Source organism: Choloepus didactylus, chromosome 17 (genome assembly GCF_015220235.1).
Source record: "Choloepus didactylus isolate mChoDid1 chromosome 17, mChoDid1.pri, whole genome shotgun sequence".
In the NCBI taxonomy this organism is placed as follows: Eukaryota; Metazoa; Chordata; class Mammalia; order Pilosa; family Megalonychidae; genus Choloepus; species Choloepus didactylus.
This window is the reverse complement of record NC_051323.1, coordinates 19,092,089-20,245,521: the sequence shown is the minus strand read 5'-3', so window position 1 is coordinate 20,245,521 and position 1,153,433 is coordinate 19,092,089. Positions and strand designations below refer to the sequence as shown.

Here is a 1,153,433-nt window from a genome sequence, read left to right as displayed (position 1 = left end):
TCCTCAGATTGTTCATTACTAGTGTAAAGAAGCATTACTGATTTTTGCATGTTGATCTTGTACCCCACTACTTTGCCAAATTTGTTTATTAGCTCTCATGCCTTTACTGTGTATTTTTCAGGATTTTCTATGTTTGAATCATGTCATCTGCAAATAGGGAATGTTTTACATCTTCTTTTCCAGTTTGGATGCCCTTCCTTCCTTCCTTCTTTCCTTTTTGTCTAATTGCTTAGGTTAGGACTTCCAGTACAGTTTTGAATAACAGTAGTGACAGTGGGCATTTTTGTAGTGTTCCTGATTCTATTGGTTTTGTTGGTTAAATCAATTACAAGGCCATCCCCAATTTAGGGGGATAAAATAGTCTCTACTTCTTGATGGGAGGAGTGGCGTATGCTTACAGGCTCAGGAGGAATTGTTGGCAGGCATCTTTGCAGGCAACCCACATGGGAATTGTAATTTCAAAGGAAGGATGAAACTTAAAGAAACTTAAAGAATTAATATCCACACCAAATTAGGTAAAGAGCAGAAATGACATGATGGAAAATTGGAATAATCATTTGGAAGACAAACATGAGCAGTTCTTCCAGAATGTAGAAATGAATAGAAAAGTGAAAATAATGAGCTGGGAAATGGAGGGCAGAGAAACAAGGTCATAGTGGAACGCCCTTTCTAAGCTTGTAGCATTCCCCATGTTAAGTGTCTTAGTGGGTGGCAGAAACTGCCTCAGACATAGTGAAAAGGCCAGAATCCCACTTTCTCAGGCTGCTTGCTAGGAGGTACCAGCCTGTGACCTATACCAGCCAATTGGCACACCCATCTGGGACTTTGAAAAGGAGGCTTGTGACACAAAGGTGAAGGGACAGAGGAGAATTCATGTCAAGGCTGGCAGCATCAGGTCTGGGGCAGCAGTATTTGCAGTGCAAGCTGCAGTGTCCAGGGCCAAGTGCTAGCAGCCTTGTGTGGGGTCAGTGGTAGCATCCCTGGTGTCCTCACCAGGCTCATTTTGTGGGGTGACTTGTCTGTCTTCTGGTTGCTGTTGAGCCTCCTTCTGTGCCTACTTATTTTCTGAGTCTGGCTCTCCAGTGTTCCTGGTATTTTTGTAAGGCTTCCAATATCCTTTTAATAAATTCTTTCACTAGTAAGGCATTTACTAGTTTGGGTTGCTTGGAGCTGAGATCCTTGACTTGTACAAGGATATGAACAAAGAGTTATAGGTGTAGCTGTGGGAAGAAAACCAGGATAATTGGAACAGAGGCAGTAGTCAGTCAAAATAAAAAAATTTTGAGCTCCTTGGAAGCCAAAAAGTAATCCAAGGATGCATCAGAAGTGCTTTGCTATATTCTGGGCAAAATAATAAAAAGATATATTACCTAGACAGATCAAGGGAAAATTATATTTAATAGGAATAAAAAAATATTCTATAGGAATCAAGAAGTGTAAAAATGGATTATTTACAAATTAGGATAACTTCAGGCTTCTCGTCTCCAACATTACATACCACATAAACGTATAGCAGTATTTCCATTTTTCATTCTTGTAAGTAAAAGTCTGTCATTCACATTATTAAAAAAAATTACTTGAAATATTCAGCATGGAGCTAAGTGAATGATTTCCATACACTTCATTCCTCTCTCTCAAGATTGTTTTAGCTATTCTAGGGACTTAGTCTTTCTACACAAACTTTAGAATAAGCTTGTCTATGTCTATAAAAAATCCTGCTGGGATTTAGATAGGAATTGTAGTAAACTTATAAATAAATTTGAAAGGAACTGACATCTTCACTATGTTGAGTCATCTAATCCATGAACACAGTATGTCTCTACATTTATTTAGGTTAGCTTTGATTTTTTTCATCAGCATTTTGTAATTTCCTGCACACAGATCATGTACAATTATTGGTAAGTGTTTACCTAAGTATTTAATTTTCTTTGAAGTGATAATAAATGGTATTTTGTTTTTAAATTTGGTTTTCATGTATTCATTGTAGGTATATAGACATGTATGCATTAATCTTGCATCCTGTGCCAAACTCGCTTATAGTTTTTTGTATATTTCTTAAAATTTTCTGTGTAAACAATCATGTCATCTGAAAACACTAACAGTTTTATTTCTTTCTTCCCATTATATATGCCTTTTATTCCTTTTTCTTGCCTTATTGCAATGGCTAGAACTTCCAGTGCCCTGTTAAATAAAAGTGGTAAGAGTAGAATTCTTGCCTTGTTCTTGATCTTAGGAGGAAAGTGTTCCATCTTTCATCATTAAATACGATGTTATTTGTCAGTTTTTTTATAGATGCTCTTTATCAAGTTGAGGTAATTCCCCTCTATTCCTAACTTGGTGAGAATTTTTTTTATCATGAATGGATGCTGATTTTGTCAAATGCTTTTCTACATCAGTTGATATGATTGTATTATTTTTCTTTAGCCTGTTGATATGGTGAATGACACTAATTGATTTTTAAATATTGAACCAGCCTTGAAATACTTTAAATAAATCCCTCTTAGATTATTATCTAATAATTTTCAGTTTTCCATTATGTATATTTCTTAGTCCTAATTCAAAATGTTTTCCTTTGGCATTTCATTCCTTAGTTTGTTTTTATATTTTATCATTTACAGTATGCCTCATAAATAAACAGTTATACAGATATCATTTATCCTTTCATGGTTGCAAGTTACAGAAACCCAAAAAACTACTTGGGGACAAAAGGAAAAATTGATTGCACAGCCTACAAAAGTTTGGAGAGGACCAGTATAAAGCTGGGCCTAAGAGACACCTGGAAATAGAGCCTTTAGCATGTTGACTCTGTCCTTCAAGACTAAGTTCCTTCACAGGTCAGGTGTGCAGCCATCTGCAGCTACTATGCCCCACACACCTTTCTTTGCCCCCAAATCGGGAATGAGTCTCTTTTCCCAACTTCTCTTTGAAAAATCCTGGGACACTTTGTCACTGGTCTAATCTGAGTATTGTGCTCATCAGATCCATCACCTGTCTCAAAGAGGGAGAGGTCATATGACTCGCAAACCCTGTCAGAACAATATGGTCTGGTGAGGACTGTTTCCTTTTTCCCAAAGTTGGACCAACTGTCTTTTTACTTCCAGCACACACACTCTTTCCCCATCAAGTCTAGCTGTGTCTCCTTACAGGTAATAAAGACTGTGTGGTATTGGTGGAGGGATAGACACACAGATCAGTGGAAATGAATAGCAACTCCAGAAATAGACCTCCACAAATATGCCCAACTGTTCCTTGACAAAGGTGCAAAAGCAATTCAATGGAGGAAGGATAGCCTTTTTAACAAATGATACCGGAGCAATTGTACATCATAGGCGAAAAACTGGACCTTGACCTAACCTTCATCTCTTATACAAAAATTAACTCAAAATGGATCATGGACTTAAATGTAAAACATAAAACTGTAAACTTTTAGAAAAAAAAACCTCAGGATTTAGGACTAGGCAAAGAGTTTTTAGACTTGGCACCAAAAGCAGGATCCATAAAATGAAAAAAAAAAAAAAAAAAAAAAGATAAATTGGGCCTCCTCAAAATTAAAATCCTTTGCTCTGTGAAAGCCCATGTGAAGAGGATGAAAAGACAACTGAAAGAAAATATGTGCAAACCACATATTTGACAAAGACTAGTGTCTAGAACCTAATAAGAACTCTCAAAACTCAACAGTAGAATAAAATCCAATTAGAAAATGAGCAAAACATTTCACTGAAGGAGGATCTACAGGGAGCAAATAAGCACTTGAAAAGATGTTCAACATGATTAGCCGTTAGGGAAATGCAAATTAAAATCACAACGGATTATTACCACGTACCTATTAGAAGAGCTAAAGTAAAAATTATTGACAAAAGCAAATGCGAAGGAAGATGCAGAGACACTGGATCTCCCATACATTGCTGGTGGGAATGGAAAGTGGTACAACCACTCTGGAAAATGGGAAGTTTCTTTATATAACTAAACAAGCAACTACCATGCAACCCGGCAACTGCACTCTTGGGCGTTTATTCCAGGGAAGTGAAAATTTACTTTCACACAAAAACCCATAAATGAATGCTCTTAGCTGCTTTATTCCTACCATGGGATACTCTCAGCAATAAAAGGAACACGCTATTGACACACTCAACAACCTGGATGAATTGCCAGGAAATTATGGTGAGTGAAAAAGTCAATCTCCAAACTTTGCCCACTATATGATTCCATTTATGTACCATTCTTGAAATGACCTGGTTATAGAAATGGAGAACAGATTAGTGACTGCCACGGGTTGGGGGGCAGGGGTAGGGGTGTGAGGGAGGGCGGGCATGTGGCTTTAGAAGGGCAGCCCGAGGGGTCCTTGTAGTGATGAAACTGTTCTGTATCTTGGCTATGTACAAACCTACGCATATGATAAAATTGCATAGAACTAAACACACACATATGAGTACAAGCAAAAATAGGAAAATCTGAATAAGATTGGTGATTTATATCACTAACATCCATATCCTGGTGGTGATACTGTGCTATAGTTTTGCAAGATGTAACTTGTGGGGAAACTGGGTAATGGCTCTATGGGCTCCCTGTACTGTTTCTTACAACCGCAACTGAATCTATGATTACCTCAAAGTTAAAAGTTTAATTAAAGGATGAAACATTAGAGACATTGACGTTAATGTCAGATGCTAGACAAAGATGTTCACCATAACCATTATTTGTTGATATTGTTCTAGAAGTTTTAGCTAATGCAATTATTTAAGAATCAGAAAGAAGAAACTAAGAAACAGAAAATGAAATTATGATTTGCAGATAATAAAATTTTCCACCTTGAAAGTCTTAGGGAAGCAGCAGGAAAAAAGTTTACAAGGAACCAGTTACAAAAGAAATTCAGTTAACAAAGTCAAGAGACTTCTTACAAAGTAGTAATAACTAGTTAGAAAAAAAGAATATTTCCTTAGCATAAACTATTGAAAAATGTGCAGGGCCCATAGGAATAAAACTATAAAACATTACAGAAAGAAATAAAAAAGGACTTAAATAAGCAGAGGGACATGCTCCTTTTTTTTTTTTTTCCCATTTTTATTGAGATTGTTCAGATACCATACAATTATCCAAAGATCCAAAGTGTACAATCACTTGCCCCTGGGTACCCTCATACAGCTGTGCATCCATCACACTTAATTTTTGTTCAATTTTAGAAACTCTTCATCACTCCAGACAAGAAATAAAGTGAAAGATGAAAAAAGAAAAAAAGAAAAGGAAACTCTAAACCTCCCCTATCCCTAACCAACCCCCTTCAATTGTTGACTCCTAGTATTGATATAGTACGTTTGTTACTGTTTATGAAAAAATGTTGAAATACTACTAACTGTAGTATATAGTTTGTAATAGGTTTATAGTTCTTCCCTATATGCCCCTCTATTATTAACTTCTAATTGTATTGTCATACATTTGTTCTGGTTCATGAAGTGATTTCTAGTATTTGTACAGTTGATCATGGACATTGCCCACCATAGGATTCAGTTTTATACATTCCCATCTTTTGACCTCCAACTTTCCTTCTGGTGACATGTATGACTCTGAGCTTCCCCTTTCCACCTCATTCACACACCATTCGGTGCTGTTAGTTATTCTCACATCTTGCTACCAACACCCCTGTTCATTTCCAAACATTTAAGTTCATCCTAATTGAACATTCTGCTCATACTAAGCAAGAGCATCTACATTTCTTCCACAAGGCAGGAGGGAGAGTCAAAGAAGGTAGAGAGGCAAAAGAAAGAGGAAACAAACAAAAAAAAATGACAGCTAGGAAGCAGCAAAAGGAAAAATAACCTTAAATCAAAGTAGAATAAAGAATCAGACAATACCACCAATGTCAAGTGTCTAACATGCCTCCCCTATTCCCCCTCTTATCTGCATTCACCTTGGTATATCACCTTTGTTACATTAAAGGAAGCATAATACAATGATTCTATTAGTTACAGTCTCTAGTTTATGCTGATTGCATCCCTCCTCCAATGCCTCCCCATTTTTAACACCTTGCAAGGTTGACATTTGCTTGTTCTCCCTCGTAAAAGAACATATTTGTACCTTTTATCACAATTGTTGAATACTCTAGATTTCACCAAGTTACACAGTCCCAGTTGTTATCTTTCCTCCTTTCTTGTGGTGTCTCACATGCTCCCCATCTTTCTCTCTCAACCGTATTCATAGTTACCTTTGTTCAGTGTACTTACATTGTTGTGCTACCATCTCCCCAAATTGTGTTCCAAACCACACACTCCTGTCTTCTATCACCCTGTAGTGCTCCCTTTAGTATTTCCTGTAGGGCAGGTGTCTTGTTCACAAAGTCTCTCATTGTCTGTTTGTCAGAAAATATTTTGAGCTCTCCCTCATATTTGAAGGACAGCTTTGCTGGATACAGGATTCTTGGTTGGTGGTTTTTCTCTTTCAGTATCTTAAATATATAACACCACTTCCTTCTTGCCTCCATGGTTTCTGCTGAGAGATCCACACATAGTCTTATTAAGCTTCCTTTGTATGTAATGGATTGCTTTTCTCTTGCTGCTTTCAGGATTCTCTCTTTGTCTTTGACATTTGATAATCTGATTATTAAGTGTCTTGGCGTAGGCCTCTTCATATCTCTTCTGTTTGGAGTATGCTGCGCTTCTTGGATCTGTAATTTTATGTCTTTCATAAGAGATGGGAAATTTTCATTAATTATTTCCTCTATTATTGCTTCTGCCCCCTTTCCCTTCTCTTCTCCTTCTGGGACACCAATGATACGTACATTATTGTATTTTGTTTCATCCTTGAGTTCCCGGAGACGTTGCTCATATTTTTTCATTCTTTTCTCCATCTGCTCCTTTGCGTGTAGGCTTTCAGGTGTTTTGTTCTCCAGTTCCTGAGTGTTTTCTTCTGCCTCTTGAGATCTGCTCTTGTATGTTTCCATTGTATCTTTCATCTCTTGTGTTGTGCCTTTCATTTCCATAGATTCTACTAGTAGGTTTTTTGAACTTTTGATTTCTGCCGTATACATGTCCAGTTCTTCCTTTACAGCCTCTATCTCTTTTGCAATATCTTCTCTAAACTTTTTGAATTGATTTAGCATTAGTTGTTTAAATTCCTGTATCTCAGTTGAAGTGTACGTTTGTTCCTTTGACTGGGCCATAACTTTGTTTTTCTTAGTGTAGGTTGTAATTTTCCGTTGTCTAGGCATGGTTTCCTTGGTTATCCAAATCGGGTTTTCTCAGACCAGAACAGGCTCAGGTCCCAGAGGGAAGAAATATTCAGTATCTGGTTTCCCTGCAGGTGTGTCTTAGAAAATTGCTCCACCCTTTGATGCCTCAGGTCACTGTGCTTTTCTGCCCAGCAGGTGACGCCTGTTAGCCTATAATTCTTGACTGGTGTGAGGTGGTGTGGCCGTGTTCCCCCAGGCTCTGGGGTCTGGTTCTGTATTGAAAGGGCCCCACCCCTTTCCTCCTAGAGAAGACAGAGCCCCCAGGTGGAGGTCATTAGCATTTCAGTGGTCTCTCTCTCTGCTTGTGCTGTCTCCACCCTTCTCCGCTTCACAGCCCTGGAAACTGAAAATGACTGGGGCTTTCTCCACTGAGCCGAAAAAGAAACAGATAGTCCCCTTCAGACCCAGTCCAAGGCTCTCCAAGGTCAGTCGTCACCCAAAGCCTCTGTCTGTTTTTTGGGGATGCGTACCTGTAGTGAGCAGTTCACACTCGCTACTTAAAACCCCAGTTGGAGCTCAGCTGAGCTATATTTGCTTGCTGGGAGAGAGCTTCTCTCTGGCACCACGAGGCTTTGCAGCTCGGGCTATGGGGGAGGGGGTCTCCCGACCTGGTTCCGCAGGTTTTACTTACAGATTTTATGCTGTGTTCTCGGGCATTCCTCCCAATTCAGGTTGGTGTATGATGAATGGATGGTCTCGTTTGTCCCCCCGCAGTTATTCTGGATTATTTACTAGTTGTTTCTGGTGTTTTGTAGTTGTTCCAGGGGGACTACTTAGCTTCCACTCCTCTCTATGCCGCCATCTTGCCCGAAAAGCAGACATGCTCCTTTTGGGGAAGATTCAATATGTAAAAATGTCACTTCACCACAAATTAATTTATGCTTTTAATAGAAGTCTGATAAATGTCCCCACAGGAATTTTTCAGAACTTGAAGAGAATACAAAGTTCATTTGGAAAAATAAAGAAGTGCTTTATTATTAAATAAAAATTAAGTGTTCAAATCAAGAAACTTAAAAAAGAACAAAATATGCTAAAGGAAATAAGGAGAGAAAAGTAATAAAACAATGCAATGTAAAAAGGAAAACAGTAGAATTGATAAATCCATCCAATAACTCTTTCTTTGAAAAATGTAATAAAATAAACAATTTCTCCCTTTACACTGTGCATCACAAAAAATCATTAAAGTATAAGAAAAAATAAATCTGTAATTTAATTTTTATGTTAGGGTTGAAATAGGAATACAGATTCTTTCCTATTCACTTGTCCAATTGAACACTGTTTTAATTTTGCTAGCTTTGTAATGTGTTTAATTACATAGTAGTTAAACTCTAAGCTTTGAAGTAATAACAAGTTTTGGGTTCAAATACAGCCTCCTGACATGAAGTACTTCTTGATATTGGCAAACTTTTTTTAGCATCTCTAACTGCAGGTAATTATATTTCCTGGAGTTGTTGCTAGTGTAAATACAATCCACAATGCATGTAAAACACAGCTGTTCTGGTTTGCTAATACTGCCTCTTCGCGCAACATCAGAAATGGATCGGCTTTTATAAAGGGGTTTTATTTGCTTACAAAGTTACAGCCTGTAGGCCATAAAGTGTCCAAGATAAGGCGTTAACAATCAGGTACCTTCACTGGAGGATGGCCAATGGTGTCCAAAAAACCTCTGTTAACTGGGAAGACATGTGGCTGGTATCTGCTCCAGAGTTCTGGTTTCAAAATGGCCTTCTCCCAGGACATTCCTCTCTAGGCTGCAGTTCCTCAAAAATGTCACTCTTAGTTGCTCTTTGGGTGTTTTCTCCTCTCTTAGCTTCTCCGGAGTAAGAGTCTGCTTTTAACTGCTGTCTTCAAACTGTCTCTCATTGTGAGCTACTCTCTCAGCAACTGTGCATTCTTCAAAGTGTCCCTCCTGGCTGTAGCAAGCTCGCGCCTTCTGTCTGAGCTTATATAGTTCTCTAGTAAACTCATCAAGGCCCATGCTGAATGGGTGGGCACTCACCTCCATGGAAATTATCTAATCAGAGTTATCACCTGTAGGTGGGTGGGTCACATCTCCATGGAAACACTCAAAGAATCACAGTCTAATCAACACTAACACATCTACCTACACAAGACTGCATCAAAGATAATGGTGTTTTGGGGGACATAGAACATTCAAACTGGCACAACAGCTTAGTGCTAACTTAAGTGTAAGCACCTGATATAGGTTATCAGTAGCTGTTTTTAAGCTATTATCAGGTAGGTAACATCTCAATTTTTCTTTACAGAAATTTCCTGGGTGTTCTTGCACATTAATTCTTCCAACTAAAAGAATTGACAATTGTATTTTGTCAGGTTTTAAAAACAGTCCTGTTGGGATTGCACTAAATTTTTAGATTTATTTAGAACAAATGAACATTTTTACAATATGCATCTTCTTACCTGGAACAGTGTATGTCTCTTTTCTTATTCAAGTCTCCTTTTATGTCCCCAGTAGAGTACTCTACATTTCTTCAATAGCTGCACGTCACTATGTTGAGTCCTCTAGGTACTTTGTATATAGTCTTTTGTTGATGTGCTGGTTTGAATGTATTATGTCCCCCAAAACTCCATTATCTTTGATGTAATCTTGTATGGGCAGAGGTATCAGTGTTGATTAGATTGTAATTCTTGAAGTGTTTCCATGGAGATGTGCCCCACCCCACTGTGGGTGATGACTCTGATTGGATAATTTCCATGGAGGTGTTAACCCACCCATTCAGGGTGAGTCTAAATTAAATCGCTGGAGCCATATAAATGAGCTGACAAACAGAAGGAACTCAGTGCAGCTGTGAGTGACATTTTGAAGAGGAGCTACAGGCAAAAGAGACACTTTGAAGAATGCACTGGAACTGAGAGAGGAGCTTCAGCTTACAGAGACATTTTGGAGACGTCCTTTGAAAGCAGACTTTTGCTCCAGAGAAGCTAAGAGAGGACAAATGCCCCAAGAGCAACTAACAGAGACATTTTTGAGGAGCTGAAGCCTAGAGATGAACATCCTGGGAGAAAGCCATTTTGAAACCAGAACTTGGAGCAGATGCCGGCCATGTGCCTTCCCAGCTAACAGAGGTTTTACGGACGCCATTGGCCATCCTACAGTGAAGGTACCCAATTGTTGATGCGTTACCTTGGACACTTTATGGCCTTAAGACTGTAACTGTGTTACCAAATAAACCCCCTTTTATAAGAGCCAATCCATTTCTGGTGTTTTGCATTCTGGCAGCATTAGCAAACTAGAACAGTTGATATTCTAATTTTTTTTCTCCTCTGGTTTTTCAAGCTGATTATTGTTGATTTATGGAAAAGATACTGATTTTAAAATATTTATTTTACAATGGACAGTTATGAAAAACAGTTTTGCTGCTTTCTTTCCAGCATTTATTCTTTTTTGGGTTCTGATTTATTGACTTCCATGAATAACCCTGTCTGCTTTAAACTTGACTTGGATTTTCTTACTTATAACCAAAAATGTACCAACTTTTACATCTGGAAATAGTCTGAATTTTAAAAAAAATTCACTTGATATCACCTGCTATGCCCATTAATATGAAGTGAAGGGATTTCCTAAATTTGACCTATCCCTGCATTCCTGGAGTTAAATCTCCTTGGGCATGCATTACTCTTGAAATATATTGCTGAATTCAGCTTGATATTTTTTATGTAGAGTTTTTATTTCTTTAGTCAGGTTTTGGTATAAGGGTTTTGCTGGATTTGTAGAATGAATTCAGATACTGCCTACTTCTTTCTCTGGCTCTGGGAACAGTTTAAATAGTGTAGGAATTATCTGCTCCGTGAGCATCTGAAAGACTTTGCTTGGATTATATTCTTGGCCTCACATCTTTCGGTGGGGAAATTTCTAATGATTTCTCATTATCTTTCAAACTTATTTCTGTATTTAATTTTTTTCTATTTAAAAAAAAATCAATTTCTATATTCTAAAAAATTGCTTGCCTCCCAGCTTCCCTGTCTTTTCCTCCCTCCCTCCCTGAATAATTCTTCCAAAAGCCATTGGGTGGGACCAAACAAGGGAGGGTGTGCTGGTTTGGATACATTATGTCCCCCAAAACACCATGTTCTTTGATGCAACCTTGTGGGGGCTGACTTATTAGTGTTGATTAGGTTGGAATCCTTTGATTGTTTCCATGGAGAGATGACTCAATCAGCCATGGGTGAGACCTTTGATTGGATAATTGCCATGGAGGTGTGGCCCGCCCATTCAGTGTGGGTCTTGATTAGTTTACCTAAGCCCTATAGAGCTCAGACAGAAGGAACTCAGAGCTGCTGCATCCGAGAGAGGCATTTTGAAGATGGCTGTTGAAAGCTGACACTTTGGAGAATGCCATATTGAAATGAAACCTGGGAGCAAGCAGACACCAGTCACATGCCTCCCCAGCTAACAGAGATTTTCTGGTTGCCAATGGCCTTTCTCCAGTGAAGGTACCCTGTTGTTGATGACTTACCTTGGACATTTTCATGGCCTTCAGACTGGAACTTTGTAACCAAATAAACCCCCTTTATAAAAGCCAATCTATTTCTGGTATTTTGCATAATGGCAGCATTAGCAAACCTGAACAGAGGGGTTCACAAAGCGTGGGTGGTGTACATGGCTCTAAGCTGAGGGGTCAGCATCTGAGCAGGGTGAAGAGGAAGTCTGCCTGGAGAAGGGGATGACAGCAGTTTCAGGAAAGTATAAAAAATGGGTGTGTGTGGAGGGGGGAAGTGATCCAATCAGTTAAGTATTAAGGATAATTAGAGCCAGGTTTCTTACTGTCAGAGAAGGAGTTAAAACATGGAACAAAAGAAGACTAGAATTAACCCTGTGAATGGAATCGGAGGTATGTGGATGGATGGATGGATGGATGGATATGTCTATCTCTACACACACACAGAGAACACATACTGTATAGTTAGTTTTCTATTGCTGTGTAACAAATTACCCCCAAACCTGGTGGCTTAGAACACCAGTACCTATTTAATATCCCGTCATTCCTGTGGGTCAGGAGTGGCTTAGCTAGGTGCCTGTACCTCAAGGTCTCTTGACAAGGCCGCAGTCAAACTGTCAGGATTGTGCTCTCATCTGTAGCCTTTATTAAGGGAGGACCTGCTTCCAAGCTCACAGATGTGGGTGTTGACAGGATTCACTTCCTCGCTGGCTGTTGGCTGAAAAGGTGCCCTCAGTTCCTTGCCATGTGGGCCTTTCCATAAGGCAGCTCACAACTTGGCAGCTGGCTTCCCTCAGAGCCAGAGAAGGAGACTGGGGCAGAGGGAAGGCCCGAGATGGAAGTGACAGTCTTTTTCAACCTAAACCTGAAAGTGTCATCCCATCCCTTTCGCCATGTTCTGTTTGTTAAAAGTGAGTGACTAGGTCCAGTCCACACTTGAGGGGAGGGAATTACGTGAGGAATTCTAGGAAATGTGAGTGACTGGGGGCAATCTTGAGGCTACCTGCAACAGATAGATAGATGATTGCTAGACAGATGATAGATAGATAGATGACAGATGATAGATAGATAGATATAGATAGATGATAGATATTCTTAGCTCTGTACACTAAAATACACACCCAGTGCCCAGATCTTTGTTTTTAAGTGCCTTTCTCCACTAAAAGGAACCAGGGCTTTTTGAAGAAATGACTGATTCCAGGTCTGGGGCAGAAAAAGTATAAGATGAGCCTGGAACATCCTGTTGTGCTAGAAAGTAAGGAAGTGCTCAAAGAATGATGGATACAGGTAAAAAAGACACAAAAACCAGGTTGAAGGGGCTCCCACTAGCCAAATCTGGGACAATATGACAAACATGCATAGTAACAGATTTTTACCATTGAATAAAACAGGAATCCATGAATCCACCTGGATATAAAGAAATAAATGAAAATATAAATAGGAAGGAAAAAAACTTTCCTTAAGATTAGAATTCCTACCAATGTAGAAGGGGTGATGGGATTAGAAAATCACCCTTTGACATCTGTCATCATAATAACTGATTGAACCAAGAAACGTCAGTGGATGCTAACACTAGAGGGTGAAATTTCAGATGAGGAATGGGCCCTCCCCACAAAATACTTGTTGATTACAAAGACGAGAGTCATTTAAGAGTAGAAGACCCTCCCTCCCCTAATTAAGTGATAGAAGTCAAATTGAAATCATGTGTCCCCTGATAGATGCAATAAGGAGGCACAGCATGTGCTGTTCCTGTTCCAAATGCATAACCTCTATTCAATAATGAGGAAACCAAAGTTGAAGGACATTCAACAAAAAAGCTGGCCTATATCCCCAAAAGTATCAAGGTCAAGGAAGTTAAGAAAATACCTAAGAATTGTTCCTGATTGAAGGAGACTAACGAGCCATCAAAACTAAATGCAAAGTGTGATTCTGGGTTGGATCCACTTACTTATGGACATTATTGAGACAATTGGTGAGTGAAACTTGAGTGGGGTCTGTGGATTAGATGGTAGTCATGTATTGATATTTTCTTGATTTAGATGATATATTGTGATTATGTGCAAAGATGTCCTTATTTTAAGGGAATACACACTCAAGTATTGGGGGAATAGGGAGCATCATATCAGCAAATTACTCTCAAGTGGTTTGGGTGAAAAAGGTCTTTGTACTGTTCTCGCAACTTTTCTGTAAATTTGAAATTCTACATAAAAAAGAGAAAAAAAAAGAACACAAAACTGGATGAAGTGTATAGTCCCAACTATATCAAACCAAAAGAAAGTGTTGATGAAGAAAAAGAGAGAGAGACAAATAGTTATCCTATTCATTGAGTTGGATGTAGTATTTTCCCCTAATTTTAAATTCTCTGTAGTGGCTGCAGGCCTCTGTCATTCCCATGTTGTGTTTCTGTGGCCGCCATGTCTTTCCTTCTTGATGGGGCTGCTAGAGGCAGTTGCATGATGACTTAAAACATGGATTCTGGGGGTGGACAGACCTGGGACATAGCACTGAATTCCCAAAGCTTCAGTTTTCCCATCTCTAAAATGGGGCTATCTATACTTCCCAACTTGTGGGGCAATTGTGAGACTTAAATGTAGCAATTAATTACAAGTGCCTAGCTAGTATGTACCTGGCTCTTAGTGGAATGTCCAATAAATGTTTGTTATTATTATCATAATTCTAGTCTTTTCAAAGATCCAGCGCTTGGATTTCTCAGATCTATGTCTTTTATTATTTTTAATTTATCTTCTAGTTCATCATCTTCAAATTCTTCATCTAACTGTCTACAGGTTTACTTTGTTCCCCTTTTACTTGCTTTTTGAGTTGAATGCTTAGTTCATTTAATTTCTTTTTTCTGTTTAATGAGAAAACATACAAAACTATATTTTCTGCTCTTTAGAGCTTTGCATTTTCTCTTTGCTATAACTCTCCATTGTTTCTTAAACAATCATCAATTTTAGTTTTCATTTCCTCTTTGACTCAAGGACTATAAAGACAAGTTCTTTTTTCTTCCTGAGTGGCTTCATTTTATTTGTTTCTTTGTTTTTCCTTTCGTTATTATCTTCTAGTTTTGTTGCATTCTGGTTTAAGTTTGTGCTTTGTGCTATTTCTGCTTTTTACATTTTAATGAGATTTTCCCTGTGGCCTAAGATATGATCACATTTTGTAACTATTCCTTGGCCATTTGAAATGAGTATATATTCTCTGCTTCTTGGAAACACATTTTGATATAGATCTACTAAGTCAAAATGTTAATAGTAATTTTCAAACCCTCTATATTCGTATTTGATTTCTGTCTACTTAATCTCTCAGAAATGGCGAGGCATGCTAAACCTTCTGTTATGACTGTGTTTTGTGCAGTTTCTCCTTAATTTCTAACCATTTTGACCTTGTACCTTTGATGCTATAATATGCAGTGCATACAGGTTCATCGTTCTTTTATTCTCATTTAGTTTGTACCATTTACCAATTCAGGATAACCCTTTCTCTTTTAATGCTTTTCGCTTTGAATTCTACTTTGATATTAATATTGCTTTCTTTTTGTTTGTCCTTAGATAATGGAGTCACCCACTAGATTGTCTGCCCCCTTCCCAGAAGGTGGACTACCTTACAGAGGGCCTGTAAGAGCCTGCCCCCAGCCACTTTTATTTGCTCTGAGGTGGGCATCAGACCCACTCTGGACCAATCAGGATCCTCTCCAAGTACTGGGAATCAGGATGAAGAGAATTCACTTAGACTTGCTGCTCTCTTAGTCTAAGGGGATACACACTTGGTGGCTGCCTGAACTGCAGCCATCTTTCCTACAGGTAGACTGGAGAGCAGAGGACTCAGATTGCTGAAAATGAGGAAAATGAAGTAGACCAAGAGAGAGACACAGAGTCCTAACAGCATGGAGTTCCCAGGGCCACCCTCGTGCTGAGGCTCTGGAGTCAGTAATTTAATTGTTCAGCTCATTATGATAATAACCCTCCCTGCTCTTTATGCTTTCTTTCACTTTCCCTTCCATTTTCCTATTTGCTCAAGTTTGCCTTGTTGTTATTTTTTTTTATATATTTAGAACTTAGGAGGTCATGTTTTCTATTTTTAGTCTACTGCTCATGCCTTTAAATACGTGCACATTATATGTCTCTATATATAGCATATATATACATAAATGCTTATATATATACCATTTCTTTGCCAACCTCAAAAAGAAAATAGTGTAGATTTATTTTCCTTGTGAGAGATGATTTCAGGTTTTTTTGATTTCCTTCCCATTTGGACCGTTAAACTTTTCTTAATACTTAGATTAGACACTTTAGTTTAAGATTTTTACTGTAAATGTGTTTTTTGTATTTATGTACCTTCTCTTTCAGTATTTATTTTGGGTATTTTTATTATCTTTTAAATCATGCTAATATCAATTTTTAATAAATTAACTCTAAGTTTTACTAATTTTCTTGGTCATAGCCATTCATTTTAAACCAAGTCTTCTCCCTTTCTTCAGCTCTTTATTCCTATTTGTTTCTTGCTCAGCTGGATAATTTCTCTGCATAAATTTTTCAGGAAGGTTGAGTGAGTGATACACATTCTGAATGCTACATGTTTGAGAAATGCCTATTCAAGGTCATCACAAATGAATCGTAATAGCTTTCTTTGGTATAGAATTTTTAGATGCAGTCTTTTCCTTTGTAACTTTGTAGCTATTATTATATTTATTACTTTTTTTGGTATTTTGAGTTGTAGAGAACACTGATTCCAATTTGATCCTCCCTATTGGGGCATGTAATCTTTTTTCCTCCTAAATGCTTAAAGAATTTTAAAGTTGATTCCTGACATCCTAAAATTTCACCAGGAGATATTTAGATATATTTCCTCTTTCATTAATAATGCTTGGTCCTCCATGGGACCTTTTCTTCTTATGATTAAAGATATTGTCCAGCTCTCACATTTCCCCCTTGATCCATCCACACTCTGCTTTCTTTTTCTGGAATGGTTGTGGGGAAGTAGCTACTGGAAGCCCCAGTTCTGTAACTCTTCTACTTATGTAGTTATGTCTGCTTGAGTGTTTCTAATAATGAAGGTGATGATGGTGATAATGATGATGATGATTGTAATCAAGTCTCCTTTCTTTATCTTCCCAGCCTTACCAGAGGTTTGTCTATTTCATCAGTTTCTTAAAAAAACAAACAAACAAATTTTTATTTCATTGTTCTTTTCTATTTTATTTTTATTTTATTATTTTTGGCTTTTATCTGTGTTATTCCCTTTTTTCAACTTCCATTTGATTTGCTCATATTTCTGTTTTCAACTTTTGACTAGAATCAATTTCTCTTAATTTTTGATAAATATATTTAGGTCTAGGCATTTCTCTCTAAGGACAGCTTTATAAATTTGGATATACCATGCTCTCATGATTGTTTTTATAAAATGTTAATTTTTTTGTGATTTCCTCTTAAACCCATATATTATTTAGCAATGGAATTATTTTTTCGTTTTTGTTTCCAAATATATGGGGCTTTTTGGGGAGGACCCTCTCTCAATGGTTTATTTGAGTTTTATTGTATGGTAGTTAGAACATGTGGTCTTTATCATACTTAATCTTTGGAATTTGATAAAACATTATTTAACATTCAGTTCAAGGTCAAATATTGTAAGTGACCTATGTGTACTTGAAGGGAATGTGTATTTTCTATTCAATGTGTGCAAAGTGCCACATGGATCTATTATATCTTCTATAATTTTATTATTCAAATGGTTTTATTCAAATCTTTTATAACCATAAATATTTTTGACTATGTGATCTAGTCAATTCAGAGAGTGTGGCCTATGGTGATTGTGGATTTGCCAGCTTCTCCTTTCAATATTGTCAATTACATATTTTGAGTCTATGTTGTTGGTTGTATACAAGGCATTATTTTATATCATTTTAATGGATAATTATTGAGACTATGAAATAAATATTCTTTTTGTTTCTCTTACATTAATGTTTTCTGCTATTAATTGATATTTCCCCAATTCCCTTTTGGGTAGTGTTTTACTAGTGTGGGTATATGTGTGCCTATGTGTTTGTGTCTTTCATATAACTTTATTCCCAATAAAGTTATCAATTCTGCATCTCAGTTTTAGATGTTCCTTTCATAAATAGTATATAGATGAGCTGAAGGGCAAAAAAGCCAAGGTAAAATTCTCTGTTTTTTAATAAAGATCTAGCTAACTCATTCCTATTCATTTATTATGAATATCCATATATTTGAACTTTCTTCTGCAATATCATTTTTGCTTCTGTCTACCATGAGTTTCCTTTGCTTGTTATTTCCCCTCCACTCCTGTTTTCTGTTGAATTGATTTTGTTCCTTTTTTTCCTCTACAACTTTGGAAATTATACATTCTGTTTCTATTCTTTCGGTGGATAATCTTGTTTGAGAGGGCATCTTTCATGGGGGTGATTTCCCAAATGCTCATCCCCATGGGGCAGTTTTGTGGTCACCTTAGCCCCAGCACCCAGAGTTCAGAGACATAAACAAGTGTTTCATGAGCAACCTTGTCTTGGGGTCCATTCCACGTGGTTGCAGTAGTTCCGGGCTTCGTGCCTACACAGGCAGCAGGGCGGGACCCCGTGTCTTTCTTGTGTCTCTGTCTGGCCATGGGTAAGCAGCCTATTTCCAGACATGCTGACGTCTGGGAGCAGAAGCCATGCAGCCTCCCTGGGTGGGGTGCCCGGGGCTCCCCAGCTTTGTGGAGGATGCCAGTATGGTTGGCATCGCAACCCTATACCCAGCAACCCTCTCTGTTCCCAGCTCTTGGCTGCACTTCAGCTCCTGCTTACGTCTTTGGTTTCCTTTCCCACTGTTGCCCTGCAGAGATCTTCCTTTCAGTATTCCTTTTGGCAAAGTTGTATAAATATATTCACAAGTAGCAAACATATCTGTCATTCTTATACGTTAGGAAGGCAGGGGGAGGTTTTGGCACATGCTTTCTCTGACACCTTGACCTGAAAGTCTCATATGAATCACTCATATATAAATTAGGCTGGAGCTAAATGACTGACACATATTGGCAGATTTTCTGCTAAAATTCTCCCTCTGAGATCTTCCAGGAAGGAGGGGCCCTCTCCTCTTCAGGCAGCCCTAAATGCTGCATCATCGTCTTGGTTCATTCTGGGCCCTCCCAAGTCTGTCTGACTCATAGACTGGACATGGCCATCCCATGGGCCCTGCTTCCCATCCGCACTGGCCTGGAAGGGGAGCCCTGATGGCTCCTCCTGCAACATCCTCAAGCAACTTGGAAGTCAAAAAAGGCAACAAAACAAAACCATAGTAGAAACAAAAGAGCAATGACAGAGATGGATGGGGTTTGTAAAAGCTAAGGAAGAGATTTTCCCAGGGCTGGTTCCCGAGCTGGTATGGACACTGAACAAATGTGCTCAGATGTTCGCCTGAGGTAGCACTGGGCTGGCTCCACAGCTGCTGGCTGGGAGGACACCCAGGCCTTCGAGCTGCCTCCCTGTCAGCGGAGTCTGGCATCAGGGTGCCCAGTACTTGGGTGCTGCCACTGGCCAGGTTCCCAGGGTCCTTCCCAGGCCCTTGCATGCTTCGCTTCCCCAATCCGCTGCCTGCCTTTTGGAGCCAAAGCAAATTCACTGACTGCCTGATTCTCTGCTTCTTACCCACTCAGGACAGCACAGTGATACTAAATATCATTTATTACATACTTACTTATGCTGTGCCAGACAGAATCTGTGCTTTTATATGGGTGCTGTCATGTGGGGCCTAAAATTATCACCATTGTACAGGCTAGGAAACTGAGACTTAAAGCATGTAAGCTCCACACCCAAGTTCATACCTGGTGTGTGGCAAAGTTGGGACCCAAAGATTTGTCTGACCTCAAAGTCTCTGCTACTACCTCTGTACTCTTCTGCTGATTGACAGAATAGGAGTCTGAGGTGATGTCAGTGTTTACTTCTAAGGTAACGTCAAAATGACTAGTCTTGGCTAAGGGAAAAGGGTTAGAGGGGACTCTTCTACCCACTGCTTCTCCAAGGAAATGACACTGCACTTCCAGAGTCTTCTGAAGAAACTCCATGCCCTGCAAAGGAAGGGTGATGAGCTGTTTCATGCAGACCTTGGGGGGATGGTGAAGAAGGAATGAGGGCTGGCCCTGAGTGGAGGGAAAGAGGAGAGCATGGGAAGAGGTTTAGGGGTCACCTGTGCCTTGAGGCATAACTCCACTCACACCGCTGGGGCAGCTGCCATGCAAGGGAAAACTCTCTCTATCCACTTCCCCCACCTCCTCACAGATCCACCTCTGAGCACCAGCTTCCAGGATCTCTCCCAGTTCAAATCCATGCTCAGAACTACCTTAAAAGGAGGGCCTGTTTTAGAGTCTAACCGCCTTCCCTCTAGCTGTCTTTTAGAAATGTGGGATGGGAGTAAGTAGAAATCTGTTATGCTGGAGGAGGGTAGGAGATAGCCTAAGAGGTAGTTAAATGGCCCATCTTTTCAACAGGAGACTCCTTCCACCATCCTCTGCAGCCCAGTCCCTGCTGCAGCATTTTGTGTGCCCAGAGCTCTAGCCCACCGAGGACCCTGTACACGGCACACAGTAGCTGCCTGGGGAAAGGAGTCTGCACTCAGGGGTCTGGGACACCAGTGTCCTGGGCCTGTCTGCCAAGGTGCCCATCTGCAGCTGCTTTGAGAGGCCCAGCTGGTGCCAGGCCTGGGGGAAATCCAGTCCCTCCCCGGGCAGAGGTCTGACTCCAGTTGCCTGCGGCCAGAGCAGCTCCAGGCTCTGGCAGGTCTGGGCTGGGTAAGAGAGGACTTGGCTGACTCAGCCCCCACCCCGGCCTCCAATTGGCCAGATGACCCTCCTGCCCTCTGAAAGCCCTTTCTGGCTCAGGGCCCCTGGGGCCCTTATCTGCCCTAGGCCCATTTCTCTCTACTCTGCTTGACTTCTCTGAAACCTAGTGGCATAACTGATAAAAAGGGGGTGTCCCGGCCCACGGGACGATCAATGGAGGCTCCAAATCCTGTGAGGGAAGAATGGTATGGGACAAGAGACACAAAGAACGACAGCAAGACAAATATTCTGATCAAGCTGCAAATCTTTATTGAGGAGGCAGAGCATATATACTCTAGGAGAGGGGGGAGTAGCTAGCAAGGGCTGGTGGCGGTCTAGGATTGGTGGCTGCTGTTGCTAGGGTGGATGGCAGATGTAAGGTTAGCACTTTTGGCGCGATCTTTTGGCGCGACCTACTTCTGTAAAGAAGGCTGAGGACAACCCAAGCTGTTGTTGCATCAGCCCTGGCGGCCATGTTGCACGTTTCTGGTATTGCTGAAGGTGGACTTTATATATGCTACCTTAATCGCCCTCAACAAGGGGGCTCCTTGTCCTTTCCCTTTGCTAAACACTCCCAGAAGGGGAAGAGTATCAGTCAGGATTGGATGTTGTGCTGCAATAACAAATAGCCTCAACTCTCAGTGGCTTGAAACACATCCCTCCTGTCCATCGTGGGTAGGCAGGGGCCTGCTCCAGGTTGGCCTCATCGGGATCCTGGCTGATGGAACAGCCGCTTTGAAGCATGGCTGGTTGCTGTGGCCGAGGAACAGAAAGCTCTGGAGGGCTTCACATTGACAGTTAAATGCTCTTGCCTGGAAGTGACACACATTACATGGGCCACCAACCACAAAGGGACCAGGCTGGGGGTTCAGAAATTGGAACGCTGGAAATATAAACCATGGGATTGGTAGTATAGCTAAGCAAGGACATGTTTCTGGAAGTGAGAGGGGCTGGGATTTTGGGTGGTTGATCAGAGGTCAGCATGCACATGGGGAGATTTATCCCCCCAGTTGCTGCTTCATTCAATACTTACAGACTTTGGAGCTGGACCTGGTTTTATTTTGAATTTTGCTATGAGCTAGATGTGTGACTTTGAGCAAATTGCTTAGTTACTCTAAGTCTCAGTTTTCTCATCCATAAAATGGGGGCAATACCAGCCAGTAAGTGCTAGAGCCCAGATTCCCAGCCTTCTAGGTCTGGGTCCTCAGCCATGCTTCTGTCAAAGCCCAGTCTCTTGACTGGTAAAAAGGTCTGCACCCACATGGCATAAGTGGCAGCATGACCCCTCCCTTGTCCCAGGCCATTTGCCCATTCTTCTCCCACATACACTCCAGACCCCAAATTTCTCCCCAATAGCCCTGGACTCTCTAGACCCTCTTTTCAATTTCAGCTCCATTCTGGCTGGAGCACACAGTTTGCTCCCAGCTCCTCTACAGTCATTTGCTAGGAACTGATGAAAGATTAGTATGAGACTCTATCAGCCCAGGTTCACCTCCACTCCATAGACTGGGGCTTGGTCTCCTCTGCTAGGGATCCAGCCTCCATGCTCTGACAGATTCCAGCCCCGCGCAGCACATGGAGTGACTCCCAGCACACCTGGAGACCCCGGGCCTCAGGTGCACTTAACGGGGTGCTGGGGAGTCCATGCTGCAGAAAGGAGAGAAGGGTTACAGAATCACTCTAAACAAGGCATAGTAAAGCCACTTATCTTGGGGCATTAGTCACTGAGCAGCTCACTCAGGAAAACATGCTATACTCTTGGCAATCGCCATTTACATTAAAACAGGATGATTTGTGGAGTTGGAGGCCCAGGACCCTTCCAGACTTCCCCACCCACCTCAGTCTGTCCCTAAGAGTGCCAGAGGCTGGAGCTGGGGACTCTTCCTTGGGGGAGGGGGGGAGGATGGGAGGGAGGCTGGCCTTGGCCTGGACATAACCGGCACCCAAGGTACCAGCCCTGGTTGGCTGAGGGACAATAGGTACTTGCCTCTGCCTCCCAGGACCATGCTCACTATAGCTGTCTCTCAGGCAAGACTGGGGTCAGGGTTGGCCTCACATCTTACGTGTGGTCTTTTCTTCTTGGTTTTGACTGGTTAGTGTTCAGAAGGAATGGCTTTAAATCCCCAACGTTTCCTAAATTTCAAAGGAAGATGAGAACAACAGTGAAGACTATTTATGTACGTGGTCTCTCTCCCTCCTTCCCTCCCCCCCTCACAAACACACACACTCACACACACACACAATTGCTCCATTTAGGGATGAAATTTGCATAGCTGAGAGTTGATGCTCTCTCTTGCCAGCCTTAGATAATATGGAATAGATAAACCAGGAGAGAAAGGAGACTTGGGAGAAGATGGTGGCTCTGTTTAGAGGCAAATCCCAGGCGACCCTCTCACCCACATCCTGTATGAGACAGTGCCCTGGCCATCTGTTGCTCTGCAGCCTGCATCTGCCCTGAGTGCCCCTGAGGTGGTGCCCTTCACACACCCCCACCCCAGCCTGCACACGCAAGGGCAGAGCATGCTGCAAGAGTCTCTGGTCTCAGTGATTGGTTCAGTGATGGATGTTTGGTGCAGTCAGAGCCAATGAGCCTTGAGAAAATGGTAGTTGAAATATCTGAGAAAGTGAAACTCCAGCAAGAAAGAGAGGGGTGTGAGTGTGTTATTGGCATAGAGTTCATCTTCTGGTGGGCAAGGTGGTATCAGGTGGGAGGTCTGGCACTGCTGCCAGAGGGAAGAGCTGGAAAGTGCTAGAGGGCACAGTCAATGGAGAGTTCAGAGATAGACCCTCCTATCTATGGCCAGTTGATATTTGACAAGGCTGCCAAGTCCACCCAACTGGGACAGAATGTCTCCTCAACAAGTGGTGCTGGGAAGACCGGATATCCACTACCAAAAGAATGAAAGAGGATCCCTACCTCATGCCTTATACAAAAATTAGCTCCAAATGGATCGAAAACCTAAATATAAGAACCAGGACCATAAAACTCCTAGAAGATAATATAGGGAAGCATCTTCAAGATCTTGGTTTCTTAGACTTTGGTTTCTTAGATTTATACCCAAAGCACAAGCAGTGACAGAAAAAATAGATACATGGGATGCCCTCAAAATAAAAAATTTCTGTGCTTCAAAGGACTTTTTCAAGGAAATGAAAAGGCAGCCTATGCAATGGGAGAAATATTGGGAGACCACATATCTGATAAGGGTTTAATATCTAGAATACATAAAGAAATCCTACAACTCAACAATAAAAAGACAAACAAACCAATTAAAAATGGTCTAAAAACTTGAACAGACATTTTTCCAAAGAGGAAATACAAATGACCAAAAAGCACATGAAAAGATGCTCAACATCACTAGCTATTAGGGAAATGCAAATCAAAACCACAATGAGCTATCATTTCACACCTACTAGAATGGCCACTATTAAAAAAACAAAACTACAAGTGTTGGAGAGGATTGAAGAGATACGAACACTCATTCACTGCTGGTGGGAATGTAAAATGGTGTAGCTGCTTTGGAAGACAGTTTGGTGGTTCCTCAGGAAGCAAAGTGTAGAACAGCCATATGTGGCAATCCCACTACTAGTTATATACCCAGAAGAACTGAAAACAAGGACATGAACATATATTTGCACACTGATGTTCATAGTGGCATTATTCACAATTGCCAAAAGATGGAAACAACCCAAATGTCTATCAACACATGAATGGATAAACAAAATGTGGCATGTACATACGATGGAATATTATTCAGCTGTAAGAAGGAATGAAGTCCCAATGCATGCGACAACATGGATGAACCCTGGAGGACATTGTGTTGAGTGAAATAAACCAGACACAAATGGACAAATATTGGTTGATCTCACTAATATGACCTAAGTGTAATAAGCAAACTCATGAAGTTAGAATCTAGAATATAGGTCACCAGGAGATAGAATGGGGGTAGAGAATGGGGGGCTGATGCTTTATTTGTGCAGAATTTCTATTTAGGTTGATTGTAAATGTTTGGTGATGGATGGTGGCGATGGTAGCATATTACTGTGAGTATAAGTAACAGGGCAGAGGCAGAAGCTGGGGTGGAGGGGCCCTGCCTACCTGGGGAAGGAGTCAAGCCCTAGGCTGCCCCCCCACTTCTACCTCCATCCCACCCAGCAGTGGCTCCCTGAAACTCCAGCCCGAACACTTGGTCCCCACCCCCCATCCAAGGGATAAATCCAGCACAGGTTAGGTCTTCCACCCACCCAGGGGTGGGCTCTAGACTAGTCATGGGGCCCCTGGTGAGCAGCTCAGGTTCATGAGCCGAACCTCTGGCTCCTCACAGAGCCACCGCACTGTAGTCCTCTGGCTCACACCCACTGCATGAGATCATAACCCCTGTTCTCAGCCATCTTCACTTCCGCTGCCTGCCCAGCTCTCTGCCGTGCTGCCCCTCACTTGAGCCCGCGCCTCTTTTTCCTCTGCCCCATCCCTTCCCACCAGCACAGCCCTGCAGAGCTGGGGCACAGTTGCCAGCAGGCCCTCTGAGCCTGCCCAGACCTCCCTGTGGCCTCCCCCTCCCCCAGGCTGGCCCCTGCAATGTTAGCATGGAGCCCCATGGACTGAGAAGGAGTGGGGCGAGGGGAGATAACCAGAGTAGGGCTTCTCTCTCCGGCTCCCCTTGGGCCTGCTGATCCCTCCTATTCCTTTCTGTTCACCTGGAGGGCTGAGGTCACGTGGGTGATCAGAACAAAATTAACAGAACAGAGTTGCATGTGAGAGCTCAGCTAGAGCAGTAAATCAGAAGAAAGATGGGGTTTGGGAATGGACAGTGCTGTCTGAATCTCCCCTCCATTGCTCATCAGCTGTGTGACTGGGGCAAGTAACTGAACCTTGCTGTGCCTCCATCTTACCTGTAAATGGGGGATGTAACATCTACTTTTGTTTAGAGTAAATGAGATAATGTAAACATATCTACACAGTACCGGGCATTGGGGCTACTTTTAATCTATTCAGTGTCTTTGCCTGAATTAGGGAAAGGTGCCTGTTTTCCCTGGGTTGATGTAGCCCCAGACCTGGAACTGTCTGCTGTGGTCCCCTAGACAAGGAGCCTCAAGCAGTGCACGAATTGCTCGTTATTTGCAGCCCTTTTGTTTGGCCCACAAGTTCTCACCTTAAGTGTGCTGAACAAATAAAGTAGAAAGGAAGGGTAGATGTCTCTGTCAGAGGAGCCCTGTGTGATTCTCTCCGGGAAGCTTTACTCACTCTGGTGATCTCCCCTATCCCCCTCCACCTGCTCCCTCGGGCCTGTGAGGCCTTGGGCACCCATCTCCCACTCAAATCCAGCAGAAAGAAATGCCTTTGGAGTTTGGTGTCCATATTGAATGACAGAATCCTGCTTAAATTCAGGGTCTGGTTCTGGGAAATAATTCAGTGTCACAGAGATGTGCTCGAGACAGTAGCATTTATGGAACTGGATTTGATCTTTGGGGGCAGCCAGCAAGAGGCACAAAATGTTTGGGGGCCCTGGGAAAAATGGCTAGAGCTCATGGTTTACAGGAGAGGAGGTGCTAAGGAGCTGGAGACACATTGTCAGGAGCTTTGCATGGTTTGAAATGTCACTGGGTTTTGGAGGTGAAGCCTTTGGCCAGGGAAGCATCTCTTTAGAAGACAGAAGTGTTTTCCTTGACTCTCTGTGGCACACAAATACAGAAGGGCAGGACAGATTTGCCCACCACAAACAAGAGAAGCAGCCTCCGCTTAAAACACACAACTCAGTAGATGAACAAACAACTCAATGGAACCAGGCTTTTTGACTTAGGTGTTTACATCCTCAAAAAGGATCCTTTCTTTTTCAGGGGGACTTTTAGCCCGACTCCTTTAATTATGAGAACAGGCCAGGCAAACTTTATTTATGGGAGAGGTCCTGCTCAGAGGCTGGGGTGGGGATGGGGAGGCAAGCGCCTTAGAGCTGGTGGGTGAGCAGCCCCCTATAACCATGGCCGGTGGAGAATTTCACCTCTGATCTGATGTCCCTGGTGTGGGCAACAGACGAATCACTTCTGAGACACTGTCAGTCGCGGGAGAAAGTAGGGTCACCTTTTCAGGTAACCCAGCAAACTTGGGAATTCAGCATCTGTTTTGAGTTTTGTGTGCTGCTCTGAAAGGAGGACACAGCAAGCACCTTTCAGCCAGGAGAAGAGGAGGGAGAACACTTCCATTGCTGCCAATAATTGATCAAAAGGTACAGTTTCTTCCCTTTCCGGCATAAGGGAGTGAGGTTAGAATTGAGGGAGAACTTCTGATCAGCAAAGCAAACCCAGGACAGCTGGAAAGAGTTGGCCAGACACAACCAGGCCCCACGGAGAAAGGGTGACAGTAGGACGAACCGCAATTGCTAGCCCTGAAAGGACAGCTGTGGCCAAGGGCCGGGAAGGGGTCAGGCTGGGAACGCCCCCTCCAACCCCGCGTCCGCCGTGTCCCCTCCACCCATCCCGGGGAAGAATCGCAGGCTGCGGAGCGCGGCGTCCTCCGCGGAGTCAGCGCGGGCTCTGAAGGGGAAGGTCACCTTCCGCGGCGCCCCCGCTCCCTAGCCTGCCTGCCTGCCGCTGGGCTGGGGAAGCCGGAGCCGTAAATCCTGCCTCCTCCCTGTCCCGCGGCGCTTGCCTGCGCGGCCGCCGGGAAGACGCTCCCGGGCTGTAAATCACCGGCCTCCACGCCGCGGGCTGCCTGCCCTTCATCACGGTGCTTTACGGCGCTGACACCGGCCAGGATTTAGTGGGCCCGGCGAGGCCGAGGCCTGCCTCATTGAAATGCCCCCTACTACCCGGCCCGCCTCCTCCCCTTGGAAGTGAGGCCACCCATAAATCCCGGAGATGCCAATTTGCATAACTATCTGCATACATTTGCCCCTCAAATTGCCTGCCTGGAAACTTAGGGAGTTGCAGCTGGCTGGGGCCCGGAGGCTCTGTGGTCCCAACTCTTGTTGGAGAAGGGGAAACTGAGGCTGGGAGGGGTAGGCACCTGCCCAGAGCACAGTGGAAGGCAGGGCAGAGTGGGGGTTAGGCCCTGGCGGGATTTGCATAGAAGTAGAAGTGTGTTTTATATGGCCGAGAGGTGAGGCAGATTCCTGTTTCTCTCTCCACCTGGGCTGCGAGGCCAGTGAGGCAGCCATGGGGAGAGGGCCTGGGGAGCGGGCGAGGGGCACCTGTCAGGAAGGTTCCAGAGAGGTGGGAGCAGCCGAGGAGATCAAAGGCCAGTCCCCGAGGGAAGGACTGACTGAGTGTGCTTGCTAGGGCCTTCTGGAGCCCAGAGGGGAAGAGGGGGAGGGAGAGGGCACCGTTTGTGGACGGGGCCCAGGGAATCCCCCTCAAGGCAGACCCAGGGCAGAGGCTGCTAACCTATAAACCAGGGGCCCCTCTGCTTCCTTCTACTTCAGGCTGGCACTAGTCACCACCAGGCCCTACTGGGAAGGTTTGGGACTTGGTGGAAGCAGATGATGTGGCCAGATTCTCCTACTCTGAATGAGCCCTCCAGAGCCCACCATTAGCACCTCACTCATAGGTTGAGAGATGGCCTCTCTGGGCTTCTGGTCAGGCCTTGACCGAAGGAAGGTGAGTGCTCAATGAGCGCCTCCCCCAGCTCCCTTCAGAGTAGAGCTCAGAGCTTTCCATGCTCTCAGAGAGAGACAGGGCTGTGGGCAGGGCCAGTGAACCTCGAACCCGGGCCCTGGCCAGTCTTCCAAGGAGAAGCCCTGTGGCTGGGACCCAGTGATCCCAGCTGGGTCCAGGGCTGCCCAAGACAGGCAAGGGAGTGCAGGGAGAGCCGTTGTCTCCTTGCTCTGTGGGTCCACTGCCCCTGCTTCCCCCTGCTGCTCTTTCTCTCACTCTGAGGTGGGAGCTTCATGTGTTTCTGACTGACTCAGGCCTGTGTTGCAAGAGGCTGGGGAGGGGCAGGCTTCAGTGGTGGGGGGAACCCGCTGCTGCTTCTGAGACCCAGAGTTCTGATGGGGTTCCACCTTGAGTCAGACCAGCCCAGTACAGTAACCAGGCCTGGGGGCTCCCTCCCTCCACCTTCCAAGACTGGGAAGGTTGGTGAGCACATTCCAGTCGGGACAGAAAAGAGTAGGGGCCCTGCCACTGATGTCTCATCCTGGGCTCTCTTGGAGCCCTCCTGGGCTTTGTCCTTGGCAGCTCAGAGGAGGCAAGCTGCCCCAGGTCAGGGCCACGTGACCTGACACCCTGGCCCAGGGAGGGGTAGATGGTGGGGAGAGAGGCCTGGAGCCAGGATGGTCAGACGGAAAGAGGCAGGAGGGACCACATCCCTAAGCATGGGTCTCACCTGCTTTCCCTTGAAAAGAACACCCTAGAAGGAAGGGGGAAGGGTGGGCACCCACCTAGCAGCAAGCCTGGCTGCATGCCCTGGGGAGAAGACCCCCGGCCCCGACATCCCTGTCCTTTCCACTAGGAAGCCTTGTTTTCTGCTCTCCTGCTCCACCGTAAATGCTCCCTTCTCTCTTGAAGTTCTGATGGCCTCCTCTAGTTTTGAGAGAAATTCCTTCCCTCCACCCCTCTGCCTTCAGGACAAACCAGCCCAGCTGAAGGGACAAAGGGGACACTGAAGGGGACAGAAGGGACACTGAAAGCCTCAGCGAGCGTCTTAGGGGACGGAAGAGCATCAAAGATGAGCTAAAATTGTCTCTGCAGCCTTTTCATAAAATAGTAATATAATAATACAAGATGGTGTGCTGGTTTATATATATATTATGTCCCCCAGAAAAAGCCATATTCTTTGATGCAATCTTCTGGGGGCAGATTTATTAGTATTGATTAGATTGGAATACTTTGAGTGTTTCCATGGAGATATGACTCAATCAACTGTGGGCGAGACTTTTGATTGGATAATTTCCATGGAGGTATTACCTCACCCATTCAGGTGGGTGTTAATTGGATCACAGACGGAAGGAACCAAGAGCTAGCTGCAGCTGAGAGACACGGTTTGAAGATGGCTGTTGGAAGCTGACACTGAAATTTTGGAGAATGCCATTTTGAAACGTAACCTGGGAGCAAGCAGACACCAGCCATGTGCCTTCCCAGCTAACAGAGGTTTTCCAGATGCGATAGCCTTTCTCCAGTGAAGGAACCCGATTGTTGATGTCTTACTCCGGACACTTTATGGCCTTAAGACTGTAACTTTGTAACCAAATAAACCCCCTTTATAAATGCCAATCCATTTCTGGTGTTTTGCAAAAGAGCAGTATTAGCAAACCAGAACAGATGGGATATGGCCTCCCTTTAGCTTGGGGATCGTGGGTTTCACAGAGGCAGGGGAATGGCTCAGAAGAGCTTCCCCCGAGCCTCCCTGGCGAACATGTGTTGGGATTCTTAGAAAGCGCTGCACAGACATCGTGGCGGCGGCGGCAGCAGGCCTGGGCAGAAGGGCCCCCCATCTGGAAGCCTTTAAGTTCTCCCTCCCCCTCTTCTCCAAATAGCTTGTTCCCAGAAAACAGGAGGAGAAGTTACCCAACAACAAGCTGGGGCTTCCTGTGGGGTTGGCGGCCCCTCCCCTGCCTCTGGCGCAGCGCAGCCGGCCCCACCGGCCACACGTTGCAGAGGTTGCAGAGTCGCTGAGTTGGTTCCCTTCACCTCCGCCCAGATCAGGGTGCACACTCGCCTCCCCGAGGAGGCCTTCCAGAATGGCCTCTCTGCACTCTGGTAACCCTGCTCTAGAGTCTTTTGTGGACACACATCCTTACCTTTGGGTCCTCCCTTAATTCTGTTCCAAAAACAGTAGAGGGTCTGATGGTCCATCTGCAATTGTTCTCACTTGCACCCCCTCTGAGCCAAAGGGTATTTAGGGGTTGGGGAGCTCCCCAACTTATTTTGCATAATGGAAAATGGAGGCCCAAAGAGGCCAAATGATTTGCCTACAAGCAAACAGCTAGAACTACAGTCCAGCTTTCCTTCCTCACAGTCCAGGGCTCTGGTGACCTCGCACTGTGTGCATTTGGTTGAGCCTGTCTTCATCGTGGTAAAGGCCCGAAGAGTCCCCAAGCCTGGGTTTGCTGACCCAGTGTGGGGATTGGTACAGCCAAGGGGCTGCCTGGATACAGCAGCTGACAGAAACTACGGGGCACAGGTCTTGGGGAGGTGACGGGACTGACTGGTGGCCAGAGGAGGCGTGGTTTTCAGAGGCCAGGGTTAAGTTCCCCAATGCTGTCCCCACCGGGAGGGCCCTGGCTGCCTGGCCTGTACCCTGCCCTGCTCACCTGGCTCCTCACCTGCTCACCTGGCATCTCAGCACACCTGCTTTGGGGCGGCTTGGAAACACCAAAGGCTGCAACTGAAAGAGGTTTTTCACCTTTAGATAACCAGAGAATTCAGTTTTAGATGTCACTTTAGTCCCTGCAAGATCTGACCGTAAATATGGTGACTGTACTGGGTCTCAGTTTCCTCCTTTTTAAAATGGGGAGAAAAGCCCCTAGGCTTCATGGGGAATATGGACATGGGCTCTGAAGAATGAGAAGGAAGAGGAAGGAGAGGCTTCTAGAGCCAAGCATGAGTAGAGATTCAGAGGGGCATGTGGGCACCAACTGAGGCGCTGGCTGGTTGGAAATTAGGGCGTGGGCAGCTCGGGCTGCGGGCTGACTTGTGGCCAGGGGCCTTTGAGCTGAGGAGAGAGGTTTGGACTGGGTTGGGGTGGGCAGGAGGGAGGGAATCATGGGGCAGAGGGCAGCCTTTCCGTACCTTGCCTCTGGAACTGGACCACCGGGGTTTGAGTCTCAGCTCTGTCCCCGTCGCCAGCTCACTTGGCTTTTGGTGCCCCAGTTCCCTGTCTGTGTGTTGGGGATTATAACAGCACCTTCCTCACGGGGTTAAGTGAGGCTATATTCGTCAAGTTCTTAGAACAGCGCTCGACACACAGTACATGGCACGTGAGAGGCGTATATATTTATTTCTTATTTAATAAAATGTCATCTTTGTACTATCCATTTTAATTCCTTTGAACAACACGAGATGGCATTTTCTCAGGCTTGTGACTCCCAGCTGCTTGGCTCGAGGGCCACTGTCTTTCAGGGAGGGAGGTCCCTGGGACACTGAATTCTGTGCAGGGCTGTGGGGGGAGGTTTTCTGTCCCCCTGGGGTAGTGAGGGGCTTGGCTCCCAGGGTGGGGTCTGTCATTGCCACCTGGGTCTCAGCTTCCTGGCGCCACTGGGTCCACTGTGACAGGAGCAGGTTCCCAAGTAGGAGGCTGCTCTCTCGGGCCACCCAAGCCTGCCCCGGCGATAGAGACCCCACGGGTCCTTGCCTCTGGGGGCCGCCTAAGAAGAAGGGGGTAGGGTGGTGGGAAGGGGCATGTGTGACCAAGGATTGCAGCTCCAAGTGAGAAATAAGCAGGAGCAGATGGAGCCCAGAGCACAAAGTTCCTGTTTTCATGCAAATGTCTGGGACAATAAAAGTCAGGGGGGAAGCTGGGTTTGTGTGTGTGTGTGTGTTGGGGGAGGTGGGGGGTGGGAATGGAAGGAGAACACAGTCAGAAAAGGGTGTGTGTGTAGGGGGTTGTGGGAAAATGCCATGTCAGCAGAATTAGCTCTTGTTAAAATAGTTTCCATCGAATTGCTTGGGGAGGGGTGGACTTTCCAGGCCCCTGCCCAGCGCCCTTGGCCTTGCCTGCCTGCTAGGGCCTGGCCTGGCCTGAGGAGGGCGGGGAGGGTCCGAGCCTGGTGTTGCCTGCTGGGGACATCCAGACAGCAAGTCCTTCTCAGAGCTGATGGCATTTCCTGGCCTTTGATGCCCGAGATCAAAGCAGGGCCAGGCCTCCCCAGCCTCTGGCGCTTTGGCAGCTCCTCTCTGCCTTCAGGGTCCAGGCCGAGTGGTCTGGGTGGCTGGAGAGGGCAGGGCAGCCTGGCACCCCGGTAGGCCCATGGTGAGCAAGAGGGGTCAATGGGTGGGGCTGCCATCCTTTCCTGCTCGGGCTGCCAGGGGCCGCGCTGCTGGTGCAGCCCACATCCGCTGTCCATGAGTGTCTATTTGTCATGCTGGCTCTGCGGCCTCAGACACCCAGGGGTTGGACATGGAAGTCACTGATGACCAGGCTGTAGGGGCTGGGGCTGGGCCCCATGGAGCCTGGATCAACTGCAGGAACCTCTTGGGATGGCCGAGGGTCCCTCTTGCTGTCACAGGAAGGAGCTATAACATTAGCCATGCAACTGCCTTTCCTGGGGTCCCAGCTGAGAGGGCTTCAGGGCTAGTTTGGAACAGGGGCCCCCTAAACAGGCCCTCCTCCAGAGGACCCCAAGAACCGCCCTCACTGACCCTCATGGCCCATCCTGGGGGACCATCCAGTCCCCTGTGCTTGTTTCCACCTGGCCTGAGCTTCCCAGGGCATGCGCCCCATGGTCATTTATTGATGAGATTAGGGCCACTTGGGGCCCTGCTCTGAGCACCCAGGGATGTGGGTGGGCTCCTCCTGATGCCCTACATGAATTTGTAGGACTGGATCCTAGGCAGCTTTTCCTGGGATGCCCTTGGGAGGGTTTCAGGTTCAGGTGGCAGCCTCAGCTCAGGGCACACTGCTTCTTGCCTGGTTCCTCCCACCCACATGTCCCTCAGTGGGCCCTGACTCAGTTTTCCTTTGTCCTGAAGCAGGCAAGGGGGTTCCAAGCAGAAGGCAGGATGGGGGTAGGAGGTGGGCAGTCACATACCTGCAGGTCCTGGGCAGAGGGACGTCCGAGCTCTCACTGGCCTGCGTGCCTGTGGGGAGGCCCTGGCCGCTCCGTGGTGCTCGCCCATGTGGAGAGGATTAGGGCCCGGAAAGACACGTTTCCCCCCTCTTCCTTCTTGGAAAGAGGATCAAGGGGACCTGGTGACAGCCCAGAGATTCTGGGCATGTGGACAGGCCGCTTCCCTTCCCGTCCACTTCCCAGGCAGCCTGGATGCTGCACACCATCTGCAGGCAAATTCCAGGCCTTGAGCCCCCAGCCGGCCCCGAAAAGGGGAAGCTGGCAGGACCTGCCTTTCCATTTCTCAAGCCCCTGCCTGAGAGAGGGACTGTGGGAAATTGGGCTGAGGGCTTCATGGAAATAAGGCAGCGGGTATCATGAAGCTTAACTGACTCAAGAAAAAGTTGGCAGGAGCTGCAAAGACTCAGCTTGCCTTGATCTCCCTGTGCTCCACGAGACCCAGGAATCCAGACTGGTTCAGTGGGAGAATTTAAAGGACCTAATGGCCCCCGAGGTGGGGCTGGGGCTTGGGAGCCTGGAGCTGGGGAGGGGTCTGGGGTCCAACTCTTATCTGTGTTTGTGCATGGGGAGTGGAGTGGTGGGGTGCAGTGGGGGTTAGTTTAGGCCTCTCTCCTGCCCAAAGCCAAGCAACAAGGGGAGTCTAGCCCAAGGATTCAGAGCCCTGGGAGCCAGCAACCTCCATGAGGGACCAGGCCAGGTTGCTACCCTTGACTCTGGAGTAGTATTACAGCCGGAAGGGCAGCTGAGCAGTAGCCCCAGGGCTCCCTGGAGCACACAGGGTAGCTGGGAGAAAGGACATGTTGTCCCCCTCCCAGGCTCACTCCCTTTCTAGGCTCTTCCGCACTGCCCGGCTCAGTGGAGTTGTGCTCCTGGCCTCAGGGCTGGGGTCAGGTGCTCCAGCAAGGACCACCTGACTGGGACCAGGCTACCTCTCCCTCCCATTGCCCCCTCCCACCCAGCTCCCCTTACCAGCCACAGGCTGCTGTTTGAGGGGCAGGTGTGGGTGTGGGGAGGGTGATGTGCTTGGCAGTGGGAAAAATGGCCAAACTTGTCTTGATTTGGGGGCCAGTGACGGGTCCTGAACAGGAAACCCATTTCCTAAACCAGATGCACACACACATGCATACACAGGCACACCCTTCTAGGAGTGTCTAGCACAGGGCTTTCCTGTTGTAGGTACTCAGCAAATACTTGATGAATGAATGGAGAAATTAGTCAGCATACATCCTCCTTGATGGTTCCTTCCTGTGTACTCAGAGGCTTATTTTGGGAAGCTATTTCATTCAATTCATTATTCCCTGCTGGTGACACGGGTGGGGTTATCTGGTATGGTTACTTTCAACTTGCTGGTTGTCTTCTAATTATTATTATTATTATTATTATTATTATTATTATTATTATTATTTGCAATGTAAATGTTGCTTTTTAATTTACATCAACTTTATGGTTCTTAGGATTCTCTAATTCTTATTATGGACTTAAGTTGTGGCTTCCTGGGGGTAGGAGCTCCGGTTTCATCCCCACAGAGGTCCTCTAGTCCTGGGCTTGGTCCACAGCCAGTCCCTGCCACTGATTTCTTGGGACATCTGAGGGCTCATCTCAGGGCTGGGCACAGAGATGGAAATAATGGCTCCAATGCAAGCTGGGCCCTTGTGGGCACTGCTGGCAGGGAGAAGGGCAGTGATCGGGGTGTGGCGTGGGCTTCAGGTGTCGAGGAAAGATCCAGGACTCAGGGACGAAGCAGGATTAGGTCTGGGGATCTCTAACATGGGGATAAGTGGGAGGCCCGTGTACCTCACTCCCTCCTGCTCTGGGTGATAGGTATGGATGTGTGTGTGACATTGCTCGTGAGCACATGCAGGAATGAAATTGAAACTATTTTCTACTGGCCCAGCATGGGAATGGAGCAATCTGAATGGATAGCAGGCCTGGGCAGCTACAGGTCAGCCCTATGGAGCCTCTGTTTGTTTCTGCCTGATTCTTTCTCGCTCCCCCTCTCCCCACCCTTTTCCTTCTCTCTCTTCTTTCCTCTCCCCCTTGGGTGCCTCAGATGGGGTGGTACCAGTGTCCTTCCACTGCTGGGCCTGTGAATAAGGGCCTAGAAACTGCCCTGCTGGGCCTGTACCCCACCTGGCATGAGGGTTGTGTCTCCTCTGTCTCCTGTGACTCTTCAGCACAGCTGGATGGGGGGTCTGGACACCCATGGGAGGAGGGGACAGAGACCAAGGGAGACCACTGACCATTGGCCAACGTGGTTTGGAGAAGGACACCCATGGGAGAAGGTGATGGAGACCAATGGAGACCATTGAGCATTGGCTAACCTTGGTGTTTGGAGAAGGACACCTGTTGAAAGAGCGGGTAGAGACTAACGGAGACCACTGACATTGGCCAACTATGGGGTTTGGAGAAGGGCTCTGAACTTGCTTTTCATACTATTCCTTCTTTTTGGAAGTGACCCAGACCACTCTGCCACCTGCCCTACAGGATCCTGAAGGACTCCTGTTCCTGAGCCCTGAGTCCCAGGGGCCTGCCCACATGGTCTCTCAGTGGCATGGGATGAGGGAAGTGGCTGAGACCTGCCCCATGGCAGGACCTTGTGACTGGCACCTTTGGCAGAGCCTTGCTGGGATTCTGGGTGAATGGGTAGGCACACATATGCATGTTTTCATGTATGCTCATGAGTCAGCCTATGTGGACAAGCATGTGTGTGTAGACATGTGTGCAACAAGTCAGTGTGGGAATAATATGCTTATGCGTACGCGTGTGCATGGATCACGTGCATGTGTACATGTATGCATGTGAGGACTGGGTGCCTGTGCGTGCTCACCAATGAAAGGCTTGGCTGGGAAACCCAACCCTCCCCTCCCAGGCCTCAGCCCCTGCTCCCTTGGGGCCCTGCTGGAGGAGAACAGAGAGTCCCCAAATCCTCAATTTGAGATGGCGGCTTCTGTTGGATATCCCCGCCCCCCCCCGTCCCCCGTCCTTCTTTCTTGACACAAATAGACTGTGGAACAAAGGGAGCTGGGGATTTGGATTATTTATATAGTCAACATTAAGCAACTTGTGGTCTATTTAAATTCCTCTTTATTAGGCCGGGAAATTCCATGGCACACACGCAGGCAGAAAGGAAACCTCCAACACGGCAGCTCCCATCTCCCGCCATCTCCTCTCCACTTCTCTGCTCTCAGCTCCCTGACCCCTGTAACCCCCTGATGTCATGTCCAGTCCCCTCTTTCCCCACCATGTGCTCTCCAGACTCCCCTCCATCCCCTCCAACCACTGGCTCAAATTTCATTTCTTCACCCTCCATTTCCTCTACCTCTGCTTCTTAAACCTCCACCCCAGACCCACTACCTCACACTGTTCATTGCCTCCTTTGACTTGAGAAAGGCAGCTGAACACCCAGCCTTACATTTCAGAGCCAATTCTGCAGGCACAGCATGGGGAGAGGGGGAAGGGAAATAGTGCTTGGGAAGAGATTGGGGAGGGGGCAGGTTGTGCCCTTCCTGTGCTATTAAACCATGGGCATGTGCCCAGGAGGCGCAGAGAACGTCGGATCTCTGGGGATGGCTCTGTCAGTGCGAGTGGGGAAAGAAAGGGTCTTATCGACCGGAAGAGCTACCTGGGTGCTCTAAGTCTCCAGCTAATTCTAGTCAGAGACAACCAGAGACAAGTTGAAGGATTTGATGCTTCTCCGGAAGATGGGGAACTCGGCTGTCCCGTGGGCTGACACTCGGAGCCCTGTGATTCTGGGCTGCAGCCAGAGTTGTCTGGGCCATAGTGAGGGAGTTGTGAAGCATAAGGTGTGGGACCCGGGGAATTAGGAATGGGGGATAGAGGGTGCAGATAGGGTATGGCTGGTGGGAGGTCCCTGAGGCAGCAGGGCTCAGGGGGCCAAGGCTTCTGGGAAGGGGTCTGCAGGGCAGCCTGATCCCAAGGCAGCTGGAGCCACATTAGCTACGTGCTTCGGTATTTTCTCTATGAGCTCCCAGAGCCTGGAACTGGAACCCAAGGCTGGAAGATTCAAGAAGGCTGATTCTGATTCACGCAGAGCAGGGGAGCTCCTTCTCTCCCTCAGAGCTATCAGGATGCGGCTTCCAGATGGCTTCGCAGGGGGCTGTTTGTGCCCCTGGAAGCACTCCAGCAGAAGCCGGATATCTCTGTGTGGGAATGCCCAGAGGGGCTCCTGGCATGGGTGCTATTGGGCCAGATGGCCTTCCAGATCCCTCCCATCTGCTGGCTTCTGCGATTACACCTCAGGCCGGACAGGGCCTGGGGCAGAGAAGGGGCTGAGGGTGGGGGAGCTCAGGCAACTGTGAGGCCCCTTCCAAGAGAGACCCCTGGGGCTGGTAGTCAGCAGGGCCTAGGGGTGGTCTTGCCTGGAGGCAGACATGGCAGAGAGTAGGAGGGAAGCTTGGAAGAAGGGCAGGGGGAGTGTGAAATGAGACCCAGAAGAGCTGCCTGGGGTCCTGGAGGATCAGAGTGGGCAGCTCCTGCCTCCCATTCCTGGGTGGGGTGCCCCTTTCCCCAGCCCTCAGCTCCTGGGGGCTCCTGGCGGCTGTCTTGTCACTGCACTTACCTCTACTGAAATTGCCTCTTTTTTTCTTTCTCTTTCCAACTACACTGTGAACTTCTTGAGGACAGAGAATGCCAACACTTCACCTCATGGCCCAGTGCCTGGCATGCGGGTAATAGCAGGAGCTTGATAAAGGCTGGAGGAGCTCAGTTGAACAGCAGGAGCCTCAGCCCAGCCCAGTCCTTCACCTTTCTTTGCATAATCTCAGTCCCAGGACCCCTTCCCTTTTATCTCATTCTCAGAGAGCCAGCCTGCACCCAGATGGCCCTCAGGAGAAGGAGGGAGCCCAGTGGTTTCCTTCCCACTGAGGGCTGGAAGGCTGACCTCAGCACCTCGCCAGGTGGCAGGCTGTGCTGGCAGAAGGGACAGAGGCCCCAAGAGTGCTGGGAGGGCTGTCACCTGGGAGGGGGACTCCAGAAGTGCAGGTGACCACAGCAGGCACCATCCTCTGGAGAAGATGCCAAGGCCTCAGCTGCGGTTTGAGCGGCTATTAGTGTCACCGATGGACAATGCACCCAGTTCCAGCAGCCAGGCAGGGGGAGACCCACCGGCCCCTTGCAGATTGCAGTGTGACAACCCCTGTCTCCAAACAGCAGCCGGAGAGGGAGGGGTGAGGGACCGAGAGCTCGCTGCCAGTTATCACCTTGCTGTCGGCCCTGCCCTCTGGGTCTGTCCCAGCTGCCACCTCTGGGCCTGTGTTTCTGATTAGTGGGCCCCAGCTGTGCAGCATTAGTTGCATTTTTCCAGGATGAATCTTGGTTGTGACTTCCTGCCACGGGTCTGAACCAGTGCCTGCCTTTGCTGGCTGCTTCTCATCCCGGTCCCCTGGGCTGCCCCAAATGCCCTGGCTCCCAGGGGTCTCCTCCCCCAGGGGGCAGGGAGGCTGCTCCAGTCTCACGGGCTTGGTCTCCTGGGGTGGGAAAGATGGCCCTCGGCCTGCCAGGGGCCAGCTCAGGGCAGAGCTGATGCTCACCATGCAGAATCCATTCAGTGTCTCAGACGTGGGCTCTCCTGAGTGGGTGAGGTGGACCCAGCCCTGGGCATGGGTGCCGGCAGCCAGTGGACAAGGACAGAGCAGGTTAGGGCCTGGGAGCTCCTCGGGCAGAGGAAGTTGCTCATGGAAGTCTCCAAAGGAGAGCAGCATCTTCTGGCTTCCCAGGGCCTCTCCTCTGCCCAGTCATGGTCTTGGTTTTGATGGAGACACAGACTCCAACTGTAGCCTTGTGCTGCTGACTCAGCCCCCCTTCTTTATCTGGGTTTCCAGTGGGCTTCTGGCAAGCTACTTGAAAAGACACCAACTCAGTAGATTCAGCAGTCTCCTGAGAGGTAGTGAGCTCCCCATCCTGCAGGTGTCTAAGGGGAGCTGGAGATTAAAAGCTCCCACCTTCAGAGCAGCCTTTAAGATCTTTATCTTTGCCTCACCTACTGGGGGACCCAGTAGGGGTTAGTATCTTTAAAATTTTCAGAGGAGGAAACTGAGGCTCACAGAGAGCAAAGAAGTGAGGGCTGGTCTGGGCTGGCACCCAGCGGTGAGTGGAGGGCTGATGGGCCGTGCGGCCTCCGTGACATCAGCCGATCCCAGAGCCCAGCCTGGCAGCTGGTGGGTCCTCTCTCCCTGCCCCCCAGCTTCCTGGCTGGTGCCCCCCAAACAACCTGTCAGTTTCATCTCATACAGGCCTGATTCTGACTGGCCCTTCCTCTCACCAGGGAACACCTCTCCCGACACCCCTGCCCTAAGCTGTAACCTTTGTGACTGGGACAGGTCTCTGGAAGACAAAGCCCTAAGAGGCAGCCTGAGGCTGCCAACAGCCTGGGTCCATGTCACCTCTACTTATAGCCAGGGCAGGGCTGGCACCCGGTAGAACTCAGGCTGGTGTGAGGGAGCAGCTGGAAGAAATTGAGCAGAGACTGGGGAGTGGCTGCAGTTGGCTTTGGGGACCACAGGTGGCCAGGGAGACCTCCCTTGCTCCAGAAAGAAGGCAGAGGCTAGAGGTGGGTGGCACGAGCTCTCCCTGGTCCCTGGGGCGACAGGAGTCCATGTCCAAGAAGCATCAGGCCCTTGAAACTGCAGAGCAGAGTGGGGCTGGCAGCAGCACCCAGTGCCAGACACTCAGGATGGGATAAGGTTCTGCTCGTGGCCGTAGGGTCCTGCCATGGGTCAGGGCTGCTGGGAAGGGACAAGATGCTGCTGTTTTTCTCCTGGGCCGTTTTTGGGGTGCAGTGTTCCAGCTCCTACTCCCTCCCAGAAGGCCCAGTTCACAACCGGGCCCCAGAGATGGGCACATCAGCTCTCCCCACTGTCCTCAGACAATTTCCAGGCTCAGTTCATGGGGTGGGGTGGGGCAGGGGATAGAGACCCTGCACTGGGGGCACCTCTCCCCCAGTGTGGGGAGGTGATGTCTCTGCCCTCAGAGTAGTCCCTCTTTGGCTTATGATCTGTACACCCCCCAGGTCTCCTTTGTCCTGGGACTAATGGTTTTATTCCTTCAAATCTTTAGTTATTTTAGGCGAGTTATCTTTAATTATCTGCATAGAATTGCTAAGCTAAATTGAGACTAGGAACAAACTTGTATCTGTCTCTGTTGGTTTCCCTTGGTTGTCGCCATTCCTGCCCCCAGGGCTGGTGGCTGAGGGCTGTGTGTGGCGGTTAGCTAATGGGGACAAAGTGGCAGTTTGCCTGGGCCGCATCCCAGGCTCTTGGAGACCAGTGGCACCATGTCAACCTTCTCTGCATGGCCAAGAAAACCCCATGTTGGAAGACAGCACTCCAGCCTCCACCACATGCCTACTGCGATGGGGAGCTCAGAATCTGCCAGTCGATCAGAGGTTCTCTCATCTGTTTCAGGTCCACAGGCAGGCGGGGGGTCACTGCAGGCTCTCCTCCAGAGGCAGCTGCCAGGGGCCACCTGAGCCCCCTGGTGGACACGAAGACTCTGTGCAGCTCTTCCCGGGGCTCTCTCCCAGTCCTCGAGTGGACAAAGGGAGCTTCTTACCTCGGCAGAGGCTCATCTGTGCCCGGCCCTGAGGTTGGAGTTCCTTTATGACTCCCATCAGGCATAAGGTCAAGGGTTTGGGTCAAGGCCTACCCCCTTCTCTCAGCAGAGACCCTCTCTGGGCACCTCCCCCTGGGCACCATGCCCCCTACCCCTGTCAACACACATAGAACCAGCCCACACGGAGCTCGGGGTACTCCTGAGATTTCCTGTGCTGGAAGGCTCCACCTGCTCACAGAGGCCCGGCTCTCCCTGCAGGGAAGAAGGAGGGACCAGGAACTGGGGAAATACAGTGGGAAGCAGGTGATGCTGTCGCCCCTGGCATCAGGCCGGGGGCCCTTCCCACCACCATCCAGATGGCCCAACTTGGGAGCACACCTGCCCTGGGCTGAAGCGTCTCGATCACCTTTATCATGGATGAGAAACCAAGGGAGGGGGTGCCACTCCCCTCTGAGTCTAGGCTTTGAGCATAGCTGCCTACCTGCACCCCGGCGATGGGGTCTCTGAAGGAAGACCCTCCATCTCCCCCATTACCTGCCACACCACCGTGACCACCTTTGCCTCCTTTCCAACAGAGGCCTTTCAAAGCCTTGGTAGGAGGAGCAGAAGGGGCTCTATATACAAACAGTAGAGTCTAGACGAACTTTATTCACTGAGTGTTTGGGGATAACGGAAGGGAAGTGAAGGGGCCAGTGGCATGCGGGGCAGCTCTTGGGCCAGTTCCATGAGCCAAGGACACCCTACCTGAGCACCTGGTGCCATCCCAGCACCCCTAGGCCTGGGAGCACAGGAACGGCCCCAAGACCCCAGGCTTTAAGGTGATGTCCTGTTCCCCCCACAGACAACTGGCAGTATGGGTTTTTCTCGTGGCCCTCAAATGCAACAACTCTATGTTGATTCAATTTAGGCCTTTCATTCTTAAATAACACCCCAGTAGCAAGACTGTGGTCCTGTCCAGTTACTTTGCTCATCCTCCCTCTGCCTGATCTGAAACCCACGCCTGCAAGTCTTTCCTGCAGTTCTCCAGCAAACAACTATTTCAACAAAAACCGCCACCGCTCTCCAAGAACTTGCCGTAATTCATAGGCATGAGGCAGCCCAAATCTACGTGGAGAAAAGTTATAGTCCTCCCTGGAAGCCACTTAGGCAGCTGAGAGAAATTCTGCTAAAAGATGCAGCTATTCAGAAAGTAGGGCCCTTGTAGCTTCTCAGTCTGAGGTTCACTTCAGTTTTCTCCAAGGACAACGGGGGCCTGAGGACAAAGGATGGCTGCTAGTTTTATTTGCCCAAAAGTGGTTTTTGCAGACCAAAGGGGCAATTTTTCCCCAAAGGTAAATTCAAGCCACCTCCTTTACAGAAGCCTTTACAAAAGGCTTCCAACTTTTAAAGTTTTCCCGGTATCTACACCCATTATGTAATTTAACTTTTCTAGTAAATTGGAAAGATGAGGTATTATTATCCCCATTTTATGAAGGAAGAAACTGAAGCTCACAGAGGTTAAGCCACTTCCACTCTAATGAGATTACAGGATGTAGAGGTGGAGGTGGGGGCACCCCAGAATTTAGAGGACATCCGGTCGAGAGAACTCATGGCTCTGGGATGAGAGGGGTTAAGTTCCACAGTCTGGAGGCAAAGTCAGTTCCACACCACCCCCTCCCCACTTTCCCTCTTCCTTTTCCACTGAGGTGACCTTTAAATTATGGCATCAGCTGCCGTGCCAGACGCGCTGCGATTTCCCCTACTCCATCTGCCCAGCCTTTCTCCTGGCGCAGGTTCTCTCTTCCCTCTTCCCGCCCTCTCCTCTGTGTCCCATTCACAAAATGCCACCATCGCTGCCATTCCCACTGGGATGCATCTCCCCACCTGCCCTCCTGGCTGCGGGGACACCAGGGCCAGGAGAATCCCCCCTGCCCAGCCCTGCTCCTTCTCCACCCCTGCTGCCTGCAAACCTCCGCTGCCCTGTCCCAGGCCCTTTCTGCCCGCCCCCCATCTACCTCCAACCTCACCCCTCCCCACAGCCTTGCAAGGATGCACCCTCTGCTTAATGTTCATTTGCATTTGGCCCAAGGCCTAAACTATATATTTTTTTGCCACGACTGGAGAACATAGCAGACATTAAATCTTATCGGTTTAATTTTCTTCCAGATAATAGTACGGCCTTTGATTTTTTTTTTTTTAAACTATGGAAAAAGTGTCAAAGAAAAGTGGAACATTAATCAAGGAACTTTGATGAAAGGAATGAAAGTGTTTTCCTAAGAGCCCAACATGTGGTGCAGCTGCTGGTGGATATTTAAATGACATTTTTCATATGTTGCTGTAAAAAAAAAAAAATCTCTTTGAGTCGATTCTGGAAATATATTCCAATTTGCTACAATGCCAGTGGTTTTAAAATTATTTAGAAATAAAATGTGTTTATGATTTCTGCTCTACTTTGTATATTTGTCTGCTTCAGGCCTCTTTCCTTTGAGAAAGGCCTGGTTTGTCCCCTCCAGAAGCTGAGGGGCTCTTTAGGACATGAGCCATCATACTGGGGGCCCCCCAAAATAAGACTCGTGTTAGCGTCTTCTGTGACCTTTGGGCCCCACACATAATTCTGCCCCCAGAGGTTTAAACTGTAGCAAGAGAAATTTAGGTGAGAAAGAAAGAGAAGGTGATGGGGAACGTCATTATGCATTAGGAAGGTCTGGGGAAACCTTTTTAGAAGGTGTGATTTCTCCTGAAAATGAGAAAGGAATGAATTCATTCAACTCTTGGGGCCTCTTACAGGCCTGACCATCTGAGTGAGGAAAATCGAGAGGCTGGAAAACCCTGGCCTCTAGGCTCTCAGGGTTGAGGCTCTCCCAGGAGTGAAGGGGGCCCCAACTCCATTTGGGATGGGGGAAGACCCAAATTTTAGCCTCGTTTTTTTGGAGGCTGCCAGGCTGGGAAATCCTCGGGACTGTGCTCCCCTCCCACCCTGCGTGGGTCCCTTCCTCTGAAGACCATTTGGGGCTCTCCAAGCTCCTGCCCTCCGAAGGCCCCACCTCTCCCTCCGCAGCCTGCCACCCTAGGGAACTCCGTGACCTTAAGGTCAGGGAGAGGAGAGAGACCCCAAGAGGCCCTCGTTGGAATGTGTGGGGTCCCTGAGCTCAGGGGCAAGGCCTTAGCAGCGTCCAGCTACGTTCCAGAGCCAGAGAGGCCCCACAGACCCTCCCCAGGGCCAGGCAGTTGGTGTCGGGGGGCTTGCTGCCCCCCTCAGAGGCTGAGAATCCTGAAGCCTCTCCAGCCTGGCCCTGGGCCCTGTGTCACCGTCCGTCCTATCCCTGCTGACCAGTGGGGGTCACACTCTCCCTAGTTTTCCTGTCTCCACTGTGTTGTCCTTTGGATTTGGAGGAATGTGCGGGGGTGCTTGTGCTTCCTCCCCTGCCCGGGGGCTTCCTGGGGGGCCAGACTGGGGCAGGGACGAGCCCTGCTCCTTCACTGTCTATCCAGGGCCAGCTCCAGACTAGAAGCTGCTCTTTTCTCCTCTACTGGCCTCTAGTCCAGTCCATTCCCCGCCTCCCTCCTCACAGGGTGTCTGACAGAGAAGAGCTTTTAGGGGGGAATATGGGGTTGGGAGGAGGGAAAACATGCTACCCAGACACAGGGTTGAGATGAGTGCTGTAGATTTCTTTGACTGTGAGCTCAAGCCCAAACCTGAGCCTTCTCTCTTTCCAATCTGCATCTACCTCCCCTCCTCATCTCCCCGCCTCCTCCTCCCTTAGCCCCCACAGTCCACACTGTCCCACGCGTCCCCCCGAGCCCTGCTTCTGGGTCTGTGCTGCAGCGATTTGCTCCACCAACTGAAATGCCCTCTTCTAGACCCAGCCGGAGACTCAGCTTCTCCCTAGGGCCTTCCCTGTCTAACTCCAGAGATCTTAGGGCTGGATCTTTGGACTGTGAGCCCCTGAGGCAGGATGCTGGTTGTGTGGGCTTCCTTTGTTTTCACATTAAACTACTTGGGGCAGAAGTAAGGTAGAGGTTTGAGGGACAGAGTGGTGTTCCAGTTTTCTCATGCTGCCGGAACGCAAAACACCAGAAATGGATCGGCTTTTATAAAGGGGGGTTTATGTGGTTACACAGTTACAGTCTTAAGGCCATAAAGTGTCTAAGGTAACACATCAGCAATCAGGTACCTTCACTGTAGGATGGTCAACAGTGTCCAGAAAACCTCTGTTAGCTGGGAAGGCACATGGCTGGCATCTGCTCCGGAGTTCTGGTTTCAAAATGGTTTTCTCCCAGGATGTTCCTCTCTAGGCTGCAGCTTCCCTTCATAATGTCACTCTCAGTTGTTCTTAGGGCGTTTGTCCTCTCTTAGCTTCTCTGGAGCAAGAGTCTGCTTTCAGTGGCCATCTTCAAACTGTCTCTCATCTGTAGCTTCTCTCTCAGCTCCTGTGCATTCTTCAAAGTGTCCCTCTTGGCTGTAGCAAGCTCACTCCTTCTGTCTGAGCTTGTATAGTGCTCTAGTAAACTAATCAAGGCCCATGCTGAATGGGTGGGGCCACACCTCCATGGAAATCATCCAATCAGAGTTATCACCTACAGGTGAGTGGGTCACATCTCCATGGAAACATTCAAAGAATTATAGTCTAATCAACACTAATATGTCTGCCCACACAAGATTGCATCAGAGATAATGGCATTTTGGGGGACACAATACATTCAAACTGGCACAAGTAGGGATTGTGGGGACAGGGTGCAGAGCACAGAGTAGATGTCCCTTGATGGACATGGAGCAGCCTCTTAGAGGAAGCCCCCTGTGCTAACAGAGCTGACACCGAGCTGGTGGGTCTAACTAACTCAATCACGGTAATCCACAACTCTGATCATTGAATCTGGTTGCAGATGGGGTGTCATGTTATTTAGGCTAAAAGCAGCCTTCCCTGGTCAGTGAGGGTTGGAGTGATGCCAGGGGAAGCTGCCCAACACCAGAGACCTTTCCATGACTGCCTTCTTCCTCCTTCCAGAAGGAAGAAAGAGGTCTGAGGTTTGTCTGAGACCACCTCTGAGACCAAGTGAGGATCACCAGACTACTCTATTGGGTCACTGGGGACACTTGCTCATTAAATGGGCCTTCCCCTTGTTGTCCTGCTTGCAAAGACAGAGTCTCTTTATATCTTCCTTGTTGCACACCGAAGATGGACATCTGGATCGGAAGAGGGAATGGAGGACTAGAGGGAAGGAATCCTGGCATCTGCCCTCTCCCAAAGCAATCAGATGCCAGCAGTTTTCAGCAGGGTTAGGCATGCAGAGCCTCACTGGCTCCTGAGCACTGTATTTTATGACTTAATATCATCATGAGAAAGACAGCAGAGGAGGGGCCATCTCCAAACATGAGTCTGCTTTCAATGGCCGTCTTCAAACTGTCTCTTCCAGATGTGCTGCTCAACCTTAGGCAGGGTCCCCAGCAGCCTGTGCCATGATCCCTTGGAATCATCCATGAGAACATTGGCAACAAAGGGCCTGGCCATGCCTGGTGAGAGCTTTCCAAGCAGTGTCAAATTCAGGACCCGGCCTCATCCGACCTGGTGCTCTTGGACTTCTGCACATTAAGTAGCACTCAAAGTTAACCAGAGCTGAACCCTGGGGCCTGGTGCTGTACATATTGCTGTACCTCGCGATGCAGAGCAAGCAAATACAGCAAGGCAGCCTGGCTCCCACTTTCACTATGAACTGGCAGCTAGAGACATTGGCTTGAACTACATCCAGCTGGAGGGTTTGGGTGAGCTGCAGAAGACCTCCTGAGAAAGCAGTTGGGCTGCTAGAAGGGGGTGGCCAGTAACATTTTCTTGCATTCTGTTTCAGACCCACGTGTGTTGAATGGCAAGAGAGCTACTGAGGAGGCAGGTTTGGAGCGGTGCTGTCCTAAGTTAGAGGCTGGAGCTAGCGACCTCCTGCCCCACTCCAGGCCTGAAAGGTAAGGACCGATGTGTTGTGTGAACCTGACTCGGTTTGCTGGGAATTTCAGGAAGCCCAGTGCAAAGTGATCGGGTGGGGGCGAGGCCTTCAATGTCTCCAAATGGAAATATTGTCCCACTATATATATTCTTCTTTGGGTTACTTGCTAGTGCTTTTCCACCTCCCCACCATGTTGAAAATTAGGTCATTCAGTTTCATGAGCACGCACAGAAGGGCGAAAGGGGTTATTATTCTATGGATGTGACTCATCCCCTGGTGGGGAGGAGGCTGAGGGAGGACCGTGAGCTCTCTGGTGAGAGCTGGCGGCAATCGGGGTGGGGTGGGGCATTGCTTGGGGGAGGACTCTCAAGGAAATGGCGATTGAGAATGTATCCAGAAATGAGAGAGGAGCAGACAACATGTCCACCTCATCCCCATGGTCAAGGCTGGCTACTCATGACCCACTTGACTTATTCCTGGGCTGGATTTTAAGGGGAGACACATATATTTACTGTCCTTGGAAACCCTAGCCTGATGAGGGAGTCAAAATCCTCGTTGCCAGTGTGATGGGCAGGCAGTCTCAGGGCTTGGGGGGTTCCATCTCCATTGATTCAGATACAAGACAGAGATGTGAGGGTAAGAGAGTAGTTCTAATGCTCAGCACAACCACAGATCTCTGGGCCTGGGTCTGAGCACTGTGGTGAGCCAAGGGAAATAAGTGAGGTCCGTTTCTCAGGGAGCTGCAACCACAGGGACTTGAGTTCCTGGACCCTCAGCCCCAAGCCCTGGCCTCCTAGAAATGGAATACTGGCCTTTCTGCAGGTTGTGGATGTCCCACCACCCTTACCCCTACCAACACCACACACAAAAAAATCTCAATTCTAGAGCATTCTTTTGTTAAAAGGCACAGTCACTTGGTCCCTTGATATCCTTGGCTTCCTCCTAAGACTCCCCTGGCTGGGAACTCAGCTGATGTCTTAGTTTGGGTTCCCTAGAAAGCAGAGCCTGAGGCAAGCCTCATGTGTAATGCTTTTTTTGGGAAGTGCAATCCCAGGGCAGCAAGTGTGAGGCAAAATGAGACAGTGAAAGAGAGGAAACAAAGCAAGATGCCATGCAATTGCACTGGCCATGGTATCCTGACAGGATGCAGCTGATCTGTGTGCAGGGAGGGGCATCCACTCAGCCAGGAGAACCTCTCTGGATGGGCCGTACAGAGAAAGCCTGCCTCGGAAGAGTCCATTGGAACAGGAAAGGAGAGCATTGTATCTGAAGTTCCTCCCATCTTCTCTCTTCCAAAATTATTTCATAGGGAGCTAACAAACCTGAACTTCCTGATGGTATCACTCAGCCCTTTCAGCAGCTGCTTAGTGTTATCAGGAGGCAGAGTCTATTTCCCACCTCCTGAATCTGTGTTTTCCAGATGACGGACTTAAGACATTGGGACATTAGCAAACAGAATGCAAGTAGAGGTTTGAAAAGCACCCATGTGCATGAGGGCTGGCCCTTATGCCAAGTTTAGAATGAACCCTGAGATGACTGTGTGAATGTGCCTGAGCTAGCCTGCTGGAGCATGAAAAGTCATGCAAAGGCAAACTGAGGTGCCACATCACATATGTGGAACCATCCTACTTCCTCTAATTGCTGGCTGAGCATTTGACTGACCACAGCCATATGAGAAAACCCAATGGAGAGCAGCTGAGTTAGCCTGGACCAGAAGATCTGCTCAGCTGACACAAGAAGCATGAGCTAAATAAAGTGACAGCTGCTTTAAGCCCCTAGGTTTTGGGGTTGTTTGTTATGCAGCAAAAGCTAACTAATTCAACCAGCATAACTCATGATGGGTGGAACTCATAGAATGTTTAGTAAATATTTTCAGAAGACAGCTGAGTTTTGTAGAATCCATGACAGAGAAGACAACTGAATGAAGATGGTAATAAATGAGGATGGGAACGGTAGTGATGAATGGTGGTGATGGATGTTGGTACTGTTTTGGGATTGGAGGTTGTGGGATTGCTGGTGACAGTAGCGGTGATGGGGATGATGTAATGGTGTTTGTGAAGGTGATGCCAATGATGTAATGGTTGTGGTGTTGATGGTAATACTAGCGTTGAGGGTGATGATGGAAGTTGATGATGACGTTTATGATACTATACTGATGGTGACAAGGATTGTGGTGGAGACGTCAATAACAGCAGTGATAACGGGGGGTGATTGTGGTGGTGGTGGTGGTGACTGTCAGTGACAGTGATGATGGTCATGATGGAGACAATGAGATGATGAAGATGGAGGTGAAGGTGAGAGTGCTGATGTTTATTAGATGGTGGCAGTGGTGGTAATGGTTGTGATGACCACAGTGAGGGTGGTGAGATCATGGCAATGAAAATGATTATTTAGATGGTTTTAAGTTGATGTTGCTGGCTACAGATAAGCCCAGGTCTTTACAGCAAGCCTGCTCCTTGGCCTGGATTTCTCCTTCCCTTTATAACCCAACCCAAGGGAGCAAATTATTATATGATCTAGGATGACTCGAACTCCTGGCTCCAGTTCCTTTTTTTTTTTTTCCACAAGAACAAATGAACTGGAGCCAGGATAGAAGTGGAAGAAGAATGAGGGGCCTGTGCCATCAGCCCTGGCTGCCTCTTTGAAGGCAGAATGAAAGGAAAGCCATGCAGGCGCACACAGAAGGACTGGTCAGCTGGGTTGGGGGTGGGGGAATGCAAAGCTCACACCATCCCAAACCAGAACCCCAGATTTGGGACTCCAGGAGCTCCAAGAGCTTGCTCTTTCTCCCTTGGCAGATAGACAGGCACCATGAGGTTGTCCACAAGCCTCCAAACTAAGCATATATGTGGGGGAAGGCCTCAATCAACCAAAGGTTCAGCCTTGACTGGACTTGGAGTGCCTGTCACCTGCCACTTGAGGTGGGAGGAACCCACCACAAGCTTTGCTTTCCCCAGACACTCTTGGAGTGTGAGCTGCAGAGCATACTGAGAGCTGGAGGATGGGGAGAGTGAAATGAGAGGCTGACGACAGGCTGCTGGCATGGGGGACAGTGTGATCCACGGGGGCATGTGGAGGTCAGACATCGGGAGGACAGGGAAGGCCAGAGCTGTCCCAGCTGCAGAGCAGCTGTTCACTGACCGGTCATCCAGACCTTGCTGAGAACTGGGAAAGCTGCAGTGGTTTTATCACCCAGTGCAGGCCCTCCTGCAGGTCAGCTGGATGTCGTCTTTGCTTCTCAGCTCATCCCCAGGACCCTCTCTGGGAAAGCACACCCCTTCTCTATCTGGCATCACTAAATCCAGAGCTGTAGCCAGGAGCCTGGTGGAGTGTGCAGGCCTGGGGATGCCTTGTCCACAGGGCAGAGCTCCTTCTTCAAACATGATTCTGAGCAGGGCCCATGACAGGTATCAGCAGAAGGAAGGAGGGAGTGGGGGATGGCGAGTCATGGATGATTTGGGAAGAACTAAGGAAGGGGGACGTGGGCAGAGCTTGTAGGAGGCCCTGAGATGTCTGCAGAACCAGACTAGGAAACAAATCTCTCAGAGAGGTGACAAAGGCCCTACGGGAGAATGGGGAGTGCCACTTCTTGAACCCTGGTGTTGAAAAAGCTGCTGTTTCAGATCTGGCTTGGAAATTAGCTCATTTCTGTACCTGGCTGTTAATCAGGGCACGTCCTGTGAAAAGGTCCTTGCCCGAGGGGTGAGTTGAGCCGAAACATAGCCAGGCTAGACTCCACTCACCCAGGCCTGCACCCTGGAATAGGGCTGCACCCACCCAGAAAAGGAGGTACTTGTTCCTAATCCCACAAAAGTGCTGTAGAGGCTAGCGGGAGCCTGGTCTGCATGAGCTTGGGGTGTCACCTCTGCATCTCTAGGCCTCATCCCTGCTGCTCCGATCCTGTACACAGCCTTCAGCCGGTCAGCCACAGGGGAATGGGACAGTGTTCTCTGAGCTCCTCCCCACAAAAGCCGGGAGTTTGTTGAGTCAGCCCAACAGACAGGGTCCCTGCCCCCGAGGAAGTCATTATGGTCAAGGGAAGGAGACCGTGGTTCCATATGTGATTATTTAAATCTCATGATGCTGAGGGCAGTGATGAGAGCACATGCCAGGTGCTAACTGCTCAAAGGTCAGGTAAGATGCCCCTGAGAAGTGACACTTCCACTGAAATGTGAATGATGCGTAGGAGTTGGCAAGAAGAAGAGAGTGGGGAGGGGGAAAGTGTGGTAGGAATGGGGAATAGCAAGTGTGGGGGTCACCGGGGAGAAAGGACTTTGGTCCCTGAAGGGTCCTGAAAAGAGCCAGTGTGGCTGGAGACGGGGCAGGAGAGCAGTCAGGGGGGCAGCGATTTGGGTAATGGTGAAGGAGGCTGACCTTGACCCAAGAGCCTTGGAAAGCCTTTGGAGGATTTTAAGCAGGACAGTGACGTTACTAGATTTGTGTTCTGAAAACCCTCCCTGGCTGTTGAGTGGGAATGGATTGGGGGTGGGGAAGGGAGGCCGGTTGATGGGGGCTTGGTTAGAGAGGTCACAGCCAGGGGGTGAGAGGGAAATGCCTAGTTGTCTAACCCAAAGGGGGCTCTTGGAATGTAATGTCCACTCTGTGCCCCAGATTCCATGCCCCAACTAAATCTGGGCCGGACCAGTTTTATCCTTGGACTGAGGTCCTTCACTCTACCTTATAATCATTTTCTTTTTAAATGAAGAAAGAAGACAGATAGAGCCCAGCATTCTGTCCACTATTGGGTCTCAATCAACATTTGGCAAATGAAGGGACTGGAGGAGAAATAGAAAACAGGGTTAGTGAAAACAGCAACAGATGCCCCATCTTTCTGCAGTTTAATAAAGGTCTGTAAAGGTCGGGGGTAGCGAGATGAAGTCAATATGGAGAAGGGGAAGAAGGAGGAGGAAAAAGGAGAAAGGGGAGAAGGAAAACCGCAATAGGGAACTGGTCCTAGGCAATGTTTTCAGAAAGGCCATTCTTCTCTGACCTGCCTCACATCCCCTCTGCCTCCTTCTTTGGCCAGCCCAGGGGCCCACTGCTCTCCCATCCCCAGTTCTTACTCCCAAAGGTCCACTGCCCCTCCTGTCCCCTCATTCCTCCCACCTCTCAGCCAGGAGTGAAGGATCTCCGGGGCGTGCATGAGAGGGTAGCTTTGTCTTTGTAGAAGTGCTGGCATTTGTAAAGTAAAATGATAATTATTCAAACAAATCCATAAAAGGGACTCTTTTAGGCAGCTGAGGGAAGGGAAGGGAAAGAGGTAGGGGATGGGAAGGCAGGGATCATCTTCCCCAGTGCCCCTGGCCACAGGAGCCTTGGGTCCCCTGCCCCAGTGCCCACCCCCCACCTCCTGATGGACACTGTGGCTTCCTCTCCAGTGTCCACAGTCATGCTGCAGAGGGGAAAGCCGGGTGGGTGGGAATAGGGGGCACCCAGGGCTGGGTTGGCAATTCTGGAGTTGGCATCTGCCTGGAACACCCCCTTTACCCTCTGAGGCCCCTCTTTGGACTCATCCCTCCAGTATCCAACTCATCCAGAGGGTTTAGCACACAGAGTTTCAGAAGCCCATATGGCCTCTAAGGTCAAGATGAGTGTGAAAGAGGTGACTGCCACATTTAAAAGAGACTCGGGGTGCTGGAGGGGATCCAGGACACCCCAGGAGAGCTAACAGTAGCAAATTCCTGAGAGTAGCCTAAGAAAGAAGCCCAGCTGCAGGTCCCTGGAAGGGATCGGGTTTGGGTAAAAGAGGCTGGGCGTTGAGAGCCCAGTGGATGGACAGGGTTGGTGACTGAGAGCACTATAAATACTACATCACCCTCCATATCCTTGGCGATGGTGGGGCTGCCGTCTTGTGCCTTGGGGCTGTCAATGAGAATGGGCCCAGTTTCCAACCGGGAAGAAGTGGAACTGTCTCCAAGGGCACCTACTACCAACAGCCTCATGCCTAAACTTCAGACAAGCCCAGGGCGGCCCAAGGTGAGAGCAGGACTCTCCGGCCAGGGAGTCCTTCCTGAGGACAGAAGAGTTTCCACGAGGCATTGAATCCTGGGAGGCCAGCCCCTTCTCCCCCAAGCTGGCCTCTGAGGGTGGGCTCCAGAAGCCTCAGACAACTGGTCTCCCAAGTGTCCCATATGCTTAAGATAACTGGAGCATCTTGAGGTCTGGGTGAGGGGACGGTTGGGATGGGATGAAGACCAGAGCTAGGAATCAATCTGTGATCAGGGCAGGGCAATCTGAGCCCAGGCTTAGGGGCCTAGCCTGAGGGATGGTTAGGAGTTAGTCTCTGGCTAAAGTGTGTCTCAGTTTCTATCTGGTTTTGGAATCTGTCTGTGCTTGGAGTAGAAGTCAAAGTGCAGAGGAGATGCTCCTTAAGTGGGGTCACAAGTTGGGGCTCCAGCTTTACTACAGCATTGCTAAAAGCTCTGAGATGCTCCTTAAGTGGGGTCACAAGTTGGGGCTCCAGCTTTACTACAGCATTGCTAAAAGCTCTGAGCCAGCAGGGTACTTTATGGCAGGGAAGGGCAGTTGCAGGAGGATGAAGAGCCTCTTGGGTGGCTGAGGGGACTTGGGCTGGCTGGGGAGGAAGAGGATGAAGTGGTCTTGGGAGGAGGTGGAAGGAGGGGTTGTAGAGATTTGGGCCAAGAGTCCTGCAGGCAACTAAGACCTAGAAAGCTTGAGGGTGGTGGGAGGTCAGAATGGAGCTTAGGGGGTGGGTGGGGAGGAGTCAGGCTGTTCCTGGGAGCCCAGAGCACCTTGGTGGCCTCCCAGACACTCCCCCATAACTGTTCCTGGAATGGAGTGAGGAACACAAGGTCCTGGCCTCTCCTGGGGCCTGGAGTCCAGGGATATGAGATAACAGCCTCCTTGTGTTCTGGATGGTGGCAGCAGAAGTGGCCTTGAGTCTGAAACCCCTGGGGAGACACCCTGGGAAGACAGCAAGTGGACGGGGTTGCTGAGGATGTGGAGAGGGGCAGGGCAGCAGATCTATATTGTATACTAGAGGGAGGCTGGAGAAACCCAGTTCCTCAATAGCATTCAATATTTGGGGACTTGGGTTCAGACAGGCTTCCCCTACCCTGGACCACCCTCAAGACAGGTGAGCCGTGAGCACCCACACCCCAGGCAGGGAGGAAGGAACTGCCAGACTGAGACTATGACTGGTGAGCCTGAATTTTGAAGCATCAGGGGATCATCTTAAAGGCTGCAACCAACACTGAACACCAAGAAAGAGAAGACGAGGCCAGAGGGTTCACTCAGGCAATGGGGAGCTACAGGACTTGGGCTGGTGAAGGGAGGTAGCTTGAGAGAGACATGAAGCTGCAAACTGTGGAGAGGGGCAAGGGTGGAAATCCTGCAGGTGCTCACCCCACGGTGTCTTCTCCTGTCTGTTTTCCATCAATACATGGGCTCCATTTTCCCATCAATCATTTTGTGGTGGGTCAGGCCTCTGCACATTCATTCATTCATTTATCCATTCAACAAATGTTGAGTGTCTCCCTTGTGCCAGCACTGCTTGAGGCGTTTGGCATACATCAGTGAACAAGAGACACCAAGACCTCTGCCTTGGAGTCTTGGGCCCCTGGGAGGAGAAGCAAGGGCCAGACCCAGGCCTGGGCTTCAAAATGAACAGGATGCTAAGAGGTTCTCAAGGCAGAGCTTCAGACTTGAGGACCAGCGTTTTGGGTGAGTCCTGGGATTTGGGTGCAAGGCAGAACCCATTTTTCAGACCCCAAGGTCACGGCTGTCGGAGACTGGACAACCTGGTACTGCCCATGCCCCTCCCTCCTCTGACCCAACTGAGGGGCAAGAACAGACGGGCCCATGCTGGGGGCAGTGCGCTGAGCTGGTTCTTGCTCTGTTGAATGCAGGCAGACATTTGATCTTGGTGGGTCTCAGCCATCCCCTCCCTACCCTGTGAAGTTGGACCAGCTCAGCTCTGACAGTCTAACCTCAGGCTGGTGGTAAATTCAACATTTTCAGCAGGAGCAGCTCTTCTCCTGGAGTATTTAAAATGGTTTTATTTTGCTTCCTGAGTGCTCTGGCATCCCACTGTGCCTGTGAGGTGAGGGGTCTGAATTTGTCTCCTTGTTTTATCAGTGGGCAAACCGAGTCCATGTGAGCCCAATGTGACACACAGAGCTACTGGTAGAACAGGATTGGGTACCAGCTCTGTAGACTCCCAGCCCAGCTTTCCCCACCCTGCTGGGATCCAGGGCACTTTAGATGCTCTCACATGGGCAGAGGAACAAGGAGTAGGTAGGACCAGAGCCCTGTGATCTCAAGGTGTTGACTGTGGTTTGGGAGACTGTAAATGCCCAGTTGGGGAGAGGAAGGAGAATGCGTAAGGAAATCCCACATCTTCCCCTTACCTCCTGCTCCCCTGGTTCCTGGGGGGAGCTAAGAGCGAGGCCTGGGCTCAGGGCTGCCTGGTGGCCCATGGCTTAGAGGTGAGGGGGGGACACGCCATGTGCCTCCTGGTCAAGGCTCTTGAAACAGCAGTGCTGTGGCTCATGTGGCCAGTTCGGGGCCCACCAGAGGCCTTCCCATCTGCCAGAAGGCTGAGCCTGCCTAGTGTAGCCTTGAGTGTCTCCCCATTGGACCCTCTCTCCAACCTCTGTTTCTCAGCTTGCATCTGTTTCTCCTCCCTGGGACTGTCTCATTTCTGTGTCACTACTTCTGACCTTCTGTTCTTCCTAATTAGGATTTTCCTGGTCAATCAGTGGCCAATCTGTGGGATTATCACTGCATCTATACCACAAAACTGGCCTCCAGAGAACATCTCTTTAGATCGTAAGTGGCCCTGCTGAGATGCACTGTCTTTCTATGCTGTGGGACCCTCCCAGCTTTGCAGTTCAGCTCACTCTGGGTGGCTCATTGCCCTTTCTTGGGGATGCAAGTGGCAGTGGATCCCCTTAACCCTGGCCCCATCCCTCTGGCTCAGTATCCCCCACCCTCAGCCTGCACCCCTCCCTTGTCAGGCAGCCTCCTGGCTGACTTCACTCCCTGTCACAATGCTGGCTGTGAAAGGGACCTCTTCCAGGGCTCTGGGGAGATGACATGGGTTTGTTTGTTTTTATCCTGTCTCCACTTCAAGGGATCCACTGGCAAAAACAATGCCTTGATGATTTCCAGCTCTTCTCCTCTTTTGCCCTGAACATGGGAAAGACAGCCCGCACTCTCAGACGTGTGAGCTGAGGAAAGAGGAGCAGAGAGGCAGTCTTTGGTCAGTCACCTGTTCCCACTGCCCTTTTGTGGGTCACCAGGCATCCACAAAACTCCCCGTGTGTGCCCGGCCCCAGGAAGACCACTGTTTAAATAGAAGTGTCTGGGGGTAGACAAGTCCCAATCTAAAGCAACAAATCTAATGGGCAAACATTAAAGCAGATTTGAGGATAACAAAGTTTTCCTACACTTCTCATACAACACATAAGCCTCCTCATAGAGATGGTATGTGTCCCTGTTGAGGTGAACTTACAGAGCCTTTAAAATGGTGATTATAAGAGACTACTCTCTAATGGAAGAGGGGTCATCCAGAACCAATAAGAAGGGACTTCACATGAAATACAGGATATGTTCATCCTCCAGTTTCCAAAGTTGAGCTACTGAGGACCAGCCTCTCAGAGGCCAAAGGGTGCAGCTGCAGTTCTCTGGAAAGGATGGAGTTTGGGTAAAAGAGGCTGGTGTTGAGAGCCCAGTGGAAGGAAGGGATGAATGACTGAGGACATTGTAAATACTACATCACCCACCACAAGCTTGGCAATGATGGGGCCGCCATCTTGGGCCTTGGGGCTATGGATGAGAACAGGCCCAGATTCTAGTGGGGAAGAAGTGGAAACGTCTCCAAGGGCAGAGAAGAACTTTATTACCACCAGCCTGGTGCATAAACTCCAGACAAAACCCAGGGGCCACAGAGAGATGGGCCCAGAATGAGAATGGATCTTTAAGATCCAGGGCCAAAGAGTCCCTCCCTATGGCAGAGCATCTTTTTGAAGCAAGGAATTCAGGGATAGCTCTAAGGTCAATTAGTGACCTTTGGAGAGCCAAACCAGAGTTATAGGCCTGCCCTGTCCATCTCCCAGAAAGAAGCATGGACTCTCAGAGAGCCAAGGAGAGCTGATGAAGGAAACAGGAACAACTGGGCAGAGGAGGAGGGTAAACTCAGCTTCTTCAAATCCACAAAGCTCAGACACGTGCCCCTTGTTTTGCCCAGAGCCCTGCTGCTTGCCCTGAGGAGAGACTGCTGCATAAAATTCACTTGAGGTTGTGGAGAAGGAGCAGTGTCATCTTCAGCTTCCTCAAGTATCTGCTTTGTGTCTGCCATGGTAGACAAAACTCAGTTTGGTGAGGCCTTGTAGCCCTTCCCTTATGAGCTCTTTTCCTGGTGAGCAAATGGGCACTGGCTTTTGGGGAGGACCTATGTATCTTGAACAGAAAAATATAGCTCCTGACCTGGGGAGGCCAGGTCTTTTGGAGCCTCACCCTTGGGGATCTGTTAGGCAGCTCAGTGGAGCCATGGACGTAAACATATGCCCTGGGCAGTTACCCCACTGCGGCATGGAGCTCCTGCAACCAGTGCTGGGGGATGCTGACAAAGCTATGGAAAGTGAGGACATCTGTGGTTGGCTGTGAGGGCCTGCTCAGGGGTCTATAAGGACCATGGGGGCATGGATTGGCAGAGAAGTGAAAAGAAGTGTCATTGAGGGGAGACTGGTTGGAATAGGCAACTCTATGTGGCCATACACCAACACCATGGCGCCATTGGAAGGCACCGGCATCAGCATTCTAGTGTCTCAAGACGGTGAAAGACCATCCTGCCCCACACGGAGTTGTCCCCTCTGCCTTTCTCCTGCATCATATTTTCTCCTGGTCCCTCTCTTTGGGACATGCTTCCTACAGGCTGACTATAATCCCCTTGACATGTGGCATCCAGAACTCGTTCTCTCCCGACTGCCTCAGTCTATTTATTTAGCATTTTCTGTGTTCTGGATACTATGCTGGGTGCCAGGGACACAAAGATGGATAAGACCCAATGATGGAAATGTTCTCAATCTGTGCTGTCCAATATGTTGGCTGTTAGCCACATACGGCTATTGCACACCTGAAATGTATGTGGCTACTGCAACTGAGGGACTGAGTTTTAAATTTAATTTAATTTTAATTAATTTTAATTTAAATGCCTCATTTGGCTAATGGCAACGTTATTGGACTGCACAGGTCTAATGGTAAAAAGAGTCGAATGAGTTGACCATTACGTTTCAGTACAGACAGCACTGCGACTGTGGTCTGGTCAAGGAAGCAGAGGGAAGGAAGTGACTGGATCTGCCTGGGAATTAGGAAGCCTTCCCAGAAGAGGTGACCTTTGAGCTAAATCTGGGATGATGAGCAGGACGTGCATGATGATGGGGGGCGTGAGATGTGTGGTTGGAAAGCTCAAACTAGTAATTCCTGAGTGATTCCTGATTCCTTCCCAGCTGGGCTCCTCCATAGATTAGCCAGCAGAGCTGGGCTTGAGCAAAGAGCACAGATGTGTTCGGCCCACTGGCCTAGCTCCCTGCCCTCCTCAGTCTCCAGGGGGATGGGTGATGACAGATGGAATTATGACACCCCCTAGAATGAAGGATCCAAGGGGCTGAACTGACCCTGGGAATGATAACTGCACCCAGGGGAGTGGGTGCGGGCTATCTGGAGACCATCTGGAGAGCTGGGAAGCATTTAGGGGAAGAGAATTGACGCAGCAGGGAGGAGATTGCTGGGAGCCAGTTCCCCAGTGGAGGCCAGGAGACACTCCCAGGGTCACCCCCATCCTCCTGTCCAGAAGAAATTGGGGGTGGGTGGGAAGTAACTTGGGCTCTTCCCTGTAGGGCAGTTGGAGAACAGTCATTGTGGGGCAATTGGGGAACAGTCAAAGGGTGGGTAATGAGGTCTAGAGTCCTTGGTGGTTGGCTGGTGGGGCCCACACTACCCCCATTAGCCTAGGGTCTCCCCAGGGGTGAACCCCAGAGTGTGGCCCTAGAGAAGAGGGAATTTGAACATGTAGATACTTGTTTTCTACATGCCTGAAATAGTACCCTTGATTTATCTTGATTTATCCTTTCAAGACTCACCCCTCTCTCATGCGTTCCCATCTCCAGATGGCATCACCATCCAACAAGTTGTTTTGTCCAGAAACCTGGGAGTAATTGTGGATTCCCCTCTTCTTCCTTATTCCCCACGTTGTTTCCATCAGCAGGTTCTGTTGATTCTCCCTCCAAAATGTATCTCTAGTCCATTTACTTCTTTCCGTTCTGGTCTAAGCTTCTATCATTTCTCATCTGAGAATTTGCCTTTAACTGGTTTCCCTGTTTCCCACATTGCCCCTTCCTGTCTACTGTACACATAGAAGAGTCATTTTTTTTCACCTTTTATTTTAAAATAGTTTCAAACTTACAGGACTGTTATGAAAATAATACAAGCCCCATACAGAGAACTCCAACACACTCCCCTCCCAGCTACCCAGATCCACCACTGCGGATATTTTGCCACATTTTCTGTCTCATTTTATTTATCCCTCTATCAGTCCATCTGTCTGTCTGTCCATCTATCTATTTTCTGAACACTGAGTGTAGGTTGCATACATCATGCTCCTTGAACACTTAACACTGCCGTGTACATTTCCTAAAAACAAGGCTATTCACTTGTTTAACCACTTTAAGAGCAGTTATCAAGTTCAGACAATTTAATATTGATATAAAGCATATAATCGATACTCCAATTTTTTCATATGTCCCAGTAATATCCCTTTGAGCCTTTTCTTTTCTCTCGCTAGATCCCATCCAGGATCATGTATTGCATTTTAATTGTCATTGTCTCTTTAGTTGCTCTTTTTATTAAAAAAAAATTGCACGAACATGTATATAACATAAACTCTCCCATCTGAACCCCTCCCAAGCCTGCCATTCAGTGGGATTAATAATATTCACAATACTGTTGTACTCTCTTTACTTTCCACTACTAAAACATTCCCATCTCCCCAAACAGAACCCTACACCCATCATGCATCAACTCCCCATTCCACCTGCCCCTGGCAACCTGTACTCTGTGAACTTGCATGTTCAATATTTTCTTTGCAGTGACCATGGGGCTTAAATTTTAGCATCCTAAATCTGTAACAATCTCATTTGCTTTCATACCAACTTAACCTCAATAGTATATACAAACTATGTTCCTCTACCCCTCTGTCCTCCCATCTTTACATAGTTCTTGTCACAAATTACATATTTATATTTTATAGGGCCCAGCCCCCTGATGTATCCTTTTCATGCTTTCACCTTAAAAAAAAAAAAAAAAAAAGCAGATTATTTTATTTGCCTGCCTAAAACGCTTTCAATCTCTTCACTTTTTACTTGGAATGAAGTCCGCATTCCTTAACATAGCCAAAGAGGACCTGCATGATTTAGCCCTGATCCCTCTTCCCTGTTATCTCACATGAATCTCCCCCAGCACGTGATGCTCCTGCTACACATGTCTTCTGAGCCCTGGGATCAGCTGAGTCCTTTCCTACCACCAAGACTTAGTCATGTTGTGGTTTCCTCTGTCTTCACTCGAAGATTCTTCTCACTCATGGCACCCCTGTGTGTGTACTCCCTCACCTCCTCTCCCATACCACACTCTTATTTTCTTTCAAAGCTGAATCTGAAATTTGTTTTCCTGTTGGTTGTCCATCTCTTTCATTAGATGGTAAACTCTGTCAAAGCAGGGGCCATGTCTGCTATGCTTACCACTGTATGTCCAGCAGCTGGCCAGCTGCCTCATGCACAGAAGAAACTAGGTAAGTATTCATGAAAAACATGAATGAATGGATCACCCCCCGTGGTCCTACAGAATCAATGCTGTTCTCGGTAGGAAGAGTTGGCTAACCCCAAGGGCTTCCCACTGTCTTAGATTATTATTGAGGTTTGGCTCACAGTTTACCACTCTCCCTCCATTGTGTTTAAGACAAGCCAGACTTTTCAGGGGTTACAGAAGCCCTGTGAGTTTCCAAGGAACCCTGATTCCATTCATTTTGATGTCCATCCCAGCTTTTCTGAACAAGAGCTGTTAGTTGTGTTAATATTGTGAGGGGACCATTCCTTTCCTAGTCTAGGTCTAGCTGGAATTTTCATAAACTTTTCCTTTCGCTACAAATGCTCCTTCTCTAGAAAAATGCGTATGGTGTGAGAATAGGAGGTCTTGATCTTTGAAAACACTTTTGGAGGGGACCAGGCAGAGGAGTCAGACCCAGCCTGGGACAAGGGGGATGGGTCCCTCTTTTCCTGCACTTTCAATTCCAAGTTATTTATAGTGCTCATTCTGGGCAGTACAGACTAGCCTCCAGAGTAAGTCTAATGGTGAGGCCAAGTGTTCGGGCTTTGGAGGCAGGCCGCCCGGGCTCCAATCCTGTATAACAGTAGGCAAGACACTGTCTCTTGGCCTCAGTGATCTCATTGCCTTCTGAGTGCCTCTTCCCCCAACATGAGATCTTGATCCTGTCTGTTACACCCACAGCCATCCCTAACAGAGGTCACGTGGAGGGAGCAGCAGGTGGGTTGGGCTATCCCGGGTCTCTGCTTATATCTGCCCTCCACTTGGGTCTACACCAAACCCAGACCATACAACCCCTCTCTCCCCTAACCAGGAACTCACCTGAAGTAGAAAAATGCCACAATTAACATGGTGCCTCTTATAAGGAAACTGTTTTTCTATTCCATTATTATAAAAGCAGTTCACGGAAATGCAGAAACCACACAAGGCTAAGAAAAGTATTCATGTAATTCATTGCATAAATAAAGGAGATAAAATGCATGATCATAGCAATAGACATTTAACACAATTCAGCATTCATTAGGGATTAAAAATAAATTTTGGCCAGCTGGGCCTGGAGTGGTATTTTCTTATTTGGTAAAAAGTACCAAGCTGTATCCAAATCACTTTATCCAAAATGATAAGATCTTAGAGGCATCCCTGTTAAAGGCAGGGAATATTATTGCTACTATTTTTCAACATAGTTCTGGACATCCTAGATGATATAACAAGAAAAGAAAAATTGAGTGATATAAATATTGGAAAGGAAGAGGTAAGACCATTATTTTCAGATTGTCTCTGTATTGACTGTCTACTGTTGACTTCTCCACCATCTTTTGCCTTTTCTTTCACTTGAGGATCCACTCCTGCCTTGGCCCATGTGATCCGGGTGGAGCTCCTCCTTCAGCTCCAGGAATCAAGCATGTGGCCAAGGCCGTGCCAATTCAAGCACGTCTTGCCCCTGGAAACCAGAGTTGTTTGGCAGTGATGACACAGCCAACCACGGGGTGCCTGAGAGTGCATCTGACACTCCATAGGCCAAGGAGAGAGATGGGAACTAACCCGGTCCTCCTTGTGTCACTCTTTCCCCTTGACTTTCTGTTCTGAGAACAAATGAATTCCCTGTTTTTTTTGCTTAAAGCAGATATGCTGTATTTTATTTTTCTCTTAAAATTTAAAAAGTCTTAGCTGATACATCTCTACCTAAAAAATACAAAAGGATCAACTGAAAAGCTGTATAATACCTGAGTGCCCTAAGGTATTAGTATCATTAGATATAAGTATATAAGAATTGGTAGCTTTCCTATATGTTGTCAACAACCGATGGAAAAGAAACAAAATTGTCTCTCATTGGTAATAGTAACAAAAGCCATAAACTTCTTGATAAGTGTTCAATATCTATAAAGAAAACCAAAGACCTCGCTGAAGGATGCAAATAAAAACCTATCTCAATGGAAACATAGGTTCAATATTGTAAAGATGGCAGTGCACCCCCAAGTCAATCAATAAATTCAATGTAATTTCAATCAAATCCCAATTTTATTTCCTTTGGGAGGGAGATGTGACTTGTCAGATTGAGTGTAGGATTCATTTCGAAGAGTAAATGAATGAGAATGACTTCGAATATTTTATATGAGAAAACTTGTCAAGCCAGACACCAGACTATTCTATAAAGCTGGTTAGGGGAGAGAGGGGTTGTATGGTCTGGATTTGGTGTAGACCCAAGTGGAGGGCAGATATAAGCAGAGACCCAGAATAAATAGATAAGGAAACAGAATACAGGGCATAGAAACAGAACTGTGGACATTTGAGAATTTACTGTATGATAGACAACATTTTCATTTCAAGGCATTGCCAAATGGATTATTTATGCAATAAATGAAGTTGGGACTAATAACTATTTGAAAAAAAATTTCTTCCTTACATCCTACACAAAACATTAATTATACTTGGTTTAAAGATTCCTAGAGCAAACTCCTTAAAAATTAGAATACAGTTTAAAAAAAAAACAGCTTTATTGCGATGTGATTCACACAGCAACAACTCACCTGTTAAAGTGTACAATTCACTGGTTTTTAGTATATACACAGAGTTGTGAAGCATCACCACAATTAATTTTAGAACATTTTCATCCCTCCCCCCAAACACCTTACTCATAAACTGTCACTCCCCTTTTCCTTCTACCACCACCTCTCCCTGACCCTAGACAACCACTAATCTTTGTCTCTATAGATTTGCCTATTCTGGATATTTCATTATAATGACATGATATAATATGTGGTCTTTTGTAACTAACTTCTTTTACTTAACATAATGTTTTTAAGGTTCATCCTTGTAGCATGTACCAGTTCTTCATTCCTTTTAATTACCAAATAATATTCCATTGTATGGATATAAACCACATTTTGTTTATCCATTCATTTGTCGATGGACACTTTGGTTGTTTCCACCTTTTAGGCATTGTGAATAAAGCTGCTAAGAACATTCAGGTGTAAGTGGACTTACATTATCATTTTTCTTGGGTGTATATCTAGGAGTGGAATTACTGGCTCATATGGTAATTCTGTGTTTAATCTTTTGAGTATCTGACAGCTGGTTTTCCAAAAAGGCTGCACTATTTTACATTCCCACCAGCAATGTATATGGTTCCAATTTCTCTTGTTTTTTTTTTTTTTTTTTGCAATCATTCAAGTGAGTGTTACATGCTATCTTTTCACGTGTTTATTGGCCATTTGCATATCTGCTTTGGAGAAACATCAACTTAAATCATCTGGAGTTTTTTTTTTCTTTTTAATTGAGATTGTTCACATACCATACAATTATCCAAAGATCCAAAGTATACAATCAATTGACCATGGTACCATCATACAGCTGTGCATCCATCACCACAATTAAATTTTTGAATTTTCAGAACATTTTCATGACTCCAGAAAAGAAATAAAGACAAAAAAAAAAAGGAAACCCAAATCTTCCCATACCCCTAACCACCCCCCCTCCATTATTGACTCATAGTATTGGTATAGTACATTTGTTACTGTTGTTGAAAGAATGTTAAAATACTACTAATTGTAGTACATAGTTTGCAATAGGTATATTTTTCCCTATATGCCCGTCTATTATTAACTTCTAGTTATAGTGTCATACATTTGTTCTAGTTCATGAAAGAGATATCTAACATTTGTACAGTTAATCATGAACATTGCCCACTACAGGATTCACTGTTTCATACATTCCCATCTTTTAACCTCCAACTTTCCTTCTGGTGACATACGTGACTCTAAGCTTCCCCTTTCCACCACATTCACACACCATTCAGCACTGTTAGTTATTCTCACAATGTGCTACTGCCCCTCTGTCCATTTCCAAACACCTAAGTTCACCCTAGTTGAACATGCTGCTCATAATAAGGAACCACTCCCCATTCTTTAGCCTCGTTCTATATCCTGGTAGCTTATATTTCATGTCTATGAGTTTACATATTATAATTAGTTCATATCAGTGAGACTATGCAATATTATTTGTCCTTATGTATCTGACTTACTTCACTCAATATAGTGTCCTCAAGGTTTTTTCATCAACTCATTTTTAAGACAATTTTGTTCACACACCATACATTCCCTCCTAAGTAAACAATCAGTGATTCCCTGTGTAGTTACATATTTATGTATTCACCACTATCACCACTATTTATATAAGGACATCTCCATTTCTTCCACAGAGGAGGAAGAGTCAAAGAATTAGAGAGACAAAAGAAAAAGAAAAAGGAAAGAAAAAAATCAAACAAACATGACAGCTGAAAAGCAACAAAAGGAAAGATAGCATTAAACTAAAGTAGAATAAAGAGTAAGACAACATCACCAATGCCAAGAGTCCCTTATGTCCCCTGCTTATATGCATTTAGCTTTGGTATATTGCTTTTGTTACATTAAAGGAAGCGTAATACAATGTTTCTGTTAACTATAGTCTCTAGTTTGCATTGATTGTATTTTTCCCCGAATATCACTCTGTTTTTAACACCTTGCAAGGCTGACATTCATTTGTTCTCCCTCATGTAAAAACATATTTGTACCCAGGGGAGTGAATCTCCCTGGCAACGTGGAATATGACTCCCGGGGAGGAATGTAGACCCGGCATCGTGGGACGGAGAACATCTTCTTGACCAAAAGGGGGATGTAAAAGGAAATGAAATAAGCTTCAGTGGCAGAGAGATTCCAAAACGAGCCGAGAGATCACTCTGGTGGGCACTCTTATGCACACTTTAGACAACCTTTTTTAGGTTCTAAAGAATTGGGGTAGCTGGTGGTGGATACCTGAAAGTATTAAACTACAACCCAGAACCCATGAATCTCGAAGACAGTTGTATAAAAATGTAGCTTATGAGGGGTGACAGTGGGATTGGGAATGCCATAAGGACCAAACTCCACTTTGTCTAGTTTATGGATGGATGAGTAGAAAAATAGGGGAAGGAAACAAACAGACAAAGGTACCCAGTGTTCTTTTTTACTTCAATTGCTCTTTTTCACTCTAATTATTATTCTTGTTATTTTTGTGTGTGTGCTAATGAAGGTGTCAGGGATTGATTTAGGTGATGAATGTACAACTATGTAATGGTACTGTAAACAATCGAAAGTACAATTTGTTTTGTATGACTGCGTGGTATGTGAATATATCTCAATAAAATGATGATTAAAAAAAAAAAAAAACATATTTGTACATTTATCACAACTGTTGAGCATTCTAGGTTTCACTGAGTTATACAGTCCCAGACTTTATCTTTCCTTTTTTCTTCTGGTGCCCCACATGCTCTTAACCTTCCTCTTTCAACCATACTCACAGTCATCTTTGTTCAATGTACTTACATTGCTGTGCTACCATCACCCAAATTGTGTTCCAAACCTCTCACTCCTTTCTTTTACTATCTGTCTGTAGTGATCCCTTTAGTATTTCCTGTAGAGCAGGTATCTTGTTCACAAACTCTCTCATTGTCTGTCAGAGAATATTTTAAACTCTCCCTAATATTTGAAGGACAGTTTTGCCAGATATAGGATTCTTGGTTTGTGGTTTTTCTGTTTCAGTATCTTAAATATATCATACCACTTCCTTCTTGCCTCCATGGTTTCTGCTGAGAAATCCGCACATAGTCTTATCAGGCTTCCCTTGTATGCGATGGATCGCTTTTCTCTTGCTGCTTTCAGGATTCTCTCTTTGTCTTTGATGTTTAATAATCTGAGTATTAAGTGTCTTGGCATAGGCCTATTCAGATCTATTCTGTTTGGGGTATGCTGTGCTTCTTGGATCTGTAATTTCATGTCTTTTATAAGAGATGGGAAAATTTCATTGATTATTTCCTCTTTTATTGCTTTTGCCCCTTTTCCTTTCTCTTCTTCTTCTGGGACACCCACCATGACACATACATTCAATTCCCTGAGACATTGCTCATATTTTTCCATTCTTTTCCCTATCTGTTTTTTGTGTGTAGGATTTCAGGTGTGTTGTTCTCCAGTTCCTGAGTGTTTTCTTCTGCCTCTTGAGATCTGCTATTTTATGTCTCCATTGTGTCTTTCATCTCTTGTGTTGTGCCTTTCATTTCCATAGATTCTGCCAGTTGTTTTTTTGAAGTTTCAATTTCTACCTTATGTTCGTCCAGTGTTTTCATTATACGCTTCATCTCTTTTGCCATATCTTCCCTAAACTTTTTGAATTGATTTAGCATTAGTTGTTTCAATTCCTGTATCTCAGTTGAAGTGTAAATTTCTTCCTTTGACTGGGCCATAACTTCGTTTTTCTTAGTGTAGGTTGTAGTTTTCTGTTGTCTAGGCATCTAGTTTCCTTGGTTACCCCAATCAGATTTTCCTATGACAGAATGGGCTCAGATCTCAGAAGGGGGCAATATTCAGTATCAGGTTTCCCTGAGGGTGTGTCTTAGAAGACTGACACACCCTGTGAGACCTCTAACTCCTGTGCATTTCCTAACCTGCCCAGCAGGTGGTGTCTGTCGGCCTGTTGCTCCTGACTGGTTTAAGGAGGTGTGGCCTGCTTAGTTTCTGTTTTGGCTGTTTTCCCCCTGCCTCTGGGGTCTGGTTCTGAATGGAAGGGTGGCAGTAAGGCTGGACACTACCTCCTTCCTCATAGGGAAGATACACAGCCTAGGGAGTGATCATCAGCATTTAAATGGGTTCTTTGTCTCTCTGACTCTGCTATCTCCACCTTTGTCTGGGTCAGAGCACTGTGAGCTGAAAATGGCTGCGGCTTTCTCCACTGAGCCACCCAGGCTGAGAGAGAGAAAAAAGGACAGAAAGCCCCCCTTCAGGGACAGTCCACAGTCCCCCCAGCATTACCTGCTAGCCAGAGAAGGCACCTGGTCCTCTGGGCTTCCCCTCCTGGTACAGAGAAGTACTCCAGCTATTTAAGGTCAGTTATCACTAAAAGCCTCTTTCTGCTTGTTAAGGATTTGTAGCTTGTATTGAGCAGTCCACGTTTGTTAATCAAAACCCCAGTTGGAGCTGGACTGAGGTATATTCACTTGTTCAGAGCATGCTGCTCTCTATCACAGTGAGGTTTTGAAGTTCGGTCTGCTATAGGGGGAAGGGGCTTCCAGCTCAGGTCTGCAGTTTTTACTTACAGATTTTATGCTGCGATCTCAGGTATTCCTCCCAATCCAGGTTGGTGTATGATGTGTGGACAGTCATGCTTGTTCCCCAGCAGTTATTCCAGATCATTTACTAGTTCCTGATTGTTTATTAGTTGTTCCGGGGGGACTAACTAACTTCCACTCTTCTCTATGCCACCATCTTCTTCTGTCTCTTGATAAGTTTTTAACTCAACATTTTCTTTCGGACTCCAATGACTAGGTCCCCAGATAGCCGATGGCCCTCCAAAGCATGTTGCAGTCACCTCCTTTTTGTTTTTTTATAATTTTCAGGTACAGAAGACCTTGTAGGCAATGAACAAAACTCAGAAGTCTTAAAGGAAAATACTGAAAGATGATTCAATCACATAAAATTTTAAGCATCTGCATTCTCAAAGACAACATAAACACAGTTAATAAAAATCATCATCCCTCTACTTTAGAGGAGAAAATATCTGAAGCACATATATCAATGGTTAATATTAACAATCTATAAAAAAAAGTCCTTCAAGTCTGTCAGAAAAAAAAAAAAAATCCCAAAACAAAACAACACCCCCCCCCCAAAAAAAAACCCATACAGCTCAAAAGAAAACTGAGTATAGAGTAAGAATGAACATTTCACAAAGGTACCGGCAGCCAGTAAATGTATGAAACAATGCCCAGCCATCCTGCAGATCTTGTATTACAAATTAAATCAATGAGAAAATACATTTCTTCACCATCAGTGTGGAAAAGAATTTATAAAATTGATAATATTAGCATTAGTAATGGGTGTCAGAAAATAGGTAGTCTCAAACACCTGACTTCTGTACTGCTACAACCCTCTCAGAGACATGGCAGGATCTATCCAATTGTACTATTAACAGGAGAGAGTTTGGGGGGTGCGAGTGCAGATGGCTTTGACTGTGCTTTTGTGTGTTTTCCAAGCATTCTGCATTAAGTTTGTTTTAGTTTTGTAGATGGGATGGGGAAATGTTATTTAAAAATAACAGAGGACCCAGAGATAATCTGTTTTTCAGGAATGCTCAGATAGAAGGATGGTAAGAGTCTAGACAAAGAATTGGTGAAGATGAGGGTTTCTGTTTCAGGCCAAGATATGAATATTCATGGGCATATTAGCAGCCCTGGAGAACCTATAGAGGGAAACACAGAATCCAAGAAACCACCACCACCACCGCAACAACAAAATGAGAAATGCCCAGGGAGACTGAAGGCTGCTTTGAACTGGTATGTTGGGTGTGGGTGGCAAAGGCCAGTTTGGAATGTGGCTGATGGTGATGGGATAAGTTAAATTAGAGAAAAGTGGTTTAACATCTGCTCTTGCCTTGGTCCTACGTTGCACTCAGACAGGTGTTGTGTGCTTATACAGATTTTGGAGGCAATCTTCTAGGAGTTTGGGCAGGTGTCCATGGGGGTAGCATCAGGGAGTGCCCAGGCCCCCTGGAGGGAGTAGTTGGGGTAAACAGGTCAGACTGGCTCAGCTGTGCATCCTTTTCTCCATCTCTCTCAGCCCAGGCTGGTGGATTACATCCAGGGATATTGTTTCCTTCCTAGCCTGAGGTGTTGCTTTGGGGTATGATGGTAAACAGGTGTCTAGTATACAGGTGCCTTCTGCCCTATGCCAGGGGTCTATTCTCCCCAAAACATATTCTCAGACAGTAGCTGAGACCCGTGGAGAATATTAGCCCAAATCACTAAACCTTTGAGTAAGTGCCACCATCTCAACAGGAAAACCACAATTGAACTACACATTCCTTCTAAAGCAGAAGTTTTGGGAAAACCATTTTATCTATAGTCAAATTGCTAAATACACTTAGGGTAATAGGGCACATATATGCAATATGAAAAAAAGGAAAAAAGTCTTAAAAAGTACCAAGTGGAGCTATTAGATAAGAAAAAATATAATAGTTGAAATAAAGAATATGGCAGATGGATAAATACCAGGATGAATACAGCTGAAGGACAAATTACTAAATTAGAAGATCAGATTGTGGATGTTTCCAAGGGATAGCAGGAAAGGACAAAAAAATTGAACACATACAAGGAAAGTTAAGGAATATGGAAGTAAGACTAGAATATGGAAATAACATCTAGGTAACAGGAGTCCCAGAAGAAGATAAAAATATAAATAGGGAGGAGAAAATATTTGATGAAATAATTGAAAGTTATATTTCCCAGAGTTCAAAAAATAATCTCAGATTAAAAGAAGAAAATGCAAATAGAAGAGAGAAGGAAAATTCCACTCCTAGACATATCAGAGTAAAATTTAAGATTATCAAAGACACAGAGAACTTTCAGAAAGCTTCCAGAGACATAGAATTGAGCAACTAAAAAGGAACAAGAATCATATTAACATCAGACTTCTGAAAAGCACCATCAGAGGCAAAAAGACAATGGGGTAATATTTTTAAAGTATTGAAGGAGAACCTTTGAACCAAGACTTTTATATATAGTTAAATTGTCATTTGAATGACAGAGCATCATAAAAATATTCTTAGGTACACATGGACTCAGATGACCAGCCGCAAAGGACCCAAACTGAGAACGCTTGCAGACATATCTTTTAAGAGAACTAAATTTAAGAGATGCTGCAAGATATATCAGTTGCAAAGATTATCAAATAGCTTAGTAAATTTGTTTTTAACGATAAGATCAAAGAAAAAGACAAATACAACAATGTGGATGAATCTTGGTAACATAATTATGAGTGAAATGAAGAAATCTCGGAAGGTTCTGGCCTTCAGCCATAACCCACCAAGTTTGAAAACAAGTAAAGCAAAGAACCATTATTTTTAGACATAAGTATGTAAGTGATAAAACCACATTTGTAAAAAAGCAAGGGAATGACAAACCCCAAATTCCACATGTGGTTACCCCCTGGGGAGGGGTCAAGGAGCAGGATAGAGGAGAAGCACGGGTAGTTGCAAGTTCTTTGTAAGGTTCTATTTCTTGATTTGGGTGGTGATCTGTGGGTGTTCATTTTCTTAGAAATAAACAAATGCATAAATAAAAAATAGAGGGCCATGTATGAAACAGTGGTGTCAATGTGCCATGAAGTAGAATTGGTATCACTATAACTTTGTGCACCTGGGGTCCATAAGAAAAACAAGTTAAGGAAATGCAAAGCAAGACCCAGTCATTCATCTTCTTGAAGTTGTGAGCTGTTTCACAGCCAGGGTCAGGAGCTTCTGCACAGAGCTGGCCTGAGTCAGAAATGGGCCCCCAGGTTCACATGTGCCCTCCTACCATGTCAGCTTCCTGGTGCCACAAGGAGGAGTAAGGATACTGGTCAAAGAGGGGCAGGGTGAGTGTGATTAATAAACAGGTTTGGGGTTCAGAGAGCCTGGTTTCAACTCCCAGCCTTGCCACTTTCCAGAGGAGAGACTATGGGCAAATCATTTAACCCCTCTGAGCCTGATAAAATAATATAATGTACATCACATTGCAAGGTGCTTGGCACATGGCACGTGCTCGAAAGTATCAGCAAAAAATAACAGGAATGAGGATTAGAATACTAAAAATGAAATGAGCACTTCCCCCAAAACAAAAACAAAAAGAATCCCGGGATGTGATTTTACTGTAAACCATTGATTGTATACTTTGGATGGATTGTATGATGTGTGAATATATCTCAATAAAATTGCATTATAAAAGAACCCCAGGGTGCTTGTGTTGGGTCTTTTGAGCTGAGGTTGCCTATGGATTCTGGGATTCTGCAGAAGTTCCTCAAACTCAGTCACTTGCCTTCAGTCTTGCTTTGTTTGTTTCTTAGTTTCCTAGTAAACATTTTGAAAAAAATCCAACCTTTTTTTTTTTTTTTTGGCTGAATGAAAGGAGAAAGGGACTTGGCTAGAAGAGCAAGGAGGAAGCTCTTGCATTCTTGGTGACGATTGCCACCCAGGCCCTGTAGGAGGTAAGCCAGGCACAGTGAGTCAGGGAAGCAGGGTTGGGTTGGGGGACAGTAAATGCAACTCATATTTGTTGAGTGCATTCAGAGCTGAGAGTGCTTTTGCAAAGGTCAGGCCAAGGTTGGGTAATGTTGCATCCGGTTCTAACATGCCAAGATTCTATACAAGTTGAAGTCAAGATGTCCTAGGCATAAGTGAGCAAAGGGAACTCAGAGAAGCCCAATTCTAGTTGTTGGCAAGTCCATTCTCCATCTCCTCATTCAAAGAGGGTTTGAATAGTAGTCCTCTTGCAGGTCATCCAGCAGGAGGGTTCATACCTACCCAGCCTGGTCCCAGCAGGCTCCCTCCAGGTTCCCACTTCCTGCAGGTCTGAGCTGAGCCTCTCACCCCCATTGCCTCTTCTGAGTTGCCAGGGAGGACAAGAGGTGCAGGGACGGGTGCTATCAACTTCCCTGGCTTCTGGGAGCCAGTGGACTCTGAGCCTTCTGGAGGTCATGGAGGCCCCTGTGGTGTACCCAGGCTTTCTCTGAAGCTTATGCTGGGGTTTCTGGGAGTTTCCCAGATCGTCTCCAGTTTGCCTGTAATGCAGCCTCTTCCTCTCCATCCTGCTGCCCCTCCAGCTCCCTTCCGGCAAACGCTTGGGAAGGTGCCAGGGTTCCCTCTCCCAGCATGCAAACGCTTGGAGACCTGAGGGCCCTGGGCCCTGCCTGGCAGCTGGCACTGGGCATACAGACTGCCCAACAGTGGGGTTAGTCATAGACAGCCATCATGGCCCCACGTTGACTCCTCGGTGACATCTGCGCCTTCGTCGTGTTCGACACGTCATCTTTTGTCTTCTGCTTTCCTGAAATAAGGAATGACAAACAATCCCAGAACCAGAGCCACATGTCCCCAAATGCGTGTGGCTCAGTGTTGGTCATGTTTTTCCAATTATCTCTTGTTCTGAATGCCACAGCTAATATGCGCGTGCACACTCACACACATACCCAGGACAATTTTTAGCCAGACATCCAGGCTCCTCTGTTCCCAGAACCCCATGGCCCTTCAGGACCTTGACACACCCAGTCCCTCCAGCCCAGCTCCACACCCCCCTCAGCCCCCTGCCCCAGGACTCACCCCCAGCTCTGGGAAGTCCACTTTCTCAAGACAGGATGTACTTATTTCTGTTTTGTCCGGAACACCCTCCCACCCGCTTTGGGATTTTAAATCCTGCCCTTCCTCAAGACCCAGCGCAAGGCTCCTCCATGATGGCATCCCAATGCCCCATGCCCGTACAAATCTCGCTCAAGTCTGAATTCTTACAGCATGCAAAGATCCAAATGAGTGCTCCCCAGCATTTCTTGAATCTAAGAATACTTATTACAAAGTTTAAGAAAATAATATTTTGGGCTTGTAACAAAAGGAAAATACAGGTAAACAAAATAAAGAAAATAAAAATCACCCCATTCCTTCTGCCTAGAGGTAAGTACCATGCACATCTTCCCGACAGTCTGAAAAGAAGGCCTTTTCCTGTGTACACATGCATGCATCTTTTTAAAGAAAAAAGAATTGGAGTCATACTTATATATGGCTTTATAGCTACTTTTTTTTCGCTCAACAATGTATTGTGAGCGGCTTTGCACAAAGAACCCGTTTTTGAATGTCAAAAGATTCCATGTATGACCACATAAGAATATTTATACTTTAATTAAAAAGATTCATTGTGGAAAATTGCAAACATGGAAAGTAAAGACAACAGAATTATATCCCCCCCATGTACTCATCATCCAGCTTCAATAATTATTAACATTCTCTTGTTCTAGTTTTATCCACTCCCTGCCTTCTTTCCCTTGAATCTTTTAAAGAGAAGCCCAGATATTTTACTTCACCTGTAAACAGCAGTTGTCTTTGTGACATCTGTTGTTTGAGAAAATAGGCATTTACCAATAGACGGTCTGCAGTTAGCACCACTTCTGGATCAATCTGTTTTGTCCATGATGGCAGCATTGATGATTTGAAAAATAGTCACACATCTATGAGCAATTGTATTATTTATTTGGCCTGTGGTCGGGGCTTGTAGGGCACTTGGATGTACAGATCCCTGGCAGGAGTCCCAGCCCACAACCAAACACTGCTGCTCTGATCCACTAACTCAGACAGGCAATCAAACCCAGTCATGCTTTTTTCTCCAGTTGGTTCACACATGTGAGTTTTCCAACTCTACCACTGCAGTTCATTCAGGCCTGAGATGAAGTCAGTTTCTGTCCCGCACACAAGGCTGTGAATGAAACTGCTCACTTACCATGGGCCCTTGGGGGTCCTCTGGGCCAATCTGCACACTTTGCAGGTGAGGAAACCCGGACCATGTTGGAGAAGGGATTTCCTCAGCATCAGAGCTGGTAGGAACACTCAGGTCTCCTACCTCCTACCCTGTTCTCTCCATCTTATTGCACCACCTTGTAGGCAGAATCTTATGGAATGGATACGGAGAGGGTGACCTTGCATCTTTGCTGAGTTTCTGCTGGGGTGACTTCTTGTTAGGGGTTCCAGGGAGTTTGGGGCCTGAATCCTACTGCACAGCTTCCCTCCTTCCAGGTTTCTTTCCGGAAACATAAGGATAAAAGCCAAAAGGGAAACAAAGTACTAGCCGACTAACCTCTGGACGAGTGCCCAGGGCTTCTCTCATAAGCTGAGCTGGCACAGGAGGCCCTTGCCCGGAAGCTCAAGGAGAGGTCTCTGCTCCCGTGTCCCTAGTATCTTGGTGGGACAGTGCATGCAGAAGACTTTGAATCCATTTCCACAACCAGCTGTAGGCCAGACATGCCTCCTCTACTCAACCACAGGCTGCCTCTACCTCTGGATGCCATGTTACAACACAGGAAGTGACACAGGCTGGAGAGGCTGAGTCTCCCAGGAAGTGAAAGAAAGAGCATGGCACCTGAGTGAGCCCACCCAGCCCTGACCAGATGGGCAACTCCTCTTGCAAGGGGCAGAAAGGAGGGAGATGAGAAGGGCCAAGGTTGTTCTCTCGGGCAATCCCTTGATTGGGGAGAAGCTGGGGTGGACACCCCTCTTCTGTGAGTCAGAGCTGAATCTTGTCCCCATCCCCACAATATCCAAAAGTTTAATGTTTAATTTTTGTTGCAATATAATCACTTTGTGAAAAATTGAGATGGCTGGTGCTTTTGTGAGCCACTGCTGTTTGTGTATTGTAGCTACACTAAATTGATTGTATTATTATTATTTTTTGGTTATTTATCCTTTTTCTTTTTATCTTTGTATTCTCAGTGTTAGCAGTGTCTCTGGTGTTTAACAAACATTTGATTAAATAGTAAAGTGAAAGAACCTGCCATTTAGCTGAGTTGTACCCCACTGTGATCATATGCTCTGGGTTGAACGTATGGATCTAGAAACAGCACAGCCTAGAATAGGACATACAACTGGGTCAGGCTCAGTGTGATCTCAGACAAGCCTGGCTAAAACAGGTGGGGGTGGTGGGAGTTACACTTCCATAAAGGAAAGAGAGGGAATTCACTGGATGGTTTCATCTGACGATCCAGTGTCAATGTTCTGCAATGAAGGGACAATTCCCCAAATGAGACAGTTGGGCCCTGGTACAGACCCTCCCGTTTCTGTTGAAGTCGAGGATGGTTGCCATGTCCTCATTGTTCAGTTTGAAGGCAAAGATATGGGAGTTCTCAGCTATGCCTTCAGGTGTCAGTCTTAGGGATCACAGTACATTCCTCTGGATCTGGAAACTGCATTCAAACCCGGGCTGGGGGTTTTGTTTGTTGGTTGGTTTTGGGCTTTGCGGCAATCTCCTTAGTCTTGGAATCTTCCATAGTGAAGGGTCCTCTGGGTTGGCCCAAGGTCTATCCAGAGAGCTCAGGGGCTATGGGTATGGACGGTGATGATGCCCCTGGAGTGGCAAACCTGGATCCATTTCTGCTGTGTGTGGTCTGGGTGGCACTAGATCTGGTTAGTTACTGGTTTATGTCTCATTCCAGGTTATTCAAGAGATTTTCAGTCTGGAGGTGGTTGACACTGGCTACCCCAATGATTTTCACCTGTCCTTTGTCCACCAGGCACACAAGAATGTTATTTTACTGGTGGGAACATTGTTTTTATCTGCTTTGGGGGAAATAAGTCTTTCCCCAGATTGTAATCCCTGTGACCAGTAAATAAAATAGGTGTCCAGACAGTACATACCTTTTCAGATCCTTGAGGGTCTTCTGACAGCCTTCCTTCACTGGGGGTCTCTCAAAGCAGATGGGCCATAACTTAAGGATGGTATGGTCCTCCCGCGTTTAACAACCTTCTCTTGGAGCTTTCCTTGGATGCTTCCCCCACCTCATTCTCATTCCGAGAGGCACAGGCACAGTTAATGGGGAGCTATCCCACATCAGTTGCTACCTTGCCAGCCTCTGTGAGCGTGCCTGGGGGAGACTTCCACGTGCCCTGGTCCAAAACAGGCAACTTGGCTTTGATACTGAACTCCACGAAGGTGGCCGTGGGTGGTGCAGTAACAGTTATGAGTGAGCAGAGACATGTCTTGTGTCCTTGATTTGGTTAATTCTTATGCTACAGAGTATTTATTCCTTACTTTTTTCTTTCCTATCCTCTGGTAAAGTTTTAGATGTGAAAACAAGTTTTCTTTCTTCCTCCCTGCATTTGTAGGACACTCCACCTACAACTTTCAGAGACCTACCATGGGTCAGCTACTGTGCTAGCTCTGGAGGAATTAAACAGGGCTTCTGTAGTTCAGAGTCTCCCAAATTAGAAGTGAGTTGGTTGTGAGAGGCGGTGAGAATGAGAAGGTGCAGGGGAAGAGCAAAGGCTCAATTGTAAAGAAACAGCCATGAGACACACCTTTGACTCCACGTGTCCTCACCCAAAGCCTCTGGTGTGGAATCCCACCAGCAGAGCTCCCTGGGCTCCGGCAAAGTCCAAGCATTTGCAGCACAAAAGATGGAGGCACTGGCTGTTTTGAGAACCCCAGAAGTTGCTCAAGAATCCCTGATGGTCTCTCTCTTTTCCTTTGGCTTAGTACTCAGTCTCCCATGCCTGTTGTACATGAAGGCACGCACACACATGCACACACACACACACACACACGTTGGGGGTGAATGCTCCCCAGCCTTCTTCTACCATGCTACAAAACCTCTCTGCACCCCTCCCACCCTCCCTTCCCTATCCCTTAGAAGTTGAGTACATTCAAATGAACTAAGTTATTCTTTCAATTGACTACAAGGAACACTTATTAAGCACTTACTATGTGCCCAATTTTAGCCTGGGATCTTTAGGAGACAGAAGAAAAGGAAAAAATACAGTGTCCCCCTGCCCCACTGAGGAGGTTCTATCATGGTCATAATATAAGTCTAACCTTCAGCAATTGAGGAAAAAGATAGACCATCCAATGGTGGGTTGTGTGGCTCACATTCTTGGTCTAGAGGCACTCAGAAGTGGCAAGATCAGTTCAGGCATGGGCGCCCTCGGGGACTTCCTGGACGGGGTTGGAGGGGATCTGTGTGACGAGTCCTGGACAAATTACGGATAAGCCAAGAGGGGAAAGGAGGGTGCATCAGGCGGAGGGAAGGACGTTTGCAAAGCCTGGGGGTTAGGAATGAACCCAGCCGGCCCCAGGGACGGAGAGGAGCCAGGCCTGGGTGGAGGGAGGCTGCAGATGCCAGAGAAGAGCGTGATGAAAAGGCTGGTGAGGAAACAGCCGATGGCTGGGGCCTGCGTCAGACATATTTGTAGGACACTCTGCCTGGAATTTTTCCGGAGAGGTAGAGAATTTGGGTCTGCATGTATTTTTAGCTTCGTCTTTTCCGCCCTCTTCTAAGCAACGATTCTAAGAGCTGAGCTTTCTGCCTGAGGTCATCTGTTTTCCTGGTCCCAGTTCCAGGGGAGCAGATGCCAGCACCACCACCTCACACGGAGGCAGCTGCCCCAGAGCTGACCCCAGGAGAGCGATGTGTCTGTTAGACCACAGGAGCAGCCTGTGGGAGGCCTCCCCGTGGCAGGGAGAACAGCGTCGGGCTTAGCCGGCATGTCACCCCTCTCTGCTGCCACGACCCTTGAGGATGGCTTCTCTGAGGTCTCTGGGAAGCCCCCTCCGGGCAAACTCGGGTGTAGACACAGCATTCGGGATTGCAAATGGCCAGATCCCTGGTTATAGGAATGTCTGCCCTTCCTATCTTGCTACCTCCCTGCTCCCTGCCTCCCTACTGCCAGTTCTACTCCATCCTTTCTTGCCACCACCGTGGGTAACTTCCAAAGACTTGCTTTCTCCATTGCAATGTCCATACCTTCAGTCACCCTCGGAGGAGAGTTCGTCTGCTCCTGTGCCTTCTAAACCCATATCCCAATCTAAAGTCTCTTTCCTGAGCTTTTCCAAGGGTACATGTTTCCAAGTCCCTGGTGGACATGACTACTAGAAAAATATGACCCAAACTAAATCCATCCTCTTTCCTCCAGAATTTAGTAGCTCCTTTCAGCCATCTTGTTCCTCTCAGAGGCATCACCAGTCTTCTCCCCAGACTCCAAACTCCTGAGGTGCCTTGCCTCCTCTTTAGGTCTCATGTCCTAGTGGACAAGACTGATCTGTTTTGTCTCAACTCATTTTTTACATTGATGCTGTGTCTACCATTTCATTCCTAGTTCTCATAGACCCCAGCAACCCCCAAATGGCCTCTTCCCTGCAATACTTCCTTTCCCTGCCATTCTCTAATGCCAGTCCCTCCCATTCAACAGTCTTCTGGCACCTCTTTTTTTGTTTCATCAAATCTCAGGTGCTCTCCCTGACTTCAAAGTACTTACCTAGTTCCCTCCTCCTGCTCAGCTATAGCTTCTCCTCTTCCCCTCTTCCTCTCTTCCACTCTAGCTATTTCAGGTTCTTGACCATCCCTTGAAAATAGCAGACTTATTCCTGCCTCACAATTTTTGGCCTGTGGTTCTCCCACCTTCTTCCATTCTCCCCAGTATATTTCAAGATTTTAGTGAGGAATTTCACCTCATTTCTCAAAGCATGTAAAACATTCCCATCTGGAATTGTCCTCAGAGACCATTTATAAGCCATAGAAGAAAATCAGTTTTATTCTTTTAATGTTTTTTCTATTATTTATATCAGAGTAGTAATTATTCAGCATGACTACCCGCATTTATTAGTTTGGATCTTCTGAAAGCATCTGCTAAGACATGAGTAGACATGAAAGAGATTTATCCTGTGAAGGATAAAGAAGAGGGAGCTGGAGAAGGTGAGGAGAGCCTTCAGATGGCAATGCAGGTCTGACCCCTCTGAAAGAGGGGAAAGGAAGGAGGGTGGAGGGGAAAGAGCCTGAGATTCCAGCCGAGTTCTAAGAAAGCTTCAGCCAGGCCGGTGGGGAGTCCCTGAGCCAAAGTTGCCTGGTTGAGGAGTCCTGCATCTCTAGGAATGGGCCAGCCCTAGTGTTCCTGCTGTGCTGGGTCATTGGCTGGAGGAGCCCATGGAAGCATGGCCTTGGCACAAACAGCGGCCATCTGACAGCATGTCCACCACAGCTGGGGTTCTGAGCCGTGCATTTTCATGGCCGCTACTACAGTCTTGCTGTCTGCCGCTGAATGAAGATGTGTATGAGGACTCACTCAGACGCTGAGTCATTCCAAAGTTGAAGAATTAGAGCCGAAATTATGGGAATAAGTTCTGCATTCCCAAAGAGAATCCCTTGAGAGGTGAAAATTCTTCATTATCCCTTCAAGGCATCATCATACTTACCACCATCGTATTTACCTCCATCATCACCACCATCTCCACTGCCATGGCCACCATCATCACCTGTTACTACCTTAACTCCATCACCACCATCTCCACTGCCAACACCACCATCCTTACCAGCCTCATCACCACCATCAAAATCACATTCACCTTTATGAACATTGCTACCACCACCATCATCACATTCATAATCACCTCCATCACCTCCATCACCACCACCATCACCACCATCACTGTCTTCACCATTATGAAGTCAGAGTTTGCTGCAGTCAGGGGAGGGGGAGGGGAAGGCAGGGAGATGAATGTGGATCACAAGGCCCAGCACCTGGTGGGGGCCCTGTCTCTGCCACTGGTTTGCTGTGTGACCTTTGGCAACTCTCTCCATCTCTCTGGATCTACATCTCATTTTTCCATTCAGCAAATACTCACAGTGCATTGACTCTGAGCCAGGCCCTCCTGTGTGAAGCAGAGAGTAGGCTGAGATTATTGTAGGTCTGACCGACAGCCAATTCTGAGGCCAAAGAGCCAGTTTTGTTGCCTGGATGATGGACCACACCCAAGGTTCCATGAAAACAGTGGTCATGGTAGCTGCAGAATGGTATGTGACCTTGCCCTGTTTAGAATGCCTGAGGGCAATAAAATAGGTTTTATATCATATCCAGTTCCTGTGGATACTAACTACTAAAATCAAGGACCTCAGAAATGAGGAGAAAATTCAGTATACCATTTAAGCCTCAAACTCATACCTACTGAGGCCCAGGGAAGGCAAAGCCTCCCCTTCTGATGGTACAGTATAGCATGGCTGAGCGGGGCCTGTGATTCTCAGCTACCAAGTGTTTTCTGGAGTTGCTGGAAGAGGATGGTGGCTGGGGTGGGGCCTGTCTGGGATGGGGACAGGAATGTTGCTAGAGTACAGCTCAAGGGTGAAATGAAGGCCATAGGCCCCGGGTGATGACAGAGGCAGCTGCCACAAGCCAGAGTTTCAGCCACATCTGGGCTGCCGATTGCACAACCCAGCTGTCGGCTGGGCCTTCTGACTCCCCAGTGGGATGGGCTGGCTGGGGGACCAGAGAAGGGTGGGCTGGAGGTCTTGGGAAAATTCAGCACCTACAGATGGGGTTGGCAAGCCCCTCCTTCCAAAGGATGCCCTGGTTGAGGATGAAAGTGGGGGCAGGAAGCCGAGGGGTCCTTCGCAGTGCTCAGTATTCCCTTTGACTCCAACACCCTCTGCTCCCTTGATCACCCCCATGCTCCTAAAAAGGGAATTTCCAAAGTTCCCTTCCCACTCGTCCTGGGGACTGGACAGAAAGGGGTGAGGCAAGGGGCAAAGGAGAGATGGAAACTCCCTTAAAGTTGGCAGTGGTAGGGGGTGCCATGTGTAGGATTGAAACTACTAATCTGTAGCTTCAAGTCCATTCCAGGAAGGGCTCATTTGCTAAATCCCCCTTGTCCAGAACCCCTCTGCACCCAAGGGCTCTCTGTTTCCTGGAATGCGAGAGAGGTCCTGACTATGCTTGGGCTGTCCACCCTCCCATAATCCGTGTCCCTCATCTGACCCCTCTTCATGCAGATGTTAAGGCTGGAACCCAGTAAGAGGAAGGCAGAGCCTTGAGCCATCCCTGAGGTCAAGAGCCTGGTCTCACTTTGGGAAACGAGTTCCCAGGGTAGGGGCCATGCCCCCAGCAGGACTGGGGTCCCTGAGGGGTTGGGTGCAGAGTCCTCCAGGAAGGGAGGAGGAGCTGGGGCAGGGGACTCCACAAACAGGAGGAGCTAGGCTTGCTGATGAATGGAAGGCTCCTGTTCATTTTGGTGTCCTATTTTATTTTGTTTTATTGTTCCTGAGAACTGACAAAAGAGCCCAGAAAACACTGCATTTCCTCAATTCTAAAACTATCGATTGGAGAGGCACTTTTGATGTAAGATCAGGATCTTTTGGTTTTGCTTTGTTGTTTAGTAACTGGAGGTGAGAGAGGCAAGAACAGGAGGTCCTCTCCTTTATCAGCAGAACTTTGGGCTTTCCCAGAGGGGGCCAGGATTCTAACTGTCCAGGTTTCTCTCTGCACTTGGAGCTGGGGTGGAGGTGGGAGGGGCTGGATGAGTAAGTGGAGTCCTCCCTCTCTTTCCATGACCCCATATCCAACTCACTTCCCATTCAAAGAACACAGTCGCTGAGGGCCAGCAGGGATCTTAGAAGACAACTCTAAGCTATGCTCAGGTATCTCAAGGGCAGAAATCCCAGGATACCCCCACCCAAACAAATCCACTCCATCTCAGCACCATCAAGAGTTAATGATTTTTTTCTTTATGTGGAATTGAAATAGATCTGAGCCCCTTGGTTTGAGTTCTACCCGTAGGAGCCCACATATAATAAGTCGTATCCTTTAAGAAAATGGCATATTTTCTCAGATTTTCTCTTCTTTTGGTGAAATTTTCATACCCAGTTCCTTCCTTTTTAAGCATGGACTCCAAATCCCTCTCCATCCTGAGATCCCTTTGGTTTGTCAGCATCTTTTAAAATGTTGAACCTGCAACTGAACACCATACATCAAGGACAGTGACTGAACACCATACATCATGGGGCCCAGCAGGACCTTCTTCAAGGATGATGTGGCACTTCTGCTTCTCTAGTCCAAGACCAAGCATTTTTTTGTGTGCCCTTCTTCATATTTGTTTCCTGTTGAACTTGGTAGTCAATTAAAATTCTTAGACCTTTTACACATTAATCTCCCATATCCTGACAATTGGGATTTGGTTGGATTTTATTTTTTTTTATTTCAGTATAGGATTTTGCATTAAACCTATATTTTTAAATATTTTATTTTGTTACACTCACCTTGTCATTGTGCCAGTGTATTAATTTCCTATTGCTATTGTAACAAATTAGCACAAACTCAGTGAATTAAAAAAAAAAAACACATAAATTATTATCTTTGAGTTCAAGAGGTCAGAAGTCCAAAATGGGTTCCATTGGGCTAAAATCAAGATGTGAGCAAGGCTATGTTCCTTCTGGAGGCTCTGGGGAAGAACCCATTTCCTTGCTTTTTCTAGCTTCTAGAATCCACCTGCACTCCTTGGCTGATGGCCCCTTCTTTTATCTTCAAAACGAACAGCATGGCATCTTCCAACTTCCCTCTGACTCTGCTTCCATTATCATGTCTCCTTGAACTCCTCTAAAGACTCTAGTGATTACAGTAGACCCACCCAGATAATCCAGGATAATCTCCCCATCTCAAAACCCTAAAATTAATCACATCTGCAAAGTCTCTTTTGCCATGTAAGGTAATATATTTACAGATTTCAGGCATTAGGACATGGACATCTTGGAGGCCATTATTCTACTTACCACAGCCAGTCAAGACATTTTTGGCACCTCATTCTATCACCTACTATATTAGTTATGCTTGTTGATAGTTCTAGCATCTGCCAAATTGATTCACATCATCTAATTATTAATGAAAATGTTGAGGCAGATGAGGGCCAGTATAGACTGAACACTAAAATCCTTCAGGCTGACAGTGATTCATTAATCAAACCTCTTTGATTATGAGCATTCAGATATCAGTCAAGAATCTACAGACAACCTTCCTTTCTCTGTCCCTCCCTCCCTTCCTTTTCTCCCACTTTTCCCCTCACCTTTCCCTTCTTTTCAATACAATTTGTGCAAGCACTGCACCAAGCTCCAGAAAATAACAATGGACAAGATAAAAATTGTCCCTTCCCTACAGGATCTTATCATATATTGGTGGAAAAATATAGTCAAATAATTCTACCTGTTAAGATTAGATATGGCTCTGCCTATTAGAGGTCCAACTTTGATGGCTTAAACAAAAAAGGGGTTTATTTTACCCCATTAGAGATGCCTAAAGGTAGGCAGCCCAGTGCTGGTAGAGCAGTTGCATAAAGTCACCAGATATCTAGATTCCTTTTACCTTTCTGCTCCCCTACCTGGCTTCCATCCTCAAGGCCACCTCAAAGTACAAGATAGATGCTAATGCACCAGTCATTTAATACTCATTTTAGGAAGGAACAGCAAAGATAAAGAGAAGACTCCTCTCTTTTAAAGAGTCTTCCTTGAAGTCCCATCCAATATTTCTCTTTATAAATTATTGGCTAGAATGTATTCATTTTGCCCAGTGTTGGTAAAGCAGTTGCATGAAGTCACTGGAAATCACCAGAAGTCACCAGAAATCCAGATTCAGTACATATTTTTTAATTCCATTTATATCTAAAGCTCAAAACAGTCAAAACTAACAAGATAGAAATCAGAGCAGTGATTGGTTCTGGAGTAGGAGTGGGGGGGACTACCTGGAAAGTGAATAAAAGGTGATGGGAACATTTTGTTTCATGACTGAGGTGTGTATACATTTGTCAAAACTTATCAGACCTAAGATTTGTGCGCTTAAAAATACATAAAATCTACCTCAATAAAAGCTAAAATGTCAGATTTACAAATACAACATTGGGAAAGTATGGCTTAATAATAATCCATATGGAAAAAGATACATGGTTTTGAATTACCCATAACTGAAGTAAAAAGCCCTTCACACAAATAAAGGTTGTATATCCAGATCAGGGTGGAAAAAATAGCTATACCACCATTCTTTAAGTTAATATTTTCCTAGTATTTAAAAAATCTATTTGCTCTTAAACTTCCTCTCTTCTTATATTTATGTGTATTTTTTTTTTAAGTTTAGCTGTATTCTTAAAAATCCAATATGAAATGATGAAAACCTTTCCCTTTAAACTGGCAAGTTTAGTGCATTTACATTTATTGTGATTACTAATGCAACTGGGTTCAGGGAGATGAGGAAATAGCAGTTAAATGAAAAGGCTTCAGAGATGACCAAGACGTAAGCTTGTGGTGTGTCCTTTAGGTCAGGAAGAGGTTGCTGGACTTTCACCACCGGCTCTTCGTGTGGGGGTGGAGGCTATTGAAGCCATGTGAGCAGAACACTCAGAGGAGACAGACCGGAGGAAGTGGAGCTTGCAGTGGTTTGGGAGCTGGCCTGGGATGGTACAGATGGAGATAAGTGAGAGGAAATGGTTCTGAAATCTGAGCTGAGGCAGGCAATTTGAGAGTCAAGATTGGAGAATAGGAAGTTTTAAAAAGAGCAAGTGATGAGCTAGAACCTTGAGGAATATTTCCACAGCCTGAGCTTGGCAACCCCACCTTCTGTCCTAGATAGGCCCCCACTCACTGCTAAAGCTCACCAGGTTTCTGTAGGACAGAAGCACTCAGAACCCTGTGCCTTGGACACGTGCCTGCCCATCAGCTCCTATTCTTGGTGGGCTGGTGGTCCTCCTGTGAGCCTAGCGCCCCTCCAGAATCCAGGTAGTGGGGCCCAGCCTCCTCAGTGCCTGGAGCCCTGGATCAGGCCCTTCCCAAATTTCTGGTCTGGTATTGGCCAGTCTTCACCTCTGAGTTGTCCCTAAGTCACTCTGTTCCTTTCCCCTCTGTCCCTCCAGGATGGGTCTGGGAACAGCTTTGGGTGGGGACAAGCCCGCCATGATGACCTTCACCCTCCTGCAGCCTGGGATTGTACAAACAGCACACTCCTTCCTATAAATACCCCAAACCCACCCACAGGCCCTTCAGTCCCAACTGCCTCTGGAGCAGGATAGTGACAAGTCAGAACTTACCAAGGGGGTGGGAGCAAGGCCAGGATACCCTTGGGGCCAGCATCTGGCTGGGATGACTCCTGCCCACCCCGGAGACAGGGACCCCAGGCAGCTTTTGCCCAGCTAGCCCAAGGGAGGAAATGGGATTTCTGAAAATAGGTTAAAGAGAACATTGTGGCTCTGTAAAGACAAGCAATGTCAGCGGGAGGGAAGCGTGTCAGGTGTTTGAAGAGTTGTCTTTGGCAACTCTGCTGACTAAACCCAGAATTTTAAACTGGGTAAGGACTGTATAGATTCAGGCTAGACACCAAGAAAGGACATTATTGAAAATCACTTAACAAGGTAGTACTGTCACCTGCTCAGAGGCCAGCTCCTGCTGGGCCCCTTGTGAGAGACACAAGGGAAGAAGACATCCTTACCTGCAAATATCTTCTCCTGCCCCCCTCGACGCATCCCCTCTAGAACTGCCTGCCCCCCATCCCCGGGGTCAGAGGCTGAGGAGACCCTTTTCCTGGCAAGGGTCAATCTCTCCTCCAGTGTTCTTGACCAAGGTCACTCTGGTTCCTTCCCTTTCCTCAGGTCTGCTCCAATGCCATCTCCTCACAGGGACCCTGGGTCTAAAGCAGTCCCTTCCCAATACCTCTCTGTCCCCTTATTACCCTCAGAAATTACATGGTTTAATTGCTTATTCGTTTATTGGTTGTCTGCCCCCACTAGACTCTAAGTTCCATCCATGTAAAGATGTCTTGTTCTCTGTGAGATCCCAGGAAGCCAGAAAGTGCCTAGAGCACAGCAGGGAACATCTGGCAGGTACAGAGGGATAGCCCCTGTCCTTGGAACCCCACAGGCTTTAGGGGAGGGAGAGGTCTACATTCATGAAGGGGCTAGTGCACAACTTAGCCTTAGGAGAGACTACTGTGGGCCTTGGCAATTGAAGAAGGCTTCCTGGAGTAGGTGAGCTTTCCACAGTATCTAGAAGGGTGGCAAAAGTTGGGGTGGTGAAGAGGTGGGGGGGGCATGCCACTTGGGGGAGCCCTTCCACAAAGGCTCATTGGTGGTGATGGGAGGAATTGGGGGTGCAGGGAGGAGCCTGGGAAGGCTGGGGCAGCGGGAAGACATGGTGGCCACATAGGGTAGCAGACGTGCCTCTGTGGCCTCTCCCCCACCTATGCCCCCACCATCCTTGGAAACCAGCATCTTGGTCAGTGACAGCAAAGGTGGCGAAAACGATATTGTGGTATTGGGGGAGAGAACAGGAGACGTTAAGGAGAACTGAGTTCTAGTCTTAGCCTTGTCATCCACACACTGTGCCTCTGACCCTGTTTGCCCGTCATAATGGCAATGATTTATTTGTCTACCAAATATTGATTGAGCACTTATTTAGGTGCCAAGCACTGTCCGAGGCTCTGGTTTTACAATCATTACTTAACCAGACGTGATCCCTTCTTATTGGAGCTTGCAGTCTAGTGGGAAAGCCAAGTATTAAACAATCTCACCTACAAGTGTATCGTTTCCTAATTCAGGACTGTTATGAAGGACAGGGTGAGGTGCTATGTGAGGAAATAGCAAGAAGACCTGATTTAGATTGAGAATCCGGGAGAGCCTTTTGAGGAGGTGACATTTCATCTGAGATCTGAAGGGTAAGGAGGCATTAACCAGGGGACAAATGGAGGAAATAGCATTCTAGCCAAGGACATGACAAGACAGAAGCGTCCGCGCTCCATCCCACGTAGAGACATCTACAGGACTGTCTGGGGCACAGAATTGTGTTCTGAGCACCAGAGAACACTGGAGAGTCAAGGCATGTGGTATTCAAAGCCAAGAGGTGAGACGGCCATTCCTTGGCATCCCAGTAAAAGTAAAGAGGTCACGGATGAGAGAGGGGCTCCGCCAGACTCATGGCATCAGCAGGAGTGACGACAAAGGGCCACAGGCAGCCGGTCAGAGAAGTGGCATCTACTCTTTCCTTGTTTTATCTGAGGCATTAGGGTAGTGGACTCCAAGTGAGTTTGCTCCTTGTGTGGGGGGAGTTCATTCCCTGAGGAGTGGCTGGGAAGAGTCCACTGGGCATCCTGAGAGCGAGCTTGGGAGCAGCAGGGAGAGTGGAGGCAGTGCTGATGAGGGTAGAAGCAAGGGGCAGCTGGTTCAAATATCCAGGCAGGTGATCCTTAAGGGGCCCCAGGGAAAAGGCCATATCAAGATATTTAGCCTATCTTGGCCTTATTGGGGGGCTTAGGCCCTTTTCCTCTCCTCTCTTTTTTAAATTTATTTTTAAACCAGGGATCAAGTCTTCTCTCTCTGGCCCTGCCACCAGTTGCACCTCAGGAACTCTGACTACAGGGTTTGGCCAAGAAAGCCAGAGAAGAAGAGGCACCACTGAGTGCAGGAAAACAGTCTGCGTGGGGGTGAAGGGGAGGGAGGGGGCAGAGGCTGGGAAGGGCCAAAGTGGAGGTGGAGCGGTGACATGTGACTCGGCCCAGAAAACCATCTCCTTCTAGTCCCTTTGCCCTGGGGCATCCCCGCAGCGGTGCAAGGTTTGAATGAGAGACCCCCAGGGGAAAAGCTTCCAGCCCCAGGCCCCAACCCCATAGACGGGAGTTGAAAACCGCTGGCCTGAGAGAAGTTAGAAAAAGTGTTCCCTGATGGTGAGTGTGAAGCTGCGATTACTCAGGGCTCCTGGCAAAGTTCCTGGCAGAAATCCTAGGCAGTGGATGATATGTGAGAGTGACTAAGATGTCCACGTCCCGTGTGCAGATCCAGGGTGGGGTTATTCTCATTGTTTTGTTTGTCCTCTCCTCAGCCACAGACCAAACCGCAACCAGCCTCTGCAGACCTGAGTTTGACCCTAATGCTGGTGTGGTGACTATCACTTCTGTTACCCAGTATCTGGATCTTCTCTCCTTCTAGGTCCATGGAGGACTGTGTTTACCCACCCCCTAAAAATCAGGACTTGCTTTGTGACTCGCATGGGACTTACTTTGACCAGTGAAATGTAAACAGAAGTGATGTGCACCATTTCTGGGTGGAAAAATTTAATTGACCATGCACAACTCTCCACCTTTCTCTCTTCCCGTGTTGTGGCAGCTGCAGAAGAACCTGTAAATATGCAGGTGCAACATTAAGAAATTACATGGAAGATCCTGTCCTTCATTAAGCCACAGATACTTGAGGGCTGTTTGTTGCTGTATCATAACCTGGCCTATCCTGACTGTTTCCAAGCTGACCACAATGTGTCTCTGTGAGGCAGAGATGGAAAGTGCATACAGGAGAGGTGTCATCTTCCAGGCAGTATATAAAGCAACTAGGGGAAATGAAATACTCTTTTGGACTTAATTCTGATCAGCAAGAAGAAATTAATCAGAAAAGTGAGAGTGAGAGGAACCCTGATGAATAGTGATCATCATATAGCTGGGGAGATTTCCAAAAACTCAGAAAAATATTCATTCATTAATTCAGGCATTCAATGAATCCATCTCCATTCATTGCACAGTTATTTACTGAGTACCAGGCACCATGCTACAACAGGGGACACCGAGTTAAAACATAAGGCCACTGTCCTTGAGAAGGTGACAGCCTAAGAGAGGGCAGGGACCCTTACAGCTCCAGAGTCCTATGAGAAATGCCAGCAGGGAAATCTTGAATGGTCATGATGAGGAAAGGAAAGAGAAGAAGCCTAAGCTTAGATGTGGTGGCACAGAGTCAGGTTGAGAAAGCTCAATGTGACATCACAGTCACCAGTCCCACAGAATTCCACAGTCATTGGTCATCTCCTACGGGCAGTGTTAAACCAAGGTTAACCAATGCTAAACCAATATTGCCTATCATAGGAATGCGTAATGAGGCTGACAATGAAGATGTTAACGGGGAGTAAGTGATTCTGCCTAAACATTTTGGAAAGGCATCTCAGGAGAGTGAAGGCTGAATAGGAGCCCACCATTCATTCATTCATCCACTCATCCATTCATTCATTCATCCACTCATCCATTCATTCATTCATCCACTCATCCATCCATTCATTCATCCACTCTTCCATTCATTCATTCATCCACTCATCTATCCATTCATTCATCTAACCCCACTACGAGCCCTGGTTTACCGGGAAGGAGGCTGCCTGGGAGGGGCCATGCCAGATGCAAGGGCCCAGGGCGAGGCTAAATCATGCCAGGCATTTCTCTCGGCATCTGGCAGTGCCATGGTCACAGGAATCCTGCATCCTGGCTACAGAGAGAAGCCACCAGCCCAAGCTGAGAGACAAGAGACGAGGTGAGGACTTTGGGAGAAGACATGTAACAATGCCAAACTCTGAAAAGACTGGGATCAGGTCAGAAAGGGGAAGAAAGGGGGCTTAAGGTAGCTTTAGTGTGGAGACTGAACCCTTTCCCAAATTTTCATGTGACTGGTGCTGGCTGCATAAGGGGGTTTGGCTGGGGGTTGCTGAAGCACAATGAGCTGGACCAATTTAGACAAAGGGAATTTTGTTAAATTTTGAATCACAAAAAGGGACCTGTTTTTGCTGAGAAGGAGGGTCAGATCCTTCTCCAGAATGGGCAGAGATACTTACCTGGGCTTTGGACAGGACCAGGGAGCATCTCCCCACAATGCCTTGCAAATGATAAGTGATGGGCTGTGTCTGTGTCTCCAGGTGGGAAGCCAGGCTTCAGATCACTGGGTCAGGATGGTTAGCGGGCAGCCCCCAAACTGAGCTTCCCCAGCCAGGGCCACCAGACCACCTGGCCCACACCTTGGAACCCCATCCCCCAAAGACCTTCTGAAATTGCTGCAAAGTTGCCCCCATGGACCCAGCTTCTGGGGGCCCCAGAACCCTGGGCCCAGCCTGCCCTTCTCTTAGGTCAGGACTCCAGGCCATAAATGGCACTTTTTACATGTGTGTGTGATTTCTTGGTTTCTGTTGGTCTTTTTCTGTCTTTAATTAAATTCCTTTTGAAAAATCCATCTCCACAGAACGAAGGGATTAAAAGTTTTCATTGCTTTGTTTTTGATTTTTGTATTTATCCCATGTGTGCCATGGCTTGGGGCCCTGGCCGGTTTTCATGGTAGGAGAAAGCGGACACCTGATGGAACAGAGAGCTGGGAAGCTGCTGAGTGAGGTGACAACTTGAAGCCAGACAGGTGGCAAAGTCAACTAAAATTTCCTCCCCTTAGGCTGACACCCACCAACCCTAAACACCCACCCTCAGGGAGCTTCCCAAGGGATCAGAGCCCCGGACAGCCCGGCTGTCCCTTTGGCCCCCTCTCTGTCCTGGGCAGCCCCTCTCCTCCCGGTCCCAGCCTGGACATTCCATCATCAGAGGGAGAAGACAAAGGCTGTTTGTTGCTCCGTATTTATCCCGGGAGTGCGTGCTGCTAGGAGAGCCTCCTGGCCTCCGAGCCCAAGAATAGCACCGAATCCACACAGCCAGCCTGCTTGCCCAGCCAGACCTTCTGAATTGCTTGTTTTTATTAAAATTCTTGTGCACGCGCAACCCTGGATGGTGTGTGGATCTTGGATGAGGCAGCGTGGGGGACCCAGGGAGAGGAAGGCCTCGGGCTCATTTGCCTGCTGTTTATTTGGTCTGCCTTCCCAGAGTAGTAGAGAATGGAAGTCAATAAAATGACCCAAGATTGGTGCCCCAGAGCTCTGTGGGGTGTGAGACAAGGGCCATGGCAGACCTCAGGCTGGGCTCTGGGCTACCAGCCCCCAGACGGTTCAGGAAACACTCTGGGGAGCTGCGGGGGTGGAAAAACGACAAGCCCAGCACTTTGGTCAAAGCTTATGAAAACTGTTCCCTCTGGGCTTTTACCTGCAGGCTCCAGCAGGGCGACCTCCTGCTTGGCAACCCTCCCCTAGCCACGGCTGGCATCTTGAAGCAGGCAGGGGCCGCCCGGGACAGCTTCAGCAGTATAGGAACTGCCAGGAGCAGGCTCAACTTTTCCAGGTTCCAAACCCAGTGCTCGCCAGGGCTCTGTGTGCCACCTTCCCGGGCCCAGACATTTCTCAGCATTCTGCCATCTGGTCACAGCGGGTGGCAATGGCCCCAAATTCCATTGTAAAATGTGTTCTGTGGAGTTGGACTCACACACACAAATTCTGTTCCCATCATTCAGTCCAATTTACCTGAAGACTGATTTCATTCCTGCCCCCCACCCCGGATCCCTATTTTCTGGGCCTTTAAGCCCACCATCCACCTGGGAGGCCCTGGGTGAGACGGGCAGAGGATGGCGTGGGAGCTTGCAGCCAGCCCCAGACAGTGTACTTTTCAAGGGCAGGGTGGAAGGCCCGGGCTTGGGCTCCCGGCAGCCTGCGTCTCCAGGCCTTTGCTGAGGCGACCACCCTAAGACTCACAGGGACGTGGTGGAGGGCGAAAGGGTGGGGGAGCAGTTTTCAAGGCAGGAAATTGCAAAAGTTCCAGTGTCCGCAGCCAACGGCTCGGTGTGGAAAATTTCAGGCTCCAAGCAGGGTTCCTGGAGAGGAGGGAAGGAGCCACGGGGCCGAGAGGCTTGTCCCCAGCCTCCCAGACCTGCCTCCTGCCACAGGAGGTATGCCAAGGGCAGGAAACCGTAGACCGTCCCGGAGCGCTGGGAACACACGTCTTCCCTGCCCATGAGGGGCTTCTGGACTGAGGGAGAAAAAATGTACAAAATGGCTTTATCACCCCAGCCTCTTGGTGTTCAGAGGGAAACTGAGGCTTGAGGAGAGAAGGAATTTGCTCTAATTAGGAGCAAAGATTCAATGTGGGAGACTGCATCCCCACCCCTCACATAAGCATTCTAGAATACTATAGAAAAGGAGGTACCATCATAGGGAAATATTCAGGGTGCAAGTTATTTTCTGGGCTCTGGGGAGCCTTCCCCTCCCCTTGGATTTATTCTGGGGCCTTCCTCTAGGAAGAGCTGAAGCTCAGGGTAGCCAGGATGGAATGAAATGGAGGTGGGGGTGCCTGGGGTGGAGGCCCAGAGCGCCTGAGCAGCGCCCGGGAGCTGCCAGCCAAGCCCTCCTTCCCGCCGGCCGCGGGCCAGGGGCCTGCCGTGTCCCCCACCCCCCTGCAAGGGGCTGCCGCTCGGCGGACGCGCTCCAAGTGGCAGGGCTCCCACCTGTCATCAGGAATCACCAGGGCCCCACGGGCACCCCGCTGACCCCGCGTCCGGGCCGGGACCGTTTGACCGGGCCTGGGGGGGTGGGGAGTGGGCAGCCGCCCGCCCGCCGCCACCAGCATCTCCGCCGCCTCCTCGGGCCTCCTGGAGCCGGGCCGAGAGCGTGCAGCCCGCCGGCTTGCGGCTGGGGATTTCACTCGGAGCCGCTACATTTGGAACCTATTATTTAATCATTAATTTCCTCCTCTCGTCGACCCCTTCCACCCCGCCTCAGCTCGGCGCCCCCGCCCCAGATTAGATCTCCACGTGGTGCTTTGCAGTGATCCCTGACGGAGCTTCTGTGCTGGGGCCGGGGCGGCGGGGAGGAGGGGCGCGGCGGGGCTGTCCCGGGTCGGGAGAGGAGGTGGGGCCGCCCAGGGCCTGGATCTGCGGGACTGGAGGGTGTGAAGTGTCCAGACCCTGGCCCCAGGAACTCGGGTCCAGCCGTGCCTGGCTGGGGGTGGCCGAACAGGGGGACCCCCCCTCCCAGAGGCTCAGGTGGACCAGCCCACCCAGCCCTGGAGCCTTAGAGCCAAGGGCGCCTGAAGCTCCCCGGGGTCTCTATGGCTGTATGAGCCACAGTGGCCTTCCTACACGGAGCTCCCTGCCCCCTGCTCCCTTGGGGGTTCAGGAGGTAGAGAGGAGGAGAGTGGGGGAGGGAGACCCACTCTGGGCAAGGCCATGCTCATTGCCGGCCATTGTCCTGAGGTCCGTCCTCCACCTCCCACCCCCGGCCCAGCCAGGGAGCCCCCAGCGTGCTGGAGGAGCAGACCCACCCCGGACGGAGTTAGACGCCAGCAGGGTGACTGGAGCACTGGCCCAGTCACAGAGGAGACTGGGGAGAGCTAAGGCTGAATGAGGGAAGGGGAACCCCTACTGGGCTTTGCAGGACACAAGGCAGGCGAGGAAGAGGGTGCTAGCCTTCGTCTGTGTCTGCCCCTCACCACATACCCTTAATTACATGCTCAGGGATCTGAGGTGGCCATAGCAGGCCCATTTCCTGGGTAGGGGCAACTCGGGGGATACTGGGCACCTGAAGCAGAAATCAGGGGAAGGGGAGGGACAGACATTTATTGGATGCCTGCTAGGTAACTGCCTGCATGCCAGCTGCTTTGTTTTATCAGCATCCTCCTCGACGTTGGCATCACCGCCAACCCGGACATAGGGCTTCTATGGGCTGGACAGTGCTCTAAGCACTTTGCATCTATTACCTCATCATAATCCTCCCAGTGGACCTCGGAGGCAGGTGTTGTTATGTTACTTTAGAGACTGAGGCTCAAGGATGTGAAGTAGCTTGTGCCAAGTTGGCAGTGGCAGAGCCCAGGATGAAGTCCATGCTCTTCCCAACATCTCGAGGGTTTGCAGAGACAAACTTCACGGTTAGCCGGGCTCGGGTCTGACCACAGCCCACCCCTCTCCTCCCTGGTCCCCCATCCCCAGGGAAAGCTGGCCAGCCCAGGGGTCCCTGGCATCTCTCAGTGGGAAATGCGAGAAGGACCGAGAACTCCCCTTATCCACAACCCCACTCACAGCAAAAATCCCTCTGTCATCCCCCCATCCTGAAATGCTCACCTTCTTCCAAGACCCAGCTCCATGCCAAGCCCCCAGGACAGTGCCAATCCCTTCTGCAAGTCCTTATAGCACTTACACATGCCCTCTGCTGTTCTCCAGGCATCCCCTGTGAGTGAGACTTTTCTCATCAGTGCTTGAGGGCAGAAAGAGTATCAGCCTTCTGCTGAGTATCAACTCTCCCCGTGGCAGCAGTGAGGAACCAGAGACCAGGACACTTGACCTCCAGCTCTGTATCTCAGTGCCTCACTGCCTCCCACTCCCTGCAAGGCTGTGTGAATTGGGGGTGAGAATCCACAGGCAGGCCTCCCTTTCCAGTGTATGGGAAATCCCTAATTGAGTGTTGGTGCAAGACAGATCCCATCTGCCACTACAGATGCTGAAGCCAGGTACTCACTTTTCATCCCCTGTGCAGTTGGGACCTGGGCATCACCCAAGCTGGGTCCATTGGAAGCCCCCTGCCTGGACTGTAAATCCAGGACAGTGGAGAATTAATTCTGGTGGTGGCTGCAGCAGCAGCAGCCAGTTTTGAGGGGCAGCAGCAGTGGCAGTGTCAGCTGTGGCATCCACCATGCAGGGCCAGTGTGTCCTCTGTAGCAGGCTTTTTTTGGGGTTGCACTCTGGCTCTTCCACCTTCCCTGCTCCCACCTGTTTCCTGAACCTATCTTTCCTCCCTTCTGGGAAATACTAGGGCACATCAAATAGCCATTTTCTTAAATTCCATTTCTGCTTAAATCAGCCAGACTAACTTTCTGTTGCTTGCAACTGACATGGTCTGGATTCTCAACTTCCACTCAAACCTTAGAATCTACGTGGCAACAGATATGCAGTGACAAGACACCAAGCTGACATTCTATCCAGTGCTGGTTTCCCAAGTCAGATGCCTGCTCTTTCCCAGAGAGTCCTGGGAAAAAAGTAAGGAGGTGCAGGATACATTACGTGGTGGTTAAGGATGGGCTTTGGAACGGTCAGAACCAAGGCTGAATCCCAGCCCAACCCTTTCACAACCAATAAAGTCCTTAACCTCTTTTGAGTCATAGTTGTTGTTTTTTTAAAATCTACAAAGTGAATGTAACTATACCTGCTTTCTTATCAGTTGTTGCAAAGATTAAATGAGATGATTAATGAATGTAAAGCACCTAAAATGGTGCCTAGCATAAATAGGCACTCAACCTTTATTCAGCAAGCATTTGATAGTTATTGGCCCCCAGTTCTTCACTCTTCCCTATGTATGTATCCTTTGCCATGTTAATTTTCATTTTCTCCCACTAGAGGTAGAGTATACTCCCCCAATCCTCAGCTGTGTAGGCTCGGCTATGTGCTTTATTTTAGCTAATGGGGTGTTAGCAGATATGATGCAAACAGAGAGTAAAAATGTGCTTGTGCAGTTGAGCTTGCCCTCTTGTGCATTTGTTATCGCCATGGAAGAACATGCCCTGGGTAGGCAAGTGCTAGTCCTAAGAGGATAAGAGACATGTGGAAAAGACCTAGACCCAACCTGTAGCCTGGAGCAAAGCCCAGTTGGCTCTCAGATGCATGTGTGAAAATAAGTGATGGTTTTTTTAAAAACAATTAAGTCTGGGGGTGATTTGTTATGCAGCTTTGTTAAGGCAATTGCTATCTGATGCACTCACTGCCAAGAATTCCAAAGATAGTCAACCTAGGGATAGCACAGTGCCTCCAGAATGCCACTGGAGACTCATGCTCTTTCTAACATTCTGCTTTGCTATCCTTAGTGTGTGAAATTGGTCCTCATCATTGCGAGCTGGTTGTTTTACCTCTGAACATGATGTCCATGTTCCAGGCAAGAAGAGAAGTGAAAGATGTGAAGGATGAAGCAGCCAAGGAGCATGCTAGCTGAGTCTGCCCCTTTAGCAAGCTTTCCCAGAAGCCCCACCCACTATATTTTATTTCACGATATTGTCCAGAACACTGTCCTAATGCCACCCTAGCTGCAAGGGAGTCTAGGAAATAGAATACCTTTAATGAATCACATTACTTCCCTGAACAGAGCTGGAGAGGGGAGAGTATCTGCCTCAGATTTATCTAGAACCTCTGCTGTGCCAGGAAGTGTGCTAAGAGCTGGGGAGGGCCTGGCCCAGAGCATCTGGCTTAGCATGGAAGAGAGATGAGTGTAACTGGGATGGGCATTCTTCACTGCCGTCCTGCATGGAGGGACATCTCAAGTGGGCTTTGTTCTGTCTCACCAAGTGTGAAGTATGAAATGGGTGGGTGCTGCTTTTCCTTCCCTATCATCCCATCCCCACCCTCCCCTTCAGAGCCCTACATCCTGGGATATTGCAGTGGTGGTGGTGATCCAACCCCGATGAGCTGATGGGGATTGAGTGGACATGGAGCACTTTCTCTGGATGGTCAACAGGCAGCATTTTGGCTATTGCCTATGGCAGGTGCCACCCGGATATCAGAGAGGACATCCTAGCGGCCCACTGAAATGGAGAGCAGGGAGTCCAGTTGTACCCATTGGAACCCACATGGCTGTCTGGTGTTGGTAATGAATGTCACCTACTAGAGAAGGGGTCGGGCATTCCTGGGTGCTGACCCCATTCCTAGATGCACAGTTCCTCTGGGTATAGAAACCCCTTTCTTTCAGGCCCTATTCCTCTCTTCACACCTCCTTTCTCTCCCTTAACTTGAATCTGGGCATCTTTTCCAGATTCATCTTCCATCTCCTCTGGTCCATGTGTTGAACTCTCTGAAATCCATTTCTGCCTTCACACTGAAACAGCCCTCTCCTGAAGCATGCATGCCTCACCATCTAGCTTGAATGAAGAAGCCCATCGGGTGAAAAAAAAAATACTGGGATGAAAAAGTACATCAGTGAAGATACTAAAATATTACTATCTACCTAAAGGATCAGGCTGTTTCAGTATGATGAGCTAGGAGCCCCTAACCCAGCTGGAGGTGTCTTACCCAGCCTGGGGAAGAGGCAGGAAGGGTAGAGTCTGCCTCATGAAGTCATCATTATTTATGGCGCATCTTCTCTGTGCCAGGCGCTGTCCTTGGTGCTGGGATGGGAGGCATTAACCAGGTGCATGGCGGAGGGTCCTGTCCTGGAAGATGGAGCAGCCAGTGTGGGGACTGGCAGAGCGCAGAACACTTGGGGGAACTAATGGGTGGTGCAAAGTGGGCACAAGAAAGTGTGTAAGGTGGGATGTCACAACACATTGTTGAGTGACTTGAGGCAGCCTGATCAGGCAGGACCCTGGGGCCATATTTGGAAACTTGGATTCTACCCTGAGAGTTGAAGAAATACATTGGTGGGTTTTAATGAGGGATAAGGGGTAGTATTTGAAGGGATAAAGGGAAAAGGGAGAAAGGGAGATAGAAGACTCTGGCTTGTGATGGGGGAATGGGTCTGAGGGGGCCTGGAGAGCATACAGCAAGATTGGGTGGGGGCTTCGCCTTTGTGGCATTTCAGAGCTCCACCCCAAGCCAGAAGCAGTGGGTGGGAGAGAAAGGGATGGATGTGAGGGACATTTAAGGGCACAGAGGCAGCAGGATGTGTGTCTTCTCCCACTTCTCAGAGTCAACAAGAGCAGTCACTGCTCCTTCCCCCTCTCTACTGCCATATTTTCCTTCTTGGCACCCAGGCCTAATGCTCCTCAGGGGGAAATTCAGCCAGGCATGGAAGTCAGGAGTGAGGGGAGGTAAGGCAAAGGAGCTGAGGGCCAATGTGAGCTCTAGGCTAGAATGAACAGGGCCTGGTTCAAGCACTGAATGGCCCCTCTTCCCCTCTTCCCACCAAACCAGTCCACCACCCTTTCCCTTCTCCTTCCCCCCAAAGTCGGACATCTCCCTGCTCTCTGTGAGCCCCTCAGGAGCCCTCAGAAAGCTCCATCAAGGAATGGTTACCCGTGTTCTAGCTGACCATGTCTGGATACATTCCCTGCTGACGATCCCGCAGCAGCCCACTATGGGGAGACCCACCCCCGACTTGCTGTCAGCCCTCTGCTCTGAGGCCAGACAGGCCCCCTTTCTTGGCCCCTTAGTCCAGGGCCTCCTGCAGCTCCCTGCCCACGGTCTCCATCTGGCCCTCAAGGCATCACTTCATTTTCTTTGGCTGTTGCTTTTTCCTCTTTCCACGTACCTGGTTGGCTTCCAGGATCAGCCAAGGCTCAGACTTGGCTACATGGAAATAGAGATAGACACAGTCCCTTTATTATTTAATTTAATGGGGGAAAAAAAAAAGGAAAGAAGAATTCTTGGCTGAGATGGTACCTCTTAAACCAGTAGACCACACTGAAGACCCTTGCAGCCTGGACAGGAAGTGGCCAGCAAGGGTCTCCCAAGCTCAAATGACCTGCCCATCCCCCACTCAGGTCTCCTGCTCTGGCAGGCTCCAGGCCTCCCCTCCATCTCCCACCTCCCAGGCGCTCCCCTGCTCCTCACCCCCCGGGGCTGCAGGCCCTGCCAAGCCCTGGCAGTGACACAGTGCTCAGCCCTGCCTGGGGCCCTCCCAGCTCCAGCGACCTCTGGATGCCCCCCAGGCCCACCGCATACTTCAGGCTGTTCCAGCCGAAATTCCCTTGCACTGTGGAAAGAGGAAATGAGAGCAGGGGTAGGGGCAAAAGATAGCGGAAAAAATAAAATGAGATGGAACCAAGTCCTGGAAGGAGAGAGAGACCTGAAGGGAGAAGGAGGTGAGGATTTGATGGCTTGGCTGGGGGCTGCTTTGGGGCTGTGGCAGTGGGTCTTGTCAGGTTATACTCAGAGGGAGCTTAGCCCACCCCTCCCTGTGACAATGTCTAGAGACAGCTCTTGCCCTGGCCCAGGTTTGGGCAAATCTTCTGCTCTTCCTCCCCTTGAGTGGGGCTTGTTGTCCATCAGAGCTGGCCAAAGTAGCCAGGAGCATCTGAGCCCCTTAAGGAAGTAGGGGAAATGTCTGGCATGGCTGGCTCCAGAGCTGGGGTTGCCCTACAGGAGAGTATCCTCATTAGAATGTCCCAGTAGGCTTGGTGACCCCACTCCCTGATCCCCGATTCCCAGCTCCCCACTCCCAAAGCCTTCACATTCCACTACCATCACCATATCCCAAAAGGAGCTTTCCTTTCTCTAATTTTCACAACACTTTGTCCTTTTGTACTCCTGTTACCCCATTCTGCAAATTGCATCATGGTTATTGGGTAGCTACTTTGTTGCCTCTACAAAACTTCAGCTCTCTGGGGACAGACTCCAAATACCTGTCTCTGTACCTGCATATGGTAGAAACAGTGACAAATATTTGCTTAGTGGATTAACTGAATTTATGAAAGCAGTGTATTAAATAAATCCACATCAAGGTATAAATGACTAAGAACCTCATTATTCTCCCCAAAGGAAGATGCTCCTATCTATGATAAAATGTGCAACAAATTGGGAAGAGAGGGGAACTTCCTCAACCCAATAACCCAGCTGGGGTGATGAAAGTGCTCTAAAATTGGATTGTAGTGATGGTTGCACAATCCATGAATTTACAAAATAATTGAATACATTTATGAGTGAATTTTGTGGCATGTAAATGATACCTCAATAAAGTTGTAGAAAAACCGAAAAGATGATGCTTGTTCAGCTAACAGTATCTTCTCCTGGAGCACCCTCTGCCCATGCTGTGAAGGTACAGGAGCACATGAGAATGAACCGATCTGATTGGTGGGGCTGGTGAGCACCTGATGTCCACCTGTTCCCTTAACAACGGGTCAGGTCACTGCACTGAAAAAAGGTCACGTCATCCTCCCACTGCTCTGCCTCGTGGTAGGAGGTGGAATGTCCTGCTCTGTTCCCTGATCCAGCTGCATCAGGGAATTCCTCACTTGGGAATTATTGGGATTCTGATCCTGTGCTTTGATCTGCATTTGACTCTCAATTGTTTAGAAACACAGAGTACACGTGCATGAGTGTGCGTGTGAAACTGTGTGAGAGCGTGCATTTGTGTGTGAGACTGAGTGCATATAAGAGTATGTGCCTAGGTGTGATTTCATGTAGGTATATGTGAAGGTGAACGAGTGTCTGTGAGTGTGTATGAGTGTGAATGTGTGTGAGTGCTTGTGATCTGTACCCCAAACTTCCATCAGTGTCTCTCCACCCTGGGGGGAGAGGGGTCCCAGCAGATGAAACAGCAGATCAGGAAGACTGGACTGCAGGGATGGGTGACTAAGGGCAGATAGCCTGAAGCCAGCTTGGGAGAAAAGGATGGCCTAAGATTCCTTTCCCTGCCCCAAACACCATCCCATTTACACACCACACTTGCACACACCATGTCTGTATATTGAAACTGCAATCACTGTTAGGGCCGCAGCTAACTCTGGACCTTCAGAGACTAAGGAGTGGATCCTAAATTCTCCCTTTGTCTCTCCCAAGCCACCACAATTTCTTGAAGGAGAGAAAGAGGAGGGAGTAGCAAGCATGTGGTTCTCAAATCTTTCAACTTTGATTAAAAGGTACACTTTTCACCCAGCATGGGGTAGAGAAAGAGGGGTGTACAAGCCATCCTTTGTGGGTCTTAGCCAGAAACACCCACTCCCATTCCCATCCTATTAGAACATGGATAACAAGGTCAAGACCCCCTTTCAACCATCCATCCATCCATCCTGCATCCCTTCTTCATCCATCCATCCATCCATCCCTCCATCCATCCATCCATCTCTCCATCCATCCATCCTCCATCCGTCCATCCATCCATCCATCCACCTGTCCTCTATCCATCCACCCATCTATACATCCTGCATCCCTTCTCCATCCATCCATCCCTTCTCCATCCATCCATCCATCCCTTCTCCATCCATCCATCCATCCCTTCATCCATCCATCCCTGCATCCATCCATCCTCCATCCTTCCTCCATCCCTCCATCCATCCATTCATCCATCCATCCATCCACCTGTCCTTCATCCATCCACCCATCTATACATCCTGCATCCCTTCTCCATCCATCCATCCACCCAGTCATTCATTCAACGAACATTTACTGGTCACCTACCCTGGGGACACAGTGATGGAAGAGCCCAGATTGCCACCCTCAAAGGGACTGCCTTAGGGAAGTCTGTAGAAGAAGGAAGGGATAAAATGCCTGTAAAATCACAGAGGTTGAGTGTGTGTAGAAGTGGGTGTCTGTGCAGTGAGAGAGATGGGTACAGTGTCCTTTGGGGGCATAGAACAAGGTCACCCAGCAGCTTCAAAGAAGGGAAGCTGGTTGAGAAAGGTGATGCTTAGACTGAGTCTTGACTGGTAAGTGGGAGTCAAGGCAGACAAGGGGAAAAGGTATGTTAGCAAGAGGCGAGGCAGATCTTGACTTGTACTCGGGACTGCAGGCAGGAGAGGAGGATGGATGGGGTCCACAGGCTCCTTGACATACTGGTGGAAGAGGACGGGATTTGGGCTCAGCACCGAGGCAGCAGTGTCACACAGTTACCAGACTCCTTGGCTCTTGCTGCAGATGCTGGGAGCCCCTGGATGTGTTTCAGTTCATAAGGTTTAGGAGGTAAGAAACGTGGAGGAGGAAAAATTGTTCAGACCAGTAAAAATGTGCCCTGGCCCCTTGCCTGTGTGAGGACTGGTGGTTGGGAAAGGCTGGGCCAGAGGATCTCTAACATTCCATGCAGCTAATGTTCCAGCTTTCCTGGTCTGGGAGCTGCAATGCAAAATCCTTTTCTCCAAAATGTCAGGGAGCTGTGGGGGAAACCATGCCAATGAGTGTGGGAGAAACCAGACCACATGCCTCCTGGGGAGGGTGGGGGGCAGCCAATAGAGACACGGTCCCGGCCCTTGGGGCACTTCCCTCTGATGGGGAGGTGAGGGCTTGTCTTGGTTCCTCAAAAGCAGCCAAGAAGACACGAAGGGTGGGGGGCGTCCCCACCTCTGAAGTAGTGAGGTCCTGGCCTTCCAGCAGCCCTGAAGAAAGGGGCTGGGCTGAGGCCAGAGGCACCCACAGAGCTCCACACTCAGCCACCACCATGGTCACAAGATGTTTCGAAACTTTTAATCCCATCAAGTGTGTTGCCAAAAATTTCAGTTTTTAAAAGTTTTCTTGAACCTAACAACATCTAAAGAGTGCTGTGAAGAATAGGAAAAATAGTGATGATATTTGAAAGCAAATGAGAATGTGGGGGATGTTAGCCCCCCCCACCCCTGCTTTGCAGATGTCTTTGAGAAGACGAGAAGGTAGGGTGATGAAGCCCTATACTTGATGAGAGCTTAGCCTTACCCAGAAGCAGCAGAATCCAAACATTTGGCCTTTCCAGTCAGATGAAAGCACAGACCTCAGCTCTTTTCAAAATGCGTGCAGTGAGTGTTGCATACTCCCAAGTCTCAGCTGGAGTGCCTTACCCTCTTCTCTACCAATCCACTCTTCAAAGACCAGCTCTTGTCCTATTTCCTCCAACCTCCCGAGGCCCCAGTATGGCTCTTAGCACTGTGTGCTGTTTCTTGCAATTTATTAGGCTCTTGGGAAGTGTGTAGCATCAGACCTGGTACTCCATATAATCATGGCTCTGTGTTTATTAAATATATGATATTTTCCAAAGTTTGACACACTCTGGGTCTCATTTTCCTCTTCAGTAAAAACGGGTATTAATTCCTACTTCATAGGCATTGGGAATATAAAATGAGGACACAGAAAAAGGTCCCAGCTCCTAACAGGCATGCAACCTAATTTTACCCAGAGACAAACATTGCTAATATTTTGATGTGTTATTATTTCCATCTTTTTGCCATGGCATTTTAAAAAAATACATAATTGTGCTCATATGTTATTTGTAAAGTTGGCTATATCGACTTTCTCATTGTCATTATTTCCTAAATAATCTGTAATTACAGCACTTATTTCCTCTTTATACCAAGAGTTATTCAGGAGACTGTATGTAAATTCAGTAGTTTCAATTTTTTGTCTAGACTTTTGTTATGAGTATCTAGTTCCACTGCAATGTGATCAGAGAAAATGGCCTTTACCATTTCTGCTTGGAGGATTTTACTGAGGCCTAAAACATGATCATTTAGAAAGTATTATGAATGCTTGAAAAGGAGAGGTATTCTCTGTCTGAAGGATGTGAAGTTGAATAAGCATATTAATTTTTCTTTATTAATATGTTATCCAAATGCTCTATGCACTTGTTCTTGTAATTACTCCACTGGTCACATGGTGCAACAAGCATGTTAAAGTCTCCCACAATGCCTTGCTCCTGCTGACTTGTCCCTGCATGCTTAGGAGATTTTGTTCTATACAGTTCAGCACTGTTAATCGGTGCATAAAGGTTTATAGTCAGAGAAGCAAATGTATCCTTAAGCATTTTCAAGTGACCTTTGTCCAGTCAGAGTATTTTGTTTGATATGACTGTGAGTTCCTCTCTCTTTTACTTTTTACTCCTTTGCCTGGCATACGTTTTACACATCCTTTTCCTTCTAAGTCATGCCTGTCTTTTGTAATAGGCATATAGTTGTATTTGCTTTCATATTTTTGTTCTCCTAGGGCTGTTGTAACAAGGTACCACAAACAGTTGGCTTCAAACAACAGAAATGTATTATCTCATGGTCCTGGAGGCTAGAAGTTAGAAGTCAAGGTGTCTGCCAGGCCATGCTTCCTTCAAAGTCTGCAGGGAAGGATCTGTTCCGTGTCACTCTTCTGGTTTCTGGCAGTGTCCTGCCAGCAACCCAGGGCCTTCTTCTCTGTGTCCGTCTGTCTGTTCTCCTAGGGACATCAGTCATATAGGATTAAGGCCCACCTTACTTCATTTCAGTTTGTCGAATTCCATCTGAAACAACCCTATTTCCGTGTAAGTTCACATTCCGAGATACTGGGGATTAGGACTTAAACATATCTTTTGGGGGGACATAATTCAATACGTAATAGGTAGGTAGATAGATAGACGACGTACAGACAGACAGATGATAGATGATAGATAGAAAGAGAGATGACAGATGATATAGATAGATGATAGTTAGCCATAGCTCAGTTGTGTGTTTATAATTCCACTTGGGGCTTCTGTTCCATGCTCTTCATAGCATTTGTTTGCTGCATGCACTATGTTTCCTTTCTTTATTCCCAAGTTGGCTTCAAACTGGCATGGAAAGGGAAGAGAGGCTTTACATGAAGAGCTCCTATCTGGGGTATATTTTGGAGGTTTGCCCAGATTTTTTAAAGCTAAGGGCAATACCCAGATGTGGCACAAATTAAATCATCATCCTGGGGTGTGGACCCAGGAGTGTGTCCTCACCACAGAAGACACACTTGTGGACATATGGTGCCTGGAGGAGCGACTAGCCCAGTGTGAGCTGCTGAGAGCCCTCGAATCCATTTCACAGTCAGAGGGAAGCCAGGGAAAGCAACCTGAGCTTGATTTACAACCCTTGGGGGTGGCTCCTCCAATACTGGATGGCTCAGGCGGAGAACCAAGGTCAAGCAGGGTTATGTCAACTCAGTAAAGTAAGTCTAAGAGATTCCCTGGTGAAAACAGCAGGCCTTGGTAGATAAATGATTTCTTTAAAAATTAGAGTCTCTCCTGGAAGGGAAAAGAAGAGCTCTGCCAGATTTCCTTTAGCTGTTTCTAGTCCACAACCCTGATTCACCTGCAGACGCGCTTCCCTGACCTTGGCTGTGTGGGGATGGACGAAGGAGCTGTAGCTGGGGCCTTTCAGAAAGCCAGGGCCCCCACTGTGTCTTTCCTGACCCTTAGGACCTTTTACCTGGTTGGACCCTTTCCTCCATAAAATATATATATACACATATATACATATACATATATATATAAAATATTTTGTAACTACATTGGTATAAAGATAAATAAAGTTCAATTATTGTGTTATTCTTATTATATTCATTTCTTCTTCTGATTTTGAAAGTATCTGCAGTTAAAACATGTTCTCGGGCCCCTGGAAGTCTTGTGCGCTCTAGGCACTGTGTGTCCTGTACTTACTGGACAAGTTGGCCCTGCAGAAGCCAGGGCCACGGGGCAAGATGGCCCAGCCCCGAGAAAAGGCAGGACCACGTGCTGTGTTTATAATTTAGGGGCGCTCGCTTCGGAGGCAAAGAGCTCAGACTGTGAGAAAGTTTGGTAGGTCAGACAGAAGGAGCAAAATTGGTCTCTAAGCCACAAACGCCTCTCCATCTGCAGCGGGCACGAGGCCTGCCAGCCCTCGAATGGGCATGTGGTGATGTGGGAAGGTGCCGGAATGTCCTTAAGGTCTCTGACCACAACCAACAAGAAAGAGAAAAAGCCTCCACACATATGCTCGGACAAGAGAGATTTTGTTATGAGCCACACAGTCAGGTGCTGAGGGAAGGAGTTTGCAAAATCAGACCCACTTAGAGCAAGTTATTGCCAGAAGGAATTAAAGTGAAGTCTTCCACGTTTTTGGTGCTTGTCTTTTTCAAGGGTGACCCCATTCTCTGAGTGAGGTCTAATTCTAATTATTTTAAAACAGAAGCGCTGAACCTCAGCACTATTGCATTTCATGTTGGGTAATTCCCACGGGGAAGGGGGCTGTCCTGTGCCTTGCAGGTTGTTTAGTGGCATCCCTGGCCTCTATCCACGAGATGCTGGGAACATCCTCCACCCAAGTGTGACAAGCAAAATGTCACAGACATTCTCAAAAGTTCTCTGAGGGCAAAATCAGCAACCCCCAATCCCCCAGTGGAGAATCCCTGTTTTAAGATAAGCAATAGGAAATTCCACAGTGCCAGAACCTAAAGACGAGTCATCGATTACCTTATTGTCCCTCCAAATGTTACATAGCATTTAGATATCGCCACAGCCACCTCTTGCAAGCTTGTCTAAATCCCTTCCTTCCTTCCTTCCTTCCTTCTGTCCATCTTTCTTTCCTCTCTCTCTTTCAAATAAGGTCTAAATTGATCCTCCCTCAACTTTTGGGGGGAAACTGGTTGAATATAGGAGGTTTTATGCACAACTGGTCATTTGTTTCAAGGAGGGGAAGTGCTCCCACACCTTTCATAACTACTTTTGGGGCTGAAATTATCGACCATAACTCTAAGGCCTGGTTTGAGGCTAACAGGTAAATCCCTCTGTGTTCTTTTGTAACAACATTTAACAGACAGGCACAATTTGGGGATAGAGTAATTTCTCACAAGGATTCTGTCAGTCTTAGACGTTTTGTTTGTCACAATTTGTACGATTCACCTTTGAAGAAAGGTGCACACCAATTCTAGTGTCACTTACTTCTTTAAAACAGGAAGCCATTAAAATGGATTAATACCATTTATTCCTTGAAAGAGACTTGATTAATTAATTCTATGATAAGAATTATGAGGCTCTAGACCTGTCAAGGGGAAATGAACACTTGAAAAGCTTCCAGTTTGTGAGAATAAAAGTCTCTCTTCAGTTCTTGCAATTGGTGTCATCCATTCTGGAAGAGAAAGAGAGGGTAGAGATGTTGGCTGCCCTTCGGGGAAGGTGGCATAGAGCAGACCCAGGGAACTGGCTTCGCACAGGCTTGTGGGGAGTGGGAGTGGCTGCAGCCCACTGCAGGTCAGCGGGTTCCCTAAGGAGCCCAGGGCTTCTGGGGTGACTGTGCCCATTTATGTGCTTCCCCCATTAGGGTGCCTGGTCACAAAACAGGACAGGGGTGGCCAACTGTAGGCCCAGCTCCTAGCACCCAGCAGGCTCCAGTATACATGGGGTCGATTTAGGAAAAGATAGGGGACTTCCCAGGAGTCTAGAGAGGTAAGAGTCATCCACTTGTTTCTGGCCATTGTGGCAAGGAAGTGAATCAGGCAAGAAAAGAACTTGACAGCAGTCTTCTCTAACTCTAGATGGAGGCAGAGGCCTGGGGGACAGAGTTATGGCAGGCAGGGTTGCCAGCGCTAACCCATAGGGTTGTGCAGGTTTTATGCTGCAGGGACATTGTGTCATCATAGCCATCAGAGAATTGTAGATTTATCACTACATTTTTTAACAGGTCTAATTCACACAAAGATGTCATATGGATAAAGGGTAGCCCTTCTCAATTGTGGGTGTTCCAGGGCATTTGATAGAAGTGGATTGTTTTTGTTTCTTTTTTTTTTTTTCATTTTATCTATTTTTCATTGAGGTATAACTCACACAGTAAAAGACACAAATCTTAAGTGCACAGCTTGATGAATTTTGGCATATGGATACATGCACACTCATCAAAGCATTCATCAAAGAATTAATGACTTCATAATAGAAGCTGCACATAGAAACAGCCACCTCGGTCCCAGGTCTCTTCTCTTCAAATTTTGACAACTGCAGTCATTTTTCTCTAAACCATATTAAGCACAATTAGTCAGATCCAAGTCTGTATTTAACAGATTTCAGTGTTCACTGCCAGTCTTTCTACATTAAACCCTCCTCTTTCTTGATTTCTTTATTGGCTGAATTATGTCTTCAAATCTGTGTGTGTGTGTGTGTGTGTGTGTGTGTGTGTACACACAGTCTTCTAGGAAGAGTACATGGATGCAATACTCCTGAGTCCCTATGTGACAGCAGCCCTTACACATGGCAACTTGGCCGGTTTGGGTTTCAGGTCACAAACTTGAGCACCACAAACCTTACTCCATTATTATTATTTTTTTGCATTAAACAGAAACTAAATACAAGGTTGGCTTTTCCCCTTTTTCATCATGGATGTTCTTCATCTTTGAAATTTGGAAATTTCAATAGGTGTTCATCCAGGTGTTGATTCCTTTTCTGATCCTTTTTCAACTCAGGAAAGTTGCATTTCTGTTTTGGTGCTGTGTTTCCTTGGTTTTGATTTCTTCTTCAGGAATACCAACTACCTTCCACAATACCATGTTCTCTTCTAATCATTTTATCTCCTTGGCATTCTTTTCCTTGGCATTCTGAGAAAGGGTCTCAAATATCCTTCACATCATGAGTCTATTTTCTGCTGTGTCAAAATCCTCTTTCCATTTCTAATGAAGGTTTCAGTTCTGCTCTGGCATTTCTAGTTTCCTTACTCTCATTCCCCATCACCAAGCTCCTCTTTCCTCTCAAACTCTTAGCCATCACCCTTTTCATCTCAAACTACTGTTTCATTTGTTCATCTCATCTTTTATCTCTTTTTTATAGAGCTCATATTTTCTTGAATTGTTTGAGAAGAAAAAGCAGATAATCCCTCTGTTTCCTGTATTGAATATTTGATAAAAGCCTATTTTTACCTGGATTGTTGTCCTTTATTGTGCAGAATCTCTTTGGTCCATGTTGGATTTTCTGGCTTAGTCCTAAAGACAGATTGATAAGACCTGATATTTACCGAAACAGTGCAACTAATGAGTGGCTTTTCCTTAGTTCCCTTCACATCTTCTTGCTTGCTGCACAAATCATCCTGGCAGACCTGAAGCTGGAGAGGTGGCTGGTGATAATTTGCACAGTCAGTTGGGAGTGGGAAGGGAGCAGTCCTAGCATGGAGCTGTCTCTGGGATGCTGCTCAGCGTTTGGGGAAGCTGCTTTCTACCTCAAGTTTTCCTGCTGGGTCCAGTCTTCATACCAGGTACAAACCACAGCTGGACTTAGCCTCTCTGCATGGATCACTGCCCGCTACACCAGGGGCAAACTCGACTTGCCTTGGGCTTTCTGAGGGATGTCACTGCCACATCTAAGAGGCTCCCAGAGCCTGTTAGACCTTCTGCTGCTCTGTCCTGTGGGAGGAAGCCACGTGGTTTGCTCCTCATCTGCTCCCCAGTCCATCCTCTCCCCTAACCCTCATTCCTCAAATTAGAGAGTGGTGGTGGGACCTGCAGATTGTCTTCTGCTCACTCCCCTCCAGGGTGGCCACTGCAGATTGCCTTGCAATCTCTCTTGATGTTCTGGGTGTGAGTGGAACTGTTCCTTACTTTTAGTGAGTCTGCACATTTCCTATTTCCACCTATCTAATAAATCGGTCATTTCAATGAGAATATCTGGGTAGTATGAGTGGGTGAGACACCTGTGTTCACATCACTGTCTTACTCAGAACTCAGTTGGTCTGTTCATCCATCCACCCATCTATTTAGCTGACCAGGAGAGTCAGAGCTTGAAAAGTTTGGACCAAATTCACCATTCTGTTTGCTTCCAGCTCAGCTCACTTGGTCTCAACCTCTCTTTCCTGTATTGGGAAATTGACCTCATAGCACTAGACCTGTTTCATGTGTCTAAGGATCATCTGATATTATATTCCTACATCACTGGCCAGTCCATAGTGACTAAACAAAATTCAGTAGTGATAGGTGGACAAGAGAGGAAAAGACATGGCATTGGTGGGGGTGGAGGATGGTCTGGCTTCTAGCTCTATCTCCAACACCCTTCCTTTTTGGGGATCTCTATTTTCCTCCTTTGTTAAAAGGGGCAATGACTCTCCCAAGCATCCCTTCCTCTGGTGTTTTGGGATTTTGCAGCAGCCCAGGCTCTGCTGTGGAAGAGACAAGGGAAGTGCAGCTCAGATCTCTGATTAAAGAGGCAAGACTTCTAGCTGCCACAGCTTGAGAAGTCAGGAGGAGCTAAACTTCCCAAACAAGTATGGGGGTGCATAAGACTTTGCTGTGGAAAGAAGAAGGAGGGCTGAAAGAGGAAGACAGAGAAAGTGGATGAGAACAAAAGAGAGTGACGGTGTGAAAAAGGTAGAGAAAGGCTAAAAATAAAATACAAGCGAGAAGGAGAATGAGAGTGAGCGCGATGATGTGGAATGAAAGGCAGGGAGGAGCAGGGGGAGGAGAGGCACGTGGAAGTCAGGGGCTGCCTCGTGGTGGGGTGTCGTTTCTTCTGGTTACTGTCTGAAGTGACAAACAGGAGCTCCAAAGGCCTGGCGTGTCCCACTGGCTGCCTCCCACGCGCACCACCACCTCCCGGCCCCGCCTGAGCGCGCAGTGCCGTCCGGGCCCCACTAGGCGGCCGCGGCCCGCCCTGCCCCTGCCGGCGCCGCTGCGAACCCCTGCGCTGCAACCGGAGTCCAGTCCCCAGCTCCTCTGTTCCCCGGGGAGGTGGAGTGCAGCTGTGACGAAAGGGATTCTAGATGGAATAAAGGAAACACACTCACACGCTCTCTCTTCGTGGAAGCTGAAAACTGACCGCGGCAGAGGGGCGGAGGCTGCCACGATGGCCTGCCTGGTTTCCCTTAGCGCCCAGGGGCTTTTCCCTGAAAGCCGGCGGGGAGGATTGGGGGGCGCGTTAGAGGCAGGGTTAGGCCCCATTTTTCGTTAGGGTCGAGTCCGTCTGTGGTCAGGGTTGGAGTAAAGAAGAGGTCAAGGCCAAGGCTCTGCTTGGGGTCAGAGTTGGAGTCACCGTGTAGCTGGATGATGGAATGACTGTTCACTCTCGTGAGAAATGTACCCATATTTTGAGCTCTATGCTGGAAGGAAGAAAACCAGGGGTGATTTCCTGGAGGGGATGAGCCTCAAATGGGATTTTTTTTTAATTCAGTTTTATTGAGATATATTCACATGCCATACAATCATCCGAAGTGTACAATCAGTTCACAAAACTATCATATAGTTGTGCATTCATCACCCCAATCTATCCTTTGAACATTTTCCTTGTACCAGGAAAAGTGAAAATAATAATAAAAAATAGAAGTAAAGAAGAACACCCTAAAACACCCCCCTACCCTATTTTTCATTTAGTTTTTTGTCCCCATTTGTCTACTCATCCAACCACACACTGGATAAAGGGAGTGTGATCCACAAGGCTTTCACAGTCACACTGTCACCCCTTGTAAGCTGCATTGTAATACAATTGTCTTCAAGAGTCAAGGCTACGGGGTTGCAGTTCAACAGTTTCAGGCATTTACTTCTAGCTATTCCAATGCATTAAAACCTAAAAAAGGTTATCTATATAGTGCATATGAATGCCCACCAGAGTGACCTCTCGACTGCATTTGAAATCCCTCAGCCACTGAAACTTTATTTCATTTCATTTCACATCCCCCTTTTGGTCAAGAAGATGTTCTCAATCCCATGATGTCAGGCCTAGATTCATCCCAGGGAGTCACATCCCATGTTGCTAGGGAGATCAAATGGGATTTTGAAAGAGAAATCTGGCAAGACAGAATGAAACCTTAAGGGACTGGAAAGAACCGCTGGACACAATTGGATGTTATAAAAGTGAAAGATGAGCTGGGAGTCCCAAAATGAGGGTGCTCTGGTCAGGGTGCAGCTCATGGTCAGACACAAGGTAGAAGGAAGACACCTGCGCTCCTGGTCATTCCTCCTTGCCCTTGGGGGAGGAGGCGGCTCCGCTGGGTTTGGCCAAGGGTCCCTCTCCACACATTCCTGGCCCTCTGGGCCCCTGGGCCCCGTGTCTGCTCTTGGGGCTGCCAGGGCTGGTGCCGGGGGGGGGGGGGGTGGTGGATACAACCTGGAAATAGGGAGCAGCTGTGGAAACAATGTGAGCCTGGCACTCACCGGCCGACCACTCCCAAGCTGGAGGTGTGTCACTAGAGAAGCAGGAGCCCTGGGACGGAGAGCTGCAAGGGGCCCACTCAGCCCAAAGCTGCCTTCTCTGAAGGCCTCACCACAGAGGCCACCCCCATTTGGTAGCCGCAGAAGACATGAGGCCCATCCACTTTTTGTTTTTTTTTTAACATTTTAAAAAATATTTTTAATATTGAATTTTTGAAATATTAAATTTTTTTTAATCTTTGAGACAGTTTTAGGTTTACCGAAAAATTGCACAAAAAGCACAGAGTCCCCATATACTCCTTCTCACCCTGCACACACAGTTTCCCCTTTTATTAACATCTTGCATTAGTGTGGTTCATGTGTCACATTGATGAAGCGATATCAATACATTATTATTAACTAAAGTCCCTACTTGACATTAGGGTTCACTCTCTGTGTATACAGTTCTATGAGTTTTGACAAATGCATGATGTCATATATCCACCATTAGTATAGATACTGCCCTAAAAATGTCCTGTTCTCCACCTTTTCATCCCTTCTTGCCTCCCTTCCCCCAGCCCCTGGCAATCATTGATTTTTTTTTTTTAATGTCTCTATAGTATTGTCTTTTCCAGAAAGGCACATAGTTGAAATTATACAGTATGTAGCTTTTCAGACTGGCTTCTCTCACTTAACAATTTGCATTTAAGATTCCTCCATGTCTTTTCATGGTTCAATGGTTGATTTCTTTTTATCGCTGAATGATATTCCATTGTATAGATGTACCAGTTCATCCATTCACCTACTGAAGGACAGCTTGGTTGCTTCCAAATTTTGGAAATTATGAATGAAGCTGTTATAAACATTAATGTGCAGGTTTGTGTGTGGACATAAGTTTTCAACTCATTTGGGCAAATACCTAGGAGTAAAATTGCTATATGGTATGATAAGCCTGTGTTTAGCTTTGTAAGAAACTGCCAGCTTGTCTTCCAAAGTGGCTGTGCCATTTTTCATTCCCACCAGCAATAAGCCAGAGCTCCTGTTGCTCCCAATCCTCACCAGCATTTGGTGTTGCCAGTGTTTTGGATTAGTCATTCTAATCAGTACACAGTGGTTTCTCCACGTTGTTCTAATTTGCAATTCCCTAATTATATACTTTGTAGTCTTGTCTATGATATGCATATTCACTCGACTTTCTCACATGATAGCCTCTTTAAAGCATCTCCCTTCTCTCCCTGTCCCTTTCCTTAGGACATTCTAACATCTGTCAGCAGTCTCAGACTTCCAAGAGGAGATGGCCCTCACCCAACAGTCAAAGGGTTCCCCAAAGAGATTTTGCCTTAGGCAGAAGGTAGCTCTTTGAAAATGCTCTCTTAGTCATCAGTATGGGGAAGGAACTTGCTGAGGAAATGCCTTCCCCAGCGATCTGGGAATCCCTAAGGAAATACCATACCTCCCTCGTCAGTCTGGGGACTCTCTGATGGGTTGCCTCTCGCATCAGTCTAGGGGATCTCTAAGAGGGTTCCTCCCCCGGCCGGTCTGCATCACTGTGGCTTATCAATGAAGGGACCTTCTGCAGTGTGAAGCCCCCTGGGGGTAATGAAGGTAGTGGTGATACCGTGGAGGGGGGCAGTGGTGTTGTGATGGAGATGGGAACCTTGGTAGAGGCGATACTGCCGGGTATTGTGTAGATGTTGGTAGTGGCAGCGATGGTGATGAAATTACAGTGATGGTGGCTCCTGCAGCGATGATGGTGGCGATGAAGACCAGGTGGGGGTGTGAGGCGGGTGGCACTGGTGGTGGTGGTGGTTGCCGTGGGGATGATCACAGTGATGGCGGCTGGCTTTGGTAGTGGAGGCAGTGGCTGTTGCAAACCCATCACCACCCGCTGGAGGGTGGCCCTCAGGGGAAAGAGTCCTGTGGCAATGGAGGGGCTGGTAGAGAGTTGGGGAGCAAAGGGGAATATTTATCTAGCATATATGGAAGGAGAATCTAAATCATAGTCAATAGGGGAAACAGAAGCTATATTTAAAAATGGCTCAAGTTAGACAAGAAACAGGAACACCAACCGCAGGGTTTGAAGTTGTGGGATTTACAAGCATTTCAAGGTGCGAGTGAGAAGCAAGTGGAGGCACACGGCACACAACCAAGGCTCAGCAAGGGTGGGTGGGTGGCCTGGAAGCCCGACAGCGAGGAAGATGTGCCCCTGGGACCTCCATGCCCCTAATTGTCACAGATGAGGCTGGAGTCTCTGGGGCTGTCCCTGGCTGGATAGAGAAGGGCCCACGGCCACATCCGTGAGCCTCTCCTTTTTCCTCCTCCTCCTTGTTTTCAACTCAGGGGGAAGGTGGGGCTATGGGAAGGGCGTCAGAATTGACTGAGGAACATTAAAAATATAAACATACCTCCCCGCAACATGGCCTGGGTATTCTGACTCAGTTTGTCTGGGGTGGAGCCTGGGCATGTGTATTTTTAATAAACTCCAAGGTCATTCTGATATAAACACATGCACGCACAGGCTTTTGAGATTCACCAGTAGATGCTATATTCAGCCACCCTCACCTCTGCCACTGGGCCTGGGGATATTTTTAGCAGAAGGGAATTGTATTTCCATATCAGCACATCTTCACCTTCCCCACCCAAAGGGTATTAGGTATAGGTGACTGAGAGATTTGAGAAGTTAAGAGGTGAGGCGCAGGGCTGCAACAGGAGCACGGGATGTTCCTTTCCCAATAAAGACCTGATGCCATGCCCCAAAGAGGAAAGGGAAAGCGTTGGTGCCCAGGCCAGACTCCACCCTGATCCTGCGTGCCCGAGGGAGGGGACCTTGGGTGGGTTGGGGAGGGGAAGGTTGGGGAAGGATGTGAATCAAAGCTGAATGAAGAGAGAAAATTGAGTCTAGGGGTGATGATGGGAAGGAGATAAGCAGGCTGAGCCCAGGCCCAGCCCGGTGTCCTTTGCTAGGCTCACAGCCTGGGTGTGCTTAGACACACCCAGTTCTTGGATTTTACATGTTCTAGCAGGTTTTTGTAGTGCTCTCGCAGCTGGCTCCCCACCCGCCGACCCCGTCCCCAGCTGACCTGCAAATCCCTGTCTTTCGATGTCCCACAGCTACCGAAAGCAGGGAGGAGTGTTGATTCAAGTGGGCTGACTTGGTTTGAGCACCAGCAGATCGTCAGGGCCCTTAGGCTCTATCCCTCCAATGCGCCTTTTGCAGCGTCTGGGGATCCAGGCTGATGGGATAGACTCCTCTCTCTTCACCTGGCCCTGGTGATGCTGTGTCCCTGGTTCTCGGACAGCAGCAGCCTGAGCCCACCAGCGGCAGAAAGATAAACCCACCCCCTGCCTCAGTGCCTGGTGCAGGGAACGGCGGCCGTTGCTGACTGCAGGTGGAGAGGGGCACCCAGAGGCCGCCTTCGAGAGGCTGACAGTCCCCTTCCCTCCTCACCTCAGGATGCAAGCCCAGTGAAAAAGGAGGAAGGTTGGTAAATCAGACAGAGGGAGTGTGAGCCGATCAAAGGAATCTTCTCAGAGGGGGAGGAAAGTGCAAAAGTCCTTGGGAAGGGGGCCCAAGGACATAAATAGGTCACTTTGAAAGATGGGGAGGCCCTGAGGGGAAGAAAAGGGGAGGCCCGTGGCAGGGTGAACTGGGGGAGGGAGGGTTTGAAGGCGGGCTTGGCCATGTGGGCTGCCCAAGGTGGGGAAAGTGTAGGGAGGGCCGATGGGGGGCTCGAGGACCTGAAGGATTGCTGGGCCTGGGGCAGAGGGAGGGACCGGGACTAAGGGATTAAAAACTGCTCTGATCGCAAGAGGGTTTTCAAACTCCCGGATGTCTCAGCTGCCCCTGCAGCCAGTGGCCAGCAGTCCCTTGAGGCCAGGCCGGAGCAGCTCCCTTGCAGGTGAGGCTGTAGTCCTTGCGGCAGGCTCCACACTCCCTGCCAGGAAGTCCGTCTTGAGGGCCTCAGGGACTTCCTACCTTCCAGGCCCTCAGCCCCCCAGCTCCTACTCCCTCTTTTTCCCTGGGAGCAGCAGAGGATTCGAACGTGTGTGTTGGTGCAGATGCGTATGCACTTAGGCATGTAGGTGCAGCGTGTGGGTAGGAGGGAGCTGCCTGTCCTCCGCCCCGACGGGAATAGAATGGTCCCGGTGGCTGCCGCTCCATTCTAAACAGGTGAGTCTAGAAGCCTCGAGAACTTTTTTTACATGAGAAGCCAGGTGTGGAGACAGAGTCTGGTGACGTCCAGTGGGGAGTCCCTGTGGGGTGTGCGGGCTGTAGGAAAGCAGGCCCCTCTCGGGAAGCCGGTCCATCCTCTCCACTGCTCCTGGTGACCTGTGGCCGGGCCGTAGCCCAGGCAGGCTGGTGTGGCCCATCCCAGCTCCTCCCCACCCTCTTGGGTTGTCCTCCATCTCACTCCCGGAAGAGTGCATGAAGAGTGTGACGAGAGAAGTAATAAGGGAGATGAAAGCAGATGTCCACACCAAACTGGTGCAAAAAATTATAAACAGATGTTAAGCGGTTTTGCTTGTAATAGCCCCACACTGGAAACAATCCAAATCTCCATCAGCAGGTGAATAAACAAATGCTGGTATAGCCGAACAATGGAACACTAGTCAGCAATAAAAAGGAACGAACTATTGATTCATGAAGCAAATGGGTGAATCTCAGAATAATTATGCCGAGTGAAAGAAATTGGGAAAAAAAAAATAGAACACATGGCATGATTCCATTTATATAAAACTCTAGAAAATGCAAACCCATCTATAGTGACAGAAAGTAGAGAAGAGGTTGCCTGGGGACAGGGAGGAGCAGGAGGGGGGATGACAAAGGGGCTCGAGGAAACTTCTGGAGATGATGGATATGATTATTGTCATGATTGTGGAAATGGTTTCACAGAGGTACACATGTCAGAAATTATAAAAGTGTGCACCTTAAATATGCATGCAGTTTATTGCACATTGATTATATCTCAATAAGGCTGTTTTTAGAAAAGGTGGCAAAGCAAAAAGGTGGAGATGATGGTCATGATGCAGGTGATAAAGCAGAAGCAAAAGTTTCTGTCAGGCCAACCACAGAAGTGAATGAGGCCACCGTTTTCTAATAATTTAGGCCGGACAGTGCCTCATTGACTGCCCCAGCATGGAGTTCACAATGTGACAGGCTTGCAGTAAATACTTCATTGTTCATCTCGGCATGGACAACACAGTGTGATAAAATACTACAATAAGAAACCCATGGGGCCGTGGGGACACAGAGGAAAGTCAGGTAACACAAACTTTGTGGGACAAACAGTTCAACAAGGCTTCCTGGAAGAAGTAATATCTGAGCTGAGACTGGATGGGTGAGTAGAAGGTAACCAAACAAAAAGGACTTGGATGGGGGAGGCAGGCCCCAAGGATAGGAAACAGCTTGTGTCAAGGTCTTGAAGCTTCACGGAACAGAAAATATCAAGGAAGTTCAGTGTGGCTGGAGCCAGAGTAGGAAAAGGAAAGAGTGGGCAATAGGATGTCAGATGAGTTCATGGATGGATGGATGGATGGATGGATGGATGGATGGATGAATGAGTGGGTGGAAGGATGGGTGAGTGGATGAATGGAAGGATGGATGGATGGATGGAAGGATGGATGGATGGATGGATGGATGGATGAGTGGGTGGAAGGATGAATGGATGGATGGAAGGATGGATGGATGGATGGATGGATGGATGGATGGATGGGTGAGTGGGTGGAAGGATGGGTAAGTGGATGAATGGAAGGATGGATAGATGGATGGATGGATGGATAGATGGACAAGGGGGTGGATGGATGGAAGGATGGATGGATGGATGAATAAATGAGTTAGGTATGTCTACAAAGGCATGGGGAGACCCTACTGTAGAGTGGGTACAGGGAGGCTACCACTGGAATGTGACAGTGATATCTCACAGATGTGAGGGAGCCCTCTGCCATTGCAATTGTCCCTCTGGTGCAGTGTCCACGTGCCCACCCTGGTACTAGTCCACCAAAAGCAGAGCAAGGATGCTTGGGTTTGTAAAGACACTCCCCCACCAGCCATCCCCCTCACTGGAGGAGGGAGAGTCTGTGGCTCTGGGAGGGAGCTGAGGGGTGGGCTTCCTCTAAGCAATGTTATGAGGTCCCCCTCAAACATCTACCTGGCATTCTCTGATGGTCGGTTCTGAAGCGAAGGCAGTGGTGTAAACACGGCCAATATGGTGGGGGGATGTTTGCAGAGGGATGTCAGCTGGAATGACCTGAGCTGGCCCCTCCAGTCCCTGGGGACAATAGGAATGAAGAGGGGAGGATGCAGAGTGTGCTGGGTTCTTCCAGGCAGGCCAGCTGTGTTCCCCACACCCAGGGTGGCCTTGGGTGGCCCAGCCAGACCTGCCCTGCAGGCCTGGGGCAGGCCAGAGAGGCAACCTCCTGCCCTGGCTGGGGCCCACGCCGTGTGTGGCCACTGCTTCCCCAACACGCGATCCGCCTTGAGCCCTGGCTCAGCCTGGCTTTTAGGGTGCAGCCACCCACCAGGCCTGGACTCAGCCACCCACCCTGAGGATGCGGGATCCTCTGCACTCAGTGACTGGGGTCGATGGAGACCAACAGGACACAGCCCTGTCCTTGGACAAGGGTTCCTAGTTGAGTGGACTTGTCCTGTAGAAAGGCAGGGTGCTAGGGCAGATCAAGGCAAATCTCCCAGCTCAGTCCCGAGCAGTGGCCGCCAGCCCAGCTCTGCATGATCAGAATCCTAGCCCATCTGGAGCATCTGCTCATACTTTCTTTGTCTTTTTAAACTGTGTCCTGCTGTGTCCATTAGGGCTGCCACATCCTAAAGGGATACTGTCCCTCTTTTCCTCTAGTGCTAGTTGTTGTGTTTAATTAGCTTTTGGGCTCCAGCGAGGTGGTTCTGGGACTCTCTAGTTACTGTGATGGCCCTCAGCTCTTAGTGGCCTCTAACCAGCTTCGCCCGAGGCCAGGCAAGGGGCAGGAGCACTAGCCATTCCTCCCTGCCCAGGCCTACCCCTGGTCTCCCCAGGCACCCCCCCTCCCCACCTCACTGGAGGAACAGCATGGAAGAAAGTCCCACTTCCTGATGGCCCCATCACTTCTCCAGTCCTGGGGAGGGAGAGCGCCTTGCCTTTCCCATGGCAGCTCCACTGATGGCCACCCATCAGCATGTTCCAGGCCCCAGGTCCTTCCTACAAGGATTATTCCATTCAAGATGCACAGCTCCATGAGGGTCATGCCCCAGCCATGTTCTTTATGAAGAAGATGAGAGAAGGAAAAGGGAACGCCATGTGTTACTGCTGCACCCCCTGTTCCAGAAGCTCTGAAGTCTTTGGCTAGAGAACCCACCTGAATCCAAAGCTAGCAGTGATCAGAGGTGAGCAGAGCGAGGGGATCAGTCGCTGACTGGCTGTTGGCAGAAACCACACTGGTTTCACCGGAAATTGCTTCTCCCTTGCCCTGCTTCTCCCCCAGCCCCCTGGAGAGATCAGCAGTGACCAGGGATGCACTAGCAGCCTTTGCTGCCCCTTCACAGATGCCCTCCAGAATGCAGAACCCCAGATTGCAGACCAGGAAAGGGAGTTTAGAAATCTGATGAATATCTATTTCAGATCCAAGCAAAGGCCTGTGTCTGACAAAAAAAAAGTGGGACATAGAAGGCAATGTATTTGAAAAGTAGACAGCCCTGGGAGATCTGGTGTGGCATGTAGAGTTGAGACACTTACAGGCCATCGAGCCTGAACCCCATCTCACAGGGGAAATAGGGTTTTGCTGGTCCTGAGATCCCTGTGGGACATCAAGGCCTAGGCTGGGGCCCTTTCCCTGCCATCCCCTGCCCCTCACAGCTAACCCATGGGTGCTGACCCCTCCTTGGCTTTAAGATTGTGAGTGACGAGACACGTGAACAGCACATCCCTTACACTTGCAGTGGTACCATCAGACCTCAAAGGGTCAGTGAAACCCAAGGAGTCACAGCAAGGCATAGACAGACTCTGGTTGCACCTTGGCTACCTGCTGACCTGGGGTTTTCCCTCGGTAGCAGAGAAGGTGAACTTAAGCCCTTTGGTTCATTGTTGGGGAGATGGGGAGGATGGATTAAAAAAGAGAAAGTTTGGGGAACCTTGGAGTGGGCCCTGAAGAAGGGAATCTCCAAACCCCAATCAGCTACCTAGTGCCTCTGATAGCCCAGGCCCCACCCTGCAGTGCCCAGTCATTCAAAGCAGAAGGTCTTGGACCCATCTTTTTTTCCACTGGTGAATCAGAGGACAGTGGTGATGGGAGCCAGACTGGCCCGACCCTAGCCACCTCTGTGAGTCATAGCTGAAGTCCCTGAGCTAATCTTAACCTCATAGCGGACTTGTTGGGACTTGTCCCCAAGTCTTGACCACCAAAATACCCTCAGAGCTGACGTGGCCCCAGGAAGACCTGGCCTCTTAGGGCAGAGGACAAGGAATGGAGCCAGGATGGAGAGGGGCTGGGCTGGGGGTCCAGCTCTGCCCCAGCTCACCCTTGACCTTGAGCAGGTCACTATGAGTTGTTCGGTAAGATGAGGTCCCTCCCGGCTCAGACGTTGTCCCAGACCAGGTCTAAGCTAGGGTCCCAGAGGGAGAGGATCCGAGCCAGGGTCAGCATGAAGCCTACAGCCGGGTCCGGCCTGCCCATGTCATGGCACTTGCTCAGCAAGGACTTGGCCCCTAAGGGTGGTCCTGAGGCAAATGATGACAGCCTGGGTCCTGGGAGCAGCTGCACCCCAAATGTGCTGTGTGATTTTGGATGACTTGCTTCCCAAATCCCTTTCCTAAACTGGAAGCAGTGCAGCTTGTGTTTTTAAGTCATTGGTCTTTGAAGTCAGACAAAACTGGATTGGAATCTTGGTTCTAACAGATAGTAGCTGGGTGTTTGGGGCAAGTCATCGACCCTCACCAACCCTCAGTTTTCTTGTCCATGAAATGGGGATAATAATGGTACTTTTCTTAGGGAGTGTGAGGATTTTTTAGGAAATATATGTAAAATACTCAGTGCAAGGTCTGGCACTTAGGAAATGCACAGGAAATCTTATCTACTCTCACGACTGGCAATTAGATCTGCCATAAAAAGAGAAGATGGCAAGAATGATTTCTAGGTCCCTTTGTCTAGCTGTCCTTCTCTCTAATCAGCTCCTCAATCCTGAGCAATCCCTTCAGGCACTGGCGCCTATAGTGAATGAGAAAGTGATGAGCTGTGGAAACAGCTCCAGGGCTATAGAGAAAGTACTTGAGATGCCACAGGGAGTTTGCAGTTAAACCTGGAAAGGTTTGGTGGGAGCAGAAACCCAGCAAGGCCTGAGCTGCAGGGACAGGGACACCAGAGGTGGGCCTGGGGGTGCAGGGGCTGGAGCCCTCCGTTGCTGGAGAACCTGCCCAGGAAAAAGGCACCACCCTGTGACCACCTTTTCCTCCACGGCCAGGCTGACAACTCAGGTGTCCACTGCATTCTCAGCAGAAGGGTCTTGGTTTCACGGTTTCCCCTGGTGATGTTTTCGTCATGGTCTATCATATCTTAGTGACCACTGTGCCATATTGTTACCTTAAGGATGGTAGGAATGCCACCATTAGAGGGGGTGGGGGGTGGAGATTCCCTCTTTTTCTCCTAGCATGTTCCGTGTGTGTGTGTGTGTGTGTGTGTGTGTGTGTGTGTGTGTGTGTGTGTTTGAGAGAGAGAGAGAGATTGGATCCATCTGAACAGACAAACAGACAGAGAATGGCATCCTTGCTGTCAACCACGGATGCTAAAGTGAAAACACAGAGGCCCAGAAGGGTTGGACCAACATTTCCAAACTCCGACAGAGGCCAGCAAGGGGCTGTGTTCCTTTAATAGGTACCCCAGGCCCTGCGCCCCAGCAGCTCCCAGTGGGGGTCGGGAGGGAACAGAGGCCGTCTTCTCCCCTGGGGGAGAGGACTGGGGGGCCTCACTGCTTGAGGGGGCCCGGGGCCAGGGCAGGAGGAATTGGAGGTAATTCTCCCTCGGGAGATGAGGCCCCATGGGGACCCTAAAAGGAACACAGTGTCTGGGATGGAGAAGGTATTGACTCTGATCAAATAGATCAGCCTGTCTCCTCCCACTCGGAAGGACTCTGGCGCGCTTGGAGGGCCTGGGGACCTGGTGGGGGGACACAAGCCCTCAGAATCTGGGCAGCAGGGGGCTGGGGGTGCAGTGAAGACGCACGGGCATCTTTTATGATGGTGCCGAAGGCAGGAGTCCACAGAGGCTGCTGAGGAGTGGGCAATGGAGGGGGAAACTCCAACTAAAAGGCAGACCCCGGACCCTGGTAGGAAGGCAGGGGCTGGGCAGGGAGCTGGGGAGGGGACAGGGCAATCCCTGCACAGAGCGAGCTCTGACTCGGGGGTCAGGGGCACAGCTGTGGGAGCCACAGGCCCGTCTGGCGGGTGGAGACAGATAGTGGGGCCTGTGTTTACCGCCCGGCCGAGGAGGTGTTGCCACAGCAAGAGCCTGGGGGAGGCAGTGGCAGCTCAGGCGGAAACAGTTTATCTGGAGCACGAGGAATAGCTGGGGAGGGAGGCCAGCACCTCGGCCCGCTTCCCAAGGCCAAGTGGGATGTGAGGAAGGGATGCCCAGCGCCAAGGCAGCCAGCAGTGCCTATCTCCCGCCCCCAGCCGCCCGCTGCTGCAGCAGCTTCCCCTGGCCTGGAAGCCTGCCCGGCTGCCTGCACCCAGAGCAGAACCTGTCAGCCAGCCTTCCACACGCCTCGTCCCTACCCAGTGGGGCACCCCATCAGACTGCGGGTTTTGTAGGACACCCCAGGCAGGGTGGGTGCCGGCTGTGTGCCCTGGGGTGCCAGGTGTGTCCACAAAGTAAGGGCTGTGGAAGGAACTCGAACCCAAGCCTGTCTTGCTTTCTCCTAGGACCACTCAGATACCCCTGGGGCCTGTGGAGGTGGGCTCTGGGCCTGCCTGGGCCCTGGGATAGCCTTTCTCTCCTCAGCCTACCTCTCCCTCCTCAGCCTCCCCTCTATCCAACCCACAGCCCACCCCCTGAGAGATCTGCAGCCCCCACAAGGACCCGAGAGCCCCTCCCCCAACCCCTCCTGCAGGGGAATGATCAGCCCGGGCTGTTCACCACCACACCTAAGTGGACACGTGGACGTGTGGACACAAGGACAGACTCAGAGAGGTGTCATGAGCACAATCACGTAAGAGGACCCAGCGCTGGCAGAACACTCCTGGGACACTCCCGGAACACTCCCTCACCTCTCGGGAAGGGTTTCCAGAATGGCATGTAAGCCGGGGACAGTCATGAGCCATTGTCCCCACCCTGAAGGAGGTCAGGAGAAGGTGAGAGGGCGAAAGAGCCAAGTGGCCACGGATTAGGAAGACCTTCAGATTTATGCCCATTTTTGAGATGGGATAGAAGAGGCCTGGGGAGCTCTGCCAAAGCAGGAAGGGCAATTTTCACTTCAACCCTGCTTTTAAAACACACCAGCGAAAAGGCTAGAATGGAGGCTCCAGCGCCAACCCCCCCCCCCCCCAATTCTGCTGATTCTCAGGGAACGTCATTCTCCTGCCTGGAGGTGTCACACATCTCTGAGACAGAGACCACCTCAAGGTCATTGTCTTTGCCTCCCACCTCTTTGCATCTCACTCTTGGAAAGGGAAGTGAAATAAACAACAGGGAACACCTAGTATGGTCCCAAAATGGACTAAGCACTGCCACATTTACTCCTCGAAACAATCCTATGAAGTAGGTATGTTCACTCCTGCTTTTCAGATGAAGAAACTGAGGGTCAGAGAGGAAGGAACTGACCCAAACTCATAGAACCCGTCGGTAGCTATAATTTAAATGGATGCATATTGAGCACATGCTGTGTGCCTGTGTATTAGTAAAGATAATCAAAGTTATGCTGCAGTAACAAACTTCCCCCAAATCTTAACAAGGGTTTATATATTTTTTTCTCACTCAAACTCTGCAACTATATTTTTCAGAGCAACCATCTTCCACTGTTTATTGGGGCTGCTTTGCTCTGGGGCTCGGTCTCTCATCAGAAGAAATCTCACTCATGGGGCAGGTGACAAGACAGTTCACTAACTAATTGGTCAGAGCCAGCCATGTGGTCCCAGTTACCCGCAAGGAGACGGGATATGTGGGGGAGCATGTGGGATATTGGCAGGCCCCTCAGTCTCTGCCATGCACGATGCTAGGCTCTGGGTCCAGCAACTCAGAGCCCTAAACAAATGCCTGAGCCTCCTGGCCAGTGCTCTTGCCATGAACAACCTTCAAGTTCCCTACGATCCACAACAAGCCCTGCCCAGACTGAGCCCTTCAGCTAGTGTGAGCTTAGGGTTCAGCCTCAGTTGATCCGGAAGAAGAGCCCTGTGATGTAATTCAGACTAGACCAAGACAACTTTGAAGCCATACTTCCTTAGCTGCCGCTCCTCTAGGTCACGTTCTGTGGTCACCACCCACAGGGATTGCTTCCAAAGTCCGTGGTGAAAGCTCTTTCCCTTTTCTGTCTCCTCTAATCCCTTCTCTACAGCATCCCAGGCAGCAGCTTCCTCTTTCTTTGGCAACTGAGTATAAAGAGAGACCCCAGGGTAATTAAAACTCCAGCCCACTGCCCCAAGCAAGAGGGGAACTCAGCTGTCACTCTTCCCTTCCTGGATCCATCTTTGCTCTCCCCCTTGGCCTAGCACCACAGCTCTTTCTCTGATTCCCAAATTCCTGGGGAAGCACAGTCCTCTGCATCCAGGCTCTAGGTCTCCTCCATGTGTCTAGGGCTGAGCTGTTCCCCCTGGCACCCCACCCCTAACCTTGACCCCCAACCTCTCCCTTTTTCTGCCTCCAGAATTTCACTAAATCAGCTCTGCTGTTCCATGCTCAGGAGCCAGGCACAAGAGAGGCAACCCTGACTCGCCCATCCAGAGTGGCAGATGGGGAGGGACTTCACAGGAGCGCTGGGCTTCCCAGAGATCTTTTCCATCCACTCCACAGAAGAGCAAAACCCAAAGCACATGGGTTCAAAGAAGCACAGGGCTTCAAGTTATCTGGGGTCCCCATAGGGTATTCGGAGGATTAATGAGATAATTATATAATGTGCTTGGCACAGCACTTAGCAAATATTGGAAAAACATACATGCCTTTAAAATCTCCAGGTTGGAACTGTCCTTGGTGTCAGACCTGCATATATGACTGTCTGCTTGATGATTTATCTGGATGCTCCACAGGTAGAACTGATTGGTGCTTCCCCAAAGCGGTCCTTCCCTCAGTACCCTTTTTACTCTTTGTCAAATCCAGCTTCCCATCCAGGGCTGTAAAGACTACCTGGTCTCCCTCGTGGATAGGACACGGGAATGGGATCCCATCCTGACCAGTGGACCTAGGGACTTCTGGGAAAGTTTTCTTCTCTATCAAAAGAGACTCGTAGATGGGAATTCTGTTCTTCTTTGGCCAGAAATTAGTATCTGGAGGTGGTACCTGGACCTCCACAGCCATTTTGTGACCATGACTGGACAAACCCAAGTACCAAACCAATGTGCCAAGGACGACAGAGCAAAAGTATGGAAAAATCCTGGAAAGTTGATTATGTGATTGAACCAATGAACTGACCCAGGAGACTGTTCACTTGTTGCTTCTTAAGATAGGTGTCTTTATTCTAAGCCACTCCCAGTTGGGCATTCCATTTACCTGTAGCTGAGATAATTCTGAATAGTGCACACTTTATACTCAACAAATCCAAAAACAAACTGATCAGCTCTCTCCAAAATCAGTCTTCCTCCAGAGTTCCTCATCTCTGCAAATGAGTTTCTTTCACCTAAAATTCTGCAGCCATCCCTCCTCCCTTCTCCCTCACTTCTCTCATTCCAGCTGTCACCAGCCACCTTGACTTGCTTCCAGAGCCACTTCTGTTGCTTGCCCCTGCCAGGATGACCATGACCGTCTCCTGCTGGTGTTCTCTGACTCTGATTTCTCCCCTGCAGTCGGTTCTCCACAGTCTACCGGAGCACGGCGAGTGCAGCGTCTCTCTGTTGTCTGGACGAACCACGCTCAGTCTCGCCTCTGTGCTCCCACACTTGCTGTCTCTTCTGTGAGAGTGGCTTCCTCACTCCCTTCTCACAGAGCTTCGGTTCACCCTAAGAGACCAGCCCGAAGTGTTGCTTATGACCCCTTTATGGACTCGCCCAATCAGACCTAGTTAACTTGCTTTTGTATTCCACCCATAGCTCTATTTTAGCAGTCTGCAGAGTGCAAGCATCTCGTGGCCCATAGGTCTTCCCTACCAGACCACAAGCTTCTCGAGGTAAGGGACTGTGTCTTAGTCACCTCTAAACTTCCAAGACCCAACAATGCCAGGCAGCAGCTACTCAGAAATTCTCAACGTGGTGAATGACCAGCTGTGTGGAATAAGTTGACTTCCTCTTGACTACAGATACCTGCTCTGGTTATCTATTGCTGTGGAGCAAACTATGCCAAAGGGTAGTGGCTTAAAACAAAAGTGACATTTATTTTGCTCACAGATCTGAAAGTTGGGCAGGACTTGGTGGGGACAGCTTGTCTCTGCTCCACCTGACATTAGCTGGGCTGGGAGGCAGACTGGAGTCCAGAATCTTCTAAAGGCTTGCTCAGCCCCACGACTGCCAGTCCCATGCCGGCTGCTGGCCGATGCCTCGGCTGAGACTGTCAGCTGGGACCCTCCTGCGTGGCCTCTCCACGTGCAGGGTTCCCCGCGAGGTGGTGCTGGGTTCCAAGGATGAGCACTCAGGACAGCCAGGCAGAAGTGGTACCCACTTTTATGACCTTGCCTCAAAAGTCAGACAGCACCACTTTAGCCACATTCTCTTCATCAAGACAGTCACAGAGTCCCATTCAGGTTAGGGGGATGGGAAACAGACGCCATTTCTTTCCAGGGGAAGAGCATGTGGGACCAGAACTACTGCTGTGGCTATTTTGGAAGGGGCAGTCTCCTTAAATGCCTCCTTAAGTGTCTGCAGTCAACTTTTTGTCTGCCTCCTTGCCCCCCGAGAGGTCTTTAATCTTTTTTGGCTGTTCCTTATGAGACATCGTGTTCCGACCTCTCTGGCCCTCTTCTTGGAATGTGCTTCTCTGAATGCGAGCAGATTGCAGGCTGTTAGGAGATGTTGGCCACCCATTCCGATTCTGTGAATTTGGACAAGTCCTCTAAAGTCCCTGGGTCTCACTATCACCCTCGTTGAAAAATAAGCTGACGGTACCTGTCCTGTCTACCTTATAGGGCTAGGCTGAAGGCTACAGGAGGGCATGGCCAGGCAGGCAGGTGTGTCAGGCAGGGTTTGGTTGTAGGAAATAGAAGGTGCTGAAGCTATGTAAAGCAGAAAGGAGTTAATACAGGTAATTAGGTGATTGCAAAATTATTGGAAAGGCTGGTTCCTGAGCATGACCAGGGGAGCTTGTATCTCTGCCACAACCGGGATGGTGAGGAGTCAGGAAGCTGCCGTGGGTTGGCACCAGCATGCTCCCATCACCGCCACCCCACACCTGCTCCTGGATGTTCAGGAAACTGATGACTGGTGTGGAGGTCATTAGACGGTTCACCAAATATTTCCAGTTCTCCAGCCACGTGGTGGGATTAGCTTTCCCTGCCGCCTTGGAGTTCAGTGACCATGTGACTCAATGAAATCAGTGTCATTTCCTAGTGTTGCCTTTAAGTGCCATTGCATAATTTGTTGTATTCATTCTTTCCCTCTGTCACAGTGACTGGCAATGCTCCACAGGCTGGCTGCTCCGCCAGTCGGGTCTCCAAGTGGGGGAAACCGATCAGAACCTTCAGTCACCCATGTGATGTGGGGATTGCTTGTTGCCTCAGCAGAGTGTAGCCCAGCCTGACTGATGCCACTGGGCACTGGAACCTGCTGGCCCTAATTGTGCTTGCCCAAAACAAGAGGCAAAGCAGTGGGAAGGTGGCCCTCACTGCAATCACACCTTTCAAATCCCACATTCAGTGGGCAAAACCTAATCTGCATCCAGAATCATAGCTTCAGGGGAGTCTAGGAAATGTTTAGCTTTCCAGCCTATACAACACAGGAAGGCACTCAAAAAAGGGCTGATGCTGACAGCCAATCTAGCACCCCACAGCACCCACAGACAGCCACCACAGCAAACACGTACTGGGATTCTAAGGGGGCTCCAGCTCACAGCCAGGGTGAGAAGAAGCTGCAACCTGATCACTGGGCCAAACAGGGCTGGAGAAGGGACTCAAGCTACAAAGCCCCGTGAGATGGGCTCGGGAGGGCAGGTGGAGGACAGGGAGCCTGGATTAACTTCCCACTTGAAATGAAGAACACAAAAGTAGTGTGCATGTGTGTGTGTGTGCGCACGCATACGCATGCGAATTATCCATGTAGTGCTTGGGAACATTTGGTGAATCCTAAGGATTCTAAGCACAGCCGAAAGCATGTACTTCGCTTTATAAGTATTGCTTTATGAATTATTAAATGCTATGTGAAATACGGTACCCCTTTTCTTTCCACTAGATGGTGAGCTCTGTATGGGCAGGGCGTGTGACTTGTTTGCCTGTGTATCCGTAGCCTCTGGCTCAGGGTTGGGCATATAGTAGATGCTCAATAAATGCTTTATGAAGGAGTAAATTTGTCGATGCTCCCCTGAGAAACCAACTTGGGTAACTAGACCCGCTGTTCCCAGTGTGGTCTGACTAATCAGAGCCTGGTGGGAACGCCCCCTCCCCTGGTACAATATTATACTTCTCTTAATGCAGCCCAAGATTATATTAGTCTCCTTGGCAGCCGCACGGCACAGATGATTCATATTGAGCTTGAGGTCAACTGTAGTCTCTGGGTCTGTTTCACATGAGCAGCTATTAAGGAAGGCAGGGCTCCCCCATCCTGGAACTCAACGCCTTATGTAACGCTTTATCCTGCTGCCCTGAAGTCCATCCTCCCAACCTCTTGAGATCCTTCAAATTTTAAGACTTTTAACTGGGTGTATTCTTAGTCCCTCTGAGAGGTGCTGCGTACACGTTTGTGACACCAAGGCAGTTGCATGTTCATCCATGTTCATGACAAAAAATGTGGAACAAGGCAGGCCCCAGAGACCTCCCTGTGTGTGGAGGTCAACCTGGTGATCAATATCAATGGGAATGACCGTTTAGCCGCCCGTGATTCTATCTGTGTCCTCACCCATTTTGCCCACAGAATGGGTCCAGAGACTGTCACAAAGTGTGCAGGGTCCCCTGCTCCCCACCACCCACTCGGAAGGGGAAATGTGCTTGGACAGAGAGTGCTTGCTCTTTGCAAAGCGCTGCTGGCTCCCAGAGATCTTCACTGCCTCTTTTGGGCTGTCAACAACATTTCTTTATTTTGTCCATATGTATTGAGAACCATAAATTGCTCAAATTCTTAGACCTAGTAACTCCACGACAATGTTAACTGCAGAAGCAGGCAAATGGCAAAGTCAATTATGGCACATCCTCTCCGTGGAATAGCATGCACCCCATTAAAGCAGTAATTATTTTTTTAAAAAACTATGTGATAATGGGGGAAAATCAGATATGATGTGAACCCAAAAAAGCCAGTAGCAAAATTATGTACCCCCTGAGGAGAAATATGTAAAACAAGTGGGTACAGGAGGGGGTTCAAGTATCATAGGAGGTGGTTAGGGAGACAGGGTTATGAGTGATTGAGCCTCACTATTTGCCAAACTTTATGTAACTCTGGAGAAGGTGGCGTCTGAGACTAAGATTAAGTGAAGGCAGTTTATTGGGGAGTGTGATCCAGGGAGCAGGAGGGGCAGACAGGGCTTGGGGGAGGGAGGGATGGAGAGGGGAGCTGACTTCCGCTGTAGATGACATCAGCTGCTGGACCCCACGGCCATCGGAAACACACTTCAGGGTGGGCTGTGTGGGGGGACAGTGGGTGGCGTTGATCAGTCCCCACTTGGCACTGGTCAGAGGATCCCCCGCAGCACATGAACTCTTCTGCCTTTCAGGTTGAGCATGTGGGGGCATCTAGAGGGTTCCTAGGGAGCCCCCACTGCCACTTGGGCAGAGAAGCCCCAGGTGGGAAGTGGGAGGCTCCTGGGTGGCCAGGCCTATGGTGGTGCCGCCAGGCAGTGCCCACGTGAGGTTAGGCGGTGGGCCCTGGGCAGCTCTGGTGGCTGCAGCAGGACCTGGTGAGACTGAGAGAAGCCAACGTGCTGCCCAGGAGGGGCCTGACCCAGTCCACCCATGGTGTGGAATTAGAAAACTCTGCTCCGTTCTATTGCTGGAGATCGGCTTACCTGTCCGTAGCTTCCTAGAGCCATCTTGAGAATAAGAACCTTTTTCCGTCTCTGGTTTTCATCTGTCCTCTTCCTATCTAAGGAAGTGTCATCAGCAATTTCTCCCAGACCCTGAAACCCAACTCAGGTCAGCCTGTGAGAGACACCTGAACCCTCCCGGACCTCCCCCAGGTGTCAGGCAGCCCCCCCCCCTCACCCCCATAAGCAGATGGTTCCCAGGGACTCCCACCCTCCAAGGAAGATGGGAGCCTCTTTAGGAGGTGAGGGTTCAGCCATCCCTGCCATCCGAGGCCTTGACACCTTCTGGCTGGGTTGTCCTGACACACTTGGTACCATCTGATCTGTGGAACTTATTTGGGGGGTTTGTTCTTGGCTATGTGCTGAACCCCATCCTCTCACCACCTTATTCCTTGGTGGCCGTGGTAGTAGTTTTGTTCTTTTTTGTTTGCTTGCTTGGAGTTTGTTTTGTTCTTTGTGTTCATTTTCATGGGGCCACACTGATCTTTTGAGTCATCTCTGAGCCACTAGAGTTTCTCTAAGACCAACCCCCACAACTGGTCTCGCCCACCACTCCCTTCCTGTGACTTGGGCAGGCCAGGATGATAAGGTCCTCTTCTTCCCAGGCCCCTATCACTTGCATTTTTATCACCGCACGCCTCTTAGCTGATCAGAATTTGGTTTATCCTGCCGGTTCCGCTTGTTGCTTTTTGAGGGATTAAATTATCAGCCAGAAAAGAAAGCAGCAGGCGTCCTGGCTTCAGCAGATGTCCTTGTAACTGGAGTCCCATCCCTCCAGCCAGGGCCTTGCTCCTGCCAGTTTCAAGGCTGTGAGCTTGGACTTGGAGAAATGCGTCCTCTCACCCTCCACAAGAGGGCAGGGAGCCCTCTCGGGCGGAGGAGGGTTCTGGGAGAGGAGGGTTCGTAAACACCTAAACACGGCAGGCTCCCCAGGGCAGGGGTGGGGTCCTTCAGAGGCAGAGAGGAGGGGATGGCAAGATTGGAGTCTCCACACCACCACTCAGGAGCTGTGTGACTTTGGGCAAGTTAGTAAGTTTCTCTGGGCCTCTGGTTTCCAAATCCATAGATGCCAGAGCTTTCTTGATCTTACCAGAGGGTATCAGAGGAAGGTTTTCCACACTCAGCCACCATGAGTGTTGTCTGGCTGTGATGGTGAGTGGCCGTCAACAGGATTCTGATTTCAGAGGCTGAAGTGTGAAAACAATGCGCATCCTGGAATCGATGAAACAGGAGTATTTAAATGCTCCTAGGGTGGCTGGGAGCATTACCTGATTTAAAATATGCAAAGCCCCAAGGGCGGTGGCTGGCACACAGCCCCATGTGGGTGCTAGCATCTGGGTGAGGAGGAGGATGGTGAGGAGGAAGGCCCCCTCAGGGTGTGCTTGGGTGACAGAGATGGGTCACTCTCCACTGTCCCTCTCTTCTGGGAATCAACTGTCCAGTGAGGCCCTGTGCCCAGCTCCCATTTCCTCCGAAAGTCTCACCAATGGTTGGGATCATGTCTCAGCTAAGGTGTTTCAAGTGGGGGTGTGCCTTCTCCATACTCTACCCGAAGGCTGGATATGGGGAGAGGCCTCTGAGGCCGTGGAGGATGCTGTGGCCGCAAGAAGCCGGGGTCCTCAAATCACCACATGGAGGAACATCACAAACCCTTCAGGGCACCCCTAGAAGTATCCACTTGAATTAAGCCACTGGGATTTTTAGGGGTTAATTCATGACAGTGCCTAGCTTCACCCTCACTAAACACAAAGCCATTGTTGGAGGCAATAGGGGAGCAGGGCAGCTGGGGAGGAAGCTTGGAAAATGGAAGAGGGTGTCAGAATTGCAAAAGGCCACAAAAGCAAGGCCTGGGGAAACAGTTGACAGCCTCCAACCCTCCAGTAGCTTCCCCCACACAGAATGATTTTAGATGGAAGTTCTTGTCCATGGGCCATTCATTCAACCCGCGGTGCATCTCTGCGGTGCGTCTCTGCCACGTGTCGGCACAGGGTCCCTGCTTGACGGGCTCTGCTGGGGTGGTCCCAGCGTGGACCCTCCCCCCACCCTGCCCTATCCCGTGCTCAGGCCCACTCCCCGCAGCCCCCCATACATCATCCTGTCACCGGGAGGAGACCCCATTAATCACAGCACCTCATTTGCTAATGTGACTTCCTTCAGCAGCACTCTGCTAGCCAGGGAGCCCCAGCCGCCCCGCGGTGGGTGGGAGGTGTCGGGGACAGCAGCCTGCACCCCACGGATCCACAGCACGGCTTCCAGGCCCCAGGCCCGGATCTGAGGGACAGACCTCCAAGAGCTTCAGCCTGTGACAGGGTCGCCACGGCTGAGCTGCAAGCTTTGCTCCAGGAAGCTGTCAGGAGGCCAGAGACCATTCGCGCACCACCTGGAAGGCTGCAAAACCCCAGTGCCATTACCTGAAGTGAGCTCTGCATTTTCTTTCTTTCTTGTTTTAAAAGAAAACACACAGGCATGCAAACGGTTCGTCTGCATTTTCGTTCAGTACATTGGTATCAAGATTCAATAGAGTGTGGCTGTTCCCCAGTTAACCTCTCAGATCATAAAACCTCTGAAGTGACTGAAAGCAGGAGTCCATCAAGTGGCTTTCTTTCTCTCCTCTGTCCCCCCAGGGCTAGTTACAAGGAATCCAAGTTACAAAGTGCAGGCGTCCCGCAGCTCGGCCCCACGCGGCCTCAGAGGTCCCCCGGCCTGGGATGAGGTTCTTATAATCCCCGGCCCACGATTGGGTGTGACAGGTTGACCCAGGTTGACCCAGGTTTCCCGGGGTCCCCCCCCCACCTCAGACTCCCGGGCTGGCAGCTGCGGAGCAGCTCTGCCCCCTGCCCCATCCTCTGCCCAGTCCAGTGGGTGGGTGGCGGCCACAGGAAAAACCATCCAGAAGAGACCAGGCCCCTGCCCGGGAGCCCCGGCCCCACTGAGCCCCCCGCTGTCAATCATTTACAGCGTTTAGGGCCAGTGAGCTTTTCACCCATCAACATGTTGAGATCCCAGGAAAATTAAGTTGCTCCGAAATTCAAAGGAGCGAAATTGGAAACAATAAATAGTTAATGGACATGTATTCAAACGTCATTAATTGTTCAATTTGGCACTTGTTACAATTTCCTTCCATTGCAAAACAATTTGTACCTTAGATTTTCTCGCCTTGTGCAAATTCCTGAGGACGCATGATGATTGCTGGGAAATCAGAGCCTGTCGTAAACTAAATGAGTAAACTTCTGCCAAATAATTTCAAAAGCAAAATTATAAAAACTCTTTCCAAGTGTTTTATAGTAAAATAATTCTATTTAATGTGGGAAGTGGGTGCATTTTAATGCTTTTATATACTCTGGGGTGGGACCTACAAAAGTAAGGCTGCCCGTACACGGGAAGCTCTCGAAAGGGTCCTGCTTTCTCTCCCCCCTTTCCTTTCCCTCCCTCTCTTTTGCTCATTGCTCTTTTCTTTTCAAATCCCTTCTCCTTTGCGGTTTCAAGAAAGCATCAACAGAGTCTCCTGCTAAAAATATTAATTTGTATAAAGATACTGACTTTTTTAATTTTGGAGGCCTTTCCCTGAGGGTGGTAAACCCCACTGAAAGGGACTGCTGTTTTGGTCTCCTCTACTCCCTAACTGTTCCTAAGCTCCACTCACTCTGCTGACACGAGCACTTCTTCACAGCAGGGGAACTGAACGAACCCGGCACCCAGCTCTCCGGTGGGTGTTTTGGCCCCCGTCGTCCTGGCTGGTGGCCGTTGTGGTCCATGGATTCTGAATCAGCCTAAAGGTTCAGCCAGCAACGAATGGATGCTGCAAACTGTGGTTTAGCCAAAAGATCCCCTTTCAAACAGATGGGCTGGTCACCCAGCAGCCTGGCACCTTCTGGCCAAAATGCTCCACCCCCTCAGGTTCACAGCCTCCCTTCTCCTGGGAGACCCTGCCTTGAACATCTGGGTGACTCATGGGGTGGAGGTGTGGCCCCAGGACTCTCAGCTGAGGGCTGGGGACTCGTGCAGGGCTGGCCATTGGCAGAACACAACAGGATGCCCAGGGAGCTCCTGGGTGAGAGAGACTCCAAGGACAGCCCCTGGAAGCCCGCCTGGAACCCTCTCAAACAACACTGGGGCACTTCAGTTGGCTTTGCCTGGGGAAACAAGTTCCAAAATGACCTCTGAAGCCCTTTCAAAATGGCCTAGTCACATCTAGCTCTGCAGCTTCTCTCCTTCCACACTGATCTCCAAATGGCAGCTCTCGAGGAGCCTCTGCCCAGCTGCACCGGCCCTAAGTCTCTGTCCATGCAGCCCCCCTGCTGGACTGCCTATGGCCCCCAGTCTGCTCCTGACTCCCTACTTCCTTCATGACTCAGCTAAGGTACCCCCCTCTTCCAGGAAGCCTTCCTTGATAACTCTCCACTCCACCAGCCAGCCTCAGGCTAAGCTGTGTTCACCATGTCTACATATATTTCATTTCTCCCCCATCAGACTGGGAGGGCACAAACAGGCCTCATTCCTTACTATGTCCACCCCTCCTCCTAGCACAGAGCAGGACATGCGGCAGTGCTTACTGAATGAATGGATGGATGAGGGCAAAGCTAGCTTGGGAGAGCAGGAAGTGGAAACAGATATCCAAGGATCTAGAATTGACCACCAGCCGCTGCTGTCTCCATCTCCTGGACAGTGTAGGATCAGGTGAGGCTCAGGGACTAGGATTAGAGGCCAGCTTATTTCTGATTTTTCTCTGCCCCTCTTCCATCGTCTGTGGGTCCTAAGTGTGGGTGTGCTGTCATCCTGCCTGGAAGATGAGGACACTAACCACTGCCAGGCCAGAGCAAGCTCTGATCTTCCTCCCCAGCAGCAGGAATAGCATGCAGAGGGCACGTCACAGAGGTGAGGTGCAAGCCTCTGGTGCTAAAGCACTTGAGCAAAAACCCAGCTCTCTCTTCCACTGTGTAATTTGAGGCAAGTTATTCAGCTTCATTGGGTCTCAACTGATAGTAGTACCCACCTTGCTGAGGTGTATGGATTTAAATAAGTTAATACATATAAATTATGTATTAGAACTACCAGTACGCAATAAGGGAGGTTGTAAGTGTTAGCGCTAGTCACGCCGAGCCAGCTCCCCAGTCACCAGCCTGAAGTCAGGGTCAACGGTGGATCTGAGGTCACCTGGGTCATCTGGAATTCAGGGTCAGCATGTGGCTGCGGTTCCACCTTATGTTCTTTGGGGTCTCCTGAGACAGGCTCAGCACTTTCCTCACTAAGCCGCGAACCCCCCACGAGTCCCCTCTGGCGGAAGGAGGATGTACTGAGGGAACCCAGCCCATGGGGCTGCCCCTTGGGGTGTCCAGGAGAAAGTGGTGGCCTCCCCTCCTCACAGCCTGGCTTCCTCATGCTACTCCGTCCCAGACTCATCCTCATGCCCAGCTCCCCTGCACATGAACACTGAGCATTGTCAAGGCGGGCTGGCCCCGTCGTTACAGTGCGTGGGAAACACTGTGCATATTGTCACATTCCCACCCCGGTGCCAAGGCCAAAAACAACAGGGCACCACCCCAAGCCAAGCACCCGCTGCCCGCCTGCCGGGGAGGAAGCCGTGTGCAGGGCGAGCTGGCGGGGAAGAAAGCCACATTCTGTTCTGGAAATGCCAGCTGCCTCCCTGTCCCCTCTGCACTGTGGGGTACAGACCTCTGCCTCCAGGTCCCTAAAAATAGGTCCTGGGGCCTAATCAGAAACACTGCCTACTTCCTCCAACTTCCCTCCACCCAGTGTGGCCAGAGCTGCTGGGTGTCACAGAGAGGCCCAAGGAAGCAAGGACATGGTGACACAGCGAGGCGTGCTTTCCAAAGCTTGCTTTTCAGGAATCTGGGGGTGTGGGAGGGTGGGAATAAAAGAGCTATTCTGTCCATATGTAAAATCTGGTAGTACTTCATAGCCCAGTTTGGCCCCCTCCTCCAGAAAGCCTTCCCTGACTGTGCCTCCCCACAATCCTTTTCTTTTCTCAATTCTTTCTACAGCTGTTCTAAGCAGGATTGTTTGACTAGGCTGGTGGCCAGGCCCAGGGTGGGCCTGAGGGGTGGGGAGCAGACCCCCTCGGCGGTCTAACGCTGCTCTCTGAGGGTGACTGCAGTTGAGCCTGGGCCTCCCCTCCTCTCCTACCCTGTCCATAGCACGCTCCAGGGCAGGACAGGAAGCAGCTGGCTGCTGAACCTGGCTGGGGTCGCACATAAGAGTCTTCCCAAGCAGCGGACTCGGGGGTGGGGGAAGGGGCTTGGGAGCCCCTGGCTGATCTGCCAGGACACCCCGAATCTGCAGCTGCTCTTTCCTCTGGTTGCCCAGAGGGGAGCCCTGGAGGCTGTGGGCTCAAAAGGGCCAGGGGAGGTGCATCTGCGGCTCCCTGCCTCCTGCACATGGGACCACGGGAGCTGGTGGGTCTTTTCTGGAGGCTGCCTGGGCTGTTCACCCACCATCCATTCCACAGGCAGCAAATGGGATCTGACTTCCGTCTCCATTTCCTCGGGTCCCACTCTCCAAGGCGGTGGAGAGCAGTTGTCCTGCCTCACAGAGCCCGGGCCGGGTGCTGTGCTGGTCTCCGCTCGTTCCCTCTCGCCGCTGAATCTTCTCCCCAGGTCCAACCCTCTTCCCCACCCCCACCTCATCTGTGACCCACTCTCCCCAGCCAGGCCAGGGGCCTTTTTTCAGGTCCTGGCTTTGCTGCCCCAGAGGACTCTGCTGGGGCCTGAAAGCCTTTCCCCACCTCCCAGGGCAGAAGCAAAGGCCTGAACACAAAGTGGGGGGCAGCTGCCCCCCCTCTTCATGGGGCAGCCAGCAGCCTCCTAGGGCTTCCCGTTCTCTCCAAAGACCCTGCAGGAGGCTTGCCCTTGGGCTCGGTTCTGGTGAGCCCCTCTCCATCTCCCCCTAGCCCCTCTCCATCTCCCTCTCTGCCTGTCTTTGCTCCTTCCATGGCCCTCCCACCCCCTTCTCCCATCTGTGAGGTCAAGAATAAGGGCTCCACCAAAACCCTAGAGCTCCCCGAGGGGAGGAATGGAGAGCACCGTGACTCCTCCACAGTGGTTTCCACACCTTAGATGGGTTCAGAAGCAGCCCCTTACAAGGGGCACCAGGCCCAGGCATTCTGATCCAGGGGTCTCGAGGGGGCCCTGGGACTCTGACTTTTTAACCAGCAGCCCAGGTGGCATCCCTCTCACCCACGAGCCCTGTGTTCAGCTGTGCTGCAGGGAACAGAGAAAAGGGATGAGGCCCCAACCCCCAGGGAGTCCACCTGCTCCCCTGGAGCACACGGCACATACATGAAGCAACCAAGAACCATCAGGCAGCACCTGACACTAAATCTTCCAGTGCCATGCATTGCTGACTGCGAGCTTTCTGTGCCCTCGAGGACAGGCAAGTTCAGGGAAGTATTTGAAGGTAGCTTCTTTGACGAAGCAGGACGTGGCTGGACATGAGGGCAAAGTTTGAATCAATAGAGAGGAGGGCAGAGGGGACTTGAGTGACAGTAAGATGGCCCCATGGGAGAAAGTGCTAACGTGTGGCAGGCTGACGGTGGACCATCCACACTGTTTATCAGCATCAGCCTTTTGGGGGATTAGCACAAGGGGAGGAAACAGAAGAAAGGAACAGAGAAGGAGAAAGAGTAGATCCCAAGAAAGGTTGGAGCTAAATGTTTCAAGTCTCTAGGTAAGCCCTGAATTCGGAGTGGTGGTGCCGTGTTTCTTTGGGTTGGAGTGTAAGTGAAGCCAGCCCTGGGGAGAGGAGCACAGCCAGGAGGGGTCCTGGGCCAGGACAAGGCACCCCCTGTAGCCCCAGGCCCCCCATCCGTGGCGCCCACCCAGATGTCGGCCTGCCTGGCCAGGACTGCAACCTCCCACCACACATGCCTGCATCTTGTAGACCTGCTGTTTCCAGGGTTTGGGACTCTACCTGCTGCCCACTTCCCTGACCAGGGTCTGGCTCCTGGGCCTGACTTTGGCTCCATGATGAATGAGCCCCTTCACCTCCCGCTCATGGTTCGTGCTCATTGTGGTTACTCCTCTCGGCTTGTTGAAGAGCCTCCTTCCCTGCACAGGCTCAGTGAGTGCCTGACCAGGGATGGAAGGATGGAGGGAGAGACAAGGAGGAGAGTGTCCGAGACTCCTAGGAGCGAGAGCCCTGGGTTCCGGGCTTGACTCTGTCTTGTGGTCTTGGGCTGGCCGTTTTTCCTCTCTGGGCCCCAGCAGTTGTTTCTGTAAAATGAAGGGGTTGAAATCACAAGTCTTGCCTTGCTCCAGGAGAATTTTCGAGTCAATTTGTTAAGTTCTCTGCCTCTCTAAATTTCAGTGAGATTTTGATTGGAATGTGTGGCAGATTGAATTATGTACCACAGGCAAACACGTTCTTGATCCTAATCCATTTCTGTAGGCGTGAACCCTTGAAAACAGGACCTTTGGATTAGGTTGTTTTTAAGGGGTAGCCAAAGAATCAGTGTGGGCCTTAATCCCATTACCAGAGGCCTTATAGAGAGACCACAGTGAGAAAGGGCCACAGAAGGAGCTGGAAGTCAACTGGAGAAAGGAGGAAACACTGCCACATGACAGAAAAGCCTAGGATCACCAGCAGCCAGCCCCACCTGCCCAATTTGGGGCATCTCCTGCCCTCAAAGCCATGAGCCAATAAATCCCTTTGTTTAAAACCCATTGTTTGGTATTTGTTTTAGCAGCTAGGAAACTAAGACAGGATGTGTAAAATGTGTCAATGTCAGTCAGTTCTTCTAAAATATCTTTATAATATTAAAGCTCCCATCAAAGAACAAGGCATAACTATTGATTAAAATCTCTTTTGAAAGTTCTTGTGGAAGTCCTTTATGGGTATGGCTGTGTGTGGGGGGTGGGTTATGAGGGAAGGCCTATGGGGTGTGGGTGTGTGTACGGACGTGTGTGAGAAGGTTATGTGTACGTAGGGTGTGCGTTTGTTTGTTTTCATATTGGCCCCATATTTCATATTATTAAATTTATTCCTAGATATGTGATAGTTTTTATTGCTATTGGTGATATAATTTTCCCCACTATGTTTCCTACTTGGTGGAGAAGCCATCAGGATCTGTATATTTATTTTTTAACAAACCACTGTCCACTCTGTTTCTAATACTTTTCTAATTGATTCGCTTTGGTTTTCTTAGGTAAACAGTAATATCATCTGCAAATAATGATACTTCCTCCTCCTCTCCAACAAGGAGAGCACATTTTTGCTTTGTGCTAGTTTTGTTTCCTTTTATTACACAAGTAATACACGAGCATAGTAAAATGTTAGAAATTTTTTTAAATATTAAAATCTAACCACCTATCTTAACTCTTTGATGTATTTTCTTTTTAAACTCTTTTCTATACCAATATATGTCTATATATGTATATATATAACTATATATGAGTTTAAGATATACAAATACACTATTTTTAATGTGCATTTTTATCTTACTATATTGTGAAAGGGCTTTCAGGAAAATAAACTTGTATCTACATCATAATTTTGTACTGTTTTATGTCTTTGTACAATAATTTATTTTATCAAGTTTCTGTTTAGGGTCCTTTAAGTTGTCTCTACTTTTGGATACTCTAAATAGTCTTGAAATGAGCATCCTTCTTAGAACATTCTGATTTCCCACCACCACCACTCCATTTAGGATGAATTCCTAGAAATGGAACTAGTGAGACAAATGATACATGTTCTTAAAAAACATTTGATTTATGCAGCATCATCCTACCAAAAGTTACAAGGGGATTTATAACCCTGCTCATTTCATTGGTGAGTTACTCGTCTTCACTTTTACCAACACTGATTTTATCATTCCTTTTCATCTTTACCAATCATAAAGAGAAAGAGAGGAATCTCATTTAAATATGAATTTTAGGGGATTACTAGGGAGGTTGAATACTTTTTCCATATGTTTACTGGAAATTATATCACTTTAAGAGCTGCCTATATGCATAGTTTTTTTAAATTTAGATTTGGGGAGGGGTGATTGTATAATTCTATTATTGAATTCCAAGCATTCCTTTTATATAAATAATGTTAACCCCTTTTTCACATATATTGCAAACATTTTTCACAGTTTGCATGATGGCATATAGAAAGCCATAGAAAACCCTACAGCAAATACCTGTGTGTTCTATCACATATTTATGAAATATTAATAAATTTGTCAATTTGCCTCAGAATTTTTAAAGCAATGAAACACTTCTGTTGAAATTGATGTATGCCCCCTCCTTCTCTCTCCAAATCTAATCGTTATCCTAAATTTGTTGACCATTACTCCCATGCATGTTTTCATAGCAATACTAGTGTCCAATAAATGGTCTATGGTGTATATATAATATTGTTTTGCATATTTCAGGTTTTTAGACTTTACATAAATAGAATCATACTGTAGGTGTCCTCCTACAACTCGCTTTTGCTCAACATTATGTTTTGGAAATGTATCCATATTGAAATATATGGTTGTAATTCATTCATTTTAATGAAGTTATAGTTTTCTATTTTATAAATCCAACATAATTTATCCATTTTCCTGTTGGTGGGGACTTAAGTTTTTTTTTTCCTTCCGAATTTTCATTATAAGAACAATGCTGCCATGAACATAATATTGGACATGACCCTTTGTGTGCAAGTGCAAGATTTTCTCTGGGTCTGGCAACAGGTGTGCACATTTTCAGACTTCCAGGATGGTGACAAAGTGTCTTTCCAACTAGTGGTACCATTTAGCTCTCATATTTCCCTATTCCAAGTTACGGTGTTATAGACTTTAATTTTTTGTCAATATACTGGATAAAATGTGGCATCACACTTTTATTTTAACATTTTCCTAATCCCAAGTGAACTCGGTTATCTTTTCACACATTTATTGGCATTGGGGTTCCCTCACATACTTTGCTCATCCTTGTATGTTTTAGTAATTGGATTGTAGTAGTCCTTTGTCGTTACATATATTGCAGGGTTTTTATTTTTCACAGTCTGTGGTTTGCTTAATAAATACTCAAGGTATTTTTTTGGTTGAGAAATATCTTAAACTTTAATGTAATCTCACTTATCCATCTTTATCTTTAGGGTTTGGGCTGTGTGTGTGTGTGTGTGTGTGTGTGTGTGTGTGTGTGTTTAATGCATCTTTCCCCACACAAAGATCATAAATATAGTCTCCTATATATTTTCTAAAAGTTAAAATTTTTGTTTTCCATATTTAGCTCTTTAATTTACCTGGAGTTTTTGTGTGGTGTGAGTAGGGATCTAATTTTATTTATCCCAGCACCATTTTTAAATAGTTCATCCCTTCGCCACTGGTTTCCTATGCTCCTTCTGTCATATCAGCCTCCTACATGTGAGTAGGTCTATTTCTGGGCTCCTTGTTCTGTTCTGTTCCTCTGGTCTCCTTGTTAGTCCCTTCACCAACAATGCATTATATTAATTTTACTTTATAATGCCTTGATATATGATCTAAAAGCCCCTTATCAGATTTTTCCCAGAGTTATTTTTTTAAACACAATCAGATATGACATTTTCCCCTTTATATTTATCTTTGTATTTGGAAAGGTATGCCCCTCCCTAAATGTCAGAGATGATGTGTACATATTTGATAACTTCCCTACTCCCTCCATTCTAAAGAATATTCTGTGTCTGTCTGCTTAGATCCCTTGTTGTTGTTGCTTACAAAGAATGTGTAGAAAGGGCAGCAGAATCAGAAAGCTCTAAAAAGGATCTAGGAGACTTTTGCATAGGAAAGAGAAATAATTCTAGCAAGAGAAAAAAGAACGTCCAGAGCAGAAGGGAAGAGGGGGGTGTTGAGCTATCCCATCTCAGTTTCAGAATGAGTTTTGGTTGGGAGTTTAAGTGTGAAATAAAGACAGAATTTCGTGGCTGCCAGCTGCTGTCCATGTGGAGGACATGGCAAACGGCAGAGATGGGGAAGAAGTTGTTTAAATGTTTTGTGGTTCATTAAGAATGTACGTCTCTCACACATGCCCCCACTGTCGCTACGCCCATTGCTGTTTACTTGAGGGAGTGAATAAAGATTTAAACCTCTTTCAATTGTATTTTTCTGTCTGGATTCTGCTTGACTGTTGTTCCCTGTTAAGACTGGACTATTAAGCTGCTCCTCTGGTTTCACTTGCATCAAAAATTCACATGATTTTTCTAATACTTTCATAATTTTATTTACAATTTATTTTAATAGGCAACAAATGCACCTGATACAAAGTAATGTCCCGCACATATCGGTTCCCATCTCCAACTTGTCTTCTCCAGATGCAAATTGTGTGATCAGTTTCTTAGGTAATTTCTAGAGCTATTCCATGCATAAACTATATATGTATTTTACACTCCCTCCCTGTTTTTTTCATATAATTAGTGCACTGCATAAAGTATTCTGTATATTGCTTTTATCCCCAGTGAATACTTTATTTGGAGACATTCTTATCAGTGCATAAAGCTCTTCCTCATTATTTTTAACAGCAGCATGACATTTTATTATATGGCCACAGAAGAGTATTTGTTCAATCCTTTTTTGGTGGGACTTTAAGTTTTCCCAGGGTTTTACTATTTATTATAGCTAGTGTGTTGATCAAGTGTGACTCATGACATAATCAAAATAAAACTTTACTTTTTTCCTCTCACCATCCCTTTAAAGTGTTTCTTTAGGGTAATACTTCCTGCCTTTGTCTGAAAATATGGGACTTTCTCATGAGTTTTCACTTTTGGTTAAAAACACAGCCTCAATTCAGAGAATATAGCATCTACCCCCATGTAATAAACCAAACCCCTGAACTTGACTTAACGTTCTGTTATCTTCTCCCCTCCCCCAGCTCTGGCCTGCCCCCAGCTGAAAGCCCTCCGTGGGGAGGGTCCCCCGTCCACCTGCCTCTGAGCCTCTCTACCTATTACCACCCCCCACCTCACGGCTGTTTCTCTCTCCCATGAGAGTTGAGATCTGTGTTGTGTATGTGGGTGGTAAAGGTAAAGCATGAGTGGTTATTATTTGGCTGGGTGAGTCTGAGCTCTCTGCTCCTGACAGACGGTTCATGCTACCTTCTCTTGGGCAGCTTTACAGGTTTTTGGATGTTACCTAGACAACTGCTCTTTCCTTGCTATTCTCCTGACCTGGTCTCAATAATCCCTTGTGACTCCTTCCTTAGCATGAGCACAGGGAGGTTAACTCCAGCCTTGTTCTACCAAGTTCTGGTTGGCCCTCCAGACAGCTCTACGGACCCAGACCCAGGGAAGCCCCATGTTGGCCCTCTCTTTCCTGCAGAGCCCAAACCTGGTCTGCGCAAACTTTCATGTGTCCCTTGATCCAACAACTCCTGATCCCCACACAGCAGCAGTTGCAGGGTTCTACCACCAAAGCCCTGAAGCTGCCTTTCTCTGTCTTCTGGATTTCTCACGTGAGTCAGCCCTGACCCCCAGAACCCTTCAGCATCCTCAGTCCTGAAGCAGGCATCAGTCTTCTGTATTTACCACTGCTGGAAACTTTTCTTGAGACTCTCCAGGAGGTTCCTTGAAACCCCCTTCCTAGCCAGTCACCTCTCCTGCTGCTCTGTTAGTCCAGAAAGGCAACAGTTCTCTAAAGAATTCTCTTCCCTGATCCCCTTCCCCTTGCAGCCTCAGACCTTGACCTGGCTGAGCGGTCCAAGAATCACTGAACAGGTTCTAGGCCAAATTCCTTTGTAAATCAGTGGGGAGGGAGGGTCTATTGAGCCAAGAAGAGTCCTGTTCCAACATTTTGTTACATTGTGATAAATAAGGCTGCCATTCATATGCTTGTCCAAAGATATTTATTGGTACATATGGACCAGTATATCTACATGAATTACCAGATGAATTAACAGAAGAGGAATTGTGGGATGAAGGTGTATGAACATTCTTTTATTTTCATAGATATTGCCAAATTGCCCTATGAAGAGTTATACAAATTTACACTCCACCAAAATGGATCAGAGTGCCTGCTTCCCACTTTCCAACTACCTACACATTTTAAGTTTACATCTATCTGAAATCATTCTGGTATGAAATGTGAACGATTGCTTTAACTCCTTGCATCCCCTACCCCTAAATATATTATTAAATTCAAATATATTGAATAAATTAATTATTTTCCTGCTGATTTGAAGTATCACTTTTATCTTGCAATGAATCTTGTTCTGGGCTTTGTCTTTTGTTCCAGTGATCAGTTTTGTCTATTCTTGCACCAGTTCCACAAAATTGTGATTATTGTAGCTTTGTTACACATTTTAATATCTGATAGGGAAACACCCATTTCATTACTTTCCTTTTTCAAAAATTCCCTGGATATGCTCAAATTTTACTTGTTCTGTGATTTTTAGAATCATTTTATCTAGTTCTAAAAAATAAAGGCTTTGATTAGGATTACAAATAATTTATAGTTTGATTTGTAGGAAATGGACAATTTATCATCTCAGACCATTCCCAAATGAGAACACAATATTCTCACTGGTTATTTTTAGAATTGTCATTAAAGTGAGATTTGTAATTTTCTTCATGCAATTTATTTCTATATATTTTCATAAACTTAATTATACTTATATGTGGCATTGCATATATTTTTGTTGCTATGGTAATTAAGATCTTTCCCATTATATTTTCTAATTAGTTAATATTGGCATTACAACACCATTCCTAGAATTCTGCTCTTTATTTTTATTTTATTTGTTTGTAATTCCCCAGGCTTCCCCCATCCACTTACTAATTTAAACTTATAAATCCCATATCTATGAGTGTTACCTAATGTGGAACAAAATTGTGGTGACACATGGCAAGATGTTAACAGTAGTTATTTTCTTTGTTACAACTTCTGTATTTTGGTAATATTTACAGTGAACATCAGGAAAATGATCAAAATTCATTTTAACACTTTCTTTAAGCCTATATTTCTATAACTAGACAAGTCAAGATCTACTCTTCCATTTCCAGTGATGATGGACTAAAAGGGATAGGACTTACCCTCCCCTAAACAACTAGAAACTGGAAAAAATAGAAGAACTGTTTTCAGACATTGGACTACAGCCAGCTCAGGACTGTGGTCCCTGAGAGAAGGAAAACAAATGAGGAGTACCCTATAACTGCACTAGCTCTCTGTCTGGAGAAACTTCTGGACCTCAGAGCAGGGAGGGACACCTCAAGCTGTGAAGGGTAGGCTCAGTTGAGAAAACAGAGATTGGAGTTCAGGGAGTCTGAGATACCTGAATATCCCAAGTGGTATGAGCCACCTAGCAAAAGAGCTTTGGAAGTTTGCATAGGTATCTTCTTGAGTCTTTGATGAATACTAAGACGGTTATGTGTAGAGTGAAATTCCATGAGACTCAGCAAAGAATAATCAGGGAACCACGAGCTGAACAACTTTAAGAGAACATATAGGCTGGGAATAAGTGGAGCGTCCAGTAGAGAGCCTAGAAGGATCACACCTTAGCAGTAAGACTAAATTAGAACAACCAGAACAATGTTTAAAAGCAAACCCTGAAAGGATCAAACTGAACCTAAATGTTGACTAAAACAAAGCCCAGTGCTCTTTAAAGGAAAATGACAGAATGGACTAGTTAGGGATAAACTTAAAACATATCCACAAAATGCTGTTGAGACAAATTGTAGAAAACCTAATTAAATGGAGAGAGGGATCCTGTTCATGAATCAGAGGGTTCGATATTTTCAAGATGTATATTCTGTCCCAATCAATCTATAGATTAAATGCAAGTGTAGTCAAAATACCAGCAAGATTTTTTTAATAGAAATTGACAAGCTGATTCTAAAGTTTATATGGAAAAGCAAAGGAACTATGCTAGCCAACATAATTTTGAAAGAGGGAACAAAATTAGAGGACTTACAGTACTTGATTTCAAAACTTACTATAAAGTTACAATATATAAGACATAAGTATAGACACATAGATACATCATAGAACAGCATAAAGATACCAGATAGAGACCTAAGCATAAATTACCAACTGATTTCCAACAAAAATACCAAGGTTATTTAATAGAGAAAGAATAGTCTTTTTGAAAAATCATGCTGGAAAAATGTATATCCATATTGACAGAAGAAATGAACCTCAACCCGTATCTTACACCATATACAAAAATTAACTCAAAATGGATTACTGGCCTAAACAAAAAAAGCTAAAACTATAGAACTTCCAGAAGAAAATATGAGAGAAAATCTTTGTGACCATGGGATAGGCAAAGATTTTGTAGGTAGTAAACAAAAAGCATGCCCCCCCCCTCTCAAAAAAAGAAAAAAATGACAAAATGGACTTTATTTAAATTTAAAACTTCTGCTCTTCAAAAGACCCAGTAAAGGAAATGAAATGGTGAGCCACAGACTGGGAAAAAGCATCCACAATACATATATCTGAAAAAGGAATTGTTTCCAGACTGTTTAAAGAGCTTTTACAATTAAATAATAAGCAGACAAACAACCCAATTTAAAAATGGATAAAAAATGTTGAGGCATTTCATAAAAGAAGATATACAAATAGTTGAGAAATACTTGAAAATGTGCTCAATTTCATCTGTCGGTGAAATTCAAATTACAACCACAATGAGAATCCACCATACATCCTCTCAAATGGCTAAAATTCAAAATGCTTCCCATATATTCACTCAAATGGTGAAGATACAGAAGAACTGGAACTCTAACACATTGCTGATAGGAATGTAAAATGGCATAATCACTTTGGGAAAACACTATGGCAGTTTCTTATACAGTTAAACATACACTTTAAACATACCAGCAATTCTACCTATTTATTTACTCAAGAAAAATGAAAATATATGTCCAAATAAACACTTGACTATTAATGTTCATAGCAGCTTTATTCATAATCATCCCAAAATGGAATATCCATCTACTGGTGAGTGGGTAACAAAACTGTGGTACATCCATAGGATGAATACTACTCATCAGTAAAAAGCAACAAATTACTGTTAAACACACAGTATGAATGAATTTTGAAAACATGCTGAGCAAAAGAAAGCAGGCACAAAAGAGTAAATACTGTATGAGTCCATTTATATTAAACTCTGAGAAAAAGAATATAGAGAGATAGAAAACGGATTAGTGGTTTCTGAGGACAGGGATGGTGGTACAAAGTGAGGGATTAACTGGGGAGAAGCACAAGTGACCCTTTGGGCCGATTAAAATGTTTATATCTTGATTGTGGCGGTGGTTAGATAGTTGTTTACATTTGTCAAACATCATTGACCCATAAACTTAAAATGCATGCATTATTGCATAAATTTTACCCCCAATAGAATTTATCTTAAAAAGAGTATCTACAGAGATACACACATAAAAGATAAAGAACTGGTAAATGTTTACTTCCTTATACTTCCCCCAAACTCATCCTCTCAATTTTTGTCAAAACAATTTTATATTTTTAATCTCAGTTTTATTATGGTCAAATCATCATTGGTTTTACATTTTTATCTTTTTTTAAAAAAATACAGCTAAGAAAGTAGTCCGCTCCAAAACAATAGTGATAATAATTTAGACTTGGTTCTGTGTTTATATTACTTTGATAATCATCACAGATTCTTTTATTCTATGACTTTCCAATCTGAGAACACTCCGCTTTATCTCCTGTTGGCTGGAGTATATATTTATATATATATATATAAATATATATATATATATATATATCAGTATATATAATATATATATAAGTATATATTTAAGTAAACTTTTTTCAGAAAAGATAAATATGTGGTATTTTTTTCTGAAAAATATATACACATATACATATACACATATGTGTATATATATACATATACACATATATATATGTATATATAACTAAGAATTTCCTTCAGTTAACTTAACACACAAATGGCACCTTACCTTGCATATGGAATTCTTGGGCCACTACTCTTTCCCTTCAAAATTCTGAAGCTAGATCTCTGTTTTCTTCCACTATCTAAAGTTGCAAAGAAACTTGATTGCAGCTTGATTACTTTCCATCTCCCCTTGGTTTTCATGATCCTGCACTCTTCTGCTGTCCCCCTACTTCTCTGGGTGCTCACTAGACACCTTTGTTACACCTCTACCTCCTCTGCTCTTGAAGTTGATGCTCCTTAAGGTTCTGTCTGGGCTCTCTTTTCTTCTCCTGCAATGCCAGGGATTACAAACTCAGTCAAATCTACACAACACTCAGTGAAGGAATTGTTTTCTTGGAAAACACGAATTGCTGCAATGGGTTCATAAAGTATAGAAGCTTAAAAGACCAAATATTATGGAAGAAATAGAGAAGATAGAAACAGAACTACCTCCCCAAATTACTACCTCTCAAAATGACAGTTTTATCACTCAAATGTTCATGGAAATGAGGATTTCCATGCTAAATAAATAGATAAATCACAGTTGATTTTATACTCATGATTCAAAAACCCAAGAAGGATGGTAACAAAACAAAATATAACTAGACCAATACTAGAAAATTAAATCCAGCACTACAGTAAAAGAATAATACAACAGGAGGCAATAGACATTAGTACAATATAAATATGGTCTAATAGGAAATCTCTTAATATAGTTCACTGCATCCTTAGGTCAAAAGTGAAAACCTTATGATCATCTGGATAGATGAAAAGGCAAGAAAAATCTGCTTCCTCTTAAGATGTAGAAAAATATAAGGGAAGCTATTCCTTCCCATCACAATGGAGAAAAAAGCCAGATAATCTACAAAATTATGATGTTTCCTGAACACATCAGAGAGCTGATGTCCCAAGGCAACCAGGTGAACTGGATTTCAAAGAGGGACAAAGCCACTTGAGGAGAAATGAAACACACAGACTGTTTCATCTTGGGAAAACACAGACAAAAGAGGTGGCCACATAATGTAGCAGCAGCCCACTGAGGGAGAAATTTGAAGGCTGTGATATGGTGAAGGTAACTATAGCAACAATAAACTCAAAATCAGTTCAACCATTCAATAGATTAACTCACCACCACCACAACTGCACACACACCAATGGGCTCACAGAAGAAGAGGCATGCCCATCCTAGGACAAAAGTACTTTTATTTCAGTCTCTGCTCTTCTTCTAGGCATAATAGCCAACATTCAATAAAAATTATGATACATAAAAAAGCAATAATATATCAATGTCAAGAGATAAAGTAGTCAACAGAACCAGACCCAGAGAGGATCCAGATATTGGAACTATCATCTAGGAACCTTAAAGTAACTAATAAATATTTTAAAGGATATAGTGGAAAAGGTAGGCAGCATGTTCAAACAGATAGGGAATTTAAGCAGAAAGATGGAAACTATAAATAAAGAGTCAGTAGAAATGCTAGAAAAAACACATATAGAGAAGAATTCCTTGACAGTGTTATTAGCAGACTAAACACAGAAAAGAATCATTGAATCTGAAAATAAGTCAATAGACATTATCCAAACTGAATAACAAAGAGAAAAAAAAGAGTTAAAAATAAAAAGATCTAAAAGCTATAGGGTAGTATCAAACTGGAGTCACAAAGGAGAAATATTTGAAGAGATAGTGGCTGAGAAATTTTCCAAGATTATTGAAGGACAACAAAGAACAGGTCCAAGAGGCTCAGAGGAAAAAATATAAAATCAGAAACAAAGCAAAATCTAGACATATTATAGTCAAACTAATAAAAGCCAAACATTTCCCCCAAACTGATCTATAGTTTCAATGCAAATCCAATCAAAATCAAAATCCCCCTGGACTTTTTGTTGAAATTGACAAGATAATCCCAAAATTCATATGGGAAAGCAAAGGAAATAGAATAGCCAAAATAATTATGAAAAAGAACAAAGTTGAAAGACTCATATAACCTGGTTTCAAACTTACTATAAACCTGCAGTAATCAAGACAGTGTGGTATTGGTGAAATGATGGATACTTAGATCAATAGAACTGAATACATTACAGAAATAGACCTTCACATATATGGTTAATTGATTTTTTACAAAGGGTCAAAGAAAATTCATTAGACAAAAGATAGTCTTTTCAACAAACAGTGCTGAAAAAAATTGGACATCACATTCAAAAAATTAACTTCAACTCATATCTCATGCCATAAAAAAATTATCCAAAAAGTAGATTATAAACCTAAATGTAAATCCTAAAACTATAAGAGTTTTAGATTGGGTGGACAAAGATTTCTCAGCTATAACCTAAAAAGTGTAAACCATGAAAAAAAGATAAATTGGGCTTCATCAAAATTAAAACTTCTGCTCTTCAAAAGACATAGTTAGTTCTGGTGAACACAGAAAGGGAAGGGCGGAGATCAGGCCTTGAGGCGCATATGCAAATCCTGAAGAAAAGCTGATCTCTCTGCCCTGTGGACCTTTCCTTAATGGCCCTGGTTGCTTTGTCTATTAGCATTTCAATAACCCATTAGATCTCTGAGGACGGCCCTTTTTTTTTTTTTTTTTTTTTAATCCTTTTTTCTTTTTCTAAAATAATTACTCTAAGAAGCCCAATACAGAAAGCTTCAAAGAATTGCAATTTGGGCATGTCAAGTCAAGAGCAGAACTAAGAGAGCCCTGAGACAAAAGGCAATAATCCAGTGGCTGAGAAAATTCACTAAACACCACAACTTCCCAAGAAAAGGGGGGTGTCTGCTCACAGCCACCATCCTGGTGGACAGGAAACACTCCTGCCCATCGCCAGCCCCATAGCCCAGAGCTGCCCCAGACAACCCAGTGTGGACGGAAGGGCTTCAAATAACAGGCACACACCACAAAGCTGGGCGTGGACATTAGCCTTCCCTGCAACCTCAGTGATTGTCCCAGAGCTGGGAAGTGGAGCAGTGTGAATTAACAAAGCCCCATTCAGCCATCATTTCAGCAGACTGGGAGCCTCCCTACACAGCCCAGAAGCCCAGAACTGCCCTGGGGAGACGGCACTCACCTGTGACATAGCACAGTCATCCCTCAACAGAGGACCCGGGGGGCACAGCCTGGAAGAGGGGCCCACTTGCAAGTCTCAGGAGCCATACGCCAATACCAAAGACTTGTGGGTCAGTGGCAGAGACAAACTGTGGCAGGACAACTGAAGGATTAGACTATTGCAGCAGCTTTAAAACTCTAGGATCATCAGGGAGATTTGATTGTTAGGGCCACCACCCCTCCCCGACGGCCCAGAAACACGCCCCACATACAGGGCAGGCAACACCAACTACACACGTAAGCTTGGTACACCAATTGAGCCCCACAAGACTCACTCCCCCACTCACCAAAAAGGCTAAGCAGGAAGGAAATGAAGACAAGCCACAGACTTGGAGAGAATATTGCAAAAACATGTACATAATACAGAACTTCTATTCAGAATTTATAAAGAACTCTTACAACTTCATAATGAGACAATTAGCCAAATTTAAAATTTTATAATGGTTTAAACAGACACTTAACCAGAGAAGATATATAGATAACAAATAAGCACATGAAAAGATGCTCAATATCATTAATCATTAGAGAAATGCAAATTAAAGTCACAATGTGCTATCACTACCCCCTATTAGAAAGGCTAAAATTTAAAAACTGACAATACCAAGCACTGCTGGGGAATGCAGTTGGAACTCTAATACATTACTGGGGGGAATGAAAAATAGTACAGACTCTTTGGAAACAATTTGGCATTTTCTTATAAGGTTAAATCTACATATATATGTCAGCATTCCTATTCCTAGGAATTTACCAAAGAAGAATGAAAACATACGCACACCCAATGACTAGTATGTGAACATTTTTAAGAGCTTTATTGATAAAAGCCCCAAATTGTAAACAACCAAAAAGCTTATCAACTAGTGAGTGGATAAACAGATTATGTTACATTCATATAGTGGAATATTACACAGAAATAAAAAGGAATGCAGTACTGACACAGGCAAGAGAATGAATCTCAAAAGCATTATGCAAAGTAAACACAGAAAGGCACACGAAAGGCTAAATACTATACGATTCCATTTACTTGACATTTGGGAAAAGGCAAAACTATAAAGATAGAAATCCCCCTTTTCCCCTCCAAGTTCATATGCATAAATATTCTCCAGATTAATTCTCCCCACGCAAATCAACTTATGCCAAATAAACTTGTGTGGGACAAAATTCAGACTCAAGCTGTTGTCTTACATGCAGAAGGAATTTCACGACAGTGTCATTTATAACAGACATTTAAAGTAAAAGTCTGGATGAATAACCCACAACAGGAATGCAACCATTCAAAACCACGTTATAGAGAATATTAACGACATGGGGAGACGTCATTAAGAGAAAAAGACAGGATACAAAGTAGAAATACCAATAGCTAAAAAATTGTTGAGTGGTTGCTGTGTCACTAGTGTTCTCTCTTTCCATCCTGGCAACTACCAAATCATCACCATCGTCGTCATCAGTTTGAGATGAGGGATGTGAGGCATAGGAAATGGATGTCATATGCCAGTAAGAGGCACGGCTGGGATTTGAACCCAGGGCCTCTTCTCTAGACTCGGGACTCTATTCACTCCACTGCACTGTCTGGACCCTCCACGCAATATAAGCCTGGGAGCAGCTATGTCAAAATGTTAACAAAGTTACATGGCATGAGGGTTATAGGTAGCTTTTATTTTCTTAATTTGCTCCTCTGTGGTTTTAAGACTTGTACCAAAAAAAAAAAAAGGAGCAGGATGTTTATAATGAATAATGAAGGAATAAAATAATACATGTGATTTAAATAGATGAAGACACAGTGGTGCCTGAAAAGTTGCCTCTTGGTGAGACACTGCATTCTAAGACTGGGGTCTAGACCCTATCGACCCAAGTGTGCCACCCAGAGGGGGCCTCACACCCTCCCTGGCTCTGCCCTCCCCGCCCCGGGCTGCCCCAACTCACCCGTCTAGGACGGGCAGAGAGGCACCATCTCCAAAAGAAAGCCTTCCAGCCGCCTGGGCCAGGCATCCTGGACGGCAGCCGGGGGGGAACGGGAACTTCCAGCTCCCCCAGAGCCTGACGCCGGCAAGGCTGGCCCTGGGTGCTCAGCCAGGCACAGGCAGCACAGATGAGTGTCCGACTCCCGGGCACAGGGTGGGGGGACAGCAGAACTGAGGGTCGTGCAGCCATGGTGGCCAGGCTAACAGAAAAAAAAAAAAAAAAAGGAAAGGCCTATTTGATTAAGCCACGTCTTCCCTCCCCAGACCCCTCATCCCTCCCTGGGCTGTATTCAAACCCCACTGCATTTGGAGGGAAATCCAACCCATGTGTTTCTGATTCATTTACACTTAACTCATCAAAATCCTGTTTTGAAAGAGGCCATTGGATGGTCTACAAAGTCTGAGCAAAGTTCCCCGCTGTGGGCTGGTTGTGGATTCACCAAATACCCCTTGTAATCCCCCAGGCCTGTGGGCAGGCCCCGCACCATGGTGAAGGTGCTCTAAACGTCTGCTTCTCAGTCTCGGCCGCCTTCTACCTCTTCGGGTCCTTCGGAATGACTGTGAGGGACTGGGAAACTCACAGCCCCAAGGGAGGGGCACAAGACGTGCCACCTTTCCTGGGGCCAGGCCGGGCTTGGAGATGGACTTGTTGAGGAGAACACCAAACCCAAAGGAGGGACACCAAAGTGGGATCTCAGGCATGGGGGCATGTTTTAGGGCAAAGGAGCCTGCAGGGGACCTGAGAGTGGGTGCTGCCTCTTCTCAGAGGTCAGCGGTGTGCCTTGTTGTCTCTCCCCCCAGGGTCCGAATCTGAATTATCTCTCAGCCTCGGACCTTCTTGGATTAGATTTGAATGGAAGAGCCAGTCTTCTAGAAAGAGATATCTATCACCTTGGAGGCCCCGTACGTTTTCTTGATGTGAGGCTCCGCTACTGGTGCAAAAGCCACTTCTCCCAAGCAGACATTTGGAAGCCATTAAGTCAAAGAAGGGTTGACTCAGACACAAAGCGTGCCAGAGCTAGAAAAGACCTTAGAGAACTTTGTGGCCCCACCCCCACATTTACAGATCATTCCCCACGAGAGCCCCCCTCCAGGAGGATTTGGAACAAGCCAAGCTCCTCCAGCTTACTGCTTTGGGAGAGCACAGGGTGTGGTGAGGAGACAAGGCAGGCTGAGCCTCCTCCAGGCAAGGCCTGAGATGAAACACATGGAGAGCAGGAATGTAGCTAGAAAGTGGGGACTTGGGTCTTTTTGTGTGACCATCAAAATGGACTTTAATCTTTGGGATAACCCTCTTCCCTGCCTGCGTGTTGTTCTCTTTTCCCTGTGGTTACTGCTGGGAACGTTCTTCAGAACCTGCCAAGAGAGTGTGGGCTCTCGGGGACCAGAGGGCAAGCAACACCCCACTGGGAGCTGCAAGGGAGAAAAGCAGTGGGGGGATGCCAGGGATTGGGCCAGACAAGGGGACAGGAGATTAATAACAGTAGCTCCATTTATTGCATTTATTGTGAGCGAGGGCTTCCCTTCAACAAGGTAGCTCAGAGAAATTCCATAATTTGCCCTGTGTCACACAGCTAGCAAGTGTGGACACCAGGGTCCAAATCCACACCTTCCTGGGTCCAAAATCCTCTGTGTAGCCAAAGAAATAGTTAGGAGACGGGAGGAAGTTGGGGAACACTAGAGGTGACTCTGGGCTCACCAGAGTGCCGGGTTGGTAATGAAGGAAGCTCGCAGCAGGAGGTGCTGTTGTGCAGAATTTGGAAAGAAGGAGGAGCATGGCTGAGAGTGGAGCTGGAGCAGTGGATGGTCCAAATCACAGGAGCCGGGTGGTGCAAATGCAATGTGGTGGCTGCACCCAGAGCCTACCAGCAGGTGGCAGTATTTTAGAACAGGAAGAGACTCCAGCCCCTGTGATAAAAAGGTCACGGGGCTCTTGTTTGGTGCCAGGCATCCTTATAAATGCTGTAATAGAGCTCATTTCACTTAACCCTTGCAACAACTCTCAGGCATGCACTATTCTTATCCTCATTTCACACAGAGCCTCGAAGTACTAGGACCAAGAGTCCCACTCAGGCAGTTTAACTCTAGACCTAAACTTTGTATAGATGTACGGTCTCACCTCAATCCACAGCATTTACTGAATTTCCACCATGCAGTGAGATTGTGCTGATGCCAGAGACTGCAAGCGAAGTAGGCAGCTTTCCAGCCTGCAGGAGCCCCGCCCTCTGATGGAGAAAAATTGACAAACAGCTTACAAACGGATGTCCTTTTTTTGGGGTGATGGGAGAGCTCTGGTGATGGATGGTGGTGAGGGTAGCCCAAGATTGTGGATGTGATTAATCCCACTGAATGGTTTGCTTGGGAGGGATTGGGATGGGAAAGTTTATGCTGTATGCATGTTATGTTGTATACATGTTATATTGTATACTAAATGCAATACATGATCCTGGACTGGATCTAATAATGCAGGAGAAAGTGCCCACAAGGACACTAGTGGGACATATGAAAAAATTGCAATATAGACTGTAAGCTTTATATCAATGTTAAGTTTCCTGAACTTGAAAACTGCACTTAAGGTGGATACATAAGTGAATATCCTTGTTCTTTGGAAATATACTTGGAAGGATTAAATGTTCAATGAGCATGATGGATGGAACCTACTCTTAAATGTTTAGAAGATATAGGTAGATAGATGATAGATGGATAGAAGATAGATAAGACAGATGATGAATTGATATGGGTAAATAATAGAATGATACAACAAATATGGCAAAATGTTAAAATTCGGTAAATATGAGTATCTGGATGGGGGTATATTAGAGTTCTCTGTATTGGTTTTGTGTTATTTTTGCAATTCTCCTATAAGTTTGAAATTCTCTCACAATAAAAAGTTAAAAACAAAACAAAATAACCACAGTCATGACGGTCGAGTCCACGAAGCTGGGCTTAAGTCTGGCTCCTCCACTCACTGCCTGGGTGGCCTTGGCTAAGTGCATAGAAGTCTCAGGGTCTCAGTGTTTTCCTCTCTGTATAAATGGGTATACTATTGATATCCTGATGGCTAAATGAGAGAATACTTGTAAAGAAGCAGGTGCGGAATAAGTCATGTGCTTTACCGATATGACAGAAGATATCAAAACAAAGCACGATGGGATCCCAGTGGTGGGGCTGTTGACATGAGTTTCCAAGGCTGAGCAGCTTGGCTCACAGAGGAGGGTGAGCGTAAGAGGGTAACATTTCCAAGGCATGGAGCTGTGACAGGCCCGAGAAAGCACGGGGAGAGGAGAGAAAAGCTCAGTGGCATCCCTCACTTCACAGGAACACACTGGGCACTGGGTGTAGAAGAGCACTGGGGATTCCATCCCTGGAGGGTTACCAAACGAGCTACATTTGAACCAGGAGCCAGACGACAAGCATCTTGTGGGCCTTCTGAGTGCCACAGCCCCTTCTTGAGTTTGACTCAGCCTGAGCCTTTCTTTCTGAGCTGTAGGCATGTCCCTGAGATGCTCAAACCCCCATCTTGCCCTCTATTAGATCAAGCCCACTCAAGCCCTTCACCACCAGCCCCGCCCGGGCCCACCCCATGGCTCTGCACACCTTCTCCGTGAGCAACCTGGCTTTGGCAGAAGTTCCCTACTGCGTGATTTCACCAGTCTCACCCCCTGGGGGAGAAGAGGTATCCCACCAGAGCAGGAGATGGTGAGCCAGGAGATGGTGGTTGAGTCAAAGATGATGCACACATGCCCCGGGGCATTGTAGGAAGTGAGGGACAGCCGGGTATGGGGGCAGAGGTGAGCCCCGAGCACCTGCCAGCGCAGCTCACGGGAGGGCACCTGAGCTGGCAGCACTGGAGCAGTGCTCCAGCAGGCCCCATACCTGCCTCTGCCTCGGCTCCTGGACTTTTCAGTCTTTGGAAGCAGCAGTTAGGCCACCCCCCCCCCCCCCCGCTCTGCTGAAACACCATCAGACCTTCCCATCCATGCCTCCCCGGCTTCTAGCTTTCCTTCTCCAGATCTGTCAGGGACAAAGGCTAATGGCTCTTTGGGATGGGTGGGAGTTGAAGGGAGTGCATGTCTGGCTGTAGCATTATCTCCACAGAGGCACATTCCTTCCCTGAACACAACACCCCCCTCACCCAGAAACACCATCCTTCATTCCATCATCTGCAAAGCTGGGAGTGGGGGTGGCCAGGACAGGTGGGCCAGCAGGGGAAGCTGGGATAGAGCACCACAGCCTTCTCCCCATCCTCCAAACAAGACAGATATGTCCCCTCTGAACGTGCCGGGGGAGATTATTTTAACAAGCACTTTTGTACCAGGAAATCAGTGTGTTTAACCTAACAAGCAAAGAACAGCCCAGTGGGACCCATAAATCTAGTTCCCACCTATTAATTTTACGGCCTACATAAAGCAGTGTTGAAGTCCAAAGTATACGTGACCTAAAAAGGCATTGCTCATTCTGACACATATACGACGTGGCCAGGACTCGAACTCTGACCCTGACCCTCACTCCAGGAAGCCAGCTCCCAAGCCGCACAGGGTGCAGGGACTTACACTGCAGAAACCTGCCCGGTCTCCTCTAGAAAGCACAAGATGGCTGGAAGAGATGGCTGGGGAGGGGGCTGGAGGAGGTGGGCACTGCCGAGGCTGTGTCGGTGAGCCCCCAGAGATCCCGACCACTCCCAGGGCTGCTGTGTGCAGTTGTGCAGGTTGATCATTGCCCAAGTACACCCAGGTGGGAAGATGAGTGAGGGCTGAAGCGCAGCCTGTCCCCTGTTCGACGTGCCTGGCACCCTGGGCAGGGCTGCATCTCCCCCAGAAGAAGGGCCTTTTTAGAATCCACACAAGGGCACCATGTGGGTTGGCAGCAGCCCTAACAGCCCCCTTGGATACAACCTGATCCCTGTCCGCCCCCATTGCTTCAAATATTACCCCCCAATTCCAACAACTCACTATGCCCCTAAACCAATTACACAGACCACTACCAGGAAACACTGACCACCCAACACGGACAACTGTTGATTCCTAAAACCGGGTACATGCTGGTTCTCCTCAACCCCAAGCGTGCTTTCATTTTTCCCACCCACCCCATGACCATGCCTGGGCCACACTGGTCACCACCCAGTAGCTGCATATTGATCCCCACAAAGTCATCAGGATATGAACCACCCCAATGCAACTGAACCCTAAAAGCCAAGCCACCTTGATCACACACTGACTTTACACTCTAAGAAAACACCCGATGAACTCAACCCAACAGCACACTCACCGCACCCCTGCCAAGGCCAACGCCCTTGCACAAGCCGGCAGCTGTGCTCAGATCCCTCCGTTTGTCCCTCCACATTCACGCTCCACCCCCTGCACCCTGCCTCTGCTGACCCCCAGGAACTGCATCCTGCCTCCCTGACCCGCTGGCTTCCCACTGGGTTTGGGCAAAGGCAAGTTCAGGCAGGAAACTGGGGGGTGGGAGGAAAGTGGGGGTGTATATTTGCCCAGCTCCCTCCCTGCTGGGCCTACACCCAGAGCCGCTACTCTCTTTGGGTCCTGATAACCACCTCTTCTCCTTGTCCCTCCAGCCTAGGGGTGGTGGCAGCTCCCAGGAGACTGTCCCTTTGTTAAACTCCCCTCAGTTACCATTTGAATTTGCCCTCTGCTTTGTGCCAGGCCTCTGACCCATAAAGCGCCAAACTGCCTGACTCCCCTTTGACACACTTGCTAGGCACCGAGCCCCAGAACTGCACACGTCTCAGCCCCCCGCCCCAGCGGCACCCTGACCCACATACCCAAGCAGGCTCTCGCAGCCCCAGCCCCGAGTACACTCTGACCCTCTGTCTCAGCCACCCTCCGCCCCATCCAGAACTACAGAGACCCCTAACCACACTGCTAGAATCTTCTCAAACTAGAGCCCCGGCCTGCAGGGGAGCCAAGGGCATACCCTGCTAGAGGCATATGCTCCCCATCAATTTTTTTTGCTTTATTTTGAAAGTTCATGTGGAATTCCTGCTCTATAATATATCTTTGCTAGGTTTATTATAAAAGTGTTGCCTGTAGGCTGGGTTCCTGGGAGCAGACCCTGAGACCAGCATGTGAGGGCCAGTCATTTACCTGGAAGGTGATCCCTGAGCCGGGAAGGGAGGGTGAGAAGGGAAGGAATCCCACGCATGGATGCTTAACGAGCCAGGGAAGTGGGAAGTGGACGCAGTTCCACTGGGGACCCTGTGACATTAGTTGGCTGCGGCCGAGGCATTGGCTTCAGGTGTTGCTCGCCTGCCCCATGCACACTGAGCTCCCCACAGCCAGGGAAGACCCTCGGGCCGGTTGCCGGTGCCACAGCAGAAAGATGTCAGCATATAAGGGGCGGTGAGGGCCCAGGGAGAATGGGGAGGGAGTGTGCACAGGTATGCTAGTTTGGATGTTTTATGTCCCCTCAAAATCCATGTTGTTTGATGCAATCTTGTGGGGACAGACGTATTTAGTCTTGATTAGGTTGGAACCTATTGATTGAGTGTTTCCATAGAGATGTGACTCAATCAACTGTGGGTGACACCTTTCATTGGATAATTTCCACGGAGTTGTTACTCCACCCATTCAGGGTGGATCTTAATTTAATCTCTGGAGCCCATAAAAAAGCTGACAAATAGAAGGAACTCAGAGCAGCTTAGAGAGACATTTTGAAGATGGCCATTGAAAGCTGACTTTTGCTCTGGAGAAGCTAAGACAGAACAAAATGCCCCAAGAGCAACATTTTGAAGAACATACAGGAGCTGAGAGAGAAGCTGGAACATAACTTGGGGTCAGCAGACACCAGCCACGTGCCTTCCCATCTAACAGAGGTTTTCCAGACGCCAATGGCCTTTCTCCAGTGAAGGTACCCTATTTTGACGCCTTACCTTGGATACTTTATGTCCTTAAGACTGTAACTTTGTAACTAAATAAACCCCCTGTATAAAAGCCAATCCATTTCTGGTATTTTGCATAATGACAGCATTAGCAAACTGGAACAACAGGGCAACAATAGCATTTGCTAGTGTTTTTGCCCAAATATTTATATAAACTTGACCCTGGAATCTCCCTGACTTCTGAGTCAGACGTCTTTTCCTGTGTCCCATTCTCTCCCTCACGGTCCCACACTGACCTCTAAACCACCCCCTGACGTGGGACCCGCAGCCCACTCACTGGCTAATTCCAACTCAGCCTCAAGTCTCCGCAGCCGAGGCTCTCTTCCTCTGGGAGCCTTCCCCCAGAGACCACTTGTTCATCCCTATCCCCAACTTCAGCTACACCCCAAACCCTCAACTGGACCTCATAATGACCGACTGATCCCCAAACTCACACTGACTACCCCAAACCTGGCCTCACCAGACCCTCAAACCAAGTAACACAATGAGCAAACAGCCACACACAAGTCCAACTGTACCCCAAGTCCTCAACCACAAGGACCCCACAGCACACCGAACCCCCAACTCCAGCGACACAATGATGCCTCGTTTCCATCCCGAGAGCCACACGGACCCACAGGCACAACTGCAGGGGGATATTCAGCGTAGCCTCACACCAGTCTCTGAGCTCAGCCACACGTGCTGATGCCCCAACCCCAATACACACTGACTCCCCAGTTCCAAAGAGCGTGCACTGATCTCTCAGTGCTCGGATCCACCAGCTCTCCAGTGGTGCTGGCCATCGGCTTTCCCACCACATGCCAGCCCCTAATCCCGTCACTGCCTGTCACTCCCATCTTAACCTAACCTGGATCCTCAGCACCCAATTAGAGCCACACGCACTGGCTCCCCCAGCTACATACTCACCCCATGAACCTCAACCACACCGTGACCTCAATCCCAGCCACAGACAGATTCCCCCAAGACCAGGCACTCGGACCCCCAAACAAGGCTACAGCCTGACCCTGAACTTCACCCCACTCTCAGCCCCAACCAAAGATTGAGCCTCCAAACAACCTCCGAGTGACCCTGTCTGAGCCATATACTGACGCTCAAACCGCATCCATGCCCTCACGCCCTGCCCAAGCCCACCCAACAGAAACATGCTGGCTCCAAAGCCAAACCCCACACTGGCCCCCACTCTAGGAACACCCCATGCCGAACCTCACTGCCACCACCCCCTACCCTCCCACTCAGGGAGGGAGCTCCCTGATGCAGTCCCAAGACCACACACTGCCCACTGATCTCCCAGCCACATTAAACCATGTCTCCGTTGGCCCTTCAATCCTGGACATGCACTTGCAACACACCAACCCCCCACCAGAGATTCCCAACCCACCCTCCCCCTGTGCCCGTCACACCTGGAGGCATCTCCAATTCCATCCTCACAGAGAATGCCCAAGTTCAACTGCACCCTCTTCCCTAAACACAACCTCACTCCCCAGGACCCCGCAATCCCATGCAAGCCAGCAGGGGTGGTTTCCAATGGGGGAGCATCTCCAGACTCAGTGCTGGCTGCAGGGCCTCTACCTGGGTCCTCGATACTCTCCTTTATGTCCTAACGCCACAACTCAGGGGAAGCCACCAGAAGTCACACCCAGCAACGGTAGGAGGCCCAGCTACCTTCCTCCTGTTGTTTGTACCTCTCTCTTCACTATGTCTCAAATGCTTCTGCAACTTTGAACACATTGACCTCTCCGAGGGGTACAATTCCCTTGTGCCAAGTGTAGGTCTCCAGGAACGCTCTCGGTTGGCTCAACTGAGTTGGGTCAATCCCAGCAGGGCAGGGGGTCCGGAGCCTGGGAGAGGGTCCTGCTTGGTTCCCAACCGGCAGCTTGTCTCATGGCTCATCCTTTGATCTTGTGCATCAAGGGTCAGCAAACTACTGCCCACGGGTCAAGTCCGGCCACTCCCACTCGTTCACCCATTGTCCATGGTGGCTTTGGCGCTAAGGCCATGTTGGCAGAGTTGAGTAGCTGCAACAGAGACCGTGTGACTCTTGAAACCAAAAACATTTACTATCCGGTCTTTTCCAGAAAAAGTTAGGGGAACCCTGCTTCCCTCCCTTCCTCTCATGTGATGCTCGGATACAGGATCCCTCCCTGCCTTCTCTTGGCTTCTCCAGAAAGATGCTCCTTAGTGATGTGGTGATTGTTCATCAAGATGATAATAAAACTGCTGCTTGCCTGTCCTTTGCCCCCCAGACTGTGGAGCAGGGGCTAAAGTGAGATCAAGGGGTCAAAGAAGGGCCTTCAACAGCCACACTGGGATGCCCCCGTCCCTCTGTTTACTGTGGAGGTTCTTTCAACATTATGGCTCTTGTTTATGGAAACCCAGCCCCCATGGCGCTCACCACCCTTGGCAGTGGGCCCAGCCTGCCAGTCCTGGCCAGGAGGCCTGGGGGGTGGAGGGAGCCCTGGCCAGGCCCCGCTCCAGGAGCCCTGCCTGCTCACGGCCTGAGGCACACAGCCCCCTCCTGAACGTCTTGCTTACAAGACAGCATTTGGAGACAATTTCTCATCAGACCTTCTTGTAAACATCCTCCTGGATGAAGCAAGCCCGAAGGGGCTCTTATTAGAAACACCTGCGCCAGACTGCAGGCCTGGTGAATGACAGCTTGCAGAGCCACGGCCAGCCCCCCTGCCAGTCCCAGGGCTGGTGAAATGGGTGGGATGGGAGATGGAGAGGAGGGTCCGGGTGGGAGCCATCTCTTTCCTCCCTCCAGCCTCCTCCCTAAGCTTGCCACCGGGCCATGCTGCTGAGATGGTGCCCTTCTCATTATGGTGGGAGATGGGTGTCAGGAAGGCCTGGGGCACATCTTCCCTCAGCTGATTCTGGTGGCACCCCCAAATTCCCTCCATTACTCACCTCTTGGAGTTAAGCATTGCTCTCTTCAGGTTCTCTAATGAAATGCCAGCCACACTTCTTTCTCATGCATACTCCCCCAGGAGTGTCAACATCCTGATTTTCTTACCATTTTAAATGAATGAGAATATTTTGGACTTTCAGCACCGTCCAAGTTTGAAGGCAGATTCCTGCGGAGAGGCAGATAGAAGAATCCCCACGTGGAATTCCCAGGCTGGAAGTGACCTTGACATGACAGCACAGAGACAGAAGAAAGCCAAGCCACCTAGTCAAAGGCTGCGTCTTCCCTACAGGTCAGTTTCAAGCCGTCTCCCCAGCTCTAACCTATCATTTTAGCGGGTGCTGACCCCAGTGCCCTTCTGCTAAGAGAGAGCAGTAGGAGGAAGGAAAGGGGAAAAGCAAGAGGAGCTGTATAAACTGGACCCTGAGCCACTAAGAAATCATCAATTCTTGTGCCATGTGCATTCTGCCAGTGGTCTTCAATGGAACCTTCTAGGACCCCTGCACTCTGCCCTTCTCCCCCCTCACCTGGACCCCTGGCCAAGTACCCAAAGGCACGGCCTCAACCCCCCTTTCCCACTCCTTGGCCCCTGGGCCTCCTCCTATAATCCTGTTTGCAAAATCTCCCTACCGCTGTCCTGAGACCAGCCAAGGCCAAACCCTGCTCTGGGTCGTCCCTCGGCCCTGGCAAAGGACAGTGTCCTGCTTCTGTGTCTGGGACTGGACATCCCGTTGTAGCCCCCTTTCTCAGGTGGCCTGGAGGACTCTAGAGGAACAGAGGTGCAAGGGTCTCTGAGGGCCAGACCAAGACAGTGGCATGCCACCCCCATGCCCACCTCCAAGCAGGCCACGGAGCTCTGTGAGGAACTGGGGTGCAGGAGACCCCAAAAGGGTGGCTGGAAAGAAACCTGCCTCCAGTGAGTTGGGCAGAAAGAGGAAGTGCCAGGCTCCGTGAAATAAATTAGTGAAATCTCAATTCCGATAAATCCAGTTTAGAAAAACACACACACACAGCAACTGGTAGGGAAAAGAAAATGTAATTTATGCCCATTGAAAGGAGGCCAGGTTTAAATTGATGAAGTCTCCTGTTTATGTTATAAATCCATTTCCATTCATGTCACCTATATATTTATCCACACATCCTGGTCCAAGTCAAATCTTCATTATTTTATTATTCAACAGGGGGCAAGAGGGGAGGGCAAGGGAACAGAGTTCTGTGTCGAATTAATAAAGTCTCACTCTCTCCTCCAGATCCCTCCTTGCACAGGGACAATTTATTCCTGAGGAGGAGGCAGAAGAACTGGATGCAATTTATGTGCTTTGAAAAAGACCCAAACGTAATTAGGCAAAGTCTCAAGTTCGCTGAGAAATAAATCCCAGAGAAAGTAGCCCGGGGTAAAATTTACGTTCCCTGGAAGTCTGAGAGCCTCTCCCACTGGCCGCCCCTCCCCCAGGCTCCTGCAGGCCACCGCGCTGGGCTCCAGAAGCCCCGGAGGCCCCAGAAGTTCTCTCCAGCACCCCCACCCCCACCCCACTTCCCAGGGGGTCCCAAAGGCCCACGTGGCAGCTCCTCAGCCTGCCTGTCCCCAAATCACTGTCCTCAGGAAGCGGTCTGGTTAAGTCCCTTTACTCTCAGGTGCCAATAGTGGCAGTTGGTAAGATTGGTGGGGATCTTATCCTGCAGGGCTATTTGCCGTCAGATGTCCCGGCCCGCGGGACGATCAACGGAAGCTCCAAGTCCTGAGAGGGAAGAATGCTACGGGTCAAGAGACACGAACAACGACAGCAAGACAGGTTTCTGATCAAGCTGCAAAATTTTATTGAAGAGGCAGGGTATATATACTCTAAGGGTGGAGGGAGTGGCTAGTAAGGACGGGTGGCGACCTAGGATTGGCTGCTGCTGTTGCTAGGGTGGAAGGCAGATGTAGGGGGATTGGCGGTTGCTGTTGCTGGGGGTCTGGGATTGGTGGTAGCTGTTGCTGGGGTGGATGGCCAATGGGCGGCTACTGTTTAGGCGCGAACTAGCTACTGCTTAGGCGGGAACTACTGCTACTTCCTAGAAGAAGGCTAATTATAGCTTAGGCTGTTCTTGCATCAGCCCTGGCGGCCATGTTGTATGTTACCGGTATCGCTGAAGGTGAATATTATATATGCTACCTTAATTGTCCCCAACAGTCAGAGAAATAAAGTTCCTGGGGTTCCTTTGCCTCAAGTCAGGGGGCTCTGTTTGGAGCAAGGCATTTCCTCAAGATAAACCACAGCAGGCAGCCCTTCCTCAGGGCACAGGAGAGTCTCAGGTTGGACCTGCCTTGTGCCCACTGTCCCAAAGTACAAGAAGGGGTGTGCCCTTCTCCCCGGAAATGGGGCCGTTGGTAGTTGGGCGAGGTGGCTCCGGATCCCTAAGACCGTCTGTTTGGAGTTGGGAGAATACAGAGTGGCTCAGCCTCCTGTGGCTGATCAAGGGGGGCAGGGCTGCTAAGGGGACCTCTTTGGAGGGGAGGGGTAGCCTTGAGGGGCCGTGGGAGAGAAGACGCCCCCAGGGCTGAGTGGGCACAGGACAGTGGCCCTGAGCGCGGGGTCAGGCCACGCCAGACACTCTGAAGGGCTTAACCCACATCCCACTTCCCTCCGGGTCCTCCTGGCGAGGGACGTGGCTCACGGAGGCCCCCAGCCCTGGCCTTCCTCTCCCTCCACGGGCAGGCATCCTGCTCTAGAGGTAGAAGCTGTCCGGGAGAGGGCTGGACGTCAAGGTGAGGTCTGGCCACAGAGAAGGGGCAGACACCCTTAATATGTGGGAAAGACCAACAGGACTTGGAGCCACAAAGGGTAAGGAGTTGGGGCCTCTCCCAGGCTTCTGGCTTAAGCCACCAAATGCCTGGGGTTGCCACTTCCTGAGATGGGCGTGTGGGGGGAGAAGAAGCAGGTTGATGCAGAAGATGATGCACTTACCTGAGGGGAGCAGATCTGGAGGGAAAGCAGCGAGCAGATGGATTCTGTTTGGGGCCAGCGAGTCGGCTAGCGGAGATATTCTGGGGGAGATTCCGGAAGGAACACAACCAGGGGCGCAGGAGAGGGATGCAAAGGGATGGAGATGGCACAGCCAGAGGGAGGGGGAGCAGAGAGAAGGTGACATCGCAGTATCAGGAGCAGAGAGAGGACGAATGTGAGGTTGGGCTGCCTCTGCCACTTGGCAGAGAAGGATCCCAAGGAGCTTGGTGAGAGCCCTTTCGGGGAGCGAGGAGTTGGGGCAGAGGGCGACACTTAGCAGGGAGGCTGGAATCTCCTGTGCATCAGGGGGTGAGAAGGCAGAGCTGAGAGCGGGGATCCGGCCCCAGGCGCTTACAGGTGGAAGGGATGGAGCGGTGCAGAAGGGACCACAACCAACGCAGGACAGCGGAGGTTTGGAGAAGGCACACGAGGGGTGGCTCCCAGAGCAGAAAGGAGCTATGGCCTCATCTGACATGGGAAGGACAGTAGCTTCGGACATGAAAAGAGGAAATTTGCTTTCCTGGGTGAGGACAGGGGCTGGGCAGAGTGGGCAGCATTCTCTTATACCATGGGGGAGCTGCTGGTGGAGACCCAGGCCCAGCCCCTTCTTTGTAAGAACCCCGGACTTTGGCTTTTGCAGGTCCCTGCCCTGCTGGAGGCTGCCGTGCCGCCCCTGGAGGACATCAGAACCAATTCAGCGTCTGCGTGCCTCCGCGGTGCTCAGGGGAGGCTCCTCAGGCCTTGTGAGTTTCTCATATCCAGCATCATCCAGTGATGTGACAAGCACTCGCTGCTGGGAATCCTTTGCCTTCCTCAGGTTGGCCCCGGCCGAGTCCGTGGGAGACCGCTTCCCGTGGGCTGCACCTCTGGGACAGTCATCCTGACGGAGGGGGCATCTGATCCAGCTTACACGTCATTGCTCAACAGCAGCCCATGGCATACGCTGACGGGAAACGGGCTCGCAGCTCAGCCAAGGGGCTGGGGTTCGTGATGATGCAACAATCGCCCATCTGCGACACGGGCATTCCAGAGGCTCAGAAGGGGGGCCCTTCCGCCAATCTACTCCCTTTGCCTAGAGACACCTTCGGGGGGACTCTGGGTGACCCCGACAGGGGCTGGTGAAGATGGCAGGGGGTGAGGGCCACCTCGCAGTCGGGGGTCTTTGGTGCCACTGCCTCTCCTGTGGTGCTTTCCCTGTGGTCACATGTCACTGACGGGGTCTAGCTGGTCTCAGTCTGACTTGCCTCAACTGGGTAGCAGAGACTCTGGTAAGCCAGAACTCCCCTGGCAGGCCTACCAGGGCAGCCACGAGTTGCCAGAAGAAGCCCTGTTTCCAGTATGCACTGCCTCTCAGTCACTCGATGAGCAACTCATGTCTCAGAGGCCACAATACCCAGCAGGTTGTCGGAGGTCTCAGGGGAGGCCCTGGGCTTCGTCCTGAAGGGCTGACAATGAGCGAAGGCCGGGACCCTGCTGCCCTTGACCCAGGCACAGGGTGAGGAACGGGAGCCGGAGGACACGAGGTCAGTGCAGGCCCCAATGCAGAACATTCCCTAACCCCAAAGCCCTGTGTCTCCTTCTCCATTTGACAGCAGACCCAGAGACTCCCAGCCCCCCACCCTGCTGTCTCCCAGAAGCACTTGGAGAAGACAATTCATGGGCAAGCGATTTATCCAGGAGAGACCAGGGGGGAGTGGGGGAAGCAGGACAGGGTCAGGGAAGAAGCCAAGCCAGGGTGTGATTTCAGGTGAAGCCCCAGCCTCTGCCTGATCCTGCAGGGAGCTCTGGAGGATAAATCACAGTGCAGAGCTTATCCCCTTGCAGACAAGGAAACTGGGCTGTCACACTCCCGCAGCTGCCAGGCATGAGCTGCCATCCTCCCAGTGCGGGGATATAACTCTCAGCACTTCCAGTTCTCCAGAAGCCTGGGTGAAGCGACTCCAGTGGGCCAAGAGCAGGACTCCAAAGGCACAAATTCATAGGCACAAAGTTCACAGAAGCTGGGGAATCTGCACGCACAACTGGCAATGTCATGGATGAAAGAACGCATCTCAGAGCTGAGAAAAGCTACCCCAGGCCTCTCTGCTCCCAGAGCACTTTAGCATTTGCCCTAAATGGTAGCCTGCATTACTGCAAACTGTCTATTCTATTTCTCGGTGGGCACCTGCAGGGTGCACCCAAAGCCAGGTTTCTGGTCCCCACTGAAGGGTGCCCCTCCTCTGCTCTGTAAACACCAGGAAGCGGTGGCAGCTTCTTCTGTAAGCTGCAAATTTACAATGATGGTGCAGATCTGGAGTGATGGTAGCCCCCACCAGTGATCGCTGTCACACCAATCCCCCCAGCAGCGGCAGCTGTTGGAAACCATCCCCCTTCTTCCTCGTGTGTATCAGGCTGTCCCAGCCTTTGATTCCCAGGCAAGAACCACATCTGGGCCAATTGTTTGGTTTTAGAATCCCTCAGAGGTGTCCTGAGGACCGCGACAGCCACCCCACCACCTTGGGCCTCACAGGAATAACCAGGGAAAGGGAGAGTCCCTGTTGTAAATGGAATAAAGAAGGACTGATTTCTAGGCCCCTCTTTTCAATCTGGGACTTGAGCTTTTGCCATAATCGCTGACCACCAGGAAGTGGGCCATGGGATGTGACAAGTACTCCTTCAGCTGCTCCAAGACTTTGCCTTGCGCTTTACCATGGACCTTTCAGAAAGAAGAGGGGTCAATGTGCCACACGAACTCTCTCAGAGGAGCAATGCACAACAGAGCGCCACGGACAGTCCCCCACCCCCAGGTTTTTAATATAGCGTATACAGAGGTCATTGTCCATTTTTCTTTGGGCTCCAAGGAAGCTCCTATCAAAATGTTGTTATCAGGAACCAACCCTAGCTTGCCTCTGCACTGTGCTTGCTGCTATAATTTTCCTTTGCTTCACGTAAACTCCCTCCACACCGGGGGCCCTGTAACCAGGCACTGTTCCCGATGAGGGCTCCTTCACTTCCATGAAAAGACAGCCAGCTTCTTGCCTATGTGATCAGCATGGCTCATGGCAGTGCCATAAATCGACAGCAAAGGGTATTTTCTCTCCGATTGCATGCCTGGGATTCTGACCTGAACTCTGCTATTTGTCTCTGCTCAAAAACTTGGGTTGGAGAAATAATCATGGGGAAGACAGGGTAGTTCCTTGGACCTATTAAAGAGTTACGCAGGACCATCCTAAGACGTCTGAGAGATTTGGCCATCCTAGACTTGCTGTTACTGGTCGGCCTTGCATTTCTTCCCTATAAACAATAGTAAGTTTCATATAATCATGTATATGGCTCGGAACTTAGTAAGTTGTTAGAAACTTAGTATTTATTATGGGGATGTTGCCTAAGATCTTGTTTATTAAAGTCCATATTGCTACCAGGAGCAATTCACAGGAATATTTTCTCTGACATTGCGGCCAAGTAGACAGAGCTTCTGTTCTACCGTTTGCTGTCATGTGGGCATTAAGAGTCTTCTGCACCTCTTAGCTTCAGCTGCGGAGAAGCTCAGAGCCAAATCAGCAGCGGGTGTGTGTGGGCTGTGATCGTCTCTTATGGACTAGCTGGGTGGAGGGAATGGTCAGCCTCAACTTTACTAGATATTATCAAACTGTTCTCCAAGAAGGTTGTAGCAATTTACAACCCCATCAAGGAATCTACAGACGTTCCTGTATCTTCTTATCATCTCCTGTGCTGGGTTTTGTCACAATTTAATTTTTGCAAGCTGAGGGGTATGAAGCCGTACCTCATTGTTTCTTTAATTTTAATTTCCCTACTTATAGTCAGTGGCATCTTTTCATAGCCTTGGAGTTAACTCAGTTGCAAGCTACCTTTTCAGAGCCTTTGTCCCTTTCTATTGGAATATTGTCCTTTTTCTTATTGATTTCTGTGAGAGTTGCAAGACTTTTCTGTTTACTCCCTGTTACCCTGACCTCATCTTATCTCCCTAAACTGTTTTGCCCCAGCTTGATTCCTTTAGCTATGTATTTATGTTCTTACTGGATATACCCAAGTAAGCTACAGAAATCCTCTTGGGGTTGTATTATCAAGGTAGGTTAGGTGTGATACTAATCCCCACATTTAAATGGCTGAACCCAGTAGGAGTTCACGTCTCTCTCCCACAGCCATCCGATGCAGGTTTGGCTGATTCGTGGCTCTCCTCTAACTGATTCAGGGACCTGAGATCTGCCAATCCCGTGGGTCCCAGAGGTCTCTGCTGGACTCTGCACGTCCCAAGAGGGTGGCATCATGTGGGGGAGGTTCTCAGGGCCAGGCCTCGAATGACAAACATCACTTCTGGTCTATCCCACTGGCCAGAACATAGTCTCCTGGTCCCACTCCCTGCAGGGGAGGCTGGGAAGTGCCTTGCCCAGGAGGCAGATATGGGAATTGGAGAACACATCACTGTCTGCCATTATAGGGATTTACACACATATTTTAATTTTGTATTTCAACCTGTATTGATGGTCCAGTTTTATTGTGTTTACTTTCATGATGTCATCTCAGATCTCTATATTTGGCAGCAGCAAAGCCCAAGTACCTGCGACGTGGTGGAAGGATGGCTGGGCGGAAGGTCATGGGGAGAGAGTCCAGCTCTGCATAGGTGACACCTGTCTCAGAACTGCCTAGAATTGGAATCACCTTGAAGCAATATGAAGGTTAGAGAAATAGAGTGGCCAGAGGAAGGAACAAACCCAGGGAAAGTGGTGACACAGACATCACAAAAGAAATCCACTTCTAGAAAAAGGAAGTGGCCTGCAGTACCCAGTGTAGAGAGTCAGGGAAATGAATAGCCACTGGGGTCAGAGGTGGCCCAGCAAAGAGCAGGGAAGCTGGTCAGTGTGGCCAGGGCTGCAAAGGAAGAGGCAGCCAGGGTCAGAGGAACAGCGTCTGGGGACTGCCGAGAGCCCTAACGGTGTCCCCTCCTGAGCCAGGGAGGAACGGAGCCCGAGCCTTCGGGGAGCTCACCGTCCGGAAGGGCAGACGTCCCTCATACGCCTGATGACACGAGTCAGGCTGCTGGAGACCACACAGCAGAGCTGTTAGCAAGCTGCCAGGAGAATAGACATGGGGCAATTAATTCTGCCAGGAGGGTTGAGAAGGCATTTAAATTGGGCTTTAAAAGATGAGAAGAGTGTGTGACGGGTGGAAAAGGGAAAACAGCGGGGACTTTGCAGACAGTAACGCTCACCAGCATTAAGGGGTCTGCTTACTATTCACACGGAGCATACAGCGGCTCACTCAACCCTCCCGACCAGCCTGTGTTCCCACAAGCCCTGCTGGCTGAGGAGGAAATGGTGTGGAAATATGTGAAGAGATTTGCCCACTGTCCCTCTGCCCATGCCCTCCCTGGGCACCTGCAGCCCCTGTGGGGGTGGGAGGCCACTTCAGATGCCAGCAGGGTGACAGAAAGAACAGAGGCTCAGGAGTCAGACAAGCAGGGGCTCAAAATCTGGTTCTGCTCGTAACACCTGTGCCTCAGGCCGTAGGGGGATAAAATAAAAGAACTCAATGTAGACGTCCCTTGCTGTCACCTGCAGGTAGGGGCTTGGAGATGGGCTTGTGGAATCTGAATGAGCTGTGTCATTTCTGGACAGAGGGGTCTCCCCAGGCCCCTCCTGATGCCCCTAGTTAGCAATTCTGACCTTCAGAGGGGCCTCCACCTCTGGCCTTCCACCCTCTTTTTTTTAACCCTCTGCACCGTGGAGAGCCCTCCCAGGTCTCCACCTAGAGAACTTCCGGGCTCCGACTCTTCTCCTTTCAGGGGCTGGGATCAATGCACACTCTTGCTCACACCCTGCTCTGACACCCTCCTGGAGCAGAAAGCCTGCCCAGTCTGTCCCCTGACCACGTCTCCACACTGTCCCCTTCTCTCCAACAGGGACCCTGGCTCTCCCCTCCCAGCCTCCCCACCAATGCTAATGCTTTTATCTCTGCCTGGAAGGACCAGCCCCCCACCCCCCCCCCCCAAGCCAAATGCTGACCCTTCAAGGCCCGGAGCAACTCCCACTTCCTGCATGCAGCCTTCCCCGGGGTCCCTCCCCGCCCTCTTCTTCCTGGGCACTCGCCTCCCCCCACCTCTTGCACTCTTGCTTCGCTTTGGCTCACTAGAGATTTCCAATCACATTGGGCACCCAGCCGAAGGGGCTAAGTGGAGGCTCCTCTTGCCAAGAGATGGGCCCTGGGTGGCGACGTGTCTGCTTAGAGGACAAGTTGCCTTTTTTGAACGTGCACTAAGGCATGATATGGGGGAGCAGCAGCCCCCACCCTGCGCTGGGACTGGGAATGTTCAGCAAGGGGGTGGGACAGGGCAGTCCCGGGGGCTTGGTGTCCCGTGCTGAGATGGTTCTGGCCAGAGCGAATGAGTGAGTTGGCAGGCCTATCACCGGGTGTCCTGCCCCCTGTGCCCCTCACCTAGGCCTTCCTTTATGGGTGCTGCTGGACGATGAGGCCTAAACCTCGGGGAACACCCGAAGGGGCTCTGCCAGGCTGCAGTCCACTGCTGTATCCACCAGGCCATGCTGCTTCCCTGCCCCGCGGGCACCGGCTTCCTGGATGAGGTTGGATGGCACCCAGCCAGCCTGCAGGGAGGAGGGGAAGCAGAGGAGAAGAGGACACAGGGGAGGGCAAGGGAGAAGAAGGGCTGCAGAGGGTGCCACGGAGGCCGTCTAGGTCGGGGGGCCTCAGAGTCTTGCAGGTGTTCATTCTACAAAGGGGCTCTTCCGGGAGATGAGTAAGAACCAAATCTATCACCCTTTCCATGTTTTCTGCCCGGGACTGTGTTCCCAAGGGAGGGGTGCCCAGAGGCAGAACGAACCCTTCTCTCAGGATGCCACAGGATTTAGTCCCCTTGTACTATCTGCCAGACCCAGAGCCCCCTGCCCCTCTTTCTGCTCTAACCCAGGATGGAGGGAGGGGTGCTTCATGGAAGGAGGACCCCAGAGGTCACTCTCCCAACGGGGCAAGGTGGCCTGGGTCCTGGCTTTCTGTGGACCCCTTGGCCAGCTCCTGAGGGTCTGGTCTGCAGATGGCGTCCCCCTCCCTCTGCCCACCCAGCACCCACTTCCTCTTCTCTCCCACCCCAGTTTGGCTTAACCAGATATCCCCACTGCCTGGCGCCAGTCCCCACTGGGAACCTGGCCCAACCAACCAAAGCTAGAAGGATGAACAAGACACCCTGGACCACCTCTGCCTCCCACCATGGAGCCCACATCTCCTCACGGCCAGAGCACTGGGCAGGAAGGGGCAGCGGCCAGCAGCAGGGCCATCGCTATCCTCCCACAACCCCAGGGCCGGGGCATTCCTCTGCCAAGAGCCAGGGGAGTCCAATTCCACGGGCACCTCCCTTGAAGCTCATTTGGCCCAACCCTCTCGTTTTGTTGGGGGAACTGTGGCCCAGAAAGGGGCAGTGGCTGCCCAGGGTCTTCAACAGCCCTGCAGCTCTCACCAGGCCCGAGGTTACCCCTGATTGCTGCAAGGAAGCCCATCTCCCCTCTTCAGCAGGGAGAAAAGATGCAGGTGGCCGTGTGCTCTTTGTCATCAACTCTATTTGAAAATGGTGAATGGATCTGAGCTGCTTGGGAAAGGCAGAAGGAGGCCGGGAATGGTTTAGTTGTAACAAAATAAAATTTTATGTTCCTTAAATACACAAAGTCACCCCGAGCGACTGTTAACAAAGTACGGCCGAGGAAAGATGCCGGCTGCTTCCGAGATGGGGTCAGAGTTCACTTGTGATTGGCATCCTAGCCACTCTCGCAATCGTGTTGCCTCTGCCATCTGGAACACAACCCGCGCTCGGGAGCCGGTAGCTCCCGTTACTATTATTATCTTGTTTCCAGTAGGAATTTGTTGAGCCCATGTTCCCATCAGCAGGGTCCAATTCCTCCCTGCCTTGTGAAAGCATCACAAATTCTAAATTAGAGGTGTCTGCGCTAAGAACGGCCTCTCTCTACTCTTCTTAAGTTTCTTCCATTGTGTGTCTCTCATCCCTCCAGCTAGATCCTCAATTCCAGGGAGACTGGGACCAGGTCTTCTGTTTCAGCCGTTCAACAAGTATTGATTGACCACCTGCCATGGCTTACACCAGGTGCTTTGGGGAATACAAAACACAGGAAAGACGTGGGCTCCGCCTCCAACAAAGACGTGATGACTGGTAGCGTGATCGCTGCCTTATTTTATGTGGCCGTTGATGGTTTTAATGCTATTTTAGACACTAGCTCATTCGCTACCCACAAGGTCCTATGGGGGAGGCAGAGTTAGTATTGTGGCTATTGGTTGGGTGAGTAAACTGAGGCCCAGAGAGGGTAATTCACTATCCCAGAGCCACACAGAGTATTGATGATGGAGCTGGAGCTGGGGCAAGAGAGCCCTTGGTTCTCCGTTCTTGCCAACCTGCCCGTGGGTCGTTAAACACACATTGTTCACACGCAGCCTCCTCACCAGCTCATCTGAGGGAACTGCAGTGTGCTCCCTCTCTCACCTGGCCCAGTGAACACCACCGCCCCCCATCCTGAACCAAGTTTGTACAGCTTAAGCAAAGATGGATTCATGAAAGTAGAGTCCGTGCTTCCTCACTGGGGGCAAAAACAAGAAAATGATCGAAGCAAGGAAAAAAATCTTTATGGAAAAATTTAATGTTTAGCCAAATGTTCAAAGGAAAAGAGGGCCCTAACTGATAGGAAGCACCCCTCCCCACCTTGCACACATGCACACACACACACACACACACACACACACTTGATGCCTTCCACAGGGTTCTGCCCATCATGAAGAAGGTACCCGTTCAGTGGGAGGATCTTGTTTATAGTTTTGAAGGAAACCTAGAGGCCCCTAGTTGGATACAATGCTGTCCTACCAGCTCTCTGGGGACAACGGAGCTGCCCCGTCCCAGGAGGCAGACAACTGAGTGTGCACCTGACAGGCACGCCTGGCCTTTTATCTCTAACCCAAAGGGACCAGACAGGAGTGTGCGGGTGGCTTGGTTCTGCCTGTCTCTGCTGCTTGGGACAGGGCTCTGGGGTAAAAACTGGAGCCAGATGAACTAAACTGGGTTGGGGGCATTGGGGTGTCACCCCTTTCTTTGCACCAACCAACCATTTATTCAGCCTCCTGGGAACGTTCTGTGGTGATGGCGCTGGCTCCGAGGAGGGCACTAAGTGGATGTGGACAGCCAGGCTGGGGTGGGAGGGCGAGAGGGAGGCAGATGCTGCCACCTGGTCTCCACTCCCACAGCCCCGGGTAGGGGCGGAAGTGGGCAATAAACTTAAAGAGCTAAGGAGTCAGTGCGGGCGGAAATGACTTGTGGGGAGGAGGCAGGGTTCGACCCTGGAGGGCCTGCGTAGGAGCTTCCTCTCAGAGGGAGCAGCAGAAGAGAAACATCTCCGCAATCTGGAAGCTTGGTCCCAGGCAGCAATGTGTCCAACTTGGCTGCATCGGAATCACCAGGAGGGTGTGTTAAAACCCAGGTAGCAGGAGCTCAGCAGCAGGTGTAGGGTGCATTTCTAACAAGTTCCCACGGGAGGCTGATGCTGCTGGCCCGGGGCCCACCCTTTGAGAACCCCTGAAGCTTTCTAGAGAATGGAGAAGCTGACCTGCTATTGGGGAGGTTCCGAGCTTCCCCAATAGATAAGCAGGAAACAAGCAAATCGCTGTCTTCAAAGACCTCTCAGCTGGCTCCTTGGTGGTGGTGCGGGGTGGTAAGGCAAGAAAATGGACAAAATGACCTCTCAGCCTTCTTCCTTTTACCTTATCAGGGCAGAGGCAGCCTTCTAACCTTAGAAGGCTGAGGTTAGGATGGGGCCTCCCAGAAGTGGAATCTGAACGGCACGTGCACATATCCGGGTGTGTGTTGGGGAGATGGAGCTGGCTTTCCCTGCTTCAGGCAAGCAGAGCTGGCTCTGCTTTCGATTCCCACTGTCTGACCTCAGCTTTCTAGCCCTTTTTTTCCACCATGAAAGTAACTTCATGGGGAATCCCTCCCCACCCTAGTCCCGTTTCTCCTCTGCCCAATTCATTCTCATCCTTCTTGCCCAAGCCAAGCCCCCACCTCTTCCAAGACAGCTCACTTGGCTGCTCAGGCCCCTCTCTGTGTCCCTGGCTGTCCCCACACCACAGAGGCTGGGCCACATGTGCTCTTTCTCCTATTTAGCCCACAATGGCCGTCACGTGGCTGGACCACAGCAGGCACTCAATAAATAATACCGGGCTGAATTTGATTTAGAGCAGAGCTAAGAGAACCAAGAGTGGGAGGCAAGGAATGGCAAGGCCATGGGTTCCCAACTGCTGAGCTAAAAGTGGAAAGTACAATCGCAGCCGCAGAGCCTTGGCCTTCTTCCTTCTCTCACCATCTGCTTTACAAGGAAGGGAGCAGAGAGAGGCCACAGCACATGTTACTCACTTGCTGCAGTCACGGATCGAAGAAGTCAGGGGCAGGAGAGTTAGGGAAAGAGCCTTCCATCCCAGTGACTGGCCCTTCCGGCTACCCCATGGCTCAGGCCCCAAACTTAGGGCCCTCCCAAGCCCTCTTCCCCACATCCAATCCCTCAAGTCCAATCAAACCTTCCTCCAACACGTACTCACATCCATCTACTTCTCTCCATTGAACTGGCACTGCCCTGACCAGGCCACCATTGTCTCCCACCTGGATCTCCCCTCCACCCGCCCCGATGCTCTGCTCTGACTCCTGTTCCCTCTAATCCACTGGAGCCAGATGATATTTCAAACATGTAAATGAGCCCATCACTTCCTTGTGTAAAGCCTTTCAAAGACTCCCCCTGACTCTTAGAATAAAATCCTGACTCCTTGCCATGGCCTTCCGGATCTTTCTGAGCCGGTCCCTGCTGGGACCCCATAACTCCCAATTTCCCTGCTGCTGTCCTCCCTGCTGCCTGTGCTGTGGCCACATCAGCCCCCCACCCTATCCCACCTCAGGCACTGCAGGCCCATTCCCCATCCAGCCTCTCTGCAGGAATGCCCTTCCCGCCTTCTTGGAGCAGGCTCAGTAGCCAGGTCAGGGGCACACGCTGGGCACTGGCCACCTGCCGGTTGGAGGATTGGCTGGTTGTTTGTTGGAGACGATGATAATCCAAAGAGAGTTGAGGAAAGGAAGGGTTTCCAGCCCTGTGGCAGGCCAGAGAGGGACAGATGTCAGAGTAAGTGGAGCCCAATCGTTCGCCTGCCTGGGAGTGGGCACAGACTGAGGCTAAAACAAGCAAGGCAGCCTCGCCAGGCCCTGAGGGGTCCTGCCCCCTGCCTGGGTGGGCATCAGGAAGGCGCAGTGGGGAGGTCAGGCCATCACATATCACAGTCCACGTGAATGGTGCCCCTCAGAGCAACCTGCAGAGCCCTGGGGAAGTTACTGTTAGAATCCGGCTCTCAGGGGAACTTGGAAAAAGATGATAATACCTTTTCTTGGGTGAAAGGGGTCACCAAAGCTCTTGCCTCCCAGGAGACCAGGGAATAAAACATCCACCTTCGTGTTTTCACACTATCGTTTTGCAGGGTGAGTAACAGGCAATGTTGAGCAAAGTGGAGGCCACTTCCAGTTCAATATCTCAAGAGATCTAGCTGATCCCCTAAGGTCAGCTTTATTCAGTGCTTCTGTTGCTTCAAGGTCTCTGGTTGAGACATTAAATCCTAAGTGATCAGTAAGAAGCAAGATGATATCTCATCCCCACCTCCTCAGCCTCATCTGCCATCCTGCACCCCCTCCGTACAGAATATCCAACAGATAGATCAACACAGCCCCCCTGGGTTGTTGGGACAGCTCCATAATGTAACAGCTGTAAAGCACCTCGTACAGCGTCTGTCACAAGCATCATTATTATCGTGTGATCTGCTGCTGGGTGGGGATTTTGGAACCAGGAGCACTTCCTGGCACCTCTACAACCATACCCCAAAGAGAAAGAGTTGGAAGAAAGTAGAGAAGGAAGAAACGACACGATTGCTTCTCAATATGCTTCTAATTTGGAGATACTGGCAGAGGTCGCTGCAGAAGGACAGCGTGGCAGGGGGAAGCAGCCCTGACCCCGAGCCAGGAGGCCTGGGGTCCAGCAGCCACCGGGCTCCCTCTGCCTCCACTTCCCCGCTGCACACGAGGGGGCAAGAGGAGCGACCCCACCCCCAGCCCGGCGCCCCCCCCAGCGCCCGCGGAGTCTGGGATTCTATTTAAGAGCCCGCGGCCCATCTGGTTCCCATTGAGGAGGCTGCGTTTCTTCAAGCGCTGCCTCCCCCACCCCCTGCAACCCAGATTCCCACCACGTGACCCCATCTTCTCCCAGCGGTGCTCTGTTTTATGGCTTGTTGTTCTGTGTGCGTGATTTGAGTTTGGGGACTTTTTTCTCCACACACAGATTTCCCTCCCTCTTCCAGAAAATGTGGAGCTGGAACTTTTGACTGCCCGAAATCCTCAGGGGGGCGGCGACGGGGAGGGGGGACGGGAGGTCCCGGATGCCTCCACCTGCCTCCTTCTGCCTCGTTTTCTCGGCTGCTTCGTTCGTTTCTTCTCTGAAGCGCTTCGGTTCAACAGTTCAGCCGGCGGTTATTGAGCCGCCCGGGCCTGCGCGGAAGGAGGCACGCGCTGGAGGGGTGCGGTGTGGCCGCAAATAACTCGGTTCCTGGACGAGAGCTGCGATCAGGCTGTCCAGGGGGCCCCGAGAGAGAACAGAGGAAGATCATGGATTCCATCGTGGCCGGGGAAGGGAGCACGGAGGGCTTCCTGGAAGAGGTGGCACCCATGCATTTTTCATTCATTCGTTCATTCACTCCATAATTGTTTATTAGGTCCCACTTAGGTGCCAGGCCTGTGCTGGGCGAGGCACTGTGAATAGAGGGGTGAATAAATCAAACACGATCCCTGTACTCACAGAGGGCATCTGCAGGAAGAGAAAGATGTCAGACAGACAATGACATCTTGTATATAATAATTTATATATATGAAGTGTGAAAAAATGCTAAGAGCAGTTATAAAGGGGGTCTCCTTTAAATTAGCCCCTCCTTAAGGAAGTAACATTTAAGCAGGATTGAAAGGAAGAGTTAATAGAGGGAAGAGTTTTCCTGGCAGGGAGGGGCTCACTAAGGTGCAGAAACCTGGAAGAGTTTTCACCTTCCGGCAATGACAAGAAGGGCAGTGGGGCCAGAAACGGGGAGGCCGGGGGAGTGGAGCCCAAGATGTCAGGAGAGGCAGGCAGGAGCAGGTCAGCCATCAGCCTGGGGTCGGGGTCAGGGGTCACTATGAGGTCAAGTTGAGGGGTTAGCCTGAAGCTAGGCTTGGTGCTCAGGCTGCAGCCAGGATTAGGTCTTTGATGCCAGAATCAAGGGTTGGTCAGAGGCCAAGGTTAGAGTCAGTCTGAATTCAGGGCCAGAGTCATCCTGAGGTCAAGTTTAGGGGTCAATTGTTCATGCAATACCCACTGAGCATCTCCCAGTTCGCTTCCCCAGGGCTATCATGATGGGCTGATATTGTCCCTGCCCTCCTGGCACTTCCAGTTGAATGGGACAAAGAGCAATTAACAAGCAATTGCCTGGCAGGCATGAGTGCTATGGAGGAAAATGCTAGATGCCACATGACCTCAGAGTAGGGCAATGTCCCATTTACTATGGCTGAGTAGCCAATTACCCCACAGCCATTATGATGTCCACACATTCTGTGGGTCAGTAATTAGAAGGGGCATGGAGGGGGTAGCTGGTCTGTGCTATACACTGCCTGGTGCTTCAGCCCAGGAGGCTGCAGGGGGGAGGGTCGAGGAGCTCCAGGGCTGGGGCTGGAATCATCCGAGGGCTCCCCCTCCCCAACCTGGCACCTGGGCCATCACTGGCCACGAGACCACCTCCACGGCCTCTCCACGTGGCTCGGCCTCCTCACAGCATGGCAGCCTTGGGCGTTTGGGCATCTTGCATGGCTCCTAGGCCTCCAAGCACATGTGTTACAGGACCAGCCTCAGAAGTCCACACGTTATCACGGCATCACTGCTGTACTCTACGGTCTGAGCAACCACAGCCCACAGCGGGAGGGGAGCTGGACTCCACCCCTGTGGGGGGCATGGCAAGGTTACCTTGGGGAAGAGAATGCGGGCTAGGAGATATTTGGAAATCTTGGTTAAATACCATCTGGCACAGATACGAGCAGAGGCAGGGGTCCAACCCAGAACAGAAGTAGAAAGAGGGGAAGAGCATTTTCAGGAATGCATGCCGGCCTGGGTGGGATCTCACCACTCAGCTAAGTAGCCCCAAGCCCACTGCACACTGGGGGCAGAGGGGGCGAATTCAGGATCGAAGGAGCTCGGCAGCTGACCAGGTTCTAAACACTCCTGCCCCTCACCCCCAGACTCATTTCCCAGGTCTGGACTCCAGCTCCTTCCTCCAGCCACAGTTTTCCTTTTATCAAATGGGGGTTCCGTTCTCCTGGTCTGGGCAGATTGGAGGCCAGTGTACTCCAAACTGATCTGGGGTTCCCGAGAGCTTGAGGAGTCTACAGGTGGGCCTAACTTTAATGGGTTGCCATATTTTGAAAACCTTCGGTGCCTTACAGATGGTAGTTGTTAATAATATTTTGCTGATTAAATTAGAAGTTTTGTGAATCAGATTCCAAATGAAATACATCAGGGAACGCCTTGCCTTAATGAAACCCCATGGGTTAAGTCTTTGGTAAAATGGAAAACGTTTTTGGACAGTTAAGAATTTCTCCACCTGACCTTTTTTTAAAATACAGATTTATGATTACCTGGTTTGTGGAAAGCAGAGACTCCCTCCCCAGGCTCTATGCCCAGGTAAAACATGTCCTCTGCTCGGGTCGGCTTTTCTCTGCCATTGGAGCTTTGTCTTCTGTCCTGGGGGGATGAGAAGAAAAGAAATGGGTTCCAACAGCAGCAAGGATTTAAATCAGAAGGGGGTGGGGTCTGAGTTATGTGGGTCTTTAGGAAAAATAAAAACAGCTGGACCAGGCATCAACCTCGAGACTGTGAGGATGAAATTGGGCCACGCTGGTCCTGCCTTGAAGGACCCCTGAGTGTTGGGAGCTGAAAAGGCCTTGTACCGGAGCCTCGGGCACTGGTCACAGTTTGGTCACCAACTCCCTGTGTGATCTGGGGCCTCTCCCTGGACCTCACAGCGCCCCCGGCCAAGTTGCCTCCGAGGTCCCCTCCACAGCAAACTGGCCCCTGACCCAGAGAGCACACACCCCCAAACCCCGCCTCCCCCTCTTTGCAATGGCAGGAGCTCCGCAGCCGCCCAGGGCATGACCCCTTCCTCAATGACCCTGGGAAACTCCCTGAAGCTGGCCCAGGGGCCGAGGTCAGGCAGGAAGTGTGGCCCAGATGACCTCATGCTAGGTTTTTGCCCTGCTGCTCATCCAGCCTCGGTGACTCACCTTGTGCCGGCCAGAGCCAAGGCCATTGGAAAACCAAAAGCCCTGTGAGGGCCCTTCCCTTCCAAGAGCTTTGGCAGCTCTCGGCTCTTCCCTTCCCAGGGACCCAGAATGGAAAGCTCGACATTTCCCAAGCTGGGTTGCTCTTTCTCCAGGAACAGGTAGAGCTGTCTTCCCTCTTCTTGCTTTGCTGAGAGCCAGGACACCAGGACTCTAAGCCCAGCCTCTAAGCCTGGCCTGGCTGTGTGGCAATGAACAGGCTCCTTGCCCTCTCTGGGCCTGTTTGTGCATCTGTAATCTATGATCCCTCCACTACATCTCAGCCCATTCCTCCCCATTCTTTCCATCCAACACCTCTCAATCTGCCCTTTTCACTGCCCGCCCCCCCTCCCCGATCTCATGCATCTTATTCAGGAAGGTTTGACTCTATTTAGAAGAGTCCTGTGGCTGGCAAAGCTGATTCTTGATCTCTGAATATTCCTGTGCTCCCCCACATTTTTGCAGCCCCCTGGAGCCAGGTGACTGCTTGTGACCAAAGATTACTCCTTGGCTGAGCAGAGCAAAGCAACTGAGAATTCTGCACACACTCTCTTCCCTTAACATCTGGGCATGAACCTGGAGACCTCATGAAACAGTTTGGTAGCCGCTAGCCTCTCCTGGCCAATTTAAATTCAATTAACTAAAATTAAATGAAATTTAAAATCCTGTTGCTTAGTCACACTAGTCACATTTCAAGGCCCCAATAGCCACTCATGGCTAAGAGCTGATATGTTGGCCAGTGCAGATACAGACCCCTTCCGTCATTACAGAAAGTTCTACCGGATGGCGCATTCCAGATGATGAAGCTCTAAGCTTCCAGGTTCCCATCGGCCTGGGTGCTCAAGCCACTGTAAGAAGCAGAGCCTCCTGCCACCCCACAGTGGACAGACATGTGGCATAAGCAAGATGCAACCTGGAATTGTGTGAAGCCACTGAGATTTCAGAGTGAATCTGTTACTACTGCAGAGTCTCACCCATCCTGACTGACGCAGCCTACAAGCATGAAATAAACAGGGAGCAACAAAAACAGAAGGAAACCAATTTCTCACTTGTTGGGCAAATGCTGTATATAACACAAACCGTCCATGTAATACAGAGTCAATACCATCCGAGCCTGGTGTGGGGAGCTGGCTAAAGCATCATCATGGGAGAATCCTGGGGGAGGTGAAACTTAGGTTGCACCTTGGAAAATGAACAGGGTTTGCATAGGCTTGTGGTTTTCACCCTACAAGAGTTTTTGGCTGCCCACCTGGGAAAGTTGAGATGAGCCAAGTGGGAAGGGCTGGCATTCCAGAGGAAGCACCAGAATGGGCAAAAGACATGAGCAAAAGTGTCGGTGAGAACATAGAAGGACATGACCTCGCAATTTTCTTTGGGGTTGTGAGGCAGCCTTAGGGCAGCTTAGAAGATAAGTCCAACGGGAACGGAGAGGTGAGTTTCTCTGTACATCTCCACCCCGAGTTGGCCAAGAGCAGGGGGTAGAACCTGTGGAAGATGAAGGATGAACTGATGTTGTCATTAGCGATAGCCAAGGGTGGGGCCAACCTCAGGAATGTCGAGCCAGAATTCGAAGACTGGAGTTGTGGAGTTTGACTAGGAAGTGTGGGAATTCACAGAGGCAGCATTTTGGAATGATTGGCTAATTGGTGATTAATTCACACTAGAAGCTAGTTAACCCCAGAGCCCCTCCCTTCCGAGCTCCAGGCGCGACTTTCCAATACCCTCCTTGGCTTCCCCAGCTGAGTGTCCTCTCGGCACCTCCGCCTCTGCCTGGCCAAGTGTCCACACCCCCCACCTGACGCCAGTGTGTCAGGGTGAGCCAAGCTCTCGGCCTTAGAGTCCTCTGGGATTCATTAGCCACCCTGCCTCCCCTCAACACACACACACACACACACACACACACACACACACACACAGCTCATTGTTCAACAAGTCCCACTGAGGTCTCTGCTCCTCCCCCACAATCACACCTGACTTTTCTCTCCTGCCCACAGAGGCCTCAGAACCGGGCCCTGCCTCCTCTCCCTCCTCTACCTCCAACCCATCCTGCCTTCCAGCCCCAAACAAGATTCCCAGTATGCACCTGGGTGACGCCTCTGCTCGAAAGCCTTCCCAGAATCTCCAAAGAAATCAAACCTCTTCAGCCTGATGTTCAGAACCTTCCATTTGCTTGCTCCAATGCACTCTCAGCCTGATCTCTTATTGCTTTCTTTGCACGAACCCCACCCCTGCCAAATAGATCACATCACCCCTGTCGGACTCCCCCTGCCCCATGAAGCCCTCGTTGGCAGTTCTCTTCTCTCGCAATCTCACTTTTCTCCTACTCCCACTGTGAAGAAGTTCAAAACGGCAGACATTGGGTCTCAAGGCTGGGGTCAGTGTCTCCACTTACTGGCTGTGTGACCTTAGGCAAGTCACTTCACTTCTCTGAACCTCAGTCTTCCCATCCCTGGAGTGAAGATAGAAAGTACACACTTCTCATAGTAACTGATTCTGGAAATGTGCTTTGTGAACCTCACAGGAATACATAGATGAGAGGGACCGTGATACACTTTTGATCCTCTTTTCAAGCATGCATCTTGCTTACTTTTTCCCCTTCTGCAGCATCTAGTTCACATCAAGGTCTCACCAGAGACAGCCAATGTGAGGCATTTGAGGCCTCTGGAATGAAGTTTTTCTAGCAGCAAAAATGCTCTGTGACAGTCACATCTGTTCCTGAGTTGTAATGGTTATCTCTAAATTCTGAGATGCTGAGCTCTTTGTGTATAACCTGGTTGGTCCCTGGAACTTCTGGTATCTGTGTGACACCTGAGACTCAGAGATAGAGTTCCACAGCTATGAATGTCAGCATTACCCCATACAGCAACAGTTTAAAAAGCTGAAAAAGAGTTCAGACCTCAGTTAGAGATATGAATGAAACTGATCTGGTTAGGACTAAGGCAAATCAGACAAAAGGGTAAAGAACGATATTGACAGTGTTATAAAACTTCAACTTCTGTGCGAGACATTCTCTTCCAAAGGAAGAGATGTTTTGGGGAGCAAAAATCTATATTTTCTCTAGCACACTATGTAATTTAACTTGTATGGTCAGTTTATTCAAACACCATAATTACATGGAATTTTGAATAGGGAGTGAGATCTGATTCATTTGTAAAGGTTAGTGTGAAGCCCAGATACATCTCAAAGTAATTTGGGCAGAGAATAAATATATATTTGCAAAGTCCCTTTGAGGGACTGGGGGAAAATGTGGAAATATTAAACCTCCCCACCTGGGGAATTACTGATATTCTCACAAGCACTGGGGACTACCAGTTTAGAAGGACGAGCCCTCGATCTTGGGGCTTGCCCTTATGAAGCTTGTTACTGCAAAGGAGAGGCTAAGTCTACTTATAATTATGCCTAAGTGTCACCCCCAAGGAACCTCTTTTGTTGCTCAAATATGGCCTCTCTCTCTAAGCCAACTCTGCAGGGAAACTCACTGCCCTTCCCACTAAGTTGGACATGACTCCCAGGCATGTAAATCCCCCTGGCAACACAAGCTATGACTCCTGGGTATGAGTCTGGGCCTGGCATAGTAGGGTCTTCTTGACCAAGAGGGGAAGAGAGATGAAACAAAATAAAGGTTCAGTGGCTGAGAGATTTCAAATGGAGTCGAGAGGTCATTCTGGAGGTTATTCTTATGCATTATACAGATATACCTTTTCAGTTTTTATTGTATTAGAATAGCTAGAAGGAGATACCTGAAACTGTTAAACTGTGACCCAGTAGCCTTGATTCTTAAAAACTATTGTATAACTCTGTAGCTGACACAGTGTGGCTGTGTGATTGTGAAAACCTTGTGGCTCACACTCCCTTTATCCAGTGTATGGGTGGATGCGTAGAAAAATGGGGACAAAAATTAAATGAATAATAGGGGGAGATGGGATGTTTTGGATGTTCTTTTTTACTTTTATTCTTATTTTTATGTTTTTATTTTTTGGAGTAATGAAAATGTTCAGAAATTGATTGTGGTGATGAATGCACAACTATATGATGGTACTGTGAACAACTGATTGTATGCCATGGATGATTGTATGGTATGTGAATATATCTCAATAAAACGGAATAAAAAACTGAGGAAAATTTTAAAATATTTTATAGCTCTCACAGATGGAGGGTTATAAAAATAAATCTAAAATTATTTTTTATCATCCATTTCCTTCTGATATTAAAAATGCTTTCATTAAAAAAAAAGTAATATCACAGTTTCAAAATAAAGGTTTCAAATTTAAAAAAAAAGCTCTGTGGGAGCTGGGGAGCTCTGTTCTTCCTCTTGCCTATCTGTGAATTTTTACAACAAGTCAAACAAGAGGGTGGGACTAGGGGGTCCCTGAGTGCCCCTCCAAGGAGGACAGCCCCGCTGCTGCACCCGTGTCCTCCTGCAGCCCATGGGCTCTGGACAGTGGGCCCTGTGGTCAAGGCTGAGAGCCAGAGCAGGAGACACCAGGGTGGTTCAGTTTCAAGCTGTCTCTGGGAAGCGTTCCTGGGAGGAGGGAAATAAAGTGAGAAGGGGCCTGGGAGTGCGTGGCGTTGGGCTTGTTTCCTTAGAGCACCACCCTTAGAATTGCCAGGAGGGAGTGGGCACGTCCAAATCTCTGCAGTCCACTGAACGGCAGCCAAGGGCTTCCAATTTTCACTCTGAATAAAGTCTGCACCCCTTGCCGCCGCCAACAAGGCCCTGTGTGGTCTGGCCCTGGCGAACCTCCCTAACGTCTTCTGCCCTCATTCTCAGTGTCCAGCTACTCTGACTTCCCTGCTTCCTCCTGTGGGTTCTGTGTCCCAGGACCTCAGGACTTTTGTACATGCTCTTCTCTCAACCTAGAATCCTACACTCCCCTGGTTAGTGTCACTCATCCTTGAGGTCCCAGATAAAAGGCAACTCCCCCAGGACCCCGACAACCACTGCGTAACCACCACAACATCCCCTACCCCTCCCTAGCCCCCCCCGTAGGTCAGAGTTCCCCGTTATACGCTCTCCTGGCTTCCTGGCCTTTCTCTCCATATCTCCTTCAGTTCATCATTACATGTTGGCACAATGACTTGTCTAATGTGTGTCTCCCCTACTGGAATGTTCCACAAGAGCTGGGACAAGTCCTGTTTCACTCACTATTTAATACCCAGCAATGAGCCTGGTGTAGGGAGGTGCTTAATAAAGATTTTGGCAACGAATGAATGAATGGGAAAGATGAGAGAATTTTTCAATCAAGTGGAAGAATCTTAGCAGCACCTGGGCTGACCAGCTCTCTGGTTTCCTCACCCCATAATCCCCTCCACACACCCCTTCCTCACCCTCCACCATCCTCTGCCCACACCCTGCTCATCCTTACCAGACTCAGGGGAACAGTCCCCTCCGCCTGGCAGCTGCTGGCCCAGACCTCACACTGAGCCAGGCTGGCTCTGGGTCTGTGGAGATAAACAGTTCTAATCCCAGTGGGCCTTGCCTTGGCTAATAACTGGGTTTAGACACACAGAGTTGTGTCAATCTGAATTCCCCAGACCCAGGGCCCTTCCCTGAGTTGCAGCTCATACCCCTCCCCCACCCACCTCCCCGATGGGGCCTCTGAGCCTGAGCCAGGACAATGCCAGCCTCGGGGTCTTCGCCTCCCACAGTTCTCAGGTCCCCCAGCTCATAATCTCTCCTCCAAGATGTAAAAATAAGTTTCAAAGCACTAACTAGGGAGCTCATTACTTCAAGAACCCTCTTGGCATATTCTTTTATGGACCCCAGTTTAAAAAGCCAGAGTCTTCCTATAATGGGGCTTCTTAAAGCGGGGCCCACCTGTGCAAACACAGCCCTCTCCAGGGGCTGAGCTGGGCAGGGAAGGGCTCGGCCCCTCCCCAGCTCCCAGAGGAGGCTGGGAAGAGCTGAAGAAATGGCCTCTTCCTAAAGAGAGGGAAACTCCCCCTGGCCAAGAACTCCAGGTAGGAATTAGAGCTCTTGGGGTGTAGTCCCAGGCTGGCTCTAAGCCTCCCCCCTCCCGCTGGGTTCCTTCCCCAATGACAGTCACACAGGCAGCATCTCCTCCTGCTTCTCGGGGACATCCGTCTTGCAATTAGCACCCCCTACACACACTATTTGCCATCCAGGCTGCATTTTGTGATGCTCAGATGTCCACCGTGTTATGCCCTACCGCCCACAGCTGCTGCCCTGGCTCCCCCTCCCACTCGCAGCCAACTCCTTGGAAGCTCGCTCTCTGCAGTCCCTCCTTCCTCTCCCTACTGACTCCCCAGCCCGTGGGAGCGTGGCTCTGTCCCCACCACTTTCCTGAAACTGCTCTCTCCAAGTGCCCCCATGGCCTTACTGAAAAATCCAATTTCAGCAGCATGTGGCCCCATCTCTCCATCTTGAAATGGTCCTTTCCTTGCCCTTCACGGCACTGTGCTCCCAGTTGGCTCCTGCCCCTCCGGCTGCACCTGCTCGGTGTGCACTGTGGGTCTTCTTTGGGATCCTGTCATTGACTCTCCTCTTTCCCTCTTCTCTCCTCACTTTAGACTCCCCTGGGTGATCTCATCCACTCCTGTGGCTGCGTAACTCTAGGATCTCTCTCCTGAGCTTTGGACCTATGCATTCATTCCTTCACTCATTCACTCATTTAAGTACCCACTCATCAGATGATTCCATGTGGTGGAAAGGGCTAAAGGGGTGGTGGGGCGGGGTGACTGGGGGCTGAGGAGACACCACTGGACAGAGCCACTCTGAGTATTGTGAAATAGGGAGTTATTACAAAGCCATATGGAAATCTAAGGAAGCAAAGGTCCTAAAGGGGGAGTCGGGGGGTCAGAGGACAGTCACCAACCAGACTCCCGGAAGCCAGGCACGCTCAGCCATAGTGGGGCCGTGAGGAGAGAGAGGGAGAATCTACCGAAGACTGTTTCTTCTGCAGCTGGAGTCGGGGCGCTTGAACATGAAGCAGGGGAAAGCAAGGGCAAGCTGGAATCCCCCAGCACCTCTGTCTCTTGTCACATGTAACCACAATTACATGCAGACAGCAAAGGCTGCTACCTCACCTCTGCTTTCCAAATTTTGTGCAAATTGTCTTTTTCCTTTGTTATGTATTTTTGGCTCACCCTACCCAGAAGCATGCGTTGAAGGGAATTGTAGGAACTGGGGTTCCAGCTTAGCAAGTTGACACAGTACACAACCACCACGGAGGCTCTATTAATTATCTCTGAGGAGATAATGTTTGAATTTAATTTGAATGCTGAGAAGAGACACCATACCCGGAACTGAAGAAAGAGCTTTCCAGGGAGATGGAAGAGCAAGTCTAAAGGCCCTTGGTGGGAAAAGGCTTTGCCTGCTCAAGGGACAGGAAGAAGGCCTGTGTGTCTGGGGGGCCTGGGTGGGCTGCGGCAGGCAGAAATGGCGTGGGCAGGGCCAGATCCTGGGGGGCCTCTTGGTCTAACCAGGGATCAGCAAACTTTTTTCTGTAACGGGCCAGAGAATAAAAAATTTTAAGCCTTGGTTTTGTCACTTTGATCTCTAAACTAGTTAATTTTGCCATTGTAGTGCAAAAGTGTCTGAAGTAAATGGCAGTGGCCGTGATTCAATAAAACTTGATTTTACAGAAACAGGCAGTGGGCTAGATTTGGCCTGTGGGCCACAGTTTGCCAGCCCTTGGTCTACACCCTCGTCGGATGTTTGGATATCACTCTCAGTGGAGTAGGAAACCACCAGACGGTTCTACTCAAAAGGGTAATATGTATGGATTTAATGGTTTAAACATTCACTCTGGCTGCTTGCTGGGGTATGAATTGTTGGAGTAAGTGATTATGGTAGCCTAAAGCCCGGTGGTGGAAATAAGGTTGGAGAGAGGTAGACAGAGTTGAAATGTATTTTGGAGGTTGAGCTGGAAGGACTTACGGATTAGGCGTGGAGAAGGAACAATGGAGACAGCTATCTACTGAGAGCAGGAAAACTGGGAGTTAGATTTAGAGAGATAGAAGGTGGGAACTAAGAGTTTTATTTTGGACGAATTAAATCTGAGTTGCCCGTTGGAGACATCCTAACGGAAATGACAAGGAGGCAGTTGTATACATAAGTCTGGAGCGCAGGGAAGAGGGTCAGGCTGGAGATGTACAGTTAAGTGCCTTCTGCTGACATAAAGCCCCAGGGCTGGATGAGCTCCCCAAGGGCAAGTGTGCTTAAGGAGAGAAAAACAGGGCCCAAGCTAGAGCCTAAAGCCCCAGTCGTTGAAGGGAGGCAAAGGAAGGCAAGTCAGCTAAGGAGATGTTCTAGTTTGCTAATGCTGCAGAATGCAAAACACCAGAGATGGATAGGCTTTTATAAAACGGGGGTTTATTTCGCTACACAGTTACAGTCTTAAGGCCACAAAGCGTCCAAGGTAACACCTCAGCAATCGGGTACCTTCACTGGAGGATGGCCAATGGCGTCTGGAAAACCTCTGTTAGCTAGGAAGGCAGCTGGCGTCTGCTCCAAAGCTCCGGCCTCAAAATGGCTTTCTCCCAGGACGTTCCTCTCTAGCAAGCTTGCTTCTCTTCAAAACATCACTCCCAGCTGCACTCCGTTCCCTCTCTCTGAGTCAGCTCATTTATATAGCTCCACTGATCAAGGCCCACGCTGAATGGGCGGGGCCACGCCTCCATGGGAACATCTCATCAGAATCATCACTCACAGCTGGGTGGGGCACATTCTAAGCAAATCTAACCAGCACCAAAACGTCTGCCCCACAAGACCACAAAGATAATGGCATTTGGGGGACACAATACATTCAAACCGGCACAGGAGACATGGAAGGAGTGGTCCATGTGGTACAAAGACCACCTGGGGTGGGGAGGAAGGATCACAGTTGCCAAGAGAAGATAGTGTTCCAAGAAGAAATTGCCTACTGGGCATGTCCAATCAGCTGCCCCCAGCATCTTTAGCTCAATTTGTCCAAAGCAGAGCACATCTTCTCTCCCTTCCTGAGCTTCCCATGTTCTCTAGCACGGGAATCACCAATTCTTATTGTTACAAATTCCTAAAAAGCTGTTGAATCCACAGGCTTCTCTCCATCCCCACTGCCATCTCCCTGGCTCAGAGATCATCCAGCACTCCCCAGGATCACTACAGAGTTTCCTAATGGTCTCCCTGATGCTATTCCTATCCCCTCCCAATTTGTCCTTCACAATGTAGCCTAAGCAATCTTTCTGAAATGCAGAATAATCATGTTACTCCCTTTCTTAAAACTCTTCTGGGGGTCTTTAGTTCTCTTTCCCATCTCAGAAGATGGTGGGTGAAAAGGCTGAAAAGCCAGCAACTATGGAGAAGAAACCTGAGGCCAAGAAGGCTGATGCCAGTGGCAATGTTAAGAAGACTAGCCTCAAAACCAAAAAGCCCAAAAAAGGGAAGCCTCACTGCAGTCAAAACCCAGTTCTCGTCAGAGGAATTGGCAGATATTCGCGATCTGCAATGTATTCCAGAAAGGCCATGTACAAGAGGAAGTATTCAGCAGCTAAATCCAGGATTGAAAAGAAAAAGAAGGAGAAGGTTCTTGCCACTGTCACAAAACCTGTTGGTGGTGACAAAAACGGAGGTACCAGAGTGGTTAAACGGTGCAAAATGCCTAGATATTATCCTACTGAAGATGTGCCTCGGAAGCTGTTGAGCCATGGCAGAAAACCCTTCAGTCAGCATGTGAGAAAGCTGCGATCCAGCATCACTCCCGGGACCATTCTGATCATCCTCACTGGTCGCCACAGGGGCAAGAGAGTGGTTTTTCTGAAGCAGCTGGGCAGTGGCTTGCTACTTGTGACTGGACCCCTGGTCCTCAACTGAGTACCGCTGCGTAGGGCACACCAGAAATTTGTCATTGCCACCTCCACCAAAGTTGACATAAGTAGTGTGAAAATCCCAAAACATCTCACTGATGCTTACTTCAAGAAGAAGAAGCTGCGTAAGCCCAGACACCAGGAAGGTGAGATCTTCGACACAGAGAAAGAGAAATATGAGCTTACAGAGCAGCGCAAGGTTGATCAGAAAACTGTGGACTCACAACTTATGCCAAAAATCAAAGCTGTTCCTCAGCTCCAAGGCTATCTGCGTTCTGTGTTCTCTCTCACAAATGGAGTTTATCCTCACAAATTGGTGTTCTAAACTTTTTGCAAAGAACCTAATTAAATAACTGATACATTAAAAAAAAAAAAAAAAAAACCTCTTCTGTACTCCCCATCACCCTCAAGATACTTTTCCGACACCTCAGCACCACCCATAAGTCTGAGGGGCCCATCGCAACCCAGCCCCCATCTACTGCACCAACCTCAGCTCATGCTTCCCTTTCTTATCCAGCCTGCTCCCACCCAGGCTCACCCCCAGCCCTCTAGATACTTCCTGGATAAGATTCCATTTAACTTCTCATGCTTTTGCTTTCTTCCAGTCCCTAGGACATTCTTCCTCGGGCTCTTTTCCTGCCCAGTTGTCACTCCCTCTGTTGGATTCAGCTCCTCCACAGCACCCACCCCACACCCATCAGGGAGGGCCCTTCCTGTGGGCTCCCCCAGACCCCACACGTTCTCTCTTTGCCCTTATCACACCTGACTGCCAACACTGTGAGGAAATAGGCTTCCCCATGACCGGACCTCGTCTGGAGCATCATAAGTGCTCAACAAATGTTTGTCAAATTAGCAAAGGTTTACATGCTGTGCCAGTTTGGATGTATTATGTCCCCCAAGACACCATGTTCTTTAACGCAACCTTGTAGGGGCAGACATATTAGTGTTGATTAGGTTGGAATCTTTGGGTAATTTGTTTCCTTGGGGATGTGACCCACCCAACTATAGGTGATAACCCTGACTGAATTATTTCCATGGAGACGTGGTCCTGCCCTTTCAGCCTGGGTCTTGATTTAATTGCTGGAGTCCTATAAAAGAGCTTACAGACAAAAGAAGCTTGCTGCAGCAGCTAAGAGAGACATTTTGGAGACAGCCATCGAAAGCAGACTTTTCTTGACACTTTGGAGATACTATCTCAGAGTTTGCCCTGAGAAGCTAAGCCTAGAGACATTTTGGAGAATGCCATTTTGAAAGGCAACCTGGGATCAGCAGATGCCAGCCACATGCCTTCCCAGCTAACAGAGGTTTTCTGGACACTATTGGCCTTCCTTCGGTGAAGGTACACTTGTGTTGATGCCTTAATTTGGACATTTTTATGGCCTTCAAACTGTAAATCTGTAACCAAATAAACCCCCTTTATAAAAGCCATTCCATTTCTGGTATTTTGCATAACGGCAGCATCAGCAAACAAGAACACATGCTAAAGTAAAAAGCAGAATACAAAAAGTCACATATATTAAGACTTCCACTTGTAAAAGAAATAGAGGATGCATGCCCAGTATAAATAAAAAGGGGTGGGGGGTGAAAGGAACTAGACACAATTGTTAATAAAAGTTGATCTTTGGATGGTGAGACTGTAACCGACTCCTTTACTTTCTTCATTTGGCTTCAAAGTGTTCTTTACATTTAAAGTTTAAAAAAAAACTCCCATTAAAATTTATTTTTTCAAAAGCAGTAAGTTGCTCTTTTACCACCCAGTCCTATTTTTATGCCTAAATTCCTGCCTCGCCACATTTGTCCTATACTTCCAAGAATAGAGATCACTGTCTTGGACAGAGAAAGCCGATTTTTTTTTTTTCCTTTTAGTGGGAGTTAACTGACCTGTCTTCTCTCTGTCATCTGTTCCCAGATACCATCTGCCAGAAAACGTACTCCTATTGCTTCCTTATTTTTCTTGCTTTGTAGGACTAAAATCAATCCTGGGCGTTTCAGTTGTGGCAGGATGCCGTGCTGATGGTGCTCATAATTAAAGACGTAGATGGCCCAGGTGTGGGCTCCAAGTCCTGCTTTCAACACAAGCCTTCTCCAGAGTCCCCATAGGAGATACAAGCTCAGTGACAAAACAACGCAAAGGAGTCCTTTGTTGCCAGCCAGGACTTCGCCCCGAACCCCAGTGCAGAGCTGGGCCAAGTCTCTCCAGGCCCGTGCTGGGTGACCTCCTCCTCTCCAGTGAGCCCAGCCCAGACCCAGGGACCCCACCATGTGGGGAAGGGCTATCCTGAGCCCCCCAGCCCAGCCAGGGGAGAAGAGGGGGTTGTGCAATGCAGAGGGTGTTTTGCCAGAGCAGCACTGATGCTGAAGGCCCACCACAGTGGGAGCATCCTCCAGGCTTAGCTGACAGGTCAGCCCAGGAAAAGTAAACCTAGAAGAGAGGAGAGAATAGGAGAGGGGGGTCCTGGTCCTCTTGCTAGAGACCAATACTCAAGTTGATTTGTTCCCCCCTTTTTTTTTTTGCAAGCCTCAGCTCATTCTGAAATCTGGTTTTCTTTTGATGCACCACTCTCCGTCTTTGCTTATGTCTTGCTATGTCTTCACTTGGGAGCTTAATAAGAAATGATTTGAAATAATTTCTGAATACCTCCTATAGCTCTTAGAATACCTTCTTTTGGTGTTAAGATATTTGGGCTTCATCCCATAGGTAAAGGGTGGGCCTTGGAAGTTGCCAAGTAGCAAATGGCCTTGGTTGGTTTAGTGACCGTGAAGCACTCAGCATGAAAGCAAAGAGGGGGTGGGGGGAGGGATGTGGGGCAGGGAGAGTAGTGAAGGGGCCATTTCAGTGGTTCAGATGAAACCTAACAAGAACCTGAACTAGAGCAATTTTTGTACCTTAGGTAGGTACAAGGAAGAGGAAGGAAGTTTGAGAGCTGTTTCTGAGGTAGACTTGATGGGCTTAAAGGGGAATGGTTAGGGCAGAAGAGTTGAGGTTATGTCCAAGGTTTATAGGTTGGGAAATGGCGTGTACAGTGATAACTCTTCTCACGATGGCTCACGCACAAGGAGGGGAGGATAAAGAACAGGCATTTGAGGAAAGGATAAAGAATTTGACATGCTGAGAGGCATCCAGGTAGAAATGTTCCATATATATTTGAAGATATGGGCCTGGAACTTGGGATAGAGATTGGAGATATGTATGATGGATATAGATATATAAAGACAGAGACAGAGAGATGTAGACGTATAAGAGAAATAAATATTGAGATAGATCTAGATATACTTTTATTTTTTTATTTTTTCTTAGAGAAGTTGTAGGTTTTCAGAAAAATGCAGAAGATGTGGAGTTCCCATATACCTCGCCTCCTTATTAACACCTTTCATTAGTGTGGTACCTCTGTTAAAATTGATGAAACAATATTATTATAATTGTACTCTTAACTATAGCCCAGGATTTACTCAAAAGTTCACTGTTTGTCTTGTCCAGTCCTATGTTTTTTTTTAATTTTCATTCTAGTAACACAGATACAACCTAAAATTACCCCTTCTAACCACACTCAAATATATAATTCAGTGTTGTTAATTACATTTACAATGTTGTGCTACCATCACAATCATCCAACACCAAAATTTCTTCTTCACCCCAAATAGAAACTCTGTACAATTTAAGCATTAACTCCCCATTCCCTACCCCACCCAGCCCCTGGTAATATCTATTCTAGTTTCTGACTCTATGAATTTGCTTGTTCTAATTATTTCATATCAGCAACATCATACAATATTTGTCCTTTTGTGTCTGGATTATTTCACTCAACATGATGTCCTCAATGTTTATACATGTTGTCACATTTATCAGAACTTCATTCCTTTTTATGGCAGAATAATATTCCATTGTATGTATATACCACATTTTATTTATCGGTCAGTTCATGGACTCTTTGGTTGCTTCCCTCTTTTGGAAATTGTAAATAATGCCATAATGAACATAAGTCTTTATTTCTTTATGCTGCTTTGAACCACTGTCTAGTGTCCTTTCTTTTTAGCCTGAAGAACTCCCTTTAGCAGTGCTTGTAGGGCAGGTCTAGTGGTAATGAACTCTCTCAGTTTTTGTTATCTGAAAATGTCTTAATCTTTCCTTCATTTTTGAAAGAAAGTCTTGCCGGATATAAAATTCTTGGTTGGCAGTTGTTTTCTCTCAGCACCTTAAATATTTCATGCCACTGCTTTCTCGCCTCCAGGGTTTCTGATGAGAAATCGGCACTTGATCTAATAAGGACTCCCTTGTACATAACCCATTGTTTTCTCTTGCAGCTTTCAGAACTCTCTCCTTGCCCTTGGCATTGGACAGTTTTATTACTACATGCCCGGACATGGTTCTCTTTGAGTTTATCCTGTTTGGGGTTCATTTGATTCTTGAATGTGTGTCTTTTGTTAAATTTAGGAAGTTTTTTGCCATTATTTATTTAAATATTCCTTCTGCCCCGTTCTCTTTTTTTTGTCCTCTGGGACTCCCATCATGCAAATATTGGTATGCTTGATGGTGTCCCACTGGCCTCTTAGGCTTTGTTCACTCTATTTTATTCTTTTTTCTTTCTCCTCTAAGCCTGAATCATTTCTATTGTCTTGTCTTTGAGATCACTGGTTCTTTCTTCTGCCAGCTCCAATCTGCTGTTGAAATCCTCTAGGGAAATTTTCATGTTAGTTACTGTGGTCTTTAACTCCAGTAATTCTGTGTCATTCCTACTGAGAATCTCAAAGAGATTCCCATTTTGTTCATTCATTGCTTTCTTCATATCGTTTAGTTCTTTTTCTGTGTTTTCCTTTATCTCCTTGAGCATACTGAGGATCATTTTTTAAAAGTCTTTGTCCAGTATGTCCAAAGTCTGGTCCTCTTCATTGATGGTTTTTACAGCTTTTACCTTGTTCCTTTGGATGGGCCCTCATTTCCTGTCTGTTTGTTTTATAACATTTTGTTGCATACTGTACATTCTAATATTTTAAAGTATTAACTCTAGGATTTAGTCTCTGAGATGTCTGTTCCTTAAGTTTGTGTCCAGTTAGTGATAGGACAGATTTTCTTGATTGCCAGGAGCTAGCCAAAACAAATAAACTAAAGCAAGAAGCTCCTTTCACAGTCTTTGCCAATTGGCTCCTCTTTGGCTGGTGGCATCCTTCAGCGCTTAGCAAAGTACAGGGTCCTCTGTCATACCTGAGACTGCATGGAGTCGTGTAGACTGCTTCTTTTCCTGGGCTAGTATTTGCTGGTGGCCTTGGGAATTCCCCTATTTACAGTTTATAGGAGTTCTAATGCCCCCTCTACTCTCTTTGAAACAGACTTTCGCCCCCTCCTAGGTGGTCTTTGTGTGACTTAATACAGGTGGTTCCTTGCCCCAGGCCACTTAGACTTAATTGTTTATTGCACTACTTCAGCTGTCTGCAATCTGCTTCTCTGCCTTCAGGACAAATTCTGGGACAGTGAGCCTGAGACACGTTTCCTGGTTCAGTGCTTTAGACTTCCACCGGATAGATGGGTGCCAACACACAGGCACCCTAGTGTGTGCTCGGGGCTACTCTGCTCCCTCTGGAACAGGGCCAGGGCCCACACTGGGAGTGCCGGCTGACTCCACACCGCATTGGGGAAGGGTAAGGAAGGGACCAGTAAGAGCCATGGGAGCTTCTCCTATGAGAAGAAACCGTGTGTTCTGGATTCAGCACTCCCCTGTGACTGGAGCCCTTTAACTGCTTCCATAGTTTTGCAGAAGGATCCTGTCTTTAGGATTCTTCTGCCACTTTTGCCTGAGGGTGGTTAGAACAGTGGCTGCCCCCAGAGCTGGCCCCTAGTGATCTGAAGTGGCTGATCAAAAGCAATGATCAGCAATCAAACCACATACCCCTAGAGTTTGGAGGAGTAGGTCTTTACATCCCATCCTTGCACCAGCAAGCTGCACCAGGAGCTCCCACTGCTGCCTGCCACAAGGGTGGAACTCACTGGTATTTACCATGATTTACCAGCCTCTTCCTCCAGCTCTTCCTTGGATGCTGCATAGACTCTGGAGTTTCAAAATATTTTATTCAGACAGTTCCTGCCTGTTTAATCCATTTAATAGTTGTTCTGGTGGAGGGACTGATTCCCAGGGATTTCTACTCCACAATCCTCAACTAGATATATCTTAAGAAAGTCCAAACCAGGACTGACTGCAAGACTTTTTCAAGGAAGAATTAATGGTAAGCAGTGACCACTTAAGTATACATGATAAGAGCATTTAAGCAGTTAAAAATGATTCCAAATATTTGGGTCTTGGTGTAAGAGAGAGCAGTGGTCCCACTGGCAGAAACAAAGCCCAGGCTGCAGGGGAGAAAATGATGACTGCTTTCAGAGTTGTTGAGTTTGAGTTAATGATGGGCCTTGCAACTGGAAATGCAAAGCAGAGAGATACAGAACCAGAACTCTGAGGTAGTCAGCCTGCAGGTGTAGAATTTGGATTCGTAAAGTCATAAAGTGTTTGAGCAGTAAGGAATTTTAGAACCTATCTAAGTCAATGCCCTCCTTTTATAATTGAGAGAATCAAGACCCAGCTGGTTAAATGTCTTATGAACCGTGGTGGTTTGTTCAGGTATGAGGATGTGATTCAAGCTGGCCAGTCAGAGCCCCTCCTTGGGCAAGTCCATTTCCCTCTTGGGCCAAGTGCTGTAAGAAGAGTTAGAAAATTGGAACCAGCAGCCCCTCTAATAACAAAAACTTTGAAACCAGACCAGAAAGCTTGAGCATCAAGGGATAAACAGCATGAGAGAGTTGAATGAGGGAAGGCTCAGTTCACCAGTTAGGTGATTTGTAAATTGAGAGTCTGGAGACCCAAGGAGATATTTCTGCAAAGGATGAGGTAGGAGGGAGGGGGCACTAGGAAAGGATTAGGTGAGTGGAGCATAGGAAAAGAGGAGACAAAGAAGATAAAATTAGCACTTCAAGTACTACTTGGAAAGAAGGTCACACTAATCCAGGAGCTGTACCTGGAGAAGAGCCAGAAATGGCTGTTTTCTCAAGGGTGAGAGATCTAGAGGGACCAGGGCTGGCCGGGGGGGGGGGGGGGGGGGGGGTGCAGGTCAGAAAGGCTGGGCGAGCTAGTGAGGGCAGCCAGAAGAGAGCCCCTAGATTCAGTTCTATAGGAAATAAGCTGGTCCCCTTAGGACCCATAAAAACATGGATCATTCCTTGATAGGGTTACTAGGCCAGTTGATCTGGGAAATGAAAAAAATATAGAAGTGCAAAAAGAAAAATAACCACTAATCATAATTCCCAGAGGTAACATTATTGAATGTCAAACATTACATAAAAGCATTTTTTAATAAAACTTGAATCTTACTGTACATATTCTTTTATAACTGCCTTTTCACTTAATATAATGTGGAATCTCCTCATCTCATATATTTCTATAACAACATTTTTATTGGCCACATATAATTCTATTGTATGACTATATTATCATTTATTTAACCAATTCCCTATTGGGAGTCATTTAGGCAATATCCAGTTTCTTGCAGTTTTCTATAGCTAGATCTTCCTGAGCGTGAGCTCCAATTTAGAACTTAGAATAAACTCTTGGAAATGGAATTTCTGAGAAAAGAGTGTGCATACTATAACTCCCAAACTGCCATTCAGAAAGGCTCGTACCAATTTACATTCTCATCAGTGATAAATAAGCGTCTTAGTTTGCCAGGCTGCTATGACAAATATCGTACACCGGTTAGCTTAAGAACAGGAATTTATTGTCTTGTGGTTTCGGAGACTAGAAACCACAAATCAAGGCATTGGCAAGACCATGTTTCTCCCCAAAGTCCGCAGGGACTGACGCTGGCTTGCCGCAATCCTTGGGCTTCCTTGGCTTGCACCTCTGCTCCTATCAAATGGCGGGCACTTTCTCCCCCTCTCTCTCTCTCCCCTCTTGTGTCTGCTCTTCCGGTTTCTGCTGACTTCCGGCTTCTGGCTCCTCTCTGTGGCTTTCTCTGTCTTCTCTTTTCAAGGCCTCTAGTAGCATGGGTTAAGACCCACCCTGATTCAGTTTGCCCACACCTTAACTAATAATAATATTTTCAAAAGGTCCTACTTACAAAAAAATTCAAACCCAGAGGAATGTGGATTAAGAACATGTTTTTCACTGGGGAACATAATTCCACCTACCACAATAAGTGTACCTATTTCTTTGTTCTTTTGCTACCGGTATTCCTTTCCAGCTAAAACTGTTAACAATAATATGTTAGGCCAGCATTGGAAATAAATTATAAGAGTCCCTGTTCATATTTGGAAGTCAGATGGGAGGAAAGGAAAAAGATGATCTTTTGTAGGTTTTTATTGGGTTGTTTTTCTTATTATTAATAGGTTCTAGGAGTTCTTTATATATCCTAGATACAAAGTCCTTTGTCAGATATATGTATTGCAAACATTTTTTCCCCAGTCTGTAGTTTATCTTTTCATTTTCTTAATGTTATTTTTTGAAAGAGCAAAAGGTTTTCGTTTTCATGAATTTTATTAAATTTTTCTTTTATGGTTCATTCCTTCTGTGTTCCCAACTAAGAAATATCTGCTCACCCCAAAGTCATGAAGATTATTTCTTATGATTTCTTCTAGACACTTTATTGTTTTAAGTTTTACAAGTAGGTCTCTGATCCATTTTCCATAAATTTTTGGGTATGGCTTGAGGAAAGGGTTGAGGTTCACTTTTATCCCTTGTGGATAACCAGTAGATCCAGTACCTTTTGTTTAAAAGACCATCCTTTCTCCCACTGAATTAACTTGTCCCCTTTGTTGCAAATCAGTTAATTGGTCATATGTGTATGGCTCTGTTTCTGAACTCTCTATTCCATTACATTGATATATATGTCTCCTCTTATGCCAATATCACACTGTCTTAAATACTGTTACTTTAATGTCTTGAAATCACTACCTATTAATTTTTAACATCTTTAATGGAAAGATTTTTTGAAATTCATTTTTAGTTTTTCTTGTTTAACAATGGAAGCATTTAGGATTACAAATTTGTCTCTAAGTAAACTTTGGGTGCATTTTTATCATATAGGATGAACTTATACTATTTCTAATCAATATTTTCTCTGTGAAATGATGGTTTTATCTTTTCCTTTCCATTCTCTATGTCTCACTTATTTTTTCTTCTTCTAATGAAATGACTTAGCTCTCCAGGAAAATAATGAGTTGTGTTGGTGGTACCAAATATCCTTGTCTTGTTCTGAACTTTAGCATATTTTTTCCCTGGTGTCTCACCATTAATTGTAATGCTTCCAAGAGTTTTTGTTAAATTTCTTTTGTCAAATTAAAGATATGGATTGCTACTCTATTATTTCTGTTGGCCAAAGGTGTTTTGTTTTACTCATGACAGCTAGGGTTGCCAGATTTAGTAAACAGAAATACAAAACATACAGTTCAATTTGAATATCAGGTAAACAATGACTCTGAGGCATACGTATACTAAAGAATATTGGTTTTCTGAAATTCAAATGTAACTGGGAATCTTGTGTTTTATCTGATAACCCTATGGACAGATGATTTTGCAACAGAAATAATGCAATCTAGAAGACAATAGAGCAGCATCTTTAAAGTGCTAAAAGAAAGAACTATCAGCTTTGAAGCCTAAATGGATATCCTTCAAATTAAATTTCCTTCAACATGAAAACAAAATAAAGAGTTTTTCAGACAAACAGAAACTAAGAGAATTCATCACCAGCAGAACCATGCTAAAAGAAAAACTAAAACAAGTTCTTCAGGAGGAAGGAAAATGATTCCTGGGAGAAACACAGAAATGCAAGAAGGAGTAAATAACAACAGAAAAGATAAATATAGGGATTAATCTAATCAAATATTACTTTATAACATTCATAATAAAATCTTGCAGGGGTATAAAACATATGTGAAATTAGAACACATGGAAACAATAACAAAAAAGCCTGAGGTGGAGGTCTTTTGGATCTTAATATTGCCTGAACTAGATCAATAATACATGTGTTAATCTCTGATAAGAGTAATAAAAGAATATATACCTTGAGCTAATAAAATGAAAGTTGAATAAATATAAAAAAAGACAATAAAGTTGAGTAAATAAGAGGAGACCAAAAGGGATTAACAGAAAACAAATAGTAACATGGTGGATATACCCCAATATATCAGTAATTATATTAAATGTAACTTAACTGAAAGCTCTAATCAAAAGTCAAATATTGTAAGACTAAATTCAAACAACTACAGCAGCACCAACTATACATGTTTACAAAAGACAGAACCCAGTTTTAGAATGGTACGTTAAAGGTGAAAGGATGGAAAATGATACACCATGCATGATAACCAAATGCAAGATTGTGTGGCTATTTAATAACATAAAAAATCAACTCTAAATCACCAAGCATTACTAGAGAGACATTTCACATTGATTAAACTGTTGATAAAACAAGAGGATATAACAATTCTAAATTTGCAAATATCTAGTAATTAGTCTCAAAATATATAAGGCAGAAATGACAAAACCAAAATGAGAAATAAAAAACTCCAGCTGTGAGCTGAAAATTTTAACATACCCCTCTCAGTAACTGATAGAATAGCAGGCAAAAATCAGTAAGTTAAAATTTGGATAATGTGATTAACAAATTTGGCCTAATTGATGTATTCAGCTCATTGTGCCAAACAAATTTCAGAAATCACATTTTTTAAAAGTCATATGGGATATGGGCCATAAAGCAAGTACCAACAAACATAAAGGATGGAATAAAACAGAGTATGTTCTTGACTGTAGTGGAGTTAGGTTAACAATCAGTAACAAACAGATAAACAGAGATCTACCAAATGTTGGTAAATTAACACTTGTGCATATAAATAACTCATGGATCAAAAAATAATTAACAATGAAAATTAGGGAAAAATTTAACTGTGTAATGAAAATATAAAATGTCAGAAACTGGGGACTGGAACTAAAACTGTGCTTCAAGAAAAATTGATACTATCAAACACATATGTTAAAAAGAAAAAAGGCTGAAAATTAAGTGACTAAGAACCCAGCTCAATAATTTAGAAAAAAAAAGAAAAGTAAATTAAATACAAAAAAGTAAACGGGGAGGAGAAACAAAGATGGGGGCTAGGAGAGACAGGGCAAAAAAACACCTCCATGAAAAATACTAGATAAAAGCCAGAAAGTGACCCAAAACACCAGTTCCAGTGATGCACCAGCTGGACAAGTTCTGCTAAATCCACAGGAACCATGCACTTGGTGAAACCAGGAGTCTGCAATCTGAAATGAGTGAGTAAACCTGCTGAATATCCAGCAGCCACGCTGCAGTGTGGGGAAACTGTGGGTTGGCATTTGAAGTCAGACTGGTTCTTTTTTAAAAAAACCCCAAAGTGGCTGCAGATACGGCAACGAGAACCACACAGTGAAGCACAGCAGGAATGGGCTATGTGAATGCCTCAATATCTGGCATGGATAATAGCCTTTCGCACACCCACTGCTAGTTGTCTGGGAGTGAGGAAGGCAGAGGTGAGCCAAAAGGGGAAAAAAACACGCCCCTTGCAGCCATCTTCCCGGTGGGCTGGGAATGCTCCTGCCTGGCACAGGCGCCACAGCCTAGGGCCATGCCAAAAAACCCAGTGTGACAGGAAGTGATTCCAGCAACACACACACATGCCACAATATGGGGCATGGACAAGAGCCTTTTGTGCACCCACAGCTAATTGTCCCCGAGCTGGGAAGGTGGAGCTGTGTGAAAAGGGGGAAATTAACATGCCCCATTCAGTCATCCTTACAGGAGGCTGGGAATGCCCCTACATGGCCCAGCAGCCCAGAACTTCCCTTGAGTGTTGGCATGCACTTGTGACATAGCACAGCCTTCCCTCAGCAGAGGCCCTAGAAGGACACGGCTTGGAAGAAGAACCCACTTGGAAATCCCAGGGACCATACACCAATACCAAAGACTTGTGGGTCAGCGGAAGAGACAATCTGTGGTGAGACTGAAATGAAGGTTTAGACTCTTGAAACAGCCTTAAATCTCCAGGAACACCTGGGAGGTTGATTATTAAAGCTGCCCTCCCTCCCTAACCGCTCAGACACATGCCCCACATTCACTGTGGACAGCACCAACAACATACCCAAACTTGGTGCACCAATTGGACCCCACAAGAATCAGACCCCCACACACCACAAAGACAAAGTTGGGGAGAACTGACTTGAGGGGAAAGGTGACTCGTGGGTGCCATCTGCTGCTTAGAGAAAGTGTATGCCACAAAGCTGTAGATCTGACAAATTAAAGATTAGTCTTTGAATAATCCTACATATCCTAAAAGAACCCTATCAAGTATAGCAAATGCCAAGAGGCCAAAAACAACAGAAAATTTTAAAAAATGTGATAAAACCGGGTGATATGGATAACCCAAACCCAGACACCCAAATCAAAAGATCAGAGGAGATGCAATACTTGGAGTAATTAATCAAAGAACTAAAGACAAACAATGAGAGCATGACACAGGATATAAAGGACATGAAGAAGACCCTAGAAGAGCATAAAGAAGAAATCACAGGAGTAAATAAAAAAGTAGAAGATCTTATGGAAATAAAAGAAACTGTTGACCAAATTAAAAAGATTCTGGATGCTCATAGTACAAGACTAGAGGAAGCTGAACAATAAATCAGTGACCTCGAGGGCCACAGAACAGAAAATGAAAGAATAAAAGAAAGAATGGGGACAAAAAAAGAAAAAATAGAAATGGACCTCAGGGATATGATAGATAAAATAAAACATCCAAATATAAGACTCATTGGTGTCCCAGAAGGGGAAGAGAAGGGTAAAGGTCTAGAAAAAGTATTCAAAAAAATTGTTGGGGAAAACTTCCCAAACCTTCTACACAATATAAATACACAAAGCATAAATGCCCAGTGAACTCCAAATAGAATAAATCCAAATAAACCCACTCCAAGACATGTTCTGATCAGACTGTCAAATACTGAAGAGAAGGAGCAAGTTCTGAAAGCAGCAAGAGAAAAGCAATTCACCACTTACAAAGGAAACAACATAAGACTAAGTTGTGACTACTCAGCAGCCACCATACAGGTGAGAAGGCAGTGGCATGACATATTTAAAATTCTGAGAGAGAAAAATTTCCAACCAAGAATACTTTATCCAGCAAAGCTCTCCTTCAAATTTGAGAGAGAGCTTAAATTTTTCACAGACAAACAAATGCTGAGATATTTTGCTAATAAAAGACCTGTCCTACTTCAGATACTAAAGGGAGCCCTACTGACAGAGAAAGAAAGGAGAGAGAGATATAGAGAAAGATTCAGCACTAAAGAGATTCAATATTGATTCATTAAAGGACAATAAGAGAGAGAAGGAAAAAATATATCTGACAAACATAAACAAAGGGTAGGATGGCTGATTCAAGAAACACCTTCACAGTAATAACAGTGAATGTAAATGGATTAAATTCCCCAATTAAAAGATATAGACTGGCAGAATGGATCAAAAAATATGAACCATCAATATGTTGCATGCAAGAGACTCATCGTAGACACAGGGACACAAAGAAATTGAAAGTGAAAGGATGGAAAAAATGTTTCATGCAAGCTACAGCCAAAAGAAAGCAGGAGTAGCAATGTTAATCTCAGTTAAAATAGACTTTAAATGCAAGGATGTTATGAGAGTCAAAGAAGGCCACTACATACTAATAAAAGGGGCAATTCAACAAGAAGAAATAGCAATCATAAACGTTTATGCACCCAATCTTGGTGCCACAAAATACATGAGACAAACACTGGCAAAACTAAAGGAAGCAATGGATGGTTCCACAATAATTGTGGGAGACTTCAACACATCACTTGCTCCTATAGATAGATCAACCAGACAGAAGACCAGTAAGGAAACTGATAACCTAAACAATCTGATAAATGAATTGGATTTAACAGACATGTATAGAGCATTACATCCCAAATCACCTTCTTCTATAGTGATCATGGAACTTTCTCCAGAATAGACCACATGCTGGGACATAAAACAAGCCTCAATAAATTTAAAAAAAAAATGAAATTATTCAAAGCACATTCTCTGACCACAATGGAATAAAATTAGAAGTCAATAACCATCAGAGACTTAGAAAATTCACCAACACCTGGAGGTTAAAAATGAGGGGGAGTTGAAAACATTCCTGGATAATCAAAAGCTGAGGGACTTCATCACCAGTAGATCAGTCCTATGAGAAATGCTAAAGGGAATTGTGCAGGCTGAAAGGAAGGGACACTAAATAATTGACTGAAACCATAGGAAGAAATAAAGATTTCTAGTAAAGATCCCTTGGTAAATATAAATATCAATACTACTGTATTTTTGATTTGTAACTCCACTATTTACTTCTTACAGGAACTAAAATACATGAAGTGTAATGATAAATCAGTGGTTTTGGACTCAATGTAAAATATGTAATTTTTGACAAGAACTACATAAAGGTGGGGGAATGGAGGATTATAGGAACATAATTTTTGTGCCCTATTGAAGTTAAGTTGGTATCAAAGAAAACAAGATTGTTATAGATTTAGGATGTTAAATTTAAGCCCCACAGTAAACACAAAGAAAGTATCAGAGAATATGATCATAGAGATGAAAAGTAGAGTATGGGTTATGAGAAGTGGGGGAAGGGGCAATGGGGAGTTAATAAGAAATGAGTGTAGGGTTCTGTTTCGGGTGAAGGGAAATTTCTAGCAATGGATTGTGGGAATTTGATGGCATTGCAACATTGTGAATGTGATTAATCCCACTAAATAGAATGCTTGGGAGGGGTTGGAATGGGAAGATTTATGCTGTATATATGTTTCCACAATTGAAAAGAAAAGACAGTCTAAATAGATAATGACAATTAAATGCCATAGATAATCCTGGTTGAGATCAAAGAATAGAGGGGAAAAGGCTCAAAAGGTCACAGCTGGGACATAAGAAAAAAATGAAATGTAGAATGTAAGCTTTATATCAATGTTAAATTTCTTGAATTTCTTAACTACACTTAATGTGATTACATAAATGAGTATTCTTGTTCATAGGAAATGTATGTGAATTACATTATTGGTTCTAGGATGTGTGCAGCTTGCTCTCATATGTTCAGAAGACAGAGCAATAGATGATGGATGATAGACAGGGAGGGATGGAGGGAGGGAAAGAAAGAAATGGTAAAGTGACAAAATATTAAAGTTGGTAGACCTGGGTATCAGTGGAGGGGGGTTGCGGTAGGCTGGAGTTCTGTGTATGCGGTTTGTATTATTTTTGCAACTGTCCTGTAAGTTTGAATTTATTTCAAAATAAAAAGCAAAAAAAAAAAAAGTAAAAGGAAGGAAATAAGAAAGACGAGCAGAAATCAATGAAACATAAAGTGAACATACAATAAAGAAAATAAACTAGAGTTGGTTCTTTGAAAGTCTATTTAAAATTGATAAACCCCTAGCAAGACTTATTTAGAAAAGAGTGAGGAACACAAATTACAAATTCAGAAATTAAAAGGGGACTTTATTACAGTTCCAACAGTCATTGAAAAGGCAAGACTATATTATGAACAACTTTACACCAAAAAATTTTAATTTCAGTTAAACAGGCAAATTGCTTGAAACTATACTACAAAATGGATGCAAGAAAAAAATAGTATCATATGTGTTCAAAAATTTGAATCTGTAATTTGAAATCTTCTCACAAAGAAAACTCTAGTCCAGAAGTCTTCACCAAGCATTTAAGGAAGAAACAACACCAGTGCTACGCACATGGCTCCAAAGAATGAAAAAAGAGTCAGCATTTCTCAGCTTGTTTTATGAGACTAACATCACCTGGATACCGAAACCTGATAAGAATATTACACACGTGAGCACGTGTACACACTCACACACACACACACAGTTACAGGCCAAGGTCACTCGGAGATAGATGAAAAGACAAATAAACAAACAAAATATGAGCAAAGTGAGTCCTATGACATCTATAAAGAACCAGTTTGGTTTATTCCAAGAATGTAAGGTGAAAACTTAGTTTAATATTCAAAGTATAATCTACTACATTAATTGCAATTGAGGAGAAAAAGCATATGATCATTTCACTGGATGCAGAAAAAATAAAACTCAATACACATTCATGATTAAAAAAACCTGTTAGCTAACTATAAATAGTTATGAATAGAAGAAAGCTTCCTTAACCTGATAAATAGTATCTACAAAAAACTTATGGCAACATCATACTTAAGGATGATTTATTGAAAGATTTCCCCTGTGATCAGGAATAAGACAAAGGTATCTGCTATCACGACTTCTATTCAATGTTTTTTAGATATCCTAGCCAATATGTTAAGGCAGGAAAATAAAAATAAATAAAAAGTAGAAAATTAGAAAAGAAGAAAGAGAAATGTCATTATTCACAGATGACACGATAGTGCTCATAAAAAATCCAGAAGAATTTAGGTAAACTGTTGTAATTAATAAGTGGATTTAGCAAAGTAATAGGTAACAAAATCAATATAGAGAAATCAGTTGCATCTCTTTATAGCAGTGGCATATAATCAAAGAATAAAAGTTATAAATGATATCACTTACAATAGATTTCAAAAAATCAAATACCCAGGATTTAATCTAATAAAATATGTATAAGATCTCTGCAAGGATACCAATACCAATGAAATTTTAAAAGACGTAAATTAATGGAAGTAAATACTATGTTCAAGAATTAGCTCAATAATATAAAGGTATCAGGTCTCTCCCAACTGATCTATAGATTAAGTTCAGTCCCAATCTATATCCCAGGAGGTTGTTTTGTAGAAATTGACATTGCTTTTTCTAAAGTGTGTATGGAAATACAAAGGCTCAAGCACAGTTACGAAGGACTTGAAGAAGAACAGAGCTGGAGGACTCAAATTACGCAGTATCAAAACTTATTATAAGTCACAGTAATTAAGACAGCGGCACACAGTAGACAAATAGATAAGTGGAACAGAACGGCAAGACCAGGGAGAGACCATGCAATCATGTGATTTAGACAAAGGTGACCCCACGGTGCAGTGGAGAAAGGATGGCCTTTTCAGTAAACAATATACTGGGTAAGTTGGAAATCCATGTGGAATTTTAAAAAAAGAAGTCTTGACCTCTACCTCAATCATAGCAAAAAAATAATCCGTCCATCATAGGTGATAACACAAAAAAAGGTTGAGAAACTCTGACCTAGAGTAGAGGACAGGAGAATGTCTTCATAGCCTTGGGAGGAGGCAAAAAATTTCCTCAACCATACACAAAAATCACTAATCACAACGGGAAAAAAACTTAAAGCAGGCTACATTAAAATTAAGAATTTATTTTCTGAAGAGGCAAACAGCAGAGTAGCAAGAGACATTTCCAAGACATACATGCGACAAAGGGAGTGTCTCCAGAATAGAGAACTCTTATGAATCATAAAAAAGACAGATACCCCAATAGAGAAATGAGAAAATACTTGACTAGGCATATCACAAATGAGGGTATCTATATGGTCAATGAATATATGAAAAGGTGTTCTACTTCATTTGTCATCCATGAAATGCAAATTTAAAACACAGTGAGATACACCACACACCCAGCAGGACAGCTCAAATGATAAAGAGGAAAATGCCAAGTGTTGCAAGGATATAGAACCCTTGGAACTCTCAAGCACTTCTGAGAAAGTGTACGTTGGACACTCTGTCAGTATCTGTTGAAGATGAATGTTTGAATACCCCCACGACCTAGCAGTCCCACAGCTGGGTGAAAACTCACCAGGTGTGCATACCCGTGCAAAATCTAAGACGTGTACAAAAAAGCTCATAGCAGCGCTACTCATATAGTACAAACTGGAAGCAACCCAAATGTTCAACAAGTGAACAGATAAATGCTAATACTTTTATGTAATGTAAATCTGTATAGCAATGAGAGTGAAAGGATTACTGTCTCATGCAACAACACAGATAAATCTCCCAAATTAATATTGGGCAAAAGAGCACAGACTCTGTGATTTCATTTATAGGGAATAGGCAAAACTAATTTATGGTGATAGAAGTCAGAGTATCCTTGGGAAGGGCTAGTGACTGGAAAGGGTCTTGAAAGGGCTTCTGTGGTGCTGGTAGTTTTCTCTTCCTCGATCTGTGTGCTGGTTGTAGGGCTGTGTTCACCAATCTCTACACATAAGATCTGTGCATGTTCCTGCATATACGTTATCCTATATAAGTATCTTCATCGAATTGCTAAAATTCATTATAAAATCTAAATCACTATTAGACAGGGAAATGCAGATTAAGTAATAATGAAATGTCACTTCATTCAATAACACCTATTCCTAGAAGAGATGCGGAGAGAAAGAAACTCTAACATACTGTTGGTGGCAATATGAAATGGTACAGCTTTTATGAAAAGCAACCTGCAAGTGCCTATAAAATTAAACTATGTATATACCTACAACCTAATAATTTCCCTGCTGGGAATGCAGCCACAGCATCAAAAGCACAAGTCTATAAGGATATATGTTCAAGGACATTTATTGCAGCATTGTTATTGTGGCCAAAAACCGGAAGCAAAATTAAAGCCTATAAATTGGGGAATGGCTGAAAAAAATATGGTTCAGCCATTCCATGGAATATTATGCAGCTGTTGTGTGTGTGAATTTTTTTTAATGAGACTAGAAATATACCTTTTGCCTTGGAGGACTTTCAGTGTGGGAAAGGGTAAAGAATAGTCTCTCTATATATTTTTATGAAAAATGGCAAATACAAAATTCTCCCTATGAATATAAATATATGTGTGTGTAGGTGTGTGCACACACACATTTAAATGATCACATTAGCTTGGAGAAAAACACATAAGGTCACACACAAGTTCATTAACATGGTTAGAGTGCCATTATAGAGGGAGAGGAGATGAGAAGAGGAAAGAGAAGCTGAATTAAAAAGTAAAACAAACACATGTGTGCCTTTCTGGAAGACTACCTGAATATATGCCTAAAGGAAATAAATAATTTTAAAAGACCAAGAACATTGCTAGTCATTGTAGTCATTTTATGAAAGATTAAACAATTTAGTTCTTTAGCATCTTCCATCTTTCTGACCATTTCAGACATTAAGGAAAAAGAAAACTATCCAGGGTTATAAACATTATTTTTTGCTTCTAAAATGTAATTGAGCTGTTTTCCTTCCTTTTGTTTTTTATTTAGTATTTACAAGACTTAGAATTGTTTTTACTAAAGATGCCTCTAAAATGCTTGGTGCAATAACTACAGGTTGCCCTAGCTTTATTTTCTGGATTGTTCCATCTGCCCTTTCCCCTCCTGCTTGCCGGGGCAGGGGCTGTAACTACTGCCCACTCTTGTGTCCCCAAAGGCTTCAGGGGACCCTGGCACACAGTTGTTGCTCAATCCGTGTTTGAATGAATTTGTGAATGAATACATAGTCTATCTTGACTTCTCCCTTCTTGAGTTCATTTCACTTACTCATGAATGTATTTAGGACTTGTTCAAAGAATGCTTACTATGACGGAAACAGGAATAAACAGTGAGCTAGAAATAGGAATAAACAAAGGAAGAAAACACAGCCCATTTCTCCCCCAAACCACATGAGTCCCAGTGAGAAAAGACCAGAAACTCAGTGATTTTAGAGAGTGTTATGACACTTCACTCTGAACTCAGTCTGTTTGGGGGTGCAGGGAAGCTTCCAGAAAGCACTAACCCACGAGGGAAGGCAGAGAGGCTGGGCAGGGAACCCAGGGATGGGACAGGAGCTGGAGCGGGGGCAGGAAGGAAGGCTGGGAATGGCTTCAGGGCAGTGTGAAGCGTGGGGTCACGCTGTCCCAGTGCATGCACGGCTGTTTACTGAGGGAACCAAATGGAATTATAGTAAAATCCCATCCTGTTGCCTCGGCCAAAACTCAGCTTGATACTGAATCCTCGGCACCCATGTCTGGTGGAGTGCGCCAGGTCAGGCCTCTCCTTCGAATCATCTCTGGGCCTCTGCAAATGGATTTTTGTCAACGCCAAGATCATGTGGTGCTGCCAGAGACCCCAACACTGTTGGTCTGCAGGGGGCCAGGCACCCCGAGAGCTTCCCAAGGACCCATTGAGACCTCAGATTCACAGGTCAGGACGTTTCTGAGTCTGATGGGCTAAAAATTCCTCTTCTTTACGCAGCTGTCCTATCTACACACCTTGTGTGAATTCTCCTGGCAATTAGTTGTCTTTTTATTCCCCCTTAATAGACTAATGCCTCTTTCCCAGCGCTCCTGAGATTAGTAATAATAATATAAACAACTACTATTTGCTGAGCAATTGCAGCAGCCCTTTTAGTGTTCACGACAATCTCATGAGTCAGTCATCACTGCTATCATCCCCATTTCCCAGATGGAGAAACAGACTTGGAAGCATAATGAGCACAAAGCCAAACAGCCGGAAGGTGACACAGCCCCATACCCTCATATCCCAGGCTTCTCGAACCTGGGGACCACACTTCCCTTTAATCCCATGTCACTCAAGTCTGACTCCCGCCATGTCTAGACTTCCCGGGAAATATTGTGTGTTCACCAAATGCCTCCTGTTCTCGCCAGCCCCGAGCACCTGGCTCTGGAACGCTGCCTGCTCTTCGGAGTGTTGCCTTTGGTTGGCTCCTGATCCTCCTCTCTCCAGAAGTCCCAGCTCTCCCTGGACCGGCTCTTCCCAAGTGTGGGACCTCAGCAGCCCTGCCATCCCTCTGATGGCACCAAGCCTGGGATGCAGCACTGAACACAACCTGACAACCATGCAGGGATCTCACACTGACTGTTAGGCTGGCTGCCCCACGGCTGCCCCCCAGTTTCCCTGCATTCTGGCCTGCTTCACTGAGGGAGACGTCTATCGCCTGTCACAAGGAAATCTCCTCGAGCATGACAGACCAACCCAAGATTCAGTTGGGTGATTCCAAGGCCTACAGACAGGAGGCAGTTTGGCTCACTTCATTCTGAGGCCCGCCTTCCAAGTTCTCATTTTCCAGCCCCACGACTGACCTCTTGCCAGCATGCTTGGCAGAAGGAAATCAGCTTCCTCAGTGAAACCCCAGCCCCACCCGCAGGAGTTACAGCCTTGCCCTTTGGCCCTTACAGGATACCTGAGCCCAAAGTTACAAATCAACACACTTCCCCAAGTCTAGCTTATTTAGTCTTGAAAACTACCATCTGTGAGCCATCCACAGACCATCCAAGCCAGCACAATTCCTGTTCCGTCTTTCCTCCAGCAGCAGGGTTGGCCAGACCTGCACAGGCTTTCTGTCATCTTCAGGGTCTCTTCCAAGATGTTGAAGAGTAACATAGAAACACCTCCCAAGAACAAGCAATAAGATACCAAGTAAAACAGCCTAATCCAGTAGTTGTGAAAGAGGCACTTCTTTAAAGGAATGCCTCCCCACCCCCACCACTCTCATTCAAGATGACCTGTTACACTACCATGCAGGGACATTCTGCTCTTTGGAAATCCACAGCCTTTGCTTTGCCTAATCAGAAGGTCCATTGCCCAAGAATGAATCTATGAACCCATCTCTAACAACAAAGAAAATCACTAGAACCTTTGATATCTCGGTTCTTCCTCACCAGGACCTGCAATTCCTGGTTTGGTACAATTCCTGGTTTGGAGGCTCAAGGTCAGAATGCCTTAGACTTCTCTTCCCTCAACAGCCTCTGCAAGAAGAAGTTTCTGGAAGCCAGTAGTTCAGAGTGCTAAGACCATGCCAGGCGCCTTACCAAGCACTCTGTGCATATTCTCTCATTTTTCCCTTAGGAAAGTGAAACACAGAGGTTAAGTAATTTGCCCAAGGTCCCATAGCTAATAAGTGGGAGAGCCACTGTTTGAACCCAATCAGTTTGGCTCCAGCCCCCGTAACTGCAACCTTTACTGTCTTCCAGGCTGGGAATGAGACTCCAACCCAGGGACGCAAGCAACTGCAGATCCATTCCCCACCCACAGCAGACCCGGGACACTGAGGCATTCCCCTCCATGGAACATGTACCCAACCTTCAGCAAATAGACACTAAAACGTCTTGATCAGCCTCAACCTGCAAAACCCCTCCCCTGCCTCCACCCAAAACCTGGAGGAGAATGCTGCTCTCTGGTTCGGCCTCCGTTTCCCACTCTCAAGGAGAACCACCCGCTGTGGTTACTTTGGTCCTCCGTTCAGCATTGTTATTTCTGCTTGCTTTGGCTCATCTCCCTGGGGCTGGCGGCTCCTGCAGAGGCTGATGTCCAACGATTCAGTGGGCCCTGCCATCACTGAGGGCTCCTTACCATGGTTCCTTATCAACCAAGTTTCTCCGACTGGAGATTGGAGGAGTAAATCCAGGGAAGACATTGGTCAAGGGGAAGTAAGAATGGAACTCAACCCTGACTCAGTGGGGGTCCCAGCTTCTTAGCTCACCTCTCTATTTTTCCCTTTCAACAGAGGCAAGAGGTCTCTCCAGAGGTTCTCCTTCCCCCTTAGTTCCCTCTTCATTTGCCAAATGTCTGGACTATTTGTCTTGGATCCAGAAGTGGAGCCTGACAGCTGTTTATGGTATTTCTTGATCCAGGCCCATCAGCAACCCCTGTTTAGTAAATACTCCTTTAGGTCTGTGGTCTTTAATTCAGTAAGTGTGCAGGCCCTTTGTTTATATTCTCTTACACAAGAGGTAGCTTTACATGACCTCAAGTCTTGAATGAATAAAGTCTCATAGCACCAAAAATCACTGCAAATGTGATTACCGAACCATTGTTGATAACGTTCAAAAGGTCACAGAGAACTAGAGAAGGACCACAAAACAGATCAACAAATGTTGACTATTTTGCACATAGGCCATGCAGATGGCATGTGGAAATTGTAGACTGATGAGTGTACCATCTTTCAGCAGTGAGCTGCTAGAATGTATTAATAAGCAGATGGTTTTTGCACACTAAATCTCCATGCGTAGACATGGGGCCACAAGGAGGAACTCAGGCTGGATGACCTCATCTCTTTCCACTTGGTTATTTGGCCTGTGGATCACAGGCCTGGCTCCTCCGGACTTTAGTGAGCCATTTGACAAAGCCTTTCTTGAAATATTAATAGATAAGGCAAGGAAATGTGAATTGGTTGCTAGTACATTAGGTGAATTTCTAACTGGCTGAACAACTATACCCAGAGGTTGTTGATGCATTTTTAAATCAACAACTCAGACAAAAGTATTTATGACATGCTTATCAGATTTACAAACCATGCCAACTGGAGGGACAACTAATAATTTAGATGACAAAACTGGATTTCCAAAGTCTCTTGATAGACTGGAACTTGGGCTGAAACTGACAATAACAAAGTGGATGGGGACAATAAGGTTTTTAAAATTTAGCTTAAAAAATGCAACTGTATAAAGCACAGGAAGAGTAGATGTGAGTTAGCAGTAATTCCTTGTATTCAGTGGGGATGGTTTGGGCTGCAAGTAACAAAACCAACTAATTCAAGACGGATAAGGCAATCTATCATCTCCTATAAAATGGAGACAGGAGAAAAGCAGCTGCAGGTGAGGAAGCTTCACTTTTCTGAAATAATCTAGGCTATAGGCTGTCATCTGGAGGAGAGGTTTTACCCTCAGAGGACACCGGGCAATTTCTGTAGACATTTTGGTTATCTACCCATACTGGCATTTAGTGGGCAAAGAGAAGCCAGAAATGCTGCCAACATCTTACAATGCACGGAACATCCTCTGGCCCCCTGACAGAGAATTATCCTGCCCAAGATATCAATAGTGCTGAAACTGAAAAACCCTCATTTAGAGTTAATCCAGATCTACTCCCAGAGAGGTAAAGGACCACCTTCCCCAAAGTCACATGGCAGACCCCCATCGTCAGACACTTTACTGCCATCTGCTGAAAATTATTGTAATAAATATGTAAATCTATGATTTGGTGTAAACAGAACCCCCTAGAGTTGTGCAGTGCAAAACCTCACAATAATTCCGAGCGTCTCTGCTGTGAGACTAATGTGACCCAGTTATATAAAATGGCTGTCAAAGAAGTGGCCTAAGCCTGCAGAAAGGAAAGTTTCCCCTGAAGAAGGAAAGTTGAAATCTCACTGTATCCTACATTGGTCAGCTCACAGGTAGAATTATGGATTCCATAGTTTAAGATAAAAGAGTAACCAAAGAAAGTTGGACTAGAGGAGGAAGAGTCAAGAAGGCATATTATATGAGAGTTGGTTTGAAAAAAAAAGGAACTGGTGATATGGAACCTGAAGAAGAAACCACTAGAAGTGAACTGGAGGGTTCTCTCCAAATATCAGAAGAGTGTCAAGCGAAAGAGAGACCAAGCTAAATCTGTGTTTCTCTGAAGGTCAACTCTAGGTCCAATGGATGCAACCACAGAATCAGATCTCAAGACTAGAATGACCTTGATAATCAAGTAAACAAACCCCATAGGCAACACCTCCATTTCTTCTACAGTACCTCCCAAGTCGTCATCATGCTAGGGCAACTTCGGTGAAAGGGTAAGCCAGTCGTCTTTAGGCAATCCTAAAGTTTTCCCCATTACATGGAACTCTGCCTCACAGCCAACATTTCCTGTCTACTCAGCTGCTCTTGTATGACGAGTAGGTTTCAGAGTCAGAACTTGGCTTTATCTAATGAAGAAGGTTTTATGACCAGAGTTTCCAGCTTGGGGCTTCTAAAATAGATGGACAACCATTGTCAGGGATCAGATTCCTTACATGTAAAATGAAAGAGTTAACTTAGAAGATCTCCACATTCTTTTCTACTATAAAAGTGGAGAATAGCATCTGGACTATAAAATTAGGAGTGTGATGGTCAGAGACAGAACTAACCATGTCGACTGCCCAGATTTTTCCTCTTAAGTCCTCATTCTCCTTGTACACATTTGCACAATTTGGTATTTAAATTTTAGCGTAGTTAATTTAATCAATTCCCAGTCAATGGACCTACAGGTTGTTTCCAATTTTTCACTATTATAGATCATACTTTAATGAACATCCTTATTTATAACTTTTGGACACTTGGCAAATATTTTTATAGGATAAAATTCCAAGAATGGAATTCCTGAGAATAAAGGATAGACAGACATTGCCAACTTATTCTAATGATTTGCTTCAATTTATACTTTCATCCACACCAATACAGACAGTTACATGCTTAATCATCACCATCAACCTGACAAATTTGTATTTCAATCTGAACTTCTTTGATTATTAGTGAGGATAAGCGTTTTAATTTCTTTATTTGTGAGGTTGAGCATCTTGTTTTTTTTATGAATTGTTCTTTGTAATATTTGCCCATTTTTCTATGAGTTACCAATAAAAATTCTTTATATATTGTGGATATGAAGGATATTTTTCTAGTATACATGTTACAAATAATATTTACAGGTTTGCATTTGTCTTTTTAAAATCTCTTTAGGTCTTTTGCTGAACACAACTTTTTAACAAAATCGGATTTAATAAAATCTGACAATGCTTTATTTTATAACTCTCAGGATTTAAGTTATACTTAGAAAGATGTTCCAAATGCAAAGATTATGCAAACATTCTCCAATACTTTTATAAGATATTTTACATTTAGTTATTAATCTGCCTGAAATTAATTTTTGTATATGGTATCATGTAGCTACTGAACTTAATTTCTTTCAAATGAATGATCTGGTTTAGCTTCCCCACTGCTAAAACAAATACTGTACAATAGGTTGGCTTACCAAAAGGAATTTATTGGTTCCCAGTTTCAGAGGCTACAAGGCTTACTTCCTGCCAGGTTGGTGTCTCCTGTCTGTCTGGCAATCTTTGGGGTTCCTGGCTTTTCTATCACATGGTAATGCACACAGGGGTATCTTCTCCTTTCTCTTCTGTGTTCTGTTGACTTCATACTCCTGGCTGCTCCCAGGGGCTTCTCTTTCCCTGCATCCTTTGCTTATCAGGACTTCAGCCATATTGGATTGAGACCCACCCTAATTCAGAGTGGGCACACCTTAACTAAGAACATCTTCACAAGCTCTACTTGCAAGGACCAGGGGTGGGGAGCTGGGCATGCCTTTTATGGGGGACATGATTCAATGCCCAACAGTATTCAAATATTCTGAAGTCACTTATTAAAAAAATTATTTCTCAATAGATACGTTTACCACCTTTTCCCATACTTAGTCCCCATTTGTACACATCTATTTTTATACTCTCTGTTCTGTTCCTTGTATCAATTTTTCTTTTCCTGTACCTCTATTCATACAATTTTTACTAGTATGGCCACATAAACTTTTTGAAAGTTGGTAGAACAAATTCTCCTTTTTTATTCTTCTTTTACAAAATTAGAATTGGGTTGACATGTTCAAATGTTTAAAACCATTGGGATTTTTATTAGAATTAAGTTGAATTAACGAGAGCGATTTGGGAAGTACTGACATTCTTATGCAATTAAATCTACCCATCAAGGAACATGTATCTCTCCATTTACAAATTCAAATATTCTTCTGTGTCTTTTAAGAAAATTACGTAATATTTTTCATATAAATCTTAAACATTTCTTATTAAATTTGTTACTAGTTATTTTGTAGTTAAGCATACTGTTATGAATGAGATTTTTTTTACATTCTATTTTCTAACAAGTTATTGTTGCTATAGGCAACCTATTGATTTTTGCATTTTTTTATGTAGGTTTAATCTGGCCACCTCACAAAACTATTAATTGTCTAGGTACTTTCAGGTTGACTCTGTTGGTTCAGTTACTCACATCATCCATACTGGACAATTTCTCCCTTTCTTTTTATTTTATGTAGTTCTTTTATTGGCATTCTTATTTCATTGTGTTGGCTAGAAACTTCAGAACAATGATAAATAATTGCAGTGATGCTGTGCATCTGTGTCTTGTTCTTGATTTGTATGGTTATAGATGCCCCTCATACTTCACCATTGAGGACAATGGTTAGTGTTTTATGACAAATCATTTTTATCAAGTTAATCAACTTTCCTTATTTCTCTGGCTTACTAGGAGTTTTCATCAAGGATGGAATTTGAATTCTGTCAAATAACATTTTGGCATCTATTGATATGGTTATATATTTTTTCTGTAACCTATTAATAAAATAGATAAATGGGTCGTCTAATATGGAACCAGCCTTGAATTTATGGAATCTTGGTCATGGTATTTCTTATCTTTTAACAAATTACTGCATGGAACTTTCCAATAATTTATTTAGAATTTTTACACTACCACATATTAGTTTATATTTTCGTGCTTTGTCAGAGTTTGGTATCAGGGCTACAAGAGTCCCATAAAATTATCTAAAAGGAATTTGTCTCTCAGTGACATAAAAGTATTTGTCCTTTGCAGATCTGAAGGAAGTCAGTGATAAAACCATCTAGCCTGAAGATCTTTTGGGTGTTAAACAATATGTTGCTTTTGCCCTTTTTTCTGTAGCTATTGATCTTTTTTAGATCTCCTGCCTCTTCTTGAATTTTATGTGTATTTTTCATGAAATGTGTCCATTTCATCTAGAATTTCAAATTTACTGACATGAATCTATACATGATTTTAAATTTTTAAAATTTCCCTCCGTATCTGTAGTTATATCCTCTTTCTTATTTGTAAAATTGTGTATTTTTATTTTTTCACTCTTTTCTTTTCCTTGCCAGTCATGAAAGGCATTTGACTATTTTTAAAAATCTTTTCAAAGAAGCTCAGCTCCCCAAGCACAAGGATCACATCTGCCATGTTATTCTCTGCATGCCCAGTGGCTTTGTGCAGTATTTGGTACATATTAGGCACTAGATAAATATTTACTGAAAAGGTAAACCAATAGAGCATTGTTTTCAATTCTATCGTTTTCTCTTTATTACGCATCAATTTCTTCTTCCTACTTTCTCATGATGTTTTGCCGTTTCTTTTATAGTTTCTGGAATAAAACTCTTAGCCAGTACTTCTTGATCTTTTATTTCTATTTTAGAAAAATTAAAACAATGAATTCTACTCTGAGTGCAGCTTTGGCTTCAGTCCATAAATTTTTATATATTCTGTGTTCTTTGCTGTTAACTTTTAAGTAAAAAATATTTTTTAAAAGTTGTTTCCGTTTTTATTTATTATTTCTAGTTTTATTGAACTGTGGTCATTTGGGGAAATTTATTGAGAAGTTGTTCACATACTTGCACATGATCAATTTTGGCAAATAATTCACAAGTATTACCATATATAAAAAAGGGTATATAGATATTTTGACTTGTGGGTCCTTGAAATGTCTTTCTTTGTCTGACTATGAACAACAGGTGGCAGTTACTGAGTTTTAGGGTCACTGTCACTTCCTCTAGAAAAGATAAAGTAATGGCTGCCAGGCTCCCAGGGTGGGGTCAGCCTGGGGTGGGTGGAGATTGGGTGCGAACAGACTGACCTGGGGGCTTCCTTGGAGGATGGGAGGACTGGGAAGAGATCAGAAGGCCAGAGTTATCAGTGAAAAGGCTTGTGGCTGCGAGGATTTGTGGCCTCATCCTCAACTGGTGCGAACTCTCCCCTGCGCGGTGGCTGAAGGGACCCAGAGCACTTTAGCCAACAGCTGGAGTGAGGGACTCTGGGCAAGCCTGGGAGACCACTGGATTGTTCCCTGCTGTTGGCTTCTTGACCTCAGCTAGAGGTGCCTCTAGCAGAGTCATTGATGTCAACAGGAAGGAGGAAAGGAGTTGCCACGAGTGCCAGGGAGATTTCACCACCCCAGGGATTCCTTCAATTCTCCGTGTTTGTCATAACGCTCAGGGTTAGTGGGGCACTGCCCACACCCCACTTCATTCTTCAGTCCGCATTGCAAGTCGGAAAGGAACGCACACAAAATGAACCTGCGACTCAGCGTGGGGAAGTGACCCAGTTTCTAGTTCACGTTCTTTCAGTTTGACAACTGAGACTGTCCCACTGCACATCCTCATTAGCAGTTCCTGTTGCTACAAGCAGTGGGTCCTTTAGGGTTTTGCTGGGACGGTGCCTGCCCCCACTTTCGGGGGCATCCTCTCACGTTCGTTGCATGGCTAGCTGCGTGCCAAACGGCTCTTCCGGCAACCTGAACCTATCTGCTTCCTTTCTTCCAGAAGTTTCTACAAATTTCTTCTTTCACGGCAGCCTCCCCTGTTTGTCAGTGCTGCTATAGACTTTTTCTAACTTTTGTCCTTATTTGTCATTTTAGTGGATTTTCAGGGGGCTGAAGAGACTCAAATTACTACCTTGAATCTGGACAGCCCAGGCTGGGTACCCCAAAGGTCCAGAAGGAGTGTGGCCTGGACAGGGAGTCGGGGGACAGGGGGGGCACCCAGGCCGAGAGAACATGATATAGAAAGGCAAGCAGTATGGAAGTGCTTGGCCTATGAGGATGGAGACAAAGATAGCTGGACCAATGGCATCGTCTGCAAGGAGGAAGGGATGTGGCCTGGGTGAGGGCCGGGAGAGGCTCGCAGGCAAGGGTCAGATCAGGAAGAGCTGGCATGCAGTGTCAGAGTTTGACCTTTGTTCTGCAGGCTTTGGGAGTCATAGAAATGGGAGTGAGGTCATTGGGTTTTGTGTTTTAGAAACATCACTCCAGTGACAGGGTGGAGGAGGGTGGGTGGGTACTGGGGAAACCAGAGTTGGGGAGAAGGAGAAAACTCCCCAAAGGAAGCAGGAGCTGCTGGGCACCTGAACTAGGGTAGTGGCCAGGGATCCTGGAGATCTGTTGGATATGGGGGGGCAAGGCAGGGAGGGAAGAGCCAGGGATGACTCAGGTTTCTGGTTTGGGCAACTCCGAGGATTATGTTGCCATTTATCAAGATAGAGAATACAGGAGGAGAAGCAGGTTTGGGGGGGAAGAGAATGAGTTCAGTCTTGAGTATATTGCTTTTAAGTTGTCTGCAAAACAGCAATATCACCAGGTAGTTGGGACTGGGGCTCCAGAAAGAAGATGCATTTGGAAATCCTTAGTGTGTGTGTGGAAGTTAATGACAGCACAGATGAGATTGTCCTGGAAGCATGTAGAGTGAGCAAAGCCAGCTTTATGGGTGTGCGACATGTGTAGTCACACTGAACCCCGTGCTTAGAAGGGCTCCATTCTTGGTTGAATGCTCTGTTGTCGCCATTTGAAATTCTTCATAATTTTTGAACAAGGGGCTCTGCATTTTCATTTTGGGCTGGGCCCCACAGATTATGTAGCCAGTTCTGAAAATAAGAAGACAAAGACAAGATGCTCTAAAATACCAAGTTGAAAGGGATAGGTAATGCAAGAGAAGCCTGGTTAGGCTACGATGGAGTCCTGGGCCAGGTGAAGAGGGTGTAGGGTAGGGATGGGGGTGTCACAGAAGTGAAAGAGGTGAGGGTCCCATGAGCACCAGGTCACACAGAGAAGTTGTTGATGGCCTTTGAAGGTGCAGATGAAGAAATAGGAGCAGGAGCCAGGTTGTACTGTTTGAGGTGTCAACAGGAGGAGGACATGGAAAGAAGAGATTGGATCCGGAATCCAATCAGTTCTTACCTCCCCAGCTGAAGCTATCGGAGTTCAACCCCTCATCAGCTCTCATCTGGGCTACTGCAGTATCCTGCTAACTGGTCCCCAAGCTCAGTGTTGGCAGAAGCAGTGATGATGTTGAAACTTCAGTCAGACCATGTCACACATCTGCCCAAAACCCACTCAAGGGGCTTTCCATCTCAGAAGAACACCAAGTCTTCACCATGGTCTACAAGGCCCTACAGGATCTGCTCCCTCTCTAACTTCCTCTCCCACCACTCTCATCTTCAATCACTCAGCTCCAGCACACCAGCCTCCTGGAGGTCCTCTGACATCCCAAACTTACCCCAAAGCCTTGCCCCTGCCAGCGCCCTTCCAGCACAGATGCCCTGACCCAGCCCTGCTCTTCCTACAGGGCTCTGTTCAAATATCACCTCTCAGCGAGGTCGTCCTGACCAGCCCTTGTCCCCCTCCCCTCCTTACCCTGCTTTATTTTCATTACAGCCCATAACAGCACCTGGCTTATTTGCTTTTTTCTCCCCACCCCTTTTTCAATGTTTATCCATTTGGTCTTGCAGGAGAACAGTGGCTCTGGGGACGTCAGAAGCTATATGGACCATATTTCCCAAGCCAAAAATGATGATTTGTAGTCTAGGGATGGGACAGAATATTCATTTGTTTGTTTGTGTATATACCTCTTTTTTGCAAAAAAAAAAAAAAGGATCTAAGGCAGCTTATGAGGATGCATAAAATTCAGCAAGAAGCCATAAATTAGAAGCAGGTGAGAAGGAACAATGCAAAAACCAGGGTAGAGCCATAAAACGGAGCCAAAGATGGGACTAATACAAAATAAACATACCGTAAACTTTGATCCATTTGCTAGGGGTGGGCCACAAATTTGGCTCTAGAGTTTCTAACAGCCAGTGCCAAGATGAAACACGAGCAGCTACACAATTCCCAGGAGCCTCAAGATGAAAGCAAACCACTCAATGAAGAGAAGCACAGGCATTCCTAGTGTCCCAGAGAATGGCGAGAAACGTCTGCTTCACTCCTCACAAAGAAGGCAACATCTAGAACAAGGAGCTGAGCTTGTCGTAGTTCCTCAGCGAGGCTTATGGGAATCTGACCAAGGGGAAAGGCAGACAGACATTCATTTGGAGACCCGGATGTGAGGTTCCGTGCAGCTGCCTGAGTGCTGATGGACTTTGTCCAGAGGTGGACATTAGAGGAAACGGTGGGGCACGCACAGTGCACACCCCTCAGGTACTCCTTTGTGCAGCCACACTTCAGGCAGATGTTGGGGGACAGTAGGTTCTCTTGACTGGCACCTTGGCTCAGGCCATTCTAAGTGGTAAAGTTTTGCATGACACCCCATGGCCCACCAGATGTCAACTGGGGGAAAGCTTTGACATCCTCTTGTGAAAATCAGGGAAGCCTCACGAGAGCTTGTCCCACCTGTCTCAGAGATGACTGCACAGGACCAAGGTTCTTCTCCAGAAGTAATGACAGACCCAGCAGAATATATCACAAGGGTCGTTAGCCTGGGAATGTTTTTTTTCTTTAAATACAGTTTTATTGAAATATATTCACACACCCTACAGTCATCCACAGTGTACAATCAATTGTTCACAGCACTGTCATACATAGCCTGGGAACATTTTAGAACCGATCCTGACAAACACCTCCCTGTTTTGTTTTTTTTTTAAGTGTCATTACATCTCCTGGGATGCCTGGCTTTGAGCAGCCTCCTTCCCTGCTGTAACTTCCAAAATAAACCATTTGTGAAATGCACCCCAAGGTAACTGTGAGGGTACCTTCTGCGTGGGATGATTAACTGCCGTTAAAAGCTGAGGGACAGCTCCCCAAAATAATGACTTCACTGATAGAGCATTTGATCTGAAGTCTTCCTTTCAGGCAATCGTTAAATAGCAGGGCCAGCTGTCTCCTGGGACCAAATACTGAATTCGAGCTGCCCCAGAAAATCCAGACTGCAAGCTGGCGGGCAGAGCAGAGCAAGATCGGCCCTTCCCCAGCCTGGGTCCCCGCCCTGATAAAGATCCCAGCCACCTCCCTGCCTCCTCAGGGTGTTGAAAGGCTCCAAGATAACAAAGTGCCCCACCCTCAGTTCCTGGGAAGGAAGGCGCTAGGCAAATAAAAACCATGGCATGGGACAAATGCACCAGGAAGACCTGGATGGCCTGGCAGTCTTGGCCCCACGGTTCCCTGAAAGTCGTTCTCTCGGCTAGGAGACCAAGTCAAAGAAATGGGTTGGCGGCCCACCGGGGAATCTTCCCTAAATTCTTCTTGGTGCAGATTAAGACATCTCATGAAATGCACAAATATTACTGGGCACATTCAATGACCAAGGCACAGTGTGTCTAAAGCCCTCAAAAGTCCCCTGCTTTACTAGCAGAAACCTATCAACTTCTTTGCTCTGCCAGAGTGGTTTTTGACCTCCCACCCAGCTCCTGCTTCTTTTCTCAAGCTGCCCCACAGCAGAATCACCACCACCAGCACCGCCAGAGTGGTACAAACCAACCTCTCTCAGTGATATCCTCTAGCTTCCATGGTCTTCTGAGCGTTTGTCCAGCTTCACTCTCTCCAAGGTCTCACCCCCTCACTCCCTCCTTGGGGTCAGTCATGTCACCCTCACATTAGCAGGAGGAGAGGTCTCCTGAGACTGCACAATCACCGTGAGGGGTTGGGAAGTTGGAGACTAGTTGTTATAACAACTTTACAAAGAATCTTTCCATGGTTTTCCCACAGCCAGGCCACAAGTGAGTATCCAGGCAGGGAGCAGAACTCAAATCTCAGGCCCCCAAGCTATAACTCACCATGCCTGCCCCATCCCCACAACCAGCCAAAGGAGGAGAAGAGCTGAGGGCAAGCCTGTAGCGAGGGGGGCAGGAGGCAGAGGGATGGAGGGGGTTCTCTGGAAGGTCACTGCCACCACATCTCTTGCTTCACAGTACCAGGGAATGACCCAACCAGAAGGAACCCAAGAGTCTCCTCATGCCAAACCGTCACTTTACAGATGGGGAAACTGAGACTCAGAGAGAGGCAGAGGATACGAGTTTAATGTTCCTCTGTAGATTGCCCACTGCATGATCAGAGCTGGGCAAACCACAGGACTCAGTGAGGATTTGGGGTTGATTGAGGGTTGGGGTCCTATTCTTACTTGCCCCCACACACCCCTTCCCACATCTCCCTCTCCCACTCCTGTACACCTAAGACAGTCAATACAAGGCACAGCCTCATCGTCTTCTGGAAAGAACATGGAATTGGCCATCAACAGCTCTTCATTCCAGGCTCAGTTTGGCAGGTGACCATCTGGTTTGTCTTGGGCCTGTCCCTTAAACTTTTTTTTTTTTTAATTCATTTTTCTTGAGATATATTCACATACCATGCAGTCATGCAAAGCATATATTCAATTGTTCACAGTACCATTATATAGCTGTACATTCATCACCAAAATTAATTTTTGAACATTTTCATTACCACACACACAAAAATAATAAGAATGAAAATTAAAGTGAAAAAAAACAATTAAAGTAAAAACACTGGATGCCTTTTTTTATTGGCCCACATTTTTCTGCTCATCCATCCATTAACTAGACAAAGGGGAGTGTGGTCTTTATGGCTTTCCCAATCACATTGTCACCCCTCATAAGCTACATTTTTATACAATCGTCTTCAAGATTCATGGGTTCTGGGTTGTAGTTTGATAGTTTCAGGTATCTACTGCTAGCTATTCCAATTCACTAGAACCTAAAAACGGTTGTCTATATTGTGTGTAAGAGTGCCCACCAGAGTGACCTCTCGGCTCCTTTTGGAATCTCTCCGCCACTGTAGCTTATTTCATTTCCTTTCACATCCCCCTTTTGGTCAAGAAGATGTTCTCCGTCCCACGATGCCGGGTCTACATTCCTCCCCGGGAGTCATATTCCACGTTGCCAGGGAGATTCACTCCCCTGGGTGTCGGTTCCCACATCGGGGGAGTGTCCCCTAACCTTTGAGAGTCTGTTCTCAGCCTCCACGGCAAGGAGTTAGCCTGAAGGAGTCCCCAGGTCCTTCTGGCCTCAATGTTCATTCTCAGATTCTAGGACTTCCTTCAAGAAAGTAGTAGTCTCCCGGAGATACCAGGTGCGGTTGAGTGAGGTGGGAAACCACGGAAGGTCAGAATTAACAGGCAGCAATTGTGGGATTGCGGTTGGGGCTGGGGCAGGAGGGCTGCCTTGAGGAAGGGGTGGAATAGAGCTGGCAGGAGGAGGCAGGACACTGAGGAGGAAGAGCAGGATGGCCCAGGCCAGGGTGAACCCAAGATCACATCAAGTCAAGGCCTCTTGGGGGCACCACAATCTTCAATATGAGGCTGCAACGGAGCCAAAGGACCTGAAGTCCTGGAATGTGCAATCCCCCCTTCCTGCAGATGGCAAAGCCAACGCCCACCTTTAACTTGAATCAACCTTCAATGACTCTTGCCAAACACTTACATGCAGTCTCATTGCCACTTCACAACCCACAGGTGCAATTACAATTAATATCCCCATTTTGCAGAGAAGAAAACTGAGGCCAGAGAGGCAAGGTCAAGGCAGAACCAAGAAGAAGCAGGGACTGGAGAGCCTGAACCAGAACTCTCCCTTCTGTGTGCCCTTTGGCCCTAACATACTCCACAATTGTGACCAGATGCCCACATCTCTGAACTGATGAATTCAAACACCTGGCTCATGAAGATAGGCTCAGAATCTAAGCCCGGTTCTGGTCTGGGAATCAGAAGTGTCCTACCCCAAAGATCAATATTTTGCGTTCATTACTAAACTCACCCGTCTGCTAATTCTTGTATTCATTTCACTCATTAAGCAAACATTCATTGAGTCCCTTTTGTGTTACACTGCGCTACCCAGTCATTTTATAGTCAGTTCAGGGTACAAGCTTTCGAATTCTTTTGCATGTTATTTTCATGCTGCACTTGAGCATTGCTAGAATGTCCCATTGAGCATTGCTAGAACATTCTGCCTGCACCCCCAAAGCCCTCCTGTAAAGCTGTATCCTCTGACCATCTCTATCCGTGAGAAGTGGAGACTGTGGGAGTCGAGGAGGAGGAGGTAGAGAGAAAGAGCCTGGGAGAGCTGTAAAAGCGAGGAGGTAATCGCCAATGAAGCTTCTCTCCATCATTAAAGAGGATCTTAATTAAGGTCCCTGAAATAGATACTCAAAACAAGCAGCCACTGTGGGAACCAGATCTGGCCGGGATAGCACAGCCGCCCAGAGGTGCTGGGTGTTAGCTGGCCAGCCCCTCGCCTGTCATTAGGGAGTGGGAAATCGCCCCACATCAAAGCCAGCTGGGGAAGAATGCGACAAATGCCATTCATCTTAAAAATGGTGATGAAAATCAATGCCAAAGTCTGCCAACCATTGTGTGCGAAAGCTCCTCGGGCAGGAGCACGGTCCCCAGGGAGAAAGAGTCAAGGTGTGTCTGGCCAGGAAGGAGATGCTGGACCGGGGAACAGAGCCCTCCCTCGGCTGTGGCCGGCTCTTTCTGGACACACCCCTACCTTCCCGGACCTCTGGCCTTCCCTTACCTGGGGAGAGGCCCAGGTGATCCTGGGAGAGGCAGAAAACCCTGGGGAGCGTCTTCCTCCCGCTGTCCCACCGATTACCTAATGTGGTTCCTTCACCCCCTGTGGCCACTGCAAGGTCAGTCTTGTCATGCGAGGCAGGGTCAGCGGCCACCCCTGGCCCGGGCTCTGCCACCCCACACCGAGCACAGTCTTTTCCTATCCTAGGAACTCTGACTTCCATCTTCTGGGGGCAGTACCCAGTGTGAGCCTGCCTCAAGACCAAAGCAGGGAAATAGTGGCAGAGAGACCATAGTGGCAGAGAGACCAAGGGACCGAAGGGCAAAGAGGACCTGGAGAGAATCGGGCAGGTGGGGTGGGGGCACACCAGCCACTGAGTGGTCTTATTGGGACACTGCCATTCGCCAAGTAGATTCCTCTTGGTGATTGACTTCCAAATCCAACACTGAGAGAGGCTGCAAGCATCCAGTGGCAAGTTCAAAGTGAGGTCCAAGAACTCTTCCCATCCTTCCCTAAGCCAAGTGTGGCCAATGCTCCATCTCAAGGGAGGATCCTGAGTTCCCTACGGGCAGCAAAGTAGGTCTGTTTCCTGGTCCCTGAAGAGACCTCATCCTGCTCTGTCACCTCACTATGACCTCAGACTTCAGGCATCACAGGGGGATGGGATGGGAGGGCAGGAAAGACCCTAACCAAGCTTTGGCCCACTTCATACACCCAGGGCTAGAGGGATTCACACAGGGAGGCAGCAGTGTCGGCTGAAGGGATCAGAGGGCTTCCTGGTGGAGGTGGCACATGAGCTGAGCTTTGAAGGATAGATAGGAGTTGGCCCAGAGGAAAGAGGGCACCCTTTGCATGGAATGAATTGGTGGTTGGGGGACACACATCCCTTGAGCCATAGTTGACAGGATGAAAGCCATGTTGGAGAATCATCTGTATGGCCCTGGCAGTCAGGGGCAGCTCAGGAGTGGGGGTGGGTTCAATGGAGATTTGCTCACAAAGTCTTTGGGGTGCTCCTTTTGGGGTTTCAAGTGCCTGCTCTCATTCTAAGGGGCTGGGTCCAAGGAATCAGGACCACAGGTGTGTGGCTGGGGCTAGCAGGCTGGCACGCCCAGGGATGGCCTTGGCACAGTCCCCATTTTTTGGGCTCTGGTCTCTGGGGTGCCTTCTACCCTGGGAAACCAAGCCATCTTCTTCCTCTGCATTAAGCATAAGGGAGATGCAGAGGTGTGATTTGGCTGCAGCATGCAGGCTAGAAGTCTGACCTGAAGGGGAACTTCCTGAGAGAGAAAGTTTCAAGCTCCCACAAAGGATTGTCTTGGAATCCTTTGCCCCAGAGGTTTTTTACTCTGTCTGTCCATGGAAACCTGGACTCTTGGGAATGGAAGTTGGAAAGGCTGGAGTTTAGTCCCTCTGCCACTTTCACAGGCACTGTTTTAAATGCTTCGCACCAATTAACTCATTTGATCATCATGCAAGATTATCCCATTCTTGAGCAGAAGGAGCCAAGGAACAAAGACAACTAACTTACCCAAAATTGCACGGCAAGTGAGTGGCAGGGCTGGATGTTAAGGCCGTGTTCCTAAGCTCTCTACCAACCTGCCCATCTTCAAATATCCTTCCCCCTGGTCTCAGCAGCGTCTCCCAGGAGCCCTTTTTGCCCCTGTTCTGTGGAAACAGAATAGAACGTAGCCTGAAAAATGACTGAAGAAAGACGTCTGCAGTGATTTCATGAACATATGAGGTGCTGCACGGCATCTACATAGGTGGGGAAGTTTAGCGTGGAATAAAATCAAGGGGCCAGTCTGCCAAGTCCCAAATGCGGGCCCCACATGGGACAAAGGGTTGAACTCTGGACGCCGGGACCGACAGGAAAGCCCGGGGCTTGTGGTTTCCACTGGGCTCACAGGGAAGGCTGTGGATGCTCAGCAGGAGCAGGAGGCTGGGGACCGGAGACCCCAGAGGCAGCTTTGTGAGGGGTGAGGAGGGGGGCCTGGCCACATCTGAGGGCTGAGAGAAGGGGGCTGGCTATAGGCCAGGCAGCAGGAGCAGAGCAGAGGGGAACATTCTGGTCTCCCAAACCAGATGACCTGAAAGAGGAAACCTCCTCTGCGGGAGGATTGGCAGGGCGAAGGGGGCAGCGTGGCTAGTCTAAGGCTGACACGCCAGCCCTTGCCTTGGTGACTTCACCAGCTCAGCCCACCTTGAGCCCGGCCTTCACCTGCTGGCCCTGTCAGGTGCTCACTGTTAGAGCCAAGCACAAAGAGACGTGAGAGTTGTGTTAACTTTTCGATCTTTAAGACACAACTGTTGACTTTTTAAGCATCGACGCATTTGAAGAGGAGAATAAAATAAATCGGCATGCATTTCTCAATCACTCACCCAACAAATACATCCCTAAATGCACCGCAAACTACAAGTTTGGGTGCAGGGCAAGGAAGGGAGCCTCTGTCAATACATCCGGACAGGCTTCCTGGCAGAAGATTCTAGAACCTACTTGACAAGCGGCATTTCCACTCCCATCCTGGGAGAGTGGCACACACAGACAGGATTAGCTCACCTTGTTTTAACCATCCTGAAGCTTTCCCAACTCAGAAATAACAGCTGGGCAAATCCCCAGCTGGGTGAGGATGACCGAGAGGGCATTTGGCGGAGGGTGGAGGCCCTGTCCTTTCTCCGGTCGAGAAAGCCATGTATGACCTCACAGGATGAAAGGAAACAACCCAGACCCGCCGAGCTGTTATTATAACAATTATCAAGACCTATTGCCTCCCTTTGGGAAATGTTCTCTTTAAAGTCTCAGTGCCCTCGTGTACCCTGGCTCACAGACACACATGATCATTAGCGGCTGCCCAGGGCAAATGATGCTTTCTTTCCAACTCGGACAGAAGGACAGGATTCTGTTTAAAGGGCTGCAGCTTTGCAAGGCCTTGTTAAAGCTGCTGCACAGTGGAGGTGAGGGAACGTGTACACAGTGGCCGGGCAAGGGCTGCAGCTTTCACGGCCAGCAGCGGCCTTGCCCCCAGCTCGCCCGGGTGACTCAAAATGTCAGCGTCGGGGGGTGTGTCCGGGCTTTGATCCTGCTCACCTCCCTGCTCATGAGTGCCAGGAAGAAAAAGGGAGGAGGACAAGAGGAATGCTTTCCCAATTCTTTTCCCTGCTGGGTGACTCACCCCCACTGCACCCCAGCGGCAGAAGTCTCCAAACATTTGAGTTCGGGGTACTGGGGCATGCCCGGACCCTGTTTCCTTTTAGGAGTTAACTCGAGGTCAGAACTTTCCTACCTGGGTCTCTTTTCCCAGGATCCCAGACCCCTTGGGAGAAGGAGGTCTAGTCTCTCCCTCAGCCCCCACTCCTGCCCCACTGCCCCATGGCTGTAGACCAGTGACACTGGATTCTCGAGGAAATGATGTCAAACCTGCAGGATCTTTGGTAACATCAACTACATGGTATCTCCTTCTCTTACAGAGGGACGTTGAGGCTCACGGGGGTAGACACCTTGCCCCAGGGCACACAGTGGGCAAGCAGCAGAGACAAAGAGGAACCCTGTGTGCCCATCTTCTGGGATACCAACCTGGGGCTGGATTCCGGTGTAACCACTAAGGAGGCTGTTCACTCTGTCCCCAAAAATGGTCTTGAAATGGAATGCATTTTGGGAATGTCCTTTTTGTGAAGCTGCCGTGTACTGGGTCCTTTTGGATGTAGTCATTCAAGCCACACACTAATGCTAGGAAATTGGTTTACACGTCATCCCCATTTTAAAGATGGGAAGGCCAAGCTCCAGAGAGGCACGTGTTCAGGGCTACACAGCTAGAAAGTGGTGGGGCCAGAATTCAAACCCAGTGGGCCCCAGGCCTGCTCCCCACATCCTGACTCTGTGGCTCCCAATTCTTCCTGTCCCAGCCACAGATGACTCTTCCAAGGAGCCCTCCTACATTGCAATCCCCAAGGGGAATTAAACTGTTCTCCCCCATCTTCCGAAGCCTCTTTGTAACCCTCCAGGTGTCCGGGCATCCTGGCCCCTGGCCCAAGCTGCTGGAGGACCCGAGGGCTGGCCATGACACTCGACCCGCCCGAGCCTGGCCGGGCACGTTGCACATCGTGACCCTTGGCAGGTGTTTATGGAGCAGGGTGAGCTGGGCTGAGACCCAAAAGGCAGGGTCCTGCCTCATCGCCATGCCCATTCCCAAGCCCTAAATTGTCCTTTCTAAGTCACCTCACACATTCTCTGGCTCACAATGACGTTGGGCTTTTGTTTTTAAAGGTCAGTTCTTTCCTCAAAGAGGGAGCAAGAAGGGAGAGTTGCTTTCAGAGGACACACCCAAGAAAGTGTGCTGGGCTCACCTGGCTTCTCTGGACAGTCAGGACCAGCAGCTGCTGACCTGCCTGCCCCAGGCCCTCAGCTGCCTCCTGTGTGGAGTCTAGAAGCTTCTGGCTCTTGCAGGTGCAGAGGCTGCCCCAGGTCAGGGCTGCAGTGGGGGTCCAGGACAGGGGCTAAGGGCTGTTGGAGAGAGGAGAGAAGGAGACAGCCACCCAGAGCCCGGCTTCGGAGAAGGAGTGTGAAGCCAGGAGAGAAGCTAGGAGGCCGTCGGCTGGTGGGGCAGGAACCAGAGATGGAGAGAGAGGATCAGGGCTGGGGGGAAGGCGTTCATAACTCCTTCCAGTAGATGGTCTAGGATAGGAAGGCAGGAAGAGAAAGGAGGAGATAGGGCATAAGGAAGAGAAGGAAGGAAAAGAGCAGGCAAGGGAAAGGAGACAAGCCGAAGGGGGTGGCCTGAGGTCCGGGGAGGGGACAAGGTTGTACAGGGGCTGGGGTGGGACAGGTTTCCTGTACCCTGGGGCTGCCAGGGATGCCCTTGATAAAGGCTTCCCCAGCAAGGCTGTAAGACAGAGAGTGGGTAAGGAGGGATGGAGGTGTTGGGAGACACCCCTCCATCCCTGGGAAGAGGGGGAAGCAGGAGGAAGGGGGGAAAGGAGAGCGCCCAAGAGGCCAGTGTGGGTGAAGAGGAGACGCCCACTCCAGGATGGCCCCCTCGTGCCCATCCCCAGCCCTGCCTGTTTGAAAGGGCCCTCCCTTCATCCCAGCCAGCACAGGATCCCCTGGCAGACTCAACCCCTCCTTCCATCACAACCCAGGAGGAAGCGAGGCTGCGTCCAAGGGCCAAGGAATGTGGGCACAAAGCTTTGGGATATCATGATCGAGCGACCCTGTGGCTGCCTCCCAGCGTCCCATAGGGCACTTCCCAAATGGGCGCCAGGATTGTCAAACCACTTGGGAGATAGGCGGGGCAGGGATTTTTCTACCCATTGTATGGGTGGAGAAACTGAGGCTTGGAGAGGTGAGTCCCTTGCCTATCAGTGGCAATGTGCTTGGAACAGGGCCTGGGCACGCAGTCAGGGCTCAGCCAGCATCAGCTGTGGTGGGGGTCACCGCAAAGCCAGTCTGCTCCGCGTCATGGAAAGGAAACTTTGTCCTCCCTCTGGCTGTGCCACCTGCACATTCTCCTGGGACCCACTTCCTGGCTCTCGCTCCAGGGGAATGGACAGCTGAGAACACCCACCGGGTCCCGAAAAGCAGGAGGGCAGATGGTGGGCCCAAGCTGTCCCTGAGCAGAGCCTGCCAGTGGCACCAGCACCCTGGGGTCTCAGTGCAGGCTTCTGAGGGGCAGACTCTCTGGAAGGGGAATGGAGCAGGGGCAGTCTTCTGGTCAAGCCCTAAAACACACACATACCTGGCCGGGCCAGGTCCTTGGCACCTGGGAAATCACAGAGCAGGGGGAAGAAGGCTGGGGGCCTCAAGAGGCAGCCCTCGGTGCTGTTCCTCCCTGATGGAGACGCTGACACGGACACTTGGGAGCCAGGAGCAGGAGGGCCACCAGCCAGGACCTGTTCCCCCTTCTCTTGGGGAGGTGGGCATGATGAGGTGGAAAACGCACGGGCTTGGGGTACAGACCCAGTTCTCCACCCTCATGCTGGCCAGGTGAGCTTGGGTGAAGTAATTAATACAAGTCTGGGTTCATCACCCATTAAATAGAGATGCCAATATGTTTCTGGAGGAGTTAAAGGGGGAGCCAAGACATCAGCACCTGGCACCTGTGGGCTCCTTCCCCCTTCCTGAAGGGGTCCCTGGGCCTCTCTCTGCCCAGGTGACTGTGTTGATCACCGATGCCACTAAAAGGCTGTGTTGAGGCCCAGCCACCCATGCAAGAAGCTCAGTTAGGCTTGGGGCACCCAGAGGTGCCAGGACTAGCTACCACAGGCAGCAAGCTTGACCCTGCCCAGAGGCAGCTGGTACTGCAGTGATGACACGCACACAGCCTGGGAGACTGTCCAGGACCCCAGCGTCAGCACATGACAGGCGACAGGGATGTGGCTGGGGCAGAGGACGACCGGGCTTGCTTTGCTCCCCACTGTCCCCCAGTGCCCAGCACAGTGCCCAGGCTGAGGCAGGCAGTGCACACAGGCCTGTGCGCTGGAGTGGACAAGGCAGGGTTTGAGCACAGGCCTCCCTTGAAGTACAAGTTGTGAAATGTCAACATAATTATGAAGATGCAAACACAGGAACATTTGCTCATGGGAGCTAATGGTTTTTAATGAAGGTAATCAGATAAATCAAATTATTAGCTTCTGCAATAGGAACTTAATGAATCTGTTGATTGCTCTCTCCTGCTAAGAAGACATTATAGTGCTGCTTGTAGCGTGAGTACACTTATTTGAGCTCCCTCCCTTTGCTTGGGCAATACCCCACCACAAACACACACACACACACACACAGTCACACAGACACATCCACACACAGACACACATATACTGGGAGCTCCCCAAGGTACAGAGTGTGTCTCTCCCATCAGCTCAGAGGATCTCAAAGGGCAGGGCCCTTGTGCTTTGTCTCCTTGTGTTTTGGGTTGTGCTGCTGCCCAGGAGACGGGCCTGGGGACCCAGGGTAGAGGGGACAGAGACAGAAAGAGGATGGAAAAATGTTGAGTGGTGTGTACCAGTCCTTCTGCACCCATGCTCTTTAATCCCACAGGGAATTCTCTTATTCCCATTTTATGGAGTGGGTCCCTAGGCTCAGTGGGGGAGGGGTGGGGGTAAATGACTCCCCGAGTTTGCACAGCTGGTGGTAGAGGGGCAGCCGGGCTTGGGAAAAGTTCTGACTGATGCCAGAGAGAGGCCCTCATCAGCTGGAGGGAGCAGAGAGGAAATGATCCAGAGTGAGGAGGTGGGGGCCCACTGGGGCAGAAGACGGCATTGGGGGAGCCAGTCAGGAATGGGGGGCCAGGCTGAAGACCCATTGCCAGGTTTTTCATGAGCCAGAAGAGGGCCAGGGTGGGGTGGTGTCTGCCTTCCAACCTCCCCTGTCCTGAGATACACTGATGGCCACACTGCCCCCCAATGCTTCCACTTAGGAAAGCAACAGAGGAGAAAAGCTGAGGGCTAGTTCAGGAGGGGTGCTCTCTGTACCCCTCTCTCCTGAAACACACACCCACACCAGTATCCAACAGGAGGGAGGCTCCCGCAGTGCTGGGGTCGGGGGTGCTGATCCTACGGTTCTGTGAATAATGCAGAGCCGGGGCAGGGGCTGGGGTGGGGGCCTGGTGGGAGCTGAGGTAAACAACAAGCTGACACTCCCAAGAAACAGCTCACCCAAACACCCGCCGAGATACCATCAGGCAGTTACACCGCAGAGACAGCCTCTGGTTGGGGCAGCAGCAGGAGACGCTGCCATCTCTCACCTGGGCTCACGGATGGGAACATTAGTCAGACAAAGGGAGGGAGGGACTGTGAGCTGAAACCACCTCGGGCCTTGGCCAGAGTCTCCTGGTAAACAGACCAGCCTGAAGAGACTCTATGGTTTCATTCGTGGTCTGGAGCTGGGGAGAGGCAGAGTTTGAGGTCCTGGCCCCTGCCCCAGGCTTATGGAGGAGACACGGCCCCTGCCATATGACTTCTGAGCCCATGGAAAAGACACTCCACTGTCCAACCATCTTGGGGAGCCAGGTCTTATTTGGGGAACCACACTTCCGGCACTCGGACTCTTGGAGCCCACGGTTAGAGACGCACAATGTTCCCCATGAGGATACTGTGGTTGGGAGTCATTACTAAGAGACAGAAAGGGAGGGCCAAGAGGTGGCAAGAGGTGAGTAGCAGAGCAGAAGGGTGTAAGAGGAGCTTCTGGCCCACTGCCCTGACCCCAAGTAAGGGGGAGTGGAGATAGCCCCACCCAGGGGACAGAGAGCTATATCCATGGGTCTTGCCACCTCCAGCAAATGGCGTGGGCTGGACACTGTCCACAACTCCCCAAAAGAGTCTTCGTGAGGAAGACAGCCTGTCTCCAGAGAACTTGGCCATGACCTCGGGGTGCCTGGGCAGGCATAGTAGAACTCTTTGGTAACTCCAGAATTCCTTCCCAGAAGGAACAGGTCTTTTTCCAAGTTGAACCTGGTGATTTAGAAGCAGGAAACTGAAAAACAAGCATATCGAGGACCCAGCCCTGGGACAGGGGTTGCCACCAGGGCAGAAGAGTCAGACCTGAGGAAGAAGAGCATGGCCTCCTTCCCGGTCCCTGGCCCCAGCCAGGAAGGGTTCCACCCTCTCTGGAACTCACATCACATATCATACATTCCTCTACTGGCACAGTGTTCAGTAGGTAAATACGCACCTCCTGCACTACATAATGGTGTGTCTGACTCAGAGCGCGTGCCCAGAATTTGTTGTGGAGATGGATGGAAGGATGGATGGATGGATGGATGGGTGGGTGGGTGGATACCACACCCACATACACCAGCACATCAGGGGCCACAGTATGGTTTGCCTTATTCTTCCACTGGAGTTGTATCAGCTTTTTCATTGTAGCTCCAAGCTGCTGATCCAAACTTCCATATAGGTATCCTCACCCTGCAAAATTCCCTTCTCAGAAGTGAGATAGACCAGTCCCTGAGCCTGCCCTCCCCCAGTGGGCCAGGTGCTGTCTGCCCACAATTCCAGACTCATTGTTGCTCCAGATTCTTTCAGGCCTGCGCATCTGTTGTTTTAACACTCTTCAAGGTTAGAGAAAGAGGAGGAACTTGCTCAGAATCATTGCAGGACAGGACAAGGGGGAGAAATCTCAACATGGAAAAATTGTACAATGATATAAAACCTGAAAAACAAGGAAAGATGGAAAATGAAAAACAGACCCAGGATGAGGGAAAGCCAGAAGTAGCTCTTACTCTGGAAGACAAGGAAATATTAGAAAACGAGGGAAAGACAGAAAATAGGAAAAAGAAGATAAAGAAATGCTAAAGAACAAGGAAAATCAAGAGAAGGAAGGAAAGTGAGAGAACACGGGAAAGCCCAAAGGAGGAAATCCAGAAAGCAAAAGAAGGGCTACAGGAAAACACCCAGCTGCAATGATGTACCCAGAAAAGCAAAAAGAAAAACCAAAAAAGGGCAGGCTGAGTACCTCAAGGAATATATAAGGGGGCCTTACCGATATGCACTTGGGCAATGAGGAGATGATAAGAGAATTTGATGAGATGACTAAGTTGACGATAAGGTGCAAAAAAACAAACAGAAATTGGTGGGGGGGGGGGGGTGGTGATTGTGGAGGCAAAAAGTTTACAGAACCCTTTCTACCCAAGAAGCCCAAGGGAGCTCAGGGGTGGCTGTAGGGTCTCACGAAGGCACTTTGAAGACATTCCTTGCGTGTGGTGCCTTTGGACTTCACTTATGTTTTGACTGATTAGAGCATGGCCAACTCTGCTTTCTTCTTCCTTGCAATTCCCAGGCAGTCATTGACCAGGCTTTAACCTTCTGCTGATACTTTGCCTTTAGGTGTCCCTCCCATTATCAGCGGCCTTTTGACCCAACTGCAGAAGTCTGTTTCAGTAGGGGATTTGCATCCATTGGATGGAAAAAATGTCACTGTGCATCTCCAGAGAGGGGGAGAGAGAGGCCTTTCCAAGGGAAGGGTCAGTGCTTCAAAGTTCCCAGCACTCCCCATAGCCAGACCCCCTCTAACCATGAGGCAGAACCTCCAGTCATGGGTGGAAGCACGAACTAGAGTTACCCCAAAGCTAACCTAGAACCAACCCCAGTAACAATAGATTAGCAAACACTTTCATAGCAATTATGTGCCAGGCACTGGTCCAAGTGCTTGACTTATATTAATTCATTTAAACCTCACAACAACTCTATGAGCTAAGGCCTCTTGTTATCCTCATTTTACAAACAAGGATGCTAAGGCACAAAGAGGTTGTAGAACTTGTTCAAGGTCACACAGCTAATGAGTGGTAGAACTGTGATTTGAACTCAGAAAACCTGGATCCCCAGTCTTTGCTCTTAGCCACTAAATCATGCTGTCAAATGCAGCTGTGCTCTGGGTTCAAACCCAACCCAACCCTAACATCACCCTCCTTCATCTAGTCCTAACTCCATCCACAACTCACCCCTCTAACTCACCTGAATGTCCTGACCCCACCAGTAACAGAATCCTCTAGAGAGAACTCCCATTGCCAGGAATTATATGGGATAGAGGAATAAAGCAAATGATGCCAGAAGGAGGCAAACCAACAAATCTGGAATGTGGGACATTGCACAGGATGACAGGCCTGGTTCTTGCAACAAGTCAATGGCATGAAAAAGAAATAAACAGAAAAAGGGGGAGGGAGAGATGTTCCAGATTCAGAAATTTAAGAATTATCCCGAGCAAATGTGATGTGTGGCGCCTATCTGGATCTTGCCTGGTTGAATAAATCAACTATAAAAAGACATTTTTTGAGGTTGTTTGATAATGGGCCGCGTGTTCAATGACACCTATAAGGAACTGGTGTTAATTCATCGGGTGGGATAATGGCATTGTGGTCGGGTAAAGAATGTTCCCAACACTGAAGTAGTCAGGAGTGAAATGGCACAGCGTCTGAGATTTGCTTTAAATCACTTCAGCAGAGAGAGAGAGAGAGAGAAAGAATGAGGAGAGGATAGAAGTAGCAAATGGCAAATGGGGGGAAACACTGAGAATTGGTTTTAGATGATGGGTGCACTGTCTGCGAGTCCTCGTCCTCCAAACGGCAGACACGGGGCTGGTTTAGAGACACAAGGGTTTTGTTGGAGGAAACACCTGTGAGAAAGGAGCTAGAGAAGGAGCAGACAGGCTGGGAGAGGCGTCAGCCTAATGCCAGGAGGGGAGAAGGTGCAGCCCCAGGAGTTCAGGGAGAAGCTGCCGGGAAGTCCTCAAGTTCAGCCGGCAGTGTCCCAGTCTCCCCTCCACCCCCACCAGCCTGCCTCAGTGTCCCCACATCCCCGGGAGCCCACAGTTGGGGCCCAAGGGCATCTACTTGGGAGGATGTTTGACATTTTTCTCTACGAAAATTAAAAGAAAAAGGAAATTTAGGTGTTCTTTTTTTACTTTCATTTTTTGTTCTTATTTTTACTTTTGCTGGTACAAGGAAAATGCTCAAAAAATAGATTGGGGTGATGAATAAACAACTATATGATGGTACTGTGAACAGTTGATTGTACACTGTGGATGACTGTATGGTGTGTGAATATATCTCAATAAAACTGAATTTGAAAAAAAAAAAATGGAGAGATCAGGAAAGCCTAGGGAAGAAGAAAAGCATAACCATTCCTAGCAACGCAAAGACGAGCCCAGCTCAGACCGCCAGGCAGCCGCAGTCGGGGCACAACCCTCCCCATTTTCTGCTTCGGGTTTGCACAGGAGCGCGGCGCGGGCTCGGCTCACTTCCGCTCCTCGGAGGTGAACGCGCACACCCGTTCCGGAGGTGCGGGGGCGGGGCCGCGGGCGCCGTTGTGCGTGTGCGGAACTGCTTCCGCCTGCCCGACCTCGCGTTGATGAGGAGACTTCCCGCAGTCTTCCAGCCGCCCGGGTCAGGGGAGCGGCTGCGCTCGCTTCCCGGTTCCGGGGCTTTCCATGGCCCTTCCGCGCCCCCACTTCAGCCGTGATGGCTCAGGCTGGGAGCTGGGTCCCTCCGACCGCCACGGAGCCGCCCGCACCGCAGCGCCAACGCAACCGGGGAGGGAAGAGGGCTTGATCTGTAAGAGGATGGGTGGGGATCAAAGGTCAGCAGGTGGAGGGGACGAGTTACAGCTCTGAGGTCAGCACAGGGTCGCCCTGAGGTCAGGGGGAAGGGACTGGCCTGGACTCACTCCTAACCCCTCTGGCCAGCCCCTCAGGGGAGGGGGGGGGCCCGGGTCTGCAGCACAGGCGCCTGGAGTGCGACCCTCCGGCCCTTTTACCTAGGAGACTCACTTGGGATGGATTCCTCGGGACGATTTCATAAGCCTCCTGCGGGGGTTCGAGCCGATTGACAGCAGAAACACCCCCCCCACACACACACACACCCATTGCTACAGACTTAATTACAGAGCCCTGCAGCGGCAATGGCCACCTTCCGCCCACATGTGGGGCCAGGAGCCGGGCAGGTTTGTGCCCCACGAGCAGGTGTCTGAGAGAATGCAGCCTGGGAGGCCGTCGGCTACAGTCGAAACCCACCAGGAGGCTCCGTTTTCTCAGACTGCCCCTCCCGTCCCTTGTTGTCCGCCCTCACCTCATTCAGCAGTGTTCTCCCCAGCACCACCACACACCCATCCCCTCATTCCCCTGAAAGGGGAGGTCTGAACGTCCTGCCATTCTGTGAAAGGAATCCGGAGGGGGCAATGCTTAACCCCAAGATGCGGCCAACCAACGTGGAGCCTAGTTCTGACCACGGGGTCCTCCTAGTGCCCCAAATAAGAAAGGTTGGGCCAAACTAGGGCAGGGGCTCGATCTCACTCTGCTTTTGTATTTCAGAGCCTGGCCAAGGCAAGTGCTCGGGGTGCTGCTGAATCGGCCGCAGGGACTGCACTTCCCCACCCATGCTGTCCACGGGGCCCTCTCCCTCATCCTCCCCACCCCCGTTCACCAGCCCCGGAAAAGCCTGGCACACCCAGCCTGCCTCTCCACCACCCGGCCCTCCTCTCTCTCCTAGGCCTGGCGGTTGCTGCCCAGATGGACACCAGGCCTCAAGGGGTCATCCCCACACAAGTCTAAGGGGGCTGGCAGACTGCGACTGGCAGGCCAAATGCTGCCCCTGTGGTTTTCCTTAGGCCCCACAATCTGGGAACCGTTTTGGTTTTTTTTTAATTTTCCAAATACATGTTTACTTTCATTACAAGTTTATTAAAACCAACAAAACAAAGCACAAAAACAACACAGTCACCTGGGATGCTTCTTGGGAGGGGCCAGGGGAAGGACAGCTACTGGGCATCAGAGTCACTGGGCAGTCTGCTTGGCTGGGGGATGAGGGCTGGCACTGTGCCTGGCATACAGCAGGTGCTCAATAAACACTTCTGAATGGAAGAGAGAAGGGATGCATGGGAGAACGGTTTTTACAAGTGAACATTTGCAATCAATTTTATGACGGGGACCACTGACCTTGGACCCTAATCAAGCAAAACCTTATCCACCCCCACCCCCCATTCCTTTCTTTGCCATAGTAGACCCATATTATTATTTTAAAATCGACTATATTTCATAGTACAATTATAATATTCATCAATTGTAACAAATGTACCACATTAATTCAAGGTGTTAATGGGGGAGGGGACATATAAAAGAACTCTTTTCTACATGATTTTTCTGTAAACCTACAACTCCTCTAATTTTAAAAAAAACTACCAAGATCATTTTCATAACTGTTTTATTTAATCTTTAAAGGATATATAACTTCAAGTTTCTTAAACAATTCCAGACCATAGAAAAATGTGGTAAACTTCTCAATTTATTTTATGAAGCCAGAATAACTATAGTATAAAAGCAAATAAACATAGTACAAATAAACCTATAAACCATCTCTCATTTATGACCATAGATGCAAAATTCTAAATAAAATGATAACAAACATAATTTAGCAAATATTCAAGACAGAACAAAACACTTTAACCAAGAAGGGTATGTTCCAGGAATGCAAAAGTGATTTGACATTAGGAAATGGTAGCATAATTCATTTCATCAAAATATTAAAAGAGGAACAAATTTAAGAAGTGCTGAAATTAATTTGTTAAAATACAGCAGTTATTCTCAATAAAAAGTCTAAATGAAATAGTCGTAGAAGAAAACAAACAAAGAAAAGGCACTCAATATTATTATTCTATTTTAAATTTCATCAATAAAAATGTGTGGAAATTTATTTTCTCTCTTGTTTTATAAGTACCTGTAATGTCCTCAATTTTTCCTCTTGGCCTGAAAGTCTAAAATATTTACTGTTTTGCTCTTTACAGAAAATTTGCAGACTTCTGATCTAAACTGCTGATTTAAAGGGCATTCAAGCCCCTTGGCCATAAGCTCCCTCTGCCTACCCCCAACCCAGCCAGATTACCCAGGTTCAAATCCTAGTCCTTCCATTTGCCACCTTGGATAAGGTGGTAGACCCTCAGTTTCCTCATCTGTAAAACAAGGATAATAATAGTTCCCTCCGCAATATTATGAGAATTCAATGAGCTAATACTTATAAGGCACTTAAAAATAGTGCCTGGCACATGATAAAGGTACATGTTTGATAAATAAATAAAGCCTCTTCCAGTTCAGTGCAACCTAGAACACTCCATTATAAAATCGTCTCCTGCAGGTGGCTTCCTTCTCCTTTCACTGAACCCTATCTGTGTATCTTATCTCTGGAACACAATAAGAGCCATGACAACACATGCTTTGTATTCTTTCGGCTCTGTTCCCTGCAAGCTCCTTGAGGGCAGGGATAATGTCATCTCTTCCTTATTTCTCAGATGATTACAGAGCTGAATGTAAAATTAAACTTCACAAACACACAAAGAGAGAAAAGAGAAGTGATCTTCAACAACTACTTGAATTGAGAAGACCTTTAACTTAAAAGTGAGGACAGTCTTCATAAAGGAAAATATTTCAAATTTGGTTGCTCAGAGTGTGTCTTCTTTCTCTATGTCAAAAAATAGCATAAGCAGAATATATAATTAAACAGAAAACCTGGAAACAATGTTTGAAACAAATGTGACCAATAAAGGGAAGGTTAATATCCTAAATATACAAAGAGTTTTTGCAAATCAATAAGGAAAAAAAAACTAGTACCAAACAGGTAAATGGGAAAGAGATTTAAATAGAAAAAGTAGACATATAAATGGCAACAAACAAGTCAAAATGTTAATAATCATTAATATTCCACAAATGCAAATCAAACGAATAAAAAAAGACAGGTTGGCACATTAAATTAATAAATAGTTTTTGCAATAAGAGTTTCCAGGCTTGGCAAGGAAACAGGAAAATTTACACTGCTGGCAAGAGTGTAAATTGATCATCTCAGTGAATTTGGCAATATGTATCAAAGGCCTTTTTTTAAAATGCTTACTTTTGACCCAGTAGTATGACTTCTGGGAATTTACCCCAAGGAAATCATCTGCTAGGTGGATAAAGATTTGTACACAGTGTTGTGGAGAATTGGAAACAACTTACATATCCAACAGTGAGGGATTGGTTTAATAAATCATGGTCCACCAATACACCCAGAGATTATGTAATCATTGAAAATAATGTTTTCAAAAATATTTTGAAATATGGACACAGGATACAAAATTGTACAAACAGTTCCATTTCAAGTATGTTTAAGTGCCTAGAAAAGAGACTGGAAGGAAATATTTGTGAGTCCCCACCTTCCGGGACATTCAGGGAACTGAGCTGAGCCTATCCTGCCTTTGGGTGGTGAGCTCTGTGCCTAGGTGTTCTCTGGGGCCAGGTGAGAGCCGTGGTCATGTGGGGGAACGTCTGCCTTTGTGGATATGGGTGTGAAAGTGCATGCCTGGGTATGTTCTGAATGTGTGCATGTCTGTCTCACGTAGGAGTCTCTGTGCTTAAGTGAAGCAGTTAGCAAAGGACGCAGACGTTGCTCAGCCTGCACCTCATTCCCATACTCTGACCACACGTGTCCAGCACACTCGGTCCCCAAGCTGACCCTCCCCAAGCACCACCACACCCAATCGAGGGGCCAGCAGCTCTCAGGGGACCATGACTGCAGCTGGTCCAGGCCTAGCCGGGACTGATGAGAGGTGATTTGGGGGACCCCAAAGGCCTAGAAGGAGGCACAGTAATTCCCCACGGGCCCAGAAAGCCAGGGTCTCCACGGCCGAGGACTGGCCCCTCAGCTCACCCAGACCTGGTTGGAGCACTACCCGTGTGCAGGACACACAGAGAGAAAGCCCACCTGCTTCCCCAGTCTGAGGAGCTGGCTACTTCTGCAGGGCCACACGTTGAGTCACAGCATCGGCCCTGGCTCCCTTGGCCTGAGGCCCTTTCTATTCCCATTCCCACGAAGGGGCTGTGAGGTGCAGGGATTTTCCACTGAGGAGAGCCTGCGTGACTGCCACCTCTACCAGAGCAGGGCTGGTTCCGCCCGCTGGCCTGGTTGGCAATAAGTGGGCCCCACCTGCTCCCCTCGCCCAGAAGCACATGAGGGCAGGCCACGGGGGATGTGCCATATCCTATCTGGGGCACCCAGCCCAGAACAGGGGGTGTGGAACTCTCCAGACACCCACCACCTACCCCCAAGCCAGGGCCCTGCCACCCAATCCAGAATTGAACCCCGACCTCCAGCCCCTGGCCTTTCTCTTCCCTCTCTAAGGCCCACCCTTCCACAACCAGGTCATCTTGTCCATCCCTCTGCCTCCAAGCTTGGCTGATATTCAATGTGGCACACATTTCTTGAGCACCTACTTGGTCCCCGGGGAGCTCCCTTGGAGGCAGGCCCAGTCACCGCAGGTCCTGAGCCACCGGCAGCTGTCCTGCAAAACGAGGCAGGGATGCCATAGCCGGTGCAGCCGAGGGTGTCCAGAGCCTCAGGAGACTGGGAGGCAGGGAGAGAGGATGCAGGAGCCGTAGGAGAAGAGAGAAATTGCACGTTCCATCCACAGCGACTATTGGGCCCTTACTGCGTACCTGGAACATGACCACACCATTGCCTTCCCAGAACCTGTAGTTTAGATGGGAAGATGATGTCCATGAAAGAAAAGTACCTGTGTCAAGGGCTTTAAGCCAAAGGCCATGGTGCCAGGAGAGCCCACACGGGTGTCTTCCTCTCCATGTGGGGAGCTGCTGCCTCCCCTACGCCAACAGCCCCCCCACGTCAAGGGCCCGTGGACCCAGCTTCCCGGCACGGTGCCTTCACTTCCCCTTCCCGGTTGTCCGAAGCCCCTGGAGTCACCACAAGCCTCGAGGCAGAGTTCTCCCAGCGCTGGCAGGATGTTCGTGGGGTGCCCCCAGGTCCCCTCTGTAGCACTGAAGGACGTCCACCCATCCACAATGTCAGAGACAAAATACAGGTGATAAGGAAACAGTGCTGAGTGAGGAGGGGCAGCTGCAGAGCGGAGGGGCAGTTCCTGGGTCAGGAGGGGAGGGACGCCTGAGTGAGAGCAGCTGGGACACGGGCTGCTGAGCCGGGGAGCGGGCGCCAGGCAGAGGGGACAGCAAGGGGAAGGCAGTGGGGGGTGGGCACATGGAGCAAGACGGGACACGAAGCGGCAGGGATACGGGGCGGGGTAGGGGAACATGGGAGGCCTCTTGCCCCTATGCAAAGCTTGCTGGGAAGCCCTGAAGGAATTTGGGCAGAGGGTGATGTGGTGAGAACCTTGTGGAGAACCGTGGGAGGCCTTTGGGGCTCTGGCCGGAGTCCAGTGAGAGGCCCTGAGGCCCTGACCAGGAGGGCAGTGGAAGCCCATGGGGGCGGCAGAACAGGAAGCCAGGAGGAAGCGGCCAGCCACGGGGGAGTGTGGAGAGTCAGGGCGCCCATACAGACAAGACGTGAGCACTGAGGGACAGACCCACCCGGGGGGAATTCGTCCCCAAAGCCTCCCTGTGGGTCAAGATTGAGTGAAGTTTTGGAGGCTGAGACCCTCCACCCGGGGCCCCTCAACCCCTTGGGAATCCATGAACAGGTAGTAGAGGGCTTTCAATAGCCCCTAACTGTGTTTCCTTTTAATGGCAAATGTTAACAAGAAACCACAGAAGCACACAAAAGTACCTTTGACTTCGTCACCAATAGGAATCAGATATTTTCATATTCCATTACAGTTGGGAAGATACCCCAAAGTATCATAAATACTTATCACTACACTGAAATGATGGTAATTACTAGACCTGCGGCTAAACCTTGTTAATTAAAGTACTAACAAGAAGCATATATACTACTGTTAGCACAATTCTGGGGCTGCATCATTCCCACCCGATGCCTTAGTGGTCCCACAACAAACAACTTCCATCCCACCAGCCAGTCTCACCGGAGAAGAGCAAGGCATCTGGTCAACCCAAGAAGGCTAATTCATAATTTTGTGTCTCAGTAAACCATTAAAATTTTTTTTTGCATTTTATTTAATGGAAATGGGGAGAAACAGATTTTTAACTAGTATAAATTGCATAACTTTTTCTTTATGTTCAAAATAAAGAATTAGCTACTTACAGTAAATGTAACATTATTTTAAATTACCTAGAATTGACTTTAATTCATAATTTTCCCATTATTTCTAACTGGCCACTGTTGGTAACCCCCTTTCGCTTACAGGCCTATCATACTGAGCCTTATTTGTGATAGATTTTTAAAATGTTTTTATACTGCCTCATTGTTATAGACTGCCCCCGTTTCTCCAGTTCTTGGTCTTTGTTTTCCTAAACTGGACCTGTTTTTCAGAGTCAGGTCAGAGAGTTTGAATTTTATGTAAGAAAATAGATCACTCCACCAGATAAAGAGTACCCCTCATACCATGCCCAGTTAGGTTGTGGGATTTCAGCTGATTGCAGTTTTTGACTTGGGGTCTATGGTAACAGATGTGACATATAATTGCTTCATGCAAGGGGCACATGCTTATGGCAGAAATAATCAAGATAGATTGGCACAATGTTTTTTAATGCCACTTGAGGGCATGATTTTAGTGGGAGCAGGGCTAATTTGCATTGTGCCAGTTATGTAAGGGATCATAGGTGGAAACCTGCATTATGCGGTGCCATATTTCCAGCTGGAATCTTTTTATACCTCTTATAGGCTGGCTACCTGACAGGTGTCCAGGTTGGCTTTTTTATTTTCCAGTTCTTCTTGCCAAGGGGAATTGAGCACCAAAACTCCCTTTCACAGTCCCCCAAAATCAGCTCCTACATTCCCTATACAGGGAAGCCCAAGACCCATCAGGAGTCTTACTAATAGAGGGCAGGAATTGACCTGTTGGGACATCATCAAAACAGGGGAATGGATCATGGTGAAGCCTTCAAATGGCCACTGTCCTCACACAGCACAGGTGTGAAGGGACCTGAGGTGCCCTTGGGGTTCTCAAGCAACCCTCTTCTTCTCTGCTCCCCCATTCTGCCACCTCATGCACAGGGAGCAAAGTGTTTGATTACCTCATTCACAGTGAATGGGTTTCTAGAATCAGGGGATTTGCCATAGAACGGAAGGGTGAATCAACACAGCTACAGTTCCTGGCACCAAAAATTAGGGTCAGGGGATATTTGGGGAGACTTTCTTATATGTCTCGAGACACACCCACCCCACCTGTCCATGGGGTTGGCCCTCATTCTGAGCCCTTTCCCCCCTGGGAAAGTCTCTGGGCTTCCTGACATCCCACAGTCTCTATGAGTAGCATGGCCATCCCAGGCTGCCCCATGCCCGGTCCCTGGGAGAGACGGCATGACCCAGGAAGTCGCATGCTTTCCTTCTGAAGTACAGGCTGCACCAGGGAGGGAGAGCTGGCAGGGGCTGAGGAACCAGTGCAGTTAGCTCAGGAAGACTTCCTGGAAGAAGAGGCAGCAATCATCGGTTCCTCACTAGCATGGCCCAGAATATTCCATCGGCGTACAGAAACATCTAGAATTTGACCATTCCTCTCCACCCTAGACACATACCCTGTATTTCTGGCCCTCAAATACAAATTCATTCCATTCCTCTGGCTATTTCCCTGCCCAGAAATCCTTCTTATCCAGCTTGCTTCTTCTCTGAAATCCTTTGGTTGGCTTCCACATACGTGTTGCTAAGCACCCAATCCACCTGAGACTTCTGTGGCATGTCTCCAGACCTTTCTGCACAGTCCCCCACTGTGAGATGTCCCACATCTCCTCCTCCTTCCATCACCCACAGTATAAGGCAAAAGGACAGATTTCCCCCAAGGTCACAACTTGCTTCCCTGGAGCAGAGAATAGGAACCAAGGCTTGAAAAATGTCCAAGTGAGGGGTCAGGTCAGCCAAGCTGGCTTTACACCCTGGCTCTCCAATATACCAGCTGGACATTCTTGAACCAGCCCTTTCCTCCATCCGAGACTTGGTTTTCTCATCTGCAAAATAGGACTATTTGATGGCCACAGAATGCCATGCCCTTACCAAAAGTAGTCCCCAGATACCTAGGTCCCTACCTGACAATCTATAAAATATTCACTCGCTAAGTTTTATCTCTCAGAAATTTAAATCCACCAGAGTGTTCCTGTGCCAGACAGGTCCTAAAACCCAGAGGCAACAGCCTCTTTAAGAACAACAGTCAGATGCAGCCCCTTCCTCATACTGTTGACACCCCCTTTCAATATGAACAAGTTAGGGTGCTCACTGCCTAGACAGCCCTGAAGATGGAGAAAGAGATTAAGTGAGAGGAAGGGGTAGCAACAAACAAGACAGGATTTAACAAAGGTCTATGAATACTGACACTTTATATAAATATATATACATATAAATATATATATATTTAGATGCTGGGGTGTTGGAATAGCTGGAAGGAGGGAAATGACATGGTGGAACTGTAACCTATAAAATCCTTTGAAATTTGCTCTACAGCTACTCGTTGAATTGTGCTTTGAAAGTCTTCGCCCTTCTGTATATAACCTATATTGCATAATAAGGAAAGAACTGAGGCTGTGGAACTGTAACCCATAACAATTTTTGAAAATACCTATATAACTGCTTGTTGAGCTGTATATCGAGAGTTGACACCTCTCTGTATGTGTGTTATATTTTACAATAATGGAAATAGCTGAAGTTGTGGAACTGTGACCCATGATATTCTTTGAAATTTGCTCTCTAACTGCTTGTTAAATCGTACTTTGAAAGCTATCACTGTTAGGTATGTATGTTAAACTTCACAATAAAAAATGCATTTAAATAAAAGGACTATGTGAAAGTGCTTTGTAAGCTGCAAACCACTGAACACCTGATTGGAGATCATTACTCAGGAATTGCCGGCTGGATGGATAGAGAGACAAGTGAGCGAATTCTAGGCCAGGGCAGGGATCTGGGGCAGGTGTGGGTGGTAGCCTGCCTCACCTATGCACAGACCCGGCCCTGGGCCAGAGTCCCCGTCCCTCCCCCCAGACCAGGGATTTGCCAAACAGGCAGCTCTCACCTGGAAAGAAAGTGACTCAGGCCTCCAGGAGAGCTGGAATGAATCAGGGAGGCAGGGACTGTGTGTAAGGCCCCCACCCAGGGGCCTGGGGCTCTCCCAGCGGGAAGAGCGTGCACCATCCCTGGTGCTCACTGGGTGAGAGGGCAATCCTGCAGAAATGCACCCTGGCCAGCCAGAGGAGCAAAATGACAATCACCTCCACACTCGCTGCCACATTCCAGACCTGTCAGGCTGCTTTCACAAGTGCCATCTTGTCTTGCACAAATCTCTGAACCCCGAGTCTGGGAGGCCTGGGCTCTAGCTCAGCTGCTTGCGCTCGGCGTGGCTCCAGGCAAGTCCCGTGGGCCTCTGTTGACTTCTCGGTTCGAGGGCTGGTGGATTCGGGCAGCCCTGAGGCCCTTCCTGTCCCAGCTATCGGTGGGAGACAGTGGACACAGGACACAGGGGCACCTCGGGACCCCTGCAGGGTTCGAGTCCCAGCCCTGTCATTTGCAACTGTGTGGCCTGACCTCTCCCTGCTCCTCTTCCTCAGCAATCCCTGCGGGTCCTTCCTGCACTTACAGTTAGTGGGATGCTCTGATTTAAATCCCCAGCCTGGACCTGGGCTCCAGACTCCTACGTCCAGCTGCTGCCTCAACAGCTGTCCCCGGGATGCACAATGGGCAGCTCACACTCCATATGCCCAAGACTGAAATCTGATCATCCCCACCTCCCCCCCAAAACCCCCTCCAGCCGGGATCTCGGTAAATGGCTACTCCCTCCTTTCCGTTCCTTGTCCAGGCCCAAACCTTTGACTCCTCTGTTTCTCTCCCACCCCACGTCCAACCCTTCAGCAAATCCTGTCTTTACCTTCAAGGCAGATCCAGAATCCCACCCCTCCTCACGGCTGCCTCTTCTCCCTCCATGTTCTGGACCCCTCTTCTCCCTCCGCCTCACCCTTGCGCTCCTTCTCAGTGGTCAGAGGGGTCCTTCCGGAACAGGTCAGATCAGGTCCCTCCTTGCTCCAAACCCTCCCTGTTAGTCTCAGAGCAAAAGCCAGAGCCCGACAATGCAGCCATCCTCCTATTCTTAAATGAAAACAATTTGGTTTGGGGGAAGAAGCAAAATCCTTGCAATGGCCGGCAGAGCCTCCTGTCCTGGCCTCGGTTACCTGTCTGCCGTCCTGCCCTGCTCCTCCGGCTGCTTCCGCCACTCCAGCCACACTCAGCCTCTGCGCTGTCCTTAGATGTGGGCCTGACGTGGGCCTCCCCCAGGTCTTCACACGGCTTCCTCCCTCGCCTGCTGCAAGTCCTGGCTGAAATGAGGCCTTCTTTGTCACCACAGCCACCCACCACCACCACCACCTGCCCCAGTTAAATTGCAACACCCACCCCCACTCCTAGCATCCCCAATCTGTTTTATGCTCCTTTATTTTCTCCCTCACCACTTACCACCTTCTAACATACCATATAATTTATTATCGATTATGTTTGCTGTCTGCCGTCTTTCTCTCCCTCTAGCATGCCAGCTCCAGGTGGGCCACGATTTCAATCTGTTCCGCTCCTTGGTGCACCCTGAACGACTGGCCCGAGTGCACTCTCCACCACACATACGGAACGAATGGGAGCCGATGGATCGTAATGGTGACGAGAACTCTGGTAATCAGCTGAGGTTGAAATCCCAGCCCTGCCATTTCCTAACTGTATGACACAACTCTTTGTGCCTCAGTTTCCTCATGTGTAAAATATAAACTAATAATGGAATCTGACTCATGGGGTTACTGTGAGGATTAAATAAGACAAAACGTGTGAGGCGCTTCGCTCCATGGGTGGCCCGTGACATGTGCTCAGTGCGTGCCGGCCGTGACCTGCACAGCCTCATTGTGTGTGTGTGTGGGGGGGGGGGCTCCAGAGCCCTAAGCCCAGATCGTCCTGGAAAGCTGCTCCCCTCAGCTCCCTGGGGCTCCTCTTGCTGCCTGTAGCTGAGAAGCAGGCTCCCTGGATCATCACGGGAGGGAGCCAGCCCCCGGGAAGCTGGGAGTGCAACAGGGAGGAGCTCAGGCCAGAGGGCAGGCAGTGGCTCCAAGCCGGAGGGTGCCAGACCTCAGATAAGGGGTGCGTCTCCCCGGGGCCAGGGAGCAGCCACCTTTGCAATACACAGATTCCCCTAAAGAGCTGGGAGCAGGGGCCTTCCCAGGCCCCGAGTCCGAGCAAACCTTTCCAATTCCTTCTCTGAGTAGCAAGAGCAAAATGTAAACCAGATGTGTTCAGGTAAGTCATTAAAAACCACCCATTAGCTCAGGAGACCCCGGGGGGCACAGTCTGGCCCCCCTTGTACCCATTTAGCACCCAGGTAAGCAGAGGCCCACTGAGCCAAGAGGATCTTCCCAGAGCCACACTGCCAGGGAGGGGTGGACCCGGGCCAGCACTGGGCACTTGTGGTTCTAACCCCAGGTCCTTTGCCCCCCTCAGAGAGCTGTGGTTTGGGCCTAGGGCCTGTTACTTCTATTTCCCCCAACCAGAGGCAGCAGCAGCAGTTTACTTCCAGATCTTCAGGTCCCAGAAGATTCCACATCCCACAGCTTGAATTTAACTCCAACCAAAAGAAAAAGATATATGATGTTCCCATGAATCTCCCTTGATGGCCCATGAGCTCCTCTGAACTATACTACTGGATTTATGATTTATGTTCTACCTACTTACACACCAACAATAGGTGGCTGATAATAAACTATGCATCTAATGCTACTACTAGCAAAAAATAATAATAAATTAAAATTCAAGAGGAGAAAGACACAAACATGCCAACCATAGGGGCTGACATGCACAATTGTGGATAAGGATTAAATTCATATCTGAGTTCCCCAGCAGCCAAGGAAAAAAAGGGTGTCTCCAGGAGTTATATAACCATCTCCTCATCCTCACCCACCTCCTGACATCTGGAAACCCTTGAAGAATGCTTGTAGGCTGACTGAAAAGATGGGTGCCCCATCTCCTAGGCAGCCTGAGCTTACACCATATCCTTGTTCTCGGTCTCTCCCTGGAGGTCAGTCCTGGGGCATGCATGGAGGTGCCTACTCCTGCTCGTCTCTTTCTCCTAGGAAATGGTCTGTGGGCAGGATCCCCCAGCCCACCCATGGGAAGGGTGTTCCCGGCTCATGAAGTCACAGCTGATCTTGCTTGGCACCTGTCCTGTCTTAATGAACCAGGTTTCATTAAGGGGAAAACTCCAAGTAGCCAAATGGAGTGACTCAAAACAACTTAATTGATTTACTTATAATATAAAGGACAGGAAAAGGAACCAAACTCTTGCAAGGGCAGTTTGGGCACCTGCCAGGGTCAGGGGTGTGTGGTGATGTCCTCCAGCACAGTGGCTCTGGTTCTCCTCCCTCTTCCAGGGCCCCACCCTAGGGTCCATGGTGGGCAAGGCTGGGCAGGCCCTGGATCCTTCCAGAGAATCCAGCCGCCAAAGATCACAGCCAGGACCAGCCCTGGCCTTTGTGAAAAACTTTGAAAGCCAGGCCCTGTCAGCCGTCAACCAAGGACGCTTCCTAGAGAGGGGAGGGTGGTGTGGGCCGCCCCGAGGGATGGGTGCACGGAGGCAGGTGGAACTAGGGAGCAGGCCTTCTGAGGGTGGAGGCGAGAGAGGAGCTCTGGACACGTCCTGCACGCCCAGATTCCCGAGGAGCCACACGGAGGCCAGGGCAGGAAGGCGCCTTAGCTCCCACCATCCCATCCTTCTCCAGTGAGAAAAGACTGGGCTTAGATCTCTGCCTCGATGAGCCCCCCTGCCCTTGTGGAACACCCGATGTGATGGGGATAGAATATCCATGGCCACCAAAATCTGCGGAGTACTTACAAATGCTTCCCGGGGCTTTTCCTGTTCAATCCTCACAACTCTATGAGCTAAGGAATGACACTGCCCCCATTTTACAGGTGAGGAAGCTGAGCTCAAAGAGGTTAACAGGTGATGAAGGCACAACTATATGATGGTATTATGAACAGCTGATTGTACACCATGGATGATTGTATGGTATGTGAATATATCTCAATAAAACTGGATTTAATTAAAAAAAATATGCTCAGATGGGGGTGATGGGGGATGGGGTGTTTTAGGTGTTCTTTTTTCCTTTTATTTATTTTTTTTGAGTAATTGAAATGTTCAAAAATTGATTGTGGTGATGAATGCACAACTATATGATGATATGTGAACAAATGACTGTACAGTTTGGATGATTGTACGGTAGGTGAATATTTCTCAATAAAATTGAATTTAAAAAAAAAAGAGGTTAAGAGACTGGCCCAAGTACATACAGCTTGTAAGTGGTGGAGCCAAGGTTTGAATCCAAGTTTGTCCAACTCGAGTACCCAAGCTACTCTTATCCCCTGCCTTGGGGCCCCCACGGATAATTGAGATGCAACTTTTGCCCTCGAGAATCCCCTAGTCCTTTCCATCTGGGAGCCGTGGTCAGAAGGGACAGGAGAAGGAAGCCGGAAGTGAGAGCCAGCAGACGCCATCAGCGTCTCCTCCTCTATGGCCTAGGAGACCACTGCCATCACTCCCACCCACCCTTAGGGGTCAGGCAGCCAGGCAGACAGAGCGCTCCAGCCCAGGGCTGAGGGAGCAGGAGGGGGGAATCAGTGGTACTAGGATTGGAACATGAGCCAAGAGCCCCCCAAGAACCTGACACATCTGTAGCCAGGGTCAGAGGCCAGAACTGGGACTCCCTCTGAGGCCATGGGTCAGTGTGTGGCCAGGGTCAGAGGGTCAGTCAAATGTCAGAGTCATAACATCAGTCAGAGGCCAGCTTGGGACCTGGCTAGAAGTGAGGGTTAATGGTGCATCTGAGACTGGATTTGGGGTCAGTCTTTGAGCAGTGGGCCACAGAGCGGGGGTCGGGGGCAGGAGGGCCCGTGCACTGGGTCTTGGATCAAGAGGCCACAGTGAGCCACCAGGGTGACCCCTGGAGTCCTGCTGCCTGTAGGTTTTCTGCCAGGGAGGTGGGGCATAGAAGGCCCCAGGGGTAGGCAGGGGCCCTCACCCAGCCCTATAGACTCCGTGCCCCTCATTCCTCCTGGCTGAGGTCATGCCATGGGCCCAGCCACCCCAGGCCTGGGAGGGGAGCAGAGGTCCCTGAGTCATGATCCCTAGAATTGCAGCTGTCGGGCTTGGCAGAGGATGGGGGTACCCAGCAGCAGGCCGTTCCCAGTCCCGGAATCCCACGGGTCAACACTTGGGAGTCAGCTAATGGCTAAATCCTACTGACCACTTGCTATGTGCCAGGCACGGTCCTAAAGCTTTATATCCCCTGTGTCTGTTAGTCCAACAATGTGTCATTACCTCCATTTTATAGATGAGGACATTGAGGCACGGAGTGATGAACCATGTGGCTCTAGCAATTAAATCCAGGCACTGCATTGAAGCCGAGGCAGTTTGTCTTCCTCTTAACCACTATATTACTTAAGAGCAAGACTGAGACCAGCCCCCCACCACACAGCAAGCCGTGGCATTGAAAAAGCTGTCCCTACTGCCTCCCTCCTACCCCCTTTCTCCTGGAAGAAGTGAAAGTCAGGTTCTAAGCACTGGGGACAGAATTCCAGCTGGCAGCCAGGCAGATCTTTTGAGCAGAGTGGACTAGAGGCAGCACTTGCATCATCTTTTCTTGAGAACTTAAATCTCTCTATCTGCATTTGCTTCTTTCCTATTGGACACAGGGGTCTGTCAGCAGACAACTGGCCCTTGATATGCTGGCATCCCAGGAAAGTGGGTTAAGAGGCCCCACACCTGGTGAGGCTGGGGGATGTTTTGGCCACTACATTGCTATTTGGTGTTATTGGCATTCGTGAATCTGGGTTAAATACAGGATTGTCAGGACGCAGGTTTCTACAGGCACGGACAGAGAAGGACACAGACTGCTAAAGGCACACAGGACCACCAGGGAACCACAGGAAACTCTGCACCCCATTTGAGCAAAACTTTACCCCTCTCCAGGCAACTTGTGGGTTCATTAGAGTCCCACAGGACAAGAAGTGGCCAGAGCCTGTCTCACAAATGAGCAAGCCGGGGCCCCAAAGGGTAAGTCTAGCAGGCGCATCAGTGGCCTCCCAGGAGACGTTCCATCCCTACCCCCTTCTCTGTTGCTGGGAGCTCCCAATTTTGTCCAGAAGTTGAGCCATCCTGCCAGGTACTCAAGGAAGATGTCCCTTTCTCAGCCCTGGGCAACCCTCTTGGCCTCAGAGGCTGTCTCGACTCACTCCCTCCTCTTGAGAGCAAGTACTCGGAGCCACTCTCTTTGCTCTCCTGAAATGAAATTCATAGGTAACATAATTTCAAAGGAAAAACAACAGAAGGCCATAATTAACATAGAAGAGGATTAAGAGAAAAGTAATTTATGATACAATAAATTTTGATATGACCAAGCAGGACCATACCAGAGGACACTCGGAGAACATGGCACGTGGCACCCAGGGCAGCCCGAGGTGCCACTGCCCCTCAGGCCCTGGGAGCCCCACTGCCGAGGCTTTGGGGTCTTCAGAAGTGGTGGGAGGCCCTCAGCCGCAGTCCACAGCAAACCAAGGAGAATCTTCTTTCAGCGTGCCAGGTAAATCTCAGACAAGGACACTTCTGGGAAGTGGAATTGGGTCCTAGGCATGGGGGATGCAGGGCTGTCCGTGCATTGGAGGACATGCAGCACCCCCAGAAGCCACAGCAACCCCATCACGGGGCAGCCACAATGCGCCCACTTTGTTCAAACCGACACCAGCCCTCTGAGACCCAGTATGTGGCCCCTCACAGGGCCTGGCACCCCTCACCCACTCGGGTCTCCAGGCTTGGTCAGTGGGAGCTAGGGGCTTAGGGGAAAGATGTTCTCGCTATTGAAAGGCAAGGGGATCACCTCTTTTGCTCACCAGTCATCATTTTAGCATTCACCACCATGAGGAAGGGACATTGTTAACTGCCGCGTTTGGCAGAGGAAGGAAAAAGATCCTGGGTCCCAGAGGGCTGAGGAGGTCGCCAGCCTGCTCAGTCCCTCGGCCCTGGCATGGCCCTCCACCTGGGCTCTAGCTAGGTGAGAAGACACGACCTGCTTGTCTAAGCTGCTTGGAGGTGGACTTTCCCTCACTGGTGGCCACAGGTGTCCAGACACAAGTCGGGACTTGCCCAGACCCCACGGCCACGGTGGAAACCTGAGCCCCTCAGATGGGGGTGAGGGCGGTAGGCACCCCGGGGCCAGGAAGGGCGCAGGCCGGGAGCCCCCGCTGGCTGTCCCTCCCCGGCTCCTCCTCTGACTCAAGCCGGGAGATTAGCAGCCGCATTCCTCCCCGGTGTCATCCTTTCTGCTCTCGAGCGCTTTCTCCACAGGCGTCAATCAGCAGCCAAGCGCCGCGCCGCGGGGTTGCGGGAGGAGCCAGCGCTCCCTGGGGGTGACGCGGCGGTGACGCGGGGGCGGGACAAACCCTCCCAGGCCCTGCTCTGGGCGGCCCCCAGCGCAGCCCGCAGGGCGGGAAGGAGAGCGAGGGGGTGGGGAGGTGGTCAAAGCGGGCCGAGAAGACCCCGAGGTGGGGAGACCCAGCAGGGCTGAGGGTCCCGCGGGAGTGAGGGCGGGGCCGGCGGAGCGAGGGCCGCAAAGCTGCCAGGGACGCCAGGGATGGGGGTTGGGGACCTCCGCGCACATTCCCGGGTCAGAGAAGCCGCTGAAGGGGTTTTAAGCACAGCGACTAGACCAAAGCGAGGCCTCCTTTCCCTGATGGCCCTGGGCATCTGCCCCCCGCGGTCCTCATCCCCGCGGGCCTCCCCCTGCTGACAGATGCTGTGGCCTTGAATTTGGTCTTCACGCCCACCTTCTTGCATGGACCTGGGCAATATCCCTCCTCCAAGTCCACTGGGTGCTTGAGTGTGGAAGGAGGAAGCAAGATGCACACTGCAACCTGGAGATGCTTCCTGTGCATTGCTTGTAACCCACCATTCCCATGCTCAAGAAGCTGCCTTGGCTCCCTAGTGCCCATCGTCAAGTCCAAGTCTACCATCAGGGGCTCTAGTGGCCACTCAACCTTCTCCCATTTGCTCACAAACACCAACACCCAAGTACTTGCAGGCTAACCTCCTTGCAGGATCCTGGCTCCAGGCCCCCTGCTCCCACGGGCCTGGAATGTCACCTGCACCCCACTCCTCACGTGCACTCACTGCATCTACAAACCTCACTCTCTCTCAACAGCTGGCTGTCCCTTCTCAAACACTGAACTCTGTAAAGATTTGCTCAGCTCCCCCAGCCCAAGTGACTCCCCAGTCCTCAAAACAGGTGGGGGAGATTTGGCTGCACACTCCATTCTTGCCTTGAACTGTTATTCTCACCTCACATAGTTATTCACCTCTCCCGGGTTTGCCTTCTTGCCCACACCGCATCCCCCCACCCACCCCACCCCACCCACCTCTCTCTATTGTAAGCTCCTGGAGGATGGAGACTGGTCTTACTCACACCTTCCCAGCACCCGGCACTGTGCTGGCGCCTGCCTGGTAGGAACTCGGAGAACGTTTTGTGGTTTTGAATTGCCTTAGCTCCAAGCGGTGACTCGGTGATGAAATGTTTTATATAAGGATAATTGGGTGGGGAGAAGTGGAGGGAAGGTTCCCTCCCTCAAATTATTATCCTCATCAACGGATATTTGTTGTACTTCTTTGTGGCAAAGTAACTGGGGAGGAGTCTCCCCCACCACCCAGCCTGTGATGGTGGAGTGAGAGCTCTGCAAGTGACAACAGGTGCAGACAAAAAAAAGAGTGATGCAGCCAGCCATGGGTTGGAGACTGGGCAGTGATGGAGGCAGGGGGACAGACAGCCACAGGGATAGACAGAAACAAGACCAGGGAAAGAGGAGGAGAGAGGCTGTCGGAGAAAAGGACTGGCCAGCATGGGTGGGGTGGGGACACTGGGACCTTGAGAGACAAGCAAATATGGAGGACGCAGCGCGACAGGAAGCCCAAAAAGGCTGAGTGGCAGCCGGGCAGCCCGAGAGAGTTGGGGCTGCCGGCGCTGGCTCTCCCTCCCTGCTGCCTGTCTGCCAGCTGGGCTGGGCATCCTCAGAGCCGCCCCTGGAGCTCCTACAGGTCGGAGCAGGAAGGCCGGGAGGAAAGTGGCCAACTTGGAAGGCGGCCGAGGATGAGCCGTCAGGGAGGCGTGCGCCCGGGGAGGTGGCCGAGCCCAGCTGGGTGGGGAACCCTTCCCCAAGACTTGGCTGGAGGGGCTGCTGGGGACAGGGAAGGTGAGTGGCTCAACTGATACCACAGTGGCTGGGGATGGGGAGAGGGATTCGGGAATGAAAGGAAAGCTGGGATTAAAGTTTCAGTGACCTGCCTTGAAAGCACCCAAGCATTGTGTGGGTGTAGATTCCTGAGTCAGGCGGCCATCCGAGCGGGCAGGAGAAGAATGTGAGGTAGGCAAGGACCCCAGTCTCCTCCCACCATGGGACCAGGCACTCACTGCCTAAGGGCTCAGACCCTAGCTAATAAGAATGGGGCAAGGGGGTAGGGTCGGGACTTAGGGAAGGCCTACAAAGGGTGCCTGTGAGCTTGGCAGGTGGGGAGAGGAAGCTGAGAAATTAGGGACCAAAAACAGGCAGAGGCTGAGGGATTTGGGAAGACTGGCTGGCCAAAGTTTGCAATGCATTTGTGCACTTAAGCAGTATTTATTGACATAGGAAAAAAAGGTGTGTGTGTGGGGGGGGGGGTTGGGGAGATTCAATCAGAAACCAGCATCTGCAAGCAAACCTTCACCCTTAACCTGGCCTCAGACTGAACTTTAACCCCTGCCACAGACTCACCACTAAACCTGTCCTCAGACTCACCCCTAATCCCAGCCGCTCCTGATACACTGAGATTAATTTTGGCTACGGGCCCCTGCAAAACTCTGTGTTTTGATCTCAAAAGACACAGGAAAAGAGCAGGGAGAAGTTTCTGGAGAGCCCCACTACCGCCACAAAGCAGCAGCGGAAGAGCTTGGTTTAATAACATTTGACTGCACATTGGAAACCACAGCAACCGCTGAGAACCCTTGAGTGTTGCCCTCAAAGCCCTCTGCACTTTGGTTTCTTCTCCCCCCACCATTCCCTCTCTGCACCTGCCAGAGTTTTTCCACTCTCTCCTGACCCCAGGGTCCTGATCTCCTAGGAGTCCTTGCTAACCCCTTGCCCCAGCCTCAGAGGCCCCTAAACCCAGTCTCACCAGCCAAGCACAACCGCGGCCTTCTATGCCAAGCCAGCCCTAGCCAGAGGCTCTCCCTCCTCTGAACTGCTGCAAAGTGAGTTGATCCATCCGGCTGTTAATCAAAAAACATACCTTCTGTTGTCTTCTTAAACTTAGGTTCATTTGTAGAATGATTGCATGTAAGATGTACACTCTAATTATCTCCCCAAGTAATTTTCCCATTGTCATAAACAGTGCTACAGTGAACCTCCTTATACTGCTTTCTTATGCACTTGTACACTGGTATACTTGAAAAACATTTTCTTAACCAGAGTAATACATAAACATAACTCTAAAAGTCAAATAGTCTACAAAGCTCAAGAAGAAAATTAGCAGTGTCCTGCCCACCCCCACCCCCACCACTCCTCCCCAGAGACCCACTTCTCAGAGGTAACCACTTCTGATACTTTTAGCAATTTTTTTTCTGGGTATTTAGCAGCATAATCTAAATAATTTGCTTATCTTATGCTTTCTTAATTAATCAAATTTCAGCATCATCTATTGACTTCCTACTATGGAAGATTAAAACGTAGCACTCTTAGACTGCCATATGCAAACATTTCTCCTTTCCCTGCTCTTCCCATAGAGTTACAGTGCAACTTTTCCATATCTGAGCCAAGCAGTATACTGTGATTACATTATCTTTAACTGTATAATTTTCACTTCTTCCTGGAGTTAATAACTGCCTCATTTTAAAATTTTACCTAGCTTTCTAGATATACTTGTTAATTCTTCCCCAACTCTCAGAACTCTAAAATCTCTCTAAAAAAGGCCAACATCTCAAGCCATCTTCCATTTTTTTTGTGAAAATTTGCTTCTGTACCCATTTCCCCTGCCACTCCATCTGGCCTGGCTCTCTAGCCCTCCACACCACTGTTCTTCTAGTGCTTCTTTCTCCATCATCATGTGAATTCTCTTTACCTCTCTCTCACATTGGCGATCCTATTTTCTGGCTTCCCTGTTTCCATTTTCTTGGCTTATTCCCTTATTTTTTTGGAGTACAAGCTCCAGTAGTTTCCTGAGAAACAATGTCTGGGGGCTACACAGTTTGAGATATCTTTTTAGTCTACCCTCAAGATTGATGCTTCAGAAAGGTATAAAATTCTGAATTTATTTTAAAGGACCCGTCCTAAAATATAACAAACACCTAGAAAAATTACTTTAAATACAATTTCCAATTTATAACCATGTTCACAAAATATTAGGGAAATAAAGATAACAAAGTCAGAAAATTAGTCTTCCCTTACTGAGATCTATAATTTAGGCCAGGAGTTCTCAACACTGGGTTTGCATTAGACCTACCTGTATAGCTTTAAAAATAACTGATATTAAGACCCTACTTTCAGAATCTGATTTAATTGGTCTGCAATGGGGATGGCACCGATATTGTTTAACTCAACAAAAAGACGAGGGACAAAGCAAAGAGCCCATGTCCTTTGATTTACCTTTGAATTCATTTTGTCTGCCAAGTCATTCAACTGAAAACCTCAAAACAACTTTATTAGTTGCTTTACACATGCTAATCAATGGGGATTTATAATTACTTTTCCTTATACTATTTATCAATGAAAAATCCACAGGTCATTCACTCCTAATTGAGGCTATGTGTCAGAGTCTGCTGAGAGGTTTTGTTTTTGTCTTATACTAATACAAAATCCAATTCATCCCATTCCTAAAAGACACTGAATCATAATTTCCAGGGATTTAAAAATACAATGAAATCTCTCTCTAGTTTAAAAAAACAAAAACAAAAACCCAAAAGCTGTTGGGGTTCATCAAGAATTGCAAAATTGATTTAGCATTTGAAAATCAGTCAATTAGTTCATGATTTGTTTTCCATATATCATTGGAACTCGAGTGCATAAATTGGATTAGTCATCGCCATTGTTTCATGACCCACTCTGGCCACTGGTTCACGGGTGACCTGCTTTTACGTTCTCATTTACCTATTAGGTAGGTGGCATGGTAGCTCATCTCCAAGATGGTGGCCACCAGTTCCTCCCTTCCCTGCAGTGCCTGCCTCTCCCCCTTTGAGAGGTGGCATCTATTTTTCCCCTTGCCTTGAATCTGCAGCAGAAGCAATTTTCTGGGCCTTCTGAGGCCTTACAGCTTCCACCTGGGGCTCTCAGTGCACTCAATCTTAGAGCCCTGAGCCACCAAGCAAGATGTCCAACTACCCTGAGGCCACCATACGGTGAGAAAGCTTCAGCCACATGCAGAGAAAGAGAGAGAAATGCCAGACAAGCCCCTGTTGTTCCAAACCCTTGGCTATTGGACTCATCCCAACTGAGATCTCAGACATCATGGAGCAGACAAGCCCCTCTGCTCTCTATCTGAATTCTTGACCCATAGAATCATGTGGTACAATAATAATATATGTTATTTTAAGCCATTAAGCTTGGGGTGACTTGTTATGCAATAATAAATACTTGAAACAGTGAGTGAGTGTGTGAGTAGTTTTAACAATTGTGTAAGCATCTGTGAACCCACTGCCCAAAACAAAAGCTTGGATTTTCACAAGAACCTGCATCTAACTATATGATCTCCCTCTGTCCATTCCCTGGCCTGCCCCAACTCAATTTCATCATCTACCATAATTCTACATTCATCATTTTCTTGCTTTCCTTTTTGTATAATTTTATGACATATATATATATAGTATGTGCATATTTTTATTGTATTTTTGTTTAGTTGTTTTTAACTTTATAAATGCTTAAAAAATACTAACATGCTGATGAATGCAATTGGGGGCTGTGTATTTTTCACTTACTGTTATATTGCTAATATTATTTTTAATATTATATTACTCTGATTCATTATAAAGTCAACTTTATTTGATATTAATATAGCTACAGCAATGGGCTCTAGAAGAGTAATTGCTGATACATCCTTTCATTCCTTTTACCTCTAACCTTTGCTTGTATTTAGCTTGAAGTATGTCTTGTAAAATAGCATATATCAGGATTTTTAAATCCAATCTGTCAGTCTTTGCCTTTTAACTTGGGAGTTAAAATGTCTATTCACATTTATTCTAATTAGTTTTTATTTTATTATAATTAGTTATATATATTTGGACTAGTTTCTACCATCTTAATTGTTCAGTTGTCCTACTTTTTGTATGTTTCTTTGCAACCCCTTCACCTCTCAATTGTTGAGAATTTAACACTCTCTCAAGTTGCCTTAATCTTCCCTCCATCCGTAGCCCCTCATGTTAATGTTATCTAGGCCAGAGATTCTCCAATTGTCAAAGTGCCCGGGCTCTGGGTAACGGGCAGATGCTAATTCTGCGTGTTTAGGTGGGGCCTGGGAGTCTGCATTTCTGACAAGCTCCCAGGTGCTGCTGCTGCTAATCCAAACACCACACTTTGATTAGCAAGGATCTAGATCCTGCTATCCAGTGTGGTAGCCAAATTGTGATTTGTGTCTCTTCTTTACATACTTCAAACAAAACCGTTTTCAGCGTGTCTCTTTTGTTGACAGGCCTTCTGAAGCTTTCTAGGATTAAGAATATTTTTATCATGCCCTCATATTTGAATGACGTTTGAGCTAAATATAAAATTCTAGAGTCTAACTCCTTTCCTTCTCATATTTTTAAAATAACACTCTACAGACTTCCTACATCCAGTGCTTGTTGGAAAAAGTTGAGTCAAACTGATCTTGTTCCTTTGTGTGTGAATTATTCTCTCTGGAAGTTTTTAGAATTTTCTCTTAGACTTGGCAATTCTTAAATTTCAAATTCCTATTTTACTTTCCCTGTCTATTCTCTGCAGCCTCTTTCGATCTAAAACCTTTCTTCTCTTTCACCTTCTCCTTTCTTTTCTCTTTTTTTTTCCCCTCTCCTTCCTCCTGACTCTTCACCTCCCCATCCACTTCCCCTAACTCTGGGAAATGTATCACCATTATTTCTTCACCATTTTTAAATTTTTCTCTCTTTCTGGAACTCCTATTATCTGGATGTTAGCACTTTGACTTATATCTTCCAAGTGTCTTGGCTTTTCTTTTACATTTTCTATTTCCTTGTCCTTTCCTTTCTCCTTAAGGAAGGTGTTCTCACTCTGGTCTTCCAGATCACTAATTCATTCCCCAGCTAGATCCAGTTTGCTATTTATCCTATCTACTGCATTTTTTAACCACTGTATTTTTGACACCTAATATTTCTGCTTGATTTTGCTATATATTTGTATTTCTTGATCTTGTTTCATATTGCTAAAGTCTTCCCTTATCTCTTTTAGTTGATAACTCTAATTTTAAATTGTTGACCTGTCTGTTCTATTATATCTCCTTCTGATGGAATCTGTACTCTGGTTATTATATGGTTTTTGTTTTGTTTTTGCTTGTTTGTTTGAAATAGCTATAATTCTAAAATGTCTTGTTTGCCCTGAATCCATTTTCCCCAGGAGATACTGACTTCTCTGTCCGTCAGTGCAATGGGTAGACGGCCAGAGCCCCATCTCTGAGAGTCCCAGTGAGCCCAGGGGTGGGGTTGGAAAAGTCCTTGGTGGAGAGTCCAGTTGTCAGAAACCCATGTCAATCACTCCTCACCCCACAAAACACCTCTTTGGAGTTGAGCTTTGCTCATTCTTTGCACCCCAGAAAGAAGCAGCACTGTGAGGGGAGCGCCCCTGGAAACACTGTTCACCAGCCCTGGGGAACTGGAGAGAGGTGATGAAGCAAATTCCAAAGTTAAGTCATCTCTACCTGTGTTTCTTAGTTCCTAACCAGATCTTGCATTTCTGGAATGAGTCCTACTTTAGTAGAGTGTGCTACTCTTTTCATATATGAATGCACTTGATTTGCTAATGTTTTATTGGGGAGTTTTGTATATATGTTCATAAGCATATTATTATTCAGTAGTTTTCTATTATGTGCTGTTTTATCAACTTTTTGTATTAGGATTAAATAAATTTCATTAAATGAACTGAAAATATTTTCTTCTTTTATCTATGTATTAGAACAATTTAAATTGCATAGAAATTCTTTCAGGTTTGAAATAAATCACCCACAAGCCCATCTCCCTTCTGTGTTTATGGTGTAATTTGAAGAAGATGGTGAGAGGGGCAAACTTGTTCAAAAATTTTTCAATTTATTCCAAATTTATTGGTCTCTTCAGACTTCTGTTTCTTCTGGACTTTATTTCCTTAAAACTAACTGATTCACTTAAGATTTTCGAATTTCTTAGCTTTGTGGTCTTTTTTTTCCTTATAAAAAAGGGCCTTGTTTAAGTATAATTTATATTAAAAATTCATTTGTTTTAATTTAACAAATTAATGCATTTGGGTAACCTCCACCAAAAATATAGTTTCTGTCAAGTTGAAAATTTCTCTCTTGCCCCTTTGTAATCAACAGCCTCTTCCCATCCCTGTTCCAGGCAACCACTGGTCTGTTTTACATCAAAATAGATGTGCCTTTTCTAGAATCTCACATGAAGGAAATCAGGAAGAATCGGTCTTTTGCATTTGGCTTCTCTTGCTCAGCAGAATACTTTTTGAGACTCATCATGCACATGCCGGTAATTTGTTCCTTTTTATTGCTGAGTAATATTCTATTGTTTGGATATCCCAGAATTTGTTTAACCACTCACCAGTTGATAAACATTTGGATTATTTCCAGTTTGGGTCTGTGGTAGGCTGAAAAATACCCCCTCCCCCCAAAAAAAGAGAAAATCCCCTACCCCCCCCCCAAAAAAAAACAATTCCTGGTGTCAGTGTTACTTTATACAGAAAAACTGTCCTTGCAAATGTGATCAAATTAAGGATGTTGAGATGAGGTGATTATCCTGGATTATCGGGGAGGGCCCTGAATACAATCACGTGTCCTTATAAGAGCGAGGCAGAGGCAGACCTGACGCACTCAGGGAGGAGAAGGCAACGTGGAGGTGGAGCAGAGTGGATACCGGCGAGACCCATCCAGAGGCAAGGAACGCCAGACAACTTCACCAGGCCGGTAAAGGGCTCGCCCCTAAAGCCTCGGGAGGGAGTGCTGCAGACTCCTTTACTTCAGCCCAGTGACACTGATTTCGGACTTCAGGCTCCAGAACTGTGAGAAATACATTTGTGTTATTTTAAGCCACTTAATTTGTGATAGTTTACTACAGTAGCTATAGGAAACTAATACAAGGACTTTTACCAGTAAAGCTGCTATGAATATTTGTGGACAAGTCTCCGTGTAGACATACAGTTCATTTCTTTGGACTGTTGGGATATGTGTTGAAATTTATGAGAAATTGGCTCTTTTTCAAAGGGGCTGTACCATTTTACATTCCCATCAGTAATGTATGAGAGTTCTAGCTGGTCCACATCCTCAAAGATACTTGGCATGATAAGTTTTGCTTTTTTAATTTATCCATTCAAGTATGTGCATAGTGAGATCTCATTGTGGTTTTAATTTGCAAATACCTGATATCCTAATGATGTTAAATATCTTTCCATGGGCTTTTTTGTCATTCTTACGTCATCTTTGGTGAAATGTTTATTTGACTCTTTCACCCATTTTTAAATCAGTTGTTTGCCTTCTTATTGGTAGGTTGTGAGAATTCTTTATGTATCAGTTATGTTGGCAAATATTTTCTGCCCATTTGTAGCAAGTCTTTTCAATTTCTTAACATCATCTTTCAAGAAGCAAAATCTTGATGGAGTCCAATTTAATTTGTTTCTTTTACACTTTGTGCTTTTTGCAGTGTAGCCAAGAAATCCTTGCTTGCTCTGATGTCGCAGGGATTTTCTTCTTTATTTTCTCCTAGAAGCTTTATAGTTTTAGCTCTTACATTTAAGTCTATGTCCCATTCCATATTAATATTTTATGGTGTGAGGTAAGGATCAAGGTTCATTTTGTTGCATATGGATATCCAATTGCTCCAGTTGCATATATTAAAAGAGAATCTTATCAATTGAATTACCTCGGCACCTTTGTCAAAAATCAACTGACTATATTTGTTCCATTGATCTGTATATCTATCCTCATGCCAATTCCACACTGTCTTGATTTCTGTAGCTTTACAGTCATGAAATGAGATGGTATATGTCTTCTAACTTTGTGCATTTTTTTTAAATTGTCTTTTGCATTTCCAAATAAATTTTGGAATCAATTTGCCCCAGCTTGAACCTGCTGGGATCTGGATTTGGATTGTTTGGGATCTATAGGCCATTTGGGGGAAGTTTGCAATCTTAACAAAGTTGACTCTTCCAATTCATGAACATAGTATGTCTGTTTATTTCAACTGTATTTAATTTCTCACAGCAGTATTTTGTAATTTTCAGTGTACATGCCTTGTACATAATTTGTTATAATTATCCTTCTTTAAGGTTTTAATGGTCTCATAAATGGGATTTTAAATTGCAATGTCCAATTGTTTATTGTTCTTTTTCAGCAATAAAAGAGAAATTTGTAGGATTTTGTGCTATTTCTCATTCATAATATTTTGTGTGTTCTTTTTTGTTTTATTAGCACTACTAAAGGTTTTCATATTTTGTTAGCCTCTATACACATAAACACTTTGGTTTGTATCTTGCTAAAACTAATACCATGTAATGGCTTGGCTTAAACAATGAGAATTTAGTGGCTCATGGTTTTGAGGCTAGTGAATGTCCAAAATTGAAGCATCAGCAAGATGATGCTTCCTCCCCAAAAACTGAGGCATTCTGGGGTTGGCTGGCAGCAATCCTTGGTCCCTGGCTTTTCTGTCACATGGCAATGCACGTGCTGGCATCTTCTCCTTACTCTTCTAGTTCCGTTGACTTCCAGCTTCTGGTTGCTCCCTGTGGCTTCTCCTCCTGTGTCCAATTTCCTTTGCTTATAAAGACTTCAGCCATATGGGATGAAGGCCCATCCTCATTCAGCTTGTGAAGGCCCTTAGTAAACTGACGGGGACTGCAGCCACATTAATTGTTATGAATCTTTTCCCTTTATATGTTTTAACTAGGTGTTTCTCTCTGCAATTACTAGTTTTCCTGCTAGTTTCCTTTTCCCTCTTCTTTCCCTCCCCTCCTGATTGGAGCCTAATGATTGAGGACAATATTGCTAACTTTCATTATCTCATTTAATTTTTGCAAAAGTGCAATAAGGTAGGTTCTATTTCCTGTTATATCTTTAATAAAAGGAGCCTGAAGTTCAGGGAGATTCAGTAACTTCTCTCAGCTGCATAATAGTCAAATGGTGGATCAGTGATTTGAACGCAGGCTTGGTGACCGCAGAACCTGTGCATGGACATTTTGTGACGTATGCTTCCCTGTTACAGAAGTCGGTGGGAAAGCAGAAGCTTCAGTCTGATGGCCACCTCCAAACCTACAGGAACCACACCAGGGAACCACCATCGACAAGACAGCTTGCTTCCTGCCCACTCTGACCAGGTGGTTGTCACCTTGCCTGCCTGGGGCCCCCCATTCCTGCTCCCTAATGAGTTGGGATTTCACCATCCTGTGCTTGTATCCGTAGCCTGAGGACATCCATGGGTAACATGTGATGCTTGACCTAAGAAACCCCTGTCCCAGCTCCTGGGGCCCCTCCTGCTGTTTATGTGAAGTGTCTGCTGGGTATAACATCTGCCTGCAGGACCTGACAGAGACCTCCCTCTTCTCCTCTAGGAAAGTGCCCAGCCTAGTTTGGAGAGCCAAGACCATCAAGGACCTAGAAAAGAGTTACAAAGTAACAACACATCTGCAAAGGCAAGATGAGAGGCCTCTGCTCAAGACTTTGAAAGAAGGTGGGGTAAATTAAAGATGGCTTGAAATCATTTGCTGTCCTTCCCATTTAGAGTGGTATCGGATTCCCGCCCCCCTCCCCGAATGGGCAGGCTCACCTGGGGCTGTCAGCCTACTTTTGAGACCCCCGTGCTAGAGAGACCACCTGAGGGTGCTCTGGTTGACAGTCCCGGCTGAGCTTATAGCCTTGCAGCTTCCATTCAGGCGGCCTGGAACACTCGCTCTGGGGCAAGTCAGCAGAGAGCATCAGATGTATGAGTGAAACCACCTTAGAGCCCCCAAAGCGGCCCTTCCCCCAGCCCAGTGCCACTGAAAGTGGCTTTAATCCACATCATGAAGAGCAGATGAACCTGTGCAAATTCCTGACCCATACAGCTGTTAGATATAATAAAATGGTGGTTGTTTTAAGTCTCTAAAGTTTGGGGATGGTTTGTTACAGAGCAACAGATAACCAAGACATTTCTCTAAGGGCTGGGATAAATGCAAAAAGGCATCAAGGAAGAGAGGAAATGGAGATATGGTTTGTGTGGATATTTGTGGAGCATGATGAATTTGCATGGGAGGAGGTACAGAGCAAATGTTTCTGATTTTGAGGGGAAGAAAATGGGGTAAGGAAGAAGGGGAGCTGAATCGGGGGAAAATGAACACTAGGGTTGATGAAAGAGGGAGAGGGATAAGGAGGGCGGTTAGTAGAGGAATCTGGAAGGCCTTGGGCTGGTGACATATCCCTCAATGACGGTATGAGGGGCAGGGAGTTTCGGGAAGAGAAAGCAGTGAGGAGGAGGCAGGAGGGGGACACCAGCCCCCCAAGCCCCCATGGGATTCTGGGTGCAGGCTGGGTGCCTAAGTCGGGCACGGAAGGAGACGTGCCGTCTTGATTTCCCAGGGAAAGCCCCCAGGACCAAGCACCGCCCTCAAGGGGACCCTGTGGCCCCCCTCAGAGCTCCTCTGCCCCCCAGAGGTCTCTGGGGAGGAAAGGAAGGGTAGCAAGGCTCCTGCATGTGAGAAAACCAACAACTGCCCCGGGCCGGGGCCACTCAACCAGCCTGAGGGAGGCGCCGGGATGCCAGCGCTCTGGATTCCCACTTCTGTCCCTTCCACAGACTGCACCTGAGAAACTGCCTCGGAGGCAGGGAGGGAGGGAAAGGGGAGGTGAGGTGGTTCACATCTCAGCTCAAAGCTGGTTTTCAGGCAGAACCATCATCATTCACAATTCAGGGAGGGAACTTAACCCACATTATCACTGTGTGTGTGCACGTGCATCCAGCCGTCTGACTGAAAGGAGCCACAAATCACACACCATGTTCTGCTCTGTGGAAACATGGCTCTGAAGAACCTTCCAGAAAGTTCTGTGAGAATCAGACGCAGGCAGGCAGACTGCACCCACAGTCCCCCTGACCCTTCACGATCAAGGCTGATGCCTGAGAGGAAAGGAGTCAGTGCCCGGTTGGATTTCTGACAGTGAGGACCTATCCTGGTGGTAAGGAAAATAAAATGGCCGCCTGCATTGGGCATTGCTGGGAGGGACCATTTTCCAAAAAAGGATTTTCCACAAGACGAAAACAATTAACCTGCAGGGGCTGTCCAAGAAAATAGAACAACACCTAGTGATTAACCAGTTTTGGTCCAGTAGAGACAGCTTGTCAGCGTGCAGGAGCAAACTGTTCTAATCAATGTATATGTGCTCCCCACTTTGTAAGACACCCCTAAATTAAAAAGAAACTTAAAGTCAGCCAATCAGAACATTTCCTTGCTTGCTTCTACATATCCCCTGCAGAAGCTCCTGTTTTCCACTCCTTCAGCAGAGCTCCCTTCTATTTTCTGAATGGGGTACTGCCTGATTCATGAATCACTCAATAAAGCTGTGAGATCCTAAACAGCATAACAAGTTTTTCTTTTCACAGTTTTGGCAATGAGGATGGGATCCAAAGATGACTGCTGACAACTCTGGAGATGAGGAAGAACCCTTTGGGTTCTCTGTCCTCCCCACCACCTCCAAGGGGCATGAGGGAGCTCCTCTCAGATCTGAGCTCCACTCTGTGATCGATCATTGATCTCACAGGCTTTTAGCCCAAAGGTTAGTGGGTCAATCTTGTTTGACTAGAAGTCAAATTTTGACCCGAGTCTCTTAGCCTTCTGGTTGAGTCCACATTTCATTTTTGCTACTGCTGGTTTCTTTGTCCTGGATGCAAGGTAAGAAACAACAAGATTAAGATGGTACCCTCAAACTCTGGGCACTTCAATTCTCCACCCTCTGGCACCCTGGCTTATTACATGTTCAAAAATTACGGGACCAGAAGCTGTGCCTATCTAACAAAATGGCAAAATCTCACCAAGGACAACCTTGAGTTGCAATGGCCATTGTGGTGAATGCTCCAATTAGACAAACTTACTCATCTCACAGGTGCACTGGAGAAAAAGGACTCTTCCCCCAAAATAGGCCAAATGGGATGCCTGTTTTAATTGGACTCAGAGTCTGCTAAGAAATTGTGAGACTCAAAAATACCTTACGTAAACTAAGGAGTTTTGTATTTCTATGTTTTTTATGTTTCTGGGTTTATGTCTGACTCATGGCTAAGAAAATTTTAATTGAAGCTATAAGCTCTCTATTTGTGTCTGTCTGTATATTTGATGTGTGATATCTTTCTACCTCTGGATGGTCTTACCAAGTTAATTCATAAAACTCCTTAAAAGAGCTCTATTCAAGTTGGCTTAAAGATAATTAATTGGTTATATGTAAATTAATACTCCTAAAGTCCCAGAAAATAAGGAAACCAAACTTGTAATATTTCCAATGGGGGGGAGGGGGTGTGTGCAACTAAACCTAAATGTTTATTTAAAAAATAATTTCAAGTTCACCTAATTTAGGCAAACTTTGTAAACAAGTCTAGTTAAATATTGTTAGTTAAATAAAAAACAGCTATTCTTCTGAGCTATCTATTAAGTACAAAACATGCATAAAATTTTATTCTACTTGGATATGAACATACTTGGGTATGTTCTTCCTAAATTTACACAAGTTTACTGATCAAATAAACTAACATTATATTTATTAGATGTTTAAGAATATGAAAAATGTAAATTTGTGTTTAACCAAATTTATTTCGACAGTAATTGTGTTTTGTAGGATGTTGACTTGAAGACAGTTTCCAAGATCGTTTTGGTAACTTAAATATATAAAGTATGCAGGATGTGTTTTTGTTAAGGAAACAGAGAGTAGTTTTGTCCTAAAGTAAAATGACTGGTTATTGCAAAATGAGAAACAAGAATGTGTTTGGCAAAACCTGAATGGACTTAGAAAGTTGTAGGTTTGTAGAAAAGAAACTTTATTTGTCATGATCAGGATTGGCTAAGATTTGATAGGTTTATATGATTTTTAAGAGTTTTCTTATCAGACAGTATCTTCATACAAAACTAGAATTTGGTTTTCTTGCTGTTAAAATGACAAAGTTTTCGTGGATTATTGGTCTGCTGGTAGTAAGAGGTTGTAAAAGGTTTATCTCAACCATCTGACTAATCTGCCTAGAAGGCAAAGGTTCTGTAATCTTATCAGAATAATCTCCTGTGCCTTATGTTGACCTTCTCATCCATTGTTGTTATAAAGAATGTCTTCTCACTTTCGAAAGAACTAAGATTTGTGTGTGTGTGTGTGTTTTTTTTTCAATCATGCTAACCCCTTCACTTACTTTAAAAATCTTTTATTGTCACCTTGGTTAAACAGGGAACCAAGTATTGTTTCACAGTGACCCGTGATCCTATTTAACAAAATGTTCAAACCTGACAACTTTTGACACTTCAACTCCCCCTTCCCCCCCCAATCAAGCCCTAAAATGAGTCTGTTGATCTCCACCTATCTTTGGGATTTTCAAGAGAGCCCCTAGAAAATCACAAAGGATTTTTTTTTATGAAAAGAGAGGTCCTAAAAATAGGTTTATTTGATATGTCAAAAGTTGTATGGGAAGAGTTGTCAAATTAAAAAGGATTTTCTAACCTTTTGTTGGTTCAGTTTGTATGGGATAAAATGTTATTAATGCAGACATTTCAGAAATTGTATAAAGTTCCTAGAGATTTGTCAACATCCTCACTGTCCATGAGCGGTCCTGGGACTGATGTGCCTGTTAGTCACAACAGTATAGTGTCATTGGTCGTTTTCAGTTATTCTTTAAAAAAAAAAATGTTTAATGAACTCTCTTCAGAACTTTTACTTTCATAAAACAGTAATAAGTTAACCACAACCATTGTAAGTCTTTTGTCGTCTACAGATAGCTTTTATATTGCTGCTTCCCTGAAAACGCTTGCAATCAGTCACAGGCCAGAGTGTTTTGTCTTCAACAAAAAGGACCATCTCAGAAACCCCTGGAAAGGATTATATGCCGGGTACACGGGGCACAAGCTTCTAATGACATTGCTTAAATACCACTGAGGCCACACCACTGGACTGAGTCAAGATTCCCAAAATTCTAGTGAAGAAGCCGATGGTTTCATGAGATTGCTAAAACAAGGTCCAATGGAACCGGGATTAATTACCTAGGACTGAATGAACTGATAGTGGTTGTTCATTTTGTTTGGGTTATTGCTGATGTTTTAATGTTCTATTTTCTAGATACAAGGAATCCCTTACTTTTTTTCCTTAAGCTATCCATAATTCATAAACATGTTCCTCTTTTTTTTCTTGCCCGACCTCTCCAGAATTCAGAAACTTTTATTGAATAGTCTTAGTTTTATGGCAATATAACCATTTGCATAAGTCACCGGAATCTGTCTTCCTTTTTAACTGGACGTAATTGGAGACACTGGTTCTATAACCAAGGCTTTCACTGGAATGTCATGCTCGAGAAGGAAGCTCATTTAATCAGATGTGGCCAGAGACTTTTAAGGAAATGAGGTTGACTTTATGGAGCCAAGGCTTACAAAACCCTCTTGGAAAAACTGGTCTGTCACCTGGCTCCAGAGTTTCCAGCCATACAGGTCAGTGAAGAAGGTTACCTGCTGGCAAGCATAGGAACCATATGCTACTTCGGGAACCTCAAGAAAAATGAATTCACCTGCAGGTGAAGTCTGGTATCGAGTTCTTGGCTTGGCTTCCTAATCTCTAGAGGCTTTTAAAAGTCCAATCAGAGGTTCTTTATGAAAACTACCAGCAAGGCAAATTTTAAAAGGCCTATATCGTAAATCAGCATTCTGTCTGCACCTATGTAAATAATTGGGCCAAATCTAAGAACCAGCCTTATTTTATAATCAAGAATAATCTTTTGGGGATTCTTTGATCAAAAGAAGAGTGACTGTAGAGAGAAATTTAATGTTGCAATAGAAACTATAACACACTCATGTGGGTTATCAGATTCTGCTTCTGTTCATATAGTTATTTTGCATCCCCTCTGTAAACTGCAGATAAATGCATGGTTTCATTATTGGACTGGCTCCTATATGTAATCTTGCCTGTATTTTCTACCCTTTTTTGCCAGTCAGAAAGCTAACTTAAGATGTTTTGTACATCCGGCCTCAAACTGACAAAAAAAGGATAATACCCCCAATCCCTTGACCTACCATAATTCAGAGATCCACTCTCATGTGCACGATCATACCTGCCCTAGAAACGTATGATCTGGAGCAAGCAGTTATAAATCCGTCTAAGGTTATGAAACAGTTTCACCACCACCCTCAGTGCCCTCCAGGCTGAAGTCGACAGCTTAGCATCAGTGTACTTGCGAAACAGATGGGCTCTAGAAACCCCTAACTGCCCGTGAGCAATGCTGCTTCTCTGATAATAAATCTGGCACAGTGATCACCTAAATATTTTTAAAGACCCAGTTAAGGTGTTTCCTGTTATCAGTCAGGCTCAAACATTTCAATGAACAGACCTATTTCCCAGCCTAGGTTCTCGGTTTAATGGAATATGGGAGAAAACAAGTATGCTTTGGATTTATGCATTTAATTGTGATTATCAGTCTGTATGTCTTTGTTTCTCATAGTAAGTGAAATATATGTTTCTTGCTTTTGTTCAAATTCCTTGACACTCTTAAGACAGATGGTAGCTCTTAAGATAGCTAATCACAAGGAAAATGAGATAGAAGTGGGACTATATCTAGGGATCCAAGACCAAAAATAAAAATAATAGACACTCTGACTTGGAGAGAGGGGTGTATCCATAATCCACTCAACCGAATAAATAACCCCATACCAAGGATCTTGAATGTAACTGAACAGCCACCCAACAAATCTCACTGCAATCAAGAAAGGAAACACGTAAAGGGGAAAGGAAAAATGGAACAAAATGATGGATCAAACCTTCTCTACTGCCTTACAAGAAAAGAAATCAATGGTGGTAACCGGAGTGCTTGGATCAAGTTTCCAATGAGATCATTGGAAAAATGACCCAAAGGGCAGCCTGTTAAGTAAAATGAAATGGCCGCCTGCTTTGGGCCCTGCCGGGAGGGACCCCTTTCCAAAAAAAGATTTTCCAGAACACGAAAACAATTGACCTGCAGGGGCTTTTTGAGAAAGTGGAATGCACCCGAGAGAACTGCAGATAAGCAGCACCTGGTGATAAACCAGTTTCCATCCAGTAGAGAGAGTTTATCAGAATGGACAAGCACACTGTACTAATCAATGTCTATCTGCTCCCCACTTTATTAGACGCCCACCCTGTAAAATGGAAACTTAATGTCAGCCAATCAGAGCATTTCCTGGCTTGCTTCCTGGTTCCTCCTCTAGGAGGTTTTCTTTCCACCCCTCAGTGGAGCTCCCTTCTTTCTGAATGGGATGCTGCCGATTCATGAATCACTCAATAACACCGTGAGCTCCTAAATTGCACAAAAAGGTTCTTTTGTATTTTTGTTAAACACTAGTGTCCCTAGTGCAGGTCACTCTGTGGAGGGGACAAGTTTGAGCAGGTGCCAAGGTGCTGCAGCCCCGCGGCCTGCGGACTGCACACACCAGCGCTCACACACGAGCTCCTGGGCCTCTGAGGTTTGTGGGGCTTTTCACTCGCCTGCAAACCCCGGTGAGTCAGAGCTTGCGGGGTTTCCAGATCTTGCTCCCCATAGCTGAAATGACAGAGCTGAGTAATCAGAGGGGCTTGCAAGGGACACAGCCTGACCGGTTTCCTGACCCCCGGGCTTCTCTCTGCAGGGAAGCGGAGACCCTTTGGGGGCTTCTTTCTTCAGGGCCCCCAGGCCTGACCCAGCCACCACTGTTAACCCAGAGCCTAGACAGAGCGTCTCAGTCCCACCTCTTGCCTTGCCTGCCTCCCCCACCCGTCTGGTCTCCATCTTGGCAAGCTGGCCTGCCCCCACCCGATAGAATTCTGGGAAAGGCAACGAGGGGAATGAACAATGGCCTAAAATTAGAACCCACAACAGAGGCTTGGAGCTTTTGAGTCATGCATTGTTCTTTTCCTGCTGCTCCAAATGCTACCCGTAACCCCAGCGGTTCTGGCCCTGACAGAGTGCTGACAACAGGATTAAAGCTGGGTCTTGGGTCGAGGGCCCGCAGGGAGTGATGGACCTCGGGCCTGGGCTACTGGATGTTAGAAGCTGGAGGGAGGACAGAAGGCCGCTGGCCGGGGTCGGCCCCACTGGGCATGGAGCTGGAGGCCTAAGCCAGGCCACCTTCACAGGCTCCACTTCTACCTGTCAGCCCAGCTTCCCTTCAGCACTTAGGAACAGCAGACAGTGTGGAAGCCCTCTTTTCACCGGAGCACCCCAGGAATCGGTTTGGGGGTGGGGGTACAGCTGACCTGGCTGCAGAGTTGGGCAGGTATCCCTGTCCTCCTTCCTGAGGCCACGAGCTTGTCACCTTCTCAGGAAAAAGTGTTCTCCGGCTTGGGCCTGGCTGTCAGGGACTAGTGGCCCCAGGGTGGGGACAGCCTCCTTTTCCCATCAGGTTGAGGGCTTCCCAAGGGTAGGGGCCCCAGCACAAGGCCTCACCCCAGAGACCTCTTGCCCACCTTCTTGCCTTACAGACACCTTTTAATGAAGGAAACGTGTTTTGGCATTTGTTTGCTCCTGCGAGCTGCCCCCCACTTTCACCCCTCAAGGAAGTACCCCATCCTGCAGGAAGGCCCGGCCTGCCCTGCTGCTGGGGGGCCTGACCTGGAACATGGATTTCCTCCAGCTCCGGTTTGGGCTGGGCAGTGTGGGAGGGGTGAAGACAATAGACAGTCCCCACCACCCCCTCAGTCGCCACAGTGTGCCCCAGGGCTCCTCAAAAGTCAGCAAGAGCCAGAATCCCTCAGGGCAGCTGGTTTAAGAGCTAACTCCCTATCCCAGAAAGCCTTACTCTATGGCCTGGGGACAGGGGTGGGAGGCTGCAGTCTGCCTTTCTGACAAGTTTCCCAGGAGATTCAGTGCCAATGGTGGAAGGAGACCCCACACCGAGAAATGCAGGCTGAGGCCTGGGGCCTGCACATAGACAGACGCCCAAGCAGTAAGTGCAGAGTCGTGCCCAGAGACGGGCTGTTTGGGGGTGCTGGACAGAGGAGCATGTGAGTTGAGCTCGAAAGGTTGGTAGGATATGAGGAGGCAAGAATTAGAAGTTAAAATCAGAAAGATCTTGAAGAGCCTTGAACATCCTTCCAAAGAACCTGTCTTTCACCCACTTGTCACGGGGAGTCGGTGAAGACAGGCCCTTGGCCGAGCCATTTGGAGAAGGGAGCTGGCAGCATGTGCAGAGGCCTGGGAGGCGGGGAAAGAGCCAAGGGGCACAGGCACTGGTCCAGTGTGCCCCAAGGGCAGGACCATGGCTTACTTGAGGTTGCAACCCCGGATACTGCGCAGTAGGGTCCAATCAATGTTTGTGGATCTAGTGGATCACTGACTGGGAAGGTTACTGTAGTTGCATGAGGAGGAGGGCCTGAGCCAGGGCAGGCAAGTGAGGAAGGGGGTGGGGACATGTGGCACCTGCCCTGAAGGAGGCCTCTGGAGCCCTGGACTGGGGAGGGCTCCCGGGGAATCCGCAGGGGTGACCCATGTGCGGCCCACGAGGATGGAAGTAAGTCGGCGCCATGAAACAGGATTGGAGAACTCGATTCAGGAGCTGAGGAGGGTAGGAAGAAAGTGAGAACATTTCTTTTCCACGATGACCTCTGTGTCATCCAAGGCAGGGTAGGAGCGGGAATCCTAGACCGCGCTGAGAAGTTGGTCACACGTGCCAGCAGCACTGCTTCACCGAGGTCCTCCAGGCCTCGCCTGCCCGACCCAACACGCCCACCCATAGGCGCACGTGTCCCGGGACCGGGGGGAACGTGTCTGCTAAACTCAGTCCCCCCGCAAAGGGGAGGGGATACACCGACTCCCCTCGCTGTGGCCTGGCATCGCAAGAGAAGCTGCTGGCAGAGGGAAGAGGTTCCCACAACCGGAGAGTCCCGGCACGTGGCCGGCTGTGGGTGAGCGAGAGCAGAGCGTCTACGGCCTCCAGCGCCCCGAGGCAGAGGCAGGTCTCGGGGGGACGGGAGGGAGGGGGTTCTGTTTAGATAGAAAGTAAGTCATCAGAAAACCCAGAGCTCCAATTCCAGTTCAGACCAGATGATTGGTTTGTTCTCTTTTTAAGGCTCTGTCTTTGTTTACAAAGAGTATTTATATTTGTTTCCATTTGGGATTCAGCAGATGAGGGTAGTGAATTCCAGGCTTTGCTTCACGGATCATCTCCACTTGAACACACACACATTCCACCCTCAGAGAGGGGAGAATCCAGGGATGGCTGTCTCCTGTCTGTCTGCTCTCAACAGCCCCAGGAGGGAGGGGGGCCTGAGCAGACAGGCGGTAGGGGCTGCCCCTGCCAGGCAGGTGTTAAAATAATGCAGCCGACCACAAACAGAGACTTCCAATGTGCCTGGTATGTGGATACTCTCATTTAAATCCTTATAACCACCCCATGTAAAATGTACTATTATGAGTCCCATTTTACAGATGGAAAACTGGAGTTTAGAGAGGTGGGAAAGCCTGCCCATGGTTGATCCAGCACACAGCAGAGCTGGGATTTGAACCAGGAACCCAAGCGTCTGGCTCCAGGGCCACCTCCAACCATCAGGCAGAATTCTTTCTGTGCATGGGCAAGGGGACAAGGAGGTGGAAGGGGGCAGCAGTGCCAAGAAATGGCTTGCCTGCAGCTGCCCCCTCGCCTGGGTGGGTGCCTGAGAGTCTGGAGCAGCCAGGGCCGTGAGGAAGTAGCTTCTAGTTTTCCCCAGGCCAGCACAGCTACAGAGGAGTGGGGTTCAGCCTTCAGAGGCAGAAGGCAGGACTCAGGAGCCCCCAGTCCCAGGAAGGTTGTCTCACCCACCTGCAGCCTCCCCTCCGACCCTCCCTCATGAGGAGTCCAGTAACCCACAGGAGACTGACCACCCCACTCTTCCTCAGCCCCACCTCCTGCCCAGGGTGTGCCTTAGGAGGGAGGAGGGAGCAAGCCACGCTCAGCCTTGGAGGAGGAAGCCGTCTTCATGGACAGACACTCACCTGCTCCGGAGACGCCAAGGTCAGAGAGAGGAACAAGAGCCATCGAGAAACGGGATGACCTAAGGCAGCCAGGACAAGTGCTGGGAAGCAGGACTGGAGTCAACCAAGGAGGTGGCTGCTGGGCAGAAGCAGCCTCTCAGTGCCGCCGGCTGTGCTCGGCAGCCCCGGGCTCCATCTCCAGAGTCCTCCAGCTCCCCCAGCACGCCGGGGGCCGGCTGGCCGCCACACAGCTCTGCAGCCCAGGCAGGAAGACGGAGCTCAGCTGGGGAGGAGGTGCACGGCTCCCGAACCTTCAGTCCTGAAACCCCCGCCCTGATCACAGCCTCACTCCCATTCTGCTCTTTACCCAGCAGCGGGCCTTACCGAATGCAAAGAGAAACGGGGCCTGGAGCCCGACACCCGGCTCCCCTGCCGCCCGCGGGGCCAGGCTCCTTCTAGAAGGAGAGGGCAGGGCAGACGGTGCTCCAAACAGGCGGCCTCTCACGGCTGCCTTGGGCTGGGGCCTGGCGGTCATACCTTCTCTTCCCTCCACTTTCCACCTCGCCCCTGCCCCCGCCCCAGCCGGAAAACAAACATGCTCAAAATTCCTTCTTCTAAAAAACATTCCCTCCTCCCAGAGACCCCTCCAGTCTACCTGGAATCTCTCTACTTCCTTTCAAGCATCTTGAGAGAACAGTCTACACCCAGTCCCTTGTTTGCCCTCACTTCCCAGCCAGCCTCGGCCTCAGACACCCCCACCCTCCCTCCCTTGCGCTGCTCTGCAGCACCACGGGCCTCTCGATTGCCCCTCCCGTCTTGACCCTGTCCCGCCCCCACCTCATAGCTGCCCCACCCCCAGTCCACGATGCCACTCCTTTCTCCCCTGACTCTTGGACACTTCTCAATGCCCTGCTCTGGTGCCCGTCCCCTCCTCAGCGATCCTTGGAGGCTGACTGCTTCCTGGGGCCCCATTGTTGGTCCACTCTCCTCTTCGTCCTCACCCGGGCCCTGGGTCACCGTGCCTAACTGCCCACCTTGAGCCCCCTGCCTGTGTCCACAGTTCCCAGCCCCAGAGCACCACAAGAGTGTCCAAGGGCCTGCTGGGCCCCCGGTGCCAGCTGACAACGCCAAGGGAGCTCCCCACCCCACATGTCCCAAAGCAGACACATCTTTCCCCCACCCCGAAACGCATACCTTTCCTATCTTGGCCACATATTCAAGAATTGTCCTTTACCCCTTCTACTCCCTCACCTCTCATACCCAACAGGGCACTGAGGCTGATCCTCCCTCTTAAATGTCCCTTCAATCCATCCCTTCCCGTGAGTTCAGGGCCCTATCCGCTCTTTCCTAGACAACAACAGAAGCCTCCTCATCAGTCGGGATGCTATCCGCTGTCAGTCACAGGGTGGCCAGCTAACAGAGGCTTCCACAAATCAGATGTTGAGTGCTGGTTCTTTCACTGACTAGCTGTGTGAATTTGGGTATTCTCGGTGCCCAAGGCACTTTGGATCCATTTCCTTGTCTGTTAGGTATAGTTAAAGACATACCCACCTCAGAAAGTTATTCATAGTAGTACAAGAATCTGTTTTGGTTTGCTAAAGCTGCCAAAATGCAATATACCAGAAATGGGTTGGCTTTTACAAAGGGGGCTTATTAGCTTACAATTTTATAATTCTCATTCCATGAAAATGTCCAAATTAAGGCATCAACAAGAGGATATCTTCTCTGAAGAAAGGCTGCTGGTTTCCACGGTTCCTCTGTCAAATGGCAAGGCACATGGCCAGCGAATTGTGGTCCCTCACTCCTGGCTTTCATTGTTTTCAGCTTCTGATTCCAGTGGCTTTCTCTCAGAGCATCTGTGGGTTCTCTCTTAGCATCTCTGGCGTGTTTCTCCCTCTAAGCTCTCCAAATGTCTCTGCCTTTCATCCTCTCACAAAGGACTCTAGTAAAGGATTAAGACTCAGCTTGAATGTGCTGGGTCACATCTCCATGGAAACAACCTAATCAAAAGGTCCCACTCACAAAGTTCTGCTCCCACAGGGATGGATTAAAAGAACAAGTGTTTTCTAGGGTACTTAACAGCTCCAAACCAGCACAGAATCAATACATGTCAAATTCTTGGAGCAACACTCCATAAATATTAGCCAAGACTACTCTAAATAGGCAGCTAGGAGGTAAGGAGCCCCAGGTTCCCCATCTCATCAAGGAAAGGATCAGCCCCTCCTTGATTCTCTTGGCTTTCCCTGAAGTGTGCAACACAACCACCATAGATCCCAACATCACATTCTCACAAGGCAGTCCAAAGGCAGGAAAGAAGACATTTTCCTCCTCAATTGTCTCTTTTTATCAGGGAGACTCTCTTAACCCAGAAGCCCCACTCCCACCTCCACCCCAGCAGGATTTCTGCAAATTCCATTGGCCAATTCTGGTCACATGCCCAAAACCTAGCTGCAAAGGAGTCTGGGAAAGCCAGTATCAGACAATTTCAGCCCTTTACATGAGAGCAGTTTCTGCCAGCAAGGAAGAGGGAGGCTGCCATTCAAGCTAACTCGATTACCTGCCCTTGACCTTTTTCCTCTCCAGTCTATCCTCCATTCTGCCTCCATAGTGATCTAACCTCAGGCTTGATTGTGTTGGTCCCTGCTGAAAAACTTTTGAGAATTGACCTCAGGATAAAGGCCAAAGTCCTTGGCACAGAGGCAGTGGCTTCTGCTGTGTGACCAAACTACTCCCCATCTCCCCAACCTCCAGTCAGTTCAAACTTGCCACCGTTTCCTCCAACCACTATGCCTTCCCCCTGTCCCCCTGTTTAGTTTGACAGAACTAAACTCCTTCTCATTTCTCAAGACACGGGCTTCTCTGTAAAACAACTTGGCCTCCCCCTCCCTGTCAGGCAAATACCTACTGTGGTATCAGACCAGAAGGGCTCAATCAGCAGTGAAGGGAAGGAGGGAGGGAAAAGGGGAGAGAGGAAGGAAGACCTAAGAAAGAAAAGAATTGGCAAAAAATGAGCAGGTGACAGCAAGGTGGCAAATAATCCAGTGAGGAATGAACATGCTGCGAATGGTAAGGAAATGGAACTGCCTGCAATCGGTCACTGAGAAGACCCTGGGTTAGAAAGGTGGAGGCAAAATTGAAGCTGTCTTGGGGTTGGGGGTTTCTGGTGTCAGAGCTTACCATCTCTCTCACATCCTGGGATCCTCAGCTCCTTGGCCAGTCCCAGCCATGGGCCCCACCATGGTCTCACGCCCCTGAGAAGCTGGTTTCCTGGGCCAGGCCCAAAGGAGATTCTGGCAGAGGCAGCATGGCTCCTGGGTGGGTTTTCTCCCTGGTGAGCCGGCCAGGCCCCTGAGAACCACTCAGTCCTGTTAGCTCAGTTGCTCCAGCAGGAGTGGGGTGGGCCCTGCAGCCCTCCAGGCTCAGCCCCTGAGCCCGAGTCCAGCCTCTGTGGCTCTCACCATGTCACCCCTTTTGTCCTGGGCAGCTCACGCCAGCTTCTTTTCCCAAAGTTCAACCCAGCCCTGAGTCACGCCTTCATTTGATAAGCATGTCATCTCTGTCCTCATCTCCTTAGCTAACAGAATCACGGAACAGGGCAAGATGTTCTACTGAAACCTCCATCTGACCTTCATTTTTTCCTCAGCGTCAACACCCTCTGGGTGTGGTCAGCCACCCCTGGAGAGCTGGGCCCCCTCTGGGTAGGAACAAAGCCTTGTTCAGGGTAACTTCAGGAGATGGGAAGTGAGGAAAAATGAAACCTGCCCTAGCAGGGGCCCAGCCAGGCCTGGTGGACTAAACTGATATCCAGATCCCCAGGAAGCCTCAATATCCCAGCAGAGCAGTGGCTTTCCCATCTCAGAAGGAGGTGTCCCTCCTGCCCCTTCCTCTGCTCCTCCTTTTTACTGGCTGTCCTTTCTGAGTTATCTCACTTTCAAAATCCCCTAAGAGAGAAGATCTGAATGGGCCACCTGGCCACCATCCAATACGGAGCTCCCTCTATTGGGCAAAATCCTACCGGCAGCATGGCTCCTGGGCAGCTCATCCACCCTGTGTCCAGCCAATAGACGGCTTCCTGGGGCCCAAGTGCTGATTCCCCGGCAAAGCATTGTGGCCAGAGGGGAGCAGGGTCCCAGACCACAACACCCAGCAATTCGCTTGCAAGGAGCTGCCCAAGACTGTTTTCCTCAGAAGGGAGCATTGGGGGTGGCAGGTACTTAGGGTCCCATGGGCTAGTGCTTCTGGCACCCAGTTGAGAAAGCAGCTGTTTGCTTGGGTCACACCCGGCTGTCATCAGAGACCGGAAGGGCAATTGAGCCAATAGAAAGAGAGGAGACTAGCAAGTGCTACTTCCCAGGCAGGGCCAGCCTTGGAGAGGCCCAGCAAAAGGGGACCAGAAAGGGGGATGTAGAGCTACAGATGTCTGTGGGCACACGGGCAGGCCAGGCTGCAGAGGCACAGCCCAAGGGGTTCACTGGGAAGCGGGAAAGGCAGAGGACTGGTAAGAACAAGACACAGACCCTACAGTTGGAGGACTGGAGTTCTCAAAAGGCCCCAGGACCAAGATACGGAGCCAGGGAACAAGGTCAGATCCCAAATTGAACTGGGTTCCAGGCAAGCCCTAGACGCTGGATCTGGAGTACTTGTCAGAGCAAGGCTGAAAATGAGACAACTAGGCTACCTTATCCTTACATTTTCCCCCCACCCTGGCTGGGATTTATTCCTGAGTCTACCTTTGGGGTACTGTCCCACATCCATCTGGCCTCAGCTGTAGGGAGAGGAAACAGAGCAGAGAAGGCCCGGGGGCATTCCAGCCTGGGGGATCCCACCCGGCCCCCCCAGGGAGACTTGAGGGACTTTGTCAAATGTCTGACTGAAACTGCACGCACTCAGCCCCCTATCCCTCCCATCTCCTGATCTGTAAGCCCTCAGAACTGACCACCAAGGAATCGCATAGATCTTCTGAGCAGAGCGGGCTCAGTTCCTGGAGATGACCACTTCCTTTCTTCTCTACAGATGTGCAAACCGTATTTTACCCCTTGAGTCAAGGAGCCCACTCTGGCTTGACAACCTCCGCCATAACCCATCTTCTCTCCATTTTTAAAATTCAAGATGATCTTTGCCCAGGTTTCTCTTTCCTTTCCCATTCCCCACGTGAATTTGACTTGGAATTGTGCAAGTGCACCGTTCTCTCCCGGCCTGCAGGTCATGACCCGCAATTTACCCCTGGGGATATCACACCATGGATGGGTCACCCCGGGGTGATGGCTGGGTATTGTCTGAGTAATCGGGTTCAAAAGCCAGGGATGGAATTGAACTTGTGCAGTGGTTCTGGGTCGTTGGCCTAAGGGAAGGGAAAATGAGGCCCAGGGACAGCGGGCGGGGCCCTGGTTGGAAGGACTCCTGGTGAGCAAAGGGGCCAGGTTCTCATTCATGTTGCAAGATCAAGTCCCAACTCCTCGGCCCATAGGAGGAAATGACCCTTCACTGTAGGCAGCAGTTTTTCAATGAGTTGCTGCAGTGCATATTAAAACACTGATAAGACTCCAAAAAGTTATTACACTTGAAAGGCATGAGGGAGGCCTTGGGGCGGTGGAGAGGTGACCTTCCTCAGCGGGTAAGGCCTTGCTCATTCTTGGGTCTTAGTCATCTCTTCCCTCCAAGTGTGCTGGAAACTGGAGACATCCCCATGGCTGGAAACAGGAGGAGACACCGGCCAACGCATTCTCTCTCGGTCCTTCCTCTTGGCCCCTCCCCTAACTCTTTCCCTCAACATGAAAGTCCCAACTGTCTTAATAAGCAAAACAAGAAGAACTTCACCCATATGGATCGGGTGAAATAAATTATAAAATGTCCATACGATATAATTTTACCTCAGCTATCCAAATTAGAATTTTAAGTAACATGTTTGACTTTTATAGTAAGAGAATATCACCATTATACGAAACAAAAGCCTAAAATACCTCTTTAAAGGGCTTGAGCTTTTTAAAGTCCTTATTAACGCTCACTTTTTCCATTCAATGGAAGTCCTTTATTAATTCAACTGATTAGCTCACTGTGTGTTAACAGTTTGGTTTTTAAACCTAGTAACAGTGACTTGCCGATTTTTCTGAATCTTTTCCTCTCCAGTTTTTCTTTCCTCCTTTCCTCCTCTCTTTGTCTTCCCTTCCCAGTCAAGCTTCTTCCGGGGGGCTTTGGACTGGCTGCCCCATCTGCTGCTCACCCCCACCCCTCCCCGATGCTTTCCGCAGCCTCAGCCTGGCCTCGTTCTACTGCTCCCAGAAACCATTCTTCAAGGTCACCGTTAGCTTCCTGTTGCTAAATTCAATAGACCCTTTTCAGGCCTTATCATATGTGATTTCTCAGTGGTGTTTGATACTTGACAACTCCTACTTCTCTCAAGCCTCTCTCCCTTCAGCTCCCACATACCCTGGCTCTGATTTCCTCCTAGCCCTGCTCGGGCTCTCTCTTCCTTAGCCTGTTGGCGTTCTCCTAGGTTCTCTCCTGAGCTTCCTTTTGTTTCCCCCCTGCGTGCAGATCCCCTCCCATGGATTCAATTCCATTGTGCTTGGAGGGCCTTCGTGAGCTCCAGATCCAAGCCTCACATGCACCTCACCCCAACCCTCAAAAACCAAACCTATTCTCTCCCTCACCACCACCACCTCCTCTGTGTTCATCTGTGTTTGGTAGGTCCGCCATCCAATTAGTCCTTCCAGCCAGATACACAAGCAGTAGCCTTGACTCCTCCCTGTCCCGTACCTCCCTCATTCAACCCATCATCAAATCCCATAACTGCATCCTCCTTAGTGGCTCTCAGATCCATTTCCTTCTTTCCACCTCCTTCTTAGTCTGAGCCAGGACACTGCCATAATTTCCTAAGTGATCCTCTGCTTGATGGCCTTGCCCCCTGCCCACCCCCACCTCCACCCTCACTCCACGCACAGTGATTATTATAAAATGCAAATCTGATGAAGTCATTCCCCTTTTAAAATCCTTCAAGGGATCCTATCACCGCGGGGCTGTGGGGAGCTCCCCACCCCCCGCCCGCCCTGCAGCCTGGCCTTCTGAAGCTGCTCCTTCCCCAGCACCAACCTCACCCCATCCTCACCACCTCGAGTGTCCTTTAGTTCCTCAAACAGGCAATGGCACCCAAAGCCTCCAGGCCTTATTCTGAAATCCTACAATTGTGTAACCCAGGTTGGCCAAGTCCCCACTAGCCTCTTGGAACAAATGAGGTCACCCTACGAATATTAACCCAGATTTCTCTGGTCCATGTCATGCGGGAATCTGGTGTCTTGCAACGGCTCCACTCCAGGTATTTCTGAGAGTCCCCAGGAGTGTCTCACCCATGTCCACACACAAGTCCACTTGCCACCTTGTGGTCTTCTAGGCACTCACCAAAGATGTTATTTTGTCCACGTTGCTCCACTGTGTAGCAGGTGTGCAGTTTGAGGTTCTGACCCCACCTCAGCCCTAAGGGGAGCTCCCCACTTGTCTAAGCCAGGATTTCTCAACCAAGGCGCTATTGACATATAGGACCAGTAATTCTTTGCTGTGGGGGCTGTCCTGTTACTTATAGGATGTTTAGCAGAATTGCTCGCCTTTACCCACTAAATGCCAGTAGCAATCGACACCTCCCCACCCCCTATGATGACAAAATGTCTCCAGACTTTGCCACATATCCCCTAGGCAGCACAATTGCCCCTGGCTGAGACCTTCTGATCTAAACCAATTACATAATCTTATTCCCTTCCACAGTACTGGTTAGGTTTGGATATATGAGCTAAGTTTGTTCAATTAGAATGAAGTTCAAAAACCGTGTTCAGTGGTTTTGCTTTCTAACCCTGCTTGATGGCAAGATCTGGGAATTAGAAGCAGCCATCTTGCAAACACAAAGGTAGCTAGCTCTGGGATAAAACTGACACCATGGAAACAAAACAGAGAAATGAAAAGAAATCAAGACCTGAGTGGCATGCTTGAAACTCTAGATCAAACTGCCTTAAGCTCACTGCATTCCTAGACATTTCCATATACTGAGCCAATAAATTCCCTTTATTCCTTACATTGTTTATAATCCTGTTACTTGCAACGTAAACCCACCTTTGTTACATCTCTCTGTTCAAGCCAGATCCACAGTCTAAGACAAGCCCCTGCACAGCCACTGATTACTGCTGTCATTTCCTACTGTGCTCTGACATCCCGCTTCCCACAGGGCACTGCCTGTGTTGTCCAGGTGCAGAGCCATCCGGGGATCCAGGGCAAAGTGAGACAGAATCTCCTACAGTTTGAGTGACGTTGATATTTCGCATTGAGCTCCCTCTCTCCCAAGGACAAAACATGAGTTCATAGGACGTGGCCCAGGACATTTGTAAGTAATAGACGGCATGTATATTAGCTTCCCTTAGCCTCTTTGAGGCCAACCATGCCACACATGGATCTTTCTAACCCTAGAACATATTCTTTCCCCAAAGACGACTCAGTCTTTCACGCAAACAAACTTCTGGTTTATTAGACCTATATTGGTGTATCAGTCAGCTCGTGCTACTTTAGGCTGCAGTAACAAACAATCCCCACATCTCAGTGGCTTAGAACAAGGGTTTTTATGTTGTCAATATTATGTTTACAATTAAACATAAAGGTTGTATGTGTAAATTTTTTCAGGGTTCATCGCCAGCCCTTTACTGGAATGGTTTCTCCATTCCAGAGTTCTTTATTTAGATTCATCTCTTGATTAACTGGATTCCATCAGCAGGTAGTAGTTCAAGAAATACTTATGGGTGTAGCAGTCCATGCATATTTGCATGTTTGTGACTCAATATTGCCTTTAGACTTAAGTGACAACTTGGCTGAGTGAAAACACATTTGGTTGGTCATACTTCTCTCAGAACTCTGTAGACAATGCTCCACTATCTTTTAGTATTGAATGTCACCGAGGATAAGCCCAGGGCCAGCTTGATATTATTTTTTCCCTTGTGAATGACTTGCCTTTCCTGCCTGGATGCTTATATGATTCTTTCCATAGCTTTAATACTTAATTACTGTTCTAGAATGTCTTCTTTCTGGAACACTCAGGTCTTCCTTTATAAGACAGTTTTATTCTACTTTGTTTTTGAGGTTTTTTTTCTATTGCATTTATTCTGTCACTTCCAGAGAAAAACAACTGCATATTATTTGCTGGAGTTCCATTGTCCATCTTGAACCCCTACCTATTTTTTTTCTATCTTTGCTCTTCTCCATTTCATTTTATGAGATTTTCCTCCTGTTTTTCCATCAGGCTTTCATTATTGTGATTGCCAATAAGGCTTTTGTTTTTTTAACACATTTATTATTATCTTACATTTCTGTTTTTTTAGCTCCATCAGCTTTTTATCTCTATCCATTATCTTAATGTTACTTCATTAATTTCTTACGTCTCTGAGCTCTTCTTTTTCCCGTGAAGAGTTCATATTCTCATTAGTTCTCCGAGATCATAGAGAAGGGATTTTTCTGAAGAGGTCCTCTGTTTCCAGAAGTAATTCTTCATCTGCTGTGCATTCTTGAGCAGCTTTTTACTTGCTATGTGCCTTTTCTCCTTTCTCTGTTGTAACAGTTTTCCTGATGATTCCTTTATGTATATTACTCATCTTCAAAAGGGGAAGGTTCTGTCTAGACCAGCATTTTTCTTAAGAGTTACGTTAGGGAAGTACAGGGGAGGGGCCAGGTAACTGACAGCTTCACCTCAGGCACTGTGTTGTCTGTCTAGGGGCACAATATCCTCTCAGGTTCTGGCGATTCTCTCCCATCTTGAGGATGAACAGGAAATCTTTTTGCAGTTCCTTCTTCATTGGACATTCTTCCTATTATTTTTCTACATTTTTTATTCATTAATTTAAAGCTGTAATGAGGTACAATTTATATACATAGAATTCACCTATTTTAAGTATACAGTTTGTTGAGTTTGGGGAATTGTATATAGTTATGTAACCCCTACTACAACCAAGCTATAGTTTCCATCATCCTTAAAAGTTACCCTGTATGTGTCAATACCCTCCTCCAACCCTAGCCCCAAGTAACCACTGATCTGTTTTCTGTCACTATAGTTTTGCCTTCTCTAGAATTTCACGTATGTGGAATCATATACTTTGTAGTCTTTTATGTTTTGCTTCTTTAGCTTAGCATAATGTTTTTGAGCTTGAGTCATGTTTTCTGCATGTAACAATGCCTTGTTCCTTTTTATTCCATGGAAATTGTAGAATTTGTTTATCCATTTGCTAGCTAATGACATTTGGATTGTTTCCAGTTTAAGCCAATTATGAATAAAGCTGCTATATCCACTTCGAGTGGACAAATATTTTCATATCTTGGGAAATGAAAAGAGTGGGATTGTTGGGTTTATGGTAAGTGTGAGCCATACTGCTTTCCAAAGTGGGTGTACCATTTTACATTCCCAAGCAGTGTATCAGCATTCTAGTTGATTGTACTCAACAATGTGGTATTGTCAATCTTTTAAACTTAATTCTAGTAGGTATATAGTGGTATTTCATTGATTTCAATTTATATTTTACTGAAGACTAATGATGGCAAGCATCTTTTCATATGCCTATTGTTCATTCATATATCTTTTTAGAGAAGTGTCTCTACAAATATACTGCTTATTTTCAAATTGAGTTGTTTGTCCCCTTCTTCTTAAGTTGCAAGAGTTACTTAAATATTCTGGATACAAGCCCTTTGCCAGATGCATGTTTAGCAAGTATATGGTTTGCCTTTTCATTTTCTTAAAGGTGTCTTTTGAAGAGAAAAACTTTTTAATTTGGATGAAGTTTATTAATTTTTTTTTCTTTTCTGGCTCTTGCTTGTTGTGTCTTATGTAAGAAGCCTTTGCCTAAGCTAATGTCACAAAGATTTTCTCTAAGTTTTCTCCTGGAAGCTTTATGGTTCCCTCTTACATTTAAGTCCATAATCTGTTTAGAGCTAATTTTTATATGGAACAATAGATGGGGTTCAGGATTTATTCTCTTCATATCCATAGCCAATTTTTCCAGCACCTCCACTTGTCCTCGAATAACTTCAAAAATTTAAGTAAGCAGGTCTGGTTGAGACCAGGGCAAGCCAGGCCAAAGGGTAAAGGTTGAAACTGACTGTGTTCTAAAACTTCAACTTTCATATGAGACCAAGGGAATAGATATCTATTTGGTACAGGATCTAAATTTCCTAAACGGTACAACTCTGCAGTCGATTTGTTCAAACACCACAATTGCATGGAACTTTGAATAGGAAGTGGGATACGGTAGGTTAGTATAAGCTGGAGTGAAATAGTGACACATCCCAGAGTAATTTGGGCAGATAATAAAAAATATATTTACAGCCTCCCCCTCCCCAGCCCCGAGGATCTGGGGGAAGGTGTGGATGTGTTGGATATCCTCACCGACTGGTGTTGATGTTGTCACAAACATTGGGACTGGCGGTTTGATGTGCTGAGCCCTCGAGCATGGGACTTGCCTTTATGAAGCTCATTACCACAAAGGAGAGTCTAAACTTGTATGTAATGGTGCCTAAGAGTCTCCCCCTGAGTACCTCTTTGTTGCTCAGATGTGGCCCTCTCTCTCTCTAACTGAGCCATCTCGACAGGTGAACTCGCTGCCCGCCCCCCCCTACGTGGGACCCGACTCCCAGGGGTGTAAATCTCCCTGGCAATGCAGAATACGACTCCCGGGGATGAATGTGGACCCGGCATCGTGGGACTGAGAGTATCTTCTTGACCAAAAGGGGGATGCAAAATGAGACAAAATAGTTTCAGTGGCTGAGAGATTTCAAATGGAGTCGAGAGGTCACTCTGGTGGACATTCTTATGCACTATATAGATAACACCTCTTAGGTTTTAATGTATTGGAATAGCTAGAAGTAAATACCTGAAACTACCAAACTCCAACCCAGCAGTCTGGACTCCTGAAGACAATTATATAATAATGTAGATTACAAGGGGTGACAGTGTGATTGTGAAGACCTTGTGGATCACACCCCCTTTATCTAGTGTATGGATGAGTGGAGGAATGGGGATAAAAACTAAAGGACAAATGGGGTGGGATGGGGGGATGATTTGGGTGTTCTTTTTTCACTTTTATTTTTTATTCTTGTTCTGGTTCTTTCTGATGTAAGGAAAATGTTCAGCGATAGACTGTGGTGATGAACGCATAACTATATTATCATACTGTGGACAGTGGATTGTATATCATGGATGATTGTATGGTGTGTGAATGTATTTCAATAAAACTGAATTTAATAAAAAAAAAGAATAAAAAAAAATTTAAGTAACACGTGTTCACTGTAGAAAATTCAAAAATTCATATTAGAAAAAAAGAAAGAAAATGCCAACCATAATCTTACTACCAAGAATTTAATACCCTCACCAATAGTTTCCAAGGCTCCATTTCAGACAGCCCCACTAACACTGGATAGTCTCACTGCTCAAGTTTTTACCAATCTGATGAGTGAAACTTACCTTTATTATTTTTTTTAGCTTGCATTTATTTGATTCATGTTAAGATTTTCATATGTTTACTGGTCATATTTCTACTTTGGCAAATCTTTATGTTCATATCTTTACCTGATTTTCTCTTGGTATGTTCATAATTTTCTTGATGTTACTGACTCTTTATAGATTAAGGATTTTTGTTGTAAATGAATTTAAATATTTCTCTAGTTTATCATTTGCTCTGTATTCATCCATTAGACAAACAATTGTTGAGCACCTAGTACATGCCAGGTACTCTGTTAGATAAAGAAAAATCATCAATGAATAAAATAAGATGTAAAAACCACACCCTTATGGAGCTTATACTCTTAAGTAGGGGCCTGCAAGCTTTTTCTGTAATGGGCCACATAATAAATATTTTAGGCCAAAAGGCAAATTCAAGGTGGGTACCTATATAACAAGAGAGAAAACCTGTCCTTTCCACCATACCCTAGTCCCTGGGTGCTGGGCACGATTTGTGCCAGTGGCTGCTCACTGCAGACATTTTTGGGAGCAAGGGCAACTGTCCCATGGGGAGTCGGGTTGCCGAGCAGTGGGGGGTAGGGGGCTGCAGCTACAATGGTCAGTTTCACTCTCTGCCCCAGGGACAACCAAAACACAGCACACTTCTCTCCTTTGGGAGAGCCTGGCCCTCTCCGCTTGGGCAGCTACCCAGAGGGAAGGCGACTGGTTAAGTAGCCAACTCCTGGATGGAGACTCCAGCACTCAGTGCCTGGTGGTTGCAAACAGCAGTGACCCCAGAACATAGCTGAAGACCAGAGGGTCTTGGGCAGCTGGGGGGTGCGACAAGGGAGGCAGGCACTGGGAGTCAGGGTGGGGGGTGGTTGTGGGGAAGAGGGATGGAAGGGACACACCCACAGTGCTGGCCTGCCAGAGCACTGCCCTCAGGCCCTATGAAAACAGGCAGCAGGCCAGATTTGGGCCCATGCTGTTGTTTGCCAACACCTGCTCTAGAGGAGTCAGACCTACAGTAAATAACTAAACTATGTAATAAGTTTCATTATTGAGGTGTTATAGAAAAAAAATAAAGCAAGGCTTGCTGGTAGGGAGACGGAGATTGTAAGATCCATCAGGGAGCCAGAGAAAGCCTCAACTGAGCAAGATTTGAGAAAAGAGAGGGAGCCAGCCATTCAGATGTCGGAGGGAAGAGGTTCTAGGCAGGGAAGAGAGCACGTGCAAAGGCCCTGGGTGGGAGCATGCCTGGAGTGCTGCAACACAGGGAGCGGGGAGAAGGAAAAGATCACATAGATGAGCATAAAGAGGCACTGGGGCAGACTGTGCTGGGCAGAGGTTCTCCATTGCATGCATTAGGACCCCCTGGGAATTTCCTTCCACTCCCAAGGCCCAAGTCCCACCCCCAGAGATTCCTATCCAGTTGGCCAAGCCCAGGTGACTCTACTTCTTTTAAAGTTTTCCAGATGATTCTAACATGTGGCCAGGGTTAAGAAACACTGGTATTGGGCCAAGGAGGCTGTATAAGGACCTGGGCTTCTTCTCTGTGAGAGTGGAAGCCACGAGGATTAGGACTGAGGAATGGTGGGATCTGATTCCACTGGTTGCTGAGTGGTGACCAGAACGTAATGGGGCCGGGAGACCAGTGGGTGATGAGAACTGGTCAAATTCTGGATATATTTTGAACATAAAGCTGATAGGATTTGTATGGATTGATCTGTTTATATGGATGTGAGAAAGAGAATGCAAGCAAGATTGACTCCAAATTTTTTGGCCTGAGCATCTGGAAAGATGGAGTTGCTATTACTCCATGACATCCTTTTTCTTTTTTCTTAATCAGTTTTATTGAGTTATATTCACATACCATACAATCATCCAAAGTGTACAATCAACTGTCCACAGTACTGTCATATAGTTGTTCATTCATCACTGCAATCTATTTTTTTGAACATTTTCCTTGTACTAGAAAAAGTAAAAATAAGAATAAAAAATAAAAGTAAAAAAAAACACCCAAATCATCCCCCCTCCCACCCTATTTTTCATTTGTTTTTTTGTCCTCATTTTTCTACTCATCCATCCATACACTGGATAAAGGGAGTGCGATCCACAAGGCTTTCACAATCACACTGTCACCCCTTGTAAGCTACATTGTTATACAATCGTCTTCAAGAGTCAAGGCTACTGGGTTGCAGTTTGATAGTTTCAGATATTTACTTCTAGCTATTCCAGTGCATTAAAACCTAAAAAGGATTATCTATATAGTGAATAAGAATGCCCAGCAGAGTGACTCTTGACTCCATTTGAAATCTCTCAGCCACTGAAACTTTATTTCATTTCATTTTCACATTCCCCTTTTCGTCAAGAAAATGTTCTCAATACCATGATGCCAGGTCCAGATTCATCCCCGGGAGTCATATCCTGCTTTGCCAGGGAGCAGAGGGTGGGAGGAGTAAGTTGAGGAGGGGGAGAGGATTTGAGATGCAGAGCGGACATCCAAGTGGAGATGCTGGGCAGGTCAATACTTAAGTCTGGAGTTCAGGAGCGAGATCCAGGCCGGAAATGTAAATTAGCCAGTCTCAGTCTCTAGAGCCACCACACTGGATGAAAGCACCAAGTGGGGGGTAGGGGTGGGGTTGGATACAAGGAGTGAGTCCTGGGACCTCTTACCATCTTATTTGATGGTTTTGACTTAAAGAAGCTCCTAAATTTGTATATAGCTAAAGATAAGGGTTTTGCCTTGGATATTTTAAAGTCCTTTCTTACCCCAAGATTATATAACTCATCTATGGTTCTTTTAAGATTTATCTTTTTTATATTTAAATTATGCTTAGATCTTTATTTCTCAATATCATTTCCCAGTCAAAGGAACCAGAGTTCCTTAGAGAAATGGCTGGTTCCAAGATTGGGGCAGGGAAAGTACAAAATGAGCCTGGAACATTTTGTTGTGCCAGAAATAAAGAAATGCTAAAAAAAAAAAAATGAGGGGAGGGGAACATGTGAAAGGAGCACAGGACCCATAGGCCAAATCTGGGACAACTTGAATATCAAAATGAGTAATGACAGTAATGGATGATGGCCCGTTGAATGATATAATGACAGGGAAGGGACGGAGGGAGGAAGGAAAACTTACAATGAAATGCCTCTTAATAAACACAGAAAGAAAGGCAGAGTGGGGAATCACCACCTTACAACAATCCTAGTAATCACTGATTCAGGAAAAATGGGTAGCAGGAATTGTACACAGCCTCAAAGTATCTCCCCACAGATTTTGTTTTAATCATAAAGGAAGATAGAGTAACCTCACAGTGGGGAAATCTGTCAAACGCTGCTTAGGCAAGTGATCAGTTAAGATCACCAATAATGTAATAAACCTACCTCATGTGCCTCCCAAAGGGATGCACTGAGAAGGGCACAACATGTCCGTACAATATTCCTGCCCAAAATCTATAACCTGATTCTCATTATGAAGAAATACCAGATAAACACAAATGGAGGGAGATTCTTCAGAACAAAATATACCTGTGACACAAAAGACAAAGATGGAAAGAAACAAAAGACACAACAACAAAATGCAATGAATGATCCTAGATTGGATCCTGGGTTGGGGAGGGAAGCTTCCTATAAAGGATATTATTGGGAAACTTGACAAAATTTGAATGTGGAGTAAGCATCAGATAATAGTATTGTCTCAATGTCAAAGTTTTTTAATTTGGTAGTACTATTTAGGTTACATAAGAGAATGCCCTTGTTCTTTGGAGAATCTCACTGAAATATTTAAGTGATATTTAATTATTCATGATAAAGGATAGAGGTAGTCTGCACCTTTCAAATGTTTCAGGAAAAAAAATATATATATGAAAAAGAGACAGAGAGCAATAATTGTAAAGTATTAACAATTGATGAATCTTTGTGAAGGACATGATGGAATTCATTGGCATACTGCTACAACTTTTCTGTAATTTTGAAATATTTGCAAAGTAAAAAGTTAAAAATGAAAATTATGCATGATTAAAACCTGAAATTTGTTTTTATATGATTTTGAAGAAGGACTAACTGAGCTGTTGTTCATGGGCTAGTCATTTCCCCACACTATGAAATGCCTCCATTTATTATTGATTATAATAATTACTCACACACCCTGGATCTGCCCCTGCCTTCCTAGGCTGTCCCATGAATGCCTCTGTCTGTTTTTCTGTACCATTAAATCTGTTTTAATTGTTGTAGCCTTTAATTATATTTACTATCTGGTAGGGCAAGTCCATCCACTTTGCTCCTCTTCAAAATGCCCCTGTCCACACTTTTATCCTTCCAGAGAAGCTTTACAATAAGTTTGTCAAGACTTCCTTAAGAAAAAAAAAAATCTCATTTAGATTTTGACTGGAATTGGGTCATTCATAGATTGAAGAAGACCCTTGGAATCATAAATTACTGAATCTTCTAGAAAAGAGTGTTTTTATTTCTCCTTTTGTTCACGTTTCATTGTGAGTTCCTCTGCAAAGTCTTTTCATTTCCTTCCATAAATCTTGAACATTTCTTGTTAATTCCCACGAATGTTGTTGCTGTTGTAAATGCAATATATTTCCCCGATGTGTACTGAGTCTTGCTCATTATCATAGGAAAGGTACTGGTCTTTATATCCATATTTCTATATTTTGTGACTTCTACCATACTAATCTCGTTTGTTAGTTCTAGGCATTTTTCAGTTGATTTTTTTTTTTTTTTTTGAGATGTTCAAATTACAAAACAACATCCCCTGAAAACTATGGTGACAATATTTCCTCCTTGAGGATATTTATGAGCTTTATTGTTTATCTTCTTGTTTAATTCCATTGGGCAGACCATCCAGAACATTGATAAGTAATAGTGGAGATAAGGTATCCTTATCTTGGTCCTGAATTTAATTGGGAAGTTACTAATGTTTTCAAAGTTAATGATGATATTACTTTGGTTTGAGAGAGATTATCTTTGTAAGAGAAAAGGAGTATTCTTCAAGTCTTGTTTTATTAACAAAAATATCACCATAAATGGATGGTGGTGCCTTGACATTTTTCTAAAACGATCACTTAACGAGCTCTGAATACATACCCAACTCTGTACTGAGTTATATATTCATCATTTGATTTAATCTCCACGTGTCCCTGATCATCATTATTTTCCAAATTTTAGAGATGGGGAAACTGATCAGGAAGTGAAAACAGGCAGGATTTGAACTCAGGCATACTGTCTTCAAAGCCAAGCTCTTGGGGCTACAAATGAGATTGTGGTTTCTCACTTTGATCTGTTAGCCTGATTGAACACATTATGAGATTTCTTAATAACGAACAGCATTTGCATTCCTGGAATCAGCCCTGCTTGTACATAGTGTATTGTTATTTTAAACATATGGTTGAGTGCAATTTTCTAATATTTTGTTTCTGTTTTTGTGAAAATCAGGCTGCAGTTTCTCCTTTGCCCATCTGGCTGATTGGCTTTGTGTCTGGGCAATGCAAGCTTTGGAAAATGACACGGGATGCTGCCCATCTTTTTTCCTTGCATTAACCCTATTTAAACAGCACAGAGATTACCTGTTCCTGGATGTTTGAAAGGACTCACCTCTAAAACAGTCTGGGTTTCATGCTTTTTTTTTTTTTTTGGTAGGATAGTTGACAACTTTTTCAACTTCTTTTAGGATTATTAGTCTATTCAGGTTTTCTACTACTTCTTGAGTCCTTTTTGGCAATTTATGTTTTACTAGAAAACTATCCATTTCACTGGGATTTTCAAGTTTATTAGCATAAAGTTATAAAATCTATTCCTTTATATTTTTCATTTACTATATATCATTTCTCATTTCTCTATGTTTACATTTTCTCTTTTTCCTGATTATGCTTGCCAATGGTTTCTCTAATGTATCGGTTTTTTTAAAGAGCTAGATCTCAGATTTATTTATCAATTTACTTTTCCCATTTTCTAACCCATTAATTTCTGGGAGTGGGGGAGATTAACTTCTCATTTCCTTAGGTTTTGGGTGCTGGTTGTTGTGGTGGCTGTTTGTGTTTCTCTTTTTCTGGCATCTGGAAATAAATGTCTTGCTCATTTACTTTTGGGTTGTCATCATTATCATTATATTCTAGACAGTCTGTTTTTGAAGTTTTCATTTCCTCTTAGATCCAAGAGTTACTTACAAAAGTCATTTTTAATTTCCCAAGTGATTCACTGTTTTTGTTCCTTGCTTATCCTTTGGTTTTTAATTTCTAGTTTTCTAGAATTCTGGTCCAAAAAAATGTATGACCTGCACAATTTGCACATTTGAGAGGTTATTGATAATTCTCTGTGACCTGGGGTAAGAATAATTTTTGAAAATGCTCCAGCAATGATTGAAGAGAATGTGCATCCTCTGTTCAGTTCTCTCTCAGATGCTCCCTGAGCAAGCTGACAGAATGGAAAACAACCTGTCTTTACACCACCCTCACAGGCCAGCAAATCCAGCTCTGCTGATGTCAGACAGAAGAAAATTCTAGAAAATTCTAGAAAAGAGATTGGCATGTGGGGTTCCATGGACAGCAAAGGTCCCCTGGGAAATGGCACCGATGACCCCCTGCCCAGTCCTCCTGCCCCTGTCTTGAGGCAGGACCCGAGGGTGGCCTGCAAGCTTTGCCTTGGGAAGCTGCAGCAGGCAGGTGGCGGGGGGGGGGGGTGGCTGGGGACCCCTCTAGGAACATCGTTTGACTGCTGGGGGTCCCAATTTTGTCTGTTTATTGAACAGGGAAAGGCAAAGGGGTCAAGGAGGGTCTTAGAGAGTCATCTGAAGAAGCCAGACTTGCCCCAGCCCCCTCAGCCCCCTCTGCGGAGAATGAACTGCTCCTTGCTGCCCCTTCTTCCCCCAGGGCCAGGGGGAGTGGACGGGGGAGGGGGTGGGGGATACTTAATTCTGACAGAGATGCAGAGAAAAGAGAACTAACTGCTATTGGCTCACCTGCCTTGTCTTGCTTAGGAAAAGACAAAGTGCAAGAGCACGGTACTAGAAATCAAAGCCGTTTTCGTGAGACCAGCACTAGGTTCTCCCTGGAAATTCTCAGCAGCATGTCCCAAACTATTCCAAAGGGTGGCACCCGCGTCACTCAGGCCTGCTGTCGGGGTCTCTCTGGGACCAGCCTCCTGTCCTTCCTCCCTCTTCCCTCTTCCCTCTCCTGCTCTTTCTCTCATTTATCTCTTGAAACAGGAGGATGGAAGGTTTCCATTTCTGACTTACGCAGAGGACTGGAGCTCTCTGTAGCAAAGCCTCCCCTTTCCAGACTGTGTCCTGAGCCTCTCTTTTGTAGCCTGTACATTGACTAAGCAGGACTCCCGGGATGTCATCAGACATCATTATTTTGTCTCCCATCATCCCTTCAAACTTCATCTTGTGGGAGTCATTAGTTCCCAACCCTTGGGTTGAAAATCGGAGCACTGCATTTTTTGGGTGTGTGCTCAGTTTCAGATAATAAAAGTTGCTTGAAATCCAAAATTACTGACTCAATTCAGTAATTAAAAGTATGCAGGCCCATGGGATAGTAGGAAACCTCATACCTGATTTTGATTTTCTCCTCTACCTCAGTAAGGTGTGGCTGGGAGCTGGCCACCTGGAGCGGGGAGAGGGTGGCATTGGGCCTGTCTTCTCTCTTTTCCGGCCGCATTCCTCTGCCTCCCCCAGCTCTCTAACTGCCCCCGCCGGGGCTGGGGGCTTGTGACAGGGAAGAGGGAGAAGCAGTAAGGGGAGAGGAGGGCTCTCACCCAACCAGTGCCACCATAACACGACTCGGTGCTCTGTGATTTAAAGTGCATTTTCTTACAGTGCATTTTTGTGGGTTCTTCAGAAACCACCCAGGGAACATCTCACTCCATCTGCCATGAAGGGGGAGATGCAGTTCCTTCCACCAGCTCTTTTCCCTTTTCCATGCTGACTGCCACTGGCAGGGCCCTCACAGTCCTTCCAGGAGGTCCCCTTGGGCAGTTCTCTGTCCACACAGCAACCCCCAACTCTGGTCCATGAGAAACAGGTGCATCCACTCTGGCCATCCGGGAAGTGGCTCCTGGGGTGGGCATCCATGGTTGCCCTCCGTCCACTGTGCCCTAGAACTCTCAGGGATGCAGGTCAGGCACCCCCAGGGGCCTTCTCACCTGACTTGAGGTGAGGAGACCGAGACCAGCTTGCAGGAACCCTCTCCCCAGAAGTTCTCCATCCCTCTAACCCTGACCCCCTGAGCCTCTCATAACTGTTCATACTCTCAGTGTGGGCCAAGGACCCAAGGATCATGAAACCAGTTTTTTACCAACTCTGTTGTGACTTTGGCACGTGGCCTAAAACAGCGGTTCACAACGTTGATGTTACTTGAGGTGTTCTTAAAAATGCTAATATCTGAATCCCACCTCACCCCACCCCCAGATTCTAATTTAATTTGTCAGGGTGTGACCTGGGCACTAAGGCTTTTTAAAACTCCTTCCTGTGCTTCCAGTGTGCAGCCAGGGATGAGAACCATGATGTGATCGTAAACATGTCTCAAACATGATGTGCTCATGAAGCACCTGGGGACGTCACCAAACTGCAGGTGCTTGTTCTGCAGGTCTGGGATGGGGTCAAGAGGCTGCATTTCTGACAAGCTCCCAGGTGGTACCGAGGCTTCTGATGCAAGGGCCACACTTTACTAAAGAGCTAGAAATCTGTGTGCCTTGGCAAAACTTTCATTAATATCTTATTAAATATTTATAGTTTTAAAAATCCTAAGATGATGTCTTCCTAAACAAAGAAGGCAATCAATCATGATTCTATCACAGAGTTTCCAAACCTTGTCACTGTTGACATTTTGGGCAGGATAATTCTTTGTCGTTGGGGGCTGACCTGTGCATTCTAGGATGTTTTGCAGCATCCCTGGCTCCTACCCACTACATGCCAGTAGCAAACTGTCCCCCTCAGTTGTGATAATCAAAAATGTCTCCAGGTATTGCCTATATTATCCCCAGGAGGGAACCACTGATCTTAGCTCGACAGGCTGCTGTGACAAATACTACACGATGGGTTGGCTTGAACAAGGGGAGTGTATGTCCCACAGTTCAGAGGCTAGAAGACTTGCTCCCTCCCAGGGTTGGCCTGGCTGGCAGTCCCTGGGGCCGCTGGCTTTTCTGCCATGTTGCTTCTGGGTTCCCTCTGACTTCTGCTTCGAGCTCCTCCTCATGGCTTTCTCTTACTCTGGCTTCCAGTTTCTTTCTTTTCATAAGGCCTCCAGTAATCCAGAATAAGTCTCAGCCTCATTCTGTCAGGCTTCGCCTTAACTTAAAATAACATCTTCAAGAGATCCTATTTACAATGGGGTCACAGGACCATCCCACAGGAATATGAATTAAGATTAAGAATATGTCTAATATGGGGTGCATAATTCAACCTACCATGTAGAACAAAATGAAGAACTTATAGAAGTTTAAAAATATTCATATTTAAAATTTCTTCCATTTAGGAATTATATTTTATGTTCCAAGAACAGTTCTAGAACTGGGAAAATAGAAATGAACAAACCAAATGCTTATATAATGATATGTCATTCAATTCTTCTCCATCTATTTTTTAGTTTCCTTGATCTGTGAAATTCAGGATATATATGTTTTAAATCCCTAGATTAGACTGTGGGTTAGTGAATTGTGTCCTTTGTTCATAATAGTGTTTGCTTTATGTGTTGTTAAAAAGATATTATTTGGTTCATAAAATTTTATGACATATCTTTATTGTGCATTATCTTTGTGATCAATATAAAATAATTCTCTTATCTACATTTTGCTTGAATTCCACCACATATACCTATATTTCTTCTGCTGCTTTAATGTTGATATTATTTTCCAATTTCTTGTTTTTTCACATTTGCATATCATTGTCTATTTCTGATAAACAGTAAACACTTTGCCTTTTTTTTATACAATCTAAAAGTTTTTGTAGGAGAATCTCATACATTCTTATTTGTTGTGAAACTTGTGTTTGGCATCATTTCTATAATATTATTTTGTGCTTTTTAAAACGTTTCCTTGCTGTTTTTTTTAATCTGAATTTTGCTTAATTGGTTGATTTTTCTTGGCTCCCTTATCTGTGTAATTGCTATGCATCTCTAGAATAAAAAAAAAAAATTTTTAAAGCAACATTTTCCTACAATTTCAAGAATTAAATAATTTCTGTTACTGCTCTGAAGTAAGATGAGAATTTAGGACACTTTTTCCCTTCCTTGCCTTTCCATCATCTTAAATTCCTTCCTCTTACATTTTTGTCATAATAATTATATATTTGAGATTTACATTTCTTTCAAGAATTATTTCTGACATTTGCATTTAGCTCCATAAGTATGTTCCAAACAATGATTTAAATGTTGACGATTCGTAATTGGCTTACTTACTCGTGGTTGTTTCTTTTGTATCACTTCTTCCCATTCTTAGGTTCTTTATTTTGACTCATTTCTCAGGTAATTGGTGAACTTTGGGGGCATTGTTTATTGTGTGGATTACATGAGTCTTTACATGTCTGGAAATATTTTTCTTGACCCACATAGGAATAACATCATAGCTATGTATAGAATTCTTCATATTTGTTGCCCCTCAAAATTGACAGATGTTGTTACATTGTCTTCTGGAATTCAGAGTTGCAAAAGTAAAGTCTGGGACGAGCTGATTTTGTTTGTATGTGTGGGTAGCCTGTTTCTTTCCTGCCTTAAAAATGTTAAAAAAAATTTTTAATGGTTTCCCTTTATTCTTGATATTTTACGTGTGTGTGTGTGTGTGTGTGTGCGCACGCACGCGCGCACCCCTTTTCATTCCTTTTGCCTGGGTCCCATAAATCTGATGGCTCACGCTTTTTTTCACATCAGGGAGATTTCTTTGTTATTTCTTTGATTATAACAGGCAATTAAATAGAAACTTCAAAAGAGTAGATAAAAGTTCCATCAGTGGCTGTCTCATAACAGGCCCAATAAACATGTAGAATGGATGGATGAACAAATTAACGAATGAATCACTTTTCTATTTCTCTTTTCACCTTCCTATTTTACAAGTGTTGTGTCACCTGGATTCTCTGTGCTTCTGATGTTTTCCCTCATTTTATTTCTCTTTAGCCTTTAATTTAATTTGGTTTTTGCCATTCATGGCTTAATGCTTTTTAAATTTTAAATAGTGCTTTTCCCTATTTTTTGTAATCTCAGGTCATTCCTTTCTCAAAGGTAGAATGACCATTTGAAATTTGTAGAGACTATAAATAGAGGTGTAATACTTTACTTCATTTCGTTTTGTTTTGTTTTCTCTTGTTTCTTTCCATAACTCTTTTCCACAGGGGAATGTATGCTCAGCTTCCTCGGACTGGTTCTCACTGTAGCCGGCCTCCAAGATGCCCCCTAAAGGTCCCCACCCCCAGGATTTCCCGCCCTTCGGGTTTCCCCTCCCACAGCAAACCAGGGCTGACCTGTGGGTCCAGTAGAGTCTCTCCATTACCGCAGAAGGAATGGTGAGTTCTGAGGTTATGTCATAAAAGGCACCACGGCTTCCTCCCCAGGCTCTGGGGAAGCCCATCATCGTGAGGGTACTCAAGCGGCCGTATGGAGACGCCCACCCGGGGAGGAGGCCAGGCCTCCCGCCAACAGCTGGTGAGTGAGCCACCCTGGAATGGGTCCTCCAAACGGGCACCACTTCCGACAGCTGCAGCCCCAGCCGACCCGCTGGACCACCGTGGCCTCATGAGGGTCCCCGAGCCAGAGCCAAATTCCTCACCCACAGAAACTGTGAGAGATAATAAATGTGTATTATTGTGGTAGGACGCAAGCTTTTGTGGTAATTTCCTAGGAGCAGCAGATAACTACAGCTCCCTTCTTTTGAACTACTTGGTCATTTCAATAAAGGCTACTTTTCCAGAAAGGACATCTGTTTACCCAGGATTGGGATTTGAGATAGGTTCTGTCAGAGATTGTGTGGGTTTCTGTTTGAATCTTTCATTCCTAAGGGAGGGAGAAGAGAAAAGTTGAGCTGTGCTGCAGCCTTACTTTACCTTTCCAGAAACCTCTGGAACAAAGAGTGTTCTATGGCTGGAGAAAGCCTCGTGCCAGGTGCTTCACCACTGGGTGGAAAGGTTTTCTTTACAGGTATGTTTGAATGCCAGTGGTGGCAGGGGCTTCTCCCAGCCCCCAACCAAAGGTTTCAAGCATCATTACGGCCTGAGAGCGCCACAGACCTGTCTTTTCTCCGTCTCTGCCGGCCAGAGGCAGCCTTCTGTCTTGCTTGCTTTGGTGTCCTTGGCACCATCTGGTTGCGATGCTCTGGGGCTGCTGCAAGATCCTGTGATTTCACATGGTAAAGCGTTCAACAGCCAAATGCCTGCTTTCCCCCACCAAAAACCATCAAGCACCATCAAATTAACTCTCTGAACCACAAAACTTAGACTGTGTTCTTGACTGAAGTACTGGGCAATTTCAGGAGTGAATAACCACCTGGAAAGAACAAACTTTGGGAAATGGTTTGGCATCATTTCGTACAGTTGACCACTTACATATCCTACAACCTACTTCTAAAGACACTCTGACACCCGTTCATCAGGGCACGGGAATGTTTACAACAGCACTGTTTAAGTAGGAAAAAGCTTGGAAGCAAACAAGTGTTTATCAAGAGCAGAATGGATAAATAAGTCAAGATAAGTTTATTGTATATAATGGAATATTATACAGGGGTGAAAACAATGAGTCCCAGCCCCCAGACATCAACATGGAGGAATCTCAAAATTCATGATGTCACGCAAAAGAAGCAAGTGAAAGAAGAATTGTTCCATTTATATAAATTTCCAAACAGGCAACACTAAATGGTATTTTGTTTAGGGATGCATTCCAAGGCGGGAATGGAATGATGACACAAAGTTGGGGAGGGAGGAGGCTGAGCTTGGGCCTGGACCAAGGTGTCGGCAGAGCTCATTTCCTCATCTGGAGAGCTGCTTCCATGGATGTTGGCTTTACTGTTACTCTTTAAGGTGTACCCATATTGTTTACGTACTCTTCAGTCTGTAAGGAATATTTCATGATGTAACGAACCGGAAAAAAATTATAAAGGTTCCAACCAGCTTCGTAACTCAGGTTTTCACAATAAGATTGCTCCTCTAGACGCAGCGCTCTCTCCACTTCATCCCCTGAGCCTCTTGCCTCTTTGAGTCTTTCAGGAGGAGCTATGGTAACTGATCTTCCCAGAGTCCTCAGTCACAAGACGCCTCCGTGTCCAGTCAAGTGCTTCACCTCCCAGGCCTGAGGTCGGCTCCTCCTTGGACCGCCGAGAATTGAGATAATAAATTCCTTTTTGTGCATCAGCTAGTTTGAGGGGGGATTCTTGTGTCTTGCATCTAAAGAACCTTGAACAACACATAAGGATTTGTCAGACATGTGCAAGAGGCCTGGAGATTTTTACCTACATCCTTCTTCAAAGCAGGAATTATTGACCAAATGCAATCAATGGGCTCAGGGCAGCACGGGCAAGAGGGCAGGGCCCTGGCCTGAGAGACAAGAAGCCCAGGTTCTGTGCTTGGTTCTGGCTCTAATGGGCTGGCCGGTTACTGGCAAGTCACTCTCCCTCCCTAGGCCTTAGTTGCTTCATCTGTCGGGTGGAAAGATAGGCCCAAAGGAAGCGAGCATCTCTCTTAACGTCACAGCCCTTGCATTTACGGAGTGTGGGGTTGCTGATGGAGTGGTTGAGGGGCTCTGTGCCCCTTGAGAAAACGGGGCTACACGCCATTAGAGAGCAGCATAAGGGAGTCGAATCAAGGCCAGGTTCCCCAGTACTGATGCACCACGCGTGGGCCCCGAGAGAAGCAGCCAGGTGACGGCTGGACATGGGGTGGGACAGACGGTCTCCCTGAGAGTGGGGGACTCTGGACCTTCGGGGCAGAGAGGTGGGTAAAGCGAGCCAGCTGTCTGCAGTGGGCACTGGGTCCACTCCTCGGGCGTGAGGCCTGTCGCGGGATGTTGGAGCTAAGAATCACCATCAGATACTCCCCAGTGGCTAAATGTTCTGCCTGTAAAGCAGATCTTAGGGATGTTCTAACTATAGGCCTCCGTGCCTCCTCCCCAGCAGATGTGCTAGGTTTGACCCCAGCCAGTGACAGAGCCTGTGTCAGGGGATCCCCTCATCATCCTTGTTCCCAGAGGGGTGTTTTAAGACAGCTGGTGGCAGGATCAGCTGGTTGGTGTCTGGACCAAGGGAGGAGGCTGAGTGTCCAGCCTGCCAGCCTCTCTGACAGATTTTGTCCAGGTCTGATCCCTTGTAGCCTGGCTTCCCAGAGAGCGAGTGGGCTTCCCGAAGGGCTCCCCTGAAACCAGCCCTAGCCCAGCGCTCACGGCCATCAGTCCTGGTGCAGGTGGATGGGTAGGGCCAGCCTGCCATGTTGAAAAGCCACATCACCAAGGCTCTACTCCGGCCCTCTGTCCCACCAGGGGTTAGACGGTGTCTCCTAGTCTTGCAGCTCCAACGTCCCATGGCCCTGGGGTCCTTCTCCCTGAGCCCAACGTCCAGCCCAGCTGGATCCCTGTGAGCTGCCGTGGATTGAGACAGGCAAGCAGGACCCACAAGCACCTGCTGCTGTCTCTGGAAGTTCCCTGCAGTCGACCCTCCTAGAGAGGCCCCAGGGATGTGTGGGACCTGATCACGTGTCTTTCTTTGCTTGACACAAGGGGGAAAGAAGTTTCCCTGTGTGCAGCTGTCAGGTCTGGATTGGACTGAAATGCTCTTTGTTGCTGAGACACCGTTCTGCTGACAGTCCTCCCACCACAGTGCACTCGGGTTTACTCCCCCCAAACCTCCTGAGCCCCTGAGAGCAGGCTGAGCAGGGGAAGCCAGCCCCCGTTTGTCCATGGGCAGACATGTCAGGGCTTGGTCACATGACTAGAAAGAGCCAGGGATGCAACCAGAGCTGTCAGTGGTCACGTGAGCCATAGGTGAAGCATCCCAGCAGGGTGGTGGGGAGGCCCTGCCCAGCACACTTTCCCACCCTCTTCTTGGTCACTTGGAAAGCTCCTCTCTCAGTCCAGGTACTCATGGCGGGAATGACAATCATGTGTTCCCATCCCCCACCTGCCATAGGATGGGATGACTCAGCCGTCCAATCAAATATTCCAGTCCCTGGCCACAGCCAATCAGAGTCTTCCCTGGGATTGTTACATGTGCGATGGAAGAGAGTTCTTTCTTCTGGGGTTGCACCCATAGCCATCCAACCCATTCCCTTTCCCCCTCAGAATGGAGCCAGACAGACCATCAGAGCCAAGAGGTAAAGCAGGAGAGAGCACCCAAGGGCTCCTAGGAACCCACAGTGCCTGAAGCCAGAGCCCCTTCTGGACTTTGCAGCTCAGTGAGCCAGTGGGACGTGTTTCTTGTTGTTTGCAAATGGAGGAGTCTTTATTTACAGAAACCCAAACACAGGATCTGTGTGCTGCCTGGGCCTTTGCTGCCCACAGCTGCCCCCGTGGCAGGCCAGCCCCTCTGCCTCGCCCTCCGCAGTCCACCTCACGGCACCCTGTGAGGGCCTCGGCCCCAGGTGGCCAGTCCTGAGCTCAGGAGCAGAGGCACAGAGAGTGGCTGCAGTGCCTCCCATTCCCAGGCAGTGGGCTGCGTTTGGGCACCGCGGCCTGGCACCGGCCTGGGGCATGGACCCCTCCGCTATCTGATGCTGGCAATGTGGGAATGTAGATTTCTGCGAAGAGTCGTTTCGGAGCAGATGGACTCAGAGGCCTCACTCCCTGCCCGAATCCGTCCTCTGATGAAATGGTCAAGCACTGTTCTCCTGGGACATTACTGGGCATTGTGGCTCCTTAGCTCAAAAGTCTGTGTGTTTTTCTCATCCAATAAAAGGTCAAATCAGAGCTAATGGTGGACATAAGTGGCATGTTAGGAAAATGCCTTTTTGAGCCATGGTACAAAACTTAGCATAGCATTTCCAACCTTCCCAGAAGCCGGGAACCCACACTGCTCTGCAGGCCTGGGGTGGGCTGGGGCGTAATTTTGAGCCCGCAGGGTGGAGGGAATTCACTCATTTGGTCCCCACGTTTTTACTGAGCACATACTTAGCTCATGGTGGGCTCGGGCGGGGGGAGAAGCCCATGTCAGGGGGACCCTGAGGGCAGTTTGAGGCACAGTTGCAGGGACAGCCTGTCCAGGACAGAGGCCAAGGTGCCCCTTGCTAGGGAGAAAGAGGCCCGTGCGTCCTGGCAGCCCGCAGCCCCTCGGCATGTTGCAACAGGGAGGAGCCAGGCCGGGGAAACCAGTCAGCCATTCTCTGTGAGTCAGGCCTTTGGCAGGCAGCCCCCTGCCCCAGGGCATCAGTGACTCAGCCTGCTGACTGACAGACAGGGACTGGGACTAACAGACAGGAGGCAGCGAAAGTGTCGGGAATGGGTGGCACTGAGGGCAGACCAAGTGTTCAGCTTCCCCAGAGAGCCTGTGTTAGATGCCTCTGAGGCCCTGTGGCACCCTCTAGGTGCCGAGGCCCCTGCCTGGCCTCGTCTCTCGTCTTCCTCTCACATCCCTCCTCAGCTGGAACGTATGAGTGGACCCTGAGGGATAAAGCGAGTGGCCCAGTGGCCCCCAGCCTCCAGGGCAGACATCACCCTGACTTCAAAAGACAGGACACTCCGGTGAGGGTGGGGCTGGTTCTGAGGGCTGAGGAAAGATCACTTCCTGGCCCTCAACCCTTCCACACCCTGTAATGGGCCCCACCCCACAGCCAGTTCTCCCCAAACACCACTGGTTGCCGGCTTGGGGCCACCCCTGACCCCCAGGTCGTTTTCTTAAGCATGTGTGCCTCATCGGCTTCCCCCACCCTGTATTAGTGAGGCTGGTTTGGCCCCTCAGGACACACCTTACACTCATTTCTCTGGTTTGAGCCTGCACATGCCCTGACTCTTCTCTATGCTTACGTTACTCCTTCCATCCTTCCAGGCACAGCTCCCAACCTGCCACTGCCAAGAAGCCCCCTAGGATCACCGCCAGCCCCAGAGCTCCTTAAAGGCCACAGAAGGGACTTCAAGGAACTGTTCTTTCTCTGGCTATCTCGGGGCGGTAGGAGAGCCTGCTCTGTGCCCTCATCCAGGCCCTTCTCTGCCTGCCCTACAGGAGGAAAGAGAGGAGGCCACGCCCTATGCTTTCTGCCCCATTTTGGCATTTCTGCCCTGGTGCCCCAGGCCCCTCGGGCAGCCGTCTCGCCCTCTCTTCCCGACTGTGCGCGAAGCTGGGAGAGGCCCGGGCCTTCCTGCGAGCTGCTCACTGGGCCCTTCTCCAGCTCTCCGCACTTGGGGAGAACATCCCAAGAGAGAGTGCCTCTGATTGAGGACCCCAGCTTTCTAGCAGTGGGATCCTGGGCAAGTCCCTTAGTGCGCTGAGTTTCAGTCTCCTCTTCCGTCTGAAAGAATAATCAAGCCTGGGACATACCAGAAAATAGATAAAGATGATCTCTTGCTATTTTATTCCTACTAACCCAAAACGGAGAGCACTAGAGATGCCTGGACTCCTTTAGAAAGCTCTGGAAACTGTGAACTCTCTCCTCCATACAGGCACAGACGCAAAACATTTCAAATACAGTACAGGGTTAAGGGTGTAAAGGCCACCTGAAGCCATCCAGGGACCCAGGCTAAAGACCCCTGTTCCACAAATGCCGACTGGGGCCCGGCTCAGGCTCTGTCCGAGGCCGACATCGGTGGTTGCTCTAGGGCTGCATCAACACGACTTTCTCCAAGGAAACGGTCTCAGCACCTCCTCCGCCTGCCAGGGCTCCATGCGGGCACTTGTCTAGCAGTGGTGCTCTCGGGTTTGGACAAGGGGAGGAGGTGTTTCCATGGGGCTCCTGGGATAGGAGGTGGCGGCAGCTCCGCTGGCAGAGTCCCGGGAGGGCTGGGGTGGGCGGCTGCCCCCTCACCCCCAGGCTGCCCTCCAACCCCAGCACGTTGTCACGGGCACCTCTGGGCAGCTGGAATGAGGGCCCCATGTCCGGCGCCACCTCGGAGGGAAGCGGTCCCACACGACAATCCCCACCTCTCTCGTCTCTCCTCCCAGGACAAATCCCATGTCTTTTTAATTTTTAAGCTTTATTTACATTGTGAAATATAACACACCTATGGAAAAGGTGTACAAATGTAAATGCATAGTATAAAAAGCATTTGTAAAGTGAACACTAGTCTAACCAACACCCACAGTCCTCAGGCCAAAAAAGATAACACTCCCCCTATTTAGAGGGAACTGGCCCTCAAGTGATCATTTCTTTACTCTTCATTTTAGTTTTACCCACACATAAGTATGCATCCCTTATAATATCTTTAATTTTCCTTGTTTTACACACACATATCCCAAATATCTGGCATCTTTTGATCAACATCTTATTTGTGAGATGACTCTATCCAGTTTGCACAGCTGTAGCTTGCTTGTTCGCAATGCTATATGGTCCTGCAGGCAGAATTCTCTGATGACACCCATGACTCCCACTCCCTGGTATAATCGTCTCCCCTTGAATGGGGGTGGGGCTTATGAATATGATGGGATTTAACTCCCATGATTAAGTTATGTCCTATGGCAAAGGCTAAAGGGGTTTTTCATATGTGACTAAAGTCCCTAATCAGTTGACTTTAAGTTAATCAAAACGAGATGATCCTAGGTGGGCCTGACCTAATCAGGCGAGCCCATTAGAAGAAGAGCTAGAGGTCAGAGATGAAGCAGTAGCAGAGATGCCCTCCTGTTGGCCTTGAAGAAGCAAATTGCTGTGTTGCAGAGAGGTACAGAGTCAGGGAATGGTGAGTGGCATCAAGGGGCAAGGGCCTCAGTTCAACAGCCACAAGGAACCGAATTCTGCCAACAGCCCATGAGCTTGGTGAGGGCCCTAAGTGCCAGTTAAAAATGCAGCATTGTGGGATCTTGGGCAGAGAGCGTAGCTAAGTGAGGCCCTGAGCCCTGACCCATGGAAACTGAAATGCTAAGTGGGTATTGTTTTAAGCCACCATGGTTATGATGCTTTACACAGACATAGAAAACTACACAATGGACTTGCATTTTATGAATCCACCACAATTTATTTACCTGTTTTCCTGCTGGCGGTCTTCTGGCTGTTTTGAGTTTTGGGGACATAGTGAATGATTTGTGTCTGTGTCCCAGGGCCCACATGAGGAGTGGCCTGGAATGATCCTTCAGCCTGATGAGCTTCTGCCAAGCCATTCTCCAGGGCAGTTCTCCTAGTTTGCAATCTTGTCATCAGCATGCGAGTATTCCCATCACTATGCTTTCTCACCAACACTTGGCATTGCACACTTTTAACTTTTCCCCTCTTGTGCATTCCCAGGCTCTTTTTGCAGGGGGCAGGCTTGAACCCATAGCCCCGAGGCAGTGGACAGGAGTCCTCCCAGATGAAGAGGGTGGGCACCTTGCCAGCTCCTTGAGACTTTCATCTAGAGTTAACCACTGTCCAAGGAGGACCTGCTTGCGGGTAGACACTTTTTACTTACATTGTCTCATTTAACCCCATTCTGTCTCATTTAATACTGATACGATTCTCCTGTTTGTAGATAAGAAAACTGAGACAGAGATACACCAAGTTCTTTGCTTAATGGAGGAAATGAGCTTGACATTACACCACACCCAGAGTACATCCCTGCAACAAGAGAGTCTAGGACTACCACTTCTTGGCAGAATATTCAAGAACAAGAAGGATTGGGGTGACTTGCAGACATAAGGGCTGGTGGTCTTTCAGACAGGCCGGGTATGTGACATGGAAAACAGAACACCCTGTGCACCTTCCTGCAGGAAGCCTTCCCTGATTTACTCCACCCACATCAGTAATTTCTCTGCTTCACTTTTTCTATGGTTACACCCTCCCTTAGACTCAGTTCATTGTGAAACCATTTGGATGGAGCTTTATAAATATGGATACTTGGGGGGACCCTTGGGGCATTATCTACCACTCAGCTGCCCCCTTTATGGTGGGTCACTGTGCCTCCCTGGACAGAGGTGGACACAAACTGGACCATCAGACTCTCTCTGCTCGGAAATGAACTGTTAGACTAGGACACCTACTGCCAGGAAGCTGCTGGAGTTGAACCTCAATCTCTGATGAGAGGGCATGCCCCCAACTTCCCACTGCTGGGGTCTCCCAAGCAACCCCACCCCTGCTCTGCCTGTGGCTGGGGTCCAGGTGCTCCCTGGAGTTCATGAGATCATTCAGTGTCCTCCCAATGAATCCCCCCTGGCTGAAGCTTGTTCTATTTAGTCTCTGTTACTTACAATCAGAAGAATCCAAACTGATCGAAATTTGGAGCAGGAGGAAAGTGCAATGAGCACCCAACACATCACTTTTCAGATGCAAGAACTGAGACCCCAGGAGAAGAGTCCACTGGCCCAGCATCTCACAGGGAGAGGTGGTGAGTCATCCCCCCGCCCTCAGTCCAGCATCCACGGTGTCACCTCTGAGAATCACAGCAGGGCAGTGAGCTCCCAACGCCTGCTCTCCCCTCCCCAACTCACACAGTAGGAGGCTCTCAGTGGGTGTCCAGTGAGGGACACAATGGGTGGGAGACCTGGAGAAGAGCCTGATAACCACGCAGCCTTGAGTACATATCTGTACTTAGAAATCTGCAGTGCTCTTTATAACCATGCTTGCCCTAATGGGGGTATCAAGTTATTCACAAATTGTAGCAGTCAATCAAGACTTGAATTATGAAATTAATAAAGGGGAGACAAAATTAAAGGAGACATTAACGAATAACACAAACATGTGTGGCCTGTGTCTCGAGTCCATGCCTCAAGTTTGGCACGTGCTCATGTGAACCACCCTTGGGAGGGTCCCCAGGTGCCAGCCCACAGGTAAGGCTTAGTGCACCTGCCCACTCCCAAGCAGGGGTGCACACAGCACAGGCAGGTTGGAAATTGAGGATGAATATTCACTCTTGTTCCCAGCTTCAAGGAACATCCCGATTTTTTGGTTTAACTGGGGTTTGGCTTGATGGAGTTGGGCTGATGGTGCCTTTGGGTGGGATGTGGTTGTCTGGAAGTTTTGCTGGGGTGGAAGGCAGTGACGGGATTGAGTGATTCCTGCTGAGCCTTCTGAATCTCTGCTCTCCTCATCCATTTGACAGGGTGAAAAACTGGTTCTGAGTCCTGGAGTGGAGTAGGAAGGAGTGAGTGTGAGAAAGAGAAAGTATCTGTGAAAGCAACTTGTAAACTCTTCCCATGGAGAAGGCTGATGTTGTCTCCTTGAGATGAGGAGAACAGATGAGGGCTTCTGCACAAGCCACATACACTCATCGGCTTTTTCTTCCCTAATAGAAATCACTCTGCTACATCTAACTTAAGTTTTCTCTCATTCTCCACTCACTTTTCAAACTATTGAGGACCTTTGGGAAAATTTCCAATTCTGGTGGTCCTTAGAGCAAAATGGAAGGAAACCACAGATGTCCCCTAAAGTTCTTTGCCCTCAAGACGTAGGTAAAAAAGACTCCACACCTGCGGTTCCAGAGCCTATACAAGTGACTTTGGACCCTGGAAAATGGTCCCCCGATTCTGTGCATCCTGACACCTCTGTCTATCTGCAGGGACCCAGATGTGAAACTCGGCCGAGCTCTGATTTTTAAAAATACACACACACACACACAGTCACACAAAGTCCTTGGGAGCATAGTTCAGTTTATTTGATGGAGTAGGGTTTGGCAGCATGGTAATGCAAACAAATTCACGTGGAGCAGCAGTAGCTTCAATTTAGAGTGTCTCCACTCCTAAAATGTCATTTACTTGTCCCCACTTCCCCTCCCACCCCCACCCCCCAGTGCTACCTTGCTAGACCCTTTCCTTCATCTATGGTAACTTTGGTTTCCATCTGTCCCCAACCCCATGTCCTCCTTATCTGAATTTGGGCTGCCAAAATATCAATTATCCCTCAATTGATACATAGGTTTAACACAATTCCCATCAAAATCCCAGCAAGAATTTTTGTAAATATAAACAAGAATATTCTAACATTTATATGTCAAAGGCAAAGGTATTAAAATAGCTAAAACAATATTAAAATGAAGAATGGAACCAACATGGCAAGGTGCCAGTCCCCCACAAAATTTTGAAAAAACTAGCAAAAACTGTCAGCGCCATCTTCCTCAAAACTCTGGAAAACTGTTAAAGGGTTGCAGTAACTGAGTGCCAAGCAAGAACACACAGTCTCCAAAACAGTAGAAGAAGCTCATGGCACCCTTGTTGGTCCCTCCCAAACATCCTTCTCGGCGAGGGGTGGAGCCAGGCTGAGCTCCCATTGTGGGTCTCTGGCCCTGTTCCAGAGAGAGCAGAGTCACCCCTACCACATACTTGGGTGCCTGTATGTCAGTGCTAGTTTAGCAGGTAGCAGATTAAAGCCTGAACCAGGAAACTCATCTCAACTCACCCTCCCAGAATTTGCCCTGAAGGCAGAAGCAGCTTGCAGGCAGCTAGAGCAGTTTAAGAAGCAATTAAGTCAAAGGAACCTGGGGCAAAGGATTACCTGATTTAAGTCATACAATAGACACCCAGAGTGAGGAGGAGGGCTCAACTCCATAGGGACTAGAAGGGGCATTCAAATTCCTGTAATCAGGGGAATTGTTAGGGCCACAAACAAGCACAAGCCCAGGCCAAGAAACAGCCTTAGAAAAGATGAAGAGACCCTGTACTTCGTATTCACCTTAGCCTGATCTTGATAGGAGGGCTAAACTCTGAAGGAGAGTACCAGCCAACACAGAGCCAATCTGCAAAGGCTATGAAAGGTGGTTTTTTTGTGTGTCTTTCTTTTGTTTGGTTTGCCTCCTGGAACTCAAGGAAATCTCTGTCATATCATTAGCTGGATACAAAATAAGCAATAGACAACTCAGGGACTAAAAATCAGAGTTAACACTTTAAAATATTAAAATGTACAGTGTGCAACATGATTATAAGACGAACAAAGAAACAGGGAATGACAGTCCATCCAAATAAAACAAAAATCCAGAAACCATCAATGAAATGAAGAATATCAGACTTTGGATATACTGGACAAAGACTTTTAAAAAATGATCCTCATTATGCTCAGGGAGATAAAGGGAAACATATGGAAAGAAGGAAAGGGTATCAGGAAAACAATGAATGAACAGTATGAGGGTCTCAGTAAAGAGATAGAAATGTTAAAAATGAGCCAAACAGAAATACTGGAGTTGAAGATCACAATAACTGAAATGAAAAAGTCCTTAGAGGGTTTCAACAGCAGATTGGAGCTGGCAAAAGAAAGAATCAGTGAACTAGAAGACAAAGTGATTGAAATGATTCAGGCTGAGGAACAGAAAGAAAAAAGAATTTTAAAAATAGTGAACAGAGCCTAAAAGACCTGTGGACACAATCAAGTTTACCAATATATGCATTCTGGGAGTCCCAGAAGGAGAAGAAAGAGAGAAAGAAGCCAAGCAAAATTCAAAGAAATGATGGCAGATCACTTCCCAAATTCAACAAAAGACAGGAGTATGCGCATTCAAGGTGGCTAATGAACCACAAAAAGGATAAACTAAAATAGAATCATGGCCAGACACATCGTAGTCAACTGTCAAATGCCAAGACAAGAACGCATTCTGAAAGCTGTAAGAGAAAAGCAATGGTTGATGTACAAGGGAGTCCCAAAAGCATTGTGCCAATTTCTCATCAGAAACCATGAAGGCAAGAAGGCAAGGGATGAAATACTTAAAGTGCTAAAAGAAAACAATTGCCAAAAAATATAAAAATAAAAATAATAAAAAAATTGCCAACCAAGAATTTTATATCTGGCAAGAGTGTCTTTCGAAAATGAGGGAGAGGAGGATTGTGGGGAGATGGTGCAGTAAAAAGCTCAAGGAATCAGTCCCTCCACTGAAACAACTATTGAACTGGCAGAAACCGTCTGAATGAACTATTTTGAAACTTTGGAGTCTATTGGAACACTGAACAGCATCCAAGGAAGAGTTGGCAGAAAAGGCTGGTAAATTGAGGTAAATACCAGTGAATTTTACCCTCCCTGCAGTGGCTATGATCCCCTATCCCCCAGCCTCATTGTAGGCAGCAGGGGGACAGCTTGCAGCTTGCAGGTGCCAGGGTGGGATATGAAGACCTTGTCCTCCAAACTCCAGGGGTGTGTGGACTGATCACTGATCACTGCTGTTCATCAGCTATGTTAGATTGCTGGGGACCAGCTCTGAGGGCAGCCATTGAGCCATTGTTCCAACCCCCCTCAGATCAAAGCAGCCAAGGACTATTAAAGATAGTATTCTTCAAAAGATGGAAAACAGTTAAAGGGCTGCAGTAACTGGGTAAGTGCCAAATAAAGAAAACACAACTTCAAAAGCCATAGGAGAAGCTCCTGGCACCCTTACTGCCCCCTCTTCCCCAACATGGGATGGAGCCAACCTGAGACCCCATTTGGATCCCTGGGTCTGTTCTGCAGGGATCAGAGTAACCCCTATGTGCAGATTGGGGTGCCTTGTGCCAGTGCCAATCAATCTGGTGGAAGTCGGAAAGACTGAACCAGAAACCTGTCTCGGGCTCACCCTTCCAGAATCTGTCCTGAATGTACAGAAGCTGCATGCTGCTAAAGCAGTGTAAGAAACAATTAAGTTGAAGCAGGCTGGGGCAAAGGGCTACGGCATTAAGTCACAAAGTACAGCACCCAGGAAGGGGCAAGAGTATCCCAAAGGGAGTAGAGGAGGCCTTCGAACTCCTATAAAACATAAATGGGGAATTCCTAAGGTCACTGGAAAGCACAAGCCCAGGAAAAGAAGCAGGATCAGTGGCTCCATGAGGCTCAGATAAGACAGAGAGGCCCCTGCACTTTGAAATTGCCTTGGACTAATCTTCTTGATAGGAGGGCTAAGCTCCAGAAGGAGACCACTAGCCAAAGCAGAGACTGGAGTTAAAAAACAGAGCCTCAGGGACCTAAGAGCCCATAACAATTGATCCAACGTTCATATAATAGGAGTCCTAGAAGGAGAGGAGATGGGGGGGGTTAAAAAAGTACTCAACAAAATAATAGCAGAAAACTTCCCAAATTGGGCAAAAGAAATAAACCCACAGATTCAAGAAACTGGATGAAATGCAAACAGGATAAACCCAAAGAAATCCAAGAAAACCAAGACATGGTATGATACGGAAACTTGTGAAAACTAAAGATAAGGGGAAAATCTTGAAAGGTGCCAGAGGGAAATGACACATTAACTATAAGAGAACACCACTTTAAATGACAGCAGATTTCTAATCTGAAACAAGAAAGAAGTGGCACATTTTTCAAGTGCTAGAAAAAAAGAACCATCAATAGTGAATTCTGCATTGTGTGAAACTATCCTTCAGGAATGAAGGGGAAATAGGAATTATCAGATGAAGAAAAACTAAAAGAATTTGTGGATAGCAGACCTACTTAAAGAATGGCTAAAGGAAGTTCTTCAAACTGAAAGGGAAAGAAAAGAAGGAATCTTGGAGCATCGAGCAGGAAGATAAAAGAAAGAAAAATATGGGTGAGACAATCAACTATTCTCCTCATGAGTGTTTTAAGTCATATTTGATGACAGAAACAAAAATTATAACACCATCTGAAACTCAAGACAATATTTAAACATGGGCAAGGTAAAAAGATCTAAACAGAATTAGGCACACGACACTCAAAGTGGTAAAACGTTGATATCAGTAGGCTAAGTGACATGTGCATAGTGTAACACCCAGAACAAACACTAAGTAAAAGTACCAAGAGATACACTCAGAAACACTATCAATAAATCAGGACAGAATCCTTTAGAAATATCCTGGCCAACCCATAGGAAGACAGGAAAAGGAAAATAAAGGAATGAGAAGCAGAGGAAACAAACAGAAAGCAAGCAACAAAATGGCCAACTCAAGCCCTAACATAGCAATAATTACCTTAAATGTAAATAATCTAAATACACCAATTAAACAGTCAGAGTTTAGCAAAGTGAGTAAAAAACACAGTCCAACAGCAGTCTATTCCTATTATTTGTGGTAGTTATGTTATGTAAAGTCAGTGCACACAACGAATTAGCAAATACCAAACCACAGCCCCTAGGGGAAGTATAGTATTCAGTTTTCAGGCCTTTGCTCACAACATTTTCATCAACAGATCAATACATAACCTTGTTTTATATGTGTTTCTGTTTAAAGACACCTTATTTACCATATATTATTGATTCATTAACATTGAACTCATGGCCGACAGCACTGTACCTCACGCCTGATGAAGTTTATCTAAAACACGTATTTTCTCCATAAACAACACCACAGCCTTCTTGTGCTTAGGAGCACGGGCAGCACTTCAGCTTTATGCTTGGGTGTCAGTTGAGCGAAGTCATCAACTGAAAGCACAAAAATGAGAAAAACATGGCAGTATATACACCTGGAAAGGACACTTGTTTTCTGTATGAAACCAGAAACAAGTCAGAGTGTTGCCTTGTTCAATCAGCTGGGAACATGCATGTTGGATGACTCAAATATTTCATGGCTCTGCTCATGTACACAAATGACCACAAAAGCACCTGGGGCACTGATTCTGGGTCTACAATTCAATTTTAGGGAGTAGGCAAATTTGCAAATACACAATCCATGATCAACTGTATATATTGTTTACAGGAAATTCACTTCAAATTCAAAGACATAGGTTGAAAGTAAAAGGATTGAAAAAAAAAAAACCATACAAACATTAACCTTTTTAAAAAGCAGGAGTAACTATATTACCTAAGAATAAGCAAAAGTACAAGAAACAAAAAGGAACATTACAAAACGACAAAAGGATCAATACACAGAAACCATATGTTCCAATCCAGATTAGCCTCAAGACCAAAGAACACGCCTGGTATGGAGTTATCCATGAGTTTAATTAGGGACTTACAAAACAGGAGACAATTTTTCCTGATGGTGGAGGGTCAGGAGAGGGAAGTTGGTGTTCCACCATTCCTGAGAGAGAGAGGAGTGCCAAGGCGGGGGAGCTTATAAAGATTTGTGACAACGGCGTTCCTTGTGAGATTTGGTTGCTAGCAGTGATTAGAGGAGGAAAGTTTCAATACCTTCCCCCCTGGGGTGGGAGCCTGTTGCCTGGTCATGTAGGTGGCTGCGTGTGTCTCATAATGGAGGACAGGACAGGGCCCCAGACCCTGGGTCCTCACACCGTGGTAATCCTAAATGTGTGTGCACCAAAAAACAGAGTCTCAAAATTCATGAAGCAAAAACTGACAGAGCTGAAATGAAGACAAATCCATGATTCTATTTGGAGACTTCAATAACCCCTCTCAGCAACTTACAGAACTACTACACAGAAAACCAGTAAGGATATAGAAGATCAGGAAAACACAATTAATCAAGTTCTAATTGAGATATATAGAATACTCCACCCAAAAACAGAATGCATATATTTTTTTAAGTGCCCATGGAACATTCACCAAAATAGACCATATCCTGGACCATAAAACAAACCTCAACAAATTTAAGATCATTGAAATCAGAGCATGTTCTTTGACCACAATTGATTCAAGCTAGAAATCAATAATAGAAAGACAGTAGGAAAGTCTCCACTTGGTAACTAAACAACCCACTTCTAAATAATTCATGGGTCAAAGAGAAAGTCTCAAAGGGAGTAAAGAAAACAACATAGAATGGAATAAACATGAAACTAAACATATGAAAATACATGGGATGTGACTAAAGCTGTACTGAGAGGGAAAATCATGCCACTAAATGCCTTATTAAAAAAAGAGGGAAAATCTTAAATCAAAAATCTAAATTCCAACCTCAAGAAAGTAGATAAAGAAGAGCAAAATAAACCCAAAGCAAGCAGAAGGAAGTAAATAACAAAGAACAGAAATCAATGAAATAAAAAACAGGAAACAAAAAGCTGCTTCTTTGGAAAAAATCAAGAAAATGAAAACTTTTCTAGCAAGACTGACAAGTAAAAAAAAAAAAGGATGACGCAAATCACCAATTTCTGTGCTGAAATAGGAGATATTATTATAAGTCCTGCAACCAGGCAAAGATAATAAGGGAATACTGTAGACAACTTTACACTCACAAATTCATCAACACAAAGGAAATACACCAATTCCTCAAAAAACACAAACTAACAAAACTCAACTAAGATTAAATAGACAATCTAAAATTGTCCTGCAATCATTAAAGAAATTGAATTTGTTATTTAAAACCTCCCCAAAGAGAAATCTCCAGGCCCAGATGGTTTCACAAGAGAGTTCTACCAAACATTTAAAGAAGAATTCACTCTAATTTTACACAATCTCTTCCAAACAGAAGAGGAGGGAACACCTCATTTTATGAGGCTAGTATTATCCTGATACCAAAGCCAGAGAAGACCCTACAAAAACAAACAAACCAAACAACAACTACAGAGTAATCTCTCTCAGAAACAGAGATGCAAAAATCCTCTACAAAATGTTAGTAAACCCAAATTAACAAACTTGTGAACAAATTATACACCATGACCAAGTGGAATTTATTTCAGGTCTGCCAGGCTGATTCAACATTCAAAAATCAATCAATGTAATATCAATTGACACAGGAAGAAAGCGTTTTACAAAATCCAATACCCATTCATGAATAAAAACTCTCAGCCAGTTAGTAATGGGGGGGACTACCTTTTATAAGGAGCATCTATAAAAAAACCTTACAGTTAACATTATATTTAATGGCAAAAGACTGAATGCTTTTTCTCTAAAATTGGGAACAAAGCAAGGATGTGTGCCCTCTCCACTCTTATTCAATGTAATGCTGAAAGTTTTATCCACTACAATAGGCAAGAAAAAGGAAATAAAAGGCAGACAGTTTGGATAGAAAGAAATAAAACCATCCATATTTGCAGATGACATGATTGTCTATGTAGAAATCCCCAAGGAATCTCCCCAAACTCCTAATACTGCTAAGTGAGTTTAGCAAGGTTGCAGGTTATGAGATCAGTACACAAAAACTAATCACATTTCTATATACTAACAATGAACACACGGAAACTGAAATTAAAGCACATACCATTTACAATCATTCCAAAGAAAATGACATACTAAAGTATAAACTTAACAGAATACATACAAGACCTATACACTGGAAATTGCAAAATGCTGATGAAAGAAATCAATGAAGACTGAATAAATGGCTAAACATACCATGTTCATGGATCAGAAGACCTGACATAGTAAAGATGTCAATTCCTACTAAACTGGCGCATAGGTTTAATGAAATTCCTATCAAAATCCCAGCAAATTTCTGCTGACCTGGAAAAGCTTAGCCTAAACTTTATATGGAAAGTTGCAGGCCCTTGAATAGCTAAAACAATCTTGGAAAAGTACTTAGTGGTAGGAATCGCTTTATCTGATATCAAGGCTTACTACATAGCTACAGTCATCAAGACTGTGTGGTGCTGGCAGAGGAACAGACACATAGATCAATGGAACAGAAGGAAATCAGAACTAGACCCACACAAATATTCCCAACTAAATTTGAAAATGTGCAAAAGCAACTCAATGGAGGAAGGAGGGCAGCCTTTAAACCAAATAGTTCTGGAGTGATTGAATATCTATAGGCAAAAAAATGAACTTGGACCTTAAACCTCACACCTTATTTAAAAAAATTAACTCAAAATGGATCACAGACTCAAATGTCAAACATAAAACTTTGAGAGAAAAACATAGGAGAAAATCTGTAGGGTCTAGGGCTAGGCAGAGTTCTCAAACATGAACCCAAAAGCATGATCCACAAAAGGAAAAATTGATAAATTTGACCTCATCAAATCCCCTATTAAGAAGGTAAAAACTCAAGCTATGAAGTGGGAACCACATATCTGATTAAGAAATAATTTCTAGAAAATATAAAGAAGTCTCAAAGTTCAGTAGTACAAAAACAAACAATTCAGTTAGACAATGAGCAAGAGCAAGAACACCGTTTTCTCCAAAGAGTGTATATAGCTAACATAATTGCACATGAAAAGATGTACAACATCATTAGCCATTAGGGAAATTAAAACCACAGTGAAATACCACTACACACCTTTCAGAATGCCTAAAAAATGTATCGATAACACCAAATGCTGGTGAGGATGCAAAGAAATTGAATCTCTCCTACCTTGCTGGTGGGAATGTAAAATGGTACAGCCACTGTGGAAAACAGCTCGGCAGTTGTTATAAAACTATGCATGCAACTACCAAACAACCCAGTAATTGCACTCTTGGACGTTTATCCCAGGGAAATGAAAACTTGGATCCACACAAAAACCTGTCCACAAATGTCCGTAACAGCTTTGTTTGTAATAGCCCCAAACTGGAAACTACCCAACGTCCTTCAATGGGGAAACCGTTAAAGAAACCATGGTGCATTCACACCACACACTAGTCAGCGATAAAAAGGAATCAACTAGTGATACACGCAACCTCCTGGACGGATCTCCAGGGCATTGTGCTGTGTGGGGGGTGGGGTGGGGTGGGGTGGGGGTGGAGCCAATCCCCACCAATCACATACTATGTAAGTCCAGGTATACAGTGGTTGCCAGGGTTTTGGAGGGTGGAGGGGCAGAGGAAGAGGGCAGAGGTACACTAAAGGGGTCACTGAGGGAGATCTTGTGGGGATGGAAAAGTTCCGTGTCTTGATTGCAGTGGTGGTTACAGGAATCTACACGTGCCATACAGTGTCGTGAAACTATACACACGTGGTGCAATGTCAATTTCCTGAATTTGATATTGTAAGACACCATTGGGGGAAACTGGGTGAAGAGTACTTTTCTTGTACTATCTTTGCAAACTTCCTGGGAATCTATAATGATTTCAAAATAAAAAATTCACACACACACAGACACGCATATTGTCACACAAAACCCTTGAGAGCACAGCAGACTTTGTTTTGATGGAGGAGTTGACACCGTAATCATGCAAACCACCTCACATGAAGCAGCAGCAGGCTTCCACTTAGAGGGTCTCTCCTCCTATAATGTCATTACTCGCCCCCCGCCCCAGCTCCCAGGCCCCGTACTGCTCTCTTGACCCTGTCATCTCAGTGCCCTAGCCTCCTCCTCCCTCCTGGCAGTGCCCTGGGGTAACTTTGGTTCCCGTCTGTCCCCTCCCACCCCTTGGACTGGCAATCATACACCACCCCAGGGCAGCCAATCAGAGGAAGCCATCCTCCTGGCCTGGAGGGCATGTGACTCAAGTTGGGCCAATCAGAGTCCTTGCAAGGAGTTGCTCTCGGGCCAACGCAGTTCTGGGCTCCGAGCGAGCCATTCCTGCTGCACACCTCCAGGGGGCGCCTCTCCTAATCTGTTCTCCGTGCCTTTTGGCTAAGAGGGAATCAAAGTCTGGTTTTCAGAGGAGGAGGCTTTAGGAAGGAGGCACGGGCAAAAATGGCAAGTCTACACCAGGCAAGGCAAGAAGGGCTTCTGGGGGTGTGGTCAAGCCAGGCAGGAGGGGGGCGTAGCCAAGCAGGTGGGCACCGCCCAGGCACACCTGCCTCCGGCCACTCGCCTTCCTTCCAGGCAACCTGCTACCCTCAGGTGGGCGGGCAACCTGGCCACATGGCTACCAGGGCCGGCTGAGTGCCTCAGCCTCAAGGACAGACCCAGCTCCCTTCAGGGGCAGGATCACAGCTCCGTGCTCCCGCGGAAGCCACTCTGGGCTCACCTGCCGCTCACCTGCTGAGCAGGATCCTTAGAGCACCAGAGCGTGGAGGTGGAGGTGGGAGGCTGCAGGGCTGGAAACAGGGTCTCCTGGGAGGCCAGAGACCCTGGGGACAGACCAGCCTCTTCGGTGCAATTCGGGAAGTCGGGCGGGAGGTGGAGAGGCTGAACTGAAGTCCCAGCCGGCTGTCTCTCCATCTCAGAGCCTTGACCAGGAGCGGAGCCAGGCCAGCTCAGACTGAAAACGCTGAAGCAAGTGAGGTTTGTTTTTCCTTTGGTCCCCAACACAGACACACACAGCCGTACACACAGGCTCTCTTGCTCGCTCACTCTCACCTGTCCAGGACATCCAGGCTGAGCAGGGCAGGCTCTGGCAGAGTGGCCCTTCTGCCCCCACCTGGTTGCCTCACCCCACTGGCCCCGGGGCCGTGCTTTCCCTGCCCTGTTCCTGGATCCTGGCCCCAGGCGCCCCCAGACAGCCAGGCCCAGCCAAGGCAGGGCTGTTTTGGAAAAGTGCTGGGAGGTGGCAGCATGTGCGGTCTGTGTGTTCCCTCCAAACCGGTGCCCCAATCCCTGGACAAACAGCGTCCGTGTTTGCCCATCCATGGTGGCCTGTGTTCTCCTTCCAGGGCAGGGGATCCCTGGGGGCAGGTGGCTGTGGGGCCCTCTCTCTCGACCCACCCCACGGTGGGACAGTCAGACCCAGGCAGCCCAGAAGCACGCTGCCCTCACCTCGGCTGCCATACAGGACATTCCACCAGCAGAGATGGTATTTACACTTCAGAAAAATACTCCCTTTCCCTGGCAGGTTTTCCTGCAGGAGCTGGGGCTTTCCACTGCTGCTCCTTCCTGACCCTGGCGAGTCAGAGGGAGGCTCTCAGCATGTGCTGGGTGGGGGCAGGTGACTCCGGTTCCAGCGCAGGTACTACCTTTTGCTTCTGTGAGGCCTTGGGTGAGTCACCACCACACTGGGACTCGACTGTATCTTACGGAAAGCAGAGGGAACACCCCTGCTCTCGCTCAGTCCTTGGAACCGCCCCAGACACTCTTAGTCACATCACTGGAAGCCACGACAGGATCCTTTGAACCGTCCTCACCTCTGGGCCTTTGTGACAGAGTTGGGCTGTGGAGAAGGTTCCACAGAACAGGATAATTGGCAGAGGAGGGAAAGGTTTCAGTCATCAAATAGGCTTGGGGACTGCTGCAACCTGTGGCTGCCCCAATGCCACACAGCCCCTTAGAAAATCACAGAGCAACTCTGCGGCTCAAGGCTCTGATAAGTCCTGCAGCAAGGAACCTGTTTAACTTTATCCCATTTCCTAAACTTAGTTGATCATGGCATCTATTTGCTCATGCAGTACTCAAGAGACAGGCTTTGAGAAATGTTGGCATGGGGCACGAGGCTGGAAGTCAGAACTGAATCCTGCTCCCCAGTTTGCCACATGGCTTTGGATGTCAGTGTTCTAGCTCAGTTGAACAAGATGGGCTCTGAGGACAGGCCCTTTGAGCTCTGGGTCGGCATGTCCAGCACTGAGATTCCTGGTACAGCCACGCTTGGCCAGTGGGAGCCGCCTCTCTGTGGGTTCCCACCCCTCAACAGGCTTCTCTGTGGGGTGACCGACCAGTTACACCCTTGCCCTCCCCAGGGGAACCCGCTCCTCTCAGGACACTGCCACAGACATCTCTGTGCCGACACAAGAAGCTGTGGGCTGGCCTCACAGAGCAAAGGCTTTAGGGAACAACTTCCTGACGGGCCCCACTGGGTGATGCTGAAGCAAGTGCTGGTGGCAGAGAGGGGACCCCTTCGGTGAGGCCGAGAAGGCAGACACCAGAGAGACAAACGAGGGCGAGTCCCCACGCTTTATTATGGAAGCCTATAAAAAAGCCACATTGAGTATTTCCAAAATCACAAAATGCACAACATTCATTTTTTTTTTAATATGCAACATGGAATATTATATACAGATTAAAAACCACATGACAGCAAACACGGCACCAGTTTCATATATCAAAACAAAATGCACAAATGCTTTTTCAATATTAAAACAACTGTGATAAAAACATATTATTTTGAACCAAGTTTACAATAAAGAAAACAAATCCATATTTTACTAAATAACAAATATTTAACAGCAGAAACTTTATACTAAATATCTATTTTGAATTATAACAAAAATAGTACTTATAATAGTTTATAAAGACAGACACAAAATTATAACATTTATGAAAAAAAAAAAGTCTTGTGTATAAAATAATATTACAGCCATCTGGGCAGGGGCAGGGTGGGTGCCCAGAACACAAACGCCAGCGCCCAACATCAAAAGTGCTTCAATCTGGAAGCTCGTGGTGGAAAAGTTTTGTGGGGTTTTCCTTTTTTTAATTAGTCAAGTTACAATAGTTAGGAATGGTAAGTGAGAAGACGTCACCCATCTAACGCTACCTCTATGAAACACACACAGATGCGCACACAGACACGATGTCGCGATAGCTATCTAGGGGGGTGGGGGTGCAGTGCAACGTGGGGCTCCTCTGTCAGCCAGTCAAGAGCTTTCCTCGGTTCTCTTCTCTTTCTTTGCCTTCGAGACCGAGTGGGGCAAATGCCCCTCCCTTCCCCCCTCACAGGGATTCGCCCTCTGCTTCCCTCCTCCGCCCCCTCCCAGGCTGGCCCCCCCAGGCCCCCACGCCCTGCCAGGGCCAGGCCAGGTGACTTCCTGTCTGGGGTCTCCTTCACTCCACTCCCAGATACCCGGTCACCAACCACTGGGTCGGCTTAAAGGAGAATAAACCCTCCAGACACGGGCTTCTTTGTAAGTCACAAGTTCTGGTGCTTCGTGGAGCTCTTTTGCAAGCTTTGGTGAGCCTTCCCACATTTTTGTCTGTCTTCCAGAATTTGGAGGGGATTGGGGGAATTTCACTCATTTTTTTTTTTTTAAGTTTCAAATTCTTTTGATCAATAAGGTCTGTCCAGCGCTGACTTTTAATAGTGAAAAAGTAGGGAACAAGCATGAGAATCCGCATCAGTGGCCGCCCGGAGGGGCCCGCGGAGCTGCAAGCAGGAGGGTCAGCGCAGACTTTTCTCTCATTCCGGGTGTTTCTGATTTTCTTCTAAAGAGAAGTCATTACTCTTAGACCATCCCAAACCAACAGGGAACAAGGAAAGCAGATACAAACCTGAAAACAGACAAAACTGCCTAGAGACTCAGCAAAGGCCCCCAAACCATCCCCGGGAGGCGCCCCAAATTGCCAACACTCCAAATGCCAGTGACAGGAGGACTCCTCCCCCCCTCCCTGGGTCATCCCCTGACTGGCCAGTTTTCAAACAAATCACTTCTGACCCAACTACACATACCCTCCTCCTCCCTGGCCGGCGCAGCCTCCCCTGCAGCTGCTGGAGGGAGGGCCGCCTTCCGCGCTCACCTCCCCCTGGCTTTCATCTCATCCCCACTCCCACCCCACCCCCGCTCGGGGCTAAGCAGACAGTGGCACCGAGGTGGGAAGGGACTTCAAGGACACCTTTCAAAGGGCTAAGGGCAAAGGACGAGGGTTGAGGAAGGGAAGATGGGGCCCTCACTCCCCGTCAGAACACAGAACCCGTATCCTTCCCCAGACTCACTGGCTGGAGCGGGGGCGGGGGAGGGGGGCACTGGGGTGAGCAGTGGCCAAGCAGGAAACCATGGCAGCCTCCACAAGATTCTCTGGTTTTTAACAGAAGGGGGAGGGAGGCAATGGGCCATTTCCCCATCGCTGCCAGGGGAAAAGACACGGAGGCTCCGATTTCAACCTGGGAGTGAGGCTGTGAGGTTAGACCCAAATCACTCTGGACCCTGGGAAAGCGGTTCAGCCCTGGCCCAGGGACCACTTCCAGGCAGAGCGGTGACGTCTTCCTCTTTACTCACTCAAGTTCTGCCTGGGACAGCTGGGACAGAGGTTGGGGTACAGGGGAGATGCTTGCTCCAGACCCCAGTAATGCTAAGATATGGTCACACCAGTGAATAAATATGGGGAGAGTGGACAGTAGCCCATGAGCCCAGGGCATGACTCCAGGCCCCGGGGGGGAGGAGGATATCAGTGCCTGGGCCCCAGGGCCTCCAAGAGGTTGCTGGGCGGACAGGGCCTGGGGCTCCTGGCCCCAAGGTCAGGAAGAGAAAAAGTAGCAGCAATAGGTAATTTCAAATGTCCAAACTGGCTGCAGCCTCCCGGCCCCTGCCAAGACTGACTTGCCTTCTATTAGCCCGAAGCTGTTTTGGGGATTGGGGGAGACCACGCTGAAGAAGGGGCCCAAGTGGGCACACCCTGTTTCCCTTCCCTCCCCCATCCTAACCATTTGACCTCAAAAAGGGAGGGAAACGACCAATTGAGAACATCACAGGCAAACACTGCAGCACAAGCAGACTGACACTAAGTAACACTGTCACTGGCGGCCGGCTGTGCCCTCTCCCAGGAGCTAAGCTGCGGGAACTGCGGAGAGGCTGGAAGAAGCGGAGCCAGGAGGGGAGCCCCCGTCTCCGGGAAGGGTTGCCTGAGACAGGGGAAAAAGGAGGGCAAGGAATAGGGGGGCCGCTCCTCCTCCTCCTCCAGGCTCCGGCCCCCTCCCCACACAGGTTTCTACCTTCCACCCGCCCACCCCGGCCCCCCAACACCTCAGCCTGCGGGGGCGAGGCGGCGGGGGCGGCAGCTTAGACCGTGGCGCTCAGCATGGCCTCCGTCTCCGGCAGGATCTTGTTCTGGTTGGAGTCCAGGCCAAAGAACTTGACGCTGAGGCCGTCCACGGGGTGCAGGACGGGGACCAGCGTGATGCGGGGGAAGGTCCGCGTGGCCAGCTCGAAGCGGCTGGTGCTGGCCAGCTCCACCGCCAGCACCTTCAGGAAGAGCTTGGCCAGGTGCTTGCCCAGGCAGGTCCGGACGCCGCCGCCGAACGGCAGGTAGTGGAAGCGGCCGTCCTTGTCCTCGCTCCGCCCCTGGCTGAAGCGCTCGGGGTCGAACAGGCTCACGTCTTTGAACACCGGCGCCGTGTCATGCGTGTCGCGGATGCTGTACATGACGCTCCAGCCCTTGGGGATCTGGAAGCCCTGGAGGCGAGAGGGGGTGGGGGTGGTGAGAGCCGGGCCGGCCGCCCCTCCCCCCCCAGCACGTTAATCCAGGCTCTTGTTTATGGTTGTCACCATAGCAACCGCACACACGAAGCCCAGGGGTCACCACGACCCCAGAAGACCCGGTATTTGGGGCGGTCTCTCCTAGCAGGCTGAACACACCTTCGAAAGCAAGCACTGCCCCCCCCAGACCAACAGGCGGGTCTGTCTGTCCCGCCCACGCCCCCGCCCCCGGCCTCACGTCGAGCTCGAAGGTCTGCAGCACCGTGCGGTAGCCGCCGGAGATGGGCGTGAAGAGCCGCAGGACCTCCTTGATGACGCAGTCCAGGTAGCGCAGCCCGCGGAGCGTGTCGAGGCGCAGCGCGCCCTCGCAGGGGCAGCCCCCGCTGTGCAGGATGCCCTGGGCGCGCAGCTCCTCCCGCAGCTTCTCCAGCACGGCCGGGTGCTTCAGCAGCTGCATGATGAGCGAGGTGCTGGCGCTGGCCGTGGTGGCGTAGGCTGCGAAGATCAGCTCCAGGGTCCCGTCCTGCCGCGGCAGAGGGAGGGAGGCCCGTCAGTCACCCTGGGACAGCTCTGCTCTGCTCGTGTCCCCTGCCCCCGCCCCCCCCCCCCGTGACAACTGCTTGCATCCATCCGGCTGTGAATCCTGCTTCCTCTGAGCTCATGTTGTGGGGGCGTTTGGGACACATGGACCCGGGGGTCGCAGGGCAGGTCCCCTGGGGGTGGGCAGGAGGCACAACTGCTGCAGCCTCCAACGGAGCCCTGGGAGTGCCTTGGGAAAGGGCCACTTCTCACTCCCTGTTGGGTTCAGCTGAAGCTGGCCTGATCAGTGTGAGTGAGCTGCAGAAGGAAAGAACAAATCCTCTGGGGCTCAGGAGGCTGGACACTGTGGGTGCGGGGGGAGGGGACGCAGGGTCTAAGACCCAGGCCTTCTGGCTCCCAACCCCAGCTCCTTCCCCCACTCCCCAGAAGGAAGTCTGGGAGGTGGTCTGGGGAGCAGGCAGGGTCTGGGAGGCCACGTCCATGAGGGCCTGGGGTGGATGGCAGTGAGAATTCTGGGGAGAGGGGCTTCTGGGGTTCTCTGGAGAGTCGGACACCAGGGCCAGGGGGGGTGGGGCCCAATGGAAAGGCCCCAGAGGGGCTGCTCCCTCAAAGCCCTGCATTTTGTGGACACTGGGTCCAGAGTGGGGAGCGAAAGAACCTGGGTCTCTTACGGCCATAGCACCATTTATAAGTCACAAAACTTCTTGTGAAATGGGAATGCAGCCCACTTCCTGGCTCACCAGAAAAAGCTGGAGCTCGAACAAGGACAAGCAAAGACAATGGGATGGCGAGTCTCCAGTGAGTCCCCAAGAATGGGCCAGCAGGCGTGTGGATGCGCAGACTCTAGGGGGGCTGAGCTAAGGAACCCCCCTCACCTGGCTCAGCCAGCCACCAGCACCTGGACAAGTACCAGGCTTGGGGAGTGTGTGATGTGCGGCCAACTTGGAAACGCTGGTGGGGTGGGGGGAGGAGACCCAGTTAGGTCCAGATCTTCCCTGCTCTGCCCCAGGAGTGTGGCCGGCCTCCAGCAAGCCCCTTCCCCTTCGAGCCTGTGACTCCCGAGGTGACCCAGGGCTGATGGCAGCAGGAAATGGACTGAGAGAGCAAATACTGGGTATGGGAATCAGGGAGGGGGTCCACCAATGCCACTGACCCCAAGTTTGTGCAGAGGTTTCTGAGGGCTGATTTTTGCCTAGGAGTGAGGTCAGAGCAGAGAGCAGGGACCCAGGTGCTGTGGGAACCCATTCACCCCAAGACTGTGGTGGGCACTGCCTGGCCCTCAGCTGCGGCGTCTATCCGCGGGCTCCTTGTCCTGCTCACCAACAGGTGTACAGCAGGGACGGGGACCACATTTCCTGCGTCGGGCCCCACTCCCAACCCGGAATGGAACTGGGATGGGCAAAAGCGGTGCCTTTCCCCCCAAGCCGGGGAGGCCCCAGGATGGCCCTGTGGCTGCCCACCCTCACCTTCAGCTCCTGCATGCTCATCTCCTTGCCGTGCTCCTTGCTGCTCTCGATGAGGATGTCCAGTGCGTCTGAGTAGTCCTTGCCCTGGGTGCAGTGCAGCTTCTCCCGGATAGCCTTCTCCAGCCCCTTCTGGAGGATCTGCCGGGCCTGGATGCCCTGTGGACAGAAGGGGCCGTCACCCAAAGGAAAGAGGGGCCCACTGAGTGCCTCCTCCCCAGGCCAGGCAGCGGGTGGCAAGGGAGGCTCCCATCGGAGCCTCGGAGCCTCTAGGGAAAGGCACCGCCCCATCCCTGCCCCTCTGCTGTCTGTGTGTCCTGTGTCTTGGCAGCCAGCCACCCCCCTCCCTGAGCGGGGCCTGTAGACAGTCCCACTGTCTCCCCTCCCAGAGCCTGGGTGCTCACCCGCCGGTAGCCGCTAAAGGGCAAGTCGACAGGCAGGGAGAAGACGTTCTCCATGAACTGCTGGAAAACCTCGAAGAGGTGTCCGAGGTCCTCCTCGGGGATGCTGAAGCCCAGGAGCACTCGGATGGCCATGCGGAAGGTGAGCTTCTGTGCCTCCTGGTACACGTTGATGGCCTCGGGGTGGCTGCTCCAGGCTCGCAGAGTGTCCTGGATCACCAGCTGGATCTTGGGCAGGTAACTCTCCAGGGCCTCGTGGCTGAAGATCTTGGAGAAGACCTGGAGGGGCATGGGCTGGTCAGCAGAGCCCTGGCCGGGCTGCCCCACTGCAGCCACGTGGCCCTGCCTGGCAAGGCCCGGCCCCCACCGCTGCCATCAGAGAAAACGCCAGGGCCTCACTCCCCCCTCCCCCCGGCTACCCCCAGAGGAAGCCCTTCAGACTCAGTCCCCTCGCTGGGTTCCCAGCTCTGAACCCCCATCCTATGTCCTGTGTCTTGGGAAAGCAGGAGAAGAACGGAATTAAAACACAGGCCATAAGGATTTTTATTCAAACTCCAGACCTTTCACCTAACTCAAAGGGTGACCTGAGCTGTCATCATCTTCCTTGACCCCAAGAAAAGTAAGTACCCCAATAAGAAAGTCTTGGGCACTGAACAGTCCAGCCGCCAGTAAGTCTGAGGCATGTTGTGGCTGTGCCAGCTGTGGGGAGCCACAGAAGAGGGGGTGCAGCGGGGCTGAGGAGGGGAGGGGGCCCTATTCCAGGCTGTGATCTTCATGGGTGCCCTGGACACAGGGGAGATGTGCCCGGGTGACAGGGCTGGACAGGGAAGAGGCAGGAAGACAGGAGGCAGCTCTTCTCCACTGATGGGAGAACGAGAATCAGAGGCCAGACTGCAAGCAGGACTTCCTGAGGATCAAAACTGTTCTGGTTCCTGGGTTAACAACTACTGTGTGGAGATTATAAACAGCTGTGCCATTGAAAAGTCTTCAGTATGGCTGGGTCTGGAGGCAGGAGGATGGTGGCTACGGCTTTCCACCCCGAAGGATCACAAAGCCCAACAGGAGTCCTTTGAATTCCCTGCCTCTTCCGTGTAAGTAGCGCAGAGTCCCTGCTTCTGTCTCCCTTGCATTCTCCCTCCTGATTGGCTCAGGACACCCCCCACACCGCCCCCCATCCCACCCAGATCCCCCAGCCCGCGTTTTCCAAGCTGCTGCCCAGGGTGTGTAGGAGAGGGGAGGATGTTGGTTTATTTACTGACGGCCTCTGGGCCTCACTTGTAACCCAACCACCTCCATCCCCCCAGAGTCCAGGGCAGGAGCGGGGGCCCGGAGAGGAGCACCCCCCTTCCCGTGCCAAGGGAAAGGTCATGGGGGAAGGCATCGTGGGGGGGGACGTCAATATTCTCCCCCCGCCCCCACCCCATGCAAACCACACACACACACACACACACACACGCACGCACGCACGCACGCACGCGCGCGCCCGCCCTCCCCCCAAACACACCACTGCAGAAACTGTAAATGTGAGAATTTCCCCTGCAGTCAGCTCAAGCAGGAAAAGGTAACATTTTCCTGGCCTGGGCCCTGCATGGCTAATGGGAGGGCTGGTTTGCAGAAATAACAGTGCAGGCCCTTCAGCGGCCCAGCCGGGCCCTCACAATAGCACTTTCATTCTGAAATTCCCAAATTCCCGGTGGGCAGGGGAGGGAGGGAAGGAGCCCACAGGGGCCGGGGAGGCCGGCACTGTTTGGGGCCGTGGGGCCGTGCCTGCTACAGAGGGACAGCTGGAAGGCAGGCGCGGGCAGCCCAGGCCTGGGGGAGGCATCGCACCTGGCCCCGGGCGGGGCTGGGGTGGGGGGCGTCCCAGGGAGTTTCGGGGGGGGTGTCAGCTGCCGCCCCCTTCAGAGGGGGACAGGGGCAGTGCTACCTGCCTCAGCCTCCCCCCCCCCCACGTACCCTCAGAATTCCGAGGTTCAGCCCCGTGGTCAAAGGGTCTTAGTGGAGGCAGGAGTGGGGACCCCAGAGGCTGACACTGGGTGAGGTGCAGGGGTGAGGAGAAAACCATGACTGGGGGCAGAGCAGACTCATCGGGAAAGGAGTCGGAAGCAGAAAGATAACTGCTGCCACCAGGCAGTGGGGGCAGGGGTTCTAGGTCCTGGCCCAGGCAGACTTGGGGTACGGGGCTAGCCAGGAACCCCGGCCCACAGGAGACCCGGGGCCCCGAAATGGGCTTGTAGAGGGGGGATAGTCCCGGGGACACCCCCACCAGGGACCACCAAAGTCAAAGGTGGCCTGTCTCTAAGAGGTGGTGGGGTGGGGGAAAGACAGGCTGGGTGCCCAGAAACTTCAGCTTTCACGGCTGGGTCACCCAGCAGCTAACCGTGTGACCAGGGCCTGGTCACTCCCCGCTCTGAGCCAAAGTCTCCTCATCTATAAAATGGGGGGCTGAGCCAGGTGCCCCCGGGGTCCTCTCAACCCATGGAGCACACATGCTGACGTCCCCCATGCTGTCCCGCAGAGAAGCCCTGAAGCTGGCAGTGACCAGCCGTGTCCTGGCCAGCGCTGCCCCAGCCTCACACATGCCTACCTGGGCTACAGTGGCCCGGGAGGGACCATCCCACGGCTCCCCAAAGGGGCGCCCTGAGAACCCCCACCGCACCCCAAGTTGTGGCCGACAGGGCCCACTGGCAAGCCCGGCTGCCCGGCCCGTGGGCCACATTCCCTGCGCCCTCTAGTGATGGCCGACCGAAGTGCTCCTTCTCAGGCCCGGGGCCGAGGAGAGCAGGGAGCACCCAGGGGACCAGGGCAAGGGTCCACACCTGTCCTCAAGGCGGGAAGGGGTCCTGGGCAAGGCCAGGAACTGGAGTGACCCCAGAAGCCCACGGCACCCTGAACCTGCAGGCCAGGGCCTCTGAGGAGAGAGCTGAAGCCAGGACCCAGAGCTTTTTTCTTGACCCAGCCTCAGACTTGGCAAGTGACCGCTGACAGGCTGTGACCCTCCCTGGGGCTTGGTGTCCCCAGTGGTTTCGTGAGGGGTCCAAATGGACATTCTGAGGTCCCAGGATTCAGAGACCAAAAAGCCTTCTGAGGTGTGCTTCCTGAGCCCCTAAGGTGGGAAAACTACCCCACTGAGAAGCCAGGCAAAGGTGGGCGGTGGGCACTCCGGGCCCCAGGGCTTTCCTCGGTCGCGGAGTCCAGGCTCCTGCCTCCAGCCGGTGACTCCACAGGCCCCTGGACCTCCCAGGGGCCAGGGAAACGTCAGGGCCTCATCCCTGGGCTGGTGCCCAGGGTCAGCAAGGGCACTTCCCAAAGTCTGGGCAGCCCAGAAACCACCGCCCACCACAAAGGACAGGCGGGGGCGGAGGCGCCGGCCCGGGCAGAGGGGGGCCCGGGCTGCATCGGGACGAGGTGGGTCCGGGGCAGCCACCCACCTGGGTCAGCACTTGGGCACCCTGGGAAGGTGTCCGCCGGAGTGGCCCCGAGTGAAGGGAAGAAGGGTTCCCGGCGTCCAGAGCCGACCACAGCTGTCTAACAGAAGCCAAGGCTGCTTTGTTTCCCTCTGGGTCTTCCCTCGGAATTCCCAAAAGTGAGCCAAGAATGTCGGACAGAGGTCATTGGGAACCAGCCCCGGCCCAGGCAAAGCCCTGCTGAGGGAGCAGCAGGTATGACTTCCACCTGGGTGGGCACCTGGGGAGGGCTGGGCGGAGGGTCCCGGGGAGACCTGAGGACTCCCCAGCACTAGGCTACTGGAGCCCCAGATGCACGGGCCAGATGGAGTCTGGCCTTGAGGGAGGTCCTTGGACAAATGCCTCCTGGGCCTCAGTTTCCCCAACAATGCAACAGGTTTTAAGAGCCCACCCCCCTGGTTCTCTCTCTCTGGAATGGGGCCAATTCCACAATGAGTGTCTTGGGGGGATGACCAGGGGGCTTGTCAAGGCTCAAATTCCCTATAATTGTTTCTACTAATCCCTTTTCTACCAGCCAGGCCTCCCTCACCCTTCCAGCCCCTCTCTCCACAGCTCCAGGTACGGAGCCCACTGGCCAGATAACTCCCCCTTCTCTGCTGGTGGCTGCAGATGGACAAATGGACAGGCAGCCACGGGGTGCGGGGAGAGCCAGCGAGGGGACCCACTCCCTGGGACGGTTTCTCAGACTGGGAGGAATGGAGGCGGCTGCCTGGGAGGGGCAGAGGCCCCGGCAGGCCACCCGGCCAAACCACCGGGGCCGAAGCCTGCGGAGTGGAAAGAATAACACAGGGCAGGCAGCCGCCAGGCAGCCGTCCACACGGGTGACGCCAAGGTGTGTACTTTATGCTCAAGGAAGGAGGGGGCCCAAGAGAGGACGTCATTTTCCCAGCCGCCTGGCATTTCCACTGGGCCTTGACTTCACCCTGGCTGCCTCCTGAGCCGCCTCAGGACACCCCGGCCCTGTCCGGGCCTCTTCTGGGTTCCCAGTCCTCGGCATCTGTAGGGACGGACCGCCTGTCCCCACTCGGGTCCAGCTCTGATCGTCTCACCCCAAGCCCTGTGCGTCCAACTCTCCTAACTTGTCCACACCCAGCAAAATCTGAGCACGTGGTGCTGAGCCACAGAAACTGAAAAGCTTTGCTCAGGTGCTCTTCCCCCATCCAGCCGTAGCAGAACCCCCTCAGAAAGCCAAGTCCAGAGCGGGAAGGCCCTCCCAGGGTCACTCGGTGCAGAACCCGAGGGCCACACCTACCCAAGGTCCCCGGGCCCCCTCCTCCCACCTCTCCAAACCACAGCAGGACGCCCTCCACCAGCCCTGAAGAGGAACCTTCTCCAAGGCCAGCTGTCCCATCACTCTGGTATGTTCTCAGAGTTTCTCAGGCCCCTGGAGACTCACCCCTAGCCCACTCCCAGTCAGGCCTGGGGAGCCAGGGCGGAGACACAGGGCCTGAGCAGACCCCTGCCACCTGTCATCACTCCCCGCCAAGGCCACGTTGGTCTCCCCAGGCTGGCAAGACCGAGCAAGCACATCAGCCTGACAACCTTGTACCCCTCCCAGCTCTGGGAGAAGGACACGGCAAGGAGGAAAAAAGGGAGGGGGTGGCCCCCACGCCCCAGCCTGCCCACCCGCCGCCTGCCTGGCACAAGGGCAAGTGGAGGGAGGTGTCCACTCCCAGGCCCTGGGTGGCCGGCTATGGGCTCCCTCCCCTGCTGACCTTCAGAGAGATCCGCTCAGGCCACCCGCCCCCTCAGCGGCCCCTGCGCCCATCTGCTGGGTGCTACAGTAACTTTTGGGTGAAGGACTGTGGCTGGCAGAACAAAGGCTCTGTGCCTATGCCAGAGCTCCCAGCAGGGCTGCTGGGCCGAGCTTCCTGCTTCACATCTGATGCTGGGTGGAGCCTCTGCCCCAAGCTGAGCCTGGTGGATGGGACTGTGCAGCCAGCAGGGGTGCACAGGCCCCAAGGGACCCAGAGCCCCCACCCCTCCAGGACCCTGCAACCGTGGGCCCCTCCTGGCCTCTCCATCCGACACCAACCCCAAGATGCATGAGGCTTCTGGGAGGAATGCAGTGCACCTGGCCTGACTCCACTCCCACCCCAGGACGGGGCCCAGAGGCCAGGTCAGTGAGGGGAGGTGGGTGGGCAAGCTGCTCCCCCACCTCAGCCATGGGCACAGAACCCCTGTAGCCAGGACTCTGAGTTGAGGGAGCATGAAAACCACTCCTGGGGTCACCCAAGTCCAGGCTCCAAGGCTAAGAGCAGCCCCTGGGATGTTCTCTGGGTTCCCACTGTCTGGAGTGCCCTAAAGCCACTAGCCATTTAAGAAGAGGACTGGTTTGATCTCGTAAGGCAAAGAAGAAATGCCCAATCCTGGTGTGGGGGGCTGAGCTGGAGCAGAAAGGAGAAGCTGGGGAAGGGGGGAGATGGCCTCCTGGGGATAGCAGGCAGGGACAGAACCACGCACTGGCAGAGAGTGAACTTTGGGCATCGGAGTTTTCCAGAACTAGCCCGACTCCATCTCCATGTCTCTGACAACCCTTTCCCTCCCCCCTCAGCCTCGATTCACACAAAGAGAGAGTCTTCTCTTCTCCCCAGCAATCCCAAGCAGCTGAACAGGTGGGCCCCAGGTTCCAGGGGTGGGGGAGGAAGACTGCCAGGGAGGGGGAGGGTGTCCGAGGCCCTGGCCACACAGACCCAGGCCTGGCTTCCGGGGATGAGCCTGTTGGGCTGGATGAGAGTTTCTGGGCCTTGTTGCTGGCAACCCCAGCCCTCCTGGCCCTAGACCACCAGGGCAGACACCTGGAGTGCAGCTATGGCGGTTAGAAGCCCCCTCCCGGCACATCTGGTCAGACCTCCCAGAGAAGGGGTGGGCCACCAGCCCCAATGGAAACAGTGACGCTCCTAGTTCCCCGCACTGGGCCCCACTTCCTGCACGGACATCCTAACCAGGCCAGGGTTTGGCCCAGCAGCCAGCTCTCCAACAGGGTGTGGGCTCGATATGGCAGCGTGAAAGGTACAGGGCAGCCCCCACCCTGGCCAGGCTGGAGCCACTGGGTGGGGGTCAAGCAGACTGGCCATTCTCTGCAGGACGAACATGCATATTTGCAGACGGTGCCCTGAATATATTTTCTTATCTTTCCAGGTAGCCTCTAAACCCCTTGAGAGCAAGGACCAAGTTTCCCACGTCTATGTTGGTGCCTTACCCAAGGCCTTCTGTGTAGTTCAGTAAAATTAAGTTTATGAAAATTAAATTAGGGAGATTTGGGGAGAAGGATCCTTTTGTCCAGCTGACGACCCATGTACCATACAACCCAGATACGGCCCACACAGCAAGCGCATGGCCAGTATACCGAGACGGCCCCCCACATTTGGGTCCCAAGGCCCCGTCAGGAGGCTTCTGGCTAGCTTCTGGCTCGTCCCCACCCCAAGGAGCTAGAGGATGAGGGTGCTATGAAATGAAGACCACCCCATGCCTCCCCCTTGGTCCTGGGTTTCTGCCCCTACCCACCTCTTCCTCCTCCCCGTGTAATCCTCCTGCACGGTTCATCTGTGCCATCTCCTTCCTCTTCCCTTCCCCTCACAAAGGACAATCTAGGTCAAAACCTTGGGGCTTTCCAGGCAGGCCCTACTCAGCCTGTCCCTGCAGTCAGGCCTGGATGAGTGTTGGTGGGAACCACAGGTGACAAGCCTCCCCCTTGGGGTCTGACACTTGGATCTGGCCCGAGCCGCCTTCTTCCTCCTGGGCCCCACCTACCCTAGCTTTTGGCAACCCCCGGTAGGTGGGCAGCCCAGAGCTCAGTCTGCTAGGTGGCCAAGAACCAGCTCTTCCCCTGGCGGCTTGTCCCGCCTGCCCTGTCTGTCTTGTCTTTGCTTCCTGAGCTGGTTCAAATCACTTGATCTCTCTAACCCTCAGCGATGAGGGTGTGATAAGGGTTCCTTTCCTGCCCAAGCTTCTATAAGGAAGAAACGAGGAAGCAGCCACAGCCTTTGGCACTGGGATGCTGAGTCTTGGGCCCATGCTGGATTTCTCACTCTTTGTAATAGGCTTTTGTGGGAGTAACAAAGACTAAGAAAAAAAGAATTGTCTCCCACGTTTGAAAAGCCCCCGTTTTAGAGCGGACTGCCCCTTCAGACCATTCCCTCCAACACCTCCCCCATTTGCCCTCAAGAGCAGCAACTGCTTCCTGCTCTGAGCCAAGCAAATGAAAGAGATGACTTTGGGAGCCAGAAATGTGCGTTTTACCGGGGAAGGGGGACGGCTGTGGGTACGGGCAGACAAATCCCCTCCCTTTGATTTTTTCCTTCTTTTTGTCTGCCACGGAGAACCACCCCTCACAGGTAGCTCAGAAGGTATCAAACACTATACGAGGCGTTGGCGAGTTGCACAATTCCCTACATACTCACCAAGACCACCGCACACTCAGACTGCTGGCAGAAGGGGTCTCCCCACCGTCGCCCCCTCCCCTCTCCCGGTGCTCAAGCCACTATTCGGGGAGATCAGGGGCTGCCTCTCCTTTTCTTTTAGGTGAGTCCTCTGACCCAATGGAAAAAATTGGAGGGAGAGGAGGTCGCGTCGCCCCGCTTCTGGCCGCTGGAAGCCGGGAGGCCCGCGCCCCGCCCGCCGCCGCCGGCTCAGCTTTCGGGTTACTGCAGTTCAAACAGCACGTGCGGCCCGCGCGCAGGAGACGCGGCGGCGGGAGGGGGCGGGGAGGCTGGCTCGGAGCGCGCCGGCTCGCCTTCTCCGCGCTTCTTCCAGTCGCTCGGGAAATCCACAGGATAAACACCCACTTTCTCTTCCTCTTTATGGGGGGAAGGGTCCCCTTTGATCCCCCGCCCGCGCCTCGGCTGCTCGCCCACCCACCTCCCTTCCCCCACGGTCCAGGCCGGTGCGCGCAGTGGCCCGGGTTTCTCCCACCCCTCCCAGGCCAGGCCGACCAGCCTCTGGTCGCCAGGTACCCTCGGGCCTCCACGCCCGCCCGCGTCGGCCTTTGAAGTCGCCTAAAACCATCTGTGGCGCGAAGGCCAGGTCTGACTTTAGAATTATTTTTCTCCAGTCCTGAGAATTCCCGGGGGAAACGTGGCGACAAGGAGGACGCTGGCCACCGGCCCGCTACCGACTTTTTCCAAACCCAGCTCTGTCTAGCGCAGCGAGGACAAGCATTGGCCGTCCAGACCCCGGACGTCCGGGCCCTGGGAGATCCGCCCCCCACCCCCAGAAGCCCCCGGGAGAAGGCCTGTGCAGGCTCCATATCCGAGCTCGAAGCCGTCTGAGCACGGTACTGCGGGGTCCTCGAGCATGGAGGACTTGGGGAGCGGATTCGGGTGGCGCCGTCCCCGGGGCTGCGCGAGCTCCTGGACGCCGAGCCCTTACCTTGCGTTTGTTACGGTGGATGTCGCCGATGGAGTTGGCCACCGTGTTGGGACCCAGCAGCATGCGCGTGCTGCGCGGCCACTCGGTGCTCACGAGATGGTGCTCGCCCATCAGGATCTTGCGCACGTTCTCCGCGCCCGTCACCCGGATCAGCGGCCGCCCCAACAAGTGCGTCTTGAACACGTTGCCATACTTCTCTCTCCGCGACGACTGGAAGCCGGAACCCTGCGGAAGTCAAAGGCGAGACCTCCCTCAGGTCGCACATCGCCACAGGGAACGACGCCGGAGGTCAGGCTCCAGGCCCCGCGGGGAACCCCTCGCTCACCTGCCTCCCCCTCCAACCCCCACGCACGCGCGCGCGCACGCCAAGTTTTATTTTTCATAGCGCGCTCCAGACCTGGGAGGTATGGCCTGGAGGATAATAAATACTGCAAGGAGGCTGGAAACCCAGGGGCACCCCGCGGGACGCTGTTTTTTTTGTAACGACTTGCTGGAAGGAAAGGAGATCCCGGGCAGCTGAACCAAAAGCTACAGCCTCCATCCCACTCCTCCTCCCAGCCCCCTCCCCCAGCCTCGCGCGCCGGAGCCTCTCGGAATAACTATTTCCAGGCTCCGGGCCACGGGCTGGCGAGACCCCGCGGGGTGGAAGCAGGCCAAAGATTATTTATAGCGGCGAGCGGTGTGTGCCCCGGAGGCGGCCACTACAGGATGGGGGCTGGGGGTTTCCTCGGGTCTCCGGTGTGGGCCGCAGAGGGCTCCGCAGGGCAGGGTCATGGGCCGAGAGCGGCGGTTTTCCTAACGCCTTGGGCCCTGGAAATAAGGAGCACTTTCGTCGCCGCCCTGGAGTTTGGAACCGGAGCGCGGAGGAAGGCGCTCCCAGCGGGGCGGGGCCGGGCGGGGCGGGAGGCGCAGGTAACCGGATACCCCGCGGTGGCGCGAGCGGAGGCTGGCGAGGCCCCGGCCCGGCCCCGGCGCTCGCAGGAGCTGGTGGAGCTGGCCCAGCGCAGGGACCGGAAACCGAGGGGACCTCCGAGGGGCGGAGGCAGGGGCGTTCCGTTCACTTTTGACGTCGGCGCCCGCCACCCCACCCCACGTTAACCCTTCTCCTGCCAGGGTAGCAGCGGCGGAAAGAGGGGGCGCCACCTGTCCGGCCGCCCCCGCTTCCTGCACGCGAATCGACGTGCGGACGCGGGCCCCAGACCTCCGGGCTCACGCACCTCCGAGGGGACAACTCGACTCCCGTCTTTCCCGGGCTGATCCCCTTCCTCCCCTTCCTTCCTTCCTCGGAAAACTGTTCTCCGGCTAGATGTGTACACACCCCGGCACTGCCGAAAAGTGACTCTGCAGAAGCCAGATCCCTAATCACTTTTCCACATGCGCCTCCGACCCAGGCGCGCGACAGGCAGCGAGCCGGGAGCGCCCGCGACGCCAGGAGGGGGGCCTGGCCCGCGGAGAGGTGGTGGTGGCGGGGAGGCGCCCCACTACTCGGCTGACGGGTCAAGGCGAACTCCCCCACTGGGCCGGCTTTCTAGACGGCGTCTACCCCTTTAAGAGAAATCAAGGCGGGAGGGGGTGCGACAGAAGGGGGTTGAGGAGCGGGGTTCCCTCCCTCCGTCTGCTGCTACCCGTCTCTCTCGCCCCGTCTGCCTCTCCGTCTCTCCTCTCCTTCTTTTTCTCTGTTTTTCTTTTCTTTAGACACAAAAGTTGGGTTGTGAATTTTGCGAGGTCGCCGCCGCCTCGGCCCACCCCCCCCCCAACCCCGCCTGTGATCTGCCTAAGTATAATTAAAGTGCGTTTTTTGTGGCATTAATAAAGAGTTATTTGTCCGCCGTTTCCACGGTCTTCACAAAGAGGACTTTCATAGGGGCGGCCGCTCGGGCCGCGAGTCCAATTTATACAAAAATGTTGTATTTTTAGCCCTGGGCTCTGTTTAGATGGCGCTCGGTGGAAACGGAGAGCCCTTGGAGGTCTCCCCGTAAAATCTGATAAATGACTCCAAAAAAATAAAGCTGGGATTCAGTGGGCTCCCATTAACCCTTTCTGCACTCCTCTACACAGGCACAGACATTTCCCTCCCACCGCGGAGTCTAGGGCTGCGGGGAGGATGGGTGGGGAACCCTCTGCAACTTCTGGGCCAGGTGGACGTGGAGCCCCGGGGGCCTTGTGGGTTTCGAAGAAAAGGTCAGGGAGACATTGGGCAGGCAGGGAAAGGTCAGGGAACGGGGGTGGGAGGGGCGGTGACAGACCGCGGATTCCGCAGATTGGTTCTAACAAGGCGGGAACCGTTGCCCTTGTGAGTTATTTTATTTCCTAAATTCTCGGCCAAAAGCCTAGACCACCGCCGCAGTTAACCCTTTAAGTGTGGTGGCATGGAAGAGGCTCGAGGGATTCCTTTGCCGATGGGTAGACGTGACCCCCAACCCCTTGCGCCGACTACCCTGAAAAGAGATGGACCGACTCCAGGACTTGGGAGGACCAGAGGGCAGAGGAACCTCGAGCCCCCCGCCCCGTCCCCGCTCCTCTGTCACTTGGCCCGCGGCGAGGCGGGGCGGGATGCGTGTGCGCGCGGATTGCACGCGTCTGTTAATTTCAAGCCAAGCTTTCGCTCATCTAAACCCACTGCTCCCCGCGGATGCTCACACATTCCGCCCCACCCCTCCCGCGCCTGGGTTGGCTGTTACGGGACAGCCATCCTTTTACTAACCCCCATCAGCATCCGCCGGACAGACAGGCGTGCACATGCACACACAAACACCGCTCCCGCGGTTACCCCAGAGGCGTCCCACCACTAGCAATCTACCCCCCCCCAAAGAAAAAAGCTGGTGTGCATCAAATTGCAAAAGCGATTGTCTAGCACTTGACGAGGTTAATTCCAGGTTAATCTCCCCATTCCCTACCTGGGTCTGGTCCCCTACGCGCCCCAGCCCCATTATCACCAGCAGTGCGGGGTTTTGCGGCGTCTATCAACAAACACGCCCGCATTCTCTCTCTGTATCTCACACTCACCTCTCCCAAACTAAACTCCCCGGCTAAGCTGCCCCCACCCGGTAAGTAAATAGACCCTTTTCCCCGAAAGCCAAATGCTCGCAGGTCTCTGGTTTCTCATTTTCCTTGAGTTACCTCCTACCCCCCCCACCATAAAACACACACACACACACACACACACACATACACACACGCGCGCGCGCGCGCGCGCTTGGTGGGAGGACCAGGACAGTTTTACCTGGCGCAGCCGACTACGCCGCGGGAACGCAGCCCAGGCTGCCGCTGGCTCCCCAACTCAGTTCCGGGCTCCCAGCAACACCGCAACACCGCTAAAGCCGAGGGCCGACGGCGACTGGGGCCTGGAGCGGGGAGGGGAGCAAGAGCGCCCCACGGACTGGACGCTCCCTCGAGCTCGCGCTGCACCTGGAGCCCCCATGGCGGTCCATACACCCTGCTCGGTCGCCCGCGGCCGAGGAAAGTCACTCTTGGGAGCCCCCTCCCGTCCGGAAATCTCTCCTATCGGTCCCCAGTACCTGCGCACCCCGCGCCAGCGGGCTCCGAACCACGCCACAGGCGGGCCAGGGATGCCCCGGCGGAGAGGGTAGAGAGGAGGGAAGGGGCGGGGCGGGGAGCAGTGCCTTAGGGTTTCCGGCATCCCCGCGCGGGTCTCCGCGGCTCGGTCAGCCCGGCGCCGGCAGCTAGCGGACCCCGAGAGCCGCGGAGCGAGCGCGCCCTTACCTGTAGCAGCCAGTGGCCGGTCTCTCCGATGAGCGGGAAGCCCATGGAGCCCTTGGGGATGGGCAGTTTGCAGCTCTTGTCGCGGGTGGCAGCCCAGCGTAGCTGCCACAGCTGCTGCGACACGGCCAGCAGCAGCGTCACCGACACCAGGCACGCGGCGAGGGTGGCCAGCGCCGACACCAGCTCCAAGCCCTCAAAGAGCATGTTGGCGGCTGCTCGGGGGATTGGCTGTGCCCGCCGCGGCGGGGGAGGGGAGGGCTGGCGGGAGGGGACCGGAGCGGCGGGGGAGGGGAGGTTGCGGCCGGGGGTCCTGGCACCTCAAGCCGAAACCGAGGAGGAGAAAGGGTCCGAGGGAAGGGGAGTGGAGGCTGCGAGGGGAGCAGAGAGAGGGAGGGGGTAAAAATGCCTAAAAGAAGAAAAAGGAGACACAAGGCGACTCGGAGTGTAACTTTGTTTGTTTGTTTGTTTGTTTGTTCCTTTATAGCGGGCTTAGGGGCTGTTCTAGGGATGGGGAGATGAAGCCGTGAATCAAGCTGGGGGATGAGGTCTCCCTGCAACCATCACACTCGGAGAACTTTGGAAAACTTTGCCCAGCGGGAGCCTCTCTCCTAAGCCCCTTCCCTGCTAGGAAAAAAAAAAAAAAAAAAAAAAAAAGAAGAAGAAAAAGGAGGGGGGCAGAGAGCTAGCGGAGAAAAAGTGCAATCGGTTTATCAAAAGCTTTCCCCCAGATTCCTAGGTGGAAAAAAAAAATAAGGAAAAAAATCCTAAGTCCCCAAATTGCAACGAACCCAGAAACTTTGGGGGCGAGGGAAGAAGGCTCTCCAGCGGAGGCGATGGAGAGGCTGGAGCCCAGCGTCCCCGGGCGGCCACGGGCGGCGCGCCGGAGCCCCGGAGCCGCCGCTGCACCCCCGAGGCGGGCGCGGCGGGCGAGGCGGCGAGGCGGGCGCGGCGGCCCGAGTGCGGGTGCGGAGCCGGCGAGCCGCGGCCGGGAAGGGACGCAGCCGGTGACAGAGCCCCAGGCAGGCGCTGGGGAGGCGGCGGTGGCGGCGGCGGGCGGCGGGCGGGAGGGGCGAGGCGGGGTGGGGTTGGGGGAGGAGATGGAAAACCCGAGCCGGGCTATTGTATCAATTAAGGCAAGGCAAGCAGTCTCGGGACGCAGGATCTCGTCTCTGGAGTTGCCGCTGGGGGAAGAAAATGGGGAAGGGGGGGGAAAAAAAGGAAGGCAAAAGGAATGGAAGAGAGGGAAAAAGCAGGAGGCCAGGTTTCAGGGATGGTGGTTTTAAAAGCTCTCAATGAGAATTCGAGTAAAAGGAGGCGATGCGTGTGTTTATATAGAGGCGGGAGGCTGTGCCGTGGGCGCTCTGCCAAATCCCCCTCCCGCGCGCACAAAGCTGGAGGCGTGGTGAGAGGCCGGGCCCGCGGCCGGAGCGTGTGAGCGCTGCCGGCCTCCCGCCCCGCCCGCTGCCCGCCGCCCGCCGCCCGCCCGGGACCCACTTGTAGCCGCCGCCGCAGGATCAAACTCAGTTCACCTCTCGCCTCCTCTTCCTTCTCGCCGGCGTCTCGCTGCGCCCTGCACCTACAGACGGACGAGATGAGACACGGCGCGCGCACACACACACACACTCACGCACACACACGGGTGCGCACTAGCACAGTGCCCGGTTGGCTGCTAGGCTACCTTCTTCCCACTTTGCCTCCGTCTCGGTTCCCCGGTCCCGTCCTCGCGCTCCGGGCGGTCCCGCGAGGCCCGTCGCTCCCGCGGTGGAGGTCCCGGCGAAAGCCCCCGAACCTTTGTCTAGGGTCCCGAAGTCCCATCCCGGGGGACCCTGCCGGCTGCGATCTCCCTCGATCCTCTTATTCGCCACTCTCAGTCCCCCGCAGCCTGAGTCCTCCATCCCTGGTCTCTGCACCTCAAAACCCCGGGATGCCTAGGTAGCGCGTCCACCTCCTCCCGGAGGTCTCACCCTACAAGATCCCGAGGTTCCTTCCCCCTCCCAGTAAGGCGTCCAGGGCCGCTGACGCTGCAGCCGCTTCGCTCGGGCACTCGAACCTCCCCCCACCCCCACCCCGCCCTACCCCACCCCCCAACTTTGGAGCCTCTGTCCGCCCCCGGCAGCGTCGGAGGACCCCGAAGCTGGTCCCAGCGCGTGTGCCGCGCCAGGGACAAATGCCGCGGCCCTGGTACCCGGAGACGAGACGAGTTGGGCACAAACGTTCTCGACAAACATTTGTCTCGGATACAAATGAGTAAATAAACACGCCGGGCGAGCGCGGCCACCTTCTCAGCGCGCGCCGCAGAGGGCCCGGCGCGCGTGCCTGTGCGAGGTGTGCGTGTGGCCCGGGGCCGCACCTGTGTGTGCGCGCCTGGGTCTGCCCGACGTCCTTGGAGCTGTGTGGTGTGTCTGCGGGTTTGTGCGTTGTCCCTGGAGCTGTATGTCTGTGCGTCCATGTGTCCGTATGTCATCTGAAGAGCCCTGTGTGTCTGTAATACACGCAGCTATGCATTCCAGTCCTGACCTCTGTCTAGCAGGGCCTGGCGCGCCCCCTCCCTCTGTCCTTCCCCCCCATTCCCCTTGTCTGTTTTTCACCCTCACACTCCCAGAGCAGAAGACTGATTGATATCCCACCTTCACTTTAGTGTGGCGTGTGTGTAAACGAAACTAGATTCTCCTTTTAACACCTCCCCTACACCGTATACGATTTATATCTTAGAGTTCACTAGAAGGGAATGTGTGTACGCGTCTAAAGTGCGCGCATATGTGCTGCCCTCCCTGAGCGAGCGCTTGCGAGGTTGATGTGGCGGGTGAAGATTTAAAGGTTGGTCTCTGGCTCCAAGCGCTGGGGCCTTTCGCCTCTCTCTCTCTGCCCTGGAACCCCACCTGGTGGGCAGTTGTGGTACTACAGATTCAGGGGGAAACAATCTCTGGCAACCCCTTCTCCTGATTCCTGTTCTAGACAGAAATTGGCTTCAAAGGGCCTGTTTTCAGGCTCCCAAGGAGTTCCACTCCTGCCTCAGTGCCCTCAGACTGCTGCCCCAGGTGGCTTAGGGTCCAGACGCTCATGAAGTTCCTGTCAGGACCACTGTGGCCCCAGAAATAGAAAACTGGGGAGCACCCTCACAGCCAGGAGGTTTCACAGGACCATCAGTGTGGACTGGGTGCCCAGGAGTGATGAGGCCAGCCCCTTCCCTCTCCCCAGCTGGGGGAAGGGGGGACTGGGAGAGGATGGGACCCCGGGAGGTTGTTGAAACCCTGCTGTTTTGAAGAGCCCTACAAACCTAGTCTGAACCCCTCACCCATCCCCCAACACAGCCCTGGCTCTGAGGTGGTAAAATGGTCAAGATGACCCTGGGGAACCCACCTGTGAAGAGATAAATCTCTGAAAGGATGGACGCGCACACATGCACACACGTGCACACACACGCAGCCTTCTAGAGATGCAGCTGGATGCACGGGCAGATACCAGGCATGTACACACAAAGATACATGCACGTGGTCAGAGAGTCACTGCAGACAGATTCATGCAACACTTGCCTCCCAGCCACCAACCTGGGGTCCATAGGAGGTGTCAACTCTGCAGAGATCAAAGCCCCAGAAATCCCTCCTCCCCCCAATTGCCATCCCTACCCCACCCCCTTGCTCCCCAGGGATGACCTGTGGCCCACTTTCTTCCTCCATCTCCCAGCCTCTCCTCCTGTTCAGGTGGAGGGTGGGGGTTGGGAGGAGGCACAGGGATGAAATTCTGAGACTCTCTCATTGCCCAGCTGCCAAGTGGGGTCCTGGGGAATGTCCATGGGGACAGCACAGCCCTACAGCACTAGTTCCTGGATTTCCTAATTGGAACCATCCCTCTGCTCAAGCCCCAAAGAGTTACTTAGAAAGGAAGGCAAGCCGTGGAGGGTGGAAGGCTGGGGCTGCGGGGCAGGCTGGTCAGGAGGACGGACTAGGACAGGGAGTGGTCAACAACCATCTTCGCCAGTCTGATTCCAGGAGAGGAAATTCTTTCATCTGCCCCAGGTGGACTTCAGACCCTGGCACCAGACTGAGGCATGATCCAGACTTCAGTCTGACCCGTAACCCTGACCTAAAAGAGACCCCTAAACCTAATCCCAGACTGCCCTTTAATTCTGGTCACAGACTGACCCAGTCCCTGATGCTAGACTGAGCCCTGATCATACCAAGTATCACCCAACCCCACACTAGGCCCCAAAGCTGGGGCACGCCTCAGGGCTTCAGCTATTCCTGCAGTGCTCTGAAGCCAGGGCTCAGGGTTTGCCTCATCCGTCCCTCTGGCCCTTCAGGCACTTTGAAATCAGTCAGAGCAGACTGGGGGGCGGGGGCTTCAGTCTTGAGGTCCCTGGTTCTGCCCCGGAGTTCTGCCTAGGTGAGCTTTGCTATGCTTGGCAGAAGGGGAAGGGAGAACACAAAGAGCAGGCCTCAGGTCCTCGTGGAATATGCAGATGATAGGCAAAGGTCCACCCGCCACCCTTTCTTCCCTTGCTCAGAAAACGCCCATCTGCACAGGCAGGGCCACCTCAAGTCCTGTCCTCACAAAGCACAAAGCTCCCCAGGAGCGCGTTCTCCTGAGCTTTCTGTGCCCAAAGGATTGAAGACATCGCACCTTACATGTGTGCAGTCCTGTATAGGCTACAAATCTCTCCCTGCGGCTATTGTTTTATTTGATCTCTAAAACAGCCCCTGAGATAACACTATTTTTAGATATTAAATTTACATATTGCTATTTGTGATGATGAGAAAACTGAATCCTGGAGTCCCCACCACTCCTCCACCACTGTATTGTCCTCTTCCACTCTGCCACAAAACACACATCCCCACGAGACACGAGCTCCTGTCCCATGTGGCAGCTCCCCTTTGGCTTAAAGTCCCTGCTTCTAATGATTAAACCTGACAACAGAGGGAGTTGTCGATTTTATACTCAATTTTATATAGTTTTCACCCTGAATTTTTAAAACGGATCCTTAGATACTTTCTTTTCCTTAAACCCCTTTGCTTTCTTCAACCAGAGCCAAGAGGAGAGACAAAAGCCCAAGATAAAGATAGAGTGGGCCTTTGATCTCCTCGCCAGAGTGTCCAGGGAGCAGAGACCAAGAGATGGAGGTCAGGAAGCAGGGGGCTCTCAGGGACCCCCAGAGCAGGCTCAGGGCTTCCCGGCTCCCATCTGGGCTTTGGGCAGTCTAGCCTGATGGACAAAGCTCGAGGTTTCTCTTCAGAGGGCCGTCTGCTCTCAGGCCTGTCCTGCCTTGCTGGCACTGAGGGGCCCCTGGGAAACACAGCGCTCGGCTCCTCATTGTCTCCAGGACCGGAGGCTGCTCCCCGCGTCAGCCCCAGGCCTCTCAGTACACTGACCGGGGCTGGTGCCTACAGAATTACAAGTTCAGTGGGGACGTGTGCTCTTTCCTTCTGAGGAGCTCTGAGGAGAAGGCCCAATGTGGGCCAGCAGCTCCTCATCAGACATGCTCCAGCACCCTTTTTCTCCAGCTTTGGAGCAGAAACTGCTACTCTGGCTGAGAAAGAGAAGCCCTTGGGCCCCCATCCCTGCCCGTGGCCCAGATCTGCCTCCTGAGGCCCCTGTGCCCACCCCCACCCCCCCTCCAGAACAAGAGCTGCAGGGCCGGCAGTGCCCCTCCAGCCCCCAATCCTCAAGGACGGTTTAGAGGATGCCCCCCGACTGTGCCGTGGCTATTCCGGCAGGGACTGGGACCCCTGCTGCCCTGGTGGGGGGGTGCTGTGGGGGACTTAACCCCACTGGCTTGGCTTGGAAATCACCACAGAGCCATTAATTCTGTCTATCTAGAACTCACAGGGGTAAAACTCTCCTCCTTCCCCTCCCTCCTTGCGGCATTGGGGGCTGTTGAAAGTATTTACTGACCCCTTCAAAACCACCACCTGAGAGAAACCCACCCAGTCCACCCACCTCTTTGGAGACGCCATCCTGCTATGTGCGACGCTGCCGAGGCAGAGCAAGATTCCGGATTCTATGTATTGATTCTTTACAGGTTTCCTCCTTCTTTGCCCCTTAGTGTGACTTGCTCCCACCCCACCCCCAGGTGTCCTCTCGTCATTGGCTCTTCAGATACATGTATATATATATTTAGTTTTGTTTTATAGATACCAGCCCTTGTCCAAGCGTCTCTACCTGGCAGTGCCAGATGTGGGCACAGCCTGACTCCCCACTCCCAGCCTCTCAGAGACAAGCGGCCAGGAGAGAGCCCTCACCCGCCCCCTGCAATCCTCTGGGAAGGGGGTGGCCCTTGACAAAGAACTTTGCCACATTCTCCTTTGCCTAAATGTGGAACAAATCTCACCCCAGACCTCAGCTGAGAAATCCCAGCTTCAGAGATTTGCCCCAGAAGGAATTTTTAGAAAGAAGCGGAAACACCCCCATCCTCCCTGGCCATGGCCATCACCCCCAGTCCTTTTCCTCCCACCCCACAGCCAACCCAGACGAGACAATCCAAAAAGGAACTTGCCGATGGAGAACCCAGGATAGGCAGGAGGGAATGCAGCTGAGCGGCTGTGTCCGAATCGGCACTGCGTGAGAAGGAGTAGCCGGCCTGGTGGCGAGGGGACCCCGTCCGTGCCCCTGGCTGGCTGTGGCTGGCAGGGACACTGCCGCAGCGATGGCGTTCCCTCAGGCCCGGCAACTAGGGGAGTCCTTTATAGCCTGAAACCTGCCCTGGCACCGCCCCCTGGGCGGTTGCAACCAGGCCCTGCAACTAGGGGAGTCGCTGGGAGCTGGGAGGGTGTCTGTCCCGGGACCCCAGGGCCAGGCCCCCGCGCCCAAGGATCTGGGATGCAACCTCCTCCCACCCCGACATCTCTCTGTCCTGGGATGTGTGTGAGACAGCGCCTGTGTGTGTGCGTGTGCGTGTGCTCGTGCTTAAACTTCCATTCAAAGACCTCAGATCTCTTTCCCTCATCCTCTTTCTCTGGCAGTAACAGTCTTTGAAAGGATGGGGAGAGCAGTGTGTTTCTGCTCAGTTTATCAAATTACACTCAGTGACAAAGGACTGAAGTGCATTTTCTTGAAGGCTTGACAATTGGGATCCAGGGAGAAAAAAGAAAGGCATGACAGAGAACCCAGAGCTTTTGTCAAAGGTAGAACACTGATATGAAAGGCAGGGGATGTGGTTGGGTGGTTCTAAGTGAATTTGCCTTCGTGTTGTTGGGTGTTAAAAACGGCGTCCCCCACCCTTGACCCAAAGCTGCAAAATTCCCACAGATCCCAAAAATGGCAAGCTTGTTGATTTTGAAAAGGAACACTGTTCATTTTCACAAGGGCTGGGTCAGGCAAGCGGAGGGACTGCCTCCTCTCCCCAGGGCTGGGGGGCTCCCAGGTCCCCTTCTCAGCCACCCACGTCAGGCAAGCCTCCTCAGGAGGGGCTCACAGAGGACAGCTCCCTCCATACCCCTCTAACTCAGCCAGCTTCTCTTTAGGGGTAAGTCAGGGCAGGGATGGGGCTGGATTTCTCCTTGCCAACCAAAGCTCCGTCCTACCCCTGAACTCCAAGGATGGCTAGATGGAGGAAGAAGGCCTGGCAGGGCAGTTTGGGGCCTGAAGCAGAGTACACGGGGCAATAGGCAGTTTGTCCCCAAAGTTTCCATTCTTTGGGGGCAGAGAGAGAGGGCAGTGCCCTAAGTCACCAGCCTCAGAAGCAGAAGATCAAGTCTGGGGACTGGAGGGAAGGGGGTGGGATCTTCCTTTATCTAGAGCCTGGAGACAATGTCTGACCCAAGTCCTCTCCTGCCCTGCCTATCCGCCCCCAGCTGGCTTTCATTTGGAAGCCGCCTGGCAGGCAGGCTGACTGACTGGCAGCGTTGCCCAGAGATCTCGGAGAGCAGAGCTAACCTGAGAACCTAGTTGGCAGAGCTCCCCACCCCCGAGGCCAAAATGCTACCATCACTTCCTCTTGCATGAGCCACGGCTCCTTCTGATCCCTCTTGGAAGGAGGAGGTGGGAAAGCAGAGCAGCCAGGCTGGGTGGTAGCTACCTGAACATCCCCCATCTTTCTTTTTCACTCCTCCACCTCTGCCCCAGCCCCAAGCTAACCTGGGTGCCTCATGCTGTAGCTTCAGCTATTTTCCACCCCCAACCCTGATGTGAGTGGTCAAAGGTAAGAGGGATGATTCTCAGTAAGAGTCCCCTATTTCAGCCTGTTCTGCTGGCTCAGCCTATTCTAGCACATTCCTGGGATCTCTCCAGGATTTTACCTGGTTCCCGCTGCCTGGGCTTGATCAGTCTGGAGGCATCAAGAGGTTCTTGGGAGGATTTTATCCCCCCTAATATATCCTCTCCATCAGGATTCCCCATCACCATGAACAAACACCCACCGGTGGCTAAGTTCACACGCTACGCTTCCTCTTCAAACCCAGCTTCAATCCAAGCCCCCTGGCCTCCCACTCTGTGCAGCCAGATCACCAGCCTAAAACCCCTTCTACAGGGAAAATCTGGAGCTCTTCTGTCTCTCTCTTAATTTTTCCCTCCATTGGTTTCATTCCTTGTCACTTTCCTGCTATTCCAAATCCATTAATTCTTCAGGCTTGTAGATAGGTGGAGCAAGTGACTTAGTAGCTAACAACGAGGGTTCTGCGGTCTATTAGACCTAGGCTCAAAACCTTGCTGCCTTTTAAGGGGTTAATCTGGGCATCTTATATTTGTATATAAAACATCTATTGCACTGAAGTTTTCCACCACATTATAGAGTGACATGTACACTTTTAGGGGTATCTATTGAATGCGTGTGGGTCTTGTCATCCCCAGACTGAGAATATGTCCAGGCTGCGTCCCCTTCATCAGGCTAGAGCTCCCATATTTAACTATGTCTCCCATCAGCCTGCTAGTTCCTGGAGACAACAACCTGGCTCTGTGGGCTTCTTCTGCTCTAGGCTCAGAGCTGAGTCAAGAAGGGGAGTGGGGGGGGGGGTGTTAAGACCCAGTGAGGTCAGGGGGAGGGACCAAAACCCAATAAATGGAGTGGTCACAAATAAACCCCATGTGGGAATGGGAAATGGAGAAAGCATGGGGAGAAAACCAGGCAATGAACTGAGAGAAGTAGAACCCCCTGCCCATCTGCTGTCTTGGCCCACTGTGTGAGAGCCCACGTGGTGATGGGGGAGGCAAAGGTGCGAGGAGTATTTGCAAGTGGAGGGCAGTTGGCCTGGATGGGCCTGGGCCTGGGGAAGGCAGGGAGAGAAGGGCAGGGGCTAGGTGAGGGAGTGGTGGAGGTGGAATGGGCAGGGAGGAGGTTAGGCAATGCCTCTACCTGATCACGCCAGTTATTACAGCCCCAGCTCACCAAATCTTCAGCAAAGTCTTTGTGGACAGCCCTGGGCCAGGAATACTCCCCAAGGGGAGATGAGGCCTTGCCCCCAAGGGCAAGTAGCAGCTGTGGATAAGATACCTGGCAAAACTAACAAATGGGGACCAAATGAGCCAGGGAAAGTTCCCAGTGCTTCCTCTACTGGGTGTGAGCACAGATTCTGAGTCTCCTGATATCCTACAGCACTCACACATGCTCACGGAGGTTCACACATTCTCCAATCCATGCTACACATGCCCACCCCTCTACCCGTTCTCCACGAGCTGGTTCGTGGTCCTGCAGCCTCCTGCCTGGCAGAAGGAAGGGCACCCACCATTCTTAGCACTCTTGGTACTTGGGAGAGCAGTGGTTGGCTCGGCCTGCTGTGAGGGCCAGCACACAAGAGCTTCTGTGGAGTGAGGACAATCTGCTGGGTTGGAGACGGGTCAGGATTCCCAGAGGCTATGCCAATAGGAAAAATGACCCTGCATGGCCCTCGGCCTGGGTCCCAGACATGGGCTTCCAACTCTGCTCAGCACCTGAACACTCCCCGCCAAGACCCAGCTCAGATGGGGCCCTGGTCGGTTTGGGAGAAGCAAGATGAACTATTGTAGGGCAGGGGCAGCTCCAAGCCCAGAGCACCAAACCCTGACCCTGCAGAGCTCTGTGTAACAGGGATTTTCTCCATCCTTCATATCCCTGTTTCTGCTTCTGCCTCTCGGGCATCCCGTGGCAGCTGCAGATAGAGGGGACTCCCTGTCCACAGCTTGAGGGGAGTCAGCAGAGGGGGCATTTGGGTCTGAGGCCCTCCTAGCCCACCCCATAACCAGCCAAATCAGTGCAGGTCAAGAGGCAGTGGAATGAGCACAGGCCGTGGAGAGAGACCTTGTTTGGCCACTTATCATCTGTATGGTCTTGGCCAAGTCACTTCATCTCTCTGAGATTCGATTTTCTTGTAAAAATGGGGAGAATAATTCAGGATGGACCAGGCAATTGTAAGGATTTTGTTTTTTTAAAATGCATGCACAACACTTGGCACCATGCCAGATACATGGGCCGGACAGATTTATGGTGAAACTGATGAGGCTAAAGCTTCAGGGCCCTCTCACTTGTACAGGCTCCTGCTAAATCCCTGGGAGGGAACCTAGCAATTCCTATTTCACATTTCCTTGAAGAGGGTCCCCCCAGTCATATAAGCTTTAGATTCCACAGATTCTGGGGCCCAAAAGGTAATTTTCTTCCCACTTTCACCCCACCCCATCCTCAAGCCTCTCCAAATCTCTTCCATGCACAGAGGGAGAACTCCCCAGCCTGGCCAGGCAGAGCGGAAATGAGCCCTCACCAGGCCTCGGCAAAGATGCAGGACTTGGGTGAGGTCACCTGCCACAGAAAGGTGGCCCTAGGACTGGGCTCATTCCTGAACTGGGCTTGGTGCCTTCTGCTCGCCACCCTCTGCTTAGAGCAGTTAACCCTGCCCAGGAACCAGTGACATGCGTTCACTCCCTGGGATTCTCAGAAGCTGGGGCAGACCATGGGCACTGTGTTCCAGTCGTGGCAGGCTGCTGCTCCAAGAAGTCTGAACTCCCAGAGAAGCCAGTTCTAGGCCTGTGCTAGGCATCCTGGGCTCAGGCCTGGGCCTTCAGGAAAACAAAGGCAACTTGGCTGGCTTCACGATTAGCACCCGTTTCCCTAAGGAGCCTCAGAGGGAGTGGGGACACAGGGCTCCCTCCTTGGTGTCTGGGAGATGGATGGGGCTGATTTTTTCCACGATTCCTCCCCATAAATCTGATTTGGCCCCTCATCTGTCTGGGCCAGTCTCCACGGAGGTGTGGTGTGGTGATGAATGGGCTGCCTGACTAATGTGACGGAGGTGGCAGGGGCTTGGGGAGGGGCTCTGCCCTGATGGATGAGCCTCAGGAGGGCATATTGCATTAGACACCCATAATACAATCAGCATAGCCATTCCCAGACCAATTTGTTGCTCCTTCTCACCAGGGTGGGGCAGTGGAGCCGGAAGATTGAGGAGAATGTCAGGACTTTGGAGACACCTGGGGGGATTTCGGGAGGGGGCCAGATTTCCCTGTTGGTGGCTATTACTAGGGAGATAATAAGGAGCCAAAGAAAGTGCAAGCTGGCAAGGGAAGCAAGAGGAAGCAAGGCCCAGAGATGGCCTGTGGTCACTTCCGGAATTAGAACTTGAGTCTCCTGCTTCCTGTGTGAGGGTGGCCAGCGATGGAGGAGGGCCTGGCACTGGGAGGGGACAGACACCTTCACTCCGACCTCTCACGTTGCTGGAAGTCCCCACACCCTTCAAGAAATCGATGGAGATGGGTGATGCCAGTGACTGTTTCTAGTCCAAAAGGAGGTGGCCTTCTGTGGAGTCCTGCACTGGCCCCGATGGCATCCACTCCAGACCACCCACAGTTTGGCTGCCCCACTCACCTTGGATCTTTCACCTAAAATTGAAAAGTCTCCGAAACACTACACTGTTTCCAGTCTTTCCTTATCCTCTAGGTCACCAGAAGGATCTTTTAAAACAAAATCTTCTTTCCCACCTGAAAGCTGTCAGCAGTGACCTACTGCCCCTGCTGTCCCTGGGATCAGGGGCCAGCCCGTTGACTCCGGCCTCTCTCCCGGCTTCTCTGGGGCTCCCTTCCAACCCCCCCAGCCTCCTGTGGTCACAGCGCACCCTGCACCTTTATACTTCTAGGTCCTTACTTGGGCCTTGGGGGCAGGACATTAATAATCAGACCCTTCAGTTCATCGAAATTTCAGTCTGTGCAGGCTCCGCTTGTTTCCTTTTCCCCTTCGATCCCCACCCCTGCCCTCAGCCCTCCTTCACCCCAGACCCCCACTCCTCTGTGCTGGTATATGCCCCTGGTGATGTAAACATATCTTTGAAAAGAACACTGTCTTGTCTGTATGTATATATGTCTGTCTGTACATATGTATGTGTGTATTTTTAATTTATACAGATGATGTCATAACTATAGATCTCATTTGTTTTGGATTTTTTTTTTTTTACTTAACAGTGTGTCTGAGAGCTGTTTATGCTGCCTTGCATACTTCTGACTGCTGCAAAATATTCCCAGCTATGTGCCTACCACTTTTTCCCCTGTTAACAGATGCCCAGGCTGTCACTAGGAACAGTGAGCAATGCACATTGCTGTGTATGTCCCTACGTGTGAGCCCCCTGAGTGTTTGACCAAGAGTGAGATTACAGGGTCTCAGGGCACGCGCCTTTTTAAACTAAGTTCTGCTGGGGACTCCCCACAGAGGCTGCACGAGGCCACACTCAGTGCAGTGCCCAAGGAGCCGGGCCTTCTCTCACCCTCACCCAAAGTGCATTATTCCACTTTCTAATTTTGCCAGTTTGACAGGTGGAAAGTGACCTAAGCCTTTACGCATACCGGTTACCACTGACTTCAATATCTTGCCTTTTAAAATTCCCTTTACTATCCTTCTGCTTTAAATATCCTCTGTTCACTTCCTGGTAAACTCCTACTTACCTTTCAAACCCAGTTCAAATGGCATATTCTTTTTTGAAGTTCCCCAGTTTGTCACCCTTTCCTTGATGTTCCAGAGCAGTCTCTACATACCACCCTAACCTTTATCGTTCACTGTAATTCCTTCTTTGTTTCTCATTCATACACTACCACCTACTGTGGCAATTAAGCACAGTGTAGTCCCTGCCTCGTGGAACCACGTGGGAGAGGAAGGGGGAGTGGGAGGAAGTGGAAGGGGATGTAGAGGTGGTAGCTTGAAAGTCAGGCAATTAATAATACGCTCCTTTCTCTTGATGGATTAAAAGGATTTCAAATATAGAAACTGCATATTCGTCATGGTCCTTGTCTGCGCTCACGATAAGTAATCTGAATAAATCCTCTCTTATATACTCTAAAACCTCATCCACTTCTATCTCAAGCAACTTCAATATTGCCATTTCTAAGTGTTTCTTCCCTTCTGCTTATAACCAAGCCAGTGTTTCCCCTTTGCCTAAAAAACACTTTACCTTAAGGCTGTTGAATCTCTGGGCTGACATCTCACAAAGGATGGGATGCAAAGGAAAGAGCATGATAGAGCGAATGAACAGATCTTGGGGGAACTCACTCTTTCTGGGCCTTGGTTTTCTCATCTGTGTATTGGAGGTGGGCTAGTTGTGAGGATGGTAGTAAACCTCGTTCTGTGTCCAGTCTCTCTCTGTCCCTTTCTTCCTCAAGCCTCTGAAGGATAACTTCCACACATGTCGCAAACTGAATTCCTCATCATCTCTCAAACAGGCCCCTTTCTGGATGTTTTTCTTTCTAGCAAACCTGTAGTTTTCCCAGTAAACCAAGGAGACACTAACTTGACACCTCCCGCCTCCCTGGAATCCTTAATCTGATTAATTAACCAAAGTCTGTTAATGCCCCTTCCATGTTAATTCATAAGCCTGTCCCTCATCTCCATCCCCATTTCCACAGTTCTCAGAGTAGAGGAATCAGGTTAGGTAAGAGTTTATTTAAAGACAATATATACAAATTAAGTCTGCTAGTGACCCGTTTTCTTAGCTTGCTTTCCACCCTAACCCCCTTCCCCACTGAAGCACATATCTGATGGTTTATGGGAATCACAAACCATCAGTAGCCAGCCCTTAGCTACCTCCCCATTTTCCAGATGAAATTAGTTTTACACCTTGTGTCAAGGTACAGCTAATTTTTGATACACCAAGACAAAGAGAAAAAGTCTAAGGTTTCTCACTTCCTCCTGCATAGCAAAACAAACTATTTTAAAGCCAGCAGAAAACAGTTAAGTACAGACAAATCTTACTTAGGAATATTTATGCAAAAATCCTTAATCAAATACTATCGAAGTCCAGAAGTTCATCAAAATAATAAAACAGTATGACCAAGTGGGGTTGAACCCATAAATGAACCAAATGATATTTCAACATTAGGGACTTTACTATAATAATGGGTAAAGGGAAAAAAAATTGATTCTTCTAATTGATACTGAGAAAAGGTATTTGATAAAATTCAACACTAATTTCTTATAAAAACTTACAATAAGCTAGGAATAGAAGAAAACTCCAACTTTATAACCTAAAGCAAATATCATAATTAATAATTAAATATTAGAAACACTTCAATTTAAGTAAGGAAAGAGACAAATTCTTACCGTTATCACTATCGTTCAACATTGTCTGGTTGTTCTAGCCATGCAAAGACATAAAAAAGAATTGGAAATGTAAGAAAAATAAATATTACAGTAATAAATATTAGAGATAGCCCTTTGACAACTTTCTCAACTTCTTCCATGATCATTGATATTTTTGGGCTTTCTCACTCTTCCTGGGTAAAAATTTACCAAAATTGGTAATACATATTTTTCCATTTTTCTTTAGGTTTACAGAATTATTTCCATAAAATTATACAAAATATCTCCAACATTATTTATATTTAAATTATTATTTTAAATTATTTGTTTGAATTATTATTTACATTCCCTCAGGTCTGTGCTTATTTACATTTTCTGATTCCTAGTTTTATTTAGGAATCTGAAAAATGCACTGTTCTACATTGTTTTTCCTTGATGAGGTTTGCCTAATGATTCATCTAAATAACCCCCTTCCTAACAACTAGCTCTTCCATTTAGAAAGGACTAGGAAATTGTTATTTGCAGATATAACTGTCTACAATAGAAAATCCCAGGGAATCAGCTATTATACCTGATAAAATGTTGCAGTAACTTGTTCAGATCCACAACAAATACATAATCAATTTATTTCCTATATGTTAGCAATATAAATTTGAGAATGTTATTTAAAATATATAATATAGTTATGAATAATGTGCAAGACTTTTGGGAAGAAAACAAAAAACTTTATGAAAGACATAAAAGAAGACCTAAATAGAGACTGACCATATTGGGATGCCAATTTCTCCCAAATTGAATAAATTCAAAGAAATCTCAATCAAAATACCCATGGAATTTTTAAAATGAAACTCCACAGAAAGCTACAAGATAGAAACCGGTACTATATAACTTGGCAAAACCTAGAGTGGACAGTGATGGTGGTTAATTGTAAAAATATAAGAAAGTTCTTACACGAACTAGAACAAATGTACGTCACTATTACAAGGTGTTAATAATAGGGTGTAATACGGGAAAAATACAATTAATGTAAACTAAAGTCTATAGTTAACAGTAACATTGTAATGTTCTTTCATTGATTGTGACAAAGGCACTATACCAAAGCTAAATGTCAATAACAGGAATATAAGGGGCATGGGACTTTTTTCTTTGGAGGAAATGAGAATGTTCTCATATTGACTGTAGAGGTGAATATAAAACTATACGATTAAACCAAGGGCCACTGATTGTACACTAGGATGGACTATATAGTGTGTGAAAAAAACTATTAAAAAAAGAAACTTCACAAACTTTTTCTAAAACTCATCTATAAGAATAAACAGACAAAGAGAGTTAAGACAATTTTTAAAAAGATTAATGGTGGAAAAATTTCCTTCTAGATAGCAGAACATATTTTAAGGTTACAAAACTTAGAATAGTCTCAAATTGACAAGAAATAGACAAATAGACCAGTGGAATAGAGAGTCTAGAAATAGACCCATGCATTGCAAATCAGTGAGGAAAGGACTGACAAATAATAATGTGTATTCAGGACCTTCAGATACCATTTAAGACTAAAAAATAAAAGGTTAGATCTGCATATTTTAAAGTTCAATAATACAATTCAGATAGGTTGAGTATCTAAATATGAAACAAAGCCAACATATTTTCATAATATAGGGATGAGGTGGGTGGGAAAGTATTTCTAGGCAAGATACAAAACTCGGGAGCTTACAGGAATAGACTGACAGATATAACTACATTAAGTTTCAAAATGCTGTATAATGAAAGCCACCATAAACAAAGATTAAAAAGAGGTGAAAATGGGGGTATGAGTTAACAATTCTGAAACTATATACTGGGGTTAAACAAATAAGTAAATGACTGGTAGATGGTGGAACCAGATATCTCACCATCAGAGAAGGAATTATAGGTAATAAAGACTAGAATGATCCTCGTAGAGCTTTATTGGAGTTGGAGACATCATGTGTAAATTCATGTTTGTACATACATTCATACACGTGTGTTCATATACACATAGATACACATATCCAGAAACTATTATATATATGTGTGTATACATGGGTTAGTAGACGTAATATATTATCTAGCTTTGCCTGCTGAGAGGTCCTTAAAGCAATGGCACCCTAGTAGCAATGAGCACATCCAGAACCCAGATCTTGATTTCTAAATACCATTCACCAAAAAAGGAAACCAGGGATCCATGGAAAAATGACTAACCCTAGTGTTGGGACAGGAAAGGACAAGATAAGCCTGGAGCATCTAGTAGTACCAAAAAACAAAGAAATGTTCAAAAAACAAAAGGATGAGGGCATGTCAAAGGCACATAGGAGCCAACCTGGAAGAACTCCCAATGGTCGAACATAATTTGAGTAACAAAGTAAATAAATAATGTAGTATTGCATTATAGCCCAGCATATAAAATATCCAAAGGATAGACATAGATAAAAAGAATAGATCTGAAAGTCCAGAAATAAACCCATGCAGGTGTGGTCAATTGATTTTCAACAAAGGCTCTAAGACCATTCAATGGGGCAAAGAATAATCTTTTTCAAGAAATGATGTTGGGACAACTGGATAGCCACGTGGAAAAGAATGAATTTGGACCCCTAACTCATACCATATACAAAAATTAACTCAAAATGGATCAAAGACCTAAATATAAGAGCTAAAACTATAAAACTCTGAAAAGAAAACAAAGGTATGAGTCTTTGTGACCTTGGATTAGGCAACAGTTTCTTAGATATGATACCAAAAGCAAAATTTGGACTTCATAAAAATTAAAAACTTTTGTACTCAAAAGACACTGTCAAGAATGGAAGAAAATATTTGCATCACTAGACCCTGGTAAGGGTCTGGTATTCAGACTATATTTAGAAACTATTACAATTCAACTATAAAAAGGCAAATGGCCCAATTTAAAAATGGGTAAAGTATTTGAATAGACATTTCTCCAAAGAAGATATACAAATAGCCAATAAAAACATGAAAAGATGCTGTACAATATTAGTCATTTGGTAGATGCAAATTAAAATCACAAGGGCTCTGCCCCATCAAGATTTTGGAGTGAGATGCTTCAGGGCTCCACCCCCCACTCCCCAAATAGAAGCTTTGAACAACCAGCAAGAAGTGGCAGAAATATCTTTCTCAGGGTTCCAGAAAATGGTTAAAGGATTACAGCAACAAGGCAAGTGCTGAATCAAGGAAAAAGCTTCTTAAAAGCAGTGGGACATAGGACAGTATAACACAAACACTGAACCCTAATGCAAACCATGGACTATAGTTAATAGTACAATTCTAGTAATATTCTTTCATCAATTACAACAAATGTACCACACTAATGAAAGGCACTAATAATGGGGGAGGGGGTTAATATGGGAACTGTATTTTCTGCATGCTTTTTCTGTAAACTTACAACTTCTCTAATGAAAAAAAATATGGTAGGATCCCATGTTGCTACTTTTCTACCCCTCACCAGGGGGAACAGAGCCAGCCTGTGCTTCCAGTGAAGACCCCTGGTCCTAGCTCCAGAGGGAGCAGAATAACCCTTGTGCAAACACTGGGAGAATGTATCTCTGGTGGTGGCCTGAAGGACTCACCATCCAAGTACTTGCCCTGCAGGTAGAAGGCAGCTCAGAGAACTCTCCTACAGTGAACTGTGGGAGAGCAGTTAAGTTGTGCTGCCTGGGGCAAGGGATTGCTGGTTGTAGGACATAGGGTGCAGTGCCCAGAACCATAAGGAAACTGTTTCCTAGGGAAGAGGGGGAATTTGTAACTGTGTAAACGGGGATTTCTAGGGTCACAGGCATATGCCCCAGACAAGAAACAGGTATAGAAAGCATCAGGGAGGCCCCTACACTTTGGTTAGGAGATATTCTCATACACCCCATTGTGTGGATAAGCCTTGAAGAAAAACACTTGGTCAGGTCAATCTGCAATGACTGAGAAAGGTTTTTGTTTTCTTTTTTAGCTCCTAGTATTCAAGAAAAACTCAGACATAGGCTAGATACAAACTTAAAGAACAGATGCTGCAGAGTCTAAACTTCAGCAATGACATATTAAAATATGAAAATGTCCAGGTTTCAACAAAATGTTACAAAACATATCAAGAAACAGGAAGCAATGGCACAGACAAAGGAGAAGATTAAAGCATTAGAAACCATCAACAAAGAGGACCAGAGCTGGGACATACCAGAAAAAGGCCTTAAAAATGGTCCTAAATATGCTCAAAAAGCTAAAGGAAAATATGGACAAGGAACTAAAGGATGCTAGGAAAATGACAGATGAACACAAACAGAATAGCAATAGAGAGATGGAAATTATGAACAAGGACCAAACAGAGCCAAAGACTACAGTACCAGAAATTAAAAACAAACAAACAAACAAACAAAAAAACCCTAGAGGGGTTTGACAGGAGATGGGAGTTAGCAGAAGAAAGAATCAGTGAACTTGAAGACAAGACAATTGAAATCATTCGGTCTAAGGAACAGAAAAAAAAAAAAAAAACCACAAAGAAAAGTGAAAAGCCTGGGAACTGTGGGACACTATCAAGCACACCAAGATATACATTGTGGGAGTTCCAGAAGGAGCAGAAAGACAGTAAGGAGAAGAGCGAATATTCCAGGAAATAATTACTAAAATTCCTAAATTTAACAAAAGACATGAATATACATATCCAAGATGCTCAAAGAACTCCAAACAAGATAACCCACACCAGGGCATATTATAAGCAAACTGTCAAATGCCAAAGATAGAGAATTCTGAAAGCTACAACAGAGAAGCAACATGTCACATACCAGGGAGCCTCAATCAGATTAAATTCCAATCTCTTACTGGAAACCAGGAAGCCAGTGAGATGATGTATTAAAAGTGCTGAAAGCAAAGAAACTGCCAACCAACAATTCTATATCTGGTAAAACTCTCTTTCAGAAATGAGGGAGAGATTAAGACATTCCTAAATAAACAAAAGATGAAAGAGTTTGCCACCACTAGATTAGTCCTACAAGAGATGCTAAAGAGAGTTCTGCAGGTTGAAAGGAAAGGACGATAGACAATAGATCAAAGCTGTACAAAGAAATAAAGATCTCCAGTGAGGCAATGACATTCATAAATATTAAAGGACAGTAGTAGTGCATTCTTGGTTTGTAACTCCACTTTTTACTTCTTACAGGACCTAAAAAGCAAGTGCATAAAGTGTAATGAAAACTCGGTGGCTTTGGACTCCTAATGTATAAACATGTAATTTGTGAACAAGAAAGAAGGCAGAGGGATAAAGGGGTATAGGAACATAGTTCATGTATACTATTGAAATTAAGTTGGTATCAAAGCAAATGAGGTTGCTATAGATTAAGGATATTGAATTCAAGCCCCATGGTAATATCAGAGAATATGCAAGCTCATAGACAGAAATTAGAGTACAGGTTGTCAATGGCAAGGGCCAGGCAGGAATGGGTAGTTAATGCAATATGGGTGTAGGGTTTCTGTTTGGGGAGATGGGAAGGTTTTAGTAATGGATTTTGATGAGGGTACTGGAATATTGTGAATGTGATTAAGCCCAGCGAATAGTGTGCTTGGGAGTGGTCGAGATGGGAAAGTTTATATTGTATGTATGTTCCCACAATTTAAAAAGAAAGAAAGAACAACTAATGAGACAATGACAATTAAAGGCAATACATGATTCTGTATGGGATCTTGAAAGGGAGGAGAAAAGACCCAAAGGAGCATTACTGGGACATATGAAAAAATTAGAATATAGACTGTAAACTTTGTATCAATGTTAAATTTCTGGACCGTGATAACTGTACTTAAGGTGGTTACATAAGAAATATCCTTTTTCTTAGGAAGCATTATGGGTTCAAGTAGCCTGATGTATACAACCTACACTCAAGTGTTCAGAAAATGGAAAGATAGTCAGAAAGATAGAATAATATGACAAATGTGGCAAAATGTTAAATTGGTGGATCTGGGGATCTGGGCTATAGGGGTATGTTGGAGTTCTCTGTATGGGCTTTGTGTTATTTTTGCAACTGTCTTGTAAGTTTGTATTTCAAAATAAAAAGTTAAAAAATCACATAAAATACCACTTCACACTAGGATGGCTAAAATTTTTTTAAAAAGGAAAATAACAAGTGTTGCTGAGGATGTGGAGAAACTGAAACTCCATTAGGTTGTTAGTAGGACTTAAAAATGATGCATCAGCTTTGGAAAACAGCTTTGCAGTTCCTCAAAATGATAAACATAGAGTTATCATATAATCCAGCAATTCCTATATATATAGTCAAGAGGATCAAACATGTTCATACAAAAACTTGTACCTGGATGCCCTGTGACAGAGGAGTCCAGGTTGCTGGTAGCTAGTCTCCAGGGAGAAAGCATTGCCTAACGATGCCTTGATTTGGATATGTTTCTCAGCCTCAAAACTTGTTGAAGGCTGATCATTTTGTCTTAAGTGCTTTGCCTGAAAAAAGATTAGACTACTGTTCTAGTTTGCTAATGCTGCAGAATGCAAAACACCAGCGATGGATAGGCTTTTATAAAACGGGGGTTTATTTCACTACACAGTTACAGTCTTAAGGCCACAAAGCGTCCAAGGTAACACATCAGCAATCGGGTACCCTCACCGGAGGATGGCCAATGGCCTCCGGAAAACCTCTGTTAGCTAGGAAGGCAGCTGGCATCTGCTCCAAAGCTCCAGCCTCAAAACGGCTTTCTCCCAGGACGTTCCTCTCTAGCAAGCTTGCTCCTCTTCAAAACATCACTCCCAGCTGCACTCTCTTTCCTCTTTGAGTCAGCTCATTTATATAGCTCCACCGATCAAGGCCCACCCTGAATGGGTGGGGCCATGCCTCCATGGGAACATCTCATCAAAATTATCACCGACAGCTGGGTGGGGCGCACTCCAAGCAAATCCAACCAGCACCCAAGGGTCTGCCCCACACAAGACCACAAAGATAATGGCATTTGGGGGACACAATACATTCAAACTGGCACAACTACTTTCGGGAGGAAACTTCCAGGGAACACAGTGTAGTAGGGAGCTCCAGGACTCACAAACAGCTAGTGAACAGGCATAAATTGTCTGAAACAACTGTACCGGGGCTCCAGAGGCCAGGGAAACACTGTGTGGCATTTAGGGAAGAGTGGATGAAGAGGCTGAGAAACTGCAATAAAGAGTTGTGAGTAACTTGTTCCAAGGCAGTTGCTGACACCCATCCCCCATTCTTGAGGTGAGCTGCCGCAGGTCTGGTCCCTGGCTGGTTGCTGCAGACAGAGAGGGATGTGGAAGCCCTTGTCTCCAAGAATGGATGGGGAGGGGTGGGGCATGGCCGAGTACAGATCACAACTTTTGATTGGTGAATTTAGATCACTTGTCCCAGCTCTGAATTGCTGTTTTAGCCTGCCCCCAACAGGGACTACCATGACCATTGTTTCAATCTTTCCCTGACAGGGGTGAAGGCAGTGGAGGTTCAAGGACACAGGACATTAGGGCTGCAGGGAACAGTTTTATGAATAGCACCATCTGTTGGGCACACCAGGAAAGCACAGCTTTGGGAGCCATCAAAAACGCTTTTTAGTATTCCTGACCCCCTCCTCAGAGCTCTTTGAAACTGGTCTGCATCTGCTTCGTGGGTCCCTGGCTCTGTTTTGTCTAGGAAATATTGGCTTGGGAATGTCCTTTCTGGGGTGACCCTCCTCCCAGAATTTGCTCTCTAGGCAAAAGCAGCTAGAGGCAATGAAAGGAGTTGTTGTTGTTGTTGTTGTTTTTTAAAGCTATAGAAACAAAAATAAACAGAACAGATAAAGATTCCCAGAGAAGGAACACAGGGAAGGAAGTTTTCTCCTGTGGATGAAACAATTGCACAAATAAGTGCAATCTTAAAAATTGTACTGCATACCCAGGGCAAGATTCAGATGAAGAAGAGCTGAAAAAATCTAATCAGTTAAATACAGGAAATTCTAAAGGTCTAGAATAAGTTGAACCAAATGCCAAAGAAGAGCCTAAACACAAAGCCAGTCAATAATAAAACCTTAGGCAAGAGAAAGAAACTGACCTTCAGAGCAAACTCATCAAGATAATCAGATGTCTAGACATCAGCAAAAAATTACAAGCTACAATAAGAAACAGGAAGATATGGCCCAGTCAAAGGAACAAATTAAAATTTTGGAGGAGACACAGATTTGGAAAAACTAATCCAAGATGTACAAACAAGTTTCCTAAATCAATTCAAGGAGAAGGAAAATATGGCTAAAGAGATAAAGGATATTAAGAAGACACTGGGTGAGCATAAAGAAGAATTTGAAAGTAAGAAAAGAAACATAACAGAATTTATGGGAATGAAAGTCATAATAGAAGAGATTATAAATCCATTAGAAGCATAAAACAGCATATTTGAAAAGGCAGAAGAAAGAATCCATGAACTAGAAGATAGGACAATCAAAATCTTACAGACAGAAGAACAGAGAGAGAAAAGAATGGAAAAAATTGAGCAGATTCTCAGGGAACTGATTGACAGTAGGAAGAACACAAACATATGCATCATGGTGTCTCAGAAGGAGAAGAAAAGGAAAAAGGAGCTGAAAGAATATTTGAGGGAATAATGGCCAAAATTTCTCAATTCTTATGAAAGAAATAAATATACATGCCCAAGAAATGCAACATTCTCCAAACAGTATAAATCCTAACAGAACTACTCCAGGACACATACTAATCAGAAAGTCATATGCCAACAAAAAAGAGTGAATCCTGAAAGAAGAAAGAGAAAAGTGACTAGTCACATACAAGGGAACAGCAATAAGATTAAGTGCAAATTTTTCATCAGAAATCATAAAGGCGAGAAGGAAGTGGTATGATATATTTAAGGTACTAAAAGAGAAAAACTGCCAGCCAAGAATTCTTTATCCAGCAAAACTGTCCTTCAAAAAATTGTCCTTCACATATAAGCAGAAACTGAGAGAGTTTATCAACAAGAGACCTGCCCTACGGGAAATACCAAAGGGAGTTCTGCAGGCTGAAAGGAAGAGAGAGTAGAGGGATGCTTGGAGGAGAGTGTAGAAATGAAGGTTATCAGTAGGGTAACTAAAAGGGTAAAAAGAGAGACAAAAATAAGATATGACATATAAAAAACAAAGGATAAAATTGTTGAAGTAAGTACTGTCGTTAGAGTAATAACATTGAATGTTAATGTATTAAACTCCCCAAATCAAAAGACACAGATTGGTAGAATGGATAAAAAGTATGCTCCATCTATACGCTGTCTACAAAAGACTCACCTGAGACCCAAGGGCACAAATAGGTTGCAAGTGAAAGGTTGCAAAACGATATTCCATGCAAACAGTAAACAAAAAAAGAGTTGGAGTAGCTATATTAGGATAAAATAGACTTTAAATGAAAAACTGTTATAAAAGACACAGAAGGGCACTATATATTATTAAAGGGGAAATCCACCAAGAAGAAATAAGAATCATAAGTATTTATGCACCCTACCAGGGTGCACCCAAAATACATGAGGCAAACACTGGCAAAACTGAAGGGAGGAATAGACATCTCTACAATAATAGCTGGAGATTTCAATACACCACTCTTATCAATAGAACATCTAAACAGAGAACTTGAATAATATGATAAATGTTCTAGACCTAACAGACATATACTGAACATGGCACCCCAAAGAGCAGGATATACATTCTTCTCAAGTGCCCATGGATCATTCTCCAGAATAGACCAAATGTTGGGCCACAAAACAAATGTCAATAAATTAAAAAAGATTGAAATTATGCAAAGCACTTTCCCTGATCATCATGGAATGAAGCTTGAAACCAATAACGGGGAGAACTGGAACATTTACAAATAGATGGACGTTAAACAATATGCTCTTCAATAGTCAAAGAAGAAATTGCAAGAGAAATCAGTAAATATTTTTAAATGAATGAAAATGAGAACACAATATATCAAAACTTATGGTATGCAGTGAAGGCAGTGCTGAGAGGGAAATTTATAGCTGAGGGCTATACATCTTTATTAAAAAAGAAGAAAGAGCTATAATCAAAGACCTAACTGCACACCTGGAGGAACTAGAAAAAGAACAGCAAACTAATCCCAAATCAAGCAGAAGGAAAGAAATGATACAGATTAGAGCAGAAATAAATGAAATTGAGAGTAAAAAACAATAGAGAGAATTAACAAAACCAAAATTTGGTTCAGTGCAAGGATCAATAAAATTAACAAATCCTTAGCTAGACTGACACAGAAAAAGAGAGAAGATGCAAATAAATAAAACCAGAAATGAGATGGGGGGGGGGTCAATACCACTGACCCCACAGAAATAAAAAGGATCATAAGAGGATACTAAGAACAACTGTGTGCCAACAAATTAGACAACCTGGATGTAATGGACACATTCCTAGAAACACAAAACAACCTACACTGACTCTAGAAGGAATAGAAGACATTAACAGACCAATTACAAGTAAGAGATTGAGTCAGTCATCAAAAACCTCCCAACAAAGAAAAGCCCAGGATCAGATGGCTTCACAGGTGAATTCTACCAATAATTTCAATTAGAATTAATACCAATCCTGCTCAAACTCTTCCAAAAAAACTGAAGAGGAGGGACATCTACCTAACTCATTCTATGAAGCCTACAGTACCCTAATACCAAAGCCAGTTAAAGGTACTACAAGGAAATAAAATTACAGACCAATTTCTCCATGAATATAGACAGAAAAAGCCTCAACTAATACTTGCAAATCAATTCCAACAGTACATTAAAAGAATTATACAGTATGATAAAGTGGGTTTTATCCCTGGTATGCAAGGGTGATTCAATGCAAGAAAATCATTAATGTAACAACCACATTAACAAATCGATGGGGAAAAAAACCACTTGATCATCTCAATTGATGAAGAAAAGGCATTTGACAAAATCCAGCATCCTTTCTTGATAAAAACACTTCAAAAGGTAGGAATCAAAGGAAACTGCCTCAACATGATAAAGGGCATATACAAAAAACCCAAAGCTAATATTGTACTTAACTGAAAACTTTCCTTCTAAGATTGGGGACAAGACATGGATGCCCACTGTCACCACTTTTATTCAGCATTGTGCTAGAAGTTCCAGTTAGAGCAGTTAGGCAAGAAAAGGCACCCAAATTGGAAAGTAAGAAGTAAAACTTTCACTATTTGCAGATAACATGATCCTATATACAGAAAGTCCTAAAGAATTGATAAGAAAACTACAAGAGCTAATAAATGAGTTCAGCAAAGTGTGGGATTCAACATCAATGTGCAAAAATCAGTAGTGTTCCTATACACTAGTAATGAGCAATCTGAGGAGGAAATCAAGGAAAAAAAATTCAATTTACAATAGCACTTAAAATAATCAAATATTTAGGAATAAATTTAACCAAGAATGTAAAGGATTTGCACACAGAAAAACTATAAAACATTGTTAAAAGAAATCAAAGAAGACCTAAATAAATGGAAGGACATTCCACGTTCATTGATTAGAAGACTAAATATTGTTAAGATGCCAATTCTACTAAAATTGATTTTCAGGTTCAATGCAATCCCAATCAAAATCCTAACAGCCTACTTTGCAGAAATGGAAAAGTGAACTATCAAATTTATTTGGAAGGGTAAGGGGCCCTGAAAAGCCAAAAACATCTTGAAAAAGAATGAAGTTGGAGAATTCAAACTTTCTGACTTTAAAGCATTCTACAAAACTACAGTGGTCAAAACAGCATGGTACTAGAATAAAGATAGATATATTGGCCAATGGAATCAAACTGAGAGTCCAGAAACAGACCTTCAGATCTATGACCAATTGATATTTGACAAGGCTGCCAACTCCACTCAACTGGCATAGAATAGTCTTGTCAACAAATGGTGCTGGGAAAACTGGATATTCGTGTGCAAAAGAATGAAAGATGACTCCTATCTCACACCTCATACAAAAATGAACTCAAAATGGATCAAAGACCTAAATATAAGAGCCAGGACCATAAAACGCCTAGAAGAAAGTGTAGGGAATCATCTTCAAGATCTTGTGGCAGAAAATGGTTTCTTAGACTTTATAAAGCACAAGCAGTGAGAGAAAAAATAGATAAATGGAACCTCCTCAAAATTAGAAACTTTTGCGCTTCAAAGTCTTTAACAAGAAAATGAAAAGATAGCCTATTCAATGGAAGAAAATATTTGGAAAGAACATATCTGATAGGTTTTAATATCCAGTATATATAAAGAAATTCTAAAACTCAACAATAAGAAGACAAAGAACCTAATTTAAAAACAGGCAAAAGATGTGAATAGACATTTTTCCAAAAAGGAAATATAAATAGCCTAAAAGCACATGAAAAGATGCTCAACATCACATTTTAGGAAAATGCAAATCAAAACCACAATGAGATATCATTTCACACCTACTAGATTGGCCACTATTACAAAAACAGAAGACTACAAGTTTTGGAGAGGATGTGGAGAAATAGGAACACTCATTCACTGCTGATGGGAATGTAAAATGGTGCAGCTGCTGTGGAAGACAGGTTGGCGGTTCCTCAGGAAGCTAAGTATAGAATTGTCATATGATCTGGCAATCCTGTTACTAGGTATGTACCCAGGAGAAGTGAAAGCAAGGACTCAAACAGATATTTGCACACCAATGTTCATAGTGGCTTTATTCACAACTGCCAAAAAATGGAAGCAACACAAGTGTCCATCAACTGATAAATGAATAAACAAAATGTGGTATATACATACAATGGAATATTATTCAGCTGTAAGAAGGAATGAGGTCCTGATGTATGTGACAACACGGATAAACCTTGAGGACATTATTTTGATTGAAATAAGCCAGACACAAAAGGACAAATATTGTATGATCTCACTGACATGAATTAATTATAATAAGCAAACTCATAGAATTAGAATTTTAGAACACAGGTTATAGGAGACAGAATGGGGATAGAGAATGGGGATCTGATGCTTAATTTGTGCAGAATTTCTATTTAGGTTGATTATAAATGTTTGGAAATTGATAATGGTGATGGAAGCACATTAGCGCTGAATTATGTTTGTGAACATAGTTGAAAGGGGATGTTTTGGGTTGTGCATGTTAGTAGAAGGAAAGCTAGAGGATAAAACATGGGACTGTATAACACAGTGAACCCTGTTATGGACAATTACTGTGGTTAAAGTAAAAATATAAGAATGTTTTTTCATGAATTATAACAAATACATGTCACTATTACAAGGTGTTGATAATAGAGTGGTCTATGGGAAAAATATACCTAATGCAAACTATCGACTGTAGTTAACAGAAATATTTTAACATTCATTCATCAACTGTAACAAAGGCACCAAACTAATGCAAAGTGTCAACAACAGGGGGATATATGGGAACGTTGCATTTTTTACATGACTTTTTGTAAACCTACAACTTCTCTAATTAAAAGAAAAAAATAACAATTTTAAAACAAATGTTACAATAAGTGAAAGAAACCAGACACAAAGTACTGCATATGGTATGATTCCATTTGTATAAAATGTAAATATAGATAAATCTATAGAGACAGAATTAGGATTAGTGGTTATGTAGGGCTGGGGAAGGAAAGAGAGATTGAGAGGTAACTGCTAAGGGATATGGAGTTTTTCTTTTTGGAGTAATGAAAATGTTCTAAAATTCATTGTGGTGATGAGTGCACAACTCTGATATACTAAAAGCCATTGATTGTACTCTTTGGATTTTTTGTATGGTATGTGAATATATCACAATAAAACTGCTTTTAAAAAAGAAATAAAAAAGAAAACTTATACATGAATGTTCATAGAAGCATTTATAATAGCAAAAAAGTGGAAACAACCCAAAGGTCCACCAAGTTGATGAATGAAGAAACAAAATGTGGTATATCCAAACAATAGAATATTATTCAGCCATAAAAAGGAATGAAGTATTCATACATGTTACAACATGGATAAACCTTGAAACATGCCGCTAAGTAAAAGCAGCCAGACATGAAATGCTATATATAACATGATTCTATTTATACAAAAATGTCCAGAATAGGCAAATCCATAGAGACAGAAAGTAGATTAGTATTGTCTGGGGATGGGGGAAGGAATTAGAAGTGACAGTGTTTTTTGTTGTTGTTTTTCTTTCTTTCTTTCTTTCTTTTTGAGGTGGTGGGAATGTTCTGGAATTAGAAAGTGTGACAGTTGGATTTCATTGTGACTATACTAAAAACCACTGAATTATATACTTTAAAATGGTGAGTTTTATGTTGTGTGAATTATATCTCAATTAAAAATTCCCCCCAAAAGGAAGACAATAGCAAAAATACATGCAAAAATACATGAGTCCATACTGATAGAAATGATTAAATAAGTTGATAGATAGACAGACAGACAAGTAGATAAATGGGCAAGAAAAGCCAAATCTTCCTTACAGAATTCCAAATAATTTAGGTAGCTATCCTTTCCAGGAGGTGAAGCTTAACTCCTTACCCCCATCCCTGCCACACTGGAACTGTGCACTGCACTCAGGGATTTGCTTCTAACAAATACAGTATAGAAAGGGGAAAATAGTAACTTCTCAGTGGAGGAAATCTGGAAACACTCCCTTAGCTAAGTGATCAAGGACATCAGATGATGGTGATGTCATGTGGGTATCATGTAACATTAATATATAATGAGGAGGGCACTTCATCGCTCTGCTATTTTTTCAAATAAACTCATAATCTTGGTCTATGCATGAGAAAAGTATCAGACAAACCCAAATTGAGGGACATTCTACAAAACACCTGACCAGTATTCCCTCAAAACTGTCAAGGTCATGCAAAACAAAGAAAGACTCAAAAGTTGTCACAGACCTGAAGAGACTGAGAAGACCAAACAACTAAGTGCAGTGTGATATCCCAGATTGGATCGTGGAACAAAAAAGAGGATATTAATGGAAAAGCTGTGGAAATCCGAATGAAGCCCAAGTTTAGTTAATAGTTATGTGCCAACGCTGCTTTTTAAAAATTTCGCAAATATACATGTACAAATGTAACAGAAGATGTTAACAGTAGGGGAAAGTAAGTGAGGGGTATCTGTGAACTCTGTATTTACTATATTTGCAACTTTTTTGTAAACCTAAAATAATTCTAAAATAAAAAGTTTATTTAAAAAAATAAATGAAATACTGGGAGACGATATTTGGTTAGATGTAACAAACGAATGTGCAATTTATAATGAATAGGAGAATGGCACAAGGACACGTGACAGACCCCAGCATTCATTTGCTCATGATGTCCCTGCTGATTGGACCCAGACTGGCTCAAATAGTGGTGCAGATCCCTTGATCTCCTGCCCCTACCTCAGTTCCATTTATTTTTTCATTCGTACATAGTCAGTTCATTCAATGAAATTTATTGAGTATATTCTATGTGGCAGGAACGCTTCTAGACACTGAGGATGAAGCAGTGAAGAAAAAACTCTGCTTTCGGAGGCGGGGCAAGATGGCAGAGCTGTAAGTTTTAGTTACTCCTCCAGGAAAGTAGGTAAAAAGCCAGGAACTGCGTGGACTGGACACCACAGAGCAATCTGTCTTTGGGCATACTTCATACAACACTCATGAAAACGTGGAACTGCTGAGATCAGCGAAATCTGTAAGTTTTTGCGGCCAGGGGACCCGCGCCCCTCCCTGCCAGGCTCAGTCCCGGGGGAGGAGGGGCTGTCAGCTCCGGGAAGGAGAAGGGAGAACTGCAGTGGCTGCTCTTATCGGAAACTCATTCTACTGATTCAAACTCCAACCATAGATAGACTGAGACCAGACACCAGAGACTCTGAGAGCAGCCAGCCCAGCAGAGAGGAGACAGGCATAGAAAAAAAACAACACAAAAAACTCCAAAATAAAAGCAGAGGATTTTTGGAGTTCTGGTGAACACAGAAAGGGGAAGGGCGGAGCTCAGGCCTTGAGGCGCATATGCAAATCCCGAAGAAAAGCTGATCTCTCTGCCCTGTGGACCTTTCCTTAATGGCCCTGGTTGCTTTGTCTATTAGCATTTCAATAACCCATTAGATCTCTGAGGAGGGCCGTTTTTTTTTTTTTTTTTTTTTTTTTTAAAATCCTTTTTTCTTTTTCTAAAACAATTACTCTAAGAAGCCCAATACAGAAAGCTTCAAAGAATTGCAATTTGGGCACATCAAGTCAAGAGCAGAACTAAGAGAGCTCTGAGACAAAAGGCAATAATCCAGTGGCTGAGAAAATTCACTAAACAACACAACTTCCCAAGAAAAGGGGGGTGTCCGCTCACAGCCACCATCCTGGTGGACAGGAAACACTCCTGCCCATCACCAGCCCCATAGCCCAGAGCTGCCCCAGACAACCCAGTGTGACGGAAGTGCTTCAAATAACAGGCACACACCACAAAACTGGGAGTGGACATTAGCCTTCCCTGCAACCTCAGCTGAATGTCCCAGAGCTGGGAAGGTGGAGCAGTGTGAATTAACAAAGCCCCATTCAGCCATCATTTGAGCAGACTGGGAGCCTCCCTACACAGCCCAGCAGCCCAGAACTGCCCTGGGGGGACGGCACTCACCTGTGACATAGCACAGTCATCCCTCAACAGAGGACCCGGGGTGCACAGCCTGGAAGAGGGGCCCACTTGCAAGTCTCAGGAGCCATACGCCAATACCAAGGACTTGTGGGTCAGTGGCAGAGACAAACTGTGGCAGGACTGAACTGAAGGATTAGACTATTGCAGCAGCTTTAAAACTCTAGGATCATCAGGGAGATTTGATTGTTAGGGCCACCGCCCTTCCCCGACTGCCCAGAAACACGCCCCACATACAGGGCAGGCAACACCAACTACACACGCAAGCTTGGTACACCAATTGGGCCCCACAAGACTCACTCCCCCACTCACCAAAAAGGCTAAGCAGGGGAGAACTGGCTTGTGGAGAACAGGTGGCTCGTGGACACCACCTGCTGGTTAGTTAGAGAAAGTGTACTCCACGAAGCTGTAGATCTGATAAATTAGAGATAAGGACTTCAATAGGTCTACAAACCCTAAAAGAACCCTATCAAGTTCAGCAAATGCCACGAGGCCAAAAACAACAGAAAATTATAAAGCATATGAAAAAACCAGACGATATGGATAACCCAAGCCCAAGCACCCAAATCAAAAGACCAGAAGAGACACAGCACCTAGAGCAGCTACTCAAAGAACTAAAGATGAACAATGAGACCATAGTACGGGATATGAAGGAAATCAAGAAGACCCTAGAAGAGCATAAAGAAGACATTGCAAGACTAAATAAAAAAATGGATGCTCTTATGGAAATTAAAGAAACTGTTGACCAAATTAAAAAGATTCTGGACACTCATAGTACAAGACTAGAGGAAGCTGAACAACGAATCAGTGACCTGGAAGATGACAGAATGGAAAATGAAAGCATAAAAGAAAGAATGGGGAAAAAAATTGAAAAAATTGAAATGGACCTCAGGGATATGATAGATAATATGAAACGTCCAAATATAAGACTCATTGGTGTCCCAGAAGGGGAAGAAAAGGGTAAAGGTCTAGGAAGAGTATTCAAAGAAATTGTTGGGGAAAACTTCCCAAATCTTCTAAACAACATAAATACACAAATCATAAATGCTCAGCGAACTCCAAATAGAATAAATCCAAAAAAACCCACTCCGAGACATATACTGATCACACTGTCAAACATAGAAGAGAAGGAGCAAGTTCTGAAAGCAGCAAGAGAAAAGCAATTCACCACATACAAAGGAAACAGCATAAGACTAAGTAGTGACTACTCAGCAGCCACCATGGAGGTGAGAAGGCAGTAGCACGATATATTTAAAATTCTGAGTGAGAGGAATTTCCAGCCAAGAATACTTTATCCAGCAAAGCTCTCCTTCAAATTTGAGGGAGAGCTTAAATTTTTCACAGACAAAGAAATGCTGAGAGAATTTGCTAACAAGAGACCTGCCCTACTGGAAATACTAAAGGGAGCCCTACAGACAGAGAAACAAAGACAGGACAGAGAGACTTGGAGAAAGGTTCAGTACTAAAGAGATTCGGTATGGGTACAATAAAGGATATTAATAGAGAGAGGGAAAAATATGGCAAACATAAACCAAAGGATAAGATGGCTGATTCAAGAAATGCCTTCACGGTTTTAACGTTGAATGTAAATGGATTAAACTCCCCAATTAAAAGATATAGATTCGCAGAATGGATCAAAAAAAATGAACCATCAATATGTTGCATACAAGAGACTCATCTTAGACACAGGGACACAAAGAAACTGAAAGTGAAAGGATGGAAAAAAATATTTCATGCAAGCTACAGCCAAAAGAAAGCAGGTGTAGCAATATTAATCTCAGATAAAATAGACTTCAAATGCAGGGATGTTTTGAGAGACAAAGAAGGCCACTACATACTAATAAAAGGGGCAATTCAGCAAGAAGAAATAACAATCGTAAATGTCTATGCACCCAATCAAGGTGCCACAAAATACATGAGAGAAACACTGGCAAAACTAAAGGAAGCAATTGATGTTTCCACAATAATTGTGGGAGACTTCAACACATCACTCTCTCCTATAGATAGATCAACCAGACAGAAGACCAATAAGGAAATTGAAAACCTAAACAATCTGATAAATGAATTAGATTTAACAGACATCTACAGGACATTACATCCCAAATCACCAGGATACACATACTTTTCTAGTGCTCACGGAACTTTCTCCAGAATAGATCATATGCTGGGACATAAAACAAGCCTGAATAAATTTAAAAAGATTGAAATTATTCAAAGCACATTCTCTGACCACAATGGAATACAATTAGAAGTCAATAACCATCAGAGACTTAGAAAATTCACAAATACCTGGAGGTTAAACAACACACTCCTAAACAATCAGTGGGTTAAAGAAGAAATAGCAAGAGAAATTGCTAAATATATAGAGATGATTGAAAATGAGAACACAACATACCAAAACCTATGGGATGCAGCAAAAGCAGTGCTAAGGGGGAAATTTATAGCACTAAACGCATATATTAAAAAGGAAGAAAGAGCCAAAATCAAAGAACTAATGGATCAACTGAAGAAGCTAGAAAATGAACAGCAAACCAATCCCAAACCAAGTACAAGAAAAGAAATAACAAGGATTAAAGCAGAAATAAATGACATAGAGAACAAAAAAAACAATAGAGAGGATAAATATCACCAAAAGTTGGTTCTTTGAGAAGATCAACAAGATTGACAAGCCCCTAGCTAGACTGACAAAATCAAAAAGAGAGAAGACCCATATAAACAAAATAATGAATGAAAAAGGTGACATAACTGCAGATCCTGAAGAAATTAAAAAAATTATAAGAGGATATTATGAACAACTGTATGGCAACAAACTGGATAACGTAGAAGAAATGGACAATTTCCTGGAAACATATGAACAACCTAGACTGACCAGAGAAGAAATAGAGGACCTCAACCAACCCATCACAAGCAAAGAGATCCAATCAGTCATCAAAAATCTTCCCACAAATAAATGCCCAGGGCCAGATGGCTTCACAGGGGAATTCTACCAAACTTTCCAGAAAGAACTGACACCAATCTTACTCAAACTCTTTCAAAACATTGAAAAAAATGGAACACTACCTAACTCATTTTATGAAGCTAACATCAATCTAATACCAAAACCAGGCAAAGATGCTACAAAAAAGGAAAACTACCGGCCAATCTCCCTAATGAATATAGATGCAAAAATCCTCAACAAAATACTTGCAAATCGAATCCAAAGACACATTAAAAAAATCATACACCATGACCAAGTGGGGTTCATTCCAGGCATGCAAGGATGGTTCAACATAAGAAAAACAATCAATGTATTACAACACATTAAAAACTCTAAAGGGAAAAATCAATTGATCATCTCAATAGATGCTGAAAAAGCATTTGACAAAATCCAACATCCGTTTTTGATAAAAACACTTCAAAAGGTAGGAATTGAAGGAAACTTCCTCAACATGATAAAGAGCATATATGAAAAACCCACAGCCAGCATAGTACTCAATGGTGAGAGACTGAAAGCCTTCCCTCTAAGATCAGGAACAAGACAAGGATGCCCGCTGTCACCACTGTTATTCAACATTGTGCTGGAAGTGCTAGCCAGGGCAATCCGGCAAGACAAAGAAATAAAAGGCATCCAAATTGGAAAAGAAGAAGTAAAACTGTCATTGTTTGCAGATGATATGATCTTATATCTAGAAAACCCTGAGAAATCAACGATACACCTACTAGAGCTAATAAACAAATTTAGCAAAGTAGCGGGATACAAGATTAATGCACATAAGTCAGTAATGTTTCTATATGCTAGAAATGAACAAACGGAAGTGACACTCAAGAAAAAGATACCATTTTCAATAGCAACTAAAAAAATCAAGTACCTAGGAATAAACTTAACCAAAGATGTAAAAGACCTATACAAAGAAAACTACATAACTCTACTAAAAGAAATAGAAGGGGACCTTAAAAGATGGAAAAATATTCCATGGTCATGGATAGGAAGGCTAAATGTCATTAAGATGTCAATTCTACCCAAACTCATCTACAGATTCAATGCAATCCCAATCAAAATTCCAACAACCTACTTTGCAGACTTGGAAAAGCTAGTTATCAAATTTATTTGGAAAGGGAAGATGCCTCGAATTGCTAAAGACACTCTAAAAAAGAAAAACCAAGTGGGAGGACTTACACTCCCTGACTTTGAAGCTTATTATAAAGCCACAGTTGCCAAAACAGCATGGTACTGGCACAAAGATAGACATATAGATCAATGGAATCGAATTGAGAATTCAGAGATAGACCCTCAGATCTATGGCCGACTGATCTTTGATAAGGCCCCCAAAGTCACTGAACTGAGCCATAATGGTCTTTTCAACAAATGGGGCTGGGAGAGTTGGATATCCATATCCAAAAGAATGAAAGAGGACCCCTACCTCACCCCCTACACAAAAATTCACTCAAAATGGACCAAAGATCTCAATATAAAAGAAAGTACCATAGAACTCCTAGAAGATAATGTAGGAAAACATCTTCAAGACCTTGTATTAGGAGGCCACTTCCTAGACTTTACACCCAAAGCACAAGCAACAAAAGAGAAAATAGATAAATGGGAACTCCTCAAGCTTAGAAGTTTCTGCACCTCAAAGGAATTTCTCAAAAAGGTAAAGAGGCAGCCAACTCAATGGGAAAAAATTTTTGGAAACCATGTATCTGACAAAAGACTGATATCTTGCATATACAAAGAAATCCTACAACTCAATGACAATAGTACAGACAGCCCAATTATAAAATGGGCAAAAGATATGAAAAGACAGTTCTCTGAAGAGGAAATACAAATGGCCAAGAAACACATGAAAAAATGTTCAGCTTCACTAGCTATTAGAGAGATGCAAATTAAGACCACAATGAGATATCATCTAACACCGGTTAGAGTGGCTGCCATTAAACAAACAGGAAGCTACAAATGCTGGAGGGGATGTGGAGAAATTGGAACACTTATTCATTGTTGGTGGGACTGTATAATGGTTCAGCCACTCTGGAAGTCAGTCTGGCAGTTCCTTAGAAAACTAGATATAGAGCTACCATTTGATCCAGCGATTGCACTTCTCGGTGTATACCCGGAAGATCGGAAAGCAGTGACACGAACAGATATCTGCACGCCAATGTTCATAGCAGCATTATTCACAATTGCCAAGAGATGGAAACAACCCAAATGTCCTTCAACAGATGAGTGGATAAATAAAATGTGGTATATACACACGATGGAATACTACGCGGCAGTAAGAAGGAACGATCTGGTGAAACATATGACAACATGGATGAACCTTGAAGACATAATGCTGAGCGAAATAAGCCAGGCACAAAAAGAGAAATATTATATGCTACCACTAATGTGAACTTTGAAAAATGTAAAACAAATGGTTTATAATGTAGAATGTAGGGGAACTAGCAGTAGAGAGCAATTAAGGAAGGGGGAACAATAATCCAAGAAGAACAGATAAGCTATTTAACGTTCTGGGGATGCCCAGAAATGACTATGGTCTGTTAATTTCTGATGGATGTAGTAGGAACAAGTTCACTGAAATGTTGCTATATTATGTAACTTTCTTGGGGTAAAGTAGGAACATGTTGGAAGTTAAGCAGTTATCTTAGGTTAGTTGTCTTTTTCTTACTCCCTTGTTATGGTCTCTTTGAAATGTTCTTTTATTGTATGTTTGTTTTCTTTTTAACTTTTTTTTTCATACAGTTGATTTAAAAAAGAAGGGAAAGTTAAAAAAAAAAAAAAAGAAAGAAAAAAGACAAACAAGTTAAAAAAAAAAAAGATGTAGTGCCCCCTTGAGGAGCCTGTATTCGCCTACCCTACCTCCATGGTTGCTAACATGACCACAGACATAGGGGACTGGTGGTTTGATGGGTTGAGCCCTCTACCATAAGTTTTACCCTTGGGAAGACGGTTGCTGCAAAGGAGAGGCTAGGCCTCCCTATATTTGTGCCTAAGAGTCTCCTCCTGAATGCCTCTTTGTTGCTCAGATGTGGCCCTCTCTCTCTGGCTAAGCCAACTTGAAAGGTGAAATCACTGCCTTCCCCCCTACGTGGGACCAGACACCCAGGGGAGTGAATCTCCCTGGCAACGTGGAATATGACTCCCGGAGAGGAATGTAGACCCGGCATCGTGGGATGGAGAACATCTTCTTGACCAAAAGGGGGATGTGAAAGGAAATGAAATAAGCTTCAGTGGCAGAGAGATTCCAAAACGAGCCGAGAGATCACTGGTGGGCACTCTTACGCACACTTTAGACAACCTTTTTTAGGTTCTAAAGAATTGGGGTAGCTGGTGGTGGATACCTGAAACTATTAAACTACAACCCAGAACCCATGAATCTCGAAGACAGTTGTATAAAAATGTAGCTTATGAGGGGTGACAATGGGATTGGGAAAGCCATAAGGACCACACTCCACTTTGTCTAGTTTATGGATGGATGTGTAGAAAAGTAGGGGAAGGAAACAAACAGACAAAGGTACCCAGTGTTCTTTTTTACTTCAATTGCTCTTTTTCACTCTAATTATTATTCTTGTTATTTTTGTGTGTGTGCTAATGAAGGTGTCAGGGATTGATTTAGGTGATGAATGTACAACTATGTAATGGTACTGTAAACAATCGAAAGTACAATGTTTTGTATGACTGCGTGGTATGTGAATATATCTCAATAAAATGATGATTAAAAAAAACAAAAAACAAACAAACAAAAAAAAAACAAAAAAAAAAACTCTGCTTTCATGGAGCTTACAGGGAATAAACCAGGGAACAGAGTTTACAGGGAACTCTTGGTCTAAACCAGGCATGATTATCTCACTCCCTTTGGTCTTGATTGGTTTGGGGGGTGGCCACGTGATCCAGTTCTGGACAGAAAGATATAAAAGGAGTAACACAAAGAGATAATTTAAAATAACAATTGAAATTTAAATAATTTTGAGGAACCTTTACACAACTTTAAAGAAATAGATCTGTAAATCTAAAGAAAGATGGAAATCATGGGCTTCTAAGAAAAGGGAAGATTCTGCCTACACAGACTTTGATCTTTTGCTCTTTCTCCTTCTTTCTGCCTGGAAAGCAGATGTGCTGTCTGGAGACAAAGCAGCCATCCTGTGACTATGAAATGACAAACATCCTAAGGATGGCAGAACAGAGAACGAGAGAAAGTGCCTGGGTCCCTGGTGACACTACTGAGCAGCTGCTCTTATGTAAACACACACACACACACACACACACACACACACACCAAACAACCTACCCTATTCTTTATGGTATCCATAGTCTGTTTTCAGATACTTGTGGCTGAATACATTTCTGACAGGAAATTGACAGAATAATTATAATGGCTAATGATATATGAAAAGATGATTCAGCCTATGAGAAATCAGCAATTGCAAATTAATATGCCATTTCTCCTCACTTCAGTCTGACAGTGTTATTGTGGGTGTGAGGAAATGGGCAGTCTCCTATGTTTTGGGGGAAGGGTATAACCTGTTACAACCTTTTTGAAGGAAATTAGCACTAGCCATCAACATGTAAAATGCATACCCTTTATCAAGTAACTCCACTTCTGGGAATTACCAAGAATCCTAAAGAAGTATTTTACATATGCAAAAAATATCAGAGATTTCACTTCAGAAGTTTTCCTAATAATTAGAAATAAGAAATAAGTTAAACAATGAGGAAATGGTTAATTTAGGGAAAACCAGGCTGCCATTAAAAAGATTGAGAATAATACAAACCTATTTGTAAAAACAACTCAATGTTTTGCCATATTCATTTCATATTTAATATATGTATATTAGACTTTTTATATATAAAGTAAAAATAACCTACTGTGTGCCCCCCAGGGACCTCATTTTTCCCCTTCCTATGCAGAGGTAACTACTGAATTTGGTGTTTATCATCCTCATGCATGTTTCTAAATTGCATTGTACTATTACCTATCATTCTTCAACTTGCTTTTTTTTTAAAATTCAACAACTTTTTTAGATTTATTCATGTTGACACATGTAGCTATAGTTCATTTTAACTGCTATATAGTATTCTGTTACATGAATATATCACAAGTTACCTATCTAAATGCCCATTCACGGGCATTTAGGATATTTCTAGTTTTTCATCATTGTAAACAATGTTAAAATAAACATTCTTATACATGTCTCCTCATGCACATGTGGATACGTTTCTAGGGCATATCCTTAGAAGTGGAATTGCTAAATCTTAGGGTATGAACATGTTTAACCTTACTAAATGCAAATCCACCATATATTGCTCAAACCCCTTGGTCCAGATGTTTTTAGAATAAGATTTTTTTTTTTTTTTAATTTTAGAAAGGCAATGTGGTAAATCTGCCATATATAATATGCTAAGCAGGGCTTGGGGAATTATCCCATAATCAAATATATTACTATTTCTGTGGTGAAAAATATAAATATCCACAAAAAGATGATAAGTAGTTTCACATCAGGTCATGTTTTGCCAAGAAATGAGTTAAAAAAACCTTTCAATTTTCAGAACTTTTTGGATTTCTGAATTGCATATAAGGGATTTGGATCTGCACCACCAAATTGCTCTTTATGTAGTTATATTAATTTTTTTTAAGTTGTATTAATTTATCTATCCACCACTATGAGATCTGTTTCTCCATTTGCTCACAAATGTTTGGTAATATAAGACTTCAAGGTTTTTGCTAATCTGATAGGGATTGCTTCTGCAATTAAAACCAAAAAGAAAGCATAGACCATAGGAGAGGTCTCATTAACAACAGTAATGAAACATAAAACATCCACAATTGTGCTAAACAAGAAATGTGAAGAATTCAAATGCAGAAAACTATAAAACTTTCTAAGGAATATAAATGCAGTGAATAAATAGAGATTTTTCATCATTGTACTGGCAGGCTTTGGGTTAAAAAGATGTCACTTATCTGTATATAATTTCATAAATTCAATGCAATAACAATTATAATCACAATAGAACTTCTGAAATGTGATAAAAATAATTACAAAATTACATGGAAGAATAAGTGTGAATATTCAGGAAAGTTCTGAAAGAGAAAAGTAGTTTGAAGGAATGAATCTAATCAATATTAAAACAAATTACAAAGACATGGTAATTAAAGCATCATGGTTATGACTCAGAAACAGAAAGATCATGAAACAGAAGAGAAAGTCCAGAAACAGACCCAAGGATTAATGGGAATTTAATAAGCGATAAAGATGACATTTAAAAATGAATGAATGATGTCGTGGGACAACTGTTTAGCCATTTGGAAAAAAAGGATCCCTGCCACATTTTTCACTTCAAAGTAAATTTCAAATTGATAAATGATCAATATTTTAAAAATGAAAAAAAAACCCCAGAAGAAAAGAATATTTTTATAATTTTGAAGAGGAGATTTTTTGAAGTATGACATGAGATCTAAACATGATAAAGGAAAAGTCTGATAAATTGACATTTCAAAAATGAAAATCCTATGTGGTAAAAAAACACATGTAGTGGATACAGTGGCTTGTCTCCTCGATATTTCTCCCACCATTTCTCCACTGTGTAACTGCCATGAAGTTTATTTGGAGGTGAGAAGTGATACCTCTCTATCTCAGACTCCAGCGTGGTGACCTGACTGCTTTAACCTACCAGGGTAACTCGTTGTTGTTGCCCATGGCTGCAACTGACCAAAGAAAATGTCATGTACTGCAGGTTAGGGCTCTAAATGCTTGTCAGAAGCTTATGGGACAGAAGGTGCCTCCGTCTTCCAAGAGGGCCAGTGGAAGCTGGTTACTGCACAGTGTGTTGTGGTGATGTGAAGTCTGGAAAACCTGTAACCATCTAGTCACCATGAAGGAAGTGAGATTTAGGATGGCCTGGATGCCATAAAAGCCAGAGTAGAGGGAAAGAAAGAAACCAGGACCTTGACATCTTTTAGTCATGGAATCAAACCAACTCTGAAGTCCACACATACTATCTTTGGACTTTCAGCCAATAAGTCTCCTTTTCTGAGTTTTTGTTACTTGCAACATAAAGAGTTTCAACAAACTCAAAAGACAAACAGAAAGATATTTGCAATGTAAATGATAAATAGTTAAAAATCCCTAATATACAAAGAATGTATCAATATGAAAAAGGAAACAACCTATTTTTTAAAAGGCAGATCTGATTAGCCAGTTCATACAAGAGGAAATACAAATTACTAACAAACACTTAAACAGATATTTAAGCCCATTAGAAATTAAAGAAATGTAAGTTAAAACAAAGGGAAATCAGTTTTTATCTATAAGATTGGCAAGAAAGAAAACATTGATATTAATTAGGGCTGAGGGCATGGAGAGAAACAGGCACTCTCATACACCATTGGAAGGAGTATAAATTTTTGCTTTTCCAAAGAGCATCTGTGCAATTTATATTAACATTTAAAATATTTACAGCCTTCAACCAATCAATTCCACTCCTGGAATTTTATGCTGTGGAAACACCTGAGCAAGGAGGTAAAGACAAATGTGAATGCCTTATAGTATTACTTATAATAGTGAAATATTGGAAACATCCCAAATATTCATCAATTCAGAATTGGTGAAATAAACTCATGATACAACCAGGCAGGGGAAATACTGGGCTTCAATTAAGCATGGAGAAAATCTATATTGCTATAAAAATGTTTAAGATACATTAAGTGAAAAAAATTGTAATATAATACACTATAATTTTATTTTTGTGTGAAAAACAAGTCAGTGTGTGTGTGTGTATATATATGTATATATGTATGTGTGTGTGTGTGTGAACACCAGCATACTACTAGCAGCGATTATATGGAGGGAATGGGATTAGGGTTCAGTGGGGAAGCCTCGATTCTGTCAGACACCCCCCCCCCCCACACACACACATACATTCATCACCACTACCACAACCACATCCTGCTCATCAGTTATTAAACTGCTACCTGGGTTTCTCACCTGACTGGTAATCTTAACCTGTTTTCAACCTTTTCTGTACTCCATGGCACACCGAGAGTGGGGTGGTACATGTCTGTAGAGAATTTAAAACCATCATAAAATTGACTAAAAGTTGGTCTGTTTTTTATTTATCAGGGACAAAATATTCCTCCCAGGAGGAGAACTGCTTTCACAACCCACCCCCTTCCCACCCCGACCCCCCCCCTTGGCAAGCCATTGCCCACTATATGTGTGATTCATTTGGTCAACAGTGTCCGTGTGCCATTTACTGGGCTAGGTGTTGCAGGGGATCCAGAGATGAGTATGATGTGGCTTCTGCCTTTGAAGAGCTCATTATTGAGCAGAAGCATCAGACAAGTACACAGCTAACTGGAAATCATGTCTCTGCAGCTCAACTCACTGCCTGCAGCCCTGGCCTCCCCATAGCTGCCTGCCTTCCAGTTGTCCCTGGATGGACTCTGTCCTCTTCCCTCCTACTTTGCTGCCCTTATCCTACCCTGGACCTAAGGCCTTACTCTTTTAACTCACCCTGGCAAAAGCAAACCAAAACAAAAGCACAACTCTGTCTTTTGAACTTTTTCCCATGCCCCTCTTTGCCCCTCTTTGCCTAGCCTAGTGTTCAGATAACCACTTAACCCTCCACTTTGTCTCTAGGAGTGTTATCTGAAAACCCTTTCTCCCCTGGCATCTTCCCCAAAACCTTGGAAACATATGTGGGGAAGAGAAAGTGAAATGGTTGATCAGAACTAGCTACCTGAAAAGTTCTGGGCCCCATTCCTTTGCCTACAGAGGTGGTGTTTCCCCAGCAGGCTTCTCTGGAGAAGGAGCTCATGGGGAGGGCAGAGCCTTACTCCATCAGCTTTAAAAATAAGCACTCCATGGAATAGAATGAAAAAAAAAAAGCCATCCACCCAGCTTAACCTGAGCCTTGTAACAGAGAGGGGAGTGTGTGGGGAGAACAAGAGGGAGATCCAATTAATTACCCTTCGAAGCAAGGGTAAAAATTGAAGATTACGAGCCCCATTTAGAGGAGGAAATAGACCCATCATGAGCCTAGAGAATGGAAGGATTGTTTAGGGCCAGAAAAGCCTCTCAATGTTCAGATTCCATTCCTTTTCTGGAGCTTTGGGGAGAGGAAGGTCACAGCTTGGGCTTGGAAGGTACACTTCGCAGTGGGTTCAGATCGGGAGGGGGGCTGTTGTTTGGGGTCCAGTTCTGGCCCCATAGACCGCCCCAACAATGAGGGAATAAGAGCTGCACTCCTCTCTGGGAGCTGATGTGGGCTGGCTGATGAAGGGATGGCCCCTGTGAGAGAGGCGCCTCTATTTCCATCACAACAGACCCCACAAAGCAGCTGGGGCCCCAAATGCAGGGTAACCCTAACCCCACCAGTGATTGAAACAGATAGAGGGGTAGCTCTCCCACACAAAGCCTGAGCCCTCTCTCTCCTCTCCTCCTCCTCCTAGCACTTCCTCAAGAGCCTTTGTCTTCCGGTCCCTTGGGCTTGGAGGCTCTCTCATTCCCGGTAAATTAAATTCCATTAAATTCAAAACAAAGCCTCTGGGGAAGGGGTCTGGCACTTTCGCTCCCTTCCTCCCCTTCTCTCCCCCTGGCTTGTCCCCACCCTCACCTGCAGGGAGAGCAGATGAGAAGCCCAGCTGTAAGAAAGGGGCCAGCACGTGACTGCTTCACATTTGTTCCTGGTTTTTCTTTTTAAATTTTTTCCCCTCTCAGAGCATCCCACAAGGGCTGTTGCTCCCACTTCAGGTAAGGCCTTGGGCCACAGTTAGCAGAAGCTGTGGGAAATGTTGGGTGAGTCTGGTTCAGTTGGACTTTGATAGCCAAAGCCTCTGTACTGGACCCTCTTGCTTATGATTTCCCCCACCAGCCGGAAACTGCTCTGGGTTCTCAGAAGTGCAAGGTCTTTGTGGCACCCGCTGTACACCAACTTGATTTAGGGAGAAAAAGCTAGGGGGAGTGTAGTAGCTATATTAGAATTTAGGCATGACATGGGGTTCAGGTGGGGGCTCCCGGAAAAGGGGGATGGCAGAGCGCAGGTCTTGAAAATTCCTGCCAGAACTGTATGAGGTGGGGAGGGAAAACTCATTCATACTAGGGGGTAACTGCTCAGGGCTTCTGGCTTTCCCTCATAGGGAGATCTGCATTTCCAAAGGGATTTTGTTATTATTCAGTTATTTGGTCACAAATCTTTCTTCAACATTGATGGAAGCCATGAACCTTTTTTCTAGAAAAATGGGTGGATGGATGCACACAGACACACACATTTTAAGGATTCATGGATCCCTGGTTAAGAACTGGATTCTAGAGGGAGGTATAGGTTTTGGCACCAAAATGAAAGCAGAGAACGTGCTGGCAGAGAATGTGATGTTGAAGGCAGATGCTACCTGAAGGACTAGCTCTACTCTGAGCCTGGAAGCTGGCTGGCTGATTCGAAGGGCCTGTTCCTCTGTTTATGTGGGTGCTGGAGGGGCACCATTACCACCAACCGTGTACTGGGCTTGGGGAGGGGGAAACCAACAGGCAGAGAAGCTCAGGAGCTTCTACTCACTGCTGAGCCAGGAGGTATGCTGTGGAATTGGAGGGGAGGCAGGGAAGGCCTTAAATAGAATATATGCTATTTAATTCTGCTACTCAGTATATACCCAGAAGATCTGAAAGCAGGGACACGAACAGACATTTGCACACCAATGTTCATAGCAGCACTGTTCACAATTGCCAAAAGATGGAAACAATCCAAATGCCCATCAAAAGATGAATGGATAAACAAAATGTGGTATATACGTACAATGGAATACTATGCAGCAGCAAGAAGAAATGAGGTCCTGAAGCAGGCAACAACATGGATAAGTCTTGAGGACATAATGCTGAGTGTAATAAGTCCAACACAAAAGGACAGATATTGTATGATTTCACTAATATGAACTAAGTAGAATACGTAAACTCAGTCTTAAAATGTAGAATATAGGATACCTAGAAATAGAAGCTAGATATAGAGGGGGGAGTGGTAACCTAATATGATCAGAATGCATAATGAGGTTGAATTTAAAATGTCTGGAAACAGCTATGGGGTGAGGGTGGCTCGTTAGTGGGAACATAAGGAATAGTGCTGTCCTGTAGGGGAATTTGGTTGAAAGGGGTTGTTTAGAGTCATGTATGTCACTGATTAACACTGCAAACTTAAATACGTTCTTGCATGAACTGGTATAAATGTACGGCAGTGGTACAAAGAGTTAATTACAGAGTGGTACGTGGGGAAAAATACCTATTGCAAGCTATGGACTACTGGTAATGGTAATACCTTAAAATTCTTTCATCAACAGTAACTGATGTACCACACCAATACTACGGGTCAATAACGGGAAGATAAGGGATATGGGGGTGTTTTGGGTTTTCTTTTTTAGTTCCTATCTGATAATTTTATTTTGGAGTAATGAAAATGGTCTAAAATTGAGTGTGATGATGATGATTGTACAATTAAGTGATGATACTGTGAGATATTGATTGTATAATTTGGATGAAATATATGATAAATGAATATAACTCAAAAAAAGAAAAAAAAGTAAAAAGGAAAAAAAATAATAGAGCATGTGCATGGCCAGGTACTGGCTAGGTATTTTGACCATCCATAGCTCATTGTAAATTAAGGAGTGTCATCTTTCTTTTATTGATGAGAATTATGAGATTTAGGGAGGTTAAGTAATTGCTCAAGGCCCTCCAGCTAGTAATGGCACAGCAGGGATTCAAACCCAGGTCTCTTAGGCATCAAAGCCCAGCTACGGTAGTCAGACTTGTTACTGAAGAAATTCTTTCCAAGCCCTTCCCATGGCTTCTGTGCCCACCTGGGGGGCAAGCAGGCTGAGTGTTGTTACCTGATGTTTCTGGCCTTACCCACCATGGTTCCAGCTGTGCCCAGCAGGTTCTTCACACACCAGGCTCATGCCAACTTTTGCTCTAACGCGATCTGCACCAAAAATACTCCCATAGTTTAATGAAATTCAAATTTAATTCCTTTAAGGCCTGGTTAACTCCCATCCTGCCTCCCCTGTGCTATCTTCCCTGGCCAAACTCCTTCCCATGCCAGGCTACACTGAGCTCTAAAATAGGCTCATCTCTCCCCTCCCCTAGCCTGGCTTTGTTCTGGGTAATACTGCATGGCTCCAACGTGACTGGAGGCCTTTCCAGGGCAGGGTCAGTGTTCAAACACATGGGGCCCCATGTTGTCTAGCATGGTATAAATCAGGCATTTAAAAAGTTATTCTTCTTGATGACAATGATGATGATGCCAGTGTTACCTAAATAGATGGGAAAACCTAACCCATCTATTCAGTGAATAGGAACTAGTCAGGTCTTTGAGCTCCTTGCCTTGAACAGAAGGCAGGTTTTCTCCTCCCCACTGAGTCCAGGTGATTGGGGATGCAATGTCTGTCATCCAGCTCACAGACCATAGCTACACTGTGCAAAAGGAATGGAAGAACAAAAAAATAAACATGAGACAATAGTATGGCTTTTTAAATGGGTACATAGACTCTCTTGTTTAATAGCAGTTAAAAGAGGAAAATATACAGGGGAAATAAACATGCTCTTTCCACACAGGTTTTCCACTAACCATGCAGCCCATCTGCATCAGTAGCTTTACTAGTGAGTTTTAAAGAAAAATTTCCCTTTAGAGTTAAAAATGGACTTTCCTAAACTTCCTCCATATATGTGCAACATTTGTGCAAAATAAAAAGGCCTTTTTCCAACACATTAGTGAAAAATAATTGTGAAAATAGGCAAAAGAGAGAGACAGAGATAGATATAGATAGATAGATAGAGGGAGAGAGAGAATCAAAGCAGCCAGGAGCAGCGTCCTGGGAGAAGGGAGGCCAAGGTGGGGGGATTTTTGCAGCAGGCCCCAAGGAGTGTGCTCAGAGGCCTTAGGAGGGAGGTCATGGCCAATGACAGTCTTGGGGAACAAAGGTGCTTGAGAAAGCACTTGTCAAGTATGCAGTGAAGCTAGGCTGACTCTGAGGCCTGGGAGGCTGTTAGGCTTGGTGTGCAATGAAAACACTGGTGAGCACTCCCTGAAAACTGTCCATTCCTTTTGCCAACAGGGACTCTCTACTAGTTCTAACCTCCAGGTTCTGTTCTTCTCCCCCCACAACAGCTTCTTTTACAGTCTGCTCAAAGAGATTTTCCTTTGAATGTTAAAACTCTGCAGGATGCCCATGTTACTACTGAAACCTGCTAGGGTCCCAAACCAGACTGTCCCTCCACGAACATGGGCCTAGTTTCTGTAGGAACTCGTCTGAGGATTCATAGTAGCCAGGTGGCAGGTAGGCATCTAGCCACTCTCACCTCCTTGCTGACATCCTCCAGGGTACTTTTACATCTCCGGACATGTGAGGCCAGATCTCAGGAGTCTGAGGGGCCTGGGCACACAAGCTTTGAAAAAGTCCTCTCAAGGGCTGGTCCAGCTACAAGGTTATAGACAGAGGACTTTAAAAAGTCCCAACTCACAACTTAACTTTGACATTGCAGGTCCCTGTTTTTACTTTCCCCTTGCCCACCAAGAGTGTCTTTGCCTACAAATGGGTAGCAGCTTGTTGTTTTCTGTTAGAGAAGAGAGAAGGCAGACTGAAAGAGAAGAGGAGATACACCAAAGGGTCCATCTTTGAATCTTGAGTTTGAATAAGCTCTTCCTTTAGAGGAATTTTCATGTTCCAGAATATAGAGTACTCTGTGCAGAGCAACCCCCATTCTTCTACCCTGCTCACTTTTTCCTCTACAGCATACTTCTTCCAGACGAGCAATGACGACTGTCTAAAAAGACTAAAACTGTGACATGCTTAAGGTTCTTTTCATTCCCACTTCAATGTCTCACTCAAAGCTGAAGAGATCCTGCCCCAAACTGGGGACTAATGAATGAGGGGGTTTGGCCCTTCTCAAGCATAGGACTTCCGGTTGGAATAGCATTTCTCACTCCTTTCAACAATGTCCAGGGCTTGGGAGATGATATCTTGGATCTTCCTTCCATGGTCCTCAGCCTTTCCTTGGCTTATGGAGCTCTGGGTGGCAGCTCTCAACCCTGATCCCCATCCTAGGACCCTGGGCCAACTGTCTAGCCTTCAGGATGAGCCTCAGCAGGTCTCTGCAAAGCTCTGATTCAGCCTGGTCTCTCCAGCTTCAAGGAGGACTCTATGTCTGTGTGCATCTTCTCTTCCCCATGGTTTTCAAGTTGGTAGAGGACATGGAGGGGAATGGGGTGGGGAATGAAAGAGGAAGCACTGCCCTTCCCAGAAGCAACTCGGTAGCTGGTAAAGGTAGTGAAGAATTCTGTTTATTCTGTTTGATGAGTCTCTCCTCCCACTAATCCAAGCTGGAAATGCCAGTGTGGCTTATTTGTCACTGTTTGGTGATGCACAATTATAATCTTGCCAGCAGCCACTGCAGCATCTTTCTGAAGTATTTTAAAGCACAGGTTCCTCTGCCTGGCCTCTCAGCAAAGCCCTTGCATTAAGTCTCAGGAGTCCATCTGGGACAGTGAACACACCCTCCAAGCTAAGCTGGTCCAGGCTCCCTGTGCAAACTCCAGAGTTGGGGGTTCTAGGGCTACAAACAATCTTTCTCAGCCGAGGCCAAAAGATGGCTCTGGGGACCTACCTCATGAGGGGATGGATACCTTGGGCTTGAGCAAGAAGAGCTTCATATCCAGGGCATGATTTAGTGAGAGATGGCTGGGCCAGAGGCAACAGAGCACCAGCCACGGTTGGTCCTGCCTACTTCATGGTGAGTGGCTCCATCCCTAGAGGCATCCAGTCCAGTTGTGGCTGCCCCTACACTGCAGAGCTGGTGACCTTTCCTTTAAAGATGGTGGCCAGAGAGCTGGTTTTAAAAAATGAAGAAATACTCTTAAATGATCCTCAGCTCTAAGGGTAAAGCAAGGGCCATTTTTAGGCTTCAGGGATCTGACCTATCCCAATGGCATTGCTGGAAGAGGCCAAATCTGGGACTCTTTGAGGACCTATGGAAATAACTGCTAACCTATGTCCTGATCCAAGTCCCCTGACCCTGAAAGAAGAAAATGAGATGAATGGAGAAGGGACTGAAGCTTGGATTCCATTAACACTAGCTTTCAAGATCCAGTAAAACTCCTTAGGCTGAGACACAACACTCCTGGTATGGGGGCAACCTGGAATCAGTCAGAGGGCCCAAATATTCCTACTGCCTAAGAAAAATTAACAGTAAAAGCCCTGGGTCAGTTGTAGGCTAAGCAAACTACCATCCTTTGGGGACTGGAGTGAAGCTATCATCTTGCCACATGCCATGCTTGTTCACCAGCCAATGAAATTCAGTGCACTGAGGAGATGAACCCCCAGAACTGGGTTGTTGGTCTTTAGTGTACTAAATAAAAATATTTGCCAGGTCTTCCTGTCCTTGCTTTAAATGGTAAATGAGAGTAAGAAGGGTATCCTTCGTTATCCTTTTGCAACTCACCTTACCTCCCAGTGGCAAGGACCCACTTTGTCTGGTAGTTTCCGAGCCGCAGACCTAAGCACTGGAGATGTGGAGGAAAGGTGGCTCATCACACTGGGATCACTGATGCCACCACCCCTACCATAATACAGTGTAGTAATTACTTTCCCTGTGCCCCAGCCTAGCAACGTTTCATGTACTTGCTTATTCTATAGCTTTTACTATAGGGAAAGGTTATATGAATACTGTACAGGGGTTAATAAAAAAATACATATGCTCTCTTTGAGGAAGAATGCACAAATGCCGGGCCAGCCAGGACTGGGTCCTGGACTCGGGCACTTCAGTGAGCAGCCTCCATGGGCCCGAGGCTGCCTTCACGAGTGGTGGCTGCTGATGAGTCCCCGGAGCTGCTTGGCCACAGTGTCAATCAGTTTCTGCTTGTCTCGCTCATTTTTCCGAAACTGTGCAAACATGTTGTTCTTGCGGCTAGTGTCCTTCATCCTAAACAGAGAAGGAAAGAAAGAGGGCAAAGTGCTTGAGGAGACAAGGATGGAAGGAGGACTCTCAGGAGGTAGGAAGGGCCTCAGGCCTCTTACCCACCACCCAGAATAGGAGAGGACAGAATCTCTGCTGTCAGGCCCACACTCACCTGCTGATCAGGAAGGTGCCCCCCTGATGTCCACAGCCCTCCCAAGTTCAGTCTCCTTTGAGAAATAGTCAAACCCTACTTCTTAATGCCTGTAGCCTACCTTACCCAATTTATCTGATTTATTCTTTTCTCTCCCCAGGTGTGTACCTATGATAGGTGGAGGGGACATGCTACAGCCCTGCTGGCCAACAGGCTCTTAGGGAATGTCTAGAATCCACTCACCACCCCATGAGCCCACTAAATTAGGAAATCTGCTGGGACCATAGCTGGGATTTGAAAGGTAAAGTAGAAAAATGCTCTTAACTAGCAGTTCCAACAGAACACGAATAACCAGAAACCACTGTGTATTTCTAAACCTCACTCTAGCTGGTTACTGTATCTCATCCCTAACAACACTAAAGGCTTGACTAATCTTTTTTTTCCTTTTGTCTCAGGGTAAGGGCCTATATGCAGTGAGGTGGCTGAGAGGGCCTAGTGCTGTGGAGAGCAGATGCCAAAGGGCTGGGCCATCCAGCTATGTCATCAACCAGGGCTTTGGGCAAGAGGAGCCCCCAGTTCTCAATGGCTGTCTATATCCTCACATCTTTGACCTTTGGAGAATTTTCTATTACTGGGTCATGCTAAAGTTCCATAGTTGGCATATTCCTAGGCAAAGCATGTGGAATTCTGGCCATTGTTCTGTTAGATAGAGAGCCCTACCTGGGAAGCAAGAGTAAATAAAGTCAAGGCTAGGATGAGGCTGTCACAGAAACCTCCCAATCTGACTAAACCACTGTGCCCTCAAATCTCAGTCACTGTGATAGAATCCAGGGATTGGCTCTTCCCTAGAGACAGCCCACAATCTCCTGGCATCTGGTGGTGACTGTTAACCCTGGTCCCAGCCTCTGCACACTGGACATCCCATCCCACAGCTAGTTCTAGTGTTAGAGAATTAAGAACAGTCCTCAGACCTATTGCTCCGCAGTGGGTTCACCACTGCTCCCTGGGATGCATGGAGTCAGGTTAGAAGAGGGAGGGAAGGAGTAAACTACCCCCAGGTAGGCTTCTCAGGGCCCTCTGGCCAAGCCTGCTCCATTTCTTTCTGTGGGTGACCCTTTGCAGAGGGGCTTGGGAGGCCAGTGAATCCTACAAGGGCTTTGATATCCATGGGGAGAGGCGGTTCTGGTGAGCTGTGTGACTCTGGCTGACAGCGATGGCCACAAACTAATTGGGACTTCTCTCCCTGCTCTAAGGTTGAGGGCCTTCAGGCTGGCTCTATTCATTAAGCAAGCTCAGAACACTGAATATACAGTATCCACATGTGGAGGCCTGTGCTTGCAGGGGAGGAAGGAGACATGACAGGGATCTGTTGAAAAGAAAGCACAAGGGTCCTCAAGGCTGTGACAGTCACTGTATTTAGTCCCTCCCATACTAATTGCATAATTATGCTTGTGGAACTGGTCTGGTTTTAGATTATTTATTCCAGAGAAGGATTGCCTTCCCTTTGCTGGGAATGCTATAAATCTTAACAACAACAAAACAAATTAAAACAAAAAAAGAAAAAAGGAGGAAAAACACTTTCTATATTCCTAGTACATTTAATTTCATGTCCTATATGATGACGAATGACACCTTGAGGCAACTCAGGAACAGGCGGGCAGGGCTGGCATTAGGCTCCCACAGGGAAGCTCCTGCAATCAAGTAGGAGAAAGGGAAGAAGGAAACAAGAAAGTAGTCTCTGAGCCCCAGAGAATAGATTTTTTGGTCATTTTTCTCTGATAAGGCCTGGATTTGTGATTAGGTGCTTGTAAAGATAAACTCAGCACTCTGAGGGCTGATGGTGACACTCTGGTTTGTATCCTTGGAATGCTCCCAATCCAAAGGTGAGAGCTTCCCACCTCCCCTCCCATAAGTAAGCCCAGGATCCACTTCAGTCCTGGCCACCTCTCCCTGACATGAGCCCCAGAGGCCTCTTCTCTTTTCTGAATGTCCTCAGCAGGTCTTTGGGTCTTTCCATGTTTCACCCTGCTAAGAAGGGCCAGATTGAGAAAGAGAGACCATGAAACTCTGGTGGTTTAGTTAGCTGTGGGGAAAGCAGGAAAGGGTCAGGTAAAGGGACTAATTCCTGTGAGGCTGGGAGATGGGGATTTCAAAGATCTGGGCAGACTTGGGCCCTACTGAGTTTGTAAGGAAGCTTTTAAGCACTGTTGATCGCTAGGGTTACGCATAAGGGCTTATGGGCAAAGGCCTCTAGAATGCTAGAGAGGGGCTAATTACTTCAGCCTGCTGTTGATCCACAGGAAGCGGAATAGCCAGTACTTTCTGGATTTAGAGATTCTCAGGAACAGAGGGCAGTAGAGAGGTAAGTGATTGAAGGGAATCCCAGAGTCCTTTTAGACACATAATTAATATGACCATCTAAAGACATAATATGACCATCTAAACACCAATTCAAAGGCCAAAATGTTCCCTGTTTCAGCTGGGTTCCAAGAACTCTGGGATTAGGCCTTGGGCTGAAGATGCTCCTAAAGAAGAGCCTTCTGTGGGACAGGTAGTTCCAGATTCTAAAGCCACAGGCCTCACAACCAGGAGGTAGGGGAGACTGCTGAGAAGAAGCTCCCTTCTATTAGGGCTGAGTTTCAGGCCCTATGCTAGTAAGAGTATTAAGTATGCCAGGAAGCTGAGTGGGAACTACCCTTTATCTGGCACTGACTAGGAAAAATCCCTGCCACCACTCCCAGCCCCAAAGGAACTGTAAGCCAAGGGTCACTCTAAGAACCAAGGATAGAGGAGGCGGCCAGCCAACTGGCACCAGACCAGTTTAATAGATTAGTATGTCAGGGCAGGGACAACTCACAGGGAAGGGATTTTAGTGCAGTCATTAGTGTCAATGAGGAAACCAGAAGGACTTGCCTCAAAGTAATGGAAAAGGCCCAAATGAATAAAATACTTACTCTCTAGATATCCTAGTGAGGAAGGTCATTGGGAGAGAGAACCATGGGAAACAAAGTTAAAATGGAAACATCAGTCCTTGTCTTGGTCAGGAGAAAGTTGCATTCAGGGCCCTTAGTCTCTTGGTTACAAACACACATCTCTGCATCCTGCTCGTGCTTACTCTCCATCTTTTCCCCTTTTCTTCTCACATCATATTGCACAATAAGACGCATATGCCTTAGCCTCTCCTGCTTATCAGCTACTCTGACCTTCTAGACTCTGGGCCTTGCCTTCCTAGGATTTGAGACCTGCTTGACTGGCCACATTTGTAGACTTGCTGCACCGCCCAGATGCAGGACACTCAGGATGCCTTGGTGATGCCCCAAGGACATTTCTGTCTGTGGATATACCCTCTAAGCAGCTTCTAAGCAGCTGCGGGTCAACTAGTTGGTCTGATTGCAGAGAAAGGTGGGCCTTTACATGGTTGTGGTCTCTGGCCTGCCAGCTCTTAACCAGGTTAGCGAAAGCCAGAGCATCTGGGTGACGTACTGGTTAGCTGTGAAATGTCTGGAAGCTGGCTAACCCAATTTTAGTGGTAGAACCTCTGCTTCAGAGAGGGCACAGCTCTGTGGCAGGGTAAATTTGCTGGCTAGTGATTGCTGAAGGCAAGAATTAGAAACCTTCTCCAACAGAGCTTTCTGGGGACAGCCAGCATAATAAAGCTAGATCTGAGGTGGAGGTAGAAAGGGGAGAAGAAGATTTCAGTAATTCCTGGGCTTCTCTGCTAGGAACCAGAGAAACCACCTGTTCTTTGGTGCTGCCCTATCCATCATTACACCCCAGAAGATTGAGGCCGACCTCACTCTGTTCACCAAGCTGGCCTGAGACCTTTTAAACTGTGGAACCTACCTTTCTTCTATTGTTATCCCTAAAGACATGTCACCCCCATTAAGCTTCCAGTGGATGTCAGAATCCAATTCTGATAAACTTGGCCTAACTTGTTGGGGTCAGGAATTAATAGGCTACAAGATGAAGACTATCTTCCAAATCCACTGAGGGAGACTGGTGGTAGCACCTACAGACAACTTCAAGAACACGACTACTATGCTGTCTTTTCAAGGTACTGGCAAAGGGAAAATTATCCTCTGTACAGTCTGCCACCCCCTTCCCTCCGCCTCCCACCACAAGCCATTGGCCTGGATACTCACTTCTCAAGCAGGGTCAGAGCTGTCACTGGGTTTACCCGCAGGTACTTGCAGTTGGGTTGGCCATAGTCTGCAAGGTAGGTCGACCAATCCCACTGGATGAAGAGATCCAAAAGCTGTAAAATATCCAAACCCCACCCAGGGATTAGTTAGACAGACAAGGCAAACCAGGATCTCGGACACTCTATCATCCTTCACTAGCAGCCAATAGTAGATTTGAACACTATAAATAAAAATATACTAAGAGAAGGCAGAGCATTTATGCCATGAGCAAAATATTGTTACTAAGACTACATGCTGATAGTTGGCCGTCAGTGGTAGGCCTGTAAAGAAATGAACATTGGACTGTATCAACACATAAGATATAATAATCACTCACTCATTCATTTAATAAATGCTTATTGAATGCCTTCTACGTGTGTGGCAGTGGTTTGAAGCAGTATGTACCCCAGAAAAACATGTTCCTAAATCTAATCTATTCCTGTGGGTGTAAACAGCATCTTTTGATGAGGATACTTCAGTTAAGGTGTGACCCACCTCATTCAGGATGGGACTTAATCCTATTACTGGAGTTCTTTATAAACAGAATGGAGAGAGAGAAAGAGAGGAGAGAGCCATGGAAGCAAGAAGCTGAAAGCAATAAAGCTGTAGGAGAAGGGAGAGAGCAGGAGACACACCATGTGCCTTGCCATGTAACAGAGGAGCCAAGAATGGCTGGCAGCCAGACTTCGGGAAGAAAGCATCACCTTGATGATGCCTTGATTTGGCATCTTCTCAGCCTCAAACTATAAGCTAATACATTCCCATTGTTTAAGCTATGCCATTTCATGGTATCTGCTTTGAGCAGCCTGGAAAACTAAGATGTGACAAGCTCAGAATTCAACAATGAACAAACAAAAGTGAATCTAGCTTTGAAGTTAAAAGGTCTGGGTTCAGGTACCAGTTTTGTGACTTGCTGCACTGACTCTGCCCAAGTTACCCAGTTAATACAGACACATGAACATGCCCATGCGCCAACAGGCCACAGACACCACAGAAACACCGAACCAAGGTATCCGTGGATCACATAGCATTGACGTGAGGCAGTATATTCACACCTGTGGGGACACAGGCTGAACAGGTGGCAACCAGAGCCATGGTGGGTCAAGACTGAGAAATAGGCTTAGCCTAAGATTGAGGATACAAGTCTAGAATGGGGGCAGGGTGTGAATGTTAAAGAGGAGTGCCAAGAACTGGAAGTACATTCATAACAAGACTATGGGAGATTTTTGAGGGTAAGTTGAGTTCTGAAATTAGGGTTATATATATATTTTTTTAACTTGGAAAAACTAAATACATTTTGTCAAAAGTTTTCTTTCCTAGCCACACTTTTAGCCTCAGGCATCACTCTAACAAATATTCAAAAATTGTAACTCAGAAAGTTAAAAAAAAAATCTGTGCATTTCAAAGGTGGAGGTGGTGAAAGGAAAGCTGCTAGCTCTACCCTACAAGCTAACAGGCTCACTCTACACAGCTTCAGGGTCACATCACTGCCCAGAAGTATGTCCTCCAAGAAGCCTTCCAGCTTCTTGACTCAGACATCTCCCTACCTCTCCCATTCTAATGCAGACAAGTAGATGGCTCTCTCTCTGTGAAGATCAAGGGCTAAAAGGCTGGGAATACTGGTCAAATCCAATGCCAGGGCCTGGGTTCCAGGCACACCCTTGCCTGTCTGTCTTCACTGGGCAAGCTGGGCAAACAGGCAGTGTGGGCCTTGCCCTGCTTGGCCAAGCCTCCACTCCCATCCATTCTCTCAGAATAGCTGTTGTGAACTTCCTCAAGTAGCCTGGGAATTGGCTGAAGTTCCAAACTTAAAACTGAGAAAAGCCCCTACACCCTCAGCCAAGAAACGATGTTAAAGATGAGAAGAGGAGGGAGGGAAAGAGACAGACAGACATGTTGGTTAGTCTGGGCCAGCACGGCCCCACTGGGCCCTCCTCGGCCTCTTTTAGGTCATGCCTATTTTAGTTGGCAAGTAAAAGGGCTTCTACCACTTCCTTTGGCTGCCCCAAAGCCTCACAGAGCTCTCCTTTAGAAGAGAATTCTCCCTGACTTCCTACTCTAACTTTGGTATTTCTGTCTGATAGTGTCCAAAGACCACTGAAGACAGTTCCTCTTGACGTGCTCCTAGGGAACCCTGCCAATCACTGGAGTGTCTCTTGCTCTAAAGTTCTTCCAGTACTGTGGTTTGCAAATCTGATTATGCTTTTCCTCCAAATCCCAGGAAAATATATGATAAAGGAGAGCAATTTTCTCAATTTTTTTCCTCTCATGATTTCTTCTAAAACCTTGGGGAGTCTGTTACTATTTGCCCACAGGAGAGCTAATAAAAAAGTGAGTTAATAACAAATGAGTCTAACGGGAAAAACTTGAAAACTTTATTTCTTAAAACTGATTTAGGTGTTATTTTTCAGGTGTAGACACACCCATGCATGTGGTAAAACTACGTTCCCTGCTAATGAATTCCTAATTTCTGTGATGGAATTAATGGTATCACTATTTTGGGATCTATTGCAAAAAACACCATGTATTTCTGGTTGGTGAAACCTGGGTAAATCGCTAATGGAAAGTGGAGGGCTTAGAGCTCAGTCTAAGGATATCTATTTTTATGTTCCTGCCAAAGTCTCTCAATGCCAATGCTGAGCCCAAGAGCTCTGGGACAAAAAGCTACCTAATTTATGTCACTCGAGGCATGGAAGCTGCCCAATTCTATTAATCTCAACCAGGAGGAGCCTGTAGATCACACTCAGGATCCATGTTGCTTTCCTCAGTACTCTAGGGTGGTCTACACCTAGATCTCATGGCCTCCTCTGAGAGAGATGGACATGGAATGGAATCTGGGGACTAAGTCAGCTGCCTGGGAGTACAGTTCTACAGGAGTCCACAGAGCAATGTTAGAATAAGAGGCCAAGAAAACCAGCAAGCCTGTTTATCAACACAGCACTCTGATTTCCAGACTGTAATTTTCAAAGGTGAATCAGGCCCTTCCAGGCACCATCTAGGTTCTCCACATGCAAGAGCCTTGCAGATCTCAATAAACTCTCACCCAAGGAGGAGAACACTGGATCGTTACTAATGATTGCCTTCCTTTTTTAAAAACTTTCATTTGGAAATAATTTCCAACTTATCAGAAATTTGCAAGAATAAGAATGGTACAAAGAACAACATATACTCTACACCCAGATCCACCGTCAACATTTTACCCTGCATGCTCCATCCGTGTTCTCTTTCTATACACACTCATGCTTGCACGTGCACACATGATTTTTTTTTGAGTTGAGAGTAAACTGCACATATCACGGCCGTTTATCCCCAGGCACTTCAGTGTTCTTTAGAATAGGGATATTTTCTTACATGATCACCCAAAGTACAGTTATCAACTTCAGTAATACTGATAATATCCATATTCTAATTTTGTCAATTGACTAATTAATGACCTTTTATAGTCTTTTTTTTTCCTCCAGTTATTATATTTATTGGTCATATCTCTTCAGTTTCTTTTAATTTGGAATATTTCCACAGCCTTTATTTTTCTTTTATGTACTGACATTTTGAAGACTATAGACTCCCCCAACACCCACCCCCATTCTTTTTTCCCCATTTTGGTTTTTTCTAACATGAAGACATGTATAACTGACCAGAATATTACATAAGTGATACTGTCTTCCTCAGGGTGTCACATCTGAGGCATACAACATTCATTTGCCCCTCACTGTTAATTTTGATCACCCAGTCAAAGATGATTTCTGATTTCTCCACTGTCTAGTTATTATATTTTCCTTTGCAATGAATAACCAAATTGTGGGGAGAACATTTAAGACTATGCAAATATCCTGCTCCTCATTAAAATCTCCCATTAGATTTAGTATCCACTGATGATTCTTGCCTGATAGTCTTTACTGATAACGGCAAACGGATGACATTCCAACTCCATCCTTCTGTCCACTGTTATCAAGTTGCTGAGCCTTACGCTATAAGCAAGTGTTCTCCCTTCTCTCCCATTTTATTTATCTATTTATTACTGGTATAGACTCATGGGTTCCCATTTTTCCAATGGCTTATATTCATTTCCATACCTAATTATTTTGGTGCTCAAATTGTCCCAGATTTGGCCAGGGTGAGCCTCTTTATGCTGGAGACTGTGTCCCTGTGATATGCCCCACATTTTTTTTTCCGAACACTTCCTTACTTTCTGGCATAGTAAGATGCTGTAGGCTCATCTTTTTCCTAACCTGTCCCAACTCTGGAATCAGCCATTTCTCTGAGAAGCCCTGGTTTCTTTCATGGAGAATGGTATTAGAAATCAAGATCTGGGTGCTAGGTATGCTCTTTGCTACTAGAGTGCCTTTTTTCATTGCGATGGGGAATAAACTGGCGGAAACCAAGCCCTTTCAGCAGACCCATGCATAATATACATACACACATACAAATGTACTTATATTCGTATACACATACATCTTTTAGAAATCCTGAGTTCACACTGATACCTCCAATTCTAATCCATTGTCACATTCTTTCTTGCCTTCTCCCATTTCATATATGTATATGCTTTCTTCCACAGTGAGAACCCTGGCTCCTAACATCATCATCACATTTACTAATTTTCTCAATCTTATAGTACCTCTAAAATAATTTCAGAATTGCTTGTACATACCACTACAGAACAACAACAATAACAAACCACCAAGCCTATTAAGAAAGTGTTTAGGATTTGTTTGCAATTCTCCCTTTCAACCCAAGACTGAGTGTGTAAATCAAATACTGTGTTCATAAGTCACTAAGATTAGCTTTTTTCCCTGCTTCAGTTAGTTATGGTATTCACCTAAATGCAATTGGGTTCATTTGATTCCACTGCTTTCACTTTTAGCTTCCTCCCTTTCATTATTATTAAATCTATTTAACTTTTTGAATGTGTAGGACATTAATATGCTTCCAAAAGTCAAAACTATAAAAAAAGATTAACTTAGAGAAGTGTCACTCCTTCCATTATTGTATGCCTTCAACCCCAATCCTTCCCACCCCTTATAGATAATGAACTCCATTCTTTTCAGGTTTGTTTTTCCTGTTTCTTTTTGTAAAGGTAAGCAGATATATGTATGTTTTCTTATTTCCTCTTCTTTCTTTCAGAGCAAGTAGCCTACTGTGTGCTCTTTCAGGCATTATATTTCTTGACATTTATAAGTAGGTGGTAGATGAAGGAGAAAGAGGAGGGTCAGCAGCAGGAGACTGAAAAATTAAGATCACTATTCGGTAAACTGATGATCACCTTCATGATTTTTACCATATCCTCTTGCTACCTGTGTTATTATTTACTTAATTTTTTCTTTGTATTGATTCATGTTTTGAACATCAGAAAAATTCAAAAAACATTCATCACTATCATAAATGGGAAACCATTATTACTTGCCAAAATGGAAGACAACTCAAATACGAGTACCATAACGAGACATTCTCTTTGCCACCTCACAGTGTGATTCAATTGGGTACTCTCTAAGCCCATCTTGAGTATCACTTGACATGGTCTTCTATAGCTCTGGTATTCCACAAACTGTATGTTTTGGGATTAGTTTGTGACTTAAGCCAACAGTTGACTGATGACTGTGTGCCTGGAATAGACTTAGGTGATCTATGTGTACAAAGAAGCAATTCTAGAAGAAGTTCTCATCCAAGCATCAGTCTCATTATGAGAAAATATTGGTACACACATGGGTCCTATGTCCTGGGCTTGTCAGGCTGGTCCATAACCAAGGTCTGGTTTGGCTGATGAGGCCTGCAGGACCTGCATGGGCTGGACAGCTTGCCAACACAATTACAAGTATAGTTTATACAGGGAAAACAAATTAGTCCTTGTGGCCTCATTCTTCTTACGACTTGGTTTCCCCATTAGTTATCAGGTTTTCTCAAACTTGATTTTTGATCTTCATCTGTGGGTCACAACATTGCTAAGATTGTTGATTCTGCATATGATGACTTCTGATAGAATTTACAGAACCACTCTTTGGGCCTGCAATATGTTCATTCTATTTACATTTTTTTAAGAGGTGCAAAAAATTGTAACTGTCTGAAGTTTGAAAATTCAAGTGAAGTAATTTCTTCTAGCATTTACTCTTACAGGATTTGAAGTATGGATAGTAAAACATGTTTGCAGTTATAGGTTTTCTTAATGAAGATGGCAAACCCATAGAATTCAGTAAATGTCTTTAAAGCATTTAATAAGTGCAAGAAACTGGGATGGGGCTTTCAGGTGATATGAAAATAAGAGGTCTCCTCTTACATAGGAGAATAAAATAAAAACATGAATAACTATAATCCAAGCCAAATGAGTTAAATGCTGTTAAGTGACATAGTTACCAAGCCGTATTCCTTCTTTGTTAACCATCAATTGAACATTTTGAAGTTTTTCATTTATAACAATTTAAAAAGCAAATATGCATGTGGTACAGAATACATACACATACATATACACACACTCTGGGTGTACTTTAAGTTTAATCTTATTATTGGATAGTGACTTAAAGTTGATGGGATCATCTCAGCAACATCAAATACCAGTTATGCTTATATGCTTTGTCATGGAGTTCAATATGAAAAATTTGCCTAATTTATTGACATCGGTAGCAGATTTAAAAAAAATTCTTTATTTTGAAATAATTTTAGACATATAAAAGTTGTCATTCCTCTATACCCTTCACCAGTTTATTTAATGTTAACATCTTACATTACCACAATGCAATATTCAGGATGAGAAAATTAACATTGGTATGAGGAACTAAACTACAGGCTTTATTGCAGTTTCACTAGATTTTCCTCAAATGTCTCTTCTCTGTTGCAGGATCCAATCTAGTATCCCATATTGCATTTTGTCATCAGGTCACCTTAGTCTCCTCCAACCTGTAATGGTTCTTCAGTCTTATCTTTCAAGACCTTAATGTTTTAGATGAGTTTCTTTTTGGTCATTTATTTTGTAATATATTGCTCAATTTGGGTTTGTCTGCTGTTTTCTCCTGGTTAGATTTTTGCCTCCAAGGGGACATTTGGCAATGTCTGGAGACATTTTTGGTTGTCACAAGGCTGGGGGAGGGGGTGTGCTATGGCATCCAGAGGGAAGAGGGTGCACAGGGCACCCTTCCACAGCAAAGAACCACCCAACCCAAAAGGTCCATGGTGCTATGGCTGAGAAACCTTGGATTGAGGTTATGCATTTTTGGTAAAAATACCACAGAAGTGATGTTGTGCTCTTCTTAGTGCAGCATATTAGGGAGGTACATGATATCCACATGTCTTATTACTGATGACATTAACCTTGATGATTTGGTTAAGGTAGTGTGTGATGGGGTTTTCCACTGTAAAGTTATAATTTTTTCCTTTTGTGATAAATACATTTTTTTGGGAAAGATATACTTTGAGATGATGCAAATATCCTGTTTCTCTTCAAACGTTTATTCACTATTTTAGCATCCTTTGATGTATCTTGCCCATGACAATTTCTACTGCGATGTTTGACTAATGGTATTTTTCTACTTCCCTCATTCTTTCTCTAGTTATTAATTGGATTTCTTTTATGAGGAAGCATGGTCCCTTCTCGACCCCATATATCTATTTATTCAAGTATTTATCTGTATAACTTCAAGGGTATCTATTTTATTTTAAGGGTTATAAGCCAATACTATCGCTATTTATTTTGTTCAAATTGTCCCATCTTTGGCCACTGGGAGCTCTTTTACAAGGGCATGCCTATGTACTTTCAATATGCCCCCAACCGTTTTTGAGCAGTTCCTTGCTTTCTGGTGCTACAAAATGCTCCAAATTCATCTTGAATTTTTTCCTGTCCCAACCCTAGGATCAACCACATCTCCAAAGAGGCTGGTTCCTTTTATTGGAGAATGGTTATTTAGAAACCAAGATTTGGGTAACTTAGTATTCTCACTGCTACTAGGATACCATTGGTTCTAGAAACCCTCAGCAGACAGGGCTAGGAAATATATGTATGTACAGTAACCCATAAATCACACACATCTCTCTTTATTTCTGCATCTGTGTGTGTATAATATACATATATTAAAATCATGAGGTCATATTGATGTCTCTGATTCCAATCTAACACACAGGGTTTGTTCCAGCTTCCCTCTTCCCTTACTTATCATTTCTTTCTCAGACATTGAGAAACCTGTCTCTCTTTATGTACAATATATTTTACTTATTCATTCAATCCTAGCATAAAGGAATTTAAAATTCCTAACCCACAGTGTTGGGAAAAACAAATTTACTAACTTGAATAAAGTATTTGTATTCAGTTTCTTTTGTCTTTTTCTTACAGTAACCAGTCAAAATAGGTATTTTAAAGCTACTCAGGTTAGTTATTTTCTTTCTCACCCTTTTCAATGTGGTTATGTCATTCTTTTGTAATTCAGTTAGGTTCCCTTTTCCACTCTTTGTGTTCCATTTTGGATTCACCTCACATTCTGGTTGATTTTAATTATTTATCTTGGAGTATGTGAAACAATACTACGGTTCTAAGAACCACTGCTATACTCAGGGGTATACTCAGAAGTATAGCTCCCTCCTTACCACTGTTAACTGGTTCCAGTTCTGCCCCCTTCTTTCTACATCTTTCCCACCCACCCCTGTATATAACCCTGCTAGTTTTTGGTTTATCTTTTGTTTATTTCTTTCACACAAATGAGCAGATACATGTATGTTTTTCTTATATCCTCTTCTTTCTCAGCTGAATAGTGACATAATACAGGTAATTTTTGTACTTTGCTTTTTCACTTAACTGTATAACCTGAAACTTACTTGCTATATGTTCATTCCTCACTAACGATGAAATTCTTTATTTATTCATACAAATATTATTTTTGTAAACTAAATCAGAGAAAATACTTTCAAGGCACAGGCATTACATTTTGGGCCATTTCATCTTAAAACTGATGAAAAAGGAAAGTGTTAGATATTTACAGAGTGGGACATACTGATAAATCTTAGGGCTAATTCAATCAAATGCAATCTCAACCAATCATTAGCAATGCTCTGCTCTCAAATGCAGAGTTATCTGTGTACCATACTTATCAGAATAGTGAATGAAACTAGAGTAGCGGTTGATGTGACACCTCATAAGCTACACAGATCAATTAAAATGTCAATAATATGATTACAGGTCATTATACAAAAATGTGTTCAAGTGGGAAGGAATATAGCATGGGAAGACATTTTGAATCAGGTTATAGTAAGTAGGCTACCTTGATAGAATACTTTTTTTTTTGGTCTAATGTAAAATTTTTCTCTATGTGACTTTTAACTAGGGCTTTGGCTGCTCTAAAGCCGCCTCTGCTAAATTTTTTGTTATGTCGTAACATCCCTGTGGCTTAATCGAACTCAAAATATAATTCAGATTTTATGGGGTGGGGGTGGGGGAACTAAGACCCAGAAAAGAAAAGCAACTTGATGAAAATCACAAAGTAGACAAGTGGTAGAGCTGGCTTGCTGACTCTCACTCCCCAAAATTCCTTAACTATTAATCTCTAAAGAAAAAAGAGAAGTCCTTACTGATTCTGTCTCTGCTTAAGGTACTCACATGAGGCAGGGCTGAAATTACGAGCAGACTTTCTGTGTTGCAATGGTAGCTGAGAGAGACTAGAAAAATCCAAATGAGTCGAAGTGTAAACTAGTCCAAGGCCACACAGTGAGTTAACTGGACAGAGAACAAATAGGATTAGAAGAGCAGAACAAGATGTAAAGTTCAAGACCTGTAGAATGAGATACTAATAAGACAAAGTAGGACTCTGTGGATTCTTGTTAGTACATACCAACATACTCACTTCTCCAACAGAAGATGTAGAAGTAAGTTGAATGGATGATTTGTTCACGGGTAAAGGAGTAGAAATCTTCAAGTACGAATTACAGGCTAATAGTCGAGCAAATGATCCTGAGGGTGCCCTTGTGTTCTCTCAGACAGAAAAGATTACCCAAAGAACTCAACAAGTGAAAATGAAGAGCCTGATGAAGAATTCTCTGCTTGTTCCCACTATTGGACTAGTGTTTGTTACCAATCCAGATCATGCCTGCTCACAGGGAACTATTTTATATATCCTGCCTTGATTGCTAATTCCTGGGATATGAGACTCATTTCCCATATACACTGGGAGCTCCTCAAGGATGAGGATCTTGTTTTGTCCTTCTGACTCCTCCACAGCATGAACCAGCAGAGGATAGGGCTAGATTCCTAACAGGTGGACAGCAAAGACATGTCAAATGGACTTTAAAATAGACATTAAAGTAGATGAACTAACATTGCTATAGGAATGATACTGGCCAGATGGTGAGACAGACTTTTAATTTTGGTCCTCCAGACTAGGACTAGAAGGAAGGTTGGAAAGAATGTAGCATCAAACAGGAGAAATGAAACCCATGACAGGTGAGTGAGAATCCAGCCCTAGATGTTTGATTTCAAGGTTTCAAGGGATGATACCTATGAAAGGTGACTGGGAAGTCAGTAGATGTTTGGTTCCAAGGTGACATCTGGACTGGCTCCTACTGGACATCACGGGGCCTATCTCATGCTAGAAAAAGCCTCCTTTTCCCAAAATGCCTGCAAAGATTTCATGGAGAGCAAAGGACCGTAGGAGCTAAGGCAGGCACAGAGACGGACATAGATAAAAAGACACACTAACAAAATCACAGCCCCTCTTCCCCTTCGGATGATTTTCTTTACATATTTTCCCTTGAACAGGTATACTGAGTGCTGTAGAGAAGTGTGCTCCCAAAGCAGGTGTGTTCTTGAAGTAAATTTGATATGCAGGAAAACCTGAATTTGTACTTTATATACATTCCAGAAGAATTCTTCATGTTAAACAGGATAGACTACAAAATGATTTCAAATAACGTCTTCCTCTGGGACACTTAACATACAATCTAACTGACAAAATTCTAAATATGCTATCTCTTTGGAACGTGGCTACTGTATGAAGTGGATTCCACCTACTCAAGAGAGCAGTAAGATAAAGAACACTAATCTGGGAGAAGTCTCTTTTGTCTACTCTGCCTTTGACCAGATGAAACCAATTGTATTATTATAAAGGATTTTCCATAGTCACTGATCCACAGGTGCCTTTTGGGGAGGCAGGATAGCACAGCTGAATGAGACCCGGGGCAGGAGTGTGACCGTGGGTGGGTCACCAAATCTGTTTTTCTGGTTCAGATATGGAATCAAAACAGCTCCTATCAGCAGCTGAGCGTGGACCAAGAGAATGACCAAGAAAAGTCCATTGAAAAGCATAGAGTTGACCGATGATCCATTAACATTTATTGTCCAAAATCTCCCCTAATGCCTTGTCCCTGGTGCTGGGTCTCTCTGATTCAAATAAGAGCATCTTCTTGCCTCCCACAAAACCTCAGGAGTATTTCCTGACACAGAAATCTGGACAAATGCAGCAAACGAAAAGCAGGACTTATTTTAACAAACATTAAGCTGAATATCAGCAACGTATCAGGTACTCTTCTAAGCACTGCACATTAAAAAATTAGTAAGACAATGTCTGCAGTCTTGAGGAACTCAGTCTGGTAAGTAAATAGATGCAGAATGATGTGAATTCTCAAGAAGTATGAACAGGGTTGTGTGCCAGTTTGGATAGATTATGCTCCCCCCCAATATATATATACTGCAATCTTGTGGGATATTTGAATTAGGTTGTTTCCATGGAGATGTGACTTACTCAACTGAAGGTGATAACTCTGATTGAATTATTTCCATGAAGGTGTGGCCCTGCCCATTCAACATGGGTCTTGATTAGTTTACTGGAGTCCTTTAAAAAGAGCCACACAGGCCCAGATACTTGCTGACACTTAGAGATGCTTGAAGAATGCCATTTTGAAATGCAACCTGGGAGCAAAGGAATAGCAGATGCCAGCCACATGCCTCCCCAGCTGACAGAGGTTTTCTGGATGCCAATGGCCATTCTTCAGTGAAGGCATCATCTTATTGATGCCTTAGTTTGGACACTCTTATGGTGTTTGGACTATAAATTTGTAACATAATAAATCTCCTTTATAAAAGCCAATCCATTTCTGGTATCTTGTATAACAGCAGCATTGCAAACTGGAACAGGGTGCACAGAAAGTTCAAAGAAAGGGCATGTAGGCCTGAGCCAGGTCGGTGGGGATTGGGGGCGGAGTTACGGGATTTTGTCAGGCAAGGAATTGACACGGATGGATCTCTCAGGAGTGCCTTGGGAATAACCGGGACAAATGAGGCAAGTGATAAAAGGCATCATATACTAAGCTAAGGAGATTGAATTTTATCCTGGAAGGTTCTTTACTTGTTTTCATCAAGGCTATCTGTTTTCTTCTAAATCAGGGGACAGAAAACTACAGCCACCACCTGCTTTCGCAAATAAAGTTTTATTGGAATATAGCCATGCTGGTTGGTTTATAAATTGTCTATGGCTGCTTTTATGCTGTAAAAGCAGAGTTAAGCAGTTGTGACAGAAACCATATGGCCTGGAAAGCCTAAAATATTTACTCTCTGGTCTTTGATAGAAAAAAGTTTGTCTCTAGATCCAGGCGGGGAGGGCAGTGTGCTCTGAAATTGCCTCAGTTGTAAGATGTCTAATATCTACTCAACTCAAGAAAGGAAGGAAAGAAAATGACTTTGGGGAGACCCTTCTAATTGTAATGAGGTAACAAAAACTTCATTATCTTAACAGGTGGCACTGGAATTCTTTTAGAGGAGAGAAACATGTTTTGGGGAAATATCCTGTTTGGTGAGACCCCAAGGTGCTGAGACATCTAGTAGAGAAGGGAGAAGGAAGGAATTTATTATTCTGATTCTTGAGAGGCAGGGAGCTGACCTGAAGAGAAGAGACTTAATATTATGTGAGAACATCTAAGAAGGAAATTCCGTATGGTCTTGTTTGTGGCCTCAAACAACTCTGGAGGCCTGAGATGTCTAATGAGCGACTTTTCCAAAGTTGCTTGCTGTGCAGTGTATGATATAAATCTCCCCTACAAACCCACCCCCTCAATCACAATCTGCAGACAAATCTACTCGGCTTCCAATTGCTTGGGTGAGTGGTTCTGAGTTTCTCTGGATCTCTACGGGTTAAGAGGATCCTAGCATATACTTGACCTTTGCAGCAATGGCCACTCACAATGCTGCCTCCTGAATCTCCCAGGAAGGTCTGCCCTCCTCTTCTTGTGTGCCCTGGCTGGGTAAGGACGAGGAGAGAAGCAGGGGATGGGGCTGGTAGTGGCTATGCAGCTCCCTGCTTTCCCGCCAGTCCAGCTGCCAGGTGGATGGAGACTTCATTAAGCTCTTTATCAGAAACCAACTGTACATCAGCAGCTTCCCTTGAAAGGGGACGTCACACTAAGAAATATTTATTTGCCTCATAAATGTGGGTTTATAGGTTTGCTGTCTAAACTTTTCACCTCGGAGACTACCTTCCTCAGGAGAAAAGAGAAAAAAAGCAAGACAGGGAGGCTGAAGGTTCTCTCACTGTCACCAGCTGGTGCCTGGGGGAAGGCTCCCAAATAAAATATGCCAACCCCAAACATTCCTTCAAGTCAGAGGCTGTTCTGTAAGGCCATTTCTCACTGGTAACAGCATCTACGCTCCTTCAGGGAGCAGAAGGAAAACCTATAATCACAGTGGGCGATAATAAAACCACATATACATGTTCAAGGGGAGGATGGAGGCCCCTGCCATGGGCTGACTAAGCCACCCCTTGTTGGGTTGGGGCAGGCAGGCAGGAGAGGGTTTTTGGATGGAGCTGCTGGCACGGATGTGGTGGGAGAAAGAGGTAGGAACCTTGGGTCAGTGTTGATTTTCTTTCAGTATGTTGTGATTTGTTAAAGGTTTCCCAGGTAAGTGGATTAGGGACTATGCTATTGAGTTGTTAACAAAAACTAACCCTTCCTCTCTGGTGTGAAAATGAGTAAGTGGTTTAAAAACACCCCTGTGAAGAAACCATGAATTAAAGATAACATTAACAATGTAAGTGTAAGTAAACATCAAGAATATGGCAGAACTCATAAGTCTTTTAATCATAGTACAAGCTCTTTCTCATCTACATTATAAAGTAAACACAGTGAAGAGCTAATCAGATTTGATGTCAGTCTCCCAAATTTGAAACTATCAAAAAGGCTATTTAAAATATGATTTGTATCGACTATTGTGAATAACGAGCCTTACCCAACCTAAACACATATTGTGCCCTGAAATATTCATTGATAATAGTATGTGTGTATGTGTACACACATGCATACACACACACAAGCCGACTTTCAAAGGTAATAATAATACTCCGTCTTAAACTACAGTGGGGAGGAGGGTGTGTGTGAAACTATCTTTATAGCTATTCAATACCTAATTATGATTTATTAATAGATTTCTATACATACAAGTATACTGGGGTGAGGACTCAATTTTTTTTTTTAATCAACAGTGGTGGTCAATTAAAAAAGCTTGGAGACACTGGCTAGATGACCTGCAGGAAAATCTATGACAAATTCGTAATGAAAGTGGTTTGGGCTCTCTTGTATAAGAATATAAAATTAAGAAGCATATTGCAGAAAATTATTTCTTGCCTTATATTTAAGAGTCATTATTACATATTACCATGTAGGTACCTTATGACAGGCATTTGCCTTACATATAAGAGTCATTATTACATATTACTGTGTAGGTACCTTATGACAGGCGTAAGAAAAAGATCTAACCTTAAAGGATAGTAAAGCAGGAATGTCTTTATGTTCTGGACAAGTTTAGAATAAGCTAGAATCTCAATGGCTTTGGGAAATAACGCTTGAGTCTGGTCAAAAGGCTCGGTACTACACAACTAACTTCTTAAGGCTCTAAGAACAATCAGATCTGCACTTAAAATCTATTTTGTTTGCTTGGGTTTGAGAGGGTGGTGATGGAATGAATTTGGAACTTACCAGCAGAGAAATTAAAGAGGTATTAAATTATAAGTGGTTCTCAACCACCAAGTGATTCTTCTTTTGTTTTCCCTCTGCAGACTCCAAATTTCAAAAGGATTCTGCTTCCCAAAGAATGGTTAAATAAACATTAGTTCATAGGAAGGCCATACTCTTAGCCCTGTGGTGTCAGTATATTTGTATTTCCTTTTCCATTAAATTTCTTTTCTTCCTTTCAGTTCTATTGTATGTATCATTTTAATGATCCACCTCAAGTCCATTTTGGAAACAGGTGGTATATAAACAAATCTGATAAAATGTGCTAACAAGCATGGCAGCTGCCCTTGAGAACTAAAGGAGAGGCTCAAGCAGTGAGTACTGTCGAGTTCAGAGCAAGGAAATATCAGAGAGGCCCAAAAGATTTAAAATTCCACTCTGCCAAAAAGATGGGCACGATTTAAATAAACAGAAACTACAATGGAGGGAATTCTAAGTAAAGAGACTAGTGGAAACCAAGGTACAGAAACAGGAGCAGCTAAGATGTGGTCAAGGGAAGAAGAAATGACATTTCTTGAACAGCCTCCATGTGGCAGACACTGGACTAGGCATTTTACTTATATTATTTCATTTAATTCCCAGGAAAATCAACAGCATAAGTGGTAGGTGTTTCCATTTTATAGATCAAGAAATGAAGGTCTGAAAAGGTTAATAGAATGGGCCCAAAGGAACAAATGCAAAAAGTGATAAAGTCAGGGCTTTGGACCCAGGATAGTCTGACTCCCAAGCTTGGGATTTTCCTTTCATTCCCTTTTGGGCCCCTCTCAAGGGTCAGGTGGGATACAAGGTGAATGAAAGCAGAGGCGCATACGAAGGAATAGTAGTGGAAAGGTTGAATAGGGGTTAGACTGCGGAGAGCCTTCATTACCAGGCTAAGGATTTATTTTTCTTTATTTTATATGCCATGAGAGTGGTTAACATTTCAGTAGTAGTATATTTAGTAAGATAAATTTGGCAGCAGCATACAAGATGAATTTGAGGGTAAAATTTCCAGGCAGGAAGATCTGAATAAATGAGGATCTGGACTAGGATGGTGGCAACAGAATGAGAGGAATGAACGGCCACTGTCTCAGGTCCACCTGAAAGGCTTAAAAGCTGACAGACTGTTGCTGGGGGACAGAGAAGACTAAAAAATGATCGTAAGGCAGGGTTTTCAAACAGTTGCCTCTAGAAAATGGGCAAGCAGTACAAATGAATGAATCAGGCAGGCGTAACAGTAGGGAATGGTGGGGACTATGGAAAACTGGAGAGTACATAACCCTTTTAAAGACATTCAAATTCAGATGTTTTCAAAACATTGTGACAGTCACTTCTTGGGCCATCAGTTTGCAACTTTGGCATAGGGTTTTCAAGCTAGATGAGACATAGGGCAGGCCAAAGAGAAGACTGTTGGGGAGTGCCAGATGATCTGTGCACCTCTCATGTTTCCACCTTTATCTCCTCCTTCCTTTAGCAGGCTGTGACCAAGTTAATTAGGGTCATTAACAGGCCTCCCTTCTACCCATCAGCTGGCTAACATGCCAGTCTCACAAAGATGTAATAAGGCCTATGTGAAAACAAAATTATTTCATGCTCAAGCCAATGCTGTCAAGGCTGCTTGAAACACCATGCCTTGGGATAAGCTAAACTGACGGCCTTCAGGAGAACAGGCAGCTCCCAAACAAGCTGTTGCCTCCAAGGAAAACCAACATGACATCCACATTCTGCTCTCTCACAGAGCAAGCCTGCTTCCTTTCATATCTTACTCCCTTTCCCTAATAGCTGGGTCCATTTTAAGGACTTCTCAGATCAGGTCAAATCATGAGGTGGAGGGGAAAGAAGGTTAGAAGTATTTATTGAAAATCTACCAAATGCTAAGGTTCAGTGGTATATATTTTACATAGATAATCCTATTGGATCCTCTATAACAACTCCGTGAGATTGGTATTATTGGCCCAGTTTTATAGATGTGAGGAAGAGAGATTTAAGAGTCTTCCCCAACTTCACAAAGTTAGTAAATAGGAGGGCTTGGATTTGAATTTAAGTCTCTTTAACTCCAAAGTGATGCTCTTCTAGTAGTCCAAGTTATTTCTCAAAGAGAAGAGATGTCAAAGGCTCAGGTCTCCCTGCTCCCCATAACTGTTTTCATTCCAAACAAAAGCAGATGGAACAGTAAGTTCTGAGTTCTCATACCTGCCTTAAGCTATGTCCAGTACTTATATAACTCAACAGGAAACACTGAAATCAGATTACTACAAATCTGGGCTCTCTGAGCCAGGAAAATTCAAACTGGAGGCCATATTTAAACCCTGGTATGGGGCAACTATGAGAACATGACAAGAGCTGGACAAATAGTTGCCTGAATTCCTAGCCCTTACTAATGAGCTAGACTTTTAAAGTTGGGATGAATCTTCAGGAAGAGCAGAGCAGGAAACTCACTGAGATTCCAAGAAGCATCAGAATTCACTTAAGAGAACCATATGAAAAGAGAATGGTGCTACAAGTTTAAGTATCAGACTGGAGAATGAAGAGTTGCTTTTACTGATGACCAGATGATAGCTAATGTTCCTTCCAACTCTAAGAGTCTAAGTCTACAGAATTCCTAGTTCTCTTCACTTAGTAGGAATGAAGCTGCAAAAATGGTAGATTGTAAGCAATCACAGAGAATAGCACAATTCTTTCATCTCATAGAGGAGGAAATTGAGGTCTAGAAAGATTCATCGTTATATGCAAAACTACCATAAATGGGGCTGAGGCATAGCTCTTGACTTCTAGTCCAGTTTTCTTTCTACTACATGGTACAATTTAGTCAGTTGGTTGAGAACTGAAATCTATGAGAATAGAATAAATAGAAAAAAATTCCTAGAGAGGTGAAGGAGGAGAAGGAGGTTGTATTTTAAATAAAAAAATATAAAAGTAAAAATAAAAATATAAAATCCATTTACCTCTCACCTCTAGTGAACAAGTGTTAAAATTTGTCTAATTTGCTTCAGATTCCCCCTTGTTTTAAAGAAATAAAATATTCTAAATAAAGGTGAAATCCCTCTCCTTTCTCCATCCCTTCTGCCTTCTTAGAGGCGACTGTTATGATTTTGTTACATATCTGTTACTTGCTTTTATGCTTTTAATACATAAACAATATATAGCAATGTTTTGTTTTAATTTACCTATATAATATTGTACATTCCTTCAATTTGTTTTTTCATTCAATATTAAGCCTTCAAGATCTATCCAATTGAACCATCTGCATGTAGTTCATTCATTTTAACTGCTAAATAGAATTCACCACTGTATAAATACACTTTAATATTTGTATGATTTATTAATTCATTCACTGAAATTTGCACAGTTGTGTTTCTGGCTGACAGGGGAATGAGGCAGTTGCCGGCACCCAGGGAGCAGGTGGCATGCTGGGTAAGCATGGTAAACGGGGGTAATCAGTCAATCTCTCCCACCATACATACCTGAATGATATAAAAATGCCAGGCCACTTAGTAGGCCAACTTAAATACCCCTCAATTTTAAACTACAGCAAGTGGCACAGAGAAAACTCAGATTAGTCCAGGCCAAGAGACAACGAAAGGAAATTCATCTCTCTTTCAGAGAGAACACACAAGAGATTAAAGAGAAAGAAGTACAGAAAAGGAATTATATATTTGAATGTGTTTTAAAGGGGGAAATTTTATATGTATATGTTACTAGAATTAAAAATAAAACAAACACGAGCAGCGAACCATGGACTATAGGTGATAGCACAATTATAAAAATGTTCTTTCATCTATTGTAGCAACTGTACCATACTAATGCAAGGTGTTAATAACAGGGTAGAATATGGGAACTCAGTATTTTAGGCATGATTTTTCTGTAAACCTGTAACTTCTCTTTAAAAAAACAAAAAGGACATTAAAGCTGATGTCATTAAGCCTTTTCTGACCAGAATTAAAATAAACCCAAAATATTCCTTCTCTGAAAAGTAATGACAGGAAGTTTCATTTCCATCCCTGAGCCTTTGGGAATGGATGAGGAAGTCTCTATGCATCTTTCAAAGGTATCTGAAGTTGACCTGGGATGGTAGAGAGGGGCAAGCTCTGCTTCCGGCTATTATCCTGGATTCCAAGCTTACATTTTCCTTGAACTTTAATAGACTGTTTACTCTGAAATTCCACACAAAGCATCTAAGTGTCCATCAGCTAATGGAGCTGAGTGGGAAGGAGATGTTAGGAGAAGAAAGATGCCAACTTACGGGGAGAACTTGGAATCATCCTCACTGATTCTAGAATGGAAAGATTTCTTCTCTTATTCTGCAAAGACAAGTTCAAACTTCTAATTTCTTGTGTGGCCAGAGAATGGCACACAAGATAGCATGGGATCCTTTATCTGCCATTAAGTCTTGTGTTTGTTATCTTCAGATTACAGAATATCTTCTCAAACAAATTATTACAGATTTATGACTCAGTTTCTCAATCACTTAGATGAATTTGATAAAACTGCTCCAATTCATTGCATAAGGGTATGAAAAGAGATATAGTAAGTGAAAGCACTTGAAAATTTCACATTGTTATTATAGTTTGTAATACTATTACCACAAGGTATCATTATTATTCAGAGAGATTTTTAAAAAGCAACTAAACATGGTCCTTCATGAACTTTAAAGCAGCCAGAATTGTCTGACTTTTGCTTCATTGTAATGTAGACTGCAGTCCCTGGCTTTCATCCAAGTTACAACTCCCTTCTCCTGATCTCAGGGCCATTATGTCCATATTCTCTGTGAGCCAGGGACAGATGGACATTCTCCAGATTAGCATTTGTCCATGTGTCCTGTTCCCTGGGAGCAGAGCTCCTTCAAGGACCTTAACAAGGACCAGATCATCAGCAGTGGTTTTTTGGAGGGGACTACCCACAGTTCATAAATACCATGAACAAGCTGTGGGAAAGAAAACCTATTCGTCTACTTGAGACTCTTCCCATGTCTGCAAGAAAATCACCCCAAAGTAGATACCAAGTGCCACTGGAAAACCAACACCACCTTGTTTTATTTATCCAGCCCCCTTGACTTGTCCTTTCCATCTGGTGACAAGTCACATTCCTGACTAGAAGTCTTTTTCTTTAGCAACTAAATTCTCTTGATACCTTCCTAGGAAGGAAGGTGCAGTCAGTTCAGGATTCTTATTTCTAACTTATGTTCCCTTGGGCAAGTTATTAATTTCTCTTTAAAGTGGAAATAATAATATGTACCTTGGTAAAGTACTTAGCATGGTGCCTGCACATAGTAAATGCTCAGTAAATATTAGCTCTTATGATGCTGCTGCTGCTGCTGAAGAGGATGATGAAAGTAAAAATGAAGATGACAAACCCATTCTTGGCTTTGCAATTTCGCTCGGGTTGTTCTCTGATTTAGAATGTCTCTCCTTTTCTCTTTTTCCATCCAGATGCTTCCCAATCTTGAGACCCTCAAGAAGCCTTCTTCAATCGCTTCCAGGAACAACATCTCACTTCGTAGCATCATACCCTATCTTAAACTACTAATTGTTTATTTCGTCTTATTTCCCCAGAGAGATTATAATCTCCTTAAGGGCAAGATCTATCTTTTTCTCTGCTTCTGGGTCTAGGTTAGCTATGAAATACTTACCACCAAGTGCATAGACAAGGGAATTTTGATTTCCTGGTCACAGAGCAGTACCTAGCATAGTTCAAAGGGAATTTCACAGCTGAAGGCTGTGTCTTCTTGGTGGCTCAATACCTCTGGACTTTCTTTACCAACCCATACAATCAAAATGGTCTTAGGTTGGGTGAAGGTTGGGGGAAGCCCCCATTCCCTGAATATCCCTCATATGAGTAAGGGGTTCTAGAAGCTTGAGATTTAAAAATACTTACTACATACAATTCACTAGGCAATTATTCCTGCTCCAGATATCGGAGTACTAATTATACTCCAACATTCCCAAGGGAGCTGCTGAGGTGCAGCCGAGGTATGTTTCCCCAGCATGTCTGTACTGGCCCAGAGGCCCTGGACTGCCACAGAACTGGGTTTCAGACAAACAAGAGTTGGCCATATTTCATTAAGTGAGCACAGCTCTTCTGTAAACTGTTGGTGCTCAGGCTACGAACCCTACAGTACAGGCTTCTGGAATTCTCTGGCCTGGAGGCATCTCTGCAAATGAGCTGGAAACTACAGAATAACCCTACAGTGGAGGGAACGTCTGACAGGGCTCTACCCAGAGGTTGTCTTCAGCCTTTGGATGCCAGCAAAGTCCCTCCACTTCATTCTCCTACCTCTAAGTCCAGATCATTCGGCCTGTAAGCACATTAAGGGCTTCCCCATCTTTGCCTCCTTAGTGTTTAGCACTGTGGGGTGGGACAAAGAAGGTGCCCAATGAATGTGTGCTGACTGCTGTGAGAACGTACTGCAGGAGGACAGCGTCCTGGCAAGGCCCTGAGTGTGTCTTAGCAAACACCTCTGCCTGAGATCTTCTCAAAGGCCTCCCCCTGGGCTCCTTGAGGTTCTCTGGGGCACCCATGCTTGGCTCCACAAGGTGCTGGTCTGCTTTCTGTTGGCGTTTCTTCATGCTCTCCACAAGGCGGAGAATGGGTGGAAAGGCTCGGCTACAGGATATTGGACTGTTTACAGTTGGCCAGGCCAAGATTAGCGTGAGCACAACATATGCCAAGTTCATTGGAAGTTACATTTTTCCTTTGTTTACACATTAAAGGGGAGAAGACCAGAAGGAAAAAAAGCAGGTGACCTCCTGTTAACCTCACCCGACTGCAAGAGGCTGCTGCCCTCACCTCTGAATGAACTTTCAGATTATCTCAGACGAGATTCACCTTGCGCTGAACTTGTATGCCTGCTCTGAAGCCCCCAGTCACGTAGCTGTGATTAAACATTACAGAGTGGCCATAAATTTACAGAAGTATTATTGTGGCTTGCTTTCCTTTTTCTTCTTTGGGAGAGGAAGAGAGCAATGGGTTTGGGGTGGGGGGAGTAAAGAAAAGGGAAACCCGTAGTCAAACAAACAGTTCCTTTTCACAGCTCTAGACAAAGAGAAAACATTGCAGAAGTGTCCCAGGAAGAAGGGGAGAGATTTGGCCATGTGAGAGAACTTAAACCTCCAGAAGACTTCAAAGGCCCCAAATGCAACAGAATAACTGAGATGCTCCCGGTCCCATTTCCAATCTGAAAGTTCTCAGGTGAAACACAAACCTGTCTGCCCTTACTCCTGACTTCTCTTGAAGGGGATCCCTGAAGAAATACTTCTGCCTGAAAGGCAAAGAGAGGCTCTCCTGTGGGCTTGCTACACACTATGGGGTAGCAGGCAGGGGAAGGAAGGCTGTAGGAAAACACAGTTTGTTTTATTCTTTGAGCTGCTATGAGAGATGAGGAAGCTCCAACATCTGGGACATTTAAAGAGAGACTGGACAAAGACTAGACCGTGTTCTAAAGGAAACACCCTGTAGCTGTACCCAGGAGACTGACCAGATGACTTAGGAACATTTATTTCTATGATTCACTGTTTTAAGTTTAAAGTAGAAAAAAAAATGGATATTCCACTGAAGTTTGCTAAACTCTCTAGGATTCCAAAGCCAAGAGACGCCTGCAAAAGGCCTGTCCTGACTGTTAAACAATGAGATCTCTATAACCAGAAAGGGCCAGGGAGTGCTCTTTTTGCTCCAAAAGAATTGTAAAAAGTGGTCAGGAAGCCCAGACTGAGGTGATAGGCTCTGGCCAGCTAAGTATCCTCTGGAAAGGAGTTGTTCTGTCTCTGGTTACCCTATGGCAGTGGCAGGGGTGCTAAAGAGCTCGTTGTTCCTACAGCTGGCAAGGCCTTGTTCATAAAAGCAGCAAAGCCCAGGGTCTATCCAAAGGAGGAAAGCAGCTGATGGCTTAGTTCTGGTTCCTGCTTTCGGCAAGATCTGTTGCTGCTTGTGAGAATCATCCGGGGACTCAGAAAACAGGCCTTTGCAAAAGCTCAGGCATCACCTCTAACACACAGAGTTGAGTCGGGAAGTGAAATGGCTATGGAGCCAGGATGGTTTTGGGGGATATTTAAGTTTGGCATGGTAGTTCTGAAGACAACCTTTGGTCCCATGGGCAATCTGGGTCTAAAACTCTGGTCTGGACTTGGAGAAGAAAGAGAATGGGTTCCTGCCTCTCAGAGTGAGTTTTGTTGCAAGTTCTGTGTTTGGTAGTGAGTCTAGGAGTCTAAACATATGGAGGCTGGAATATGAGAATTATGGGAAGACTGAGAGAGCAAGCAGGTGGCTATATTGAAACTGACAGCCTGAAATCAAGCAAATAATCACACAACATACAGGTACCAGCCAAGGGCAATGAGACAGATTCAACAGGAGAGGTAGGAACCAGGAGGGCAAGTCAGTGCCAAGAGCTAGAAAATGTGAGAGGAGACTGTTGGGTGGAAACATGAGGGAAAGAGCACAATAAAAGTTAACTTTTGGTGAAAGCTGAAAGTGGGTCAGGCACTATATTAAATGCTTTATTGGAACTGTCTCATTTAATTCAATTCTAAGAGGTTGATACTATTATCAAGTCCATTTTACAGATGAGGAAATGGAGGCACAGAGAAATTAAGCAACTGCTCAAAATCACACCACTCACTAAGCACTTAGAAGTCAGAATCTGACCCCATGTCTACCTGATTCAATGCATCTCTAAATATGAGAGTAGAATCTTAGAACCACAAAATTAAGGAAATCTATAAAAGTTCCTGCTGGTCAGACTGAATGGAATGCCCTCCTTCTTTTCTTACCATTCTTCAAGACTCTGCTTAAATCCTCATCTCCTCAAGGAAACCCTGTTGAAAACTACTATCAGCTTCTTAGACTTATCCCTTCTTGGAACTCCATTTGTGCTTATTGTTTATGGTGCACAGGAAGCACTTTATCACATATTTTTCTATTCTTCCAACTGTTTGTCCCTCACAACTGAATAGCTGATTATGCCAGTAAACCAGATGTCGATATAGAGTGAAACCTAAGTGTTTTATGTTTCGATCTCCCTGGAAAGAAAAGTCAATTCTTTGAAGTCTGGGACCCACACAGTGGGACCTCAATACATTTGTGACTAAGCCCCCCAAACTAATAAAAAGCTCTTGATGTACAAAATAAGGACAAATTTTATAATAGAGTTGTTCATTAGCAAAATGTATTGGAACACAGGGTAAAAGGGTTACTATATGAAAGTAAAAGGATTTCTAATTCTTTTATGTATAACCTTTTCCTAAAATGATGTGATTTAATTATGTCTCTCTTTATAAAAATAATATATGCTCTTAAAAAATTCAGGAAAAACTTCTTTAACTCAAAAAAGCATATTGGGGAAAAGGATAAATCTCACCTCCTAGAGTCAACAATTTAATATTTGGCCTTCAAGATGTTTTCCTCACCAAAAATTAGAGTAAATTATACATACTTTTCCAAAAGCTGATTTTTTCCACTTAATATAGCAGATATCTTTTACATGTAAATACGTCAAGATGAACTTAAATCTTTTTAAAGACTCCATAGCACCAATTTTTAATGACCTTATAACATATACATAGAACAAATCCCTTATTGATGGACATTTTGCTTTTTTCTATCTTTTCCTATAATACCCAATAACTTAATGAAGATTCTTGAGTATCTGTATCTATATCAATTTCTTCAGTCATTCCCTTCAGAAATACCAGAAGTTACAGTATAGCACAGTGGTTAAGAGTGTGACTCTGCAGCTAGATAGACAGCCTAAGTTAGAATCCTGCCTTGTCCGCTTACCAGCTTTCTGACTTTGGACAAGTTATCTAACTTTTCTATAATCCAGTTTAATCATCTGTATAATGAGGATAATAAAGGTACATACATCACCGAGTTGCTATGTGGATTAAATGAGTTAATTCCTATAAAGCACTTAGAACCGTGCCTTTCACAAAGTAAATGCTCAAAAATGTTAGAGAAGATGATGATGATAAATTCCTGAAAGCAGAATCCTAGTTCAAAACTTTTGATATCCATTGATAAACTGCCCTCCAGAATGGTAGATCAGAGTGTTTTTGAATAGAAATACCTGAACAGAGTCTAGATGACCATTGTCAGAAACACCCTCAGGGACTTTCTTCTGAACAAAAGCTTTAGGTTTATGATCTTGATGATCCCTTCTTACCAGAAAATCCCATGCTTACTTGCTCTATTCCTAAATCACATAGATGTTATGAAAATCATGAGGACAAGTGGAAAATATCTGGAACATTTTGAAAGGAAAATGCTAACTTGCATTCAGATGATGCTTTAGAGTTTTCAAGAAGTTTTCAAATGTATTCTTATTTTTTGATACAAACACCACCGAATTTGTTGGCTATGCAAATTCAGGCTTTCAAAATGGGAGTAAATGAGGGATGATTAGATTACAAATTACCAGAGGGATAACAGGTCTCATCTTAATTCTTTTGTAAGTGCTAAGACCCAGCCACATGCCTCAGAATGAAAAAGGCCCAGGATGCACCCTTCACCCCGACACTCTCAGATCAGAAGCTCTCAAGGGTTCTCTGTCCAGAAACTTTCCACTGGCACTATCTAAGCATTCAGAAGCTTCTTTGCTTTGGATTTTAATTTTGCAACCACAGCTATTTCTCTTTATTCTTTAGTAATTCTTGTGTCAAGTGAACACAAGGCAAGGAGTTACAGATACAATCTTGTTACCTGAATTACTGTGAAATATTTTAGTTACTTAATTGTCTCATTTCACCAAAAGCAAGCTTCACTAGAATTTAGTTAGTAAAAGTTTCGTAGTTGTTTCTACCCTGCTTCTCCCCACTCTGATACAACTTTTTTCTTAATTTTTCAGGTTTCTAAAGAGGCAAAACTTGGTCTGGTGTCTTCAGGAGCTCCCTAAAATTCTCCAGCTTAGCAATCTACCCTCTAGTATGAAGTGTGAGTATCCCACACTATTAGAAGCTATATTTGCTTCAGCCAAGTACATGCAGACATATGCTCAAAGCAGGAAAGGACAAGTGGCTCATTTAAAACTGGGCTTCTAGTTACATTTCTGATCTTTATAGCATTTGCTGAAGTAAAGCCTTATGTACACATCAGAGAATTAGTGCTGTAACCTGTGCCATAAGTGTTAAAATCAAGGTTAATGCACTGAAAAGACAACTGTGGGTATTTGATTACACTTTTACTTATCTAATTAAGATAATTAAGTGATAATTAAGGCAATATCTTTTTGTTAAAATATGTGGTATTTAATTTTGTTTTTCAGTGATGAAGTTTCTATATTGTTGCACTTCACATTCAAATATAATGCACCTAATGATGCTGCTATGCATGGATTTTACAGATATACATTTAAAAAAAAAAACCATTGTAAATAGGGAAGCTTTCTTCTGAGTGGTATCTGTAGCTGCTAGCTCAGGGCATCCTGTTCCATTGGGTTCTAAACTTATACTTGCTCTCAGCCTCCTCCCTACTTCTCTCTGTGTCTTCAGATAATAATTTTTGGGCATTTAATCAATCACCTTTATTGAGTATTTTCTTTGCATTTAGCATCATGTGAAATGCTATGAAGAATACAAAATAAGAAGACTACTTCTACCCTTAAGGAGTCAACAACCTAGCTGAGGAGCCAGAAAGACATATTTAATTAAACCAAAACTCTATTTTTATGGATGGCATATCGTTAACTTTCCATTAATGCTAAATAAAATGAGCATACCAGTGTGAAGTAAGGTAGGGATCATCACAGAAGGCTTAGAAGGAAGAGCAGTGGACAACGACAATATTTTATTCATACTGGATACCCATTTCTTAGCACAGTGCCTACACATAATCCAATACAAATCTAATACATATTTATAGAATGAATTCCTCCTTGTCTGACCTGCCATCCACAGCAAAGCAAAGGGACCAGGTGTTTTCCAGGACACATCTACTCTCCCCAAAGGGCCCCTGAGTCATTACAATTTCCATAAGGTTGTGCAGTTTTCTGGCAGCCATCCCAGAGGGGGCCATGCCTCATCTAACAAGTCAGTGTGTGCCTCCTCCCTGGGGACAGTGCCCATGGGAGCTTGGTTTGCACTTCTAATGAGACTTTTTTATTTTTATTTTTTTTTTGGTGGGTGGTGGGAAGCAGCAAAGCCGTAATACAGGTATTCAGTGGCTAAGCAGAAGCCCCGGAATCTTTGTCCTTGTTTCCTCAGCAAAGCATTCATAGATCCCTGATGTATATCCCATGGCTCTTACCACTATCAAAAGTTTGCTGCTTAGCAAAGGGCATTTAGCTGTGCAATCTTTAATACTATGGCTGGCTTACACTTGTTTACAAAGGCATTTTCTCAAAGGGTTTTCACTTAGCATTTTTTTGGAGGATGCTGATTCAGAAAAGAGAGCCAGGGGCAGAGTCACATAGTATTTAGAAGGCTAAACACCATTTCCTGCCCTCCCCTGGCAGCCACACCTTCCTTTTACCAAACCTGAACCAGGAAAGTGTTAGTTTTACTCTCCTCCCTCTCCATCTGGAATGCACCCCCTTCACACCAACTGCCTGGGCACCTGCGACCTTTAAGACCCATTCTTCAGCGGATCACATTACAAGTTCCCTTACAGAGATGTATTGACAGGTAACCCTGGAAAAAGTAATAATATTTCTGGCCTCAATTTCCCATCTATAAAATGAAGTTTTGGGACTAAATAATTCCTAAGGTCCCTTTTTCTAGCTCTGAAACAATCTCTAAATGTGCCATATTCCTAATGTGAGGTTGCGATGGGAAAATGAGCTCTCCTTTTCTGCCACAGCTGTTCCGTCAGGGAATGGAAAACTTTTGGAAAGTTCTGGTACAAGTTCAGGACTAAGGCTGGGCACAGTTACTTCTGTACATGCATTCATTTGCTCACTTACTCACCATTTAATGAATGCCTACAATGAAGGCCCACCGTGTGTCAAAAACAGTACAGAGTCAACAGAAACAAGAGCTTTGTCCAGGCTTAAGATGGAACATTACACCACACCTACCACATGCCAGGTTTTATGGAGATTTTACATGAGGCACCATGCATGTCAAGTTTGTTAGGAAGTGAAGTGCAGAATTATGAATGGTTTTTATCGTATGTCTCCCCACCTCCCACTGTAAATTTGGTATGTGGTCAGGGAGCATAATCTGGATTACTTTGAAACCATTGTAATTTTGAAGAAAACTGTTTTGTTTTGTCAATCTCAGAGGTTGTGTGAAGGATTTAGTAAGTTGCATATCAGTTTGGTCTGCCTGATCCTTTGGCTTGGCTTTCTCTGCCATCTTAGTTACCTTATACTGTTTAAAGTTTTAGCCCAGTGATTCTCAGTGGTGGACTTTTTCCAAACTGCAGAGCCCTCCCCAGGACTCACTGCCCTAATGAGCTTCCACCAGCTGATAGGGGTGTGTGGAATCCCTCAGGTGTGTTGAGGTGGAAAAAATAAAAGAGGCTCCACTGTTTTGGAATATGTGAAGTGCATTTCTCCCTTTGGCCCAAGAACGCTGTGTCAAAATGAGGGCTTGTTTCAAAGGCGGTTGAAAGGGTTTGGCCTCAGCCTATATGGATGCCTCTCTCCGTGTAGGAAGATGGCATCTTTGCCCTCAGGGGACCTGAAGCCTGTCTAGATGTAGGAAGAAAAACAGTGTTTTCAAAGGGTATAAAGGTGACAATGAACTACCAACATAGCTTTTTACCTCTGATTCAGTTCTTAATCCTCTCCATCGGTCCAGTTCCTTGCGGTGGTGGTGGGGGGGAGGGGTAGGGCTGGCTGTTTTATGACATGTTGTAGAGACTTGCTTTAATCACTAACATATCGCAGAGATAAACCTGTGTCTCCAACACACACAGGAACAGTATAGACCTAGAAAATAACAGCCCTATAAAAGAAGTCTTGGAGTTACTGGTACTGAGAAGGGATAGAAGAACAGAGCAATAAAAAAGTTAAATGTCAGTATTGAGCATATTAACTGAATTGAAAATCCCTGTGTGGATAATAAAACATCTTCGACTTAATAATAATAAAAACACGTTTGACTTAGATAATAATGAGGGAGATGGACCAAGAATTTGTATCCTGTTTCCCTTTAGGTTTTTCCTCATAACTTCTTATCTTACTTAAGAGAAGCATAGTTCAAGCCTATTGAATAATCAGCCCTTCAGGGATATATGATGGTTCCCATGTTCTCCATCACCACTGTAAAGTGAACAAAAAGATAGGAAAGGCAAATGCATACATAGATAGAAAACAGTTCTTATCAGAGCAGAATAAGAGGCTCTGGAAGGAGAGCCTAAGGGGGTATAATTAGATTGTGTTTCTAAAGATGGCTGCAACAATATCTCCTGTCTTATGGGTGCTTTTGCAAAGTGGCCTTGCCCACTCTCCCATTAAGAGGCAGGATTGGATTTGGGCTAGCCCTAGGACTTGTTTTGATCAATAGAATGTGGGGAAAGTGACACTAAATAACTGCAGAGGCCAATAAAAAGGCTGTTCATTAAAACCACTAAGTTTGGTGATTTCTTGTTAATGTAACAAAAGATGGTCAAAACTGGTAGAATCTCCCTCCTAGATAAATCCTAGGAACTGATTAGTTAGCCGTCTGTTTGGGAACTCAGGCAGGGACAATTTGAGGCCTCAAATTTACCATTCTGGTTCTAACAGTCCACTGGACATGGGGCAAGAGGAGGAATGAATTCCCTTAGAGTCTCTATAGTGATTTCTTCTTGAAACTTCTGGATGGGACTTCCTGATTGGAAGCCTTCAAAGGAAAGTTGATTTTCCTATGTAGGCCAGTAGCTCTTGGAACAGAAACTCTTCATTCTCACTCAAAAAGGGGATGATGCTCTTTTGCCTTCTGACCCCTAGAGCCCCTTCCTTTGTGGAAAACTTAAGTCAAGAATGAGTCCTTTCGGTTCATACTGTCATTTCATATTATTGAGAATTGTTACTGGTGCCTGGGGCACAGGGCATGCTTTAAGTACCCTTCCTGATGACCATCTGTTACACACTCTACTGGCCTCTTTGCACTGTCTGCTTTCAGTTAGGATTCTCCAGCAAATCAACCCTTCTTTTATGGGGTCATCTCTTCTATTTCCTTCCTGTGTCTCCCTCCTCTACTTCCTTCCTGCATCCCTCTCTTCTATTTCCTTCCTGCTAGCCATACTTTCTGCTCACCAGCTGATCTGCAGTTAGAATGTATCAGGCATGTGGTGAGGTGGCTGCTTGCAGGCTTCGTTCTTTAAGACCACATTAATGCCACTGATGGGAGGTTCTCACCTGGCACAAAAGGCTTGATTTGATTTAATGAATAGGAGCACAGGCTGAGAGCTCAGGAGACGCTTTTCTAAGGCTTGGCTGAAGCTAAGTTTTTGCATGTGAAAATTTTGCTTTGGGGTTGTGAACTCTTTAAAACAAACAGTTGAGGTCATTGTTAATGGGAGAAAGGATGACTCGCATAGCTTCTGTCAAGACTGACTGCTTTTAGAGAGGAAAAGCAGCAAACAGGGTTGGGTCTTTTCACAATGATCCATCGTTCAAAAGCATAAGTGAATGCCCTATCTCATTAATCATAAGAGTCTGGCTTACATTGGAAATGGGGAGCAAGAGCTATTCATGAGGCCATCACATGTCTCCTCTTGCTGAATAGTGAAAGAGGGCCAAATAATCTCATCTTCTTTCCACCCTCCTACTGACTAACATCTCTCTGGGAAGGCTGGGTACAGAAAGAAAGAGGGATGGACTTTCAAATTTGTGAGTCTTATGGTTTCATGGCTCTCCTCTGAGATAGGATGTTGGGGGTGATAAATCATGTTTTATTTTGGGATTGCCCTGGAATAGGCAAAGTTTCCCTCATGTCCCTCCAATTCATTACCCTACCATCACCCAGTAACCAAAGAGGCCAAAGCAGAAGCATCTTCTGGGAACAACAGACACTACAGAAATTTGTGCCCATTTGGAGACTCTGCCTGATAGACCTCACTGAGGGCTCACAAGAAAGATTGGGACAGGGCAGGAGACCAGAGAAGGCCTCCTTTGTGGTGGAGCCCTAGGGCAGATGAGTAGTAGCCACTGCAGTAAAGGAAGGAAGCCTTGCCCTTGATGCTTTTACTATTTTTCTAGTATAAGAAAAAAAGTCTTAAACTGCTGGGGAAACGGCAGCAAGCCCTGCTGCCTTTAGGCCCAGGAGAAGACCCAGTGCAGCTGAAGGAAGGGAAAAGAAAAAACACCCTCTATCCCTGAGGGAGAAGCAGGAAAAGGAATGGGGTGCAGGTCACTAAAGATCACTACTGCTGAGGAAGAGACAGTATCACTGAGAACAGAAAATGTGACCACTTTCAACCTTCGTCACCAGACTAATGAGCAATGAATAACTAATGATAGTAGTAAACTGCTGGGGGAAGAGACCCTCTGAGATGCAGCACAAAGGGAAAACCAAAAGCAAAATCACAGTGGAAGTTCTAGGCAATGCAATAAGGTAAGAAAAAATAGGCTTACACCTGGAAAGGAAGGAATAGCACTATGCACATATGATATGTTTATCTATATAGAAATCCCTCCAAAACTACCAAAAAAGCTACTAATAAAATATGTAAGTTTACTAAAATCACAGGATATAAGGCCACCATACAAAAAAATCCATCCTAATTCTATGTACTAGCAATAAACAATTGGAAATAGAAATTTCAAAAAAACCACCATTAATAGCAGCAACAAAAAGCACAAAGTACCCAAGTACAAATTAACAAAACATGTGCCAGAGCTTATGTTGAAAAACTATAAAATGGTGATGAAAGAAACCAAAGAAGACCTAAACAAATGGAGAGATATACTATGTTCATGGACTGGAAGACTCAAGATCATTAAGATGTCAAATTCTCCCAAACTAATCTATAAATTCAACACAATTCCAATTAAATTCCAGCAGGATTTTGTTGTTGGTTTTTTTTTTTTCTTCTGTAAAAACTGACAAGCTGATTCTAAAAAGAGAAGAACAAAGAAACTAGAAAAGCCAAAGCAATTTTAAAAAAAGTAGAACAGACTTCTGGAAGATGGCGGTTAGGAGAGACAAGGCAAAAAAACACCTCCATGAAAAATACTAGATAAAAACCAGAAAGTGACCGAGAACACCAGTTCCAGCGATGCACCAGCTGGACAAGGTATGCTAAATCCACAGGGACCGTGCACTTGGTGAAATCGGGAGTCTGAGTTCTGAAACAAGTAAGCCTGCTGAATATCCAGCAGCCACACTGTGGTGTGGGGAAACTGTGGGCTGGCATTTGGAATTGGACTAGTTCTTTTTTAAAAACTGAAAAGTGGCTGTGGATACGGCAGTGAGAACCACACAGGGAAGTGCAGCAGGAACAGCGTCTCCACAACCTGGGAGTACGCCTCAATATCTGGTGTGGATGATAGCCTTCCATGCACCCACTGCTAATTGTCTTGGGGCCAGGAAGGCAGAGGTTAGCCAAAAGGGGAAAAAAGCCATGCCCTTACATCCATCTTCCTGGAAGGCTGGGAACGCTTCTGACCGGCGCCAGTGCCACAGCCCAGAGCTGTGCCAAAAAACCCAGTGTGACAGGAAGTGTTTACAGCAACGCGCGCACACACCATAGTATCTGGTGTGGACATTAGCCTTTCGTGCACCCAAAACTAATTGTCCCAGAGCTAGGAAGGCAGAGCAGTGCAAAAAGGGGAAAATTAACACGCCCCATTCAGCTATCCTTTCAGCAGGCTGGGAATGCCCCTACACGGCCTGGCAGCCCAGAACTTCCCTTGAGGGTCAGTGCACACTTGTGATGTAGTACAGCCTTCACTCAGCAGAGGCCCTAGAAGGGCATGGCTTGGAAGAGGGACCCACTCAGAAATCCCAGGGACCATAAGCCAATACCAAGGACTTGTGGGTCAACGGCAGAGACAATCTGTGGTGAGACTGAACTGAAGGTTTAGACTCTTGAAACAGCCTTAAATCTCCAGGAACACCTAGGAGGTTTGATTGTTAAAGCTGCCCTTGCTCCCTAACTGCTCAGACACACACCCCACATTCAGGGCGGACAGCATTAACTACACACGCAAAACTGGTGCACCAATTGGACCCCACAAGAATCAGATCCCCACACACCACAAAGACAAAGTTGGGGAGAACTGGCTTGAGGGGAATAGGTGGCTCGCAGATGCCACCTGTTGGTTAGTTAGAGAAACTGTACACCACCAAGCTGTAGATCTGACAAATTAGAGAGAAGTCTTTGAATTAGCATACATATCCTAAAAGATCCCTATCAAGTTAAGCAAATACCAAGAGGCCAAAAACAACAGAAAATTTTAAAGCATATTAAAAAGCCAGATGATATGCATCACCCAAACCCAAACACCCAAATCAAAAGATCAGAGGAGATGCAGTACTTGGAGCAATTAATCAAAGAACTAAAGACAAACAATGAGACCATGGCACAGGATACAAAGGACATGAAGAAGAGCATGGCACAGGATATAAAAGACATGAAGAAGAGCCTAGAAGAGCATAAAAAAGAAATTGCAAGAGTAAATTAAAAAAAAATAGGTGATCTTATGGAAATAAAAGAAACTGTTGACCAAATTAAAAAGATTCTGGATATTCATAGTACAAGACTAGAGGAAGCTGACCAACGAATCAGTGACCTGGAGTATGACAAAAAGGAAAATGAAAGAACAGAAGAAAGAATGGGAAAAAAAATTGAAAAAATCGAAATGGACCTCAGGGATATGATAGATAATATAAAGCATCCAAATATAAGACTCATTGGTGTCTCAAAAGGGGAAGAGAAGGGTAAAGGTCTAGAAAGAATATTCAAAGAAATTGTTGGGGAAAATTTCCCAAACCTTCTACACAACATAAACACAGGAAGCATAAATGGCCAGTGAACTTCAAATAGAATAAATCCAAATAAACCCACTCCGACTGTCAAATACTGAAGAGAAGGAGCAAATTCTGAAAGCAGCAAGAGAAAAGCAATTCGCCACATACAAAGGAAAAAACATAAGACTAAGTAGTGACTACTCTGCAGCCACCATGGAGGTGAGAAGGCAGTGGCATGACATATTTAAAATTTTGAGAGAGAAAATTGCCAACGAAGAATTTGAAGAGAGCAAAGCTCTCCTTCAAATTTGAGGGAGAGCTTAAAGTTTTCACAGACAAACAAATGCTGAGAGATTTTGCTAATAAAAGACCTGCCGTACTTGAGATACTAAAGGGAGCCCTACTGACAGAGAAACAAAGAAAGGAGAGAGAGATATGGAGAAAGGTTCCATAATATTAGATGAAGATGCATTTTTTAAGCCATATAGTGACCACTGAATATAAGTTTGGCTTTATTATCATCATCGTCATCATAAGACAGAACCCTATATTAAATTATTTTTAATTCTATATTTCAGAGAGGAATAAACAGACATTACAGAATGGTGACATTATGAAGGAGAAAACATACTTGGTATCACATCCTATTCCATGTTACCATTTCTTTCACTCTATTTCAAATGGATAACTCAGGTTTATGGTACGGCATTCTTTCTGAAACACTAGAAGTCAGAAGATGAAGATACTTGCCTCACTTTTATGACTTTTTTTCCTAATTGATAAAACAGGAATTAGACTAAGAAAAATTAAAAACTATAAAATTAAAGTCTGAAAATATAGACTTCTTTTGAAAATCCAAAGGAATACTCTCACACTTTTTGAAAGCATTGAAAAATGTGTATTCTCAATTATGTTTTATTGGTTGGTGTAGATTAGATGCCATTGTCTGGAGATAGGCATGGGATATATAGAGCAAAGGCATATAAGAAGCAGTGTTGGTGAAAATGTCTATTTATATATGGAGAGACATCTGTTATTGTAGTCATTGAACCACTAAATTTAAGCGACAATTATTAACTTCTACTTCATACACTGAAACAAAAGAACATTAATTGTGGACCCAAGATTTGCTATTTATTACATAGTTAATGGAAAATACTGAACCATTTTAGCTTCTGAGTTCAGATAGATGGTTTGGCAAAAGAAATATATATATATTTACTCTCTGATCCCTAAGCTTGTATAGTTTACAGTGAGAATTCCTATAAACAAAACAAAATTATCTCAATGCATTTAGTTTCTTGGTTCAGATAAAAATAATTTGAATAGCAAGGGTTATGTGTAGGCATGTTTGTAAATATACAAAGGAGGAAGAAGGGGAAGTATTAATCTGTATTCAGATTTATTCTGCAACCTATGTATGGTGAGAATAGTGCAACAATATCATCATCTGTAAAATTTATAACACGGCCACTATTTTGTAATATCAAATAAGATGACTATAAATATCTGAAAATTAAATACTACTCTGAAACTTTAAAAAAAATAATAGAGGGGCATATAGGGAAAAATATACCTATTGCAAACTAACTACAGTTAGTATTTTAACATTCTTTCATCAACAGTAACAAATGTACTATAACAATACTATGAGTCAACTATGGAAGGGGGTAGTTAGGGGCATGGGAGGATTTGAGTTTCCTTTTTTTGGTCTGTATTTCTTTTCTGGAGTAATGAAAATGTTCTAAAAATTGAAAAAAAATTAATTGTGATGGATGCACAGCTGTATGATGGTACTGGGGGCAACTGATTGTACACTTTGGATCTTTAGATAATTGTATGGTATGTGAACAATCTCAATAAATAAAAAAATTAAAAAAAAAAGCAGTGGGAAAAAAAAGAACAAAGTTGGAGGAGTCATACTATTTGATCTCAAAACTTAATATAAAGGCTCAATAATATAGATCCATACATATGTGGTCAACTGGTTTCTAACAAAGGTGCAAAGACAATTCAGTGGAGAATGGAGAGCCTTTTCAATAAGCGGTGCTAGAAGAATTAGACAGCCATTGTATTTAGTTTCCTGTGGCTACCGCAGCACATGACCACAAATGGTGTGGCTTAAAATAACAGGAATTTATTCCCTTACAGTTTTTGGAGGCCAGAAGGCCAAAATCAAGGTGTTGGCAGGGCTGCACTCCTTCTGAAGGTTGTAGGGGAGAATTTGTTTCTTGCCTCTGCTAGCCTCTTGTCTCCTCCTGCCTCTTGGCGGCTCCAGGCATTCCTTGCTTGGTGGGTGCAGCACCCCAATCTCTGCCTCCATGGTCACATTGCCCAACCCCCACCCCCCTTCTGACTGTCTTAAAACTCCCTCTGCCTCTCTCTTACAAAGATACATGTGATTGCATTTAGAACTCACCTAAAAAATCCAGGATAAACACCTCCTCTAGGATCCTTAACTTCATCACACCTTCTGCCATATAAAGTACTATTAACAGGTTCTGGGGATTAGGACATGGACATATGTTTTGGGGGGCCACCATTCTGCCTACTACAGTACTACAAAAAAGAATTCTAATCTATAACTTGTACTATACACAAAAATTAACTAAAAAATGGGTCATATATCTAAATATAAAATCTAAAACCATAAAATTTCTAGAAGAAAATCTTTGTGATCTTGGGTTAGGCAAATATTTCTTTGAAACAATGCAAAATGCATAATCCATTTTAAAAATGATAAACTTAGATTTCATCAAAAGTAAGAACCTCTGCTCTTTGAAAGGGAATGAAAACTACAGATTGGGAGAAAATATTTGGAAATCACATATATGATAAAAGACTTTTATCCAGAATACAAAAAGAACTTTCAAAATTCAGTAAAAAGAAAACAAACATCACAATTTTAAAAATAAAAAGTTTTTGGAGAGATGCTTCACCAAAGAAGGTATAAGATGGAAAATAAGCACATGTAAAGACACTCGACATCATTAGTCATTAGGCAATGCAAATTGAAGTGACAATAAGCTACCACTACATACCTATTAAATTGTACAAAAACAAAGTAAAACAAAATCTGATCCCTCAGGTGCCAGTGAATAGTGGTTGGAATGTTCACACATTGCAAAATGGTAAATCCATTTTGGAAAACAGTCTGGCAGTTTCTCATAAAGTTAAGCATACATTTAACATACAACCCAGCACCCACTTCTAATTATTTACAAAAGCTAAATGAAAACATTTTCACACAAAACCTGTATGCTAATACTTAAAATGGCTTTATTTGAAATTACAATACCTGGAAACAACCCAGAGGTCCTTTGGTAAATGAATAAACAAACAATAGCACATCCATACAGTGGAAGACTACCTAGCGATTAAAAAAAAAACAAAACAATGAACTATAGGTGTATACTATGATATGGATGAATTTCAAATGCTTTATCCAAAGTGAAAGAAACCAGATTCGAAAGGCTCGATACTGTAGGATTCCAATTATGTAACATTCTGGAAGAGATACAAATGAGGACAGAAAATAGATCATTGATTTCTGGGGGCTGGGGATGGGGTAAGGGGTTGACTACAAAGGGCAGGAGGGAATATTTAGGGTGATGAAACTGTTCTATGTCTTGATTATGATGGTAGTTACATGACTGTATGAACTTGTCAGAACCTTTGTACAATAAAGGGTGAATTTTACCGTATGTAAATTATATCTTAATTGAAAAAACAACAACAAAAGGCTGTGCCAATTTACATCCCATGCAGCAGTGAATGTGAAGGTCAGTCTCACTGTATTTGTTTTCAGTATTGAATATTATCTGTCTTGTAAGAAATATTTGCTAATTTTATATATAGAAAATATTATCTTGCTTTTATTTTTACTTCCTTGATTACAAGAATCCTCATAATGTCTTTTGAATTTCTTCTTTTGTCAATTTTCTCTTCAGATTCATTGCCCACTTTCCTTGTATTGCCTTTTTCCTATTGATGGGTGGGAGTTTTTTATATATATTCTGGATACTAGTCTTTTGTCAGTTATAGACACTAACATATTTTCTTCCAATATGGCACTTGTATTTTAATTCTGCTTAATGAATTCTCATCAGACCTCAATTACTTTTCAATTTATTCTTCTGTTTTCTTAGCAATTATATAATTTATGATCAGTAACAATTTTTCCTCTTCCTTACCTTCTTGTCTTATCCATTAACCAGAGTATACAACACCATAATACTGATGACGGGGGAATTCATGTTTAATTCTTTTATTTTCACAATTTTTCTATTTTGATCTACTGATAACAAGAAATAGCCTCAGTTTCTCAGATAAATCCTACTTGGTCAAAATAGTTTATTATTTTAATATGCTGTTGAATTCATTCACAACTATTTTGTTTGGGATATGAAAATCTACGTTCTAATTCAGAATGATCTATAGTTTTCTTTCACATGCTTTTGGAAGTATGACTTCCAGAATTACATTAATTTCATAAAGTTAACTTAGCAAATGTTCTAGCTTTTCTTAAGTTCTAGTAAAATTTAAATAGTATTATCCAAGAACATATTAAACAGGATTATTCAATAAAAATGTGTATGTGTTTGTGAAACCCATCAGAGCACTCTTCAGCCCTCAAGCCTCTTTTACTTATTTTAATTTGTATCTCTTTTCTCTCATAGGAAAATTCTTTGTTCCTAATAGCATTAATATATTTCTTTGTTTACCTATAATATATACATAATTAATTCAAAGTATAATACCTATATTACCAACTATAAAGAACATACTGTGTAAAATTTAAAATTTCTTTTCAGTTCTTTTCATCCCCGAAGAATGTACAGTTAGAGAACTATTTTCAAAAAGTAGTATGAAATTAATATTTGCTCTGCATGGTTATTTTATCAATATAATATATATGTTTGCATGCAACTTTTGAGTTTGCTTTTTTATTCTTTTGATTTAATTACTTTTTTTTAAAATTTTGGAATAACCACAAACTTCTAGAAAAATTGGAAGTGCAGTACTGTGCTGGTTTGAATCTATTACATCCCCCACAAAAGCCATGTTCTTTAATGCAATCTTGTGGGGACAGACTAATTAGTCTTTGATTAGGGTGGAACCTTTTGAGTGAATGTTTTCATGAAGATGTGACCCACTCAACTGTGAGTGAGACCTTCTGAGAAGATCATTTTCATGGAGGTGTGACCCTGCCCATTCTGGGTGGGTCTCAATTAGATCACTGGAGTCCTTAAGAAAGCTGAGAGCCCACACAGACCCAGATGCTTGGAGACACTGGGAGATGCAGACAGAAGGAGGTTTGGAAATGCTAAGCTAAGACAAGAAGCCCAGGATTTGCCCTGGGGAAGCTAAGAGAGGATTCCCAGATGCTTAAAGAGAAACGTCTCAGGAGAACCAAGAAGAGAGCTGAGAGAAGCTAAGAGAATCAGAAGCCCAGAGATATTTTGGAGAAGGCCAATTTGAAACCAAAACCTGGGAGCAAAGGACCAGCAGATGCCAGCCACACGATTTCCCAGCTGACAGAGGTGTTCTTGACACCATGGGCCTTTCTTTAGTGAGGGTATCCTCTTGCTGATGCCTTAGTTTGGACACTTTTATGGCTGTAGAACTATACATTTGTAACCTAATAAATCCCCTTTATAAAAGCCAATCCATTTATGGTATTTTGCATAATGGCAGCTTTCGCAAACTGGAACAAGTAAAGAGAACTTTTTTAATATTCCTGAACCATCTGAGAGTAAATTGCCAAACTGATGCCCTATCACTAGCCAATACTTCAGTGTACTTTTCCTAAAACAAGGACATTGTTCTACATACGCACAACATAACTATCAAAATTAGGAAATTAACCTTGGTAGATATTTACTACTATCTAATTCTCAAACCCTATCCAAGTATCACCAATTGTCCCACTATTAGGAGCAAAAGGATCCAGCTGAGATTCATGAGTTGCATTTAGTTGTCATGTCTCCTTAGTCTCCTTCAATTTGGAACAGTTCCTCAGTCTTTCCTTGATTTTGATGACCTTGACACTTTTGAAGATTACAGACCATCTATTTTATAAATGTCTCTCAATTTGGATTTGTCTGATTTTTCCGTTTGATTAGATTCAGATGCCTCATTTTTGGCAGGAACATTATCAAGTGATAATCAGGTGATGCAAGATTACAGATTGTCCTGTTACTGATGATGTTCACTTTGATCCCTTGATTAAGGTGGTGTCTACACTATTACATTTTTTCCTTTATAATTATTAAGTATTTTGTGGTGAGGTACTTTGAAATTATGTAAATGTCCCACTCCTCATCAAACAATGTATTCAGTTATTTATTTATATCTGTATGGAGTCATTATTTGTTTTTATTTTTTAAATATAATTTGTTTATTAATTTATCTTGATGCTCAAATTATTCCTGATGTGGCCAGTGGGAGCCCCTTCAAGCTGGCTTCAGTATATTTTGAACTGCACCCATCATTCTTGGAGCACTTCCTTGCTTTTTGGCACAAAAAGATACTCCAGGCTCATCCTGTACTGTCCCAGGAAACAGTCATTTCCAAAACACCCTGGTTCCTTTTAGAGGAAAATGATATTTAGAAACCAAGATATAACACTAGACATACTCATATCATTGGGGTGTTGCTGCTTCCATGGCCTCTTGGTGGACAAATCTAGGGAGTATATGTATTACATACACATCTACACATGTATATACATGTGTGTATATATAATACATATATATCACATTTACACACATTTACCTTGGTACTTATTTCTATATTTATCTATAATAAAAACTGTGACTTCACATCCCAGGTTCATTTTAGTTTTCTCCCTGTCTGTATCTGTAACTCTCTGGCAGTTAGAAACTGGCTTCTGGCACCTTAATATAGTCACTTACTTAAGCAATCTTCCCACATATAGGAACCTCCTATCTCCATTGCCACCTTCTTCCACATCTGGATGCTCTCCTTGTCCTGCTCCAACTCTGACTTCCCTTTCTGGACACCCCTCCCATGTGGAAGCCATCCTTGCACTACCTGTGCCCTGATTCTTTTCACCCCCACTGTGTGCAGGCCCCTGCTTGGGCTCTGATACCTTGTGCCAGACTGCACATGCACGGATGCCTGCCTCACACTGCTCAGGCTCCGACACCCCATGCCAGGGCCCCGAGGCCTCATGCCAGGCCACTGTCACCATGTAGATGCCCTTCTTATCTGCTCAGACTCTGGCATCCCATGTCAAGCCATTCCTCTGCAGAGATACCTCCTGACTCTTAATTTTATTTGGTGAATATATAAACGTTCATATGATTCAAAAGACAAAACCATATAAAAAGATATTCTTAGACAAGTATATCCACAGTACTTAATGCTGTACTTACTTGACAGGTAAAGTATACACAGTAATTATCTGCACAGTTTATTTTATTTCAAAGCACTAGAACTGAGAGATGAGATTGGTGAATTTTAAGGACTACTGGAAAATAAGAAAAATGATAGAAGCTTAGAGATGATGAAATGTTGCCTCGATTTTCAAAAAAAAGGGAATAAAAAGGATGCTGAAAACTAACATTAGACATCTCATAAACTCTCACTGATATTGTTTAACACAGTAATTTTATTCCTAATGGTCTATACTGAATCATCTGACATGCTAAAAAAAGTCATGAAAATTTTAATAATGTTTGTAAAAATATAGGATAAAATGTTTTTAAAATAGCATAAAAAATTAGGATACAAAATGGAAAATACTGTATGAGCTAACTATGCAAAAATATATATTAAGTGATGAAAGGAACTACATCTTTTTTTTTTTAATCTTCATTTTATTGAGATATATTCACTTACCACGCAGTCATACAAAACAAATCGTACATTCGATTGAGGAACTACATCTTACAGTGATTTGTTGCTGGGTGGTAGGACAATGGCTAATTTTTTTCTGTCTGAATTGCACTTCTTATCTTTTTGAAATTTATTTAATGAGCATGCATTAGTTTTAAAATGGGGAAAATAAAGTTTAACACATTAATTGGCATCTATTTTCACAGTAATATAAGGAATACAAAGTTAAGTAAGGGTAGATCTTGCTTTTAATGAGCTAAAACTGGAGCAGCTACTCATAGGCCCATGACCAAAAAATGAGTCTCTTCTTTATGGAAAGGTCATCACCTTAGAAGCAAGCACAGAACCTCGGGAATCATGAGGAAGGACAAGCCATCTGACTAATAGTACTACTAGTGGTAGTTGTAGTAGCAGCAGCAGCTAACATTTATTAAGTACTAACTAAATGCCAGGTACTGTTCATGTGTCATCTAATTTAATCTTCACAGTACCTCTATGAGATTCTATTATTATTTTCTTTTTATAATTTAGAAAACTGAGGCACTGACAGGTTAACTTACCCATGATCAGACATGGGTGTGTCTGCATGTGACAGAGCTAGGATTTGAATACAGGCAATTGATTCTACAGACTATAGTATAGACTGGACAGTTTATAAAATAAATGATACCTGATAATTAGAGGGGTGGAAGATATTGCAGTACAGTGACCTTGCATCCTCCTAATCTGGGGGTGGCATAGTTAGGATATATACACACAGTTTTACAAGATAGAAGGCACTAAAGGTCATCAATGGAGTTATGGTTATGGGATCTTTGAGAAGGGAGAGCTGACTTCCATCTGACAGCAGCATGGAGGATGATTCGGTGGACAAGACTGGCAGCAGAGAGACAAATTAAGAGAAGTTGTAGTAAAGGAGGTGAGAGAAGAAGGTGGCCTGAACCATGGTATCTCTCTCTTCTCCTATAGGTCTCCTTTGTGGATTAAAGGTTTACATGTGTGCTGCTTATAAAATTCCACTATTATGCTTTATTTTCCCATTCCAGATCCCCCTAGATAATACCAATACTTGCAAGTCAGGAGAAATCGGGGACTAAAAAGCATTATGTAATTCTGGTATCTAAACTTCATATTCCCTCCCACTTAGCTACTTTCTTTCCATTTTAATCAAATTAGAATTTGAAGAAGGGCAAGGAAGTAGGGTTTCCTGAGTTGGTATGGTATGGATACCCAAGTTAGACTTCCAAATGCCAGTGCTCTCCTTTCTACTGATTTATTCCACGGCACAGAATGAGGGTGTTAACCACCTCTGCTATAAATCATCCCTCAGCTACAAAAAGGAGTTGGTATAAAAGGAGCAGGCACATATGAAGCACTAACTATATGCAAGACCTGATCACGTGTCGGATGGCAGAGGAAGCAAAGGTGCCCTAAGTGGGAAGCTTCTGGTCTAGTGGTTGAAACACAGTTTCAACCCAGGGGCACTCCCTGTTCAAGGTAGGAGAGAAAAAACTTGCCTTCAATGGGCCAGTCATAAGGATGGAGGTCAGTGAAAAGGATATAAGCCAATCGGCAGGGTGACAATGGATGCCTGAGTGCTTTGGCATATCGGGGTCTACTTTAAGGGATTGCTGTTTGGCATTTTTAGTTAGGAACTTCCAGGAATTGAAGAAATGAGCATCTTAAAGGCTCCTTGATGATGCTTCATTTTCTTTGTTCCCCAAATGCCTTGAACAGGACCTGGCACAAAATAGGCAATCAGTAAATAATAAGAGCTAATATGGTTACTATGTGCCTGTAATTGTGCTAGTAAGCATTTTTACATATTTTGTTTATCCTCAAAAAATCCTTTGGGATAGGATTTATTAATAACCCCATTTTATAGTTTAAGAGAATGAAGTTAGGGAGGTTAGGTAACTTGTTCCAAATTTCTGAAGGACTTTTCGGAAAAAGGACAAAGCATGGTATTAGGGGAATTGAAAGCAGAAGATTTTTACCTGTTTATAATCAGTTGTATCAAGAGGAAAAAATATCCTTGCCTTTTGTCAACCAAGAGAATACCTCATAAACACATTATTTGTGGATGTGTGCAATAAGGTGTATAAACTGGCTATTTAGTGTACAACTCATCAACAAGGTGAATTTTTCAGGTTGCTTCTTGCTCTAGTAGCAGAGATTAAACTTTAATCCTAAACACTGAGACATCTTACAGGTTAGCATTTATGCATACACATCAATTCTTTCATCCTGCCTTAATTTCTAGGAATTTATACTAGAATAAGGCAGCCATCCAACAAGGGTCCCAGAACAGAGTGTGGATGTGTGTCTTTATGTACATATTTCTATCTGCAACGATTACTAACAGCTCTAATTAACCGAATGAACCTGATCAGTAATGATTTCTCTCTCCACTGTCCTGCCACACTGTTCCTCACCTTGCTGAGTCTTCATCCTGTACCCAGGACCTCTTTTTTTTGCCTTTATCCCTCATTGCTTGCTCTGGTTTTTCTATCTCCTTGATCTTTCAATTCTACCTTTATATGTTTGACTTAAAAAAAAAAAAAAAAAGAATGAAGAAAATAACTAGAGAGAATGTAGAAGAACCAATGTTCTAGTAACTTGATTGTACCTTTAATTTTTGTGTCTGGGGCAACAAGAGGCCCTGCTATTCACCGGGAATACTATTGACAGAAAGGGCTGGTCCGGCATTCCTAAGGCCAGAGAAGGGAAGGCGGAAAGCAATGGCAGCTGCAAACGTCAGTGGCCAGCCAGCGGATGGATAATGCCAACCAAGTTACTGGGCCTTGGTTAGGTCTTGGCTTAGGCGGTGGCAGGGGGGAGTAGGGAGAGGGGACAGGGAGTGAGTGCAGGGCTACATGATCCTGAAAGATAATGATCAGATCCGGGACACAGAACGATGATTTGGAAGGCACAGCCTAGCTACCAAAGTCTCCACTACTCTGAATTTCAAGCCTTTGGCTCCATGCTGCAATATTGGCTTCAGTTCAAACAAGGACTCTTATGCCAAGATTAACAGTTTATAACATTGTTGCTACTGGTACCAAAGACTCAGTTTACCGCATTCATTTTTCTCCTATCATTCCCCTTTTAATCTTTACTTTAAAAATATACTTTACTCTTTTAATTTACTCTTATAATTTAATTAATTTGACCTTTAATCTTAAGTATAATCTCTTCATTTTCCCTCTCCTTCTTCCTCAAACTTAAGCTGAGTCAAAGGGAAAAGGGATTTGGTTTGTTAGAGGGTCAGCCACAGATCGTCTTTCTCTTCATTTCTTTGGCCCCAAACAAATAGCACTCCTACGTACGAAATGATGAGGTTTGCAGCTTCCTCCTGCCTTAATCCACTTACCTGATTACAGCTAACATTATAACTAGCATTAGCACTTTCAGTTTGCCTCATTTTATTTTCACAATAACCATTTGGGATAGGTAGGACAAAAATCATTAGTATCCCATATATAGATGGAAAACCTAAGGCTCAGAGAGGTTAAGAGATTAGAATACTTACAGACTTTGGAGTTACTGCAGACCTGACTCATGGCATAGCCTTGGGAAAACCACTTAACCCATTTGTGTCTAATCTCTAAAATGGGGATCAAAGAACCAACTTGGTTCTCAAGGAAGCTGCAGAGACTAATTAGCCAATAAAGAATTGCAAAGGGATTTGGAAATTCCAAATGTTACATAAATGTTTTAATAAGCTTTTAATGTTAATGTTCCATTAGGTACCCATGGGTGGAAATTAGGTGAATTTATCTATGAGTGTTCATATTTTCCAGGGTCTGGAGAGTACATAAACTGGATTGAGCTGGTTTAGGGAACATGCCAGCTCTTTCGAAACTGTTCCTCAGGGGTTAGCCCTGCTACTTTGCATGTCCCATCTCTGCTGGCCCTCCCCAACTTGAACCGAAACAGTCGGATGCTCCCTCTTTAGCTGAGGCGACACGAAAACACCAGAAGGACGGCAGGCTTCTACTGTTAGCCCTATAGACCTTCCAGATGAGTACCGGGACCTCCAAGGAAACATCCCAAATAATTTTCAGAGTGTTCAAAGCATGTACAGTGTGGCAGTGGCCACTAAGAAATGACCTAGACCTATAGCTAGGCTCTAGTTTCCCTCCATTGAAATTCATTTAACTACCTTATAACAAGTTTAAGTATGCTATATTGTTCAGGAAAATTTGTGATAATTTAACACCATATCAAAGAAAATATCCAAAATCAATTTACTTTGCAAGAAAATAAACCTCTAAGGCCTCATGAAGACGAGTTGTGCCTAACACACTAACATAGTGTTAACCTAAAAAACTTGCCTGATTGATGCTGCTTAGTTCTAAGATTCTAAGGAAGTTAGCTACCTTTCCCTTTCTGTCTCTTACTTCTCCCAATCTATAAAACAAATGCAATGGACTCTGCTGACAATCTGCCTAAGCTGAAAGTCAGTTTAAATCAGGGCTAATATTCAGCCGAACATCCAGTTTCTTCATCTGAAAAACAAAGATAATGTCATCTACACCAAAGGTAAATCTAAAATTGAAGAGCTTGTAAGCTTTAAATGAAAAAATAATGGTCTCCTGTCATCTGGAATGTTGTTTTTGTCTATAAAGATAAACACTTCGCTAATTATCTCATTTCCCTCAAGTCATTGCTCAAATCTCACTTCAATGAGGCCTACCCTATCTCATTTAATACTGACACCCGTGCCCCCCAATACCCACATTGCAACCCCCTTCTCTGTTCTACTTTCTTTCCATAGCACTTATCAGTTTCCTACAACTATATAGTTTATTAATTATGCTTATTATTTATTGTCCATTGTCTATTTCCTCACCCCTCCATCCTAGATTGTAGGGCAGGAATCTTGGTCTCTTTTGTCCACTGATATATCTCAAGCGCTTAGACTAGGTTAGGCACATAGCAGATGCTCAGTAAATATTGTTTGACTGAAGGAATGAATGCACCTGTAAGAATCCTTAACTTTTAAGTTATCTGGAGGCAGAAGCTAACTGCTTTTGATTGGTCACTATATCCCTCTCAAGGATTAGGCCCAGAAGATATTTAAAAATACTTTCTATTTGATTGATAGATGTATCTGAAAACCATAAATATTTTGGGGCTGTTTTCTTTTATCTTTTGCCTTGATTTTGAGAAACCCTTATAAATTAACCAGCCAAGTAAGAGAGTCAAGCTAGGGAGGTGAAGCTGAGTGGAGGGAAGGGATTTGAAAGAAAAGGTGAAAGAAAAGGTGAGGAGCAGTCAGTGTACTCAGTCATAAGTCATTAAGAGCTCCACAGAATCTGGAAGACTCACTCATGGAATACCTAGAGAAGATAGAACCTCTATTAAACATATATATCATCTGTCCCTTTCTTGGCTGGACCCCATTACCTGGAGTGTTTTAGCCACTTGACAGTGAATCCTATCATACATAAGGAATACTCTGACTGCCACTGAGAAACAGAATCAGATCTTAAAAAAGAGAGACAATGCCTCATCAAACTGATCCACACCTACACACTCCAGTAGACAAATGGTACGTGTGGGGAAAGTTCATAGGGTCATCTATGTATCTGGAATTCATCAGAGAGGACTTTCTACAGGACAGTGGGTCTTAAAATATGGAAGGAAATATTTTTGTGTAGACATAAGAACAAAAATATGTAATAATTATTTTTATAGGCAGGACTGAAAGCACTTTTTAAAAGGTTCATTCAAGAAGCTTCCTAATCATTTTTTTCTATCCAATTTTCTCAACATTTGAGAGTAGGTTGTATACATCAAGCTCTTATAGCACTTAACAATTAATGCACATTTCCTAAGAACAAGGACTCTCACTTATATACCCCTTCCTAATAGTTTTTAAATATAAAAATTTTATTGTATATTCAAGTGTCACTGTACCTAGTTATGGATAGTCTTTAAAATAAAAGCCCTGGGCTAGAAGCTATGCTGATTATCAGCTAGGGAGAGCACCCAGCCTTTCTTCTTGTGATATAGATAGTATTTTACAATTGGGTCCTTGTGGGGGCACCAGTACCTCTTTCAGGAAATATCTGATACTGGCCTGTGTTGGGTTGACTAAGCTACATGGGTCATTCTCTTGGAAAATGCTATTGCTGCACAATGATTTGCATATATCACTTAACATATCTTCAATACGTCGAATAACTCATCACAAGCTACTTGTACCCTTAGTGGGCAGAGGGAACTCTCATGCTAGGGGTTCCCTCATGAGTTCATCATTCTTTGGTAACTCAATCAATAAGGTGAAGCTGATGGTTAGGACACAAAGAGGAGACACTTAACTTTCATGTGAAGACTTGCGGTGCATACACTCTCTCTCTCTTCCGTGACTAGCTGCTTTATATGTGAGTCACCAGCACTGAGAATGTGTGGCAGCAATAGCAAATGTGTTCAGTGTGTCTTTGAGGTTCATCCTCTCTGCCCCACATATCCACCCCCAACCCACACAAACAATACGGTTATGTTTTCCTCAGTCACCAGGCTCCACTCTAATTTGATAAGAACGTAGAAAGAGTCCCAAAGGCAGATGGAGTTATGAGGGTTAACTGATTTCAATAGCTATTATCCATTGAGAGACACATCAGAAAATACAGTGGGAAAAAAACTACAAAGACTCCTTCAATTAGTTTTAAATCATTGGCCCAAACACACGTAGACTTGGGAAAGTGAGTAAAGCATCAAGTATGAGAGCAGTTTATAAAAGATAAAGATCTGAGTCATCCCTTTGTGGTTACAGATGATGAAACCATTTCAGGCTCTCCTTACCCAGCATTCCCTATGAATGTTAGATTGCAAACAGAGCAAGCAGAAGGGTTAGCATCTCTGATTACGACCTCTGTTAAGGTTTCTCCTAAGCATCCTCATATAGTTTACAATTTAATTTTCTGCCTTTGTAATCTGTAGCCCTTGTGTATGTATCATCTAATGAAAAGGCCTTTTTTGAATTAACATGGTATTTGAAAAAAAGAACATGTGTTTCTATTTTATTATTAAATACATTTATGAAGAGAAAAAATGTTCTCAGACCTCGTGGAAGTCTGTTTTTCTGTTTTTGTTGTCGCTGTAAAGCAAGAATCCTGTAATACTTTAAGAAGATAGAATCTTTAATGTAAACACTCAGATAGACTGGGTCATAAGTTTTTGGTAGAGAGTAATAGTGGAATTTGGGATTTCAGATTTGCCTCATCTGACCACCGTGAGGTTAAGACACTGCTCTGCCTTTTCCCAGCTAACTGGTAATCCTGGCACCTATTAAACAGGACATTCTTGGACACAGATCCTTCCAATTACCACTATACTCTTGTGTTTCAAGACTGCTTGTTTATAAACACAACCACTTTCTAGTTTAATTTCTCTCCTTTTTCACTTTGTTTAAGCTCCAAATCTTTTCAGGATGCAAGAGCCCCAATAAAGCTTTTTGAAATTAATGCCTGTGGTGTGCACTAAAATAAAAGATACCAGAAATGTATGTTGGGTAAATATGTAGTTTATAATATATTAGTGATCAAAGAAATGGAAATTAAAACAACGTTATGTTGCCCTAGAATTAACAAATAAGTTAAAAATATTAACTCGATGTTGGCAAAGCTATGGTAAAATCAGAACACTCCTACATAGCAAGTGGCACTATAACATGGTAAATTACTTTGGAAGAAACATTACCATGTCTTGAGAATCACACAAAATATTTTTACTCCTTGGCACAATGATTCCACTCCTAGGAATTTACCTGAAGGGGACAATTTGTAAGTCTAAAGATGCTCTATGCACACACAAAACTGGAAACAAGCTAAGTTAATGGATCTCAACAAGGGTGCAAGCATCCTTCCAAGGGGGAGGAAAATATATCAGAATTTTCCCATGGAAAAAGAGGAAGGAACAAAGATAAGTGGTTTGAAAAAAGGATATTGGGAAATACCATTGCTTCTGTTCTGTTTTAGATTTAAAATTTCTTTATTTTATAATTTTAAATAATATTAAATAGGGTATATTTTTATGCTTAATAACAAGAGGTAGGAGTAAACAAAGTTTGAGATTTATCAGCAAGTATAACAACCAACAGAAGATTATAATAAAGCTTAATAACAACAACTGTAATTAATGTTTACAGAGCGCTTTGTCAGGTATTCAGCTAAGCTCTTTGTATACATTATTAGTTATTTAATTTTCATAACCCTAGGTGGTAGAGTTGTTAAATATTTTACATTTATTAAAATAATCATTATCAGGACCAGGTGGTAACATGAAAAATTCATCTGGTTGCCCTAAAGTGCAGAGAAGTGTCTGAGGCTTGGATTTACAAGCCCACTTGGAGGCACTGACTTGGACCTGTCCACGGAAGAGAGTTAGAAGTGAAACTCAGGACACTTGGAAAGCTGAACCTTCAGTGAAAGAGTTGACCAGAAAAAAATCGACCTTTAGATACAGTGAGAAAGTAAGCATTTTGCTTCCCACACCCACACACTGCCACAATTTAGCAATATATTGGGCATCATTCATTATCAGTATATAGAACACTTCTTTATTAGTATTTTATTAAGCAATTATAAATAATTATTGGGGAATAAGCTAGTAAATGTGTACAAGTGTATAAATCTGTAGGATTCAGTCCTAGGAGTGGAACTGTTGGATCAAAAGATATAGTACATTATATTCCCTTCTTTGAAATTGTACTGATTTATTCTATCACAGCAATGTCTGAGAGTGAGTCTCTCTCCAAATCCTAGGAAACATAAAACATTGGTAATCTCTAAAAGAATATAAATAGAATGTAAAACTACCAAACTGATTAGCAAAAAGAGGGAAGGGGATAGAGAAAAACAAATCGATCAAATAGAAGGCAGAGAGACTAAGGATGTATGCTGACTAAATGCAATGTGGTATCCTGGATCGGGTCCTGGAACAGAAAAAGGGCATTTGTGGAAAAACTGGTGAAATCTGAATAAAGTTGATATTTTAGTTGACAGTAACATACTTAGTGTATTTCGTTTTAACAAATGTACCCTAGTAATGTAAAAGATGTTAACATTAGGGGGAAATGGGTGAAAGCAATACAGGAACTCTCTGTACCATCTTTGCAAAAAGGGGAGTGGGGGGAGGGGGGCGTTCTCCAGCAGGGGAGGAAGGCAGTGCAAGCAAAGACATGGAAAGGGAAAAAAGTGTCATCCATGCAAGGAACTACAAGAGGTTTGGTGTTCCTGGAAAGTACAATTGTATCTTGGAATGTATGATTTGCTTAATTATTTCTTCTCTAGCTTTCCCTTTAAAAAAATCTTGATCTAGGTTTAGTGGGGTTGTCATTTTTTAAAGAAGATTGGGAATTTAGTTTTTCATTTACATTGATTTATTTGGCCATAATACCATCACCAAAGCAGTGTCATTCTGGTAGCACCTACCAAGGGACCAACTTCATTCATTAAAACTTCATTGATTAATTCAGTAGATTTGGCACATCAGTGAATTATTTTCAAGGTATGATGAACAGCCAAGTGGTGGTGATTATATTAAATCTGACACCTCTGTCAGTCAATTAAATAATGGCAAAAGCAAAATCAAGTTCTTTGAGATTCAGGACAATATGTTTTCTGCCCTCTTAACTAGAAGCAAATTCCCTATACATTTGTCAGGTAAATAGGAATAAATGGAATTGACAACCACTATATGAAACTAAAAAAGAAATTTAAAGAGAGATTATAATCCTTGATATGCCTGTCAAAGACTGAAAATAATTTCAGGTATAAAATATTTTTTAAAATACCTGAATTCTATACATTTATATTTGTAATAAAAATGTTTTCAAGTAAAAAAGTAAAAAATAGAAGGCAGGAAAAGATAAAAACAAAAAGAAACAAAGAAAAGGCATGGTAAAGAGAAGCACAAATAAGATGTTAGAAATAAAAATATGATAGCAATTATGATAAATGATCTAAATTCCATCAATAGATTCTTAGTATTAATTAGCAAATCCAACTATATGCTCTTTATAAGAGATACATCTAAAATATAAGAACAAGGAAACAGTTAGTTCAAAGTAAAGACACAGAAAAAGGTAAATGGGAAAATACTAAGCAAAAGAATACTGGCACAGTTGTTTAATAATATAAGAAAATAGACTATAAGGCAAAAAACCATTATTAGGGATACAGAGGGTCACTACATACTAATAAAACAATATTTCTCAAAGAAGACATAACATCTCTAAACTTTTTTATACCCAATAGCATAGTCTCAAAATATACATATATACAAAGCAAAAATTATTACAAGGATAAAATTGATAAATATAATCATAGAGGGAGATTTTAATACTCTTCTATAAGTAGTTGATAAATAAAGCAGATTAAAAAATTAGTAAAGATATAGAAGATTTGGATAGTATAACAGTTAGGCTTGATCCACTGGATATACAATCTTGCATTCATTTACTAGAGAATACATATTCTTTTCAAGCACCCATGGGGCATTTACAAAAAACTGGCCACAAAGATAATGTGTAAAGCAAACCTCAGCCAAAACCACATTCTTTGAATCAGCACAATAAAATTACAAATAAATAACATAAATTTTGTATCTTTTTTTTTTTTTAACAAGACAGTTTTTCCTTAGGAAGTTTACACTCTTATTCAATTCAACAAAACAACTTTATGGGGCAAAAAAGCTAAGGAGCTGATACCTAGATTTCAGCATTACATAACTAATGTCGCTCACTAATGTTCAACAGGCCAAGAAGGAAGAAGAGTATTGCTAATGGAGAAGCAGTGTTTGCAAAGGTAAAAGGACATGAAAGAGCAAGTCATTTGGGGGGAAAGATATGACTGAAGCATAGGATGAGAGAGAAAAAGTAGAAAAGAGGCTGTTAAAGTAAGATTGGAGTCAGATGGAGAAGAAACTTGGATTTTATCCTTTAGGTAATGGGAAGCCATCAAAGGTGTCTAAGTGTGGGATTGATAAGAATTTGATCCTTCTGCTCCAGTGTGGAGAATGGAATATACTGAAGAAACAGCGAAGGATGTGATAACGAGTTGAAAGAGCTTCAGTTAGGGTAGAAGCAATGGGCATGGAGTTGACGTCACTTAACATTACATATGTCCAGGGAAATACGTAAGTGGGAGAAAAAGAAGAAACAAGGATATAAAGTCTAAGGTCTCTAGTTTGGGTGACTGATTGGATGGTGATGCCATTAATGGAGAGAAGGAATGGAGAAAAACGGAAATCAGGTAGGAGGGGAAAAAAGATAAAAGCAATGGGTACTGACATACTGCATTTGAAGTATTGGGAAGACATCCTTAAGAAGATAAACCTCCAGTAGTGATAGGAGAGCTTAGCACCGAAAGCAAGAGGAAGCAGGTGGGGATTAGGAGATGGAAAGATTCAAGTTGGCTGAAACAGGGCAAATCCAGGACCAGGCTGCCATTTGTTTTAAAGCCATAATCTGTATGACAACAGGGCAAGTTTCATCCAATAATTTGCAGTTTATAACAAGCAAGACATCTCTTTCCACGCTTGGAAAACCGGTATTATCAGAGGGAGACAAGGCAGGGAGCTCTCCAATGGAAACTACACAGCTTCCCACAAAAGGAAGAGGGAAAGAAGGAAGACAAAATCTATAGATACAAATAGCAACTCCATTTTCATTTTTCTATAGTTAACACTGCATGAAAATGTGTATTACAGAGTCACTTGCAATTGCAAAAATAAGAAACAATCTGAATTTCCAACAAAGGTTTAAAATGGTAAATTATAGCACATTAACTCAAAATATTTCTTTTAGAAAAGCTGCCTATGTTCAAGAAATAGATACCATATGCCACCTAATAACCTTTCTTAAAATTTACACTGTTGGTGAAGCTTTGTCAATTTTTATGGTACTTGATGTAATTATACCAACAGTGGATTCTTTTTGACAGGAATCTGATCTCAAAGCATTTTATAAAAGGGAGGAGGACCATCTTACCATAAAAATGTGCCCTGCATAGAGAACCAAAGAAGGAACAGAAGGAACAAAAAGGGATGAGTACATAGGAAAAGAAATTGAGCAGCATTATTTTCTAAAGTATGTTCAAATTCTCTGTGAAAAAAAGTGCTGTAGTCCAATAAGTTTAATTAACTATGATCAATACCATATTAAAGATTCTGAGAGGTTTTTCTGTAAAGAAACCTACTGAAATTTGTTTAACTCAGCATGTCCCAAATTTATTTACTATGGAACTCTTTCAGTGTGGGACACTTATTAGCATACTATGAAATATGGTTCTGTTAAACCATATGTTTTATAAATAAGGGTAGATTGTGTGTGTGTGTGTGTGTGTGTGTGTGTGTGTGTGTGTCTGCGTGTCATTTTATTTGTGAACAAAGTAGCTGTGGGGTGAGAACTAGTAGAAAGACAACAAGACTGAATTTGGGAGGTCTGACTTGTAACTGCGTGATGTCTGTCTTTAAGTGACTGTAGGCATATCTTAGTTTCCTATCTGCTAAAACAAATACCATCCAATGGGTTGGCTTAATAGGAACTTTTTGGCTCATGGCTAGAAGGCTTCCTTCTTCCTGGGATCAGTATCTTCCGGCTAGCTGGCCATTTTTGGGGCTCCTTGGTTTTTCTATCACATGGCAATGTACATAGTGGTGTCTTCTTTTTCTTCCAGGTTCAGTTGGCTTCCAATTTCTGGCTACTCCCTGTGGCTTCCTCTCTCTATATATGAATTTCATTCTGCTTATAAAGGACTCTAGGAATCCAGATTAAAGCCCAAATCGATTCAGTTGTCCCCACCTTAACTAAAAATAACATCTTCAAAAGGTCCTATTTACAATGCGTACATCCATAGGAATGGATTAAGATTAAGACATTTTTCTAGGGTACATAATTCAACCCCCAACAAGGCATATAATTTTATCTTTTTGCATTGCATTTTTCTTCTATCATATGGGGATAATAATTTATTTCACCTCTGTTTTATGGAGTCCCTGATTCTAGTTGCTGGTAGTGAGGATTGTAAAGACATAATAATGGATCCCCTGAATTCTATCATCCTAACCAATGACCTGATCCATATATTTAAAAAATAAGGTTTTAAAAACTTCTAAGGTATAAAGCTTTTCTATAAGAAGTTTACAATATCTGGTAAATTAGATTTACACATAGGATAAAATGAATTTTAAAAAGTGCTCAGTTGTTAGTACAGACTGTCAGTGCTATTGGAATTCAAAGGACAGAAATATTAAGTTAGCTGGAGGAAGTGGGACTTGTTCTAGGTATGGAAGTACTGTTGGGGGTGGCCAAACAGAAAGCATTTCAGACAAGGAGCAGTATAAAGGAAAGAAGGAATAAAAATGACAGAATCAAAAGTGAAGAAACAGGCCTTACAGGTATGTGTTGGTGAAGAGTGGTGAAAAAAAAGAGGTAGGTGGGGGGTGGTCAATAAAGAAACAGTTAAAATGCTTTTTCTATCAATGAGAACAGCTGGAGATAAAGAATAAAGCAATTAACACTGATCTGATAAAATCAAACTCATTGAGAATGTGTGATTAAAATTTTCCACTGAAAATAGAATCTGGATTTAGTTTAACCTGGTGTAAGATTTACAGTGCTTGATACTTTCTTTCCCAACTTCCTGTTATCCATGAAAACACATACACACACATACATATTTAATAGTAACAGCACTGTATATTAAAAAGACCCCATTGCCAAAATCTGGGGAAATGGATTCATTAACAATAGTGCTAGGAAAGCTAACACTAAAAACAAATTAAATCTTCATTTCAATCCTTTCTCCAAAATAAATTCTATATGTATTAGTAATCTAAATATTTAAAAATGAAATAATAAAAAAGAAAATGGAAGCATTAATCTTATTTCTAATTACTTCAAAGAATAAAAGCAGTAAGAGGAATCACACACAAAAAATAAGAGGAATCACAAAGGAAAGTCATAGAGTTGACTACATATGATAGGAAAACTTCAGTATATCAAAAACTAGAAAAATAAAAGGCAAATAAACCAGGGAAAATGTCTTCAGTAAATATAACAAATGATTAATAACTCAACTATATGAAGACTTACAACTAAAAATTTAATACTCCTATAACACATGGGCAAAAGACAATATACATTATTTGATACTTCTCACAGATGAAGAAACATAAGTGGCTAATAAATGTAGAAGAATGTTCAACCTCAAGAACAATCAAAGAAATGCAAATGAAAACAATGAGATACCTTTTGCCTACAAAATTAGCAAAGAAATTTTTAAAATGAGAATATTTAATACTGGTCATAGTGAGATAAAATGGGCCTTCTTATGCATTATACTTGGGAATAAATTGGTAAAACTTTTCTAGAAAGCAGTTTGATAATATACATAAAAAGCCATAAAATGTTTACACTGTTTAACCTATTAATTCTACTTTTGAGAATAGATCCTAAGGAACTAATCAGGAAATCCAGGCAAAATATATCTACAGATGTTCATCATAGTGTTATTTATACTAGGGTGAAACTGTAAATAATCTAAATGTCTAACCACATAAAACACTGAAATTATATTCCATAAAATGGAATATAAAAATATGTTTATTTAGTTTTTAATAGTATGAGAAGATGCTTGCAAGACAATGTTAACTGGAAAACACAAGGCTCAAATCCATGTAAATAATATTATCTCAAATACATATGTTCATTTAATTCTTTATAATTTTCCATATTTACTCAAATTTTTAATAATGAAGATGCTTTATTTTTATAATCATGGAAAAAAGTCCTACCAAATATAATTTTATAAAAGGATACTCTTCAAAAAAACATATCACGGAACCAAGAATCTCAAAAGATCACATGACTATGGAACTATATTTTCTCTTTTAAACAAAAGGGATTAAGGAATTCAGGCAAAGCTAACATTTATAGCCTCCAAATGAAGCTGTCTAGAAACTGAGTGAAACATAATAATCCTCCTTCATGGGTATAGAGGGCTTTTGGGTTTATAATTTCCTTTACTCTAGCCCTCTTTGCCAGCCCTGATTCCCTGGGTGTGCTGTGCTCCTTTCCCGAGCTGCTGTCCTTTCCTTGTCCTTGCCGCACAGTAAAGGCCTTGGTCCCTTTGGGCAGCCTTTCCATACCACTGCAGCCTCTTCTTCCCAATGCTTGTACCACTCATTTGGCATTTATCATATACCACCTTGTCTTGTAGCTTATCTTTTTATAGGTAAAAGTCCCCAACTGGACTGTGAACAGTTCAAGGTTAACACAGCCATACAAAAGAGAGCAACAAATGTCAGCTGATGACAGAGTTCAGGGCATCTAACAAATGCTGCATTAATCAATCTGACCGTTTCTGAGAAGAAAGGATTCCGTACACACATTTTATGAAGGCTAAAGCTGATCTCCAGAAGGGTTACGTTACTTGCCTTAGATTCTTGAACCGAACCAAAATGGACTGAGAATGTTCCTCTCCTCATCAGAGCAGGTAGCCTCTTGGCCAAAGTATATACAATTCCTTCTGTAACACTGGTGGCTTAGCAGCATATTTTGTATTGATTTATGCTCACAGGCTCACAGTAGCTGGAGAATAGGGCTGTCACATTAAGCCACTCAATGCTCAAGAGGAGATTAAATGGAATTTGAAATATTCTGAATCCTGGTTTTCCCTGAGCTTAGAAAATGACCTTTTGTATACCCTAATCTGAGGGCAAAGGAAGTAAAATCACACTGCAGTACTGGCTTGTTGATAGTATCTTGAATTAAGATTTCCAAAATCACTAAATATTTGGTTTTCAAATACAATGTACCTTTCAGTACACTTTCCTGCAAGACACCAATAAATTCAAGTATTTTTAGGTTCTGCAGAGAGCCCATGGAAACTTCATGCCATCATTGTCCCTGTCTCTGAATTGTTTTGCCATGTTTGGCTCATGATGACTCAATTAGCAATGCTATTCTACAGGCAAAGTGGCTGAGATTTCTGTGACTCAGCAGAAGGGTCTTGAAAGACATGGTTATTTTCTTGGCAACTTTTGACTTACCCGTCATCTAACCAGATCTAGTGAAAACACATATAGTGGGAATGAAAGCAAAGAGGGTCACCAAAATTCAGAGGACCTTGGGCAGTCTCAGCTTCTCCTACAAAATTCCAGGTGATTCCACTGCTCTTTCACAAAGCCAATTCTGCCTCTGATCACCATCAACAGATTATTAGTACCATATTTAAACACAGCAGAGTCATGTTTTTCTTCTTTTCTGGAATGATTTTCTACTCGCTAGATAGAAGGATGAGAAAGCTATAAACACTCCACATAGTCAAAAGTCCTCAGACTTCAAGGTGGAAAGGTAGGCCTGGAAAAGAAAAAGACCCATGGAGAATAGAAAAGAAGGGCTCTACCCTGGGCTGTGTAGAGGCTATCCAGGTAGTTCTTTCTTTGTTTCATTTATTCATAAATATTTATAGAGTACCCATGAGGTGACAGGCATTATGACAAACAATGGGAATGCAAAACTTCAAAACTTCTCAAGTTCAGTATATCATGAGGTTGGGAACCTGTCCAAGGTAGGAAAGTACAGGCGCTGTATGACAGATAACCTGGTAACTGGGATGCCACCTCCTTCACTGCTGAGCATTGATTTTTATTATTGGCCAATAACTGGCCTTTCAAGCCTGGTTTTCTCTTAGAGAATATAATCTGTGACTTGAACATGTTTAATAGAAATAAGAGGGCAGATACTAAAGGGGAAAAGAGTCAGCAGATATGCGTAAGAAAAAAATACGCAAAGAAGCCAATACATAGATTATGAAACTCAGAAAACTGGAAGGCTGACAAAAATGAAGTAAAGCCTCTGGCTGACAATATAAAGCAAACTCCATGGCAAAGAGAATTTAAATGTGTTCCAGAGTCAACTTTGCCCTTCTCCCTACCCTGCCCCACCCTCAGCCTGACCTCTACATCTCTGTGTGATTGCCAATTTGTGTTGGACTTCTCACACTATGACATTTTGATGACTGTTCTGTATAATATATTCCTATAGGGCTTGACATTGTGGCATCAGGGGCTGTCAACTGAGTGTTCCTTAGAGGCTGCTAACTTGAAGTGTGGGTGGGGAAAAAGCAGGAGAGAGCCACGGCTGGGAAAAGAGAAAAAGGAAACAAAAATTAATCTCAATTTTGGACTTGGAGAAGCATTTGGTTTTTTTGAACCAGCTTAATTGAGATATAATTAACATACTATATAATTCACCCATTTAAAGTGTATAGTTGAGTGGTACTTAGGATGTTCATGGAACTGTGTACCAGCACTACAGTTAATTCTAGGACATTTTCATCACTCCAGCAAGAAACCCTGTAGCCATTTTCTATCACTTTTCATTCTTCCTCCCTCCCAGTCCCTAGCAACCACTAATCAACTTTCCGTTTCTGTAGATTGGCCTATTCTGGGCATTTAACATAAATGAAATCATACACAATGTGGTCTTTTGTGTCTGATTTCTTTCACTTACCATAATGCTTTCAAGGTTCATCCATGTTGTAGCATGTATTAGTACTCCATTCCTTTTTATGAACAAATAATATTCTATTGCATGGATATACCAACATTTTCTTTATCCAGTCATCATTTGATGGACATTCAGATTGTTTCTGCTTTTTGGCTTTATGAATAATGCTGCTATGAACATTTGTGTGCAAGTTTCTGTGTGGACTTATGTGTCTGTTTTCTTGGGTGTAGCCCTAGGAGTGTAATTGCTCAGTCATATGGTAACTCTATATTTAACTTTTTGAGGAACTGCCAAAGTGGCTGCATCATTTCACATTCCCATGCAGTGTATGAGAGTTTCAAATTCTTTACATCCTCACTAAAACTTCCTATTACCTGTCTTGATTATAGCCATCCTAGTGGGTGTGAAGTGGTATTTCATTATGGCTCTAATTTATATTTCCCTAAAGGCTAATGATATTGAACAACTTTTCATATTCTTATTGGCAATTTGCATATTTTCTTTGGAGAAATGTCTAATCAAATCCTTTGCCTAGGTTTAAATTCAGTTATTTATCTTTTTATTATTGTGCTGAAAGAATTCTTTATATATTCTGGATACAAGTCTCTTTTCAGAAGTATGATTTACAAATATTTTCTGTGGGTTGTCTTTTTGTCTTTTTATTTTCTTAAGGTATTGTTTGTAGCACAAATGTTTTTAATATTAATGAAGTCCAAACTTACATATTTTTTCATTTGTCTCTTGTGCTTTTAGTGTTGTATCTAAGAAGGGTGTGCCTAGCCCAAAGTAAGAAGATTAACTCCTGCATTTTATTCTAAGAGGTATAGTTTTTGCTATTACATTTAGGACCATGATTCATTTTGAGTTCATTTTTGCCTATGGCATACGGAAGGGCTCCAACTTCATTCTTTTGCATTTGTATATCCAGTTGTCCCAGCACTGTTTGCTGAAAAGACTATTCTTTACCCTATTTACTTGTCTTGGCACACTTGTCAATTGACCATAAATGCCAGGGTTTATTTCTGGACTTTCTATTCTGTTCCTTTGAGCTCTATGTCTACTCTTATGCCAGTAACACACACTGTCTTGATTTACTGTAGCTTTGTAATAAGTTTTGAAATTGGGAAGAGTTAGTCATCCAATTTTGTTCTTTTTCAAGGTTGCTTTGACTATTCTGGGTCACTTGCATTTTCATATGCATTTTAGAATAAGCTTATCAATTTCTACAAAGAAGCCAGCTGGAATTTTGATAGGGATTGCCTTGAAACTGTAGATCAATTTGAGGAGTATTGCTGTCTTAATATAAGGCTTCAGCTCCATGAACATAAAATAGCTTTCCATATATGTAGGTCTTCTTTAGCTTTTTCAACAGCACTTTGTAGTTTTTGGATCATAACTTTTGCACTTCTTTTGTTAAATTTATTCCTAAGTATTTTATTCTTTTTGATGCTATTGTAAATGGACTTGCTGTATTAATTTCATTCTTTGACTGTTCATTGCTAGTGCATGGAACTACAATCAGTTTTTGTATATTAATCTTTAATCCTGCAAACTTGCTGAATTCATTAATTGGTCCTAATAAATTTTTAGTGGATTCCTTAGGATTTTTTATAGACAAGAAGACATGTCTTATGAAAATAAAGATAGTTTTATTTATTTCTTTCCAATCTGGATGGCTTTTATTTACTTTTCTTGCCTTATTTCCCTAACTAGAACCTCTAGCACAATGTCGAGTAGAAGTGGCAAGAGCAGACATCCTTATGTTGTTCCTGATCTTAAGGAGGAAGCGTGTGCATTTTAAGCGGTTTTTGAAACGTCTGATGCTCTCTTCAAGAGGAGAAAATGAATAACTTGTGCAATATATCCAAATGGAAAAATGTCTTTGAACTCCTATTCTCTACCCTGTTAAACCTTGAAACAGAAACTAAATCTAACAACACTAAGAAAAATTAATATATAAGGTAACACTAAAATGGGTTGTGTCCAAACTGACTGTTGAAGAAACAACAGAACATGCATAGGAGTGACCTATGTACATTCCTAGTAACTTTTCCTGCAAGGTCCTCTTGAGCCCCGATGTCAGCAAAACATTACACAAAGGATGAGGATGTTCATGGAGAGCTCATTTGAGATTAGCAATGAGAACTACCGAACAGATCCTGGCCTACAACCATCTGGATGGGATTAGATGCTTACCAGCCTACTTATACAGCCTACTTTAGAGAAAAAATGAAAGAAACACATTTAAACCAGAAATATAAGTTAAAAGGAGAAACAGTTCTGCTTTATGTCTACCGTAGTTCTTTTTAATTATTAGAGCTAAATAATCAAGGAACTGAACTCATATTCTCCTGAACTCCTTTCCTCCTTTTCTGTTCCATATCTAAATAAACAGCACAACCATTAATCCAGTTGATCAAGCTAGAAATCCGGATGTCTGTTCACTTGTTCATTCACTTAAAAATTATTTAAATGTCTCATATGGTTCTATATACTAAAGATGCAACAAAAACAAAACAGCTTCACAAGCAACACAAAGTCCTCACAGAACTCATGGTTTACTCACTAGATATCATCCTGGATTCTTTCTTTTTCCATGCTTCTCAATCTTTCACCAAATATTGGCTATTTTACTTCTCTCTAATCCGTCCTCTTTTTTTTTTTTTAAATCCCTATTGCTGTTACAGCAGTTCAAAGCACTGTTTTTTGTTTTCTTTTTTCACATTTGAACTACTTCAAATTCCTCCAGATTGGTCTCTTGCAATGACTCTTTACTTCCTCCAATCTGTAGTCAGAATGATTTTTAAAAATCTGATTATATCAGTGCCTTGCTTAAAACCATCAAAAATCATTTACCAGTGCTCTCTGGATAAAAAGGCAAAAAATTTAAAAAGTTAATATGGCCTACAAAACCATGATCTGGCCTCTGTCTAATCTCATCATTTATCAGTATCTCTAAACTCTAAACATACTGGATTCTTTCAGTTACTCAAATGCACCAACCAGTCTTTCTCACTCTCCATGTTTTAAGTCTCAGCGTAGATGCAATTTTTCACAAAGTCCTTCCCCAACTCCTCCAGATTAGGCTAGGTTCCTATAAATTATGCTTCCATAACACTTTATGCTTCCTGTTTCAGAATATTCATCATACCTATACTATATGCTGCCTGTTTTGTTTTCTAGAATGTTATCTCCACGAGGGCAGGACCTGTAGTTTTCATTGTGCTGCGGTTCCTCGTATTCAGTAGGTCCTTAGCATTAGTTGACTGACTGACTGACTGACTGACTGACTGTACTGACATTGTGGAATAGGCTAGTTTAGGAAGTGGTTGTCATGCTATCCCTGGAGACAGAGCTAACAGGATCTGGAGTAAAACGTTAGGTGATATTCTTCTAAGATTCCTTTCCATTGTAAGTCCATGAAGGCAGAGCTAAAATAGATGACCCTCTGAGAGCCTGTTTTGTTGAGGATTTTGAATTTCCACAATATAGTTCATCATGATGTGATCCATATTTAACAACAGCTATTTGCCCACAGAGGAAAGTAGCCCACCTGGCACCAAAACCGCAATTCTAGAAGAGGACAACAAAACCTCCTACCTAGGAATGCAGAACGTAAGACCCTGCACTGTAAGCAAACATCCTTTGTCATCAAGAAGATGAAGAGAATTTTCTGAGTTATGTTCTGTTGAATAGTTATTTGGTCAATCTTATCCCTATCTCAAGAATGAATGAGTGGAAAGGCAAGACATGGACAGGTGCCAGCAGATGTTGCTGATACCACACGATAGGGAATTCTAACCCCCTACTTGTGAGGATCCAGGGGACTTTGAGGGTGACACAGCAATAGGATGCCTGAAGCAACAGGGGAAATAACTCAGCAGAGCCTACTGCCTGAGAGAAAAAGGACACTGAGGATATTGTCATTATCATATAGACATTGTTGTTTTCTTACAGTGCCTTTTTAAAGTTTCTAATCTCCCTCGAGTTCTTCTTCCAGGGTTTCCCAAGGATAATATACTGTGCTGACCGGGTTGTGTGCTCCTGGCCTTTTCAGCTCCATCCAGATGTCAAAAGTCCTCCCTCTTAGATCTGCTATGACATTAAGACACTTTTTGGCAGGCTGCAGTTTGTGACTGTAACTACTCATGTAAACTCCCAGCTCCTTTTCTACAGCTGCCTTGGAAAGCAAACATGGGAAATTTGAAAATTTATCATAATATAATGATTGGATGATAGATGAGGTTCTTTTTGGAGGGGGGAGGGGGTTGGTAGTTTTTTCAAAGTTGATACTTTTGGTCCTTTAATAGTTTGTTTTGATTCCTCTTATAAAGAAGTTTGGAAGGCTTATTAAATGCTCTAAACTTGAACTTGGATCTCTTTCTTAAGAATTTTGGAGAGTTAAAAGGCTGTCATAGATCTTTTTATGGTGGAAGTGGAAGATGCCCAGAGAATGGGAGATGGACTACTTGTCCCTGAAAAACCTTTCACCAAAGATTCTATAATGATATACAACCAAATCTCAGAGTGATTCTGTCAGTGGTTATGTTTGCCAGTGACCCTGGGATACTGGCCTGTTCTCTAGTCCTCTTGGAAGCAGTTTTTCACATTACCCAACTCCTTCTCCAAGAACCTGAACTTTTTAGCTAACACAATAACAACAACAACTAAAAAATACGTTAGAATGTTTTCATTACTATAATTCCGTGTCCCATGATGGGTATCTGCACTATGCTTCAGTTCCTTTTATCTTAGAATTGTGCTCTTATTTATCAACTAGATTGAAGCTCTTTGAAGGCAGGATCTAGGTTTGATAAATCATAATTTTATTTTAACTAGCACTTAGTAGAGAAATTTAGCAAGTAATAGTTATATCTAGCTTTGTTAAACTCTTTGTAAGCAGAGGCATTTTATCTTAAATTTGGCCCAATTTTCACCATTTCATCAAGTGCCATACCATATGCAGTAGAGTGTTACCTAAAGGTGAAACAGCTTTTTAAAAGTCCACAGAGGAGGCGGGGCAAGATGGCAGACTGGTGAGCTGTATGTTTTAGTTACTCCTCCAGGAAAGTAGGTAAAAAGCCAGGAACTGCGTGGACTGGACACCACAGAGCAATCTGTCTTTGGGCATACTTCATACAACACTCATGAAAACGTGGAACTGCTGAGATCAGCGAAATCTGTAAGTTTTTGCGGCCAGGGGACCTGCGCCCCTCCCTGCCAGGCTCAGTCCCGGGGGAGGAGGGGCTGTCAGCTCCAGGAAGGAGAAGGGAGAATTGCAGTGGCTGCTCTTACCGGAAACTCATTCTACTGATTCAAACTCCAACCATAGATAGACTGAGGCCAGACACCAGAGACTCTGAGAGCAGCCAGCCCAGCAGAGAGGAGACAGGCATAGAAAAAAAACAACACGAAAAACTCCAAAATAAAAGCAGAGGATTTTTGGAGTTCTGGTGAACACAGAAAGGGGAAGGGCGGAGATCAGGCCTTGAGGCGCATATGCAAATCCCGAAGCAAGGCTGATCTCTCTGCCCTGGGCACTTTTCCTTAATGGCCCTGGTTGCTTTGTCTATTAGCATTTCAATAACCCATTAGATCTCTGAGGAGGGCCGTTTTTTTTTTTTTTTTTTTTTTTTTTTTTTTTAAATCCTTTTTGCTTTTTCTAAAACAATTACTCTAAGAAGCTCAATACAGAAAGCTTCAAAGAATTGAAATTTGGGCACGTCAAGTCAAGAGCAGAACTAAGAGAGCTCTGAGACAAAAGGCAATAATCCAGTGGCTGAGAAAATTCACTAAACAACACAACTTCCCAAGAAAAGGGGGGTGTCCGCTCACAGCCACCATCCTGGTGGACAGGAAACACTCCTGCCCATCGCCAGCCCCATAGCCCAGAGCTGCCCCAGACAACCCAGTGTGACGGAAGTGCTTCAAATAACAGGCACACACCACAAAACTGGGCGTGGACATTAGCCTTCCCTGCAACCTCAGCTGAATGTCCCAGAGCTGGGAAGGGGGAGCAGTGTGAATTAACAGAGCCCCATTCAGCCATCATTTGAGCAGACTGGGAGCCTCCCAACACAGCCCAGCAGCCCAGAACTGCCCTGGGGGGACGGCACTCACCTGCGACATAGCACAGTCATCCCTCAACAGAGGACCCGGGGTGCACAGCCTGGAAGAGGGGCCCACTTGCAAGTCTCAGGAGCCATACGCCAATACCAAAGACTTGTGGGTCAGTGGCAGAGACAAACTGTGGCAGGACTGAACTGAAGGATTAGACTATTGCAGTAGCTTTAAAACTCTAGGATCATCAGGGAGATTTGATTGTTAGGGCCACCCCCCCCTCCCCGACTGCCCAGAAACACGCCCCACATACAGGGCAGGCAACACCAACTACACACGCAAGCTTGGGACACCAATTGGGCCCCACAAGACTCACTCCCCCACTCACCAAAAAGGCTAAGCAGGGGAGATCTGGCTTGTGGAGAACAGGTGGCTCGTGGACGCCACCTGCTGGTTAGTTAGAGAAAGTGTACTCCACGAAGCTGTAGATCTGATAAATTAGAGATAAGGACTTCAACTGGTCTACAAACCCTAAAAGAACCCTATCAAGGTCAGCAAATGCCACGAGGCCAAAAACAACAGAAAATTATAAAGCATATGAAAAAACCAGACGATATGGATAACCCAAGCCCAAGCACCCAAATCAAAAGACCAGAAGAGACACACCTAGAGCAGCTACTCAAAGAACTAAAGATGAACAATGAGACCCTAGTACGGGATATGAAGGAAATCAAGAAGACCCTAGAAGAGCATAAAGAAGACATTGCAAGACTAAATAAAAAAATGGATGATCTTATGGAAATTAAAGAAACTGTTGACCAAATTAAAAAGATTCTGGACACTCATAGTACAAGACTAGAGGAAGTTGAACAACGAATCAGTGACCTGGAAGATGACAGAATGGAAAATGAAAACATAAAAGAAAGAATGGGGAAAAAAATTGAAAAACTCGAAATGGACCTCAGGGATATGATAGATAATATGAAACGTCCGAATATAAGACTCATTGGTGTCCCAGAAGGGGAAGAAAAGGGTAAAGGTCTAGGAAGAGTATTCAAAGAAATTGTTGGGGAAAACTTCCCAAATCTTCTAAACAACATAAATACACAAATCATAAATGCTCAGCGAACTCCAAATAGAATAAATCCAAAAAAACCCACTCCGAGACATATACTGATCACACTGTCAAACATAGAAGAGAAGGAGCAAGTTCTGAAAGCAGCAAGAGAAAAGCAATTCACCACATACAAAGGAAACAGCATAAGACTAAGTAGTGACTACTCAGCAGCCACCATGGAGGCGAGAAGGCAGTGGCACGATATATTTAAAATTCTGAGTGAGAGGAATTTCCAGCCAAGAATACTTTATCCAGCAAAGCTCTCCTTCAAATTTGAGGGAGAGCTTAAATTTTTCACAGACAAAGAAATGCTGAGAGAATTTGCTAACAAGAGACCTGCCCTACTGGAGATACTAAAGGGAGCCCTACAGACAGAGAAACAAAGACAGGACAGAGAGACTTGGAGAAAGGTTCAGTACTAAAGAGATTCGGTATGGGTACAATAAAGGATATTAATAGAGAGAGGGAAAAATATGGCAAACATAATCCAAAGGATAAGATGGCCGATTCAAGAAATGCCTTCACGGTTTTAACGTTGAATGTAAATGGATTAAACTCCCCAATTAAAAGATATAGATTCGCAGAATGGATCAAAAAAAATGAACCATCAATATGTTGCATACAAGAGACTCATCTTAGACACAGGGACACAAAGAAACTGAAAGTGAAAGGATGGAAAAAAATATTTCATGCAAGCTACAGCCAAAAGAAAGCAGGTGTAGCAATATTAATCTCAGATAAAATAGACTTCAAATGCAGGGATGTTTTGAGAGACAAAGAAGGCCACTACATACTAATAAAAGGGGCAATTCAGCAAGAAGAAATAACAATCGTAAATGTCTATGCACCCAATCAAGGTGCCACAAAATACATGAGAGAAACATTGGCAAAACTAAAGGAAGCAATTGATGTTTCCACAATAATTGTGGGAGACTTCAACACATCACTCTCTCCTATAGATAGATCAACCAGACAGAAGACCAATAAGGAAATTGAAAACCTAAACAATCTGATAAATGAATTAGATTTAACAGACATCTACAGGACATTACATCCCAAATCAACAGGATACACATACTTTTCTAGTGCTCACGGAGCTTTCTCCAGAATAGATCATATGCTGGGACATAAAACAAGCCTCAATAAATTTAAAAAGATTGAAATTATTCAAAGCACATTCTCTGACCACAATGGAATACAATTAGAAGTCAATAACCATCAGAGACTTAGAAAATTCACAAATACCTGGAGGTTAAACAACACACTCCTAAACAATCAGTGGGTTAAAGAAGAAATAGCAAGAGAAATTGCTAAATATATAGAGACAAATGAAAATGAGAACACAACATACCAAAACCTATGGGATGCAGCAAAAGCAGTGCTAAGGGGGAAATTTATAGCACTAAACGCATATATTAAAAAGGAAGAAAGAGCCAAAATCAAAGAACTAATGGATCAACTGAAGAAGCTAGAAAATGAACAGCAAACCAATCCCAAACCAAGTACAAGAAAAGAAATAACAAGGATTAAAGCAGAAATAAATGACATAGAGAACAAAAAAACAATAGAGAGGATAAATATCACCAAAAGTTGGTTCTTTGAGAAGATCAACAAGATTGACAAGCCCCTAGCTAGACTGACAAAATCAAAAAGAGAGAAGACCCATATAAACAAAATAATGAATGAAAAAGGTGACATAACTGCAGATCCTGAAGAAATTAAAAAAATTATAAGAGGATATTATGAACAACTGTATGGCAACAAACTGGATAATGTAGAAGAAATGGACAATTTCCTGGAAACATATGAACAACCTAGACTGACCAGAGAAGAAATAGAAGACCTCAACCAACCCATCACAAGCAAAGAGATCCAATCTGTCATCAAAAATCTTCCCACAAATAAATGCCCAGGGCCAGATGGCTTCACAGGGGAATTCTACCAAACTTTCCAGAAAGAACTGACACCAATCTTACTCAAACTCTTTCAAAACATTGAAAAAAAATGGAACACTACCTAATTCATTTTATGAAGCTAACATCAATCTAATACCAAAACCAGGCAAAGATGCTACAAAAAAGGAAAACTACCGGCCAATCTCCCTAATGAATATAGATGCAAAAATCCTCAACAAAATACTTGCAAATCGAATCCAAAGACACATTAAAAAAATCATACACCATGACCAAGTGGGGTTCATTCCAGGCATGCAAGGATGGTTCAACATAAGAAAAACAATCAATGTATTACAACACATTAAAAACTCGAAAGGGAAAAATCAATTGATCATCTCAATAGATGCTGAAAAAGCATTTGACAAAATCCAACATCCGTTTTTGATAAAAACACTTCAAAAGGTAGGAATTGAAGGAAACTTCCTCAACATGATAAAGAGCATATATGAAAAACCCACAGCCAGCATAGTACTCAATGGTGAGAGACTGAAAGCCTTCCCTCTAAGATCAGGAACAAGACAAGGATGCCCGCTGTCACCACTGTTATTCAACATTGTGCTGGAAGTGCTAGCCAGGGCAATCCGGCAAGACAAAGAAATAAAAGGCATCCAAATTGGAAAAGAAGAAGTAAAACTGTCATTGTTTGCAGATGATATGATCTTATATCTAGAAAACCCTGAGAAATCAACGATACACCTACTAGAGCTAATAAACAAATTTAGCAAAGTAGCGGGATACAAGATTAATGCACATAAGTCAGTAATGTTTCTATATGCTAGAAATGAACAAACTGAAGAGACACTCAAGAAAAAGATACCATTTTCAATAGCAACTAAAAAAATCAAGTACCTAGGAATAAACTTAACCAAAGATGTAAAAGACCTATACAAAGAAAACTACATAACTCTACTAAAAGAAATAGAAGGGGACCTTAAAAGATGGAAAAATATTCCATGTTCATGGATAGGAAGGTTAAATGTCATTAAGATGTCAATTCTACCCAAACTCATCTACAGATTCAATGCAATGCCAATCAAAATTCCAACAACCTACTTTGCAGACTTGGAAAAGCTAGTTATCAAATTTATTTGGAAAGGGAAGATGCCTCGAATTGCTAAAGACACTTTAAAAAAGAAAAACGAAGTGGGAGGACTTACACTCCCTGACTTTGAAGCTTATTATAAAGCCACAGTTGCCAAAACAGCATGGTACTGGCACAAAGATAGACATATAGATCAATGGAATCGAATTGAGAATTCAGAGATAGACCCTCAGATCTATGGCCGACTGATCTTTGATAAGGCCCCCAAAGTCACCGAACTGAGCCATAATGGTCTTTTCAACAAATGGGGCTGGGAGAGTTGGATATCCATATCCAAAAGAATGAAAGAGGACCCCTACCTCACCCCCTACACAAAAATTAACTCAAAATGGACCAAAGATCTCAATATAAAAGAAAGTACCATTAAACTCCTAGAAGATAATGTAGGAAAACATCTTCAAGACCTTGTATTAGGAGGCCACTTCCTAGACTTTACACCCAAAGCACAAGCAACAAAAGAGAAAATAGATAAATGGGAACTCCTCAAGCTTAGAAGTTTCTGCACCTCAAAGGAATTTCTCAAAAAGGTAAAGAGGCAGCCAACTCAATGGGAAAAAATTTTTGGAAACCATGTATCTGACAAAAGACTGATATCTTGCATATACAAAGAAATCCTACAACTCAATGACAATAGTACAGACAGCCCAATTATAAAATGGGCAAAAGATATGAAAAGACAGTTCTCTGAAGAGGAAATACAAATGGCCAAGAAACACATGAAAAAATGTTCAGCTTCACTAGCTATTAGAGAGATGCAAATTAAGACCACAATGAGATACCATCTAACACCGGTTAGAATGGCTGCCATTAAACAAACAGGAAACTACAAATGCTGGAGGGGATGTGGAGAAATTGGAACTCTTATTCATTGTTGGTGGGACTGTATAATGGTTCAGCCACTCTGGAAGTCAGTCTGGCAGTTCCTTAGAAAACTAGAGATAGAGCTACCATTCGATCCAGCGATTGCACTTCTCGGGATATACCCGGAAGATCGGAAAGCAGTGACACGAACAGATATCTGCACGCCAATGTTCATAGCAGCATTATTCACAATTGCCAAGAGATGGAAACAACCCAAATGTCCATCAACAGATGAGTGGACAAATAAAATGTGGTATATACACACGATGGAATACTACGCGGCAGTAAGAAGGAACGATCTGGTGAAACATATGACAACATGGATGAACCTTGAAGACATAATGCTGAGCGAAATAAGCCAGGCACAAAAAGAGAAATATTATATGCTACCACTAATGTGAACTTTGAAAAATGTAAAACAAATGGTTTATAATGTAGAATGTAGGGGAACTAGCAGTAGAGAGCAATAAAGGAAGGGGGAACAATAATCCAAGAAGAACAGATAAGCTATTTAACGTTCTGGGGATGCCCAGAAATGACTATGGTCTGTTAATTTCTGATGGATGTAGTAGGAACAAGTTCACTGAAATGTTGCTATAGTATGTAACTTTCTTGGGGTAAAGTAGGAACATGTTGGAAGTTAAGCAGTTATCTTAGGTTAGTTGTCTTTTTCTTACTCCCTTGCTATGGTCTCTTTGAAATGTTCTTTTATTGTATGTTTGTTTTCTTTTTAACTTTTTTTTTCATACAGTTGATTTGAAAAAAGAAGGGAAAGTTAAAAAAAAAAAAAAAAAGAAAAAAGTCAAACAAGGAAAAAAAAAAAAAAAAAAAAACGATGTAGTGCCCCCTTGAGGAGCCTGTGGAGAATGCAGGGGTATTCGCCTACCCCACCTCCATGGTTGCTAACATGACCACAGACATAGGGGACTGGTGGTTTGATGGGTTGAGCCCTCTACCATAAGTTTTACCCTTGGGAAGACGGTTGCTGCAAAGGAGAGGCTAGGCCTCCCTGTATTTGTGCCTAAGAGTCTCCTCCTGAATGCCTCTTTGTTGCTCAGATGTGGCCCTCTCTCTCTGGCTAAGCCAACTTGAAAGGTGAAATCACTGCCCTCCCCCCTACGTGGGATCAGACACCCAGGGAAGTGAATCTCCCTGGCAACGTGGAATATGACTCCCGGGGAGGAATGTAGACCCGGCATCGTGGGATGGAGAACATCTTCTTGACCAAAAGGGGGATGTGAAAGGAAATGAAATAAGCTTCAGTGGCAGAGAGATTCCAAAACGAGCCGAGAGATCACTCTGGTGGGCACTCTTACGCACACTTTAGACAACCTTTTTTAGGTTCTAAAGAATTGGGGTAGCTGGTGGTGGATACCTGAAACTATTAAACTACAACCCAGAACCCATGAATCTCGAAGACAGTTGTATAAAAATGTAGCTTATGAGGGGTGACAGTGGGATTGGGAATGCCATAAGGACCAAACTCCACTTTGTCTAGTTTATGGATCGATGTGTAGAAAAGTAGGGGAAGCAAACAAACAGACAAAGGTACCTAGTGTTCTTTTTTACTTCAATTGCTCTTTTTCACTCTAATTATTATTCTTGTTATTTTTGTGTGTGTGCTAATGAAGGTGTCAGGGATTGATTTAGGTGATGAATGTACAACTATGTAATGGTACTGTAAACAATCGAAAGTACAATTTGTTTTGTATGACTGCGTGGTATGTGAATGTATCTCAATAAAATGATGATAAAAAAAAAAAAAAAAAAAAAAAAAAAAAAGTCCACAGAGCCTTCCACCAAAAATATCCAGCTCTAGTTGTTCATTTTGTTGGGAACACCAAAAGTCCAATTTCACCTGCAAATACCTCAGATGGATCTTGTCTGTCTTGTTCATTGCTTTATCTCTTATGCCCAGCACAATGAATGCTCAATAAAAATTTGTAGAACAAATGAAAAAGAGTTATGTCTTAACAGCTAATTTAAACATTATTTATACCCTGTCTACTTCCAAAAGGGATATGAGGTTGTCTACAATATTAAAACATATAAAAATAGGACAATTAAACACAAAAAAGATGGATAAAAAACAAAACAGTAAGAGGGAAAGAAAGATGAACCAGGAACTTGGATGAATTTATCACTGTAATGGAGCACTAAAGGCAGTTTTAAAGGCTTCCTGGCAGCCAACCGAAAGGGAACCACACCAAATTTCTATTTTCAATACAGTTCATCTGAAGAGGCAAACATTTTCCTGGCACTGTATTTTAGGAAGGATTTTTTTTTTTTGCACAGATTCTAATATGTGAGATGGTGGGACAAAAAAAATTTATACATGGTTTTTGTCTTCAATTCTGTAACAGATTTTAAAAATTTCTTCCAAATGGGTGTTTGTTATATCAGTATCTATAAAAGTCAAATGTATATGGTTTATTTTTTATCATAAAAGCATATCACTACCTGATAATTCATTGTTTATTTGTTTGATCCTTTGTTTTCTGTCTCCATCAGCTTAAAAACAGATTGGGCACCCTTTCTTGCTCAACATTGTATCCTCAACTCACAAAAGAAAGTCTAGCACAGAGAAAGTGCTCAATAAATGCTGAATAAATGACTGAACTTAAGTGGGTGAATTGCTGAGGAAAAAAAACATCAGCCAATACCTTCACTTGCTTTTTACAGCCACTCCTAGTTTATGAAAACAAAGCTATGCCAATACAGAAAAAAAATGCTTATATTCTTTGGTATGGTAGATAGTCATTTACCCAATTAAGAGTTGGCTGAACTGTATAAAAATGCTACTTCTGTCAAATATTGGTCATTTCATATAATAGCTTTATCAAGGGAGAGTAAGACCAACCTTGTTTTACAATATTTAGAACTGTTCATTAGAATGTAAGTTCCCTGAAAATAGAGACCTGGCTTATCTTTTACTGTTGAATCCCTAATGATTTGTTAAATAAATGGATATTGTACTCTTTGAGTTTTTTCAAGGAAATCTTTCATCCAGAGAGAAATACAAAGCTTGAATGACATAGTAAAGGGATCAATGATCAAGTTTCAATCAGTTTTTTAATGCAATTGTATTGAGATATTCACACAGCACAGAACCCATCCAAAATATACAATTACTGGTTCAAAATATTATCACATAGTTGTGCATACAGCCCCATGATCAAATTTAGAACATTTTCATTACTCCAGAAAGGAAATAAAAATAAAAAAAGAAAACCTTAATTCTCCCATACTCCTATTCCTCCATGTCATTGACCCATAGCATTGGTGTGGTACATTTGTTACTATTGATGAAAAAGTATTAAAATATCACTGTTAACTATCATATATAGTTTGCAATAGGTCCATTTTCCCCCATATACCCCTTTAGAATTAACTCCTTTGAATGGGGTCACACATTTGCTCTAGTTCATGAAAGAACTTTTTATTTGTACAGTTAATCACAGACATTGTCTACGACAAGATTCATTGTGTTATACATTTCCATGTTTCAACCTCCGACTGTCCTGCTGGTGACATACATGACTCTCAACTTCCCCTTTCCATCACATTCACACACCATTCAGCACTGTTGATTATTCTCACAATAATGTGCTACTGTCACCTCTGTCCCTTTCCAAACACTTAAGTTCACCCTAGTTAAACATTCTGCACATATTAAGCAACACTCCCCATTCTTTAGCCTCATTCTATATCTTGGTAACCTATATTCTATATTTTATGTCTATGAGTTTACACACTATAATTAGTTCATATCTGTGGGATCATAAAATATTTGTCCTTTTGTGTCTGACTTATTTCATTTAACATAAGGTCCTCAAGGCTCATCCATGTTGTCACAGACTTTAGGACTTCATTCCTTCTTATTGCTGAATAATATTCCATCATATGTATATACCACGTTTTGTTTATCCATTCATCTGTTGATGGACACTTGGATTGTTTCCGTCTTTTGGCAATTGCGAACAATGCTTTAGGAACATTGGTGTGCAAATGTCTGTTCATGTCCCTGTTTTCAGATCTCCTGAGTATATCCTGAGTAGCAGGATTGCCAAGTTGTAAGGCAACTCTATGCTTAGCTTCCTGAGGAACCGCCAAACCATCCTTCACAGTGGCTGTACCATTATACATTCCCACCAGTAGTGAATAACTGTTCTAATTTCTCCACATCCTCTCCAACACTTATAGTTGCCTGTATGTTTAACAGCGGCCATTCTAGTAGGTGTGAGATGATATCTCATTGTGGTTTTGATTTGCATTTCCCTAATAGCTAGTGAAGGTGAGCATCTTCTCATGTGCCTCTTAGCCGTTTGTAATTCCTCTTTGGAGAAATTACTATTCATGTCTGTTCTGGTTTGCTAATGCTGCCGGAATGCAAAACACCAGAAATGGATTGGCTTTTATAAAGGGGGTTTATTTGATTACACAGTTACAGTCCTAAGGCCATAAAGTGTCCAAGGTAAGTCATCAACAATCGGGCACCTTCACTGGAGGATGGCCTCTGTTAGCTGGGAAGGCACGTGGCTGGCATCTGCTCCAAGCTCTGGTTTCAAATGGCTTCCTCTCAGGATGCTCCTCTCTAGGTTTCAGCTGCTCTCCAAAATGTCACTCTCAGTTGCTCTTGGGGCATTTGTCCACTCTTAGCTTCTCCGGAGGAAAAGTCTGCTTTCAAAGACCATCTCCAAAATGTCTCTGTAAACTGCAGTTCCTCTCTCAGCTCCTATGCTTTCTTCAAAGTGTCCCTCTTGGCTGTAGCAAGTTCGCTCCTTCTGTCTGATCTTATATAGCGCTCCAGTAAACTCATCAAGGCCCATGCCGAATGGGTGGGGCCACACCTCCACAGAAACTATCCAATCAGGGTCATCACCCACATTTGGGTGGGGCGCATCTCCATGGAAACACTCAAAGAATTCCAAAATCTAATCAACACTAAAATGTCTGCCCACACAAGATTGCATCAAAGATAATGGCGTTTTGGAGGACATAATACATTCAAACCAGCACAATGTCCTTTGCCCATTTTTTAATTAGGTTGTTTGTCTTTTTATTGTTGAGTTGTAGGACTCCTTTACATATACTAGAGTCCTATATTATCAAACCCTTATGAGATATGTGGTTTACAAATATTTTCTCCCATTGATTTCACCCTTTTGACAAAGTGCTTTGAAGCACTGAAGTATTTGCTTTTGAGGAGTTTCCATTTATCTATTATTTTCATACATTGCTTGTGCTTTGGGTATAAAGTCTAAGAAATTATCACCTATCACTAAATTTTGAAAATGTTTCCCTACATTTTCTTTCTAGGGGTTTTATGGTACTGGTTCTTATATTTAAGTTGTTGATCCATTTTGAGTTAATTTTTGAAAAGGGTGTGAGATAGGGATTCCTCTTTCATTCTTTTGGTTATGGATATCCAGTTCTCCCAACTCCAGTTACTGAAGAGATTGTCCTATTCCAGTTGAGTGGGCTTGGGAGCCTTATTAAAAATCAATTGACCATAAATCTGAAGGTCTATTTCTGAGCTCTCAATTCAATTCCATTGGTCAATATGTCTATCTTTATGCAGTACCATGCTGTTTTGACCACCATGGCTTTATAACATGCTTTAAAGTTAGGAAGCATGATATCTCCCACTTCATTATTCTTTTTCAAGATGTTTTTGGCTATTCAAGGCCCCTTACCCTTCCAAATAAAATTGGTAATTATCTTCTCCATTTCTGCACAGTAGTAGTCTGTTAGAATTTTGATTGGAATTGCACTGAATGTGTAGATCAATTTGGGTAGGAATGACATCTTAACATTTAGCCTTCCAATCCATGAACATGGAATGTCTTTTCATTTATTCAGGTCGTCTTTGATTTCATTTAGCAATGTTTTGTAGTTTTGTAGAAATCCTATACATCCTTGGTTAGGTTTATTCCTAGATATTCGATTCTTTTGGATGCTACTGTAAATGGAATTTTTTTCTTGACTACCTCCTTGGATAGCTCATTATCAGAGTATAGAAACACCAATGATTTGTGCATATTGATCTTGTATCCTGTCACTTTGCCGAACTCGCTTACTAGCTCAAGTAGCTTTGCTTTGTTTTTTTTCTGGATTTTCTAAACATAGGATCATGTCATCTGCAAATAGCAACAGTTTTACTTCCTTTCCAACTTGGATGATTTTTATATCTTTATATAAAAGATTTTTATATCTTTATATTTTTAATTTTGTGATTTTTATATCTTTTTTCTTGTATAACTGCTATAGCTAGAACTTTAGCATAATGTTGAACAGCAGTGGTGACAGTGGGCATCCTTGTTCCCAGTCTTAGAGGGAAAGCTTTTAGTCACTCACCATTGACTCTGATGTTAGCTGTGAGTTTTTCATATATGCTTTTTATCATGTTGAGGAAGTTTCCTTTGAGTCCTACCTTTAGAAGTGTTTTTATCATGAAAGTATGCTGAATTTTGTCAAAAGCCTTTTCTGCATCAATCGTGGCTTTTCCCTTTTAATTTGTTAATGTGGTGTATTACATTAATTGATTTTCTTATGTTGAACCACCCTTGCATATCTGGAATAAGACCTAACTGGTCATGGTGTATAATTCTTTTAATATGCTGTTGGATTCTATTTGCAAGTATTTTGTTGAGGATTTTTGCATCTGTGTTTTGGTCTGAAGTTTTCTTTTCTTGCAGTATCTTTATCTGGCTTTGGTATTAGGGTAACGTTGGCTTCACAGAATGAGTTAGGTAGTATTTCCTTTTCTTCAGTTTTTTGGAAGAGTTTGAGCAGGAATGGTTTTTTTTTTTTAAATTTACTTTTTTAAAAAATTTTATTTTGAAATAAATTCAAAGTTATAGGAACAGTTGCAAAAACAATACTAACCCCATACAAAGAATTCCACCGTACCCTGACCCCCCTCCCCCGATAGCTCAATCCACCAACCTTAACATGCTGTCACATCGCTATTTCTTTCCCTCCCTATCTATCATCCATCATCTATTGCTCTGTCTTCTGAACATGAGAGCTAGCTGCACACATCCTTGAACATACACTATAATTCACGTATACACTTCCCATGAACAAGAAAATTCTCTTATGCAATCCCATTAAGCGCAGCTAAGAAGTACAACAGGTTCAACAATGATACAAAGCTTACATTCTATATTTCCTTTACCTTATGTCTCAACTGTGTCCCTTTGAGCCACCTGTCCTCTATCCTCTAATTCCATCCAAGTTCATCCTTGGCATTCAATCATCTACTTAGACTGTCTTTTGTTTTTTTAGTTGTGGGAACATACATACAGCCTAAATCTTCCCATTCCGCCCTCTCCCTAGCCTTCCATCAGTGGGATTAATCACCTTTAGAATGTTGTAATGCTCTTTCCCACCGTCCATTACTAGAAATTTCCCTTCACTTCAAACAGCAACTCCACCCTCATTTCTTAACTCCCCATTGCCCCTTCCCCCATTTCTCTTAACCCGAACTCTACAATTCATCTCTATGGTTACATTCTCTGATAGTTTCTTTGTGTTTGCTGTGGGGGTTAAAATTAACCTCTTAAATCCATATCAATCTTGTTTTTCTTTGATACCACTTCCACTTCAATAGGACACATAAACTATGTTCCTATACTCCTCCATTCCCCTACCTTTGTATAGTTGTCTAAAATTACATATTTTACATTGAGTTCAAAACCACTGATTTGTCATTAGGGTTTGTGTAATTTATATCATGTAGGAAGTAAATAGTGGAGTTACAGTTCAAAAATTATTGACTTCTATTTGTATTCCATTGTGTTTGGAGAACGTGCTTTGAGTATATTCAATTTTTTTTTTTTTTAATTTCTTGAGGCTTGTTTTATGTCCCAGCTTATGGTCCCTTCTGGAGAAAGATCTTTGATCGCTAGAGAAAAATGAGTGTCCTGGTGCTTTGAGATGTAAGGTACTACATATTTCTGTTAAAATTCTCTATATCTCTTTCTTCTTTCTGTTGTTTCTCTGTTGGTAGGGTTCCCTTTAGAATCTGAAGTAGGGCAGGTCTTTTATTGGCAAAGTCTCTCAGGATTTGTTTGTCTGTGACAAATTTAAGCTCTCCCTCGAATTTGAAGGAGAGTTTTGCTGGATAAAGTATTCTTGGTTGGAAATTTTTCTCTCTCAGTGTTTTAAATATGTCATGCCACTGCCTTCTCACCTCCATGGTGGCCACTGAGTAGCCACAACTTAGTCTTATGTTGTTTCCTTTGTATGTGGTGAATTGCTTTTCTCTTGCTGCTTTCAGAACTTGCTCCTTCTCTTCAGTATTTGAGAGTCTGATCAGAATATGTCTCGGAGTGGGTTTATTTGGATTTATTCTATTTGGAGTTCACTGGGCATTTATGCTTTGTGTATTTCTATTGTGTAGAAGGTTGGGGAAGTTTTCCCCAACAATTTCTTTGAATACTCTTTCTAGACCTTTACCCTTCTCTTCCCCTTCTGGGACACCAATAAGTCTTAAGTTTGGACGTTTTATTTTATCTATCGTTTCCCTGAGATCCATTTCAATTTTTTTGATTTTTTCTCCATTCTTTCTTTTGTTCTTTCATTTTCTGTTCTGTGGACTTCTAGGACACTGAGATGTTGTTCAGCTTCCTCTAGTCTTGTATTGTGATTATCCAGAGTCTTTTTAATTTGGCCAACAGTTTCTTTTATTTCCATAAGATCTTCTATTTTTTTATTTACTCTTGCAATGTCTTCTTTATGCTCTTCTAGGGTCTTCTTTATGTAGCTTATATCCTGGGCCATGGTCTTCTTGATGTCCTTTAAATCCTTTGCCATGCTTTTGTTCCTCAATTGTATTTCTTTGATTAATTCTGCGAGGAACTTTGTTTCTTCTGATAACTTGATTTGTGTGTTTGGAGTTGGATTCTCCATATCGTCTGGTTTTATCATATGCATTGAGATTTTCTGTTGTTTTTGGCCTCTTGGCATTTGCTCTGCTCGACAGGGTTCTTTTAATTTGTAAAAAAAAAACACCTATCTAATTTTTCAGAAACAGTTTGCTGACATATACTTTCTCTAACTAACCAGCAGATGGCGTCTGTGAGTCACCTATACCTCTCAAGTCAGTTCTCCACCTTGTCCCCGCCGTGAGTGGGGAAATGATTCTTGTGGGTTCCAGCCGGAGAACTCAGCCTGGGTGTGTTGCTGGAGCTGTCCGCCCTGAATGCGGGGCGCTTGTACGGGTGGTCAGGGAGGAAGGACAGCCTCAATATTCAAATCCCCCTGGTTCCCGGAGATTCAAGGCCGCCGCAGAGTCCAAGCCTTCATTTCATTTCAGCCCCAGCCCCTCTCTCTCGATGTCCCACAAACCACCGGACTTGGCGTAGAGTCTCTGGGATCTCCAAGCAGGTCCCCGCGCCCATCCGCGATCCTCCAGGACCTCTGCTGAGGGAATGCTGCGCTACATCATCAGCACGCGCCATCCCTCAAGGGAAGCCCCAGGTTGCCGGGCCGAGCTGGCTCGCTTTCAGCCTTATGCAAAAATGGCTGAATGGGGCATCTCCACACCCCCCTCCTTGTACAGTTCCTCCTTCCCAGCTCCGGGACAACTGGTGGGGCTCTGGGCTGTCGACACAGCCCCAGGCAGGAGTTTATCCAGCCCTCCCGGGAGCGAGATGCTAGCCGTGGGGATTCTTTCGGATTCTGGCTCTCCGCTCTGTTCCCCCAGCCCCAGGGATATCTGCAGTGGGCTATCTTCCAGGCCAGTCATCGAGAGGCCGGCCCAGCCCCCTCTTGCTGTGTTTTACTGCGTGTTTCCCATGATCGCACCTGCAGCCGATTGCACCTGCAGCCGCTCCCGGGTTTTCCCCTTTTTTCTTTTTTTTTTTAAATTAAAAGAGCCTGTTGGTCTCCAAATGCCAAACCCTGGTTTCCCTGGATTGCTGCGTGGCTGCGGGACTTCCAGCCAGCTTACTCACTCATTTCAGAATGCAGACTCTCAGTTTCACCAAGTATGCAGCCCCTGGGAACTAGCAGATCTTGTCCAGCTGGCACATCGCTGTAACTGGTATTCTGGGTCACTCTCTGGTCCTTATCTAGTGTTTTTCACGGAGGTGTTCCTTAGCCCTGTCTCACCTAGCTGCCATATTGGTTTCTCCTGAGCAGGAATGGTTTTAATTCTTTTTGGAATGCTTGGTAAAACTTGCCTGTAAAGCCACAAAATCCTGGGCTTTCCTTGTTGGTAGGTTTTTGATGACTGATTTGATTTCTTTACTTGTGATTCGTTAGTTGAGGTCTTCTAGTTCTTCTCAAGTAAGCACAGGTTGTTCATATGTTTGTAGGAAATTGTCCATTTCATCTAAGTTGTCTAGCTTGTTGGCATACAGTTGTTCACAGTGACCACTTATGATCTTTTTTATTTCTTCAGGGTCTGTGGTAATGCCCCTTCCTTCTCATTTCTGATTTTATTTATTTGCAGCTTCTCTTTTTGTCTTTGTCAGTCTAGCTAAGAGTCTGTTGATTTTGTTGATCTTCTGAAAGAATCAACTTTTGGTTTTATTGATTCTATTGTTTTTTATTCTCCATTTCATTAATTTCTGCTCTAATCTTTGTTATTCCTTTCCTTCTGCTTGCTTTCAGATTAGTTTGCTGTTCTCTCTCCAGTTGGTCTGTTAAGTTGTTGATTTTAGCTCTTTCCTCCTTGTTAATGTAAGCAATTAGGGCTATAAATTTTCCACTCAACCCTGCCTTTGCTGCATCCCACAAATTTTGAAATGTTGTGTTCTCATTTTCATTTGTCTCAAGTTATTTACTGATTTCTCTTGCAATTTCTTCTTTGACCCACTGATCGTTTAAGAGTGTTGTTTAATCTCCATATATTTGGGTATTTTCTGATTCTCCATTTGTTATTGATTTCCATCTTCAATCCATTACAATCAGAGAAAGTACTTCATATAATCTCAATCTTTTAAAATTTATGAAGTCCTGTTTTGTGCCCCAGCGTGTGGTCTACCCTTGAGAATGTTCCATGAGCACTTGAGAAGGGTGTTTATCCTGCTGTTTTGGGATGCAGTGTTCTATATGTCTGTTAGGTCTAGTTCATTTTTCATATTATTAATGTTCTCTGTTTCTTTATTAATCCTCTGTTCAGCTGTTCTATTGATTGGAGAGAGTGGTGTGTTTAAGTTTCCCACTATTACGGTAGAGTCGTCTATCATTCCTTTCAGTTTTGCCAGTGTGTGCCTCATGTACTTTAGGAGCACAGATACTTATTTCTTCTTATGGAGTTGCCCCTTTTATTACTATACTATATAGTGTCCTTATTTCTCTCTTACAATGGTTTTGCATTTAAAGTCTATTTTGTCAGACATTAGTATAGCTACCCCAGCTTTTGTGGTACTACTTGTGCAGAATATCTTTTTCCTTCCTCTCACTTTCAACCTATTTGCATCTTTGGGTCTAAGATGATTCTCTTGTAAACTGCACATAAAGGGATCATATTTTTTAATCCGTTCTGCCAATTTGCATATTTTGATTGGGGAGTTTAATCCATTAACATTAAAGTTATCACTGTAAAGGCAGTTCTTCATCTTATCTTTTGGCTTTTATTTGTCAGATCTATTTTCTCTCCTCTCTTTTTATCCTTTAAGTTACCTTTACTAATATTCTATAATTCTATACCCTCCTCCAGAACTCTGTCTTTTCTTTTAATCTGGAAGGATTCCCTTTGGTAGTTCTTGAAGGGCCAGTCTCTTATGAACAAACTCTTATAGCTTCTGTTTATCTGTGAGTATTTTAAACACCCCCCCCCCCCGCATTTTTGAAGGACATCTTTCCTGGATGGAGAATTCTTGGCTGGCAATTTTTCTTTTTCAGTACTTTAAATGTATAGTACCACTGCCTTCTTGCCTCTTTGGTATCTGATGAGAAACCAGCACTTAGTCTTATCTGGCTTCCCTTGTATGTGGTGAATCACTTTTCTCTTGCTGCTTTCATAATTTTCTCCTTTTCTTTGGCATTTGACAACCTGTGTCTTAAAGTGGGTCTACTCAGATTTATTCTGTTGGGAGTATGTCGGGCTTCCTGGATTTGACTCTTTTGTCTTTTATAAGGGTTGGGAAATTTTCAACCATTATTTCTTTGAATAATCTTCCTTGCCCTTTTCCCTTCTCTTCTCCTTCCGAGACCACTATGATGAATATGTCTGTGCACTTTGTGTTGTCAATCATCTCCCTGAGACCCTGCTCAAATTTTTCCATTGTTTCTCCATTTGTTCTTTTGTCTGTTCAAATTCAGTTGATCTGTCTCCTAGCTAGCTGATTCTTTCTTCTGCTTCTTCAAATTTGCTGTTGTGTGTCTCCAGTGTATTTTTAATTTCATCTACAGTGTCTTTTATTTCCATAATATCTGTTGTTTTTCTATGTATTCTTTCAAGTTCTTCTTTATGCTCTTCTAGTGTCTTCTTAATATTCTTCATTTCTTTATATCCATTTCCTTTCATTTCTTTGAACTGATTCAGGAGATTTGTTTGCACATCTTTGATTAGTTGTTTCAGATTCTGTATCTCCTCTGATGTTTTGATCTGTTCCTTTGGGCCATTTCTTCTTGAATTTTAGTATGCCTTGTGATTTTTTGCTGATATCTAGTCATCATATTATCTTGATGGGTCTATTCTGAAGTTTGATTTCTCTATCTTGTCTAGGGTTTAGTTGTTTCCCTGGATTTGTATTAGGGCACTGCTTTAACAGTTAGGTTGTCTGTATTCCTCAGCCAAAACAGGGCTGGGTAACTGTGCAGGGGGTGTAGACCAGGTCCAATGGGCCTGGGATAGGGTATGGAGAGGCTCTGAAAAGCCCTGCAGTTCCCCTGCACTTTCCAATCTGCCCAGCAGATGGCACTATTTGGTGACTTAATTGTCCTCAGAAGCTGTTTACCTCTTGAGCTCTGGCAGGGTCTGATTGGATGGGGCTGAAACTGAGGGGTTCCTGTGTCTTCACTTTTGCCAACCAAAATCTGGCTCAGTGTGGGTCTATGTCCCCCACTTCAGTTGTGGCAGAGGATTCCCCCAGCTGCCCCAGTCTGCAGCTGTCCCCTAGGCAAGGATCAGGTCTCCAGCTGCTGTTTTCCTCAAGGGCAGGGGATGGGCACCAGGACCTAGGGCTGGAAACACAGTCTCTGCCCACATTTTCTCTGACTCTGTCCGTCACTGACCCAGGCCTTGAAATGTCCTCCCTTGCTCCCTGGGTGCCCAAACAGTTGATTTGGGTAGTTTCTGCCTGGCTACTTGCTACTTTAAAGGAAATTTTTGTGGTTCCCTCCCTGATCCTCCATTTTGAAAGCACTTCTTGCTGCCCTTTTATATTCCACCCTCCCCCGTGGCTTAAGTCCTGCTGTGGATCCCTGTAGGCTCAGCTCTCTGTGTGGATCTGTCTCACAGCCGTAGGTGATTTTACAGTCTGTGTCTGTGGTGGGAGTTGGGAGGGATCCTGGCTGCTGCCTCTGGGGCTAAGCTGTGTGGGACTGAGTGAGAGGGAGGGGGGAGGACTAGCTGGTCTGGGACGGAAGTTTCCTAACTGACATTTTTCTCTTTCTTTGATTCTGCATTTGTGGGATCCTTATTCAGTTTATACCTTCCTCCAGAGTTCTGAACAAGTGAGAATTGTCCTTTATTTCACTGAATCTCTGGGGAGAGGTTTTAAGTAGCTGTTTATGTCGCCGTGTAGATGACATCATCTCAATCAGTTTTTACAATGTTAAGGGTGAACATCTCCAAATTCTTGTATAATTATGGCACCATCAAAGTCTTAATGTGTTACTCAGTTACAGCCTGTATCATACTGGACCAAACTGGTCACTACCTTCCTGATCCTGACAACTGTGTCTAGACATAAGTATACTGATCAAAAGCCAGATTCTTGTAAACTAATAAATTCATTTGATTTGAAATATATTATAAAATTTTTAAAAATTTATAGTTTCTTTTCCCCTCATCACTTGTTGAAAATGAAATTTCAATTTGTTCCCTGAAGATGAAAGAGGCACAGGGCTTCATTATTTCATTTGCTGACTCTCTATTTGATATTGACAGTGTCTCCATAGTTGCCTCTCCCCCCTTGTCTACCTTGTTCCTTAACATGTTTGTTTCTGATTTTATTCTTTGAAGAACTTTTCCTACTTGGATTCCAAACCTTTCATCATCTTACAAGCTATCAGAATAGGTTTCCTAGGCACACAGAATGGTTCAAAGTGTACAAAGGAATTTATGTTTAGGTAACACAATTCTTTTTCTACCACTCTTAAAATATAAAGGAGTAATTTAAATGTCTTATGTGGAAGGAATGAGTATGATGATGATATATCTGCTGTCAAATGCACATTGGCTGGGTTATTTTTCCAGTGGTAGGAAAAGATATAAACTAAATCTATTCATTGTTATTTATTTGGAACTAAAGGTATGCATTTGCAAGATGGTTGGAAATGCTAAGAAGTTAGTAGGATACTTGTATGAATTTGGGGAAAGCATTTAAATTTCATTTTTCTAAGTATGACAAACAACATGCATGAGGTTTAAAACCCTAACTTCAATGGCATTTGAGACTTTGGATCCAAGGCGAATGTACATTTTTTTTTTTAATCTTCATTTTATTGAGATATATTCACATACCACGCAGTCATACAAAACAAATCGTACATTCGATTGTTCACAGTACCATTACATACTTGTACATTCATCACCTAAATCAATCACTGACACCTTCATTAGCACACACACAAAAATAACAATAATAATAATTAAAATGAAAAAGAACAATTAAAGTAAAAAAGAACATTGGGTAACTTTGTCTGTTTGTTTGTTTCCTTCCCCTATTTTTCTACTCATCCATCCATAAACTAGACAAAGTGGAGTGTGGTCCTTATGGCTTTCCCAATCCCATTGTCACCCCTCATAAGCTACATTTTTATACAATTGTCTTCGAGATTCATGGGTTCTGGGTTGTAGTTTGATAGTTTCAGGTATCTACCACCAGCTACCCCATTTCTTTAGAACCTAAAAAGGGTTGTCTAAATTGTGCGTACGAGTGCCCACCAGAGTGACCTCTCAGCTCCTTTTGGAATCTCTCTGCCACTGAAGCTTATTTCATTTCCTTTCACATCCCCCTTTTGGTCAAGAAGATGTTCTCCGTCCCACGATGCCGGGTCTACATTCCTCCCCGGGAGTCATATTCCACGTTGCCAGGGAGATTCACTCCCCTGGGTGTCTGATCCCACGTAGTGGGGAGGGCAGTGATTTCACCTTTGAAGTTGGCTTAGCCAGAGAGAGAGGGCCACATCTGAGCAACAAAGAGGCATTCGGGAGGAGGCTCTTAGGCACAAATATATGGAGGCCTAGCCTCTCCTTTACAGCAACCGTCTTCCCAAGGGTAAAACCTATGGTAGAGGGCTCAACCCATCAAACCACCAGTCTCCTATATCTGTGGTCATGTTAGCAACCATCGAGGTGGGGTAGGCCAATACCCCTGCATTCTCCACAGGCTCCTCAAGGGGGCACTACATATTTTTTTCCCTTTTTTTTTTTTAACTTTTTTTTCTTTTTTAGATCAACTGTATGAAAAAAAAAAATACAATAAAAGAACATTTCAAAGAGACCATAACAAGGGAGTAAGAAAAAGACAACTAACCTAAGATAACTGCTTTACTTCCAACCTGTTCCTACTTTACCCCAAGAAAGTTACCTCATACAACAACATTTCTGTGAACTTGTTCCTACTATATCCATCAGAAATTAGCAGACCATAGTCATTCCTGGGCATCCTCAGAACGTTAAATAGCTTATCTGTTCTTCTTGGATTATTGTTCCCCCTTCCTTAATTGCTCTCTATTGCTAGTTCCCCTACATTCTACATTATAAACCATTTGTTTTACATTTTTCAAAGTTCACATTAGTGGTAGCATATAATATTTCTCTTTTAGTGCCTGGCTTATTTCACTCAGCATTATGTCTTCAAGGTTCATCCATGTTGTCATATGTATCACAAGATTGTTCCTTCTTACTGCCGTGTCGTATTCCATCGTTTGTATATACCACATTTTATTTATCCACTCATCTGTTGAAGGACATTTGGGTTGTTTCCATCTCTTGGCAATTGTGAATAATGCTGCTATGAACATTGGCGTGCAGATATCTGTTCGTGTCACTGCTTTCCGATCTTCCGGGTATATACCGAGAAGTGCAATCGCTGGATCGAATGGTAACTCTATATCTAGTTTTCTAAGGAACTGCCAGACTGACTTCCAGAGTGGCTGAACCATTATACAGTCCCACCAACAATGAATAAGAGTTCCAGTTTCTCCACATCTCCTCCAGCATTTGTAGTTTCCTGTTTGTTTAATGGCAGCCACTCTAATAGGTGTAGATGGTATCTCATTGTGGTCTTATTTTGAATCTCTCTAATAGCTAGTGAAGCTGAACATTTTTTCATGTGTTTCTTGGCAATTTGTATTTCCTCTTCAGAGAACTGTCTTTTCATATCTTTTGCCCATTTTATAATTGGGCTGTCTGTACTATTGTCATTGAGTTGTAGAATTTCTTTATATATGCAAGATATCAGTCTTTTGTCAGATACATGGTTTCCAAAACTTTTTTCCCATTGAGCTGGCTGCCTCTTTACCTTTTTGAGAAATTCCTTTGAGGTGCAGAAACTTCTAAGCTTGAGGAGTTCCCATGTATCTATTTTTTCTTTTGTTGCTTGTGCTTTGGGTGTAAAGTCTAGGAAGTGGCCGCCTAATACAAGGTCTTGAAGATGTTTTCCTACATTATCTTCTAGGAGTTTTATGGTACTTTCTTTTATATTGAGATCTTTGGTCCATTTTGAGTTATTTTTTGTGTAGGGGGTGAGGTAGGGGTCCTCTTTCATTCTTTTGGATATGGATATCCAACTCTCCCAGCCCCATTTGTTGAAAAGACCATTATGACTCAGTTCAGTGACTTTGGGGGCCTTATCAAAGATCAGTCGGCCATAGATCTGAGGGTCTATCTCCGAATTCTCAATTCGATTCCATTGATCTATATGTCTATCTTTGTGCCAGTACCATGCTGTTTTGACAACTGTGGCTTTATAATAAGCTTCAAAGTCAGGGAGTGTAAGTCCTCCCACTTCGTTTTTCTTTTTTAGAGTGTCTTTAGCAATTCGAGGCATCTTCCGTTTACAAATAAATTTGATAACTAGCTTTTCCAAGTCTGCAAAGCAGGTCGTTGGAATCCCGATTGGGATCGCATTGAATCTGTAGATGAGCCTGGGCAGAATCGACACCTTAATGACACCTAGCCTTCCTATCCATGAACATGGACTATTTTTCCATCTTTTAAGGTCCCCTTCTATTTCTTTTAGTAGAATTATGCAGTTTTCTTTGTATAGGTCTTTTACATCTTTGGTTAAGTTTATTCCTAGGTACTTGATTTTTTTAGTTGCTATTGAAAATGGTATCTTTTTCTTGAGTGTCTCTTCAGTTTGTTCATTTCTAGCATATAGAAACATTACTGACTTATGTGCATTAATCTTGTATCCTGCTACTTTGCTAAATTTGTTTATTAGCTCTAGTAGCTGTATCATCGATTTCTCAGGGTTTTCCAGACATAAGATCATATCATCTGCAAACAATGACAGTTTTACTTCTTCTTTTCCAATTTGGATGCCTTTTATTTCTTTGTCTTGCCAGATTGCCCTGGCTAGCACTTCCAGCACAATGTTGAATAACAGTGGTGACAGCGGGCATACTTGTCTTCTTCCTGATCTTAGAGGGAAGGCTTTCAGTCTCTCACCATTGAGTAGTATGCTGGCTGTGGGTTTTTCATATATGCTCTTTATCATGTGGAGGAAGTTTCCTTCAATTCCTACCTTTTGAAGTGTTTTTATCAAAAACGGATGTTGGATTTTGTCAAATGCTTTTTCAGCATCTATTGAGATGATCAATTGATTTTTCCCGTTCGAGTTTTTAATGTGTTGTAATACATTGATTGATTTTCTTATGTTGAACCATCCTTGCATGCCTGGAATGAACCCCACTTGGTCATGGTGTATGATTTTTTTAATGTGTCTTTGGATTCGATTTGCAAGTATTTTGTTGAGGATTTTTGCATCTATATTCATTAGGGAGATTGGCCTGTAGTTTTCCTTTTTTGTAGCATCTTTGCCTGGTTTTGGTATTAGATTGATGTTAGCTTCATAAAATGAGTTACGTAGTGTTCCATTTTCTTCAATGTTTTGAAAGAGTTTGAGTAAGATTGGTGTCAGTTCTTTCTGGAAAGTTTGGTAGAATTCCCCTGTGAAGCCATCTGGCCCTGGGCATTTATTTGTGGGAAGATTTTTGATGACTGATTGGATCTCTTTGCTTGTGATGGGTTGACTGAGGTCTTCTATTTCTTCTCTGGTCAGTCTAGGTTGTTCATATGTTTCCAGGAAATTGTCCATTTCCTCTACATTATCCAGTTTGTTGCCATACAGTTGTTCATAGTATCCTCTTATAATTTTTTTAATTTCTTCAGGATCTGCAGTTATGTCACCTTTTTCATTCATTATTTTGTTTATATGGGTCTTCTCTCATTTTGATTTTGTCAGTCTAGCTAGGGGCTTGTCAATCTTGTTGATCTTCTCAAAGAACCAACTTTTGGTGATATTTATCCTCTCTATTGTTTTTTTTGTTCTCTATGTCATTTATCTCTGCTTTAATCCTTGTTATTTCTTTTCTTCTACTTGGTTTAGGATTGGTTTGCTGTTCATTTTCTAGCTTCTTCAGTTGATCCATTAGTTCTTTGATTTTGGCTCTTTCTTCCTTTTTAATATATGCGTTTAGTGCTATAAATTTCCCCCTCAGCACTGCTTTTGCTGCATCCCATAGGTTTTGGTATGTTGTGTTCTCATTTTCATTTGTCTCTATATATTTAGCAATTTCTCTTGCTATTTCTTCTTTAACCCACTGATTATTTAGGAGTGTGTTATTTAACCTCCAGGTATTTGTGAATTTTCTAAGTCTCTGATGGTTATTGACTTCTAATTGTATTCCATTGCGGTCAGAGAATGTGCTTTGAATAATTTCAATCTTTTTAAATTTATTGAGGCTTGTTTTATGTCCCAGCATATGATCTACTCTGGAGAAAGTTCTGTGAGCACTAGAGAAGAATGTGTATCCTGGTGATTTGGGATGTAATGTTCTGTATATGTCTGTTAAATCTAATTCATTTATCAGATTGTTTAGGTTTTCAATTTCCTTATTGGTCTTCTGTCTGGTTGATCTGTCTATAGGAGAGAGTGATGTGTTGAAGTCTCCCACAATTATTGTGGAAACATCAATTGCTTCCTTTAGTTTTGCCAGTGTTTCTCTCATGTATTTTGTGGCACCTTGATTGGGTGCATAAACATTTACGATTGTTATTTCTTCTTGTTGAATTGCCCCTTTTATTAGTATGTAGTGGCCTTCTTTGTCTCTCAAAACATCCCTGCATTTAAAGTCTATTTTATCTGAGATTAATATTGCTACACCTGCTTTCTTTTGGCTGTAGCTTGCATGAAATATTTTTTTCCATCCTTTCACTTTCAATTTCTTTGTGTCCCTGTGTCTAAGATGAGTGTCTCTTGTATGCAACATATTGATGGTTCATTTTTTTTGATCCATTCTGCGAATCTATATCTTTTAATTGGGGAGTTTAATCCATTTACATTCAACGTTATAACCGTGAAGGCATTTCTTGAATCAGCCATCTTATCCTTTGGTTTATGTTTGTCATATATATTTTTCCTGTCTCTCTATTAATATCCTTTATTGTACCCATACCGAATCTCTTTAGTACTGAACCTTTCTCCAAGTCTCTCTGTCCTTTTTTTGTTTCTCTGTCTGTAGGGCTCCCTTTAGTATCTCCAGTAGGGCAGGTCTCTTGTTAGCAAATTCTCTCAGCATTTGTTTGTCTGTGAAAAATTTAAGCTCTCCCTCAAATTTGAAGGAGAGCTTTGCTGGATAAAGAATTCTTGGTTGGAAATTTTTCTCTCTCAGAATTTTAAATATACCATGCCACTGCCTTCCCGCCTCCATGGTGGCTGCTGAGTAGTCACTACTTAGTTTTATGCTATTTCCTTTGTATGTGGTGAATTGCTTTTCTCTTGCTGCTTTCAGAACTTGCTCCTTCTCTTCCGTGTTTGACAGTGTGATCAGAATGTGTCTCGGGGTGGGTTTATTTGGATTTATTCTATTTGGAGTTCGCTGAGCATTTATGATTTGTGTATTTATGTTGTTTAGAAGATTTGGGAAGTTTTCCCCAACAATTTCTTTGAATACTCTTCCTAGACCTTCACCCTTTTCTTCCCCTTCTGGAACACCAATGAGTCTTATATTTGGACGTTTTGTATTATCTATCATATCCCTGAGGTCCGTTTCAATTTTTTCAATTTTTTTCCCCGCATATGTACATTTATCCATATTGTGATTCTTCCTACAGAGCAAAGCATAAATGTCTTGGTCATTGGGTGTAATGACACTTGACTTGGGATTTCCTGGGTTCAACTCTTTGACAACTTTGCCTATTATGCATAATCATGATTAGTAGAACTATAAATGAAATAAAAAAGTTTTTTTAGAGTGGATTGTTAAACACAGCTATTATTAAATATTAAATTATATACATTTATAATTAAATAAATTATATTAAAAACAAAGGTAATAACAGTTAAAACTCATCCCTTCCTAATTATTTTACTACATTTTGCTATTATCTATGATCTTTTTTTTTTACTTTTTTTTATTAAATTCAGTTTTATTGAAATACATTCACACACCATACAATCATCCATGATATACAGTCCACTGTCCTCAGTATGATAACATAGTTTGAAATAAATTTTGAGACTTTTTTCATTTAACACTTAGCAAATGCAAAGCTTAAATAACTTCACACCTGACTAACATCAACATCAGATAATTTTGTTTATACCATTTTATCACCACCAAATGTATTAGCACCCTTACATCTATACCCTTATCTTCTGCCTCACCTTCTGTTATAATGAATGCACTATCCTTGTTCCTAAGGTCATCTCCTTCAACTGTGTACTTAATCCCACTCCCTCCTGTCTACTCAAGAGCTTTGGTCTGGCAATTATCCCCTCTCTTCAGAATAATCAAAATTTCCCTCTTTACTGGATTATTCCCATCACTACATACACATGTCATATTATCTCCCAATCTGATAACTCCAGAGTGAGATTTGGGCACAGAAAAGGGAAGACTGTCATTGGAACCACAGGAGGGATTTCAGATATTTTTAGAGATTATACAATTTACTGTATAATTTAATTGTATAAGTTGAATTTATATTAATAGAGGTGAAGTGTCCGCTGCTATTGTCTATGTAGGCTTTCTTTCTTCTTGCTCAATTGGGTGTTTGTAGATGTGTGTGTGTTGGGGGTTGATGAACTATATACCCCTATTATCTGTTATTACCAAGGAGTGGTATACCACTTCATAAAGGCTATAATCTGAAAAAAAATTGGGAGGCAGTATAACATAAAGGGTAGAAGATTTAGATTTGCCTTCTAATAGATGTGGGTTCAAATCTAGGCTCTACCATATACTTACTTTGTGATCCTGAGCAAGTTGCTTCATACTTCTGAGCCTCAGTTTCTCAAGTATACTATACTGATAATAATACCTGCCTTATAAGCTATTGTGAAGATTGAATAAATATATGTAAAGCACACTGACACTCAGAGCTAACAATACTATTAATGGTTTCATTAATGAAAAGACTTAAAAATTACAGATCACAGTACTAGAAGGGAACTTTAGAAATAATCTGCTTCCTTTACATTTGGCAATTGTAGTAAAGTGAACGGTGACAGCCCCACTCTCCCTCCACCCCCTCCCCTCCCTTCAAAAAACATGTCCAAGTGGTAACTCCTGGAACCTATGAATGTGACTTTATAAAGGATCTTTGCAGATGTAATTAAGTTAAGGATCTGGAGATGAGATCATCCTGGATTAACCAGGTGGGCCTGAAACCCAACGACAAATGTTCTTACAAGAGAGAGAAAAGAAGATACCAGAAGAGTAAAAGGAGTTTTGAAGATGCAGGCAAAGATTGAAGTTATGCGAGCTACAAGCCAAGAAATGCCTGGGGAGTGCAGAAGTTGGAAGAGGCACCAGGAAGTATTCTTCCCTCAAGCCTTTGGAGAGTGTGCAGCTCTGCAGACAACTTGATTTCAGACTCTGTCCTCCAGAACTATCAGAGAATACATTTCTGTTATTTTAAGCCACCAAGTTTGTGGTAATTTGTTATGGCAGTGACAGGAAATTAATAAAGCAACTAAGACACTATGACTCCATTTTTCACGAGGTAACTAAAGTTTAGAGAACTTAAGTGATTTCAGTTCAGAGAAAAAAGTCTTTGGTTTTTGCAACTGTTGCTTCGAGGGAGAGTGAAAAGGCATTGGAATGGGAATTAGGAGACAAGAGTTCTAGTTCTGGCTTTAGCTGTGTGACTCTGGGAAAGCCACAACTTTTCTGGGCATTAGTTGCCTCATTTGTAAAACAGACTTGGGTTAGTGAGTACAGGTGAGTATAGTTTAAAACTGGCTGATCATCTGAGTCACTTGGGAAGCTTACTTAAAATTATAAATTCCCAGTCCTCCCCACCACACCTCCTCCTGTCCAACCTGCTAAATCGGAATCACTGGAGATGTGACTCTGAAATCTTTTTATTTTTAAAAAGCTTCCAAGTAATTCAAGATCAACCAAGTTTGGGAATCATAGGACTAGATGATTCCTTCTAGTGCTAAATTTTATATCTGGAATTGGACATCTATTTCCATAGTCCTCAGCACTTAAGTATTTGCACGGCCTGGACTGTGTATATCTATGAACACCAGGAGGTTGAATGTGAAAGCAAGTATCTGGAACCTATTCATTCCAGGTTCTAGGGGCATGGAATTTGGGCCTAAAGAAACCTTTGAGATCCTTTGTTCTACATAAGTAGTCACAGTCCCCAGGTTGACCCCCTCTGGTTTACTTTCTGCCTCATCACATCATGTCTGGGAACCAAATGGCTATGCAAAGTGTTTTTTTCTCCACAAAGGGAAAGCACATACGTGACAGGACTCAGGCTGGGTGAAACAGGTATTGCTCAAAGTGTCTGAATATAAGCTAGTCCTGCCAACATGGATTTGACACATCTGAGAATAATATTTATAAAATCTTTTCCATCTTTCAGGAGAAGTCACACCACTTGGAAAATAAAATAAAGCACACCTTTCTTTTCAGAAAAGGCCCAGTTTGACTAAATACTTTTTGTTGTTGTTGTTGTTGTTTTTTAAACCTATGTTAGGGTTATCTTCTTGGCTCTTGGGTTTCATTTGCTTTTCCCTGAATTTACTCTCTGACAATATTAGGATAAGATAAATTACTTTGGCATTAGAGTCTAAATTTAATCATTAAAATTAGTTGATCCTGAGTACACCCAATCTTAGCAGAATGAAAAACCATTATCAATCTCTGGTCATTAAGTCAATACTGAAGGCAATGTATTATTCTGGTGTTTACCATTAGCTGAGTGCAGGGTGTTAACAGGCCTTGTTAACACATAAAGCTTGAATTACATGTCTGTCAGCTATCAGAACATCCTTATGGAGACAAGATTTGTGAATTCTGCAGAATCAGTAAGCCTTAGAAAGACCAATGAAACAGACGCCTCCCTATCTTGAGGAAGATCAAAGCAGGAGTTATTTTTTCTGTTCAATCCAAACCACCTAATTTCCCAGGGCTGTACTAGTCACTACAACCTAAACAGCCAGCCCCAGGATAGCATGAGGCCTGGTAGGGGGGTGGGTCACATGGTCCTAAACAGCTTTCTGGTTCCACTGCTCATGTCTCTTTGAAGAGTTGTAGTTCAGTGGGCACCGAAATACCTCAATTAAGCAGTTGGGATTCTTCCCACGGTTCTGTGTCAAGTCCTGCAAAAAGGAGACCTCTGGGAACTTCCATCCTGGGACTTTCAGAAGGAGGCTGGCTCCCTCACTAAATTTCACATGTAGAGTCTTTAGGTAATTTAAAGCTAAAGGCTTACATATAATTAGATTCTTATGCATTCTTTAAATCTAAATGGTCCAGCATTCTTTCAATTATCTCATTAAAAATTTCTATAGGACTAAGACAAAGACAGCAATGAACAGTGCCGACTTTATGAAAATCAAGCATGAACAGCATGGATAAGATAATCTCTTCTCTCCCCCATTACCTTAAGGACAGGGTTTATGTTTCTTCTATCTTGGTGTTCCCAGCACTTAGGGCAGGGTTTGGCACAAGGTGGGTGCTCTAAGAATGCTTGTTGAATAAATGAGTGAATGGATGAAAAAAAAAAAGGTATAAGAAGGCCCTAATACACATAGACTGAGATAGTAATTACCCCATTTAAGATTTTAATCTTGACTTTTCTTGACATTGTGGCTATTATGTTCCCCTCTGCCTTCAGTATTTTATTATGAAAATTTTCAAACGTACAAAAAAGTTGAAACAATTTAACAATGAACACCCATCTACACACCACCTAGATTCTTTGTTATATTTGTTTTATCATACATCTATCCATCAATTAATCTTTTTTTCTAGATACATTCCAAAGTAACTGGTAGACAACTTCATCATGCATATCATTAGTTAAAATTCAGTATTTGTTTTCAGTTTTATTTTTTCTCTTGAGGTAAAATTTACACATAATGAAATGCACAATCTTATGTGTACACTTTAGATGAGATTTGAAAAATGCCTGTGTAACCCAAACCCCTATCAAGATAGAACATTTCCATCATCCAGTCCCCACCTCCCAGAAGCAACCACTGTAATAATTTCTTCCATCGTAGATTAGTTTTGCTTGACCTATGATATTGTAAAGTACATAGTCAACTTTTCTAGAATTTTACATAAACAAAGGATACAGTATGTTCTCTTTTGTATAACATTTCTTACAGACAGTATAACGTTTTTGAGATGCAGCCATATAATTGTGGTATTGGTAATTATTCCTTTTTATCGAGGAATAGTATTCTATTGTACGAATGCACTGAAGTTTTTTTTTTATCCATTTCTTCTATTGATGGACACTTGGGATATTTCTCTTTTTATTTACAATCATGAATATAGTTGCTATGAAAATGCTTTTACAAGTTTTTTTGTGAGCATTTATTTTCATCTTGGGTAAATATCTAGAATTGGAATTGCTGGGTTACAGTGTAGATAACTTTCAAAAGAAACTGCCAAACTATTTTCCAAAGTGATTGCATCATTTTACATTACCACCACGAACGTAAGAGAGTTCTGGTTGCTCCAGTCAGCCCATTTTTTTTTACTGAATAATTTAGCTCCAGTTAGTGTTACCTAGCGGTTCCAGTCTGAATTCCTTAGCCCTGGAAGAGTAGCAGTGGTTGAGCTTACCCTTCAAATTTATATATAATAAAGGTGGGGTGATAGCAGTCATTTAAATTACATATGATAGAAATAAAGATATCTGAAGGCAAATTGAACTGTGAGTGTATCTAAGGGGAATGCTGTGGACCGTGGACTCTGCTGGGCTTTCACAGTTATCAGAGGGTAAAGCGGGCAGATTAGAGCATTAAAAAAGAATGGCGACTTGCTTTTAAAAATTCACGTTGTAGAGCTAGACTCTAGGATAACAGAAGTCATATCTAGTTTTGATTATGTGAGTCAACAATTATGAAAAGAGGGGGACTAGCACAACCTCTGTGAAGTTCGAAGAGATTGTTTTAAAACGTCTTCACACAGATCAAGTTAAAAGATTCCCTCTCCCTGCCCCCATTCTCAATAATCGAGACAGGATTTCAAACACTCTGAAAGTGTAATGGAAAAGAATCTCATATAAAACATGGGCTCCAGTAGATTTCAACAGGGGTAGAAGTGAAGCAAAAAGAGTCATTCAGATCATTTGATAAGAGAACAGAGAAGATCTTGGCAATTTCCTTGTAATAGCAGCAATTCTCAGTAATTTAATCCTTGGGGGGATGGTGAGGTGAAGATGTTCCCACATAGCGACAACATATTCCAACAGATATCCTATTAGAGAAGACTGTCCACCAAAACTGAGGTCGTATTTTCTATCTGGTGATAAGATATAGAATTTCTTTTCTCTAAATCACTGACTTAGAAGTATAAAGCTTACTAAATTTATCCATTTTAGAGACTACTATAATTCTGTGTGACTCTGTATGTGTCTGCTGGTTAACATCTGTGATATCGTGAACCTCCTCGGTCTGTTCTTCAGAGGTATGTGAAGATGAATAAAGAGTTTGTGTTGACAAGGACTATAAAGTAAGCAGTTGCAACACACTCCCCCAGGCTTCCAGAATACAAAGAAAAAAGTAATCACTCCAAATGACCCCCGACTATTTAGAATTTCATACCATCAAGTCAGATGAACCAAAATTGCTACCACCTGTAAAGATTCAAAGAAATACAAAAATCGCTAAGAAAGGGTGGGGTGGGGTGGGGTGGGGACGGGCAGATGTGCTTGGAGGGAGGGAGAACAAGGAGAGAAGAACATGCTTGGAGCACCCCCTCCAGGGAAGCTCTGTTCGTATCAGGCACTGAGAACTCCTGCCAGACTGGAAATAAAACAACATACCTTAACAATTCTTCCCACACTTAAGATTTTAAGAGACATTTGTTAAAACTTGTGGATTTTTTAGGATCACCTAATTGAAGGCTAAAACCACAGATTTTAGCTTTGGAAGGGACCTTGGGAGTCATTTAGTATAATTTGCTGCCCAATATAAAACATCCCTCATAAATGTGAATCTGTGTTCTGCTTGCATGCCTCCAGTTATAGGAAACATAGTCTGGTGCCAATTTTTGAGAGCTCTTGCTGTTGTTAAGTTTTTCTCATTTATCGAGTCAATCTGCTGCCCTTTAATTTCCAATCACAGGTCCTAGTTAGTAATACTGACGTAAGTCTACTCATAGTTCTCGAAAGTTAGCTCTTCATATATTTGAAGCTGGATATCATGAATCTCTTGAGTCTTCTCTTTAATAGCTGAAATAGTTATAGTTCTTTTAACAAGATTTCTGGGCCTTTTGTTAGCCTGGTTAACTTTTTCTTCTAAATGCACTTTACCAGTGTCCTCCTTAAATGTGGCACTCCAAATGAAGTGCAATGCCTAAGGTATGGGCTTATTATCATAAATAACTGCTTCCAATTACAGTTGATGAAACAGATGCCTGGAAAGGTCAAATGACTTGCTCACATTTACCCAAACAGGCAGGAGCAGAGATAGAAATAGGACACAGATCTCCTGATTCTCAAATCGGTAGTCTATCCCTCTGTCACACTGAAAAATAGCCTGTTGGATAGGAAAACAATCTGAATGTGTTCCTTCAACATGGATAACAGTTAGTGTGATGACTCAACATGGATAACAGTTAGTGTGATGACAAGAGGAAAGAATGGACAAAAATGAGTCTTAGGACCAAGAACTTCCTTTCGTTCTCCCAGGCCAGCTTAACTGGGGTCTCCACTTGCTTGGGTCTCCAGTCCTGCTCACAAAGGAAAACAAGATATACTCTCAGGTAAACCCTCTGTTCAAGGTCCTAAAGGATCTAGTAGCAGAGGATCAAAGCACATAGGTAGCCTCTGGTCTTGGTTTAGGAGGTGTGATGCAGCTTATACAGGTTACCTGCACCTTCCAACTGAAATCCCAGCACTTGCTTAGTCAGGCAATTGTATCCCCTGACATTAAAGGCCGTTTACAAATCATAAAGAAATTCAAAGCAATTAAATATTGTCCTGGTTGGTGGCAGTGTGGGGAAAGCCCTGGTATATAAGCTGTATTCACTTTTTAATCAGAATTTTGAATGTAAAATGTATATGGTTAAGGTTCAGAATGAAGAGAAATATATTTCTTCTGAGACTGGTTAAAATTAAGTTTGAGAGCACTGGGCAGCAGAGCATTGTGATTGCATATTGGTTGGGATTTGGTTTAGGTGCTTTTTTATATATCTTTCCCACAACCACAAGTTTCAAATTTATCCCTCAAAATACATATGGGATTAATTGAATATATATTTACTGATAATCAACAAGACAAAAGGCATTGTGAGTTGAAATTCACAAAAAAAGAGAACAAGACCTGCCTTAAAGAAACTCAGGAACTAGTGTTAATAAGACAAACATGCGACAAAAAGTAAGCTACACTGGTATTAGAGAAAATGGATGCGCAGAATATCAACAAATATAAACTGTAAGCTTTTCCTCCAAAAGCAAGATGCAAAGTTGGGGGAATAGTTTAGAATTGGGACTAATTTATATTTGACACCAAACTGAAAACTCCATGTAATCCTCACAACCCAGAAGGAACAGCTCTTCTTCTGTCAATGAATAAACTCGTTCTATAAAATAAACTGCCTTCTAGAATGAGCAGGCCTGGGTAACAGCCTGCTGGAGCAGGATAACAGGAGGATAGCAGCTAGTGCCACACCTAGCTTGCACATTCCAGTATGGTCAGCTACGCAGTATTTTGACTGATATACCTGAACTTGCCATGACTGAAGATGGGAGTTGGAAATAGACTATGCTCCATGGTCAAAAGTAGTACTCAGTCCTTATCTATTTAGGAGTAGGGCACTGCTGTATTTGGAGTAGAATATGAAGAGACCAACTGAGATGGGGCCTAGGCAAGCCATATTGTCCTTTCCCTCCTGCCATAGAGTAGCCCAGTAAGCAGAAAACTATTTCTCTGGACAGAGGCCACTCTTATCTCCAAGGCAATGAGTTTTATACATCAAATAACAAATAGAAACCAAATCTAGGAATGCTGAATGCACTGAGAAATCCAAAAGAGAAATATCAATTGTCAATTCTTTCCCAAAGGGGTTGGAAGGCGAGGTTGAATAAAGAAATTATATAAAATGCAATCCAAAAGCCCTCATTGTTTACTGCATGGTAAATCATAATGGCAGGAGTGGTCTTATCCTGTTACACTGGAAATGAGCTAGAAGAAGATAAAGTCACAGCCACAGCCACTAAATAAAGTAAATAAATACTTCACACCTACAGCAGAATGCCCAGACAATGCATAGTCTCGCTGTTCGCAGCCACTCCTGCAAAGGGAAATTCTCTCAGGCTCTGCAGCAGGCACCACAGTAAAGACAGAATGCTATGAAGACCAGGAAAACAGTTTGCTTAAAACATCTTGTAGTTGGCTGATATTTGAATTCTGAGTACAAGACTTTCATTTCCTTTTTCTGCATTAAGGAATGGGCCTATACCTGGGTGTGTAAAGAAAGGATAATGTGTCAGTGAAGAACAGATGACATATACATTCAACTAAGCCATGTTTATCGTTGCTGTCTATAGAGCTGAAGACTGACATTCTATCTGTTAAATGGGAACATTACAGACAGTCAAGGGACCCAGAGTCCCTCATTTTTATAACTCTACATCGATGTTATGCCCATCATTTTTCTCCTCTTCCATAAACATATATCTACAGTTTCATTTGGGGTCTTCTCACCAAATGAAAATCTCAAGAGCATCAAAACAAAACCATTCAATAGAGGCAGTCATTCTACTTTTGGGTATACTTCTAGGTAAAAAGACTCATATACATGCACAAGGAAACAAGCATAAGAATGTTCCAAGAAGTGCTATTTGTAACAATAATCACAAAAACGGTAACCACTTAAATGTTCATCAATAGGAGAAAGGATAATAAAATGCAGCATATTAAAACAATGTAATACTATATAGCAGATAACAGGAATGAATCAGATCTCATTATCAGCATGGAGAAATCGTGAAAATAATGTGAAAAGCATTTATTGAGGGCTTTAAAAATTAAACTGTTTCAGAATGGTTTATCATCTGATCCATGTAATAAATTTAGAAAACACACAAAGCAACATTACATATTGTTCATAGATACAGAAGGCTTAAAAGTACAAAAAAATGAATTGAAAGGATAAATACCAAATTCACAGCAGGAATGGGTCTGCCTGGGCCTGAGGATCAAAGAAGATGCTATCTGTGCTACAATGTTTTGCTTATTTTATTCATTTCCATTTAACCATTTTTATTTTCTTTTTATATTTCTTCTTACAAATTATATAGATTTTTAATAAAAATAAAGTATAAAAGAGTAAAACTTTTAAGTCTGAATAACAGAAACATAGTATTTGGTATATGAGTCTCTCTCTATATTTTTTTTAATTTCTCAAAAAAACACACAAAAACACACAAATCAGGTCTCAAAGGGGATAACCACATGGCTACACTAACTTTGAGGTATGGACAAATGCACATATCAGGTGTAAGGAATTCTAAACATAGGCAAACACTCAGCACTACTTAAAATTTCCTCTGAAACTTAAAGGCAGAGAGTTCATGTCTATCTGAAGGAACATTTGCTATATCAGACATGAGCCAGCCATGACTCTAGACAGGGTCACTGGAGAGAGAGGCAGTATAGACTAACAATTCAGTAGCTATGGCATCAGATAGATACAGGTTCATCTCCTGGTTCAGTCACTTATTAGTGTGACTTTGGTCAAACCACTTAAATTCTATGAGCTTCAGTTTATTCATCTATAAAAGGAAAATAATAAATCCTATCTCACATGGTCTTTGGAGAATTACCTGAGATAATGTATGAACACTTGGCTTAGTTTTTGCCTAACACATAGCAAGTATTCAAAGAAAGGTAGAGGAAAATGAAAAGGACAAGGAAGCATTTATTGAGGGCTTTAAAAATTAATCATTCTGCTATTAAGTCAACATACATGATGAATGTGGCTCACTTCCATCATAATAGTGGAGGATGTCAAGGGGTGACCAGGGATAGGATGTGAGGCGATGAACTAGACAGAAAGCTTTCTAGATGTGTTTCAAACCCCCCATGCCTTCCCATCACCAATGGGAAGCGCTGTTCTAGACTAGCAGAACGAAGGCCTTGGTATTTTAAATAGGTTCCCCAAACCGCAGAGCTGTAGCTGGTGCAACCGTGGATCACTGCTTCTCTGGGAACCTGGGTTCCAGAGACCACAGCGATGTGAGACTTTCTGTATGTGAAACCTCAGGGTGGACAAAGCTCTGGGGCACCAAAAAGCGATGGTGGCTGGTCTTCCATCAGCAGCCTAGAAGCAGGAGGTGTGGTCTCAGGGAACCCCACCCTGAATCAGAGGGCAGGTGTTTCAAACAAAAGCCAAGAGATTGTCCCAGGACACCTGCCCACTCCAAGTCTTACTTATCTCCTGAATGGAGACAATGCTATGTGTCTGTTTCCTTCAAATACCAATAAGTGTTCAGAATAAAAGACTAGAAAATTGAACTCTTCAGACATATTCAATCATAAATTTTGAAGGGACTTCATATGGAGTTCATCTGTTCATCCATCCCCAAACCCCCACCTTCCTACCTACACTATCCAGAACTCATCCTAAGTCTCTGTTGAAGATATAATAAAACTACTTTTTTTAGTTGTTGTTATCTTTCATCCTCATTTTGTTAGTTAATTCAGGCTATACACAAAGTAGCAGTACTTACTTTCCCCTTGTTATTAATCTTCAAAAATCACAGTGATCAGAAAACGAACAAAACTGGTTTCCCTTTGTATATAAAGTGCAACTAAATGCTTCCTTCCACAGGCAAATTGCCTAGTCAATTCCCTAATCTAAATGTTTCTTGTTGAAATTTAAACTTCTGCTCTTCTTAATCTTTGGGTGACACAACAGTTTGGAAGAAAGAGATCACAACCCAAACAATGTTTCCTAGCAGTTCTCAAGTACAAAATTGCTCAAGCAATATTCTCTCCAGATTCTCCTCTCAATCCAGAGCCTGTGTCTATGATTTTAGCAGCCAGTTGCCTTGACATGTTCACTATTACATTTAGAGAAAATGATAAAACTGATGGTGGGAGGGGTTAACTGACATGACTGAGGCCAAGAGTAAGAGTTTTAAAACTCTTCTCCATTAATTTGTTGGGATATGTTCTTTCTGCATACTGTCTGCATTCTCTCAAGAGTTTAAATTAAATAGCAAAGATCTGACTACTTGGGATTAACATTTAAAAAATCCCAGCACCTTGAAAAATATCTTGCCTATCACTGAATCATTGAGTGAGTCTGCCTACATTGAGCAGTATCTACTGAGGACAGTGCCTTGAAAGTCATAATTGGTTTGTCAAATGATGATTTTTTTTTTTTAAATAACAGAAAAGGGTGGTCTATCACAGGACAGAGAGTGAACGGAGGAAGAGGGAGAGAGGAAACTCAGTTCTATTCCTCAGTTTTTGGAAAAGAAACTTATGATATGATGTTGGTGCTAACATAATGTAAAGTGTTCTGTGGATCTAGAGGGAAATGCTGCATTTTCATCTTGATAAATCCTTCTGGGCTTGCACATATATCGTAACATCTTGAAGTTCAAGATCAAAACTGCACCTGCAGTTCACAATGACCTATATTTTGCCCCAGGCCCCCAAAATTGCTCTGTAGCAAAGCCAAGTCAAAACAATGCTCAAAAAAAGGCTGAAAGTTCCTGGCAATTTCCCTTCTACTCCACATGCTGCCAAGGTCGCCTAAAGGTGAGGCTGAACTCTCTGTTTGGCCTTTTTGGCTTTTCCTCCCCCTTTCCCCTCCCTCCAGTTACGTACACACTGATATGGTTTACAGCCTGTACCTCAACTGCATTATCACCTTGGATTTTTATTAGACCCAGGGTCAGGGGAAGCAGGAAAGGAGATTGGATGTGGGTGTGGCAAGGTCCTACTGCCTTATCGGGAGGTAAGAAAGTGAATCCACCTGATATGCTTCTGGCTGTGAAGTGCAGTGAGGTGAGCCAAGGTGCCAGGGGGTCACTAGGAGTTCACTTTGGATAAGTGCCCAATGTTTGCAGGACTTAGTTCATCAACTTTTCTAATTTGCAAAGATGTATTTCCTGTTGGTTTTTTCCTCCCCGTCATCTAGGCAAAAGAATCCAGTATGCAGCCTGTTTAGTGTGTACAGGAAACATCCCCTTCCCGAATTAAATGCAATTATAGTAATTCATTCAGAAAGTCCTTGGGATGACTGGCACAAGCCAAACTGCACAGGGTGGAGGAGCTGCGTATTTACCATAGGGGACTATCTGTCAAGGGCACCTGGCTGCTTTCCTCACCCCTGCATTGACCTGTACCTGAACCCACCCAACAATCATCTCACAAGCTACTTAACCTTGGTGTGCCTTGTTTTCCTCTCCTATAAAGTGGCAGTCCTCACCATTTATTCCTCAACTGCTTCTATTACCTACCTAGAGATCACTGGAGAACGGAACAACTAAGTTTCAGTGACAGAAAAAAGAAACACAAGGTGACAGAAAAAGAAACACGAAATCAAATTTCAAGTTTGTGCTTCTGGATTTTGGGGTGATGTTAGGTCAGCTATGGCTGGCCCTAAATAGGATGTTTGTGGCATTGTTCTTTTATGATAATTTTGGATAGAATGGGCCATTGCTTGCATCCTGCTAGAGAATGATTAAAAATAAAAATACAAAGCTGTTCAGAGAACTGATTTCCTCCTATTAAGGTAAGATCCTGGCTAAAAATATTGCAGAACTCCAGGAAATGTGTTCATTTTCTGAAATTCACACTGCAATAAAGACAAAATAAAAGATGCAACTGAAGACTCTACTCTCCTACATAACAAACCACCCTTACATATACCTGACCTACTTTGGAATCTAGGTATGATAAACAACAATGGAAATAATCCCTTCCTCTCAAACTGGAAGACTTTCTCAAATCAAGGTGGCCAAGACACATTTCAAGGAACTGGATACCGCTGAAATACACAGAGGATGTGCAACCAGGCCCCTTAGTAAGTAACTTAAAAAGCTGGACATACATCAGTATGCAATACTAACTTTGTAAGCATCTCTCTCATTGGAAGTTATTTGGCTTCCTTTTCGTTCCATTTAAAAAAAGTTTGTTCCTTTGTTCATTCATTCATTCAATCAGTTATTCTTCATTTCATTTATTTGAAAAATATTTATTGAAGAGCTGCTGTGAGCTAGGAACTGAGTGAAGGATAAAAAATGAGCAAGATAACAGTTTCTATCTTAAATAGTCCACAACCTAGTAGAGGAGACATACAAGAAAACAAACATAGTATAGTCTGATATGCTATAATAATTACATGAAAGGTGTTAAAGAGCTGCAGAGAGAGGGCCAGGCCCTGCCTGGGAGAGTCAGAGAAAGTTTCCCAGGGGAGGAAACATCTGACTTGAGTCTTAAAAGCTGAGTAAATGTTTGCCAGAGGAGTAAGTGCTGAGATAGAGGAACAAAACTTTGCTTTGTCGTGTTCAGGGAATAGCAACAATTTGGTGTGGGCATACCAAGCAGCTAGAAAGGCACACAGGGGCCAGCCAATGAAGGTATCTGTATTCAAGGACTATGGACCTTTCCTGGAGGTGATGGGCAGCCCTTGAAGAGTTTTAGGCAGAAGAATGATACAATCAAATTTGTATTTTAGAAATGTCACTTTGGTAGTAGTGTGGGAGTGGGGGAGAGGCGGTGAGGAGGGATTCTACTATGCAAAAGCAATGGAAGTATTAAGACAATACACAAGATAACTACAATGAAGTTTAGGGTAAGTGCTGAATTTGCTGTGTACATTTTGTCATATATCTGCCTCCATGTGAATGCCATAGAAACTTAATATAATAGGAGTTCCATGTTTGGAATGGAATGAAGAGGAGAAGCCAGGCAGGAACTGATGGAAGAACAATGGTGAAGCTAGAAGAGGGAGAAATACCATAAATAAAGTGTAATGCTTCAAATTGCAGGATAGAGACATGACGTAGCTGTGAACTGCAGAATACATATCAGACTGATGGGATAAGCAAGGGAAGGAAAATTACCCGAGGCCCTAAAAATTTAGGCAGGTATTCTAAGTTTCACAGAAGTATTAAACAGAAGTCCACCAAAATCTAAATGGCACCCCAAAGTGGGACTGAACAGTCAATCTCCTTGGATACCAAGCTGACATGATTATGTCTGTAACTGCTGTAGAGGGTCTAAACCATTTCCAAGTTGGTGCCTTTGATTGAGATGGAATACACTGGGAAAATACAAAGAATTTTCTTTCAAAAGGACATAGATTTCCTCAATCTGTTAGTAATTTTGAACCTTAATCACCAACCAGGTGAAATGACATCAAAGTGAAATAAGGAGATTGGGTTACTGGTTAGTACCTCGTGACATTTCCTCTTCACTTCTGTGTTGTACAAGAAATACAAGAGTATATAACAGGCTGCTTCTAAAGGAAGAGTTGGGAAGGCAAAGGGTGTTTGTATGTGTGTCCTAACTGAAGCTTCTCTTGAAATAGGAAAACATTCAGCGTCACTTACACGCTTAGTGCTTAAACTAGGCAGAAATGTGAACAATTAGATCATTCCAATCCTGTGAATGGAGCGATTCCAGCCAGTAATCAAACCCTTTTGGATTATTATTCTTTGTTTATTAAATCAACAAGAGCATTCATTCCAGCCATCCTGTCAAAAGCACAAAGTGAAACTAAACAGTTTGTTTAGTCTAACGATAGATGCTCTTAGCCAAAACAAGGAGGGACTCAAAGTTTTGATTTCATAAAATATGACTTTATCATGGAATGATGTTACATAAATAGAAGGAAGAGAAGTGAAGATGGAGGCAACATAATGATGCAGAGCTCTTTTCTATTCCGTGTGACAGGGGATGAGATGGAATTCTTGGCAGCCTAAAGCATCAACAAGATGTAGCTCATGACTAACTCTGGAAATAAATCAATTGTTTATGATATTCCCTTAACTTAGTACATACTTGATAACTGCATCATCATTATTCAATTTTGTTGACTACATAAGGTAGAAAGCTGCATACTTACTTTAAAATGGTACTTCATGGACAAGACAGAGTTAAAAGTTTATATTGGATCCATTCATTCTACACCATAAACGGCCTCAGCACTCCTTCTTGTCATTAACAATGTTAAGTTTCTGTTGTATGGTATTACCTGCCTTATTTTGAATAGTTCCATAAAGTTGTCCAACCCATGTGTCAACAGACCACTAATTCAGGCAACACTTTGTAGACCTCAGCTGGTAATTATAAAGTTTTCCTAAACATGTAGATGACATATGATTTCCAAATTGCAATAATCTTCGTAAGTCACCATCAGGACTGGTAACCACTCATCACTTCAGGAATCAATTCACAAAGTGGGCAAGTAAAGTCATTTCCTCAGCAGTTTTAACAAATTTTATGCTTCACATAGATATGGATGGTCAAAACCAATTTTTATTTTCTGATTAGTGCTGCTCAATTAATCCCAAACTCTCTTACAATCGGCACTAAAAGGAGACATAATCTTCTTTCTAAAAGTACAATTGGCCCCGGACATATCCTGATTTCACCTGTTCAGGTCTCTGGGTATTCAATAAAGCAAGTTCAGCCACTGTGCCAAGAGGCCACATAGAGTTCAAGGTAACACCTCACAGCCATCAGCAGGTTAATTATAATTTCATTTTCAAACACACCGACTGTATGCTTGTTTCAACTCCAAATGACCTTAGCTGCTTAATTTTTTGGGGGGTCTAGATGGAGTAAATTTCTGTCAGCAAAGCTGAAAGGCCACTCAGAGTTCATGGTAACAATTCATATTTTTTAACAGGTTGCCCGGACCTAAATCCTCACCTTCAAACATTCCAGAGAGAGCACTTAGTAGCTATGAGGGAAGTAGGGAACGGGAGATGTGGAAGGGAGGGGGACTGGACAGAAGCAGGGTGGAAAAGGGAAGCAGAGAAATGATTCCTGACTTCTGGAGTTTTTGGAGGTTCTGTGCCAATGGCCATCTTAGTGAGTTGATTCTGGCTCATGGGGGAAGGCCCTGCACTTCTGGGGTGGAGACTTACAGGAGTTTCTAGATACTTACTTGATGACTGCATTACTGCCAGAAGCCAAACTGGCTCAAAAGCCGCCTTGTATTACATTCTGAAGTACTCACAATAGTGGAACCTTGATTCTGCACTGGAGGCAACTTGGACAAACGCTGATTTCCTTTCTGCTTTTTCAGTGAGTGGGAACAGAAAAGGACGTTCTCAGGGAAGCGGGGGTGGGAGTGGGGGTAGTGGGGGTGGGGTGGTGTAGGTGTTTTCTGCATACAAGTGTTCTTTCTCTTATTAATTAGGCAGAAAGAGCCAAGGTAACATCCATGAAAGGAGTTAAGGACAATGAGAGAAAAATCTGACCCTCATTAGTCATGTCACACAATCTGATAAAGCCAGTCATTTCAGATATGATTTTTCTCATCCCCTGCTGCCTATATTGTATCACACGTCAGAACAAGTTTTGTGAGGGATATTCTCTAGGACCACCTGACTCGCTTTCCCATTTAAAACCCAAACTAACAACAACTGGCCTCAAAGCTTTTGCTCAGGAATGCCTTCTCATAGCTCACCACTCACTCTGTGTGGAAACCTCATTTTCTCTTTGACAGAGCTCAGCTGTTTTTTTGTTTGTCTTGTTTTGTTTTAATTCTTTTTCTTTTTCCAAACTGTATAAATGACTCATCTACTCCTATTATTAAATTGTTCATTTTGTTAGCTGACATGAAGACACCAAAAATAAGTATAGACCCCTCTAGCTTATTTCATTCTTGGCCATCTATTCCACTTGAAACAACGATGAGTCACACGTGACCTGGCCTCAAATTGCTTAGAAGTTTTCCTTGGCACTTAGATCACCACCTAGATGGGGTGCATCTGCTTTCTTACAGCCTGTTCTGTCTTGTCAATCCTCTTTGATGAAATGAAATGAAATGACAATTTCTATAATGTTTACTCATTCCCTCTTCAGAGGATCCTTTTCTTGGCAAATAAGTGGGTGGTGTAACAACCCTTTTCACTCTCAAATCTTAACCACAGATCATCTCAATACAGCTTTTCAAATCAGGGAGGTAATTTCTGGTTGCTGCAGGACCACAAAGCATTTAGCTGAGTGCCCTGCCATAAAGCCTAATTGTTTTGTTATTGTTGCATAATCTAGTCATTTAAATTTTTTAGTCACATAGCTTGTTTTCTTCCCCAAAATGAATTTCACGAAGAAGCTCAATATATAAATTATGTATTATCAAAGCTACTTAGGCACATTTAGGATAAACCACCCAGAGGCCTCTCAGCTCAGATCTTATACCTCTCTCTATTCCCCCAACTTCTACAACACAGCACAAAATCACACCCACGGGAGCTCAACAGAACCACTAGCTTTCACATAACACAGCTTGAAATGTATTAAGACATGGAAGTTGGTAGTAACTGGAAAGTATTTATAATTTGGAGAAGTGGCAAATCATTTCTCCAAACTTAATTAACTTAGAATTATATGAATGATCAAGTTAGAACATTTCTTCCACTAAATTATCATCTTCTGAAGGCAGGAGCTTTGGCTTGCTTATTCGTATTCCCCCAATGCTTTGCTTATCCTAGGAGTTCAAATAAATGTTGCTGCATTAAACTCAACACATACACTATGTGCCTCAGATTGGAGAAGAATACTTTCATTGCAGAATTTGTCATTTTAAGGGGGCGGGAAAGACATTCCCCTCCACCTCTCCACTCCCACCCTAACCTCCCCAGCATTCACCAGGAATTCCTAGTCACCACAAGGATCACATAAGACTAGTCATCACTTAAGACAAGTCATCACAAAACACTCAATCTGACCTTCAACAAGGTAACAACCTTCATGCATCTAAACCTTCCTTAATGAGAAATGTAGAATGACAATTGGAACTTGGTCTTTCCATAAAGCTTATCTGGTCACAAGTTTCCCAATTATAAATGCCAACAATCGAATTCATTTCCCTTAGACGGTATTCAAAAGGAGGTGGTGAGTATTGAACCAAGCAAGTGCTCATTTAAAACCTGCTTTTCATTTTAGAGGAATTGCTTTTTATCAGTCAACAGTCAACCTAGTATTTACTGACATCCTTTGGGATCTTAGAAATAGCATTACTGAGTTTGGAGTCAGAAGACCTGAACCCAAATTTAGAATTTGCTACTTCATGGCTATATGATATTGCTTGAGTATTCCTTGAGTATCTGAATCCTCATCTCTAAAAGTAGAAAAATAATCCCTATCTTACAAGGTTATTTTTAAGATAAAAATGATAGGAGTTATGATATATGGTAATGTCCTGATTCAGGACCCTATGTGGAGCCCCAGGTGTGTGTGTGTGTGTGTGTGTGTGTGTGTGTGTGTGTGTGTGTGTGTGTGTGTGTGTGTGTAAAGGATTAAAATAGAGACATCATAGAAATGTGTTGATGACTTTGTAAACCAACTACCATAAGGCAATGGCTGGGGGAAGGGTAAGAAGGGGAAAACTCGGGAATGTTTCAGACTAGGCCTCAGGATATAGCAAAGTGGACCGGATTATAAACACTAAGATTAAAGGCAAAATCAAAGCCAGGGCAATCATACTAATAGTTGCTCTGTGACATGAAGGACCTTCATTCCTTTCACTATCTCTTCCCTCTTGCTCCCTTTCTCTGTTGCTCTTTTGAACCTGAATCTGGGCTGAGCTGGAGCTAGAACAGAGACTGGATAGTCTCAGAAGTGAAGAATCTTGTGGTCATTGGCCATTTCCCAGTGCTGAGATCTGTTCCTTTCGGTAATGATTCCTCCACCAGGTTTTCTAGAGTTGTAGGTCACTTTAGGTTCAGTCAGGGATAATCTAACCTAGTCCTTAAGATTAGACTCAAAATGCTAGGTAAGAGATCAGGTGGCTTTGAAAATTTGAACCTTGGTCCACACAAAAAATTATGTAAGGTCCAAATGCTAAACAATTGCTTTCTGTGTAAAATATGTTTTTTGTGTGTGTGATAGATGTCATGTTTTACTCCTCCTGAAATTATGATGGTAAAGAAACTTGCAAAACGTACTCCTCCCTTTTGGATTAACATTAGTGAACTAGTAGAATAAATATAGAAAATTTTTCTGAAGGTACTGAGGCATTTAGAAATAGATGATTGAGCAACAATAACAAAAACTTGCATCACTGAAACCAGGAAATGCTGCCTAAAAATATATTTTTCATTGGTCTCAGAGCATGAAATATACTAAATATATTAAGTATATATATACTCAATAAACTGAATATGTGTAGGGCCTTAGTCATTACAATCTTTGGTCTCCATTAATATCTTTCTGTCTTTCCAGTTCTATTTTGCCACTTCTCCTTTCTATACTTTTATTTCCATGTTTCCTTCCTATATTCTTTTTTGAGAGTCTCTCTATTCCTTTGCATCACCTGTGATTGCTTCATAAATTAATTCAGATATGTTTCAGCCATGGTAACTGACACTTTTTTGTCCTTCTTTTCACATTTCTTACGAGCATAACCCATTTTTCTAGTAAAGTGCTCTGAGATGAGATAGAACAGAGGTTAGAATTAAGCATTAAAGAAATTACTGTTTCCTGTGCACCAAGATGCATATACAAGTCCATGATTTTAGCCTGAAAGAATCACTGGAAGTTAAAATTAAACATAACCTCAGAGATCATTTAGTCTAGACATGGTTGGGATCACCTGAGGTTTTAAAGTTTTAAAGGTGGTAATGGCATCAGTCAGCATTTCTGTTTTAAATCAATAGGCAGGTTTTTGGATATTATGAAGTAACCTGTAGTGGGCCAACATTTCTTACAAGGTCAATTAGAAAAGTCACAAAACAAAACAGCTACTTGAAAGCATCAGAAAGCTGCTGAGGCATCCAGGACTTGACAGGCCAAGATCTGGAAGAGCAAGGACATGCATTGAAATGAATGCAAGATGCTGCATACCAAGATTCTTGGTGCCAGAAGGGAGTCAGAGAAGCCGAGAGAACATTTTGCAACTGTCAGGGCTTCAGAGGCGAAAGCTGGAATTTGGTGCTACCAGGGAGCAAGAGCTTAAGTAATATCAAAATTGCAGAGAGAAGAGAGGGACAGAAAACTGAACCTACTGGCATGTGCTGATGCTAAGCTGCATAAGGCAGGGGATAAAAAGTCAAGCAGAAAATGGGTAAGTAGAGCAGGGTTTTATGCAGACTCTTGTTGCTTAAGAGATAGAAAGTAGAGTTCAGGTACTACCTAGGCAGGCCCTTAGTGAAACAGCTTAGGTTCTCAGTTGGGATCCATTGAGATACCTATAATAGCGGGTGTAAAGAGAGTATAGATGTATCCTTATAAAAATTGAATCCAAACCACAAGTCACATAAGTCAGCAAAGTTCCTCAATGGATTGAGGTGATGTACCCTCAATCTAGATGCATTCCAGAGTACAGATGCACATCTCTGGAGGAATTCATTATCCAGGGCCACCACAATTTTTCATGTAAAATGGCTGGGAGTCAATAAAAATTATTAGACAGAACAAGAATGGGAATAAGAGAAAAATAGACAATAGAAACAGTCTTACAGATAAAACAAAAAAAAAAAAACAAACTTAGAAAGATAACTGTCAGTATATTCAAGAAAAGAGAACACAAAATGCAGAATTTTGACAATTGAAATATTTAAAAAATCAAATGGAAATTCTAGAACCAAAATATATAACAATCAAAATGAAGAATCTAGCTGATGGGTTTAAAAGCAGACTGGACACAGCTGGAGAAAGGATTAGTAAAATGGAGTGAGTACAAAATATCTAGACTGAAGGGAAAGAGATGGAACATATGGGGCACAGTAAAAAGAGCCAACAAATGTGAATTTAAAGTCCCAGAAAGGAAGAGAAAGAATGGGAGAAAAGAAAAATTTGAAGAGATAATAGTTATATATTTTCTAAACTGATGAAAGACATCAAGCTACAGATTCAAGAAGAATTTTAAACCCCACCAGGAAAAACACAAAGAAAACAAGACCAAGGCATACTAGAGTAAAACTGCCAAAACAAAGACACCAAGAAAAAAATTCTAAACAGCCAAATAAAAAAGACACATAATATTCAAAAGAGCAAAAGCGAGACTGACACATGACTTCATCAAGAGAAATGACAGAAATCAGAAGACAATGGAATGACATCTTTGAAATGCTAAGAGAAAAAAATAAGCAAATTAGAATCTAGTATCCAATGAAAATATCTTTTAATAATGAAGGCAAAATAAATACATTTCAAGACAAACAAAAGCTGAGATATTTCACCAGTAGCAGATCTACACTAAAAGAAACATTAAAAGGAATGTGAAGAATAACAAATGGGTAAATATATAGGTACCTATAAATAAACATTTTTGTACTAAACAATGACACTAATGTTCCCTAGGATTTAAAATATTTGTAGAATTAAAATGCATGATAGTAATAATAAAAAGGTAGGAAAGGGGTAAATTGAATTAAAGTAGTCTAAATCCTAGCATTTTCTGGGATCTGTTAAAGTTATATTAGACTCTATTGAGTCAAAGACAGTTTTTCTAGTATTTAGGGTAACCCCTAACTAATAAGATAATAGGTAACAGATAAGAAAAATGGAACAAAATATAATTGATTTTTAAAAGGCAAAAACGAAGGAAATACGTGTGCTTCCTAGCATAAAACATTTTTATTTTATTTAGAAACAAAGCCTGAAAAGTATATAAGCAAAATAATGTTTTTTCAAAGTTAAAAATTTCACACAATAAGTCATATAAGTAGATTTTTGGCTCTGTATCTGAAACCTATATTTGATAAAATATTGCATTTGGATCAGTCGATAAATTATGCTTTCTGTTACATGATTAATTTAAAAAGAAATTATATACTGTGCATCATTTTTATATGGAAAAGGTGAAACATTTAATTGATATTTATAAATACTACATTGAAATAAACTTTATAATCTTTAATATAAACATGCAAAATCTGAATTTTTACTTTAATTCACTTCATCATATGCCAAGAAAAAATGACATTATTTTTAAATACTGAAGGGACTGTGATTATGAGTTCATGTTTACTGTAAATTCCACAAGTCAATAAATGTTTTAAAATGCTAATTTATTCTACTCTCTATTTCCAAATTTTACAGATAAGGAAACTCAGGCCCAGAGCAGTCAAGTGAATAGACCAAGGACACAATTTTATTTAGTGGCAGAGACAGGGTAAACACTCAAATTTCCTGATTACTGGTCCAGTGATCCTTGTACCACAGGATAAGATAACTGTAACTTGTAGCATCGTGATTCATATTCAAATCTGCACAACTGATTTTTCATATGCACAAAAAGAACCTGGTCAACTATAGCTATTGAAAAGGTTGCTATGTCCAACTGAGAAATTCACAAATATAATGGTTCTTTACATTTTCCTCCACTTTCAATAAATGTGGCTTTCACCAGCTAATGTCTGAAAACATCTTTGGATAATTTTCAGCAGAGAAACAATAAATCAGGGATGTCAGTGGCTGAGAGGGGAGAGCCTTACTAATTTTCATAAACAAAAACTTCAGTGACAGCTGTTTTCAGGTTTTGGATGTAATTTTCCTGGCTGATGTCTTCACTGTGGTGTGCCTTGGCTGTCTTCCACTCACTAGCCAGTCTTGGGGGAAATGTGATTTATGTTGATGCCACATCAATGTGAAAACCTTTATCAAGAAAAGTGGAATTCTACGAAAGCTGGAAGCAAGTCACAGATGAGGTAGAGACATATGCTCCAATTCTGGCTCATCTGTAAGAGTACTACTGCCCTGCTTCTGGTTTAAATTGGCAATTGACTTGTGGCTAACTAGACAGTCTCAAGAAACTTCCCTCTGAAATAGTTATAAACACTCAGAAAAAAAGCAAAAACTTTTAGTGCTGAAATTGAAAATAAACGGATTGCTAGAATTCAGAAGGATTTTCACACTAACAAGACTGGAGCAGAACTGAGAATCACAATCAGAATTTGTTCATACAGAGCAGACCCATCAGTCTTCTCTACTCCTACCCCTGGCTCAGAAACCAGATTCTCTAACAATGTTTCCCAACCTTGGACAGCTTTCTGAAAACAGAGATTCTCTGGCTTCATTTCCAGAGATTCTGATTCAATACGTCTGTGGTGCAGGTGTCCAGAAGTGAATATAATTTATAAAGCTCTTTAAGTGAACCTGCCAAGTTTGAGAACTACTGGTCTATACCTATCAGAAACATTGGGCAGCTATCCCTCCGTTATACAGTTGCTGCTTTTTTAAAAAATATATATATAATTTTTTACTTTGAAATAGACTCACAAGGAATTGTAAAAACAGTACAGTTTCCTCAGGTACAGACTTTATTTGGATTTCACCAGTTTTCACATGTGCTCTTGTGTGTGTGTGTGCGTGTGTTTGTGATGTTCACACTTCTTTGAAATTTTACCACATACAGATTTGTGTAACCATCACCACAATCAAAATGCAGAACGGTTCCATCAGCACAAATAAACAACTTTGCTTTAATTATCTCCTAATAGTCACACCCTCTCCCCTAACCCTAACCTCTGGGCAGCCACTGATCTGTTCTCCATCACTATAGCTTTGTCATTTAGAGAATGCCATATAAATGGAATCATACGGTATGTAGTTCTTTGAAACTGCCTTTTTAAACTCAGCATAATGCCCTTGAGAGTCACCCAAGCTTTTGTTTATATCATTAGTTCAATTCTTTCTATTGCTGAATAGTATTTCATTGTATGCATGTAGCACAGTTTGTTTATCCATTTACCCTTTGAAGGACATTTGGATTGGCTCCAGTTTTGGCTTTTACAAATAAAGCTGCTATGAACATTTGTAGACAGGTTTTTATGTAAACATAAGTTTTTATTTCTCTAGGATAAAAGTCCAAGAGTGTGGTTGCTGGCTTATATGGTAAGAGCATATTAAATAAAAAAGAAATTGCCAAGTTGTTTTCCAAAGTGCAGTACCAATTTATATTCCCCTCCAGCAAGAGAGGTATGAGGGATACAGTTGCTCTACATCCTCGCCAGCACTTGGTTTAACAGTTGCTGCTTTTTGAGGTACACAAAATTGGTTATCCTTCTTCTCAGTCCCTAGCTAGTACTATGGCAGAAGGCAAGAAGACTTGAAATGATGCAAAGTATTGTGGGGTCACAACGTGGGCAGAGATTGAAGATTCCGTTTTGGGGGTAAGAGCTTTTCCATTTATCCTGCTGGCTAACAGCAGGGAAAGGGACAACAGCAGTAGGCTTATGATAAAGGTTAAGTCATCAGTGCTGCCTTAGACAAATGATTGCTAAGGATGGCATAGTTGGATACTTAGGAATTGTGTTTATTAACCTGCTCTCTAGCTGTGTATCTGAAATGGGGCTATGCACACTGAAGAACAGGGTTAACAAGTGCCTGGATTGTAAAACTGCAAGTCTGGTATTTGAACACTGGCCTATGTGTCAGTGTTCTTGCTCATTCTCTAGACTTGCAATACATGCTACTGGTGCTGACAAGAGAATGAGCTTTCTGTTCAGATATTTCTGGGGACTTTATCTGGCAACCAAACCCAAGTAAACAGGACCATGGTGAACCACACACCTTGTCTGCTGAGGTGCGCAGTGCTTCTAAATATTCCTTCTGTGATGAGTAATCACGAATAAAAAACTATAGAAAAATACTCTAGGATCATACCAAGGATCATTATTCTTAACGGTCCAGCAGAAAAACATATTTCTGAAAAAGGAATAAAAAATAAAAATTCCTTTGCATTCCCAGCAGGATGCAAGGAAGCAGAAGTCCACAATGAAAGTAGTTGTTATGATATAGAGAGAGCAGAAACAAATACTGTAAAAAAAAAAAGTAACAGAATTGAAATAAACATTAGAGGTATTAATGATCCCAACTTCAGCAACTTAAGCAATCGATATAAAGGACAAGGCTAAATAACTTTCATAACAGTGCTGAATGAAAAAAAGAGATAAATGACAAGAGAAGATGGTTTATATGGGGAGATAAGACCTAATAATTGAATCAGCAACTAGTTATTGTTTACCCTCCAAAGTTAACATTTATTATAGTCACTTTACTGTCCCATCCTCAATTTCACTCTTCACAACAGAGAGATGATTTAGAATCTGATAACATTGTTTAGCTCTAGAATTTTGACCAATGTGTCTCTCTAATTTCAGGGCATTTAGAATCAGACAGGCAAATGCTGAGGATAGGCAGCAATTACCTACATCTGTCTTTCTTCCCTCCAAACATGAGTACATTTTGCTGCTCTTAACCAGATTTTCTTCTCCTTTCACACACATATGAATAAATTCCTAGTCTATGACTGTAACTTCCAGAGGTATTTATGTATTTTCCGTAATGACAGGCCTGAATGATCTTGCTTGATCAATAACTCAATAACATAATGTTTAATGAAATTAAATGCAGCTGCACTTCAATCTTTTCAAGTAAAAATCAATACACCAACACCTAACTTGCTCGCCAATTTTAATATTATAGCCTCTACTTCCTTTTAGTTTGTATTTGCTTGAATGTCCTTGACTTTTATCTTTCTTTTATTTGAACATTTCAGAATCATTTTTGGATATCTGAGTTCTGTGTTTCTTTCAAAGCCAACTGGAGCCTTTTAATAGGGACATAACCATCTACATTCATCACCATAAAGAGTATGTTTGGTCTTGGGTCGTCTGGTTTTATGCTTTCTGCTTTTTATTCTTCTTTGTGGTTTTCACAGCGCTTTCTCATTTGCTACAAAGATATTTTTTACTTTTATTTTGTTTTTTTCTAATGATTTAGATATACAACCTGATCTCTATTCATTTTTTTAAATAAATGAACTTCTACTCCAAATTATCAATATCAAGAATAAAAGAGCATTTTTTAACTCCACAGTTCTTCTCATCCCCTAATTCCATTTATATAATTAGGGATTTCAGACACAGTTCCTTATTTTTTAAGTATTTTAAAATAAAAATGTATATTAACGTCTAATTTTTAAATAATTTACAAATACCATATACCCATAATGTAACAATTTTCTCTTTCCCATCCCCTGCTAAACTCTAATCTTTTTGTCTCTATGAATTTGTTATTATCTATATATTTCCTATAAGTGAAATCATATAGTATATGTTCTTATGTGCCCTGCTTATTTCAAGCAGCATGTTTTCAAGGAAGATCCATGTGGCTTTAAATATTTCTAAATATTAAAAATATGTCTCTCAAAAATTACATATACTTCAAAATGTTTAAAGATTTCTAAATGCTCCCCCATCAGTCCTTTTTATACCACCATATCCTTTTTCTTAAAAAAATATTTCTATTTCCTTTAAACATGAATAACAACTTGATTATATATAGAAACTTTTTTCCCTTAAAAGTCTGTAGGTGGTTTTTCACTGTCTTCTTGAATTAATACTGTATGGCAGCTGTTGGCAAACTTTTCTGTAAGGGACCAAATTGTACATATTTTAGGCTTTGAGGGAGTTATGTTCATTGTCTTTCACATATACTCAACTCTGCTGTTATAATAATAAAGCAGCCATAGACAATAGGTAAATGAGTGGGCATGGCTATGTTCCAATAAAACTTTATTTATAAAAATATAAATAAAACAGCAGTAGTTTGTGAACCCCTGCTGTAGAGAAAAAGTCTTGGACGAACCTAATTTATTTTTTCCAGGAGTCAAATCCTTCTCCAATGTTAGATGATAATATATGAAATGAGAAGCACAGCTCTGTGTTCTCTACTCTGTATTCCTTTTATAAGAGACTGGACCATATATCCAGAAGATACTCAATTATTATTATTATGATACAGAAAAAGGTAAAACCAGAGCTTCAATTAGTATCTTAAACCAGTATGACCCAAATATCCATTCATTAAAGAGCATGATCTCCAAGATCATATTGGGTATGCTCATTCGATCGAGTACAAAACTTGGTTTATCTGTAATATGAAAGCAAGCCTCAGAGTTTCTCTCATGTCCTACAGGGCTCTGGTGAAGGTGGTAACAACAGGGTCTCACTTTAGGGTGAATCCCAAAGGTTCTGTGACTGAGTCATTATAATAAACCCAAACTGGAGTATAAAACAAAGAGTAATAACTTTGATCTTGTCTGCTTCCTGGACTTCCCTGGAGAAGGAACACACAAAAGGTCTAGGGTTAACTTATAAGATAGTGATATGGATGAGGCCTTCAATGATTTTAATGGGTATGTCTCTCATTTTCAACAAACTGAAAATGTAAGAGAAGTAACAACAGAAGTGTGCCTTCCAGGTGGTAGGAGGAGAACGGGAAGAGATAAAAAGTCAGTTACCAGGGAAGTAGAGCTATGGGGCTCCAAATAAATTCAGGCAAAGATGCAGCATAACCTAGTGGGACAGTGTTCACCACAACTGTAGATGCAGCCAGGACCATTTAAAATTTATCACTTAAAATAGGAACAATGAAGCTTCTTTTGATTTTCAGATCAGATACCCTAGGGGTTTTAATATTATTTGCCTCTTTCTTTATCTCTCTTAAATTTACTGCAGACTTCCCAGAAGAAATATACCTATTAAGTATTAATAGTTTTTTTCTTTCTATTTCAATCATAAGAACTAAAAAAGAAAAAAAAATGGTACTTGATAGGGGTAATTAGGCTTTCCTGGGAATAAATGCTTTCAAGTATATCTATTTACTTATTTGAGGATACCTCTAGGATCCATGTCCTAAAAATGTAATCCTGTAATCCCCACTCTATTTGCCAAGAGACGTAAGATTTGAGTGAGGACCTGGATGAAAAAGCATGTAAAAAATATGAAAACTCACTTTTATAAAAAAAATCTATTAAAATACCTGTAATTAAGGTTATCAGAAACATGGAGATGGAAAAAAGTCATAGAATGCCTTAAACCACAAGGTTTAAGAGATGGCACACAGGCTCTAGACAAGGTTAATAATATTGGGAAGATTTTAGCCTTGAAAAGAAAAGGTTGAGAAGAAAATTCCCTAATAGTATATGCACATGCCTCTTTCTATATATACACACCGATGCAAGTGTCCATTTCCAATCATGATCCAAAAAATATAATGGAGTAATGGTTTTGAATGGTTTGCCAGCTCAGTGAAGGCCAGAATAATAATAAGTGGCTTCGACTGTAGGTTGATAACACTGGAATGCAGTTTCCAGAAGACTGCAGAATCTCCCTAAAGACAGTTAAAATCATTTTCTCCCTAACAAACTGCCACCCAAATCTCCTAAGATGGGTAAGCTTTAGCATGACCTAGAGGTAAAGAAATTCTGTTGCTTTGTTACCTCAAGAAGTCCATTCCTAACTAACCCATGATCTGATTTGCTGCTTTCTTTCATATGTGCATCTTCCTATTTAGTGATCCAATAGTAACAACTAGATCTGCCATTAGCTGGTAGTCATTACAATGAAACTTTGCAGCACAGAAATATGTCTAGCTTTTAACATGTATTGACCTAGACTGCAGTAAAGATGTTTCACCATTTGAAATAAGTCAGAACTTCTCAGACAATTTGAGTCAGTTTTATTCCAACCTTTTAGGCATCAAGAGGGAAGAGAGACTTCGGGAATATTTGGTTTTTGAGATTCTGTCAGGTGACTTGCTGAATCAATCCTTAGTTTGAATCTTGTCCCAGGTGTGAATTCAGCTATCCTAAATCTTCTAAAGCTACCTGTAGGTAAAGTTTTTATTTGATAAGAAATAATCAGATATTTGCTATCATGCGTCTGGATATGTCAGCAGGTAGGGTACAAGCATCTCCCTTGTACAGTCCAGAAAGAAGGAATAGAATATGGCAAAAGTGATAAAATATCACTTCTGTGATTATTTTCCAAGAGACTGTGACTTCCATCTTGCTGTAATACTCTTATTCCTCGCTCTGATGGAAGCCAGCTGCCATACTGTGAGATGCTCTATGGAGAGGCCCGTATAGTAAAGAACTGAGGGAGGTCTGTGGCCAACAGCTTTCGGGGAACTGAGGCCTTTGTCCAACAATCTGTAAGGAACCAAATCCTCCAACAAACAATACGAATAACCTTGGAGGTTGATCCTTCCCGGTTGAACCTTGAAATGACTGCAGCCTATGGATACCCCAAGCCAGAGAAACTGGCTAAGTCATATTCCTGACACACACAAACTATAAGATGATTAATACGTGTTATTTTATGCCACCAAGTTTTGGAGTAATTTATTACACAGCAGTAGATAACTAACACAAATGATGAATGGGTAAGTTAAAATTGTCTTTCAAGTCTAAGGAGTGTTCATATGAGTAGATGCTGAGCTATTCTCTACATTCAAGGAACACTACAGTTAGCTTTAAAACAGTAAGAACTGGAACATGGCTTCAAGAAGAACTTCCTGAATACATTGGGTCTTATGCTGAATGACTGAAAAAAGAATGTAACAAGTTTACATCTTCTTAGAGGTTTCAACCAGAGAGATGACTCTGTCCTGAGTTCTTTTTTTTTTTTTCTTTTTTAATCTTCATTTTATTGAGAATATATTCACATACCACGCAGTTCATACAAAACAAATCGTACATTCGATTGTTCACAGTACCATTACATAGTTGTACATACATCACCTAAATCAATCCCTGACACCTTCGTTAGCAGACACACAAAAATAATAAGAATAATAATTAAAGTAAAAAAGAGCAATTGAAGTAAAAAAGAACACTGGGTACCTTTGTCTGTTTGTTTGTTTGTTTCCTTCCCCTATTTTTCTACTCATCCATCCATAAACTAGACAAAGTGGAGTGTGGTTCCTTATGGTTTTCCCAATCCATGTCGCCCCTCATAAGCTACATTTTTATACAATTGTCTTCGAGATTCATGGGTTCTGGGTTGTAGTTTGATAGTTTCAGGTATCCACCACCAGCTACCCCAATTCTTTAGAACCTAAAAAGGGTTGTCTAAATTGTGCATAAGAGTGCCCACCAGAGTGACCTCTCAGCTCCTTTGGAATCTCTCTGCTACTGAAGCTTATTTCATTTCCTTTCACATCCCCCCTTTTGGTCAAGAAGATGTTCTCCATCCACGATGCCAGGTCTACATTCCTCCCCGGGAGTCATATTCCACGTTGCCATGGGAGATTCACTCCCCTGGGTGTCTGATCCCACGTCAGGGGGGAGGGCAGTGATTTCACCTTTTGAAGTTGGCTTAGCTAGAGAGAGAGGGCCCATCTGAGCAACAAAGAGGCATTCGGGAGGCGGCTCTTATGTCCTGAGTTCTTGAAGCATCTGCCGGCCAAAAGCTGATCATTAGATCAGACAACATCTTGAAGTTCTTTTTAACATATTTATTTTATAACAGATTAGAGGATGAATGTAAAGTAAATTAAAAGAGAAAGAGCAGACTTTAAGTGTATGTATGTTCTTCAGGAATATACTAAAGGAGACTGTACTTACAGAAGTAAAGTATTTATAAGGAGCATTTCCAGTAAGAATCATGCTTCATAATATCCTAGAAAATAAATTAAGCAAAGGCACCCTTTAAGGATGAACTCAAATATTACAGTGGTTAGGGATTTGTGAAGGGTACACAGCAAGAGGACCATAACAAAATCTGAACATCCATGTCTCAATTTTAAATGGTATTAATTGATAATATATTAAAAATAGTTACACTTGCTTCTGAATAAATTAGTATATAATCCTAAAGTGTTTGAACACTAAAAGGTCTTAGCAGATCTTCCAGAGGAAAAGCTTTATGAGTTGCCCAAAATCAGACGGTCAAATTTCCTTGGCCTTTCTACTGTCACTGCAACTGCGTCTCTTAATAAGCAGACATGGACAGGGAAGAAGGGGCACTCTAAAGAAACTCCCCAAACATTTAGATAAAATAATCCAGTCAATATTTGTTATTATCTAGTGTACATTTAGATGGTAGGCAGAGAGTAGAAGAGATGAGATGTCATTATTTACTATGATTATTTCTCTTTCTATTTTGCCTGCTTCCAAAAAGTGTTTTAGGTGTTTAAACAATAAAAGATACGTGTAGAATAATGCTTTTAAATGTAAATAGAAAAGACACACGCATATGACTATTCCCTTCGGTATCTAAAGAACTGTGACTATCAAGGAAGAGAGAAGAGTAAAACGTATCTCAGGAGACTAGAACTAAGTTTAATGAAATATAAATTAGGTAAGGGGAATGCAGGGTAAACAGAAGAATACTTCTGTTTTTTTTCCCTCCGTTCTGCTGTGAACTAAACTCCCTGAGGAAGATAGGTCACATTCATGTGAAAAGAAAAGTATTCTTCTAGCATTATTCTACAGATGCGCTAAAGGAAAACAAAGGGGGTGAACAAAATTATCTTAATAGGAATTTTTCACTTCTAAATTCCACCTTTATAATTTATTATACTTTGAAAAGTTATACAAGTGATATATGAACGCCATTCTCAAAAGTTAAATAATACAGAAGGCTTTCAAATAAAAACTCAAAGTCCGTCTTTCCTCCCTCCTGAAACCCCCATTTCAGAGCAAAGGGTGATTTAACTACTACGTTAATATATATGGATATGCACATATACAGAGTTTTAGATATAGATGGGATTTTACTTTAAGTATTGTTTGGTGACTTACCTTTAAAACTTAATATGTCCTGGAAATCTTTTCAGGTCAGTATACATGTCTGCTTCATCCTTTTGAAGGGATGTATAGTATTCCACAATACGACCATCCCCAAATTTAGGTATTCTTCCACTAATGGATACTTAAGTTTGTTCTATTTTTTCATCTTTACACACAATACTATAATGAACTTCTCAGACTTACGTGCTTGTGTATATATGAAAGTAATCTTTAGAAAGATTCTAGAGGTAAAAATTACCAGAGGTCAAGTGGGAGGTATAATTTAAAATGTTGATAGTTATTGCCAAAACTGTCTTCAAAAATGGCTGCCTCAATTATACCCTTACTAATAGCTTCAAATAGTGTTTGTTTCTTCACTCCTTTGCCCAATCTGAAAAATGATACCTCATTATTATTTTAAGTGGTTAGTAAAGATAAGCATATTTTCACTTTAGGGTACATTTTAGTTCTTATTTTTGACTTGCCTGTTGATATCCTTTTATCATTTTTCTACTGGGCTGATAGCCTTTTTTTCTTATTCAGTCCTTGAAATTCTTTATATATTTTGGTATTAATCACTCCTCCATTACAGACATTGCCAAATTTTCTCAACAACTGTGATTTCTTTTAACTTTGTTTATGCCGTTCTTCTGTAATATTAAAGTCTTAAATTTTGTCAATCTTTTGTTTTATGGCTCTTTCAATTCTGTATTTAGTTAGAAAGTCCTCTACCCTGAGAGTATCAAATATTCTCCTATTGTTACTTAATCTTTTTTATGTATTCAATACACATGTATTTTAGGTATTTTAATACACTTGGGATTATTTATTTGATATTATTTATGTGATGTTATGAGGCAGGGATCTAACTTAAGTTTTCCCACTAAAGATATAGTGAATTTCATGGCAACATTTACTCAAGTTTTTCCTGACTGATTAAAATTGCCCCTCTATCATAAGCTAAATCCCCAGGGGTCTAGTTCTATATATATTATTTTTTATTCTTCCACCATCATAATTTTTAACTTACAGATTTATATAAAGTTTTGATATCAATAGTACAAATTCTCCCTCAGTATACAAGTGGTGGTTAATGTTAGGAAGAGGCTCTGATGTTAGACTGTTTAAATCCCAGTCCTGTCATTTATTAGTTGGATAACTTTAGGCTAGTTACTTAATTTTCTCTGTGCTTTCCTACATATATTAGGAGCATAAGAGAGTAAATACATGGGAAAAAACTTAACAGTACCTGACACATGGTAAATATTCAAATGTGTTAGCTACTATTATTAAAAAAATTTTTTTGTTCTTGTTCTCACATATGATATCTTCCAGATAAGGCTGAGAATCAGCCTTTCAAGTTTGGAAGTTTGGAAGCAATGTCATCTTAACAATATTAAATCTTCCAACCTATGGACACAGGATGTAGTTTCTTTTATTTAGGTCTTCCTTAATTTTGTTCAATGATGCTTGTAGTTTTCAGTGTATAAATCTTGTACCGCTCAGGTAAATTTATTCCTAAGTATTATTCTTTTGAATGTATTGTAAATGGAATTGTTTTCATAATTTCATTTGGGATAGTTTGTTGCTAACCTATAGAAACATAACTAATTTCTGTATATTGCTCTTTTACCTACAACAAATTTTATTAGCTCTAATAGTTCTTTTGTGACTCTTTAGGGTTTCCTATATCATGTCATCTGCGAATAGAGATAGTTTTACTTCTTCCTTTACAATTTGAATAACTTTTATTTGTTTTTCTTGCATGATTGCTCTGGCTGGAACTTCCACTACAATGTTGAATAGCAGTGGTGAAAGCAGACATCCTTGCCTTGTCCGGACCTTGGGGGTGGCAGCTGCTTTCTGTCTTTCACCACTGGGTATGGCATTAACTTTGGGTTCTTCACAAACACCCTTCAGCAAATTAAGGATATTCTTAGTTTTCTGAGTGTTTAAAATCACTAAATAGTGTTGGATTTTGTCAAATTATTTTAGGCTTTTTCTTTGTCAGTTGAGATGATAGTGTAGTTTTGTTCCTTTATTTATTAGTGTGGTGTATGTAGTACGTTGATTTTCTTATGTTGGGTCATTTTTAAATTCCTGGGATAAATTCCACTTGGCCATGGTGTATAGTCCTTTTTAGACACTATTGAATTTGGTTTAATAGTATTTTATTGGGTATTTTTGCATCTATATTCATAAAGTACTTTGGTCTATAGTTTTCTTTTCTTGTGGTATCTTTGTCTGGCATTGGTATCAGGGTAATGCTGGCTTTACAGAGTCAGTTAGGAAGCACTGCCTCCTAGTCTATCTTTTGGAAGCATTCAAGAAAGATTTGACTTTTTTGTGTGGGGTGGTTTTTGGTTACTGATTCAATTTCTTTACTTGTTGTAAGTCTGTTAAGCTTTTCTATTTCCTCTCGAGTTAGTTTAGTAGTTTATGTCTTTCTAGGATTTTTTCCATTTCATCTAGGCTATCTAATTTGTTGATGTACAGTTGTACATAGTATTCTCTTATAATCCTTTTGATTTCTGCAAGTTCACTAATACTGTCCCCACTTCATTTCTGATTTTAGTTATTTATGCTTTCTGTCTTTTTTTCTTAAGTCAGTGTCACTAGAAGTTTGTCAATTTTGTTGATCTGTTCAAAGAACTAAATTTCGGATTTTAAAAAATTCTCTCCATGGCTTTCTATTTTCTGTTTCATTCATCTCTGCTCTAATCTTTATTATTTCCTTCCTTCTGCTACCTTTGGGATTAGTTTGCTCCTCTTCTTCTAGTTCCTAAAGATATAAAATTAGACTGTTGATTTGAGATCCCTAATGTAAGCATTTGCACTATGAATTTCCCTCCAACTACTGATTTAACTGCAGATCCTAAGTTTTGGTATGCTGTGTTTTTGTTTTCATTCTTTTCAATGCATTTTCTGATTTCCCTTGTGATTTTTTCTTGACCCACTGATTGTTTGAGAGTGTTGTTTAATTTCCACATATTTGTGAATTCTCCAGTTTTCTTCTGTTATAGATTTCTGGTTTCACTCCACTGTAGTCAGAGAGTATACTTTGTATGGTTTCTATATTTTAAAATTTTGAATACATGGTCTATCCTGGAAAATGATAACACATGCATTTGAGAAAAATACGTATTTTGCTGTTGCTGGGTGGAGTGCTCTGTATATCTGTTAGATCTAGTTGGTTTATAGCATTGTTTAAATCCTGTTTCCTTATTGATCCTCTGTCTAAATGTTCTATCCATTATTGGAAGTGGTGTTTTAAAGTCTCTAACTATCATTGTAGAACTATTACTCTCCTCAAATCTGATAATATTTGCTTCATATGTTTTGGGGCTCTGTTTTTTGGTGCATATATGTTTATAATTGTTATACTTTCTTGAAGAATTGATCCTTTTATCAATATCAATTGTCTCTTGTAACAATTTTTGATGTAAAGACTATTTTGTCCTCTATCAGTATAGCCAGCTGAACTCTCTTTTGGTACTATGCATGGAATATAATTTTCTATCCTTTTACTTTCAACATTTTAGGTCTTTTAAAACCCATTCTGTTGATCTCTGACTTTTCATGGGAGAGCTAATCCATTTACATTTAAAGTAATTACTGAAAAGGAAGTACTTACTTCTGCAATTTTGCCCTGCATGTCATGTCTTTTTTGTTCTTCATTTCCTCCATTATGGCCTTCTTTTGTGTTTAATTGTTTTTTTTTGTTTTTTTTTTTTTTTTTGGTGGGGCACTGTTTTGATTCCTTTTCTGTATATGTTAAAGATACTCTATCCTTGGTTACCATGGGATTTACCATTTAGTTTAAATTGATACCAACTGTTCTAATTTCCTAGGCTGCTTAAGCAAATACCATGAAATGTTTTGACTTAAACAATGAGAATTTATTCACTTATAGTCTGAATCTGGGAAAGAGTCCAAATCAAGGTGATGCTTTCTCCCCAAAGACGGTGGTTTCTAGGGCTGGCTGCTGGCAATCATTGGTTTCTCTGTCACGTGGCAAGGCATATTGGCAGTGTCTCCTGGTCTCTTCCTTCTGTTCCAGATTTTGTTGATTTCAGCTTCTTACTTCCCATGGCTTGTTTTCTCTCTCTTGTGTCTGAATTCACTCTGCTTATAAAGGACTCCAGTAGTAGGATTAAGACCCATCCCTACTGGGCTGGGCTACACACAACTTAACTAAAGAAACCTCATCAAAAGGTCCTACTTATAATGGGTTCACATCCACAGGGATGGATTAAATTTAAGAGCAGGTTTTCCTGGGGTACATACAGCTTCAACTACCACACCAACTTAGCTCAATAGCATACAAAAACTCTGCTCCTATACAGCTCTGTCCTTGCCTTTGTTGTTCTCAAATTACATCTTTTTACATTGCGTGTCTCTTAACATTATTTTTAATTACTGTTTTATACATTTGTCTTTTAAATCATACAGGAAACAAAAAGAGGAGTGACAAACCAAAAATACAATAACACTAACTTTTATATTTACTTATGCAGTTACCTTTATTAGACTACTTGATTTCTTCGTATGGCTTCAAGTTACTGTCTAGTGTCCTTTCATTTCAGCCTGAAGAATTCCCTTTAGTAATTCTTGTAGGGCGGGGCTACTAGAGACTAACTCCCTCAGCTTTTAAAAATTTGAGAATATCCTAATTTGTCCTTCAGTTTTGAAGGAGAGTTTTGTCAGATAGAGAATTCTTGGTTGACAATCCTTCAGCATTTTAAATATGCCTTCTGACCACCCTGGTTTTTGATGATAAATTGGCTGTTAAAATATTTAGGATCCCATGTACATGAAGAATTGCTTCTCTCTTGCTGTCTTCAAGATTCTCTCTTTGTCTTTGGCATTTGACAGTTCAGTTAAAACATGTCTTGTGTGGCTCTCTTTGCAATTATCCTTGGAGTCACTGAGCTTCTTGGATGTGTAGATTCACGTCTTTTATCAAATTTGGTAAGTTTTTGGCCATCATTCTTCAAATATTCTTCCTGTCCCTTTGTCTTTCTCTTCTTCTTCTTGGACTCCCATAATATGTACGTTGGTATGCTTTGTGGTATCCCACATGTCTCTTAGGCTGTCTTTACGCTATTCTCTCATGTAATTCCCCTTCACATCCCACTATCCCCCAAACAGGCTAAAAGCCCTCTCTGTTCTTTAGAAATTGATAAAATTTAGGCAGGGAAGGTATATGAAAAATTAGCCCATTACCCTAACACAACAATCCTACCAGATCTTTTTCACTTTTCTTATCTACTTCCACTGAGTTGAACAAACACATATCTATTTGAGAGAAAATACAGAATAACCAATAAAATCTCAAGCCTTACAAGGTTGGAGGGTTCATATTCCTCTAGCGACAGATGTAGTCAGAAAGTGGGGTAAGAGACACACAGTAGCACCTTCTCTCTATCTTTAAGGAGCTCCTCATTTATTCTTCCATTTATTCAACAAATATTCTTATTCATGCAACACAACTGTAGGAAGTATAAAACTACCCTAGAGATTAGTTTTCTCAAATCTTCCCTTTCTTTTTACTATCAAACTTCTTTTGATATTTAGTCAAAACCACTGGGGGGAAAATGCAATTTCTCCCTTCCTTTTAGTTGAGTGACATAGGGTGATAGATAAGTAGCATATGGCTCAAACAAAACCAAAAATGACAGTGAGGAACATACATAGGACTTATTATATTTTAGGCATTCTTCTAAATGCTTTACATATATTAACTCATTTAATCCTGCAACAGCCCTATGAAGAATAACTGGAATTAATCTCCCCAAATATATTTTCATAGAAAAGAGAAATTCTGACAGTTTCTCTTTAAGGAAATTTGTAATCTATTAGTGATATCTAAACATCCCCACTTCTTAATTTCCAAGAAAGCAGACAAATCAGTTTGAGTTCTAGAATGACTTAGAAAGCTTGGTCCAGCAGGGCCAAGAGAAGCTGAGGGCAAAGTGTGGATCCCTGAAAGTCCTCACCATTTAAATAAATCTCTCGAAGTCATATATAACCAAAGTCTTAGTTACTGCCAGGAAGTAAGATATTAGAAAAATCAGGCTGCATTTCTGGCTCAGTATTTTTAAAAAACTTAAATTAACTGTAATTTAATTAATTTAACATTTTTGATACATTATATCCTTCCAAACATGTTTTTAGTGATAACATAGATAATGTGTCATGACCTATTTTCTGTCTTAATATATTGTGAACAATTTAAATGTAACAAATGTAGATTTGTATTATCATTTCTAACAGGTGAATCATATCCTGCAGTATATCAGTTTTTAAAAGCACACTGTGTTTACTATGTGTTAGACACTGTTCTAAGTGTTTTAGAAATATTAACTGAATTCTCACTACATCTCTATAAAGTATGGACCTTGATTTATTTAATCAATCCTCTGTTGTTGAATATTAGGTTGTCCAACCTTTTTGTCATTATAAACGATACTATGACAAACATCTTTGTACTCACAAGTGTAATTAAGGCTTTTTTTGTGCAGCTGGGCTATTATTTTTTTAGTCTAAATTGAATGGGTATGTTTGCAATAGATTGAGATTAGTGGCAAAGAGGGCAGAGCCAGTAAAGACATGAAGTCAGGAAGGTAAAAGGTGTTTCTGGGAAACAAAAACTGTAGAAAAATGAGAGAATAAACAGCTAATGAGCACTTACCATTTATTAGACACTGTTCTAGAAGCTTCAAAACACACTGACCTATTCAATCCTCACAAGCACTATTTGAAGTAAGGTATAATAATGTCCTTTTGACAAATGAGGAAACTGAGACACAAAGAGGCTAGTCACTTGAGAAGGTCACAGAGCCAATAAGTAATAGAGGCCCTTCATCATCTAAATCATATTAAACAAGTTGTTTATTCTCTTTGGTGTCCTTTTAGTTCAATTGTAAAATGGAATCAAAAGACTAAATTTATACAGTTATAAATTAAGGTAATGGTGCAAACTATAAACTAAATATCAGGACTGATTTAACATTTTAAATGATTACAAAAGGACTGAGAGGAATCTTTCTAAGAAAGTCACAATCTTGGATAAAAACAGCACTTATATAGATAAATGCTCTGAAAGATCTATATGCATTTATAGTTCTTCACATGATCCCATGTTAGGAAGAAGTACATTAACTGGATTACCTATAACAAGAGGACTATGAATCATCATATATTGGAGTGGGAGGATTTCTCAAGGTCAACCATGCAATACTCCATTTGGTGAGGGATTCTGAAGATAGCATTCCAAAAAATGGTCATCTGGCTCCTGCATTTTCAGAGAGAAGACTTCTCAGGTAATGATGGAGAAGCGTAATAATGCCTGATTTGCCCTCCTCACTTTCGCATTATAATTCTCATGAAAACACAGTAGTAGGTGATAAGTTTCAACCTCATTGGAAGCTAAGAAACTTATCTGTCAGACATCAAGAAGAATTCCACTATTTAAACAAGGATAAATCCACTTTAGGACTATAATTCCCAGGAATAAAACATGGCTTGAGGTTAAAATAGTTAAGAGATGAGAAGTTACCTCTCAGAGTGAGAAGCTGTCAGCAGAAAGGAGATGAGCTGGAAAAGTCGTAGGAGTGGAATACTCCCTCATAACACCCCTGTGAGGGTGATTTCCACCCTCTCCATTTTTTATGACAAAAGGAGAACTGCAGAATGCTTCTTTATAAAAAGATAAACAAGCAGATGATCAAATGGGTCTAGGGGATGTTTCTACAGACAATAAGACCAAAATACCAAAAACTGGTGGACCGAGAACCTCAGTCATCCCTCAAACTTGAGAATTTTAAGGAGTATTCTAATAGAATTAATGTAGATTGGTGCTTCACAAACTTTAACTTGAATATCAGTCACTTGGGTGTCTTGTTAAAATGCAGATTCTGATTCAGTAAGTCCAGAGATTTTGCATTTCTAACCAGATCCCAAAAAATGCAAATGCTGTGTGTGTGCAGAAGACACTCCGATTGGTCATGATATAAGAACCTGCTCCGGTCTGAATAGGCCTTTCTTTCCAGGGATAAGTACACAGTTTTAAAGAAAACTAAGAAAAGAAACATGAAAGATGTGTAAAAATTTCATAACTTAAGAGTATATATCTTCTCTAATAAAAAAAGAATATACATAGAGTTTATAATGAAAAGAAAGAGAAAACTATAAAACAATTTATTTCAGAATGGAAGAAAATTTTAATATTATCAATAAAAGTCAAGGAATAATAGATTCTTTGTGGAAAATAAGTACTAAAAATATAGGAAACAAAACAGATAAAAACAGTGTTAGCTGTGTGGGAAGTGGTCTTTTAAAATAAGCTAGATGATACATGAAATGGTAAAAGTGGTAAAAAATGCAAAACTAAATCTACAATTAGCTCTACATAGTGAAGTAAGGAAACCATACTGAAAAGAAGTTGAATTAGCCATTTGTTTTGAGACACTTCCTCTGAATAGAGAAGGACAGAAAGAAGAACATGATAGGGATTATAAAGTTGTTATAACATATAGACTATTAGAACCCATGAAGGAGAAAACAGAATAGAAATTAATAAAAAATAATTTTTAAAAATTCTGAGCAGTAGAAAGAACTGAATATACAGATTAGAAAGATTTGCCATACAACAAACAAACAATAAAAAGAAACGAATGCCTGGATATATATCCCAGTGAATTTACTGAACTTCAATGATAAAGAAATAAGATGACAAACGCACAGGCAGCAAAAGAGGTAAGCTACTAAGAAACAAAAATCAGTCTGGCCACAGAGTAACATTTAAATAGAAAAAAGGGTATGACCCAATAATTTTATACTCTTTGAGTTGAGTTATCATTTTCATGTGACACTAAAAGACAGATATTCTAAGGTATAAAGACTTAGAAAATTTATTTCAAACTACTTCTGAAAAAATCACTTAAAGACATATACCAGCCAACCAAGAACACATGAATGAAAAAATCAAGTTGTAAAAGACTGATAATGAATACAGAAATCAGTTAAGCATACTAAACCTAAAAATTGTTATAAATATGACTACAAAATAGGACAAAAATGGTAAAACTATTTCCTGGAAGGACTCCTACCTCCAATTTAGATTAGATGTCTCCTGCAAACCCTATAATTTCCTTTTATACCTTTATCATACTGTATTTTCATTGTCTATTTAACTTCCTAGTTTTCCCACTTGTTTGATGTAGAATACATGCCACTGATGTAGTATAGTCTACTGAGGTAGTAAATTTATGAGTATCAACAGCAAAATGAGAAATAAAGTATTGATTTTATTAAATTAACCGGGAAAAAGCACCTGACATCTTAGTGGAAACCTCTGGTAAAACTTTCTTCCTCTCTCCCTAGTGGGTGGCCTAAATTACCAACCAGTCACAGGCAGGAAAACTGTAACAAAGAGGGAATGATGTTTTCCTCCATACCCAGGTGTGCTTATAAGCAGGAAGTGGAAGTTAGGGCAAGAAGACATGCCTTGCAGGAGCCCTGGCCTTTGACACAATGACCCTGGACTCCCCAATGAAGCACAGCTGGAAGAAGGCCCAGCACACACCAATTAGGTTAGCAACCCTACTTCTCCTTTTAGTATTCTCCCACTTGGGGAGTGAGGCTTGAGTAGAATTTATCTTTCCTACGGAGAGGAGAGAAGATTTTCTTCCCATCACAACAATTTTAGCTTCTAAAGGTCAAAAATTGGGTCTTATTCTTTGCAATATCTCTATCCCTACCCAGGGCCTGGAATAAATAAATAAATAAATAAATAATAAATAAATAAAAATAGTGCTATTGATATTTGTATATAACTACATCAGAGCAGTATATTGCATCAGAAGTGTATGTGCATATGTTTTAGCTTGTCAGTACTCAAGAAAAAAATGTATTGAATAAGCAAAAAAATTTAAAGTTAGGTAAAAAAATTAATAATTCTTATATGGATCTAAAATCCAATTTAATAGTACCTAAAATTAAGGCATTGAGGGAAAACATCAGGGGAAGAAAATCATGCTTATTTCCTCATATTAAACGGAAGGGGAGCAAAAATTAACAGAAAATGCAGATAGCGGGAGATGCTTATTTGTGTAGATGCCCTCCACTAGGGGGAGGACAGCAAAGACTTTGTCACTGCCACCTCACCCAAGAAGCGTTTTGAAGTGAGCCACATCCATAGCTGAGTGCTGGGCAATGCTGGGGGTTTTCAGAGCAATGATTTGGGGAAAATGTTTATGATAAAGTGTTTAGTGGAAATGTTCACTGACCAAGAAACTGCTCCTTTATCTCCAAACTCAAAATACCTAGATCAAAAACAAAATGCCAAAACAAAATAAAAGACCTACTGTGGTTTCCAGGATGGTTCTGCCTCATTTGATCACATGCAAGGAATATCTATGCCATTCCCTGATCTGCTCTAGCACTTCCTGAGTTCTAGATTGGTGCTTCCTAGAGATACAGAAGCAACAAATTCTGCTTTTCCAGCCTAGAACTAACTTGGTAACTTACTTAACAAGTAACACAATTTTAAAAATTTTTTGGTCTTAGTTGATGATCTGCCTGTTTCCTACCAACCATCTCTTTCTGGCCTGTCCGAAGTAGGGCTCTAGAAGTCAACACTAAACTAAGCAGACTCGGGAATAGATGGAGTGACCTACGCTCTGCAGGGCAGCAAGTCAACTCAATCACCAACTCCCTCATATCCCCCTCTTATTTACATTTAGCTTTGGTGTAGTGCCTTTGTTACAGTTCATAAAAGCATGTAACAGTGTTACTGTTAACTACAGACCTTAGTTACATTGACTATCTTTTCCCCCATATAAGGGAGGAGTATGGGATTTTTTTTCCTTTCTTTTTCCTTCTTTCTTTTCAGAAGAAATGGGAATGTTCTCATATAGACTGTGGTGGTGAATGCCTAACTGTGTGATTATGCCAGAAGCAAATGATTGTACACTTAGGATGGTGTGTGAATAAAACTGTTTAAAAAAAGAATAAACAGAAAATGACAAGTGCTGGAGGAGAGGTGAAGAAAGAGGTATACCTATTCGCTGTTGGTGGGGAAGTGGAATTGTACAGCCCCTCCAGAGGGTAGTGTGGCAGATCCTCAGGAAGCTGGGTATGGAGTTACCATAGTATCTGGCAATCCCATTACTAGGTATATGCCTGGAAGACTGAAAGCAGGGACATGAGTAGACATTTATACATTGGTGTTTATGGCAGCATTATCCACAACTGCCAATGGATGGAGGTGGCCCAAGGGTAAATCAACTGATGAGTGGAAGGGCAAACTGTGGTGTATACATATGATGGAATATTGTCCGGCTACAGAAAGGAACGTGGTCGTGAGGCATGCAACGACATGAATGAACCTCAAGGACATTATGTTGAGTGAAATAAGCCAGAAACAAAAGGACAAATATTGTATGGTCTATAATATTGTTTGTATGTTAAAACTTCAACACTGTTTGAGACCAAAAGAAGAGATGTTTATTTCGTCCAAAATTTAAATTTTCTGTACCAAGCATCTAAACAAACAAACACACACCAACTCCCCGATACTCTTTGTGATATGAAAAGGTGAGTCAGCTCTGCAGTCAGCAGAGCCACCATTTTGGTTATATCAGTTCTATTATTATTAATCTCCTTTACCAAAAATGGGAAAATGCTGTTTGGGAACCTGAAGCCTTGTAGCTGTAGGACTCCTAGATAATATGAAGCAAATTCAGTAAGATTGGGACTAAGTTTATTTGCATCAGTATTGGGCAGATGGGATTGAAAATAAGATTTCTTGAGAAATGTGGGAGTCAAGAGGCATCCAGTACAGGGATTGGGAGCAGATACATTACACATTGCTGTTCATTACATCTTAAGTGAGCATATCTCAAATGCATAAAAGAGTTCCTAACAGTTACACTGAATCAGAACAACTACAAATCACAAATATTTATTGGATGCCTACCACATGTCAAGCAGTAGGCTAAGCACTTGGCATGAATTAACTGATTAAAACATGACCACAAGTCCATGAGGAGCTACTATTATATTTGTATTTTATGAAAAAAGAAACTGAGGCATAGAAATGCTCTGAACTTGTCCAGAGTCATACTGCTAAATTCATGAAGATGAATGCTAGATTAGCCCTGACTCTGAGTGACAATTAAGTTTAAAAAAAAATACAGTATATGGTATGAGTGTGTGTGTGTATGATTTTCATTCCCCATTGATATTTGATCAATCATATGCTTATCCAGTTGCTCCTTCTGAATCCTGTGAAGGCAGGTTAGGGCTTTTGTCTCTATGAAAAGTTAACTGGTGCATTTAAACACTAAAATTTTCTGAGCAAATTATCCAGCTCAGACTGTAGAATAAGTAGATTACAATTATAAAATATATGTTGTGCTTTACATAAAGGAGCTGTAAGAAGATACTCTTCTAGCAAACAGTTATAGAAAACTTCACTCTAATGTATTCCATCCTAAATCTGTCTGCTCTAATAAATAGCAAGTTTCAAAATATTATTGTGCTCCAAAATTTTAGGAAACTAATGCCTTCGGAACCAATTCTTCAGATTAGTACATTTATATTAAAACTGTGAACACTAACGGATTTGATTCAAGTTATCCCAAGAAGTCAGTGAAGCAGAAAGGATTTTCAATTTTAGGCTCAGAAGTTCTGTTAGTGTTTATGTATCTTATGACTGGGGCCTCCTGGCTTGTTCTCCTGTTCCAAAAAGGGGAGCAAGCAGCAGAGTCCAAGTCCTGAGAGTCCTGAACACATTTTCTTTCTGGGCAGAGCGGTCCCAGTTGAAGGAAAGAAGGAACACTTTCTGCCCTGAAGGGGTTGAATCAGATTAGGACACCCCTCAAAATATATTCTTATATATTGTCAGTTTAAGCATATATACAAAAAAGGCAGTAAATATGTCATAGATCAGGATTGAAATGAAAATGTATACCTTATAACCCAACATCTTTTTTCACGATTGATAAAAATGAGTCCAGGAGACATAAGAGACTTCACCTTAAATAATTTCCCAAACTCTACGTATGTTTCCCATCTTTAACTTTACATAAATTTATTTTTACATAATGATATCATTATGGACATGCCATTTTCTGATCTTTGTTTTCAACATTACTTTACTGTACATTTTACAGGTTTTGTGCCCCTTAAGTGCATTAACCTGGTTCACAAATTTGTCATATTAATGGCATATTAATGGCAATAATCAATTGTGATTAACATACAATAACTTTTTTCAATTGTTATATATTTGTACTGTTTCTCATATTTATTTATTTATTAAATAAATATTAATAAATATTTATTTATTAAAAATGGTGACAGTGCGGCTATAAACATCTAATGCAGTACTTCCTTTTAACCTCCATTGGGTAATTTTATGAAGACAAATAAGTATTTTTAGGTCAAAAATAGTGGTCAGTTTTGTGACTCATTGTATATTGCTACACTCTTCTCCAAAAAGGCTCAGCAATTTTACTCAATTATATTTAAGTCTACATCTCCAAAAATCCTTATCTTCTGTAATTGCCAGTAAGCTTCCACGTGCTATCATCTGCCAGAATTCTGAGAAAAGGTGATGGTAGTTCTTGAACACTAGCCATGAATTTCTAGATAATTATCTTGAAGTCGAATTCTATTTTATTTAAGAAATTTGTATCTGCATTCATAAGTGAGATTACTCTCGTTGTTTTTTTAGGCTCTCACTTCAGCATATTTTTTAGCATCAAGACCATAGTTAATTTACCTCATATAATACACTAAGGAACCTACTAGTTTCTCTTCCCAAGTCTGTGATAGTCCTCCTCAAATCTCTCCTCCACATCACAATCAGAATAGCCTTTTAAAAACTCAAGTTTTATCACATCCCTTTCTTAAAACCTGCAATGGCTCCTCATTACTATTATGATATAGCCCAAAATCCTAACTTGGTCTATGTGGTTCTGGATTATCTGTCCATGCATACCTCACTCCCTCCTGCTCTGCTCTGGGGTCTTCAAATTCACTCACGATGGGACTTCCACTCCCTCTCCCAGCTAAGTTTACTGAGCTATGCTTAATGTCACTAACATCTGTCACTAGGTTAAATATCCCTCACCGACCAACTCACTTTACTCAAAATTACTTACTCAATGTCTACACTCTCTTCTCTGCTAGACTACAGAAAGCTCCATAGGAGTAATGATCCTTTCTTTTGGACCATCATCAGAAAGTAGGCATTCTTTGCCTTAGGAGTTTAAGAATTTGATAGTCTCCCTATTAGACCATATACCAATGATAAAGACAACTTGTCACATATCCCTTCCACCCAAAGTTTAGAACAGTATCTTGCACTTAAAAAAAGTTGAATGGAGTTATATCAATATGTACTCTAGAGGAGTAGTATACAAAGGAAACTTAAAGTCTGAGTGTGGCAAATTCTCTTTAATATTCATAATATAAAATAGGAGACAATTATCCATTGCAAAGATACACCCACACTGACTTTCAGAGTCCATTGTTGAAAATCCATCAGAATTGCTGAGTTAAAACATTTGATTCGATTGGAAGCCTTAAACTTGACTTGAGTAAAGCCCTTTAAATATCATGATGAAGTAAAGAAGTCTGCAAAGACCTCAGGAACAAATACTCAGCAAAGATCACAACATCTTAACATTTTCTGCTTTTTCCATTTACTTCATGAGGTCTAGAATAATTCTAATGTTTTAGGAAATGCCCATGGGTTCACTCACTGCATATGCCCAATCAGAACTATCAACCCCAAACACTCCCTCCTTTCCATGACAGTGATCATCTTTTTAGAAACCTTAGCCCTAGGTTATAAATGTTTTATAGTATTAACTATCAAAATCAAGTCTTGTTCACTGGAGATACATTGAAAGGCTAAACCAAGAGACCTAAGAAAGTTGGAAGAGGGATGGCTATGGAATAAATAAGTAATGGAATGGCTATGGACAGGATAAGTAAAAAGGAACACATTAAATTAAAGTAATACATTCTTTCTAGCTGATTCACTTCTGCTGAGGAGGACATTTGTAAAATGACAATAACAGTAGTAATGACCTCACAGAAGTGTTGTGAGGATTAAACAGGTTAATACATATAAATGTTTAGCACAGTGCCTGGAATTACTATCGTTTTTAAAAAATAACCCATCGGGCAGCACGAATGTAAAACTTTGAACAAATGAAAAAGAATAGACCAGCATTCTGGGCCAAGAAGTGATCTGGTTTATTCATGGTTGATAACAATCTTCATATATGTATATTTCTAGGGAAGTTCCTAATATCCCAACATGATCACTTTCCAAACCTAATAGACAGGCAATTTTTTATAATATGTAAACCCACTTTAGTTAAAATTTTTATCTACTTTCTTTTATTTTTTATTAGCAGGAAAATAAAGGTATTTTCTATAATTTAAATAAAGGTGACCATAAATATTCAGGGGGTATATTTAAACCAAGCCTCTTTAGTAGCCATAAGAAAAAAAATTCTACTAAAATAAGATAATGACAAATCTTATAGAAGAGAGTAAGTAAAAGGTCCAGGAATAAGTCTTCTCAAGCAGAATGATGAGAAGTCAAAGAATAACTCTATGACCAAAAGGGGTGAAGTTGCTTTCTACACCAACAGAAAACTGCCCTGAAATCTTCCTGGTTTCATTTTTCCCTATTTCTGTGATTGATCCAAAATGACAAACTAATGCTTTTTATAGGAGCAAAGAAGCAGATAGATGGAGAAAGAGAGTCTGGAAGGAGAAGAGAATGATATAGGATTCCTTTAGCTCTCAACATTTGATGCCAAGTTAATGATAAATACTTCTAATCTCTTCAAACTTGCCTTCAAGTGAATCTTTGGTTATATGTCCCTCAACAAAACCTGGAGTTATTGACAATTAAGCTGATAATGATTCTTCACAGTTTTTGTTCCAGCCTAGTTCACTCCCTGATCAGACTCTTCAAATAAAAATAATTGGACACTATATCATAATAGTATCCAAGCTAAATTCCATGCCTGGATTACTATTTCCCTAAATGTTATAAAGTCTTTATCCACCTTTATTCCAATCTCTTTAGCAATCTAATCTATTCTAAGACTTGCAAAATCTTCCTCTCATTGACTTTAGCTCTGCAAAAAACCGACAAATAATGAATTGACTAGTCTTTAACATTTCTTGATTACTAAAAGTAACATTTTGTGGTTTTTTAAAATAACAAGCCTAAAAAGATAGTTTTCCCTCTAATGGCTATATAACTATCTATTGCATAGGAAATAGGCTAAGATTTAGAGTACATTTCTGACAGAATAGAGATTACTAGTGCTTCCCTTTCTTGACACATAATTCACATAACATAAAAGTCACCCTTTAAAGAGTAGTATTCAGTGATTTTTAGTATATTCATAAAATTGTGCACCCATCACCACTATCTAATTCTAGAACATTTGCATCACTCCAAAAAGAAACCCCATACCCATTAGCAGTCACTTCCCATTGGCTCCTCCTTCCACCCCCCCTGGCAACCACTAATCTACTTCTACCTCTTTGGATTTGCCTATTCTGGACATTTAATATAGATGGAATCATAAAACATGTGGCTTTTGTGTTTGGCTTCTTTCACTAAGGATGTTTTCAAGGTTCATCCATGTTATCATGTACTTCATCCTTTTTATAGTCAAATATATTGCATTGTATGCTATGCCGGTTTGTGTATATATTATGTCCCACAGAAAAGTCATATTCTTTGATGCAAGAATATGGGGGCAGATGGATTATCTTTTTGATTAGGGTGTTGTGACCTCCTGATTGGATGTTTCCATGGAGATGTGACCCACCCAACTGTGGGTAATACCTTCGATTAGATCATTTCCATGGAGATATGGGCCCTGCCCATTCAGGATGGGTCTTGATTTAATCACTGGAGTCCTATAAAAGAGCTCACAAACAAAAGGACCTCAGAGCAGATGAGAGTGACATTTTGGATTGCAGGTGAAAGAGACATCTTGGAGATGGACGCTGAAAGCAGATTTTGTTGACACTTTGGAGAAGTTAGCCCAGAGTTTGCTCTGGAGAAGCTAAGAGAGGACAAAATGCCCCAAGAGCAACATTTTGAAGAATGCACAGGAGCTGAGAGAGGAGCTGGAACCCAACCCAGGATCAGCAGACGCCAGCCACATGCTTTCCCAGCTAACAGAGGTCTTCCGGATGCCATTGGCATTCCTTTGGTGAAGGTATACTTGTGTTGATGCCTTAATTTGGACATTTTCATGGCCTTCAGACTGTAAATTTGTAACCGAATAAACCTCTTTTATAAAAGCCAATCCATTTCTGGTATTTTGCATAATGGCAGCATTAGCAAACTGGAACATATGCATACACCAACATTTCCTTTATCCATTCATCAGCTGATGGGCATTTAGGTCATTTCCACTTTTTCACTATTATGAATAATACTTCTCTGAACATTTGTGTACAAGTTGTTGCGTGGATGGATGTTTCATTTCTTTTGAGTATGGAATGGAATGGAATGGAATTGCTGGGTTATATAGTAACTCCATGTTTAACTTGCTGAGGTACTGCCAAACTGTTTTCCACAGCTGATGTATCATTTCATATTTCCACCAGCAGTGTGTGAGGGTTCTAATTTCTCCACATCCACAGCAACACTTGTTTCATCTGTCTTTTTTTTATTATTGCTATCCTAGTGGGTGTGAGGTGGTTTTGATTTGCATTTCCTAATGACTAATCATATTGAGCAGGCTTTCTCTTGCTTATTGGCCATTTGTATATCTTCTTGAGAGAAATGTCTATTCAAATCCTTTGCCCATTTTTAATTGGGTTATTTGTTTTTATTGTTGAGTTGTAAGAGTTCTTGGTATATTCTGGACACCAGATATATATGATTTGTAAATATTATCTCCCATTCTACAGGTTGTCTTTTCACTTTCTTGATAGTTCCTTGTGGTAGATTGAATTATGTACCCAGAAAAAACCATGTTCTTAATCTTAATCCATTCCTGCGTGTGAGCCCATTGTAAACAGGACCTTTTGAAGATGTTATTTTTAGTTAAGATATGGCCCAACTGAATGAGGTTAGGTCTTAATTCTATCATGGGCAGCTTTATGAAGAGAAGGGCACAGAGAGGAGTAGAAGTTGTAAGTTGATGGAGCCTGGAAGAGAAAGGAGAGGACACTGCCTTGTGATGGGATAGACAGGAGCTAAGGATTGCTGGTCAGCCAGAAGATACTGACCGCAGGAGGAAGCGCGCCTTCCAGCCACTGAAACCATGAGACAATAAATTCTCATTGTTTAAGTCAACCCATTCTGTGGTATTTGTCATAATAGCTGGGAAACTAAGACAGTCCTCTAAATGTATCTATTTTTTCTTTTGCTTGTGTTTTGGGTATTAGGTTGCTCTTGTGCTTCCTTTGACAGCTAAAATTATGTCCATGTTGGATTTATAGTTTTTATTATATTAATGACTACATTTATTGAATCTCTACTATATGCCGGGCATTTTGCATGTGTTAATTCATTTAATACTACCCACCCACTCACACACATACACACAAATTCTCTGATCTAACTGGTATTAGAGTCATTTTCTAGAGAAAGAAAAACAAACAAAAAGGTTATCTTTTCGAGGTCATTCAGCTATGATGCGACAAAGGCAAGATTCAAACCTACCTTTGCCTAAATGCAGAGCCCATGCTCTTTGTTCTCTACTATTAAATTGCATTTCCTTATGGAATAGCATAGTGTAGAGCTTTTGATTTTGCCAACAAAAGAGGGAATGTACATTTGTATTAGTGTTCTATTTCTTCCATAACAGATTACCACAATTTTAGTGGCTTAAACACACAAATTTATTATCTTACAGTTCTGTAGGTCAGAACTGGTGGGTCTCACCAGACTAAAATCAAGGTATTGACAGTCTGCATTTCCTTCTGGACTCTCTAGGAGAGGACCCACTCCCTTGCTCATTTGGATTTTGGCAGAATTCAGTTCCTTGTGGTTGTAGCACTGAAATTGCCATTTCCTTGCTAGCTGACAGCTGAGGGCCAGTTCTTAGCTTCTAGAATCCATTTGTGCTCCTTGTCTCATGACCTTCTTCCATCTTCAAAGCCAGCAACTGCAGGATGAGTCCCTCTCATGCCTTGAATCTCTCCTCCTCCTCCTTTTATCTCATCTCTGACCCATCTTGTGATTTTCTTTTCTGCTTTTCAAGACTCATGTGATTAGAATGGATCCACCTGGATAATCCAGGGTAACCTCCCTATCTCAAGGTCCTTAACATCACATCTGCAAAGTACCTTTTGCCATGTAAGGTAATGGAGTCACAGGTCTGAGGGAATGGGACCAGGTTATCTCGGGAGGGGCATTATGCCGTCGACCATTTTTACTCAACCAGGCAGAATACAGAGAGTAAGAAGCACAGAGGGATGAGGACAGAACCCTGAAGTAGACTTCAACTAGAGCTAAAGGGACACTGTCCTTAAAGATTCCTGTGTGGAGTTTTGCCTGTTCATGACTTATTACCCCTTTTAACTTGGAAATAATTTTCTCAAAGCTCTTTTGCCTATTCTTTTACCTCCTGATCCAGTCATCTTTAATGGTGCTGATTCTTAGGCAGTGACCACACAAATTTTAGTTTCGCACATAATATCCTGAAATATCTCAGGATGCTCAGCCAATGAATTACTAAATTGGCTGAACATCCCGAAGCTTTTCCAGGAACATCTTGCTCTAGGCAATGGAATAATAGATCATTGCTAGAACTCCCTAAAGCAAGGTAGCTGTGGAAAGCTGGCGACACCTAGATGACAGGTTCCATTGCTGGCAGGCAGGGTCCTTGCCTCAAGTTTTAAACAGGAGAAACCAAGAAGGCAGTCTTCCAATAACCATATTTTTTTCCAACTAAGTCAAGTAAGTTCTATGAAGTATAGACACGTGGATTGGAAAGTATTGGTTTAATTAAAAGAATGGGGTGCATCTTGTGTTAAAAGCTGAGGATCATCAGTGTTAGGAAAGCCAAAATGTCTCCTACTAAATAAATACCATCTGCTGAAACTGAAATATAGGAATCCTTAGGAAGCACATATAAGAAGTTAACAGATAAACCATCTTTAAAGAGGACAAGCTTAAAGCTAGTAGTGATGATCCAGAATCATAGAATACAAAAGATGAAAGGGAACATGAAGATTATCTAATCCAATCTTTTCATTTTAACACTGGGGGAAATGAAAATGCAAGGAATGGATTTTCCCAGGATAAAATAGTTGCTGGCAACATCATAGGTTAAGTTCAGATATCCTGACTTCCCCTTCAATGCTCCATATCCTGGGAGTGGTCTGTACAAAGTGGCTCTATTATTAGTTGTTAAATGGATTTTAACTTCTCAGCCACTTTATTCTGGGGCCTCAGTGAGGAGGAAAAAAAGATGGATAAACAATGCTCATCGTTACCACTGTCAGCAATTCTAGCCTCAGCTCCACTGGAAGCACAGTTCCATTATCTGTGAGTCTAAAGAATATCTTTTCAGAAGTAATAGATAGCAATGACTTATGAAAAGCAATGAACTCTGATTCTCTCCTAAGGCCCAGTGTGCCCAGAAAACTGTAAGACAGCACTGAACTGGAAACCCAATCGCTCTGCACAAGAGACTTTTGTGGGGTATGTGTATGCGTATATGTGAAATTGCCACTGGATTCTGGAGAAATAAAATGGCAAACAAAAGAGTAGGGAAAATGTTTAAAGGTTTCACTTCTGCCACATCTGACTTTTTGCCAAGAATTTTTTTTATTCTATTGCCTCATAAAAAGCAGAAGCCAAAATAAAGAAACTCTGAAACCTATGCTGCCCAGCACAAGACACACTTAACACAAAGCCACAACCACTTTATTCTGTCCAGTCTGCAAAACCTAAAAAAAAAAAAAAAAAAAATCACAAGGAGTCAGTTGGTGTATCTGGGCCTCCCAATTCTAGTGTCTATGCAATTAGCCAGTCACAGCTCTAGCAATTCAATCCTATGATCCCTGTTCAGATAATTGGCTACTAGAGGATAGGGAGCCACTGCCAGCTGTTCTCTGTAAAAGTGGTGGGAGATTTCAGCAGGCTAGACCTTCTACATAACATGCTCCATTCTCTGGGTTTCTGAGGGCCTAAGGCTTTCCAGTGACAGTGGCAACCATACTGAAAAAGGGACACGAGGAAAGCAGTTGGAAGTGCCCAATTAGCTCTTCATATCTTACTTCAGCGTTCTCTGCCAATTCTTAGAATGGGCTACAAAATTTGTAGACTTTAACTTATGGCTACACAGTTTATATATTTATAATATACATTATAATATTATATATTTTTAATTATTCAAAATACTGTACTTGGACTATCAAAATTACAGGGAGCACTTCTCTTGCCTCTCTCTCTTTGCTATACTGACACTCAATATCCTAGGTTGTCACAATCACCTAATATCTTCTCATTTCCCAAACTCTTCATGTATCATCATACTCTACTGTACTCTGTTGGAAAAAGAGACTACTCTGTCCCTCTACAACATTAAAAGTCCTCTGTAAAAGTCACAACACACTTTCCCAATCAGGAGTCAAGTTTTCATTCATCAAAACAGTGTTTCCCAACATGTTCTGTTGAGTTACTTTGACCACTTTCAAGTGACTTCTGTATTTTTTGTTACTGTAGGTTTCCCTAAATACTCTCTGTCAACTTGTAATCAAAGAATTTGGCACCTGGCTCACAGTGTTCCTCTCCATACCAAATCTTACCACCACCATCATCATCGTCCTGGGTGACATGTTATTGGGGAGGGACTTTTATCAGGAGGTATGAATCTATCTACGTTGTGGAAAGAAGAAATATACAACCAAGAATATTTTTAGAAAATGTCCTTACACACTTTTAAACCACTGATCAAAAACTCTTTCTGAAACCCCTACATTTAATGGTGAAAAAGATTGCTTTGCAGAACAATTAATGTCTAAAAGCTAAGGCAAAAGTTTTTCATAATTTTTTCCTTCAACAAACACTTATTGAAGTCTAACACGTGCTAGGCATTGTTTTAGGCACTAAGAATCAAGAAGTTAACAAAATAGGCAAAACTACCCTCATGAAGATCATTGTATAGTGAGAGTAAAACACATTAAACAGGATATATAAAATACATAATACAGTAGATAATAACTCTATGGAGAAAAATAAAGCTGGAAAGAGAATGGAGTCTTGCCTGCATTTGGTTTGGTGGGGTAGGAGGGAGAAATTGCAATCTTAAATAGGGGAGGTTTCAATGAGAAGATGAACTTTAAATGACTTTTCCTGAAGTTGAAAGAGCAAGCGATACAAGTATCTGGGAAAGTGCCTTCCAGGAAGAGTCAATATCACATGCAAAGGCCCTAAGATGGGAGTGTACTTAGCATGTCTGAAAAACAATAAGGAGGCTATTAGAGCTGGAGCAGAGTGAGTGAGGCGAAAAGTAGCAGGAGATAAGGTCAGGGAGTTATTGGATTTGTGTGTGCAGATTCTGTGGGATCTTGTAGGTAATTAAAAGGACACTGGCTTTTACTTACAGTGAAATGGGAAACCACTGGGGGATTCTGGGCAGAGGAGAGACATGATCTGACTTCTGTTTTACTTGCTTCACATTTGAGAATGACCTGTGACAAAGGCAGGCTCATGGAGACCGGTTAAAAAATTACTGCAAGAATACAGTGAGGGACAATGAAAACACGGACCAGGAGAAGAGAAATGATCATTATAAGTGGTTTCTGGATATATTTTGAAAGGAGAGAAAACATTATTTTGTGATAGATGGGATGTGAGAGAAATAAAGGAGTCAAGGATGACTCTAGATTTCTAATCCTAGAAGAAAAAGTAGAAATGCCATTAACTGAGATGACGAGGACTGCAGAAGGAATAGGTTTCTGTGTATGTGTGTGGTGTGGAGGAATCAGGAACTAGTTTCAGGACATTTTAAGCTATAGTAGAATACCATGCACTAAGGGTATTTTATCACATGTGATGAAGATAAGTATATTTCTAGCATGGAGAATAAGACTATGTTACATTCTCAATAGATCAATCACTCTCAGTCAAAGTTCCTCACTGCCTCAGCAAGCATTATTTGTAAACTAATTTAGAAGTCATTCCTAGACAGATATCAACATCTTGAATTGGTTGTAGTTTGTATTGACATTCTGGGCTAATTTTGGAGCTTAGTAATGGAATTACAGAAGTCTCAGAGAGATATGACAAGGATACAATTCTGGATGAACTCCAAGGGTGCACTGGCATTGAAAAATATAGCTCCCATTTGAGAATCGGAATAAAAAGGCAGTAATATGTGACACCTTAACCCAGGTGCTCACCAGGGTTATGATCAGTTGTCTCAACTGAAAAGTCATCTCCTGCTGAAGCAGAAAGAATGATTTCTCAGGTGAGGAGTTACTTTCCTTTCCAGCATGAACCGTCTAGCTGCCCTCCATTATGGCTCTCACTAGAGAAGTCTCAATGTGCTAGGTCCCAGGAACAAACAGCTGAAGTTCCCTTTCCCCGTGTTTGCATAATATTTGGTCTAGCCTTCCCCAATACTGGGAACACTGCACTTGACTCAACAAGATTATAGTAAAGTGAGAATTAAGAGCATGGAGTGGGAGGAAAATGATGGATTCTATTTATTTAAGGGAGTTTGAGTACAAATATTATTCAGAAATTCAATCTATTTCCATTTACCTCTGAAATGCCACAAAACATTAAGTCAATTCATCCATCAAGCACTTACGAAAGCACAATACCTAATAGGAAATGTGTTATACACCGGGAGAGGGGGAAATTCAAGGATAAATAAAACAGGGTCCCTGCCCTTGGTGAATTCAGAATCTAATAGAGAGACAGATGATTAAGCAAGTAATTACAAGAGAATTTGATACATGCCATGATGAAGAGACATACAAAATGTGAGAAACCAAATGGGGCACAATTAATCTACCTGAGAAGGTTAGGAAGGATTTACAAAGAAAATGCTATTTGAGCTTAGTTATGAAGGAGGGGAAGGAGTTTGTCACTCCATCAAGAGGGAGCACTTGGAATAGAGATCTCAAGCTTCCCCAGTCTTGGAATCCAAGAGGTGTTAAGCATGGCCCAGATAGAAACTCTGTACAATTTAAGCATTAACTCCCCATTCTCTCCTCCCATCCCATCCCCTGGTAACCTACATTCTAGATTCTGAGTCTATGAGTTTGCCTATTCTAATTATTTCTTATCAGATACAACACCTGTCCTTTTATGTCTGGCTTATTTCACTCAACATGTCTTCAAGGCTCATCCATGTTGTCCCATGTATCAGAACTTCATTCCTGTTTATGGCAGAATGATATTCCATTGTATGTATATACCATATTTATTCATCCACTCATCGGTTGGTGAACACTTGGGTTGCTTCCATCTTTTAGCAATTGCGAAATATGCCACTAAGAACATTGCTATGACATATTTTGTCATGGATAGCGGTGATGGTAGCACAACATTGTGAGAGTAATTAACAGCACTGACTTACATATTTGAATGTGGTTAAAAGGGGAAATTTTAGGTTGTATATATGCTACTAGAATAAAAATTAAAAACAATAACAACACAGGACTATAAAACACACTGAACCCTGTTGTAAAAAATGATGGACTCTAGTTATTAGTAGAATTATAAAAACGCTCTTTCATGAATTGTAACAAATATACCACACTAATGTAAGGTATTAATAATAAGATAGTATATAAGAACTCTATTATTTTATGCATGATTTCTAATAAAAAAAAAAAAACAAAAACAAACAGTGGCCCAGACAGAGGTTACATGGGGAAGAATGACAGGAAAATGAGGCTAGAAAGATGAACTGAGAACAGACTTGCTTTGCTAGGGTCTGTCCTTTGTTCTTTGGACAGCAGAGAGATTGCAAGGTTTTTTAAGCAGGCAAACGACATGGTCATAATTGTGTTTTAAAAAAATAGTTGGTGGCAGAATGGAAGAAAAGAAACAAAAGACCTTTACTGAAGGCAGTGACATAAAACAGATCAAGAAAAGAAGTAGGAATAAAATAAAGGAGAGTTTCATACTTCAAAGAAAGAACGATGACATATCCACTTCCCTACCCCATCCTCAACCACACAATTTATCGCCACCTCTCACCAATCATATTGCCTCCTTTCATTATTATTTCATCAAGCAGGCAGTGAAAGAAAAGATGTCCATACAGATAGAAAGATAGATGCAGGAAGCTTGTACCCGAGAAGAAGCACAAGGAAAACCATCTACTCTTTTTTAAGTATTTCTGTAAGAGTTTAAAAGAGAAGGAAAAGTAAAAGCATCATATGGAACTCTAACCACACTTGGATTTAGAACATTGGAAACATGTATGAACACGCACACACACACACACAAGCACAATGACAAGTGATAAGCAGTTGTATACACTTCAAAAAGAACAATTACATTTACTTTATCTCATATCACATGTTCACTTTCAATGATGTTGCAAATTTACTTTTGCCCAAAGCAGTTCTTTTTAAAATAGTCTTGGAGAACCACTTCCTTCCCATTGTCACCCTAAGCCTCCCAAGTCACTTAGTACTACAGGGTGCACCAATAGTAGCTTGTTGGGGGGTGGGGTGGGGTGGTGGACAGCATTGCTACAGGGAACATTGCTTCCTGCCTTGATCAGGTGCAAAGCAGCAGAACTCCGGGAAGAATCTGAGAGATGTCTCTCTCACTGATGTTTGGCTTACATGAACACCTCAGTCTTTAAGTTTGCAGAACATAATTTTTTGTACACACTGGAAAATGGAGAAACATTACCTTAACTTTGCTGGCCAACAGTAGGATAATTGCTCTTTTCTGTAGTAACTCTGGAGCCAAGCAATAGTTTGAACATTTTGTATTATTAGCATAGGATTAGATTTCCCCAGGTGATCACAAATTTCAGAGACACCATGAAGAGTGATTCTCAAATGTTTTGGTCACAGAACACTTAAAACCAAAATAAAACACACACAATCAGCTGCTACTGATCCATTATGAAAACTAACAAAAAAAGGCAAGAATCATCACTTCTAACGGCGTCGCAATCTCTCCCTCCTCCAGTATATGTATGCTATTCATTTGGCACTTAATCATATGGTCCCTTTTTATAAGTTAACTTTTTATAAGTATTAGACATGTCTTACTTACTAGCAGTAAGCTAAGATGCACCAAATCAGACTGTGAAAAACTTTTCATCACAGGACAGGGCAGCAAGAATTAAAAATATGGACATTAGCAAATTCTTACCCTTATTGATGTCCATAGACCACTTGGTCTTTTTTATCGATAGCCAAAAAAAAAAAAAAAAAAAAGTGGAATAAAAAATATAAGGGTACTCTCTTATACCTATCAAATTAACCAAAAAACTTAAAATTATAAGACTAATATTGGAAAGGCGACTGTAAAATTAGTGCATGAATACACTGCCAAGAATACTTTAAATTGGTATAACCCTTTGTGATAGGAATCAGCAGCAATACATTATAAAATCCATAAAACTGTTTATAATTCTTGAATAAAGAGACTTCCTTAAGGAGTAATTCAGATTAAAAAGATTTCAGATATGAATACATACATTACAATTTAAATATAAAAACAAAATATTAGAAACAATGCATAAATTTAAAAATACAAATGGCTAATAAATTGATGTGATGTAAAGTTGCTAGACCATTCATAATAAAAACTCTAAGCAAATTAGGAATTAAAAGAAACTTCCTCAACTAATAAAAGGCATAAAAAACCTATACCTATCATCATATTTAATGGTGAAAGACTGACTACTTCTGCCCTTAGATTAGGAACAAGGCAAACAAACCTTCTATTTAACATTGTAGTGGAGCTCCCAGTGCAATAAGGGAAGAAAAAAATGCATCTAGATTAGAAAGGCTTTATCATATGTCTAGAAAATCTCAAGGAATCTATTAAAAAAACTGCTACATCTAATACACGAGTTCAGCAAATTTCAGATTGACAAATACTAAAATCAAATGTAATTCTACATAGTAGCAATGAGCAATTAAAAATGAAATTAATAGAATATTAATAAAATGAACAGGAAACATTTTGGAATAAATCTAACAAAATATGTGCAAGATTTGCTGAAAACTGCAAAGCATTATGAGAGAAATCAAAGAACATAAACAGATGGAGAACAGATTGTGTTCCTGGATAGAAAGATTCAATATTATCATAAAGTCAATTCTCCCCAGTTGATCCTAAATCAAAATTCCAGCAAGCTTGTTTTGTAGAAATTGACAAGCTGATTCTAAACTATATATGTTAAGGGCTTAGAATAAACAAAATGATTTTGAAAAAGAACAAAGGTGGAGGATGCATACCACCTGATTTCAAGATACTACAATGATCAAGATTAGCAAAATGACAGCTATATAGATCAACAGAACAGAATGTAGAGTCTAAAAATAGACTCACATATATGTGCTCAACTGATTTTTGACAAAAGTGTCAAGGCAAATCAATGGAGAAAGCATAGTGTTTTCAACAAATGGTGCTAGAACAATTCGACATTCTATGCAAAAATATGAACCCCAACCCATATTTCACATCATACTTAAAAATTAACTCAAAGTATCATTATAGGCCTAAATGTAAAACCTAACACTATAAAACTCCTAGGAGAAAATATTTTTGACTTTGGATTAGGAAAAGTTTTCTTAGATAGAATACACAGAAAATAAGTCATGAGAGGAAAAACTGATTCATTGGACATTATTAAAACAAACTCAAGCCTTCCTAAAGATACTGGTAAGAAAATGAAAAGACAAGCCACAGACTGGGAAAATTGCCAAACACGTATCTGACAACGGACTGTCAACCAGAATACATACAAAAAACTTATACAACTCAATAATAATTATTTCAAAAATGGACAAAAGACTTGAGCAAGCACTTCACAAAAGAAGAGATGCAGATGCTAAATAAGTGTATGAAATGATTCTCAGAATCACCAGCCATTAGGGAAATCCAAATTAAAATCATTGTGAGATCCCTCTACACACCTATTCGAATGGCTCAAAAAAAAAAAAAGTTTCAGTATCAAATGCTCCCAAGGGTGTAGAGCAACTGCAACTTTCATACATTGCCGATGGGAATGCAAGCTGGTAAAGTCACTTTGGAAAACAGTTTGACAGTTTTTTATAAAGTTAAACATACACTTCCTATATGACTCAGCAATCCTATTCCTGAATATTTACTCTAGGGAATGAAAACATATATCCACATAAAAATCTGTGCATATCATATCAGCATTACTCACAACTGTCAAAGAGGAAACAGCCCAAGCATCCATTAACTGATGAATGGATAAACAAATGACGGTATAACATACAGCGGAATTTTATTCAGCCATAAAAAGGAATGGGGTTGTGATACATACTGCAACAGGCATGAACCTGGAAAACATTATGCTTAGTGAAATAAGTCAGACACAAAAGGACAAATATTGTGTGATTCCACCTATATGAAATATCTAGAATAAGCAAATACATAGAGACAGAAAGTAGATTACAGTTTACCAGGGGCTGAGGAGCAGGGTAATGGGGAGTTTTTGATTAACTGGTACAGAGTTTCCATTTGGGGTGACAAGAAACTTTCAGTAATGGGTGGTGTGTTGAAGTATAACGAAGTAAATGTAATTAATGCCACTGAATTGTACATTTAAAAATGGTTAAAATGACAAATTTTATGTTATATATGTTACCACAATAAAAAAAGGAATGAACTACTAATATATGCAAGAATATGGATGAATCTCAAAAACACTATGCTAAGTGAAAGAAGCAAAAATTAAAAGTATGATTCCATTTATATGGCATTTGCAAAGACAAAACTATAGCATCAGAGCAGTCATTGAGAGACTGGGAGTTGGGGGAGGAGACTGCAGAGGCATGAAGGAATTTTTTGGAAACATTTGTAGTGGTAACAGTTTTTAAGTTTGTAAAAATTTATGGAACTGTATACCTAAGATGCATGAATTTTACTGTATATAAATTATGCCTCGATCCACAAATAGATAAGATTATAACACCAAATGCTGAAGACAATATAGAACAACTGGAGTTTTTTTTACACTGCAGGTAGGAATGGAAAATGGTGTAACCACTTTGGAAAACAGTTTCACAGTTTTAAAAATAAAATTAAACATTCTTATCGTAGACCCAATAATTCCATTTCTAGTGTCACCCAAGAGAAAAACATGCCTACACAAACACTTGCACAGGAATGCTCATAGCAGCCTTATTCATAATAGCCCCAAACTAGAAACAACCAAATGTTCATAAATATCAACAACTGAATGGATAAACAAATTGTGATATAGCCATATAAAGAAATACAATTCATCAACAAAAAGGAACGGATTATTGATACACACACCACCATGGAAAAATTTCAAAAACTGTATGCTGAATGAAAGAAGCCAGACACAAAAGGATACCCATTATTTGATTCCTTTTGTATAAAATTTGAGAAAATGTAAACTAATCTATAGTTAGAGAGACCAGTGGTTGCTTGGGGACTGTCTACAAAGATGCTGTACAAGGGAGTTTATTGGGATGATTGAAATGGTCTTGGTAGTGGTGGTGATGGGTAGAAAGATGAATATATTTGCCAGAACTCATGTACATTTAAAATAGGTTTATTTTATTGCATGTAAATTATACCTGAATAAAATTGATTTAATATATGTCTAAAAATTTTTAAGATGTATTAAATGAAAAAATTGAATATAAAATGGTATATACAGGTATTACAAGCAAGCATATAGAAAAAGACCAGAAAGGGCCCACAAAATACAAAGACAATAGATTTAGTTAGGCTTTATTTTTCATCTTAAAATGTTTTAATATACTATAATTTTTTCATAAATAAACATTTTTATGGAAAAGTAAAGCAAACAACTACTGCTAATTTGGTTAGACATGAAAACTTAGCTCATGAATTATTTTCTGTTTGGTCATCTCTAAGCCAATATATCAGTGAAGAGCTCAGAATACTTAAGAGTTACTATTCTCAATTCCTAACTCCCTGAGAGACAGTAGGAACCCCATTAGGAGTCAGCAGGCAAAAGCACAAGTACCCTAAGTCATGTGATCAATCAGAAAGAGTTAAGAAATCATGCCAGGTCTCCTACCTTGCACTTGGGTATTATCCTCACGTACATGCAGTTCTCAAGTAGGCCTCCACAGCATACAATAACCAGAATAGCTAGTATCATTTATTATATGCTTTCCAAATATCAAGCATCACGATTACATTGTCTTATTTAATGCTTCCAGTATTAAATACAGTTAATATTTATAGCCAAGGAAACTACATTTTAGAGAGGTCAAATAATTTGCCAAACATCACAGCTAGTAACCCAGCTCTGCCCAATTCCTGCCACAAGTAGAGGGAGGGCTCCTGGAATTTGTAGTTAGAGAAGCCCCATTTTCCTGCTGTTTAAGGGGTTGAGGAAAAGAGGGGAGACATCATAAGTTTAATAGTTCAACAAGAGTTTTCTCTCCCTACCTAAGGGGATTGGAAAACTGCTGAGCGCTCAGCAATTATTTAGAAGAGATTCCAAACACAGCTCTCCGCAAACCTACTGGGAACAGATCCTGACTCCCTAGATTGATTGGGATTTTGTCTATATAACTAGTCACCAGAGTCAGTTCTTCTTTTCCACTGGATATTCTTAGCAAGTACTACAGAGTAAAATAAGGAAAGGGAATATCAAAAGTTATCCTAGGGAAGTGAGCTGTCCTTTCACACCAGTGCTATCCAGAAGGGCTTCATGCCCAAGTTCACTTTCATTTCACATGTAACAATCCCTTAGTCACATTTTGGAATATCATAAAATATCACCCTCGCTCTCTCTCCCCTTCTCCCTCCCCCTTCCCCCATTCTCAACGAGTTATTTTGCTTTTGAAATTAAGAAAGACCAAGAAAGAAATGATCCTGGCTAGTCAAGGAGGAGCTATTTTAGGAGGTGAGAATTCCGTAGATATGACTGTTTTTGCATGTGAAATTGCTCCCTTTGTAGCTCCCCCCCACTGGCATACACCCAACAAAAGGCTCCTTCTTGAGTACCACTGCCTTAGAGAATCAAGGTCTCCCGATTCTACCTTTGCCTCCTCAACGCACTCACTCTGGCTTGTCCCCTATTGCAGATCTTTCTTCCATGTCAGTTCCTATTCCATGTTTGCTTGCCCCTTTAGGACTGTCCTTTTGTTTCTTTGCCTTCATTGATGCTGTGTGATTCCCCTTTCCCGGCTAGTTTTTCCTTATTCCTTTCCCCGTTCCCGGTTACTGAGCTTGTCTAGAAGGAGAGCTTTAACCTCTAGATCAAAGTTCTAGATGCTCTTTTTGGTCCCTTTCCTCCAGGACTCATCCTTGTGATTGTGCCTCCCAGGTAGCTAATTCTCTTACAACTAAGGGGGCTTGGCTTCTTACACATACCACATTCTCTAAATCTGGGCCCTTGGTTGTCACTCTCTGCTGCCCTCCAGCGGCTACGAGTAGAATGCAACAGTTAGAAATTGGTTCCAAGTCCTGGCTCTGCTGCTCTTTCCTTAGCCTATCAGAGTCCTCTAGTAGGATGCTAGGTGGTGCAGTTAATGGAACTGAGATTAATGCCCAGAACACAGTAAGCTTTCTTTAACCCAGCACTACCGTAACAGCCTTGATACCACTGCTACTTCCACGGAAATTCATTGGTGATTCTTTCGTTGAGACTCCAGAAGATAGTATTATCTCAGAAACTTGAAGTTCCAGGTTTGTAGGCATGTGTATTGATGCTGTGTGTTGAAGTAGGTTTAGGTAGGAAGTTCTGGACAACTCTGTCCATCAAACTTTAGGTTAGACTCCCCATCTAACATAAGACGGTGCCAATATGGGTCGACAGTAACAATGGATAATGTTAGTTGGGGAGATCCATTAGTCGAAAAGCCAAACCCAATGAATTGTTCATGGGTAAATATACAAAGGCCTGGTGTTACGTCTTCTGCTACCCAAAAGGTTGCTCTTGACTGCTTCTAACTGAAGGATTTTTACCCACTTCTTTTCTTTACATATCCACCATCTATACAGTTTAAGTGCCCAACAGGGCCCCCTGTGCCTGTTATTCATGAGCTAGCATTTCCAGACACACCAACTGCCTAGGGCAAGGGCCTGTAGAGAGACCCAGAAGCTACTCCCGTCCAAGCACGACTGTACAAAGAACCAAGTGTCTGGGGCCAACACTCCTAACAAGTGGGTGTGCCTCCTCTCCCTGGAAAATAAAATATACAGTGAAGTTCCTCAGTTCTTTCCCTTTAGGATCCCAATATTCTCTATTTAACAAATCATTGGGGAGTCTACCTCTTATGAGATTACTATGGCCTCACTGTGGTTACCATCTGCCACTATAATTTGTTCCCTCAGCTGAATCTTAACCTCTTGGAAAATCTCTATAAGGACTTTAAGAAATTAGACCTCTTAAGTGCTAATTATCCCTAGTTGGGGGTGGGGGGTAGTGAATAGAAAATGGCCTTCCAAACATGCACTGATGCTATCTGATTCATTAAATGCCTGGTTTGTTTCCTAGGACTTAAAGACATATATTATTTTCTGTACCAAAGAATGGTGCTCTGCTTGGCAGGAGATCCTGGTTTGGAAAAAAATGAATTCTGTATTAAATCAGAAAAGGCCCTGAGGTAGGATTTCTGAGCTCATCTCCTCCCCAGTTAAGAGGCTGGTATGACATGAGACAAAATGTCAGAGTTCTCCTCCAATCAGCTAAGACATTCAGCAAATCCCAGAATTTGTTACATATTATTCACAATTCCTTCCATAAATTGTCCCTGATGACTCTGGTTACTAATGTCCCAAGCAAGGCAAGGAGATATATCTGGCTGCAGAGGCTCTTGTAGCACCCAAATAGCTGAAAGTCTTATTTGCCTTTGCCCCATCCTTGTGTACGTTCGTTAACCCATCCTTGGCTTATATATTATATAGTTCAGGTCAAAGACTCTAGTTCAGTGGGATCTATTCTCAGAAATGTTCCCATTTCTATTTTTTTTTTTTTTTTAACAGATTCATGTCCAGAAGATGTTAGCTCTTTCCTGCTTGGGAAAATGAGTTATTTGCTGATGGAGCTTCCTTTAACGTTGGAGGTATCACCCTGAAGGTTATGGGTATCCAGTGAAAATCTGTCAAAACAACCTGGGCAAACCAGAAAACTGATTCCAAAAGCCAAAGGACCACTCATTGAAGTACTTCAAGTTGCCATCCAATTTCTGCCAGACTGCCAAACTAAAACTAAAAGTTATATTCTGAAAGCCTGTGTTATCATTGTATGGCAGACTTGGCCTTGCTCTGGGAGATCTTGCCAGAAAACTCTGAAGCTGTCTCTAAAACTGACCAATATATAATCAATACATAAAAATTAAACATCTAGATGGAAGGACATCACTGAAAGCACCAGGGCATTCCAAAGAGAAATTCTGGGAAGAGCAGAATGTCGAAAAGGTCTAATTTATAGGCACGAGTAACACACAGAATGTAAGCTCCACAAGGGGAGAGACCATGTTCTAGTCACTGCACTATACACACTGCCTATGACAGTGCTAAGCATTCTGTTGAATGAATGAATGAATACTTCCTTATTAGGGAGGTCTATATCCAAGTGCTTGCGGTACCTGCATGAAGACATGGAATTTGGTCTGCAGGTACTTTTAACAGCTTTGTAATGGAAAAGAAATCTGTATAGGTGGTCTGATGTACTACTACATCCTATTCATATCCAAAATGCCTTTGAGATATGATTACTCTGAACTTCATTTCTTATCTGCCCTCGCTACATATACTTGCTACTGTATTGGTGGGGCAGATAATCTTGCAAAATAATGTGCTTAATGGCTTAAACCATTCCTTCCAATCCCCACCATCCACATCAGCCATCTTCCAACTCCATGAGTTATTAAGCTATTTGATTTCTGACTCTGGTTCAGATGACTCCCAGTTTTACAAGTCACTATTCAAGATCACATACAATCTAAATGTCAGACAATATTTCAAATGAGCACTTCTTCTTTTTCCTCCATGACTCCTTGACAAGTGGTCAGTAAATATTTGAGAAAACCACAGGCCACCCTAAAGGACCCAAGTCACCTCCCAGCAGGTTAAGGACCAATATTAAGAAGTGTATGTGGAAGAAGGCTCTCTTCCTATTAAATACAGTCTACCAGTTGTGATGTAAAAAGAGAAGACTGACACCTGAGGCCTTTTAAGATGTGAAACTGCCCCCCCCCACCCACCTCACCAGTGCCACTTCCTATCTAGTCTCCTAATTAGGAGGTAGTTTAGACTTTAGGGAGATACATTAAAAAAGAAATCCTACTGAATGTATACAATTTTTTATATGTGCTATTCAGACAAAATCAGTTTTTGATATATATGGGTTTTCTACTGATGGTGGAATACAAATGATTTTTTTAAAACGTTAAAATTTTTCCATATGAGTCAAAAGCAGTCAACCAAAGAGGGAATGTTCTTATAAAGTGACTTCAGGCAGAGCAAAAGAGAAGGGAAGATGGTTTGATTTGAAAATCAAAATTTTATTGAATAGGATCAAGATAGGATGGGAAATAGGACGGGCGGTTCTACATAGGTTGCTTCTTGAGTTGTTCTCAGATTTCCCTACCTCTGTACCTCTAAAAGAATAGCATCAGAATTTGTTCAGCTTTCCAAAAGAAATACACAGTTTTTTCTCTTAGGTCCTATGGCTGTTTTTAAGGCAGGTTAAATATCTGCAATGGAAATGCACTGTGTTTACTTTAGACTGTAGGTTTAGAAATTGGGGAATAACTGGCCTAGAGGGAATGTCACCAGCTCAATCTAAAAAAAGCTCTAGATATCTTGGGACGGCTTTGCTGCATAAGAGTTGTTGCCAACAAACCCCATTCAGGAGATCTGATGCAACGTCAAAACCTAGTTCATTCAGTTTTATAAAAACTTAAGTACATCGGAAGTAAATAATGGTTGGAGCCAAGAAACAGAAAACAATGTGACAATACTAAAGAGAAGAATATCCTCAAACCTGTTCCTGTTGGTCAAGCATGCAACACGTTGCAAATTAAATAAATAAAAATAATATAAAAAGTATCTGAGGAAGTTAAAATCCCCTAATGAATGTGAATAATAGAACTGTGAAAAGTTTGGGGTAGTCGTAAATAAACAGCATTTGATAAGGAAAGGCTGAGACATTAAAGAGGTCCAACAGTGTGACTTAAAACCCTGTGGATCGCACTCCCTTTATCTATTGCATGGATGGATGAGGAGAAAAACGGAGACAAAAACTAAATGGAAAATGGGGTGGGATGAGGGGGGACGATTTGGGTGTTCTTTTCTACTTTTATTTTTTATTCTTATTCTGATTCTTTCTGATGTAAGGAAGATGTTCAGAAATAGATTGTGGTGATGAATCCGTAACCATATGATAGTACTGTGAACAGTTGATAGTACACCATGGATGACTGTATGGTATGTGAACATATTTCAATAAAACTGAATTTAATTAAAAAAAAAAAAAAGAGGTCCGAGAGGAAACTGAACAACAAAAATAAGGAGAGAAGAGAAATTAAGCAACAAGGTTTTAAAGAAAATAACCTAATACTCAAAGGGGAAAAAAAATAGTCTAGATCCTAGTTAAACCAACACATACATACATACTCTTGCTTTTAAACAAAACTTAAGTCTGCTGTTTTCTATGCCTGAAATGTCTTCTCTCATCAATGCCAACTTTCTGTCAGCCTAACTCTTCACTTTTTCCATGAAATATTTTAAAACTACTCAGGACCACAAAGACTTCTTCACTTCAGAGCCTCATTTTGCATTTGTAGATATAATCTGGATCCTGACTTGGTACCGTATAATTTTCTAATTGCACTGTGTTATTATAAGTCTTTTTTCCAACTGGAGTATAAGCTGGAGTCTGTCCTCCCATTCTTTGAATTTGGGCTGGCCTTGTGACTAGCTCTGGCCAACATTATATGGTAGAAGTGATAATTTGCAAGTTCCAAAGTCTAGGCCTCAAGGGGTTTGCACATTTCCTCTCGCTGTCTTGGAACCTTGACAAGACGTCATGTGAACAAGCCTGAGATAGGCTGCTGGTGGATGAGAGATCATGTGGAACAGAGAAGAGTTAGTGTAGCTGAGGCATCCTAGACCACTTACTCACCAGCCAATGTAGTAGCTGACCTCAAAGTACAGTTCAGCTCAGCTGAACACAGCCTAATTTGCCAATCTGTAGAATCTTGAGCTAAATAAACGGTTCTTGTTTTAAGCCAACAAGTTTTGGGGTGATCTGTTATGCAGCAAAAGCTGCTGAAATAATTGAAACATACACAATGCTTCCTCCCTCTAACATAATACTTACAGCAGTATGCTTTATATTAGAATCAATTATTTGCTGATCACTCTTGAAGGACAGAGACTGTATTATATGCATTTGTGTATTCCTACAGCCCCTAGGTAGAGCTTTGTACAAAGGAGTCATGCAGAGTTTGATAAAATAAACTGAAATGAAATCAACTGAAGTCCAAATTGTGGTGTTCCTCAGCATTATCTACTTAATGTTTAACCTTGGAAGGAAACACAAACCACAGTACTGTTAAATAATCAAATAACTACTAAGAACCTACCATTGGCTGTGTATTTGTAATTCCTGATATGAACCATTAAAAACCAGTAATTATTAGTACTTGGAGTGTACATGTCACTTCAAGATTGTTACTAAGCCCTTCTCAAAATTCAGTATTAATCCAAATTTTAATTTTGATAGAAATAGACACATATTTCAGATGTACAAACACATGACTTGGTACTGCAATTCTACTTGTATGGACTTGCAGATATAGAGGGTAAAGAATGTCAGAGAAGAAGATTTTGATTTGTACTGCCTAATTCACATTATTTTTAATAACAGGTTTTCTAAACCCAGAAATTTGACAAATGAGCTATGTATATAAATGTACTTTAACTTTGAAGTGCTATACAAATGTAAAATATCATGAAAGCTTACTCATTCAAAATGTCATTTCACTCTTTTTCCTTAGGAAGTAGGAAATTAAGATTGGGCAGGACAGGTGAGAAAGGATAGTTTTAATATCCATATCTAATTTGCTTCCTTATGAAATCCGATTGCTTTTAAATGACACTCTGCTATTACAGTCTATTCAGAAATGATTTCGTTATTCCATGTTTTGAATATTTAAAAAATTATCATTCAATTGATAGTGTCTGAAAAACACTCTAAAGCAAGAGAACATGAAAGTATGATCAGAATGAATATACTCATAAACCAGTGAGCAAATGCACTCAATGACAGTAAAAGAATATCCTTGCTGCACTGTAATGGGGACAGATCCCCTTCTGACCTGGGCGCGTTCCCTATAATTTGCTTTAACATTAACTTCTCCCTTTAATTTCTGCCATTCCTTTTTAATATTTCTATCTTTGATTCATAAAGGGCATAACAAGCAAATCATTTAATAAGCTGGATAACGGAATTAGGATCTAAAAAGGTTTAGACAGGTCAGATGATAAAATCTATCTTGTTTTAATATGTCTAAAAGAAAAATATGGACCAATAAGAGCACAATCTCCAATTTTGGTCCATAAAATCAACTATATAAGGTCTAGACAGGGGAAAGGTAACAATGCTACATGTGGAAAAGGCTATCCCAGTAGATAAGAAGCTTGGTAAATCAGGAATAGAAAGCCTGTACTCATCCCCCAATTAGAGATGCACTAACAAAACATAAAGAATTAAAATGAGATCGATTTCAATCAACTTAAGAAGTATCTTTCTAATAATCAAATTGTCCTCAGATGGAACTTGCTGCTTTAGGGTAGTGAGTTCTCCTCAGGAGGGATATTCAAGCATAACCTAGAGTGCTTCACAAGGATTTAAGCATCAACCCAAAGGTACACTACATGATTTCTAAGATTAGCCTACAAACCTGAAATTCATTAATTCTATGTTAGGATTCTATTCTAGGACACACATTCAAGGGCATTTCCTCATGTCTCATTTGAGGTCAACAGATCTCCTCTGGAAACATACCCTCAGGCTTTCTGTTTATAGTTTGAACATTTCTACAGCTCAGAAAAAAGTCTCCCTTTAAAAAGATGCCACTTAAGTAAGTTCTGAGAATACCTAAAATCAACTGCAAAGAATCAAATATTTTTAGCATAACATGTGGAAGGATCATTTCTCTCTAAATGATTCAACCTACTTGGGGGTTGCTAAAATTATGAGCCATAGCCTGAGAGCTGGGAAAGTTTCAAAAAGGTTGGAAAAATGATCCCTTTGAGCTGTTTTAACAGAAACAGACCTAAGTAGATATTAAGTGAAGGATTCAATAGGAAGGGGCATACTCTTTCATTATTAGTAAAATTTTGGAGTTTGGTTTCTATTACTAAAACATGAAAGAAACTCTGGGAACAGAAATGTAATAGAAACTAGGAACTTAAGGATAATGTGTGCAGTGAGAGTTCACAAGTACTGGGCATTCATCCCTAGCTCAGAACCACCTTATTTTGGCTGTGTTTTCTAACTTACACCCTCAGTTAACATTTTCTGTGAACATTAGTTGCTTTCCATAGGGACTAAAACCACAAACTAGAGAAAATAACCAGACTTCCTTCTCATAGTGAGAAGGGAAAATTTTTCCTTGGATGTGTTACACCAATGAAATTTAATTTCTGCCTTCCAGGAAAAGCCAATTGACTTAGAAGTTTCTGAGAAGCCACAGGAGAAAAGAATTCAACAGACATCACCCCACAAAACCCTAAAGCAAAAACCCAGACTTTGGACCAGTCAGGGGGTTAAAACTTGAATGTTTCAGCTGAGTTGCTGAAACCACAGGTGGAAGGTCTGAAATGTAGGAAGAGATACTCAGTTCTACTTGTGACCATGCTGGGAAAGCCCTTATCTGTAAGAGAACTCCCATCCCGGCCCCAAATATTAAGTGGACACACGTTTCTGGGACGCGGACTGAATCCTCAAACTTTGGCGAGTCTGTAGAGACACAATTTTCTGTTTTCTGCTTAACAGGGCTTTCCAGAATTGTCATCAGATGACAGATTACACCACCCATCCACAAGGATTCAGGGGTAGCTCAGGCCATCCATTATGGGTTAAAAGCTGTTCCCGCATGAATCAAGTCACAGTGGTAAGGAGACTATCGATACAAGGGGTCCTACAGCTTTAAGAAATACCCGGGCATCTAAAAGTTTTCAGAATGCAAACTATGTCAGCTCTGAAAACAAGAGGCACTGCATCATTATGGCAGGAGAAACAAAGCCAGCCCCCTTTTTTAAAACAGACAAAAAAAAAAAAAGATTGTTTTAATAGGAGAGAAGCATCAGTCATTGATTCTTACTTCATTCACACTTTTATCCAACCCCATCCATCTTCAGAGTGAAGAGATGACAGAGTCCAGTTAACTCTCTCCCTGTTTGGGCCCCCGCCCATCCTGCTCCTCTCTATCCAAATCACCAAGGCCTACCAACCCACCCATTTCAGTCTGTAAGGAACAACCCTATAGAACTGCTCTTTCTATCAGACAGTCTTGCCAAAACTCAGGTTTGCCTACATATGAGCTTTCATTGCATCACTGTAATAGGCTTGCCTATTAGGTTAGTATGACAGATCAGGATCTTTGCTAATCATCTTCATAAACGACCACTTACTCACTCATGGCTGACAACATTCTGCAAAGGAAAGGATGGGAAGACTTAAGGCTGAAGGAAAAAGTCAACAAACCAAACCAACAACACAATGTAAAATATTTCATTCTTCTTAAATGCTGCTGCCCACATTATCTGCAAACAAAAGTTCTCCATGCAGGCAGTCTCTGCATCAGTGCACCTGTTTAGCAATGGTTTGCTGAGTTATTTTTTTGCTGTGTTTGCAAAAGTCAACTACAACACAAGGGGTCACATCACTTGAGGGTCACTTGAGTCCCTCTACTCTTTGGGTCCCTCCTCCCACCCCTGTCTTCCCATCTACCCACAAAACCTTTAACTCCACCATAGCTAAGGATCTCAGATAGCTAAATAAAAGAGGTGGCCTCAAACACAGGGAAAAATCCTTAGGTCTCCAGTGTGAATCGCCAACGCCAATCCCCCTCGCCTCCCCTTTTCCTTAAGACCTGATGGTCTTCAGTCACACATCTTAAAAGAAAAACAAAAAACAAAAACACAAAGACTTACTTGTCTCAAGTCGATGAAGGCCAACTGCAGCGTGTCCTCCTGGAACCCAGGCACCGGGCCGGATCTGGCAAACTCTGTGGGAAAGAAAAGAGGATAAAAAGCGCCTTTAACTAACCATGGACAGGGAGATTGGCAGACAGATGACAGGGAAGACAAGAGAGGCTGGGGGAGAGGAGGACCAAGCTTCTAAGGAGTCATGTCTCTCTCCCTTCAGCTTCTTTGTTTGCCCTTCAAAATTCGTGTCATCAAAACACCATTAATTCCAGCGTCCTGACAGCAAGGAAACTGTACTAATTCGACCTGAAATTTATTCCCATGAGCCGCGCTGGGCTTGGAGTATTTGTTTTGTGAATGGACAAACAACTTGCAAAGGAGGGGGGGAGGAGAAAAAGTTTTTCCTCTCAACACAATAAAATCTTCAGCTGTGAAACTCTTTTCAGTTCCGAAAGCTATTTATATTTTAGATCGCTGAAGGAATTTTCTAATTTCACGCCTGTCACCTCATTCTCCAAGCATTTATCAAAAAATATTCTCTGCCACATCATTAATTATTCCCTCACTGATTATTTTTATTATCTCATGAGTGCAGTATTGCCAACACACACACACACACACACACACACACACACACACACACACACACACATCCTAGCAGCAGAAGCTGCCCCAATCCAGTACGTAGCTTTTGAGCAAAGGACTGTTCGCAGATATGAAAAAGCCCATCTAATAAACCTCACTGCAAAAACGTAGGAAACATTTGCACAATCCAACCTCCTGGTATATTCTTTGTTCTTGACTTCTACTTCCATTCCACTCTCAAAAACTCCTTCTTCTCTTCACTCTACCCTAATTTAGACTTAGGTCAAAGAGATCACATGAATGCTATTTGCAATTTACAGCAGCACCTTGGGTACATGCACAATTTATGACTCTGGCTTCTACATCGTTAACAAGAAGATAACTGCACAGGGCTATAGGGACAAATACTAGTAACAGTTAAGAATGTCAAGTTTTATTGTCCCAGAGCCCTGCTGATTATGAAATCAAAAGGTCTTGTTTAAGCCCCTATATACACATATAAACACACATACACACACACACATGCAAATTCAAAAGCTGGATAGCCACTATGTCTTCAACTTTCTCTGTGAAGTCAAAATGTGATGGACATTTAATATTGATCTACTACAAAAATAATTCACTTGATATGAAATAATTAGAATAAGCAAACTCAGAGTTAGAATCTAGAATATAAGTTACCAGGGGACAGGGTGGCAGTAGGGAATAGACAGTTAAGGCTTAAAATGTACAGAGTTTCTATTTGGTATGATGGAAAAATTTTGGTAATGGATGGTGGTGATGGTAGCACAACATTATGAACCTAATTAATAGTAGTGAATTATACATTTGAATGTGGTTAAAAGGGGAAATTACAGGTTGTATTTATGATACTAGAATACAGATTTAAAAAAATCCATGGAACTGCACAACACAGTGAACCCTAAGGTAAACCATGGACTACAGTCAATAGTACGATTATAAAGATGTGCGTTTACCAATTGCAACAAACGTATCAACCAACGCAAAAGTCTTAATAATAAGGTGGCATATGGAAACCCTATAATTTATGTATGATTTTTCTGTAAATCCTCAACTTCTCTAATAAAAAAAAAACAAAAAAACTCAAGTGTGTCTGTGCAAAGCAAACATGAAAAAGGAACTGTTTTCCTTTCAACTATATTTTTCTCCATTTCCTTTGATCTGATAATGAAAGTGCTATGGACTCATTTTAAAAGCTTCCAAAATATAAAGAGGAATGAAAAAACCCACTCATAATCTCATAATCTTACCTCTCCGTAGCAGCCTCAGTTAACGTTATGAAGTGAGTGCTCCCAGTCATATTTCATATGAACATTTTATCTTATATTTTAAAACATTTATACTTTCTGATGTTAGTAACATCTTTAATATATTTTAAAAACTGACTCTGGAAGAACAACTGTGTTTTTAAGGGTATATTGAGTCACAAAGTCAAAGGAGATCTACTTTATGGATGTACTGAATTTTTTTATAATAACAAAAATTGCTATTCTGTAGCCAATTACAAAATAGCTAATTCTGGTAATAATACACTGGTAATAATCATATCAACTTTCTCTAAGTAAAGCACTCAAATGTTTGGCCTAGAAAAAGACTTATAGTGCCAATTCACTAATTCATCCAGAACAGTAAGTGAATTTCTTCTAATGATTTGTCCTGGATATAGAACAGTGTTTCTTAACTTTTGTTGGGTCACAGACCTTCTGAGAATTCAGTGAAAACTATGGACCGTCTTCCTAGAGAAATGCATATTCACTCAAAATGCTAATTATAATAATCAATTATGATATGCCAGGCAGTCTGCCAACTGTTTTAATGTGTTATTTTTTTTAATCCTCATAGCAGCACTATAAGGAATGCACTGTCATTATCCTCTTTTTGAGTTAAAGACACTGAAACTTAAGAAAGTTAAGTAATTTGCCCAAGCCCAGAGAACTAATAAGTAGGGGCTCAAACTCCAATTTCATGACCCCAGAATCCATTCTCTTAATCATTGAACACCTTATTATTAGGAAGCTTACGAACTCCCTAAAACTTTTATTAATATTCAGGGTAAGGACCCCTTGCCTACTGCAATCCAAAGATTTCTGTTGGCAGTAAAGAATATATACAGTTAATGAATCCTGTTATTTGTATACTTAATTAAAACACAAATGTTTGTTGAGCATCTACTATTTTGAGTAATTGTTAGGTTCTGTGATTTGATCCTTAACCTTAAAAAGTTTACTATCTTAATGGAAAGAAATATATACACAAAACAAGGAGAAAAATACAAATATGAAGCTGAATAAATAGTAAATAGATATTTCTATAAGCTATACATGAAAATTAATCTCTTTGCTATACCTTGATGCAACTGTCATTCATTGATTCCCTGATTATAAAAGGGAAAATCAAACCTAAAAGGTCACCATGTCCTTTGAGAACCTGGCAGATTAAGTGTGTCATAAAAATTCGGTCTATAAAATGAGATCCTGAGAACTCAATATGCATCACATCCAGATTCCTAAGTGACTTCATCAGCATCATCTATTAGCCCCAGGGTGCATGCCCAATAATGAGATTTAAGACTGTGTAGCCAGCTCCCAAGCATTCCAACTCTGCATCACAGAGAAATTCTGTTGAGTTGGATATATGTAGGGCAGCAGATCACCTTGATCATTGCTGCATTCTGACTCAAGTAGAGTTCCTACCTACAGAGGACATAATAAATAGCTTAGAGGCACATGGAGACTCATCTTCAAATGATGCAGCATAGCCTTGATTCGGGCAGGAGCAATAGGGATAATCTAGCAGCCATCAGGCATGGATGCTTATTTATGCTGACTACCTGACAATCAAGGCTTTCAAAAATAGGGCTGTGGCTACAATTCAAAGAACCAGTTTCAATAGCAGCATGGTTTGGAAAAATTCTGCATCTGAATTTAACCAACTCCTGCATATGTGATTATCACAAATAATGGCTGTTGTGAGATATTAAGAGTGGATTATATCAAATTTCTACTAACATGGTCTTCATCAAGTATTTGCACATTTTAGAATTTCACTCTTTTAGAACTTTAATCACTTGGGCTATACAGATGATAGAATTCATTTATAAATTAATGTTCTTCTCAAGGTAAATAGAAACTTCAGTGCTGCTAATTATGCTATATATTTTATCTCCTTCCATTTATGATAGTCATTTTTGTTTGAAATGTCTAAAAGAATATTCTGCGAATGGTTGTATAATATAGTTGTATTATATTTTAATTAATTTAATAAATTGTTTTAGAATTTCATTTCATGTAACATTCCAATAATGCTTACAACCCAAGTTGTTATTTTAAAAAGTGGGGCCAGTCTCTTTCTCTAGCTAAGCCAACTCGGCAGGTGAACTCACTGCCCTTCCCCCTACATGGGATCTGACTCCCAGGGGTGCAAATCTCCCTGGCAATGCGGGATATGGCTCCCGGGTATGAATCTGCACCCAACATCACAGGACTGAGAACATCTTCTTGACCAAAAGTGGGATGCAAAATGAAATGAAATAAAGTTTCAGTGGCTGAGAGATTCCAAATGAAGCCGAGAGGTCACTCTGGTAGGCACTCTTATGCACTATACAGATAACCATTTTTAGGTTTTAATGCATTGGAATAGCTAGAAGTAAATACCTGAAAGTATCAAGCTGCAACCCAGTAGCCTTGCCTCTTGAAGACAATTGTATAGCAATGTAGCTTACAAGGGGTGACAGTGTGATTGTGAAAGCCTTGTGGATCACACTCCCTTTATCCAGGGTATGGATGGTTGAATAGAAAAATGGGGACAAAAAAACAATGAAAAATAGGGTGTGTGTTGGGGGTTATTTGGGTGTTTATTTTTATTTTTATTTTTTTATTCTTATTTTCACTTTTTCTGGTACAAGGAAAATGTTCAAAAAATAGATTGGGGTGATGAATGCACACCTATATGATGGTACTGTGAACAACTGATTGTACACTTTGGATGATTATATGGTATGTGAATATATCACATTAAAATTAAATTAAAAAAACAGTGGGGCCAGGACCTTATAAAAACCCTTTATGTTTAAAAAAGCACTTAGATGGGAAATATTTTGAAAGAGCATAAATTCCTATCATTGTCTTTAATAACTGTTCACAAATCATTATTCGAATCTATGCAGCTACTAGTCGTTGGAAATAATTTTCCAGACATAAATGCTTTGGATTTTATTTGATTTCAGAAGGAGGATATGATACTCTCTACAGTTTTTTAAACAAACACAAACAAAAAGTACTGTGGATTTAGTAGTACTTTCTCTAGTTACCAAAGATATAACTTGTTCAAGATTTAGCATTATAGGCAACTGGGTTTGGTCTGTATACCCAAGTTCCCAAATGCTGCCTGATTGAAAGAGAGGAGAAAATCTGCACATGCAAGAGGTGCAAGAGGCCTCCCAGTCTTCTGCACTATGCCTATGCAAATCCCAATGATTGATAAGTACACACAAGAAGCTTCCCTTGTCATGGATGAGTAGAAAAATAGGGGAAGGAAACAAACAAACAGACAAAGGTACCCAGTGTTCTTTTTTACTTCAATTGCTCTTTTTCACTTTAATTATTATTCTTGTTATTTTTGTGTGTGTGCTAATGAAGGTGTCAGGGATTGATTTAGGTGATGAATGTACAACTATGTAATGGTACTGTGAACAATCGAATGTACGATTTGTTTTGTATGACTGTGTGGTATGCGAATATATCTCAATAAAATGAAGATTAAAAAAAAAAAAGAAGCTTCCCTTGTCAACCAATGAAAACCTTCCTTCTTCTGGCATCATAAAAGAAGAGAAATATAAGCAATTGTGGCCAAATGGAACCAATAGACACAGGGCAAAATGGACAAGTCTCTTTCCGGGCTTGCATCTGAATTCCAAGATCTGCAGTGGGTTTACAGTTTCTAAATGAATGAAGCCAGCACCAAAATTCCAAAGCCTGGAGTTTTGCAGTGTGGTCTCAGCATTAGCAAGGATATCAGGTGCTTGCTCCACTAACAGAACAAAGCCTTACCTTTGACCATCTTATGTCACTTGGGGACTGAGTCAAGGTTCCAATGAGGCTGACAAGTCTTCCTCTTGAAAAAGAAGATGAGGTGAGTAGAGTTCCTGCTCAGCACCAAACCAACTTCCAGAGAGCTTGGTTCTCCCCTGCCCTGGTCTAATCATGGTATAGGCTCTCAGAGTCTAAGCTGTCATCAGGGCTTGACTCCAAGATCCAATTTTCAAATGTGCAAAATATTTTAATGAGGAAATTGCTAACTCATAGAAGGTTATAAAGAAAATATTTTCATTTAAAAAAATTAAAAGAAGGTGCAAAAAGGCATATTGTTGGTGAAGGTACAAAAGGAGAAAGAAAATCACTCACCAAATACCCAACAGCCCTTTGAAGTCTCATGCACACTTAAATCTATGAGATGCGGTAATCATTTTTATAAACAATATTAGTGTCTCAAAAAAAACCTGTTAGTTTACATTTCTCTTACTCCCCCCATCATAATGAAATGAGGTTACCAAAGAGAAAAAAGGGAAGATTCTACTAATTTGTAAATGCTTTCTAGACTTCTTGAAGTCTGCTCTTAAGATTAACTAATTCTGTCACTTAGGTGGCTAAGGAAAAAAGATTACAAATAAACTTTTAAAATTATCTGGTAGAGATCTAAGATGGTGGCACAGAGAGGAGTGGAAGCCAGTTAGTCCCCCCAGAACAACTAATAAACAACCAGGAACAGTTAGTAAATAATCCAGAATAACTGTGGGGGGACAAACATGACTGTCTACTCATCATACACCAACCTGAATTGAGAGGAATGCCCAAGATTGCAGCATAAAATCTGTAAGTAAAAACTGGGGATCCAAGTCAGGAGCCCCCTCCACCCACAGCCTGAGCTGCAAAGCCTCATAGTGCTGGAGAGCAGCTCTCTCCAAGCAAATAAATACAGCTCAGCTGAGCTCCAGACGTGGACTGCTCTATAAAAGCTATGAATCCCCAACAAGCAAACAGAGGCTTTGGGTGATGACTGAACTTGGAGAGCTGGAGGGTGGCTGTGGACTGGCCCTGAAGGGGGCTTTCTGTCCCTCTTTCAGCTCAGTGGAGAAAGCCTCAGCCATTTTCAGTTCCCAGCACTTGAACCCAGACAAGGGTGGAGATAGCACAGGCAGAGAGAAATCATTCAAATGATAATGACCTCTCCCTAGGGGATCTATCTTCTCTAAGAGGAAAGAGGTGGGGCCCAGCTCTACTAACCACCTTCCATTCAGAACCAGACCCCAGAGCCTGGGGGAAAACAGCCACAGGCCACACCTCCTTACACCAGTCTGGAGTTACAGGCTGACAGGCACCACCTGCTGAGCAGAAAAGCACAGTGATCTGAGGCCTCAAGGGTGTACCAATTTTCTAAGACACACCCTCAGGGAAACTGGATCCTGAATAATTCTTCCTTCTGGGACTGGAGCCCATTTTGGTCTGGGAAAACCTGATTGGGGTAACCAAGGAAAGCATACCTAGACAACAGAAAACTACAACCTACACTAAGAAAAATGAAATTATGGCCCAGTCAAAGGAACAAACTTACACTTCAACTGAGATACAAGAATTTAAACAACTAATACTAAGTCAATTCAAAAAGTTTAGGGAACATATGGCAAAAGAGATGAACCATATAATGAAAACATTGGGTATACACAAGGTAGAAATTGAAAGTTCGAAAAACCAACTGGCAGAATCTATGGAAATGAAAGGCACGACACAAGAGGTGAAAGCCACAATGGAAACATACAACAGCAGATCTCAAGAGGCAGAAGAAAACACCCAGGAACTGGAGAACAAGGCACCTGAAAGCCTACACACAAAAGAACAGATAGAGAAATGAATGGAAAAATACAAGCAACATCTTCGGGAACTTAAGGACAAAACAAAAAGCAAGAATGTATGTGTCACTAGTGTCCCAGAAGGAGAAGAGAAGGGAAAAGGGGCAGAAACAATAATAGAGGAAATAATCAATAAGTATTTCCCATCTCTTATGAAAGACATAAAATTACAGATCCAAGAAGTACAGTGTACCCCAAACAGAACAGATCTGAATAGGCCTACACCAAGACACTTAATAATCAGATTATCAAACATCGAAGATAAAGAGAGAATCCTGAAAGCAGCAAGAGAAAAGTGATCCATCACAAAGGAAGCTTGATAAGACTATGTGCAGATTCCTCAGAAGAAACCATGGAGGCAAGAAGGAAGTGGGGTGATATATTTAAGATACTGAAAGAGAAAAACCACCAACCAAGAATCCTATATCTGGCAAAACTATCCTTTAAATATGAGGGAGAGCTTAAAATATTCTCTCACAAACAGACAATGACAGAGTTTATTAATAAGAAACCTGCTCTACAGGAAACACTAAAGGAAGCACTGCAGACAGAAAGGAAAAGACAGGAGTGAGAGGTTTGGAAAACAGTTCTGGAACATAGTAGCACAGCAATGTAAGTACACTGAACAAAGATGACTGTGAGTTTGGTTGAAAGAGGAAGGCTGGGACCACGTGGGACACCAGAACAAAAGACTAAAGATAAAGACTGGGGTTGTGTAATTCAGGGAAAGCTGGGCTGCTCAACAACTGTAATGAAAGTTACAAATATGTCTTTACATGAGGTAGAACAAATGAATGTCAACATTGCAAGGTGTTAAAAATAGGGTGGGATTGGGGGGAAAATACAATCAATGCAAACTAGAGACTATAATTAACGAAAACATTGTATTATGCTTCTTTTAATATAACAAAGGCAATATACCAAAGCTAAATGCATATGGGGTGTGGGGGGGGGGGTAGGGGAAGGGGATGGGAGTTCTGGTATTGGTGATGTTGCCTGACTCTTTATTCTACTTTAGGTTATCTTTCCTTTTGTTGCTTTCTAGCTGTCATTTTTTTTTCCTCTCTCTCTCTTTTCTTTTTCTTTTGTTTCTCTGTCTTCTTTGACTCTTCTTCCTTCTTTGTGGAAGAAATGGAGATGTCCTTATATAGATAGTGGCATTGGCGCTGAATACATAAATACGTGACTATACAGGGAACCAACGACTGGTTACTTAGGACAGAATGTATGGTGTGCAAACAAAACCATCTTAAAAGAAAGGGGTTGATGAAGAAAACTTGAGGGCACTATATTGAGTGAAATAAGACAGACACATAAAGGCAAATATTGCAGGGTCTCACTGATATGAACTAATTATAATATGTAAACTCATAGACATGAAATATAAATTACCAGGATATAGAATGAGGCTAAAGAATGGGGAGCAGTTGCCTATTACAAGCAGGGTGTTCAACTAGGGGGAACTTAAATGTTTGGTAATGGGCAGGGGTGATGGTAGCATGTTGTGAGAATAAACTAACAGTGCTGAAAAGTGTGTGAAGGTAGTAGAAAGGGTAAGCTCAGAGTCACATATGTTACCAGAAGGAAAACTGGAGATTAAAAGATGGGAATGTATAAAACAGTGAATATTGTGGTAGACAATGTCCATGATTAACTGTACAAATATTAGAAATCTCTGACATGAACTAGAACAAATGTATGACACTATAACTATAAGTTAATAAAAGAGGGGTATATAGGGAAAAAATATATACCTATTGCAAACTATATACTACAGTTAGTAGTATTTTAACATTCTTTCATCAACAGTAACAAATGTACTATATCAAAGCTATGAATAATAATGGGGGGGGTGTTTAGGGGTATGGGAGGATTTGAGTTTCCTATTTTTGTCTTTATTTCTTTTCTGGGGTAATGAAAATGTCCTAAAAATTGAAAAAAAAATTAATTGTGGTGATGGATGCAGAGCTGTATGATGGTACCATGGGCAACTGATTGTATACTTTGGATCTTTGGATAGAGGTATGGTATGTGAATAGTCTCAATAAAAATATATACATTTATATTTAAAAATTATCTGGTACATTCACATTTGGCTGAAGAAAAAAATACACATTTTATAAAGAGCATACAATGCTAAATTAGAATACGATGCTAAATTAGAATACAATGCTAAATTAGAATACAATGGTAACTGAGAAGTTAAAATCACTGTTTTAGAATCTTACATCTAGGTAGCAAATTTGGAGTTTATTAAAAGCACAGTGTGAGAAAGAGAATATAAAACGAATTCTTTTGAATCTTTGCAAACTGTTTATAGAACAAGAACAATTTTTAAAGAAAGATGAACAAGGCAAAATATATTTCAGAAAAGCAAAAACAGTACACAAAATCTGGCAAATAGGTAAAATAACAGCTGTTGAGGGAAAACATGGTTTGTTCAAAGAAGAGGATGGTGAAAAGATAAGCTACAAAATTTTAACCAAAGGTCCCTGTCTAAAATCAGTACACTATTGATCCCAGTGAACTTCCAGTTCAGACTATGGACAAGATAGCATCATCTGCCTTCACTACATGGATTCGGGGTTTAGTTTTTGCCAAAAATTCAGAAAAGAAAGAAAATTCAGAGTTCAGAACCTAAAGTATGTTGGGTACTTGTTTATGTCTTAAGATCATGTCAGGTCACATGTGGTTTTTGTGGGATTGAAAAAATATGCGCTGCTGTTGCTGTATTAATATAATGGTTTCCTGGTATCTGGCTCCCTGGAGCAACAGATAAGGAGTGTGCTAGACTACAAGTGTGGCTCTGGGGAAGCGAAAACCTTCTTGCATCACTTCACAATGGCTCCACTAAGCTAATGACAGAGAGGAGTTGATGGACTCCATAGGGAATCCACTCCAGGCCCTGCTGGTCAGAGGAAGGTCGGCCAGAACATAAGGAAGTAAGAACTAAGAAGATGTTAAAGGAGACAGAAAAGGGGGAGGGGAGAGCTCTTTGGAGAATCATCTGACTATATTTGTGTAAGTGAGCTTGTATGGATATGTAATCTTAAAAAATAGCCACCCTTAATTATTTAAGGTATGACTCTGATGTAAATTATTCTTTGCTTTTTCATATTTTAAATATATAAGTATTTACTAGATCTTCCACTTCAAGAACGGTAAGGGATGTAAAGGCTAACTCGAACTTATTCTCAAAGATTCTTTTTAGGAAATCTGATTTAAAAGGATAACGATAAAGTCTGATGACAAGTATCAAATCAGTACTTCAAACAAACTTATAAATTGTTTCTAAAGTTCAATTCTCCAAGCTCCTTTTGCTGTGAAAGACAATTGAGAATCAGGATAGAAAAGACATGGCTTTTCAATTAATAAGGAATTAATCCCCAATAACCTAGGAAATGGTCACAAGCATAAAGGAACTTTCATGCTATTGCTAAACAAATACAGCAATCGATCTCTATCTGGCATATTATGTACTGTGCCACTCGGAGGAAATGAGTGTACAGGTGATCATCTGCAGTGACTGTCACTGATGGCATACATTGCTGCTGTCAGAAACCATGGTCTTCAGTAAAGTCCGCCTGATCCCACAACAAACAGAAACAAGTACCTTCGCTTTGTTTAGAAGGTTAAGTTTTATTATAGGTGCACATGTAAGGAACTGGAGGAGATATTTTCCAAGATAATTTCCAAGTCAGAAAGAGGATTTGAGTTTTTATATTCCAAACAGACAAAGGATTGGCTGGAGTCCAGAGGAAATGAGGAAAAACAAAAACGAAAACAAAAACAAAAAACAGAAAAACAGTAACAGTCACAGGATTCATTAAAACTGAGTAACAGTCACCCGCTTCATTTTGTTTGGTCAGCATATTCTGTTATCTTGTAGGCCCTTCTCTCTTTGTTGCCCATTCAGGTTTTCGATCTTGTCCTTCAAAGGCAGGAAGGCGCTGATATTAGCCCATATGGTGTTTCATCCTTGCAAGCAGAGCTAGGGAGGATTTCATTAATGTAACAGAAAAGGAAAAGAGAGTAAACTTTTGAGATTACATCACAGCAAACTATGCCAGCAAGGACTTTTTTTTTTATGGAAAAATTTTATTCGATATAAATTTAAGGAAGTGTATCTATTCCAGGTTAGCAAACTTCCAAGATGATCTATTCAGAAGATCAGCTGTAGTCAGTACAAAAGATATGATGACTTGTCTCCTTTGAATTTAAAGTGTTAGAGCCTCCCATGAAACTTCTTGAAGGCTTCTAACTTCCATAAGTCAATGAGTCATCTGTGAAGTCTCTCTGATCATGGCTGGGCTCCTTCATGGAGAGCCAGTTGGGGAATGGCTGGTTAGAATGGCTTCACTCTGCATTCGAAGCGTGGATGGTACTTTGTACATTATGGCAATGGAGGCGACCAGGCCATGTGTCTCTCATCCTCCAGGAAGTCAATCTTGACCAGTTCTCATGGTGGTAATGGAGTAGGGCTCACAGGTTTGAGGATAGAAGTCCAAAATTGTAGCATCAGCAAATCGATGCTTTCTCCCCAGAGTCTGTACATTCTGGTATTGGCAGCCAGTGATTTCTGGAGTTCCTCAGCTTGCATCTTGCGTCACATGGCAGTCTAGCAAGGACTTTTAGGCTTGAAATAACTCAAGGCTGCTTGAAGGAAGTGATGATAATAAACATTTCTAGCTACCAAAGACTTTACAAAGCATTTTCCAGCCAAGAGATTATATTGAGCATTTTTTCCAACTATCCAGCTATCAAACATTTGCCTGGAGAGAAAATGGTAAAGAAGAATGAACTTAGGAAATTGGAGAAGGTAGTTTCCATTTCTTGCCTAACACATAAGAATAATCCGCAAGTGGTTTAAAGAGATGAGTGGGATGAATCTAGCAATGCAAACTAGAAAATAATTTCTCTCCAAGAATTAAAGGAAGAAGATGCTAAAAGTTCCTATCAGTCTATGAAATCAGGGGTACTAGGTAGCTAACAGAAATAAAGTGCTTTTCTTAGTCTAAGGTCATAATATTCTAAATGATAGATAAGAAGTTTACTTAAAGTGACTTCTGCATTGCATGATTCCTTCTAGAGGAAGATGGGTTAAGGAGAGTTAAGATCATAGTAAGTGACAGGACAATGTCATGCTACATAGCTCTGGATTCCTCCCTGTATTATTTCACAGGCAAATAATAAACTAGAATACCTATGCTGTTATAGGACTTTAACCTAAAACCCTAGAATCCTTAAGCTGATGGGGGCATATGTAATTACTGAGGACTTTTGCAGATGAAAAAATGTAAGCCAAAAAATCTGTGAACCAGTTAAAATACCATCCTTCAAAGCCTGTCTTTCTACTATTTCAATTTGCATCCCCACCCTAGAATGCCTAAAATCAAATATTCACTTTGCACATTCCTTTATATACATATTAATGCTCTTCTCCATTTAATTGCTAGGAACAATAAAATCATAAAAATATGTAGATCTTTCCAGAGTTCCCAAATGCTTTGCAATTTTACATAATAAGGGCCAATTTCATACAAGACCTTTTAAAACTATGGTGGAAAGAGGTCTCTCCCAATTAGCAATCAGCAGGCTTCTGTGCATAATCTCTGGAAAGTTGAAGATCTGCCATGAAAGGGGTGGGTTTCCTGAGAGATGAGAAAGACTGGTATTTCAAACTAGTAACTTTATATCCTTGTTATTTTAACTATGCTTTTAAGGTCTTAATTTTGTCAGTACTGATTATTCTGTTGTATGAACATATATACAAAGCTGTGACTATCTGAAATTTTACATTGAGAAATGATTCTGTAGGTGATTTAACATAATGGTGAAAGTCAATTCTTTAGAAAAGCACTGTTCAATAGAAATGACAGCCACATATATGTAATTTTAACATTTCTAATAGATACATTTTAAAAAGTAAAAGGAAACAAGTGAAATTAATTTTTAAATTAATAATACATTTATTTATCCCATTCTATCTAAAATATTATCATTTCAAGAATGCAATCAATATTTTAAAAATTATTAATGAGATACTTTATATCTTTTTGAACTGCATATTCAAAATCCAGTGTGTATTTTACATGTACAGCATATCTCATTTCTGAATAGCTGCTAAATTTTTCAAGTTGCTAAATATTTCAAGTGCTAAATAGCCACTTGTGGCTATTACCTAGAGCACTGAACAGTGAGCACTATGTGATGTTGATTGCAATGACTGTAAATTAAAATGAAATTGTGAAGAATGACTTACGACTCTGAGATGACAGAGAAAGAGCACTACCAAATTTGATAACAATATGAACTCTATTTTTACACTGGCTATAAAACAGGGACTGAAGCAAATGTCCTTGGTAATACCCAATGGTTTCTATTCAGTTCCCAATAAGAGAAATTTATATTAGAATTTGGAATTTAAAAATACGTCATCCTCATAGATAACGAGAGTTATACACTTTGAATATTTTCAACTATGCCTGTCAATAAATTTTTACATTACCTCTGTGCCTATACTGGTATTCTTGTCGTTCTCCTTTTCAAAACGTTTTCTCTTTCTAATTTCTAATTTATTTATTTTTTTCAATTTATTCTGATGAAAATGGTTCCAAATCATTTTTGGAGAGCAGAAGATTACAACTTTTTGTTTTGTTTTGTTTTGTTTTAATGATGATAGCTGACCAGCACATAAGTTCTGGATAAAGAAACCCTGCCTCAGTACCCCCAGCCAATCATGGCAGTAAAAATCCTGAGTTATCACTACAAAATATCTTATAAACATAAGATACAAAATAAATGTTGACCATTAAAAGGAAAAGCACCAAGAGTCACTACCAGGTTTCTTGAAGAGGGTGGAGGTATTTTGTACTACACCATGAAAAAAGCTGCAAGTCAGATAAATGGTTAATGTAAGTTATGCGCAGGATATTTCCTAAGTAAAAAGAGCTAGATCAAAAAAAAAAAAAAAAAAAAGGCAACATAACTCTTTCCAAGTTGAAAGTGGATAATGTTCCTTTGTTGTACATTTCATGGATGGCCTCAGAATCTGTTAGCAAAACTGATTTTCATTCTCTAAGTTGATGTCCACCTAAAATGAAGAGATCATTGGCTAAAGTAACTGGTATTCCAGCCCTTTCTACAATTTACTAGTAGGTGACCCTGGGCACATCATATCAGTTCTGAGTGCCAGATGTCTCAGCTGTAAAAATGAAGGTAATAATATTTCACTTGCCTAAAGCTATGAGACTGAATTAAACATACTCTTGAGGTCCCATCTCATTCAAGTACAGTATAAATTGATACTGGGTCCATTTCAATATCTAGATTCTAGTCATACATGTCTCAGCAAAATTAATTACATGAAAAGTATTGGATTTGTATTCAATAAAATTACAATACGCATTTCTCCCCTGTGTGGCCATTTCTTCAATGAATCAAAAATTTTCAAATATTAAATTAAAAGTCTTTAATATCAAAGATCATTTTTTTACGTGGCAAAGTAAAAACTTCTGTGTGTCTTGTCCACAGAAAGTTAACATACTCTATAATTTTCTAGTTTTCCTTCTTGGCATCATGGAATCATCCTAGTATTAGTTGGGAATTTTTTCCATAGAATGGGAATTTTAATATAAAGCATTAAAAGAATGATCCAACACCTATGTTAAATGTTTGATTCGATCAGTATCAACATACATACTTGCTTACCATTGGGCTTACACAGGCAAATGACTATTTTCACTGATCAGGAGCTAGACCGAGGATCTGTCTTACTAAAGAATATAAATTTGCCAAGAAGAGCTCAGTTTGAGGTGGTGCTGCTTTCCCTTTTCTTTTTTTCCCCTTAAAACAAACAAACAAAAAACCAAAACAAAAAAAGGAGAAGAAGACAATCTCTATCACTGAAACCTGAGACCTTATGCTGGTAGTTATTAGGTAAGGTGGCAAGAAATTCACTTTAGATGTAATAGGAGCCCTGGAGGAAGCACTGGGCATTTTAACTTCTAGGCCTTGCTAAGAGAGGGAATTTAAAGTTTAAAAGAGAATTTAGGTTAGTTGGAAGGAAAGGAAATAGAAAAGAATTGGTTTTTAAGGTACCTTAGTATCTTCTTTCCATGACTGAACTGGTGCTTTTAGGAATATCTTAAGTGCTTCAAAGTATAGGAGACAAATGAATATTTCAAGCAAGTATACAAAAGCAAGTATTAAAAGCATGCCTGTCTTTAAAATGGTCCTTGCTGAAAAGCCCTCAAAAATGCTTTCCTAGGGGAGAGTAGAGAACCTCACCCTTTCCCCTTGTTAATTGCCTGGACAGGGGCTTATGGGCCACCTTGTTTCCATCCATTGACAGGCAGGCAGCTGACAGAGGTTCCAGTGAGTCAGAGGGGAAAGACAGGCCTTAAGCCTTCTGAGTTACTGGGATTTGGTGAAAAGCTAAGGAGACCTGACTTTTTCCAGAAAGGCACACCATTTACAAAGAAAGGGCAGAGGAAGACGCAATGAAGAGAAAGAGAATTACGCAGAGAAAGAGAATTACGCAAACTTTACTGGCCTCTAGAAAGAAAATAATTATTTCTCTTTTATTCTTGGTTGCATTACCTATAATGTCTAGTGTTATCTGCGAATAAACATTCCCAAATCATTAGGTTTAAACAATGGCAACATAAAGAAAAGTAACCACTGAAATGTCCAGAGGCAGTGAAATAACCCCTTTTTTCCTCTCTTTTAAAGCCAATTTCTGAAAAAGTTGTTTACAAGCACCGTTTCAACTTCTTTATCTTCTATTCATTCCTCAACTCTGCAGTCTAGTTTCTACCACCCTCCTTCCACTAAAAGTACCACTCTAAAATCACCTGTGGCTTCCTTCTTGCTAAAGCAACACTTTTTTAGCCCTTTGCTTAACTTATTCCCTGTGCAATATTTTAGACATGCTTATACTAAAAACCTGATGTTTGTCTGAAATTCAAAATTTTTTTCTGAAATTGAAATTTAACTGGGTGTCTTGGACTTTATCTGCCAACCCTAATCCTAACTGGTTTCTGTATCTAGTCTTGCCCCTCACCTAAGCATTTTTCTTACCTTTTCCACAGTGGTCTTTCTGAAATAGAAGGTGATCAGGTCATTATCATGCTTAGAACATATAAACAGCTCCCTGTGTTCTTCAGAATGAAGTACACACTTTTTAATAAGCTTACAAAGTCATACACGATCTAACAGTTGCTTATCTTTCAATCACTTCGTTTTGCTACTCACTGCACTTCATCCTTTTCTCTAGTCGTAATGAACTAGTTTTACTTCCCTAATATGTAATCCTCTTTATTTCCTCTCTGAATTTGTAAATAGTTCTGCCTTTGTCAACACACCTCCCAACCTATCTTGTCTCACTTGAATTGCCAACTCCTAGTCATCTGGTTCAGGTGGATATTCCAGCCCATTTATACATAACAAATGAGTACAAAGATATCAAAAGAGATTGAGTTGTATGAATTCACAACTACTTAGTGATGAAACAAAAACTAAAACACATTCCTCAATTCACTCATCTGTGTACATAACCCACCAATGACCCTATTATACTACCTTCTCCTTCCAGGGGAAGAAGGAGGTACATGGAAAATTACATTACAACAGAACATTAGAGGCAGGATTTAAAAATTCTATACATTGCCTCACTAGTATTTAGGAACTTCAGCTTTTCTAAATGGAAGTGTTGGCAATGATACTTTTCTCACATTTTCCAAATTCCAATCTTATAAATGAAATTGGGAATGATAAAGTGATTTTTGGGCCTGTTTCCCACCCCACTCCACCCCTCTACTAAAGATAGTAAATGGATTAGAATGTTTTGGGAGGCTCTTGTGGACTTGAGAAGAAGTCTGTCAACTCTCAACAATCAAAATAAATTTTCAGTAGACACGGTATTTACTATGGTTTTCTGGTTTACACCCTATAAAATGGCCCAATTAAAATAAACAGCTGACTGGCATCAGCCCTCAAGACATGAAGTGAGGGCCAAAAAAATATGAAATGTGTAAAATGCCCCATTGTAAACACCTGGCGACAAGCAAAAGCAGTGACTGCATCACATATACTTGGGAGACTCTAGCTTATTACAAACATTAGGACTTTGGCCTATGAAAGTAAAAGGAAGGTACAAATGGCTTGAGGGAAGGAGGCAGCAATGCCAAAGAAATAAAATGATTTTCATTGGAGATGATGTTTACAGCCAGAAGATACAACAGAAAGAGATAGTCAAACACTGCTCTGGGGCTAATGGTGAGGTCTCTGGTGTTCAATGGTTAAGATGAGCTGTTGTTTCTACTGGTTCCATCTCCTTGAAGATGCTCCTGGGTGTTTTCAAGGAAATCAGGGTGGTAAATGAATATTTTAAAATAACTGCTTTTTAGAGTTTCCAATTAAAAAGTAGTAAAAAGGCTTTGGAGATTAAGACATTGTTATGAGAAACCACTGAAATCATAAGAAAATGTTTTATCAAGTGTGGAATCAGAATCAAGCGATAACGAAAGTAGCAATCACCACAATATATATTTTAGTTTTTCCTCTTTGAAACGGCATAGCTTAATCTATCCATTCCCTAAAACTTCCGAAGTGTATAAGGTCAAATGATGAGAAAAAATAAGGGCCAAAATTGAAAATGTAGAGAAAGAGGGAAGAAACACCAAGTTTGGAATAACCATCAAAAAGAAGAAAAAAAGAGATGATTTTCGTCTTCTTAAAACCATGCAGTATGAAAATAACCTTTTGGAAAATGCCGTTTAAGTTAGATCTTTCTAATTAAAGAAAAAATTCTTGAAATAAAACCGGGAAACGAAATCTGTAAACAATTTCAAAGAGGAACCAGTCACTGTCCTTTGTTAGAGATGGGACGAGCACCATATTTACCAGACAGGCAGAGAGAATTTCAGGGTATAGGGAGAGTTTGCCACAAGGGGGAAAAAAAGCTTAATTGTGAATTATGAGTCTTCATGTAGCAAGTCCTTTGCACTCTCTCATTACCAATATCCCCCACAAACAATCCAAGGTAACATCGGCTACCAGAAAAGGTAATTTGTCTGTGTTGGCCAATCTCAGGAAGCCAATAGCAGGGCTTGACAGTGATGTATAGCAAGGTTAGAGCAGCATGATCCATCTCAATTTTCTTGACAAGGATGGCATCTCAGGCCATGGTGAGGAGGAGCAGGTTGCCTGCCCCCACTGCTCAGGTTGGCAGCACCTACTATCAAATGACCGGGTGTCTGGCAATGGCTCAGAGAGACAATGACTACCTTATCTTCTGGAATTCAAGGAACTTCATCCCATAAACCAAATAACTGCTTAGTGGGCACTACTCACTGACCCATGTCTGAGAAAAGCCCTCCCAGAGGGGAAAAGGGTCTATCATCTGTAGTCAAAGAGAAGTGACACTGCCATTCTTAATGGCAAGAGGTCTTCTATTTGGGTTCTCCACAGCTAAGAAAGGCAAATCATAAAAGCGTATCACCTAGCACTGACAAACCTTGTAGGTGTGGGAAGACAACAGACAAAGCAGGGGTTTTGTACTGCCTATTTTTGACGAAAGGAAGAAATATGCAGTTTTTGCTCTTACCAAATCGTTTTAGATCTGAGAACCCAAGCTCAATCTTGCTTTTAAAAAGACCTGATTTTAAAGGCCTAGGAGGTGGGGGAGAGACAAAGCCACAGAATCCATAAGCTTCCAAAGAAGCTTTTGCCTAGATTGATTGAAAGTTGTGTGACTGATAAAATGATACCATTTGTAGAATTTGCATCCTACAAATCACCCTGCACTTGAGTTTTAAATCTGATTTCTTATATAAAATGTTTATAGTATGCTCAGTCCTACAGGAACAAACAAAAAACAACGAAAACAAGCAACACAAAGAATAATGAACTGTTGATTACTATCTTTATATATAATTGTCTACTTAATGATTCTTCCTCACAAATCTGTTAAGCTTCACTATAAATATTAAATCAAAATGAAAATTAGGTATAATAACATAGAACATAAATGAGAAAGGGAGAAACCAAATAACAAAATGAATAAAGTGTATGCTCTAACAGAGACTGGTTAACCAAATCTCTGTGTCTTTCTAACAGAGAACAAAAGCATTTTTGTAAAGAAGAGATGTAACAAAATATTTTCTGATTCGATTAACCAGTCAATCAACCAAAAGACAAAATTCATTAGCCACAGAGCTTGTCGCATGGAACAAGCTATTGTTTTCATCATATTAAAGTAATAACAACTAATTATTCTTAGATTTTCACATGTGCAAAGCATTGCAAATGATAGGAAACAAGTTTATTTTTCTGCATGTGAACTCTGAGTCTATCATCAATCTTCTGACTGTAATGTTTCTCAGATGGAAGAGGGCATAAAGGAAAAGCTTGGTTTAAAATAATTCAGACGGATGCGGCTGAGGATAACAGCTAAGGAATCTGAAATAAATGATACTAAAACACACAACACGTCCGTTTACCACAGGAAATTTGCATCTTCAAGCACTGTTATGTCCTCTAACAAAAGGAGCATCTATTATTTTTGTATAACCTAGGGAGATGAGATTTAAAATTTTAGTGGGCTCAAACTTTCCCCATTTGTCTCCTTCCAAACCTTATATTAAGGTGGCTCTCTTTTAAGACTAAGGAGATACCAAATGCCTGAGATACAACTTAAAAAGCATTCTTGGAAGTAGAAAAACATACACTTTAATTGGAAAGGAAATAAATTTTAACTTTTCACAAGAATCTCTTAGGATGAAATGGTGCCATTTGCTACAATGGTTGAACATTTTCAAGATTTGAGAGCCCAAGTTTTCTTTTTCAAATCTAAATGTACCAGTATTCATGTCCAGATGCAAAAGTTTCTAAAAAGTTTCCTCTGAGATTCAGAATGGCTTAACCAACACGTGGCATCATGGCAACTCTGCTTTTATCCATAGCCACACCAGCATCTCTATCAGCACACTGTGGTGCTTCAAGCACTGAGTAGATTAGCTTTACGTTCTTTGTAAACCAACAGCATTCAAAAGTAAACCATATAAAGCAGACTTTGAGACTATTCTCCCTTAAAGAATCATATACAAAGATTATTTTAGAAAAATAATTGACCTAATTTCAATTGCCATTTTATTATAAGAGCCCCTAATAACAATCACTCAGTCTGTTTTCCATTTTCATATACTCTCTAAGTGTAAGTCCCCTGAGGAACATGGCATCATATATAAGCGTAGTGAAAACTATAATAAATATTCTTAATATTTGTTTACTGCTCCCAAATATTTATTTATATACTAGGCTTTGTAAAGCATCTCTAATGCATTATCCCATTTAGACCTTATACCAACTCTCTACAGACATTAAAATATCTTGGAATGTAATATTTGGAAATTCATAAATCATCTAATCTAACTTTCATATTTTATAAATGAGGAGCCTAAGCAGGTTTAATGAACTCCCAAGACCATACAGATAGCTGGTGGTAAGACTGAGGTTTTAATAGAAGTTTTGTGACTTCCAGCCTCGTACTCTTTCTCCTGATGACAACAACGATGATGGAAGCTAACAGCTGCTGAGCACTTACTATGCGTACATACTCACATAGTAATTAATCATTACAAGTCTATGAGATAGGTACAATTGTAACTTCATTTTACAAATGAAGAAACTGAGGTTTAGAGGAGGAGGAGTTAAGTATGCCAAAGGGACTGAATTGAAGATCCAGATTTCAAAGGCCAATCTGTCTTCTTGTTCCATCACCTAAGATTTAAATTATTATGTATTATACAGCTGGTATATTGAGAATGGACCATTGGTGGCAAGGATGGCTTTATAATCCATAGAAGTTGGTGGTATGATATGTGTACTAAAGTTACCAATCACTGAATCTATTACCAACCATTACCTACCCAGATCCTAGGTTGCCCTATTATTTCTTTATCTAACATCCATTCCAGGCTACATCCTATCTACACTCTATCCCATCCTCAAAGCTGTCTGAAGAGATACAGAAACAGGCAGTTGTTAACTGAGTCACTTCTATTCATGCAACAAATATTTATTAAGCAAGCTTTACTGTACTAGGTGTTAAGGAGATAGTAGCGGGCAGGGCAGAAAAGATCCCTGCCCTAATGTATCTAACATTAGCCTTTTTCTTGGATTCTATAAAGATCCAGATATTTAAAATAAGCCCTCCTTTAGTCTTGAACCCGTTTGAGCAGATTTCTTTCCTTGCACATGAACATACTGTAAGTAAGAATTATTTTTGGGAATGAGTTGGCAAACAAAAGACTTTAGAGACAAAATAGAATGTTTAGAGTTGGTTAGCAGGCAATGGCAGGGCAAAGGGCATTGAGATTTGATTGCCTAACACTTATCTCTTGGATCAGACTTTGACTACTGGATCTTGCATACATTAGGATGTTCATTCTGTGTCTCAGCTGGACCTTCCAAAGCTTTTTTCTTTGTATATTCAAAGTAAGGAGGTCTACATTCATATTTCAGCTCAATTTACTTGTTATAAGTATTCAGTAATTCAGTAATCTGTTCATTTGTTCACCAAATATATACGAAACCCCTTCTCTGTGCAAGGTACCATGCTTGTGACTGGAGGTAAAACTGGAAACCATTGGACAATTTTAAATAGGATAGTGAATTGACTATATTTGCCTTTTACAGAAGGAACCCTGTAATTTATCACGAGGCTCACAGAACAGTTAGAAGGCTTTATACTAGTCCAGAGTAAAGACAATTTGGGAGCTTCAGTAGGTATATGTGTGACAATTGAAGCCATGAGAGTGAATGAATCAACTCAGTTAACCTCTCTGAGTCCGTCAGTATGAATCCCTGCTATATTTGTCTCACACTGTATTGTCATGAAGTCAAATGACATACGTATGTAAAATCATTTGTAGACAGCCATGGAAATGTTATCTATTACAGTTATCATTTTCATCAATATTCTTTTATCTGTTTTCTTATTTTCTTTCCCATATCCACTGATTTATGGCTTATAATACTAAATATTTTCAGCTTTTAATTATCTGCTCAGCTCCCTAAAGTATTCAAAATATTGGTATATTAGAAACATACTCTGGGTTCAAATTCAGGGCACATTGGGTTGCAAGGAATTGTAGGAGCAATTACATCTTTTTAAATTTAGAGTGATCCATCATTTTCTCCAGGACTCATCAGTCTTTTGCACAGAACAAACTGGGTATTTGAACAAGAAGGTAATAGGATGCATCTTGCTAAATTTTTTGCCTTTGATTTACTATTTTGGAAAGGAACAAGGTGCTCCAAAGCCTTCTACACCACCCTTCCTACTGTAATAACCCTCACCCTACAGGTCAGGAAGCCTATACTCAGGAGTTGGGAGAACAGTCTGATCAATGGCAGTTATCAGAAACTGCTTGTGCCAGTTTAGATGTATTATGTCCCCCCAAACACCATGTTCTTTGATGCAATCTTGTGGGGGCAGATGTATTAGTGTTGATTAGATTGGAATTCTTTGAGTGTTTCCATGGAGGTATGACTCAATCAACTTTGAGTGAAAAGTTTGATTGGATAATTTCCATGGAGGTGTTACCCTGCCCATTCAGGGTGGGTGTTAATTGGATCACTGGAGTGGTATAAAGAAGTTCACAGACAGAGGGAACTCAGAGCAGCTGCAGCTAAGAGAGGACAAAACACCCCAAGAGCAACACTTCTGAGAAAGCCATTTTGAAACGCAACCTGGGAGCTAACAGAAGTTTTCCGGATACCAATGGTCTTTCTCCAGTGAAGGCACCTGTTGTTGATGCCTCCTTACCTTGGACACTTTATGGATTTAAGACTGTAACTTTGTAACCAAATAAATCCCCTTTATAAAAGCCAATCCATTTCTGGTGTTTTGCATTCTGGCAGCATTAGGAAACTGGAACACTGGTCATCCAAAGCTCCCCTCTCAGTGGGAACCTGCTCCCAAGTGACTTCAGATAATACTTTAGTTATGATCTTGACTACCACATTCAACAGGCTGCTGGCTTTCTATCCTGTGACGAGTTCTAAACTGATGTTTGAAATACAGTTTCTCTCTCTCACGAGAGTTTGCTTCCAAGATCACTGTTGCAGTTTGCTAAAGCTTCACTGAAGAAGGCCAATGGCATCCAGAACACCTCTGTCAGCTGGCAAGGCACGTGGCTGGCATCTGCTAATTCTATGCTCCCAGGGTGTGTTTCAAAATGGCTTTCTCCAAAATGTCTCCACACTTCTGTGTCTCTTAGCTTCTCTCAGCTCTCTGCTTGGCTTTCCTGGAGTGTTTCTCTCTAAGCATCTGGGAGTCCTCTCTTAGCTTCTCGGGGGCAAACTCTGGGCTTTACCTCTTAGCTTAGCAACTCTAAATGTCCTTGACTGCATCTCCCAGCATCTTCAAGCATCTGGGTCTGTGTTAGCTCTTAGCTTCTCTCCAAAATGTCTCTCTCAGCTTCTCTGAAGGTATTTTGTCTTCTCGGCTCTCTGTATGAGTTCTCTTTAAAGGACTCCAGTGATCTAATTAACACCCACCCAGAATGGGCAGGGTCACACCTCCATGGAAATGATTTAATCAAAAGGTTTCACCCACAATTGGGTGAGTCACATCTACATGGAAACACTCAATCAAAAGGTTCCACCCTAAACAAAAGACTAATAAGTTTACCCCATAAGAATGCATTAAAGAACATGGCTTTTGTGGCGTACATAATAAATTCAAACCAGCACAATCACAAAGAAAAGAAGGAACAATGGTCATGCCAAAAAGGGCCACGGCCATGTGCTGCCTATTTGCTGCTTGAACTGTGCCTGCTGCATGCTCAAGGATAAAGCTGTTAAATTCAGCATTTGAAACACAGAAGAGGCTGCAGGCATCAGGGACATTTCCAGAGCAAGTGTCTTTGACGCCTATGGGCTTCCTAGGCTTATGTGAAATTATACGACTGCATGAGTTGTGCTATTTACAGCCAGGTAGTCAGAAATCATTCTTGTTAAGCTTGGAAGGACTGAACACCCCCATCCCGATTTTGATCTGCAGGTGCTACCCCACAGCCTCCGCCAAAACTCAGGTAAGAAGCTGAGTCCTTAAAGACTGAAGAAAAATTAGTCTCTTGGGGAAGAAAAAAAAAAAAAGGAAATAAAATAAAATAAAAAGTTTCTCTCCCAGGATCCAGTGCTCTAATATCCAAAACCAAATATAAGACATACAAATTATGGAGATGTAAGATGAAATCCATACAAAGCACACCAAACACCCCCCCCCGAAAAAAAAATCCCAAAACCCATTATCAACTTCTAAAGGAAAAGGGATATTTTCTTCACTCCTTCTAAATTCCGAATTATCTCCATTTTAAAGGTACTGGGTTTGGTTGAATCATAACTTTCAGGATACCCCAGAGATTTGACAGACAACCATCAACAAGCAAAGGTTAATTTCTCATGCCAAATAAAGTGCATCACCAAACTCAACTGATTCACAAACTTTAGACGAAGGTTCAAGTGATCTGCAAAAGACATCCTGAGGTTTGCTGGTGATGGTGGTATGATGGTGGTGGTGATAACAGTGGGAGCTGATACTAATTATTGCATAGTGTTTGCCAGCCAATGAAATAAATCTGTTTTTCATGCATTATTTCATTTGATCCTCACCCACTTCTGTAATATAAGGCACTATGATTATTCCTATTTCATAAATAGGCATGTGAGTGGTTAAATAATTTATGCATGGTCACACAAAAAGTAAGTGGTGACTTGAATCCATTTCTGCTTGAGCTGACTCTAAAATCTATGTTCTTAATGATTACACTAAATTAGCTGACTATCTCAGGCTCATGGCAATATTCCACTATGCTTTTGGGCTCTAAGAAAGTGGCAGCCCAGGCTTCAGAGCCAAATACTCAAGGAACATTCACATTCTATCTTGTCCAGGGTTTGATTTCTTTTAGTACCCATACAGTTCTGCCAAGGACTCACAGACAAAAGGGAAAATACCTTATGCACACACCACTGGGTGGAAAGACGTAAGTGTTAATTATCTTGTCATTTGGGCTGCTTTTATACGCCTCTGTATAGTCACTTGAATTTTATGTACCATTTCTTTAAGATTTTTTATAAACCACTGAGCATCTAAAGAAAAAAAAATGAGGGGGATGGTACAGAGAAAGACATGGAATCGAGTTCTTTTAAAGTAAAATAAATGCCCATGGAAAGTTTCTTGACAGTTAGACAAATACTGCCAATCAGAAATGAAACATTAAATTCTAAATCATTGAACTTTAGCAACTCCAAGATATATGGAAAATTTCAGTGGTGATACTATGATTATTAGTGGCATAGTCATATCTTCTTGGTTTCAAGCTGATTCAAGGCCTGAAAGGCTATCTGAAATATTGAATTGCTTTTCAGATAAGATACTGGCTCTATGGAAGCCCTTTTGCAATGTTAATGGTCTCTATTATGTTTTCTGCCTTTCCATTATATGATTGCTTTACTTCTTAGTCTTCATGAAAGCTGGCTCTCCCCTAAGGATGCCAATTCTGTTACAGGTATCTCAAATTGAAGCTGCTCTGTCTTTGACATAATATGTAATACCAAATCAAGGCATAAGATGGGTATCTTTCTTACCCTTCAGTGCTTCTCCCAGTTCATCACTCGTCTTCGATGGTCATACATTTCAGTTTTATTACCCTCTATCTTTCTTTATCTCTTAGCTCTATCAAAAAAATATAGTCATGTAGTCATTCCCAATCATTCATCACAGACTTTGTTATTTAACCAATGGTGTTGATTGGTTGCGTATACCCCAAAGACCTTTCCTCCTTTTTCTTTATGACTAAATGAGGTTCTAGTCTTTTTTCAAGACTCAGGGAAAGATGACTTTATATACAGCTTCCAGAATCAATCTTCATTGCTCTAGCCATCATTAGGATTCCATTCTCTGGGTCAATAATTGGTTAGGACAGAGGAAGAAGAAACAATTCTGGCTAATTAGATGCAAGGAATCTGGTGACTTCTAGAAACAGTTCGTCTACAGGATATTATCATGCCTAGATGTAATTGCTGGAATTGTGCTTATTTCTGAATGGTGAAATATTATGTGATTTTATTTTCTTTTTGTTCTTCTCCCACTCCCCTCAAACAAACTTTCCAAAATGAGCATGTATTACTTCTAAAGAGAAAGAAGTTTTAAAAGATCTTAAAAATTCATTCACTGAATTCTGCTACTGACCAAGATGGAAAAAGAGAAAAAGGATTCCTTCTCCCATTGTAGAAGAAACTGGAAAACTAGATAAAGTATCTGAAAGAATGGTTTTATATAATATGTGGTTCCCAAGAGAAGGAAAACAAACAAGTGAACCTGTCAAGAGGCAATTTCCACACCACAGTGCAGACTGAGGTGGTGGTAGTGGTGAACCCAAACAGAACACTGTGGTCTTCCTGAGTTGAAAAGACAGACTAGAGTTCAGGTGGCCAAAGCAGCTAGCATTTGCAGGGCCAAGTCCAGAAAGGAGGAAGATTCAATAAAGAACCCCCAAGAAAACTACAGAAAGGTCCTAGTGAATAGTTGGGTGAGTACTAGTCTGTATATGCATGGGAAGAAACTACCCAAGGCTAGGGAAAGAACCACCGGAAAGGAATAGGCAGAATAATTTGCGGACATTATACAAGGATGGACATACTTTGTGTTCCTACCACTTAGAGTAGAAAGATCTCCTGACACTCGAGGCATCAGGCAGAATCCTCCACAGGGTATTGCTTTTGAATTGGGGTTAAACTAGCCTTAGGCTACACACTGCTCATGACTCACCATATGATTAAGAACAAGTCTCAAAAGGATTCAACCAATTCCAAGAACTTAAATACATGGCAGACAAACTCTAACACTATTTAAAGGAATACAACAAAATATAGTACCCAAGAACATAAAACTTACAATTAAAATTAACAAGAATGCAAAGAAGCAGGAAAATATGACCCATAACTAGAAGAAAAAGTCAATTAGCAGAAACAGACCTTGAAAATATATGACGGAACTTGCAGAAAAGGATTTTTAACATAGCTACTATAAAAATGTTGCTTATGTTGGACAAAATACAGGAAAACATGAGTAATAATGAAGAGAGAAATTGAAGATATAAAAAAGAACAAAATGTAACATATATATGTAAAAAAGCAATATCTGAAATGAAAAATACACTGGAATTGATTAACAGCAGATTATACACTGCAAAAGAAAAGTTCAAAGAACTTAAAGAAATAGTAATAGAAACTATTCAAAATGAAGCATATAGAGAAGAAAAAAGTTGAAAAAATATAAAAATATGGGACAACATGAAGTGGTCTAAAATACATGTAATTGGTATTAAAGAAGGAGGGGAGAGATAAAAATATTTGAAGAACTAAAGGCCAAAAAATTTTCAAATTTAATGAAAATTATACACTTGCACACTTAAGCACAACAAATTCTAAGTGGAACAAAAGAAAGTCATGTGAAGGCATCTGAGTTGTTACCATCTTTTGGCAGCAGTAAATAATGCCACTATGAACATCAGTGTGCAAATATCTTTTCAAATCCCTACTTTCAGTTCGGTTGGGTATATACCTAGAAGTGGTATTGCCAAGTCATGCAGTAAGTCTATACTTAACTATCAGAGGAAGTACAGTTTTACTGCGGCACCATTTTATATTCCCACCAACAATGGACAAGGGTTCCTGATTCTTTGTATCCCTGCCAACACTTGTTATTTTCCTACTTTTTAAACTAATAGCCATTCCAGTGAGTGCGAGGTGGTATCTCACTGTGGTTTTGATTTGCATTTCTCTAACTGCTAATGATGTTGAATATCTTTTCATGTGCTTATTGGCTATCTATATATCTTCTTTGGAGGAATATCTATTCAAGCCCTATGTCCATTTTTAATTAGGTTTGTATTTTCGTAATTGAGTTGTAGGAATTCTGAATGTATTCTGGATATTAAACTCTCATCAGATATACTCATATATGTGAGATAATGCTTTTTATCAAGCTTTTCTGTAAGCATTTTCTCACATTGTGTCAGTGGTTTAACTTTCTTGATAATGTCCTTTAATGCACAAAAGTTTTTAATTTTAATGGAGTCCAATTTACTTTTTTTTTTTGTTGCCCATGTCCTAGGTATAAAGTCCAAGAACCTATTGCCTAACACAAGGTCCTGAAAGTATTTTACTATGTTTCCTTCTAAGAGTTTAATAGTTTTAGCTCTTATATTTGAGTCATTGATCCATTTTTAGTGAATTTTTGTATATGGTGTGAGGTAGGGGTCTACTTCCATAATTTTGCATGCTGATATCCAGTTTTCCCAGCATCATTTGCTGAAGAGACTACCCTTTCCACATTGAGTGGACATGACACACTTGTCAAAAATCAATTGCCCAAGCAAAAGTTAAGCCGACTTATAATTTTGCCCAAGAGTTACCCCCAGGGAACCTCTTTTGTTGCTCAGATGTGGCCTCTTTCTCTCAGCCAACTCTGCAAATAAACTCACTACCCTGCCCTCTACATGGGACATGACTCCCAGGGATGTTAAGTCTCCCTGACAATGAGGGACAGGACTCCCAGGGATGAGCCTGGACCTAGCATTGTGGGATTAAGAATGTCACCTTCAACCAAGGGGGGGGTGGGGGTGGGAGATGAAACAAAACAAAGTTTCAGTGGCTGAGAGATCTCAAATAGAGTTGAGGGGTCAATCTGGAGGTTATTCTTATGCATGATATAGATAGTCCTTTTTAGTTTGTGGTGTACCAGAATAGCTAGAAGGAAATATCTGAATATGTTGAATGGTAATCCAGTAGACTTGATTTGTGATGATAATCGTGTAATTATATAAAGCTTTTATCATGTGACCATGTGATGGTGAAAACCTGGTGACTGACACTCCCTTTAACCAGCGTATGGGCAGATGAATAATAAAATAATGAAAAAAACCTATAAAAAATAGAGGGATAAAGGGTACAGGATGGTTTGGGGGTTCTTTATTTCTTTTTTTTTTTAATTATTTTTCTTTTTTTATATTTTTAATATATTTTTTCTTTATTTTGGAGTAATGAAAATGCTCAAAAATTGATTGTGGTGATGAATGAACAACTATATGGTGATACTCTGGGCCATTGATTGTATACTTTGGATGGCTTATATGGTGTGTGAGTATAACTCAATAAAATTGCATTTAAAAAATCAACTGCCCATAGTTGTGTGGGTTTATTTCTGAACAGTCACTTCTATTCTGTTGGTCTATATGTCCTTGTGCTAGTCCCTCACTGTTTTGATTACTGTAGCTTTGTAATAAGTTTTGAAATTGGGAAGTGTAAGTCCCCTCAACTCTGTTCTTCCTTTTCAAGATGGTTTTGGTTATTTGGGGCCCCTTCACCTTCCATATGAATTTTATGTTAGCTTTCCCATTCTGTAAAGAAGGCTTTTGTAATTTTGACTGGGATTTCGTTGACTCTGTAAATTGTTTTGGGTAGTATCAACATCTTAATGATATTAAGTCTTCCAGTTCATGAGCCTGGAACATCTTTCCATTTATTGAGGTCTTCTTTAATTTTTCCCAGTAATGATTTGTAGCTTTCCATGTACAAGTCCTTTAAATCCTTGGTTAAATTTATTCCTCAATATTTTATTCTTTTAGTTGCCACTAAAAATCAGATTGTTTTCTTGAATTCCTTTCTGGATTGCTCATAGTGTACAGAAATATCATTGATTTTTGTGTGTTTAGCTGTACCTTGCCACTTTGTAGAATTCATATATTAGCTCTAGTAATTTTCTTGTAGATTCTTCAGGATTTTTAAAATATAGGATCATATCATCTGCAAATAGAGAGTTTTAATCTTCTTTTCCAACCTGGACACCTTTTATTTCTTTTTCTTGCCTAACTGCTCTGGCCAGAACTTCCAGAACAATTTTGAATAGCAGTGGTGAAAGCACGTATCCTAGTCTAGTTTAAGATTTTAGAGGGAAAGCTTTTAGCCTTTCACCATTGAGTATTATGTTAGCTATGGGTTTTTCATACACACTGTTCATCATGTTGAGGAAGTTTCCTTCTATTCCTAGTTTTCTGAGTGCTTTTATAAAAAGAAAATGGGTCCTGGATATTATCAAATGTCTTTCTGCATCAGCTGAGATGATCATGTGTTTTTCCCCCCTTCATTAATGTGATTTTCTTATGTTGAACCAACCTTGCATTTCTGGGATAAATCCCACTTGGTCATGTTGTATAATCCTTTTAGTGTGCTGCTGGATTCAGTTTGCTAATATTTTGTTGAGGATTTTTGCATCTATATTCACAAAATATATTTGGCCTGTAATTTTCTTTTCTTGTGGTATCTTTATCTGGCTTTGGTTTTAGGGGTGACCTTTATTTTTAAAATATATTTTCCCAAGATATAGAGCCTAGGTTAACAATTTTTTTTTTTTTAATTTCAGAATTTTATAGATGCCATTCTAATGCTTTTCTGGTTTGCACTGTTTCTGATGAGAAGATAGCAGTAATTCTTATCATTATTCCATGCTATGAAATTATTTTTTCTTTTTTGGCTGCTTTTAAGATTTCCCATTTATATTTGTTTTTTGGCAATTTGACTATAACATGCCTGGGTGTACCTTTCTCTGTCTTTATCCTGCTAGAGGTTTGTTGCCCTTCTTAAATCAGTGAGATAATGCTTTTTATCAAGCTTTTCAGTCCTATTCACACATTACGTCCATCTTTTAAATTATTGATTATATTTATACTAGATTTTATAAAGACCTGTCTGCTATTATTTCCATCACCTGTTTCATCAGTGGGTTTATTGCCTCTTGTTTTCCTTTTTGTTATGGGTGAAATTTTCCTGCCTCTTTGCCCACCAAATTTTAGCTTTTGCAGCTATAAAATTTTAGTTGAGAATATGGAATTTTTTTGTCTTCCTCTTGCTTTAAAGACTGTTGAGGTTTCTTCTGGCAGGCACTTATTTTACTGTCAGATTAGCTTTATCTTGTCAAGTCTTGTTATTAGGCTTTGTTAGAGTGGTCAAGAATAGCTCTTATTCTAGAGCTTGGGTAGCATTCTTAAGGCCTAACTTTCTGGGGTCTTATTGAATGTACAAAATGTTTAGCTGATCTCTTCACTCTGGTTGGTGAGAAATGTTGATATCTCTAGCGCTCAGTGACCTCTGGCATACCTATTCAACTCACGGACCACCAGTGGCTTTCTCTACTAGGTCTCAGAGAGTCTCATTCTGTGCATGCAGCTTAATTTTGGACCAGACTCAAAGGCTTCCCAAAGAAGATTTCTAGAACTACTTCTCTGCACTGTTCCTTAGTCTCTTGTCCCACAAATTTCAGCTGCTCACCAGCCCTGAAATCCAATTTCTGTCCAATTCTGTCTTGTTGTATGTGCAATCACTGCGCTTTATTTGTGCTCTACTTTCCTGTGCTGCCCCAGAGTGAAAGTTAGAATTAACGTCAAACTTAACTTGTGTGTTTTCCTTTTCTGAAGGTTCACAGTTTGTGCCTTCTGCTGTCAAATGCATGAAAAGAGTTACTTCATATATTCAGTTTTACAGTTGTTCATGACAGAAGGGTAAGTTTGATACCTGGTACTTGGTTATTCTGTGATGGATACCTTTTAAAATTAAGTTCCTATTAATACCTTTTGAATTACAAATAGCATAACCAATAAAATCTTAATTTCTAAGCATCAGAGTCAACCAAGAGAAACTAATAAGCAATAAAAATAAAAAGGTGTTTTAGGGATGTTAGCAGACCCAAGTAATTTTCTATTATTTTAATTTTCTTAGAACCAGAAAAAAGTTTCCAGGAGTCATATAATTTTTTGTTCTTTTCCATTTTTCAGTGACAGCACAGTGAAGCACGCTTCATTCCTGCCTTCTTCCTTTCTAGCCAAACCCTAATTTTGTGTTCAGTCCCAAGTGGATGATTCAGATGAATCAACTATGTTAATAATGATGTTACTCTTTCATTTGGCCAGATACTATGTTTCTCAGCCTCCCTTAAGGATACAAGTGACCATGTGACTATGTTCTGGCCAATGAGACAAAAAGGTAAGCTTGCTAGAGGTCTCCTGAAAAGGTGTAATTTTTCTTCATAAAAGGAACAGGTGAGGCTGGCAACATATTCTTGTCTTGAATGTGGGATTTCTTCTGACTATAATATATATATGGGGATGAAAAGTCCATACTCCAAGGATGGCAGAAAAAAATCAAAAGTGCATAGGTCTGTGATGATATTGTTAAGCAACTAAATCAATACAGCAACTGACAGCCTCTGAGAAAATAAAACCAATTTTTTAAAGCACTCTGTTCAAGGTTTTCTGTTTCCTGTAATAGAAAGCATTTCTGATTCATAAATGCACACACCATTGGTTCTTAAGATTAGAAAGAGTTTGCAGATAATGTATGAAATATAAAATAAAAAGGAAATGATTGGGAACACATTCTTTTGAAGTCTTTGGACCAATCAGGTTTCCTGTGGTGTCTACTAAATGCATATCTATCTTATACCCCCTTCTAGAATGCAAGCTTCCTTGAGGCCAGGGATCTGTTCTGTTTAAGTATGGCCTAGGTACTTTTGGGTGCTCAAATTAGTTTGCTGATAGACTTTATTTCCAGATGCCCCTTAAGTTATCTGTCACTTAGGAATTTTTTTACTGCATCAGGAACAAGGAACTCACAAACCTAAAACTTTTTTCTTCACAGAAGTGACTATGCACGTAAGACAAATATGCAAAGTAATGATTCACTGTCTTACGTTCACATTCTCTGACATCCAGGTTGAACTGCTGTAATGCTCCCAAGGTGAGCTGCCTTACTTCAGCTTCCAGCAAAAGTTGCATCAAGGATGTGGCTAAATGCTTGCAAGCTGACATACATGCTGTCTGGGCCACCTTTCCCTGAAACACAAGAGTATAAATCATAATGTTACTGGATGAAAATTGAAATTCCAATAAAAATTAAAATCACTTATTTTTCAATTAGTAATTTCTTTAGAGTTCTCTCCATTATGATACTCTTGCATTCAAAGAACCTTGGAGTTTATAACACCTGATGGCAACCACATTAAATATTAACTCAAACACCTTCAGTCTTAGTAGCTACAACACTAAGCTAAGATGTATAAACCTCAGATATTTAGTCAAGAAATACTTCAGGAATATTCCACAAAGAATAAATTTCAAAAAGTCCCTTCCCCCAAACCCATAACTCTTAAAAAGCAAATGTAAACAACAATCTCTAATTTATCTAGAAACCAAAGTGTTTACTGCTTTATTATTTAATGCATATAAAAGTAAAACTATGGCTTAAAAATAAAAAGTTTCTTGAAAAAAACAAAAGGATAAATTTCCTTTTCTGAAAAAATGAATACTGAAGTTTATGAACATAAACTCTAAGCAAATATAAAAATGTGGATATTAAAATTACTATTTTCTATATTCTCCTTAAATTTAGCAATCAAAGCACTTTACATTTAGTAAACTACATCTTAGACCCAGATCCAAATTAAACATTGTAAAAGATATATCCACTTTTTTCTCATATTTTTTATTGTAGAATATAACATATATACCTAAAAGTGATAACTTTCCAAGTGCAATTTAACAAGTAGTTAGAGAGCAAATTTCAAAGAATATCATAGGTTACAATTCCACAGTTTCAGTTATTTCCTTATTATGAAATATAACATACATACAAAAAGGTATGGCTTTCAAGTTACAGTTTAACAAGTAGCTATAGAATAAATTTCAAAGGATATTATGGGTTACAGTTCCACCAGTTCAATTCTTTCCTTCTATCTATTCTAATACCCTAGCAACTAAGAAAAAGCAAATTATAAAGATTCAGTGTTCATAATTCTTTGTTAAATTCCATCTTGTCTGTTGCTACTCCTTCCCCTAATTTAGTCACTTTTCCAATCTTCAGGGATGTCTAGGAGTGACCACCCTAGCCTATTCATGTTGAATCCACTTTTTTTTTTAACAGATTATTCATTATCATCTAATCTGAAACACAGGATAATATGTTTTAGAAAGTCTGAATTCTCAAATTAGTCTGTGAATAGTTCTTTTTTGAAATTGTGAAATATTTTGTCCATCCAGAAACATAAAGAAGAATATAATGAGCACTTATGCACCCACTAAATACAAATACACTTTAGCCCCATGTGATCTCTTCAATCATTTTACTCCTTTTCTCCAGAGGTGTCAGGTATTCCATGCATATTTAACAAATACTATTATGATAATTATATAACTGGAAACATTATTTTGCATATTTTGAAACTTTCTGAAAATGGTATCATAATGCAATGTGCCCTTCTGCAACTTGCTTTTATGGTAGAGAGAATGAATGTGAAAATTCCTTTCCTTGACGTATGCAGCTACAATTCTTTCCTTTAATTGTTCCATAGAATTCTATTTTAGGAGTATGCCAAAATTTGTTTTGCTGTTGTTGGAGATTTAGGTTGTTTCCCTTCTTCTTCTTTTTTCCTATTATAAACAGTGTAGGTTATAGACTATTATAGTTATAGTAAGATCACGAAAATGCCAGATTCTGACTACAGTGTCCCATTTTTATGGGGTCTTTTTCCCCATATGTTTCTACTGGGCCAGGGTCTCAAACCAAAGTAGCAGGTTTTAAATGGTGTTACAGATTGCGCTGTGACCTCCAAAAGTCCTAATCCCTAGTATCTCAGAATGTGACCTTATCTGGAAATAGGGCTGTTACAGATGAAATCAGGCAAGTCAAATGAGCTCATAGTGGAGTAAGGTGGGTTCTTAATCCATATGACTTGTGTCTTTGTAAAGAGGGGAGAGAAGATACAGATAAACAGAGAGAGGAGCAAGTCATGTGATGACTGAGTTAGAGAATGCTACAGAATGTTGGCAATCCACTACCAGGAGCCAGGAGAATGCTATCGAACAGACTCTTTCCTACAGACATCAGAGGAAGCATGGCCCTGCTGACATCTTGATTTCAGATTTCCAGCCCCCAGAACTGAAAGAAAATCAATTTCTTTGTGTTAAGTCACCCTGTTTGTGGTACTTTATTACAGCAGTCCTAGGAAGCCAAGACAAATGGGAAAATAAATAAATACTATCACAGTGACTATTTTAATTTTCATACCTTTTTCTATACATCAGATAATTCCCTAAGGATTGCTTATGGAACCTACTAAGATGAGGGTATCAGCATTGTGATTCTAATATCTACGTGTATAAAAGAAGAGAAATATAAGTAGAACCTGGAATCCCAAATATCTATCTACAAATTGCTTTCCTGAGGCATGTTCTGATTTATAGTGTTCTCAGATATTTCTGGGAATATCACTTCATTGCCTATTTACTAACACTAGGTAATATTATGAATTGTTCTACTAAATAAATAAAAGAGATACTTTGGTTTTTGTCTTTGATTACTTTGTGAGATTGAATATTTTTAAAATATTTATTTGACTAAATTCTTCTTTTATGGTATAACTACAGAATAACAAACTATGATCTATCTTAGTCTTTACACTATAAATGTTTATCATCTATCTGGTTCTGCTTGTATGTTCTGGTGATCCACAATTGGTGGATTAAGACAACAAATGGAGATACTTAAGTTAGGGAGTGAGACCACATGGGAAGGGGCAATGGAGGCATAAAGATTCCCAAAGACAAAAGTCATAATATAAGAGAAATTCATATTAAATGTTTAATTAAACCCACTGGAGACCTGGGACAGGGCATCTCCAAGGAGCCATAGGGTTCAACATAGTTGTCAGGCTGTGTCCAATTTGCACACTCAAAAGGGACAGATCATGGTTAGGACTAAGGAAATCAGAATATAGGATAAAGGATGATCTTGTCTGTATTTTAAAACTTCAACTTCTGTGTGAGAACAAAAAGAAGTGATTTTTATTTTGTCCAAAATTTAAATTTTCAGTAGCACACTACCGAATCTAACCTGTCTGGTCAGTTTAGTTAAACAACATAATTACATGGAACCTAGAAAAGGGAATGAGATCCTGTTAATTCTGTACAGGTTTTTTTAATACCCTGATACATTTGAGAGTATTTTGGGCAGAAAATAAAAAAAGTATTTGCAAAGTCCCCTTGAGGGACTGGAGAAAAAATGTGGAACTATTAAACTTCCCCACCTGGGGAATTCCTGCTATTCTCTCAAGCATTAGAGACTCCCAGTTTAATAAGGCAAGCCCTCGATCTTGAGGCTTGCCTTTATGAAATTTATTTCTGCAATGGCGAAGCTAAGCCTACTTACAACTATACCTAAGGGTCACTCCCAGAGAACCTCTTCTGTTGCTCAGATGTGGCCTCTCTCTCTAAGCCAAACTCTGCAGATAAATACACTATCCTCCCTCCTACATGGGACATGACTCCCAGAGGTATAAGTCTCCCTGGCAATGAGGAACATGACTTTCAGGGATGAGCCTGGCCCTGGCATCGTGAGATTGACAATGCCTTCTTGACCAAAAGGGGAAAGAGAAATGAAACAAAAGAAAGTTTCAGTGGCTAAGAGATTTCAAATAGAGTAGAAAGGTCAGCCTGGAGGTTACTCATATGCAAATATCAGCCTGATATTGCAAACTGCCACAGTATGCCAAGCCCCAATCAGCAGTATTCCTAAAACCCGAAAGAATATCCTAGGCTCTATCTAAGTCTCTATAAATGTATTACTTAGTAAGTTTTGTTTGTTTGTTTGTTTTTTCAGAAACTTAAGGCCTCCAGATTTTTCCTATGCCAGATAAACCCTGAAACCCAGAGATACTGGTCTGTCCAAGAACATCAACCAGTTCCATTCCTCTACCCCATACAGTAGACATCACTTTTCAGCATGAAGAACCTAAAATGGTCATTGCTCAGATACCCCTGAAGATTGAGAGAACGATCAAATGAGAGGGAAGAGGAGTGTGCCAGTTTGAATGTATTATGTCCCCCCAAACGCCATTATCTTTGATGTAATCTTGTGTGGGCAGATCCATCAGTGTTGATTAGATTGTAATTATTTGAGTGTTTCCATGGAGATCCGCCCCACCCAACTGTGGGTGATGACTCTGATTGGATAATTTCCATGGAGGTGTTGGCCCGCCCATCGGGTGGGTCTGAATTAAATTACTGGTGCACTATACAAGATCAGACAGAAGGAGCGCGCTTGCTACACCCAAGAAGGACACTTCAAAGAAAGCACAGGAGCTGCAGATGAGGGACTAGTTTGAAAATGGCTGTTGAAAGCCGACTCTTGCTCCAGAGAAGCTGAGAGAGGACAAATATCCCAAGTGCAACTAAGAGTGATGTTTTTGAGGAACTGCAGCCTAGAGAGGAACATCCTGGGAGAAAGCCATTTTGAAACCAGAACTTTAGAGCAGACACCAGCCACGTGCCTTCCCAGCTAACAGAGGTTTTCCGGACACCATTGGCCATTCTCCAGTGAAGGTACCCAATTGCTGGACACTTTATGGCCTTAAGACTGTAACTGTGTAACCAAATAAATCCCCTTTTATAAAAGCCAATCCATCTCTGGTGTTTTGCATTCTGGCCTCATTAGCAAACTAGAACAAGGTGTAACTGAGAAATTAGGATTTGACAAATGATTATGACTACTGGCTCATTATATAGATATTTCTTTTTAGTTTCAAGTGTATCAGAATAGCCAGAAGAAAATAGCTGAAATTATTGAACTGTAATCCAGTAGACTTGATCTTTGATAATGACTGTATACCAATATAGCTTTTATCATGTGACCATGTGATTGTAAAAAACCTTGTGACTGACACACCCTTTATCCAGTATATGGGTAGATGAGTAATAAAATAAAGACATGCATGAAAAAAATGATAATAAGTTTAGCATATGGGGAAAAATACCCCTATGTAAACTATGGACAGTAGTTAATAGACTACTTTAATAATCTTTCATCAATGGTAACAAATGTAGCTACTGTAAAAAAATAGAACTACCAAAAGAGTGCTATCATCAATTGTAACAAATTTTCCTCACCCAAGCAAGAAGGAGGGAGGATAGTGAATTCATTTGCAGAGTTTTGCTTAGAGAGAGAGGCCAAATCTGAGCAATAAAAGACGTTCTCTGGGGGTGACTCTTAGGCATAATTATAAGTAGGCTTGGCCTTGCCATTGAAGAAATAAATTTCATAAGAGCAAGCCTCAAGATCAAGGGCTTGCCTTATTAAATTGAGAGTCTCTAATGCTTGAGAGAATATCAGGAATTCCCCAGGTGGGGAAGCGTAACAGTTCCATATTTTTTTCTCCAGTCCCTTAAGGGGACTTTGCAAATACTTTTTTATTTCCTGCCCAAAATACTCTCAAATGTATCAGGGTATTACAATAACCTGCACAGAATAACAGGATCTCATTCCTTTTTCTAGGTTCCATGTAATTACACTGTTTAAACTGACAAGACAGGTTAGATTAGACAGTGTGCTACAGAAAATTTAAATTTTGGATAAAATAAACATCTCTTCCTTTGGTCTCACACAGAAGTTGAAGTTTTAAAATACAGATAATATCATCTTTACCTTGTATTCTGATTTACCTTAGTCCTAACCAGCTCAGCTTCATTTATACCTCTAATAGAAGCCTGATCTCTTTTTCAGCTTCTTTAATAGTTGCTATATAGAGTAATGGTGACTTTCAGAGCTGCAGAACTCTAACTCTGAGTCCCAGGTGTCACAAAGATATCCAAAGTTCCTGGGAACTACCAGGTTATAGACGAACAGCACAGCATCTCAAAATTTAGAGATAACAGTTAAAATTCAAGAATAAATGTGACCGAGCTTACAATCTAGGAACCTTTACAATGAGCCTTACTGAACTTTCTGCACTCTTTAATCATCAATTGCCCAATCTCTGCCCACTTTCTATTTCCTGATAATCTATGCTTTCAAATTTAATTCTCAGAGTTTGCTCATTGCAGTTAGCTTATATTAGTGAGACCATACAATATTTGTCCTTTTGTCTCTGGCTTATTTTGCTCAATATAATGTCCTCAAGATTCATTCACTTCATTGCATGTCCCACTACTTCATTCCTTTCTGCAGCTGCACAATATTCCATTGTATGTATACACCATAGTTCGCCCTTCTGGTCATAGTTAATGTACCCCTGGGCCACCTCCACTCATTGGCAATTATGAATAATGCCACTATAAACATCAGTGTGCAAATGTCTATTCATGTCCCTGATTTCAGTTCTTCTGAGTATATACCTAGTAACTGGATTGCAGGATCAAATGACAACCCTATTCTTAGCATCCTATGGAACTGCCACACTGGTCTCCAGAGGGGCTGCACCATTCCACTTCCCTACCAACATTGACTAGGTTTATCTGTCTCTCTCCACATCTTCTTCAACACTAGTATCTTTCTTTTTATTTTTTAAACAGTCTTATTCACACACCAAACAATCCATCTTAAGTGTACAACCAATGACTCCAGGTATAATCACATAATTATGCATTCACCACCACAATCTATATGAGAACATTTCCATTTCTTCTGCAAAGAAAGAACAGGAAAAAAAAAAGAAAAAGAAATCCCATACCCCTCCCTTATATCCCCCTCTTATTGACATTTAGCTTTGGTATATTGCCTTTGTTACAATTAATGAAAGAATATTAAAGTTATTTTGAAGTCTTTGTTTGCTAACATAAATATCTGGATCATCTCTTGATCTGTTTCTATTGACTATTTTAACTTTTGATTGCAGTTTTTCCTGCTTCTAAGCATATCAAGGAATTTTATTTTGTATGCCACACATTGCAGATAAAATGCTGCAGATGCTCTATAATATCTTATCTACAGAGCTTTGAGTTTTGTTCTAGCAAGCAGTTAAATTATTGGTAGATCACCTTGATCTTGTCAGACTTGTTCTTAAACTTAATTAGAATGGGTCCATTTCAGTTTTTCCCTTACTCTTAAGAACTTGTCCTTAATCTCTTCATGTGGCCTTCCTAATGTTTAAGCTAAAAGCCCACAGTGTTCACCCGATCCCTCCATGGGCCCAATCCTCAATGTCTCTACTATGCAACTTCTAAAATATTTTCTCAGCTCACAAAATTCTACCAGCTGTTTTCTTTTAAGGCCCCTATGTAAACACAGTTTAGAAGTTGGCCAAGGACCAAAGGGGAATTTTATCAATGGTTTTTGGGTTTCTTGCTCCTCCAAATCTTATTCATATTGACATCCCAAACATTTATCCCTTCCTTTGTTTGACAACACTATGATTTTATATTTTGTCCAGCTTTTACTGGTGTTCTTTTGGACTAAAGGGAAGTACAATATCAGCTACTGCATTGCAACTAGAACCCAGAAAGAATCTTCTTAATTTGACTGTTTATGTCAAACCAGATAAAAACTACCAATAGCCATTTAAAAATTTCCTCTGGCCAATAATTTTATATGCTTCAGTTTTGATTTCCATTATCAGTTTAGCAAATATTTTTGCTTTATAAAAAGGGAAAAATGTAAACATGTAAGTGCCTTTTGAATCCAAATTTATAATAAAGTGCATACCCATTCAAAACAATAAAACACCTAACAAACACTTTAACTCGTATGTTTTACTGCTATAGATAAATAATAGTGTCAGAGGAAAAAAAAAACCAAGTAAATAAATAAATGTGTGTGTGTGTGTGTTAAGGTAAACGGAAATAGTATAGCTGTGTAGTTTAATGAAAACCAACATACACTTTAAATACAATGCCCTAAATAGACTTTAACCTCTGTAAGTCTCAGTTTCATCATCTGTCAAATGGGATTGCTGTCATGGTTAATTAAAAATAATGTTTAAAAGCATTTAGAACAATGCCTGGCTTTAATTAAGCACTCAGTGAATGCCTTATAATTATTATAATTTTATTCCTAGCATCCTGAATATGGAAAACAGTTGAAAAAGACATTGGATATATTTGCTTATAATGTAAATATTTCATATGAGTGCACAATATTTTGCCTAACCGTTTATGCCTTAAAGAATCATTGACTGTTTTCCTTTAAATCAAATAATTCCAACATGCAAAAAAATGGAATGGGTAATTCCTGTTCTGAAGCAAATCAGGGAGAACATGCAGCTAAGTGCTAAATTGAGCAGAATGAACTCCAAGTGCTATATGATTTTAGAAGAAAAGATTACAAGGCCAAAATAGTTAGGGAAACCTTCACATAAGTGGTTGGGCTTGCTGGGTGACCCTCATAACATCCCCAAAACAATAACATGGGAATTTTTACAAGTGGCTTACAATTTAAAATGGAGGCAATATAAAGTACTCTACAAATAACAACACTTACTACTACACAAACCTCCACAGAATGAAAAGTCCTCTTAATGAGAAATAAGAACTCTTCCTTTCTGTTTCCCCAACTCCTGTTCATTTGAAAGTTTAACTTCATCAAGTCATCGCATTAACACAGGAATATCTTTGAAGGTATTCAGTCTTTTCCATGCTTAACATTTCACCAGAGTGTAACCAATATGCCAAAGAATTGGATTCAAATACTAATGAGCAAAAGGTCTTGATGAGGTAATCTCCAAAATTCTATTAGTTTCTGTTTTCTGACCCTATCAAATTTCCCATACCCCTTCTCCGGTCCTCTCTCACTACATACATTTACAGTCACTGGCTTAGTTTCAAAACACACCCTCTAAACTGTAATTTTGCTTAAAGTGCTTTTTAAGTGGAGGCCTCCCAGATGCCAGGTCTCCAATCCAAGGGTAATGTGTAGAGGGATAAGATTAAAATAAAAGGAAGAGAAGAAATTGGCTAAAAACTAAGTCCAATTTTGATATTAACAGACTAAAATGATTTTTTTTAAAAAGGAAAAAAAGAAAAAACAGGAAAAAGAAAAAAGAAAATCTACCTCTTTCAAATTTTCCAATAAACTAGTAATATGACAAAGCTAAGTATATTAAAATATTAACCAAAGCTTCCAGGAAAACCTCTATAATCTCAATTGTTTATTCAAGACCTTTACAAAGCTCATAAAAAATTAAGAGGGCTTGGAAAAAACACACCACAGCCACAGGAGAAAGTTTACAAAACACAATGGTGCAGACGCCTGACTGTCTGCCAAGCAGTCCCTTTTAACTTTCACATACAACTTATTACTCAGCTCCTAAATGGTCAATACCCTAAATAAGAGCATTTCTCCTCCCAAACACCTCATTAGCCTGAGTTTCTTTTTTGAGCTAGCATATCCTGTAGGTGCTTTGGTTCACTATTTTCTTCCAATAACAAATGCTTCATTTTAGCATATTTAAAAATTTAGAGTTTTCTGAGGGAAATCACTTAAAATCTTTTTTAAAATAATTTAATTAGTTCTTTACTTAATCTCAGTTTGGGAGAACAGTACATGAATCACCATGCCCATTTTAGGGGAAGTGGTAGTTAAAATAAGATAGGGACAAGAGAGGAAGTGATACATAGAGAAGAGAACACTCTGGTTTCATACCAACTTAGGCTCAAATATTGTCCTATCACTTATATGACCTTTAGGAAAGCAGTCTAATCTCAGTGAAACTCAGCTACCTTATCAGTAAGAAGCAGATAATAACACCAACCTTGCAGAGATTACATGGAATAAACGAGATAATCTACAAATGGAACCCTGCACAGTGTCTGGCACAAAGTAGGGGTTCAATGAATTGTAGCCACTTTATTACAGAATGTTCCTGTCATTTTGAGGAGTGCTATCCACAGGCCAAGGGAAATTTAAAATGCAACTTTATGTGGGTTCCCCAGGCAGAATTAAATCTTCCCCATTTCTTGAAAAGTGGTTATAGGAAAATCCCACACACAAATTTTAACATGAGCTGGACTCACAATCAATTTTCATACACCTAGAAATCTACTCCGAGCTAATCAAGTTGCAGGAAATGAAGCAATGAAATATGTATATTTCTTCTAGTCTCTAGTTAATTAAACCATCTATTTCTCAAGGAAGCAAGCTGCATATTCTCCCCATCCCCCTTTTCTGCCCTTCTGAATGGCCCTAACAGGAGCTGTAAAATGGGAAACTTTTCATCACAGAGTATCTGTGTGAAAGCACTAAAATATGTTAACAATTAGAGAAGAGGAAACCTGAAAGACTGCCTTGTTAATTAAGGAACCTGCTATCAAAGAACTCATTAAAAGCTAACAAAACCGAATGGCTATTAAAATAAGCACCCACTGAAAACATGTCTCGCTAATGGTTCTCCAATACAACTCCGTCCAAACACTCCCTTAGTAAAGAACTAGAAAAAGAAGAAAAGTCACAATAACACTAAAGCCAAGATCAACAAAACCAGAGATGAAGTGATCCTAAATAGAAGACAAAAGATTAAATGAGAAAAATCTAACTGCGGTTCTGAATATGGCAACATACAGCTTTGGGTCCTCTACTATCTATCTCCAATTATCAGAGACCCTGGGCATTAACTAAAGAGAGAACCAGGCAGCTGTCCCTCTCTATACTTTGCTACTCCTAGTCATTAAGTCAGATTACAGTTCTCCCTTTTCTTAGTGACTCCTTCACCCACTCTCTGCCATCTAGCTTTTTCCTCATTTGGGCAGAAGATACAAATCTTGGAGAGCTGGACACAACCTTACGGTGAAAGGAAATTGACAGAATATAGTGTAACTTGAATCTATAATCCTGTGAGCAAAACTTGAAAGTAAAAATAAGAATTCAAAGATTTTAGTTATAGGGCATGCTAGAAGTCGATCTTTTACATTGTATCCAAGAAATTTAGACTATTCCCAGAGAACCAGACATTGGTGATAGGAAGATGATGCTACCTCCACTGAAAAGAGAGTGACTATGTTTGGCAGGATATGTTAATTGCTTATTCATTATCAATTCTCCCCTCTCCCCTAGCAAAATAATTCTTAGCAATATTAACAGTTAGAAAAATCACATTTCTCAGCCTCTTGTCATATATAGGAGGCAAATGACTTGAAATAAGAAATTCTGCAGAAGCCCTTTTGCTTGATCTTTCTTTCTTTCTGCTGCCTGGAATATGGATGTGATGCCTAGAATTCTAGCAGCTACCTTAAAACCTTGAGGAAAAGGCCAAGCGTATTACAAAGACCTCAGCCCGGACATTACTGAGCCTCTGAGCTAATATCATTTCTGGAGTTCTTATTATGTGAGAAAAATACGCTTTTATGTATTTGAGCCACTGTAGTTGGCTATTTGTTACTATTCATAACTGATAACTACATGAGAGTCAGCAGATTCAGGAAATCAGATGAGAGATGTACACATTGAAGAGTTTGGTGCACATAATTAATCTGGAAAAGGGATGAGAATGCTATAAAATGGAGGCAGAATAAAGGATCAAGGGCCATCTATTCACCTTGTTGACAAATATACAGTCTGTAAAGATCTTTCCATGTCTAAGGTCAAATAAGGGGGGCAGCAAAATACTAGCCTGGGTTCAAAGGAAAAAATGCTGCAAAACAAAAGACTCAGAGAATAATCAAGTCTCAGGAAATTATATGTTAGAGGATTAAAAGGAAAAGTTCAAGAAACTGTTTGGTATCATCATCTAGGGTATAAAATAAGCTGTTTTCAACAAAATACATATCTGATAAAGCTAAATTTATAAATCTTCTAGAAGAAAATACAGTCGAAAATCTTCACAACCTTCTAATAGGCAAAGATTTATTCAAAAGACTCAAATATTCCAAACCATAAAAGAAAAAAATTGATAAATTGGACTTCATAAAAATTTAAAACTTCTGCTCTTCAAATGGCACTGCTACCCCGAGTGCTCTTTGTTGCTCGGATGTGGCCCTCTCTCTCTCTAACTAAGCCATCTTGGCAGGTGATCATGCTGCCCTCCCCCCTACATGGGTCCTGACTCCCAGGGGTGTAAATCTCCCTGGCAACGCAGGATATGACTCCTGGGGATGCATCTGGACCCAGCATCATGGAATTGAGAACATCTTGTTGACCAAAAAGGGGATGCGAAATGAAAAGAAATAAAGTTTCAGTGGCTGAGAGATTTCAAATGGAGTCGCGAGGTCACTCTGGTGGACATTCTTATGCACTGTATAGATAACACTATTTAGGTTTTAATATATTGGAATAGCTAGAAGTAAATACCTGAAACTACCAAACTCCAACTCAGTAGCCTTGACTCTTGAAGATGACTGTATAACAATGTTGTTTACAAGGGGTAACAGTATGATTGTGAAAATCCTGTGGATCACACTCCTTTTATCCAGTGTGTGAATGGATGGGTAGAAAAATGGGGACAAAACCTAAATGAAAAATAGGGTGGGATGTGGGGGGGCGTGATTTGGGAGTTCTTTTTTTCTTTTTATTTTTTTATTCTGATTCTGATTCTTTCCAGTGTAAGGAAAATGCTCAAAAATAGATTGAGGTGATGAATGCACAACTAGAAGATGGTACTGTGAACAGCTGATTGTACACCATGAATGACTGCATGGTATGTGAATATATCTCAATAAAACTGAATTAAAAAAAAAGATATACTGAAAAAAACAAAAAGGGCACTGCTAAGAAAATGAAAAAACAAAACACCAAATAGAAGAAAGGTGTCACAATACATATAGTTGAAACAGCACTGGTCCGGAATTCCTAAAGAACTTTTTATTATTTAATAATAAGAAAAATAACACAATTTAAAATATGGGGAAAAGATATGAATAAGGACTTGACAAAAGAAGAGATATGAATGTCCAATGAGAATAGGGAAAGTGCTGAATGTCATTAGGAATCAGGAAAACAAAAAACCAAATCAGTGTTGGTAACCAAAGATTAAAATGGCTAAATTAAAAACCCAGACATTATAAGCCTCTCAATTTAATACAATTACAGAAACAAACTCAAATATCTATAAATCAAACCTATATCAGATTAAGCCAATATATCTCACTACACATTTAAAGGAAATAGAGTGGATAAATGAACACGTTATCATACTATAGGAAATATACTACAGGAAATCACGTAGGACAAATAACTAGATTTCTTTTACAAATAAATGAAAAAGGGTAAAAAAGAAGCGGAGAGGCTATAAATTAAAAAAGATTTAAAGAGCCTTCCATTTCTACCAATGATAAGATAGCTTATATAAAACCAATTTTCCCATCAAGACCCACTGTAAAACTTGATAAAATACCAGAAACAAAACAAAACAAAAACAGCTGTTTTAAGGCATCAAAGAACAACTAAGGACACAAGAATTTAGGGTAACAAAAGAGAGAAGTTAAATCATGAGGTGACCAGGATTTTCTCCAATATTTCTTTCCCTTAGATAATTTACTTATTCCCAGCACAAGGCATGGAAGGCTGAGAAGAAAATGGCAGCCTCTCAATAATGTGGAGACAAAAAAAAATAATGTAGTACAGATGTCCCATCCCCTAAAACACAAAAAAGGCAGTCAAAAGAAGGGAATGAGATGATTGTGAAGTAAAGTGAATTGTAGAGAAATGAGACTGATATTCTTTACAGTGTGTGCCTTTACCAAACTTGAAGATGTTTTTAATGGCATATGAGACATGGCAGAAAAACGGATTAGTAAAATGGCCCAAAGCAAATATCTAGACTCAAGAATAGAAAGAAAAAAAAGGATGTAAAAGACAGAAAACATTTTAAGAAGCATATGAAATACAGTGAAAAGAACTAATATATGTGTAACTGAAATCCCAGAAGGGAAGTAGAGAGAGAATTGGGGCAGAACAAATACTTGACAAGATATTGGCTGGGAATTTTCTAAAACTCATGAAGGATATTAAGCCACAGATTCAAGATGTTCTATGAATCCCAGGTAAAATAAATAGAAGAATCCCACACCCAGGCACACTACAGTACAAATACAGAAAATTAAAGGCAAAAAAATCACAAAAGGTAGCTAGCAGGGAAAAAAAAATTATAGCAACAATACTACTGACAGTTGACTTCCAAACAGAAATGACAGATGCAAGAAGATAATGGGGTTACAACTTTAAAATTCTGGGGGAGAAACAGAATTTAAGAAGAATTCAGAAAAGTATTCTTCAAAAATGAAAGTAAAATAAAAATGTCTTTAGACAAACAGAAACTTTAAAAATCTGTTTTCAGTATACTCACACTCCCAGAAATACTAAAGGAAATTCTCTAGGCAGAAGAAAAATAATATTCATATGAAAGCAGAGTAAAAGAAAAAAATGAAAACTGAAGGTAATGTACATTGACTACAAAAAATACTAATAAAGTACTAGTAATTCAGGCACTAGTGAAATTACTTATTTGTAGCACATTTAAATAATTTAAAAAATGTATTTTGTGATCTCTTGAGGAACCACTACAAATATTAAACTAATGTAATAAAGCTAATTCAAGAGAAGGCAAGAGAAGAGGATAAAAGAACAAAAAAACAGAGGGACAAATAGAAAATAAATAATAAGGTGGCATATTTAAACAAAGATATTATAGTAATTATAAATGGAATAAATGTTAAAATGAAAGGAACTCAGATTATTAAACTAGGTTTTAAAGACGCATTACTAAATGCTACTTAAAAGAGATGCACCATCACAAATAGGGACACATAAAGGTTGAAAATAAAAAAGATGGAAAAATATATGCTATTTAAATATTAGTCAAAACAAAGTTTGTATGGTGTTCTGGTTTGCTAATGCTGCCCAGTATGCAAAATGCCAGAAATGGATTGGCTTTTATAAAGGGGGTTTATTTGGTTACAAAGTTACAGTCCTAAGGCCAAAAGTGTCCAAGCTACAGAGTCAACAAGCATGCCTTCACTGAAAATGTCTGTTAGCTGGGAAGGCACGTGGATGGCGTCTGCTGATCCCAGGTTGTGTTCCAGCTCCTCTCTCAACTCCTGTGCGTTCTTCAAAGTGTCCCTCTTGGCTGTAGTCCCTCTTCAAAATAACGTTCTCAGTTGCTCTCCAAAATGTCACTCACAGCTGCTCTGAGTTCCTTCTGTCTGTGAATTCCTTTATATGATTCCAGCTATACAATTAACATCCACCTTGAATGGGCAGGATAACACCTCCATCGAAATTATCCAATCAAATGTTTCACTCACAGTTGACTGAATCACATCTCCATGGAAACACTCAATCAAAGAATTCCAATCTAATAAACACTAATACATTTGCCCCCACAAGATTCCATCAAAGAACATGGCATTTTGGGGGACATAATATATCCAAACTGGCACATATGGCTAAACAAACATCAGAGAAAGACTTGAAGGTAAGAAAGTACCCATAAAGATAAAAGGGTTACCCCAATGGAAAGATACAATAAACCTAAATTTCTATGTACTTAATAAAAATGCATAAAAATTTTAAACAAAATGAGAGAATTAAAAGGAAAAACAGACTAACCAAAATAGCAGAGGTATATCAAATATTTAAATGTCACAATGAAAAGACTTAACATATATAAAATAATGTACCTAACAAATGTAGAATATACACGTTTTTCAAGGGTTCATATAACTTTACCAAATTTGACCGTATAATGAGTCATAAAGTTTTAACACATTTTCATGGAAATGCAAATAAATTAAAACCACAATAAGATATTTATTACTCATCAGGATTAAAGAATAAAAAATAATGTGAGCAAACAAATAAAACTAAATGATACAAAATGTTGGCAAGAATACAAAGCAACCATACCATCATATATTGCTGATGAAAGGAAGTGTAGATTAACATAATCACTTTGGAAAATTCATTGGCAGTATCTATGAATGCTGAACATACAAATACCCATAATCTAGCAATGCCACTTGTGCCTGAAGTAAGCCTGCATATGCACAGCAGGAGTCATATATAAGAATGTTCCTAGGAGCATTACTTCTAATAGATCAATTCTAGGGGGAAAAAAAGTCTATTAAAAGAAGATTGGAGAAATAAACCAAGGTTTATTTATGCAACTGGAATACTATACAATAATGAAAATGAACAAACTACCACTAAAACTTCATTCATACCAGCAGAATGAATCACACAAACATAATTCAGAGAGAAAGGAGCTAGATGAAATAACAGATACCAAATGAGCTCAATTATATAAAGTTAAAAACAGACAAAACTAATCTATGGTGAGATGCATAATGACATAGAGGGGATAGCAATTTGTACACTTGATGATTTGTGCAATTCCCTGTACATATATAATATTTCAATTAAATTTTTTTTGCTTTAAAAAGAACTCAAGGGACATATAAACTAAATGCAAGGTGTAGACCTTGTTGAGCTCCTGATTCAAACAACCTGACTGTATAAAAATGAGATAATTAAGGAAATTTGAACACTGACTGAACATCTGATGATATTTAAAAATTATTAATGTTTAAGTGTGATAATAGTGCTGTGATTAAAAGACAGATACCAAAGTATTTGTTCATTGAAATGAGACTCTAGCCAGGATTTGCCTCAAAATAATACAGTTGGTGAATTGGAGATATAGGTAAAACAACTGGCTATGAATTACTGAAGCTGGTACTTGAATTGATCTATTAGAAGTAATGATTTCTCTACTTTTGTATAAGTTTTAAATTTTTCATAGTGAAAGTAAAAAAAAATTGGGATGCCATCTACTTTTGGATATACTAAATATGCAAAAATAAAAATTAATTATAATATATTCAAGTGAGCAAGAACAAAGTGAAATCAGCACTCTGACACAATTGATGATGATATAACTGAAACCCAGTAATTCTACTTTAATAAATTTAGGCAAAGAAAATAATTTGACATTTGGACAACAATTTATATAAAAGGTTGCTCAGCACAACATTATGTATAGCAGCAAAAATTTGTAATAATCCAGATATCCAATATATGAGAAGTTAAATAAATTATGGATAAATATAATTCAATATCATGAAGTCATTAAAATTATGTTTGTGAAGAATATTTAATAAGATGTAAAAATGTCAAAGGTGTAATACTTCTGAAAAATGTAGTATATATAATCATAATATGATTCAAATTGTTTAAGAAAACAAAAAGAAAAACCAAATATATACCTGTGAATATATAAATATCAATATGCTTAGAATAAATACTTAGGAAAACATATTCCAAAAATCTCTCTTGCAATGGGATTAAAGGGGATTTTACTTGTGTTTTTTTTTTAAACACTAGCATTTATTGAGCATTTAATGCTGGCCATGAATTATACTAAGAGATTTACATATAAAACTCATTGCCTCATTTAATCCTTCCAACAAGCCTGTGAGATAGACTAGTCTCTTAATCTTGTAGAATAAAGATGTTGACAATTAAAGAGGTTAAATAATTTGGCAAAGAAAACACAAGCATGAGTATCAGAAGTAAGACATGGAATCCAAGTCTGTCAGGATCCTAAAGTCTCTGTTCTTAACAACGTTGCTATACTGCTTCCTTTCTTTACACCATCATGTCTATTTTTAAAATATTTTCAGTGAACCCAAGTAACTTTTACAATTAGACAGAAACAATACATTTTTAAAATAGGTAGACTAATTAGATCTCTAACCTGCAATTTGCTTAGAATTAAAAACGTACTTCAGTATCTGATATGAAGCCAGGGATAAACAAAAGTCAAATGATAAGTAAAACCTGTATGCACATTTGAAAATGAATTTTGTAAGATCCTTTTCTTTTCCTTTATTATATTTTTCAGATTACCCAGCTCAGCATGAGAGTCACAGTGCGTGGTGTATTATCTCATCTCTATTCCAAGGTGCTTGCTATGTGGTCCTAAGATAAAGAGTGCTAAATACGATATCCCTAAAGATATGGTTGTTAAGCCATAGAGTTTTTCTCTCCCAGTGGATAATGTCCCACAAAATACTCTAAAGATTAGAAAGCAGGAAACAATATTATAATCTGTGAGAATTGTACCTTTAAAGAAGTATTTATTGAGGTGCTAATACCATGTATGTGGCATTATACCATGGATTATTATATAATTATAGTTTATATCTTACATTTATCAGCATTTCTTATTTACAAAAAGTACTCCCATGTGGCACACTTGTCAGGTAAAAAGAGGAGGCAGTGGTTATTGACTTTCCCAAGTTTACATAGCTATGGAGAAAACCCAAACTCTTGATTATAAGCCTCCCTTTCTTCGGCACATCCCAAAGTAATAAAGACTTTACCACATCTAACTAGTTCAACTCTATGAAACTGTGAGGGCATGCTAGAGTGGAAGTCAACAATATTTTCTGTAAAGGACCAGATAATAAATATTTTAGTCTTTGCAGGCTATACAGGCTCTGTCTGAATTCTACCTTCCCAGAGCAAAAGCAGCCAGAGATAATATGTAAATGAATGGTTGTGGCTGTGTTCCAACAAAACTTTACTTACAAAAGCAGGCAGAGGACAGGATTTGGCCCAGGGACAATAGTTTGCTTACCCTGGGGCTAGGGTAAGAGGCACTGATGAGTGACTTTGCTTGAATCTTTCAGTAAGATCCCAAATACATTTGAACAAAAGTGCTGGGTCAGGCCCCTGTGGTCAAAGAGATCATGTTTTTAATTCTCCAGTGTTTATTTACATCAGTGTGCCCCACCTAGACCTAACAGCCTAGGCATAAAGACCAGGACCACTCTCTATGGTTTAAGTACTGATGACAAGAATGTCACAAGTTAAATGCTCATATTAGACCAATATCTTTAAGAGTAATAAATGCTACCCCACAGAGGCCATGCTTCTTAATTCATATAGACATGTCACAAATATATGCCACGGATCATGGTCTCAAAGTGGTTTTCAAAGAAAAGTTCCACTATTCTTGATGGGACTTTTTTTCAATTGTGCTTTGATTTTTACAATGGTCTAAAAACATATAGTAGGTGTTATCTGTATCATCTGAAAGCCTTTTTTTTTTTAATAACTGAAAACCACTATGTGATTTCAAGGCTTGAATTTGCATCTGTGTTTACAAGTAGTTGATACTGGTAATAGGACATTTTTCCCATGAGCACATGGAATTCCATAGGCCAGAGGTGGATCTTCATGTAATTTTATCAAGTGAAGGCCAAATTAATATACCACACAGCATAAAAGAAAGTTCCACAATAGACTAAATCGAGAAAAGTGATAGAAATATTGAGAAATCACATGCCACATGTTGAACTTTGAAAATTCTGAATCAGCAGTTAGAACTATATTCATATTGGGTGTAGCAATTTAGCTTCAACAATACAACTCAGATCTTATTAAGCTAACTTTGTTAACTTTAATTTCATTGGCTTTAACTTTTTGCATACATGTTATAAATTTTAGGTTTTTAGTTGTATAAGAACTATATGTGTAAGATATTTATATCTACTTTATGTTTGTTCATATTAAGTAACACAACCAACCAAAGAAACAAACAAAAAGGGAGAATTTAAGAGATCCAAGAGTTTTAGCTCTGGAAATATAGCAGATTTAGCAGACATAAACCACAGAAATTATGGATTAAATAAAATAGTATTTCTTAATTACAAAGTTGAGCTTGAAAGAAAAGGAAATCCCCAGGTACTAGAAATGAACAGGAAACTAAAAGCCAGAGGAGTAAGCTCCTAGACTGATTTTGCTCTCATTTCAGAGGGAAATAAGACCAGAATTATATAACAGCTATGTATTGGACTTTTATTATCAATACAGGGACAGGCCTTTGGTTGTACAGAAGGTATGGGGATATGAACTAGACTCCTGCATATGTCTGGGATCTCAAAAGGCTATACCTTCAGTGAAAAGAGACCAGAGTAAAATGACGTGGAAGTTTTGTTTTCACCGCACATTCAGTAGTGGGAATAAAAATAGTCTTCCACAAGAAATCAAAACCCAAAGCATTTACCAAGTGTGGGTTTGCAGTCTGAATTTACAATACCCATTTGTTACAGGAATTCCTCTGCTATAGTATGAATAAAAAACTGGTCTTACATCAATGAAACCCCTGAAACAACCAGGAAAAGCAAAACAAATGCAAAATAGCTCAATAGGGTCACTTTGTACAATCTAAGAAACATGAGTTCCCATGGAAAAACCAATTCCTGTTAAAAGATGAGCTCAAAAACAAAAATTAAAAACTCATAAGTAAATAATTCCTCATGAGGTAAAGTCTAAAGGTTAACAAAAAGAATAGCACAGCCAAAAACTCAAGATAAAAGAACTTTTGAAAATTACTATAAAATATGTATATTTGAGAAAATTAATTTAAATTATTATAAAATATCAGGATACTATAAAATAGACAGATATGACAGAAACCAAATAGTACTTCTAGAAAAATACTGTCACTAAAATTAGAAAATCAAGGAATGGCATAAACAATAGACTGGATGGACAAGACAACATATCTGAGGAATAACCCAAAATGTAAATCAGAGATATACAAAGATAAAAATCTTTAAAGTAACAAGAAAGAAAATAGAGACTGTCTACAAAACAGCAATAAATAAGACTGACAGCAACAACAAAAGGGGCTACATAACAATGAAACGATATCGTCAATAAGTTGAAGTAAGATAAGGGTTAATTCAGAATTTTAATCCTAGAGAGAAGTTGAATAGAGATGAAATAAAAACATTTTTAGATAAGTGGGGTTCATACATAATTCAAATCTGAGAGACAACACTCACCTAGTTGATAACCAGAAGCCTACTGGGAATATGCTGACTGAATATAAGTCATAGGTAACTACTCTCTTAGTGCTAGAAAAGACATTAGTTAGTGGCCATCTAATTGAACCCCTACATGAATGACCACAATATTGTCCTTAAGAGGATGTGAGGATGTCTCGAACTTATATAAACACTTCCAGAGAGGCAAATCATACTAAATCATGGAGACAGCATACAATATTTTTGCCAGAAGGTTCTTTCGTCTTAGCCCTGCCCTTTAGCTAACTGAAGGCAACAATTATAATTGTATATAATTATATAAACAATTATATATATATAATTATATAACTGAAAAAAGAATTGTTTTTTCTATGAGAACTCATGTTTCTTAGATTGTACAAGTGGCCCTATTGAGTTATGTTGCATTTGCTTTTCCTGGTTGTTTCAGGGGTTTCACTGATGTAAGACCAGTTGTTTATTCATAACCCTTGATGTTATCTTTTTTCTAAGCTAAACAGACCAAATTTTCTTTCAAATATCCCCATGGGATACAGTTTCCAGTCCTAATACCATAGCATTTACTGTTAGAATCACTCCAGCTTGTCAGCATCTTTTTTTAGACTATTAAACAAATGCAAAATAGTTGATCAAAGCATGCTCTGACCAGCAAGAAGTAGAAGAGGATTTTGATTTAGATTAGTAGTTCTTAAACTTTAGTGTGCACAACAACTTCCTGGATTTTACAGATTGCTGGGCCAAAACCCAAGGTTCTGATTCAGTGGTTGTGGGATGGGGCCTATGAATTTGCAAGTTGCCAGGTGATGTTCACATTACTATTCCAGGGACCACACTTTGAGAACTATTAGATAATATTCTTCTATTAGTATAATCTAAGATCAATTTAGCCTTTTGGCAGGATTATCATCTTGTTGGCTCAAACTGAATTGCAGTCCAAGTCTCTTTTAAAAGCACAACTGATATAACATACTTCACATTCTCATTCCTGTTTTCTACTCCTATCAAGAAAAATCAACAAAAGCATGTTACAGATGGCAGATCATTAATGATATATTCAAATATGAAAGGTAATATTTACTCCTTATATGTTAGCTTGAGTTCATCAAGCTAAAAGGAGTTCTAGACCTCTAATATCTCTTATTTACAAATAAGCCTGTGTTTCGGATATCCTTGTGTCCTTTCCCTGACATTAAAAGAACTCCAAGGCTCTGCACTGAGTATGCTACAAATTATTTTTCTAAAATCCCATAACAAAAGCAGAATTGCTAAGGATGACAAAAAAAACAATGAATCAACTGCCTAATGCTTTCCAAAAACCCTTGAAAAATAACCATTGGCTCCTTCTCAACTATATGAGTAGTTTATCTAACTGTCCAATTACTAGTTGTCCAAGAAGCCAGTTTTATAAATAATCATCCACAACTGAAAAAAATTACTTTCAAGTTTGAGTGCTTGACTCCAGTTAGCTAATGCGACAAGAAGACAAAGAGTCCTGCCATTTCCACATAACACAGACAGAGGCCCTCTGTGCAGGGATATTAATACGCTAAGAGAACAGCCTTTCAAGGAACAGATGCGCTCACTGTCAATCAGTTAAACTTTAGAAATTAATGGCCTTCACTAGCTTTGTTTAGTTATTTTTTTGTGCCAACTACTTGGGTAACAAAGTTCAATTCAAGTCAGTTTGACAGACTTAAGATAAATCCCAAATATACATTTTTCAAGTCTATAAAAATTTACCAGCTTATTGAAAGGGCCCAGCTCTGCTCATACCTACCCCAAGTCAAGACACTTTGGTTAGCAGAGGATCAAAGGCCAATTACTGGACTAAAATATAATTTTTATGACAGTTCTCTCTTTCCTTGTCTGATTTGTTAGACTCTGTACCAACTGCTTTGGCTAAGTTACGTTGATAATAAGTACTGTCTTTGTCACTGAGTTGGTGAAATGTTTTTAATAAAAGGATATGAACATGCTGTGGTTTTATATACCTTTCTTTTAAGGAACATAATCAATTGCTATGGCAACCCTGAGAGGTCCTTAAGACACAGGTAATCCATTCACATTCTTAAATCAGGAAAGATAATAAGCCTTCAGGCTCTACATTCTGCTAAATTAAGGGAACGGAATCTCCTGATAGGAGCTTTTGCCCCTATCTCCCAAATTTAGTTATGGAGTTCTGAAAGTTTACAAATCAAAGGACAGACTTTCACAAAGGAAAAGATGCTGAGCCTGGTGTTCTCCAAAGAATACACCAATGAAAGGCCAAATCATTGTGACAAAAAAAAAAAGTAGTGGAGGAAAGAAGCAAGGTCTTCTTAGGTAAACAAACAAATAAAAAACAAAAAACCCCTATGTTTGAAAAGCCCCCTCAAAACTCTTAAAAATTCACTGACACTGTAGAGTAGTTTGAAATATATGGAAGCCTTTCCATGTGTTTTTTGACAGTGTAATCAATCACAGACAGATGCTACAATTTACTGTCTCTAAGTGTCCAAAGTGTGATAAGCAGATTCAGACCCCAGCTTCTAGATTTAAGCAGTTTATATAAAAGCAACTGAATGAAACGGTTGCAAACACTGCTTCAGTCTATTAATGAGGAGGAATGTGTAGCATAAAGTGAAATTTCTGACTATTGGCCCTGAAAAAAAAAACAAACAAGTAGGATCTTGGTAAACATGGTATATATGATATTTAAAACAGTGCCAAATAGTTTTAGCTCCATATCTTTCTACTTATTAGTAAAATGTCAACAAAGAGTGATTTCCAAGAGACTTTGGAGGCTTACCTACTTCTGGATTTTAGAGGTGAATGTAAAAACTTTTGACCAATACTGATTTAATAGCTTATGTTAGGTTATACTGCGGTAATAAATCCAAAATCTCCATGGCTTGTAACTACAAATATTTATTTCTTACACATGTCACATGTCTGCTCTGTGTCTTCTTCATGCTGGGGCTGAAGCTAGAGAACTAACCCCCTTCTGGGATGTGCTGTCTTAATGGCAAAACAATGTAATGTTTCTTAAGGATTTTGTTTGGAAATGACATCCATCCCTTGTGTTCACATTTCATAGGACAGAACAAGTCACATGGTCAAGGGTGTTGTCACTGGATTGGGAATTATAATTCTTTCATAGGGAGAGGGAACAAATTATTGGGGAAAATAATAATAATAATATAAAAATCTGCCAACTGATCACAACTATTTGCTTTCTTCCTTTCTGCACACAATACACACAATACACACATACCCTGTTCCGCAGGAAAGATTATCCCAAAGTCTTATCCAATCATGGCATTAGGCTCACAAAGTTTAGGATCTTGTGAAAGCCTCTATATAAAATCCAGATGTGGCATCTTTTAAGCTATAGGCCAATAAAAAAAAAAGACAAGTTAGCTGCCCCACACATCCAAAATACAATTGCAGATCAGAGATTATTATAACTGGATTAAATCTCTAATTTGGAAGGGGGAAGAATGGGAAATACACAGTAGAATTAACTTGATCGTGAATTCTAAAATTTCTCTGGCAGAAGTTGCGAGGGTCCCTTGCTCTGGAAGTGGAGAACATTACTTAAATAGGTGCTGGTTCTGCTCTCTGGCAATAGCTTCCTAGTTCACTGCTAGCTCTGCCCCCTAGAAAATCATTCTTTTTCCTCAACTTTCCTTGGATATATAAATAAAGGTTTGAAGAAAGCGCACTCCTTGATGGCTGAGCAGCTTTCTCAGGCTGCTTCCTAGTCATAGGAGGTGGGAGGCACACAAGTCAAGAACAATCACAATCTCTTTTAGTCCAACCTAGTGGCCCTTTTGGCAGTATAACTCTCTCAAAGATTAGCTGGATTTTTATTTATCAAATTGCAGTTATCTTATGACAATAGCCATACGCGCAGTCCTTTTGAGATATACGTCTAGACTTAATCATAAGTTCCGTGAGGTGAACAGGTTTTTGTGGAGTCTTTTATCTTTTCCTGAGCCATTTCATCCAAGCAAAAGGATTTACTGGTTACCCACTTCACTTGAATCTGAGGTTTTAACAAATGTTTGCTGGCCTTAGTCTAATTTGGTTTTTAAATGGGCTTTTCTCCATTCAAATAATCTCTCAATTATATATTTTACCAGTAGGAAAGGAGAAGCAGTTGCATTTTTTGACCCTTCAAGTCCTGGGATTTCTGCAGTCTCACCATTCCCTTTATACTTTGCTTACAAACTGGATAACTCTTTTCTGATTTCATCTCTACTTTGCAAAAATTTTAAAAAGCCAATAGCATACTGTGCCGGTTTGAATGTATTGTGTCCCCCAAATGCCATTATCTTTGTGGTCTTGTGTGGGGCAGAAGTTTTGGTGCTGGTTGGATTTGCTTGGAGTGTGCCCCCCCAGCTGTGGGTAATGATTCTGATGAGATGTTCCCATGGAGGCGTGGCCCCGCCCATTCAGGGTGGGCCTTGATCAGTGGAGCTATATAAATGAGCTGACTGAGAGAGAGGGAACGGAGTGCAGCTGGGAGTGATGTCTTGAAGAGGAGCAAGCTTGCTAGAGAGGAACGTCCTGGGAGAAAGCCGTTTTGAGGCCGGAACTTTGGAGCAGATGCCAGCTGCCTTCTTAGCTAGCAGAGGTTTTCCGGACGCCATTGGCCATCCTCCGGTGAAGGTACGCGATTGCTGAGGTGTTACCTTGGACGCTTTGTGGCCTTAAGACTGTAACTGTGTAGTGAAATAAACCCCCGTTTTATAAAAGCCTATCCATCTCTGGTGTTTTGCATTCTGCAGCATTAACAAACTAGGACACATACTAAAGAACATTTAAACATATTTTGTTTCCCAAACTCTTTGCCTAATACCACATATTCATATGGTATATTATCTGCTTTCCAGTTATCTCAGGTAACAATTTCACCAAATATTTTGAACATGGGCACCACCTTCTGCCAGCTCCAAAGTCAATCCCACATATTTTAGTTATTATTTTTGTGTGTGTATTATAGCAGCATCCCATTCTGTTATCGTTTTCTGTTTTACTCAGCTTATGCTCAGTTATGATATAATAACAAACAATCCCTAAATCTCAGTGTCTTACAACAAAGATTTAATCCTCACTCAAATAATCATTGGCCAGAGAGCAGCTGCTCTGCTTTATATCATCTTTATTTGAAGACCAAAGCTGAAAATGGAATATTCCATGGCCGTGGCACATTCTGTGCTCACGGCAGAGGGAAAAAGAGGATGGAAGAACCATACAACAGCTCTTAAAGCTTCTACTGACAAGTGATATATGAAACTTATGCTTACATTTTACTGGCCAAAGCAAGTCACATGTCAAGCCTGATACAGGGAAGGGCAATGAATAACTGAGATTAACACAATCAAGTAAAACAATGCATCACAACAGATTGAATGTAGAGGCACATATAAGAATTCAGCTGTCTTCCATTAAGCCAGACATTAAAGAGATTTGCAAAAATGTAAAACTTCTAAAATGCTTCTTAACAAAATTTTTAAGAAAATAGTCATTTTTCATTAAAATCTTATTTGTAATAGCATATCATGGATTTATAATTGCTATTTTAAAATAAATTAATGAATATTTAAAGGAGTTCTCAGATTTAATTCCTAATATGGCAAATATCAATAGGTATAACTTAAACAAAAACTTTTGGGGCCTCAATAATTTTTAGTTATGTGAATGGTTCCTGAAAACAGAAAGTTTGAGAACTGCTGTTCTACAGGACAAATGAGTAATAATCAAAGGACTGGCAAGATTAAAAGAGATCCTGTTTGCAATGTGCAGTTCATGGCACAGACTATACATTGAATAAATATTAGATATGATTGTTATTAAGGATGACAACCAAAGGGATGAAAAAGTGAATGAAAACAAGAGAAGATCCTTTCATAAGTACAATATTCACCTCTTGAAAATCACAAAAGAACAAATTTTTCTTTAAATAGGAAAACAGATTCCTGAAGCATTGCTACTCAGTTGCTATATTTGTTGTTCTGTGATGACAAAACCAATACATAATTGTGGCAAAAAATAATCATATGCTATAGAAATCTTTAAGGAAGAAAGAGGAAGTCCTTTGTGATCCTACTTTGCAGAGAAGCAAGATTTCAAACCTTTTAATGACTTCTAGAACATTTTTCCTAATCAATATATACCTTGACAAATAATATATATATGTGCATTTTGAAAAAATGGGATCATGCTAAACATACGTGTAACATTTTTTAACTTACTGTATCTTGTACATATTTTAATGTGTGTATATTTATATTGATCTACCTCTTTCCAATACATGAATGTTTCAAAATTTAACTAAATCCCTTTTAGTTTCTTCCAACATATCATTAAAAACAATGCTATTCAAAAATGTCCTTACAGATATGTTGTTGCTTATTTGTGAGGATAATTTTAAAATAATATATGAGAATGAAATTGCTAAGTAAAAGGGTAAGGGCATTTAGAATTTTAATAATGACGTCAACTGACCATTAAAATTCATATTCTTACAAGCAGTGTATCAATGTCTCTTTTGTCACACCCTTGCTAAGACTGAGTATTGTCAATCTTTACCCATCAGATAGATGCAAAAATGTCACATTTGCATTTGCATTTCTATAATTGTTAGAGCAGATAAGCTTACTTATTTGTCTTTGTATTTCTTTTTTGCTATCTACACTTTCTTCTAATTTTTTATTACATTGTCATTTAAGAATACAGAATTTAATAGCACAAAATGTGAAAGAAAGATCCCTCTTTGCATTTACTCTCTGCACAAACTCTTCACAGAGGTATCCATGCCAACAGTATAGACTGCAATCTTCCAGTCTTGCTTTCATGCATTTTCAAATATGTACAAGCACACACATACTAAAACACATAGTCATAATTAATTTACTGTTCCATAAATTAATCTTTTCAACTAGGGGCTTACCATGTCATTACATTCTTTTAAATGGTTGAATATTATTACAAGTATTTTCTATGGTATGTACTATAATTTAGTAAATGACCCCCCAATTAATGGGCATCTAGCTCATCTTCAATTTTTCATATAACAATGTTGCAATAAATGTACATTGATATTCATGCACAGGTATATGAAGAAATTGGTCAGTCAGTAAATATACACCTTAAGTTTTGTTAGATATCATTCAACTGGACTCAAAAAAACTTTACACATCAAAAATGTAAGAAAGAGCTGTTTTACCTACATTACAGTAATCTTTTTTATTTTGGCCAATCTGATAAGCAAAATATGTATTTTTGTGATTTTTACCTTTATTACTTTGATTACTAATGAGGGTTGAAAATCTTTCCTTTTATTCACCAGTCATTTCTATTTCTTTTGTGAAATATCTGTTTATATGCCTTCCCCATTTTTCTATTGTTATTAATAATTTGTAGGATATAGATCTTAATTTTCGTTATATATTCTGTCCTCTTATAGTTACCTAGAATTATCTTTAATTTTAGATTGTACTATCTTGCATCATAGCAAATTTCATATTTTATGTGATCAAGAACTTTAAAAATATGATTTTGGTCTTTCCATTCTCCTTCACTGTTCTTTTTTCCTAATACCATGCCTCACTGGTTTAGCTGCTATTGCTTTTTACTCTGGTTATTTCATATAATGAATCTTCCTATCCAGGAAGATTGTCTTCCCAATAGTAGTTTGATATTTTTTAGGCCCTCAATAAAGTTCTGGCATTTCCTCTTACATAGTTCATGTTATGTACATTTGCAGCTATTTTATCATTTTTCTTGCCGTTGTAGAATGCAATCCATTTTCATCACAGTTTGTAATATGTTTCATAAGAAATTATCATTGAAGGAAGGGCAGATATCCAAATTCCCACAGGACCTATGGACTGCAAGGATGGTAACTGGAAATTATACTCATCTTCCAGTGCAAAACCGCTCTATGTAATGTAATCACATATTTTGTTGTAAAGAAGAGACTGATCATGTTTCAAAAATAAGGATTTTAAAAATAAATACAGCCTGACAGAGAGACACTTCAAGGCTGGCTACTCCTTTGAGCAACCAGCAAGAACTGGCAGAAACATCTTTTGCAAATCTCCAGAAAATAGTCAAAGGACTACAGCAAATAGGGCAAGCGATGAATCAATGAAAAGTCAACTTAAAAGCGGTAGGATCTCTGGCACCCTGGCTGGCCCCTCTCACACCCCTAACCATCTTGGTGCAGAACCAGTCTGTACTCCCAGTGAGGATCTCTGGTCCCAGTTCTGGAAGGGGCAGAGTAACCCTCAAGCACATAGTGGAGCATGTATGTCTGGCCCAATCTGTCTGGTGGTGGCCTGAAGGACTCAACGTCCCAGAACTTGCCAAGCATGTAGAAGGTGACTCATGGAGCTCTACTACACAATGCTGTGGGAGAGCAGTCAAGCTGTGCTGCCTGGGGCAAGGGATTGCTGGCTGTACGACATATGGTACAGCACCCAGACCATGAGGAAACTGTTTCCTAGGGAAGAGCGATCATTAGTCTCTGTGCAAATAGAGGAATTCCAAGGGCAACACATGCTGCCCAAGACAAAATGCTTTCTCAGAAAGGATCAGGCAGGACCCTATGTTTTGGCCTGGAGTTATTCTCTAAACTCTTGGTATGGATAAACCCTGAAGTGGAGCACTCACAAGGACAATCTGGAAAGACTGGGAAAGGTATTTTCTTTTTTCCCTTGTTTTTATTTTTTTGTTAGCTCCTCACATTCAAGGAAAGCCCTGCCAAATCACTAACTGGTCCTGGATACAAGCTTAAGGAACAAATGCCTTGGCATCTAAATTCTGGCGATAACATATTCAAATATCAAAATGTCCCAGTTTCAACAAAAGATTATAAAGCATATAAAGAAATAAGAAGAACGTCTCAGACAAAGAGAAAATTAAAGCATTAGAAATCATCTATGTGGAGGACCAGACCTGGGACATACCAGACAAAGACATTTAAAAAATGTTTCTAATTATGCTCAAAGAGCTAAAGGAAAACACAGACAAAGGAGATTAGGAAAAGGAAAGATGAACACAAAGACAATATCAATAAAGAGATGGAAACTGTGAAAAGGAAGCAAACAGAGCTGAAGACGACAGTAAAAGAAATTTAAAAATCCCTAGGGGGTTTCAACAACAGATTGGAGCTGGCAGAAGAATCAGTGAACTTGAAGGAAGAAAGAATGAAGAAAAGTGAACAGAGCCCATGGAACCTATGGGACACCATCAAGTGTACCAATATATACATTGTAGGTGTCCCAGAAGGAGAAGAGAGAAAGAGGAAGCGAAAATATTCAAAGAAACATTGGCTGAAGACTTCCCAAATTAAACAAAAGACATGAATATACACATTCAAGATGCTCAACAAACTCTAAACGAATAAACCCAAATAAACCCATACTGTGGGATATTACAATCAAACTGTTGAATGCCAAAGATAAAGTGAGAATTCGGAAAGCCACAAGAGAGAAGCAACGTGACACAACTGTCACATATACAATGATGCCTCAATAAGATTAATTACTGATTTCTCATCAGAAACCATGGAGGCAAAAAAGGCTTGGGAAGACATATTTAAAGTTCTCAAAGCAAAAAACTGCCTTTCAAAAATGATGAAAAGATTTCAAGTTCTTCAAGATCCAACAATATCTTTATTTTGCCCTGCCACTGTAATACCAGCTTAGATGCAATTGAAGTATAATTTCAAAAACAATTTTCCTCCAGAAATTTAAAGATATTGCTACATTTTCTTTTAACATTTGTGCTTGTTTGTATATATTATACCCCCCAGAAAAAGCCATGTTCTTTGGTGCAATCTTGTGGGGGCAGACGTATTAGTGTGGATTGGGTTGGAACCTATTGGTTCAGTGTCCATGGAGATGTGACCCACCCAACTGTAGGTGATAACTCTGATTGGATAACTTCCATGGAGGTGTGGCCCTGCCCATTCAGCATGGGCCTTGATTAGTTTACTAGAGCACTAATAAAAGCTCAGAGAGAAGGAGCGAGCTTGCTTCAGCCAAGAGAGAGCAACTGAGAGTGGCATTTTGGAGAGCAGCTACAGCTGAGAGACACATTTTGAAGATGGCTGTTGGAAGCTGACACTGAAATTTTGGAGAAAGCCGTTTTGAAACGCAACCTGGGAGCAAGCAGATGCCAGCCATGTGCCTTCCCAGCTAACAGAGGTTTTTGGACACCACTGGCCATCCTTCAGTGAAGGTATCCTGTGTTGATGCCTTACCTTGGACACTTTATGGCCTTAAGACTGTAACTTTGTAACCAAATAAACCCCTTTATAAAAGCTAATCCATCTCTGTGTTTTGCATTCTGGGAGCATTAGCAAACCAGAACAACATTCAAAGTTGCTAACAATTGGTTGTCCAATGTACTAGGTGGTTCTTCAATTATGTCTACTCTATTTAGCCGAAATATTGAGTTTCAAAAAATTCCATTCAGCATATTGCTAGTTTCTAAATTTTCCAGCTGTTTCTTTTTCACGGACATAATTTCATATTGAATTTCTAAGGATATCAACTAAACTTACTTTGGAAAATTTTTCTGTTTAAGTCAGTTATTTCTCTTTGTTGTTTAGTGCCTAGCTTTCCTATTGTTGGCTTCCTATTACTGGTCTGTGTGGTCTGCTTATCCTTATATCTAAGAAGACATTTATCTGTTAATGCTGGTTATATTCACAGTAATAATGCCTCAGTGACTACAGTAGAGAATATACTTGTGGGAAGGGTGTGTTAGCAGTTGATATTCTGGCTGTGGGTGAGGACCATTCCTCCTTTTGGAGTAGTAATCATCTAAACTGCCTTATTAATTTAGCTGTAGTACCCACAAGCACTTTTTTATATGTAGGACACTTGTTGATTGCCCCCTGGGAAGAAGTAGGAAAGTGTTAGAGGCCCAGTGCCCTCTCTCCAAAAAACATCACAAGAACGGCCCCAGGAGCCATTGCCTACTTGTATCAATTGTGATGAGTAGGAAGAATGAATCAAAAAGAGTACCTTTTATATAGGAAAAGGGAAAGACAGTATGCTGTTGTTAGTAAATTTAGAAGAATTCTGTGTAGATGAGACAGACCTTGTAGGAATGATAGTCAATTTCTCTGGAGAAGATTTCTGGAGAGAGCAAAACCAGTAGAAAAAACAATGACAACTGGTGGAAGGGTTTGAATTATTTTAGCCATGTGAATTAGGGTAGGTAAGGAAACAGAAATAATCATATGAAGAGGAGTTACCAGAATAAATTTTTTAAAAAATCCATGGAACTGCACAATACAAGCAGTGAACCCTAAGTTTAACCATGGACTATAGTTAATAGTACAATTATAAAAATGTGCATTCATCAATTGTAACAAATGCAACACACCAATGCAAGGACTTAATAGGGTGGTATATGAGATTCCTACATTGTATGCATGATTTTCTGTAAACCCACAACTTTTTGACATGAAGGAAAATAATATGATTTATGTATAAGTGGTTTAAGCTCATCCTGAGAACTTAAGATAGCTTCTGGGAACTACTGTATTAGGGATTAAGAAATTACACGTCCATGTTGTTGTGCCCATTTTGATCACTGGCATCACTGCAGAGAAGGAACCATGGACTTTATCTTCTGGAGCATTACATATAAAGGTTATAGTCTGGAAAAATCCAGTGAGCCTTCTGCTTAGATTGTTTTCCCAATATTTACAATTTATTTCTCTTTCATAATTGCTATAGCTATCATCTACGAAAAAATAGTGGTACTAGGAAGCAACTCTTGTTCTACACACACACACACACACACATTTATTTTAAGGATTATTTATCCACTCCTGGTTATCTAATAATTTTATAAAGGATTGAATATTCAATTATATCAAATGGTTTTGTGCCCAACAATTTGGTTACTTTTTTCTCCTTTTAACATTAGTTCTGATAATCATATTGAACTCAACTTTGCATACCTGGAATGGACCCCATTTGGCCTTGGCATATATTGTTCTTTTAATATATTGCTGGATTGCATTTGCTAAATTTTCAAAGATCACTTTTATCAATATTACAACATTAGCTTATGGATTCGTTTTGTGTTTTCATGTGAGTTTTTGTATCTGTATTAGGTCATCTAATGAATGTAATTATAAATTACATCTTTTATCTCTATGATCTGGGATAGTTTAAATAGCATTAATATTATCTGTTTCTTGGTAGTGTAAACAAAATTCACCTGTGAAACCATCTAGAAGGCATTTTGAATTAGAGGTAGGGCTAGGTAAGCTCTTTAAGAGTTTTATTCCTTCCAACATTTTTTTTCTGTTCAGATTTTCTATTTCCTTTTTAGCTTGTTTTAAATTTCCCAGAAAATCATACATTTCATCCAAATTTTCAAATTTATGGTATAGACTTTGCAAAGTTGCATCATTCTTTAAATTTTCTCTGCATCTTAAGTTACCTCCCATCTCTTACCCTTAATTTTACATCCTTGGCTTTCCCCATTTCCCCATCTTTAGATTGTCTTTTTTCCATTTTCAGAGAAAAAGTTTTCAGATCTTTCAATTCAATTGTTATTTTAATTCATTAATTTCTGGTTCTATCATTAATAATTAATTACTGTTGCTTTCCTGTTGTTGATACTAAATTAAAACTGGAAACATATAGGCTATAGATTTTCCTTGAAATATGATTTTAATTGTAGCTCATGGGCTTTAATATTGCTTTGGTTTTTATTTTTAAAATATTCTCAACTTATATTTTGATTTCTTCAATGATGAAAGAATTTTTAATAGAAAATCTTCTAATTGTTAGTGTTACTGTTACACAGATAATTGATTGTATCTCAACATTTGCTAAGTATTGCAATTTGAGCCAAAGTCAGTCTTACTCCAGAGTTTCGGCTCTTAACTATCATGTTCTGTTGCCTCCTATCCAACTGTTTCTTTTGCTTTCTGTCTTTTGTTTTGTGGTTTGTATTTTATTAAAATATTTTCATTCTCTTCCCTCCCCTAGATCATTAATTTAGGAAATACATAAAATCATCAGATTTTAGTTCCGTTGGTGATGACTTTTTATGTTTAAAATCATATTTAATGCACACGAAAATGTCATTAACTACAAGATGCATTATGGTTAAGAAAATACAGTGTCAATTATAACTGTAAGTCACTTGACTGGAAGACACATTTCCAATTTCAGAGATGTTAAAATGCAAAAAAAAATGTTTCTTAGAAATGAGATATAATATTTCACATTTTTCCATTTATACACTTCAAAAGTAAACTCCTCTAGTAAAGATGAAGCAATTAGCATATCAATATGGCCTTTCCTCCCAAACTCTCTCAAAGGAAAACTGTGTTTTGCTGACTCCCTGAACTTTTTGTCCTAGTTGATTACCTGTCAAAATATTATTTCTAGTTTATATATCTCCTACTTAAGAATTCTAACATTTCATCCTTTTTTTCTAATCTACTTGATTCTATGTTTAACTTTTTTATCACCAATTCTTCTATATGGCAATTTTGCCATTTTAAGTCTTTTTTTTTTTATTTATCTTCTAATAAAATTTAAGAAGGGTCCATAAAGACCATAATTTCTTAATTTTTTAATATTTAAGAACATTTTTCCTTCAACATTGTATAGATATAATTACAGCATCATTTAGTGTCTGAGAAACAATGAGGCCAACTTGATTTTTTAAAACTTTGTAGGTGATTTTTTTCTTAGTCTAGAAATACTTGAAGAATTTTTTAATCTTAAATGTCATCAGGAGAAGTCTAAGTCTTTACCACTTTCTTCTGGTATTTAGCAAGCACTTTCAAGCTGCAGAATGAGGCATTTACTTCAAGGATTTTTTTTATATATATTTATCAATTTCCTCTAATAGTTTTTATCTCTCTCACTGCCATTTTTCTCATTTCCTCAAAGTCATTGAGTCCATCTGCTACATTATTCACTCTACATTTTTCTGCATTTAAACAGTTGTACTCATCTCCCCCTGCCAGCTCTCTTTTATCCTTATTTTGGACACCTGATCTCATATCATAGAGCCTATGGTCACTTTTATCTCTTTCAGGGTTTCTTTTTCTTAAAATGCTCTTCAGTTTTTTTTGGAGTAATTCTTTCAAAATACATTCCTCACTTGTGTCTGTGTTCCCATTTATTTAATTTATTTTTGTTATATTCAAGTACAGGTCCCAAGTTGGATTCTTTGAATTTCTTGTCATTTATCTCTGAAGGGGAATAATTTGGCTGTATTTGCTATTTGCTATGATTACTATGGCTGGATTCTTCTGCTTATCAGATACTTTTAAAAACATACTTTTATCATCTGATCTGAAAAGCTAGAAATTGATTAGATATGACATTTGTTCATTCCTTGAGATACTCTGAAAAGGGGGTAGGGGTAGTTATGGTGGCTTGGAGCTAGGTACCCCCCTAAAACATGTTTTTATTCTTAACCCATATGTATGGGTGTGAACCCATTAAAAATAGGACCTTTTGATAAGGTTACTTCAATTAAGTTGTGGCCCAGCTGAATCAGGATGGGTTTCAGTCCTATCACTGGAGTCTTTATAAGCAGAATGAAATTCAGACTCAGAGGAAGAAAGCCACAGGAAGCAGCCAGAAGTCAGTGAAACCCAGAGAAGCCAGGAGAGGCTGCCTTGTGCATTGCCATGTGACAGAAAAGCCAAGGACCAACAATCACCACAGCCTGCCCCAGGATGCTACAGGGAGAAAGCATCACCTTGATGATGCCTTTATTTTGGCCTTCTTCTAGCCTCAAAACTACGAGCCAAAAAATTCCCATTGTTTAAGCCAACCATTTGAATGGGATTTGTTTTACCAACAAGGAAACAGAAACAGTGGTGGACATGAGTGAATCTAGCCGAAAATGGCTTAAGTTTAAATATATTCTCTCCAATATATTTGTCCTGGGTTCATGTCAAGCTTCATGAAGTCTTTACATAGACATTAGCCATTATCCACTTTGGAGCCAGCAGCATAATGAAAGGATTTTTCCACTTAAGAGTGTCAGGTAGAGAAAAACTAAGACAGCATGACATGATACCCTGCCACACCCATCTCCCCTGCCATTCTCTATTCTGAAGAACAAAAATTAGTCCCACTCTGGTATTTGCCACTCATATCCCTAGTGCTCCTATCTCCAAGTTAAATGTTATTGATAAGGTCCTTTTTAACTTTCTCATTTACTTTGCAAAACCTAGGTCCTGCTGAAAATTGGGGATAGAGAAGTGTCAGCATTTGGCATCTGTTCTGGTTTGCTAATGCTGCCGGGATACAAAACACCAGAAATGGATCGGCTTTTATAAAGGGGGCTTATTCAGTTACAAAGTTACAGTCTTAAGGCCATAATGTGTCCAAGGTAAGTCACCAAGAATCAGGTACCTTCACTGGAGGATGGCCAATGGTATCTGGAAAACCTCTGTTAGCTGGCAAAGCACATGGCTGGCGTCTGCTCCAATTTCTGGTTTCAAAATGGCTTTCTCCCAAGACGTTCCTCTCTAGGCTACAGCTCCTCTTCACAATGTCACTCTCAGTTGCTCTTGGGGCGTTTGTCCTCTCTTAGCTTCTCCAGAGCAAGAGTCTGCTTTCAACGACCATCTTCAAACTGTTTCTCATTTACAGCTCTTCTCTAAGCTCCTGTGAGTTCTTCAAAGTGTCCCTCATGGCTGTAGTAAGCTCATTCCTTCTGTCGGAGCTTATATAGTGCTCCAGTAAACTAATCGAGGCCCATGCTGAATGGGCGGAGTTACACCTCCATGGAAATTATCCAATGAAAGATCTCACCCACAGTTGAGTGATCACATCTTCACAGAAACATACAATCAAAAGTCACCAACCCAATCAACACCAATACTTTCCTGCCCACACAAGACTGCATCAAAGATAATGGCATTTGGGGGGACATAATACATCCAAACCAGCACAGCATCCAACTTTGATTTGACTCAAATCTATTTCAGTATGTTTCAGAGAAGGTGATCGTTCAATCAGTCATCTTTTCTAGAACTCTGAAATTTCAATTTTCACAAAAATTGATTTATTTGATTTCAAATAAAATTTGATGAAATAAAATTAAGTATATATCAAGAAATTTTTGTAATTTGTGGTAGTAATTTTAAGATGAATTTTATAATGAACTTAGGGTATTCTAAGTTAATTTCATTAATTTAGTCCCTTTAAGAGAAAAGCAAATAAAAAATGAGTTGTCTTTAACTACCTTTTGTTTAATTCCAATGACACTGTCAATATCCTAATAACTTTACTGAAAACCACCATGGGAGTCACATATATCCTGCTGTTTGCATTCGACACCTAGAAATGTTCTGGGCACTTGGTATCAAATGAGCACCAGTTATTTTCAATGGACTATTACTGTCATTACCTCAAATGGAAAAGACAAATAAAAAGATGAAGATATTGGGTGAATACCTGAAAATATTTCTAAAAGTGAAGACTATTTTAGGATGCTTAAATAAATTTTATTAAAAGCAAACAGTTCATATTAGGAGACATGAATAAAGCACTTAGGACAAGTAATTTTCTAAGATACAAGCATAAGGTGGTTTAATTTTTTTAATAAATGTATCTGAATTTAGATGACCTTAAGAATTTATATAATAATACTACTCATTCTCAACAAATACTTTCGGAACTCCTCTTTTAGAACAACTGTCATTGCATTTATTTTGATTTCCTTCAGTAGTAGAAATTACTCACTCTCAGAGATTTTTTTTTCCTTAATTCAGACATTGGAGCAGTGATCCTAATCTGGGAGTGATTTTATTCTCCAGGGGACATTTGGCATTATCTGTACCATTTCTGGTTACAACAATTTGCAGGATGCTACTTGCATCTCATGATTAGAGACCGGGAGGCTACTAAAAAATTACAGACAGCCCACGACCACAAAGAATTATCCAGCCCCAAATGTCAATAGTGCCAAGGTTGAGAAACCCTGCTGAGGAATCAGGAATGAGGAATAAGAATGGGGGCTGCTGTAGCATGAGGTCATATAGGCATTTTACAAATATTTCTAGGATGAGGAAATTAAGTCGGATGATACTGTTTGGTATAATAATTGATAATAATAAAACAAAAAAATTCACAAAGTGGCTCTAAATATATTGTTTGGGGGAATTTTATATAGCTTTCCAAGACTATTCTGAACAAAAACATTTATTTGCAAGTGTAAGTCATGATACAATTGCTTTAAAAAGCGTGAACAAATAACAACATACAAGAAAACTGAGAAGGCTAAATTCATTCATCTTATTACTTGCAGAGTTTTAGAAAAAAGCAAAAATCTACTGTTGGTGTAGGACTGGCCAAGATCATCTGCTTATTTATAATGCTGGTCTTTGCTTCCAAATATTTGGATGGAATAGATGATAAGTCTTGAAGACTTTTAATAGTAAAGTTGGAGGAAAAGGTTGTAAACAGAAAACAGAACATCTAAAAACTCATTAGCATCTTGAAAAGTCAGACCAGAGGAAAAAATGAACTTGGCAATTCACTTCAGATATTTTGTGAGCCATCAAGGTCCACTGAAAGAAATTTTTAATCTTGATTAAGTAGAAAATAAAAAGACAAAAGAAATATCTCTTTCTTGATAAAAACACTCAAAAACTAGGAATAGAAGGGAATACAGGGCATATATGAAAACCCCACAGCTAACAACTTATTCCATGACTGATAGCTTTCCCCCTAAGATCAGGAATAAGACAAGTATTTTAGTTTCCTAGGGTGCTCAAAGAAAATATCATGAAATGGTTCAGCTTGAATAATGGGAATTTATTTGCTTATAGTCAAAGTCGGGGAAAATGTCCAAATCAAGGCATCATCAAGACGATGCTTTCTTCCCAGACTGGCTTCTGGGCATCCTGGGCACCTGTGCTACATGGCAAGCACCTGACGGCATCTGCTGGTCTCTCTCTTCTCTCCTAGGTTTTGCTGATTTCAGCTTCTTGCTTCTGTAGTTTCTTTTTCTCTCTCTCTGTATCCATTTTGTTTATAAAGGGCTCCACTAACAGGATTAAGACCCATTTGTATGAGGTGGGTCAGACCTTAACTGAAGTAAGCTCATCAACAGATCCTACTCACAAGGAGTTTACACCCACAGGAATGGATTAGATTTAAGAATATGTTTTTTCTGGGATACATATAGCTTCAAACCACCACCACAAGGATGCCTGCTTTTACCACTAGTATTCAACACTGTACCAGAAGTTCTGACCAGATGAATCAGAAGAGAAAAAGAAATAAAAGATATCCAAATTGGAAGGGAGAAGTAAAATGATATCTATTTATAGATTTCATGATCTTATACAGACAAAACCCTGAGGAATTTACAAGAAGGCTTCTAGAGCTAATAAACGAATTCAACAAAGTGGTGAGGTGCAAGATCAACTCAAAATGTTAGTGGTGTTTCTATACACCAGAAACAGACAATCAAAAAAGGAACTCAAGAAAACCACACTAAAAGAATAAATTTAACCAAGGATTTGTACATGAAAACTACAAATCATTACTGAAAGAAATTACAAAAGACCTCAATAAATGAGGTAACAAAAGTTAACTCAAAATGGATCAATAACATAAGTACAGGAGATAAAACTATAAAACTCTTAGAAGAAATCACAGGAAAATACTTTCAGGATCTTGTATTAGGGAATGGATTCAGAGTCATTATACCAAAAGCCTAAGCAAAAAAAAAAAAAAGGATAAATTGGATTTCATCAAAATTAAAAACTTCTGCACATCAAAGGACACTACAAAGAAAGTGAAAGACAACCTACAGAATGGGAAAAAATGTTTAGAAACAACATATCTAATTAGAGTTGGGCATTAAGAATATAAAGAACTACTACAACTCAATAACAAAAAAGGAACACAAATAAAAAATGGAGAAAGGACCTGATCAGACATTTCTTCAAAGAAGATATACAAATGGCCAATTACCACATGAAAAGATGCTCAACATCATTAGTGATTAGGGAAATACAAATCAAAATCACTATGAGATACTACCTCACACCGAGTAAAATGGTTATTATTAAAAAATTGAAAATAACAAATGTTGGGGAGGATGTGAAAAACAGAACTCTTGTCCATTGTTGGTGGGGAGGAGGGGAACGTGCAGTCCAGCTCAATGGGTGTAGAGTTTTTGTATGGGGTGATGGAAAAGTTTTGGTAATGGATGGTTGTGATGGTAGGACAAAATAAATATATAATTAATACCAATAAATTGTAAACTTGAAAGTGCTTAAAATGGAGAATTTTATGTTGCACATGTTACCACAAGGAAAATTTGGAAGAAAAAAAAAACTGAGCTGCCAACACTGCCAACACTGCCAATTTTTCATGGTGATGGGAACTTAAACAATGTACTTAACCAAATGGGTCCTATGTTTCCCCAGAGAAAATGGAAATACTAAAATTTACCTTATTGAATGTTACGAGCTATTATTATATAAATTATAATAGAGGCCGAAAGATTGGAAGCTCATCCTTCCTCCTATAATTTCCTAGAATATTAGGAAGACAAGATTATCATTTTTAAGTTACTGTACACTTATCTCGTACAGAAACTCTTTTCACCTCTTTTCCAGAATACTTATCTTGGCTTCAAATAAGATTCTAGCGTATTCAAATAAGATGACTAGCTTATTCATTTAAATTTTGCTGCATACTGATTACACCAATACTGGACAGTAAATTAAACATCCACTTTTATCTGATGTGGCCATAAGAATGGAAACAGGATCAGGATGTGCTCTTACTTAGATCTTTAGTGAGGGCAGAGAAATCTGGAGTAAAGATAATTCGAGATATCATCAACTTATTTCAGAAGTGCTGAATTCTTCCAAAGGGCATATTTAGAACATCTGAGTTCCAAATTCGTCCCATGTAGTTAAACAGCAATACTTCAAATCATTACACTATAGTCTTCCCTATAAAGGAGTTTTCATTTTTATAACCTGACCACGTAGCACATAACCAGGCACATATTAGGACCTCAATAAATGTTTCTTGGATGAACTTGAAAGTAGTGAACCTCAAATTCTAGGATCTCATGTTATTCTAAGCCTATGAAAATGCAAATAAAATAGACTAAAGAGTGCAAAGAAAACCTAAGCGAATTATAACCACATTATACCAATTTATCTAAGGCATTTGACTATGACAATTTAGTAAAACTTAATCAGAAAAATACCAGAGAGAAAAATGCAATTCTGAAACTTGGGCCTGTAGCTATCAATGTTAGAAAAGAAACATTGTTATACGTCAATGTATATACATTTCCCGACTCTTCTAGAAATTACCTTCAACTCGCTTTAAATGCATCTCTTTTCATTAACACTTCAGATCCCTGGTAATAGTCCTGCTACAGATACATGGTGAAGCAGATATACAAATACTGGGGTGATGGGCTAGAATTTTCTTTTTTAAATATATCTAGAGCCTAATTCTATTTAACTTGCAACCATTTAGGTCCATTCATTCTAAATGCTTTATACCATGTTATAGTCATCATACTTGACCTAACACTCATATCCAAATTTAAATATTCTTCAAAACTCATGGCGGATGGTATTTTCTTTTGTAATCATTCTCATACTTACTCTTGTTATATATCAGTACTCCTGCTTGGACTAGCATTGTTCTTTACCTGTATCTCCTTTAGAATGCTGATCATACTGTACATTGACCTATCATTATTAAAAATCCTTGTCCAGTACATTTCATGTGGGGATTCAGTGAACTCATCTTACTGACTGCTGAACATAACATCTATATTTATATGAGGAAATGGAGGTTTAAAGATTTTGAAGTTATCAGTCCAATAACATTGAGTGTTTTTGACAGGGAGTTTACCATGTCAGTTATTTTCATTTCACCTAAACTACCTATCTATCTATCTCTCTATCTATGTATCTCAAATATTTATATAAGAGATGAAAAGAATCTTCGAAGCAGTATGATATATAAAGGGAATGCTAGATTAGGAATCAGAAAATCTATGTTTTATTTTATTTTTTTGCTTTGCCACTAAGTAACTATAGTAAACTTGGATAAGTCACTTAGTACTTTATGTCTTTGAAATTCATTTTCCTAATCTGTTTGGAAAAAAATATGTTAGGCATCAGGAAAGCTACTATAGTAATAAAAAGAGACAGAGATTGCTACAACTGGCAAAGGCTAATACTGTTTTGCCGTATTCCTAGGTCCTAGCACGTAGTAGAAGCTGAATCAACACTGAATTAATAAATCTCTGCCAACAACTTAGAGGATACAATATGTGTTTAAGAATATAAATGTATTCTCTTCTAGGTTATATATGTGCCATGATAGTGCTGATAGAGAGGCTAAAGCAGAGAAAATCACTTTAGGTTGCAACAGATAACACAATCTGGAGGTTAGAAATCCATTGATAGCTAGGCAAACCACAAGCTACAATTAACCAGGTGATGAACATAATCATACAAAAATGTGTTGTCAGTGGCTCTAAACTCAGGAAACTATTAAATTTTTATTGTTGCTCTCTTTTTAAAAAAACACAATGCAGAGTTTTGTTTTGTTTTTCTTTTCAGAACTTTTAGAAATAAATGAGAACCTGTTTCTCTAGTAATTATCAACAAACATCAGGCTTTAACAGGAATAAAAATTTTTAAGTGAGTAACACATTTTCACGGCACTCTTTTCTAGCTTGGGATCCCCCTCTGAGTTCTCTTTGGAAGTAACATTCCTTTCACTAGAAAAAAGGATTGTCCATGAATTACAAGGCAGGTGCTATACTGGACCTAGAAACAAGATTAATCTCTGGAGTGATCTGTTTTTTGTTTTTAAAATTTTATTGTGGTAAAATATCTATAACATAATAATTTTCCATTTTAACCACTTTTAAGCGTACAATTGAGTGGCATTAATTACACTCACAGTGTTGGGCAACCACTACCACTAATCTCGGATGCTTTTTACGTAATACAGGCATACCTCGTTTCATTGCACTTCACTTCATTGCATTTTGGAAATATTGTTTTTTCAAAAAGGAAAGATTGTGGCAACCTATGTCATGCAAGTCTATCAGCATCATTTTTCCAACGGCATGGACTCACTTTGTGTCTCTTTGTCACATTTTGGTAATTCTTGCAAGATTTCAAACTTTTTTATGATTATTATCTCTGTTATGGTGATCTTTGATCTGAGATCCTTTTTCTGTTGTTGCTAATAAAAACATTTATTTTGCATTTTATACAGAACAACCTGAAGTCTGCAACATGACTTGACAGTTACCCAGCAGTTTAGTGTCTATATCAACAGTGTGGTTTTGGGGATTGGAGAACCACACAAACATAGACAGGAGTTGGGAAGGAGGAAGGGGGCACAGAAGGAGTGTGTTTCAGTCCTTTCTCAAAGAAAAGGCAGTAGAGCATTCTGAGTCACTGAAAACCTGTGAAAATGTAGCTTCTAAAACAAACACTGTACTTTAAGTTCTTGGGAAAGAGATGAGAAAATGACCTTGATAAATAAGGGGGTATTTTCATGTAGCAGAGGCTGAAGGGGAGGTTTACTGTTTTTAATGCCCTCAGCCCCAAGCCTAAAATATGCAATAAGGACCATTTACAATTTCAAATCATTGCCCTGTTGAAAAGGAAGTGACAACCCCTGGGGCCAGACCATGAAGATAGCATTCTGGTCATTCCCAAGTCCCTGTAGCCCATAAGAAAAAAAGAAAAGAAAAAAAGGTCAGAGAGAAGTGGCTTGTTTTCTATGGAAATATAAAGCTTAGCTCACAGTAAGCACTTAAAAAGCCAAATGACTGAGAAAGACCACAGATCGGATAGTGGTTTATGCCACCTGCTGAAAAAGGTCTCTAGTAGGGACCAAAAGAGGAAAGCCCAGAGCATCTTCAGCCTAAGGTGCGGCAGGTATAAAAAGTCTGAAAGGAGGTGAGTATTAAAGTAATGCAGAAGAGAACACACCTCAGACCCTAACTTTAATGGGACAATTTTAAAAAGGGAAATAAAAATCAAACACTGGATGCTAGTCCTGGCATGCCATGTGCATCTATGCTCACCTGGTAGCATAAAAAAATGCCAAAGCCATGTCCAGCTAACCCACAGGTCCTTCCTGAGAGGTGTTTTGTGTGCACAGTAGAGGGCAGTGGGGTTTACTACAATATGAAGCCTATGGAAAGAGAAGGGGCAGAGTCCTGGCTTGCTGGTCTACTGAGGGCTGGACAGAATAGAACCAAAAGCTCCAAAGTGACCACAAATTCTTTGTAACCAGCTTTGACTCAGGGAAAAGTGAGGCTAGATTCCCACTCTAGAGATGGTGGGGGCCAAACCTGACCCATAATACATACATTAGTCCTGGTCATCCTACAGTTGATAGGCAACTCACACCAGGCAGGGGAAGAGGGCTGGTTAGGGGAAACTATTCAACTTCAAATTTATCAGTGCCTCAGATACAATTAAATCTTAAATTTTTAAGCCCTGAAACAAAAGACAAAAGTGTAATTTTCTTTCCTCTTCTTTTTTTTTTTAATAAGTTTCCTCACTTTCTGGTAGTCACTTTCCTCCCAATCTCCAGTTTGACCCTGACTTAAGAGTCCACAATCTTCATCAGACCATCCGTGCTCATAGATTTGGGCCTCTCTGGAGTGAAGCCTAGGGCTCAGCTCCAGATGAGCTGTGCCAGTACCCCCAGTGCCTGTGATATCCCAAACACGACCATGTCATAATTCATCTCAGTCATGCCATAGTCCTGGAGCAGCACTCCACTGGGGCATCTACTTTGGGCTAGGGATTCTTGGTCCTGCCCTGTTCTAAGAGGACACTGGGCACAATCTTAAAAGATGAGCAATCAGCTTAAACATGGAGTCATTAGGCAGGTGTTTCAGAGCAAATTCTCGCTGACAGACATATTGTGGATCAGTCTTTCTTAGTACTGCATGGCCATAGGCTGGGACAAGCCATCCTGAGTTGAGTGTGTTCCACACATAGTCTCACAATTTCTCATCCGACACATCTTTGCCAACTTTCTTATGTGGTTGTGCTAGCCAGACAAGAACTTTTGGATCTGCCACTCCTTGTAGGGGCCCTGTCAGCCCATTCATAGCCGCTATGGAGGCCAGGTCTGAAAGGGCACTGCCCACCAAGTGGCTGATATGGGCACTTACACTGCCACCCTTGTAGTCACTTGGATGGTGAGGTACATGTGCATACACTCAGTGAACGGAGCACAAGTCTAGCCTAACATGTTGGTGAAACTGTGGGACCAGTCCAGCTTAGTGTCAATGGCCCCAATACACCGCTCTCTCAGTAGAGGTTCCAGTAGATCTTTGCTGCAACACAGGTAGCTTTGCAATCAGATCCATACAGTCTTCATAAATCAACTCCCAGTACTTGGTTTGGTTGACATTCTCTGCACATTTTTGGGCAAAGTTACTTTCACTGTTGAGGGCAGTAATGGCTGCACTGAACTGAGACATAGGGTGTAGATTGGTGGGAAAGTTTTCCAGCATGGTGACCACATGGGAAGGCAGAATCGCCCTTTACGCCCACTTTTTTGAGAGCCAAGATCCTTGTTCCACCGATAGGATCTGTCCAGTTACCAGCAGCCAAAATAAGCCCTCAGGCAGGGCTGCTGGTAACTGGACAGATTCTACCCTTAGCTTTGGGTAGCAGTTTCTAGCATTCAGGGATACTATAGACTTGGAAACAGATGCTCTCATCAGGAACAAGAACCAATGTTTCATATACCAATCCCTTCACGCCTCTCATGCCACCAAACATTACGTCCACAGTGATTTGGCCCACTACCTTCTTGCCATGTTGCTGCTTGAAGGTCTTAATTCTGACCTGTTCCTTAGATATCAGGTCAGCAGATACATTTTTCAAATTCATGAAGCACTGGCATGCCAGGCAGCAAATAAGAATGGATGCACTCTTGGCTCCAAAGAGTCGGGTGGCCGTAGTGCGTAAAGCCATGGCGGGCATTCTCAGGGACCTGGTGGGTAAGGAGGGTGGAGAGAGAACCGCGGCAGGAACAGGAGCCGTGCCACTGCATGGGTGGACAAGGCTGAAAGGAGGCAGCTCAGTCTGTGATCTTTGGTGTCAGCATTGCAATTGTTTTGAGGCACCATGAACGGTGCCCATGTAAGATGGCGAACTTAATTGATAAGTGGTGTACGTGTCCTGACTCTCCAGCGACTAGCCATTCCCCAGTCTCTCTCCCTCTCCCCAGACCTCCCTATTTCCGGAGACACAACAATATTGAAATCAGGCCAGTTAATAACTCTACAATGGCCTCTAAGAGTTCAAATGAAAGGAAAAGCCACAAGTCTCTCACTTTAAATCAAAAGCTAGAAATGATTAAGCTTAGTAAGGAAGGCATGTCAAAAGCTGCGATAGACCAAAAGCTAGGCCTTTTTCACTACACAGTTAGCCAAGTTATGAATGGAAAGGAAAAGTTCATGAAGGAAATTAAAAGCATGACTCCAGTGAGCACACAAATGATAAGAAAGCAAAACAGCTTTATTGCTAATATGTAGAAAGTTTTAATAGTCTGGATAAAAGATCAAATCAGCCACAATATTCCCTTAAATCAGAGCATAATCCAGACAAGGCCCTAACGTTCTTCAATTCTGTGAAAGCTGACAGGGGTGAGGAAGCTGCAGAAGGAAAGCTGGAAGATAGCAGAGGTTTGTTCATGAGGTTTAGGGAAAGAAGTCATCTCCATAAAACTGCAAGATGAAGCAACAAGTGCTGATGTAGAAGCTGCAGCAAGTTATCAAGAAGATCTAGCTAAGATAATTGATGAAGGTGGCTACACTAAACCACAGATTTTAAATGTAGACAAAACAGCTTTCTACTGGAAGAAGATGCTATCTTGGACTTCCATAGCTAGAGAGAAGTCAACGCCTGGCTTTAAAGCTTCAAAAGGCAGGCTGATTCTCTTGTTGGGGGCTAAACTAGCTGGCAATTTTAAGTTGAAGGTAATGATCATTTACCATTCCAAAAATCCTATGGCTTTTAAGATTTATGCTAAATCTACCACCTGTGCTCTACAAATGGAACAGCAAAGCCTGGATGATAGCACAAGGTTTAATGAATATTTTAAGCCCACTGTCGAGACCTGCTACTCAAAAGATTCCTTTCAAAATATTACTGCTCATTGATAATGCACCTAGTCACCCAAGAGCTCTGATGAAGATGTGCAATGAGATTAATGTTGTTTTCATGCCTGTTAACACAAGATCCATTCTGCAGTCCATGGATCAAGGAGTAGCTTGACTTGCAAGTCTTATTATTTCAGAAATATGTTTTTTAAGGCTATTGCTGCCATAGATAGTGATTCCTCTGATGGATCTGGGCAAAGTAAAATGCTAACCTTTGGGAAAGGCTTCATTATTCTAGCAGTCATTAAGAACATTTGAGATTCATGGGAGGTCAAAATATCAACATTAACAGGAATTTGGAAAAAGTTGATTTACAATCCTTGTGGATAACTTCGAGGGGTTCAAGACTTCAGTGAAGGAAGTAACTGCAGATGTGGTAGAAACAGCAAGAGAACTAGAATCAGACGTGGAGCCCAAAGATTTTATATGAATTGCTGCATCTCATGATAAAACATTGGGAGATGAGTTGTTTCTTATGCTTGAACAAACAAAGTGGTTTCTTAAGATGGAATCTACTCCTGGTGAAGATTCTGTGAACATTGTTGAAATGAAAACAAAGAATTTGGAATATTACATCAACAGTTGAAAAAGCAGTGGCAGGGATTTAAGAATTGACTCCAATTTTGAAAGAAATTCTACTGTGGGTAAAATGCTATCAAACAGCATTGCATGCTACAGACGAATCTTTCATGAAAGGAAGTCAATCATTGTGGCAAACTTCATTGTTGCCTTATTTTAAGGAATTGTCACAGCCACCCCAACCTTCAGCAATGACCACCCTGATCAGTCAGCAGCCATCAACATCAAGGCAAAACCGTCCATCAGCAAAGAGATTACAATTTGCTGAAGGCTCAGACAATGGTTAGGACTTTTTAGCAATAAATATTTTTGATTAAGGTATGTACATTGCTTTATTTAGAGATAATGGTATTGCACACTTAGACTACAGTATAGTAAAAACATAACTTTTATATGCACTGGAAACCAAACAATTCATGTGACTCACTTTACTGCAATATTCATTTTACTGCAGTAGTCTGAACTGAACCTGGAGTATCTCCAAGGTATGCCAGAAACTTTAAAGTGGAGATCTTTAGGAATTCAGGAGTTATGAAGAAAATATCCCTTTCCCTTTAGAAACTGGCAATGACCTCTGGGTTTTTCATTATGCTTTTTGGCTTTGTATGGATTTCATCTTTTATCTCCATAATTTATATGTATTTTATTTGTTTTGGATATTGTAGTGCTACACTGGACCCTGGCAAAGAAACTGTGTTTTAAACATCAGTTTAAACACATTTCACAGGATTGAAAGCCAGCAGCCTGTGGAATGTGGCAGTCAAAATCATAATTAAAGTATTATCTGAAGTCACCTGGGAACAGGTTCCCACTGAGGGTGGAGCTTTGGATGTCCAGTTACTGCTGCCATTGATCAGACTGTTCTCCCAACTCCTAAGTACAGGTTTCCTGACCTGTAGAATGAGGGTTATTATAGTAGGAAGGGTGGTATAGAAGGCTTTGGAGCAACTTGTTCCTTTCCAAAATAGTAAATCAAAGGCAAAAAAATTAGCAAGATGCATCCTATCACCTTCCTGTCCAAATACCCAGTTTGTTCTGTGCAAAAGACTGATGAGTCCTGGAGAAAATGATGCATCACTCTAAATTTAAAAAGATGTCATTGCTCCTGCAATTCCTTACAACCAAATGTGCCCTGAATTTGAACCTAGAGTTTGTTTCTAATGTACCAATATTTTGAATACTTTAGGGAGCTGAGCTAACATAATATTTAAAAACTGAAAATATTTAGTATTATAAGCCATAAAACAGTGGATGCAGGAAAGAAAATAAGAAGAAAACAGATAAAGAAATATTGATAAAAATGACAACTGTAATAGATAACATTTCCATGGCTGTTTACTAATGATTTTACATACATTATCTCATTTGATTTCATAACAATACTGTGTGAGACAAATATAGCAGGGAATCGTATTTCTGGTTTATTGATGGGCTCAAAGAGGTTAACTGAATTGATTGATTCACTTTCTATGGCTTCAGTTGTCACACATATACCTACTGAAGGTCCCAAATCATCTTTACTCTGGACTAATACAACTGCCTTCTAACTGGTCTCTGAGCCTCCTGATAGCTGCAAAGTTCCTCTAGAAAACAAAAATCGAGTCAAATCACTATCCCATTTAATATTCTCTAAAGGTTTCCAATTTTACCTCCAGTCGCCAGCATGGTACTTTGCAGAGTAGGGGTTTCATATATATTTGGTGAATAAATGAACAGATTATTATTGAAGCTTGACATGCTATAATGCTCATGCTCATTAGATTCAGTCCCTCCCCTACACTTGGGAGCTAGGTTCCACCAACAAGGTAAAGGGATAAACAAAAAACACTGGAAAAATCCCCAAGGGCTACTGCTAAGGGAAAGGGAAGCCCTAAAGAAAGATCACAATTAAATGTCCCCTCAGGAACTGACATTTCACATTTCCTTTAGCACCTGCAAGATAACATATCAACACTATTCTTCTAATAATCTCAAAATAATTGATGTTGCTTGTCTATACCATAGAAGGATTCTTAAGGTTTAATAATACCTATGATATCTATTACATAAGTTTTAATACTGTTATCTACTATAAACATTATAGCTAACATTTATTAAATGCTTACTATGTATTAGACACTGTACTCAGTTAATACATATAGAGTTGTTTTGATTTTAGGCAATCTTGAATACTTATATTCTGGAATGAAATTCTTCTAGGTTTACAAGTGTTAATGAGAAAATAGTTATGATCTAGATGAATATAATTTCATATAAACATTTCTCCTCCAACATACCAGTTAATATCATGAATGCTCAAGTTACCTTGTAATGTTTGAACCATAAAGCAAAGTATACTAAATACACATAATTAAAGAATGAAAGGCTGTTAGAAACCAAGATTACACAAGCCAACACTGTAGAATGGACATCTCCATTTCCCTAGGGAGGAAAACACAGGGACTGGGAATCAGAGGTATGTCCCAGAAAAATAGTAATATGACCAATGTGCTGTGACCAAAACTGCAATACCTTAGGGAGAAAAAAAGGTTTAATTCTGAAAATTATATTTAAAAATGAATTTATGTCTCTCCAAGTGTAATCATATTTAAAAAAAATTCATTAAGAGAGTGACAAGGCAAGAAAATGTGGGAAAAAAATTTGCAAAATGCATATATCCTATAAAGAACTCATAACTAGAACAAGTACTCAAAATGTGATTTGCGCATGCCCTTTCAAGGGTCCACATCAAAACAATTTCATTGCAACATGAAGATGTGATTTGTCTTTTTCACTATGTTGACATTTGCAATGATGGTGCAAAAGCAATGGAGGGTAAAACTGGTGCATGAAGTAAAGTGGCCATGATACCAAACTGTACCGGTAGTCACTGTATTCTTCTCTGCCAGACACTTACAACAAAACAAATGCTACTTTCATGTAAGAATATCCTTGATGAAGCAGTAGAAATTATTAATTTTAGTAAATATTAATCCTTTGAGTATATGTCTTTTTAATATCTGCGTGATACACTGGAATGTATGCATAAAACACTTATGGTGTGTACTAAATATGACAATTGTTTCAAGGAAAAGCATTTGTGTTGAAAAGCATTGACTTGCAAGCTGAACTAGCCTCTTTTTTCATAGAGCACCATTTTCATTTGAAAAAGTAGCTGAGAGAAACTATGTTTATTCAGACTTGATGTAGGCATTTTCTTGAAAATAAATGAGCCTGCCATGTCAATGAAAATAACTGACAGTATTTGTTGCTACTGACAAAACTCAAGCTTACAAGCCAAATTTAGAATTTTGGAAAACCTGTATCTCCCACCGTGGGATAGCTTCCCAGTACTTACAGACTTTTCTTACAAGACTGGTAGTAATATTGACGTATACGATTTTTTAAAATATTATATAATAAAATATCAACATTTGGCAGATCTGCATAACTCAGTGAACTAATATTTTCTATACAACCAATGCATGATTCTACAAAACCATGTGTGAGTAAAATATCTATTCAAAGTACAAGATAGACCACTGGACTTCAAGGTAACAGAGTATGAATAAATCACTGATAAGGTTTCAGATTCCATACTGCAACCAACCTTTAAGAGACTACTATCTATTGAGTTTTGCCATAGTATCAAAGAATAATATCAACAATTATATGAAAAGTCTATGAAAATATTCCTCCCTCGCCCAACTACTAATTTGTGTGAAGCCAGATTTTCTTATACACTTCAACCAGAAGAACCTATCACAACGCATGAATACTGAAGCAGATTATGAGATACCCAATTAACTCCTACTAAGCCAGAGATTAAAGTGATATACAAAAATACAATATAATGCCACTCTTCTCAACAAATTTTGTTTTATACAATATGGTTATTTTATTGAAAAAATATTATTTAGGTTAATAGTTACTGGGTATATTTTAAATTTGAAATAAATGTGTATTTTAAACATTTCTCAGTATTAGTTTCTAATATGATATCAAGAGACATATAACCCGGGGGGCAAGATGGCGGATTGGTGAGCTGTATGTTTTAGATACTCCTCCAGGAAAGTAGGTAGAAAGCCAGGAACTGCGTGGACTGGACACCACAGAGCAATCTGACTATGGGCATTCTTCATACAACACTCATGAACACGTCAAACTGCTGAGATCAGCGAAATCTGTAAGTTTTTGTGGCCAGGGGACCCGTGCCCCTCCCTGCCAGGCTCAGTCCCGTGAGAGGAGGGGCCGTCAGCGCTGGGAAGGAGAAGGGAAAACTGCAGTGGCAGCTCTTATCGGAAACTCATTCTACTGATCCAAACTCCAACCATAGATAGACTGAGACCAGACACCAGAGAATCTGAGAGCAGCCAGCCCAGCAGAGAGGAGACAGGCATAGCAAAAAACAGCAAGAAAAACTCCAAAATAACAACAGAGGATTTCTGGAGTTCTGGTGAACATAGAAAGGGGAAGGGCAGAGCTCAGGCCCTGAGGCTTATATGCAAATCCCGAAGAAAAACTGATCTCTCTGCCCCATGGATCTTTCCTTAATGGCCCTAATTGCTTTGTCTCTTAGCATTTCAATAACCCATTAGATCTCTGAGGAGGGCCCTTTTTTTTTTTTTTCTTTTTTCTTTTTCTAAAACAATTACTCTAAGAAGCCCAATACAGAAAGCCTCAAAGACTTGCAATTTGGGCACGTCAAGACAAGAGCAGAACTAAGAGAGCTCTGAGACAAAAGGCAACAATCCAGTGGCTCAGAAAATTCACTAAACACCACAACTTCCCAAGAAAAGGGGGGTGTCCGCTCACAGCCATCATCCTGGTGGACAGGAAACATTCCTGCCCATCGCCAGCCCCATAGCCCAGAGCTGCCCCAGACTACCCAGTGTGATGGAAATGCTTCAAATAACAGGCACACACCACAAAACTGGGCGTGGACATTAGCCTTCCCTGCACCCTCAGCTGGTTGTCCCAGAGTTGGGAAGGTGGAGCAGTATGAATTAACAAATCTTCATTCAGCCATCATTTCAGCAGACTGGGAGCCTCTCTACACAGCCCAGCAGCCCAGAACTGCCCTGGGGGGACGGCACTCACCTGTGACATAGCACAGTCATCCCTCAACAGAGGACCAGGGGGTGCACGGCCTGGAAGAGAGACCCACTCGCAAGTCTCAGGAGCCATACGCTAATACCAAGGACTTGTGGGTCAGTGGCAGAGACAAACTGTGGCAGGACTGAACTGAAGGATTACACTATTGCAGCAGCTTTCAAACTCGAGGAACACCAGGGAGATTTGATTGTTAGAGCCACCTCCCCTCCCTGACCGCCCAGACACACGCCCCATATATAGGGCGGGCAACACCAACTACACACGCAAGCTTGGTACACCAATTGGACCCCACAAGATTCACTCCCCCACTCACCACAAAGGCAAAGCAGGGGAGAACTGGCTTGTGGAGAACACGTGGCTTGTGCATGCCACCTGCTGGTTAGTTAGAGAAAGTGTACTCCATGAAGCTGTAGATCTGATAAATTAGAGATAAGGACTTCAATTGGTCTACAAATCCTAAAAGAACCCTATCAAGTTCAGCAAATGCCAAGAGGCCAAAAACAACAGAAAATTATAAAGCATATGAAAAAACCGGACGATATGGATAACACAAGCCCAAGCACCCAAATCAAAAGATCAGAAGAGACACAGCACCTAGAGCAACTAATCAAAGAACTAAAGATGAACAATGAGACCATAGTATGGGATACAAAGGATATCAAGAAGACCCTAGAAGAGCATAAAGAAGACATTGCAAGACTAAATAAAAAAATAGATGATCTTATGGAAATTAAAGGAACTGTTGACCAAATTAAAAAGATTCTGCATACTCATAGTACAAGACTAGAGGAAGTTGAACAACGAATCAGTGACCTGGAAGATGACAGAATGGAAAATGAAAGCACAAAAGAAAGTATGGGGAAAAAAATTGAAAAAATCGAAACGGACCTCAGGGATATGATAGATAATATAAAACGTCTAAATATAAGACTCATTGGTGTTCCAGAAGGGGAAAAAAAGGGTAAAGGTCTAGGAAGAGTATTCAAAGAAATTGTTGGGGAAAACTTCCCAAGTCTTCTAAACAACATAAATACACAAATCATAAATGCCCAGCGAACTCCAAATAGAATAAATCCAAATAAACCCACTCCGAGACATATTCTGATCACACTGTCAAACACGGAAGAGAAGGAGCAAGTTCTGAAAGCAGCAAGAGAAAAGCAATTCACCAGATACAAAGGAAACAGCATAAGACTAAGTAGTGACTACTCAGCAGCCACCATGGCGGAAAGAAGGCAGTGGCACGATATATTTAAAATTCTGAGTGAGAAAAATTTCCAACCAAGAATACTTTATCCAGCAAAGCTCTCCTTCAAATTTGCAGGAGAGCTTAAATTTTTCACAGACAAACAAATGCTGAGAGAATTTGCTAACAAGAGACCTGCCCTACTGGAGTACTAAAGGGAGCCCTACAGACAGAGAAGCAAAGAAAGGAGAGAGAGACTTGGAGAAAGGTTCAGTACTAAAGAGATTCGGTATGAGTACATTAAAGGATATTAATAGAGAGAGGGGAAAAATATATATCACAAACATAAACGAAAGGATAAGATGGCTGATTCAAGAAATGCCTTCACAGTAATAACGTTGAATGTAAATGGATTAAACTCCCCAATTAAAAGATATAGATTCGCAGAATGGATTAAAAAAAATGAACCATCAATATGTTGCATACAAGAGACTCATCTTAGATACAGGGACACAAAGAAATTGAAAGTGAAAGGATGGAAAAAAATACTTCATGCAAGCTACAGCCAAAAGAAAGCAGGTGTAGCAATATTAATCTCAGATAAAATAGACTTTAAATGCAGGGATGTTTTGAGAGACAAAGAAGGCCACTACATACCAATAAAAGGGGCAATCCAACAAGAAGAAATAACAATCATGAATGTCTATGCACCCAATCAGGGTGCCACAAAATACATGAGAGAAACACTGGCAAAACTAAAGGAAGTAATTGATGTTTCCACAATAATTGTGGGAGACTTCAACACATCACTCTCTCCTATAGATAGATCAACCAGACAGAAGACCAATAAGGAAAATGAAAACCTAAACAATCTGATAAATGAATTAGATTTAACAGACATATATAGAACATAACATCCCAAATCACCAGGATACACATACTTCTCTAGTCCTCATGGAACTTTCTCCAGAATAGATCATATTCTGGTACATAAAACAAGGCTCAATACATTTAAAAAGACTGAAATTATTCACAGCACATTCTCAAGCCACAATGGAATACAATTAGAAGTCAATAACCATCAGAGACTTAGAAAATTCACAAATACCTGGAGGTTAAACAACACACTCCTAAATAATCAGTGGGTTAAAGAAGAAATAACAAGAGAAATTGCTAAATATACAGAGACAAATGAAAATAAGAACACAACATAACAAAACCTATGGGATGCAGCAAAAGCGGTACTGAGGGGGAAATTTATAGCACAAAACGCATATATTAAAAAGGAAGAAAGAGCCAAAATCAAAGAACTAATGGATCAACTGAAGAAACTAGATAATGAACAGCAAATCAATCCTAAACCAAGTAGAAGAAAAGAAATAACAAGGATTAAAGCAGAAATAAATGACATAGAGAACAAAAAAACAATAGAGAGGATAAGTATCACCAAAAGTTGGTTCTTTGAGAAGAACAACAAGATTGACAAGCTCTAGCTAGACTGACAAAATCAAAAAGAGAGAAGACCCATATAAACAAAATAATGAATGAAAAAGGTGACATAACTGCAGATCTTGAAGCAATTAAAAAAATTATAAGGGGATACCATGAACAACTGTATGGCAACAAACTGGATAATGTAGAGGAAATGGACAATTTCCTGGAAACATATGAACAACCTAGACTGACGAGAGAAGAAACAGAAGACCTCAACCAACCCATCACAAGCAAAGAGATCCAATCAGTCATCAAAAATCTTCCCACAAATAAATGCCCAGGGCCAGATGGCTTCACAGGGGAATTCTACCAAACTTTCCAGAAAGAACTGACACCAATCTTACTCAAACTCTTTCAAAACATTGAAGAAAATGGAACACTACCTAACTCATTTTATGAAGCTAACATCAATCTAATACCAAAACCAAGCAAAGATGCTACAAAAAAGGAAAACTACCGGCCAATCTCCCTAATGAATATAGATGCAAAAATCCTCAACAAAATACTTGCAAATCGAATCCAAAGACACATTAAAAAAATCATACACCATGACCAAGTGGGGTTCATTCCAGGCATGCAAGGATGGTTCAACATAAGAAAATCAATCAATGTATTACAACACATTAACAAGTCAAAAGGGAAAAATCAATTGATCATCTCAATAGATGCTGAAAAAGCATTTGACAAAATCCAACATCCGTTTTTGATAAAAACACTTCAAAAGGTAGGAATTGAAGGAAACTTCCTCAACATGATAAAGGGCATATATGAAAAACCCACAGCCAGCATAGTACTCAATGGTGAGAGACTGAAAGCCTTCCCTCTAAGATCAGGAACAAGACAAGGATGCCCGCTGTCACCACTGTTATTCAACATTGTGCTGGAAGTGCTAGCCAGGGCAATCCGGGAAGACAAAGAAATAAAAGGCATCCAAATTGGAAAAGAAGAAGTAAAACTGTCATTGTTTGCAGATGATATGATCTTATATCTGGAAAACCCCGAGAAATCACAGATACAGCTACGAGAGCTAATTAACAAATTTAGCAAAGTAGCGGGATACAAGATTAATGCACATAAGTCAGTAATGTTTCTATATGCTAGAAATGAACAAACAGAAGAGACACTCAAGAAAAAGACACCATTTTCAATAGCAACTAAAAAAATCAAGTACCTAGGAATAAACTTAACCAAAGATGTAAAAGACCTATACAAAGAAAACTACATAACTCTACTAAAAGAAATAGAAGGGGACCTTAAAAGATGGAAAAAGATTCCATGTTCATGGATAGGAAGGCTAAATGTCATTAAGATGTCAATTCTACCCAAACCCATCTACAGATTCAATGCAATCCCAATCAAAATTCCAACAACCTACTTTGCAGACTTGGAAAAGCTAGTTATCAAATTTATTTGGAAAGGGAAGATGCCTCGAATTGCTAAAGACACTCAAAAAAAAAAACAAAAACAAAGTGGGAGGAGTTATACTCCCTGACTTTGAAGCTTATTATAAAGCCACAGTTGTCAAAACAGCATGGTACTGGCACAAAGATAGACATATAGATCAATGGAATCGAATTGAGAATTCAGAGATAGACCCTCAGATCTATGGCCAACTGATCTTTGATAAGGCCCCCAAAGTCAATGAACTGGGTCATAATGGTCTTTTCAACAAATAGGGCTGGGAGAGTTGGATATCCATACCCAAAAGAATGAAAGAGGACCCCTACCTCACACCCTACACAAAATTTAACTCAAAATGGACGAAAGATCTCAATATAAAAGAAAGCACCATAAAACTCCTAGAAGATAATGTAGGAAAACATCTTCAAGACCTTGTATTATGTGGACACTTCCTAGACTTTATACCCAAAGCACAAGCAACAAAAGAAAAAATAGATAAATGGGAACTCCTTAATCTTAGAAGTTTCTGCACCTCAAAGGAATTTCTCAAAAAGGTAAAGAGGCAGCCAACTCAATGGGAAAAAATTTTTGGAAACCATGTATCTGACAAAAGACTGATATCTTGCATATATAAAGAAATCCTACAACTCAATGACAGTAGTACAGACAGCCCAATTATAAAATGGGCAAAAGATATGAAAAGACAGTTTTCTGAAGAGGAAATACAAATGGCCAAGAAACACATGAAAAAATGTTCAGCTTCACTAGCTATTAGAGAGATGCAAATTAAGACAATGAGATACCATCTCACACCGGTTAGAATGGCTGCCATGAAACAAACAGGAAACTACAAATGCTGGAGGAGATGTGGAGAAACTGGAACTCTTATTCATTGTTGGTGGGACTGTATAATGGTTCAGCCACTCTGGAAGTCAGTCTGGCAGTTCCTTAGAAAACTAGATATAGAGTTACCATTCGATCCAGAGATTGCACTTCTCGGCATATATCCGGAAGATCGGAAAGCAGTGACACGAACAGATATCTGCACACCAATGTTCATAGCAGCATTGTTCACAATTGCCAAGAGATGGAAACAACCCAAATGTCCTTCAACAGATGAGTGGATAAATAAAATGTTGTATATACACACGATGGAATACGACACAGCAGTAAGAAGGAACGATCTCGTGAAACATATGACAACATGGATGAACGCTGAAGACATAATGCTGAGCGAAATAAGCCAGGCAGAAAAAGAGAAATATTATATGCTACCACTAATGTGAACTTTGAAAAATGTAAAACAAATGGTTTATAATGTAGAATGTAGGGGAACTAGCAATAGAGAGCAATTAAGGAAGGGGGAACAATAATCCAAGAAGAACAGATAAGCTATCATGGGTAAATTTAACATTCTGGGAGTGCCCAGGAATGACTATGGTCTGTTAATTTCTGATGGGTATAGTAGGAACAAGATCACAGAAATGTTGCTATATTAGGTAACTTTCTTCGGGTAGAGCAGGAACATGTTGGAAGTAAGGTAGTTATCTTAGGTTAGTTGTCTGTTTCTTACTCCCTTGTTATTGTCTCTTTGAAATGTTCTTTTATTGTATTTTTTAAATTATTTTTTTATTTTTCATACAGTTGATTTAAAAAAGAAAAAAGTTAAAAAAAAAAAAACAAGGAAAAAAATATGTAGAGCCCCCTTGAGGAGCCTGTGGAGAATGCAGGGGTATTGGCCTACCCTACCTCGATGGTTGCTAACATGACCACAGACATAGGGGACTGGTGGTTTGATGGGTTGAGCCCTCTACCACAGGATTTACCCTTGGGAAGACTGTTGCTGCAAAGGAGAGGCTAGGTCTCCCTATAATTGTGCCTAAGAGCCTCCTCCCGAATGCCTCTTTGCTGCTCAGATGTGGCCCTCTCTCTCTACCTAAGCCAACTTGAAAGGTGAAATCACTGCCCTCCCCCTGACGTGGGATCAGACACCCAAGGGAGTGAATCTCCCTGGCAATGTGGAATATGACTCCCGGGGAGGAATACAGACCCGGCATCGTGGGATGGAGAACATCTTCTTGACCAAAAGGGGGATGTGAAAGAAAATGAAATAAGCTTCAGTGGCAGAGAGATTCCAAAAGGAGCCGAGAGGTCACTCTGGTGGGCACTCTTATGCACAATTTAGACAACCCTTTTTAGGTTCCAAAGAATTGGGGTAGCTGGTGGTAGATACCTGAAACTATCAAACTACAACCCAGAACCCATGAATCTTGAAGACAATTGTATAAAAATGTAGCTTATGAGGGGTGACAATGGGATTGGGAAAGCCATAAGGACCACACTCCCCTTTGTCTAGTTTATGGATGGATGAGTAGAAAAATAGGGGAAGGAAACAAACAAACAAACAAACAGACAAAGGTATCCAGTGTTCTTTTTTACTTTTATTGCTCTTTTTCACTTTAATTATTATTCTTGTTATTTGTGTGTGTGTGCTAATGAAGGTGTCAGGGATTGGTTTAGGTGATGAATGTACAACTATGTAATGGTACTGTGAACAATCGAATGTACGATTTGTTTTGTATGACTGAGTGGTATGTGAATATATCTCAATAAAATGAAGATTAAAAAAAAAAAGAGAGAGAGACATATAACTGTCTAAGTGTAAAGACCAAAAAGTTGGAGAGCAGTTGTATTAGCTTCCTATTGTAGCTGTAACAAATTACCATAGACTTAATGGTTTAATATAATAAACATTTATTTTCTTACAGTTCTGGAGGTCACAAGTCCAAAGTACATCTTAGAGGGCTAAAATCAAAGCCTGCATTTTTAGGGGAGGTTCTAAGGGAAAATCCATTGTGCCAGTTTGAATGTATTATGTCCCCCCAAACGCCATAATCTTTGATGTAATCTTGTGTGGGCAGACCTATCAGTGTTAATTAGATTGTAATTCTTTGAGTGTTTGCATGGAAATGAGCCCCACCCAACTGTAGGTGATAATTCTGATGAGATAGTTCCATGGAGGCGTGGCCCCACCCATTCAGGGTGGGCCTTGATCAGTGGAGCCTTATAAATGAGCTGACGGGCAGAGGGAACTCAGTGCAGCTGTGAGTGACATTTTGATGAGGAACTACAGCCAAAAGGGACACTTTGAGGAGTGTACTGGAACTAAGAGAGGAACTGCAGTTTACAGAGACATTGTGGAGATGGCCTTTGAAAGCAGACTTTTGCTCCAGAGAAGCTAAGAGAGGACAAACGCCCCAAGAGCAACTGGGAGTGACATTTTGAAGAGGAGCTGTGGCCTAGAGAGGAATGTCCTGAGAGAAAGACATTTTGAAACCAGAACTTGGAGCAGATGCCAGTCACGTGCCTTCCCAGCTAACAGAGGTTTTCTGGACACCATTGGCCATCCTCCAGTGAAGGTACCCGATTGCTGATGTGTTACCTTGCACAGTTTATGGACTTAAGACTGTAACTGTGTAACCAAATAACCCCCCTTTCATAAAAACCAATCCATCTCTGGTGTTTTGCATTCCAACAGCATTGGCAAACTAGAACACCTATTCCTTGCCCTTTTCAGGTTCTAGAGGCTTCCTGCATTCCTTGGCTCCTGGCTGTATCACTCTGATCTTGCTCCAGTCATCACATCTCCTTTGCTGACTCTGACCCCCACCGCCCACAATGCCTCTCATGTGATTACATTGGGTTCACCGAGATAATACAACATAATCTCCCCATTTCAAGATCTTTAGGTCCCTTTTGCCGTGTAACATATTCAAAGGTTGCAGGGCATCTTTTGGGGCCTATTATTCTGCCTACCATAACTGCTGAACTAAATAAGTACTGAACTCTTTAAAATGATTAAGAAAAAGGTAGATAATCCAATAGAAAAATGGGCATCAGAGTTAAGTAGATACTTCACAAAACAGTGTACACAAATAGCTGATAATTGTATGAAATGTTGCTCGATTTCATTAGTCATCAGGAAAATGGAAACTGAAACCTCAATGTAATGCCAATACATATCCACTACATGGATTAAAGATAAACCCAAATGTTGACAAGGATGTGGAACATCTGGAACTCTCATATGCTGCTGGAAGGAATATAGATTAGTGTTTGGAAACCTGTCTGACAGGATGCTGAACATTTTCATACCCTATGAGACAGCAGTTCCACTCCTAAGTATGTACTCAAAATAAACATGTTCACCAAAATACATATACAAGAAGTTTCAGGGCAATACTGTTTCTAAAAACCAAAACTAGAAACAATTCAAATGTTCAACAGAACTGTAATGGTTAACAAATTGGTATATATTATAGGGACAAGAATGAACAAACAACTTCTACATGCAATGGATGAATTCACTGATTTAATGTTTAGTCAGAGGAGTGACAAAAAAACAGTATATACTACATGATTCCACAAACAGGCAAAACAAAGCCACAATATTAGAAGTATGGATTATGATTACCCTTGAGGGAAAATGATAAAGATTTGATGGGGTGGGGACTAGAAGGATCTTCTGGGGAATTGGTAATGTTCTGTTTTTTGATTCTGGTGCTGGTCACAAAGGTATGTCTATTTTGAAAATTCATTAAATTATATACTTATTGTTCACTTTTTTGTATGTTTGTTATTCTTCAATTAAAAAGCACATGAAGTTATTTCCTTTTCTAAAAGAGGGACTGTTTAAAAACACATTTTTTTTTTCCAGGGGCCTTTTAACAAAAACTACACTCTACAAGGGTCATTGTGTTTATTTTACAACAGCAGAAATAGAGATATGGTCAACATGGCACCAAGAAAATAGTTTTAGAAAAGAATCCTTAGATTTTACACAGTTCCAGCTGGAATCTATGCTCGCATCTAGAAAAAATAAGCAAACAAGAAGACTACCTTTTCAAAGTGCTCATGCTAAACTTCTTGAGACTGTAGGGTTAGGGCATGTTTGTCAACCGAAAATCAGCTTCCCCTTTTCAGGTCCCTGTTACCTCTTAACCCTAAGATGATCTTCCAAAGGGGTTATCAAGATACACAATGATTAAAGGAAACTTAAAGACAAAAAATGGCAATCCAGCAAAACAGAACAAAACAAACATACACAAACTTACAAAACAAAACTTCCTTGCTTTGTTAGTTTGACAGTCACTTTAAGTGTTGACGAAAGTCTCCTTCGTGGAACAGGTAAAGACAGAAAATCATTCACTGTGTGGACTCCTATTAAGGCAATCCTACATGAAATAATAAAACAAAAAGGGTTTCCTTAATAGAAACCTTTTAAAAATATATATCATAATGGATTCAGGGAAGTATAACAAGGAAGAAAACTCATTTTTTGCCTTTTTTGGGGAAGAAGGGAGCCCCCTAATCCATTTTTAAGAAGGTGTTTTTCTTTAAGAGACTGGATCTCATCTATAGCCAGGAGCTGAGTAACAAGCTTGCAGTTGCTAATTCAAAGAAGGAGGAGTCCCCAGGGGCAACTATAGACTGTCTGTGATTCCCAGTTATGTGTGCTATTTGTTTGAAGAAGTGCACACACTTAGTAAATCATATTAAAACTGTGGCTATAAACCACCATGAGCCCTATTGCAGAACGGTGCCACGCACCAGATCCCTGTTCATTTAACTGTGAACTCCTTACCTCACCATATGTGCAACTGATATGCTGGGGTATCCTGCCACCAATCTGCAGGCTTAAATTTGCCATCTTATCAAAGAAGCAAAAATGTAGTTTAGAATAACCTAACTGTAATATTCCCAAGCAGTATATATTTTCTTCCCTGGGAACTTGGATATTTAACTTTAGAGTGCTTTCTGAACCTTATTCTCAATGAAATGGAATCATAGAGCAAAAAGAAATTTGTAATAAAGAGCCACATCAAAACAGAAGATGTCATATGACGGCAAACAATCACTTGAGCTGTAGGTCACTGCTCCATGCATGACGTCCCCTGTCTGACACAACCAATTTCACCATGCCTTTCATTGGATACATGTCTATCAGTGTTGGACATATGAAAAAAGTCTTGGACACTTTCTTTCAAAGAACTTGTGACCTTAATTGAAGGTAAAAGGGATATACTGGTAAAAAAATTTTAAGATATTGTATCTTAAATTTCAAATAGAGAATGGAGACAATAAAATCTATAGAAGTTTACAAGAAAGTCAAATCCTTGAGGTATGAGTTGTGGGAAGAAGGGGGACCACTCTTGAAAGACTTCATAAGGAAAATAGGCCTTGAATTGGCTTTTAAAGAGTGGCAATATTTGAAAGTGAGAGAAGTCATTTGAAAGAGAGAGAAGAAAACCAAGAAGAAAAGCCTACAGCCAGAAATAAACAGCATGTTTGGGAACAACAAACAGATCTACTTGGCAGAAGTCAGGGGGTTATGTAGGGGAATTAAGGAAAATACATTATTAATTAAATATATTAGTTTAGACAGAGGTTACACTAGACGAAGTGAGAATCATTAAAAATTTGTGAACAGAGGGAGTAATATACAAACCAGTGTTTTGGGAAGATATTTAGAAATAAATTAGCATAAAAAGAAACTCTCCCTTAAGTTCTTCCATTTGTGTTCTTTACAATGAACATACACTTCGGTTTCCTCAGTTGTGATTTATTATTTTCCTGGATCTAATCTCAATCATGTGTCTCAGTTTCCTCGCTTAGAACCTTGCTAGGACACTCATCCCACAATATCTCTAGATACCCAAATATCTTTCTTCAACTCTGAAATTTTAGGGGAAAAGCAATTAGTTTCCTATAGTAAAAACAACATCGGCTGTGAAATCAGGGAAACCTCGATTTGAATCCCTGTTCTGCCATATATTTCTTGTATGACTGTGACAGTTTGAAGCTGTATGTTCTTAAATCTAATCCATTCCTGTAGATGTAAATCCATTGTAAGTAGGACTTTTTGATGAGACAACTTCAGTTAAGGTATGACCTACCTCATTCAGGATGGGTCTTAATCCTATTAGTGGCGTCCTTTATAAACAGAGTGAATACAGAGAGAAGGAAAACCATGGCAGCAAGAAGCTGAAAGTGATGAAACCCAGAAGAGAAGGGAGAGACCAGCAGACACCACCATGTGCCTTGCCATGTAGGGGCAGAGGAGCCATAACTCACTAGTATCTGGTCTTTGGGAAGAAAGCAATGCCTTGATGATGCCTTGATTTGGACATTTTCTCGGTCTCAAACTGTAAGCTAATACATTCCCACTGTTTAAACCAACCCATTTCATGGTATCTGGTTTAGGCAGCCTAGGAAACGAAAACTATGGTCTTGGGGAATGGTGCAGCCTAACTATGCCTAAATTTAATCTGTCTAAAGGAGCTACTTTGAAAACTGAAATAAGCTAAATTAAGAAGACTGGCACATAATAGAACCTAAAAACAGAATAAAAATAAGAAGACTAAGAATCATATAAGAAGCCACACCACCAAACCCAATTACTTTTATTTCATATATTTCCTGGTGAACTATATTTCCCACTATAAAAAGATTTTAAGAGTTTATACATTCTTATAATTATTCTATTTATAAAATGTTCATTCTGCTCCTTTCATCTATCATTATATTTAAATACATAAGGCTATTATTTAATCTTCATAAAATTAGTTTTAGTAAATGCAAAATATTGTTCATATTATTCACTGAACAATTTAACCATTTACCTGCTATTACACATTTAAGCTTGTTTTAAATTATTTGCTCTAATAAGCAATGTTGAAATGCTATTTTGTCCTCAGAAATACCCAGCATCCCACTACCTCAGCACCAATGGAAAAGAATCAGAGCAGACCCTTCTCTCTCTTTTAAAGCTATCAGAGATATAAAAGTTATCTGGTATTGCAGTATTCAAAATGCCTCCTTGGCATCTCTGTTTCTTGAACAGTGTATCAGATCAAAATTTAGAACTGTAGAATTCTGCAGGCCTTTAAACTGTACGTTCTTTGTATTTTCTACTTTATCCCATCACCAAAACCAGGATTAGAAATAAACTGCTCTTAGCATTTGAAAACAAACATGCTTAAGCTCTTATTTAATAATTGTAAGAGCAAGAGATGGTAGAAAGCTCAATATTATTAGAGAGACAAAGGACTGCTGGCTGGATAATAACAGAACGAACAGCTCTGGCTGTTGGTAACAGCAGCTTTATGGAGGGGGGGGAGGTAGTACTAAGTAATAGCTGAACAAAAGCAGAAATCTCTGAAGAAACACAAAACTCTTAAAGGATTTAAGTGATTAACTACATTCACAGCTCCAATACTACACAAATAAGGATCTAATTTGTTAATCTCAGTATACTCTATATAGCCCAAATAACCTAAATCTTATTAACAGCACAGAAACCGGAAACATTCTATTTCTAGGTAGGCAGATAATCATTAGCAAATCTGTAATTTCCCTCTCCTCAGAGAAAAAAAATTTACTTGGACATAGGTTCTCTGTATGTAATTAACTTGAAGAAAAATTTGGGTGATATCCTGAAGGGTTTTGATGGTTCTAATCCTTTGAAGACACCTGAAACTTTGTTCCAGAGGAAGCTATAGGCAGTGGGCCTCCTTGTAAGATTCTTATAGCTCACAGATGAAAGGATATCTATTTGAGGTCTCAGGTAAGGGAACTCAGGTTCAGTTTAAAACAGACAACCCATTCACTGGTGTCCTTCCCATTACCAGATTAAGTTACCACTTCATGGGCATAATACCACAGTTTACCTTTCCTACAGGGAATTGTACTGGTCAAAATGACTGAAATTTTATACACTAACAAAAAAATACCGAATAAGAATCCCACAGGCAAAAGAGCAGTTAAATGATGGCTCCATAAAACAGAGCCTCATATTCCCCACACATAGCTTACAGGCTGAGATAAACATTGATACAGAAGCTGTATGAGTCCCTGCCTCCAATTCTTTTGGGTATATACCTAGGAGTGGAATTGCCATGCCATATGGCAAATCTATGTTTAACTTTCTGAGGAACTGCCAAATTGTTTTGCACAGTGGCTGCACCATTTCACATGCACAAGGGTGCCTATTTCTCTGCATCCTTGCCAACATCTGTTAATTTCAGTTTTTTTAAATAACAACCATCCTAATGGGTATGAGGTGGTATTTCATTGTGGTTTTGATTTGCATTTCTCTAATGGCTAATGATGTTGAACATCTTTTCATATACTTATCGGCCATCTGATATCTTCTTTGGAGAAATGCCTATTCAAATCCTTGGCCCATTTTTAATTGGGCTGTTTGTCCTTTTGTTGTTGAAGTGTAGGAGATCTTGATATATTCTGGATATTAAACTCTTATCAGATATATAGTTTCCAAACATTTTCTCCCATTCTGTAAGTTGTCTTTTCACTTTCTTGATAATACCCTTTGATACACAAAAGTTTTTAATTTTCATGAAATCCATTTTATCTATTTATTCTTTTGTTGTTTGTACTTTTGGTATAAAATCTAAAAACCATTGCCTAATTTTAGGTATTTCCCTAAATTACTAAATTTAGTATTTCCCTAATAGATGAGTAATTTTCACACATTCATACACATCGCTATGTTTCACTTTTCTCATCTGTAAAATGAGATAATACTTATTTTGCAAATTTGTTGCAAGGAATAAATGAAAAGAGAGAGAGAGAGAGCATGCACAGTGTGGTACCTGGTACATGGTTTGTGCTCAAAACACAGTAGTTATTATTAAGTATTGAGAGATAGTTTGATATAGTGGAGAAAGCATGACCCAGAGTGAAAAGACCTAGGATCCAGCCCTACTGGATTGCTGACCTTGAGAGAAACCATTTTTGGCACCAATACCCACATACGTCAAATGGAGAAAATAATAACTCCATATATCACAGAGGCTGTTTAAAAAACCAAACGAGATAGTAACATGTAAAAAGCAGTTGGATTATTACAAAGTGATACACAAACGCAAAGTATTTTTATAATTAAACTTCCATCACTTGAAAAACAGTGATCATTTTTTATTTGGGGAAACTTGACAGTTATAGAAGGAGAAAGACCCTTAGAATTTTAACCCAAACTCAAACTTTTGCTCCTTATTTCCAAATAATAGTTTATTACTTCTCTTTTAATAATTAAAGGATTACTTTTAATGACACATAATCTAAAAATGGTTTTCCAACCTGAGGCAGGAATTAAGTTACTTTATATTTTTATTATTCAAAACACATCAACCCCACAAAAACCTATTGTGTACTATTTCATGCAAGGTAGTGTACACAGAGATAGAGATGAATGAGACAAGGCCTCTAGCTACAGAGTTCACAGTCCCATAGCTAGCAATCTAGCAGGCAGGATGGCACAATGGAAAAGCCTTAAAGTCAAATAAATGTCTGATAAATCCTAACTCTGCCACCAATTTGCTGTGTCCCTTACAAAGTACATAAACTCCCTAGGTTCATGTTCTCATCAGTAAAATGTAATAATAATACTTATAGGGTCTTCATTAATTGATACGACATATAAAACATGTAAAGCATCTGCAATATAGTAGGTGCTTCTCAGTTACCACCTTCTCTTTCCTAAATAAAGTATAGAAATGAGTGTACTTACCCAATTAGGGTAAGTAAACAATTAGGTAGAATCAGACTAGTACCATAAAAGAAGTACCACAAAGAAGGGGATGTTGCATCTAGTTAGGAATTAGAGAAGGCTTCATGGAAGGTGCAATATTGAAATAGCCTTGAAGGATGGGTAAAACTTCAATACACGTAGTTAAAGGGCAGAAACAGTTAAAATAGACAAAGACAAAGGGTATAAAACAGTTGGGTATGCTTGACAAAGAGTATTATTTCCGTTTGGAAGGAATATCTTGGGCAAATAGGAAAAAGAGAGAAATGCAGACAAAAAGGTAGTTTGGGGTCACATTTATGGAAAATGTTGATGATCAAAAAGATTTTGTAATTAATGGGAGGCACTGACAATTTCTTAATAGCAGAATCATTTTATAAGACCTGAGATGGGAGTGGTTTATAGAATTAATTGGATGCTAGGAAAAATGTCACTTTTAAAAGGTTTTTTAAAGAGGAAGAATTTCAGTAACTTAATGTCCCTTAAAGATGGCCCATCTAATGCTCAGGAATGAAGGCCAGGGATAGGTATAACTGTATTCTTAGACCAAAAAACTAAGGCAAACCAAGGTGAGTTAAGAGAGATCTTGCTCCAGATCATACATATTAACATTAACAGCAGACAGAGAAAAATGCTCTCCAAGCATTTCTGAAAGATAAGTATTAGAATAACAAGGGTAGGTTCTCAAAAAGTATATTCTTATGCTAAGCATGCAAAACAGGAAATAGTGTATGCAACCGTAAATTATAAAATGGGAGCCTGAAAGCATAAATGCTTGTGTACTTAGTTAGATTTAGTTCAAGAGATATGATAACACTAAAACTCCTGCTGTGGAAAATCTAACTATTACAATCATTTCTGGGTGCTTCCTGAAAATAGGTAGGCTGCCCTGGTCACCAAAACGACAAGGGCCAATGGTTGCAAAATTCAATAATTCTCCCCCTGACTACTCACTATCTAACAATGAGTGTAATCCAGGCACCCTCACCCACCCAAATACACACTCACACACACATGTGCACATGCACTCACACTCACTCACCCTGATAGAAAATGACCTATCCCTTTGAGTACATTGCTTTGTGGTGACAAAATATCCCTAAGAACTATATAGTACTGGTGATTTCAAAATGGAAGAGAACAAGATAGTCTTTGACTTTTTCTTTCTAGTTCTCTCTATATTTACATATTTCCTATCATCCAATCCCCCCTTCACAGAGTCACTCTTGCCAGGGAATTTCAAACATGAAAAGAAAATATTCATATTAAGTAAAAGATGAATGACTGTGATTCTTTCTCAGAAAAAGCTCCTTCCCTTCCCCTTTTAAAATAATGCACAAGGACAAATCTTAAATTCAGCTCTGTTTTGCCATTCTTAGAATGGTGACTCACTTTAAGATTATAGAAATATTTGTCAATATTTTATTGTTTTCTCATAATTTCTTTTTTAAAATCCAAATATTTATTCTATCTAGTATTCCTTTTTTATACACAAGGTATGGACTTATCACTCTTTTTATCCAAATGGTCATATATTAGTGATGATAGCAACTGTTGAATGTCATCTTTATCATATACTAAAGTCTTATATATGCTTTGAATTATTGGATTTTACATTCTATTACTTTTATCTGTCAGTTTGAGAATGATATTAATTAAATTATTTTTGCTTTATAATAACATTTCTATACTTGGTAGGAAAAGGCCACCTTCATTAATTTTATTTTTCATATATATCTTTGGCAAATATTGTCCATTATTGCTCCGATATGAATTTAAAAATTATTTTGTCAAGACACCCCCAAATTTACTTGGTCTTTGTTGCAATTAGATTAATCTTGGAAAAACTCCCTACAACATAAAATATTCCCATACAGGAACTATGTATATATCTACACAAATCTCTTTTCTATTACTCTGTGTCACTTTCTTCACAGTGGTCCTACATATATCTCATTAAGTATACTCAAAGAGATCTTATATCTTAAGTTCCAATAGTGAATAAGGCATTTTTGTCAATATATTTTTTATGTGCGTATTTGTCAATATAAGGGAAAGCTTATTTGTTTTGTAAGTAGTCCATCTAACCTACTAAATTCTTAACAACCTAATTATTTTTCATTTGATATTTTTGGTTATCCAAGTAGATAATAATAATCTATGAATAATGATAAGATTCATATCTCATTACAATATTTATAGTTATTTTTTTTCTTGCTTTATTTTATAGAACTTAAAAAGCACTAGTGAGAGGAAGTACCTTCACCCTACTCCTGATGTTAGTGAATAGACGTTTTTAGTGTTCCATTGTTAAATGTATGGTGGCTGCTAAATTTCAAATAGATGCTCCTTATTATGTTAATGAAAGATTATACTCCTCACCTTCCTTTGTTAACCAAAAATTCAAAATGAATGCTACATAATACCATTCTGGAATAAATCAAGATAACCATATACTTTATTTCCTTCACAAAGTAATGTGGTTACATTATATTAATAGATTTTTATATATCAAACCATTCTAATATTTCTGGAATAAATCCAACATCATAGTGCTAAATTACTTTCACAAAATAATTTGGAATTAAGTTGCGAAAATTTTATTCAAGTATTTATTTATTTTAATCTATAATTATAAGTGACATTAGTGTGTAGATTTTGTGGTTTTGGTGTCAGGGTGAGGCTAGATAAAATGACACTTTTCTACAGGGCAATGCTCTCATTAAGAACTGGGAAAGGCAGTAAAAAACTTAAGAGAAAACGTACACTTGAAGACATCAGAGGGCTGTGAAGCAATGAGAACTGAAGGGTATAAAATTCCAAAGAAGGCAGAACCTTTCAAAGGAGAGCTGAGGATCCACAGTTGTCACATTTGCCAAACATGCAACAAAATGAGAATGTGAGTTAAGTCCATGCAGGGAGTCACTGCTAAAGGTGAAAGCAACCAGGGAACTTTTGATGGCTTCACAGGGTTGGAGTGCCAGAATTAGAGATTTGAGGACTAGTTTTCTCCTCAAGACATTTGCTAAATTCTGAAGCTACACAGTTGAAGAGAATAAAGGGCTAAGCCAAAATCTTAGAAAAGCAAAGTGAGATTTCCTGGCATCCCACAGTGTGTCAGAGAAAAAGACTCACTAGGGAGAGGATTCATGAGAAGCTCAGGTGGGAACAGAAAGCCCTAGAGGGAGTGCTGAATTGACATTTACAATCTCCAGCCACATTTTTTCCTGGTGGCAACTGCTGATCTGGGTACTCCTGAGATTCTCCACTTGGCTCTTGCAGAGGGCCTGCTAGGGTACAGAAAACTCAGCAGTATTCTTGGCAATCATACGAGGCTAGAGCACAAAAGTAGAAACTTGAGGGGCCCCAGACACAGAGCCAGACTCCCTTTCAAAACATTTGCCAAATTCTAAAACTGAAGAAGGCAGGAGACTAAAGACATAAGGTTTCTCTGAAAAGTGGAAATTTCCATATTCTGCTTGGTGCTGAAGAGACAATAACCCACCAGGCTTTTATTAAAAGCCCTACAGAACTACATCCTAGCAACAGGGCAAACCAGTGGGAGACTGGAACTCCATGCCAACCCTGACCCAGCTCAGTCCATGATTAGATTAAGGTGATCGCCCTCAAAGCACAACCCATCCTCCCATTTTATCTACTCAGCAAATTAAAAGCTGAACCATTCCTGATGAAAGACAGTACCATCTGAAACTTCTTCATATTTTATACACAATGTCTACCATTAATCAAAAAATACTAGGATTATGAAGACACAGGATCATATAAACAAGAAAAGAATCAGAAAACAGATCCACCAATATGTAGGTGAATCACACATTAGAGTTAGCAAACAATGACTTTCAAACGACTATAATTATTATGTTCAAGAAGATAGAGGAAAGATAGATGAAACAGATAAAAAGATGGGACAATTTCTCCAGAGAATTTGAGTTTACAAAAAAAATATTATGCGGGACACTGTTAACGAGTTCCGACTTGGCGGGCCTGGGCCAGGGGAACTGATCAGCCCCTAGGAAAGGTAGTGGGCACGGACAGTACTATCCTCCACGGCCCCCCGGGCCTGAGAAAGTGGAGCCGGATGCAGGCCCCATTTCCTCACCCCAAAGTACAACTGTCAGGAGAAGCTTGCCGGAGAAAACCGCCCCCTTTACCTTGCCCGCCCACTCCCCGTTACCAGAGCAACTCCCGCCTTCTCCGTTGCCGGAGCAACTCCCGCCCTTTTCAAACGACCTCCGCGCCCTCTCAGAACCAATCCAAGCCTTTAACCCCTACAGCTAGCCCGCCCTCTAAACCGCCCTATATAAATGTGTACTCTCCCCTAATAAACGCTCTTGGCTTCTTCACCCTCAAAGAAACGTGTCCCGCCTGTTTCCTCTCACCGCCCTCCACACCTTGCACGCCACCGCCGGGGACCTGGCCAAGTCCCCCGCCTCGCCCTCGCCTCCGGGAAAGAGCCCCCGCCGCCGGTACCCTCCGAGCAACGCCGAGAGCCGAGGGTTCAGCAACCGGCCGCCCGGCCCCCGACGCAGTAGACGCGACCGCAATATTAAATGGACATTCTAGAACTGAAAGATACAATCTCTGGCATTCTACCTCCTAAATTTCTCTTATATTTCTACCATGGTTTTCATTATATCTTTTTATTAATTACTTTAAGTCAGCAAGAAGATAAGTGACATGATACTAGGGGACATTTTTAGAATAAACAGAATGCGAAGTCAATGAAAAAATTATTGAACAGCTCTCTAATCCTTATTAAGGTTGATAATTAAAGGGTGAGTTTTTAACATCTTGAACAGCCTCCTGACTAGTTAAAGCAGATGTTAACATGCCCCACCAAACTAGATTCCAAGGGAACAAGTTTGTTATATAATGGGTACAGTTAGAACAATTGTCACTTACTGGAAGGTGTGTGAAGACAGCAAAAGTGCTACGCAGGAAGGCAATGAGGTCTACCAGGTAATCGCTAGCTTTGTTGCCCAAATCTCCTGTCATCCAGTCATAGTCTGCCAGCTGTAGAAACTGATCAATCTTCTGGTTTAAGTTGGTATAAATCTCTTCTTCAGCTGCATGCCTGGCATCCTGTAAAAAAATAGGAAATTTGAAAGATCACTGAAACTTTCAGTATGGGCAAGGCAGGCTTGGAGACACCTTTATAAACAGCATGTAATATAACTGGAAATAGAAATATTATAATCTCCTTTTATTACTCATTTTTCAAAAATACAGCGAAGTCTTTTCTATTTTTTGTCTGAAAAGCTATTATTTTGCTTCACCAAATGGGGAATTGCTTTCAATGCCCTTGGATATCTGCATCTGGGTGATTTCATCAATTCCGATAGCTTTCAGTATCTCAGTCTTCAAGACAGATCCACTCTGGGTCCACTCTTATTCTAGACCTATATATCTGATTGCTTCCTGGGCAGCTCTGACTCACAGACATTATAAAGACTTAAGTATTTTTCACAGTTAGTATTTTTTGTCTCTCTCCCTCTAGAATCTACCAGACTGTCAGTATACTGGGCCCTAGGTTTTGGGGTCTCTGGGTCCTAGGTCTTGGTGGTGGTGATGATGGGGGTGGGGGGTAGACACCAGCTACTCCAAGGCAGGGACCATTTCCTCATTTTCTGAATTTAATGATTCCCCTCCCCCGAAACCCCAGGGAATGGAGGGGGCCCTGCCAACCAAAACATTCCTCTCTTTCTGACCCCCATCTTCTCTTCTAGCCTCTGCCCTTCCCCAGTGGAGGGAGGAAGCAGTGAGCTCTAGCCCCCTCCCACACCCCCTCCCCTTGCTTGCATCTGTATATAGTGTGAGCAGTAAGTAGCCTCTTCCCCTCCCTGTTCCCCTCCTCCTCAATGTAGTGGACTTGGAGATCCCGTTTGTTAGCGAAGCAAATTCAACCAGCTCCCACACACACATACACAAATCACAAATACCTGTGATGGAGCAAATGAATAAACATCTTAATTCGCAGTGCAGAAATTCTTATGAACAAGGAAAGTTAAGAATGCCAGCTTGATTGTGTTGCATATGATAGAAAAAGTTGGAACTCTATAAGAAAATACCTTGAAGACCTGATTCCTTTTGCCCTTTTCTGACATAAAGGTTTCCATCTGCAAGGCAATGTTTTCTGGAAACAGTAGCTTAGGAAAATACACAACATGCAGCTGTTACAATTGCCATGTTCATTTTGAGTTCTGGGTTAGCTGGTCTGAAACAGTCCTGGTAAAAATAAACTTTCTACGTGTTTTAAGCAATCAGTGTTTCCAATAAGCACTGTCAACATGACCTTTAGTGGTCTCCAGAACTTCTCCTTCACTAAGTATTTAACTGGCTGGTCAGCCTCTATGGCTTCCTGTCTGCCTTTAATATCCCCTCGGCATTTTCAGTTCTGGACCAACAACAAAATATACAAGCCATCTTTTAGAGGATTTCTGGCCATAAGATTCCACATAATTTGAAAAGCCCTTGAAAAAATTGAGAGTTGTATTGGGGAAGAGAAGTGGCAGACATTAAATATTCCCTATGTCATAGACAAGTACAATAACAAAAACCTAAACCATACAAATTAGCCTTCATGCCAGAATCCACCGTTTTAGTGTTTCAGAAATTGCCCTGTTACTTTTAACTTCTTGATATATATTTAAAGCCTACCTGTCAGCATAAAGGAGTTTCATAATAAGAGGTACCTCTACAATAAGGCATTCACCCCCTCCGAGAAACTTATCTACCATTAATCTTCCTTTTGTTCTACAAGAGTACCATCTTTCCTATATGATTCAATACTGGATCAAAACTAGTGCTGTGGACTCGTGAGGTGATTATAGAATTGCTTACTACAATAGCAAGGGGCATAAATTCCTCACTAAAAAGTAATATAAAAAATTGGTCACAGGATCCAGTGAGGAGAAGACAGCTAAGCAGAAATTTTTAAATGATGTTAGCCATAACCACTATTACCCAGATCACACTTTAGAACTCTTGATTGTGATGGGGAGCAATTCAGGAAATAGCCATTTTCATGTATAAAATATAGGTTAAAACATAAGATTAGGGGACAAAATTATAGGCATTTCTTACTTTAAATACCACCAAGACAATTACTGGTATTTGCATTTCTAAAGAGATAGAGAAGGGAAAAAACATCCCAAGCACTTATTCTCAAAAGCACATTATTAATCATAATACTATGTAACTTGGGCAAAACAAAGTCAAGTTAGGAAGAATGTCCCAAACTATGTATACCAGAAGAAATTCCACATTCTAAAGGGCCTTCTCACCTTAAAAGTTGTGGTTCCATACAGCTTAGTGGTGTGGACGGTCTCTGGAAGCACATTAGTGATATTGGTGATGAATTCTTCCAAGTACTTACAGGATTTCTCCAAGTGTGTTGTATTGATGATAATCTGGACAAGCTAGAAAACAGTGAGCACATGTAAGAGACATTTGACTATTCATCCCAGAATGAACAATTCTGCAGGTGCAAGGAAAACAAAAGGCATGATGGCAGAGGCCACCTGTATTCTGAGAAGGTATGGCTTTAGGTGTTACTCTAAGCAGCTTTTCCTGACCTCCCCAAACATTTTGTCTTCCTCCCTATTATAGGAGCACTTGACCCTCTATTTTAAACACATATTTTCTTCTGTTTAGAGACTAGGCTGAACAAAACTGCCAACAAACAATTGCCAAGTGAATTAAATAAATGAACAAATAAAAATAAAAATAAAAATAAAAATAAAAATAAAATAACAAGACTACATGAAAATGACTCCCAGCTTCTTTTAGATTATGTGATCTAGGAAAAATTTTTATGCCATTTTAATTTCTATTACAGTAAAGTGGAAGTATGCTCATTTAATCTACTTCTCCAGGTTGCTGAAAAGACAATTTGAGAAAATGAATTGTGAAGTGCTTTACAAACTTTAAAAATACCTCTATCCAGACAATAATAATTATTCTTTCTCATGTTCCTTCCGAAATAATTTATATAGGTGTTCTAGTTTGCTAATGCTGCCAGAATGCGAAACACCAGAGATGGACTGGCTTTTATAAAAGGGGTTTATTGTAGTAAGCAATTCTATAATTATAGATTAATAATTATAACAACAAACAATTGCCAAGTGAATTAAATAAATGAACAAATAAAAATAAAAATAAAAATAAAATAACAAGACTAATTGAAATGGAGACAAGCGGTATCAAAATTAGGCATGATGAACAGAGAGATATTGGAATAGATTGAAGTATATTAACAAACTACATCAGGTAATGGCAGAAAAAAACATGAGTCAAAGGAACCAGGGGATTAACTACTTCCATGTTCCTGATTTGGGAACATTCCTTAAATTCTCTAAGCCTGTTTCCTCATATATAAAATGTTAATACTTTCTAAATCACAGGGCTTTAGGATTTTTTTTTTTGATCTTCATTTTATTGAGATATATTCACATACCACGCAGTCATACAAAACAAATCGTACTTTCGATTGTTTATAGTACCATTACATAGTTGTACACTCATCACCTAAATCAATCCCTGACACCTTCATTAGCACACACACAAAAATAACAAGAATAATAATTAGAGTGAAAAAGAGCAATTGAAGTAAAAAAGAACACTGGGTACCTTTGTCTGTTTGTTTCCTTCCCCTATTTTTCTACTCATCCATCCATAAACTAGACAAAGTGGAGTGTGGTCCTTATGGCTTTCCCAATCCCACTGTCACCCCTCATAAGCTACATTTTTATACAACTGTCTTCGAGATTCATGGGTTCTGGGTTGCAGCTTGACAGCCCCAGGTATCCACCACCAGCTACCCCAATTCTTTACAACCTGAAAAGGGTTGTCTAAATTGTGCATAAGAGTGCCCACCAGAGTGACCTCTCGGCTCCTTTTGGAATCTCTCTGCCACTGAAGCTTATTTCATTTCCTTTCACACCCCCCTTTTGGTCAAGAAGATGTTCTCGGTCCGACGATGTCGGGTCTACATTCCTCCCCGGGAGTCATATTCCACGTTGCCAGGAAGATTAAGTCCCCTGGGTGTCTGATCCCACGTAGGGGGGAGGGCAGTGATTTCACCTTTCAAGTTGGCTTAGCCAGAGAGAGAGGGCCACATCTGAGCAACAAAGAGGCATTCGGGAGGAGGCTCTTAGGCACAACCATAGGGAGGCCTAGCCTCTCATTTGCAGCAACCGTCTTCCCAAGGGTAAAACTTATGGTAGAGGGCTCAACCCATCAAACCACCAGTCCCCTACGTCTGTGCTCATGTTAGCAACCATCGAGGTAGGGTAGGCTAATACCCCTGCATTCTCCACAGGCTCCTCAAGGGGGCACTACATCTTTTTTTTCCTTGTTTTTCTTTTTTTTTTTTAACTTTCCCTTCTTTTTTAAATCAACTGTATGAAAAAAAGTTAAAAAGAAAACAAACATACAATAAAAGAACATTTCAAAGAGACCATAACAAGGGAGTAAGAAAAAGACAACTAACCTAAGATAACTGCTTAACTTCCAACATGTTCCTACTTTACCCCAAGAAAGTTACCTAATATAGCAACATTTCTGTGAACTTGTTCCTACTATATCCATCAGAAATTAACAGACCATAGTCATTCCTGGGCATCCCCAGAACGTTAAATAGCTTATCTGTTCTTCTTGGATTATTGTTCCCCCTTCCTTAATTGCTCTCTACTGCTAGTTCCCCTACATTCTACAATATAAACCATTTGTTTTACATTTTTCAAAGTTCACATTAGTGGTAGCATATAATATTTCTCTTTTTGTGCCTGGTTTATTTCGCTCAGCATTATGTCTTCAAGGTTCATCCATGTTGTCATATGTTTCACGACATCGTTCCTTCTTACTGCCGCGTAGTATTCCATCGTGTGTATATACCACATCTTATTTATCCACTCATCTGTTGAAGGACATTTGGGTTGTTTCCATCTCTTGGCAATTGCGAATAATGCTGCTATGAACATTGGCGTGCAGATATCTGTTCGTGTCACTGCTTTCCGATCTTCCGGGTATATACCGAGAAGTGCAATCGCTGGATCGAATGGTAACTCTATATCTAGTTTTCTAAGGAACTGCCAGACTGACTTCCAGAGTGGCTGAACCATTATACAGTCCCACCAACAATGAATAAGAGTTCCAATTTCTCCACATCCCCTCCAGCATTTGTAGTTTCCTGTTTGTTTAATGGCAGCCATTCTAACCGGTGTTAGATGGTATCTCATTGTGGTCTTAATTTGCATCTCTCTAATAGCTAGTGAAGCTGAACATTCTTTCATGTGTTTCTTGGCCATTTGTATTTCCTCTTCAGAGAACTGTCTTTTCATATCTTTTGCCCATTTTATAATTGGGCTGTCTGTACTATTGTCATTGAGCTGTAGGATTTCTTTATATATGCAAGATATCAGTCTTTTGTCAGATACATGGTTTCCAAAACTTTTTTCCCATTGAGTTGGCTGCCTCTTTACCTTTTTGAGAAATTCCTTTGAGGTGCAGAAACTTCTAACCTTGAGGAGTTCCCATTTATCTATTTTTTCTTTTCTTGCTTGTGCTTTGGGTGTAAAGTCTAGGAAGGGGCCGCCTAATACAAGGTCTTGAAGATGTTTCCCCACATTATCTTCTAGGAGTTTTATGGTACTTTCTTTTATATTGAGATCTTTGGTCCATTTTGAGTTAATTTTTGTGTAGGGTGTGAGGTAGGGGTCCTCTTTCATTCTTTTGGATATGGATATCCAACTCTCCCAGCCCCATTTGTTGAAAAGATCATTATGACTCAGTTCAGTGACTTTGGGGGCCTTATCAAAGATGAGTCGGCCATAGATCTGAGGGTCTATCTCTGAATTCTCAATTCGATTCCATTGATCTATATGTCTATCTTTGTGCCAGTACCATGCTGTTTTGGCAACTGTGGCTTTATAATAAGCTTCAAAGTCAAGGAGTGTAAGTCCTCCCACTTCATTTTTCTTTTTTAGAGTGTCTTTAGCAATTCGAGGCATCTTCCCTTTCCAAATAAATTTGATAACTAGCTTTTCCAAGTCTGCAAAGTAGGTTGTTGGAATTTTGATTGGGATTGCATTGAATCTGCAGATGAGTTTGGGTAGAATTGACATCTTAATGACATTTAGCCTTCCTATCCATGAACATGGAATATTTTTCCATCTTTTAAGGTCTCCTTCTATTTCTTTTAGTAGAGTTATGTAATTTTCTTTGTATAGGTCTTTTACATCTTTGGTTAAGTTTATTCCTAGGTACTTGATTTTTTTAGTTGCTATTGAAAATGGTATCTTTTTCTTGAGTGTCTCTTCAGTTTGTTCATTTCTAGCATATAGAAACATTACTGACTTATGTGCATTAATCTTGTATCCTGCTACTTTGCTAAATTTGTTTATTAGCTCTAGTAGCTGTATCGTCGATTTCTCAGGGTTTTCTAGATATAAGATCATATCATCTGCAAACAATGAGAGTTTTACTTCTTCTTTACCAATTTGGATGCCTTTTATTTCTTTGTCTTGCCAGATTGCCCTGGCTAGCACTTCCAGCACAATGTTGAATAACAGTGGTGACAGCGGGCATCCTTGTCTTCTTCCTGATCTTAGAGGGAAGGCTTTCAGTTTCTCACCATTGAGTACTATGCTGGCTGTGGGTTTTTCATATATGTTCTTTATCATGTTGAGGAAGTTTCCTTCAATTCCTACCTTTTGAAGTGTTTTTATCAAAAACAGATGTTGGATTTTGTCAAATGCTTTTTCAGCATCTATTGAGATGATCAATTGATTTTTCCCTTTTGACTTGTTAATGTGTTGTAATACATTGATTGATTTTCTTATGTTGAACCATCCTTGCATGCCTAGAATGAACCCCACTTGGTCGTGGTGTATGATTTTTTTAATGTGTCTTTGGATTCGATTTGCAAGTATTTTGTTGAGGATTTTTGCATCTATATTCATTAGGGAGATTGGCCGGTAGTTTTCCTTTTTTGTAGCATCTTTGCCTGGTTTTGGTATTTGATTGATGTTAGCTTCATAAAATGAGTTAGGTAGTGTTCCATTTTCTTCAATGTTTTGAAAGAGTTTGAGTAAGATTGGTGTCAGTTGTTTCTGGAAAGTTTGGTAGAATTCCCCTGTGAAGCCATCTGGCCCTGGGCATTTATTTGTGGGAAGATTTTTGATGACTGATTGGATCTCTTTGCTTGTGATGGGTTGGTTGAGGTCTTCTATTTCTTCTCTGGTCAGTCTAGGTTGTTCATATGTTTCCAGGAAATTGTCCATTTCCTCTACATTATCCAGTTTGTTGCCATACAGTTGTTCATAGTATCCTCTTATAATTTTTTTAATTTCTTCAGGATCTGCAGTTATGTCACCTTTTTCATTCATTATTTTGTTTATATGGGTCTTCTCTCTTTTTGATTTTGTCAGTCTAGCTAGGGGCTTGTCAATCTTGTTGATCTTCTCAAAGAACCAACTTTTGGTGATATTTATCCTCTCTGTTGTTTTTTTGTTCTCTATGTCATTTATTTCTGCTTTAATCCTTGTTATTTCTTTTCTTCTACTTGGTTTAGGATTGGTTTGCTGTTCATTTTCTAGCTTCTTCAGTTGATCCATTAGCTCTTTGATTTTGGCTCTTTCTTCCTTTTTAATATATGTGTTTAGTGCCATAAATTTCCCCCTCAGCATTGCTTTTGCTGCATCCCATAGGTTTTGGTATGTTGTGTTCTCATTTTCATTCGTCTCTATATATTTAGCAATTTCTCTTGCTATTTCTTCTTTAACCCACTGATTGTTAAGGAGTGTGTTGTTTAACCTCCAGGTATTTGTGAATTTTCTAAGTCTCTGATGGTTATTGACTTCTAATTGTATTCCATTGTGGTCAGAGAATGTGCTTTGAATAATTTCAATCTTTTTAAATTTATTGACGCTTGTTTTATGTCCCAGCATATGATCTGTTCTGGAGAAAGTTCCGTGAGCACTAGAAAAGTATGTGTATCCTGGTGATTTGGGATGTAATGTCCTGTATATGTATGTTAAATCTAATTCATTTATCAGATTGTTTAGGTTTTCAATTTCCTTATTGGTCTTCTGTCTGGTTGATCTATCTATAGGAGAGAGTGATGTGTTGAAGTCTCCCACAATTATCGTGGAAACATCAATTGCTTCCTTTAGTTTTGCGAGTGTTTCTCTCATGTATTTTGTGGCACCTTGGTTGGGTGCATAGACATTTATGATTGTTATTTCTTCTTGCTGAATTGCCCCTTTTATTAGTATGTAGTGGCCTTCTTTGTCTCTCAAAACATCCCTGCATTTAAAGTCTATTTTATCTGAGATTAATATTGCTACACCTGCTTTCTTTTGGCTGTAGCTTGCATGAAATATTTTTTTCCATCCTTTCACTTTCAGTTTCTTTGTGTCCCTGTGTCTAAGATGAGTCTCTTGTATGCAACATATTGATGGTTCATTTTTTTTGATCCATTCTGCGAATCTGTATCTTTTAATTGGGGAGTTTAATCCATTTACATTCAACGTTATAACCGTGAAGGCATTTCTTGAATCAGCCATCTTATCCTTTGGTTTATGTTTGTCATATTTTTCCCCTCTGTCTATTAATATCCTTTATTGTACCCATACTGAATCTCTTTAGTACTGAACCTTTCTCCAAGTCTCTCTGTCCTTTCTTTGTTTCTCTGTCTGTAGGGCTCACTTTAGTATCTCCAGTAGGGAAGGTCTCTTGTTAGCAAATTCTCTCAGCATTTGTTTGTCTGTGAAAAATTTAAGCTCTCCTGCAAATTTGAAGGAGAGCTTTGCTGGATAAAGTATTCTTGGCTGGAAATTTTTCTCACTCAGAATTTTAAATATATCGTGCCACTGCCTTCTTGCCCCCATGGTGGCTGCTGAGTAGTCACTACTTAGTTTTATGCTGTTTCTTTTGTATGTGGTGAATTGCTTTTCTCTTGCTGCTTTCAGAACTTGCTCCTTCTCTTCTGTGTTTGACAGTGTGATCAGTATATGTCTCGGAGTGGGTTTATTTGGATTTATTCTATTTGGAGTTCGCTAAGCATTTATGATTTGTTTATTTATGTTGTTTAGAAGATTTGGGAAGTTTTCACCAACAATTTCTTTGAATACTCTTCCTAGACCTTTACCCTTTTCTTCCCCTTCTGGGACACCAATGAGTCTTATATTCGGACGTTTCATATTATCTATCATATCCCTGAGGTCCATTTCGATTTTTTCAATTTTTTTCCCCATTCTTTCTTTTATGCTTTCATTTTCCATTCTGTCATCTTCCAGGTCACTGATTCTTTGTTCAACTTCCTCTAGTCTTGTACTATGAGTGTCCAGGATCTTTTTAATTTGGTCAACAGTTTCTTTAATTTCCATAACATCATCCATTTTTTTATTTAGTCTTGCAATGTCTTCTTTATGCTCTTCTAGGGTCTTCTTGATTTCCTTTGTATCCCATACTATGGTCTCATTGTTCACCTTTAGTTCTTTGAGTAGCTGCTCTAGGTGCTGTGTCTCTTCTGATCTTTTGATTTGGGTGCATGGGCTTGGGTTATCCATATCGTCTGGTTTTTTCATATGCTTTACAATTTTCTGTTGTTTTTGGCCTCGTGGCATTTGCTGAACTTGATAGGGTTCTTTTAGGATTTGTAAACTAACTGAAGTCCTTATCTCTAATTTATCAGATCTACAGCTTCATGGGGTACGCTTTCTCTAACTAACCAGCAGGTGGCGTCCACGAGCCACCTGTTCTCCACAAGCCAGTTCTCCCCTGCTTAGCCTTTTCGGTGAGTGGGGGAGTGAGTCTTGTGGGGTCCAACTGGTGTGCCAAGCTTGCGTGTGTAGTTGGTGTTGCCTGCTCTGTATATGGGGTGTGTTTCTGGGCAGTCAGGGAGGAGGGGTCGCCCTAACAATCAAATCTCCCTGGTGATCCTAGAGTTTTAAAGCTGCTGCAATAGTCTAATCCTTCAGTTCAGTCCTGCCACAGTTTGTCTCTGCCACTGACCCACAAGTCCTTGGTATTGGCGTATGGCTCCTGAGACTTGCAAGTGGGCCCCTCTTCCAGGCTGTGCACCCTGGGTCCTGTGTTGAGGGATGACTGTGCTATGTCACAGGTGAGTGCCATCCCCCCAGGGCAGTTCTGGGCTGCTGGGCTGTGTAGGGAGGCTCCCAGTCTGCTGAAATGATGGCTGAATGGGGCTTTGTTAATTCACACTGCTCTACCTTCCCAACTCTGGGACAATCAGCTGAGGTTGCAGGGAAGGCTAATGTCCATGTCCAGTTTTGTGGTGTGTGCCTGTTATTTGAAGCACTTCCGTCACACTGGGTTGTCTGGGGCAGCTCTGGGATATGGGGCTGGCGATGGGCAGGAGTGTTTTCTGTCCACCAGGATGATGGCTGTGAGTGGACACCCCCCTTTTCTTGGGAAGTTGTGGTGTTTAGTGAATTTTCCCAGCCACTGGATTATTGCCTTTTGTCTCAGAGCTCTCTTAGTTCTGCTCTTGACTTGACCTGCCCAAATTGCAAGTCTTTGAAGCTTTCTGTATTGGGCTTCTTAGAGTAATTGTTTTAGAAAAAGAAAAAAGGATTAAAAAAAAAAAAAAAAGGGGCCCTCCTCAGAGATCTAATGGGTTATTGAAATGCTAAGAGACAAAGCAACCAGGGCCATTAAGGAAAGGTCCACAGGGCAGAGAGATCAGCTTTTCTTCGGGATTTGCATATGAGCCTCAGGGCCCTTCCCCTTTCTATGTTCACCAGAGCTCCAAAAATCCTCCGCTTTTATTTTGGAGTTTTTCGTGTTGTTTTTTTCTATGCCTGTCTCCTCTCTGCCGGGCTGGCTGCTCTCAGATTCTCTGGTGTCTGGTCTCAGTCTATCTATGGTTGGAGTTTGGATCAGTAGAATGAGCTTCTGATAAGGGCTGCCACTGCAGTTCTCCCTTCTCCTTCCCGGAGCTGACAGCCCCTCCTCCCACGGGACTGAGCCTGGCAGGGAGGGGCGCGGGTCCCCTGGCCGCAAAAACTTACAGATTTTGCTGATCTCAGCAGTTCCACGTTTTCATGAGTGCTGTATGAAGTATGCCCAAAGTCAGATTGCTCTGTGGTGTCCAGTCCACTCAGTTCCTGGCTTTCTACCTACTTTCCTGGAGGAGTAACTAAAACATACAGCTCACCAGTCCGCCATCTTGCCCCGCCTCTCTTGAGACCATTCTTCAGGGCTTTAGGATTAAATACTGTTAATACTATTTACTTTCTCTTATAGAAGAAGGCTTTAAAGAAGGTGGTATTGGTAAGATAAAAATAGTTATCCTATTGTGCCAGTTTGAATGTATTATGTCCCCGAAAATGCCATTATCTTTGATGTAATCTTGTGTGGGCAGATGTATCAGTATTGATTAGACTGTAATTCTTTGAGTGTTTCCATGGAGATGCGTCCCACCCAACTGTGGGTGGTGACTCTGATTGGATAATTTCCATGGAGGTATTACCCCACCCATTCAGGGTGGGTCTAAATTCAATCACTGGAGCCATATAAATGAGCTGACAAACAGAAGGAACTCAATGCAGCTGTGAGTGACATTTTGAAGAGGAGCTACAGCCAAGAGGGACACTTTGAAGAAGGCACAGAAAGCTGAGAGAGTAGCTGGAGATGAGAGACAGTTTGAAGATGGCCATTGAAGGCAGACTGTTGCTCCGGAGAAGCTAAGAGAGGACAAATACCCCAAGAGCAACTAAGAGTGACATTTTTTGAGGAACTGCAGCCTAGAGAGGAACGTCCTGGGAGAAAGCCATTTTGAAACCAGAACTTTGGTGTAGACGCCAGCCACATGCCTTCCCAGCTAACAGAGGTTTTCTGGACACCGCTGGCTATCCTCCAGTGAAGGTACCCGATTACTGATGTGTTACCTTGGACACTTTATGGCCGTAAGACTGTAACTGTGTAACCAAATAAACCCCTTTTATAAAAGCCAATCCATCTCTGGTGTTTTGCATTCTGGCAGCATTAGCAAACTAGAACACCTATATAAATTATTTCGGAAGGAACATGAGACAGAATAATTATTATTGTCTGGATAGAGGTATTTTTAAAGTTTGTAAAGCACTTCACAATTCATTTTCTCACACTGTCTTTTCGGCAACCTGGAGAAGTAGATTAAATGAGCATACTTCCACTTTACTGTAATAGAAATTAAAATGGCATAAAAATTTTCTCTGGATCACATAATCTAAAAGAAGTTTGGAGTCATTTTCATGTAGTCTACCTTCAAATTATAGATTTATCTAAATATCTTCTGAGAGTGCCTTTGAGCATAAGAAGTCCCCAAGAGCACTGGTCCTGGAGTACTACGTGTTTGTGTACATTAGGTTGAAATATCAGATCCCGTAACTACCATCATCTAGACCACTCCGTGCATTGATTCTACTCTCTGTAAAAAAGAAAGAAAAGGGGGGAATAAAGGAGTGGTGCCTACTCCTTATTTCATCTATGAAAACTACTCATATTCCCAAGAGTCTAAAAGAAACACAAAGAAGAAATGGCACGTACATTTCTTTGTCTCTATTTCTACATGCTTAGCTTTTCATTTCATGAGACTACGTCTGATGGCAGGGTTGTGGCAGGTGTAGTAGTCTTAGCATATAAGGCTATGGATGATTTTGGGTCTTATTTTACTCTAGTAAGATAGTGAGCAAGGGTTAGAGTGAACAAATGACACCAAGAGGAAATTGGAACTAAGGATAAAGGGAGTTATGACATATCTTTACAATACAATATTTTGCAACCATATTTAAAAGTTGGAATTATATACTTCAATAGGAGTCACTATATCATGGTGTGGAATATTAAAAACTAAATTAATAGAACTATAACCAGAATGTGCATCCTTATCTTCTCTTCAGCACTCAGCACAAGTCTAAGGCTCCCAGTTCAGTCTCATAAAATATATGTCAACTCATAATGATAATGCTTTAGTAATAGATTGGACTTAGGGAAAAAGGTACCTTCTGCTCCACTAAGGATCAGCCTGAATACCTGAGGAAAACAGCTACATTTGAAACATAATGACTGAGGGCAAAGACCCACAGATGCAGTTCCAACAGATTCTCTTAGATGAAAAGTTAGGGAAATACTATGGATAGATCTCTTTATTAGTCTCCACAGCTCATCAAACAAGTTCATGTTCATCAACATCCCCTTTCATTCATTCCACAGTTTGAATGTGGACACTGAGTTTTGGACACAAGACTATACTGTTTTCTATAAAATTACCCAAAACATTAATCTTTTAATTTTAAAGTGCTCCAGGAAAAAACACCCATCAAAATAAGCAACTCATCATCCTGTTTCTTTCATCCTGTCTCTCCTTCAGAGGACTAAAATCATTTAAAAATTTTAAATTGTCTAAATTAAATCACTCTACTTCCTGAGTAGGAAAGTGGCTACTGGCAAGATTGTCTGATGTGGAAGTCAGAAAAGTAAAAGAGCTAATTTGGAGAAGTGAAGAATTTCTATTTTAAAATCAGCATTACCTATAGGGAAGGCATTCTGTCTATCAAAAGAAATCCTAATAATAAGGAGGAATTGTGTCATGTTATCGAAGTAAAAAAACAGTGGCAGTCAAAGAGAAAATTGTCCTGTTTTGCAGGATATTGGCAGTTAAAAAAAAAAAAGGAGGCGGCTTCACTGGGTACAGTAGTAATTTCCCATGACTTTTTAAAGATCTGTCAACACAAAAGATCACCATGAATTACATCAATTGGCTGTCAGTCACTTTTGAAATGTTTCATTGCTGAACATAGAAGAGACTATTAAAACACTCAAGGATTACAGTAGATATCATGTCATTTTCAGAGGGAATATTGTCTGTTAATGAGGTCTAAGTGATCTCTACTCCTGAATGACAGCTACCAAAATCCTTACAAGGGCATTTACAAATGCAAAGCCAGATGCTTTGGAAGTAATTTTGAACTGAAGGTTGAAACGAAGCAATTTCAGGTACTAACTTCCAACACAGTTTGAGTTATTTTGATGATATTTTAAATCCCTACTTCCCACTCTCTTACAAAAATATATTACTGCAGCAATCCACATTGTCCTTAACATTGATTTAAAGACATGAAACTACCAACAGATTAGATATTGGTTAACCCTTATGTAAAGTAAAGTTCTATGAGAACTGCACACAAAAAAGGAAACACTATAAAGCAAACTACCTCTCACAACTTAACTACAGAAGTCATTTCAGTTCAAAACCATTCCATAGAAAATTTTTCCATCTCTCCCTCCTTGATTGAGAAAGAACATAACAATTCCAAAGTAGACTGTAGGGGTCACTTCCATAACTCTGCTCCAACCACCTCAATGTAACCTGAACCATGATGAGAGAGATAGATGTTCTTTTTTTCATAAATTTCAGGAAAAAAAGGTCATCTTCTCCCATAGTTCAACAAGAAGTCCTAAATTCCAAGAAGAGATTCCCATTCCCAACTATAAGCTACTTCTGTAGTATATTCATGTATTTATATTAGAACTGAAATCAGTTTGTTTCCAAAGGTAGAGAATTCCATCCATTAGGGCTCCAAGAGCACTAGCACAAAGCAAGAAAATCAGGAGTCATATTTCTCTGCACACCCCTAATGTTTCTAAACTGTTAGATTTGCAAGAAGACAAAGAACTAAATTGCAGCATTGGTTCTCATTCATAAAACTGAGCTACACCCTAAGACTCCAAGGAATTTTATCTCATTTCGCCCAGAGTACAAAAAGCTGTGTCAATTAACTCACTTTATACCACCTCCAAGACTAAAACATTTAAAATACTAAAATACTTGGAACTAATGGTTCCAAGTTCCAAGGTCTAGTACATAGTTTATATTTGACGAGACTTAAGTATAAAATGTCTTAACATAATGTGAACAATATCAATGCTGCTAACAACAGGGGCTGGAGGCAAATGACATGTGGGAGATAAATAAGAGAATGGAACTGTATGATCACCAATCTAAATAATACTAGAAACAAAGGGTAAATGCAAAGCACTGGTCATTTATTCAGGCCTCCTAGGGAACTACTACAATCATAAAAATATATCTAATATGCAATCAAATATGACTTAAGAAAATATATAACCATGAAGTCTAGTCTTACTTGAATTTCATGTATACTAGCAACAAGTGGGTCTCTAAGGCTACCAGATAATCACATTACCCAGCACTAATCAATCCCCTTTTCATCACCTCCACAGGACTATTTCGCTCATCTCTCATCCAACCCCAACACTTGCTCCCCCATCCTCACTTTCAGCTGAGGATCTTGTTTTCATCAGGAAAACTGAGCATTGGATGCATACCATCATAACATCTACCCAAATACCACCATCTGCATCTATATACTCTGATTTCCATCTGTTACCAGAGATGAATTTTACACTGTCTAAAGCAAATCCCTTCATTTGTGCATTAAATCCTAAACTCTCTCCTACTCAAGAATATTGTCCCAGAGATTTCCCCGTCCCTGAATCACCAATTTTTTGCTCTCCACTGCATCATTCCCATCAGAAATAACATGCTGTTTTCTCCCATTTAAAAAAACAAAACAAAACACTTTTAACCTCACTTCCCCAGTGAGCTACAACCCCATTTCTTTGCTTCCCTTCTGAAAAAATTCCTGAAAGAGCTGCTTTATACTTTCAGCCTTCAATCTTCCTCTTTCCCCATTGAATGCATTTGGCACACTTTTTGAAAATCAACTGACCATAGATACGTGAGTTTGTTTCTGGACACTATACATATGCCAGTATCACACTTTTTGATTACTGTAGCTTTGTAGTAGGTTTTGAAACTGGGAAGTGTGAGCCCTCCAACTTTATTTTTTTCATGATTGTTCTGGCTATTCAGTCTCTTGAGATTACATGTGAATTTTAGGTTGGGTTTTTTCTATTTCTACAAAAAAAAAAAAGCCTCTGGTATTTTGATTCTGAACTGAATCTGTGGAATGCTTTGAGTACTATCATCATCTTAACAATATTGTCTTCCAATCCAAGAACATGGGATGTCTTAACATTTATTTAGGTCTTCTTTAAGTTCTCTAAGCAATTTCCTTTTCAGATTTTTCCCTACTAGATCTGAAATACAACTGATTTTTGTATGTCGATTTTAAATCCTACAACTTTGCTCAATTTGTTTATTTACTCTAACAGCAATTTTGTGGATTCCATTCTCTTTTAAACCCATTCCATCAGGATTTCCCTACCACCATTCAATTAAAAATACTCTTGTCACCAACTTACTCAAAGTTGCTATACCCAGTGGTGATTCTTAATCTTCAGCTCTTCATCTCACTTGACCTACCAGTAGTATTTGTCATAGTTGATCACTCCCTCCTTCTTAATACACTTTCCTCACTTGGCTTCCAGAACACCATTCTCTCTTTTTTCATTGAGTTTTTTTTTCTCTAACTCCCTAGTGACTTCTTCCAAATCTCTTTTACTTGTTCCTCTTTTCTCTAGACTTCTTAATTTTGGAGTGCTCAATCAAGGATTCAGTCCTTCATCCTCTTCTCCTCTGCATCTTTACTCAGTCTCTTAGTGCTATTTTCTAGTCACATGGTTTTAATATGATTACATACTTCCAACTCCCAATTTTTTATCTCTAGGTCAGACCTTTCCTTCAACTCCAAACTCATATATACATCTACTTAGTCAATATCTCAACTTGTATGTCTAATAAACACTGAAAACTTGATATCTCCAAAACCAAATTCCCAATCTTCTCCCACCCCAAATTTAGCTCTACCTGAAGCTTTTCCCATCACAGTTCATGGCATGTTCAGCCTTCCAGTTGCTCAGTTCAAAAAAATCTTAGTGTTATCTTCAACTTCAAAAAATCATACAGGTATCTTCAACTTCATTCTTACCCTCTTCCTTTATATCCAAACGTCAAGAAAGCATGTTGGCTCTACACTCAAAATCTGATCACTTGTCACCACCTCTATGGCTAACACCCTCAACAAGTTTTGATGTAGTATTGTCAGACTCTTCTAACTGGTCTCCCTGTTTCTATCCTACAGTTTATTCTCAATATCACAGGCAAAGTGATCCTTTTGAAACATAAGTCAGATCATATTACTAATCAAAATCCTGCAATGGCTCCCCATTTCACTCAGAATAAAACCCAGAGGCCATACAATGGCGCACCATGAACCCCTGGTACCGCTTGAATCTGATCTCTTGCTTTTTCCCCGTGCTCATTCCACCATATCTATCCTACCTTCCTTATTATTTCTTGAACTTGCCAAGAACTTTCCTACCTTAGGCCTTTGCTCTAGCCCTAATTTCTACCTGGAGTGTACTTTTACTTTCAGTGTTAACTCACCTTCAAGATTCGCTCTTTTTAATAAGACCAATCTTGAACCTCCACCACACTCTCAGTCACCTTTATCCTGGATCTTTTTCTTTTCTCCACAGTATTCAGCATCTTTTATCACACATCATTTCCTTATTTATTTTATTTATTATTTATGATCTGTTTCCCCCACTAGAATGATTAAACAAGGATCTTTTGTTGTTGTTATTGATCACTGACTTATCCTAAGGGGTTGGATACAGAATAGGCACTCAATAAATACTGTAAAATAAATAAATGAATGATTTACCTTAACAGGACATTTTGACTTCTTTTAATTGAAAAAATCCATCTCTGTACTAGGCCTACCAATTACTCTCAGTAGTGACTGGCATACTAATCACCTATTTCTTAATAATCATAGGAAATATATATTGAGTATGTACTACATGTCAGGCACCATTCTAACCACTTTATGTGTTCACTTAATTCTGACAACAATCCTAAGAGATACATGCTATTATTTTCCCCATTTTACACAGAAAGGCTAAATAACATGCCCAAGGACATAGCTATTAAAGGGCAAGCCTGAATTGGAACCCAGACAGTCTGTCTGTTCAACTGCTCTTCTCACAGATCCTAGAAGAAGCAGTCCTAGGAGAACTACTATACCTGTTGATTGAACTAGGGATAGTCCCTTGAAGTCTGAGAGGATAAGACATTCAGGTAATACTAGGTGCTAGAAACAAAAGGTAATATTGAGTTGGTTCAACCTGGGGAAGCAAAGAAGTGATGAGAAAATGAAGAAAGCCAGTGCACAGAGAAAAAAACAAAAGCATAGAGCATATTGACCAAAAAATAAAAAGAGAGAGAGAGAGATGAGATTCCATGTAACCTCAGAACAAGACAAGCAGACAGACAGACATTAGCTATGAGAATTGTGTGACTTCCTCAAATAGGATTCTATGAGTTTGTGTGTGTGTATGTGTATGCTTACAAATAATTCCATTGTTTTGAGAGGATTTCTGCTCACTGTCACAAAACCATCTCTAACTAGAGCAGTTTCCATGTTACTATGGACCCTCCTATAAACTCTCTACCTTTGTTATGAAGAAATAATTAAATCAATATGGAACATCATACGCTATAGTAAAAGTGAATAGGTTTTGGAATAAACAACCTGGCTTCATGTCTCATTTCCACCTTTCTGCTACCTATATAACATTGGGCAATCTCCTTGAACATGAATTATGTCTTCTATAAAATGGGAATAATAACACATGCCCAGCCTACCTCAAATGTTATTGTATTAAATAAGATGGCACTTCTGAATAGGCTTTGAAGACTATAAATTGCTCTACACATTTTAGCTATTATAACGATGATTCCAGATGTGAACTCACTTAAGTTATTTATAAAAGAGAACCCGATGTCTTCTCTTTTCCAATGGTGAGTAGCATAGTTATTCAAAGATTTACTGGTTGGTGATGAAAAAAATCACTGTGTATGTATGTGTAAATGCATGTGAGTACCACTGTAAAAGCCAAAATAAATAAATACATGTGGCTGTTACTATCATTAATATGCAAAGATACTGTTAATGAAACTAACATTCCAATGACTTGGGAATAACTTTTAGAGTTCAATGAAATAGTGCCAAGAATTGTGTAAAGCTTCTAGTGCTTCTTCCTGATCTGCACAGTGTCCTTGTAAAGAACAATGGGGTCAGGAAAACCCAAGTAGTGAGAAGTTAGGCCTTTCATTTAAAGTGTTACAGTAAATCAATGGCACAGCCACTACTCAGTAGTCTCTTGAGGCCAAAGCTGTTTCTATCAGACCATATTTCTGCTAAGTTACTTTTTTTAAAATGCTATTTATGCAATAGCTAAATTGAATGGCATAAAAAGAGTTATATTAAGAGTTATAATTAAGAGATAATTAAAAAAATAATAATTTCCTGTCCTAGTTGGGATTCAGAAAAGGACAACAGTTAAATCCAACAAAAGTGGGAGGGCTTCCTAATTTTCACCCAACTTTCCTTTTTTTTTAGCCTTCTTGATTGTGAAAAGAGGTTAGCCTAATTTCAGACGCTTAAAGGCAACGTCTAGTTTTCCTATACCAGACAATAAAAGGGAAGCTCTGCAAAAGAGAGAACTGTCCTAAATAATGTCTACAGTACTTTTCAACTGTTAAAAAAAAAAAAAAAGTTTGTTTTAAATAGAGCTCAGTCACTGCCAATGTCCCACCTTACAATACAAAACTTTTTAATCTTACTGCAGAGAAAGAAAACCACTCAAAAATCAGAAGTAGATGCTCAGCTGGCTTCCAGCCGGCTCTACCTACAGATGACTGCCATTAACCATTTGCTGAATTTCATCATAATCCTTGACAGTGTACATTTGAAAATGTCAACTTTTCCTAGAGCAGCTAACTTCCAAACTACACTACCTCCATAAGTAAAACAGATGGTCAACAGCCTTTCTCTTTCCCTGTGAAAACAATTCCTCTAAGCTCTCAGTTTTGGCACTATAATTTCCAACAAATGGCAGGTTAAGACTACCCTACAATCCTGGATTTCCAAGAGCAAAGAAATTTCTCATCTTGCTAAATTTTAGGACTATATGCCGATGAGCTAAATCTTCCGTTTGCCAAGTACTATTCCCAACATATGTACAGTACTCCTCCTCCCTTTGCTCTCGGAAATGTGACGACTGCCTTTCTCTCACTATTTCTCAATCCCAAATTCCCAGTCCAAACAGGTTATATGCTGACAAAAAAATACCTTACCATTCACATATAAGAGGTAGCTCAAAAAGAAAAGTTGACTGTAATGATACTAACAAAGGACTATAAATGTCAATGTCTTTGGCATCAATGATTTATGCAGCCAAAATGTGATTTCATATTTTACATTATATATGAATTTGGATAGGAATCTGACAATGACCATATTCCCCAACCAATTTTAAAAAAATACATAATCAATGGCAAGTAATACAAATTCATCCTAACAAATTTAAGGGGGAAAAACAAAGTTTAGCTAGTGAAACAAATGAGAGAGAAAAACTGACTTTTTTAGAAAAAAGAATGGATATCTCAAAAGTGACTGAAGAAAAGAACAAGAGATTTCATTTTGCCCTTTTGCCATTGGGAAAAGGACATCTGTTCACATATTGCTATAGCTGCCTCCAGTGAGAACAGCTTTACCTCAGTAAGTCCAATATTCTTCCTTTTAATGACATTTTGCAAAGAGTTGCTCAGAGTCCTGGTCAACAAGAGGTTTGTAGATTTACGAATCATGTCATCAACTTCAGTTGAGCTGAAAAAGAAGTGTCAGGAGTCAGTCATACCGGGTAGTGAAATTATTTTAGCAAACATATTGGGTGGCAGCGGTACTAGTCATAATATAATGATGATGATAATAGCAGCAGCAGTAGCCACCTCAACATTCACTGTGCTAGAAAATAAGTACTTTGGTGTATCAATATTCATTTAATCATCACAATAACCTTTGTTACATATGAAGTAAGTTTTATCTCATCTCCGCTTCACAGATGAGGAAATGAAAGCACAGAGAAGTTAAGTGATTTGCTCAAGGTCACACCGTGAATACACATTAAGAAAAGGATTTAACCCAGTCAGTCTAGTTCTAAAGCCAACAGCAATAAACATGACACTGTCCTGGCTCCTAGGACACATAAAAGTTCTCCACCATGATTCCTCAGGCTGAAACCATACTTCTAAGTCCTTTCATAGAGGGTTAAGATTCATAATTTGCCAGCCATGTCTCGCTGTAGACTTCTTACACAATTAGCTGATAAAGTTCCTTAAAAAAAGATACATCTGGCCTCCTATATCATTACCTTTCATACAATGTCTACTTAGCTTCCCATTCTACTATAAATGTTTCAAGCCACTAGTTTAATTTTACATAAATGTTTTCTAATCCTTACTTTCCCAAAACAGATCAATCATGACATTTTCTATTCAGGAAAGGAAGCTAAACATAAAATGATCCTATTTTTATATGCAAAGTTTAAAAAGAAAACTAAACAGCCTTGCAACCAGCAGGCTAAATTCTAGACCTCTACCTCTCCCATAAATCCCTGAAAGCATCATCCAAGATGGCTTTCTATAAAAGATATCCTTTTCAGATAAACATTTGTCCAATGATAAGGTTATTATTATAATAATTGTTGATAAAATCAAGAAATAAGTGAAAATAAAGATTTGTGAACAGTTGTTTGTCAGTAATATATCACTTGTGGACAATGGTCACAGATTTCATCTCACTGATTACTTTCTACAAAAAATCAAAGGCTAAACTGTCTGATTTAAAAATCTTAAAATTCTAAATATATAGGCAAGCTACATTATCATGTTACAAGGAAAAGAGAAAAAATATTAGAAATAAGTAGGACTACAGAATGCAAGGCCATATCAGTAAGAAAAAAATACGTCAAAATATTTTTATGGGAACTTTGTAAAGGTATATCTAACTACCATCAGCCCCACCTAAATTTTTATTGAACTGAAATACTTCAACAAATATATAGGATACCTACTATATGCTGGGCATTAGGTCTGTTGAATACTGAGATTACAATGGTGAACAAAAACAGTCATGGTTCCTGTTTTCATATATTAAACTCATAATTACATAATATCAATTGTCATATGAGTTATGAATAAGTACAGATTGCTATGAAAGCAATTAATTATACATGTGCCCCAGTCTGGTGCCCCTGATATCACTCTCAGGGTACCTGATACCTGTTGATAGCACTTATCTCTATTATACGTTAAGAAAAACAAGCAGGAGTTCCACTTTTCGATATGATGTAGAAGATAAGGAAATATCTACATAGATGTATATTAATGGAGTGGAACTATCACATAGTAATTTGTTTAAAAAAAGTGCTGTGTATGTACATACATTCACACAGAAGAAAGTTAAAGAAAATATCCCCACATATTAAGAGTGGCTATTTCTACGTGATAGAATTTGGGATCTTTCAAATTTTTCTTTTTATGGTATTCTATACTTCCAAAATTCTTTATAAGATCTAATTTTATAATTTAAAAAAATACCTGTGTGTGTACGTGTATATGTTTGCATATTCTATTTCTTTTAATCAACTGCAAATACTAGAACATTATTTTATCATAGAAATGCCATTTCATGGCTGTTTTTAAAAACAACTTTCTTTCAAGTAGAGTTTTGTGTCCTCAGAATTCAGGCAATCACATATTTCTTCAATATTTATAATGCTTTTCAGCATCTTCTGTCCAATGTAAAAGAGAAAATCTTGCAGGGAAAAAAATGAAAGTTTGATTTAAGAGAATAACTCCCTTAAAGCTACATAAAAATCTCAATCCAGCAATTCTTCTTATTTTGAGAACTATGTGTACAAGGGAACTAATTGTTTTTATACAGCTTAAGTTTTGTATCTCATATTACCTCCTGTCTCCCTCCCACCCCCTGCAAGACAGGTTTGATTAACAAAGCGATCTCGGTCACCACAGGTTATAAGGTAAATGGCAACCACAGAATAAAAGGCAGCCACAAAATCCTCCCAAACTGAATATTTAAATTTAAATTGTCAATGTGAAACATGTCAAAGGGAGTTATCAGGTAAAAACTTAATATATTCAAGCAAGAAAAAGACTTTTGAACAGTTTACTTACATTATTCCTTTACCATATTACCTTTCCTTCATAAGAGGATCAAAAAGTTACTATGTAATGAACTGTAATAATTTATTTAGAGTAATGTAACTAACAGGACCATAGAGACCATTCTTTGACATGAGGTCATTTAGTCACTGTTGGGGAAAAAAAAAATCCCTGGAAAAAACAAGTTTTGCTTTGTAATTTCCAAAGACCATCTCAGTTTCAAAAGTACATTTCTATGAAATCAAACTCGTTTTCTGAGACGACAACAAATTAATTACATAAATCCCATTTTTCATTTTTTCTTAGTAAGAATGGCCATGAAACAAAGTGGCTCAATAAACTATTTTCTAATTATGCTTATTTTCAGAGTTGCCTGGCATACCTAGCATTCATTCATTCATTTATTCATTTTTGAAAAACTTTACTGAACTAGGTGCAGGGAATATTGTGTTGAACAAAACATAAAAGGTTTCTACCTTCCCAGAGGCCTCCACAAATTGTGCTAGCACTGGCGCCTATGCCACTCCTTTACATCTCCATCATACACTTATCATTAACTGTTCAGTTCCTCAATTAGATTAGGTACTACTTGAAAGCAGGGACCACATATTTAGGTAGAGAAGCAGGGACCATATCTTAATACCCTTACTTTCAAACATTTGATCTTAATATCCTTTCTATCAAGCAAATGACATATAATAGATTGGCCATAATGTATGGTGAATAAACCAATAAATGAATAAATGAACAAAGGAGCCTACAGTCTAGCACAATCAGAAACTACATATATATATACAAAATATATAAGGAGAGCAATAAAGTCTAGGATGAGCTGTGATAATATTATTCATATGATACAGAAGCAGCAAAAAGGAATGAGTAGATAACTCCAGTAAGGATGGAAGTGGCCAGGGAAGGATTCATTCAACAAATAATGGCTCAGTTGACTGTTGGAGAATGGTTAGAAGCTAGCCAAGAGAACTAACAGGGAAAGGCAATTTCAAGTAGAAAGAGAGTCATGAAAATTCAGAGAGGTATAGAATAGCATTTAATGATCAGTGAATAACAAGTAAGGTTGGTATGACTGAAGCAAGGGTGATGGGGAAATTACAGTGGGGTATGAGGCTGGAAGGGACGGTCATGGGATAGGGGACGGGGCAGACAGATAAATATGTTGGATTAGAGTTTGAACTGTATCCTGTAGGCCATGAGGGGTCTCTGGAAAGCTATGAAGAGTGAAGTTAAATGATTAGATTTGATTTTAGAAAGATTACTCTAGGGGAAGTACAGAATAGAATGAAGAGAAAGAAAGGATAGGCAGTTGGGAAAATGAGTTAGAAATAGAAGAACAATTAAGAGATTATAAGTAATCCAAATGAGATATGAATACAACGTAAATTAAAGCAGTAGCAATAGGAAGGGAGAGCTTTAAAAAAAGGGAGCTTATCATTACTGCAAGGAAGAGGCTAGACTTGCATATAATTGTGCCTAGGAGTCTCCCCGAGTGCCTCTTTGTTGCTCAGATGAGGCCCTCTCTCTCTCTAAGCCACCTCGGCAGGTGAACTCACTGCCCTCCCCCTACCTGAGACCTGACTCCCAGGAGTGTAAATCTCCCTGGCAACGCAGGATATGACTCCTGAGGATGAATCGTGACCCAGCATCATGGGATTGAGAATATCTTCTTGACCAAAAGGGGGATGCGAAATGAAACGAAATAAGTTTCAGTGGCTGAGAGATTTCAGGAGTCGAGAGATCACTCTGGTGGACTATAACACCTCTTAGGTTTTAATGTATTGGAATAACGAGAAGTAAATACCTGAAACTATCAAACTCCAACCCAGTAGTCTGGACTCTTGAAGATGATTGTATAACAATGTAGTTTACAAAGGGTGATGGTGTGATTGTGAAAACCTTGTGGATCACACTCCCTTTATCTAGTGTATGGATGGAGGAGTAGAAAAATGGGGACAGAAAATGAAAGAAAAATAGGGTGGGAAGGGGGGTGTGTTTGGGTGTTCTTTTTTACTTTTATTTTTTATTCTTATTCTGATTCTTTCTGATGTAAGGAAAATGTTCAAAAATAGATTGGGGTGATGAATGCATGACTATATGATGGCACTGTGAATAGTCAATTGTACACCATGGATGATTGTATGGTATGTGAATATATTTCAATAAAACTGAATTTAATTTAAAAGAAAAGAAAAGGAAAAAAAAATAGCATAGGTAAGCCAAAGGAAACAAAAAGGAGCTTAAAAAAAAGAATTGACATATTTTGTGACCAATTAGATTTAAGGAGGCTCTCTAGCATTTCCCTCACTTGTTAAATGGAAAGAATTACCACTTAACATAGATAAATATTGTGACAAATACCTGAGATAATGCATATGAAATACTTAATACACTGATGGCCAAATAGTAAAGAATTCTAAACATAGTAATAATTGTTTTGTTGACGCTGACGCTGATGGGATTTAATCTTGGCTTGAACACTTACTGTGAGAACTTGATGAAGTTACTTAAACTCTCTCTGCCTCTGTTTCCTTATCTGTAAAAATGAAGTATACTTCCTAGTCCTGTGTTGTTAAATACTATTTTGGGCTTTAAGATGTAATAACATATTTGGTAAAGTGCTTACAAGAATTTAGACCAGTGTCTGATAATTTCTTTAAAAAAAAAAAAAAAAAAGTTATCAATAGGAAAGAAGTTGAGAATGATTCTCAGATCTCTGGTTTGGGTAAATGATGGTATCATTGACTGAAAGGAGAAGGTTCCTCCAAGAGGCCAGTCATGATGACTATTCTCCCTTAAATCTTATAGATGAATTAGGTGCTTTTCAAAGTGTTGTAAAAATATACTACACATATAATATTTACCTATATAACATTATAACTGTCTTATTTTTGTGTATATTATCCCCAGTAGATATTGAGAAAATCTGAAGGCAAAGAACCGTCTTTTACTTCTGCATTCTCAGTAAGCAGTAAGTAGGATGTATTTGGTAAATAGTAGGCTCAATATATGTCAGTTAAATAATTAAACTTAAATTAAAGAAAATGTGAATGCCTTTAATAAGCCCAGAGACTTTCGGCAAAAAGGGAACCTCCAAGTGATTTCACCTGCTACTCCTCTACAGGCCTTAAAATTTCATTAATTAGAATGTTAAAACTAATATAAGTTATAGGGCCCTTTCCCAGTGAATTCTCATTAATATAAAGTGCTAAAAAGCAAATCTGTGGAGAAAACAGTAAAAAATAAAATAGGTAATACAAACAAAAAAATTCTTCAAAAGTCTCCAACTTTCTCTTTCACCATGACTATATAAATATAGCAGTGCCATAATATGAATATGAATATGAATAAATTAATATTAAGACTTGAAAAATCAGAGATGAAGGGAATACCCAGAGTTTTTCAGAATATCTATGTATACAGAGTCACAATCTCAACATTGGTTGCAATATCATTGTTTCATACTCTACCTTAGATGAAGATCTTCAGAGAACTTCAGGCAGGCGTATATAAATTCTTTAATTTGGTTGTAAACTTTTGGCACAAATTCAGAGAAAGGAAACTTTTTTGGAAATGGCTGCTGCAAATGCAAGAATTAAAGAAACCAAGTCACAAGCGAATATACACTGAAGATACTTATAAATTAATTAAAACGCAAAAGATATTCTCTTCCACATTGTGAACTGTCTGCTTAACAACCTCATATTTAAGAAAATGTCTCCAAAAGTTTCCTGACACTAAAAAGAATGAGATATATATTTAAATAAAACAATAAGCAGGATGTCCTTCAACGAGTAAAGGTATAAATAAACTGGGGTACACATTAAGCAATAAAAAATAACAAACTATTGATACATGCAACAACCTAGATGAGTCTCAAAGGCATTATGCTGAGTGAAAGAAGGCAGTCCCAAAAGGTCATACACTGTGTGATTCCATTTATATGGTTTTCTGGAAAAAGCATAAGTAGATGGATGGAGACCAGATCAGTGGTTGCCAGAAGCTGAGGATAGGGGAGGGGATGATAGGGGCAACATGAGAGAATTTGGGGGGACAATGGAACTCTTCAGTAGCACCGTGTAGTGGATACACAACTCAATGCATTGTCAAAAGCAATAGAACTACGTACCACAAGGGTAAATTTTACTGTACATTTTTGGAAGAGAGTATCTTAAGAGTATAATAAAAGTGAGTATTTTGAAGGTTAAACCATATTGGAACACTCCCAGCAACTCTCAAACTCTTCAGAGGTGACTGGACTCCAAGATTCCCAAGTCAGGAAATTCTGTTCTTCTAAGCCCCCAAGAGTCCTTTGAGGGTGTTCTCCAGTTCCAAACCAATGAGTTGGATAATGCTTTTCATGAGATTGATCCAAAAAAATCTTTTAAAGAATGCCAAAAAACCAGAGAAGTTTATTTTAAAGTATTCCTTACCTTTTCCAGTTCTATGTCTTGGAATGGGAACTGTCCTACTACCTTTTTATAAATCTCTTCACTTGTCACTGGTATAGGACTGTAGTTGTCAGAATCCAGTATGTTTCTATAAAGAAAATAAAGGAAGGAAGGAAGAGGTAATCACTGTAATGATAACAATTAATTTTCAGATGAACTCCAATGTTGTATATATACCATAATCCAAAATGAACATTTCCCAGTCCCTAGTTTACTCCTTCTACAATACAACTATACTTGGTTTGAGTTGGGACCATCTTTAAAAGAAGAAAGAAAGAAAAGTACAATTTGAAACAAATGGAACATAATTATCAACATTATCTCCTAGAGTTTGAAATTTACAGATGGGACAGCCTTAAGGCAAGTGAAATGTATATAACAATGTGTGCTCTGGAAAAGGGAAAGAGGTTTTGTTCTGTTTTGTTTTTTAACAGAATATGATAAGATGTGATTAAGTTCTTTGATCTAGTAATAAATCATCTAGTCTAACTTTTGAAAAGGACAAGGAAAAGAAATGTCTATAATAAATCCAAATTATATTCATTTGCATTTCTTCATCTACTACTTTGTATTAATCATTATTTTTCCCATCAATGTGTTCTATCTCCTTAATGACCAGACTGAGAGGTGGGGAAATTCTCCAAAAGCAGAGACCATACTACCAAAATCAGAACAGAAACTTACTGAATCATACTTCCTATAGTGATGATCCTCCCCTAAATAAAACTGAATCATTACATAAATATGGGTTTTAGAAATGCAAGTATTTATATTACTATACAGACAAAATTGGTATATCTAAGTGATGATTAAGAACATGTTTATAAACTATGAAGAGTAATATTACAAAGTGATATAAAATATTAAAGCTATAAGAATCAGAAAACAGGGGAAGCTATATTGCAATAAACAAGAAGATCACTTTAAGTAAAGGAGTTAAAAATTTAAAAGGAAGAGAAACTCAAATGAGTTGGCATGGGGTGTGTGCCAAGAAAACAGTTTAAGGAGACATTTTTTAAGTGGGGAATATAAGAAAATTACCTTTCTTACTATTGTATGTACATTGCAATAATTTAAATAATGTTCTTCAAACAATGGGCTTTAATAGATCCCTTCTTGCTGTGTGGAGAAGAAGGATGAGGAATCATATGAGTGAGTCCTCAAAGAATGTTCTAAAAAAGTGAGAAATTATTCAAAGGGCCATGGACTAGGCATGATCCTCAAAGAGGAAACCAAAAACACAAAATGAGAAGACACAAGATGATCTGGATGGTGTGAACCAAAGCATTTGATATTTATCCAAGTGTGTAGTTTGAAGCTGTTATGTACCCTAGAAAAGGCCATATTCTTTTAATTCTTTCCTATGGGGGCAGACATACTGTAGGTGGGATCTTTTTATTAAGTTATTTCAACTGAGATGTGACCCACCCCATTCAAGGTGGGTCTTAATCCTGTTACTGGAGTTCTTTACAAAAGGATGAAACACATACAGAATCTAAGAGATGAAACTGTGAGAAGCTCATGGAAAGCCCCAGAGAAGCTGAGAGAGCATGCCACTGAAGCCAAAGATGGAAGCAACGAAACCCGAGAGAGAGAGAAGGAACAGCAGACATCGCCATGTGCCTTGCTATCTGATAGAGGAGGCCAAACTTGCCAGTAATCTGTCTTCAGAAAAGGTATCGTCCTGTTGATGCCTTAATTGGGACATTCTGATGGCCTTAGAACTTTAAATTTGTTAGCTAATAAATCTCCATTGTTAAAAGTCAGTCCATTTCTGGTACATTGTATTTTGTCAACTTTAGCAAACCAAAACATCACGGTTAAAAAAAAAAAAAAAAAAAGCCAAAATTGGGGTTTAGGGCTTCCCCACCTAACAGACACTAAATACACTGAGATTGGCTACCTTGGGAACTTTATTTTGAGCAGCACCACAATTCACTTGAATTCTGGATCATAACCTAGAGTAAACAGAAAATATAAGCCACTAAACCTGTTGCTTACTAAGTCTAAAATACCTTGTACATAAACACATGTGAACATCCATGTGTGCACACATACACAGGACTATAGAAAATTTCTCACCTGAAAATACCTGCCCACTTCTTCAGCAGAGTTTCACTATATTGGTCTCTGATTTCTAACAGCATGTCAAAAAGCTGATTTACAGGAAAGCCATACACCTGAAACAAAATTTAAAAATATCTTCATTTTCTAAGGCAATTTTTTTTTACAACATTTAGGAGATTAGGCACTGATTTTTATTCTTTGGCCAACAATTTAAATGAAACCAGCGTGGCAGAATCTTTCATTCCCACCTAAATCTTGTCTTTGTCTCTCAAGAATTAAGAGACATACACAAAATGTCCAAGCCAGTCGGAAAAAAAGAAAATGGTGAAAATTAAAATCAATATATACTGGGTATACTGTCAGCTAAGTTCTCTCTAAAACTCTTCTTGTAACTCTTACTTCCCATAGCAAACATTAGGAGTAGGGATAGAAAGAGAAAATGCTACCAATCTCTCCCACTTCTAATGCTATTCGAGTGGATATAACGTATGGTTCATACCCACCATCATTATTCAAGATGGGAGTTAAACTCCATGGTCACTCACGCAAAATATCTGAATTTAAAAAATCTTGAGAAATTAAAGCAGTGAGTGGTTCAACCAACTGACTTGATCTAACGGGAAAAAGGGAATGGAGACTATTTATGAGAACACAAAGGGTCAGGATGAAGACCTGGAAATGTTATAAAGAGATAAACATATCTAGCTCTGGGAAAAGAAGAAACATACCTAAAAACTAAAAGGTACTTAACACAAGCTCAGGTAGCCAATGAAAAGATTTAGAGCTACCGAACTAGCAATCTACATAAGCATATGTAAACAGAAGTCACATACCTGAAGAGTATCAGCAAAAAGCACTATGAGGTTCTTCAAATCTAACACGAGGTTTGGATCAGAGCAGTAAGACTAAAGGAAATAAAATATTGGGGAGAAAACATCTTAACAATTAAAAATGAAACTAAATTTTGATTTTTTTAATTGTTTAATACTTCATGTTGTGAAGGCTCCCTAAAAAGCACTTGACCCTTTCCTGGTATAAGGTAACACCAAATTCAGCCAGGGAAGAGCCAAGGTAGAGAGGGTTCAATAAGCATGATCTACATTTTTAATGCTTGGAAACTGAAAACACCCTTCTAAGTAACTCTTTAGTTAAAGGAGAAACAAAAATTGACATTGCAGATCATTTAAAAATGAACAACATATCAAAACCATGGAATGTAACTGAAGCTATTTTTTAAAATTTACAACTTTATATTCAAACTTTAGAAAACACAAAAGATTGAAAATAAACTAAGGATTCACTTACAAAACTAGGAAAAGAACAGCAAAATTAACCATAAGTGAGAGAATGAAACCAAAGTCAAAAGCAGCAACCAATGACTTAGAAAAGAAATGAAAGATTTGATCAATTAAACCAAAAGCCTAAGTTAAAAATAAAATAATGAAAATAGACAAATCTTTCTACAGTCTGATTAAACAACAAAGAAAAAACAAAGCTAAATAAAACAAAGAATATGAAGGAGAGAATAAGCATAAATACAGCAGAAAAAAATTACAAACAAAGTTCATATCATGGCATTTGGACTTCATATAACAAATAAGTAAACTTGAATGACATGGAAATAGTAACTATGGGCAAGAGACAAAGGTGTATATATCTCACTATTAAATCAAGCTCATTGATTTTTTTTCAGTTTTATCGAGATACATTCACACACCATGCAGTCATCCATGGTGTACAATTAACTGTTCACAGTACCATCACATAGTTGTGCATTCATCACCCCAATTTATTTTTCAACATTTCCCCTACACCAGAAAGAATAAAAATAGGAATAAAAAGTAAAAGTAAAAAAGAACACCCAAATCACAACCCCCATCCTACTCTATTTTTCATTTAATTTTTGTCCCCATTTTTCTACTCAACCATCCATACACTGGATAAAGGGAGTGCAATCCACAAGGTTGTCACAATCACACTGTCACCCCTTGTAAGCTACATAGTTATATAACCGTCTTCAAGACTCAAGGCTATTGGGTTGGTGTTTGATAGCTTCAGGTATTTACTTCTAGCTATTCCAATACACTAAAACCTAGAAAGGGATATCTGTATAGCGCATACGAGTGACTTCTCGACTCCATTTGAAATCTCTCAGCCACTGAAACTTAATTTTGTTTCATTTCACTTCCCTCTTTTGGTCAAGAAGATGTTCTCAATTCCACAATGCTGGGTCCAGGGTTATCCCCGGGAGTCATATCCTGCATTGCCAGGGAGATTTACACCCCTGGGAGTCAGGTCTCACATAGAGGGGAGAGCAGTGAGTTACCTGCCAAGTTGGTTGAGTTAGAGAGAAAGGGCAACATCTGAGCAACAAAGAGGCACTCAGAAGGAGACTCCCTGGTGCAATTATAGGCAGGTTTAGCCTCTCCTTTGCAGCAATGAAGCGTATTGATTTTGGTATTCAAATTCTCTCAATTGTAATTCTGCTACTATTCTCTACCTGATCTTTCGATTACTGTGTTGACTTCTCCTATAATGATGTGATTCATCAATTTCTCTTCTTATTTCTGTAAGTTTTTGCTTTATACATATTGATGCTCATTTGTCTTTTTGGTGGGTGAAAACTAATATCAATATAAAATATTCTTCTTTTTTCCTATTTAATGCTCTTCAACTTAAATTCTATTTGCCTTGTAGAACAATGCCTTTCCTGTTGCTGTTTTCAATCTTTTTATGTAATCTTATTTTTGATATATTTTCCAGTAACAGATACTTGTACACCAATGCTCATAGCAGCATTATTCACCATAGGCAAAAAGTGGAAACAATCCAAGCTTCCATCAACAGATGAATAGTAAATAAAATATGGTATATACACAAAATGGAATATTATTCAGCCAAAAAACCCCAAGTTGTGATATATGCTACAACACAGATGAACCTTGAAAATATTATTCTAAGTGAAATAAGCCAGACACAAAAGGGTAAATATTGTATCATTCTACTTATATAAAAAATCCAGAATAGGTACATTCATACAGACAGTGGATTAGTGGTTAACCAGAGACTGGGGGAAGTGGGGAATGGGGGGTGGAGTGTGGGGAGTGTAATTGCTTAAGGGGTACAGAGTTTCTGTTTGGTGAGGAGGAAAATTCTGGAAATAGACAATAGTGATGGTAATAGTGATGAGTGCACAACATTAGAAATGTAATTAATGCCACTGAATTGTATACTTACAATGGTTGAAATGGCTAATTTTACATTCTATATAGTTTACTGAAATAAAAATAATAAATATTTACAAATTTGCCATTCTGTTACAACAAAATAATAAAAGATTAATTGTTCATAACTATATTGTCTAATCGCAATTTGTGTACAACTTCAATGGTGTTTTTTTGTCACACAAGGCTTCTCGATTAATTTTATTAAGAAAACGTAGACCAGTGTTAGACCTTGTTATATAAGATGACTGAAATTTGAGTTCTGATTCTGCCACTTACGCCATATGATGTTCAACTAATCAGTTGCACCTTCTGGGCTTCAGTTATGAAATTCAGCTAACAACATCAACTACACAGATCGCTGTGAAGATTTAGTGAAATAATATATATCTACAAAATATAATATAAAAAGTTTTATTTTGCAGCACTTCTTTACAATGTTACATATTTAAAAACACCAAACACAGTGTTTACCACATAGTGGGCAACCAAAATATTATTTCCCTGTCTTGTTCATAAGAAATTTAGAACTTTCCCTGAGTTCCAAAACATGTAATATAATTCTTGAGAGGAAATAACAAAATGAAAAGGAAGTCTTCTTAAGATTCTTTTACTGTTATGAATTTTATTAAATAACCCACAGAGATTCTTTGGGCTAAATTAACATTGCTTATGCTGTTTTACAAAAGAAAAAACTTGGACTTGGGACCCAGAAGTTTTCATCACTTCATTATATCAAAACATGAGTTTTAGAAGGAGTAGCTCCCATCTCATTCCTCTGTCTCATATACATGTCCTTACCTCCCACTCATACTTCAGCCTGTTTAAATCTGGCTTTAGTCCCCATCACTCCACCAGGACTACCTCTTATGCTCTGTACCTGCCTCCACATTCCATTATTCACACATTATTCTGAAGCAAATATGATTATGACACTCCAATCTTCCCCTTCCAATTTATTAAAGTTAATGGATATTTTCAGAATTCATTTGATCAATCAGCTCAGAACCATATGACTTTTTTGACCACACCTTCTATCTTGAAACTCTTTCCTTTGTCATTTATAACCCCCAACTCTTCTGGTTTCTTTCCTACCTCTCTAGCTGATCATTCACCTTTGCAGGCTAATCTACTCTAACCAGGCAATAAACATTGGCATTCTTCAAAGGTCTTCTCATCTCCTTCTAAATTCTCTCCCTAAACAAACTTAACTATGCCAATAGCTTATATTTACTACCTATCTCCCAATGATATTCAAACTTTTATCTCCACCCCTGACCTTTCTTCTTTGGTTTTGAACTCATATATTATCCACTGTCCTGCATCTTGCCACTGGGATAGCACAAAGTCACCTCGAAGTAATCATATCCAAAGTCAATTCATGATCTCCCCACCCACAAACCATCAAAATCACTAACATTATCATCCAAGGAAACCTAGTCATCACCTTAGTATTTCCTTTCCTTCATATCTTATAATCTATCAGGAATTCCAATTAATCTTACTTCCAAAAAATCTCTCAAATTCATCCATATCTTTCTATATCTACTATACCCCTTGACCTAAGCAATCATCATCTCTTGCCTGGAATACTGTAATAGCCTACTAATCATTCGCCCTCAGACTTTCTCACCCTTTATCCACTCTACATATTAAATAACTTATTAAAAAATGCAAATCTGATCATGTCATTCCAATTTACCCCACAAGCCAAACATACACGTACTCCATTCAGCACACTGCTTAACAGATGCAAGATGGAAGACATGGTCAAAAAAGTCAGATGATTCTGGGCAATAGGATAAAATAAATATTGAAACATATCCATTAGTTTTAATGAACAGAAGGAGAAGATTGGAGTTTCATGATCATATTTGCATTTTGAAAATATGGCACCTACCTCCTTATTTGTTCTTACTTCCTACATTATCTGTCTGGCTTCCTATGGTCTATGTTCTATCCATTACAGACTTTTGCAATTCCTCAAATGGATCATGCTCCTTTCAACTACAGCTTTTGCACATGGTATTTACTTTGTCTGGAACACTTGCTGACAAATTAGATAAAGAGAGCTGAAAAGTCATGGATGACATCTAAGTTTCTAGACAGACAACTAGAAGGATGATGGAGCCACTTACTGAAATTTGTTTAAATGCTGAATTTTCTTCTTTTATTGACTCCTCACTATTATTCTTCAAATACTTCAGACATAAAGTACCTCAAAGCCCTTGCGTACTATTCCTTTTACCTAGAACACTCTTTTTCCTCCTCTTTGCTTATAAAAGTGACTCCTTGATATTCAGATCAGAATGACACTTCTGATCAACCAGTCAAAAGCAGGCATCCCATTGCCCTCTAGCCATCACACTTTTAGTTCTGCATTGCAGTTATTACTACTTATTCTTACTTACTTTTTTGTATCTCTCCCAATTAAAATCTAACTCTCTGAGAGCAAAGATGTCATCTGTCTTGTTCAGTGTTGTGTCCTTGCTACCAACACATAATCACTGTTCTTAGAAATATTTACTGAGCATATGAATAACTAATTCAGAGCCAGCATATTCTATGTGAAACAAATTGGATTATTACAAAAAAATTCATGCAATGATAAAATATATCATAAACAGGCAACTTGATATGTCATAAACATTTTTCAAAAAATAAGAATGTGGGGGACTTCCAGGAAGATGGCAGAATAGGAGATGCAGAGCAAACTTCTCCCCCATGGAATAACTAGAGAAAAGGCAGAAAACGACCGGGACACTGATTCCAGGGTATCAGCAGCCACAGAAGGACCTCTACAATACATAGGGGAGACCTGGATGAAAAAGTGGGGAAATTACACCTGAAAGGACAGGGCGAATTTAATCAGATTGTCAAATGCTGAAGAGAAGGAGAAAATCCTGAAAGCAGCAAGAGAAAAGTAATCTACCACATATAAGGGAAATAACATAAGACTAACTACTGACTATTCAATGGACACCATGGAGGTAAGAGGCAGTGTAACGACATATTTAATATTCTGAAGGAGAAAAATTGTCAGCCAAGAATTCTTTATCCAGCAAAGCTCTCTTTCAAAAGTGAGGGAGAGTTTAAAATTTTCACAGATAAACAAATGCTGAGAGAATTTGTCACCAAAAGACCTACCCTGCAAGAAATACTAAAGGGAGTTCTGTCAGCTGAGAAAGGGGTGAGAGGTCTGGAGAAGGGCACAGAAATAAAGTATTAGTAAGGGTAACTTAGAGGAAAAAAAGAGAGAGATGGAAAAAATAGATCCAACAAATAAAAACCAAAGGATAAGATGGTTGGTTCAGGAACTGCCTTTACAGTAATAACTTTCAATGTGAATGGATTAAATTCCCCAGTTAAAAGACACAGATGGGGAATATGATCCATTGATATGCTGTTTAAAAGAGACTCATTTTAGATCCAGCAACACAAAGAGATTGAAAATGAAAGGATGGAAAAAAATTTTCCACACAAGCTGTAACCAAAAGAAAGCAGGGGTAGCTATACTAATATCAGACAAAATAGGCTTTAAATGCAAAGATGTCATAAGAGACAAAGAAGGAGACTATATATTAATAAAAGGGACAATTCACCAAGAAGAAATAACAATTATAAATGTTTATGCACCCAATCAAGGAGCCCCGAAGTACATGAGGCAAACACTGGCAAAACTGAAGGGAACAATAGAAATACATTTCTACAATAACAGTGGGAGAGTAAAATACACCACTCTCTTCTATAGACAGAACAACTTGACAGAGGACCAACAAGGAAACTGAGACCCTAAACAATGTGATAAATGAATCAGACCTAACAGACATATATAGATCATTGCACACAAAAACACCAGGATATACATTCTTCTCTAGCGTTCATGGAACATTTTCCAGGATAGACCATATGCTGGGGCACAAAACAGGTCTCAATAAACTTAAAAAGAATGAAATTATTCAAAGTACTTTCTCTGACCATAACAGAAAGCAGCTGGAAATCAATAACCACCAAAGAACCAGAACTTTCACAAATATATGGAGGTTAAACAACATACTCTTAAACAGTCAGTGGGTCAAAGAAGAAATTGCAAAAGAAATCAGCAAATATCTGGAGATGAATGAAAATGAGAATACAACATACCAAAACCTATGGGATGCAGTGAAGGCAGTGCTGAGAGGGAAATTTATAGTTCTAAATGTATATGTTTCAGTTTGCTAATGCTGCCATTATACAAAACACTAGAAATGGATTGGCTTTCATAAAGGGGGTTTATTTGGCCACAAATTTACAATTCTAAGGCCATAAAAGTGTCCAAACTAAGGCATCAACAAGTGGATACTTTCACTAAAGACAGGCTGATGGCGTCCGGAAACACCTCTGTCAGCTAGGAAGGCACGTGGTTAGCATCTACTGTTAATGGGTTGTGTTTCAGCTCCTCTCTCAGCTTATCCAGGCATCCTTAACTTAGCATCTCCAATTGTCCTTCAGTCTGCAACTCCAAGTATCTCTGAGCATCTCTGTCAGGTCCCAAAACATCTCCCCAAAAGTCTCTCTCGGTTGTTCCTGGGGCGTTTTGTCCACTCAGTTTCTCCAGAGCAAACTCTGGGCTAGCATCTCAAAGCATTGGTGTCAACCAGTGTTTGGGCCTGTGTGGCTCTTCTTAAAGGACTCCAGTAAACTAATCAAGACCCATGCTGAATGAGCAGGGCCACACCTTCATGGAAATAATTCAATCAGAGTTATCACCTACAGTTGGGCGAGTCACATCTCCATGGAAACACTCAATCTAAAGGTTCCAACCTAATCAAGACTAATATATCTGCCCCCACAGGACTGCATTAAAGAACATGGATTTTTCTGGGGGACATAATATATCCATACCAGCACAGCATACATTAAAAGAGAAAAAAGAGCTAAAACCAAAGACCTAATTGAACAGCTGAAGAAGCTAGGGAAAGAACAGCAAAGTAACTCTAAAGCAAGCTGAAATAAATGATCTGGAGAACAAAAAGAAAAAGGGAATAAATAAAGCCAAATGTTGGTTCTTTGAGAAGATCAACAAGATTGACAAATCCTTATCCAGACTGACAAAGTCAAAAAGACAGAAGACCCAAATAAACAAAATCAGAAACAATAGGGGGATTATTACTATGGATCTTGAAGAAATTTTAAAAAACATAAGAAGATACTTTGAACACTGTAAGCCCACAAACTAGACAACTCAGAAGAAATGGACAATTACCTGGAAACAATGAACATTCAGGACTGACCCAAGAAGAAATAGAAGACCTCAACAAACCAATCCTAAGTAAAGAAATCCAATCAGTCATCAAAAATCTTTCTATAAAGAAAACCCCAGGGCAAGATGTCTTCACAGGGGAATTTTACCAAACATTCCTAAAAGAACTAACACCATTCCTGCTCAAACCCTTTAAAAAACCTGAATAAAAAAGGAACACTATCTAACTCATTTTATGAAGCTAACATCACTCTAACACCCAAACCAGATAAAGATGCTACAAGAAAGGAAAACTACAGACCAATCTCCATAATTAATATAAATACAAAAATTCTCAACAAAATACTTGCAAACTGAATTCCAGGGCACGTTAAAGGAATTATATACCACCAACCAACTGGGGTTCATTCCAGGCATGCAACGGTGGTTCAACGTAAGAAAATCAATCAATGTAATACTACACATTAATTGAAAGGGAAAAGTCATATGGTCATCTTGATAGATGCTGAAAAAGCATTTGAAAAATTCAGCATCTTTTTTTGATAGAAACACTTCAAAAGATAGGAATCGAAGGAAACTTCCTCAATATGTAAAGGTTATATATGAAAAAATGCACTACCAGCAAAAAGTACTCAATGGTGAGAGACTTAAAGTCTTCCCCCTAAGATTCAGAATGAGATGCCTGGTGTCACCACTTTTATTCAACATTGTGCTAGAAGTTCTAGCTAGAGCAATTAGGCAAGATAAAGCAATAAGAGGCATCCAAATTGGAAAGAAAAAAGTAAAACTTTCATTATTTGCAGATGATATGACCACATACTTGGAAAATCCAGAGAAATCTATGACAAAGCCACTTGAGCTAATAGACAAATTCAGCAAAGTGGTGGGATACAAGATTAATGCACAAAAATCAGATCAGTAATGTTTCTATACACTAATTATGACCTAAGGGAAGAGGCAACAACAAAAAAAAATTCCATTCACAATAGCAACTAAAAGAATCAAGTATCTAGGAATAAACTTAACCCAGGATGTAAAAGACCTCTACACAGAAAACTACAAAACTTTACTGAAAGAAATCAGAGAGGACCTAAATAGGTGGAAAGATATTCTGTGTTCATGGATAGGAAGGCCAAAAGTCATATAGATGTCAATTCTACCCAAATTGATCGACAGATTTAACGCGATTCTAATAAAAATTCCAACGACCTATTTTGCAGACTTGGAAAACCTAGTTATCAAATATATTTGGAAGGGAAAGGGGCCTTGAATTACCAAAAACATCCTAAAATAGAAGAACGAAGTAGGAGGACTTATACTTCCTGATTTCAAAGCCTGCTATAAAGCCACAGTGGTCAAAACAGCATGGTACTGGCACAAAGACAGACATATTGATCAATGGAATCAAATAGAGAGTTTGGAAACAGACTCCCAGATCTACGGTCAACTGATTTTTGACAAGGCCTTCAAATCCACTGAACTGGAACAGAATAGTCTCTTCAACAAATGGGCCTGGGAGAACTGGATATCCATATCCAAAAGAATGAAAAAAGACCCCTAACTTACACCCTATTCAAAAATTAACTCAAAGTGCATCAAAGACCTAAATATAAGAGCAAGTACCATAAAACTCCTAGAAGATAATACAGGGAAATATCTTCAAGACCTAGTAATAGGAGATACCTTACACCCAAGGCACAAACAATGAAAGAAAAATAGATAAATGAGAACTCATCAAAATCAAATGCATCTGTGCCTCAAAGAACTTTGTCAAAAGGTGAAGAGGCAGCCAGCTAACGAGAAGAAAATATTTGGTAACCACATATCTGATAAGGGACTGATGTTCAGTATATATGAAAAAATCCTACAACTCAATGACAAAAGTACAAACAATCCAATTATAAAATGGGCAAACTATATGAAAAGACATTTTTTCTGAAGAGGAAATACAAATGGCTAAAAAAGCACATGAAAAAGTGTTCATCTTCATTAGCTATTAGGGAAATGCAAATCAAAACCACAGTGAGATATCATTTCACAACTATAAGAATAGCTGCCATTAAACAAACAGGAAATTACAAATGCCAGAGAGGGTGTGAGAAATTGGAACACCTATTCACTGCTGGTGGGAATGTATAATGGTACAGCCACTGTGGAAAACAATTTGACAGTTCCTCAGAAAACTAAATATCGAGTTGCCCTATGACACAGCAATTTCACAACTCGGTATTTACCACTGAAAGCAGTGATACAAACAGACATTTGCATACCAATGTTCATAGCAGCATTATTCACAAATGCCAAAAGACAGAAACAATCCAAGTGTCCTTCAACAGTCAAGTGGATAAACAAAATGTGGTATATACATAACAATAGAATATTATGTAACAGTAAGAATGAGGTCCTGAGATGTGACATATGGCTGAACCTTGAGTACATAACACTGAATGAAATAAGTCAGACCAAAAGAAGAGATACTGTATGATATCATTTGTAGAAACCCCCTAGATAATGTAAAATCAGAGTTTTAAAATGTAGACTATAGGGGACCTAGAGATAGACAGAAGCTATAGAGGGAGTGATTACCTAATATGTCTAGATGTTAACAAGGTTGAACATAAAGGAATGGGAATGGACAGTGGTTATGACGGGCTGTTAATGGGAGTATTAAGTACCATGCCACACTGAGGGTGAACATGATTCAAAGGGGTTGTTTAAAATCATATATCTCACAGATTAGCACTATAAATATAAATAAGTTCTTGCATGATCTACTTCAAATGTATGACACTTGTACAAAGTGTTAACAACAGAGTGGTATAAACAATTGGAAGGCAATATTGGGTTATGATAATAGTTTAAAATTGAGAGTGATGATGATTGCACAACTAAGTGAGGATAATGTTAGACAATGAGTGCTTATTTGGGACAGAATATATGCTTTGTGAAATTAAGGACTCCCTACTTATTAAGTCAAGCCCTCGATCTTGAGGGTTGCTCTTACGAAACTTACTTCTGTAAAGAGGAGGTTAAGCCCACCTATAATTATGCCTAAGAGTCATGTCAGAGAACCTCTTTTGTTTTTCCCATGTGGGCTCTCTCTCTCTCTAAGCCCAACTCTGCAAACAAATTCATTACCTTCCCCCTTATGTGGGACATGACTCCCAGGGGTGTGAGTCTCCCTGGTGACATAGGACATGACTCCCAGGAATGAGCTTGGCCCTGGCATCATGGGATTGAGAATGCCTTCTTGACCAAAAGGGGGAAAAGGAATGCAACAAAATAAGGTTTCAGTGGCTAGAGAGATTTCAAACAGAGTTGAGAGGTCATCCTGGGAGTTACTCTTATTCAAGGTTAGGCTAGGTATTGCAAATTGCCACAGCATGCCAAGCCCCAACCAACTGTATTCCTGAAAACCCTAAAGAACACCTAGGTCTCTAACTGAGATTCGATAAAAGTTTCACCTACTAAGTTTATTTTTCAGAAACTTAAAACCTTCACTTTGTTCTTATGCCAGATAAGTTTCTAAACCAAGAGGCACCAGACGCTTTAAGAACATCAACCAGCTGCATCTCTCTCCCCTTTAATGTTGACACCCCTTTTCAATAAGAACAAGTTAGAGTGGTCATTGCCTAGATTGAGACAGTGATCAAATAAGGAGTAGCAATAGATAAGACAGGATTTAACAAAGGATTATGATTACTGAATCATTTTATAGATTTTTTTTTTTAGTCTCTAGTGTATTAGAACAGCTAGAAGGAAATAACTGAAATTGTGGAACTGTAACCCATACCATACTTTGGAATTTGCTCTATAACTACTTGTTAAATTGTACTTTGAAAGTTATCACTTCTCTGTATATATGTTACATTTCACAATAAAAAATGTTTAAATTTTAAAAAAAGGAAGAGCAGAATTGCGAACACTAAATCAGTGTTTAAAGCAGTAAGAGGCACTGCAGAAGACAATATGGGGCAGTGGCAAAGAACTTGGGCTCTGGAGTCAGACTGCCTGGGTTTAAATCCAAGCCCCACCACTTATTGTGTGACTTTAGGCTAGTCACTTACCTTCTCTGAGGCACAGTTCCCTAGAATACCAGATAAATATAATAATAGTACCCATCTTATAGGGTTACAGTGAAGATGAAATAAGGTACTATATATGAAGTACATAAATAAATGCCTGACACAGAGACAGCAAATAATAGTTCACTGCTGTTTTTTTTTACTGCAAAGAACACCCACAAAAGTGGGTTCAGTATTAGAAAACATGGCAGTTTGAAGGGGCTACTGCTATATGTCTTTGGAGGAGATAGCTCCAAATGAGCGATTCCAAACTATACACATATGTTGATTTTAAAGCAGTAAAACACTGACTAGTGTATAGACAATCAGCTCTAAGTAAGAATTTCTCTTGGGCTTCTTACATACCGAGTGGGTACGGAGTGCTGCGATGGTTTTTGAAAGTGCCATTTCCCATAGTTCGTCAATGTATGCTCTATTTACTAAGCCCTGGGTTGTATGTAAAATATGATCTTCAACCACAAAAAACCTAAGATTGGAGAAAAAGAAAGAACAGCTGTCAGAAACCACAGAGTTTGACTACTACCTCCAGGGTCAACAAACACTACGAGCTGCCAACAAATTCAAATTAATGAAATTAATCGTCTTTTTTTTTCTTAAAGAAGTTTTTTGATATAAACAGAATCAGACTTGTTGCACTCAGAATTATGTCCCTGATCATGATATCTTCTTAACCACTTCTAAAGAGACTGAAGTTACATTTCTATTAAATGTTACCCATGTTATCCAGCAATTTAAAAAGAAGGAAAACATTATAGGTAAAGAAGGCTAATTTCAATATATTAAAACCACAAATTGATAGATTTTAAAGAAACAATGAAAGCTGAAATATACATTTTTTAAGACTCAATACATAAAATATCAAAGTAATTCCCTTTTTTAATCTCTCAAGTCTGAAAAAGTACTTTACAGAAGTAAAAAAGTACAAACTCATTTTTGCGCATTCTGCTGAAGCATTTTGTTGTTATGTATTTAAAATGTACCTTCCGCTATCTTGCCTACATGTCCATGCTAAAGAAAACAAATCTTTAAATAAGGAATTATTATATATGTTGACAAAACCATCAGCTGCACTGAAACAAACTAAATTATAAAGTAAAAAAACACTTGATGGAAGAAGAATCTGACTTCATTTTATTTTTTTAAGCTCAAAGTCATATTTTACCATTAGAAAAAGCTGACTGTATTTGGGATGCTTATTTGGGAACCACAATCCAATACTGGAACATACTTTAGATTATGATTGCAAACTACAGTGTGTGGCACAAATCTGGGTCACTGCCTGCTTGTATAAATACTGTTTTATTGGAACACAGCCACACTCATTCATTTATGCATTGTCTATGCCTGCTCTCACGCTACAACAGAGTTAAATAGTTGTGACAGAGACTGCATGGCCTGCAAAGCCTAAAATATTCACTATCTGGTTCTTTATAGAAAAAGTTTGCTGATGCTTGCTAATTATTTTACCCAGAATGGGGAAACAAAACATCAAGTGTTATAAGACTAAAATTCAATGTTTTTCTCCTATTATCTGCAAAAAAGTACTCACCAGTAATACAATGTTGAAACCAGCATTATAAGAAAAAAAATCTTAAGGATTTAAAAAAAGAGAAGAAAAATAATTTCTCAAGGAAAACCTGATTTATTTTCTAAATTTCACAAATCTTTGTATCGAAAGCAAAATTAAAAATATAGATACCCACCCTACAATTTGATTAAAGTACTTCCTGTAGCCATCTAAAGTTTCATGCTACAACAAAGCAAAGGAGAAAAAGTTATTGTTTCTCTTTTGTTACATTCAGACAAAGTTAAAATCAGTTACTTAATCTCTTAAAACTCAGTTCCCTAGATAGAATAATAGTACCTACCTTATACGGTTGCAATGAGGTTGAAATGAGACAATAGAAGTCTTGAACAATGCATGATACATAGCAATCAATAGATTTTAAGTTACTATTTTCTTATTGGAGATCACAGCCACCAAAAGTAGACTCAGTGTGACAGTAAGGGAAAAAAAAAAAAAGAAAAAAAAAAAAAGCAGGACATACACAAACAATCAAAAGATGCCAGTGGTTTTCCTTAAGCAAAAGTGTTGAGAAAAGTGCAAGTGGTAATCCTACCATGTTAGATGGAGGCTGGAGCACCAAACGGGCCTGTTTTCGCCTCTGTTTTCGGTAGTAGTTCTCGAATGTTTCCCGAGCACCCTGGAAAATAAACAAAAGGAAATGGTTTTACTCAATGGACCAATTATTCTATTATTTGAAGGGAAAAATTCCAGGTCTAGAACTGAGGCAGCCCCATATTTCACAGAATGTTATTTTAGCAGTGATAATAACCACAGAAAAAATAATAGTAACAACTATTAACTATTTATTGGTTCTTATTTACAAAACCTGTTGGGGTAAATACATAACATCCTTAAAGGAAACCACCAGAACTCAACTAACAGTACACCAAAGCTGGTTTCTGAATCAACCATCACAAACTCACAAAACTGAAGGCAAACCAACCTTCACATAGGTTATAATAACAGTTCAGAACATGTTCCAAAAAAAATTCTCACAAAACATTCCATAAACAAAATGCCCAGAATGAAAACCAGCCTTTAAACGAACCATGAGCAAAGAGCCAAAGGGAGGCAGGAAAAAGGCAGGAACTGAGAATAATAAATCAGTCTTCCCACACAGAATATAATCTAACACAGGATTATCACCAAAAAAGAAGAAACAAAGCCCTGGAAATGTTTGGTGCATGAAGTTTTCCAATTTTCATTTATGGTTTCTGGGTTTAAACTGAAAGGTGCTCCAAAGAACAAGAGTAGCTCATAAGCTCAAATCTTTTAAAACATGACGCCCTTACAGTGAAGTTCTACTCTTAATTCAAGGTTTTTCTAAATAAGCAAGAGTAGAAAGAGAGCGTAACAGAGTGGTTAAGCATACTGATTTTGGAATCAGATAATTACATTCAAATCTTAGCGCTGCCCTTTACCAGGTGTTTAACTGAAGGCAAATTATTTACCTTCTCTGTGCTGTAGTTTTCTCATTTGCAGAGTAGAAATATCAACTTCCTAAGGTTACTATAAAGAGCTATAAAGCTCTTAGGACAGTGTCTGATAAATAACAAACACTATGTGATTACTTAAAAATCAGTAAAATAAGACAAAATCAATGATGAAAGTTAAAGTCCTACCCATCCAAGAAAGTGTAAACTTTATGCAATACCTAGTTCTGTTTCCTTCACCTTCCGAAGTTCAAAAAACTTTATTCAACCTGACTTCCTCATTAAATCTCTAAATAGACCCCAAATTCAGAAAATTGACATAAGGCACTAAATCATGCAAACACATTGATGTAATTTATTTTCTATAAAGAGAAGGACAGTAAATATTTTAGGCTTTGTGGGCGATAGGGTCTCTGCTGCAACTACTCAACTCTGTTCATTTAGTGCAAAAGCAGCCACAGACAATACAGATAAAAATACGAAACAAATGAATATGGATGCTTTCCACTAAAACCTTATTTATGGACTTAAGTTAGAATTCCATATAATTTTCGCCTGTCATGAAACATTTTTCTTCTTTTGATTTTTTCCCAATCATTAAAAAAATGCAAAAATGTAAAAACATAGCTCACAGGTCATACAGAAACAGCAGCAATCTTGTTTGACCTATAGGTCAACGGACCTATGGTTTACTGACCCCAAGCATAGCTTTAAAAAAAGTTTTTAAAATGCTAAGGTGATTATAACAGTATGCAACTCTGCTTATCTACCTATAAAATGATATCAAACATTAAGACAGCCATTCAAAGGCTTTTTTTACTCCACAAGTTAATGAGGTAGCAAATGATTTCGTTAAAGAAATAAGAAATGGAAACAGCTAGTTGGTTTGTAAAAGTTATTCCCCACTTGTCACCATTTCACATCATAGTTATATTATTAAATATCAATTACATTCTGTACACACTGCGGGGTTTTCCTTTTAAGGTTAACAGCCCTAAAGGACCTTTATTATTCTAGTATGATATTACATATTCAATATACTTTGGAGCCAAGATACACTTATCTGAAAATTTAGGGAAAGCCTTCTCTCTAACTGGACCATAATACACTAATTTCATTATTTATTGCAAGTGATACAATATATATAGGGTGAAATTCTACATAAAACCAAATCATGATCCTCTATTTCATTCTAAACTAGATACAGTTTTACCTTTCAAATATTCCATCAATAGAATAAACACGAGAGAAAAGACCAATTTATCGAAGAGAACTGGCTTCCCCTTTCACAAAAATTGGTTAAATTTTCTCTTGTGGCTGCTAAATAAAGTCACTTTGATTATTCCACTCCCTCTGCCAATTTTGTTAACTCAGTTCTTAAAGGATGAACATGAGAACTAAATGTCTGATCGGTAGAGTAATTGACGAAGCGGCTGTCTATGCAAAAATAGGTCCTAGATGAAGCGTAGAGATTTGCCACCTCATCTCCAAAGATCTCCAGTCACAAACATAAGAAACAAAACACACCCAACTCAAAACCTGCTGAAGGCATAAAAAGATATAAACAATTAGCAGGTATGTGGAAGTTTTGGGTTGTTTTTTTTTTTCTTTTCATTTTATATCATTCAGTATTACTTTGCTCCAAATGCTTTGTGATCATTAATTTATATACACAATATCACAGTAAAACAAATGACTTAATATGTTAAGCACTTACCATAAGTTAGACACTGAGAAGAGTCCCTGCCCTCACTGAATTTATAGTTTCCAGCGAAGACTGGTAATTGAACAAGCAATTATATTAAGGTGAACTATAGAATCCTATGGATAAAAGTGGTGTGTGTGTGTGTGTATGTACAGTGGGTGGGAAAAGTATCAGAGAAGTCTTCACAGAAAAAGTCACATTTATATTCATAATTTAATCAAAATTGTAAGGCAAGTAAAGAAAAAGAATATTCCTAGAACAGACAGAGAGGTTCAAGGAAAAAAAAGGCATCACACATCCCATGAGTTGAATTACATTCTAAATGGCTGGAACATCAGAGTATAAAGGAGAGGATGATAAGGGCTGAGGCTGATGGGCTTTATAAATTATATTAAGATATTTAGATGCAATTCTAGTGACAATAAGAAGTCAAGTTGAAGAGCTTTAGACATTTAGAAGTTGTAATGGAGAGAGTAGACTAAAGAAAGGAAAAATTAGGTGCAAAAGATTTGTCAGAACAGATATATTTAAGCGGTACAAACTGGTGATTGATTAAATACGGGTGGTAAAGGACAGGGAAGAAAGAAGGCTGATCCAGCTTTCTAACCTGAGCAACTGGGTTGATGGTGGTGTCATTAATGAGAAAGAGAAACTAGAGAAGGAATGTATTTGGGGAGATTCATGATAACGAAACCTTTAATAGATTTGTTTAAGTTGCAAAGCCTGTGTGACTGCCAAGTACAAAGTGTGCTAGAATGGGCATATATGGATCAGGAGCTCAGAAGAAAGGGCTAGGCTAAAGACGAAAGATTTCAGAATCATTAGCAAAGAGGTGGTAATCAAAGGACTAGGAGAAAATTTGATAATCCAGGGAATGTCTGCAGAATGAAAGTACAAAAAAGACCTAAGTCAGGGACTGATGTCAGCAAGATGGTGGAAAAAGTGCCCCTTGCAATGAAATCCCCTTAGACACAGTGAAAATGGGCAGAAATTGTCAGAATCAACTTCCCTGGAACTCTGGAAAATGAATGAGGTTAGACAACAAATCAGAGAATGCTGAATCAGGAAAAAGAAAACCTAAAAATGGCAGGAAAGTGGAAAGACACATTTACTAGTCCTGCCCCTTCCCCTCCCTTGGCTCAGCACAGTAATCTGCACAATCTTTGGTGGCTTGGTGGCCTGTAAATATTCAGTGAGGGTCCCTGGTGCCTGGTTATTAGCACAATGGTTGTCTGTAGGTCAGCCCCTACCTACATTTCCAAAATCTGCTCTTTGGAAACCTAACTCAGGGTGCACATTTGAGCCAACTGGCCTGAAAATTACCTAGGGTAGAGAAATGGTGTGAAAAGGTGGAGCAGAGCTGTGGAACAGGGATGAGCAGAACACAGCCACATAGGGCAAAAGACTATAATTGAGACAAAGAATATAGCACCTGCCTGGGGTCCTGAGAGGAGAAACTGAGAGAGAAACTCCTTTTTTGGAGAATTCTTGAAAGCTACTTTGTATGCACAGGATAAGATATATGCTTAGAAACACAGAGAAGAATCTGTTCACCAAGGGCTGATCTATAAATTCAGTATAAACTGGCTAATGATTGAAGAAGAGTCAATCTACACTAAAGCCCTGGGGAAGAGGGAGAATCTGACTTCCAGAGTTGACACAACAAAACATTCAAATGTCCAGACCTAAACAAAAGACCACAAAGCATGGAAACAGAAAAGAAGAAATGGTCCATTCAAAGGAAGAAAATAAATAACAGAGGAAACCCAAACAATGGAACAACTAATCAAAAACATTATGTTAATCATCCTAAATAAGTTCAATGAGCTAAATAAAAACATAGAACTAAAAGAAATGAGGGAAGTGATGCACACACAAAAAAGGAAGAAGTCAAAATTTCAAAAAGGAACAAAACAAATTCTGGAGATGAAAAGCACAATAACAGGAATTAAGAATAACCAAGAGTGATTTGATAGCAGATTTAAACCAACAGAACAAAGAATCTGTGAACTTGAAGATATGATAATTGAAATTATTCAGTCTGAAAAGCAGAAAGAAAAAAGAATTTTAACAAGTGAGCACAGCATAAGAAACTTGTGGGACAACATGAAGCACAGCAACATATGCATTATGGAATTTCCAGAAGAAAGGGGCAGAGAGAGTATTTGAAAAAATTATGGCGAAATACTCCCCAAATTTGTAGAAAGACATGAATATACACATCCAAGAAGCCCAACAACTCCAAATAGGATAAACTCAATGAGATCCACACCAAGACATGTTACAGTCAAACTGTCAAAGACCAAAGATAAAGGGATCCTAAAAGCAGCAAGAGAGTAGTGACTCATCACACACAAGAGATACTCAATAAAATTAAGTGCTGATTTCTTATCAGAAAGCATGTAAGCAGAAAGCAATGAGAGGACTTATTTAAAGTGCTGAAAGAAAAAAAACTGTCAACCAAGGGTTCCATTTCTGGCAAAACTGCTTTCAGAAATAAGGGAGATATCAAGATATTCCCAAATAAACAAAAGCTGTGGGAGCTCATTACCACTATACATGCCCTACAATAAATGATAAAGAGATTCCTTCAAGATGATAGAAAAGGCCACTACGCAGTAACTTTAAGCCATCTGAAGAGAGAAAGATCCGTGAGAAAGGTAACAACATGGGTAAATATAAATCCCAGTATAACTATATTCTCAGTAACTACTTTTTATGTATTACATGATCTAAAATACAAATGCATAAAAAGTAATATTTCTATGTTATTGGACACATGAAACATAAAGATGCAATCTGTAAACCCCCAAAAAAGCATAAAAAGGGGGAGAAAGGGGTATAGGAGGAGAGATTGTGTATACCATTGAAGTTAAGTAGAAATCAACTCAAAATACATTTTTACTGATTAAGGATGTTAAATATAAAACCCATGGCAATCATAAAGAAAATAATCTAAAAAATACATAGAAAAGGAAAATAGACGAAGACAACACTGTTTCACTACAAAAGATCAACCATACACAAAAGATGGTAGCAATGAAGGAAATGAGGGAAAAAAGGGTATAGACATACAATAAACCCATGACAAAATGGCTGAGGTAAGTCCTGTAATTAATTTGAATGTAAATAAATTAAGCTCCCAATCAAAACACAGAGATCAACAAAATGGATAAAAATGCATGATCCAGCTATATGTTGTTGACAAGAAATTCACCTTAGACCAAAAGACATAAATAGGTTGAAAGACAAAAGGATAGAAAAAAATACACCCTGCAAACAGCAAGCAATAGAGAACTGGGGTGGTTATACTAATATTGACAAAATAGACTTTAACTCAAAAATCCATTACCAGAGACAAACAGGGATACTATATATTAATAAAAGGGTCAATTCAACAAGAAGATATAACTTTATAAACATATATGCATGTACTAACAGAGCCCAAAAATACAGGAAGCAAATATTGACAAAATTGAAGGTAGGAATAGACAGTTCTACAATAATAGCTGGAGACATCAATGCCCCAATTTTAATAAGAGGTAGAACATCTAGACAGAAGGTTAATAAGGAAACAAAAAACTTGAACAATACTATAAAACCAACTAGATCTAACAGACATATATAGAACACTCCACCCAACAACAGCAAAATACATATTCTTCTCAAGTGTGTACGGCTCATTCTCCAGGGTAGACCATATGTTAGAACACAAAACAAGTCTTAAAAAATTAAAAATTATTTAAGTCATAAAAAGCATCCTCTGCAAACACAATGGAATGAAACTAGAAATCAAAACAGAAAGAAAACTGGAAAATTAACAAAAATGTGGAAATTAAACAACATTCTCAAACAACCAATGTGTCAAAGAAGAAACTGCAGAGAAATCAGAAAATTCTTAAAGACAAAAAGGAAAACCAAACATACCAAAATTTCTGAGATGTAGCTAAGTTTGTGCTCAGAGGGAATTTTACAGCTGTAAATGCCTATAACTAAAAAGAATTAAGATCCCAAATAACCTAACTTCACATCTTGAGAAACTAGAAATTAAGAGCAAACAAAACCTAAAGTTAGCAGAAGGAATGAAATAGAGATTAAAGATAAATGAAATAGAGAATAGAAAAACAATTGAGACAATAAGTGAAGCCAAAAGGTAGCTCTCTTTTAGCTAGTCTGCCAGAGAGACAGAGAGAGAGAAAAGGAGGGAGGGAGGGCAAGAGTGAGGGAGAGAGAGAGAATTGCAAATAACTAAAACAAAAAAACAAAGTAGGGACATTATGACTGATCTTGAAGAAATTAAAAAGGATTATAAGAGGATACTATGAAAAATTGCATGTCAACAAATCAGATAATCTATAGGAAATGGGATAATTTCTAGAAACACATAACTTACCTAAACTGATTCAAGAAGAAATAGATTTCATTAGTAAAGAGTATATCAAGTCAAGTAAAGAGATTGAATCAAGAAGAAATAGATTTCATTAGTAAAGAGTATATCAAGTCAAGTAAAGAGATTGAATCAGTTTAATAAAACACCTCCCAAAAAGAGCCAGGAAGATGGCAGCAGGAATGGAAGTTACTTAGTCTCCCCGGAGCAACTAATAAACAACCAGGAATAACTAGTAAATGATCTGGAATAACTGCTGGGGGACAACTGTGACTGTCCACACATTGTGCACTAACCTGGATTGGGAGGAATGCCTGAGATTGCAGCATGGAATCTGGAATAGAAACTTCAGACACAAGCTGGGGGACCCATCCCCCCATGGCAATACCAACTGCAAAGCCTTGCTGAGATACAGAGCAGCACTCTCTGAACAAGTGAATATACCTCAGGCCAGCTCTAACTGGGATTTTAGTTGGCAACGTGAACTGCTCAATGCAAACTGCAAATCCCCAACAAGCAGACAGAGGCTTTTAGTGATGACTGACCTTGAAGAGCCAGGGGACTTCTCTGTCTTGGGAGGGGGAGCCCAGAGGACTGGGTGCTATCTCTGGCTGACAGGTGAAACTGGCGGTCATGGACTGACCCTGAAAGGGGGCTTTCTGTCCCTTTTTATCTCTCTCAATCTGAGCAGCTCAGTGGAGAAAGCAGAGTCAGAGAGACAAAGAGCCTATTTAAATGCAAATGAAAATTCCCTAGGGGGTGTATCTTCCCTAAGAGGAAAGAGGTGGTGCCCAGCTCTACTACCCACCTTCCATTCAGAACCAGACCCCAGGGCCTGGGGGAAAACAATCAAACCAGAAACAACTTAAACTAAGAATTAAAGGGGCCACACCTCCTTACACTAGTTAGGAATGACAGGCACCACCTGCTGGGCATGTTAGGAAAAGCACTGGGCCTTCAGGCCTCACAGAATGTGTCAGTCTTCTAAGACACACCCTCAGGGAAACCTGGTGCTGAATATTTCCTCCTTCTGGGACCTGCACCAGTTCTGGTCTGGGAAAACCTGATTGGGGTAAACAAGGAAACCAGATGCCTAGACAACAGAAAACTACAACCTACACTAAGAGAAACGAAGGTATGGGCCAGTCAAAGGAACAACTTCAACTGAGATGCAGGAATTGAAACAGCTACTGTTAAATCAATTCAAAAACTTTAGGGAAAATATGGCAAAAGAGATGACGCGTATGATGAAAAAACTGGGTGTACACAAGGTAGAAATTGAAACAATTTCTGGCAGAATCTATGGGAATGAAAGGCACAACACAAGAGATGAAAGACACAATGGAGACATACAATGGATCTCAAGAGGCAGAAGAAAACACTCAGGAACTGGAGAACAAGACATCTGAAATCCTACACACAAAAGAACAGATAGGGAAAAGAATGGAAAAATATGAGCAACGTCTCTGGGAACTGAATGACAACATGAAATGCTTGAATGTACGTGTCATGGGTGTCCCAGAAGGAGAAGAGAAGGGAAAGGGGTAGAAGCAATAATAGAGGAAATAATCAATGAAAATTTCCCATCTCTTATGAAAGACATAAAATTACAGATCCAAGAAGTGCAGCATACCCCAAACAGAATAGATCTGAATAGGTCTATGCCAAGACACTTAATAACCAGATTTTCAAATGTCAAAGACAAAGAGAGAATCCTGAAAACAGCAAGAGAAAAGTGATTCATCACATACAAAGCTTGATAAAACTATGTGCGAATTTCTCAGAAGAAACCATGGAGGCAAGAAGGAAGTGGGGTGATATGTTTAAGATACTGAAAGAGAAAAACCACCAAGCAAGAATCCTATATCTGGCAAAAACTGTCCTTCAAGTATGAGGGAGAGTTTAAAATATTTTCTGACAAACAGACAATGACCAAGTTTGTGAACAAGATATCTGCTCTACAGGAAATACTAAAGAAAACACTAAAGACAGATAGGAAAAGACAGGAGTGAGAGCTTTGGAGCACAATTTTGGGTGATGGTAGCACAGCAATGTAAGTACACTGAACAAAGATGACTGTGAGTATAGTTGAGAGAGGAAGGTTAGGAGCATGTGGGACACCAGAAGGAAAAAGGAAAGATAAAGACTGGGACTGTATAACTCAGTAAAACCTACAGTGCTCAATAATTGTGATAAAATGTATAAATATGTTTTTTCATGATGGAGAACAAATGAATGTCAACCTTGCAAGGTGCTAAAAACAGGGAGGTATTGGGGGAAAATACAGTCAATGCAAACCAGAGACTATAATTAACGGAAACATTGTATTGTGCTTCCTTTATTTTATTTTATTTTATGTATTTTTTTTTTTTACAGATCTTACTATTTTACTTAAATCATGTTTGCTAATTTTTTTCTGTAACACTTAAACCAGATTTATCAATTAGGTAATTTAAACATTTTATAACTTTTCTGCTTTGTCTTCATTTTCATCCAATAAAATTTTGGGATAATTCAGTGTATCCTAGGTATAAAAACCAGTTTTAAATTTAAATGTTTAATATATTTCATGATTTACCATTTCATATACAGTATTATTCATATAAATATAATTTTCTAAGCAGATAAAAATAGATCACTTCAAAACCATCAGCCCACATAAAAATGGCTTACTGTTGACAAGTGTCATACTTTTAAATGTGTCTTCTTCATCAAAAACCTCCCATTTCCAAAGTTGTAATGGTTACCTGAATTCATGTAATTATAATTTGCTTTTTCTGTGAGGTTCTCTCTTTCTTTTACTTTTTTTTAATCTTCATTTTATTGAGATATATTCACATACCACACAGTCATACAAAACAAATCGTACTTTCGATTGTTCACAGTACCATTACATAGTTGTACATTCATCACCTAAATCAATCCCTGACACCTTCATTAGCACACACACAAAAATAACAAGAATAATAATTAGAGTGAAAAAGAGCAACTGAAGTAAAAAAAGAACACTGGGTACCTTTGTCTGTTTGTTTCCTTCACCTATTTTTCTATTCATCCATCCATAAACTAGACAAAGTGGAGTGTGGTCCTTATGGCCCTCCCAATCCCATTGTCACCCCTCAAAAGCTACATTTTTATGCAACTGTCTTCGAGATTCATGGGTTCTGGGTTGCAGCTTGACAGCCCCAGGTATCTACCACCAGCTACCCCAATTCTTTAGAACCTAAAAAGGGTTGTCTAAAGTATGCGTAAGAGTGCCCACCAGAGTGACCTCTAGGCTCCCTTTGGAATCTCTCTGCCACTGAAGCTTATTTCATTTCCTTTGACATCCCCCTTTTGGTCAAGAAGATGTTCTCCGTCCCATGTTGCCAGGTCTACATTCCTCCCCGGGAGTCATATTCCACGCTGCCAGGGAGATTCACTCCCCTGGGTGTCTGATCCCACGTAGAGGGGAGGGCAGTGATTTCACCTTTGAAGTTGGCTTAGCCAGAGAGAGAGGGCCACATCTGAGCAACAAAGAGGCATTCGGGAGGAGGCTCTTAGGCACAACCATAGGGAGGCCTAGCCTCTCCTTTGCAGCAACCGTCCCCCCAAGGGTAAAACCTATGGTAGAGGGCTCAACCCATCAAACCACCAGACCCCCATGTCTGTGGTCATGTTAGCAACCATCGAGGTGGGGTAGGCCAACACCCCCGCATTCTCCACAGGCTCCTCAAGGGGGCACTACATCTTTTTTTCCTTGTTTTTCTTTTTTTCTTTTAACTTTCCTTTCTTTTTTAAATCAACTGTATGAAAAAAGGTTAAAAAGAAAACAAACATACAATAAAAGAACATTTCAAAGAGAACATAACAAGGGAGTAAGAAAAAGACAACTAACCCAAGATAACCGCTCAACCTCCAACATGCTCCCACTCTACCCCAAGAAAGTTACCTAATATAGCAACATATCTGTGAACTTGTTCCCACCATATCCATCAGGAACCAACAGACCACAGTCATTCCTGGGCATCCCCAGAACGTTAAATAGCTTATCTGTTCTTCCTGGACCATCGCTCCCCCTTCCTTAATTGCTCTCTATTGCTAGTTCCCCTACATTCTACACCATAAACCATCTGTTCTACATCCTTCAAAGTTCACATTAGTGGTAGCATATAATATTTCTCCCCTTGTGCCTGGCTTACTTCGCTCAGCATTATGTCTTCAAGGTTCATCCATGTTGTCATATGTTTCACGACATCGTTCCTTCTTACTGCCGCGTAGTATTCCATCGTGTGTATATACCACATTTTACCTATCCACTCATCCGTTGAAGGACATTTGGGTTGTTTCCATCTCTTGGCAATTGTGAATAATGCCGCTATGAACATTGGCATGCAGATATCTGTTCGTGTCACTGCTTTCCGATCTTCCGGGTATATACCGAGAAGTGCAATCGCTGGATCGAATGGTAACTCTATATCTAGTTTTCTAAGGAACTGCCAGACTGACTTCCAGAGTGGCTGAACCATTATACAGTCCCACCAACAATGAACAAGAGTTCCAATTTCTCCACATCCCCTCCAGCATTCATAGTTTCCTGTTTGTTTAATGGCAGCCATTCCAATCGGTGTTAGATGGTATCTCATTGTGGTCTCAACTTGCATCTCTCATCCATTAGTTCTTTGATTTTGGCTCTTTCTTCCTCTTTAATATATGCGTTTAGTGCTATAAATTTCCCCCTCAGCACTGCTTTTGCTGCATCCCATAGGTTTTGGTATGTTGTGTTCTCATTTTCATTCGTCTCCATATATTTAGCAATTTCTCTTGCTATTTCTTCATTAACCCACTGATTGTTTAGGAGTGTGTTGTTTAACCTCCAGGTATTTGTGAATTTTCTAAGTCTCTGATGGTTATTGACTTCTAATTGTATTCCATTGTGGTCAGAGAATGTGCTTTGAATAATTTCAATCTTTTTAAATTTATTGAGGCTTGTTTTATGTCCCAGCATATGATCTATTCTGGAGAAAGTTCCATGAGCACTAGAAAAGTATGTGTATCCTGGTGATTTGGGATGTAATGTCCTGTATATGTCTGTTAAATCTAATTCATTTATCAGATTGTTTAGGTTTTCAATTTCCTTATTGGTCTTCTGTCTGGTTGATCTATCTATAGGAGAGAGTGATGTGTTGAAGTCTCCCACAATTATCGTGGAAACATCAATTGCTTCCTTTAGTTTTGCCAGTGTTTCTCTCATGTATTTTGTGGCACCTTGATTGGGTGCATAGACATTTACGATTGTTATTTCTTCTTGTTGAATTGCCCCTTTTATTAGTATGTAGTGGCCTTCTTTGTCTCTCCAAACATCCCTGCATTTAAAGTCTATTTTATCTGAGATTAATATTGCTACACCTGCTTTCTTTTGGCTGTAGCTTGCATGAAATATTTTTTTCCATCCTTTCACTTTCAGTTTCTTTGTGTCCCTGTGTCTAAGATGAGTCTCTTGTATGCAACATATTGATGGTTCATTTTTTTTGATCCATTCTGCAAATCTGTATCTTTTAATTGGGGAGTTTAATCCATTTACATTCAACGTTATAACCGTGAAGGCATTTCTTGAATCAGCCATCTTATCCTTTGGTTTATGTTTGTCATATTTTTCCCCTCTCTCTATTAATATCCTTTATTGTACCCATACCGAATCTCTTTAGTACTGAACCTTTCTCCAAGTCTCTCTGTCCTTTCTTTGTTTCTCTGTCTGTAGGGCTCCCTTTAGTATCTCCAGTAGGGCAGGTCTCTTGTTAGCAAATTCTCTCAGCATTTGTTTGTCTGTGAAAAATTTAAGCTCTCACTCAAATTTGAAGGAGAGCTTTGCTGGATAAAGTATTCTTGGCTGGAAATTTTTCTCACTCAGAATTTTAAATATATCGTGCCACTGCCTTCTCGCCTCCATGGTGGCTGCTGAGTAGTGACTACTTAGTCTTATGCTGTTTCCTTTGTATGTGGTGAATTGCTTTTCTCTTGCTGCTTTCAGAACTTGCTCCTTCTCTTCTGTGTTTGACAGTGTGATCAGAATATGTCTCGGAGTGGGTTTATTTGGATTTATTCTATTTGGAGTTCGCTGAGCATTTATGATTTGTGTATTTATGTTGTTTAGAAGATGTGGCAAGTTTTCCCCAACAATTTCTTTGAATACTCTTCCTAGACCTTTACCCTTTTCTTCCCCTTCTGGGACACCAATGAGTCTTATATTTGGATGTTTCATATTATCTATCATATCCCTGAGGTCCATTTCGATTTTTTCAATTTTTTTCCCTATTCTTTCCTTTATGCTTTCATTTTCCATTCTGTCATCTTCCAGGTCACTGATTCGTTGTTCAACTTCCTCTAGTCTTGTACTATGAGTGTCCAGAATCTTTTTAATTTGGTCAACAGTTTCTTTAATTTCCATAAGATCGTCTATTTTTTTATTTAGTCTTGCAATGTCTTCTTTATGCTCTTCTAGGGTCTTCTTGATTTCCTTTATCTCCCGTACTATGGTCTCATTGTTCATCTTTAGTTCTTTGAGTAGCTGCTCTAGGTGCTGTGTCTCTTCTGGTCTTTTGATTTGGGTGCTTGGGCTTGGGTTATCCATATCTTCTGGTTTTTTCATATGCTTTATAATTTTCTGTTGTTTTTGGCCTCGTGGCATTTGCTGAACTTGATAGGGTTCTTTTAGGATTTGTAGACCAATTGAAATCCTTATCTCTAATTTATCAGATCTACAGCTTCGTGGAGTACACTTTCTCTAACTAACCAGCAGGTGGCGTCCACGAGCCACCTGTTCTCCACAAGCCAGTTCTCCCCTGCTTAGCCTTTTTGGTGAGTGGGGGAGTGAGTCTTGTGGGGCCCAATTGGTGTACCAAGCTTGCGTGTGTAGTTGGTGTTGCCTGCCCTATATATGGGGCGTGTTTCTGGGCAGTCAGGGAGGGGGGGTGGCTCTAACAATCAAATCTCCCTGGTGATCCTAGAGTTTTAAAGCTGCTGCAATAGTCTAATCCTTCAGTTCAGTCCTGCCACAGTTTGTCTCTGCCACTGACCCACAAGTCCTTGGTATTGGCGTATGGCTCCTGAGACTTGCAAGTGGGCCCCTCTTCCAGGCTGTGCACCCTGGGTCCTCTGTTGAGGGATGACTGTGCTATGTCACAGGTGAGTGCCATCCCCCCAGGGCAGTTCTGGGCTGCTGGGCTGTGTAGGGAGGCTCCCAGTCTGCTGAAATGATGGCTGAATGGGGCTTTGTTAATTCACACTGCTCCACCTTCCCAACTCTAGGACAATCAGCTGAGGTTGCAGGGAAGGCTAATGTCCACACCCAGTTTTGTGGTGTGTGCCTGTTATTTGAAGCGCTTCCGTCACACTGGGTTGTCTGGGGCAGCTCTGGGCTATGGGGCTGGCGAAGGGCAGGAGTGTTTCCTGTCCACCAGGATGATGACTGTGAGGGGACACCCCCCTTTTCTTGGGAAGTTGTGGTGTTTAGTGAATTTTCTCAGCCAGTGGATTATTGCCTTTTGTCTCAGAGCTCTATTAGCTCTGCTGTTGTCTTGACCTGCCCAAATTGCAAGTCTTTGAAGCTTTCTGTATTGGGCTTCTTAGAGTAATTGTTTTAGAAAAAGAAAAAAGGATTTAAAAAAAAGGGCCCTCCTCAGAGATCTAATGGGCTATTGAAATGCTAAGAGACAAAGCAATTAGGGCCATTAAGGAAAGGTCCACAGGGCAGAGAGATCAGCTTTTCTTCTGGATTTGCATATGAGCCTCAGGGCCTGAGCTCTGCCCTTCCCCTTTTTATGTTCACCAGAACTCCAAAAATCCTCCGCTTTTATTTTGGAGTTTTTCGTGTTGTTTTTTTCTATGCCTGTCTCCTCTCTGCTGGGCTGGCTGCTCTCAGATTCTCTGGTGTCTGGTCTCAGTCTATCTATGGTTGGAGTTTGGATCAGTAGAATGAGTTTCTGATAAGGGCTGCCACTGCAGTTCTCCCTTCTCCTTCCCGGAGCTGACAGCCCCTCCTCCCACTGGACTGAGCCTGGCTGGGAGGGGTGTGGGTCCCCTGGCCGCAAAAACTTACAGATTTCGCTGATCTCAGCAGTTCCACATTTTCATGAGTGTTGTATGAAGTATGCCCAAAGTCAGATTGCTCTGTGGTGTCCAGTCCACGCAGTTCCTGGCTTTCTACCTACTTTCCTGGAGGAGTACCTAAAACATACAGCTCACCAGTCCGCCATCTTGCCCCGCCTCCTGCTTCCTTTAATATAACAAAGGCAATATACTGAAGTTAAATGCATATAAGAGGGGGACATACGGGAGGGGTATGGGACTCTTGGCATTGGTAATGTTGCCTGACTCTTTATTCTACGTTAATTTAATGCTATCTTTCCATTTGTTGCTTCCCAGCTGTCATTTTTTTTTCTCTCTCTCATATTTCTTTTTCTTTTGTCTCTCTACCTTCTTTGACTCTTCCTCCTGCTTTGTGGAAGAAACAAAGATGTCCTTATACAGATCGTGGTGACGGTGGTGAATACATAAATATGTGACTATACAGGGAACCATCAATTGTTTACTCAGAATGGAATGTATGGTGTGTGAACAAAACCGTCTTTAAAAAACTGGGTTGATGAAGAAAACTTGAGGGCACTATATTGAGTGAAATAAGTCACACAAATAAGGACAAATACTGTAGGGTCTCACTGATATGAACTAATTATGATATGTAAACTCATAGACACAAAATATGTTATCAGGATATAGAATGAAGCTGAAGAATGGGGAGAGGTTGCTTATTATGAGCAGAATGCTCAACTAGGTTGAACTTAAAAGTTCGGAAATGGACAGAGATGACAGTAACATGTTGTGAGAATAACTAACAGTGTAGAATGGTGCATGAATGTGGTGGAAAGGGGAAGGTCAGAGTCACATATGTCACCAGAAGGAAAGTTGGAGGCTAAAAGATGGGAATGTATAAAACAGGGAACCTTGTGGTGGGCAGTGTCCGTGATTAACTGTACAAATATTAGGAACTCTTTCATGAACCAGAACAAACGTATAACACTATAACTAGAAGTTAATAATAGAGGGGCATATAGGGAAAAAATATACCTATTGCAAACTCTATACTACAGTTAGTAGTATTTTAATATTCTTTCATCAACAGTAACAAATGTACTAGACCCATACTATGAGTCAACAATGGGGGAGGTAGTTAGGGGCATGGGAAGATTTGCGTTTCCTCTTTTTTGTCTTACTTTCTTTTCTGGAGTAATGAAAATGTTCTAAAAATTGAAAAAAAAATTAATTGTGGTGATAGATGCACAGCTGTATTATGGTACTGGGGGCAACTGATTGTACACTTTGAATCTTTGGATAATTGTATGATATATGAACAATCTGAATTAAAAAAAATTAAAAAAAAAAAAACCTCCCATCAAAGAAAAGGCAGAACCAGATGACTTCACTGGTGAATCCTACCAAACATTCAAAGAATTAACAACAATTCTTCTCAAACTATTCCAAAAAGCTGAAGAGAATGGAACCCTTCCTAACTCATTCATATCAAAGGCAGTGTTTTAGGCAGGGTTCTCCAGAGAAACAAAACTGATAGGATATCAGTTAAGGGATTTATCACAGGAATTGGCTCATGAAACTGTGGGGAATGGTGAATCAGAATTCTGTAGGGCAAGCCACAAGCTGGAAACTCCAATGAAGTGAAACTGTATTCACCAAGAGGAACTAGCTGGCTGAAAAAAAGGCAGAAATTCTTTTCTGACTTCTGAAATCCTTCGTTCTCAATGTAAGACCTTCAACTGATTGGATGAGACTCCTCTCATCACTGAGAGCAATCTTTGTTAACTGTAGACTCAATCAGCCATAGATGTAATTAATTGACCAATGATGTAAATCCATCTGTGAAATACCCTCACAGCAACAATCAAGCCAGCGCCTGCTTAACCAAACAACTAACTGAGCACTGTAAATTGGCCAAGCTGACATATAAAATAAACCATCACAGCCAGATAAAGACATCACTAGAAAACTACTAGTGATTCATAAGGAATTCATAAAATTCCCTTTTGAATGTAGATCCAAAATTCCTCGACAAGATACTAGCAAAGCAAATATCATATATCATGACCAGGTGGGATGCATGGGTGGTTAAAATTTACCACATCAGTGTAATACACCACATCAATAGAATGATGTGGAAAAAAATCATATGATTATCTGAATTGATGCAGAAAAGGCTTCTGACACAATGCAACACCCTTTAATAGTAAAATTAACTAAAAAAAAAAGCAGGAATAGAAGGTAACTTCCTCAACATGAGAGAAGGCATATAAGAAAAACCCAAAGCTAACATACTCAATGTTGAAAGACTGAAAGCCTTTCCCGTAATGTCAGGAAAAAGTCCTTGTTATTCAATATAGTACTGGAAGTGCTAGCTAGAGGAATTGGAGGGGAGGAGGGATTAATTGATTAATTTATTAAAAAATAAAATAAGTAGAGTAAATATTTAATATTATATGAAACCCTACAATAAACTTAGGAAAGGATGCTAATGATCAAATGCTCTAAAAGCATTGCCAATTCCTTATATTTAACCATTAATCCCAACATTAGATTTTACCTGTCTATGCTGGAAACACACTTTTTTTTTTAACCTTTTGCTTTCAGCTGTGTTTTCTTTATTATTTATCACTTTTAAATTATTGTTAAAACATAAAAGTAAGATACGTGACTTGTAGAAAAATCAGACAATACAGATTAGGCAGAGAAAGAAAATAAAAGCCACTCATAAACCTATCACCAGAAATAACTACTGCTTACTTTTTGAACATTCCCTTACAGACTTCTTCCTGTGCTAAATAAACAGATAATCCACATACACACACATACATATACACATACATAAGTAGGGTCGTATCATACATCCTTTTTTCACTGAAATTTTCATGCAAAAAATCTTTTCTCAAAAGATTCAACTTTTCCTACACAACATTGTTCCAACTCCCTTTCTTCAAACACATGCTATAAACTGTCATGATATAAATACTGGAATCAACATAGGCTTCGAGTAAATATTTAAAAATAAAAATAAAAACACAAGCAACAACCCTGAACTCTTCTCTGTGTGTCCACACTATTGTCTGGACATAAATATAGGAAACACACATATTATTGCCACTCTACAGGCAAATGTATGAGGCTTTTGGTTCTCTGTAAAAATGGTAAAATTTACTGCTAACAGAAGTCAAAGGCCAATTTTAACTGCTATGGGCTACAAATGTGTACCAACAATCAAATTAACTCTGGATCATGTGATCCCCAATCTTGGAGGGTAGGCCAAATGAAAGACCTTCTTTTCTTCATAGAAGATGGCAATGTGCACCATGTACAAAGGCGCCCTGAACATTTCATACAATTACTAAGCAGCACGCCTCTAAACATTAGTGACATCTATGTGCCCAGTTTTGCAGAGGAGAGAAATATTGCACTGGGGCAATATGTCCTCATATGGACCATATGTCTACACAGCAAGCCAAAAGGGACACATCCTCTTCATTAAATATTTACTGTGCTATTATTTGGCTAAACAACTCCTCCTCTAGTAGGTCTTTCCTGACAAAGATTAGTATATGATCTCTTGGAGAGTGGACTGAGTCCTTCCCATCCATCACAATAACAGAAAATTAATCCATGGATTGAGAAGCAGCTAAGGACAAGTACATAAAGAATTCAGGGAGGGGAAAGGAAAAAGGTAAGCACACAATGCCCTCCTTCCGCCTGTGCCTACAGGAAGCAATATTTCCATTGGTCTTGGGCACAGCCTGTAATTTCACCACGCTGGCTGCAGCTGGAACTCCCTTTTAACTGTCTTGGTATCCAAGTGAAGACAGGTTTATTCAGAGTTTAAAAAAAAAAAAAAACTGAAAGGGCCATTTTAATTTGCTTCCATGTGAAAAGGGGAGCACTTTTCATAGGGCCCCATAATGACGTTCAGCGGGATATTACACTTCACCATATGGCTAATTTGCACAGCAGGATTTTCTTTCGTTAGAACTGCCCTAAAGATCTGACAACAGACACATGTGTAAGGAACAAGCCCAAGATGCCCCCTACTGCTTAAATCTAGAAACATTCAAGTTGCAGATGTAAAAGCCCATTCAGAGTTCTTACGGCAAGGTCAATCAAGAGTCACAGAGGTGTGTGCCACAGCTCCATTTACCTATAATAAGACTTTGAAAAATGTCTAAAATTCAAGTCACAACACTGATAAAACAACTCCGAAAAAATCTAGGGGTAAGAATAACTACTCTGGTAGATAATTTATTATACAAAAACAACCTCCCAAGTGCCCCAATTTTTTATATCACTCAATTAGCCTACAAAACAAATCTACATAAACTTCTGACCCTTTTTGAAGAGAGCAGAGGCAGTCTGACGTATTAACAGAGTCCTGTTTATTTTTAAGATGCCCTTATAACTTATGTTTGTCTTAGCATTTCCTCCTTCTGCCGTATCCCAAGCCTGAGCCATAGAAGAGCATCCCCTCCAGGGACTGAAAGAGCCCACAGTACTTAAAAAAAGAAAATGAAAGAAATCCAATGTCTACCTACTACGGAGAAGTTGAGTATGTGCTTTTGAAGAAAGTACACAGTATGATTAACAATCTTGGCCTTTGTAATTAGCTTCCCCCTTCCCAGACAGTGTTAATTTATTAAATATTTTAACAAAGAGTCTTTTATTATGAGATTCAGTTTGGCTGGCTCCTTTCATAGCATTACCAATTACAACCAATAAAGCTTTAATTGATGATTACTTTTTATAACCTTTGACCCAAGATGATAAACAGTTGTACCTTAAAAGCGAAAGGGTAAACCTCAAAGAGAATGGTGTCTTAATCAGGCTTAACAAACCAAACTGCTTAAAATTACAACCTACCTACCTGGCAAAAACAAAAACCCAGACTTCCCCTATGATTAAAGTAATTGAACAGGAAAAGATTTGAATTTGAATTTCACTTTTAAGATAAGTGTCCCTTTTGTTACAGAAACCTAGCCTGAATAACCCATATAACTGGATCTTAAAGTATTAATTATCCAAAGACTATGATTTAATCAATATGCAGACAATTAGAAAGGAAATTTTAATATATGACATAGCTTTTCATGTAAAATAATTAAAATGCAATTTTTTTTTTTGTAAAAAAGAATTACGGTTTAAAGTACACAACCAAATCCCCATCTTTTTTATTCAGTGGTTCCTACAATACCAGGGACGAGGATATGTGAACAAGGAAGTAAGCCAAATTACTTTCCCAAAATGAGACACCAAAACTTCTTGGAGATTTTAGCATCTGCTCAAAAGAAGCAAGAAGAGTCATTCCACTAATTCCAGTAAACAAAACAGGGCTTTTCTGCATTTTCTCCAAAAAGCTATTTTCCAAGTTGACAGTTTTCCGGTTACTATTCAAATGCCCAATTTCACAGCTGTCAATTTGTAAGAGAGGTCTCTGCTAGTCTAATTCACACATGCCAATCTTCCAAACTGCTAAGGTGCATCGCAATTTAAAAGTTTACAATTTTCCAGACAAATCTCTTAATCTTTTTCGTGTTCCCCAAAGGAATAGGGCCTCTGAAATATTACTAAAGAATAATAGGAAAACGTGGCATTTAAAAACGTAAATAAAAAAATACCACCTTGTTAGAATTCTTACAATCTATTCATGGAGATCCAGGCAATTAGAGATTCTTAATAGTCCTTACAATGGAAAGAACTGGCTTAAACAGAAGGTACAGGATATGATTTTATTAAAAAAAAAAAAAAAAAAAAAAGAACTAGGCATGAGTGACTTCCCATTATATACAGACAATTACTACCAGGAAAAACACAAAATACGAGACTCAGTCTAAGTACTTCATGAACTGAAAGAACTATACAGGTTACTTTATGATATAGAAATGCATAAAAACACATGGCTGTTGACTGCATTTTAAAATCAAATTTGCCACCAAACAAACAAACAAAAAAACTCTCTGATTAGTTATGTTAGGACCGGGAAGTTTATTATAAATAAACCAATGATTTTTTTCTCCACTAATAGACAATGCACAGGAACAGACAGCATAGAATCAAAAGATAAAATCTAAGGATAGGCTTTCACTCAGCCAAGATGGCAGCAGAAGATGTTCCAGGATACTGTTTGCCCAAAGAATTTTTGTTCAACTAGCAAAAACTGGCAGAGCCATCTTCCTCAGAACTCCAGAAAAAAAGTTAAAAGGCTGAAGTAATGGGGTGAGTGCCTGATCAAGAAAATGGAACTTTCAAAAAATGGGAGAAGCTCCTGGCACCCTTCCTGGCCCTCCCCCAACCCCTTTCCAGAAGGCTGTGGAGCCAGCCTGTACTCCTATTGTGGGCCTCTGGCCCTCTTCTGCTATATGAATACTGGGGTGCCTGTAAGTTCCTGACAATCTCTTCAGCAACTGCCTGGAAGACTGACCCAGCAAACTCTTCTTAGGCTAGCCCTGCCCCTCCAGAACTTGACTCACAGGCAGAAGCAGCTTGCAAACAGCAAAAGCAGTGTAAGAAACAAAGTCTGAGCCACATTGGGCAAAGGATTATCTGCTTTAAGTCATACAACAGAGTATCCATGAGGGGGTGAAACTTTATTTAATAGGTTGCAAGGGGGGCATTAGAATTCCTATAAAATGGGGGAATTCCTAATGCCATGAGGAAGCACAAGCCCAGGACAAGACACAGACTCAGAAAAGACAGAAAGAACACTGCACTTCACATTCACCTTAGGCTTATCTTCTTAATAGGAGGGCTAAATTCTGAAAGAAAGCACTGGACAATGCAGAGACGATTGCAAAGATTGTGAAAGTTATTTTTTTGCCTTGGTTTGTTTGTTTTTGTTAGCTCCTTGTATTCAAGGAAATCTCTGTCATATCACTAGCCAGATACAAACTTAGGAAACAGTTCAGAGACTAAACTCCAAAGTTAACACTTAAAAATGTTAAAATGTACAGTGTGAAACAAAAGAGTTCAAGACAAACAAATGAACTGGAAAGGACGGCCCACCAAGGAACAAGATAAATCCAAAAACCATCAATGAAGAAAACAAAATTTTAGACATACCAACAAAGAGATTAAAGAAATAATCTTCAATATGCTTAAGGAAATAAAGGAAAACACAGAGAAAGAACTAAAGGATATTAGGAAAACAATGAATGAACAACATGAGGATATCAATAAAGAGACAGAAATTTTAAAAAGGAACCAAACAAAAATACTGAAATTGAGGCCACAATCCCGAATTGAGAAATTCCCAGGTGGGTTTCAACCACAGATTGGAGCTGGAAGAAGAATCAGTGAACTTGAAGACAAGACCATTAAAATGACAGGTTGAGGAGCAGAAAGAAAAAAGAATTTAAAAAAGCTAACAGAGCCTAATAGAGTTGTGAAACACCATCAGTCACATTAATATAAGCATTATGGGAGTCCCAGAAAGGGAAGAAATAGAGAAAGAAGCAGAAGAAATAGGAATATTCAAAGAAATAATGGCAGAAAATTTTGTAAATTTGGCAAAAGACATGAATATGCACATTCAAGAAGTCCAATGAACCCCAAGGAGGATAAACTAGAAAAGAACCATGCTCAGACACACAGAAACTAAAATGTCTATGCCAAGGTCAAGGAGAGAGTTCTGAAAGCTGCAAGAGAAAAGCAATGTGTTTATACACAAGGGAGTCCAATAAGATTAAGTGACATTTCTCATCAGAAACCATGTAGGCAAGAAGACAGTACGACAAATATTCAAAGTGTTAAAAGAAAACAGTTGCCGACCAAGAATTTTATATCCAGCAAGATTATCTTTTAAAACTGAGAGCGAGGATAAACAAATGCTAAAGAGTTCGTCATCAATAGACCTACCCTACAAGCAATGCTAAAGGGAGTCCTTCAGAGTGAAAGGACACTAGACAATGGATTGAAATGGCATAAAGAAATAAAGATCTGCAGTAAAGGTAACCAAATGGGTAATAATAAATTTCAGTACTACTGTACTATTTTTTTTGGTATATAACTCCACTTTGTACTTCTTTTAGGTTCTGAAATGCAAATGAAGAAAAAGCAATGATAAATCTGTGGTGTTGAACACTGCTATTCAAAGTGTTTGGAAATTTTCCTATTATCTTTCTGTTGAGTTCTACTCTGAATCCATTGAGGTTTATGTACGATTTCAAAATTTGTTGAGGTTTTATTATAGCCCAGGATATGGCCTAACTTTTTATATACTTTGTTGACACTTAAAAATAATTTATATTCTACTGTTGCTGGGTAGAGTGTTCTATAAATGTTAATTCAATCTGTTGGCTGATGGTGTTGAGTTCTTCCATATCCTTGCTGATCCTGTGTCCAGCTGTGCTATCTATCCTTGAGAGAGAGGTTTTGAAATCTCCAGCCATCATTGTGGATTTGTCTGTTTCTACTTTCAGTTCTATCAGTTATGCTTCATATGTTTTGTGGCTGTGTTGCTTGGTGCATACTCATTTAGAATTGTATGTCTTCTTGATGGTTTGACCTTTAAACATTATATAATATTCCTCTGTCTCTGGTAAAATTCTTTGTTCAGAAATTTACTTTATCTGATATCAGTATGGCCCCTTCTGCTTTTCTTTAATTAATGCTCATATGATACCTTTTCCCTTCCACTGACTTTCAACCTGTCAGTGTAATTATGACATCATATACTTGGGTCATAGTTTTTAAATACTGAATATTTATATAATTTTCTTTTTCTTAGTTGGTAGGGTATTAGAATAGTTAGAAGGAAAGAATTGAAATGGTGAAACTGTAACCCATAGCATCCATTGAAATTTGTCCTATAGCTACTTGTTAAATGGCAATTTGGAAGCTATACCTTTTCGTATACATGTTATATTTCACAATAAGAACATAACTGAAACTATGGTACTATAACTCATAATAACTTTGGAAATTTCCTATAAATCTACTTGTTAAATCATACTTTGAAAGATATTACCTTTTTGTATATGTATGATATTTCATAATAAGGAAATAACTGAAACTATGGAATTGTAACTTAAAATATTCTTTGAAATTTGCTAACTACTTGTTAAATTGCACTTGGAAAGTTATCACTTTTATGTATACATGTTATATTCTACAATAAAAAAAATAAAAAATAAAAAAATCCACTCTGTCAGTATGTTTTTTAATTGCTGTATTTGGACCATTTGCATTTAATGTAATCACTGATATGTCAGGGCTTACATCTGCCATTTTATTTTATATTCTAGGTTTGTTCTTCTTGTTTTTCATTTGTTTCCTTTTTCCTGCCTTCTTATACATTATTTGAACATCACTTTAAATTCCATTTTTATTTATCTTTAGTATTTTTTAGTTATCTCTTTGGACAGCATTTTTCAGTGATCTCTCTAGGTAGTGTACTATATATATATATATATATATATATATATATATATATATATATATATACACATCATTTATTTTAATGATGTCATCATTTTACCAGTTCAAGGGAAGTGTAGAAACCTTACATCCCTTTGCCTCTTTACCATTCCCAACTGTAATTTATTGTATTAAATATTTTCTCTACATACTTTTAGAATCATATCAGAAAGTGTTATAATTTTTGCTTAAAGCTTCAAACAATTTTAAAAACTCAAGAGGAGAAGGAATACCTGTGATATTTACACATATTTTTGCTTACCATGTTCTTCCTTCCGTCCTAATGTTCTGAGGTTCCTTCTTTTATCATTGCCTTTCTGTTTACGCAAGTTCCTTTAGCTATTTCTTAGGGAAGGCAGTCTGTCAGATGCTGTTAAGTTTTCTTTCATTTTAGAATTTCTGAATATCCTGAAGGATATTTTTGCTAATATAGGATTCTGGATTGACAGTTACAATTATCAGCATTTGAAAAATGCTGTGCCACTTCCTTCAGACCTTCATGGCTTCTGATGAGAAATTCACTGTCATTCAAATTATTTCTTCTCTAAAGGAAAGATGTTGCTTTCTCTTGCTTCTTTGAAGATTTCGTCTTTGTCTTCAGTTTTGGGATGTTTGATAATATTATGTCTTGGTGTGGATTTCTTGGCGTTATCTTGTTTGGGGCTTGCTCAGCTTCTTAAACCTGCAGGTTTGTATCTTTGGCTAAATTTGGTAAGTTTTCAACCATTATTTCTTCAAATAATTTTTCAGCCCCACCTTCTTTTTCCTATCCTTCCATCACTCTGATAGCATGAATGTTTTGTCTTTTGTTAGACAAGTTCCTGAGGCTCTGTTAACTTTTTTTTTCCCTGTTTATTTTCTCTCAGATTGGATCATTTCTATTTTCTCTCTTCTATCCCCTCTATTCTCCTGTTAAGCTCATCCATTGAGTTTTGTATTATGGTTATTCCATTTTTCACAGTTCTGTAAGTTCCAACGATGCTTCTTTATACTTCTATTTCTTTTCTGAGACTTTCCGTTTCTTTGCTGAGACTTTCTAATTTTTCCTTTGTTTCAAGCATGTTCATAAGTTACTCAATGAAACATTTTTTTACGGCTACTTTAAAAATCTGTGTCAGCCAATTCTAACATCTCCATAATCTTGGTGATGGCATCTATTGGTTGTCTTTTTTCACTCAGTTTGAGATCTTTCCATTTCTTTTTATGAGGAATGGTTGGCCATTTTGGGTATTTTGAGATTCTGGATCTTGATATTCTATTTTAGTTCATTTTTTTCTCACACTGCTCTGGAAGGGGAAGGAGGGCCACCATCTCACTACTGCCAGATGGGGGTAGAGGTCTAGGTTCCCCACTTGCTTCTTTTTGCACCCAAGAGGGTGGGGCTTCCATTACTGCTAGGCAGGGATGGGCATTCCAGCTCCTCACTAGGCCATCACTGGTTTCTTCCTGGCTTGGAGTGAGGAATGGGTGCCTCATTACTGCCGGGTGAGGATGGAAGTTCAACTCCACATGTGATATCTCCTGACACCATGGGAGATGGGAATGGCCCCATTATCATTCAGCAGAGATGAAAGTCTTGATTCTCTACCTGGCTTTCTCAGACCCCAGCCCCAGATAGGGTCAGCATCTAATTAATGCCTGGCAGGACTAACTCTAGGATCCCCACTCAGATTTTGCTGGCATGGATAAGTGTGGGGCCATTGATTTTTCTGTGTTGTTTGGCTGGAGTAGAGCGGTTATTACCTAAAATATTCCAGTTTGATTAATTTCGAGGTAATTTTTACGTGTAGCATGAGATAGGTTTTATGTTTATAGAGAACAGCAGCTTTCCACCCTGGCTAAACGTCAAAAACACTTGTGGTATTTTAAAAATACACAGATATCTGGGCTCTACCCTACCACCCAAATCCTGCATCAGAAACCCATTCTTGTAAACCTGAATTTGCATGTAGAAGAAGGTTTCTAAAAAGATACCTCCCTCAGGGCCCCATATTCTTCAATATTTACCTAAATTGAAATACAGCTTTATAAAATGTCCTTATTAAATATAAGAATGATAAAGATTTTACAATGAGAAAAAATAATACTGAATGACATACCATGATTCAAAGAACTTTCAATTGTCGTGTTGAGTAAATCGAATAAGATTCAAATGTAAAATGGGTAAATATAATCACGAAAACCACTAAATATAATGAGTCCATATGTAGCTGGTTATAAAACAAATATTCAGAAGTAACTTTACTTACATAACAGCAGTAAGTTATAAAATATGATGGAAATTTATAAAAGATACCACCCTCAAGAACAAAAAAATATACATTTAATACAATATACATAAAATCTAAGTGAATTAAATGAGACCTTTACTGAAAGATATTTAATTGAATAAATACCAAGATAAACCAGATTCGTTTTTAAGTAATTCATATTTTAAAGACATACATTCTGTAGAAAATGTATGAATATAAGTCAATTATAATCAATATTTCAATAAGATTCTTTCAGGAATATGGAAAAATAATTATTCTAAATATAACATTCAGGAATAAACAGTGAAAATAAACAAGTAAATACTAATAGTGGTATTAAAAGGGCTGTTAAGATTATCAAATATTTAAACATGATATAACCCTACAATTCCTAAAACACTGTGACATTAATTTTCAACTGACTATATATATACACACAAATTAGAAACATTTCAAATAAAAAAATATTTCAAATCAGTGAATAAAGACTTATTGTTCCAATAAACAATTCTGAACCACCTTGCTGATGATTTGGGGAAAACAGATCCCTACTTTGCAACATAAACAAAAGTAAGTTCTATATAGGGCATAGGTTTTGTTTTTTAAAAAAGATACAATAAAGGAACCAGAAGAAAATACAGGTAACTATTTAAGAGACATTGGAATGAAAAAGGTCTAATTGAACACAAAAGCAATAAATATATAGAGAGAGTAACTGACCTCAGCTTCCAGATGGAATGTGGAAAGTCCCAAGAGACTACTAGTTCCACCATACAAGGTGAAAACACAGGTTAAGTTATAAAATCATAGTTGTTTTATTTTAAGCAATCAGATTGCTGAGGACTCAAAGAAGTTTAAGGGAACTAAATTCTAGAAAGAGACGGCCATTCCTCTGTAAGAAGAGATCCAAAGCCCCTTATAGCTCTTAGGTCATGGTGGGGAGAAATGTGAACATGCAACAGACGGGGAACATTGTCAGGGTAAGGAAAATCCAAGCTAATGTTTAAGAGTCAAATGCGGGCTGGTATGTCATACAGGAATGCCAAGGAGCCCCACATGCAGAGCAAATACTTAATCCCTGCCAATTCTTCCCTACAGATCCTTCAATGAAAGCATCACATCATGCCAAAAGGTTGCAAGAAAAGACAGTAGAGAGAAAGGCCCTGAAACCTAGAGACATGGCTAGAGAAAAGAGAGGGCTCTCCAATGACCCCAAGAGTTGGCAATTGAACTGTAAAGCATAGACAGATAACTACTGTCTTACCAATACTTAGATCCCAAGCACTACTGGGAGTAGAGTCCCAATCACAATTCTAAACACTTGAAACCAGTGGTAAATTCACATTAATTAAATCTATATCCCAGCCCAGGGACAAGTCATCAACAGACAGATAGAAGATATCAGCCCTTCAACCTAGCAGCCTGAGAGATGAAGGGGGTGACCCTTACAACGGCATAAATGTTATTTACCTCAGACTTTACTTTGCTTGTACATAAAATGCCCAACATATAATACAAAATTACAAGACATGCAAAGAAGCCAAAAAAGCTCTCACAATAAAAACAAACACTCAATAAAAGATCCCCAGATGAACAAGACATTGTATTTAGCAAAAAAGGTCTCTAAAATAATAGTATATATATGGAAAGATTTAATGGAAAATGTGGACAGAATGCATACACAAATCTGGAAATAAGGCAGAAAATGGAAGGACTTTAAAAAGAAAAGGAACCCAAAGGAAATTCCAAAATTAATGACTACAATATTGGACATAAAGAATTAATTCACTGGGCTAAATAACAAATGGAAAAATAAATGATTCATGAACTCAAACAGATCAACAGAAATTATCCCAAGTGTAGCAAGAGACAGAGAGAGAGACAGACACAGAGAGAGAGAGAAAGAGAGAGAGAGAGAGATGAAAAAGTATTATTATAATTATACTATTAACTCTAGTCCATAGTTTACATTAGGGTTCACTTTGTGTTACACAGTCCTACCTTTTTAAAAAAAATTTTATTCTAGTAACATATCTACAACATAATACTTCTCCTTTTAATATATTCAAATATATAATTCAGTGGTGTTAATAACACTCACAATGCTTTGTACCCTGAGAAATTATACTTTAAAAAAATGAAGGTGAAACAAGGAAATTTTCAGACAGATAAGAGCTGAAAGAATTCATTGCCAACCTGTACCACAAGAAATATCAAGGAAGTTCTTCAGACTGAAGGAAAATGACAATAGATGAGAGCCAGAATCTATAATAAAAAATGACAACACTGAAAAGGGCAAACGTGGGCAAATATCAAAGAAGTGCTTTTAATTTTTTAAATAAAAGAAATGGTAAACATGTGGGCAAAGACTGTTAAGTAAAAAAAAAAACAGTGAGTGCAAATAATAAAATATATTGCATGAGTTATACATACGAGAAAAGCATAGGTCAACAAGAGTACATAGGGCAACAGGGGGCAGTAAATGAAATTACAATGTCGTGGGAATACTTTGTTCATGAAATAGTATGTTATTTGAGGATAGACTGAGTAAAGGTGAATATTGTAAGTAACTAAAATGTTTAGCTAAAAAGGCAGTAAAGGAAATAAACTAGAATAATTGTTTTTAATTATTGATTAATCTAAAAACAACAAAGAAGGAGGAACAAAGAACTAAAAATCAGAGGAGGCAAATATAAAACAAAGACTTAAAACCAAGCACATCGGTAATTACATTAAATGTCAATAGAATAACTCCTTCAATTAAAATTTAGAGATTGTTTGACTAGATATAGAAACAAGACCAACTGTATGTTTTACTAATGAAATTAATATAAAGATAAATTATTATATTTTATTAAATACCAATAACAAGATAGGTTAAAAATATAAAAACTGAAAAAGAAATCTCATGCTAACACTGGGAAGAAAGGCAGATTGTCTCTATTAATATCAGATAAAGAAAATTTCAAAACAAAGAATATTAGCATATTCTTTAGAGAAACATTTCATAATGATAACTGGATCAATTCAACAAGGATGTATAACAATCATAAATATGGATGCACCTAGTAACACTGGTTTAAAGTACACAAAGCAATAATCAACAGAACTAAAGGAGAAATATACCAACATGTGCTCATAATTGATGGAATAAAGAGACAAAAACAGTAAGGATATAGCACTGTGCTATCCAATACTACAGTCACTACCCGCATGTGGCTCTCAAATTTAAATTTAATTTAAACTAATTAAAAGTCAGTTCCTTGCTACAATGGACAAATTTTAGCCACATGTGACAAGTAGCTACCAGATTTATTGTGCAGATATAGAATGTTTCATTGCAGAAAGTACTTGTGAAATACATTAGTACCAAAGTTATATATTTAAAAAGTTCTAGTTAAATTGTCATTTATAGAACATTCTATTTAACAACTGAATTATTTTCAAGTGTACACTGAACATTTACCAGATTATACTATACTCTGGACCATAAAGAAAATCTCCAAAAATTCTGAAGTACTGAAATCTACAAAGTATATTATCTGACTCTAATGGAAGGAAATCAATAACATAAAGATATCTAGAATATTTCACACCTAGGTATTTTCCAAAGAAAAAAGAGTATGTAGGCCCATAAAAATACTTGTACATGAATGTCAAAACAGCTGAATTTATTATAAGCCCCAAACTGGAAACAACTAAAATATCCATCACTATTCATAAAATGAAATACAACTCCACAATAAAAAGAAACAAACTACTGATACAATTAACAACATGCATGAATTTCTAAAACAGTATGTTGAGGGAAAGAAGCCTGACACAAAACATACATATTAAATGATTCCATTTATATGAAGTTCAAGAACAAGAAAAACTAATCAATGGTGACAAGGAATCAGAAAAGTTTACTTTGGGTGGGGGAGGACAGGGGCAAGAGGGAACTTCCTGATGTAATGGAAAAGTTCCTCATCTGGGCGGTTCTTATATAAGTGTTTACATATATAAAAAACCATGGAATTGTACACTTAAGATTTGCATATTTTGAAGTGTGCAAATTATACCTAGAAAAAAATTAAACACAATGGGGAACAGTGATAGATTTGTTCACAAAGAACTTTTCTATAAATCAAAATAAAAGAAATAATTTCAAAGCAAACAGCAAATTAAGAAAATATCATACATACATATTGATCAAAAAGGTATATGTTTATCTTAATGTATAAAATATAAACATCCCAACAGAATAATATGCAAAGGTATATTATTAGAATCAGGTAATTCAAAAACATATGAAAAGGAAATATGAGTGGACTCTAAACATCAGAAAAACATCCACAATCAATAGTGATTTAAAAACAGTAAGGAAATGAAATTCACAATGTACTCTTTCTTAGTTTTGGTATACCAAATTCACAAAAGAAAAAGACAACACCTGACTGTGATTGTGAAAACCTCGTGGTTCACACTCCCTTTGTCCTGGGCATGGACAGATGAGTAGAAAAATGGGGACAAAAACTAAATGAAAAATAGGGTGGGATGGAGTGTTTTGGGTGTTCTTTTTCACTTATTTATTTATTTATTTGTAGTAAGAAAAATGTTCAAAAGTTGATTCTGGTGATGAATGCACAACTATATGATGGTACTGTGAATAGCTGATCGTACACTGTGGATGACTGTAGGGTGTGTGAATATATCTAAATAAAATTGTATACTTTTAAAAAAAGACAATACCCAATATTGCTGAGAACATGGTAAAAATGCACTCCCATCTTCTGCTAATGAATATACATTGTTTACTTTTCTGAAGGGTAAGGTATCAGAAAGCTTAAAAATGTATGCCCTGTGATTCACTTCAATAATTTTAATTAAAGTGATAATCAAACCAGTGAGAGGAAAAAAGTTTAAAACGTACAGTAGAAAGAACGTGAATTCAGATCTTAACAGTATGGGTGAGAACCCTGGCTTACCCCCAATTATGCAATCTTTAGCATAATTTATTTAATCTCTCCAAGCCTCAATTTCCTCGTCTGCAAAACAGGTATACTGATACATTCTTGTCAGGGTTGTCATGAGGATTAAATAAGATAATATATGCAAATCACATAATATGTGGTCTAGCATGTAATAAGTACTCAATAAATGATATTCATAATCATCATCATAACCATCATCACTAATTCCAACAACATTGCGTGATTAAGTAAACCCATACAGTCCAAACACAAACATAATGTTGGGTCTATTTTTATTGATATGAACAAACATTAGTGATATGGTGCATGTCAAGCTGGAAAAAAGCAAATTATAAAGTAGTGTACATCATATAATTAAATTTTTGTAAAAAGTTTATCAAATGTTTCCAGAGAATAGTGTCTATAAGGATGGAGATCAAAATTGTGGTGGAATTGCAAGTAATTTGTTTTCTTCATATTTTTCTCTTTTTTTTTTTTCTATTTTTAAACTTTTTTTCTTTATTAGAGAAGTTGTGGGTTTACAGCGCAATCATGCATAAAATACAGGATTCCCACACACCACCCCACCACCAACACTTGCATTGGTATGGAACATTTGCTACAATTAATGATAGCACATTTTTATAACTGTACTGTCAGTTAAAAACCATGATTTAACACAGGGTTCACTGTTTGTGTAATATTGTTCCATGGATTTTTTTTTTAATTTTATTCTACTACCATATATATAATCTAACATTTTCCCTTTTAATCACCTCCTATACATATATATTTCAGTGCTGTTAATTACATTCACAGTGTTGTGATACCATCATGACTATCCATTACCAAAATATTTCCATCATTCTAAATAGGAACCCTGTACATTTTAAGCCTTAACTTCCCATTCTCTATCCCCATCCCCATCCCCTGGTAATCTATATTCTAGATTCTCACTCTGAGTTTGCTTATCCTAATTGTTTCAAATCACTGAGATCATAAAATATTGGTCCTTTTGTGTCTGGCTTATTTCACTCAACATTATGTCTTCAAGTTTCATCCACATCGTAGCCTGCATCAGGACCTTATTCCTTTTTATGGCTGAATAATATTCCATTGTATGTATATACCACATTTTGTTTATCCAACTATCAGTTAATGGACACTTGGGTTGCTTCCATCTTTTGGCAATTGTGAATACACTGCTGTGAACACTGGTTTGAAAATATCTGTTTGACTCCCTGCTTTCAATTCTTCTGGGTATATACCTAGCAGCAGGATTGCCAGGTTATATGGGAATTCTACACTTAGCTTGCTGAGGAACTGCCAAACTGTCTTCCACAGTGGCTGCACCATTTTAAATTACCTACAGTAACGAATGAGTGTTCCTATCTCACCACATCCTCTCCAACATTTTCCATTTTTTTAATAGCAGCCATTCTAATGGGTGTGAAATGGTATGTCATTGTGGTTTTGATTTGCATTTCCTTGATGACTACTAATGATGTTGAACATCTTTTCATGTGTTTCTGGCCATTTGTATATCTTCTTTGGGGAGATCTATTTTATTTAAACAATGAACAATGACATTTAGAAAAGAAATAAAGGTATTTTTTTACTTCCCTTTTCTTAAAGAAGCAAAGAGTAACCCTAGCAACTATGTCAAGGGCATCACAGTGTCCACTGACTGATCTTACCAGGTCAGAAGATAAAAAGAGGCTAGAGTAGACAGTGGTGGAATGATTAGTATGAAAATTGGCAGATGCAATATAAAAACATTGGAAGAGGGAAAAAAGGCTGATAATATGGGAATAAAGGTGGTTCCTGTGTGTTCCGGTTTGCCAATTCTGCTGTTAAACAAAATACCAGAAATGGACTGGCTTTTATAAAGGTGGTTTATTCGTTTACAAATTTACAGTTCCAAGGCCATAAAAGTGTCCAAACTAAGGCATCAACATCTTTCACTGAAGAAAGGCCATTGGCATCTGGAACACATCTGTCAGCTGGGAAGGCACGTAGCTGGCATCTGCTGGTCCTTTGCTCCAGGGTTGTGTTTCAAAATGGCTTTCTCCAAAATGTCTCTGGCCTTCTGTCTCTCTTAGCTTCTCTCAGCTCTCTGCTTGGTTCTCCTGGGGCATTTCTCTCTAAACATCTAGGAGTCCTCTCTTAGCTTCTCTGGGGCAAACTCTAGGCTCCATCTCTTAGCTTAGCATCTCCAAATGTCTTTCTGTCTGCATCTCCAAGTGTCTCCAAGTGTCTGGGTCTGTGTGGGCTCTTAGCTTCTCCCGGGGGCAAACTCTGGATTACATATCTCAGCTTCTCTGTATCCATGCTTGTTCTCGCAGGATGTTTTGCCTTCTCTGCTCCCTACTTGAGCCCTTTTTAAAGGACTCCAGTGATCTAATTAAGACCCACCCGGAATGGGAGGGATCACACCTCCAAGAAAACATTCAATCAGAAGTTTCCACACTAATCAACAGACTAATAAGTCTGCTCCCACAAGACTGCATTAAAGAACATGGCTTTTGTGGGGACATAATAGATTTAAACCAGCACATTGCGCTATGCCTGGAGTTAGACAGGGTTAAAGTTCTAGCATCTGGAAAGGAGCTCACTGCCCTGGTAGCAATAAGATGACCACAAAATCCATGTTTTGTTGATTCCATCATCTACCACTTCTGACTACAAACATGGTAGCTGGCTTTATGATGACTCCTTCCAGCAAATACCAAGTATGCAACTCTATGATAGCTATATGGGATGATTTACCAGCATCAGAAGATATCCAGAAGAATGTAACTTTCCACACAGGGTCTTTTAAAACAGCCAAATAGCTGAAGTTTTCCCCTAAGATAGTGATAAAACTATGCCTAGAAAGGGGAAATTTTTGCTCTTTTCTGAATGAGATGGCCCAAATGAACCCTGATCCTGGAACAATGTATAATAATCTCGCATTATGAAGAGCTATTTGGCAACTCAAGGAAGGATGATCTACCCTAAGACGAAACCAGAATGAGCTTGGCTCTGCCTAACTTAGGACTGGCAGCAATACTTTTAAAACAGCAATTTTAGCACCTGCCCCACCCCTCCTGATTTTCCCAAGCCAGGTCTAGAGTAAAGAGCAGAGAGCACAGGGTAATTTCTAACTAAAAATAAACACTTAATTTCAGCCTACCCCAGAAAGGCTGAAATCCTACATGGCAGTTTCAAGAACCCTGACAGACCCAAAGGGATCCTGTATGACGAAACTAACACATTATTAGAGTTCTTCAACACTCCCAATCTTTGGAGCAACCTATTAAATATATTTTGCCCATCTCCTCTCTCTAAGCTAGTCATTTTTCTCAGCCAAAGCCACTGTGGCTATTTTCACCTAGTCTTTTCCAGGAAGTACCAAGATCACCTTAATACCTTCAGAATATACCACTATGCAAAAATTATTTTTGCTAACTGCAATAGAAACATCAGTGATATATTAAAGTAAAATGAGGTTTCAAATACGACTCATAAGATCTGGTTTGGATCCCAGTTTTGCCAATCACTAGCTCTGTGGTCCACTGGGCAGAGCAATTAATCTCACTGAGCCTCAATTCCCTCAATGATCAAGTTAATATAAAACATTCAGCATAAAACCTGCCTATGTCATTCAGGTATTGTGAGGCTCAAATGAGATAAAGTGTGTGTGAAAATGCCATGGAAAATTATAAAATTTCTAAACTTGAAAAGTCTCAGCAGTTTGGGAATGTTCACTATAAAATAATTTAGGGCTACAATCAATACTGTTAAATGGAGTAAAAAGACAAAAGTTATCCTTCCTACTAATGAAGAGTGTAGCTTCGGTTCTGTTCTATTTCTGTACTTTAAAGAATTGTCTGAGGAAGAGATGAATATAGCACTAAAATTTAAACTGGAACCGCTGTCCTTGCCATTATCACAAAGGATTTTTCATAGAGGCCACAGGGAAAAAATACTTTTAATTATTTTGAAAAAAGGGAATGGGAAGGTGAAATAATCTATGCTTCAGATTTTAAAAAGCATACAGTAAAAATTTATCTTAACGATGATATATTCCAACTATATACTTCTTAAAAATAAACCTTATCTGAGTCTTGATGAGGTCAGAATTAGATTTAAGCTTTGAGGGAGGCAACCGTACACATGCTTAAGAAGAAAAGGGACATTCAGAGGAGTGGATAAACTTATTACAAAGAATTAATAAATATTGAACAGCCACTATACCTACTATGTTCTAGGCATGTGCTAGCTTGGAGTTTTATAAAAACAATCACATTGTCTCACTTATTCTTCTCAACAACTTGTTAAAATGAATTTTCCCATCCCCACAAGAACACTGAAAGCCAAAGCATGAATTTGTCTAATTCCAACTCACATACTTTTCTACTACACCACCCTCTTCTTTGTAGTTTTTTCTGCCTAGTTCCATAAACTCCACTTCCTACAACCTGACAAGGGTAGCTCTGGGTTTATCTCCTAGGAATGGATGGAGGTTTCCTTCTGAAACTCTCTCCTCCCTCAAATCCCTGACTCTCTTCTCCCTCAAATCGCACTCTGAAGACGAAATCACATTCAACTTCAGGTGAGGCAGACAGACTTAGGACAGTTTCAGGAAAGTTCCATCAAATTGTTTTAAAGAAGGAAAGGGTTTCCACCCACTGATTAGAGATAGAAAGCTTAAAATACAAATACCAAACTCCTCTACTTTCTCTATTAGAATACAAACTCATTAAGGACAAGGACCTCCTCGATGTCTTCTGTGTTTATAAAGGTGCTGAGACTTTTAGCAAAGAACTTTTTTTTTCAATCAAGGAACCCCTGTAGTACTTCTTCAGAGTTTAGAGTGCTAATCATTTTGAAATCCACTTGTATAGAATAAATATATTTGCAATAAATATTTGTTGAATGGAAAAAATATAGTTGTATTTAAAGCACTACTTATTTCACTCCTTTGGTATGGCTATTGTTGCTTTCCCTTGAAAGAATAATGTTCAAAGAATGTATGGTTACTAAAATCTCACAACAGGGATTCTAGGTGTGTACATACTCTTTGCTATAGGCATCAAGGTCTTTTCATTTTGTTTCTCAAAAATGGGTATGAAAAATGACTTTGTGTGGCCTGATATTCATCAATGACCTTAAAAAGAACTATTGCACAGAAGAAAGAGAAGAAATATATAAAATATTCCACCAGTACTTTACGGAAATTCCGTCAATATTTCAGGGAAGGTAGTAATACAGAAAATTCCCAGAGCCTTTTGGCAAATGCTAATGAGATTTCCTTTCTATTAGGCCATCAAGTGCAAAGAATCAATTTTATAATACTACCCCAGTTCAAGACATCATTGAATCATTCTACATAATATATTTTTATTTTTCATTTATTCTTGTCCCATTCCCAATCCCACTTCCCTTATCATCCCAGGCACCCGCTCTAGTATATGTAAGACATGCCTTCTTCACATTTGATATTTATTAATATATAAATATGGCTTTCAAATAAATATCTATAGAGCTGTTTTGTCAGTTTTGATACATATAAATAATACGGAGCTATTAGTTTTATTGTTTCTTACTTTACTCCCTCGGCATATTTCTGAAGCCTATATAAATAAATATTGTTCATTGCTCCCAATTGCTGGATATATGTTGTATATTGCATCCAGTCCAATGTAAATACCAATTTTACCCATCTATTCCCCCAATGATGAATACCTACATTGTCTACAGTCCTTGCTACCAGTAACAATGCCACAATAAATACCCTCATAAATGTTACCTTGTGGAAATATAGGAGAGCTTCTTGGGGTATAGGCCATTTCAACGTGGCCTCAAGTCTAGATGATGAGATACTAACCTACAAAGCACAGCAACTTTGTCTAAAATAGAAAAAGATCTGCGAAGTTCCCCCAAAATTCCTACTGGAATTTTCATCTGAATTTCACCAATTTTACAATTAATTTGGGGAGAAATTGACAATTTCACAATGTTCAGACATCCTAGCCACTAAGAATATTTCTTTCTCTCTTCATTTATTCAACAATTTCTTTTATGTCCTTTAACAGAATTTTGAGATTTTTACCAAAAATGTCTTTTAGATTTTTCCTAAGTTTATTTCCTTATAACCTATTAAAAAGTACACCTATTTTCAATTGTACTTTCTCAATGGATATAATTGATTTAGAGAAATGCTATTATGTATATCGTAGAATTTTTAAATTTCTCTCTGTCTCTTTCCTTTTAAATTTTTTTTTTTCTAAGCCCCAGGCCTCAGGAATAATGAAGATTATGGGTGATATGAACATCTTTGCCTTCTTCCAGACTTTTTTGGAAAATCTGTCTAAAGTTTAGTCATTAAGTATGATCTTTGCTGTGGATTTTTCATACATGCTGTTTATCAAATTAAGAAACTTTTATACATATTGTTAGTCATTCATGTCTTATCTCATTTATATCCACTTTTCTTGAATACAAGGAATATGTTTTATACTTCTTTGTCTCTTCCCAGTGTATAAGACAGAGTAGAAACTCAGTATTCTCAGACTGACTTGTCTTTTTCCCAAGCCCACTGCAAAATCACATCAGAGCTAGGTTTAAAAAAGAGAGAGAGATAAAAGGATGATATTTCCCATTTCGGCTTCCCATATTATGGAGCTGACCCCTTATCAGGATGTATATGATTCTTCTTAGCTAAACACCAGGCTTTTACCTCTTGCTTAAGCAACTCCTCCCTTAAAGTGGCCTACAACTTCAGTTCTCACCAGGACTGGTCCTTGCTAGGGCCTCAAGTCCCAGAAGCCCCTATCTATCCCACTGCTGAGACTTAGAGCAATTTTAAAACTTTTCCAGATTCATACATGGAATGGAAAAGCTGGGTTTCCAATAAACACTATCTGACTCTGAAGCTTTTCTTAATTGTACATCTTTACTTAGTGATCTGACTGTTATCTACTGTGGGCTATAATCTTGGTGAAAATACAAAAATAAGACATGGTCCAGGCCACAAGATGTTCACTAGTCTCCTGGAGAGACAGGTAAGATAAAACCAACCAACCAACCAAACAAACAAAAAAAACCCAGACCATTAAAAACAACAACTGCCATATAGTGTGATAAACCTTTTAAGGATTCCCCTTAGTGAAAGAGCATTTATCACCTAGAGTTCCTAAGAACTAAGATACTGGCCCTGAGGGACTTACCAAACACCTTCTCTAGCCCTTGCTCAGTCATTAAGGCACACACATAGTCCTAGAGCATGTGGCTCTGGTTCCCTGATGCCCCTTTTCCTTGAAGAGCAGGAATATTCAGTAACATTCTTTAGCTCCACCAACTATGATCCACAATTGTGCTAAAATATTTCCCTTTGGAGGTTCTACCCTTAACCTACACGGCAGGATCAATACTTGACTAGCAGGTAATAAATTGCAGGGCAAAATCTTTGGACCAGCAGAATGAAAAATTTCAATATCAGTATGTCCTTCCTTCTGATACATTTGCACATCAGGTCTAGATCATATTTGCCACTAATACCACATATAATCTACCTAATAAAAGACAAACTAAATCTAAACCTTGGGACTATGATGGCAAAAGATGCTAAAATTGCCATAATTATTTGTGGAGGTCCAATGCTAGTATATATATATATATTATAATATACACAATGATGATTTAGCTTCAATCTTCTAGAAAATGAAACCATCTATAAGGCACTGCAATATTTTTATATCTTGGCAGCCTTCCCAAGACATGAAAGGGACATCATTTCCAAAAGACACAGCCAAGCAGCCACCAAAATTCTTTTCCCATTCATTGTCCTTAGAGCAGAATGCACTGTAGCTTTAGGCAACAAAAGGTAATTTTTATAAACAAGTATTAAACACATACTATATCATTTTGCACCTATTTATATATTGTGGATATGACTAAAAGCTTGATATTAGGGTTGAGTTCTTATTTCTTCTATATCTTACAGTCAGTTATATCTTACAACCACCATGATCTCATCTCCCTGTAGATAGAACAGTTAAAGAAACGACAAATAGAGATGTTCCTTAAGGTTTCAGTAATTTACATAAAAATTCTAGCAGAATTGATGGGGACACCATCATCAAGATTTCTAGGTAATAATCATCACTTTCACAAATGTCAGCATGTTATTAATGAATATGCTTGTCCAGAGATATTGACCAAGGTTATAAGCTTACTCAGAAATGGTATACGAAATAGACAAGAATTGGTGGTATCTTTCAGATGTATTGGCCATCAAAATTGAAAAAGAAAAAAGCATGCAATAATCATGACTGAAATTCTTTTATAGAAACGTTAGAGGTTCTGATACTAAAAATGACCAGGAAACTTCTTCACAATTAGAGATAAAAAATTCCTCAGTGTTTAAATATATTAATTCATATTTGATTAGTTGCAGTGTTCAACAAAAATAAAATGCATGCCATAAATGTGACCCACATAAGTAATTTTAGATTTTCTGGTATCACATTTTTTTTAAAATAAAAAACAAGTGAAATCAATACTAATAATATATTTTGTTTAACTCAATATATCCAAAATTATCGTTCAATTTGCAAGCAATATAAAAATTAATGAAATATTTTGCGGGTTTTTTGTACTTTGCCTTTGAAATCTAGAGTGTGCTTTACACTTACAGCACATCTCAATTTGGACTATCCATGTGTCAAGTGCCCAAAAGCCATAGGTGGCTAGTGGCTACCATATTGGACAGCACAGTTGAAACATCCAGAACAGCAATTATCCTGTCAAAAAGCAGAAGGATGCATCATGTGCTCTGCATATAGCATGTATGCAATAGATATTCGTTCAACAAAATAAGTGAAGTGAATCAAATCCTGAACATCAGAGCAGCAACAAAAAGTGTCACACATGCATATCAGCCATCAAACAAAGAGGACTTAACTCTGTGTGCAGTTCTCTGCACCAAGCATCTCTGGCCCACTATGTTATTACTATAGCTCTTGAGTTATAGGAACAGAGATCTACAGATGTGTTTCTTGTGGTGGGAACAGGCATTGGTTGAAACAATGACTCTCAGATTACTGCTGGAGGAGCCAGTGAAATATAACAATGCCTCACTAAATCCCAAGTACCAGTTTCCTATCAATGGGATAAACTCAGTCTCTTCCAAGTATCTAATTCACTAGAACACACCACTGCCCACAAAACTGAAGTATAGAAGCTGACTCCAAAGCCCAGAGTAGTACAAAACTTCCAGCTGACAGAAAGAAAAAAAAAAAAAAAGTCTGCCATAACCACTTGATTTACCAATAGGGCAGAGAAAAGAAAAAAGAGGGGGAGGGAGGGAGGTATCTAATATACTTCTTCTGCTCTATTATTTCTACTCCCCACAATGACAAGACCTTTGTGAGCAGGCAAGGGAGTTGAGAAAGGAGAACTCAATCTCTGCAGCCCAGGCTGCTTCACATTTTTCAGAAATTACTGCATGTTCAAACAATGGAATATTTGTCAAAGTACAACTTGATCACTAAAATTCATCTGTTTTTCATAACCACATTTGACCTAAACTGTGCTGACTAAACAAGGTACCCTGTGTCTCACAGTCCAGAAAATGTGGCTCCCACCATCATTTTCAGACTGCACTAAAACCTCCGGCCCTTAGACTACAGTCACTTGGTAACTAAGTACATTTAGATTAGGCCAAGGATGATGTCTGCTGGATTCCCCTGTTACATCAATCATAGACTTCATTTTCAAGTTATATTTTGGTTAACTTCTGTTTTTTGTTTTGTTTTGTTTTGTTTTAGGTATCTAACAAGTGAGTGTAAAGGAGTCACAATCTTCTTTCATAGTTTCTTTTTTCTCTCCTATAGACTATGTACATATATATAAATTCACACATATAAACACACAAACTTTTTTAACTTTTTACTTGGAAATCATTTTAACTTACAGAAAAATTGTAAGACTAGTACAAAAACACCCATATACCTTTTACCCAGATTCACCTATTGTTAATACTTTGCCCCATATGCTTTACTATTTGCATTCTTTCTGTACATATACTTTTCTTGAACCATTTAAAAGAAAGTTACATACATTAGGTCTTAACTTCACTGTGTATTTCCTATGAATAAGGATAGTTTCTTACATAACCCAAGAACAGTTATCAACTTCAGAAAATTTAATATTGATATAACTTTTTCCTAATCTACCACCCATATTCCAATTTTGTCAGTGAACCCAAAAATGTCCTTTACAGCATATTTTTCCTCAGGTACAGGATACCATTTAGGACAGAGGTCAGCAAACCACAGCTTACGGGTTAAACTCAACCTATTACCTGCTATGTAAGTGTAATTTTATTGGAATAAAGCCACATTCATTCATTCATTTACATAATGTGTCTGGCTGCTTATGAGCCATAATGGTAGAGATGAGTAATCACAACAGAAACTACATGGCCCGCAAAGCCTAAAATATTTACTATCTGGCCCTGAACAAAATAAGTTTTCCAACCTCTGGTCTAAAATAATGCACTGCATTTAGTTTTCATGTTCCTTTAGTTTATTTTAATCTGAAACAGTTCCTCAGCCTTTCTTTATCTTTTATGACAGACATTTTTGAAAACATAGTTCTCTCCCTCTCCCTCCCTCTCTCCCCCCCACCCCCATACATTCCTTATATTTGGGGTTTTTGTGATATACGGATAAATTAGATTCAGGTTATATACTCCAGGTCAGAATATTAAATAAGTGATGCTATATCCCCCTCAAGGCATCTCATTCAGAAGCACACAATGTCTATATGATCCTCAATCATGATGTTAATTTTAATCACCTGGTGAAGGTGTTACCAGATTACTACTTTTTCTCTTACTGGTAATAATCAGTCTGTGGGGAGACACTTTAAGACCATGCAAATATCCTATACTTAGAAAATATCCCCCTAGATTTAGCATATATTGATGATTCTTGCCTAGGGCAAGAGATTGCTGGCTGTAGGACATGTATGGCTGTAGGATCCATGAGGAAACTATTTCCCAGAGAAAAGGGGACATTTGTATCCTTGGAAAGGGGGAATTTCTAGGGCCACATGCACTATGCTTAAGACAAGAGGCACATGCAGAAAGGATCAGGAAGGCTCTGGCCTGGAGCTATTCTCCAAATTCATTGTATGGATAAATTCTGAAAGAGAACACTCAACCGGTCAGAGGTGTTTTCTTTTCCTTTCACCCTCCCTCCCTTCCTCCCTCCCTCCTTTCCTCCTTCCCTCCCTTCTTCCCTTCCTTCCTTTCTTTCATGTTAACCTCATGTCACATATCTGTCGGTCCTTTCTTCCTTCTTCCTTCCTTCTCCCCTTCCCCCTCCCTCCCTCCATCCCTCCCTCCCTCCCTTCCTTCCTTCCTTCCTTCTTTTCATGTTAACCTCAAGAAAGCTCTGTCATATCATCAGCTGGACACAAGCTTAAGGAATAGATGTCCCAGAGTCCATATTTCAGTGATAACACACTAAAATATCAAAAGAGCAAGGTTCAACAAAATATTAGAAAACACACAAAAAAAGAGGAAGCAATGGCCCAGGCAACAAAGGAAATTAAAGCATTAGAAACCATCAATAAGGAGGCTCAGACCTGGGATATTCCAGACAAAGACTTTAAAAACATGGTCCTAAATATGCTCAAATAGCTCAAGGAAAACATGGAACAGAACTAAAGGAAATCAGGAAAACAATAGATGAACACAAAGAGAATATCAATAGACAGCTGGAAATTCTGAAAAGGAACCGAACATAGCTGAAGACCACAGTAACAGAAATTAAAAACTCCCCAGAGGGTTTCAACAGCAGATTGGAGCTGGCAGAAGAAAGAATCTGCAAAGTTGAAGATAAAACAAGTAAAATCATTCAATCTAAAGAGCAGAAAGAGGAAAGAATGAAGAAAAGTGAACAAAGCCTGAGGAACCTGTGAAATACCATCAAACATACTACCAATATATGCATTGTGGGAGTCCCAGAAAGAAAAGAGAGAAAGGATAGAGAAAATACTGAAATAACGGCTGACTACTTCCCAAATTTAATGAAAGATATTACTATACACATCCAAGATGCTCTATGAACCCCAAACAAGATAAACTCAAGTAGACCCATTCCATGCCATGTTACAATCAAACTGCCAAGTGCCAGAAAGAGAATTCTGAAAGCCGCAAGACAGAAGTAACATGTCACATAGAAGGGAGACTCGATAAGATTAAAATGTAGATTTCTCATTGGAAACCTGAGGCAAGAAGGCAGTGATAAGACATATTTAAAGTGCTAAAAGCAAAAACCTGCCAACCAAGAATTCTGTATCCAGCAAAACTCTCTTTCAAAAATAAGAGAAGTATTAAGGCATTCTCAGATAAACAAAAACTAAGGGATTTCATCACTACTAGATTAGCTCTACAAGAAATGTGAAAAAGAGTTCTGCAGGTTGAAAGGGAAGGCCACTAGACAACTGACTGAAGATCTCCATATAAAGAATAAAGATCTCCAGTAAAGATAGTGGCATGAGTGAATATAAAAACCAGTACTACTGTATTTTTAATTTGTAACTCCACTTTTTATTTTCTACAGGATCTCAAAGGAAAATTCATAAAATTTAATGATAAATCAATGGTTTTGGACTCATAATGTATTAACATGTAATTTGTGACAAGAACTACATAAAGGTGGGAGGACAGAGAGGTATAGGAACATAGCATATGTATACTACTGAGGTTGTTAAGTTGGTATCAAAGCAAATAAGATTTAGGATATAATTAGTAACCACAAAGAAAATATCAGATAATATTCAAACTCATAGAGACAAAAAGTAGAGTACTGGTTAGCAGACCTGGGGGACAGGGGCAATAGGGAGCTAATGCAAAATGAGTGTAGGGATTCTGTTCGCAGTAAAGGGAAAGTTCTAGTAATGGATGATGGTGAAGGTACTGCAACATTGTGAATGTGATTAATCCCATTGAATAGAATGCTTGGGAGGAGTTAAGATGGCAAGAATTATATTGTATATATGTTTATATAATTTTTAAAAAGAGAGAGAAACTAAAGAGGCAATGACAATTAATTATAATACATGATACTGGAAGAGATTTAAGAAGGGAGGAGAAAAGGCTCAAAGAACACTGGAACATAAGAAAAAATTGGAATGTAGATGTAAGCTTTATATCAATGTTAAATTTCTTAAACTTAATAACTGAACTGAAGATGATTACATAAGTGAATATCCACGTTTACAGGAAATGCACATAGAAGTCTCGCATGCTTGAAGAATATGCTACGTAAAACCTGCCACCAAATGTTCACAGGATAGATAAATAAATTGATAGATCAATCAGTAGATAGATAGGTGATAGAAGGATAGATTAATACAGCTAAAGTGGCAAAATGTTAAAACTGGTGGATCTGAGTATCTAGGGGGTGGGGAGGTGTTGGTGTTCTCTGTATGGGGTTTCATTATTTTTGCAATTCTTTAAGTTTGAAATTATTTCAAAATAAAAAGTTTAAAAATGTGAGTGGGTTATGGAAGGAAGTTTAACAGAGTTCAATTCCCCTTATTTCTTATCGGGGAGACTAATGACATTGTTTCACATTCCTAAACCCAAATACAAGTATGGTTTTTGGAATTATTACTATAGTCTCTAGAAGAACCAAACATAGAAACTATTCAAAAAGCGTTTACTTGGTAGAGGTGGGAAGAGGGGAGGGGAAAGTGGCAGAAGGGAGACTTTTTTGTAACTTTATATTTACACCATTCTGTACTGTTGGAATATTTCTATTACTATGTGTATATATAAAGTTCCAAAGAATCCACCACTGGTTCTCTATCATCTAACATCCCCATCTTATATCCCTGAATACTTATTCTCTAGCTCCAGCAAATTGCTTCCATTTCCCCAAACTTAAAATGTTCTTTCATGTCATGAAACCTTTCTAAATCCTTTTTCCAATAACTGGACTTTTCCACTTTTGCTTACCCAGTGAAGCAACTCATTCTTTATAATTCCCACAAAGCCTTCCCTGGCCTCCCCAAATGCAAACCACTGTTTCTCTTGTGAGCCTGCACTACCTTATATGTATATATATGATAGCACTTTTCACAGTGTATTGTTTTTATTAATTTAAATATTTGCCTCTCAATGAACTGTGAGCTTCTCAAAGTAGTGGACCATTTTTTAGACATTTTACATCCTATAACCTGTGCTGTTCCTTCGTCATAGTAGGTACTCAATAAATATTTGATGAACAAATAAGTCAGTTGCAAAGTAAGTATGAAAACTCAGGCCTTCCTAACTCCTAGTCTCTTGCTACCTCTCTTATGCTTCATGTTAGTTATCTGATACAGAGAAAAATGCTTCTCATTGTACCTTCTCCAAATAATGAAGTACACAAGTAATATAAAATAGAAGCATTCTTGTTAACAAATACAGTAATCCCTTAAACTGAATGGTCATATGCAGGGTAATTGAAGCATCCATAAAACTAGCAATTCTTATCCTTCATTAAGAATTTTTTTTAATTCACATTACAGAGTTTCTTGTATTATTTCCAGTGTTTGTGTATCTTTGTCTACACATGCAGTAGTCAGGTTCCCAGTCCCTCATTCCTTTCTCATTGCCTTCTTAAAAAATCCTGGTCATAAATATAATAAGCAAACTCACAGAGTTAAAGTTTGGAATATAAATTACCAGGAAATAGAATGAGGTAGTGAATGGGGAGCTGATGCTTAATTTGTGCAGAATTTTAAATTAGATTAATTGTAAATGTTTGGAAATGGATAGAGGTGACAATGGTAGCATATTATTAAAAGTGTAATTAACAGCGCTTGATAATGTGTGTGATCATGGTTGAAAGGGGTAAGTTTAGGGTCGTATATGTCTCTAGAAGGAAAGCTAGAGTATAAAACATGGGATTGCATAACACAGAGAACCTTGCTGTGGACAATAATTCTGTGTTATAAGAATATAGGAATGTTCTTTGATGAATCAGAACAAATGTTCACCCCTATTACAAGGTGTTGATAACAGGGTGGTATATGGGGAAAATACACCAAATGCAAACTCTGGGCTATAGTTAAAAGTATTATCTTAATATTCTTTCATCAATTGTAACAAAGGTACCAACCCAATGCTAAGTGTCAATAATGGGGGTATAAGGGGTATGGTGTTTGTCTTTTTGTAGCAATGAAAATGTTCTAAAATTGGGGTGAAGAATGCACATCTATGTAATTATACAGAGAGCCATTGATTGTGTACTTTGGATGAACTGTAGAGTGTGTAACCATCTCAATAAAATGACTTAAAAAAAAAGTCCCGTTCATATTATGAAAATTTGGTGACTAGGAGGTAGGTGGAGTATATGCAGGTTGAAAGGAGAAATATTTCTTTAGGGCTTACCATATTCCAGGCACCATGTCAGATGTTTTTATACATTTCATTCTCACAGAAACACTGTGAGATGGTCACTATTATTTGCATTTTTAAAATGGGAAATTGAGGCTATTAGAAGTTAAGTAACAAGGTCAAGATTTAGATTCAATTTATGTGACTTGTCCCTGTTCTTTAAAAAACATCATGTTGGCTACAAATAATTGGTCTCTAAATTCCTGAATTGGTCTCTAAAATACTGAAGGAGCTCTCTAGCCAAAGAAGAGCCAGTTTGCAAAAACTGTGAAAGTTGTTTTTTTGCCTTGGTTTGTTTGTTTCTGTTAGGAAATCTCTGTCATATCACTAACTGGACACTAACTTAGACAGTTCAAGGACTAAAACAGAGTTAACATTTTAAAATATTAAAATGTAGAGTGAGCAACAAAAGATTTCAAGACAAACAAAGAAAAAGAAAAAGATGGCCCACCAAAAGGTAGAAAATAAAATTCCATAAACATTCAATGAAGAAGACAAGACTTTGGATGTACCAGGCAAAGAATTTTTAAAAATGACTCTCAATATGCTCGAGGAGATAAAGGAAAACACAAAGAAAGAACTAAAGAATATCAGGAAAACAATGAATGAACAATATGAGAATGGCAATACAGAGATAGAAATTTTAAAAAGGAACCAAACAGAAATACTTGAGTTAAGGGCACAATAACTGAAATGAAAAATTCCCAAGAGGGCAGCAGACTGGAGGTGGCAGAAGAAAGAATCCATGAACTCACAGGCAATACAATTAAAATGAGTTAAGCCAAGGAACAGAAAGAAAAAAAATGAAAAAAAGTGAACAGAATTCAGAGGCCTGTGGAATACCACCAATATATACATTATGGGAGTCTCAGAAGGAGAAGAGAGAAAGGAACAGAAGGAATATTCAAAGAAATAATGATAGAAAACTTCCCAAATTTGAGAAAGACATGAATATGCACATTCAAGAAGCCCAACAAACCCCCAAAAGGATAAAATAGAAGAGAACCATGCTCAGACACAGTAGTCAAACTGTCAAATGCAATGTCAAGGGGAGTTCTGAAAGCTGCAAGAGAAAAGCAATTTGTTATGTTCAAGGGAATCTAATAAGATTAAGTGATAATTCTCATCAGAAACTATGGAGGCAAAAAGGCAATAGGACCTCATATTCAAAGTGCTGAAAGAAAACAATTGCCAACCAAGAATTTTACATCCAGCAAGGCTGTCTTTCAAAAATAAAGGAGATGCAAACATTGAGGACTGCCAATTTAATGGGCCAAGCACTCGATCAGGGGGCTTTCCCTTGTGAGAACAGTTGCTGCAAAGGAGAGGCTAAGTCTACTTACAATTCTACCTAGGAGTCCCTCCAGAGGCTGCTGTGCTGCTCAGGTGTGGCCCTCTCTCACTAAGCCCACTCAGCAGGTGAACTCACTGCCCTCCCACTTCATGGGACATGACTCCCAGGGGTGTGAATCCCCATGGTGATGCAGGAAACAACTCCTGGAGATGAGCCTGGACCCAGCACTGTGGGATTGAGAGGATCTCCTTGACCAAAAGGGGGAAGAGAGATGACACAAAATAAGGTTCCAGTGGCTGAGAGACTTTAAATGGAGTCGAGAGGTCACTCTGGAGGGCATTCTTATGAGCTACATAGATATCACCTTTTAGTCTTCACTGTGTTAGAATGGCTAGAGGGAAATACCTGAAGCTGTCAAACTGCAACCCAGTGACCTTGAATCTTGAAGATGATTGTATAACTTTGTAGACTGCATAGTGTGACTGTGTGACTGTGAAAACCTTGTGGCTCATACTCTCTTTATCCAGCATATGGACAGATGAGTGGAAAAATGGGCACAAAAATTAGATGAAGAATAGGGTGGGATAGAGGGGAAGGAAAGAGTTAGGACTCCTTTTTTTGCTTTTATTTTTATTTTGGAGTAAAGAGAAGGTTCAAAAATTGATTCTGATGATGAATGCACAACTGTTTGATGATGCTGTGAATAACTGTACACTGTGGATGACTGTAGGGTGTGTGAATATATCTCAATTAAACTGTATTTAAAAAAATAAATGAACAATGAGGGGAGGAGGGGAATGGGATGTTTTGGATGTTCTTTTTTAATTTTAATTTTAATTTTATTTTTTGGAGTAATGAAAATGTTCAAAGTTTAATTGTGGTGATGAAAACACAACTATATGACAATATTGTGAACAACTGTACACTTTGAATGACTGTATGTTATGTGATTATATCTCAATAAAATGAATTTAAAAAATGAGAGATTAAGACATTTCCAAATAAACAAAAGCTAGAGAGTTTATCATCACTAAACCTGCCCTACAAGCAATGCTAAAGGGGGTTCTTCAGAGTTAAAGGACACTAGACAATGGATTGAAATGGCATAAAGAAATAAAGATCTCCAATAAAGGTAACCATATGGGTAATTATAAATTTCAGTGCAATCATATTGTATTTTTTTTTTGGTATGTAACTCTACTTTTTACTTCTTATATGTTCTACAATTCAAAATACATAAAAAGTAATATAAATCTATGGCTTTGAATAACAATTTATAAAGATATAATTTGTAACAAGTACAACAAAAAGGTGAGGGGATGGAGGAGTATAGGAAGAGCAAATGTGTATGCTATGAAGTTAAGTTGGTAACAAATCAAACATGCTGTTATAGATTTATGATTTTAAATTTCAGCATCATGGCAACCACAAAGAAAATATATGAAAAACATACACAGAAAGAAATGAGAAGGGACTCAAAGTGGTTTGAAAATATCAAATAAATACGAAAGCAGGCATTAATGGAAGAATTAAGGGACAAAAAGGTATAAGACTTACAAAGACCAAACAACAAAACGGCAAAAGAAAGCCCTATTTTATCATTGGTTATTTTTAATGAACATTTATTTCTGTGGCGTCAGTAGTGATGTCTATCTTCTCCAAAGAAGATGTCCAAATGGCCAAAAAGCACATGAAAAAATGTGCAACATCATTAGCCATTAGGGAAATGCAAATCAAAACCACAGTGAGATACCATTTGACACCCACTAGAATGGGTACTATTTAAAAAAAAAAAAAACAGAAAATAAGCATTGGAGAGGATGTAGAGAAACAAGAATACCCCCTTATTATTGGTGGGAATGTAAAATGGTGCAACTACTATGTTAAACAATTTGGCGGTTCCTCAGAAAGTTAAGTATAGAATTACAACATAACCTGGCAATCACATTTCTACATATATACCAAAAAGAATGAAATCTGGGATTCAAAGATATTTTCACACTGATGTTCATAGTGGTATTATTCACAATTGTCCACCAACAGATGAATGGATAACCAAAAGCTGTTAATGACTATAATGGAATATTACTCAGCAGTAAAAAGGAATGACATTCTGATGCATGCTTCTACATGAATGAATCATTAAGATATCATATTGAATGAAATAAACTAGACACAAAAGGACAAATATTGCATGATCTGACTGATACGAAATAATTAGAAGTAAATTCAGAGTCAGAAACTAGAAAACAGTTTACCAGGGGCTTGGGTGTGGGTAGGAAATCGTTGAGTTAACGTTAAATGATACAGAGTTTCTGTTTGGGGTGATGGAAAAACATTGGTAATGGATGGTGATGATAGTGTAGCACAACACTGTAATTAACACCTCTGAAATGTATATTTGAATGTGGTTAAAATGGGAAATTTTTGGTTGTATACATATTACCAGTATAAATTTTTTAAAAAAAGTCATAGAACTCTACAACACAGTGAACCCTAATGTAAACGATGGACTACAGTTAATAATATAATTATTATAATATTGTTTCATCAATTGTTACAAAAGTACAACATTAATGCAAAGTGTTAATAATAAGAAAAACTGTGTGTAAGGGGAACTATATGGGAACTTTGCATTTTCTGTATGATCTTTCAGTAAATCTACAAGTTCTCTAAAAATTAAACAACAACAAAAACAACAACATTTGGAAGTCACAACCAAAACAGAACAGGAAAGGTTAAAAAAAAAAAAAAAAGATGGCAAGAGAACTATTAGAAACATGTGATGGGGGAGGTGGTTTATAAATCCCAACTCAGTAAAGAGAGAAATTTTGTCTAATTAATAGGAAGAAACATCAAAAGGGAGCATGCATTGCCCTGCATCTCTTGGAGAACAAGAAACATAACGAGAAGTATGTTTCAGAAAAGAGAAATGCCCAGTCAAAGGCCTCATTTTGAGAAAAAGTATATATCTGGAGTTTAGACTATGAGTAGACAGGAGGGAAAAAGCAACTAGAAATGAAGTTAAGAGAGTTTAACCAAGGAAAGAATGTGGAAGATTATACAGACCATGCTAGGAAGTTTGGACTCTATTCTGAGAACAATGAGAAACTGAAGTATTTTAAGAAGAGTCTTGATGTGACTAAAATTATAACGAGAAGGATTAGTGGGTGTTATATGGAGAATGAATTGTTTCTTGTTCACTCTGTCAGGGCTTGAAAAATAGCCATCATATAATTGTGTTGTCTACAGCTGTTTAAGTAAGATATTATTGTCAAAAAACAAGTAAGCACACTTGAGAAGTTCAATGTTCCCAAAGTAAGCATTTTTAAAAACAAATGCAAGCCTGTCTAGAATTTTTTTTTAAAACACACACATTTTTTACCTCGTTTCATTCAAGGCCAAATGACATGTATGCTCGTGGGTAATAAGGTCACCAGGTTAAAAGAGCAATATGACAATTATAAAAAGTTAGATCACAGCTGCTACAAACCAAGTCCCATTAGTCCATACTGCAGTAAAGTTATCACTATAAATGGCTTTTCCTGTGTCCTTATCAATGCAGTGCACAAAGTATCTCACCCTCAGCTTTTCTCTATGATCTATGTAGTGTTTACGTCTATCTAACCTCACCAGGCACTAGCGGGTCAGTGAAACTGGGAGGCAGTGAGATATGGCAAGGGAGTGATGAAACAATCTGTTAAGTGTCAGAGATGGACTGGGAGTTACCAAACATTTCAGGGCAAAACTTTCCACATTAAAAAATATCTCTAAAGAAAATACTTAAAATACATTCTTATTGTTCAGATGTTTTCAAGATCACAAATAGAAACAAACCAGAAGCTTCTAGGTCTTTTCTAACAATATAAGTTGGCTACTTTCTAGTGGGAGAAAGTAGATGAATATTTTTGAGACAGGGAAGAAAATTCATTTAACATGAAAATAAAAGGATCAAAGAAGAATAGTCTCTAAATACCATCTTCTAAAATATTAAATGTTATTTAAAGTTCTTTTAAAATAAATTTCAAGAACATAAACATCAAAGCTCCTCTCCAAACCAACACTTATCCCAAAAGATTTGAAAATGGTACTCACTCATTTCAAATTACTATTCTCAGGAAGGCTCTTCCATTAAAAATTCAACATTCTGGTCTTCTTCCCCAAAGAAATTTTCTATACTTCAAATAAACATGAAGGATTTTTTAAAAATCAGGCCTCTTCAGAGTCTCCTACAAAGGAATTTTTCTCTAGATCCACTAAAATATAAATTTTTTGAGAGCAAAGAGTGTTCTGATCATCTTTTTATCTTTCAGTGTACTAGGAAACACTGGCTTAAATAAAATTTAACATATTCATTGTTTGCAGATCTTCTCAAAATATACTTGAACAAACTAATGTGAATTGTTAAAAAAACCCAAGATGGCAATAGTATTCAGAGTTTCAATGACTTTTTTTTTTTCTGTCTACAAGGAACCCTCCCCCTCATTTTTTTAAAAAGATGAGACTAGTGTTCCCCAGAAATATAACTTCAGAAATAACTCCAAAGTATTTGGATTGTTAAGCTTCATGCTTCTGACAATACTGGAATTCTATATCCACAATTTCCAATTTTTCATCACTGACAAAGTGCTGTTCCCCACTCTCTGTAACATTATCTTTGGAAAGGTCAAATAGGGGGGAAAAAAACACAAAAAACTTATTCACAAGTCCTAGGATCCCAGATTTTGCATCTAGGCATTTCTCATTTCCCTAATTTCTAGGATAGGAGTAGCAAATGATCCCACTTGTGTTTATATCTAAACCAATGTTTAAATGCACTAATTTAAATGTCTTTGTGTAAAAATGAAAGACTTTAAATAATGGTTTTTTATTAAAGTTATATAAAGTAAATGCAAGTCAAAACTCCAACATTTGAAGTAGAATAAAGATAGCTATTTTAAAAAACACACACACAAAAACAAAACAGAACAAAACAAAACAAAACACTAGGTTATGGCAAGTACTATTAATTTTCATGAAAACTAAAACAGCCACCCATAACTCTGTTTAAGAGAATTCACTGCCAGATCAACAGCTGATGAGAAGCATTGGCAGAAACCATGTGAGACTGATATATATCTTCTTTTCATTTGTCAATGAACTGTCTTAATATCAAGATGTAACAGAGACGTTTCTCTATTTTCTTTGGTTATTAAAGAGCAGTAGTGCCTTCTGATAAAAATGTAAGAATGAGAATCCTAAGATGGTAGCTCGAGTGCCAAAGAGGACCTGTTTAAGGGCACTGTTCTCTCTACTTAGTCTCTCCCTGGCAAAGTGTTTTCTCCCTATCTGCCAAATGAATCAGTCAGTTCAATGTAGTCAAATTTGTGAAGCCCTATAAGGCTGCTGAGAAAAGTGCTATATAAAATCCAAGATAATATTATAAATATACATTAACAACAATCCTTCAACTACCACTATTCAAAAGGATCTTGAAATCCAACCTTGAGAATGCCAAAACTGATCAATATTCTTTAATTGAAAACTCCAGTTGTGTCTTAGACTCTTGGGTATTCATTTCCCAAGTGCTTTACCATAACAACCAACTGTTATCCAAGTGATTTAAGTAATTTCATTAAGTAAGTTCCTTAACATCTATGGAAATATGTCACTTAGAACTGCTTTTTTCACTCCCTAAATCCTTCCCTTGCTATTATCTATAGTTACATGACCAGAGGTTATATACTTTTCCCAGGTATCAGTTCAGGCCACACCAGAAGAAATCCTCAGATCAGAGTAACAGAAACACATTGCAGGAAGATTCTTGCCCCACCCCGCCCTACTCTACCCTCTTCCCCTCGATGGCCATGAAGGACTATAAAGAGACTGGGTAAATTCTAGTTATACTGCTGATTCTCTTCTCCTAATTGTAGCCAAATACTTAAAAAGAGATAGAATTAATAAAAGAAGACAAGAGGTAAAATATTCTGAAATTTAACACAATTACTTATTTTCAGTGAGATCAACTCCTAACCGTAGTTCTCATAACTATCTCTAAATCTCTGCTCTGAATTCTTCTAAGTTGAAGAATTCAGGGGACAAAACTATTAGTTTACTGTTGAGGCTAACTTATACTTAACAACAACAACAAAGAAAACCAAAAATCCAGGTCATGTAAAATGGCTGCCCAGGGAATAAAAATTTATGACACAAAAACAAGGTCACTTTGAAATACCCTTTTAAATTTAGATTTTGGCAAGGCTTCCAAATCTAAGAAAGAGACAAGGTGGTAGGTAGTTCTTAGAAAGCTTATAAAAGGGGATACTCAAATGGCATCAAGGTTTGCTAATCTGGGTCACAGGTTTGTAGTCAGTGGATACTTGAAACTTGACAGCCTATACTTCCCATTAGATGATGAAGGTCACTTTCTGGGGTCTACCTATAAGATTGAGGGGGTCAGGAAAGCCTCTGAAATTCTAAGCAAATACCACATGCGTGTATATATGTGCATTTTTTCTGAGGAAAGGGTTCACAGATTTCATCAAATTCTCAGAGGCCCCTTGCCCAAGAAAGTTTGAGACATATTGCACTCACTAGAGTCTTTGTAATAATGAATTCTCTGCACAATGACATTCTGCAGTCCCTGTATCTAAGGCTGTTTTATATTTCCTTTAATGACTGGAGGAGAATTACATACAACTGAGGTTCTTATGATTCATGTAATATTGGGGGGTTACTAAAAAAGCCAATATATTGCTATAATTGCTATCCCTGGCCTCAAGGTGTCAGAAATCTTTAAAGAAAACTTTTATTATAGTATAACAAAAGTACATAAGACCAAGATGCAAGAGGATTGGATTACAAATGAGGTCCACAAACTAGAGGCACAGTTCCAAGTACAGGTTTGCTCCTTCAGTCTCTCTTTCTTCCTTATTTTCTTAAGTTTCTCTTAGTAACACCGAAGCTGTTTGTTATGGGGGATACACCCTTCCAGTGATTGAAGGGATAGTAAGTAATGAACTTGGAGAAGATTCAGAAAGATGTTGCAGTGTACAAAGAGGCTTAAAGTACATACAAATCTTTCTTCAAATTGAGCTGGGTTTGAGGCTTGGAGCCCATAAATATGGCAGACATTACTGGGTCAATAAAGTTCTTAGAAAACCTACAAGACAGATTGGTTTCTGTCTTCATTAGATAGAGAATCCATCCATCCTCTTAACTATTGCTATACTCTATAGAAAAACTTGAGATGATTATAATTCATCATTTCCTTTCTGGTAAAATCTTCAGTTTGCTGTTTTTCCCTTTAAAAATTTTTTTGTCTTTAATGACTAAGATATTTCATGTCATGTCCTGCTCCTTACCTGCCCATCTCTAAACTATATATAAAGATTTAAACAATAAAAATTGTTTGAAATAATTCCATAAAATGAGCCTATCTTTTTCCCTGCATGCTGCCATTGCATTGCTATATCAAGGACCAAGGCTCAATTAACCACTATTTGACCTTTGTTCACTTTCTTCCCTCCCACCCTCTAACAAAGTTTGCCCTTCCTGCCAAAGTTCAGCACTTCCTAGAAAAGTCTCGCTGCCTGTTTGATATTGTACTTCACTTTAGTCACCAAAGGAAGAATTTACAGGTGCTTGGCCCCATCTACAAGACCATGACCGAAATCTGACCTCCAGTTACAATACGTGAACTCTTGCCCTACTGATAAGGCTGGCAGATATAAGTAGGATTTTTCAAATAATCCTTTGGGAATTTATAAGCAGCACAGCCATAAAAGGCGGGTGAATGGAAGGTCGTTTTCACTAAAAATAATAAATAGTGCCATGTTTATTCAAAGTGTGCCTTGTTATCCTCCAGGCCAAAAGTTCAGATAAACACTATTGTAAATGACAAAATATTAGTACTTTTTGTTACTTATGCTATGATCCTTCCGTTAGACACCAACAGAACTGTTTTCTCTTCTGTAAGTCCAGGCCCTGGTATTGTATAACACTGCCTGAAACAAGAAGACTGGATACATTTGCAGGTCAAAAGGAGGGTGGAAAGTTATCTTTCAAAAATCAAAAACAAACATGTTTTGAGCATTATATACCATGAAGCATGCAAAGTTCTGGAGCTAAAAAAAAAAAAAAGATGACTAAGGTATGGTACCTGCCCTAGAAGAGCTTATAATCTAGTGAGGGGAAAAAAAAAAAAAAACTCCACGTATTTAGAATATGGTGATACAACACTGTAAATATAAATATAAATATGCACAGTATAAAGGAGAAGGTCATATACTTAGCTCAACCTGGAGCATCAGGAAAATTTGCTGGAGATCACAAGTATGAAGGATAAATGAGAATCAAAAAATAAGTGGGAACAGTTATCCAAATAGAAGGACTAACATGAGGAAAGGACGAGAGGCATGAAACAGTATGGTGCATTCAGAGAACTGGAAGCATTTCAGTATCATTAGAGCAAGGCAGTAGGCGGCAGAAAATTGGCTGACAGACATGAAAGACCTTTCATACTTACATGTATTATATTTTCTTCTATACTTCTACATTTTGATCCAGAGATGATGCATTAGAGAATTTTAAGCAGAAAACTTGTATGTCAGATTTGTACATTAGATAGATTACTATGACTATAGTGAGGAGAACTGAGTTAAGGGTTTAAGATATAAGTGAGGGAGAACAGTTAGGAGACTGTTTTCAATAATCATGATAAGAATCTAAACTAGGGCAGTAATTTTAGGATAGGGGAGGAGGAGATGGAGTAAATATATATTTAGGAGGTAACACTTGCAAAATTTGGATATCTGAATATGGTATTGGAAAAAAAGGAAAAGTTTAGGTTTCTGGCTTGTGACTAGATAGATGATGATGTTATTATCTCAGATCACTGAAAATTCAGGATAAGCAGATTTGGGAGGTGGGGAGATAAAGAGTTCATCATGAAATGTACCGAGTTTGTGCTGCCTGTTGACTATCCAAAAGGTTAGGTTCGGTAGATGATTATATATGTATTGTTTCAAAATGAACTCGCTACCTCAGGGTAGTGGTATGAAAAGAAAATATATATACTGGGTTGAAGAGAGGAAGAATGAAGAAGTAGGGAAAAGTATTGGAATGGAAAGAAAAAAGAGAGATATGGTTTATTTTCTTCTTAGACCCTTTCTCTATTCTCAAATCCTCATTTCTTAAGACTAATATAATATTAACTATATCAGGGAATAAAAAAAACTATCTTACAAATTTTTTAAGTAATCTATTTTAAAATATCCTTGTTGTTTATAAGAGGAGATACCCTTTACTATATAGTAATATAAATTAGTGACTTGAGAATAGGGAAACAAATACAGAGAAGGGACAAATTAGAGCCAAAATGCTCTGAAAAGAGCATTACAATATAAGTTATACATGCTCTTGTCCTTCCTTTAGCTAAGGAGATAGTTGCGTTCTTATTTAAAGTCTCTACAGGTCTGGAAGAGCAATATCTAAAAAACAAATATGTATTCAAATTTTTAAAAAGCTGAATTCCTACCATCAGTGGTACCTTTTCAAAACTAGGAAACATTGTGAATGGAAGAAGGGGCCTGTTTATGCTATATAAACAATGCCTTATCAAATTGTTATATAAAATTTATGAATACCAAATATTTAAAGATTACAGAACAACAGAGTTTATTTCACCAGAATTTATTTCAAACAGGGTGGTTTAAGGTCCTCCTGCTTTTGTGGAGTTTTTATCATCTCTAAATGATTACCAATTACATCCTAGCTTCTGCCCACTTTAGGACTATACAGTCATTGTACAGTTAAGAATGTGTAAATGTTATATAATTGATAAACTTTGTAAGATGATAGTAGGAACTAGAACCCCTATCTACATGTCTATACTTTACAACACATACCAGTAATGTGTCTAATCATCAGAATCAGAGATATACAACGCTTGCCAGACAGCTGCTATTTATTACATGTCAAAGATGTGCCAGAGACTGAGCAAGGCCATGCTCATACAATATAAATAATTGTCACTAAGCAGGTAAGTATCTTCCTATTTCATATATGAGAAAGCTAAGATTTAAGTGACTTGCCTAACATCACACATCTGGTAAGAGTGCAACTAAATTACTTTAATATTCTTATAACTCACTATTCTCATTAGAGGAAAATTTCTGTTACATTGTTTCTGTCAGAAAATTTAAATAAAGCTTATAAAAAGTAACATACACAGAGTGATGAGATATAGTACTGTCATATTACAGTCACTCAGAGAATGGAACTTCTCTTCTAGCAGTAGATAGTATTTTTTTCAAAGCATAGGTCCTTGATTTTATTAATAGATCCTTGACTCCCCAAATCTATTTCATGCAGAATAGAAATTCAGTAAGTGCTTACTGAAAAGTAAATGAGTAAGATTTGAGTTAACATATGTGCGAACAAGTTTTCTTTAGCTATCACTTATTTATTCATTCAACTAATATTTATTGAGTATCTACTATATGTCAGGGACTGTTTTTGGTACTGAGGATATAACATTAAACACAACAAACAATCTGTTCTCCCCACTTACTTGCAGGGGAAAATTCATTTGATTTTGTAAATATGATGCTTACTAGTGAATATGGTTCTTTTTCAAAGGCACTTAGCTTACTAAATACAACTGTGAAATATCATATCCATACGTACTACTGAATGAAGTCATGGAACATGGAACAAAGATGTTAAGGGAGGAATGAGGACATGGAAAAGGAAAAATGCGCATTACTGCATATGGAAGTTCTAAAGTCACTTCATAAAATAGGAAAAAGAGACAGGTGTTCAATTCATGCTAAGGAGGCTAAAAATAACATTGACTTTCAGACCACATAAGAACAACACAAAAGAAGAATATTTTAGACCTGTGTTACTTATGAATATGCAAACAAAAATACTAATATAAAAAAATTTAAGGGGTTAACAAATTCCAGAATATTTTAACATACATATATATATCCTCATCAAGTTTGGTTTATCTAAAGAATGCAAGGACTGTTTAACATAAAAAAAAATCTAACAATAAAATTCACCACATTCCTGAACTAAAGGACAAAAATAACAAAATTTATCCTCATAAGAGGAAAATGAATTCAATAAAATTTAACACCCATAAATTGAAAAAAAAAAAAAAATCAGGAATCTAGAAATAACTAGATAAATAACTAGATAAAGGATACTTACCAAAAACCTGTTGCAATCATAAATTAATGGAGAAATTTTAAACACATTCTCTTTAAGACTAAAAATCTTAATCTTAGATTAGATTAGATTAATTTTAGATTAGGCTATTACTTAATCTTAGATTAGGCTTAATCTTAGATTAGACTATTCTTACTTAAATAACTACATTACTAAATTAACAACACAAATTTGAGTCTGTGTGACTATTAAGAACACAAATCTGAGTGTGTGTGACTATTTCTAGGTATCATCTACTAATTTGCTGATGACATGGAAATTAACACTAATGTTAGTTATAATATATTACATGACAAACAAAAGATTCAAGAAGAAAATAATGAATTCTTTTTTAAAATTAATACTCCTTAAACAACAGTTTCTCATTCCCCACTCTTAATAATAAACAGTAAAAAAAAAAGAGAGTTTTGAATTCAATGTACATTTTTATTATGCAGAGCCAGATAAAGACTTACCAGTACAGAATATATGTGTAGACACCGATAAACAGGAGAGAAATCCACCAAATCTTGAGCTCCAGGAACCTGCAAACAAAATGAAGAACATCACAAAATTTTAAAAAATAGCTATTAAAAGCAAATGTGTTCATTTTTAGTATTCAAGTGTTTGAGGGTGCTCTAGTTTCTAAGAGAAATACAGAAAAAAAAAAAGACAGAAAACATGAAATACAAGAACCTAGTTCTTGTATTTTAGCCACAGAATGAATAAACTATGAAAATATACATGAAGGCTGGGACAAAATCCACATGGATGGATAGCAGAGAAGAGAAACAGGTGACACTGGTCCTGTATCTGCTTTTAAAATGACTTACATCTAGGGCTATGGGCCTTCTAAAGAGAAAAATAAGAAGAATTTTGGAAAGTGACTTGATGACTTGACTGTTTTCTTAGGTACATAGTAGTTTACACAAAAAACTAAGTTTCAGTGGTCAAAAATAAAACTTCCTACACAAAGTTTTAAATGACTGCCAGACAACTTCTGAAACGCACAAGAATGAGTGAATACTTAGATCAGTATGCAATCAAAATACAAAAATATGCTAGGAAGAGAGAGGTCATGTGAAAAATATGTAATGAAAGAAAAAGCCAAACCTAGAAGTAATACCAGCAGATTATAATGTGAATAATGTATGTAGACATCAAAAGAGAAATTAAAAAAAGAAAAAAACATTAGGAAAGAACTGGAATATAGTCTCAGTAATGAAACTGATTTGCTATGTGACCTGACAATGAGTAAGTCACAAGTTACTTTGACCTCAATTTCCTCAGTTGAAAAAGGAAACTATCAGTTGATTTACATGGATTTAACAAGGATAAAAGGAGACATGGAAAATGAAATGTTGACCAAAACAAAACAAAAAGGAAAAGAATAAAGGTAGACGAAGAAATAATCAAAATAAAGTCCAGGCAGAAGTGTCTATTGTAACACTGGTCATTGTGTGGTCCATAAGACTACAGAAGCAGGCACATTTAAATTGCATTAAACTAATTTAGGCTTAAAAGGGCAGTTTCCCTTATTTCATAAAGTAAATCTTATTTCTTCTTTTGGAGCACAGCTTCTTCACCAAGGTTCTTCGCCTAATGAAATCTATTTATTCTACAATTTAACAGCACAATATCTACTTTCTTTTCCCTCTAAAAACCATCATATTTCAAAAACATTGGTTTAAACTTACTGACTATTCTGTTAATCTGATTCACACCTGTTCATCTGATTCACATCTATATTTAAGAACCTCAAAGTGCTATATACTCTGTGAGCACTCAAAACAAACTTTTATGTGAACCCAAAGACTGACAGCAAAGTGCTCAAGATCCTACATAATGGCCAAACATCACTGTCTTTAAAGGAAAAAGAAGGGAAGGGATGGGGAGGGGAGTGCAAAGGGAAGGGGAAGGGAAGGAAAGGAAGGAAAGGAAGGAAAGGGAAGGAAAGGAAAAGGAAGGAAAGTTGGGAGGAAGGGAGGGAGGGAGGAAAGGAGGGAGGAAAAGCCTTCAAAAGGGTTAATGAACACTGCAAAATTACCAAGAAGAATGTTTTATGAACAGATGGGCACCATGAGGTTAAAGAAGTATGATAAAAAAACATGTAAAAATATTAACTTCGAGAGTAGAAATGGACACTTTTTTATCCTAATAACACAAAAGGAAACAAAAGGTGATTATTTTAGGCACTCTTATTTTTACAGTCTGCCCTCTTTGATTGAAAAGTGGGAGATTTGGAGGAAATTTCTTTTATCTTGCCAGTAAACCAGAACCTACTAGTGAAAACCACAGCTAAGTGAAACATAATCTCAAAAGAAGAAAACTAGAAAAATGGCATAAAACTATATTTACAATAGTATTTCAAACTACATAAAAACTACTCACACATATAAAAAAAGACAGAAAGAAAATATGTAAAAGAAAAAGTTTGCTCTTTACAGGAAATGAATTTTATTTCTTTTAAAGAATTAATGATTATAAAATTATTATACATATATACTTACAAAAAGTTTAAAGAAATTTTCATGTCCAAATTTTGAATAACAAATTCAATCATAATTTTTATATGCTCTTCCTAATTCAATTTATTTTATTTTGCTTTTTCTCAGAGTCATAGTTTTACTCAAAAGTAATCTGCTTATAGCCATTCCTCAAACTCGTCCCTTGTCAGACCCTTACTTATTGAATGAGCATCAACATTAGGGCACAGTTTCCCTAAAAATTTGTGAGGATTAAACTGATGGAGCTCCATAGCAAAGAAAGATACTTGGTTACTAATGAGCTAAGATTGGTTTATTTAAGCAGACAAAAAAAAAAAAAAAAAAAAAAAAAAGAGCCATTTAGAGGGGAATAAAGGCCTTTCCTATCATCTTCAAGTACTTAAACCAAACCTATTCTCTGTGGGGGTCTCTGGACATCATCCTACTCTGTTTCAAACTACTTAACCCAGAGCTGAAAGCATTGGCTCTACTCTTTCTTAACCTAGGGAACCATCATCCAGCTAAATCCTCCCAAATACATGAATGTCTTCTGTGAAAATAGTACAAAGAAATATGGACAAGAAAAGAAAGAGTAAATGGAGCTTCATTCACAATCCCAATCTCCACCCTCAAAACAGCCTAATGTTTTTCCTGCATGCTCCCTTCTGTGAGGAACACTGGGATCCACTTTCCCGGAGAGGAGTGCTGTGAGGATGAAGGTATGTAAAGTATGCACTGACTCATGTTGCTTTGAGCTAGATGTGTTTTCTCTGCTTCCACTAATGACAAAGAATCACTTACATCTACAGAAAGGTGAAAGGAGAAGGGCAACATACACTGTACGTGAAGGAATGCTACACATTTGGAAGCATAACTTTTAAATATCTAAATAAATGAGGGTGGAGGAAGATACCAGAACAAAAGGCAGTTTTTCCTGACTCACTGAAACAGGTCTGTTTTAAGGTATACATTTTGCTCCCCACTTAAAATGTTAAATCTCTGTCAAAGCTGTCATCATTCCTCTACCTCTCCTTTCTCCCTCCCTCCCCTCAAGCTGCAAAGAATGATTCAAGTCGGTTTGGGTTTCAGCTAGGAGCAGAGGGAGGGGTCCAAGGACACTTTCCTAAGTTAACAATGACGGTCTCTAATGGTTTCTGTCTCCTAACAAAAGCCATGACTCCTTCTTTATCAGCTTCATCTAATTTTTCCTTTACAAAGTAAATAACACAGCCCTTGCATTTTACACATGTCCAAGTTTGACAAATCATTATCGACTGAGACTATAACTGATAAGAGATAACTTTGTGGGAGGACATTGTCATTTCCTCTCATAAGGGCTTTCTTTCTGAGATACAGAAACATGATTAAAATAGTTTAACACTTCCTCTGCCTGGCAGTCAGGAACTCAAGACATTAAGATACTGGGGTCTGTATTTTTCTAAAGGTTCAAATAGATCTATGAAGATACCAACTGCAGCTTCAAATAGTATACTCAAAATTATTCTACTTTTTTAACTAGTTGTTTTCCTTAAGAATTCACATGAAATAATTTCATCACCAAGGACAGCAGCTGCCTAATTTCCTATCTAGTTTCTGAATAGAGCACACTAGTGCCTTCTGCCAGCACAAACCCATTTATTTTCAGGGAGGAGCAAATAGTAGGAAAGATTTTAAATTATTTGAGATAACTGTGCCTCAGAGCATTCTATCATATACAGATTAAGTAAGAGAACCCATTAGAGATCATGTATCCACTAAATACCAACACGTATGACAAATCTGTCAGTTTTAATACAATGAGAGTCACTGAATACTCTGGAGACAGAAGAAGGTAGGAAGTAATAAAAGCAGCTTTATAAGCTTCTCCTGGGGAGATCATCAAAATCTTCATCAGAGTTCCCAACTTGCAATCTGCCCTAGAGAATTCGGATTTGCCAATCCTCACAGTTGTGTGAGCCAATCTCTATAATAAATCTCATAATATTTCCAGACACATGTATATATATGTATGTGTGTAATGATATGTGTGTATGTATACATACGTGTGTGTGTTTATCCCCTGTTGGTTCTGTTTCTCTGAAGAACTTTGACTAATACAATACCAAACAGTACTAAATATTGGTAAATGAAGGCAGGAACTTAGTGCCCATTTCTGAGCATTAAGTGAATCTCAAGTCATTAAAATGTACCAGGCATTTTTCTGCAGGGAGAAAATAACAAATAACTAGCTGAAGAGGAACTGTCTTTGCATTCAGAGGAATAACTGCGACTGCCCATATTATGTCTGGAAGCCAGGAAACAGGCAAACATTTTTCACCACTGTGCTTTTCTGAATTATTTGCTCCCAAAATTCAGAGAAAAGAAGGGTAAAAATAAAGGAGAATTCACTCAGACATAAGCTTTCATGGAGCTGGACTAGAAGACCTAGGATTCTAAGTGACTAGAATTAGCCAAAGAAAAAAGATTTTCTAAACCTTTGAACATATAAAGATACCCTGACCAGAGTACCATCCTGAAAAAAACACAGCATTTTGTTGTTGAGCTTCTCACAAATTATGATGACTCCCTCCTGAGATATCCCTAAAAGACTACCATTTGACTTACTCAAGTGTTTGTACAAGCAGAAGAAAATTAGGCAAAAGCATCACCACTTTTTACTGAAACACTGCAAAAAGCCTTGTGGCCAATATCAAAGTATAGTCTCTCAAGAGGTCTCTGCTAAACATTTGTGAAATAAAAATTCAACTGGACTTTATTTAATGAGGATCCACTACATGCTTAGAAACTCTAAACTGCTGAGCAATAAAAGGCAATTTAGCACTAAGATAGTTTTAAATATAAAAGTTCTGAGAAGAAATTTTGAGGTGAGCATAAGTGAGTAGCAAAAAATGTTACCATATTATAGGTAAAGAACTCATATTCCTACAATATCATGCACTCCTAAAAACTGAAGGAAAACAAAACAAAACAAAACAAATGTTAGCAAAATGGGTAAAGACATTAGTAGAAAGTTTACTAATTTAAAAAAGAAGATATATAAACAGCTCTCAAACTATACACAACTGTACCCATAGTAAGAAAAATGAAAACTAAAACTATATAGAGATACCATTTCTCATCCATGAAACAGGCAAAAATTCAAAAGCTTTTTTCTCTTAAAGAAACTGTAGAGAGATGGGTACCTCATACATTATAAGAGGTCAGGGATATAGCAAATGGTATAAGCCCTTTGAAGGAGAATTCAACAGCATATAACAAAATTACACAAACATTTACCCCCTAACTCAACAATCCTATTTCCAGAAATTTACCGTAAAGACACACCTCCAAACTACACAGAGAAAAATTTCTCAGGTTTTATTTTTGTTTGAAATTTTTTACTAGTTTTAAGGTGTTATACATACAGTAAAATTCACCCTTTTTAGCGAAAAAGTCTGACAAATGCATATAGTCCTGTAATCATCATCATAATCAAGATAAAATAGTTACATCACCCACAAAAATTCCCTCATGCGCCTTTGTAGTCAAATTGTCCCTCTATGCTCAACCCTTTGTAAACTCTGCTGCCTCTTCTGTCCCCTTAAGTTTTGCCCAGAGTGCCATATAAATATATTAATACAGTAGTAGCCTTTTGAATCTGGTTCTTTCATTTAGAATAATGCATCTGAGATTCATCTGTATTCATTTCACTTATCTGTAGTTTATGCCTTTTTATTTCAGAGTGATATTCCATTATGGATATACCACAGTTTGTTTATCCTTTTACCCACTGAAGGACATTTGGGTTATTTCTAGTTTCTAGAGATATATGAATAAAGCTGTTATAAACATTCAGGCACAGTTTTCAATTCTTCTGGGTAATACCTAGGAGTGGGATTGCTGGGTCATATGGTAAGCATATTTTAATTTTATAATAAAACTGCCAAACTGTTTTCCAAAGTGACTGTGCCATTTTGCATTTCCACAGCAATACATAGAGTTTAAGTTACTATTCATCCATGCCAGTACTTGCTAATGAATTTTTTCTTATTTTAGCTTTTCTAATAGTGTGTAGTAGAAGCAATACTTTTAATAGGAAAATATTGGTAATAACCTAAATGCCCAAATAGAGGAGATTGGCTGAATAAACTATGGTACATTAAAACAATGGACTACTACTTAGTAGTAAAAATCAAATTAGAAAGATTTCTATGAAGTGATATGGAATAATTTTCAGGAAATATTTTTAAGTGAAAAACAAAGTGCAAAAAATTATATTATGTTATTAATAATCACATTGTGAAGGTGTAAGGAAGTACATGCACACACATTCACATATATATATATATATATATATATATATACATATATATACACAAAAACTAATGATATTAATTATTTACAAAGTGTGGGTAGGAACATGGTGGAAGGGATAAGGAGAAGAATGGAATTTCTCTGAATATATCTTTTTAAATAGTTTTGCCTTTTGAACATGTTCATATTTTACACATTTAGAAAGTTAAATTAATAAGGACAGTGAAAACCTAAAAAAGAAGCAAACGAACCTAACTGTACATCAATTTAAATTTAGTTACAATTTCACAGAAGGAAAAAAAAATAAGCCAAGAAATAGTTGAACACAGTACTCTGAACTATATGCTATATATCGTAAGGATAAAAAGAACTGGAAAGAAATCTTGAACTTAGTTTATTGCTTTTAGCAGAAATTGCATAGCAATTTTAAAACTATTTTGTATTTATTATATGATTTGGCAAATGTGTAAATATACTGGTACTCTGGAAAACAGAATTCTCACAGATACAAATACAGAGTGGGAGAAGAAGAAAACTGTCATATTAGACTGGAATCAGAAGTCTCAGTTTTAATTCATGAATTCATGATTTATAAAAATGAGTATGTATTGATGTATCATGTGTATTTTTGTCTCTCTCCATGAAAGGAGCATACCTGGTGCCCACTCTGAATATTATTCTCCAGTAAAAGGAATGAGAGCTATTTGAAGAAATGGTTGACTCCCAGGCTGGGGCAGAGAAGGTACACGGTGAACCTAGAACATCTTATGCTAGGAAAAAAGGAAGTACTCAATAATTGATGGAGACATGTCTAAAGGATAAAGGATAACACTCCACTGACCAAATTTGGAACTATTAGAGAATCAAAATGAAAGACAAGAATGGAGTCTAACCCATAGTATATAAAATATGTATCCATGTATCCATAGTGATACTTTATAGAAGGAAGAAAAAATTTTTTTTAATTTTAAGGGGTAAAAGGAAAATTCTTCTTTACAGAACAGTGCCAACTAATCAAAATGGAAGGCATGATGAAAACAGAAAACCACTATTTTACAACCCTATAGCAACAAATGATTTAGGAAAAAATCATCAATGAATTCTAAAACCACTAGGTGAAAGACTGCTGGAGAACAGGACAGTCACATGGTCTAAAAGTATCACTCCACAGATCACTTCTTAATTACAAAAGGAGAAAGCTTTACTGAAAAGGAATCTAGTGGATACCACCATAATCAATCGTGTACATCCCGATGAATGCACCAAGAGGAACATACTACCTTTGGAGTATTCACGCCAAAAATTATTAACCTGTATCTAATTATCAGGAGGCAACCAGGAGGACCCAAATTGAGGGTATATTAAAAGAGACTAAACAGACATGAACATTAAACGTAATGTGTGATACTTGTCTAGAAGTGGCTTCAGGAAAAAATTGAAAGAAAAATATCAGATATAAAGGACATTACTGGGACAACTGGGGAAATTTATGTGGGCTGTATATTAGGTGGTTATACTGTGTCAATGTTAAATTTCCTGAGCATGATAATTGTATTGTGGTTATGAAGGAGAATGCACTTATTCTCAGGAAACACAGGTTGCAGTATTTAAAGTTGAAACATAATGATGTATGCCACTTTCTTTCAAATGGCTAAGCTTTGAAAATATATATACATGCATGCATACATATATATATTTAAATAAATGTGTGTGTGTGTGTAGATATATAGAGAAACAGACAGAGAGACAGAGAGAGAGAGAGAGAGAGAGAGAGAGCACACACAAGTGTGCTAAAGTGCCAAATAGTAATAAATGGAGTATTTAGGTGAAGGGTATTAAGGATGTTCATTGTACCATTCTTGCACAAATCTTTTCTGAAGATTTAAAATTCTCCAAAAGAAAAAGAAGGTGTTACAGAAGAGGTGAGATTGAGCTGGTCCTTCAGGGAAAAGTAGAATTCAATATTTTAGACAAGGAGGGGGAAAAGTAGTGCATTTCCTAATTGGGCTTATTTACCAAAGGGTTGAATAAGCAATGACAAACAAGTAGAAATTCTAAAATACCCAAAAAAGCAAGTAGAAGTTTAGAATTAAGGCAAATAATTTCAAAATAACATAACCTTTATACAATGACTGCAATGAAAAAAATTTAATAGGCCTTAAATCAATGTGAATCATAATATATCTTTGCCAATAGATAGAACTAAAAGATCAAGAAGTGGGAATAAGAAAGCCAAAACAGAATGTCTAAATCATTCTATAATGTTTCGTTCAACTTTCTAAATTGTCCTTATTGGCATCTGATTATATTTATGGGCACCTACTTCCCATTTGACTGTGTATGCCCTTAATAGACCAGCTTTCATTAATGCAAATAAAAAACTCAAAGCCTACAGGTATTGGGACAGAGTAGGCCAGCATTTTAAACTGTATACCCTTAACAGAAACACTTCATATGTTAAATATCTAGGACCATTATTCATTTTTACAAAGGACTAGGTTCTTTTTTTTCCCCCAAACATGTGGGTGGTCCCATGAGTCTGTCATTCACTTTGCCACTTTCTGACTGAGACCCAGCATAAATAGTAGTATATTACCCCCAAAATAAGCTCAAATGTGATAATAAATGGCTTTGCCAGTGTGCAGACCCAACAAGAATTGTGGCTTATGGAAAAACCATTTCCCTGGTGGCAACTTTGCTAATCAGGTCCAGTCTATTACCAAATGTTTGAAAACAGGCTAAGCTGGAAATGCAGAGTTTCATATGAATTCAATAGACTTAAAAATCGGCAAGTAATTTAAAAAATTTTAAACACAGCGCAGGCCAGCAACCAGTTTACTAGCTGTTTCTGGCCCATAGTCTGTCAGTCTGCAATCTCTGATTTCACGTTAGTTATCATTTATTTCAGTTTAACTTACTGAGAAATGACCCTTATTTTCTGTTTCCTTCCTGGAAAGTTTTGCAATAAGCAATTTGAAATTTGAGTCAAATCTCATAATAACCAAAATTTTTTACAAATAATTTCACATAAATTATTTTCACTATTTTATAGGTGAGAAAATAGATGCTTAAAGTTAAGTTACAAGAATTGCCCCAACAGCACAAAACTGATACAACTTGTAGCTTCTAAATACAAGTCCTTAGTTCTTTCTAACCACCCTGTTACCTCAAAATGAGTACAGTACCACAATCATTAAAATGTTCCAGAAGGCTTTATATTACATGGCATTTGTATTTCACTGTAGCAATTCCATTTTTGTTAATTACATATTTCAAAAGCGGCATCAAAATCTTGAGAGCTAAACCTAAGATGGATCATTTGGTCAACAAACATCTATTTAATCCATACTTTATAACCCAGTCATATGAATGACATGGAGACCATTGCTCTCTAACAGCTTGTAACAAATTAGGAGATATACAAACTAGAATATGAGATGTGGTGTAAGTGTGGTACAAATGAAATGCACAAAGCTTGCAGAATCTCTGAAGTAATCTATAAACGAAGAAATCGTTAAGTCCTGTTTTTTCAAACTATCTTATTCAATACTACTTTCTTTCAGCAGATTTGTTTATCTTAGATTGTGTTTATCAGTCTATGCAAATATACATTAGTAAAAACTACATCAACTTATATTTCACCTTTATTCCCCTAAAAAGCATGCACCCTTAATACCTTAATAGTAACTATTACATATGGATAGCACTGTGTGGAGCATCATATACGTTATTTCATTCAGTCCTCATAACAACCCTACCCTCAGTAGGTATTTTTGTTCTCTTTCTCACAAATAATATATCACCTTGGGGGGGTTCTTCATATTTAATATTCAAATATCTCAAAAATGATGTTCCTAATGAATCTAGGACTACAGATAAATTCTTGATTTAAAATATTCACTATTTCCACAAAAGTTTTTAAAAATCTTATCTAAACAATTAAAGAGCTTTAACATCTGCATATATTACAGGACAACATATAAAAATCCAAACCAAATTCCCCAAATCATACATATCTCCACTGAAAATTAATAGTCAATCAAACATGGTCAAATAGCAGCAGTTTTATACAGTTCAATTCTAAATATGACTAGTAAAAAAAAAAAAAACCTTAATTGTGCCCCTTTTATTAGTTTAGCCAAAAATAAAATAAAATAAAATAAAATAATAAAATAAAATAAAAGTGAAGAGAATTTTACTAGAAAATACTTTTCTTTGCAACACTTCTCAGAAACTATTAAGAGACTGACCCCATCAGGTGGTTCAATATGTGCTTTAATTTTTCATCCACGATGACAATTCACCTACTGTGACTTCATCTTTAGTGCTCCAAGCCACTAAGCTTTTCCCATTTCTGGCAAAAACTTCATTTCAGTTTAATAATATGTTAATTATCTGCCTAGTATGTGTAAAGCTATGTTCTAGGCATTTGGAGTTTCCTGCCCATCTCCTTTTACGGTCTCCTATTAAGTATCATCAAGCTAAAGATGAAGTAAACAGACTATAAATGTCATTCAACTCAAAGAATATATTAAATATACTCCCTAATAAAAGCACAGGAAAGGGTAAAAAGTTCTTACATGAGAGAATTAAAAAATACCTAAACTTAAGTGTGCTAAACGAGAATCACAAAATTTCATGAAAGATAATACTGGTAATCTACTACAAACAGTAGATTTTAGAAAGCAAAATATAACTTCTCTTTTAGTAGTGTATTTATTGCAGAAAGAATTTTGTCATATTAGTGGAAAATCAATAGGATACCCATGCATTCACAGGTCTGTTTCCTTTATACACCAAAAATGATTCTTTGAGATCCTCTGCAGCCTTGCAACTTGGAATTGTGCTCCAAGAAACAGCAGCACTACCCTCCCCTGGGAGACTGTTAAAAATGCACTCTCAGACTCACCTCCAACCTGTGGAATGAGAATCTGCATTTTAATATGACTCCCAGGTGATTCCTATGCACATTGAATTTCAAAAAGGACTGTTCTGCAATCAAAAACTACTGCTCTATAACATGGGTTCTTAACTTGGGTTCTAGGGGCAATATGAATTTCATGAATCCTCTGAAATTGCACACATGATTTCTGTGCATGAATGAATACATGTATTCATTATGAAAATGTTCATTTTACTGGGAAAAGATTCCATATGTTCTTATCAAACTCTCAAAGGAATATATGACCCCTAACAGGTTACAAACCACTGCCCTACAGGATTCTATGCCACAGTTACCAGGCTCACAGATTAAAAATCACAATACTCCAAAAACTATTTATGCTGCTCTCAATGAGGTCTGTTGAAGAATGACAAGAATGAAGGTCAGAACGTCACAGTGGGTCACGAAAGACCTTATCTGAAGAATTTATTCACACCATGCAAGAATTATGCCAAGAAACCAGTTTGGAGACATCTAAATAAATAATTCTCTACATGAGCTTTGAGATTAAGAATGTGCACTTGAAGAAGATTCCAACGGAGAAGTAAATAAATATAAGGTAGAATTCTTTTTTAAAGTTAGGATGCCATTTGATGACAGTAAAGTGTTGAATTCTTGTAATAGCTCAATCAGCAAATCTCTAATATGTATTCTGTTTGATTTGGGACATGGGACCATTTTAAAAGTTAACTTCTAATTACATTCCAATTACATATTTTACTAGTCCAACTTTCTTCATCTTCTCTAGGCCTCAGAAAACAAAAGGAAGAAGAAACATGGCACAAAAATTAAAAAGAGACTTGTCCTTCAGATCTTCAGTGAGTTAGTGATTAAAAAATGGCTCCTTCCCTCAGGAAGCTAAGTGTGGAGTTACCTTTGACCTGGCAATCCCACTATTCAGGATACACCCAGAAGATCTGAACACAGGGACACAAACGAGTATTTGCACACTAATGTTCATAGCAGCATTATTCTCAATTGCCAAAAGATGGAAACAACCCAAGTGTCTATCAACAGATGAATGGATAAACAAAATGTGGTATATGCATACAATGGAATATTATTCAGCAGTAAGAAGGAATGCAGTCCTGAAGTACACGACAACATGGATGAAACTTGAGGACATTATGTTAAGTGAAATAAACACAAAAAGGCCAAACACTGTGTGATTAACTATTATCTATATATGTAAACTCACAGACATAATACATAGAATAAAGGTTACCAGGATATGGAATGAGGCAAAAGAATTGGGAGCAATTGCTTAATATGTGCAGAGTGTTTAACTAGGTTGAACTTAAATGTTTGAAAATGGACAGAGGTGACAGTGGCATATTATTGTGAGAATAATTAACAGTGCTGAATGGTGAGTGTGGTGGAAAGGGGAAGTTTAGAGTCATGTATGTCACCAGACAGAAAGTTGGTTAAAACATGGGATTGTATAACACAGTGAAACTTGTAGTAGACAATGTCTGTGATTAACTGTACAAATATAAAAAATTTCTTTCATGTACTAGAACAAATGTACAACATTATTACAAGAAATTAACTATAGAGGGCTATATGGGGAAATGTACCTATTGCAAACTATGGACTATAGTTAACAGTAATATTTTAATACTCTTTCATCAACAGTCACAAATGTACTATACCAATACTATGGGTCAATAATAGGGGAGGATAAGGGGCATGGGAGGATTTGGGTTTTCTTTTTTATTTTTATCCCTTTTCTGGAGTGATGAAAATGTTCTAAAATTGATCATGGGGTTGTATTCACGACTATGTGATGATACTGTGAGCCAGTGACTATACTTTGGATGGTTTGTATAGTATGTGAATATATCTCAATAAAACTGCATTTTTAAAAAAAAAGGCTCCTCTCCAGAAGGTTCTTGCTGATATATGAGAACTGTGTACACATTTCATTCTTTCACCTTATTATCTAACCATCTCTTTTGGGTGTATATTATACTGGGACATAGACTATGTCCTTAAGCCACAGTCCCTGACAGAATTTCATTTCTTTTATGGGCATCCAGAACACAAGTAAAAGGACCTGAATGGTCTTTCTTGAGACTTATGCTTTATTGTGCTACAATACCTTGTCATCAGTAATGGGCCTAATACCCAGAAGTCTGGTCTCCAGTGTGGATACATATCCTACTATACCAGTCATTCCTGGCATGAAAAGAGAATAATAGAAAAGTTCTCTCTGCCCAATTCTATCTCATAATTATCAGGCAAACGCCTGGGTTTTTTTTTTTACCCAACAGTAGTCCATGACATAACACTCAAAAAGACTTTTCTTAGCTCTGTTAAGAGCTTTTAAGAGTTCTTGTTTTCCAGGTACAGTAGAGATTAGGATGAAACTTCAATGAATAAATAACTCAATATGTCTCATTTACATAATATACATATCCTGGTAAACTATATATTTTAACCAAAACAATTATTCACTTAAATTGTAGAAATGCGTCCCCTCAATAATGAAAAACATATAAAAGAATGCAGTACTTTACACATTTGATAGCCCCCCAACCTTCAATCAAACTTAAATGCTTTAGACACTTAACTAATTTTGTTATTTGTTTTTCATCCCAACCAGTTTAAACAGTGCCAATTCAATTTCTGAAGTAAAAAGGGAATAACAATAAAAGACAGGCATGCTGACAGCAGTGTGATACATAGCAGAAGTCAGCAAGGAAGAGTAATGAAAATAGAACAGGGACTAACATTTATTTACCACCTTTTAAGGAGCAGGCATCTTGTACAACCCTAAGGAATGGATCCTACTGTCTTTATAGATGAAGACATGACGATTCCAACAGATTAAATAATTTACCTAAGATTACAAAGTGAGACAGTGACAAGTTTTCCAGTGGAGACATTTTGAGGGAGGCAGAGAACAAGCAGGGAAGGAAGAGTATAAGAGGGTTCAAGGATGGGGAAGAGAGTTAATCCACTTTTAACTGGAGAAATGAAACAATGAAAAGGAGAAAAGCACTTAAAGGCAAAACAGGTTACTGAGTACAGTAGTAAACGGTTCCTCATACGTATCAGTGAAAAAAAAAGATATAATTATTCCTGATAATTGTTAAAAATAAAATAAATAGGCAGAGCCAGGATTTGAAATGGATTGTCTGACTCCAAAGCTCACAGCTCCTAACCACTGTGCTCACAAATAACTGATACCATTTATACAAATAAATATTTAGAAAATAAATCTTAACAGGAAATCTAAAATATCCTAGCAGTTTTTTTTAAACATATTAATGTACTTCCAATAAACAAGAATATGAAAATATGTAGTTAAGCCACTTAATATTATTTTCTGTCTGACAATGACAAAGAACTAATCTAGGAGGTTATGGATATTTTATAAAATTCTCAGATTCCCCATAATCACTCATATATTTATTTCCTCCAGAAATGTATTCTAAAATTTCTGGAACCTTTGTATATTTTCAATCTGCACCATTTCTCAAGGTAAAGAAATCTACTGTTTACTCCATGCTATTTGAAGTAACATCTCTTACTTGTCTCTAATAACATTTTTCCTATTTTGTGGAGGCTACCTAGGTCTTCTGTCTCTAGGTTAGGTAAATTCTAATCTTCCCTTAATATAGTATCTACTCAGTATAGATTTTAAAAACCCTGAATCTTTTCAAAAATCAAATAGTCCTTTTAAAATCTAAAGAATCAGAATCTAAAATATCTTACCATATCTTTAGTTTCCTTAAATTGGGATCCATTTGTATTCAAAATGACATTTAATACCCAGAAGATCACAAGGCTGTATTATATGGATAAGTTCTTTATTATGTCTCAAATACATGATATTTTAATCTTCCCCAGCACAAATGTTAGTTACCTCTTCATCATCTTCCTCATCTTCAACATCCAGAATTCCTGAATCCTGTTCCGACTTGGGACTAGTGCTTTCTACCTCTGTCTCAAAAATTGTGTATGCATCTTTCTTAGATTTTCTCTTGCTACCTATTCTGGGTTGTTGCGAGATGATGTTATCCAGGTTTCTTTGTTGTTGGGCCTAGGACAGAGATATACACACATACATGAGAAAGAGAGAGAGAGATGGGGGGGAGTAAGGGAGGGGGAAAAAGAGAGAGAGAGAGAGAGAGGGAGAGGGAGGAGAGAAGAAACAAAACTTAATTACACATGCAAAGAACTTTAATTTTGAACAAACTGGTGCCTTATAGAAAACACTACAACAAAATACCTTAATACTTAAAGTTTTAGTCCCAGAAATAAAAACAAACATAAATAATATATACATTTTTAACCCTGAATTTATCCCATTGAAACTCATTTTCCATGTTTCCATAGGAAAAAGATAATCAGTCAATATCATAAGATTTATCAAATATATCTACTAAACCATCACAAAATGAAATTCAACTATTTTCAACTAAGAAGCCAGGAGATGAGTGCAAATGACTGAATATTATTTCTCTCTTATGAATTGGAATTGTTTTTGATATAGTTAAGCTTGGAGGCCCTTAAAAGCATGTTATGTGAATATAAGAGAACAATAAAATATAATCAGGAGGACAGATTATCCTAATAGAATGATTTGAATTAATTAATCCAACAAGAGATCTATGACTTTAATCTGTGCAAAACACGGTTTTAAAGGGTTTCTTCTCCTGAACTTTTATAGAAAAGTGTAATCCTTTCATCTTAACAAAATAGATAGAAATAAAGGTGTGGTTTCAATAGATGCAAAGAGGTGGGAAATGTGATAATCCAGAGTCAGCAACAAAAGCATTAAACCACACAAGATTAAAGCTAGAAGGACTTTGGACACCAGTAAGGAAACTGAGGCTCAAAGGATTTTTTCAAGGTTACAAGGCTAGTAGTCAGGGGTAAATCAGAGGCTCAACATACAATCTCCTAAATTTCAGATCAGTGATCTTTCTGCTATATCAACACTCTCTCAAAGAGCCACAATACATTTCTAAAAAAGGATTCTATGATCAAACAAATGGAAAACAATGGATATCTTGTAGCCTTCTTACAGACATACAATGCACATTAACAAAATAAAACCTGGGAGAAGTCCTATTTTAAGGAAACTTGTTCAATTTGGTTTAACTCAGCATCTTCTAAAAGTATTTCACAATGGAACTTTCTTTTCTTTTTTTCCCCCTTTTCCATAACAGTATCATCCCACCACAAAGCTTAAGAAATGTGGCCTCTCAGAACATACATTCTTTAATCAATGTATGATACTTTTTCATCAGCCACAAGTAGAAATTAGTTCAGGAGAAAATCAGTCTCCAAATCTGATTGAGATTAAGGAATGCAAGATAAATATTAAGCATAAGATGTTAGTCCAGGCACTGGTCAAATGAAACAATTTAATAAGACAGAGAAAAACTTGAACTATGTGAGCTAGTTTCTGCCAAGAAAATGAAAAGAATCTACATTCCAGAGATCTGAATCAATGGACAAACTTGTTTCTCTGCATATTACCCATTGATATTTTGGTTTGACTTACAAGAAATACATAATGGCTTCAGTAAAAAACTGAGATCGGGAAGGAACCCAAAGCATTAAATTTAACTTTGTAAAAAAGACACACATAGCATCCAAGCATTTGAGACCCCAAATTAGATAGAACATTCTTTCTATTCCTCTCAAAAGTAAGCGTTCTTCCCTGTTTCTAATGGAAACCACACCAAAAGGAATCAGGGATTCTGAGGAGGCACAAAGGAAGAGAGAATTTCCTAAAGCATTCACATTAAAACAAAAAAACAAACCCTCAGCTTGAAAGAGATCACTTGCTCCCTTAATGAACGCTATCCTAACTTTCAATATAGCAAAGCCAAAAGCTTTTTAAATAGATCTTATTTTATTGAATTCCAAGATAATTATTTTTCTTTCACAATCAATAAAATACTACAAACGTATCAAAAGCAACTAAGAACAGCCACACTTAAAGTGCTGTCATTTAAACTGAAAGGTACGCTATGGGAGCAATTTCAGATTTTCTATGATGTGTTCTTTTTAGGTGGTGTCTTTTGGGGAAGGAGCACAAAGTAGTTTGGGGCTAAATCAGCAAATTGAGATAGTGGACCTATGCTAGAAATCAAAGGGCTTCAAGTTGTATTCCAGAGCTGTCAGAACCCGGGGGCTGAGTCAGAATTATCAAGGCTTCCCTAGTCTGTGAAGGAACAGTAAGGACAAGTCGACCAAGCAGGAACTGGACAACTTGGAAACACCAAATTCAGGTAGAACAATGAAATAAATACTCAGATATTACCATTATGGATACAAATAAAATTACCAGCTAATCAAAATGTGTGTTATGGGATTGGCAAGAAGTGGGTAAAAGTAAATGCAAATATAAATGTATATAAATATACATGATATGTAAAAATTAAAATATGAGATTTAAGACTACGAAAAAATCCAATAAAAGCCCTTCAGAGCTCTTTTATAACATGCAAGCTGTCTCACCAGGACCTACTTATTCTGTCCTTCTAAATCATCTCTTACAATCATGTGCCAAAGAAGCAGCTGACTGCTGCAGCCTGGGTTGGAGTGGGGATATTGGGGGTATGAATCATATAAGTAACAGTTAGACTTTGGGAAGAATTTAGGTGTTTTTGTTTTCTGAGTCTTTAATTCTCTTTGTGTATAATTTTTATACATTTAGCCACCTCTTCCTCAAAATTGCCTCATTTCTATTCTTCTCTGGTCTAATATGCAGAAATTAAGCTAGATTTATTCCTCAACCTTTCTCCCCCTACCACTCTCCCAAGATCTAGCAGCACATCTCCAGTTTCTTATAGGACAGTACTGTGTGCTAATCATTGCCTTGTCCAATATACCAAAAACAGAAATCATCACCTTCCCACTACAATCTCTCGGAATTATAGCCAGGCCCTTCTTAAGCCAAATGTTTGACATGTCAATTAAACTTGAGGGAAATTGGAAAAAAATTTAAACAAGTGCAAGTCCAAACTCCAAAAATTGTTACTTAGACCCAAACATCAGAGAAGCTAAACTTAATTTTTCAATGTACTTATCCAGTACTCTCCAACATGAATCTTCAAAGTGCATCAGACTCAACTTCATAATATACTAGGTGTATTTCCATTTCTGTATCTCTGCTTACCCCATTTCTCTACCTGATGGTCTCTCTCTGCCTGAAATTAACCTTTCCTCCAAAACCCAATAAAATTCTTATTCCTTCATAAAAACCTTTTTTCAATGCCCTAACTCATGGTGCTTTCTCCCTGTAATTCTACTTTCAGTCAAACACGTAGTGAATGCCTACTCGGTACCAGGCATTGTGTTGCATACTGGGTATTCAAAGATGTAGTCCCTGACTCTTAAACTTCACATCAGAAGAATTATGGGAAACACATAGCCATATAAACTGTAATTCAGTGCACTGGGCATAATAACAGATATCTGTTAAACATATGACTCAGGTGCTCTCCTACCTATGGAGTGGGGAGTATGGTAAGCATAAACATCATCTAATCTTGGGTATTAACCTAAAAATGTTGCTGTTAACACTTTTATAAACTGCTAAAGAGTGTGTACTGAGGCATCCTATATTTGCCATTAAGATAACTTTCATTGTGAAATACAACTTCCAATAGTACCCTTAGCAATGAGCTCCAAAAAGGTGAAAATAATGTGAATCAAAAACTAAAGGTGCTGGTGTCTTTATCAATCCAATAATGACCTCTAGTGGGCTTGAAGAGTACATGCACGTGACCTTTAAAATCAGAAACTAGTTGAAATGAGAAGTGTTCTGGGCTTATAGATGAGAGGCCTGATGCAATTATAAGGGTTTCAATAACAGGGTGCTATGACCTAACCAGATAGGTAGGTAGGTAGGTAGGTAGGTACGTCAGTCAGTCAGTAGGTAGGTAGGTAGGTTGGTAGGTAGGTCAACTATCAATCTAGCTGCTTTGGAATGAAATAAGTCTTCAAACATAAACTCTGTGATTTACTAATTCTATATTCTTGGGCAAGTTATTTTACATCTCTGTGAAATATCATCTGTAAAACAAGGTTAAGCAAATCTACCTCAGAACTGCCACGAGGATTAAATGAGATAAATATATGTGGTATGAATTAAAACAAACAAAAACACTAAAAATTGTAAGCTCCATAAAAAATATCTTCCCTGTGAAGATGAGATTGGAATCTTGCTTCTCCATCTACCATGGAAACATCTGAAACCCAGTAATATTTAGAGACATCTAATATTGCTACAAATATTGCCATTCAGTTTTGCATTTATACTACATTTCAAGTATTAGATACTGGTGCTGAACACCTCTTCGTGCTCCACTTCAAATTCACTCAGCTTCCACTCTTATTCCAGCTGGAGAATCAGCAACAAGTTTTGGACAGGCTTGGAAGCTTCACACAGTGTAACCCTCATACCAGCTCAGGCATAGACAAAACACCTCTAGCTTCCTTCTTTGGGGGGTTTCTGACACCACAGTGGAACCAGAAGGGAACTACTCAGCACATATGGTGCACAACCCAGAAGTGAGGCAACCCTTGACCAAGTAGCTGACTAGATAAATATTTTCCTCCTTGCTCCTCCCATGGTCAGTTCCATTTGGCCTCTCAGAAAGTCCCATGGATTAAGGAACCAGACTGCCTGAGCACTGTACCTTTGCACCGACTCTCCCACCTTCTCTTTTCACTCCTCCTAATCCTGACTTCTGTTCCATAAGACCATATGCTTGAATAAACCACTCACATATCAACCTCTCAGGTTCCCTCAGGGGAACTAAGGCTACAAAACCAAAGAGCGAGATGGGATTATGTCCCAGTTTTGTTTCTGAAGCCCAAAGGATAACCCTGAAAATAAATGGCAAGATCAAGATATGGTTGAAGACTCCAAAGAGGGAACCTCTTTGCCTCTCAAAAAAAGTACAAAAGAGTTGCAGTTTAAAATGGTTTCTTCACACTTCTCAGCACCAGCTCTGGCAACTGGCTTTCTTTGGCAACTAGCTCCAATATTAGATTCAAACAAACAAGCAAAACAAAATGAAACAAGAAAAGTAGTAGAAAAATGAAGGAAAAAGAACTTTTCAAGATCATCTCAAAAAGTTATTTGCAGATTAGTGTCCCTAGAGGTGTGTGTATGTTGTGTATGTGTATAAATGTTTTGTGGGGTATTTTAAAGGAGGGATAAAAAAAATAAAAAAAAACAAACCTCAAAATACAAAGTTTTTCATAGTCCTTCATCAGGCCCCAAAGGACTTCCATCAGGAGAAAGACAAGTCTACCACTATGATACTCTTGGGTCTTTTTTTTTTTTTGAGGAAGGTGGTCACTTTAATCACCTTTAAAATTACAACAAAGATAGTTAGCCACGTGACAGCCTCTAGTTCATATTTAAATCCAGGAAAACAGTCTTTACACTAACAGATTTCATTGCAACACGATGGACCAGATGTAGGACATTATAATGTGCATGAAGAAAGTAAAAATTTTATAGAACTCTCTCACAAATTAGGGTAATTCCCAGATGTTTTTTCAAATTACTTTTTTCCTTTGTCAACATACACACACACAAACACGTTAATTGCAGTTAACTGGAAAAATAAATGAGAAAATAAACATAAAGAAAAAAATAAAAATCAATCAATCAAAATCTCACCAATCAGAAACAATTAGTTATTTAGGTCCAGGCTATTTTCAATGCATATATATAAAGATTTGTTTTTTGCTCTTTTGTATTTTCTATTTATCTGAAATCAGCATTTATATTATGTTTTACAAAAAATAATCACACTGAATAGTTTTTTTAATCTGCTTTTTGCTCAAAATATCCCTCTATGCAAATAAATACATTTAAAAAAATATTTACCTTGTCTGTATTACATTTCAAAGAATGGATATTTATTTAAACGTAGCCTACTACTGCTGAACATTTACATTGTTTCCAACACTCTGCTATTTAATAATACTGCAAAGAATACCTCCATAATTCTACATTATTTGTTTCCTACAGTTTCCTTTTTGTTGTTGCTTGTTTGTTTCCTCATATTGTTAGATTTTAGTCTCTTTCAAGTTGGATATCTTCCTCAAATGCCTGGTGATCCTTCACTGGTCATTCAAATTTAATAATGAGTCATATGGTTTACTGAAAGGTGTGTGGCATAGGAAGACATCAACTAGCAAGCTTTACTTTAGAAGGCTCTACGAGGAAGCCCATCTCTTTGCCAGAGAATTCCAAATGGCATTTTATGGTGGTCTTTTATCAATTTCTCTAGAAAAGAATCTTCCAATCTCTCACTTAAGAAGATCAATGCAAGCATTCCATACACGGGATGAAAAGAGAGTAGGATAATTGTTTTATATACTAACTTTCAACAAATCATCCTGTTTTAGGCTTCTTCTCTTGCCCCCATCATCCACCATAGCTCACTATTATACTGAGTTCTATTATGCTGAGTTCTCTCTTCATTTTCATAGAATTCATTCACAGAATGAACTTAAAAGTAGCTATTATAACTGTACTCAGAGAGGTGAAGAAAAATATTCTCACAATCAATGAAAAGATAGTAAATAGTAACATAGAAATAGAAACTATATAGGAGAACCAAATGGAAATTCTGGTTCTCAATATCTGAATTTAAGAATTCAATATCTGAAATTAAGAATTGATATGAGGTGCTTAACAGTAGACTAGAAATAACAAAAGAAAATAGTGAGTGAACTTGATGATACAAACACAAATTGTCCAATTTGAAAAAGAGAGAAATAAAAGATTGAAAAAAACACCCCCACAAAACAACAACAATATATGAACAATGCCTGAGGAATATTATGTGGGACAATATTGAAAGGCCTAACATAGGTGAAACTGGAGAATAAGAAGAAATATATAACAGGACAGAAAAAATATTGAAGAAATAATGGATGAAAATTCCGCAAGTTGGATAAAATATAGTTTCAAATTCACAAAGCTCATTGAACTCCAATCAGGATAAATACAACAAAAACCATACATAGATACATTATATTCAAACCAAAGAAAACCAAACAGAAACAGAAAATTTTGAAAGCAGCAGAGAAAAATAACATATTACATACAGCAGAAAACTGTACAATTGACTGTTCATTTCTCATCAGAAACTACAGAGGCCAGAACACAATAGAACATCTTTAAACTGCTGAAAGAAAAAAAAAAAAAAAAACTTGTCAACCCAAAATTCTATATCTAGCAGATACCCTTCAAGAATGAAGGCAAAATAAAAACACTCAAATCTATCAGAAAAATAGAAAATATTTGGGCAAATACAGAAGAAGGAAACCAATGCTGCTTGTTTATACACAGTGATCAAGGAAAACCTCTCTCATAGAGTGACATTTGAGTTTCAGACCAAAAGGCCTGTTATTTAATGTTGGTGGGGGCTTAGAAAAAAGAGACAAATGCCAAGTACCACCTTTAAGTCCTCACACAAATTTTAAACTACTGTAAGCTTTACAAAATATTCTCATATCTGGAAGGACAATAACCACCATGTTAAACATATTTTAAAAATGCCTTACTCATTTATTAATACATTATTTTAGAATGCTAGCTATCTGAAGATAGGAACACTAGAGTATGTTTTTGTTTAATGTCTAGCACAATGGCAAGAGCACTCAAAATCATCCATGCATGATCCTAAGATCCTTAACATTATTTTTGACAATAGCATTAACTCTTCTCCACAAAATCTTTCTGCATAATAGTTTGAGTTCTACATCCTTTACCATTGTTAATCATTAGGTGGTGACAAAAATGACCCCAAAATATCCAAAACATGGGTAAAGTTGAGAAGGAAAATATTCAAGGATAGGTAGTACTCTCATAGTAGTACTCCCCTAGATGCTTAATACATTATATTTTAACCTGGTCTTCCAGAAAAGATAAGGCCTCTGTAATAGGGGCTTCCTCCAAAGACAACCCCCTCCCCCATTAAAGAACTAGAAAAAATAAAGAACCAAATAAACAAACCACCTCAGTCAATATTTCAACTGCTCTAGTAGTTGCAACTATAACTAGACTTTCTACAAAGATGATAATTTAACTACTTTTAAGGCTTCCATCCATAACAAAGGATGCAACTGTAAAAAGAACTATAAGACTATTATCTGTAATCCATTTTATTCAAAAGACAACTGCCAAAATTGGGGTGGGGTGGGGTGGGGAAGAGTAGGCATATATCCATCAGCTATATGCATTCTGTAGTCAGGCTTATCAATTCACACAAGTTTTGAAGCACTCTTCTCAGTCAAATCAATCTAAATCAGATATACACAGTAAACACCTAATAAATGTGTTATTAGACAGCATTGCCATAGCATATCACCAAACTAAATACTAAACTATCTTCCATGTCCTTTTTATTTCTGCTATATAAAACAACTTTATGGAAAACTGTCTTCTTTTTTCTACTCCATTTACATAATTTATAATCAAATTTATAATACACACACACACACACAGAAAGGATACAATGAAGAACTGTAGTAGTACAAAATAAAAATGCTAATAAATTAATCTTTATTTATTCATTGTCTTCCTTCTAGGAAACTATATGAGTTTTGCATTTTGCCCTTTAAATTCTGGAATTCATTCCTAATAGAAACCAAAGAGCTTTCAGAAGCAAAGGGGACACCTATCTTTCCCAAGTGGTGCTGGTACAAGTCACTTTATCCAAGGCAAGTATTGTTACTACTTTTCCTCAATCCCTTCCAAACTCTAAAGATTGATTATATTTGTTTGTCTGTTTAGGGGGTAGGGGCAGGGATGGGACTGGGAAAAATAGCATATTAGGTAAATCTAAAAAGTGTATCAAACACCACTACTAATAGCCTCCAAAGGGCAATGGATTCCAATTCTAACACATTATATTGAAAACATTAAAGATCCCAATTGTCTTTGGAGTAATATATCATAAGAAAAGGAATCCAATCAGGCCCCACTTTGTAATTTTCTTTGGGAAGGATGTTTTGAACTGACAGATTTCTTCACAAGAAAGTTAAAGGAATGCTATAAGAAAACAACAAGGCAGTGTGACAGAAGAAAAAACAATGGACTAAGAGTCATGAGGCCTAACTTGTAGTTCTAACTCTGCTGCTAACTAGTTTTGTTTTGTATCATTGAGTGATTTTAGTTTGGTTCACTGAAAGAAAAAAAAAGAAGATTTTGGCTCTCTAAAGACAGTTCCAGCTCTAAAATTCCATTTATTTATTATTTTGACACCTGAAACAATAAAAAATCAGTTTTTTAAAAATGCTGAATATATCATTTACAGACTTTGAAAAGGGAAGAAAAAAAGAATCCGTTTTTTAATGAACCATAACTCTTTCTGACAAGATATTTGATAGAAACTTAATAACCCCTAAAATAATTAGTATCTGCACAATATGAGCTGAAATAATGACAGCTCTAAGTAAAAAGCAAATTTCTTCTAACCATCTTCTTCAATATGGTGTTAAAAAGTGCTCTGAACATCAGCTCTAATGTGGCACCTGTGGCTTCTACCATTGCTCCAGCTTTGAAGTCAGGTCTCTGATAGGAAGTCTTCCTTCTTTTTTTAATGGGAAAAAATAAACAGAGGGATACAAGTGCTGAGAAAATGTGGAGAGGGATGTACCTATTTATTGCTGGTGAGGAAGTAGAATGGTGCAGCCCATCTGGAGGGCAGTGTAGTGGTTCCACAAGAAGCTAAGTATGGGGTTGCCATAAGGTCCTGCAACCCCATTATTGGGTATATACTTGGAAGAACTGAGAGCAGAGACCCCAATGGACATTTGCACACTAGTGTTTATGGAGGCAGTATTCATGATTTGCAATGGATGGAGGTGGCCTAAGGGTACATTGACTGATGAACAGAATGGTGAACTGTGGTGTATGCATACAATAGAATATTGAGCGGTTGCAAGAAGGAATGAAGTTGTTAGGCATGCAACTAGGTGACTGGACCTTGAGGACAACATTTTGAGTGAAATAAGCCAGAAACAAAAAGACAAACATTGTAACGCCTCACTAATACGGACTAACTATAATGTGCAAAGCCTGAGAATTGAATCTTAGAGCACAGAATATCAGGGGAAGGCTTACTGTAAAAGTCCTTAGATTGTAAGCTCTTACAGCAGTCACATCTATTCCTGAGCTGTAATGGTTATCTCTAAATTTTGAGATGCTGAGCTCTTTGTGTATAACCTGGTCAGTCCCTGGAACTTTGGGTATCTGTGTGACACCTGAGACTCAGAGCTAGAGTTCGGCAGCTATGAATGTTATTATCATCCCATATCAGCAACTGTTAAAAATGCTGAAAAGGAGTTCAGACTTCAAATATAGATATGAATGAAGCTGACCTGTTTAGGACTAAAGGGTAAAGAATGATACTGACTATGTTTTAAAACTTCAACTTCTGTGTGAGACCAAAGGAAAAGATGTTTATCTGGTACAAAATCTACATTTTCTGTAGGACGCTGTATAATTTAATTTGTATGGTCAAACACTATAATTAAATGGAACTTTGAATAGGGAGTGAGATCTGATTGGTTTGCACAAGTGTGAAGGCCCAATACAACCCAAAGTAATTTGGGCAGAGAATAAAAACGTATTTGCAAAGCCACTTGAAGAACAGTTAAAAAATGTGGAAATAGTAACTTCCCCACCTGGGAAATTACTGATATTCTCACAAGCATTGGGGACTACCAATTTAAAAGGCTGAACCCTCGATCTTGGGGCTTGTCTTGATGAAGCTTGTTACTGCAAAGGAGAGGCTAAGCCTACTAATAATTGCCCCTAAGGTCACCCCCAGAGAACCTCTTTTCTTGCTCAGATGTGGCCTCTCTCTCTAAGCCAACTCAGCAGGCAAACTCACTGCCCTCACCTCTACATGGGACATGGATTCCAGGGGTATAAATCTCCCTCGCAACATGGGACATGACTTCCAGGTACGAGCCTGCACCCCGCATCAAGAAACTGAGAAAGACCTCTGGACCAGAAAGGGGGAGAGAAATGAAACAAAATAAAGTTTCAGTGCCTGAGAGATTTCAAATGGAGTCAAGAGGTCATTCTGAAGGCTATTCTTAAACGTTACATAGATATGCCTTTTTAGTTTTTAATGTATTGGAATAGCTAGAAGGAAATACCTGAAACTGTTGAACTGCAACCCAGGAGACTTGATTCTTGAAGATGACTGTATAACTATATAGCTTACATGGTGTGACTGTGTGATTGTGAAAACCTTGTGCCTTCCACTCCCTTTGTCCAGTGTATGGACGGATGAGTAGAAAAATGGGGACAAAAATTAAATGAATAATGGGTGGGAAGAGGGTTGAGATTTTTGATTGTTCTTTCTCACTTATATTTTTATTCTTTTTTTTATTTTTTTGGAGTAATGAAAATGTTCAAAAATTGATTGTGGTGATGAACACATAACTATATGATGGTTCTGTGAACATACCATGGATGATTGTATGGTATATGAATATATCTCAATAAAGCTGAATTTTTTAAAAAGTGCTCTGAGTTTCTTAAATATTATCAAAATTCAAAATATTAAGTAGTATATGTTGAATATTCAAAACACATAAGCACACAAAACTACTCTTTTGTTAGAAGAATGTTTTAAATTTTGAAAAGCAGGAGGAGATACAGGTATATCCCATGAGTAATTTCTTTAGACCCAAGCGATTCAATAAAATATGGTTTCTGCCTGAGACCATATTGTTACTACCTGGCTCCTTAAAAAAGTGCCATAGGAAAAGGAATAGCAATAATTGCAATTCAGCCTATCTAAGAAAGACCAACATTACAACCATTATCTAGTTAATGAAAATAAATTGAAAAGCCAATCTAAATTTCCCTCAAAAACTGAGGGGCAGGCTGTAGGATTTAACTCCAATTAAGTTATTAAAAATGTCCATACAAATATGGTTTACAAATGCCTCATCCTTACCCACCAAAGAAGCTAGTGATGTCTGTTTCAAAATGAAAGACAAATTAATTTATTGTTTGGGATGATTACTGATAGCTGATTTACTTTTCAACAAAGCTAAAAGAGAGCTAAGGTAATTCTGAGGTCCTGATCAGTTACTGCATATTTTGTGTTACAATATTTTGAGCCCTTTTAATGAACTGAGAAACACAATTTTAAAGCACCATTTATAGTACCTCTTTGAGTAGACTCATATTCTTTAAAATAAATTACAAAAAAAGAATAGAGTTATAAAAAAAAATGACAGCAAAAATGGTTCAGCACTAGAGACCCACTTGAAACTTATAAAATATAGCTAAGATCAGATGGACAGCAACGTGGAATATGACTCCCAGGGAGGAATGTAGACCTGGCATCGTGGGACGGAGAACATCTTCTTGACCAAAAGGGGGATGTGAAAGGAAATGAAATAAGCTTCAGTGGCAGAGAGATTCCAAAAGGAGCCGAGAGGTCACTCTGGTGGGCACTCTTACACATACTTTAGACAACCCATTTTAGGTTCTAAAGAATTGGGGTAGCTGGTGGTGGATACCTGAAACTATCAAACTACAACCCAGAACCCATGAATCTCGAAGACAGTTGTATAAAAATGTAGCTTATGAGGGGTGACAATGGGATTGGGAAAGCCATAAGGACCACACTCCACTTTGTCTAGTTTATGGATGGATGAGTAGAAAAATAGGGGAAGGAAACAAACAGACAAAGGTACCCAGTGTTCTTTTTTACTTCAATTGCTCTTTTTCACTCTAACTATTATTCTTGTTATTTTTGTGTGTGTGCTAATGAAGGTGTCAGGGATTGATTTAGGTGATGAATGTACAACTATGTAATGGTACTGTAAACAATTGAAAGTACGATTTGTTTTGTATGACTGCATGGTATGTGAATATATCTCAATAAAATGAAGATTAAAAAAAATAATAATAAAATAAAATAAAATATAAGAAAAAAAAAGAAAAAAAAAAAGATCAGATGGACATAGTTCTCTTATTGCTAGATGTAAAACTATACACTCACACAAGCTTTCATATTCAGTTTTAACTTTAAAGGCAAGGTATTTCTTAAGATATCAAAGCTTTCTATTCTTCTTCCTAATAAAGTTTAATCTTGTTATCACAGCAAGTATCTAGTCCAGAAAAACAACAAGGTTTACATTCATAAAATGTATAAAGTAGATGGTCTGTAAATAATTTTGAATCTAGAAATATCATAATGTAGCAAATGAATACAGAGGAAAGCTAAAAGTCAACTAACAGGGAACTGGATCAGGAAAAAAAGAATGGGTAATTATACAAAATAAATAGTATGAAATATTACCCAACCAATTAAAAAACAATGTATTTAAAGAATATTTGGTTACATGTAGAAATATTCTTAATATTATGCTGTTTAAAAAATCAAGATGTAATTTATTTATACATATGATCAAAAAATTTATAACATATGGACTTAAATGATTGTAAAGGAGTATCCCATTCTGGCAATGGTGAACTAGATAATTTGAATAAGGAAAAGTTAAGAAAATATAAAAGTTATCTAATTTAAAGGTATCAGAGAACTAACAGGATGCTGAAAACTTGTCAGACAGGAACCAGAAAAGAGAAGTGGCATGGGGAAGAGAGACCAATATTTGTAGCCATTCTTCCTTTGAGGACATTTGTCAATATTAAAGGGGAGGAAGAGTGGCTAAATGGTCCTTTTGACAACCCTAAAAGATTTGTAAAAGGAATAAAATCCAAAATCCATCAGGGAGGAAATGACCTTGGTATACTACACAGCTTTGGGTTAGAACCCTGAAGTGTTGTACTCTATGACAAGAGCAAACCAGGATTAGACTAGACTGATCCTTGTTGGGAATGATGCTAAGCACTGGAATCACTACAATCCCTAAAATTGGATTAAGGTGATCCCAAAGTACTAGTGGCCCCCAGTATCCTAGAATAATACTGTCTACTGATGTCTAGTAGAAGCAAATATTACTCTTCTCTAGGAAAGGTTACCATCATCCTAGACTTTAAATTGTTTTTACAAAGAAAGTTGAAACTACAATGCCTAAAAGCAATCAAAAGCACAAAAGGAAATAAGATAACATTAACAAAAACCAAAAAAGGAGTGAAAAAAGGAAGGAGATAAAATAGGGCTCCAAAATTTTCAACCATTAAATACAGACTCTAAAGACTTATACATCGGGCATCATTACAGACCCAACAGACATTAAAAAGACAAAAAAGGAATACTGTGAACAATATTGTGGACAAATTCCTTGAAATAAACTACTAAAGCTCACTCAAGAAGAAATAGCCTGGATTGTCTTGTGTATATTAAAGAAATTGAATTCATGGTTAGCAATCTTCCAACAAACAAAACTGCAGGCTTAGATAATTTACTAGTAAATTCTATCAAATATTTAAGGAACATGTGTGTGAATGTGTGTGTGTGCATGTGTATATCAAATGCTTCCAGATCTACAAAATGCTTCCAGAAAGTAGAAGAGAACACATCATTTTATGAGGTCAGTCTTACCCTAATGCCAAACAGATAAATATCCATTGCAAACATAGACATGTTATTAGGAGACCAAGAAAGAAAAAGCAAATGATCATGAATCAGAAGACTTAATATTGTTAAGAAGATGATTTTCCCTAAACTGATCTATCGATACAGTAAAATGCTAATAAAAATATCAGCAGGATTTTTCTAGAAATTGACAAGCTAATTCTTGTAGAATAGCTAAATTTTTTTACAGAAGACAACAAATTTAGAGATTTTACACAACCTGATTCCAGAACTTATTACAAAACTAAAATAACAAGATAGTGCAGTATTGTGATGATTTAAACACAGACATGTAGATAAGTAGAATAAAATAGAGTCCAAAAGGAAACCAACAGACATTTATGGCTGATTAATATTAAGTAATTACAAAGGGAAAAATAGTAACTTTACAATGGAAAACACTGGCAGACACTACATTAAGCAAATGATACATATCAACATCATATAATCCCTGAAATTATGCACTGAAAAGGACATATTGCCTCTGTGATATCCTTCCTAGTAATACATAACCTCAATCTAATCTTGAGAAAACAGCAGACAAACCCAGTTGAGAGACATTCTACAAAGTAACTGGGCAGTGTCAAGGTCATGAAAGAAAGGAAAGACTGAGCAATAGGCAGAGATTGGAGAAGGCTAAGAGACATGGAATGTAGAACCATGGAAGAAAGGATACTAGTGACAAACTGGAAAAATCAAAGGAAGTCCTGTACTTTAGTTAGTAAAACTGTAATCAAGGTTAATTTCTTAGTTTTAATAAACATTCTACAGTTATGTAAATTGTTAATATAAAAAGAAGATGGGTAAAGTTATACAGGAAATCTCTGTACCATTTTGGCAATCCTTCTATAATTCTAAAGTTATCTCAAAACTTTTAAAAAGAAACAAAAATCAACAACAAAAAACACTAAAAATACCTAAGTGTTGGTGAGGAAGTAAAGCAACTGGGATACTCACAAATTACTAGTGAGAATACAGCCACTTTGGATAACTTTAAAAGTTAAACATATAGTTACCATATAGCCCAGCAATATTTATTGAAAAAAACAAACAAACAATACGTCCACACAAAGACTTATATATGAATGTTAACTGCAGCTTTATTTGAAATAGCCAAAAATTGTAAGCAGTTCAAACATCCATCTACTGGTGAATGGATACACAAATTGTGGTGTAATTACTCAGCAATAAAAGGAACATACCACAGTTAGCCGCAATGGCATGAATTAATCTCAAAAGCATTATGCTAAGAGAAAAAAGCCAACTACATATTATATGATTCCATTCATATGAACATCCCAAAAAAGGCAAATCAATAAGAATAGAAGCAGATCAATGGTCACCCTGAGCTTGAAACTTTTGCAAGCAGTAGAAATATTCTATGTCATGATTGCGGTGGTATGCTTTGCTTACATATCTGTATGATCTGTCACAAGTCCTCATTTAAAATTAAATTTTAAATGGGTGGATTTTATTGTATGTAATTATACCTCAATAAAACTGACCAAAAAAGAGAGAGACAGTGAAATCAGAGGGGAAAAGTATATTTATAGAGTCTCGAAGTATCTCCTTATAGATCCTTTTTAATTAATAGGGGGAAATAATATCTTTATAGTAGAGATACCTGGCAGACACCATATACAAAAGATCAAAGTGAATGACGCCAGTAATAGGGCAAATGGAAATCATGTGCATCTTGATTTGATGCATTGAGAAAGACCCAAAAGAACTTTTGTAATATTCTTCCAAAAATGTATAACCCAAATCTATGCATGAGGAAGACGGTCTCTCTCTAACTTTAGAGAAAGGGAGAATGAGAATAATTAATAAATTGACAAAGCAAATGTGATAAAAGATTAATATATATGGGAATCTGGGTAAACAGTAGATGGGAATTCTTTGTACCATTGTTTTGCAACTTTATTTCAAAATACAATGTTAAAAAAATCATATAAGGATATCATGAAGTGTTTTTTTTTTCCTGATAAATTTGAAAGCATAGATGAAATTAACAAATCTCTAGGAAAACAAATTATCAAAACTAATACTAGAAGAAATTGAAAAGCTGAACAATCCTATAATTATTAAAGATAATAAATCTGTAATTTGAAACATTCACACAAGGTAAACTCCAAAGCCACGTGGCTTTTCTGGCTAAGTCCATGAAGTATTTAAGGAAGTATTTAAGGAAGAAATTACAATTCATCTCACATTAACTCTTCCAGAGTAAAGAAAGGAAGGAATATTCCCCAATTCAAGGCAAGCAAGTATAACCTTGATACCTTCAAAGATAACAAAGGAATAGTCAATCTGTTTTATTTTCATAGATAAATAAATTCTCACCAAAACAAATCAAATCCAGCATATATTAAAAGAATAATGCATCATAACCTATTTGGATTTTTTCCAGGAATGCAAGGTTGATTTAATAGTCAAAATTCAATCTTTATAATCCAGCATACCATCAGAAAAAAAGGGGGAAATTTTATGATCATTTCAATACATTCAATACATCAAAAGCATTTGATAAAAGTCAGCATTCCATTCATGACAAAAGACTTAAAAATAAAATACCTAGGTCAAACATCATACACAGTGTTGAAAGCTTTCCTTATGATACTGGGACCAAGGTAAATATATTTGCTATTACCTCTTTTAGAGTACATTGCAATGGAATCCTAGCCAGTATAGTAAATCAAGAAAATAATAATAATCAAGAAAATAACTGAACCTCTAATAACTGGAAAGAAAATGACAGATATTACAAAGGATAGATATTACAAAGGATATGGACTCCAGGAAACAAGAGAACACTGATGGAGTAAGATGCTCAGCTGAAGATGCCCAGTGGGCAATTAAATATTTGGGTCTAGGCTAGGTAAGAGATCTGTGTGGGAAATCAAAATTTGGTAGTCTACTATTTATCTGCCCAGAACCAGCTTCGCAATCAGTAAATTCCCTAACAAACTGTTACTATTTTGCTTTTTGGAATGGGGCCTGCTTCGTTTTTCAGTCCTCATTTTTCGAACCCATCCTGTAGGTTCACAGCCAGACAACTGGCAAGCCAGAAAACCAAAAACAAAACAAGTCAAGGGAAATGGGAATCCATGGACACAACGCTACACTCAGCAGGGGAAATCCCAGGGTGGCAAACTTTCAGTATGTGGCGAGAGGTAGCCTGTTTTTTAGAACAGTTCAGCCCAGTGAGAGAATATGGCGATGCCTCCTAAAACACCAACCAGCATGTTATTTGTCCTGCAGGAGAACCTAGGAGGTGAGGGGGGCAAATGGAAATCACCAAGGATTTCTGCCACCTCACATGGCCATTGTCATGGGCTGTCAGTTTTGCTACCAAAGCTCAATTAAAAGCAGAAACTAAAGTGAGGAGATTAGAAGAAACCTTAGCCCTAGAAAAGGATATTGGGTTAGCATGTTCCAACAATGTTAATGTATTGGCAAAAAAGATACAAACCCAGGAGGGACAATTAGAAGTACTGGCATGCAAAACTGTAAAAATACACAGAAAAAGGATGCCACAGTTACAAGTCCAAGAAGTTATCCAGAGGGAAGGCTGGGATCTGAAGATGTGGGATCCTTGGGAGAGTTCAGAAGAGGGAGAATAGGAGGAGGAAATTGAAATTGAATATGAGCATAAACAAGCAATGCTGTTAATAACTATAAAAATGAAAGCAACCAGGGATCCCAATGACTGCTGGGAAAAGATCCCTGCTCAGAAGCAGACAGTAATGAGGAAGTATACTCCCACAGAATTAGGAGAATTAACAGAAAAGTTTAAACACAAAGTCTGAGAAAGCATAGCCACTTGGTTATTAACATTATGGGACACAGGGGAGACAGTTCTAAGCTTTCAGAAGTGGAAATGGCTAGCATAACTATACATCCCTCTCACAGACCAAATGGCAATCAAAATTTATTAGTATGGTGCATCTTAGCTGCAAAAATTGGCCTGGCCTATTGAGGGGCATATGCCATCCACAATAGGTAAATGATCATCTATGGAAGAATTACAAGATATAGTCAGAGAACTAGCATTCTGGTGAAGTATGCAGTATATTGTGAACACTCGTGGACCTGATGATGAACTTTTCATGGCCAGAATGAAGGACAAAATCCTCCAAATCAAGTCTCCAGCCTGGGATGGGATATTAGTAGCTATTCTAAGCCCACTAGTCAACTAGGCCATTTACCAGGTGGTCAGGGAACAGCAGACTTGAGTGAGATGGAAAGAATACAGTCAAAAGAGGTAAGGAAATTGAACAAAGAAACCTTGCAAAGGAAGGGCACAGGGGCCTGAACCTGTAACCCATAAACAGTTATGGGCTCATTTAATTGCCACAGGAACTCCAATTAAAAAAAATAAACAACCTAATGCTATATTAGTCAGGACTCTGCCAAAAGCTTCCTAAGGAAAAAAAATATCAGCCTCCGCCTATGTCTAAATCTGTGCCACCAGTTATCACTCCCACAGCACACACACACACCCCACAAGGGGCATAAAAGTGGGTAGATAACCCCTATTCCTGAAGACTAGGAGTGGGGTCAAATTGCCCACAAACACGGGTGACAGCAGGCCATCAGAGGCCTCACAAAGAGCTAGTTATCCACTGGTCTCCAACAACCTGTTTGCATGTTGTAGGCCTTATGGAGACTGGAGTTGAGTGCTCACTCACCTATGAGACTCTCCGGAGATTCACTGGGCCCCTAAAGGTCATAGATGGTTATGGGGGAAAACCCATTGCATAGGGCAAACTACCCTAACATTGCAAATCAGGCACGTCACCCCCCGAAAATATACTGTATGCATTTCTCTCATTCCCGAATATATATAAGGGTGGGTGTGTTACAAGACCTTATCACCACTACCAGTGAATTTTGCCTTCACATTCACATGATAAAATCAATTACAAGGGGTGCTGCTTGTTGATCCCAGGATGGTCACCCATACCAAACAATATCGCCCCCCCCCCCAAGGTGGACATGCCAAAATCAGTGAAACATTATAAGAACTGGCCAGAGTGGGGATCATGTGACCAGCACAGAGCCCAGTTAACAATCCTGTATGTGGTGAAAAAACCTGATGGTAGTTAGAGAATGACAGTTGACTTTCAAGAATTAAATAAGGTTGTTCCTTGCCAAATATTGCAATGCTGCTTGATAACTTACCAGCCCAGTTAGGAAAATTCCATTGTGTTTTAGACTTAGCTGAAGATAGCCAAGATCAATTTTCATTTACATGGGGAGAGCGGCAGTGGACTTTCCAAGTTTTGCCACAAGGGTACTGACACAGCCTCACCATCTCTCAGGGAATGGAGGCAGCTGATCTAGCAAGATGGGAAAAGCCACCAAATGTTGCTGTATTTCACTATGTTGATGATATTATGCTTACTTCTCTAGAAACAGCAGCCCCACCATTACAGTGCCTTTTAACGAACTGAGGATGGGCCATCAATGATGCCAAGATCCAGGGACCCAGACAGTCTGTAAAATTCCTAGGAGTGGTTTAGTCAAGTAAGACTAAGGTTGTTCCAGCAGCGATCATGGATAAAGTACAAATGTCTCCAATTCCCTGCACCGTAAAGGAACTGCAAGCCTTCATAGGCTTATTAAATTACTGGAGACCCTTTATACCCCACCTAGCTCAAATACTTCAACCACTATAGAGATTGATTAAAAAAAGAGGGCACAGCAATATTGGGAGACTGAGGCTGAGCAAGCATTCCAACAAGCAAAATAACTACTGGATACTGCTAGCTACCCAGAAAAGTTCAGGTGGGGCCTATAGCAAAAACAAACAGGAAACAAGTACCACTCAGATTCTGGTCCCAGTGTGGAAAGGAACAGAACAATGATATAGCCCTATGGAAAAACAACTGTTAGCAATATATCTTGCTTTTATGCAAACTGAGCCTTTAACAATGACTTTGTCAATAACTGTGAAAATATCTTTGCCAATAAGTGGATGTATTGACCCAAAAGTGCTTATGCACAGGCTGGCACACTACAGAAATGGCCTGCTTATTTACAATCATGGAATTCTCTCCATACCAGCCCACTATCTGAAGGAGTTACATAAATTACCGAGGTCAGTTATATGTGGAGAATCCAAACTCTCCTACACCATCCATGTCAGCAATAGAGATAGTTGCAACAACAATAGAGAGTATAGGAGCCCCATTGGGGGATGCCTGGTATACTGACAGGTCCTGCAGAGGACAACCCCCTAATTACATGAGGTAGCAGTTCAAATAACTACGGATACCACATAGACGGATGAAAAAGAATGTCAGAGCAGTCAACAGGCTGAGCTAGAAGAAGTCCGGATGATTGTAGTCTAAGAGCCTATGCCAATTTCCATATGCACCAACAACTGGGCTGTGTATCATGGTCTGACTCTCTGGATGGGACAGTGACAAGAGGAGAAATGGACCATAGCTGGTAAGGGCATATGCAGTAAAGCCTTGTGGGGAGACATCTGGGTTCAAGCACAAAGCCCCATGACAAAATAACAATCTGGCAATTTTAGCCCATACTTCATAAACACCTCTGAAAACTTTGGGAGCTGACACTTCAGATAAAATTAGATGGTTCAATGAAAACCATGACAAGCAGATTGGCTACACAGTAAATCGGGACACAGGGGTCATAAGACTATGGGAATTATGTAAAAGATTACATCTCCCTTTGAAATACAGTGGCATGCTTATGGCCTGTGAGTGAGTCCTGTCCAATATGGACTCAAAGGAGGTGCCCCCTACCTCATAATATGGGGCAGGTACCACAGGGAATGCTGGCCAGACAACGCTGGCAAATAGACTATATAGGACCCCTTCATCTGTTAGATGGACAAAAGTACACATTAAGCAGTGTAGATTCTGCTTCAGGAGTTCTGCAGGTTTTTGTATGTTGATGGGCAAATCAAGCTTCAACAATAAGAGGACTCAAAAAACTTTCCTATATTTATGGGTATCCAGAACACATTCACACAACCAAGGCACCCATTTTACAGGTCACCAAGTCCTGCACTGGGCACAAGAAAGAGAAATTGCCTGGTCTTTTCATATGCCATACAACCCCCAGGCTGCTGGCCTGACAGAAAAGAAGAATGGTATTTTAAAACAACAGCTTCAACAGTTATCTCCCAACCACTCATTGCATGGGTGGGAACCTTGTTTACTGGAGCAATTAGGTCAATAAGCAGTGCAACGATGACTAGACAAAGCATATGAAAGTTTCAGGACCCTAATGCCCACTCCATCAGATACAGAATAAAAGTAATTTTGGAACAAAGTAGTCCTCCAATTATTACAGAACAGGGACTCATATTGAGATTGCCACAGGCCATACCTAAAGGCACCCATGAAATCTGGCAGGGCTTACACTGGAAAATGCCACCCAAGTAGATAGTTATTCTTATTCCTTGGGGACAGGGAAAGGAATCAGCAATAACTCTGACTCTTGTTTTATATGTAGAAGGTCCCTGTTGCTCTAGTTTACAGACAGTTTCCTCTATAGAAGTTGGGGCAGAAGTTGCATTCCTATTATGCTTAATACATAGGCTCCTTTACATACTGTCCTAACCAATGCCACAGAAACTTTGGGGGCTAAAGTTTGGTTCACCTCCCTGGGGAAGAAACTATCATGTCAAGAGATGTACCTGTAACTTGCATATTACCTAATGGTCATAACCTCCCCATGTTAGTTCCTACTAAACCTTTTGTATTTTGCCCCTTGGTTAATGTTTCTAATCTTCATAGCAGAAGAAAATGAATTCCTGAAATGGGCAATCAAAGTGACTGCAACTCATAACCATACTGACTTCTAGGGGTGTGGACAGTTGCTGACTTCTGCCAGAGATGGAAAGCCTTGGGCAATATTGCTTTTTAACCTAACAGAGTTAGGTCTGCTTTATTAATTTTCTTCTTGATATTAACAGGCATAGGTATTAGTATATGTGTCTTATATTGTTGTTGTGGACTCTGCCTCCAGGTGTGCCCCTCAGTTGCCACTCAGGGATATTTGTGGAAGAGGGGCATACAGAGTTTAAGAGTGGGGTTTTAAGAGGTGGAGTATGAAGCCATAAACCAGAAAAGTTATAAATTCCTAGATAAGGCAAACCACTCCTCCCCACCTTCTCATACTGCCACCCCCATGGGTGTATCTTAAAGCCCATGTGCACATTCCAAAGCACAATAGCTATCTGTACTGGAACCACTCCTGCCACCTGTCAGTAAGTTCAAAGAAACATGTTTAGGAACTTGCAAATCCCAACTTGGCTCTGTGCCTTCCTTGTTCTTGCCATAAATAACCCCCTGAGTGGAATAGAGCGCTACCCTGAACATCCTGTGACCGCACAGGACTAGCTTCCTGGTCTATAAGTTCCCTATTAAACTGTTACTATTTTGCTATATGGAGTGGCCTGCTTCATATTTCAGTCTTAAGTGCCCACAGAACTTTGGCAGATAGTAGGTTTTCGGCCAGATAAGAGAAATAAAATCTGTAGGTTCACAGCAAGACAAGAGAAATAAAATTTGTTCTAAATAGGTACATCAGAAAGACTACTGTGTTATAGGGGAAATAATCAATATCAAGATAGAGTGCTAAACATTAAGTCTAAAGACATTATAATCATTAAGGCAAAAGCAGCACATATCAACAAAGAGATAAAGAAAATGTCGACCTCAGGATTCTTCTAAGCAATACAAGATGTCAAAAGATAAGCAGGTGGGGGGAGAGATAGCCAAGGAAGGATATAATCCAAAAATAATACAAAAAGCCAAGATGGAACAGACTTAGGGCTTCTGATATGACTTATAAAAAGCTTGGAAGTCACTTCCATTCTCACAACAAGAAAAAAATATGACAAACTGAAAACCAACAACTCTTTTTAGATCCAAAAGAGAATCTAGGTCACAAGGAAAACTATAACCTTGAAAACTGGAGAGACAGGGAAATACAGAAAATCACAGCTTATGGGGAGCAGAAGCTCTGGAGCTAATTGGTAGGGACATTTCAATGGTACTTGGTGTTGCTGGAAGCTGAGTGTGGACTAATTTGAGAGTTAAAAACTCCTGGGGGCCCAGTCTTAAGGATGCCCCTCACACTTTCATGAATTTTATCTCCAGGAGCCTCAGCAGGTTCTCATGGTAAGGTAAGATCAAAATCCACACATGCTTTGGAAACGGGTTGGGAAAAGTAACCATTTTGAAATACACCTAGAACACTCTGCTGCCCATAACAAAGACCTGCCCTCAAGGGAAACTATTTTACCAGAGTCTTATTTGACCTGGCAGAAGGACAGTTAGCCAAATCTAGCCCCCTATAGCCTTCCTGTTTCACCTAAGGAGAGAAAAATAAACAAAAAACAAAAAACAAAAAAAAAAACAAAACTCTTCTGAAGGTCACAGCCTACAGACTGACCCAATTAAAAAAAAAAAAACTGATTGAATCATAAGATTATAGGATACTTCCATTCCCCAATACCTTACCATGATATAATCAGGCTCCAGTATAATAACAGTGAATTACAACTGAGAGTGTTGCAAGGTACAGACTCTATTTAAAAATGTATTATCAGGGAAACCCAAAGACAAGAGAGGAAGAAAAATGACAAAGACAAGGAAACTGAAGGAAATTAAAATGAGTGACACCTACAGCTATAGCAAACATTAAACCCTTAAAACATTAAACATTAACTCACCTAAAGGCCTATTTACCTCAGTTTCTATTATCCAATACATCATGTCTGGCTTTCAACAAAAAATTACAAGGCATGCTAAAAGGCAAGAAAAATAACAGTATGAAGGGATAGAAAAAGCATCAGACTCAAGACATGACAAATATTTGGAGATTATCAAACTGGGAATTTAAAATAATTAATAAATAGGTTAAGGGTTCTAATGGAAAACATGGATAACATACAAAATCAAATGGGTAATGTAAGCAGAGAGATAGAAATTCTAAGAATCCTTTATTCAAAAAGGATAAGCTAGGAATCAAAAACAGTGTAACAGAAATGAAGAATGCTTTGATGGTCTCATCAGTAGAAGGGATACAGCCAAGGAAAGAATCAGTGAGCTTGAAAATACATCACTAGAAACTGCCAAAACTGAAATGCAAAGAGAAAAAAAGAATGAAAATAGAACAGAATGTTTAAGAACTGTGGCACAATGACAAAAGGTATAAAATCTTCACCAAGCCATATCATATTCAAACTGCTAAAACCCAAACACAAAGAGACAATCTTTAAATAGAGGGAACTGGGGAAGCTAACTTAGAGAGAAACAGGAATAAAAATTACATTGTACTTCTCATCAGAAATTATAAAAGCAAGGAGTGGTATGTTGAAAGAAAAAACACACCAAACTAGAATTACATATCTAGAAAAATTATCCTCCAAAAGTGAAGGAGAGGAAGGTGATGTCATCAACATGGCAACATAAACAGCTAATGAAAACTTCTCTCCAGAGATCTGAAGAAAAAAAGGAAAATTCTGAATTGTTCAGAACTCTGGTGGAAGACATAGGCTGGAGAAGGACCCTGAAAATGCCAAATTGAAGAGAAAAAAATATCAGAAATGGAAATGTTCTCATATAGATTGTGGTGGAGAAAGCATAAATATGTGATTATACTGGAGTCACTGATTATCCACGTAGGATAGATTGCATGGTGTGCAAATAAAGTTCTTTAAAAAATAAACAAAAAGATACAAGTGCTGGAGAAGATGTGGAGAGAGATGTATACCTATTCACTGGTGGTAAGGAAGTAGAATTGTGTAACCCCTCTAGAGGGTAGTGTGGTGGTTCCACAGGAGGCTAAGTATAAGGTTGCCATATGATCCTGCAACCCCGTCATTTGGTATATGCTTGGAAGAACTGAAAGCAGGGACATGAACAGACACTTACACACTGGTGCTTATGGCAGCAGTATTCATGATTTGCAATGAATGGAGGCAGCCTAAGGGTACATCGATAGGTGAATGGAAGGGCAAACTGTATTGCATACATACAATGGAATGTTGAATAGCAGCAAGAAGGAATGAAGTCATGAAGCATGCAACTAGGTGAGTGAACCTTGAAGACATTATGTTCAGTGAAATAAGCCAGAAACAAATGGACAAATGTTGTAAGGCCTCTCTAATGTAAACTAACTATAATGAGCAAATGCTGAGAATTGAATTCAAGAGCACAGGTCATCAAGGTATAAAACGTGGACAGAGATTGGGCAATTGACAACGCAGAAGGGCAGAGTGTTAAATGAGGCTTGTTGCAAAGGTTCATAGATTGTAAACTCTTACAGCGGTCACATCTATTCCTGAGTTGTGACTGTTATTTAAAAGATGTTTATTTGGTACAAAATTTATATGCTCTGTAGCACACTTTCTAATATAACCTGCATGGTCAGTTTATTTAAACAACATGGTTGCATTTAACCTAGAATGGGGAATGAGATCTTGTTATTCTGTACTGGTTAATGTGATACCCCAATGCACCCCAGAGTATTTTGGCAGAAAATAAAAAAGTATTTGCAAAGTCCCCTTGAGGGACTGGGAGAAAATATGGAAATATTAAACTTCCTTACCTGGGGAATTCCTGATATTACTGCAAGCATGAGGGAATCCCAATTTAATAAGTCAAGCTCTCAATCTTGGGGCTTACCTTATTAAATTTATTCCTGCAAAGAGCACCTAAGCCAACTTATTATTATGCTGAAGTCACCCACAGAGAACCACTTTTGTTGCTCAGATGTGGCCTCTTTCTCTCAACCAACTCTGCAAATAAACTCACTACCCTCCCCCGATGTGGGACATGACTCCCAGGGGTGTAAGTCTCCCTGGCAATGAGGAACAGGACTCCCAAGGATGAGTCTGGCCCTGGCACTGTGGGACTGAGAATGCCATCTTGACCGAAAGTGGGGAAAGAAATGAAACAAAGTAAAATTTCAGTGGCTAAGCGATCTCAAATAGAGTCAAGAGGTCAATCTGGAGGTTACTCTTACGCATTATATAGAAATTCTTTTTTAATTTCTAGTGTTAGAACAGCTAGAAGGAAATACCTGAATCTGTAGAATGGTAATCCCATAGACTTGACTCTTGATGATAAATGTATAACTATATAGCTTATATCATGTGACTGTGTGATAGTGAAAACCTGGTGACTGACCTCCTTTACCCAGTGCATGGACGGATCAGTAATAAAATAATGACAAATATATATATATATATATAATATGGGGGAATAAGGGGTATGGAATGGTTTGGAGTTCTTTTTTATTTTTATTTTTTTGTTTATTTTGGGGTAATGGAAGTGTTCTAAAATTCATCGTGGTGACAGATGCACAACTATATAATGATAATGTGAGCCACTGACTGTATACTTTGGATGGATTATATGTTATGTGAGTATATCTCAATAAAAATGCATTTTTAAAAAAAGTACTGTTACACAGTCTGGGAGACCATATTTTCAAAAAATATATTCAACAAATACTTTTAATCTGAAATATATAAGTAACTCTTAAAACTCGATAAGAAAACAAACAACCCAATTTAAAATGGGCAAAATAAAATTTTTTAAAGTGGAGATATGACTTTCTCAAACAAACAAAAACAGGGAATTTGTCACCAGTAGGCTTGACATGTTAAAAATGTTAAAAGAAGTTCTTCAGAGATAAGGGAAATGATGTTAAGTCAGAAACTTGGATATATATATATAAAGAAGAAGAGCATTAGAGAAGGAATAGATGAAGGTAAAAGAAGACCTTTTTTCTCCTTCTTAACGGACTTAAAAGATAACTATTTGTTTCACAATAATAATTGTACCAAAAGAATAAAATACACAAGAAAATATTTAACCAAGGAAGTACAAGACTTGTACACTGAAAACAGTAACACATTGCTAAACAAATGGAAAAATATACCATGTTCAGGGATTGGCAGACTTAATATTGTTAAGATAGCAATACTACTCAAAGAGAGGTAGCGCTTCAGTGCAATCCCTAACAAAATTCCAACAGTCTTTTTTACAGAACTGGAAAAAGCGACTCTCAAATTCATATGGAATTGCAAAGGCACCAAATGGTGAAAACAATAATGAAAAAAGAAAAGGACAACATTGGAGGAATCACACAACCCAATTTCAAAACTTACTACAAAGCTACAGTGAACAAGACAATGTGGTAATGGCATAAGGATAGACATATAGACAAATGGAATAGAATTGAGAATCCAGAACTAAATCTATGCATCTATGGCCAATTGATTTTTGAAAAGGGTACCAAGACCATTCAATGGGGAAAGAATAGTCTCTACAAATGGTGCTGGAACAACTGGTTATCCAAATGCAAAAATATTAAATTGTATCACTACCTCATGTCATATATAAAAATTAACTTGAAATGGATCAATACACTAAATATACTAGCTAAACCATGAAACTCTTAGAAGAAAGCTTAGGGGTAAAGCTTCATAACCTTGAATTTGGTAATGGATTCTTAAATATGATACCAAAGAGTGAGCAATGAAAGAAAAAAGACAGATAAATTGGACTTCATCAAAAATAAGAACTTTTGTATATAAAAGGAAATTATCAAGAAAATGAAAAGACCATCTACTTTTCATAGAGCAAAATATTCCAAATCATATATCTGATAGAGTCAAATATCCAGAATATATAAAGAACTCTTACAAATCAACAACAAAAAGACAAACAACCCCATTAAAAAGGGGCAAAGGATCTGAATAGACATGTCTCCATGGAACATATATGAATGGCCAATAAGCACATAAAGATGCTTAAGATCATTAGTCATGAGGGAAACGGAAATCAAAACCACAACAAGGTACTGCTTCACACCCACTAGGATGGCTCCTAATTAAAAAAAAAAAAAAAAAAAAAAATATATATATATATATATATATATATATATATATACACACACACACACATATAAAACAAGTGTTGGCAAGGATGTGGAGAAATTGGAACCCTCATACATTGTAGGTAATAATATAAAATTAGGCAGCCACCATGGAAAACAGTTTGGCAGTCTTCAACAAGTTAAACACAGAATTACCTTATAACCTGGCAATTCCAGTCACAGGTATTTACCCCAAAGAAATGAAAACAGATACTCAAACAAATATATGCACACGCATGTTCATAGTAACACTATTCACTTTAGTCAAAAAGTGGGAACATCCCAAATGTCCATATATACAATGGAATATTAAATATCCATAAAATGGAATGAAGTATTGATACATGTTCCAACATGAATGAGCCTTGAAAACATAATGCTAACTGAAAGAAGCCAGACAAAAAGGGCCATATCTTGTATGAGGCCATTTATATGAAATATTCAGAATTGGCAAATCCTTAGAGGCATGAAGCAGATTGTGGTTTCCAAGGGCTAGGGCAAGGGCTAGGGCAAGGGAGAAATGTGGAGTAACTGCTTAATGGGTGCAGAGTTTCCTTTTAGGGTGATGAAAATGTTGTGGAACTAGATACAGGTGGTGGTTGCAGAACACTGTCACTATATATAATGCCAGTGAATTGTTCACTTTAAAATGGTTAATGTTGCATTATATGAATCTCACCTCAATAAAAAAAAAAAATATTTAAATTTAAAAAAATAATAGAACAATATATTGGGTGATTATAGTTAATGGATAAATGAATGAATGACAGCAATGTTATAAGGGATGGGAACATGGAATTGGGAATATTCTGTTATAAAATACCTATACTACCTGTAAACAGTATAGTGTTCCTTGAAAGTAGAATAAAGTAAGTTTTAAATACATACTGCAAACATTAGGGCAGTCTCTAAAAATTTTTTTTAATGTAAAATTGACAATATTAAAGAGGAAAGAAAATGGAATCATATAAAATGCTCAACTAAAATAAAAAAGACAGTAAAAGGGAAGATAAAAATAAAAAAGAAAAAGTGCAACAAATAAGAAAGTTACAAATTGGCAGCTATTAATCCAACTACATCAATAATCACTTTAAATGTGAATGGTCTAAATACACCCATTAAACAAAAGAGACTCCAAAATCTCTAACAATGAAAAAAATAATAAAAAGTAGGAAAGATATTATTAATAAATGGCCTTAAAAGAAAAAGGCTTTTTCTAACTTTTTCCAAGTTAAATCATCAGGGTCTTTTCCAGTTTACACATATGATTACTTTTACTTTCCTCTGTCCTCCTGCCCCTGACTCAGAGTACTTGTGCTATTTATCCCCATTATAATCTTCCACAAAATAATTCAATTGAGAATCATATACATGTACTATGTGCCAAGCACTGCACTCAGTGCTATATATTTACTATTCTATTAGCTCTGCACATAGCCATCTGAGGAAGATTCTATGATGAGGGGGAAGGGATAGGAAATGGGAAAAGTTGCATGGATGGAATCGTCTCATGGAGAGTTTAGAGCTTTGAGTGAAAGCTTCTGGTTGCAGCTGTTGGCCACATAAGAATATCAAAAGGAGCATCAAAACTTTTAAGATGTTTACTGCATATTAAAGGTAAATCCCTTTCTTGAAAGATTGAATCAAGATTTGAAGTACTTGCAATTCAAAAAGAGAGAGACTGACAAGGGTGGATTAAAAAAACAACACCCAATTATATTTTGTCTACAAGAAACTCACTTTAAATACACAGAGAGATTAAAAGTAAGGGATGGAAAAAGATATACCATGCTGACACCAAAAAAAGGAAAGCTGGAGTAGTCGTAGCATTTTCACACAAAGAAGACTTCAGAACAAGGAAAATCATCAGAGATAAAAACAGGCATTGAATAATGATAAACAGGTCAATTCTCTAAGAAGACATAATTTTTAATGTATATACACCTAACAACAGAGCATCAAAATCCATGAAGCAAAAACCAAGAGAAGTGCAAGAAAAAATAGACAAATCTACTATTAAAGTTGGAGATTTAAACACACCTCTATCAGTAATTGGCAGATCTAGCTGGCAGAAAATCATTTAAGGATATAGTTAAAATGAACAGCATCATCAATCAACTCAATTTAATTGACATTTATAGAACACTTAATCCAGCAACAGAATACACACCCTTCTGAAGCTCACATGGAACATTCACCTAGATAGACCACATTTTGGGCCATAAAACACCTTAACAAATTTAAAGGAACAGATATCACACAAAGTGTACTCTCAGACCACAATGGAATTAAAGTAGAAATCAATAACAGAATGATAACTGGAAAATACCAAAATATTTAGAGATTAAACACCCTCTTAAATAACAGATGGGTCAAAGAAGAGGTCTTAAGAGAAATTTTTAAATATTTTGAAGGTAGTGAAAATGAAAATACAACTTATCAAAATGTGTGAGATGCAGCAAAAGCAGTGCTCAGAGAGAAATATGTAGTATTGAATGCATATATTAGAAAAGAAAGATCTAAAATCAATAGCCTAAGCTTCCACCTTATGAAATCTACAGAAAGAAGAGCAATAGAAATCTAAAGCAAGTAGAAGAAAAGAAATAATAAAAACTAAAACAGAAATCAATGAAATTGAAAATAGGAAAACAATAGAGACAACAAAACCTCTAAAAGATGGTTCTTTGAAAAGATCGATAAAATTGATAAACCTCTAGCCAGGATAATCAAGAAAACAGAAAATATAGTTATTACTAATATCAGGAAGGAAAGAGAGCCCATCACAAAAAGATAATAAAAAAAATAATATGAACAACTCTGTGCCCATAAATATAACTTAGATGAAGTGGACCAATTCCTTGAAAGCCATAATCTCCTAAAATTGACACAAGGAGAAATAATCTGCATAGGGCTTTATCTATTAAATAAATTGAATCAACAATTAATAGCCTTCCAAAAAAGAGAGCCCCAAGCCCAGATGGTTTCACTAGTGAATACTACTAAACATTTAAGGAAGAAATGATACCAATTCTCTACAACTTCTTTAAAACAGGAGCAGAGGGAATACTTCCTCACTCATTCTATGAAGTCAGAATTACCCTAATACTAAAACCAGATGAAGACATTACAGGAAAGGAAAACTACAGGCCAATATCTCTCATGAACATAGATGCAAAAATTCTCAACTAAATATTAGCAAATCAAATCCAACAAAATATAAACCTACAGCTAGCATTATACTTCGTGGTGAGAAAGCAGATGTTTCCCTCGAAGATCAGGAACAAGGCAAGTAGGTAAAAGATCATTTGCTGAAGTGTATTATAAAAGGTAAATTTGTGGGATCAAATCATATGAGAAAAGTTTGAAACAGCAACCCCCGAGGAAGTAATGAAGACTTAAGAGATGATTATAAGTATTTGTAAGTAATGAAGACTTAAGAGATGATTATAAGTATTTGTAAGTAGCCATGAAAGTCTAGGTGAGTTCAGGTAACATGACTATAGTGGATAAAATCAGAATAATTATGTTGGTTTTTCCAGGAATGAACATAATTCTCAGTAGCAGCACTTTTTCTCTTGTTATGGATTTTACTGCCCAAGTCTCTTTCCTGTTTAATAAAACCATCATAGTTCATGTTAGGAAGACAGAGCAACAATGAGCACAGTGGTTAACAGAACATTCTCTCACCAACAGAACAGACCAACCAAGTTGACAGCTCCATATTCACATATCTATCAATTAATTAAAATCTTATCAAATACCTGATTGTTACTTCACAACCCATTTGCTATAACAGAGTGTTTATATAGTACAGTAATCTGATATGAGTTTTAATTCCCACTAACACTTCATAAATTCATACCAAAATGTGTTTTTGATTATAAATATCACATGCAATTCCTGTTGTATACAATAGCATCATTTTATCAAACAGATTATTGACTTTTGCTAATATATCCAAGATAACACAAAGAGAAATGAGTCCCAGATTCAAAAGGGATAGTCTGCTGAAACTAAAGAGCAGCCTTAGATCAAAATTATTATTCCTTCATACCCAATATCCTTAGATCTGGGTTAAATTAATCAGAGCCATCAATCTATAAAAATGATAACTTCTAGGAGATCTTCTAGGATGACAGTGACACACAAATTTGGTGGGACTATGGGTCTAGTTTAAACCTGAGTCTCTAATCAAAAACAAGTTTTTAATGGAGGAGGAGGAGAAGAAGGATGAGGAGGTAGAAAGAAGAAAGTCAGGGTTAACTTGTGTATAGACAGATGGATTTTTTTAAAGCACTTTCTCTTCCACCAGGGAATATCAATAGCCTTTTAAGCAGCCTTGCATTTAAATGTGTGTTCTGACAGTCATGTCAGAGTCTGGGTAAAAAGCCTTTTCATGGAAATCATTAAAACGAAAAGATCCAGACAAGAGGCCTGTTTTTTCCCAGGGAGAGAGGGTAAAACGGAATAATGTCAGTTTTAAAAGATGGAAGTCCTTTAAACACTGTTGGGATAGATGAAACACCTCTCCCCTCCCCAACCCTACTCTGGCCTTCCAGCCCTGAAAATTTTTACCTGCTGCAGTCTAGAATACTCTATTACAAATAAACAAGGAACCTTGGGGGTGGGGTTAGGAGTGAGGAGAAAAAGAAGAAAAAGCCTCCAACACACATCAGCCTGTGGTTCAAAGCAGAAGGGAATAGAGCAATCCCAGAAGTATTCCAACAGAGCTGACCCTCCTGGGTCTTGTACTCCCCATGTGAGCTCAGAAAGTCTCACAGCTCTCAACTTTAAACTGCTGAATCATTTCAGCAAGTGGTTTGTACCTATCTGCTGGTGAGAAATAACAGGCATTCCTTGTTTCAACCATCATTTCCTTGCTTCCCACTGGTAAGTGATGTGCTACCCACTGTCAAGTACTGAAGCAATGCTGACTGACTCTCCCTAGGAAAACTTGAGGTTGCGCCAGCCAACATGAAGGTCACTTTATATCTTGGCTTAAACACTCGGCCCTCTGCAAAAGATGTTTTCTGTTCCTGAAAGACCACAGAGACACTGGTGTTTCCCTTGCCCAAGTTAACAGCTTTTCTAGGACTTCCCCCACCCACATTTTTCCCTTCTCGTCCTGGACCTTTTTTTTTTCTTAATATCAAGACTGTAATACTGATTTGTTGGAATGTTTTTTTTTTTTTTTCATTTATAATTTCCAACAAGATAGTTTCTGAATGATTATTAACTGTGCCAGAAAAAAAAAATCATCTTGGACTTATTAGCCCCTGGTCACTTTAGGTAGATGGAAGTCTCTGTCACACTGATCTTCCAGAGTTCCCAAATGATTTAGTTGCTCCAAGCATCTTAGGAAAAAGAATCATACAAAACCCAAAGTCAGAGTTAGTGAAATAAATCTCACAAATGCCTGGAGATTTTCCCCTGAGAGTCAGTGTTATTCATAGTCTTAAACCCAGTAGGAAAAAAACAGTGAATAAACTCTGGTTTGAGATCCTTCAAAGACACTTTTAAATTGTCACTTTTACCCTTAAAATGAGGAAAAGATCTACAATACTTTTGACTTTTAAAACATAATTTATAAAAAGGAGTCCTATAATAACAATAAAAATGTTTGTGAGCATTCTTTATGTACCAGGTGCCATACTAAGGACATTATCCAGATTATTTTATTTAATTAAATCTCAAACAACTCTATGAAGTAGATACTTTTCTTATTTACACTTCGGAGAAGAGGAAAGTAAAATTTAGAGAAGTGCATTAAATGACCATAGGTTACAAATCTGGAGGGTAGCAGAGCCAAGATTGGAAGGCAAAATGAAGGATATAGAGCCTGTACTTTCAACCTTAACATTACAGTAATACTCTTCTGTGCATAATTGCACTTGTCCTACTGATCATATCCAGACTTGCTTATATTAAAATTATTTAATCCACATCCGGACTATCTTATGCCAAGGAGTGAGAGAAACCATTAAAATATTCTTGGTCACATTAAAAAAAAAAAAAAGGCTCCCCAGTCAATAATAATTTCTGAGAAGATTGACTTTTATATAAATTATTTCTTCAAAACTGCTTATTCATTTACTCAGTTCCTCATTAATGGCAACTAAAAACCATAAAAAAATTAAATAGCAACAGTCCTCTATATTTAATTACTCAATGGCATTGGTATAAAAATGCAAGCACCTGTTACACACTTAAGAATCCCATAAAATCTGGAAGCAAAACACTATCTATAAAGGTTTCAATTAAGAATCTCCAGGTTAAACTGCTTTAGATTAAAAGAAGACTTAAGAGACCTATCAACCCAATGCAATATCCAACCTCATAGCTGAATCCTTATTTGAATAAACCAAATTTGAAAAGACATTCTAGAGACAATTTCATAAGGACTGGGAATGAGATGATAGTAAGGAATTATTGTTAATTCTGTTGGGTGGATAATGTTATTGTAATTATATTGAAGAAGTCTTCATCTGGTGGAGATACAGAAGTAATTTTTTAAATGTCTCAGATTTGCCCTGAAAACGCCTCCGGGGTATTGCTGTATTGTGTGTGCCATTTAGACGTAAATGAAATTTTTGAATATAAAATGAAAATAAATAGGGTGGTCAGGAAAAAAAAAAAAAATCTCCAGGTTACAGAGAGGAACACTAAAGCCCAGGGATGAGGAGGTATGTCACTTAAACAGTTTACATTGTAAAGAGAAACTAGAGAGGGCTTTGCAACTTTTAGTCCATCTGATAGTTTCTTCTCATTCTTATCTTGATTATGCAATTACCCTCTTAACCTCAAAGGAAGAGCATTTTATAAGTTTTTACTAGTTCTCACCATATCAGATTAACTTGTCTCAAAGACAAAAGGAACTAAACTGTTGTCTTTGCATTTTAAGTTCACTAAATGTCTTCAATAAGAAGAACCCTCTATTATTATTATTGTTCAGTGGGATCACTCCTGTGGCACCTCAGGAAAGATAAGACTAGTACACATATAATAAGGAATGCTTCATTAGCTAATCTGTTCAAGGCAAATAATACTTGGGAAGCTTTTATTTATATCTTCTCAAAATCCCTTAAAGCCCACCTTCTTCATTTTGTCTTCAGAAAAGATGAAAAGACAGTTACAGAAAAGTTTAATGTAGCAATTCATTACAATTGAATTAATTTTATAGATTCTAACTATCTTTTATCCCAACCCAATACCACTAAAGATAACAATCTTGATATTTATGGCATATCATAGAATATGTGAATAATGCAGAACCTATTTCACCCTAAATAATGACTTAAGATGAAAACTGATCATATAAAGCTGTATTTACTATACATGTAATGCCCTCTACAGACCATCAGTGGAATGAATCAGAGGGAGAAAGCTAAATATTAAAGATTTCTCAAACAGACTCAGTTATTATGCGTTCATATAATTTATTTTCTGGATGGGCTAATGGTAATTACTCTCATTTTTAACCTACATAAATTTCAAACAAAATATTCTAGGTACTTTCAACTCTTCAAATGAACTGTTTCAAGTGCCCAATTAGCTTACAGACCCAGTATATTTAACTTCAATGTAATGTTAAAACAAAAGGATTTATATACACTACCACTATATGAATTTACCACTAATCCACATACACACATATACACATCACTACACACACATACAAACACATGGGAAATATTTGACAGACCTCTGGAGTAAACATAAGAAGTCTATTCCTTATTATTAAAACTTTCCACCTATCCCCATTCTATAGGAAACCAGATATTAATGATGATACTAATATAAACTTCAGAAGATAATTATTTGCCAGGAATATAAACACAGTACATTCATAATTTTTATGCTAACGTTATCAAGATTTAATCTAACAAATACTCCGAGAGCCAAACTTAACAAAGTTACCCTCATGGCTAATGTAATGTACATAACAAAACATGAACTTTATTTCAGTGAAATCACCTTCTCCTTGATACTCACGGCATTTTCAATATATTTTCATTCTCACAACAGCATCAATTAAGAATCAGGGATGCCGTGGGTGGAAGGGTCAATAAGAAGAGAGAAGGAAAGAGAAGATACACTAAATACAATATAAAAGAGTTATTGTGCTGGTTGGATATATTATGTCCCCCTAAAGCCATATTCTTTAATGGCAATCTTGTGGGTGCAGATTTATTGATCTTTTTTATTAGGGTGTGGCATCTGATTGAATGTTTCCATGGAGATTCGACCCCACCCATTCAGGGTGGGTCTTGACTGGTTTACTGGAGTCCTGTAAAAAGAGAGCTCCAAGCTCAGACTCTTGCTGCAGCTGAGAGAGACATTTTGGTGTTGAAAGCAGACTTTTGCTGACGCTGACGCTTACAGATACTTGGAGATGCAGACAGAAGGACAATTAGCTAAGAAATGAAGCCCAGAGTTTGCCCCAGAGAAGCTAAGACAGGACCCCCAGGTGCTTAGAGAGAAACACCCTGGGAGAAAGAACCAAGAATGCACAGGAGATGAGAGAGGAGCAGGAACACAACCCAGGATCAACAGACGCCAGCCATGTACCTTCCCAGCTAACAGAGGTGTTCTGGACGCCACTGGACCTTCCTTCCATCTTGTTAATGCCTTACTTTGGACACTTTTATGGCCTTAGAACAGTAAATTTGTATCTTAAGAAATCCCCTTTATAAAAGCCAATCCATTTCTGGTATTTTGCATAATGGCAGCATTGGCAAACCAGAACAGCTATGCTTTCCCAAAATAAGGTAAGATTTAAACTAAATCTAATTTTAAGTCTCAAGTTATTTCCCCAAATTATTTGGACAGTCTTGTGTCTCATAACATTTTGAAGACAGAACCATATCTATCCACTTTTTAAAAATAATCTGCTTTAAAAACTGTCTCTCTCAATCAATGACACAATTTTTACAAATACTGTATAATGATTAACCCAAGTCTTTATGTGAATGTGTGAAATATGTATGTCATACACAAGGGTCCAGAAAGTCAGTCATTCCCTGATCCATATTCAGGAAAAATCAGTCCTCCTTTTTAATGGGATTTATATGATAATTGGACAATAGAAAATATTGCAATTCTTCTAAGTTCAGAAAACTTTATATTTAGAGAAATCATATTTAAATAACTTTTCTAAGGTTCTGTTAAACAAGATACAGAATATATAGGTTTTTTTTTAAAAAAGCCAACACATGATAACCCAAATATTTTATTGTATTGAATGTGACAATCTAAGAAAATACAAGTATAATCTTTTAGACTTGCCTACTAGCTGACAGGTCACATTTATAAAACTTTACCCAAGTTTCAAAGACACCAGACAGAACTTTAGCAAGATTCTCTAATGGGTGGTCAGGGGTCTAGGGTTAACATTTTTATAACTACTTGGATGATGGGATGAAAAAGGTTAAGTATAAAAGTGATGCTAAATTGAAAGAAAAATAATTCCACTGCAAAGAGAACAAAAGACACTGAGGAAATCATCAGAAACAAGTCAAAACAAATGGGATATTTGAATGAAAGCTGGTTTCACATAAATTCAGAAAATATTTAAGAAGGCAATTATTGAAAATAGCAAGTTTATATAAAAACAAAGAATGCAAAATATGGATTAGACAGGGTCACAAAATCAAAAATAAAGACAGTTTTGTCATTTTTTTCTTCATATTTCACTATGTATTACTTAATTTCAAGTGATGAAGTATATACAAATCTGGCAATAATACAAACTGGATATGCCAAAATTTTCCCATAGCTAACCACCTAAAATTCCAGACAAAAGAGAGAAACCCTCTTTTAGTTTCATGTCTAAGCTTCCATGGAAGTAGGAAAAATTCTAAAAGGCCAGGAATGAAAGAAAAGTGGGGAGGAAAGATGGCTTAGGATAGGGGTCGGCAAACTAAAGACCACAATTCAAATCCAGCCTACAGTCTATAAAGTAAGTATAGTTTTTACATTTTTAAATGGTTGAAAATGGAAAACAAAACAAAACAAAAAAACGAATAATTCTGGACATCTGAAAATTATATGAAATTCTAATTTTAGTGCCCATCAATGAAGTTTTTGGCAAAACAGCCACGCCCATGCATTTAAGTCTTGTCTAAGGCTGCTTTCACACTACAACAGCAGAGCGAAGCAGTTGTGACAGAGAATATATGGCCTGCAAAGTCTAAAATATTTTCTATCTGATCCTTTACACAAAAAAGCTTGCCAACCCTTTGCCAAGAGCTTCACTTTTAATGAATATACAAAGAGAACAAGAAATAAAAGCTCTGCCTCATGCAGGACAGTATATCGAGTCAGAGATGGTGGTAAAAAGGCAGTAACATCAAAGGACTAGAAACAATCAAAAGTGGATTAGAGAAATGTATAGCCTACAAAATCATATTGCACAGACACATGCCTGCTTCTACAGTGGCACTTCATGAAGGCACTACGTGAGGTTCCATGAGCATCTGTGGCCACTGAACAGTGTGCATGTAGGTTTGGGGTTCAAACACGAACAAACTGAGAATTTAATTTAAATCAGTGTGTCCCCCATCCCTCAAGCTGATGGAAGTCAACACAAATTTTCTCAGAAGGACTCTAGCCTCCACAAATAAAGTTACAGAGAAAATGAGCTAGCAATAATAACAACAACAACAAAACATCACAACAGGAATTCTGTGTCTTGTAGTGGGTAGCTAGGTTATTCAAACACACACTTCTACTTAAAACAAGTAAAACTGTTACTTAAATTATTGAAAACATGAAGTCAAAAGCACTGAAATTCTAAAGCTATTGTAGAACCAAGGCCAAATTTCAGGGGAAAAAAGAACTTAAACCAAAAGAACTAAGGAAAATATTAGAACATTGACGCCAATTTTGAACTGAAGGCACTGCCAATTACAATTCCAGGAACTTGGGGCTCAATTTGGATGTCTGAACAGGCAGGGAGGGCAAAAATCAAGGCTATGGTCTGTCCAAGTTTTACAGGAAATTCTCCTCCATATAAAGCTCCAAAGAACTACACCCTCAAGGTAAGGATGCATCATAACTAAATCTTTCCTGTCTTCAATCAAAAGAGTTCACGGAATGCTGTCTTGATAGAGGAGAGAAGAATATTTTTTTAAAAGGAAAGGAAAACAAAACAAAGATCCTGAAGAAGCTGTGGCCATAGCCAAGGCCTCACAAGGTTTTGGATCCCAGGCCTGTGGGCCACATGAGTTTGGTTTAAGAGAGTCCCTTACAAGTAAGATAGTGCCCCTAGACACCTGAAATTCATCTCTAGGGGAAGACATTTTCATCCAAGGCTTCAGGGAATCCACAGAAACATTAAAAAAAAAAGAAAAAAAAAAAATTCTAGGGTAATAATCAGAACACAATCAAAGAAAACTAGGCTTAAAAGGAAATCAAATTCCAGGAGTGGGAATAAACAGAAAAACACAAAGATTTCAAGTTGTGCAATTAATAGGTACAGACATTATAACTACTCCTCTCACTCTTTTTAAAGAAATAAGTAAAATTATTGAAAATATACTAGGATACTATTTGAAACTAGAGAGATAGAAAAAGAAGGGGACAGAATTTCTAGATACGGAAAATATAAAAAAAAATTTTTAATTCAATGGGTGTCATCGATAGTAGATTGAACACAGTAGGAGAATTAGTTAATTAGAAAATAGATCATATGAAATTATACAGAATGAAACACTGAGAGAAATGATGAGAAATATAGAGGAGGAAATAGCAAACATGCAGGATTAAGTGAAACTGATCTAATATGCATTTAAATAAAGTTCCAGGAAGGAATGCAGAAAGATTGAGGAAGGGACAATATTTAAAGAAGTAATAGCTGAGAATTTTCAAGAACTGATGAAAGACATCAATCCATAGACTCAAGAAGCCCAACAAATATTAAATAGTATAAATAAAAAGGTGTCTACTCCCAAACATGTCACAATGAAGCTGCTGAAAACCAAAGTCATGGAGAAAATCTTAAAACACGCAGGAAAAAAAAGATAACCTACATTCAAAGAGGCCATTAGACTAACAGTGGACTTTAAAACCTTCAAAAATAAAAGCTAGGAGACAGTGGAATGATATACTTCATGAACTAAACAAAAACAATTGCAAGCCCAGAGTTACATACCTTTCAAGAGTGACATACTTCAGGAAGAAGGGAAATAGTCTCAAATGGAAGGTGTGAGATGGGTGGAAAGAAAGAATAAAGAGCTAAAATGCAGGCAAATGTGAATTAACATTGACTGCATAAAACAATAATAATATCTGGTAGGATTTTTTTAAAGAAATTAAAATATAGAACAGTAAATAATGCATAAATCAGGAGAAGGATAAATGGAATGTTAAGTGTTCTAAAGTCCTAATCCAGGAGGAGGGAAAAAGTTTTTATTAACTTTAGCCTTTAGTAAGTTAAAGATGTATGTTTAAATTTCTAGGATAATCACTACAAGAACAGAAATAGAATGCATAACTTTCAAAAGAGTTGGGAGAAGTTTGGGGGAGAGACAGAATGATAAAATAATCCAACAAGAGACAAGAAAAGGTGAAAAAGAAATACAGATTGAAAAAATTGAAAGCTCAAATTAAGATGCTAACTATAAACCCAAATATATCAATAGTAGATTAAATGTAAACATACTATATGTACCTGTTACTAGATAAAGACAGTCACACTAGATTTTTTTTTAAGTCCAACTATATGCTATTAAAATTCTTTACAAGAGACACATCCAAAAACTTATTTTCAGGAAAGGTTAAAATTAAAATATGGAAAAAGAGACACCATGAAAATACTAAGCAAAAGAATGCTAGTACATTTCTTTTAATATCACTTAAAATAAAGGCAAAGGCATAACTAGAGATAAACTTCTAAGATTCAGTTCACCAGGATATTAAAATTCTAAGTTTATAAACACCTAATCACAAATCTTCAATATAAGTATAGAAAAGAGTGACAGTAAGCATAATAATATAATATATATGTACATAACCATTTCTATATATAATTTTATACACCAAACCATACCATACTACTTTCAGGTCATCAGACTTCCATTACTCACTCTTATTTCCAGGTCTGTGCCTAGAAATAACCCAAATGTCCATCTTCAGTTGAATGGCACTGTGATATTTTCCTAGAGCAATGAAAATGAATGAGCCACAAAGACCTAGAGGATTTGTAGCAACACAATGTTGAGGGTAAAATGCAAGTCCCAGATGATTACAATACCCTTTTTATAAAAATCAAAACCAAGGAAAACTAAATAATATTTATCGATAAACACATAATTACAGAAAACAAAAGCAAATAATGTACTCAAAATGCACAATATTGGTTATCTCTAATAGGGAAGGAAGTAGGAATATGATGAAGTCAGAGCAATTAAGAGGGCTTCAAAGTTGCTGATAATGTTCATCTTAAATTGAGCAGAGGAATATAGATAAATAATTTTATTTTTATGTTTTATATATTTTGTTGTAGTATTTTGTAACAAATGAAAATATGAAAAATATAAAAACTAAATTATGTCCAATCATCTATTTATAAATACTATGTCTATATTTTTAACAAATAAATAAACAAATAAATATATATGCATATGTATCTTTTTTAGAAACATGGAAGAAATCTATTACAATGCTAACCTCCTTCTGGATCATTGATGATGTATAGTTTCTTCTTTGTACCTTTCAAGATTTTCCAAGTCTCTAAAATTAGCATATATTACTTTTGTAATCAGAAAAAAAAAGTTAGTTTTCATAAAATTTAAAATAGAAACAATAGCTCAGGGCAATTATTTGGAAAAAATTTCTGGTCTTATTGCTCACTGGGATTACAACTGATTTTAATTTTTAAAATATGGCTGCAACTCAAAAAAAAATCTACTTTTATGTTTTACGTAAGGAAAGTCCCAATAATGTAGCCTCTGGGGCACTTTAGAAAGAGGAGAATACTAAAATGGTCACAGTATTCTCAGGCCAAGAGCCCCATCAAAAACCAAAGATGTGGGTAACAAACTATTTCAAATATCCACAAGTGAAACTGGATGTAGAAAAATATGTTTTCAACTTTTACTTCTGTTTATGATAAAACCAAAAACATATGACCCTAAAAAGCATATGGTGTGAACTGATAATTAACTGTCTACAGATGTTACGTAATGATCACTTCCATGCAGGACCAAGGTCAACAAACAGGTAGGCAACTTGGACAGCTACTGTATTCTCAAGAGATAAAAGGTGAAACAGAGGTTGATACTCTGTCTTCTTTTACTTCATCCCCTGGAGTATTTTATACTTTCACAATTGACAGCATTATGGAAGGGGAGGAAATCACAAAAGCAATTGTTTTGTTGTCTGTTATTTTAAGAAGTAGAGCGGGATTGAGAAAAATCTAGTAAAGTATAAAGATTAAGAAGGCAAAAATGCAAATGCAATAGAAACCCGAGTGAGTAAAGACTGAGTCTGAAGGTTTATAGAGTCTACTATTAAAGTATCTGAAAGGTCAGTTAATTCCCCACACTTTCAAAGTATTTAATGAGTATTCCCAGAATTGCTGATTCCTCTGGGAGTTCTCATAATTTTGATCTATGCTAGGAGGTAATCTCAGGTGATGGTTGGAAATATACCTTCAAAAAGTTTACAGACTTCCCAAAAGTCACAAGACAAGTCTATGGCAAAACTAGAACCTAAAATACTGAAAACATTCTTCTGGTTCACATGCCAGTACTAGAATAAGATGTTTATGAACTGCCCGTATTCTCAATTATTTACTCATCACATATCAATTATTCTAGTATGAGTAAAAATGGAAATGACAGTAAACAAAACTGTTGAAAATAATTTTGTAAAAAAAAACTACCCTTCAATATTGTCCCTCTCAAAGAAAGCAACCTGAGCACATAATGAAAAGCTAAGTTAACTTTTTTCTTCTAACTGAAAACACTGGTGAACACAAGGCCAATCCTCTCATTGTACATCCTATCCAAGACGTGCTGATACTCTCAGTATAACTCCATAAAGATGTGACAGGGATTAAATAGCCAGTGTGAAGCACTCTGAACACAAGTATATTCCAGCTTTATAACAAATGTACAGGGTTTTTTTTATCAGGTTTTTTTGTTTTTTGTTTTTTTTTTTTTTTGCCAAATATGTCCAAAAATGCAGTGGTGGCAACAATAAAATGCACATCCTTTGACAAAAGTCAAAGGGTTGGAAAGCATAGAATTTGGCTGGCATGGTAGAGGTGTTGTTGGACTATGCAGATGAAACAATCTGACGTAATGACAGAGGAGGAAAACTGACAAAAAACAAATACAAGAATTCTTCATCTTATTTAGAAAATGGAAATAATCACCAGAAAACATTGGATAGTTATTCCAAAGAGACCTTGAAGAAACCCAGTGACATAAGCAAGTCATCAAAGTGAAAAGCAGACTTTGAGAGAGTACACAAAGGATAGATCAGGACAAAAAGGAAACATTTATGAAAGCAGAGATGATGGCCTAGCAATTTCCAGTCACAAGTATTTACACTGGTCTATGGAGACAATCAGCATCAACTGCTAGCATTTCCAGGTGAGAAAACCAAAGTTCAAAGATACTATGTAACTTAATACTCCGCAAGGCAGAAGCACAAGTGAACAAACCCAACATACTAGGCTTCCAGTACATTTTACTTATCGATTCCAGATATATAGAAGTATGATTGAAAAATTTCAAAGATGGCCTGTTTTAGCAATGAACTGCCCACATGTCCTTCTGTTTATGCCATTTCTGTGTGAAATGAAAAAACTGCACTGCTTCATATGAACAGTTGAGCTCAAAAACATTTATACAGCAATAAGTATATGGCACTTACAATTTCTAAGTATTAGAAATATAAAAATGAATATAATAAATCAGTTCAATCCTACAAAGATCTATTAAACAGCTAGTGTGTATCAGGCACTTTACTAAAGCTATATACAAATATCGACATAAAATGGTATTTACCTTCAAGGAGACCAACTGATTGGGAGAGACCAACAAAAACAAATAATTACAACACTAAGTGCAATGATAAAGGAATGCACAGGGCACCAAACTAGCCTAAAAGGTGGGGAAAAGGGAAGAATTCAGGGAAGGCTGCCAAAATTAGGCTATCCCTAAATTGATAGTTTGTTCAGCAAAAAGACAAGAAAAAACATACATAGGAAAACAAGAGAAAATATGAGAAAAGGCATAGTGGCAAGAAAATAGATAAAGAAGATTCATGAACTAAGGGGGGGACACCAAATCTGAACAACAGAAGGAGGGGTTCATCAAAGAAATGATTTCTGATCTAAATGACTTCAGAAAGCATAGAGTTCAGGGTTGCAACAATGCAATGTGAGACACAAGAGGTGGCAGGAGAGGACAGGAAGAGACAGTGAAGAAGTAGTCAGGAACCAGAAAATGGACAGCCCTGGATACAGGTATAAAATACCTGGATATTACTTCCAGGAATTGGGGGGCTACTGCTATTTGAAAAGGGGGAGTTGCCCTTTAGTAATGTCACTCCGATGACTGTGTGGAGAATGGACTTGAGAGAGAAAACAATGGAAAGCTGTGAGGTTAATTAGTCTACCCACAAGATGATGAGGGTCTGAACCAGGGCATTTGTAGTAGAAATGGGTATGAGATGGCAGATTAAAAAAAAATATCTTCAAGATAAAATTATCAAGACTAGTTACGAGCAGAAATTCTAAAGCCAAAATGCTCAACTATGTCAAGCTCTTCAACTTTCTTTTTGTTGTTTATGTGAAGTTCTTCATACATTCTGGATATTAAACCATTACCAAATACATGATTTGCAAATATTTTTTCCCAGTCTGTGGGGCTGTCTTTTCACTCTCTTTAAAGTGTCCTTTGATGCACAAAGGAACTTCATTTTAATTTTAATGAAGTCCAATTTATTTTTTTCTTTTCTTGTTCACAATTTTGATGTCATATTTATGAAACCATTTGGACTGCCAAATCCAAAGTTCTGTTTTCTTGTAAGAGTTTTATAGTTTTAGCTCTTAAATTTAGGTCATCAATCTACTTTGGATTAATTTTTGTGTATATTATACAGTAAGGGTCCAACTTCCCTGTACAATTGTTGAAGAGACTGTCCTTTCCCCAGTAAATTGCCACCTGACTGTCAAAAAATCAGTTGGCCATAGAAGTATGGGTTTATTTCTGGACTCTCAATTCTCTGCCATTGGTCTATATATCTATCCTTATGTCTGTACTACATTGTTTTGGTTACTTTAGCTTTGTAATAAGTTTTGAAATTGGAGAAATGGGAGTCCTCCAACTTTGTTCTTCTTTTACAGTATTGTTTTGGCTTAATCTGGGTCCCTTGAAATTCCCAGATGAATTTTAGGATGAGTTTTTTCATTTCTGCAAAAATTGTTCTTGGGATTTTGATAGGGATTATATTGAATCTATATATCACTTTGGGTAATACTGTTGTCTTAACAATATTAAGCCTTCCGATCCCTGAACATGGGATGTCTTTCCATTGATTTAGTTAGGTCTTCTTTAACTTCTTTCAGCAATGTTTTGTAGTTTTCATTGTACAAGCCTTGTGCCTCCTTAGTTAAATTTATTCCTAAGTATTTTATTCTTGTTGATTTAATGGAATTGATTTCTTAATTTCCTTTTCAGTTTGTTCAATGCTATTGTATAGAAATGCAACTAATTTTTGCATATTGATTCTGAACCTTTCAAGTTTGCTCAATTCATTTATTAGTCTAACAGCTTTTTTGTGGATTCTTTAGAGCTTTCTACATATATGATCATGTCATCTGTGTTCCTCCACTTTCTAGACGTATGATCTTGGGCACTTTAACTTCTTAGCATTCAAATTCTTCCTTTGTAAAATAGGAGTATTAACAGTACCTACCACAAAGGGGTGCTGTGAGAATTAAATGAGTTAATATAGGTAAAGAGCCCAAAATAATGCCTAATAAAGAATGAATACTGAAAAAATGTTAGGCAGCTATGGCAGCAGTGGTGGTGAAAGTTGTAATAAGGAAATGGGTGTGAAAAGAGCAAGGGAGAGGGATGAATCAAAGATTAATTTCTAAGTCTCTAATTTGAAAGACTACAGTTAGTGTCGCTACTACTTGAGAAAGAAAAGAAGGTTTTCTTGGGGATTTGGGGTCAAATGAATATCAGATTAATTTTGGGTATTAGGTGTCATTTTGAGTTTTATCAAGGTGAACCTCTCTCAGCTCCTGTGCATTCTTCAAAGTGTCCCTCTTGGCTGTAGCAAGCTCATTCCTTCTGTCTGAGCTTTTATAGGGCTCCAGTGAACTAATCAAGGCCCATTCTGAATGGGCGGGGCCACGCCTCCATGGAAATTATCCAATCAGAGTTATCACCTACAGTTGGGTGGGTCACATCTCCATGGAAACACTCAATCAAAGAATTACCATGTAATCAACACTAATATGTCTGCCCACACAAGACTGCATCAAAGATAATGGCGTTTGGGGGACATAATACATTCAAACTGGCACATAGACTTTTCCCTATTTCACCAAATAGGTAGAGCTAAAATTCCTGCACATTGTATATAAAACAAACATAAGATTCTGAAAGGTAGAGAAAAGGAAGCAGACTGGCCAGGGGCCTCAGGAACCAAGAAATATCAAGGAGGTGAGTTCCCCGGGATTTGAGGAGTTTTGCCTCATATGTCCTGGAGTAGGTGTAAGAGAAGCTGACAACCCAGAAAAGTTAACAAAGGCAAAGAAAAAAGATCCAAGAAAAGCACCGTGTCTCTAGCCAAAGAACTAGGAAAGGAGCAACCCAGCAAGACAGCAAACTTGTGGACAATCTGTTCTACTCTGACCAAACACCACTGGGAAAAAATACAACCCCCAAACCCATGCCACCAACAAAAGGCTGACCAGGGAACTTAGACTTCCACTCTAGCCTGGCAGTAAGGAGGCCCCTTCTCCCAGTGTCATTGGATGCTGGACTTCCATAAAGTGGTAACAAGGTCTCCCTCCCCTGCCTGAAAGGGTGGTGTCAAAGGGGGCGCAGTGGGAAGTCAGAAGTTTTACCACCATCCAGTGATGACAAATCCTCCTCTCCCCAGCAGTATCAGTGGAGGTCACTTGAGGAATAATAAGAAAGTCCCCATCCACCTCCAAGCCAAGAAGGTGTCAGCAAAGCCATAGTTGGGAAACTGAAATCCACCCTCCATACAGCAGTAACGAGGCACTCCTCCCCAGGTATCAAAGGCAGCCAAATGGGGAACCTAGACTTCCATCACCACCTGAAAATAACAAGTAACCTCCTTCCCTGCCAGAGCAGTGTCACAGAAAGTCTGTCAAAACTTAAGATTTAAGTAAGCTCCAGAGTCTCATAACATAACACACAAAATGTCTACAATACAATAAAAAATCACACATCATATCAAGAACCAGGAAAATCTCAAGTTGAATGAAAAAAAAGACTATCTAGACTTCAAAAGACCATCTAGACTTCAAAAGCAAGATGTGGCCATTGGAGGAAACTAAGTGAAGAGCACCTAAGTCTTCTCTGAACAATCTTCACAACTTCCTGTAATTCTATAATTTCAAAATAGGAAGTGTTTGTTTTTTTTTCAAGTTAACTATAATTCAAAGAAGTCTATATGAAGGAGGTGAACAATTGATATGGGATTTGAATGCAGTGCTGGGTTTTAGGTACAAGTAAAGGATATCGGAGTCAACTAAGATCCTGATGTGCTCAAGGGGCAATCTTGGCAGGAAGAGAATATTCAAGGAACAGAGGACAATGAGATTAGAGAGAAGGGATGGGATAAATTGTAGACAGCCTTGATAGCTGATCCATGTAACCTGTAATTATTCTATAGTCAGTAAGAAACTAGATACTATCATTTTAGGACTAAGTCCAAGCATTAGTGAGAAAAAGTTCATTGACAATATGGACAGACTAAGAAATTTAAAAAGCAAAATAATACTAAATATAGGAAATATAAGTAATATGGCTAGAAAGCAAAAAATCACCATTTCAAATTTTAGGCACATTTCAATAGCACCAATGACTGAAAGAAACCAAACTCTAGATTCCTGACAAAATTTTGAGAAGCACACATTAATGTAATAGAGCATTACATAAGGCAGTGCCCTGTCTTACTATGAAAAGTTTCTACATCCCTAGAGAGTAGGTAGCATTAACCTTTTTTTTCTTATGCCTCTTTTACATATGTCCAAATAATAAGAATCTCAAGAAATAAATATCAGAAAGCAACAAAGATTTTTAAATAGTAATAAAAAAAACTAGGTATTTAGAGAATCTGGTATATAACATAAGGAATATGGGAAATCAGTTGTATTTGTATGTGAATTCTAGGTGTACCATTTACTAGATATGTGACTTAGATTAACTAATTTACCTTTTCAAAGCCTTTTCACCTTTATAAAAAGGGGGAGATTACAGAGTTACTGTGAAGGTTACATGAGATTATGTATAAAGTACCTAACATAATAGGCACTAAATGATTAGTTGCTTGTATTACTTCTCATTTGCATATTTTATGTTTTCATGACTCCGTTTTTTATATATCTAAAGTCCATGTGAATATAAACTCCCTAAGATTGTTAAAAGGATCAAAGAGATAAAGAAAGTGAAAATTCTTTCTTTACCAAAAGAAATAAGGGTGATTTTAAAAGTTTTCAAAAGAGCCAAAGTTGGTCTAAGCTAGAGATCACTAAAGACCATGTCATCAGTCAATGTTAAATAAATGTTTATTAGTATAAAAAAGCAAACATTATTCAGGGTAACCAAAGTTCTACGGATGCTCTAACTAGCTAAGTTTTATGTACATAATCATCTTTCATTTGTATTAGACTCATAAATAAAAATGAAAAGTTTAGGAAACACTCTAATCTCATTGGTTGTCTCAGATTATAGAAATGGAGAATAATAATAATTTTCAGTTAAAAATATCCCACTTAAATACCTGGATACAGTTTATAAAGAAGACACAATACTAGTTTCATATACATCCTCTTTATTAGTCTTACAATTAGAAAAAAAAGTAGATAAAAATTTAAGAAAGATTTCTGAAATCTTTTTGTTTCTCAATTCACTGGCTCTCTCAAAAACTATGACTGAAATTTCAATAAGATGCAAACAGGTAAAAACAGATATTATTAAGGTAAACAAAAATGATTTTGTTTAGTCAATCTCAATTAGTGCCAACAAGATAGTTTTAAATCAAAAGCATATTTGTAACCAAAAAGTTGGTTCTTTGATAATATCAACAAAACTGAAAAACCTTTAGCTAGACTGATCAAGAAAAAAAGAGAGAAGATTAGAATCAGAAATGAAAGAGGGGGCATTACTACTGTCTCTAAAGAAATAGACAATCTGAATAGACCTATAATAAGTGATTGAAGTTGTAAACAAAAAGCATTCCACAAACAAAAGCCCAGTCCCAGACAGCTTCATCACCAAATTCTAACAAAATTTAAAGAATGAATTTAAACAAATTTAAAGAATAATTAATAGTAATTCTTCACAAAAACTTCCAAAACACAGAAGAAGAGGGAACACTTCCCAATTCTATGGCCTTTTATGAAGGTCAGTATTATCCTGATGCCAAAACCAGAGAAAGACAGCACAAGGGGAAAAAAACAAAACAAAACAAAAAAACTACAGACCAGTATCCCTTATGAATATGAATACAAAAATCCTCAATAAAATACAAGCAAACCAAATCCAGCAGCATATAAAAAGAATTAACCACCATGACCAAGTAAGATTTATCCCAAGAATGTGAGGTTAGTTCAACATCCAAAAATCAATTAATGTAATACACCATATCAAAAGAATAAAAAACAAAAATCACATGATCATCTCTATAGATGCAGAAAAAGCATTTGACAAAATCCAATACCCTTTCATGATACAAACACTCAAACAAACTAGGAAGAAAAGGGAACTTCCTCAATATAATAAAGAGCATCTACAGAGATCCCACAGTTAACATCATACTCAATGGTGAAAGATTGAATGCTTTCCCCCTGTGCCAGTTTGAATGTACTGTGTCCCCCAAATGCCATTATCTTTGATGTAATCTTGTGTGGGCAGACATTATCAGTGTTGATTAGATTTCTTTTGAGTGTTTCTTTGGAGATGTGCCCCACCCAGCTGTGGGTGATGACTCTAATTGGATAATTTCCATGGAGTGTTGGCCCACCCATTGGATAGGCCTTGATCAGTGGAGCCATATAAAAGAGCTGACGGGCAGAGGAACTCAGTGCAGCTGTGAGTCACATTTTGAAGAGGAGCTACAGCCAAGAGAGACACTTTGAAGAAAGCACAGGAGCTGCAGATGAGAGACAGTTTGAAAACGGCCATTGAAGGCAGACTCTTGCTTCGGAGAAGGTGAGAGAGGACAAATATCACAAGTGCAACTAAGAGTGACATTTTTGAGGAACTGCAGCCTAGAGAGGAACGTCCTGGGAGAAAGCCATTTTGAAACCAGAACTTTGGAGCAGACGCCAGCTACGTGCCTTCCCAGCTAACAGAGGTTTTCCAGACACCGTTGGCCATCCTCCAGGGAAGGTATCCGATTGCTGATGTGTTACCTTGGACACTTTATGGCCTTAAGACTGTAACTGTGTAACCAAATAAACCCCCTTTTATAAAAGCCAATCCATTTCTGGTGTTTTGCATCCCAGCAGCATTAGCAAACTAGAACACCCCTAAGATCAGTAACAAGACAAGGATATCAGTTCTCACCACTTTTATTCAACATAGTATTGGCTTTGTAGTACCCTCTGCAATAAGGCAAGAAAAAGGAATAAAAGGCATATAGATTGGATAGGAGGAAATAAAACTATACCTATTTGCAGAGGACTTTCTGTGGTGTTTCATAATGTTCATGATATATTAGTATAATAGTACTAACACAATTTCTAAATTAATAAATATACATTTAATTTTTAGTGTAAGGGATATGCTATCAAAACATGTGGAAAACACTGGGGTAAGTCCTGTCCCAGAACTTACTGAATACAGTTCCTTGTAAGCAGGGTAGAATAGAAAGAATGGTGATGAAGCATCATAGTTTTCCAACTCCAGTTTAAATGCAGTCATCACAAGATTCTGGGCTTGCTATCCAACTATTTAAAATCCCAGAATACAACTGTCTTTCCAGAACGTGCATTAAACCAGCTTTCTCTCGCTGTATGTCTGTGTTTATATAGCTATAATTCAGAAAGGTTTTTACCTCTCATTGTGTGTGTTTGTGCGTGTGTGTGTGTGTGTGTGTGTATGTGTGTGTGTGTGTGTGTAGTATTTTCCTACCTCTGGGTGGTATTACCAAATTAGATTATAAACTTAAAGGAGCTCTATTCTGATTGGCTTAGAGATAAATAAGCATTCATATAAATAGGATAGTCCTACAATTCCCAGAAAGTGAGGACATTGAACTTCTAATACTCTCAATGTGAAAAAAAGGAGGTATTGTTATAGAAACCAACACAGAAATGTTTTAAGAATTCTTTAGGTAAATCTTTGACAAACAAGACTGGTTTAATAAAAACCGCTATGTCTTCTCTGATATCAGTGTTAAGTGCCTCATATGCATAGATTTTTTTATTCTATTGGGTACATTCTTCCTAAACTTATACAGGTTTACTAACTGAATAAGCTAGCACTGCTTCTACTTAATATTTGACATAATTAAAAATGTAAATTTGTGTTTATCCCAATTGAATCATTATTCTGACAACCTTATTTCAACAGTAATTATGTTATTAGCTTGAGCATAATTTCCAAGATCTTTGGGTAACTTAAAATCTTGGACTGATACTAAATTTAGTAAATTCATGGATATTTATTAGGTACCTGAATAATTTCTAAGTAAGATGAAATACTGAAACCTTGACTACTAAACGATTTAAGTTTATATACTTTTTGCTTCTAATTTTTAAATGCTACAGAGTCTTTATTTGGCTCTGTTAATGATCGTGTTCATTTTTGCTACTTTGAGATGTATACAGATATAGAAAGTTGAAGAAAGTTTGCAGAAAAGAAATTTTATTTGTCATGGTAGAAGTTGATTATAGTTTGGTGGATATATTTATAAGATTTTCAAAAATAATATTAATATGGAATATACTGATAAACTAAAATTTGGTTTTCTCCATTAAAATGACAAAACGTTCTGGATTATTGGTCTGCTTTTAATGAGAGACTGTAAAAGATTATTCTTTATCTTCTGTAATAATCTGCCTAACTAGCAAAGATTCTGTTACTTAACAAAATAACCTCCTATGGTTTTTGTTGATTTTATTATTTCCTTAATTATTTGAGAAAACAAATGTTTCTCACACAGGAAGGAGAGGTAAGGTTCTTTATAATCATGGTACCTCCTATGTTTGCTTCTAAAATTTTTTATTGTCACTTTGATTAAAAACATAACCAAGTATTATTTCTCAGTAACCCATGATATTTTGCCTTTCCAAAATTGAATCATAATGGGTGTATTATACCTAAAACTGAGATTTCCCAGAGGGATCCTGGAAAATCACAAAGGATATATTCTTTCTTATTGTCAAAAGAGAAGTGCTAGAAATATTTAGATTTATTTGATAGGTTATTATTGATGAGTTAACAAATTAAAAGCCTTCCCTAGATTAAATCTGTAAAAGTTATAAATACTTCAGAAATTGTATGCTATATGAGAAGCTCCTAGAGAACTGTCAGTGTCCTTGCTCTCCATGATATGTTTCTATCATCAGGGTCCCAGTGCTGCTTTGCCTGATATTAGACACCAACAGTATAGAATTATTGGTCATAATTTCAGTTATATTTTTAAAAAATAACTTGGTCACAACTTTACTTCTCTAATTTGAATCTGGCGTCTTCGAAGCCAGTGGTTTTCAATTGGGGATTCCTATCACTTTGAAGTTTAATTAATATATAGATGTTTAGGACTTACTCCAGACTTAAAGAATCTCTTCACTTGATATTTTTAATGTATTTTTGGTGCATTCTATCTATATGGTTGGTAGTATTCAGAGTACATTATGTTGGGCTTATTATATGTTACATCTGAAAATTTTCCTCTGCAAAGATCATGCTCATTCATTCTTTATAAATTAATATCTACTCTTCTTTGAAAATAGGGTTAGCCATTATGTTTATAGATATTTTTTCCAAAACTTTTTTTGGATTCACTTTTATCTTGTTTTGCATGACACAGAAACAATCAAATTTCCTTGTCAGCTGCACTATTCCTGTAATGAACTTTCATCAGATCTTTCACTTTTAAAAATTATCAATAAGTGAAATACAGTCAATTAAAGTCTTCTGTTATCTACAGATAATTTTATTTTATTCTTATGCTTCCCTAAAACTACTTGCCATCAGCCACAGGCCAGAGGGCTTTGTCTTCAAAAAAGAAGTCTCAGAGCCCCCTTGGAAAAGGACTATGACAGGTACCTTGGGATTAAAAGATTCTGATGGAAACTCCTAAACAACTCTGAGACCATACTAGAATGGTGTTCTTTGAGTAAGGATTTCTAGAATTGCTAGTAGTAAAGCATATGGCTTCATGAGACTGCTAGCTCAAGTCCGAGGGGAACAAAAATTAATTACCTAAGAGTGAATGAACTGATGAGGAATGGTTGTGGTTTTTGTATGGAAATTATGTTTTAATGTTCTATTTTCTGAATATATAAAGCACTCCTTTCTCTTTTAAGCTGTCTGTAACTCATACTATAGTAGGCTATGCTTTTATAAACTGAAATGAAATGTTTTTAAACAACAGAACCCTGAAGATTTTACTGAGCATTCTTATTTTTCATGGCAATACAATTATTTGCATAGTTTCAGTAAGTATTAGACCTTCTTGTTACCAAATTATAATTGGAAACATTGGTTATACAACCAAGGCCTCGCCTGTAATGTAATATTTGAGAACGATGCTGTCTTATATGGTAGAGATTAGCTGAGTTCCCCCACATCACCACCTCCATGTGATAAAAACCAATTTGGGTACCAAGTGTATATTGGACTGGATCCTGTTACCTTGCCAAAAGTGTCAATCCTACAGTCCTCCAAATTAACTCCCACTTGCTTGACTCAGCCTCACAGAGAACTAAAATATGATTGCCCAGATCCCTATCAGGACTCTAAATTGCCTTGCAGTTAGCCCTTTTTCCCAGGAACCTGCTGCCTTGATATCAATCTTGAAGGACTCACTTCCACAGCTGGAATTCTCCCTAGACAAGACCCTGTGTGGACTATTAAGGAAGTCTGGTGAAATGCTTGGGTCATGCATGCCCTTATATGAGAGGTAGCCAAGGCTGCGGACACCACCACCAAGAGCATCAACATCCTAGCTCAAGAACTTAAAAAAAAGCAACAAGTGGTACTGCATAACCAAAAGATTTTCCTCAACAGACTTCTAGGAATCCACTGGGTAGATTACTCTCAGGGTTCAACTCCTGCCTCTTTATAATATATTTTTTAAAAGTTAACAATTCCCTGTTGCTTAAAACTGCATTTTAAAAAGCCAGTCCTCCAGTTCAAATGGCTTCTACATCTTGCTCTTGCAAAACTAGCTAAGAAAAATAAAGGTAACTACAAGAATTCACAGATCACAAAAAATATCACAACGAAAGACAGGAAACAAAGGAACCTCAACCTTCTTTACACGACATCTTTTTATGTATTGTGAGTGGATTTTCCAACTTTGATATTTTCAGAAAACAAGTACCCAATGCACCAGGGATATACTATATCATTTCTCTCCAAAAAAAAAAAAAAAGATTGCATGGAAAAAGTAGCCTTCTGCCAGGCCTTCACAGAGCACATGCTACCGAGGTGGTCAAATTATGCATGGCAATTGAATAAAAGCAGAAACAACCAACACTTGTCATTAACTCAAATAAAAGCTTTCATTAGTAACTTTATTGATTTTTTTTTTCTCTGCATATTAAAGTATAAAACGTTCTACTTGAACTCACTCCATCCAAAAAGCTTTTCCATCTCAGGAATGATTTCTGTGGATGGAACACTGGTTGCATAAGAGTCTGTACAGCATAGTTTGTTAAACTACAAAGGTTATGCTCTATGAGCCGCAAGTTATTATACAATTGGGCAATGGTCTCTGATGTGGCACTAGTAAAGGGAGCACTGCTAACAGGCAGAGTGTTTTCAATATGCACATTTGCAGGGTCTTAGACTCAATTAGAGAAGGAATTTGGTGGTAGTCTGCCCTGACTTTCAGTAATCTGAGAAGCAGAGATGAAGAGAGGAACAATTGCACATGCAGTACAGCAATAAGAACAGCTAAAGGAAAACAGTAAGGGGCTGATTTTTCCATTTTGCTTACTCAAAGCCTGCATGTCAATACTGTCCCCGCACCCTCTTCAGAAAAGTTCATGAAAGATTACTCAACTATAAAACATATAATATTCACAAGACCCTGCTCTCTTCCCTTAATCTTCAGCCACTCCACCCTCTGCAACAGAATACTCAATCAGCCTCATTAACAGAAATTAAAGTTGCTTCCAAATGCAAACATCTGTCCAACAGGACAGAGACCAGAATTATCTTAATTATGATCATTCCCACAGGGATGAAATTTTAGTCCACAAAATAAGATTTAGTTTATATCAGATGGGTAATAAACATATTTTTAAAGTAATATAAGGACAAAAAGGGGTTTTCTCCCATTTAAGGACATACAGAGTACCAGATATGGGGTACTGAGGTGGTAAAAAGTCCTTCTTTCTGAAACTTAGCAATGTTTAGTAGTATATATAAAGTATATATGGCATTAAACAACATACTCTTAAACAATTAGTGGGTCAAAGAGGAAATTGCAAGAGAAATCAGTAAACATCTGGAGATGAATGAAAATGAGAATACAATATATCAAAACCTATGGGATGCAGCGAAATTAGTGCTGAAAGGGAAATTTATAGCCATAAACACCTACATTAAAAAGGAAGAAAGAGCTAAAACCAAAGACCTAAGTGAACAACTGAAGAAACTGGAGAAAGAGCAGCAAACCGTAAAGCAAGTAGAAGAAAAGAAATAGCAAAGATTAAAGTGGAAATAAATGAATTGGAGAACAAAAAAAGAATAAAGAGAATCAATAAAACCAAAAGTTGGTTCTTTGGGAAGATCAATAAGTAAAAGCATTATACACCATGACCAAGTAGGGTTTATTTCAAGCATGCAAGGTGGTTCAATACAAGAAAATCAATTAATGTAATACAACACATTAACAAATCAAAAGGGAAATATCACATGATCATCTCACTGATGCAAAAAAGGCATCTGACAAAATTCAGCATCATTTCTTGATAAAAACACATCAAAAGGTAGGAACAGAAGGAAACTTCCTCAATATGATATAAGGCATATATGAAAAACCCACAGCCAACATCAAACTCAATGATGAGAGAATGAAAGTCCTCCCCCTAGGATCAGGAATGAGACAAGGATGTCCACTGTCACCACTGTTATTCAACATTGTACTAAAAGTTCTAGCTAGAGCAATTAAGCAAAAAAAAAAAATAAAAGGCATCCAAACCAGAAAGGAAGAAGTAAAACTCATTATTTGCAGATGACATCATCTAAAATCTGGAAAATCCCAAGAAATCTACAACAAAGCTACTTGAGCTAATAAACAAATTCAGCAAAGTGGCAGGATACAACATTAATGCACAAAAATCAGTAGTGTTTCTATACACTAATAATGACCTAACTGAGGAAGCAATTAGGAAAAAAATCCCATTTGCAATAGCAACTAGAAGAATCAAGTATCCAGGAATAAACATAACCAAGGATGTAAAAGACCTCTATACACAGAAAACTACAAAACATTGCTAAAAGAAATCAAAGAAGACCTAAATAGATGGAGAGACATTCTGTGCTTATGGATCGGAAGGCTAAATGTCGTTACAATGTCAATTCTACCCAAATTGATCTACAGATTCAACACAATACCAATCAAAATTCCAACAACATACTCTGCAGACTTGGGAAAGTTAGTTATCAAATTTATTTAGAAAGGAAAGGGGCCCCAAATAGCCAAAAACATCCTAAAAAAGAATAAAGTGGAAGGACTTACACTTCTTGATTTTAAAGTTTATTATAAAGCCATAGTAGTCAAAACAGCATGTTATTTGCAGAAAGACAGACATATTGATCAATGGAATCAAATTGAGAGTTCAGAAATACACTCAGATCTATAGTCAACTGATTTTTGACAAGTCCCCCAAATCCACTGAACTAGGACAGAATAGTCTCTTCAATGAATGGGGCTGGGAGAACTGGATATTCATAACAAAAGGAACAAAAGAGGACCCTACCTCACACCCAATACAAAAATTAACTCAAAGTGTATTAAAGACCTAAATATAAGAACCAGTACTATAAAACTCCTAGAAGAAAATGTAGGCAAACATCTTCAAGACCTAGTGATAGAAGGCAGCTTCTTAGACCTTACACCTAAAGCATAAGCAACAAAAGAAAAAATAAATAAATGGGAACTCCTCAAGATTAAACACTTCTGTGCTTCAGAGGACTTTGTCAAAAAGGTGAAGAGGCAGCCAACTCAATGGGAAAGAATATTTGGTAACCATGTATCCAATAAGGGTTTGATATTCAGTATATATAAAGAAATCCTACAATGCAACAATAAAAGGACAAACAACCCAATTATAAAACGGGCAAAAGATATGAATAGACATTTTTCCAAAGAGGAAACACAAATGGCTATAAAGCACATGCAAAGATGTTCATCTTTATTAGTTATTAGGGAAATGCAAATAAAAACCACAAGGAGATATCATCTCACACGTATAAGAATGGCCACTATTAAACAAACAGGAAACTACAGATGTTGGAGAGGATGTGGAAAAATAGGAACACTTATTCACTGCTGGCGGGAATTTAAAATGGTACAGCCACTGTGGAAGACAGTTTGGTGGTTCCTCCAAAAACTAAATATTGAGTTGACCTATGACCCGGCAATTCTGCTTCTTGGTACATACCCAGAAGATATGAAAGCAGGGACATGAACAGACATTTTCACACCAATGTTCATGGCAGCATTATTCACAACTGTCAAAAGATGGAAACAATCCAAGTGTCCAACAGATGAGTGGATAAACAAAATGTGATATATCTATATACGATGGAATATTATGCAGCAGTAAGAAGGAATGAGGTCCTGAGGCATGCAACAACATGCGTGAACCTTGAGAACACAGAATACTGAGTGCAATAAGTCAAACACAAAAGGACAGATATTGTATGGTTTCACTAACAAGAACTAACTAGAATATGTAAACTCAGAGTCTTAAAATGTAGAATATAGGGTACCTAGAGATAGAAGCTAGAGAAGAGGAAGCAGTTCCCTAATATGTACAGAACTGTTAACAAGATTGAACTTAAATGTTTGGGAATGCATAGAAGTTACATTAGGTCGTTACTGGGGTTATATGTAATAGTGCTGTATTGTAGCTGAATTTGGTTGAAAGTTCTTTGCAATCATGTATGTCACCGATTAAAACTACAAATGTAAATAAGTTCTTGCACAAATTACTACAAATGTACAACACTTGTACAAAGAATTAATAACAGAGTGTTATATGGGGATAAATTACCTACTGTAAGCTATGGGCTATAGTTAAGTTATACTTTAATAATCTTTCATCAACAATTACAAGTGTACCACACCAATACTAGGGGTCAATAACAGGGGAGATAAGGGATAAGGGGTGTTTTGGGGTTTTCTTTTTATGAGTCTGTTATTTTTTTCTTTGGAGCAATAAAAATGGTCTAAAATTGAGTGTGATGATGATCGCATAACTACGTGATGATACTGTAAGACACTGTATAATTTGGACGGAATTTATGGTATGTGAGTATATCTCAATAAAATCTGCAGATTCAAAAAAAAAGTTTAAAATGGCACATTTCTGAGTCTTAGCTTTCCAATCTATAAAATGAATATAGCAATACCTATCATTCTTCTTGTTTGTATTTTCCACAGGAAGTATAATACCCATGTTACATTGCGAAACTAAAAAATATTTTTAAAATAATATTTAATTTATAGGGTTGTTTTAGGGGTTATACGATGTGAGAAACACACACACACACACACTCACACACATACACACAGTGTATGTGCTTAAAAATGTTAGTTCCAATCACTTCATTTTCTCCCTGTCCACTAATCCTCCCCCAATCCCAAAGCTTCCATCCATCTGAAATAATGCTACCCTCTTAGTACCAAAAAAACTACAATTCAAATCAATTTTCCACATTTTACTCTTTTAAAGTATGAAGCCATATCAATGGCCCCAAGAGTATTCTATTTTCCAGGCTAAAAAACATCATTAGTCCTTCAACTACTCTTCCTATACAATGTCATCTTATTAGATAATTACTGTATTTCATTCCCTCTGTAGTTGTTCTACTTTACTTAGATCCTTTTAAATTGTGGCACCAAAAACTGAACATAATGTCCTGGTATACTCCAAACAGAACATAATGGGACTATCATATCCCTCATCCAGATACTACTAAGCTGCTAATGAAACCTTGGCTTTTTTGAATGACAACAATGAAGTGCTTTTTTATCCTCAATTAATATCTCAAACATTTTTTTTTCAACATGTACTGTTCATAAACTTTTCCAATATTGTGCTCAGTTAGCTTTTTAGATTCAAGACTAGGTTTCTACATTAACTTAGATAAAATCTAATTCTAATGGATGAAGCCAGATTCATCACCTTGTAAAGATCCTTCAGATTATTGATTTTCATATTCAATTCATTTGCTAATAATCAGAAATATAATAAGCACATTCTTAACACCTTTATTCTCATGAAAAAGTCAATACTCTACACAAAGGACTCTACTACACAATAGCAGCAATCTTCTGTCCTAACAGATTCATCTATCATTGGGTTTTATAGTCAACCAGCCATTTATTTAATGGTCTTTTATGCAATTCATATTTCTTTTCCTTATATAAACAGTAACTTATGATAGCAATGATATATAAAACAATGTTAAAAACGAGTAATGGTTACCATAAGTGAATTACTTTCTATTTCCCAAATGCACCATCCTCTCTCACCTTCAGGCCTTTGTAAACCTTTCCTCTGTTGGCAACAGGCAATCCCCACCCCCACCCTGCTTCATCAAACTCCTTTGGTCTCAGCTAAGACATTGCTTGTAAACTTTTCTTTATCACCCAAATCTGGGTTAGAGATCCCTTTTCTGGTGTTCAGAAATACCCTGTAATATTCTATTGTAATATTCACTGTACTTGATTATAATTTCCTCTTTAATTCGATTGCAAGCCTTGGGAAGCACCATTAGCCATGGGTAGTATTACATCAGGCCCAGCCTCAAGCAGTCAACAAATCCAGAAGGAAGCATCCAGGACAAGAGTAAGAGATCTGGTTACCTACCATCATTTCACAGACTTTGAGGACTAATTCTATCATGCCTCATATCCATATATCTCAGTGATTAAAGTCTAGCCCTCTTCTATCATCCATCATACTCCAGACTGCCATCCCCATATGCTCTCTAGATCTCCTAATTGAGAGAGAACAAATATGTGGCCTTCCAATATTTAGAAATCAGGATAGTTCATCAGAAATCCAGGTTTCCAATGTCTCTTGTAAGATAAGATACTGCCCCATGGAATTAAACAGTTAGAGATGAGTAGTAGCTGATCCTGTAGACCTGCACAGTACTCATTTACATATCTCCTTGATTTATGGAGTTAAGTGATCATGCAACATGTGTCCTAATATGACCTAGTTCTGCCACGTCCATGATCTCCTCCTGCAGCCTCACCCACTGTGACCTCTGGAATCCCATTCTGAGATCCTCAAACCCCTGCATACCTTCTTGCATTGTACATTAAGCATGTATTTTTTTCCAAAAAGAAAACAAAATAAAGCTTTTTACATTTTTTAAGGCATTAATGCCGCCAAAAGTTAGGAAATAAGATTATTTCTTGAGCTAAATAAGAGAGAAAAGAACTCCCAAGCTAGCTAATTAAACAATTATAACAGGAGAAAAGGCAATCCTAAAGCACAGCAACTGTATTTTTGTCCTGGAAACAAATTTCTAATGTTCAAGTGCAAATCTCAGGAGGAAGTAGCAATATGAGTAATAATAATGCAATGTCACAGTAGCACCCTAAAGGAGAAACACTGGCATCATATCAAATCACCAAACTAAACTAAATAATCCCAAAGCGATGTCTTAACATAGCAAACTGCACAGTAGCACATTCATCGTGACTTTGCATTACCACCACTCATCAGCACATCCTACAAAAATCAACTTATATTTATAAAGGGGAATATATATGGCAGCATGTGAACCAGCAATACAGCATAATTAATGGTCCTTGATGGTTCTAACCCACAACTATGTGTATGTGTGTGTGTTTGTGTGTATTTGTATATGTATTTGTGTGTGTGTGTGTGGTGTATGTGTGTACAGCAATGCAACTTAAATGAGTCAAAGTCAAATTATTCATAATCCTACAACTCTGTTAACATAAGGGACTTCTACTCCTCTACCCGATACCATCATGAAGTTTAACCCTGACACCAAATCTGTAAAAGACAGATGCACAAACACATATTTATGAGCAAAAGTCACAAATTCTTAAGAGAATACAAGGATAAATGATGAGGCAAACTTGGAAAACAATTTAGATTTTTACATCGCAACACAGACCAAAGTAAATTCCAGATGGATTAAAGAGTTAAATAGGAGGGAAAAAAAACACTTCAACCATTTTAAAAATAAGATCAAATATAAATATCCAAAATTACAAAAAGAAGAAACCACAAAGAAAAATAAATAGAAGATACTACAAGGAAGTAAATACAAATTGATGATTAAAAAAAATAAAAAGCCTAAGTTCTCCCTCCCAGTAGAATAGAAGAATGAACAAGGGAAATGAACAGGCAATTCACAAAAGAGAAATACAACTAGTGGATAAACACATTTAGTCTTACTAGTAATTAGAGAAATTCAAAGTAAAGCAATGACTATTAAATTTGAAAACAACTGGAAAGAGTACAATTAAACAGGAACTCTGAAAGTATCAATAAAAATGTAAATGTGAAAAATCAATTTGGAAAACTATTTTCAATGTGTAGTAAGAGCTTTAAAAATGTTTTTATTCTTTGAGTCAATAATTACATTTCTCGGACTCTATTCTAAAGAAATGATCTTAAATATGGAAAAGGCTATGGGCACAGAGTTGCTGTTTAAACATTAAAAAAAAAATACTGGAAATAACCTGTGTCCATCAGTGTGATAAAAATAATTAACATACATAGAGATTCTCTAGATGAGCACAAAACACTCACTAAAAGTGATGTTTACATGGAATCCATAATGACATGAAGAATACTTAGGGGAGAAAATGCATAAAATAAGATGCATAATTGCACATCAAATATGATAAAAATACATTTTAAAAAGCACAGCCATGGAGACAAAAATTCTACAGTAAAATAGCAAAAGTTCAATCATGGTAGTAGTCTCTTTCATTCTATCTGGCTTTCTCTCTACTTCTTAGTTCCTATTGTTACCTCTTGGTGTAGGAGACTACACTAACTGGCCCTCAGGAAGTAAGCCTCAAACTGATTTCTTAAATGACACCCTGGTTTCCCCAAGAAGGGAAGCAGTTATGAACAAATTCTTTAAACTGTCTAGCTAGGATGAACTCTACCCTCCTTGTTATGCACAATGATATTTGCTTTTCCTACTTTATATTATAGCATTTATTCAATCAATTCTATCTCATATTACAACCCATTGCAATACCCAAAACCTGCCTCTCTGACCAAGTATTAAGCCCCTAATAGCAGGTACTATGTCTTCCAGCAGGTGGAGGTACAGGGATTCTAAACAGAGGCATACATCCACTCCTCCCCAGAACTGGGGGAGAAATTAGGCAGGATCATATAGTATTTGGCTGGTGGTGGTGGTGGTGGTGATTTTAATGTAACCTCCCCACCCCCATCCCCATCAAGATTCTGAGGCCTCAGTTTGAGAATCCCTGATATAAGGAAAACAAAATGCATCTGACTCTAGCCCTTTCTAACTCTCCAACCTTAAACAAATTATTTCAGCTCTTCAAGTTTCAGTTTCCTCACCTGTAAAAGAAAATAACAATATTTACCTTACAGGTTTGTATGAATATTAAATTAGTAAATGTAGGTAAAACATCTAGAAAAGTATCTTGGGGCAGACTCAAATGAAGTTTCACTTCCCCTTAATCAAAGTACTAAATGCCAACTACTATGTTAAGCATTGGAATTCTGTTCTGGGATACTATAAGCACCCCTTTGTCATTTTTTAATCCACCTTGGTAACTAGAACATAGACCAAGTTGAACAGCTGTTTATAGAACTGAACAGTATATATAAAAATATAATGTGACATAATGTGGTGAATAAAACAGACAGTTCCCTTAAAGCACTTACAATTTTTTTTTAGAATAAAAACTTTAAACAAATAGTCACACTACTAAATTTAGAGTAAGATATTGTCATGAGTACTATGAAGGAAAAGACGACAGTATTACGAAGGAGAATAGGGGCTCTATCTAACTTAGATTGTAGAGGGCAGGGAAAGTTTCTCTTGAGGAGATGATAGTTGAAATCTAAAGGATAAATAGGAGATATCCATATCCATGGGGGCAATGGAGATAAGAATGATCCAGATGGAAAAAAAGAGCCTGTGTAAAGGCCCAAAGACAGGAAAGAATTGGCAGGTTTTAAAAAGCCATTTTAAATGCACTTCCTTACTTATGAGAATTTCACACTGGAACCCATAGTGGTCAAAATACAAATAAGACTTCTGCCAATTCTCATTTTTCTCTGTTGGGTCAAGAGGGAAAGATATCTGACAGCTTTGCCTACCTGCTACAGATTCATCTAAACCTAGGTATTGCCACGAAGAGCATACTGACTTGTAATATGTGTTTTTGTTTTCACTTCAGCTCTGCATTATAGCTATGTAAAAAATATGGTCATATGTTATATACTAAATTCATCAGCCAAATATTAGATGAAATGTCTGCAGTGTAGTCTCTGATCACAATCACATATACAATTGCTTTTTCATTTTGACTTGTAGAATAGCTTTAATATAGAAACACCAGTAAATAACTTTTATATTATTAAAAGGCTTTTTCTTCCTTAAAAAAAAAAAGCCATTGGCTGGAGTATAATGAGCAACCAGGGGAGAGGCTCAAGAGGAGGCTGAGACTCTACTGGCAGCCATCATGTCAGCAAACTACAGCTCGCAACCCAAACACAGTCCACAGCCTATTTCTATACAGTCCCCGAGCTAAGAAAAATTTTTTACATTTTTAAGGGTTGTCAAAAAAAGCACTAATAATAAACAAACAAAAAACAGATGTGCTTCCAGAAAGATGGAATAGATGTACTTTTACCAACTCTTCCCTCTAAGTGCAGCTACAAACTGAGAATTATATATAAAGCAAGAATAAAAAGATTCTGTGAGGAAGAGAAAAGCCAGCAGACTCTCCAGGGACCTTGGGACCCAAGAAACAACATGGCAGTGAGTTCCAAGTTTTATTTTGCCTCATAAAAACCAGAATAGATACTAGGGAAACCAACAACCTGGAAAAGCCAAAGAAAGCAGAAAAAAGGGTCCAAGAAAAGTCCCCTGTCTCTAGCCAAAGGACAAGGAAACAGGCAGCCTAACAAAACAGTAACTGCTTTACTTCTAACAATAACTGCTCTATTTCAGCCAAACACCACAGAGAAAAACAAAACTTCTGCCCCACCAGCAAAGCCCAAGTGGGGAGCTGAACTGAGACTTCTACCTTAAGGCAGTAGGAATGTGCCCACCTCCCAACCCCCCTTTTAGGAGTGGTGTCAGAAAAGGCAAAGTAGGAAATCAAGTGGTTACTGCGAGGTAACAGTGACTCCACGCCCCTTCCCATGGTATCAGTAGAGACCACGTGACAGAACTGAAAGGAGAAGTAGGCAAATCCACAGTTACAGTTAGTTGGAGAATTCAGCACCTTATCTCAACAAGTGATAGAACAATTAGATATAAAATCAGTAAGGATTTCAACAATAGCATCACCCAACCAGATCTCACTGACATTTATAGAACACTCACCACATCAACAGAAGAAAACATAGAACACATACCAAGATAAACCATATTCTGGGCCATTAAACAAAACCTTAACAAATTTGTAAGAACTGAAATCATAGAGTGTGATCTCTGAACATAATGAATCTCCCAAACACTTGGAAAACAAACAAAAACACTAAATAATACATGAGTCAAGAGGAAATGTCAAAGGGAATTAAAAAAATACATTGAACTGAATGAAAATGAAACTGCAGCACATCAAAATGTATGAGACACAGCTAAAGCAGTGGTTTAGTTTAGCTAAAACTAAATTTATAGTGCTAAATGCATATATTAGAAAAGAGGAAATTTTTCAAATATTTCAGATATTTGAATTATTTTAAAATATCTAAGCCCCTGCCCCCAAGAAATTAGAAAAAGAACAAAATAAACTCAAGAAAAGCAGAAGGAAGGAAATAATATAGATAAAAGCAGAAATCAATAAAATTGAAACAATAGAAAAAATCAGTGCAACAAAGGGCTGGTTCTTTGAAAAGATAAATAAAATTGGCAAACCTCCAACAAGGCTAACAATGAAAAAAAGAGAAAAGAAACAAATTACCAATAGCAGAAATGAAATAGGGATATCACCACAAACTATGAAGACATCAAAAGAATAATAAGGGAATACTACAAATAACTCTACATATACAATTTTAACAATTTAAATGAAAGGGACCAATTCCTCAAAAACTTCAAACTACCACAACTCACCGTATGTGAAATAGATTATTTGAATAGCCTCTAAAACTGCTAAAGGAAATTGAATATGTTAATGAAAACCTCTCAAAAAAGAAATCTCCAAGCCCAAAGGGTTTCACTGGAGAATTCTAGCCAAAATTTTAAGAACAATGCACATCAATTCTATACTATTTCTTCCAGGAAATAAAATAGGAAGAAACACCTCCCAACTCATTTGATGAAGCCCTGGTATAAGAAAAAGAAAACTACAGACCAATATCTTTCATGAATATAGGTACAAATATCCTTAACAGAATATTAGCAAATATAATTCAGTAATATATAAAAAGAATTATATGTCATGACCAAGTGGGATTTATTCTAAGGATACAAGGCTGGTTCAATATTCAAATATCAATTAATGTAATCCACCAAATTAACAGACTGAAGACCTTAAAGAAGAAAAGATCTAAAGAAGAAAAATCACATGAACATATAAATTGATATAGAAAGAGCATTTGACAAAAGAGATTTAAAAAAATTCTCAAAAACTAGCTAGGAACAGAGGAGAATTTCTTCAACTTGATAAAGAACATCTACCAAAAAACCTATGAACTGACATACTTAACAGTGAAAGGTTGACTGCTTTCCACTTAAGGATGTGCACTCTCACCATTGCTAATAAAAATAAGGCTGGAAGTTCTACTGAGCACAATAAGGCAAGAAGATGAAATAAAAAGCATACAGATCAGAAAGGAAGAAATAAAACTGTCCCTCTTATAGATGACATGATGATCAATGTAGACGATCCCAGGGAATGTATCAACAAACCTTAGAACTAATAAGTGAGTTCAGCAAGGTCACAGGATACAAGATCAACAACCCAAAACCAATTATATTTCTACAAACATGTGGAAAAGAAATTTTAAAAGACAATACCATTTATAACTGATATACATAGTTGTAAATCTAACAAAATATGTATACAATCTGTGTCCTTAAAACTGCAAAACACTCTTGAAAGAAATTAAAGATATAAACAAATGAAGAAACACACTGTGTCCATGGCTTGGAAGATCCAGCCTAGTAAAGATGTCAGTTCTCCCCAATTCAATATACAGTTTTAATGTAATTTCTATCAAAATCCCAGCAACATATTATATAGATGTAGACAAGATTATTCTAAAATTTATATGGAAAGGCAAAGGAACCGAAATAGGTAAAACAAATTTGGAAAAGACTAAAGTGGATGGAAGCAGCCAACCCGATTTCAAGACTTACCACATAGCTACAGTAATCAAGACCGTGGTGGCGGCAGAGGAAGAGACACATATCAGAATAGAATAGGCTGAAACACGAACAACCAACTGATTTTTGACAAAGGTGCAAAAGCAATTCAATGCAGGAAGGATAGTCTTTTCAACAAATTTTGCTAAAGCAATGTGACAAACACAGGCAATAAAATGAATTTTGACCTAAGCCTCATATCTTATATAAAAAAAAAAAAAAAAAAAAAAACTTAAAATGGATCATAGATCTAAATGTAAAACATAAAACTACCATGCTTTTAGAAGGTTACATAGGAGAAAATCAGCCTAATTTAGAGCTTTGTCAAAAGTTCTTAGATGACACAAAATGCAAGAGCCATAAAAGAAAAAAAGCCAATAAATTGAATGTCATCGAAACTAAAAACTTTTGCTCTTCAAAAGACTCTGTTTAGAGTAGGAGAAGAAAAGCTATAGACCGAAAGGAAATATTTGCAAACCACATATCTGATAAAGAACACATATCTAGAATATATAAATAACTCTCAAAAATCAACAGTAAAAAAAGCAAACAACCCGGTTAGAAAATGGGCAAAACACATAAGACGCTTACTGATGAGGATATACGAATGACAAATAGGCACTTGAAAAGTAGTTCAACATCACTACACACCTCTTAGATAGCTAAAATTTAAAAACAGTGACAAAATCACGATGAGATATTACCACACATCTATCATAATGGTCAAGATAAAAACTAGTGACAATACCAAATGCTGGGGAGGATACAGAGAAACTGAATCTCTCATAGATTGCTAGTGGGGATGTAAAATGGTACAGCCAATCTGAAAAAATAGTTTGGCAGTTTCTTAAAAAAAGTAAACACACACTTACCATCCAACCCAACAATTGCATTTCTGGGCATTTTATCCCAAAGATAAGAAAATTTATACACACACAAATTAATGCACACCTATACATGCTTGTTTATAGCACCTTATCTGTAATAGCCAGAAACTAGAAACAACCAGAGTGTCCCCACAATAGATGAATAGTTGAACAAACAAGGGAACATCCATGCTATGAAATACTACTTAGCAACAGAAAAGAACAGATTGTTGATATATCCAACAACTTGGATGGTCTCAAGTTAAAAAAAAACCTAATGCCAAAAGTTCATATATTGTACGATTCTATTTATATAACATTCTCAAAATGACAAAATAATAGGGATTGGAAACAGACCAGTGGTTGCCAGAGTTTAGAGGTAGTGGGAGGAAAAGGTAGGTGTGACTATAAAGGGGTAAGCATAAAGTTGGATCTTTTTTGGTGATGGAATAGATCTGTATATTGACTGCAGACTGCAGTAGTGCTTACAGGAAACTATATATGTGATAAAATGACACAGAAACACACACACAATATACCAATGTCAGTTTCCTGGTTTTAATATTGTACCATAATTATGTAAGATAAAGCAATTGGGGAAACAGGTGAAGGGTTTATGGGATCTCTCTGTACTGTCCTTCCAACTTTCTGTGAAATCACAATTATTTCCAAATAAAAAAACTAAAGAAAAAAAAAAAGAATATGTACAGAGACCACATGTGGCCATGAAGCCTAAAATATTTACTATCTGGCTGTTTACACAAAAAGTTTGCCAACCCCTGATACAGAGCATTTAGAGAATGGAAAGGAAGATGACAAAAACGGGAGCAAGGAAATAATTCAGGAGACTCTCATCTCTCCTGAAAATCTTATGTGTATGCTAGGCAATAAAATCCTGATTCCTTAAGATTCAGAATTAAGGCTAACCAAGGACGGATAGTGATTTTTTTTTTTTAATCTTCATTTTATTGAGATATATTCATATACCACGCAGTCAAACAAAACAAATCGTACTTTCGATTGTAAACAGTACCATTACATAGTTGTACATTCATCACCAAAATCAATCCCTGACACCTTCATTAGCACACACACAAAAATAACAAGAATAATAATTAGAGTGAAAAAGAGCAATTGAAGTAAAAAAGAACACTGGGTACCTTTGTCTGTTTCTTTGTTTCCTTCCCCTATTTTTCTACTCATCCATCCATAAACTAGACAAACTGGAGTGTGGTCCTTATGGCTTTCCCAATCCCATTGTTACCCCTCATAAGCTACATTTTTATACAACTGTCTTCGAGATTCATGGGTTCTGGGTTGTAGTTTGATAGTTACAGGTATCCACCACCAGGTACCCCAATTCTTTAGAACCTAAAGAGGGTTGTCTAAGGTGTGCGTAAGAGTGCCCACCAGAGTGACCTCTCGGCTCCTTTTGGAATCTCTCTGCCACTGAAGCTTATTTCATTTCTTTTCACATCCCCCTTTTGGTCAAGAAGATGTTCTCCGTCCCACGATGCCAGGTCTGCATTCCTCCCCGGGAGTCATATTCCACGTTGCCAGGGAGATTCACTCCCCTGGGTGTCTGATCCCACGTAGGGGGGAGGGCAGTGATTTCACGTTTCAAGTTGGCTTAGCCAGAGAGAGAGGGCCACATCTGAGCAACAAAGAGGCATTCGGGAGGGGGCTCTTAGGCACAACCATAGGTAGGCCTAGCCTCTCCTTTGCAGCAACCGTCTTCCCAAGGGTAAAACCTATGGTAGAGGGCTCAACCCATCAAACCACTAGTCCCCTATGTCTGTGGTCATGTCAGCAACCATCGAGGTGGGGTAGGCCAATACCCCTGCATTCTCCACAGGCTCCTCAAGGGGGCACTACATCTTTTTTTCCTTGTTTTTCTTCTTTTTTTTTTTTTTAATTTCCTTTTTTTTTTAATCTTCATTTTATTGAGATATATTCACATACCACGCAGTCATACAAAACAAATCGTACTTTCGATTGTTTACAGTACCATTACATAGTGGTACATTCATCACCCAAATCAATCCCTGACACCTTCCTTAGCACACACACAAAAATAACAAGAATAATAATTAGAGTGAAAAAGAGCAATTGAAGTAAAAAAGAACACTGGGTACCTTTGTCTGTTTGTTTCCTTCCCCTATTTTTCTACTCATCCATCCATAAACTAGACAAAGTGGAGTGTGGTCCTTATGGCTTTCCCAATCCCATTGTCACCCCTCATAAGCCTCATTTTTATACAACTGTCTTCGATATTCATGGGTTCTGGGTTGTAGTTTGATAGTTTCAGGTATCCAACACCAGCTACCCCAATTCTTTAGAACCTAAAAAGGGTTGTCTAAAGTGTGCATAAGAGTGCCCACAAGAGTGACCTCTCGGCTCCTTTTGCATTCTCTCTGCCACTGAAGCTTATTTCATTTCCTTTCACATCCCCCTTTTGGTCAAGAAGATGTTCTCCGTCCCACGATGCCAGGTCTACATTCCTCCCCGGGAGTCATATTCCACGTTGCCAGGGAGATTCACTCCCCTGGGTGTCTGATCCCATGTTGGGGGGAGGGCAGTGATTTCACCTTTCAAGTTGGCTTAGCTAGAGAGACAGGGCCACATCTGAGCAACAAAGAGGCATTCAGGAGGAGGCTCTTAGGCACAACCATAGGGAGGCATAGCCTCTCCTTTGCAGCAACCGTCTTCCCAAGGGTAAAACCTGTGGTAGAGAGCTCAACCCATCAAACCACCAGTCCCCTATGTCTGTGGTCATGTTAGCAACCATGGAGGTGGGGTAGGCGAATACCCCTGCATTCTCCACAGGCTCCTCAAGGGGGCACTACATCTTTTTTTTTTCCTTGTTTTCTTTTTTTTTTTTTTAACTTTCCCTTCTTTTTTAAATCAACTGCATGAAAAAAAAGTTAAAAAGAGAACAAACATACAATAAAAGAACATTTCAAAGAGACCATAACATGGGAGTAAGAAAAAGACAACTAACCTAAGATAACTGCTTAACTTCCAACATGTTCCTACTTTACCCCAAGAAAGTTACCTAATATAGCAACATTTCTGTGAACTTGCTCCTACTATATCCATCAGAAATTAACAGACCATAGTCATTCCTGGGCATCCCCAGAACGTTAAATAGCTTATCTGTTCTTCTTGGATTATTGTTCCCCCTTCCTTAATTGCTCTCTACTGCTAGTTCCCCTACATTCTACATTATAAGCCATTTGTTTTACATTTTTCAAAGTTCACATTAGTGGTAGCATATAATATTTCTCTTTTTGTGCCTGGCTTATTTCGCTCAGCATTATGTCTTCAAGGTTCATCCATGTTGTCCTATGTTTCACCAGATCGTTCCTTCTTACTGCCGCGTAGTATTCCATCGTGTGTATATACCACATTTTATTTATCCACTCATCTGTTGAAGGACATTTGGGTTGTTTCCATCTCTTGGCAATTGTGAATAATGCTGCTATGAACATTGGCGTGCAGATATCTGTTCGTGTCACTGCTTTTCGATCTTCCGGGTATATACCGAGAAGTGCAATCGCTGGATCGAATGGTAACTCTATATCTAGTTTTCTAAGGAACTGCCAGACTGACTTCCAGAGTGGCTGAACCATTATACAGTCCCACCAACAATGAATAAGAGTTCCAATTTCTCCACATCCCCTCCAGCATTTGTAGTTTCCTGTTTGTTTAATGGCAGCCATTCTAACCAGTGTTAGATGGTATCTCATTGTGGTCTTAATTTGCATCTCTCTAATTGCTAGTGAAGCTGAACATTTTTTCATGTGTTTCTTGGCCATTTGTATTTCCTCTTCAGAGAACTGTCTTTTCATATCTTTTGCCCATTTTATAATTGGGCCGACTGTACTATTGTCATTGAGTTGTAGGATTTCTTTATATATGCAAGATATCAGTCTTTTGTCAGATACATGGTTTCCAAAAATTTTTTCCCATTGAGTTGGCTGCCTCTTTACCTTTTTGAGAAATTCCTTTGAGGTGCAGAAACTTCTAAGCTTGAGGAGTTCCCATTTATCTATTTTTTCTTTTGTTGCTTGTGCTTTGGGTGTAAAGTCTAGGAAGTGGCCGCCTAATACAAGGTCTTGAAGATGTTTTCCTACATTATCTTCTAGGAGTTTTATGGTACTTTCTTTTATATTGAGATCTTTGGTCCATTTTGAGTTATTTTTTGTGTAGGGGGTGAGGTAGGGGTCCTCTTTCATTCTTTTGGATATGGATATCCAACTCTCCCAGCCCCATTTGTTGAAAAGACCATTATGACTCAGTTCAGTGACTTTGGGGGCCTTATCAAAGATCAGTCAGCAATAGATCTGAGGGTCTATCTCCTAATTCTCAATTCGATTCCATTGATCTATATGTCTGTCTTTGTGCCAGTACCATGCTGTTTTGGCAACTGTGGCTTTATCATCAGCTTCAAAGTCAGGGAGTGTAAGTCCTCCCACTTCGTTTTTCTTTTTTAGAGTGTCTTTAGCAATTCGAGGCATCTTCCCTTTCCAAATAAATTTGATAACTAGCTTTTCCAAGTCTGCAAAGTAGGTTGTTGGAATTTTGATTGGGATTGCATTGAATCTGTAGATGAGTTTGGGTAGAACTGACATCTTAATGACATTTAGTCTTCCTATCCATGAACATGGAATATTTTTCCATCTTTTAAGGTCCCTTCTATTTCTTTTAGTAGAGTTATGTAGTTTTCTTTGTATAGGTCTTTTACATCTTTGGTTAAGTTTATTCCTAGGTACTTGATTTTTTTAGTTGCTATTGAAAATGGTATCTTTTTCTTGAGTGTCTCTTCAGTTTGTTCATTTCTAGCATATAGAAACATTACTGACTTATGTGCATTAACCTTGTATCCCGCTACTTTGCTAAATTTGTTTATTAGCTCTAGTAGCTGTATCGTCGATTTCTCAGGGTTTTCTAGATATAAGATCATATCATCTGCAAACAATGACAGCTTTACTTCTTCTTTTCCAATTTGGATGCCTTTTATTTCTTTGTCTTGCCGGATTGCCCTGGCTAGCACTTCCAGCACAATGTTGAATAACAGTGGTGATAGCGGGCATCCTTGTCTTCTTCCTGATCTTAGAGGGAAGGCTTTCAGTCTCTCACCATTGAGTACTATGCTGGCTGTGGGTTTTTCATATATGCTCTTTATCATGTTGAGGAAGTTTCCTTCAATTCCTACCTTTTGAAGTGTTTTTATCAAAAAGGGATGTTGGATTTTGTCAAATGCTTTTTCAGCATCTATTGAGATGATCAATTGATTTTTCCCTTTTGACTTGTTAATGTGTTGTAATACATTGATTGATTTTCTTATGTTGAACCATCCTTGCATGCCTGGAATAAACCCCACTTGGTCATGGTGTATGATTTTTTTCATGTGTCTTTGGATTCGATTTGCAAGTATTTTGTTGAGGATTTTTGCATCTATATTCATTAGGGAGATTGGCCGGTAGTTTTCCTTTTTTGTAGCATCTTTGCCTGGTTTTGGTATTAGATTGATGTTAGCTTCATAAAATGAGTTAGGTAGTGTTCCATTTTCTTCAATGTTTTGAAAGAGTTTGAGTAAGATTGGTGTCAGTTCTTTCTGGAAAGTTTGGTAGAATTCCCCTGTGAAGCCATCTGGCCCTGGGCATTTATTTGTGGGAAGATTTTTGATGACTGATTGGATCTCTTTGCTTGTGATGGGTTGGTTGAGGTCTTCTATTTCTTCTCTGGTCAGTCTAGGTTGTTCATATGTTTCCAGGAAATTGTCCATTTCCTCTACATTATCCAGTTTGTTGCCATACAGTTGTTCATAGTATCCTCTTATAATTTTTTTAATTTCTTCAGGATCTGCAGTTATGTCACCTTTTTCATTCATTATTTTGTTTATATGGGTCTTCTCTCTTTTTGATTTTGTCAGTCTAGCTAGGGGCTTGTCAATCTTGTTGATCTTCTCAAAGAACCAACTTTTGGTGATATTTATCCTCTCTATTGTTTTTTTGTTCTCTATGTCATTTATTTCTGCTTTAATCCTTGTTATTTCTTTTCTTCTACTTGGTTTAGGATTGGTTTGCTGTTCATTTTCTAGCTTCTTCAGTTGATCCATTAGTTCTTTGATTTTGGCTCTTTCTTCCTATTTAATATATGCGTTTAGTGCTATAAATTTCCCCCTTAGCACTGCTTTTGCTGCATCCCATAGGTTTTGGTATGTTGTGTTCTCATTTTCATTCGTCTCTATATATTTAGCAATTTCTCTTGCTATTTCTTCTTTAACCCACTGATTGTTTAGGAGTGTGTTGTTTAACCTCCAGGTATTTGTGAATTTTCTAAGTCTCTGATGGTTATTGACTTCTAATTGTATTCCATTGTGGTTAGAGAATGTGCTTTGAATAATTTCAATCTTTTTAAATTTATTGAGGCTTGTTTTATGTCCCAGCATATGATCTATTCTGGAGAAAGTTCCATGAGCACTAGAAAAGTATGTGTATCCTGATGATTTGGGATGTAATGTCCTGTATATGTCTGTTAAATCTAATTCATTTATCAGATTGTTTAGGTTTTCAATTTCCTTATTGGTCTTCTGTCCGGTTGATCTGTCTATAGGAGAGAGTGATGTGTTGAAGTCTCCCACAATTATTGTGGAAACATCAATTGCTTCCTTTAGTTTTGCCAGTGTTTCTCTCATGTATTTTGTGGCACCTTGATTGGGTGCATAGACATTTACGATTGTTATTTCTTCTTGCTGAACTGCCCCTTTTATTAGTACGTAGTGGCCTTCTTTGTCTCTCAAAACATCCCTGCATTTAAAGTCTATTTTATCTGAGATTAATATTGCTACACCTGCTTTCTTTTGGCTGTAGCTTGCATGAAATATTTTTTTCCATCCTTTCACTTTCAGTTTCTTTGTGTCCCTGTGTCTAAGATGAGTCTCTTGTATGCAACATATTGATGGTTCATTTTCTTTGATCCATTCTGCGAATCTATATCTTTTAATTGGGGAGTTTAATCCATTTACATTCAACGTTATAACCGTGAAGGCATTTCTTGAATCAGCCATCTTATCCTTTGGTTTATGTTTGTCATATTTTTCCCCTCTGTCTATTAATATCCTTTATTGTACCCATACCGAATCTCTTTAGTACTGAACCTTTCTCCAAGTCTCTCTGTCCTTTCTTTGTTTCTCTGTCTGTAGGGCTCCCTTTAGTATCTCCAGTAGGGCAGGTCTCTTGTTAGCAAATTCTCTCAGCATTTGTTTGTCTGTGAAAAATTTAAGCTCTCCCTCAAATTTGAAGGAGAGCTTTGCTGGATAAAGTATTCTTGGCTGGAAATTTTTCTCACTCAGAATTTTAAATACATCGTGCCACTGCCTTCTCGCCTCCATGGTGGTTGCTGAGTAGTCACTACTTAGTCTTATGCTGTTTCCTTTGTATGTGGTGAATTGCTTTTCTCTTGCTGCTTTCAGAACTTGCTCCTTCTCTTCTGTGTTTGACAGTGTGATCAGTATATGTCTCGGAGTGGGTTTATTTGGATTTATTCTATTTGGGGTTCCCTGAGCATTTATGATTTGTGTATTAATGTTGTTTAGAAGATTTGGGAAGTTTTCCCCAACAATTCCTTTGAATACTCTTCCTAGACCTTTACCCTTTTCTTCCCCTTCTGGGACACCAATGAGTCTTATATTTGGATGTTTCATATTATCTATCATATCCCTGAGGTCCGTTTCGATTTTTTCAATTTTTTTCCCCATTCTTTCTTTTATGCTTTCATTTTCCATTCTATCATCTTCGAGGTCACTGATTCGTAGTTCAACTTCCTCTAGTCTTGTACTATGAGTGTCCAGAATCTTTTTAATTTGGTTAACAGTTTCTTTAATTTCCATAAGATCGTCTATTTTTTTATTTAGTCTTGCAATGTCTTCTTTATGCTCTTCTAGGGTCTTCTTGATTTCCTTTATCTCCCGTACTATGGTCTCATTGTTCATCTTTAGTTCTTTGAGTAGCTGCTCTAGGTGCTGTGTCTCTTCTGATCTTTTGATTTGGGTGCTTGGGCTTGGGTTATCCATATCGTCTGGTTTTTTCATATGCTTTATAATTTTCTGTTGTTTTTGGCCTCGTGGCATTTGCTGAACTTGATAGGGTTCTTTTAGTATTTGTAGACCAATTGAAGTCCTTATCTCTAATTTATCAGATCTACAGCTTTGTGGAGTACACTTTCTCTAACTAACCAGCAGGTGGCGTCCATGAGCCACCTGTTCTCCACAAGCCAGTTCTCCCCTGCTTAGCCTTTTTGGTGAGTGGGGGAGTGAGTCTTGTGGGGTCCAATTGGTGTACCAAGCTTGCGTGTGTAGTTGGTGTTGCCTGCCCTGTATATGGGGCGTGTTTCTGGGCAATCAGGGAGGGGGGGGTGGCTCTAACAATCAAATCTCCCTGGTGATCCTAGAGTTTTAAAACTGCTGCAATAGTCTAATCCTTCAGTTCAGACCTGCCACAGTTTGTCTCTGCCACTGACCCACAAGTCCTTGGTATTGGCGTATGGCTCCTGAGACTTGCAAGTGGGCCCCTCTTCCAGGCCGTGCACCCCGGGTCCTCTGTTGAGGGATGACTGTGCTATGTCACAGGTGAGTGCTGTCCCTCCAGGGCGGTTCTGGGCTGCTGGGCTGTGTAGGGAGGCTCCCAGTCTGCTCAAATGATGGCTGAATGGGGCTTTGTTAATTCACACTGCTCCACCTTCCCAACTCTGGGACAATCAGCTGAGGTTGCAGGGAAGGCTAATATCCACGCCCAGTTTTGTGGTGTGTGCCTGTTATTTGAAGCACTTCCGTCACACTGGGTGGTCTGGGGCAGCTCTGGGCTATGGGGCTGGCGATGGGCAGGAGTGTTTCCTGTCCACCAGGATGATGGCTGTGAGTGGACACCCCCTTTTTCTTGGGAAGTTGTGGTGTTTAGTGAATTTTCTCAGCCAGTGGATTATTGCCTTTTGTCTCAGAGCTCTCCTAGTTCTGCTCTTGACTTGACCTGCCCAAATTGCAAGGCTTTGAAGCTTTCTGTATTGGACTTCTTAGAGTAATTGTTTTAGAAAAAGAAAAAAGGATTAAAAAAAAAAAAAAAAAAAAGGGCCCTCCTCAGAGATCTAATGGGTTATTGAAATGCTAAGAGACAAAGCAACCAGGGCCATTAAGGAAAGGTCCACAGGGCAGAGAGATCAGCTTTTCTTCGGGATTTGCATATGCGCCTCAGGGCCCTTCCCCTTTCTATGTTCACCAGAACTCCAAAAATCCTCCACTTTTATTTTGGAGTTTTTCGTGTTGTTTTTTTTTTTCTCTATGCCTGTCTCCTCTCTGCTGGGCTGGCTGCTCTCAGATTCTCTGGTGTCTGGTCTCAGTCTATCTATGGTTGGAGTTTGGATCAGTAGAATGAGTTTCTGATAAGGGCTGCCACTGCAGTTCTCCCTTCTCCTTCCCGGAACTGACAGCCCCTCCTCCCACGGGACTGAGCCTGGCAGGGAGGGGCGCGGGTCCTCTGGCCGCAAAAACTTACAGATTTCGTTGATCTCAGCAGTTCCACGTTTTCATGAGTGTTGTATGAAGTATGCCCAAAGTCAGATTGCTCTGTGGTGTCCAGTCCACGCAGTTCCTGGCTTTCTACCTACTTTCCTGGAGGAGTAACTAAAACATACAGCTCACCAGTCTGCCATCTTGCCCCGCCTCTCCAGATAGTGATTTTATAAAGGATAGAAATAAGCATGAGAACCCAAATGAGAAGTTAGTTTAACAAGACAAGAGCTGAAATGCTAAGAAGGAAACATGATAGTCCCTAACAAAAAAAAAAATTTTTTTTTAACTCTTTACATTGAAAAGATGATTTTGCTGTTTTCCTTTCCAGCTAATTATGATTCCCAAAATATATCTGTAGAGCAATCCATCACCAGCATCCACCATAGTGCCTGGCACTTGGTAAGGGCTCAATGAGTATTTATTGAATAATTGAATGAATCTACCTATGATGAAGTAAATGAATAACAAAAATAACAGCCAATCCTTACTGAGTTTCCTATATGACAGGAAGTATACTAAGCAATATATGCTTTATCTGTTTTAAACCTTCAACTACATTTTGAGGTGGTTATTATCTTAAACTGTGGATTATAGTGGTAGAGCAAAGACTCATAATTCAGACGGTCTGACCACAAAGCCTGCAGTCCTAATCCACGATTCAGTACCACTTCCACTAAACTATCCTCCACCTTCATTTGTGAGTGAACTAGCAAATAAGATGCAGGAAATTAAATTTAAGACTGAGGTGAAGTGGCTGGAACTGAACTGATATTAATTCAGTTGACCTTTGGAAAGGCATTTGAAAGGAAAGCCCCTGAAAACACAATTGTTCCAAGTATAACTAATTGGTTAATGGAAGATGCCACAACAATTTTTTACTTAGTGAACATTAAGTAACAGTTTCTGATTGAAATGCCTATACTTATTAAGCCTGAAAAGATACATGCTTCTATTCCACATGAAGATAAAACATAAGTATGACACAATGATAAATAAATCTATTATAATTTGGACTACTGCTGGCAAGAGAATGAAATAAATGCCTTCTAAAAGTCTCATCCCAACTAAGGGATCCATGGTCTCTACTTAGCTATTTATTAATTTTATAAATCAGTCAGTATTTATTATTTTTCCAAATTTCTATAAAACAAAATCATACATTGCCAGGTCATAGAATTTTGATATATAATGTATTAAGTTTCAAATTTTCCCTCAAAAAATAAGAAAACAAAACAGAATGATTACACCTAATGAATACAGTAGTGGAAAAGTCAACCTTTAAAAGAAAAAAAAGTGTAACCATCTGGCAACCATACAATATTTGAGAAAATGTTAGTGTTCTAATTGAGATCTAATTGAGTTTGATTTACTTGTCAAGATAATTGCTTCAGTATTAATTAAATATGTCTCCTGCAGCTGCAGAGAAAACTAAACCTTACATTCTGCTGATTATACAGGATACACATCACTCACTCAAGTCAACATTGCTAGGCTCATGTTACCCTAAAAATAGCTCTGTATATTGATTATTAACATTTCAGATTTTGACAGTATTTTCTCCATAGATTAAGACTAAAAGTTTTTTAAATCTTGAGAGAAAATTGATGTGTCTACCTAGAAATCAGTCAGAAAACTATTCACCATCAACAATACTCAATTTTGAACAGCTGTTTTAGAGGAGAAATTAATGTTTTCAATCCCCAGAGTATTTGAGGCACCATAATTTGTATTTCAGTTACTCTGTCTTTAGTAACTAAAGATAGTTACTTTATCTTCTTTATAATAACTCTGTGCGTGAAAGAGTGAGACAATCTTCCCAAATAAAAACAAAACTGGTATTTCCAAGTTCTTCTCTTAGTAACTCCAGATTTAATGATAGTCCTTGAAGTACTTTCCCAAATATTTTGAGCTTAAATTCTGCTATAGAGACAACAGATTCCTTTTCCCTCTGAAATGGTGAATAGTTTACCATCATTTTTTGAAAATTAACTGTACATACATACACTTGAAGATAGTTATTAGAGCATCCTGCTAACCTTCAGTCTAGTGTAATCCTCTCAATTTCTTTAACTTTGCTCATTGGTTCCACTTTCTAACTCTTTAATCATAAGGGTAAATCTCTTCTGAAATCCTTCCAACTCTAATTTCTGGTAGAACAAAGAAGCAAAGGGAATTCCAGCCTAATCAGCAATTACTGCTCTAGGAGATTATTGACTTATGTGTAAGGTCACACACTGGTGCATCTCTACTTCTCACCTTCATGTTTCATTCTTTCATCCACTCATTCCTTCACTCACTTATCAATTATTGCTGAAGTCAGGCACTGATCCCCACCCTCTGAGGGTTTACAGTCCAACGAGTAATACCGAAAAGTAAAGAGGCAACTAAAATGCACTGTGAAAGGTGCCATGGTAGAGAAGTAAGGAATGCCATGAGAGTACACAGAAAAGACACTTAACCTAGAATCAGAATGTGGTTTGGGGAAGAAGTACCTTAGAAAAAGCTCCCCAAAGAAAAGTACATTTATGTTGAAGTCATCAGGAACTAGCCAGGTGGGGGGATGAAGTGGGAGAACAAGCCTAACACAGAGGGAAAGAAAGTGTCCAAACTTGGATGGGAAAACTAAAACATATGTAACACAAATTAAAATAAAAGGAGCTCAGAATGTCTGAAAAGCAGAAAGCAAGTGGGGAATTATGGAAGACAAGCAAGAAAGGTAGGAGTCTGGATTTTATCCTGGATGCTAAGGACCCACTTAGTGACTAAATGCTTCAAATCTGAAGTTTACAAAGATTACTCCGGCTGCTGTGTAAAGGATACAAAAAAGAGCACAAAACTGGAGGTAAATTAAGAGCCTGTTCCAGAAATTCAGGGATGATACTGTGGCAGACTAAAGTAATGGGAGAAGGAATGGCAAGCAGAGGAAAGATCGGAGAAATATTTAGAGAGTAAAAATCGACAGATCTTGATAACTATTTGCACATGGGAGATGATGGAAGAGAAAGAAATCATGTATAGCTTGAGATTTTTAGGTCTCCTGCAAAACCTGAAAAGTTCCTCTGTTTTATGTTTTTGTTTTTAAAGTTGCTTTAACACTTTTTTCTTCATTTAAAAATGATACTTCTTCATTGTGGAAAATTTAGAAAATGTAGATCAACAAAAAAGCAGAAAATTTAAATCACCCATATGTCCATTACACAAAACAACCATTGTAGACATTTTGGTATATATTCTTTCAGCTTTTTTTTTTATTAATGCATGTTATTTATCTCACTTATAAGAATGGAATCACATTATAAATACTGCTTTTTAATACACATTTTCCCCTAAATACCTCCCTAAAAGAGTGATTCCCAGTATGTAGTGCCCAGACCCCAGCAGCCTCAGCATCATTTGTGGACTTAATAAAAATGTAAATTCTTGGATCCCATCCCAGACCAGCTGAATCAGAAATTCTGATGATGGAGTCCAGGTGATTCTGATGCACACTTAAGTTTGAAAAACACTGTTCTAGAGCACCATTAATGGAAGCCCATTTTTCACACTGCATGAACGTACCATAATTTATTTAATCATTCATCTAATGGTGAGCATTTTGGTGGCTTCCAATTTTTGCTATTATCTAAGACAGTGCAGTATATATCCTTATAACCATTATTTATAATTTTAACTGGGTCAATTCATCAAATTTGAAATCCTAGGTAAAAGCCTTAAAACTCTGATGCATGTTTCCAAGTTTTCTTTCTCCTCAGTCCTCCCTCCAATCAGAAGTATATGAGAATGTTTGTTTTCTACATTACTGGGCATAGGATATTATCACTTTAAAAAAAAATCTGACTCTCTGCCTCTTTTTGCTCCTGAGAAGATGGCAGTGCAGCTGCCCAAGTCAGTGCTGTTTGTATGTTTGGGTAACATTTGTAGATCACCCACTGCAGAAACAGTTTTCAGAAAACTTGTAACTGATCAAAATATTTCAGATAATTGGAGGATAGACAGTGCCACAATATCCTCTTATGAGACAAGAAACCCTCCTGATTATCAAAGGCAAAATTGCATGAAGAAGCATGATATTGCTAAGAAAACTTTGCCACATTTGATTATACACTACGAATGGATGAAAGCAATCTGAGAGATTTGAAAAGAAAGGGTAGTGAAGTTAAAAACTGCAAAGTGAAAATTGAACTACGTACTTGGAAGCTATGATCCACAAAAAAAAAAAAAAAAAAAAAAAAAAACTTACTATTGAATATCCCTATTATGGGAATGACTCTGGCTTTGAGACTATCAGCAGTGGTTAGGTGCTGCAAAGCATTTTTGGAGAAGTCACAGTAAAGCTGCATCCATTCATTGCTGAAGACCAACAATGATTAACATCTTTACCATGATGTTCTAGGTTTTTCAGTCAGTGTGTTAAAAGTGTAATATTTCATAGCTCAAGGCACAACTTTTTTTCAATTGACTTATTGCTTTTTATCTCAAAAATAATTGTAGATGGAAATCAATGTGTTTGGCAAAAGAATTAATAAAAAAATTTTTACTCAGATAGTTTATGGGGTACACTAAACGTTCTTAAACATATTGGATCACTTATCTTGCCACAATAGTGGAACACACAAAATAGTAGAACCACAAAATATAATGTTTTGTGTGTATTTTGTAACAATCATTTCTTTCCAATGTTTAACCTTAAGGTACTAATCCAGTGATGCTTAGCATTCTGATACGCTTAATTATGATCTTAGTAAGTAAATAAAACATCACTTTCACGCCCAAATCAATATCTGAGCCCACTGAGACTTTTAAATAATCTACGTCTTTATAAAGTCAATACGTGTAACTCAATGGACAAATGCCCTCTAGTCAGCTATACTACCTCTCTTTTTACCCCAAGGCCTTTTATGGAATTAGTTCTCCCTAGTCATAGGAGTTCACAATCAATCTTGATTGAAGTATTTTGCATCTGGCTGTCTTTCTAGATTTCTCTGACTTCATAATAAATTTGAATCCCATCATTCAGTGGAGGATCTCTCATCCTCATCAATGTGCTATCATATTTACATTTATCCCGATTAGTAACAAAACTACTCAACAAACTCAGAATGATTACCAACTCCTCGGTATCCCTTGTTCTAACCTGCATTTTAAAATATTAAGAGTAAAAAAAACAAAGAGAAATTATATATGATAATCACTTTACTGAAAGGGAAAGCTGATTGACTTTTGTACCAAGAAAATACACAAATCCTAACTTTACAACAGATTTTATCACAGTTCAAACCACATCAAAAACCTATGCTAGAGGCTTCAACAAAAACTCAAATTGTTCACCAAATTAATGTTGCTTTTTCTAACCAAGAGAGAGTAACAGTTTCTATCATTTTACCTGATTAAATACGTAAAACTTTGCAATTATCAGCAATGACATAGTAATACAAATTTTCTCATTTGTTGCCAAAAAGCACTCTAATAAACAGGCCCCATTTTTCACCTGTTTCTCTAAGAAGAAGAAAAAAAATCCAGAACATAAAATACTGTGTGTGTAGAAATACATACATTTATATTACATATATATTATATTTAATTATATAAAATCGAACACTTCATATATATAATCACAAAGAAAAAGGGCAAAAATACTCTTTTTAACCATTTTGCCTTTTTCTATAAAGTACCATATGAGCACAGGAAAACAATGACTTTGAGTTGGAAAGGACCTAAAAATCATCCAGTTTTGCCCCCTAGTCTTGGATACATAAATATTCTTTAAAGAAGGAATATTATTAATTGGCTGAGGAAAGTTATTGATTTGACATATAACATTGAACCGAGCATTTCAACAAAGGTTTTATCATAAATAAATCTTCCCATATATATGCTTCCATGGGATCTATCAAGCTTCTACCAGTGATGATGAAATTAATAGAAATGCATCTAATGGATATAAGTATTAATAATATCTCAGGGACTGTAGGACTAAAGTCCATTGGTTTATAATAAATTTTTGATAACATACCAGCACACAACATCCTTCATTTTTTTTTTTTTATCTTACAGATTAGAGCTTCTTCCAGATGTCAATCTACAAAGCAGTCCTTAACAACTGTCTTCTGCCATGTTTTATTCCTGAAAGGTCCAACACATGTATATATCAAATCCTGAAGTTAGTTTACTAATTTCTCTCAAATACATGGTTAACCAAGAGAAACCCAAAGGAAATTAATACTTTGGGGACGGGGGGGGGGGTGGCAGAGTACTGAATTTCAAAACTGACGTGAAATTTAAGTCAAGTTTTACCTTGTATACTCGAGCTCTTTCAGAGAAGTACATTACCCAACACAGTACCTTTTCATCTTTCTGAATACGTGAAACATTCAAATACTGAACCCAAAGGGGGAGGAATTTTTAATTTTAATTTCTTGACCACACATCTTTATGTCAGAATTTTAAAAATCAAAGGCCCCAAATATAATGGCCAACAGCTGTTACCACTGACACATCAAGATTGTCATGAATGCTCCAGAAATAAATATGTCTCAACGAGTCAGACATACTTATATGTCTTAATTAACCTGTAGAATCATATATGATTCCATATAATTCTATATAGAATTCTACAGGTTAATTAAGGAGGAAACAAACTGAACAGACTTAGGTTCTAATATACATAAAATATCTTAAATATCTTCCAGGAAAGACAGGAATATTGACTGAAAACAAATAAAAGGATATCTAAATAGCAATAAAGAATTCATTCACTCTACTTACTTACAAATAAATGTAACTTCTGAAAATTGGGACCCATGTGTAACCATGTCTAAATCCTCCTTCTACAAGTCCTTCAACAGTTAACCATCTAATCATGCTAATACTTTTATAGTGCGGTATTAGAAAGTATATATATTTAAACTTTAGCCATCTAACCATGCTAATACTTTTCCTTAGTAGAACAAGTCTGGTTTTCTTACATACATGGGACAATTTTTTAGTGCCCAGAATTAAGGAATCAATATTTCAAACAATTAAGTAATAGATTTTATTAATCACTCTAAACAAAGTACTACTAGAGGCAGAAATAAGTATAACCATGATCACTGACCTCAAACTGTATGCTCACTTATTTGAAACTATCAAAGCTTTTGTTTTTACTTCCACACATTTACAGGTTTTTTGAAAAAGGCAAGCTATGAAGAAAAATCAAGTAGACAACAGAAGTCTACCATAAATGCAAGAAAACAGTGCAAGAAAATAAATAAATTATGAGCAGAAAAAGCCTGTGACACAAGAATTCTGCATTCAGGAAAGTTGTCTTTTGAGAGAAAAGGGGGAAAAAAATTCTTCAGATATAGGGTGGTTTTAAAAGAATTCCAGATAAGAAAACTTATTGAAAAAGTGTGCCAAGATGTACTCCAGTCAAATACAAAATGAATCAAAATATATAACTCAAAGATGGAGAAGCTCAATATCCTAGGACTGGCAACGAGCACTGAAATATTTAAGAAAAACAGAGGGCTGCCCAAAGTGGGCAGCCTAAGACATTCCAAGGTGCCATTCTCACACAGAAACTTTGAAAAACTAGCAAAAACTGGCAAGGTAATTTCCTCAAACTGGCAGAAAAAGTTAAAGGGTTGCAGTAACTGGGTAAATGCCAAATCAAGAAAACACAGCTTCAAAAAGAGTAGGAGAGGTGATACCATCTACATGGTGATGTAAGACGTTCCTTGAGAAAGCTTCCCGGAGATTCAGCAAATAAAAGGACAAATCCCACTTGCTTAGAACTCTGGAGGATGGTAGAGACAGGAAAAGGACTCCACAAACACAAGGAAGGAAGGAAGGAAGGAAGGAAGGAAGGAAGGAAGGAAGGTAGGAAGGAAGGAAGGGAGGGAGGGTGGGAGGGAGGGAGGGAGGGGAAAAGTAAAGAAAAGTAAAGAAAAGAAAAGAAAAGAAAAGGAAAGAAAAGAAAAGAAAAGAAAAAGAAAAAGAAAAATACCAGGTAGGAAATTTCCATCCTGCACCTGCCAGTCTGTTCCCCTTCCAATCTTTTGGTCCCACACAGCTTGGAAGTCACTCTGGGGCAACAGCATGGGTCCCTCCTCCCGTGGATACAGACTACAGAGCTACTCACAACAGTAAATTAGAACCCTATGTATATTCAGACACAGGGACCCAAGTTCACAGAGACCTAGGGTGGAAGTGCTAGTGAGGAGTGCTGCATACAAAAGGGCCCCTGGGAGGTGGAGGGAGAGAATAAAGAGAGAGAGAGACTACAGTAGAACTGGTGGCAAGAACTGTTGGGCATCACTCAATCCAGTTTCTGATGGCTGGATGACTCAGACACAAAGCAGACTTTTTCAGGGGTGACCCACCTTTTGGATTGACCCCGCTGGGCTCCCTGGGGTGAGACACTCTAATGAGGAAGAAACTGGAGGCAGAAAAGCCTCACAGAAAAAGAAAAGTGGGCAGGGGGGTGAGGGAGTGAAGGAGGTTTAAACTGAACTGCTGTAAGATAGGACAGGTCCCAGAAATGAAAAGTTTAAAGGAAAACAAGGCACCGAGTGAGGGAGAGAATTTAAACAAATCATAGGAGCAGGGTAGAAAATTCTGCACATGCACAAACATACACACACACACAAACAAACCAGAACAGGTCAAGAGTCCTGGAGAAGGAAAAGAGGAGAGGAAGCTTTCTCCTGGAGTTGAAACAACTACACAAAATGTGTAATCTTAAAAATTATACCACATACCCAGGGCAACAATCAGATGAAGAAAAGCTGAGAAAATCTGAATGGTTAAACAAGGGCTATTCTAACAGTCGAGAATAAGTTGGATCAAGCATCAAAGAAGAGCCTTAACACAAAGCCAATCAACAATAAATCCCTAGACAAGAGGGAGAAACTGACCTTCAGAGTTAACTTATCAAGATAATCAGATGCCTAGACATCAGCAAAAAATATTACAAGCCATACTAAGAAACAGGAACAAATTAAAACTTCAGAATAGATTCAAAATTTGGAACTAAACAAAGAAGTTCAAACAAATCTTCTAAATCAATTCAAGGAGATGGAGGAAAATATAGATAAAGAGCTAAAGGATATTAAGACAATCACAAGAGATTGAATCAATCATAAAAAACCTCCCAACAAAGAAAAGCCCAGAACCAGATGGCTTTGCAGGTGAATTCTACCAATCATTCCAAGAATTATTAATACCAATCCTACTCAAACTATTCCAAAAAATTGAACAGAAGGGAATACTACCTAACTCATTCTATGAGGTCAACATCACCCTAATAGCAAAGCCAGATAAAGATACTACAAGAAAACAACATTACAAACCAATTTCTCTTACGAATATAAGAATAAGTAAATGCAGAAATTTCTCATGAAAATACTTGCAAATCTAATCCAACAGCACATTAAAAGAATTATACACCATGATCAAGTGGGTTTTATCCCAGATATGCAAGGGTTTTTCAACATAGAAAATCAATTAATGTAATATACCACATTAACAAAATAAAGGTTAAAAACCATATAATTATTTCAATTGATGCAGAAAAACCCAGATCCTTTCTTAACAAAAACACTTAGAAAAATAGGAAGAGAAGGAAAATTCCTCAACATGATAAAGAGCATGTACGAAAAACCCACTGCTAACACCATACTCAATGATGAAAGACTGAAAGCATTCCCTCTAAGATCTGGAATAAGACAAGGATGCCCACTGTCACCACTGTTATTCAACATAATACTGAAAGTTCTAGCCAGAACAGTTAGACAAGAAAAAGAAATACATGGCATCCAAATTGGAAACAAAGAAGTTAAACTTTCACTATTTGCAGATGACATGATCCTATATATATAAAGTTCTTAAAAACCAACAAAAAATATATTAGAGCTAACAAACAAATTCAGCAAAGTGGTGGTGGGGGGTGGTGGTGGGTACAAGATCAACACACAAAAGTCAGTACTGTTTCTATACACTAGTAATGAGTAATCTGAGGAGGAAAGCAAGAAAACAGATGAATAAATAAAATGTAATATACACATGCATTGGAATATTATTCATCCATAAAAAGTAATGACATTTTGATACATGCAACAACATGGATGAACCTTGAAGATGTCAAGGTAAAATAGGCAGACACAAAAGGACAAATACTGTATGATCTCACTGTTAATAAATAATGATAATAAAATTCACAGGGTCAGAAACTAGAAAATAGGTCACGAGGGGCTGAGGTGGGGGTAGGGAATGCTGACTTAATGTTTAACTGGTACAGAATTTCATTTGAGATGATGCAAAAGTTTTGGTAATGGTAGCACGACATTATGAATATAATTAGCACCACTGAATTATATATTTGAATGTGGTTAAAAGTGTAAATTTTAAGTTGTATGTATGTTACTAGAAATAAAAATTTTAAAAGATAAATTCATAACTGTTGCAAACATAATCAAAATTAAAAATTTTATTTTTATGTAGAAAATGCTTTTCAAATCTAGTAATAACTGAACCAAACATTTTCCTAAGATGACATATTTTGTAAAGGCCTCTAATTTAAACATATATTATCTAAGAATATCTTGATCTATAAAATTTGATATAAAGAAGACAAGTATAAAAGCAGATTCCATCCCAAACTGGAATCCTCTATTGCAAATACGTAAATTCATCCACAAATTAAATTAGAAATAGAATATAATTCATTTCAAAGTTTTAAGAAAGATTTTTTTTTTGAAACATAACATTTTCTAAGGAAATGTTGGAAATAAATGAATAAATAGATGAAAATATCCAAAAACATTTTGAACTGAAGAATAATGAGAGGAAAACTAAAATGCCATATGTTAAAGTGAACTATAAAGTGACAATACTTTAAAGCAGTCTAGAATAGACAGGAGAAAAAAATGAATACAACAGAAAGTCCCAAACTGCCTAAGTGTAAAAGTAACATTTCATTTCAGTTGGGGAAGATTAATTATTTAATAAATGACACAGTGGATAATCTTTGGTGAAAATATATAAAGTCAAATTTCTATCCCATACTAAAACAACCATATTGTAAGAAAATAAAGGAGAATAACTATTTAATCTTGGAATGGAGAAAGATTTTCAAAGCAGAAAACAAAGGAAAAGATAAGCAGATAAATTACATAAAACTAAAAGTTCTACACATCAAAACAAGGGACAAAAACAAGCAATTCACAAAAGAAAAAACAAAATGGTAAAAGATATAACAAATCAAAATAATGAGATACCAATTTTTCCTTATGTTATTAGAAAAAGTATTTTTAATAAAAAACAAACAGGACTGCTAACAGTGTGGATTAAAAGCGGCATTCATTCACTACTATGACTCTGATTTTGTGAAAATCAAAAATCACTCAAGGATTTTTGTCAAAGTTCCTTTAAAAAATCCACAAAACAGTCACTCAGAGATGACAATTACTATCATTTCAGCATATGTCCTCCCAGACATTTTTTGATCATTTATTTAGACATATTTAATGACTAAATACACACATATATAAACATTATTTCATAACCTGTTCTTTGTTTTTGTTTTTTAATTAACAATATATTATCAATATCTATTTTTATTCACTACTTAACCATATTAGCACTACTGTTCAACATTAGGTCTCTCCAATTCTTTGCTTTATGAACAACTATCCCGCTAATTGGAATATAGGTAGGACAACTGGAACTTGGATAGTAATCTTGTACCTTGAAGTAGCACTGACATATAATAGAGCAATGAGTTAGAAAAAGCCTGTGTCTCACATGATTTTGTGGAAAACAGTCATTGTCCTAGCCTTGAGGAGCCTACCATAATAATTCTGTAAGAAAAAAAAATAAAGCCGTCGATAAATACTATTATTATTCCTGAAGAATATTTACTATCATGGAAAAATGCCACAAAACACTACTCAATTTTATAAGTTGAACATACAAAGAATCACAAGAATACTCACCAAAATATTATCAGTTATTTCCTCTAAGTACTGATTATATGCAATTTTCCCTTATTTTTTTTTATTTCTCAGATGTTCTACATTAAGCAAACGTTACTCTTGTAATTTGGAAAAGAATGGTATCATTGAAATAAGGCAATACACATTGGAAAAGAAGTTCAAAGGACAGGTTAGCCATCCAGTCCAGCTTTTTGGTTGTAACTTTCTCCATAAAGCTATTCTGAAGGTCACATAAATACATTTTCAAGAAACAAATACAGATATGCCCTTGACCTTTAAAGGATCAATCTCTTCTGAATTAAATGGAGTAGAAGAAAGGAGCAGGAAAAGGGAGCAATCAAAGATAACTATATATCACATTTATTTTAAAATGTTACAAAATCAATTTTAAAATGTAAAAATAATAAAAACTCGATAATTTAGGAGGACCAAAGCTAAATTTCTTGATAGTAAGAGCACCAAAGGTTTCTATTAAAATGAATTTTAATTGTTATTCATTTCATGACTGAACTCTCTTTTTTTCAAATATCATAATAGATCCAGGGAAGAGCAAAGACTCGGTTCCAGCTGCAGAGTTTCTTCCTCCCCATTCCCCTTCCCACATCACCTAATTTCCTCTACCTTTACCGCCAACTCTGAAATATTGGCGTAGACAAAGAGCTTCCATCTATCTTTCCTATGTGACTAAACATTTGCTGATTACAATACCAATTGGCAAGAAATGAGATCAATAGATACAATACTGGCATCTACTTCGAAGTTTTTAAACACTTCCTAATAAAAGTATATGTTTTTATTGAATGTTAGTAATTTTAATTTTTTTGCAAATATAGTCTTATTATTTTTAACCATAATTACTGAGCACACACACACACACACACACACACACACACACACATATCATCAACATCATCATCATCAAGTTTTCTTTAGTTTAAAAAGAAAAAAAATCCTGGCATTCTTTTAGAAACTGCCAGGAAAACAGTCACACTTCTTTTTATCAGATAACAAAGAAACCCAAGCAACCCTTGTTGTCTTCTTTAACACTGGCTGTTTGAAAATTCAGAGTAAAATTATGTGCAGAAATGTAGTGACGTTCTGTAGATTAGTTTCCTGGTATAATTATTTCCTCTTTCTTTTAGTCATACCTGCTATCCACCATCATTTTCATTACTCCATTGCTGTTCATTTAATTCTAGTATTTGTATGTCTATGACTTTTCCCAGCAGGTACCTCAAATTCTTTTTTATTTTTTTCATTTTTATTGAGATTGTTCAGATACCATACAATTATCCAAAGATTCAAACTGTACAATCACTTGTCCCTGGGTGCCCTCATACAGCTATGCATCCATCACACTTAATTTTTGTTCAGTTTTTAGAAACTTTTCATTACTCCAGACAAGAAATAAAGTGAAAGATGAGAAAAGAAAAAAAGAAAAGGAAACCCTAATCCTCCCCTATCCCTAACCAACCCCCCTCAATTGTTGACTCGTAGTATTGATATAGTACATTTGTTACTGTTTATGAAAAAATGTTGAAATACTACTAACTGTAGTATATAGTTTGTAATAGGTATATAGTTCTTCCTTATATGCCCCTCTAATTATTAACTTCTAATTGTATTGTCATACATTTGTTCTGGTTCATGGAAGCGATTTCTAGTATTTGTACAGTTGACCATGGACATTTCCCACCATAGGATTCAGTTTTATACATTCCCATCTTTTGACCTCCAACTTTCCTTCTAGTGACATATATGACTTTGAGCTTCCCCTTTCCACCTCATTCACGCACCATTCGGCGCTGTTAGTTCTTCTCACATCTTGCTACCAACACCCCTGTTCATTTCCAAACATTTAAGTTCATCCTAATTGAACATTCTGCTAATACTAAGCAACCACTCCCCATTCTTAAGCCTCGTCCTATATCTTGGTACCTTATATTTCATGTCTATGAGTTTACATATTATAATTAATTCCTATCAGTGAGACCCTGCAATAATTGTCCTTATGTGTCTGGCTTATTTCACTCAGTATATTGCCCTCGAGGTTTTGTCATCAACCCATTTTTTTTTAATATGGTTTTGTTCACTCACCATACATTCCATTCCAAGTAAATAATAGATGTTTCTCTGCATGGTCATACCATTTATTGTGTTCACCACCTTCACCACTATCTATATAAGGGCATCTACATTTCTCCCACAAGACAGGAGGGAGAGTCCAAAGAAGGTAGAGAGGCAAAACAAATAGGAAACACAAATGACAGCTATGAAGCAGCAAAAGGAAAAACAACCTTAAATCAAAGTAGAATAAAGAATCAGACAATACCACCAATGTCAAGTGTCTAACATGACTCCCCTATCCCCCCCTCTTATCTGCATTTACCTTGGTATATCACCTTTGTTACATTAAAGGAAGTATAATACAATGATTCTATTAGTTACAGTCTCTAGTTTATGCTGATTGCATCCCTCCCCCAATGCCTCCCCATTTTTAACACCTTGCAAGGTTGACATTTGCTTGTTCTCCCTCGTAAAAGAACATATTTGTACATTTTATCACAATTGTTGAATACTCCAGATTTCACCAAGTTACACAGTCCCAGTCTTTATCTTTCCTCCTTTCTTGTGGTGTCTCACATGCTCCCCACCTTCCTCTCTCAACCGTATTCATAGTTACCTTTGTTCAGTGTTCTTACATTATTGTGCTACCATCCTCAAATTCTTTTTGAAAGTAGTCAGAAATGTACAATAAATTAATAAACAAACTAGAATATATGCAAATATGAAAAAAAGCAGTCTTTTAACTACAGTTTAAGTTCCAAAAAACAACCTAAAATGAGATATTATCCTTCCCTATGAAGGAGAGAAAGTCATACAAGAAGTAAATGTCTTTCCACAGAATCCCTTCCCTTCAAACAAGGGGCTGCTAATCTCTTACCCACTGCATAACAACAGACAATCCTTTCTGTCTACTCATAATTCACTTATCACTGAATTTCTACAATTTCTTCTCTCAAATTCTAATTATTTTGCCATGAGGAAGAAAGTGAGAGAACTGTGTTCACAACTATATTTTATCTCCCCAAGCCTATATGAAGCAAGAAGGTTCTTTCTCTTCTTATTCAAATGCAAACAGACTTGTGGGGTTTTTTGTTTTGTTTTGTTTGCATCCAAAATTTCACTATTGCAGTGACCATAGCACTGGAAAATGGCTCCTGAGCTGGAAGCAGAACGAGCTTTCAAATAATTTATAAAGAATCATTTCAAGAACACATCTTTTATTCCTTTATCCCACAAAAGACAGTATTTTGTTCAGGACACCACAAGCTGTCAACTTCTCAGCATACCCAAAATTCCACTTAGCTCCCTACTGTAAACAGTATAGTATTTCGCTACCACATCAATAAGTAAAATTCTTAAAAGAATCATTTTTGCATTTGATTCACATTTGTTCTGCATATGCCAATGAACCTAAGGTATTTGTAATATTAACCTCTCAAAAGCCTTAGCTCACAAAAAACATCAGGAAATACAAAACAGCAAAGAGTCCAATCCATATCAATAGATCGGTCTGAAAAAAAAAAAAAAAACAAATAAGGAATCACAGCATAAACTAATACAGTTAGTCTCCTTCGCTATTTTATCTTACTCTTTCACTTTATTAAACCTCTTTTCTTAAGAGTAAGAGTAAGGGATTGGCTCCTAAAACTCAGTCTGCAAATAGGACTATTCTAATTTTTTCAAGCCATGATTTGCCTAATCAAAAAGCTGAAAGAAATAAAGCTTGTAGTGATTTAATTACTTTGAAAATAGTGAGCAGTATTATTTGCACATATTCCCTGCGACATTTGTAGACCAGTATTCAGAAAGCACTCTTTTCTCAACCTTAAGAAAGTAAGTCTTTTTCTACTCCCCTTAAATAATGAAAAACAGTACAGAAATGGAGCTCTTTTTGATGGCACAGAGAATTACCTATGGTATCCCTGTAATTCCATTCAGGAGCAGGGTACAAATGTAATCCTGATTTAATGCCTTTTAATAAAACTTCATCTCCATCAGTGCATTTGCCTATCAGTTGCCCTACCACAGAATGTATTCAATTCTACCTATGGCAACATCAAGAGCTCATTCCTTCTGTGACTACTAACTCTATACAAAGAGAATTGTTTAGCTCAATTCCTGTAAAATTCCATTAATTGACTCCATTTCCAAGTAAAATGGAGAAAGCATACTCAAATCAATCTCTTCCACAAAATACAGCTATAAAATCTGGACAGAGGCATGGAGCAGCTATTTGAGGACCCTGAAAAGTTAATAGCAGAAAGCAGATTGGGGAAGATGATCAACAATTTGAAGTACCACCAAACTTATAGTAAGTTTACCTTTTTTTTTAATTCTTCTTGTGTCTCCCAGCCTGAACTCAATGAACCAGAAACCTGGAAGTGGGCAATGAAGTTCCAAGAGCAGCCCTCTAGTTCTCAAAGAACAAGAAAGGGACCACTTATTGCTCAGAAGGAGTATGGAAATTGGTATCTGTTTTAGTTTGCTCATGCTGCAGAATGCAAAACACCAGAGATGGATAGGCTTTTATAAAATGGGGGTTTATTTCACTACACAGTTACAGTCTTAAGGCCACAAAATGTCCAAGGTAACACATCAGTAATCGGGTACCTTCACTGGAGATGGCCAATGGCGTCCGGAAAACCTCTCTTAGCTGGGAAGGCACATGGCTGGCGTCTGCTCCAAAGTTCTGGTTTCAAAATGGCTTTCTCCCAGGACATTCTTCTCTAGCAAGCTTGCTCTTCTTCAAAACGTCACTCACAGCTGCACTGCCTTCAGTCTCTTTGAGTCAGCATGTTTTATATGGCTCCACTGATCAAGGCCCACCCTGAATGGGTGGGGTCACACCTCCATGGGAGTATCCCACCAAAGTCAACACCCACAGCTGGGTGGGGCACATTCCAAGCAAATCTAACCAGCACCAAAACGTCTGTCCCACAAGACCACAAAGATAATGGCATTTGGGGGACACAATACATTCGAACCGGCACAGTATCCCATCTTTTTTCTCTTTCTTTTCTCCATTTCCTCATGCCACAGCCCATAAACAATCCGCAAGCAACAGAGGCACTGGTCCCTAATGGGAGCTCACAGGAGCCAAAACTTGAGGGAAAATTTTCTCTCCATTCAGTGGAGCTGTGGTTCCAAGATGGTAGAGCCAAAACCCAGTGCTTTTTTTCCCTCTCTCTCTCTCTCTCTCTGTCCTCCTGCTGCTTGGCTCAGGATGAGGGAATATTGGGAAAGTCAAAGACAGAGTAGGATAAAACAACAGCTTCAACTTTCTAGTCAGAAAACCAAAAACAAAAAACCAAAAACAAAAAACCAAAAACAAAAGCCCCTGAGAATGGAAAGCTACCAAGGCGATTGTGATGATCGAGGAAGTCATGAAAACCAACTATGAAGTAGTTTATTAACTCCTACACTCATTCCCAATCTGTGCAGGTGTTGATCTGACCATATGGAGTATACCAAAGATTTTGGGAACTGAAATAACAGACTACTGCCTATGTCCTAGACACAGGCAGGAGACAGATCAAAATACAGAAAAGACTGAAAATTGAATTGACACTGAAACTACAGCCCACAGAAGGCAATTTGGAACTTGTGGCCTGAACATAATCAAGTCAAACTGCCTGATAAAACAGATAATATTAACAATCTCCCTAGGATTTAAATAAGACACAGATTCTCATAAATAATATTCCAAATGTTCAGAATATATTCCAAATTACTCAGCATACAAAAATAGCAAAATCTCAACTTGCATGAGGAAAGACAATAAAGAAATGCCAATGCTGAGGTTACACAGACGTTAGAATTATCTGGCAAAGACTTTAATGTAGCTATTATAAAAATGCTCCAGCAAGCAATCACAAACACTCTTTAAACCAATGGGAAAATGCACAGTATCAGCAAAGAAAAAGAAGACATAAAGAAGAACCAAACAGAAACCTTAGAACTGAACATCTTAGAATTCAAACGGAAATTTAAAAATCACTGTATGGACTCAACAGAAATGGCAGAAGAAAGAGTCAATGAACTTGAGTAGAAAAGAAATTACCCAGTTGGATTAACAGTGCGAACAAAAGATTGCGGGAAAAAAAACAGAGATTCAGAGAGTTAACTCTGAACTCTAAGGAAAGGAGGAATAGAAGTGAATGTCCTCAACCTATAAAAAGGCATTCACAAACACCTACAGCTAACATCATACTTAATGATGAAAGACTGAACATTTTTCCCTTAATATTAGGATCAAGGCAAGGATACTCATTCTCACCGCTCCTATTAAACTCAGACTGGAAGTTCCAGTCAAGGTAATAAGGCAAGACTTAGAAATAAAATGCATACAGAAAAAAATAAAACCATTCCTGTTTTCAGATGACATGATCATGTACACAGAAAATTCCAAGTAATCTCTAAAACAAATAAACAAAGTCCCAGAACTAATAAGTGAGTTTTGCAAGCCAGCAGGATATAAGGTTAACACACAAATATCAATTATATTCCTATAAACCAGCAATGAATAAGCAGAAACCAAAATGTTTTTAATAACATTTACAATAGCTCAAAATAAATTAAATAACTGGCAAAAATCTAATAAAACATATACCAGATCTATATGATGAATACTATAAAATGCTGATGAAAGAAATCAAAGGCAACTTAAATAGAGAGGCATACCATGTACAAGCACTGGAAGGCTCAACATAATAAAGACGTCAATTCTCTCCAAATTAAATCACAAAGTCAATGCAATTCCAAATAAAATCCCAGCAGGACTTTTTATAGATATAGGCAAGTTGATTTTAAAAATGTACATGGACTGGTGAGCTGTATGTTTTAGTTACTCCTCCAGGAAAGTAGGTAGAAAGCCGGGAACTGCGTGGACTGGACACCACAGAGCAATTTGACTTTGGGCATACTTCATACAACACTCATGAAAACGTGGAACTGCTGAGATCAGCGAAATTTGTAAGTTTTTGTGGCCAGGGGACCCGCACCCTTCCCTGCCAGGCTCAGTACCATGGGAGGAGGGGCTGTCAGCTCCAAGAAGGAGAAGGGAGAACTGCAGTGGCAGCCGTTATCTGAAACTCATTCTACTGATCCAAACTCCAACCATAGATGGACTGAGACCAGACACCAGAGAATCTGAGAGCAGCCAGCCCAGCAGAGAGCAGACAGGCATAGAAAAAAAAAACAGCACGAAAAACTCCAAAATAAAAGCAGAGGAATTTTGGAGTTCTGGTGAACATAGAAAGGGGAAGGGCAGAGCTCAGGCCCTGAGGCTCATATGCAAATCCCGAAGAAAAGCTGATCTCTCTGCCCTGTGGACCTTTCCTAAATGGCCCTAATTGCTTTGTCTCCTAGCATTTCAATAACCCATTAGATCCCTGAGGAGGGCCCTTTTTTTTCTTTCTTTTTTTTTAATCCTTTTTTCTTTTTCTAAAATAATTACTCTAAGAAGCCCAATACAGAAAGCCTCAAAGTCTTGCAATTTGGGCAGGTCAAGACAAGAGCAGAACTAAGAGAGTTCTGAGACAAAAGGCAATAATCCAGTGGCTGAGAAAATTCACTAAACACCACAACTTCCCAAGAAAAGGGGGGTGTCCACTCACAGCCATCATCCTGGTGGACAAGGAAACACTCCTGCCCATCGCCAGCCCCATAGCCCAGAGCTGCCCAGACAACCCAGTGTGACAGAAGCGCTTCAAATAACAGGCACACACCACAAAACTGGGCGTGGACATTAGCCTTCCCTGCAGCCTCAGCTGATTGTCCCAGAGTTGGGAACCTGGAGCAGTGTGAATTAACAAAGCCCCATTCAGCCATCATTTCAGCTGACTGGGAGCCTCCCTACACAGCCCAGCAGCCCAGACAACCGCCCTGGGGGGGACAGCACTCACCTGTGACATTAGCACAGTCATCCCTCAACAGAGGACCCGGGGGGTGCATGGCCTGGAAGAGGGACCCACTCACAACTCTCAGGAGCCATACGCCAATACCAAGGAACTTGTTGGGTCAGTGGCAGAGAACAAACTTGTGGCAGGACTGAACTGAAGGATTAGACTATTGCAGCAGCTTTAAAACTCCAGGATCACCAGGGAGATTTGATTGTTAGAGCCACCCCCCCCCCCCCCCCCCTCCCTGCCCGCCCAGAAACACGCCCATACAGGGCAGGCAACACCAACTACACACGCAAGCTTGGCACACCAATTGGACCCCACAAGACTCACTCCCGGACTCACCACAAAGGCTAAGCAGGGGAGAACTGGCTTGTGGAGAACGGATGGCTCGTGGACGCCACCTGCTGGTTAGTTAGAGAAAGTGTACTCCACGAAGCTGTAGATCTGAAAAATTAGAGATAAGGACTTCAATTGGTCTACAAATCCTAAAAGAACCCTATCAAATTAAGCAAATGCCAAGAGGCCAAAAACAACAGAAAATTATAAAGCATATGAAAAAACCAGACGATATGGATAACCCAAGCCCAAGCACCCAAATCAAAAGATCAGAAGACACACAGCACCTAGAGCAGCTACTCAAAGAACTAAAGATGAACAATGAGACCATAGTACGGGATACAAAGGATATCAAGAAGACCCTAGAAGAGCATAAAGAAGACATTGCAAGACTAAATAAAAAAATAGATGATCTTATGGAAATTAAAGAAACTGCTGACCAAATCAAAAAGATTCTGGACACTCATAGTACAAGACCAGAGGAAGTTGAACAATGAATCAGTGACCTGGAAGATGACAGAATGGAAAATGAAAGCATAAAAGAAAGAATGGGGAAAAAAATTGAAAAAATCGAAACGGACCTCAGGGATATGACAGATAATATAAAACGTCCGAATATAAGACTCATTGGTGTTCCAGAAGGGGAAGAAAAGGGTAAAGGTCTAGGAAGAGTATTCAAAGAAATTGTTGGGGAAAATTTCCCAAATCTTCTAAACAACATAAATACACAAATCATAAATGCCCAGAGAACTCCAAATAGAATAAATCCAAATAAACCCACTCCAAGACATATTCTGATCACACTGTCAAACACAGAAGAGAAGGAGCAAGTTCTGAAAGCAGCAAGAGAAAAGCAATTCACCACATACAAAGGAAACAGCATAAGACTAAGTAGTGACTCCTCAGCAACCACCATGGAGGCGAGAAGGCAGTGGCACGATATATTTAAAATTCTGAGTGAGAAAAATTTTCAACCACAAATACTTTATCCAGCAAAGCTCTCCTTCAAATTTGAGGGAGAGCTTAAATTTTTCACAGACAAACAAATGCTGAGAGAATTTGCTAACAAGAGACCTGCCTTACTGGAGATACTAAATGGAGCCCTACAGACAGAGAAACAAAGAAAGGAGAGAGAGACTTGGAAAAAGGTTCAGTACTAAAGAGATTCGGTATGGGTACAATAAAGGATATTAATAGAGAGACATGAAAAATATATATGACAAACATAAAACCAAAGGATAAGATGGCTGATTCAAGAAATGCCTTCACCTGCCCCCCTACGTGGGATCAGACACCCAGGGGAGTGAATCTCCCTGGCAACGTGGAATATGACTCCCGGGGAGGAATGCAGAGCTGGCATCGTGGGACGGAGAACATCTTCTTGACCAAAAGGGGAATTTGAAAGGAAATGAAATAAGCTTCAGTAGCAGAGAGATTCCAAAAGGAGCCGAGAGGTCACTCTGGTGGGCACTCTTACGCACAATTTAGACAACCCTTTTTAGGTTCTAAAGAATTGGGGTAGCTGGTGGATACCTGAAACTATCAAACTACAACCCAGAACCCACGAATCTCGAAGACAATTGCATAAAAAATGTAGCTTATGAGGGGTGACAGTGGGATTGGGAAAACCATAAGGACCACACTCCACTATGTCTAGTTTATGGATGGATGAGTAGAAAAATAGGGGAAGGAAACAAACAAACATACAAAGGTACCCAGTGTTCTTTTTTACTTCAGTTGCTCTTTTTCACTTTAATTATTATTCTTATTATTTTTGTGTGTGTGCTAATGAAGGTGTCAGGGATTGATTTAGGTGATGAATGTACAACTATGTAATGGTACTGTGAACAATCGAATGTACGATTTGTTTTGTATGACTGCGTGGTATGTGAATATATCTCAATAAAATGAAGATAAAAAAGTACATGGGCAAAGGAACTAGAATATAAAAAACAATTTGGAAAAAGCAGAATAAAGTGGGAGGAATCAATCTATTCGATTTTAAGACTTACTCTAAAGCTACAGTAATCAAGACAATATACTATTGGCAAAGAGATAGACACATACAATTGGGACAGATTTGGTGCTCTAGAAATAAACACACAAATATAGACAAACATTTGATTTTTGACAAAGGTATAAATACAATTCAATGGAAAAAGAATAGTCTTTTCATCAAATGAATTGGAACAACTGGACATCCATATGCTAAAAAAAAAAAAAAAAGTTTGAATTAAATCGCATACCTTACAAAAAATTAACCCAAAATGGACCAAAGACCTAATTTACAAAGCTTAAACCTACAAAAATTTTAGAAGAAAATCTTTGTTGCCTACAGTTAGACAAAGAGTTCTTAGACAGGACACCAAAATCATCATCCATTAAAGAAAAAACTGATGAATTGAACTTCATCAACATTAAAAACTTTTACTCTGCCAAAGGCACTGCTAAGAGAATATAAAGACAAGCTATAGACTGGGAGAAAATATTTGCAAATCACATATCTGATAAAGGACTTGTAACCAGAATATATAAAGAACTCCTAAAACACAAAAGTAAGAATATACACAGCTCAAATAAAAAAATGGACCAAAAAAACTGAACAGGCACTTCACCAAAGAAAATGCATAGGTGCAAATAAACACATGAAAAGATGCTCAATAGTACTAGCCTTCAAGGAAATGTAAATTAAAACCATGATGAGATATAATGCATACTTAAGACTTACAGATTTAAAAAAAGCTGAGAATACCAAATGCTAGGAAGGATACAGGGCAAAACGGAAACTCTCAGACATGGCTGGTAGGAATGCAAAATGGTACTGCCATTCTGGAAAACAATTTGGCCGTTTCTTAAAAAGTTAAATATACCCCTAATCGTATGACCTAGCAATCCCATTCCTGGGTATTTACCTTAGATAAGTGAAAACCTTGCATTCACACAAAAACCTGTACACAACTGTTTATAGCAGCTCTATTAAAAAACTGGAAACAACCCAACATCCTTCAACAGGAGAATGGATAAGCAAATTGTGGTACATCCATACAATTAAATCACATTCAACAATAAAAAGGAGTGAACTTTTTGATAAACACAACTTGGATGAATCTCAAAGGCATTATGTTGAGTGAAAGTAGCAGTCTCAAAAGTATATATATGTATGATACCATTTATATATTACATACTCAAAGAGACAAAAGTATAGTGATGGCGAAAAGATCAGTGATTGCTGTGGGTTAAAGGGTAGAGGATGGGTGTGATTATAAAGCACAAGGGAGTTTTTTTAAATGTGGAATTGTTTTGTTTCTTAATTGTGGTGGTTACATTAATCTATACACAAGTTAAAATTCATAGAACTGTATCCAAAAAGAACTGTAAAGACAATTTTATTGCATGGAAGAAGGAAAAAAACAAAAAACAAAAAAACTTCCATTAGTGCTTTCATGGATGCCTACAAGGGCGTGCCCTAAAAAGCCGTCAGAAATACACTGTTGTGTCAATGTGTCCTAGAAGAACAAAATACTCAAATAACAGGGCTTCCAATACTCTGAATAAAGTTCTCTCCCTCCCTTACAGAAGAGACGATAACTGTGGAGGAGATAAACTGAGAGAAAAAGAAAGCAAACATCAAGGCAATAAAATATACCTAAAGGAAGGAGGGAAATGGCATGACAAGTTGGCTAAGTAAAAGTCAAAACAAGCACATAACTGTGACACAATGTAAATAAAATTACAAAGGGCTAGAGGATACTAATAAAATGTCGCTCATTATTCAAATATTGAAAAAGTTACAAATCCCGGGAACATAAGTCACCAGCATCTCAACAACAATGTAGCAGCCAAAAGTTCTAATCACAAGCCGCCAACAAATTCTCAAATGCCCAAGCAACAAGTGGGAGGTTCATTGCCAAGATTCCCTTACTCAAAATTTAACTATTCATAAAATTTTCAGCTAATAAAGGCCATTTACATGTTTAAAAACTACAAGGGGGAAACAAAGTCAAAGGAATGATTCTAATTTATAAAGGGAAAGTGGGAATTGTACCATTTTCACCTACTTATTTTTATATGCTTCAGTGCTCCAAAAAAATATGAGGAATTAATACTAAAATAAATACATCTTTACCACTGGGACGACAGACTATTTAAATGACATCTATACAATTAAAGAAAACACCAAACCAAACAGTATCATTTCCTGATGCTTCATGAAAAGTTCCAAAGTGACTCCATAATCCACCATAGGTTTCTCCTCAAAGTTCTTCAGAAAGAGGAGCAGCCAGAGCAAAAAAATAGGCATGCTATCATGCCTTAAACTAGGGTTCTCTAGTGTTCAGGGCAGGGGAGGGGAGGGGAGAAGCATTTAAGAAATTTGTGGACAAGGTTTTATCACAATAACTGTTAGGTGGCAGGCACTATTAGCAGTTAGGGGCAGGACCAGGGGAGCTAGACATTCTGAAATGTGTGGGATAGTCCTACAAAAGGAAAAAATGTCCCACATCATTCTCAACTCTCTGATATCCCAGTGGACATTCATGTAAGTTTAAAAAAAAAAAAAAGCCTGTAATTATCTGAGCCCAGATCCTAACTCTAATATTCATATAAATATATTTTTGCATAGCTTAATATATACTGAACTTTCAGAAATGCAATAACCATGAAAACTGAGGGAAAACTGTGTTCTGTAGTTTGTTCAGAATGTCACAGCTATTCACTAATTAAGGAAATTAAACATCATTAATTTAATTTTTTAAACATCATTAAATACCATTACTTACAGTATTTAAGTTGCAAATATAGCATGCAGTATGAGTTTGCATTTATAGCTATAATACATAAGGTGACTATATGTATAGGTACAAGTATCTGATTATTTTATTATGCTTTCAATGTATTCCACTATGTCTTCAAGAATTTATAGACTGAAACACCTAATATTTTATTATAAATTACTTTCCTTTCATTTCTCCTTTATTCTACAGTTAGGGCATTATATTGATTTATGAATTATATATATAGGTAGATTATATTACCCATGAATTTTATTTCAGGATTATAAAGGAGACATTAGAAAATATTCCTTATAAAAAGGTAGTAATATGTCTGACAGGGTTGAATCAATACATTAGTCTATATCATCTCTCCCTGAAATTTTGCAATAGTCTCTCAGTTAGGTCTCTTTTTCTTTCATCAGGCCAACGCACTGCTACCAGTAAGCCTTCCTCAAACATAAACCTGGTCACCTCGCTCTGCTGATCATAAAACTTTGATAAGGCTGTCAGGAATAAATCCAACTTCCTCAAAATAGCATTCAAGACATTCTGTGTTTTGATACTATTATTTACCCAACAATCTTTCTTTCCAGGAACTTCCTCTGCCCTTCATACTGAAAACTTTCTTCTGTATTAGAGAACCTGGAACACCCCTCCTTTCTGGCTTTCGTACTTCTTCATTGACTACTTCTTAAAATCCTTTGCTGGCTACTCCTCCTTTCCTTAACCTGTAAATTTTGGAAGGTCCCTCTGCTAAGTCCTTGAACCTCCATCTCTTCTCTCCCATTTATATGTCCCCTTGGGTGATTCCATCCAGTTCTGTGATGAGACTCAAATGTATATTACCAGCTTAGACTTACCTCTCCCATGACCTCAGGCACAAAATCCAATCACCCAACTCAGCATTTTCTACTTTGGACATCTTACAGGCATCTCAAACTTAACATGTAAAATCAAACTCTGGACTCCCTCTCCCATCCTACCCCTGAAATCTACTCCACCCACATTCTTCATGTCAGTAAAGAGCAACTCCATTCTTTCAGTTGCTCAGTTCACAAATTTGAAGTCATTCTTGATTTCTCTTTCTCCTACACCCCACTTAATCTACCTATTGGCTCTACAATCAAAATATATTAAAACCAGAACGTAATCCTTCTTAACACCTCCACCCCTATAGCCTAGTCTAAGCTACAATCCTCTCTTGTCTTTATTACGTTCCACACAGCAGTGAGAGTGATGTATTCAAAAGAGTGACACATTCTTTCCTGGTCAAAACTCTCCAAAGGTTTCCATCTCCCTAAAGGATAAATCCTTACACAGACTCTCAAAAACCTGTATCAATATTTATCAAATCTGGTTACGTTTTAGAATCAACTTGTCTGGAGTATAAGGTATTATTATTTATTGAATGAATGAATGTGACTGTAAATAACAGGGCCCTATTTTCCCCACCATGGGGGTACCCTATGACCCTGGTTAGCCAGATCACCCCATTCTCCTGATCTTAGTTTAGGATGAGCATCTGACTCAAGCTGAGCCATGCCTTGGGCTTTTGCTGAAGTGATCTGGACAGATACACAGCTAATACTGAACATTATATAAGCCTAGAGCTGCTGGTGACCATCTTTGCCACCCTGTGGGAAAAGTCTCCTTAAGAATGAAGGTATCACAAAGAAAAGGGATAGGATTAGCATCCCTAGATCCATTTGTGCTTGAAGGTAGATCCACTCCTGGAATTTTCAATTATGTATACAGAAAATTCTCTTTCCTAACTAAGGTAATTTGTGTTGGGTTTCTATCACTGGAATGAAAATAATTCTTAACACCAATTATAAGAATGTTTTTAGTTCTGAAATCCTTTAAGGTTAGTCTTTGCCTACCATCATGCCCCAATTAGGCAGTAAGGCCCAAGAGCAGAAAGATTCTATTTTCTTCACACTTGTATCTACAGCATTAATAGTACAATGTCTGATGCATACCAAACAAACAAATATTTATTGACTGTCTGTGATGTTAAGTATATGTATCAACTTGCTAGGTTATGATGTCCAGTTGTTTGGTCAAACAAGCACTGCCCTAATTACTACCGTGAGGACATTTCACAGATTTAAATAATTAGTGAGTTGATTGTATCCATGGCTGATTACATCTACAACCAATAAAAGAGATTGCCTTCATCAATGAGAGAAGTTTCATCCAATCAGTTAAAGGCCTTAAAGGAAGAACTGATGCTTTTAGCAGTCAAAAAGAAGAATTTCTATCTCTTCTTCAGCCAGCCAGCTTCTCCTGAGGAATTCATTGAAACCTTCATCAGAGTTCCTGGATTGCAGCCTGCCCTACAGATTTCAGACTTGCCAATCCCCACAATATGTGAGCCAATTCCTATAATAAATCTCTTAACAAATATCATAATGAATAAATAAATAAATAAAGTAAATAGATATATAAATAAAGCCTGTCAGTTCTGTTTCTCTGGAGAATCCTGACTAATACACTGACCAAATAAATTTTTTAACATTTAAAGCTTTCCTTCATTTAAAAGGTATACCGAAGAAGGACATTTGCATTTGCAGAAAGATTGGATTATATGAATTTTAAGGAAGGTTTCTTTCACCACCTTGATTTTATGAGTCTATGATGTCTTCCTTTCAGTAAGTTTCCCCCAAAAGCCCTAATTACCTCATTTTCCTACCTCCCCAGTTTGACCCTTCTACTTCTGCCAATCAAGTACACTCTCAATCTCAATTTCCCTTCAATGACACCACCTTTCTTCTGAGATTTCTCTCAGGTCTTGCTCTACAATTCAGAAGACCCTGGCTTTTAAAGATGACCAAGCCCTGACCTCAATATTCTTTCAAATCCAAAGTCCCATCTCTCATAGGAAGTATTTTGTTAATTAATGGTCTTGGAACCAGTGCTGTCTGAACTTTCAGAGGTCTTCATTTACTTTTCACTCTTGTTCACACACACAAACACAAGTGCATTTATACAAATACCTGTTTATTTAAATCATTTATATCTATCTAATGGCAATGATTTATATATGTTTTAAAAGATTAAAAAATTGATTGGAAAAAACCAGTACTAAACAATGTTGTCTATTTTAGTTTATAAAGGCCTAGAGAATAGACAGTGCACTTTAACTAGCTAGGTTGCCCCATGCACAATAATGTGTTTAATAATAATGTCTAAATTCTTCCTAAATATATGTTCTTTCATATCTTTAGTCTAGTATCAACCTCGGATGGATATTCTCTCTACAAACTCAGGTTGACATGTTTCTCTACATACCAAAATTCACAAAAAACACTACAAAAATATCTTTCTCCTCCACAATCTGTATAGATATTACAGCCACTCAACATGATACAGTCCAGAAGAGGGTAACTGATAAATGCAATATGATCAAGGTATATCACTATTGGTTCTTTGAACTTTGTACTGATTTTAATGTTTGGAACTCTATAACACAACATTGCTGTAGCTCCTAAAAAGAAATACATAAAAAGCTGAACAAGATCTCTCCCAGTTTAAAGACATGCAAACATTCTATTAATCTAATGTCATTAAAAAGAATCTCCTAAAACACCTACCATTAAGAGATGGGAATCCATATAAGTAACTGTGAAAACTGACTCAATTACTCTAATGTTTCACTTGGAGAATTTTTAAGGCTCATGCAATCTCTAGGGCAGTTTCAAGCAGCTAAACACTTTGAACTGGGATGTCAAACATCAGGATTAGAAAAAACAATACACAAAATGCAAATTTTTCTATGTATACTCTATGTGCTGGTTTGAATGTATTACGTCCCCCAAAATGCCATTTTCTTTGATGTAATCTTGTGTAGGCAGACCTGTCAGTGTTAATTAGATTGTAATTCTTTGAGTGTTTCCATGGAGATGCACCCCACCCAACTGTGGGTGATGACTCTAATTGGATAATTTCCAGGGAGGTGTTACGCCACCCATTCAAGGTGGGTCTAAATTAAATCACTAGAGCCATATAAATGAGCTGACAAACAGAAGGAACTCAGTGCAGCTGTGAGTGATATTTTGAAGAGCAACTGAGAGTGACATTTTGAAGAGGAGCTACAGCCAAGTGGGACACTTCAAAGAATGCACAGAAGCTGAAAAAGTAGCTGCAGATTAGAGACAGTTTTAAGATGGCCATTGAAAGCAGACTCTTACTCCGGAGAAGCTATGAGAGAACAAAACACCCCATGAGCAACTAAGAGTGACATTTTTGAGGAACTGCAGCTTAGAGAGGAACATCCTGGGAGAAAGCCATTTTGAAACCAGAACTTTGGAGCAGACGCCAGCCAGGTGCCTTCCCAGCTAACAGAGGTTTTCTGGACGCCACTGGCCATCCTCCAGTGAAGGTACCCTTTGTTGATGGACACTTTACAGCCTTAAGACTGTAACTCTGTAACCAAATAAACCCCCTTTTATAAAAGCCAATCCATTTCTGGTGTTTTGCATTCTAGCAGCAATGGCAACAGCAAACTAGAACACTCTACCTTTGGCTCTGCTTTCTACTAATATGTCCCTCATACCTGCAAGAAGCAATAGAACAAAAATAAAGAAATAGAATAAAAAATTGTAAAGCTCCCCCCAAAAAATAAACACAAATACAACAAAGCAGACACACACATTCACAAACACACACTCAAAGGCTTTTTCCAACGATGTTCTCATTGCAAAGAGGGCAGATATGAGTATATCTCATTCTAGTTTAAAAGAAAGTTAGTCTTCAATTTTAGAGGGGGAAAAAAAGTTTTGCTTATGAAAAGTAATCCTTACTCTTTAAAGAATACCCTGGCCATTTTCTGACTCTCAATTCAGAACTTCAACCTTTCAAATGATAATTTTTAAAGGTTCAAACACTACAAAGCATCTGATTTAGTGAAAAGCACTTTAAATACCTCTCCAAGTACTCCCCACTGGATCAAAATGTCATAGAAATGTTGTAAACACTATCAGTCATGTTCCAGAGAACAATTTAAACAAACATTGTTTTGCTCTTTTGTCTGGAAAAGTAATTTCTTAAGTGAAGAGTTCAAAACTTTTAGCCCTCCTATTCTATGCAGTAAGAAAAAAAAATACATCTTTTAAGCATCAGAAGCAGAGTACACAATAGGCTTTGTCTTGTTAAACAAAAGAACATGCTTTTCCTTCCAATCATTTCCAGCTGTATGATCTGGCCGTCATGGAATGAGAAATTAACAGCATATGGCATCTGGCTACCTGCACAGACTGCATATAAAATCTGAAGTCTTCAATAAGATTAACGGGTCTAGTGGTTGAGAGTGCAAGGGGAAGTTGCCACAGGGGGAACCACCAAACACCATTTCCAAAACGGAGGCAATAATCCTAACTAAAGAAGGCAAGAAAAATTGTCCCTATCTAATCAGATGTCAACTGTATTCTTGTGAAGTGACTCAGATCACAAGACCTTCCTGCTTCCTGGGCAGCTGCAGAAGACACCACCGACTGCATAGGTTTTGGCTCTCAAACAAGGAAGGAATTCATACTACAAACCTCCACAACAAAAAAGTTCTGGGTTATCCCACGTTATAACACATCACAGTAATACTTCAAACCCAAATGAACCAGAAGCAAGAAAACCTCAACTATCATTCTTATTATAAACCCCACTAAATGTAAGTACCAAAATGTCAAAATACATAAAATCTTGGACTTGAGGACCTTGGACTAAAAGGTCTTCAAAGGACTTCCAAAATAAAGCCATTCCAGACAAAACATTAATTTACCTTTCTTATTAAGATCACTGGACCAAAAATATGCTGACTCTTTCATATTCCACACAGCCCTTAGCTCTAACGTGATTCTTACCTAACCAACATAGACCTTCCTTCCTATAGTTTGGGGGGAGCGAGAAAGGGTGTTTACAACAATAAAGTATAACTAAGTACCATCAAACTAATAAGCAATAGCTGTTCAAAACACTGTAGACAGAGCCTTTTCCATCCCTCTCCAGCTCCAGATACCCAGCACCCTCAAGTCTACTCTTCACACTTGTGATCCTGTTTACTACTTTCATCTGAATCCTCTCCAGAGCACTCTGATGGGCTTCCATGGCTCCAAAAGTCAGTGCTATATTCCTTGACAGTTTACTTTATAACTCCTAGAGGAGAGAACAATGCAATTTATTAATAAATATTATCAGAAGTTGGATTAAAGTATTGTCATCAAGGAGCTTTATTTTGGCCTCAAGCATTTGGATCTCATAAAAGAGTTCCTCAACAGTGCCTTAAGTGAAGACAGAGGAGGAAATCCAAACACATTCAGAGGCAGAAGTAGAGTCTCTTAAAGGCATAAACTCAGAATACACAAAATAAAAATATGGGTAATCCATGAAAGAGATAACTACTTTAACATTTTTAAGGTTATACATGATTTAAGGAAAATTTACCACTGGAATTCCTTAATCAAAGGCTCTTTTAGTGACTATGGGGATTACTAGATTCCAGTAGGATTATCCAGGGAAAAAAAAATGCAAAAACTTAAAAAAATAACAAACTTGTTTTTATCTCTCAGATTCTCCCTTTCCCCACAGTTCTCACCAGGGCCTTGACAGCCTGATGACATCAATGTGTAGCACACCCTGAAGCACTAGGTCAAATGCAGGAATCTAACTATCACAGCTGCTAATGTTTTATCTTCACTTGAAATTTTAGAAACACAAATACAATGCACCAACAGCTGTTCACACTTTCAATTCTTTCTTGCAAAACTGGTCATGAAATGTGGCTTGCTGAACATTTGTAACACAATTACCAGTTTCTATTTCAATGCCTACCAATGCTGCTGCCACCAGCGTATAGTACACTGCCCAGTAGTGAAATCGTATGGCTGGACTGGCACTGGTTCCGTGGAAACGGAGGTAATAGGAAGGAGATAGGGTTGCTTATTAAAGAACTGGAGCTGACTGACAGCTAAAACACACAATAACACTCTGTTTAAATGAGGAACATAGAAATATTGGCATGCACATGAACACATCAAATTAGTGTGCAATGTGAATTCTCAATAAGTGCGCTTGGTTAAAATTTGCTAGGAATTACTTTTTGTTGCCTACTAAGGTTTCATGAGACATAGAAAATACTCAAGATGCAATCTTTCTACTCTAATGGTTAACACACAGATAGGGTAATTCTTAAAATTATTTCACTTTGAAATCCTAATGAAAGTATGGGCCCTTTCCCCAGAAATACATGCAGATACATTAAATTTTGCAAATAATTTCAGATGGTTAACAGATCTTCTGAACCTGGAGTCCATGGACCCCAGATTAGGAATCCCAGTTCTATTTTTTTTTTTAAATGTGAACAAAGGAAATGTGGGTCTCTTAGTTGTACTTTGTCAAGAATATGCTTTGGAAGTATATGAGAGAAGAAAGGAAGTTTGGCAGAAAAAACAATTCTAAATGATTTTAAAATAACATTTAAAAATAACTTTTCTAAATGTGGGGCTTAATGGATAGCACAAAAGTCATAAAATGAATTGGGAGGAGACAACAAAAAAAGTAAAGTGTGCATTTATAACTGGGAAATTATTCTGTAGAAGAAATAGAGGGGAACCTTGAAATTATTAAATCTTTGAAGCTGGTAGAATCGGCAACAGAAGATTTCAAAAAAGAAATGGAATATATTCAATGCTTAGCTGAAGACAATGATTCTGGTAGTATGAGCAGTGGTGACCAGCCCATGAGAAGGCTGCACAGCACACAGAGTAAAAACACAGGCTTTGAACAGTGATCCTGGATTGGATCCCGGGCCAAAAACACTTCTTTTACAAAATTTGAATAAGGTTTGTAGATAGGATAAGAGTACTATACCAACATTAATTTCCTGATTTTGACAGCAGTACTGTGATTATGTAAGAGAATATACACACACATACACACACACACACATTTTTTTTTAGAAAGGGGGCATTGTTTCTGCAATTAACTCTAAAACTGTTTAGAAAAAATAATATGTATCATTATACATAAAGAGAGAAGGATAAAGCAAATGCGGTAAAATGTGAACATTTGCAGAATCTGGATAAAGTGGGACTGTGTGTGCTATTTTTACAACTTTTCTGTAAAGTCTGAAATTATTTTAAGAATGGAGTTTTTTAAAAATCATGGGCTCTGGAGCCTGGCTGCCTGAGTTCAAGTTCTGGCTCTGCTACTCATTAGCTATGTGACCCTAGGCAAGTTTTTTGACATCTCTGTGCCTCTGTTTCCTCATCTGTAAAATAGAGATAATAATAGCACTATCTCAAGTTATTATAAATAAAATGATAATCAAGTAAACTCAAGTAAAGTCTTCAGAATAGTGCCCAACAAAAATTAAGCACTCAATAAGTCTTCTTCATTATTGTTGTTGTTATTCCTTCCCAAATATAATCCTTATTCCCTCCCCTTTTCGTATCACCATTCTCTGTCTTAGATGAGGCCAATCCAAGAAAAAAGGCAGTTACAAACAAGCAATGCAAAAAGTCACGGTTCTTCCCCTTTAGCAACTGGGTTATTGATCCTCAGTGGGGGCTCCCTGTCTTCTGGCTGTTCCTCCTTTAACCAATTCCTAGATGGGGGCAGGGGGATCTTCATACACGCAACTAGGATGATGTCAATGCTTTCCGTAGAAACTTCTACTTTAGCTTTAAGGATAAAATTCCAATTCTTTTCAATTCAGTACATAAAGCCCATCATGATCTGGTTGCAGCATACCTCTGGTTGCTCTCATCTCTCAACACACTTCCAAAAACATGTCCTGCACTCAGGCCTGCTTAAACTACATACAGTTCTCTGACCACAAACCCCCAAGTCTTAGAACATCATTATTTTCTCTGCCTAGAAGAGAATTTTCCCCTTATTCATCTGGCCAACTCATTTTCACTCTCAAAACGTATCTCAGTTTGATGTAGATGCCTCTGTGAAACCCACAAAACCCTACGTGCACACCTACACCAGGGTATCATACTCTAATCACTAGTTAGTCTGGCATCCTTATTAGTTTCAAAGCTTCTTGAAGGCTTTGAATCCTAAGCACAAAATCTGATATAATACAGGCTCTCAACTGAGTTGAGCGAACGAATCTTCACAAGAAAGCCGGAATGTGTGCCAACTCCTATCCATACCCTGACCTGTTCCTAAAATTCCAATATGTGTGCACACAAAAGATAATCTATCGAGCAGTAATTGAAAGCATTTGCCAAATGCAGAGGGCTAACTCTTAAGACACCTCAAACCTCTAAATTCTATACTTTTAAGTTAGTATATAATAAGTTAACCAGGCAAGTTTCAATCATAAAAAAATGACTCCAAGCCTCTCAAGAAGTTAGAAAAAGTAAATGACAGTATAGTTGGCATGAAAGGGGATTCCCCTCAACATCTGTTCATAGATTTCCTAAAAGATAACAACATTAAGGTATTACTTTGATTAAACAAAAAAAAAAAAAAAGAAGTATAAACAAAAAAAAAAAAAACACTTTTGCTGCCAGAGGCATATAAAATGGCAACTCAGAATTCATCTAAGTCCCGTCTCTTCACTACCCATGAAATAGGAGGAAGGCTTAATTTCAGTTCATCAAGTTGTTCGTAACCCTAATATCTTTAATAAAAATTAATAAAAATAAAAACTGATACAACCTGTCTAAGAAGGCTTTTAATCTTGCTAGGCACAATGGCTGGTTAATTCCTACAATCAAACTCTTGACCAGAGTTCCCTTTAGCACCGTGAGCTGGCCAAAACATATGGCCAAATAAAAAAGGTGTGCTGGGAAAAGACCCTTGAGCCATATTAAACACAATGAAAATAACATTTGAAACTAGTATCCTTCCCAGCTGGGTAAGAAACACAATGTCTCCAACCATCTGCTCTTTCTTCCCAAGATTCCTTTTCCACAAATAGATAGACTGACTTATTTATTCTAGTCAAGAAACACAATCCCAAATTTGAGGATCAGAACTTAAACCAGATAAAATTCAGACCGTAGTAAAATAAAAAGTGCACAAACTCTTAGATATATTTTATGGTTTTTCTTTTGGCATTTTCTTTTTTGGTACCTTCTCCATCTCCTTTTCCTTTTTTTACCTTTTTAATTGCTACCCCCTTATGTAAGAAAACTCATTATGAAGCTTTTTGAAAGAAAGAATCCTGGCAGGAGAGATGATGGGCTCACATGCAAACCACAAATGACCGTAAGAGATAAGGAGAGCTGGTAAGAATATGAAATGGTGCAGCCACTGTGGAAAAAAGTTGGGCAGTACCTAAAAAAATTAAAATAGAATTACCATTATTCTTTCAATATCTAAAAGAATTGAAAATAGGGACACAAACAATACCTGTACACCAATGTCCACTGCAGCATTATTCACAACAACCAAAAGGTGGAAACAACCCAAATGTCCCTCAACAGATGAATGAATAAATAAAATGTGGTATGTCTATGTGTGTGTGTGTGTGTGTGTTTGTGTGTGTGTGTATATACATATACTTACACATACAATGGAATATTATTCAGCCATAAAAAGGAATAAAATGCAATTCTGATACATGCTACACCATGGATGAACCTTGAAAATATTTTGCTAAGTAAAATCAGCGAGACACAAAAGGAAAAATAATGTATTAATTCCACTTATATGAAATATCTAAAAGAAGTAAATTCAGAAAGACAGAAAATAGATTAGCAGTTACCGCAGCCAGGGGGAGAAGGAATGGGGAGTTATTGCTTAATGGGTACAGAGTTTCCATTTAGGGTGATGAAAACTTTTGGAAATAAATTGTGGTGATGGTTGTTCAACACTGTGAATGTAATTAATACCACTGAACTGCACACTTAAAAATTGGTCAAAATGGCCAATTTTATGTTCTATATATTTTACCACAATAAAAAATAATAATAATAAAATGATAAGGAGAAAGCCAGGAGAAAATCAGAACTAATCACCTGATGTGGTGATAAAAAGCTACCATTTATTAATATTTTAACACTAACTTGATAAACATAGCTAAGAAGAAAACCATAAGGAGAAATACATTTTTATTCCACATATAATTGAAGTAGAAAGGTTATGAAGCTAACCATTTATGGTATTGTTTTGCATCCTAGGTCTCCAAATCCTATTTCATGTAAATACTGGAAGAGACACACCCTCTATAATAATCTGTTCTTTCAATGAACCCCAATCAAGTTCTCATGAAATTCTAGGGTTCTGTGGAACAACATTTGAAAACCAGAGGAGCAGTTTTCTGTACCTACTGTAATTAATTTGCTATACTTCTTAACATATTAAACACTGTCAAAAGTTGGAAATCTTGCTGCTCAAGTATACCAACAAAGGATTGACCAAAACACAGTCATACTGAGTCTATCTAAAGAGTTTTTGCAAAAACCACCACACACTCCCTGCCACACCACCCCCCAAACACACACACACACAATAATTTCTTAGCAGTAATACTTAGTTTGAAAGCTTTTAGCATCTGGTTCAGTTCCACTGAATTATGTGTTACTAGAAGGCAGAATTACATCTTTTTCATTTTTGATTCTCCACCTTCCTCAACCCTGCTCACCCAATGTCAAGCATAGAGCTTTACACATAGCAGAGGCTCAAACAATGGCTGCTTTTAAAAGTCAGAAATGACCCAATGTCCAATAATAGATTGTTAAATTATGGTATTTATATAATAAACATTTAAATGATTTAGTAGATTTCTATATGTTTATGGACATTAAATATGTCTAACATATAAATGAAAAGCTCTAATTTGCATATATAGCTTAAGCCTATTTTTGTGTGTGTACATATATATATATATATATATACACATATAGACATACCTATACACATAATGATTTTCATTTATCCATAGATAGATATCTATAATCTTTTCACCAAATTGTTAACAGTGGTTATCTGTGGGCTGTGGGGTTTTGAGTGAGTCTTCTATTCGCTGTTTACATATACCTTTACAAACTGTATGAAAATTTTTAGTAATGAATATAAATCCCTCTCATAGGTATCAAAACAATAGCTATTTTCATATTACGAAAAAAAAAGTTCAACTAAGTCAGTTACTAGTTGTCTTCTTCTCAAATCCCTGAAATGACTTCAGCCATGGATAGTATCCCTGAGGTCTTTGCTCCTTAGTCACTTGCCATATCACTCCACCTTTCTATCCTGCTTTTCTTTCTGTTTTCTTCACTCATTGCTTCACCAATGCCCCAGAGTAGGGCAGAAAATTTCCTATTTGAGCTATTCCAATTTGTTTTTATTTCCCTTCTATTTCTTATTCCTCATTTCCCAACATTAAACCAAAAATAAATGTTGACCACAATGAGGTAATATGACACACACAAGAGACTGGCCAAAATGAAAAAGACTGACAATATCAAATGTTGGCAAAGTGGTAGACCAACTTAAACTTTCATATATTGATAGTGGGAGAATAAAATGTACAACTACTTTGCAAACAGTTTCGGCAGTATCTTGTAAAATTAAGGCCTAGAAATTCCACCCTTAGGTTTATTTACCCAAGAGAAATGAAACATGTCTGCAAAAAGACTTATAACATGGATGTTCATAATAACTTTATCCATAATAGCCCAAAATTGAACCATCCAAGGTGTCCATCATCAGGAGAATGGATAAATTCATACAAGGGAATACTACTCAGCAATGAAAAAGAATTAGTTACTAAAACAGTTACCCACAGGGATGGATATCAAAATCATTACGCTGAGTAAAAGAAGCCTTACACAAAAGTCTGTGTTGTATGATTCCACATAAATGTAGTTGTAGAAATGGCAAAATTAATCTATGGTGGCAAAAAATCAAATCAATGGTTCCCTCTGGGGAGTAAAGAGTTGGGGATTGAGTGGAAAGGAGCAAGGGGGAACTTTCTGAAGTGATAGTAATGTTCTATAGCTTGATAAGAGTTGCATTAAACAGCTATATATACTTGTCAAAACCTCATCAAATATGGAAAAAATTGGTAATGAGTGAAGGTACGGTAGCAATTGTGAATATAATTAACACCATTGAACTGTATATTTCAAAGTGGTTAAAATGGGAAATTTTAGGTTTTATATATGTTACCTGAATAAAAACTTAAAAACAAAAAACACAGAACTGTAAAACCGAACAGTGAGCCCTAATTTAAACTATGGTCTACAGTTAATAGTGTAATTATAATAAAATTGTTTCATTAATTGTAACAAAAGTACCACATTAATGCAAAGTGTTAATAATGGGAGAAACTGTGTGCATGTGAAGGGGATATATGGGAATTGATGGATGACAGAAGGATAGATATAATATAAAGCAATTATAGTAAAATTAAATTATAGAATCTAGGTGGTAGATAAATATGGGTATTGACTGCGCAATTCTTTCAACTTTTCTGTATGTTAGAAAATTTTCAAAACAAAATGTGAAGAAAAGAGTAAAATTTAATCTCCAACTCAAATTACTTCTTGCTTAGTCACTAGAGTTAGCCACATTTTGTGGCAAGCAAAGTCAAACACGAGGGAGGCACACTGTCTGTGCTACTTAGCAGTGGAGTCCAAGTGGTAAGTCAGCAAGCATGCCTGAAGGGAAGACTGGTCCCAAAGGATGCGCCAAACAGGAAACTCACTGGTACAAAGCAATCTCTGAGGACCTACACTGCTACAGATTGTAGCAGCACCTTTGGCGACTCCTTTCTTGAATCAAAAAACCAGCAACACCTTCAACCAGCACTTAATCCCCTTTAGGGGAGTCTGCCACCAACATCCAACTATTCACTAACATTCTCAGGCAGCTTTCCTTCTCTAAGTACAACCAGAAGTAACTCCTAACAAAAACACACACAGCTTTGAATTGTAGCATGGGACAGATTTATGGAATATGGAAGGCATTAAAGTATTCGCTTTCTCTCTGAAAATAAAAAGTGCAGACTCATAAACAATGCCTGAAAGGCATTTCAGCAGCTTAATCCACACAGGACATGTTTTGCTTTTTGAGACAATCAGGAACTGTTTGGTACAGGAAGCCATAAACAACAAGAATTTGGCTTAAGAAGGAGAACAGAATAAATGCTTTTTATGGAAATTACTTAACATTTTTTGAAGGGGTTTATTTGTATTTGACCAGGTCTACAAGACACAGCTTGTACATAAGCAGCAGCTATTACAATATTTCTAATGTTGATTGACTTTTCACGACAGTGGCAACAAGCAAGACCAGTCTGTCAGCATTTCCATCAACAACTACATTTGCTGGCTTAATAATTCTCTTTTTTCAATTTTCTCCAGACAGAGAAAACCACTTAGCTGGTTCTTAGCTTTCAGACTCAGTCAAGAGTTTTTCTTTTAAATTCTATCATACATGAAGTCTAGAGCTTGGGAAAGTGGTTTTCCTTAGTAACTTCAGTCTATAGAAAAGCCATCCACAGAATTTTGTGACTCAACAAACATGCAATAAGCAAATTTTACTGAGTTAATAAGGTTTAAGACAGAATAAAACAGACAATACTGTTTTATTCTAATAGAGAAGATACTCTATTAGAGAAAAATTTTATTTTCAATAGGTAATTTAGAATGTACAATTATGATTTGATAATCCTACTGAAGCAAAATAATTTATGAATAAGGTACAGAATTGTTGCCAAGAGGTAGTATTTGAAAAAGTCTGGGTTTCAGAGGTGAAGGATTAGTGTACTGTTTTAATACTTCAGTGTAACCATACACTAGATTCTGAATTTTTTGTTCACCCCACTAGCAAACTTTCTAAATGATTTATATTCAAAGACTTTGAATTTCTCATATAAGGAATTGTTATTATAGTCTTATTCCTTCAGAGTAAAAAGCAGATGCCCTGTACCATACATATAAACAGCACTTAAACTCCAAATAATAATACTCAGCACAAAATATGCTACACAGATAGAGAATATGTACCTTGTACATACTAAAATCACAAAATTTTAGTTCCTTCCCAATTTTACTTCTCTATTTTCCTTATTTGATGGTATTTTATGGATAGTTTTTCCTCAGATGCTCAGAAATATACTAATTGCTAATTACTGAGCACTATTTGCAACCCATCATTTTGTTCAATACTGCTGGCTGTACAGCATTCTTTTTTATGTTTTCTTTGGTGAAAACTAACTTCTAGGACTTCAAATTAAAGATGGCAGATTGAACACATGCACTGAACTGAACTCCTTCCTCAACACTTCACTAAAACAAAACTAAACAGCCTTAAAAAAAAAAAAAAAAAAGCCATTAACCCACATAATCAAAGACTACAGAAGAAGAATCAACAGCAAAAAAAGTTTGGACATTGGAAAACAGATAGACCAGATAGTAACTGACTTAACATACCATACAAAGCGAGTAGTAGGGAAAAGTCTGACTTGCATCACATTAGTAGCACTAGGTACCTCCGTAAGGGTAGGTAGAAAATGAAGTTTAGAAGGACTTAGCTGAAAGTTTGCGTAAGATGCAATTAGACCCTCACATCCTGTTTCCAACTTCATCTAGTTAACCAACTGTCCCTCCCCTCACCACAGCAAGAAACTGAGGTTTATTCTCTAGAGAAGGTAAAATAGAAGGTGTCTGGACTGTGGGAATGCTGTCACAATTGAGGAGAGGAAAACCATTCTGAAAACCAGGATATTAAGAGTTTACATAATGAATGTGAAGACCCTCCCCATCTTTTTTCCCCCTCGAGACCCCTTCAAATGCTGGGAGACAAGAATGATTCTAGAAACCACTTCTTGGAGTAATTTTAACCAAATCCCCACAAAAAATCACTAACATATTGACAAACGAGGTTTCCCCCAAGAAAATGATCCATCCAGATTACCCTTTAGGTGGAACGACTTACACACAGGGGAGTTGGAGTTGGATTGAGTCCAGCATCGCTAGGAATTTGACCTTACACAATGGTGGGAGCTGGTTAAGCACTCTCCTGGTGGTTCTACTCCTCTGATTGAACCCTGATTGATATGTAGACACCTTGGAGAGTCTATAAAAGTTATATATCAAGATATAATACATACACATAGAAGGACAAATATACAAACATGTTTGAAAACACTTGCAGGGAGTTCACAAATCCTTTTCAAAAACCCTACTATAGAATAAAAAAAAATAAAAAAAGGAAAAAAATTGCAAGTGTCAAATAAGAGATCAAACGACTTAAAACTTTGCAGCCCTGAAATAAAACAGCAGAATACAGATGAACAACTTGGCTAAAAATGATTTAGCTTATCAGAGATGTCAACTAAACAAAAATAGGAAATGTGTCCAAATATGCTTTCTACTTATATACATATATTTACTATACATACAAAACTTCTTTGATCTTAAAGTTTCAAACACATCTTCTTAAAAAAATAAATAAATGATTTTTTTTTTAAAAGGATGCTATGATTTGGTGACCTGCTATTGTATTTGGCTTTGCATTAGCCAAAGATTCTATGAAAAACACTAAGGACAAATACAAAATTTTATACCCACTTAATTCATAAATAGTAGTTTATAGTTAGCTATCGAAGAGGCAGGAACATTAAGTGCTGCCACACAATGACAGCCTAAATATTAACAAAACATTAAGTTTCAGCTGATGTTAAGGAACAATAAATCTTGAAAACATTAACATTTTAATTTTTTAAGTGTGTAGCTAAAGAACACTAAAGGACTGAATACCTTACCCAATCCAAAGTAAATAGCTAAACATCCCCTCTTCCCCTATTTTATTTTTGTCTATAACAAATATCACCATCTGACATACTATATAATGTCTTATTTTTAATAGGGACTCAATAGTTATTTGTTGAAAGAAAGACTAAATGAAGTATAAATCATAAAGATAATCAATCTTGACATTTTTAAAACTATATTCAAATTCTGAGATATTAATAAATAAGGATATTCTTCCACACATCAAAATAATTTAGTGAGGTGAAAGAATTAAATAAGAATATTATATGATTATTCAAAAGTTCCAAATTTCTACCTCCCTGCCTCTTTTACAACTTTCGTTGCACAAAGAATTGTGTAGAATCTTCCTCTTCCTTTTTCATAGTATTCATCAATTGGTGAAGCTTAACATAGGATTTGCATAAACTGAAGCTTCCCATTTGAAACCCATTTCAAACCGATTATTTGAAGATGGTCCTTGGAAAGCAGTGGCACTCACTAGGATTTAGGGACTGACTACATTTTCTCTCTTTGCAAAATATGCTACAGAAGTCCAGGAGAGGAAACTAAACAAAGTGGAATCTTAGTTTCTAATTTCTTTTACATGATGTCAACTCTAATAAACTCAGGGCAAATCCTATTCGACCCAACCAACACTCTAGGATTGAGAAAAACAGATTATCAATCCTCCCACCCTCTCCAATACTATCCTTTAAAAAATTTAAGTCAAAATTACTCTTTAGAAATAAGGATCATCATGGCTGAAACGCTGAGGAAAACGAAGAAACTGTATGAAATTCAATAAGAGTTCCAAAATGGTACCCAAACAGCCAGCAATTTCACTTTTGTTTTCCAGAACCATTCCTACCCCATTTCAAAAGAGTGAAGAAGGAGAGAGAGGAGAAGAATAAGAAGAAGACATATGATTTAACAAAGAAATACAATACATCATAGAAAACACTTAAAAGCAAAACAGACTCCAATGACCTCACTTGGAAAACTGAACTATATCCATAATTGGGATTTTTTTAAAAGAGAGTCTATAAAAGCAAGTCCTGAACAATATAATGTATTTGTTTTTTCAATCCAGGATCTACTGTTTGTTGTGCTTTTCTTTGCTTGTGAAGTTGTTCAAGTTATGCCTCTCCACCTAAAGCATATCCTAGATGGTAACAAAGTCCTACAGGGAATCCCCAAAGCCATCTTTTGGACCATTCTGAAAAACAAAAGGACATTGTATAGGATCATACAATTCTTCAGTCTCTGGAGCAGAAAGTGAATATGATAAAATACATCAATGTTTGGGAGGGTTATTTAAATTCATACCTCAATATAATTGTACCTGCTTTTTACTGACATTTAGTACCCTCTCTTCATTTTGTAATCCTTCATCGTTGATCTGTCCCCTCTGGTTCATCCCCCTCTTTCCGCCAATTTCTTCAACCTCTTTCTTCCTTTTGTTGTACCACTAACCCTTCCTACTCTACATTCCTTACTCTTTCTGCTTTCTTAACAAAATACCTAAATCCCTGTGAAGAACTGATGCTGTCTCTCTCTTAACCCTGCCATAAAAGCAGAGCAAAATGTCAAAGGAACTGTGACTTGAGACACTAATGCTGCCTACATTGCCTTTGAGGAAGTGTTGATCTATGCCCATGATATAAATACGTACTTCTTTTTAAAAAGAAAGCTGAAAGCTCTAGATACAAACGTATCTGCTTTGTAAAAAGCTTGCTTCCATCAAGAATAAACTTCACATATTAAATGACACATAAATCTAGCTTCAGAAGGTAGAAAATTCTTCCATCTCCATGTCTTTGGTCCAAGTAAGTTTTTTTAACAAATGTTCAATGGGAATGGAGAACTGAAGGACACGGTAATACAAACCATTATTTCCACATGGGTTTTGCTGTTGTTATTGTTAAAGGGAAAAAGAAAAATGGAAAGATTTTCTTTCCTGTTAAAATGTCATAGAAACAAAGAAGTTACTAAACAATCCTGGATGCCCCACGGGCTGCATATATACACATGCCGAGTCACCTTTCTTTTGCAGTCCTGCATATTGCTAAGATAGACAAATTTCAGTCCTTCCATTTGCAGCAAGACATTTCTCTGTATGTCATTTGGCAGATGCAATTGTGGGGCTCTGCCAATTCACCCTGGAGCCCTCCATTTTAATCAGTATCACATAAAGTTTAACACATGCTTTGAAATGTGTACCAGATCCAAAGCTTTTCCTGGAGATGGGGGTGGGGGTGCTTGCTGCAAAAACACATACCATCCCAGCCGCTACTCCACAAGCAATTACCTTTCACCTTTGGCTGAACCAGGAGAACTGTCAACACCAGCACATTGCCAACAAGAGGAAAGGTTATGGGGTCAAAGCAGGAAAGAAGGCTGGATGCTTTGGGGGTTCAGCTTGGCCATTTTTTAATCCTGCTGGCTGCATGGAAGAAGCATTCTTTTTAGCCAGCAGGACACAGCGAAGCAGAGGTTTAGGAGAACCAGCTGTGAGTACACTAGAAATTTAGCCAAGCTTTTTAAGTAGTGAACTCCCTAGTAAAGTCTCAAAGCTTCTGTGGTACTACAGGACAACCACATGTTATAATGGGAAGCTAAAGAACTCAGATGAGCAAACTCACACACATCAGGAAACTCCAACTGTCCACTGGGTTTTGTGGAGAAGATTAAAATAAACCTCACAAACTGAAAATACACTTTTTTCTCTTCCATCATAAACATAAGTTAAAAATATATGAAAATAGTCAAAGTTTTTCTTTGAATGTGGAAACCAAAGGCAAGTGGCCACTGATAACAAAAAAACTACTAAAGCCAGAATCTCTGCAACTCCCCCATACAGACTCTCAAATACATCATACATCACACACACACACACACAAAGCTGATGAGATTTTTCCTAAAAAGCCAACTATAAAATATATGAACACTCAACCACTTCCACAAGTAAAATTAATTTCTTATAACCAAAATAGAGAGTGCGTTTTCTCTCATGAGCCATCAATGATCTATTTGTGAAGGCTGGCCTCGATGACTGCATTGAGAAGGGCTCTAAGGCTCAGTGCAGGGCAGTGGGAAGAGTGCCATGCTGGATCACAGACATCCATCAGAGTTGACAGTAATCACTATACCAGGGCCACAAATTCGATATCCCTGAACTGGACTTAACTTATCCACATCCGTTAGAGCAATGGTTCCCTAAGTGGGGTGTGTCTATCCCAGAGGTTCTGCAAAAACAGTCCACTAGCACTTATATTTGTATATACTTTAACCTTAAAAAATAAAGAAATTAAACTTTACTAATATTTAAGAATTTACTCTGGCACCCTCACTTCATCTGTACGCCAGAAAGTCACATATCACGTGTGAATTCATACTGAGGAAAGACAGAGCTGAGTGACTGACAGTGGTACCCTCATTTATTGATTTTCTATTCATTTCTTGCGATGTATTATAAATTATGTAGGCCCAGCTAAATAAAATAAAATTATATTATATTATATTATATTATATTGTTTTATTTAAACTTGTACAACGTAGACAAATGGCTTTAAAATATTCCTACAAAGAAACTATGGTTTGAAAATAATATCAATAATGCTAGCACATGCAAACGACAAGAAAATAACAGGGTTAATACTTCACGTCCAAGTACGGAAACATCATTATAATAATGGTCCCCAATAAATCATGCCTCCCTGTACCCATGGCCCTTTGCAATGCAGGACTGCTTCTTGTCCTATCAAGAGGTGGACACTATTTCTCTACCCCCTTGAATCTGCGCTGGCCTTGGGAATTCCTCTGACTCACAGAATGCGGTGGACAGAGTACAATTTCTGGAGCTAGGTCCTAAAAGGCCTAGCAGTTTCACCTCTTGCCCTCTCTGATCTCTAAGACCATGCCACAATAAAGCACAATTTAGCCTCAGGGAAAATAAGAGGCCCATCCAACAGCTAGCACCAACTGCCAGACAGTCACATGAGTGATTCCAAATTCTCTAGCTGAGCCCAGCCCAAAGTGCTGATCCATGGAACCATAAGAAATGAATCAGTATAGTTTTAAGCCGTTAAGTTTTGGTGTGGTTTTTTACACAGCAATGGATAGAGCCCCTTGTCAAACATAACATGTGGTATATATGACAATCAAACCAGGTCTGATAAAAAGGAACCCTCAAAATTCAAAATTATCAAGAAAACTATTTGAAAAAAAGGGATTTAAAACATTATTTTTAACACAACCTCTTCCTAAATGTATATCCTCTCCTAAGATACTAGCTAATATGAGTAATGCATATATAAATAAATACATATATTGGGTGTATACACTCAAAAATGTTTTAAGTCAGTCTGTAATCAAAAAGTTTTGAACCACTGAACTAATTAAAGTAACACATATATTTACTAATTTGAAAAAGAGTCCCACATCAGGGTATTTAGTCTACCTCTATTTCCAGGCATCACAAGTCCCAAACAATCCCAGAAAGATAAGAGACTTCTTAGTTTTAATATTATACTTTTACTAATACAATGCAATTGCACTTTGCAATATTGTGTACTCTTCCCCCATGCCATAATATTTTACTGACAACAGATTACTACATAGCTGATCTGCTGACTACCTTTAACTTGTGGACTCTCAGTCAACTGGTAGGAACGTCTAAAAGAGAAGCAGAATAAATCTAATTATGTCCCTTTCCAGTTCCAGTCTCTAGGGACCCCTGGTGACTTATATATAGATTAAAGCCCAAGGTTCTTAGAATGGCAGATTCCTATCTTGGATGAACAGAGATATCATTCTATGAGATAGGAAATATAGGAAGAAAAGCATCTGATGGTTTGATGATGGGGACACTGATATGGCCAATGAAAGGGAATACCTGAGCATATCAAGTGCTAAGTGGAAAGAGCCACCAGAGAGGGTGAGGTTGAAGAAAAAGGGAGGAGAAAGAGAGAATAACCGACATAACAAGGAAATGAGAATGAACACGGGTAGAAGAAATAGCTTGAAACAGAAGGAAGAGCCTCTTCCTCTAGACAGGAGTTAAATCAATAGAGAATGGTGGAGACACAGATAGTTAAGGAAAGAGGGTGCTGGAAAGCCAAGAAAGTTTCTGCCTGATAGCCTGCAGCTTCTCCAGGACATTGATTAAGAGGGTAAGGTCACCCACAGTGGAATATGGGCATTCCTCTCTGTGAAAGAGTTAATATTTTCACACCAAAGTAATGTGCCTTTTCATGTCATATTGACCATTACAAATATTTGTAATGGACACAAATTTTAGCTTATTCATATTATGCTGTCTCTAACTATTTCAAATCAAAATTAGAACATTTTTTTCTTTGTTTTTTGTCCTCTCTTTCTTCATTACTACCTGTTCAAAGAAATAGCGAGAGAAAAAAAAAGGTGATAAAAAGCACGAAAGAAGTCACAGCCAAAAAAAGTTTGGAAATACCAGCTTATCCAACTTTACTACTGTCTACAGCAAAATGCAATATAGTCAACTCATTCTCTAACACCTATCCACTATCTAAACTTGGCTACTCAGAAAAGTTTACCAAGATCGTGAACCTGTTTGTCAATGAGTTAGTGACGATAACATCCATTTTATATAATGATATAAAATTGAACTCTAAGATGATTACCACTTTATTCAACCTTTCTACTTCGTACTCTTCACAAATCATGAAGAAACTATAAAAGGAGCATCCTAGAATATACTGCTGATTCAGACACTGATAATGGACCTTAATAATCTGGATGGCTCCCACAAGGGATATATAATTGGATATATTTCAAACAATCCCTAAAACTCCTGACATTTTATTAAAAATTTGGTGCATATAATTTTTCTAAGGAGACAGTTCATGCCTGCATCAAATTCTTAAAAGACTTATTGTCCCTAAAATGTATATAAACTATTAATATAGATCTCTTCCCCTACAGTGTCAATAGATCAAAACTCTGCTTGAAGACCTACCAAGAAAGACAAGCAGAACACATGCCCAGTTAAGACACAGCCTAAGATCTTCATCCAGGCAGGCAGGAGAGCCATATGTTTATCAGACTGAGAAGATCTGAAGTTATTCCACTGGAAAGTAGATTATATTATTTTTTGGCTTTTGCTTGTTTTCTTATATGGTTTGTTTAGAAAGAAAGGAAAGGTACAAATTAATAACAGATTTCAGCCTAAACCAAAAAAACAAGGCTATAGCATTGAAAAAGAGATACTCTTTATCATTAAACTCTGGTATTTTGAATATGGTAAAATTACCCTATTCTGAAGCAATATACATCTCAAAAATGGATTAAGACCACCTCAGTTCAAGCCAGCCCATACAGCACTAAAAACAAAATCTATAAAGCTTTTTATATATACTATTAGATAAAAAGACCCCAGACACACTCACACACACACCATTTATCCAGCAGACAGGAAAGACTGAGAGAGAATATGGGCCACCAGTTATTAACACTGAACCAATTCCTTAAAGAAACTGAAGCAAAGAAAAACTATCCGTAACATTAGAGAAATATAATCTACTTCTTATTAAATTAAAAAGCTGCCATGTAAATTTGGTTTTGTTCTTTGCTGCCTTTTCTTCTCTGCAAAGAGATCACAATGAGCTCTCCAACACAGATATGAAAGATTCATTTGTTCAATCAGCACTGGGGCCCAAATTACAAGTTTAAAATTCACTGGTATATGGAAATGAACAAGGTTTGCTGGAGGACAGTCAAGATAAAACTATTCCTCAGTGAAAAACTTGTACCTGGACTTTCAACGATATATTTGCATCTTGAGACATCAAACTTGAATATAAAAGTAGTAAGTTTCATAACAAAATTAAGTCTAAGTAAAGTAGGAAAATATAAAAACTCTTACAGTATCCACGAAGATTCCCTGTTCTTAAATGCCTAAGTGCTCTGCCCACCCACCCCCCAAAATTACATGTATTTATTATATAACAAGAATTTCCTGAATTCCTACTTTGTACAAGGCAGTATACTAGGTTCTGTGGAGTAAAAGAGGAAACCAATTCAGACATATCTCTCAAGAAACTCCTAGAAAATACATGATTACCATATTTAGTTCCACTTTCTGGAGCCTATCCTACCTGGGACAAATCATACAGGTTCCTGTCCTCCATACACCTGTTTCAGCTTCCTGTTGCCACCTAGTATTCTGCAAGTGGGTCCCCTGTGATTTAAAGTCCACTTTCTTCATGGTGCTGTTCCACAGGACAGAAGAGCTCTTAACCAGCGGCACTCCAAGACAAACTCCCTACTTCTCTCCCAATCTCACTAACCTCTCACTTGTGTAAAATATAACAAGTCCCACGATAAGCCACTCTGATCTCTAAAACAGTATTTCTTTAATTTAAAAAAATTTCCAAATACTTAAAAATTAATAAAGATCCATTAACCCTGTTCTGTTTTAATGGCTACCCACACATAGACGCCTCAATGGTTGGCTGACTTCTGAATTTAAACAAACACATTCACGTACAAGCAGGCACCACAACCCCAACAAAGTTTTTCCTCTCCCCCCAAGCAAGTGCCATAATCTACAGAGGATTTTCCCATCTGCATGCACACACACATACACACACAAGTAAACACTAAACGCTATTCTAAATTTGTTGTAGATGTGCAATTAGAAAAGTATGTCAGGAAGGTAACGTAGCCTGAACTTGTCAACAGAACAACTTTTTTTTTTCTTGCAAGCTTTCAAAACAAATAAAATGTAGTCAGTTGAAAACTTTCAGCTAACAGTATAAACTCTTGACATTGCTTTGTTCAGTACCCTGTCACAAAGAACAGAGAAGAAAGGAGTTTCTGAGTTAAACATTTGCCTCTACTAATTGATCTCTTCACATACCCCCAATCCAAGGTGTTATTTATATTCCCTACTCATCCTGGTACAGTCATTTATCCATTCACCTTCTACTGAAGAATCAAAGAATCCATCCCAATAGAGTCAGGTTCAAAGATCATAAAGCCACTAAAAGCTTAGAGTCACAAAGATCTAGGAAAAGGAACAATTAGGTGGCTATATGCTGGTGGCCATCTTCAATAGGGAAATTTTAACTTTTCTGTTTTTTGTGTGTTTGGTTGGTTGGTTGGTTGGTTGGTTTGAGGTTCATTTCTCTGCTGACTACAGAAAAGAACATTAAGAGAAATGTGACAATCCCCACATTTCCAATCAGTGAGTAGCCTAACAAATAAATAACTAAGGTTTCTGGTAGTCCTCATTATCTATCAGATATGATTCCCATCCTATATTTTTGTTACACTGCATGATCAGAGGCCAAAGAAAAGAATATAAAATCAGGCTCCTTAGGCTAGAAGGATAAAATATAATAATCATTTAGCAAATATGCTACATATTTATTGTCTGAACATACGACATTAAAAAATTTTTGGTCAAGTGCTTCTCTTTTACTATAGGATTATACCCCTTCCAGATAATTCTTTTGGAAACCGTTAAGCAAGAGAGATAAATAAATATGACATTCACACAAAGGCACTTGTGAACAAATTTTTGGAGACAGAATAATTCCTTTCCAATGAAATAAATTTTCCCAGAGTTATTCACTCAAAGAAGACTGGAAAGATTATGTTTGTGTGTGTGTCGGGTGGGGAGGGGGGTGAGTGGAGGGGGGTGGATAAACAGACAATGTAATCATCTATTCAAAAAGTCAACCTGCCTTATTTCTTTTGGGTTAGGTATTTTACACGAGCTGAAACTCTGTCTTGGACTCCCTCTCAGAGCTTTTTACTTCTCTGTAGTTTTGTCACAATTACATTACTCCCTTTGCCTAGAAAGACATTCAGACTATGGCCTTGTGGAATGGATTTAAAATGCAACTACAAAATTCTTTGACACTCATCCTATAGAGAGATGGGTATCTATGATCCCTCCCCTTGAATATGGATGGGTTTGTAACTGTTTTGATCAATAGTATGTGACTTTCGAGGCTAGGTTAAAAAAGACGACACAGCTTCCACCTTGTACTTGGAGCCCTGATGTTAAAGTCCAACCATACTAAAGCTGCCATGTGAGGGAATTCCACATGTAGGCACTCAAGTTAGCAAATCTAGTCTTCAGCTCAACCCAACCAAGGTGCCAGATGTGTGAGCGAAGGGGCTTCTAGATGATTCTAGCCCCCAGCAAGTCACTCCAGCCTTCAAGTCATGCCAGCTGATGCCGCATCTTAAAGCAGAGACAAGACATCTTCACTGTGCCCTGAACAAATCATTCATGAATGAATGAATAAGTAAGCTAACAAGGACAGAAACAGAAAGACATTAATTCTACAAAGGAAAAGAAATATATAGCAGATAAGAAAAGGAAGGAATAAAACCGTTATTGAAAAGTTAAAAACAAAAAGCATGCATTTTTTTTAATGAGATAGATGAATTCAAAATGAATGAACAGATTTGCCTCTATATAAAATCTTAAACTTTCCAAGAAAACTAAAATTATCAAAAAAAAAAAAAAAAAAAGGCAGACTGGAGAAATAGTTACCACAAAGCAAGAGTATCTATTGTTCAAAGTATGGACTTCAAATATTTTATTTTAAAAATCAACTTCCCAATAATAAATATGATAGAAATTCACACAAGAAGAAAGCAAAAATTCTGTAAGAATAGACTGGGAAAATTATAGAAAAACAGCAATGATGTATTAGGGTAGTGGAACTGTGATCCTGCATTAAAATACTTAAGAATCTTCCTATGTCCCAACATGATCCTTTAGTAAAAAAATTTAAACTTGTAGAAACCTTAGGAAGTAAACAGTACATTCCCTAACCTTTGATAGCACTGCTTCTTATATATGTTTATCCAGGAAAAACCTAGATTGTTTTTTTTTTTAATATGCTAAATGCAAATGCTATCATCTTTAAATTTATTATTTAAAGTTACATGCAGTAACCTTTATACTTTTTTATTGTACAGTTTATGAGTTTTAACAAAGGCATAGAGTCATGCAGCCACCACCATAATCAAAATACTAAACAGTTACATCACCCCCCACAATTCTCTATTACCCCTCCACATTTCTTTTAAAAATATGAATCAGCTTGTTTCTCTTCTGCCTAAAAAACCCTTCAGTGGTTTCCCACTGTACTTACAATAGATTTCAAATTTTTTTAATGGGCTAAGAGAGTTTTCATCATCTATTGTCTCTCCACTTTACCTTCATTTCATGCTACTCACCCCTTCAATTACTACATTCAAGCCACGCTTCCATCTGTCAGTTTCTAGATCATTCCAAGTTCTCTGATGCTGTCCCTTCTGCCTAGGATGCTGTTCTCTTCTCTCAGCATCTTCATGTGCCTCCTCTTGTCTCAACTTAAATGTCATTTCCTTAGAGAGGCCTTCCCAAACTATCTTATCTAAATCATCTATTTCCTGCATTGCGGTAATGATAGCTTGTAATTATTTTATCTATTTGTATAATAATGCTCTGTCTCTCAGTCTAGAATTTATTCTTCATGAGTGCAGCAACCTCATCTGTCTCCCTTGGATCCCAGTGCCTGGGATCTAAGTGAAGACAATAAATATTTGTAGGTATATAGGTAGGTAGGTAAGTAAGAAGGAAAGAGGAAAGATCTACATGTGCTTACATGGTATACATGCATAAATGCACATCCACATGAAATATCAAATAAGGCCCAGAATTTGATCAGTTTAATGACTTGTTAGTCTGTGAGTCTGCTATTAAATAAGTTGAAAGAAGTTTTGTGTCAGCCTCATAATTTGGGTGTCTGCTTTTTCTTGATCAACTGAGTTTTTTGGGGTGCTTCCTACTGAGAGTAGTTATTCAATTGGTTCTAAAGAGTGTAGGTATAGGATCTGAAATAATGCTGATGTCATCATTCTAAAAAGGCTTTCTTAAAGGACAAGCTACAGGAGAAGGTATTCCCAGTCTTGTCAGAGAAATTCAGCCCCAGGAAAGACCAGATATCTCTTATACATAGTCTCTATTGCCCTGCCATCCTACAATTAACTTTGTTCAGCCAGATTCATGCAATTGCTTTCATTACTGGAAACAACACCATTTTCCTGTGTAGCTGTTAGCTCTTTCTTGCTCCTACAGCTTCCTTCCTGCCCTAATTGGAAAGTTCAGTCAGCCACTTCTTTGCATTACTTAAATTTGCTTTATTTTGCTTGAACTAATCCCCCCCACCCCACCCCCATGCCCCATTAGACTCTGGATATTTTTATGGCTTTGGAAACTCCAGCTCACTGCCATTGTAGTTTAAAGATATCCAGTAGCGTTTTCCTTACTCCTATCCTGCATAAAGAAGAGTGGAAAACCAACTTTGTAGAATCTGAGAAAACCCCTTTGCCACATGCTCCCATTCTTTCTTTCCTTGTGTCTATTTTCCTACGCAAAGTATCTTATCTGACTTAGGTTGCCTCTTTCTTTCAGTGCTGATATTTCTTATGATTCCAGTTTTCTTTCCTACCCTCTTCAGGTGCTCACTGCTTTGAGTCCAATGAAGATGCATTACCAAATCATTTCTTGTTATGTTGTGCAAAGATGTGTAACACTGTTTTAATACTGAAAGAATAATTATACCAAAATATTGAAAGGAAAAACTTCTTGGCAGAATTATGAAATACTCAAATGGATGCCTGCGAGAAGCTGTGAATTCCCTGCCTCTGTTCATTTTTAAAACAGTGCTGTACCCAAGAGAAATAAAAACTTATGTTCACACAAAAACTTGTACTTTGTGAATATTTATAGCAGCTTTAATCATAATCACCAAAAATTGACAACAGCACAACACTCTTCAACGAATGAAGAGATAAACAAACTGTGGTATATCCATACCATGGAATACTACTCAGCAATAAAAAGGAATGAAATATTGATATGCACATCATGGGTAAATCTCTAAAACATTATATTAAGTGAAAGAAGCCAGTCTCAAAGATTACATATTGTAGGATTTCACTTTTACTATATTCCAGAAAAGGGAAAACAATAGGACAGAGTAGATCAGTGATTGCAAGGGGTATGGTTAGAGAAAGGGTATGACTACAAAGGAGTAGCACAGGGGAATTTGGGGAATGATGGAAATGTTCTGTGTCCTATTAGCAGTAGTGGTGGTTTCATGAATCTATGTATGTGCTAAAACTCATGTATACCAAAAAAAGTGAACTTTACTATAAGTAAATTAAAATTAAAAAAAAAAAAAAAAAAAAAAAAAAAAAACCTACTTTAGGGTAACCTGCTAAAACTTTTACGCAGGGAGATCTATAAGCATGCAAAAAAAACACACACACACACAACTAGATTCCTCTCTTTCAGATCATCCTTAGGTCCACTGGTCTGATCCTCCTGAACATAATGTTAGAATATTTCCCTTTCTTCCTTTCTTTTCATCTCCTCACATATCAGTCCCCTTAGCATTATTTTGATGGAGTTTTTGTGCTCAGTAAAGAAAACATCTGCAGAGACAAGATTAAAGCACTCACTGAGAGCACAACAATCTTAGGAATTCTCAACTGGGTTTCTCCAGGGCCAATAAGAGCTTCTCCCAGGTCAGAGAGCACACCATGGGATTTTTGGAGGGCTCTAGATCCAAATTTCAAACTAGACTTCATTATAATCTGTGCACATGGCAGAAGCCTAGGTTGCTGAAAAGAAAGTACAGCACACTGGTTAACTGATTTGTTCATACCAAGGAGTATTAGCACAGAGGGCAATGAGAAAACACACTGAGCTCAGTGCACAGCTCAAGCTAATAACTAAGAAACACAATCACAGAATGCATTCTCAGGTTATGTGAGTAGAAAGGCTAAGAGCCTGAAATCACATTTCCAATAACAAAATAAGGAAGCTGTCTCTTGATCCATTTGTGTCCCACTAATTTCTATGATCTGAAATATTTAATATGTTCTTATTCTCATTGCATATATATATGTGATTATATGTATACATAGCTTATATATTTTCCAGTGTTTGCTTTCTGACTGACATTAAAGCCATCAATGCAAATGCAAATATAGTAAAAACAACACCAAAAAAAAAAAAACTTTTTTTTAAATCCTGCATTTCTTAACAATGGACCTGAAAGGAAAACCTTTTAAGATTTAAAAAAAAAAAAAAAAAAAAAAACCTTCTCCTCCAAAAAATGTGGCTCATATTTTCTCAAATCAGTTTGTTTAAAAATACTCACGGAAAAATGTAGGTACAATCATTTAATAAGAAATGGAGAGGTGGAAAGACAGTTAGCATGAGGCTGTCACTACCAAAGCTACCCCCAGCAAAGACTTTGATTGCCTGATAAAATCACATAGCCCTCAAATGTGAAAACAGCCCAAAATGCCATATTTATTAAGTACTTGCTGTGTGTTGGACAGTGTTAAGCACCTTAAGTACGTTATCTTATTTGACCTTCATAAAGAAGGAAAACTCATGCTTAGATAAATAATTTGCCCAGTCACATTGTAAGTAAGAGGTCTAGGTTTTAACCCAGCTTTCTTGACTCCAAAGCTACAGTCTTTACTACTGAAGATATTATATGAGTTTTCCTATAAGAAAGACAACTAAGAATGGACATAAGCATACTCTCTCTAGAAATTATCAGAGACAGTAGACTGCTGCTCTGTATTCCTGTGGTACCTGTATTATCGCTATAACTGCATGACAAAGAGAGGGTCAGGCATCACCTCTCCTGGTTTGAAATTACAGCAAGTCAAGTACATAATAAGTAGTCTATGCTTACGGTCCTTCAGAGTGTCAGCAATGGAACCAGTTCCCTTTCTCCCAATCCTAGGTCTACTAAAAGGTCTGAATTCTTAGACCACTATCTCAAAACTTTCTTATAACCAATATAAACAGACTCATCTTTTCTTTAATTTTATTTTATTGTGATAACATATATATGTAACATAAAATTTGCCATTTTAACCATTTTTAAGTGTACAATTCAATGACATTAATCACATTTACAACATTGTGCTATCATCACCAACATCCATTACCAAAATTTTTTCATCACCCCAGACATAAACACTGTACCTATTAAGCAATTATTCTCCATTTTCCCCTTCCCCAGCCCCTGGTAACATCTGCTCTACTTTCTCAGACTCAATCTTTTTAAAAGTAAAAGTATCTTTGATTGGTGCTAATTCCTCATTGCTTTTAAATTTTTATACTTCAGAATTCTACTCTTTATAGATTTTAAAGTAACTTCTATAGCTAATTTCATAAAAGACCTATTTCCTTAGGTATTAATTATCCCTGCTAGTCTGATGAAATCATTAAAAAAAAAAAAAAAAGACAACTGAAATGACCAAACATATTAATTAGGCTCTAGGAGACCTACTTTACAGAATTATATTAAATAAATCTAAACTTAGGGTAGAGAAGAACAGAATGTAAGAAAGCAGTCACAAAATTTAAGATGGAATTAAACAGTAGAAGGGATTATTATCTGTTGGCAGGGTCCAAGAATTAATCATATTTAAGTGAAAAAAAAAACTGGCAAGATGCATAACCAGTTTAAAACATGTCCTTGGTATCCCTGTTAAAATAAATAGTGAAGATAAATCAGAATACCAAAAAATCTAGGATCTGGGAGGAACCAGAAATGATTGCCTACTCCTTATCCTTGAATTTAAACTCCCTAACAATGTCATACTTAGAATTGTGTTTTAGATCAAAGAATCATTATCCAGACAGCTACACACATATACCATAGAGAGCAAATATCATGGCTTTCAAACTTGACTCGAAAAATAAAGATTCCCAGTTGCAGTGGCCAGCATGTAAGCCTGCTCAGGAATAAGCTGAATCCTTAGGTCGTATAAGCAAGATTTCTAGAATTAAGAGACAGGAAGAGGGAAGAAGAGAAAGAGAGAGAGAGAGAGATATAAAAGAGAAGAAAAGAAGAAAAAAAGGAGAAGGGAAGGGAGGAGAGAAGTAGGAAAAAGGAAAGAAAAGGAAAAGAAAAAGAAAAAGGCAACTGCATAGAGGTGAAAGTAAAAGAGAAGTCTGTTTCAAAATACTCATTGTATATTTCAATCATGCAGTTGTTATATCTAACTTGAGAAAATACCATCCATATCAAAGTAATGTAAGATGGTAACTTTATAAATGTATATAAACACAAGAATACTAGCCCATTCAGGCTTGTAATGAGAGATAACTACCTATTAAACACAAGTTTTGACAATTCATTCCAATGATGACATTAGAAATGTATCTTGTTTCCAACCATCTTTTAGAAAGGCAAACAGAGGCTGTGCCTGACCAGCTCTAAACTTCATCTGATAATGACTGTGATTGTTCTTGGTCCTCTGTGCAGAAACCTTTAACAGCACTTTGGCTGTATACTTAACATATTTACATGTATATTTAAGGCACCATTTTGAATAACCTTTTTAATGTCCTTGCATATTTCAGAAGTTAAACAATACAATAAAAACACAATTGGATATCATCTTATTTATGTTAATAAGACTGAGAGTGCCACTCTCAATATCAAAGTCAAAAGTGAGTTCACTGAACTGAACCTCATTTCCACATTAGTGTGGCGCATCTATTCACATATCTGGAGCAACAGAAAATCCCAGGAGTATTATAATGGAACAAAGTTCAGATATTGTACAAACGACCCAAGGAAATTTCATAGTGTGTGGGTCATGTTCCTTTATTTTAAATTTAACAGAAAGCTAAGCTTCTCAACAAAATAATAATGAGGTCTCTGGCTCTCTCCCACAAACTCTGAGGACACGCCAATTATATGGTGGCTAGCTCATCAACACTATTTTCCTTCACTGCTCCTCTAACTCCCTCTTTCCCCCATCGTCTTGTGCAGTGGCACAGGGATCATTCACTCACTCACCAGGACATGTACCCCAGCAAACAATGAGTGTACTGGCCTGCAGTAGTGGCAGAGTGGGGTGGCAGCATGCTGATGCGTTCCTATCCTTTTCTGAACGTGGGTAAATTTTTATCTTAAGAATTCAAGGCAAGGAAAAGAGATCATTTTGATTATCACAAAAATCAAATTTGCAACCTTCATCATCGCCCTCAAGCTTTTTATATGACGAAGAACAGCATTTGATTTATTGCCCATCATATCAAAATTATCTGTTCTTTTCTTTAATAAGGCACACAGTTGAAGAGAACTGACTGGACCTTAATTTAATTTACATCTAACACATAATTCCAATCCCATCTTGCCACAGCTATGAATCTGAGGGCCTGAGACTCCTCAATTACCCCACTTAAAGCAGAAGAGAAAATTAATATGCCATAGATAAGCATAAATAGTCCCTTAAATAAGAGGAACACTTCCTTTGTACCCTAAAGGTTGGATTTTTTCCTACCTCATATTTAACCCACCAGCAAAATCTGTCAACTATATACATATTCCAAATCTAACCAGTTACATTTGTTTTCTTTTTTTATTTAATACTATATATTTTATGAAAACTATGCATTGCTAAATTATACATGGTGAAATAGTTTCAGGAGAGTTTCTTATGGAAAACAACAGTTTCCTCCTCTCCTCTTTCCCTCTAAATCCTGTTTTTCCAGAGGCAATCACTCTTTTGATATTTATCTGTTTATCTCTATATAGCATGCTTATGCATTACTACTTGCTTTTTTTTAAATTTTTAAGCATTATCCACTGACTTCCCACTAAGAAAAATGAGGATTTAGCTCCCTTTCACATACTTCCCACATGAACACCACCCATATCTGCACATAGTATCCACTCAAATATCCTTCCAAAAGAGAAATAAATAAATGGATTAAATGGACAAATCAAATTTCAGTATTTAAATCATTTTAACTACATAAATGCAATTCACAATGAAGCCATGTAAGATACCATGATCACCTTTTCTTTTTTATACAACTTTTCTGGAGTTAATAATTTTCTTACATTTATGTTTGCTTAGTTGTCTACCCATTAGCATTAATTTGTTCCCAAACTCTCTCCAACTATCTGAACTTCCTCTCAAAAGGCAAAGACATATCCAGTATTCTATCACATTCATCTTCTTAGGATTATCTCTTTTAAGCTTTCTAAAATGCTGCAGGCTGTGCTGGTTGCACTTTCTGCCTTACTCACTGTCAACCTAATATCTCTTGTAACCATCCTCTATGGAACACTATATGACTCTCTCTTCTAATGGATTATTTATGTCCTGAATCCTGTATTCTCCTCTTTTTTTGGTACATAGGAAGTTAAGTTTTGAAGTCTTTCATTACTGAAAATATCTACTCACACTTGCTTATATTGTGGCTGGATACGGAAATCTGGATGGGTGATCATTTTCCCTCAGAACTTGAAAAGCACTGCCCCATTTCAGTTTAAGCTCCAGTACCACTGTTGTGAAATCCAAAACACCATTCTAATTCTGAATCTTTTGTATGTGATCTGGTTTGTCTCTCTAGAGGCATTTAAGATTCTTTGTCCTCTGGCTTCTGCAGTTTTACAATCTGCCTTAATGTAAGTATATTTTCATCACTTTGGGGGGGGGGCACTTAGTGGGTCTTTTAATCTGGAAATTCATCTCTCTCAGGATTCTGGGAAATTTTCCTGGATTATTTCTATGATCAATTCCTTCCCTTCATTTTCACTGCTCCCCTATCTCAGAATGCCTGGTATGCAAATTCTGGATCTCCTGGACTGGTGCTTTAATATTTTTGGTAATGGATAGACAACGAAACAAACATAAAACATTTCTATTTTCCACTTTCCATCTCTTTGTCTTTTTACTCCTCTCTCTGGTAGATTTACTCAACTTTATATTCTGAATCCTGTTTTGAGAGGTTTCAAATTTCTAAACATTCTTTTTGTCCTCTGTATTTTCTTCTTTTATGTAACATTTTTTTCTTATTTTTTATAAGTACTATAATTTCTCTTACCTTTCTAATGCCATTGATGATAGTTTGTTTTGTTTGGCCTTTTAAGTTTTCCTCTCCCTCCATAGTCTCTATTTTCTCCAAAATGCTTTTATCTGTTTGTTTGTTCAGACCTCTTAACTTTCATGTTGGGAGATATCTCAAATATCAGGTGATCCTTAGCTATCTACTCATATTTTCAATTGGGAAACTAAAAAGCTCATTAAAAGTTCTGCACGGAGGAACCCAAGATGGCAGCTAGGTGAAACAGGGCAAAAAAACACCTCCATGAAAAATACTAGATAAAAGCCAGAAAGTGACCCAGAACACCAGTTCCAGTGATGCACCAGCCGGACAAGGTCTGCTAAATCCACAGCGACTGTGCATTTGGTGAAACCGGGACTCTGCATCCTGAAACGAGTGAGTGAGCTGGCTGAAAGTCCGGCAGCCATGCTGCGGTTGGGAGAAACCGTGGATTGGTGTTTGGAGATGGACTAGTTCTTTTTAAAAAAACAAAAAACAAAAACAAAAACAAAAACAAAAACAAAAACAAAAACTAGGACCAACTGTGGATACAACGGTGAGAACCGCACAGCGAAGCACGGCAGGAACAGACTCTCCCAATGCCTCGGTGTCTGGCGTGGAGAATAACCCTACCCACACCCGCTGCTGATTGTCTCAGGGCCAGGGGGACAGAGAGGAACCAAAAGGAGAAAGAAACCGAGCCCCTTGCAACCATCTCCCCAGCAGGCTGGGGACGCTCCTGCCCATAGCCGAACCCACAGTCCAGAGCCACGCCAAGAAACCCAGTGTGACGGGGAGTGATTCCCACAGCACTACGCACACGCCACATCAGCCATGGACAATGGCCTTTAGGGTTCCCACAGCTAACTGTCCTGGAGCTGGGAAGGCGGAGAGGGGGAAATTAACACGCTCCATTCAACCATCTTTACAACAGGCTGGGAACGCCCCTGCCCAGCCCGGCGGACAAGGGCTTCCCTGGAGGGCCGGCGCACACTTGTGACATGGCACAGCCTCCCCTCAGCAGGGGTCCTGGAAGAGCACAGCTGAGAAGGGGGACCCACTCAGAAATCCCAGGGACCCTACACCAGTGCCAGGGACTTGTGGGTCAGCGGCAGAGACAATCTGTAGCGGGACTGAGGTGAAGGCTTGGACTCTTGCAACAGCCTTAAATCTCCAGGAACATCTAGGAGGTTTGATTATTAAAGCTGCCCTGCCTCCCAACCACCCAGACACACACCCCACATTCAGGGTGGACAGCACCAACAACATACCCAAACTTGGTGCACCAATTGAACCCCACAAGAATCAGACCCCCACACACCACAAAGACAAAGCTGGTAAGAACTTAATTGAGGGGAATAGGTGACTCGCAGACACCATCTGCTGGTTAGTTAGAGAAAGTGTATGCCACCAAGCTGTAGATCTGACAAATTAGAGATTGTTATTTTAGAGACCCTGAAAGAACCCTATCAAGTACAGCAAATGCCAAGAGGCCAAAAACAACAGAAAATCTTAAAGTATATGATAAAACCAGATGACATGGAGAACCCAAACCCAAACACCCAAATCAAAAGATCAGAGGAGACACAGTACGTGGCGCAATTAATCAAAGAACTAAAGTCAAACAATGAGAGCATGGCACAGGATATAAAGGACATGAGGAAGAGCATGGCACAGGATATAAAAGACGTAAAAAAGACCCTAGAAGAGCATAAAGAAGAAATTGCAAGAGTAAATAAAAAAAATAGAAGATCTTATGGAAATAAAAGAAACTGTTGGCCAAATTAAAAAGACATTGGATACTCATAATACAAGAAGCTGAACAACAACTCAGCAACCTTGAGAAACTCAGAACGGAAAATGAACAAAAGAAACGGAAATAAACAAAAGAAAGAATGGAGAAAAAAATCGAAAAAATCGAAATGGATCTCAGGGATATGATAGATAAAATAAAACGTCCAAATTTAAGACTCATTGGTGTCCAAGAAGGGGAAGAGAAGGGTAAAGGTCTAGAAAGAGTATTCAAAGAAATTGTTGGGGAAAACTTCCCAAACCTTCTACACAATATAAATACACAAAGCATAAATGTCCAGCAAACACCAAACAGAATAAATCCAAATAAACCCACTCCAAGACATATTCTGATCAGACCGACAAATGCCGAAGAGAAGGAGCAAGTTCTGAAAGCAGCAAGAGAAAAGCAATTCACCACATACAAAGGAAACAACATAAGACTAAGTTGTGACTACTCAGCAGCCACCGTGGAGGCGAGAAGGCAGTGGCATGAAGTATTTAAAATTCTGAGAGAGAAAAATTTCCAACCAAGATACTTTATCCAGCAAAACTCTCCTTCAAATTTGAGGGAGAGCTTAAATTTTTCACAGACAAACAAATACTGAGAGATTTTGCTAATAAAAGTCCTGCCTTACTTCAGATACTAAAAGATACTAAAGAGAGCCCTACCGACAGAGAAACAAAGAAAGGAGAGAGAGAGATAGAAATTTAACAGACATATATGGAACATGACATCCCAAATCACCAGGACACACATTCTTCTATAGTGATCACAGATCTTTCTCCAGAATAGACCATATGCTGGGACATAAAACAAGCCTCAATAAATGAAAAAGAAAAAAGAAAAAAAAAACTGAATTTATTCAAAGCACATTCTCTGACCACAATGGAATACAAATAGAAGTCAATAACCATCAGAGACTTAGAAAATTCACAAACACCTGGAGGGTAAAAATTAGGAGGAGATGAAAACATTCCTGGATAATCAAAAGCTGAGGGACTTCATCACCAGTAGATCAGTCCTATAAGAAATGCTAAAGGGAATTGAGCAGGCTGAAAGGAAGGGACACTAAACAATTGACTGAAACCACAGGAAGAAATAAAGATTTCCAGTAAAGATCACATGGTAAATATAAATAGCAATACTACTGTATTTTTTATTTGTAACTCCACTGTTTACTTCCTACAGAATCTAAAATACATAAACGGTAATGATAAATCAGTGGTTTTGGACTCAATGTAAAATATGTAATTTTTTACAAGAACTACATAAAAGTCAGGGAATGGAGGAGTAAAGGAACATAGTTTATGTATCCTATTGAAGTTAAGTTGGTATCAAAGAAAAACAAGATTGTTATAGACTTAAGAGGTTAAATTTAAGCCCCACAGTAAACACAAAGAAAGTATCATAGAATATGACCATAGAGATGCAAAGTGGAGTATGGGTTACGAGAAGTGGGGGAAGGGGCAACGGGGAGTTAAGAAAGGAGTGTAGGGTTTCTGTTTGGGGTAAAGGGAAATTTCTAGTAATGGATGGTGGGAAGGTGATAGCATTGCAACATTCTAAATGTGATTAATCCCACTAATGGAATGCTAGGGAGGGGTTGGAACAGTAAGATTTAGGCTGTATATATGTTTCCACAAGGGAAAAAAAAAAAGAGAGACAGTCTAAATAGACAATGACAATTAAATGCCAAGGATGATCCTGGATGGGATCTGAGGATGAAGGAGAGGAGGCTCAAAGGGACACAGTCAGGACATAAGGGAAAAAAAAAAGGAAATATAGAATGTAAGTTTTGTATCAATGTTGAATTTCTTGAACTTCTTAGCTGCGCTTAATGGAAATGCATAAAAGAATGTTCTTGTTCATGGGAAATGTATATGTGAATTATATTGTTTGTTCAAGGATGTGTGCAGCTTGCTCTCATATGTTCAGAAGACAGAGCAACAGATGATGGATGATAGGGAGGGAGGGAGGGAGGGAAAGAAAGAAACGGTGGTGTGACAGGCTGTTAAAGTTGGTGGATCAGGTTATTGGGGGACGGGAGTTGGGGTATGCTGGAGTTCTGTGTATGGGGTTTGTATTGTTTTTACAACTGTTCCTGTAAGTTTGAATTTATTTCAAAAAAAAAAAAAAAAAAAAGTTCTGCACATGTATATCAGTCTAGTCAACTGTGGACTAAAAAGTGATCTGAACTGACCATTTTGTTGGGGACTTCCCTGTGGCCAGACCTCTAGGATTTTTCTCTTGAGCTAGTCATATTATCCAGGATATCTTCCAGTCTCACACTTGATCTGTATATGCCTGGCTATTAGAGTTCTAGGAGCCAAATGAAGAAAGAGGGCTAAGGTAGAGAGGTGATGAATCTCAACTTTTATTATATAAACGTTCCCTTAAATACCTGTTTTTCAGTATGGTACCTGTACCCTCAACATGCATTTCCTGTTCTCTAATCTTTTGGTAGGGTTGGGATGGGATAGCTGACTGGTGATGAAGATATAGAAGGAATCAGGTTGTCTAATTGCTTTTGAAGCAGACTTTAAACCAGTCCTTCTCTCTGGGGCATCGACTTTACACCCTTTCTCAGAGGAACCTGATATGTTGTCACTTTCTAAGACTTTGGGGGTTCTGCAAAAACCCCCAAACTGAGTTGTTCTCAGCTCTTTCTACTGCTGGTTTAAATTGAGTTTTCTTAGGTATGCTAGGAAAAGTTATCACTCATCCTTCTGCTTTCCAGCATCCAAAAATTGTTGCTATCATCTACTGTCCTGTTTTCTCTATATTTGAGAACTTATGACCTTTTTAAAACTCCCTTGGTTGCTGTTTTATGCGTTTGGAGAGGGAACGGATATAAATGTACGTGGTCCATCCACTATCTTTAAGAAGTCAATTTGATCACTTCTCAGTACCTCCTCAGTACTTTTAGGCAAAAAAGAGCAATTTTAAGTTTTTTCCTATATTAATTTAATTGGAGACTAACACATTTACCTTACAACACAAAAAAATGGCTTTCCTAAAAAATGTTAAGATGTAGGTACATTAAATCTAACTAAATACATACTGAATCGAGTCATTAATTGGTTTATTAACTATTACCTATCTATTATCACCAAATTCTATGCTAATAAGGTACCAGGGACATAAATATAAAAACCATACTTCTTACAGAGACTGCAGACTGGTTGGAAAGACAGATGAGTAAAGCAGTAATCATGTTTATGGAGTTTTCCATGGATGTGAGATGTCATCTTAGAGGGCCCTAGTGGCTCTCTACTTTTCCTTTTCTCATAGCTTAGCAATGAGCTAGTTTAGAAACAATGAATTAGCTCATCTGAAGAATCCTAGGTCTCTCATACTTGACTGGATGTTCCCTACCCTCCTGCCAACATCCCTATAAATGACACAAGAGCAGGGTCCCTCTCTTTAGACGTGTCCAACTGTTTGTACAGCAAAGCTGAACCCATCACATTCCTCCACAAGATGACAAGACGATGATGTTCCCATGCATTGTACTGATCTTTCTACCTGTAACGTTTATTGAGGGAAAACTCACTTTACATCTATACAGATTGATCTAATTTGGGTGTGTCTGTGCCTCTTGCATGACACTACCTTTAGCACTCATTAAATTCTTATATATATTTGGGCCTTTTTCTGTACTCTTTATTCTATTGCCCTGGTCATCTCAATTAACACAGAAAAGGCATTTGACAAAATAGAAGTGAACTTTCTCAACATGATAAAAGGCATTTATGAAAAAGCCATAGCGAATATCATACTCAATGTTGAAACTGAAAGCTTTCCCCCTAAGATCAGAAACAAGACAAGGATGCCCACTGTCACCACTTTAACATTGTACTGAAAGTTCTAGCTGGAGCAATCAGGCAAGAGAAGGAAGTAAAAGCCATCTAAATTGGAAAGGAGAAGTAAAATTGCTCCTATTTACAGATGACAAGATCCTATATGTAGAAAATATAATGAATCCACAAAAAAGCTAAGAAACAAATTCAGCAAAATTGTAGGATAAAAAATAAACATGCAAAAGTCAGTTGGGTTTCTGTACAACAGTAATGAACGATCTAAAAGAGAAATCAAGAATTTTCTTTACAATAGCATCTAAAAGAATAAAATACTGAGGAATAAATTTAACCCAGGAAGTGAAAGACTTGTGCACTGAAAACTACAAAACTATGCTCAAAGAAATTAAAGAAGACCTAAAAAATGGAAAGACATCCTGTGTTCCACAACTTAATATTGTTAAGATGTCAATGCTGCCTAAAGCAATCTACAAATTCAAGCAATCCCTATCAAAATTCCAGCAACCTTTTTTGCAGAAATGGAAAAGCTGATCCTCAAATTCATATGGAATTGCAAGGAACCCTGAATAGCCAAAACAGTCTTGAAAAAAGAAGAACAAAGGTAGAGGACTCACACTTCCTGATTTCAAAACTTACTTCAAAGCTACAGTAATGAAAACTGTGTGGCACTTAAGAATAGACATATAGACTGATGGAATAGAATTGAGAGTCCAGAGACAAAAGCACACATCCATGCCCAGCTGATTTTCAACAAAGGTGACAAATTCATTCAATGGGAATATAAGTGTCATCAAAAAATTGTGCTGGGACAACTGGAAATCCACATACAGATGGATAAATGTGGATCTCTACCTCTTACCATATACAAAAACAAATTCAAAATATATCAACAACCTAGATATAAGAGTTAATACTACAAAACTCTTACAAGAAAACAGGTAAATATCTTCAGGACCTTGTTGTAGGCTATAGATAATTAGATTTTATACCCAAAGCACAAGTAGCAAAGAAAAAAATAGGTAAAATGGGACCTCATCAAAATTAAAAACTTCTGCATCAAAGGACTTATCAACAAAGTGAAAAGACTACCTACAGAATAAGGGAAAATATTTGGAAACCACATATCTGATACAAGTGTGATATCCAGAATATATAAAGAGCTCTAAAACTCAACAACAAAAAGACAAACAACACAATTTAAAAATGGGACAAGCTCCTTGGTTTTACCACCACCCCTGGCCTGGCTCAGGGCTTAAGCCCACCGGCCAGTGAAAGCATGTCCACACCACTCAGGACACCTGGGATGCCATTTGTAAATCCCGGGTGGTGTTGCTTAAAGCCTAAAAATAACACCCCTTTCCCTTGGGAGAAAAAAAAAAAATGGGCCAAGGATTGGAACAAGTATTTCTCCAAAGAAGATATTCAAATGGATAATAAGTGTATGAAAATATGTTCAACATCATTAGCTATAAGAGAAGTGCAAATTAAAACTACAGTGAGATACTACTTCATACCCAATAGGATAGCTACTACTAAAAAAACTGGAAATAGCAAGTGTTGTTGAGGATGCGGTGAATTAGGAACCCTTGTACTCTATTGGTGGAAGTGTTAAATGGTGCAGCCACTGACAGTTCGGCATCTCCTCAGAAAGTTAAGTATAGAATTACCATCTCACCCAGCAATTCCACTCCTAGGTATATACCCAAAAGTATTGGAAGCAGCACTCAGGTATTTGTACACCAATGTTCATCACAGCATTAGTCATAATAGCCGAAAGGTGGAAGGAACTGAAGTGTCCATCAAGATGAATGGATAAACAAAATGTGGTATATACTTACAATGGGAATAGCATTCAGTGTAAAAAGAAGTAGTGGTAGATGCTACCACATGGATGAATCCCAAAGATATCATGTGGTGTGAAATAAGCCAGACACAAATGGACAAATGATGTATGATTTCTCTTAAATGAAATACTTCAAATAAGCAAATTCATAAATACAGAAAGCAGAATATTGGTTATTAGGGGTAGGAGGGAGAGAGAATGGGGAGATACTGCTAAATGGGTATGAGTTTTCATTTGAGATGATGAAAGTAGTCCGGAAACAGACAATGGTGAAAGTTTATATAGTATTATCAATGTATTTAATGTCAAAGTATTACTCAATTAAAATGGTTAAAATGATGTTCACGTTATCCTTATTTTACCACAATTAAAAAAAAAAATAAGTTACCTTTTTAAAAAGGTTAAAACTCCAACTTTAAAGAGTTGTTGTAAAGACTGAATGTGATGCTTAGTAACTTGCTCACTGTCACACAGCTAGCAAACAGCAAAACTAAGAATCTAACCCTAACTCCAAAATCTAGTCTGTTAACTACCATATTATTTAATAAAAACTAATATTAATTCTCTACTACCCTCTTCAGATTCTTTCTAATATTCTATTCCCATAAGCTATTCTCTCTAATTTCTGCTTACTTCAAAAATCTCTACAAAATAATTCTCACATATTCCCACCCTTCCCCCAGGCCATCCATATAAGCAAAACAGCAGAGAGCAGGAAATAATACAAACTACCAAAATCAAAGAGAAAAAAGCATAAAAAGTAAATCCAGAACACCAGGTTTACTTCCTTGACTCCGATGGCCACTTTCCATGGAGGATTTACATAGCATCTAGCACACAAGGACTCTCAGCAGCAATACTGCTTTTATATACTGGTCATTACACAGCCTGAAAGAACTCAGTTGATAGTACCGTACCAGATCCAACTCTAAAGATGTTCCAGAAAAAAATGTTTACAATGAGCACTTTTATCTCTAGTCAAAGCTTAACCAAAGAAAGTCAAAGGTTGAAAGAATCATAGTGACAACTAATCCCACCCAAGGGTTAGTTCCTTTAAAACCAGTGACTCAAGGAAGAATGCCTGGGAGACTTAAATCTCCTTTATAGGCAACCAGTTCCTTTCCTAAACATTAGTTACAAAGCCTATTATAATTTGGCAAAGGCAAGTTAGAATTTTAAAAGTAAATAAATTCTTCCCTTTGTTAAAGGGCTTCACACAGAAATCAACTTAGCCAAGAATGTTTACATTGCAGATGTTATTTAGCCCCATAATGCCTAAGGCAAACCAATCAAAATAAGAAACAAAGAACTTCCCTCCTGTACAAATCAATTCCAAAACAAGTAAATTATACAAATCAGTTTCAATAAGAAAACTAGAAAACAGTAGACAAGTAACTTCTTTTGACTTTTGTTTTTTTAATAAAATCACTTCATGCCAAAGTGATAATTCTAAAATAGAGATATGCACAGTATTTGGGATGCACAAAGGTAAGAAAATAAGAAAATGGAGCAGAAAAAAGGGAAGGCTTTCTATCTACTTTAAAGACGGCTCTATTTCTCATGGAAGAACCCAAAGAGGGGTCCACTAAACACTTTCAATACAATACCATGATTTAAGAAAAAAAAAAAATGAGAAAAAGAGATTTTTGAAAACAAAACCATGACTGCTTAACTTAAAATCCAATACAGATATAACAGTACAATGAACAATTTTTCAATTCCTCTATCCCCCAGTGGTAAAGAACTTAATTCTGCCAACAACCTCAATGAGCTTGGAAGAGGACCCTGAGCTCCAGATGAGAATACAGCCTGTCTGACATCTTGATTTCAGCCTGGTGAGACCCTGAGCAGAGAAACCAACACAAACTTGCTGAACTTTCTAATCCATGGAAACCATGAGATAATAATTGTCTGTGGTTTTAAGCAGTTAAATATGAAGTGATTTTTAATGCAGCAGTAGAAAACTAATAAACAATTATTTTGGCCTCGAATAGAATTACTTTTTACTAAATTACACATTTATATTTTATCTAAACAAAGGTACAGTCTGCTTTAAAATGATGTCCAGCTAGAGATTTCTGGGTCTTCCACCTTCCTTCCAATATACCTGTAAAGCTGCTGAAAAATAAGAAAATGCAAAAGTGGGAAAACTAGGATAGGAAATTCATTCATTTGGCCGAATATGAGGAGGAACTTCATTTTGGTTCACTGGTCATCAGCCCATAGAGAATATTATCTAGATCTGATGAAGAGACCTGGGCATATCTGAGAAATATTAGACTTTGAGAAGGATGTAGTATCTAAATGAAACATTGGGTGTCTCTCTTCAGGAAGCGAACTGTATGTTCTGTGTATGGGAGGAAGAGTGAAGAGATATTTGATGATCAGAAGGGTAGACAATAGCAAAAACTAGTTACAATTCACCAAATTTGTGTCCTCCTCCTCTTAGAAAGAGAGTGAAATTTCATTTCCCTAGCTCCCTCACAGGTTGATACACCATATATATATAATTAAGTTCTGGCCAATGGCATGAGGGTAGAAGTAAAATGTGCTACCTCCAGTCTGGCCTTTAAAAATCCTCCCACATGCAATATTCTGGTCTTTCCCCCTCTGCAGCAATCTTGAAGCCATAGTACAGATAGCAGAGACACACAAAGAAGGATTCCAGGTCCCTAAATTACCATTGAAAGGAAAACCACCACAAATCTGAAACACTATTTTGTGCTTGACGTGAGAAATAAACCATTTTCTGTCCCTCTTTTCCAACATACATGAATTCAAACAAATATTTATTGAACACCTACTATGCGTAAATTATGTCATATTTTCTCTCCTTGCTATCTGCATAACTTTCCAGTACTACAGAAGTTTGACAAATGTGTAAGATACCTTTACTCAAGGATCTCATATAAACCTTTACATAGGGAAATAATATGTGAAATAAGCCATACCTGCGATGAAAAATGTTATAGAAGAAATGAAGGGTTATCAGTCAACTTTTAAAAGCCCCAAATTCACAAAAGGCTTCTTCACCATTTCTCCAAATGACAAAAACATAGCAAAGAGGTTAACAGTTTATACAGAGTGAGAACCTTATTTCATTTCATTTCAATCTGACCAAATTTTAGTATATGATCTGACCTTTACTGATTATTTGAAATTGAACGTCACTTCCTTCCCTGGTCCTCAATTTATTTGGATAATTAAGGGTGAGACCAAATAACCTCACTCATCAAATAAGGTAATACTATTCTTCATGGAATTCTCTCTTTCATCAAAAAAAGGAGTAAAGTTAATTTTTCAAGCAGAGGCCTAGAAAAAGTAACTCTTTAAAGAAGCTTCCACAGAAACTTTGTATTATATTCTCCTATGTTTTGAAAGTTTAGAAAATATTACTCATTCACAATAGTTAAATGTCTTATAAGATACCTTCATTCCTATACTGAAAGCATACACTCAGCAATACAAAAGTATTAGTTTTGTTTTCTCACCACTAAAAAAATGACGGGATACAATTATTTATACCAGAAGCTTTTGGTCAATTAGTTCTAAACTTTGTAAAGTATAACACTGACAAAATTGAAAAGAAGAAAAGGGAAAAGAATAACAGAAACAAGTGTATCTGTATTTCCTTAAGAAAGGGTAATTGGCAAATCTCTTTATGAGAATCAAAATACAGTGGAAAGAAGATTACCAAGGATAGAAGAGACCTAAACTCTGACCCAAAATATAATCTACTCCTCATTCTCCCTAGAATAAGAACTACAAATGATCTATTCAAGAATACAATTGTTTACAGAACCAAGAAACACTTTCCATAAACAACTGAATCTTCTATTTATTGTTGAAGGCTACGTCATCAGGTATACTAAGAAATTTTAATAAAATCAATGTGACAAATTTCAAAAAAGCAAATAGTACTGTAAATCATTACTGTTCTTTTATTCATAATGACAAAATAAATCCAGATGTTCCTTGTGGCTTTGGTGACTTAGAGATGAAGATAGTTAAAGAAAAAAAAAATCTAAACATTTCTAATACATTTGTTAATTATAAGCTGTAAATAAATCCCTTTCTGTGATGAAAATTCACAGTTTTTCCCAATAGGCCATTTTTCATTGATATCAGAAAAAACAATTATGGAAATATTCAAATATAACAGATATCTTGCTTACATAGTCAATACTCAACCAAATGTACATGTAGCACAATTTTGGTCATTAACCAGAAGGAAACTTTAAAACCTTCTGCTCTCCAAATTACATTCAAAGTCAGGGAAGGTATTCAAAACCTAGAAAACCTCTTCAAATTCCCAATATAAACCATCACATTTGATTAGTATTTACTAAACATCCACAGATCAAAACAATATACTAATCCATAGTTCATGCTCTATTAAGAAAATGTTTTAAAAAGAACATTTTTAAATAGATGTCCCCATAAAGATGGACTTCCCTAAAATGACAAGATAAGCAACAATTAAGATACTTGGCAAAGGGAAACCTGTGTTAACTGAATACTTGTAAAAATCAACAGCCAACCTATCAGAAACCCAAGACCTACTTGCTTCATGGCAGTTTCTCCAATTTTGTCTGAATGTTTGCGGATGCTCTCCAAAAAGTCTTTGAGATCAGACATAGAAACATCCTTTATTTCTTCTCTTAGCTTGGGGATGTTGTCCACCATCACCTTGCAGAATCGATAATGGCTTACTTGAGGCAGATACGTATGCTCTAGATGTTCCAGGGTTTTCAATGCAGGATAATGCCTACAAAAGGAATTGATCACCTTTAGCTCAGCACAGTCTTCTTTAGGGTCACAGACATATTCCTCAGGCAAAATTCCTAGTCTGAAGTAGTTTTCACTACACATACAGACAAATCCAATATTATGTTTTAATGAGAAATAGGAAAATCCCCAATTATTAAAGATTTATACATGTATTAAAAATGCATTATAACCAAAAAAGGCTTTATCCCAAGAAAGCATAAAGCTTAGAAAATCTACCAATGAAATTCATCAAGTAAACAAATGAGGAAATTAAAAATGATGACTTTAATGCCAAAAAACCTAGAGCTGCTTCCATATCTCTCTCTCTGTCTCTCTCTCTCTCTCTCTCTCTCTCTCTCTCTCTCTCTCTCTCTCTCTCTCTCACACACACACACACACACACACACACACACACCAGCTCATTCACTGATCATGTCTGGCTATGAAAACCAGCATCTTTGCTGACATAAGAGGCAGACATAATTTGTATCAAAGGGTGAAAAACTCCTATCTACTGGTGTTGCAAGTAAAAGTAGCAAACTTGGTTGAGAACACACATACACACACACACACACACACACACACACACACACAGGGAAAGCCTCCAGTGCTATTAGCTTGAAATTTCAGTCTGGATTGGGGCAAATGGCAGACTGAAGGACTAACCAGAATTTTAACAGGGAGATCACAGAAATGAGAAACCCATAGAATGGCTTGCTAAAGCTCTCCATGCACCCCTGACTGACTAGGAGGCTGCAGGCATAGGCATAAGGAAACCTAAGAAGGCCTGGCAGAAAGTAAAGCTCAGGCAAACTTGAAAACTGCCTGAAATTTTAATGCATTCCCTAACCTATATACAGACCCTTTGGCAGAGGCTGGAAGCCTTACTGGCTTGAATTTGTTTGAGTATAACCTCTGACCAGTCATTAGCTGATAACTATCTTACAAAAATGAAGATGAAATAAAGATATTCCCAGGTAAACAAACATTGAAAGAATTCACTGCTAACAGACCTGCCTTACAAGAAATATCACAGAAAGTCCTGAAAGTAATGACATGAGACAGTAACTCAAATTCACAGAAATAAAGGGAAAGCATAGGAAAAAATAAATATGTGACATATATAAAAGACTGAATATTTTTTCTTCTTTTAATTTATTTAAAAGACAAGATATTAAAGAGCAATAATTATAACACTGCATTGTTGGGTTTATAACATATATATAGATATACTATACATGATAATATTAGCACAAAAGAGGGAGGAAGAAATGGAGCTATACTGAAGCAAAATTACTGTGATAAGTTAAGATGCATATTATATTTCCTGAAGCCACCTCTAAGGTAATTCAAATGTATCATTAAAAAAATTAACAAAGGAATTAAAATAGTACACTAGAAAACTATTTTGTTTAACACAAAAGAAGACAGTAAAGGAGAAATAAGAACAAAAAAGGCATGAGAAACATACAAAACAAAGAGCAAAATCCATTCATATCAATAACTACATTAAATGTAAATGGATTAAAATATCCAATCAAAAGGCAGACATTGTCAAACTAGATAAAAAAATCAAACCCAACTATATGCTGTCTACAAGAGACATACTTTGGATTCCAAGTCATAAACAAGTTGAAAGCCAGGGGATAGAAAAAGGATATATCATATAAAAAGTAACCATAAAAGACCTGGAATGGCTACATTACAGACAAAATAGACTTTAAAACAAGAAATATTGCTAGTTACAAAAAGGGACATTTCAAAATAATAAAAGGGACAATATTTATCTGATATGTAGGAAAGCTTCCATAAGCATAAGAGGAAAAATAAAACTAAGATTGGTAAAGCACACTAGGTAATACTTGAAATAAGTTACGTATATAAAGAATGTAAGAATAGAGAAGAAACTTGCAAAAATTATTTGCAACATTAAGAACCAATCAATGGCCAACATAGGGGGAAAAAATTTGAATTGATATGTGAAGAAATGCAAATCAAACCAAAATTTTGTCACTCCAACTACCAGATATTTCTTAAAGATAATGCATATTAATATCAAGGGTATCAATAAATAGGAATTCATAGCCTGCAGGTAAACATTTTTTAATGATACAAGCATTCAGTGAAGAATTTCAACAAAACAGTTATTCTAAACAAATCAATTTCCAAAAAAAAAAAAGATAAGCAAAAAAATACAAGCCACTTGAACTGCAGAGCTGTTTATCTTAGTAAATAAAAAAACTAACCTAAATAACCTAACAAGGAATTAGTTAAATACATTAGGATAAACCCATTTAGTAAAAGACTACTGAAAAGGAAAAATACTTATATAATATTGTTGAAAAAAGATTTCAAAAATCAGAACTTTTAAATATAATCATAACATTTCAAAATTATATATTTGCATATAAAAAGTATTTCTATGTAAATGAAATCTATGTATAAAATAAATACCAGTGAATAAACACACACATATGAATGCATACATACATACATGCATGGAAAACATGACTGGAAAAATACATACAAAAATGTTAACCACGATATTTTAGGGGATCACACATTATAAGTGATAACTTTCTTCTTCATGCTTTTAATTTCCTAGTTTCCACACTTTCCCATCATATTATAAAGGACAAACGTAATTTAGTCCTTATAAACAAAGAAGACTTAAAACTCTACCTTGGATTTTAAGAAAGAATTTCACAGCAGATAAGTGAAGCTCTTCTTGCTCCAGTGAACTCAGTAATACAAACACTAAACACTAGAACGGGTTTTACTTGTTCTATGTCTTATCATGTTTTCCCTCACATGTTCCAAAAAATCAAAATCTGACTCCAAATAAATGGAGGGAAGAAAGGTTTATTTCTCCAAAATTTAAAAATAAAAATAAATATATAGTTAAATCTGGAGTCATTGTTTTTATTAAAATTTTACAGACTAAAAAACATTATAATTCACACAGTTTAGGGTAAACAGAATGGTGTTTATACAACAATTAGATACAATGCAATACAATACAATTCCTCTAGAGAGAAACTTTAGAATGGATAGAAAGTCAGAAATTAAGCCAAAAAGACAAACACACTTTGGGTTTTAGTTATATTTTAGAACACTGTTTATAGAATGAGAAAAATTCAACATTGTTGCCTGCGGACACAAAGCACATTCACTGATGAGACACATGGCTGCATGCTGAAAACATCTGGTCTGTCAAATAGCTCCTCATTTTTCAAGGATAATTAGTCCAAAAGCCAATGATTCCTGGTAACAAGGAATGTCAGTCATCTTATTTCCTCCATCTTCCTTTCCCCATCATAATCATGTACCAAAGATAATAGATCAATAAAATTTCAGCTTATTCAAATTTCTAGTGTATTTCAGTATCAGTGACAGGTTAAAGAATGATAGCCAGTTAAACACCTGGATAGTAGTCATCAAAAGAAAAACAATTCTATTTCCACTGTCCACAGGAATCCAAACTAGATTTTGACATCACTTCTGTCAACCTTCAAACATTATTAAAACTGAGTTAGAAACCAAATTCTTACATTTCATTAGCATTCTCCCTCTCCCTCATTGGCTCACTCTCTCTCTCTCTCTCTCTCTATCCCTGTACAGGCTCTCTAACAGTTTTGTGGGTAGAAAAAAAATAAATACAAGCAAGGAATAAAAGGGAAGAAGGCAGGAAAAGAGGTCAAAATAATTCTACAAATTGAATAACTAAAGTCAAAATAACTGAGACATGATAGAATACTAATCATAAGAAGAGGAATGTTGATTCCATGGAAATATGATTTTGGCACTTTCTTGCCATGCCATCATGCCATGGAACTCTTTCACAATGAAGGCTTTCAAATCTAAAACATGATCCTTTGAAGTGGATTACAACTACCCCAAGAAATTTTTTAAATTCAAAGAAAGATAAAATATGAAATGAAAGCTCTCACCACAAGGAAAGATTGGTGCTTTCCCTAATCAAAGATCATCATTAACAAATATTTAATCCCTTCTATGTGTTAGAGATACAAAGATAGTCAGATATCTTTCCTTGGAACATAAAACCTAGTAGTATAATCAGTATTTATAGCTTTTAAAAAAAGCTAACTAGGCTTCTAACCATGAAGGAATAATAAAGAACAGATTTGACTTCCCACTTTAAAAAAGTAGAATGCTAGGTAAAATGTATGAAACAACTGTTTTCAGACACTGGACATCAGACAACATAGAAACTGTGATCTATGAAAGAAGGGTAACAAAGAAAGTGAATTTAATGTTCACCTGGGTTTTCTACCTGAAGGTAAATTCCAGATTGTGCACGGCAACCTTGCTGAGTTAAACTGTTAGATATAGAAGTGCACGAAAGCTGCGACAGCTTGAAGTTGTGAGGCAGAGTTCAAAAAAAGAGAGAGAGAGAGAGAGAGAGTAATGCAGAAAAAGAACTGAAGCTCTATACAGGGGTTCCTTTGAATCTTTCCTGAGTACTAGGCCAGTAATGGATAAAATGAAATTTCACCTGGACAGGAAAAAACAAAAAGGCCAGGGAAATATAAGATGAACACTGCCAAGATCTCAGACAGGCAGGGAGACATTTGAACTCTGACCAGACAAAGCAGAGAGTCCTCAGTGACCCCTGAGCTATTCTAATCAGAGAAGATTACAGAGGGATCATGTCTTATTTAGTAAACCTGAACTACCCCTGGAAAGAAGATGGGCCTAACAAAGCTTTAAAATTGGGTTTTGAAGGGATCAAACTATTCTGCAAACAACTTAACTATTTGCCAGAACAAAGCCCAAGACTCTCTAAGAAGAAAAGCCCACAAAATTCCAGACACACAACATAATATCATAATTGTCCTGCAACTAAAAAAAATTTATTAGACATTAGAACCCCAAATATTGACTCAAAACCAGGGAAAAATCAGTCTACAGAAAGAGACCTGAAAATACCAGAAATTAATAGAATTAGAAGTATATGCAATTAAAGGAAAATACAAAAAATAACAAATAGAGAAATTAAGTATAAAAAATAGCTCTTGTAAAAAAGAAAAATAAATTATCTGCAATGAAACTTGCACGATGAGACAATGTAAAAAAAAAACAAAACAAAACAAAACAAAAAAAACCCAACAGTGCACTTGAACACAAAACAATAATATCTATCCAAAACAAAGAGAAAAAAGACCAGAGGCAGAGGGGGTGGGAAGAAAGAAACAGAGTCTCATCAAGCTGTCCAACATAGAAGTAACTGAAGTCCCAAAATGGGGAAGAGAGGGACAGAAAAAAATATTTGGAAAAATAATGTCCAAAAATTTTCCAGATCAAAAAAAAATTATAAACCCAATGGTAAGAAGCTAAACAAACCACAAGCAAGACAAACACACATACACACATACACAGGCTCATGTAAACAGACACTTACACCGAAGTGCATTAAAATCAAGTTGCTGAACTTCCATATGAGACCAAGGGAATAGATATCTATTTGGTACAGGATCTAAATTTTCTAAACGGTACAACTCTACAGTCGATTTGTTCAAACACCACAATTGCATGGAACTTTGAATAGGAAGTGAGATACGGTAGGTTAGTATAGGCTGGAGTGAAATAGTGACACATCCCAGAGTAATTTGGGCAGATAATAAGAAATATATTTACAGCCTCCCACTCCCCAGCCCCGAGGATCTGGGGGAAGGTGCAGATGTGTTGGACATCCTCACCTGGACTGGTGTTGATGTTGTCACAAACATTGGGACTGCCAGTTTGATATGCTGAGCCCTCGAGCATGGGACTTGCCCTTATGAAGCTCATTACCACAAAGGAGAGTCTAAAGTTGTATGTAATGGTGCCTAAGAGTCTCCCCCTGAGTACCTCTTTGTTGCTCAGATGTGGCCCTCTCTCTCTCTAACCGAGACATCTCGACAGGTGAACTCGCTGCCCTCCCCCCTACGTGGGACCCGACTCCCAGGGGTGTAAATCTCCCTGGCAATGCAGAATATGACTCCCGGGGATGAATGTGGACCCGGCATCGTGGGACTGAGAGTATCTTCTTGACCAAAAGGGGGATGCAAAATGAGACGAAATAGTTTCAGTGGCTGAGAGATTTCAAATGGAGTCGAGAGGTCACTCTGGTGGACATTCTTATGCACTATATAGACACCACCTCTTAGGTTTTAATGTATTGGAATAGCTAGAAGTAAATACCTGAAACTACCAAACTCCAACCCAGCAGTCTGGACTCCTGAAGACAATTTTATAATAATGTAGATTACAAGGGGTGACAGTGTGATTGTGAAGACCTTGTGGATCACACCCCCTTTATCTAGTGTATGGATGAGTAGAAAAATGGGGATAAAAGCTAAAGGACAAATGGGGTGGGATGTGGGGATGATTTGGGTGTTCTTTTTTCACTTTTATTTTTTATTCTTGTTCTGGTTCTTTCTGATGTAAGGAAAATGTTCAGAGATAGATTGTGGTGATGAACGCATAACTATGTTATCATATTGTGGATAATGGATTGTATACCATGGATGATTGTATGGTGTGTGAATGTATTTCAATAAAACTGAATTTAATTAAAAAAAAATCAAGTTGCTGAGAACAAATAATGAAGACAAAAGCTTTAAAATAGCTGGAGAAAAGAAAATTATGTAGAGGGTCAAAGATAACACGGTCAATATATCTCTGCTCAAATCTATATAAGCCAGAAGACAATTAAACGACATTTTAAGGACTCATGGAAACATAAATCTACAATTCTATATCCATCAAAAAATATCTTTCAAAATTAAAAGTGAACAATAAAATATCATTTAATAACAACTAGGATGGCTAAATGAAAAGACAGACACTAACTAGGGTTGATGAGCTATGGAAAAATTTGAACTCTCAAACACTATCGTAGGAAATGTAAAATGGTACAACTGCTTTGGAAAATGGGCTGGCAGTTCCCCAAACATTTAAATCTAGAATTATCATATGGCCCAACAATTCCACTCCTAGGCATATTCAGATGAGAACTGAAAACATATGACCATACAAAAACTTGTACATGGATATTCACAGCAGTATTATACATAATAACCAAAACATGGAAATCACTCAAATATCCATCAACTGAAGAATGGATAAAAAGAAATGTGGCATATCAATGCAAGGGAATAGTGTTCAGCCATAAAAAGGAATGAAATACTGATATATGCTATAACATGCACGAAATTTGAAAACATTATGTAAAATGAAAATAAAAAGACACTAAAGGCCACATATTGCATGATTCCATGATTCAAAATTCCAGAATAGGCAAATCTATTAAAAAAAAGAATAGATTACTGTTTATCAGGGCAGGGGGAGGAAGGAATGGGTATAGGATTTCTTTTTGGAGTGATAAAAATATTCTGGAATTAGAGAGTGGTGATGGTTGCACAACCTTGTAATGTACTAAAACCCACTGAATTTTATACTTCAAAAGAATGAATTGTACAGTATATGAATTATAACTCAATTTTTTAAATGAAGGTGATAGACTTTTTTCAAAAATAAAAAATTTAGATAAACTTCGTAGTCAGTAGACCTACACAACAAGAAACGTTAAAGGAAGTTCTTCAAGTAGAAGGAAAAAATGATACTAAATGAAAACTTGAATCAACATAAAGGAATAAAAAGTGCCCGAAATAGTAAATATGCGGTAAATATGAAAGATGTTTCCCCATTTTTTAAATATGTTCAAAAGGTAAATAACGAGGTAAAGTGAAATGAAAATAATGTATTGTGGTTATTATAACACATTTAGAAATAAGATCCATGACAACAATAACACAAACCATGGGAGGGGAAAATGAAAGTATATCATTATAAGAATTCTGTATTATGTGTGATTCAGTATAATATTTTAATAGCCACTGTGACGCATTAAAGATATATACTGTAAAGTTGAAACAACCACTTAAAAAAGTAAAAAGAAAAGATGTAAGTCATTACAGCAAAGATAAATGGGATCCTAAAATCTTTCAACTGATTGAGAAGAACATAAGAACAGAGGGGGAAAAGAACAAAGAACAGACAGTACAAATGCAAAATAAACTGTAAGATAATAGATTTAGATCCATAAATTGATACTTAATAAAATGTAAAAGATTTAAACAGTACATTAAATAACAGAGACTCTCAGATGAGATTTTTTTTGACAGGCAAGATCCAAGTATATGCTGTTTCTAAGCAGTATGCATTAAATATAAATACACAGAAACTAAATAAAAGGACAGCATATCACTAGGATGGCTATAATCAAAAACACATGGGAGAGCTGAGAAGATGGCGGACTGGTGAGCTGTATGTTTTAGTTACTCCTCCAGGAAAGTAGGTAGAAAGCCAGGAAGAGCGTGGACTGGACACCACAGAGAAATCTGACTTTGGGCATACTTCATACAACACTCAAGAAAACGTGGAACTGCTGAGATCAGCGAAATCTGTAAGGTTTTGTGGCCAGGGGACCCGCACCCCTCCCTGCCAGGCTTAGTCCCGTGGGAGGAGGGGCTGTCAGCTCCGGGAAAGAGAAGGGAGAACTGCAGTGGCAGCACTTATCAGAAACTCAGTCTACTGATCCAAACTCCAACCATGGATAGACTCAGACCAGACACCAGAGAATCTGAGAGCAGCCAGCCCAGCACAGAGGAGAAAGGCATAGAAAAAAAACAACACGAAAAACTCCAAAATAAAAACGGAGGATTTTTGGAGTTCTGGTGAACACAGAAAGGGGAAGGGCAGAGCTCAGGCCCTGAGGCTCATATGCAAATCCCGAAGAAAAGCTGATCTCTCTGCCCTGTGGACCTCTCCTTAATGGCCCTAATTGCTTTGTCTCTTAGCATTTCAATAGCCCATTAGATCTCTGAGGAGGGCCCTTTTTTTTAAACCTTTTTTCTTTTTCTAAAACAATTACTCTAAGAAGCCCAATACAGAAAGCTTCAAAGACTTGCAATTTGGGCAGGTCAAGACAAGAGCAGAACTAAGAGAGCTCTGAGACAAAAGGCAATAATCCAGTGACTGAGAAAATTCACTAAACACCACAACTTCCCAAGAAAAGGGGGGTGTCCGCTCACAGCCATCATCCTGGTGGACAGGAAACACTCCTGCCCATCGCCAGCCCTATAGCCCAGAGCTGGCCCAGAAAACCCAGTGTGACGGAAGCGCTTCAAATAACAGGCACACACCAAAAAACTGGGCGTGGACATTAGCCTTCCCTGCAACCTCAGCTGATTGTCCCAGAGCTGGGAAGGTGGAGCAGTGTGAATTAACAAAGCCCCATTGAGTCATCATTTCAGCAGACTGGGAGCCTCCCTACACAGCCCAGCAGCCCAGAACTGCCCTGGGGGGACGTACTCACCTGTGACATAGCACAGTCATCCCTCAACAGAGGACCCGGGGTGCACAGCCTGGAAGAGGAGCCCACTTGCAAGTCTCCGGAGCCATACGCCAATACCAAGGACTTGTGGGTCAGTGGCAGAGACAAACTGTGGCAGGACTGAACTGAAGGATTAGACTATTGCAGCAGCTTTAAAACTCCAGGAGCACCAGGGAGATTTGATTGTTAGAGCCACCCCCTCTCCCTGCCCGCCCAGAAACACGCCCCATATACAGGGCAGGCAACACCAACTACACAGGCAAGCTTGGTACACCAATTGGACCCCATAAGACTCACTCCCCCACTCACCAAAAAGGCTAAGCAGGGGAGAACTGGCTTGTGGAGAACAGGTGGCTCGTGCTGGTTAGTTAGAGAAAGTGTACTCCACGAAGCTGTAGATCTGATAAATCAGAGATAAGGACTTCAATTGGTCTACAAATCCTAAAAGAACCCTATCAAGTTCAGCAAATGCCAAGAGGCCAAAAACAACAGAAAATTATAAACCATATGAAAAAACCAGACAATATGGATAACCCAAGCCCAAGCACCCAAATCAAAAGACCAGAAGAGACACAGCACCTAGAGCAGCTACTCAAAGAACTAAAGATGAACAATGAGACCATAGTACAGGATATAAAGCATATCAAGAAGACCTTAGAAGAGCATAAAGAAGACATTGCAAGACTAAATAAAAAAATGGATGATATTATGGAAATTAAAGAAACTGTTTATCAAATTAAAAAGATTCTGGACACTCATAGTACAAGACTAGAGGAAGTTGAACAACGAATCAGTGACCTGGAAGATGACAGAATGGAAAATGAAAGCATAAAAGGAAGAATGGGGGAAAAAATTGAAAAAATCGAAATGGACCTCAGGGATATGATAGATAATATGAAACGTCCGAATATAAGACTCATTGGTGTTCCAGAAGGGGAAGAAAAGGGTAAAGGTCTAGGAAGAGTATTCAAAGAAATTGTTGGGGAAAACTTCCCAAATCTTCTAAACAACATAAATACACAAATCATAAATGCTCAGCGAACTCCAAATAGAATAAATCCAAATAAACCCACTCCGAGACATATTCTGATCACACTGTCAAACACGGAAGAGAAGGAGCAAGTTCTGAAAGCAGCAAGAGAAACGCAATTCACCACATACAAAGGAAACAGCATAAGACTAAGTAGTGACTACTCAGCAGCCACCATGGAGGCAAGAAGGCAGTGGCACGATATATTTAAAATTCTGAGTGAGAAAAATTTCCAGCCAAGAATACTTTATCCAGCAAAGCTCTCCTTCAAATTTGAGGGAGAGCTTAAATTTTTCACAGACAAACAAATGCTGAGAGAATTTGCTAACAAGAGACCTGCCCTGCTGGAGATACTAAAGGGAGCCCTACAGACAGAGAAACAAAGAAAGGACAGAGAGACTTGGAGAAAGGTTCAGTACTAAAGAGATTCGGATGGGTACAATAAAGGATATTAATAGAGAGAGGGGAAAAATAGGACAAACATAAACCAAAGGATAAGATGGCTGATTCAAGAAATGCCTTCACGGTTATAACGTTGAATATAAATGGATTAAACTCCCCAATTAAAAGATATAGAGAAGCAGAATGGATCAAAAAAAATGAACCACCAATATGTTGCATACAAGAGACTCATCTTAGACACAGGGAAACTGAAAGTGAAAGGATGGAAAAAAATATTTCATGCAAGCTACAGCCAAAAGAAAGCAGGTGTAGCAATGTTAATCTCAGATAAAATAGACTTTAAATGCAGGGATGTTTTGAGAGACAAAGAAGGCCACTACGTACTAATAAAAGGGGCAATTCAGCAAGAAGAAATAACAATCGTAAATGTCTATGCACCCAATCAAGGTGCCACAAAATACATGAGAGAAACACTGGCAAAACTAAAGGAAGCAATTGATGTTTCCACAATAATTGTGGGAGACTTCAACACATCACTCTCTCCTATAGACAGATCAACCGGACAGAAGACCAATAGGGAAATTGAAAACCTAAACAATCTGATAAATGAATTAGATTTAACAGACATATACAGGACATTACATCCCAAATCACCAGGATACACATACTTTTCTAGTGCTCATGGAACTTTCTCCAGAATAGATCATATGCTGGGACATAAAACAAGCCTCAATAAATTTAAAAAGATTGAAATTATTCAAAGCACATTCTCTGACCACAATGGAATACAATTAGAAGTCAATAACCATCAGAGACTTAGAAAATTCACAAATACCTGGAGGTTAAACAACACACTCCTAAACAATCAGTGGGTTAACGAAGAAATAGCAAGAGAAATTGCTAAATATATAGAGACGAATGAAAATGAGAACACAACATACCAAAACCTATGGGATGCAGCAAAAGCAGTGCTAAGGGGGAAATTTATAGCACTAAACGCATATATTAAAGAGGAAGAAAGAGCCAAAATCAAAGAACTAATGGATCAACTGAAGAAGCTAGAAAATGAACAGCAAACCAATCCTAAACCAAGTACAAGAAAAGAAATAACAAGGATTAAAGCAGAAATAAATGACATAGAGAACAAAAAAATAATAGACAGGATAAATAACACCCAAAAGTTGGTTCTTTGAGAAGATCAACAAGATTGACAAGCCCCTAGCTAGACTGACAAAATCAAAAAGAGAGAAGACCCATATAAACAAAATAATGAATGAAAAAGGTGACATAACTGCAGATCCTGAAGAAATTAAAAAAATTATAAGAGGATATTATGAACAACTGTATAGCAACAAACTGGATAATGTAGAAGAAATGGACAATTTCTTGGAAACATATGAACAACCTAGACTGACCAGAGAAGAAATAGAAGACCTCAACCAACCCATCACAAGCAAAGAGATCCAATCAGTCATCAAAAATCTTCCCACAAATAAATGCCCAGGGCCAGATGGCTTCACAGGGGAATTCTACCAAACTTTCCAGAAAGAACTGACACCAATCTTACTCAAACTCTTTCAAAACATTGAAGAAAATGGAACACTACCTAACTCATTTTATGAAGCTAACATCAATCTAATACCAATACCAGGCAAAGATGCTACAAAAAAGGAAAACTACCGGCCAATCTCCCTAATGAATATAGATGCAAAAATCCTCAACAAAATACTTGCAAATCGAATCCAAAGACACATTAAAAAAATCATACACCATGACCAAGTGGGGTTCATTCCAGGCATGCAAGGATGGTTCAACATAAGAAAATCAATCAATGTATTACAACACATTAACAAGTCAAAAGGGAAAAATCAATTGATCATCTCAATAGATGCTGAAAAAGCATTTGACAAAATCCAACATCCCTTTTTGATAAAAACACTTCAAAAGGTAGGAATTGAAGGAAACTTCCTCAGCACGATAAAGAGCATATATGAAAAACCCACAGCCAGCATAGTACTCAATGGTGAGAGACTGAAAGCCTTCCCTCTAAGATCAGGAACAAGACAAGGATGCCCGCTGTCACCACTGTTATTCAACATTGTGCTGGAAGTGCTAGCCAGGGCAATCTGGCAAGACAAAGAAATAAAAGGCATCCAAATTGGAAAAGAAGAAGTAAAACTGTCATTGTTTGCAGACGATATGATCTTATATCTAGAAAACCCTGAGAAATCGACGATACAGCTACTAGAGCTAATAAACAAATTTAGCAAAGTAGCGGGATACAAGGTTAATGCACATAAGTCAGTAATGTTTCTATATGCTAGAAATGAACAAACTGAAGAGACACTCAAGAAAAAGATACCATTTTCAATAGCAACTAAAAAAATCAAGTACCTAGGAATAAACTTAACCAAAGATGTAAAAGACCTATACAAAGAAAACTACATAACTCTACTAAAAGAAATAGAAGGGGACCTTAAAAGATGGAAAAATATTCCATGTTCATGGATAGGAAGACTAAATGTCATTAAGATGTCAATTCTACCCAAACTCATCTACAGATTCAATGCAATCCCAATTAAAATTCCAACAACCTACTTTGCAGACTTGGAAAAGCTAGTTATCAAATTTATTTGGAAAGGGAAGATGCCTCGAATTGCTAAAGACACTCTAAAAAAGAAAAACGAAGTGGGAGGACTTACACTCCCTGACTTTGAAGCTGATTATAAAGCCACAGTTGCCAAAACAGCATGGTACTGGCACAAAGACAGACATATAGATCAATGGAATCGAACTGAGAATTCAGAGATAGACCCTCAGATCTATGGCCGACTGATCTTTGATAAGGCCCCCAAAGTCACTGAACTGAGTCATAATGGTCTTTTCAACAAATGGGGCTGGGAGAGTTGGATATCCATATCCAAAAGAATGAAAGAGGACCCCTACCTCACCCTCTACACAAAAATTAACTCAAAATGGACCAAAGATCTCAATATAAAAGAAAGTACCATAAAACTCCTAGAAGATAATGTAGGAAAACATCTTCAAGACCTTGTATTAGGCGGCCACTTCCTAGACTTTACACCCAAAGCACAAGCAACAAAAGAAAAAGTCGATAAATGGGAACTCCTCAAGCTTAGAAGTTTCTGCACCTCAAAGGAATTTCTCAAAAAGGTGAAGAGGCAGCCAACTCAATGGGAAAAAAATTTTGGAAACCATGTATCTGACAAAAGACTGATACCTTGCATATATAAAGAAATCCTACAACTCAATGACAATAGTACAGTCGGCCCAATTACAAAATGGGCAAAAGATATGAAAAGACAGTTCTCTGAAGAGGAAATATAAATGGCCAAGAAACACATGAAAAAATGTTCAGCTTCACTAGGTATTAGAGAGATGCAAATTAAGACCACAATGAGATACCATCTCACACAGATTAGAATGGCTGCCATTAAACAAACAGGAAACTACAAATGCTGGAGGGGATGTGGAGAAATTGGAACTCTTATTCATTGTTGGTGGGACTGTATAATGGTTCAGCCACTCTGGAAGTCAGTCTGGCAGTTCCTTAGAAAACTAGATATAGAGTTACCATTTGATCCAGCGATTGCACTTCTCGGTATATACCCGGAAGATCGGAAAGCAGTGACACGAACAGATATCTGCACGCCAATGTTGATAGCAGCATTATTCACAATTGCCAAGAGATGGAAACAACCCAAATGTCCTTCAACAGATGAGTGGATAAATAAAATGTGGTATATACACACGATGGAATACTACGCGGCAGTAAGAAGGAACGATCTCGTGAAACATATGATAACATGGATGAACCTTGAAGACATAATGCTGAGCGAAATAAGCCAGGCACAAAAAGAGAAATATTATATGCTACCACTAATGTGAACTTTGAAAAATGTAAAACAAATGGTTTATAATGTAGAATGTAAGGGAACTAGCAATAGAGAGCAATTAAAGAAGGGGGAACAATAATCCAAGAAGAACAGATAAGCTATTTAACGTTCTGGGGATGCCCAGGAATGACTATGGTCTGTTAATTTCTGATGGATATAGTAGGAACAAGTTCACAGGAATGTTGCTATATTAGGTAACTTTCTTGGGGTAAAGTAGGAACATGTTGGAAGTTAAGCAGTTATCTTAGGTTAGTTGTCTTTTTCTTACTCCCTTGTTACGGTCTCTTTGAAATGTTCTTTTATTGTATGTTTGTTTTCTTTTAACTTTTTTTTCATACAGCTGATTTAAAAAAGAAGGGAAAGTTAAAAAAAAAAAGAAAAACAAGGAAAAAAAAGATGTAGTGCCCCCTTGAGGAGCCTGTGGAGAATGCAGGGGTATTCGCCTACCCCACCTCGATGGTTGCTAACATGACCACAGACACAGGGGACTGGTGGTTTGATGGGTTGAGCCCTCTACCATAGGTTTTACCCTTGGGAAGACGGTTGCTGCAAAGGAGAGGCTAGGCCTCCCTATAATTGTGCCTAAGAGCCTCCTCCCGAATGCCTCTTTGTTGCTCAGATGTGGCCCTCTCTCTCTGGCTAAGCCAACTTGAAAGGTGAAATCACTGCCCTCCCCCCTACGTGGGATCAGACACCCAGGGGAGTGAATCTCCCTGGCAACGTGGAATAAGACTCCCAGGGAGGATTCTAGACCCAGTGTCGTGGGATGGAGAACATCTTCTTGACCAAAAGGGGGATGTGAAAGGAAATGAAATAAGCTTCAGTGGCAGAGAGATTCCAAAAGGAGCCGAGAGGTCACTCTGGTGGGCACTCTTACACACACTTCAGACAACCCTTTTTAGGTTCTAAAGAATTGGGGTAGCTGGTGGTGGATACCTGAAACTATCAAACTACAACCCAGAACCCATGAATCTCGAAGACAGTTGTATAAAAATGTAGCTTATGAGGGGTGACAATGGGATTGGGAAAGCCATAAGGACCACACTCCACTTTGTCTAGTTTATGGATGGATGAGTAGAAAAATAGGGGAAGGAAACAAACAGACAAAGGTACCCAGTGTTCTTTTTTACTTCAATTGCTCTTTTTCACTCTAATTATTATTCTTGTTATTTTTGTGTGTGTGCTAATGAAGGTGTCAGGGATTGATTTAGGTGATGAATGTACAACTATGTAGTGGTACTGTGAACAATCGAAAGTACGATTTGTTTTGTATGACTGCGTGGTATGTGAATATATCTCAATAAAATGAAGATTAAAAAAAAAAGACATAAAAACTAGTATTGGAGAAGATGTGGAGAAATTGGAGCCCTCATGCATTGATGCTGGGAATGTAAAATGAGGCACCTGTTTTGGAAAACCATCTGGCAGTGTTACCATGTGGCTCAAAAATTTCACTCCTAAGTATATTTCCAAGAGAACTGAAAACATGTCATACAAAAACTTATACATTAATGTTCAGAGCACCATTATTCATGGTAGCCAAAAAATAGAATCTACTCAAATGTTCATAAACATGGATAAATAAAGTGTAGTATTGCAAAGGAATATTACATGGCAATGAAAAGGAATAAAGTATTGATACATGTACATGGATGACACTTGCAAACATGCTAAGGAAAAGAAGCCAAACACAAAAGTCTACAAATTGGATGATTCTGTTTATGCAAAAAGTTCAGAATACACAAATCTATGGACACAAAAGGTAGATTAGTGGTTGCCAGGAGGCAGAGGGAGGGAGAAATGAGGAGTGATTGATAATGGACAGGGGTTTTCTTTGTAAGGAAAATGGTCTAAAATTAGTTAATACTGATGGTTGTAAAACTGTGAATATATTAAAGGCCACTGAATTTCACACTTTAAAAGGGTGAAGTGAGGGGTATATAAATTAAATTGCAACAAAGCTGTTAAAATGTTTTTAGATTAAAGGACTTCCAGGGAAGATGGAGGAGTAGAAAGCTCCAGGACTCAGGATTTCCATCAAAACAACTATTAAGCAGGCAGGAACTGTCTGAAACAACTATTTGGAAACTCTAGAAGCCAGAAGAAAACCGCACAGCATGCAGGGGAGAGCAGGAAGAAGAGGCTGATATATTATGATAAAGAACAGTAAATTGCTCACTCCCTGAGGCAGCCACCAGCACTCATTCCACATTCTTGTCACAGGCCACTGTGGGGTCCAGTTCCTGGCTAGCACACTAGTGACAGAAAGGGACATAAAAATCCTTTTCCCCAAGAACAGGGGTGGGCATGAATGATCACGATCATGGCTTGTTATTGGAGAATTTGGATTGCTGGGGGCCCAGCCCTGACAGCAGATATTGTTTCAACCCAATCAGGACAAAGATGGCCACAGACATTGTTTCAGACACTGTCACCAGAAAAAGGCAGCGACAGCCAGCCATGGTTTAAACCTTCCCCAGACAGAGGTGGAGGCAGTGGAGGTTTAAAAGCACAGTGCTTCCATAGGGCTGGGGAGACAGCTGGAGGGCTGCATTTGCTGGGTTGGTACCCTCCCCAGGCACTTTGGAACTGGGCTGCACCTCCTTTGTAGATCCCTGGCCCTGTATTGGCTGGGAAAGATGGATTTGAGAAAGTCCTCTCTGGAGTGCCCCTTTCCCAGAATTTGCCCTCTAGGCAAAAGCAACTTGAGACAATGAAAAGAGTGTAAAAGCAATAGAGGAGACAGTCTAGGACAAAAGTCTACTGGCTTCAAACACATGGGAGAGGGTGATCTCTCTACTGAGAAATGGAGGGGACAACCAAACCCCTGTAAACAGGGGAACTCCAAAACAACTAACAAGCAAAAGCCCAGGACAAGATATAAGCCCAGAAAGACAGGGAAAACCACTTACAATCATTTGCCTTGGGCAGACCTTCCTTACAGGAAGGCTGAAGCTCAAGAAAATCTGTATTATTACCAGCTGGTCACAAAACTAAGAAACAGACATCTCACGGAATAAATCCCAGAGTTAACATTTAAAAATAATAAAATATACAGTGTGCAACAAAAAAGTACAAGACAAAAAAACAGGAAATGATGGCATATCTAAAAGAAGAGGATAATAATACAGAAAACACCAACAAAGAAAACCAGAATGATGACATACTGAAAATAGCCTTTTAAAAAAATGATCTTAAAAATACCAAAGAACATGAAGGACCATACAGAGAAAGAATTAAAGGAGGTCAGGAAAACAATGAATAAGCAATAAGAGTCTTAGTAAAGAGATACGAATTTTAAAAAGGAACCAAACAGAACTACTGGAGTTGAAGAGCAAGATAACTGAAATGAAAAATTCCCGAGAAGGTTTCAAGAGCATATTCAAGTTGCTGGCAGAAGAAAGAATCGATGAACCTGAAGACAGAACACTTGAAATGAGTCAGGCTGAGGAGCAGAAAGAAAAAAAGAAATATTAAAAGTGAAAATAGCCTAAGATAGCTCAGGGACACCATCAAATGCACCCATATATTCATTATGGGGTCCCAGAAGGAGAAGAATGAGAGAAAGGGGCAGAAGGAATAGTCAAATAAATAATGGCGGAGAACTTCCCAAACCTAGCAAAAGATGTGAATATGCACATCTAAGAAGCTCAGAGAACACCTAACAGGATCAACATGAAGAAAAATACACCCTGTCATATACTGATCACACTATTGAATATAAAGGGCTAGGAAAAAGTTCTGAAACCTGCAAGAGAAAAGCAATGTGATACATAAAAGGGAATCCCAATTAGATTGATTCCTGATTTCTCATTATAAACCATGAAGGCAAGAAGGCAATAGGTGGAAATACTAAAATGCTGAAAGAAAACAACTGCCAACCAGGAATTTTATATCCCACAAGACTTTGTTCAAAAATGAGAGAGAGATTAAGACATTCTCAGATTAGCAAAAGTTGAGGGAGTGCATCACCACGATGCCTGCCCTGTAAAGGGAGTTCTTCACACTGAAAGGAAAGGACACTAGACAGTGGTTCAAACCAGCATAAAGAAATAAAGACCTAAAGAAAAGGCAACTATTTGTGTAATTATACATGCCATTATTGTTATATTTTATTGTTTGGATATGACTTCACTTCTTACTTCCAACCGGGGCTAAAATGTAAAAGCATAAAAAGTAATGATGAATCTATGCTGTTAGACATACAATTTACAAAGCTATCAGTGGTAACAAGTACAAAAAAGAATGGTGGGGGTAAGAGGGGTATAGGTAAAGTATATCTGCATATTATTGAAGTTAAGTTGGTATGAAACCAAATACGAATATTATACATTTAGGTTGTTAAAAAATTTTTTCAGATATCATATTTTTTATTGACAGAGATACTGGGTGACATGTTTGTTTTTTTTAAAAAAAAGAACACTTTCATTGTGAAATATAACATATGCAGAAGAGTGACAAACTTCAAAATACATTTTAACAAGTAGTTATAGATCAAATTTCAAAGTATGGTATGGATTATAATACCACAACTTCAGGTATTTTTTTTAGTTGTTATAATACATTAGAGGCTAAAAAGAAGTATCTATATAATGATTCAGTAGTTATAATCATTTGTCAAATCCTATCTTCTCTGTTACAACTCCTCCCTCTCATTCAATCATTCCCACAATCTTCAGGGATATTTGGGCAATGACCATTCTAACTTTTTCATGTTGAAAGGGGTATTGACATTATAGGGTAGAGGGATGAAACTGGCTGATGTTCTTGGAGAGACTGGTACCACTGGTTTTCAGGGCTTATCTGGCATCAGAACAATCTGAAGGTTTTAAGTTTCTGATAAATAAACTTCGTAAGTGAAACTTTTATGGAGTCTCAGCTAGAGCCTGGGTATTCTTTAGGGTTCTCAATAATACTGCTGGTTGGGGCCTGGCATACTGTGGCAATCTGCAATATCTAGCTGAAGCATGCATAAGAGTAACTTCCAGAATAGCTCTCAACTCTGAAATCTTTTAGCCACTGGAACCTTATTTTGTTACATTTCTTTTCCCCTTTTCAGTCAAGAAGGCATTGGCAATCCCATAATTGTAAATCCCATGATTCTGCTCCAACTTTTCCAAAAAATTGAAGAGGAGGGAACACTCCCTAACTCATTCTACAAAGACAACATCACCCTCATTCCAAAGTCAGATAAAGAGACCACAAAAAAAGAAAACTACACACCAATATCTCTTGGGAATATAGACCCTCAACAAAATACTAGCAAACTAAATTCAACAACATATTAAAAGAATTGTATACCATAATCAAGTGGGATTTATCCTTGGTAATGGAAGGTTGGTTCGACATAAGAAAATCAATTAACGTAATACACCACATTAACAGAATAAGGGATGGGGAACACATGATTATCTCAACTGATGCAGAAAAGGCATTTAATAAAATACAGCACCCTTTCTTGATACAAATACCTAGAACACTAGGAAGAGAATGAAACTTCCTCAATATGTGTTCCGGTTTGCTAAAGCTGTCAAAATGCAAAATACCAGAAACGGATTGGCTTTTACAGTGGCAGCTTATTAGTTCACAAATTTACAGTTCTAAGGCTAGGAAAATGATCCAATTAAGTCATCAGTAGAACACCACCTTCTCTGAAGGCTGATGGCATCTGGGAAGGCACATGGCTGGAGTTTGCTGGGCATCTCTCAGAGTTAGTTTCTGGTTTCCGTTGCTTTCTCCAAAATGTCTCTGGGCTTTTGTCTTAGCTTCTCTCTCTTAGCTCCTGTGTGTTCTTGCTTGTTTCTCCCAGGGCATTTCTCTCTAAGCATCTAGGGATCCTCTCTCAGCTTCTCCAGGGCAAACTCTGGACTTCACCTCTTAGCTTCTCTCCTGGTTATTTTCTCTCTAATCATCTCTGAGTTCTCTTCAAAATGTCTCTGCCTTTTATCCTCCCATAGAGGATGCCAGTAAACTAATTAAGACCCACCTGGAATGGGCAGGGTCACATCTCCATGGAAATAATCTAATCCAAAGGTCCCACCCACAATTGGCTGGGTCATATCTCCATGGAAACAACCTAATCAAAAGATGCCACCCACAATAAGTCTGCACTCACAAGATTTGATTAAAATAATGTGGCTTTTCTTAGGTACATAATAAACTCAAACCAGCACAACATGCTAGAGGGCATATATGAAAAGCCCACAACTAAGACCCTACTCAATGGAGAAAGACTGAAAGCTTTCCCTCTGAGATCAGGAACAACACAAGGATGCCCACTGTCACTACTGTTATTCAACCTTGTATTGGAAGTTCTTGCCAGAGCAATTAAGCAAGAAAAAGAAATAAAAGACATGCAAATTAGAAAGATGTAAAATATTCCCTATTTGCAGATGATATAATCCTATATACAGAATGTGAAAAATCCACAAAAAAGCTCCTAGAACTAATAAATGAATTCAGAAAAGTAGCAGGTACAAGATCAATACCCAAAACTCAGTAGTGTTTATATACACCAGCAATGAACAATCAGAAGAAGAAATCAAGGGAAAAAAAAAAAAAACTCCATTCCTAATAGTAACTACAAGAATCACATATCTAGGAATAAATCTAACCAAAGCTGTAAAGGACTTGTACACAGTAAACTACAAAACATTGCTAAATGAAATCAAAGAAGACCTAAGTAAATGGAATGACAATCAGAAGACTAAATATCATTAAGATGTCAATCCTACCCAAAGCAATTTATAGATTCAATACAATCCCAATCAAAATTCCCAAAAACCTTCTTTGCAGAGTCTTATATGGAAGGGTAAGGGACCCCAAATAGCTAAAACCATCTTGAAAACTGAGAATGAAATTGGAGTACTCATACTTCCCAATAGGAAAAATTATTACAAAGCCATAATAATTAGAACAACATGGTTCTGGCACAAAGACAGACATACAGACCCATAGAATCAAACTGAGAACTCAATAATCAACCATCATATGGCCAACTGATTTTTGACAAGGTAGCAAAAACTATTCAACTGGGAAAGAATACTCTCTTCAACAAATGGTGTTGGATAAACTGGATCTCCATTTACAAAAAAAGTAGGAGGACGTACCTCACACCATACACAAAAATCAACTCAAAATGGATTAAAGACCTAAATATAAGAGCCAGAACTATCAAACTTCTAGAAGAAAACATAGGGAAGCATCTTCAGGACCTTGTGTTAGGCAATTGTTCCTTCGACTTTACACCCAAAGCACAAGCAACAAAAGAAAAAATAGATAAATGGGACCTCATCAAAATTAAAAACTTTTGTACCTCAGAGGACTTTTTCATGAAAGTGCAAATGACAACCTACACAATGAGAGAAAATATTTGGAAACTACACATCTGATAAAGGCTTAATATCCAGAATATATAAAGAAATCCTTCAACTTAATAACAAAATAACAATCAACCCAAATAAAAAAACCAGGCAAAAAACTTGAATAGACATCTCTCCAAAGAAGATATCCAAATGGCCAGGAAGCACTTGAAAAGATGATCAACATCATTAGCCATCATGGAAGTACAAATCATTTCACATCCATTAGAATGGCTGCTATTAAAAAATTTAAAATAACAAGTGTTGGAGAGGATGCAGAGAAACAGGAACACTCATTCATTGCTGGTGGCAATAAAAATAGTACAGTCACTGCAGAATAAAGTATGGTGATTCCTCATAAAATTAAAGTACAGAACTACCATACAACCTGGCAATCCCACTACTAGGTATATACCCAAAAGAACTGGAAGCAGGGACTCAAACTAATATTTGCACACTAATGTTCATAATGGGATTATTCACTATTGCCAAAAGATGGGCGCAACCCAAATGCCCATCAACTGATGAGAACAATGAGGAGCAGGAGAGAGGAATCACAAAGGGTCATGAGGAAACTATTGAGGGTAATGGATATGATCATTATCTTGATTGTAGTGATGGTTTCAAGTGTGTATACGTATGTCAAAACTTATACACTTTAAACATGTGCAGTGCATTATATGTCAAGTATATCTCAATAAAACAGTTTAAAATGTCCAAGAAGAGTAAAGACAATTTGAAAAAGCAAAACAAGAAGGGAAGATTATTTGCCTACCAAATATCAAAGTTTATTATAAACTGAAGTAAATAAAACTATGCAGTATTGGTATAAAGAAAGATAAACAGATTGATGGAATAAAGTAGAGAAATCAGAATAGACCCAAGCATACACAAATTTGGATACCACAGAGGAGGTGTTAGAAATCAGTGGGGAAAAGATAGGTAAGTCTACAAATGTTGATGAGACCATTGCTTTTCACTATGTAAAATTTAAAGTATATTAAATATGCATACCACACCATAGTGCTCTAAGTGATTAAGATCTAAATGTGAATTTTTTTTTTTTTAAATTGGAAGACAACATGGAAGATTATCTTCATGGCCTTGAAGTAGGGAAGATTTTCTTAGACAAAAAAAAATTCCTTTTTCCTTCTCATTCCACTCAACTGAGTCCTAAAGACATTAGTTAAGGCCAAAAAAAGATAGGTATCCATAACAGTGGGCACCTGTTGGAGCCCAATCAGGGTGAAGAGGACATCTCTGTAAACAATCAACTGATGTGAAATGTCAGAGTTCAAGCTCAGTTAGGAAAGTGGCCATGTAGGTCAAAGGGAGGTCTGCATACTGTCAAAGCCCATGTGGGGTGAAAAGGGATATCCCCACAGAGGAGTGGCTTGGCATAAGGTACCATTACTAAAAGTAATGGGATCTAGGTTACTTAATAGCAATGCACACACTTAGCACATAGATCTTGGCTTCTAAATAACCTTCTCTATTGGAAAGAACCAGGGTTTCTTGTATAAATGGCTGATTTCAGGGCTGCAGCAAGGGAAGTAAAAGATGAGCCTGGAGGAGGAGCTAAGATGGCAGCATAGAGAAGAGTGGAAGCTAGTTAGCCCCCCTGGAACAATTAATAAACAACCGGAACAACAAGTAAATAACCTGGAATAACTGCAGGGAGATAAACATGACCATCCACTCTTCATACACCAACCTGAATTGGGAGGAATGCCTGAGATCGCAGCATAAAATCCGTAAGTAAAAACTGCAGACCCAAGCCAAGAGCTGAGAGCCCCTCACTCATGGAAGCTAGCGGTGCTAGAGAGCAACACTCTCTATACAAGCAAATATACCCCAGTCCAGCTCCAGCTCGGGTTTTAATGTCAACCACTCAATACAGACTGTGAATCCCCAACAAGCAGACAGAGGCTTTTGGAGATGACTGACTTTGGAGAGTCAGGGGACATATCTGTCTTGGGACGGGGAGCCCAAAGGATCAGGTGCTATCTCTGGCCGACGGGTGAATCTGGGGACTGAAGATTGACCCTGAAAAGGGGCTTCCTGTCTCATTCTCTCTCTGTCAACCTGGGTGGCTCAGTGGAGAAAGCCTCAACTGTTTTCAGCTCACAGTGCTCTGCAGTAGAGAAAGCCTCAGCCATGTTAAACTCACAGCACTCTGACCCAGACAAGGGTGGAGACAGCAGAGTCAGAGAAACAAAGGTCTATTTGTATGCAAATGACCTCTCTCTAGGGGGCATATCTTCCCTAAGAGAAAAGAGGTGGGGCCCAGCTCTACTACCCGCCTTCCATTCAGGGCCAGACCCCAGAGCCTGGGGGAGGAGAGCCACAGGCCACACCCCCTTACACCAGCCCAGAGTGACAGGCCGCCAGGCACCACTTGCTGGGCAGAAAAGCACAGGGTATGTCAATCCTCTAAGATACACCACCAGGGAAACCGGATACTGAATATTTCCTCCTTCTGGGACCTGAGCCTGTTCTCACCTGGGAAAACCTGACTGGGGTGGCCAAGGAGGCCAGATGCCTAAACAACAGAAAACTACAATCTACACTAAGGAAAACAAAGTTATGGCCCAGTCAAGGGAACAAACTTACACTTCAACTGAGATACAGGAATTTAAACAACTAATCAATTCGAAAAGTTTAGAGAAGATATGGCAAAAGAGATAAAGTCTAAAAAGAAAACACTGGGCATACATAAGGCAGAAATCATAAGCTCAAAAAACCAACTGGCAGAATCTATGGAAATGAAGGCACAACACAAGAGATGAAAGACACAATGGAAACAGACAACAGCAGATCTCAAGAAGCAGAAGAAAACAATCAGGAACTAGAGAACAAGACATCTGAAAGCCTACACACAGAAGAACAGACGGAGAAAAGAATGGAAAAGTATGAGCAACATCTCCGGGAACTTAAAGACAAAACAAAATACAAGAACATACGTATCAGTGGTGTCCCAGAAGGAGAAGAGAAGGGAAAAGGGGCAGAAGCAATAATAGAGGAAATAATCAATGAAAATTTCCCATCTCTTATGAAAGACATAAAATTATAGATTCAAGCAGCACAGCATACTCCAAACAGAATAGATCTGAATAGACCTACACCAAGACATTTAATAATAAGATTAGCAAACATCAAAGATAAAGAGAAAATCCTGAAAGCAGCAAGAGAAAACCGATCCATCACACACAAAGGAAGCTTAATTAGATTGTGTGGATTTCTCAACAGGAACCATGGAGGTAAGAAGGAAGTGGCGTGATGTATTTAAGATACTAAAAGAGAAAAACCGCCAAGCAAGAATCCTATGTCTGGCAAAACTGTCCTTCAAATATGAGGGAGAGTTCAAAACATTCTCTGACAAAGAGACAATGAGAGAGTTTATGAACAAGATACCTGCCCTACAGGAAATACTAAAGGGAGCACTACAGACTGATAGAAAAAGACAGGAATGACAGGTTTGGAACACAGTTTTGGGGGATGATAGCACAGCAATGTAAGTACACTGAACAAAGATGACTGTGAGTATGGTTGAAAGAGGAAGGTGAGGAGCATGTGGGACACCAGAAGAAAAGAGGAAAGATAAAGACTGGGACTGTATAACTCAGTGAAACGTAGAGTGTTCAACAGTTGTGATAAAATGTACAAATAATGTTTTCCCAGGAGGGAGAACAAACGAATGTCAACCTTGCAAGGTGTTAAAAATAGGGAGGTATTGGGGGAAAAATACAATCAAGGTAAACTAGAGACTATAACTAACAGAATCATTGTATTATGCTTCCTTTAATGTAACAAAGGCAATATACCAAGTTAAATGCAGATAAGAGGGGGGCATAGTGGAGGGGTGTGAGAGCCTTGGCATTGATGGTGTTGTCTGACTCTTTATTCTACTTTGATCTAAGGTTATCTTTCCTTTTGCTGCTTCCTAGCTGTCATGTTTTTTGTTTGTTTGTTTGTTTCTCTTTTTCTTTTTCCTTTTTCTTTTGCCTCTCTACCTTCTTTGACTCTTCCTCCTGCTTTGTGGAAGAAATGTAGATGTCCTTCTATAGATAGTGGTGAGGGTGGTGAACACGTAAATATATGACTATACAGGGAACCATCAATTGTTTACTTAGGATGAAATGTATGGCATGTGAACAAAACCATCTTAAAAAAAAAATGGGTTGATGATGAAACCCATATACTGAGTGAAATAATCCAGACACATAAGGACAAATATTGCAGGGTGTCACTGATAGGAACTGATTATAATACGTAAACTCATAGACATGAAATATAAGTTACCAAGATACAGAATGAGGTTAAAGAATGGGGAGCAGTTGCTTAGTAAGAGCAGAACGTTCAACTGGGATGAACTTAAATATTTGGAAATGAACAGAGGTGACAGTACCACATTGTGAGAATAACTAACAGTGCTGAATGGTGCATAAATGTGGTCACCAGAAAGAAAGAAAGTTGGAGGTTGAAAGATGGGAATGTATGAAACAGTAAACCTTGTGGTGGGCAATGTCCAAGATTAACTGTACAAATATTAGAAATCTCTTTCGTGAACCAGAACAAATGTATGACACTACAACTAGAAGTTATTAATAGAGGGGTATATGGGAAAAAAATGTATACCTATTGCAAACTATATACTACAGTTAGTAGTATTTCAATGTTCTTTCATAAACAGTAACAAATATACTACACCAATATTACGAGTCAACAATGGGAGGGGGTGTTTGGTTAGGGATATGGGAGGATGTGAGTTTCCTTTTCTTTCTTTCTTTTTTTTTCTTCTTTGTCTTTCTTTTCTGGAGTAATGAAAATGTTCTAAAAATTGAACAAAAATTAATTGTGATGAGGATGCACAGCCATATGATGGTACTGAGGGCAAATGACTGCACACTTTGGATCTCTGGATAATTGTATGGTATGTGAACAATCACAATAAAAATAAATAAATAAAAAATAAAAAAAAGATGAGCCTGGAAAACATCTTATGTTAGTAAGTAAGAAAGTACTTAGAGGATTATGTGGATTTGTTAAAAGAACACATAAGCCAACTTGAAGGGGCTCCCGCTGAGCATCAAAATATATTTGAAAATCAAAATAAATTATGGTAATGGATTGTAACCCAAGGAAAAAAAAAATGAGTCCATACTGACCTACATAATACATACATACATACATACATACATACATACATAGAAAGTTCAAAGGAAGAACAATAAATTAACATAACCACAAAATACCTCCCCCAAATTTTTATATTAATTACAAGGGGGGAAAAAGTAACTTTACAATGGAAAAGCCTGGCAGACATCATCTTAATCTAGTAATCAAAGTGACTATCATCAGCAACAAGACAAATCAAACTTCTCTGCCACCTGAGAGATAAAAATGAGAAGAACACAGCATCACTTTTATGCTATTCCAGCCAAAGATACATAGTATCAATCTAATCTTGAGGTAATAGACAAATCCAAATTAAGGGATATTTTGCACGATAACTGGACTGTGATCTTCAAAAGTGACAAGGTCATGAAAGTCAAGGAAAGACTAAGGACAGATCCAGATTGAAGAAAATTCAAGAGACATGACAACTAAATGAAACACACAATTTGAACTAGATTCTTTTGCTATAAAGAACATGATTGGGACAAATACCAAAACTTGAACTGGGTCCAAGAGTTAGGTGCTAGTAGTACATCCATGTTAACTTCCCTGATTTTTATGATGTCATCATGGTTGAACAGGAGTATGGTAGTTTGAAGTTGTATGTACCCCCAGAAAAGGTCATGTTCTTTTAATCCATTCCTATGGATACAGACCTATTTGTGGGTGGGACCTTTTGCTTAGGTTATTTCAATTGAGATGTGACATACCTCATTCAAAATGGGGCTTAATCCTCTTACTGGAGTCCTTTGCGAGAGGATAAAACACAGACAGAAGCTAAGAGATGAAATTAAGAGAAGCTCCCAGAAAAAGCCCAGAGAAGCTGACAGGAAGCCACTGAAGCCAGATGCTGGAAGCAACCAAACCCAGAAGAAAAGGTCCAGCAGATGCTGGCCATGTGCCTTGATATGTGACAGTGGAACCCCAGATTGCCAGCGGCCTTTCTTCAGGGAAAAGGTATCAACCTGTTGGTGCCTTAATCTGGACATTTTCATGGCCTAAGACTGTCAGCTGTAAATTAATAAAGTCCCATGGTAAAAGCCAATCCATTTCTGGCATATTGCATTTCGTCAGCTTTAGCAAACCAAAACAAGGAGGATGTGTTTATTTGTAGGCAATCATGCTAAAGTATGTGGGGATGATGGGGCACCATATTATCAATTTACTTTTGTCTGGTTCTGGAAAAACAAACAGTTATTTGTACCGAATTTGAGGTTGTTTAAAAATAATTTTTTTAAAAAAACCAACAAAATAAATTTAACTTTATCACAATTTGAAACTATTACACAACAAAAAATACTAATTCTACAAAGTTAAGGATAAGCCATGCATTGGAAGACACTATTTGTAGCATATAAAAGGAACAGGCTTAATATCTAAAGTATATAATGAATCCCTATGAGTCAGGAAGAAAACAGGCAACCCAAGAGAAAAATGAGCAAAGCCTATGAAAAGAAAACCCAAAAGTCCAAAACCAATCTCACTACTAATCAAAGAAATGAAAAATCAAAACAATGAACTATCATTTCAAAATCATCAGACTGGCAAAAATCACAAAGTTTGACAAAGCATATGTTACCCAACTGTCCTCCCATAAAAGGACTCCCATGAAATGCTGGTGGGAATCTAAATTGGTCAATCACTTTGGAAAGAAATATCTAGTAAGACAAAGACACACTTAACCTTTCTTTGATCCAGCTAATCTCCTTCGAGGTACAAACCCTAGATGAGAACTGATATCACCTGGGAGCTTGGTAGAACATACAGAATCTCAGGAACCATTTCAGACCTTCTGAATCAGAATCTACATTTAACAAATTCCCATGTAATTCCTATGCATGGCAACATCTGAGGAACACTGCTCTCAATAAACCTTGAATGTGTGCCCAAGAGACATGCACAAGGCTATTTACTGCACTAGTGTCTGCAATAGCAAACAACTGGAAACAAACCGAATGTCTCTCATAGTGTCAGTCAGTATAGGTTACTCTGTAGCAACAATCCATCACCAAAATCTCATGGCTTAAAAGAAATATTCATAACTTATTCATGTTACACAACCATAACACATTGACAGGGAAGTTCTACGCAATGCAATTACTCAGACTCAACCACCATCTTGACAAGTGATACACATCACTTCTGTTCACATCTTATAAGCCATAAACTGTTACAATGCCCCACCCAAACACAAGGAGGCCAGGAAATATAATCCTACTATGTGCTAGGTGAAGGGTAAGTTAGAAATATTAGCGAGCAGCACTTATGTCAAGCACAAGAATGGAGGGTAAATGTGAATTATTCATATAACATTGAACAATTAAAATGAGTGAATTAGATCCATATACATAAAAAAACTAAACTCCCCACTAGTATGGAAGCTCCATAAGGGCAAATATTTTTTCTGTTGTTCACAGCTTATTCCAGTAGCAAGAGTTAATATGCCTAGCTCATAGCAGATATTCATTTTTGTTGAATTAATGAATGAATGCATGAATCTGAAAAAACCAAGGATTCAGAACTATATAAATGTTTTTAAAAGCACAAAATATTACAACATATGCTTTATAGATATTAAAAACATGGCCTAGAAGGACACTCACCAAACTTACTATACTGGTTTCTTCAGGGGAATGAGATATGAATAGGACTAAGAAAAGGAACAAAGGGGACCTAAATTTTATCTGCAAATTTTTTAATGTATATCTTTACCTCTCTTTCCCCATATATACTATGTTTACATATGTTTTTACAAATATATACTATACATATTTACTACATATATATGAATAAAACTGGAAAACTGTTAACACCTGTTAATTTAGAAAAGTTGACACAAAGGTTTTTTTTTAATTCTGTATCATTTTAGTACTTTACAAAGAGTTTATTAGGGAAATAATACTACTTTCATATCTCAGTGAACAAGAACTTCTCATATTGTTCTATCTATGTTCTCTTATGTAAATATGTCTTCCTGGGGAGAGGGAGGGAATCTGGGAAATAATCCTAAGAAACTCAAAATACATTGATGCCTCAGGCTTTATCTTTAGAATTCTTAACAATTTGGAACTTTCATCCACAGTATTTCTTTTCTTTGTTCAATATTAAACACTTAGACTTAAATCCATACCTTTTCACTAAAAAATCTAGGTAAAGTTTACACTCCAGGAAGATATGCCCTCTTTATCCTATGATTGCACATACCCACTCCCCACGTCCCACCCCCCATCATACTGCAGGGTACTCCAGGGCAGAAAGGGTGGGGATACTTACTCTAGTTTGCAAAAGAGAGCCCAAGAGTCACTATACGGTTTCCTCTGGAATAAGACTGGAAGAAAGCAGCACACAGGAAAGGAGTCCTCTGAACTTAACCTTGACCCTGCTCCAGAAAGTGACTACATTTTCTACCACAATTCTAAACAAAAGCATATATCTCAAACCAGCTATCACTAAAACAGTTATATCCTCTTCCGTATGAGAGGGGGTCTTCTAAAAACCAAACTGTGAGCCACTGTTTTTGGTATTATATGTAATACATGACAGAATATATTAGCATACCACTGGTATATGTAAACAAGTCTAGAGATGAATCAATAGATATACTAGCGATGTTGTAACCTTAATTATTTTTTAAAGGTTATACTAAATATGAACCTTAAAAATATACTAAATAACAGAAATTTTAGATACTAAAAACCAGTCGATAAAAAAATCTTACCTTTTAGTCTTCATCTGATCCCTCAGTTTGCTGTACATCTCCAGGACTTGAAAGAGAAGGAACACAAAAAGCACACAAGCATTATCTAAAGAATGTAAGAGACTAATTAAAAAGCTAAAAGAATTGCATCAAGAGATCCACTACATTTCCAGTTCCTCACCTGGAAGACACAGCATTAATTTATCAACAGTGGCAGAAATATTTCTCTGTTGCAGTCGACACTGCTTCAGCTCTTCCATTGCTATCACCAGCTTGGCAAAAGGGAAAAAAAAAACTGAATTATGCCAATAGCTATAAATAAAAAGCTTTCAGTCATATTTTTCCATCATGTATTCAAATTCATCAGAAAATCCCAGTTTCATAGTAAGACCTGCAAAGCAGACTAAGGAAGTGCCTTTCCCAACTAGTAAAACATTCCTGCAGTTTCCTACTTTCTTCCCAAGATATATATACTATACTAAGAAAAACTAGGTAAAATGAAATCCTAAAATACAGGGACAACCCAGGAGAAAACTTTTTAAAATTGTGTATTTTCTCCAAACTTGAATCAAACTCTTCAGGATTTATGGTTTCATCAGTCTTCTTCTCTTTCATCAGTGCTAGACTCCTAAAGGAAAATAACCCTTCATAAATGGCTTCAAGTGAGTCCTGAATATGATCTCCAAATAAATCTCTATTTGAACAAATAAGCCATGCACTTAGAAGATAAGTCTTTTCTAAGAGTTCCAGTTTAGTGAAGAGTAGTAATTCACTTTTCTTCCTACAGCTCCCATTTTAAAGGTTTCCATCTGAAATCATCCCTTAATGTAACTAGAAGAAATTGCAGTTGCTGCTTAATTTAGAATATGTGAAACAAACTTTAAAAATGCAATAATCAGCCAAGTCTCTTGCAGAATTCATCCCATTCTCATATGTATAAATGTTATCTACTTAGATACATGCAAAAAAGAACAGAGAATGACCCTGATTAAGTCACTGATAAAAGCTAATCTTCAAAATTATTAGAATTAAACATTAAATTAGATGGTAAAGAGGTGCATGTGCATGACACAGAGAACAGTAATGGACAATGAATCAGAACACTTGGGTTTTAGTCCCAGCCTTGCCAATTACTAGCTATATAAACTTCAATAAATCATCTGTTCTTGTTTCTTCATCAATAAAATAGTGATAATGCCTGCCCTGGCTTTATCATAGATCTGCCATGAGGATCAAGTGAGAAAATGGATGAAAAATAATCTTGCAAACCGTGGCAGCTTAAGGGTGAATATATCAATTAATGGAATCAATCATTCATTAAAAAATACATATTTATCGAGCACCCACTTTATGCCAGTCACTGTTTAGGTACATAGAGGGGATAAATGAATGAAACAAACAAAAATTCCTGATCCCAAGGGGCTTAATTTCTAATGGAGACAGACAGACAAAAAACAAAACGTAAAACTGCATAATATCAGAGCATGATCAGTGCAATAGAGAAAAATAAACTGGGAAAGGGTAAAAACAATGCAGGAAGTGAGAATGAGACTGCAATTTTAAATAAGGAGCAGAAAAAGCCTGATTGTAATACTTGAGCAAACATCTGCAGTAGGTAGATACTGAGGGTAAGCATTCCAAACAGAGTGAATGACTATTCCAGTAATTTAAAAATACAGCCAAAGAAGGTTTCATCCTCTCTCATTAGGCTTTCTAGTATTTTTTCATTTAATTCAGGTATACATTAGGAGAAGCAGCATCAATGTCCAAGTTCCTCCAATATACTGCATATAGTCTTACAAGTCACCAAATAAAGAAAGCAGTCATCAAATAGAGAATGACATGAAATAGAAAAGATTTCTTCAAAAGGTAAATTGGCCTTACTTCCTTTCCCTCATGCTGAAGTTTTCTATTAGTATCCGTCACTTGATTCTGTAAAGAGAAGACAATTTCAACTCATAAGAAAACAAATATCTAGACAATAGTTGGATACAATCAAAATTTAATATAGAAATAAATACTTAGATATTTTCAGTATTCTGTCACATTTTGGTCCCTTGGTATTCTCTTGAGCTTAAATTATATCAACTTTGCTACCATATATTTTTGACCTTTTGAACAACAAAAAGAAAAATTTACTAAAAGACATGTTTAGTTTGAAACATACAATACTATAATGACTAAAGATCCCTCTTCAACTTTGGGGAGAAGAAAAAAGAGAAAAATAAAATATAAGAAATAACCAAAGAACTTAACCATATTCACAATACCTAGAAACAACAAATTTTATCATAGATATTCCTTACTTCACCAATATATTCCTAGAAAAGTTTGGTATACTCTGAACTTTTTATTCAAGTCTAATTTTCCCTATTTATTCATAAACTAATTTTAGTAAAAAGTTTCATCTTAATTCCTTTTGGATCATTAATTTTGAATAGCTCCTAACACTTTCACAGTCCCATTTTTCTACTTTTTTTAATCCATTTTTTTGGCACTCACTTTTGAAGTCTCAATTTATCAATTAAAAAAAAACACTGAGAATATCAACTAGTGATTTCCTTATCATCCCAGACATTATGAAAACATGACCAACAGTAACTTCTAAAACTTTCTTTAATAAAGGCTTTTTATCCTTATACCAATAACTGTCACTCCTCACACTTTCAAGGCATTCCCCTAACCCAGCATTTCCTATTATGTTCCTTAGAAAACCAAGGAATGTAAGTTCACAGATATTCGGTACATGCACGCGTGCTCACACTCATAGTTCTCTTGCCGGATAAAACAGGTTACTTTATTCAGGACTTCTTGTAGCCTTTAATATTCTATGTGCATGTGAATACCCAAGAAGAGGATATCGTACAGAGTGTATTCCAAACTTATTTAACCACAGCACCCTTTTATTGATAAGCATTTCAAGGGACTGTTTTTTTGTTTTGTTTCGTTTTTTCAGAGAATATGCTTTTGAAATGCTACCCTAAACTATCATTTTCAGAGCATGTACCCTTTCTCAAAGACAATATGAAATCTGATCTCCTCTGGGAAGCCTTTATAAAATATCAGAAAAAGCACAAGAAACCCTCACATTCTCTCTTTCTCAATTATGTATCTAATAGCATCTTGTGTGAATATCTTGATGGTTTTACTGGACAGTGAGTTCAATATGAATTAACAGTGCAATGTAGCTGCCAAAAATGCTGCTCTAAGGCAACATTAACAGAAGCATTGCCTTAAACCTGGGTTGGTGTGGGGAACTGAGTCTTCCATGTTGCCTGAGGCATATCTGGGGTGGTGGCTTAGAACGCTGAGCCACAGGCCTGCATAGATGCCATGCAGGCCCGTCCTGTAAAGATGTGTGTCTTGTGACTACCATTGTCTTAAACCTAGATTGTATGCATCTGATGTAAATATAACTGATGTAAACATAGGTATCTGGTGGGCTCTCCCCCACCTGAGCACCTTTAGCATATACACCTGATCTTCTGAAATAAATAGCTGGAGCAACGCTGCATTGTCGTCCACTTAGCACGAGATGCTGTGGGCCCCCTGCTCCCTTAACTCTTAACTTTGTGTCCGTGTCTCATTCCTGCGTCGCCCTGTCAGCAATAGGTTGGCAAACTTTTCCTGAAAAGGTCCATACAGTAGTCACAATTACTCAATTCTGCCACTGTAACAGGAAAGCAACCATAGACAATACATAAATAAATGGGCATGGCTATGTCCCAATAAAACCTTATTTACAAAAACAGGAGACAAGCTGGATTTGGCCTGTGAAACATACTTTGTTGATTCCTGGTCTAGAATCAATGAGACGGTAAGCACACTGTAAGAATTACATTCATAGGCCATGTAAGGCCACTGACAAGCTGAAGTAACAGTATATGTGAACAGGGTTGAACAAGAACTCAAAAATACACCACATACATATGCATAAAATGAAATACTGAGCAACTGCAAGAAGTGAAGCTGTGAGACACACAACGAGGTGAATGGATCTTGTGGACAGCATTTTGAGTGAAGCAAACCAGAAACAAAAAGACAAACATTATAATGCCTCATCAACATGGACTAACTACAATGTGTACACTCTGAGAATTGAATCTTAGAGCACAGCTAATTAGGGGAATGCTTATTGTAATGGTCCCTACATTGTAAGCTCTTATAGCAATCATATCTATTCCTGAGTTGTAACGGCTATCTCCAAATTCTGATCCTGAGCTCTTTGTGTATAACCTGGTTGGTCTCTGGAACTTTGGGTATCTGTGTGACACCTGAAACTCAGAGCTAGAGCTCAGCAGCTACGAATGTCAGTATTTCTGCATACAGCAACTGTTAGGAAAAAAAAAAAAAAAGTTGAAAAAAAAATCTAGACTTCAATTAGAGATATGAGTGAAGCAGATCTGGTTAGGAGACTAAGGCAAATCAGGCCTAAGGGTAAAGGACAGTATTGACTGTGTTTAAAATTTCAACTTCTGTGTGAGACCAAGGGAAGAGATGCTTATTTGGTGCAGGATATATATTTTCTGCAGCACACTAAATAATTTCACTTGTATGGTCAGTTTATTCATACACCATAATTACATGGAACTTTGAATAGGAAGTGAGATCTGGTAGGTTTGTAAAAGTTAGTGTGAAATACCGATACATCCCAAAGTAATTTCAGCAGAGAATAAAAATATATTTGCAGGGCTCCCCTGAGGAACTGGGGGAAAATGCAGAAATGTTGGATGTTCCCACCTGGGTTATTACGGATAATCTCACAAACATTGAGGACTGACAATTTAGTAGGCTGAGCCCTCGATCTTGGGGCTTGTCCTTATGAATCCTGTTACTGCAAAAGAGAGGCTAAGCCTACTTATAATAAAAGTCTCCCTCAGAGAACTTCTTTGTTGCCCAGATGTGGCCCTCTCTCTCTCTCTAAGCCCACTCAGCAGGTGAACTCACTGCCCTCCCCATTATGTGGGACCTGACTCCCAGGGGTGTAAATCTCCCTGGCAATGCAGGACATGATTTCCAGGGATGAGCCTGGACCCAGCATCATGGAATTGCGAAAATCTTCTTGACCAAAAGGAGGAAGCAAAATGAAACAAAATAAAGTTTCAGTGGCTGAGAGATTTCAAATAGAGTTGAGAGGTCACTCTGGAGGGCATTCTTACGTGCTATATAGATATCCCATTTTAGGTTTTAGTGTATTGGAATAGTTAGAAGGAAATACCTGAAACTGTCAAACTGCAACCCAGTAGCCTTGATTCTTGAAGACAATTATATAACTCTGTAGCTTACATGGTATGATAGTGTGATTATGAAAAACTTGTGACTCACATTCCCTTTATCCAATGTATGGACGAAGAGTAGAAAAATGGGGACAAAAACTAAATGAAAAATAGGGTGGAATGGAGGGGATGAAATTATTTGGGTGCTTTTTTTTTCTTTCATTTTTTAATTCTGATTTTCATTCTTTTTGGAGTAAGGAAAATGATCAAAAATTGATTGGGGTGATGAATGCACAACTATATGATGGTACTGTGAACAGTTGATTGTACACCATGGATAACTGTATGGTATGTGAATATATATCAATAAAACTGAATAAAAAATAATTTAAAAAATACACCACATTAAAATAAAGTTGAAGTAATTTTTAGCCTAGAGAGGGAGGAAAAAACTCATTTGAAGAACAGCAATTCAAATATCTGAAGAGGCTTCGAAGGAAGGTGGCCCCCCAAAAACAGAACTTATTGCTCAAAACAATAAATAGATGTTACTAGAAAATAGAGTACAGCTCAATATAAAAGCCTTTCAAGCAATGTGAATAAAAATGGATAGGGTTTTCTTTAGTGGTAGTGTTATTGCCCTTACAGTAGTTATGCAAGAATACGAGTGATTATTTTTCTTATCCCATACTGGATATATACCTTATAAAATTAACCTTCCATAAATACTCCTAAACTTAGCATCATCTCTATTAGAGTAATCTTGTTTACCTTATTAAGGCAGCATGTCTCCAACTTTTTTCACTTCAAACTTATTGTAAGAAATACATTTTACATTGCAACCCAGTACATCAACACAGGGAATATACACACATACCTACATACATGTGAAAAAGAAAAAAACAAAACAAAACAAAAACTTGAAACAAAATTTAAGAAAAAATATTTGCCCTTACATGTAATATACTGTAATATCTTCTATTTGATTCTTTTCTATTTAATTTCAGTTTCTATTAAAAAATACTGACTAAACTGATTTCAAGCAGGCCACAGTTCTAAAGCAGTCATAGGAGCCTAACAGATAAGCACAATAACTGTTTCAATACTATTGTAGCATAACAATGAAAAGAAACTACACTGACTGTTTAGCATGCTACTTCTTTTGATTAAAAAACATCAACTGTGTGTGTATGTATGTGTGTGTATGCTGTATTCCATGAATTAAAAAAAATAGTGGGCATCCTAGTGTAATTTGTTATGTTATGTTAAAGTAGTATCGAAAGTAATCTTTTCCATTTTCTGATCTCCTTTACAGACTTCAGGACACTATTTCATAGGTTCTTAATCCAAGTCAAATGGATCCCCTCTACAGCAGATCCTCCAGGTATGCTACTAGATATTGATCCCCTCAGCCCTCAGAGAACTGGATGGAGCCTGAAGCAGTCAAAAACCCTGAAGTGGTGGCTCACAACAAGCATGAGCACCTTGTTAGGTGTTCCTTGAGGGGCATGCTGAGCAGTTTGAATGGGAAGAAAAGAAAGAGAAGATGGGTATCAAACCAACAAGTGATGCCAGCAATTGGTGAGCATTATGAACAATATCCAGTACTCCCCTGACAAGGAGGTTCTCTACCACATGACTAATTCAGGAGCCAAAGACAAGGCATCCTGCTACCTACCATGGACCAGAGTTCCTGGGAGCTGTTGAAGGAGTTTAGGATACAGGTGTCCTAAAGTGGGGATGAGGGCTGGAATGGCTGGGTGGGGACTAATAGTACACAAAGATCCAGGCAGGAGCCACATGTCTGTTTTCACGCATTTCAGATGTGTTCATTTGAGGCTGATCAGGCCCCAAAACATCAGCATTACATTTGCCAATGAATAAACAAAGGACTATTAGGATTCTTCAATATAATTTCAAATGATGTACATTTTTAATGGATATAAAATTAGTTCTGTTTTTTTATCACCTATTTCTAAGAAAAAGTTCTCTTGAATAGAGCTTATGAAGAATTCAAAAAGGTCATAATTTTAAAAGTCTTGATAGGATGTACGTGTACACATTCCTAGCATAAAAAAATATATGTCCCAATAATGTCCTTTTGGTCTCTGTGCTGGTTTGGATGTATTATATCCCCCAAAACACCATGTTCTTTAATGCAATCTTGTGGGGGGCAGATGTATTAGTGTTGATTAGGTTGGAATCCTTTGAGTGTTTCCATGGTGGTGTGACTCAATCAACTGTGGTCGAGACCTTTGATTGGATAATTTCTGTTACCCTGCCCATTCAGGGTGGGTCTTGATGAAATCTCCGGAATCCTAAAAAAGAGTTCACAGACAGAAGGACCTCAGAGCAGCTGAGAGTGACATTTTGAAGATGACCAATGAAAGCAAGAGCAACATTTTGAAGAACGCACAGAAGCTGGAACACAACCTAGGATCAGTAGACACCAGCCGCGTGCATTCCCAGCTAACAGAGATTTTCTGGACACCATTGGCCTTCCTTCAGTGACGGTACACTCATGTAGATGCTTTAATATGGATATTTTCTTGGCCTTCAGACTGTGACTTTGTAACCAAATAAATCCCCTTTATAAAAGCCAATCTATTTCTGGTATTTTGCATAATGGTAGCATTAGCAAACCAGAACAGGCACTTTCTCCTCCATTATTAGTTCCAGTCCAAGCTCATGTATTGTATTTAACTGTCATTGTCTCTTTAATATCTTCTCTTTTTTTCCCCCATTGGAATATACACTGTAAGCTTTATCTCAGTGTTAAATTTCTCAAACTAGATAACTATATTCAAAATTGCTACTAAGTGACTATCCCAGTTCTTAGGAAATGTACATGGAATTATTGTGTTCAAGGAACATGATGTATACAACCTAATCTCAAATGTTTAGAAAACAGATGGCAAACAGATAGTTTGAAAGATGTGGCAAAAAGGTTAAAAGTTGGTGGATCCCTGAGGCTCTGGTGAATTTCTCTATATGGGTCTTATATTGTTTTTGCAACTGTCTTGTAAGTTTGAAAGTATCTCAAAATAAAAAGTTTTTAAAAACAATTACATTTATGGAAGCAATTTCAAATTTCTCATTTTAAAAGGCTAAAATGATTTTTTTGGAAGATTTATACAAATTTTAATATGCCCTAATATTTTATTTTTTTATATTTATTATTATAATCCTTAAAGAAAATGTAAAGTTTTTTTCACCAAGCCCCATACTGTCCCAAATACCCTCTAGTTTATCCCCATGTACTCACCATTCAAATATTACTTTCTATGTGTGCTATAACAGGAAAAAGGTTGGACAGCACTACTCTACAGGAATCACTGTATGGGCTTCTCTATGAAAACATTTGAAATTATTCTCAATTCATGTTCTCATGCACATACATTCCTTTAGGGAGAGGATCCAAACTTTACATCAGATTCTGGCCCTCCCTGTATTATTCCACATCTCAGTAACTATCACTACCAAACTACCCAGTAACCCAAACAAGAAACATGGGAATCATTTTGACTATTATGGGCAATTATTCCAGAGATATTTTACCTCATAAGCATCTCTGCAATCTGTCCCTTCCTCACCATCTCCTTACAACTACCTTAGTTTTAGACCCTCATCATTTTTTAATATGGATTTCAATTTATTATTTTCCTACATTGAATGAAAATTTTGTTTCAGTGTGCATATTATAACACTGAATTTTCTAATTGCTAAACAAATTTTTCAATTCAAACTGCAGAAAACTTAAAAGATAAAGAGAAGACACTAATAAGAACATTAAACTTATCTATTATCCAGAATGATTAATCACATTTAGTATACATTCTTCCAAGCTTTATTAATGCTTACTTGCATATAAAATATGTGCATATTTAGTTTACAAAAATAGGATCACATTAGTCATACTTTTGTATTCTATTTTATACATTAAGCAAATATTTCTAATACTTTTTCACATCAGATATTCTTCTACAATACATTGTACTTTATTATTCTTTCAAATGGATGTGCTATAATTTATTTTATTAATCCTCTAATAAATAACTTTAGGGACATTTTTAATTTTGACCTATTACAAAAAGCATTATGTCAACATCTTTACATACAAACCTAGAGCCTTAGAATAAATCTTAAAACTATGTAGAACTTTCAAGTTTTGATATAAATTACCAAACTGCTCTCCACAAAGGTTGTACCAATCTAGACTGCAAAATTTCTGTACCATCACCAATCTCAATTATTATTCTTTTTCATCTTTGCCATTCTGTTAGGTGGTACCTTAGAGTTCTCTTGCATTTCTTCCTATGTAAATTACATGTTAATGTGTATTTATCAGTTTTCTAGTAGAGTGTTCATATTTTTCCCAATTAATTTGTTAAGGACTCTAAATATTAAGGATATCAATCATTTGCCATATGTATTTGTATGTATTTTTCTTGATCTGTTATTTGCTTTTTAACTTTTTTAACTTTACGTGTAGAAAAGTTGCTTTCATTTTAATATTGTCATAGCTGCCAATTTTTTCTTTCCAATTTAGGAATTATGTTTAGAAATGTATTCCCCCCTCCAAAAATCATATAAATATCATCTATATTTTCCATTAGTTCCTTTATGAGTTTTTGTTTTGTTTTGTTTTGTTTTTTTCACATTTAACTCTTCAGTTCATCAGGAATTGATTTTGGTATCTTGAGGAAGAAATCTAACTTAATTTAAATTAAAATAGTTCAGTATTAAAGAATATTAACAACAAATCAAAAGAGTTTTTACATCTAGAAGGGACAGGTGGAGGAAGCAATTGAGATGGTTACAAAAGAGAGCTTTAATTGTGTTGGCAATATTACATTTCTTAAGTTGGCTGGACATTGGTTGTCCAGGCCCATAAACTCTTATTTAAAACCTTTGGACCTGACGTGTTTTGGACTTCAGAATTTTGAGATTTTTTTAAAGATAGTATGGTACATATTATACAACACCCCCTCCCAGAGGGTCTAGAACAGCACCTCATAATCAAAGACACTAATATTTCTGTAACAAAACACGAAAATTCACACAAAATTGTAAAAATTAGGAAGTCTGATAGCTTCATTTCCATTCAGGCCAGATTTTATAGTCAAGTGAGTTTTTAAATTATTGTAGAATTTAATTTAACCTCTGATAGATCACTTCTCTCCTCAAAAAGATTGTTTCTTTGCTCTTTTTACAGATTTTTTTTTAATAAATGTAGTGTGACTCACTATCAAGTTCATCCCATGTCCAGGGAAAATCCTTTAGGGATTTTAATTCAAATTTCAATAAGACAAGAAAAATAAATTAGAAGCATGAGAACCAGATAGAAGGAAATAAAATTATCATTTACAGATCACATGTTCATTTAAATAGAAAACTCAAAACAATCTATACAAAAATTATTAGAAAAAACAGAAGAGTTTAGTGAAATAGTTAAACTTAAGATCAATGAGCAAAATAACTTTTCTAAGTTTAGTGAATTGGCCATGCCAGGGTACAGGCTAGCCTCCTTCCTGAACCCGAATCTGTCAATGAAGAAATAACCTTAATGTTTTGGTAGCAGACCCTCCACAATTACCACTCATTTTTTTCCTTTGGCTAGGTACCATACTGCAAACACTTCTACTGCAATGCCCTGAAATTCTGGCTTTCTGCAGAAATGACTTTTATCCAGCAAGGAAGCAGGTAACATGAAGAGTTAACTGAGTTTATGTTTGAAAAAAAACTGGTACTAATCACTGGTCCTCATTCGCATGTAGTTATGCCAATCAAGCTTTAATTTTAAAGGGTATTCTTTTTAGCTAAAGAATAAAAATCTCAATTATCTATGCTCAGTATAAATTCCTTTCTTACTATGCAAAAGTCTTTACTACTAATATGTAACCTGTAATTTACTCCCTAGTCCTTTAATGCAATTCAAAATTCCAGTATGAGACAGAGAAACAAGTCTGTCTTAGAGACTTACTTTGAGTTTCTGGGCTTCTCCTCTCACTTTCAGCAATTCAGTTATAGAGTCCACAAAGCCCTGGTAATGAAAGTTGCACATTTTCTCAATTTCTCGGTCATGATTGCGGATGCGAGTTTCAAGCTTCTCCATAAATCTTCCATGTTCCTCACCATCATAGACAGACCTTTAAAAAGACAGCAGGAAAATTACACCAGATTTACCTTTAATAAGGAGAAATCGAATTACAAACCCAGAATCAAATTTCCTTGGAAATCAGATATTTAGAGTACAACAAATCACACAGTAATCTAATCACAGTACTATCACCCCAATGCTAGATGAGTATTTTTTATGAAAATCCATACCTTTACTTTCTCATTCATTCAAAAATATTTGAGTGGGAGTTACGTCATCAATGTGGCGACTTAAGACATCCCCTAAAAAAACCTCCCCAGAGATTCAGCAAAAAAAAAAAACAGGACAAATCTCACTTGCTTAGAACTCTGGAAGAAAGTAGAGACTGGAGAAGGACTCTACAAACACTGAATTGAAGGAAGAGAAAATTATCAGGTAGTGGAATCCCATCCCACCAGCCGGTCGGTCCTCTTTCCTCCCCCTCACTTGGTCCCATGCAGCTTGGGAAGTGCTCAGAGGCAGCAGCCAGATCCTTCCCACCTCCCACTGAGGACATGGAATATAAAATCACTCACCGCAGTGAGTTAGATCCCTACACATATCCAGATACAAGGACCCAAAACCACAGAGACCCAGAGCAGAACACAAGCCACAAAGGAATGCTGAATACAAAAGGGCCCTGAAAAGGAGCTTCCAAAATGGAAGATTAGGGAGAGAGCCACAGAATCTATGTCTCTCACAAAAGCAGCAAGTAGCCAGGCAGAAACTGTCCAAATCAACTCTTTGGGGATCCAGGGACCAGATCCAGGAGGACAAAACAACGCCAGGGAAGTGCAGGATGAAGAGACTGAGAAACCACAGAGAGACACTGAGTTATTCCCTACACAATTCCTGGTGCCCATCTCCCACCCTGGAGGGAAGCAGCAGCAGGTAGCCCAATCCTTGCCTGGGGAAAACTGTGGACTAGGACAACTGCAGAAGCCCTCCGCTCCAAGTACAGAGTGGGGCACAGCCCAACACTAAGCCAGATATTGGCTGGCAAAATGAAAACACAGGATCCCCAGGGCTAAAACTGGGTCAGACACCTCCAGGCATCACTGTCTCAACTGCTTTACAGCAGGATTTGGCAAAAAGCCATAAAAGTCTGCCTTCATGGGGCTGAAGTAAACAGGTAGCCAAAGAACGCCATCTCCTGCGCAGGCCAGAAAGTACAGGGGAAAAAGAGCTTTTTGGAGTCTTCCCAAACCCTCTCCCAGGGCCCACTGGATCTGGTCTACAACCCCTGTATGGTACTCAGCCCAATCTTGACTGAAAATAATGGCAATCCAACTTTCAAAGAAGAGCCTTAACACAAACCCAATCAAAAACAAAATCCAAGACAAAAGAAAGAAACTGACCTTCAGAATAAACCCATCAAGATAATCAGATGACCAGATATCAGCAAAAAATCACAATGCATAAATTGCACAATAAAATATGGTCCAGTCAAAGGAACAAATTAAAAAGTCAAAGGAAACACAGAATTTGGAAAAACTAATCAAAGATGTTCAAACAAATCTCCCAAACAAATTCAACTAGATGGCTAAAGAGATAAAGGATATTAAGAAAACACTGGGTGAGCATAAAGAAGAATTTGAAAAATACTGTTGTAGTTTACTAATGCTGCCAGAATGCAAAACACCAGAGATGGACTGGCTTTTATAAAAGGGGGGTTTATTTGGTTACACAGTTACAGTCTTAAGGCCATGAAGTGTCCAAGATAATGCATCAACAATCGGGTACCTTCACTAGAGGATGGCCAATGGTGTCTGGAAAACCTCTATTAGCTGGGAAGGCATGTCACTGGTGTCTGCTCCAAAGTTCTGGTTTCAAAATGGATTTCTCCCAGGACATTCCTCTCTAGGCTGCAGTTCCTCAAAAATGTCACTCTTAGTTGCTCTTGGGGTATTTGTCCTCTCTTAGCTTCTCCAGAGCAAAAGTCTGCTTTCAAAGGCCATCTCCGAAATGTCTCTGTAAACTGAAGCTCCTCTCTCAGTTCCAGGGCGCTCTTCAAAGTGCCCCTCTTGGCTGTAGCAAGCTCGCTCCTTCTGTCTGAGCTTATGTAGTGCTCCAGGAATTTAATTCAGACCCACCCTGAATGGGTGGGGCAACACCTCCATGGAAATTATCCAACCAAAGGTCTTGTCCACAGTAGATTGAATCACATCTCCATGGAAACACCCAAAGGATTCCAAAATCTAATCAACACTAATATGCCTGCCCACACAAGATTGCGTCAAAGATAATGGCATTCTGGGGGACATAATACATCGAACTGGCACAAATAAATAGAAAAATAACAGATCTTATGAAAAGACACTATTAATGAAATTAAAAATACACTAGAGACATACAACAGCAGATTTGAAGAGGCAGAAGAAAAGATCAGCAAACAGACATAAGAACTAACAGAAAAAAAACAGAAAAATTTGAGCAGAGTCTCAGGGAAACAATTGACAACATGAAGCACACAAACATATGCATCATGGGTATCCTAGAAGGAGAAGGGAAAAGAACTAGAAAGAATATTTGAGAACATAATGGCTGAAAATTCCCCAATCCTTATAAAAGACACAAATATGCAAATCCAAGAAGCCCAACATCAAACAGAATAAATATGAATAGACCCCCTCCAAGACACATACTAAGCAGACTGTCAAATTCCAAAGAGAAGGATAAAATTCTTAAAGCAGCAAGGAAAAAGTAATTCACCACATACAAGGGAAGCCAAATAAGACTAAATGCTGATTTCCATCAGACACCACACAGGTAAGAAGGCAGTGGTACAATATATTGTAGATACTTAAAGAGAAAAATTGCCAGCCAAGAATTCTCTACCCAGTGAAGTTTTCCTTCAAAAATGAAGGAGAGTTTAAAATACTCACAGATAAACAAAAACTGAGAGAGTTCATTAACAAGAGACCAATTCTGCAAAATCTACTAAAAGGAGTTCTGCCATATGAAAAGAAAAGACAGAAGAGAGAGATCTGGAGAAGGGTACAGAAATTAACAGTATTAGAATGGGTGCCTAAAAGGATAAAAAGAGAGAAAAAACTAGTTTGACGAATAAAAGTCTAGGGATAAATAGGTTGAAGTAAGTAATTAACATTGAATGCTAATGGATTAAACTCACCAATCAAAATACACAGTTTGGCAGAATGGCCAAAAAAAAAAAAAAAAAAGCTGGGTAGACAACAGACGAAATAGATTTTGAATGCAAAAATGTTATAAGAGACAAAGAAGGACATTACATACTAATAAAAGGGGCAATTCACCAAGAAGAAATAACAATTATAAATATCTATGCACCTAATCAAGGTGCCCCAAAGCACAAGAGGCAAACACTGGCAAATGTGAAGGGAGTAACAGACATCTTTACAATAACAGTGAAGACTTCAACACACCACTCTCTTCAATAGAGAGAACATCTAAACAGAGGAGCAACAAGGAAACAGAAATTCTAAATAATATGATAAATGAACTAGACTCAACAGACATATATAGAACTTTGCACCCCAAAACAGCAGGATGTACATTCTTCTCAAGTGTTCATGGATCACTCTCCAGATAGACCACAAGCTGGACACAAAACAGGTCTTAATAAATTTAAAAAGACTGAAATTATACAAAGCACTTTCTCTTATCATAATGGAATAGAAATCAATAACAGTCACAGAACTGGAAAACTCACAAATACATGGAATTTAAACAACACACTTTTAAACAGTCAGTGAGTCAAAGAAAAAATTGCAAGAGAAATTACTAAATATCTCCAGATGAATGAAAACAAGAACACAACATATCAAAACATCTGGGATGCAGCAGAGATAGTGCTGAAATTTATAGCCCTAAAAGCCTATATTATAAAGCAGAAAAATCAAAGACCTAACTGAACACCTGGAGAAACTATAGAAAGAATAGCAAACTAATCCCAAAGCAAGCAAAAGGAAAGAAATAACAAAGATTAGAGTGGAAATAAATGAACTGTAGAACAAAAAGACAATAGAGAGAATAAATAAAACCAAAAGTTGGTTCTTTGAGAACATCAACAATATCGACAAACCCTTAGCTACACAAAGACAAATAAAAAATAAGTGAAATCAGAAATGAGAGAGGGAATTATTACCATGGACCCTGAAGAAATAAAAAAAGACCATAAGAGGATACCATGAGCAACTGCATGCCAACAAACTAGCCAACTTGGATGAAATGGATAACTTCCCAGAAACACACAAAAAACCTACACTGACTTGAGAATAGAAGACCTCAACAAACCAATCAAAAATTTGACTGATTAAATCAGTCTCAAAACCCTCCCAATAAAGAAAAGCCAAGGACCAGATGATTTCATGGGCGAATTTTACCAAGCATTCCAAGAAGAACTAATACCATTCCTGCTCAAACTCTTCCAAAAAACTTAAGAAGACGGAGTACTACCTAACTCATTCTATGAAGTCAACAGCACCCTAATACCAAAGTGTCATAAAGATCCTACAAGAAAAGAAAACTAAGGACCAATCTCTCCAAAGAATATAGATGCAAAAATCCTCAACAAAATACTAGCAAATCAAATCCAACAGCACATTAAAAGAATTATACACTATGACCAAATGGATTTTATTCCAGGTAAGCAAGGGTGGTTCAACACAAGAAAATCAATTGTGTTAATGATTTTAACACATTAACAAACTGATGGGGAAAAAACAAATGATTATCTTGATTGACACAGAAAAGGCATATGACAAAATCAAGCATCCTTTCTTGATAAAAACACTTCTAAAGTTAGGAATAGCAGGAAACTTCCTCAACATGATAACAGGGCATATATGAAAAACCCACAGCCAACATCATACTCAATGGTGAGAGATTGAAAGCCTTCCCCTAAGATTAGGACAAGGATGCCTGCTGTCACCACCTGTTAGTCAACATTGTGCAAGAAGTTCTAGCTAGAGCAATTAGGCAAGAAAACAAAATTAAAGGCATACAAATTGAAAAGGAACAAGTAAAACTTTCACCATTTGCAGATGACATGATCCTAAATTTAGAAAATCCCAAAAATACCATGACAAAGCTAACGAGCTAATAAATGAGTTCAGCAAAGTGGTGGGATACAAGATTAACACGCATAAATCAGTGGTGTTTCTATATACTAGTAATAAGCTATCCAAGGATAAATAAATTCCATTTACAATAGCAACTAAAAGAATCAAATACCTAGGAACAAACCTAACCAAGGATGTAAAGGACATGCAGAAAACTACAAAACATTGCTCAAAGAAATCAAAGAAGACCTAAATAAATGGAAAGACAGTCTATGTCCATGGATTGGAAGGTTGAATGTCGTTACGATATAAATACTACGCAAATTGATCTACAGACTCAATGCAATACCAATCAAAATTGCAACACCCTACTTTGCAGAAATGGAAAAGTTAATTATCAAATTTATTTGGAAGGCTAAGGGGCCTCAAATAGCAAAAACATCTTGTAAAAGAAGAATTAAGTGGGAGGACTTATACTTCCTGATTTTAAAGCTTAAATAAAGCCACACTGGTCAAAACAGCATGGTATTGGCACAAAGAGAGACATTTTGATTAACTGAATCAAATGATAGTTCAGAAATTGACCCTCAGATCTATGGTCAATTGATTTTTGACAGGGTTCCCAAGTCCACTCAACAGGGACAGCACAATCTCTTCAATAAATAGTGTTGGGAAAAACGGGATATCCCTATCCAAAAGAATGAAAAAGGACTCCTATCTCACACCTATACAACAATTAACTCAAAAATGGATCAAAAAGGATTCTGGGAAGATGGCGGCATAAAAAGAAGTGGAAGATTTAGTCTCCCCAAAAACAATTCATAAATGAACAAAAAAACAGTAAATAACCTGGAATAACAGCAGGGAGACAAACGTGACTGTACACTCAACATCCACCGACATGAATTGGGAGGAATGCCCGAGATCACACCATAAAACCTGTAAGTAAAACTGCGGACCTGCGCTGATAGCCGAGAACCTAGAGCTGAGAGCACCTCCCTCACAGAAGCCGTGCCATGCACTTTCTCAGCCCAGCTCCAAGTGAGGTTTTAATATTAACTGCTCAATACAGACAGCGAATCCTCAACAAGCAGACAGAGGCTTTTGGTGACAACTGACCTTGGGAGAATCGCAGGATAGGGAGCCCAGAGGATCGGGTGCTATATCTGGCTGACGGGAGAACCTGGGAGCTTTTCTGTCTCTCGCTCTCTCTCTGTGGAGAAAACCTCAGCTGTTCTCAGCCCACAATGCATTGCAGTAAAGACAGCCTCACACATTCTGCATTCTGAAACGAGCTGAGAGCCCCGCCGCGTGGCCTGGCAGCCCGGGGCTTCCCTTGGGAGATGGCGCACACTGATGACGTAGCATGGCATTTTTCTCTCGGCTGAGGGAGGATCGCGGCTGGGAGGGGGGATCCGCTCGGAGAGCCCGGGGGTGCTGCACCGATTCCGGCGGTTTGTGGGACACCGAGAGAGAACTGCCCTTCCTCCCTGGCCACCGGTGCACGCGCCCCACATCCAGGGCAGACGGCTCCAGCAGCACACCCAGGCTGAGTTCTCCAACTGAACATACGGGAATCGTTTCCCCACACTCCGTGGAAAAAAGGTTCAGAACTGACTTGAGGGATATAGGTGACTCACAGATGCCGTCCACTGGTTAGTTAGAGAAAGTGTACGTCACCAAACTGTGTCTCAGAAAAATTAGATCAATATCCTATTTTTTTTTTTGATACAACTTGAAAGAACCCTACCAAGTAAAACAAATGCCAAGAGGCCAAAAACAACAGAAAAGCTTAATGCATATGATAAAACCAGACGATATGGAGAATCCAGTTCCAAACACACAAATCAAGATTTCAGAGGAAACGTTATACCTCGCAAAATTAATTAAAGAACTACAATCAAAGAACGAAAACATGGCAAAGGATTTAAAGGACATCAAGAGAACCATGGCCCAGGATATAAGTGCCATAAAGAAGACCCTAGAAGAGCTTAAAGAAAACACTGCAAGAGTAAATAAAAAAAATAGAAGATCTTATGGAAATAAAAGAAACTGTTGGCCAAATTAAAAAGACTCTGGATATTCACAATACAAGACTAGAGGAAGCTGAACAACATCTCAGTGTCCTAGAAGTCCACAGAACAGAAAATGAAAGAACAAAAGAAAGAATGGAGAAAAAAATTGAAAAAATCACAATGAATCTCAGGGATACGATAGATAAAATAAAACATCCAAACTTAAGACTCATTGGTGTCCCAGAAGGGGAAGAGAAGGGTAAAGGTCTAGAAAGAGTATTCAAAGAAATTGTTGGGGAGAACTTCCCCAACCTTCTACACAACATAAACACACAAAGCATAAATGCCCAGCAAACTCCAAATAGAATAAATCCAAATAAACCCACCCCAAGACATATTCTGATCAGACTCTCAAATACTGAAGAGAAAGAGCAAGTTCTGAAAGCAGCAAGAGAAAAGCAATTCACCACATACAAAGGAAACAATATAAGACTAAGTAGTGACTACTCAGTGGCCACTATGGAGGCGAGAAGGCAGTGGCATGACATATTTAAAATTCTGAGAGAGAAAAATTTCCAGCCAAGAATACTTCATCCAGCAAAACTCTCCTTCAAATTTGAGGGAGAGCTTAAATTTTTCACAGACAAACAAATGCTGAGAGACTTTGCCAATAAAAGACCTGCCCTACTTCAGATTCTAAAGGAAGCTCTACCAACAGCGAGACAAAGAAAGGAGAAAGAGATATAGAGAATTTTAACAGACATATATAGTACCTTACATCCTAAATCACCAGGACACTCATTTTTCTCTAGTGATCATAGATCTTTCTCCAGAAGGGACCATAAGTTGGGACATAAAACAAGCCTCAAGAAATTAAAAAAAAAAAAAATTGAATATACTCAAAGAACATTCTCCAAACACAATGGAATACAAATAGAAATCAGTAATTTTTGAACTATAACTCCACTATTTACTTCCTACATGATAAAAAATACACAAACTCTAAGGACAAATCAGTGGTTTTGAACTCAATGTAAAATATGTAATTTTAGACAACTATATAAAGGTGGGGGAATGAAGAAGTATAGAAACATAGTTTATATGCCCCATTGAAGTGAAGGTGGTATCGAAGGAAAACAAGATTGATAGGGATTTAAGAGGTTAATTTTAAGCCCCACAGTAACACAAAGAAATTATCAGAGAATATAACCATAGAAATGAAAAGTAGAGTTTGGGTTAAGAGAAATGGGGGAAGGGGCAATGGGGAGTTAAGAAAGGAGTGTAGGGTTGCTGTTTGAGGTCAAGGGAAATTTCTAGTAATGGATGGTGGGAAAGAGCATAACATCATTTCAAATGTGATTAATCCCACTAATGGAAGGCTAGGGAGGGGGTGGAATGGGAAGATTTAGGCTGTATATATGTTTCCACAATTGAAAAAAGAAAAGAAAAGAAAAAAATAGACAGTCTAACTAGACGACAATTGAATGCTAAGGATGAACTTGGATGGGATTGGAGGGTGGAGGACAGGTGGCTCAAAGGGACACAGTTGAGTCATGAGGAAAAGGAAATATAGAATGTAAGCATTGTATCATTGTTGAATCTCTTATACTTCTTAGCTTTGCTTAATGGAATTACATAAAAGAATGTTCTTGTTCATGGGAAGTACATACGTGAATTATAGTGTATGTTCAAGGATGTGTGCAGCTAACTCTCACATGTTCAGAAGACAGAGAAATATATGATAGATGATAGATAGGGAGGAAGGGAGGGAGGGAGGGAAAGAAATAGTGATGTGACAGCATGTTAAAGTTGGTGGATTGAGCTATCGGGGGAGGGGGGGTCAGGGTATGATGGAATTCTGTGTATGGGGCTAGTATTGTTTTTGCAACTATTCATGTAACTTTGAATTTATTTCAAAATAAAAAAAAAAAAAATGGATCAAAGACCTAAATATAAGAACCAGTACCATAAAACCCCTACAAGAAAATGTAGGGAAACATCTTCAAGATCAAGTGGTAAGAGATAGTTTCTTAGACTTTATACCCAAAGCACAAGCAACAAAAGAAAAAACAGATAAATGGAAACTCCTCAAAACTGAATACTTCTTTGCTTCAAAGGACTTTGTCAAAAAGGTGAAAAGGCAGCCAACTCAATGGGAGAACATATTTGGAAACCAAATAACTGATAAGGGTTTGATATCCAGAAAATATAAAGAAATCCTACAACTCAACAATTAAAAGACAAACAACCCAATTAAAAAAATGGGCAGAAGACATGAATAGACATTTTTCCAAAAAGGAAATACAAATGGCTAAAAAGTACATGAAAAGAAGCTCAGCTTCACTAGCTATTAGAGAAATGCAAATCAAAACCACAATGAAATATCATTTCACCCTACCAGACTGGCTGCTATTAAACAAACAGAAACTACAAGTGTTGGGAGAGGATGTGGAGAAATAGGAACACTTATTCACTGTTGGTGGGAAAATAAAATGGTACAGCCACGGTGGAGGACAGTTTGGTGACTCCTCAGGGAGCTAAGTATAGAATTGCCATATGACCCAGCAATCCCATCACTCGGTATATAGCCACAAGATCTGAAAGCAGGGATGCAAACAGACATTTGCACACCGAAGTTCATAGCAGCATTATTCACAGTTGCCAAAAGATGGAAACAACCCACGTGTCCATCAACAGATGCATGGATAAACAAAATGTGGTATAAACATATAATGGAATATTTTTCAGCAATAAGAAGGAATGAAGTCCTGAAGCACGCAACAACATGGATGAACCTGAGGACATTATGCTGACTGAAATAAGTCAGACACAAAGGACACATATTGTTTGATTTCACTAATAAGAACTAATTATAGTGTGCAAATTCATAAACATAGAATATAGAATATAGGTTACCAGGATATACAGGGAGGCTAAATAATGGGGAGCAGTTGCTTAGCATGTGTAGAATTTTTAACTAGGTCGAACTTAAACATTTGAAAATGGATAGAGGTGACGACAGCACATCATTGTGAGTATAATTAAAGCGCCGAATTATGGGTGAATGTGATGGAAAGAGGAAGTTTAGAGTTATGTATGTCACCAGAAGGAAAATTGGAGGTTAAAACATGGGAATGTATAACACAGTGAAACCTGTGGTGGACGATGACTGTAATTAACTGCACAAATATTAAAAAGTACTTTCATGAACTAGAACAAATGTATAATATTATTATAAGGATTTAATAATAGAGGGGTATATGGGAAAATGATGTACCTATTGCAGACCATGAACTATAGTTAACAGTAATATTTTAATACTCTTTCATCAACAGTAATGAATGTACCACACCATTACTAGGGGTCAATAACTGGGGGGTGGGGGCTGATGATGGGGGTATGGGATGTTTTGAGTTTCCTTTTTTATTTTTATTTATTTTTCTGGAGTAATGAAAATGTTCTAAAATTGATCATGGTGAGGAATGCACAACTATGTGGATGATACTGTGAGCCAATAGATTATATGCCTCAGATGGATTGTATAGTGTATGAATATATCTCAATAAAATTGCATTAAAAACAATCTAAAAATCACACATTTTCAAAACACTGTAAATAAGTAGTTCAAAACATGTTCAGTGAATTTTCTACCTCCTTATCATTACCCCCACCTTTTTCTATCTTAAGACATTCTAACATTCTCTTCAATTTTAATAATGTTAAGGAATATGAAAGGTTTAAAATGGATCCCCTATCTCTGAATAAAAAAATATGAGTTAAAAACCCACATATTTAAGACAGGGGTTATTTAGTCTATATTCCATAGACTTATGTTCCATGGGTATGCTTCAGGAAATCCATGATTCCCCAGATTCTATGTAGATTTTGTGTATATGGGCAAATGCATATATATATACTTTATATATGCATTTATATATGCATTTATATATAAATATATATATATATAAATATATATATATTTATATATAAATGCATATATATATATATATTTTTTTTTTTTAAAGGGAGAGGATCTGTAGATTCCACCTGGCTATCAAAGAAGTTAAAAAGATTTAAAGATTTTGTTTCAAATTGTCCAGCAGGGGACAAGGCAATTGGTAGACTGATTAGTACCGAACACTTAACCTTGAATCAGCATTTTCAGCATTATCCCAGCCTTACTCATTGCTAACCAACATGTCCATCAGATATAAAATATTAAAAACAAAAACAAACTAGTCTTAAAATTGTCCTTAAAAAGGTCTTAGACCTACTGAAGCTAAGCCAATATCAGTAGTCAATATTGTCTTTGAACAATGTGAAGCTTTATTCCCCACTTAAGCAAATAACTTGAACTAGAGAAAGACTGCCATCTAGTGGTGGCATGTTTCTAACATTCTGAGGAACTTATGCTTCATACCAGCCAAAACAGATTGGTTAGAAATCTAAAAACTATATTTTAAAATACATTACCAATTGCCCAAAGACTTATAGCTAGTTATTAAATGATATTTTACAGAAAGTATTCAAATATTTAAATTTCCATTTCTAATATGAAAGTATGGACTTGAGAATAGTATTTAAATAAGACTATCTGAAATAAACTGCATCACCAGCTTAATTATTTGTGATAATCCACAGAAAATTCTAATACCCAGTAAAAAGCAAACCAGAAGAAATGCTTGGAAATTAATTATAACTTTTATAGCCTAAATTTTGACTCAATTACATAAATGCTGCCTTGTGGAGTCTGATTTCCAAAACCCACAAATGAATCACAGGTTTTGGCAAAAACCAAAAAGTTTCAGTCTAGTGCTTATATCTTGTATATACTTCTAAACATCATAATTGTACTATACTCCTTTCTTACCTAGATTTCATGTGCATATTAAGAAAGCGATTTTAATTTATAAAATTGCACCTGAGGCATTCTATTCAGCAAATATTTATCATATCCCTCACTTGACATCTATATAAACTCAAATATGCTTGGCAGAAGAGAAAAAAATATACTATTACAAGCATATACCATCTCATTTAAATCCTATCAAATCTTATAAATTAGGTATTATTCCAGTTTTATGAATAAGGAACCTGAAACTCAAGAAGATGAAGTAAACTGCCAAAGTTCACACAGCTAGAAAGTGTCCTCCATAGTACATCAGTCTTAGAGCAAGGAAAGAAAACAAGTCACATGAAATCCTAAAACTTTAGAGTTAAAAGTGGTCCTAAAGATGAAATACAAAGGTCTCATTGTACACTTGAGGAAACTGAGGCCAAGAAAAGTTAAACGTCTTAATCAAAATTACATTGCTTGTTACTGATATAGCTGGCCCTGACTCCCAAGGAAAACATAATTAGAAAAAGGTAATTCAATATGAAGCCTGACACAAAGCTAAGTAGTTTAGGGAAAAAAAAACAAGAAACTTCTACTCAAATCTAGATGAGTCAGTTGCCTATTAGCTGTGCCTACACAATAGCTAATAGATTTTCCTTGCTGTTAGAGTCTCAATTTGTTCTGGTATTTCACTTCGCAATCCCACCAAAAAAGGTAAGTAATAATTAGTCTGTAAACCAATCATGGTAATCCCATTTCCTTTGTCAGTAACTAGTTAACCTAAGGACACACAGCACATCTCTTAACCAATGAGAAGTAAAGTCTGGAAGTGAGGGTTCAAGAAATGGTTTTCTTTCCTGATGGATGCAGGGAAAAAACTGCTTTTCCTACTTTTGTCATTGTCCTATGAAAGGATGATTTTTGGGGCACAGCAATCATCCTGAGATGGATGACACTGCCAATAAGCTGAGGATGGCAAAGGGGAATGGTGGAAAACACCTGGGTACTTGAGCCAATCCTCAAACAGCCTTATCTCCAGGCTTCTTGTAATGTGCATTAATAAATTTCGTATTGTTCAAGCCACTTTTAGCTGGATATGCTGCTGCTTGCAAAGGAAAGTATTCTAAATTGTCTAATCTTCAAAGGTAGCAGACAAATCAGAGAAGCAATCAAAAGCAAGTCCAAGTCTGCAAAACACTAAGGAGTCTTGTTCCTTGACCTTTATCTTCCTTCCCACTTTTCTTCCAAACCCCTTGGCAGGCTCACGGTCACTGTTCAGATCTCAGTTTATCCTTACTTCCTCTGGGAAACCTTCCCTAATCACATAGACTCTGTTATATGCTCCTCCTTTGTGATTATCACCATCACAGAATTTATTAAGCCACATTGTTATTGCCTGTTCACTTGTCCATTTCCTGATACTAGAATGTTAATTTTGTGAGCAGAAATTATGCGCTGCCCATTTTATCTCCACCTCTTGGACAGTGCCTGGCACAGCGAAGGTCCTCCGTGAATGCTGAAGATGGAGAAAGCGAAGGGAGGGAAGGACGGGAAGGGAAGCAGACTGATTCGGGCTACAGATTATTCCAAAGGCAGATGCAAAAGAAGATCACATCATAAAAAGCACATCTGCTGAGATGTTTTCAGAAGCAAGGAGAACTTCAGGACACAAAAGACTGAATATTTTGCTTTTTGTTTTTGATTAATCCAAGAAAAAATTCCAGAATTCATTCTGGTCTTTTCTGCTTCACATATATGTTTTTTTAACTTCTGCCACGGTTTCAATTGTCAAATATTTTCTTCTCATTAAGTTTCATAGAAGCATCATTAGAATTTTTGTTTATTTCAAACAAAAAAAATAAAAATAAAGTGGAAAAACAGATTTGAGCATGCTGTTGAAAAAGAAACTGCAGGAGGTCAAAAGGAATTTAGAGTCCCTTCTCCTCCTAACTTGAATTTGTCCATCAACTTACTCTAGACCTTAATATGGTAATTTGGATATTCTAGGTACATAAAGGTGACAGTATATTGTTGCATATCATCATCAGTGACAGGGGAAATATATGCTAATTAATGAAGTCTAAGCTGAATATGATATCCAAGAAGATCAAATGCATTCAAATCCTTTTATCCACCCCTGCAGATATCAAGATATTCAACTGGCTTCACCAAAATAACTATGCAACCAAAAGAATGTTGTGATGGAGATCTCCCTCAAGGCAGAAAGGGAACCCCACATTTCCAAGGATGACTATTTTCAGAGGAATAAAAACAGGGTGGAGCAGTTTCAACTGGCACCTTGCCAAAGGGCCTACTAAAAAACCTGGTTTTGGTTAAATTCCACAGGAAAGTGGAGAAAGGGAACTTGTCACAAAACATCAGTCAAATCAACAACAGGCTACTAGGAAATAAACTAATGAAAGCAAGGAAATTCCAAATTAAGGATAAACAGCCTACCATAACTACAACCATGATAATGTCACACTGTTAGAGCAATTAATCACCATCAGTAACTGAAGACACAAAGGCACAATAGGATACGTTAGTGGCTTCATTTTGCCTCTGAATCAATTTGTGTGAAGTGCAAAAAGATTTATCTTCCATTGCAGCTTTCAGTGGTGGTCATGAAATCTGGCAGCTAAAAGTTGGATAACAGATGTTGCTACTGATTATAAGAAAAGACATATATGAGTCCTACAGCCTAGTAACACCCATTGATCTAACCTAAAAAACTGCTATAAGCAGAGTAGTAATAAAGTTGGTAATACAGAGTTATAATTAACTTGGCAGATTAGCTCCAGTTTAACCTTTTAACATGCGAACTTGGAGCTAGATGAAATTATTGGTTCACTTAATATCTACCACCACCAAAATGAATCTGAAGCTGGAGTATGTTGTTAAAATTCTTTAAGATCCTTTACAAAAGATATTAAGCATTTAATTAAATAACTACTCTGCAGAGACATGTAAATATTAAACGAGACTGCACATTAATCATTGAAATGCTTCATAGTCTTCATACTCAATATTGTTATTATGGTGCCAATGACAGAGATCATAAAGCTTTTAATACAGAAAACCACGCCAATGGGGTCAGGCAGTATAACCACTGCAGTGAATAGTCCTGGTTTACTTATGCATCTAGATTCAATGTGGGCTTAACAAAATACACCAATTGAGATTCTCAGAATCAATGAATATAATTTGTATCATTTGTAGATGTTTATGTACGTATGTGTATGTATATGTATAAATGCATATATGTGTTTAAATACATATATAATGTGTATACTATATGTATGTATGAGTATATGTGAAATACAAATCACACATACACACACACACACACACACACTTTTTCTAACATTCTGAGAAAGAACCAGACCTGCCTACATCACATTCAACAACTGGTGCAATTTTATCCACAAGTAGTTGTTTACTAACACCCCATGGGCAAAGTGAACGCAATTTTAAAATCTTTAAGACCGTAAGTAAAGAGGACCCTAGAGAAGGATGGATGAAAAGTATCAGAATAGTTTCCATCCTAAAAAATGGTGAACAAAACACACAAAATATGATGAACTTCCACTTTCTGCATTATGGAAGGTTGACCATACCCTGAAAAAACCTTTCCACTACCAAACTCCTAAAAATGCTGGATTAAGTTTCTAAATCTTTTTGATGTGTGGGTAGGCAGAAAAGAAAATATGAAAAATCTCCAGAAGCCAAAACAAAACAGGAACAGAACTCTAGATTCTACCAATCCACTAAAACCTGAGGCTTCTATTTTATAGCCATTTGGGGACAAGAGACAAAGCTGAGGGCCCACACATAGTAGGGAGTCAAATCAGAGCCCTCCAAATGAATCAAGCTGTGGCAAACTGAGTTATGTACCCCAGAAAAAAACATGTTCTTAATCTTAACCCACATTCTTGTGGGTGTGAATCCATTGTAAATAGGACCTTTTGAAGATGTTATTTTCAGTTAAGATGAGGCCAACTGAATCAGGATGGGTCTTAATTGTATTACTGGGGGACTTGTGAAGAGAAAGCCACAGGGAGAAGCCAGAAGCTGGAAGTCAAGAGAATCCAGTAGAGAAAGGAGAAGAGACATTGCCATATGACAGGAAAGTCAAGGAACCCAAGGATTACCAGCCAGCCCGAAGGCTACAACTCACAGAGGAAGCAAGCTTCCTAGCCTCTAAAACTGTAGGTAAATAAATCTCTGTTTTGAAGTCAATACATTTTGTGGTATTTATCATAGCAGCTGGGAAACTAAGACAGAAACCAAGATATCAAGGTGAAAAGTGAAAGATAAAGTTGAAAAAGGGAGGCAGCAAGGAAACATGCTTAGCTGGAACATGTCTTGGAGGATGGGGGAGGGAGGACTCTCTTGATAATGTTAAACCAGTAGCTGGTCTTCTCCAAAAAAGAGGCCTATATTCATACTATTAATACTAATTGTGTGGTCTGAGAACTCTTAATTGAGAGTTTATTTTAAAAGTAGTCCCAGTCTAATAGCTAGAAGTAAATACCTGAAACTATCAAACTCCAACCCAGTAGTCTGGACTCCTGAAGACGACTGTATAACAATGTAGATTACAAGGTGACAGTGTGATTGTAAAAACGTTGTGCACCATACTCCCTTTATTTAGTGTATGGATGGATGAGTAGAAAAATGGAGACAAAAACTAAATGAAAAATAAGGTGGGATGGGGAGATGATTTGGGTGTTCTTTTTTACTTTTATTTGTTATTCTTATTCTGATTCTTTCTGATGTAAGGAAAATGTTCAAAAATAGATTGGGTAATGAATGCATAACTATATGATGATACTGTGAACAGCTGATTGTACACCATGGATGACTGTATAGTATGTCAACATATTTCAATAAAATTAAATTAAAAAAAAAAAAAGAAAAGTAGTCCCAGTCTGGTTGTTAGTGTCGCCAAATAACTGGCAGAAGCAAAGGCAAATCTTCTCTGGAGAAACAGACCTTTACTGTTGTAGTTTGCTAATGCTGCCAGAATGCAAAACACCAGAAACAAATTGGCTTTTACAAAAGGGGGTTTATTTGGTTACACAGTTACAGTCTTAAGGCCATAAAGTGTCCAAGGTATGCATCAACAATTGGGTACCTTCACTGGAGGATGGCCAATGGTGTCCGGAAAACCTCTGTTAGCTGCAAAGGCACGTGGCTGGCATCTGCTCTGGAGTTCTGCTTTCAAAATAGCTTTCTCCCAGAACATTCCTCTCTAGGCTTCGGCTCCTCAAAAATGTCACTCTTAGTTGTTCTTGGGCATTAGTCCTCTCTTAGCTTCTCCGGAGCAAAAGTCTGCTTTCAAAGGCTGTCTCCAAAATGCCTCTGCAAGCTGAAGCTCCTCTCTCAATTCCAGTGTGTTCTTCAAGGTGTCCCTCTTGGCAGCAGCAAGCTTGCTCCTTCTGTCTGAGCTTATATAGTGCTCCAGTAATTTAATTCAGACCCACCCTGAATGGGTGGGGCAACACCTCCATGGAAATTATCCAACCAAGGTTTTCTCCACAGTTGACTGAATCACATCTCCATGGAAACACCAAAAGGATTCCAAAATCTAATCAACACTAATATGTCTGCCCACACAAGACTGCATCAAAGATAATGGTGTTTGGGGGGACATAATACATCGAACTGACACATTTACCTATACTTCAATGAATTCTCACAGATTATATTCCTTTGAATTGGAATATAATAAAACTATAATTGATATTTAAAATTCAATAAATACAAAGGGAAAATATGGAACTGAAAAGAATATCTATAACATATACAAAATGTAGCACAGAGAGGCAAAAGATCAAATACATTAAAGAAACATTAAGAGACATGGAGGACAGGATAATGTGCCAGTATGGATATGTTATGTCCCCAAAACGCCATGTTTTTTGATGCAATCTTGTGGGGACAGATGTATTAGTGTTGACCGAGTTGGAATCCTTTGACTGAGTGTCTCCATGGAGATGTAACTCAATCAACTGTGGGCAAGACCCTTGATTGGATAATTTCCATGGAGGTGTTACCCCACCCATTCAGGGTGGGTCTTGATTAGTTCACTGGAGTCCTATAAAAAGAGCTCACAGAGGGACCTCAGAGCAACTGAGAGTGACATTTTGGAGAGGAGCTGAAGTTGAGAGACATATTTTGGAGACAGCCGTTGAAAGCAGACTTTCGCTAGTCCAGTGTTCACCTGGGAGAAACTAAGAGAAGATCCCCCAGATGCCTAGAGAGAAACATCCTGGGAGAAAGCCATTTTGAAAGCAGAACTCCAGAGCAGATGCCAGCCACGTGCCTTCCAGCTAACAGAGGTTTCCTAGACACCATCACCCACCCTTCAGTGAAGGTACCCTATTGTTTGATGTCTTACCTTGGATACTTTATGGCCTTAAGACTGTAACTTTGTAACCAAATAAACCCCTTTATAAAAGCCAATCCACTTCTGGTGTTTTGCAAAACAGCAGCATTAGCAAATAGGACCAGATAAGAAGGTCTAATGTGTGTTCATTCAGTTCTATAAAGAAATAATAGAGAAGAAACATCCCAGACTGATAAAAGACACAAATCCTTGGACTCAAGAAGCACAATAAATCCCAAGCAGAAAAAGCAAAATAGGAATAGAAAACGCAACATGAATAAATGGAAGAAAACACCCCCACACAACCTGAATGTCAAATGCTAACAGAGGCATCAGACAGGTCATAACTAAAGCATAGGAAATAGAGAACCCATAACACAAGGTGCTTGGAGTCTCAAAATAAAAAGATAGATCTCTAAGCCTTACCAAAAGTAATCCCCCAACAGAGGAACAGCATGCCTCTCTGTTCAGTTACATCTCTCAAAATTTAGACCAGCTACCTATTTATCCCTTCTCTTCATGACTCAACTTCAGTAATCATGTAGACCCTTGCTCTCACAAATACACAGACCCTTAGCACCATGCAAACATCTGGTGTGTCCTTCATTAGCTCACTTGTCCATTACCTACAGCATCTATTCCAAAATGTCACCATTCTCTGAGATTCCAACCTCAATCCTGCAACTTTCACAACAAATGATTCTGTCACCTACTTCACAGAGAAAATTCAGGCTATTAGGAATGAATTTTCTTAACATCCTGCATTCCAGTCTGCAAGTCTATATCTATATCTATCCCTACACTTTATTCCTTCTCATCTCAATGGAAAAGGATCCCACACCTCAATGGAAGAGTAATCCTATGCTCTAAAAATCTCATTTCTCCTCCATTCCAGGAATATTGCTCCATCAATACTTTGTTTTCTGTACTTTCATATGTTGCCTTCTTTATTGACTTCTTTTTCTTTACAAAACATGTCCACCTCTTAACAAAACATGACCCTCCGTTAAAATAATAATTTAAAAAAGGCACAAAATTAAAAGCTCTCCATTAATAATTTACTTTCTGGAAAACTTTCTCTTTCTCTGTCTCTTCTTTCACAGTTAAGATTCTTAGAAAAGCATTCTATACTTACTGCCTCTGTTTCCTCAAATTGGACTTGCTCCTCAATACAGTACAACCTGTTTCTTACCCACATCACTCTAGTGAACCTATTCTTGCCAAGGCCAAGAAAAGCCTACTAACTGTCAAGTCAAATATTCGTTTTTCAGTTTATCATTTACTCGACTTCTCTTTTTAATGTGCCACCACTAACCATTCCTTCTTTCTTTAATCTCTACCCCCAAAGCTTCCATTACCCTCCTCAGTTCTCCTTCTCAGGCTCCTTCATTAATTTTTTCTTCTTCCCTCTGGCCCTCAAGACCTACTTGGCCTTCATCTCTTCTCACTCTTCATATATACTCCCTCAGAGATCTATTCATACCTCAGTTTCCACTATTAATTAAATATTATTTATTCCCAATCAATATCACTGGGACCTATATCTGTCAAGTCCTACAAACCTGAATATACAACCACCTAGTTTACCACACCATTCTTCCTCAAAGGCACCTCAAACTCTGCATGTCAAAAATTGAATTCATTAGCTTTCTCCCCAAAACTACATTCACTATCTCAATCAAAGGTACACCAGCCAAACAGTTATCCAAACTAGAAATATGTAAATTAACCTTCACTCCTCAAATCCACTTCACACCCTCCTCCTGATCAATCACCAAGAATTACCAATTCTATTTTCATAACATCTCTTCTATGCTTTCCTTCCTTCCTATTTTCCCCTGCTCTTTGTCCTCATTATCTTTCTTTAGAACAACTGATTTCACCTCCTGCTTCTTATCTCCCTAACAATCCATCTTTGATACTTGTTTCACAATAATCTTTTTAAAATGAGACCTTAATCTTGAAACCGACACGTGTGCACGCACACACACATACACATACACATTCTTCAGGATTAAGGCTTGCCTAGGATCAAATCCAAAGTCCAGAGCATAATACATAAGACCTCCTTCTCCATGTCCAGTCTTTTCAATCAATGAACACTCTCCCATGTCGATCCTACAACTCGACTTTAAATCCCTTGAGTGTACTGTGCTATTCCCTCTGCCTGGAAATCTCCTTTCTCTCACTTTGTCTGGCAAATCCCTACTCATCCTTCAGGTTCAGCTCAAGACTCAATCCTTATATAAAACTTACCTCCTTATATAACTACTATAACCTGGTATAGAAGCTTACCAGCAAGATAAAGAAGCTAACCAACAAGATAAAACCTAAAAAACATTCATAAAACCAAACAGAATAGGAGGAGTTTAAGCTTGTACTCTCTGGAGGCATTTACAACAAACAGAATTGTGATTCCATTTTCTAAAGATTCAAAATGAACATTTATTTTTCCTACTTACTGATATGCTGATAGCAGGCATCTTTTCCCAAAAGGAGCCAATTTTATCTACAATATAAATCTGATGCAGCATGTAATCATCCAGTTTTTTAAGTAGTAGATCTAAAAATCTATTTTTAAAAAATGAAGACACAAAATCTGTTGAAGCACCCAGCCCTATCCTTGATAAGGAGTGATACAGGATAAGGCTATACAATAAGTGGTACTCCTTAGCCACAGTATCCTCATTTTACCTTGCCCACACTTTTGAAACTATGATTTGAACAGGCCTTGAACCTATGGAATCACATGGGGTTTGAGGTAAATTTCACAAGAAATACTATCACCACGTTTTGTTTCAAAGTTCTTGAACAAACTTCTAATATTATATTATTCTGAAGTTACATTAGGATAATGGGCCTAAAAATGAAGGGGTACCACTGCTAATGACACTCATTCATAGAAAGTAGAGTTGATACCTTTCATTTTGAAACATTTATTTGTTCATATCCTGGAAAGGTTACTACACTGAACATGCTACACTATAATGATTTACTTACATGTCTATCTCTCTTACATGACCATGAGATCCTTTAGGGTTTACACCTGAAATAATGCCTGTATCCCACAGAGAGATCATTATAAAGTGACAAAGAACCTAAAGCAGTGCCCAAAAATGTCTCAACATTTCAACTTCCCTCAAAGACAAGCACTAGAGTTAATAATAAACATTCCTACTAAAAAGGAAATTTAAGTTCTAGCACTGCAAATAATTTGTGCTTCAGCTAAAATGCTAAATAGAAAAAGAAGGAGTCAGAGGAAGAAAAGAAAGAACTTCGAAGGTTCAAGGAAATCTACTGCAGGGGGAGAGCAGTGTCTGGGAATTATTTGGTTATTTCCCTAGCTCTCCTCTAAACTTCTCTGGAAGCAGGAGAAGGAAGATGATTAAACTGCAACAAGCCCTGACTCTGAAGGGAACTGGTGTTTCTGGCCATTGTTGCCAGTGGAAGGGGGAGAGTGACAGCAGTCCCTAAGGGCTTTTAGAAAAAATTGCTTCCAGGTGGAAATTTTTTATGGTACTGTGCAGCCTGGAGACATTTTTTTGCCTTTCTTAACTACTGGTGATTATCCATGGACAATCAGGCTGTAACAATGGAAACAGCTAGCTTCCAGTCATGGTTATATCCTCCAAATTACCAAGTTAGCTCTCAAAGGAGAGAAAAGATTTGCCAGCAAAATTTTGTTGTTTGTTTGTTGGGGGGGGAGGGGTCTGTTACGAGACTCCTATTCCAAGTAGAAGACAAACATAGCCACAAACTCTGATCATAATGATAAACATCAATCCCATACCTTAACTACAGACTGTAATGCACAGCCACAGGAGCTGAACAAAGGGCAATGCTAAATGTCCCATTATTTAACAATTTTTCTTTATTTTAGTTTGACCTAGATTAAGCCTTCTATTAAATGGTTATCATAGGGGTATGTAAGGAAATCCTACCATACATCATATGGGAGAAATAAGCCAATTTTCATTTGATCACAGTTCTGAAAAAATTCCTGAGATACATATCTGAAATTGTAATGACAGGTCAAGAAGATATGGGGTAAAAAGTTACTTACAGCACCAATTCATAAGAAAAGCAAAGAAAGACTAGAGGCCAATAACTTGACACCCAATAATTTAATCTAGGAAATCTTACTACAGGAATATCACCCAGAACATTAAAGGATAAATCCAGCTCAGAAAATAGTAAAAAATAGTAAACTAGCAAACAGTAATTAATAGTAAAAGTAAGCATTTTTTAAATAGGTGCCAGGCCCTGTGTTAAGCATTCGACAAACATTAACTCATTTATTCCTCAAAAATAATCCTACTGGGGTAGATATTATCATCATTTCATAGATGAAGCAACCTTTCTGTCATTGCCAATACACAGAAATACCGACATTTCCTAGGTTGCCACAATTATATCAAGAATAATAAAATGAAAGGAGGAGGATGAGGGGAATGGACAGGAAGCAAATGGGAGGAAGAGGAGGATAAGAGGAGGTAAAGAAGGGAAAAACAGGATATAAAGCTATACATATATTCAGTATTAAGGTGAATATGTCCAAATATCTGTCCTTTTAAAATAAAGGATAGAGGGAAAAACATCCAAACAATACAAGTGGCAATGTTTAGATGGTGCAATTCTGACTTTTTTCTTTCTACTTTTCTGTAACTTTGTATTTTATTTAACTAAACATGTATTGCTTTTAGAAATGAAAAAAAGAAATGCATATTTACAAGTCTAGAATAATACCTGGTTCACAGTAGATGTTCAATAAAATTTAAATTGAAATAAAAATCAAACAAAAACAAACACTTCAGAGCAAGTCAGGGTCTAATTTTTAATAATTGTCCAAATGTCAAAAAAATGTAAAAACATAAATAAAAGTATGTGAATTTCTTCTTACAACCTATATCCCATGAACCCAAGAGACAATCACACTGCTCAGAAGTTTAAAAATTCAGTTTCTTTTCTATATTCTAACCTCCTCTTGTTATTGGCTGTACTTTCAAAATAGATTGAAAACATACATGTATTTGAAAGCCTAAAACTCTTGATTTGAAAACTGAAGCAGTAGTTTCTTTGATACCTTCCACTGTAAGTATGAAGCCCACCAATTAAAGTTCTTTCAATGTCCCTCAAATAGAAGTGGGAGGAGGGGACCTCAATGGTTATTGTGATGGAACCTCTGAACTATTACTAAGCAACTTGATTTTTAACCTGGAGAAGGAGGCCACGTTCTGTTGTTTCCTATTCCTCTCACATGATATCCAAAGAACTCCCTACTAACATCATAAAATTATTTATAAAATACATTCATGATTCAGACAAAATGTCCTTACACCTTGGGTACCATGTTTCCATCAAGAACCCAATACTACATTTTTTTTTTTCATGGAAGCATTTGTTTAAGGGCAATATAGACTAGCCCATTTTAATGATCTCTCATAAACATAAAAATGTACAGAAAAAAAGAAACTCAGAAATAATCCAGCCAAAATTTGCAGGCACAATTTCAGTGTTTTCTAAGTATCTCAATCAAATACTTGTCCAGCTTTTACCTGAGCATCACTAGTAACAGGAAGTTCACTGCAAAGCAACCAAACCCATTTCAACAGCTGTTGTGAAGTTCTTATACAGAACTAAAATTTGCCTTCCTGCAATTACCATTTATCTTATTTTGCCCTCATAAAAACCAGAGAGAACAAGTTTTCAAGAGAACAGTTTTTGATCCCTCCCTTCCCCAAATTAAACACCCTCAAATTATTCCTCTATTCCACATATAAACAGCCTTTTTAATTCAGGTTTTTCCCCTGTAGACACATTCCAATAGTCAACATTCTTCTTAATGGGCAGTTTAGCATAGTGGCCAAAAGCACAGGCTTCAAAACCAAACTTCTTGGATTCAAGTCTTGATTCCACGACTTATTAGCTGTCTGACCTTGAAGAGTTATTAAACTTCTCTATATTTCAGTCTCCACATCTGCAAAATGCTGATAATAATGGCAACCTATTCATACAGTTGTTGTATGAAGATTAAATAGGATAATATAAGCTTTCAGAACAGTTCCCGGCACCCAGAAAGCATTCTATAAATATCAGCAATTTTTAAATCAAGCATGGCCAAACTAGGAGAATAAAGCCCCTCCACTTTAACCTGGATAGTTAGCTGGATTCTATAAAAACAGCCCAGCAATAATGCTTTAGCAATTTTGGCAGTGATATCAATGCTACTGACTCATCTTAAGCTTAGAGTCACATAAAACCTTTTAATTTGTTTTTCTATGTTGCTTTACTCATTCAGTTGATATTGTGAATTTACAATTTACTACCTATTACAATTATACTCCATTTTTCCAGTCTGTGCCAGTTTGAAATTGTTATGGACCCCAGAAGAGCCATGATCTTTTAACCCAATCTTATTGGGTGGATGATTTTGATTGAGTGTTTCCATAAAGACATGACTCACCCAGCTGTGGGTGACAGCTTTGACTGGGTTATTTCCATGGAGGTGTGGACCCTGCCCATTCAGATTGGGTCTTGATTAGTTCAGTGCAGTATTTAAGAGAGAAGCTAAGAGCTAACAGAGACCTAGATGCTTGCTGATGCTTGGAGACACTTGGAGATGCAGATCGAAGGACGTTTGGAGATGCTAAGAGATGAAAGCCAGAGTTTGCCCCAGGAGAACCAAGCAGAGAGCTGAGAGAAGCTAAGACAGATGTCCAGAGACATTTTGGAGAAAGCCATTTTGAAACACAACCCAGGAGCAAAGGACCAGCAGACACCAACCACGTGCTTTCCCAGCTGACAGAGGTGTTCCAGACACCATCAGCCGTTCTTCAATAACGGTTATCTTCTTGTTGATGCCTTAATCTGGACTCTTCTATGGCCTTAGAACTGTGACTTTGTAACCTAATAATCCTCTTTATAAACACCAATCCATTTCTGGCACAATGGTAGCATTAACAAAACAGAACATTGTCTTTTGAGATATTTTGGGACAATGATTTTGTCATTTAACCTTCCATTTCCATGTTTCCCTTTGTTAAGTAGGTATATAAATATGTTCCCACTAAAAAATCACTTTGGGGAAGGGCAGAAATCCAACTTAGATCTCTTAAGAAGAGTTCTAGGTTCTAGGAGAACTCGGAAAGCACTAACATAAAAAACTGCAAGATTTTCTGGTCTCCGTTTTTAAGGGGGAAGATGGGGCCTTTTATCACATAAGACCAAGGAGAGGGCTTAAAAAAGTAAATGTTCAGCTTTTTTTAAAAAAATCCAGGAAATAGAAGTCACCAACCTCACTTTCTTTAGAAAACATTCAGCGCCCCAACTGCGTCCGACTTGGAAAGAACTTAACATGAGCCAAAGCTTTTAATGTCCCTCCCTTTTGAAAGCACAATGGAAACAATTCCCCAGAACAAAGGAGTTGCGTCAGCAAACTCTCTACTCTTTCAAGTTAGAAGGACAGTTGATTCACACCATGTGTCAGAGAGAAATACCAGTTAGAACCAAGTGAGATAAATTTTAGACATCCAGAGCTGTTTAATATTAAACTGTAATAAATCATCCTTACAGTAAATTATACACAAAATATTTTGTTTACTCTCCCTTTCATATACCCCTTCCCTTGAAAAGAAATTTTAGGACAATTCATAATCCCAACGTCATGTATGCTACACCAATAAATCATTTTCAAATGTTAGCATTATGAACTATTGATGTGGATCAAACTCCCAAACCTTGCCCTGGCATATCACAAAGCTATTCTTTCTACACAGCCCTTTGTGCTCCAAGACAATGTTAGTTTAATTGTGGTCACAGTCTTGGATTAAGACCTCCCTTTTGTTATTATCCGTTTCCACATGTAGTAACCTCCTCATTCCAGCATCATTCAATAATTTTATTTTTTTTTTCAGATCAAGAAATCAAATATATGTTCAACTACATAAATAATACTTGATTTCATTTTTAATACTCTGAAATATAAGCATAAAACTAGAAATAACCATGCTCTTTATAGATTTATTTTGAAAAACGATCCTAAAACAATCAAAATAAAAATTAACAGAATGAGTAACACCAAAATTCAAACCACAAAGGTTGAGGAAAGACTATTTCAATAAGGTAAATAATTGATGATAAACTTTAACATGTTAAGAGACATCTTTCTGCAAAAAAGAGATCACTAAAATGGGAGAGTTGGTTCTATACAAGTAAATTAAGCAACTACAATGAGTAATTATGGGGAAAGTAAATTGCCTTCCTTTCAGAAATGGCCCTATTGATTAAACTGTGTTGAGTATCTACCTCAACACATATTTTCATTACTCATCTATTATCAATAGATCAATTTGGTCTGAGTCATATAACGTCTTTGAAGATTCTGATGGTACCCTACACAAGTCAACCCTGTCATCAACAAAGTGATGATCTAATATGACCCCAATCACCACTAAAGAAACAAAGATTGCTTACCAGTAAATTACTTTTCCAAAGGGTTATACTTTGTCATATCTCCCAAGACATGAAATATCACTACCACATTCTAGTTCTCCAATTTATGGAGTAACTTGATTATTTATTTAATGACAGAAAGTAGGGATAATTTTTTTAACTCTTCTTGGGGGATAATTTTCTTAATGTTCAAGATACACTAGATTAGAAAAAAATCAACTTTTAAAATGCAGGAGGAATTTTATTATTAAGTAATAATAAAATTATAAGTGATCACAGCAAGTTTAATAAAAATGCTTTTCTCAGAAATTCAAGAATACTCCCTATTGTAGATGGTTTGTACATTTTCCCATCATAGGCTCATTTAATATGCATTTACAGAGAACTTGCTAACAAAGAAAAAAAAAAGACTATTTCCCTTTGATAGAGTTCACACTGTAATTAGTAAGGAAAGATACAACTAAACCACAGTTACAGGTAATTAGAAACCTGTACAAAAACAAATATAATGTTTAAATTTGTATCTTTGGTGATACAGCAATAAAAAATAAATGAATGATAAGTGTGGAACTGAATCAATCAGAAAAGGCGTCATGGGATGCTGAAAGCCAGTAATAAAGGAGAAAAAAAATCTTAAAAGCAAACAGAGTGGAAGGGAAAGAACACAGTACATACAAAGAAACAAAGAATAACTGCAGACTTCTCATCCAAATTATGTAAACAAGAAGATAATGGAAAGACATCTTTAAAGTGCTGATTGGAAAAAAATTATAAATCCAGAATTTTAGACCCAGCAAACTATCCTTCAAAAACTAAGAAAAAATAAAGATGTTTTTCAGAAAACCAAAATCATAGAGAATATGTTACCAACAGTCGTGCACTACAAGAAACATAAAGGAAATTCTTTATGCAAAAAGAAAATGAAATCAGGTAAAACTTGAATTTGTATGAAGGAATAATGAGTGTAAGAAATGGTAAATATATGGGTAAATATAAAATATATTTTATCAGTTTAAAATTTTTTTAAAAGTTAATCAACTGTTAAAGTAAAAATAATAGCAATGAATTGTGGAATTTATAACATGTAGAAGTAAAATGTATGTTCACAATAACCCAAATGTCAGTTGGGGGAAATGGAAATGTGCTGTTGCAAGGGTCTTATTATATCATAGGTGAAATGGCATGACGTCTTTTGAAAGTAGATTGTTTTAAGTTAAAGATGCATATTGGAAACCCTAGAGCAACAAAATAATTTATTTATTAACAAATGAAACAAAGAGGTGCACTAATAAGCCAATAGTGAAGAGGAATGAAATCCTAAAAAATATCCAAGTCAGTTAAGGAAAGCTTCAAAAAAAAAAGAGAAAAAAAGGAAAAACAGATAGGACAAATAAAAAACAAGATTATAGATTTGAGTCATATAGGTAATTACAATCATGTAAATGGCTTATTTTCCTGCTTTTTTTTTAACTAACTGAGTTTACTTCCATTTCTGCCTTCCCATCTTTTGAGCTATTGTTGTCATTCCTTTTTGTGGTACCTTGGTGTAGTTTTGTTGCTTGTGTTGATCCTGCTTGAAGATTTCTGCACTTCTTAATTCTCCATTCCAATTTTCCCAGGAAAACAATTTTGAACTTTTTAAAGTGTTTTTTTAAATTTTCTAAAGACATATTCATATCATTAAATAATACATTTTATATCATCATTACCAAAAAATTTTTATGGTAATATTATAATATACGATCACATGATAATATTGCTGTATTCAAGCAGGATGAATACAAAGAAAACAATACCTAAGCACATTACAGTAAAATTGCTAAAAACCAAAAAAAAAACCTGGAAAAAATACTAAAAGCAGCCAGAGGGAAAGACACATTACCTTCAAAATCACAAAAATAAGACTAAGAGTTGACATTTTAACAAACAAACAAAAAAAGATATATCAAAGGACAACTGAATTATATCTCTAATGTGCTGGGAATAAAAAACAACTGTGGAAATAAATTTCTAAAATTAATAAAAATGCCCTTTCAAAATAAAGGCATTTGCACACCCATTTTCATAGCAGCATTATTCACAATTGCCAAAAGATGGAAACAACCCAAGTGTCCAATGGACAAATGGAAAAACAAAATGCCATATACACATACGATGGAGTATTATACCACTGTGAAAAGGAATGTAAATATGTAGAATAGAAACTAGAATATAGGTTACTAGGAGTCAAGTGGGAGCAGGGAATGGGGAAGTCAATGCTTCATTGGTACAGTTTCTATTTGGGGTGATGAAAAGGTTTTGGTAATGGATGGTGATGGTGGTAGCACAACATTGTGAATGAGAAAAACATCACTGTATTGCATATTTCAAAGTAGTTAAATGGGAAGTTTTAGGTTGTATATATGTTATCAGAATAAAAATTTTTAAAAACCATAGAACAGTACAATACAAAGGATAAATCCTAATGTAAATTATGGACTGTAGTTAATAGTACAATTTTTTAAATTTTATTCTGAAATAAATTCAAACTTACAGGAACAGTTGCAAAAACAATGCAAACCCCATACACACAACTCCAGCATATCCCGACCCCCTTCCCCCGATACCCTGATCCACCAACTTTAACATCATGTCACACCACCATTTCTTTCTTTCCCTTTCTCCCTATCATCCATCATCTATTGCTCTGTCTTCTGAACATATGAGAGCAAGCTACACACATCCTTGAACAAACAATATAATTCACATATACATTTCCCATGAACAAGAACATTCTTTTATGCAATCCCATTAAGCGCAGTTAAGAAGTTCAAGAAATTCAACATTGATACAAAGCTTACATTCTATATTTCCTTTTTTTTTCTTTCTCTTCTCTTGTCCCAGCTGTGTCCCTTTGAGCCTCCTCTCCTTCATCCTCAGATCCCATCCAGGATCATCCTTGGCATTTGTCATTATCTGTCTTTTTTTCATTGACTGTCTTTTTTTTTTTTTTTTCAATTATGGAAACATATATGCAGCCTAAATCTTCCCATTCCAACCCCTCCCTACCATTCCATTAGTGGGATTAATCACATTTAGAATGCTGCAATGCTATCATCTTCCCACTATCCATTACTAGAAATTTCCCTTCACCCAAAACAGAAAACCTACACTCATTTCTTAACTCCCCATCCCCCTGCCCCCACTTCTCGTAACCCATACTCTACTTTTCATCTCTATGATCATATTCTCTAATACTTTCTTTGTGTTTACCATGGGACTTAAATTTAACCTCTTAGATCTATAACAATCTTGTTTTTCTTTGATACCAACTTAACTTCAATAGGACACATAAACGATGTTCCTATACTCCTCCATTCCCCTACCTTTATGTAGTTCTTGTCAAAAGTTACATATTTTACACTGAGCCCAAAACCACTGATTTATCATTACCGTTTATGTATTTTAGATCCTGTAGGAAGTAAACAGTGGAGTTACAAATCAATACAATAGTATTGGTATTTATATTTACCATGTGATCTTTTTTTTTCTTCATTTTATTGAGATATATTCACATACCACGCACTCATACAAAACAAATCGTACATTCGATTGTTCACAGTAACATTACATAGTTGTACATTCATCACCTAAATCAATCCCTGACACCTTCATTAGCACACACACAAAAATAACAAGAATAATAATTAAAGTGAAAAAGAGCAATTGAAGTAAAAAAGAACACTGGGTACCTTTGTCTGTTTGTTTGTTTCCTTCCCCTATTTTTCTACTCATCCATCCATAAACTAGACAAAGTGGAGTGTGGTCCTTATGGCTTTCCCAATCCCATTGTCACCCCTCATAAGCTACATTTTTATACAATTGTCTTTGAGATTCATGGGTTCTGGGTTGTAGTTTACCATGTGATCTTTATTGGAAATCTTTATTTCTTCATGTGGTTTCAGTCAATTGTTTAGTGTCCCTTCCTTTCAGCCTGCTCAATTTCCTTTAGCATTTCTTGTAGGACTGATCTACTGGTGATGAAGTCCCTCAGCTTTTGATTACCCAGGAATGTTTTCATCTCCCCCTCATTTTTACCCTCCAGTTATTTGTGAATTTTCTAAGTCACTGATGATTATTGACTTCTACTTGTATTCCACTGTGATCAGAGAATGAGCTTTGAATAAATTCAATTATTTGTAAAATTTATTGAGGCTTGTTTTATGTGCCAACATATGGTCTATTCTGGAGAAAGATCCGTGATCACTATAGAAGAATGTGTGCCCTGGTGATGTGGAATGTCATGTTCCATATATGTCTGTTAAATTTCTCTGTATCTCTCTCTCCCTTCTTTGTTTCTCTATTGGTAGGGCTCCCTTTAATATCTGAAGTAGGGCAGGTCTTTCATTAGCAAAATATCTCAGCATTTGTTTGTCTGTGAAAAATTTAAGCTCTCCCTCAAATCTGAAGGAGAGCTTTGCTGGATAAAGTATTCTTGGTTGGAAATTTTTCTCTCTGAGAATTTTAAATATGTCATGCCACTGCCTTCTTGCCTCCATGGTGGCCACTGAGTAGTCACTACTTAGTCTTATGTTGTTTCTTTTGTATGTGGTGAATTGCTTTCCTCTTGCTGCTCTCAGAACTTGCTCCTTCTCTTCAGTATTTGTCAGTCTGATCAGAAATGCCTCGGAGTGGATTTATTTGGATTTATTCTATTTGGAGTTCGCTGGGCATTTATGCTTTGTGTATTTGTATTGTGTAGAAGGTTTGGGAAGTTTTCCCCAACAATTTCTTTGAATACTCTTTCTAGACCTTTTACCCTTCTCTTCCCCTTATGGGACACCAGTGAGTCTTAAATTTGGATGTCTTATTTTATCTATCATATCCCTCAGATCCATTTCGGTTTTTTCAATTTTTTTCCCCATTCTTTCTTTCGTTCTTTCATTTTCCGTTCTGTGGTCCTTGAGGATGCTGAGTTGTTGTTCAACTTCTTCTAATCTTGTATTATGAGTATCCAGAGTCTTTTTAATTTGGCCAACAGTTTCTCTTATTTCCATAAGATCTTCTATTTTTTTTATTTACTCTTGCAACTTCTTATTTATGCTGTTCTAGGGTCTTCTTTATGTCCTTTATATTCTGTGCCATGCTCTTCTTCATGTCCTTTATATCCTGTGCCATGCTCTCGTTGTTTGACTTTAGTTCTTTGATTAATTGCGCCAAGTACTGTGTCTCTTCTGATCTTTTGATTTGGGTGTTTGGGTTTGGGTTCTCTACATTGTCTGGTTTTATCACATGTTTTAAGATTTTCTGTTGTTTTTGGCCTCTTGGCATTTGCTTTACTTGATAGGGTTCTTTCTGGATATAAAAAGTACCAATATCTAATTTGTCAGATCTACAGCTTGGTGGCGTATACTTTCTCTAACTAGCCAGCAGATGGCATCCATGAGTCACCTATTCCCCTCAAGTCAGCTCTCCCCAACTTTGTCTTTGTGGTGTGTGGGGATCTGATTCTTGTGGGGTTCAACTGGTGCAATAAGTTTGGGTGTGTTGTTGGTGCTGTCCGCCCTGAATGTGGGGCGTGTGTATGGGTGGTTAGTGAGGCAGGGCAGCTTTAATAATCAAACTTCCCAGGTGTTCCCGGCTGGAGACTTAAGGCTGTTGCAAGAGTCTAAGCCTTCATTTCAGTCTTCCCACAGATTGTCTCTGCCACTGACCCACAAGTCCTTGGTATTGGTGTAGGATCCCTGGGATTTCTGAGCGGGTCCCCCTTCCCAGCTGTGCTCTTCCAGGACCTCTGCTGAGGGAAGGCTGTGCCACGTCACAAGTGCACACCAGCCCTTCAGGGAAGCCCGGGGCCACTAGGCCATGCAGGGGCGTTCCCAGCCTGCTGTAAAGATGGTTTAATGGGGCGTGTTAATTTCCCCCTTTTCGCACAGCTCCGCCTTCCCAGATCTGGGATAATTAGCTGTGGGTGCACTAAAGGCCACTGTCCACAGCCAATATTGTGGCATGTGTGCAGTGCTGCGGGAAGTACTCCCTGTCACACTGGGACCCTTGGCGTGGCTCTGGGCTATAGCTCCGGCCCCGGGCAGGAGCATTCCCAGCCTGCCAGGGAGATGGCTGCAAGGGGCATGGTTTCTTTCTCCTTTTGGCTCCCCTCTGACCCCTGGCCCCGAGACAATAAGCAGTGGGCTATTCTCCACGCCAGACACCAAGACGTTGGCACATCACACTCCTGCTGTGCTTCACTGCATGGTTCTCACTGTTGTAACTACAGCCGCTCCTGGGTTTTTTTTTTTAAAAGAACTAGTCCGTCTCCAAACGCCAACCCATGGTTTCCCCACACCACAGTGCGGCCACTGGACTTTCAGCCAGCTCACTCACTCGTTTCAGAATGCAGACTCCCAGTTTCACCAAATGCACAATCCCTGTGGATTTAGCAGACCTTGTCCAGCTGGTGCATCACTGGAACTGGTGTTCTGGGTCACTTTCTGGCTTTTATCTAGTATTTTTCACGGAGATGTTTTCTTTGCCTTGTCTCATCTAGCCGCCATCTTAGGTTCTCTAATAGTACAATTTTAATAACATTGTTTCATCAATTGTAACCAAAGTACCATACTAATACAAAGTGTTAATAATAGGGAAAATTGGGGGGGGGGGGATATGGTAGCTCCATAATTTCTGCATGATTTTTCTATAAAGATATAACTGCTCTAATTTTTTAAAATGAAAAAAAAATTATAGCAAAACATACACATTTTTCAGATAAATAAAAAATTAGAGAATTTATCAGCCATAGGCCTACACCAAAAGAAATGCTAAAGGGAGTTATTCATTCAAAAGGAAAGTAATCTCAAAATGAAGAACAGAAATGTAGGAGGAAATGCAGATCACCAAAAGGATAAACATAAAAGAACACTGACTCTACAAAATAATAATGGAAATGTCTTGTGGGGATTAAATTACATCTCAAATTTAAATTCATGACAGTATGACCTTAAGTGGCAGGAGGAGGTAAACGAAAATAAAGTGTTGTATGGTCCTATAGCAGCATCAAGAAAGTGACAAAAGTATTAATTTATATTGATAAGACTCTAATAAATCAAGGATGAATGTTGTAATCCTTAGAGTAATTCCTGAAGATTAAAAATAGAAGAAAAATCATTTGGACTGTCAAACAAAGAATAAGTCATTTATTGGGTAAAGAAAACCCACTTGGCATCAGACTTTTCCACAATAGCATTTTAATTTCAAGTAAGCTATCCTTTTTAACTATAAAGTCTAAAGAGCAATCACTCTAAATATACAATAATTTTAAAAATATTGTTCACATTATTTCTTCTTAAGACAAGTAATGAAGGAGGGAGCGCCAACCAAACTAGATGACAAGGAGAAACTTTGGCAAAAAGGACTGGCAGTGAAAAGTGGATATATTTACCTGCAACTGTAAGACAAAATCAAGGTCAGAATAAGAGTGTTAAAAAATAGTATAGAAAAATGGTTCATAAAATAGTATATAAAAGTTATATAACTAACAAAATGAAGAAAGAGAAGATGCAAAGTAGAATACGCTGGCCAATTGTCTCATACCTAATAGCAGGGTGTCAAAGCTAAGCAACCAAGCACAGGTCTACAATCCCTAATTTAAAATCCTTTAGGGTAGAAATGCTTCATAATTTAGAATTTTTCAGATTTTTAAAAACAAATATGGTGTATTTCTCATGCATTATGTAACATCTCCAGTGAAGGATCAGAAGCATTATATAATGATACACTTTTGCATTTCTGCAGCAAAATGTTGGAATATTCACAGAAGTGATAAATATAAAGACTATCAATATCTCATGTCAACTCAGGATTTTTTTGCCAAATGAATTCAGGATATTCAGTCAGGTTTTGACAACAAATGATTTTTAGAGCTTTGGGGATTTTGAAATTGCAAATGAGTGTTTACGAGCCAGCAAAATTTCAAGTATATTTAAGAGCATAAAATAAAGTGCTAAGATAATACTACTGACTAACATTGAGTGGTAAAGGAAGAGAAAGGATGAAAGAATATAAAAGTAAGAGTTATCGTTGCTCTTGGAAGAGAATCAATAGATACCAACTTTTAAAAGGACAGAGGGGAACCCAGAATACAATATAAAGGAACCACTAAAACAAAAAATACAATTTTTAAAAAACTAAAAGAAGATTCCATGAGGTATAGCTTCATAGTGGCAGCTCTCTCCCCTACACCAAAAAAACAAAAAAAAAAAACCTGACTTCATACTAAATTATTTTTAAATGATTACTACAGCACTCTAAATCCCCAAGCCATCGTACTTGCAGAAGGAATCACTAAGGACCATAAAAGTCACTAGGTGGCAGCACAGCACAAAGATTGTCCCCTGAAAAGTGGTGAAACAGCACAAGTACTTACATAGCTAGCATGTCATCAATTGCTCAAATAATTTCATTGTCATTTACAAGGTAAAAAACACTCACCAATTAATCTGTACAAATTGCTTCTAAAAGATTCATTATATAACTTTATAATTTTTAAAATATTTTATTTTGAAATAATTCCAAACGTCTACAAAAATGCTGCATGAATAAGGAACTCGTACACAGCAGTCACTCAGAATTCACCAGTTTGTAATATTTTTTGTTATGTTTGTTTTATCATTCTCTCTTTCTACATATATAAGAATATGTTTATTTTTCTAAGCCATGTGAGAGTAGGTTGTATACATCATGCCCTTAATATTGCAGTGTGTACTTTTTCTCTTAAAAAACTACAGTATAGTTATCAAATTGAAGAAATTTAACGATGATACAATACAAACCTAATCTACAGTCCATGTTCTGATATTATCAATTGTCCCAATAATGTCCTTTAGACCACTTTTCCTTCCATCAAGAGAGTATCCAGTCCAGGATCATGTATTGTAATTAGTTGTCATGTCTCATCAGTTTCCCTTAATCTGAAACAACAGTTCTCAAACTTTTTGGACACAGGACCCCTTTACACTATTAAAAATTACTGAGGACCCCAAAGAATTTTTATTGATAAGAATTATATATATAAACATATCAATGCTTACAGTATTAGAAATTTGAATAAACTGATTCATTTAAAAAAAAACCCATTACATGCTAAATATTCTTATGAGAAATAATTATATATTCCAAAACAAAAACAAAATAGAAGAACAGCATTATTTTATACTTTTGCAAATCTCTTTAATTCCTGGCTTAACAAAACACATCTGGATTTTGTAACTGATTCCACATTCTGCTTATATCACAATGTATGGCTTCAGTTAAAGTACATGAAGAAAATCCAGCCTCACACACATATGTAGTTTTAAAAGTAAGGAGTTTTTTTTTAAAGACTTCTTATAATTACAGACATTCTTCTCTGATACATCCTCAAATCTTGACAAGTAGCAGTTTCTTAAAGGTAACTTGCAATGTGGAATCTGAAATCATTTTTTATCAATTAACTTTTGTATTCTGCTAGATTAAAACTCAATGACCTAACAGGAGGGGCAAGATAGCAGCATAGAGTGGAGTGGAATTTAGTTAGTCCCCTGGAACAACTAATAAACAACCAGGAACAACTAGTAAATAATCTGGAATAACTGCTGAGGGACAACCGTGACCATCAACACATGGTACACCAACCTGAGATCGCAGCATAAAATCTGTAAATAAAAACAGCGGAATCGTGCCAGAAGCCCCCTCTCCCAGTGGCAGGCTGAGCCGCAAAACCTCACTGTGGGAGAAAACAGTAGTCCCAGAGCAAGTGAATATAGCTCAGCCCAGCTCCAACTGGGATTTTAATTAACAAATGTAGACTGATGAATACAAGCTACAAACATAGACAAACCCCTAACAAGCAGACAAAGGCTGTTAATGATGACTGACCTTAAAGAATCAAAAAAATTCCTGTGTCCTGGGAAAGGGAGCCCAGAAGATCAGGTGCTATCTCTGGCCGACAGGCGAAATTGGGGGGCCATGGACTGGCTCTGAAAGGGGGCTATCTTTCCCTTTTTTAACTCTCTCTCAACCTGAGTGGCTCAGAAGAGACAACCTCAGTCATGTTAAATTCATAGCACTGTGACCCAGACAGGGGTGGAAATAACAGAGTCAGAGAGACAAAGGAGCAATTCAAATGCAGAAGATAACTCCCCTAGGGATGTATCTTCCCTAAGAGGAAGGCAGTGGGGCCTAGCTCAACTGCTGGCCTTCCCTCAGAACCCAGACACCACAGCCTGGTGGAAAACAGCCAAAACAGAAACTAAAGGGGTCACACCTCCTTACACAGTAGGAAGCAACAGATTGACAGGCACCACCTGCTGGGCAGGTTAGGAAAAGCACAGCAGCTAGAGACCTCACAGGAAAGTCTGTCAATTTCTAAGACACACACTCAGGGAGACTTGCAACTGAATACAACCCCATTCTCAGATATGAACCCGTTCTAGTCTCAGAAAATATGATTGGGGTAACCAAGGAAACCAGATGCCTAGACAACAGAAAACTACAAATTACACTAGGAAAAATGAAGATATGGCCCAGGCAAAGGAACAAACTTACACCTCAATCAAGATACAGGTGAGATATTGTTTCACTTTAATGAAAGAATCAATTAAAGATTTTCAAAGAAATATGCTAAATCAAATCAAAAACCAAATCAATGAGTTCAGGAAGAGATGAAGGATATAAAGAAAACACTGGGTGAACACAAGGCAGAAATCGAGAGTTTGAAAAAAAACTGGCAGAATCTATGGAAATGAAAGGCACAACACAAGAGATGAAAAACACAATGGAGACATACAACAGCAGATCTCAAGAGGCAGAAGAAAACACTCAGGAACTGGAGAACAAGATACTTGAAATCCTGCATACAAAATAACAGACAGAGGAAAGAATGGAAAAATATGAGCAACAGCTCAAAGAACTGAATGACAACATGAAGCACAGAAATGTACATGTCATTGGGTGTCCCAGAATGAGAAGAGAAGGGAAAAGGGGCAGATGCAATAATAGAGGAAATAATCAATGAAAATTTCACATCTCTTATGAAAGACATAAAATTACAGATCCAAGAAGCACAGCATACCCCAAACAGAATAGATCTGAATAGACCAACACTAAGACACTTAATAATCAGATTATCAAACATCAAAGACAAAGAGATAATCCTGAAAGCAGCAAGAGAAAAGTGATCCATCACATACAATGGAAACCTGGTAAGACTATGTGCCGATTTCTCAGCAGAAACCACAGGGGCAAGAAGGAAGTGGTGTGATACATTTACAATACTGAAAGAGAAAAACCGCCAACCAAGACTCCTATATCCGGCATAACTGTCCTTCAAATATGAGGGAGAGTTTGAAATATTCTCTGACAGACAATGAGAGAGTTTGTGAACAAGATACCTGCTCTACAGGTAACACAAAAGAGAGCATTACAGACAGATAGGAAAAGACAGGAGCGAGGCTTTAGAACACAATTTTGGGTGATGGTAGCAAAGCATTATCCACCAACAAGCAGAAGAACACAAAAATAAGTAGGTGTGTGAAGTCTGTAGGCAACTGAGAATGAGACAGACCACAACAAGGAAACCAGTGGGGCAGGTAAACCCAGGATCTAATTCCCAAGAAGTATCCTTCTTGAGTATATAGAACTGTTTCCAGCTGGTAGTCCTATCCCCCTTCCTAGGACGTTTCTTCTAATAATTAAAAATAAAATCAAATGTAAACCAGTATCTTAAAAAAATTCAATAATCTTACACTCTTTTTTTCAAGTATTTTATTTCTAACATTAAATCACACTTTCTAAATATTTTTATAAAGAAATGAAAATGTCACAAACTGCTGTTTGCCACAAAATCACACACCATTAAGTACAATATAACCAACTGAATTTATCCATGTTTCCCCTTAATCCAATGTGAGTTTTGGATTTTTTTTAATATACTTTATTCTAATACATTGATGCAGCTTAGGGAAAACTGATTTTTAATTAATTGTTTTCATCTTTTAAATAACCTTCTTTATACTGCCCTTCCTTTCCAGCAAATCCAGTGCTAAAGTGGAAATGTGAAAAATGATGCTATCTAGTATTTCAGGGGTCCAAACCAATCTATAACCTTAATTTCCCAAATTTCAATTTCAAATTTCTTCCAACATAAACAAAAAGACTCAAATGGCAAAAAAATCACATAGTTAGCAGGGAGGAAGATGCATGAGATGAAGATTATTTAAATTAGAATTTCATTATTTATGCTTTTCCCCCAAGCTACAGACACTCTTTAGAATGGCATTCAACATACACAACTATAGAGTTTAGACTTTCTTAGGAACATAATTACATGAAAAATAAATACCAAGCTCATTCATTGTTGAATTGGCTCTTAAATATTTCCAAGGGAGTGGAATCCCAAGAATTTTGTGTTAAGAAACTGGTATATATAAATGAACTGCTATATGTTCAATTATCTCTTGAAAAACCTAAAGAATTTTTTTCCTAAAAGTGTAATGAAGATACGCATGACAATCAATGTTCATAATAGTGAAAGGATGGAATGATAAAGACAGATGCAATCTCCTGTAAGTATACAATTGTAAGCTAATCTAAATGAAAAAAAAAAAAAAAAAAAAATCAACACCGACAATCACTTAAAGGAAAAAAAGAACCAATCAAAGAAATGTTCAACAACAAAAACAACAAGAATATCTCTTCTTATAAGGGAGAAAAGTGTTATCCAATGCAAAAATGAGAACTACAGATTTGGAAAACACTCATTTTTCTTTGTCTTAAAATACAACCAAAAAAAAAACGGTGGAAGGAGGGAGTCAAGACCATTTAGAATTGAGATAGGTCTATGCAAAAATGGAACAGGGTACAACAATTTCACCTCATGAAGGAAATGACTGAAATGAAATTTCACAAGTCTTCATTTCTATAATAAAATATATTAATGCAAAAAAATCAACATACAATTATGAAAAATACAAAGTCTGGATTTTTTCTCTTAGGTTTACAATAAACTACCAAACCTCTGTTTAATACACTTATTTATATAAGCCTTCTCTGTTTAGCAGCACATGCTACACAAATACATACATATTGGTATTTTACCATAAGAATCATATACCTCATCTCAAACTAGAGATATGCCTTTCACCCATACTTATATATGCTTTATTTCCATCATAAGAAACCTAAGAACTTTCTAGTGGTACATTTTAGAAAGCTTTGAAAGACTTTTTAATCAACATATTACATAAAAAAGAATCTTGATTTTTAAATGAAATCTTTTTACTATTGTGGCATGATGAACTTAATTTAACAGTTGAAGCATAAATATAGTAATTACATTGTACTGTTTAAACTAATTCACAAGTATAGGAAAATGACAGATTTTTAAAATATAGTCAACGTGAGACTGTGTAGTTATGAGCAGTGAAATACTAGAAAACAGTGAACGAATAAATAAGACAATTTTTCAGAAGTGGCCATTCATTATTTTGCTTTTTGCAACCTGGAAGAAATTGTCTTTTTTGAGTGTTAAATGTTCTGGAAATTCTAGTTGTTTCTTAGCTTCCTCAACATCATCCTGAATCGCTGAAGTAAGTGTCTCTAAAGAATCAAAGTTCTTTCCTGGTCTGAAATAGCTAACGATGGCCATATTGAAGATTTCCCCCTACATGTCCTCTTTGAAGGTATGAGTAATGTGAGTTTCCACAGACTTTTTAATATTCTTAGTGTGGTTTCCATACTGTGCATATCACCACCTTACAGACATCTCCACTTCCAACTGTGACCCAACCATAATAAATGCTAGTGGACATATTAGCCGGAAGTCAGCAGTGAGGATGCCCAGATGCTTGGAGCTGCGACGAAGTAGGGCAGGTGCCTCAGGAGGCCACCAGCCTGCTGCATGGGGTCTGGCTCAGTCCGCGTGTCAGGCGGGGTTGCCATCTAGGCAGTGCCCAGACCATCCCAGACAAACCGGAGGACACGAGAGGGAGCTCAGCCAGTCCGCCAGGTGCACTACCAGTGGCGTGGCTCTGACGACGCACCACAACAGGTCCCTCATGCCGCTGATTCAAGAGAAGCTACCCGGCAACTAGGAGGTGGCATCTAGGCCCTCCTCCTTCACCCCGCGAGCACCAGCAGGGGCGGTGGAAGTAAGAGCAGGAGTCTGATCTACCTTACACTTTGAATGAATCTTTTACCCATGCATAGTGTTGTAACATCAAGCACTGGGTCATTTGAAAAATGGGTTGTGCAGGCCTTCCAAGTGTTGACATATTTCATTATATAATATCAAAAAATCACATTCATTAATATCACCATCAGTCTCATAAGAAAATATATATATAAGTAATGGGAACCATTAGGAGGGCATCAAGCCATATCAATAAAAATATAAATATACAAGCGACAGCAAATCACACATAAGTAGTACAAATAATAAATTGGTTATTCTTATAGAACACAATAATACAGTGAAACTGGACCTTAATATAGTCATAACCAATACTACAATATCACTATAAATCAGAATAGCTAAAATAAAAAGACTGACAATTCCAAATGCTGGTGAATTTGCAGAGAAACTAGATCACTCAATAATTAATGGTGGAAATGTAAAATGATACAGCCAATCTAGAAAATAGTTCAGCAGTTTCTTAAAAACCTAAACATACACTCACCATACAATCCAGAAATTGCACTCCTGGGCATTTATCCCAGAAAAATGACAAAATACATTCACACAAAAATCTGCACACGAATATTCATAGCAGCTTTATTCATAATAGCCAAAAGCTGGAAACAACCCAGATGTCCCTCGACAGGTGAATGGTTAAACAAACTGTGGTATATCCGCATCATGGTCTAGTACTCAACAATGAAAATAAATAAACAATGGATATGCCAAACAACATGGATGACTCTCCAGGGAATTAGGCTGACTGGAAAAAAAAAAAAAAAAAAAAAAAAAACAGTCCCTAAAAGATACAAATTATGATTCCATTTATATAACAATTTTGAAATGACAAAATTTTAGAAATAGAGGCAGATTAGCAGTTGCCAAGGGTAGGGACAGGGTAGCAGGAGGGTGGATGTGGCTATAAAACAACAACAGAAAGGATCCTTATGGGTATGGAATGGGGATGGTGGTGAATATGTGAACATATATGAAATAAAATTGTATAGAACTAAACACATACCCACAAATGAGTACAAATGAAACTGTAGAAGTCTGCATAAAAAACTGTAGATTGCATCAATGTATACAATTGTGATATCATACTATAGTTTTGCAAGAAGTTATCATTGGGAGAAATTGAATAAAGAGCTTGCATTAATACTTAAAACTGCATGTGCTTCTTGACCAAAAGGGGGATGTGAAAGGAAATGAAATAAGCTTCAGTGGCAGAGAGATTCCAAAAGGAGCCGAGAGGTCACTCTGGTGGGCACTCTTACGCACACTTTAGACAACTCTTTTTAGGTTCCAAAGAATTGGGGTAGCTGGTGGTGGATACCTGAAACTATCAAACTACAACCCAGAACCCATGAATCTCGAAGACAGTTGTATAAAAATGTAGCTTATGAGGGGTGACAATGGGATTGGGAAAGCCATAAGGACCACACTCCACTTTGTCTAGTTTATGGATGGATGAGTAGAAAACTAGGGGAAGGAAACAAACAGACAAAGGTACCCAGTGTTCTTTTTTACTTCAATTGTTCTTCTTCACTTTAATTATTGTTCTTGTTATTTTTGTGTGTGTGCTAATGAAGGTGTCAAGGATTGATTTAGGTGAAGAATGTACAACTATGTAATGGTACTGTAAACAATCGAAAGTACGATTTGTTTTGTATGACTGCGTGGTATGTGAATATATCTCAATAAAATGAAGATTAAAAAAAAAACTGCATGTGTTATATAATTATCTCAATGAATATTTCAATTAAAAAATAGTACAAGCCCCTCTCCAAGCAGGATGGTAGAATGAGAAGCTTCAGGACCATGTCTCCCCACAGAAGCTTTGAACAATCAGCAAGAACTGGTAGAAACATGTTTCTCAAAGCTCCAGAAAACAGTTAAAGGACTATAGTAACAGAGCAATTGCCTAATGAACAAAAAGGCCACTTAAAAGCAGTAGGATTCTGTGGTACCCTGGCTGCCCCTGCCCCATCCTCTCACCAGCTCGGAATGGAGCCAGCCTGCAATCCTACTGCAGGATCCTGGTGTCAGCTCTGGAGGGAGTAGAGTAACCATCATACAATTACTTGGAACATGTGTGTCTGTCCCAGTCTCTCTGGTAGCAGCCTAAGGGATTGAACCAGGACCTTCATCACAGGCTTGCCATACCAGAACTTGCCCTGCTTGTAGAAAGCAGTTCACAGAGATTTCCTACAGAATGGGGCAGGAAAGCAGTCAAGTCATGGCTGCCTAGGGCAAGGGATGCTAGCTGTAGGACATACAGTGCAATGTCCAGGACTTAGGGAAGACAGACATTTGTATCTGTGTCCTATCATCACATATGCATGGTCAAGACAAGAAGCATGCATAGAAAATATGAGGGAGGCCCCTACACTTTGGCCTCAAGCTATTCTCTTAACTCATTGTACGGATAACCTCTGAAGGAGAGTACTCAAGCAGGTCAATCTGCAAAGACTGGGAAAAAGACTGGGAAAAGTGTTTTCTTTTTTCTCCTTCTTTCTCCTTCTTGTTGGTTTTTATTTGGTTAGTTGTTTGTTTGTTTTAGCAGCTGGCATCCAAGGAAAGCTCTGTCATAACATCAGCTAGACCCAAGCTTTAAAAACAGGTATTTCATGTTCTAAATTCCAGCAATAACATATTAAAATATCAAAATGCCCAGGTTTCAACCAAAGATTACCAAAAAAATACAAATTAACAGCTATCAAAGCCCAGGCAAAGTAGAAATATAAACATTAGAAACCACCAATGAGGAAAACCAGACGCAGAACATACAAGACAACAACTTTTTAAAAATGGTCATAAATACGCTCAAAGAACTAAAGGAAAACATGGACAAAAAAAAACTAAAAGAAAGCAGGAAAATAACAGATGAACATAGAGAGAATATCAATACAGAGAGGGAAATTATGGGACAGAATCAAACAGAGCTGATGATCACAGTAACGGAAATTAAAAATTCCCTAGAGGGGCTGAACAGCAGATTGGAACTGGCAGAAGAAAGAATCAGTATACTTGAAGATAAGAAAATTGAAATCATCCCTTCTGAGGAGCAGAAAGAAGAATGCAGAAAAATGAACAAAGCCTGAGGAACCCGTGGGGATACTATAAAGCATGTCAATATATGTATTGTGGGAGTCCCAGAAGGAGAAGAAAGAAAGGGACAAAGAGAATATTCAATGAAATAATGACTGAAAACTTCCCACTTTAGCAAAAGACATGAATACACACACACAACAGGTTCAAAAAAATTCAAACAAGATAAACCTAAATAGACCTACATCATGAAATATTACAGACATTTGTCAACTGAAAACCACAAGAGAGTATCAACGTGTCATATACAAGGGAACTTCAATAAGATTAAATGCCAATTTCTCATCTGAAACAGTGGATGAAAGAAGGCAGTGGATGACATATTTTAAGTGCTGAAAGCAAAAAATGGCCAACCAAGAATTCTATATCCAGCAAAATGCCTTTCAAAAATGAGGGAGAGATTAACGCAGATAAACAAAAGCTGAGGGAGTTTGTCATCACTATACCAGCCCTGTAAGAGATGCTAGAGTTGAAAGGAAAGGACAACAGAAAATAGATCAAAGCTGCATGACGAAACAAAGATCTCTGCAAAGAGTAATGATGGATAAATATAAATGCCAGTAGTATTGTATTTTTGGTTTGTAACTCCACTTTTTACTTCCCACAGGATGTAACAGGTAAATGCATAAAATGTAAGGATAAATCAGTGGTTTAGTACTCATAATGTATAAGCATGTAATTCATGACAAGAACTACATAAAGGTAGGGGGACGGAGGGGTATACGAACATACTTTGTGTATATCATTGAAGTTAAGTTGGGATTAAAGCAAACAAGATTGTTATAGACTTAGGATGTTAAATTTAAGCCCCATGGTAACTATAAAGAAAATATTGGAGGAGAATATGCAAGCTCATAGAGACAGAAAGTAGAGTACAAGTTGCCAGGGAGAGGCAAGGGAATGAGAAGTTAATGCATAATGGGTGTAGGGCTTCGGTTTGAGTAGCTGGTAAAGGTTTAGTAATGGAAGATAGTAAAGGTTCTGCAAGTTTGTGAATGTGATTAATCCCACTGAATAATATGCTTGGGAGGGGGTGAAATAGGAAAGAGTATTTGTATAAATGTTCCCACAATTAAAAAAAAAAAAAAGCAACTAAAGAGACAATGACAATTAAATGCAATACATGATCCTAGATGGACTCTAATAAGGAGAAAAAGCCAAAAGGATATTATTGGGACATATGAGAAAATTGGAATATAGGCTATGAGCTTTATACCAATGTTAAATTTCTTGATCTTGACAACTGCACTTAGGGTGGTTACGTAAGTAAATATCCTTGTCATTAGGAAATGTACATGGCACTCTTAAGTATTCAAGAATGATGGATACAACCTATACTCAAGTGTTCAGAAAATGGATTGAAAGAGAGATGAATAAATAACTAGATGGACTAATAGATAGATGGATAGATTGAATGATTAACAGCAAATGTGGCAAAACGTCAAAAATGGTGGATCTGGTATCTGGGAACATAGGGGTATGTTGGAGTTCTCTTATAGGGTTTGCATTATTTTTGAAACGATCCTGTAAGTTTGTAAGTATTTCAAAATAAAAAGTTTTTTTAAAAATACTAAATATCTAAGGAAAATTCAGAATAATACTTTCATGATTTTTAGTTAGAGAAGCCTCTTTTAAACAAGACAGAATACCCAGAAGTCATATAGGAAAAGACTGACAGATTTTACTGCAATAGCATGTTAAAGTTCTACATATGAACTTACACCACGAATTAAGTAAAAAAGAAAAAAAAAAAATGGGAAATGTATTCACAAAACATATAAAAACAGATTAATAGCCATGATATAAAAAGCATTCCTATACATCAGTAAGTAAAAGCAAACACAACAGAAAAATGGGCAAAGTTTATGAATTTCCAATTGACAGTAGAGGAAATAAAATTGGTCAATATACATAAGAAAATGTATTCAACATCTCTGGACATCAGTGAATTGTAAAAGAATATGAAAGCCAGGCACTATATAATACCCTCACAGGCATTAATGAATGTTAGCTTCCTACCCCCTTTACCGTCAGGCTTTGCCAAGAAGCTGAGTATTTTGAATACGGCAAATGTGCAAGCCCCAGCAGTGACTAGAACATAGTAGGGACTCAACAAATATTTGTGGGGTGAATGAAGGAATAAATGAATGTGATTCCTCAAAAGCAGTCAGGTGTGAAAATGGCAGAGTACAGAACTCCAAAAGTCTTAGAGGAAAACAGGTTTAATTATTCAGAACCTTGGGCTAAGCAATGCTGCCTTAGATATGACATCTAAAGTGCAAGCAATCAAAAAAAAAATACACTGGCACTGGACTTCATCAAAATGAAAAATGTTTGTGCATCAAAAGACACTATTAAGTAAGTGGAAAGACAGCCCCCAAAATGGGAAAAAATATTTGGAAATCATACATCTAATAAGGGTCTAGCTTCTAGAATACATAAAGAATTCTTACATCTCAATAATAAAAACACAAATAATCCAGTTAAATATTGGCCAAAATATTTAAATAAACATTTCTCCAAAGAAGATATATAAATTCTCAAATAAGAACCTGAAAAGATGTTCAACATGTCATTAGCCACTGAGGAAATGCAAATCAAGACCACTAAGAGTTATAACTTCATACCCACAACTATGGCTATAATCAAAAAGACAGATAATATTAAATGTTGGCCTGGGTGAGGAGATACTGAAACCCTCATATGTTGCTGGTGGGAATATAAAATGGCGTAGCCACTGGAAAACAGTAGGTAGTACCTCAAAAAGTTAAACATAAAATTACCATATGACCCAGCAATTCCACTGTTAGATATATACCAGAGAACTGAGAACATATGTCCACCAAAAACTTGTACATGAATGTTCATAACTAACAGCATTGTTCATAATAACAAAAGAGTAGAAACAACCCAAACATCCAGCAGTTGATGAATTTGGATAAATAAAATGTGATCTATCTATACAACAGAATATTATTCAGCAAGAAAAAAGAAATGAAGTACTGACATATGGTACAAATGGATGAACACTGAAAATGCCATGCTACTGAAAGAAGCCAGACATAAACTAGAAATAGAAAAAGGCCACATATGGTATGATCTGTTTTTCATGAAATGTCCAGAATAGACAAATCTTTAGTAACAGAAAGTAGATTAGTGGTTCCCATTAGCTGGGGGAGGGAAGAATGGGGAGTGACTGCTAATGGGTATAGTTGCTTTTGGGGGTGATAAAAGTGTGCTAGTTTTAGATAGTGTTAATGGTCATACAACCTCTGAATAAACTAAAAACCACTGAATTGTATACTTTAAAAGGTTGAATTGTATGGTAAATAAAAATACTAATGAGACTATAATATGAAAACATTAAAATATATATAAGTAAAAATATATGCAGTATATATATAATAAAGCTACAATTAAACACCATAGCACTATAGCAAAATAGCTTAATAGAACTGCTTCTCAGAAAACACAGAACATGTTAAGAAAAATAAGTATTGCCAAACAGACAAGACTTTTTACCTAGTTTCATTTTAAAAATTGTTCTTTCCATGCAAACTAAGGAAGGTATAAAAAAAATCAAAGGTAAAGGATAGAAAGCAATACCCTTTAAAATTTGGATAAAAGGGATAATGAAATATTAAAGTCATTTCCAGATCAGGCACACATACTGGCAATATACTAAGCACTGTTCAATAGCAACTTGGTCTCCAGGACTTTCTAAAAATCTATAAAAAGAAATCAAAACTGGAATAACTGCCAGAAATTAAAATGGAAATCATCATCTGACTCAAAAACTTCTTTGGAAATGGAAATGTGAAAAACTAGCAAAAGCATGATTTCTAAAAAGAAAAGGGAAAAGAAAAATAACTCCAAAGACATACCACCTCTCAAGCCTGAATGTGGCAAAATAGTAAAAATAAGAATTTTCTCTCATATTTTTCCCATGTATTCCTTAAATTAACTCTATGAGAGAGCAACAACATACTAGTAACATCATCATCATCTCTATTTTAGGGGTTCAGAAAACTAGTACTCAAACCCTAGTAAACAGACTGCTTCTTCTAGAATAATGAACTCTCTATAATAGAATCAGAATCAACTCTTCATTGCCTTAATAGGAAGGAACTAAAGTATTTTATACTGATTACAAAGAAACTGCCATGTTAGATATCAGAGGAGAGGCACTGGTTGATTGTTAGCCTGTTTATGTCAAACAGCCACCCTTTCAATTTAGGAAAGAGATATACTAATCTTAGTAACCAACACATTCAAGCCAAGAAGTATAAATCATGACTAAGATTTGCTATTAGTCATCTCTCATGTCTTCTGAACACATCACAGCTTCAGGTTAAAGGCTATCATATTCAAGTGAGGTTTTTCCAAAAATGCCATGTTTCAGAGCAAAGTTAAGATCACCAATGAGTTCCAGAATGTGTTTTCCTTAGGTTTATGAGCTTTCTAATGTTAAAGTTCAAAAATATAATATAGCCAACAAACAGATTAATGAAAAAAGCAGTATACAAAACATGTGTCTATCTGTGTTAGTATAATATAAACATATACAGTGCAAATGTTCATAAATAGTATAATAGAAACATTACAGTATTTATAATAATGTTAACATTTATTCCATGTTTACTCCAAAAAAGGGACTTTTCTAAGCAAATGTATTATCTTGCATCTCAAAACCACCTCAAGATATAGGGTAAAAGTATTCATTATCTTCGTTTTATATACAAAGAAATGGGTCACAGATCAGATAAAATATTTGCCCAAGTCACAAAGCTAGTGAGTAAACCCATGATTAAAATGTTAGTATACTGACTCAGAAGCCCACACTCTCATCCATTTCTCTATATGCCACTCTATAAAAAAAAATACATATTACATACATTGTATAACTGTACATACTATAACTTGCTGTCCCTACACAAAATATATATAACATTATGTAAAACTATAAATACACTGATATTATATACAGAACTATATATATGCATAAGTGGGCATGTATGTATTTTTCAACTATATAGAAACACATATTAAAAATGTAAAAATGCTGCCAAGAAAATATGCTAAAATGTTATGGTGACTACTGAAATTGTGGGTAGAGCTTTGTTCCATTTCTCTAAATATCTCCACATTTTCATCATCAAGCATTAGACAGTGGCAGCTTTGAAGGTCAGACTCCACCTCCCCCCAGTACAACTTTATTCTTGCAAAAGACCATGACCCCCAGCCTCAAAAGTAAACATGGGAGTCATCCCTCAACAGAGGACCTGGGGGTGCATGCCCTGGAAGAGGGATCCACTTGCAAGTTTCAGGGGCCATACGCCAATACCAAAGACTTGTGGGTCAGCGGCAGAGACAAACTGGCAGGACTGGACTGAAGGATTAGACTATTGCAGCAGCCTTGTATCTCCAGGAACACCAGGGAGATTTGATTGTTAGAGTCGGCCCCCCTCCCGGACCACTCAGACACGTGCCCTGTATACAGGGCAGGCAACACCAACTACACACGCAAGCTTGGTACACCAATTGGACCCCACAAGACTCACACCCCCACTCACCACAAAGACAAAGTGGGGGAGAACTGGCTTGAGGGGAATAGGTGGTTCGTGGACGCCACCTGCTGGTTAGTTAGAGTAAGTGTACTCCACAAAGCTGTAGATCTGACAAATTAGAGATAAGGGTTTTAATCAGTCTACAAACACTAAAAGAACCCTATCAAGTTAAGCAAATGCCAAGAGGCCAAAAACAACAGAAAATTTTAAAGCATTTGAAAAAAAACAGACAATATGGATAATCCAAATCCAAGCACCCAAATCAAAAGATCAGAGAAGACACAGTACTTGGAGCAATTAATCACAGAACTAAACATGAACAATGAGACCATGGCACAGGATATAAAGGACATAAAGAAAAGCATGGAACAGGATATAAAGGACATGAAGAAGACACTAGAAGAGCATAAAGAAGAAATTTCAAGTGTAAATAAAAAAACAGACAACCTTATGGAAATTAAAGAAACTGTTGACCAAATTAAAAACATTCTGGATCCTCATAGTACAAGACTAGAGGAAGTTGAATAACAAATCAGTGACCTAGAAGCTGACAGAATGGAAAATGAAAGAACTAGACAAAGAACAGGGAAAATAATTTAAAAAAATGAAACGGATCTCAGGGATATGATAGATAAAATAAAACATCCAAATTTAAGACTCATTCGTGTCCCAGAAGGGGAAGAGAAGGGTAAAGGTCTAGAAAGAGTATTCAAAGAAATTGTTGGGGAAAACTTCCCAAACCTTCTACACAATATAAATACACAAAGCATAAATGCCCAGCGAACTCCAAATAGAATAAATCCAAATAAACCCACTCTGAGACATATTCTAATCAGACTGTCAAATACTGAAGAGAAGGAACAAGTTCTGAAAGTAGCAAGAGAAAAGCAATTCACCACATACAAAGGAAACAGCATAAGACTAAGTAGTGACTACTCAGCAACCACCATGGAGGCAAGAAGGCAGTGACATGACATATTTAAAATTCTGAGAGAGAAAAACTGCCAACCAAAAATTCTTTATCCAGCAAAGCGCTCCTTCAAATTTGAGGGAGCGCTTAAATTTTTCACAGACAAACAAATGCTGAGAGAATTTGCTGGCAACAGACCTGCCCTACTGGAGATACTAAAGAGAGCCCTACCGACAGAAAAACAAAGAAAGGAGAGAGAGACATGGAGAAAGGTTCAGTATTAAAGAGATTCGGTATGGGGACATTAAAGGACATTAATAGAGAAAGGGAAAAAATAGATATGACAAACATAAACCAAAGGATAAGATGGCTGATTCAAGAAATGCCTTCACGGTTATAACACTGAATGTAAATGGATTAAACTCCCCAATTAAAAGATAAAAGATTTGCAGAATGTATCAAAAAAAATGAACCATCAATATGCTGCATACAAGAGACTCATCTTAGACACAGGGACACAAAGAAACTGAAAGTGAAAGGATGGAAAAAAATATTTCATGCAAGCTACAGTCAAAAGAAAGCAGGAGTAGCAATATTAATCTCAGATAAAATAGACTTTAAATGCAAGGATGTTAGAAGAGACAAAGAAGGCCACTACATACTAATAAAAGGGGCAATTCAACAAGAAGAAATAACAATCATAAATGTTTATTCACTCAATCAAGGTGCCACAAAATACACTAGAGAAACACTGGCAGAACTAAAGGAAGCAGTAGATGTTTCCACAATAATTGTGGGAGACTTCAACACATCACTCTCTCCTATAGATAGATCAACCAGACAGAAGACCAATAAGGAAATTGAAAACCTAAACAATCTGATAAATGAATTAGATTTAACAGACATATATAGACCATTACATCCCAAATCACCAGGATACACATTCTTCTCTAGTGCTCATGGAACTTTCTCCAGAATGGATCACATGCTGGGACATAAAACAAGCCTCAATAAATTTAAAAAAATTGAAATTATTCAAAGCACATTCTCTGACCACAATGGAATACAATTAGAAGTCAATAACGATTAGAGACTCAGAAAATTCACAAATACCTGGAGTTTAAACAACACGTTCCTAAACAATCAGTAGGTTAAAGAAGAAATAGCAAGAGAAATTGCTAAATATATAGAGAAGAATGAAAATGAGAACACAACATATCAAAACCTATGTGATGCAGAAAAAGTGGTACTGAGGGGGAAATTTATAGAATTAAATGCATATATTAAAAAGGAAGAAAGAGCCAAAATCAAAGAACTAATGGATCAACTGAAGAAGCTAGAAAATGAACAGCAAACCAATCCTAAACCAAGTACAAGAAAAGAAATAACAAGAATTAAAGCAGAAATAAATGACATAGAGAACAAAAAAATAACAGAGAGGATAAATAACACAAAAAGTTGGTTCTTTGAGAAGATCAACAAGATTGACAAGCCTCTAGCTAGACTGACAAAATCAAAAAGAGAGAAGACCCATATAAAAAAAATAATGAATGAGAAAGGTGACATTACTGCAGATCCTGAAGAAATTGAAAAAATTGTAAGAGGATACTATGAACAACTGTATGCCAACAAACTGGATAATGTAGAGGAAATGGACAATTTCCTGGAAACATATGAACAACCTAGAATGACCAGAGAAGAAACAGAAGACCTCAATCAACCAATCACAAGCCAAGAGATCCAATCAGTCATCAAAAATCTTCCCACAAATAAATGCCCAGGGCCAGATGGCTTCACAGGGGAATTCTACCAAACTTCCCAAAAAGAACTGACACCAATATTACCTAAACTCTTTCAAAACATTGAAGAAAATGGAACACTACCTAATTCATTTTATGAAGCTAACATCAATCTAATACCAAAACCAGGCAAAGATGCTACAAAAAAGGAAAACTACCGGCCTATCTCCCTAATGAATATAGATGCAAAAATTCTCAACAAAATACTTGCAAATCAAATCCAAAGACACATTAAAAAAATCATACACCATGACCAAGTGGGGTTCATTCCAGGCATGTAAGGATCGTTCAACATAAGAAAATCAATGTATTACAACACATTAGCAAATCAAAAGAGAAAAATCAAATGATCATCTCAATAGATGCTGAAAAAAGCATTCGACAAAATCCAACATCCCTTTTTGATAAAAACACTTCAAAAGGTAGGAATTGAAGGAAACTTCCTCAATATCATAAAGAGCATATATGAAAAACCCACAGCCAGCATAGTACTCAATGGTGAGAGACTGAAAGCCTTCCCTCTAAGATCAGGAACAGGACAAGGATGCCCACTGTCACCACTGTTATTCAACATTGTGCTGGAAGTGCTAGCCAGGGCAATCCGGCAAGACAAAGAAATAAAAGGCATCCAAATTGGAAAGGAAGAAATAAAACTCTCATTGTTTGCAAATGATATGATCTTATATCTGGAAAACCCTGAGAAATCGACGATACAGCTACTAGAGCTAATAAACAAATTTAGCAAAGTAGCTGGATACAAAATTAATGCATATAAGTCAGTAATATTTCCATACGCTAGAAATGAAATAAGTGAAGAGACACTCAAGAAAAAGATACCATTTTCAATAGCAACTAAAAAAATCAAGTACCTAGGAATAAACTTTAGCAAAGATGTAAAAGACCTATACAAAGAAAACTACATAACTCTACTAAAAGAAATAGAAGGGGACCTTAAAAGATGGACAAATACTCCATGTTCATGGACAGGGAGGCTAAATGTCATTAAGATGTCAATTCTACCCAAACTCATCTATAGATTCAATGCAATCCCAATCAAAATTCCAACAACCTACTTTGCAGACTTGGAAAAGCTAGTAATCAAATTTATTTGAAAAGGGAAGATGCCTCAAATTGCTAAAGACACTCTAGAAAAGAAAAACGAAGTGGGAGGACTTACACTCCCTGACTTTGAAGCTTATCATAAAGCCACAGTTGTCAAAACAGCATGGTACTGGCACAAAGACAGACACATTGATTAATGGAATTGAATTGAGAATTCGGAGATAGACCCCCAGATCTATGGCCGACTGATCTTTGACAAGGCCCCCAAAGTCACTGAACTGGGTCATAAGTCTTTTAAACAAATGGGGCTGGGAGAGTTGGATATCCATATCCAAAAGAATGAAAGAGGACCCCTACCTCACACCCTACACAAAAATTAACTCAAAATGGACCAAAGATCTCAATATAAAAGACAGTATCATAAAACTCCTAGAAGACAATGTAGGGAAACATCTTCAAGACCTTGTATTAGGCGGACACTTCCTAGACTTTACACCCAAAGCACAAGCAACAAAAGAAAAAAAATAGATAAAGGGGAACTCCTCAAGCTTAGACGTTTCTGTACCTCAAAGGAATTTGTCAAAAAGATAAAGAGGCAGCCAACTCAATGGGAAAAAATTTTTGGAATCCGTGTATCTGACAAAAGACTGATATCTTGCATATATGAAGAAATCCTACAACTCAATGACGAATAGTACAGACAGCCCAATTATAAAATGGGCAAAAGTTATGAAAAGACAGTTCTCTGAAGAGGAAATACAAATGGCCAAGAAACACATGAAAAAATGTTCAGCTTCACTAGCTGTTAGAGAGACGCAAATTAAGACCACAATGAGATACCATCTCACACCAATTAGAATGGCTGCCATTAAACAAACAGGAAACTACAAATGCTAGAGAGGATGGGGAGAAATTGGAACTCTTATTCATTGTTGGTGGGACTGTATAATGGTTCAGCCACTCTGGAAGTCAGTCTGGCACTTCCCTAGAAAACTAGATATAGAGTTACCCTTTGATCCAGTGATTACACTTCTCGGTATATACCCGGAAGATCTGAAAGCAGTGACGTGAACAGATATCTGCACACCAATGTTCATGGCAGCATTATTCACAATTGCCAAGAGATGGAAACAACCCAAATGTCCTTCAACACATGAATGGATAAATAAAATGTGGTATATACACATGATGGAATACTACGCAGCTGTAAGAAGAAACAATGTCGTGAAACATATGACAACATGGATGAACCTTGAAGACATAATGCTGAGTGAAATAAGCCAGGCACAAAAAGAGAAATATTATATGCTACCACTAATGTGAACATTGAAAAATGTAAAACAAATGGCTTATAATGTAGAATGTAGGGGAATGACAGAGAGCAATTGAGGAAGGGGGAACGATAATCCAGCAAGAACAGATAAGCTATCGCGGGTAAATTTAATGTTCTGGAAATGCCCAGGAATGACTATGGTCTGTTAATTTCTGATGGGTATAGTAAGAACAAGTTCACAGAAATGTTGCTATATTAGGTTACTTTCTTGGGGTAGAGTAGGAACATGTTGGAAATAAAGTAGTTATCTTAGGTTAACTTCTTACTCCCTTGTTATGGTCTGCTTGAAATGTTTTTTTATTGTATGTTGTTTTAAATTTCTTCTTTTATTTTTTTTATTTTTTATATAGTTGATTTAAAAAAAGAGTTAATTAAAAAAAAAAAATGAAAAAAATACGCAGAGCCCCCTTGAGGAGCTGGTGGAGAATGCAGGGGTATTGGGCTTCCCCACCTCGATGGTTGCTAATGTGCTCACAGACATAGGGGACTGGTGGTTTGATTGGCTGAGCCTTCTACCATAGGACTTGCCCTTGGGAAGACTTGCTGCAAAGGAGAGGCTAGGCCTCCCTATAATTGTGCCTAAGAGCCTCCTCCCGAATGCCTCTTTGTTGCTCAGATGTGGCCCTCTCTCTCTAGCTAAGCCAACTTGAAAGATGAAATCACTGCCCTCCCCCCTACGTGGGATCAGATACCCAGGGGAGTGAATCTCCCTGGCAACGTGGAATATGACTCCCGGGGAGGAATGTAGATCTGGCATCGTGGGATGGAGAACATCTTCTTGACAAAAGGGGGAAGTGAAAGGAAATGAAATAAGTTTCAGTGGTAGAGAGATTCCAAAAGGAGCTGAGAGGTCACTCTGGTGGGCACTCTTATGCACAATGTAGACAACCCTTTTTAGGTTCTAATGAATTGGGGTAGCTGGCCATAGATACCTGAAACTATCAAACTACAATCCAGAACCCATGAATCTTGAAGACGATTGTATAAAAATGTAGCTTATGAGGGGTGACAATGTGATTGGGAAAGCCATATGGACCACACTCCCCTTTGTCTAGTTTATGGATGGATGAGTAGAAAAATGGGGGAAAGAAAAAAACAAGCAAACAAACAAACAAAGGCATCCAGTGTTCTTTTTTACTTTAATTGCTCTTTTTCACTTTAATTATTATTCTTGTTATTTTTGTGTGTGTGGTAATGAAGGTGTCAGAGATTGATTTTGGTGATGACGCACAACTATATAAAGGTACTGTGAACAATCGAATGCACGATTTGTTTTGTATGACTGCATGGTATGTGAATATAAAAAAAAAAAAAGTAAACATAGGACCAAGCTTGGGCCAAGTACAGTATACCTTCCCCTGGGGGACCTAAGAACTAAACTCTTGTCTAAAAGGTAGGAAATCAGATTTATTTTTATAAAGTAAGAACAGACTACAAAACAGGGGACCAAGAAAATGCTTTTCTAAACAATGAAGCTAGTAAGCAGAAGATACCAGAAGAAATAATAATAATTAATAAATATATATTTAAGGAAATATTACATTCTCTGTACCAGCCGGATGCCATAAGGAATGCAAAGGAATTATATGACCATCAGTGACCTTGTAGTTAGAAAAACAAGATACACATACATGAAATTATAGCAAGTACTAAGACTATAGTATAATTCAAACATTTATTAGCACTCATATTCCAGAAACTGTACTCAACACCAATGATAAAACAATATTGAACAAAATACTATCCTTGCCTTCGAGAAACTCAAAAAGTAGCAGAGGAAACTGATGTAAACAACTATAATACAATGTAGTGAATGCTATGACAAAGATTTCTATGAAGTACAATGATAACCAGGATAAGAAAACAATTGTTTCTGCCACTCAGGAGAGATCAAGGATGGCTGCAGTGGAGAAGTCATTAGAACTGTTAAGTTATGCTACAACCTGACTGTGAAGAGCCTGCAACAGGGCAAAAAAGAACCAGTAAAGATCTGATCTGGGTTTTAGAAAGTTTATGGCAATGGTATGGAAACTGGACTGACCAGTAGACTATACACTCCACAGGGTAAGCACCATGGGTTTCTCGTTTACTGCTGATATGCTCAGCCTATAGTAGACCTTATTAAGTATACAGGTGTTGAAAAAATGAAAAGAATGAAGCAGAGACAGGGTGAGGGAGTTGTTGTCCAAGTGAAAAATAAAAGACCCAAATTAGGGCAATGGCACTGGGAACTTGGGTTGACATCAACACTGAGTTAAGTCTTTATTTAAATGCTAAGTTGTATGGCTTACGAATGACAGGAATTTAGAGACATCAGCTGTAGGGACTAGGGAAGCAGTCTGGTCACAAAGAAATCACAATGAATTATACGTCAGAACAACCACATGACAACCTTAAAAGTATTATACATTATCAGAAAGTGATTCTCTCAACTAATACTGACTGTGAATTCTCCAGTTATTTTTTTTTTATTTTCCTATTTTCCATAAGAGAAAAAGTTCTGGAATTGGGGATTCTTAGGAACATATGTTCTTCAGGAATCTCCCATATTTCTGGTGCTACCACTTGCATAACCCTAGGTTAAGTTATGACCTCATTCTTTCTTTTAGTTTCCTCCTTCGATCCTCAGGTCAGATTTTTCTAAAGGATTCTGGGATGAGCCACAACCTCCCCAATGACATCCTGATTACGGCTCTTTCACTGGCTATGCCTGGCTGATTGTGGTGTGATGCCCTGTTTGGCACCATTTCTTCTGAGAACACAGAGTGGAATTCAGCTAGATTTTGACTGGTTTACCCATAATTTTCCACTGTTTCTTTATTAGGATGAGCAAAAATATAAAATATAACTACAAGTTTTGCACTTAGCATTATCAAGCCCCCAAAATCCCAAAAGAACTAAGATCGTTGTCAACTATTTGAAAGAAGCAGTATTGACTAATCCTACCCAGTCAGAATGCCAGTCATGTGATGCTTTGTTTATCCAACTAAAAAATGGTAAAAAGCATCATTTTTCACCCAAGTTCCCTAATCCAAATATACAGACATACTGTTATCACAGTGACCTGAAAATAACATAAGTTTTTCTTTTTCAGTTTAAATATACTCCCCCTCTACTTACTACAGTAAATGACCTTGTGGGCAAATTTTTTAATTTATCTGAATGGCAGTTTCCTAGGCTATAAAATAGGGATTTTAATATCTATCTCACAGGATGATGATGATGATGATTAAATGATTCTGATTAAATGAACTAACATATGTAATATGTAACTCTAAGCAATAAATGCTGGTTTCTATTTTTTCCTCTCCCTACTTCATCCCTGTAGGGATGTATAATGAATGTATACATAGAAGAAAAGAGAATGTATGATGAAATGTATGATGAAAAAGTTTGAGGGAGAGACTAGGATGGATGTGTATGGCTGGTTAGTTAAGAATGTTGGAGCACAGCCTGGAGTATTGAGCTTAACCACAACTCAACAACTTCTGAATTAAATGTAAATTAATGTTGTTGGCCTCTGTTTTGGGCTGCTAGGCTGCCGAAATGCAATAAACCAGAAATGGGCTGGCTTTTAACAATGGGAAGTTATTAGTTTACAAGCTTACAGTTCTGAGGTCATGAAAATGTCCAAATCAAGGCATCATCAAGATGATACACTCTTCCTGAAGACAGGCTGCAGGTGATCCTGGAATCCTCTGTCAGATGGCAAGGCATATGGTGACATCTGCTGGTCTCTCCCTTCTCTTCCAGGTTTCTTTGCTCCAGTTTCCGTCTTCAGGGGCTTCCTCTCTGTTTCTGTGGCTTTCTCTCTCACCTTCTGTGTGTTTCTGTCTCTCAGTATTCATCCAGTTTATAAAGGACTCCAGTAAGAGCATTAAGACCCACCCTGAATGAGGTGGGTCACATCTTAACTTAAGATCCCACCCACCAAAATATCCTACTTACAATGGGTCTACACCCACAAGAATGGATTAGCTTTAAGAACATATTTTCTGGGGTCAATAAAGCCTGCGAACCATTACAGTCTCCTACTTCTTCATTTTAGCTATGCCTCCCAAGTGTCTAAAAGGTGAGTCTGATTACATGTTTGTTATGTTTGCACCATGATTAATGTTAACATCAGAAATAAAACTGGTCTTTTTAGACTCCGAAAGCAAAATGTTCTATCTTTCAGGGAGAATGTGAAAATTAGGAAACCGACTATAATGACACTAAACAATTTTCTCCCAACTATATAATAAAAGCCAATTTACTGTACAGAAGGGAAAATATGTATAGATAAAGTAAATATAGCAAGATGCTAATTCATTATTGAATCTATGTGGTTGTTCTTTCCATTTTTCTTTATGTTAGGAATTTTTCTTAATAAAAAGTTGGGGAAATTGGGGGAGTAGGGAAAGGAAAAAGAAAAACTTGACACACTCATAACTAACATTACCAGAGTTCAGAAAAGAAACAATTTACTGTTTAACCACCTAATGTAATAGAAAACAAAGCCTCTCTGACTCTTTCATCTTTTCATAAATTTTATCTAGTCTTATACCAATCTAACTAGAGCTCACATATATATATAGTATATGTGTTTGTCAAAATAGTAACTATCAAAATACATTACCAATGAGATCCCTCACCCCACCCCCCACCCCGCCCCAAGGCTGCTACACTCAAAGAAATAGCATAGGGCTGATTAGGAAAAAGGGTTTCTATTTGGCAGCCACAAATGTCCCCCGCTCTCTAACAACAGTTAGTTGAAATGGACTGTTCTGATGAGTATACTCCCAGCCTCTGTCATGAAAGACACCTCCACCTCAAGGAAACAGTGGAAATCTTTACTGAGATAATATCTTAAAATTTTAAACCCAAGAAGGAAAAACAAAACTGTAAGGCAGAAGCAGTAAACAGGGCGTTCCTACAACCTGAGTGACAAAAGAAGGGTTTTTTCACCTAAATATAAATGAAAAAGGAACTCGTTATTTAGTATACTAGCAATGCCTCAACTGCAGGGGGCCTAATATACAACATGTGTTTTAATAGGGGACAAACTTTAAACAATATAAAAATAGGGACTTAAAAGAAATCTCAAAGATAGCTTATTAAAACTCTCTCAACTAGTTTCTGGGACCTAAAGCTGGCCCAACAAAAGCTATACTTTTAGCTTAGTCTGTCCTCCTAAAATTGAAAACCTAAATATAGTGGACAAGCTGTTCATAGCTTTTTTCTTAACTACTAGAGAAGGCAAGATAAAATAGTCCATTTTAATCGAAAATTTCTCAGTAGAAAACAAAATATAGAAAATTGGACTAGAGGATTACTATTAGCCCTGAACAAGCAATATGGAGCTGGCAGGTAAATCTTGGTATCACCACAACCTCTCTGGGTGGTTTTTAACAAAGCCACTTAACTACAGGTATGCTATAGCTATAAAACTATATCTGTAAGCTAAAAATTAAAAACAATACTAACTGGGTGGGAGGGGGGGTGATTTGGGTATTCTTTTTTACTTTTATTTTTTATTATTTTTACCTTTTCTGGAACAAGGAAAATGTTCAAAAAATAGATTGAACAATTGATGGTACACTTTGGATGACTGTATGGTATGTGAATGTATCTCAATAAAACTGAATTTTAAAAAAAGAAGAAAAAAAACACAATACTAACCATGCTTTCTGAACTGAAAATAGGCCTAACTACTAAAAGTAGAGTTAAAATCAAGGGCTACGTAAATGCCTACATAAATCTGAGAACAAATATAACTGGGAAGGAGTCAATGCCCAAAAGATATATATCTTCAATGCCTAGTGGATAAGCAATCTTTGATGAAGTCACCTTTTTAATTCTTTGAGTATACTGTAAGTCTGATTGCAAACTATCAAATCTGGCCTCACCAAGTAAATATCAAAGGCAGAACAAACAATAAACCAACATAAGACGTAATTCAGCAGCCAACTCTGTGAGTTTTTGCCTGTAGTCTTAATCTCACTGAAACTCAGATTTGCAAATAATTACCAAACAATTTTCAAAAATCCCAGTTATGATTAATTCTAAAGCTGTTAAATTAAAATGAATCCCAAAGACCTGGAATAAATGGATAAACGTAACTGGATTCTGTTGCATAGCCATGAAAGAGGGGGCTCCTCCCTAGAAACGGATATAATAAAATGTTCTTCATTACAACTATTCTCAGGGTAAATCACTTAAATACTTCAGAGAGCATTTGCGTTTTCACTCAATGTGAACTAAAAGCTTATTTTCCAGCAACTTTCAATTCAAATTTATCATTAATAACAGCACAAAGGGAAAAAGTCTTAGTTCAAATCCCAGCTCTGCCAGCTATTAGCTATAGAACTCTGGAAAAGTTACCTAACCGATCTGATATAAAATGGTGATAATGACACCTAAGCCACAAGATATGGGTTAACTTCAGCTATTACAATGCATCTGGTCTCAAGGTTATTTTAAAGATTAAACAAAATAATACACCCAACTAGCATGACATGATACAAAGTAGTAGTATAGCACCCAAATGAACTTTCCTTCTCCCTATCACTATTTCTAGTTTTTCTTCTTGCTTCAATTTCATTGACTTTTATTGAACTTTATCCTCCCTACCAAAAGCAAGTCATGGTAAGAGAAACAACATCCCAAGGAAAATATTACCATTTATTTAGTGCTTACTATGAGCCAGACACTGAGCTAAGTGCTTTATATAGTTTATCTCACTTAATCCTTACAACTTTCATGAGGTGGTTATATTATTCACTTTACAGTCAAAGAAACTGAGGCTAAGAGGTTAATTTGCCCAAAAGTCACTTGGTGACCAAAATCCTTTATATTTTTGCCCTGCCAGGTATCCCTCCCCAATCGCTGCCTCTTTCCTTCTCCCAGAGGTAACCATTAGCCTGAGTTTTGTGATAATCATTTCCTTGCTCTTCTTTATATTTTACCAATATGTAGGCATCTATAAACAATATTGGCTAGTTTTGCCTATTCTCTGAATATTATACAAAGGCAATCATAGGACAGTATTAGTTTGTGTCCTATTTCTTTCAATACTATATAAATAATGAGATCCACGTTGTCGTACCTTACCTATGGTTCATTCATTTTTATTGCTGTATAATATTCTACTTTATGAATTATACATGTGAATGGGTTAAAAGAGGAAATTTTAGGTCAAGTATGTTACTAGAATAAAAATTAAAAGATAAAACAGGACTGTAGAACCCAGTGAACCCTATTGTAGATGATGGACCATAGCTAATAGTACAAGTATAAGAATGTTCTTTCATGATTTATAACAAATGTATGACACTAATACAAGATGTTAATAATAGGGTGGTATATGAGGAAAAAATACCCTAATGCAAACTATAGACTATAGTACAATTTTATTATTCTTTCATCATTTGTAACAAAGGTACCACACTAATGCAAAGTATCAACAATAAGGGGTATATGAGAATACTGTATTTTTCACATAATTTTTCTGTAAACCTACTTCTGTAATTAAAAAAAATTTTTAATATTCTACTGTATGAACATACCATAATTTATCAATTCTACTATTGTTGGTCATCTTAATTATCTCCATGTTTTAGCTTTTATGTACATTGGTGCTGCAAACATTTCCTTTACATGTAACCTAATACAAAGAATTTCTTGAGGAGGGTGTCTTCAAACAGACATAGACAGACTTTTCAAATAGTAAGTGGGCATATAGTTTTTCAACAATCCAATTCCAGACCCACAACTTCCATATATACCCTTTCCTAAAATGGATTTGCCTAAGAACAGGCCTGCATTTATAACAGAGGAATTTTATATAATAAAATTCCCCTCATTCCATCCTAAATCTTACCATCACACATTGGTAATGAAGATAAAACTCACAGAGGAGTAAAATGCTTAGCATTAAGGGGAAGGAAGAATTGCCAGGTGAGAATAATGCGATAAACACTATAACAGAGATATGAACAGTGTTCTTTAGAAGAAAGAAAATAAACTACTTAACTACCCGGAGGAGTTGGGAAAAAGAAACGTTATTTGAAGTGAGGCTTGAAGAATGAGTGTGGTTGGAAGGAGGAAAATGTCCAAAAGGACACCCCTTGCAAATAGGTCAATGAGATAGAAAAGGAAATCTTGGGTAGAGTTTCAGGAAGAACTATTAAAGAGGGACAATTCAACAAGGAGAGAATCCCTCTTGTGCCCCAGGAAAGCACAGGTTCGAACTAGAAAGAAGAGGATATATAAGAGCACATATAAGAAAAGGGCATATTAAAAAAAAAGAAGATTCCAGAATAATTTGTTGCTAGAGTAGCAACACATATGACATGGGCAAAAAGTTAGTAGTAGTATAAAGAGACATAGAAGGGAATGCTAAGTTAAAACTCAACTCCAAGCTTTCCATTGGAGAAATGGTGTGCTAGTAGGAGCTGCTCTCAATCCCATTCCAAGATGAAGATGTCCTCTGGTAAAAAACTGTTGTTCCTTGGTACTGGGGGCTGAGAGATGAAAACAAATTTATAAAAACCTAATTGTCCTCCTGCTAACCACTGCCATGTCACTTAGTAAACTCATTAACCATCATATAGAGAAATCCTGTCACATACTACAGAGAGAGTTGCCCTTGTTAGAAACAGCTCAATTTTGATCAACCATAGTATTTCAGATATTCTCCTTTTGCCTTTTGATTTGGAGCTCATATTAGAAACCTACAGCATCTTAAATATGTATGGCATAACTCTCCAAACTGGCAGTCACATGAACCTCTTAGCATAGCTCAGTATCAACTACTCTGGAATAATTGCTTAGCTTTTAGGTGAACTCTCCCCGCCCCCCACCCCACCCCCCGCAAAGCTTCCCAAAGGGAATGCCATGTAACCTTTATTTTTAAGTCAAATAATCCTAAATATAATTTGAAATTTGGTGGATACCACCCAGATATTTTGTTGAGACGTGCAACAAACAGAAAATAAAAATTTTATTCATATGAACTCTACCAATTCTCAAAAACACACTAATCAGTTTAATCAGTTCATTTCCAGAGAAGGTGCTGAGAGATTATGACCTAATCAGAGCAGATGAATAAGTTCAATGATCATTATTCTATAGATGATCGTGTTTATGCAAAACATTTTTAAAAAAATACTAAGTGCCTACTGTTCCAGTTTGCTAATGCTACCATTTTGCAAAATACCAGAAATGGATTGGCTTTTAAAAAGGGGATTTATTACGTTACAAATTTACAGTTCTAAGGTCATAAAAGTATGCAAACTAAGGCATCAGCAAGAGGATACCTTCACTAAAGAAAAGCTAATGGCATCCGGGACACCTCTGTTAGAGGGGAAAGCACATGGCTGATGTCTGCTGATCCTTTGCTCCTGGATTCTGATTTCAAAACGGCTTTCTCCAAAATGTGTCTGGCCTTGTCTCTCTTAGATTTTCCGGAGCAAACTCTGAGCTAGCATCTCCAAATGTCTCCAAGTGTCAACGTCAGTGTCAGCTCTTAGCTTCTCCCCAAATGTCTCTGTCAGTTGCTCTTGGGGGCATTCTGTCCTCTCTTAGCTTCTCCAGAGCAAACTCTGGGCTGGCATCTCAAAGCGTCAGCAACACCTCTGTTGGCTTCCAAGCATTTAACGTCTGTATGTCCTGGCTTAGGACACCATGGGGCATTTTCATCTCTCTGCTCTCTGTGTGAGCTCCCTTTAAAGGACTCCAGTAAATTAATCAAGACCTAGCCTAAATGGGCAGGGTCAAATCTCCAAGGAAACATTCAATCAAGAGGTCACACCTTAATCAAAAAGATTAATAAATCTGCCCCCACAAGATTGCATTAAAGAATATGGCTTTTGGGGGGACATAATATATCCAAACCGGCACACCTACCATCACTCATTTATTGTAGTAAATGGTAGAAATAAGGAATGTGTGACCTGCTCAGGAAACAATGTGAATAACAAAACACAGAGCTAACTGCTATAACAATGCTATAAAAGTATGAAATGTAAGTAGAGAAGAAATAATGGAGAAGTTCTAATAGGAAATGAGTCAGGAAAACATCACAGAAAATGTCACCTTGAAAAACTATTAGGAATTTATCCAGTAGAGATAAGGAAAGAGAAGGAAAAAGATGAAATTCAAAGTAAGGATAAGGGTAAAGCAAAGACAAACACATGGAGGTATAAAAATACATGGATTTTTCTAGGAACAAAACTATAGCTAACAACAGTGGTTCTCAATACTGGTTAAAAAGGAAAGGGGGTTTGGGCACAAAATTTCTGTACTATTTCACATATATTTCTGAGGTACAGCCAGATTTGAAAAGCACTGGGCTAGAAACAAAATATGTGCTTGGGAGATGGGGTCAGGGGAAGAGGAGAGCTAGAGGTTAGGCTAGGGCTAGACTGAAAAAGCCTTAAAAGCCAGGCTAGGCTTCTAATAGGCTCTCCAGAACTATTACAAAATTTCTGTGTGAACATTATTTTGATGAAAGGAACCACACATTTCATCACATTTGTATACTGAGACACCTAAAAATGACTATTTTGTAAGCAATAAACCTCCATGTTTTTCAACAGGGGAATGACACTAAAAACTCTCTCTTCCCATGGTAAGCAGAATAATGCTCCCCCTCATTCTAATCCCCAGAACCTGTGAATACATTAGGTTACATGACAAAGAGGAATTCAGGTGGCAGATGGAATTGAAGTTGCTAATCAGCTAGGAAATAGAGAGATCATCCTGGCTTATTCAGAACCCACTATAATATAATCACAATGATCTTTAAAAGCAGATGTAGGGAATCCTGTTGATAGCATTTTGAATGAACTACGCCAGAAACAAAGGCAAACACTACAATGCCTCACCAATATGGACTAACTACAATGTGTAAACTCAGAATTGAACCTTAGAGCACAGCTTATCAGGGAAACGCTTATTGTAATGGTCCCTAGATTGTGAGCTCTTACAGCAGTCACATCTATTCCTGAATTGTAATGGCTACCTCCAGATTCCGAGATGCTGATCCCTTTGTGTATAACCTGATCAATCCCTGGAACTCTCGATATCTGTGTGACACCTAAAACTCAGAGCTAGAACTCAGCAGATATGAATGTCAGTATTAGCACACACAGCAACCATGAAAAAAAAGCTGAAAAAGAGTCCAGACTTCAACTAGAGATACGAATGAAGCAGATGTGGTTAGGACTAGGGCAAATCAGGTCAAAGGGTACAATACTGACTATGTTTTAAAACTTCAAATTCCATGTGAGACCAGGGGAAGAGATGTTTAGTTGGTGCAGGATCTATATTTCCTGAACAATTTAACTCACACAGTTTGTTCAAATACCATAATTACAAGGAACTTTGAATAGGAAGTGAAAACTGGTAGGTTTGCATAGGTTAGTATGAAATAGTGACACATCCCAAAGTAATTTGGACAGAGAATAAAATATATATGCAGGGCCACCCTGATGATCTGGGGGCAGATGAAAAGGTGTTGGGCTTCCTCACCTGGACTGTTGCTGATGTTCTCGTAAACACTGAGGACTAGTGGCTTGATGTGCCAAGCCCTCTATCACAGGACTTGCCCTTATGAAGCTCGTTACTGCAAAGGAGAGGCTAAACCTGCTTATAATTGTGCCTAAGGGTCTCCCCCTGAACACCTCTTTGTTGCTCAGCTGTGGCCCTCTCTCTCTAGCTAACCCAACTCAGTAGGTGAACTCACTGCCCTCCACCCTATATGGGATGTGACTCCCAGGGGTGTAAATCTCCCTGGCAACACAGGATATGACTCCGGGGGATGAAACTGGACCCAACATCATGGGATTTAGAACATTTTCTTGGCCAAAAGACGGATGCAAAATAAACGAAATAGTTTCAGAAGCTGAGAGATTCCAAATGGAGTCAAGAGGTCACTCTGGTGGGCATTCTTATGCACTGTATAGATAACCCTTTTTTAGGTTTTAATGCATTTGGAATAGCTAGAAGTAAATACCTGAAACTATCAAACTCAAACCCAGTAGCCTTGACTCTTGAAGACGATTGTATAGCAATGTAGCTTACAAGGGGTGACAGTGTGATTGTGAAAGTCTTGTGGATCACACTCCCTTTATCCAGTGTATGGATGGATGAGTAGAAAAATGGGGACAAAAAACTAAATGAAAAACAGGGTGGGGGGGGTGATTTGGGTGTTCTGTTTTACTTTTATTTTTTATTCTTATTTTTACTTTTTCTGGCACAAGGAAAATGTTCAAAAAAATAGATTGGGGTGATGAATACACGACTATATGATGGTACTGTGAGCAACTGATTGGACACTTTGGATGACTGTATGTGAATATCTCAATAAAATTGAATTTTAAAAAAAGTGGATGTAGGACTAAGGCAAAGTGTAAATAATGGGGGTGGTATATGGGAACTGTATTTTCTGCATGATTTTTATGTAAACTACAACTTCTCCAATAAAAAAATTATAAAATTAAATTAAATTAAAAAGTGGATGTAGGAGACCAAAGAGACTCAGGAGGGAGAGTTGTAATGACGGAAGCAGGGTCAGAGAGAGGCTATGTTTCTGGCTTTGAATATATAAGAAGAGGACCATGACCCAAGAAGTACAACAGCCTCCAAAAGCTGTGAAAAAGGCAAGGAAACAGATTGTCTCCAGAAAGGAATGCAGCCCTGCTGACACCATGATTCTAGCCCAAAGAGACCCCATGTCAGATTTCCAAACTACAGAACTGCAAGATAGTAAGTTTGTCCTGTTTAAGCCACTTAGTTTGTGGTAACTTCATTCAGCAGCAATAGAAAATTAATACATTTTACTTAAATATAATTTTGATTTCACTATCTCGGGTCCAGCTCAAAAAGTACCTCTACGTGTTTCCATAACAATTACAAACACATGCACTTAATCATATTACATCATAATTAGATATTTACATAATCCGCTCCCCTACACATTTTATTCATCTTTCTACCCTGTACACATATTAGACCCTAAATAATTATTTAACAGATGAATCTCTCTCTTCATCCCTATTTTCATGTCTCTGTCTCCCCCTATGCTGTACCACCAGCACCTTCTCAATCAGGGTCCTGGTACAGAAAAAAACCATCTTCCTATCCAACAAATCTTGACATACTGACAATACACATAGGCCCTTTCCCTGGCATGACCCAGAGGCCACTCTATATAGTCAAGATTTGGAGAAAGAGATCTACCCACTGATTTCCATTGCCACAGGAGACAACTAGCTCAATATGTATGCAACCAGAGGGATTTCACTTAGACCAGTGAATAAGAGGACTCATAAAAGAGAAGGAGATAATTTATCAAGAGGGAATAAGGTTATATTGCAGAGTAAACCTCCCAAAGGGGCCTAGTTAATGCTGTACAAATACACCTCAGTTAAAGTACTTCTCAGGAGGGAAGACATAGAGTAGATAAATTAAGCTTCTGGGAGGACTTCTAAGTGAGGGGAGGCAGTTTAGACATCAGCAATGGGATGAGTGAAGTGGAAGTCAAAGCAATAGCTTCCCCTGGAAATCCTAAGGCCAATGGCATCATTGTCTTTGGTTCATCCTTTCCCACACTAATCAAGCAGCATTAGTCTGCTCCTCTTTCCCAGTAAGGGTGGTTCTCTGAAGGGACAAGGAAAGAACTGATAACAAAATCTCTCTCAGTTTCTTGCTATACCTCTGCCTCATCATGATAGAAAAATAAGCCTCATTTTTGTTCTGATCCTCTCAGAAAAGGAAGGTACTCTAGTCAGACTTAAATAACTATTTCCCAGTTTTTTTTTTTAGCTCAATATGGAAAAAAATCTAATGAAAAGAGAAGGCCTCTATAGAGAATACAAAAGGAGAGTAAGAATCAGATGGTCTAGAATTTGCATCTTTTATAAAAAGAGTAACTAAATTGGAGACAATTAGAGGGAAAAGGCTAAGTAAAAAACATAAATTTAATGTATGTCTCAAGAAATCATTCCCCTATACCATCACTAAGAAAAACTATATCAGAAACTCAAAGTCATAGAAAGGTTGGCCCAAACAACACAATTTTCAAATGGCTAAAGTTAAGTGGAAAAGGCACCAGATTGGACTACAGAATCTAGCTTAAATCCAAACTCTCCAATTAACTTTTTTGTGATCCTAAACAATTAATCTACTTCGTCTCTCTGGGTCGTGGTTTACTCTTAGATGAAATGCAGAGTTTGAAACGGGCTTCAAGGGTATTTCAGTCCATCCCCTTTCCTTTATTACGCACTCTCTGGATGGTGCTCTTAAAACTATTATCATAATTTCGTTATCTATGGATAAGGCCATCAAGTACATAGCCTGCACTGCCTCTCAGAACATTTGCACATTTATCTAGCAAAATTATGCTAGACCCTGTCACTCTTCCTCTACTAGCTGAACAGACAGGTACATGATGAGAGGTTCATAATACATGTTTGAAATTTTCCACAATGGAAAGTTTATTACCTTCAGAAAAATTTTAATATGTTCTATGTATTGAAAAGAAAGAGAAAAACATGCTTAATTATAAGCAACATGTTATTTCTAAAAAGTTTTAAACTTCTTATTTTGAAGTAATTTCAAACCTTATAGCACTGTTGAAAAAATAATACAAACCCCATACGGAGAACTCCAACATACCTACATCCCCCAGATACCCAGAGCCACGAATTTTAACATTTTCCATCTTTGCCATATCTATATGTCATGTCTTCATCTTCTAAACATTTGAGATCAAGTTGCACACATCATACTCCTTGAATACATAATACATCCATGTATGTTCCTACAAAGAAGGCTATCCACTTATGTAACCACTTTAAGTGCAGTTACCAAGTTCAAGAAATTTAGCATTGATATAAATTCCAATTCTTTGTACATGACATGTTGCTTTTCTCTTGTGGCTTTCAGAATTCTCTTTATCTTTGACATTCAACAGTTTGATTTTAACATGGCATAGTATGGTTCTATTTGGGCTTATCCTCTTTGGAGTTTGTTAAGCAACTTGGATGTATATATATTCATGTCTTTCATTAAATTGGGGAATTTTACATCAATTATTTCATTGAATATTCTCTCTTTCTTCTCCTTCTAGGATTCACACAATGCATATATTGGTAAACTTGATTGTGTCCCCATAGTTCCTCAGGCTTTGTTCACTTTTCTTCATTCTTTCTTTCTGCCCCCCAAAAAATTGTCTTATCTTTAAGTACACTGATTCTGTCTTCTGCCAGCTCCAATCTGCTGTTGAGCCCCTTTAGGGAATTTTAAATTTCTGTTCCTATGATCTTCAGGTCTGTTTTAATCCTTTTCATAATTTCCAACTCTATATTAATAGTCTCTTTGCAATCACCTATTGTATTCCCTATTTACTTTAGTTTTTTGTCTGTGTTTTCCTTTAGCTCTTTGAGCATACTGATAGCTGTATTAGTCAGAGTTCTCTAGGGAAAAAGAACCAACAGAAAATATCTGTAAACAGAAGATTTTATAAAAGCGTGTCACGCAACTAGGGGGGGATGCATGAGTCCAAATGTCATAGGGCAGGTCGTAAGCTGGCAACTCCAATGAAGTTCTTCGATGAAGTTCTTCAATGAACTCCCCAGGAGAGGCTGACTGGCTGAAGAAGAAATAAAAGTTCTCTCTTCTCCCTTAAAAGTCATCAACTTAATTTTTTTTTTGGTATGGTAGGAGTATATTGGAAGGAATGAAGTTATTTCAGGATATTTGTTTTTCCCATTGCTTTGCTTTAGTTTGTTTGAAAATGTTTTTTATATTAGATAAAGTAATTTTAAAATTTAAAAAAAAAGGTCTTCAACTGATTGGATTAAATCCAACTGACTGGATTCTCTCATTGCAGAAGATACTCCTTTAGTTGACTGTAGATATAAACAGCCAAACAGGCAATCAATTGACTGAAGATTTAATAAACTAGCCTTCTGGTTTATTAACCAACCACTAATTTGTCCTTGCAGTTAACAATTAGGCCAGTGCTTGCTTAACCAAACATCTGGGTACCCATTACCTGGCCAGTTGACACATGAACCTAACTATCACAATTACCTTTTTTTTTTCCCTTGAGCTGCAACAGACCTTTTATTATGAGCCTTTATGTATTTTTAATTGAGTTTTATTGAGATACATTCACATACCATACAATCATCCATGGTGTCCAATCAATTGTTCATGGTACCATCATGTATTTGTGCCTTCATCACTCCAATCCATTTTTGAACATTTTCATTACACCATAAAGAATAAAAACAAGAATAAAAAAACAAAAGTAAAAAAGAATACCCTAATCATCCCCCCATCCCATCCCAATTTTCATTTAGTCCCTGTCCTCATTTTTCTACTCATCCATCTGTAACTGGGTAAAGGGAGTGTGATCCACAAGGCTTTCACAATCACACTGTCACCCCTTATAAGCTACATAGTTATATAATCGTGTTCCAGAGTCAAGGCCACTGGGTTAGAGTTTGATGGTTTCAGGTATTTACTTCTAGCTATTCCAATTCACTAAAACCTAGAAAGGGATATCTATATAGTACATAAGAATGCCCACCAGAGTGACCTCTTGACTTCATTTAAAATCTCTCAGCCATTGAAACTTTATTTTGTTTCATTCTACTTCCCTCTTTTGGTCAAAAAGATGTTCTCAATCCCACAATGCTGGGTCCAGGTTCATCCCTGGGAGTTACATCCTGCACTGCCAGGAAAATTTATACCCCTGGGAGTCAGATCCCACGTAGCGGGGAGGGCAATGAGTTCACCTGCCGAGCTGGCCTAGCTAGAGAGAGAGAGGACCATATCTGAGCAATAAAGAGGTACTCGGGGGAGACTCCTAGGCACAGTTATGAGCAAGTTTAGCCACTCCTTTGCAGCAACAAGCCTCACAAGCACAAGCCCCAAGATAGAGGGCTCAGCACACCAACTGTCAGTCCTCAATGTTTATGAGAACATCAGCAACAACCCAAGTGAGGAAGTCCAACACTTCCACATTTTCCCACAGCTCCTCAGGGGGGACCTGCATATATATTTTTATTCTCTGCCCAAATTACCCTGGGATATGTCACTATTTCACACTAACCTGTGCAAACCTACCAGATCTCACTTCCTGCTCAAAGTTCCATGTAATGGTGGTGTTTGAACAAGCCAACTGTACAAGTTAAATTGTTTAGTGTACTACAGAAAATATAGATCTTGCTCCAGATAACCATCTCTTTCCATGGTCTCACATGGAAGTTGAAGTTTTAAAACACAGGCAGTATCATCCTTTTCCCTTTGGCCTGATTTGTCCTGGTCCTAACCAGATCTGCTTCATTCATATCTCTAATTAAGTCTGGATTCATTTTCAGCTTTTTAAACAGTTGCCGTATGCGCTAATCCCACTGGGTTGGAGTTTGATGGTTTTCAAAGTTTAGGGTGTTCTTTTTCACTTTTGTTTTTTATTCTTATTTTTATTCTTTATGGTGTAATGAAAATGTTCAAAAATGGATTGGAGTGATGAAGGCACAAATATATGATGTTACCATAAAAAATTGATTGGAAACCATGGATGATTGTATGGTATCTGCCAAGCTCTAGCTCTGAGCCTCAGATGACAACGACCATTTTTAAAAAACTTTGTCTGGAATATCCCAGGTCTGATCCTCTTCATTGATGGGTTCTAATTCTTTAATCTTCTCCTTTGCCTGGGCCATCACCTCCTCCTTCTCTTCACGTTTTGTACTTTTGCTGAAACCTAGAAATTTTGATATTTTAATGTATTATTGCTGGAAATTAGACTCTGAGGCTTGTTTGTATCCAGTTAGTGTCATAAGAGAGCTTTCTTTGAATGCCAGAAGCTAACAAAAAAAAGAAGAAAAAGAAAACACCTTTCCCAGTCTTTGCAGACTAACCTGCTTGAGTGCTCTCCTTCAGAGCTTATCCATATAAAGGGTTTAGAATAGTTCCAGGCCAAAGTTTAGTGGCCTCCCTGGTCCTTGCCTTGGGCATGCACATGTGGCCTTAGGAATTCCCTTTTTCATACAGCTAGTAAACAATTTCATCATGGTCCTAGGCACTGCACTATATTTCCTGCAGCCTTGCTCCAGGCCACACTACTTGACTGCTCTCCCCCCGCATTCCGTAGGAGAGCTCTTTGAGCCACCTTCTAAACACAGGGCAGGTTCTAGACCATTGAGTCCCTCAAAGCACCACCAGACAGAACAAGCCAGAGATACATGCTCCCAGTATGTACATGAGCATTACTCAGCTCCCTCCAGAACCAGGACCAGGGATCTACCGAGATCATGGCCCAGCTCAACACTGAGCAAGAGACAGGAGTGTCCAACCAGAGTGCCACGTGATCCTACCGCTTTTAAGTAGCCTTTTTCTTGATTGGGCACTTGCCTGTTACTGCAGTCCTTTGTTTTCTAGGGCCTTGAGAAAATATTTCTACCAGTTTTTGCTGGTCATTTAAATCTTCTGTGGGGAGACAGTCCTGAAGCTTCTCACTTTGCCAACTAAATCAGGTGGGGCTCTATATTGGCTGAATCTAGAACTAAGTATTAATTGTTCTGGACCACAAAACTTAATCAAATGTGAAATCATAAAGAACAAATTTATCACAAATTAAACCTATGTATTTTCTATAAAAACTGAACTGGATCAAAATATTTGCCAAAACAATATTTCATTTAATTCAAATTCTAGGTTAACTGAATCCTCACCACATACCTATCATCCAGTGTCAATAATTATCAGTATATGGAGAATTATGTTTCATCCTTACCCACACCACCAATGGAAAAAAACAATCACTTACAAAAAAGATGATACAACTAATTTCACTTCCTACATTTCTAATATTTTGTGAACAGCTGTTTTTCCTTGAAAAGAAAAACATATGACATTATTGAAACATTCCTAAAACATTTTTCAATTTAAGAGTATGAGTACACTTCTAAAGACAGTACAATAAACCATGCTCTACTAATTTCGTCGTTATATCCCTTGGGATCAGTACAGTAACTGACATAGTAGATGTTTAAGAAATGCTTACAAGCCAAATTAATAAATGATAAAAGAAACCTATAAAGACAGTAAAAGTAACTTCAGCCATTTTCTGACCCAAAGATTGATGTGTTGAAAAAGACAAATATAAAAGATGAGAATTCACTTTGGATAACACTATAGGGCAAAAAAATAACTCAACTATACCTGACTTTTTTAATACATTCTTAAGCTTTGTTTATCATAAACCCACATTAACCTTACCCAAATTCAAATTTTTAAAAAAGAAATATATAAAAATGAAATACAATTTTTTTTAATTAACCTCAGATATATATCATGTTGACTTAAAATAGCAACATGCTTATCTCTAAACTCTGAGATGCTAAGCTCTTTGTCTATAACCTGGTGGATTCCTGGAACATTGAGTATCTCTGTGACATCTGAGACTCATAGCTAGAGTTCTGCAGCTATGAATGTATTACCCCATACAGCAAATGTTTAAAAAGCTGAAAAAGAGTTCAGGCTTCAATCAGAGATAAGAATGAAGCAGATCTGGTTAGGACTAAGGCAAATCAGACTAAAGGGTAAAGGATGATACAGATGGTGTTTTAAAACTTCAACTTCTATGTAAGACCAAAAGAAGACATGTTTATTTAGTGAAAAATCTATATTTTCTGTAGCACACTAAATAATTTAACTTGTATGGTCAGTTTATTCAAACATCATAATTACATGGAACTTTGAAAAGGGAGTGAGATCTGGTTGGCTTGTACAGGTTAGTGTGAAACCCCGATACATCCCAAAATAATTTGGGCAGAGAATGAAAACATATTTGCAAAGCCCCCATGAGGATCTGAGGAAAAATGTGAAAATATTAAACTTCCCCACCTTGGGAATTACTGATATTCTCACAAGCATTGGGAACTACCAATTTAGAAGACCGAGCCCTCAATCTTGGGGCTTGCCCTTATGAAGTTTGTTACTGCAAAAGAGAGGCTAAGCCTACTTAAAATTGTGCCTAAGAGTCACCCCCAGAGAACCTCTTCTGCTGCTTAGATGTGGCCTTTTCCTCTCTAAGCCCACTCGGCAGGTAAACATACTGCCTTCCCCCCATGCAACATGACTCCCAGGGGTGTGACTCTCCCTGGCAAAGTGGGTCATGACTCGCAGGGATGAGCTTAGCCCTGGCATCACAGATTGAGAAAGCCTTGTTGGACCAAAAGGGGGAAGAGAAATGAAACAAAATAAAGTTTCAGTGGCTGAGAGATTTCAAATGGAGTCGAGAGTCACTCTGGAGGGCCTTCTTATGCGCTATATAGATATTCCTTTTTAGTTTTCAGTGTATTGGAATAGTTAAAAGGAAATACCTGAAACTGTTGAACTGCAACCCAGTAGCCTTGATTCTTGAAGACAACTGTATCACTATATAGCTTACACTCTGTGACTGCATGATTTTGAAAAATTTGTGGTTCCCATCCTTTATCCAGTGTATGGACAGATGAATAGAATAGTAAGGACAAAAAGTAAATGAATTATAGGGAGGGATGGGAGGGATGGGATGTTTTGGGGGTTCTTTTTTACTTTAACTTTTATTCTTATTTTTTTGTGTGTGTGGTAATGAGAATGTTCAAAAATTGATCGTGCTGATGAATGTACAACTATTTAATGGTACTGTGAACAACTGATTGTACACTATAGATGACTGTATGGTTTGTGAATATAACTCAATAAAACTGAATTATTTAAAAAATAAATAAATAAATTGGTTGGCAAATTCAACTCTCCCTTTTTTTAATTTAATGAATTACATAAGCACATCTTTCCCTAAATCAAATTCCATACCAGAAGGTTTTATAACATAGATTTAGTCACACCCAAGGCACAGCAGATATCTGCTCTTTTTTCTCATTCATACTGCTTGATAAGATCACATTTCATATCAATACCTTTAGATTTTTATTGTTTGTTTGTGCCAGAGCTTCCCCAGCAAGTAGAATTTGGTTGAATTATGGTGGTTCTTGCTTGTTTAGCTGTTTCACTGGGTAATGCGTGATTTAAAATTCTAAATTTTAGGAAATGGAAGCAGTATACAAAGGCAAGAAAGAAAGAATAGTACATTTGCAATAGAGTAAAACAGAAAGAAACAAATTTCAAAAATAGAGACATTGAGAACAATAGGAACAAAGAGACTTGGCTGGGGACAGGCAACAAGATTATCATGGGGCCAAAAGATATGCCTGAGTCACAGAGCATGTCATGCACTAGGTATATAAAAACAAGGTTAAAATTCAAAGTCTATGTTACTCCACAGCTTTTAAGTCAAAAACTGTATTAAAAAGAGAGCCCATATTTTAATCCAAATCATCATTTTTGGCAAATAGCCTTTATCATTTATCAACATACAATAGAACACTTCTTTAAATTTCTTAACACTGGACATCTAAATTCTCAAACAACAGAACTGTTCTGAAAGAAGTTCCTTATTGTTATTGTTTTGTTTTTACTTTTATTTAATGATTAAACTGATTTCAAACAATGCAGTAACTGAAAATAAATTCACTACAGTGCAAGATGCATATTAATGGTATGATCAAGACTGTGAATGACAGGCAGGTGTATAACAGAGTCCCAGTCCGCATGTCCATATGCATCATCACAAATCACACTAAGGTAATCTAGTTGGTTTCACTGTGATGGTTCTTACTTTCTTAGATGTTTCACTGAATAATGTGTCTTTTAAAGTTCCAAATTGCAATTATGTAAACATGTATTACACAATTAAATTTATTTTATCAATCATTGTGCTCATTGGGAGTTCACAAAGTTCAATTATCTCTTAAAAATCTCTTATAAATCTCTTATAAATCTAGCACAGGGTAGGTTTCAACATTCCAGATAAATAAATAACCTCCTTAATTAGGCATATTTTTTCCAGGCACTATATATTTTAGAAATTATATTGCTTAATGCAAAACATCCATGATTATTTTATTTGTTGGCATTTTTTTTTAAAGGCCAAGGTTATTTTGATTTTTAAACTTTAAATTTAAGATTGTTTAAAACATAATTATTGTAGCTTTAATAGTCACTGATTCCACTGCTAGAACCCAACCCAAATTACTTCTAGGGAAGAATTTTGGCCCTATTCTTCACTACTCTCCCTCACTCCACCTCTTTTGGAGGAGTATGATGGCTTACTCGTGTTCTTCAGCTTTCATAAAAAGATATTAATACTGCTCACTGCTTGTTTACTTGTAAAGTATATACAGCTCTGTACCTAACCCAGAACATAAGCAAGTATATATTCAGAAAAAAAGACAGAAATATCACCTTGAACTCACTGACATCCAATACTTATCAAAAAACTTGACTACTAAAAATAGTATTTATGAATAAGCAACTGACACATATGCAGTGCATGCATTCTTCCAGATTAGAAATCATGAAGACTAGAAAAATACACATTTTAATGAGGAAAGGATCTACGGCTTTCATAAGATTCTCAAAGTGATCAATGATCCAAAAAACAGGGGGAGAGGAGACAGTTATGCTCTTCCACTGCAGATATTATGAAATCCATGCCTATATTAAGCCAAGACCAGCAGAGAACTGCATTCCTGGACCACTTTATTTTGGCCTGCAGCAGAACTGCTTTTAATAAATTATACATTGGTTATGCCATATGCTTTCACTATCAGACAATATAAAAAACAACCTATGAAATATATTACTGCATTTACTATATGGATATTAAAGTTACAACATACAGGCCTTCTTTATGAGGACACATAGAAACAGTTTTCTGGTCTTACTGAGAACCAATAATAGTTGTATGTCTCTTAAGTGACTACTTTTTAATTCTATAACACCATAACTCAAATAACCAAGCACACGTCCCTTTCCCTTAGTGCTGAGCTGCTAGAAAGTATGGAGTCAAACTGATGGTCTTTACAAAATATACAGGTTCTTACAATATGAATCTCTTAACTTCCCTTATTTTTGGCTTCACATTCTCCTTCCTGCCTTTTTCCCTTTGCGTCAATTTCCTCACCACCTTTGATATATCTATTTACGTATATTTAAATCAGGAGAAACTTTTAAGCCATCCTAATTCTAGAACAAAGCATGGGGAAAATCAGCGAAAAAGAAAAAATAATCAATTGTCAATTACCCAGTAAAAATGGGAAGGAAATTGAGAATATCACAAAATTAATCCCCCCCAAAAAGTCAAAATGTGGTATAAAACATATTTAATATGAAGTTACATGCAATTTAAAGGAAAACATTTACCATTCTGCGGACATCTAGAAATGCAAAATATAATATGAACATAATTTATAGATATAACACATCACAAATTGCTTTTTAAAAATAGTCAAAACATTAAAACAATCCATTTTTTGTTGTCTATTTCTTAGCTGAACTCTCCTTAATTCAAATATCAGAACAAAGCCCATGCAACATCAGATTGTCTTTGAGCAAACTGTCTTCTTTGCTTTCTAAATAATCTAGCAAACACTATTACATGATAGATATGGCCTTACTCTTCCTCCCCACAGCCATGGCAGATATCTTTAAGAAATAACCTATTAGTCATATCAGGTCTCTACGCAGTTTTTTCTAATTACCCTCCCTCACTATGTTTGCTGTTTCCCCCAAGAAAACTTAAAACGCCAGCATTACAGCATCTTAATCCTGATGCACACATTTCAGAGACAAAAGCCCAACAGTAATCTTACTTTTTCATGTTACTTACAGCTGTGGAAGCTTGCTTTATTATTAAATCAATTATTAATTGATTGTTAATAGTTACTAATTTAAATGATTAAATCAATTATTACATCATTAGCAAATACTACAAACCATCAATTTCAATAACGTAATGAATCAGAATATTTTATTTTCTTTTATGACCCAATTAGTATTTCTACCTATCAATCCAAGGTAAACACTTGGATACGTCCCATAACAAAGGATTTCTTAAAACGCTGACATTCTCTGATTTGCTAAGAATTTTATTTGCATATGAAGCAGCACTATCTAACAGATCACTGCATTTTCCAATAAAGCCTTTGATTTCAAATTATCAGAGACTCCTGATACAATTTTTTTTCTTCTTTTAAAATGCCTCCATTTATTCATGTCCCTTTTACGCCTTTACGACTAAACTAATGAAAAGGCAGATTTGAAGCTTTCATTCCTTAAAAAATGGTTTCTCTGTGTTAGCAATCATAACTAATTTTAAGTTTGCATATTCCTGATGCATATAAGCAAAATCAAAGGTTATTTACCAGTACTCCCAAATACCAAAAAGAAAATTACTAACCTTATAGAAAAATAGGCAAAGGACATGAACAGATGTTCAGTCTAGTCATAATAATGTGCAAATCAAAACTACATTGAGATACCATTTCTCACTTATAACACTGGCAAAAAATCCACAAGTCTAATATACACTTTGTTTAAAAAGCTATGGAGAGGCGGGGCAAGATGGCAGACTGGTGAGCTGTATGTTTTAGCTACTCCTCCAGGAAAGTAGGTAGAAAGCCAGGAACTGCGTGGACTGGACACCACAGAGCAATCTGACTTTGGGCATACTTCATACAACACTCATGAAAACGTCGAACTGCTGAGATCAGCAAAATCTGTAAGTTTTTGCGGCCAGGGGACCCGCGCCCCTCCCTGCCAGGCTCAGTCCCGGGGGAGTAGGGGCTGTCAGCTCCGGGAAGGAGAAGGGAGAACTGCAGTGGCTGCTCTTATTGGAAACTCATTCTACTGATCCAGACTCCAACCATAGATAGACTGAGACCAGACACCAGAGAATCTGAGAGCAGCCAGCCCAGCAGAGAGGAGACAGGCATAGAAAAAAAACAACACGAAAAACTCCAAAATAAAAGCGGAGGATTTTTGGAGTTCTGGTGAACATAGAAAGGGGAAGGGCCCTGAGGCGCATATGCAAATCCTGAAGAAAAGCTGATCTCTCTGCCCTGTGGACCTTTCCTTAATGGCCCTGGTTGCTTTGTCTCTTAGCATTTCAATAACCCATTAGATCTCTGAGGAGGGCCCGTTTTTTTTTTGTTTGTTTTGTTTTTAATCCTTTTTTCTTTTTCTAAAACAATTACTCTAAGAAGCCCAATACAGAAAGCTTCAAAGACTTGCTATTTGGGCAGGTCAAGTCAAGAGCAGAACTAAGAGAGCTCTGAGACAAAACGCAATAATCCAGTGGCTGAGAAAATTCACTAAACACCACAACTTCCCAAGAAAAGGGGGGTGTCCGCTCACAGCCATCATCCTGGTGGACAGGAAACACTCCTGCCCATCGCCAGCCCCATAGCCCAGAACTGCCCCAGACAACCCAGTGTGACGGAAGTGCTTCAAATAACAGGCACACTCCACAAAACTGGGCATGGACATTAGCCTTCCCTGCAACCTCAGCTGATTGTCCCAGAGTTGGGAAGGTAGAGCAGTGTGAATTAACAAAGCCCCATTCAGCCATCATTTCAGCAGACTGGGAGCCTCCCTACACAGCCCAGCAGCCCAGAACTGCCTTGGGGGAACGGCACTCACCTGTGACATAGCACAGTCATTCCTCAACAGAAGACCCGGGGTGCACGGCCTGGAAGAGGGGCCCACTTGCAAGTCTCAGGAGCCATACGCCAATACCAAGGACTTGTGGGTCAGTGGCAGAGACAAACTGTGCCGGGACTGAACTGAAGGATTAGACTATTGCAGCAGCTTTAAAACTCTAGGATCACCAGGGAGATTTGATTGTTAGAGCCAACCCCCCCTCCCTGACTGCCCAGAAACACGCCCCATATACAGGGCAGGCAACACCAACTACACACGCAAGCTTGGTACACCAATTGGACCCCACAAGACTCACTCCCCCACTCACCAAAAAGGCTAAGCAGGGGAGAACTGGCTTGTGGAGAACAGGTGGCTCATGGACGCCACCGGCTGGTTAGTTAGAGAAAGTGTACTCCACGAAGCTGTAGATCTGATAAATTAGAGATAAGGACTTCAATTAGTCTACAAATCCTAAAAGAACCCTATCAAGTTCAGCAAATGCCACGAGGCCAAAAACAACAGAAAATTATAAAGCATATGAAAAAACCAGACGATATGGATAACCCAAGCCCAAGCACCCAAATCAAAAGACCAGAAGAGACACAGCACCTAGAGCAGCTACTCAAAGAACTAAAGATGAACAATGAGACCATAGTACGGGAGATAAAGGAAATCAAGAAGACCCTAGAAGAGCATAAAGAAGACATTGCAAGACTAAATAAAAAAATGGATGATCTTATGGAAATTAAAGAAACTGTTGACCAAATTAAAAAGATTCTGGACACTCATAGTACAAGACTAGAGGAAGTTGAACAACGAATCAGTGATCTCGAAGATGACAGAATGGAAAATGAAAGCATAAAAGAAAGAATGGGGAAAAAAATTGAAAAAATCGAAATGGACCTCAGGGATATGATAGATAATATGAAACGTCCAAATATAAGACTCATTGGTGTCCCAGAAGGGGAAGAAAAGGGTAAAGGTCTAGGAAGAGTATTCAAAGAAATTGTTGGGGAAAACTTCCCAAATCTTCTAAACAACATAAATACACAAATCATAAATGCTCAGCGAACTCCAAATAGAATAAATCCAAATAAACCCACTCTGAGACATATACTGATCACACTATCAAACACAGAAGAGAAGGAGCAAGTTCTGAAAGCAGCAAGAGAAAAGCAATTCACCACATACAAAGGAAACAGCATAAGACTAAGTAGTGACTACTCAGCAGCCACCATGGAGGCAAGAAGGCAGTGGCATGATATATTTAAAATTCTGACTGAGAAAAATTTCCAGCCAAGAATACTTTATCCAGCAAAGCTCTCCTTCAAATTTGAGGGAGAGCTTAAATTTTTCACAGACAAACAAATGCTGAGAGAATTTGCTAACAAGAGACCTGCCCTACTGGAGATACTCAAGGGAGCCCTACAGACAGAGAAACAAAGAAAGGACAGAGAGACTTGGAGAAAGGTTCAATACTAAAGAGATTCGGTATGAGTACATTAAAGGATATTAATAGACAGAGGGGAAAAATATGACAAACATAAACCAAAGGATAAGATGGCTGATTCAAGAAATGCCTTCACGGTTATAACGTTGAATGTAAATGGATTAAACTCCCCAATTAAAAGATATAGATTTGCAGAATGGATCAAAAAAAATGAACCATCAATATGTTGCATACAAGAGACTCATCTTAGACACAGGGACACAAAGAAACTGAAAGTGAAAGGATGGAAAAAAATATTTCATGCAAGCTACAGCCAAAAGAAAGCAGGTGTAGCAATATTAATCTCAGATAAAATAGACTTTAAATGCAGGGATGTTTTGAGAGACAAAGAAGGCCACTACGTACTAATAAAAGGGGCAGTTCAGCAAGAAGAAATAACAATCGTAAATGTCTATGCACCCAATCAAGGTGCCACAAAATACATGAGAGAAACACTGGCAAAACTAAAGGAAGCAATTGATGTTTCCACAATAATTGTGGGAGACTTCAACACATCACTCTCTCCTATAGATAGATCAACCGGACAGAAGACCAATAAGGAAATTGAAAACCTAAACAATCTGATAAATGAATTAGATTTAACAGACATATACAGGACATTACATCCCAAATCACCAGGATACACATACTTTTCTAGTGCTCATGGAACTTTCTCCAGAATAGATCATATGCTGGGACATAAAACAAGCCTCAATAAATTTAAAAAGATTGAAATTATTCAAAGCACATTCTCTGACCACAATGGAATACAATTAGAAGTCAATAACCATCAGAGACTTAGAAAATTGACAAATACCTGGAGGTTAAACAACACACTCCTAAACAATCAGTGGGTTAAAGAAGAAATAGCAAGAGAAATTGCTAAATATATAGAGACGAATGAAAATGAGAACACAACATACCAAAACCTATGGGATGCAGCAAAAGCAGTGCTAAGGGGCAAATTTATAGCACTAAACGCATATATTAAAAAGGAAGAAAGAGCCAAAATCAAAGAACTAATGGATCAACTGAAGAAGCTAGAAAATGAACAGCAAACCAATCCTAAACCAAGTACAAGAAAAGAAATAACAAGGATTAAAGCAGAAATAAATGACATAGAGAACATAAAAACAATAGAGAGGATAAATATCACCAAAAGTTGGTTCTTTGAGAAGATCAACAAGATTGACAAGCCCCTAGCTACACTGACAAAATCAAAAAGAGAGAAGACCCATATAAACAAAATAATGAATGAAAAAGGTGACATAACTGCAGATCCTGAAGAAATTAAAAAAATTATAAAAGGATACTATGAACAACTGTATGGCAACAAACTGGATAATGTAGAGGAAATGGACAATTTCCTGGAAACATATGAACAACCTAGACTGACCAGAGAAGAAATAGAAGACCTCAACCAACCCATCACAGGCAAAGAGATCCAATCAGTCAACAAAAATCTTCCCACAAATAAATGCCCAGGGCCAGATGGCTTCACAAGGGAATTCTACCAAACTTTCCAGAAAGAACTGACACCAATCTTACTCAAACTCTTTCAAAACATTGAAGAAAATGGAACACTACCTAACTCATTTTATGAAGCTAACATCAATCTAATACCAAAACCAGGCAAAGATGTTACAAAAAAGGAAAACTACCGGCCAATCTCCCTAATGAATATAGATGCAAAAATCCTCAACAAAATACTTGCAAATGGAATCCAAAGACACATTAAAAAAATCATACACCACGACCAAGTGGGGTTTATTCCAGGCATGCAAGGATGGTTCAACATAAGAAAATCAATCAATGTATTACAACACATTAACAAGTCAAAAGGGAAAAATCAATTGATCATCTCAATAGATGCTGAAAACGCATTTGACAAAATCCAACATCCCTTTTTGATAAAAACACTTCAAAAGATAGGAATTGAAGGAAACTTCCTCAACATGATAAAGAGCATATATGAAAAACCCACAGCCAGCATAGTACTCAATGGTGAGAGACTGAAAGCCTTCCCTCTAAGATCAGGAACAAGACAAGGATGCCCGCTGTCACCACTGTTATTCAACATTGCGCTGGAAGTGCTAGCCAGGGCAATCCGGCAAGACAAAGAAATAAAAGGCATCCAAATTGGAAAAGAAGAAGTAAAACTGTCATTGTTTGCAGATGATATGATCTTATATCTAGAAAACCCTGAGAAATCGACGATACAGCTACTAGAGCTAATAAACAAATTTAGCAAAGTAGCGGGATACAAGGTTAATGCACATAAGTCAGTAATGTTTCTATATGCTAAAAATGAACAAACTGAAGAGACACTCAAGAAAAAGATACCATTTTCAATAGCAACTAAAAAAATCAAGTACCTAGGAATCAACTTAACCAAAGATGTAAAAGACCTATACAAAGAAAACTACATAACTCTACTAAAAGAAATAGAAGGGGACCTTAAAAGATGGAAAAATATTCCATGTTCATGGATAGGAAGACTAAATGTCATTAAGATGTCAATTCTACCCAAACTCATCTACAGATTCAATGCAATCCCAATCAAAATTCCAACAACCTACTTTGCAGACTTGGAAAAGCTAGTTATCAAATTTATTTGGAAAGGGAAGATGCCTCGAATTGCTAAAGACACTCTAAAAAAGAAAAACGAAGTGGGAGGACTTACACTCCCTGACTTTGAAGCTGATTATAAAGCCACAGTTGCCAAAACAGCATGGTACTGGCACAAAGACAGACATATAGATCAATGGAATCGAATTGAGAATTCAGAGATAGACCCTCAGATCTATGGCCGACTGATCTTTGATAAGGCCCCCAAAGTCACTGAACTGAGTCATAATGGTCTTTTCAACAAATGGGGCTGGGAGAGTTGGATATCCATATCCAAAAGAATGAAAGAGGACCCCTACCTCACCCCCTACACAAAAATTAACTCAAAATGGACCAAAGATCTCAATATAAAAGAAAGTACCATAAAACTCCTAGAAGATAATGTAGGAAAACATCTTCAAGACCTTGTATTAGGCGGCCACTTCCTAGACTTTACACCCAAAGCACAAGCAACAAAAGAAAAAGTCGATAAATGGGAACTCCTGAAGCTTAGAAGTTTCTGCACCTCAAAGGAATTTCTCAAAAAGGTAAAGAGGCAGCCAACTCAATGGGAAAAAATTTTTGGAAACCATGTATCTGACAAAAGACTGATATCTTGCATATATAAAGAAATCCTACAACTCAATGACAATAGTACAGTCGGCCCAATTATAAAATGGGCAAAAGATATGAAAAGACAGTTCTCTGAAGAGGAAATACAAATGGCCAAGAAACACATGAAAAAATGTTCAGCTTCACTAGCTATTAGAGAGATGCAAATTAAGACCACAATGAGATACCATCTAACACCGGTTAGAATGGCTGCCATTAAACAAACAGGAAACTACAAATGCTGGAGGGGATGTGGAGAAATTGGAACTCTTATTCACTGTTGGTGGGACTGTATAATGGTTCAGCCACTCTGGAAGTCAGTCTGGCAGTTCCTTAGAAAACTAGATATAGAGTTACCATTCGATCCAGTGATTGCACTTCTCGGTATATACCCGGAAGATCGGAAAGCAGTGACACGAACAGATATCTGCACGCCAATGTTCATAGCAGCATTATTCACAATTGCCAAAAGATGGAAACAACCCAAATGTCCTTCAACAGATGAGTGGATAAATAAAATGTGGTATATACACACGATGGAATACTACGCGGCAGTAAGAAAGAACGATCTCGTGAAACATATGACAACATGGATGAACCTTGAAGACATAATGCTAAGCGAAATAAGCCAGGCACAAAAAGAGAAATATTATATGCTACCACTAATGTGAACTTTGAAAAATGTAAAACAAATGGCTTATAATGTAGAATGTAGGGGAACTAGCAACAGAGAGCAATTAAGGAAGGGGGAACAATAATCCAAAAAGAACAGATAAGCTATTTAACGTTCTGGGGATGCCCAGGAATGACTATGGTCTGTTAATTTCTGATGGATATAGTAGGAGCAAGTTCACAGAAATGTTGCTATATTAGGTAACTTTCTTGGGGTAAAGTAGGAACATGTTGGAAGTTAAGCAGTTATCTTAGGTTAGTTGTCTTTTTCTTACTCCCTTGTTATGGTCTCTTTGAAATGTTCTTTTATTGTATGTTTGTTTTCTTTTTAACTTTTTTTTCATACAGTTGATTTAAAAAAGAAGGGAAATTAAAAAAAAAAAAAAAAAGAAAGAAAGAAAAACAAGGGAAAAAAAAAAAGATGTAGTGCCCCCTTGAGGAGCCTGTCGAGAATGCAGGGGTATTCGCCTACCCCACCTCCATGGTTGCTAACATGACCACAGACAGAGGGGACTGGTGGTTTGATGGGTTGAGCCCTCCAGCACAGGTTTTACCCTTGGGAAGACGGTTGCTGCAAAGGAGAGGCTAGGCCTCCCTATCGTTGTGCCTAAGAGCCTCCTCCCGAATGCCTCTTTGTTGCTCAGATGTGGCCCTGTCTCTCTAGCTAAGCCAACTTGAAAGGTGAAATCACTGCCCTCCCCCCTACGTGGGATCAGACACCCAGGGGAGTGAATCTCCCTGGCAACGTGGAATATGACTCCCGGGGAGGAAAGTAGACCTGGCATCGTGGGATGGAAAACATCTTCTTGACCAAAAGGGGGATGTGAAAGGAAATGAAATAAGCTTCAGTGGCAGAGAGATTCCAAAAGGAGCCGAGAGGTCACTCTGGTGGGCACTCTTACGCACACTTTAGACAACCCTTTTTAGGTTCTAAAGAATTGGGGTAGCTGGTGGTGGATACCTGAAACTATCAAACTACAACCCAGAACCCATGAATCTTGAAGACAGTTGTATAAAAATGTAGCTTATGAGGGGTGACAAGGGGATTGGGAAAGCCATAAGGACCACACTCCACTTTGTCTAGTTTATGGATGGATGAGTAGAAAAATAGGGGAAGGAAACAAACAGACAAAGGTACCCAGTGTTCTTTTTTACTTCAATTGCTCTTTTTCAGTCTAATTATTAATCTTGTTATTCTTGTGTGTGTGCTAATGAAGGTGTCAGGGATTGATTTGGGTGATGAATGTACAACTATGTAATGGTACTGTGAACAATCGAAAGTACGATTTGTTTTGTATGACTGCGTGGTATATGAATATATCTCAATAAAATGAAGATTAAAAAAAAAAAAAAAAAAGACATAATGCTGACCAAAATAAGCCAGGCACAAAAAGAGAGATATTGTATGTTACCACTAATGTGAATTCTGTGAAAAATGTACAATGTTTTATACTGTAGAATGTAGGGGACCTAGAGATACCAATTAGGGGAGGGGGAATGATAATCTAATAAGAACAGATAAACTATGGAGGGTAATCTCAATGTTATGGGAATGCTCAGGAATGATTATGGTTTGTAAACTTTCTTGGATATAGTAAGATCATGTTGGAAGCAATAGAGTTATTTTAGGTTTTTTTTTTCTCTTATTCCTTTGTTTTCTTAGGGGTTGTTAATTTTCTTGGGGTATGGTAGGAACATGTTGGAAGCAATGTAGCTATTTTAGATTATTTGTTTTTCTTACTCCTCTGTTTGGACCTGGTTTATTAATTTTCTTGGGGTATGGTAGGAACATATTGGAAGCAAAGTAGTTATTTTAGGTTATTTGTTTTCCTTAATCCATTGCTTTGTTTGAAATGTTGTGGGGTTTTTTTGGTTGATGTTTGCCTGTTTGTTTTTAATTTTTTGATAAACAAAGTTAAAAAATTGAAAAAAAAATCAGTAGAAAAATGGGAGTAAAAACTAAATGACAAATAGGGTGGGATGGGGGGATGGTTTGGGTATTCTCTTTTCACTTTTATTTTTTATTCTTATTCTGATTCTTTCTGATGTAAGGAAAATGTTCAGAAATAGATTGTGGTGATGAAAGCATAACTATATGATCATACTGTGAACAGCTGATTGTATACCATGGATGACTGTATGGTTTGTGAATATATTTCAATAAAACTGAATTAAAAAAAAAAAAAAAAAAAAAGCTATGGAGAGGAAAACCTAAGATGGTGGCTAGGCGAGACAGGGCAAAAAAACACCTCCATGAAAAATACTAGATAAAAGCCAGAAAGTGACCCAGAACACCAGTTCCAGCAATGCACCAGCTGGGACAAGGTCTGATAAATCCACAGGGACTGTGCAGTTGGTGAAACCGGGAGTCTGCGTTCTGAAATGAGTGAATAAGCCACTGAATATACAGCAGCCACGCTGTGGTGTGGGGAAACCAAGGGCTGGTGTTTGGAGGCAGGCTAGCTCTTTTTTAAAAAAACCCAAAAGCGGCTGCAGATAAGGCAGCGTTAGAACCGCACAGTGAAGCGCGACAGGAACGGTCTGTGCGAACGCCTCTATATCTGGAGTGAAAGATAGCCTTTCGTGCACCCACTGCTAATTGTCTCGGAGCGAGGAAGGCAGAGGTTAGCCAAAAGGGCAAAAACACCACGCCCCTTGCAGCCATCTTACCAACAGGCTGGGAACGCTCCTGCCCGGTGCCAGGGCCTCAGCCCAGAGCTGAGCCAAGAAATTCAGTGTGACAGGGGGTGTTTCCAGCAGCACGCACACATGCCACAGTGTCGGGCATGAACAATAGCCTTTCACGCACCCACAGCTAATTGTTCTGGGAGCTGGGAAGGTGGAGCTGTGCGAAGAGGGGGAAATTGCCATGCCCCATACAGCCATCCTTACAGCAGGCTGGGAACACACCTACATGGCCTGGCGGCCCAGAACTTCCCCTGAGGGACGGGGCGCACTTGTGACGCAGCACAACCTTCCCTCAGCAGAGGCCCTAGAAGGGCATGGCTTGGAAACGGGACCCACTCAGAAATCCCAGGGACCATACACCAATACCAAAGACTTGTGGGTGAGTGGGAGAGACAATCTGTGGCAAGTCTGAAATGAAGGTTTAGAATCTTGCAAGAGCTTTAAATCTCCAGGAACACCTGGGAGGTTGGATTATTAAAGCTGCCCTTCCTCCCTAACCACTCAGACACATGCCTCACATTCAGGGCAGACAGCACCAACAACACACCCAAACTTGGCGCATCGTTTGGACCTCACAAGAATCAGATCCCCACACACCACAAAGACAAAGTTGGGGAGAACTGACTTGAGGGGAATAGGTGACTCATGGACGCCATCTGCTGGTTAGAGAAAGTGTACGCCACCAAGCTGTAGATCTGACAAATTAGAGATTCATCTTTGAATAATCCTACATATTATAAAACAACCCTGTCAAGTAAAGCAAATGCCAAGAGGCCAAAAACAACAGAAAATTTTAAAGCATATGATAAAACCAGACAATATGGAGAACCCAAACCCAAACACCCAAATCAAAAGATCAGAGGAGACCCAGTACTTGGAGCAATTAATCAAAGAACTAAAGACAAACAATGAGAGCATGGCACAGGATATAAAGGACATGAAGAAGAGCATGGCACATGATATATAGGACATGAAGAAGACCCTAGAAGAGCATAAAGAAGAAATTGCAAGAGTAAATTAAAAAAAAAAGATGATCTTATGGACATAAAAGAAACTGTTGATCAAATTAAAAAGATTCTGGATACTCATAGTACAAGACTAGTGGAAGGTGAACAACGAATCAGGACCTTGAAGGACCACAGAACAGAAAATGCAAGAACAAAAGAAAGAATGGGGAAAAAAATTGAAAAAATTGAAATGGACCTCAGGGATATGATAGATAAAATCAAACATCCAAAAGAAGACTCATTGGTGACCCACAAGGCGAAGATAAGGGTAAAGATCTAGAAAGTGTACTCAAAGAAATTGTTGGGGAGTGGAACCTAAGATGGCAGCTAGGTGAGATGGCAAAAAAAACACCTCCATGAAAAACACTAGATAAAAACCAGAAAGTGATCCAGAATACAACTTCCAGCAATGCACCAGCTGGACAAGGTCTGCTAAAACCACAGGGACGGTGCACTTGGTGAAACTGGGAGTCTGCATTCTGAAACGAGTGAGTAAGCCAACTGAAAGTCCCAAGGCCATGCTGCAGTGTGGGGAAACCAGGTTGGCATTTGAAGACGGACTAGCTCTTTATTAAAAAAAAAAAAAAAAAAAAAAAAAACCCGGGAGCGGCTGCAGATACGGCAGTGAGAACCACACAGTGAAGCACTACAGTGCTGACTGTCCCGGGGCCAGAGGGACAGAGGGGAGAGCCAGCAGGAGAAAGAAACTGCACCCTTTGCAGCCGGCTTCCCACGACACCCCGCACACGCCACAATATTGGCCGTGGACAGTGGCCTTGGGTGCAACCAAGCTAGCTGTCCTGGAGCTGGGAAGGCAAAGCTGTGCAAAAAGGGAGGGGAGGAGTTGAGACACCCCATTCAGCCATTTTTGCATCAGGCCCTTGCACGGCCCGGCAGCCCGGGTCTTCCCTTGAGGGAAGGCGCACACTTGTGACGTAGCACAGCCTTCCCTCAGCAGAGGTCCTGGAAGATCACAGCTATCAAGCAAAGCAAATGCCAAGAGGCCAAAAACAACAGAAAATCTTAAAGCATTTGCTAAAATCAGACGATATGGAGAACCCAATCCCAAACACCCAAATCAAACGAATGGAGGAGACACAGTACTTGGTGCAACTAATCAATGGACTACAGTCAAAGAATGAGAGCATGGCACAGGATATAAAGGACATGAAGAAGAAAATGGCACAGGATATAAAGAACATAAAGAAGACGCTAGAAGAGCATAAAGAAGAAATTGCAAGAGTAAATAAAAAAATAGAAGATCTTACGGCAATAAAAGAAACTGCTGGCCAAATTAAAAAGATTCTGGCTACTCATAATGCAAGATTAAAGGAAGCTGAACAACTCAGCATCCTAGAAGACCACAGAACAGAAAATGAAAGAACAAAAGAAAGAATGGAGAAAAAAATCAAAAAAATCGAAACAGATCTCAGAGATATGACAGATAAAATAAAATGCCCAAATTTAAGACTCATTGGTGTCCCAAAAGGGGAAGAGAAGGGTAAAGGTCTAGAAAGAGTATTCAAAGAAATTGTTGGGGAAAACTTCCCAAACCTTCTACACAAAATAAATACACAAAGCATAAATGCCCAGCGAACTCCAAATAGAATAAATCCAAATAAACCCACTCCAAGACATATTCTGATCAGACTGTCAAATACTGAAGAGAAGGAGCAAGTTCTGAAAGCAGCAAGAGAAAAGCAATTCACCACATACAAAGGAAACAACATAAGACTAAGTAGTGACTACTCAGAGGCCACCATGGAGGCGAGAAAGCAGTGGCATGATATATTTAAAATTCTCAGAGAGAAAAATTTCCAACCAAGAATACTTTATCCAGCAAAACTCTCCTTCAAATTTGAGGGAGGGCTTAAATTCTTCACAGACAAACAACTGCTGAGAGATTTTGCCAATAAAAGACCTGCCCTACTTCAGATACTAAAGGAAGCCCTACTGACAGAGAAACAAAGAAAGGAGAGAGAGATATAGAGAATTTTAATAGACATATATAGAACCTTACATCCCAAATCACCAGGACACACATTTTTCTCTAGTGATCACGGATCTTTCTCCAGAATAGACCATATGCTAGGACATAAAACAAGCCTCAATAAATTAAAAAAAAAAAATTGAATATATTCAAAGTACATTCTCTGACCACAATGGAATACAAATAGACGTCAATAATTTTTTATTTGTAACTCGACTATTTACTTCCTACAGCATTTAAAATACATAAACTCTAACGTCAAACCAGTGGTTTTGGACTCAATGTAAAATATGTAATTTTTGACAAGAACTATATAAAGGTGGGGGAATGGAGGAGTATAGGAACATAGTTTATGGGTCCTATTGAAGTTAAGTTGGTATCAAAGAAAACCAAGATTGTTATGGATTTAAGAGGCTAAATTTAAGCCCCACAGTAAACACAAAGAAATTATCAGAGAATATGACCACAGAGATGAAAAGTAAGGTATGGGTTATGAGAAGTGGGGGAAAGGGCAATGGGGAGTAGAAATGAGTGTAGGGTTGCTGTTTGAGGTGAAGAGAAATTTCTAGTAATGGATGGTGGGAAGGTGATAGCATTACAACATTCTAAATGTGATTAATCCCGCTAATGGAATGCTAGGGAGGGGATGGAATGGGAAGATTTAGGCTGTATATATGTTTCCACAATTGAAAAAAAGAAAAAAAAAGACAGTCTAAATAGATGACAATTGAATGCCAAAGATGATCCTGGATGGGATCTGAGGATGGAGGAGAAGAGGCTCAAAGGGACACAGTTGAGACATAAGGAAAAAACAAAAAAGGAAATATAGAACGTAAGCTTCTATCAATGTCGAATTTCTTGAACTTCTTAGCTGCGCTTAATGGGATTGCATAAAAGAATGTTCTTGTTCATGGGAATTGTATATGTGAATTACGGTGTTTGTTCAAGGATGTGTACAGCTTGCTCTCATATGTTCAGAAGACGAAGCAATAGATGATGGATGATAGACAGGGAGGGAGGGAGGGAGGGAAAGAAAGAAATGGCGGTGTGAAAGCATGTTAAAGTTGATGGATTGTGGTATCGGGGGAGGGGGGTCAGGATATGCTGTGTATGGGCTTTGTTTTTGCAACTGTTACTGTAACTTTGAATTTATTCCAAAAAAAAAAAGAAGTGACCAGGGTGGATACTACAGCTCTGCGTCCATGATAAGATGGATTCTTGAAAAACGTTCCTGTCTTTCTTTAGTTATTTCCCACCTCCTTCCACAAAGAATTCTGTTTTCATTGCAGTACTATGAAGACCTTGGGCATCCTGGTCCCTTGGTTTCTAAGTTTTAGAATTTTAAAAGCTTTAGACTTATGTGACCAATGTAAATAAACCAAATGAGAGAACCAGATGGCAAAATGATTTTAGAGTCTTTTTAATATACTGTCAGAAAGCAAAGTTGATTACACCCTACTTTTATGAATGTCATGCATATGGAAAAGATCTACAAGGAAATATTTAGAAATCAAAATATGAATTATGCTGTTTTTTCAATATTTGTATTTAATGCTGTTATATTGTTTTTACAATAAAAATTTGAATGCTTTTGTCATCCAAAAAAAAAAAAAGAAAGAAATTTCTGGGGAAAACTTCCCAAACCTTTTACACAATATAAATACACAAAGCATAAATGCCCAGCGAACTCCAAATAGAATAAATCCAAATAAACCCACTCCAAGACATATTCTGATCAGACTGTCAAATACTGAAGAGAAGGAGCAAGTTCTGAAAGCAGCAAGAGAAAAGCAATTCACCACATACAAAAGAAACAGCATAAGACTAAGTAGTGACTACTCAGTGGCCACCATGGAGGTGAGAAGGCAGTGGCATGACATATTTAAAATCCTGAGAGAGAAAAATTTCCAACCAAGAATACTTTATCCAGCAAAGCTCTCCTTCAAATTTGAGGGAGACCTTAAATTTTTCACAGGCAAACAAATGCTGAGAGATTTTAATAATAAAAGTCCTGCCCTACTTCACATACTAAAGGGAGCCCTACCGACAGAGAAACAAAGAAGGGAGAGAGAGATATGGAGAAAGGTTCAGTGCTAAAGAGATTCAATATTGGATCAACAAAGGACATTAAGAGAGAGGGGGGAAAAATATATCTGACAAACATAAACCAAAGGATGGGACGGCTGATTCAAGAAATGCCTTCACAGTAATAACATTGAATGTAAGTGGATTAAACTCCCCAATTAAAAGATATAGATTGGCAGAATACATCAAAAAATATGAACCACCAATATGTTGCATACAAGAGACTCATCTTGGACACAGGGACACAAAGAAATTGAAAGTGAAAGGATGGAAAAACTATTTCATGCAAGCTACAGCCAAAAGAAAGCAGGAGTAACAATATTAATCTCAGATAAAATAGACTTTAAATGCAAGGATGTTAGGAGAGACAAAGAAGACCACTACATACTAATAAAAGGGGCAATTCAACAAGAAGAAATAACAATCATAAATGTTTATGCACCCAATCATGGTGCCACAAAATACATGAGGCAAACACTAGCAAAACTAAAGGATGCAATGGATGTTTTCACAATAATTGTGGGAGACTTCAACACATCACTCGCTCTTATAGATAGATTAACCAGACAGAAGACCAATAAGGAAATTGAAAACCTAAACAATCTGATAAATGAATTGGATTTAACAGACATATATATAACATCACATCCCAAATCACCAGGATACACATTCTTCTCTAGTGCTCACGGAACTTTCTCCAGAATACACTACATACTGGGACATAAAACAAGCCTCAATAAATTAAAAAAATTGAAATTATTCAAAGCACATTCTTTGACCACAATGGAATACAATTAGAAGTCAATAACCATCAGAAACAGAAAATTCACCAACACCTGGAGGTTAAACAACACACTCCTTAAATAAATGGTTTATAATGTAGAATGTAGGGGAACTAGTGATAGAGAGCAATTAATGAAGGGGGAACAATAACCCAATAAGAACAGATCAGCTATTATTCTGGGAATGCCCAGGAATGACTTTGGTTTGTTAATTTCTGATGGGTATGGTAGAAACAAGTTCACAGAAATGCTGCTATATTAGGTTATTTTCTTGGGGTAGAGTAGCAACAGGTTGGAAGTAAAGTAGTTATTTTAGGTTGGTTGTCTTTGTCTTATTCCCCTGTTATGGTTTGTTTGAAATGTTTTTTTATTGTATATCTTTAAAAAAAATTTTTTTTATATATAGTTAATTTTAAAAAAAGAGTTAATTAAGAGTTAATGACAATCAATGCAATATATGAACTGGAGTGGCTCTAAGAATGGAGGAGAAAAGCTCAAAGGGGGCATAACGAAAAATTGGAACATAGAATTTAAGCTTTATATCCATATTAATTTTCTTGAATTAACTGCAGTTAAGTTAATGACATAAGTGAATATCCTTGTTCGTAGGAAATGTACATGGAAGTGTTATGAGTTCAAGTAGTATGATATATGCAACCTACTCTCAAATGTTCAGAAGATGATAGATGAGTAGATGAATAACTGATAGAAAGATAATAGATATAGTTGAAAGAAAGAGACGGGGGAGGGAGGGAGGGAGGAAGGAAGGAAGGAAGGAAGGAAGGAAGGAAGGAAGGAGAAAGAAAGGTACTGCAAAGGTAGCAAAATGTAAAATTGGTAGATACGGATATCTGGAGGTTGGGGGGTATTGGAGTTCTCTGTATGGGGTTTGTATTGTATTTGCAACTGTCCTATATGTTTGAAATTATTCCAAAATAAAAAAAAAAAAAAGCTATGGAGAAATGAGCATTCTCATAGATTACTGGAGGGAGAGCAAAATGGTACTGTTCCTATAGAAGGTAATCTGGTAAAACATCCCAAATTATAGATGCTTCATGATTTTACCCAGCAATCCCACCTCTATCTACCCTACAGATACAGTATGACATGCACGATGAGAAATGACAAAATATTCAAGGTTATTCATCGCTGCATTATTTTATACAGTAAAAAACTGTAAATAACTCTAGTGTCCAAAAGCAGAGACTGGTTAAATAAACCATGGGATGTTCACAAAATGGAATACTATATAGATGTTTAAAAAAATGAGGAAAATCTCTCTCTGAATTTTTATATGGAAAGATCTCAAAAAAAATATCAATCAGTGAAAAACAGAATTCACAGAACTGTGTACATAGTAAACTACTTTTTGCATAAAAGGGGTAGAAAACATCTTATGTGCTTGTATTTGCATTTAAAAGAATAGAAGAAGAAACAACAAACTAATAAAATGGGGAAACAGAGAGGATGGGAGAGAAAAGATACTTATCAGATCTGTGGTTCAGATCACATCCTTTTCTTTCCATTTTTTTAAAAAAAACATTTCAAACCCAGAAAAATAAAAGAACAAATCATCTGTATCACTTTTTATTTCCAAATTATAGGAGGTAAGATTTTCAGGAGATCAGTTTCATCAGTACTATATATGTAATCTGATGATGATTAATAAATTATTGAAACTCTACACAAGAGTAATTAGCAAATGCTACATTCCCATTTTTTTAATTGAGATTGTTCAGAAACCATACAATTATCCAAAGATCCAAAGTGTACAATCAATTGCTCACGGTACCATCATACAGCTGTGCATCCATCATCACAATTAATTTTTTTTCAATTTTTAGAACATTTTCAATACCCCAGAAAAGAAATAAAGATAAAAAAAGGAAATTCAAATCCTCCCATACCCCTAACCACCACCCCTTTCATTACTGATTCATAGTATTGATATAGTACATTTGTTACTGTTGATGAAAGAATGTTAAAATACTACTAACTGTAGTATATAGTTTGCAATAGGTATATATTTTTTTCCTATATGACCCTCTATTGTTAACTTCTAGTTACAGTGTCATACATTTGCTCTAGTTCATGAGAGAAATTTCTAATATTTGTACAGTTAATCAAGGACATTGCCCACCACAAGATTCACTGTTTTATACATTCCCATCTTTTAACCTCCAACTTTCCTTCTGGTGACATATGTGACTCTGAGCTTACCCTTCGCACCACATTCACAGACCATTTAGCACTATTAGTCATTCTCACAGCATGATGCCATCACCTCTGTCCACCACCAAACGTTTAAGTTCACCCTAGTTGAACATTCTGCTCACAATAAGCATCCACTCCCCATTTTTTAGCCCTGTTCTATATCCTCGTAACTTATATTTCATGTCTATGAGTTTACATGTCATAACTAGCTCATATCAGTGAGACCCTGCAATATTTGTCCTTATGTGTCTGTCTTATTTCACTCAATATAGTGCCCTCAAGGTTTTTTCATCAACCCATTTTTTAAGACAGTTTTGTTCACACACCATACATTCTATCCTAAGTAAACAATTGATGGTTCCCTGTATAGTCACGTATTTATGTATTCACCACCATCACTACTATCTATATAAGGACATCTCCATTTCTTCCACAAAGAAGGAGGAAGAGTCAAAGAAGGTAGAGAGACAAAAGAGAAAAAAAATGACAGCTAGGAAGCGACAACAGGCAAGACAGCATTAAACCAAAGTAGAATAAAGAGGCAGACAATGTCACCAATGCCAAGAGTCCCATACCCCTTCCCTATGCATTTAGCTTTGGTATATTGCCTTTGTTACATTTAAGGAAGGATAATACAATGTTTCTGTTAATTATAGTCTCTGGTTTGCCATTATTGGATTTTTCCCCAATCCCACTCTATTTTTAACATCTTGCAATGTTGACATTCATTTGTTCTCCCTCATGTAAAAACCTATTTGTACCTTTTATTACAATCATTGAGCACCCTAGGTTTCACTAAGTTATACAGTCCAAGTCTTTATCTTTCCTCTTTCCTTCTGGTGTCCCACATGGTCCCAACTTTCCTCTTTCAACCATGATCACAGTCATCTTTGTTCAGTGTACTTACATTGCTGTGCTACTATCTCCCAAAACTGTGTTCCAAACCTCTCACTCCTGTCTCTTCTTTCTGTCTGTAGTGTTTCCTTTAGTGTTTCCTGAAGAGTAGGTATCTTGTTCACAAACTCTGTCATTGTTTGTCAGAGAATATTTTAAGCCTTCCCTCATACCTGGAGGTCAGTTTTGCTGGATATAGGATTCCTGGTTGGTGGTTTTCTCTTTCAGTATCTTAAAATATATTACACTACTTCCTTCTTGCCTCCATAGTTTCTGCTGAGAAATCCACACATAGTCTTGTCAAGCTTCCTTTATATGTGACCGATTGCTTTACTCTTGCTGCTTTAAGGATTCTTTCTTTATCTTTGATGTTTGATAATCTGATTATTAAGTGTCTTGGCATAAACCTATTCAGATCTATTCTGTTTGGGGTATGCTGCACTTCTTGGATCTGTAATTTTGTGTCTTTCATAAGAGATGGGAGATTTTCATTGATTATTTCCCCTATTATTGCTTCTGCCCCTTTTCCCTTCTCTTCTCCTTCTGGGACACCAATGACACATACATTCCTGAATTTCATGTTGTCATTCAATTCCCAGAGATGTTGCTCATATTTTTCCATTCTTTTCTCTATCTGTTCTTTTGTGTCTAGGCTTTCAGTTGTCATGTTCTCCAGTTCCTGAGTGTTTTCTTCTGCCTCTTGAGATCTGCTGTTGTATGTCTCCATTGTGTCTTTCATCTCTTGTATTGTTCCTTTCATTTCCATAGATTCTGCCAGTAGTTATTTCGAACTTTCGATTTCTACCTTATGTATGCCCAGTGTTTTCACTATACACCTCATCTCTTTTACCGTATCTTCCCTAAACTTTTTGAATTGATTTAGCATTACTTGTTTAAATTCCTGTATCTCAGTTGAAGGGTAAGTTTGTTCCTTTGACTGGGCCATAACTTCATTTTTTTGTGTGTAGGTTGTAGTTTTCTGTTTTCTAGGCATCTGATTTCCTTGGTTACCCCAATCAGGTTTTCCCAGACCAGAATGGGCTCAGATCTCAGAAGGGGACAATATTCAATATCAGGTCTCCCTGAGGGTGTGTCTTAGAAGATTGATACACCCTTTGAAGCTTCAAGCCACTGTGCTTTTCTGCCCAGCAGGTGGCGCCTGTCAGCCCATCACTCCAGACTGGTGTAAGGATGTGTGGCCGATGGCTGTTTCCCCCAGGCTCTGGGGTCTGGTTCTGAATGGAAGGCAGGTAGTAGAGCTTGGCACCTGTTTCCTCTTAGGGAATATACACACCCTGGGGAGATATCATTTGCAGTCAAATAGTCTCTCTGACTCTACTATCTCCACCCTTGTCTGGATCAGAGAGCTGCAAACTGAAAATGGCTGAGGCTTTCTCCACTGAGCTCTCCAAGGTCAGTCGTCACTAAAAGCCTCTGTCTGCTTGTTAAAGATTCATAGTTTGTATTGAGCAGTCAACATTTGTTAATTAAAACCTTAATTGGAGCTAGGGTGAGGTATATTCGCTTGTTCAGAGTGCTGCTCTCTATCTCAGTGAGGCTTTGCAGTTTGGGCTGCCATGGGGGAGGGGCTCTCAGCTTGGGCCTGCAGTTTTTACTTACAGATTTTATGCTATGATCTCAGGCATTCCTCCCAATCCAGGTTGGTGTATGATGTGTGGACTGTCACGTTTGTCCCCCAGCAGTTATTCCAGATTATTTACTAGCTGTTCCTGGTTGTTTATTAGCTGTTCCAGGGGGACTAACTAGCTTCCACTCCTCTCTATGTTGCCATCTTCTTCTGCCTTACTACATTGCCATTTAATTTCTCTCTCTGACAACTAATTTTTCTGGGGTTTCATTCTAGTTTATCAATCAGATAATACATCAGAATGACCTTCCATTGGATTGGCTTCCTTGAAAATTTTTGTTTATTCAACTCAAATAAAAATCAGATACTGAGCCCATTGCAGACCGAACCAAATCAATATTGCCTTATCAGCTATAAAGGGCTCTTCCACAATTTTTCATTTTTTCAGTTTGCTTGGTGACTCAATAAGGATATTTTTTTAAAAAAACACTAACTTCTCATTCTCAAACAACAAAAAATTTATTCTATTTCGTATTGTAAAAAAATTTAAACTAATTTTTTCCAAATGGACAACAATTTTAACTTTTTGTTAAATGCTAAGCTTTATTTATACAATTTGCACTTAGATTATAACATTATAATCACTAGTTACTGTATTTAAATTTGCAAACTTTTGGCAACACTGCACAGAACACTGCAGAATGACAGGGTTTGGGGCCAATATTTTTAGATTACGCATTTGGTTGATAAAAAGACAGAACTATAAAGTGACATGCAATGCCAAAAAATAAATTCATCTGATATGTTAAGGATTTAAAGATTTCCAGCAGTTTTTTTTTTTTTTTTTCCCAAAAGCTGAGTCATACTTTTTAGACAGGTAATCTGCAAATCAGTTAATCAACCACCAGAAAATTAACAGTTGGTATTGAATTCTTTTATTCCTCAAAAATTTATTTAAAAAATATTTATTGCACACCAAGCTATATGCCAGGCATTCTTTTGGGTTCCCAAGATATAGCAGCAAACAAAGAAACAAAGTCCCTCCCCTCCTGAAATACACATTCGAGTGGGGAGAATATAAAAAAAACAAACAAACAGATATGTCAGGCAGCAATGAGTGCTATGAAAAAAATAAACTTCCTTCTACCTTGTTCTTCATCCCAATAACTGGCACCACCATTCACCCACTTACTTAAGCCAAGAGTCTTGTAATCATCTTACATTCCTCTCTTTCTTTAACCTCTAGAACTAATTCATCATTTAGGATCTACCTTCAGAACACATTCTAAATCCAACTACTTCTCATCGCCTACTCCCCAACACCTTAGTGCATGCTACAACCATCACTTGCCTCTTATTACTGAAAATACCCCTTGACTGGTTTTCCTGTATCTTCTCTTTTTCTGTCTCCACATAGCAGGCAGAATGATCCTTTTAATCCTAAATTAAAGTATGTTACTTTCCTACTCAAAACTCTCCAGTGCCTTCACATCACACTTAGAATAAAATCAAAGACTTTAATCTGCACAATCTGGACCCTTACTACTCCCCTATCATGATCTCCCACCACTATCCTTCTTCCAAGGGCCTTTGCACTTAATGTGCCCTCTGTCTGGAAGGTATTTCCCCCCAAAAGCTTGCTCCTTCACACTATCTGAACCTTTGCCATGTGAACTTTCCTAACCACTCAATCAAAAACAATCCCCATGTTATTAGGTAGCACTAATCACACCACATATGTACCCATTTATTTGTTTGCTTATTCTGCGATGCCCCATTAAAATGCAAGCTCTATAAGGGCAGGGACTTGTCTATTTTGTATTTCCAGAGCCTGAAGAGTCTCTAGTATATAGAAGTTGCTCAATAAATATTTGGTGAATGAATGAATACATGAGCTAAATAAATTAATTCATGAATAAAGTCACTAAAATGACATGGCTACAAGTGTCCATCAACAATGAATGGGTAAACAAAATGTGGCATATACATACTATGGAACATTATTCAGCGTAAGAAGGAATGAAGTCCTGAAGCACACAACATGGATGAACCTCGAGGACATTAAGTGAATTAAGTCAAACACAAAAGGAAAAATACTGTATAATCTGATATGAACTAACTATAATATGTAAACTCATAAAGATAAAATTTAGAATACATGTTACCAGGATACAGAATGAGGCTAAAGAATGGGGAGCTGTTGCTTAATATGCACAGAATTTTAACTAGGTTGAATTTAAACGTTTGGAAATGGACAGAGGTGATGGTAGCACATTATTGTGAGAATAATTAACAGTGCTGAAAGGCAAGTGAAGGTGGTGGAAAGAGAAAGTTTAGTGTCATGTATGTCACCAGAAGGAAAGCTGAAGGTTAAAACATGGGAATGTATAACACAGTGAATCTTGTGGTGGACAATACTCATGACTAACTGTACAAACATTAAAAAGTTCTTTCAGGAACTAGAACAAATGTATGACACTATTACAAGGAGCTAATAACAGGGGGGTGTTCTAGTTTGCTAACGGTGCCAGAATACAAATGGATTGGCTTTTATAAAAGGGGGTTTATTTGGTTACACAGTTACAGTTTTAAGGTTACAGAGTGTCCATCAACAAAGGGTACCTTCACTGGAGGATGGCCAATGGCGTCCAGAAAACCTCTGTTAGCTGGGAAGGCACCTGGCTTGCATCTGCTCCAAAGTTCTGGGTTCCAAATGGCTTTCTCCCAAGATGTTCCTCTCTAGGCTGCAGTTCCTCAAAAATGTCACTCTTAGTTGCTCTTGGGGTGTTTGTCCTCTCTTAGCTTCTCCAGAGCAAGAGCCTACTTTCAACAGCCATCTTCAAACTGTCTCTGTAAGCTGCAGCTTCTCTCTCAGCTTCTGTGATTCTTCAAAGTGTCCCTCTTGGCTGTAGTAAAAGCTCGCTCCTTCTGTCTGAGCGTATATAGTGCTCCAGTAAACTAATCAAGGCCCATGCTGAATGGGCGGGGCCGCACCTCCAGGGAAATTATCAAATCAGAGTTATCACCCACAACTGGGTGGGGTGCATTTCCAGGCAAACAACCTAATCCAAACGTTCCTACTTAATCCCCACTAATATGTCTGCCCCCACAAGATTGCATCAAAGAACATGACTTTTTCTGGGGGACATAGCATATACAAACCATACAGGGGGTTTATGGGGAAAAAATGTACCTACTGCAAACTATGGACTGTAGTTAACAGTAATATTTCAATACTCTTTCATCAACAGTAACAAATGTACTATACCAATACTATGGGTCAATAATGGGGGAATAAGGAGTATGGGAAGATTTGGTTTTCCTCTTTCTTTTTATTTCTTTTCTGGGATAACGAAAATGTTCTAAAATTGATCATGGGGTTATATGCACAACTATGTGATGATACTGTGAGCCAGTGATTTTATACTTCAGGGGCTTTGTGTAATATAAGAATATATCTCAATAAAACTGCATTTAAAAATCACATGGCTTTATAACAATGCATAAACTGTATTTGGTGAAAAAGCAAGACACAACATGATAATGCTCTTCTAGTACTTGATGTAATGAAATGCCCTTGGGAAAAAATTAAAAGGGTATATACAAACATAAGAAAGGTGATAGGAAAGTAAGATCAAGTTTTTTCATTGTGTTTTTTCTATCTTTTTTACAAGTTATTTTACATTTATAAATAAAATATAAAAATGTTATTTTAAAAAGGATCTAGTACTAAAGATTAAGCAATCAGCAATGAGAGATAATTTCTTTAGCCTCAGTGATTGTCAAGGAGGGAGTATATCAGAATCATCTGAACAGCTTAATATAAATTTGTTTCCTGTCTCCTCTTCCATTCTGCACTCCATCCCCAAAATTCTGATATTCACTCCCCAGAGTCTGATTATTGATGAGTATTATAAGTGAGAGCAGGAGGAAAAAAATATGTTAAGAACCACTAAGCTAACATAACTCTGAAAATAGAAATACCTAAGCCTCCCACAGCAAACCCAAGGGTAATAGATGACTCACATTACCTGAGTGACTACTAACTAGCAGGCACTGTGAAGGCTGCTTTGTCTCCTTTTTTAGTCTTCCTGCAATGAAGGTAGTATCATCCCTATTTTATAGATGAGAAAAATCTGCCCATTTAGGTGGACGGTCCCTAGTAGGTCACTTGTAAAAATAATTAATTTATTGATTAAAGAGGGTCATGCATAGACCAATAATGAGAGAGTGCCATGAACCAAAGATTACAATTAATCCATTTCCAAACAACTGAAATGAGGGATGGGAGGGGAATAGAGCCATGTGCCCAAAGGCCCAGAGTAGTAAGTGGGGAAGGCAGGTACACATACTTAATTTTCAACGGACATTGAAATAAAACAGCTTGTGGGGAAAAAAAAAACTTGTTTCCTGTAAGAGCCAGCTTTATAAACAAAGCAAAATACAAAATTGTTCCTATACTGAGAGTACAGCTTTGTAAAAACAAAATGTATAAGACAAAGGTTTAGAAGGAAATGCACCAAAGCAACGGTAGTTCTGTCATTGGATTATAAGTAATTTTTAATCCAGTTTAAAAGTTTTTTATAATGTTGACATATTGTTTTAACAGTGAAAAAGACTAAACAGATAAGATTATTATCACCAATATACTTTGTTAGTCTTAAAACTGGGGCTATGACAAAAAAAATAGTTTCATAAGGTTAAGACAAGAATTCAATCCATAAAGTAAAGTTCTTTACCAAAATCTAATATAGCAATCACTTTCTTATAGCACGGGAACCTCAGAAACAGGAGGCAACAACCAAGCTAAAAAGAGAAAACTGGTAAACTGAAAATCTTAGAGCAAACTTGTCTCTGTGTTGAGCTGATTAGTAAAATCAAAGGAACACAAAGACAGTCTTGAATGTCACATTTCTGTGACAAATAAGGACTATGAAGGAGATCAAAACAAATCAATCAGGAACTTATCTGGGTAAAAAAAAGATGGCATTCAACAAATAGTGCCAGAACAATATGATATCCACACACAAAAGAATGAAGTTGGACCCCCTCCTTACAGCATACACAAAAAATAACTAAAAATGGATCACAGAGTAAAAATTCTAAATTCTGAATGAATTATGAATAAATCTTCACAATCTTGGGCTAGGCAAAGGCTTCTTACATATGACAACAAAAGCACAAATAAAAAAAAAGAAATTGAACTTTACCAAAATTAAAAACTTTGCTGCAAATGACACCATCAAGAAAGTGAAAAGGAAACATCAAAGAAAATATTTGAAAATCCTAGATTTGAGACAGGACTTACATTGAGCATATATAGAGAGAATTCTTACAATTCAACAATAAAAAGACAAATAACCCAAATGTAAAAATGGGCAAAGGATCTGGATAGACATTTTTCCAAAGATATACAAATGACAAATAACCACATGAAAAGATGCTCAAGATCATTAGTTATCAGGGAAAGACAAATCAAAATTATGAGATGCCACTTCATATCCAGTAGGATGACAAAAATAAAATTGATCAAATAAATGTTTGCCAAGATGTAGAGAAACTGGAAACCTCAAGCATTAGAGACAGAATGTAAAATGGTGCAGCCACTATGGAATACAGTTTGGCAATACCTCAAAAAATTAAACAAAGAGTTACCATACATAACAATATGTAATTCTGAAATTCCTATGTTATAAAAATGATGTGACTGCAACACTGATTTGTACCATATGCAATTTTACCCCCAGGTATATAACTAAGAGAAATGAAAACATATATACACACAAAAACTGGTATACAAATATTCATTGCAGCATTGTTCATAAGAGCCAAAAAGTGAAACAACCCAAATATCCATCAACTGATGAATGGAGAAAATGTGGCACAGTCATACAATGGAAAACTATTTGGCACAAAAATAAATGAAGTGAGGGATTGTGGGAAGATAGTGGATTACAGAGCTCCAGAACTCAGTCCTTCCACCAGAACAACTATTAAAAAGGCAGGAACTGTCTGAAACAACTATTTTGAAACTCCAGAGGCCAGGAGAACACTGTACAGCATCAAGGGAAGGGTGGGAGGAAGACACTGATAAATTACATACAGAACAGTAAATTGCTCTCCGCATGGTAGCTACCTGCACTCTTTCACCACTCTCGCAGCAGGCCACTGGGGGGTCCAGCCCCTGGCTAGCTCGCCGGTGACAGAAGGGATATAAAAATCCTCTTCCCCAAGACCAAGGACACAGCTGATCCTTGATCACAGCTTTTGATTAGCAACTTCAGATCACTGGCGGCCCAGCACTGAGGGCAGCCATTGTTTCAACCCACCCCCGACAAAGGCCGTAGTGGAGCAGACTTAGACACTATGCTTCCTCAGGGCTGCAGGAAAGTTACTTGAAGGGCTGCATTTGCTGGGCAGGCCAAGAAAGCTGAGCTTTGGGGAACTGTGGAAGGTCTTAGTGTCCTTCCAGATTGCCTACCCAGGGCACTGTGAAGACAGTCTGCGCCCCTTGTGGGTCCCTGACCTTGTTTCAAATAGGAAAGATTGATTGAGGAAAGTCCTCCCCAGCCTGCCCCTCCTCCCAGAATTTGCCCTCCAAGCAAAGGCAGCTTGAGACAAGAAAAAAAGTGTAAGAAACTATAGAAGCAGAAACTCAGGGCAAAGGATTACCGACTTCAAACACCCAGGAGAGGGAGGTCTGTCTCCTGGGAAACAGAGGGGACAACCAAACTCCTATAAACTGGGGAAATCCAAAACAACTAACAAGCAAAAGCCCAGGACAAGACATAGGTCCAGAAAGACAGGGAAAACTCTGCAGAGTTGGGCAGAGCTTTCTAATAGAAGGGCTGAAGCTGAAGAAAATCTATCTTATCACCAGCTGGTTACAAAATAAGAAACAGACAACACAGAGAAAAAATTCCAGAGCTAACATTTTAAAATATTAAAACATACAGTGTGCAAAAAGAGTACAAGACAAAGAAACAGGAAATGTTAGCCCATCCACAGGAAGAGGATGAAAGTCCAGAAAACACCAACGAAGAAAACTAAAATGTCGACAGACCAAACAAAGCCTTTAAAAAAATGACCTTAAAAATGCTCAAGGAGATGAAGGAAAAGACAGAGAAAGAACTAACGGAGGTCAGGAAAACAAAGAATGAGTAATATGAGAGTATTAGTAATGAAAGAAATTTTAAAAAGGAACCATACAGAACTACTGGAGTTGAAGACCACAATAACTGAACTGAAAAATTCCCAGGAGGGTTTCAAGAGCAGACTGGAGCTGGCAGAAGAAAGAATCAGTGAAACTGAAGACAAGACATTTGAAATGAGTCAGGCTGAGGAGCAGAAAGAAAAAACTATTAAAAGTAGAAATAGCCTAACACTAGCTCTGGGGCACCAACAAATGTGCCAATACACACATTATAGGAGTCTCAGAAGGAGTAAAAATAGAGAAAGGGACAGAAGGAATATGCAAAGAAATAATGATAGAAAAGTCCCAAACTTAGCAAAAGACATGAATATGCACATACACAAACTTTAAGGCAGTGCTGAGTGGGAAATGTATAGCTCTAAATGCCTGTATTAAAAAAGAAGAAAGACTTCAAATCAGAGACCTAACCTCAAAGATGGAAGAACTAGAAAAAGAACAAACTAAACCCAAAGCAAGCAGAAGGAAGGAAATAACAAAGATTAGAGCAGAGATCAATGAAATAGAAAACAAAAAAGCAATAGAGAGAATCAACAAAACCAAAAGTTGGTTCTTTGAAAACAGCAATAAAATTGACAATCCATTAGCTAGACTGATAAAGAAGAAAAGAGAAAGGATACAAATATCAAAAATCAGAAAGGAAAGGGAGACATTACTACCAACCCTGCTGAAATAAAACAGACTAAACGAGGATACTCTGACTAATGGTATGACAATAAATTGTATAACTTAGATGAAATGGACAAATTCTTAGAAACACATGAACTACCTACATTGACTCAAGAAGAAATAGGAGATTTCGACAAACCAGTTACTAGTAAAGAGATTGAATCAGTAAACAAAAGCCTCCCAACAAAGAAAAGCCCAGGATAAGACAGCTTCACAGGGGAATTCTACCAAACATTCCAAGAAGACAACTCCAGTTCTGCTCAAACTCTTCCAAAAAACTGAAGAGGAGAGAACACTCCTAATTCATTTGATGAGGCCAACATCACCCTCATACCAAAGTCAGATAGAGATACAACAAGGAAAGAAAAATACAGACCCCATATCCCTTATGAATATAGATGCAAAAATCCTCAACAAAATACTAGCAAACTGAATCCAAACGCATATTAAAAAAATTATACACCATGATCAAGTAGGATTTATCCCTGGTATGCAAGATTGGTGGAACATGAGAAAATCAATTAATGTTAATACACCACATTAACAGAATGAAGGAAAAAAAATGATCATCTTAATTGATGCAGAAAAGGCATTTGACAAAATCCAGTACTCCTTCTTGAAAAAAATACTTAGAACACTAGGAATAGAAGGAAACTTCCTCAACATGATACAGGGTATATATGAAAAGCTCACAGCTAACAACCTACTTAATGGTGAAAGACAACTGAAAGCTTTCCCTCTAAGATCAGGAACAAGACAAGAATGCCCACTGTCACCACTGTCATTCAACACTGTACTGGAAGTTTCTTGCCAGAGCAATTAGGCAAGAAAAAGAAATAAAGAGCATCCAGATTGGAAAGGAAGAAGTAAAATCTTGCCTATTTGCAGATGAGATGATCCTATATTCAGAAAATCATGAAAAAAACAAAGCTCCTAGAGCTAATAAATGAAGTCAGCAAAGTGTAAGGGTACAAGATAAACACCCAAAAATCAGTAGCATTTATATACACAAGCAATGAACAATCAGAAAAAGGAATCAAGGAAAAAAGTCCATTCACAATAGATCAAATATCCAGGAATAAATCTTGCTGTATAAAGAACTTGTACACAGAAAACTACAAAACATGGCTAAAAGAAATCAAGGAAGACCTAAACAAATGAAGGACATCACTGTTCATGGATCAGAAGACTAAATGCCATTAAAATATCAATCCAACCCAAAGCAATTTATAGATTTAACACAATCCTAATCAAAATTCCAACAACCTTCTTTGCAGAAATGCGAAAGCCAATCATCAAATGTATATGGAAAGGTAAGAGGCCCCAAATAGCTAAAACCATCTTGAAAAAGAAGAATGAAGTTGGAGGATTCACACGTCCCAATCTTAAAACATATTACAAAGCCACAATAATCAAAACAGCATGGTACTGGCATAAGGACACACATATAGACCAATGGAATTGAATTAAGAGCTCAGAAATCAATCTTCACATTCATGACTATCTGATTTTTGACAAGGGGGTAAAGACCACTCAATTGGCAAAGAATAGTCTCTTCCAAAAATGGTGCTTAGAAAACTGGATCTTCATTTGAAAAAAAGAGAGGACCCTACCTACCTCACACCATATACAAAAATCAACTCAATATGAATCAAAGACCTAAATATAAGAACCAGAATTATCAAACCCCTAAAAGAAAATGTAGGGAAACATCTTCAGGACCTTGTGTTAGAGAAGGTCTTTACATCTAAAGCACAATCAACAAAAGAAAAAATAGATAAATGGGACCTCACCAAAATAAAAAGCTTTTGTGCCTCAAAGGACTTTATCATGAAAGTAAAACAATCTAAACAACGGGAGAAAATATTTGGCAACCACATATCCAATAAAGATTTAATAACTGGAATATATAAAGAAATCCTTCAACTTAGCAACAAAAAGACAAACAACCCAGTTAAAAACTAGGCAAAAGACTTGAATAGACACCTCTCCAAAGAAGATATACAAATGGCCAGAAAGCACATGAAAAATTCCTCAACATCATTAGCCATCAGGGAAATGCAAATCAAAACCATGATGAGACACCCTTTGACACCTATTAGAATGGTTGCTACTAAAAAATCAAAAAACAATAAGTGCTGAAGAGGATGCAGAGAAACAGGAACACTCATTCATTGCTACTGGCAATATAAAATGGTGCAGCCACTGTGGAAGGCAATTTGGCAGTTGCTCAGAAAACTAGGTATAGAACTGCCATATGACCCTTCAATCCCAACACCAGGTATATACCCAAAAGAATTGAAAGCAGAGACTTGAATAGATATTTGCATGCCAAAGTTCAGAGCAGCATTATTTACTATTGCCAAGAGATGGAGGCAACTCAAGTGTACATCAACAAATGAATGGATAAATAAAATGTGTTATATATATATACAATGGAATATTATTCAGCTGTAAAACTGAAAGAAGTCCTGATACCTGCAGCAACATGGACGAACCCTGAAGACATCATGTTAAGTGAAACAAGCCAGACACTAAATGACAAATATTGTATGATCTCACTGTTTTGAAACAACTAGAATAAGCAAACTCAGAGTCAGACTCTAGGACACAGGTTATTAGGAACTGGGTTGGGGATAGGGTATGGAAAGTTAAGGCTTAAAATGTGCATGGTTTCTATTCAGAATGATGGAAATGTTTCAGTAAAAGATGGTAGTGATGGCAGCACAACATTATGAATGCAATTAACAGCACTGAAATGATCAAAAAGGGAAATGTTAAATTGTATATATTGTAGCAGAATAAAAATCCATAGACCCACACCACACAGTGAACCCTAAGTTAAATCATGGACTTTAATAAATAGTACAATTATAAACATCAATTATAACAAATGTTCCACATCAATGCAAAGTGTTGGTGGTGGAGCGGTAGATGAGAATCCTGTATTTTATGCATGATTGTTCTGTAAACCCACAACTTCTTTTAAAAAAAGAAGAAAAGAAATGAAATTAAGTCCATGCTACAGCACATCAACGAACCTTGAAAAGATTACGCAAAGTCCCAAAAGACCACATATTGTATGATTTCTTTTATAGAAAATGTCCAGGATAGGCAAATCCCTAGAGACAGAAAGTAGATTGGTGATTGCCTAGAGCTAGAGGTGGGGGAGAATGCGGAGTGACTGCTAACGGGAGTGGGGTTTCTTTTGGGGCTTATGAAGATGTTCTAAAATTAGATTGTGGAGACTGTTGCACAACTCTATGAATATACTAAAAAACAATGAATTGTATACTTTAAATGGGTGAATTTATGGTATATGAATTATATTTCAATAAAGCTGTTTGAAAAAATAGCAATGCATTTTATTAAGTTTAAAAGTTTGAAACAAAATCTTAAATAACAACTAAAACTGTGAATGTTAACTGCTATGACCCAGAGAGCAAAGTGAGGAAATGATCTCTACTGAGTAAGTGATATGAAAGAGACTAGAGATACAGAGATGAGATTTGAAAAATGAAAATAAGCAGCTATCTTTCAGAAGTAGTTGGCGACCAAAAGTTTAGTATCAGTATTACAAACAAGGAATTAATACTATTTAAAAAACAGGACAGACCCTAACACATTATGGGCCTCTTTCCTCATCTGCAAAATTAGGACTTGCAGCTAACAAAATAATTTTTAAGATGAAGACAGAAAGAATGGTTGCTTTCCCAAAAGAATTTGCTGGACAACAGCCTCTATATGTATGGATATGTTTGGGCCTTTCAGAATTACAATGAAAAAGTAGAGGCACAACTTTATGATAGATGAAAAGCAACTAACATTTTTGTAAAGTTCAAGATTAAAATAAGGACGGTCATAAAATGAAGAAGTCAACCCACTATGACATCTCAAACAGAAAGGGATTAAGACTGGAAGAACAATTTGGTATCATACTGCGGAAAGAAAGCAAGAAATGATACAAAGTAGTAGCTGTCAAAGGAAAGAGTCTGGTTAGGTAATGTAGCTAAGGCGCTTTTTGCAAAAAATAAGAATTTTAAGGATGGGCATATTAATCTGGTATCTGCTATCATTTACTGTTATTCTCTGTTCTGAAGTTTCTGTTCAGTTAAAAAAAAACCTCTCAGGAACAGCTAAGAATCTACTGCCTTTAAAATGCTATTTCAAAAGATGGAAAAAGTAGAAAACGTACACTATGAAAAGGGATAGAGGAGTCTGAGGTTTACAGTTAGGATAGTTGGAGAAGGCAGCTTTAATGACTGTGATGGAAAAACAGGAATAATGATCATGTAGGAGCATACAAGGAAAGGCATGGGATCCGAAACGTCAAGTCTGTACATGCTGCTGGTTCTGAATGGGATAAGGAAAAAAGGTGAGATCATCACCTGTGAATATGGGCACAGACAAGCTAGACTAACAACAAAGACAGTGGGTATTCAAGTGCCTGAATCTTCAGTCTGACCGTAAGACTTAGGATTATCTGCCAGAGAAAAGATGGGGCCAAAAATGAAAAGCCCCTAACAATGTTACAGGGAATCTAGAAAAGCAACCAAAACTGGTGACTTAGTACAGTGGTTATCAAACTTATTTTTGTCCTTTTAGGACAAAAGATACCTTAATCCATCTACCTTCACAAAATCCCACTTTTCAATGGGAAAAGAACTCAAAGATAACCATAAAGCAAAGTTTAGAGTGAATGGGAAATTTATATTTGAACCATAATGCATATTTTCTTCATCAAGATACTAGAAAAAATATAGGCCAAAATTCAGTTGATACAAATATGAATCACTACTCAGTGGAGGGTTAAACTAATAAACCACAACAAACAAAACTGATTTAAAAAAAAAAAAAAAAAAACTAGTCATTTACCATATAAAACAAGAACAAAAGTGATTGAAAACCACAACCAAATCAGACAACATTGATGTTGCTCTGATAAAGAAACCTTCCTAAAAATTCTGGTAATCTGAACTGCACACATCCTCTGGGTACTTTGCTAGGTTCCCAACTGCAGCTCAGCAGCCAAATTTCTTAGTAGAAACATTCTATTTTATGAAAATCAAACATTAATAACTATTAAAAATGCCCTTAGTAGGATACTAGTAAGTAAATCTTAGTTTTTGTAAAAGCCTATGAAATGAAGATCATTCACTCTTAAGAGCTTAAGAAAAGGAGAAAAGACGGGAGCATGATGGTCAGTTATCATGCATGGCCTAAGCGAGGCCAGGAGTAAGGGTAGACAGTACAGGACGGCACTAGAGTTGAAGAATTGATCCAAAACGGGAGCCAAAAGCCACTTTAAAGAGACAAAAGGCAAACTACTGAGGATGGTCATGTCCGGAGATGGCACTGGAGGAACTCCGTTAACAAAGCACACTGAAGAAGGAAGCTTCCGGTGAAGGTAAAGCTGAGGAGCAAAATCTCCAGCAGTCCCTCTTTCACGAGACAGCTCTCTCCACGAAAGAGCAGACAGTGAGTAATAACTCTTTCTGAGTAGCTGTGACCTAAGATTGTACAAGGTGGGTAAGATAATTATCTACTTATTGGCAGCAGGGAGCTCAGGAGACACCACAGGAAGGGCTGAGGATGAGTTTAGCTCTAGGGCATTAGTAAACTGAGAAAGGGAAAAGTAGTTCTAAATTGGCGAGTAATTATCAATAGAAAGGTCAGATGGATTGCAATCCCCAATTGAGGCAGAACAACGGGGGTTTAGAGTGCGGAAATCTGGATTCAGACTGCCTGCGTAGGAATCTGGACCCTCCCATCTTATTTCCTATGTGACTTTGGGCAAGTCACTTAACCTCTCTGTGCCTCGTCTGTAAAATAAGGGCAATAACAGTACCCACCTAGTAGGACTGTTTTGCGGTTGAAATGAATATTTGTAAATCACTTAAAACAGTGATTTGTACTGTACGACACGACTGCAATGTATATGAGAAGTGCTCCCTAACTTTTGTTAAATAAATAAGTTGAGGTTTGCCAGGGTTTGTTTTGACCTCTCCAAATAAAATTGAGGCGGGCAGGCAAAGTAAATGGTAATGGGCGAGAGGGGAGTGCCAGAGAGAGGGGCATATTTTTCTTAGCAATGAGAACGCCAAGGAGGCTGAGCCTTTGGGAGCGTCGACGTCCCGATAGGGTTCGGTGATCGCCCTCTTCCTTCCAGGGCCTAAGATTTTCAGTGATTCGCTTCTGAGAACTGGTTGCAATTTTAAGGACGCAAGAGTTTAATTTCCGAGCAAGAGACAGTGGGGGTAAGATTCTGTTTTGTCTAAAGAGCAGGACTTACGTCTAGAACAGGACCGGGCGCGAGTCCGAGGGAGAAGGGTGATATCCCCAGGGGGGAGATCTGCTAAGAGCCACCATCTGTCGGACGCTGGGCTCGCCTCGAAGTTGAGAACGAAAGCTGCCCCAGCCCCGAGGGCAACAGGAGGCACCTCCTGAGCAACCGGGTTGTGGGGAGCCGGCGGTCAGGAAGGGACCCCACGTCGGGGCTACGGCGGGAGAGCCGCCTCACCGAGGGCGGAGGTCGCTCGCGGGTCTTCCCGAGGGGAGGGACCGGCGCCGGCGGTGCGGGCCACCGGCCTGACCAATGCACGCGAAAGAGGCTCCCCGCTCGTCCCGCCCATCGGTTGTCCCGGTACCCTGGAGTACCTGAGCGTGGGCCCGATGCAGGCCGTGTCGGTGCTCTCGATCTCTCGCAGGATCCGCTCGTGCTCCGCCGCTGTCTCCAGGCTTTCTGCCTCCGCCATCTTACCCCGATCCATAAACTGGGGGCGCCCGGTTGCGCGTCCCCTCCTTCAGCTCGGCTCACCTTTCGCCCCCTCACACCGCCTCTCCACCCTAGGCTCCCCTGCCGCCCCAGCCTCTGGCTACCCGCAGAACGACCCCTCCCTCAGGCTCGGCACGCCCCCTTGCGTCACCGCGTCTGGCGGCTTTCCGCGCGATGCCCGCTGGGAAGTGTAGTTCTCCGGGAGATGCTAGCCTGGGCTCCGTCCGATTACTCATTGATTCCACAAATAAGTATTGAAAGCCCACCACAAGCCAGGAACAGTTGAGGATACTACATATACAGGGGTGAACAAGTCAGGCAATGGCACTAATTCTACAATTTCTTGTTTAACACCCTTGCCGCAAAGTGCAAAAGGCTCTGTAAGTGGGAATAACAAGAAAGGACTAACTAGGTTTCTGCTCTCAGTTACATTATAATCTAATCCATCAGGGAGAAAAGCAGGATAAATCCAAAACTATGCTATAAGGCAGAATGTGGTTGTATGCGAGTTCAGAGGATCGAGTTCAGGCATCGATTCCAACTAGGAGGGCTTCATAGAGAGCCTGGATGTGGAAAGCTAATGGGGGGACTGGACGGTGTGAGTGCTGGAACTTTCTTTTTCATTGACGTGTGGAAACAGAGTTCCACTGGTCCAATACCAATTACGTCAAAAAGGCCTGGGAATTTTTTTTTTTTTTTCGTTTTAGCCCCCCTCCCCGCCCCCCCCCCCGCTTTTTTCTTTTTTTAAATATAAACTAAACATCCTACATCTGGTATTCTGATTCAGGCATCTGCATTTCATAAACTCAGCAGATTAGAATTTAAAAATCAGATTCAGAGTTCACTGCTTGAGTTTTTGCGTAACACAATTGGGAAATCTTTGCAGGTTTTTAAAATCAGAAGCTTGGCATTAGGAAAACTGAACAAGAATGAGTGTGTGGGGTGGGCAGAGATAGAGAATTTAGATTTAGGGAGATGCTATAAGAGATTATAAAGCCTGAACCAGGAGGTGGCAATGAGAATGAAATAGAATTAACAAATACGAAAAATATTGTAAATAAGGAATCGGCAGGCTTTACTAGATACCAAGAAGGAGGAAGTCGAGTATTACTCAAAGATTTAGAGCCGGAGTGACTGGGAGAATGGTTTTGCCATGAATCAAAAATAAAAGAGATGTCAAAAGAACCAAACTGGCAGAAGTTGAGGCAAAATAAATTACATTGCAGCAATATCATGGAATAGTATGCAACCATTAAAAGGAAACAGAAACAAGACCCTATGTTCAGATATGAAACTCTTCAAATTGTGTCACTGAACGGGAAAAAGCAAGGTATGGAACAGTTTATAGAGCTTGTTCCCCCCTTTTTTTTTTAAGAATATTCACATACATGCTTCTATATACATAAAATATTATATAAATAGAATATCTCTGAAAGGAAACCCAAGAAACTTTTACCAGTAGTGGCAGCCAGGAGACGGATTGAGACGAAGGTGTCTAGAGTAGGAGGGAAGTAATTTTTAATTATATATAATTTGCACTTTGGGAATTATTTTCCTTGTGCATGTACTTTTTCAATAAATAGTACTTATTAACTAAAAATACATTTTAAAAATAAACAAACCAGCAGTCAGGAGAATGAGTTACAAATCCTGGTTTGCCAGAACAGGCAAGTTGCTAAACCTGTCTGTTTCTAGATAATCTCTAGCTGTGCTCATTTTAGTTCATTACTCATGCTTAAACAATCCCTGACAGATGTAGGAGAGGTAGGGAGTTTAGAGTCTTTTTCACATTTCTAAAGAACTTTTGAAAAGGATGACAGAGGGTCCCTTGAGTCCTCCATTTTAGCATCTCACTCTGCAAAAAGCTTTTGTCCATCACAGAAGCCAAACTGGTGTAGACCAGATACATACAGCAGTGGTTACACTAGTTTCTGCCCATCAGCCCCAACAGAGGACAGAGGCCCAAGACCCCAGATCTTACTGACAAGGGTGTGTGTCTGGAGTGTCTGCAGGAGGAAAACTCCAGTGAGGATGGATCTAATGTCCATGCCCTCCAAATAGAGAAAATGTCAAGGTCAGCATGGAATAACCAGAAAAGCAGTGGACTGAGATTTGAGGGGACTTTGATTCAGTTCCAGCACTAATAGTTAAAATTTCTTGAGCACTTTCTGTATCCCAGGCACATTGCACAGAGTAAGCATTTCACATACCTCAACCTCATTAAATCCTCACAACAGTATTTTGCCGTAGATATTAAGCGTTCCGTGTTATAGATGAGAAAGCTGAAAGGCTAGGTAATATCCAATCTCGCAGTTATTAAATGACGAAGTTGGTGTTGAAACTCAGGTCCATTTGATCCCAAGGCCCATTTCCTAACCATTTGGCCATACAGTCCCACTCACACCCTTTCCTGCCACTAGTTTATCAGGTGAGCTTAAGCAAATCATTCTGCCTCTCTGCATCTGCTTCCACATTAGTACAATGATTGTATCACTTCTCAGATTCGTTCCACATCACACCTTGAAGACCTCATCACAGAAGCACCTCCTTCTACTTACTCACTTTAGATAAACCTGTTTTCTCTTCACCTGTGTCACTAGAGTTACAGCATCAGAATTCTCACTGCTCCCCACTGCACTTCTAGACTTTTGTTCCAACCCCCTGATTCCTTTGAAGTCTAGGACATCTAGTTGTGCCACGATCATCTACTAATGTCCATATTGCTCAGAAATTTTACCATTTGGCTCACAGTTTTCCTCTCCACCTCATTCTCTGCCATCATCCTGAGGCACTTCAACAGCAACGTGGATAACCCACCTGTGGTGGTTTGGAGATATGTACCCCAAAAAAACATGCTCTTAAACTTAATCCATTCCTGTGGGTGTGAAACCATTGTAAGTAAGATCTTTTCATGAGGTGACTTCAATTAAGGTGTGGCCTACCTCAATCAGGATGGGACTTAATTCTATTACTGGAATTGCTTAGAAGTGGAATGAAATTCAGACACAGAGAGAAAAGGTCACTTCAGCAAGAAGCTGAAGGTTAACAGAACCCAGAATAAAAGGGAGAGGCCAGGAGATTCTACCATATGCATTGCCATGTGACAGAAGAACCCGGGACCAGGATCATCAGCAACCAGCCCCAAAATGCCACAATTTTGGGGAAGAAAGCATCAGCTTGATGGTGCCTCGATTTGGACTTTTTCCTGGGCTCAAAACCGAGTACCATTAAATTGCCATTGTTTAAGCCATCCATTTGCAAGGTAATTGCTTGAGCAGCCCGGAAAACTAAACCACCACCCATCACCCTGACTTTATGGATCCCGGCTATCCCTGCCCTGTTCCTCATGCCACATAAGCAATACATTCACAGCTTCACCTTGCACCTTAACATCCTATGAATACTGTTCCTTTCCCCCCAACTGCAAACTGGAATTCCTCTCTGCCTATAAACTCTTTTCCATCCACCTCTGCCTCTGCCTAGTTTCTAGGGGACCCATATTTTAATCCTGATTTTCATCCCTGATACCTATGTAATCTATTGGCATCTCTTTGTATCCTGAGTTTTCTTCTATCCAAGTTTCCAATTCAGAAATTTTTATTCCTGCCACCTCCATTTAGCAATGGAGTAAATTACATGGCTTTCTTAAGCTGCAGTTCTCTCATAGATAAAATGAAGTGTATAATAAATATCTTGGACATTTGTAAGAACTGGAAATAAATTAAGGGGATGTTTTAGTTTCTAAGCTGCTAAACCAAATACCACGTGTGCTAGTTTGGATATATTATGTCCTCCAGAAAAAGCCATATTCTTTAATGCAATCTTGTGGGGGCAGATTTATTAGTCTTGATTAGACTGGATCCTTTCAATTGAGTGTTGTGACTCACTCAACTGTAGGTGATAACTCTGAATTATTTTCTTGAAGGTGTGGCCCTGCCCATTCAGGCTGGGTCTTGATTAGTTTACTGGAGTCCTTTAAAAAGAGCCACACAGGCCCAGACTGCTGTAGCTGAGGGAGACATTTTGGAGACGCCCATTGAGAGTAGACTGTTGCTAGCCCACTAAACACACACACGCACAGTAGATGGCCTCAGCACCTCTTTATAAAAAATAAGAATCCATTAGCTGAAAACTCCCTTATTTCCAGCTACCACCACTATGTAACAAATCACCCCAAACTTAGCAGGGTAAAATAACAAATATTTTATCATTCTCAAAGATTCTATGACTCAGTGATTTTTAGTATTTTTACAGAGTTTTACAACCATCACCACTACCTAATTTCAGACCATTTTCCTCACCCCAACAAGAGATCCCTTACCCATCAGCAGTCACTCCTCATTCTCCCCTTCCCCACCCCCTAACAACCATTGATCTACTTTCTGTCTCTACAGATTTCCCCTCTGGGCATTCCATAAAAATAAAATCATACAATGTGTGGTCTTTTGTGACTAGCTTGTTTCACTTAACATAATATTTTCAAGGTTTATCCATGTCATAGCATGTATCAGTACTTCATTCGTTTTTACTATGGAATAATATTTCATTGTATGGCTATACTATGTTTTATTTATTCATTCATCAGTTTTTGGATCATTTCTCCTTTTTGGTTATTATGAGTAATACTACCATGAAACTCATGTACAAGTTTTCAATAATAATTTTATTGAGATATACATATACCACACCCATTTAAAGTGTACAATTCAATCATTTTTAGTATACTCATAAAGTTGTGCAACAATCATCAGAATCCATTTTAGAACATTTTCATCACCTCAATGAGAAATCCAGTCCCCATTAACAATCATCGCACAGCTCCAGGCAACCAGTCACCTACTTTCTGTCTCTACACCTTTCCCTATTTGAACATTTCATATAAATGGAATCATACAGTATGTGGCTTTTGCAACTGGCTCTTTTCACTTAGCATAATGTTTTCAAGGTTCAGCCAAGTCGTATCATGTATCAGTACTTCATTCCTTTTTATGCCCTAATAATATTCCATTGCATGCATAGACCACATTTTGTTTATCCACTCATCAGCTGATGGACATTTGGGATTTGGGTTTTTTCCACTTTTCTGCAGTTATGAATAATGCTGCTATAAACATTCATGTACAAGTTTTTGTATGGAAATATATTTTCAGTTCTATTGGGTATATAGCTACGGATGGAATTGTTGGGTCATACAGTAACTCTGTGTTTAACATTTTGAGAAACTGCCAAAATTGTCCACAATGGCTACACCACTTTACCTTGCATCTCACACCAGGACTTACCTATAACCAGTCTAGTTGCCTCCATCCTTGCACATTTCAAACATGTTCTCCACACTTCCACTAGAATTATCTCTTTGCTTAATCTAACCTCAGCATTCCTCTTCTCAAAAACCATAAATGGCTCCCCATGACCCATATGATAAAAATTCAAGTCCTTTAGCAACACACACAAGGATCCTTGTGGCCTGGCCCACACCTCCCTCTCCAGACTCCCCTCCTGGTGCTCCATCCTCACATTTGATGCTCCAGCAATGCCAGATGGCTTGCTCCCTGCACCCACCATACTTCATAAACTTCTGGGATTTTGCTAATGTTGTTCATTCCACCTGGAACAACACACTTATTCTTTATTGACTCCAGAGACCCCCCTCCCCTGGGGAGTCTTCTCTATTTGATCTCATTCTCCCCTCTGGGCCCTGAGACTCCTGTGCATACCTCTGTCCCAGGAGCTGCCACACGATTTTACCACTGTCCTCTTAGAACATCTCTGTCTCTTCGAGCACAGTAGTTAGTACAACAGATTCTGAACACAGACAGTACAGATTAAAATCCAGGCTCTACCAATATCTAGCTATGTGATTGTATAAATTGTTATTCTCTCAGGGCCTCAGTTTCCCATCTGTAATATGGACATGACAACGGCACCTACCTCATAGGATTAAATTGACTTAATAGGTGCCAAGTTATTTAAGTAAGCGTTAATATTAATACTATTACCCTCCTCTGTGGCCTCAGCACCTTAGCACAGGGCCTTGGATAGAAGACATTTAGTCCATGTAGGTTGAGTTGGAACAAACGGAACTTATCTGCTTGTCCCTGTTGTGTCTTTGCAGATGCTATTCGTTCCCCTCTTTATGAAACATGCTGACTTACTTCCCTCCCCCTTGCTTGCTTGGTGAATTCATTCTTCAGCATCCAGTGTGCAACCTTCCTCTGCAGAAAAAAGCCTTCCTTTCCCATCACAGGCAGTTAGTTGGTCACTCCATCCTTTGTTAACATCTATCTCTTGTATTAATACATAACACCTATGCTGTCCCTGTCATGCCATGTGACAAATAGTGGCAATAACAGCTATTGTTTATTAAGCACCTCCTGGGCGCCGGGAACATAATATGATAACTTATTAACTTTCCAAAGGCCAGATGGCTAGAAAGTAAGTGACAGACTGAGATTGGTAGCCAGGCCTAACCTCAAAGCTCATATGCTTTCTTGCTACTGCTTTCATTAGTTTGCAAGTCTGTCTCTCCCCACTATGAGCTCCCTGGGGGCAGAGGATGGTCCCAGCAGATGTTTCTCTGAGGGGGAGAAACTTGTCTCCTTATAAGGCCTGAAGTTTCCAGGGTGCAGAGCTCCAGTGCTCCTTCCTTCTGTCTCTCTCCATGGCACTGAGGTGGGTTCTTTGCTGAAAAGAGGGTGAAGGGAAAGAACAAGAATGGAAGGGTGGATGAAAGCAGCTCTGCCTCCCAGGGCTCTCTTGGCCATGTTTGCTGCTCCAGTGTCCTTGGGGTCTGTGCGGGCGGCCCGCTGCCTCCCTGCACTCTGAGCTCACTGGGTCCCCTGGGTGGTGATGTCAGCCTGCTGCTCACCCAGGCCCTGACTCCACAGTCACACTGACATCACCCATGTTTCCACAGGGCTTAGGAAGAACACAGATCTCACTCATTCGCTCCTGCTTGAGACCACATCTGCGAATGTCTGTGTGAGGGTCCTCTCCTTTGCCCAGAGACCTCTTTCCACATATGGACAGCCTTGCTCCCTGTCCCCACCCTAACTTACCTGCCTCCTGAAGTTATAAACTTCACTCCGTACTTTGCTCTACTCATAAACTGCCTGGAATTTCTGACACCTGTCTAAATAGGGAAACTCAGGGGATTTTTTTTTTTAATTCTTCTAAGTGATTTTAGCAGACTAGAAAAGGGAGAAGCTGAATAAGAAGAAATTAGGACAACTTGTCAACTTTTCCAGGATCTGAATGTCATAGGCTGCTCCAGTTTAAAGTGGTTGGAAACTTGAAAGAGTTTCAACTCTGAATTTTTGGATGTTTAGCTTGCCAAACTTTGTTCGTCATGAAGAAGAAGGCATCTCTACAGAGGGATTCTCTCCCTCCATCTACAAGCCTTCAGTTTACTTCCATTTGGCAGGTACCTATCAAACACCTAGATAAACAGTCCTACCTGGCGCTATGGAATATGTTTTAAAACAAAAATTCAACTAGACACTTCTCTGCTTAAAATCCTCACATGGCTCCCCATTACACTTAGGAATAAAATCCAAACCTCTTCCCTCACACCTCCCCACTGACCACCACCAAGTCTTATCTTGCACCACCCTTCCTGTATTCACCCCCTCCAGCCACACTGGCCACCCTGCAGCCCCTCAAATGTACCACGATCTTAACCACTTCAGGCTATTGTGATTTACATTTCTGTGGAATCCTGTAGGATGAGTTGCAGTTAGGAGGTCTTAGGGTAGTTATTTCCTCAGAGATAGTAACAAACAGAATGCAACTGACACCTTGAGAAGGGCCTTTGAAGTATTAAAAGTCCATGTTGAAAAGGTCCGGCATGTCTGGCCATTCCAGAAAGGAGTGACAGGCCCAGGGCCCAGGTACACGACCAAGGTGCTGCTCCAATGGAAGCACAGACGCATGGACTGTGTTGGCTTGCTGCAGCAGCACTGGCTGTTAAGATGAATTAAATACTCTGATGTTAAGATGAAGACCCAATTCCTCTCCTGCACAGAACTCATCCCAATTTGTCTGTCTGTTTGCTGTCCATCTCCCTCACCAGGCTGTAAGTCCAAGAGAGCAGGGACCATATCTGCTTTGTTTACTGTGTACCTAGTACCTGGATTAGTGCCTGGCTCAGAGTAGGTGCTTAAAAAATATTTGTTGAACAAATGAATGATAAAATATGATCTCTGCCTTCAGAGAGTGTATTAGTCAGGGTTCTCTAAAGGAAAAGAGCCAACAGGAGATAACTGTAAATAGGAGATTTTATAAAAGTATCTCACGCAACTGTGGAGATGCAAGAGTCCAAATTCTGTAGGGCAGGATGCACAAGTCCAAATTCCACAGGGCAGGCCACGAGCTGGTAACTCTGATGGTCTTTGATGAACTCCCCAGGAGAAGCTGGCTGGCTGAAGGAGAAATGAAAGTTCTCTCTTCTCCCTTAAAAGTCTTCGACTGATTGGATTAAATTCAACTGATTGGATTCTCTCATTGTGGAAGACACTCCCTTAGTTGACTGTAGATGTAATCAGCCACAGATGCAATCAATTGACTGATGATTTAAATAAACCAGGCTTCTGATTTATTAACCTGCCACAAAATGTCCTTGCAGTAACATTTAGGCCAGTGCTTGCCTGACCTGATGACTGGGCACTATCACCTGGCCAAGTTGAAACATGAACCTAACCATCACAGAGAGCTTCTTAGCTATTTGGGAAGGCCAATAAGCACATAAGTAACAGCTATAAATTTTGCTTTACAAACTGAGTATGCAAGAAATGATGCAATGCTTTAATGCCCTTTAATCAATTTAAATCTAACTCCAAACCCTCATCGAGCTGGGTTAGCAGGAAATTTAGTCTCAATCCAAGGTTGGACAAAGGTCCAGGGGACTTTCCTGGAGCAGAACATCCTGGGGACCCCCTCAACTGACATGCTCATTGCCGCAAACCAAGTGGTCCTGTGAAATAGCTCCATACTCCCAGGCCACCCTTCCCCTTAGGAAGTGTTGTGGGCTTGGGAATCCAGTGCTGGCATATTCTGAGTGGCCATTCCTCTCTACTCTCTCACCACCTCCCCACGGTGCCTCAAGGGTGAAGGCCAGGATTCCCACCTGCTTGGGAAACCTTAGCACCTACCCCCAAGTCTTAAAGAACTCTTTCCTCCCCTCTACCTTCTCCCTTCAGACAGAAGCACTCTCCCTCTCACCCTGGCCTAGCATCAACCCCTCAAATAATTCAGGCTTCCCTCTGACTTGCTATGACATCAGGAGAATGAAAAACTAAATAAAAGCTCAATATATTATCCTTCTCTACCTCAAATAGAAAACTTCACAAAGACAGAATGCAACAATACACTAACTTGAAAATAACCAAGTACCAAAATGTATGGTATAAACAAGAATGTTCTGGGTTATTTTGCCTTTCACCATCCAAGTGCAAGCTCTGAAATCTGTCTCTAAGCCTCTTCTCACAACCTACATGCCCATTAGAGGCACTCTAATTCTCTTGCACAGCAGAGAGACATTTCTGAATCCACATGTACATCATGAAGCCTTGTCAATGATTCTACTTCTGCAATGGCTTGGGTCCCGCCACCCCTTCCCTACCAACTACTGCTACTACCAGAAGTCAAGGTTTAACATCTTGGGCCAGGACTTTTACATACTGAAATCCCCCTTCCCTGCCATTCATTCCTTTGCTCTTCTACTCAAAAACTATTTTTTGATAGACTACAATGACACTTACTGTGTGACCCTGGGCAAGATGCCAGTGCTCCAATTTCCTAATCTATAAAATTAGAAAATAATAAAACCTCTCTTAGAGAATTGCTGTATTGTTATAAAACATGGCTGACCTATAGAAGTGCTTGAGAAATGTTGGCTATTGCATTTGTTGTAGGATCATATTGTTGTTGTTACTACCCTTCAGGCATTCTTGGATGCTGGAGATACAGTGGTAAACAAGAGAGAAAAATCCTTGTTCTTATGGAGTTCACCATATGGTTGGGGGAAGGAAAAAATATATATATGTATTTATTTGTTTATTCATTCATTCATTCATTCTCAGATAGTTACAAGGGCTATTTAGAGAATGAAAACAGAGTGACATAATAGAGCCTCACTGGTAGCTTCTAGATTGGTGGCCACAGAAGGTATCTCTGAGGTGGTGACATTTGAGCTGAGCTCTGAGTGACATGAAGAAGCCAGCCAGGTGAATATGGATGTGACAGGGGAAGCAATACAGGCAAAGGGCTAAGACAGTGCAAAGGCCCTAAGGCAGAAGCACGTTTGGAGTGCCCTAGGGGCCTGAAGAAGGCCAATGTGGTGGGAGCATAGCGGACAAGGGAGGAAGGCCCGGCTAGAGCAGAAGGTGAAGAGCTGGACACGATAACCAGGGACAACTCTTTCAAGATGTTTTTCTATAATGTGAAACATAAATGGGGCAGATGCCAAAGGGACCCTGGTGGAGAGATTTTTATTTGTTTTTTGTTTTTTTCCCAAGATGAGAATAATACAGAAGAGAGGGAAATTAACAATGCTAAAGAGAGAGGCAAAGTTGCAGGACTAAAGTCCTTGAGTAAAGAGAAGTAATGGGAATCAGAGCACTAGCAGACTTTTTGGTGAAGGTTGATACCAACATAATTCCCTGTTCCTACAGGGAACTATACTGGGACTGGGCATACTTTCCTGTCCTTGTGTTGAACAATACTGAGATCAAGCAAAAATAATTTTGCTGGTTGTTCCAGGAAATACCTGCTTCAGCTGAGACAACTGTGCTAGACTCCAAGAACTTCACCTTACTGTGCCCACTCATCCAAAGCTGTTATGAACTCCGTCCACTCCTAACTAGTTCTCCACCTAGAAAGACTCATCTTAAAACACCCATCTCAGGCAGTAAAACCCTATAAATACCCTGTCTTAATTGAGCCCATTTTGAGATACTACTGATATTCTAGCAGGGTTGTGGTCTCCCTTATTGTAATGAGTCTAATAAACTAAGCTTAACTTGATAAATGGGTTTTTCTGGTGGTCTTTTGGCAAGTGTTTAGAGGTTTTGGTTGTGGAGGTGTGACGGAGTCATCTCCCTAAAACATGAAGAATATGCCCCAACTACCGTGTACTGGTTACTGCTGTAACAAATTACTCTAAACTTGATGACTTAAAACAACACAGATTTATTATCTTACAGTCTCTAGGTCTAAAATAGATCTCACTAGGCTAAAATCAAGGTGTCAGCAGGGCTGCCTTCCTTCTGGAAGCTCTAGGAGAAAATCCATTTCCTGGCATTTTCCAGCTTCTATCAACTGACTGTGTTCCTTGGCTTGTGCCCTCTTTCATCTTCAGAGCCACAATCCCACCATTCCAGCCTCTGCTTCTGTCATCCAACCATCTCCTTCTCTAATTCTCACTCTACTGCCTCCCTCTTTCACTTGTAAGGACTCTTGTGATAACATTGGGATCACCTCGATAATCTGGGATAATCACCCCATTTCAAGATCCATACCTTAATCACACCCACAAAGTTCCTTTTGCCTTGTGTCATAGGTTGAATCATGTCCCTAACAAAGATACACTGAATCTTAATTTGCATTCCTGTGGGCATGGACCCATTTGTAAATAGGACCTTTGAAGATGTTATTATTAGTTAAGGTATGGCCAAACTGAATGAGGATGGGCCTTAATACAAAATGGCCAAAGTCCTTACAAGCAAAGGAAATTGGACAAGAAGTAGAAGCTGGAAGTAGGAGAAGCCAGAAGATGAGACAGAAGATTGCCATCATGAGAATGCTACTGACCTTGGAGAAAGCACAGCCTTGCTGACACCTTGATTTTGGACTTCTGTCCTCCAAAGCTGTGGGCCAATAAATTCCTATTGTTTGTTGTTAAGCCCACCAGTGTGTGGGTTGTCATAGCAGCCCTGGCAAACTAAGACACCGTGGAAGGGTCACATAGTCACAGGTTCAGGGGATTAAGACATGAACATCTTTTGGAGACCATCACTCTGCCGACCACACCTATTAAAAACCCTTAAGGATTATTGCCTGCAGGATGGAGTCTGAGCTCTATAGCATGGCACTCTCAAGGCTCTCTGCAGTCCAGCCCAACCAAACCTTTCTAATCTTACCCAGCATTACATTCCTCATTCAACTCTACTTTCAGAAAAGTCACAAAGTCTCTGGTTTTTTACTCACTTAATAAAAATGTACTGAACATCATCTATGTGCCCGGTATATATCAGCACTAGGTATATGGAAAGAAGAAGAGAGTATAACAAAGAAATAATTATATTTATAAGTGTATAAAGAAAATAAAGCAGAGTGCAGGAGATGGAGAGCAATGGGGTAGAATACACTAGTTTACATAGGTAGTCTTGGAAGACAACTCAGAAAGGGGAACTGAGGAAGATAATGGTGTGGACATCTGTGGGAAACATCTGAGAGACTTCAGGACCAGCAAGTGCAAAGATCAGATGGTCAAGGAATATCAAAGAATGTGTTGGAAGTGGAGTGAGTGTGGGGAGGGGTGGTAAGCACCAAGAAGAGAGAAGGAACTGGGGGGCTGATTAGGTAAGTGATTATCGGCCACGGTGAGAATTTGGTTTTGGACTCTGAATAAGATGGAAAATGGATGGAGTCTTTTGAGCATCGGAATGATGGGATCCGCCTTGAGTATTAAAAGGATACTCGAGCCAGTATGTGGAGAATAGGCGTTCAGACCGCAAGAAAGGAAGCAGGGACATAAGTTAGAAGGAGGCTTTTGAGATCTTCTAGGCAAGGGACGATGATGGCTTGGACCATGATGGTGGTAGCAGAGGTAGTGAGAAGTGTGTGGATTTAAGATGTATTTTGAAAATAGAGTTGGAAAGTTTTGCTGCTGGATTCGACATATGGTATGAGAGGAAAAGAAGTCACGGATGTTTCGAAGGTTTGGGGGCTGTGATCAAGGAAAGAAATAGAGTTTCTGTTTTCTATGATACAGAAGACTTGGGAAGGATCAAGTTGGGGAGGTGGGCAGTGAAATTGGGAATTTAATTTTGAACATGTTAGGTTGGAAAAGCCTATTTTACATCCCAGATGCAATGTCAATTAGGCAGTTAAATATATGAGTCTGGAGATCAGGCAAGATCAGGATTGGAGATATAAATTTGGAAGCCTAAAAAATATAAGTGGGTATTAAATCCATGAAACTGGATGGGATTCCTGAGGGAGTGCACACAGAGAGAGAGAAGCAGAAATCTAAGGACTGAGAACCAGGTATTCCTATGTTTAGAGGCTTTTCAAACCCCCAAAGCCTTCCCCTGCTCTTTGTTCTGCTATACCCTCAGCCTGGAATATCCTTTTCCAACACCACCACTTTGTAACTTTCAAAATTATATTTTTTTAAAAAGACGGTAGTTCTAGTTTGCTAATGCTGCCAGAATGCAAAACACCAGAGATGGATTGGCTTTTATAAAAGGGGGTTTATTTCGTTAAAAAGTTACAGTCTTAAGGCCATAAAGTGTCCAGGGTAACACATCAACAATCGGGTCACTGGAGGATGGCCAATGGCGTCCAGAAAATCTCTGATAGCTGGGAAGGCATGTGGCTGGTGTCTGCTCCATGTTCTGGTTTCACAGTGGCTTTCTCCCAGGATGTTCCTCTCTAGGCCACAGGTCCTCCTCAAAATGTCACTCTCAGTTGCTCTTGGAGCATTTGTCCTCTCTTAGCTTCTCCAGAGCAAGAGTCTGCTTGCAACAGCCATCTTCAGTCTCTGTAAGCTGCAGCTTTTCTCTCAGCTCCTGTGTGTTCTTCAAAGTGTCCCTCTTGGCTGTAGCAAGCTTGCTCCATCTGTCTGAGCTTATATAGTGCTCTAGTAAACTAATCAAGGTCCATGCTGAATGGGCGGGGCCATGCTTCCATGGAACTTATCTAATCAGAGTTATCATCTACAATTGGGTGGTTCACATCTCCATGGAAAGACTCAATCAAAGAATTACAATCTAATCAACACTATTATGTCTGTCCACACAAGAGTACAAGAAAGATAGTGGCGTTTTGGGGGACATAATACATCCAAACTGGCACAATAGTATCGATAGTTCAAGATTTTAATGTGATTACCACCAAATTATATACTTGAAAGTGGTTAAAGTTGGAATTTTTAAGTTGTATATATGTCACCAGAATACAAGATTTTAAAAAAAACAGGACTGCCTTATAAAATGAGTGGGCTCTAATGTAAACTGTGGACTATACTTAATAATATAATAATATTGGCTTATCAGTTGTAACAAAGATACACCACACTAATGCAAAATGTTAATAACAGGGAAAACTCTGTGTGAGGGGATATTTGGGAACTCTGTACTTTCTGCATGATTTCTTCTGTAAACCTACAACTTCTTCACTAAAAATTATTCTTTTTTAAAAAAGGAAAGGGGCATGGGTTATCCAGCCACGTTGCAGGGACGGAGGGCATGGCACTTGGCTGGTCTCACACACTACAGCAGGCCACACCAGCATTAGCCTTTCCTCTTACTTCTTGCTGAAAGAACTTGGGTTCAGTTCAGGCAGCAGAGTGCCAGCCCTAAGCAAGAAGTCCCAATTGTCTAGTGATTACCCAACTGCAAGTGTATCAGGATCACTTGTGAAAATTTCTACACACCCCAACTCCAGTCACATACCCTGGAAATCCTGATTTAATTGGTCTGGAGCAGGGCCCAGTCATTGGTATTTTTTAAAAAGCTGCCCAGGTGGTGACAATGTGCAGCCAGGTTTGAGGACCATGATCTGAGACAATAGTGATGGTCTGTTCTCCCCTTTTCAAGATCCTTTTACAGCGTCCCTAGCATGGTCACATGACGTATCAGGCAATTTGGCAAAAGGGAAAGTCAGCTGGGGAACTTCTGGGAAAAATGTTTTCTTTCCCGATTCAAGTTCGGCCGTTCTCTAGCCCCTCGCTCCATCTTGAATGCGGTCGTGATGCCTGGAATGCTTTCGAGGGCTCTGTGGGCCTTTCCCACTGCATTTTTCCCCAGTGTGGGAGATTCAGCTCAATATCGTCCACACCCAGGGGTACACCCCAAAGCTTCTTGATGCTAGAGGCCCCTCACCCAACATACAGCCCCCTGGGAGCGGGTTCTGGCTACCTGCCTGTACCTGGCATTGCCAGGTCCTAAGGGATAGCACAGATGGAGACCCACATACCAAATATCTATAGTTATTTAAAATTTATAAACATCTAAATATGTTCCATCCTCATACCTGTCTCAAATATAACAACCTAGAAAGGCAGATTTGACTATTTTAGTTTCCTGACTGCTAAAGCAAATTCTATGTGATGGATTGGCTTAAACAATGGGAATTTATTTGCTCATGGTTTTGAGGCTAAGAGAAGTCCAAAATCAAGGCATCTTCAAGGCGACACTTTCTTCCAGAAGACTGGTGTTCTGGGGCTGCCTGCTGGTGATCCTTGGTCCTTGGCTTTTCTGTCACATGGCAGTCTCCCCTGGCTTCTTGGTTCTGTTGATTTCCAGCTTCTGGCTGTTCCTTGTTAATTTCCCTCTCTCTGTGGCCTTCCCTGTAAGATCTTCAGTAATAGGATTAAGACCCGTTGGGCCACACCTTAACTGAAAAAACTTCATCAAAAGGTCCTACTTACAATGGGTTCACACCCACTGGAATGGATTAAGTTTAAGAGCATGTTTATCTGGGGTATATAGTTCCAAGCCACCACAATGACCTAGAAGGCCAGATCTGAATTTAGATTTATCAGACTCCTTGACTTTCTGTGTCAGAACACAGAGATGAAGGAGAACCATACCCTGGGCTCTGATAGGTACCATGTAGGGACTCACACATAGGGACACTGCAACCTGACCATCCAAGCTCCTTCCACCACTGCACATTAAGCGGCTCCTTGGTCATGCCTTAACCTAGGAGTTGGCAGCAGTACAGTCCATCCTCAGGAGGATATACTCTGAGAAGAAGTCCACACAGGCGCCAGAAGAAAGCTCAGGCAGAGATCTTAGGCAGGGAATTCTGTAATCCTGAGTCTTGGATGGAGCATGATCTAAAAGGTGGGGGACAGGTTCTGGGTGGGTACGTCCCCTTGGCCCCATGGCTGTCTCAGCCATCGGTGAGGACCCGGCTGGAGGAGGTGTTCTGGTTTGCTAATGCTGCCGGAATGGAAAACATCAGAGATGGATTGACTTTTATAAAGGGGGTTTATTTGGTTGCACAGTTACAGTCTTAAGGCCATCAAGTGTCCAAGGTAACACATCAGCAGTTGGGTACCTTCACTGGAGGATGGCCAATGGTGTCCGGAAAACCTCTGTTAGCTGGGAAGGCACATGGCTGGTGTCTGCTCCAAAGTTCTGGTTTCAAAATGGCTTTCTCCCAGGACGTTCCTCTCTCAGCTTCTCTGGAGCAAGGGTCTGCTTTCAACATCCATCTTCAAACTGTCTCTCCTGCAGCTCCTGTGCTTTCTTCAAAGTGTCCCTCTTGGCTGTAGCTCCTCTTCAAAACATCACTCACAGCTGCACTGAGTTCCATCTGCCCGTCAGCTCATTTATATGGCTCCACTGATCAAGGCCCACCCTGAATGGGTGGGGCCACACCTCCATGGAAATATCTCATCAGTGTTATCACCTACAGTTGGGTGGGTCACATCTCCATGGAAAGCTAATCAGGACCAAAACATCTGCCCCACAAGACTGCATCAAAGAATATAGCTTTTTCTGGGGGACATAATACATTCAAACTGACACAGAGGGCCTTAATGTGGTCCTCTAAAATACAGGGCTCCAGGCAGCAGACCCTATTTCTCAGGCCTAAGGGTGGCTGTGCTGCCTGTCAGGAAACCAAGCCCAGCTCACTACCACGCTGCTCACTCAACCCTCAGGAAACTCAGGCAACAGAGCAGTAATGCTGGCTGCTTTGCTGCTTCCCCTTTTCTCCCTTCTGCTATTTCTCTTCCCTGTTTAGATAAACCAGGGCAAGATTAGGAATTCCACTGCCTACACTGGTATCCTGTCAGGGAATGGAGTGCCATTCCCACCCCTCACCCCCACCCCCACCCCAGTCTCTGTCAATTGTCCCCTTGGAGTCTCTGCTTTCCTTGGCTAGTGGGAAGAGGGGCCTGAGAATGGCCACTCACAATGAATATGCTCCCCGACAAGGCTGACCACCCCATAGCTGTCTTCCTCCCCACTCTCCCCTTCCCGGGTGGAGGTGGTGATGGTTGTGGGGAGTGAGCCCAATTTCACCCACTCTTCATTATCCCTGGAAGAGAGATCTGGCCTCAATGCTTGGCAGCATTCCTTAGGATATGGGGTACGTAGAGGTTTTTTCTTCCTCAGCTTTGGGACTTCACTGCCATTTCCAGACAACAGAAAGAGCCTCACTCACTATCCTCTTCCAGTTTTACGGCCCAGGCACTGGTAAGCTGACCACCATGTGGAAGGCTGGGGGGAAAGCCTGGGCCAGGACGATGAAGGCGACAGGGGGCTGAGAACCCAGGATTGAGACCCCTGCCCCAGCTGCTAGAAGCGCTCCTAGAACCTGGAAACCGCCAAGTTCATTCCCATCCTCTACTTTCTATTTTGTTGAAATGCTGGAAACTTTTAACATCTAGGGGCTTTGGAGCAATCTTCTAGTTTTAATTTATTAACAAAAATATTTTCTTGAAATGATTCTCAAGAAAGGAAAACAGTAGACTGAGATATATGAAAAGATGCTCAGCCCTACACATAAGAAGGACAATTAAAATTAAAACTTATACCAATTGACAATTTTTCACCTATTAGGTTGATAAAACTAATAAAAAGGAAGTTTGATTATAATCACTGTGGGAGGATGTGGGGAGAAGAGGCTCCTCCCTACATTGCTGTTGGCAGTATAAATTGGGTTGATCTCTACGGAAGGCAATTTGGAAATATTTATCAATATTACAAGGGCCGGGAGTGACATCATCAACATGGTGACATAAACAGCTGCTGAAAACTTCTCCCCAGATATTGGCTAAAATGGTGGATAACCCAGACCTGTTTGGAACTCTGGAGGAGAATAAAGACAGGAGAAGGACCCTTCAGATGCCAAAATGAAGAAGAGAGATATAAGAAATGGAAATGTCCACATACAGATTGTGGTTGTGAATGTATAACTATGTGATTATACTGGGAACCACTGACTATTTTCTTAGGATTGAATGTTTAAAAAATAAACAGAGGGATACAAGTGCTGGAGAATATGTGGAGAGAGGGATGTACCTAATCATTGCTGGTGGGGAAGTAGAATGGTGCAGCCCATCTGGAGGGCAGTGTGGTGATTCCACAGGAAGCTAAGTATGGGGTTGCCATATGGTCCTGCAACCCCTTTATTGGGTATATATTTGAAAGAACTGAAAGCAGGATACAAATGGACATTTGCACACTGGTATTTATGGAGGGAATATTCACGATTCGCAATGGATGGAGGTGGCCTAAGGGTGAATGGTGAACTGTGGTGTACGTATACAATGGAATAGTGAGAGGCTGCAAGAAGAAATGAAGTTGTGAGGTATGCAACTAGGTAAATGGACCTTGAGGACAGTATGTTGTGTGAAATACGCCAGAATTGAAAAGACAGACATTATAACGCTTCACTAATATGAGCTAACCATAATGTGCGAACTCTGAGAATTCAACCTGAAAGCACAGGTTATCAGGGGAAGGCTTACGGTAAAGGTTCCTAGACTGTAAGCTCTTACAGCAGTTACATCTATTCTTGAGTTGTAATGGCTGTTTTTAAATTCTGAGATGCTGAGCTCTTTGTGTATAACCTGGTGGGTCCCTGGAACTTTGGGTATCTGTGTATCGAGTCAAAGTTCGGCGGCTATAAATGTTAGCATTACCCCATACAGCAACTGAAAAAGAGAACAAACTTCAGTTAGAGATGTGAACAAAATGGACTTGGTTGGGACTAAGGTAAATCAGATTAAAGGGTAAAGGATGATCCTGACTGTGTTTTAAAACTTCAACTTCTGTGTGAAACCAAAGGTAAAGATGTTTACTTGATGGAAAGTCTTTATTTTCTGCAGCATGCTATATAATTGCTATATAATATGTATAATATATGTTGGTATGAGGCCCCATACATCCCAGAGTAATTAGGGCAGAGAATAAAAAAGTATTTCAAAAGCCCCCTTGAGGAACTCGGGAAAAATTTTGAAATATTAAATTTACCCACCTGGAGAATTGCTTATATTCTCACAAACATTGGGGACTACCAAATTAGTAGGCCGAGCCCTTGATCTCGGGCTTGCCCTTATGAAGCTTGCTACTGCAAAGGAGAGGCTAAGCCTAATTTTGCCTAAGGGTCACCCCCCAGAGAACCTCTTTTGTTGCTCAGATGTGGCCTCTCTCTCTAAGCCAACTTGGCAGGTGGACTTACTGCCCTTCTCCCTACATGGGACATGACTCCCAGGGATGTGGATCTCCCTGGCAACATGGGACATGACTCCCAGGGATGAGTCTGGACTTGGCATTGTGGGATTGAGAAGGCCTTCTTGACCAAAAGGGGGAAGACAAATGAAACAAAGTAAAGTTTCAGGGGCTGAGAGATTTCAAATGGAGTCAAGAGGTCATTTTGGAGGTTATTCTTATACATTATATAGATATCCTTTTTAAGATTTTGGTGTGTTGGAGTGGCTAGAAGGAAATATCTGAAACTGTTGAACTGCAGCCCGGTAGCCTTGATTCTTGAAGATGAGTATTTAACTGTATAGCTTATACAGTGTGACCATGTGATTGTAGAGAACCTTGTGGCTCACACTCCCTTTGTCCAGTATATGGGCAGAGGAATAGAAAAATGGGGACAAAAAATAAATGAATAATAGGGGAGATAGGGGAGATAGGGGAGATGGGTTGTTTTGGGTGTTCTTTTTTACTTTTATTTTAATTCTTATTTTAATTTTTTATTATTATTTTTTCTGGAGTAATGAAAATGTTCAGAAATTGTGATGATGAATGCACAACTATATGATGATACTTTGAACAATTGATAGTACACTCTGGATGACTGTATGGTATGTGACTATATCTCAATAAAATAGCAAAGAAAACAAAAACAAAAAAAATCTTTATACTCAGAAAAAAAAATTACAAGGACCAATATTTTTAAATCCAAAGCAGGACTTCTAGAAATTTACTCTACAGATATTCTTGCAGATGTGTAAAGGACATATCATTCATGAAGCATTGTTTGTAATAGCAAAAAGATTGGAAACAAATGTCCATCAGTAAAGACTGGTTAAGTAAATTGCAGTAAATCCATATGATGGAGTACTATGCAGCAGCAAAAACAAATGTGGAAGATCTCTCTGTATTGACTCAATAACCTCTTAGATCAATGTTTTAATCTTTTTATTTAGAAATAATTTTAGATATACAGGAAAGTTGTGAAACTAGTACAGATACTTCCTGTATACCCCTCACTCAGTTTCAGCTTCCCTAACGTTACCATCTTACATCACATGGCACATTTGTTAAAATAAAGAAGCCAACATTCATATATTACTGTTAATGAAGCTCCAGATTTCCTTCGGATTTCACTAGTTTTTTCATTAAGGTCCTCTTTCTGCTCCAGGATCCAATCCAGGACACCCCATGGAATTTCATTGTCACATCTCTCCTACCGTTTTCTCCCGTCAGGGAGTTTCTCAGAATTCCCTTGTTTCTCATGACCTTGACGGTTTTGAGCAGTACTGGTCACATGTTTTGTAGAAGACCCCTCCTCAGTCAGGGTTTGTCTGATGGTTTTCTCATGACTTGACTGGGGTTATGGGTTCTTGGAAAGGCACCGCAGAGGAGAAGTGCCCTCCGTGTTACATGTCAGAGCTTCCATGCTGAGCCCATGTCAGCCCCGGGGAAGTAAGCCCTGATCACATGGTTAAGGCCATGTCTGCCAGGAGTCTCCACCCCAAGGTCACGATGTTTCCCTTGACACACTCGATTCTTTGGAATCCAGTCACCAAGTCAAGCCCACCCTTACCCTCATGGGTGGAAGGAGAATAAAACTCCACCTCCTGGAGGCGGAATTAGCTATAGGTATTAAATGAAGTTCTTGAAAAAAGAAGATATGTCTCTTATTCCCCATTTATTTATCCAAACATTTACTTATGTCCATATGGACTGATATCTATCTATATATTTATTTTATATTTAGGTGAATATTTATTTTATATTTGGAGGAACAATCCAATGTGACATTATTTTCTTGCTCAAATTGCTCCAGTTTAGCCGTTGGGAACCCCTTTGGGTTGGGTCCTGTGTGCTTTTGACATGCCCATCCTGTTGTTTTTTGAATGCTTTCTTACTTTTGATTCTGTTGCCTGGAGGCCAATGGCTATCCTCCCTCCCTCCGCACCTGGCTCTTTCCTCCGTGGCCTCGGGCACCTCCTCCCCTCAGACTGCAGGCTTTTCCCCCTTTCTGGGTTAGACTAGGGCTTGATGGAGTCTTGAAGCCTAAGAAAACACCACACCTCGGCAATGTCTGTCACCAGGAAAACAAGACACCCTGTGTGAAAGCCCAGAGGTCCCACTCCCAAACCTCCATCCCCCTGTGGCGCACTGGGTCCTTGGGGCACGGAGCTGGGGGCCTACATCTGTCACATGACTGCTGTCACCATGGTGCTCGGGCACAGCTTCCCCGGGGAACAAGACCCAAGGAACTAGGTCTGCAGAGGAGCAGAAGGCTAGCTTTCCTCCAGGGCTCTGGGCTGGATGAAATCACACATTCGATGAGCTAGAGTGACCCACACCTTGGGACCTCACTCTTTTCTCACCTTATTGTCCATTTACCTCCTTACCCAGGGCTGGATAGCCGCTCAGTTCCCCCTGAGACGATGCAGCTTTCCCCCCAACAAGAGGACAGCAGGCTGTGGTCATCTGCTGGAACCCAAGCCTTTGTGCAGGTAGAAAAGCAAAGAGCGTGGAGGACAAAGGTGTATTCATGAACAGGGATGGGGGAATGAACACCTAAAGGTAGGTACGAACATGCCAGGAAGGGTGAACATGCATGGCCACCGGGAAGTGAACTTATCTTTGAATTGTCAACCCACTTTCATTCCTCACCCCCAGATTCTAAATACGTCTTGAATCTGTCATTTGCTCTCCATCTCCACTGCCACCACCCTAAGGCCACCATCATCTCTCACTTAGACCATGCTATATCCTCCTAACAGATAGCCAGCATCCATGCTTATCCTACTCCAAATCATTCTACGGACAGATTTTTTTTTAATACAAATCAGATTTCATTCCTAATCTCCTTAAAACTCTTAAATGGCTTCCCCATTGCTGTCAAGATAGAGGCCAAAATTTTTAACCCTGCCGACCTCCCTTACCTTACTTTGTGCCACTCCCACCTCATTGCCCAAGTTGGAGCCACCTCTGGGCTGCCCCTTGCACTGGCCTCTTGGTCTGGGGTGCTCCTTCCTCCACTGCACCCCATCCCTTCACGCCCATTCCCCTCCACCCTTCAAACCTTATTGCAAACATTACTTCCTCAGGGAAGGCGTCCCTAGTCATCAAATCTAAATTAGACCTTGAGGCATGTATTCTCACAACAACTATGCATGTGTCACAATTCATAACCATATAAATTTGTGATTATTTTGTAACAAGTTTATCCCACTACATTGTAAATTCTTTGAGGGCAAAGATGATATTTATTTTGCTCACCATTGTATCCCCAGCGTCCTTCTAGAAGGAGCAGAAGAAAACACTAAAAAAAAAACAAAACTAATAATTACATAATCAGGCAGACATGTGAAGCAGGATGTATTTCATCCATACCAGGATGAGAATTTTTTGGTACCAGCTTTATTGAGATATAATTCACATACCATACAATTCACCCAATGTACAAGTCAATAGTTTTTAGTATATTCACAATATAATCATATTTTGCAACCATCACCATAATCAACTATAGAACATTTTCATCACAGCAAAAAGAAACCCTGTATCCTTTAGCTATCACATTCCAACCCTCCCATCCTGACCCATCCTACCCCACCAGCCCCAAGCAACAATGATCTCCTTTTTGTCTCTGTAGATCTCCCTAATCTGTATATTGCATATAAACAGAATCATACAATATGTGGCCTTTTGTAACTAGCTTCTGTCAGTTAGCATAATGTTTCAAGGTTCAACCATGTTGTGGTATACATCAGCATTTCATTCCTTTTTATGGCTAAATAATATTCCATTATATGGCTATGCTACAATTTGTTTATCCATTTATCAGTTGATGAACATTTGGGTGGTTTCCATCTTTTTGGCTATTATGACAAATGCTGCTATGAACATTCATGTACAAGTTTCTGTGCAGATGTATGTTTTCATTTCTCTTGGGTATATACCTAGGAGTGGAATTGCTGGGTTAAATAATAACTCTGAGTTAACTTACTGAGGCTGCACCATTTTACTCTCACCAGCAGTGTAATTTCTCCACGTCCTTGCCAGCACTTATAGCCATCCTAGCAGGTATGGTTTTGATTTCCGTTTCCTATCATGATGTCAAGCATCTTTTCATGTGTTTATTGACCAATTGTATATCTTCCTTGGAGAAATGTCTATTCAGATGCTTTGCCCAATTTTTAATTAGGTATTTGTCTTTTTATTATTGTGTTATAAGGGTTCTTTATATATTTTGGATCCAAGTCCCTTTAAGATACATGATTTACAAATATTTTCTCCCTTTCCATGGGTTTTCTTTTCATTTTCTTGATGGTATTGTTTGTAGCACAAATGTTTTTAAGTTTCATGAAGTCCAATTTATCTATTTTTCTTTTGTTGTTTGTAATTTTATTGTCATATCTAATAATCCACTACAAAATCCAAAATCATGAAGATTTACCCCTATGCTTTCTTCTAATAATTTTATGGTTTTCTCTCTTATATGTAAGACTCTGATCCATTTTGAGTTAATTTGTGTATATGGTGTGAGATGGGAGTCTAACTTTATTCTTTCGCATATGCTATCCAATTTTCCCAACACCATTTGTTCAAAAGACTAATCTTTCCCCGTTGAAGGGTTTTGTCACCTTTGTTGAAAATCAGTTGACTATAGGTACATGAGTTTATCTCTGGACTCTTAACTCTGTTCCATTGGTCTATAAGTCTGTCCTTATACCAATATCACACTGTCTTGATTATTTTGCTGTGTATTAAGTTTTGAAATCAGGAAGTGTGAGTCCTCCAACTTTGTTCCTCTTTTGTTTTGGCTATTTTGGGTCCCTTACAATTCCATATGAATTTTAGAGTCAGCTTGTCAATTTCTATGAGAATTTGTTTCTAAACAAAACAATCTGAGAATAAGAAAGAGTTCCTGGTTTCAAATATCATAACTAAAATTTTTAAAATTGAGAAAGTGTGCCAGAGAGCATAAGAAAACATATACAGAAAATTTTTTAAAATGAAAAAACTGAACAGTATTAGTTCAGAAGATCCAATATCTAACTAATGAGAATCCCAGAAAGAGGATAGAGAAAATTAGGAAGATAAAATTATCACACACACAAACAAAAAGAAAGAAAAATTTAACAAAACTAAACGAATGGGTTCCTAGATTTAATGAGCCAAGAGTCTAGAATAATTAAAACAAACCTACACCTAGTGAAATTTCAAAATACCAGGTATCCCAGTTTGGATGTATTATGTCCCCCAAAACGCCATTATCTTTGATGCAATCTTGTGTGGGCAGATGTTTTAGTATTGATTAGATTGGAATTCTTTCATTGGATAATTTCCATGGAGGTGTGGCCATGCCCATTCAGCATGGGCCTTGATTAGTTTTACTAGAGCACTATATAAGCTCAGACAGAAGGAGCGAGCTTGCTACCGCCAAGAGGGACACTTTGAAGAATGCACAGGAGCTGAGAGAGAAGCTCTAGCTTACAGAGACATTTTGGAGACAGCCTTTGAAAGCAGACTTTTATTCCGAAGCAGCTAAAAGAAGACAAAAGCCCCAATAGCAACTGAGAGTGATATTTTTGAGGAACTGCAGTCTAGGAAGGAATGACTCAGGAGAAAGGCATTTTGGAACCAGAACTCTGGAGCAGTTACCAGCCACGTGCCTTCCCAGCTAACAGAGGTTTTCTGGACACAGTTAGCCATCTTCCAGTGAAGGTATGCAATTGCTGATGTGTTACCTTGGACACTTTATGACCTTAAGACTGTAACTGTGTAACCAAATAAATCCCCTTTTATAAAAGCCAATCCATTTCTAGCGTTTTGCATTGCAGCAGCATTAGCAAACCGGAACACTATGGATAAAGGAAATATCTTAAAAGTTCCAGAAAAGAAATACAAGCTGCCTATAAAAGACCAAGAATTAGAATGACATCAGATTTCTTGACTACTACCTTTAGGCTACAAGACAAGATAGGAATTCTTGCCCTCTAAAGAAATATTTTATTTCCATCTAGAATTCTGTATCCTGACATTTCCTTAAGGAAGGATATGGAATAAAAATATTTTCAGATCTTAAAAATGCACTTCCTATGCATGCATTTTCAGAAATCTACTGAGAATGTGCTCCGTCAAAACAAGAACCACTTATGCTTCCTGACTTTGACACACCTATAAAGCCACAGTAGTCAAAACAGCATGGTATTGGCACAAAGATAAACATATTGATCAATGGAATTGAATTGGGAATTCAGAAATAGACCCCCCAGATCTACAGTCAACTGATTTTTGATAAGGCCCCCAAATCCACTGAACTGGGACAGAACAGTCTCTTCAACAAATGGGGCTGGGAGAACTGGATATCCATATCCAAAAGAATGAAAGAGGATCCCTACCTCACACCCTATACAAAAATTAACTCAAAGCAGACCAAAGACTTCAATATAAGAGACAGTACCATAAAATTCCTAGAAGGTAATGTAGGGAAACATCTTCAAGACCTAGTATTAGGAGGTAGCTTCTTAAACCTTACACCCAAAGCACAAACAACAAAAGAAAAGATAGATAAATGGGAACTCCTCAAAATCAAAAGCTTCTGTACCTTAAAGGAATCTGTCAAAAAGGTGAAGAAGCAACCAATGCAATGGGAGAAAAAATTTGGCAACCATGTATCAGATAAGAGACTGATATCTTGCATATATAAAGAAATCCTACAACTCAACGACAATAGTACAAACAGCCCACTTATAAAATGGACAAAAGATATGAAAAGTCATTTCTCCAAAGAGGAAATACAAATGCCTAAAAAACACATGAAAAGATGTTTATATTCACTAGCTCTTAGGGAAATGCAAATCAAGACCACAATGAGATATCATTTCACACCCATAAGAATGGTTGCCATTAAACAAACAGGAAACTACAAATGCTGGATAGGATGTGGAGAAATTGGAATTCTTATTCATTGCTGGTGGGACTGTATAATGGTACAGCCACTGTGGAAGACAGTTTGGCGGTTCCTCAGAAAACTAGATATTGAGTAATACTATGATCCGGCAGTTTCAGTTCTCAGTATATACCCACAAGGTCTGAAAGCAGTGACATAAAAAGACATTTGCACACTGATGTACATAACGGGATTGTTCACAATTGTCAAGAGATGGAAACAATTCAAGTGTCCTTCAACAGATGAGTGGATAAACATGTGGTATATACATATTATGTGATATGCAGCAGTAAAAAGGGACAAAATCTTGAAACATATGACAACATGGATGAAACTTGAAGATATAATGCTGAATGAAATAAGCCAGACACAAAAGGAAAGATATTGTATGTTACCACTAATGTGAACTCCATGAAAAAGTAAAATAAGTATATTATAATGTAGATTATAGGGGACCTAGAGATAGATAGAAGCTAGTGAAAAGAGAAAGATAATATAATATCTACAGATATGACAATGAGGGTGAATTTAATGGTATTGGAATGGACAGGTGTGATCATGGTTCATTAATGGAATTATAAGCATTAGTGAATCATTGAAGGTAAGCATGTTTGTAAATGGTTGCTTAAATGCATGTAAACCACAGAGTAGCACCACAAACTTAAATAAGTGTTAGCATGATATAAAGTATGACACTGGTACAAAGAGTTAACAAGAGAGTGGTATATGGAAAAACTACCCATAGACTATATTTAATAGGAATATCTTACCAGCACTATACTAATACTAGGGATGAATAATTAGCAACTGATAAGAACTCTGGGCTGTTTTAAGTTACTATAATTGTTTAAAGTTGAGAGTGATATGATTGTACAACTAAATAAAGATAATGTGAGAAACTGACCATTTATCTTGGGACAGACTATATATTATATGAAATTAGGAACCCACTACTTACTAAATCAGGCCCTAAACTTAAGGCTTGCTCTTGTGAAACTTAGGGCTGTAAATGGGAGTTTAAGCCTTCCTATAATTATGCCTAAGAAGCACCTCCAGAGAACCTCTTTTGTTGCTCAGATGTGGCTTTTCTCTCTCTAAGCCCAACTCAGCAAATAAATTCATTAACCCCACCCCCCACCCCCCAATGTGGGACATGACTTCCAGGGGAATGAATCTCCCTGGCGATGTGGGACACGACTCGCAGGAATGAACCTGGCCCTGACAGCAAGGGATTGAAAATGCCTACTTCACACAAAGGGGGAAAAAGAAAGGTAACAAATAAGGTTACAGTGGCTAAGAGATCTCAAATAGAATCAAGAGGCTATCCTTGAGGTTTCTCTTATGCAAGCTCCAGCTAGATATCCCAAATGACCACAGTACTCCATGCCTTTACCAACAGTAGTCCCGAAATACCTAGTTCCCTATCTGAGACTCTATAAAAGATTTACTCACTAAGATTCATCTATCAGAAACTTAATTCCACCACAGTGTTCCTATGTCAGGTAAATCCTAAAACCCAGAGGCAACAAACTCTTTAAGAACAACAATCCAACAATCAGATGCAGTCCCCTTCCCCATACTGTTGACACCCCCTTTTCAATATAAACAAGATAGGGTGGTCACTGCCTAGACAACCCTGAAGATCGAGAGAGATTAAATGAGAGGAAGGTGTAGCAACAGACAAGATAGGATTTAACAAAGAATTATGAATACTGAAACTATATGTATAGATATATTTTTTTTAGATGGTAGAGTATTGGAATAGCTAAAAAGAAATAACTGAAATGGTGGAACTGTAACCTATAACATTCTTTGAAATTTTCTCTATAGCTATGTGTTTAATTATGCTTTGAAAGTTTTCACCTTTGTGTATATACTCTGTATTTCACAATAAGGAAAGAACTGAAACGGTGGAACTGTAACTCATAACAATTTTTGAAATTACCTATATAACTGCCTTGTAAGCTGTACATCAAAAGTTAATATCTTTCTGTATTTATGTTATATTTTATAATAATCAAAATAACTGAAATTGTGGAACTGTAACCATGACATTCTTTGAAATTTGCTAACTACTTGTTAAATCATACTCTGAAAGTTATCACTGTTATGTACATATGTTAAGGTTCACAATAAAAAATGCATTAAAAAAGATTACTAAGTATAAAAGTTAAATGAATGGAATTGAAGCAGTTTTATTAAGTTGAATTCAGAAGTGTGCAGGATGTTTATCATAGTACATATTAATATTTATTACTACTCTTTAGATAAGTACTGTCCTAAAGTAACAACATAAAAAACAGATAGCAAGGTCTAGCTGTGAGCTCACAACTATAAGTGCCAGAATGAAAGAGAATTTCGGGATCTCCTGCCAATTCTATGTTGAAAAATTACTCAAAAACCTTTCTTTACATTACATGACAAAGGCAATGCTTAATAACATATTTCCTGTTAACTAGTTGACATAGTTCTTTTGTGAAGGCAGTGAATCATAGAAGAACTTTTTCCAATTAGGCAAATTAGCATATATCTGGTTCTAAGAAATCAGGGATATAAAAAATAATTACAATGTGGACTCAAAAGAAATAAAATAAATTCTGTGTCTTGTAACTTTTAACACTTGTCAAAATACAGCATTGCCACTCTGTTAGAACTTTAGAGCACACTTAAATTCAAAGGAGGTAATTAAAATTGCTATTTTGCATTGAAAAAGCCATTGGGCAATGTTTATTAAATATTAAGAAAAGATTTCCATAAGAACAGAATCTATTTTGTGTGAAACAAAACTAAAAATTAAAAGTTGAATACAAATATTTGAATATAACTTTTGTAGTACTATAATAAGCAAAATTGAGAACACAATTTCTAAGCATGTTTTATACTTAGCTAAATATTGTATTTAGTAGTTTTTTTATTTAGTGTCTTTGTGACATAAATATTGACTACGTATAGCATGCCTTGCATAGATTAATATTTATTTGTCTTTGTTGAAACAGGAGAGCCAAATTGAAGGTTGATCGATACTGCAAATGACTAAGAGTTTTGTTTCCATAATCCTTTTGTTTTTTTCTGAATAAAATAGTCAGTGGAAGTGCTAAAAAAAAACAAAGAAAAAAAGAAAAACAAGAATCGTCAAAAATGTTTTCCAGGGTATTTAATTTTTCCCCACAGGCATCAATACCCCTCAGAAGAGACAGATGAAATGGATAAATTCAGACGATTGTTTTGCCCTCAACCAGAGGTTCTCAAACCTGCACGTGCATAAGAATGACAAGGAGGGCTTGCTGGAACACAGATTGTCAGGCTCTACCCCCAGAGTTTCTGATTTCACCTAGGGAGCTGTGTGTTCCTTTTCTTTTTAATATTCCTCCACCATTAATCTAACCTTGAAAATCCAAATTAAAAATATGTCAACCTATCAAAGATTCAATAGCAATATCTAGATATTTCCAGTGCTATCCGCTCTTCTCCCTTCACACCCCTGACTCTGTCCAAACTTCTTCATGCTCACGGGCTAGCTTTCTTGCCAAAAGGGGTGATTGTTACCCCCCTGTCCCAGAAGTGGTATAACTGTGCGACTGAGCTCAGCTCCTCCTGCAAGGAGCCTTGAGTGGTCTGAGATGCATCAGCCAGTGGGCTGTTGAATGAGTCTAATACTTTCGGATCGACTGCCAAATACAAAGAGAAAAATAAAAGCAAAAAACTAGAGTGCTGTCAGGGGCGGAAACAAATGGCTTGTGGGAAGGGCTGCCACAGCCTTCGGAGGGGGGTCTCGGCCTCCCCCTCTCTGCCCAGCCTACTCTGAAAGAGCAGAGCTTCCCAGATGTTGGCCTGAGACCCCCAAGAGCGAAACTGCAGTGACAGCAGGGACCTTTGTGGAGTGGGGGCCTCACCCAGCTGCAGAAGAGCACTGTGGTCAGAAGCAGAGACCCCCAGGGGCTCTGTTCAATAAGAGCATCAGGGAAAAGAAGGGAGAGGAGTCACAAGGGAAATCGTAGAGCTGGGGTCCCATTGGCTATTCTTACTGAACATATGGCAAGAAGGCAGAATTTTTTTAACCAGTCTAGATAACCTCCCTGGTTTTTTTCCTCCTGAGGCTACACCCCTGAGTCTTCCAGAGTCACAGACACTGCATCTAGCCAGACCTCACCTGCCTTCCTGAAGACAGTGAAAAGTGAGCATGGTAAGAGAGGGATGGAGGAGAGTGGAGGATTCCATGGTCCCCAGTGCCATCTCCAGGAACCTTCAAGTTCAATATCTGGCTGTTAGATTCAGTCAGACTGTGTTCTGAAAGTCGGTTCGGTCAAGCAGTCCTCGAATGCAGCCTCTTAACTTCCCAGTTGTGATGCAAGATCTAAAATTAAGGCCCAATATCATGTGCTGCCTTGACATCTGGGAAAAACCACAAGCTCCCCTCCCCACTTTGCTCCTGAAGAGGAGGTCCCCCAGCCTAACAACCCTCCTTATCATGGGGATCAGGCACAGTTCCTGATCATCCCTGGGTAGTGGGCTTCAGTTCCCCGCCAGCCCATGGAATTATTCAAACAAGCCAATCAAATCACCCTTTGGGACTCTTTTGATGCTCACCCTTTTGATGCTACAAAGCCTGCTTCCCACAGTTCCTGGGTTTTTCACTCTGCTCCCAAGTGCCGCAGTGTGGCCCTGTGTGGCTGGTGCTGTCCTCCTCCCCTGGCTGTGAATATATGTGGCTAACAAGCTACGGTCGAGCTCATCTGTTCAACGGCAGGTGTTATGTTCAGCAATCCCCATAACCCTAGGGTGGGAACCCATCTCTTACCAACAGGGTGAAGAGAAAGCAATCAGAGCAAGATGAAACACTCATGAAAACAAAACAAAAAGAAAAGGCAAAAAACTCTGCAAACTCATGCCAAATTTCAGAGGAACTGATGATAATTATAAGACAGATTCAGCCAGGTCTACCAAACCTCACCAGGGCCAAGGCAGCTTTCAGAATTTTTCTCTTCTCACCCTTGGGATGGTCCTTCAACCCTGATTTAGCTAGTTCTAGGGGTCTATAGATTTTACTAGATTTTGCTTAAGAACTAGATGTCAAAGTGTGGGGAAAGGTGATGAAGTGATAAATCAGGAAAACTTTATATTGTTAATAAATCAAAATAAACACTTTGTGAAACAAAAATTTCTTTAACATTCAGTATTTGGAGCAGCTTAATATAATTTATATCTTGAATAGAAAACTCAAATACAGAAAATTCAGTGTTTGAGCAATAGTGGTGTTTTAATATGCGTTGCTCATTTTGTAGGAGGCAGCATAGCAGAATGATGAAAAGCAGACCCTGAAGCCAGACTGGAGACCAAAGGATTATGATAACAAGGAGGGCTCCTCTACCTGTGTGACTTCATGAAAGGTACAAAGGGGGATAGAGATGGGGGGGCGAGGGAGGGGGGACTCTACTTTGTATCAGTGAAAACTTCGGATTCTGCTGCCACCTGGTGGTGGGCATACCACAAAACCGTGCCCCATGCTCTTGGGTTATGCTGGTGGGACTCCTGATTCAGGCCATATATTAGGGCTCAAAAAAGACCAAGATGCACACATATTATTTTTTATATGCATAAAGTGAGGGTGGAGAAAGATAATTTCAAAAGCATGGGAGACTACAGCATTCTGATAAGACCATTAACTTCGGAGCCATACAAATCTCATTTGGACCCCTGGCTCAGCATTAGGCTAGCTGTGTGATGCTGGGCAAGTCGCTGTAACCCCTCTGTGAGCCGTCTTTCACATGGGAATAATAATAGTATTTCCATCATGATTCTAGGTTAAACGAGATGACTTCTTGGCACTCTGAGTCCCTGATACAGGGTGCTCAGTTAATTACAGATGATCAACGTAGGTTGTCAAGGAAATCAGGCCATTCCTCTCTGGGAAACTTTTCTTTTCTTCTGGGTACACAATTTGGATTAAACAAAATCTTTAGTTTATAATGCATGTTTATCACTGGTCATGAGACACATAAAAAATGTGCTTCGTTGTTGGGATTGGATGCTTAGAAACTATCTGGATTCAACAGTTTAGTATAATTCTTGGATTGAAAGAAAACACACACCCAAACTTACCCACACTTGTGCACATGCACAAACACACACACACACACACACACATACAAAGGTATTAGTACTTTCCAACTGGTTATAGTTTCTCATTTCACCTTTATGCTAATTTTGTCATGCTGTCATTGCCAAGGAAGACTGTTCCCCATCTCATCTGAGTTAAGTAGGTGTGGAGTCTGCAGGATTTTAAAGGCTACTTTAAATCTCATGGAAGTGTGTATTGTGAATCCCCTTACTTGGGGTACAGTGGGCAGACTGGAAAGGGACAGGTAGCCAAGGACTTTCTGAAGGACCAGTTAGTAAGGGGTTTATAGTTTGGTTTTTCCCTGAGTGGAATTTGTCTATTAGTGTTTTTAAAAAAGCAATGTTCTTTTTCCTATTTCATTTATTTTTATTTCCCACAGTTATTTCTTTCCTCCTTTTTTTAAAGGGTTTTTTGTTTGTTTGTTTTTCTATAATTCTTAGTGGAATAATTAGTTTATTAATTCTCTCAATTTAAAGCATTTAAAACTATATCTATATAGTGTCATTTAGGATAAATTTCCTCCTTTTTTTGACTTCTAAGTGGCTAGGTTTTCTTGTTTTGTTTTGACATTTTCATTTTTAATTTGGTTACAATGTGCTTGGAGAATGTGTGCCTACAATTTCTGCTTTGGGGAATTTATTAGGATTTTTATATGCAATCAATTTTATAAATATTTATGAATATTTTAGTAACTACTTTATGTGCAATAAATTTTTTAAATTCAGTTTTATTGAGAAATATTCATATACCATACAATCATCCATGGTGTACAATCAACTGTTCACAGAACCATTTTATAGTTGTGCATTCATCACCCCAATCTATTTTTGAACATTTTCCTTACACAAGAATCAGAATCAGAATAAAAAATAAAAATAAAAAAAGAACACCCAGATCACCGCCCCCATCCCACCCTATTTTTCATTTAGTTTTTGTCCCCATTTTTCTACTCATCCATCCATACACTGGATAAAGGGAGTGCAATCTACAGGGTTTTCACAATCACACTGTCACCCCTTGTAAACTACATTGTTACACAATTGTCTTCACGAGTCAAGGCTACTGGGTTGGAGTTTGGTAGTTTCAGGTATTTACTTCTAGCTATTCCAATATATTAAAACATAAAAAGTGTTGTCTACATAGCATGTAAGAATGTCCACCAGAGTGATCTCTCAACTCTATTTGAAATCTCTCAGCCACTGAAGCTTTATTTCTTTTCATTTCGCATCCCCCTTTTAGTCAAGAAGATGTTCTCAATCCCATGATGCCGGGTCCAGATTCATCCCCGGGAGTCATATCCTGCGCTGCCAGGGAGTTTTACACCCCTGGAGGTCAGGTCCCATGTAGGGGGGAGGGCAGCGAGATCACCTGCCAAGGTGGCTTAGTTAGAGAGAGCGAGCCACATCTGAGCAACAAAGAGGCACTCAGGGGGAGACTCTTAGGCACAGTTATAAGCAGGTTTAGCCTCTCCTTGCAGCAACAAGCTTCATAGGGGCCAGCCCCAAGACAGAGGGCTCAGCACATCAAGTCATCAGTCCCCAATGTTTGTGAGAACATCAGCAACAATCCAGGTGAGGAAGTCCAACATCTCTGCATTCTCCCCTCACTCTTCAGAGGGGCCCCAAATATATACTTTTATTCTCCACCCAAATTACTTTAGGAAGTGTTGCTATTTCATTCTAATCTATACAGATCTACCATAGCTCACTTCCTATTCAAAGTTTCATGTAATTTTAGTGTTTGAACATGTTGACTGTAGAAGTTATATTGTTTAGAAAATATAGATCCTACACCAAATAAACATCTCTTCCCTTGGTCTCACATGGAAGTTGAAGTTTGAACACAGTCAGTTTCAACCTTTACCCTTTGGCCCGATTTGCTCTAGTCTTAACTAGATCTGCTTTATTCATATCTCTAATTGAAGTCTTGGCTCTATTTCAGCTTTTTTTTTTTTTTTAACAGTTGCTGTATGAGTAAATACTGATATTCATATCTTATATGCAATAAATTTTTATGACTATTTCATAGATCACAGATTCAGATTTGGTAAAAATGTAACTATTTTTCTATTTATAATAGAAACTTTGTCTCTATTTTGAGCATCCATTGCTCCTAATAGTGATAAAATTGTACCTAGAAAGCCTTGGGGGCCCTTCAGAGCCAAAAAACCAACCAAACAAAAAACTATGCCCTCTTAAATTTCCTCTAACTTTTGAAATTTGAAATCCCCACCAAGGCAGCTGACCCAGATAGCCCACCAAGCCCCTAGTTCATTACCTTTGACGCGACACTAAATAAAGCCCACCTGCCCTAAACCCAACCCTATAAGATGGATAAATCCTGGTCCAGTCAGTAGGAATCAAACTAATTTCCTTTCTATGTCTATAAAAATCCTTTGTTTCCCTAGAACCCGGAAGCTAATTCTATTCTGGCTTCCTCTGCTGCAGCAGAACTTTGGTGTCTCGAATAAAATGTCACAGTCGGCATATGTGACACACGGCAGCAACAATACCAAGGACACGGGGATTCACCTTCCACTTCCCAGTTTCCAAAAATAATATGACCTGCATTTTTCCACTCAGCTTTCCCACCACCACCCCCCTCTCCAAGGTAACAACTTCAGTCCCCACTCCAGCCCTTGAAGAACAGAAACAATCACCTGTAACAGAATTCACAAGTGCGTGCTTTGGTCACTTGAAAAGGTGGTAACAGCCCCTCTTTGTGGATACCTGATTTCCCCTTCCCAGACAAGTGGAAATCCAGGACACTGAGTGCTGGGATCAGGCCTGGCAGGAACCAAAGTGAGGCACCCAGACGGCAGCAGAGAGTTGCAAAACTGAACCCCCAATCAGGCCTCCCAGGCAGCTGGGATATGAAAGCAAAAGAACTGGGAGGTAGGGCAGAACAGGACCCGGAACAAGGCTGGATTGAGGAGACCCCAACAAGAGTCCAACACTGAAAGCAGAGAACAGGGACAGCGTCTGGAGGGGCTCCTGAGTCGCAGTGATCGGCTGGAGGGAATGGCATATGAGAACACAGGCTCATTTAATTTTTGCTTAAATTTCATTTTGTCTGACATTCAATTTGCTAGCCTTCTTTTTGACCCTAATTTAAAAACAATATATATTTATTGCAAAAAATATGGAAATTCTAGGAAAATATAAAATTTTATGTATTATATAAATATTACATATTTATTATCAATATAAGAACTATTTATTTGTGTATACATATTAGTTCCCTAAGGCTGCTGTGACAAATTACCACAAAGAAGGTTGTATTAGTTAGGGTTCTCTAGGGAAACAGAATCAATGAGGTATCTATGAATATAAGATTTATAAAAGTGACTCACACAACTGTGGGTATGCACGAGTCCAAATTCTGTAGGGCAAGCAGCAAACTGGCAACTCCAATGAAGATGTTCGATGAAATCCTCAGGAAACGAACAGGCAACTTCGACAAATTCCTCAGGAAATGCTTTGCTGGTCAGCTGAAGAAGTAGTAAGGTCCTCTATCTGTCTCACTTAAAAGTCTTCAACTGATTGATTGGATTAAATCCAGCCAACTGCATTCTCTCATTGTGGAAGACACACCCTTCGTTGAGTCATCAGTCACAGCTGCAGCCAAGTGACTGATGATTTAATAAACCAGTATGGTGGTTTATTAACCAGCTACAAGCATCCTTGCAGCAGTGGTTAGGCCAGTGCTTGCTTGACCAGACAGCTGGGTACTATCACCTGGCCAAGTTGACACATGAACCTAACCATCACACAGGTGATGACATAAATTTATTTCTCTCATAGTTTGGAAGTCCCTATGTCTGAAATCAAGGTGTTGGAAGGGCCACATCTATCCAAAAGCTCTATGGAAGAATCCTTCCCTGCCTCTCCCAGCTTCTAGTCGCTCCAGGAGTTCCTTGGTTTATGATTTGCATAACTTCAATCTCTGCTGTCTTCACATGGTTTTCTCTTCTCCCTGGGTCTTCTCTTTTTTCTCTTATAAGGACACCTGTTGTTACGCAAAATACCAGAAATAGATTGGCTTTTATAAAGGGGATTTATTAGGTTACAAATGCACAGTTCTACAGCCATTAAAGTATCCAAACTAAGGCATCAACAAGAGGATACCTTCACTGAAGAAAGGCCGTGGCGTTTGGAACACCTCTGTTAGCTGGGAAGACACTTGGCTGGCATCTGCTAGTCCTTTGCTCCCGAGTTCTGGTTTCAAAATGGCTTTCTCCAAAATGTCTCTGGGCTTCCGTCTCTCTTAGCGTCTCTCTCTCAGCTCCTGTGCATCCTTGCTTGTCTCCCAGGGTGTTTCTCTCTAAGCATCTGGGGATCCTCTTATAGCTTCTCCAGGGCAAACTCTGGGCTTCATCTCTTAGCTTAGCCTGTTCAAACATCTTTCTGTCTGCATCTCCAAGCATCTGGGTCTGTATCGGCTCTTAGCTTCTCCCAGGAGCAAACTCTGGATTACACATCTTAGCTTCTCTCCAGAGTGTCTCTCTCAGCTTCTCGGGGATCCTTCTCTCTGTGAGCTCTCTTAAAGGACTCCATTAAACTAATTAAGAACCACCCTGAATGAATGGGTTAACAACTTCATGGAAATAATTTAATCAAAGGTCCCACCCACAACTGGGTGGGTCACATCTCCATGGAAACAATCTAATCAAAAGGTCTCACTCAACAAGATTGGATTAAAAGATCATGGCTTTCCTGGAGTCTGTACAGTTTCAAACTAGCACAACACCTGGCATTAGATTTAGGGCCCACCTGGGTAATCCAGGATGATCTCATCTCAAGATCATTGACTTAACCACATCTGTAAAGATTCTTTTTCCAAATAAATCACATTCCTGGGATATGGGTATTGAGATGTAGGCATATATTTTATTCTCAGTATACAACACTCTCTCCTTCCGGTTTCTGAATTAATAGGGGTTTCCTTTCTTGGTTTTTCCATGTCTGAAAATAATTTTTGATCCCACTCTAGAAAAACAGGTTAGCCATGGACAGAATTCTAGATTTTTCCCTCAACACTTCGAAAACATTTCCATGGTGGCTAATGAGAAGCCTGCTGTCGATCTAATTGCTATTTCCATGTTGTGCTGGTAAGTTGGGCTCTATGGGAGAAAAAAAAAGTCCTGATTTGTAATGTTTACAGATGTACAAGGGGCAAATACTCCTACCATGACTGCTTTCAAACCACCAATGTGATGTCACTGAGCACAAATTTGGGAAGAGATGTGCACAACTGGCTCTCGTGAGCACACCATTGGTTATTGTTGGGAAATACATAGTTTCTCTTGGGTGACTTTCAAGATTTTCTCTTTATCCTTCAGGTTCTACAGTTTTATTAAATGTATTAAAATGTGTTAAATGTATTAAATGTGTTACATACTTTTCAGATATATGATTTGCAAATATTTTCTCCCATTCTGTGGGTAGTCTTTGCACTTTCTTGATAATGTCCTTTGAAGCACAAATTTTTTTTATTTTGATGAGATCCAATTTATCTATCTTTTTCTTTTGTTGCTTGTTCTTTTGGTGTCATATTTAAGAAAACACCACCAACTCCAAATGTTATGAAGATTTAACCCTGTGTTTTCTTCTAAGAGTTTTGTTGTTTCAGCTCTTATATAGGTTTGCGATCCATTTTGAGTGAGTTTATGTATACAGTATGAGGTAAAAGTCAAAATTCATTGTTTTGCATATGCATATCCAGTTGTCCTTGTACCATTTAATGAAAACCCTAGTGTTTCCCCCACTGAATAGTATTGGCACTCTTGTCAAAAATCAGTTTGGCCATAGATTAGATTGTGATTTTTAATACACTTTTTATTTTAGAATAGTTTTAGGATTTACAGAAAAATTGTGAAAATAGTATAGAAAGTTCCCATATACCCCATACCCAGTTTCCGTTATTACTATCATATTAGCATGGTATATTTGTCACAACTAATGAACTAATGATACATACTTCACTCAGATTCCTTAGGTTTTCCATACTGTCCTTTTTCTGTTCCAGAATCCCATCAAGGATACCACATCACATTTAGTTGCCAGGTCTCCACAGGTCACTTTTGACTGCGACAGTTTCTCAGGCTTTCCTTGTTTTAAACATGTTGACGGTTTTCAAGGATTCTGTAGAATGTCTCTCAATTAGGGTTTGTCTGATGTTTTTCTCATGAATAGACCAGAATTTTGAGTTTTGGAGAGGGATACCTCAGGGGTAAGGCCCCAGTCTCATCACATCATCTCAAGGGTGCTTGCAACATGACTTGTCACTGTTGATATTGACCTTGACCACCTGGCTAAGGTAGTGTTTGTCAGGTTCCTCCACTGTCAAGTTACTCTTTTTTCCCCTTTCCACATTGTACCCTTTGGAAGGAAGTCACAATGTACAGCCAACATGAAAGGAGTAGAGTATTTATATAAATTATTTGGAATTCCTCTGCCTGGGAGATTTGTCTCTTCTCTTCAGTTATTTAAGTCAGTACGGAGTCATAAACATATTTATTTTATACTTTGAGGTATAATCCAATATTCCTTTATTTATTTTTTGCTTCAAGTTGTTCCAGCTTTGGCTATTGGAAACGCTTTCCGTTTGCTCCTGCATCCCTTTGACATACATATCATTGTGGCTTTCTTTTTTACTAATTTCTTTCTTTCTAGCACTACAAGGTGCTCCCAGCTTTCTTGTATATTTTCTGCCCCAGTTACAGAACAACCCATTTCTCCAAGGAGTCCTGGTTCCTTTTATTGGAAAATTAGATTAGAAACCTCGATCTGGGCACTGGGTGTACTCACTGCTACTGGGATGTCATTGCTTGTAAAACTTCTCAGAGGACAGAGCTTAGAAATATATGTGTACATACTAGCCTGTTTATATGACATATCTATAATTACTTATATATTTGTCCATCTATATCTCAATTAAGCTAAACATGAATTCCTACTGATGTTTCCAACTCTAATCCAGTATCACATTGTTCAGTCTAGGCTGCCCCCCTTGCTTGTCTCTAAATTCTCATCCAACAGTGAGAAATCTGGGTCCCAATGTTGGCCATCCATTTACCTATTTGTTTACTTTTTTTTAGTTCAATTTGTTTTTAATATGATAAATTATTATTATTTTATGCAGTCAATATTTGTTTGGATTTGCCACATGTTTACCATTTTCTTTGCTCAGTATGCCTTCTTGTATAGCAGATACGCCTTTTGAAATGAAATCCATTAGAAAGTTCTCTTATTGAGAACTTGGTAATGAATTCTCTTGGTTTTCATTATCTGAAATGTCTTTATTTCACTCTTATTAAATTATTAAAAATTAAGTCTCCTGTATATACAATTTTAGTTTTACAGTTATTTTCCCTGAGCACTTTCAAGATATTATTCCACAGATTTTGGCTTCCATTATTGCTGTTGAAAGGTCACTCAGTGTGTTCCTCCTACGGCAGTGATTTGTCTTTTCTTTTCAGCTGCTTTAAAGATCTTCTCTTTCTTTGATGTTCTGCAGTTTCACTAGGATATATCGTGTGGATTTATTTTTATTGTCCTGCTGGGGATCTGTTGTGCTTCCTGTATCTAAGAATGCATGCCTTTCACAGATCTGGAACAACTTTGACTAAGACATAACAAAAATATAGAGCTTGAATAAAAGAAGAAAGTTTCAGAGAAAACGCAGTATCCCAAACCCATTCTGTTCCAAATGTGTGTGTTTAACCCACTACCTTTCTTCAGAGGACTGGATGCTTCTTTGTGTATGTTGTATCTGTGTGTTTTTCATTTGCCATTAAGTCGAAGGTTTCTGGAGTGCTTGGCCCAGATGCCCTTGCAGGCAATCAGTAGTTTTCCTCCATGGTCAAAAGAAACAGAGACCTAGAAACTACCTGCTAGAACTATAAAAACACAAACAATTGTCATCAAATTCTCAGATAACTCAGAAACTGCCCATACCTGGGGCAGCTGAAAAGAATCCATTCTGCAAAATGATGAACCTGACTGCTACAAAGAGCTCCATTTTTATACCTTATTGCCATATATTGTCATATATTGGCTCTGAACCTGGAACCCTATATTCAGCAAGGTAAACCGATGGAGACAATAACTTACAGATTGATACTGTAGTGATTTAAAGACTGCCTCAAGAAATACTTACAGAATTCATATGAAAAAGAACAAAAGATGAAATATGATGGTAAGTATATTAGTTACGGTTCTCTAGGGAAACAGAATCAATGAGAGGTATCTATGACTATAAAATTTATAAAAGTGATTCACGCAACTGTGGGTATGCACAAGTCCAAATTCTGTAGAGCAGTCAGCAAACTGTCAACTCCAAGGAAGATGTCTGATGAACTCCTCAGGAAACAAACCAGCAACTTCGACGAACTCCTCAGGAAATGCTTCGCTGGTCAGCCGAAGGTCCTCTATCTGTCTCGCTTATAAGTCTTCAACTGATTAATTGGATTAAATCCAGCCAATTGCATTCTCTCATTGTGGAAGACACGCCCTTTGGTGAGTCATCAGTCACAGCTGCAATCAACTGACTGATGATTTAATAAACCAGCCTGTTGGTTTATTAAGCAGCCACCAACATCCTCGCAGCAATTGTTAAGGCAGTGTTTGCTTGAGCAGACAGCTGAGTCACCTGGCCAAGCTGACACATGAACCTAACCATCACAGTAAGTGAAAATATTATAAAAGTCTTGAAATAGGTATAGCAGAGCCAGTGAACTAACTAACTAATTAATTTTAAGTGGGAATTCCACTTAAAGAAACAATTATGAGATAAATTATAGAAAAATGTCCCTTAACTAAAGAAAGTCTTGAGTCTTCATAACAAAAGGGCCCACTAAAGTACTAAGCAAACACAGGGCTCAACAAATCTTTGTCTAATAAACTGATAAATGATAAAAATGAGACTTACACCTAGACATATCAGGTAGACTTTTAAATTTTCAAGTATAAATAAAAAATACTGTACAGATCGAGGCAGGAACAAAACGGGTCACTTACAAAATTAAAAACAGAGCTATATCAGTCTTCTCTTTAGATAACACTAAATACCAGAAAGGTGATGAAACATCATTTCAGAGAATCAAATAAAAAATATTTTAAGTAAGTAATTCTATTCCCTACTAAGGTATTTTTTTAATAGAGGGCAACAGAAAGACACCTTTCTAAATTTAAGGGCTCAAAAAGTATACAACTCATGTCTTCTCTGGGGGCAAGAAAAAAAACCTCAAAGTTCTCCAGTTGACAGGAAATGAATCAAAAAAATGAATCCAAATATATGAAAGATTTGATATCATAAAAATAAAGATAACCATTGAGGCCATAAAACATAAGGTTTAGTTTTGAAATATTTTTTGTTTCCATGCTGATGAAATAATAAAGGTGTCAAAAAATTCTTGAAGGAGAAGACATCATGTATAAAATAAAGCAATAATAAGCTGAATCTAAAGGCCACATAAATTCAACAGAAACCGGTGCCTGCAAAGTTGTAGAGAAAGAACAATGGGGTAAATCTCATAAGATGAAGGGTAATATTCATAGTAACATGTACTTTTTATTGAATTATAAAACAATGTACTAAGTGCTTTACAGTTAGCTGCTTTGTCCCATCATATATGAACATAGGGGTTGTGCATTTTGCTCACCATTTTATCTTCAGAGCCTCACCCATTTCCCATTCACGGTAGACACTCAACAAATGTTTGCGCAATGTTGAATAAACAAGCCTATAATGTAACCGAGTTTTAAAGATATTATGTGATCCCTCCAAGGTTGATAAGGGAGAGGTGGAGCCAGGATTTCAAACAAATCTGTTTGCCTTCAAAATCCAAAGTCATATTGTTTTCCCCAATAGATAATGTTTTGTTTTCATATCCATGAGAAAAAGTTCAGATATTCATAATTTTAATTCAAAAGTAACAATTAGTAGCCTAAAAATAGGATGTCTAACTTCCAAATCAACAGGGAAAAGAGTAAATGGAACAAAAAATCTCAGGGCTTTGAAATTTTTCTTTTTTAATTTTCAAATGTACACAAAACTAGAGGGAATCATATAAAGGATCTTGATAAACCCATAATCCAGATTCAATAATTATCAAGATTTTGTCACACTTGCTTTATCTATCCCATTTTCTTCCTTTTTTTGTAATTGAAATATTTTAAAGCAAATCTTAGACTTCATGTCACTTTGTGTCTAAAAAATTTCATTTTCTTACATAACCAATATGCCATTAACACATCTAAAAAATTAACAATAAATCACTGATATCATCTAATAGCCAGTCCATACTGAAATTTCCCCAAGTGTCTCAAAAATGTATTTTTACACTGGTTTGTTGCAATCAAGATCCAAACAAAATCTATATGTTGCATTTGGTTGTTATGTCTCTTTAAATATATGAAGCAAATAATGACAAATTTGAAGGGAGAAACTGATGGTTTTACATAAATAGTAGGTGACTTTAACACACCATTCTCAACAATGGATAGAACATCTAGTCAGAGGATCAATAAGGAAGGAAGGACAGGATTTGAATGATATGCTAAACCAACTAGACCTAACAGACATATGTAGAACACTGCACCCAATAAAAACAGAACAAACATTCTTCTTGAGTGCATATGAATCATTCTCCAGGATAGACCGTATGTCAGGTCACAAAACAAGTCTTAATAAATTCAAAAATATTGAAATCATACAATGTATATTCTCCAACTGCAAAGGAATGAAGCTAGAAATCAACAACAGAAGGAGAAATGGAAAACTCACAGATATGTGGAAATTAAACAATATACTCTTAAACAACCGATGGAATAAAGAGGAAATCACAAGCAAAAAACTAAATATTGTAAGATGTCAATCCTACTCCAAGCAATTTATAGATTCAATGCACTCCTAATCAAACTTTCAACAACCTCCTTTGCAGAAATGGAAAAACCAATCATCAAATGTATATGGAAAAGTAAGGGGTCCCTAATAACTAAAAACGTCTTGAAAAAGAAGAATTAAGTTGGAGCATTCATACTTCCAGATCTTAAATCTTATTACAAAGCCACAATAATCAAGACAGCATGGTCATTGAAAGTGTACAATTCAGTGGCATATTAGGATTCTCCAAAGAAACAGAACCAACAAGACATATATATTAAAAGATTTATTATGAGTTATTAGCTCATGCAACCATGGAGGCTGGCAAGTCCAAATGCCATAGAGCAGGCCACAATCTGGAAACTCTAACAAAGGTGATGTGGAAGTCCTTAGTCTGAATTCCCCAAGGGAAGCTGGCTGGCTGGAAATTCCCGCAAGAGCTGAAGTTGAGTCCAAATTACTCTCCTTACCTCTGAAATCCTTAGTGCTGGCTTTTAAGACCTGCAACTGACTGGATGAGGAGACTACCCACATTGCTGAGGGCAATCTCCTTGGTTGATGGTAGATGCAATCAACTTACAGATGCAAATCCCATCTCAAAAATACCCTCACATTAAAAAGCAGGCCAGTGCTTGACCAAACAACTGGATACCATAACCTAGCCAAGTTGACACATGAAACTAACCATCACAAGTGGCTTTAATATATTCAGAATTGTGCAACCTTCACCACAATCTAACTTTAGAACATTTTCAACCCCACCAAAAGAAACCACATATACATAAGCAGTCAATTCCCTTGCTCCCTCCCAGTCCCTGGTGACGATTAATCTACTTTCTATCTCTCTGGATCTGCTTATTCTGGACATTTCACATAAAGGAATCATACAATACACATACACACAATACACAGTCTTTGTGACTGCCTTCTTTCACTTAGCATAATATTTTCAAGGTTCATCCATATTGTAGTATGTGTCAGTATTTCATTCCATTTAATTACTGAATAATATTCCTTTATAAAAATATACCACATTTTGTTTATCCATTCAGCAGTTGGTAGACATTTAGGTTTTTTCTACTTTTTGGATATTATAAATAATACTGCTATGAATATTCATGTACAAGTTTTATGTGGATCTATCTTTTCATTACTAGATATATTATTAGTATATACCTAGAAGTAAAATTGCTGACTCATATGATAACTCATTAAACTTTTTGAGGAACTGCCAAACATCTCCAAAGTAGCTGCACCATTTTCTATTTATACATTTTGAATTTTGAACCATGTGCTTATATTACTTACCTGTGCACATTGATCAATAAAATTGTTTAAAAAAAAAACCGGCATGGTACTGGCACAAGGACAGACACATAGACCAATGGAATTGAATTGAGAGCTCAGAAATCAACTCTCATTATGGCCAACTGATTTTTGGCAAGGGGGTAAAGACAACTTAATTGGCAAAGAGTAGTCCCTTCAACAAATGGTGCTGTGGAAAGCAGATCTCCATTTGCAAAAAAAAAAAAGGAGGACCCCTACTTCATATCAAGTACAAACATCAGTTAAAAACGGATCAAAGACCTAAACATAAGAGCCAGAACTATCAAACTCCTAGAAGAAAACATAGGGAAGTATCTTCAGGACCTTGCGTTAGGCAATGGTTTCTCAGACTTTATACCCAAAGCAACAAAAGAAAAAATAGATAAATGGGACCTCATCAAAACTTAAAGCTTTTGTGCCTCAAAGGACTTTATGATGAGAGTAAAATGACAACCTACACAATGAGAGAAAATATTTGAAAACCACATATCCACTAAAGGTTTATTACCAAGTATATATAAAGAAATCCTTCAACTTAACAACAAAAAGACACACAACTCAATTGAATAGATGTCTCTCCAAAGAAGATACACAAAGACTTGAATAGATACAGATTTGAATAGACATCTCTCCAAAGAAGATATACAAATGTCCAGAAAGCACATGAAAAGTTCCTCGACGTCATTAGCTATTGGGAAATGCAAATCAAAACCACAATGAGATACTATAACAAGTGTTGGAGAGGATGCAGAGAAATAGGAACACTCATTCATTGCTGGTGGGAATGTAAAATGGTGCAGCCACTCTGGAAGACAGTTTGGCAGTTCCTCAGAAAGCTAAGTATAGAATTACAATATGACCTGGAAATCCCAACATTAGGTATATACCCAAGAGAACTGAATGCAGGGATTCGAACAGGTATTTGCACACCAGTGCTCATAGCAGCATTATTTTCTATTGCCAAAAGATGGAAGCAACTCAAGTGTCCATCAACCAATGAATGGATAAATAATAAGCGGTTATACGTACAATGGAATATTATTCAGCCTTAAAAAGGATTGAAGTCCAGATACACACAACAACATGGACGAACCCTGAAGACATCATGTTAAGTGAAACAAGCCAGACACTAAACAAATATTGTATTATCTCACTGTTTTGAAACCATTAAAATAACCAAACTCAAAGAGTCAGAATCTAGAACACAGGTTATCGGGGGATGGGGTGAGAATAGGGAATGGGAAGCTGGGGCTTGAAATGTACAGGGTTCCCATTCAGAATGACGGAAGGGTTTTGGCAATGGATGGTGGTGATAGTGACACAGCATTGAGAACATGATTAACAGCACTGAAATATATGTATGAATGTGATTAGAGGAGGAAATGTTAGATTGTATATATTGTAACAGAATAAAAAAATTTTAAATCCCTGGAAGTACACTACACAGTGAACCCTAAGTTAAACCATGGACTATGGTTAACAGGTTAATAGAACAATTATAAAAAAGTGCTATCATCAAAGTGCTATCATCAGTTATAACAAATGTTCCACACCAATGTTCCACACCCATATAGGGTGGTATATGGGAATCCTGTATTTTATGCGTGATTGTTTTGTGAACCCACAACTTCACTAATAAAGGAAAAAACAACAAATGTTAGTCATAGATACTAGAGAACTCACCGAGAAAAGAAAAACTGCATGCTTTTGGTGATACTGTATAAGAGTATAAAAGTAAAACTAATTTCAATAAATTGTACATTTTCTGGCTTCCAGGTCCAATTTAACGTTATGGAATTTTCCCTTAATTTCTCTGAATTTATGCTTGATATCTTTTCTCTAACACTAAATGAAAATCTTGGCTCCTAACAAGATTACCAAAATTACTCTCTTCTTTCTTTACGTAAATCTGTTTCAATATAATATTACACATATTAACAATAAATCTACTAATGGAGTTTAAGGTTTCTTTGCAGTTTCATTTGTTCTTGAAATATGCCCCCACTGTGGATGTACAGTCCGAGCCGTACATTTTACGAGAAGCCTATGCACCCGTGCTGACAAGTCTCGATCCATCAGCCCGCCCGCGCTAAGGGCTGGAAGCCCCTATGTTGAGCAGTGAAAAACCTTCCAAAACCCCCAAAATTGTTTACTGGTTGATGTTGGCAATGAAAGGCCGCAGCACAAGGAGGCAAAATGCATGTTTGAAGGAGCCTTGGAAGGCAGCGTTGCTGTCCAAGCGTGAGGGAAGAGCCCTGTAAGGGAGTTAGTCCGAATTACCAGCAGCGATTACTTACCGCCCTGACTAAACTCTGAAGAGAATCCTTTTTTCTGGAGCTTTGTAGCTGTCTGCCAATCTGTCAGGCCTGGAAGGACAGGCTTCGCTGGTCGCGTCCGCAGAAACTGAAAGCTGAGAGTGGATGAATTTGCCTACTAGGGAGGATATAGTATGAGTGGGGTACTCAGGAGGAATTTGGGGACAGGATGAGTCAGAAGTCTGAGAGGTAAGCGCACGGGGTCGCTCAGAGCCTAGGGAGGGAGAAAAGCTTTTACGACACCTGTAGGAGCCACGGCGGTTCTCCCGGGGGAAGCCCCTGACACCAAGAGGGACCCCAAACCCTAAAGACAATGAGCTATCATGGAGGGCTTTTACTGGCCACGTGCAGGGACGCCCAGCACCGAGCAACATGCCCTGCCCTCGAGGAACTCATCTGTGCAAGGAATAGGATCTGGAATTGGGAGGCAATTCAGAACAGGCGTCCCAGGGTGAGATTAGCGTGCGGAAGTGAACAAGTCCACGCTCAGAACTGAGCTAGGATTTCTCCAGGGGACTGCGCTTCCGGGTCCTTCGCGTTTAGCCCCTGTGCGCGCACTCCAACCGCGCCCGCGCCTTCGCCGCTGAGACCCGGCACCGAAGCAACGAGTCCCGGTACGTCGGCAGCCCGAAGCCTTAGGCTCCCCATCCAAGCCCTCGCGGGGCGGGTCCGCGCACTGGTTCCAGCTGAGGCCCCTCCCACCGCCGTCGCCCCGTCCCGCCCCACCCCCTGTCGGGTCTCTAGTCCCCGCCTCAGCGGGCAAAGGCCAGTGTCATGGAGGCTGAGAGCGGCCGGGAGGGTGGTCTGGGGCGCGCCGTGTGCGTGCTCACCGGGGCCTCCCGCGGCTTCGGCCGGGCGCTGGCCCCGCTCCTGGCCCCTCTGCTGTCGCCCGGCTCCGTGATGGTCATAAGCGCCCGCAACGACGAAGCCCTGCGGCAGCTGGAGGCCGAACTGGGCGCAGGGCGGCCTGGTCTGCGCGTGGTGCGGGTATCCGCCGACCTGGGCTCCGAGGCCGGCTTGCAGCAGCTGCTCGGCGCCCTACGCGCGCTCCCCAGGCCCGAGGGGCTGCGGCGACTGCTGCTCATCAACAACGCGGGTGAGACGCAGGCGGGCAAGGCCCACCCTCTCTCGTCATTTGGGCTCTTGAATACTGCTTAGCATCCTTTTCCGTCCTCCCCCACCGCTTGGGAATTTAAGGGTGACTCCTAAGGAGTCGGATAAGACGCCTAAAAGTCGTAGTGGCTCCAGCTTGGATGGCAAGCGTGGCAAGGTGTATTTGGAGGAAGATCGAGGTTTTCTCAAGCGCCATGGAACTTTCCCGAGCTCCTTGCTCAGCGCCCTCTGGCGGCGGCCTAGTCGGGGTTCTCCAAGCTAAAGTAAATTTTCCAAACCGCCCCCGGGGATCCCCTCGTCCTGGAGAACGGCTGGCACGGGTGGGCTTTCCACGTGTGTCTCTCTAGAGCTGAGGAGGAGGGAGGTGTCTTCAGAAATGCTAGCAAGACCCCTCTTTCAGAGCGGGAAGGGAGAGCATGTCTGAAGGAATTTGGAGAGGGCTGGGGGAAAGGAAAGCTCTGCTTCCTACTGGGTGATTACTAAAAGCTGGTTTTGCAGGCACTCTCGGGGATGTGTCCAAAGGCTTCGTGAATCTGGCTGACCCAGCTGAAGTGAACAACTATTGGGCCCTGAACTTGACCTCCGTGCTCTGCCTGACTTCAAGCGTCCTAAAAGCCTTTCCTGACAGTCCTGGCCTCAGCAGGATAGTGGTTAACATCTCGTCCATCTGTGCCCTGCAGCCCTTCAAGGGCTGGGCACTGTACTGTGCAGGGAAGGCAGCCCGAAACATGATGTTCCAGGTCCTAGCCACAGAGGAACCTAATGTGAGGGTGCTGAGCTATGCCCCAGGTAGGTGGGCAGTCCTGCCGCCCCACCCCCAGCACCCCTGTGTCCCCCTCTAGGAATTGGGCGAGGGGCCTAATGTACTCTTCAGGGAAGGGCCCACAGAGTATATTGTCCCTGATCCAAGACCTGTCATCCCTTAGGGGAGATACAGGCTCCAAGAGGTTAGAGCCAGCAGGCAGAGAACAGTAATTAGAGGATATAGAGAGAGGGTGGAGTAGGAAAGTCTGAGGTATTAGACAGTTTGAGAGAAGACCTGGGCTTGATTTCTACACCAGTATCTCATTTCCTTCATTTTCTCATGTGAAACCAGAAAGTTGCTTCCTGTCTCACGAGGCAGTTTGGAGGACCAAATGAGATAACATATGAGAAGACAATCCACAACGGTGAAGTGCTTTCTTATTGTTAGATAGGGCTTTTTCCATTAACTAAACTTGCTCTTGGGGTCAAGTCCAAGCTTACTAGCATGCACATGAGACCCTCTCTGACCTTCCTGTGCCTCCCTCTCCAGCCTCAACTCTTGTCCCACTCCGCTCCCCAAAGCCACTCCTCTCACAGTGAGTGCTCCAGTCACAATCACACTGAGTGCTCCAGTCACAATGAAACTAGCAGTTCCCTGCCTGGGCCTTTGCATGGGCTGGCCCTCTAGCCAAGAATATTCCAGTCCTTCTCAAGACTCAGCTTGTGCAGCTGGAAAGCTTTCCCCAACCCTCCAAGACTGTAGGATGTTCCTTTTCTGCAGTCACCTGTCTGTTTTTTCTTCCCCAGAAGGACTTATCTCACTGTATTATCTTCATACGTTTATTTTCTCTGCTTCCCTCACTTGACGGGAAAGCCTTGAAGACAGGGACCACCTCCCCAGTACCAAGCAAAGTGCTGCACTGTGTCCGTCTGCAGTAAATGTCAGTTGAATGAAGAACAGGCAGACGTTGAATGCTAACCATCCCAGGCAGAACTGTGCTTGAACACTGGAGATGACTGGGATAAATGAGATATGGTCCCTGTCCTCACAAAAGTTAAAGGGCTCTTGTGATCTACCATGATGTCACAGTGCCCCTTTCTTAATAAAAGTCTTCCAGTTTAGGCTTGAGGTTGCTGGAATTAGAAGGTGGTTATGGAGAGACTTAGGTAGAGGCAAAATGGTCTGTCCCCCTTGGGTTACATCTCAGGACCCCGGGGGGCAGAGAGGTAGAATGGTCTACCCAAGCCCCGATGTGGCAGGGCCAGGATCCGATTTCCTGATTAATGCTGTTTTCACTTCCTCGTGCTCTATAGTACCCAGATCCCCCTCCCCGCAACACACACACACACACACACACACACACACACACACACACCCCGAGTTCTTAGAGCTGACGTTCACTCAGCACCCACTCTGAGCTCAACCCAGGATTCGTTCAAACAACAGTGAGCAAAGTGGAAATCACAGCCGGGAGCCAAGCAGACTCCAGGATGCCATAGGGCTGGGTTGGATCTCTGGGGGCTGCCCTGGGCAGGCATTAAGAGGAGGCTGAGCTTTGGGGGACCCCCCAGTTCCTGAATAAAGGCTGCAGCCAGTCATTTTCATTTCAGTATCAGGAAAAGTGTTCTGATACTGTCCAAAGATGGAATGGACTGTTTGGAAAGGTAGCACAGGTGGCTGAAAGACATTCCAGGATCAAGAGGGTAGTTCTTGCAACTCTGAGATTCCATGAGTGTCTGCCTCTGAGGATTGTTAGCACAAAATTCTGGGGTGCTGTGTTTCCTATATGAAGAATAGAGAGTGCTTATAAAGGGAGCTCTTCTCTTCAAGTGGGGTGACTAGGGATGGCTTCGTTGGAGGTAGCTGAACTTGACCTTGAGGGCTGCTTGGATTTCAGCAGGCAGAAGGCCCTTCAGGTAAGCACTGGTAAAGGTGGGAAAGCTCATTAGGGGAGTGGCAGGTCATCCAGTTTGGCTGGAGACTGAGTGTACAGAAGGGAAGAGATATTGGGGCCTTCAGGACTAGGCCAGGGTATTGGGGAGCCACTGAAGGTTTTTGAGCAGAGGAATGGCATGATCCCAGTGATGTTTTAGCAACATGAATTCAGTGGAAGGCTGCAGAAGGAGTTGAAACGGAGTGAGAGTGGAGGTGGGAACACCCATCATAAGTTTTTGCAATAAACCATGGTTGTAAATAGTGCCTGATGGTCTATGTAGATATATATGTATGTGGATGGAGGTGATAAAGGTTTTGAGTCTGGGAGGGTAAAATAGGAAAGCTGGGAGGAGGTGCTGGTTTGGCCAGAGATATGACAAGCCTGGTTTTAGAACTGGTAGTCTGGAGGGACCATATCCAGTGACAGTAGTGATGAAGGGGAATCTTTTGCCCCACCACCACACATTTCAGCCATGATATGGTGCCTCTGGCCAGATCTGACTCAACCTCCCACCCTCTACCCACCGTCCTGCAGCAGAGGCCCACGCCTCTGTCTCTGCCACAGCCCTACCCTCTCACCTTCTGCTCTTTGTCTCCTAGGTCCGCTGGACACAGACATGCAGCAGTTGGCCCGGGAGACCTCTGTGGACCCAGACTTGCGAAAAAGGCTGCAGGCACTGAAGACGAAGGGGGGGCTGGTGGATTGCAGGACGTCTGCCCAGAAACTGCTGAGCTTGCTGCTAAAGGACACATTTGAGTCCGGAGCCCACATTGACTTCTACGACAAATAAACCCATGCCCTTGGCTTCCTGGGCCTTCCTGCCTCCACTTTCAGGCACACCCCAGGAGTTCTGTGGCTCCTCACTCCTGCTGCAGTGGCACCACCAATCCTGCCTTACCCAGCTAGCACTTGTGCCCACTGTCCTGCCCTCAGATGCAGCCAGCTGTGAGGGCCCCGGGCCTGCTGGGGTGACCGGTTCTCAGGAGCCTGTATTGTAAACCCTGGTACAGGAGGAGGCTTCAGTAGGAGACTTGGGAGAAAGAAGTTATGGGTGTTGGCCTCCTCTAGCCCCAGGAATAGTTTTAGGGATGGGAAGGGCAGGAAAGAAGCTGACACACTGAAGTGAGGAGGGTGGGTCTCTTGCCCGTGGCCAGTCCGTGGGGAGGGGAAGGGGCAGTTCAGTGACAGGAGAGTCCCTGTCGATTCGCAGGCGGCCTGGAGGGAGGGAGGACAGCACAAGTTCCCACCCACGAGGGTGCCCCTTGCTCAGGGTAGCAGGATCCTCTGTTGAACTTCCTGTCCCTGTCCTGATGCCTCCTCCCTCCAGAACCCACCAGCCTTCCCCCAGGGTCTCTGTACATTCCAAAAGCAGATACAAATAAAATGTGGGCTGGCCTTTGTTACCGCCTGCTTGCTCCTCTTACACAGGGCCCAGGGCTGACTCCAGGGATTGCTGGGCCAGTGGGGATTCCCGAGGCAATTAACCCAAACTTTGGGTGCCACCCTTATTTGCTGGGGAGCTCTCCTGGGGCCATCTCCCGCCTCTCACTGAGCCCCATCCAGTGGCAAGCCCAGGTCCAAACAGAGTCAGCCAAGATGGGCACATCCAGACTTCATCTTCCTTCATGCTTTTGCCCACACTGACCCCCGCCTCCCACCCTTTCCTCAACCCTCTGAAGTCAAAGAGTATCTGTCTTTCAGGGTCTGACTCACAGCTTGCCCTCCCCATGGCCCTCGCTTGTGCCGATGGGTCCTTTCCTGTTGTCCCCCCTGGTTTCCAGTTCCACCCCTTGCCCCCGTGGCAGTGCTCTGAATAGAATCCCAGCTCAGGGGCCTGTCGTGGGCTCTCCTGGTAATGTCCGTCTGGCCCGTGGTCCTGGACCTTAGTGGGATGGACTTAGGACCAGGATGCCCTTGGGGGAGGTGGGCAAGACTCCAAGAGGGAAGCCTTGAGAAACTAGGGGTACCACTGAGTCGATCCTTCTGTGGGTCTGTAGATGGGGGCTGGGTGGGGGCCTCTGCAGTGGCGGTGCTCTGCAGCCAACATCCATTTCGCCCCTGGCCCACATTCTGGAAGGAGGCACCTGGCCCTCAGCCCTGTGTCTGTGCAGGAGGGTGCGCGCTGATCCTCTGTGCCCAGCAGAGGGCTCCCAAGGCCGCGCCTCCTGGAGAAGCCGCACAGCTCCTGTCGCCCGCGAGCGGCCCTGCGACTGTCTCTCACATTGGTCAGCAGGGCCCTCTCCTTCACTGCAGTCAGAATCGATGGGCTCAGATCCCCGCTCTGCCACCTACCAGCTGCTAACCCAGGCCAAGTTGCTTCTCTTTTCTGTGCCTTAGTTTCTTTATGTGAAAAATGCATCTTATAAATGACACCTACCTCTAAAGGTCATTGAGAGTATTAAGTGACCTGATGTTTGTAAATGTTCGGCACGTGCCTAGCATTGCAGTAAGTGCTCCATAAATGCAAATGTTATTTATCGCCTTTTAATATCAAGTTCCAGATCATCTTGGAGGCCCACTTGCCGCCTTAGCTCTCCACATGGCCCAAACACCCTTCCCTTTGTTGGCTGGTGACAAGAACTCACTGCACTGTCCCTATTCTGGGCTTTGGTGGGGCTAGGGATTCAGTCTGGTCACCTTGTCCTGCACTCACTGGGGTCGGGAAAATGGGGGAGCCTGGGAGGCAGATGCCTGCCTCATTTTCCTCTGTGACTGAGACGCTGCTGCATCGCAGGGAAACCCACCTGCCTCTCTGAGTCTCAGTTTCCCTAGAGCCATAAGAAGTTTTCCTTAAACGTGGTCAGGCTGTACCCAATGATATCAGATTCAGCCTCTGCAGGTGGGGCCGGGCCAGCTGGGCCACCCCCTGTTGTCCTGGTGGGTGTTGGGTGGGCTTCCCTGCCTGGGCCCTTGCTCCCGCGAGGGTGTGAAAGCAGCAGCACCTCCCCAGCCCCTGGTGGAGACCTCATCAGGGTCCTCACCTGGCTGGTGGGCCAGGGGCTTCATGAGGAATACCACATGTCCCCATGAGGTGGCGAAGCCCTCCACGCCTGAGGCTTGTCTTTCTGGAGCCAGGGGTTCAAGAGTTTGCAGCCCAGGATTCCAGACTCTCAGGGACCCACGGGGAGCTGCAGAGGTCCGAAGGGGCTGGGATCACTTTCCCTGAAAGGCCCTAGGCCTCCTTAGTAACCCACGGGCTCTGCCTACAGGGATGTCCCAGGCCTCACCCCTCCCAGGCTTGGACGCAGCCTCCCTAGCTCCCCCACCACTGGGGCAGGCCGTGAGCATCACCCTCCAGGGGCTGACCATCTGTGGTCCCAGAGTGCACGGCTCGGACTTGGCCACCACACACATGAGCACACGTGAGCACACACCCAAACACGTGACAGCACAGGCCCAGCTGCCGGGGCAGCAGGGCCACAGATGAGCCAAAAGACAAACAAGATTTCTCTTTGTTTTTGTCTTTGTCTTTGGTTTTCTGTTTAATAGCCCTGAGCTGGGGTGCAGCAGCTGGCCTGGGAGGAGCAGAGGGGTGAAGGGAATATGAGGCCCACCCCGGGGAGCTCCAGCACCTCCGTGTCTACGGAATTTGCTGCTGCTGCCGCTTGCATCCATGGATAAGGTTGGCTGGGCCTAGGCTGGTCAGGAGTCCCCTGTTCCTGTCTGCCCCATGAATATGCATGATGGCCTGGAGGCACCCAGCTGCCCCACCTCCCCATCAGAATCACTCCCCTGGGGTGTGCTCCATCCTAGCATCTCCCCATGCCTCACCCTGGGGAGCTAGGCTCTGGGATGCACCCACCTCTGGCCTCCTGCACCCATAGCCAGCTCCTTGTGGCCTTCCCTACAAAATGGGGGCCTCACATGCTGTACCAGTTTATATATATTATGGCCCCCAGAAAAAGCCTTGCTCTTTGATGCAGTCTTGTGGGGGCAGTCATATTAGTGTTGATTAGGTTGTAACGTTTGGATTAGGTTGTTTCCATGGAGATGTGACCCACCCAACTGTAGGTGATAACTCTGATTAGATAATTTCCATGGAGGTGTGGCCCCGCCCATTCAGCGTGGGCCTTGATTAGTTAACTGGAGCACTATATACGCTCAGACAAAAGGAGCTGGTGGCTACAGCTGAGACAGACACACTGAAGATGGCTGTTGGAAGCTGACGCAGACATTTTGGAGCAGGCCATTTTGAAACGCAACCTGGGAGTGAGCAGACTCCAGCCACGTGCCTTCCGAGCTAACAGAGGTGCCAACAGCCTTTCTCCAGGGAAGGTACCCCATTGTTGATGCCTTCCCTTGGACACTTTATGGCCTTAAGACTGTAACTTTGTAACCAAATAAACTCCCTTTATAAAAGCCAATCCATTTCTGGTATTTTGCAAAACAGCAGCATTAGCAAAGAGGAACACATGCTAACATGTATTCATAGCAATTTCGACTCTTATAAAATCTGTGCATCCCATGGCAAACAGGAATGGGGGCTCCTGACCCTGGCCCGTGGGGTCCCAGGTGGTGTCAGGGAGATGGGTGAAGAGCATTCCCGAGTCATCCTCCAGGTACCAGAGTGGAGACCCCAGGGGCAATACCTCTCCAGACCCCCGAGGCGTCCCTGTGTGATGGGGGAGCCCTGGAGGAGGGGAGGGGCCCAAGAACCAAGTCAGCTTATAGGGCAGTTAGGGCTCCCAGCCTCCGGGTTCACCTGGGGGGAGAAGTTGAAGAAGGAGGATGCTGAAGAAAGGATCCTGGCCCCTCTTCCCCAATCCGGAGATCCCCTGCCTGCAGTGCTGGGAAGCAGAGGGAGTGTTGGCCTGGGAGTAGCAGAGGGGTAAAGGGGATATTGGGCCCACCCCGGGGAGCTCCAGCACCTCGTGCACCATCCCCTCAGCCAAGAGAGCCCTGAACTTCTGTTCTTGGTGAGGGTTTGGGGGAAAGAAGGAAGAGAGGAAGAAGGAAATTCCTTTCTTCCTTTGGGGGATCGATCTCTCGGCGCCTCCCCACAGCTGAGCCCAGGGGCTCCGAAGGACGCCTCAGCAACTGACCTGGAAGCCGTCTCATGGTCTCCAAGTCCACCGGCCCATAGCCTCAGCCCCCAGCCCCAGGTCGAGAGAGGGGCCTCACTCCCACACCCTCCCAGACCCGGTGCCCCCTCATGGAGGCACGGGAGTCTGTCCAGCCCATAATCTTGTTCAGACCTTGATTCAGCTGCTGCTGAGGCCCCTCCCGCCAGGGCCTGCCGCAGCGTCTGGGGCCCTGGTCTTTCTAAGCCCCAGCTTGAATCCAAGGGTTCAAGTGCTCAGTCTTAAGAAGCCATGTATATCCACAGCCCTTACCCGGAGCCCAACACATTGGAGACACTGGCGAGTGTTTGATGAATGATGAGTGAATGAATGAATGATGAAAGAATGAATGAATGTGCATGAGCAAGCGAGCAAATACTGTTGTTGTTCACTGCCCAGGTGTGTAGTGATGCATTTGGAAGGACTTGGCTGTGGTGACTGGTGGCTGGGAGTCGGGCCTCTGCAGACAAACCCCAGCTGAATGGGCCCCCACCCAGCACAGGTGTCCCTATTGCGGGGTGGGGGTGGGGCTCAAACCCCCTTGGCTCCCCCCTTGGAGTCTCCAGAGGGAAGCCTGCGTGTTTATCATGGAAGTGGGTGGCACTGGAATGTGTCAGAATCACCTGGGGAGTGTAAAAAAAAAAAAAAAAATCTCTCTCCCATCACTCCTCTTTCGCACCAGATTCTAATCCAGTGGAGCTTGGAGTCCCCCACTTGCACCAGGGCATTCAAAAGTGACCTATGAACCCTGGTGGCCCAACTGATAAGGGCAGAAATCAGAGGAGGCAGCCCCTCGGAGAAGGGGAAGTTCAGGGGGCAGAGTCAAGGTTAGGGGTTGGGGTTAGTGTGAGATCAGAATTAAGGATCAGTATATGGCTAGGGTCAGGGTCACTGTGAGGCCAGATCTGGGGTCAGCACAGGGCCATGGTTAGGCTCAGTCTGGGAGGCAAAAATGACCTGTACTTCTGGCTTTTAAAATGCTCATTTGCACATAAATGCTGACTGTCAGGGCCAAGCTGGCCCATTAGGAGACTGACGCCAGGCCTGAGGACCCTGGCCAAAGCCCAGGGGCCGCTCCCTGTGCCCCAGGAAAACCTCACCTTCCCCACCCCTGACCCCCTCCCCACCCTGCCCCGCAGGAGCCCTGTGCAGACAGTGAGGAGAACAGATGCATCATTATCCAGAACAAAATGGGCTTTCTCTGAGTCCATCCTTGTGGCCTGCCTGGGTGTGACAGGAAGGGGACCAGGAGCAAAGTGAAGGAGTTGTGAGGAGACAAGCCCACCCTCTTCTGGGACATCCAGGCTGGGACAGAACCAACCAGGCAGGGGTGGAAGAGAGAGACGGGGCAGCAGGACAGTGAGCGAGTGTGATGGAGAAAGGGGCAGAAACCGAGAAACACAGGGAGGAAAACAGAAAGACTCGACAATATAGTAAAACAGATTTAGATGGAGAGAGAGAGATTGCGGGAGAAGCCACACACCCTCGCACACTCACACACACACACACACACTCATCCACTCTCCCACACACAGACACACACACACACCCAGACGTGTGCTCACACAGCCGCCCTGAGTTTTGCTGGAAATAATCCCGCTCGCAACGCCGGGGCCTCAGCTGCACAAGCGATGCCGAGCTGTTACCTTGCACATCTGTCGGCTCCAAATGTGGAAGCTGTCATGGGGTTGTGTGTGTGTGAGAGTGTGAGGGTGTGTGTGTGCGTGTGCCCATTCCTCCCAGAGAATCTGAGACCTTAGCCCGGCAGAGGGAGATCCCTGAGGCCCCCGGCTCTCTGGGAAGCCCACACCCTGGGAAGCAGGCCTGACACCTTCCCCTGCTGCATGAGGAGAAGCCGAGGGGCCGCCCAGCTTTAGGAGAAAGCCCACCGGACTTGGCATCTGTGGCCTGGCTCAGCCACCACAACCATGTGGCTCAGGCAAGTCACTTCTCTGAGCAGCTGGGTCTCCCTGCTTGTCAGGTGGGGCTGTGAGGTGGCCGCCCCACCTGGCTCCCAGAGGGTGGTGACAGGCGTGTCAATCACTCCTGAGACCTCAGGGAATCTTACCATCGTGTTTATTATGGCTGGGAAGCCCTTTTGGGTCCATCTGGGAGCACCAAGGACATTGCCCTCCTCTGGTCTGCTCTTTTCTGGCCACCTTTCTTTCTGAACGTGAGGAGGCACCTTGGAGACCAACCCTGGGCTGCAGAGGACCCAAGACCCTCAGGCCCTGAGCCCCTGGGAGCACAGAGGGTTGGCATAAGGACATTTTACGCTTTCTTGTAAGGACTCGAATAGGGTCTTACGAGGTTGGTCCTCCTGCTTTAATCTAAGCTGGTCATAGAAGGATTTTACAGCCATGAGGAGGAGGCCTCAGAGACTATCCAGTAACGAGAGCAGCCTTTTTGCTCTAAATAAGAGAAAACAAGGGCTCAAGGGCCCCAGCTCCAGGTGGGCAGCCAGCGGGAGAGTTGACCCCGGATGCAGACCCTGACCCCGGCATCAGGGCTAATCCCACAATGCCACCCCCGCCCAGTTACAGGCTTGCCCAGAACCACAGAACTGACCCTTTCAAGACACGAAGAATACAAAGGCCACGCCGCCCATCCCACAGGCTGGCACCCTCACCCCTGACCTGGCCCCATCAAAGCCCAGCCCCAGCTCCCAGGCCATCTAGAGCTCTCTCCTCAGGTCCCTCTTTTGTGCCCAAAATTTGGAGGGGACATTCTAAGCAGGCTTTGGATGACCACGGTGCTCAAAGCAGGGCCTTCAGAGAGAGCAGGCCTAAGACTTTTTGTCTGTGACTTCAGCTGTCCTTTCGGGAAAGCCAGAGACCATGATCGGGGGTGCGTTCTCTCAGGCACGTGGGTTTCTGTGTGTGCACACATGGATACGTATGAACGGCACGTGGACCTGCCTGGGCATGGGTAACTGTGTGCCCCCGTAACATCCGTACTTGCCACATGGGTGTTTGAACATTTAGCTTTGCTTATGCACAGAGGAGGAGTTTGTGAATTGTGCATGGGTGTGTTTTCATGTGAAACTTGCTTGACAAAATGCGTTCATGGATATGTGGGTTTGGGTGTGTAACCGTGTGCACATCCCTATAACACTATTGTGTGAATGTGGGTGTAACTTTGTAAACTGCTCTGAGGGTGCATCAGCACTTGAATTTGAATAACAGTGGGTGTGTGGGGGCTTACCTGTGATTATGTGGAACCACATGTTGTGTCCCTCTTTGCTCTCAGTTCAGAGCTGGGTATACATGTGTGCACACATGACCAGGTTTTACCTTGCAAGCACAAACCTGTGCAGAGCTGCACATAAGATTTTGTGTGTGCATGTGTGTGTTGGGGTGATTTTGAAATGGTGCAGGTGTTCCTGGATAAATGATATGTGTGTGCAGGCCTGTGACTAGAGGACAATTGTGTGTTGACAAACTCCAATCACTTCAGACCTTCCACTCCACCCATGCCTTTAGCCATGTCCAGTGAGAAGGAAATGTGTAAATGTGTTTGTTAGAACCAATACAAAACAACAACCAAATGCCAGGTCCGGCAGTGGCAGGAGCAAAGCAAAGAAGTTTTCCTTTCCCTCTCTCTCCCTCTCTGCCTCTCCCTCTCCCTGGCTCCAGCATCTCGGCCCCTCGCTGGCGTCTTTCCCTCACACCTAAGCCCAATGGTGCTTTGCAGCCTTTCAGCTGCTACCTCAGTCCCTCCTCGCCTCATTCCCGATTCACTCCGTTGCTATAGGTATGTTTGAAACCCCAGCGTGGTAGATTTTAATTAGTCTTCCTACAGATGGCCAATTAACATTCATTACTTTTGCCTTGAGCGATTAATTATGAGTTTGGATAGAAAAGGAGAGAAGAGGAGAGGAAGATGGGCAGGTGAATGAAAGGAGAAAAGAGAAGGGGGTTTGATTGGGAGTTTGGAATTGTTACCCAGAGCAGGCTGGTGGGGGAGAGGGTGGGAAAGAGCCGTGAGCCTCCCTCGCTCCCAGCGGCCTCCCTCGGCCCCCAGCTGCCACGGGCCCCTAATCGGCTTGGCTGGCCCGGCCTCCAGGAAAATAGAGCTCACAGCCTCGTCCGGGAGCCCCAAGCCTGTGATGGTCTCTGACCCCCGGCCTCTTGCCTAATACGGGCCTTCGGGTTTCTTGTGCCAGAGCTGGGTGGAGGAGGGTCAGGAATTGTTCAAAATGCAGCAGATACCCCAGAAATGAAGGTCCGCCGACATCCACTCATTCCCAGGATGGCAGCGGCTTGTTGCACTGACGAATCCCAGAACGGGACATGACTTCCCCCAGCCCACATATCGCAGTCGCATCCAGCCTTGTTGAACCCTGGTCCGGTTCTCTTTCTGTTTCCACCAGGGTGTTTCTAAAGACTTTATGCAGCGTTCTCTATGAGCAGTCTGGAACACAGTCACCTCATCTCGTGCAGAAGCATTCTTCAAGGTTTCCAGACAATGTACATCCCTAGGTGTGCACCCAACTGCCGAATGCCCAGTGTGATTTCCTACTTCATTAAAAGACTCCCTGGGAGCTGCTGCACACGTTAAGAGCCACATCTCAATTCCTAGTCCCAAAGTCTTTCCAGGAATGGAGGATGCACATCTAGACGGAAACAATGGTCTTTTGGGTGGCAGGATTACAAAGGATTTCTGCTTTCCTCTAAAATCATCAGTGTTTTGTACTTTAACACAAATACAATACTTGAACAATATGAAGTATAAAAAGTATGGCTATATTTTATGAAAATAATTTTAAATGTATTTTATAAAGACAAACCTGAAAAGGAGCCCATGTGAGTTTATGTTCTGTTTTGAAAAGCCCATAAATATGTACATTAAAATTTTAACACCGGTCATTGCTTGAGTCAGCCTGCCTGGTTTCAAGTCGCAGCTCCGCCACCTACTTAATCTGTGCCTCAGTTTCTTCACCTGTTAGGTCAAGCGAAAAAAATACCAGGTCATGAGGTTTAAATAAAATGACACATGCAATGGCTTAGAACAGTGTTTTGTATCTAGAAAGAGCTCAATAAATGTTAGCTATTATTAATATTAATAACAGCAAGATTTTTAAAATAGTGGTCTCTGGATGATGGGATTTTGAGGAATTTTTATTTAGCTCCTTTTACTTTTCTGTATTTTGAAAATTCTCCATAATTAACATGTATTAGCTTGATAAGAAGAAAGTGTAATAAGTGTGATAAGGAGAGAAGGAAGAGGGGAGAGAGAGCAAGAGAGAGCGAGGAAGAAAGGAAGGGAGAGAGAGAGAGGAGAGAAAGAAAAGTGCGAGGGAAAAGGAGAGAGAGAGGGAGGGAGAAGGAGGGAAGGAGGGAAAGAAAGAAGGAAGGGAAAGAAAGAAGAAAAGAAAGAAAACAGAAGGAAGTACTTATTCGGCTCACAGCAAATGTGGTTCTGCTGTTTTACATTTCTACCGTTTTGCTCACATTGAGGTTAGTGAAGTTGTGCTGCTCTGTCCCTGGGGTTCTCACTCATACCAGGGAAAACACTTTCTTAGGTCCAGGAACCCCCCTCCCCTCCGGGTTGGCTACTCTGCCTCATTTTTCACCTGCTGGCTGCCCCTCCTGGCCTGGGGGCCCGTTCCGGTGCGGCTCTTTCGTCTTAGGGAGACCACGTGCAGCGCTTGTGGTTTCGGTCAGATGCCTGGAGAGCAGGAGCCGGAGCCCCAGGTTTCTCCCTCAGCCCCTGGCCCCGTCCCCGCCGCCTGCTCCATTCCCCGCTCCCTCTTCCAGCGCTGCATCTGCTCACGCTTCATCTTTGTTCCCTCATGATCTGGGTGTTGGGTGTGCGTGTACCCGGGACCTCAGGGCCTTGCCCGCATTAATTGCAACTTTCCTCTGTCTCTAGCTCACACTTCCGAGCGTGAGAATCTGGTTGGTCCAGGGCCTCTTTTTGGCCAGGCCATGGATTGGCTCCCAAGGTCACATGTCCTTTTTGGGTCTGAGAAACTGTGGAGCAGGTTCACTTGGTCCAGAATATGATTATTTGGGGCCGTTTCCTCTGCTACGGGTCTGAGTGGGACAAGAAACTATTGGATCTTTGGTAATGGGCTCCTGCCATGCCCTCCCCACACACACCCCTGCCACCTACTCAACACGGTTCATGCGGTACAGCTGCTTGCTCTAGTCCAGCCAACAGGTGAGGGGGGCACTTTCCTCCGGCTCACTGCTGTGTCCTCAGCACCAAGCACAATGCTTGGCACATAGTATGTGCTTGGTAAAGATCTTTTGAATGTTGGAAAAGTGCATCATATAATCACACCATTCTCTATTTCTAAAGATCTTATGGAGATTCAAAAGGTGAACACATGTTATAGAATAATTTATGAGCATCATTTTTCTCTGGAGAGAACTGGATGATCTGAGTGAATTAGAGAAGTCCGGAAGGCTTCCTGGAAGAAGAGTAAATTGAGCTGAAGGAAAAGAGATGGGGCTTTCACTACAGCATGAGAAAGCTTGGCTCAGCACCGCCTGACCTTTTTGGTGACTACTGTCTGAGCAACCAGAAATTATGCCAACAGCAGTGTCAGGGGCCAAAGACATAGAGAAAAGGTGGGGGTCTAGAGTCAGACTACCAGACACGGGGCAGGAGCAGCAGGGTGGAAAGGGCAGGACAGACTCACAGTGCAGGGGAGGGGACAAAGCCTGTGATCCCTGGAGAAAGAGGAGGTCTCCAGAAGAGCTGCCAGCCGGCTCATTAGGATAACGAGGGAGAGGCTCACCCCAGCTCACAGAATCCTGGAATAGCCACACCTGAGCACTAGTGTGCTCATTAAAGGATGGCTGGCTGCAGGGTGCTGCGGTTAGGGCCCAGGGCTGCTGGATAGGCCAGAGACAGGGCTGTCTCCGGGCTGGGTGGGGGTGAGTGGGTGGGGTTCAGCCTAGGAGGAGCATTCTGTGCCTTTGTAGTGGCAAGAAGGAAAGAGAAGGGCTGAAACCAGAGCCTCCCTCCTGGACACGGGAGGTGGTGGTACTGGAAACCCAGAAATAGATGTGGGAGAAAGGAAACTTCTGTGACTCTCCTTTCTCTCTGGGTGTTGGGCCGTGGAATGGGCCAATTCAGGTAGGGGGTCCTGAATTTCTGGTGTGGGATCCACCTCGTTCTTTTCACTCCGTGGTCCTGGGAGGACCCCAAGTCCCTGCCTTTGTTGGCAGCTACAAAAATGCCAGTTTGAATAGTGGCCTGAACCATCACCTTTTCATATATATGTTAAATTTCACAATAAGGAAATAACTGAAACTATGGTACTGTAACTCATAACAACTTCAGAAATTTCCTATATAACTGTGTTAAAGCATACTTTAAAAGATATTATCTTTTTGTATATATGTTCTATTTCACAATAAGGAAAAAAATGAAATTGTGGAACTGTAACCCATAATATTCTTTGAAATTTTCTAACTACTTGTTAAATTGCACTTGGAAAGTTATCACTTCTGTGTATATATGTTATATTTTACAATAAAAATATGGTTAAAAATAATAATAATAAAACTAAAATTTAATTTTAAAAAAATGATGGCCTGAAGATATCAGGGGAGGGAGGATAGGGAGGGCTTCCTGGAGGAGGTGAGGCTTGAACAAGCCTTGCAGGTAGAGCAGGGTTGGCATCGGCAGGAAGGAGGAAGGCAGGTTAGGTGGCAGAAACTTCGTGAGGAAAAGCAGTGAGGGGTGGGTGGCATGATG

The 1,153,433-nt window shown here is 40.7% G+C and overlaps 3 protein-coding genes and 4 pseudogenes across 11 annotated transcripts; 4 read left to right on the top strand and 3 right to left on the bottom strand.

Annotated features, from left to right (window-relative positions):
• Positions 1–189,588: 189,588 nt before the first annotated feature.
• LOC119512666 lies at positions 189,589–190,487 on the top strand (annotated as a pseudogene).
• Positions 190,488–235,276: 44,789 nt separating this feature from the next.
• LOC119512050 lies at positions 235,277–235,882 on the top strand (annotated as a pseudogene).
• An 86,944-nt stretch (positions 235,883–322,826) lies between these two features.
• On the bottom strand, positions 322,827–383,047 carry LOC119512600 (cytochrome P450 26B1). 6 transcript variants are annotated; one of them, XM_037807361.1, is made up of 8 exons: positions 342,716–343,060; positions 342,532–342,613; positions 341,038–341,443; positions 337,315–337,539; positions 328,481–328,756; positions 328,080–328,235; positions 326,312–326,596; positions 322,827–326,049 (listed from the first exon to the last, which is right to left on the bottom strand). In XM_037807361.1, exons 3-8 carry the CDS (start codon positions 341,239–341,241, stop codon positions 325,657–325,659), a joined length of 1,539 nt encoding a protein of 512 aa, XP_037663289.1. In that variant the 5' UTR covers positions 341,242–341,443; positions 342,532–342,613; positions 342,716–343,060; the 3' UTR covers positions 322,827–325,656. The 6 variants fall into 6 exon arrangements, with proteins under 6 accessions (XP_037663289.1, XP_037663292.1, XP_037663288.1 ...); XM_037807364.1 differs by lacking the exons at positions 341,038–341,443; positions 342,532–342,613; positions 342,716–343,060 and adding exons at positions 355,514–355,547; positions 383,033–383,047; XM_037807360.1 differs by lacking the exons at positions 342,532–342,613; positions 342,716–343,060 and having other exon boundaries at positions 341,038–341,652.
• Positions 383,048–387,397: 4,350 nt separating this feature from the next.
• On the bottom strand, positions 387,398–1,089,939 carry EXOC6B (exocyst complex component 6B). 4 transcript variants are annotated; one of them, XR_005212435.1, is made up of 24 exons: positions 1,089,712–1,089,939; positions 976,102–976,267; positions 966,787–966,834; positions 965,084–965,174; positions 964,924–964,969; positions 933,711–933,915; positions 783,716–783,892; positions 768,600–768,668; positions 708,514–708,597; positions 708,097–708,143; positions 706,739–706,859; positions 694,676–694,747; positions 693,858–693,955; positions 691,758–691,863; positions 690,795–690,904; positions 684,844–684,955; positions 666,572–666,706; positions 664,191–664,370; positions 591,840–591,981; positions 558,520–558,593; positions 395,279–395,391; positions 394,091–394,102; positions 390,530–391,009; positions 387,398–387,500 (listed from the first exon to the last, which is right to left on the bottom strand). XR_005212435.1 is itself a non-coding variant. In XM_037807499.1 (23 exons), the coding sequence occupies exons 1-23, from the start codon at positions 1,089,822–1,089,824 to the stop codon at positions 390,883–390,885; spliced, it is 2,448 nt and encodes an 815-aa protein (XP_037663427.1). In that variant the 5' UTR covers positions 1,089,825–1,089,939; the 3' UTR covers positions 387,553–390,882. The 4 variants fall into 4 exon arrangements, 3 of the variants coding, with proteins under 3 accessions (XP_037663427.1, XP_037663428.1, XP_037663429.1); XM_037807499.1 differs by lacking the exon at positions 387,398–387,500 and having other exon boundaries at positions 387,553–391,009; XM_037807500.1 differs by lacking the exons at positions 387,398–387,500; positions 394,091–394,102 and having other exon boundaries at positions 387,553–391,009; positions 1,089,712–1,089,938.
• Positions 582,786–583,129, top strand: LOC119512745 (annotated as a pseudogene).
• Positions 636,327–637,955, bottom strand: LOC119512677 (annotated as a pseudogene).
• A 47,664-nt stretch (positions 1,089,940–1,137,603) lies between the features above and the next one.
• SPR (sepiapterin reductase) lies at positions 1,137,604–1,142,063 on the top strand. Its single transcript, XM_037806874.1, has 3 exons — positions 1,137,604–1,137,962; positions 1,138,478–1,138,768; positions 1,141,260–1,142,063. Exons 1-3 carry the CDS (start codon positions 1,137,641–1,137,643, stop codon positions 1,141,448–1,141,450), a joined length of 804 nt encoding a protein of 267 aa, XP_037662802.1. The 5' UTR covers positions 1,137,604–1,137,640; the 3' UTR covers positions 1,141,451–1,142,063.
• Positions 1,142,064–1,153,433: the final 11,370 nt, after the last annotated feature.

Coding starts and splice junctions, on each gene's coding strand:
- LOC119512600 (XM_037807361.1), bottom strand. CDS start 341,241: ATGCTCTTTGAGGGCTTGGAGCTGGTGTCGGCGCTGGCCACCCTCGCC. Junction 326,597..328,079: donor TGAGCATGCAGGAGCTGAAG/GTGAGGGTGGGC, acceptor CTGCCGCGGCAG/GACGGGACCCTGGAGCTGAT. Junction 326,050..326,311: donor TGCAGACCTTCGAGCTCGAC/GTGAGGCCGGGG, acceptor TCTCGCCTCCAG/GGCTTCCAGATCCCCAAGGG.
- SPR (XM_037806874.1), top strand. CDS start 1,137,641: ATGGAGGCTGAGAGCGGCCGGGAGGGTGGTCTGGGGCGCGCCGTGTGC. Junction 1,137,963..1,138,477: donor GCTGCTCATCAACAACGCGG/GTGAGACGCAGG, acceptor CTGGTTTTGCAG/GCACTCTCGGGGATGTGTCC. Junction 1,138,769..1,141,259: donor GGTGCTGAGCTATGCCCCAG/GTAGGTGGGCAG, acceptor TTTGTCTCCTAG/GTCCGCTGGACACAGACATG.
- EXOC6B (XM_037807499.1), bottom strand. CDS start 1,089,824: ATGGATCGGGGTAAGATGGCGGAGGCAGAAAGCCTGGAGACAGCGGCG. Junction 966,835..976,101: donor GAGAAGCCCAGAAACTCAAA/GTAAGTCTCTAA, acceptor TTCTCTTTACAG/AATCAAGTGACGGATACTAA. Junction 693,956..694,675: donor TTTTTGCTGATACTCTTCAG/GTATGTGACTTC, acceptor ATTTTGTTTCAG/GTGTATGGCTTTCCTGTAAA.